Source organism: Epinephelus fuscoguttatus, linkage group LG6 (genome assembly GCF_011397635.1).
Source record: "Epinephelus fuscoguttatus linkage group LG6, E.fuscoguttatus.final_Chr_v1".
Taxonomy (NCBI): Eukaryota; Metazoa; Chordata; class Actinopteri; order Perciformes; family Serranidae; genus Epinephelus; species Epinephelus fuscoguttatus.
In genome coordinates, this window is record NC_064757.1 from 1,955,042 (window position 1) to 3,108,474 (window position 1,153,433).

Consider the following 1,153,433-nt stretch of genomic DNA (forward strand, 5'->3'; position numbering starts at 1 on the left):
ATATATACTACCTAAAATTATTAATTTAGATCAGACAGGATTTGTCAAAGACCGTCTTTTAAGTGACAATGTTCGACGTACTCTTAATGTAATTGACTATACAATAAAAACAAAACAACAAATGTTAACATTGACGTTAGACGCTGAAAAGGCCTTTGATCGGGTGTCATGGCCCTTTTTATTTGCAGTGTGTGAGAGGTTTGGCTTCCACCAAACTTTTATTAATTTGATGAAGAATATGTATAAAGAACCAAAAGCAAGAGTTAGAGTGAATGGGATCCTTTCTAAGACTTTTAATTTAAAAAGAGGAACAAGACAGGGAGACCCGTTATCCCCACAACTATTTGCTTTATACATAGAACCATTAGCGGAGAGGATTCGGGTAAGTGAAAAGATAAAAGATCTCATAATTAAGGAAGATGAACAGAAATTAGCAATGTACGCGGATGATATTATAGTGTACCTCACAGATATACATAATTCATTACCTGCATTACTAGATGAAGTTGGAAATTACGGAATACTGTCTGGTTATAAGTTAAATTTAAATAAAACTGAAGCTATGGAAATTGGTACCCATTTGGAGAGAGACTTTAAAAAACAGTTTGATTTTAAATGGGACCAGAACAAAGTGAGATATTTAGGCGTTATCATACCCAATAATTTAGACCTAATATATCATTGTAACTTCGGGAATCTGGAGAATTTAGTAAAGCAGGATCTGAATAGGTGGAAAATTTTACCTCTCACTTTATTTGAAAAGATAAATATCACTAAAATGAATATTCTGCCACGCTTTTTGTTTTTATTTCAGAATTTGCCTACATACATACCACCTACAAGTTTTAATGTTTGGGATGGGCTGCTTAGAAAATTTTTATGGGATGAAAAGAAGCCAAGAGTGAAACTCAAAATTATGCAACAAAAAAAAGAAAGAGGGGGACTTGTATTACCAAATTTGATTAACTACTATTACTCAGCACAGGTGAAACCAATTTTAATATGGATGAATAATGAGATGAGACCCAAATGGAAACTCATCGAGTTTAATTTAGCTGAATCACTCAGCACTTTGATTTTCTCAGATTCTAAAAAAGCACAGACTAAAACACAAAGTTACTCAGTAGATAATACATTTAAAATCTGGAGAAGAATATGTAAAATAACTAAGGTTAAGGAACAGGAAATCACTTGTCTAAGAGAGATAGCTTGGGACCCAGATTTTAAGCCAAACAGTATTGATGAGGTTTTTAAAAAATGGGAGAGTAAGGGCCTCATAAGATTTTATCAAATGTACAAGGAGGAAGTAATGGATTCTTTTGAAAATATAGCAAATAGATATGGTTTAAACAAGAATCACTTTTACAGATATTTGCAAGTGAGAAATTATTTGAAGGAAAAAGTCCAAATTACATCTCTTGGAGATCTCCATCCCCTTCTGAGACATATGATAAAGGCCAATCAAAACCAGAATTTGAAAAATATAACTGGACAAATGTACCAAATACTGCAGGATTACAGAACCGAAGACATAAACAACATTAAGGATAAATGGCAGATAGAACTGAAAACATCTATATCAGATGATGAGTGGAAACAGAGTCTTAAAGATAATTTCTCAAACATAAAATCGCCCTTCTAGCAAGAATACGCTTGGAAGATAAATATACGGTATTTTAGAACACCGGTGATGTTAAGCAAATATACACAGAATAATTCTAGCTGCTGGAGGGAATGCGGTGAGGACAAAGCGGACCACACTCATATTTTCTTTACATGTAAAAAAATAGAAATTTATTGGTCAGAAGTCATACACACAACAGAACAGATGTTTGGGAAATTGGGCCAATTTAATAAACATACTTTATGGTTGGGAATAGGTATTAATGGCCTTCAAAAGGAAGAAGAATATTTATTTTGGATTCTGAGAATTACAGCACTCAAACAAATAACAAGAAACTGGAAAAAGTTGGAAGCCCCCAAAGTAAATAAATGGCTAGAGACTGTAGAAAATATTTATAGGATGGAGAGGGTAACTTATAGAATTAAAATGAAAGAAAAGTGGTTGGAAAAAATATGGGCTCGGTTTAAATTAAAGTAACTAGATATATCCTTGGTATACAGTAGAGATGAAGCCTTTTTCCTTTTTTTTTTTTTTTCTCTTAACTACTCACAATTATGTGTGCATTATTTTTTATTTTTATTTTTTATTTATTTATTTATTTATTTTTTGGTCGTTGGGTAATGTTATTTACCTATTTTTTCATTTATTTTGGTTACTTTGGGGGTATTTGTGTATATGTATTGTAAGTTATGAAAGGTTATATTTTGACCATGCCACGTGGGTGAAAGATAACTAAAACGAAATATTGTGTCAAGTTATTTAAATAACAGGATGGGTATTGCAGAAATGTTGTATACTGTATTGGCACAATAAAGTATAAAAAAAAAAAAATCTAATCTTCCCTTTCTTTCAAAAATCCTCGAAAAAGTAGTCGCAGACCAGCTGTGTGACTTTCTCCACGATAATAATTTATTTGAGGAATTTTAGTCCGGAATTAGAGTGTATCATAGCACTGAGACAGCACTAGTTAAAATTACAAATGATCTTCTGATTGCCTCAGACAAATGACTCATCTCTGTACTTGTTTTATTAGATCTTAGTGCCACATTTGACACAGCTGACCATCAAATTCTACTACAGAGACTGGAATATTTAATTGGCCTTAAAGGTTCTGCACTAAGCTGGTTTAAATCTCTGATTGATTTCAGTTCGTTCACGTGACTAAAGTTTGATTTGGAGTTCCACAAGGTTCTGTGCTAGGACCACTTCTGTTCACTATATATATATGCTTCCCTTAGGTAATGTCATTAGAAATCACCTTGTAAATTTCCATTCTTATGATACACAATTGCATTTATCAATAAAGCCAGAAGAAACTGATCAATTAACTGAACTTCAAAAATGCCTTAAAGACATAAAATCCTGGATGAGCTCCAATTTCCTGATGTTAAATTCAGACAAAACTGAAGTTATTGTTTTCGGCCCCAAACAAATCAGAAACTCTTTATCTGATAAAATAGTTTCTCTGGATGGCATTGCTCTGGCCTCTAGCACTACCGTACCGTACTGTGATCACGATTTGTCTTTTAACTCCCATTTAAAACAAACCTTACGGACTGCGTTTTTTTCATCAGCGTAACATTGCAAAAATTAGGCCTATCCTGTCCCAAAAAGATGCAGAAAAATTGGTCCACACTTTTGTTGTTCTGCCTGATGCCTCCTACTGCTGCTCTTATCATTAGTCATACTTCTACTGTTATTATACACATGATTATTATTGTCACATACATACACTATCATATATTAATATATACTTACAACGTATTGTACCACAATTGCCGTAATTATTACTATAATATAAGGCCTACTACTTAAATGAATGTTGTTGTAAGCTACTGTCATCACTGTCTGTCCTGCATCTCTCTTTGCTTCTGTCTCGCTTTATGTATCATTTTGTCATATGGAATACTGTAAATTTATTATGTTGATCTGTTCTGTAGGACTTCTATTGCACGTCTGTCCGTCCTGGAAGAGGGATCCCTCCTCAGTTGGTCTTCCTGAGGTTTCTACCATTTTTTCCCCCTGGAAAGTCAGTTAAAGGGTTTTTCTGGGGGGAGTTTTTCCTTATCTGTTGTGAGGGTCCAAAGGACAGAAGGATGTTGTATGCTGTAAAGCCCTGTGAGGCAAATTGTGATTTGTGATATTGGGCTTTATAAATAAAATTGATTGATTGATTGATTGATTGATTGATTGATTGATTGATTGATTCCCATTTTGACCTGTTGTCCTGACTCCCCCTGGACTTAGCATGTTTGTTGTACCTTATCAATATACTTTTTTGTTCCACTAAGGGGATTTTTTTTTTTTTGCATAAAATTCCCGACCAGAATTTGGACAATCAAATGAATCGAATGAAATGTATTATTTTTGTCGCTGTTGCTCAAGTCCTCACTAACACCACAAAAGTGAATCACATCACTCCAGTTGTGAGGTCTTTACACTGGCTTCCTGTCTCTCAGAGAACTGACTTCAAAATAGTATTGATGATACATTTTACAAAAATGAGCAAGACATTTTTTATAACTTAAAAGTAGGAATTGTGGCCTGCTTAGATGTTTTGATCAATACTTTAATGGATCAAGAGAGAAAAGAAAAAAAAACTGTTTACCTACAGATTCATGTAGACTGATAATTTAATGAACGGGTTCTCTCATGTGAATTTGGAGCTCTATATCACACAGGCTCTGCCCTATGGGTAATACTCCTCCAATCACAATCCCACTGAGATTTGCATAAATGTAGCTGCCAATCAAGACATGCCAACCCAAATACGTGCAAACTCCACAATATAAAGCCAGTACTCTTGACAGTCCAGTTTTTCTCTTCTGCGATGGTGATTTGCCCACTGAACAGCTCTCTCCACAGATGGAGTTGCTGCTTCAAAAACCTCATCAAAGCCTCAGCGTAGACCACACAGAGAACGTTGTTCAGCAGTCACCAAGCCTGTGAGACCTGCCTAGCACGGCACAAGTTTAGATGCAAGCAGTGGTGGAATCACTTCTGACGCTTAATAAGGTGTTTCGCTTCTATGAGAACTGGGGGCTTGAGATTGGTGACGTTAAGACCCCCATGTCAACTGCCAAACTCTGCCATCTCTGGTCATTCGCTGCGGCCTTGTTCGTCGATGATGACAACATCTTGTAAGTGTCTTGCGTATCAGTGTCCCGTGGGAGTCCACCGCCAACATCTCTCTGTTGGAACCTCCTGCTGGTGATGACAGTCTGCAGTGAGCTGGCCGTGATGTGTTCACAGACCTGTTGTTGTATTCCAAGTCCACGCAGTGTGAACGGGTGTGGGTGAACATGGACGAGAGTAGCAGCAGCAGCAAGCTAGCAAGCTAACGTTTAACAAGCGTCAACATCAACTTTCTTTAGCACTCTCACTGCAGCCACCAAGCTGGACAATGGACTGCCAGACGTTGTCCTTTAATTCATTGTTCATAAAATCATCCCATCTTTTATCAAAAAGGAGGGGGTGCTGTGAAACGAGGTTTATCAACCTTTCTCCCACACTGTCCGGCCTGACTGGATTTCGGACTCTCCCGGGTCTGCGCGACTATAAACAAACAATTTCATTGGCCCAGCTATGTAGTTCCGCCGGTGAATTCCGCTAGGGGTCAAAATCTGGGTGGAAACTTTTTTCACTGTACAAAATTTCCGCCCAGTGTGCAAACTTCCATAAGAACTCATGAAATCAACTTTTATATTTTTCCGCGAGAATAATCCGCGCGGATATTCGCTCTCGGTGAGAATGGACTTTAATATTGGCTTAAGTGTGTGAGAGGAAGGTGAAGCAGTATGAATAGCTGGGAAAGTGTAGATTGGTTTAATTAGTATGAATGTAACTGAAAAGTTGAATGATACCCATAATGTGGAATATTTTAAGGTTCTTAAAAAGCTGATGCTACACTGTAATGCTAACTTTAAACACTGAAAAATAACATTATTGTTTAAAGGATGTAAAATATTTGAAGGTTGTTTGAAAAGCTGATGCAACACTGCAGTGCTGGCTTTAATGTTTAAGAATAGGGTAAAATTGTAGAAATAGTTGAAAAAGTTGAAAGGTGTCTTACTAGTATGAATGTCATTGAAAAGTTGAATGGCACTCGTTGAATATTTAAAGGGTTGTTGAAAGCTGACGCTACACTGCGATACTGAGCACTATCTGTGTATAATATTACAATACGTTACAATATGTATTTGATATTCATAATCCCAAAAGAAGCAACAGTGGTAGGAGGACATTCTTACCATGCTCTGAACAAGTTTGAATGGGATATGAAAGTTGAAGTTAAAGTAAGAATGTACGACAGATGAGGAACATTTTAAAGTTTTGAATGGAGTTTCTACATGAATGTATGTTTGAGGAGCTAGGCTTTGAAAATGCATGAAAAACCATGAACTTCCTCTATTCATTTAAATGGGGAAAAATGCACGAAAAACACTTAATATTTCATAAAGTATGAATGTGATGAATGAGAAAAGTCATAGTAGGCAACTCCTAATTGAGCTGAATATTTTGATGTTTGAATGGTGTTAATATGTTGATAATACACACACACACACACACACACATATATATATATATATATATATATATGTGTGTGTGTGTATGTATGTTTTTAACATTCATAAAATCCAAAAGCAGCAACAGTAGTATTAGTAGTAAAGGCTGTAATAGTACATGAAAGACAGCTAACACTGATATATAATGTTTATATGCTGTTTAATATGGAGGTTCTGCTCCTGTCATGTCTGCATTAAAGATTTAAACACACCAAGATGTCTCTGTGTTTGTGTGTCAGCCCGGTTGCCATGGTAATTAATGAGCGACACCTGTGGAGCAGAGAGAAGAAATGCACAAAGCAGCACAGAGCAGAAGGTTCTTTCAATGGGTTGTAATGCCCAAACCATGAGTCCAATCGTCAATATGAGGGTACCAGAAAGATGAGATACCTCTGAACGCAGACATGTATTTTTTTATGTTTGTGGTTTCAAAAATGTGATCTGTTCTCTACGACAACTATATCTACATCTGTCCATCCTGGAAGAGGGATCCCTCCTCAGTTGCTGTTCCTGAGGTTTCTATCGTTTTTTTCCCCCCCGTTAAAGGTTTTTTTGGGGGGGAGTTTTTCCTTATCTGCTGCGAGGGTCTTAAGGACAGAGGGGTGTTGTATGCTGTAAAGCCCTGTGAGGCAAATTGTGTTTTGTGATATTGGGCTTTATAAATAAAATTGATTGATTGATTGATTGATCTTGGGGCGGCACGGTGGTGTGGTGGTTAGCACTCTCGCCTCACAGCAAGAGGGTTACCGGTTCGATCCTGAGCGTGGGAGCCCTTCTGTGTGGAGTTTGCATGTTCTCCCCGTGTCAGCGTGGGTTCTCTCCGGGCACTCCGGCTTCCTCCCACAGTCCAAAGACATGCAGATTGGGGACTAGGTTAATTGATAACTCTAAACTGTCCGTAGGTGTGAATGTGAGCGTGAATGGTTGTTTGTCTCTATGTGTCAGCCCTGCGATAGTCTGGCGACCTGTCCAGGGTGTACCCTGCCTCTCGCCCGATGTCAGCTGGGATAGGCTCCAGCCCCCCCGCGACCCTCAAGAGGATGAAGCGGTTAGAAGATGAATGAATGAATGATTGATCTTGGTCCCAGGTTAGAGATCTGGTGCCCCCAACTGTTTTCCAGAAATTTCTCCTCTCAGTTTACATAGGAGTGAATGAGAAAAAAAGTCGGCCCCCCCTTCACTTGGAAGGTCACTGAGCCCAAAGTGTATGTGTGAGTGATTCCATGCAGACATTTATGTGACCAGCACAAATTTTACTATGTTTTGATGTATAATTGTGTATGTAGAGTGAAAATTGTGGGAATGAGAGCAAGTTGTTCCAGAACTCTTAAGAACATCTTTTAGCTCTTCTACACTCCAGCGATGATGTCACCACTCTAGCTCTGTCCCACAGATGCCCATTATAAAATCTGAAATGTCTGAAAAACATCATGAAATGTAAACTGTAATTACTTTAAAAAAAAACCATACTAGATTTAAAGAAAAATATTTAGCTCAATAAAGTCCAGAATGTCACGAGCCACCCAAACTTTTTCATTTTTCGATGTCAAAGTATGGCAAAAAGACCAAAGACCAAGGGCCCTATTTAGATGGTCTAAAGTGGACGGCGGAGGGAACATAATCCATGTCGCAAGTGTCATTGCTATTTAGATGCAGACGCAGTTGTCATTTTCACGCCCTGCGCCCTCTTCGTCTAACTAGCAAATGAACTTGCGCTTCTCTGGGTGTGTTGGTCTAAAAATGAGGAGTGGTCAGTCGCTTTCATGGCGCGTTGCTAGTTAGATGACGTAAAAAGCAAATGTGCCAGTGACCAACAAAAACCTGGTCTAAAGTCAACGGCGCAGTATTTCGTTGTTAAACAAGTTAGTAATATGTGTCTCTAGGCGGGTGCACAACGCGCGTGCACTCTGCTCAGACACACATGGAGTAGCCACACATATGCAAAAGATAACAAATAAAAATATTATTACAATGTGAAAGGTTATTGTGCACATTAAAATATTTATCAGAAACACGTCTTAAAGGTCAGTCATTAATCAGAATGATCTAATTGCAGTAATAATGATCCGGGAGGTCCAACCTCGCGGTGTCCGAATATACAGAACTGCATGCAGACCTCCACGGGCTGATGATGCATAGCCTGTAAAATGAACTTGTCTTTCCCAAATGAATTGTGATCATTTTGGGATGTAAATCACAAAATCAAAGATGTGAAAACGTTTGATAAACTTTATTTTGACATAAACACAACAATAACCAGCTTCTGTGAACTAGGGGTGCTGGAGAGGGAGCTGGGCTCTCTAACCTCCCGGGTTAAAATAAAATAAATCTAATCTACAATTTGTTGACAGCGTTTCTCTCGTGCGCGCGCTCTCTCTTTCTCTCTCACAGTCTCACTCTGTTTCTTTTCTTTTGGCTTTTCTAAGATGACAGATGCTGAATATATACTCCCTATCTGATGCTGTGGCTGTTTGTGGTTGGCTGAGAGGGATGTGAATTTATTAATTTGCAGCTGTGTTAATCAAATCAGGTTGGGTTTCCATTATGCGTGCCAAACGTGCCAAACGGTGCCAAACGGTGCCAATCTCCTCAGCTGTAAAATGCTCACTCTTTCCAGTTGGTAGGTCCACCATCTAACTAGCTCTCCGCCATGCGCTCCAATCGCGCCTCTTTTAAAGGGAATGAGAGGTGACACCCTGATTGGCTTATTGAATGATACGCTCAAAACACACCCATGACTAATTTACAGAATAAGTCAAACCCTTTTAGACTCTCTGCCATGGCGCACAGTCTGAAAACGCGCTGTCTAACTAGCAAGTGACTGGGACATGCCCCAGTGGCTGCTGAAGCATCCGCACTAAAAATAAATGCGAGGAATATTAATAGGTTGTGCCTCCTGTTGCACAGCAGGCAGCCCTAATAAAGAATTCTGAAGCTGTAGAATAACATAAAATAAAAATAATAATAAAAAAAATAAAGGTAGCGTGTCCAGTCATAAGCACTGTACACTGAGATTTTATTATCAGAAGACATATATCACCTAATACAGCAGCTCTGATTAATACAATTAATTCCCGTATTAAAGGAATACACGTGTCTATTTCTCCCTCACCTCAAACAAGTTATCTCAGATTTTTAGCTGCCACCCTGCAGCTTGTTGCTTGTCCCCTGACTCAGTTTTACTGGGAGCAATGATGCAACTGCACGTTAACAGAATGGATGAACAGAATATAAAGACTCGGCCACTATTTCAAGGTTTGCAGCATTCCCCCTCCATCCATGGGCATCAAGGAGGAAAATCTATCCTCCCAGGAGGAGATAGCTGACCTCTCAACAGAGATCCAGGACCTGTTACAGAAACAAGCTGTGTCTGTCATCCCCACTTATGACATCAAGCAGTTACTGGAACTGGTCCAGCCTGGCAATTGGTTGCAACCACTGTTGCTTTAAAGGAGGCAACGGAGGCATACTTTCATGTTGAGGTTGCTCAGAAACACAGGAAATTCTTCAGTTTTGTCTTCCAGGGAATATCCTACAAGTACAACAGACTGCTGTTTGGCTATTCCCTGGCACCCATCTTCAGCAAATGTGTAGATGTGGGGCCTCAGGTGCTGTGCCACCATGGCACGAGGGTCTTTTATCTCCACAACTTCATCATCAGTGCCAAGTCCAAGGTACTGACTATGTTCCACACAGTCCAGTTAATCTTGCACCTTACCAAGTTGGGGTTCACTAACAACTGAGAGAAGAGCAGCCCTCTACCACACTGATGGATGGTGTATCTGGGCAGCTGGGTAGCTGTATGAACACAAACCGATGGCCCTGTGTGACAATGACAGCTTTGACCATGATGCAGGCACTTGGGTTCATGTCAGTGACCCATCCTGTGAGAGGGACCCAACTGCAGACAAGATGGTGGACAAGGGATGGGATGGATATCCACAGTTCTTACCGGAAGTTGGTCTTCTTCGTGTATATTATTCCATACTGGAAAGACGCCGCCATTTTACATCCAATCCCTACCAGAAGTCACAGAGGAAATTGGTCTGTGTATTATTCGCAGAAGAAGAAGAAGAAGAAGAAGAAGAAGAAGACGACGACGACGATGGAGAAGACGAAGACAAAGACAGACGAACGCGGACGAATACGAACAATACACGCACGAGAGAGAGAGAGAAAGAATGGTAAGGGAACGAGCCTTTTAATTATTAGAATTACACAACTTTATTGTCATTGTACAACAAAATTCTGTTTGGTATTCAGCACTAGCAGTACTAGCTAGTACTTGGCACTAGCATAGAGTACCAAGCCACTGCGTTTACACACGCCGCCATCTTCATTATCTTTTAACACCTGTGTTATGTTGTCTAAGATGCAATTCTACGTAATGTATTGAATAATTAGGGGGACGTCTATGTGGGGAATCTCGGCATGCATAAATTACTACCACCGGATGGTGGGTTTAGCTACATTTGTTGTGTAAAAACGAGGACATGATTGGTATTAACTTAACGTTAGCTGTTTAAGGTCTGTTGTGCTCCCTTTCATCAATGTCTAAGTGTAAAGAGTGTTAATGTTGGTCAGGGACTATTACTGCCCTCCCTTGATGTGTTGGTTAATTTAGATGTGTAGTTTTCAGCGGGGTTAAAATGTGTTCCTCTGCTTTTTGGTGTGTTGTGGTGTAAAACATCTTTGCAAACACTCACTGCATACAAGCCATTTTTTTTCTAATTTTTGGTTCGCCTGGTCTCCTTGTGTATTAATGCTTGTATAACCTCATCCCTGTACTGCTCAATCAAGTTCTGTACATCTTTTTTTCCCGGAGATATTCTTAAAATAGTAACGAGAGTCGTCTCATGTCATATACAAGCAACCCCAGAGGGTTAACCGGGTCAGATAAATAACGTATACATAGCCCCGGGTGTCAGCAAAAATACATTTGTATTACGTTTTAGTAATGCATCAGAGCACTTAATACACATACACATGGATACATAGATAGCTGTAGTGCCTCCTCCACCATGAGTCCTTTAGATCGGTAAAATATGGTTGATGTTCAGTATGTTTTCCAAATATCAGTGTTGACTAACTTCTCCTTTTTTCAGATGCACCCCTCTATTTTGAGTGACGAAGTCAGTCACACAAACCCTTTCACCATCCGAGTTTCGGTGTCCTCTCTGCCCCAAATTTAAAACCAAAAATGAGAGCGTGATCCAGAGGCACCTGAAAAACCATATGTAAAATGCAGTTCATTTCCATGGTATGCTGATGAGAAGTATCTGTTTGAGATCATATACATGTAACATGTACATGTAACAGTAATGTTTAATGATATTTGTTTGGACAAAACAAGACATTTTAGGTTGCATCTTGGGATTTGGCAAAAAGTGGTCGACATTTTATACCATTTTCTTACATTTTATAGACCAAACCAATAAATTATTTTTACTGTTTTTCCATTTTTTTCTTTGTTTTTTTTTTTCTACTTCTGAGATTGATATGGATATCTGGAATAAAGACTTCTGGTATGGACTGAATATATGGCGGCACCCTTGTCCGCCATCTTGCCTGCAGTTGGGTACTCATGCACCCTGTGGTACCATTGGGGCAACTGCACATGCGGCACCAATGCAGTTAGTTTGCAAACCTTCGTTCCTGTACTGGGAAAATTGCTGGGGTGAAACCTGCCAGAGGAGAGTGGTAGGTGGTGTGTGGCTTCTAATGGAGGCCCGACACATCAGCCTCCTTAAGCTAAGGGCCTTGTTTTAAAGTGCATGTTGGTGAGCACAGACAACTGCACCGTGGTGGCCTACAGCAATAGGCAGGGCAGAGTTCGGTCTGTTGCCCTGTTGAGGATGGCCAAGAGCCTGTGGTTGTGGGCCTCAGAGCACTTGTCTCTCAAGGTTCTTCATGTTTCAGGACTGGAAAACAGGGGTGCTTACCTCATGCTGAGGAGTAGTAGAGAGGCAGCTCCGGATTTGGTTTGGGAAATTGGAAGTGTATTCATTTGCCTCCTACACAACACCCACTGCATGCTGTGGTTCTCCCTGCCCCCGCAAAACGATCCACCCCTGGGGGTGTATGCATTTGCACATGTGCCATGGCCAAGAAAGCTATTCTAACAAGTGCACTAAATTTCTGACATTAACATTTTTCAAACCTGTTTATTTGTTTTAACAGCAAATATAAAAATACAGATTTACCTTATCGGTTTAGATTTTCTTTTAGTTTTCAACAATTAACAATTCCATAATCACCATACTAGACAGGCTAAGAGTTTTCACATTCCTTTGTATAAAACATCCCATGGTCAATTTTCTATCAAATATCATGTCATCTTGTGGAACGAAAATGTACATTTAATGGGTTCCTCTGTGTCATTGTCTATGTACAAGAGGAGACTTAGAAATGCATCACTGACAAAAAATTATGTGGAAAAAAGATTACTCTTAGAAACTGTTGTTCTCTATCGTGTGGAGACTATCTCTCCAGCCTACATATTCCATTTGTACGGGGACTGACTCCCACGGGGACAGCTGACGTGGATACTCTTTATGACACACCACCTGTGGTGGCCATGCACTGATTGGCCAGCCATGGCTATATAAGCCACCCACTGCATGGCCTCATTGATTCTTTGATTTTCACGGAAGCAAGCAGCAAAGATGTGCGTGTCAAGACATCAGTATTACTGTCCACTTACTTGGTGAGTAAGAGAGCTGGTCTTTAAGCCCCTCTCGGAACCACTGCGATGTCTGCATGGCATGAGCTGGTGAAAGCGTGTTGGCTCGCGTCATCGGTTTGCTGACCCGTGGCCATTGTCCGCCGCGTAATCCGACCTAGTTGGATGAAGCGGCTGGGCATTGCCTCCTGTAAAATCCGACCTAGTCGTAAGAAACAGGAGGACACGCAATTCACAGCTGATTGCTGTCCACGCGGCTGAAGTGTTGTGTGTAGGCTACTGATGGCAGCACCAGCTCGTACCACAATAGCTCCTCGTGAAACCTGACCTAGTAGGGGTAAGCAAGAGAGTGTACTTCAGTCGCAAAAACAAAAAATAAAGAAAAAAGAAAATAAGAGTGCTAGCAAGTACGGTAAACCTACAGCCTGCCTAAACTTGGCGTCAAGCGTTTTGTTTGTATGAGGGGTGATTAGTGCCACGAAGCAAGGGGATTCCTACAATACCGGAGGCTGCAGTTTCAGGACCACACTTCTGGGACTGCATTTCTAGGACCCTTGATTTTCACGACAGCGCCACCTATCGTTACAGAATTGGATAACCACTGACAGCATTTCTGAGTGGGGTGTCTCGAAAGATAGATGACATGAGAGTGAGTGCTAAATGTTAAGTAAGTATTGTTTTCTGTTACAAAAATTACAAAGTTATTGTTTGCTAGCTTAAGTGTGAGTAGACATTTTGTTAAAAAGTAAGATCCTTTTTTCCTTCATATATTTTAACTAGAAAGAGCCCATATATTGTGCTTGTAAAACCCGTCAAACTCAATCGTAAAATGCGTTTAAGTTAAAGTGTAAATTAAAAGTTTATTTCGACCAAACCACAGTCGATTATAGTTGAAACAGTGAAAACACGAGCCACAATGGTTTGATGAGTTTTATTTTTACTTCTGTCTACTTTGTATTAATTGTATTTTATGATGATTACCTTATTGCCCAAGACAGCTACCTGTTTACCCACAATATGTGTTATCAACCATTCTCTTCATTTTGACATCAATTTGTAACTGTATGAGATGAGTGTATGTATGTGTATGTAATTTGTATGAGACAATTCCACCACTATGCTTAGGCGTCATTTATGTGAAATTATCTAAATTATTAATTTTGACTAATTAGGCTTTCTCTTTTTGAAGATGCATGTAACAATCCACATTGGTACATCGTTGCCTGAAGTGGAAAGATGCAGCTCATGCTGCAATGATTTTCAATGCCCCTTCTGCAGCTCAACTTCGTTTCAACCAACAAAGTTGAGCACAGTGAAAATCCATTTAGAGAGCCATTTCAAGCGGGCAGTTCTCCATGAAGGTAAAGTTTACAAACATTCCTTCAACAAAACAAAATGAAAGTACAATTTACCTATGCTTTAAAAGCATCCTGAATGTTATTTTCAATTCCATGTTCGATGCATAATTTACTTTTGAATAATATTCTATTTTATCATGTTTTAGGGTATACCATTCACAGATGTGGGTTAAATTTGGACCACAATGGCATTACCACTGCATGTACTGCCATTCAATGCTGTTATGCAAGCCAGGCTTCATAAAACACCTGTCCTTTTGCAAGATGAAGCACCCTGCTATAACCTCCATCAACCCAGCTCCTACACCCTCCACCAGCCCAGCTCCAACACCTGTGTCCTCCACCATCCATCCCGGGGACCTCTGAGTCATCAGCAATGACATCACTTGAGTTGATGATGTAACCAGGAGATAATCTCTCACTTGCTCTGGTGTGTGTGTGTGTGTGTGTGTGTGTGTGTGTGTGTGAAAAATGTTGTTGTGACAAGTTGTGTCTTCCGTCTCTCCAACCATTCAAATATCTATTTTTTGATCGGCAAAGGTCATAGCATATGATTCTGTATTTGTTAATTACGCTACTTACAGAAATTGCCCAAGGTAAATTATGTAAATACTTAGCCAAATTAGTATTTGGGTGGAATAAACCTTTAAGACTAGGGTTTGGGTGGAATAAACCTTGAAAACTATAAGTGCTTAAACAAAGTAATATTTGGGTGGAATAAACCTTTAAAACTAGGGTCCTAGAAATGCAGTCCTGAAACTGCAGCTTACGGTCATCCAATTTGTTAGATGGCGCTGTCGTGAAAATCTACGGTCCCAGAAGTGCGGTCCTGAAACTGCAGCCTCTGGTATTGCAGGAACACAGTATTGAGCCGGTATCACCACCGAATTCCCTTGTGTATAGAGAGTGATTAGTGCCACATACACAGGCCATTTCAAATTGAAATAGGTATTTGTTAAGAGGAAACAGGGCAGAGGACATAATTGTTTGGGCTGTGGGGTAACTATGCCTATGTGAGATGGTCATGATCAGTGTGTGTATTGTTTGGGGCTGGACCATGCATGGCCGCCCAGGATCCGTCATCCTGCATGAATTGTTTTATTCTACCTGCCAGGGTTAGAGAGGCTAGAGCTCTAGTGTTCCCTTGCAAACGCCCTGCCTTTGTCACTGGACAGGGACAGAAGGCAAAGCAGCAAAGGATTGTGATCTGGAATGACCTCATACAAAGGGAGGATTCTGAAGCACTTTCCCATATCATTAGAAATGCAGATGGGGGATCAAAGCCCTTATCGACAGCTGCAGTGACAGCCCCACCCCCCAACCCTACCTCAGAAGTGCAGGAGGAGGTTTATCCAGAGTCCCTCGTCAGAGGACGTTGAAGTGGACATTTTGGGATATAGCTCAAAGGGGGAAGACCTGCCTCCAGGTCAGAGGTGTGTGGAGGCACAGCAGGTAGAGGGGGAGCAAGAGCTTCTACCAGCATGTAATCTGTTGGACTGTTCGGGCTTTGGACATTGAAATGCCAGCTGAGCAGGGTCAGGCCTCCTGATTTAATGAGGTGCAGGAGGGCAAGCCACGCTCCTTTTCCATACCTCTTCTTCTCTGATTTAGATGAACTGGTACTTAAACAATTCACCAAACCCGCTGAAGCCCATCACTGATCAGGGCTGTGTAGAAGGCTAGCATGTGTGAACATTCGCAAGAGGATCGGCTGTGGGCCGCCACCTCCCATGGACCAATCTCTGGGGGCCTTGGTGTCCCCCACAAAGTCAGTATTGGGAAAACCAAGCTGCCCCAGCAAGAATACGAAGATGATGGATGCCATGCTTGCTTGACTGTATGGAGCCATGACAATCCAAGGGCAGCTGGTTAATACAGGAGCCGTTCTACCCTGTATCAGCGTCAGCTGGCAAATCAGTTAGAGCAGGGAGACTCCAACCCTGCAGCCGAAATGCAGCGAGTGTCCTCAACTGATGAAGGAGCAGGCTGTGGTTACTGGCAGAGCTATGGACTCCTTCTGGATGGTGAGGCGCCACCTCTGGCTGTGTCAGTCTTGGCTACAGGGGGATGATCAGGCCTGTCTGCTCAGGCTACCAGTCAGTCCGTCTGCCATGTTTGGACCAGATGCCAATAAGATGATCCAGCAAGCCCAAGATGCACGCTGTAGCGCTTAAAAGATGTTAGGTATGCTCCAGCCAAGCCGCCACTAGTCGGGCCAACCCATTCAGCTTCTGTGCCCCCAGGTGACCTTATAGGCCTCCCCAGGCTGTCTCTCTGGGAGACATCTGTCCTGGGAGACTCTTGTGGGGGATCCCTGGGTAATTTCCACCATGACGCAGGGTTATCACCTATAATTTCTGCACCCTCCTCCACTAAACAACAACAACCAGCAGGCTGGGTTCTACTTATGCTACTTCCTTATCCCAAGACTGAGAGAGATATTGGATTTAAGGGGGCTCAACAAGTTTTTGAGGCCTCTATGCTGCAAAATGCTGACTGTGCCAAGGGTACGGCAGGCCATCCTCCAAGGTGACCGGTTTGCAAATATCGACCTAGAGGACGTGTATTTTCAGATCTAGATTTGGGAGGGGAACTTCCTCAGGTTTGCTTTTGAGGGCAAAACCTTCAAGTTCTGTGTCCTCCTATTCGGAATATCTCTGGCCCCTTGCACATTTATGAGGTGCATGGACACAGTCCTTGCTCCCTTGAGGTGGGAAGGTCTTTGCATCCTCAACTATCTCAACAACTGGCTGATATGTGCCCGCAGTGTCACAGCGATGTGACCCCGGTACTGCAGCACTTGGAGCACCTAGGTCTGCGCCTCAGCAACAAGAAGAGCAGGTTGCAGCCATCACAGGTGACAGAGTTCCTGGGCATTTGTTAGGGTGCCAGAGCAGGTACTCTCTCTCTGACAGCAGGGAGACAGGCCACTCTCAGTGCTTGCCTCTCCCAGTTTCGTCTCGGAGCAGGTGTAACCTAGAGGTTATGCCTCTGACTCTTCTGGGTCTGGGACTATCTTCCCAGAGAGACCTGCATGTCAGAGTGCTGGTGACACGCTGTCTGTGCTTGACTCTCCGCTGGTGGGAGCAGATTAGTACTTAGTTACAGTTACTAGTTACTTCTCTCAAAAGTAACTCAGTTACTTTTAAGTTACTCATTACTTTCAAAGTCACTAGTTACTAGGAAAGTAACTTTTACATTTTTTTTTTGTTTTTACTCTCAATTCTCTTAATGCACACGTTATTTTTGGGTTGCTGTGGCATAATGTGGGAAAAGACAACTGTCAAATTTGATCATTGTACCCAGTATCACTACATGAAGCAGTGGAACAGCAAAACACAACATACAGTATGTTTTGAAACTGTTGATAGGCACATTTATTGTAGCCTTCAAATCAAGTGCAGCACACTTCTTGCAGTGCAAATATTAAACAACTGTGTCTCAGACATTTGACACTATTGACAACATACCTTGCAATCAGTCTGTTTAGTTGTGTCTGGGTTACAGACTGTGCAGCAGGCTTTGTAAAATCAAGCTTTCATTGTTTGGCTGGAGTGGCTCCTCCTTGGTTATTATCGTTAGCGGAGCTAATGTTAGCTTCACCGGTGTTAGCTTCAGGGTATTTTTCGACTAGCTTGGTAGAGGCGTGTTGTTTCTGAAGATGTTTCAGAAGATTGGAATTGCTAGTCTTCGATGTGGATAGAGTTTTCGAACCCCCACATAGACTACAGCTCACCACGACATTATTCTTGTCCTTTACAGTGAGGACGGAAAAATAATGAGCATATTTCCATGAGAGAAACCCCACGCGTGGACTGTCATCGGCCGCCGCCATTGTTGTTTACGTCTGTTCAATTGCATGTCACTGCGTGACTGTGTCACGTCCGCCACGGAAAATGTAATGAACACACATGAAGTAATGAGTAACAAGCCTGTTTAACCCTATGGGCCCTAGGCCTTTTTGGGGTATTTTTAGTGCCTTTACTTTTAAGCTCATATCACAGTCATTATAAAGGCTACATACACATGCTATATCTTGTTTTTTTTCAGGACAATCTGGGCTAACCAGATTTGCCATCATTACATTTCCTCCTATGTATTTCTATATCAATAAAAAAAAAAAACAAAAAAAAAACCAAATCTGTATGACTAAATTCTTACATTTTGACATGTATCTCACCACAGCAAGTTGGAAAATGACATATTTTGCCATATCTGAAGAGGACTCTCTGGAATCTGACAATATAAGAACCATGATGGTGGGACATTCTGTCACTTCACAGTTGTCCAAAACATGTGGTTTGTGTCAGGCGGACATGATTGCCAGTATTTTTTCATTCTTACAAGAAATTCCATTGACTCATTCACAAGTCAAAAATGTGTTTTATTTGAAAGAAACATGCAACATTTACATCTAAGATAATAGAAAAATAGTCAACCAAGCGCAATGATGTCCTCCAAGATAATATTTGTTTTTCAGTTTCAGTTATATATACTGGGGGGACATTTTGGGCATTGGTGGGGGGGCACGTATCCCCCTCAATGTATATGGTGACTACTGCCCTGTCAGGCATGCATAACTGCAGCCTAATTATGCATGCCTGTCAGGCATGCATAATTAGGCTGCAGTTGTCTGGGTGTGCAAAGGTGCGCTGGTCTTGTCATACAAAGTTTGATGGAGTGTCAAGTGGACAATATGGAGATATTTGCATCTTGAAAGTCGGACTACAAATGTGGATAGACATGGAGAAACACACGCAAGCCTAAGACGTGGTAAGATACAATATTCCTCACTATATGAAGTGACTGATAACAAGATCTGTATAATGGATTGTAAAGAAATTCGTCAGGTTTTTATTTTGTAGACACTTGATCTGTATTTATAGTGTGATGGGATGACAGCACAATGACGTGTGTGGTATCACTGGAAATTTCTGCTCCTGCACTTTCATGTGATATGCGTGGCATTTCTGTGTGAGCCTGCATTCGCGAGTAATCCATCCAACAGTAATGTGTGTGCAAAGCTGTATGAAAACTCTGTTATACATAATTTTAGTGTAACTTTATCATTTTTTTTGCTGTGAAAATATTGGACGACCGACAAGTGCTTGATCTTCTCGGAAAGCTCCGCTGTTTCACATGATATGCGTGGCTTCTCGCTATGATGAACGGTTGCGGAGAAAATCCACAGAGAAGAACAGGTGTGAATTTGGACGCACTATGCGTCATTTGGGCCCATAGGGTTAAATCGCAGTAATTGTAAATGCGTTACTGATGTTGAACAAGTAATGCATTACAGTACTTGTTACCACAAAAAGTAACTTAGTTTCTGCAAGGCGTTACTTAGTAATGCGTTAGTCCCAACACTGGATGGGAGAAATGAGCCAACCTGCCTCAAGTTGCACCATGCTGGGGCCTGTACTGCGTTGCCAGGTGGTGTTGTCAGACGCCTCCCTGGTAGGCTGGGGAGCTGTGCATGAGGGACCCCTCTGTGGCCAATGGCGTGGTCCTTGGCGGACCCAACACATCAACAGAGCAATGCACATACGGGGTTAGGTGAATCTTGCAGCGGACCTGAATGGAGGCTCCATCCAGAGGTTGTAAGCAAGATCTGGGATTGCTTTGGTACAGCCGTAGCCAAGCCTTTCCCCTCCAGGGAAACAGCTCGCTGTCCACTCTTTTTTTCCATGGGAAGAGACAGTCCTCTCCTGGGCAAGGATGCAATGGTACACCAGTGGCCTCAGGGCCTACTATATGCCTTCCCTCCTTACAGCCCAGCACCAATTTCTGCAGAGGGTTCGGTTGGAAGAAGTGAGTCTCATTCTGGTGGCCCCCAGCTGGCCCCAGATGATTTGGTTCTTGGACATTGCACCCCTCCTGTAAGTCTCCATCAACCAGAGCTGCATATTCATATCGTTGGGGAGTGTTTCAAGAATGGTGCTACTTGAGGCAGGCTGACCACCTCTCTTGCATGGCCCATACCATCCTCCAGTTCCTTCAGGACATGTTGGAGATGGGCAAGTCACCTTCAACTTTGAGGGGCATGGTAGCAACCATAAAGGCAGTTCAGGTTGGATCTCGGAAACTGAAGAGTGTTGCGACATCATTGCTCATTTCCTCAAAGGGGCCCATAGGGTTACACCATGCCGAAGAAGGCCAGCTGTCCCCCCATGGGATTTGGAGGTGGTGCTGTTTGCCTTACAGAACAAGCCATTTGAGCCCCTGGAGGAAGTGGAGCTGAAATGGCTTTCCTTAAAGACTGCACTCTTGCTTGCAATCGTGTCAGCTAAAAGTCTCCATGCCCTTTCAGTCCATGAAGAATCCTGTTGCGTTTTGCCTGGTGGTGCTGGGGTGTTATTGCATCCAAACCCTGCATTTCACCCTAAGGTATGGTCCGAATCCCATACTGGTCAGCCCTTTGAGCTGCTCCCTTTCCACTCTCCTCAGGATGGTGAAGCAGCACGGGATAGCCAGTCCCTGTTGTGCCCCGTCAGGGCTCTGACAGTGTATCTTCAGCGGACAGGGATCCATAGGAAGACGGACCAGCTTTTTGTCAGCTTTAAATCTAGCTGCCTCGGGCAACCAGTCTCCAAGTCGTGACTCTCCCACTGGATTCTGGATGCAATCCAGAAGGCATATGAGAAGTCCGGCAGGCCAACTATGGCTATGGCCACATCATGGGCCTTATGGTGAGGGGCTTCTCTGTCAGAAATTTGTAGGGCAGCCTCTTGGTTGACTCCTTCAACCTTTACTAGGTTCTACTGCATAAATGTTGCAGCCGGCACCTCATTTGCTGAGAGGGTGCTTGGTTCTGCACGGCAGGGGTCCCCTTTGTAGCTAGCCTCGTATCCATCAGGCTAGGTAGCTTCCACTCATTCAGGGCTGGCCTTAGCATCTTGCGGTGTCAGCTAAGACTTGGTAGCGTGTTGCACCGGGTGATGGGTATGTAAATAGCATGTTTTTGTAAATAGTTCTCCTTTCTGAGCATATGGGTGTACATTCTGGTGGTGGTGACGTCTCATTTGAAATTAACTGCCTTTTCACACTACCGCAGGAGCAGCTGTGTCTGCTTGGTTTCCTCGTGGTGTGTCTTACAGAGTCCCCGTACGTATAGAATATGTAGGGTGGAGAGATAGTCTCGACACGGATAGTTTCTTTGTAACCCAGGTTCTCTGAGTGGAGAGACTATCTCTCCAGCTAAAAGGCCGCTCAGAAACACGTTCCAATCAAATTAACCAATGAGGCCATGCAGTGGATGGCTTATATAGCCACGGCTGGCTAATGACTGCATGGCCACCACAGGTGGTGTGTCTTAAAGAGAATCGACGTCAGCTGTCCCCATGGGGGTCAGTCCCCGTCCATATGGAATATGTATGCTGGAGAGATGTCTGTCCACTCAGAGAACCTGGGTTACAAAGAAACCATCTGTTCACACTATCTACATATAATTTACTCTTGTTTCTCTCCAATTATTTTTTTTCCCTAGTCTTCTTTTTTATGTAAAAATGTTTTAACACTAAAATTTAAAATGTACAACACCCTCTCCATCTGCTTCACTCTCAGCTGCTGCCCAACAGGTGTAGCAGAATCATGGTCAAAGTGAAGTTTTTTGTAGTCAAGATCACTGCATTACCATTTCTTATCTCAGTTTGGTGATCTGCTGAACTGCACTCACTGATCTCTTCTTCATTCAGAGAGTGCATCTGGCGGTCAATAACAGGATCAGTCAAGCTGCTGCCTGTGTTATGACCTGCTGCTTTCTCTGTAAGTCAGGTACTGAATATGCACAGATTGCAACCGCAAACTCAATGAAAACCTTAGCACACACTGCACAACATTCTCATAGAAAATCTGGCCCACGTCCTAGTCTTTAGTTTTTCTAGGTCAGACTTAGGCGGTAGGCTAAAAAAACTACACTTAACCCTGCTGTACTTGACAACTTGACCTACTGTAACGTTGATTGAAAGTGTTGATGTAGTAAACTCACACTTTGTTTTCATTGTGGATGTATTTCTTGATGTCTTGATGTGGTAACTTAAAGGAGCAAGTCAACCCCTAATCAAAAAAATATATTTTTCCTTTTACGTGTAGTTCTTATCATCAGTCTAGATAGTTTTGGTGTGAGTTGCTGAGTGCTTAAGATGTCAGCCGTAGAGATGTCTGTCTTCTAGAAACTAGATGGCACTTGGCTTGTGGTGCTCAAAGCACCAAAAAGAAAAAAAGAAAAATGCATTTAAAAAACTCAGCGGCATTGTTTATTTCCAGAGATTATGACCTGGTTACTTAAAGTGATAGTTTGGGTTTTTGGACATGAAGTTGTGTGAAACGCTGACCATCTGTAGCTCTGATGTGACGGTGTCACTACTGTCAACAAGCCTCCTGCTCTGAGAAATGGCCCATAGCTTACCAGAGAAAAGGTAGTTCTGAAGATATAAGGGGGACATGTAACCAAAAGGTTTTAAGCTACAAAAAAGTACATGTGTTTTGTTAGACTATTTCAATAATTGTAAAACATCCCCGCATTATGTCAGACTTTGCTATCAATTGGGACTATTTTTTGGCCAGTATCAGTCCACCGTGCAGGCCCGCAAGACAGCATGCGAACAGAAATCAATTAGACAGTTCATCACCACGCCATGCAGGTGCACAGGATAGCAACGGCTAACGAAAACTTCATCAGCTGTTTCCAACAGAGAACCAGTAGGCTATTATTAGTGAGGAAAAAGATGTACTAGCCCTATATACGTATATCTACTACTACAGCGTGATCACTCGCTCAGGCTCACGACACACCCTCGTCAGCTGCTGTAGGTAAACAGAGGAAAACCAAAATGGTGCAAACTTGTGATTTTCCCAGCTGTGGGGATAAAAACATCGCCGGCTCCCAATTTCATCGGTTTCCTGTTACAGATGTAACCCATAGGCAACTTTGGCTAACCCACCACCAGAACAAAGCAGAGACTGGTTGTAATCACATATGAATTCACATTTCTATGTGATTGATTACTCATGTCATGGATTTAGCAGTTAGCCTAATATAAATGCTGACGGTAAAACGAGGCTGCGTATAATGTACTCCACAACACAACAGGCTATTAGTTCAATCAAACATTTTGTTTTACAGACAATCAGTTACAGACATCGTTATATAGACTGGTATTAGGTAGGGCCGTAACGGTACATGTATTTGTGTCGAACCGTTCACTACGCGACTTTCAGTTCGGCACGACCCTGTACCGAATTATTGGGCGCAGGATATTATTTTATTTTATTTTATTTTATTTTGTTTTATTTTAATTCCGTTTTTGCGAGCCGAACCGTTTAAAATATCTAGTTCCCCGACAGACATAATTGAGTGACGGACTGAGTCCGACCGTAAATCTCCGCTTTCACTTTGTGCAGCGCATTCTCGCATTTTGACAACATGGCAAGTGAGCCTGACGAACCTGAAGACCCACCCGCAAACCTTAAGTCCTCCGTTTGGGAACACTTAGGTTTCAGGGTAAAATACGAAGATGGAAATAAACAAGTTGACAAGACAAAAGCAGCATGCCGACACTGCAGAACAGCGGTTGGGTATGTACTTGGAACACATCTAACATGCTAACGCATCTAAAGTGACACCACCCGAGTTTGAACGTTAATCGGCACGACTAGAAAGAGCAATCTGGTGCAAACTATGATATCGTCGTCGTTTAAAAAGAAAGAGCGTTTCCCTGACCATCGTGCTAAAGAAATAACCAACGCCATTTTTGAGTAAAATTGTTTAAGCTGCACTTTAGATATAAGCATGTTTTGTTTACTGCACTTTAACAAAGTGGGAAAGCTAACTAAGTTCCTAGTAAAACTGAATCTGAGCAGGCTTTAAAGCTGACCAGCTGCACTATACTTTTTATTTTAATTGAGTAAAACTGTTAAAGCTGAAATGTATATTTATATTTTTCATTCAAAAAATGTGTTAAAGAAACAGCAGGATTTTATTTGTCACTTTTATATTTCTGTTTTCATTCAAACAATGTGAAAAAGCAGGATTTTATATATATTTGTTTCATTCAAAAATTGTGTAAAAAGAGTTAACTGCTGTGGTGGTATGTTTTAATAAGGTTACCAATAAGTAAAAGATATTTAATAGTTGTCTATTTTTTACATTTCTGTACCGAAAAAAAACGAACCGTGACTTGTGTACCGAGGTTCGTACCGAACCGAGATTTTTGTGTACCGTTACACCCCTAGTATTAGGTAATATATCTCTCTTTGGGCACAGCAGTGCGAAAATTGCTTTTTCTTTGTCCGTCGGGATCTGTGGGCAGCAGAGATACTATTTGTTGGAAATCTATAACAACACTATGTGTCACAGGGGGACACCAAAATGTTGTGATCTGGACACGTGCTATGTTTTTACATGGGGGCACCATTTGATGGGACTTAAGTCTGAACATGGGCCTGACCTTGTAATAGATCTCCAATTAAAGTATTAAATTGGCTATCTGAAATAATTAATAATTATTAATAATAATTATTAATTATGCTAAATAATGTTATGCAGTTTACATTAAATCACCCTGTGGGGCACCATTCCCAAAAAAGGAAAAATGACAGCCAATTAATGGTATCAGTCTCAAGAAGTTCACTAAATTATCAATTTAGAATTTTGATAAATAATTCAATTAATAACCAAAACGAAATATAATTGTAAGGCCTGAAAGATTTCAGAGTTCTTGACATAGCAGAGGTTGACGATTCAATCATTCTTGTGCAATATTAAACACACAGCAGATATAATTTCAAAAATATACAGTGGTGAAAAAAAAGTTTTCGGACACCCCATGCATTTGTGAAATATTGCATTAAGAATCACTCTTAGGTCTTCAAGTGAAATTTCTTTTAGTACAGTCACAGCCAAAATACTAAATAAATACTAAAAAAGCCATTAAAAAATTAAAAACTTAAAATAAAAATACATAAGAAATTTTGAGTATTGGGTCATTTTGGTACCAGTGATGAAGGTCGTTCTTTTTATTAAAAGACACAATTTTTGTTGCCAAGCCTTGTGTCTACATAAAGCCAGCACATTTGAAAGTTCTTCAGACACAAAAATGGCTAAAACAAGGAACCTAACGCAGGAAACATGCCTGAAGATAAAGATTCTCAGCCAGGAAGGGTACAGCTGCCGCCAGATAGCCAGGAAGTGCAGATGCAGTCCTTCAGCAGTTGGATACACTCTGCAGAAATACAGACCAACAGCTTGGAAGACAAACCAAGATCTGGGCGTCCAAGGGTTTCTTCAGCAAGAAATGACCGCATCCTGATCTGCATGTGCAGGCAAAACCGCCGAATGACATCACAGGAGCTTCAGCAGCAGTGGTCAAACCAAACTGGTGTCCAGTGTTCCACCCTCACTGTACGTGGCCGACTTTTAGATCATGGCTTAAGGTCCTACAAGGCTATCAAGAAGCCCTGATCAATGAGAGACAGAGGTTAGCCCGGCGTCGTTGGGCCCAGGCACACAAGAACTGGACAGCCAGGAATTGGAAGAAGATTTTGTGGTCAGATGAGTCCAGTTTCCAGCTTTATCTTCCTCCTACTAATGTGAGGATACGCAGAAGGCCAGGCGAAGCATTATCTCCAGCATGTACAGTACCTACTGTCAAGCATGGTGGAGGCAGTATCATGGTTTGGGGATGCATGAGTGCTGCTGGTGTTGGTCATCTCACTGTCTGTGATGGCACATTGAACTCTACCAAGTACTGTACCATTCTCGAAACCCACATGCTCCCTTCTGCGCGTGCACTGTTCCGTCGAGGTAAAAACTGGATGTTTCAACAAGATAATGCCCCTTGCCACACATCCAAGGCCAGTAGAACTTGGCTGCAGGAGCACAGTATCCAGGTCTTAGAGTGGCCAGCTCAATCCCCGGACATGAGCCCCATTGAAAATCTGTGGTGGATTATCAAAAGGTCTGTTTCAAAGCATAAACCAAAGAATTCAGAAGAATTAAAAGCAGTAATTCAAGAAGAATGGGACAAGATTACCCCTCAACAGTGTGAAAGGCTCGTGGGGAACATGCCAGCCAGGATTAGAGCTCTACTACGTGCCAATGGCAGGACTACTAAATATTAATTTGATGATGTGATGGTTTATTTATTTTTTGTTCAGTTTTGAACACATTCTCTGTTATTTGTTGACTTTGATAGCGACAATGTTGAGAACTGACATATTGAAACTGTCAAGAATTTAGTTTTGTTAGTTTTTCTTGTAAACAATAAACAAAAAAATATAATTTGTATTTGTTTGTATCTGTCTAATGCAGCCACACCTTTTGAAACACAAAAAAGATTTTTCCACAAATATTTGATGATAATATTTGAGATTGTGTAAAATTTCAAGGGTGTCCGAAACTTTTTTCCACCACTGTATTTATAATAAAGGGAGCAAAGCAAAACCAAAACACACAAATTCTAACTAACTACACTGCTCAAAACAAATAAAGGGAACACACATCCCTGATCTCAATGAATGAAATATACCATTTGAAAATCTTTATTGATTACATAGTGTAACTTATTGAGAACAAAATAATGTAAGAACAATCCATGGACACCAAAATCATTAACTCATTTAGGACTGGATTGAGAATCATATCCAAGATCCAAGTGGAAAAATCAGATCACAGGCTGATCCAACTTCTGTGAATTTCCTCAGGACAACTCAGATTCAGTTAAAGAGATCTTAGAGCTAAGAGCTTCTTAAGAACGCTCTTAAGCTGAAAGAGCGTGAAAGAAAGAGAAACGCGTTTCCCAGATTCGCACTAAGCTTAAGAAGATCTTTCACTGAGAAGGAGTTGTAAGATCGAGCTGACCCACTCTTAACAGTCTTCTTAGCGACCAAATGCTCACAGATCCAGCCGCGTCAGGCAAATTAATATTATACTAAGCAAGGAGATATTAAAACAGTGTGCACTGTATGTATTTTGTTCAATTTTGTACTTCAGATTTATATTGTTTAGCATTAATTGGTGACAGAAAAGAATGAATTTCATTCTGCAGGGAAACACGTGTCCTTAGTGTGCATATGACAATAAACACTTTGAATCTTGAATATACGGTATATGTTTTACGAAGACCATATGTGCGCTCAAAGCTGTGGCACAAGTTACACACCGAAATAATATAATAATAATAAGAAAGTATGGAATGTTATGTGTATGGTATGAGGAATAACAAGTGTGTTCCTGTATGTGCTTTACACATCAGGCACACAAATAAAATGAATCATCCTGACAATCATTTATCATAATTTGTCCACACATATCCCACATCTGCATGCACATATGTGATAGTTTACCGCACCCAAAAAATGCGTCAGGGCACAACAGAAACACATCCACCCTCCAAACCTGCAACATTTCACAGATATCAGGCAACTGACAAGTGTAACTGAGCTCAGCTGGAACCTCATCAAGGGACGCTCCACCTGCTACTCTACATAAAGGCGTTGCCACATCACACGTGTGAGATACCACGGCTGCTTTACAGTATATTCTCGCTGCTAACCAACAGCGTTGCCGCGCGCAAAGCCAAACCGTATATGTAAATGCATTTGTGCGTCAGCACTTAAGCCTACTCAACGTGCTGTCAGACCGGGCTGTCCAAATGAAGTACTGGCTGCCCTGTGCTGAGATACAACTCCTCATCAACTTAGTGTCTCCACACATCCGCACATACATGTCACATTAACTCTTTTACAACTGTCAGTGTGCTGCCTGTGTGTTTTCATAGATTGTACCTGGCGTTTTGTCTGATTCTCACATTAATATAGTCCATAAATCTGTCAATTTTGGCCTTCCGTGAACTGGTCATGTTAAGATGATCATTAGCAGAGACGCAACGTTGATGACTGCAAGTAGGATACAATGTGGTCAGGATACAATGCAGGTCCTTAAAGGGATAATGCACCCAAAAATGAAAATTCAGCCATTACCTACTCACCCATATGAGCGAGACCGTGAGACATGGGCACCGCCTTCATGTGTGTTCACGTGCTTTCGCTGCTCTCGCGCGCAAGCTTGCACACATGAGCTCGGTGTAAACAGAGGCAGTTAGAGCTACAGGCTACAATGAGGCTAAAAACAGAGTTCAAATGACATTTTTCCAATCAACTTTTTATGTCGGGGCTTCAGGACACAGTATCACTACTGACGAGCAGTATGGAGATATTTTGTGGTTTCAATTATGTGTTTTTTGCACGTTTTAATCTGGGGCGCCCAGTCTGCATTAGATGGAGTTGTGCTGCTACCCCTCTCCCCTTGGATCTCCACACGGGATGTGAGGACTCTAAAACTTCACCTGAGCCTCCCTCTGCATATGGGTGAGTAGATAATGGCTGAATTTTCATTTTTGGGTGCACTATCCTTTTAAGTTCATTTGTCCTTGCGTCCGTCTTTCATTCATTCATTCATTCATCTTCTAACCGCTTCATCCTCTTGAAGGTCGCGGGGGGGCTGGAGCCTATCCCAGCTGACATCGGGCAAGAGGCAGGGTACACCCTGGACAGGTCGCCAGACTATCGCAGGGCTGTCCGTCTTTCATATTTTTCATTCATTCATTCATTCATCTTCTAACCGCTTCATCCTCACAAGGGTCGCGGGGGGGCTGGAGCCTATCCCAGCTGACATCGGGCGAGAGGCAGGGTACACCCTGGACAGGTCGCCAGACTATCGCAGGGCTGACACATAGAGACAGACAACCATTCACGCTCACATTCACACCTACGGACAATTTAGAGGCGAGAGTGCTAACCACCACACCACCGTGCCGCCCCTTTCTAACCGCTTCATCCTCTTGAGGGTCGCGGGGGAGCTGGAGCCTATCCCAGCTGACATCGGGCAAGAGGCAGGGTACACCCTGGACAGGTCGCCAGACTATCGCAGGGCTGTCCGTCTTTCATATTTTTGTTTAAATATAATACATTTCCTCATGATTCTCTTACCAAGACTACTTCTTATTTAGTTGTAGTCTTGTTTTCGTCATGAAAATAGGTCATTAACAAATATTTATCACCTTAATTTTTCATTAAAATTATTAGAACACGATACAGTATACACACGAGCAACAGGGAATTAGTGCGTCAGGTAGCAGCGCTGTGTGTGACTTATGCGCTGATCAAGTGGTGGGTGATCGATTTGCCTGACATCGATTAATTTAGTTTCAGCACCGCGGTAGTGGACTGCTCCTGTTAAGAGCTTCTTACAGAGCGATCTTAAGAACGAGCCTAAGAAAGGCATTAAGAGCTCATCTGGGAAACACTCTTATCTTAGCGACCCTTCTTAGCTAAGACGTTCTTAACTGTGCTCTTAACTGTGCATTCCCACCAAAAGCTTCATAGTAGAGGGCTGCATCGGGATTGGGTCCCGCCGGGTCCTGCAGGACCCAACCCAAATCTTGTGGGAGTGAGGGGTTTGAACTTTGCTGCGGGCAGGAACGGGCGGCTAAAAATAACACTGCGAGATCGGGATGTAGCCTATAGCGACAGGATGGAGTTAACAAATGTTGTGGAAAAGAAGCTCAAACAAGGTCTGAAGGTGCACTGAGCCCTCTACTTCCCAGCGCTCTCAAAGCTGGCGCATTTCATCTTCAGTATCCCCTTCAATGCACCTTTAGAGTGGGTCTTTAGTGTCTGTGGGCACATCTTGGAAGAGAGACGCACGGGATTGAATCAGATCAACATTCTCTTACTCCACAGCAATATTATGGCCAAGTGATTCATTTGTTAAATTCATTCATTTCATTCGTTAACTTTGTTTATTTTATGTTATTTAGGGGAGAGCCGCCTTGAATGTAACGTGTCAAGGTTTTAACATCCACGTTACAACCTTAACATGATATCCGCGGAGAAGCTGGTTTTCCACAAAGTAGAGTAGTAAATAAAAAAAAAAGTAGTAAAAATTCACTCCCACAGTATTTTTTGACTACAGATTTTTTATTTAATGTTACTGAGCTAAAATCCGCTTGGGTGTCTGTATGTATATATTCGTCACTAGTTTGCATTGTTTTAACACGTTATGATTGTTAGGTCTTTCTGTAAACAACGCCAAATGAATGGTGTGCCGAGTGGCCCAGTTGTAACACATGTTACATTTGAGACGACGGCAGAAATTTGCAAGCGCAGCTCGAATAATTCTGCTTTTTGTTTGCTTTTTTGTTTGTTTTATAGAATGTCCCCACAAAGGACCAGAAAAAGGGGCTTGATATCAGCTGATGTGCTAAAGGCAGCCTCAGATGAGGTGTTAAAAGGGGGGCTGTCTGTGTGAAGAGTTGCCAAAGACTATAAAATGTGTATGAGGGAAATGTTCTGTTGTGTTGGTTTTGTTGTGTAAGTTGTTGGCTGATTTTTACTTTGTTCTGTGCCTCATAGCCTAGCAAATGTTTTAATGTGAACACATTTTTTTAATCTTTAATCTTTTTAATCTTTAATCTGACTCTTTCTCCTTGACTGCTGTAACACTGGAATTTCTCAATTGTGGGATCAATAAAGGTGTATCTTATCTTTTAATATTTCTGGATGCTGTGTTTGTGTACTTTGTTCTGTGTGGGATGTTCTTTACGCCACCGAGGTCAGTTTTACCTTTAAATTGGTAGCCTATTGTTGCAGTTTTACCTTTTAAAAAATGCACTAGATGCTGAACTGCACATATTATGATGTTCTTTGCACTGAGATGTAGGCTTAGTCCTACCTTGAAATGTAATAGGCTAACCTATTTGGTTCTGTCTGTAGGTAAATGTTATTGAAGCCTATTTCGGGTGCACGTTGAATGCACTTCTTTATGCAACTGACATTTTAAGTCAAGAGTTTTTGCAATAAAAAAAATACAAAAAGACTGTTTTTCTATAGCATAGACTGTAAAAAATAAGTGATTTGGGATGCTACATATTTGACCCTGCAGGGGTCAGTGTAGGTATGAATGGGACTCATGCTCCGTATTTGCCAATATTCTGTGTTCAGTCAGCTGTCATTTAATTATATTCTAAATCAAATTAAGGTTGTATAACATTTTTACAACTCCATCAGTCAAAGTTGCTAACTTTGTAGGCATAATCAATGCATTTTCCTATCAAGGAATTCACACAAACGCTCCAACTGGTACATCCGGTAAGTTTTATCTTATCACGTTCTTGGTATGAAAGAAATGTTAAACAGTTGCCTGAACAGTTGAATGAAATTGAATGAGTTGAATGAAATATAATTGATTTGACCTGAAAACGATGAGTTTAATGCTACTTTTTAGTAGTGTTACAATTGTAACTCCTGCTGTTACAATTAAGACTCACTCAAACGCGCTTCAGTTGTAACATCGGACAGAGTCTGCTTTCAGGTTTATTACTCAAGACCTGTTTTATCAATTGAAAAACTTTAAGTGGTTTATGATAGCAGACGTGTTGGTTCTTTGCCTGAAAATATTACATATGTAGGTAAAACGATGAGTAATAGAGTGAAAAGTGAAAAACGTTACAATTGTGGCAGCTCTTCCCTATTAGTGTTATTTGAGCTACTCACAGCCTACTCTATTTGTTAATTACATAAAGAAGCGTGATGATGCCGGTGTTATTGAGCATAGGCTTTATCTTTATCTCATTAATGTTTCTTATTCAGGTCTCTCTTAGAAGAGAGACCTTAACCTCAATCACTGCGTGATTATATAAAGGTAGAAAAATAAATAAAATACAGAGGAGGAGAATAGAATATGAAACAGCCTTTATTTCATTAAAAACTAAATGAAAACAACGAAATAGGAGCGCTATTCCTGACCAGTGCGTCAACAGACATGCAGGCCAAACGAAACGAAACGAAACGAAACGAACAAACAACCCCATGAATCTCTTTATTAATAGCCTATAAAATGATGTGTTTTCTCCTTCGGGACAGGAGAAGACACAAAATCAATGCATCTCTATTATTGTGCAGGCATATACTCTCAGAGTTTTGCGGGAGCGGGTGGGAGTGGACATACACATTGCGGGTGCGGGCGGTAATGGTCAGAAATTCAGTGGGAGCGGGCAGGATCGAAATGAAGAAAACGATAGTTATGTAATGTAACTCCAGATTCTATGAGTATTGGCGCAGCCCTCTAAGGCTATTGCTAGTGGGTTTATCCCTCGCGCGCACGCGCAGCACTGATAAATTTTAGTCTACGCCCACCTGCTGTGTGGGCCCCACCCACGGTCTCACCTTGATTATAAATTGCCTTGAGACCGTACAATCAGCTCCCAAAATAGCTTTTTCTTCAGCTACTCACGGAGCCAGTGGGGCCCATAACTTAGAGGGCTGCGCCTATACTCATAGAATCTGGAGTTACATTACGTAACTATCGTTCTATTTCGTATAGGCTTCGCCCTCTAAGGCTATCGCTAGTGGGTTAAGGGTGAAGCAGGATTTAGTCCATTCCACACTGGGTCCGTCCGGTACCACAAGCACAGACATACACCTACTTCAAGGAAACAAGCAAAAACACTGCCCCGCCACTGCGCCATGCGTAAAAACGCATCGCATAGCCAGAATGCCCAAAAAGGTACAGTCTGGGGACAATGACAGCTTGAAAATAATAAACCTACTACTGTGAGGAGCTGAGACGGAGATTACGCACTGTAACAGTCCAGTGAGGGACAGAGTAGGCTCAGCATGAAGGCAGGACAATACGCTTATTGTTGTGCAGAGCTGAGATGAAGGTTACGTACTGTAACCATCCAGCGATGAACAGAATATGCATATCATGGAGGAATGAGGGCAGAGAATAACCCTATTGCTGTGAAGAAGCGAAAATGAAGGTTATGCATTGTAACGGGGCTATCAGGATTGCTGACAGCCGCTCTTCCTGCACTCGGTCCAGGAACTGAGGGATGAGCGGGACTGGAGGGAAGGCATAAAGGAACATTCTGGGCCACGGCCAATGCGCGAACATGTCCACTCCCAGCGGAGGATTGCTCAGGGCGAACCAGAGAGCGCACTGAGCATTTCCGTGCAAAGCGAACAGGTCCACCTCCGCTCAGCCGAGCTTGGACCAAATCTGGGAGACCAATTCGGGATGAAGACTCCAGTCTCCCTGACGAGGGCCCCCCCTCGACATAATGTCCGCCCTCTGTTCAACTCGCTGGGTATATACGCTGCTCTGATAGAGCGTAAGTGTGTGTACACCCAGCGCAGCAGCTGTTCAGAAGCTGCGCTGAGCGTTTTCCTCCCTGGCGATTTATGTAAGCTGTTGTCTGTTCGAATCAGCATGTGTTGATTCTGCAGCAGTGGGGCGAAATGCTGTATCACTTTCAACACAGTGAGAAGCTCTAGCGCGTGTATGTGGAGAGACGTGAGCTGGCCACTGTCCTCCCACCACCTGCGACAGACCCCCCCCCATCCCGAGAGAGAGGCGTCTGTGAACACTGAGATGTGTGACGCAGCTCTGCCCAGAGGAACCCCCGCTGACAGGACGCGGGGATTTTTCCAGTGAGGCAGATCGGGATCCACGGACGGAGGAATGGACACCATGTGCCTCCGTTGGCGCATGGGATCGATGCGCAGGCGGATGAACCACCGCTGCAGCCGTCTCATGTAGAGAAGCCCCAGGGGAACCACCACATGACCCAATGACATCATGCCCAGCAGCTGCATGATTGAAAGAGCTGTCACAACATTGTGAGGCATGATGCGGCGTAGGAGAGCCATCAGCGCCTCCGCTCTCTGCTGCGAGAGCCGAGCTCTCATGCTGACTGAATTTAATTCCACTCCCAGATATATGACAAGCTGGGGGGGGAGAGGGGAGCTCTTTTTCCAGTTTATTGTGAAGCCCAGACTCGCCAGATGGGACACCAGTCTCGCTGTTTGTAGAGCGGCTTCTTCCCTGGAGCGAGTCAGCAAAAGCAGGTCGTCCAGGTAAAACAGCACCTGCATTCCTGTCCTGTGTAACGGCTCCAGGGCCGTCTCCAATCATCTGGAGAAAGTGCGAGGGGCCAGGGAGTAACCGTACGGCAGTCGGTTGTACTGGTATTGTATTCCCTGGAATGAGAAGTGTAGGAATTTCCTGTGTTTCGGGATGATGGGGACGTGGAAATACGCGTCCTTCAGATCTATGGAAGTGAACCAGTCGCCCTGGTGAACACATTCCAGCACTCTCTTGATCGTCAGCATGTGAAATGGTCTCTCCATTATCGATTTGTTGAACAGAGATAAATCGCGAATGGGTCTCATTCCCCCCATGTTTTTCGGAACCAGAAAATAACGGGAGTAAAATCCCTGATTTTCCTCTCCTCTGGGAACCCTGGAAATAGCAGCTTTCGTCAGGAGTTCCTGCAGCTCCGATTGGAGTGCGAGGCAGTCTGTCCGGGATGACAGGATGGTTTCCAGTATCCCGTTGAACTGCGGGGGTGGGGAGGCAAACTGCAGTGTGTAGCCTCTCTTTATCAGTTTGCTCATCCAGCTGTCCATTGAACATACACGCTGCCACTCTGAGTAATGCTCTGAGAGCGGGCGTACCTGCATCTGTCGTGCTGCGGTTGCCATGGAAACGAGCCAGGTCAGAGCCCTCTCCGCCGCTGCGTGGTCCGGAGCGTTCTCCGGAGCAACCCATGGGGGGCTCGCCTCGAAACGGCTGAGTGGAAGCCCTGGAAGGCTGGATTACGCACAGACCCACAGCCTGCTGCCGGGGAGGAGGTGCGTAATCCGCGCAGGCAGCAGCATGTTTAGGGGGAGAGGGCCCGTAAGCATGACACACAGATATATTAGCGCTCTCACTCACTGAGGGATGAGGGGAGACACTGGGCACAGACAGTGGCGTCTGTGTGCTGTCCACACGAGGCGCCGAGGAAGCGCTCGTGGGCTCATTACTACACGTATCGTCAGACAATTTGTGTGAGGGGAAGCACTCTGAATGTGTGGCAGAGTTTGTGTGCTGGATTGATGACGCGAGTCCGCGCTGTCTGTCAACCGAGAGTTTAAAGGCAGTCAGCTCGCACAGTGTGGGGGATGTGTGTTTCACAATAACAGCTGAGTCAGAGGACACAGGGTTAAACTGTTTGTTCACAGGATCTGTGCTTTTTAAGGGACGATGTTTGTGTTTTATTTCAAAACAGTGAGCAGCACTATGAACATTGCCGGTACACACAACCCCCCAACCAGTCATTGTGTCCTGCTTTACTTCCGTGGAGGATTGGACCAGGAGCCGGGCCCCTGGCCGCTCCTGTTCCTCTGGGGAGCCTGCCGTGCAGCTGGAAAGGTAGGCTGCAAGGATGGAGGGAGAGCAGGGAGCCAAGATGCAGATCCAGCGGCTGCCAAGGGACGTTTCTGGCGCATGCGCTGGTCACGCCATCCATGGTGGTCTCGCCATTGACCAGAGGTGTGCTGAGCGCACAGAGCGGGCTGGTTTCATGTGACGTGCCGTCTGATATTTTCAGCCTCCTCCGACGCTGATCTCATGGTGTCCACCATGGTGTGAAAACGAGGCCCCAACAGCCCATCTGGGCTGATGGGTGCCTCGCGAAGGTCCTTCCTTGATGCTTCGGGAATGGAAGACTGCTGTAACCACAAGTTCCTGTGGATCATGGTCTGCCAGGCTGCGATCCGAGCCTGAGAGACAGCGATACAGGCGCACAAGGTGAGGGTGGCACTGGCAACGTTGCTGATCTCCGTAGCCACATCGGGGGGGGGGCAGCTCCGTGGTCTGAGCGGCCAGCTTTGTCATGGAGAAAGCTAGCAGTGAGATGTTGTTGGCCGCCGCTGATGTTTGGAGAGCACACTGATGAGCTTGGTCAGCCAGACGAGTGGTCAGTTGATCCTTGGAGGACGGCGGTACCGGCCATCGTCCCACCGCTGCTCGACCTGCGCCAAAGTACGCCGTGAGGTTAGGCTCCAAGGGCGGAACTGGAGGAAAACCACGGTCGGTGAGACCCTCCACTTTGGTGATGGGCACATAGGTAGAGACAGGTGCCTTTAAGTTTTGCGGCTCCGCTGCTGCCCCTTCCTGGTACTTCCTGATGGCCAGAAACCGCGGCCACACAGGGTCTTGTCTGGCCGCCTGGACCAGCGGAAAATCCCTGCACATCTCATCTAGAGGAGCGGCTTCCTGCGGTGGCGGAATGGTAAGTTCCTTGTAAGTGGCAGCTCTTTTGATTATCTCTGGGAGCTCCCGGAGGAGACCGCCTATCGCCAGCAGGGATGTAGACGCGGAGAAAGAGACCTCAGGGTCCCCTGGGTGTAACGGTACATCTATTGAGCCACCGCCGAGCTCCAGCTTCCCCGACAGGGGAAGGGAAGAGAGGGGTGAGCTGCATGAACCGTGGATGGAGGGGGTGGAGTCGTCCGAATCCAGCCCTTCAGACAGGTCCAGTATCTCCAGGGCTTCATCGACCTCGTATGAGTCCCACACCGGCCACACATCTCCAGCAGCAGCAGCAGCGAAAGTGTCAGCTCTTCGCTGCTTCTCAGCCTGGGGAAGAAGAGCGCAGTACGGGCATGACGACTGCGGAGTGAAAGCCAAGCCAGCGTGCTCCGGTCCCAGGCAGTTCTCACAGCGGCCGTGCAGGTCGAAGTTCCTGATGACAGTGGACAGGCAGCCTGGGCAGGTCCGGTCGCCGTCTGATGTCCTCCTGGAAGTCATGGTAGGTGTAGAATCTCTCATGTGCTTGTAGTGTTCGCTGAAGAAAAATGGGAGCTGATTGTATGGTCTCAAGGCAATTTATAATCAAGGTGAGACCGTGGGTGGGGCCCACACAGCAGGTGGGCATACACTAAAATTTCTCAGTGCTGCGTGTGTGCGCGAGGGATAAACCCACTAGCAATAGCCTTAGAGGGCGAAGCCTATACGAAACAGAACAGTCCTGCGCAGGGCTCTACTTCATAGTCACCTGCGGGTGCTCTGGTCGCTCTGACATCGCTCACACACTGTGAGCTCCAGCAGGCGCTTGCAGCGGCCAAAGGGACGAGGCCAGGCGCTGCAGATGTGTCCATCTAGGCTGATCGGCTGTGCATCTTACAAGGATGAACAAATATCATTTATGTCTTCACTTTGTATTATCCATGACTTTCACTGCACAATGAATATAATGCTAATAAACACAGTCATATAGCCTTTATGAGTCTTTTATTATTATGATTTTACCCTCCTGTTGGCACTAGGACCACTGAGAAATGTAATTGGTGGTAAATAAGCGGGAGCTCATGGGTCACACTTTCAGAAGCCTCCTTTGTCTTGCATCGGCATATTTGCTGGGCTGGTTCCATGTGGAGCCGTCAGGCCGTCTGGGTCCACAGAGTCCTGCAAACCCGGCAACTCCACGGGGAATTTCACTGGCTGGTACAGCTCCGGGAGAGCCCAGACCATGCTGATAAATTTCTCCTCCATATCTGAATCCCAGTCTGCAATTGGCTGCTGCTTTGCCGGTGCTGCTGCTCATTTGCATAAAGTTCAGCTTCTCTCAATTTCTACTTGACGCTCTGGTCGCTGGCATCGCGCCGCTCACTGCAGCCAATGCCCCTGACGCCCCTCGTTGCCAGCGTGCATTGAAAATGAATGGCTGGTGGCCGCTTATGACGCTCATGAAACTTTTGGTGGGAATGCACAGTAAGTCTTAACTGCGAAATTTAGCCAATGTGGCTCAGTAGTGTGTATGGCCTCCATGTGCCTGTATACATTCCCTACAGGTACCTAACAGCAGCCAGGGTACCTCTGGTGGTCTTTGCGGCCCTTCAGGGATATGCCTCCCCAGACCATCACTGACCCACCATCAAACTGGCCATGCTGGAAGATGTTGTAGGCAGCAGAACATTCTCCATGGTGTCTCTAGACCCCGTCACGTCTGTCACACATGCTCAGAGTGAACCTGCTCTCATCTGTGAGGAGAACAAGGCACCAGTGGCCAGGGGCGGACTGGGACACAAATTCAGCCCAGGACATTCAGGCACACCAGCCCTCACACAGGCCCACACACCAGCCCACACACTGGCCCACACGTTTCTACCTATAATCCTCTAAATGCTTGTACACACTACACAAACGCTGTCCTCAGAATCAACTGCATAAGAAAATCAGCAGTTATTGTTTATTTCCAGACTATAAAATAAATGCAATAATGAATTGGCCACAAATGGTTATGTGCTTATTATGCAACTTAAAATAAGAGCATATGACTCTATCCTAATGCATCTAATTTTATTCACAATATAATTGTCTGCCCTGCCCTGCCCTGCCCAGCCTTGCTTATTACATAAGCCCAATTTACATCTCCATGGCTCACAGCCATGAACTAAGAGGGTATAAATTGGGCAATAGGCCCTATAATCAACTTTTAGTCAACTTATTACAAAACCCAAAACCAGTGAAGTTGGCACGTTATGTAAATCGTAGATAAAAACAGAATACAATGATTTGCAAATCCTTTTCAACTTATATTCAATTGAATACACTGCAAAGACAAGATGTTTAATGTTCAAACTGAGAAACTTTATTTTTTTTTTGCAAATAATCATTAACTTAGAATTTAAAGGCAGCAACACATTGCAAAAAAGTTGGCACAGGGGCCTTTTTACCACTGTGTTACATCACCTTTCCTTTTAACGACACTCCGTAAACGTTTGGGAACTGAGGAGACCAATTTTTGAAGCTTTTCAGGTGGAACTCTTTCCCATTCTTGCTTGATGTACAGCTTAAGTTGTTCAACAGTCTGGGGTCACCGTTGTCGTATTTTACGCTTCATAATGCGCCACACATTTTCAATGGGAGACAGGTCTGGACTACAGGCAGGCCAGTCTAGTACCCGCACTCTTTTACTATGGAGCCATGCTGTTGTAACATGTGCAGAATGTGGCTTGGCATTGTCTTGCTGAAATAAGCAGGGGCGTCCATGAAAAAGACGTTGCTTGGATGGCAACATATGTTGCTCCAAAACCTGTATGTACCTTTCAGCATTAATGGTGCCTTCACATATGTGTAAGTTGCCCATGCCTTGGGCACTAATACACCCCCATACCATCACAGATGCTGACTTTTGAACTTTGTGCCCATAACAGTCCGGATGGTTCTTTTCCTCTTTGGTCCGGAGGACACGACGTCCACAGTTTCCAAAAACAATTTGAAATGTGGACTCGTCAGACCACAGAACACTTTTCCACTTTGCATCAGTCCATCTTAGATGAGCTCGGGCCCAGCGAAGCCGGCGGTGTTTCTGGGTGCTGTTGATAAATGGCTTTCGCTTTGCATTGTAGAGTTTTAACTTGCACTTGCAGATGTAGCGACGAACTGTAGTTACTGACAATGGTTTTCTGAAGTGTTCCTGAGCCCATGTGGTGATGTCCTTTACACACTGATGTCGGTTTTTGATGCAGTACCACCTGAGGGATCGAAGGTCACGGGCATTCAATGTTGGTTTTCGGCCTTGTCGCTTACGTGCAGTGATTTCTCCAGATTCTCTGAACCTTTTGACGATATTACGGACCGTAGATGATGAAATCCCTAAATTTCTTGCAATAGCTCGTTGAGGAATGTTGTTCTTAAACTGTTCGACAATCAGCTCACGCATTTGTTCACTAAGTGGTGACCCTCGCCCCATCCTTGTTTGTGAATGACTGAGCATTTCAGGGAAGCTGCTTTTATACCCAATCATGGCAGCCACCTGTTCCCAATTAGCCCGTTCACCTGTGGGATGTTCCAAATAAGTGTTTGATGAGCATTCCTCAACTTTCTCAGTCTTTTTTGCCACTTGTGCCAGCTTTTTTGAAACATGTTGCAGGCATCAAATTCCAAATGAGCTAATATTTGCAAAAAATTACAAAGTTTACCTGTTCGAACATTAAGTAACTTGTCTTTGCAGTGTACTCAATTGAATATAGGTTGAAAAGGATTTGCAAATCATTGTATTCTGTTTTTATTTACGGTTTACACAACGTGCCAACTTCACTGGTTTTGGGTTTTGTACTACAACAAAAAAAATCCTACTTAATACTAGTAAAAATGTTTTCCTCTGGCTAAAATGTAATGCATAGTAGGCTATGCCTTCACATTGCACCTGTCATATTTCTGGTCTCATCCTCCTCCTCATCATGACTGGGGTTAGTCTGTCCCTCAGCTTCATTGTCCTTGGGACTGGGAGCACCACCTAACGTTAATTGCATGCATCCACTGGAAAAAAGCAAGCACATATTTTCTTTTAGTACAGGTTTAAATTATAATGACTTAATGCAATACCTACTAGGCTAGTTGGCCTCTTGAACCGGACACCTAGAAGAAATACGCAATTTGCGAAAGCCAACCTTGCACATTACATGCTCATGAACGTTAGCTAACTTTAATGCACCTGCTATGGCACTGTCGGCTCCAGCTCCATCTCCATCGTTAGCAGCACCAGCAGCCTCAGTGTGTCGACCAATGCCGTGGCCAAACAGGTCAGTTATTTTGGAGCACTTTGCTGCCTCTTCTCATAAAGATTTTAGTTTTTTAATTCAAGTTTTTTCCACGCCACCCTTTCTTTGTTTTTACCGGCTTTATCCATGTTTTCTGTCCAACAGTCAAACTAGCCTGGTCTGCCATGAGTAATAACTGATGACTGCGGCTGAGCCAATCAGATTTCAAGAAAAACAAGAGCCTCTCAGTGCTCCTCCTGTTCCTCCTTGCACAAAGAAGCAGATATTTTCTCCATGCTCTTGACGCTGTGCTGGGAGACACAGCAAACCTTCTGGCCACTGCCTGTATGGATGTGCCATCCTGGAGTAGCTGCACAACCTGAGCAACTTCGGTGGGCTGCAGATACCGCCTCATGATACCACTAGTGGTGATGCACTGGAAAAGTGCAAAACTAGCCAAGAATCAACCGCAAAGGACGCAGAGAGGGAAATAGTCTGTGGCCACCACCTGCAAAACCATTCCTAAATAGGGGTTGTCTTGGTAATTGCCTCTCCTTTCCACCTGCTGTCTGTCCAATTTGCACAACAGCAGGTGAAACTGATTCACAATCAGTATTGCTTTCTAACTGGACAGGTTGATATGCCAGGAGTTTGACTGACTATGAGTTACACTGTGATGATTATGTGTTCCCTTTATTTAAGCAGTGTATATACAAGCTTGTTGTGTATATGTGTGTGTGTGTGTGTGTGTGTGTGTGTGCTAGAGAGAGAGGGGAAGACAAAGGCGGGTGTGGTAATCAAAGGGCCGTTCGGAGGTGTTTGTCTGACCGTGTGGACAGGACAAAGACAAAGTAAAAGAAACGGGAACTGTGAGCTGCCTGTCTGGGTGTAGCTCTGTTGAAAGCAAATTTGTAGATGAGTCTGTGTGAATGTGATATGTGTTGCAAAGGGTCTGGATTAGTGTAGAGGATGTTTAGTTGCATGCAAGACTCTGTCTGTGAAAGCATTAGCAAACTAACCTCACTTAGCTTAGGCAAAGCCAACTAACCAATAACCTAACTGCAAACAATCACAAGAACAACTCAGTAAACAGCATTAAATCACATTCAACAAGTGAAACAGTCTTGCTTAGCCTGTACAGCTTGGATAAAGCTATGCCCAGTTGTTACGTTACCAATCCTTGAATGAATGGAGGGAAGAGTTGGTTTGAGGCTTGCAGCTTTTGTTAGCCGGTAGGGGAAAGCTGGAAAGAGCTGTGGTTCCGGGTGCAGTCTTTGTTGTGTCCTTGTTCCAAAGATGCAGATCTGAGGAAGCTGGTCGCTCAGGGTCCATGCAGAGTTAGACACTGGGGTGCTAACACAACTTGATTCTTAGTTGCAAACCTTGTGTTTGGCACATTAACGTCACTGGTTTCCAGGTTCTGGCCCTGTTGTAGGCATGCAGGTCATGGTCCAGGAGAAAGAGAGCAGAAGTCTGTAGAGCAATAAAAAAGCAGTACTGTCCAATCAAGTCTGACTCTCACCAAGGTCTGAGGTGGCATCCTGTGGAGGTGGGTGTCAAATAACTGTCCTTTGTTGCAGAACAAAGAACATGAGGTCTCTTACCATTTAGATGGCAAGAAAAGAAGCCCTCAGATGTCCAGTTTAGATTTTAACAAATGCCAAATCATCTGTAGTCCAGTGAATCCCAACAACTCTGTACAGTGAAAAAAAAACAGCTACAAAAGTCCATCTCACTTTTTCATCAATCTAAAGACATTTTCGAAAGTCTTGTTTCATCCAACTAATGGTGCAAAATCTAAAAATAATCTTAATATATAAAACAGGAAAAAATCATCAAATCCTCAAACTGCAGATGCTAGAATTGGCAAACTCTGGGCATTTTTGCTTGGAAAATAACTCGACAACTGATTATTATAAAATAGTTGCCAAATAGTTTTCTGTCTAGCTAATAATATCTTCATGTCTGAAGCAGACTTGAGGTTGATAGGAAACTTCTGAGACAAGCTGATACCATTATCATCACTATATAGCTGATCATAATGGTATCATATGAAATCAGAAGACCTGAGGAATCCAGTGGTACCAACCATATCATGTTCGCTTCTCAGGAAGAGGATTAACCCTATGGGCCCGAACGACGCAAAATGCGTCCAAATTCACACCTTCTCTATTGATTTTCTCCGTGACCATGCATCATAGCGAGAAGCCACGCATATCATGTGAAACAGCGGAACCACAGCTGTCCGACAAGACCAAGCACTTGTCAGTAGCCTAATGTTTTCACAAGGAAAAACAATGATAAATTTACACTAAAATTATGTATAACAAAGCTTTCATACAGCTTTGCACACACATTACTCTTGGATGGATTACTTGCGAACGCAGGGTCAGACAGAAATGTCACACATATCACATGAAAGCGCAGGACCAGAGCTTTCTGATGATACCAAACACATCATTGTGCTGTCATCCCATCACACTGTAAATACAGATCAATTGTCTACAAAATAAAAACCTGACGAACTGCTTTACAATACATTATACAGATCTTGTTATCAGTCACTTCATATAGTGAGGAATAATATTATTACTATTTTTCCATTATCTTAGATGTAAATATTGCATGTTTCTTTCAAATAAAACACATTTTTGACTTGTGAATGAGTCAGTGGAATTTCTTGCAATAATGAAAAAATGTTGGCAATTATGTCCGCCTGGCACAAACCACATGTTTTGGACAACTGTGAAGTGCCAGAATGTCCCACCATCATGGTTCTTATATTGCCAGATTCCAGAGAGTCTCCCCTCTTCAGATGTGGCAGAATATGTCAACTTCCAACTTGCTATGGTGAGATACATGTCAAAATGTAAGAATTTAGTAACACAGATGGTTTTTTTCATTGATAAAATTAATAGTGTACAATAATAAAATACAGGCACATAGACAGACATGTAATGATGGCAAATCTGGATAGCCTAGACTGTCCTGAAAAAAAAACCCAAGATATAGCATGTGTATTTAGCCTTTATAATGACTGATATGAGCTTAAAAGTAAAGGCAGTAAAAATACCTCAAAAAGGCCTAGGGCCCAAAGGGTAAATATGCCCCATATTTAGGCTAAATTTTGGCAAAAGAAAATGACATGGGCATTTTCACAGGGATCCCTTAACCTCTGACCTCATAATGTCTGAATGAAAATGGGTTTTATTGGTACCCACGAGTCTTTCCTTTGCCCTTTGTATTTCTCAGCAGTTTCAGGAAATAAGTGCTTGCCATCCAATTGCTGAAAAATGTCATTCCTACAGAAATCTCCTCAGCCTGGACTGGCCCACGAGAGAACCAGGCAGTTCCCTGGTGGCCTGGTCTGCAAGTGGTCTGCTCTGGCCTGCTTGTCTTTTTTTCTTTTTTTTTTAAGGTGCGCTCTGCAGCGCAGGCTGCGCAGCGCCGTGCTGGCTGGCAGAGAGCCCGCCTGCTGTCAGAAATGATAAGGTACTTGTCAGCATTTGTCACAATGATTGGTCAAAAAGGTTTTTTTTTGTAGATTCAAGACGTGATTAGTTTGTTTCGCTTTCCGCCCATGCCCGCCCCCAAATCAGTGCGCCTGTAAACTGAAAGCAGCTTGGTTGTGGGGAGTCAGGTGGAGCAGAGAGCAGAGGGGTGTGTACGTGTGCCCGTGTCTGATGACTACTGACCAATACATAGAAACATTTTAATTATTTCACCTTTGTTTTTACATGGTAGTGAGAACATTGCTACATTGTTTATTTTACTGCATAAAATATTTGGTAGGTCTTCCTGGGTCAGAAATACCTCCACAGGTGGGTTGCAGCACAGGCTGAAACAGTTTTGGGACCCCTCTTAAGGTTAGGCTGTTATCTGTCTAAGTTCAAAAGTTCTGAGTATCGATCTAATGTTACTGAAATAAGATCAGATAAGTTGAAGTTGATGCTGACTTATATTTTTACTTGTTTTACTGTTGCATTGAATATGAGTGTTGCCATATTGATTACGATAAGCTGACATCAAAATGATTTGCTGACAAAATAATACAATCATGTTGTTTAGTTCAGCATAATACCCATTCATTCACTGGACTGGAGGACTATGAGTAGGGTTGCTGTTACAGTTGTGTTTAACAGAGTTGTTGTGTGACTGTCAGTCTGGAAAAATGAGCTTTGGTGATTACTTAGCCCATATGTGTGTCCGTGTGTACGTGCACGTGTGTGAGCATGTAATGTGTAGATTGGATAGCCTGGGTGGATGTATGACTCCTGGCCTGAATTTTTTTCCCAGTCCGGCCCTGAATCTCCTTTTTGATACCAAATATCAGCATATATTTTTCTATGGTGTTCCTCAGGATCTTTGTGTCATAATGTAGGATTTTAAAGAGATTTTTGATTATTTTTATCAATTATTGAGTGGTAAAACATGCTTAAATTTAGCACCCAAACTATATAAGAAGCGGTATCAACCCAAACATTACTGCAACAACTTATGAGACATAGTTGATGATGTGAATGGCCATCATATACTTCCATTAAAATGTACTTACCCCCTATCTAAACTTTAAAAGTCTGAATAAGTGCCTAACTACAGCATAATGTTTATGACTAGAAGACCTTGACACACAGTGCTGAGCTGCATCTTAAGTTAATCTTAAGGTTCACAGCCTTCATATAATAGCAAGCATGACCATTCTGCTTTCTAGTTTGTTTGTTTTTTTCTTATATGTTTTATACTATATGTCCATACATTGGAGGGATGGCAGAGATCGCTACGGCTCATATTCCAACACTCAGCAACTCACACCGAAACATTAAGGATCAATAAATAACACTGCAGGTAAGAGGAAAAATGTGTATTTTTGATTTTGAGGTAATTTGTCCCTTTAACTTTTAGATCCTGAAGTGTTGAACTTACAGCGTGCCTCCATTGTTGAGGGAGTTGGAGCTAGGTCTGGTCTGTGGCTGGGACCTGGCATGGGATTTGGGCTGTGGCTGAAGCATGCTGGGAGGCTCCACACTGTTTAACATCATAGGCAGATCTTTCTCCTGCATGTGAGTCAGAGGCAGCAATGGCTTAAACAGAGCCCCGACCTTGCACTGTGGAGGAGAGACGTATGGCAACATGCTGAAGACACTCAGAGGCAGCAGGCAGAATATTGTTGCACCCAGCCCTGATAGCGGGGGTTTAGTGCCACCCAGCTGTGCAGACGGGCCAAAATATTCATTTGTCGCAGTCATGCTTGTAGTACATCTGTGTGTATCTGTGTCAGTGTTTGTATATGTGGAAACAAACATGCACCTGTACAGTAGATGTGCAAGGTTGCAAATAACCACCAGCCAGCAGCCAAATTCATGTTCAGCTTGGCTGTTACTGCTTAGTGAGGCTTTATTTAAGCTACTTTAGCAGGCTACCAATCACTAAATGTTTTCACACCGAAAAGATTAACTTGGCAAAGCAGACATACATTTTGTAGTCCACCCGTGAATGGCTGGTGGATATAAAAACAATTTTTTTTAACGTGTTTATGCATGCAAGGGTACAGTAAAGGTGTGTATCAGCATGTGCAAGCATAATATATGGCCACATGCATGCAGGTTTGCACTAGTACATCCAATGTGTGTGTGTGTGTGTGTGTGTGTGTGTGTGTGTGTGTGTGTGTGCGTGTGCAGGCAACTGTGTGGATGTTGTACCTGGGAGCCTGACATGCTCTGTTGCTGCTGCTGCTGCAGCCTTCTTGCTCGATTCTGCTTATAGTAGTCGAAGATCATCAGGGCTGCATAAACCTTCCCTACTGTCAGTTCATTAGCTGGGGAGGTGAGGAGAGAAGAAATAATGTGAGGAAGGAAGACAGGACAGAAAAAAGGCAGGAGGGGAGGGGAGGGGAGGGGAGGGTATTTTACTGACTCATTCATCTCTTCTTGACTCATCTCTATTTACCTGCTTTTCTCCCTAATGGTGTAGTTTAGAGAAGACCAACGTCTTACAATAAGTGATTTAATTAATTCAGAGTAAATAATCAAAATATATCTTTAAGGTAAACAAAATAAGCATTTTGACATTTTTGTTATGTAATTATGTGGTGAGCACTTCTGGAAGATGGAAGCAAAAATAAAGGTTATAACTGCATTCATGCCTTTTGCGTGCAGTCAAGTGGACAGATACACAGGCGTTCTCAGTCTATCATACATGTACTCACCTGGGGCAGAATCTATCAGACAGCTAAAAGTGAAAATGCTTCACTTTAAATTCTGCTCACAATCTCCATAAAAAAGCTACACATCAAATTCCTTGCAGCCTCAAATAACAGTTTGCTTTTTGGAGAGACTGTACAAAATATCAGTGGTCATGATAAATTATAATGTATTGGCTATAAGGCAATAATCTCTAATAACAATGTAATGCAGAATAGGGTAGTTAGGCTAATATTTGCATTTGAGCTGAAGATTTATTTATTTCTTTGCTGCTACACAACCTTTTCTTTTTTGCATTTATCAGGGATGCAAACAACAAAAATAAAGTTGGCAACAATTTTATTTCCAGACACTTTTCATGCATCTTTGTTTTCTGAATTCTAAAATTGGTGCTAAACTCTCCTTAGGACATGAGCAGGGGCAGGACTTCTTTCCTGTTCCAGGTAAGCTACCTCTGCCTGGCATAGCCCTGGAGGGAATCATGCATTTGGCCGTGTGTGTGTGTGTGTGCATGCGTGCGTGCGTCTGTCTGAACTAACCAAATACTACTGGACCCATCAGCCTAATATTTTTCTCAAGGTCAAGGTATTTAGTGGTTGCAGTGATTCACAGATTCTGAAAATTTTATCTCATTGACTGCTCTGTTTTATTCTGTCATTGACTTCTGATTCCTGATCAACATCTACCAGAGTTTGAAATTTCCAGCAATCGGCTCGGCAAAAAAAAAAAAACAGCGTTCTCTAATCTGTTGCAGGACAAATTTGGCTTTTGCTGTGGCTCAAAAACTGACTCTTAGAAAAGTTTGGTCTGAATTTAAACTGTGGATAAGCAGATTAATTCCATACCTGATAAGTTACGATCCACAAAAGTCATAAAGGCACGTTACCAGATGACTAAACCCCCATATCTGTTATCTTCACCCCCATCTTGCCTGTAAATGAGAGGGGAAATTGAACTGAGGACTTTGGACTTTGGGACTCTTCCTGTTTATTGTTAACTTACTGAGTTGATACAGTTAGGTCCAAACCTATCTCCTCCACAGTTTTTGATGTATTGACACCAAGCTTGCTATACAGCATCTTCAGACCATCCTCCCCAGTCAAACCAGCCAGATTTTTCAGTTGTTGAAAAATGAGCCCGCAGTGCATAAACATTTTTTAGTGTACATACTGTCAAGAGCTACTAGAAATTTTCACTAGGTAGATTTTCAATTTTCCCAAAAACAAATTACAAAATTTTGATGTCATGGCAGAAGTAGAGTGGCAAATAGAGCATCCCTAAAGGGGAACTTAAAGTTCACCCCAAAATCAAAAGTATGTGTATTTCCTTTTACCTGTAGGGCTATTTATTAATTGGCAGTTCAAGCCGGAAGGGCTGAAACATGAGTGCTTATTTTTTTTCTTTCTAACTAGCAAATTCTTGTAAGATGGTACATTGTACATGTGAAATTTGTGCCCCTCACACCGTTAGTCCATCTGACTTGAAATTAGACACGCAAGTCCAGCTCAATGGGCTCTACAAAAAGGCCTCAGGAACCACTGAGGTCCACATGACTCAATTTTCCGCAATTCTGAATTTTATGAAAAACCACATTTTCTGTGGATCATTATTGGACCAAGCTTATCAGAAGTTATCAAAATGTTGTTAATACCTCATTGTATTGTGTTTGCAAGATATTTGCAAATGAACTTCAAAATGGGCATACCTCAGCATAGACATCAGCCTACCTCCTCAATATCAATCATTATGAAACTTGCGAGATAAGTCCACATTAGTACCTGAAACATACCCTGAAAAATTCACTTGAAGTGACCACTAGGGGGCACTACAAATGCAAAAAAAATGTGTTTGGCATATCACAAATCAGTCTATAAATCAGGGTTAGGGTTAGGGGGTTATGGTCGATAGGGGGCACCACCAGTTCCAAACGAGTCCATTGGTCCAGCACAAAATTTGGGAGAGGTAGGCACACGCACATCCATATTACCAGGTGCTGAGTCGAAAAGACGTGATCAGGAAGAAAGAAAAAGACTCGCAACACTGTAGCTGCTCCCAATAGAAAAATATATATACTTTAGAAAAGAGCAACTCCAAAGCACTTTGTATTGCTATACAAAGGGAAGCATAATGCCTCATTATGTACTGTTACCATGGTAATACCACTGAGATATTCAGGCTAATTATGTGCAGTACCTTGTGAATTTGAGAAGATTATGTAAGCTTACTTAATTAAGGTAACTTTATTTAATAAGTTGGTGGTGAGTGAAGAAACAACACTATTTGTCAAGAAAGATTTTCTCAAATGCTGGAGACACTGTAACATCATCAGTGCCATGATTTAAAAGAATTCCCTGCAGAAATAATTTTGTGTTATCCTACATAATGAACAATTTCTCTTTGGGATTGTGACAACCGCTACTGTTACCTATTCAGCAGTGTTCTCATAATTCACCTCCCAGCTTAGTTAATAGGTTGGTCATCAATGGCTACATCTCAAGTCTCTTAAATGTGACTTCCTTGCTTCTTGATCACCACTGGAACCGGAAATCATACTGGTGCACCATTTTTGTTTCCAAGCTCTTATCCCCCCCCCTCTTTTCACGATCTGTTATTTGTCCCATTAACATTTATTATGGAGACAGTCAAAGTCAGAATGTGTCTGTCAGCGAGAAACACTTATTACATCACTGATGGTCATTTCCAATCAGTCACATGTGAAGCTGATCACTCCTTCATAATTTAAATTTTTCCTGAAACATTTTGATTAGAAATAAATACAGGTACAAATAATCAATAAATAATTTCAATATAAATACAAGATGCAGGTTGTTATTCATGTGCTGTTGCTTGTTAAACAGAGAGAAAAGACTGCTGCTCTGCCAGTGATAATTGTGTGTCTTTTTGATATATTATATACATATATATTATTTTATGTGTGTGCAGACACAAATTCCATCAAAAGTTTCTACAGCTGTTAATATAGCCGACTAACAGCTGATCCAGTGGTGATCAACTGCCAGTGTCAGAAGTTGTTTCATGTGACGCTTTTCAGGGAACGTCCCATTTCTCTATAAACATATTTCCTCTCTTCTCCCTTGGTTTTCTTGCATCTTTTCATGCATCCCTCGTGGGAGAGACTAAGATGCAAGGAAAAGATACAAGTGAGAATAACATGGATGCAATTTAAGAGACTTGAGATGCAGCCAGATGCAGATGTTTCTCTTTGTTTCTCCCTGCAGGTACCCCTCTGGTTATGTGGCAGTGTTAGGTTCTACTTTCTTCTCCATTGTTTATTTTATGCATTTTACAATATTCATAAACCATTCTCACCTACCTTGCACACCCTGCACTACTGACGCCATTGATGTATACATCCCCTGTCCTTTCATGTTCTGTCACATAACCTAGTTTTGTCAAATAAGTTACTGTGTGTAATCTCTGGCATGGTGTGTCTCCTCAATCATGGCCTCTCTAAGCCAGGTTGTGACAAGGAGTTTGTGTGACACCAGAAAGTTCAAGATGTAGATAATGATGAAATGCTTACGCTTATGTGGTGTCACCAATAGATCCATGGTCTTTTGAGAGAGGCTGGGCCACACTGTAGACAACTCCTTCTTTAACTCAGCATCACACAGCCGCTGGGCTACCATGCCTGGAAATCAAGAGATTACACTTTGAATGTCTTTTATTAAAACACATAGATCAACCGCCAATCACAGCACAGTATGTGGTGTTTTCAAGTAAACTGGAAATACACCAACCAGTTAAGTTGCAGTTACAGTTTGCATCCATGTCTGTCCAGACTCATATGTAGCTGTGATAGTAGACAATACTTCAAATATGGATGTCACTGATAAAAAAACAAAACAAACAAAAAAAACCAAACAAAAAAAAAACAACGCCCTTTAACGTCAGCATGATACGCAGCTGGTAGTGGTTATAAACTCCTCAAAAAATGTTTGGAAACATTATTTCAGTCAATTATTTCTCCCCTTTAATAATACTAATTGGTGTAGTATTACATATCATTGGAAAGCCTGATTAGTCACCTTTACAATGAGGTATAACTTGTAATGATCATGCTTTCGTGGAATGAGCAACACAGCAAAATGTGTGGGTAGCACCCCCAAAAAATGTGCCAAAATCCCCTGCAATATTCTTCTGTTGGTATTCACTCTTGTTTTGAGCTTCAAGTGCTGGCAGGTGTGTGCCAGTCACAGGTGTGTGACTGGCACCTGATTAGCACCTAATTGACAGCACTTGTGTGCATGGGTCCTGCAACTTTGTTGAGTTTGTGTGTGCTCCAAGCATCAACATGCATTTGTCCCCTTCAGGATAAGGCCCGTGCAGTAGGGCAACTGGAAGCTGGTGTTCGGGTACACAGAGTGGTAGCATTATTTGGTGTCAGCCCTGGTACTATGTCCAAACTTAGGACCAAGTTCCTTGAGACTGGTGAAGTCAAAGACAGACCGAGAAGTGGGCGTCCCAGGAAGACAACACCCCAAGAAGACCGGTTCCTCACCCTTGCTTCACTGAGGAACCATAGGCTTTCTTCCAGAGATTTTCAGGCAAGATTTGCACAACGGTACCACAGACAGCTCTCTGATCAGACGGTGAGGAACAGACTGCACATGGCCAGTCTTCATGCTTATAAGGCTGCCAGGAAGCCTGCAATGACTGGCCTTCACCGTCAGGCCCGTTTGCGCTGGTGTCGACAGCACCGACAGTGGAACCTAAGAATGTGAATCATGTTCAGTGATGAATCAAGGTTCTGTCTGCGGAAGCTGGATGGCAGGATCAAAGTGTGGAGATGGCGTGGAGAACGCTATGCAGATTGCTACACAGATCGCGTGACATCTTTCAATGGGAGAACAGAACTTGTCATCATTGAAGGCAATCTCAATGCAGTGAGATATCGGAATGAGATTCTGGAGCCAGTGGCAATCCCATATCTCTAGAATCTGGGACCTAACCCTATCCTCCAAGATGACAACGCTCGCCCCCACAGAGCCAGGATCATGACAGACTACCTCCAGAATTTGGGCGTGGAGAGGATGGAATGGCCTGCAGTGAGTCCAGACCTCAACCCAATTGAACACTTGTGGGATCAGCTTGGGCATGCTGTGCGTGCCAGAGTGACTGACACAACCACGCTGGTTCAACTTCAACAACTCCTGGTTTAAGAATGGGATGCCATCCCACAGCAAAATGTGGCTAGGTTGGTGACCAGCATGAGTACGCTGATCAAACGTCCTCTTTTGCCCAGACATGTCCACTTTTCACGTCCCGTCCGGGGCGTCTGGGGGGTTTTTATAAACTAATGATAATGTCCGGTTTTCCATGTGTGTGTGTGTGTTAGAGTGCGGCATGGGCCGCATATTTCTGTCCGAACCCGAACCAACGACATTATTTAATGACCAAAGCACTGAGTTTGTGTCACACAGTTGTTACAGTTACAGGCTATTTAACAGGCCGGGCGTGCGCTGTGGGTGCTCAGCAGAGAGGGAGACCTCCGTGTTTGAGACGGGAGCGGGAGGCGAGAGGTCCGACGCTTCCAACGAGAGGAGAGGGAGAAATAAAACAAAATAAGATAAAATAGGAAAAACCTGGCTCCCTCTTTTATTTTATTTTCAGCGTTTAATCAAGGCGGAGGCGGGCGGCTGGAGGTCCGAGACTTCAAGCGAGGGAAGAGGTAGAAACAAACAGCCAATGTGTGTCTGTGTGTGTTATGTTCAGGTGGTCATGTAAGTAACAGTGCCCAAGCAATAAACAAGACAGACAATAGGATTTTATTTATTTTTACACTACATTTTCACTGAAAGCTGACCGAATCCGACCCGAGCCCGAATACAATTTATAGCTACATTTTTGACCAAACCTGGCCTGACCCGTCAGGTACCGTCGGGGTTGGATTGCCACACTCTAGTGTGTGTATGTGTCCCCTATTGGGGCCTATCTGAATTTCTGTCTTTGAGAGATATTATTTTGTAATATAACTGAATTTTCTATCCATACATATAAATTTTAAATATATTAAAATGATAAGGCATCTTTGAGTAAACTGTGAGTATCATTTAAGTAGGCTATGTCGTGGCCGACCGAGTGTCCTCTTTTTTGGAAATCAAAATATGGTCACCCTAACCATGAGGAGGAGGTGCCAAGCTCTTGTGGCTGCGTATGGATCTTCCACACGCTACTGAGGTCCCTGACAGTGTAAAATGAATAAAGAGAAAAAATGGCCAATATGTATTGTCTTTTTTCCTTATTGCTGTGGGAGAGTGCAATCATCCAATCCACCAAGCAACTCTTAACAAGAGTGAATACCAACAGGAGAATATTGCAGGGGATTTTGGCACATTTTTTTGGGGCGCTACCCACACGTTTAGCTGTGTTGCTCATTCAACGAAAGCACGATTCTTACAAGTGATACCTTGTTGTAAAGGTGACTAATCAGGCTTTACAACGATATATGATTGAAAACCAATTAGTATTATTAAAGGGGAGATATAATTGACCGAAATACAGTACAGGCCAAAAGTTTGGACACACCTTCTCATTCAATGCGTTTTCTTTATTTTCATGACTATTTACATTGTAGATTCTCACTGAAGGCATCAAAACAATGAATGAACACATGTGGAGTTATGTACTTAACAAAAAAAGGTGAAATAACTGAAAACATGTTTTATATTCTAGTTTCTTCAAAATAGCCACCCTTTGCTCTGATTACTGCTTTGCACACTCTTGGCATTCTCTCCATGAGCTTCAAGAGGTAGTCACCTGAAATGGTTTCCACTTCACAGGTGTGCCTTATCAGGGTTAATTAGTGGAATTTCTTGCTTTATCAATGGGGTTGGGACCATCAGTTGTGTTGTGCAGAAGTCAGGTTAATACACAGCCGACAGCCCTATTGGACAACTGTTAAAATTCCTATTATGGCAAGAACCAATCAGCTAACTAAAGAAAAACGAGTGGCCATCATTACTTTAAGAAATGAAGGTCAGTCAGTCCGGAAAATTGCAAAAACTTTAAATGTGTCCCCAAGTGGAGTCGCAAAAACCATCAAGCGCTACTACGAATGTGGCACACATGAGGACCAGGAAAGGAAGACCAAGAGTCACCTCTGCTTCTGAGGATAAGTTCATCCGAGTCACCAGCCTCAGAAATCGCAAGTTAACAGCAGCTCAGATCAGAGACCAGATGAATGCCACACAGAGTTCTAGCAGCAGACCCATCTCTAGAACAACTGTTAAGAGGAGACTGCGCAAATCAGGCCTTCATGGTCAAATAGCTGCTAGGAAACCACTGCTAAGGAGAGGCAACAAGCAGAAGAGATTTGTTTGGGCCAAGAAACACAAGGAATGGACATTAGACCAGTGGAAATCTGTGCTTTGGTCTGATGAGTCCAAATTTGAGATCTTTGGTTCCAACCGCCGTGTCTTTGTGAGATGCAGAAAAGGTGAACGGATGGATTCCACATGCCTGGTTCCCACTGTGAAGCATGGAGGAGGAGGTGTGATGGTGTGGGGGTGTTTTGCTGGTGACACTGTTGGGGATTTATTCAAAATTGAAGGCACACTGAACCCGCATGGCTACCACAGCATCCTGCAGCGGCATGCCATCCCATCCGGTTTGCGTTTAGTTGGACGATCATTTATTATTCAACAGGACAATGACCCCAAACACACCTCCAGGCTGTGTAAGGGCTATTTGACCAAGAAGGAGAGTGATGGAGTGCTGCGGCAGATGACCTGGCCTCCACAGTCACCGGACCTGAACCCAGTCGAGATGGTTTGGGGTGAGCTGGACCGCAGAGTGAAGGCAAAGGGGCCAACAAGTGCTAAACACCTCTGGGAACTCCTTCAAGACTGTTGGAAAACCATTTCAGGTGACTACCTCTTGAAGCTCATCGAGAGAATGCCAAGAGTGTGCAAAGCAGTAATCGGAGCAAAGGGTGGCTATTTTGAAGAAACTAGAATATAAAACATGTTTTCAGTTATTTCACCTTTTTTGTTAAGTACATAACTCCACATGTGTTCATTCATAGTTTTGATGCCTTCAGTGAGAATCTACAATGTAAATAGTCATGAAAATAAAGAAAACGCACTGAATGAGAAGGTGTGTCCAAACTTTTGGCCTGTACTGTACATAGATGCCGCATTGACTGCCACTGCCTATTGGAGCCGGCGTCCTAGCCGGCCGCCATCTTGGATGGGTCTTGCTTCGCCTCTACAGTGCATTCACTTCTATTGAGGAAGGAGCTGTATGCACAAGTAAAATAGAACAACCCACTGAATTTTCAACTGATTTTCATGCGGTTTGGTTTGTTACAAAAGGCACACATGTAGTTATGATACAGAATGCTTTCGTACATTAATAATGTGGGATTTCATGCCTTAATACTTTCTGCAGATAGCAATAGTATATTATTTAGGTCACAACACAGTTCTTTTAGTCACCTCAACCCCAGAGTGGGATATATATATATATATATATATATATACATGTGTATATATATATATATATATATATATATACATGTATATATTAGGGCATTTTTTCCCTCTCTCTCTCTCTGTGTGCTTATGTAGGGAATGCAATCGCTGCCTCCGATTGGCTTACGCTGATACTTTTATCCTTGAAGTGAACATACTCGGGCGTACTATAAACAGAGTACATTCTGCGAGGAATGTCCACAGTCATTCAGGCGTTCATAGTTGAGCGCACTTCTGTGTTGTAGTTTCCTGTAAAAATGTCTGTGAAAAATCCTTGCGATGTGAAAAATACATGCCGAGCAGTCACTGGTGTGCGCGGTCGTAAAATCTGAGCTTTGCGCGCACAGGGCTTGCAGACGCTTTGAGTCCACGCGGACCTCCGCAGAGTCCGTTCCGCGTACGTTCCGCCCGTATGTTTGGGCCTTGACAGACACACATCACATGTGTGGAGATACTTAACTTTCCTCCGCCGTGTCAATGTGATGACATCAAATGACTTGTCAACTCGACTTCGACTTTATTGACAGATAAGTCGACCCGAAAAAAAATCTAAGTCGTTAATGCCATATATATATATATATATATATATATATATATATATATATATACTGTATAAACACAATATACACAATACAAAACATAGTATAGCATATTAATACATTTATTAATATATTTTAATAAAGAAAAAGCTTGATTGTTGATTGAGTTTATTTCTCACACACACTCACTTTCTTTTATACCCACAGCCATCAGACTTCATAATTCTTTGTTAAATAGATGATCTTACAGACTTCTTTGAAATTTCCTTTGGGGATTAATAAAGTTCTTCTTATTCTTATTACACTGACTGCTGTGATCCCTCAAAAGTAGTAAAAAACATTTTCAATATTTACACTGAAATTAATTTTGGTATTGGTATTTTAACTATGAAAATGGGACTGTGGTCAAGATAATTTGAAAAAAGATACAGAAGGATGAGCAGCAGGGGATATTTGCAGCACAGCTGGTGGAAAAGTGATTATGTGCACAAAGGTGTGCAGCCATGCACGTGAGTGTTAAGTGCCAAATTCTGGAGAAGAAAAAACGCAACATTTGTAGACATGAACAGTGCTGAGAAAACATTACCTACCATGTGTCAAACTGATACTTCTCAAGGTTGTTAAGAATGTAAATGAAAGCGTAATTCCTAAGATATCTGGTTTGATGAATAGTGGCTGTGTCTTAAGTCATTAGACTGAAAGGCCTACCCAACAAAGAATAATTTGACAGGTCAAACATTGTTTTTTTGGTTTCATGTGTTTATTAAAAAGCCTTCAAAATGAAAACCAACTTGTAAAGTGAATAAAATCATACACAACGTTACTATAGATTCTATTTTTGCTAGAAAAAGTTAACACAAAGTGTAAAAAGAACAAAACCAAACTGGAACTTCTGATTTGTCATGCTTACATGTTATTACAACCGTAGGCTGCACAAAATACCAGCATCCTTCCTCCGTGGGCATTGGAGCTCGACTGTCAGTTTATGTGAGAAGACCCACCCAATATGGCGGGGGCGCAGGACGTGCTCAGGCAGTCGATGCGGCGTCTATGTGAATATGTCTATGGTCACAGATCACTGGTGCGCGTTCACACTCGGCACTCCGGAGTGGAGTGCTAACGGTGACGCGCACGTACGTGTCATTCCCTCATGAACTGCCGGGAACTGTACGGTGACGCGCACCCACAAAGTCAGTGGAGAGAGCGGCGCTAGGGAGGACCAATCACACGTTACCAAAATAACGGTAGAGCCAATCGATGAACAATACGAGGTTAGAGGCGGGACGTATGGTAGACACCAACGATTGTTAACCCTTTATGTACCATATTGAGCGGACGCCGACAGCCAGTGATTATACTGGTAGGGACAGTACAGAAGGGGCTGAATATTGGTAGGGACATGTCCCTACTGTCCCTACCCAATCCTACGCCTATGGCATTGCCACATCACACATGTGTGAGATACCATGGCTGCTTTACAGCATATTCTCACTGCTAACCAACAGTGTCACCGTGTGTGAAGTCAAACCATATATGTAAATGCATTTGTGCGTCAGCACTTTAGCCCACTTGACGTACTGTCAGACCGGGCTGTCCAAATGAAGTACCGGCTGCCCCGTGCTGGGATACAACGCCCCATCAACTAGTTTCTCCACACGTCCGGAGGGCAACCCGGTGCAATTTTGCCCTCAGCCTCAGAGTTGCAGTGCCTGGCTGTGCTGCATTTTGACGCAGTGGGGAGCTTCCTGGAGGTGGTGGGAGACGGCACTGGCCTCAGCAAAGCGTCTGTGTTTTTTTGTTTAAATATAATACATTTCCTCATGATTCTCTTACCAAGACTAGTTCTTATTTATTTGTAGTCTTGTTTTTGTTATGAAAATAGGTCATTAACAAATATTTATCGTCTTAGTTTTTCATTAGAACTATTAGAACACACATACACATGAGCAGCAGGGAATTAGTGTGTTCGGTAGCAGCGTTGTGTGTGACTTACGCGCTGATTAAGTGGTGGGTGATCTATTTGCCTGACATCGATTGATTTAGTTTCAGCACCGTGGTAGTGGACAGCTCCTGTTAAGAGCTTCTTAAAGAACGATCTTAAGTATGCAGAAAGTGAAAAGAAAGCAATAATTTAAAAAGTTGCCTCTACTGAAAATACATTAAATCTCTGATTCAATTTGAAAGCTATTTCTCAAGTTATATATCTGTCATTACCTTGTCCGCTTTCATTCTGTATATATCTTAACAGGAGCTGACCACTACCGCGGTGCTGAAACTGAATCAATCGATGTCAGGCAAATCAATACTTATTTTCGTCTTACTATTATTTTTCTTCCGCCAGATTTCGGTGCGTAACTTGTGCCACAGCTTTGAGCGCACATAGGGTCTTCATAAAACATATAGATACAAGATTCATAGATTTATATTGTTTAGCATTAATTGGTGACAGAAAAGAACGAATTTCATTCTACAGGGAAACACGTTTCCTTACTGTGCATATGACAATAAACACTTTGAAGCATTAATTAGGGGACAAGAGCCAAGAGTCACAAAGACTCACGTATGTTAAAAGTTACTTACAACCGGTGTATTTACTGTATGTGGGTCCTTCGCCTGTGGAACGAGTAACGTGACCACTAACTTGTCCCAACTAACACATGTTTCTGTTAGGCGTATATGTTTCACTAATGTTCTTTATGTATTATGAAGAAATGTCAGACTGGCCAGTCAGTGGCAGAGTTGGGCCCGGAGTCACAAATAGCGCATTTCGACTGACACAGAACCGACACGGTGCCAGTTCCCGAACCTAATTAAGTAGGCTACTTACAACGGCATGAAAGACAATAATAACAACACTACAGTTTAAAAGGAGATCTCGCCAGCTTTATACAAGTTTACGTTGGTCACTGATCAATGTGGGCATCTAAGAGGTAGTGACAATGGTGGCTCATGGGAATCCAAAACGTTATTGCAAGGGAATGCAAAACTATTGCGAGGAGACGCAAAAGTATTGCGATGGAACTCAAAATTTATTGCGAGGGAATGCAAAAAGTATTGCGAGGGGACGCAAAAGTCAGTCCAAAAAAAATCTCCCAACTTGACCTTTAAAGGGCTCCGTACCATTCCATTAGTCTACTCAGTTCTGCCACTAGTTTTAGCGTTATCAATCATTTTGATGCTTTTTAGAATAGGAGGGACTTATGTAAAAGAGATAATCTTCATCCAAACAAAATGGGCACACATTTCCTGTTTCTTTTATTAATACCGGTCCTGCTGACTATTCAGTGCATTCCCCTCCAAACAGTGTCTAGATGACTCAAAACAGAATGAGATAACTGCTATTTGTGGTAGAAGACCAGCCACTGTGGATAAAGTTCAGCAGCAGTTATTTTCAACTCCTGTCATATTCAACTTAATCAAAATTCTGTGCCTTCCATTATCAGCACAACCCAACCAGTTGCGGCCAGTTCTTCTAAATATGAGATCAATGGTAAATAAATCTTTCTTATGTAATAACTTTATTCTGTCAAATGACCTTGATCTATTCATAATCACAGAACCCTGGCTGTCACAAGATGACCCCGTCCCCCTACTTAAAGCCTGCCCTCCTGGTAACTGTTTCTTAAATCAGCTCAGAAAATAAGACAGGAGTGGTGGGGTTGCCCATAATTACAGAGGAATAATAATTCAGATGCTCGAGCATGGAGCGTGGTCTTTTTAGCACTTTCAAAACCCTTCCTTTTATAATTAAAGGAAAATCACCATGTTTGTGTTTGATAATATATAGACCGCCTAAATATGTTTCCCCTTTTATCATGGTAAATGGACCTGCATATGTATAGCGCCTTTCTAGTCATCTAACCACTCAAAGTGCTTTTTAGAGTAGGAATCACATTCACACACATTCATACACTGGTGACCAAGGCTATCATACAAGGTGCCCCCTGCTACTCAATTTTTAACAAACTTGCACACCAATGGAAGCATCGTGGAGCAATTTGGGGTTCAGTATCAAGGACAGTTCGACATGACTGGAGGAGCTGGGGACTGAACTGTTGATCTTCTGATTGGGGAATGACCCGCTCTACCTCTGAGCCACAGCCGCCCCAGCCAGTGAGTTTGCTGAGCTGCTCTCTGAAACGCTGCCTTGTCTGATCAGTTGCTCATTCTTGGTGATTATAATGTGCATGTCTGCTGACTCTCTGACCAACTGGACCAGGAGTTTCAAAACCTTTTAGTGTCTTTTAACTTAGCATGTGGTTGGACTAATCTACAAACACAAAAGGTCATTTTGATCATCTCTCATTATCTTATGGTATAGAATGTGAAGATATCTTTTTCTCTGACCACCAGTGTCTTGTGTTTAATATTGTGTTATCTAATTATTATATTGTTGTTTTTATTTGTCCCCCTGTTCCTAAAAAAAGATCTAGAATTTTTAACTTATTCTCTGCTGCTAAATTAAACACTGCCTTCAACTTCTTTATGTGTCAATCTGACAAGTGAGCTGCAAAATAATTTTTATAGTTCATGTTCCACTTCATTAGATAAAATTGTAAAATGAAAAATCTAGTCAGGTCTCGACTATTTATGCAGAGGTTAAAAATTTTAGAGCCGCATATTTTGCCTCTTTAATTGAGAAAGATCAGTTAAACCCCAGAATGCTGTTGATATTGTGGGCCATGTCATGAATCCTCCTATGGGCAAGATTTTAGATGCCACCCCTAATAAATGCAAAGAATTTATTTCCTTCTTTTTTTTTTAAAGTTATTTTTGGGGCATTTTTTGCCTTTAATGGACAGGACAGTTAAGTGTGAAAGAAGGAGAGAGAGAGGGGGTCAGTGCTAGGTTCGATTCTATTTTCAATTTACATGCTCCCTCTTAGACTCACAAGTCAGTCTTTAGACGCTTTGCTTAACAAAAGACTGATGTCTTTCTCCCTGATTTTGTGTTTAGATGGGCGGATACAATTTCAGAGTTTAAAAAAACTCCCTACGTTGCAGAACCAATAGTAAATCCGCAGGGCAATCCTTCGGTGGCTCGCTGAACTCTTGTGCTCGTAAACATAGTCCAACTGCGTTAAAAGTTTTAAACAAAGTCGCTGTATGTCCTTCATTTCCACATTCTTGTGGACTGAGCACACGTTTGATAAAACGGAATTAAATTTCTTGGCATCCATTTTCAAGCTCACTGTGTGTTTGTTTCCTTGCTGATGAGAAAAGGGTGAGCACACATTTCCGGGAGGGCGTGCCATTTTAAAAAATGCAGGAGGCGTTTCTTTGTTGCCGGCTGTTTTCTCCAGTGTGTTAAACACACTTTAGAAAGGAGTGTCCCCAGACTATCAGAAGGCGGAGATCTCTGATTGTCTGGGGGTGAGACTAGCTCCCTCTTGGCCATCTTATACGTAGGCAAAATATCAGTTTCCATTTGAATGCAGATGATACTGAGATCTGTTTAAGCTGTGATCCAACAAATAACTCTCAAAACATGATTAACCTGCTAAATTGCCTTCATGACATTCATAAGTGACAAGACAAAATTTCCTGCAGCTTAATGCTGCAGGAAGACAGAGATACTGATCATAGAACAAGATAGCACAAACTTTCAAATATCAAACAGTCTTGATTCTCTGTCCCACTCAATAATTCCACATTGCAGAAATCTCAGGGTCATTTTTGATCATATGCTCAGTTTAGACAAACATGTAAATTCAGTAGTTCAATCTGGCTTCCACCATCTCAGAAATGTTTCCAGGATCAGATACTTCCTTTCTAACAAACATCTGGAAACTGTTATTCATGCATTACTAACCAGTCGATTACATTATTACAATTCCTTGCTCTCTGGCATCAGTAAAAAATCCCTCTCGTGTCTGAATCTTGACTCGAACTTGAAAACATGAACACATCACACTGATCCTGGCTTCCCTACACTGGTTACCTGTTTCTTTTAGAACTGATTTCAAGATTTTATTGATTACCTACAAAGTCCTGAGAGGCCTTGCTCCAAGTTAAATAACAGATCCTTTATTGTCCTACGTTTGTTCTCGCACATGAGATTCTCAGATACATCTTTTCTTGTTGTTTCGAGATCTAGATTAATTCACACAGGTGATAGAGCCTTTGCAATTTTTTATCCTCTTCTATTATAATGATGTGTGGAGTGTTTCTCTGACCTGAGGCCAGTTTGATCTCCAGAGCTGTGCGAATTAGGGCCATCAGAGTGGAGGTGAAATGGACACTGTTGTCATCAGCGATGGGCATGTTCATTTTGACGAGGCGCTGAGGGGAGGAGATGAGCGGGGACAGAGAGACTTTAGATCAGTGAATGAGAGCAAACAGCCCCATCAGAACACACAATTCAACCAGAGAAATCAATCTGTGTGCTGCTGTGATCCAACACCCCCCATGGATTCAATGACTTAGCGTGAAGTACCTTAAACATGCTCTGCTAATTTTTGTTGAACACATGCAAGTTTGGCCATTTTGATATATGTTACTGAGAATAAGTTCAGCACACAAAAAGCCTTCTCTACAAGTACGTACAGAGGAGACAAACTAGACATTCACATTCACTGCTATTGGCTACAATATGCACTACGCTGCAAGTCAAAGTGCACTGGTGCAAGACTGACATTGACTGAAAAAAAGGTGAGAGTAGGCATGTAACGCATAACCATGAAGGTGCCTCAACAGTCGTAGGAGCTCGACTCTGTGATTACCATCCTATCAATTAACAACTTGAAGTTGAAGGGGTTGAGTATGCTATACATGTACAGTGGCAGCTAGCAATAAAGAGTGTCCATTCCACCAAGCTTGGGCAGCCTTAGCAGTTTATATGGGACCAACGACACCACTAAATGCATACAGAACGCTGTGAAATTGTTTTTGTAAGAGTTGAGCTCCCCTGAACACATAAAGCATTCACCTACATGTGCTATCAGTGGCAGTGCAGGAAGTAAGAAAGACCAGAGTCAGAATGAGACAGGGATAGAGAGCTGAGGGGCAAACACACACACACACACACACACACATATATATACTTGTATATCCACACCCATTTGCACATGGTCAAACACTCACCTACACATGTACACACACACACACACACACACACACACACACATACAACCACAGGCTCCACAATTAGAAAAAACAACAGTACAAACAGCTAGAAATATCAAAAGTACAGCAGCTGATTGAGACAGACTGCTTGAATGACTGTATATTTTACTTAAAACAAATTTTTCCTTTTACCCTACCAGCCTAATAGAAGAGTGACGGATACGCTACACTGTGTCCACACGGACTTCATATGATCCCATTTACACCTTGTATTAGCATGCAATCGGCAACTGCATTTGTGATCTGATAATGACATCTGATCACAGACTAACACTAACACTGTGAGTAGATCTCAACATGGTTAGGCAGAGCTGGTGGACTTATCAACAAACATGGTGGATCACAACAAAAAATGTGAGAGGCAAAGGTCACGTGACAGACCGAGATCAAGGCCATAAAAAAAAAAAATGTCTTTTTCTAAATGTCACAACAATAACAGAATTTGAACATGTGGATCAAATAAAAAAGTCTCAAAGAGCTTGAACTGAAAATGTTCATGGGCAGTCTAATGGTTAAACTTTATGGTCCCTAAAAGTGGAAGTGGAAAACTTTTTCTGGCACATGCCAAAAAGTGAGCTTTGATTGCAATGAAAGAGGCACATACGAAGTGGCAACGTCCAGGGCTGAGAAACACTAGCATAGAATAGCCAAAAACTGCAGTTCTTTGAACAACCACTTGAGGCTAGCTCCAGAAGTCAGTCAATCCCCATAGAGCCCCATGTTAAAATGCCCAACTTTACAGCAGAAATAAACATGTTTACAGCCTGGTATAAAAACAGTTTTGGTTTCTATAGCTAATTTCAACATTCATGTGACTGTACAGTGGGAAGAATTTTTATATAACTCACCCATTTACATTTTATAAAAGCTTAAAGAGACATATAATTAAGGGCAGGCCTCTTTGAGTGACAGGCTGTCTGCTGATAGCGTCCATGGCTTCTCAGTCAGATCCACCTCTCGCTCCTCCACAGCTCCACCCTCTCACCCAGCAATGGCCACTTCTGGCTCCATAACACATAACACGATGGCAACAGCCAAAGTGCTGACCCCAAGGCTTCAAAACAGGAGTTCACAAACCAATGGGTGATGTCATGGTAGCTACATCCTTTATTGTTACAGTCTATGGCATACACACAATATATCCATGAAAGGCATTTGCTGCAAAAATCTATTCTTCCCTATTGGGATCAATAAAAGTCTTGCCTTAACTTATCTTAATGAGGTGAATGTTACTCAATAATTTAAGAAACTAATCACAGCCAGTGGAAAAGCTTGCCAGGACTGCTGCTAGCTCAACTGTCCCTGTCAGTTATGTGACCCTGGTCACACAGGCCATAGCTGTTCCTCAAGAGTTTCTTGATATGCCACTGGATTAACAATCCTATTATTTTATTTCCTGAGGAAGAAGTAGTCTTGAGTTTTTTGATGTGAACTTTGAGAAGGCAGGAAGAGGTATAATAAGGGGAACTTACTTACAACTTGTTGAGCAAACCATGCTCCTAAGACCTGTGTAGCCTGACCATTGCTAGATGTTGATGATGGTGATAGCATTCTCATGTGGTTTTCCTGATTCAGATGAGATATCCAGAGACAGATCACATGTTAATATCAGGTGGAAATAGGGTCTATTTCTCATTTCTCTTAATCAAAATATAACCACAAAAGAAAAAAAAACATAAAATAAAAAATCACATTGACATATTTTTGTCAATGCTGTGCAGAACTAACATTCTAACACACAGACAAACACACACACGCATAAGTACACACAAATCGTTCCAACAGTGGATAGACTGAGATGAGATGAGAAAAAGAATGAGAGGGAATGGGCAGCAGAGACAGAACCAGTGACACCACACATACAACATATTACTCCCACAGAAAAGCAGTAGAAGCCACACATACACGCACACACACACACACACACACACACACACACACACACACACACACACACACACTGCTCCACAAAGTAAAACTCCTGCTAGGGCTTACCATTTAAAGGAGACAATGATAATAGTAATAATAATAATATGTCATAAGGGAGCAAATTTCTTCCATAAACATAATATGTTAATTACCATAACTTTAAGTCTGCTTAGTTAAGCTCTATGTTATTAAGAAACAGTAATGACAGTAAGGATGAAGTAGGGCCTTCCACAAAAAAATATCAGGGAGCTAGCAAAACAAAGAGAAGGAACGTGGGAAAACTGCAAAACACACACTTTGGCTTGTGGTCACGCCAATGGGAGAAAGATTGTTGAGCACAGGGAAGATGGAGGAAGAGGAGGGTCTACCTTGTGGGCGACTCTTGGCGGACATTTCTTTCCCAAACCTAAGGGTGGGGACATGTGGAGCAGCATCTGATACATATCGAGGTACTTGATACGGCCACTTCACAGGGTAGGAAATCAAAAATAAACCAAATGCAAACAGAGAAGGATGGGGAGTTAGAGGAGGAGGAACAAAGGGAAGAAACCAACAAAACAAGAGAATAATGGAAAGGAAAGACAGAAATCTGTTATTAGATTTCCTGGAGTGAGATGTAAGATGGATGTCATCCCCCGCAGTTGAGTCGGGGCACAGGGATGCATCGCTGTGGAGCTCAGGATCCCTGACAGGAAACATGGGATGGTTAATAGTGAGTCCGGTGGGAAAGGGGAGGAGGGGAGAGAAGAAGGGAAGATGGGTTGATCCAACACACAGAATGCTGATGGGAGGGAAGAGAAATGACAGCACTGTAACTGGGATGTCAGCCTTAGCATGCTAGCAAACATCCCACTGGTACTTCAAACAGGGTGCACAGAGACAAAGATTTCAATGCCAGGCAAAGCTTTGGTTAGCATAGCCTGGCTTTCCTTTTGGTGGACATCTTCATAAAAATGTCATATTACATTCTTCATAAGGCTTTTGATCTGATCTTTTAAAGATCTGAATGTCAAGTCAAATACATTTTTACTTTTACTAGGCCAATATTATAAAATCACAAATTTGCCTCAAGGCTTTACAATCTGTACAGCATACCATCCTATCCTTAGACACTCAAATGGAGAGATCAAATTTCTTTCAAGACTTTTGAAGGTTTAAACTAATACAAATGGGATGTAAATTGTGTCTGCTATCCAAAACTTACAGACAGGGAAAGTAAGGATGGCATGCGGCATGTTGACAATGCCGTGGCTTTGAAAGCTTTGTTTCCACTCCGGCATCATCAACCAAAGCCAGTCAGTTTGGAGGGGTGTATGCTAGTGTAAAGGCGATTTCATTGGTGCACAGCCATTCAATTAAAGGTCTTTTGGCATAGAAGTACACAAAGCACCCTAGTGACAGAAATGTCTGGTATTTGCAAACCTTGTATGCTACCCTATTAGGGCAGTTCTTCCCTAAGCCAAGGGGGGGTGAGATAACGCGTAACAAATTGTACATATCCTTATAGGAAATCCGTCCACTGTGGAAAAGAACAAGCACATAAATAAACAAAAGTTCAAGACAGCTTGAAATAAAACAATTATCATTAGTGGGCTGACTGCATACAACAACCAATAGGAACAAGGGCTGTGCATAAGGCCTCACTTAGCCACCTTATTCACAAACAGGGAAGAGAGGAGCAAAGTTTCCCCCACTTTACTTTGTATGCTACTTTCAGGGGCCCAGAGGGAGGCGTGAACATACCATGCAGCTGGGTCGTACTCGGCCCAAACCCGGATGAACTCATCGAGGTGATGAGGCCCCAGGATGGAGGAGTCTCTGGTCAGGTACTCAAAGTTATCCATTATGACTGCTACGAACAGGTTCAGCATCTGGAACAGAGTTTACGCCTGTGATTTAGCCCAGTCACAGCAACATTTAAACAGTCATTTGGAATGTATTAATTCCTAATTTTCTAATTTTCTCAGAGCAAATCTGTATTAATCTTTTGTGTCAAGTTTGACTTGGCGAATTTCAAGTTGTGCCGCTAAACAATGGCAACCATCTTTAAAGTGCTGACTTTTGAGGGAACAGAGAGCTGTAGGATCCACAGCTAGAGACTTATATTTTAGCATTTAGCTAGGTTGCACCATCCACTGGTATAACATCTTGCTCTGTCTGAGTATACAGTAAACCACTTCACAAAAGAGGCATGGCTTAAAAGAAGACATGATGAGGCAAATATGTAATTTAAATAAACTGAATAAACTAGCAATCAAGCTCCAGTAATCCAGTTAGCTCCTGTTGACCTGCAAACATAGAGCAACTTTTCTGACACTGAGGCTGAAGTTATTTTGGGTGAAGTGGAGTTGAGAAAAATATTTCATTTTATTTTATTTTACATATATTATATTTCATTATTTTATTATTAGTGCTGTGACAGGGACAGGAAAATCAAAGGCGTGGAAGGAGGTAACGCGTGCTGGTAATTCCATGTCCTAGAATGACTCAAGAAGTTTAACAAATATGGTTCAATATGAAATTTGATGCCAAAATGCTCAAGTACAGGAGGCTCTTCCTTGTCACAGCTGCAGATGAGCGCATTGCTTACATCATCATAGAGACCTCTCTGTCAGGAATTATTCCTGATGGAGACAACAACATGCCTCCACGGGAGCAGTTGATAGGAAGTGTTTGGTCAGTAGATGGGTCTCACAGTCTCGCCACTCAAACAGAAGATAAATTTGTGGAGTTCTCTCTCCTGATTAAATCAAGTGGGAAGGGGATGTTAGAAATGTAGAAAACACATGCATTAAGTTATTTAAATAATGCATTCACATTTAAAAAAAAAAACACTAATGTGAGGCTTAAATCTGCCAATTGTCAACTGATTTGGCTAAATGTGTTATATTTTAAATTTTTTGTGATGTTTAACTTACACGCTTCAAAGGTGAATTAAAATTGTATTTTCTAATAATGACATTGGGAATTTTTTTTTAAGATATTTTTTGGGGCATTATGCCTTTAACTGACAGGACAGACAAGCGCGAAAGGGGGAGAGAGAGAGAGAGGGAGCGACATGCAGCAAAGGGCCACGGGCCAGAATCGAACCCTGGCCGCTGCGGCAACAGCCTTGTACATGGGGCATGTGCTCTAACCACTAAGCCACCGATGCCCCAACATTGGGAATTTTGAGTTTGAGTTTGTCAATAGCAAGTGTTCAACAACCTGGGCTTTTCTGCAAAGCCAACGTGTCACATCTGACAGAATAAATCAGGCCAACAGTTAGAGTGGCTACATAACAGTAGGAGTGTTTCAGTGCTGACCAGGAAGGAGCAGAGGAAGATAAAGGAGACAAAGTAGAAGTAGGCGAAATCACTGCCGCATTCTTTCCCATGGGACCCTGATCGCTCATCACAGGCTCGATGACTCAAACACGATAACATGATCTCATGCCAGGCCTCGCCAGTTGCACTCCTGATGCACAGAAAATCACAGACAAACAGAGAGGAGACATAAAGGACTGGCAACATTTTGCAGGTCCATGGTTAAGCTTTAACAACATTAAACAGACATGGTTGTACTCTGTGCTGCTTTTTAAAGTGAGGGGAAAATTTAATTACTTCTGACTGACTTGCAGAGAAAGTCAGATAATGTAGACTCAACAGAGGTTGGCTTTGTAGGAAAATGTGCTTGATGCAAAATTAATTTGGTTGGCAAATGTTTTATGTTGCTTTAACAATGTCTTACTTAAAGCCTCTTAAAACTTTCATATTTTAGATATTTCTCTATAATATTAAATATTCATGATTACATAAGCAACAATCAATGTTAAAGTTGGAGAAAAGAGACAGTCACAGACATTACTGCTAAATAATAATATAATAATAATAAGAAAAATAATAATATAAAAATCCCATATATATATATATATATATATATATATATATATATATATATATATATATATATATATATATATATATATATATATATACATATATATACATATATATATATATATATATATATATATATATATATAGATCTATATATATATATATATATATATATATATATATATATGACGCAGTTCTGTCTGTGACTATTTCTATCAAAGATATATATATATATATATATATATATATATATATATGAAGCAGTAATGTCTGTGACTATTTCTATCAAAGATATATATATATATCTTCTTTTACCTGAAAAGCAGCATGAGAGCTTGGAGAAAAGTGCGAAAGTTGTTGTGGTGATTGATCGCTGTGTCCTCATTCAGCTCAATGTTGCCAAACACCTACACCAGAGACACATTGACGGAAAAGGATTTGTCTTAGCAATGTGCAAAATAATGTTTTTCACATTCAGGCCACAACAACTAAACCACTATATTAATATCACGGCCTCTGTGACGACAGCAGAGTAGCATCACCCACCTGCATCCCAATAATTGCATAAATGAAGAACAGCATAGCAATCAGTAGGCAAACATAAGGCAGGGCCTAAGGGACAGGGAAGAGAAAAAACAAACGTATTTACTTCTTGATAACCACACACATATTAATATGCACTAGCAAGACTCAAAGGCTTGCATGTTGAGATGCTTGAGTGATGAGGCACCCTGAGCAGGAAATGATCTGGCACCCCTCTAGTTACCAGTCCACACTTTGTACTATTTGGTCTGGCAGCCGTCCCACAAGTTACTGTGTGTGGGTGTGTGAAAGTGCACATTTGTGAGCATGTGATAATGTGTGTAAGCACCTTGAAGGACTGGACGAAGGTCCATAGCAGGATGCGGATGGTGTAGCCCTGTCTTAGCAGCTTGATGAGCCGAGCGGCTCTGAACAGCCTCAGGAAGCTCAGGTTCAGCAGTCTGTCCTGTTAGACACAGACAAGGCACCAAGACCTTACCAACCAAATACTCTTATCAACCACTGATAAACACATCCTTATCAGGGTGGAATTATTAATTCAAAAGTTACCTCAGCTGGTTACATGTCATTGTGGTGACATGCTGACCCCCTTTAACTAGTATGGTTGAGAAAAATCATACAAGACCCAGGTGGAAAAACATTTAGGATGCATCAAAGATTCAATCACCAAACAGATGAATGTGGTTTGTTTCTGAAAACAAATGGACAAACAAACAAAAAAGATTCCACTGTGTTGATGTTCTAATCACTTATACATTTAGTGATGTCCTTGTTCCCAGTTTGTTTCTGCATTTGTAAATTTTGTGAAATATTTTACATCAGAACTGTAATTCTATATGAAGTTGGGTCCTGGGTTTAGGCATAAAGACGACATTCGCAGTATATCCATCCTGATTCCAGCAGCTGATAAAAATCAGAATCATGTCTCATATGAGAGAGAATGCGATAAAGTAAACTGGCCTAATCCAAATGAATGCATCTGCAGCTGACATTCCTGAGTGCATCAAAGACACACACATTAATGGGCACTAGGGTCACAATTTGTTTGAATCTATGTTAAAACAATAGTGACATGCCCATGTGTACACTGAAAGAGTTTTTGGTTGCTGTAGTTGTCCTGCCCATATGGCCACAGACAGATCGTATCTTAAACCCATTTCAATGTATGTGATGGGGGTATAAAACCCACAGTCCTCATTCTGTGTAAAATCTTTTTAAAGCCCTGCTCAGACCAAAGTTTAAAAATGAGACAAAACCATTGTAGAGTATAGCAGAGAAAAGTTGCAGCAGTGTGAACTGGTTGGTCTGATCTTGACTCAAGCCAGCTGATGGTGTCACCTGCAACTCAGCTGGACAAATCACTGGCGGCTGGTTTTAGAACGTAAAGCACATCACCTGTTTCAACAGCCAGTTGGCTTGTAGGTTCACTGGTCAAGTCAAAATGGCCGCTGAAGAGGGTTGCTGCTGCTGCTGCTCACTGTATGTGCTTATGCACCCCCATACACACTCATTTTCAATGACTGATTTATTGGCACTGGTTATTTATATCATTGTTAGTGATATTAGTTGGAGGGACCTGTGGAGTATGGAGGAGAATCATATTAGATTCCTGGTAGGGGCTACATACAATGTGTTACCGACCCCCCAGAACCTAAAACTGTGGGTAAATGGGGACCCATCTTGCCCATTTTGTTCAGGTCCCGCAACCTTAAAGCATTTTTTGACAAGGCTGATATACATGGCGACATAACCAGGTGTTGAAATGTTTAGCTGCAGGCATCAAAGGGAAATGAAGACAGGTAAATTCAGAAGGTGTTAAGAATAGGAGTTTAGCAATTCAGTTTGTCCGTGAGGGGGAGAAATACAGAAGGGATAAGTTAGTAAGGAGGCAAGGGTGTGGCTGTCTAGAAGGTGCTTGTGATTGGGAAATGCAAGTAGATTTAGGGGGAAAGCTTGTCGTTCCCCAGGAAATAGTTTGTACCAAGCAGAGGCCTGACATAGTGTTGTGGTCAGTGAGTCAACGGATAGTTTATTTCATTGAGCTGACAGTTCCATGGGAAGACTCAGCGGAAGAAGCCTATGAAAGAAAAAAGCTTAGATATGCAGACTTAGGAGCATAAGCTGAGCAGCGAGGATGGAAAACTAGGATCTGTCTAGTGGAAGTGGGGTCTAGGGGATTCATAGCAATATCAGCTGTCTCGCTCCTGGGGGAACTTGGAGTGTGGGGACAGAGTTTGAGGAAGACAGTGAAGGAAATGTCAGATGAAGCAGCCAGAGCTAGCCAGTGGATCTATAAGAGAAGAAATAATGTCAGTTGGGGGCCAGCAGGGGGAACTACGAAGCAGGGTACATAACTCCTTGAGATCAGGTGGAGAGATCCACCAATCAGTCCTCTCAGGAGAAAATCCAGGAAGAGGAAGGTTATTTAAGTGTGGGAGTGGCCTATTTGAATCCCTTTTTTTGAGACCATGCTGCAAGGTGAGTGTGTTTGCTGATCCTGTTAGTTGATTTATCTCCTTTAACTTTAGTTTACATTGGAGTTATGCTATGTAGTGTGTGAAATAGAGTATGGTGAATGTGCTAGGAAAGATAGTATCAGCACTGTCGCTACCTGGAGCTTGGTTTTGTTGAAGGTGGCAGTGCTGTTTGGGCTGAGAAAGCCATCTGTAAGTAAGGTAAAGGAGGTTGTTGGGTTGGTGAGGAGAGCAGTGAGACCTGGCATTAGGGGAGTGTCTCTGGGACGCCAGAGATCACTGTCTAGCCTCCTGGAGGTGTCGTGGGACCAACTAGGCGAAACACTGGTGAAAGGAGGTTCCCACCCGATGACCACAAAGACATGTTAGTTATCACTGCTCACTGGTCTGTATAGTTAAGCCTTGCCATAATAGCTTATCATAGGGTTTAGGAGATTATTCACTGAGTGCTGATCCTTTCTCTAGAGCACAAACTTCTTGTGTTTATTTTAATTGTAATGTATTAATTATGAATAGAGTCAGAGGCGGTCCTGGCTAGCTTTACTATTTACACTGTGAGCCTCCGCCGTATTCCTGTCTGTGACCCTGTTCACCCACAACCGCAAGGATTCGCCTTTCCTTTCTGCTGCTGGTTGAAACGTGATAATAGGGGCGCCCCAGCGCCCACTGCACTAACTTGATGTGGAAATGAGCGGTAGTCTAGAAAACTGGCAAGTGTTTTTTTTTTTTTTTGGAGGGCGCTCATGCCCCCTCACATAGATTGCGCCCTGGGCGGTTGCCCACATTGCCCATAGCAAAAACCGTCCCTGAATACAGTCCATCTGATGCTTGTTTTGTTTCTGGTTTTCGCCATTTCATCACAACTACAAATGCAACTGTAGCCAGTATCTTACTATCACTACCCTCATTCATATTTTAAAAAGCTGCAAGTTATATTCAGCCACAAAATAAGCCTTAAAAGCTGAAAATCAGAACAGATGTACACAGAGTCGTTGCATAGAGATGATACACTGTCTCATCTAGTTGCGTTGGTGTGAACCGGCAGATTTTTACAAGATTACAGAATGGAGCATTGAAAGTAGTTGCCTGTTTTTTAGATTAAATTTAACATTCCTGTTTGGTACTACTACCCCTCCACTGTAGCACAGAAAAGAAACACTGTGGAAGCACAAAGAGGGAAATTTACATCAAAAATACAGACCTATCTTTTAATCTGAAACAGAACAGAGAGTGCATAATAATCATGCATTGAAACTACAGTTCACAGAAAAGTATATCTGCTGCTCTTATGCATTTAAACAGACACACATACATGTACAGCATGAAGCAAGCGTTTCATCTACTCTGGGTTAAGTCATCAACCTGTAAACAGTGCTTGGTTAAAAAGAAAATCTATAGACTGATGTAGCTTTATCATTATTTAGATTACAGTGGTGGAAAAAAGTTTTCGGACACCCTTAAAATTTTACACAATCTCAAATATTATCATCAAATATTTGTGGAAAAATCTTTTTTGTGTTTCAAAAGGTGTGGCTGCATTAGACAGATACAAACAAATACAAATTATATTTTCTTGTTTATTGTTTACAAGAAAAACTAACAAAACTAAATTCTTGACAGTTTCAATATGTCAGTTCTCAACATTGTCGCTATCAAAGTCAACAAATAACAGAGAATGTGTTCAAAACTGAACAAAAAATAAATAAACCATCACATCATCAAATTAATATTTAGTAGTCCTGCCATTGGCACGTAGTAGAGCTCTAATCCTGGCTGGCATGTTCCCCACGAGCCTTTCACACTGTTGAGGGGTAATCTTGTCCCATTCTTCTTGAATTACTGCTTTTAATTCTTCTAAATTCTTTGGTTTATGCTTTGACACAGACCTTTTGATAATCCACCACAGATTTTCAGTGGGGCTCATGTCCGGGGATTGAGCTGGCCACTCTAAGACCTGGATACTGTGCTCCTGCAGCCAAGTTCTACTGGCCTTAGATGTGAGGCAAGGGGCATTATCTTGTTGAAACATCCAGTTTTTACTTTGACGGAACAGTGCACGCGCAGAAGGGAGCATGTTGGTTTCGAGAATGGTACAGTACTTGGTAGAGTTCAATGTGCCATCACAGACAGTGAGATGACCAACACCAGCAGCACTTATGCATCCCCAAACCATGTTACTGCCTACACCATGCTTGACAGTAGGTACTGTACATGCTGGAGATAATGCTTCGCCTGGCCTTCTGCGTACCATCACATTAGTAGGAGGAAGATAAAGCTGGAAACTGGACTCATCTGACCACAAAATCTTCTTCCAATTCCTGGCTGTCCAGTTCTTGTGTGCCTGGGCCCAACGACGCCGGGCTAACCTCTGTCTCTCATTGATCAGGGGCTTCTTGATAGCCTTGTAGGACCTTAAGCCATGATCTAAAAGTCGGCCACGTACAGTGCGGGTGGAACACTGGACACCAGTTTGGTTTGACCACTGCTGCTGAAGCTCCTGTGATGTCATTCGGCGGTTTTGCCTGCACATGCAGATCAGGATGCGGTCATTTCTTGCTGAAGAAACCCTTTGACGCCCAGATCTTGGTTTGTCTTCCAAGCTGTTGGTTCGTCTGTATTTCTGCAGAGTGTATCCAACTGCTGAAGGACTGCATCTGCACTTCCTGGCTATCTGGTGGCAGCTGTACCCTTCCTGGCTGAGAATCTTTATCTTCAGGCGTGTTTCCTGCGTTAGGTTCCTTGTTTTAGCCATTTTTGTGTCTGAAGAACTTTCAAATGTGCTGGCTTTATGTAGACACGAGGCTTGGCAACAAAAATTGTGTCTTTTAATAAAAAGAACGACCTTCATCACTGGTACCAAAATGACCCAATACTCAAAATTTCTTATGTATTTTTATAGAACCAATCAATTTTAAGTTTTTAATGGCAAAAAATTGTACTTGAAGACCTAAGAGTGATTCTTAATGCAATATTTCACAAATGCATGGGGTGTCCGAAAACTTTTTTCCACCACTGTACTTACTAGAGGTCGCTATGACCACTAGGATTCACACACAAGGGTTTCTGAGTAGCATAGTAGGTGTGTAAAAGAGCTAAGACATACACGTCCAAGAAGCTGCATGCTCGTTTGTTTGTGATAGACTGTGCTAATGTTCAGTAAATGGTCAAGTTCAAGAACATGAGTCAGTAAACTTCATGACAGAAGTGACCCTTTTTCGTCCAGCTGAATGAGAGAAGGAGAAGTTTGGAGCAGCGGCATGGCCAAGTTTTACATGCCTGAATCTTTTTACTTCACCTAGCCGTCTGCATGGCTGGACTAGAGACAATGCTTCTGATGCTACCAGATAGCAACAAAGCTTGACAAGTTAACAAACTACTGTATGCCAGGGATGGATTGGCCATCGGGAGTTTTTCTTTTCTTTTCTTTTCTTTTTTTAAAATTTATTTTGGTTTTTGGCTGGTCGGCCCACAGAGCAGAGAGATGATGGGCCCACTGGTTTGTCTCTCATCTAAACACTGGCCAATCACGGCCCGTTCCATTCTACTAGTCCCCACCCCCCGAAACAACGTCTTACGTGAGAGAGGACATAACGAGCGATGAAGAAAAGTGAGAAGGAAGCTACATGCACAAATGGAGCCAACTAATAAAAAGCGCAAAGGGGGGACAGAGAAGGTAAGAGATAAAAAGATTAAATCTCTACAGGTGGAGGCCGCCAAGTGTATAAAAATTACACATTTGTTTGCGGGGGCCGGGGCTAGCAGTGGTGGTGCATGTGCATCTGCTAGCGCTAGTGTGCAACAGGTGCGCCATCAGGACAGTGATGATAGAGGAGAGGAACAGAGTGAGGCCAGAGATCCCATCGAGGCAGAGGGACAGGACGGCAGGGAATAGGAGGAGGCTCACAGTGTAGGAGAGGGAGGCATGCCAGGTGATGGAGGTGAAGTGGTAAGCAGCACCACAGGGAGTGTATGTCTAGGTATTTGAACTTGAAACAATAAATAACAAATGACAAATAACAAATGCTGTTTTTTCTGCTAGCTAGCTTATTAGCTGTCTGCAAACTGAATTCTAGCTGACTGCATTTTAGAGTTTCTAGTTCCTAGAAGATTGTCAAACCTCTACACACCACTGTGATCTTTATAAGAAAGTAGGATGGTCCTCCCTCAGTGTAAGGAGGACCCAACATCGCATATTGTTTGTATATAAGTCTATCTGCACCCTACTCCAATTCAAAACCAGCTATTATGTGGTCAGAGAAAATTAACATTAGAAGTCCCACATGTATCATCTCATGTACTGAACTAGGAAAAATAGAATTTAAGTTTGAAGCATCACACAAATGGAATGATCTACAAAACTCCCTACAACTCCAATTCCTTTTATCATGTAACAAATTAAAAACCATAATAATAGACATATATAGATGAATCTAACATTATGTTTTTAAATGTGTCTTGATTGGGGATGGTATGTTCATGTATTGAAGGGGAGTACATAGGTGATGTCCAGCCGATTGTGGTGGGCTGGTCTGGGCAAAAGACCAGGGCTGATTTCATATCTCAGTCCAGCCCTGCTGTATGCTATGGGCAAAGAGGCAAAGCAGATATTCAGCACCTTCACATTCCCAGCAGATTTTGAGGATTATTACGAGGACGTAATTAAGAAGTTTGACGAACATTTTGTCCCCAAGCGGAATACTATACATGAGCGTGCATCTTTTCACAGATGCCTACAGTGACTTGGGGAGGGTGTTGAGGCTTTTGTGAGACATCTTCATGAATTGGCAGACCATTGTGATTTTGGAGCAACTAAGGATAAACATCGTCATTGAAATCACAGACAGCGACGTATTTCAGAAACTGCAACTGGAGGTGCTGATGCATGCTTTTATCTCTTGTTGTTTAGACTATTGTAATGCCCTGCTCTCTGGTCTTCCCAAAAAGACCACCTCTAACCTGCAGCTACTCCAAAACTCAGCTGCTCGAGTGCTGACGAGGACCAGAGGGCGGGAGCACATTACACCAGTTTTAGAATCGCTGCATTGGCTCCCCGTGTGTTTCAGGATCGATTTTAAGGTTCTTTTATTAGTTTTTAAATGTCTTAACGGTCTTGGGCCATCTTATTTATCTGACCTGCTTTTATCATATCAACCCTCGCGGATCCTGAGGTCCTCCGGCACCGGCCTTTTAATCATTCCAAGAGTTAGAACAAAAACCCACGGGGAGGCTGCATTCAGCCATTATGGCCCTCACTTATGGAACAGCCTGCCGGAGAGCATCAGGACTGCAGAGACTGTTGATGTTTTTAAAAGGAGGCTCAAGACACACCTTTTTAATTTAGCTTTTAACTGATTTCTTTTACTCTTTTAATTCTTCTATTATATGTTATTTTTACTTTCTAATGCTTTTAAATGATTTATTTTTAAATCTTCATGCATTTTAGTTTCTAAATTTTCATTTATTTATTTATTATTATTAATATTATTTTAATCTTTAAATATTTAATTTTTCCTAATCTTACATTTTTATGCATTTTATCATTATTTTATCTCATATTTGTTTTATCTTATCATATTGCCTTTTAGTCTTTTAGTCTTTTAGTTTTTAGCTCCAGTGTTTCCTCATGGGGGGCCTCCACACTGAGAGGTGTGTCCGGTCTGCCCGCGGGGACGTCACCCTGGAGAACCCTCAGGCCCAGAGGACTGGGGGGCTCTGCACCATGTGTGGAGTCCACCACCATCTGTCTGGGTCGGGGTGGTCTCTGTGGCGGCGTTCCCTGTGGCTGTCGGCTGTGGCGCCTCTCAGTGTGGATGGCCCCCCATAGATGGTTCTTTCCTCACCTGGTTCCTCAGTGCCCAGCCATGTTATTGACTATATTGACTGTGTGTGTGTGTGTGTGTGTGTGTGTGTGTTTATATGTGGGGGTGGGAGGGGCGGGTTTTCAATATGTATATATTACTTTTGTTTGTTTTTTATTCTGTGAAGCACTTTGTGCTGCATTTTTAATGAATGAAAAGTGCTATACAAATAAAGTTTGATCTTATTATACATTTTATTTTGTTATGTAATGCTAAAAGCTACATCAGTGTATATTATGTGTTTATCAGTGACTAATGTTCCCATTGCTAGAGCTAAACAAAGAGGGAAGATGTAACATGATTTGGATGTAGCTTTAACTGCGCTGTTAGCGGCACTGGTTGATAACAGCAGCTAACAGCTGTTAGCGCTGTCAGCTGTGATTGCATTACCTTTCTCCTTTAGCAGCTCTTTCCAGCTGGGAAAAGCTACCCCGATGTTGACCCTCGCTTTTTAATTCGCTGGTCACGTTGTCTTTTTGATTCCCTTTTGAGCTTTCTTCGCAACGAGGATTCCATCTCCCGTGATGCTGCATATGCTCAAAGAGTGGGACTTTGTTTCAAATTTGCCAGGGTAGTAGCGAAGTGCCTTTTGCTCCTCAACCTCGGCTTCTCAGTCATGGAGCGCTGGCCTGGCTCTCAACGAAAACGGTGAAGGCAGGGCTTTATGTCCCTTGCTGGCAGATGTATTCTCAAGATGGCGAAACGTTATGGAACCCCCCAGACGACTTACCCGCACAATGTACAAAAAAAATCCGAAATTCTCCTTTTACGTATAAGTCAGATTACTGGTGGAGGTAATAATACACCAATGATGACATATTTATGAATGCAGACATCATTTTTTTCCAATAAACAACTTCAAATGTTAAACAGTGTCCCTTTAAATATTTGCTATCCGGTTCAGTTAAAAAAGGATAAATTGTATCCAATATTGATGTTCTGGACGTGAAAAAAAAGGATAAAGTGTGACCCCAAAGCAACCCACAGCAGGGTTCTCGTTGTCCACAAGTGGTGGACGAGAACCCTGCTGTGGGTTGTCCACAAGTGGTGGACAACGAGAACCCTGCTGTGTTCATCAACAAACAACTTAAAAGGTGGAAAGTAGTATTAAAAAAGATAAAACAGCAAGGATACTGGTCACCGTACATGCAAGCCAGCGTCTCTTGTTCTGATGAGTTATCGCATGCAAACTCACAGAAGCATGTATCTAACACCACATGAAATGCTCACAGGTCGACCTATGCCTGTGCTGCATTTGCGAGACCCCTATAAGGGACCCCTGCTTGAACAACTGCAGATTGAGCTGAAAGACTATATGAAGCAGCTGCCATCCATAAATCAATCTATCTGCAGGAAAAAAAGTAGAGAAACAAGTCTTGACCAAGTGGTTGAGAAACCAGTGGTGCCATGTGATCAGGTGTACATCAAAGTCTTCCAGAGAAAGTGACATGAGTTAAGGCGAGAGCTAACACCTGAATCACTGCACTGTCTTCAAGGAAAGAACAAGGGTGAGTTAAAAAACAATGATAAACAAAATGACTCTGTGGTGTGTTCTGGAAGTAATGAGCATTCTGATGTGGGTGCCAACAGAAACAGGAAAATAGGAGGTGGAGAGTCCAATGGGGCTGGACTGTCAATGTGCGGCCGGCGGGAGCTGCAGGACGACTCAACCACCATGATCAGTTTTTATGTCAGGCAATAACTACTCCAGACTCTAGAATAATGCTCTAGAATAATTTTCGGGACAATTAGAGCAGGATTTGGGATTCGGGACAACTGCTTGGATTTCAGGACTATCCCGAATTTTTTGGGACGTCTGGTCACCCTAGCCCAACCACATAGACACTTCATTCTAATTGAGATTGTGATATCGGCATTCATAGATCAACTTCTAATTGAGTCAATATTACTAACTGTTTAGTCCTTCCTGGACTGCTCTGTGATTGGTCTTCAATGAACTTGTCTGACTAATATGTAAAACACTTTGGGTTGCCTTTGGGTCTGAAATGTGCTATAAATAAATTTCCCTTGCCTTTTCTAGACAGGTTTTGATGAGTAAATTAAAAATAAATAAATAAATAAGATGAAATAAAATGAAATAAATACATAAAATGAAAATAAAAATAAACAAATATAAACAATTTTTTTTTTTAAAAATTGACGTTTTCCTTTTCATTTCTTGTCCTCTTATTTCTTACTCCACCTGTTTTACTCCCATAATCCCTTCCATGTCCTGAAAAAAAAAACAAGATATAGCATGTGCATGTAGCCTTTATAATGACTGTGATATGAGCTTAAAAGTAAAGGCAGGAAAAATACCCCCAAAAGACCTAGGGCCCAAAGGATTAATGTTATTTGACCTGTCTTTCACAATTATATCCATCACAGATTCACTAATTCTACGATGTCATCCATGACTCAGTGGCTGGAATGTGCTTCAGTCCGTGTCATGTAGAGTAGACCGTAGTGCAGTCTCTAATCAGCCTGACCATTTCCCGATCTCTTGCACATTAAGGGCATGCATTGTAGTTGGTAACTCATTTTGAACTCATTGAGATGGCAGTGTGGTTGCCCTCTAATATGCGGATGGCATCACTGCACCATAGATGTTCCATTTGTTATAGCAGTGATCCAGAGCATTATTCATCTAATGCCTACATGGGAAATACGGCTGATCAGTATACTCTCAAAGATGCCCATGTAATCTCTAATCTTCTTCATGACACCTGTCCAGTACAGCAGTAAGGCATTTATCATAAAAGACCCATTACATCTAATTGGGCAATACACCTGGGGATACACCATTTTTATCTCGGCATTTTCAGTTGCAAGTTGAGCCACATTTGTGATGTCATAAGCATTCTTAAAAAGAAAACAGACTGATTAAAATAAAATGCAAAGACAGGGATCTTATTCTGTAAGTGACTGTCTGACGTGCTGACGTATTGCGGTAAGCGTGTTGTGTCATTTCCGGTGTTTCTGTGATAGCGTCTCTGTGCTGCTCTAGCGAACTCTACCAGCTAGCTTTCTGCTTTTCCTCACTTCAGTTGCTTAATATCTAATTCATGTCTTAACCCACACTAGTTCTGTTTCAGCACTTATAGCTCTCCTCCTTTTTATGACTTTCTTGCTAATCTCTTAGCTGTTGTTTGCGCATTATTAGCCTTGATAGCTACATTAGCTTAACAGTTAGCGATGGCTTCTCCTTCTGCTCTTTCTTGGTGTGCCAGATGTTTAGCTATGCCTCTGCCTCCTTTAGCAACAGTGGTAATTGTAACAAGTGTAGTTTATTTGCTGCGTCGGTGGCAAGGCTCAGTGAATTAGAAGCGCGGCTCCGCACCATGGAAAATCACTTGGTAGCTGCGGTAGTTAGCCAGCCCCCTGTAGCTGGTGCGGAGCCACATAACGTAGCCTCTTCTAGCGGTCCCCCGGTAACCCCCATGCAGCTGGGAGGATGGGTAACTGTCCGGGAGAAGCATAGTTCCAAGCCGAAGCCCACGGTTCCCCACCAGCCTGTTCATGTTTCTAACCACTTTTCCCCACTCAGCGACACACCCGCTGAGGAGAAAATTCTGATCATTGGCAGCTCTATTCTGAGAAACGTGAAGTTAGCAACACCAGTGGCCATAGTCAAATGTATCCCTGGGGCCAGAGCGGGTGACACTGAGTCAAATTTAAAACTGCTGGCTAAGGCTAAACGTAGATTTAGTAAGATCGTTATTCACGTCAGCGGCAGTGACACCCGATTACGCCAATCAGAGGTCACTAAAATAATGTTGGTGTGTGAATATGCAAAAACTAAGTCGGACTCCGTAGTTTTCTCTGGACCCCTTCCAAATCTGACCACTGATGACATGTGTAGCCGCACGATTTTAACATTCATGTTGACGTTGATAATGACTCCCTGGCTACCACGTTTATCTCATTATTAGACTCCATTGGCTTCAGTCAGGGTGTACATGAACCCACTCATTGTTTTAACCATACCCTCGATCTAGTTCTCACGTACGGAATTGAAATTGATAACCTAAAAGTCTTTCCACAGAATTCCTCGCTATCGGATCATTATCTGATTACTTTTGATTTCTTTTTACTCGATTACACGCCACTCAGCAACTGTAACTATACTAGATGTTTATCAGATAGTGCTGTCGCAAAATTTAAGGTAAAGATTACTCCGTCGTTAAATTCAATACCAAGTCCCTCAGTAACAGAGGTTTCCCGTACCGACTTTGATCATTTTGTCGATGGCGCCGTAGGCTCGCTCCAAACAACACTTGACTCTGTAGCTCCTCTTAAAAAGAAGTTAAACAAGCAAAGAAAGTTTGCTCCTTGGTATAACTCTCAAACCCGTAAGTTAAAACAAATAACGCGAAAATTTGAAAGGAATTGGCGATTAACCAAACTGGACGAATCTCGTTTAATCTGGACAGACAGTCTCAAAACTTATAAGAGGGGCCTCCGCAATGCCAGAGCAAACTGTTACTCAGCATTAATAGAAGACAATAAGAACAACCCCAGTTTTCTTTTCAGCACTGTAGCCAGGCTGACCGAGAGTCAAAACTCTATTGAGCCTTGTATTCCTTTAGCCCTTAGCAGTAATGATTTTATGAGCTTTTTTAATGACAAAATTCTAACTATTAGAGGCAAAATTCATGACCTCCTGTCCTCAGATAGTACCTATCTAACCTCAAACACAGCTGTAAAACCTAATATATATTTAGATTGCTTCTCGCGACTTTCTCTTCAAGAATTGACCGCAGTGATTTCTTCATCTAAATCATCAACGTGTCTCTTAGACCCCATCCCAACTAGGCTACTTAAGGAGGTCTTTCCTTTAGTTAACACTCATATATTAGATATGATCAATATATCCTTATTAACAGGCTATGTACCACAGTCTTTTAAGGTAGCTGTAATTAAACCTCTACTAAAAAAGCCCACCCTGGATCCAGAGGTGTTGGCCAACTATAGACCAATATATAATCCTCCCTTTCTTTCAAAGACCCTTGAGAAAGTAGTCGCAGACCAGCTGTGTGATTTTCTCCATGATAATAATTTATTTGAGGAATTTCAGTCAGGATTTAGAGTGCATCATAGCACTGAGACAGCACTAGTCAAAATTACAAATGACCTTCTGATTGCTTCAGACAAAGGACTTGTCTCTGTACTTGTTTTATTAGATCTTAGTGCAGCGTTTGACACTATTGACCATCAAATTCTACTACTGCAGACAAAGGACTTGTCTCTGTACTTGTTTTATTAGATCTTAGTGCAGCGTTTGACACTATTGACCATCAAATTCTACTGCTGAGACTGGAACACTTAATTGGCCTAAAAGGTTCTGCACTGAGCTGGTTTAAATCTTATTTATCTGATCGTTTTCAGTTTGTTGACGTTCATAATGAATCATCCTCACGTACCAAAGTTTGTTTTGGAGTTCCGCAAGGTTCTGTGCTCGGACCAATCCTATTTACTCTATATATGCTTCCTTTAGGTAACATCATTAGAAATCACTCTATAAAGTTCCATTGTTATGCGGATGATACTCAGTTGTGTTTATCGATGAAGCCAGAAGACACTAATCAATTAACTAAACTCCATAACTGCCCTAAAGACATAAAAACTTGGATGAGCACCAATTTCCTGATGTTAAATTCAGACAAAACTGAAGTTATTGTTCTTGGCCCCAAACAACTCAGAGACTCTTTATCTGATGACATAGTTTCTCTAGATGGCATTGCTCTGGCCTCTAGCACTACCGTAAGAAACCCCGGAGTGATATTTGTCTTTTAATTCTCATTTAAAACAAACCTCACGGACTGCATTTTTTCATCTACGTAATATTGCGAAAATTAGGCCTATCCTGACCCGAAAAGATGCAGAAAAATTGGTCCACGCTTTTTTTTTTCAATTTTTGTTTATTTATCTTTGTGCTCCACTGTCTCTCAGATTAACTCATATCGCAGCGATGCCTGGATAGTGTGACGTATGTGGTTGTGCTGCTGCCGTGGTCCTGCCAGATGCCTCCTGCTGCTGCCATCATTAGTCATTAGTCATACTTCTACTGTTATTATACACATATGATTATTATCACACATGTATACTGCCAGATACTCCCTAGATCGCCACCTTGCCGTGGTGGAGAGCCTTGTGTGCTCCGATGAACCTGAGAGTGATGCCGTCCGGAGCTTCAGCTCCTGGCAGGGTCACCCATGGCGGTAAGGTCAAAGGGGAGGTTCCAGACAAAGAGCGATCCAAAAAAAAAGTCCCTCAACGGCGGAGTGGGCGGATGATGGTAGCAGAGGTGCCCCACAATGGTCACAAAGGCGGAAGAAGGCTGCAGCAGTGAGAGGCCACCAATCGTCTTGTTTTTGTCATGTGTCATGCCATTGGACTCTGGAAAGCCTTTTGCTCCTGGCAAAATGACATCAATTGCAGGGCAAAAAGGCAGGCCCACTCCAAGGCAAAGGCAGCTGTCCAGAGCAGGGTGAGAGAGCTGAAAAATCAAAGGTGGATGGAGAAGGCCCTGGAAATCCAGAGGCTTGCTGACTCGGGTGATACCAGGGGTTTCTTCAGCGCTACCAAGGCCGTATATGGCCTCAGCTATTGAGGTCTCAATCCCCTTCGCTCCAAAGATGGACAAACCTTGCTAAAGGATGAAGCGGGGATCTGCTCCAGATGGCAAGAACACTTTCAAGAACTCCTGAACCGAAACACCACAGTCGAGCTGGAGACCATCAACCAGCAGCCTATCATGGAACATCTGAGTGCCCCTCCCACCAAAAATGAGGTCCTGGATGTCATTAGGAGGCTAAGCAATAACAAGGCCTCTGGACCAGATGGGATCCCGGGAGAAATCCTCAAGCAAGGTGGGCCAAAACTCCTCTGCCACATCCATAGCCTCCTCGCTAAGATCTGGGACAAAGAAGAAATCCCTGCAGAACTCAGGGACGCCCTGATTGTCACCATCTTCAAGAAGGGAGATAAGGCAGTCTGCGGCAATTACAGAGGCATCTCCCTCCTGTCCACAACAGGCAAAGTTTTGGCCCGGATATTGGCCAATCGCCTACTGCCGCTGTCAGAAGAGATCCTCCCAGAGTCGCAATGTGGCTTCCATCCCGCCAGAGGAACCTCTGACATGATCTTTACAATCTGTCAACTGCAAGAGAAATGTCGAGAACAACATCTTCCTCTGTATATGGCCTTCATTGACCTCACAAAGGCCTTTGACTCTGTGAACAGAACTGCCCTCTGGTGCGCTCTTTCTAAGATCGGATGCCCAGACAAGTATCTGAAGATCTTGCGTCTGTTGCATGACGATATGACTGCAACCGCCATCAAAGTGAATACTGGGGTCAAGCAGGGCTGCATTATTGCACCAACCCTGTTCGCCATCTTCATTTCCACCATCCTCCACCTTACCAGCCACAACCTACCTGAGGAAGTCAAGCTTTTATACAGGATTGACAGATTCAGGGTAAAAAGCAAGGTGCTCACCTCCTCCATCATGGAACTCCAGTATGCTGACAACAGCGCCTTGGTTGCTCAGTCTGAAACAGACCTTCAGAACATCATGGATGCTTTTGTCAGAGCCTACCAACTCCTGGGACTTGACGTCAACATCAAGAAAACTCAGATCCTCTACCAGCCAGCTCCTGACACGCCCCTCCAGGCCCCCATGATCTACGTGGACAACAATCCACTGGAAAATGTGGATAAATTCGCCTATCTTGGCAGCCTTCTCTCCACAAGAGCTGTCATCGATGAAGAAATTAACCATCGTATTGGGTGTGCCAGTGCAGCCTTTGCCAGGCTGAGGAAGAGAGTCTTTGAGAACCGCATCCAAATCAAGACCAAACTTTTGGTCTACCGAGCGGTGGTTCTGCCCACTCTGCTCTATGGGGCCGATAGCTGGACCACCTACAGCAGACATCTTAAAGCCCTGGAGCAGTATCACCAGCGATGTCTCCGCAAGATCTTAAGGATACGCATGGGAAGATAGGCGAACTAACATCAGTGTCCTGGAGGAAGCTAACATCGCCAGCATCACCACAACCATCATTCGGCACCAGCTATGATGGACAGGCCATGTCGTTCGCATGCCCAGTTCCAAAACAAATGCTGTATGGCCAACTGAAGGAAGGACAGCGCACCCAAGGGGGACAGAAGAAGCGGTACAAAGACGGCATCAAAATCCATCTCAAAAAGTGCCACATCAACCTGAACATTTGGGAGGAGGCAGCCCTCAAGAGAGATTTGTGGAGCAGGATGGTCCATGAGGGTGTGGCACATTTAGAAAAGGACCTCCACCGTGCCGCAGAAACAAAGAGGCAACAGAGGAAGGAGAGATCCACCACCAAAATTGCTCCACAAACCCAAACTACAACGACCAAGACAACCACTCACATATGCCACCATTGCAATAGAAACTGTGGATCAAGGATCGGCCTCTACAGCCACCTGAGGACCCACAGATGACCAGACCCACCAACAGGAGGACAATCATACTCGTTTCGAGTGATCGCCAATGATGATGATACTGCCAGATACTAATATATACTTTTAACATATTGTACCACAGTAGCCAGAACTATAACGATAATATTATTACTTTTATTAATGTTGTTGTAAGCTACTGTCATTACCGTCTGTCCTGCATCTCTCTCTCTCTCTCTCTCTCTCTCTGTCTGTCTCTCTTTCTGTCTCATTGTGTCATACGGATTACTGTTAATTTATTATGCTGATCTGTTCTGTATGACATCTATTGCACGTCTGTCCATCCTGGAAGAGGGATCCCTCCTCAGTTGCTCTTCCTGAGGTTTCTACCGTTTTTTTTCCCCGTTAAAGGGTTTTTTTTGGGGAGTTTTTCCTTATCCGCTGTGAGGGTCATAAGGACAGAGGGATGTTGTGTGCTGTAAAGCCCTGTGAGGCAAATTCTGATTTGTGATATTGGGCTTTATAAATAAAATTGATTGATTGATTGATTGAATTCCAAACACAACTACACAATTGGGTTCACTATATCTCGCAGCATTCACAGACAAAGTACCTGCCTTCCACTGGACACATTTTCCCCACAAATACTACATGCTAATGTTTTAGCACAAGCCTATGGCATTCTATATTGTATAAATTCGCCTAGCGGCTTGCGAGGAAGCGAGGGCCAACAGCAACATTTAACATAGTCTTCTTTACCAAATGTCAAGTGTTTTGCTTGCTTGCTGTGTTAACCCCACACTTGAAGGGGTGTACCAACGCTGAACATTAAAAACTGGAATCCACTCAAAGACCAGGCCGTTGTTCCTTTTTTTCTTTTTATTTTTCCTTTGGTTTTTGCCCAGAATAGTGCAGAAGGCGGCAGAAGAAGACGCAACAGCTGTTCGCCGCTACACCAAATAAAACCAGTAGCATGGCCATCTGACCTTTTTTCAAGCTGTTTTGGCCATTGGCGACCCTATCTCAATCATCATAAATCTCACCTGCCACAATAATTGCCAGGGCAGAATTTTTCTACTAATAGTGGATTAGCAAAGTACCCACTGTGGGTTTTTGGGGGAAGCCGGGTATGGTCCTATATTAGCACTGTTCCATAAATCAAGTTTCCGTGCCCTTATTTCTTGCTAAGTCATTCATATAGCTGGTGGTGGTCTTTTGTGGTCTTCTCATCTTGATCATAGTTGTCCTGTTGCCCACCTTCATATTTGATGGAGTCACAGTCATGCATCAGCCATTTACCATTTCTGTTTGGTTGTCACATCAGTATTTGTGCTATATACGCTTGCTGTTGAGGCCTCTTTTCCTTGTACTCGTTTATATGATTCCAATTCTGTCTTCCTCGTTTGGCCTGCTGTCATTTTTCACATGTTCCCACAACACTCATGGTCTATGCAATCTGCCATATGCATTCATCCATGGTCCTCTAACTACATGCTGCATGTAGTTGCATGTTCCTGCTTCCGGCTTTCTTATAGTGCAGACGCTCCGCTGCTTGCGTTTTGCTTTGCTTACATTCTTTTGTGGATATACTTGTTTTTTTCTGCTAAAAGCTACAGAAAGTAGATCCTGGATACTTATAAAGCATTGGGACTTTAATTTGTGAAAGATACAGAGGACTACTGTCATATTTTCACCACTTTTTCACCACTTTCATACTGTGTGAGCAGGGCTGAGGCACAGTGCAGCCTTTTGCTGCGTCTGTGACTGGAAACCTGTGATTAGGACAAGGACAAGATGGCAAAATCTGTGAGCTGCACAGAGTGTGAGTGACTAACCGAGATGATAATGCAGCTTCAAAAGAAGAATGAAACGCTACAACAAATTCGTGAGAGTGAGCAATTCATTGACTCTGTGGCAGCTAACATACAAGGTGCTGATGGATAGACTGGTGTATATGGAAATACAACAAATGTGGAGCATACCATCGCTGACTTGGCTGACACAATCCCATGGATATGTCCTAACACCACTGGATCAGCTGCAGAGGCTCCCAAACTGGCCTTCCCTAATGACCCTTCCTACTGGCACAGGACTGGTGCTCAACCAAAAGCATCAACTCCAGCCAGGACTTGGTCTGATGTCACTAGACGCAAAGGCAAATCCAGCAGGAAATCAGTCAAGAGAGCCCCAACGCTCACCCCTCCACTTGAACTCTCTCTACACAACAGGTATGATGCACTGGCTCCAAATGAAATATGTGACAATACCAACTACACTGAAACTAGGCAGACCAAGGCTATCCAGAATGCAAGCAATAGCCCCAAAACCACTGCTAGACCCAGGGCCAGAAAAAAACTATGCTAACTCCACACCTGAGAAGCCAAGGGCCAGGAGAAGTATCGCTAACACCACACCTGATCAGCCAGATACCATCCTGATCGGAGACTCAATAACCAAGCATGTAAAAATGGCAAAGACTGAAAATCTAACGGTGTCTGACACGTCTGTCAGGGAGCTAACGGAGCTGTTGCCAATGATCCTCTCTACACACCCCAGTAACATGAGGATCATCATCCATGCTGGGTCTTTTGACATTCTACAAGGAAAAACTGGCTCTGAGATCCTGAAAAAAGACTTTTCCCTGCTCCTGGAGAAACTGAGTGACTGTCAGTCATAAAATGTGTTCATTTCTGGCCCCATTCCAACCCTGGGGAAAGGAATCGAGTCTTTTACCAGACTCCTTGCCCTGAATACATGGCTGACATCAGCATGCTTCACTCATGGGATAAAGTTTATTGACAATTTTAACATCTTTTGGAACTGTAAGGATCGCTTTCAGCGTGATGGGATTCATCCAAACATCACTGGATGCAGACTACTCGGGGCCAACCTACGTCATGCTCTTGGAAGGCCATACCAAAACAAGAATGGACAGATAAAAGCCAAGGACAAGTACGTGGCACAGAGACAGACAGCCTGCATCTCTTCCGCTTCACCTGACCCTTTGCTCCACATCACCCAAGGCATTCAGAGGATGTCTCTGTCCCAGTCAGGGATCCAACACCCCCCCCTCCTCCCCCCCAAGCACCGGCGCAACCACTAAGGAGCCAACGTCGACCCTCCCCACCACCACCACAATCACCACGGGGCCAGCGTCAACCCTCTCCTCCTCCACCACGCTCACCAATCAAGGAGTTAGTTAATGCTGCCACACTAAAACTAAAACTAAAGCTCAGTCAAACTGATGAAGTCTTAAATAGTAGCCCTAGACATCATCACTCAGGTGCCTGTCAGAGATGAGTCAGACCCCATGCCGCTTCCTTAAACATACCGGTAATCTTAAATAGTCGGTGGCATGGTCAAACACATCTTGAAATTGAAAAGCATCAGCCAGAGTCATCTCCAAGGTCTGTCATTCCTGTTTTGACTAGCATCAGGAAAAACAATGTGTACTGCACAGCTACTCTATCTAATCTGACTCCAGTTATGCGTCAGCCACAGACTGTGTCAGACAATGTTAGTACATCAAACTTAGCTTTATTAAATATCAGATCTCTGGCTGGCAAGTCACTATTAATTAATGATTTTATTATCAAGAGAAACCTTGATTTTATGTTTTTAACTGAAACTTGGTTAAATGAAAACAACAGTGCAGCAGTACTTATTGAATCAGCCCCCCCAAACTTCCATTTTATCAGCTCAGTTAGAGAACTTAGGAAAGGAGGTGGAGTAGCCACTTTATTTAAGGATGTTTACCAGTGCAAACAGTTGTCATATGGGAAGTTTGAGTCTTTTGAATATGTTGCACTGCAGTTGAGATCCTCCTGTCAAGCAGTATTAGTAACCATTTACAGGCCTCCAAAATATAGTGCACACTTTGTTGATGACTTTTCTAAACTATTGTCTGTTGTCTGTATTGATTTTGACTGTGTTGTTATAGTGGGCGATTTTAATATTCATATTGACAATCCCAAAGATGGCAGTGCGAAAGAACTTTTCTACATCCTGGACAACTTTGAACTTTCCCAGCACGTAACAGAGCCAACACACAATAAGGGACATATTTTAGATCTAATTATCTCCAAAGGGCTCAACATTTCTGAGGTTGTGGTGACTGATGTTGCCTTTTCTGATCATTACTGTGTTTTCTTTAAAATGGCCATCTCCGCTGACACCAGTAAAAGTACAACAGGGGTAATCAGAAAACGCTATATCAACGAAAACACCTGTACACTATTCACCAAGGATTTCATACCCACACCAGCTGTGCCCTCAGTCTCTGCCAATGATCTGGTTCATAGTTTCAGCTCTAAAGCTATGAATATTATGGACAATATTGCCCCCATGAAGGTCAAAGTTGTCTCTGGTAAGAAAAAACCACCAGGTAAAAGCTCAAAAAAGAGAATGCAGAAAAGCAGAATGCAGGTGGCGAAAAACCAATCATTATGACATCTATAAGGAAAGTCTGCACATCTATAGCTTGGAACTAAAAAGGGCACAGCAGTCCTTTTTCTCTGAGATTATCAACAAAAATAACAACAATGCACAGACTTTATTTACTGTTGTTGACAGACTGACAAACCCATCAGCATCAGTCCCTTCTGAACTGCTATCCACCAAGGCATGCAATGACTTTGCTTCTTTTTTCACAGACAAGATTTCAAAGATAAGACAGACAGTCTGTAACTCCAACACAGTGGCTATTTCACCTGTGCCTCATAATACTACTCCAGTTAATTTGGCACTTTTTCACCCATTACATTATGCTACTTTGACAGACATAGTTAGAAACCTTAGGTCCACTACCTGCTGCCTTGACACTCTGCCTACAAGCTTTTTTAAAGATGTTTTTAACTGCATAGCATCAGATATACTACAGATAGTCAACTGTTCTCTTCAGTCAGGCCTTTTTCCAATGGCCCTGAAAACTGCAGTCATTAAACCTCTCTTTAAAAAGCCTAATCTGGATGCCTCAGTAATAAATCACTACAGGCCCATATCAAACCTACCATTTTTAGGAAAGATCATTGAAAAGGTTGTTTTCCAGCAACTTAACACCTTCTTGGAGCAAAACAATTCCTTTGATGCCTTTCAGTCTGGATTTCGAGCACATCACAGCACTGAGACTGCACTTGTAAAAGTTTTAAATGACATTCATCTAAGCAGTGATGCATCAAAGATTTCGGTTCTGGTATTACTGGACCTCAGTGCTGCATTCGACACAGTTGACCATAACATACTGCTCGACAGACTAGAAGAGTTTGTGGGACTTTCTGGCACTGTGCTAAATTGGTTTAAATCTCATTTACAAGACAGGGATTTCTTTGTGTCACTTGACAATTATGAATCTGTGTGAACAAAGATTACATGTGGAGTTCCTCAAGGGTCCATTCTTGGGCCTCTTCTGTTCAACATCTATATGCTCCCTCTTGCTCAGATTATGGAATATCGTAACATCTCCTACCATACTTATGCAGATGACACACAACTTTACATAACAGTGTCACCAGATGACTACAGTCCCCTATATCTATTAAATAAGTGCATTGACGAAATCAATACGTGAATGTGCCAGAATTTTCTACAACTAAACACAGAAAAAACTGAGATAGTTGTTTTTGGCCCCAAAGAACAAAGATTAATAGTCAGTGCTCACCTTGACGCCATGACACTAAAACCTACAAATCAAGCCAGAAATCTTGGTGTAGTTCTGGACTCAGACCTAAATTTCAATAGTCACATTAAGACAATTACTAAATCAGCCTACCGCCACCTTAAAAACATAGCAAGAATAAAAGAATTTCTTTCTAAACAAGATACAGAAAAACTTGTTCATGCTTTCATTTTCAGCAGGCTGGACTATTGTAACGGTGTCTTTACAGGCCTGAGTAAAAAATCAATCAGACAACTGCAGCTCGTCCAGAACGCTTTTGCCAGAGTCCTCACCAACACCAAGAGAGTGGAGCACATCACACCAGTGCTTAAATCACTGCACTGGCTTCCTGTGTGTCAAAGGATAGACTTTAATATCTTGTTACTTGTCTATAAAGCACTAAATGGTCTCGGGCCTAAATACATCTCTGATATACTTGTATGTTATGAAGCATCCAGACCCCTCAGATCATCTGGAACAGGTTTACTCAGTATTCCCAGGATCAAAACCAAACAAGGTGAAGCAGCCTTTAGTTTCTATGCTCCCTGCCTGTGGAACAAACTTCCAGAATATCTGAGGTCGGCTGAAACTGTCAACTCATTTAAATCAGGGCTTAAGACATTAGTATTTACTGCAGCTTACCAGTGAACTAGATATGTACAGTTGCAATCAAAATTATTCAACCCCCATTGCATATTAGGCTTATTGGCAAAATGTACAATTTTTCAGCTGTTTGCAATAAACAAAGTAGACAAGAACAGTCGAAATAGTTTAATAAAACTAATATTACCATGGTTTTTATCCAAATTCAACACAAAATGCTACTTTTAATCACTACTGCAGTCTCAAAATTATTCAACCCCCTGTCTCAAGCACACCTGATGCAACTAATCACAATTATTCAACCCCCTGTTTCAAGCACACCTTGTGCAACTAATCAAGGGCTTCATTAATTCAGATGTGCTTGAGACAGAACACATAAATACCTGGACTGGCTAGGGTTTTGTTGAGAGTGACGTTTGATTGCATGTTAGAAATATGGCTAAGTCAAAAGAATTGTCCAAAAAGTTCAGAGAAGAAATCATTGCCTTGCACAAACAAGGAAAAGGATACAAAACGATAGCAAAAGCTCTGAATGTTCCTAGAGATACAGTTGGAAGCATAGTTCACAAGTTCAAAGTTAAAGGAACAGTGGCTACACTACCTGGATGTGGCAGAAAGAGTAAACTATCAGCGGCTGCCACCACATTCCTGAGGAGGCAAGTGGTCAAAAACCCTTGAGTGACTGCAAAACACCCGCAGCAAGACTTGGTGGCAGCAGACACCGAGGTTTCAGTTTGTACAATAAGGCGCATACTAAACACTGAAGGGCTCCATGCCGGGACTCCAAGACGTACACCACTACTGACCCGAAAGCACAAGAAAAGTCGGCTCCAATATGCTCAAAACCATATAAATAAGCCACAGAAGTTTTGGAATTCTGTTCTGTGGAGCGATGAAACAAAACTGGAACTTTTCGGGCCTATGGAACAGCGGTATGTCTGGAGGAAGAAGAATGAAGCATATGCTGAAAAGAACACCCTGCCTACAGTGAAGCATGGTGGTGGCTCAGTGATGCTCTGGGGCTGCTTTGCTGCCTCTGGCACTGGAAACCTGCAGCGTGTGGAGGGCACGATGGATTCAGTCAAGTATCAGGAAATCTTAGGTAAAAACGTTGTGCCGTCTGTGAGGAAGCTGAAGCTTGGGCATCATTGGACCTTCCAACAGGATAATGATCCCAAGCATACTTCAAAGTCCACCAAGGCTTGGTTTCAGAAGAAGAAATGGAAGATCCTAGAGTGGCCGTCACAGTTGCCTGACTCCCATTGAAACCCCATAGAAAATCTCTGGGGTGATTTGAAGAAGGCGGTTGCAAAATGCACACCCAAGAATATTACTGAACTGGAGGCCATTGCCCATGTGGAATGGGCTAAGATTCCTCAGGAACGCTGTCTGAAGCTGGTGTCTGGCTATGCATCACGTTTGCAGCAGGTCATAACAGCAAAAGGGTGCTCTACTAAGTACTGAAGATGCTTGTCATGAAGGGGTTGAATAATTTTGAGACTGCAGTAGTCATTAAAAGTAGCATTTTGTGTTGAATTTGGATCAAAACCCTTGTAATATTAGTTTCATTTAACTACTTAAACAGTTCTTGTGTAATTTATTTATTGCAAACAGGTGAGAAATTGTATATTTTGCCAATAAGCCTAATATGCAATGGGGGTTGAATAAATTTGATTGCAACTGTATCTTATTGTTAGGATAATCTGTAGCTATTGTTTTTATATTTGTCTGCTGTTGCTTTTGCTTTATGTTTGCTTTTTAAATGCATTTTCTGCACTGTTTTTCTTGCTTTTAGCTTTTGTTTTTAATTAGGGACCTCGGCCTGAAGGGGCGAGGACCCTATTGTTCTTGTAGTGTTTATTATTATTATTATTATTATTATTATTATTAGGGACCTCGGCTGAAGGGCGAGGACCCTATTGTTCTTGTAGCGTTCATTATTATTATTATTATTATTATTATTAGGGACCTCGGCTGAAGGGCGAGGACCCTATTGTTCTTGTAGCGTTTATTATTATTATTATTAGGGACCTCGGCTAACCCTATATTTCTCGACATTTTTTTGCTTAAATCTTTTAACCAACTTGTACTCAGATTATGCATATCAAATATTCATTCCTTTTGAGGATTTTCACAATTTATTTGCCATTTTATTTACATGAAGTCACTGTTACTTTAATGGAAAAAAAACATGAATTAAGGTTAACTATATAATAAATGTTGGATGGATTTTTTTATTTTATTTATCACAGTCTGTGATATGTGAATGATAAATAACAACACCAATTTTGATGCATTATCATTTTTGGGGGCAGTTTCTATTTTTCAATAAAAATAGACACTGTTCCCCTTCAGGACTGTTTTTGTCTTTGTTGAAAAACAACCATAAAAATATTAATATTTTTTTGATTTTTAACTCCTAGTCAGAGTATACATACCAAATATTCATTGTGGGTGTATGTATGAGAAAGAAAGACAGGGAGAGAGATAGAGAGAGAGAGAGAGAGAGAGAGAGAGAGAGAGAGAGAGAGAGACAGAGAGAGAGACATGGAGAAAAATAATAATGTAACCTTAAAGCAACCTGCAGCTCATAATTTGCAATTTTTAGCGACACAATTACACACACACACACACACACACACACACACACACACACACACACACACACACACTCCACTCCCTGTCCCCCCTCTCTCTCTCTGTCTCTCTTTCTCCCCCCTCTCTCCTCTCTCTCCCTTCTCTCCCTCTCTGCATGTCACTAACTCTGCCGTACTGCATGTCAGTAACTTGGCCTCTTCTCCAGAGCCTTTGTGCTCCACTGTCTTGCAGGTTAACTTCTATCACAGCGGTGCCTGGATAGTGTGACGTGTGAGGTTGTGTTGCTGCTGTGGTGTCAAATGCCTCCTGCTGATTCTGTTATCATTAGTCATTAGTCAAACTGAGCTTGAAGTGCCTGTGCTGTCACCTAATTACATGGTCATTAATTAGCATAACAATGGCTTCACTCTGACAGACACAAGCCTGTGTGTGTTTGTGTGTGTGTGTGTGTGTGGCAAATTGTGATTTGTGAAATTGATTGAGTGATTGATTGATTGATTGTGAGCTGGGGGACGACGGCGAGGGGCCGAGGTCCCGCCCAACGCTGCTTCGCAGCTTTAATGATCTATTGTTCCTTTAATGTTTTATCTTAACGTATTTCTCTTGTAAAGCACATTGAATTTGTATGAATGGTGCCATATAAATAAAATTGCCTTGCCTTGCCTTGCGTACACTAACACCGGCTTGTCTGCTAATTGCTCACCTTTGTCACTTTATAATCCACTACCGTGCATCACCCATGATTATGTCCTCTTGGTTATCTCATCACAATTTCTGCTTTGCTGATTCATTATCTGCCAGTCTTGGGACCTATCCTGTTGTACTTGTTTATTCAAGTTGGTCATAAATTAACATAATTATATTGGTTCAATTCTTTTTACCTTCCTTGCTTTTATCATGTTGCTCACTCATTTATATGGCCTTCGGGACCTCACATAAATGCACAATCATGCTGTGCAGGACCTCATGCTGTATGCACAAACACCCATGGTCTTTGGGACTTCATGCAAATGCTCTATCACGGTCTGTGTGACCTCATGCTGTATGCATTAACATCCAAGGTCTCCGGGACCACCCTCTGAATGCTCATAGGTGGTCCACGGGACCCCATGCAACACTTAATTTTCATTGGTCGTGTGACCACTAATTTCTGTTTGTCATGCAGACTTAATTTCTGTTTGATCATCTGACCTTATTTTACTTTTATTTAAGTTGGTCTTCTGACCTTAGTTTCTGTTCTGTCTGACCTTTAATTTTTGTTGGTCTCTTCTGACCTTTTGTTTTGTTCTACACATGGTCTTTAGGACCCCAGTCTGTGCACCCAAGGTCTACGGGACCCTATGCTTATACACAGTAATTTCTTTTTGTCACGATGACTTCAATTTCTGTGTGATTGCTGGACCTTATTTTACTTTAACCATTTTATTTGAGTTGGTCTTACAGCCTTAGTTTTTGTTCGGTCTTATGACCTTTTATTTGTGTTTGGTCCTCATTGATCTTTTATCATGTTCTACATATAGGCCCAGGTCACTAGGACCTCGCACCAGTCACGGTAATTTCAGTTTGGATATCAGACCCTTATTTTTTGTTGCTGTCATGCTGAAAATTGCTGCCTTTAATTTACATTTGGTCACAGGACCTTTGTCTTCCTTTTGCATTTTATTTAAGTTGGTTTTCTGATCTTAATTTCTGTTTGGTCTTATGATCTTTTATTTCAGTTCGTCCTTGATGACCTTTTATTATGTTCAACATATAGACACCCATAGTCTGCAGTGCCACGCACTTTTCAGCTTTCCTTTCTGACATATCATCATCATTTCTGTGGTCACAACTTACTTCATCTCTGGCTTTTATATCATTTGGTGGTTAGACTTCAACACGTTTCCTTGCTGCTTTCCTTTTCAACACTTATTTTTGCATCTATCATCATCTATTAGTTCGTGGCTCCCTAGCTGTCATTACAGACATATTTCTACCACACATTTCTCATCAGAGTTGTACTAATTTCATTCAGGGCTTATTTCTGTCATATACTTAACTATGCACATATCCATTTCATAGTCTTTCACATTTTGCTTTATGTGTCTTTCTCTAGCTGCACATCTCCTGGTAATTTTCTCTTTACTTATTTATCAGAAGCCTGTTGCCTGCTGGTAAGGTAAAGATCACCTCATGTCAACTGGTCGGTTGTCCCTCTCCCTTCTTACTCTTCTTTTGGGGGGTTCCCTATTCAACTATGGTTTCATCACCCACCCTAAATCATACCATCTCTACAGGATCTAATCGCTAAAGACTTTTCACATTTCGCATTCCTATGTGCATGTTAATAAATATTGTTTTTACTATAAAAACATGTCTCTCCTGACTGAGTCCAACAGAGAGGCAGCAGCTGCGGGAAAGTAGCCTACATACTGCATAGCCTGCCTGGGCCTGCCCTGAAGAAGGTTTCCTTGTTTATTATTCTCCAGAGTAACATTTTTCACTTCCGATTGTCAGTGAATGGCCGGTGGTCACGGCGAGTACCGGATGCTGAAGAAGAAAGAGGAAAGAAGACAGACAAAAGAAGAAAGAAGAATATGGATATTTTTTTTAGTTTTAGTTAGGTTTAGTTTTTTAATTCAAAGCCAGCGCCACGAGCTGTTTCAGATTAGTGAATCTTATTTGAAAGGTGACTGACGACGTTACTTTGCTGACTATATGTTGTGTTATGATGAAAATGAAAGATAGCAAGGTAACGTTAATGTTACGTTACATTGTAAGAATCCAAACAAGCCAGGATAATAATTATAAAAATAAAGCTGATGTTCTTTGGTATCTGCACTCTGGCTGTAATAAGTGAAAAAGTGGCGTAACGTTACTGTTACAGCTCGTAAACATGGAGCCTAAGTAACCACACTAAGTATGCCCTTGATAGTATGTATATGACTCAAATCTATCCTAAGATGTAACATTAATTAATTAAGTATACTGTAAGTTTGTTTCATGTCCCGGGGGGATTTGTTTTCATAGTACTGTACACAGGCCAACAACACATTTAATATATCATCACATAACAGGACAAGACTGTAAATACAATTTAAGTGGTGAGCACAGCATCTGCCCTGATATACATAGCATAACTACTCTCAGCCTATTAATTATGTAGTTCTATAGAAAAATAAATGATGGTGACTGACGTGTGTGTGTGTGTGTGTGTGTGTGTGTGTGTGTGTGTGTGTGTGTGTGTTCGTTTGTTTACTGTCTATTTTGTAGGTCAGCTGCTATCCAATACAACTGCACCAGCCAGTCCACCAAGAATGGATATTTCAGGTTTGTGAATCTACAGATGTAAGGATCTTTCATTTTTAGGAGTATATTCTAGACCTGCTCTATATGAAATGTGTCATTAGATAACTTTTGTTGTGAATTTGAGCTACATAAATTAAATTTAGTAAATTATTTAAATTAAATTAAATTATTACATTGTTTTTGTCACACAGATGAGTCAGCTACATGTAGGGAAGCGCAGCAATGGACAGTAGAGCAGCAAGGGACAGCAGGTGGATTGTCTGCTATTGATTTAGGGACAAAAGAATGTGGCCCTAAGCAGTTGTGCCTCCCCCAGTACCCCTTCAGCCAATTTGGTGCCCAGCAGAGAGAATTTAATAAGAGCTGGTTTGAGTAATTTAAATGGCTGGAGTACTCTGTAGCCATAAACTCTGCATTTTGCTTTCCATGTCATCAGTTTGGAAGGCAGAATATCCGCACGAATAAAGATGCTCTCCTCAGTAGCTCTGGATTTTCTAACTGGACAAGGGCTTTGGATTCCTTCTGTGAGCATGAGAAAACTGACCTCCACAAATCAAGCATGACATGCTGGCAGAGCTTTAAGCACAGGACATTAGTGCACAGGACGTTAGCGCACAGGACGTTAGGACAGAGTACAGGAACTCATGGGGATGTGGTTGAGCAGCCGCATACTGCAAGCGCAGAAGAATTATTGGAGAGGCGCCGATAACTTCAGCACATTGTGGGTGTAACCACATTTCTAGGGACGCAAGGCATCCCATTCCATGGGCATGATGAGCAGGAGGCTAGCCAGAATCCAGGCAACTTCCTTGAATACATGAAACTCCTCAAACAATTCGACGTATTTCTCCAAAAATATACACCTCCTAGAAATGTGAGCTACCTGTCCTATTTGTCCAAAAATGAAATGATCACCAGCATTGCACAAGAAATAACTGAAAATGTCACAAAACAAATTATATCCTCCAAAATGTACTCTGTGATGGCAGATGAAGCCAGAGATCATGACACAGAGCAGCTGGCAGTCTGTGTTTGTTACGTCACAATGGACGGTACCCCAAGAGAGGCTTTTCTTGGGCTACACAAGCTAGACAAATATTTCCATTGCAGATGGAATAGAAGCAGTACTGCAGTCTCACAATCTAGGGGACCTCATGTGTGTTGCACAAACATATGATGGAACATCAGTGATGAGTTGAGTAGTGGGGGGTGTCCAGGCCCGCTTCAGAGAGCGACACCCTGAAGCAGTGTATGTACACTGTTATGCACACGAGCTTAACCTTGTACTGTGCCACACATGCAAAGCCATATCTGAAGCTGCCGCATTCTTCAACCTGCTTGAAAATATGTAAACATTTTTCAGCAAGTCCCATGTTGACCATAACAAGTGCATAGAAATCTAGAACCAACTTGGATTAAAGCCATCTGAACTTGTGCAGCTCTCCACAACACGATAGGCAAGCCAGGTGAGGTCTGTAAAAGCTGTCATGAACAACCTTCCTGCCATCCTAGCATGTCTCAGGACTATGAAGACAGCCACGGCCCAAGGGATCCTGTCAAATCTTTGCAAGCCGAAGATGATCTACATGCTGGTGATGTTTGCCAAACTCCTCGGGATAACTGAAGGGCTTCACCGGTAACTGCAGGGGGAAAATTTGGACTTGGGCAGAGCAACGCAGTACAAGACGGCAATCGTTGTAACCTTGACAGATCTCCGCACAGACTCTGGGGCTGAATATGTGTTCAAGAGTGCCATGACCATATGTGAGGAACATCACATCCAGCTCCCTGTTGGTCCCAGGCAGAAACAACAAAGATTGGATGAATTTGTGGTGGAGTCAGCCTGTGGGGCAACCTCCAATCTGACCACCCCAGATGATTTCAGAGGTCAGCTTTTTTATCCGTGCCTGGACAGGATGATACAGGAGCTCACCCATCAGTTTTCAGTTGTGGGAGAAGAGTTTATGTCGGGCATTCAAGCATGCAAACCCAACCTCAGTGTCTTTTCTCTCCGAAGATGCTCACAAAAGCATTGCTACCGACTATCACATCACACTGAAGCCAGTGAAGCCAAAACTCCTGGTGGCTAAAAATTTCTTTAAGAGATGTCTGGAGAAGGAAAGAAGGCTGGAGAAAGGGAAAAAAGTCCCTGAAACATCCACTGAGAAAGAGAGGGGCCCTGATAGCAGCTGGAAAAGGAGTGCAATGAAGAAACTAAACAAAGAGTGCACACAGGGCAAGGAGTGGATAGTGAAGAGGAAAGGAGAAAAGAAGTGGAATAGATAATGTTGATGTTTAATAGTTACTGGAGAGCTTACATACAAAAATATCTGGGTATTTCATAGGTTTTACATGTAAATAGATATTCATTCATTTCATTTCTGAAATTCAAAGTTTGTCAGTTTGTAAGAGAGGGATACAAAAATGGGAATAGAGCTGTCCTGATTAATCAGTTGTAAAAAATAATTGTATAATCAATTCTATTTTATGATGCACCACCATGGCCTATTGTAGAAGCCATTTAATGTATATTTTATTAATTTCATTATTGTATATCACCTTGTATTTTATTAATGTATAGTTTTTCTATTATTTAAACCACTCAGCTCCCTTCAAACTGAAGACTTGAACAGCTTTGATCTGATTCATAATATATATATTTTTTGCACTCTCAGGTCCGTTCAAGCAACATTTAAAAAAAAAAAATGTTATTATTATTATTAATATTAATATTATAAATGAATATATATCTTTTGCACATGTTGTATAGGCCCGATTTGAAATACATGTTGGTTTTTGAATAAAATTTGTTAGTTATAACAATAGGCGTAGGATTGGGTAGGGACGGTAGGGACCCGTCCCTACCAATATTCAGCCCCTTCTGTACTGTCCCTACTAATATAAACACTGGCTGTCGGTGTCCACTCAATATGGTACACAAAGGGTTAACAATTGTTGGTGTCTACCATACGTCCCGCCTCTAACCTCGTATTGGTGATCGATTGGCTCTACCATTATTTTGGAAACGCGTGATTGGTCCTCCCCAGCGCCACTCTCTCCACGTGGGTGTGCGTCACCATACAGTTCACGGCAGTTCGTGAGGGAACGACACATACATGTGCGTCACCGTTAGCGCTTATAGCAAGCCGTTTTAAGATTTAATCGCTAGACTGGATATTCATTACTGATATCTGCAACATAATTTTGTCTAGTCAAAACTCTTATTCAAGATATCTGTAATTAGATTTTGCCTGGTCGAAACTCTAATTACAGATATCTGTAATTCAGTTTTGACTAGTAAGATTCAAACTATTTTTGCCATTCATGTGTATGGGGTTTGTCATTATAGATATCTCCAATGTAGTTGCGGATATCTGCAATTCTTATAGCGGATGTCTGCAACTGAATTGTGGATATCTGTAATTCCAGTTTGAGATATGTACAATTTAATTTTGACTAGTCATAATTCAAGTTCAAGATATCTTTAATTATCATCAATTTAAGATATTATTATATCTATTAAGATATATTAAGAATTATGACTAGTGAAAATGGCGTTGTAGATATCTGTAACTGAATTATGACTAGTCAAAATGACATTGTAGATATCTACAACTGAATTATGACTGATTGATTGATTGATTTTGATTGAATTTATTTATTTACGTGTCATGCCACAAGTGGCCCATCCCACACGGGATTACATGACACCAATGAAGCATAGAAAAAAAAAAAACATTTCATATGTGAAAGTCTGCTCAACTTGTCAAAGGATATATATCAGCTAGTCAAAATGGCGTTGTAGATATCTCAAACTGGAATTATAGATAGTCATAATGTAATTGTAGATATCTATAATGACAAACCCCATACACATGAATGGCAAAAATAGTTTGAATCTTACTAGTCAAAACTGAATTACAGATATCTGTAACTGTAGTTTTGAATAGTCAGAATGACATTATAGATATCTGTAATTCACTTTTGACTAGTCAGAATAACGTCATAGATATCTGTAATTCAGTTTTGACTAGTCAAAATGACGTTACAGATATCTGTAATTCAGTTTTGACTATTCAGAATGACGTTATAGATATCTGTAATTCAGTTTTGATTAGTCAGAATGACGTTACAGATATCTTAAATTAAAATTCATACTAGTCACAATGACATGACTACTAGTCAAAATGACATTATAGATATCTATAATGGTAATTCCGGATAGTCAGACTTAGTGATTAAATGTTAAAACGGCTTGCCATAAGGGCTCCACACCGGAGCGCCGAGTGTGAACATGCACCAGTGATCTGTGACCATAGATATATATATATATATGTAGATGCCGCATCGACTGCCTGAGCACGTCCTGCGCCGCCGCCATATTGGGTGGGTCTTCTCACATAAACTGACAGTCGAGCTCCAATGCCCACGGAGGAAGGATGCTGGTATTTTGTGCAGCCTACGGTTGTAATAACATGTAAGCATGACAAATCAGAAGTTTCAGTTTGGTTTTGTTCTTTTTACACTTTGTGTTAACTTTTTCTAGCAAAAATAGAATCCATAGCAACATTGTGTATGATTTTATTCACTTTACAAGTTGATTTTCATTTTGAAGGCTTTTTAATAAACACATGAAACCAAAAAAACAATGTTTGAACTGTCAAATTATTCTTTGTTGGGTAGGCCTTTCAGTCTAATGACTTAAGACACAGCCACTATTCATCAAACCAGATATCTCAGGAATTACGCTTTCATTTACATTCTTAACATCCTTGAGAAGTATCAGTTTGAAACATGGTAGGTAATGTTTTCTCAGCACTGTTCATCTCTAAAAATGTTACATTTTTTCTTCTCCAGAATTTGACACTTAACACTGACATGTATGGCTGCACACCTTTGTGCACATATTCACTTTTCCACCAGCTGTGCTGCAAATATCCCCTGCTGCTCATCCTTTTGTATCTTTTTTCAAATTATCTTGACCACAGTCCCATTTTCATAGTTAAAATACCAATACCAAAATTAATTTCAGTGTTTATGTAAATATTGAAAATGTTTTTTCCTACTTTTGAGGGATCACAGCAGTCAGTGTAATAAGAATAAGGAGAACTTTATTAATCCCCAAAGGAAATTTCAGTCTGTAAGATCATCTATTTAACAAAGAATTATAAAGTCTGATGGCTGTGAGTATAAAAGAGAGTGAGTGTGTGTGTGAGAAATAAACTCAATCAACAATCAAGCTTTTTCTTTATTAAAATATATTAATAAATGTATTAATATGCTATACTATGTTTTGTATTGTGTATATTGTGTTTATACAGTATATATGTTTCTCCTCGTCGCTCTCGTCTTGTTTTATTCTCTCTTAAACTCTTGCTTCATTTTTTTCTTTACCTCGTTTTTTTGGTCTTTCGTTAGTTATTCCATATTACTCGTATTGTGAGTCTGCCTTATTTATTCACATTTTTAACTTTTTTGTGCTCATGAGCAAAGTTATTTTGAACTTTGAAATTTTATCAATCCAGTTTTCCTTCATCTCCAGTGTTTTCAACATTTTTACACGTAGTAGTAACTTTGACAGCAATATCAAACGGCCAGCGTCACATTATTATAAACGAGTAACCAGAACAAAGCAGACCAGCACCTGTCGGCCACCTCTTCGCTCCAGATTCCTTGGAACCGGCTGCCCGCCACTTGCTACAGTGGTCCTCCATTCAGCCCAAAGGCCTTCTGCAGCGTGGACCAGCCACTGGGTACCCACAGGACATCGCGAACTCATCTGCTCTCCCGGCTGTGAAACAGCCGTGCTATTCTGCTGGAAAGCTGTCGCGACAGTCCAGGGACCCTGAAAGAGCTCCACCTGTGATCACCGCTGTTGAAAGTAGGCCAAAATTTCCATAACTTGGGTGGTGAAGAGAGAGGTCAAACAGGAGGCTTAGTTAATTATCCCGATTTTAATTTAGGTTTCATTAGGTCCAAGTGAATGGTTTTGCGCATTCCTGCGGTCACCATTTATAATATAGGCTGTTTGAATATAGGCTACTCTCCCACTATCGCCAAACTAAGCAAATCAAACGAGTGTTACTTCTCATTTCATTGATATATATATTGTTAATTTTGTGTTGTGTCATATAATCATAATTTGCTATTCATTTACTCAGTGTTACCCATTTAGTTAAATAAATCTTCATTTATCGCCAAGTCGTTGTTTGTGACGTATATCTTGTGTACAGGAGCTGAGATCACTGTCTAGAGAATTCATAACCCAGATTTTGAGTTATTAATTTGATTAGCCGCTTCACTCGTTAGGAGGGTGGTGCCCCAAAATTAATTATTACGAGTGCAAATATTCTAAAAGAGGTATTTCCCCTACAATATTTTTTGTCAGATGACAAGTAGAGACTGGAGGAGATGGAGGAGGAGAGGCAGGAAGAGAGACAGAAGGAAATGGAAGAGAGACAGGAGCCTCACAGGTGAGATTGAATCGTGAAGGATATATGTTGACAGTGAGATTCAGCATTGTGACTAGGGGTAGTTAAAAATATTGATTTAATTTTAATTTAATTTTTAATTTTATATACTTTATTAATCCCCGAGGGGAAATTCAATTTTTCACTCTGTTGTCAATTACACACAGGTCCGAACACACACATGTACAAACTGGACCTATACATGCACTAAGTGGAGAGATGTCAGAGTGGGCTGCCCATGGCAGGCACTCCGAGCGGTTGGGGGGTTCGGTGCCTTGCTCAGGGGCACCTTGGCAGTGCCCAGGAGGTGAACTGGCACCTCTCCAGCTACCAGTCCACGCTCCATATTTTGGTCCGGACGGGGACTTGAACAGCGACCCTCCGGTTCCCAACCCAAGTCCCTATGGACTGAGCTACTGCCGCCCCATTCATCCATAATATATGTCTTTACCCAATATCATTATCAATTCGGATCACTATTACCAACCCAACTACAGACTGCAGGCTGGTACTGAAGTTACGCCCCTTCGGAGTACAATAACTACTTTCTGTTAAATACAAAACTACACACTGTAGTCAGTACATATCATATCACTCTCCCAATCTCTCCCCTTAGCAATATCTAAATATGCATCATAAAGCAGTGATCAGTTTCGCATGACGTGAAATTGCATTAAAAAATCATCAACATACAGGTTGCTGCCATGGAGCACTTTTATGTCCCTACCAATGTGAAAATCAAACCTACGCCCTTGGTTATAACAAAAGTTGTGTTGTGTTTATCCAATTAATCAAATTGATGGAGGAGAGAATTGGAAATTAGTTATAAAACTCGTGCAGAAAGCAGAGGAAGGCAAGAGATGAATTGGGGTGAGAAGAAAGGAATGAAGAACAGAGCAGTAAAAGACAGCAGAGGTGCCAGCCAGGATCACATGTATTGGAAGAGAATAAGATGTATTTTGTTTTATTGTTTTACATATCAATTATATCGTCAATCTTAATTAATTATTTTGTCTCATATTTTCTACTTTCAGTGGATGTGAGGCATATTCCCTGGATCAGTGATCTGAAGTGACTTCAACCAGCTGCTGACTGTATTTCTGAGTTGTGAGTTAAAGGGAAACTTTTTTCAACCTGGAAGGAAAGAAAGTAAGGAGGAAGGAGGAAAAACGGATGGAGGGGAAGAAGGGAGGAATGCTTCTACTGTTATTATACACATATGATTATTGTCACATATGTATACTATCAGATATTAATATATCCTTTCAACCAGGGACAAAACTTTGTTTTCAGAGGTGGGTGGGTGGGGTGTTCAAAATATGTGCCTCTAACTAACTGCCTTGCAGTTATCTAAAATCAACTGGCTGCCTGATAGCTGTAAGCCTGCAAGATGAACCCTAACATTATCATAATAATAAACAACAACCCAATCACTACCTACCTACCATCATGTCTACTTTCATGACATGTATCACATTGATGGTTTGAATGGGAGTCAACTGGGCTACATTAGCTAATAATATTACTAACGTTAGTGCTCCGCATTAGCTGACTAGCTAATGATAGCTAAATGAGATGAAGTTTGGGGTCCCCCAGGGGTCAATTTTAGGTCCAACTCTTTTTAATCTCTACATGCTTCCTCTGGGGGACGTCATCAGGAGGCACGGCATCAGCTTTCATAGTTATGCTGATGATACGCAACTGTACATTGCCGTGTCTCCTGATGACACAGCGCCAGTTGTGCATTTTTAGATAGAAAGTCATGGATGGCAGCGAATTTCCTGCAGCTCAACCAGGACAAAACAGAGGTTTTAGTCATTGGTCCTGAAGGCCAGAGAGAGAAACTTTTACCAAAACTACAGGATTTTAAATCAACACAATCTGTAAAAAAAAATCTGTGTGTGTGTATTAAAAACATAACAAAGGCAGGTTTCTACCACCTTAAAAATATAGCCAGAGTCCGCCCGTTTCTCTCTCAGGCCAGCACGGAGGTGCTGATGCATGCTTTTATCTCCTGTAGGTTAGATTATTGTAATGCCCTGCTTTCTGGTCTTCTCAAAAAGAGTATCTCAAATCTACAATTATTACAGAATTCAGCTGCACGAGTGCTGACGAGGACCAGAGGGCGGGAGCACATTACACCAGTTTTAAAATTGCTGCATTGGCTCCCTGTGCGCTTCAGGATCGATTTTAAGGTTCTTTTATTAGTTTTTAAATGTCTTAATGGTCTTGGGCCTTCTTATTTATCTGACCTGCTTTTACCATATCAACCCTCGCGGACCCTGAGGTCCTCCGGCACCAGCCTTTTAACCATACCACAAGTTAGGACTAAAACACACGGGGAGGCGGCATTTAATTATTATGGCCCCCGATTGTGGAACAGCCTGCCGGAGAACCTCGGAGCTGCAGAGACTGTTGATGTTTTTAAAAAGAGGCTCAAAACTCATCTTTTTAATCAGGCTTTTAACTGATCTCTGTATTTATCTATTTTAAATTCCTCTTATAACCGATTTATCCATCTATTATCTATTTTTTATATTCTTACCCTTACTCTTTTTACGTTCTTATCTCATTTAACCTTTATCTTTTGTTATTTTAGCTAGCCTATAGGTTTTAGTTTTGATGTGTTTTATGTCTCTGTTTTAGATCATTCTTACCTAGCTACTAACTCAATTTTATGAGCTAAATAGCTTTTTGTTGGGTGGGAGGGTTGGGTTTTCTCTTTTCTTTTTGTTTTCTGTTTGGATCTTTGTTGTTTTTAACCTCTGTGAGGCACTTTGTGTTACTGTTGTATGAAAAGTGCCATATAAATAAAGTTGATTTGATTTGATTTGAAATAAGCTAGCTACGTTTCATGGCATGTCAAATAGCTAGCTGACGTCATCTGATGTGAAGTGCTCAACATTAACGTTAGCGAGCAGTTGGATTGAGTTTGTTTTAACCAGATTTGTTAAGATGACTGCGTCAATGTGGCAGGTATGATAGTTTATAAAGGATTCAAATTTCAAATAAGTCACCAACCATTTATAAATGTTTAAACAAGTAATTTCATTCAGTAGGCTACAAAATCAAATTATGAGATGACTTACTGTCCACATGTGATAAGGCACCCCCCTCTTGTGTGTGCACCCTCTTCTTGCTGCAGTCAGATTATCTGTATCTTACCCGGATACAGCAATGCTATTTTCTGATTGGCTGATAGGTAGCTGTATGTTATTTTTTGATTGGCTGATGGGTAGCTGTGTCTTATTTTTATTGGCTGGAGCGTGGCAAGCGCTTGTTGAGCTCTATGGTACCCACAGCGTCTTGCAACACGTTCCACTACATATATGTAACTTGGTGGGCGTTATCATAATAATTTTTTTATACTTGAGAAATACCAGGCGTGGCAGGTGAGAGTGTGAAAAGGTTAAAATGCGGAAAGGAAAGAAGGAGGGAGTAAAGAAAGAGGGAAGCAAACAAAGAACAGCCCTATCTCCACAGGATGCCCCCTTCTGAGAGACCAGTCTTCAAACCTGATTAGACAGTACTTTTACAGTGTCATGTGATTCTGTGATGTCACCAGGCAAACTGTAGGAAAAAGTTCTGCTCTCCTCAGTCTCCCTCTTTCTCCTTGGTCCTTAACCTGCCCAGACACGTTCTTTCTCCTGGGCCCTTGACTGACCCTGATGCCCTTTCTTCCTCCTGGGCCACCGACCAGTTAAGACAATTGCTCTACAGACTTTTGTTTTTTTTCTCCTGGACCACAACTTGCTCTCACTCACAGCAGGAACAAAACCTGGAAACCAGCAAAGTCAGTGTGCAAACACAAGGTTTGCAAATAACTTTCCAGCAATAAGGAGAACCAAGCTGAGTTAGCACCCCAACGTCTAACTCTGCAAGGACATCGAGCAACCATCTTCCTCAGATCTGCACCTTCAGATTAAGGACACAACAAAGACTGCACCTGGAACCACAGCTCTTTCCAGCAAACCTCTACTGGCTAACAAATGCAGCACACCACAAAATGACTCTTTCTTCCATCCATTCAAGAATTGGTAATGTAACAACTGGGCATAGCATTATTACACTAGAGGCTAAGCAAGACTGTTAAACTTGGTCAGTTGTGATTTAATGCTGTTTATTGAGTTATTGCTGTAGTTTGGTTTAGTTGGCTTCACCAAAGCTAAGTGATGTTAGTTTGCCAATGCTTTTCACAGACGGAGTCTTGCATGCAACTAAACATCATCTGTCCTAATCCAGACGGTTTGGACATTCTCATAGATTCATTTACAAATTGGCTTTCAACTTAGTGTGACAGGTTGCCCCCAGAAAGCCCCCAGAAAAGCCGCATTGCTCAGCCAGAAGCCTTACCTGGGTGCGCTTGCCTGTCCCTTCAGTAAGTCCACGATTGTCTGCCATCCAGCGGCTCTGTCACTCAGTTCCCAGCTGATAATCTCCCTGTGTGGTTTTGGTGCAGCTGAGTGATTGACCCACAGCGCTGAGCCTTTCATCCTCCAGCTCTCTTGGGCGTCACTGTGGCTTTGCGGAGTGGTATCTATGAGTTCATTTTTGCTAAGATGTTACTTTTAATTATATTAATGAATCCACTAAATTGTAGCTGTGTGCATTCTCTTGTAGAGAACCAGGTACCTTTTTTGGCCAGTATTCAGCCACCACTCCCGGAATCCACACTGCTGTTTTGGCTCTCCCTTTGTTTGACTTCCAGTGTTTTGGGTTTTTGGAGTAATATGCACTCTTAATTTGCGGGTTCAGCACGCCGATGTGGCTCCCAGGATGTCCTGATACTGTATAAAGCAGCTTATAGCTGTCTGGGCACGTTCTTAAAGGACAATTGCTGTTTTAAATCCTTTCATTTGTGTTAAATTTAACATTTGTTTAATGTGTGTTTTGTTTATTATGATTTAGTGGTTACTTAAAGTTCTTTGTATTTTTGTTTTTGTTTATTTCCCTTAATTACTTGTGTTTATCCTCACCAGAATAACACTTTTGGCCTGAGTTAACTCTTGTTTTTTTGACTCTGGTCAGGTGCTGTGGGTCTGCGGTGGTAGTTCAGTTCCCGGTGGTGGTTTTCTTAACGATTTTCTTTGGCTGTGTGTGTGTGAGTGCAGTGTCATGGGTGTTTAACTTAAGGACCCTCCTTGGTTTGCCCCAGCCACCTGGTAAGACCCAGCTCTGTCCTCATACCCCTTCCCTGCCTGGTGCTAACTATAATCAATATTAATGGTGTGTGACATTTGATTTTTTTCTTTTTGATAATGTAATACATTTATTAAAGCAGCTGTGCGGAACTTTTTACCATTTATAAAACTGTCCCTAGTTTGTATCACCCCCCCTTGAAGATCCGCATATTTATTTGAACTCAACAGCGACAAAAAAGCCTTTCTCTATATGGCTATTTAGCATTGCCTGGCTCGGGTCGGACACAGCGGAAGTCAGCAAACCAGAATACGGCACCCGGAGGTGGAAGTAAGTCTGCACGCCCGCAGCGGCCCGCAGCCATTAAACCACAGAAGAAAAAGGAGCCGTATTTACGAGTAGGATTTAAGAAATAGGCTAAATGACATGTAGCTGGGAGTTATAAGCAAGCTAAATGTAACGTTAGCTGATGTGAACCGCTTTTGTCTAGTAACATTACAACAAACACCACAAAATTATCTGTGACTGTGACCATGAACACAAATATACAGCAGGCAGTTGTCCAGAAATTCAGAGCTACACCAGAACATTTATGATTTTCCTCTTGCTCTCCAAAACAAATGCATGCAGTAATTGCTGGTTGCGGTCGAGATTTTACGAATGAAGCTGAATGCCAGCTGCAGTCAGAATTTTACGACACCAGGCTGTGGGTGTCATACCGCTTCGACCAAAGGGGGCACTATAATCAACGAAAACGTAAAATTCCGCACAGCTGCTTTAAATAAAGTTTTTCCCCTTTTAAAATTGAAAACAGCCTCTTGCCCTGTGGTATTTGTGACCTTACGCCTTTAACATCTTAGCTTATAATTTCCTAGAGGTGAAATTTCCCCAAATGGCGTCGCAACACCTTGTAGATTCCCTCCCTGTCGCCACGATAGCTACACCTAAAGAGGCAACTCAAAGTTTCCGCTTCTTTTCCTTTGTCTTTGTCCTGACCACACAGTCAGACAAACCCTTCCCTGATCTGAAGCCAGCTTTGATTCACCCAACTTGTAGTTCTCTGTTGTCAGCCATTTTGTTTTGTAGGCCAAACGGCCCTTTGTCCCCTCCCCCCTTTTCTCTCTCTCTCTCTGTCTCTCTGCCCGTCCCACACACACACATGCTTGTATCTTACTATATAATGATGAAAACTATGTGGGTGTGTGGGTGTGTCTGTTCCACGTTTTTCTCCTCACTGACTTGGTTTATCCATGTGAAATTTGGCACAGTGGTAGAGGGTAATGGGAGGATGTGAATGAAGCAATATTACATCAGTTGGCCAAAGGGGGACGCTACAGCAACCGATTGAAATTGCAAACTTGAATGGGCATATCTCATGCCCTGTATGTCGTAGACATGAAACTTTGCACAGAGATGCCTCTCCTCATGAGGAACAAATTTGCCTCAAAACCCATAACTTCGGTTGTATAGATTTTCCGCCATTTTGATTTTTTTGAAAAACACTTAACATCAATCTCTTCCTACGAAGTTTGACCAATCTGCATGAAACTCGGTGAACATAATCTAGGGACCAATATCTAAAGTTCCCTCTTGGCAAAAGTTGGAAAACTTACTAAAACTGAGCTTCTATAAGGCAATGAATATTGTAGAGGGTGTGGCTCATCACATAAAGGTGTATAACATCTCAAGGATTTCACCCATCACCACGCAACTTTGTAGGCATATGACCACACATAATCTGAGGGGACCCCTCCATTATTGACCCGATCAAACAAAATGAGGGCACTAGAGAGCTAATTTCTTATCTAGGCCTAACCGCCATATCGATTTTTACTAAACTTGGTAGATATGTAGAACAGGACACCTCAAGGTGACTGGAGAAATGTAACTCTAATTGGCAACTGGGTGGCGCTATAACAACAGAAAAATGCTTAAAAATGGCTAAAATGCGACCGATCACTGTGGCTCCCCTGTTGCCAAATGTTGTTGTTTTTTCTAATTTTTGGTATGACTAAGTCATGCCGTCATGGTATGGTATGCTGTACATAATCACGGAAACTGTCAGTGTGTCATTCTGTCAGTCAGTCATTCTGTCTGTCCCATGTTTTTCTACTCACTGATGTGGTCAATCTATGTTTCTCATGTGAACTACCAGTGAGCCCCACTTTTAAGTCAATACAACATATAAACACTTTAACTATCTGCCTTTCAACGTGCTACCTCAACTACTAATGTACAGTTTTAGCCCACTAACTATCCCACTATTGGCAATGATACTACTTTACTTTCAATAAAGCAATTGTACTATCAAATTCACAAAAAAACTCTGTCTGAATACAACGCTCTTCTTAATGGGTTCAGTTGACTATTTATTCTGCAATTTCCTATGACATGTATCCCAAACACACACCATGTGAAACTGTATGTGGGCAACTGTGCACTCAATGGGTATGGGCTAGTAGTTAGTTAGTTGGAATTTGTGTGTTTTGATGCTTTGCTTCATTTATGAATAAATGTATTTAGAATCATACTTGCTGTCTGTTTAATGTTGCACAAGAGTGAATGAATAATCAACCTCTGCTATGTCAAGAACTCCAAAATCCTTCAGGCTATTATTAATTTGGTTATGGTTATTAATGTAATTATTAATCAAAATTCCAAATTGAATAGTTTAGTGAACTTTATGAGACTGATATCATTAACTGGATATCATTTTTCCCTTCTTGGGAATGGTGCCCCATGAGGTGATTTAATGTAAATTAAGCCACAATATTTAACATAATTAATAACTATTTTTAATAATTATTCCTGATAGCCAATTCGATACCTTAATTGGAGATCTATTACGAGGTCAGGCTCGTGTTAAGGCTTAAGTCCCAACAAATGGTGCCGAGGTGTGACGCAGAGTATTGTATAAATTTCCAATGTTGGTATCCCCCTTGATGAGGCATAGTACTATAGATCACAACAGATAATATTCTGATGATCCTCTGGACGAAGGAGAAGCAGATGATTAAGAACTGTGAAGTGAACTCAGAGAAATTAAAAAAATTAAAAGATAAACTTCTAATGTTGCAGCACATATTAGGTATGAGTTCGACGAGAGGACTCGGCGAGATGACTCCAAGGAATCATGGACTAATGGCAGATGGCACACACCACATTACATTACATCACCACATCATATTACATCACCATATCGCATTATCATCTTACTCATGTTGATATGATTCCACAGTATGTCACACCTTACTCACACACCATGTCATATCACAGTATCGCATTACAAGTGTTCTATCACATTACATATGATTTGTTAATACACTGCTCATTTTAGCTAATTCACATATGTTCTCATCTATATATTGTGATTTCATTGTGATATCACTGAGCATATCTACTCCACAGTATGTTTTGGTCATCATTACAGTCATGTAAACATTTACAGTTAAGAACCTTGTACTCTGATAATCATTCAAGAGTTTGCATCCCTGTTTAATTACCTATTGATGATGCTATGTACCAGTAAATTCACTGTATGTAATATTGATGGGTTCATGTTGAAGGTGGCCAGTGGGAGGGGCCGTAGGAGAGTTCTCCTAAGCAGCCGACAGGTTTTTTGCTCTTACACAGTGTGTACCCTTATTTTTTGTAACCTTGTTTTATGTAGTCTGTTATGGTTAAGTGAATTGATTTGATTGCGCCATGAGCATCGCAACCATTACTCTGGAGGGGGACGTGTCCTCCCCACTTTTGAAAAGAGTTCCTTTGGACCCCCCATATTTTCCTCGAAATGTGAAGCCGACTGTAGGCAAATCATCTCTAAGCTATCACTCAGTGCTCTTTCCATTGCTTCGCTATGAAATCCATTCCACTTCCTCAACAAGAGAATGCCATATCCATGGAAATCCACTCCATGTTTTCAATGTATTTTAGGCTAGCTTACTCCTCACAGCTCGCGTGCACACACACTCACTCACTAGAGATCGAACCAACTAAAAACTCTCACACGCCGCTCATGAGATGGGGCTTGATGGATTAAATTAAATCAGCCATGGACATTCGGAGTGTTTTTTTACAATGAAGAGGAAAGTAGGGGATTAAGGTTGTGCGTAGACCCTACACACCTAGCCTACGCCGTTGTGAGCATTTTTACTTCTGCAGTGGTGTGTCTGTGTCACTCTGCAGTTACACCTCCAAAACACTAGTTGGCGGTGGAGGTTTTTTGTTAAGTGCTATAAAGTTTAGTTGATTCAAAACACACATTAAATATGGCTTAATAGAGACAATTTCAAACACAAGTACGCAAATTGGCTTCACTACAAATCGCATCCATTACAACTCACAACATTCACCGACAAAACGACTGTCACACTAAACACCCTTTCCAAACAAATACAACATGCTAATGCTATTAGCCCCAGCCTGTGACATCTTACATTGTATAAATTAGTCTAGCGACGAGCAGAGATTTCCTCTGCTCATACCCACCTTATTTTTCACGGAAACACGGAGGCAAAAACAGAACGCAGCCAGCTTCCGTTTTTTTGTGTGACACTTCCGGTCCAGCACTCTTGACCACTGTGTAAATGGGAATTGCCTTGTTGTTTACCTTGTTGAGTTTAGCTATATATATATATATATATATATATATATATATATATATATATATATATATATATATATATATCACATATGTCACGTCACTATATCACCGTTTAGACTAATCTGATGTTTGCAAAGTCTATAAACACAATGATTGAACAAACAGTACTATTTCTGTGTGCACGTTTTGTTTGTAATTAATAACATGGTTATCGTAGATTAGCTGGGCTAACCGTTAGCTGTTAGCCGTTAGCCGTGTCTGTAACTCAATACCTCAAAAAACGGTCCGTGAAAAAAATATTTTTTCCAGCGGATGTCTTAGTTACAACATGATTGAGCTAACTGGAGTAGTTTCATGTCATATCCGACAACGGGAGGCTTTTAACGGATGACATCCTGATGTTAGCTTTGCTGCTAGTGTTAGCTGTCCCTGTCAGCTGCAGTCACTGATGTTTTCTAGACATCGTGATTTCCCAAAACTGAATAAATACCACACATAGCAACACAAAACTGCTTTGCTAGCTCAATCATGTTGTAACAGCTGGATAGTTGATGCATACATGTTGATTCGGGTGCTATCAGAGCCGATCCGCACATCACTATGGCTTAATAATCAACTCAGTCAATAAAAACAACCCGTCCTGTGTTAGGAGTGTATGTCGCTGACAGAAAGAAAGAAAGAAAGAAAGAAAAGGGAAAAAAAGATAGAAAAGCAGGGTACACCTCACATATTTATTTCTCACAGTTGCGCACATGTTTGGCTGGCTTGCAGAAGCACCGTCTGTGTGCCGAGGGTGCGAGCGCAGCTTCAGCTGCTCAGGTGGAGAGGCTTTTTTCGCTGATTCGGTTCTGCAGGTTCTCTGCTGGTACACTGGAGATGGGGATCAAGCAGTTTGTCTCACTCGGGATAGATTGTGCTTTTTTGGTTCATAGTTTTTGATTGACGTGCGATTTATTCGCGTTTAGAGGGAATAAATGTCCGTTATAACGGAAACGTGGGCACAGTTATCTATATAAAATACACAGACTAACTAACTAACTAACTGATTGCCTAACATAAACAACTGAAAAGGTGGATAAAGCCAGGATAAATCCCAAAGTATATATCCATAAAGGATAGCTCACACACAAGACGTATAATGCTATTTTAGTGGAGGCTTTACTGTCCTCACAATTTATTGTTTCTTATCTGTGAAATACAAGTAAATACAAGCTTCGTTTGGTCCCTAGCACGTAAAAAAGGCTACATACATACATAAAGAGACATACGACATGACGAAACAACAATTAGTGACTGTGGGTGCGTGGGTGGGTGAGTGTGTGGGTGCGTGCGTGTCAGCATACATAACAATAATAGTAATGATAGTAATAATAATAATAATAAAAAGTAGTAATAATGAACAACAACATTATCATCATAGGCACTGAAGGGGGGAGACGACAATAGAAAATAAACAAATAAATAAAATAAGCGAATAGAAAGAAAAATTCAAAAAAATAAACAAAATGAATACATAAAATAAAATAATAATGATAATAATTATAATAACAAAAGTATATATACATACACATACACACACACACACACACACACACACACACACATAATAATAATCATCATATCATTGTCGCCATCATCATCATCGTCATAATGATAGTAATAAATAAAAAAAAAGGGGGGGATAAATAAATATAAAGGGAGGAAGAGAAGCGAAGGATCTGCCTCGGATCCCCACACAGCCATAGAGCAGGCTGACCCCTGCCCACGTCTGCTACGGGACGCAGGGGGAGCAGGTTGCACCATGCGGCACCGGCCTGTAAACACCCACCAATCTCCCCTCCTTGACCCCCCGCACCCCACCTCCAGGCACCCAGGCCCCATACTGCACACCTCACTTGCCCTAAATATAAATATATACATATAGATGTGTTGGTCTGTGACTACACATGTGGTACATTAAAAACAAAGTGGGCATTGCAATGCGGGGCCCGCCCTGCCGCCGGTCATCGCATGCAAGCCCCACTTGCCCTATTCTTATTTTTGTTTGTTTGCTTCGGTTTGGTTTTGGTTTTGGTTTATGTTTTGTTTTGTTCCTTTCCTGAGCTGGTGTGTGATGTATCAAAAAAGCGAGGCGTGCAACATGGACCCAACCCAGGGTAGGAACCAGGGCGGAGGGGAGGCCAAGAGGGGGCAGGAAACACAGGCCCGGCCCACACAGGTTCACCGCCCCCCCGCGTCCACCAAGATCACTCAACAGCAGGCAGGGCCCAGCCCACCCCAGCCTACTAGGGACCCGAGGCAGAGCCTATGTAATAGTTATATAATAATAATAATAATAATAATAGTAGTGACAACGATGACAATAATAATTATAATAATAATAAATCAATAAATCAAAAAGATAATAATATATATACATATATGTTTTCTCTCTCTTTCTTCCCGTTTTTTGTGTGCGTAAATGTGTATGTACGTGTGTGCGTGTGCATGTGGTAGGATCTATGTGTGTGTATGTATGTATGTATGTATGTGTGTGTGCGAGTGTGTTGTGATGTCCTGAGAGAGCCAAGGCTTCTCAGCCTCTCAGGACATCACAATGTGTACACGTGAGGATATTGATAGTGTTATGGGTGATTGGCTGACAGACAAGAAAAATAAGTCAGATGGTATTCAGGAGGTTAAGAAATGAATGAAAGCTGACCAGAAGGACTGAGGTTCTGTTGTGTTAATGAGAGGGGAGGATGCATATTCCAGGGAGATGTAGTCAGTGAGTAAGTTTTTCCAGTGAGCCAGATGTATGGTGTTCCATGATTTCCAGTTCATGAGGATAGTTTTCTTGGCGATAGTTAGGGCCACAAGGAGAAGTCTATGGTTTGTTCCATCTAGGTTGAATGTTGACAAGTCTCCTAGAAGGCAGAATGACAGAGATACTGGGATGCGGCAGCCCATGAAGCGGGATAGTGACTCAGTGACTTCTTTCCAAAAGTGTTTGATGGGTGTGCAGTGCCAGGTGGCGTGAATGTAAGTGTCAAGACAGTTTTGTGTGCAGTGTGAGCATATTTCTGATGTGAATCCCATTTTGTACAATTTTTGCCCAGTGTAGTGAGTTCTATGGAGTATCTTATACTGTATGAGTTGTAGGTTAACATTTTTAGTCATGAAATAAATATTTTTACAGATTTGGGTCCAGAAGTCAGCATCAGGAGTAATGGAGAGGTGTGGTTCCCATTTTATTGAAGGTAGAAATATGGTTTTGTCAGATTGTGATATTCATTCATTCATCTTCTAACCGCTTCATCCTCTTGAGGGTCGCGGGGGGGCTGGAGCCTATCCCAGCTGACATCGGGCGAGAGGCAGGGTACACCCTGGACAGGTCACATGACACATAGAGACAAACAACCATTCACACTCACATTCACACCTATGGACAATTTAGAGTTATCAATTAACCTAGTCGGGCGGCACGGTGGTGTGGTGGTTAGCACTCTCGCCTCACAGCAAGAGGGTTGCCGGTTGCCGGTGGGAGCCCTTCTGTGTGGAGTTTGCATGTGTTCTCTCAGGGTTCTCTCCGGGCACTCCGGCTTCCTCCCACAGTCCAAAGACATGCAGATTGGGGACTAGGTTAATTGGTGACTCTAAATTGTCCGTAGATGTGAATGTGAGCGTGAATGGTTGTCTGTCTCTATGTGTCAACCCTGCGATAGTCTGGCGACCTGTCCAGGGTGTACCCTGCCTCTCGCCCGATGTAGCTGGGATAGGCTCCAGCCCCCCCGCGACCCTCAAGAGGATGAAGCGGTTAGAAGATGAATGAATGAATTAACCTAGTCCCCAATTTGCATATCTTTGGACCGTGGGAAGAAGCCGGAGTGCCCGCAGAGAACCCATGCTGACGCGGGGAGAACATGCAAACTCTGCACAGAAGGGCTCCCACACCCGGGATCGAACCGGCAACCCTCTTGCTGTGAGGCGACAGTGCTAACCACCACACCACCGTGCCGCCCCAGATTGTGATATTATCTTATATATTTTGGAGAGAAGTTTTTTTGGGGAGGGGATATTTATTAATTCTGAGATTGCGGGGGGAAGGCATAGACTAGTGGTTCTAATATTGATTTTTGATTTAACAGATGATTTGAGTTGTAAATATTCCAAAAATTGGTTACTCCTGATGCCATACTCCTGGACCAAGTGGGGAAATGATACCAGGGTGTTAGTATGAAAAATGTGTTTTAGATGAGTGATGCCCTTTTCTGCCCATGTGTGAAAGTTGAGTGTTTTTTTTTTTTGTTGCTCAAGAAGTCAGGATTGTTCCAAATGGGGTTGAAATTGGATGGAGAGAGAGAAGAATTGGTGATTTTGTGAAACTTCCACCAGGCTGTCAGAGCCGACACTATTGTTATTGCACTGAAACATGAATGGCGTTTGATCGATTGACTGAGAAATGGAGTATCTGAAATCTGGATGTCTTTACAGAGTGTTTGTTCTATGTCTAGCCAGGTTAGGTCTGAGTGATTGGAGTGTGTCTACTTGTATATATACTGCAGTTGATTTGCCAGGGAGTAATGGTAAAAATGTGGTGCATCTAAGCCGCCTTGTGATTTGGGTTTTTGAAGTGTAGTCAGTTTGATCCTTGGTGTTTTATTTTTCCAGTAGAATTTAGTGATTATTGAGTCTAGAGAGTAGGGTGAGTTGGAATCATTGAAAAGAGATAATTTATTTTGGGAAGTATTGTCATTTTAATAATTGCTATTCTGCCAATCAGCTCTGACAGCCTGGGGGAAACATTGATGCCTAAATATGTAATGTGATCCGTGCATAGAGGAATGGGTGATATATGGGCTGCCGCATCCCATCTGGTGTTTTGCAGTAGGAGGACAGAGGATTTATTCCAGTTTATAGAGTAGTCGGAGATCTTGGAGAATGATTCGATGAGTTTAATTGTTTCTTGCAGAGATGATTGAGGGTTTTGAAGAAAGAGTAAAATGTCATCTGCATACAAACTAATCTTATGCTGTGTTTGGGGTGTTTGAATTCCTTGGATATGGAGGTTCTGACGGATGGCTGCTGCTAAGGGTTCAATGAAAATGGTAAATAAAGAGGGAGAGAGTGGGCATCCTTACCTAGTCCCCCTGTGCAGTGTAAAGCTTCGTGATATTAGTCCATTAGTGGTGACGGTGGCTGAAGGTGCAGTGTACAGAATCTTGATCCAGTTAATAAATGATTCACCAAAGCCAAATGTTTGTAACGTGGTAAAGAGAAATTTCCAATTAACCCTGTCAAAAGCTTTTTCTGCATCTAAAGTCTTTTCATTTCATTTCATTTCATTTCAAACCTTTATTTATTCTCGAAGGACATTGAGGTTTCCCTCATTTCCAATGTCGTCGAGATTACAGACACATTTGAACCACAGCACAATAAAAACAGTACAGAATAATCACTGTGAACAACAATCTCATCAGTGACCAGGTAGATAAAATAGAATCAGGTAAAACAGTTGCAATGTGAAACACAATGGTTAGAAATCAAAGTCCTGAACTCTGAAAGAGAAGGAAAAACATGAATTTTTAGAGAGTGTTGGAGGATGTTCCATGAGCTTGGAGCATCAAAAGAAAAAGCTGTTTTACCAAGTTCAGTATATGCTCGAGGAACTTTAAGAAGTAACAGATCGGTAGAGCGGGTTGTATAGCTACCAGCATTCCACACTAACAAGGTTGAGATGTAAGGTGGTAATTTTCAAATGAGGGCCTTGAAGATATATAAAAGCCAATGTTTGTTGCGCCTCTCTTCCAGAGAAGGCCAACCAACCTTCTCATACAGAACACAATGATGTGTTCTGTACCTGTCACCAGTAATAAATCTAAAAGCAGAGTGATATACACTGTCCAAAGGCTTTAGAACTGAAGCTGCAGCATGTCTGTAAATTACATCATCATAATCAATGACAGGTAACAACACAGCTTCAACAACTCTTTTCCTACAGAATAAAGGAAAGCTGGATTTGTTTCTGTACAAAAAACGATCTTTTGTCGTATTTTAGTGACAAGGTTGTTCACGTGGTGTTTGAATGTTAAATCCTCGTCTATCCATACGCCAAGATATTTATATTCAGTGACTCTTCCAATTCTAGAGCCTTCTATAGTAACCAAATTCAAAGTTTCATGGTTAACATTTCTGGCTCTGGAGAACAGCATGTACTTTGTTTTTGTTACATTTAAAAGAAGTTTATGATTTAAAAGAGATTTTTGAAGCTCATTAAAAGCAAGTTGCAAATTGTTGATAGCGAGCTGTACAGAGTCTGCAATACAATAAACAACGGTGTCATACGCGTATAAATGGGCATGGCAACCACTTAAAGAGAACACAATATTATTAATATAAATAGAGAAGAGTACAGGGCCCAAAATGGAGCCTTGCGGCACGCCCTTATTGATAAACAAGAAGTCTGATTTGGTGTCACCTGATTTAATACACTGACGCCTCTCAGATATATAGTCATGAAACCAGGCACACGCACTTTCACTCAGTCCTATGTTGAACAGTTTACTTAACAGTATGTTGTGATCAACTGTATCGAAGGCCTTGGACAGATCTACAAAAAGTGCTGCACAGTGTTGCTTCTTGTCCAGTGCTGATATGATGTGATTAGTGACTAATGTGATGGATGAAATTGTGCTATGATTTGTTCTGAAACCAGACTGGTGTGGGCTAAGTATGGAGTAGGTTGAGAGGAATGAATTTAGTTGATTGTTTACCAGGGACTCCATCACTTTTGCCAAACAAGGCAGTTTGGAGATCGGGCGATAATTGTTCACGTCATCTCTTGAGCCTCCTTTATGTAGGGGAATTACATGTGCAGATTTCCATAAAGTAGGAAAAAGTGGCTATTATGGTATCTTCCTGCTGTAATGACGAAAAATGGATTAAATCGAACAGTCTACGTGTATTATTGGATGCCTGTCTGCCTTTGATGAAGCTGGTCTGATCTGGGTGAATTGTGTAAGGAGTGACTTTTTCTATCCTGTGAGCGAGAGCTTTACTGATGATTTTTATGTCTACATTGATTAAGGAGATGGGGCGGTAATTTGACGGCAGGGTATGATCTTTATTAGGTTTTGGGGGGAGTGAGATTACGGCTGTGTTCATGTGTACTGGAAATCTTGAATTTTGTTTTATTTCAATTATTGCTTTGATGAAGAGTGGGGCTAAAATGGACCAAAAGTGTTTATAGAACTCAGCAGGGAAGCCATCGGGACCTGGTGCTTTGTTGTTTGGCATGAGGTTGAGGGCAATGGAGAGTTCTTTTTCTGTAATTGGTGAGTCTAATGTATTGACTTGTTCTGTATTAAGTTTTGGAAGTTTAATATTCCTAAAAAATGAATTGATGTCCTCCTGTTTTGGGCCTTTTTCAGATGAGTATAGTTTAGCATAAAAATTTCTAAATGTTTTATTTAGTTCCTGTGGTGAGTTGGTAGGCTTCCCTGCTGAGTCCCTGATGGTGGAAATTGTTGCTTTTTCTTTGTTTCGTTTATTTTGATTTGCTAAATATTTACCAGATTTGTTGTTATGATGAAAATTTTCTTGTCTAAGTCTATGAATTAGAAATTGAGTTCTTTTGTTTATAATGTCATTTAGTTGTAACTGATATTTTCTTAATTCATTTTGATTTACTTCTGTTGAGTTATTTGCATTCAGTGTTTCTAGTTGTTTGATTTTTTGTTCTAGTCTGACTTCTTGTTCCTTTTCTTTCTTTTTTTTATGGACGGAGAATGAAATGATTTTGCCTCTTAAAACTGCCTTACCTGTTTCCCAAAGAAGTGTAGGTGATGACTTTGGGGAATCATTTATTTCGAGGAAGGATGCCCACTCTCTTTTAAGGTAGCTGTCAAACTCTGGGTCTTTAAGTAGAGATATGTTAAAGCGCCATCTAGGGATGTGTTTATGTTGATTGGTTGGGTTCCATATGATTGTAACTGGAGCATGATCACTGATATTGATGGGGTGAATTTTTGAATCGGAGATGTCTGATATAAGTGAGTTACTGGTCAGAAAAAAAAGTCAATGCGAGAGTAGGAATGATGGACCGGTGAGTGAAAAGTGTATTCTCTGGTAGTTGGGTGTTGTAGCTGGCAACTATCGCCAAGACCAAAATCACTCATTAACTGTTTTATTACTTCGGTGGATTGCCAGTTGCGTTTATTGCTTGTATTGTTAGATCTGTCAAGTGATGAGTCGATAATTGTATTAAAATCACCTCCTATTATGACTGGGCAGTTGGAAATGTTTGAGATGGAAGAAAAGAAGTTGTGAAAAAGGATGAATCATCAGTGTTTGGGCCGTAAATATTGCCAGTTGTTACCGGATTATTGTTGAATGATATGTTAATGATGATAAAACGTCCTTCAGGGTCTGTGATGGTTTTATTATGGACAAATGAGATTTTTTTGTTTATCAAGATACACACACCTCTTTGTTTTGAATTGTAATGAGCAGAGAATGAGTGGATGAATTGTGATGTTTTTAATTTATTATGATCTGTATGTGAGAGGTGGGTTTTTTGCAACAAACAGATATCTGCATCTAAGTTGTCCAGGTGATTGAGTACTTTGATTTTTTTTTGTCTGAGAGCCAATACCCTGGATGTTCCAAGTTACAAGTTTGAGGGATGGTATGATGAACAGGTTGTTATGAAGGGCTCAATGCTGGTGTAGGTGTGTCTGTGTGTGTGTGTGTGTGTGTGTGTGTGTGTGTGTGGCACCAACATAAACAAAACAACAAAACAGAGCAACAAAACAAACAAACATACAAACCGAAAAAAACAAAAAACAAAAAGAAAAAACAAAAACAGCGATAAAGCAAACAACAGAACAATGCATAACGTAAAGTGCAGTGAGATTTGGGTGTGAAATAATTGTCCGTCAATGTATAGTTTGTCCACTGATATGACTGCTCTCTTACCTTCTTTCATCATTTGCTTGCGGATGGGAAAGAGCTGCTTGCGTCTGTGGTTGATTTCTGGTGGATACTGGTCGTTGAGTCCATAGTCCGTTCCTTTTAACTGTTTGCCTTGTCGTTGTACCAGTTCTTTCTGTTTGAAGAGCTCGAATTTGACGATGATGGGCCGTGGTCAGGTAGTGTTCGTGTGTTTCTGTCCCAAACGGTGAATGCGGTGAAATGTGATATTGTTGACGGTTTCAGTGGAGAGTTTAAGCTGTTTGACTATGAAATTCTTGACTGCTGTTTCGGGTTGGTCTGTGGGTGGTTCGGAAATGCCGGTGAAGATCAGATTGTCTCTCATGCTGCGTGACTGTAAATCCAGGATGGTTTCTTTCATGATCTTGTTTTCGGTAGTGACAGAAGCAAGTTGAGTGGTGACAGAGGAGAGCTGGGTGGACATGGTTGAGACGGAGTGTTGGAGTCATTTGTTTTCCTTAGCAAGTGTGTCTATTTGTTGTTGTAGGCTCTATGCAGATGTGGAGCCTACACCGTGGGTACGGCGTCGATTCATCGCAAAAGTATAAATTAGCAAGTCTCACACCCTTGTGCCTTCTGTGGCCAAATTCAGATAAGTTGAGTTTGTTGGTGGTCAAAAAAAGTAAATAAGAACATTTTGCATAGATGGTAATTTTTCTAAATGTCTGCCTATTTAAAGAATGTGTTTCTAGGTCTCTAAATATTGCAAATATCAAGGCATTCATATCCAGGTTTTTCTAGTAGGTGCAGCAACTTCCTAACTACAAACTTGTCTAGTTCCAAAGCTCTCAGAGTTAGTTTTATTGATCTGCATTTGTTAATGTGGCTTAACCTCCAAAAAGTAGGCGTTTTTTCTACACTAGCTGTATAGAAAGCTCCACCTAGCTATACCTAACAATAAAGTTCAGTCCCCCCAGGTGGCACTGATCGGCCCAAATTTGGCCTCTGGCTCATGGACTATATCTATCTATCTATCTATCTATCTATCTATCTATCTATCTATCTATCTATCTCTCCCTCTCTCTCTCTCTATTTATCTTTGTGGATTTATAAATCTTCCCCTTTGTCTCCCCACTGACAGAGATTTATGCAATATTGTATGCTTTCTCACCTCTGCTGCATACATAAGGTTGTTTAAAATCAAAAATAATTCAGAATCAGAAATATACTGCTAATATTTACATGCAATGGTCTTTCCTGGCTCTGCAGCTGCTTCTAAATTTGTCACTGAATTGTTCTCATAGTCTCTATCCGCTGTGAGGGTCTTAAGGACAGAGGCAAATTGTGATTTGTGATATTGGGCTTTATAAATAAAACTGATTGATTGATTAATGAAACTTTACCATCCTTTAATAAAACTAAAGCTATTTAACACCTGTGAGAATGCACCAGAATGCAGGGAATGGCATCTATTTCTTTAAAAAAAATTCTGGGGGAGGACCCCCACAACCCCCGTCTTATCAAAGCAAGTTAACAACAATACTGCACAAACACAGATTAATAACCTTGCACACATGAATAGGCACATGAAATCTGACAGCAGTGGTAATTTGGCAATTTGAAGCATTTATGTGTGTTCTGCCTAATTGGTACCCTGGAAATCCAGAGTTCTCCCTAGAGCACAATTTGAATTTGCTCAGCGAGTCACTCTGGCAATCAGTAATGATGCTCATTACCCATGCCCTTGGAGCCAAGCTGCACCAATCACATCAGTGTATCTGATATAGGCGGGCCAGAGGCGAGCTAAACAGATGACGACAGTGCTGCGATGACGTAGTCTGGAATCAGTCAGTAAACATTGCAAGATGGCTACAGATGAACACCAGTTGTTTGAAACAGCTACCGGCCGCTACAATGAACGAGTTAGACTTGTCTTTTTCTCTAAAAGAGGAACAAAAGACGGCGCTCGAATCTTTCCTTTGCAAGAAGGACGTTTTTTCTGTTTTGCCGACCAGATACGGCAAGAGTCTAATCTACCAGTTAGCTCCGCTGGTAGCGCTCTGGATACGTCACCCCGTGTATTGTTCTGAATGGTCGTAATGTTACCCAATTGCATGCAGTGATATTTTCAAATGCATGCTTGGTGCCGCCCCTAGAGTTGGGCCATTTGCATTACTCATAGCCAGACCCTAAATCTTTCTAGATTTGGGTCTGGACTTCCAGGCTACCTAATTGGTAGAAAAGGGGGGAATATGTGGTGATGAAAAGGCCTACAAATATTTGACCCTTAAGGTCAAGTTAGAAGCAAAACATGTTTACTAAAATTGAGCAACCCTGAATGGTCTCACGCTGGGGAGATGTCTTAGGAGAGGGTAACCTGGAAAACATTATGATGGTGAAACATTGTGATGGGGAAACAGATGTCCCTGGCAAAACAAGTATTATTATTAACACCAAGTATTGCGATGTAGATAAGCGCAAGTTCTGGAAACGGCAGGAAATCACACCCACACACATACACACACGGAAAGTTAGGTATGATGTTTATCTGAGGAGGAGAATAAGAATGTTTGGTGAAATGCTTTACGGGGCTGTCTCATTTTTACGGTATGTGAAGTTGTATGTTGTGTCTTCAATAAAGTACTTGCAAAGGCTGCAAGACTGATCTCCTGCCATAAAGAGTCTCTCTTCAACACACTCACACACAAGGGTTTCGGGGTAATGTAGTACATGCATAAAGAGCTAAGAGATACACAATCAAGAAACTGCATGTTATTCTATTCGCGTTAGACTGTGCTGATGTTCAATAAATGGTCAAGTTCAAGAGCATGAGTCAGTGAACTTCATGACACCCATCACTAAATGTGACTTTGTCAAGTCTGAGAAAGTAACCCTGATGATGTCATCAGAATGTTAACAGTTTGGGCTTAGAGGCTACAATTAACAGAGAGTCATGTTGAAAGACAGGGATGTTTCCAATACAGCGAGGGTCCAAAAAATCAGGTCCAACCCTACATAAACCACATTGTCTCTGTCTAAGCCCGATACCAGCCTTAACTACGCAGCAGTTTTGGGCCCAATCCCCATTTAATACCCAAATTTCAACTTGAAAATATTTAAGAGCCAAAGACAGAGTCTTTTCACTTTGGTAACATATGTTTGTTAATTCATAAAGAAAAAGAGAAATTAGCACTAATACAACCCAATTCAAGCTCCTGGGAATTTTGACATGTAACAGCTCTACTTCCCATAAATGTGAAAAGCTTAACTTAAAAAGGGAAGAAAGCCCTTTTACACCTGGAATCTACAGCATCCCTGTTTTCATCTTTCTGTAAAGGTGATGGCTTTTGTCATTCAGAGATACAGTGGCTGTTTGTAATGAACAGAGCCATGATATTTGTGTTATATTTGACAGCTGGTACAAGCAGCAGTGTCACAGATGAGTTGAAAAAAAATGGTATGAAAGAAGAGGATTGTTCTCTGTTCTCTCACATGCTTCACTCATGGATTTTAAAACTTAATTTGCTAATGAAGCCCTAGTTATTGACCATCAGGGATATGAAGGATGCTTGCCCCCCATTCAGAGTGAAAGTCTGCTGCCTCTTTTATAGAACAGAAAATGACAAGACATTAAGACTAACTGAATACCGTTTTGCTCACATGCTGTATGTAAAGTGTGTTGCTGAATGTTTGTATTTTCTATGAGTGGGGAAAAAAATTGATACAGCGTAGTAGATATTTTTCAGTGGCAATATTGTATCGTCACATAGTGCCAAGTATTGAGGTTTTATTATATGAATTATTAATATGACAAATACAAATTAAAATTTACGTAGCTTACTTGAATAATAAAATCAGTTGCTCTTTCAGTCCACTACCTAAATTTTGCTGCAAAAAACATGAGTAGTGAGATGAACACACTGAAAACTTTCTGATTGGATAACACAGATATTGACAAAGTTGAAACAGTTGAAAACAGGTAATAAATAGCAATACATTGCAATATATTTCATCACAATAATCAGCATATCGCAACATGTTAAAATCGCAGTAATATTGTATCGTGACTAAAGTATTGTGATAATATCGTATTGAGGAGCCTCCGGTGATTCCCACCCTTAGTATTTTGACGAAAGATGGAAATGTAGGAAAGGAGTCCAAAGGTCTCATTTTTAAAACAGTGTGTATGGATCAAAACTAAAAGTGTACGTGTGGAAAAGGCTATAAATGGCATCATATCCCGTCCTCTACAAACCCACATTCAACCATAAATGGTCAATGCCAAGCACCTCATGAATGTTTATGGACAGAAACAAGCCAGTTCTTTATGCTTAATCAGTGGCAGCAACAGTGGGTCACCATAGCGTTTAAATGTTTTTAGAGATTGCTTTAGAAAGTGCTTCACACCTTGCCAAAAATGATCGCAGTAATGAGTGGTATCCCCGACCCTGGGATATCATTTGAAAATTAAAGTTTGGTAAGTCAACACAACTCCTTCATCCCAAGTGCCATCAATATCCTTAACTCAACAAAGTGACAGATGAGCTTTAAACCACAGTCAGACACTGAGCTGATACCATGTGTTACGTATCTCTGTAAAGACTCTATTTTGTTTGTTTTACTAAATATTTGTCTGCTTTTACAATGTTGTCTTTTGTGTTTGGTGAGCTGATGACAAATTTCCACCCATGGTGGACAATAAACATATATTCTATTCTATTCTATTCTATTCTATTCTATCTATATAAGTTGCGATGCTCCACTGATACTCTGCTGCAATGAGAGTGAGCTGGAGCTCAAGGTGGATGAAGCAGACGTCCCTACTGTAACTGACAACATGGCACTGCTGCCTCTGTTCTCTGGTCATTCCCGCTGAGACAACATCTCTTCTGTATCTGTATTCAACATTCTGCAGAGTCAGCCATCAACATCTCTGCGCCAGGTGCAGGTGCCGCAGGTGAAGACCATTGCTGTTCACCTTAAGCTGGTGTGGCTGGGTCAATGTTATATCGGGGCAGGGCGTTCATTGATTGGAGTAATAATAATAATAATAATAATAGATTTTATTTATAACGCACTTTACATTTGAATACAAATCTCAAAGTGCACAGTACAAAGGCAACAATAACAATAAACAAAGGCAACAATAACAATCTACTGTACCCATAGAGTCCAGTAGGACTCGGTATAGGAAGAGGGGCAAAGACACCAGTGTCCATCATCCTCGGATAACCGAGTCTGACCTGCAGATGATCCGAAATTCAGCCATCCTGTCTCCAGACACTCCTGCTGGCCTGGTGAGGAAGGTCTGGTTTGATATTCAGCTTTGCTTTGCACGGAGGGGCCGAGAAGGGAATCAGCAGCTGACAAAATCATCATTTTCTCTACTGCATGATGAGGATGGTGTGGAATATATTAGCCTGGCACACAATCCAGAGACCAAAAATCATAAGATCCCACCGCCTCGAACAAGGAAAATCTGAGAGGTTTCATGTTTGCCCTGCCTGGGAATCCCTTGTGTCCGGCAGCTTAATTCCACTCAAGTGTGGTACACCCAGGAGCCAATGGGGGTGAATTACATCGGGAATATGCTCAAAATGATCTGTGAAGAGGTGAGATATTTGGGCACACACTAAAGCTGATAAAATCATCAATAATTTCTCTTCCCCAAATTATTTATTCAAGTTAATTTATTTTTTCTTTTTTTCAGGAGAGTCTCTCCACACCCCTCTCCCGGATCTACACAAACCACAGCCTGTGGAGCACTGCTGTGAGTCGGCTCTCCGACGCGGGGCTAGAGGGTCACCAGATTATGTCTGTGACAGGCCACCGGTGTGAGACCAGCCTCAAATCCTACTGGGTCCCGTCCGTATCGGAGAGGAAGACATGGAGCCAGATCTTGTCCTGTCATACCTCCACAAGCACCGTGACGCATTGCCAATCAGTTCATCAGCCCACCAGTAAACCAAATGTGCCTATTTCATCACAAATTGCACCTTTAACGGGAACATGGAATATCATTTAAATGCTTGACTAATAGTTGTTTCAAATTGTTAGCCTATTAAGCCTATTTATTTATTTATTTATTTATTGGTGGCTGAAGGCTAAACCTGTTCCAAATTGGTAATAGACTACTTATTTATTGCTTGTCGAAGGGTTACATTACACTTACATTACATTTTGTTATCTTTTATAGCCTACTTTATTTGAAATAGAAATAAACCAATTAAATTGATATTTATTGCTTGTTACATTTTGTTATCTGCTTTATTTGAAATAGAAATGAACCAATTAAACTGACGAATTAACGAACCAATAAATGATCACCTATTTAGTAGCTGTGTCTCTTATTTAACCTAATCAATTTAGCAAATGTCTATCATTGCCTGGTAATATGATGGCCTATCTGCACACTGGGTCACGACTCACTACTTGGTCTGATCATTTTATAAACAATAACCACACTTGTGGAATAATTTTGACCTATATCAAGCTTAATTTTAATTTTTAATAGGCTACTTTTGGCTTTGTTAAAGCGACTGAACCTCATCCCGTCCTACTGTGACTACTGTAACTGGCGTGGTTGTAAAAGGGACTAGTTTATTCCTTGTCATGACAATGGTAAGCTCTTGCTTCAAAAACTTTCGATTTTGAGTACAAAACTTTCACCAAAAGTTGTCGAATCCTTTTATTCCTATATTCTTGGCAAATGACCATGGTGTAAGCGGGTTAATCCACTAGTAGGTGTGTTCCAAACGGTTTTAATGCACTTCGCGGAGGCAACTACCCTCTGCTGCGCGTCAGGTAGTTCTTTGCCCCCAAGTCGTGCATTAAAACCGTTTGGAACACACCTACTAGTGGATTAACCCTTACTTATGCAACTTTTAGTAGGTGAATGCATGCTCATTATTGCAGGACAGTATTACCAATAGAATCCAGTAGAGGGCTCTTTCTGTTCTAACAGACTGGGGCTACAATATTGTAACCTTCACTACCTTCACAGCTCTGTACTACAAGCACAAATAACAGTGCTTGACTTACTGTTTACGATAAAGTGGATCTAAGTAATGAACTGAGGTGTGAGGTGGGGATGGTCAAGGGGACCAGCAGAGGAAGATAAGATAAGATAAGATAAGATAAGATAAGATAAGATAAGATAAGATAAGATACACCTTTATTGATCCCATAATTGAGAAATTCTAGTGTTACAGCAGTCAAGGGTAAAGAGTCAAATTGAAGATTTCAATATTTAAAAAACTTAACAAAACTAGGCATGCAGAAAAAAAGTACAAAAAATACAAGAAACAGCAATAAATAATAATAATAATAATAATAATAATAATACTAATAATAACAATAATAATGACCACTGGATAAAAAGTGAGCAATGGATTAAAGTGAACATATTTAGTGCAAGTGAATATTGATTGTGCAAATAAACAACAACATGGGGACAATGCTTATTGTGGTGTTTATAAAGTGTCCATAGTGTCCCTAAAGTGTCCATGGTGCAGTCTACTATGAGCAGTGCTGGTTATGTAGCCTGACAGCAGCAGGCAGGAAGGACCTGCGATAGCACTCCTTCACACACTTTGGGTGAATCAGTTTATCGCTGAAGGAGCTCTCCAGAGCTTTTATCTCCTCCTGCAGAGGATGGGAGTCATTAGTCCTCAGAGATGACAGCTTGGCTGCCATCCTCCTTTCTCCCACCACCTGCACAGAGTCCAGAGAGCATCCTACGACAGAGCTGGCCTTCTTGATCAGCCTGTCCAGTCTCTTCCTATCTGCAGCCGAGATGCTGCTGCCCCAGCAGACCACTCCGTAAAAGATGGCTGATGCCACCACAGTGTCAAAGAAGGTCTTCAGCGCTCTGCACTCCAAAAGCCGCCTCAGCAGGTAGAGTCTGTTTTGGCCTTTCTTGTACAGTGCTGTTATGTGATCAGTCCAGTCCAGTTTATTGTTAAGATGAACACCCAGGTTCTTATAAGATGTCACCATCTCAATGTCCTTTCCCTGGATGTTCACCGGTGTTGGGGGGAGGAGTCTGCGCCTGCGGAAATCCACCACCAGCTCTTTGGTTTTCCCCATGTTGATCTGAAGGTGGTTCCTCAGGCACCAGTCCACAAAGTCCTGGTTCAGTTCTCTGTACTCCCTGTCGTCCCCATCTGTGATGAGGCCGACGATGGCAGAGTCGTCAGAGAACTTCTGCAGATGACAGGTGGGGGTGTCGTATGAAAAGTCTGCAGTGTAGAGGGTGAAGAGGAACGGTGCCAGCACCGTCCCCTGCGGGGCCCCCATACTGCAGACAACCAAGTCCGATACACAATCCCGGGTCCTGACATACTGCAGCCAGTCCGTGAGGTAGTCCAGGATCCAGGATGTGAGGTGATTAGCCACCTCTATGTGCTCCAGTTTGTCCCTCAGAAGCACAGGCTGTATGGTGTTGAAAGCGCTGGAGAAATCAAAGAACATGATTCTCACAGAGCTTCCGGGCTTCTCCAGGTGGGAAAGAGCTCTATGCAGGAGGAAGATGACGGTGTCGTCCACCCCAATGCCAGGCTGGTAGGCAAACTGCAGCGGGTCCATTGAAGGGCCTACTGCGGGGACCAGGCGCTCCAGAGTCTTCATGAGGTGTGATGTTAATGCCACCGGTCTGAAGCTGCTGAAGTCCTTGGGGTGTGGTGTCTTGGGCATAGGTACCACGCAGGATGTCTTCCACAGCTGTGGTACTTTCCCCAGCCTCAGGCTCAGGTTGAAGATGGTTTCAGCTATCCCGCACAGTTGGTCTGCGCAGGACTTCAGGAGCCTGGAGCTGACGTCGTCTGGACCCGCAGCCTTCCTCATCTTTATCCTCCTCAGCTGATCTCTCACCTGACAGGTAATGAAGGACAAGCTGGAGCAGGGGGGCTGTATGCTGAGGGGTGGGGGGTGATGAGATGTCCAGGGGAGCGGGGGTGGGGGAGGTGTCAAAGCAGTGTGCCAGGAGTGTAGGTGGGGCAGAAGATGAAGGTGAGGATAAGGGGGTTGCAGCTGTGATGTCTGGGCCAGGGAAGGGGTAGACTGATCAAATCTATTGAAGAACAGATTCAGATCATTCACCCACTGCTGGTCGCCTCTGACCTGGGAGTCTGGTTGCTTGTGTCCTGAGATGGTTTTCAGACCTCTCCAGACTCCACTGACGTCGCTTTGCTGCAGCTGTTCCTCCATCTTTTTTTTATATTCTTCCTTTCCCTGCCTGATGTTTCTCCGTAGCTCCTTCTGCACGGCCTTCTGCTCCTCCTTGGTTCCAGAGTTAAAAGCTCTCCACTTCTCCTTCAGGAAAGCCTTTATATCTGGAGTAATCCAGGGTTTGATGTTGGAGAAGCAGCGTACAGTCCTGGTGGGTACGGTGCTTTCCGCACAGAAGTTAATATAATCCGTAAGGCATGATGTGAGTCTGTCAATGTCCTCCCCATGGGAATCACTGAGTACCTCCCACACAGTGGTCTCGAAGCAGTCTTTCAGGGCCTCCTCGGCCTCCTCAGACTATCTTTTCACAGTGCGGGTGGTTACTGGTTCTCTCTGCACCAGAGGTCTATAGACAGGCAGAAGATGAACCAGGTTGTGATCAGCTCTTCCCAGCGGGGGCGGGGGGGATGAGTGGTATGCCTCCTTGGTGATGGCATAAAATAAATCCAGCGTTTTACTGTCTCTTTATTGTCGTGGTTGAAGTCCCCAGAGATCAGAAGGAGGGGCTGAGGGTGCTGTGTTTGCAGCCTACTTGTAACAGAGTGGAGAATGTCACAAGCAGACTCAGCCTTTGCAGACGGGGTGGACGTACACTGCTACCATAATGACATGAGAAAACTCCCTGGGTAAATAATATGGTCTCATGCCAACAGCCAGCAGCTCAATGTCCCTGCAGCAATGTTGTTCCTTGATAGTGATGTGCCCAGAGTTACACCATCTATCATTCACAAACACAGCCAGCTCCCCTCCTTTCCTCTTACCGCTGTCCGCTGTCCTGTCGTATCTGATGAGCTGGAATCCGTCCAGTGCGGCGATTGTGTCCGGTACTTCCGCATTCAGCCATGTCTCGGTAAACACCAGCACACTGCTCTGCCGGTACTCCCTGTGATGGCGAGTCAGCGCCGACAGCTTGTCCATCTTGTTGGGGAGCGATCTTACGTTCCTCATAACAACGGACGGGAGGACGGGTTTGTACCGTCTCCTCTGGTATCGGCGCTGCACTCCGGCGCGACATCCCCGTCTCCTTCTCCGTAGCTCGCCAGGAATGTCGTGCCTCTCCTTGGGCTGTACCGCAGTGTGACGCAGCGCTAACAGCTGGTCCCTGGTGTAAACAAAGGAGCCATGGCTGGGCGCCGAATCCCCGCACACAATCATGTCCAAAGAAAAATGGGAGAAAGGCCGCTATAAAGAGAGCGGTCTTTGTCTCCATGTCAAAGCAAAACATAAGTGCTAGCTAGCCAAACATAAAAAAACTCAAGGTGAGAGGTGTTGATAATCCCAATGATCCTTTTGCAAAGCAGTTCACTGATTTGCTATCAACTTTTGAGCTCACGCAACACATTTCTGGACCTACACACAATCAAGGTCACACTCTTGACTTAGTTATTTCCAGAGGTCTTGATGTGACTACAGGATGTGCACGGGATGTTGGGATCTCTGATCACTTTTGTATTTTTTTCAATGTTGCTCTGACCAAATTTGTGCCGGGTTTAAAATCCAACTTAGTTAAAAAACGGGCCATCTGTGCTGAAACACCTAACATATTTATTTCTAGATATGACTCTGCTAAGTGTTGCAGGTCCCAGTCCTTTTTAAATTTGTCTTCTCTGTCATTGTGTGACAATTTAGTTGATAATTTTAATACCTCAGTCATACAAATCATGGACGATATTGCACCTATAAGAATTAACTCAATTACTGGTAAAATGAAAACACCCTGGAGGAATGTGGAAAGAGTCAAAGTATTAAAAAAGAACCTGCTGCAAAGCAAGTTTGCCACATATTTTACATCCAAAATTTCTAACATTAGAGATAAAATGGTGGCTTCCTCTGCTGGCGTGTATGATCACGGCTACAAGCTACAAGTTAAAGGGAATAGTGATAAAGTGGTAAAAGTTGGCATTGATCCACAGCCTCAGACAGATGCGCTCAAGCGTGCCTGCGCACAAGCTCCATTGGTAGGCTATACTATATTTTCACATTTTTAACAATGCAATTTAAAAGTTTTGATTTTTATTGATAACCTACACTTACCTACAACAAAAAGACTACATTTAGCACCAAAAAAATATGTAACAAAAAAAAGAGTAAATAAAAAAACAAATATCGAATACCAAATTTTCATAACGAATACCTACCCATAGAAATGAATATCCAAATATTTGGGTACAGCCCTACTACAGACCAATATCAAATCTTCCATTTCTTGGGAAAATACTTGAAAAGGTTATTTACCAACAGTTATATATACATCTGTCAAATAACAATCTGTTTGACACTTATCAGTCTGGTTTCAGAGTAAACCACAGTACTGAAACTGCCCTGATTAGAGTAGTGAATGACCTCAAAATTAACACAGACAATCATAAAGTCTCTGTTCTGGTACTTCGTGATCTAAGCGCAGCGTTCGATACTGTGGATCATGAAATTCTTATTCCATGTCTTGAACACTGTTTAGGCCTTAAAGGTACAACTCTGAACTGGCTTTCTTCTTACCTCACTGGAAGATCTTTCTCTGTGTCCATCGGTAATTTTGATTCAGATAAGATAAGCATCTCATATGGTTCCCCTCAAGGATCGATTTTAGGTCCTATTTTATTTAATATATACATGCTTCCTCTTGGGTCCATTATTCAGCAATATAAAGTCTCATATCAGTCATATGCTGATGATACACATATACATATCGGTTTCTGCCAATGAACATGACCCTCTGAAGAATCTCATCCAGTGCATCTGTTATAAAAATTACGATCACGCGATCAATAGAATACTGTTTCTGTTTTGTACTTAAACACCACAACGTTTATAGATTCATCAGCTCTGTATCTGTAAGGGAGGCTCGGATCGGAGACAAGTCAAAGACAGGCCATTTTGGATGGCCAGACAGGCAGGGTATTGTTCCAACAGAGGGACCGAAGATGATTGTGACGTTATCTACAAGTGTGTACTTGATAGAAACATCCGAGCTTCCCCGCCCACCTGTGCTGTGTAATAGCTGATAGCAAACCCTTCACCAGGGAGCCTTTTTCTCTGTAACCTCACCTTGTGTGTTGCACTGTGAAACGCTTCATCTTGTACAAGAAAACAAAACTTTGTTAAACTTTGATACTTCGGCTCCGATCTCTGTTGCTTTAAAAGTCATTACAAAGAAATTATTTTGACAGCATCTCAGATATCAGTTCCTGGATGAGCAAAATTTCTTACAGCTTAATCAGGACAAGACGGAGATTCTTGTTGTTGGTCCTAAGGCTCTGAGGCAAGAAATTCAATCCCTGCTTACTCCCTTATCTGTTCAACCATGTGATCATGTCAAAAACTTAGGTGTGGTTCTTGATGCCGACCTCAACTTTCACAAGCACATCTCTAATATATCTAAGACAGCATTTTATCACTTGAGAAATATTGTAAAAGTTAGATGTTTTAGATTCTGAGAAGCTGGTTCATGCTTTTATTTCTAGTAGACTAGACTACTGCAATGCCCTCTTTGCTGGACTGGCAAAACAAACATTAAACAAACTCCAGCTTATTCAGAATGCAGCTGCTAGGGTACTAACAAAAATCAGAAGGTCTGACCATATTACCCCGATTTTATCATCACTAAACTGGCTCCCAGTAAAACAAAGAACTGATTTTAAAGTTCTTCTTATTGTTTATGAATGTTTTAATTGGTTAGCTCCCTCCTACGTTTCTGACATGCTCACTGAGTACGTACCAGAGAGCTCCCTTAGATCATCAAACAAAGGTCTCCTCACAATACCCAGAATCAACTCCAATTCAGGTTTTAGTGCTTTCAGTCATTATGGTCCTACTCTCTGGAATTTGTTACCAATTGAACTACGGTCTGCTACTTCAGTGTCTTCTTTTAAAAGCAAACTTAAAACATACCTATTCTCACAAGCTTTTAGTTAGGTTTACTGAATTAATATTATTATTGTTATTATCTCCTGTTTTTAACCGTGATAAGAAAGATATCCTCTTATCTTGTTTAACTAACACCTTTGATTACATCTTGTGTGTTTTTATAAATGTTAGTCACTCTTATCGTAATGTTTATGTTTTGTCATCTACAATGTACCTTTGTTTCTGTTTTTAAGCACATTGAGTCTGTGCTTGTCGCATGAAATTTGCTATATAAATAAACTTGACTTGACTTGTAGTAGTACGAGGATTTGGCAGTGGAAAGAGCATTCTTGTAGTGATGAAGATGTTCAGCATAGTTTTTGGTATTTACTGAAAGTCCAGTCTTTTTCACACTCCAGTCAATGAGCAGCAGTTTCAGCTGGCGGAGATCAGAGGTAAACCAGGGAGCGGTCTGGGCAAAAAAGACTGTGCGGGTTTTAAGGGGGGCCAGGACAGCGAGGGAAGAGGAGAGACAGTAATTGCAGTGATTTACAAAGTCAGCAGAGGAGGTGGATGCTGGAGGGCTGAAATTGAAGATGGTCAGGGTAGTGAGGTCTGTAGGGTTGATGTTTTTAATGTTTCTGAAGAAGATAGTCCGATGCTCTTTAATTTTCAGAACAACTTTATGATCAGAAACAGGGAACTCTTGTTAGTGTAGGACTATTGTTATGTGTTGGGATGTTGACATATTGTGTAATACTAAGACAGTCAAGGAGTGAGATGAAATCATTGGCAAAAGGATTGGATGGGTCATCAGTGTGAATGACAGTAGGGGACATGGTACATACAGATATTGATAGTGAGGAGAATTCAGTGAAAAAAACAGAGGGCTTTGGTGGTCGGTATATGGCAGCAATATCTATTGGCTTGGGACCTGTGAGTTTTACTGCTAACCATTTGAAAGAAGTGTGATTGGTCACTGTGACAGCTGTGATTTTAATGCTCTCATGATATAGCACAGCGAGTCCACCCCCCCCTCCCTGCAGTTTGGGGTTTACTAATGCAAGCAAAACCCCTTGGCACAGCTTTATTAAGCTGGGAGAAGTCATTTGGTTGTTGCCAGGTCTCAGTGAGGCATAAGAAGTTCAGCTTTTTGTCTATGATGAGTTCAGAAACCACCAGGGCCTTACTGGTGAGGGATCTTATGTTGAAGATAGCCAGTTTGAAACAGACAAGTAGGTGGATGCCTTGGGAACAGGGGATAACACACTGTGATTGACAGTGTGGGTCGGGGTGCGCGTGCAGGTGTGAGGGGGGCAAGGCTGAGTGGACCAAAAAGAGGGAATATTGCTTTTGTTGGTGTGCTGTGTATAATGAAAATTCTGACCAGATCCACGATGGACATATCTTGGTCGCCTGTCACGATGGGCAAGCAGATCTGAAGGGGTCCTGGAATAGGACCGGAGACACAGCAGCTCCGTTGCAGAGTAGCACAGCGGGGGGATGCATGGTGATGGTGAGACACAGAGCGATCCATATGAAAGGGTTCATAATCCACATTGTCAGGAGACGGTTAGAAACAGTGTAATCCAGAAAACTGATGATCCTGTTGATTACAAGGAAGCTGAAAGACCAGCCTGGTGGGAGCAGAAGCATAGAGAGTCTGCTGGTAGCAGACATACAGGGGTACACTACAGCGGGGAAACCATGCACACGCCACCAGGTCTTGGCAGCAAATTAGCCGTCAGGAAAGTACCCTGCACTGGGGTATGGCAGCTTCTGTGTTGGCGATAATCCACGGTAGTATTGGTATCCAGGGAAAGGAGGCAGTGTAGCAGCAGGTGATCACGATCTAGCTTGCAAAACGGGCTAACCAGAACTGAGGATCCAGCCAATGTGAGCACAGCGGAGAGGTTCACACAGGGTGGGCGAAACAGGCGCTAGGTCCGAGCAGCAGGTTATCCAGCAGGCTAGCGCTGGGCACTGCCTGGGCTGGCTTCTGCGTTAACATTCCACAGAAACGACAAGGTGCCGGGGAGAGGAGGCAGAGTAGCAGCACACTGTCCTGATCGAGTGTGCATGGCAAAGCACACCAGAACAGAGAGTCCAGCTGCTACGAGCACGGCAGAGACCCATCAGACCCAGGGCCACAGGTGAGGCTTTCGCCGGTGGGATTAGCTTCCAGGCTACCAAGTGACAGAAACAGTAGCACCAGGCAAGCAGAGACAGCCGGAATGTAACTGCTGTTTCGGTGTTATATGAGAATTAAAATAGTAAGTAACAGATGAAGCACAGTCTGACTGGACAGACAACATTCAGGGTTCAGTGGTTTTGAACCAAACAACAAAACAGCGGAGGAGGTGCGGCAGCAGCTTGCCAGTGGTCCCTTCATTCCGCCATCCATGAGTCAAAAAAACCTTTATACATATAATGATTTCTGTAACATTTTTAACATTTCTGCAATCTGGCTTCCTATGACCACCTCACCATCTGGGCTACCAATTTCCTGTCTCCATGGGTCTTTCATGCAGGTGGGCACATTCTCACTTAAAGTTTGTTTATATTAGGCAAAACGTTTGCATAGGAAGTGGCATACACCAATTTTAGGCCTCATTTTGTTTGTACACAACAGTTATACATAACTACATATATATATATATATATATATATATATATATGTATAAATGAGACCTCTGATCTGGTGGTTATTAGAGACAGGGCAGCTCTGCTGTAACAAAGCTATAAGTGTGAGTTAACAATCCTGATGTTGGCACTGCAGCAACCATCAGCAAAAGAAACAAATTAAAATTGGTTCATACAACTATTTTGGATTTTAATTAGATAGATTTTCTTCATGCATAATAAATGGCAATTAAGTGATATATGAATTACATGTATTTTCTGTTAATAAGATGTCACTCAGCTCAGATCTAGTCAGACTGCTGCTGTGATTTTTATATGAAACTGCAACGGGGACTTCAATGTCTGGGCCTTTGGACCACTATTTCTTTTACTCATACATTTCCCAGGTTTATGGAAGAGGGGTACAAATTGGTGATGGACTCTTTTAACTCACATCAAAAAGACCATAACATTTTATCTGTTAAATAAAATAGGAGAGCTACAGTAAGAGCAGAGAATGGCAACGGAAAGTCACTCACCGTAGTCTAGTGATGTTTGGGACCAGGGCATGGCAACACCGGTGATGACAACAAAATGGAAGTGTAGAGGGAGAGACAGACAGAGACAGAGGGAGACACAGAGAGACGGGGGCAAGAGAACAAGAGAACAGTCATATTGTACAACATGACCTGATACAGCTCAGCAAATACACACATGTATATCAATCAAAAGCTACCCCACATGTGAGTTGACAGTTGAAGATGGCACGCTAGACGCCAAATTGGCTCCTCTTATTTCATGATTTGCTTTAAATGTACCAAGTGATAACAGATATAACTGCCAAACTTTGGTAATACATTGATAAAGCTCCTGGTTATGACTAAAACCACCAAATTACTAGAAGCAGCAAGAAGAAAAAAGACTTAAACGAGTTTGGATTGGCTTGGGATATGGCAGCCAGCACTCACCAACTGGCTCATGCCTCTGAGCAGCAATAGGTGTGCGGCAAGGATGATACACCTAAATGGGCCAGAAGCATTGTCTATCAGCTCAAACAAATTAGAGAGGATTTTGACACAAAAATGGACAGCATGGCTGAGTCCATTTCCAGCCTTAATAAAGACACAAGAGCTACAACAGATAAAGCATGCTTAACACTGCATTGGTGAGCTGGAGGATAAGGTAGAGAGCTCTCACCACTGAACTATCCCAAAGAATCGAGTAGATCCAGGCGCTACAACGTAAAGTGGATGATATGGAGAACAGAAGTCGCCGCAACAATATCAGGCTGGTGAGGCTCAAAGAAGGTATTGAGGCAGGCGATATCTATGCTGCACTAGACAAAATCCTGCGCTACATATTAGACCGGCCAAGTGACCAGCTGGCTCCGGAGATAGAGCTCGCGTATCGTGCACCAAGGCCATTGCCAAATCCTGACCAGCCGCCTCGTCCCATTGTTTTACGCTTGTTGCGCTGGACAGACAAGCAAGACCTCATCAGAGCTGCAACCAGAACACAGCTTGCCTGGGACAGCCAGCATTTCTCAGTATATCAAGATTTCTTTGCAGAGGAGATGAGATGTGCCCAATATATCAACGTGAAGAAGCGGCTCCACAAAGCGGGGGTACGGTTTGGCATCATCTACCAGAGGCCCTCATAGTCACCATCAGCGGGGAAAAGTTTACCTACACCTCGCTCAAGGACGCAGAAAAGGACCTGAAAAGGCACCTTCCAGAGTTTTTTGACTGTCTTGGGAAGGCTCTCCCCACGGCGTGGAGCTCCTAATATACCATCACAGGTTGGATTTTGAAATTAACTCTTATTAATGCCTTACCGGTGGGTCCAAAACTGTTTTTTCTCTTTAATGCACTCCCTGTAATAAACTTCCTTAAATACGACAGCCACCTTGAACTGTTTAAATACAGGGAGTCAAGTTCACGTTTATTTCATATACTACACATGAGTAATACTGGACCTATATGATAAAGGGAAGCCGGTCTAGTTGTGTTTTCACTGCATCATTGTGGATATGGCAATTTGTGTCCCAGTAACTGCCTTTTTCTTAGCCAGATGTAGCCAGACAGCCGTTGTGTTTATGTTTTTGCCTTTGTTACTTGTCATCCCTCGTTAAATAATGTATATTTGTTACTTCCCTTTTCTTTTGATGCAAGAGTGACACCCCTCTTTCGTTTATGTTCACATGCTTTCTCCTGCAGCGGGTTTTGGGGGCATATGCCCCGGAGAATGCCGTCTTACTTGTTGCGCACCGGCCTCAGCGATTACTAGGTAGGTCCGGTGTGTGACCTGCGCCTGGACGCGTCATGTTAGCAGTGATTTTGATTTATACGATGTGGTTCTTATTGTATGGATACACAGTTGAATTAAATGACTTTAATTAGCCTGAATGTTAATGGAATTAATAACCCAATCAAACGATACAAAATATTGATGTATTTAAATTATCTTAAGTGTGATATTGCCATGCTGCAGTAGACTCATCTGAATGCCACAGAATCAAATAAGCTGAGACAGAAATGGGTTGGGCAAGTATTTTCCTCTCCTGGTGGTAAAGGAAGCAAAGGTATGTTATCTTAATTTCTAAAAATATGCCTTTTAAATTATCTAGTATGCATCATGACAGTGAATGAAGATATGTTATTGTTTCGGGCTGGTTACAAAATAGAAAAACTGACACTTGTGAACTTAGATGCTCCAAATACATCACAATCTAAATATTTTGCCTCTCTGTGCCCTATTATATCTCACTCCATGGAAGGACTTTAACTCTGTTTGTGACCCTGCATTAGATCGAACTAGTTTCCCCCTTCCCTCAGACAAACAGATATCAGTAACCTTGAGGGAGTTTCAATCTCAGTTTGCTGTAACAGATGTATGGCGCTTGGTGAATCCAGTTGCTCGAGAGTATTCTTTCTATTCTGGAGCACATAATTCTTATTCTAGAATAGATTACATTATGATGTCGTCAAACTTAGTTCAAAATGTTCTTGAGATTAAGATGGATACTATTGTTGTAAGTGACCACGCTGCAGTTTCTGTTATTTTTTTCCTTTGGCTCACCCTTGTAAATTTAGGCAATGGCGACTCAACACATCACTTCTTAAAAATGAAAAATGTACTGCCCTTATAAAAAAGCAAATTTTGGATTTTTTTGTGTTAAATTTAAATTCTGTATCATGTGTAGCCACAGTCTGGGAGGCTTTTAAGGCTACATGTAGGGGCTGGTTAATTAGCTTTGCTTCAGCAGAAAAAAAAAAAAAGCGTGGTGAGACAAAATCGCAATTAAATGTTAGACTTAAGAGCATAGAGGAGCAGCATATGATGGAGAGACAGCATTTGCTCTTTTCCGTTTGAGCAGATTTTATTTTGAAACTGGAGAAAAAGCAGGGAAAATGCTAGCCTATAGAATAAAGCAGTCTCTGCAAAATATACAGATAATTCCTGCAATTAGAGATGAGACTGGTGTGTTACAGTGTGATGCTGCTATAATAAATCAATCCTTTAAAAACTATTACTTGAAACTCTATAGAACAGAAAATAATGTCAATGAAGCTGAAATGGATAATTTCTTCAAAAGTGTTAACCTTCCGAGAGTTAGTTCGTCAGATAGGGGCACGGCTGATGCCCCTCTTACACAAGCTGAGATTGAGAGGGCAATTATGAAATTGGTTTCAGATAAAGCCCCAGGGGTAGATGGTCTGGGTATTGAAATTTATAAGTGTTTCAAAGAACACCTTTCTCTGTATTTATTGTCATTATTTAATAAAACGCTGGAATTTAAATCCTTGCCCCCTTCTATGTGTAAGGCTTTAATGAGTAACTACCATCCTTTAAGTTTGCTGAATTGTGACTATAAGATTCTTGCTAAGACCTTGGCACTCCGTTTGGAGAAGGTAGTCCCATCTATAGTCCATTTAGATCAAGTAGGCTTTATCCCAGGTCGTCTGTCATCAAATAACATGCGGAGGGTTTTTCAGATTATGTTACATGCTGGTTCTGGTGAGTCTCCAGTCATTGCAGCATCATTATGTAGCGTTCACACTGGGTGCAAGTGAAGCAAATTACTCCTGCATAACACAAGTAGCGCGCTGCGCGTAACGCGCGAGTTTGGACGCTGGACCATTTTGTTAATTTGCGTTAACGCGTCATTAATGTGAGTAGTGGGGAAGCCGGCTGTGCTAACTGGAGCTAAGCTAGTGCTAACGTTCATAGTACAACCATTCTGCAAACTAATTAAAGACACATATTTACAGAACTTTCCAAGTAGACCAGTCTCCTCGGCGACTTTCACCCAAGCCTTCTCCTTTTTGTTGCGGTCTCTGTAGAGTAGGCACGTAGTATCATATAGCTCCGGGTAGCCACTGACGACCATGGCTGAGATAACCACCATCGCTGCATTGTACCTGCTCTGGAAGTCCCAGATGTGTCGGAGGGCCAAACGCCGTCGTTTTTGGGTTCACCCTATCCTGCAGAAGCGCATCCAGCTCAGCGAGTTTCACCACCTCCTCCAGGAACTCCGTCTGGATGATAGCCGCTTTCAGCGGTACTTCAGGCTGACTGGGGCCCAGTTTGAGGACCTGTTGGTGAGGGTTGGCGCCAGGATCTCCCGGCAGGACACCAACTACAGGCTGCTCCATTTCAGCTGCAGAGCGTCTGCCCATCTGTCTCTGGTGAGTAGCAGTTTATTGTTGTGAGATTCTCACGTGAATTCGCCTCAAAAGTTCAATATTTTCAACTCGAACGATGAGGCGTTGGACACGAATTTAGCATCTATCACACCGCGCTAGACGCCTCTATCGCATCCATCGCGTCCATCACGCCGCCCAGCGCAAATTCGCCTCTAATCGCGTCTTTGCATTGACTTTGAATTGAATTTGCAAATTCGCATTTGGTGTGAACGCAGCTTTACTGGGTGTTCACACCGAGCGCGAATTCGCGCGTTGAGATTACATACAAAGTCAATGCAAAGACGTGATTAGATGCTGGGCGGCGCGATGGACGCGTCTAGCGTGACGCGATGGACACGATAGATGCGGCGCGATAGACGCGAAATCCGCGTCCAACGCCTCATTGCTCGAGTTGAAAATATTGAACTTTTGAGGCGAATTCGCGTGACGCTGTGCCACGAAAGCCAATCAGCGTTGAGATTCTCCCGACAACGCTGGCGTCATGACATCAGTGACGTCTTGACGCCCTGACGTCCAGTTGTTGACAACAATAAACTGCTACTCACCGGAGTCAGATGGACAGACGCTCTGCAGCTGAAATGGAGCACCTGTAGTTGGTGTCCTGCCGGGAGATCCTGGCACCAACCCTTGCCAACAGGTCCTCAAACTGGGCCCCAGTCAGTCTGAAGTACCACTGAAAGCGGCTATCATCCAGACAGAGTTCCTGGAGGAGGTGGTGAAACTCACTGAGCTGGATGCGCTTCTGCAGGATAGGGTGAACCCAAAAACGACGGCGTTTGGCCCTCCGACGCATCTGGGACTTCCACAGCAGGTACAAAGCAGCGATGGTGGTTATCTCAGCCATGGTCGTCAGTGGCTACCCGGAGCTATATGATACTACATGTCTACTCTACGGAGACCGCAACAAAAAGGAGCAGGCTTGGGTGAAAGTCGCCAAGGAGACTGGTCTACTTGGAAAGTTCTGTAAATATGTGTCTTTAATTAGTTTGCAGAATGGTTGTACTATGAACGTTAGCACTAGCTTAGCTCCAGTTAGCACAGCCGGCTTCCCCGCGAATTAACAAAATGATCCAGCGTCCCAACTCGCGCGTTACTCGCGTTACACACGAGTAATTTGCTTCACTCACGCCTGGTGTGAACGCAGCTTTAGAATGGCCATATTTATTTTATACATTTAAAAAATTTTGTTTTGGTTCTAAGTTCATAAATAGTCCAGCGGATAAGCTCTCAAATTATGAGGAATTGTGCACTTTTTGAAAAAAGCATGAAATTTCTACCATAGTTAGTACATACCATAAGGTTTATTTTCAGATGTGGAGGGAAGTCAGATTTGACCTCTGAGGCCCGGGAGAGGTCAAATTCAAGATGGCCGCCAATAATATTCAAATATGCTCAACTTTGGAATCAAACACAGTAGAAAAACATTTAAGATGTCATTTCCAACTAAGTTTAGGGTGCCCATTCAGTTAATGATACTTTTGAGATCAATGGAATTCAAAAAAATGCATTTAGGTCAAGGTCAAGGTAAAAATTTGCTTAAAATCCCCCAAAACATTTCCCCCTCTTTTTTTTCATTTTTTTTTTTTTTAATGAACCCCAAAAATATTTCAATTACTTTTTACTCTCATGTGTTATTCAGTAATTAGTTATCATTTACTGGGATGTGTGGTTATTTTTTCCTGCAAAGCACATCATTATCAGCAGATGGCCCTCTAGAGCATCATTAGCTAATGCCAGTAGTGATGTAGTCAGTAGGCAACATGATGAGTAGGCTACAGTATGCACAAGTGACGAAACAGAGAGCACTTCTGACATAAATATCCTACCAGGTAAACTGACTGACTGTGTACAGACAATGGCCGCGTTTCCCAGTTAAGAGCGATCTTAAGACTTAAGAGCACAGTTAAGAAACGTCTTTGGTAAGAAGGGTCGCTAAGATACGAGTGTTTCCCAGATGCGTTCTTAATGCCCTTCTTAGGATTGCTCTAAGATCGCTCTTTAAGACGCTCTTAACAGGAGCTGTCCACTACCGCGGTGCTGAAACAATTGATGTCAGGCACATCGATCACCCACCACTTAATCAGCACATAAGTCACACACAGCACTGCTACCTTGCACACTAATTCCCTGCTGCTGTGTCGGTGTGTTCTGATAATTCTAATGAAAAACTAAGACAGTAAATAATTGTTAATGACCTATTTTCATGATGAAAACAAGACTACAACTAAATAAGAAGTAGTCTTGGTAAAAGAATCATGAGGAAATGTATTATATTTAAACAAAAAAACACAGACGCCTTGCTGAGGCCAGTGCCGTCTCCCACCACCTCCAGGAAGCTCCGCACTGTGTAAAAATGCAGCACAGCCAGGCACTGCACCTCCGAGCTGAGGGCAAATTGCACTGGGTTGCCCTCCGGATGTGTGGAGACACTAGTTGATGAGGCGTTGTATCTCAGCCGGTACTTCATTTGGACAGTCCGGTCTGACAGCACGTCAAGTGGGCTGAAGTGCTGACGCACAAATGCATTTATGTATACGGTTTGGCTTCGTATACGGCGACACTGTTGGTTAGCAGCGAGAATATGCTGTAAAGCAGCCATGGTATCTCACACATGTGTGATGTGGCAACGCCTTTATATAGAGTAGCAGGTGGAGCGTCCCTTGATGAGGTTCCAGCTGAGCTCAATTACAGCTGTCAGTTGCCTGATATCTGAATGTCGCAGGTTTGGAGGGTAGATGTGTTTCTGTTGTGCCCTGAAGCATTTTTTGGATGCAGTAAACTATCTCATATGTGAATGCAGATGTGGGATATGTGCGGACAAATTATGATAAATGATAGTCATGATGATCCATTTTATTTGTGTGCCTGATGTGCAGAGCACATACAGGAACACACTTTTTATTCCTCATACTTACTTTTCGTCTTATTATTATTTTTCTTCTGCCAGATTTCGGTGTGTAACTTGTGCCACAGCTTTGAGCGCACATAGGGTCTTCATAAAACATGCAGATTCAAGATTCAAAGTGTTTATTGTCATATGCACAGTAAGGACACGCATTTCCCTGCAGAATGAAATTCGTTTCTGTCACCAATTAATGCTAAACAATATAAATCTGAAGTATAAAATAGATCAAAATATATACGGTGCGCACTGTTGTGATATCTCCTTGCTTAGTGTAATATTAATTTGCCTGACGCGGCTGGATATGTGAGCATTTGGTTGCTAAGAAGACTGAGTGAGTGGGTCAGCTCGATCTTACAACTCCTTCTTAGTGAAAGATCTTCTTAAGCTAAGAGCGATCTGGGAAATGTGTTTTTTTTTTTTCACGGGAGGCTTAAGAGTGTTCTTAAGAAGCTCTTAGTGCTAAGAGCCATCTGGGAAACGCCGCCAATATAAGTATACTTGAGTAAAGCCTTAACATGCAAATACATTGAATTTGATTGTAGCTGGGAATGAGTCTGCCTAGTTAGTTAGCTAGGTAGCTTCTGTGGTTAAAAAAAAAAAAGGACGGGCACTGATCAAAATAATTCTGCTAGCTAAACTAGAAGACAGTCTGGAACATACAGTACAGGCCAAAAGTTTGGACACACCTTCTCATTCAATGCGTTTTTTTTATTTTCATGACTATTTACATTGTAGATTCTCACTGAAGGCATCAAAACTATGAATGAACACATGTGGAGTTATGTACTTAACAAAAAAAGGTGAAATAACTGAAAACATGTTTTATATTCTAGTTTCTTCAAAATAGCCACCCTTTGCTCTGATTACTGCTTTGCACACTCTTGGCATTCTCTCCATGAGCTTCAAGAGGTAGTCACCTGAAATGGTTTTCCAACAGTCTTGAAGGAGTTCCCAGAGGTGTTTAGCACTTGTTGGCCCCTTTGCCTTCACTCTGCGGTCCAGCTCACCCCAAATCATCTCGATTGGGTTCAGGTCCGGTGACTGTGGAGGCCAGGTCATCTGCCGCAGCACTCCATCACTCTCCTTCTTGGTCAAATAGCCCTTACACAGCCTGGAGGTGTGTTTGGGGTCATTGTCCTGTTGAAAAATAAATGATCGTCCAACTAAACGCAAACCGGATGGGATGGCATGTCGCTGCAGGATGCTGTGGTAGCCATGCTGGTTCAGTGTGCCTTCAATTTTGAATAAATCCCCAACAGTGTCACCAGCAAAACACCCCCACACCATCACACCTCCTCCTCCATGCTTCACAGTGGGAACCAGGCATGTGGAATCCATCCGTTCACCTTTTCTGCGTCTCACAAAGACACGGCGGTTGGAACCAAAGATTTCAAATTTGGACTCATCAGACCAAAGCACAGATTTCCACTGGTCTAATGTCCATTCCTTGTGTGTCTTGGCCCAAACAAATCTCTTCTGCTTGTTGCCTCTCCTTAGCAGTGGTTTCCTAGCAGCTATTTGACCATGAAGGCCTGATTCGCGCAGTCTCCTCTTAACAGTTTTTCTAGAGATGGGTCTGCTGCTAGAACTCTGTGTGGCATTCATCTGGTCTCTGATCTGAGCTGCTGTTAACTTGCGATTTCTGAGGCTGGTGACTTGGATGAACTTATTCTCAGAAGCAGAGGTGACTCTTGGTCTTCCTTTCCTGGGTCGGTCCTCATGTGTGCCAGTTTCGTTGTAGCGCTTGATGGTTTTTGCGACTCCACTTGGGGACACATTTAAAGTTTTTGCAATTTTCCGGACTGACTGACCTTCATTTCTTAAAGTAATGATGGCCACTCGTTTTTCTTTAGTTAGCTAATTGGTTCTTGCCGTAATATGAATTTTAACAGTTGTCCAATAGGGCTGTCGGCTGTGTATTAACCTGACTTCTGCACAACACAACTGATGGTCCCAACCCCATTGATAAAGCAAGAAATTCCACTAATTAACCCTGATAAGGCACACCTGTGAAGTGGAAACCATTTCAGGTGACTACCTCTTGAAGCTCATGGAGAGAATGCCAAGAGTGTGCAAAGCAGTAATCAGAGCAAAGGGTGGCTATTTTGAAGAAACTAGAATATAAAACATGTTTTCAGTTATTTCACCTTTTTTTGTTAAGTACATAACTCCACGTGTTCATTCATAGTTTTGATGCCTTCAGTGAGAATCTACAATGTAAATAGTCATGAAAATAAAGAAAACGCATTGAATGAGAAGGTGTGTCCAAACTTTTGGCCTGTACTGTACATGAGCTGAAGTCAGTTGAATGATTGAACAGTGCATGTTCTAGGGATTTCAGCTTGGTAATTTGTGTGAAGTAGGACTATAGCTGAATTAATGGTTATAGCAAAGTAGCCTAGTTCAATACTGTGCCACCGGTATCAAACAGGCTTGAGAGCTAATAGCTGGCATGTAAATGTGGACGTGTTATTCCTGATTTCAAAGCAAGTTTCAGTATAAGAAGCATAGTTGGCCTACTGAAATACTGTAAGTAAATACATTTTTTCATGATCATTCTTATTACTGTTATTATGTTGGAAATAAACCATCTTTTTGCACCCTTTATCTCACTCCATCTGCATAATTTGACCATGACTTTGACCTAAATGCATTTTCTTGAATTCTGGTGATCTCAAAAGTATCATTAACTGAATGGGCACCCTAAACTTAGTTGGAAATGACACCTTAAATGTTTTTCTACTGTGTTTGGTTCCAAAGTTAAGCATATTTGAATATTGTTGGCGGCCATCTTGAATTTGACCTCTCCCGGGCCTCAGAGGTCAAATCTGACTTCCCTCCACATCTGAAAATAAACCTTATGGTATGTACTAACTATGGTAGAAATTTCATGCTTTTTCAAAAAGTGCACAATTTATCTGCTAATCCGCTGTACTAAAACTGGGTTAAAGCTCTTTATAGTGCTCAGTTTTCCTCTGTTAAAATGAATGGCTTACTTTCCCCCTACAAAGAGGTGTGAGGCAGGGTTGTCCGGTCAGTCCTCTGCTTTTTACTGTCGCTCTTGAACCATTAGCATATGCAATACGCTCTAGTAGTGACATATATGGTGTGGATATCCCTGGACATAATTTTAAGTTTAATGCTGATGATATATTGCTCACTTTAAGCAAACCAGCATCTTCCATATCTGCAGTTCTCGATTTGGTTAACTTATTAAGCAATTTTTCTGGTTACAAGATTAATTGGAACAAGAGTGAGGCAACTCAACCCTTGCACATTTAAATCAGCCTTAATGGGCACCCCTTTCATCTGGAAAACAAATGGAATGAAATATCTGGGTATTAACATAATGTCACCTATTACCAAAATCTTCAGTTTAAATGGCCCCAGCATCCTCCAGCCTATCAAGTAGGGCTGTAGTCAACCAAAGAAAATCTTGGTCGACTAAAGCTGTACATAATCTTCAACTAATCGATTAGTCGTGGGAAAAAAAAGAAGAAGAAGTTATTTTTACTTCTGCGGTGGTGTGTCTGAGTCACTCTGCAGTTACACCTCCAAAACGCTAGTCGGTGATGGAGGACTCTGTTAAATGCTGTAAAGATCTGTTGATTCAAAACACACATTAAATATGGCTTAATAGAGACAATTTCAAACACAAGTACACAAATTGGCTTCACTATAAATCGCAGCATTCACAGACAAACACTTGTCTTTATCTGGACACATTTCCCCCACCAATACAAAATGCTCATGTTATTAGCACAAGTCTATAGCGTTTTACATTGTATAAATTAGCCTAGCGTCTAGCAATCTTTTCCTCTTCTCATATAAAACCGGGGACAACAGCAACATGTAACAAAGGTAACGGCACACAATGTGGCTCCATTACAACTCACAACATTCACCGACAAAACAACCGTCACACTAGACACGTTTTCCAAACAAATACAACATGCTAACGTTATTAGCGCCAGCCTATGACATTTTAAATTGTATACATTAGCCTAGCGACGAGCAGAGATTTCCTCTGTTAGTATGAAGCCAGGAAAAATCACACACAAGACTTAAATTGCTATTTTAGTGCTGGCTTTACTGTCTTCAAAATTTATTGTTTCTTATCTGTGAAATACAAGTAAATACAATCTTCGTTTCCACTGAGGGAAATAGTGTCAGTATACAGAAACTGACAGGAGGTCTGCGTCACCGTGACACTGAGCATCAGGGTGGGCGGGTTCAACTTTCTGTCAACACTGGGGTGTTTTGAAAACCCCCCATTTTCACAGGTAACATAGCCTGTCCCTTCCGCTGCAGTAAATAATGCATTAATCCTGGAAAGCTATTGATGTAGCAATTTTCTTCTTATGAAAGTAACGCAGCGATTATTCGATCAATGAGAATCTGGTCGGACGAGAGTATATCGACCAAATAATCGACTAGTCGACCAGGAGACTACAGCCCTACTATCAAGGATGACATCATCAGATAGACAGCCTTACCACTGTCTCTATGGGGCAGAGTTGAAGTACTGAAAATGAATGTCTTACCTAGACTGATTCATATTATCACATCTATCTATTCCTCTTAAATTTCCTCAAAGTTGGTTTAGAGGCATCAAATCTCTTTTTATCAGATTCCTTTGGAATAATAAAAAACCCAGAATTGCTTTCAAGAATTTAATAATACCAAGATCAAGGGTGGGTCTGGATGTCCCCGATATATATCAGTACTATCTTTCATATAACGCAAGGTACCCACTAACTTGGGCTTATAAATCTGATGTCCCAGTAGGCAGTTGGGAATGGCTGGAGAAAACTATTCCGTCTTGGGTAACACTTTATATTAAAGTACTGTAGTAAGCACTAATTAATGCTTAATAAGCACAAATTAACAGTTAATGAACACTTATAAGATGCTTATTAACATTATTAAGACTAGACTAAGTGTTTATTACAGCATAACTGACTGCTTATAGGAGCATTATAGGCACTTAATAGAAACTTTGGTAACAGTTTATAAACCTATACTAAATATTAATAAGATGTCTATAATGTCTAATTATAATTTATAAGGGTTAATTATAGAATAATAACCACATTTATTACTGGTTTAAGACACTATAAGATCCTGTAAGATGAAACTACTAAGGTGTTTGTTAACATTAATGATACTATAAGAAGTTAATATAAATGCCATATTACGCTTAATAAATGCTTAATTATACAACAGTTAGTTCCGGCCCTGCAATCTGATTGGTCAAGAGACAGTAAAACCGTGATGATATTGGAGTACAACATCACGGTTATTTCACTGTGTATGTATCACTCCGTCTCACAGCTGATTGCAATCAACAATCAAATCAAAACTGACGGTTAGTGTCAGTTAGGTCAGCAGTTGCGTTGTAGGCTAATTAATTCATCCACTGTCAAACAGCCAAAAATATGGATTTATTTCCTGAAATAAGTTTTGAATTGAACTATGAATGGTCATCAGAGGAAGATGAGGGAGAGGAGAAGCTGAATCCATCTGAGCACACATCCAGGATTGTCAGTGTTTCATCAGCGGAGCTCAATGACTTGGAGAAAAGCAACATACTGTCAGATCAGAAGGCAGAGTCGGCTATGCCTGGGAAGCGACAGTCCACCATGCAGTCACCAGAGACTTATTTCACCGGCTGCACAATTAATGGAAACGTGCAGATAAATGTGTATAAAGAGTAAGTGCCTGGCGCACCATGTCTGCGTTACATAGCAACGGTGACAGCGGAGTCCTGAGGGAACTATTTTTGTTGGCGGAAGACAAATAAAATGCTTAAATTATCTATTTTGTCCTCATTTTTCAACATTTCTTAATCAGCCTTGCTTATTTAATTGTTGAACTGTTGTATAAAAGCAAAATCACACTCGAGCTCGTGATGTTGTACTGTGATATTGTCACAGCTGTGATTCGGTCGAAGACAATTACAGCCGTGACGATATCACAGTACAACATCACTCCCTCTCGTGTGATATTGCTTACTTATGCACTTATTAATAGTAAATAATGATCCTTTGCAGCTACCGGATCTAAAGTGGGAACAGTGTCGTATAAACGTTAATAAATTATTAATATGCACTTATTAACAGCTCATAATGCATCTTTGCAGCTACTGGATCTGAAGTGGGAACAGTGTCTTGTTGACATTCATAAACTCTTTATTAGGCACTCACTGAAGTTAATAATTCTATTCATTATGCACCTATTGCAACATCCAGATATCAATCATTATTTCAGCATTAAAGAATTCTAATGCGGTTTTTCTTTTTCACTCTAGTATGTTATTATTTTCTTTAGCAAAGGATCATGGAAATCTCATTTCCTCAAAATGGCACACTAAGACAAATGTTATTTGAACTTAAACATTTAAGCAGATTGATTCAGAGTTAACTGCTTTATTCACTCTTGATGAGAATTCAACCTACCAATGGTGGTGAAAACAACATAAGGACTTATTTCCTTTCCATATTGATTTTTAATGCAACCACTATTGTCAAAAACAGGAAAAAAGGATTAGAAACCCTAACAGTTGAGTTCTAAAAAAAAATGACAGATCTCAATTCAGTTGGCTTTTGTACTTAGATTGACCGTTCGGGAACACAGTTTTCCACAAAGCTCCCTGTAACCCATCAGTTTTCTGAAAGTGAGTGACAAAAGTCTCAACATCGGCGAGGCCAAAGGTGGCCAGGTTAGTGATGTCTTCAGGCCAGTTGCTTAGGTCAAACATGGTGGCAGCAGCCTTCAAGACACCCATATCAAGATTGACAAACTGCATGGTGAGGTTGTCACAGAAGCCATTGATTAGTTTATATTTCACTTTGTGGAAGTCATCATCATCCACTTGTTTCCTGCTGAGTTTTACACCAGAGAAGGTGCTTCCGGGAAAAGGTCCCACTTCATCCAGGAACTGCTTCAGATGCTGACCTGGGACTGTCTGAAATACAGATGAAAAAAACTTTGACTGTCACGATTGTTAAATGTAGCCCAGGCTATAAGATGACATCCCTCTAATATCATAATGATCCTTTTAAAACAATTCAACTTAATTGGGAAATAAACAATTCATTGAGAAGTCATTAAAATCCTTGAAACAATTCATTTTATTTTGAAACAAATAAATACTTATACTATATGCACTTAAAAATGTTAAAACTGTTGATCTAAAAATAACATTTGGAGTAAACGACATTCAATTGAGTCATATATATATATATATATATATATATATATATATATATATATATATCTGTCAAAAGTTGTTTCTAAAAGTCTGTTTAAACTGAAGAAGTGATGTGCATAAAGGAAGAAAAAAACTGTTGCGCATAAACCAGCATTATGTGTCTTTCAAGTTGCTGCAGAGGCATAATATGTAGTTTTTCCACATAAAAATGTCTAAAAACGACTAAACCAATATTATATATTTTGTTTACTTGTGTACTTTGATTATCAACAGAAAAATCAAACACCTCGCACACTGCAGGGCTCCAATTCTCAGTCGTAGTTTATTCAGGTGAGTAACGTTTCGAGCGTCAGGCTCTTCATCAGACTTTTTTAAGACAAATGGTGCCGCCATCTTAAATACACACATGAGGTGGTCACATGATGCAATCATACGTTACCAGCCCAGAGAAAAAGGAGGAAAAACAATGACCTCCTGTCAGAGATGTCCGACATAGTATAGATAACACATAGAATCAACATGCAAAAAAATCGACATGCGAAAAACAGAGGACAAGATGATAAGTACGTGTGCCTGCGTGTACACAGGACCCGGAAACGTAGCAGTGGGTGGGGGACTAGGGCAGTCCGCTCTCACTAACAAGTTTTTGAGGTTAGGGGGTCTTTTAAAAACAATGCGGGGTGGATTGTCCATCAGTCCTGTCAAGGCTTGATTGGTGGCCACCACGTGCCAGTGTTTATTGATGATGGCCGACATGTCTTTCGCCATGGGGGAGTATTGGAAGGCGCAAGTAATACGGTTATCAACAGTTTTCTTTTTGGTGGTGTAGAGGCACTCAGTCTGTGTGCGATTAGAAAAATGCTCTGAAGCTTGACTCACCCACTTTCTCTGGTAGCCTCTTTGTAGAAATCGGTGTTCCAGGTCCATCTTTTGTTTGGTGAACTCAGCATCTGAACTGCATATACGGCATATACGGTTAAGCTGGGCCACAGGAAGGCTCCTTTTCAGAGGAGTCGGGTGGTATGATTGTCCATGTAACAGAGAATTTCTATCAGTGGGCTTTCTGTACAGAGTAGAGCTGAGGCCATCAATGTTGTAGGAAATCAAAATGTCTAAAAAGTTCATCTTGTGGGGGTCATGTGCCATGGTGAATTTCAAATGTGTGTTGTGTGTGTTGATAAAGTTGTGAAATTCCATCAAATGTTCCTCTGTGGAGGTCCATATGAAGAAAACGTTGTCTATGTACCTTCTGTATGTGGAGATATATGGCAGGAATGGGTTCATGGAGGGATTCAATACCACCTTGTGCTCAAACAGGCCCGTACAGGGACACAAAACTGGGGGACATCTTGGATCCCATGCTGACCCCAGATACCTGTAAGAAAAAGTCTTTATCAAACATAAAATAGTTTGTGGTCAGCACCGTCTCAAGCAACTTTAAAATGCACGATGTGTTTGGTGTGGGCTATTCAGCGGAGTTCATTTCCTGTTTTTTAAGAAGGAACCATTCAGCTGCTCTCAGCCCGCCTTGTATAGACACATTCGTGTAGAGGGCTTCCACGTCCATAGTGACCAGAAATGATTGATTGTGGTTAGGGTTCGGTGGGACAGTTTTTATCAATTTAATGAACTCGATGGAGTCTTTAATATAGGAGGGCAGAGCTGTAACACAAGGCTGAAGAAAGTAGTCCACAAAAGCAGATATTTTCTCTGTCAGAGAACCAATAGCAGCCACAATGGGTCTGCCTGGAGGAGTGTCATTGTATGTTTTGTGTATTTTGGGTAGAGTGTAAAAGACTGGTGTTACTGGTGAAGTGACCAGCATGAAGGAGTGTTCATGTTTGGTGATTTCACCTTGGGCTAGAAGGTCATGGAGGACACCGTGGACCTTAGATTTAAAATCTGTGGTGGGATTACCAGGAAGTCTCTGATAGAAGGAGGCATTGTTCAGTTGCATCATAAATTCCTGGTTGTAGGCCTGTCTGTCCAGAATCACTAGAGCGCCCTCTTTGTCCGCGCTTTGAACTACTATGGACGTGTCATTTTTTAAAATGTTCTCTCTTCCGTCCCAGTAATTTAGAAATGTCACGTTCCAACAATCTGCAGTATGTGTCTATAGCAGAGTTCCTGTGTTTCGGGGGAATGAAGGTGGATTCACCTCTGAAGTAGAGGTGTGCTGGATAGTGTCCAGGTCGTCCCTAGTCCCTGTGCCGCTGCTGGAGGCCACCCCGTGGGTGTCTTGAATGCTGACCACATGGGGAGAGTTCTCTCTCTGCTTGTTTTGGAAGAATTCTTTGAGGCGTAGGATGTGGAAAAACTTCTGGAAGTCAATAAACACATCAAAATCTTTACAATGGGTGGTGGGACAGAATGATAGGCCCTTGTTCAGAGCAGAAATGCAAGTGTCTGAGGTGGGCTTACTGGAGAGATTGATGACACTCACTTCCACCACCTCTGGCGTGTGTTGTAGGGTTCTCTTGGAGCGTTTCTGCCCCCTCCTGCATTTCTTCCTCTGCCATACGTGCAGGTGTTGAGGGAGTGCTCCTGAGGATGATGGGTTGATAAAAAAGCTCACGCTGTGAGGAGCTGGACCCTGAGTCCACATCCAGAGAGGAGGTGGAAGCAGTCAGGCTGTAATGTCCGTCCTGGAAGAGGGATCCCTCCTCAGTTGCTCTTCCTGAGGTTTCTACCGTTTTTTTTCCCCCGTTAAAGGGTTTTTTTTGGGGAGTTTTTCCTTATCCGCTGTGAGGGTCTTAAGGACAGAGGGATGTCGTATGCTGTAAAGCCCTGTGAGGCAAATTGTGATTTGTGATATTGGGCTTTATAAATAAAATTGATTGATTGATTGATTGAATGTCTGTGCTGTTGTCTCCTCCTCGGCGGCCTGTGGGGCCCGTCATCATGTGTGGTGTCTGTGTTGTGCTTCCACTTATAGATCTTTCCCTGCTCATAGTCTCTAGTGTCACGGTCAAACTTTTTCTTTTTGAATTCAGTTAGTTCTTGTTGTAGCTGTACTTTTTTATGTTCACATTGCTGTAGAAGTTGTGCCATGTCCTCTTTGTCAGGAGACTTAGACAAAAGTTGACGTTTGAGTTCACTTACTTCGTCTCTGGTCTTTTTCAGCTGGGAGGACAGCTCCTGGATTGTCAGCACCATGAGGAGCATTTATTTAAAATTTCACACCAGCGGTTGACGAATGTGTCGTTGTCTGTGCCTATTATTGAGCTCTTGACAAGTCGTGGTCCCCGAGGAATTCTTTTCACTCTCATGTAATCACTGAGAGTGACGGCATGCAAAAACTGGCGTACTTCTTTATCTTGTAACTTGTACAGCGTGTGAATACCGTCCTGGTCAGCAGCGTCCTGGTCGTGACACCATTAAAAAGTGAGTCTTTTAAAATGATACGGGAGTAGTCCTCCTCGGTAAATTCAAAAGTTTTGGATATATCTTCCATAGCTGTCGTCATGTTGAAAGTAGATCCACTTATGCATCTGTTTTTCGCATATCAATTTTTTTGCATGTTGATTCTATGTGTTATCTATACTATGTCAGACATCTCTGACAAGAGGTCATTGTTTTTCCTCCTTTTTCTCTGGGCCGGTTATGTATCATTGCATCATGTGACCACGTCGTGTGTATTTAAGATGGCGGCACCCTTTGTCTTAAAAAAGTCTGATGAAGAGCCTGACGCTCGAAACGTCACTCACTTGAATAAATTACGACTGAGCACTGGAGCCCTGCAGTGTGCGAGGTGTTTGATTTTTCTGTTGTTTGCATCGTTTTCGGCTCAGCACCTGCCCTTCTTCCGGTTTGGATGTGCGTGTGTTTTTCTTTGTTTGTACTTTGATTATCAGAAATGTTTCCAACAATTTTTCAAACCCAGATAAATATGAAATATTAATAAAAGTTACGGACCGTGTCATTAGGTCGCATGTCAGTGGCGACGTAACTCCAGTTACCATAGCCATTAAATGAAGGAGAAGAAGAAGAAGAAGCAGACCGGATGAGACGTCAGAGAATGAACGTTACTGTTGCTAGGCTAAGCTAACTCGTCATGGATCATGATTATGCGTTGACAGTTGCTGCACCTTCTGACACCGAAGCTGTCCCGGTAAACAAGCCGGTAAAACGGAAACGTACGGGTCAACCAAGCAGAGAGAGAGAGCTAAATCAAGGATAAATATTGGTGTGGCCTTTCCGAGATGGAGAGAGCTTCGTGAAAATCTAGGACTACAATTCGACGCCGACCTCGCATGTGTTCTACTACACAGGTAAGCAAACATCTGGCTGATGTTATCAAAATATTAATCATTTCCACCAGTGTATTGCAAGCACTGCTGCCCGCCAGGGCACCAGCACTCCGGCCAGCGGCAGATCTGTATCTATTATGTGACTACAACTCCCATGATCCCATGCTACTTCGTGACGTCATCCAACTCCGTCTTCTGTTATTGTTTTGGTTTGAGACCCCTAGCGGCAGAAAATTACATATTGCACGTTTAAGTGTACCTGGCTCCGTTTGACAGGCTTCCCAGCTAGCCAATCAGTGAGCCCCGTGAGCCTTAATTCATCAGTTTCTTAGTTCAGGTTCCTGTCACATCAGTATGACAACTTCCTGTTATGCGGAAATGAATCCCGCGCTGGCGAGTGTGACGTTTTTCTGATACACAGAGAGACTGAATCTATTATCATCTGGCGGGTAAAAGATGAAAATGACCTTCTGAACAAAGTTGTATCAATTCTTGATGATGTTAAACAGTTGCTGATTGCTATACTGTTACATTTAAACCTTGCAGAGCAGTGTGAGAGACCAGGTGATTTTCGCTGATCTGCAGAGGTGAAATGTTGTAAACCTCATTCATGCATTGACTCAGTGGTGAGTGAAAACACTGTAAACCTGTTAGGTTGACTCTAAGGCAGCTGACATTCATGTTAGGTTGACTGTAAAGCAGCCGATACGTTAAAAGGTGCTAATGATGCTAGCTACCTGATACTGTGTTTTGTGATGCTAAAGACCTGTTAGCTTGGGCCTAGCCACTTAGCTGGCATAATTATTTGGTGTTCTGTGAAAACTATAGAGACACTGACTATTTTGGTTATTTGTTACGAAGGAAGATGTTATTTTTCTAAACTACTGGTTACTGCAGATGTCAAAAAAATAAGATTGTGAGACTATTTGATTTATTCATGTTTATTTCATGTTAATGGTAATTAAAGAGGGTAATATTTAGTGCATTTTCTCACTGTTGCGGGTGCAGGGAGTGATAGCTAAGCACGTTGAGCCTTAATGCCTCTTAAGTTACCATGAATGTTCAGTGCACTTAATGCAGTTTTGACTAAATTAAAGGGTACGTCATGATATTTTTATTTTGTTGTAAAATGATCTTGTGTTAGTTACTAGTGTAACCACAGTACTTTGAATGCTTGAACATGAAAGAAGCACTTTGAATGTATTTATAGTTTCACAACTGCAAATGAACACTTGAACTAAAGGCATATTTTTGTTGTACAACTAAACCTTTTTGGAGAACATGATTATTTGAACTGATTAAAACAAAATAGAGTGTATTTAATTGGTGATAATACATGGAAAGTTAGAAAATGAACATGATTTATTAGGGATGTCCCGATCCAGCTTTTTCACTTCCGATCCGATACCAATATTACAGCCTTGAGTTCTGGCCGATACCGACACCGATCCGATCCAAGCGCGTATTATACATATTATACCATATTATACTATTGTTAACAAGGTTAAATAAACAAACTTTAAATTTGAACATTAACATTAAATAAAAAATATAGCTGGTTTGCTTTGGCTGCTTTGGCCCCTTAATAAATAGAAAATAAATCAACACAAGAAATCTTTAAAATGTCTAACACTGAAATTAAAATAGCAGCAAGACTCCACACACTTGTGCTTTGGCCCCCTAATAAATAAAAAATAGATTAACACCACAAAACATTGTTGACATTTAACAAACAATGCAGCCTTTCCTTTTCAGTTATTTTAGTAGCGTCAGTGCCAGCCTGGTGCTGCTGTTTCCTGGGACCAACAGAGGGGACAAAAAAACCACACACAATATTGTACAACTAGTCCATCCATGCTCCAGTTTCACTAATTGTGCCCAAAACAATGCTATCAGTGCTCAGTCAGTACTTAAACAGTAAGAGTGTAAACCAAATAAAAATATCACTCTCAAAAAACCAGAGCAGAAAACAAATAGTTAGTTAACTAAATTGACCGCTACTCTTCCTACCCTTCCCTCCATGTGGGTCTGCCGTCTGCATGCTGGCCTGGTGGATTGATAGTAAGTGCTGGAGTGGATCAATGGAATGGACTGCTTGAATCGCGGAGTGCTGGGCTGGCCGGAAAACCTGGATCGGACCCATGAAAAACTGATGGGAGTTCTGGGATCTGCATTTTTCCATGCAGTCCAATCTGATGCAGATGCACAGTTTTTGCTAATATTGGCGGCCGATACCGATCCGAATATCGGATCGGGACATCCCTATGATTTATACAGACAGTGTATGAATGTAACAAGCCACTTGGATCTCATCTGACCTGCCTATAGGTCAGATTTTTTGGTGACACCATTAAAAGGGGGTTGCTGCCACATCGCACCGTCCATTGGAGCACATCCTGCCAGGCTTGTGTGAGGTTTCGGATCCCCAGATCCAGAGACGATTCCCAGATTCCAGGAATTCCCAGTGTGAACTGGGTGGCGAGCTGAACCGAACCACTGGTACTGTACCTAGAGACGTGTGAAGGACTTCCTGATCCCCCTCCCTCACGGATTGTGTGGTAGGACAAAAATAAACACCGACACACTGACACTGATTGGAAAAGGGTCCCAACGCAAGAAACACTAACTTTGGAAACAGGGTTTTATTTTCCCTGCTTTATTATTTTAGTTTATTGTTTTTCATTCATTGTTTTTTCAACAAGTGTTGTATTTTCATTTGTCTTATTAACCTGTAATAACAAGTGACCACAAAACTCACAGTATTTGTTGCCTGTGTCATTATTGATGTTCAAAATACTGGCTCTTATGCTGTGTTCCCACCATGAACGCAATTTAATCGCTCATAACGTGAGTAACACGCTGCCCGTAACGCCTGAGTTTGGACGCCTGACCATTTTGTTAATTCGCGTTATCGCGTCATTCGCGCGAGTAGCGGGGAAGCCGGCTGTGCTAACTGGAGCTAAGCTAGTGCTAACGTTCATAGTACAACCATTCTGCAAACTAATTAAAGACACATATTTACAGAACTTTCCAAGTAGACCAGTCTCCTCGGCGACTTTCATCCAAGCCTGCTCCTTTTTGTTGCGGTCTCTGTAGAGTAGACATGTAGTATCATATAGCTCCGGGTAGCCATTGACGACCATGGCTGAGATAACCACCATTGCTGCTTTGTACCTGCTCTGGAAGTCCCAAATGCATCGGAGGGCCAAACGCCGTCGTTTTTGGGTTCACCCTATCCTGCAGAAGTGCATCCAGCTCAGTGAGTTTCACCACCTCCTCCAGGAACTCTGTCTCGATGATAGCTGCTTTCAGCGGTACTTCAGGCTCACTGGGGCCCAGTTTGAGGACCTGTTGGTGAGGGTTGGCGCCAGGATCTCCTGGCAGGACACCAACTACAGGCTGCTCCATTTCAGCTGCGGAGCGTCTGTCCATCTGTCTCCGGTGAGTAGCAGTTTATTGCTGCGTCAACAACTGGACGCTGTTGACACACGCCAGTGACTTCGGGAGAACGCTCAATGCTGATTGGCTTTCGCGGCACAGCGTCACGCGAATTCACCTCAAAAGTTCAATATTTTCAACTCGAGCGATGAGGCATTGGACGTGAATTTTGCGTCTATCGTGCCGCGCTAGACGCCTCTATCGTGTCGCGCTAGACAGGTCCATTGTGCCACCCGGCGCGATTTCGCGTCTAATCGCATCTTTGCATTGACTTTGTATGTAATCTTGACGCGCAAATTCGCGTTTGGTGGGAACACAGCATTACAGTAAAAGCTTAGTGTCTTCTGATTCTATTACTATTGACTATTACCTACCTGTGCTCTATTACTGCGTCGTAACAAAGGGTTACATAAACATACACCGTAGCATATTAATTCCCCTCTAAGGGAGTTTATTTTGTTTACCTGTATGGCTACAAGAGCCAGGGTCGTCTTCAGCAGTCCATCTGACACCATCTGCAATGTCAGCCCATCCCTCTGAAAGAGAAGGTTCAGAATTAAACCCATAAACACATTTAATCCAACTTCCCTTGTTTTTAATCCACAGCCTAGTACCGCATTACTATCTCAAATGGTTTCATAAGAGTGATAATAAAACACTCACACACTGGGCCTGACACAAACTTCAATTGCCAAAATGTATGAAATGCTCCTTTAACCTTACTGACAGAGAGGAATGAAGTCAGGCTATGGCCTTAGCAAATCAGCAGGAGTTAACGTGAACATGACGCAGCCTATATCCATTAGCCTGCTCAACATAACACACAGCTCATCAATGCTCCTGACACATTCACTCTGCTCATCCTGCTTCACACATTTACTGTCACTCTTGTATCTCAACCATATGCGTCTTCACACACATTTCACTCACTTTAACTCACACAGAAGGTCATTAGCGACGCACTTAGCTAACGTTACCGAAGCTATTTCCAGTGGCACCCTCCACGAGCCGCCACACACACACACACACACACACACACACACACACAAACTCTTAATCACAGTCAAAGTCAATGTCTCTGAGTGTCACAGTTACACACTAAGGTTCTGCTAAAACATACTACTATTATCTGGGTGTTCATTATACTCAGCTTACCTGTAGGAAATTTAGAAACATGATTGGCCGCTAGTTCAAACGTGACCTTCATCTCTGTAGCTAAAGCTGCTAGCCTAATTATTACTGACTGAATGAACCGAGTACACCTCTTCTGATTAACTAACGTCACCGTCATTATCATAAACATCAAAATTTAGAACACACATTTTATAACTTTGTAAGGCCATTGTGTAACATTACATGATTAGCTGAGTTGCTAGTGTTAGCTATCGCAAAGAACTAGAACTAACGTTAGCTAAAAATCAACAAGCTGACGTTAGCCTATAGTCTACTTTAACAAACTAACTTACCACAGGGGCAGAAACAGATGAAACATCGTCTTCAGAGTCCCGACGCCAAGTGTCGCATCCTACTCCAACTGGAGCGGCACTGGAGGAGCTTGCATAAGTTGTTTCAACCATCTCAGCATTGCTAGGTTCTGTGCTCTGATGTAGAGTGGCGAGCATAGCTGGCAAGTGGCACCCAGCATGACCGTCATGCAGTGAGTTGAGTTCCGTGTGTGTGCATGCGTGCGCGTGTAGAGCCAGATCAGGTGCAGCAAAATCCACTGTATTTTTGCTGTTTTTATTTAAGTTTTTATTGAAATTATTCAAGTGACAAAAGCGACGCCCAGGTATCCATACGTAATGATGTTGTAAATAACACCCATTTCGATATTGCTTTGACTTTTCTTTTTTTTTTTTGCTGTCCCGGAATTGTCCCAAACACATCATCTTTGTGTCCCAGTAGCAATTTTTATACATTAGTCCCCGGGATGTCGGGACACCGTTAGTTTCAAGTCTAGGCTTTGCTGTGTTAGGATTATGTTATGTCTTCACTGTGTATCTTCACATAAAAGAATACTCCGACGATTTGGGAGGTATGCCCTTTCTCTATCATTTTCATATTGAGACAACATGGTCGATATCTTTTTTGTGTCTGTACATCCAGTGGCTGGGTCTCAGCGGTTAGCATTGCGCTTATAGGGGGTCAGTACATCCTGCGCTGTGATCCGCGGAGGGATACACCGGCGAGCAGGCACAGACGTAGCTTGTAGACAAAACTCAGCTGTTTATTTAGCCTAGCGATATTTCCGGACTATAGTAGCTGCAATGGACGACTTTGAACACGATTTTGAAGAGTTTCTTGTAGCGGACACAGATACAGAGCCTTACCTGGCCGACATCTAGCCGACATCGGCCCGATGTATCAAGTTTAGATCGTTAAGACACAGCAGGGAGAGCGTTTGCTCATTGCCAAGACGTCGCTGAGACGTCGGCCTTTAATCGAAAATGACCACCATGCGACGTTCAAACGATCAATAAAAAGCTGCGCTCAGTAGGCGATCCTTCATTAATATTAATATGCTTTGTTAATTACGACCTTTATTCATTTAGGTTGGACCTTTCAAACTACAACTATTTCACCATTCAATGTGAGAAATTAATGCTAACATTCAAAAATAGCTGTCTGTTACCCTATTTCGTGTGTAAGTGTGCACAATGAAGAGACAAAAGTCAATTTGAGAAACTTTATTTTCAAATTTCCACAAACAATATCTGACGGCCAGTCCGCTTCTCCTGGCAGCCTGCAAGACACAGAAAAGATGATGAGCACATAACTTCAAGAAACAAATCCCAACTTCACCACTATTTTTTTTTAGCATTTCAGCTGTCTTTTAGCCAGATTGAAGGCTTTGGGTCCATCACTCTGCTTCATTCAGTGCGGAAACTGTTAAATAACGGGATCCGGCGTTAACTCCGTTAACTGTTAACAGCAGCTCAACGATCAGTCCTTCATCTCGGAAAAACAGTGGCTTCAAAACTGCGCTATTACCTGTAGCCACCGGGTCAGTTTGCTTTGCAGAGGAGAAGACCTCAACTGATAAATTGCCCATAAAATCACATTACCAACATACCGAAGGCATCCTTAAATTTCACTATTTGACCTCTGCGCTCCTCTCTGCGCTTGTCACCCACACTTGAGCATCCGTCCAGGGCCCCGGAGGTCAGGCCGGGGGGCCGGGGACCACGGGGGGCAGCTCTGGGCACTTCCACTTTAACCCAAAACGAGTGTTCACAATAACCAGATGAGCAGATAACGTCAACTAGGGAAAATAAAATGAAAACACCACAGTTATAGTCCGTTAGCTAACATGAGCTAAACCGCTAAAGTAGCTAACAGCTAACAAAAGATTAGCTGATGGGGAGCTGTGCTAAGCTATATACACCCAGTCGTGCTTCGCCACTCACCAGGAACCTCTTTTAACAGTCACAGAAGAAACAACAAAGCTATTTTCTGCCAATTTATTCCAGTAGAGCTTACCTGAAACCAACTGCGATGAGATGCTGTGTCCTGCGAGCTCAGTTCCAAACAAACACCGCGGAGATGAAATTCCCCCTTCAGTGGTGACTTCCGTATGTGGGCAGACATTCTATGGCACAGGGCCGACCCAAAGCCGACGTAACAGAGACGTTTGATAAGCTGGGACAAAAGAGTATTAAATTTAAAGATATCCGCCCATGTGGCTGACGCTTGTCAGACGTTATAAATTCAGGGCCGATGTGTTGTCCTCAGGCCGACATCGGCCAGATGTATGTGTGCTATCTGGGCTGGAGCATACAGATAAGGAACTCCCATGTGTTGGATGCTGAGCGGGCGAGAAGAGAGGCTGAATCCTCCGCTCCCATTTTGCTGCACAGAATGGGATTCATTGCTACCATCGTTGGGGAGATATATCATCAGGAGGAAATGCGCCGCAGAGAGTGCATCACAAGGAGTGAGAACTTTGCAGCAATCACTAATCCTGGCGTGATTGAAACTTTTTTTCATGTTCCTAAGATGAACTGGAAAAAACGCCCAGGCCTGCAGGAGCTGATGGACAGCTTTCAGTTGGGTGAGTAATATCGTCCGTGTCGTCTCTTTGTTTGCTTTTACCGAGTGACCTAGCGTACCTGTCCCAGAGCCAGCTGCAGCTGTTGCTCACTGGTGTATCCCTCCACGCAAGATGTACTGACCCCCTACAAGCGCCAAGATATCCATCATGTTGTCTCAATATGAAAATGATAGAGAAAGGGCATAACTCCCAAATTGTCGGAGTATTCTTTTCACATAATAATGCGGACTCAGCAGATGACTTGTTAACTGTTTATTCCTCCTCACACCGAACGTACACGGCTGCTTCTCATTGTTTCCAGTAGCACAACAACAGTTACTACATTACCCAGAATAACTTGAGGCTCACACTACTATGGTAGCCTTAGTAGCTCAAAATACACAACAGATTAGATCAGAACAGAAACACGACAGGAGAATTTACTGAGTAATTTTGCTGTTTCCACTAATTACTTGGACTGACCTGGCGTTAGTTAATCCTCTCGCTCTCCAAAACAAATGCATGCTGTAATTGTCGGCTGCAGTCGGAATTTTACGACACCAGGCTGTGGGTGTCATACCACTTCGACCAAAGGGGCACTATAATCAACGAAAACGAAAAGTTCCACACAGCTGCTTTAATAACATCCTATTAATTTAATCTGATAGGGTCTTATAGAGTCTTATAAACCAGTAATAAATGTGGTTATTGTTCTATAATTAACCCTTATAAATCATAATTAATGTAAATAGACATCTTATTAATTAATATTTAGGATAGCTTTATAAACTGTTATCAAGTTTCTATCTTATAACTATAGCTCCTATATGCAATAATAACTGTGTTAATTATGACATAATTAACACTTATATAGTCTTATTAATGGTAATAAACATCTTATTCTGTCTTATAAGTGCTCATTAACTGGTTAATTGGTGCTTATTAAGCTCTGTTGTGAAGCAGCTGCACAGGAGATTTGGTATCAAGGGGCTCTCTCTCCCATCCTGTCCTGTCTGGTGTAATCTCATTTTATCAACTGGAGGAGGCACCATAAATAACAAAACTTGGCAGAGACATGGTATTGTAACAGTTGGTCAAATTTTTAGTGATTCTCTAATATCTTTTTTAACAAATTAAAAATCAGTTTGGTATTACAGACTCCTCATTTTTAATATATGCACAGATATTATCTGTTATAAATAGGAAATGTAAAGAGGGACCTACACCTGTATCATGTTCTGACTGAGATCAGCTTCTGAGGAAGGCAATCTTGTCAAAAGGCGCAGTCTCTAATATTCATGGTTTAATGTTCCGAGCTGCTCCTAACACATATTCTTCTGTCCAGCTGGTTTGGGAGCATGACCTTAACATATCTTTAACTTCTTCTCAGTGGGATAGAATCTGGAGATCAGCTTTGTACACTTCTAAATGTGTTAGATTTAGGACTATATAATATAAGATTCTGTGTAGAGCATGTATTACCCTGGTTACATAATCTAAAATGGACGACGAGTATCAAGATTCATCCTGGCTCAATTGTGGAAATCGTGGTTCATTGCCTCATCAGCAGTCAAAACTGTCTGGACAGAAGTAATATCCCTAATGTCACAATTTTTCAATGTTGATTTTCCAGTTTTCGGCTTTGGACATTGGGTTGCCTTACTACTAAAATATTAATTTCTTTAAACTGGAAAGTACGCAAACCAGGCTGGGGGAATATCTAGACCTTTTGAATATGGAACAGGCAGCTTGTCTGCTAAAAGACTTTGAAAGGGGCCTGGAGGACTAATGGGACATTGTCCGTAAAAGCCTTGTGCTAATCACTCTTCTTGCGAAATGAAATGGTATAATGGAAGCACAAAACTGCTGTAGACTTTGTTGTCTATTGGATGTCACTGTTGCCCCCCCCCCCTCTTCTTTTTCAAAAAAAACCTCCACAATATACATATGAAGACAGGTACGTGCACAGAGAGGAAGTGTCTGGAATTAATAAAGAAACCATCATATCACAAAATGCACAGCAGAGTACTGCTCCACTGTAAACCACACGTTGATAATTACTCTGAGGTGGTTCAAAGATGATGTCCATCCTCAGCTCATATATCAGTCATACGTGATGTTGTCAGGCTCTATGGACCACTCCCATGTGATTGTCTTTGCTGATGTGGCTAGTTAGTTTGTTTGCACAAAGCTTGCTGTACAGGCTGTCCCTGCCACAGCTCATTACCATGACAGCTGGGTTGTTGGGATACAATGCATTCAGCCTTGTTGAGGTAAGAGTAGAGTGGGTGGGGACAGGTGCTCTTACATTGATTTCGGTCACTAGGATGTCAGTGATGCTGCCCAACACTGTGACAAAGTCAAACACGTTCCAGGCATCCTTTAAGTAGTTCTGATGAAGCAACAGTAGAAAATTATTAGTTTTTTTTTTTTATTATTCAGGATATTTGAAGTTGTTTAATAAATGTCACCTACCAATGGACCAAAAGCAATGATCTTGAGGATACACTCCAGAGAAAAGAGAGTGGTGAAGACTATGTTGAGGTTCTTCAGCATCGCTTCATAAAAGTCTGGCGCGCCGTGGAACTGAAAGACAGGGGCAAATGATTACTTTTCCTTTCTGTCATGTGGCACTGCTTAAGGACTAGTTTGACATTTTGGAAAATAAAGCTTATTCACTTTCTTGCTGAGAGTAACATCATAAGATCAATACCACTCTCATTTCTGTCTGTTTAGTGTAAACTACAGCAAACAGCTAGTTACCTTAGCTTAGCTCCTAGCCATCACAAATTGCTTTTACAATTTGGTTATGTATGGATGTTATCTTTGGACAGAGGTTGGCTAGCTGTTCCCTCCAGTCTTTATTCTAAGCTAAGCTAACTGGCTGCTGGTTGTAGCTTCATATTCACTGTACAGACAAGAGAGTTGTATGAATCTTCTCATTTAACTCATATGTTGTACATGTATGAGTGTTTATTTCAAAATGTCAAATTATTCCTTTCCTGATCTAATGTCTCCAGGACTGACTTTATGTAACAGTCAATAAAGTCTGACAAATTATATTCATTTGGCATTGTATTATTTATGTCTTCTTCAAAGGTTCTTACCTTCATCATGAGTACCACAGTATTAAGAGCGATCATGATCATGATGGAGTACTCAAACGGAGCTGAGACCACAAACTTCCACATCCTGTACTGGAAGGAGTGCGTGTTCTCTGGCATGTAGCGTGTCAGAGGTTTGGCGTTTATGGCAAAGTCAATACAAGCCCGCTGTAATAAAGAAACCACAGCTCTGCTTTACTGCCTTTGTTATTTGATAAGAACTGCTAATCAAACATCAGTCCTGAAAGCATACATTTGCTATTGATCATTAAAAATCTGCACTGATGTGAGCAGCTGGAAACTAAAATGGATCACTTTTGACAAAAACAGTACATAATTTGTGATTTTACTATCTGTGGATAACTGATAACTAATTAGTGAACATATATTTTGGTCCCAGGTGCTGTTATGGTTGAAAAACTGTGGATCATCATTTAAGTCCCCCTCCACTGAAAATATGTTTTTCTTTTGTTTATGTTCCCTAAAATGTCGGACCTTGACTATACTGATTTGTATCTGTGCAGTTTGTTACTACTGATGTGTTTTCACATTCCTCTCCTGAAGGGGGCGATGTCTGTGCACTCCCCTTAAAGGAACTATATGTAAGAAATGTAAAGCAAATAGTCGTAAAATCATCCTAATATGTCACAGAAACTAAGGAATAATGTTAATATAACATACTGATCTCACCAACAACAATAGCACAGCCAGAATATTCGCACTTTAAAAAAAATTTTTACAGTCTGCAAATCATGTTTATATTTTGAATTTGTGTTTTGGCCTGTTGAGCCATCTACCAGTCACGCAGTCAGTAGAGTCTCAGCATCAATTACAGTTAGGACTGAGCTACAATGGCTGACGGTGCGACTAAACCCAAACGACCTCGTTATGATACCCAAAAACGCCATGACAAAACTCAAGGCAAAGTGAGGGTCTACATGTTTAGGAGATGCTTTTGAACGGTGGAGACGGTTGAAAGCGGAGAAGAATTTGAAATCAGATGTCGAAGTGGCTACTCCTCGACAGGTAAGCTTTAGCCAAGTTGGCTAACTAGCATCATAGCTAGATGGGGATGGACATTTCGAATACTTTAAACTGTTATTCATTTTCGATACATTGTAGCCCATGTGCAGGTGGGTCATCGACCTGACTGATTGTTTTGGAGAAACAAATGTTAGCAGCATGGCAAGCAGCATTAGCAGTGTCCCGGTACATAGCATTAGCAGCCGGCTCCTCCTCCGCTGAATCCCGGCAGCAGCGTTAGCAGCAGAGAAGCCGGACTTGCTCAAACGGTCCACTGGAAAACTGAAGATCAAGGACGCGGCAACGAATCAGTCTCCAGCGTGCCGCTGTCCACCAACTTCAAATCTGTAGGGGGGGGGCAGACATGACACGCGGCAGTATTTTGAATTTGAGTGCAGTATCCGTTTTGGCCACATTCTTACATATGGTGCCTTTAAATCTGTGATTCTAATGTACATAGGCAAGCTAGATTAGTTACATCACTAATACAAAAGACAATGTCTAATACGGAAAACACATATTGGTGAATATGTGGTTAAAAGACAGAATAGTTTATTCTGCGCATGTAATTACAAAAATAAAAACATGAGCTAAATCTTTATATCGTACACTAACTTAACATTCATTCATTCATCTTCTAACCGCTTCATCCTCTTGAGGGTCGCGGGGGGGCTGGAGCCTATCCCAGCTACATCGGGCGAGAGGCAGGGTACACCCTGGACAGGTCGCCAGATTATCGCAGGGCTGACACATAGAGACAAACAACCATTCACACTCACATTCACACCTATGGACAATTTAGAGTTATCAATTAACCTAGTCCCCAATCTGCATGTCTTTGGACTGTGGGAGGAAGTTGGAGTGCCCAGAGAGAACCCACGCTGACACGGGGAGAACATGCAAACTCCACACAGAAGGGCTCCCACACCCGGGATCGAACCGGCAACCCTCTTGCTGTGAGGCGAGAGTGCTAACCACCACACCACCGTGCAGCCCCTAACTTAACATGAAAATCATAAATTGATAATGCAGTAATAAGCTATATTCATTTATATCCAATCCAGTGTTTTGTTTTTTGGCTGGAGTCCTCTTTAAGCCCAGCAGGTAAAACTGTACAAATAAAGATAAACACACACACTTATTGTCTGCTTAACAATATAATATAAACCACACACAAAAATGTCAACTATACATGTGTATCATGCTTTATGTCATTGCAATGAACTATATTATGCAGCCACTGTATAGATGGAGCATGTGGTCTGTTTGCTAGCATGCTAAAACTTTTTTTGATTAAAAAAAAAAAATATATTTACAATTAAATTAATATTCTTACATATGTCTTATTCAAAACACAATTAACTTTAAAAATGTAAGTAGATTGTAAACTGTACTGTGAATTGTGATAACATGATTACTTAGCAAAACCAGGAGCAGAAATGCAAAAAGTGTTATCGTCTAAGTGTATCAAAATCACTAGTTTTATTTTGTAACTTCTTCTGGGATCAGCAGGCACATGACACACATGTGCCGATAACTCAATATCCACTAATCTGCCTCCACTGCCTGTATTTTCAGTAAAAATAGAGTGTGAAAATGATCTTTCGATAATTGTACCACTTTTCACCACAAATTTATTGTTTACATCTGTCACAAAGATGAAAAATATATATTATTTTTAACTCAAAACTCCCTGTTTCCATTTCAGCATTAAACCTACTGACAATATACCTGTGGGCAGAACCTCTTATTTGTTTAAAAAAAAAAAAGGTTTTTTATTGTGCAACACTTGCAGGACCTTGCAGTGGCTTGCACAGCTCCATAAGATAGAGAAGTACCAGCTTTTAATTGTGGTATGGTATTCCACCAATTTATGGAGGCTCTGAGGAAGCGCCACACTGTGGCCATGAAGTAACACTAGCCATCTTGATGTGCACTGCTCTTTCATGCCCAGGCCATGCTGCGTTTCTGAGCAACACTTGTGTGTTGTGGAACTTCTTTTTTCAGTGCCCCTGTAAAAAGGTTATGCCAGGGCCACACTGCCTGGCTGACAGTTACCTGGCTGCACTGCTTTGCTGCCTGCCAGCTGCTATAATTACTGTATTTCCACAATTAACAAAACGGTACTCCACAAAAGTATGGAATCACACAAGCCACTTTATTTTTTAAAAACACAGTCCTGCAAATATACCACAAAACAAAGTCTTATGTTAATAAATGAAATGGTTCTGTAGACAAAAAACATTGCCAGAAAGCTGGAACCTGTGGCCTCGTGCCTATGACCGAATCACAGCCATGACGATATACGAGTATAACATCACTCCCTCTTGTGTGATATTGCTTAAATATATATATATGTATATGTGTATATATACATGTATATATATATATGTAGTTACACACATATACGTTTATTTATACAACAATTAGTTCCAACCGAGTAATTTGATTGGACGAGAGGCATTCCATGAGTGCTGATATAGACTAGGCTACAACATCACTGAGACATGTAACAGTAAAATCAACCGTTAATGAAATCAACTGTCACACTAGCTACATTGACGCAAACTGACACTATAGCCTTTAGGGATGGGCAACACAAGCAAAAACACTATTCGAAAATCGTGGCAAGTATTCGATAATTTTTTCGAATAATCCCCCCCCCCCCCCCCCCCAGAGCCACGCACACAGAGATCCATTCATCTTTAAAGGCCCGAACATACTCGGGCGGAACGGACTCCACGGAGGTCCACGCGGACTCAAAGCGGACATCCGCAAGCCCTGTGCGCGCACACCAGTGACTGCTCGGCATGTATTTTTCACGCGGAAGTGCGCTCGACTATGAAAGCCCGAATGACTGCGGACATTCCTCACGGAGCAGTAGTCTCTGCATGTTTCTCCTGTTTGTAGAAGAGCATCTCACACCGCTGTAGCAATCCTAGACTGCCCTCGTGCGGTTAGGAGCTGAATTGCATGTCAAATAAAGGGGGGGAAATAAGACGGCGAATAGTTATAGTCGCATTAAAAAATCGATTTTTCAAAAATAAAATGACTATTCAAAAACCATCCCTAACAACCTTACACCAAGAAGATGGATATTTTCCTGCTGGTGGAGCCACATAAATGAACAAAGAAATCATAATCTGTTGTCATTTATTGCGGCCAACTATAGCTAAGTGACGTTTGTAGAGCTGTTGTAGGCTATAAAAGCAAAGCAAAGCTGTGATATCATTTGAACTGAATTATCAATGATCATCTGGGCCCAGTATTTCAAAACTTGTAATCTGGATCAGAATAATCTGGATAATGAAATCCTTCTTTTCTCAGTCAGGGATCAAGGTGATCCTGCTGACTTTATCCGGGTATTTCAAAACATTGGCAGGGTGGATCACTTTGATCCCAGACTGACTGGATACAAGATTTCCAAATCTCACGACTCCACCCCCGGATTTGAAACGTTTCCCCTTTGGGGGCGTGGCTTTCAGATTATGACGTGTTGCGCTCTGTCTCTGTAGGCCCGTTTCCACCGCAGGAACTTCGGGGTAAATTTACGGGGCCAGGGCCGTTGGTGCGTGTCTCCACCACAGGAACCACCCCAGAAGGACAGAGTTCCGGAACTTTTACAGGGGCTAAACAAGTCCCTGCCTCGGAGTAGGTACTCAGAACGGCCCCGAAAAACTCCTGGCTGGGGCTTGGGGTTTACTTGGTACTGATTGGATATACTCAAGGCGGAATGTGACGTTAACAGAAAGCAACAAATTAGCCGGCATTTTTAAAACTCAGCAGACGAGGGTTAGCTTGTTCATAGCTTCCACCGCCATGTAAAAAAAAACTCAATTACTGGTCCGTGAAAAACATATTTTTTCCGGCGGATAACTTAGTTACAACATGATTGAGCTAGCAAAGCAGTTTTGTGTTGCTATATGTGTGGTATTTATTCAGTTTTGGGAAATCACGATGTCTAGAAAGCATCAGCTGACAGGGACCATAGACATATATACATAGACGCCGCATTGATTGCCGCTGCCTATTGGAGCCGACGTCCTAGCCGGCCACCATCTTGGATGGGTCTCGCTTCGCCTCCACAGTGCATTCACTTCCATTGAGGAAGGAGCTATATGCACAAGTAAAATAGAATAACTCACTGAATTTTCAACTGATTTTCACATGGTTTGGTTCGTTACAAATGGCACACATGTGTATATACATGTATGTATGTATGTATACATATATATATATATATATATATATATATATATAAATATATATATATACACAGTACAGGCCAAAAGTTTGGACACACCTTCTCATTCAATGCGTTTTCTTTAGTTTCATGACTATTTACATTGTAGATTCTCACTGAAGGCATCAAAACTATGAATGAACACATGTGGAGTTATGTACTTAACAAAAAAAGGTGAAATAACTGAAAACATGTTTTATATTCTAGTTTCTTCAAAATAGCCACCCTTTGCTCTGATTACTGCTTTGCACACTCTTGGCATTCTCTCCATGAGCTTCAAGAGGTAGTCACCTGAAATGGTTTTCCAACAGTCTTGAAGGAGTTCCCAGAGGTGTTTAGCACTTGTTGGCCCCTTTGCCTTCACTCTGCGGTCCAGCTCACCCCAGACCATCTCGATTGGGTTCAGGTCCGGTGACTGTGGAGGCCAGGTCATCTGCCGCAGCACTCCATCACTCTCCTTCTTGGTCAAATAGCCCTTACACAGCCTGGAGGTGTGTTTGGGGTCATTGTCCTGTTGAAAAATAAATGATCGTCCAACTAAACGCAAACTGGATGGGATGGCATGTCGCTGCAGGATGCTGTGGTAGCCATGTTGGTTCAGTGTGCCTTCAATTTTGAATAAATCCCCAACAGTGTCACCAGCAAAACACCCCCACACCATCACACCTCCTCCTCCATGCTTCACAGTGGGAACCAGGCATGTGGAATCCATCCGTTCACCTTTTCTGCGTCTCACAAAGACACGGCGGTTGGAACCAGAGATCTCAAATTTGGACTCATCAGACCAAAGCACAGATTTCCACTGGTCTAATGTCCATTCCTTGTGTTTCTTGGCCCAAACAATTCTCTTCTGCTTGTTGCCTCTCCTTGGTGGTCTGCTGCTAGAACTCTGTGTGGCATTCATCTAGTCTCTGATCTGAGCTGCTGTTAACTTGCGATTTCTGAGGCTGGTGACTCGGATGAACTTATCCTCAGAAGCAGAGGTGACTCTTGGTCTTCCTTTCCTGGGTCGGTCCTCATGTGTGCCAGTTTCGTTGTAGCGCTTGATGGTTTTTGCGACTCCACTTGGGGACACAGTTTTTGCAATTTTCCGGACTGACTGACCTTCATTTCTTAAAGTAATGATGGCCACTCATTTTTCTTTAGTTAGCTGATTGGTTCTTGCCATAATATGAATTTTAACAGTTGTCCAATAGGGCTGTCGGCTGTGTATTAACCTGACTTCTGCACAACACAACTGATGGTCCCAACCCCATTGATAAAGCAAGAAATTCCACTAATTAACCCTGATAAGGCACACCTGTGAAGTGGAAACCATTTCAGGTGACTACCTCTTGAAGCTCATGGAGAGAATGCCAAGAGTGTGCAAAGCAGTAATCAGAGCAAAGGGTGGCTATTTTGAAGAAACTAGAATATAAAACATGTTTTCAGTTATTTCACCTTTTTTTGTTAAGTACATAACTCCACATGTGTTCATTCATAGTTTTGATGCCTTCAGTGAGAATCTACAATGTAAATAGTCATGAAACTAAAGAAAACGCATTGAATGAGAAGGTGTGTCCAAACTTTTGGCCTGTACTGTATATATATATATATATGTACATTAGCAGTGTCCTGATACACAGCATTAGCAGCCGGCTCCTCCTCAGCTGTATGCTGGCAGCAGCATTAGCAGTGTCCCGGTACATAGCATTAGCAGCCAGCTTCTCCTCAGCTGTATCCCGGAAGCAGCGTTAGCAGTGTCTCGGTACATAGCATTAGCAGCCGGCTTCTCCTCAGCTGTATAGGGGAGGGGGGGCAGACATGACTCATGGCAGTATTTTGAATTTGAGTGCAGTAACCGTTTTGGCCACATTCTTACATACAGCGCCTTTAAATATACTATATATTGGAAGGTCCCAAGGTCAGAATGGAAGACACATCCTAAGGTCGTTGCAAATGACCAAGCAAAGATCTTGTGGGACGTCCAGATTGTAGTGTAATGTACTGATTTACTGAAGACATATACTGTACCTTTTATTTGACCTTTAAAAGATATGTGTTGAAGCAATATAATCTGTGCAACTGACAAATTACACACTGGTTTAATATTTCATGTATTCCTATGACACACACACTCATTGAGCACTTAAGCATTGTGGTGGAGAAGTACCTAGGACTCACTGTGAATCATTTCTAAAAAATAGCATGAGGATGGGTTCAGGAAACACTAGTGGAAAATTAGGGGAATTACAGCTTGTCCTGAGAATGACCCTAGTAAGAGGAGGCGGTCTTAGATTTAGGAAAGAGATGACTCAGCAGAAATTCTACGATAAAAGAGCGAGCGCAAACAAAGAAATTCCAGCCTTGCTCCGGAGCTTGGCTCATTTGGGTTGTGATGTGTTTGTTGCCTGCGAGCACATTAAACTCAGTTGCATCTGATTCTACGTGTCTCCAGTGATTTTTTTGACCTCTGAGTATTTGAGTTTTTGATATCTAATGGAAGACAAAGAAAGTCCGTTTGAGAAGAGAAGAGCGAGGTCGCGAGCTAACTGGCCCGGCTCGGGACCTTGACTTATTAGCTACTACAAGATCTAGACTGCCAAAATGGTGATGGCTAACAAACCAGACATTGTGTTGTTCGACAAACAATAGGAGAAGGCCGTAGTGATAGATTTAGCAATTCTGAGCAACAGCAACATCAGGAGGAAGGAGCACAAGAAGCTGGAAAAATACCAAGGGCTGAAAGAGGAGCTAGAAAAGATGGCAACAGTAAAGGCAACAGTAGTGCCAGTGGAAATCGGAGCACTCGGACCTGTGATCCCCAAACTGGAAGAGTGGTTCCAGCAGATTCCAGGCGCGACATCTGAGGTTTCTGCCCAGAAGAGTGTAGTCCCAGGCTTGAGGAAGACACACCACCACCACTGCTGCGACTTACACTACATCTCCCAGAATGCAGGTGAAGATCTTGAATGCTGTTGTGTTTTTTTGTTTGTTTGTTTTATTTAAGTTATCATTATTATTATTATTACTATTTTTATTTTGTTTTATTAAAGTTAATAAGAACAAAGCTGTTTGTTGATAATAGACATCATAGCTTGTGTTAGTTCAAATGTTAAATCAAGAGTACCAAATGTTTAATCAAAAGCACTGTGTTTTGGATTAAATCATTATTGTGTGAATTAAAACTTTCTTGAAAACTTTGAAAGTAGGTTGTTTTTTTTAAATATTTGGAATGAGACTAAAATCTAATAATCTAACGGAAGTATAAAATTAATTTAACATATTTTAAAAAACTGTTAAAAGCAAGGCCACATGATAACATATCATACTGTGAGCTGATACATGTTTTTTTAAAAAGTAAAAAATCATCATCATGACTCCAGTATCCACAAGCCTATGATTAGTAAAATTTTGAAACTGAGGTGGAGACTTACAGAACGAGATGCTGTATAGGAGGAGCTTTCAAGGGTATATGAGAAGAGTGCAGAACTGTACAGACCTATATGTGCTCCAGAACTGACAGTTTATTGCTTGCTGCTGTCTCTGAGCACAAATAAACTCTTTTGCATTGGATCTTGCCTGCCTTTAGGGTTGTTCTTCAGAGTGCTTTTAAGACTCCAGTGATTTTGATGAAAGAGTTTCTAACAAAGAGCTGATCAGCGGTCCAGTCCAATTTTCTGGCCCAAGTCAGAACAATTTGGTCACTACAGCGCTCAAGCCACTTAACTGAAGCAGGACTGAGGGAGAGATTCTGAGCTGCAGTGGCCCTACAAAATTTAGCAACATTTGACTGGACTTTCCAAACTGGGATTACTCCACGTTCCCAAATGCATGAGTTGATCGAGTGACTAAAAAGTGGGTAGAATCAGACAAGAACAGCCCTGCAGCCATTACAGAGACCATTGGTATGGACTCTTAACTAAGAGCCCTGCCTTAAGGTCAAAAAGATAATCAGTCACCAGAAGCTGACAACAGCTACAGTCTTAGTAAAAGCAATAGAGCAGTATTAGGTAGTCTTATGCATGCTCCAGCCAACCCATCAAGAGATGATAGCTCCTGTCCCAGCTTGGCCAACTGTGCTTCGCCAGAAAGGTGCTAATCCAGCCAATCTTCCCTCTAGGCAACCTTACAGAGTTTTTAATCAACTGGTGCTGCAGCAAGGAGTCCTGAGCCCAGAGTCTCCTGACACTGAGTTCATTTACATGCACACTAATAAACCGATCATTATATGATTTCTGGAGTTACCTGATTATTCAAGTGGTCGTGTAAACAGCATAATCTGATAGGCTTTATCAGATAAAAGCCATTATCTGATTATGAGAAATCAGATAAACACATCTAGCTTTTTCCCCAATAGTCAGGTTATTCTGTGCATGCGTACCCTTTAATCTGGTTTCTTTCGGGTTTTGCTATTTTATACTCCCACGCCACTACATTTTAGAGGGAAATATTGTACTTTCTACTCCACTACGTTAATCTGACATCTTTTTGTTTCCTTTCAGATAAAGATTTTACATAAAATAATATATTTTTATATTCTCAGTGTTTAAATTGTCACTTTTATTTTATCTTACTTATATGTTATGTCACGTACTTTTCGAGGTTTTTCAAGGATATGAGTAACTACTGTAACAGGAAGTTTGAGTTTTAGGTCATGTACTTGGGGAGAAATCCAACTGAAGGACTGAATCATGTAAACCAGGTTTTTCTGATTATCACAATATTGAAGTGCATGTAAACGCGTCAAATCAGATTATTACCATTACCTGATTATTCCCAGTTATCTGATTATTGTGCGCATATAAATGTGCTCACTGTGAAAAACCAGATGAGCCTATGCCCACAACAGAGTCCACCAGCAGCCCTCATGGCTACTTTGTTGCCCTCCTGGGGGAAAGTGGAGAACATAGATGAACGTGCCCAGTAACTGTGTTCCAGCATGATATACAAGCCTTGCTCAGTTCTGCAAGTGCCAGTGCCCTGGTTCATGAATCTCTGTTTGAGTCAATCCATCTTGCCCACAAGACCCCATTCAAGTTGTTTGTGTACCTGGCAGGGTTTCCCAACAAATTAATATATTTATGGCAACCTGCCATGATTAAAACAACTGCTGCCATGTTTTCATTTTCTATTTCTGGAGCAGGAACGTTCATACTCCAATAGTACAGAATGTACTCTGGGCACAGATTGAGCAGTAGAAAGGCAGACTCAGTGAAAGTGAAACTTAACCACTCATTGCACTGGGTCTAAAAGTTCATCTGCAGCAGCTGCTCCTCTCATCCAGTAATCTGATCAGATTTGATCAGACTGACGGATTAAATTTACATACCACATTTAAAAAACTTCACAAACTGCTGCTGAGGAAAAAAAATAATTGTGAAGAGTTCTGTCTGCGCTGCTTTCACAGACCTGCAAAAACCTCTGAATGTAGAGAGGGGACCCAGAAAGAAAAACAGGTAGTGTAACACAGTGGTAAACATGCACCTGTCCCATTTTTTTGGAACATGTTGCAGGCATCAAATTCAGAATGAGTGTATATTTACAAAAACTATAAAGTTTATCAGTTAAAACATAAAATATCTTGTCTGTGTACTGTATTCAATTGGAAACATGTCACAGCCTCTGCTGCAGCCTCCTCTTCCTCCTAGCCAGGAGCTTCCCTCCTCCCACTCTCTCTCTCCCTCTCTTGCTCTAATTATAGTTATGTCTGGTGCAAAGGAGTGACAGCAGCTGCAAAGCCGCAAATCATCTTCAGTCAACTTTGCTTCAAATACCAGGCTCCAACTTCAGCACGCCACCAGATCGTAGACTCTGCTTACCAGTCAGTCAGGCTCATGCCACCTTGTTAATCCTGTACTTTTCACTCGCTCACTAATATGTGTTTTCCTGTGGCTACAGCATTTTCCCAGTTGATTCCTGCCTCCTGCTCCACTTCTTCTCCACCTGGTAACCATCCGCCATTACATCAGCACTCCCCCTGCACTGAAACTCCTGCTGAATTGAGAAAACACCTGGACCTCATCTGCTCCGTTCACCTCACCACTCTGGAACCTCCTGGCCAGCTTCCCCAGCCCAACTCCCCTGCTTCACTTCCCATCCTCTGACTTTTGCCTCCCAGTGCTCCTCCATTCATTTTATTACCAATAAATTACCTACTTGAGCCAGCTCCTCATCTGTATTTTTGTCTGCTTTTGGGTCCCGTAACAATAGAGGTCAACGAGGATTTGCAAATCATTGCATTCTATTTTTATTTTAATTTTTACACAGCATCCAAACTTTTTGAAATCGGCGTTGTATGATCTGTCATATTATTATTTATTTATTTATAATTTATGCATTTTAGAAATGTTGCCATGTTGTCATTTTTTTTTATTTATTCATTTATTATTGTTTCCTAATGGTGAGGACAAAAAATAGATAAAGTGGATTATACAAGGACACCTACTTTGTCACTCACAGCATATTCACAGATTGTTTTCCGTTGGTTCTGCTTTAAGTATTACTTTATCTACTGGCATACAGGATGTCAATGGCCTTGATTCCAGTCGTAAATATCAAATGTATTCAAAACAATCTTAATGAGAACAGACAGAAACTGGATCAGAAAGCAGACAATACAGCCTTGCATCATTAATCACTGTGTGGTTTTATCTCACTAACCCAGACTGGATTAGACTCGGCCCTAAAAAATATGTGCTCAGTAAATAGTGCATACAGGTCTAGAATCACACCTTCCCTAAATGTTTCATGCAAATCAGTTAATAACATTCAAGAATGTCCAGTAAACAAAAGGAGGAAATGAGGTGGAGATAGTGATAACAGCATTGTAAGATATAGTGACTGACAAAATATTAAAGTTCTGATTTGAATGTCATGTATCTGCCTTACCTCATTCTTTTCCAAGCTGCATTCAGACAAGGCCTTGTCTCCCTGCTCCTGGAAGGTGATGATGATCAGAGCAACAAAGATGTTGACAAAAAAGAAAGGGAAGACCACAAAGTAAACCACATAGAAGATGGACATTTCTATCCGGTAGCCTGGACTGGGACCTGTGTCTTCAAAAGTAGCATCCACAGAGTGCTTCAAGACACTGCAAGGAGAACATAGCACAACACAACAGCCAGGAGGTGAGATACAGTAACATATCTGGCCTGGTAGTATTACTGCAACCCTAAACTTATCTAGACATTACCTGGAGAAGCTGTATGTGAGAACATAAATGTCCGAATCAGTTGAAATGGACATTAAACAGACATTACCCTGCCACCTAGTAAGTAATCAGGAGAATACAAACATCCAAGGATGAACACGAGAAGAAGGGTCATTTAAATAAACACCCCAACAAAATTATTAAGTTGAGAGAGCACAAGACTCCGGCACTTCAGTTGGTAAGGACTGACGTCAAAAACGTCAGACAAATTCAAGGAACGGCAAGAGACTCGATTGTTTATGACCACATTATGAACAAAGCTGCTCCTGCAGGGTGTTTGTTTTGCATCATGCCCTGCCTCCTGCATTTTCGACCCAGGTACCATCCCTCACCTAAATCAAAAGGAGGATTTCTGGAAGGCAAGAACGCAACATGTTGTCTCCTGTTGTGTGCTACATGTGTGAAAAGGAAACCCCAGACAATGTCTGGATGTGATTTTCTGCACAAATATATACTAGATTTATAAGGTGTAAGTTAAAAATCTTCCAAGAGCCTTTACTATATTTAGATGAAGTTTTTGTCTTTATGTCATTTTATGACAGCCTTACACAAGTCTGTAATATAAAGAGGAAATCAAGTCAGCTGCACTTACGTTGGCCAGCCCTCCCCGGTGGAGACAGTGAAGAGGGTCAAGAAGGCCCACAGCACATTGTCATAATGAAACTCATATTTCTTCCATTCTCTGGGCATGGCAGCCACCTCATCTTTATCATAGTCTAGAAACTGTCCTCTGGAAGACATGAAGGCAAAACTTAAGTTCAGTGGGGTTAGAAAGGTACAAGGGTCTGGTTGTAAACACACTGACGTTTCAAGAAATAAGGAAGTGGGGGATTTGAGACCAACTTGCAGTCCTTCTCCAGGCCCTTGGACTCGTCTGTGCAATAGAAGAATTTCCCCTTGAAAAGCTGAACTGCGATTACAGCAAAGATGAACATGAAAAGGATGTAAACAATTAGGATGTTCAGCACGTTCTTCAAAGAATTGACCACGCAGTCGAACACCGCCTGAGGACACACAAAAACACACATTTGATTTAGCGATTAAGTAAAAAAGTATTCCTGAATATACTTGAAAACTATCTACGGAAGCGTATTGCATTCACTTGACAAATAAAAAAAAACCCCTGTTTTTCTGAGTACTTTTTTTCCCTGATTTTCGGGGTATTTTTTTCTTTTTTTTGGTGGAAATTTTTTTTCTGTTTTTCATGGTAATTTTTTCCGTTTTTCGGGGTACTTTTTTCTGTTTTCCATGGTAATTTTTTTCTGTTTTTCATGGTAATTTTTTTTTCCTGAACGAGGAGACGAGATACTTAAAAATCTCATGAGAAGCTCCCACCTGGCACCTGCTAGTGACCCCTGCATCCATGGTGACTCCTGCTCATGGATGTATTTTGCATCCGTGCCCCTACTCCTAGACAATTTCAACTACGGGATCAATAAAGGTAAGGCACGTAATTAGTTACACACAGAGTATAATAATCTAGCTATGTTTTCGACTGCATCCTTCTAGTGTAGGCCTATCGCTCAATTTAACAGGTTAGGTTAGTAACAGGTTGTAGCAACGTTACCTGACAACTGAAATCATGCCCATACACGTTTGTCAGATAACGTTGTTACAGCCTGTTACTAACCTAACCTGTTACATTGAGCGATGTGAAAACTGAAAAACTGAAAAAAATACTCAGATACTCCAAAAAACGGGGCTTTTTTTTATTTGTCAAGTGAATGCAATACGCTTCCGTAACTATCACCTATTCACTTTGTTGTCCTTAACTAGAACTGTTTTTAAAATGGGACTCTGTTCAAATGTGAATGTAAGTGAGTCTAACCTGCGGGCCTAGCCTGGCTACATGGACTACTGCACATTCTGAGCATTCCCAGTGGCTTCAGCTGGTGGTGGGAATGGCTCAGTGAAATGCATTAGCATGTAATGGCAAGGCACACAGCTAAAATAAATTGGCTTGTATGCTTGTAAGATCACTTTGCAAAATTCAAACAGGGTGGACAGTAAAAAAGATAAGATCGAGATGAGAGGAAGCAAATAAAGACTAGAAAATCCCTTAATGGAGAAGAGGCTTAACAGTAAAACTACTGACACATTATGTTCAGCAAGATATCACATCTGTCAGGGGGAAAAAATAAGATCTCTGTCATCATAAAAGCCTGCAGCAGTATATTATTAACAGCAAAACTATGTAAACACTACACTGCCCCAGTGTGACTCTGTTTCTGGGTGCAGGCATATACTGACGGTTCTTCAAATGAAGACAAATAAACTCTCAGTGGGTTTCAAATGTGCTGTTTGCCTTCTTTTGTAAGCATATAGATAACCAATTTGTGCATTTGCATTTCAGACAACCGTAAATATACTGAGCCAGTTAACAGCTGATGTGGTTTCTGCTAATCTCATTTAAAGTGAACATATACTAACTGAGGGGCGGCACGGTGGTGTGGTGGTTAGCACTGCCTCACTGCAAGAGGGTTCCTGGGTCGATCCCAGGAGGGAGCCCTTCTGTGCGGAGTTTGCATGTTCTCCCCGTGTCAGCATGGGTTTTCTCCGGGTGCTCCAGCTTCCTCCCACAGTCCAAAGACATGCAGGTTAGGTTAATTGGTGACTATAAACTGCCCGTAGGTGTGAATGTGAGTGTGAGTGGTTGTCTGTCTCTTTATGTCAGCCCTGCCATAGTCTGGCGACCTGTCCAGGTTGTACCCCACCTCTCGCCCAATGTCAGCTGGGATAGGCTCCAGCCCCCCACGGCAGCAGTTACGGAAAATGAATGAATGCTACATTCCATATAGATAGATAGATTTTTCTTTCTTTCTGTCAGCAGATCTCAACAAAAGACAGAAGACAGAAACCAATGGCTGTAGAATGTAGTAGGAACCAATGAATTTCTACTCTTAAGTACTGTGTGTGTATATACAAAACCTTATATCTCACAGTATTCCTCTGTGCCATAGAGCTCCACTGATTGATGATGAATCGAAGTAAAAGGGGTCCTTGTTCACCAACAGCAAAGCTATCAAAACATCCTTTTTACAAACTCTCACATAACTCATGCAGTATAATTTAAGTCTAATATATCCAGTTATATGCTCAGTTCTTACCCAACAGACACCCTTTATCAATAGGGAACTGAACTAAAAGTAAAACTTATTTATGCTCTCTTCAAAGCCAGAATCCTTTGACAGAACGACTTCGGTGTCTTAGTTCAGATTCAGCAAAGTCACACAGTAACCACAACGGACCCACTTCAGGCAGCAGCAGACCAGCAGCTCCTGTGTTTAGTGAGGCAAATTGTTGTTTTTGTCAATGACGTCTGGCTTTAAAGAGAGCATAGGTAAGTTTTCCTTAGTCTGGTCCCATTGGAAAACGTTCTCGTTGGGAAGTACTGAACATATGACTGGATGAATGAGACCTGGATTATACTGCTTGAGTTGTGTCAGAGTATGTAAAGAGATGTTGTAAAATTGAGTTGCTGTTAATAAACGCAGATCCCTTTTACTTTACTACATCAAGACTTTCTGCTCATCAAATGTTTTCTTTACAAGTTCAACACAACACGGGGTGAGTAATTACTATTTAAACAGTCTTTGGAAGGGTGAAGTATTCCTTTAATCTCAGCCCCAGTAACTTGGCTAAATAAATCAAAAAGCAAAAAACAGCACTGGTGCTGAACCTTGAGTTTTGGCAGACGTTTGATGGTCTTGAGAGGCCTGAGCACTCGCAGAACTCTCAGTGACTTGATAGTGCTGATGTCTTTGCCTTTGGTCCCCCTGTGGAAAACAAACACAGTTAGACCACATACACAATTATTTTCATATGACATGTAGTTCATCAGATCTTTTTCTGCATTACTAATATTATCAATAAACAGCACATGTTGGATGAATTGGGTTTTTTTTTTTAAATAACTGTATCATACTTGTAGCTATGTTTGAAATGTGGCATGATGTAAATAAGATGTATTGAGAACAGTTAGGTTAATGAGGCACACAACAATATGCTTTCTGGATATCAACTAAAATACCTCCATAAGAAGTCAATGTTACATTCAGAGCAGGATTCAAGACGTGGTTAGCCTAGCTTAGCATAAAGACTGGAAGCAGTAGGAAACAGCTTCCCTGGCACTGTCTAAAGTTAAAAAAAATGCAGACCAACACCTCTAAAGCAAATCCTGCCTAAGAGTTATAATGTTTATTACTAATAATTTATTTTCCAAATCTGTGGACTTTTTCTGTGTTAAACCAAGACCTATCCATGATCTTTCCCTCTCTCAGTATGAGTGTCTAAACATGACCATGAAGAGGTTTAATAATGTTGTGGTCACCAAGAGTGGATGTTGTACTGCAAGATCAGATATTTTAGTGGACAACAAATTAAATTTGTTGTTAGTCAACACTGTACTGATAGATTAAGTATCAACGTTTTCTGACTTGCCACATGTCAAATAACTTTTCCTCATAACATTACTAAAGAATGTAATCCAGGCAGCATTGTTTCCTTCAAAACATATTTGCTGTTACAAATGTTTAGGGTATACAGTAACATATTCGGTGTTTATTGAGGGCAATAGCTCCTGATAGGGTCTGCCAAGGCAAAGTGGTCCCAGTCGAGCGGCCAGATTAAGTGCAATTCACAGACCCTACATGACTAAGCATAAAAAGAACTCAGCATCTTGCCCGGAAAAGGGAAACTGGGGCTGGAGCCATACATGGGAGTGGATTATCTAGTAGCTGGACATTGACCCATGGGACTCTGCCAGGCACAGCCTGAAAGAACAACATGTAGCTGCCGTCCTGTGGGCCCACCCACCACTCGCATGGGTAAGTACTGGGGTTGGGTGGCACCGAAGGCACTGAAGACTCTAGGGATGTGAAAAGGCACATCTTTGGCAGGGAAGGAACCAAAACTGGTGCAGGAAGTGGAGCAGTGCCAACCAGAAATAGCTGGGCTTACCTCTAGGCATAGCATTGGTTCTGAAACCAAGCTCCTGGAGAAGGGTTGGACCATTTCTGGACTCTGAAGGGTTGGAGGTGCTGAGCAGATGTGGGGATACTCAGACACTTCCTCTCAGTCACTGGCAGTCACATAGAGGTGACCCTCTTGTTCCCCAGAGAGAACTCTGATACAGCAATGCACTGCCAGGGGGTCCTGACTGTTGTTTGTGCCAATGCACTAAGCAACAGCTCAACAACCTGCCTGTTTTCCAGAGGTGGTTTGTTGTTGGACTTTTGTGCTATCCATGTATTGGTCATAACAAACACTATGTTTCAGCATAGGGTGGTTTATGAGTGTACTGGGTACCACAACACTCTAGGCCAGTGATTGATGTTCGACAATCTGTGGCCATAGGTTGAAACACTTGGGTGAAATTTGAGCAGAACTGTCAACAGATCATGGTGGTGAGTTTGATAAAATGTCAGGGAAGACTGCCAGACAGACCTGGTAAAACCAAAATGTGTAGTGAGGGTGAACTGGGAACTGAGGCCCCTGTTTGTGAGGTCCTCAACACCCATCTCCAGAAAAAAATATCCATGCATCCTGGGGAAAGACGAGGACATGGAATCCAAGTCGGCTATGTTCAAAACCTCCACTGTGGAGGCCGTTGCAAAGAGTTGTGGTCAGGAGGTCAACTGTGTAAGGCGGTAACCTAAGCAACTGCTGGTGGACACCATTGATGAAGGAGGCCATCAAGTTAAAGCATCGGGGCCTTTCGGGCTTGGTTGGCCCAGGGGTCTCCTTAAGCACCAAACAGATACTGGTTGGTAAGATGGGTTGTGGCTACACTGGGCACTAAAGCTGGTGTAGGAGGAGTTCCAGGAGGATATGAAAAAGGATTCTCACCCAACGCTAGAGTGTGGTGGTTGCTGCCTGTTGCCTCTCTTGCTAACTAGCCAGATAGCTGCTCCTCTCCTGGTGGTCGACTTCACTGGGCTAAGTTATATTGCCTCACGTGTGGTTGGTTTAGCTGTGGTTGACAGTTGCTCACTGTGGCTCCGCGGATCGGTGTCCCTTCACAGGGATTACTGTCTGACGGGTTAGTCTCTGAGAGGTCGGGGGCTTCACAGCTCCCAGCCCGATCTGTGTGTGTACATGTGTGTGTGTGTGTGTGTGTGCCTGACGAGTCGGCTGTACTGAAGAGTCTGGCATAAATCGGTCAAACCAGAGCAGCATTGTGTTTTTGTTACAGTATTAAAAACACACATAAGTGGCAGTTACTAATTACTTGCTTCCTGCTCTTCCGTATTTTGAGATTGTTTTTGCCGCTCAGCACTGCGATTGGTCGCCTTTGTGCGCGTCATGGTTACCCGTGACAACAGTAATGCCACCTAAAAAGAACGAGGAAGTCGAGGAGATAAAAAGGGCGCTTGATTTCATGTTGGAGGAGATTGCTACTGTTTCTAAGCAGCAGAAAATGATAATGGATGAGTGAAATCAAGGCTCTGAAAAGTCAGAATGAGGAGAAGGAGAAGAGGATTGCCAGTCTGGACAGCCATGTAGCAGATCTAGAGCAGTATACCCCCATGAATGACATTATTGTTAGTGGGTTGGAGACCAGACCCCGGTCCTACGCCAGGGCAGTGGCAGGGGCAGACGGGGGGGAACCAACAGAACCTGACATGGGGTCTGTGGAGCAACAGGTGACTGCCTTTTTCCACAGCAAAGGCATCTCCATTGACAGCTCAGACATTGAGGCATGTCATCCTCTACCACGGAAAAAACAAAAGTGACAAACTTGCCATAATAATCCGCTTCACCAACAGAAAACACAAAAATGCACTCCTGAGACAAGGAATGAAACTCAGGGGAACTGATGTTTTTGTGAATGAACACCTAACAGAAAAAAAACTTTCCAAGGAAGCAGAGGAAAATCCAGCCTACCTGGACAACAAACTGTAAGATATTTATCAAGCCTAACAGGTCATCTGAGGAGGCCAAAGTACTGAACATCAGATACATAGAAGAGCTGGACAACTACCAATGACCCCAGAGCACACAACATGAAATCTGCAAGCTAGATTAACACTGTGTGTGTTTTTCTGAACTGAATGACTATGGATTCTGGTGAAGAGATTGACTGTGTAAACAGTACATCATATGGAAATGAGGATAAAGATATGTGTAATGATTTGAACTTTAAAACATTCAAATTCACTGACCATAATCTGCAGGACTTTGAGACATTGACCCTGAAAACAATGTTTTTAACAATCTAAACAATAACTGCAGCTACTACTCAGAGGATCAATTCAACAAGCATACAAAATCAGGTCAGGGGTTATCAATCATCCATTTTAACAGCAGCACTTTATACACTAACTTTCACAATATCAAAGAGTACTTAAGTCACCTAAATAAGCCATTTAATGTTATAGCCATATCTAGCCAAGTACTCAAAGGGGTGTGGATTTTGAGATGAACGGGTATGAACTGAATAAAGCTGTGTTCACACCAGACCTGTTTTTTTTTTCACTGACGCTCGGTTCGCCCCTTTGATATCGCTTCATCACTCAGTTGCAATCGCTCGTCAATGTGGCAGAAATCAACAGACTCGCTTTTTCGCTTTGATGACGTCATTGAAGCGATCAGGGAATTTCGGGAGGGGTGGGGGTGGGGGTCTCTTGACTGTCATGACATGTCAACTTCATTAAAAGTAGTGCTGCAAATTAAAAGCAACAATAGATGTAAAAACACACAGAGACAATACATCTGTGATCAGTTCCCTAATTTAATTTCAACAATTTTTTCAATCTTCTCCAATTTCTCGTTTTATTTTATGGAAGTGATCAATGTAAGTGCACTTGTCCTGGAGCCGCCACGACAGTTTTTATAATGCAAATAACACTGTTTAGATAAAACCTACATGCTTCTCTTCCTATGACTTTTAATAAAAATGTGTCTTGTATATTTTCTGAAGCCTTTAAGTTACAAAACTGAAACATACTAAACTTCTGAGCATTTATACCTCCGACCGCAGCAGACCGCTGCTGAAAATTATACATTTTGATACATAGGTAGCTATACATATTGCAAAACTCTGTAAAAGTACACCAAAGCATACATTTTCGTTTCCAAATATTTTATTACACAAAAGACGAAGAAAGTATGATTTTTTTTTTTTTTTTTTTTTTACCTATTTTGGCACGTGCATACAAAATCCTCCCGCTCCTCGCTCCAGGCAGCTCCAACTCCGCTCACATGCTCTGACTAACGCCAGGGCCACACTGCCCGCGGAAGCGCAGCGCACCGAAATTCTCGCGCGCGCTGGAGCACCTCCGTTCACATCAGACGCGCATTTCTCCACGCCGTCGACAAGCGATTCTGCTCCCAGCTCTTGTTTTTCACTGCCTGGCTTGTCAGATTCGCTCGCGGCTCGCGCAGAAAATAGACCAGACGCCGAACTGATCGCTGCAAATCGTGAGCCTGCCGCAGAGCTTCCCGGCGCGGCGCGGCGCGGCCAGTGTAGACGACACAGTCGGTTAACATGGGCGCCGAAAGGAAACTGCCTTCTCTTCTCGGCGCTTCGAGGCTATTCGCGGCACTTCCACAGGCGGTGTGGCCCTAGCGTCAGGCATCAGTGCCTCTGCGCTACAGTGATAGATACATTGGCGCTGTCCATGGTGCTTAAGGACCGCCAGGATTACAGTGCCCCTCCAAGCGCCGCAACACATGTAACTTCATTGTTCATGCTGCCCGTGTGCTCAGAAGGACACCAAAAATGCATTTGAGTAATTTCCGAGAAGTTATGATAAAATAAAAAAAAATTACAGACTATAGAATAGAACTGACAACCTCTCCAGTGTCTCATGTCAATTAATTAACACTATTTGTCAGCTTTTTTTTTTTTTTTTTTTTTTTTTGCTGCTGCGCTGCTGCGCCGTGTCTCCAGTTGACTTAACTTTTGGTCTATAATATTGTTGGCTATATTACACATTTTAATTAAAAAAATAAGAATAAAAGAAATAAACACCTAAATAGTTAGTGGAAACATTTTTTTATTGATACTCTTCCTCTCTGACATACTAACACACACACACACACACACACACACACACACACACTGAACATGCGACTGAATGAATGAATGAACACTGGAAGCGGTTCAGCCGCAGTCCCGCCGGCTGGCACGGTAACTGTTGAGATTCCTTTTTTATTATTAACAAAATGTTTTTTTATTGACTGTATGAATGGTTTTGTTTTCAAATAAATAGCATGTGAGCGGAGTTGGAGCTGCCTGGAGCGAGGAGCGGGAGGATTTTGTATGCACGTGCCAAAATAGGTAAAAAAAAAAAAAAATCATACTTTCTTCGTCTTTTGTGTAATAAAATATTTGGAAACGAAAATGTATGCTTTGGTGTACTTTTACAGAGTTTTGCAATATGTATAGCTACCTATGTATCAAAATGTATAATTTTCAGCAGCAGTCTGCCGCGGTCGGAGGTATAAATGCTCAGGAGTTTAGTGTGTTTCATTTTAAAGGCTTCAGAAAACATACAAGACACATTTTTATTAAAAGTCATAGGAAGAGAAGCATGTAGGTTTTATCTAAACAGAGTTATTTGCATTATAAAAACCATTGTGGCGGCTCTAGGACAAGTGCACTTACATTGATCACTTCCATAAAATAAAACGAGAAGTTGAAGGAGATTGAAAAAATTGTTACAATTAAATTAGGGAACTAATCACAGATGTATTGTGTGTTTTTACATCTATTGTTGCTTTTAATTTGCAGCTATACTTTAAACGAAGCTGACGTGACAATCAAGAACCCTCCGGGATTATGGCAGCCAATCAGCGTTGAGCTGCAAGCGACAGGACAGGAGTTGATTTCTCAGCGCAAGCGACGAGCGAAATTTCGCTCTCTCGTTCTGTCGCTGTTGCTCGGAGCCCGAGCAATTTTTCTCTCGGGCGAATATACGCTCAATCGCCTGTTTGCATTGACTTTGTATGTAAACTCGTCTCTAGCGAAAAAAAAAAACCCAGGTCGGGTGTGAACACACCTTAACTTAAACAGGCAGAACAAAAAAGGAGGAGGAGTGGCTCTGTATGTTGATAAAAGATTAAACTACAAACTAGTGGAAAAAATGACAACTATTATTGATGATGTGATGGAGTGTATCACTGTAGAAATCTTGGAAAAAAAAATATTGGTAAGTTGTGTATACAGAGCTCCTGGGTCCGATGTCGAACTGTTTAAGAATAGCATCAAAAGAATGTTTTCAATTGAAAATAAAATTATGTTCATTTGCGGGGATCTCCACTTGGATGTTTTAAATTCTAATAAGCATAAACTGACTGATGAATTTATTAATGTAATGTTTAGTATGAGTTTATTTCCATTAATCACCAAACCAAGCAGAATAACATCTCACTCTGCCACACTAGTTGATAATATATTCACTGACTGTATGGATAATACCATGATGTGTGGACTACATCTGACTGACATCAGTGATCATTTGGCAGTGTTTGTGAGGTACGATTGTGATTATGTTATGTTTAAGGATGCCAATGTGTCTAGATACAAAAGAATAAGAACAGAAGAATCTATTAACAACTTAAGAAATGAATTACTAACACAGAATTGGAAAAAAAAGTGTATGAAGAAACTGATACTAACAAAGCATACGAAACATTCCTGCTAATATTAAAATCATTGTATGACAAGCATTGTCCATTAAAACTACACAAGAAGAAGAAAACATATACGAATAAACCATGGATCATGAAAGGGTTACAAAATGCATGCAAAAAAAGAATACATTATACAAGGAATTCATAAAATCAAGAACTATAGAAGCAGAAAAGAAATGCAAAATGTACAAAAATAAGTTAATATTATGAGGAAATCTAAGAAAGATTACTGCAATGACATATTGGACAATAATAAAATGAAGATCAAGGGCATATGGATTGTGTTAAACAATATAATCAGGAATGGTTCAACAAATAAAAATTACCCTGAATACTTTATGGAAGGTGATAAGACTGTATTCAATATGAATGATGTGGTCAATGTGTTCAACAGATTTTTTTTAAGTGTGGGACCAAAACTGGCAGAACAAATCACAAACCCACAGCCAGAAGAGGGACGGGGGAAGGTTGTCGACTTTTTAGACAGCAACCCCAGCCCAATGTTTTTGAAAGCAGCAACTGAACAGGAAATAATTGACATTGTTGGGAAAGGTAAGCACAAAATGTCCACAGACTGGAACATCTTTAATTAAGAAAGTAATGGATGTCATTGTAAAACCATTCAGGCCCGGAGTGGCTAATCGGGAGGACCGGGACAATTCCCGGTTGGCCGGTCTGACATTTGGGCCGTGAGGGCTAGTGTTCAGTTTTTGTTTTTTGTTTTTTTATTGGGCCGGTGTTCAGTCATGGCATTGGGTATCATGTATGCTGTTGCCGCTGTCCCTGGGCCACCTCCACTGGCAGCTCTTTTTTTTTTTTCAGACGCACCCTGACATGTGTGTGCATGGGGGGCGTTTGGATGTAGCGTCTTTTGCACGCACAAATCCATGACGCCAGGTGCACAACCTATTTTTCCTGTTTTAACGGAACGTGTCCCCAGTGCATTCCCCACCCCCAGAACAACGCCGCGAGGTTCCGTCGTTGATGGACCTGGCCAGATGCGGGTGGCTAGCTAGCCTGCTGTCGGCGAGAGCTGTTAGCGAAGTCATCTAGCAGAAGAGCTAGCAATATCTTCCTGCGAAGATCTCTCATGTTGACTGTCACTGTACCAACTGAAGTGAGTTGAGTTGAGTAGAGTACTATTAAAATAGCTGATATATATAGAAATGAAAGCAAAATTCAAAAATATAGAGTAATTATCAACCGCATAGAAATCAACCTATGGTCAACAATCACTTTTAATAGTGGAAAAAAAGCTCAGCTTATTTTTCTTCTGCATAAATAAATGAGATATTGTTTGTTTACAACTGCGATTGCAATTTTTTTCCTACTTCCAACACCATTACGCTCCGTTTCTCCCATCATGTCAACGCCCAAGTGGGAAAAATCCAACGCCTCCACGGTCTGACGGTCAACGGAACCGCTGCCGTGCTGCGCGCCAGTCCGTTACTGTCCATCATTTTCACCTTCATTGCAATGAATGACTTCTGGTCAGCACCAATCCGTCAATGCGTTAGGTTGTGCACCTAGCTTTACTTTCAATGTAGACGTCATGCGTGCTCACAATCCAAAGTGATGCCGTAGTGGCACGCATTCTGCGCGACGTGCTTGATTTTTCATCCGGCGCACAGCTCCTTGGACCTGCTTCTCCCTCCGATGTTGTGTCAGATCCCGGTTCCCCCTTGGACTGTGTCTCTCCTACTGTTTCCCACGGAGCTGTGCCCCGTTTGAAAGGCTAAGGAAGCCTGTATGTGGAAAGACGTCGCCCCCGAGATGTAGAATGTGTATTATAGAAGAGAAACACACATTTCAGGACCGCTGACTTGTATAATCAGAACAGACATGTCCTGTGATTTTCAGCCTCCTTTCATACAGGCCAGGTCATTGACTAATACAGGCCGGTCTCTCTCCTCTCACATTTCTCAAAAATTTTAGAAAAACTTTTGGCAAGTAGACTTGATAATTTCATTGAAAAGCATGATCTGTTAAACGATAGTCAGTACGGCTTCAGATCAAAAAGATCCACATCAATGGCATTAATGGAATTAATGTGTTATGGTTTGAGTTTTGATGCATGTTTTGTGGCTGCTCTTGTGCTGTGTTTTCTTTTTTCTTCTCCTGTCCTTCCATGACCTGCAGGGCTGGTGTGTGGCGGAGGCGGGGCTGACCTTCTTTTCCACCACGGGCGGTGAGGCACACCTGGTTTCCATTTCACCTCATCTACCCCTAGGGCCGCCCCTCCCTAAACGCAGAATGCGCGCTGTATGTAGGGCCTCATCTTCCATGGGGGGCCACATTTTGCGCGAGGGGACGCATTTGCGCATATGCGCAATGGATGATCACATGTGCTACCGTGAGGCGCGCGTAGAATCAGCTCGAGGAAGGAGAGAAGAGACCTGACCGCCCATGCGTCGCTGCAATGATTGACAGCACTGGACATCTTAACAATAAGAGGGGTGCGCTGGCAGGCACTTGCAGAGCTGCAGCAGGTGAAGAGTTGTTGACATGTCGTCCAAAAGAGCCTCAGGAGTGTGTGCGGGGACGGAAGGGCGGGCGGGCTCCACGGAGGAGGAGATCCGAGCCTCGTGGGTATATGCGGGCGGCAGGTCGGATGATCCCAGAGAGGGGAGAGGGAGAAATATAGCTAAATAAGATGAAAATAGAAAAGAATGCCTCTGTATTTTATTTCTGTTTTCAGTGTTTAATTAAGGTGGGAGAGGCGGAGGGCTGAGGGAGATCGGATGCCTCCAGAGAGGGGAGAGGGAGAAATATAACAAAATAAGATTAAATAGGAAAAACCTGTCTCCCTCTTTTTTTTTTTTTTTATTTTCAGTGTTTAATCAAGGGTGGGGGATTGAGGTGGTGGAAGTTACTTTCTTTTGATGAGTAATTGATGGCTATTTGTGACTCAGATTTGTTTATTTATTTATTTCAGTTTGAAGTTATTTTTATTTAATATTTATTTATTTATTTCAGGTTGAATTTTTTATTTTATTTGACTCATGAAGCCAAACTACTGTATCTACAGTACATTTGTTATTGCCAGTAAAGGTTGTCAAGTTAAATGGCAAGTTGTACGGTCATTTTGTACCTATGATACATTTGGGATGGGGGCCTCCAAATAAAATTTTGCTTAGGGCCCTAATTTGGTCAGGGACAGCCCTGTCTACCTCATTATAAATAGCGCTACTCTTACTTGAGTTTTTCGCCTCGTGAGTATTTTGCCTGTTTCTCTTTTTGACCAGCTCCACTGACTCGTGTTTTTTGTCTCTGTTGTTCACAGTTTGGTGCCTCGCCGCCTTTGTTCTCCAGAGCCCTCGCCTCCTGCCACCACCAGGTAGCTCACTTCTCCATGCAGCAGTTTTTTGTGTTTTTGCTGCTGTTTTTTGTAATAAATTATTGTTAAATTTACTCCACCTGTCTCCCGCTACTTGGGTTCCTTCGGGTTCTCACCAGTCCTTAATATAATGGAAGAAATAACCAGTTCTCTGGACCAAAAAAAGTATGCCGTGGGAGTATATATAGACTTAAAAAAGCATTCGACACCATAGATCACCAAGTATTAATCATGAAATTAGAAAAATATGGAATTAGAGGGGTTTTACTCAACTGGCTGAAAAGTTATTTGGTAAACAGGAATCAATTTGTGCAGATGGGTGATCACCAATCAACACACCTTGATATTACAGGTGGAGTCCCACAGGGGTCTGTTTTGGGTCCCAAATTGTTTATTATGTATATAAATGATATTTGTAGGTCTCGAAAATTTTAAAATTTGTTATTTGCGAATGACACAAATATTTTCTGTTCTGGGGAAAATCTACAGCAGCTTTCAGGGGTGGTCACCGCTGAACTAAGCAAACTTAAAATGTGGTTCGATTTGAATAAACTTTCATTAAATCTGAATAAAACCAAACTGATGCTGTTTGGAAACTGTAAAATAAATATACAAATAAAACTGATGATTAATGATGTTAACATAGAAAGAGTGAAAACAAATTTTCGGGTGTGATACTGGACCACAAAATCTACTGGAAACCCCACATAAAACATGTTAGAGCAAAAGTAGCATGGAGCATTGGTTTGTTGGGAAAAATCAGACACATTTTAAATGAGAAAGCAATGTATATTTTATATTGTTCACTTGTATTACCGTATTTGAATTATTGTGTAGAAGTTTGGGGCAACACCTACAGTGTAGGTGGGCAACCAGGGGGGGCAACCAGCAGGAAAGACGCTGTAGATACGGCGGTATGGACGCCAGGAAAGGCGGAGGCGTCTTTGAATGTCCATCAAAGCCGCAAATTGGCAGTTTTTCCAAAGAATCAGGGATATTGAGAAGGGTCAGGCGATCATACACCTGCAGCGCTGACACACTCTGTGTAACAAATAGCAGACACACGAAAAACAGCAACACACTCAGCAGAGGGAGACGGCAAGCCAAATACAGGGGCGACATCCTTTCCACTCACTCTAGTGATGAACAGTAGTGAAACACTAGTTGAAAGTAATATGTTTGTGAAGGCACTTAAATATAATTAGTTAAACATGTAATAAGTAATATAAAATTGGGATAGGACTGGATAAGCAATTGCTTCATCCTATTCCATTTCGGACAGAAGTTCTTTTGATACTGTTTTTTTTTTTTTATTATTATTATTTATTGTTAGCTAAAACAGTTAAATTTCATACTTGTGTTGTGGAATAATTCTGTGAAATGTTTATTTTGCTTTGTTCATTGATATGATTGCCAAATTGGGATTTTTTTGTTTCTTTTTTATTTTTTAATTGTTCGAAATAAAGTATATTTTTTAAAAAAAACAAAAAAAAACAAAACAACTTTCAGTTGGCCTCAAGGAAGTTCTGGCAAACTATTTGATGACTCAGGGAGTGAATGCAGGGCTTGTACTGCCCTCCCTCAGCAGGAGATGGGAACTGCAACCCTGAAGTGAAGATATTGTTAAGCGGTGGAATGAGCACTTTCAGGAATCCCCTGAACCCTAAACCTGACCAACATGTTCTCTGTGCAGGAGGCAGAAGTCGCTGAGGTAGTCATACAAATCCTCAGCAGTAAGGCGACTAGGGGATAAGATTCACCCTGAAAGGATGAAGGCTCTTGACATTGTTGGGGTGTCTTGGCTCTTTAGTGTTTCGTGGAGGTCAGGGATAGTGTCTGTGGAGTGACAGACCAGGGTGGTTGTTGCCATTTTTAAAAAAAAAAAAAAAAAAAAAAGGGGGACCAAAGGTTGTGCTGCAACTGCTAAGCCTCCTGAGCAAAATTGTATTTCAGGGTGCTGCAAAGAAGGCTCCAATCAACTGCTGAACCTCAGATTCAGGAGGATCAATTGAGATTCAATCCTGCTCTTTAGGCTACTTAGGGGGGTCATGGGAGTTTGCACAATCTATGTGTGTTTTGTGTACTTTGAGAAGGTTTAACACTGTGTCCCCTGGAGATCTCCTGTGGTAAAATGGGGTACTGGGGTCATCGCTAAGAGCAATGTTTGGGGTAACACTTTACAAATAATGCGTACACAGTAAAGCTACAAGCTGTGATTAGAACAATGGGTAACACTTTATATTAAGGTACTGTAATAAGCGTTAATTAATGCTTAATAAGCACCAATTAACAGTTAATGAGCACTTATATGACAGAATAAGATGTTTATTACAATTAATAAGACTATATAAGTGTTAATTATAGCATAATCAACAGTTATTATTGCATATAGGAGAATTATAAGCACTTAATAGAAACTTGATAACAGTTTATAAAGCTATCCTAAATATTAATTAATAAGATGTCTATTTACATTAATTATGATTTATAAGGGTTAAATATAGAACAATAACCACATTTATTACTGGTTTATAAGACATTATAAGACCCTTTCAGATTAAATTAATAAGGTGTTATTAATAGTTAATAATGATCCTTTGCAGCTACCGGATCTAAAGTGGGAACAGTGTCGTATTAAGGTTAAAGGTTAATAAATTATTGACATGCTCTCAGGGCTCGAAAGTAACGGTGTCCCGACGTCCCGGGGACTATAAAAATTGCCACTAGGACACAAAGATGATTTGTCTGGGACAATTTCGGGACAGCAAAAAAAAAAAAAAGTCAAAGCAATATCGAAATGGGTGTTATTTAAAACGTCATTACGTATGGGTATCTGAACGTCGCATTTGTCGCTTGAATAATTTCTTTTCACGTCCCGTCCGGGGCGTCCGGGGAGTCCGGGGGATTTTTATAAACTGATGATAATGTCCGGTTTTCCGTGTGTTTGTGTGTGTGTGTGTTAGAGTGTGGCACGGGCCGCAGAGAGGGAAGGGGTAGAAACAAATAGCCAATGTGTGTCTGTGTGTGTTATGTTCAGGTGTTGTCACGTAAATAACAGTGCCCAAGCAATAAACAGGACAGACAATAGGATTTTATTTATTTTTACACTATATTTTCACTGAAAGCTGACCGAATCCGACCCGAGCCCGAATACAATTTATAGCTACATTTCTGACCAAACCCGTCCGACCCATCGGGTACCGTCAGACTCAGATCACCACACTCTAGTGTGTGTATGTGTCCCCTATTGGGACCTATCCGAATTTCTGTCTTTGAGAGATATTATTTTGTAATATAACTGAATTTTCTATCCATACATATAAATTTTAAATATATTAAAATTATAAGGCATCTTTGAGTAAACTGCGAGTATCATTTAAGTAGGCTATGTCGTAGCTGGCCGAGTGTCCTCTTTTTTGGAAATCAAAATATGGTCACCCTAATGCTGAGATGGTTGAAAAAACTGATGCAAGCCCCTCCAGTTTCCGCTCCAGTTTAGGTAGGATGCGACACTTCGCTTCGGGACTCTGAAGACGGTGTTTCATCTGTTTCTGCCCGTGGTAAGTTAGTTTGTTAAAGTAGGCTATAGGCTAATGTTAGCTTCTTGATTTTTAGCTAGCCTAGTTCTAGTTCTTTCCGACAGCTAACACTGGCAACTCAGCTAATCATGTACATGATGGCCTTATGAAGTTATAAAATGTGACTGTGTGTTCTAAATTTTGATGTTTAGGATAATGATGGTAACGTTACAGTTAATCAGAAGAGGTGTAACAGTTAATCGGTTCATTCAGTCAGTAATAATTAGGCTAGCAATTTTAGCTACAGAGATGAAGGTTAATGCTTGAACTAGCAGCCAGTCATGTTTCTAAATTACCTACAGGTAAGCTGAGTATAATGAACCCCCAGATAACAGTAGTATGTTTTAGCAGAACCTTAGTGTGTCTGTGACACTCAGAGACATTGACTTTGACCGCGATTAAGAGAGAGAGAGAGAGAGAGAGAGAGAGAGAGAGTGAGAGTGTGTGTGTGTGTGTGTGTGTGTGAGTGTGAGTGTGTCACGGCTCGTGGAGGGTGCAACCTGATCTCACAGAAATACGTGAAATGACCACGTCCTCTTAACACCGCATTCCGTGGTGGCAGCACGTAATGGGTTGAAATTACTATCGAAAATTACTATTGAATTACTATCTTTAACATTCCTGTAGGCCTACACACACAAAAACGCGGAAGTGTCCTTGATAACTCAACAATATGACAGGTTAATGTCAAGGCCATAAAATAAAATAAATGTATTTTGCCAGCTTTTGATAGCGTAGGGCTTTAAGAGCATTGTGCTGTGGGCGGATGGGGCGCGTTCCACTAATGTTTTGTAGCTGCTCTCTGCCGTCTGTGGGCTTAATGCCATTTCAGATTGCCATCCGTCTGCCATAACTGAATCCAAACGCCACTAATAAATAAATAAATAAATAAATAAATAAATAAATAAATAAGAAGATAAAAATAAGGCGGAGCACGGAAGAACCAGAGAGGAAACACCATCACATGGAGCCGTCTGCCCCTGGCAACCCGGCCACCCTACACTCCACCAGGGGAGAGTGGACCCCAAGCCAGCGCCACAGAACCAGCGGCTGCCCCACTGGTTATACCTCCAACCATGGCAGCTGTCACACAAACCGCTGCTGAAAATTATACATTTTGATACAGGTAGGCTATATACATATTGCAAAACTCTGTAAAAGTACACCAAAGCATATTTTCGTTTCCAAATATTTATTTGAAAACGAAACCATTCATACGGTCAATATAAAACATTTTGTTAGTAATAAAAAACAAATGTAATCTCAGCTGGCGGGACTGTGGCTGAACCACTTCCAATGTTCATTCATTCATTCATTCATTCATTCAGTCGTGTGTTCAATGTGTGTGTGTGTGTGTGTGTGTCAGAGAGGAGTATCAATAAAAAAAGTAATTATTTCGGTGTTTATTTCTTTTATTCTTCCGTTTTTTTAATTAAAATGCGTAATATAGCCAACAATATTATAGACCAAATGTTAATCTAATTATTATTGTAGAATGTATTTAGCAAATCACCACTCTCAACTGGAGACAGCAGCAAAAAAAAAAGAAAAAAAAAAAAAGACATTATAAAAAGCCGACAAATAGTGTTAATTAATTGACGTGAGACATTGCAGAGGTTGTCTCCTATAGTCTGTATTTTTTTTTTTTTTTTTTTTTTTTTTTATCATAACTTCTCGGAAATTACTCAAAAGTAGAACATGTTAAAAGTAAATACAATAATAGGCTAAATAGTATCTAAGCAATAATAAAGTGTCTAAACAATAATAAATATTATCTAAGTTATCTATTAAGCTATCATTCCACTCTGTAAATAGATTTTAAAATTTCAATATGATTTTAATATTATTTTTGCTTATTTCATTATTGTTATTATTGGTTTTACTTTTTAGTAGTAGTGTATTGTCTGAGGATGATGTTAGTAACTATCTACAGTAAAAAAGAAAAAAAAACAAGCAAAGAAACACACAAAACTCATTTTATACACTGGGCCTTCAAAGTGCTCTCTGAAACTACACTTGGCATGGCTTGTGTCCAAAAAATGAAAAAATCTAAACTTTGTCATAGAGCTAAACCAAATACATCATTGGAAAGGAAAGAGTAACATATGTCAGTATGAAGATTCTACATGGCTCCTGCTTTCAGCCATTGACCTTTGAACCTTGACCTCAGTGCATGTTTGAGGGCTTATAACTCAGCAACTAAAAGGGGGACAGACATGGGACCAACTGTTATAGAGAGCTCTTGACCTCAGCTATCATGTGAGTGTAGTCAACAACTGAGGGTGCTGTCAGATATGGATAAAATATGGATAAAATTAATTTTCATCCATTTAGAAATTAGATATTTAAAATCTGATTTCACAAATGTGTTTACCATCCTCTTAAAGTCCACGGTGTACTCTCAATTCAGTATCTACAACTTCCAAATCTGGGAAAAACACTTAGATTTTTAAAAAACTACAATTCCCTGGGACCGCGCCCTGCAGTTTGATACATATCAGCAACATAGTTGTAGTTCTTCTGATTTGCAAAGTAGGGTTCTAAATAGGGTTGTAAAAAGATATATCTAATATCAAGTAAAGCCAAACAAGTTATTACACTCCACCTAGATGAACTATGGTAAGAAAAAGTAAAGATGTCGGCTAATTTTCGATATTTTAGCTAATACACTAGAAACGGCGTTTTTGGGAGAGTAGGTTCGTTTGCGGCTTGTAAAATAGGGTTGTAAAAAGATAGATCTACTGAATAAATCTAATATCTAGTAAAGCCGAACTAGTAATGACACTGCACCTAGATAAACTACGTTAAGACAAAAAGCAAGGATGTTGGCTAATTTCAGATATTTTAGATAGCACTCTAAAAACTGCGTTTTTGGGATGGTAGGTTTTTTGCGGCTTGTTGTAAAACAGGGACATAAAAAGATACATCTACTGAATATATCAAATGTCTAGTAAAGCTGAACTAGTAATGACACTGCACCTAGATGAAATATGTTAAGAAAAAGTAGGCATGATGGTTCGTTTCAGATATTTTAGCAAGTTCTCTAGAAACGGCGTTTTTGTGATTGAATATTTGAATAGGCTATAACAAATATCTAGAACAGCCGAACTATCATGTTATTATCATTATTATTATTATTGGTGGGAAATTATAACAGAGGAATGTATTTGCCATTTTAATATCAAGAACACTTCTGCGTTTTTGTGTGTATACAGGAATGTTAAAGATATCATTGAGGAAAACGAGGTTGATGTGACGTGATTGAATCAGGGAATCCGTGTGTCCACCACAGGAGAGGACCCTAATTGACTTTACACTGGCATTGTTCTCGTGGTGGCAGCATGTAATTTCAACCCATTACGTGCTGCCACCACGGAATGCGGTCGTGGTCATTTCACGTATTTCTGTGAGATCAGGTTGGGAGGGTGCCGCTAGAAATAGCTTCGGTACCTAAGTGCGTCGCTAATGACTTTCTGTGTTTGTTAAAGTGAGTGAAATGTGTGTGAAGATGCATATGGTTGAGATACAAGAGTGACAGTAAATTGTATGAAGCAGGATGAGCAGAGTGAATGTGTTATATTTATATTTATATTTTACAAATTGTTTTTACTTTTTTACGTCTTGATACTTGATAGGTCTTGTGTGCTCTTTACCCTGTGTGCTGCTATCCAAGGCTGCTGGAATCTTAATTTTCCTGAGGGAGTCTTCCCAAGGAATTAATAAAGTTCTATCTAATCTCTAATCTAAAGGATCATCCATGAGCTGTGTGTTATGTTGAGCAGGCTAATGGATATAGGCTGCGTCATGTTCATGCTAACTCCTGCTGATTTGCTAACGCCATAGCCTGACTTCATTCTTCTCCATCAGTAAGGTTAAAGGAGCATTTCATACATTTTGGCAATTGAAGTTTGTATCAGGCTCAGTGTGTAAGTGTTTTATTATCACTCTTGTGAAACCATTGTGAGAGTAATTCGGTACTAGGCTGTGGATTTAAAACAAGGGAAGTTAGATTAAATGTGTTTATGGGTTTAATTCTGAGCCTTCTCTGTCAGAGGGATGGGCTGACACTGCAGATGATGTCACATGGACTGCAGAAGACAACCCTGGCTCTTGTATCCATGCAGGTAAACAAAATAAACTCCCTAGAGAGGAATTAATATGCTATGGTGTATGTTTAACAATCGTGACGCTGAAAGTTTTTTCTTCAGTATTTCAGACAGTCCCAGGTCAGCATCTACGGCAGATCCTGGATGAAGTGGGACCTTGTCCCGGAAACACCTTCTCTGGTGTAAAACTCAACAGGAAACAAGTGGATGATGATGATGACTTCCACAAAGTGAACAATAAACTAATCAATGGCTTCTGTGACAACCTCACTACGCGGTTTGGCAACCTTGATGAGGGTGTCTTGAAGGCCGCTGCCACCATGTTTGACCTATACAGCTTGCCTGAAGACATCACTGACCTGGCCACCTTTGGTCTGGCCGATGTTGAGACTTTTGTCACTCACTTTCAGAAAACTGATGGGTTACAGGGAGCTTTGTGGAACACTGTATTCCCAAACAGTCAATCTAAGTAACAAAACTTTTGAAAAAGCCAAATGAACTCAGATCTGTCAATTTTTTTAGAACTCAACTATTAGTTTCCAATCCTTTTTTCCTGTTTTTGACAATAGTGGTCGCATTAAAAATCAATATGAAAAGGAAATATGTCCTTATGTTGTGTTTTCACCACCATTGGTAGGCTGAATTCTCATCATGAGCAAATAAAGCAGCTAACTCTAAATCATCTGCTCAAATTTTTAAGTTCAAATAACTCATGTTTGTCTTAGTATGTCATTTTGAGGAAATGAGATTCCCATGATCCTTTGTTAAAGAAAATAATAACATACTAGAGTGAAAAGAACACATCAGAATTCTTTAATGTTGAAATAATGATTGATATCTGGATGTTGCAATAGGTGCATAATTAATAGAATTATTAACTTGAGTGAGTGCATAATAAAGAGTTTATGAATGTCAACAAGACACTGTTCCCACTTTAGATCCAGTGGCTGCAAAGATGCATTATGAGCTGTGCATATTAATAATTTACTAACCTTTATACAACACTGTTCCCACTTTAGATCCGGTAGCTGCAAATGATCATTATTTACTATTAATGAGTGCATAATTAAGCATCTATTAACCATAATATGGCATTTGTATTAACTTCTTAGTCTCATTAATGTTAATAAACACCTTATTCATTTCATCTCATAGTGTCCCTATAGTGTCCCTTATAAATTATAACTCATGTAAATAGACATTAATATTTAGTATAGGTTTATAAACTGTTACCAAAGTTTCTATTAAGTGCTTATAATGCCTCTATAAACAATAATAACTCAGTCAGTTATGATGTAATAAACACTTAGTCTAGCCTTCTTAATGTTAATAAGCCTCTTATATGTCTTATAAGTGTTCATTAACTGTTAATTTGTGCTCAGTGTTCACATAAGAGACATAAGGTTGCAGGTGCCTCAAGTTACACATATGTGCCTAGCAAATGACTTGTTTTTTCTCTTGCAGAGACAGTACAGAGAGATAGAGAAGGATCACTAGATAGGAGAGCGAGAGAGAGCATATCAGGTGAGTACATATTCTTGGAAGAGGTAGGTATTCAAGCATCATTTGAAGACAAAGAAGGATTCTTCTATCCAAATTAGCTCAGTAACGTAATAAGTAATGAGACTTCCTGCCTCTGATGATGGTAGGACCAACAGTCATTCATTTGTAGATGGTAGTAAGTGAGAGGACTCATAAACCTGAATGAGGTGTTCAGGTAGGTTGAGGCAGTGCTAGTGGCCACGCTATAGGCGAGCACTAGGGACTTAATTTATCAATCAATTTATATATCACATGAAATCATATAAGATACAATTCCAGTGAAATGTAAGAGTTGCAAAAGGGAGCCTGTAGAGAGTGATGAAAATGGAGTGCCATGAGCTGTTTTGGGTGGTTGAAGATCAGTTTTGCTACTATGGCAGTATTTATGCTTCCAGTCTTTATGGTAAGCTAAGATAACCATGTTCTGACTCCTGCTTCTCTCTCAGAAAAAGAGAACAAGCTTGTTTCCATAAACTATTCCTTTTCCTGTTTAGAATAGCCAGAGATACATTTACTACACTGAGTACCCAGCCAAAACACCATTACTTTGTATTTCCAAATGTGTTCCCACTGTTATTTATTTATCACTTAAATAGACTTAAGGCAAACTAAAGTAAGGTATGTTTAGAATATTCAAACCCAACCCACACAGACCCCAACAATCCTTGACTTTACCCACTCTTTTAGTCTCTTGTAAAACAATGTACGGTACAAAGGCAGAACAGCTGATTCTACACAAAACAGGACATCAAAAGCACCACTTTGCAACATCTATAAGCTGTTAAGTAGGTATAGATGTATTCTACTATATTATGTGTGGGACTGTCCAGGACTAGAGATAAAACATTTCAATGGCACTTTTTGGGATATGTAGGAATTGTTGTTATTTCATTCCTGAGCAGTACACACTCCACAATACAGATCTCATACAGGGACATGCATCTCCTAACAATTCCGTTGTGTGTATCATGTAATCCTGGTTTACACGAACAAGTCTGGGTGAAATCTCATGAAATCAATTAATTAATTCACAGAAAGATTTACCTTCGCCTTTGTTAAAAGAGGACTCAATTTCAACACATTGTTTTCCACGCAAATAAAGTTACACTTAAGACTGTGCATCAGGGATCTTAATCAACAAAATATCTTGATGTTTGAATAAAGTTGAGTTGCACTGTTTTATTGGTTTTAATTTGTCTTCCTTCCCTCATAACTTTGTATCACTCATAACTTTGAGACATTTGATTGATCAGCTTACCACTGTGCAATAAATAAGAATAATTCCTTCTCTTGCTGTTGGTGTCCAATATTGATCTTATTTTACTTCTCCGTCGCCAGTAAGCCCTTATTTTGCGCCGTATTTGACAGGAATACGGCATCTGTGACCCCCGTTCAACCCACAACCGGCAGGATTCGCCTTTTGTTTTTGCTAATGGTTGAAATCTGTACTCGCACAGCATGCTCCTGAATGATTTGTTTTGCTTGCGCAAAACTATTTTTAGTCGCAAATGCAAGTAAAATGCTCGCACCGTAGGGCTCTGTGGAAAACAAATCACTGTAGCATATATAAACAAATCTAACCTACAAGTAAAAAGAAATAAATAATAACTTTCACTGCTAAAAGATACTCAATAGCTCAGCTAATACCTGAAATGTCACTGGAAACAAACCACTGCAGGAGCATACTGAGTGCCAGGTGGCCAGCGCACGCCGTTATTGGACAGCACATGGACACTCACCCTCTTGCGATTGGACTTTGAACTTATCCCACAGTAGTGGTACTGTGAGGTACCATAGTACTATGATACTACAACAATGCTAGCGCGAGTGGCAACCAATCATCACGTCTCAATTTGAGACGTGACGCGTGAAAAGAGGCAGAAATGCTGTGCAGTCCCACACAATGCAGGACGTCTGGTCACCCTACTTAGCAACTCGCAAGCAGCAGCTAGTAGGGAGCTTTATTAGGGGGGATTCCAACGTGTTGTCGTTGTTGCAGTGTCTATAGGGGTTCCATCATATTGTCATTGATATGGACCAATGTCAGCCGTCTCTGGGGGCCCCCTTCCAGCTCAGGACCCTAGGCAATTGCCTAGTTTGCCTGTCTGGTTGCGACAGCCCTGGTTGGGGTTCACCCCAGTAGACAAAAGGGTCGGGAAACGGGTCCTGACTGTTGTCTGTGCTTATGCGCCGAACAGCAGTTCAGAGTACCCACTCTTTTTGGAGTCCCTGGGACAGGTGCTGGACAGTGCCCCGAACGGTGACTCCATTGTTCTGCTGGGGGACTTCAACGCTCACATGGGCAATGACAGCAGGACCTGGAGGGGCGTGATTGGGAGGAACGGCCTGCCTGATCTGAACTTGAGTGGTGTTCAGTTATTGGACTTCTGTGCGGGTTGCAGTTTGGCCATAACTAACACCATGTTCAAACATAAGGATGTCCATCAGTGCACGTGGCACCAGGACAGCCTAGGTCGCAGGTCAATTGACTCTGTAGTTGTATCATTTGACCTGCGGCCATATGTTCTGGACACTCGGGTGAAGAGAGGAGCAGAGCTGTCAACTGATCACCACCTGGTGGTGAGCTGGATCAGGTGGCAGGGGAGGACGCCGCGCAGACTTGGCAGGCCCAAACAAGCAGTGAGGGTCTGCTGGGAACGCCTGGCAGAAGAACATTGAGTCCGAATGGGCCTTGTTCCGCTCTGCCATTGTCAAGGCAGCGGTTGCGAGCTGTGGCCGCAAGGCCACTGGGGCCAGTCGTGGCAGTAATCCCCGTACCCGCTGGTGGACACCAGAGGTGAGGGGAGCCGTCAGACTGAAGAAGGAGGCCCACAGGGCATGGTTGCTCTGTGGGTCTCCAGAAGCAGCTGGCGGGTACCGGCAGGCCAAGCGGAGCGCAGCAGCGGCAGTCGCAGAGGCAAAAACTTGGGCGTGGGAGGAGTGAGGCCATGGAGAAAGACTATCGATCGGCTCCAAAGAGGTTCTGGCCAACCGTCCGGCGCCTCAGGGGGGGAAGGTGGCAACTTGCTCACACTGTTTACAGTGGGGGCGTGGAGCTGCTGGGGACATTGTTGGGCAGTGGAAGGAATACTCCTCAATAGCTCCTCAATTCCACCAACACATGTTCCAGTGAGGAAACAGAGCCGGGGGTCTCGGGGGCCTGTCATCCAATTTCTGGGGCAGAAGTCGCCAAGGTAGTGAAGCAACTCCGTGGCGGCGGAGCCCCAGGGGCGGATGAGATTCGCCCTGGATATGTCAAGGCTCTGGATGTTGTAGGGCTGTCCTGGTTGACACGCCTCTGCAACATTGCGTGGACATCGGGGGCAGTGCCTCTGGAGTGGCAGACCGGGGTGGTGGTCCCCATCTTCAAGAAAGGGGACCAGAGGGTGTGTTCCAACTACAGGGGGATCACACTCCTCAGCCTACCCAGTAAGGTCTACTCCAGGGTGCTGGAGAAGAGGGTCCGGTCGATAGTTGAACTTCAGATTGGGGAGGAGCAATGTGGTTTTCGTCCCGGACGCGGAACCGTGGACCAGCTCTTTACCCTCGCCAGGGTGCTGGAGGGGGCATAGGAGTTCGCCCAACCAGTCTACATGTGTTTTGTGGATTTGAAGAAGGCTTAAGACCGTGTCCCCAGGGGCATCCTGTGGGGGGTGCTCCGGGAGTAGGGGGCTGATGGCCCCTTGCTAAGGGCCATCCAGTCCCTGTACCGAAGGAGCGCGAGTCTGGTTCGCGTAGTCGGCAGTAAGTTGGACCTGTTCCCGGGGAGAGTCTGCCAGGGCTGCCCTTTGTCACCGGTTCTGTTCATAACTTTCATAGACAGAATTTCTAGGTGCAGCCGAGTGGTGGAGGGTGTCAGGTTCGGTGAAGGGAGGATCTCGTCCCTGCATTTTGCGGATGATATGGTCCTCCTAGCCCCATCAAACAGTGACCTCCAGCTCTTGCTGGGATGGTTCGCAGCTGAGTGTCAAACAGCTGGGATGAGAATCAGCACCTCCAAGTCTGAGGTCATGGTCCTCAGTCGGAAAAGGGTGGATTGCCCACTCCGGGTCGGGGGGGAGGTCCTGCCTCAGGTGGAGGAGTTTAAGTATCTCGGGATCTTGTTCACGAGTGAGGGTAGGATGGAGTGGGAGATTGACAGGCGGATTGGGGCGGCGTCAGCAGTGATGCAGGCACTTAACTGGTCCATTGTGGTGAAGAGGGAGCTTAGCCAGAAAGCGAAGCTCTCGATTTACTGGTCGATCTACGTTCCAACCCTCACCTATGGTCAAGAGCTCTGGGTAGTGACCGAAAGAACATGATTGTGAGTACAAGCGGCCGAAATGAGTTTTCTCCATCCGGTCGCTGGGCTCAGCCTTAGAGATAGCGTGAGGAGCTCGGACATCCGGGAGGGACTTGGAGTAGAGCCGCTGCTCCTCCAAATCGAGAGGAGCCAGTTGAGGTGGTTCGGGCATCTGGTAAGGATGCCTTCCGGACACCTCCCTTGGGAGGTAAGAGACCTCGGGGCCGCCCCAGGACACGCTGGAGGGATTACATCGCCCACCTGGCCTGGGAACGCCTTGGGGTTCCCTCTGAAGAGCTGACAGAAGTGGCTGGGGAGAGGACTGTCTGGTGTTCTTTACTGAGGCTGCTGCCCCCGCGACCTGGACCCGGGGAGGATGACGAGTTGGCAAGTTTAAAACCTCCACCACAATACACAATATGTCTGTTCATGTCAGCTTCACCAAGCTTTCAAGAAGTAGGATTCACGCCAATTGTAAATTCCTGTAGCCATAAATGCTGTGTTCAAGAGCAGCCTCCAGTTTTAATACTAGAAAAAAAACATGTCATCCAACGATAACTGAAGGTAAAAGTATTTCTTGGTGGGGGGGTGCTTGACTGTCATGACATGTCAGCTTTTAAAAGCAACAATAGATGCAAAAACACACAGAGGGGGCACACAGGGGCACACCGTCTGCCCCTGGCAACCCGGCCACCCTACACTCCACCAGGGGAGAGTGGACCCCAAGCCAGCGCCACAGAACCAGCGGCTGCCCCACTGGTTATACCTCCGACCATGGCAGCTGTCACACAAACCGCTGCTGAAAATTATACATTTTGATACAGGTAGGCTATATACATATTGCAAAACTCTGTACAAGTACACCAAAGCATACATTTTCGTTTCCAAATATTTATTTGAAAACGAAACCATTCATACAGTCAATAAAAAAACATTTTGTTAATAATAAAAAACTAATGTAATCTCAACAGTGACCGCGCCAGCCAGCGGGACTGTGGCTAACCCGCTTCCAGTGTTCATTCATTCAATCGCGCGCGCGTGTGTGTGTGTGTGTGTGTGTAAGTATGTCAGAGAGGAGGAATATCAATAAAAAAAAGTTTCCACTAAATATTTTGGCGTTTATTTCTTTTATTCTTAAGTTTTTTTTTTTTATTAAAGTGCGTAATAGGCCTATAGCCAACAATATTATAGACCAAAAGTTAATCTAATTTATTACTGTAGAATACATTTAGCAAATCACAACTTTCAACTGGAGACACGGCGCAGCAGCGCAGCAGCCAAAAAAAAAAAAAAAAAAAAAAAGGCATTATGAAAAGCCGACAAATAGTGTTAATTAATTGACACGAGACTTTGGAGAGGTTGTCAGCGCTATTCTATAGTCTGTAATATTTTTTTTATTTTATCATAACTTCTCAGAAATTACTCAAAAATGCATTTTTTGTGTGCTTCTGAGCACACGGGCAGCATAAACAATGACGTTACATATGACGTTGCGCTGCTTGGAGGGGCGCTGTAATCCTGGCGGTCCTACTGTTAAACTCAATTAAAAAAATAAAAGCTAACTAAATAAAACATGTCTGGTACATTCAGGCCTATCAGTTTGTAGAACAGTTTTGAACAGTTAGAACATGAGGCTGCACTGCAACGTACAAATCACTCCTTCTCGTGGCTGCCTGCGCTTTCCCTGTCCTCGCGGCTGCAGCTTGTGCTCTCTACATCTACTTCATCGCCACTGCTGTACACAATTTAAAAAGTACAACACCCATAATTCATGTAAGAACTGCTGCAGCCAATGTGCAGCCGGTGGGAGCTGCAGGACAAGTCAACCACCGTGATCAGTTTTTAATGTTTTATCAGGCAATAACTACTCCAGAGTCTGCTCTAGTGTAATTTTCGAGACAATTAGGGCAGGATTCGGGATTCATCTGGCCACCCTAGGACATTTTCATCTCCAGCCATCCTGTTCCTTATCTCACTCATTAGGCTGCTATAAGAAAAGTCTGCAACCAGGTGACTGCCTGCAGAAATTGTTGCCTATAATTGCGACTTTTTTTTTCATAAAATACTGCTGATTCTGATTTCATATAACACGCTAAAGTAGACATGTAGGCTATATAAGATACAATTACTGATGGTATCTGTAATATAATCAACAGCTTTTTCCCTAAAATACTGCTAGTTCTGTGGTGTTGCCTAATGCCTGCGGTGCGCTATAGGAGCAATTATCGCTGTCAGTGCGTTTGGGGCTTTAGAAACATGACATAGTCTGCCGGGGGACCTCCTATAATACACCGAGCACCTTCTCTCCTTCTCCTTTGCTAACATTCATGTCCTGTTACTGCATCTCGCTAACTCAGCTTTACTGCATGTCACTAACTCGTCTTCTTTTTTCAGAGCCTTTGTACTCTACTGTCTAGCAGGTTTCCTTCTATCGCAGCTGTGCCTGGATTGTGTGACGTGGTTGTGCTGCTGCTGTGGTCCTGCCTGATGCCTCCTATTGCTGCTGTTGTCATTAGTCATACTTCTACTGTCATTATACACATATGATTATTGTCACACACATATACTGTCATATGTTAATATATACTTTTGTAATTTTGTGGTACATACAGTATTGTACCACAATAGCCATAATTATTATTATAATTATGGCTATTGTGGTACAATAGCCATAATTATTATTATAATATTATAACTTAAATTAATGTTGTTGTAAGCTTCTGTCGTTACCGTCTGTCCTGCATCTCTCTCTCTCTCTCTGTCTGTCTCTGTCTGTCTCTCTCCATGTATCATTTTGTCACATGGATTAATGTAAATTTATTATGCTTATCTGTTCTGTATGGCATCTATTGCACGTTGGTGCATCCTGGAAGAGGGATCCCTCCTCAGTTGCTCTTCCTGAGGTTTCTACCATTTTTTCCCCCGTTAAAGGGTTTTTTGGGGTTTTTTCCTTATCCGCTGTGAGGGTCCAAAGGACAGAGGGATGTCATAGCCTCTGAGGCAAATTGTGATTTGTGATACTGGGCTTTATAAATGAAATGGAAATTGAATTGAATACAAATGGGAATGTCGGAGCACACTCTGCTTAAAGGCACTAAAGAAACTGCACTTGTTCACATAATGTGATGGAGGAAGTTGTGTGAAGAATAAAAAAAAAGAGAGCTTGAGAGAGAAGCTCAAGTCCTTCTCAACCCAGCAGTGCTGCCCTCAAACAACCTGCCTTTATTTAAAACATTCCGTTATATTATTTGTTTCTTATGTGTTTACCAGGGTTGTACCTCACTCAGAATTATGTCAGTCAAATAACATTTGGCAACTCAGTATAAATGTTCACATATTTGTTTCTATTTTACATACAGACTTTGAGAGTTTGAACAGGGTTCAATGGGATGCTCAGTGTGACAGTGACATTCATATAATGTGGTAAACAAGCTAACTGTGCTAATGACGGATTGAAAATGTGCAATATTTTTTGCGAACACTTGATATCATTCAAAAGCCAGAGATTGTATCGTATTAATGACTGCTTGACTTGAGGGAATCTTAGTCAACTAAGGGGTCTCCGACTGATGATTTGAATGTCCAGATTTCAGGGGGCAGCCCTGATGTTTACCCAGGGCACCCTGGAGAGCAGTTGTAATACTGGGTGGATACCCTAGTGTAACAATATCAATTGAATTGTGGTGTGGTGTGGTGTTCTCTTGTAAGCCCGAGTAAAGAGAAGGTGGAAAATATGTTGGATAGAGAGCAAGTGCCTGTGAAGACAAATGACATAAACGGCAGCAGTACTGAAAATCCCAGCCACAGACAAAGGATGAGCTAAAAATCCTCTGCCATATCAATAGTTCTTTAAAATTTCCCAGAAAGCATCAAATGTGTGGGCCTGTATCTTTTGATAGGCCTGTGCTGTATAAGTACTTCAAAGAGCCCTGAAAACAATAATAAGAAACAAACTTCAAACATGGGGAGAAGCATCACCATATCATAATACAACACAAACACAGAGCCAACATGATGGACACTATTTGAATACAGCTGCAAAGCGTAGTAATTGTTCCTGCTTTATGTTTTTCATTAGTGTCCATCAGTTTATTTCTCCTCCACTGCAGCACTCAAATGGACTATTCAGATGAAGCTCAGCGTAAGTTCAATCAGGAAGACCTTTCTTATGCTTATTCATTCACAACTCTCTCCATCCCACTCCCACTGTTTCCTCTAATCAGGTGGCCATGAGTGTTCACTCTTCTAGTTATCCAATCAAACTTTGCCATGATCTCTCTCAGCCAATCAGGATGCCACTGCAAAATTTTAAATCTGCTCTCTCCTCTGCTGCTGTCAGTCATCATTCTAGGCAGAATCTTGGTGACCCGGGGGTTCCCTATTTTACTATGGATTCATCACCCTCCTTAAATCATACCGTCTCTATGGGGTCTAATCGCCAAAGACTTTTCACATTCCGCATTCCTATGTGCACGTTAATAAATATTCTTTTTACTATAAAAACGTGTCTCCTCTGATTGAAATAGTTTTACATTCAAACACAAGGTTTATGTTTTTACACCCTACAAACCTGAGTGTGTTTGAGTGTTCCATCAACATAAGAACTTTTGTTACTGAGATTTTGTATGCAAAGTAGCCCAGACATCAATCTCCCCAGCAACATCTTCCAGCTCTTTCCACCAGTTATAAGTGCCTAGAAAATATGGGAGGGAAGGGAGGAATCCAGGAGGCTTTCTTATTAAATGCTTAAACCACCTTAACTGGCTCCTTTTGACTCAAGAGAGTAGTAGCTCTCCTGTGTGCTTCCTCTGCATGTCCCAGTTCTTTATTATATCTCCAGTGGTAAGCCCAGCAACCCTATGCAAACCGAAGGCTTCACAGCGCCCTCTTCACCACAATGGTCCAGTACAACTTACAACACAACTGAAGGCACACCTTAAGGGTTTCTTAAAACAGACCAACATGACTTCGCTGGAGGAGGCAGAGTTGGAGAACTCAAGAGAGGCCTTTCCTTTATCTCTGGCAGAGGTCTCTGACATAGTCAAGAATTGTTTTAGAGGCAAGGTGCCCCGTGTGGAAGAGATCCAGAGATGCTGAGGGCTCTAGACATTGTTGTAATGTCTTGGCTTATATGAGTGGAGGTGGTTGATGAGGGGTGGTGGTTCCCCTTCTCTAAAAGGGGGCAGGAGAGTGTGCACCAATTATTGTGGTATAACACTGTAAAGCCTACCTGGAAAAGCTTATGCCAGAGGATGCTGACTGATTGTGACCCCACTGCAGTATTTTGGGGGCCAAGCCTATGGTTGGCGTTTCCTAGGACCTGCGGTGTTAGGAACCCTATTGTTTTTGTAAAGATTTTTATAGTTCTCTATTTTTATTCTTCCGTTGATAAAAGTGGTGCTGCAGGCTAAACCGTGCAAGGGAGGGTGGTGCAATTTGGAGGGTTGGTCCAGACCCCTGCACGTACCTCAGATGCAAAAAACTATGTGTCCGCCTGCAGGGGGCGCTATAACCAAGGCCAATGCGTTTTGGCCTATAACTACCACATCGTATGTCGTACATTCAAAAACGTTATATCCCCAGATTCCCTGAATAGAGCTGAATCACTTTGCAATGGCTACGACCACTTCCGCCTATAATATTTTCCCGCAAAATCGCAAAAACTGGAAAACCTACTTTTTTGAACTCCTCCTTGGGATTTTGTCTGATCTGCATGAAACTTGGCACATACACTCTTCACCTGGACCTGATCTAAAGTTATCAAAAGAATTTTGTTCCGTCAAAAATTCCGCAAATTATTATTGAAGAAATTTGTGTAGCTAGCTATACAAATGTAAACTGTTGCATATCTCAGTCAAACTTAATGCTATCAACACCAAATCTCAGATCCTTAGTTGGCATGACACTTTGAAGGTGTGAGCCGAATTTGGCCACTAGGAGGCGTTACAAATATGGGAAGTTTATATCTCTTAAACGGCTGCACCCATTTCTACTAAATTCGGTCAGTATGATGTAGGGCCATTCCTGAGGCCATATATTGAAGGTGGTCATGACTGGTCAATGTGGGCGTGGCTTATTATAGGATAAACAACAAACATTTACTACAGCTGAACTATTATGCTGAGGGCTGTGAAATTTATAGGGTACATATAGAATAGGACACATATCTTCCATACAAAAAATTGTGCATATGCTCCACTAGGTGGTGCTATAACAGATGCAAATGCGTTTTTGCGTGTAACTTCCACATTTTAAATGACACATTCATAAACATTATATCCATGTGTTCCCTGCATAGAGCTGGGTTTTCTGACACAGGCCCCGCCCACTTCTGTTGCACATTCTCTTTGCTAATTCCACATGTCCAAAACCTACTTTTTCCGAACTCCTCCCACAGTTTAAGCACCACCTGCATGAAACTTTGCACATAGAATCTCCAGATGTGTCTGATCAAAATTTATCAAAAGAATGTTGGCACTCCAAAAAATGCACTAGTTATAATCAAACTATTTTTTTTGCTAGCTAAAAAACACATATTGTTTCATATTTTGGTCAAAATAAATGCTTTCAACATCAAACTTAAGTCACTTGTTCCCGAGGTCATCAAGAGGCTCTATGCCAAATTTGGTGCAAATCAGCCTATAGGTGTCGCTATTTTGCCTGTAACTTCCACATTTTAAACAACACATTCATGGAAATCAATGCAATGTATGTCCTGGATAGAGGTGGGTTTTCTGACATAGGCCCCGCCCACTTCTGCAGTTTTCCCTTGCTAAGTCACCACATATCCAAAACAGCAAATCGGCTAATGGGGAGCGCTAAAAACCCACAAACATCAAGTCTCAAGTACAAGATTTGAACAAAATTTGGTGAGTGTGATGTGGGGTCACTCCTGAGGCCGGACATAAAGTTAAGTAATAACTGGTCAAAGTAGGCGTGATTTATTACAATAAATCCAAATTGCCACACATTCAGCCTTTCACACTTCCGGCGCATTTCCCATTACAGCAAATATCGCAGCTCGGGCGTCGGCCCGCGTCCCTGCGCTCGCCCTGAGCCCATCGTGCTTCAGGGCTGACTTCCGTGGACTCCGTGGGGCACGGGGGCCGAGTTGCGCGGGGAGGCTTGGCCCCCGTTCATAACTGCTTGCAGTTCTAGTTTTTATTATTTTTATTTTTAATATTATTATTATTATTATTGCTTGGACTAAACTTGAATGTATGACAACCTCACTGACTACTCTTTAATTGTCTCCTAGGATATTTTCTGAAATTCATTATACTGAAAAGTTCCACATGTTGCTCCAGGCTCTCTAGAAGCCCAAAGGAACCCCAGACTTTGAGAAATACTACAATTAGCTGTGGGGCGACAAACAGCATGGCATCCATCTGATGATCTGATGTCTTTCCACGTGCCCTTGTGAGATCCCTCCAACCTGATCTCACAGAAATACGTGAAATGACCACGACCTCTTAACACTGCATTCCGTGGTGGCAGCACGTAATGGGTTGAAATTACATGCCGGTTCCACGGAAACAATGCCAGTGTAAAGTCAATTAAGATCCTTTGTCATGGTGGACACACGAATTCCCTGATTCAGTAACGTCACGTCAGCTTTGTTTTCCTCAATTATCTTTGACATTCCTGTATACACACTAAAACACGGAAGTGTCCTTGATAACTCAACAATATGACAGGTTAATGTCAAGGCCATAAAATAAAACAAATGTATTTTGCCAGCTTTTGATAGCGCAGGGCTTTAAGAGCATTGTGCTGTGGGCAGATGGGGCACATTCCACTACTGTTTTGTAGCTACTGTCTGTGGGCTTCATTCCATTTCAGATTGCCGTCCGTCTGCCGTAACCGAATCCAAATGTCACTAATAAATAGATGAATAAGAAGAAAAAAAATAAGGCTGAGCACGGAAGAACCAGAGAGGAAACACCATCAGATGGAGCTGTCTGCCCCTGGCAACCTGGCCACCCTCCACTCCAACAGGGGAGAGCCCCCACCAGAGGAGAGCCACTCCTCCCACTGAGGAAACACTATGATGAATGACATAAAATATTAAGATGTAGGCCTAACATAAAATAATTTCGTTATTAAATAAATTAAAACATATAGCCCACAGTAGATAAAAGGAGAACATGCTAAAAGTAAATAATAATAAGCTAAATAGAATCTAAGCAATAATTAAGTGACTAAACAATAATACATTGTATCTAAGTTATCTATTAGGCTACCATTCCACTCTGTAAATAGATTTTAAAATTTCAATATAATTTTAATATTATTTTTGCTTATTTCATGATTGTTATTATTGGTTTTACTTTTTAGTAGTATTGTATCGTCTAAGAATGACTCATTTTCAGTAACTATCTACAGTAAAAAAGAAAACAACAAGCAAAGAAACAAATAAAAATCATTATATACACTGGGCCTTCAAAGTGCTCTCTGAAACTAGACCTGGCATGGCTTGTGTCCAAAAATGAAAACATCAAAACTTTGTTGTAGAGCTAAACCAAATACATCATTGGAAAGGTCTCAACCTGGAGAGTAACATATGTCAGTATGAAGATTCTCCATGACTCCTGCTTTCAGCCATTGACCTTTGAACCTTGACCTCAGTGCATGTTTGAGGGCTTATAACTCAGCAACAAAAGGGGGTACAGACATGGGACCAACTGTTATAGAGAGCTCTTGTCTTCAACTATCTCGTGAGTGTGGCCAACAACTGGGGGTGCTGTCATATATAGGTAAAAAATGGTTAAAATTAATTTTCACCCATTTATAAATTAGAAATTAAAAATCTGATTACATAAGTGTGTTTACCATCCCCTTAAAGTCCACAGTGTAATCTCAATTCAGTATTTACAACTTCCAAATCTAAGAAAAACACTTATATTTTTTAAAAACTACAATTCCCTGATACATATCATGTTTGATACATATCAGCAACATAGTTGTAGTTCTTCTGATTTGCAAAGTAGGGTTCTAAATAGGGTTGTAAAAAGATACATCTACCCAATATATCTAATGTCTAGTAAAGCCGAACTAGTAATTACACTGCACTTAGATGAACTATGTTAAGAAAAAGTAAAGATGTCGGCTAATTTTCGATATTTTAGCTAGTATGCTAGAAACGACGATTTTGGGACGGTAGTTTTTTTGCAGCTTGTAAAACAGTTGTAAAATAGGGTCGTAAAAAGATAGATCTCCTGAATATATCTGATATCTAGTAAAGCTGAATTAGTAATGACAATGCACCTAGATGAACTACGTTAAGAAAAAAAAGCAAGGGTGTTGGCTAATTTTAGATATTTCAGATAGTACTCTAGAAACTGTGTTTTTGGGACGGTAGTTTTTTTGTGGCTTATTGTAAAATAGAGTTGTAAAAAGACATATCTGCTGAATATATCAAATGTCTAGTAAAGCCGAACTAGTAATGACACTGCACCTAGATGAAATATGTTAAGAAAAAGTAAGGATGATGGTTAATTTCAGATATTTTAGCAAGTTCTCTAGAAACTGCGTTTTTGGGACTCCGGTTGTAGAGTGGTCAAATAGTGTTGTAAAAAAGTAAATCTACTGAATATATCAAATATCTATTACAGCCGAACTATCATGTTATTATTATTATTGGTAGGAAATTATAACAGAGGAATATATTTGCCTTTTTAATATCAAGAACACTTTCGTGTTGTTGTGTGTATACAGGACGTTATTGAATCAGGGAATACGTGTGTCCACCATCAAAAAGGATCCTAATTGACTTTACATTGGCATTGTTTCCGTGGTACCGGCACATAATTTCAATCCATTACGTGCTACCACCACGGAATGCAGTGTTAAGAGGTCGTGGTCAGAGGTCAGCTTCCATGCTCCGATGCACATCTGTCTAGCATGCATTCATAGTGACACAGAAACAGAAGGTTTTTGGGGTTTTTTTGACCAAACAGTCACACAGTTACAATGAGGGCTAAGAGAACAACCACATAAGATATACTGAAAGCTTTCAAAGAATACCCCTCAATACCCAGATGTTTATAATAATAAAGCAAGAGAAAGTGAGATGGGACTCCTGGGGCTAGAATGTGACACAAGTCTGTCTGACACTTAGGATGTGAATGTTCAAAGGATAATGAGGACATCTGACTAAGATGTGGCTGAGGTCATGACTGTTCATCATTTTCCTGGAATGAGAACATAAAGCTCGACCCTGAAAACAAATCCCCCTTCCAACTGTCTCAACACATATCTATTTTTTTTAACCTCTATTACACTCCGAATATCTCTCTCTCTCTCTCTCTCTCTCTCTCTCTCTCTATCTATCTGTTTGTCTCTATCACAGTATGGATTGCATTACTCAGCAAGCCAGCTGCATTACAAAATAATTGAATAGGACAGGTTCATATTTTTTCAAGTCTTACTCATATGCCATATGTACATTGAAGGAGTTATAGGTTCCTCATAAGTAGCAACCTCCAAGACAAAAAAAATTAAATCAATGCAAAAGTGCCAAAAAGTGCACTTCCTTTAATGGTCACTTGAGGCTGGCTCCAAAACAGAGTCAATGCCCAAAAGCACCCATAAATAACGCTTCCTTTTAAATTACGTTAAGTAAGTAAGTAAAGTTTATTTATATAGCACCTTTCACAGATATAAAATCACAAAGTGCTTCACAATAAAAGCGAAAAAACAGATTATAATACAATGAAAATATAACAGACAGCAGACAGAGGCAAGTATTAAAAAAAAAAAAAGGTCACAGATAAAACAAACCCATAAGAAGCAATAAAAGGAGGTAAAAACATTTAATCAATCAGCCAAAGGCTTGTCTGAATAAAAATGTTTTAAGTTGCTTCATAAAAATAGTACAGGAATCTGTGGATCTTAGAGAGAAGGGGAGAGCGTTCCAGAGTTTGGGAGCAACAGCTTGAAAAGCACGGTCACCTCGGGTTTTAAAATGGGTCCTAGGGATGGTGAGTAAAATCTGGTCAGAGGACCTAAGAGTCAGATTGGGCGGGTACGGGAGAAGGAGGTCAGCAATGTACTGTGGCATCTGACCATGTAAAGCTCTAAAAGTTAAAACCAAAATTTTAAAATTAATGCAGAATTTGATCGGTAGCCAGTGCAGAGAGGATAAAATTGGCGTGATATGTGATCTCTTGTTACTACTGGTTAAAAGCTGAGCAGCTGCATTTTGGACAATTTGGAGCCGGTTCAAAGTGGTTTGGTTGAAACAGGTAAAAAGAGCATTACAATAATCTAAACGAGAGGAAATAAAAGCATGAATAATCATCTCCATCTCAACTCTGGTCACCACAGATCTTAATTTAGCAATATTCCTCAAATGGAAAAAAACAAGAGCTAATAAGCTGACTGACATGACTGTCTAGGGACAAGGACTGGTCAAGAATGACACCTAGATTTCTGACGGTACGCTGAGCATGAGCACTTAAAGGCCCCAAAGAATGCTTAATGACAGGAATGGTGTGTTCCGGGGCAATTATAAGTGATTCTGTCTTTTTAAAATTTAACTGGAGGTAGTTGTCAGACATCCAGCTTTTAATAGCATCCAAACAATCATTTAAAATAAAATTGGCTGGACTAATCAGTTTTAAAAGAGCAGTATAACTGAATACCATCAGCATAAAAATGATAAAAGATTCCGCTGTACTGACTAATAATCTGTCCAAGAGGTAGCATATACAGGGAAAATAACATGGGACCCAGAACAGAACCCTGCGGGACACCGCATGACAACGGCGCTGCATCCGACATAAATTGGCCAGCAGCGACTGAAAAACTCAGTCAGTGAGATATGAGGAAAACCAATCTAGAGCAGACCCAGAAATACCCACTAACTGGTTTAACCTGTTTAAAAGAATGCCATGGTCAACCGTATCAAAAGCAGAGCGAAGATCCAGAAGCACCAGTACAGAGCATTTCCCACCATCAGCTGCCATCATAATGTCATTAGTAACTTTCAGCAGGGCTGTTTCTGTAGAATGCAATTTACGGAAACCTGATTGACAGGAATCATACAAGCTGTGAGTTTCTAATACAGCTGTGAGCTGCTCTGCAACAACTTTTTCAAGCAGTTTGGACGCAAAAGGCAGCTTGGAAATAGGCCTGTAATTAATCGGGAGGGTGGGATCTAAATTTGTTTTTTTCAGCAAAGGTTGAACTATGGCATGTTTAAAATGGCTTAGGACAGAGCCAGTTAAAAGACAGAGAATATCTAAAAGAGAGAAAATATCTAAAATAGTGGAGACAATTGAACTAAAAACACTTAAAAACAAGGATGAAGGAAGAATGTCACAGGGGCCAGAAGAAGGCTTAATTTTGTGCACAAACTTAGTGATGTCCTGTAAGGAAACAGGAGAAAAGGAACTCAGATTAGTGGAGCAGGGAACACTAAAGTTATGATATTCACTCTTCTATCACAGACTTTATTCACAAAATAGTTTAAAAACTTATTGCAATCAGTATCAGAGAAGACAGGCACTGGCGGAGCAGTAGGAGAGACAATGGTGTTAATGGTTTTGAATTTCCTTTGTTAGCAGAGATGAGGTTGGCAAAATAAGCAGTCCTAGCATCCCTTATCATATTGTTTAAACAGATTAAAAGCTCTTTAAGGTGCAGCTGATGGACCTCCAGCTTAGTAGATTTCCATAAATGCTCTAGTTTTTTTACATTTTCACCTAAAGCTGCGGATTGACTCATTGATCCAAGGTGAGGAATTGACAGATGGTATAAGTCTGGATTTAAAAGGAGCCACTATATCCAAAACAGAAGAACACTGTTTATTAAAAGACTGGACAAGGGTCTCCACATCATTAAAATTAGATAGCACATCTGAGTTAAATAATGTAATAAAATTTTCCGCTGTGGTCTCGTTTATGATGCGCCTAGAGGACATGTGTTTTTGAGGCAGCAGCTCCACACTACAGGAAGTATTTAAAAGAATACACTTATGGGGAATAAGGAAATCCTCCAGGCAAACATTATCAACCATTATACCATGTGAAAGAACTAAATCAAGTGTATGTCTAGCATTGTGTGTGGGCCCAGAAACATGTTGAGTAAAGTTAAAAAACTCAGTGATGCTAAGAAAATCAGATGCAGCCTTAGAGGTTGCATTATCAATGTGGAGGTTAAAATCACCAAGAATTAAAACTTTGTCCAACATTATAACTGAAGATAAAAACTCAGTAAAATCAGAAAGGAAAGGACCAGCTGGGCCAGGAGGTCTATAAATTAAAATACAATAAAAAGGCTTCAACTGACCAATTTTTGTCATGTTAAGTTCAAAAGAGGGGAAAGACTCAGTGCTGACTAAGCGACAGTCAAAGCGATTTCTATGAATCACTGCAAGACCTCCACCACAGCCTGATGGCCTCGGCATGGTGATGGAGCTGCAGTCTGCAGGACAGAGTTCATTAATGAATGAAAAATCCAAATTACGTTGTCAAGTTTCGGTGAGAAACAGAAAGTCCATGTTCTCCCTGATAAATAAATCCTTAAGGAGAAAAGTTTTATTTGAAATGGAGCGGGCATTAAGGAGAGCCATCCTGACAGAAGACTCGTCAGGAGCAACACCAGCAGGGGCACGACGCAGAGGACGGAGGTGACAGATGTTTGCTCTCTGGTGGCACCTGCCAGCAGACACTAGCTGTCCATATGCTCTATAGTGGGCAATAACAGGGATAGGGAAATAGGAAGAACAATTTTGACCTGCCTGGTCTTCCAAGAATGGAAGATGTTAAGGCTTAAACTATGCATAATTCGGGGTGTGGCTGCTTTGAGTGGCAGGTGGGTGCAGTCACAGCCTGCTAGCTGTCTGCTATGTATCATTTCAGTGAGTGATTGAACTTGACCTCTTGGCATTGTTTTTTCTGTTGGCGTCTTTTGGAGAGTTATTCATCCAAATATCACGGTTGTGGTTGTGCCGTTTGTGACTTTTAGTGTTACCTACAGTGAAGACAGAAAGACAGGGAAGCTGTTCCAAAGTTGGGAGATGATGCGAGGATGAGACGCAAGGAGAGAAGAAACAAGGAAATATGTCTTAAGAGAAATGCACTGTATGAATGTCCAGTGATGTTGGGATGTATCAGATCAGTCTAAACAGCTGCAGCGCTGTGCTGTCCAATCAATAACTGATATCCAGTCAGGGGGATGTGTTAGTCGGTAACTTCCGCGAAGGCTGCACTCATGTATCCTTGCTTACCTCCCCTCTGAAAGCCTCCTCTCTCCTTGACTCCTCGACACCTCTGAACGCATTTAATGAATTGAGATGTCCTACAAGATGTCAAGTCTCAAGCAATTTCCAGGTCAAGTGATTGTGGATAGAGGATAGAGGAGTCGAGGACGGATATTGGGATGAACCCAGAGTGAGCCGGCCGCCACTGCTTCTCCGCCAAGTACAGCTGTCAGCCCAACACCACCTCAGTCGCTTTACACACGTGGTTGTGCCCTGCCATAGCTATCCTCAACTTAGGACTTGTTTCAAATATTGTGATTTATTAAAAGTATCAATGAACTAATATTTTTGTACTCAGTGGTGCAGTACTCATTCTTGAGCCTTGTATTGGGGTTAAACTGGTTTAACACTATATTACCTATAGACCCACTAGCCCTGGTGAAAGCACTCCCAATCAAACTTCAGTACATTACATTATGCCTGAGGAAAAGAAAATTCCGTTGGGAAAAAGATGGAGAAGATAGGCACCTGCTGAACTAGCATCCTGCGTGTGCAGACGTTGGATCATAAACTGGACAACCTCCATGTGGCATCAGTTTCCAATGGGATACCAGGAACTGTAATATTCTTTGTTTCACCAAAACTTGACTAAATCCTGGACAGCTAGATTTTTAGTTGGATTAGCCTTCTGGAGCATTGGGAGTTTTTCCAGTGGGCTGCTTGACAAATGGGCCAATGCAATGCACAATATACGTATGATGAAAATTACCAAGTGCTATGTGGCTGACTTGCCCAAGGCTGGTAGCGCAGGAGAAATGGACTAAGTCAAAAAGTCCAGGGTTGTTTTTCATTCCCAGTCCATCCCTGATGCCATTCAACCATGTGACTCTTTTATATATGCCAATCTCACAGAGCAGAGTAGAGAAGGAAAGGAGGCATGTGTTTTATGGTGAACTGGTGAACAAAAAGGATAGAGGTGCCAGTAGGAATGTGAGGTACTGTTCTGTTCCTGCTCGCCCTGTGCCATGTGGGAAATGAACACACTGGGTACTGCTATAGACCATTCAGAGGTGGCAGCAGAGTGGAATTGCTTCCTGTGTTCAGAAGAAGCCACCATGAGGCCATCTCTGTGAAGTCAAGATATGTAAACAAACTATGACAAATGCCCTCAGTGATGTGAGAGATGGAGCCAAGTGTGGAGCACATTCCAGGACACCACTGTTAACATCTTTGAAGACATCGATGAATTTAGTGAGTGTGATGGATTAAATCTGTAAAACAACAGAAGCAACTGCACCCAAACCTACAGTTAAATCTAACACACAACTGGAAACATGGACAATTATAAGGCAGCAGCAACTAAATTACAAGCACAAGATGAAGGAGCTATCAGGATCATTTTCCTTGAGTTGTACCTTGTACGATTTCATGTGACACTGATTGACTGATTGATTGCACAGACACTATTATGCAGGAATTCACCCAGACCAAAGCAAATTAAGGCAAAGACACAACAGCGCAAAGTGAAAATGTTTCAACACGATCCTAATGTAAGAAACACATCTGCCACTTTGTACTGTCCCATCATTTGATGCCTATCAGCTGAACTTAGTTCCACACACAACAGATGCATTCAATTCAGCGTACAGTAGCCAGAATGTGCCCATCCAGGGAGTCCATGGCCCTTATCCTATGCAAAAATGTTTCCTAAACTTTAGCCAAAGCTAGTATTAGGGTTCAGCAGTTTGAGTAAGACAAAACTAGTCATTCCCATTGCAATAGATGTGACTAGTGTGTGGGTTTGATTAATGGTACTGTGTCCAAGCAATAAATTAGATGTGACTCAGCTGTGTCTCAGCAAGGAAAAACAAAAAGCCAGTTTTGTACTAAAAAGACTGTAATTTTGTAAGATGCAATCTTGATTTGTCTAACAGAATATAGAAGCCTGAAGAAGTGTCAGCTGAGCTTAACAATGTATTTTCGTATTGTAGTTTTTCTTCCTTCTCTTACATTGGAGTTACACAGGAAGGGATCAGATTGGATCAAGAGTGACAAATAACTCTCTCAAAATACATATGACATATGAGTACTGTAATTATTAAGATAAACAAAAGTCTACACCTATTGATCAATGTATTCTTTTCTTACTGCATCCTAAAAAATAAAACAGTTGTTTTATTTCTACTCTCAAAAACACTTGTTTTTACTGCTCCCTACAGGGAATGACCAAAGTGGCCGAAACACCAAACTAATCTTTATGTCTTGAAATGGAGATGATAAATTTCTTAACTTGAACATTCTAAGTTTAAGTTTAAGTTTACGTTTTTTTACTTTATTAATCCCCCTGAGGGGAAATTCAATTCAATTTCTGAATTTGAGAAAATCATCTATTGTTACTCTCCTTTCCACAATAACAGCGCTCATGCACATTTTTCCTGTCTTAAACAGCAGGACGTAGCGCAACTCTTTCCACTGCCTTTTTATGGTTATTACACACGGCAACTGGTTACTCTTACTCCTCATTACATACTCAATGCTGTATGTACCAGACATTTCTTCGTCAACAATTATGAACACAAAATAAACCTTTACTACAACCTGTTGTGAGTAATCCCTTCTTCCTTGTAAGAGCCTCGTATTCACTACCTGTCCCTGATGCTGAGAAACTGTGTGTGTACTGTGAGGGTTGGAAGGCTTTCCATTCCATTGACTGGTACTTTAATGCTCATCAGGAAGAGAGGAGGGGGACACAGGGTAAACTGGCCCAAGTTTGCTGGTGGTGGCTGCTATGAGAGAAAATGCTGTTTGAAGAGACTGGCCACCAAATGACAGGTTTCATTCCAAAATGCAATAAGGAATGCGTTTATACTTTTACATTTTATATCTATTTAACTTTTTGATTATTATGTGTTTCTACTAAAAGTTTTCTAGTATCAAAATAACTATTGGGGTCATTTAAAGAACTCTTATTTTATTTCATTTTTAAGTTAAGACCTAGAAAATAGAAAATAAAAGTAGAAAGTACGAAGGTTTATTTTCCCCCAAAGGGTAATACAGCATTTTGGACTGGAACTGCTAAAACCATCAATGGTTTTGATAGGCGGAGGCAGGTTTCAATTGAAAGCTGTCAGACAAAGGTTACTGTAGTGTTACAAAGGCATTAGATTCACTCGATTTGGGGTTTCATTGCTTTATACAAGAGGCTGATCTAAGAATAAGAAGAATAGTAGTTAGAGAGGGTTGGATTTGGGGGAAAGGGTTAGGGTAAGGTATGGGTATGGGTATAGGGTAGGGGGTCAGGGTGGCATAGGGAGGTTCCCCACCTGGTCACACCTTGTTGCGATCTACTTGGGGGAAAACAGTGGTAAAACAAGGTACAGCACATTTATGGATGCTTTACACACACAAACAAAATAAAGCACAGGTTTGCATCAAATGACAACACCATAGTTTCTATCAGTGAAAACAGATTCTTTATAGTTTGGTTGGTAGCAGACAACTGGGTGGGTAAATCCCAGTAAGGAATAGGCTCCACAATGCATTTAACATAATTCAACAGCTAAGAATGTGCCTGTTATTTTTTGAGTCAGCCTGTAACAAATTCTCTAACTGTAGTAGGACACAAATCAAAGCTGTTGGTGACTATGACAGACACTTGCTCAGCTCTTGCTCTGTAATTTGCACACTGTAACAACTTCTCAGTCTTAACTTAAGCATAAAAAAAGGGCAAATGCCAACTATACAGGCCTGTTAGTAGATTTTCAAAATAATAATACTGATAATTATGATAAAACAAATACAAATATCACCCCAGCCCTGAAAACCAGGTTATCACTAGCATCTGAAGCTATATAGAAAAAAAGCAATATAGCAGTTTGTAGCATTGAATGTGAAATGCACCAAATAACTACAGACTCAAGCGTAACAATTGAGTGGTTTAAGTCAGTGAGATGACAGTTTTACAAATATAGCTTTGATGAGGATGCTATGATTGGTTGTCCTTGCCACAGGCAGTTGACCAAATGGATTGCAGGCAAATGAGTTTCAGACACATGCATGGAGAGTGAATGACAGCTGTCTCTTAAACAGGAGTTTATATGTGTCATAACAGCTTTTGCAAATAATGTGATTGAATATAATTTAACCTGCTGAAGTATAAGATATGTAGGGCTTAAAGCATAAGCATAAAATCAAAGTACGGAGATCCAACGTGTTCAATAAAAAATAAAGAAATTAGACATTTTAAAAGAGATAGTGACATTACTAAATACAGAATAAATATGTCATATCAAAGTCAGGAGAAGAGACAGGAACACACTGATCAGTTTACAGCCTTGAATAGTGTTTTGTTTTTTGTTAAACCAGGAAGCATGGGACAATAATGTTTGCAGCTTCTTTTTCAGTGTATGTTAGAGAAAATCACTGCTAGAACTGGGGGGCTCATAAAAGGACATTTTCTTTTGAATAATGCAGCAGAGGAGAGGAGCAATGTGTAATATAACCACAAAATTGAAAACATCCAATCAGTTTTTTTATTTATTTATTTTTTAAATGCAACTCATTGAAGTATTAGGAAATAATATTTCATCCGACTTCCTCTCACAACCAGACAGATTTCTACGGGCCAATTTCAATAAATACCCTTATTTTGAAATGGCCCTCCTCCCAAATCTGATTTTATTTACAACACAACTTTTCATAACATGACATAGCAAATGCCATCCGAAACGGACAAGGCAGAGCCAGTTATGTGATTTGCTGTGGCTTCAGTTTTGAATGAGCCAACAGCCAATCACAGTTACAGGTTCTGCCCTTTTTGTCATGACTGACAGACAGAGACTTTGTAATGAAAAGTGGTATTATGACATGAAGTAGTAATTAGGGAAAATGGTGTAAAAACTTTTAGAATTCACTGTTTTTTAACCCTCATCCTATGGACTGGGGTCCCCGCAGACCCCAGAGGTATACTTTTTGTCATATCTTAAAGGTGCTTTATTCAATCATTCCAATTTTGGGCTGGGGCACTCTGTCAGTAGAAGTTTTCAGAACATGGCCAACATCGCTGGATCTACCTGAGACAGCTGGGACATGCCCTAGTCATGCCACACATGAAGAGGAGAGCTGATGCAGCCACACTCCAAGCCCCAATACAAGCAGCAATGGCCTTCATGGGAGCACAGCATGAACCAAATTGTGTGCTGTAACTGCCTGTTGTGTGCCGTGTTCATGAGTTCCATGGCAACAGCAATCATTTATGTTACTGTTCGAACTGAAAATTTGAAATTTGAATTACAGTTATTCAACATTTATTGTTCAATGAGACCAAGGGCTTTTGTACTTTTGCTTTTGGTTTGAAAGACAAAATTAAAAATGCTGACTGTGGGTTTACTTTAGTTATTTTACACTGGGGTCAAAATGACCCCGGCTGGTTTCACCATATAAATATAACACAAACAATGTTTACTTGAAATTCCTGAAAACTATGTGTTACCAGAATAAAAGGAGGGTAAATAAGCTCTTAAGTACTTAGGTGTTTTGCACTTGGGATAAAAGCTGCAATTTTTATTAAAGAAAATATGTATTTTCGTTTCACAAAATATGGAAATTAACTGTAACATTTCTAAAATAATAATAATGATGATAATATGTTTTTTTCTTTCAGATGGCCATAATTACATAAGTACTGTAATAATGTTTTGACAACAAATAAGTTCCCTACAGTAGTTTATTCTTGGGGTCCCTGGGGACCCCAGTCGGTAGTTACTGTATGTAATATATGTTGGTAGGATGAGGGTTAAGGCTTACCCACTTAGTTATTGTGAACTGCTGTTACAGCTAAAATTACCAATGACTGTCTGTTTTCCAGCTGAAAGGACAACTGTTGCAGTTGATTTTATTAGCTGTATGTAGCTAGCTAATTAGGGTAAAGTTAGCTCCAAAGGTCAGTTGAAGCAATATTTCTGGTTGAATTTTTCATGCTCCATGCTGACTAATTTTAAAATCAGGATGTTGTTAAAGGGTCTTACACATGCAGCATGATTTTATGCTGAGGCCCAGGGTTAAAGCTACATGTACCCACCAAAACATCAGCACACTTACCTGATGATGATCCATCTTTAAGACAAATTTAGACATGCTTGTTTGTATATTATAATAGCGTGTTTTCACTGTAAAGGGACAGTTGACATATTTTTCCTCTTACCTGTAGTTCTATTTATTACTCTAGATTGTTTTGGTGTCAGTTTCAGAGTGTTGGAGATATTGGCCCAAGAGATGTTTACTTTCTCTTCAATATAATGGAACTAGATGGTACTTGGCTTGTAATGCTTAAAGGGCCAAGAACATACATTTAGAAACTCAACAGAAGGAACTGTGCATTGACGAAAGGTTTAAGCATGTGAAGGGAAGATGTAAACATTTTATGGCGTCCTTCTTGGCTAAGCTGTAACATTAACAGTTATACATATGCTAACATTAATAGCTCGGTGGTGCTTGCTGAGCTAGCAGGAAAGATGCACACTTCCTTCTGTGTGAAGAAAGAAAACAGTTCCAATATGAAACTATGAAACTGCTCACAACAAGGTCTGTGGATTATCTTGAGTAAAAAGGTCATGATTTCTGAAAAGACACATTGCTGTTGAGTTTTTCAAATGTTACTTAGGTGCTTTGAGCACCACAAGCCATCTAGTGCTATCTAGTTCTATTATATTGGAGAGAAGGCAGACTTCTCTACAGCCAACACTCACACCAAAACAATCTAGACTGATAAACAGCACTACAAGTAAAAGGGAAAATGTGTATTTTTGACTTTGGGGTTTACCATCCCATTAACATTTTAAGTGATGGTAACCAATGTATTTGGCAAGGTAATGCTATGTTGGACAACGTGCATGGGGTTGCTGGAGTGTAAACTTCCCCAAATCCAATAATGAGCTAGACATAGTTGCTGACATTACCCTAAACTCTGATTAAGTAGTATACAGGACTGGTTTCCACACAGTGGGAACAGATTACACAGTGGATGTGCCTGTTGTTAATTGGGCTTTTTAAAAATGTAACCAGAAACCTCACAAAGGTAGCTAGTCAATGATATGCTCACTGTTGACCATGGAATTAGCACTAGTTTACTTCTATAGGTAGTAAGGTAGTTAGCAAAATTTCATAATATCTATTTAATATTGAACATTTTGTCTCCATACTACACAGGTATCTGTGTGTGTGTGTGTGTGTGTGTGTGTGTGTGTGTGTGTGTGTGTGTGCGTGTAAATACAGGCAAGAAAAAATGCATACTAATGATGGGACAGTATGGTCATAGGGCATCATTAAAAACCTACTGCTAACATGAACAAGTCATACAGTTTATGATTAGCTGATGTGAATGCTAAAAACACAGAGACAATGAATATTCCCCAAGATGTGCCGTCCAGCAGAAGCTTGCTTTTTACATGAGCAAGCCTCTGGTGAATTAATGATAGGGAATGTGAAACTGATGGTATCATTCCAGTCCAAGCAGAGCTGTGGCAAAGGGCTAATGAAAACACCTCTCATCAGAGGCTAGGGGGAGATAAAGATGATGAGCATGCAGGTGACATGCCCCTCTATAGCAAAGGACAGCATTAAGGAAGGACCTTTGGCCAAGCACATGAGGGTCAATTACAGGAAGATCTTAGATGGATGACAGGATGGGAGTGTGTCCCAGACACAACAGTGCACACTGCAAAAACACCCATCATCACAAGCAATTTCACTTCATATACTGAATGTCTTATGGGCTTTTAAAGCAAAAATACACCTTAACAGCTGATGGTGATGCATCTTGTAACTCTGAGCTTTACTTGCTGTTTGGCTCCATCTACAATCACCATTTTTCAATAATCATAATCATCATAATCATGATGGTGAAAGAAGTCAAGTAAAGGTGAGGTGATTTTCCACTCACAGGAGCCCATGGATGAGCCTTTTGTGTTGTTTTGAGAAAAACGTGGCATTGTTCCATTCAGGAAATCACTCAAGGACAAGTATATTTTTGTCTCAGTTCTGAATGATGTTTTGCATGCATACTAATAACATTTAGAGAACAGAAGGGTAAATTGTTTGTGTACATTTATCTTTGCTTGTAATGTCTCTATAAAATGTAACTCAATAGAATGTGTGTGCAAGAGTGTATTAAATGCCCAATCACCCTCTCTGAATCAAGGTGCGAATATAATTCCGTATAGCAGAAAAGACGAGTTCAGGTAGAGTGGTTATACCAACCAAGTTAACTCAGTACCGACAATGCTATCTTACAGAAAATACAATTGTATTCCTCAGCCTTTTAAAAAAGCCTGGATACATTTCTTTGAATAAGACTGAATATGTGGGGAAATTACTTGTTTTGGCAATGAAGGTGTGTGAGAATGTTTTCTCTCACATACATACACACACACAATGACACTGACAGGCAAGACGAGAGAGGTAGAGGAGTCATTACCCCATGAAGCTCCTTCAAAACGGTCCCAGCACAGAAATAGGGAGAGGATCATGTCAATAAACACATTGCATAATTAACTGCTAGATTTAGCAGTAAAGCAAAACTGGTCTGTTCAGTTAATAACTTACAGTACAGTATGATCTTATCACATTCATATACATTTGAAACAACATGACATGACACTGTGAAATCCAAGAACAAAACTAACAAAGAAAAAAGTATAATTAGAAATATTGAAAATGGTTAAATAACTGTTAAAGATAAAGGTGTTACTGAATTACAATTGTAATGCAGCAATTGAACTTTCACATTAAAGACTGTCACATACAAACACCATATTTATGATAATGTTCTATAATTCTAGCTCTATGAACACAGGTAGAACTAAGGCTGTGCAATAAATTGTCTGGTGATCGCGATTACGATTTTGAGGTCAAATGATTTCAAAATTAATGAAATCGAGGGTAAGCGATTTTTGGTCAGGGACACCTGGAAATGTTATTTTCTCTTCTACAGAAGCCACGCATGCGCAATACCGCCCCTCCCCTCCTCTATTCACTCAACAAGCCATTCAAGTAGGTGAACCACGAATAATGCCAGGGGCAGGTGATCGCAGAAGATTTCAAAAACAGCGTGGAAAATGGCAGAGGAAGGGCGAGAGAGGTTGGTCTGTGTGTGTGCGCACGTGTCTGTGTGTGTGTGTGTGTGTGTGTGTGTGTGTGTGTGCCTATCGGGGCCAAACTCCGCCATACAGAGAGCAGAGGAGAATTGTAAACGCGCTACCATGTACAGACAGAAATGACACGCCATCGTGTAAACAATATACCGTATTTTTCCAAATAGTAGCTCGGGCGTTTATTTCACAAAATCGATTTTGACCCCAGGTGTTTAAAAGAACCAGGCGGCTATTTGCTCAAGGCTTTTTTTTTTTCACTGACCTGCACCAGGCCGTTATTTGGTTACAGTTCCTGTCCAGTATGTTTTTAGTGCAAAAATACTGTATGGGGTGAGTTCGTGTACAAAAATCTCTAAACGTTCAGAGAGTGGGTCATTTTTTCGTGTACACAGGTTTCATCGCTGGGTGGTGCTATTGCATTATACCAGTAAAGCCCCAGTTATCCAAATACCAACCGAACGGGCCATTTAACCAACAGTTACAGGCCGCCACACCGAAATATCGCCATTCTGACGGTCCGCCACCCCGAATTCTGGTCCCTGAGTCCTGACAGTAAGCTATGGCGAGCCTGTAAGCCATCCAAGCTGGGATAAGTCCATGGGTCTGATGAGAGGCATGACATTTACTAATGCCTGTGCCACACTGTCTATCTGTGTGTGACGTCTACCTCACTTAGGGTTGCAACAGTATGAGATTTTCATGGTATAATAACTGTCTCAGAAAATATCATGGTTTCATGGTATCACAGTATTACAGAATTTATATTATTATCAGTCAGAATGACTCTTAAAGGAATGAAAACAGGAGGATTACTGATGGTTGAACAAATATTTTATTATAATAATTGAAACTTGAAACCATTTTATTAACGGAAGTTGCAAATAGTAGTTAAAGTCCCCCCATTGAAAATAAAATAAAGCTGATATTTTCCATCCAGCTGATCCAGATCCAGATGAGCAAATGTACAGCGTTTGATAACCATCAACTTTTATATCAAGGTATACCTTGTAACTGGTATATTGCTGCAACCCAATCCTAACCTCACTGAGCTGCAGCAGCTAGCATGCGTGTGGTGTCCACATAGACAGTGTTGCTGTATATCTTTTTACATTGACTTTGTCTTTGATAATTGTTACCAATATATTAAAAGAAAGCACACACATAAAAACACAAAAAAGGATTCTGTCAATTTAAAAAACGCTACAGGGCTTTTAATGCAAAACAAGAAGTGTTGAGTTATAGACATTAAAGCTGTGGTGAAAAGTGTAATATTGCTTTATGATGTCAATATGACTATTAACAGAACACTTTCACTGTTTTTTGCTGTGAACCTTGGACGTCATGTGGAAAAAACACAGGGGAGACTAAATCTCTAGATGTCCCACAGCTGAGCTGCTGCTGAGCCCCACCTGAGCAATGCTGCTCACGTGGCCAGTGTGGCTGCTTTAACCTGTAAAAATTAGTACCAAAATAAAAAGCAAGGGGTTTCGTGATGCAAACGCGCCGCTCATGTGGGCAGTGTGGCCCAGGCATAACTACTGGATCGACTGAGGTTCAGTTTTTAATAGAAATATTTTCACATGTTCACAGACCTTGAATTTTGAGACATAATTGTGTGAATGTTGCTTCAGCCTTTATGCTATTGTGATCCAAAACTTTATTCTTATTTCAGCACTCTTTCGTATGTTTTTCAGTTGACCACTCCGTCTGCTAAAGAAACTATTCAAATATCAAAATGTTCAGGTCTTTTAAGACATTTCTGCCATTTCTTTTCTTGTTTCTATCATTTATACTTTTTAAAACATTAGGTAATTTTCAGCTTTTTTAACAGCAAATCCTCTTAAACCTGCTCCACTTTGAAAAGCTCATGCCTCTGCATACTTTCAGCTGCACACTTTATACAAACCTCAAATGGGTTACAAGACTTTGAATTAAACTATGAGTTCGTAACGGAGGGAATTTTCAGAGCTAGAGTGAATGGCGTCATACCTAGAGTGCCTAGGAGCTGTAAAATCTTGTCAAAATTTTCTCTAAAGCATTTTTACACAGACATCGCGCTATAGGGCTGCTTCAAAGTCAGTTCATTATGTTGCCTTTGTTTTTTTTATTGAGAACCAAAGAACGCCAGCAATGCCAGAGTGTAATTTAAGACAGCATGTCAGGCGTAACGAGTGTGACATGTAATACAACAGTGTTGGCATATAACACAAACGTTGGCACATGTGCAACAAATCTCCCAGCGGTGGGTCGCACACATAATATGTCGTCAAAATGTCACATCCGTCCTGTCCATGGTCCCATCTTGCTAGCTGAGGTGAGACAACTCTGTCCCCCCATTCTGCAATTGTACCATTTATAAAGAACTGCGAGGCGGAATAATGGTGTGAAATTCCCACCTTGAACAAGCAGTGTCAATGGGGCTTTAAACTTGCACTATCAACACAATTTTCACTATTCATACACAATTTGAACATCAAAGAACAGATGTTTTTGTTTTATGTCAGATGATGTGCCAAGTCAAGCAATAGGACTTACAATTTTGATTTTCTCCCTCAAAGCAACAAGAGATCCCTTATACCAAGTGAAAACACAATTGTAGAGACTTTTTAAACTGATATCTCACTCAGTTTTAACTCTATCTACAGATTAGACATGTTTATATCTTCACAAAAGTCTGGGGATGCTCAAAGTTAAGATATTTTAGCAATACAACCCATAGTTTTTGACTTTAAATGTATTTTTGAAGGAATACCTTACTGTATCATTATCAGTCCCACTGAGCAATGACTCGGCTTTGTACTGCACTGAACGCAGACACACAACAGATTTTGATTGACTGATGAGACCTCCATGACTTTCTGCCTGTTTATGACTGGTGCATCTGACTGTCTGTCTCTCTATTAGTCTCTCTCTGCTTCTCTATCCATCTTTCTGTCTCTGTGTCTTTGTCTGAAAAGACTGGATTTTCAAAGTAAAAGCCCCCAGATAGTAACAGGAATTTACCAGGGGGCCTTGGACAATGCTGGATTTCAAAAAAGTACCCAGGTGAAAGCATTAGTTATCATAAGGCCCAGATAAAGTTGAATTTTCAAAAAATAAAGCCCCAACATGGAAAAATGACCAAATTCAAAGCTTTTTCAAATAGGTATAGCGAATTGGGAAAAAAAAAATCTTCAAATCTTACTACTTTCTTCATTTTGACCACTTTGAAAGTCCACAGCTCTCCATATTTTTATCTACAGATGTCACTTAAGCCTTTATAGGGTCACAAATTGATTACACTTCTCCCTCATATTTTTCAACCAATTGCTACTTCTGTATGCTTTCAGTTACAGAAACCATTCAGATGTTTTGTGCTTTTTAAAGTACAAAGCACCTTCCACCTTTGACAGTATAAAGTTTAGCTTCAATGCAGTTCCACTTCAAACTCTGCCAGTTTTATGGTTCAGTTTCCTTTACTGGTAAATTACCCTCCAGTTTATGGTATAAACAAAATGTTCCTTTTCTTCTCACATTTTGCAGACTATGGTAGAAGCTGCAGATGGGTTTCTGCCTCCACAGTCCACATTACACCTCATTTTTAACTACATTGTATTTTACATATTACACCTGACACACCTGATTAGAGCACCAGTCAGCACCAAATCTAATAATCAGGATTAACTAAATCAAGCACAAAAAGTAAGGAAATTTGTGTTTGGTAGATTATATCTTTGTGGTAGCAATGCTTCTTGGCAATACATCTTATACCATTTGAAAGCCTGTTTATTTCCCTTTTAAATGGTGCCACATTTGTAAGGAACATGCATTTGTATTCGACTATGGATTCATCACCCTCCTTACATTATTATGTGCACGTGTCAATAAATATTCTTTTACTATAAAAACGTGTCCTGACTGAATTGCTGTTGACTCTTGTTTGGTGTTGTTTGGTGAATTGGATGATTGAAGTCTGAAGAAACAAAACATAATGGCAATTTAACAATTTATTCATTTAACAAATAGGAGCCTCAGTAGCGTGGAAGAACCATACACAGCCACAACAGCCTGGCACCTCCTCCTAATGCTGGTCACCAGCCTGGTCACACACTGTGGGATGGCATCCTATTCTTCAACCAGCATTTGTCCCAAGTCAGCCAACGTGGTTGTGTTGGTCACTTTGGCACGAACAACACGCCCAAGCTGATTCCACAAGTGCTGAGGTCAGGACTGCTGGCAGGCCATTCCATCCTCTCCACTCCCAAATTCTGGAGGTAGTCTCTGATAAACCCCGCTCTGTGTCATCTTGGAGGATAGAGTTCGGTCCCAGACTGTGGAGATATGGGATTGCCACTGGTTGCAGAATTTCATCTCGATATCTCTCTGCATTGAGACTGCCTCCAGTGATGAAAAGCCTCATTTTTCCAGTGAGGGAGATGCTGCCCCACATCATCACACTGCTTCCACCAAAAGATGTTTCTCTATCGGTGCAGCAATCAGCAAAGCGTTCTCCACGTGTTCTATACACTTTGACCCTACCGTAACAGTGGAAACGGAGGCTGTGACAATGGATGATCTTACTGAGTGGGAGGAGGTAGAGGATGAAGAAGAGAGGACCAAGCACCGAACCCTGGGGGACACCTTGGGGACAGGGGGGCAGTTGAGGAGGAGCAGTTGTTGATGAAGATGAATTGCTTCCTTTCAGTAAGATATGATTGGAGCTAGGTGAGGGCATGATCTCTGATGTTGAGGAGACATTGTGGGCGGGAGAGTAAGATGGAGTGGTTCATGGTATCAAAGGCAGCGGTGAGATCCAGGAGGATGAGGATGGAGAGTTGGCCGGAGTCTGAGGAGAGGAGAAGGTCATTTGTTACTTTGAGGATGGCAGTTTCAGTGCTGTGGTGGGTACAGAATCCGGATTGAAATTGTTTGTAGAGGTCATTATTGGTGGGATGGACTTTGATTTGTGAAGCAACAACATGTTCCAGGATTTTAGACATAAATGGGAGGTTGGAAATGGGCCGGAAGTTATTGATGCTGTCAGGGTTGAGTCCAGATTTCTTAACGATGGGGGTTACAGCAGCCAGTTTCAGTGATGGGGGAACAGTGGAAAAGTTGAGGGAGGAGTTGATAATCCCTGAAATAATTGGGGAAATGGTGGGGAAGCAGTGTTTAACAAAGGAGGATGGAATGGGATCTAGGATGCAGGTGGAGGATTTCATGGTTGAGATGATTTTGGTTTTGTCAGTGGTGAATGAGTTTGAAATGATGTCGCTGGGATTGAGGAGTTTGTTGATGGTGGAAAAAAGAGCCTTTTGGTTATTGGAGCCAGTGTGGATGAGGTTTGAAAAGTAGGCAGGGCGGGCAGTGTTGAGGGCGGTTTTGTACAGTTGAAGGTGGTCAGTGTATGCTTGAACTGTGAGTCTGTTTTTTTGTCTTTCAGTCTTTCAAGCTGACGCGATTTCAGCTGGTGGAGTTCAGGGGTGAACCAAGGGGCTGAGTGTCTAAATGAAATGGTATGGTTTTGATGCAGGCTAATTGATCAAGGCAGGAGGAGAGAGTGTTGTTATAGTGGTTGACAAGGTCATTGAGGTCATCAGATAGTGGGGGAGGGGATGTAGGGTGGCGGAGAGAGATGCTGAGATGCCTTGTGGCGAGATGGATTTGAGGTTTCTAAAGGATATTGTACGTTTTTCTTTGGAAAGGCGGGTGGGGAGGTGGATGTCCATGATGATAGCCAGGTGGTCAGAGATGTGGAAGTTGATGCTGGAGAGTTGTTGGATGGTGAGACTAGTGGAGCAGACTAAATCCAGGGTGTGGCCGCAGGAGTGGGTGGGGAAGTTGACATACTGAGTGAGGTTGAGGCAGTCAAGGAGGACCAGAAAATCAGAGGCTTGTTTACAGTTAGTGTTGTCAATATGGAAGTTGAAGTCGCCAAGTAGTAAAACTAGTAGTAAAACTGACGGTGAGATGGCTGAGAGATGTGTGACAAAATCTGAAAAGTCGGAGAGAAAAGATGGATGTGGTTTGGGGGGGTGGTAGATTACAGCAATGACAATGGGGGTGGGGCCAGGGAGTTTAAGAGCAATGTTCTCAAATGACTGTACAGAAGGAGTGGATATAGTGTTGATTTTGAGGGTCCTTTTGTGGATTGAGCCAACGCCGCCTCATCCAGTGAGGCGGGGTTAATCAATGTATGTGTATCTAGCGGGGGTGGCTTGGTTGAAATAGTCCAGATGGCTGTGCCAGGTTTTAGTGAGACAGAAGTCCAGATTATTGTCAGTTATGAAATCGTTTAAGATGAGTTCTTTACTTTTGAGTGAGCGAGTGTTTTGGAGAGCCAGCTTGAGAGGATATTGTTGTGCGAGAGACTGTGAGGAGTCGGGGAGCAGGCAGAGGTTGCAATGGATTTTTTCTTCACTTCACTTTTGCATTTCTGTTTTCGGGACGGGGGGGTCAGATAGTTGCATTTTATGTTAATGAGGTTGCTTTTGTTAGCAGAATTGAGGCAGTTATGGGGATCATGAGATCTAACAGAGTTAACAGGCTGAATGGTGTAGGAAGCAGCAGGAGAAGGGAGTGACAGGTGGGGCCAGTAGGGGGAGCTGTGGATAGTGGTGGTATTCTGAGTTGGGACCGTAGAGGAAGAAGGGGAGGCGCTGCATGGGGAGTGTAAACAGTCAGTCACGTGGTTGATTGTGAACAACGTGCTGCAAGTTAGCTGCTAATATGTGGCTTCCCAGTTTGTCCGGGTGGAAACTGTCGGGTTTAAAGAAGGATTTTCGGCCCCAGAACAGATTGAAATTGTCTATGAAGCTCACGGAGTTTATTTTGGCAGATTGATGCCACGTGTGGAGGGATATTATATGGCTGAATATTCCATATCCACAGCCGTGAGGAGAGAGTGGGCCACTTATGAAGACTGATTTTCAGATAGTGTGGAGGAATTGAAATTGTTTGTTGAACTCTGCTTTGGTGATCTCAGACTGTTGGCGGTAAGCATCCACGCAGCTGACGTGAATGATTACTCTGAGGACAGATGAACAGGAGTGTTTGGAGTATGCCGGGGAGTTTAGCAAGAATGGCAGGGACGGTTGCTCCAGGGAAACAGTGAATCGGATATTTTTTGTCATGGAGTCTCCAACTATTAGAGCAGTCGGAGGGGGAAAAGGGGCGAGGAGTTGGTGGTGATGAAGGGAGAGAGGGTTCTGATGGAGATCTGGGCGGTGGTGACGGAGCGGGTGGAGAAGCGCAGGGGGAGAATGAGGGAGGAGAACACTGCAGAGCCAGTGTGAAGTGCGGGATGGAGAGGCGGCGAGCTCCGGGGAGAGCAGGGCACCGAGGGGGGACTGAAGTGACAGTGTGTTGTTGGACTGTGGGGAAGGTTGGGGTTCTGCTGGTAGGGGAGGGAAATCTTGCAGGGCGAGGATATCAAATCTATTGTCAAGCTGCGTGGTGTGGTAGAGTGCGTGAGGGGCTGCTTGCCTCTCCTGCTGCGAGGAGCGACCTGGGACCAAGATGCAGGCTCTCGAGGAGTGGAGGTGGCCAGGGACCTGGGCTTAGCCCCCTGCCTGATCCAGGTGGGGTCGGTGTTGGAGTTCAGTGGAGGGATAGCAGGGTTAACAGCTGCCCGATCGGGAGCAGTGACATCATGCACCAGGGGAGAGGTGCTTTCAGCAGGGGCAGCAACAGAGGCAAGACTGGTGGCTGATTCAGCCTCTGGTGGTGTGGAACAGAACGTGATGGTGTCCATTTGCAGTTTGGATTCACAGATCTTGCAAAGTGTGGAAATACATTGTTCCAGCTCTGTGACCCTCTTGGCAAGGACAGTGCAGTTGACGCAGACGGATGGAGAGGTGAGTGGAGCCATGGTGAATATAGTGGCTGGAAAACAGAGTAAAAGGAAGGCCAGTACGGGGGCTAAACGTGCTAAGTTCAGGTTATTGAAAGCAGGTAGGAGTAGTTAGTAGAGAAGACACAGACACAGGGACTTACACACAGGGGCTCCAACACGGAGCCCACAGCGGTGAAATGGCTTAGCATTAGCGGAGAGGACCAACAGAAGGCACGGAGCAGAGCAACAGGTAGCGAAACTTACCGGCAGGGGCCCAGTAATAGGGTCCACTGCAGAGAATAAGCATCCGGGTTAGTAGAAGCCCAAGGGCGGTGGAGGGGTGTTGAGTCCCAGTAATTTTCCAGTAACGTGGGTAATGGTAAAAACAAGCCAGCTAGTGCTAAAGACAGGCTAATGTTAGCCGGCTAGCTAGCGCAGGGCATGAGCTAGTTGGGAAAACTTGGGATCGGTAGGTCCGATTGCAACAGTGGTCACGTAGAGAGATTGTGTAAAGGGTAAAGACAGTTTACCAAGAGTATGCCAGTTAAAAGTGGATAAAAAATGTTAAAGAAGGCAATTTTCTGGGAGCCGATCTGACAGAGGTTCGCTAGATGGTACTAGGGCTCATTTCAAATAATGCCGCAACTTGGTTTTGCGAAACACCAGCTTGAAGTTGCCCTATCGCACAGGCCCTATCCAGATCAGTCAAATGTGGCATGCCAATTCTTGGAGCAGACACCGACTGACCACTGTAGCAGGGCCCATGTTCACAGGTGCTGATAATCAGGTGCAAATCAGACACCTGATTGTCAGCACCTGGGGGTACCAGAAGCTCAAATTAAGAGTCAATAGCAACAGCAAAAAAAAAAAAAAAAAGAAAAAAAAAAGCTGTTTGGCATTGGCAGAAAAGATTTGGAAAATATTTCATGGGTGCAACCCACATATTCAGCTCTGCTGCTCATCCCACAAATGCATGTTCCTTTCAAATGTGGCACCATGTCAAAGGGAATAAACAGGCTTTCCAGTGGTATAAGATTAATTGCCAAGAAGCATTGTTACAACAAAGAAGTAATCTACCAAACACAAATTTCCTTACTTTTGTGCTTTGTTTATTTACAAATTGGAGATATCTTATTTCATGACAAAGAAGGACAAAAGGAACTAAAAGGAGTTATTGAACTTACGAAAATGCAAAAGCCACCAGTGCCCCACTGACCACTATGAAGTCCAGAATGTTCCACAGGTCTCTGAAGTAGGATCCAGGATGGAGCAACAGGCCAAGGTCCACCATCTAAACCAAACATACCGTTGTTTTTGAATTTTATTCATTTTATTCTAGTTTATGCTGTTTTACTTTGTGTCATATCCATTACATTTGACCTATTTCAAATAAATTCCATTTAGATATGGAACTATGTTATTTGGCTTGTAATGAGTGAGTCTATCATATAATATCTTTGGTGATTATTGATTATCCTAAATATTGTTCTGGTTAATTAATACATTAATCATTTCACGAATCATTTTGGAATTAAGTATATTAGTTGTGAGTTATTTTGAAGTACGGGTTCAATCGCTATTGTGTTACCAGGTGAAGGACATTACTTTTCCTGAAAACAAAGTGGATTATGAATAAAAAGGGACAGTAAGGCAATGTTATATCCTAAATACAACATAGTGTTCACAACGGGGGAAGGTCCTGGCACTGACTGCCTCAATGTCCTTCACTCATTTATCACTTCAGTATTTTCAATACGTAGAAAATATGTTGAGTCAGCAACTAAGCTGTGATTAAGTCAAATACAGTCATTACAGTTTAACTAAGTAAGGAAGGTGCAGCAAAAGACTGTTTTAAATATGTATTAATCTATATCCTTACCTTAATCACCATTTCAAAAGTGAAAACACCAGTGAAGGCATAGTCTAGATATTTGAGCACCTGCAAAAGAGAGATAAATCAATGACAGACAACAAATCATGAAACATATTTTCCTCTGCAGTCATGGCAAAAATTAATGAGGAAAGTTATGGTATCTATGTCCTCATTATTTAAATGCTAATTAACTTCACTGACTAACAGGACTCGGCATAAAACACTTTTCCAGACAATACTCCTTCTACCAAGAGAAAATAGGAAGTTGATCTTGAGGGGTGATTACAGATTTGTTCAAATGTACAATCTGGCTCATACAACTGGAGGCTCAGACTCTTACAATTCAAAATTCTGCATGGAACATATTATATTTCCTTAAAACTGCATGCATTCAGAAATGTCCTTTTTGTACTGGAGGTGTAAGAGACAAAAGGGGTCCTTTTTTGCATATGCTATGGTGTAATCGTATTGCAATCGTAACCCCCTTTTGTGAAGAAAATATGATTTATTTCTTAAAACTTGGAAATCAATTTCATACCTACTCTGCATCTCTGTCTACTTGGAAACTTTAATGTTGTTGAATGCCATTAAAAGAAACTGTCTTGCATTTATTGTTGCAAAAAATGTATTGCTATCAGCTGGAAGGCCTTTCCCCCCAGTGTCTCAGTGAAAGGCAGAGATGTCAAGTTACATTCGACTTGAATACTCTTGTATTACATTATGAAAGTAAAGCTGGACATACATGACTAAATATGCACACCTTTGGTAAACTTTATCAAGTTTATCACTGACACGCTGTACACACTAAATCCTTAATGTTTGGGGATAGACTTGCTTGTGGAGTGACCCTATAACATGTATTGCTTGTAGAGTGTCCCTCACAAATTATAAACATTTATTTACTTTTGTAATTTTTTAAATAATTAATTAACTAATTAATGTTTTTGTAACTGCACTCCTTGCATTGTTTTGTTTTCCTTGTTTGTCTTGCCCTGTCTGTCTGAGTGTATCCCACATTCATATAAGCATTCACATAGCACTGATTCTCAATCTGCGGGGGCGAATGTGAGAGATAACACCGCCCCACCTCTGTCAGAGAGAACACTTTTGCAAATCCAGAGGAGCTTTGGATTGTAAGTGTTGTACTGTCTAAAAAATTATTATATTACAAAAACACTTTTTGTTTTGTAGTGAATATGAAATATTTGTGTGCATGTGTTTACGTGCTAAGTGTTGTTTTTTCATTCACACTTGGGTTTCTCACATTGTTGCGAGGGGCGTTCGTCCAGACAGGATCCTCTGCTGCTAAGGCAATACTGCTCATAGCAATGACAACCAGGATGGACATCTCAAAGTATCGCAGACTCACAATATAGTGACATAACCGCCTCACCCTGAGGAGAGAGAAGCAGGGACAGACAGACAGACAAAAGCAAGGAGGTAGAGGCAGAAAAACAGCAAGCAGAGGACACAGATGGAACAGAGATTAGGCTGTAGCAGCAGCTACTGTCTCTGAACTATTTCTTTGCTTACATACATAAACATAAACATAAACATACACATAGGTAGGGATGGGAATTGATAGGATTTTGCCAGTGCCAGTATCGATTCTGTTTATAAGTCTGATTCTTTATCATTTCCCTTATTGATTCCTGATTAGTCTGCTGTGTGAGGGGAAAAAAGTAGGCCTACACAGTGTCAACGTAACTGTAACATCTCTGAGACTGAACACTAGTAGATAAAAGATCATTCATGAGATCATTTATGTACTGCATTTATTTTCAGTTAGGTTTTCACACTCAAATAAAAAATCTGCAAAGCCTGCCTGGATGGAACTAATATTATTAAAGATTTTTTACCCTCGGTAAGAGATGTGCTGCTTGATTGGGAAGCAGTGGCACTCGTGTGTAAAGTGTCAGATACAGAGTATTCTTGTAATTTAACCCATGTTGCATAGAAAGATGTTTTAGTATATTGCTGCTGTTTCCACCCTTACTTTATTTTACAGACAGTACAAACAGTACTGTTGTCATCTTTCTTTGTGAAATGAAGCCACACTTTGGGTTGTTTCTTCCTCTCCACCATTACACTTCCAGCAGTGTGGATGGATGAATCTGATGTCATTGTTTTGCAATGCACAAATATCAGAAAAACATGTTGACATCAATAAAAGGAATCGATAAACTGGGAGGCATACAGTTCCAGTAGACTGAATAACTTGGAATTGCTTTACAACTGGAACCACTTTTCGATTCTGTTTTGGTTTTTTGTGAACAATGATCAAGGTTAGAAGGAAACAAAGCTGTTTAATCATCACATACAGTACATCATATCTTGTGTTAAGTCAAATGTTTAATCAAAAGCACTGTGTATCAAATTATATATTTTTTTGTAAATTAAAACTTTTATAAAAAAAATATAGTTTGGATGGGACTCAGATCTAATGGAAGTATAAAACTCATTGTGCGTCACTATAAAACAAAACAAAAAAAAAAAAACATTCAAAGCCAGGCCAGGAATATCTGTGTAAAGCTGAAAGATACTGTGAAAACTGAGCTGTGAGTGACTCTGGCAGGAAAACACACAGATAACCTGTTATGTTTGATATATAGGCTACATTAGATATGATATGAATTATGATATATAATGTGGACCCTATGCTTTCACATATTTTTCAGTTGTGTCTAAACAGAGCAAGAGAGACGGACACAGACAAACACACACACACACACACACACACACACACACACACACAAACAGACAGACAGGTCTAGGAGTGGGAACTTTCACACCCCTAGTTATTAATGGTATTGATATGATGATATGATAGCTTATATATTAATAAAAGAGCTAATAACATCCAACCACTTAGTCTAACTTCCACAGAATGTGGGAGGACTTGCATGGAAGTAAAAAAGTGGACAAAGGAGGTTAAGGTGACTCACGGATTGGTCTGTCCGAAGATGAACATGGAACTGTAAGGCAGGATGGGTTTGGGACCACTTTGACCAAGATCCCCAAGGCTCTTCTCATTCATTGGCATTGTCTCACAGTCTATGCTGTTCACTGGGGAGATAGATAGTTTGATTACAGCAATGTAGGCAAGGGTCGTGTAAAGCAGCCTCTGTCTTCTCCAGCAGGTCATTAACATTGGTACCTTATTTAACTGTTGACATGGCAGAGTCATGTAATCTCATTTAATGTCTTTATAACACCATTGGAGAATAAATCAGACCTCCTCTTCTACCTCTGCAAATCACAGTCAAATACAGTGAAAGAATCCTTATCATTACCATTTAATCAAGATTTGTTGTTGGTCTCCTGCCACAAATCAATGTACGTATTATTGGTTGGAGGTATTGGATACAATCTCACAGAAAGTCTCAGTGTCTATTGAACCATTTGTAATAACTGTTTTATTTGGGGTTACCCTCACAACCTCATATAAGACCTTTTGGCTGGATGCTTGATTCGTCCTTTTCTTCCTGCTCACCTTTCATGGATTTGAGACATTTATTTTGTTATGATGTACAGTAAAGCTTGATTTATGGTCAGGCATTCTCAACATTATTGATAATGGTCGCTCAATAAGAATTAAACGGTTGCACTTCATTTTCAATTTCTGCTTCAGCAAAAGATTTTTAAGTTGTCTCCATGGTAACCACCCTGCATTTTTAGCAATCTATTTCTGACACTTTCAGTAAAGTGTAATCTGCACAGACAGCTGTTTAAATCACACAAATATTTTACTGTATGTTTTTAACTTTTTGACCATTGATTGATTTACTTCCTGTCTGTCTGTGGGCATCAGATAATCTTCACTTGCTATGGAGGACTGGAAAATAACATCGATGAATCAATAAATACAAGCACTGTTGATTTCTTCCTGTGACATGAAAACTATTTTAATTCAGTAAATGTCTACTGTCAGTCAGCCTGGTGAAGGCAGTCTGACCAGCTGCTGTCCTCTCAGCTCCCCATGAGCTGCTGCTGACAGATGGTTGCAGGTTGGAGTCGGAGTGGATTAAAAACTAATATCTCCATGGCTCCATATATTTGGAAACAGTTTATAATAATAAAAATAAATAAATAAATAAAAATATTTTTTTTTTATGTGAAAGGTTATAGTATAGGTTGTTTCATACATGTCAAAGCAGAGTGGCGCCGGCAATGGCGACACGCAGCAGCATTGTATGAGTATGTGTGTCCTGTTTTTGTCTGATTAAACTGTTTTAGCGTCCCTCTAATTTATATTTTTAATGTGTCTACATGAGATGCTGAGGCATGTGTTGGTGTCCCAACAGAATTCTCTGATATGGTCCTTCAGAAGGGAGCAGAAGTTGGGAATCCAAACCAAGGGTGTTGAGGAAATGGGATAGACGTAGAGGAGTGCACCAAAGACTGAGGAGTCAAGGCCACCAGAGGATCCCCCTTCTCTCTGTCATTCTTGCAAACTCACAGTCTCTTCGTAACAAGATTGACATTCTACAGGCAAATGTCAACTTTCTACGGGAATATCAAAGCACCTGTCTTATTGCTCTGAGAGAGACGTGTCTCAAGCAGCACGATCTACAGTCTGATATGGATATAAATGGCTTTGGCAAACCACTGCAACTTGACAGAGACCCAACAGTGACGGGGAAATCACTGGGTGGTGGGCTCTGTTTATATGTCAGTAAAAACTGGTGCAATACTCCTGTGGTCAGGGAATCACTGTGCACTCCCGACATTGAACTTTTATCTGTCTCATTACACCCCTTTTATCTACCAAGATAGTTTCCACAGTTATTTGTTATCATGGCCGTAACTAGCTATGAGGTACCCGAGGTAAATACCTCAGTTACTATTTCTTGGGATTATTTATAAAAATATACATTTTACAAAAAAATATGAAAATCTAATTCATAGAAAGATCACAAATTATATTAACCGCTGCAGCCAACAGTCAGGAGTTGTGTTTCTAAAAAAAAACAAAAAAGGAGTTGTGTTTCTGCATATGAGGTCTCATAACCTTTAGCCTTACACGCCACGCCGCAGCGCATCACGTGTACCGGTACTGACTGGACATGTTTTGGGGTGAAGAAGAAGAGATTCTCCGCGTGTGCTGAGACCTAAATGAGAGGTAAGGAACAAACTACGAACATAGGCTACTCGCCAGTTTGTGCATCTGTCATGATAATAGTTTTGTTGAAACAAAAAGAAAGGCGCGTCTGTGTCACGGAGTCGCCAGACTCGCCACCGAGACGAGCTTAATAAACGACCGTTGCTATGGAGTCCCTAGCAACGGTCTGCTCCACGGAGCAGCGGTGGTCTGTCGAGAAACAGACCGCAGAATATTGGTGATTGACCAATCAGAATCGAGTATTCAAGAGAGCCGTGTTCTAAGAAAATGATAAGTACTCACTAACACAGATTTAGACAGATTTGTGAACAATATTTGAGAGAAATAGGTCTTTTGTGTATATAGAAAATGTTTTAGATCTTTGAGTTCAGATCATGAAAAATGGGAGCAAAAACAGCTCTCATGCATGTTCACAACAACATCAAGATCAACAAGGAAAGCGTACTCAAGCGGTGGGATGCCTCTGGACACAGGAGGATCCACCTGGCCTTCCGAAAGGTAATACTGTTAGACAGCCTTTGTAAATAAGAATTTGTTCTCAAATGCTTACCTGGTTAAAATTGAGATGAAAAAAGACAGTATTATTTGTCACATTTGCATTAACTGATCGTAAGTCTGTCTCTGTCTGTCTATCTGTCCTTTTTATGTACTTTCAGTGAGTTGAACCCTCTGGAGACAGGATCCAGCCAGCCCTCCAAAAGGTCAATAATAGCCTATATATATATATCTGAGAGTGCCAAAAGTAAGAAAAAATAAAGAATCTAATCAACAACATTATGTGATTGCGTATTTGTGTAATTGCACAGTTTAAAACACTATTTATTTTACTTTTTATTCATAAATAAGTGCTCAAAATTTTTTTGCTCGCACGCTTTGCACGCTCGCATGGTTTGTACCTCACTAGTTTCATAACCCTGGTTACAGCCCTGTTTGTAATTCTTTTGTATATCCATCCAAAGGCAACCACGACTCTTGTGGAAACTATACACAGGCTACAGAGCATTGCACCAGACACGCCCAATTTCATCATGGGCAACTTCAATCACTGTAAGCCTGGGAAGTTGCTTAATAAATTTTATCAGTATGTGACTTGTCCTACCAGGAATACGAAATGTCTGGACCTCTGTTATGGCTCAATTAAGGGCGCTTACAAGTGTTTTAGCAGAGCTCCTCTAGGCATGTCTGACCATAATGTTTATTTGTCTCCCATCTACAAACCTGTCCTCAAGGAAACAAAACCTGAGCGTGATTAGTTCTGGTCTGGTCAACGGAATCTATCCAGCGCCTCCAGGACTGTTTCTTGTGCACGGACTGGGATTTGGGATCAGCTGCTCTGATCTGGATGAGCTAACAGAGACAGTCACGGCATATATTAACTTCTGTGAGGACACAATTATCCCGAAGAAATTAATCCACATCTTTCCCAATACTAAACCATGGGTGTCTAAATCTCTTAAAAACATCATTAACCTGAGGAACATCAGTTTTATTCAAGGCGATGTCACTCATAAAAGAGAGTTGCAGAAGCAAGTTAAGAGAGAACTTAAAATTACTAAAATCTCTAAACACTCCAATTTGCTTACAGGCCTGGTAGAGGTGTCGAGGATGCTGTGGCCACCTTACTTCATTGAGTCCAGAGCCACTTTGATGGTGTTAAGAACTTTGCACAGTTGCTTTTTATGGATTTTTCCTCGAATTTTAACTGTATCCAACCTCATATTCTAGCTGATCGACTTACCAACATGAACATTGACCAAGGCCTTATATGTTGGTTGATTGACTTTTTAACTGACACATCCCAGAAAGTGAGAGTTAATGGTGTTTTATCAAAGGCTGACCAAACGTCCTCTTTTGCCCGGACATGTCCACTTTTAACGTCCCGTCCGGGGCATCCGGGTTTTTTTATAAACTGATGATAATGTCCGGTTTTCCGTGTGTTTGTGCGTGTGTGTTAGAGTGCGGCACGGGCTGCATATTTCTGTCCGAACCCGAACCGAGCCCGACATTATTTATAACCAAAGCACTGAGTTTGTGTCACACAGTTGTAACGGTTACAGGCTATTTAACAGGCCAGGCATGCGCCGTGGGTGCTCAGCATAGAGGGAGACCTCCGTGTTTGAGACAGGAGCGGGAGGCGGGAGGTTCCGACACTTCCAGTGAGAGCAGAAGGAGAAATAAAACAAAATAAGATAAAATAGGAAAAACCTGTCTCCCTCTTTTATTTTATTTTCAGCGTTTAATCAAGGCGGAGGCAGGCAGCTGGAGGTCCAAGGCTTCCAGCAAGGGGAGAGGTAGAAACAAACAGCCAATGTATGTCTGTGTGTGTTATGTTCAGGTGTTGTCACGTAAATAACAGTGCCCAAGCAATAAACAGGACAGACAATAGGATTTTATTTATTTTTACACTACATTTTCACTGAAAGCTGACCGAATCTGACCCGAGCCCCAATACAATTTATAGCTACATTTTTGACCAAACCCACCCGACCCGTCGGGTACCATCGGGGTCGGATCACCACACTCTAGTGTGTGATATGTGTCCCCTATTGGGGCCTATCTGAATTTCTGTCTTTGAGAGATATTATTTTGTAATATAACTGAATTTTCTATCCATACATATACATTTTAAATATTATTATTATATATTAAAATTATAAGGCATCTTTGAATAAACTGCGAGTATCATTTAAGTAGGCTATGTCGTGGCTGGGCCGAGTGTCCTTTTTTTTGGAAATCAAAATATGGTCACCCTATTTTATCAGATGTCCTTTTATCCTCCACCGGCTCACCACAGGGATGTGTCCTCTCACCAGTTTTATTTGTTTTACACAATAACGAGTGTCAATGTATTTATGAGGGCAGACATATTTTTAAGTTTGCGGATTACTCTGTCATAGTCTCTCTGCTCAGTGATAATGACTGTCAACATGGCCCTGTATTGGAGGATTTTAGTGCCTGGTGTAAATGCTCCTTCCTGAACATCAGTGTCTCAAAAACTAAACAAATGATGATCGATTTTAGGAGGAAGTCTTCCTCTGTCCCCCCTTCCTTCATTGATGATCAGGCTGTTGAGGTGGTGAAACAGTACAAGTATTTAGGGACAATAATTGATGATGCACTCACTTTTGATGCCAACACTAATGCGGTATGTGCAAAGGCCCACCAGCGTATGTATTTTTATCGCAAACTGAGGAGTTTTAATGTTGATAGTTTTATGAAAATGTTTTATTCTTGTTTTATTGAGTCTGTTTTAACCTTTTCTTTTATCTGTTGGTTTGGGTCTCTCACTGTATAAAATAAGAAGAGGCTGGAATACATTGTGAGAATGTGCAGTAAAATAGCTGACATTACTCTGGAAGATCTTTCACTCTTATACAGAGTCAGAGCCACAAGGAAGGCACAGGCTATCTTAGACGACTGCACTCATCTTCTTTTTGCAGAGTGTAAGCTGCTGTTCATCTGGTAGATGGCAGATATGCTCTGCTGAGGTGTAGGGCAAACAATCATTTGTCCCTGCCACCATCAACAGCATCATGTGACATGTTTTTTTACTTGTTGTGTGTGGTGTGTGTGTGTGTGTGTGTGTGTGAGAGAGAGATTTCTTTCTTGTTATTCACTGCTGGCTTCACAAAAAATTGCCTTTACCTTACCTTACCTTACCTTACCTTACCTAATAATGGCTGATTGACAGTTACTTTTTTTTATATAATGAAGATGTCTTTGGCACAAAATTGGGAATAAATAACAAAAAACACACAAAATAAAAAGCAACAACATAAGAACATCAGTATTGACTATCATCCAAATTTGAAACATTGGTATCGGCCTGGATTTTCACAATCACAGAACAAAACTCAAAGATCAAGTGTCAAGCGACATGTTTTTTCTATCAAAAATACATCATTTCCACTGAGTGACACTCATCTAAAGTGTAAAGCACTCAACCATGAATCAGACTGAGGAGGGTCATCTGTGGGGCCCCACTATGGCTCAGGGGTCAAGATGCCAACCACTGATGGCAACATTCCCCCTTCCTGTACAGTCTGAGACCTTTGTTGCATGTTATGTTTATTTGTTCACTTTTATGATTCTATGACACTGATCTTGTGTCTTTTATCAGTTGTATTAGTGTAAAAATACGACATTAGCAGCATATTCATGTCATTCCCTTTTCCTGCCTGCTTGCTACTGTAGACCTCAGGGCCGCAATGGAAATAAGTCATGTGACTTTACTGTGATATCCTGATGACCCGGACCCGGATAAGCGGAGGACGACGAGTACGAGTACGAGTACGAGTACGAGTACGACCAACCATTTTATTCTACCAATTTAATTTATGTAACCTTTTTTCCATCATTGTTAATGTATTACTAGTATTCATTTTAGGTTTTTTTTATTATACTTTATTTTTTGCCTTTTATTTGTTTGAGTGTATTGCAGAGAGATAAATGAGGCAAAATGATTTATTGAGAAAAGTTTTGGCAGAGATACTAACTCCACAGCCGTTATATTCCCAGGCTGGAGCAGACTTTGGCAGTGTACCCTGCAGAAAGGAGTCTCAACCTTCACAGGTGCCCCAGTATTTATTGATGGTCAAACTGGTCCCCCTGAGATGGTTTTTTGGTTCCGAGTTGTGTTTGGTGCTTTTACACCTGAATTCCTATATTAAGTTTAAGTGGCATTTGACATTTCCATTCCTTTATCAGCTTGACAAGTCTTGCGTCTTAGTAATATTCATTAAGACCTGATGACTGTCTATATCTGACTCCTGAAATACATTTTTGTCTCCTTTGGTGATTATTGTACTGTCAGATTTCACCACCCATGGGGTAACTATACAAAATTGAACGGTACATGCAAACAGCAAACAATGCAGACACTAATCTGTTGAAGAAGTTCCTCATCTCCTGAGTACTCAGCATACTGTCCTATGAAAAAAGATCCTCAATGTACCTGCCATAATGATATATGTGCATAATGCAGGCTTCGGTTAGTACTGACTTTGTATGAGGGTGGTCTCTCCAGGTGGGGAGGTGATAGTCACAGGAGGAATTTGGATGGAGGTTTGGCCTGTTCTTCTGACATTCCTCTGGTTGTCTGAGTCCTCTGGTTGGTCAGGAGGCCAGATGCTCCCCCCAGAGCCCTGCAGGGGGGAGATGGCAAGGGAATCCCCCCCTGGGTCACAAAACCTGTCCCTAAAACAGAAATAGCATCTTAAATATTATTATACAGTATATTCTTAAATGATATCTCAAACTGATGCCTAGGGGGTAAACAATGATTGTGTAACTTGCCACCACTGTCAGTGAAATTAATTTGATATAACAAAGGCTAATGGGTGTGACAAAACATTACAGACCAGTGGAAGAAAAACATGTTGCTGTAAGATGACAGAATGTCAAAGGGTTTAATATTTAATCCAAAGACAGAATCTTTGATGATCTCTTCCAGTGCAATTTTAATTTTCCTGCCAAAAGGCAAGTGTACCTCAGAATGATCAGGATGGTGATGTGCTTTCATTGTTTACGCATTGTTTAGGCTCTGTCTTGTTTGAAATCAAACAGTGACAAGTTTTAAGTGCTAACTTTCAGCTTTAGGAACAGTATTCCAGTCACACTGTGGCTTTTAAAAGGGGTTTCTGATCCATATGGGGTGGGGGCTGCAATACATGGTGCTACATTCCCTGAAACCAAAATATACAGCAAAATATATGACAACAACAAACATATATCTTATATTTAGCGGTATAAAAGCAAATTTTTTCACTTTCTTTAATGGGACACACATATTACTCATTACAAAGAGTACACTGCCCTCTGTATATGAAGTTGCGGGAGGGTATGTATTATGATATGTGCTCTATGTTCCATGACATGATTACAGATTACTTCAGCTTAGATTTCAACTGAGTTCATTTTTCTAACATAGCATAGCTGAATAACTAAGCATGTGTCTCACTGCACAACACCAGACTGAAGAGAAAAGTAATTTATCAGTTAGGTTGTAGACTTCAGATAGTCAGTAGGTGTGTTTCCTTCCACCTGCTTTTACAAGCATTTTCAATTTTGAGTGAAAACTCTACTTCTCTAAGAAAAAAATATCTAAATGGTTTTTACAGTTAGAAGCATATGACCTAAATGTCTACTGAGGCCTCTGCTCCTTCGAAGAATGCAAGTAGCGACACCAATTGTGGTTTAACTGGTGCTCCTTCAGTTGTGTCATCTTGTCATCCCCTTCTTCTGCATTTGTGTCATAGCACCAGACTGGAAGGTTAGTGCTATGCCAACTCCTATTACTTGAACAACAGTAGTGAATGGAAATGCACATTGCATTTTCTTTTAGCAATTTTCTGAAAATTGGTTAAAATTTGCATGATTTACATCCCGGTACTAAATATGACTTAAGTTTATTTTGACTTTGACTCAAATTGTAGGGCAATTCCAACATTGTTCATCTGATGTGGATGTTAACACTCTCAAATGAAATCTGAGGGTCAGCCATTTAAACTCATAGTTAATGTTTCATTTCAAATCTAACATACTTGAATACAGATTTAAAAAAAAAAAAAAAAAAAGTCTACTGAGAAACTGTAGTTGATCCCTGTTAGCCAGAGTTCAGAGTCCTGTAAGGTCACTGTTCAGAAAAAAAAGTATTAACTATATGGTAGTTTTGATTTTTACCTATGGCTGTGGGTCTTCTCTCTCTCATTGGACTCCTCTCCTTTAACTGTGGCTTGGTCCCTGGATCCATGAGTCCGTTGTCTCCTCCTCTCTCCACTGGCCCCACTGTCTCCTCTGGGATTCCTTTCCCCATCCCTGTTAGATGAACGTCCATCTTTGTGGCAGTATCTTCGTGCTCCCCTCCCTCCACTGTTCACAGTCCCAATGCCCCCTCGAGACTGCCGGTGTGAATGATGATGCCGATGCTCTCTCTCACACATGACTCCTCCACCTCCACTGTCATCCACTGAGCTCTGATGGTGATGTCTCCTGCCTCCTTCTCGGCTGTGGGACCTCTCGCACCTCCCATCTTTGCCCCGGCTGCCATTGTGGTCTTTGGAGCTGCTATGGTGGACATGGTGGCCTTCACCCTTACAACTGCCACTGTTATCATTCATCTCCTCTCTCGTTCTGGCCCGATCCCTATCTCTATGGCGGTGGTGGTGGCGGGGATGGTGAGGCACAGGAGGGGGAGGGTCGTCGGCAGTATCTGCCTCCTCTGGCATACAGGGCTTATGATGGTGATGCTGATGGCTGGCCAAAAAAGGCCCGTCATGAGGCTCAACAACAAGCGGCCGGTCAAGGTGGGTTTTCATGTCTGGCCGGATGTGGAGAGCCGAGGACAGGCGGAGATGCTCCTCAAGCTCCAGCTCACTGTAGAGGGCCTCGCAGCTCGCCTGGTTCTGCCTCCTCAGCTGATTGGCCCTCTGCTCCCACACCGACATTGTCTTCATTGACTTTTGCTGCTCCTTACTGGGGAGGAGCAGAAGAACCAGACAAATCAAAACCACTAAGACTGAGTGCAAGAAAAACACTGGAAATCATTTTCTACACATTCTACTTTGATGTAGTGTGACAATTTGGTCACAATAGTTATTTCTACAAATGCTATTGGCATCATTCATGGAGCACTGACACGCATGGTTTCTTTTGAAGTGTGACACATTCAGTTTGTACGTGCTTTATACTTCATGGCACATAATACCAGTAGTATATTTCATTTTATATTTCAGGATGGCACACATAGTCCCTACATGCTGAATGATTTACAGTATGATCTAAGTGCAATTGAGCTTTCAACACAGCAAACTACTGGGTCCATTTATCACAGTCTACTGTGGAAACAGCTTGTCCATGGATATGTCTGAACAAAGGCCAAGCATGGGCCACATTACCATGATTTGACATGCTACTTTTTTGTCAGTGTTTGTGTGTAATACAGTACTTTGAAATGGCTGAATGCATGCACTTTTGATACTGAGTGAACTAAAAACAGTGCTATCTTCATGGTGGGAAATTACATCTTACAATGCCATCTCTTTATGGGGCATTTCATCAGAGTAATCAATCTGTTCACTGCACAGATTAGGAACAGAAATTACTGTTAACTGTTAACTTAATCCCAAACTCCCCATTATACTACAATAACGCTCTCCATACTTACCTACAACATACGGTATATAAAACCTCAAGAGCAAGTATATAACACTACCCTCTTTAAGAGGTCCTGCTAACAGGTGAATGGACAATATGGGACAGGACTCACTGAATGAACAGAAAAGCCCATAACATAGTGTACATGACGGCGCAGGGCAACTCTGTTTTATTTTGCTTTCAACAACATAAATAATGTGATCATGATCAAGTATGCAATAAGGAATCATGTAATCATCATGATAAACCACCTTGCTAGCAGGTGGTTGGGTTTACCTCAAGTAGTGATGAACTGGGGTGCAGACATAACTCCTAAAAACACAAAAAGGGAGCAACAAACAGAGAAACAAACAGAGGGAGAGAAGGAACTTGAAAGGGACAGAAACAGATTACAGACAAAAGCACAAAGGGGGGCTAATAAGTGACAAGGAAAGAAACATGTACAGTAGGTAGGCAAAATTATACAAAAACCAAAAATAAATTGTTTTTGCTGGGAAGAAGCAGGGAAATAATGGGGACAGGATATAATGATACTGGGCTTGCCTGGTAGTTCTCTTTCAATGCTTCACAACAGGTTATGCCTCCTCTCATAGTGAGGCATCACACTGATGCTTCTTAGGGCTCTAGTTTCGCAGACCGGGCAAGGTGGAGGTGCAGCGCACCTGCGCTTCGCCAACTGGGTGTGGCCAGGCGGATTTTGCAAGTTTGACACATCGTGCGCCTGGCGCAGCTACTCCTCTTTCCCACCTCCGTCCCTCCTACCTGCTCAAGTCGGAAAAAGGGAGGAGAGAAGGCGTGGAGTGGGTTTTACACACATCACACCAATCAAATGAGCCCCTCTCCTCACCCTTAAATGCACCGCACAAGGCGTAATGAGAGTTTACTCAATTCGCCATGGCAGAAGAGAGCAGCAGCATCAGTCGGTCAAACTTCTCCCAGGAGGAAACTGATGTTTTGGTCCGGGAGGTCCAAGCTCGCAGTGTCTGAATATACGGAGCTGCGAGCAGACCTCCACGGGCTGATGATGCAAAAGTAGCCTGGGAGGAGGTCACCACAATTGTAAATCAATGTTGCGTTTCTCTTGTGCGCGTGTGCGCTCTCTCTTTCTCTCTCGCAGTCTCACTCTGTTTCTTTTCTTTTGACTTTTCTAAGATGACAGATGCTTAATATATACTCCCTATTTGATGCTGTGGCTGTTTGTGGTTGGCTGAGAGGGATGTGAACTCATTAGTTTGCAGCTGTGTTAATCAAATCACGTTGGGTTTCCATTACTCGTGCCAAATGTGCCAAACGATGCCAATCCTTTTCGATCTGACATCAGATGTGAGGGGACAGTCGATATAAAGATACATTTATGTGCTGATTGCAGATGGTTGCATTGAATAGTGTTTTTTTGGCTATTTATTGCATCGTTAATGTGCCTGATATTCTGGAAACCTGCCTGTGAGGTTTTGGTGACGTGTGCGCACTGTCTGCCGGTCAGCCAAACTTCGGCTTACACCGGCTGCGCTCCCCCTGCGCTGACAGTAGACCTTGTTTCAGCTGGCGAGCTTTTAGCGCACCTTCGGCGAAGCCTTTTGGCACAAAACTGTCACTGCGCCAAGCTGGATCTGTCGACACCTCCCCCTACTGTGCCGCCACACCCATCTCAGCGCACCTCGGTCTGCCAAACTACCAAACTGAGCGCGCCTCAGGTTGCGCTGCTTGAAACTAGCTCTGCGCGGGGTCCGCCACCCTGCGCTGCGCCGGGAAACTAGAGCCCTTAGAGTTATTCGAGTCACCTAAAGTTGTTTTCCATAGCATTTCTTTCAACATCTCACTACATAAAATGTGTTTGTAGCACCCTGCTAGTTTTGTTTACATATTGTTTGTTTTTTTAAATATGTATTTATCTGAGCAGAAACACAGTATGTCTTAAAATCTGGGCTGGCTTAATTATGGGTGGCGTATAATCCCTTTAATATTGTGTCGTTTTGAGAAGACCTTGAATGTCTCAGGTCCTCTTTCCTCTGTGTGCAATGGGTGGCAAGGTATCAATTGGTTATTAGCCAGTCAGAGCCAATTAGAGATTAGTATCTTAACCTATGAGGTTCTTAGAGGAGGTGGGACTAGGAAGAGCAAGAAACACACGAAGAGTGAAAAAAACAGGTGAAACTATAAAGACATTGGTCTCATTCATGAAACGTGAGCAGAAGGAATTTGTGTGTAAACTATTCGCAGATGGAAATTTACATGCGTGTCCGCATTCATCAATATTTTACTAGCTCCGATGTTTTCGTAGCTACTAACAAAATTTACTCCTGCTCCTGACCACTCATAGAGCTTGTGTAAATTTAGTAAAGCACATAAATATTGCTTGTCACTACTGGAAATTTCAATTTTAACTCGTATTGCGCTCTGTTATGTACACAATACACAGATGCCTTTGAAACACGTAATCTAAACATGACAAAATATTAAAAATATAGCACATTTAGTTAAATTAGTTGGCAATTAGCAGGTTTAAGATCCAGATTAGGTTCATGATTGTGAATTATCTATGTAAATCGACTCAATAGATTACACGTTCTTTCTACATGTTGAATGATGATAATAAAAATATCCGTAAGGACAGCCGGATCACAGCCTTTTCAGCCTCAGTGCCTGGGTTCAACAAGGGCAGCAGGTGGTGGAGCCACGAAGGAGCACATGCCAGCTGAAAGAATTATTTGAGACAACACGTTTTGTTTTGTTTTGTTTTTTTTTGTGGCTTTTTTGATCATTTGAATCAGGGCTGCCCCTGACCAAATTAGGGCCCTAAGCGAAATTTTATTTTGAGGCCCCCATCCCAAATGTATCATAGGTACAAAATGACCGTACAACTTGCCATTTAACTTGACAACCTTTACTGGCAATAACAAATGTACTGTAGATACAGTAGTTTGGCTTTATGAGTCAAATAAAATAAAAAATTCAACCTGAAATAAATAAATAAATATTAAATAAAAATAACTTCAAACTGAAATAAATAAATAAACAAATCTGAGTCACAAATAGCCATCAATTACTCATCAAAAGAAAGTAACTTCCACCACCTCAATCCCCCACCCTTGATTAAACACTGAAAATAAAAAAAAAAAGAGGGAGACAGGTTTTTCCTATTTAATCTTATTTTGTTACACTTCTCCCTCTCCCCTCTCTGGAGGCATCCAATCTCCCTCAGCCCTCCGCCTCTCCCACCTTAATTAAACACTGAAAACAGAAATAAAATACAGAGACATTCTTTTCTATTTTTATCTTATTTAGCTATATTTCTCCCTCTCCCCTCTCTAGGAGCATCCGACCTCCCGCCCGCATATACCCCCGAGGCTCGGATCTCCCCCTCCGTGGAGCCCGCCCGCCCTCCCGTCCCCGCACACACTCCTGAGGCTCTTTTGGACGACAACTCTTCACCTGCTGCAGCTCTGCAAGTGCCTGCCAGCGCACCCCTCTTATTGTTAAGATGTCCAGTGCTGTCAATCATTGCAGCGACGCATGGGCGGTCAGGTCTCTTCTCTCCTTCCTCGAGCTGATTCTACGCGCGCCTCACGGTAGCACATGTGCGCATCCATTGCGCATATGCGCAAATGCGTCCCCTCGCGCAAAATGTGGCCCCCCATGGAAGATGAGGTCCTACGCACAGCGCATGTTTTGCGTTTAGGGAGGGGCAGCCCTGATTTGAATGAATAAATCTGATTTGAAAAATGTTTCCTTCTTATCTCCTATTTCAAACGAGCTGCATGTTCACAAGTGAAAATGGCATCATTTATGAGTGCAGACTGAGGATATATATATATATATATATATATATATATATATATATATATATTTTTTTTTTTTTTTTTTTTACAATGTATTGGCCAACTAAGATATTCACGCAGGTGTCAGCTGTCGCCAGTGACAAACACACAGTCCCAGTGTGTGCGTTACTTTGCATGAAAGTTTTGCTCTTCACTTGGACAAAGGTGTGCAGGAGACTAAAGCCCCTTTTACACTGCCAGATTTTCCACGAATGTTGGGCCATTTTGCTGGCAAGCTGCGAGCATTTAGACACACAGAGCCAGATTGGCGAGTTGATCCAAGGTGGCCAATTTTCTTGGAGGGTAGTCATATTGGCTGGACCCTTTTAGTTTAAACAGACAGAGGCAGCCTTCCGCAATGGGAGGGGCTGTTGAAGATTTGTGGGAGGAGCTGTTGATGACGCCGCACATGCGAGCCAGTGGTGGTGGATAAACAGGAAACGGCTAATAGCAGGAATCAGTGAGCAGCTAGTACTAGTAGCAAGAGGGACACGCAAACCTGACAGACACTACAGTAAAGATGAGCAACTGGGGAGACAAGGAATTGCACAGCCTCCTTGCCCTTGCAAACGAAGAGGCCATTAACCGTCAGATGACAGAACAGGCCGACTTATGAGAGAATCGAAAGTATCTGACCAGCCGCGGCTTCCCTCCCACGTCACTGGTTATGTCACCCGCTGAGTTACACATTTTGTTACTTGCTCACGCCCCCCATTGCCCAGACAAAGGCGCATTCTGTATGAACAAAAGTAGGTAGGCAGCATTTTGCAGCACTCCCCGATTTTGTTTCTATACTGCCAATGCTGAAAAAAGACTGATTGGGCTTTCCTGCAAATTTGCATGATTCCTATCTAAAAAGGGTTTAAGGTTGGACTATTAAACAAATATTTTGACTGCTGGTGGAGTACATGGCCATTTTTTGTCATTTTACGATGCTTTCACCTCCGAAGAAAGACTGAGACCCGCTGCTCCACCATCAGCTGAGAGACAGTGGGGTAATACAGCATGGAGAGCATTTCACTGCTTACTTGGTGAATTAAGGACTTATTTTTACCAAACTAGAGCTGATCATTTTTGTGCCCATGACCAACAAATTACTGGGATACCAATCTAATTCAATAACCCAACGTCTGATTGTGAAACTTTGGTGTTCAGGGTGACCAAGATCACACTTTAGGAAATGGACATGAAACCACAACCACTTTCTCTCAACCCTTTTGACACATAAGATCCTTCAAATTCTTCTATGTGTTTGGGGATCTAGTGTTTCTGTTAGCGGGTTGGCATAAACCCAAAAGCAGTACGTAGGATCGCAGAATCAGTTCAATCACAGCTTCTTTTATTTTCAGCACACAGTCATGTTCAGGACAGACAGCAGAGAATAGTCTGACTAGAGCACAGTTCGCTGAGTCTTTAAGATGGCAGGAGAGTAAGTGCGCATGCGCCCGCGCGTGCAGCCTGTTGCAGTCGCTCCTGCTTGTTTTTCTCAGTTTTCTTACTTTTTTGCTTTATTAAGTTTGGTATTTGTGCTTGCTTTTTGTGATTGTAATTTTGAAACTGCGCCCTCTCAAAACATGCTGACTGAGAGAGTTGTACTCGTTTTCCTCACCCTGGAATTACTTATTTCATTCGGACCTGGCACCATTACGCAACAACTTCATGGCCGCATTGTTTACTCCAGAGATCAGCTGATCGCGCTGAGGCCGGCCGGCTTGGCGGCCGGAACATCGGAGATACCAGCTGAACTGTGGAGGAAAACACACAGAGGATGCAGGGGAGGAAGTAAACAGCGGCAGAAAAAAGTAGGGTTGAGACAACGGAGGCTTACGGAGAAGAGAAAATATAAGCCGTGTCTCCCCTCTCTCATCATGGACAACGTGAGGTCACTGGCAAATAAGATGGACGAGCTGACAGCAGTCGCCAAAAGTCAGAAGGAGTACCGGGAATGTAGTCTGATGTGCTTCACTGAGACATGGCTTCACCAGGACATTCCTGACAACAACGTCTCCATCAGCGGCTTTCAGACTGTTCGGGCCGACCGGGACTGCACCGAGCGGTAAGCGCAAAGGAGGGCTTGCTGTTCTCGTAAATAACCGCTGGTGTAGTCCTGACCATATTTCTATTAAACGAATCTGTTGCCCGGACATTGAACTGTTTGCTGTTGGACTCAGGCCGTATTATTTGCCCAGGAGTTTTCACATGCCATTATTGTGACTGTTTACATCCCCCCCTCTGCCAACCCGACGTCGGCATGTGACGTCATTCACTCCGCCATAGCCCGCCTGCAGACTAAACACCCGAGTGCCTTCATAGCTATCTCGGGTGACTTCAAACATGTCACCATGGCAACAACATTACCCACATTTACACAGTATGTGAGCTGCCCTACCAGAGAGGAGAGGACACTGGACTTGCTGTATGCAAACGCCAAAGATGCATACAGCTGCTCTCCCCTCCCCCCTCTGGGTAGGTCAGACCACAACCTGGTGCACCTCAACCCCTGCTATGTACCACTAGTCAAGAGCCAGCCAGCGACCATGAGGACAGTGAGGAGATGGTCGGAGGAGGCTTATGAGACACTGCAGGGCTGTTTTGGTGTGACAGACTGGCAGGCACTCTGTGAGCCACATGGGGAGGACATCGACGGGCTCACAGAATGCATTACGGACTACATCAGCTTCTGTGTGGACTCCACTGTCCCAGCCAGGACTGTCCATTGTTACCCAAATAACAAACCGTGGGTAACAAAGGACATCAAAGCCATCCTAAATGCAAAGAAGAGGGCCAGGGAGGAGGTGAGAACAATACAGGGGGAGCTGAAGATGAAGATCAGGGAGGCTAAGGAGCGGTACAGGAGGAAGCTGGAGAGGAAACTCCAGCAGAACAACATGAGAGAGGTCTGGAGTGGAATGAGGACCATCACTGGCTTCAGGACCAACAACCACAGAGGAGTTGAAGGCAGCGTGGACAGGGCCAATGAACTGAATCTGTTTTTTAACAGATTTGACACTGCTGGACCTGCCCCCGACTCTTCTGCTGTCTGTCTTGGTCAAACATCACCCACTCTGCCCTTCTCCCCCACTCCTCCCTCTCACACCTCAACACTCTCCTGCTTGACCCCCCCTCCTCCTTCTCCTCACACCTCCTCCCCCCGTGGTCACACTGACTGCTCTCTCCATCATGAGGACTACACCCCTCCCCCACATGTCGTCACCTCCACAGTGTGCTTCACTGCTGACCATGTGAGAAGACAGCTGATGAGACTCAACTCAAATAGGGCTGCAGGCCCTGATGGTGTCAGCCCCAGGGTGCTCAAAGCCTGTGCCCCCCAGCTATGTGGAGTACTTCAGCATGTCTTCAACATGAGCTTGAGTCTCCAGAGGGTCCCCGTGCTGTGGAAGACATCCTGCCTCGTTCCTGTGCCTAAGACGTCGCGTCCCAGTGGCTCCAAGGACTACAGACCCGTGGCATTGACCTCCCACATCATGAAGACACTGGAGAGACTCGTCTTGGAGCAGCTCCGCCCATGGTCAAGCCACTTTGGACCCCCTCCAGTTCGCCTATCAGCCCGACTTGGAGTTGAGGACGCCATCATCTACCTGCTCAACCGTGTCTACACCCATTTGGATAAGCCGCGAGCACTGTGAGGGTCATGTTTTTGACTTCTAGTGCGTTCAACACCATACGTCCAGCTCTACTGGGTGACAAGCTGACAGCAATGCAGGTGGATGCCCCCCTGTTGTCCTGGATTGTAGACTACTTGACTGGCAGACCACAGTATGTGCGCTTGCAACGCTGTGTGTCAGACAGAGTGGTCAGCAATACTGGGGCCCGCAGGGGACTGTCCTCTCTCCTTCCTCTTCACCCTCTACACCACGGACTTCAGCTATCGCACTGAGACCTGCCATCTTCAGAAGTTTTCTGATGACTCTGCTATAGTTGGATGTATCACCAAGGGTGATGAGGATGAGTACAGGGCTGTTGTGGATAACTTTGTCACATGGTGTGAGCAGAACCATCTGCAGCTCAACGTGGCAAAGACAAAGGAACTGGCTGTGGATCTGAGGAGGACCAAGACACCGGTGACCCCTGTTTCCATCCAGGGGGTCAGTGTGGACATTGTGGAGAGCTATAAGTACCTGGGGGTACACACTGACAATAAACTGGACTGGGTTAAGAACACTAACGCTCTCTACAGGAAGGGCCAGAGTCGTCTCTATTTTCTGAGGCGACTGAGGTCCTTCAACATCTGCCGGACTATGCTCAGGATTTTCTATGAGTCTGTGGTGGCCAGTGCTATCCTCTATGCTGTTGTGTGCTGGGGCAGCAGGCTGAGGGTGGCGGACGCCAACAGACTCAACAAACTGATCCGCAAGGCCAGTGACGTCGTGGGAATGGAGTGTGACTCTCTGATGGTGGTGTCAGAGAGGAGGATGCTGTCTAAGCTACGAACTATCTTGGACAATGTCTCACACCCACTCCACCATGTGCTGGTCAGGCACAGGATTACTTTCAGTGGGAGACTCATACCACCAAGATGTACCACTGAGCGCCACAGGAAATCATTCCTGCCTGTGGCCATCAAACTGTACAACTCCTCCCTCTGAGTGGCCCTGTGACTATTTCACCCACTGCAATAATTTAATCTAACTTGTGCAATAACCCCATTCACCCTGACTGTATATATTTTGTTTGTGTAAATAATCTTGTTCAGTTTACAATATATATATATATATATATATATATATATATATATATATATTATTATATATATTATTTAACTCTATATTTGTTAATACTATTGTTTAAATTTCTTATATTTTCACGTATCTTTCCTCTCTTGCAAGGAGCACCTGTAACATAAACAATTTCCACTCGGGGATCAATAAAGTATTTCTGATTCTGATTCTGATTCTGATTCTGAGTGATCTCTCTGGTGAGACAGTATCTGAAAAAGCAGGCTGGACGAGGGCACAGTTCAGAAGCCTGCGAGACACAGACGTGCCCGTACAGGGAATACACAGTCAGATGAAGAACAGAAAAATCACTGCAGACCGGAGACCGCGGCAGACATCCACCAGCCGGGCAGACAGAAACCAGGAGGACAAGGCAAAACTCGTGGTCAAGGACAGAAGGCTGAGGTGGTTTACCGGGGATCAGACAGAGCAGGCAGGTCGGGAACAAACAGGGTCGGAACCATAGAGTCAGGCAGGAAAACCTGGAAAGTCTCGCATGGCAAAGAATAATCTGGCAACTGGTGAGTGTGGGACTGGGGCTTTTATGCTGGCTTGATTGCTGGGGATGAGCTGCAGGTGTGGGTGATCAGGAGAGTGAGAGCAGGTGTGGCTAATTGGCAGGGCCCCTGACGTCCTAAAACAAACCTGGAGACGTGAAAGGTTGGGTGAACTCTCATGGACTGGGAAAGCTTAAGCCGGACTGCCACTGGATTGATGATCTTTTCTATGACGAAGGGACCCATGAACTTGGGAGCCATCTTGCTGGACTCGACCCACAGAGGAAGGTCCCGGGTCGAGAGCCACACCTTCTGCCCACCTTATACTCAGGAGCCTTCGAGCGCTGTCTGTTGGCAGAAGTGATGTTTCTTCCTGCAGTTTTCAGGAGAGCTGCTCGGGCTTGGGCCCAGGTTCGACGGCAGTGGCAGATAAAGGCCTGGACAGAAGAACAGGCTGCCTTGCCCTCCAGGGCTGGGAACAGGGGTGGCTGGTAAGCATAGGCACACTGGAATGGAGACAGGCCTGTGGCAGAGCTGGTCACGGTGTTGTGGGCATATTCCACCCACAGCAGTTGCTTGGACCAGGAGGAGGGGTTCTTAGAAGCTGCACACCATAGTGCAACCTCCATCTCCTGGTACACCCTCTCGGTCTGGCCATTAGACTGTGGGTGAAACCCAGAGGACAGACTGACCGTGGCTCCCAAGAGACTGTAGAACTCCTTCCAGAACGCCGATGTGAACTGGGGCCCCCTATCCGACACCACTTCTGCAGGGATGCCATGCAGCCGAAAGACGGCTGCTGAGCTGTTTCCTTGGCCGAGGGAAGCTTGGACAAAGGTGTGAAGTGGGCCATCTTGGAAAACTGGTTCACCACGGTGAGAATGGCCGTATTCCCCTCAGAAGGTGGCAACCCGGTGACAAAATCTACAGATATGTGGAACCAAGGACGCTGAGGCACTGGACGGGGGTTGCAGGAGACCGGGCAGAGCTTGGCGAGGCAACTTCTGCTGATTGGGCACTGACGTAGTCCCTGACGTCCTCATCCATGGTGGACCATCAGAAGCGTTGCCGAAGAATGTCCCGAGTCCTCTGCATTCCAGGGTGACAAAACAAACGTGATGCGTGGGCCCACTGAAGCACTTCTGCCCTCAGTGCTGGTGGGACGTGAAGACAATCAGTGGGGCAGGTACTGGGCCCCGGCTGGCCTTCGGTGGTGGCTCTCACCCTTTCCTCCACCTCCCAGGTAAGTGATGCCAGAATGCACGGTGCTGGGAGGATGGTGTCAGTGGCGGCTGTCTCCTCCTCCCACTGAAACTGGCGAGACAGGGCATCCGGTTTGGAGTTGCGGGATCCCGGTCTGTAGGAGAGGGTGAAGTCGAACCGGGTGAAGAAGAGGGCCCACCGTGCTTGGCGTGAATTGAGTCTCTTGGCGGATTGTATGTATTCAGGATTCTTCTGGTCAGTCCATACAAGAAACGGCTGTCTGGCCCCCTCCAACCAGTGTTGCTACTCCTTCAGCGCCAGCTTCATGGCCAGTAGTTCCCTGTTGCCGTTGTCGTAATTTCTCTCCTCAGGAGAAAGGCACCAGGAGAAGAAAGCACAGGGTTGGAGTTTCTGGTTGCTGGCCACCCGTTGGGATAGGATTGCCCCCAACCCTATGTCGGAGGCGTCCACCTCAATTATGAACTGCCGTTCTGGGTCAGGGACTTGGAGGATGGGAGCTGAAGAGAAGCGGTCCTTGAGGGTCTGGAAGGCCCCTTCAGCTGACAGAGATCACCGGTAGGGAACCTCGGAGGATGTCAGGGTAGTGAACGGGGCTGCGATGGAGCCATAATTACGGATGAAACGTCTGTAGAAGTTGGCAAAACCTAAGAAGCACTGTAGCTGCTTGCGGTTTCCTGCAACTGGCCAGGCCGTTACATCTTCCACCTTGGCTGAATCCATCTGTAGACCTCCCTGGCCCACGATGAACCCAAAGAAGGGCACAGATGAGGCATGGAACTCACACTTCTCTGCTTTAACATAAAGCGAGTTTTCCAGGAGGCGCTGCAAGACAGTCTGAACATGATGAACATGTTCATTCAGGGACCTGGAGAAGATTAGAATGTCATCCAGGTAAACAAACACATATTTGTTAATCGTGTCCTGGAGGACATCATTAACCAGTGCCTGGAAGACCACCGGGGCGTTGGTTAGGCCGAAGGGCATCACCAGATATTCATAATGTCCTGTGGGGGTGTTGAAGGCGGTCTTCCATTCATCCCCCTCTCTGATGCAAACCAGGTGATAAGCATTGCGGAGGTCGAGCTTGATGAACACTGTGGCCCCCTGGAGTACTTCGAAGGCTATGGAGATCAGGGGTAGAGGATACCGGTTCTTGATGGTGATTTCGTTGAGCCCCCGGAAGTCTATGCAGGGTCGTAGCGTCTTATCCTTTTTCCTCCACAAAGAAAAAACAGCCCCTGCAGGAGATGAAAAGGGGCGAATGAGCCCAGCTGCCAGACAGTCATTGATGTAAGCCTCCATGGCTTCTCTTTCAGGGCCTGACAGAGAGTACAGGCGGCCCTTGGGGGGAGTGGTGCTGGGCTTTAGGTCTATGGCACAGTCATAGGGTCGATGCAGGGGCAGAGAGGTGGCCTTGGCCTTGCAGAATACCTCTTTAAAGTCGTGGTATTCTGTGGGAACTCCGGAAAGGTCGGAAGAGGAACTGGTCTGTGAGTTCATTGGAGGGGTGAAAGCATCCTTCAGGCACACCCGGTGGCACTGGTGGCTCCAGCCCAAGATGACCCCTGTGGCCCAGTCTATGTGGGGGTTATGGCGGCAGAGCCATGGGTACCCCAAAATCATGGGGTGTTCAGGTGACGGAAGGAGGTGAAACTGGATGGTCTCATGATGATTGCCTGAGAACAGCATGTGGATCGGCAAGGTCTGATGTGTGACTGTTCCCAGCAGGTGGCCATCCAGAGCAGTGGCAGGGATTGGGCAGGAGAGTGGACTCATCTCAATCCCAAGCTGCTTTGCCAGACCCTCGTCCATGGTGTGTGAGTATTCACATGAGTATTCCATGAGTATTCCCCTGGATCTGCCTGTGCTATGAAGTGGGCGGAGCTGACAGCAGGCGAAGGTCCCCGTTGACGTACTGGAGGGTGGTGACGAGTGGCTGTGTGTCTTCTCTCCCTCTGTCGGTCTCGGACGCGTTGATCCACTCTAGTGGCAAACTCAATGAGACCGTCCAGCGTGGATGGCAGGGGGTAGGAGACCAGCTCATCTTTTATATAATCTGCAAGACCATCCAGATATGCATCACAGAGAGCAGGCACATTCCAGTCGCTCCGTCAAGCCATGGTCCGAAAGTCAATGGAGAAGTTTGCCACAGTCTGATCTCCCTGATGCATGGAGAGCAGCGTCCTGACTGGATGAACTTAGGATCTGGTGCTGGAGCGGGTGGTGCTGGAGCAGGTGTGGCGGCAGAGGACAGCACAGCGGTCAGTTGCTTCACCTGGGCTGTGAGAGCGGTGAGGGCTTGAGCTTGAGCTTCCGCGGCTTGCTGGAATTGAGCCGCCATCTCCACCATTCTCAGCTCATGCTGTGTGAGGACAGTCTCGATCCTCTCAAACCGGTTCTGTGGGTGTGCTGGGTCCATGACTGGCCAGATTGTACTGTTAGCGGGGTGGTATGAACCCAAAAGCAGTACGTAGGATCGCAGAATCAGTTCAATCACAGCTTCTTTTATTTTCAGCACACAGTCATGTTCAGGACAGACAGCAGAGAACAGTCTGACTAGAGCACAGTTCACTGAGTCTTTAAGATGGCGGAAGAGTGATCTCTCTGCAGTCTCTGAAAGAGCAGGCTGGACGAAGGCACAGTTCAGAAGCCTGTCAGACACAGACGTGCCCGTACAGGGAACACACAGTCAGACGAAGAACAGAAAACTCACTGCAGCCTGGAGATCGCGGCAGACATCCACCAGCCGGGCAGACAGAAACCAAGAGGACAAGGCAAAACTCGTGGTCAAGGACAAAAGGCTGAGGTGGTTTACCGGGGATCAGACAGAGTAGGCAGGTCGGGAACAAACAGGGTCCTAACCATAGAGTCAGGCAGGAAAACGCTGGAAAGTCTCGCATGGCAAAGAATAATCTGGCAACTGGTGAGTGTGGGACTGAGGCTTTTATGCTGGCTTGATTGCTAGGGATGAGCTGCAGGTGTGGGTGATCAGGAGAGTGAGAGCAGGTGTGGGTGATCAGGAGAGTGAGAGCAGGTGTGGCTGATTGGCAGGGAGAGACTGAGGTGCATTCAAGAGCAGAATGTGACAGTTTCTCCGTAAATTGAAGAAACTTTTCATTGTCAGTACATCTTGAGAAATTCAGATCCACTTGGGGTTCAGTTAAACACTACTTTGATACATTAAAGATTCTATAAATTTTTTTCTTTTGTATTTCTCTCCTGCTTTTTATGTAATATTTTTTTGTAAACTACTTAAGTTCATAGTGGTGTAAGATGCCAGTTGGCATTTGAGGCAGCGTGATTTGTTCTGTGTTTCTGGAATTTGGAGGTAAGGACTGGATAAGGGAATGATGGAGTGGGAGAAAATGGAAAATTATGTATACAGTGTATGATTATGTTCTTTGCATTTTTGAGAATGAAAATATTATGCGTAAGAAAAAAATAACTGTCAATCTCAGTTGTTTGAGCTACAATGTACCGTGTTTAATTTATGGAAAAAATGAACTTTGTCAACAAAAGAAATTACAACAATGTGCCCTAAAGTTTTATACAATGTAATAAGAGAGTAATGGTGTGTGATCTAATCTGCTTGCTGACAACAAAGCCTTAATAAGAGACAGTAAGACAACCTAATAAGAGTTTGCTCAGCAGGTTGTCATACTGTCTCCTATTAAAGGTGCTACAACTGTTTTGGGTGTAATGTGGTAAAATGTAAGGTATCTCCTGCTTTTATTATTGTTACTGAGCAATCAATATACTTGACAGCTTTCAACTAATTTTTTAAAGTTATTCAAGAAAGTAAAGCTTTCTTTAGTGTTTTTGTTGCATGATGGTAAGGAATGAACTCAACAACTGCTATTTCCTACTCAGTCACTTAGCATATGTCTGTGTTTCCACTGAGCAGTCATGTTCTTCACCTATATAACACAAGTCTAAAGCTTACACAACAGTAAAAATATACAATACATACTTACAACTGACTTGGGAAAAAGAATCACAATTGGAAATATACATAATGAATACAAAGTATGAACAATGTCCTGTTTTTATACAGGAGAGGTGCAGTGAAAATAGTCATTCTCAGACAGAAACATGTCAATCACAAATGGGCAGATACCATGATCGCTGACAAAAACACTCATGACACTTTACAGAGAAACAATAAGAACATAAATTGGGAATGGAAATAACGAAACACCATGCAGCTCCATCAGAAGGTGTGATCACAGAGGAGCTGTTATGTTGTTTTGGATAATTCACACAGAAGAATGACGTGATGACACCAAAAGAAGACAGAGTTAGACAGCAGAAGAAGAGGGGTGATTGGGGGCTTTAAACATAGTAACAAAGAGGTAATAACTCACAGTGAGTTAACGCTGCAGATGGATGAGTTGCTAGAGTGCGCGTTACCTCGACTGCGTGTTAGAAAACTGCACATGCACAAAACAAAAGTGGGGGAGAGGGAACATCATAGAATGAAGTCAGAGTTACAGCCAGACACCATTCAACATTTCTCTGTCTTCTCTATGTCCTTTGATCTCCCATCATGTTTCATTTAATGCAATGGGCAGTCAATGACTGAGACTGAACCAGACAGGGAATGCCACAGAAATGGTCTGTCAGGGAAATCCTGACTGCCATAGTGACAGTTTTTTTCTTCTTCTGTTTTTATGCAAATGGAGCAAGGGAACTACCATTAAAGCCCAGATATGACAGGGTAGGGTTATACTAAAATCTACAAACAGGCTCAAGATAACTGAATTTTAGGGATATTTGTTGTGGGAGAGCAGCTCTGGATACAAGAATAATGTCATGGGTGATCCTGAAAAATCTTTTGCTAAATAGTCGGGGCAATAGCAAAAACCCAGTAATGCTGCAGATCAATTGCAGCAGCAAGTAATGCCTGTGTGAGGACACAAACTATTTTGTGCTGCGACAGGCAATCATGTCAAATCCATGGATTTGGTAAAGTCTACTGATAAGGCATCCTTTAAATAAACCAGCTAGTAGCTATCTGTGTCTGTTAGCTGCTTGGTGCCGAGCAGGTAGTGTACAGTGCGTTTTTCATAAGAAACTGTCTGCTTGAAACAAAAATGAGTTCAAAGAGGCATAAAAGCACCACAGAGCTGATGAGGAACAGCAGAGTCAGTGTAGCTGACGCTCATAACTGTGTATGTTTTTTTTTTATGATATGTTATGTACATTTATGGTGGCCTTGTTAAAAATATTTCTGCCTCTTTTTTTTTTTTTTTTTTTTTTTTTTAATGTTTATGAGAAATACGTCCTTGAGTCACATGAACCGGAAGTGATAAGCGAGAATTAGAGAGAGAGAGAGACGAGCGAGGATGATAACACAACGAACTTTTGTGCTCTTAAAACTGTCTACTGCTGGTTCTCAAGGCGAACACGGTAAAATTGTTTTGCTTAACTTTGTTGAGCATTTGTGTTGACAAATAAGTGACTGAAATGGATGTTATGTGATTATTGAAACGCTTTATTTGTTTCTAGTTTTCACAGTGTTCCATGGCTCCGAAGAGAAATAAATGATCGTGGACATCAGAGTATATACAGTGAAAACGTGTCCTAATCCATCCGGAGGCTTCGGCATGCAACGTAGCTTCTCATCCCACGGCAAGCTACAGGCGAGCTACAGACAAGCTACAGGCAAGTTAGGAGCTTCGGCACGCAACGCTGCTTCTCATCCCACGGCAAGCTACAGGCAGGCTACAGGCAAGCTAGGAGCTTCGGCGGGCAACGCTGCTTCTCATCCCACGGGGAGCTACAGACAAGCTACAGGCAAGCTAGGAGCTTCGGCGGACAATGCTGCCTCTCTTCCCATGGCAAGCCAGCAGCAAGCCACAGTCCTCGGCGTGCAACATTGCTTCTCATCCTGCAGCAACCAAGAGCTACAGGTTTCAGAGGACATTCCCTGAGCAGTTTTAGGCTACAACGTGAGTCCTCAGATTAGACTGTGTGTATTTATTATGCCTCAGGAAGTTGATGGATAGAATATAAGACACGGATTAATCATAACAAAAAAAAAAGGGTGTGTAGAAGATATAATTTGAATGTGCCAATAACAACTGCTATCGTTTGCTTTTGTTTGTTTGCAAGACTGAAAAGTGAATTCGTACCATATATTACACAGACTGAGATTGTTTAAGATTTATTTGGTTTCTATAAGTTGAGAAGCTAAACTCAGGTGCTGACAAAGTGTTAAGTGTTATTCTTGGGCTGTTTTGGTTCTTCACTGCCAATTACAGCTGTTATATCCCTGTAAATTATCGTACTCACCTTGCCTTCTCCATATGATAATTCTTGAAGGTTCAAAATGTCTCAAAGTGGTGATAGTCAGTCTGATGATGCGTCACAAGGGCAAGAGGAAGGGGAGATAGATGAGGGAAAAGGTGTAGCATCTGAGAAATCTGAGACAAAAATAAGAAAATCCTCTCGTGAAAGGCGATTAACACCTAAAATGCAGGAACTGAAAGAGCAAAAGTTAATTCAAATGGAGAAGAAGTTTAAAGCAACATATGAGAAATGGAAAAGTAATGTAAAAGACATTCATACAAGGTTAAAGCAAGTGTGCTCTGAGGGTGACATGTGTAACATGATGGATGGAGCTGAGAGGCTAGAGTCCGAGTTAAAGGAGATATACGACAGCATTCGACTCCAAACAGCACCAAGTCAAGAAATTCGGAGAAAGGTTGATGCATGCTCAGCTGTGACAGCAGACTTACTGCAATTGATGAGCGTGTGTCTAATGGAAGAAGGTGAATTTGATGCTGTAGCAGAAAGATTAAGCTTGCATGCTACTTGATAATGACTATGCTAGATCCATATATGGATCTGCAGCCTCCAGGGTTACTGCACCCAGCTGCCACCATTCTGACCATCCCTCCGAGTCACCTAGCATTTCAGCTAAGAAAGCAGAAGTGGCTGCTCAGTTGGCTGCAAAGAAAGCTGAAATTGATATGGAAGCGGCCATTGAAGCTCAGTGTCAGCAGTTGAGGAAACTTGAAAATCAGAGAGACATTGAAGTCGTGCAGGCAAAGTTAAATGTTTACACTGAAGAGGAAACAAAGGAAAGGGATGGGACATGCAGTCCTGTACGCAGCAAAGTGAATGCTGCAAGCCCATTCATTCACTACATCCCAGGTCAAGTACGGCAAATTGTGCAAAATGAGACAACATTGGTACAGACATTACAAGAGTCATTAGCTCTTTCTCGCCTTCCAACACCAGAACCTACTGTCTTCTCAGGTGATCCTTTGAAGTTTACAGAATGGAGCACAAGCTTTAAAGCTCTTATAGAGAGGCGATGCTCTAACCCTTAGGCCCCTAGGCTTTTCTACTTACAAAAGTACATAGCAGGGGAGGCAAAATCTTCTCTTGAAGGCAGCTTCTATCGGAAAGACAAAGAAGCCTATCAACAGGCGTGGGAAAGACTGAACGCCAGATATGGTCATTCCTTTGTAGTGCAACGGGCCTTCAGAGAGAAGCTCAATAGGTGGCCAAAGATTGGTGGAAAAGAGTATGTCAAACTGAGAGAGTTCAGTGATTTCCTCCAAACGTGTAGTAATGCTATGCCTCATATAAAGGGTCTACAGGTTCTGAATGATTGTGAGGAGAACCAGAAAATGCTGGTCAAACGTCCTGAATGGGTGACTTCCAGGTGGAATCGTTACATCACAGAGCAGTTGGATCGGGGCAATGACTATCCAAGCTTTCATGAGTTTGCATCATTCATCTCTAAAGAGGCACGCATAGCACGCAATCCAGTGTCGTCCTTACATGCTTTAAGGCACTCTACAGAGATACCTAGAGAGAGAGAGATGAAGCGCTCAAAAGCAAACACATTTGCCACAAATGTGAAGGCCCCAGTTCCATCGAGCTCCACAGCCAAACCTGACTTTGATGAAATCAAGTCAAGAGATGCTGAAAAAACAAAGAAATGGAGCCTCCCATTACAAAACTCAAACACAGGTAAGTTTTTTTGCTGTGGAGAAAATCACTCCATACATAAATGGAAGAGGTTAATGGAAATGACAGCAGAGGAAAAGAAAAAATGCATACATGAAAATAAGCTGTGTTTTGCATGCTTGAGAAAGGGTCACAATTCTAAGGACTGTAGAAACAGACCCATGTGTGGCATATGCAGAAAGAGTCATCCAACTCCATTGCATGAAGATCGTTCCCAAACAGAGACACCATCAACACAAAATACAGTTGATGAAAGTACATCCTCACTATCATGCTGATTGAATGGAGGGAAAGGTGGGAGCACATCAATGATTGTGCCAGTGTGGATCTCAGCATCTAACGCTGCTGATACTGAGACCCTAGCATACGCACTACTGGACACACAAAGCAGTCACACATTTGTTGATCATGAGGTGTGTGAAAAGCTCCAGGCAGCAATGGAACCAGTTAAACTCAAGCTCTCCACGATGATGGGGAAAGACTCAGTGGTGAAGAGTCAAAGAACATGTGGTCTCAAAGTCAGAGTATTCTCCTCAAACATTTCCACTGACTTGCCTCCAGCCTACACGAGGGACTTCATTCCTCTTGACCGCGCACATATTCCCACCTGTCAAACAGCCAACACATGGAAACACCTTGTTGACATAGCCCAGGAGATACCCCCACTAATGGACTGTGGTGTCGGATTATTGATTGGCTATGATTGCTCCAGAGCTCTAATTGCAAGGAAGGTCATCACTGGAGGTGACTATGAACCTTACGCCATTAAAACCAACTTCGGTTGGAGCATTGTGGGAAGCGCGTCGCAGCGTGTGAAAGCTAAAGATGTGACTGGTCTTTGTCATCGGGTGTCTGTCAGAGAGTTACCACCTATAACACCATCTGCTGTTATTAAGGCTCTTGAGTCCGATTTTGCAGACACAAAACCAGGCGACAAAAGCATATCTCAAGAAGATATTTGCTTCCTGCAGATCTTAAAAAGAGGAATCCAGCAAAACAAGCTTGGTCACCTTGAGATGCCCCTTCCCTTCAAAGCACGTCCTCACCTCCCAGACAATAAGACGCTGGCTTTGGCCCGGCTGAAGCAACTTAAACGGAAGCTGGACAGAAATCCCAAGTTCAAAGAGGACTATGTGAGGTTTATGGAAGGCGTTTTCAAAGATGGGTATGCAGAGAAAGTAGACAGCCAACCAGAGCTGGGGAAACTCTGGTATATCCCTCATCAAGGGGTGTACCACCCCAGGAAACCAAACAAGATTCGGGCGGTTTTTGACTGCTCGGCAAAGTACGAAGGCACCTCATTAAATGACCATCTGTTAACAGGACTCGACCTTACAATGGTCTCACAGCCGTACTGTGCTGCTTCCGTAAACATCCCATTGCGGTCATGTGTGATGTGGAGAAAATGTTCCACAGATTTCATGTCAACAAAGAAGATAGAGACTATTTGCGGTTTCTCTGGTGGGAAAACGGGGACACCAACTCAGAACCCACAGAATACCGCATGAAGGTGCATCTATTTGGAGCATCATCTTCCCCTGGCTGCGCCAATTATGGCCTGAAATACCTTGCCAGTCAAAATGAGAAAGAGTCCCCCTCCGCAGCTAGCTTCATCAGGAACCATTTCTACGTTGATGATGGAATCATAAGTGTGGAGACGGTCGGTGAGGCAATTGAGCTAGTGAAGGAAGCCCAAGCTGTGTACGCCAAAGGAAAGTTGTACCTTCACAAATTCCTTTCCAACAGCCGAGAGGTGTTAGACTCTATCGATGTTGCAGAATGTGCTGCAGAGGTGAAAAATGTTGACCTCAACCATGATGACATACCAGTGCAAAGAGTGCTAGGTATAAGATGGAACATTGAAAATGACAGTTTCTCCTTTAAGGTGTCACTTGATGAGAAACCAGCGTCACGAAGAGGGATTCTCTCAATTGTGGCCTCTTTATATGACCCTCTAGGGTTTCTGGCCCCATTCATCCTTGAAGGAAAAAGGGTGCTGCAGGAGATGTGTCAGCGAGGTACAGGGTGGGATGAACCACTACCCAGGGATTTGAAGTCAAGGTGGGAGACTTGGATGAAGGATCTGGAGAACCTTGAGAAAATTGAGATTCATACCTGACTTCATACCTGACAGATTTGGTGAAGTCCAGAGAGTTGAACTCCATCATTTCTCTGATGCAAGCAGTCAAGGGTATGGCCAGTGCTCTTACATCAGATTGGTGAGCAAAGAGAAAGTGCACTGCTCCTTGGTCATGGGCAAAGTGAGAGTTGCTCCAACCAAAATACTCACCATACCAAGACTGGAGCTAAGCGCTGCAGTAACCTCAGCAGCTGTGAGCAACATGTTAAGGGAGGAGCTAGAGCTCAAGATAGATGAGAAATATTTCTGGACGGATTCTCGAGTAGTTCTCGGTTACATCTGCAATGAAGCGCGAAGGTTTCATGTCTTCGTTGCAAACCGCGTCCAGAGGATTCGAGAAACCACTGACGCAAGACAATGGCACTATGTCGACACGGAGAAAACCCTGCCGACCACGCCTCAAGAGGCCTCAAGGTGGCTGACCTCATCGACTCAAATTGGCTTTCTGGTCCCAAGTTTCTATGGGAGAAGGAGATAGCCACAAATCAGGTTACATCAGAGCTGTTGGTGGGACATCCGGAGGTGAGGACTACACAGGTGCTGAAAACTGAGGCTGCAAGGCAGTTCAACATCCAAGGGCATCTGCTACGGTTCTCAAGGTGGTCCACAGCGGTCAATGTCATCGCTCGTATCCAGCGGTTGGCTAAGAGGATCAAGACCACAGAGCCTTTAAACGTGGAAGAGAGAAGGCAAGCTGCACTGACTCTCGTTAAGCTTGCGCAACAAGATGCCTTTCAAAAGGAGTTGAACATGCTCAGCCAGAAATCAAGGAAGCTGCCTTGTAACCACCAACTCTATCAACTTGACCCGTTCCTCCAAGATGGTATAATGAGAGTGGGAGGAAGGCTGAGAAAGGCGCTTGTGGCTCTTGAACTGAGACATCCAATTATACTCCCTAAAGATGGTGCTGTCACAAACCTCATCATTGCACATCATCATGACAAAATTCAGCACCAAGGCAAGGGACAAACTCTGAATGAGCTAAGAACCAATGGTTATTGGATTGTTGGTGGAAGTAGAGCTGTAGCCCAATACATCAGGCAGTGTGTACAGTGCAAGAGAGCTCGCGCATCACCAGAGGAGCAACGGATGGCGGATTTACCTAGCGACCGCGTTGATCCCACACCACCGTTCACATACTGCGGTATGGACTGCTTTGGTCCCTTCCACACTAAACAAGGTCGTAAAGAACAAAAATGGTACGGCCTTCTCTTCACATGTCTTTGCTCCAGGGCCGTGCATATAGAGATGTTGGAGGATATGATGACCAATGCATTTATCAGTGCCTTAAGATGCTTTATCACCATCCGTGGAGCTGTTCGACACATTAGATCTGATCAGGGCACTAACTTCGTGGGAGCAAAGAATGAAATGGCAAAGGCCCTGAAAGAACTCAACAAGGAAAGACTGGCTTCCTACCTGGCAGATAAGCAGTGTGACTTTCAGATGAATACGCCGCACTCAAGTCACACCAGAGGCGTGTGGGAGCGTCAAATCAGGACAGTGAGAAGTGTACTGAACACAGTCCTGGCCAACAGTGCTGGAAGGTTGGACGATACTTCCTTAAGGACTTTCTTTTACGAAGCTATGTCCATTGTAAATAACCGTCCGCTCACTGTCGATAACATCAGCGATCCCACCACTTTAGAGCCGCTCACACCAAATCACTTGATCACAATGAAAGCCTCTGTACCACTTCCCCCACCAGGCAAGTTCATCCAGGAAGACCTGTATGCTAAAAAACGGTGGAGAAGGGCCCAATATCTGTCAGAGCAATTTTGGCATAGATGGAAGAAAGAATATCTATCAAACCTCACTCTCAGACAGCGATGGCTTGCGCCAAGGCGTAACGTGGGTGTGGGTGATATTGTGATCATCAAAGAGGAGGACGTCCCTCGCAACGAATGGAAACTTGCCAGGGTTGTTGAAGCACATGAGGATGATGACGGACTGGTACGGAAAGTGACAGTGCAGATGGGAGAACGAAAGTTAGGAAAAAGGGGTGAACGCCTCAACCAGCTATCCATCATTCAAAGACCCATTCAGAAGTTAGTGGTTCTAGTTAAGAGTAGCTAAAAGGGGAAAAGATCAGTCATTGATTAAATATCTCCTTTCTAAGCAAAAGGTGGTCATTATACAGTAGTTCATCCATAACTGGGCATTATTTGTGTAGAACTGTCAATTATATTGTTTGTTATTTGTATAGCTGAATTCATTTGTTGTGAAAAAGAAAAGAAAAAAAAATCATATGGTTCATTTTCAATAAGGACACAACAGAACAATGCTTGGAAATTACCATTGATTACTTAATGAAGAGTGTAAGTGTATTTAACATTTTCAATTGTGTTGCTCAAAGGTAATTTGGTGGGAGTGTAGCTGACGCTCATAACTGTGTATGTGGGTTGCCATGGCAGCACTGGAAATAGGCATGTGCGACGATATGTTTGATATCTGATTTGTTTTTTTTTTAATGATATGTTATGTACATTTATGGTGGAACCCTGGGCGTGTAATTCGTGGCTCTGCTGCAGGGCCTTGTTAAAAATATTTCTGCCTCTTTTTTTTTTTTTTTTTTTTTAAATGTTTATGAGAAATAAGCAAGAATTAGAGAGAGAGAGAGACAAGCGAGGATGACAACATGGCGAACTTTTGTGCTCTTAAAACTGTCTACTGCTGGTTCTCAAGGCGAACACGGTAAAAATTGTTTTTGCTTAAGTTTGTTGAGCATTTGTGTTGACAAATAAGTGACTGAAATGGATGTTATGTGATTATTGAAACGCTTTATTTGTTTCTAGTTTTCACGGTGTTCCATGACTCCGAAGAGAAATAAATGATCGTGGACATCAGTACGAAGCATGGATTTTTTCATGACCAGAGTAGATAGTCAGTTTTAACAAATTTCACAGTCTAACAAAACAAAGTTGCACACCTAATTTTTACAGCATTGTAAGTTATTTTGTCAGGATCTATTTGAAGTATCTTGAAATTGGGATAGATTAAATTCTGCATGTCCGTGTGTGTATGTGTGTGTTTGTGTGTGTGTGTGTGTGTGTGTGTGTGTGTGTGTGTGTATGTATATAAGTCAGCATCTAAAGATCAAAGGTGTATATTGTTTTTGCCATGCAGCTTTACCCCATAGGATAGCTACCAAGTGCTCTAAAAGTTCTCAGTAAATCTTCTTGACTCCACTCGCTGAGGATCAATACCACCATAGGATTATTTATGCCTCCAGAGCACTCTTTTGTTTTTGTTACGCAAATTCTTTGCAAAAAATAGCCATAGGATAGTAACAGTTTGTTACACGATACAAAACAGCAAACAGGTATCTTTAGAAGAATGGTAAAGCAAAGATAGTTATCATGGGCCTCATTCAACAATAGTCTTCTAAGTTTTCCTTAAATTTGTTCTTGACAAAGGTCCTAGGAAAAGTCTGTGTCAAATTCATGACAAGTTTTTAAACTGCAGAATTGTGTTCTTTGAATGATGAATGTCCTTGTCCTCTAAATTGAAAGTATGTGCCAGTTGATCCTATTTACAGTAGAATAACACTCTGCCAATCCTCATAAAAAGGCATAAGACTGGACTGTGTGCACACAAAAATTGAAAAGAAATGCTGAGAGAATTAAGTAAAGAACACCCAAACAAATGCCAAAAAAGCAACAAAAGAAAACCCTACAACAATAGTTTTGAAGTGGACGTACTTCTGCATGCAGTCAACACCAAATAAGCTGAGAAACATAATAGCATCAGTAGTGGATATAAAATAACACTAGAAACTATGCATTTGCATGCTATTACTGTACTTGTTTGGTGAATGCTGTATTTGGAGAAGGGAGCACAACTGAAAAAAAAACAACCTGCCAAACACAGAAGAGAGACGCTAACCCCTGGAGGGAGACAGGCTTGCATGATTAATTGTTAATTATTGGATGTTCTGTTTCCCAATTAACACAATTGATGTGAATTAGTTAGTGCTGGGTTTATTTAGTTGGTAAAAGTATAAAAATAATTATCAAAAAACATTGTACATGCAGAAATATCATTGTAATTTAAATCTTATAATATTATTTAACTGCAGAATTGAAGAAAACACAATAATTAAATTGTTCTAACCTAAGAACAAATCCCAAATAAGAAAACATTGGTAAATGTCAGAATCTTTGTGAAACTGCATAATTGGGTTTTAAGAAGAAATTTTCTCTGAAGAACTGTTGGTGAATGAGGCCCAGTGTATTGTACATTGTTTTGTATATCTCTACATGCACACACGCACGCACTCACACACACACATACACACACACACACACACACACACACACACACATTATGATATTCTGTCTGTTGATGGAAGGGTTAGAGTTGATTTTCTAAGGGATAATGCAGTAATCTACAGTCATGGTCATTTGGGAGACAGAAAACAGAGATTTGTGAAGAAAGGAATGTTTGTAGGTGAGAAGATAAACACTGGCTTTAACTGGGACATTGGCTCTGAGGAGGAAAGTTAAAGCCTTTGGAAACACAGCTTGAAATAGTAAAAATGTATATATTATCAAAGTCGAGTGTCTCATTAATCATCCACAAAAGTCTGAGTGAAAATAACCATTCATAACAATTAGAAAACCTGGTTTAAAAACAGCTCATTTTGCAGTTTAGACCACTTGCCAGGACAGAGTGGGCGTGGCAGATAACGCTCTGATTGACAGCTCCCTCATTTTGATTGACATCTCCCTGGCTCAGCAATGGCTGCCACAAATTTAATCCAGCCGTACATGTTTGAGCCCTCTGATGATTCAGAGGACGAAGCAGAAGCCCTGCCAGGTGAAAATGATTCCTTTCAGGTGATCACTGAACGGTAAGTTTCAAAATGTTTTGTGATTCATATTAATGTTTCTTCGTAGAATAGACCCTCAAAGCGGGAGAGACCGGTGCCAGCCGGCCGTCCCTCTGGCGCTGTGTAGAAGTATTTGCCCGCTTCGAATAATGTTTCCCTCCGGCTAAAATTGTGTTGTTTCCCGCAGCATCACCTCCGCGATTGGGGATATGTTTATGCGTAGCAAAGCTAACTGCTTGGGGTTGGGGTTAGGGGTGAGGAAGGGTGCACATTACGTCCCCTCTCCGCGAGCCAACACCGGCACCGAGCCCTGGGGGCAAGCCCGGCCATTCACAAGCCGCCTCTTCCTGCAGCTCCATGAGCTGCAAAGGCTCGGATTGTCCGGGCTTTGGAGCCGGTCAACCTGATTCGAGTGCTGCTGGGAGCCCGCTGGAGGCAGAGCCTCCGCTGGGTCGCAGCCGAGTGGTTCAGCCAGTTTACGATCTGTATTTTCTAAACATCAGACTAGAAAGCTGTTTCTCAGACTCCACCAAACAATAAAATAATTTTAAGTAACACTGCTGTCGTGACCTCTATAAAATCTGTCATCTGACGTTTTCATTCGGCTGAATAAAAGTTTTAGTTTAGATAATCAAGATATTTTTCTGTCATGCCACCAGTGAGCTTTCAGTTTTGGCTCACACTCAAAGAGGCAGATTTAGCTGGAGCAGAAAGGTTTTGTTGCGCTGCCACTGGGGGGTGGGATGAGACAACTGACGGATGATTTATGATTGGTTTGGAATTTATTGCGTAATAAATCTCAGAGGTAACCATGGCCAAATCAAACCCAATTTCAAGAATGTACAAAAACTTAAAAGAAAAATATTTCGAATTTGGATGGAAACTGATTTCTAATTGTTTTTACATGTTTAATATTATGTACATAAGACCCTAAATTACATAGTTAGAAGGCTATTGTGGATTTGGGTTTCCAGAGGCTTTAATATTATGCTTTGTTTCAAGAGGTTGACGTCATCAAATTTCACAATTATATCCAGGGTCCTCTGAGAAAAGTAACCAAATAGCTAAATCAGAGACCATGCATGAAAGTAAAAATGAAAGAGAATTCGGATTAAGTTGTTGATGCTTGTGTAAATGCATGCAGGAAACAGGGCTTTACAGAAATTAACCATTAAGTAAAACACAACAGTGTAGAGATTCTGCATATTTAGGTTATAATCACAACGTAAATGTTCTTAGCTAAAGCTATGGATTACCGCTCATGTATGCAATATCATACTGAAATACTGAAATACCTTAGGCACAGCTGTTTTGTATATCTGCCTTTCGTCTGTATCTGTTGTTCACATTTTTAGACTAGGGTTGAGGGTTTGTTCTTCAAACAAAAAAACGTCTGGATGCTGTATATTATTACTGTATAAAAAAGTAAATGTGCATCCTGCACAGTTGTATAGCAGCTAGCTGTGCACCAAAGGTGCCTTGTATCTTTTCTGTTGTGGTGCGCTAAAGAAGAAAACAGAGATTTCAGGAAGCCAGAACAAACATTGGAAGAGGTTGACTTACGCTGTGATGGAAATGTTAGCGGCTGACATGGGGCTGACCTCCTTTACCTCCTTGGCCTTCTGGAGAGCAAGCTTCTTATTGATGGCCTCCTCTTGCTCCTCTTCATCCTGGACAGTATGAGCAAAAACATACATAGATAGATACATACAGTACATGCATACATACATACAGTACACTGTCGTGCCAGATCGGGCACGAATCCCCATGCCTACTACCTCTATTGCCTGTTGTAAACTGCTATAAATCCAGAATGTGACAAACTATAAAGAAATATTCTACCTTAGTGAGCTCCTGGGCATTTGCAAGGTTATCAACAGCAATGGCCAAGAAAACATTGAGGAGTGTGTCTGTTTATTTGTGGTCTCAGGAAAAGAGCAAATGATTTATGAATACCATATCAATATTTCAAATTCCAGCTCAAATCAACCATACATTCTTTTACAGCGCTATAGCGCTTCTGACAGCCACAGAGGTAAAGTGATCTGGATCAATCAAGCAGGATACAGTTTCCAAAGAGAGTGAGAACGATGAAATAAATGGACGAGAACATTCCCCCGTGCACGCCCCCCTGTGATTCGATCCCATGGTACATGACAGCATTCCAGTCCTCCCCAGTTAGGATCTGCAGGGGAGACACAGGGCCAGATTTCTCAGTCCAGTTCAGTGATACAAGCAGAGCAGGAGAAAAAAAGCATGATGGAGTTGACCTTTACCTGAAAGACAGTGAGGATCGCTGCGGGGAATGTGTCAAAGTTGGTTGTTGGTGTTTCATCTTCAAAATTAAACCTGCAGGGAGAAAAAGAAAAGGCAATCTTTGAATGTAATCAAGATTCAAAGCCAAAATACAGTCGAGATCACTCTTCCATCTACTGGGGGATGGGGCAGTTTACTGCCCTCGCCATTAGGCTGCTGCACATTATTTCAGCGCATATATTCCTACTACATTTGAGTCATCTAAGTGCCTAGTTTGTGTGACCTCACGGCTGATCTCTGAGTGTTTATTCTTCTCCAATGGATGAGTTGTGCTAATGCTAACATTTTGTACATCTGTCTGTCTACTTGGACCTAATTCCCCCCAACATGGGAGTTCTGTAGTTCACGGGGAATTCGGTGCGGGAGCTGTGGCAAAAATCAATGAGCAGGTATGTTTATACATAACTAATAATAGCAAGAATGTTTTATTTGAACTGGTGCATGTAGATTGCTTTTGTTTAGCCAGGGCAGAACTATTCGACGGCATAACGGTCAGTATCATCGATGCCCCGGGGTGTAGCAGTAATGCCAACTGTCAAGCGTTTCCAGTGGGAGAGAGGGAATCGTAGGTGTAGCATGTATGTAGCCACGTCAAACCCACCAATAGAAACTCTTCTCTCATCCATCAACGTAGGCCCCGTCCGTTAAGTGCAGTTAAACCTGCAAGCAAAACTTTAACTCGCAAGCAGAGGACTGATCTGCAAGCAAAAGTTTTTTACTTGCAAGCAAAGAGGACTGATTTACAAGCAAAACTTTTGAAGTTGCAAGCAAAGAGGACTGATTTGCAAGCAAAACTTTTTAACTCGCAAGCAAAGAAGACTGATTTATAAGCAAAATGATAATACGTTTGTACTTACAAACTTGATTTTTGATTACAGTTCAAGAAATATGCTCTCAAAACAGTTTTGTATGATTGCAACAAAAAGACACAACAATACCTCCATAACCCACCTGTCAACCACAAAGCCATTGGAATGAAGAGTATACCTACTTTCTCCTCTGTAACCCACCCATCTACCTATTACCCACCTCATCAACTATCACTACACTACTGAGGAGTGTTGGTGGAGAGAAATAAAATAAAATAAAAATAAAACAACAGCAACAACAACAGTAAATCCGTGTTGAAATCAGGAAAAGAGCTAGTTATCGTTACCTCTGAGCAGCCGGTGGCCGCAATGAACAGTTCACGGAGGTTGCATTGATTTACATTGTGGTACGTTGCGTTCACTCTCTATTCAGTGAAAATAGTATCGGGCGAAGGTACATTACAACGTTCTCATGATGTGTTCAGTGTAATCTTGTAAAATGTAGCTTTTGGAGAGAAACTTGAATAAATCCAGCTGTTTAAAGGAGAAATTTGTTGATGCTTTCACAGCAATATGAAATAGAAATTAGACAGGGAATTACGGCATATTAAAATTATACAACAGTTAGTTCCGACCGAGTAATTTGATTGGACGAGAAGCATTCCTTGAGTGCTGATATAGAGTATAACATCACTGGGACTTGTAACAGTAAAATCATTCCGCTCACAGGTGTTATAAATATAAACACAACTGTTAATTAACCAACTGTCACACTCACTACAGTGACGCAAACTGACACTAGCGTTACACCAAGAAGATGGATATTTTCCCCAAAATTACATTTGAATTAAATTATGAGTGGTCGTTAGGAGAGGACGAGGAAAAGGAAAGCCGGGACTCTTCTGTGCAGACCTCCAGGTGTGTTTGTGTAACATCAGCCAACCTCGACAAACTGGAGAGGAGCAAAACTTAAATGAACACGGTCAGGAATTATCAATGATCATCTGATGAGGTATGGAAGCGAATCGTGACTAATATTTAAATTAAAATGCATTTGCAGAAATGCTTTTTCATTTTAGGATATGGCTGCATTATTTGACTCATGAATAAAATTAATAATCAGTCAGCCTATTTGCATTTTCATTTTCTTCTTCAAGACTGCACATTTTATGCCATAATCAAAAAGAAAACAAAGAGGACATTGCTATTTCGTTTTCGTCTGCCCCGCAAAATAGTGCCCATAATTCGAAAACGATTTGGCAATCTGAGCGGCGCAGGAGAATGACGTCAGTAGCCGTCAGATAGATCTCCTGAATATATCTAATATCTAGTAAAGCCGAACTAGTAATGACACTGCACCTAGATGAACTACGTTAAGACAAAAAGCAAGGATGTTGGCTAATTTCAGATATTTTAGATAGTACTCTAAAAACTGCGTTTTTGGGATGGTAGGTTTTTTGCGGCTTGTTGTAAAATAGAGTCGTAAAAAGATACATCTACTGAATATATCAAATGTCTATTAAAGCCGAACTAGTAATGACACTGCATCTAGATGAACTATGTTAAGAAAAGGTAAAGATGATGGTTAATTTCAGATAATTTAGCTAGTACTTTAGAAACAGCATTTTTGGGACTGAATATTTGAATAGGCCTATATCAAATATCTAGTACAGCCGAACTATCATGTTATTATTATTATTATTATTATTATTATTATAATTGGTGGGTAATTATAACAGAGGAATATATTTGCCGTTTTAATATCAAGAACACTTTTGTGTTTTTGTGTCTATACAGGACGTTGTTGAATCACGGAATTCGTGTGAACACTACAACAATGGATCCTAATTGACTTTACATTGGCATTGTTTCCATGGTACCAGCATGTAATTTCAACCCATTACGTGGTGCCACCACGGAATGCGGTGTTAAGAGGTCGTGGTCATTTCACGTATTTCTGTGAGATCAGGTTGCCTGCAAAATAGTGCCCATAATTCGAAAACGATTTGGCAATCTGAGTGGCGAAGGAGAGTGACGTCAGTAGCCGCTCTTCTTCAGCTCTGTCCTGACCGTGCTACCCATCTAATACAGTAGGGGGCGGTGTGCACATTTGATATATGGACGCATCACAGATCATGGCGCTCCCTGAGATTGTGCAAACACTGTTAGAAGTAGCTACCCAGGTGGATTCTAATATTATATCTGAGTCTGATGCCTGTGATCGAGTTGAGCAGGTCATAGAGAGCTTGGCTGTATACTCTGCCGTCACAGATTCAGTCATTATAACATCGTAACTGTAATGTCTACTCATTCACCTCATTATTGGACTTGGTATCTCATTATTTTGACTTAGTAAGTCATTATTTTGACTTACTATCTCATTATTTTGAGTTAGTAAGTCATTATTTTGAGATAGTATCTCATTATTTTGACTTAGTATCTCATTATTTTGACTTAGTAAGTCATTATGTTGAGTTAGTAAGTCATTATTTTGACTTAGTATCTCATTATTTTGAGTTATTAGATCTTATTTTTTCCATCAAGTGGCGGAAATGGGCTTCCATACTTTCCTGTATAAATAAATGAAAATGAAAATGAAATGAAAGTAAGAAGGTGTTCTATTTCATATCAGGTCAACACGCCACTGTATGGGTCACTCTCTCCGAGGGTGAGCTGTTTCAGGAGACAATGTAGCAAGTTAATCACATTAACACCTCCGCCCTGCGGGCACAATCAGAGCCTATACAGCTGTGCGATTGCCTGTTCAGTCTCTTTTTCTCCTCCTGGAGCGCGTAAGTATGGTTTTCAGATCGAGACATGTTATGTGAAACTATCGATAGCTATACTTACACGCCTTCTTCCTTCAGGAACAGCTTTTTGCTGCAGTAAGGAAGAGTGCGCGGATCATCGGATCGTTTTTGGAGTTATATTTATTGTGTGGGGCTGCGGGGAGCCTCTTTTCCCGTGAGGGAAAACGTTACCTCACGTGGCTGAAATTGTTTGTTGCGGTCTTCTTCTAGGTGAGTAGTAAGAGAGAGAGAGAGAGAGAAAAAAAAAAAAGACTTTCTTTTTCGAGCTGAGAGGAGCCGCTGCGGCCGTGAGGTCGTATGCTGCCTGAGGCTTTATCCACACCTGTAATTTCCTCCGAGTGACTGTCTTGGCGTGCCAGGCCATGTCACAGGACGGCAATGGCAACATTTTCCCCCCTCCCTCAATTCCCCCTGGCCAAGGCGGTCAGCAGGCGGAGAATGAGCTGGAAACAGAGGCGGCGCACGGCCCGCCGCTGGTGGAAAGACGGCGCGTGCAGAAGAGGAAGTGCCCGGAGGCGGAGTTTGGGCAGCTGCAGCTGCAGGTGCAGGCAATGCAAAATACCCTGCAGGAGCTTGTTCATGCTCAGCGCCCTTTGGGGCTGCATGACGTGAGCAGGCCAGACCCTGAGGTCTGGGATAAGGATCCAGATGTGCTTTCTGTTGCAGCCTCTGACAATCTGGACTACCTGCATGACCCCCAGTCCGAGGAGGATGTCCAGTCGCTCTCTGATTTGGGGGATGGTTCTTCGCAGGCTTCGGAGCCTGAGCCGATGGACCCTTCTGATAGGGCTGTGGTTGTGGGAGCAGCAGCACGCTTCCAGCTGGTCTGCCAAGCTCCTCTTCCAGCTGCTTCAGTGTTTGACAGGAGGACCCAGCTGGCCAACACTGCAGGGGCGGAAACATATGGGGCCTACCTTTGCTATGCTAGCAGAAGCTGTGGCAAGAGCTGGCAGGGATGCAAATCACCCTAACAGGCGCTGCAGGGCAACTGATAACCAGCTCCACCGAGCTTATCATTCCTCAGCTTTGACAGCCAGGCTGGCATGCACCAATTCCTTGTTGCTGCTTTATTTGGAGGGCCTGCTGCAGGATGTGGCTTCAGCAGCCCCGAGTGGTGAGACGGCTGAGATGCTCTGCGTAGTGGACATGTTGCTGCGGGGAACCAGTGTGCATGCTCAGGCCCTTGGTCAGTCAATGGCCTCAGTGGTCCAGGCGCACCGCCAAGTGTGGCTGTCCCAGTCCAATTTGTCCGACCAGGACTGCATTGCTGTCCTGGCAGCTCCAGTGGTGCCAGGAGAGGTTTTTGGTCCACCCTGTGAGACAGCCTTGGAGTAGTCTCGTAGGGCGAGGGAGCTGACGCGCTCTGTGAGGGATGTATCAGCCTCACGTTTGCGCTGGGGTCGTGGGTCCTTTCCGGCCATCTCTACGGCCTCCAGGGCACCGCAACCTGCCACCCGAGGGCCCCCGGTCAGGGATGGCCAGGCTCACCAGCGTTCCTTTCGCAATGACCGCAGTGGGACCACCCATCTCAGGGGCACCAGACCCCAGTCGGCTGGCGGCTGTTTCTGTCGCTGACGGTTATCGGCCTCCAGCTTCACGCTTCACTCTTCAGCACCTTGCTCACTGGCGCCAGTGTACTCGCTGCCCTTGGGTACTGAATACACTGGAGTCAGGGTACAGGCTCCAGTTCCGAACCAGACCACCACAGTTTTCTGGAATCATTCCTACCCTCCTAAGCGACATGACAGATTGTCAGTCCCTTGTGGCAGAGGTCTTGGCCCTTCTGAAGACAGGGGCAATAACACCCGTCCCCAGCGGCGAGATGCGCCAAAGGTTTTATTCAACCTACTTCCTGGTTCCAAAGAAGGACGGAAGCCTCCGTCCTGTCTTGAACCTAAAGGGTTTCAACGGCTTTCTGAAACGTCTGCCCTTCTATATGCTCTGTCTGTTGCACCTTCTGTTATCTGTAAGGCAAGGGGACTGGTTCACTACAGTGGATCTGCGAGACGCATACTTCCACATTCCTGTACACAGAGACCACAGGAAGTACCTCCGGTTCTTCTTTCAAGGCACTGCGTACGAGTACACCGTCCTCCTATTTGGCCTGTCCTTGTCCCCTCGCACCTTCACAAAGTGCATGGAGGCGGCACTGGCCCCTCTCCGTCGCCAGGGTATTCATATCTTGAATTACCTGGACGATTGGTTGGTTTGCTCCCCAACAGAACAACAAGCCCGGCTCGACACCTCGACAGTGTTGAAACACCCCGAGGACCTGGGGCTGGCCTTGAACAGAGAGAAGAGTTGCCTTGTTCCATCCAGGATGGTGGAATATCTGTGTTTGGTTCTAGATTCAACCTCAATGAGAGCGGTCCTGACCTTGAAGAGGACAGAGGTGCTGATGGACAGCTTGTCACATTTAACTGTGGGCTCGCACATAACAGTGAAGCATGGCTGGAGGCTGTTGGGCCTCATGGCGGCAGCATCCCAGGTGGTGCCCCTGGAGTTGCTCCATATGCGGCCACTGCAGCAATAGCTTGCCAGGCACAAGGTGAGCCCCCACGAGGATGGCCTGAGGGCTATCCCTGTGTCTTTGATTGCCTCCCAGCAATTGCATGGTGGACCACGGCTCTGGGCCTCAGGGAAGGAGTTCCACTGGGCCCAGTGTGCTCAAGGGTGACCGTAACTACGGACGCCTCAGAAGCAGGCTGGGGGGCTCTATGGGAGCACCACCTGGCCTGGGGCCGGTGGGTTCCCTTTCGGAGGGGGGCTCACATCAACCTGCTCAAACTGGAGGCAGTGTATCGGGCCTTGGTGTATTTCCATCCCATGATTCGGAGGAAGCACGTGTTGGTTCGGACCGACAACTCAACCGTGGCTACATCAACCACCAGGGAGGTCTGCGGTCATGGTCCCTGCACGACCTGGCACACAAACTCCTCCTCTGGACTCATGCTCATGGTGAACGTGGCAGCACATCTCCTGTCCAGGGGTGGTCCCAGGCCAGGGGAGTGGCGACTTCTCCCACAGATTGTGGAAGCCATTTGGTCTCGATTCGGAGAGGCCCAGGTAGACCTGTTTGCCTCACTGGAGACCACCCACTGCCCGCTGTGGTACTCCATAGCGGGGCCGGTGGGAACATTGGGGGTGGATGCTCTTGCAGGCCAGTGGCCCCAGGGCCTGCTGTATGCGTTTCCTCCCTTTCCCCTCATACCAGCCGTTCTGGCCAAGATGGGGATGATGGAGGCCAGGGTTCTGCTTGTGGCCCCAGATTGGCCACATCGGCCATGGATGGCGACCTTGCAGAAGCTGCTGGCAGGAACCCCATGGTGTCTCCCAGTCAGGCCAGACATGCTGTCGCAGGCTCAAAGGCAGCTCCAGCAACAGAAGCCAGGGATTTACAGGCTGCATGTCTGGTCCCTAGACAGGGCCCACCCTGCAGCTTGAGTCCTGCTGTTAGAGCTTCCTCTACCAGGGTGCTTTACGCTGGTAGATGGAAACGGTTTTGCCAGTGGTGTGCAGGAAAGGGCTGGAACCCGGTCTCCTGTGGGACACGGGGGGGGGGGGGGGGGTCCTCTTATTTTTACAGACACTGTTGGAGAAAGGGCTGACAGAATCCACCTTGAGGGGCTACGTGGTGGCCATATCTGACCGTCACATCCCTACTGAGGGTAGGACAGTGGGCTCACAGCCCTTTGTTAGCCAGTTTTTGAAGGGGGCTAAGAGTATACGGCCACCAAGGTCCCACATGGTCCCATCATGGGATTTACAGTTGATGCTGCGGGCTCTGTCGGAGCCTCCTTTTGAGCCTTTGGCCAATTTGGGGCTTGGGCTTCTTTCCCTCAGAACAGCCTTTCTCCTTGCCATGGCCTCAGCGAAGTGGGTCTCTGAACTACATGCCCTGTCTGTGCATCCGTCTTGTCTGAGATTAGGAGGAGAGGGACCTGCCATCTCTCTCCTGCCTAATCCAGCTTTTTTTTTTTACCAAAGGTGCTCCTTCGCTCTTTTGTGTTGAGGCCCTTGGTTCTGAAGCCCTTCCATCTTCCTCCCCATGAATCTGCGGAGGCAGCCCAGTTGCACTTGGTCTGTCCGGTCTGGTCCCTGAGGGTGTACATTGACCACACACGCCCCGTTAGACAGACCAATAAGCTGTTTGTGTGCTATGGGTAGCTAAGCTGGGCCAAGCTCTGTCCAAGCAGCGTTTGGCCCGCTGGGTCGTCGAGGCCATAGCTCTGGCCTATGATGGTGCTAGGGTCCCTCCACCTAGGGGAGTGGTGGCCCACTCCACCAGAAGGATGGCTGCCTCTTGGGCGCTCTTCAAGGGGGCTCCCTTGGAGGACATTTGTTGGGCCTCTTCTGGGACCTTCACAAGGTTTTACAGACTAAATTTTGCTTCATCAATGGCCTCTGCCGTTCTGGAAGCAGGCCAATGAACTGTGCGGTCCCTGCCATGCTGAGCCGTGGCTTCAGGCCAGGGAAGTGTGTGTGGTCCCTGCCATGCTGGACCATGGCTTCAGGGTTGGTATTCACCCGGTGGTTGTGTTTTATTGATTAAGGAGGTTCTGTTTATGGGGACCTTTTCCTTCTCAGTTGAAAATGTTTTATTTGACAACAGGTGGCCTTCATCGGCCTGTGACAGTTTTATCTTTCTTTCCTCAATAAACTGTGTTCTAAACCGAAATGTTGTTCTGAGTGTTTTTGGCCTCACTACACCTCCTGCCTGACCTTATTTGGTATACTGTTGACCCATACGGTGGCGTGTTGACCTGATATGAAATAGAACGGATGGTTACGGAAGGTAACCATGGTTCTATGAATAAAGGTCAACACGCCAGCTTGCAGTGTCATTCAGAAGGCTGGTTCGGCCTCAGTCGGAGAAAAGAGACTGAACAGGCGATCACACAGCTGTATATATAGGCTCTGATTGCGCCCGCAGGGCGGAGGTGTTAATGTGATTAATTTGCTACACTGTCTCCTGAAACAGCTCACACTCGGAGAGAGTGACCCATACGGTGGCGTGTTGACCTTTATTCATAGAACCATGATTACCTTCCGTAACCATCCGTTTTTGGGATTTTTTGTGTGAAAGAAGGTTATTTTAAAGGTTGTTTCATAAATGTGTATTATTGAATTTATGCTGATTCAAAGGTAATTTAACAAAGGGCTGAATGACTTTAAAACAGTTTAATTATTTTTTTTTTATAGTGCAGGCACAAAAGAAGAAAAAAAATAACAACAAATAAAAAAACAAAAGAAACACCGATAAAAAAACACTGCAATCAGCTATTGGCCAAATTGTTACTTTCAACATTGGTATCAGTATCGGCCCAGAATTTCAAAATCAGTGCATCGCTTGTTCAATCAGAAAGTTAATTTGTACATTTTATTATTATTTTACAATTTCACATATTGTTTTAATATTTATTCTTTTGAACAAGTTAATTTTTTTTCTCGAATGCCAGCCTCATCAGATTTGCCTTTCGGCTATGCAACATACTGCGTCTGTGCTCACTAAACACTCGTTTCAGTGTGGAGAAAGAGTTCTCGCACATAGCAGTTGATGCCCCGAATGTCAATGCATGTTTGAAAGCAATAAGGACCTGCGGCATAGCACTGAATGCATTTTTGTGTCTAGAGACAAGTTGTTCTCAAAGTCAGTGGCTCGCCACCCTGGCTCCTGACAAACTCACACGGTGAACTGCGTCTCGTTCATTTCAGTTTTGGTTAAATCCAATAAAGGTCTCACTTAATTAGTGTTCAAAAAATTTTCACTAGCAGGGTCCAGGGCATTCAAGGCTTCTGTGTACTTGTGATTCCTCTCTCTCTGAAACGTGCAGCCATCTCTCCAAGTACACTGTCTGTGATGGAGTAAAACAGTCTTTTGCATTCTTGTTCAGTGCATTGCTCTTGGTGGCCAAGAGTCTCCTCGACCACGTAGTCTCGAAGTGCTGCAGGTGCCTGCCGCGGTCGCTTTGCAGGAACAGGCGCATCACTGGGAGTTCTCATTCCAGATGTTCAGAAACTCTTCATCACACCTTAGTCTTTTACGGCAATTTGAAACACTGTGTATGAGCTGGACTGCCGTGAGAAGGTCGGTGAGGGTAGCTTGGAGCATTTTGTTTGGTGGGTCCATTAGTCCCAGCACGTTATGCATCACTCTGGCCAGAAATAAAAAACTCCCCTCGGTGAAGGCCTCATGAAGGCCAGCAGCCTCTATTCTCACTTCTGCAGTTGTTTTGTGGGTTCTTGTCTCTGCCATAAACTCTACAAGACTTGTGTATGATTTCAGAATTACTGATACAGTGTCCAAATGTCACTGATGTTCGAGCAGTCTTTTGCACGTCTGTCCTTTATACTGTGCTGCTACAGTGGGCTTTCGCAGGAACTTGTACAGTGCATTACAAACATCAAAGAAACCTTTGACTGCGTCCTTTGATGAGAGAGCATGCACAATCACTTAATGAAGCTGATGGTTAAAACAATGAATTTATGGGATCTCTCTGTGTAGTCTGTTCTGAATGAGCCTCTGCATGCCCCCATCCTTGTGTGTTGCTACCAACACATGCAACGGTCGTGCTGACGTGCTGACGTATTGCGGTAAGCGAGTTGTGTCATTTCTGGTGTTTCTGTGACAGCGTCTCTGTACTGCTCTGGTGAATTCCACTTGCCTGCTTTCTCACCTCAGTTGCTTTAACGCTGCTTTTACGTCTACTTCAAGTCATAACCCACACTGGTTCTGTTTAAGCACCTATAGCTCTCCTCCTTTCTACGACTTTCTCGCTAATCTCTTAGCTGTTGTTTGCACGCTCTTAGCCTTGTTAGCTACATTAGCTTACCATGGCTTCTCCTTCTCCTGCTCTTTCTTGCTCGGTGTGTCAAATGTTCAGTTATGCCTCTGCCTCCTTTAGCGACAGTGGTAATTGTAACAAGTGTAGCTTATTTGCTGCGTTGGAGGCGAGGCTTAGTGAATTAGAAGCGCGGCTCCGCACCATGGAAAACCATTCAGCAGCTGCGGTAGTTAGCCAGCCCCCTGTAGCCGGTGCGGAGCCACATAGCATAGCCTTAGCCTCTGCTAACTGTCCTCCGGTAACTCCCGTTCAGCCGGGAGGTTGGGTCACGGTCCGCCAGAAGCACAGCTCCAAGCTGAAGCCCACGGCTCACCACCAGCCTGTTCACGTTTCCAACCGCTTTTCCCCACTCAGCGACACACCCGCTGAGGATAAAACTCTGGTTATTGGCAGCTCTATTCTGAGAAACGTGAAGTTAGCAACACCAGCGGCCATAGTTAAATGTATCCCTGGGGCCAGAGCGGGCGACATTGAATCAAATTTAAAGCTGCTGGCTAAAGCTAAACGTAGATTCAGTAAGATTGTTATTCACGTCGGCGGCAATGACACCCGGTTACGCCAATCGGAGGTCACTAAAATTAATATTGCTTCGGTGTGTGAATACGCAAAAACGATGTCGGACTCCGTAGTTTTCTCTGGACCCCTCCCAAATCTGACCAGTGATGACATGTTTAGCCGCATGTCATCATTTAACCGCTGGCTGTCCAGGTGGTGTCCAGCAAACGATGTGGGTTTTGTTAATAATTGGCAAACTTTCTGGGGAAAACCTGGTCTTATTAGGAGAGACGGCATTCATCCCACTTTGGATGGAGCTGCTCTCATTTCTAGGAACCTGGCAAACTTTATTAGTAATTTAAATCCCTGACAACCCAGAGTTGAGACCAGGACTCGGAGACGCAGTCCTAAACGCCTCTCTGAGCTTCTAGTTCAGTTACCCAGCCATAGTTTTAATAGTTTTATACAAACGGTGTCTGTCCCCCGACTGCCTAAATTATCTAAATCTAAAATTAAACAAAGAGGAGTTGTGCATAACAACCTCATAAAAATTAAAACCTCTTCTGTGACAGAAAGACAAAACAGGAGAATTAAATGCGGACTGTTGAATATCAGGTCTCTATCGTCTAAAGCAGTGTTAGTAAACGAATTAATATCAGATAATCATATTGATTTACTCAGTCTCACTGAAACCTGGCTGTGTCAAGATGAATATGTCAGTCTAAATGAGTCCACTCCTCCCAGTCATAATAATACCCACATTCCTCGAGGCAGCGGCCGAGGAGGGGGAGTTGCAGCCATTTTTAACTCTAGCCTGTTAATCAATCCTAAACCTAAACTAGATTAGAATTCATTTGAAAGCCTCGTTCTTAGTCTTTTACATCCGACCTGGAAAACCTCGCAGCCACTTATATTTGTTATAGTGTACCGTGCTCCTGGCCCGTATTCTGAATTTTTATCTGAATACTCAGAGTTTTTATCCAGTTTAGTTCTTAAATCAGATAAAGTTATTATTGTAGGCGATTTTAACATTCATGTCGACGTTGATAATGACTCCTGGCTACCACGTTTATCTCATTATTAGACTCCATTGGCTTCAGTCAGGGTGTACATGAACCCACTCACTGTTTTAACCATACCCTCGATCTAGTTCTGACGTATGGAATTGAAATTGATAACCTAAAAGTCTTTCCACAGAATCCCTCGCTATCGGATCATTATCTGATTACTTTTGATTTCTTTTTACTTGATTACACGCCACTCAGCAACAGTTACTATACTAGATGTTTATCAGATAGTGCTGTCGCAAAACTTAAGGAAAAGATTACTTCGTCGTTAAATTCAATACCAATACCTTCAGTAACAGAGGACTTTAACCTCTCCCGAATTGATCATTTTGTTGATAGCACCGTAGGCTCGCTACGAACAACGCTCGACTCTGTAGCTCCTCTTAAAAAGAAGTTAAAAAAACAAAGAAAGTTCGCTCCTTGGTATAACTGTCAAACCCGTAAGTTAAAACAAATATCGCAAAAATTTGAAAGGAATTGGCGATTAACCAAACTGGAAGAATCTCGTTTAATCTGGACAGACAGTCTCAAAACTTATAAGAGGGGCCTCCGCAATGCCAGAGCAAACTATTACTCAACATTAATAGAAGACAATAAGAACAACCCCAGGTTTCTTTTCAGCACTGTAGCCAGGCTGACTGAGAGTCAAAGCTCTATTGAGCCTCGTATTCCCTTAGCCCTTAGCAGTAATGATTTTATGAGCTTTTTTAATGACAAAATTCTAACTATTAGAGGCAAAATTCATGACCTCTTGCCCTCAGATAGTACCTATCTAACCTCAAACACAGCTGTAAAATCTAATATATATTTAGATTGCTTCTCTCCAATTTCTCTTCAAGAATTGACTGCAGTGATTTCTTCATCCAAATCATCAACGTGTCTCTTAGACCCCATCCCAACTAGGCTACTTAAGGAGGTCTTTCCTTTAGTTAACACTCATATATTAGATATGATCAATATATCCTTATTAACAGGCTATGTACCACAGTCTTTTAAGGTAGCTGTAATTAAACCTCTACTAAAAAGCCCACCCTGGATCCAGAGGTGTTAGCCAATTATAGACCAATATCTAATCTTCCCTTTATGTCAAAGATCCTTGAGAAAGTAGTCGCAGACCAGCTGTGTGATTTTCTCCAGGATAATAATTTATTTGAGGAATTTCAGTCAGGATTTAGAGTGCATCACAGCACTGAGACAGCTCTAGTTAAAATTACAAATGACCTTCTGATTGCTTCAGACAAAGGACTCGTCTCTGTACTTGTTTTATTAGATCTTAGTGCGGCGTTTGACACAATTGACCATCAAATTCTACTGCAGAGACTGGATCACTTAATTGGCTTAAAAGGTTCAGCACTAAGCTGGTTTAAATCTTATTTATCTGATCGTTTTCAATTTGTTGACGTTCATAATGAACCATCCTTATGTACCAAAGTTTGTTTTGGAGTTCCATGAGTTCTGTGCTCGGACCAATCCTGTTTACTCTATATATGCTTCCTTTAGGTAACATCATTAGAAATCACTCTATAAATTTCCATTGTTATGCGGATGATACTCAGTTGTATTTATCAATGAAGCCAGAAGAAAGCAATCAATTAACTAAACTCCATAATTGCCTTAAAGACATAAAAACTTGGATGAGCACCAATTTCCTGATGTTAAATTCAGACAAAACTGAAGTTATTGTTCTTGGCCCCAAACAACTCAGAGACTCTTTATCTGATGACATAGTTTCTCTAGATGGCATTGCTCTGGCCCCTGCCACTACCATAAGAAACCTCGGAGTAATATTTGATCAAGATTTGTCTTTTAATTCTCATTTAAAGCAAACCTCACGGACTGCATTTTTTCATCTTCGTAATATTGCGAAAATTAGGCCTATCCTGACCCGAAAAGATGCAGAAAAATTGGTCCACGCTTTTGTTACCTCAAGGCTGGATTACTGTAACTCTCTATTATCAGGTAGCTCTAGTAAGTCCTTAAAAACTCTCCAGCTAATTCAGAATGCAGCAGCACGTGTACTAACAGGAACTAAGAAACGCGATCATATCTCTCCTGTTTTAGCTTCTCTGCACTGGCTTCCTGTAAAATCCAGAATTGAATTTAAAATCCTACTGTTAACTTATAAAGCTCTAAATGGTCAAGCTCCATCATATCTTAGAGAGCTCATAGTGCCATATTATCCCACCAGAACACTGCGCTCTGAGAACGCAGGGTTACTCGTGGTCCCTAAAGTCTCCAAAAGTAGATCAGGAGCCAGAGCCTTTAGCTATCAGGCTCCTCTCCTGTGGAATCATCTTCCTGTTACGGTCCGGGAGGCAGACACCGTCTCCACATTTAAGACTAGACTTAAGCCTTTCCTCTTTGATAAAGCTTATAGTTAGGGCTGGCTCAGGCTTGCCCTGTACCAGCCCCTAGTTAGGCTGACTTAGGCCTAGTCTGCCGGAGGACCCCCCTATAATACACCGGGCCCCTTCTCTCCTTCTCTCTCTCTCTCTCTCTCTCTGTCTCTCTCACTCTCTCTCTCGTATTCTATTACTGCATCTTGCTAACTCGGCCATTCTGGATGTCACTAACTCGGCTTCTTCTCCGGAGCCTTTGTGCTCCACTGTCTCTCAGATTAACTCATATCACAGCGGTGCCTGGACAGCGTGTGTGGTTGTGCTGCTGCCGTGGTCCTGCCAGATGCCTCCTGCTGCTGCTGCCATCATTAGTCATTAGTCATACTTCTTCTGTTATTATACACATATGATTATTGTCACACATGTATACTGCCAGGTATTAATACATACTTTCAACATATTGTACCGCAGTAACCAGAACCATAACTATAATATTATTACTTTCATTAATGTTGTTGTAAGCTACTGTCATTACCTGCATCTCTCTCTCTCTATCTCTCTCTCTCTCTCTCTCTCTCTCTCTCTCTGTGTCATATGGATTACTGTTAATTTATTATGCTGATCTGTTCTGTACGACATTTATTGCACGTCTGTCCGTCCTGGAAGAGGGATCCCTCCTCAGTTGCTCTTCCTGAGGTTTCTACCGGTTTTTTTCCCCGTCAAAGGGGTTTTTTTGGGGAGTTTTTCCTTATCCGCTGTGAGGGTCTTAAGGACAGAGGGATGTCGTATGCTGTAAAGCCCTGTGAGGCAAATTGTGATTTGTGATATTGGGCTTTATAAATAAAATTGATTGATTGATTGATTGATCCTTCCCAGACATAACACTGGCCCCATCGTAGCACTGACTCTTATTTTGCTTGTGTCAAGACCAACATTTTGCAGTTCGCTGAGCACCAAATCAGTGAGCGATTGTGCATCACACTTGTCAGAGATCAACATCGCCAGAAGACTCGACATTCACTGTCTACAAAACGGACGACAACGGAGACGTTCTCGTGTCCTGGTGGATCCTTCGTTTCATCCACCTTGATGGTAAACCACGAATCCCTGATATCCGTTACAATTTCCTCCATCACGATCATAGCCATCAGTTTCATTACTTTATTTTGTATGTCATGTGATGTGTATGTGGCGTTTTTTGGGATGTTGCTGTAAACAATGGCCAAGTCTTTATTCTGTGTTAAGGTGTAGTCTAACAAGGTCAGGAAAAGCCCACATCCCTTTTCATCCCGGTCATCAACTGCATCAAGTGAACCTCTCAGAGGCAGCTCGTTTAAAAGTAAGAAGACAAGAGTGTCCACAATCCCAGATATGTACAACCGGTTTCAGGAGAGCTGCTCGTAATTTACCAGTGTTGAAATCTTGCTGCCTGTTGTGCATCGCAGCTCTTTTTCTTTCCAGGCAGCCACACAAGCTAAGTGCTCCTTACTGTTAGCATGCCTACTAAATCCCTTGGACTTGTCAGTGGCATGTTTCCAATTGCTATAGCTGATAGAAGTGAAAGTACAGTCGCTGCCTCCAAATTTTCAGCATGCAAAACAGAAAGCTGCATTGTCCTCAATTGAATATTCTAACCAATCTCATCCTGTAAACCAGCTGCCTACGAATGATCTATTACAGTCATTTTTATGCTGTTTTTTCCTGGGGTAGTACATTAACATGGGCTGGGCAGGGCAATCATGGCCAAGGTCCCCTGGCTGATGTATCACACTAGCATGTTGATTACCGCTACATGCAGACTGAAGTGACAGCTCCTCGGAATTTGTTCGCAAACCTGTGTCTGGTGGTGGTGGTGCTGATGTGCTAAATCCAGGGTCTTCAGAGGCAGAAGTAGGTGGTGGCCTACTAGTCTTCATCCACTTTCGGATACCCATTTCAAAATCATTCAGATAGCCACTTAGTTAGCTTAACAACAATTCTCTCCGATGACAGACTGCCCGTAAACGTCACGCCAACTGAGGGGGCTGGACTGTCGATCTGAGGGGGCAATGCCCCCAAACGCCCCCTCGTGATGACTTTTTAGATTTCAGACCACTTTGATTACCCTTGGTTCAAAAGCTTTAAATAATAATATATTTTCACACATGATTGTCAATTTGTGTCTCTATATCTCCACGTGCAAAGAGACGTTGATAGCAGCTTAGGGCTGAATCATGTTGTTACGTCAATCTAAAATAAAAATAAAAAATAAAAAAGACAACATGGGAGTTCTCATTTAATCATCTTTCACCCTTTAAACTCTAGGTTGTTTTTGTTGTGTTTCTTAGTTTTACCAAATTTTCTGGATAGTTTGCAGAATAAGTAAGTGTATTCTTCATAAATAATTCAGTGATACTGTTTTAATTTTCAAAATGCATGATGCAATTTCAATTTGCCTTTACATCCACAAGATTTCAACACACAATAAATATCTGCATATGACTGCGTAGAGAGTACACAGTTGTATTTATCTATGAAGCCAGAAGAAAGTAATCAATTAACTAACCTTCATAATTGCCTTAAAGACATAAAAACCTGGATGAGCACCAAGTTCCTGATGTTAAATTCAGACAAAACTGAAGTTATTGCTCTTGGCCCCAAACAACTCAGAGACTCTTTATCTGATGACATAGTTTCTCTAGATGGCATTGCTCTGACCTCTAGCACTACCGTAAGAAACCTGGGAGTAACATTTGATCAAGATTTGTCTTTTAATTCTCATTTAAAACAAACCTCACGGACTGCATTTTTTCATCTGTGTAATATTGCGAAAATTAGGCCTATCCTGACCCGAAAAGATGCAGAAAAATTGGTCCACGCTTTTGTTACCTCAAGGCTGGATTACTGTAACTCTCTATTATCAGGTAGCTCTAGTAAGTCCTTAAAAACTCTTCCGCTAATTCAGAATGCAGCAGCACGTGTACTAACAGGAACTAAGAAACGAGATCATATTTCTCCTGTTTTAGCTTCTCTGCACTGGCTCCCTGTAAAATCCAGAATTGAATTTAAAATCCTACTGTTAACTTATAAAGCTCTAAATGGTCAAGCTCCGTCATATCTTAGAGAGCTCATAGTGCCATATTATCCCACCAGAACACTGCGCTCTGAGAATGCAGGGTTACTCGTGGTCCCTAAAGTCTCCAAAAGTAGATCAGGAGCCAGAGCCCTCAGTTATCAGGCTCCTCTCCTGTGGAATGATCTTCCTGTTGCGGTCTGGGAGGCAGACACCATCTCCACATTTAAGACTAGACTTAAGACTTTCCTCTTTGATAAAGCTTATACACAGAACAAAAATATAAACGCAACACTTTTGTTTTTGCTCCCATTTTTCATGAGCTGAACTCAAAGATCTAAAATATTTTCTATACACACAAAAGACCATTTCCCTCAAATATTGTTCACAAATCTGTCTAAATCTGTGTTAGTGAGCACTTCTCCTTTGCCAAGATAATCCATCCCACCTCACAGGTGTGGCATATCAAGATGCTGATTAGACAGCATGATTATTGCACAGGTGTGCCCTAGACTGGCCACAATAAAAGGCCACTCTGAAATGTTCAGTTTTATCACACAGCACAATGGCACAGATGTTGCAAGTTTTGAGGAAGCATGCAACTGGCATGCTGACTGCAGGAATGTCCACCAGAGCTGTTGCCCGTGAAATGAATGTTCATTTCTCTACGATAAGCCATCTCCAAAGGTGTTTCAGAAAATTTGGCAGTACATCCAACCGGCCTCACAACCGCAGACCACGTGTAACCACACCAGCCCAGGACCTCCACATCCAGCATGTTCACCTCCAAGCAGTGGTGTAGTCTATGTGATACGAAGGTATACGCCATATACCCACTAAGAAAACTCCAGGATTTCCGTATACCCACTTAAAAATGTGCAAAGATCCGTAACAATATAGTTTTGTGACAGAACTTTAACTTCAGTGATTTTGTTTTGCAAATACCGGGTAAATAACTGCAATAAAATACATTTTGCAGGGGAATTCAGATTCAGATGCCATATGATTAACGCCGACAGCCCGACACTGCGTTACCTAGCGTGATGTTAGCTACCTCAGTGGAGATTCACATTGTCTTATGCTAACATTAGCTAACGTTATCTGATTACGGTACACTGAAAAGCTTGTGGTTTGAGCTGATGTCAGTCACTAATTATTCATACCTACTCTTGTTGTGGTGTGGATCCTTAAATATAATACACACTCACCGGCCACTTCATTAGGTAACATTTGTGCAGTCTAATGCAATCCAATCCGATGGTTATGCCATAAATGCTATTTTTACGAAGCTTAACTTTATACATTTTGGGTTTTTGTTGACATTGTCAAAAAGGTGATAATTATACATTATGTTTATTATAGAGGTCATAGTGGATGGTGCTGGTGTGCTGGAGTGCATTATATTGTGTGGTGTTCGCATAATTTTGCCCAATCCATTAACATATATTGAGGGGGACAAAATATTAGGAACACTTTAATATATTACACTCCAGCACGCCAGCACCACACAGTACAACCTTAATAATAAACATAAATCTTAATTATCACCTTTCTGACAATGTCAACAAAAACTGAAAATGTAAAAAGCTTCATAAAGTAGAATGTATGACAGAGCTGTTGGATTAGATTGCACGGGTGGACCTAATGAAGTAGCCGGTGGACGGACAGATGGAAGGACACACACAGCGTGTTGCAGAGGTTAGCAGACAAAATACTGTTGAGCGTACTAAATATGGGTCGCAACCAATAATGGAAATTTTTAAAAAATATCGTTGTCTCTCCGTCTCGTTTAAGTGTGAGGTGCATACTGCCATAGCAAAACTTAGGGGTACAGTCAAATCGGACACAAATATGGTGGCGGTCTCGTTGACTTGACGTCACTGGTACCCATGAATAGGTCACTGCCAGGCCTCCCTACGAGGCTGGGAGGGAATCATCACAGTATACCCACTACAATAAACTAGACTACACCACTGCCTCCAAGATTGTCTGAGACCAGCCAACCGGACAGCGGCTGCAACAATCGGTTTGCATAACCAAAGAATTTCTGCACAAACTGTCAGAAACTGTCTCAGGGAAGCTCATCTGCATGCTCGTCGTCCCCATCAGGGTCTCGACCTGACTGCAGTTCGTTGTCGTAACCAACTTGAGTGGGCAAATGCTCACATTCGATGGCGTCTGGCACGTTGGAGAGGTATTCTCTTCATGGATGAATCCCGGTTTTCACTGTTCAACATTGTGGATCAAGTGGCCCATGGTGGCAGTGGGGTTATGGTATGGGCAGGCGTATGTTATGTACAACGAACACAGGTGCATTTTATTGATGGCATTTTGAATACACAGAGATACCGTGACGAAATCCTGAGGCCCATTGTTGTGCCATTCATCCACGACCATCACCTCATCTTGCAGCATGATAATGCACGGCCCCATGTTGCAAGGATCTGTACACAATTCCTGGAAGCTGGAAACATCCCAGTTCTTGCATGGCCAGCATACTCACTGGACATGTCACCCACTGAGCATGTTTGGGTTGCTCTGGATCGGCGTATACGACAGTGTGCTCCAGTTCCTGCCCATATCCAGCAACTTCGCACAGCCATTGAAGAGGAGTGGACCAACATTCCACAGGCCACAATCAACAACCTGATCAACTCTATGCAAAGGAGATGTGTTGCACTGCGTGAGGCAAATGGTGGTCACACCAGATACTGACTGGTTTTCTGACCCCCCAGACCCCCCCAATAAAGCAAAACTGCACATTTCAGAGTGGCCTTTTATTGTGGCCAGTCTAAGGCACACCTGTGCAATATTCATGCTGTTTCATGATATGATATGCCACACCTGTGAGGTGGGATGGATTATCTTGGCAAAGGAGAAGTGCTCACTAACACAGATTTAGACAGATTTGTGAACAATATTTGTGAGAAATGGTCTTTTGTGTATATAGAAAATGTTTCAGATCTTTGAGTTCAGCTCATGAAAAATGGGAGCAAAAACAAAAGTGTTGCGTTTATATTTTTGTTCAGTGTAGTTAGGGCTGGCCTAGGCCTGTACCAGCCCCTAGTTAGGCTGACTTAGGCCTAGTCTGCCGGAGGACCCCCTATAATACACTGGGCACCTTCTCTCCTTCTCTTCTTCTCTCTCTCTCTCTCTCTCTCTCTCTCGTGTCCTATTACTGCATCTTGCTAATTCGGCCATTCTGGATGTCACTAACTCGGCTTCTTCTCCAGAGCCTTTGTGCTCCACTGTCTCTCAGGTTAACTCGTATTGCAGCGGTGCCTGGATAGTGTGACGTGTGTGGTTGTGCTGCTGCCGTGGTCCTGCCAGATGCTTCCTGCTGTTGCTGTTATCATTAGTCATACTTCTGTTATTATACACATATGATTATTGTCACATATGTACACTGTCAGATATTAATATATACTTTCAACATATTGTACCACAGTAGCCTGCATCTGTCTCTGTCTCTGTCTCTCTCTCTTTCTGTCTCATTGTGTCATATGGATTACTGTTAATTTATAATTTATGATCTGCTCTGTACGACATCTATTGCACGTCTGTTTGTCCTGGAAAAGGGATCCCTCCTCAGTTGCTCTTCCTGAGGTTTCTACTGTTTTTATCCCCGTTAAAGGGGTTTTTCTGGGGAGTTTCTCCTTATCCGCTGTGAGGGTCCTAAGGACAGAGGGATGTCGTATGCTGTAAAGCCCTGTGAGGCAAATTGTGATTTGCGATATTGGGCTTTATAAATAAAATTGATTGATTGATTGATACAATAACCATGTTGTGTCTGAGCCTTAGTATTAAAAAATATTCTGAAATTTACATCTGCAAGCAGCTATCTCGTGTGTAAGCCATTTTTTGGCCAACAAAAGGAGGGTGCTCAATTGCCAAAATAAAACCCGAAAGTAGCAATCAGCGGATTTTGGGCTTCAGTTTAATTTTGTCCAAAGAAGGAGTGAGACCAATAGCATATTTGTTTCATCATTACAATGTGTGCAGCATTTTATTAACAGCACACTCAAAGTCCCGTCATCATCATTTGGTATGCTGAGTCCTCAAAAGGTACTGAAGACATCTATCAAGATTTATGACGACTGGACAAATCGTTAATGAGTTATAGCCATTTACCCGCCAAGCCCCTCCCTTTGCCAAGACAGAGATTGACTATGGCCATGTTTTTGACCAAACTTGTTCATTTATAACCAAAATCTGTGTGTCAGTCCAACAAGGCTGTGGTCTAAATTTGGTGCTGATAGAGTCAAAATTAACAAATATTCGATTCATTTTACTATTTTTATTATGCAAATTAATAAAAAAAAAAATTAACATTAACCTTGATGTTGTCCAGATTTCAAGTCATTGGACATGCGGTGTGAGGTGCGTAGCCTTTCCAAAATTGTATTTGTGGATATTAATGACAGCACCACCATGCGACCGATGGGGGTCACATGCCATGGGAGGGATATGCACATCATTTCCAGTTATTGGGCCAAGTCTCATGTTTCCACCTCATTTCAGCTCACGGCAATTTGAGGTGTGACATAGAACAACAAACAATAAATACAGCTGCAAGCTGCAATCTCAGGTTCAAGTCCTTTCTTTGCCAACAGAAGGAAGCAGCTCACATGACCAAAATCAGTGCTGCAAGCGACAGCAATTAGGTTTTTAAGCTGATTTATGGGCTGCTATCACTGGAGTAAGTTGGACTGATTCCATTTGACTGGGTTATGATTCTGAGAATTACAGGTTCAAAGACTTTTTAAAAAACAACTAGAACTATAATCAGCGGCAGTAGAAACAAATTACAGGGTTCCTACAGTCATGAAATTCCTGGATAAACTAGGAAATTAGGAAGTGTTTTCCAGACTTGAAAATGGTCTGGAATTAAAAGAACGTCTTAGAAAAATACATACAAATATACATTGTTTTTGGCTATTGTTATTATATTCATAAAACCACAAAAACATGTCCAATGTTACACAAAATACTTTCTTTGTATTACTAATTTAGAATCTAGTACTGCGCTGTATGCTCTTTGAAACATCGGTAGTATCGACGTATAAATATACATATTTGATTTAATCACCAGGTATTGTTATTCAGACATCAATGTCCAGATCATGGCATCATGGCCTGTGTGTCGGATCATAGATCCAATTGAATGGTGGGGGACTAAAGGGACATGACAGCAATCAACTTTATTTTATTAAGGTATCACAAGCGCTCAAGTTCGGGCAAGATGTAGGAAAAACAGCCTTCTGAACTCTCCCAAAACCTAGATTGTAAGTAAATGGACAGGGGTGAGATGGGCCACTCTGAGGGTCAAATGTTTATTGCTTTGTCCCGGCCTCACCTCAAAGTCAATTAACTCTTTCACCATCATCCTGACGCTAAGGGTGGTAAAGGTGTCATTTGGAAACCATCCAGATCCCAGTTTGCTGATTACCATCCTGGGAAAATCCAGCGTTTTGACAACTCAACCAACACTAAAGGATCGTATCTTTGGTGAAACAGGACTGAATACTCTACCTCCAATAAAACCACCTCCTCTCTCCCTTTAGTCACATCTAGGGGGGCCCCCCCGCTCTATCTTTCTCTCACCCTGGTGAAAGTAAGATAAGAAGTCCAGATGAGAGTCGTAAATTCAGGATGAATTCCTGAAGTCAATTTTGACCATAATGGGAAGAGTATGTGTCTATTGCGCGTTACATGTTCAAGTATATAATCTTGCAAAATAAAGTTCAGTAAGTGTCCTCCGAAATAAAGTAATGTCTATAGGCCTACTAAGAGACCCGCCTTGCCTCAAACATGCCCACTCAATCTGGTCGGATAAAAGTACTGAGCTCGGTGCATCTCTGGACTCTTTACTTTTCTTTTTGACTTTCACTTCACTTTTACTTTCTTTTCCTTTACTTTTACTTTGACTTCTTTTTTTCTCTTCTTTCTTTTGCCGTCCGTCCTTCTAGTTATACTCTTTATGCTTTAACCCGTTATGCTCTTACACTCGGTTCCTGCGTAACCCTTTCTTTTCTTACACTCAAAATTATTTTAAATTTTTAGGTTTTGCTCGACATGACCAGGATTGTCTGGTCTGTCCTGAGTTTTCTTTCTTTTTGTCTGTGCCTTCAGTAACATTATATCTGAAGCGACAAAGTCAGCCGATTGCAACAATTTTTATACGCGTAGATAATAACATTGATAATAATATCGAACGGCCAACAAGATTGTTTTCAACCTTATTATAAGCGAGTAGCCACAGCTAAATAGATAAGCTGTTATTCGATAGAGCTGGGTTGAAAAAATCGATTTAATCGATTCGAATCGATTTTCCTTTAAATGGCACAATATTGATTCATTAATTAAAAAAATCGATCTTTTACTATAACTATTTTCCTCCGTGGATGTGTTGTTCAGCCGGTAGCAGACTGCAGCAGCCTGCAGTACTATCAACCCAGGTAGTCTTGCGAGATCAGCATTTAGCACCTGAGGTCATGGCGAGAGATCTCGCGAGACGACCAGACACTAAATGAAGGCAGAGCAGCAAACAATGGTGGGAGCGTGTCCACTGAAGGCATGGGTCTACAGTGCGAGTATTTCACTCGCATTTTCCCCTAAAAATATAACTAACAATGTACGAATGTTTATTAAATGCACATTAGTTTCACAAAAAAGATTAAGAAATACCACTTAAGCATCAGCACACTGCTATCTGTAGCCTCAGTTTGTACCTCATACAGATCTGCTGGTAAAGTTAACTTAGCGTTAGCAAGCATGATAAGAGACGGCAGAGAGGCGATGTTGTGCAAATAAACCAAAGATTTATTATTTTTCTGTAGCAGTAAACACATGGGCCAATAACAAATGTGTTAACTGGATCCATGTCATTGGTTCGACATCCCATTAGTCCGACTGTCCGCGGTGCTGAACGGCTCGCAGCGGGTGTATGTTGCACCACGACCGGCTTGAGGCGGAGCAGGCTCACGGCTTATGAGTTTGTCACTTTCTTTTTCGTTTTAACCCACACCATGATCTTTTCCTGACCCTAACCAAGTGGTTTTTTTGCCCAAACCTAACCAGACCTTAACCACAGGGCATCATGATGATTTCAGAATGGACTTCGGAACAATGAGTTTAATATGGTCGGAACAATGGGATGTCGAACCAATGGGCAGTTCCCGTGTTAACTAACTATGCTAAAGCTTTACAAGCTATTCAGGGCTGCCGACGATAACATTAACATGACAAACAGCAAGGCTATCCTCACCAGTTACCCACTGGCGGACAGCTTGACATCAGCGTGGCGCTGACTGGCTAATCGCTAGACCCGCCCCCACCCCCGACGTTCATTGGTCCTTCCATCTTTTGGACGAGATAAATCGCAAATTCATTGCAGTATGCCAGACCAGAGATGCAAGCCTACTCAGTTGAGTGGGTGGGGTCTGGAACCAGGCTAGGAACTAAGATCAGTGTATAGAGAATTCATAATCCAGGTATTGAGATTGATTCATGATTGATAAGTGTACTAATGAATTAATAATTGATTTCCAGAGTTATTAATTTGATTAGTCGCTTCTCTCCATCAGAGGGTGGTGCCCCTAAATTTATGATGAGTGCAAACATTTTCTAAAGGTATTGTTCCAACAAATGTCACAAAATAATTATTAGATACGTTCATAAAACAGGAAATAAACGCAAACAAAATTTCTATCTCCCAAAAAGGCAGAGGGAATGTCTAACAAGCAAGTACAGTTAGCAAATGCTAGCATTTTGCTTATCCACAAATGCCTGGGAAGTGCGTATTTAATAACATATGAATGTATGCAGGCCTACCCATTTAAATTAAAGTCATGGAAACGGGGTAAAATATGGTAAAAATGTTACTGAGAGGTTCTGCAAAATCATTGGTAAAAATGTATGGGAACCTTGAAATTACTCACTGGCCACCAAATAGCTGCATGCCCAGCAGAGCGAAAACCACGATGAAGAGGAAGAGGAGGAACAAGAGGCTGATGATAGACTTCATGGAATTGAGAAGGGATACAACCAGGTTCCTCAAAGAGTTCCAGTACCTTTGCACACAGACATATGAATATATGTATACATAAATATAATGGCATAACCAGTATTCCCAACACACAGGCAGATGATCCTGATGACTCACTTGGTGACTTTGAAGATCCTGAGCAGTCTAAGAGCCCGCAGGACACTGATTCCAAATGAGGCCCTGGGTTTGATGGCAGCCCAGATCACCTCAAAAATACTGCCAATAATAACCTGTAAACACAGATTTCATTTCAAATACTCCAAACATGTTATTCTTGCCATAATCAAACACACTTTTTTCTTTGAGGCACTGGTCCTGAACCATTTGAATTACTCTACACATGCTTACACACTAAAACCACTCAGGACTGAATCAACTGAACAGGACGACTCACCCCAAAATCAAAACAGTTGAATGAGGAGTGGAAGTAGTTCTGGGGTCCAAGGCCATACATTTTCATGGACATCTCTGCCAGAAACAGGCCCAGGAATACAAACTCCGCCAAGTCTGTCCAGAGACAATAAGAAGACACACAGATTAATTCCCCAGTTTACAAACATCTCCAAGCTGATTTATACAATTCAATAAAGCAGCTAACACTGCCTGCACAGCTGTGCTCATGGCAAATAAGACACAAAAGAGTCTATTGTTTGAGGAAATAATGTTGAAAACTCCCATGATTAAGTGTGTGAGATGTATATTTGCTCACGTGTGTTTATGAAATGTACAATGGCACTTGTGTGATGTATGTTTGCACATCTGTCACATATCACTGTCCCTATCTCTGTTTCATGCAGGACACCAGTGTTTATTTTTCTTTTTGTTTTTTAAAGATTTTTCTTTGGAGGGGGACTTTTTGCCTTTATTGTAGAACAGCTCACGAATGACATGAAAGAGAGCATAGAAAAGGAGGATGACATGCAGCAAAGAGCCACAGGATGGAATCAAGCCCGGGCTGCTGCAAGGACTCAGTGCACATGGGGCTCTGCCAGGTGAGCTAGAGGTTGCCCCAGTCTTTGTTTTTTAATCTGCCTGAGCAGAGCAGGATATAAATTGGAAATACAGTAGCACTCTATCATGGCCAAGATTTGTAAACGACTCAGAGTATCTGAGCAGCCAACTTTAAAGCAAGACTATGTAAGTTTTGTCTAACAGTTGTAGTCACAAGTGACAATTTCAGGAACATGATAAATGCTGAAATATTAAAAAGTGGCACCAGTATGAGTCAGCAAACTGACTCAGTAATGTCAGCTACACAGCAATCTTAATTTAAAGTTAGCTAACATTAGTCACTATAAGCTACTGATCATGCCAGCTCAAGCAAGGCTGTAGCGGCAAACCCCTAAATGTGTTGGATTGAGCAAGGGTGTGTTTTATTGATTTAAATTCAAATTCTTTACTTAAATTCTTTCTAGTAAGTAAAGGTTCAGGGTTGATGCCACTGGGTGAAACTTAATACTTACTGGTGGATATTCTAATTCCCGAATATATACACAGCCAAATATAAGAGTAATGGTAAGATAAATAGTTATATGATGAAGGCATATTGGTTTGCCTGACAGTTGGTGACAATGTATACAACTGCTGGAGCTCACATAGTGCATAGGTGAGCCATTCGGGCTGGTCATAGTGTACTATGGCTACACACAACGTGTTGAGGCCAACCAGACACAACACAGTCCAGTAGAAGCTCTGGGATTTGACCAAACGGCGGATGGTGAAGCGAATCCTCTTCTCTTTCCTCCTGAAGTAAGACGAGCTCTCGTTCTTGCTCTTTAAGCTGGCCCGGGTGAACGGTGACCCTGGGGGGGCAGTTGGAGCCAAACACACACAATGCAATAAAGTTACCAAGTCTTAAAGAAAGGTGTTCTTACCAAATCAAGACTGTGTTTGGATGTTATTTTCAACCTAAGCCTTGTTTTAAGAACGTACTGCAGAGCAATGTACTTGTCAGTTTAAAATTGGCACTTTTCAATACAATCCAGCATATAATTCATATACATAATTTCCACTGTCACAGAAAAAATAACACAAAGAACCACAAGGGCAAATGGACTAAATGTGGTATAATGAACATAAACATTTTCAGCAGAGGCTTTTTCATATTCCCATATTGAATGTTCTATAACTTAAATCAAGCCAAAATGTCTAGTGGGAATGAATACAAAAGGAATAGACAAAATTTGTTCTAGCACAATGCTGTGTGTGTGTGTGTGTGTGTGTGTGTGTGTGTGTGTGTGTGTGTGTGTGTGTGTTGTGTGCCCTCCACAGCATACTGACATAGAACTGTAAAAAAAAAAAAGTGCAATCTGTTTAAAAATAAATAAATAAAATACCCTGTGGCAATTCGACACAGCTTAGCGACATTGTGTTTTTACATTTCACATTAAAATACTGTAGATCAATCAAATCAGTGCATCCTGTTGTTAAAACAATCCAGTTAATTAATTCAGTACCAGTTAATATAACCTTTATTCTTCCAAACCCTGCGAAACCAACTGCATTGTCACACAGTAGGCCTACACACACAGTGAAGCTGGCAGGAACCACACACTACAGAGAGGGAGTGAGTGTAGCAGGTAAAAAACCCGCCTTGCTCGGACTATGTGATGTGTCATGTCTGTGCCCCATGTATTTTGGCTGTTAGACACCACAGTGCTGCTGGCCACAAGCCTGTTGTGAACCACGGGACTGAGGTTGCACTAGCTAAACTCAAGTTGCTACAGCGGCTAAGGTCTGAAATGCTGTTCACTCTCCACTGGGGATGTAGTGTCCTAGGGGGTCATCCCTATGTTTCCAGGGTTCTATGTTTCCCAGGTTCTATGTTCCCCACTTAACCCTGCAAAATAGGGTCTATGTTCCCCGCTTACACAAAAAGGGTTCTATGTTTCCCGCTTGGTTGAGCGGGCAACATAGCACATAGCACTAGCACCCTTTTTTGTGTAAGCGGGGAACATAGAACCTTTTTTGCAGGGTTAAGTGGGGAACATAAAACCCAGGAAACAGAACCCTGGAAACATAGATACGCTCCCTTGACATGTGATGTAATTTTGTGGTTTTTAGCTGGCTCATATTAACTAATGTTGTTTGGTAATGCTGACAAATTGCTAGCTATTCATGTAGAGGCACCCAGATTCCATCTGTGGGAGAGAAGCCAGTTAAGAGCCTGGGCAAGATCTATGACTGCACCTTGAAGGACACCGCAGCACTCCAAGCAACATCAGAGGAGTTGGGAACCTGGCTGACAGCAGTGGATAAGTCAGGATTACCAGGCAAGTTTAAAGCCTGGATCTACCAACATGGCATTCTGCCACGACTTCTTTGGCCACTGCTGGTCTATGATGTGCCACTGACCACCGTGGAGTGCTTCGAGAGGAAGGTCAGCTGTTTCCTGCGGAAGTGGTTGGGCTTACCACGAAGCCTCAGCAGCATCGCCTTGTACGGGAGGAACAACAAGCTGAAACTGCCCTTCAGTAGTCTGACAGAGGAGTTTATGGTCACCCGAGCAAGAAAGGTGCTGTGCTGCTGTATAGGGACTCCAGTGACGTCAAAGTCTCCACGGCTGGCACAGAAGTAAGAACCGGCAGGAAGTGGAAGGCTCATGAGGCAGTCAACCAGGCTGAGTCCCGCTTGCGACACAGTGAGCTGGTGGGAACAGTGGCGTCCGGACGGTCAGGTCTTGGGAGCAACCCAAGACCTCACTTCAACAAGGCCCAGGGAAAGGAAAGGCGTCAGCTGATCCAGGAGGAGGTCCGAGCAGGGGTGGAGGAAGCCCGCTGCACTAGGGCAGTAGGGATGCGGCACCAGGGGGCGTGGACCCGATGGGAGGAGGCAGCTGACCGGAAGATATCGTGGACAGAGCTATGGCGATCTGAGCCACACCGGATCAAGTTCCTCATCCAGTCGGTTTACGATGTCCTCCCATGCCCGTCCAACCTCTTCCGCTGGGGCCTGGCTGAGAATCCACTGTGCCCTCTCTGCCAGAGTGCTGGATCACTGGAGCACATCCTGAGCTGCTGCCCAAGGGCGCTGGGGGACGGGCGCTACCGCTGGCGCCATGACCAAGTGCTGCGGGTCATCGCAGAGGTCATCAGCACAGGGATCTCCACCAGTAAACACCAACAACTAACAAGGCAGTCCATCGCCTTTGTTAGGGCTGGGGAGAAGCCACAGCAGTGCCAGAGTCAAGCAGGGGGGCTGCTGGCAACAGCCTGAGACTGGCAGCTGAAAGTCGACCTAGGGAGACAGCTCAAATTCCCGGAGAACATCGCAGTGACCACACTCAGGCCAGACATGGTCTTGGTGTCAGAAACAACTAGGCAAGTGGTCCTGCTGGAGTTGACTGTTCCCTGGGAAGACCGGATGGAGGAGGCCTTTGAGAGGAAGAGGGCCAAGTATGAGGAGCTGGCAGGCGAATGCCAAAGCAGAGGATGGAGGACCCGATGCGACCCCATCGAGGTTGGGTGCAGAGGATTCGTAGGCCAGTCTCTCATCAGAGGATTCTGGGAGTGAAGGGACAGCACAACAGAAAAGCCATCAAAAACATCACTGATGCGGCAGAAAAGGCGTCCAGATGGCTGTGGATCAAGCAGGGAGATCCGTGGACAACTAAAGCTACTTAGACACAAGCCGGGACTGATTACCCCAGCTGGGTCGCCTGGGCGAGGGTGTCTGTTGTGAGACCCGAAACACCCAGTGAACCCAGGATACAACACTGACGATGTGTCTAAGTTGCCGCGAAAGTGTATTTTAGAACTAGAAAAATATTGTCTTGTCATTTTCTAACTGCTTATCTTCTCGAGGGCCGCGGGGGGGCCAGAACCTATCCTATTCTATCTGACATTGGCTGACATGTAGAGACAGACAACCATTCACAATCACATTCACACCTACGGACAATTTAAAGTCACCAATTAACCTTTCCCCAATCTGTATGTCTTTGGGCTGTGGGAGGAAGCCGGAGTACCCGGAGAAAACCCACGCTGACACGAGGAGAACTTGCAAATTTGAACCAGGAACCCTCTTGCTGTGAGGCCACAGCGCTAACCACCACACCACCGTCCCGCTTGTCTTGAGTAGTCATGATTTAATTCATCTAGACCCCAGGGCTCAATGTTAACCAGAGACACCTTGCATTTTCTTAAGGCCCGAGTATATTTCTGTCACAAAGTGTAGTTTAAACTGCACAAACAGCTGTTTAAAATCACACAATTATCCTGCTTGATTGTGTTTTTAACTTACTATCAATATATTCATTAACTGATCAGCTCCCAGTCAGTCTGTAAGCAGGAGATTCCCCTTACTCACTAGAGTTGGACCAGAAATATAATTCAATACAAACACTATTGATTTCTGCCCACGGTGCTAACATGAAAACAATTTTCCTTCAGTAATTATCTGTTGTCAGTCAGCCTGGTTGAGGCAGTTTGACCAGCTGCTGTGCTCTCAGATCTCACTGAGCTGCTGCTGACAGACAACTGCTTCTGTGGACAGAGACACTGAATGCAGGTCAGAATCGGTATGGATTTAAAGGGAGGCTGATGTCAATGTTACCTTCTGTTGGGTCCGCTCCCTGGACTAGATGCTTTCTGCTGAGATACTTAAGTATTAATGTTGTGCTATTGAGGTAAGCTAGTTCAGTATTATAATAAACTCACGAAACAGAGTTTTTGTTTTGTTTCAGTTTGAAATCATCTCAAACTTTGGACACTTTTTATCATTATCTCTGGTCTACCTCTTCTCCTCACCCATTGCTATTTTCATCATAAAATAAAAATGGTAGCGTACCTTTAACTACGTGTTTAGTCATCTAGTCTGAGAGTGTGTTACTGATTTACCTTACTTCTTTATGAATGGCCCAAGTTATTTATTTTACCACTACATTATATTACTGATATCACTGAAGTCTGAGGCTTTATGTTCCACACAGTACAACTCTGATTTATTCAAACAGCAGTTTTAAAAATGTATAAACTGCATTGTTGATGCAGATGAGTGGAACATTAGCTAGTAAACATCAGGGGTTATCAACTTTACATGGAACTACAATTTATACTAAATAATGTCTAGGGCTGACCTTCGACTACAGTTTTGGACATTCGAAGCTTCGGAGCTCAGAATGAATTTAATTCAAAGCATTCAACGATGGGTGGGTGGGGGGGGGGGACTCCGCTCCATACACCACTGTCACTCAAAAGACTGCTCGGCATGTATTTTTCACATCCCCATGACAGAAACGCACAAGAATTGGGGGTAATGCAGTGTTTCACTGACATTTTTACAGAAAACTACAACACGGAAGTGCGTTCGACGATGGAAGCCCGAATGACTGCGGACATTTCTCGCGGAGTCCACTCCGTTTATAGTGCACCCGAGTCTGTGAGCACCTTAAATTAAAACCCTTGGTGCACACTGCAGCACAATCAAACAGATGCGCAACTCAGAGCATCAGAAGTGTCTCTGACACCAGACTCAGAGCGGCTCTGAGTGCGCTAGTTGGGTTAGTGTTGCGTTTAAGGCCTCTCTCAAAAAAACGGGAAAAAAAGCGCCGAAACTTTGATTTCTTTTTTTCACAATCGAATCCCGTGCCATCGAACGAAGCTTCGAAGCTTCGAATTTTTTGGGTCAGCCCTAATAATGTCTGTGTTCAGCATCTGTTTATGAGTTGCAAGAAATTATAAATCATCTTTTATAAGGAGTAGCTGTTTACTGTGAGCTAGCTCAGGCTCAGTTAAATTTAACAGCATGCTAACATAGCAAGGCAAGCTAATTACTAAAGCGCTTGGTTAAAAAGGTAAACAACCAATGCTTTGAGATGGCTGTAAGAGGTGACAGAGGTATGATCACATTATCCCATTTGAGGTGTAACAGGTGGTGTGTTTCACGTTTATTTCACAATCACTATAGAAAGGAGGATAAACATACTGTTAGCTTGCTGTTATCACTGAAAAATGCCAGTTCCAGTTCGGCACCAGAGGTCGGGCCCATAATTCACACAAGGTATCATGGGGGTTAGGAATAAGGTGGATAGGCCTACTCATCGATTAATAAGCTCCCAGTCTGTCTGTGAGCTGTAGATTCCCCTAACTCACTACAGTAGACTGGGATATGAAATCAATGAATCAGTAAATACAAACATTGTTGGATTTCTTCCTGTGACATGAAAACTATTTTTGTCCAGTAAATGTCTGTTATCAGTTCACCTGGTGAAGGCAGTTTGACCGGCCGATAGATCTATGATAGGATGGCCCCTGTCTGCTGACAGACTATAGCTTCTGTAGACAGACACACTGAATATAGGTTGGAGTCAGTGTGGATTCACATCATGGCCTGGATTGCGATAATGACACTACCAATCACATTGTGCAACAAAATATGATTTTGTCCGCGACAACTGACCTGTGTGACGAGAAAGAAAAGTGTCATGCGACACTTTTTCTGTTGGAAACATGTAATTCTGGTCGAGCGACACTTATTAAAAATCTAGTGTGCCAAACCCTAAATTAGGCTTAGGTTGCCCTATTTTTAGCAATCCAATTATATGTTGCTTGCTGCAATGCTAGAATGATTTAAATTGCTCTTGTACAAAACTACATGATATATCATTTCACTGGAAAATACAACAGTACAGAAGCTAAAGACGCTCTAACTTCTGTTTCTTCTCTAACTTCAGTTAGAGACTTTGATATACAGTCCCAACACAGTTTGAAGTTTGGACAGCATGGAGACTTTCAGTAATGAGGTACTATGATACTGTGTATCAGGTTTCGTCCTCACCAACAGATGAGATGTCAGTGAAGTGGGCCTCACCCTCCTCTGCATTGATGAGGTCATTTTTACTCTTCTTGGTCCTCTTTAGCACTGCAAATACAATATAGGAAAAAAATCACAGAAGTCACAGCTGATCTGATTAAACTCAGATTCATCAAGCTTTTGCTGAAGTTCAATAGGAAAATTATTTTTCTGACAATTCCTCTTTTATTCAAGCTAAAGGTTTAAAAAAAAAATAAAGCAAAGGTCGAATAAGTAAGATCACAACTCTGTATCATCTAATAGAGTTGTATGACTGAACCATTAAACCACATGGAACCTGGAACCATGGAACCTAATTTCACATAAAAATGTTACAGGTTTTATTCATGTACACAGTTTCACCACAGCAAATACACGTGAAGTCATATTTACACATCTGTTGATCCATTTTTACAGGTGAAACTGTTTTTGCACATTTGTGAATTGCTTCCTGTCAGTTTGTGGGCCATGTGACATTTGTGACTTCCCGCTTGTTTATTTGTGTAATTCTGTCAAATTCCTACCACAACAGGATCTGTACAAAAATATCTGTGTGAGGTGCAGTCACTCGCCACATCAGCAGGTGGCGACATTCTCTTACATGAGATAACAGTACCAACTAGAGCACTCGGAGAACACAGACCTCCGCCAAGCAGCTCCGATTTCCCGCCATTTTATTATTTTATCCACTTCGCTTCAACCGATCAAAATCTGTTCAGAACTTTGAGTTATTTTGCAGCCGAACAGACAAACAGACCAACGCCGGCGAAAACATAACCTCCTTGGCGGAGGTAATAAGGCTAAAACACAGAGCCTATCTAGCATTTGCATCCTCAACAATAACAATGACTGGACACAAGGACAGAAATCAGCCACTATTAGTTTGTTTTCCAGAGAGCATGGGGAATGCATGCCTTTACGTATGAGCACATATTTTGTTTTATGTCAAACATGTGAAATAAAAATGGATTGTTTGCAAGGATAATATTATCCTGATCGCGATGCTAATATTAAGGAGTTCGTTGATGGTAATTCTGTTGGGATGCAGGGTGTGTGTGTTCTCTCTGTTTCCCTCCCTGCTTGTTTTGGTTTGTTTGGTCTTCCCTGTCTGTTACTGGCTGGGCATGGCTGACCTACTTCTCTGCTGCTGCATCTCCTCCTATGGCACGACCAGCACAGACTGTCACGCACTCGCTCCCCCCAGCTCACCCTGCGGAGGAAGAGCCTATGCAGCTAGGCAGAGCCAAATTAACAACCGAAGAGCGCCTCCACAGGCGTCGTGCTGGTGAGTGCTTATACTGTGCTCAAGTTGGTCATTTTGTCACTACCTGTCCTCTTCACCCAAAAGACAGGGCTCGCCAGTAAGGATGGGGGTACTGGCAAGCCACCATTCCCCCCCAGCCTCTCGACTGCAGGTCCCGGCCTCTTTGTGTGTTGGCAATTTGGTTCAACCAGTTCAAGTGTTTATTGATTCTGGAGCTGAGGACAGTCTGATCGACCAACAATTGGCACAGCATCTTGGATGCGAGTTGACAACCCTAGAAAAGTCCATTCCGGCCCTGGAGCTCAACGGTACTGAGTTTGCTCAGGTAACTCACAAAACGTCTCCTATCACACTTATTTTCTCTGGTAACCATTGTGAAGTCCTCACCTTCCTTGTCATAACTGCACCTCAAACTCCATTAGTCCGCGGATACCCTTGGCTCAAGAAGCATAACCCACACATAAACTGGTCACAAGGAAAAATTATTGGATGGAGTCCTTTCTGTCATGCTCTGGGTTTGAAATCTGCTTTGCCACCGACAGGAGGAGACAAACAACAGCCAGTACCCGAGCCATTTGAACCTAACCTGTCCAATGTCCCCCCAGAATACCACAACCTAAGAGTTTTCAGTAAGGAAAAAGCACTGTCATTACCACCTCACTGTCTGTACAATTGTACTATTGACCTGTTGCCCAGTGCCCCTCTCCTCTCCGGTCGTCTTTACAATCTGTCTCGACCAGAGAGGGAGGCCATGGAAAAGTACATATCTGACTCCCTTGCTGCTGGCATCATACGACCCTCTACTTCGCCACTAGGGGCAGGTTTTTTTTTTTTGTTGATAAGAAAGATAAGTCCCTCAGACCCTGCATTGATTTCCGGGGCCTCAACAATATTACCATTAAGAACAAGTACCCCCTTCCCCTCATTGACTCTTCAAGCCCCCTTCGAGCCTCTGACTGGTGCTAAGGTTTTCACTAAGCTAAGACTGCCTTTAATACTCCCCTGGGGCACTTTGAATATCTGGTCATGCCGTTTGGGCTCACTAATGCTCCTGCAGTTCTTCAGTGCCTCATCAGTGATGTGCTCAGAGACTTCCTGAATCTTTTTGTGTTTGTTTATTTGGGCAACATTTTAATCTTCTCCAAGTCAGAAGAGGAGCATGTCTCGCATGTCCACCAAGTACTCACACGTCTCCTGGCAAACAAGTTTTTTGTGAAGATTGAGAAATGTGAATTTCATGTTCAGTCTGTCTCTTTTCTGGGGTATATTGTTCAGAGTGGTAAAGTCATGGCAGATCCCAGCAAAATCACAGCAGTGGAGGAGTGGCCCATTCCGAAGACCCGCAAGGAGTTGCAGCGGTTCCTGGGGTTTGCTAACTTCTACAGACGCTTTATCAGGGACTATAGTAAGGTTGCCTCTCCTTCCACCAGACTCACTTCTGTGAAAGTGCAGTTCTGTTGGTCACCTGAGGCACACAAGGCAAGGCAAGGCAATTTTATTTATATAGCACCATTGATACACAAGGCAATTCAATGTGCTTTACAAGAGAAATACATTAAAAACAATAGATCATTAAAAACATTCTGTAAGCTAAAACAGCTTTTCACCTCTGCTCCAGTACTCATTCAGCCAGACACCACAAGACAGTTCATCGTTGAAGTCGATGCTTCTGGGTGGGGGCTATTCTTTCACAGTATGTTTGTCCTGATAATCGTCTGCATCCCTGTACCTTTTTCTCCCAACCTCTCTCCCCTGCAGAGCACAGTTATGATGTGGGCAATCAGGAGCTGTTAGCTGTGAAGCTGGCTCTGGAAGAATGGAGGCACTGGTTGGAGGGAGCCGAGAAGCCATTCCTAGTCTGGACGGACCATAAGAACCTCTCATACATTCAGTCAGCCAAGAGACTGAATTCCAGGCAAGCCCAGTGGGCTCTGTTTTTTAGTCGTTTTGACTTCACTCTGACTTTTCGCCCTGGCACTAGAAACGCCAAACCAGATGCTCTCTCACGGCCCTATTCCTCTGGTGATGACGAGGCCTCTCCTGATACCATTTTGCCTGCCGGTCGTATCATTGTTCAGCTCTCGTGGGGGATCGAGAAGGCTGTGAGGGATGCACAGCGAACCCAACCGGATCCTGGCAATGCCCTGCTGACCTCCTTTTTGTCCCAGATTCGGTGCGCTCCCAGGTTTTGGACTGGGGCCACGCTTCCCAGTTTGCCTGCCACCCTGGGGCAAACAGAACCATTGCCCTCCTGACGAGACATTTCTGGTGGCCCAGTCTGGACCAGGACACCCGTAACTTTGTGGCGGCCTGCACCACCTGCACCCAAAGCAAGGCATCCCATCAAGCCCCTGCTGGTCTTCTCAACCCCCTACCTGTTCCAAGTTGTCCCTGGTCCAACATCGCTTTGGATTTTGTGACTGGACTTCCCCTGTCCAAAGGTAAAAAAGTAATTCTCACCATCATAGACCACTTTTCCAAAGCCACTCATTTCATTGCCCTGCAAAAGCTGCCTTCGGCCACAGAAACTGCTAATCTACTAACTGAACATGTTGTGCATTTACATGGCATCCCCCATGATATTGTGTCTGACCAAGGCCCCCAGTTCGTCTCTCAAGTTTGGAAAGCTTTCTGCAAGGCATTGGGGGCCACAGCTAGCTTGTCTTTGGGTTTCCACCCACAATCCAATGAACAGTCGGAAAGAGCCAATCAGGTCCTGGAAACCGCCCTTCGCTGTGTGGCTGAGAAGAACCCTACTACCTGGAGTTCCTATCTGTCCTGGGTGGAGTACTCCCACAAGAGTCTCCCCAGCTCAGCCACAGGTATTTCACCTTTCCAAGCCTCTCTCAATTACCAACCTCCTGTTTCCCTCTCACGAAGCCTCCATTGCAGTCCCCTCCGTTCAAGATCACATCCAACTCTGCAAAAAGATCTGGTCCGAGACCCGCGAGGCACTGCTTCAAGCCCAGGAAACAGCCCAACATTATGCCAACCAGCACCAGAGACCTGCACCCCTTTACCAACAAGGTCAGTCAGTTTGGTTATCCTCCAGGAATATCCCCCTCTGTTTGCAGTATCTTGTTGACTAGGAGGGTTATGGACCAGATGAACACTCGTGGGTGCCCCGTTCCTTTATTCTTGATCCCTCTCTTATCAGTGATTTCCACCGTGACCACCCTGATGTCCCTGGAAGGTCACCAGGAGGCTCCCTTTGAGGGGGGGGGGGTACTGTTGGGATGCAGGGTGTGTGTGTTCTCTCTGTTCCCCTTCAGCCCTCCCCTCCCCTTCCTCCCCTGCTTGTTTTGGTTTGTTTGGTCTTCCCTGTCTGTTACTGGCTGGACGTGGCTGACCTATGTCTCTGCTGCTGCATCTCCTCCTCCACCACCTGAACTGTATCACCGCTGATTGCCACTCACCTCTGCTGCAGCTCCTCCTCCATCACCTGAACTGTATCTCCACTGATTGCCACTCACCTCTGCTGCAGCACAAATACCTGGTCTCATTCTCCATTCATCACCAGTTTGTTGATTATCCATCTGCGGTAACCAGCTTGGCCCTTTTTTGCTGTGTTTTCTTCTCTCCTTCTCTTCTCTCTCTCTCTCTCTCTTGCCACGCTCTGCCAGCCACCTTTTCCTCCCTGGAAGTTTCCCCAGCCCTGAGTTTTTCCCCCTCTCCTCACCCTTGGACTTGGACAATAAAGACTGTTTGTTTGAATCTGCATTGTGGATCCAGTTTCTGTTTCTTTAAGCTTAGGCTTAACAAATTCCCATTATGTTTTAACATTGAGCTAAGGGAGTAATTTGACACATCATTGAAGTGGTGGAAAAAGTACCCAGATTTTTTACTCTGGTATAAGTACAAGAGAAACAACAAGTAAAAGTATGCAGAATGGTCCATTTTTGTAAAATTAGTGACGCATTAATGCGTTAATGTTGAAGCTGTAATTGTGGGTATTTATTGCAGGTGGAAAAAAAGTCTTATGTTTATTCATCATAATCTATTTGTTCATTATATTTTTTATCATTAATCTGAATCTTGAGGCTGATCTGTAGAGCACATTGAGCTGTACTTGTGCGCCATCTAACAGCACAAACCAGCTTACAACTTGAGGGGCATGGACTTTTTTAAAATTGAAGTTTTGAGCCTGAAATTATAGCTCCCCCATCTGGCCAATTGGTATAATATTTCTTGAGCAGCATTTGCACACAACTTCCAACTACTGGTGAAAATTTCATGTCTACAATGTACCATCTCACAGGAATTTGTGAAAATATTATTAAAGAAAAAAACAATCCTCATCATAATAATTATAAAACAGCACAAACACAGTGGGGTTTCAGGTTTGAACCCCTGATAATAATAATACTACTGGTAAAAAGTTACGTACAGAGCCTAAATGCTGCGGCCCGTCTTTTAACCAGCACTAACAGACGAGAGCACATCACTCCTGTTCTTAAATCCCTTCACTGGCTTCCCGTCCAGTACAGGATTGATTTTAAAATTTTAATGTTTGTTTTTAAAGCTCTTCATGGTCTCGCCCCAGTGTACTTAACTGAGCTTTTAACTGTTCGGGAACCTGGTAGAGCGCTAAGATCGTCAAACCAACTTTTGCTGGAAGTGCCCAGGTCAAAATACAAACACTGGGGTGATCAAGCCTTTTCCATCGCTGCTCCCAGGCTTTGGAATAAGCTCCCTGTTGAAATGCGTCTCATTTCTGACCTGGGCCTTTTCAAATCTAGACTGAAGACATATTTATTTAGGATGGCTTTTAATACCCAGTAGTGTGGTGACTCTTTTACTTTTACTCTGTTTTACTTTATTTTATTGTATTTTATTGCTCCTATTGCTTTTATTATTTTCATTGCTTTTATTGTTTTTATTGTTGTTATTGCCTCTATTTATTTTTAATTGTTTTATTTATTGTTTCTTTTGCACCTATTGTAAAGCACTTTGGTTCACCGAAAGGGTTGTTGTAAAGGGCTGTATAAATAAAGAACATTTACATTTACATTTACATTTAAACAGGGGTCAGTTTTGCCATTGAGGGTTATTTTAAAAAATTAACGAGAATATAAAAACTGCAAAGAAGAGGAGAAGAGAAGATAGGAGCTTTGGAATTATATCTAGGGCCCTTGTACTTTTCATGAGCCTCTGAACTCCAATGAGCCTCACTCTCTGGACTTAAATCTAATCTTATTACCCTTCCACCCTGGCATACACAATCAGACTGTGGCTGTTACCCTTGGTGAGGCTGCAGTTGAGAGGCAGTGTGGCTTTGATAAGAGGAGAATGCACATACGCACCTCAGAGGGGAATGCTTGTAGAAATTATCTGTATCAGCCACTGATACAGTATGCGTATCAGTATGTGGCTGTAACTCCACTCCTGGCCCCTGGGTCTTGGTTAACAGTAGTAGGCAAAAGAGGAAGACCCCCCCACGCTCTCCCTCTCCCACAGGTGAAATTCCTCTCATTAATCGATTTAGCCCTCTGGAAGAGTAAGGCTCGCTCGCCCCCTTGTGGCTCACGTGGGAGGATTTAATGACCTCAAACTGCAACAATCAATAAAGCTCAGGGAAGACTGTATTCGTCTTATTGATAGTATTTTACACTCGAATAAACAGTGCATCATCTCCGGGCCCCTCCCACCCCCTTCCTTTGGTGACGTTAAGTTTAGCAGACTCATGCAGCTTCATGTAGCCTATGGCTTAAAGGTTACTGCAACAGCACTGGCATCCCCTATGCAAATGCAGGATACACCAAGTGTGAAACACACCCTAGGGGGTCGGTGCCAATACCTGCAGCAGACAAAAGAGTGTGAAAACCCTGGGTAGGGGTGCCGGTCCCTGCAGCAGACAGAAGGGTGTGAAACACACCTTAAGAGGCGTTCCTCAGGTATAAATGTTTAGGCTTTCTCATGCTCGGGGTCTTTCTTCATTCTGACCGCTCGTGTGTTGATTGACCTTTTCTTTGCAAAGAAAATAAAAACCTTGTCGGCCAATAGAAGTCTATATTTCATTCTTCACCAGAAGCAGAGAATTTCCACAACACTTCCCACGTACAGACCTTTACAGACCAGTGAGGGGTTTACAGATGTTACAGATGTGGTGGTTTGTAAAAAAAAAAAAAAAAAAAAAAGAAGTGACAGAAGTAATGATTTGTTCAAAACTGTCACAGATGTGGTGATTTGTTTATATATGTGACAGTATAGCTGTTTTAAATTGTGACAGCAGTTACCATTTGTTCAAAAATGTTTGTTGATGAAATGCGGTGGCAAGTATAAATACATATGTGTTTCCTAGGATACCTCCATATTACTCAGAACCCTTGAGGTAGCTCTCAGTTTAAAAAAAGGTTGGTTTCCCCTGCTGTAGATGGTAGTAATGCATAGACAGCTGGCAGAGGGAATGTACCATAGAACTTAAATAGTGATGCAGCAATACAAGAGGAGGAGTGGAAGAAGCCAACCAGCTGCTATGACAGCAGCTATGCAAAAATACAAAGTAGGAAAAAAATGTACCTTAACAGAGCATCTATTGGTCACATTAGCTAAAGGCATAATAACACGACCCCCTGTAGTCTTACAGTACACCATGGGTCATAAATTATTTAGATACAGGTTATCTCAGTATTTTGCTTTAGTTCTGGTACATTCAGCTGGTAACCACCTGATTATGCCTCCGACATGGCACTGCATTGTACATTTTTTATCTTGATTCTGAAGATAACAATCCTCACCAGAGTTGCTGTGTTTCCTTTTATACCATGCTCCATCCAGAGATTTCTCCTCTGCGTTCTTGTCTTCCTCAGCCAGCATCACCTCCTCTGCAACACAAATGTCACACCTCCATAATCCGGTCATATTTGTGTGAAAATCAATTACAGCATTCCAATGTGTTGTGTGTGTGTGTGTGTGTGTGTGTGTGTGTGTGTGGAGGGGGGGGGGTTGTTTTATTTATTTATTTTCTGGGAGGGGTGAGGGGGGGTGTTCTGACCTGCTTTGCAGATCCACTCCAGGTACCCAGTTAACTCTCTCTCTATTTGCTGTTGTCTGCGGAGCTTTAGGAATTCTTGCCTCTTCTCCACCCGCTCTCTCTCTTTGGCAAACTCCCTGTAGAAACCACAACCCCCCCACCCCACCACACACACATGCACATGCACATGCACATGCGCACGCACACATGCACACACGCACACACGCACACACACACACACACACACACACACACACATTACTAAATTAGAAAAGCCAACACGCAGACCCTAGAGCACTTCACCTTTGACAGGTACAGCGGGGTGTCCTCCTACAGGTAAGACAGTAGGATTCTGTCAGATATTAACACTCTGCTGTGGTCAACAAAATAACACACAGCATTATGAGAAAAGACAGAAATGACAAATAACATGAGTTCTGCCAACCATTTCCTTGTTAGGAAAGATGTTAGATGTCTGTAGATTCGCATTCCAGTGACATTATCATGGAACGATTTGCATAGGCTATATGGGTCAAAATTGGGTCAAACTACACTTAACTAACATAAGCTGTTTTTATGGTTATGTGAGCCACTCTATATCCTCTCTAAATCTAGTTTAAAAAAGTATTAATATCTAGCCTGGTTCCAGACCATAGACCCCGCCCAGTCAACTGAGTAGGCTTGCATCTCTGGTCTGGCATACTTCAATGAATTTGTGATTTATCTCGTCCAAACGATGGATGGACCAATGAACGCCGGGCGTCTAGCGATTAGCCAATCAGCGCCACGCTGATGTCAAGCTGTACGCCGGTGGGTAACTGGTAAGGATAGCAACAATGGCGACCGCTACAGATCCTACAGACCACATTAACGATGCTATCGAGGTATTTCGCCACTACTCGCGTTAATGGAGCACCAAATTAAGGAAGCTGCTAAACTGGATTTAACGGCGAAGCAGCTGAGTGTGCACGACGACGGAGACATTTTAAACGGGCAATGCTCGCTTGTTTTCGGCACCCCCAAGGCATGGATACTAATGACGTCAGATTCTGGGTGAGTCGTTGATCTCTACTGATTGGTTAGGGAAAAAATCAAATTCCCTCCCCCTTGTAAATCGCCTTCAATGGAAGCCATGTCAGACTGAAGGTTCTGGGAGCTACAGTCACACTCAGGCTAATTAATATCTGCTGTTGGAACTGGTTTTTCATAAATAAAGAGCATCCAGACACTCGAATACACTAACTGTTGTAAACTCGGTGAATTTTGTGAAAAAAAAAGAAGAACCAAGTTATGTCCTTTATAACAAAAACAAAAAAGAAGGAGAAAGATTAATGGAATAGCCTGGTACCCGAGGGGTTAAGGCTCCACCATGAAGCATATTTAATCAGTCTGTGTCCAGCAGATGCATGCACAGATCAAGCAGCAAAGTCCAGGGCCACAAAACGAAGCCAGGAAGGGTTCGATTTTTTTATATAACCTGCCTAATAACTATAATAACTATTTTATTAAGGCTTAAACTTTTGTATAATTAAGGGCAGGGCTGCTTGAGTAACAGGCCGCCTCCAGCTGCTTAAACACTTTCTGTGCGATCAGAGCCTAATGAAACAACCTGAAGCTGCACAGGAGACTTTTTTTAATCTTCCCTTTTACAGTCACATCCTCTGTGTGGTGACACAGAAGTTAAGACCAGCCATCAGAATATGTAGACAGGAGGAAAGTGGCAGTATGTTGTTTACAAACAGGATATGTACATATTAGGGGAGTAACAAAACAAGGATTTGTATTAACCGTGGCTTTCAGTCAAATACATTACAAACCAAATTATATGTTAAACTATTGTATTACATTTAGAAAACAAAATACACAGCTTAAACTGTGTTAATATAATGTTCTCAGTGCCACTACGCTCAACAAGGCACCCCACAGGACGGACCAGGTGACATGCTGTCTGCCCCTCCCACCCCCAAACCAGAATATTCTACTCCAGTAAAACACACTGGGAGACAGCTATGCTAAACCAGCTCATTTCAAGATAGTTAATAACACCATTATCAGAGCAGAACCAGAAGATCCTCTGTTAACCTACTGGTCTGATTTAGGCTACTTTGGTGTCACTGGGAATAAGGACAACGATAGTGAGAGAGTGGTGGATAAAACCACACCAAGCCAAAGAACGAGCCACTGCACAGCTACAGACTCCCCTTAGCAGCTAAGCCAGCAGCTCACACATGGTTGCATAGCACACAACACACCCTCTGAACCAGGCAATGAGATTTGCTGCATGCTTACAGCTTCTCATTCAGCAGCTAAGCAGTGAGCAGTAACTGCTGGTAGACCAGGTAGCCTATTCTTGTTGCTTGTGCACGCTGAGGAAGGGTTTCATCCAAAACGTTTGAGTGGCAATAAACATTATAATTGGAGTGCTGTCCTGTACCTTTTGTACACATTTTTTACAGGTAGCCTATTCAGCCAGAAAGACTGAAAGGTCTGTTAATGATGGCTAGTTAGCTTGTGTTTATGTGACTGTGGCATTTAACAGAGGTGTTTATTCACGCATTTACTAGACTGAAAGAGCTTGCTTGTGAGCTGAGAGCTTGTAAGACAAAGTGAACTCACTGCCAACACACATAGGTTAATAGAAATGACACTGATACTATGCGCTCTAATGTTAGTATTTATATTGTTGGGGAGAGGTTTTGTTAAGGCTGGCTCAGTGTGTCGTCGAGCAGGCTTTTAAGGTTCACACAAAAAATACTGGAGATAGAAATGGTGTAAAACAGTTTGACGGTCTAACTCCACAGTTCAGTACTATACAGTTAACAGTCTTTTTCTAACATTTATGTACATGTATGTATTGAGAAAGAAAAAAAATTATTGTGCTTTACCCAGACTTCAACAAGTCAATTTCAGCCAGACTGTTGTTCCTGCTTTATACAAAAAACAAATGCCCAAAATATTTGTAATGGACAATACATGCTTTGCTCACAAACCATTGTATTGTAGTGTATCGAATTGTGAAATTTGTGAACCATTGCCCCTCCTTGTACACAAACAGTATATGCTCCACTGTAGAACAGAATAGAATAGAAAGAACTTTATTTATCCCAAAGGGAAATTCAGCTGTCCAGCAGCTCAAAAGACAAAAAAACCCCAAAATAAAATACATTAAAATAAGAGCGTAAATAGAGATTAACTTAAAATAGAATTGTCCATTACACAGTCCAGTCCAGTTGTGAAAATTTGTCAGTGTGTGTGTGACTGGATTCAGGACGTATTAAACAGTCTCATTGCCGTGGGGATGAAGGATCTTCTGAAACGCTCTGTTTTGCAGTGCAGTGAGATGAGACGACTGCTGCTGCTGCTGCTGCTCCTCTGTCACTCCAGAAGGCTGTGGAGAGGGTGTAAAGACTGACATACGCAGGGACTCAAAAGCAGACTCGTGCACAGTGGAAAACACAAACTTGTCCTTTAATCTTGCCAAAGTCGGTACACAGGAGGTCAAACAGCGGAGGCAAAGGTACAGAGACGGCAGGCAAAAAGCAGGGTCCAAAAAGGGTAGCAACTAGTCAAAAAACACTGAAGACTCACAAGGAAAAAACGCTGGAACACTGGTTACGGTTACATGATGGCTTGTCATTCGGAATGAAATGAATCTGAATGAAATCATTCGGAATTAAAGTGTTTCCAGGTAATTTACATGGGAAATATTAATTCCGAATGAGGGTTTACATAGGAGATCAGTTCAATCGCCTTTATTCAGGTCTGCGCAAGGTTTGGGGCAGGGAAGGTTTCTGATTGGATAGGGGGCGGGGCGGATGTTACGTGTTTACGTTTACCGGAAGAAAACACTGTAGTCCTCGCTCCGGATAACAAGATGCTTGACGGCGCCGTTATTAGTGCCTTTTTCTGGCGTGTTTTGCTTATATTCTTGAAGCAGCAGTATGACAACAACCTTGTTCTGCTAATGCTTCATCTGTTGAGCAGGAGAAGAGAGGTAGAAGACCGTGCTGTGGCGAATGGAAACCGGTGAGTGCAACGAGTCCGACTGCTCTAGCTCAGCCCGTTGCTATGCAGCCCGTTGCTATGCGCGCTATATACGTCATCGCACCAGAAGTGCAAGGAAACGAGCATACGCAGAAAGACCGGAATGAACTCAAAGAGGAATGAGTGTATACATGCACACAAAATTCTTTCATTCGGAATGACAAACGGAATAAACCACCCCCTTTAATCGGATTTAATTTTCAATTGGAATGACCATTTTTCAATCGGAATGACCGTTTACATGACCACTTTTAATTGGAATGGCCGTTCATTCCGATTAAAAGTGGAATTAAACTGTCCATGTAAACGTACTGACTGTCACAAAGAAACAAGACGAACTGGCACAGAGGGGAGAAAACAAGCAGACTAAATACTCTACAGGGAGGGGAGACAATGAGACACAGGTGCAACACATTAGGGGCGGGGCAGTTAATCACACAGGTGGGAAAACACAAGGGCAGGAAGTGAAGGACCTGAAATGAGACAACAGGTGAGTTTCAACATAAAACAACAAAGATAAATGTGAGAAACAAAAAGTAACTTAACTAACAAGGTGAGGTGTGACAGAGAGTGTCTGCTACTGTCCATTATAGCTTTCAGTTTGCTCAATGTGCCCCTCTCCACCTCCTCCTCCTTTATTGATACTTATCGGAAATTTATACAATGATAGATCAAATGAAACACTAATTGAATTGTGTTAATACTAAGTGTTATTCATAATATAGTCAGTATTATTGTTTTTGTACAAATTACATTCATTTTTTGTTATAATAATCATTTGTCAGAGCTGATAACACCATCTCTATTGCCACTGGGCTTTGTGTTTTTAATTTAAATGAGCTAGGGAATGAGATACACAAGAGATGGCGCAAAATAGGTAGATAGAGATAGAAAGACCAATGAAGAAAGAGAGGGAGAGAAAAAGAGAGAGAAAACCAGACTATTGAAATGACAAAACAAGGAATCTCCAGTCTGCCCCTGCCGCTCAGTGACTGGTGTGTCTCCCACACAGTGGAGGGGGAAGCTCTATTCTGCATTGCAGTGGCTGTCTGCCTGCTTTCCCCAGGATGTGTGTGTGTGTGTGTGTGTGTGTGTGTGTGTGTGTGTGTGTGCAGGGACAGACTGTGGCAGCTAGCATTTCCCAGCATTGTAGCAGCTTTCAGTTACACTTACACACTGTCTCATACACATACATACTGATACATATGCCAGCATAAGCCCAAACATAAACATTACACAAAGGGTCAGAGCCATGCTAAATGGGATGATTACAAGCATTCACACACATCCAGTACACACATTTTTCTTCTCCAAACACATTCACACAAATTGAAATTCTCATATGTTGAAACATACCAATTCTCCTCCAAAATCTGCTTTATTGCCCTTCTGCACCTTCCTCACACCTTTAAACCCCCCTCCACCCTACACCCCTTTCCTCCTGCCTCACTCAGTGGAAGTCAGACCCAGTGGCGTGCACAGACTTTTTGAAGGGCAAGGGCGAAAAGAAAAAAAAGGGCACACACAGCACGTTCTCGCCACTGAAGAGGGCACTAAGTTCCACACGTTTTTGAGGGCACTTTATACATGTTTATATGTTATGCCAATATAACATTATATAGCCTTAAAACAGACTAACTAGACAGCCTACTCAAGTTAGTTTGTAGTTAGGATCAGCTGTGTAGATTCAACGTTGAACTGTGAAGAACACACAGAGACATGGATGTATGAAGGAAATAAATCCCTGGTGGGGTCTGGGGGTCCTCCCCCATAACATTTTCAATTAAGTAGATTCCATTTCCTGTATTCTAGTGCATTTTAACACCATATTAGCACCAGATAATCCAAACTGGTTCTGTGAGATATAGTTCTGGCTCAATATATATCAAAAAAGGGCCCAACATAAAAGTCATTGCAACAGTTATGTCTCATAGTATTTCTTGGTCCTAATAGTCTTCTGGAGTTTAGTGTGTTTTTTCCACCCAAGAAGGCAGTTTAGTGTGTTTTGCCAACCAGGAGGGCACTTTAGCACGCGTTTTGGCTCCCAAGAGGGCACTTCAGCGTGCGTTTTGGCTCCAAAGAGGGCTCTTTAGTGTGCGTTTTGGCTCCAAAGAGGGCACTTTAGTGTGCGTTTTGGCTCCCAGAAGGGCACTTTAGCGTGCGTTTTTCAACAATTGGGCCCCCCCTGTGCACACCACTGGTCAGACCCCAACCCCCACTGCAGCCTCTCCATAATGGCTGACCAGGTGAGGAGGGAGCTCACGTAGATCAAGGCGAGACAGGCAACAGGTCCAGATGGCATCAGCTCCAGACTGTTCAGGGACTGTGCACATCTTCAACCTGAGATTTCCTGTCCTGTGGAAGACTTCCTGTGGGGTTCCGGTCCCAAAGACCTCTTCAGACTTGTAGCCTTGACCTCCCACCTAATGAAGACCATGGAGAGGTTTATACTTAACCACCTCCAGCCCCTGGTAAGAACAGAACTGGACCCACAGCAGTTTGCTTATCATCATCTGGGCATTGGGGCGAATGACGCAGTCATCTACCTGCTCCACTGATCACTGTCACACCTGGAGAACCCCGGTAGCACTGTCTGTGAGAGTCATGTTTTTTGGCTTCTCTAGTGCTTTCAATACAATTCAGCCATCACTGCTCAGGGGGAAGCTTAAAGGAGCTGGAGTTGACTGCCACCTGACTGCATGGACCATTGACTACCTCACCAGCAGACCACAGTATGTGAGGCTTCATGACTATGTGTCTGATATGGTAGTTTGCAGCACAGGGGCCCCACAGGGTATAGTCCTCGCCCCCTCCCTCTTCACCTTGTACACACTGGACTTCAGACACAACATGGACAGCTGCCACCTCCAGACGTTCTCTGATGATACAACCATTGTTGGATGTGTGTCAGAGGGGAATGATCTGCAGTACAGGAGGGTCATCACTGACTTTGTCAACTGGTGTTAGGTCAACCACCTTCATATCAACACTAGCAGGACAAAAGAGATAGTGATAGAGGAAGGTACCCAAGGCTACTCAAGTGAACATCCAGGGTTTGGACATAGAAACTGTGAAAGAGTACAAATGTCTGGGCATTCATCTCACCAATAAACTGGACTGGTCAACAAACACAGACGTCCTGTACAAGAAGGGCCAAAGTCGTCTCCACCCACTGAGGACACTAAGGTCCTTTGGTAGCTGCAGGAAACTGCTGAGAACTTTCTATGACACCGTCGTAGTGTCTGCCATCTTCTATGCAGTGGTCTACTGAGGCTGTGGAAGTACTCACAGGGACAGGAAAAGACTGAGCAAGCTGGTCAGGAGGGCCAGCTCTGTCTTAAACTGTCCCCTGGAGTCCATCGAGGTGGTGGGTAAGAGGAGGATTTTAACCAAGCAGACATCTATCATGGACAACACCTCTCATCCCCTACATGACTGTAGGTGCACTGAGCAGCTCGTTCAGCAGTAGACTGCTGTACCTATGGCATTTAATTAGTCTCAAAACCCACACACACACAACAGTATCCGCAAGCTGAAAAGCAGCCTCACAAGGGAGTATTTCTGCTCTGTGCCCACAAAATGAGGTCTGAGACCACAGCGCTGTGACAAGAGCGCACTTGACCCCGTCTACACGAGTGCTGAGAATCCCTACACGCGCGCTCGACAATCCCTGTTCAACACTTACACAATGCCAAAAGTAGCGCGATGCAAAGAGTTGAGTTTTGAGACTGGAGACAGGGACAGTGACTGGGGTCTCTGCTCCTTTTATTGGTCAGCTGTCCACTTCTTTAATTAGCTAGACAGAGGCTGAAGTCTCCGTGCCTTTGATTGGTTAGACAGAGGCTGAAGTCTCCGCTCCTTTGATTGGACACTTTCAGCACCAGCAGTTTCTTTTTGCCAGCAGAATCATCAGACAAGAAGATGTGGGAGGAAAAAGAGGTAAGTTAACCAAAGATACTCTATTCATGATTTCTAATTTCTAATTTCCAGACTCTCTCTGGTTTCTAAATTAACTTACTTACTAACTTAAACATGAGGAACACCACCCCTACAATTCTCTAACCAAAATGCAAACAAAATGATCAGCACATGGTATGGCAGACGTTAATGTTCCACAGTTACTTAGGGACAGTTGCAGGATGTTGCACGACGGGTGATGTCCATGCTGCAGACTGCCCTGTCTGAACCAGCACCTAGAGGCAGTGAGGTTTGTTGTTACTGTCATCCTAATATGCTCTACCGTGTTACTATTCTGCTGTGAAACACTGGTCGCTGGATGCTGGTTTGCAGAATCAGCAGGAACTCCTTATCATTTCAAAGACCATTTGAATAATCAAGTATATACAATGTGCCATCAACAAATGATTTCTTTATAGTTCCCACTGGCAACATCACTTTGATATAGCATCATGACATGCATAACAATGTCATGATGCACTAAAAATGATTACTTAGAGACAATATAATGGTGACAATAACAACAATCCTCACTGTCTCTAGGTGCTGGCTCAGACAGGGCAGTCTGCAGCAGGGACATCACCCGTCACGCAGCATCCTGCAACTGTCCCCAAGTAACTATTATTCAGTAACTGAGTAACTGAGTAATAGTTACTTTTCTATTGCTGTTTAGTGTAAAACAATACAGCAGACTTTTTTAATATCTAAACTGAGAGAATAGCCTGAGCAGTCCCAGATGTCCTCCTCATCCACTGTAGTGGGAATGACCTGGGAGATGTAGGTAGGAGGCTGCTGCCGGTCCAGGGAAGATTGACAAGGTTTGTGAACAGTGTTATTGCTATATATGTTCATTGTTTAGGTGGCAGCTTTGTCACCCTCACACAAGGCTTGACACTCCTGGGCTATTTGTGAACAATGCAGTTTATTTCACCATGAGGGGTCGGCCCTATGTCAGCTGTAACAGTAACAACTAGTTTATGACATTAGATTTTATAGTTGATATCCCTCTATGGTACGCATTATGATGCCAGGTAGGAAACAAATGTTTGGAGTGTTTTTATGTGTTAAAATAGACTAAATCTGAAGGCAACATTGTACCATAATGGTGCATAAGTGAAAAGGACAGTTGTTTTTTTTTTAGTTTGAACATCAGTCATTTCATAAACATGTGTAAAATATTCAATAGCTTCAAATGGTTACAACACATGCCATTTCAAATGTAAAGGCATTATAAAAGGAACTTTTTTAAAGGGTTTCTTGTCTGAATTGTGGAACAACCCATTGAAATGAATGTCTCGAAGAAACTAAGTGTAATTCTTTGAACTTTACACAAATTACTTTTCAAAACAAAGATCAGAACCATTTGCAATACAATAATCTGGTGTCAAATTCCAGTGTTTGATCATCACTGCTCTATTTCAATGCCTGTCCTGTGTCTTTCCTGACATCATTTGTGGTGTTGCCGCTCAGTGCTTATGGAACTCCATGAAGCAGTTTTTTCAGGAGTGAAGCACAGGTAGGTGACATACTTTGTGCACTGCACTTTGATTATACCCTTACATCCAGGGTACTTGCACCGGGCTGTTTTCTCCACCCAAATAGGCCAATGGTCAGTGTTGTCCTGATGCAAAGGTGGTGATGGCACTGGTGAAGTGGGGCCTCTGTGCTTCTTCTCAGCCAGGTCTTCATTGTTTGATGGTCTTCTCCTAGCCTGAACTTTACTTTACTGCAACCAACATCAGATTTGTTAAATTGTAAAGATCAAAACAAAATTATGATGAATGGTATGCCTTTGAACATATATATACCTATACGCACACTACCAAAATTTCATGCTGCCATGGTGATTCTATAATGGTTCACTGTTGCCTCAAGGCAACATATGCAATTTCCCATAATGGTATATTGTTGCCTCAGGGCAACGGTTGCATTTTAAGAAGTTTTCATTATTTAATTATCAAATAAATTGCAATAAACTATCAAAAATTAAGGTTTACTCAACTATTAGTGTGAATATATTTTTTTCCAGACACAAAAGGGACAGGAAATTATGTTGTCAAAAATTGCAAAGTTGTTTCCGTTGAAAAGGACCCGGCCCCAGATAAGCGGATGAAAATGGATGGATGGATGGATGGATGGATGGATGGATATGTACAGTAGTTATATAAATAGACTTATTGTGCAGTATGTGCAAAGTGTTCTTGTGTTTATTCTAACAGTTCATTCATTCAAATAAACAGAAGAAGTGTGTGCTCTAGAGAAAGGATCAGCACTCAGTGAATAACCTCCTAAGCCCTATGATAAGCTATTATGGCAAGGCTTAACTATACAGACCAGTGAGCAGTGATAACTAACATGTCTTTGGGGTCATCAGGTGGGAACCTCTTTTCACCAGTGTTTCTTCTAGTTGGTCCCACGACACCTCCAGGAGGCTAGACAGTGATCTCTGGTGTCTCAGAGACACTCCCCTAATGCCAGGTCTCACTGCTCCCCGCACCAACCCAACAACCTCCTTTACTTTACTTATGCATGGCTTTCTCAGCCCAAACATCACTGCCACCTTCAACCAAACCCGGGCTCTGTACATGCGAGCTCCAGGTAGAAACAGTGCTGATACTACCTTTCCTAGCACATTCACCATACTCTTTTTCACATGCTACATAGCATAACTCCAATATAAGCTAAAGTTAAAGGAGACAGATTAACTCACAGGATCAGCAAACACACTCACCTTGCAGCATGGTCTCAAACAAACTTAAACACTTAAATAACCTTCCTCTTCCTGGATTTTCTCCTGAGAGGACTGATTGGTGGATCTCTCCACCTGATCTCAAGGAGTTATGTACCCTGCTTCGTAGTTCCCCCTGCTGGCCCCCAACTGACATTATTTCTTCTCTTATAGATAAACTGGCCAGCTCTGGCTTCTTCATCTGACATTTCCTTCACTGTCTTCCTCGAACTCTGTCCCTGCACTCCGAGTTCCCCCAGGAGCAAGACAGCTGATCTTGCTATGAATCCCCTACACCCCACTTCCGCTGGACAAATCCTAGTTTTCCATCCTCACTGCTCAGCTTCTGCTCCTAAGTCTGCATATCTAAGCTTTTTTCTTTCATAGGCTTCTTCCACTGAGTCTTCCCAAGGAACTGTCAGCTCAATGAAATAAACTATCCCTTGACTTACTGACCAAAACACTATGTCAGGCCTCTGCTTGGTACAAACTATTTCCTGGGGAACAACAATCTTTCCCCCTAAATCTACTTGCATTTCCCAATCACAAGCACCTTCTAGGCGGCCACACCCTTGCCTCCTCACTAACTTATCCCTTCTGTATTTCTCCCCCTCACGGACAAACTGAATTGCTAAACTCCTATTCTTAACACCTTCTGAATTTACCTGTCTTCATTTCCCTTCGATGCCTGCAACTAAACATTTCAGCACCTGGTTATGTTGCCATGTATATCGGCCTTGTGACAAGCTAACTTTACAGCCTGACAAAATATGCTTTAAGGTTGCGGTACCTGAACACAATGGGCATGATGGGTCCCCATCTACTGACAGTTTTAGGTTCTGGGGGGTTGGTAACACATCGTATGTAGCCCCTACCAGGAATCTAATACGATTCTCCTCCATATCTTTGAGACCTGCTTTATTCCATACTGGTTTGCCTGAGCCAAGCCCCAGGCCTCCCCAGCCAAACTGAACATTACCTACAATCTCTGTATGCCTAAGAGCTGCCTCTGCCTCCTGAACTACCGATCTTGGGTTCCACTTCCTCCCCTTGGTTGGATTTGGAACCACACTCCTAACTACCATGTCCTTACTCCCAGATAACAAGAGCTCTGTCCTGACCTTGGTACATTTAAATTCTTCTGTTAAACTAGATACTGGCAGCTGAAGTATCCCTTTTCCATACAATGCAACACTACTTTGGCACCTAGGAGCGCCCAACCACTTCCTAATATAAGCGCTAACCAACCTTTCAATTCTCTCCACAACGGATATTGGAATTTCATAAACTGACAGTGGCCACATTAACCTAGGATATAGCCCAAATTGCAAACACCACAACTTCAACTTTCCTGGAAGTTCTTATTTATCTATTCTATCCAATCCTTCTGCCACAACTTTTCTAAATTTCACCACCTGTTCCTCATCATTCAACTCTACATTGTACCACCTACCTAAGCTCTTAACAGACTTTTCCCTAATTGTTGGGATTTCCTCATCATCTATGAAAAACTTCCTATCACTTAACTTCCCTCTACATATCGAGATGCTTCTAGACTTACTAGGCTTGATCTTCATGCTGGCCCACTTGAAGTTCTTATTTACCTTCTCTAGTAGCCTCTTTGTACATGGCATTGCTGTGGTCACCAGTGTCATGTCATCCATGTAAACCCTAACTGGTGGAAGATGCAACCCGTTCTGCCGTCTCTCCCCACCTACCACCCACTTAGAAGGCCTGATGATTACTTCCATCGCCATAGTAAATGCTAATGGAGAAATTGTACACCCTGCCATGATGCCTATTTCTAGCCTCTGCCAACCTGTTGTGATACCTGCCGTACTTTGTAACTAATGCTACTCAGTGACATGATGACACAGTGATTCTCATGGAGCTGCTGAGGAATCATAATCTGTCATCAGACTGATTTCAACACTCTGGAGTTCTTTCTGCTGAGTGGGTGTGGGGGGGAGTTCAGAGATCGTTGTTTTTCCGGTAATGACGTTTTATTGCCTACTGAACGGCTACAACAGCCTTACAGTTAGGAGTTATATCGCCACCTACTGCTTTGGCATGTGTATTACATTGCTTGATATTGGCATTTGCGGTGTCACGTGGACGGAGGTATTTTTATTACACCGCTCATATGGACGCAGATTTTTTTAAAAACTGGAGGCCAAAAAAGTTTGGTTTTAAAAATACCCATGCTCGTGTGGACTAGGCCTTAGACACAACCTAATATTCTGAAAGTATGCTTTAACCAAGTTAACAACTACCTGTGGCACTTTGAAGTAGTCAAATGCACTCCAAATGAGGCTATGCGGTACTGAACCAAACGCATTTGCAAGATCTAAAAATATTACATGCAGGTCCCTTTTCTTAATCTTCGCTGCCTGACTCTGGTGCCAGATCATGCTAGTATGCTCTAAACACCCTGCAAAACCTGGTATTCCTGCCTTCTGCACCATGGTATCTATCAAGCTATTCCTTTCTAAGTAGCTAGCTAATCTCTGCGCTACTACACTAAAGAAAATCTTCCCCTCCACATTCAAGAGAGAAATCATCCGGAATTGGCTAAGGTCCACAGACTCCTTCTCCTTAGGAATAAGGACACCCCCTGCCCTACACCATGCTCTTGGGATAATTTGTTTCTCCCAAACTATTCTTAGCTGTTTCCACAAAAATTTAAGGATATCAGGTGCACTTTTATAAACCTGGTAGGGGACTCCATTAGGCCCTGGGGCCAAAGAAGCCTTTGAACGCCTGACCACCTCCTGAACTTCCTTCCACCTAGGTGGCCTGAAAGCCTCAAATTCTAATGAGTGAGTAGTGCAATCTCCAAGAAGATAGTCCAGCTGTGTGTTCTTCACCTTATTAGCAGGCTAATTTAGCAAAGTAACATTAAGAGGAGATGCATTGCTTATCCTCAAACAATTGGGATCAGAAATAATATCATGAGTCCATTATGAAATGGACTAATATAAGACTCCTATGTTGTGTTGTTTGCCCACAAACTTATTTTTCAGATATCTGCATTGGGTTAATGTGAAAGACAAGTTTATTGAAAAACTGAATGAGATTAACCTTACATCAATCGCTACCGTAACATTTTGTCCGGTACTCTGAGGCTAGTGACTGTCATAGTTGAGCTGCTGACAACCTCAGAATCATAATATTGTTTTAAGGACAATAAGTTTATCGGCAGGTGCAGTTGATATTCATAGTTTGCATTTTATCATTCACTGAAACATCATATGAATTTAATAGTAGCTAAGTACTGTATGCAGTTATTTAGCTACCTATGAAGAGAACACTTCCCCATTATGGTTTCTGGAAGAGAGTTGATGACAGCATATGAGTTGTTTTCTGCTTTATGCCACAGGGGGAGTATACCATTAAGTGAGCGCTTCTGTTATGTGGCAAGCAACATACATTGTATTATTAATTATATTACCAGAAAGCTTAAATTTCACATCTATATACCGAGTATATTAGTAAATTATAGCTGTGCAGAGCCCTAACTTGCCAGTCACGACACTGTAGTGATATATACAAATAGGGGTTACAGGCTTCAGTACCCACAGCCGGCTCTGAGGCATGGCAGCAGCCCTTTGAAGGTCAGTTGTTTGACAGAATGAAATTCAAAAGTTTAGTAATTTAAGTTAACCGTTATTTCCCCTTTTAAATTTCTTAAAAGCTGTTTTGCTATTTTTTATACTGAAATTTGCCATTAGAACCTATGTATGTTTAGTGCTGATTTTATGTAACAGGGTCAATTATGCAGCAGCAATATGTGTAAAAGAAAATACAGTAAATTAGTTATTGTGTTATAATTACACAAAATCTGTGTAACCTTAAGTTTATTTTATTTATATTTATTTTAGTTAATACCTGACACCTTAGGCCTCTGAGTCAGTTTTGTGGAACTTTAATTTGAGACTGTACCCCTACATTGCCAAGGTCACTTGTCAATGGAGACAGGACCCTGAGAAAAACCAGCAAAGCCGTTCTGGCCAGGGAACTGGAGAAGCAAGTCTTACCAGCAGAGACCATCCCTGAGCCATCTGCGACCATCATCAATGGGATGAGTCTGGTTCAGAAGATGAAGGGCAATGAGCAGACCTTCTCTCAACTTGCAGACTCGGTCCTGAATCAAATCCTACATGAAGGAGCCAGAAGCCAGAGGATTGATGTGGTCTTCAATGTATATCGAGAGGAATCAAGAGAGAAAATAGGGGTTGCACCACAGGAATACAGTTCCGAAACATTGCACCAGGTCACCAGATTCAGCAATGGAGAAGGTTTCTTGGGAGCTTGGCCAACAAGACAAACCTCATAAGGTTCTTGGTGGTTAAGTTGAAGACACCCAAGCTGAGACACAAGCTGAATGACAAGCAGCTGTACATTGCCAGTGAGGAAAGCTGCTTGCACATCACCAAGGATCAGTGGGCAGAGGTTGAGGGCCTGCAGTCAAACCAAGAGGAGGCTGACACAAGAATCATTTTGCATGCAGCCCATGCTGCAAAGGAAGGCTACAGTGCTGTTGTAGTAGCAGCTGATGACACTGATGTGCTGGTGCTCTGCCTGGCATTCTTTGTTGATATCTCCTGTCCCTTATTCCAGAAAAATATGGAGCAAAGAACCGGGTTAGGTATCTTGATATCACCAAGCTACGTCAGGGGCTGGGAGACGGTGTCTGTAATTGGCATGCATACATTCACCGGATGCGATACTGTGAGTGCCTTCACAGGCCGTGGTAAGCTCTGAGCCTTGAAGCTTATCACAAGATCAGAGCATTTCCAAGAAGTGTTCCCTGAGCTGGGGCAGTCCTGGGAAGTATCCCCTGACCTATTCAAGAGGCTGCAAGCATTCCCATGTAAACTGCACTCAGCACCTGCGATGACAGAGGATATCAACACAGCCCACTACCAACTTTTGTGTGCACAGGGTGGGGAGCTTGAATGTAGCCAGCTACCACCATGCGAGGACTGCCAACTACCAGGCTGGCATCTGGAGAGGTAGTCTCCAGCAACAGCTGCAAGTCCCAAGCCCAGTTGAACATGCCTGGGCCAGAAATGATGATGGTCAGCTCACCCTTGAATGGATGCGGGGATCTCCAGCCCCTGAGGCAGTGCTGCAGCTGCTGTCCTGCAACTGCAGTCATAGATGCAAGCTTCCGGAATGCCAGTGCATGAGGAATGGCTTGAAATGTACCAATCTGTGCAAGTTGCAAACATGTGACAATCAACCCCAAGAGGATGACCTTGACTGACTGGCCTTGAAATACTTTAAATACTGTACTAGTGTGCTCCGCATTCTTTGACAAAAGGATCATAATCTATTTTTTCCTAGTTCTTTGTTCAAATGATTGCTTCAAAAGTAAAAAGTGTTGATTTGTTTCATGAGTATGTTAACATTTTCCTTAAATTCAGAAACATAAATGTTGCAGGTGAATCATATTGTATTATTACTTGAATTTTAATGACAACACTGACATGTTGTGCAAGAAGGGCCAGCAATATTTGTATTGTCTTAGGAAACTGTCTTTTTTTCAAGCGGATAGGACCCTCATGACCTTTTCTTTTCTACAAATCTTGTATTGAGTCTGTGCTCACATTTTCATTATTGTGCTGGTATGGGAACCTCAGTGTCAAGGCAAAAAATTCACTTAACAGGATAGTTAAGTTGAGCAGTAAGATTCTGGGAGCGTTACAGGGTCTGTTGTCTGATCTGTTCACTAGACAGGTGGGAAGGGAAGCTAGTAGCATCTGTCTGATGCCACCCACCCCCTGTTCAATGAATTTCAGTCTTTACCCTCTGGCTGTAGGTTCAGGTTCCCTCCCGTTAAGACAAACAGGTACAAGCACTCATTTATTCCTTCAGCCATCTCCATTCTTAATTCAGGCCAGAGGGGAGGTAACTAGCCCCTACCTGGCTGTGTCGCACGTTATATTCAGTGTATTTATACTCTCATGTTTCTATGTATTTTTCTTGCTTTTTTTTTGATATATCAATTGAGGTGAGCCATGCTGTGAACTTGGCCACTGCTGTTGATTTATTTAGTGCTCACTGTTTTTTGGGAATGTGCTATTTATGTGTATGTATGTACTGTACCCATCTGTTTTAGTCTTTGCTGCAAAATCAATTGCGCCTTGGGGACATAAATAAAGTTGAAGTTGAAGTTACCATAGGCATAGGGATCTTGATAAAAATAAACCTTTCACGTTTTATGGACACTGCCTGAAACACCATACACTCAGGGCCGCCCCTCCCTAAACGCAGAACATGCGCTGTGCGTAGGGCCTCATCTTCCATGGGGGGGCCACATATTGCACGAGGGGACGCATTTGCACATATGCGCAATGGATGCGCACATGCGCTACCGTGAGGCGCGCGTAGAATCAGCTCGAGGAAGGAGAGAAGAGACCTGACCGCCCATGCGTCGCTGCAATGATTGACAGCACTGGACATCTTAACAATAAGAGGGGTGCGCTGGCAGGCACTTGCAGAGCTGCAGCAGGTGAAGAGTTGTCGTCCAAAAGAGCCTCAGGAGTGTGTGCGGGGACGGGAGGGCGGGCGGGCTCCACGGAGGGGGAGATCCGAGCCTCGGGGGTATATGCGGGCGGGAGGTCGGATGCTCCCAGAGAGGGGAGAGGGAGAAATATAGCTAAATAAGATGAAAATAGAAAAGAATGTCTCTGTATTTTATTTCTGTTTTCAGTGTTTAATTAAGGTGGGAGAGGCGGAGGGCTGAGGGAGATCGGATGCCTCCAGAGAGGGGAGAGGGAGAAATATAACAAAATAAGATTAAATAGGAAAAACCTGTCTCCCTCTTTTTTTTATTTTCAGTGTTTAATCAAGGGTGGGGGATTGAGGTGGTGGAAGTTACTTTCTTTTGATGAGTAATTGATGGCTATTTGTGACTCAGATTTGTTTATTTATTTATTTCAGTTTGAAGTTATTTTTATTTAATATCTATTTATTTATTTCAGGTTGAATTTTTTATTTTATTTGACTCATAAAGCCAAACTACTGTAAGTACAGGACATTTGTTATTGCCAGTAAAGGTTGTCAAGTTAAATGGCAAGTTGTTGTACGGTCATTTTGTACCTATGATACATTTGGGATGGGGGCCTCCAAATAAAATTTCGCTTAGGGCCCCAATTTGGTCAGGGGCAGCCCTGCATACACTTATAAAAATGAGTATATCTCCAGAACTATAAGGGCTACATCCATAGACTCAAGACTCAAGACTTTTGAGATTTAAAATCTGGTGTCTAAAAGAATGTAAATATTATGTAATTACTCTGATGTGAATAGATACAGAAGAGAAAAATTAAAATGTAATTTCCGCCTATGCAGAATTTTGAAAAAGAAGGATGTAGCAGCCTCATATTTCATCTGGGTAGCCAATAATACCATTTTTTTCAGTTCTTAAATATCTTAAGAATGTATTGGATTGATTTAGACAGCCTGAGTAGTCAACAAGTAGTTAACAAACACCATAGTACCAAACAGGCACCATACACAGTTACTGGATTTCCACTACAGGGGTCCATATATTCAGCACATGATAACCATCACTAAGCTACCAGTCTGCAATGGTTATCATGCCAAATTGTGAACTAGAGATGTGTAGCAAGTCAAAAAAGCAAACTAGAAATTGCCCACCCATTTTATTGTCGTGGGTCAATTCTGGGGTCTTGGCTCATGGACTATCTTCTTACTCTACAAAAACAAATCATCATCAAGTCCTTGCCGTAATAGATACACTTGACAGCAGGCACTGAAAAAATCTTTCTCACATGGGTAATGCCTTTGTAAACAAACAGACAAAAATAAAATATTTTGATAAAACCTCTTACTCGTGTTATCAACCTCAACATTACCACTGGGAATTTCCAGAGTAAAAAGAGATTAGCAAGAGTAATACTAATTTTTAAACCAAGGGCAGTTAATCAGGCATGCAACGATAGGCCAATTAGTATCCTGCCTGTTTTTCTAAAGTTCTGGTAAAAGACGTAGCTCCCTAGTTAATGAAGTATGTCGAATCAAATAATTATGTACACCCCTTACAGGCTGACTTCCCTCCATATTATTTTAAAGAGACTACTACTTGCTCGCTTATAGAACAGCTTAAATCATAATTTAATTAAGGTACAGTGGGTGCAAGTCTAATTTGGCCGCATCCCTGCGTGAATCACGCATGAAAATCTGATGACTGCAGTTGAGGGGGAAAGGGGGGTTAATTACTATATCCAGGAGTAGCTGCAGTGTATGCAAACAACCACCAGGTGGCACATGTGAGTAGATAATATCACGAATAATTTTACTTTGGCCAGGAGATGTAACTGATAAAAGCTTGTCTTTACAACATTGTCAATTTGTTTATCAAATTTCAAATAACTGTCAAAGATCACTCCCAGATTTCTGACAGTAGGACTGAACGATGAAGACAAGGCACCAAAGCCAGTCGTCACAGTATCCCCAAACACAATGAACTCTGTTTTGTCTTCATTTAAATGCACAAAGTTTTGGGCCAACCACTGCTTGATGTCAGCAATACAGTCAAGTAGGGAAATTTGTGCATCAGTACCTCTAGGCTTCAATGGATAGATTTGCAGATCAAATGCGTAACAATGAAAAGAAAGGTTGTGCCTGGCTATAATAGACCCAAGTGGTAACATATACAGTATATGACGAAAAAAGAATAGAGCCAAGAATAGAACCTTGCAGGACCCCACATGGGAGAGAGGCACTGAAGGAGCAGGAATCACCAATCATTACAGAAAAGGTTCTATCGGACAAATAAGACGTAAACCACTTAAGTACAGTGCCGCGAAAGCCAACACAGTGATTCAGGCGTGACAGGAGGACTGTATGGTCCACTGTATCAAAGGCTGCTGTGAGATCTAGCAGAACTAAGACAACAGGGCACTTGGCATCAACAGACAATACAATATCATTGTGCACCTTTAACAAGGCAGACTCAGTGCCATGACGAGACCTGAACCCAGATTGGAATTTTTCAAAAACAGAGTTGTTTTCCAGAAAGGACTGTAACTGTACCAAAACAACTTTCTCTAAAACCTTAGAGAGAAAGGGCATATGAAAAACAGGTCTAAAATTTGATAACACAGAGGAGTCAAGATGAGATTTTTTTGGAAGGGGCCTAACCACAGCGTGTTTAAAGACAGCTGGGACGGCTCCTAAACTAAGGCAGGTGTTCACAAATACCAAAAGACCAGGCCCAACAGTATTAAAAGCACTTTTTAGCATTTTGGCAGGAACAACCTCCAAAGGACAGTTAGTAGGCTTCAAAGATTTCACAGTGTCAGCGAGGGAGGGGAGAGAAACCAACTCAAAGTGCTCAAACACAGCACAGTGGGCTGGGGCAACAGACAGATCCTTCAAAATCAAAACTCTTGTTGGTAGCCTGTCTGACGGAATTCACTTTGTCAACAAAAAAGCAAAGAAAATTCTCACAAGTGGTGGTTGAGGCATCAGTCACAACAGAAGTAGGTGGGGTTATAAAATAATTAATTGTATTAAAAAACACCCTGGGACAATGGTTGCTTCTAGAAATAATATCAGAGAAAACTGAGATTTTGCCTCCCTCACAGCCCTCTGATAATCAGTAAAACAGTCCCTTAACATTTCCAGAGACACATGTAGTTTGTCCTTTTTCCATCTTCGTTCAGCTTGCCTGCAACATTGCCTAATGGCATGGGGGGTGTCATTTAACCATGGCTCTGTCCTTGGTTTGGCAGATTTTTGCCGAAAACGGGCATCAGAGTCCAAAATCCTGGAGCAGGTGGTATAGAACGAGGACAGAATATTATCTGGACAAAGAGGGGAGACCAGGCCATTCGAGGCAAAAAAAACTGAGAGTCCCTGAATGCAGCAGAAAATTCATCAGCTGTAGAGGAAGTGATGATGCGACGCCGACAAGATGGAGCAAGAGGCTTGCTGACTGATGAGGGGGCTTGAAATTCAAAAATGGGGAAATGATCTGAGATGGCAGTCTTAGAAATCTCATAAAAGGAGATTGAGAGCCCAGAAGAAATAATAAGGTCCAAAGTGTGCCCAAGATGACATGTAGGTTTATCCACTGATTGAATTAAATTAAAAGTTGCGAAAAGCCTTTTAAATTCAGTGGCGAACTGGTCAGAAGGACAACAAACATGAACATGAAAATCCCCACAAATCAGGAGTTTGTCATATTTTGGGAGAATGTCCGCCAAAAACTCAGAAAACTCATGAATGAAGTCCTTATTATATTTGGGAGGGCAATAGACAACAGCACATAACACAGGACTTGCAAACTCCACCACAAATAATTGCCGCTCAAAACAGGAGTAAGTATCTGTGGGAAGAAGCTGACATTTAAAACTGTTAAATACAGCAACAACCCCGCCCCCTCGACCAGAAAGTCGAGGGGACCTGACGAAGGAACAGCCAGGTGGGAGGAGCTCTGAGAAGGCGCTGTTTTCACCTGGTTTCAGCCAGGTTTCCATCAACAGGAGAAAATCCAGGGAAGAAGAAGTAAAAAAGTCATTCAGGGTTAAAGTCTTGTTAGCCACAGTCCTAATGTTTACCAGAGCCATGCGAGTTAAACACTGGTCAGCTTGTTGGGAGGCATGGCCGATCGGGCAGAGACTCTCCGGCGCACAGCCCCGTCTACAGATCCTCGTGGGCTGGTGACAGGGGAGCGGATACCCGGCCTCTGGAACAGCCGGCAGCAGCCATCGGTAGCAATAATCCGTGGAGCCTCGCATGCTGTGGCTAGCACACTCCTTGGAGAGCTCAAACGGTCGATGACGAGGGTTATTTGTGGAGGATGAAGCCTCTCAGTCTGCATACTACTCCACCTCTCGTCTCCTGCGTTGGCTGTTGCATAGCAACCCGCTGGATGGACGCCATAAGCATGGCGGTATAGACGCCAACAGAGGCGGCGGTGTCTTTGGCTATCCACTGAAGTCATGGATCAGTAGGTTGTCCACAGAATCGCGGATATTTAAAAGAGTTAGGTGATCATACACCAGCAGCGGTGACACATTATGGACAAAAAAAACGCTAAAAACAGGACAATACACAGAAAAGGTAACATAGGCAGACGGCCAGCCACACACAATGGCGCCATCTTGCCTTGCCTTCAAAAAATATTGTCATATAGATGTGTTCAGGGTGAGACTATTATGAATCGTGAAGTTTCGTGGAGATCAGACCATTTACTCCAAAGTTATGGCAATTTCGTGTTTAATGGCGAGACATCAAAATTCAGCGCTCCGCAGTGGCCATGCCCTTCAACGTGAGGTAGATCTTGTAATTATTTTTGACCACAAAGTTGTCAAGCTGGCACAAACTAATTATGAAGGTAATCCGATGAAATAACAGGAGTCTGTTAAAATACAACACGTGGAAAATGCCCATGATGACCATGGAATTCAAAATAGCTGACTTCCTGTTGAGTTTAGGCAATAGGTCCAAGAGGCTTTTCTGTGCGTCAGGGCGTGATACATCACAGGGAGGCTGCTCTTTAAGTTCATCATGGCCAAGCAATTTTGCAACGCCCACTGACGAAACTTATATCATGTGTCCAGGCCTAGACTATTAAGGAGCATGTGAAGTTTCAGGCAGATTGTGAACACTGAAGTACACTGAAGTTAATGCCAATTGCTGTGTTTTGGTGAAAGATTTAACTTCTCCATGCCGTCATAGCAACATCGTTTGGTGACATTTCACTGTCTTCACTATATAACATTACCAAGGTCTTATGGCCTTCATGACCACATTTGAGTTGGATATGGTCAACCTGCCAGGAGGAGCATGTTAGAGTATAAAACATTTCATGGCGCTATGAGTATCATGGAATATTGTCATATAGATGTGTTCAGAGCAAAATTCAATGCTCCACAGCAGGCATGCCCTTCAATGTGAGGTATATCTTGTGATGACTTTTGATCACAAAGTAGTCAAGTTCACAAAAAACGAAGTCTGAAAGCAAGCCAATTAAATCTGTAGGGGAAGTTCGTTAAAATACAACATGTGGGAAATGCCCAAAAATTACCACGAAATTCAAAGTGGCTGATTTTCTGTTGGGTTCAGGCAATGGGTCCAAAGTACCTTTTTGTGCATCTGGGCATGATACAATATGATACAATATACTTTATTGTCCCATAGGGAAATTTGTCTTGGACTCATATGCGCTGCATACAATAAAAACACAGATAAACAGTACAGTTAACATAACAACAAATAACACATACCCCCTCCCCAGTACAGTACAGTAGGTTATAAATAATATCAGATAACACATACCCCCCCACTCCCAAACATATTGCACACGTCCCATAGAAACATAGGAAACACCATGGAGCTATTTCACAATCCTACTACCTCAGACAGCATCATTAAAGAGTTGGATTGAGATTGGCACAAATGACCTTTTAAAACGGTTTAATACAATGTGGGACTCTGTATCGTCTACTAGAAGGCAAAAGTTCATATTCCCCATGTAGAGCATGTGCTGGGTCTGTCAATATCCTCTGAGCTTGCATAAGCACAGACTGCTCATATAGTGACTGAAGGAACTGGTACTCCTTCCCTATCACCTTCATGGCTGTGTGGATCAGGTGACTGAGCTTGGTTTTCAGTTGCACAGTGAGGTTGCCAAACCACACCGACATTCCATACCTCACCAAGCTCTCCTGGTGAAATATGAACATTATTCTTTGGTCTACACCAAACACTCCTATATGCAAGTCAGCATGCTTTTCTTGCCTTCTGAAAAATCACAATCCTTTGCACAGTGAAAGATTCATTATATCAACTGAGCTACTGCAACATTATGTACTTTTTAAGGGCAGCTGCAGTACATACTAAAAGAAAGGTATGCAACTTTGAATACAGCCATACAAATCTGAGCTCTGGTTCTGGTCTCTTCTGTATAAAATTTAAAAATAATGCACCCCCCCCCCCCCAAAAAAAAAAAAAAAAAAAAGGGAGGTGCTGATCACTGGCAGTAGACTTAATTGTATGTAGCACCTCTAGTCCTAGCTTGGTGAGGTAGGGGAGACGCTAACATCTACCTAGGTCCGATAGGAGTTATATACCTTAAATGACTCACAACGAAAGGGAGTTGGTATTGTGTTGAACAGTTGACAATTTTTAATGCTTTTCAGCAACATAAACATTCACAGTTGTTGTTTTTATGGAGATAACAAAATAAGTCCCTTTCAGTTGGACTCCCCAAACGCAGATGGTCCTTTAATTTGAGAGTTTCAAGTGTTTCCAGAGTTTCAAATGTTTAGTTCTTGGTGTTCTGAAGTGTGTTCAGTGTCGATTCCTGCTACTACCCATGTAGAGTTAATAGTGTCTGTGTTATCTGGAATCAGACTGAATGAGTTAAGCGCATCAGATCTCCTCTGTGAGCAGGTCTTATGATGGGCCACACTGCATCCACGACCGTCCACAGTGCCGCTGGGCTGGGTTCGCAATCACTAAGTTGTTCTGAAAATCTAGTATTTCACACAAAGAAACCGACCTACACAAACTGTACAGAGTTGTTATCCTGTACTATTTCTAACATGAGACCTCATTAACTTCTTTGTTCATTCAGTGTATCTCACAACATATAACCAAAATTTAAAGATATACTTTCAGTATAAATTAAACAAATTGTCAGGTTTCATAACAATTAGTATTTTGGCAACAAGGGAGATAAATTTCTTATCATGAATTACCATTTGTCAAGGTATTTTGGCAAACAAATGAATTATTTATCCTTTTAAACCTCTTCTTACTCATTGCATTTCTCCTTTGACAGTTTTCTTCTATACATATTTGTAATGTTTCATATGTCAACATGAATTGGTACTGCAAATTATCTTAACATGTGCATTTTATAACACCAATCTGTTAAATTCAAATAAAGTTACACTTAAACCCATTTAAGTGAATAAATTCCCACTAAACATAAGTGCTACAGGCTAATGTAAAGAGAAAAGAAAAGATTTGTCTTTTAATTCTCATTTAAAACAAACCTCACGGACTGCATTTTTTCATCTGCGTAATATTGCGAAAATTAGGCCTATACTGACCCGAAAAGATGCAGAAAAATTGGTCCACGCTTTTGTTACCTGTAGGCTGGATTACTGTAACTCTCCTTAAAAACTCTCCAGCTAATTCAGAATGCAGCAGCACGTGTACTAACAGGAACTAAGAAACGTGATCATATTTCTCCTGTTTTAGCTTCTCTGCACTGGCTCCCTGTAAAATCCAGAATTGAATTTAAAATCCTACTGTTAACTTATAAAGCTCTAAATGGTCAAGCTCCGTCATATCTTAGAGAGCTCATAGTGCCATATTATCCCACCAGAACTCTGCGCTCTGAGAATGCAGGGTTACTCGTGGTCCCTAAAGTCTCCAAAAGTAGATCAGGAGCCAGAGCCTTTAGCTATCAGGCTCCTCTCCTGTGGAATCATCTTCCTGTTGTGGTCCGGGAGGCAGACACCGTCTCCACATTTAGACTTAAGACTTTCCTCTTTGATAAAGCTTATAGTTAGGGCTGGCTCAGGCTTGTCCTGTACCAGCCCCTAGTTAGGCTGACTTAGGCCTAGTCTACTGGAGGACCCCCTGTAATACACCGGGCACCTTCTCTCTCTCTCTCTCTCTCTCTCTCTCTCTCTCTCTCTCTCTTTCGTGTCCTATTACTGCATCCTGCTAACTTGGCCATTATGGATGTCACTAACTCGGCTTCTTCTCTGGAGCCTTTGTGCTCCACTGTCTCTCAGGTTAACTCGAATTGCAACGGTGCCTGGATAGTGTGACGTGTGTGGTTGTGCTGCTGCTGTGGTCCTGCCAGATGCCTCCTGCTGCTGTTATAATCAGTCATACTTCTACTGTTATTATACACATATGACTATTGTCACACATATATACAATCAGATATTAATATATTATTATTAATTATAATATTATTACTTTCATTAATGTTGTTGTAAGCTACTGTCATTACCGTCTGTCCTGCATCAGTTGCTCTTCCTGAGGTTTCTACCATTTTTTTTCCCCGTTAAAGGTTTTTTTTTTAGTTTTTCCTTATCCGCTGTGAGGGTCCAAAGGACAGAGGGATGTCGTATGCTGTAAAGCCCTGTGAGGCAAATTGTGATTTGTGATATTGGGCTTTATAAATAAAATTGATTGACTGACTGAAAAGTGAAATACTCCTTGAAGGTTTTACCACACTATCTGCTGCTCTGCTGACCAGACTTAGCAATTAGCTTGGCAATACTGTAACTGTAACATAGTGATACACTGTTGGGCACTCCCGAGGTGCCCTTGAGCAAGGCAACGAACCCCCCCCAACCCCTCGGGGCGCCTGACCAAGGCAGCCCCCTCACTCTAACATCTCTCCACTTAGTGCATGTATAGGTCCTGTTTGTGCATGTGTGTGTTCAGACCTGTGTGTAATTGACAGCAAGAGTGAAAAAATTGGATTTCCCCTCAGGGGGATTAATAAAAAGTATGTCATAACAGAACAACAATTGGTTTGGCAATTAGCAATAGCATCGTTTTAAACATTCATACGATGATACAAAATGCAAAGTATAGGAGAAACATTAAAAAACCTTCTCGTAACTCAGACTGTTTTCAATTTATAAAAGTATCATCACATAAACAGCATATATGACCTATTCTCTTCTGACACAAGTAAGTGAAATGCAGGCCAGAGCTAGCAAGAAATGTGCTTCAACTCACCGGAGTTACCGAGATATAAATAACTCGACAGAAGTCAACTCCTTCACGGTCACAGCTCACAATCTGATAGAAGAGCAATTTATCTGCAATGGTATGACTGAATAATTAAGATTTTAAGATTATTTCGTGGCATTTATACCAGAACTTGCTCTGTCTGCACAAAGTATACAAGATGTTTTCAGGACGTTTCTCAGGAAGTGATGTCATGTATGGGTAGGGAGCATACGTATCACGCTGGGTTCACCCCAATACCGAATCTTGCATCCACATTTCCCTCACTTGCGTCTCTTCCTCGCGTCTCAGCTCCGCCCTCGTTGGACACATGGGTGAGATGCGAGGATGAGATGCGAGAAAAAACGTGGAAATATGACTTTCCTCTGAAGCATCATGTGAAGCGACGTCCGTTTCTAATGATGGCAGCAGCTGATTACAGGTGGGTCAAATGAGGCTTTATTAACAGCTATAGCAACTTTTAATGAAGTTTGTTGCTGCACACACATCATGTTATATACATTTATAATGATAAAGATACAGATACAGTTCTCAGTAACAGAGCAGCAGTGTTTTCTCTCTGTCTAACAATTACCTGCACATGAACAATAACCTGCGTTCTGTATTCACAATAGCCTATATACTGTGTCCTGCTCAGAGTCACAAGTGTCGCTCACTCTGGCTCCATATGCATTTCTTTTATTTTAATGACATTTCGGCCTTTGGGCCATCCTCAAGATCAATGAGCATGTCAGGTGTTAATTTGGTCTCTTCTGTGCCACAAACTTTAATTTAACTTTAACTCAATTTTTGAATTTTATATATACTTTATTAATCCCCAAGGGGGGAAATTCAATCTTTTCACTCTGTTGTCATATACATTCACAGGCCCGAAATACACACACATGCACAAATAGGACCTTTTTACATGCATTAAATGGAGAGATGTCAGAGTGAGGGGGCTGCCCATGGACAAGCGCTCCGAGCAGTTGGGGGATTCGGTGCCTTGCTCAACCTTGGCAGTGCCCAGGAGGTGAACTGGCACCTCTCCAGCTACCAGTCCATGCTCCATATTTTGGTCCGGGCGGCGACTTGATCCAGCGACCCTCCGGTTCCCAAGCCAAGTTTTAAGAGGCAGTGAGTTAACTACACACACTGGTTATTTTGATCCTACACATGACCTCACTGTAGCTGATGTATTCATTAAACCTCACTGCTTGTCCATATTATTACAACTCACAAAGACTGACAGGGATAGGTGAGGAACATCATCTTAATTTCTAAAACTAATTGTGCTTGTTCTCTGTCTTTTATGACTCACTAGCTGAAAAGCTGGCCTCAAGCCAGCCTGTAGAAGCCTCTCTTTTCACAGAGCAGGAAAATCCCATGTCCTGATCTTGGTTGCTTCTTGCCCCTGCTGCCTCTGCCAGCCCGGTGGGCTACCACATGAACACTATACTGTTCAATCTTTCTGCATGGGAGAAGCTACAACTGCAGCATCCATTGTTACTGGGGCAGATGGTCATCATTTGCCCATGAATGTTACCTCCGGCCCGAGACTCAAGTCATCATCGATGCTTAATATCTATGAGTGCTTTGTGAACTACTGGCTGATGTTACAGCTTATCTGTTGGGCCCTCTTTATTAACTCACAAGCTATGTTAATCATCTAGCAATCCATGTTGGTTCTATTCGCCTCATTGCAATTCATTAGTCTAACTGGCTGGCTGTTTAGACTAATTGGCTGTGTGCTCTCTCCTCTCTTAGGCTTTCCACGTAGGCACGCAGAAGGGTGGAGAGGTGCGCTTATGCTTTCCACGTAGGCGCGAGAAAGAGGCTTTCTACGCATGCCCGAAGAAAGGCAGAGGGGCCCCAGAGCAGAGCCATACTGCCAAATATAATACTGCAATACTACTACTGCCCTTGTCTGTAACAACTCCCTAAATGGCCTGTGAAAAAAAAAATTTTTCCAGCGGATGTCTTAGTTACAACATGCTTGAGCTAACTGGAGTAGTTTCATGTCGTATCCGACAACGGGAGGCTTTCAACAAATGACGTCCTGATGTTAGCTTTGCTGCTGCTGTTAGCTGTCCCTGTCAGCTGCAGCCACTGATGCTTTCTAGACATCGTGATTTCCCAAAACTGAATACATACCACACATAGCAACAAAAAAGTGCTTTGCTAGTGTCAAGAAATAGGAATTAAAACAGTGTGGAATGCCCACAGCCTGTCTGAACAGCCTGAACCAGCCTTAACTTTGGATTTCCCTATAGTTTGCAGTGCACTTGAATGCACCCTGTGAGGTGACACCTGATGGGCATTGACTAATTAGTGTGGACTGAGTGTGTGTGTGTGTGTGTGTGTGTGTGTGTGTGTGTGTGTGTATAAGCTGTGTTTCAGAGCTCACAGAGAACAGAGCTGGGCAAAGGACAAGACACTGCTGTGAAGGACAAAAAGAACCCTCTTCTCACCTGGAAAACCCTCTCCTCACCTGGGAAACCCTCTCCTCACTTGGAAAAACCCTCTAAAAAAGGAGCTCAGGCTAACCGGCCAACAGAAAGTAAGCTGCTGCAGTCCAGTCTGAAAGTGCTTTCACTATTTTAAATAAATTGTGCTTTACTTCTTTTAATCTGTGGTTCTGTGTCTGGTTTTTGGTCTGATGTGGCTTCCAACTGGTCCAGTTTTTAGAATTTGGTGTGTTGTGACACTAGCTCAAACATGTTGTAACTAAGATATCCACTGGAAAAAATATTTTTTTCACGGGCCATTTAGTGAGTTTTTTTACATGGCGGCGGAAGCTATGAACGAGCTAACCCTCGTCTGCTGAGTTTTAAAAATGCCGGCTACTATGTTGCTTTCTGTTGACATCACATCCCTCCTTGAGTATCTCCAATCAGCACCAAGTAAATCCCAAGCCCCAGCCAGGAGTCTTTCAGGGCTGTTCTGAGTACCAACTCCAAGGCAGGGACTTGTTTAGCCCCTGTAAAAGTTCCTGAACTCTGTCCTTCGGGGGTGGTTCCTGCGGTGGAGACACGCACCAACGGCCCCGGCCCCATAAAATTACCCCGAAGTTCCTGTGGTGGAAACAGGCCTTAAGTTGAGCCTGAGATGAGGGGAAACTCAGAGTTTTCCATTTCACAAAGCCAGTTCAGCGAAACCCTGAGTCAGTTACTATGGTAACTTACTCTGCCTGGTGTTGCAGGAAGGAGAAACATGGCGTGTCCTTTTGTGAATGAAGTCGTGGACACTGGGGCACAGTTTATTCAGAGGCTGTCCTTGTGTAAGGAGATGGTGATTAGACCCCGTTTGGATGCCTCCCTGGAAGAGTGTCTATATGAAAGATACATTTTACCTTACACACTATCATTTATCTAACAATCTGTTCCAACCACATACATCAAATATTACACATTGTGGATTTGCATTGTCATCGGAGCAAATTTTATGCATTGCCCTTTGATTCTTCAGCAGGGGCAGTTTTCTTTAGCCCAAAGACACTGAACATATCAGTGAGACAGCGGATTGTCGGGCTGTAACAAAAGTGACTCTGGCTCTGGAAAGACTTCTGGGTAACACTTAATATTAAGTTACTGTAATAAGCGTTAATTAGTGCTTAATAAGCACAAATTAAAAGTTAATGAACACTTTGCTTATTAACATTAATAATACTATTTAAGTGATTTATTACAGCATAACTGACAGTTATTATTGCTTATAGGAGCATTATAAGCACTTAATAGAAACTTTGGTAACAGTTTATAAACCTATATTAAATATTAATAAAATGTCTATTTACATTAATTATAATTTATATGGGTTAATTATAGAATGATAACCACATTTATTACTGGTTTATAAGCCACTATAAGACCCTATAAGATTAAATTATAAGGTGTTTATTATCATTAATAAGACCTAATGAGTGTTAATAATAGTATACATCCCATTTATTATTGGCTTATAAGATATTATCGGGTACTAGAACATCCTTGAAAGTTTATAGACAATTTATTAACCATAATATGGCATTTATATTAACTTCTTATAGTCTCATTAATGTTGATTAACATCTTGTTAATATTGATAAATGCTTAATTATGCACTTATTAACAGCTCATAATGCATCTTTGCAGCTTCTGGATCTAAAGTGGGAACACATGTCACTCACTTTAACACAGAACGTCATTAGCGACGCACTTAGCTACCAAAGCTATTTCTACCTGCACCCTCCACGAGCCGCGACACACACGCACTCTCTTAATCGTGGTCAAAGTCAATGTCTCTGAGTGTCACAGTTACACACTAAGGTTCTGCTAAAACATACTACTGTTATCTGGTTGTTCATTATACTCAGCTTACCTGTAGGAAATTTAGAAACATGACTGGCTGCTAGTTCAAGCATGACCTTCATCTCTGTAGCTAAAGTTGCTAGCCTAATTATTACTGACTGAATGAACCGAGTACACCTCTTCTGATTAACTGTAAACGTTACCATCATTATCATAAACATCAAAATTTAGAACACACAGTCACATTTTATAACTTCGTAAGGCCATCATGTACATGATTAGCTGAGTTGCCAGTGTTAGCTGTCGGAAAGAACTAGAACTAGCTAAAATTCAACAAGCTGTTCAGCTCATAATGCATCTTTGCAGCGACTGAATCTAAAGTGGGAACAGTGTTGTATAAAGGTTAATAAATTATTAATATGCACTTATTAACAGCTCATAATGCATCTTTGCAGTTACTGGATGAAAAGTGGGAACAGTGCCATATAAAGGTTAATAAATTATTGATATGCACTTCTTGACAGCTCATAATGCATCTTTGCAGCTTCTGGATCTAAAGTGGGAACAGTGTCATATAAAGGTTAATAACTTACTAATATGCTCTTATTAACAGCTCATAATGCATTTTTGCAGCTACTGGATTGAAAGTGGGAGCAGTGTCGTATAAAGGTTATTCATTTATTAATATGCTCTTGTTAACAGCTCATAATGCATCTTTGCGGCTACTGGATCTAAAGTGGGAACAATGTCTTGTTAACATTCATAAACTCTTTATTATGCACTCACTGAAGTTAATAATTTTATTAATTATGCACCTATTGCAACATCCAGATAACAATCATTATTTCAACATTAAAGAATTCTGATGCGTTCTTTTCACTCTAGTATGTTATTATTTTCTTTAGCAAATGATCAGGGAACTGCCCATTGGTCCGACATCCCATTGTTCTGACCATATTAAACCCGTTGTTCCGAAGTTCCATTGTTCCGAAATCATCATGATGCCCTGTGGTTTAGGTCTGGTTAGGTTTAGGCACAAAAACCACTTGGTTAGAGTTAGGAAAAGATCATGGTGTGGGTTAAAATGGTAAAGAAGGTGGCAAACACACAAGCCGTGAGCCTGCTTCGCCTTAAGCCTTTCCCAGCTGACCCAGAGTCAGTCGCGACGCACCATCAAGGCAGAAATACACCCACCGGGAGCCGTTCAGCACCGCGGAGAGCTCCCCACACAACCCCGACCCCAGAGTTAATAACAGGAGGTTATGGTGTTTCATTCTCTTCTCTCTATGACACTTGTATCTCGACCAGTAGCCTACTTTTGTTGCGTTCGCTGATCCTCTATGGTACACAAATACAGTATAGCCTAGCATAATCACATATTGGAACAACGGGACGTCGGACTAATGGAATGTTGGACCAATGACATGGACCCCAAGGATCATGGGAATCTCATTTCCTCAAAATGGCATACTAAGACAAATGAGTTATTTGAACTTAAAAAAACTGAGTAGATTGATTCAGCGTTAGCTGCTTTATTCACTCACGATGAGAATTCAACCTACCAATGGTAGTGAAAACAACATAAGGACATATTTCCTTTTCATATTGATTTTTAATGCAACCACTATTGCCAAAAACAGGAAAAGGATTGGAAACCCTAATATTTGAGTTCTAAAAAAATGACAGATCTGAGTTCATTTGGCTTTTTCAAAAGTTTTGTTACTTAGATTGACAGTTCGGGAATACAGTGTTCCACAAAGCTCCCTGTAACCCATCAGTTTTCTGAAAGTGAGTGACAAAAGACTCAACATCAGCCAGGCCAAAGGTGGCCAGGTCAGTGATGTCTTCAGGCCAGTTGCTTAGGTCAAACTAGGTGGCAGTGGCCTTCAAGACACCCTCATCAAGGTTGCCAAACCGCATGGTGAAGTTGTCACAGAAGTCATTGATTAGTTTATCTTTCACTTTGTGGAAGTCATCATCATCCACTTGTTTCCTGCTGAGTTTTACACCAGAGAAGGTGTTTCCAGGAAAAGGTCCCACTTCATCCAGGAACTGCTTCAGATGATGACCTGGGACTGTCTGAAACACAGGAGAAAAAAACTTTCACTGTCATGATTGCTAAAGATACACCACAGCATATTAATTCCTCTCTAGGGAGTTTATTTTGTTTACCTGCATGGCTATAAGACACCATCTGCAATGTCAGTCCATTCCCCTGAAAGAGAAGGCTCAGAATTAAACCCATAAACATATCTAATCTAATTTCTCTTGTTTTTAATCCACAGCCTAGAACTGAATTACTCTCACAATGGTTTCACAAGAGTGATAATAAAACACTTACACACTGGGCCTGATACAAACTTCAATTACCAAAATGTGTGAAATGCTCCTTTAACCTTACTGACGGAGAGGAATGAAGTCAGGCTATGGTGTTAGCAAATCAGCAGGACTTAACATGAACATGAAGCAGCCTTTATCCATTAGCCTGCTCAACATAACACACAGCTCATCGATGCTCCTAACATATTCACTCTGCTCATCCTGCTTCACACAATTTACTGTCACTCTTGTATCTCAACCACATGCATCTTCATACACATTTCACTCACTTCAATCACACAGAACATCATTAGCGACGCACTTAGCTACCAAAGCTATTTCCAGTGGCACCCTCCACGAGCCGCGACACACACGCACTCTCTTAATCGTGGTCAAAGTCAATGTCTCTGAGTGTCACAGTTAGGCCAATTCCAATCCGATCCCTTACAGACTCACTGACTTAGAGGTGCATTCATGTGAAGTGCGTGAGTGTGTGAGGGCTGTCCCATTGTCAAATCATCAAGTCAGTGAGTGAGCTCTTTATGCCCCCTTACCGTAGGTCAGCATCGATGCAGACTTACGGTAAGGAAATTACCCACAGTTCATAGCGTTGTGACGTCAAATACAGGGGTTGCCCTCGGAACACCGGAAGTGTTAAAAAAAAACGGAAACAGATAAACACGGTCGGCAGATCTGCAAATGGTAACGATACATATACATATATATTCATTCATTCATCTTCTAACCGCTTCATCCTCTTGAGGATCGCGGGGGGGCTGGAGCCTATCCCAGCTGACATCGGGCGAGAGGCAGGGTACACCCTGGACAGGTTGCCAGACTATCGCAGGGCTGACACATAGAGACAAACAACCATTCACGCTCACATTCACACCTACGGACAATTTAGAGTTATCAATTAACCTAGTCCCCAATCTGCATGTCTTTGGACTGTGGGAGGAAGCCGGAGTGCCCGGAGGGAACCCACGCTGACACGGGGAGAACATGCAAACTCCGCACAGAAGGGCTCCAACGCCTGGGATCGAACCGGCAACCCTCTTGCTGTGAGGCAAGAGTGCTAACCACCACACCACCGTGCCGCCCGTACATACATATCACTATATCACTTACAACACTTTTGATGCTAGTTTAGAAAAAACATCCATATGGTAAAAACACAGTAAATTCATTATTTTAATCTTAGGCTACCTCTTGCCCATTTTGCAACACAAGTGCTTGGATAAGGATTGACTGCTCAGGAGTCTATCCCTAACACGCCTTATGCGTGCTGACAATAACCGATAAATGATCAACAACATTTTGTAGAGAGGGGGATAAGTGCTGTCCCATTCCTATTTATAGCATCCGGAGCCCTTTCAGACTCTCACACTCAATCACTTACAGCTGACGTCAGTTAAGTCAGTGAGGGTTCAGGGATTGAGTCTTCAGGGGCCGGATTGGAATTGGGCCATACACACTAAGGTTCTGCTAAAACATACTACTGTTATCTGGGTGTTCATTATACTCAGCTTACCTGTCGGAAATTTAGAAACATGACTGGCTGCTAGTTCAAGCATGACCTTCATCTCTGTAGCTAAAGTTGCTAGCCTAATTATTACTGACTGAATGAACCGAGTACACCTCTTCTGATTAACTGTAACATTACCATCATTATCATAAACATCAAAATTTAGAACACACAGTCACATTTTATAACTTCGTAAGGCCATCATGTACATGATTAGCTGAGTTGCTAGTGTTAGCTATTGGAAAGAACTAGAACTAGCTAAAATTCAACAAGCTAGCCTATAGCCTAACGTTACTTAAACAAACTAACTTACCACAGGGGCAGAAACAGATGAAACATCGTCTTCAGAGTCCCAACGCCAAGTGTCGCATCCTACTCCAACTGGAGCGGCACTGGAGGAGCTTGCATCAGTTGTTTCAACCATCTCAGCATTGCTAGGTTCTGTGCTCTGATGTGGAGTGGCGAGCATAGGTGACGAGTGGCACCCAGCGTGACCGTCATGCAGTGAGTTGAGTTCCGCGTGTGTGTGCATGCGCGCGCTTCTGGAGCCAGATCAGGTGCAGCAAAAGCCACTGTATTTTTGCTGTTCATAAGTTTTTATTGAAATTATTCAAGCGACAAAAGCGATGTTCAGATACCCATACGTAATGACGTTGTAAATAACACCCAATTCGATATTGCTTTGACTTTCTTTCTTTTTTTTTTTTTTTGCTGTCCCAGAATTGTCCCAGACACATCATCTTTGTGTCCCAGTAGCAATTTTTATAGTCCCCGGGACGTCGGGACACCATTAGTTTCGAGCCCTGAGAGCATATTAATAATTTATTGACCTAAATACGATTACTAAATATCTATCAATCAATCACATATCACAATTTGCCTCACTGGGCTTTACAGCATACAACTACTGTTCCCACTTTAGATCCGGTAGCTGTAAAGGATCATTATTAACTATTAATAACACCTTATTAATTTAATCTGATAGGGTCCTATAGTGTCTTATAAACCAGTAATAAATGTGGTTATTATTTTATAATTAGCCCTTATAAATCATAATTAATGTAAATCTTATTAATATTTAGGATAGCTTTATAAACTGTTATCAAGTTTCTATTAAGTGCTTATAATGCTCCTATATGCAATAGTAACTATGTTAATTATGCTATAATTAACACTTATATAGTCTTATTAATGGTAATAACATCTTATTCTGTCTTATAAGTGCTCATTAACTGTTAATTGGTGCTTATAAAGCATTAATTAACACTTATTACAGTACCTTAATATAAAGTGTTACCGACTTTTGCCCGTTTTTGTGGTTTTCCCTGGATTGATTATCAAAGTATTTACAACGGAGCTGCGGTGGCTTAGTGGATGGAACAGACGCTCCGTGATTTGACGCACAGTCCTTGATGCAGCGGCCACCTCCCGCCCAACCTGCAGCCTCCCGAGCGTGTCCTTCCCCTTCTCCACTTAACGTTAACCTGTTTTGCCATTAAAGGCAACAAAAGCCCCAAAAGTAATCTTTAAAAAAAGAGGAATTCCACAGAACTGCAGGTTTGTCAGTGTTCCATCAGCTGAATAAGAGGATTTAGCAAATTATATTAAAATACAGGCCTATGTTTTTATGTGATATAAAAATGTTTCTATATTTTCTGTATTTTAGACACACATTAACTCATCACATTATAGACGTCACTTCACATTATCTATTAACACACTCTGCAATCTTTTCCCATCACACCTCTCGCTGTTTATCTGCAGCTGCCGTATTAGATTTTTTTGTCTTCATTCACGGTCATTAAAATCTCTGATTCAGCTGGGATGAAACAAGTGTCTTTTCTGCTTTCTGCCACTGAGAATCATATTATCTGCACTCCACTGATGATGGCTTGTAGTGCTCGTCGTGAACGCGCGTTCCTCAGGCTTAACATACTCAGAGTTGATTGAACTGATTCTGATCAGCTGTTCGGGAACCAAAAACTCAGAGTTTTTCAGCTCAGGCTCAGTCAACCCAGAGATTGGGATTAGGCTCTGAGTTTGTTGAGCCTGCTTTCTGAAATAGGGCCCAGAAACTAACAAGCCAAATCTTAAGATTAATGAGCACAATACTGAACAGATGTCAGAGGTAAAAAAAACCCAAAAAACTCTACCTTACATTAGATTCCCCCTTAAAATTTAAGAAGCACATTGAAATTGTGAGCGAGGTTATGTTGCAAATAGTTTTATGCAAGTTAAGTTATTGTGTAACATGCAACATCTACAATAACCAAGCCTCCTATCAATCAATCAATCAATCAATCAATTTTATTTATAAAGCCAATATCACAAATCACAATTTGCCTCACAGGGCTTTACAGCATACGACATCCCTCTGTCCTTTGGACCCTCACAGCGGATAAGGAAAAAAAAAAAAAGATTGATATTGTGGCAAACCAGGGGACACAGCCCAGCCAGTCCAGCCCTGGCGGCGGAGCCCCAGGCTTAGGTTGGGAGAGGTGGTAGGGGGAGTGTTTTACCCAGTGCAGGTTTTACAGCCTCTGGGCACCTGGCACTGTTCACACCTGCACCCATTCAGTAATCACAGGAAGTATAACCTCACCCAGATGAGTGACACAGGCCCAAGTCCGGCCTCAAGCCGGAGGCCCGAAGACCCCAGACGGGAAGATATTTCAGTTAACATCTGCCTCCTCCCCCTTTTTCCCGGCTAATTAATAAAGACTCTTTTTGTTCATTGTCAACTGTCTCTGCTACTCGTTTTTATTGTGAATCTTGCCTTCTCATCCCCTGGCCTGCCACACTGTGGTGGAGAATGCGGGTAGCGTTCTGACACTATAGATTCACAATAAAACGGGTGCCTAGGCAGACACAAAGTGCCATGGAGAATGCCCTAACCCAGCTCATCCAAACCCAAACCCAGCAGGCCCAAAGCCTCAAGGCCTTACAAGATGCCATAACTACGCTGGGCCAGCAGTTGGTACAGCCAGGGAAGTTCATGGAACCCAGTAAAGTGTTGACCAAACAGGGGGCTGAAGATGACACTGAGGCATACCTCGACGTGTTTGAAAGAACAGGAGAGAGAGAGCGGTGGCCTAAGTCAGTGTGGGCAGGCATACTGGCCCCCTTTTTAACAGGGGAAGCACAACGGGCCTGTCGGGACCTTAGCCCCAAAGATGTAAACAATTATGCTGTGCTGAAAGAGACCATTTTGGCCCACTACGGTCACAATCTTCAAACACGGGCTCAATGGTTCCAGTCCTGGGTCTATGACCCTGCAGCCCCCGTTCGCCCACAGATCGCAGCACTAATCCGCCTGACCCGCAGCTGGCTGACCATGCGGGAAGGACCTCCAGCCCTCAACAGACTGATAATGGATTAGTGCGTAAGAGCACTGCCAGCCGACACCAAACGATACGCCTCCCAAAGCAGTCCCAAGACAGTGGATGCCCTGGTGTCGCTGTTGGAAAATCATCAAGTCACAGTGGAGCTGATGCGAGGCAGTCGGATGGAGGGCCTGCGACACTGCCATCCTGACCCCCAAGGGGACAAGCCGAGACTGAAGAAGTGTGACCTGGAGGCCCCAACCCAACCCTCCCCTCTGCGGGGGCCCAGGTCTCCATTCAAGGAAGAAGCCCTGGAGCACGCGGAAAGGGAAGCAGGCGCAGGCCTGCGCAGCACCCTCTGGGCCCCCAGTTTCGTCAGGTGGGGGAGACAAGTGAAGGCCCTCCTGCTCCAGTAGAGGCCCGGGGGGGGGGTGAGGACCTGAAACCAGATGGGGCCTCATGAGGTGATGAATACTCAGATGTTTTATCTGAGTTCCCGCTTGCCCAAGAGCAAAGGGGGGCCAGCCCGGGGCAGTTTGGGACTGCCCAGTTGGAAGATCCTAACCTGGAACAAGCGGTGATCGAGGGTAAACGAGTTGCAGGGGTGAGTGTTATCCTGTTCCCACATTTTGCTGCGAAAGATGGACTTTTGTATAGGGTGGGCAAGAAGAGGGAACTTAATTAACACCCCCTTCCAGAGAGTGGCCATGGATATAGTAGGTCCCCTGCCAAAGTCCAGTAGGGGGCATCGGTATATCCTGGTTATCATGGATCATGCTACTCGCTACCCCGAGGCCCTCCCCTTGCGTGCTGCGAATGCCAAGGCAGTCGCTAGAGAGCTGTTCCTCCTCTTCAGTTGGGTTGGTATTGCAAAAGAGGTCCTTACTGACCAGGGGAGCTGCTTCATGTCCCGGGTAATGAAGGAGATGTGCAAGTTGTTGAAGGTGAGCCAGATAAGAACATCCGTGTACCACCCCCAGACCAATGGTCTCGTCGAAAGCTTTAACTAAACTCTTAAACAAATGTTGAGAAAGATTATTGATGTTGATGGAAAAAAATGGGACCAACTCCCTTTTGTCTTGTTTTCCATCCAAGAAGTTCCCCAGGCCTCAACAGGGTTTTCACCGTTCGAGTTGCTGTATGGACGGAGGCCCAGGGGCATGCTGGATCTGGCTAAAGAAGCCTGGGAGCAACAGCCATCACCCCATCGCTCTGTCATAGAATACGTTGACCAGATGCAAGACAGGATGGGTAAAATATGGCCTCTCGTCCGGGTGCATATGCAGCAAGCGCAACAAGACCAAACCCAGGTCTACAACCGGAAAGCCCAGGTATGAGAGTTTCGGCCTGGTGAGTTGGTCCTCGTCCTCATCCCAACAGCTGAATGCAAGTTTCTGGCCAAATGGCATGGGCCCTATGAGGTAGCAGAGAAGGTAAGCGAGGTCAACTATAAGGTGAGGCAGCCTGGTAGAAGAAAATCCTGTCAGATTTATCATATCAACCATCTGAAGAAATGGCATACCCCTGACTGGGTTCCGATGCCCTAACTGTCTGCTGAAATCCCAGGTTCTGGCACTCCACAGGTACCTCTGGACTCTCAGCTGGCCCCAGCCCACCGATAAGACCTGGTAGAACTGACCGGCCAGTTCCGAGATGTGCTCTCTGACCTGCCTGGACGCACCACAGTGATCCAACATGACATAGTCACTGAGCCAGGGAAAAAGGTGAGGCTCCGGCCCTATCGCATCCTGGAAGCTAAGAGGGAGACCATCAATCAATTTTATTTATACAGCCCAATATCACAAATCACAATTTGCCTCACAGGGCTTTACAGCATATGACATCCCCCTGTCCTTATGACCCTCGCAGCGGATAAGGAAAAACTCCCCAAAAAAACCCCTTTAACGGGGAAAAAAAAACGGTAGAAACCTCAGGAAGAGCAACTGAGGAGGGATCCCTCTTCCAGGACGGACAGACGTGCAATAGATGTCGTACAGAACAGATCAGCATAATAAATTAACAGTAATCCGTATGACACAATGAGACAGAGAAAGAGAGAGATAGAGAGATATGCAGGTAATAACAGTAGCTTACAACAACATTATTGAAAGTAATAATATTATAGTTATAGTTCTGGCTACTGTGGTACAATATGTTGAAAGTATGTATTAATATCTGGCAGTATACATGTGTGACAATAGTTGTGTATAATAACAGCAGAAGTATGACTAATGACTAATGATGGCAGCAGCAGCAGCAGGAGGCATCTGGCAGGACCACGGCAGCAGCACAACCACACACGTCATGCTGTCCAGGCACCGCTGCGATATGAGTTAATCTGAGAGACAGTGGGGCACAAAGGCTCCGGAGAAGAAGCCGAGTTAGTGACATCCAGAATGGCCGAGTTAGCGAGATGCAGTAATAGAATACCAGAGAGAGAGAGAGAGAGAGAGAGAGAGAAGAAGAAGAAGAAGAAGAGAAGGTGCCCGGTGTATTATAGGGGGGTCCTCCGGCAGACTAGGTCTAAGTCAGCCTAACTAGGGGCTGGTACAAGGCAAGCCTGAGCCAGCCCTAACTATAAGCTTTATCAAAGAGGAAAGTCTTAAGTCTAGTCTTAAATGTGGAGACGGTGTCTGCCTCCCGGACCGTAACAGGAAGATGATTCCACAGGAGAGGAGCCTGATAGCTAAAGGCTCTGGCTCCTGATCTACTTTTGGAGACTTTAGGGACCATGATCAAATATTACTCCGAGGTTTCTTACGGTAGTGCTAGAGGCCAGAGCAATGCCATCAAGAGAAACTATGTCATCAGATAAAGAGTCTCTGAGTTGTTTGGGGCCAAGAACAATAACTTCAGTTTTGTCTGAATTTAACATCAGGAAATTGGTGCTCATCCAAGTTTTTATGTCCTTAAGGCAGTTATGGAGTTTAGTTAATTGATTAGTTTCTTCTGGCTTCATTGATAAATACAACTGAGTATCATCCGCATAACAATGGAAATTTATAGAGTGATTTCTAATGATGTTACCTAAAGGAAGCATATATAGAGTAAATAGGATTGGTCCGAGCACAGAACCTTGCGGAACTCCAAAACAAACTTTGGTACGTAAGGACGATTCATTATGAACGTGAACAAATTGAAAACGATCAGATAAATAAGATTTAAACCAGCTTAGTGCAGAACCTTTTAGGCCAATTAAGTGATCCAGTCTCTGCAGTAGAATTTGATGGTCAATTGTGTCAAACGCCGCACTAAGATCTAATAAAACAAGTACAGAGACAAGTCCTTTGTCCGAAGCAATCAGAAGGTCATTTGTAATTTTAACTAGTGCTGTCTCAGTGCTATGATGCACTTTAAATCCTGACTGAAATTCCTCAAATAAATTATTATCATGGAGAAAATCACACAGCTGGTCTGCGACTACTTTCTCAAGGATCTTTGACATAAAGGGAAGATTAGATATTGGTCTATAGTTGGCTAACACCTCTGGATCCAGGGTGGGCTTTTTAGTAGAGGTTTAATTACAGCTACCTTAAAAGACTGTGGTACATAGCCTGTTAATAAGGATATATTGATCATATCTAATATATGAGTGTTAACTAAAGGAAAGACCTCCTTAAGTAGCCTAGTTGGGATGGGGTCTAAGAGACACGTTGTTGATTTGGATGAAGAAATCACTACAGTCAATTCTTGAAGAGAAATTGGGGAGAAGCAATCCTATATATTAGGCTTTACAGCTGTGTTTGAGGTTAGATAGGTACTATCTGAGGACAGGAGGTCATGAATTTTGCCTCTAATAGTTAGAATTTTGTCATTAAAAAAGCTCATAAAATCATTACTGCTAAGGGCTAAAGGAATACAAGGCTCAATAGAGCTTTGACTCTCAGTCAGCCTGGCTACAGTGCTGAAAAGAAACCTGGGGTTGTTCTTATTGTCTTCTATTAATGTTGAGTAATAGTTTGCTCTGGCATTGCGGAGGCCCCTCTGAGACTGTCTGTCCAGATTAAACGAGATTCTTCCAGTTTGTTTAATCGCCAATTCCTTTCAAACTTTCGCGATATTTGTTTTAACTTACGGGTTTGAGAGTTATACCAAGGAGCGAATTTTCTTTGCTTTTTTAACTTCTTTTTAAGAGGAGCTACAGAGTCAAGTGTTGTTCGTAGCGAGCCTACGGCGCTATCGACAAAATGATCAAAGTCGGTACGGGAAACCTCTGTTACTGAAGGACTTGGTATTGAATTTAATGACGGAGTAATCTTTTCCTTAAATTTTGCGACAGCACTATCTGATAAACATCTAGTATAGTAACTGTTGCTGAGTGGCGTGTAATCGAGTAAAAAGAAATCAAAAGTAATCGGATAATGATCCGATAGCGAGGGATTCTGTGGAAAGACTTTTAGGTTATCAATTTCAATTCCATACGTCAGAACTAGATCGAGGGTATGGTTGAAACAGTGAGTGGGTTCATGTACACCCTGACTGAAGCCAATGGAGTCTAATAATGAGATAAACGCAGTAGCCAGGGAGTCATTATCAACGTCGACATGAATGTTAAAATCGCCTACAATAATAACTTTATCTGATTTAAGAACTAAACTGGATAAAAACTCTGAGAATTCAGATACAAATTCAGAATATGGGCCAGGAGCACGGTACACTATAACAAATAAAAGTGGCTGCGAGGTATTCCAGGTCGGATGTAAAAGACTAAGAACAAGGTTTTCAAATTAATTATAATCTAGTTTAGGTTTAGGGCTGATTAACAGACTAGAGTTAAAAATGGCTGCAACTCCCCCTCCTCGGCCGCTGCCTCGAGGAATGTGGGTATTACTATGACTGGGAGGAGTGGATTCATTTAGACTGACATATTCATCTTGACACAGCCAGGTTTCAGTGAGACTGAGTAAATCAATATGATTATCTGATATTAATTCGTTTACTAAAACTGCTTTAGACGATAGAGACCTGATATTTAACAGTCCGCATTTAATTCTCCTGTTTTATCTTTCTGTCACAGAAGAGGTTTTAATTTTTATGAGGTTGTTATGCACAACTCCTCTTTGTTTAATTTTAGATTTAAATAATTTAGGTGGTCGGGGGACAGACACCGTTTGTATAAAACTATGAAAACTATGGCTGGGTAACTGAACTAGAAGCTCAGAGAAGCGTGTAGGACTGCGTCTCCAAGTCCTGGTCTCAACTCTGGGTTGTCAGGGATTTAAATTACTAATAAAGTTTGCCAGGTTTCTAGAAATGAGAGCAGCTCCGTCCAAAGTGGGATGAATGCCGTCTCTCCTAATAAGACCAGGTTTTCCCCAGAAAGTTTGCCAATTATTAACGAAACCCACATCGTTTGCTGGACACCACCTGGACAGCCAGTGATTAAATGATGACATGCGGCTAAACATGTCATCACTGGTCAGATTTGGGAGGGGTCCAGAGAAAACTACGGAGTCCAACATCGTTTTTGCATATTCACACACCGAGGCAATATTAATTTTAGTGACCTCCAATTGGCGTAATCGGGTGTCATTGCCGCCGACGTGAATAACAATCTTACTGAATCTACGTTTAGCTTTAGCCAGCAGTTTTAAATTTGATTCAATGTCGCCCGCTCTGGCCCCAGGGATACATTTGACTATGGTCACTGGTGTTGCTAACTTCACGTTTCTCAGAATAGAGCTGCCAATAACCAGAGTTTTATCCTCAGCGGGTGTGTCGCTGAGTGGGGAAAAGCGGTTGGAAACGTGAACAGGCTGGTGGTGAGCCGTGGGCTTCGGCTTGGAGCTGTGCTTCTGGCAAACTGTAACCCAACCTCCCGGCTGAACGGGAGTTACCGGAGGACAGATGTGGCTATGGCTATGTGGCTCCGCACTGGCTACAGGGGGCTGGCTAACTACCGCAGCTACTGAATGGTTTTCCATGGTGCGGAGCCGCGCTTCTAATTCACTAAGCCTCGCCTCCAACGCAGCAAATAAGCTACACTTATTACAATTACCACTGTCGCTAAAGGAGGCAGAGGCATAACTGAACATTTGGCACACCGAGCAAGAGAGAGCAGAGGGAGAAGCCATCGCTAACTGTAAAGCTAATGTAGCTACCAAGGCTAGTAACGTGCAAACAACAGCTAAGAGATTAGCGAGAAAGTCGTAGAAAGGAGGAGAGCTATAACGTTAAGTGCTTAAACAGAACCAGTGTGGGTTAAGACTTGAAGTAGACGTTAAAGCAACGTTAAAGCAACTGAAGTGAGAAAGCAGGCTAGTAGAATCCACCAGAGCAGTACAGAGACGCTGTCACAGAAACACCGGAAATGACACAACTCGCTTACCGCAATACGTCAGCACGTCAAGGAAGAGGTAAAAAAAAAAAAAATGATGGAAATGGGGGTCACTGAGGAGTCACATAGTGCCTGGTCTAGCCCAATTGTTCTTACCCCTAAACCGGATGGCAATGATACATTTTGCAATGATTTCAGAAAACTGAACGAAATTTCTAAATTCGATGCCTACCCTATGCCTAGAGTGGATGAGCTAATTGAACGATTAGGCCCCAGCCGTTTTGTGTCAACGCTTTATCTCACCAAAGGATACTGGCAGGTCCCCCTCACAGAAGCAGCCAAGGAAAAGACGGCCTTTTCAACCCCTGAGTACCTGTACCACCTTCAATTTTCAATCAATCAATTTTATTTATAAAGCCCAATATCACAAATCACAGTTTGCCTCACAGGGCTTTACAGCATACGAACCTTCCATCTTCCAACGAATGATGGACCAGATCCTTCGGCCTCATTGTGAGTATGCAGCTGCCTATCTCGATGCACAGCCCTGATTGGACCTCCCACCTAGACCACCTGAGAGCTGTCCTGGGAGCACTGTTGCGAGCCAGCCTGACGGTCAATCCCAAAAAGTGTCACCTTGGCCTAGAGGAGGCTGAATATCTCGGCGACACTATCGGAAGAGGCAGTGTAAGACCCCAACACCGGAAGGTAGAAGCCATCACCAGGCTGGCAACGAAGCAACAGGTGAAAATATTCCTAGGACTTGTTGGCAATTATCAGAGTTTTACCCCTCACTTTGCAACCCTTGCAGCTCCGCTGCATGAGATGACAAAGAAGAGCCACCCGCAGCACGTCACCTGGAGCGCCGAAGCAGAGGAAGCGTTCGCCACCCTACAAAAGGCCCTGTGCACAGAACCAGTCCTGAGTACACCAGACTTTAAGGAGCCCTTCATCATCCACGCGGATGCCTTAGGAACAGGGGTTGGAGCCGTGCTGTCCCAGGTCCGAGGAAGGAAAGAACACCCAGTGACGTAAGTATATAAGCCGTAAGTTGATAAAACACGAACGGAATTATTCAACCCTAGAGAAGGAATGTCTGGCGATTAAATGGGCACTGACCAAGTTGAAGTATTATCTCCTGGGCTGTAAATTCACCCTGATAACAGACCATGCCCCACTGAAGTGGATGTCAACTGCCAAAGACACAAATGCACGGGTCACACGGTGGTTCTTGGAGTTGCAAAACAACCCAACAACCCGGCCAGTCCAGCCCTGGGGGTGGAGCCCCAGGCTTAGGTTGGGAGAGGTTGTAGAGGGAGTGTTTTACCCAGTGCAGGTTTTACAGCCTCTGGGCACCTGGCACTGGTCCCACCTGCAGCCCATCAGCTAATCAGGAGTACCAGCCACTCACTCCACTTCACAGCAGCACTTCAGTCTGTTCACACCTGCACCCATTCAGCAATCACAGGAAGTATAACCTCACCCAGTTTGTGGGTACTCACTCTTTCACTGAGAATCTGACAAGCAACATTGGTGGAGGTAAGAAGATCATCGCAAGTCAATCTATTCGACGCTTTATCCTGCCACCTCCTTCCAGAGTAGCCATGGATATGTCCAGTAGGGGGCATCAGTATATCCTGGTTATCATGGATTATGCCTAACCTTAATCTCATCTATAAATGCTTACATAATCAGACTTCTTAGGTGCTCAGAGAGAGAGTTTTGGGGACAATAACGTGGAGCATTCAATGAGAACTGTAAGGTGCCCTATGTAAATCCTCATTTGGATAAATAGCCTTTTCTGTCTGATGGGTTAAAATATGGAATTCCTTACCTGCAGAAATCAAACTAGATCCTGACTGGGATCATTTTAAACTCAAACTGAAACAGATTTTGAAGAGGGATCAGTCATATTTCTTCCTGTTTTATGGTGCTTTATTGCATTAGAGTTGGTGTCTTGTCGTAGGCCCTATTTCAGAAAGCAGGATTAGTGAAAACTTTGAGTATGTTGAGCCTGAGATGAGGGAAACTGAGTTTTCCATTTCAGAAAGCCAGCTCAGCGAAACCCTTAGACAGTTACTCTGTGAAGCTAACCTGCTGGCTCGCAGGTTTGCTTCATCTAAGCCTGAGGCTGAGCGTGTTGCAGGTAGGAGAAACATGACGTGTCCTTTAATGAATGAAGTTGTGGACGTTGGGGCACAGTTTATACAGAGGCTATTGTGTAAGGAGAAGGTGATTAGACCCTGTTTAGATGTCTCCCCGGAGGAGTGTCTGTATGAAAGATACTGTTTGACCTCAGTCTTTCATTTATCTTAACAATCTGTTCCACACATATATCAAATATTACGCATCCTGGATTTACATTATCATCGGAGAAAATTTTATGCATTGCCCTTTGATTCTTCGGTAGCGGCAATTTTCTTTATAACATCAGAGACACTGAACACATCAGAGAGACAGCGGTTTGTCGGCTGTAAGAAAAGTGACTCTGGCTCTGAAAAGACTTTTGCCCGTTTTTTGTGGTTTTCCCTGGACATAAATCAGAATCAATTATCAGAGTATTTGCAACGGAGCATCGGTGGAGCAGATGGAGCAGACGCCCCGTGATCAGACGCTGATGCAGCAGCCATGGATTCAAACCCAGCCTGCAGCCTCTCGCTGCGCGTCGTTCCCTCTCTCCCCATAACATTATCCTGTCCTGCCATTAAAGGCAACAAAAGCCCTGAAAATAATCTTAAAAAAGAGGAATTCCACAGAACTGCAGGTTTGTCAGTGTTAATCCGAAATTAAGCTATGCAGATACATGATGCAATGATTCATGAATACTTTTCATATAGACCATTTCAAACTGGACAACATAAACATTCTAAATGGGTCCCTTTGTATTTCCTGTTTGAATGTATGTTAATGACAGGAAGTAAACAGGGACCAAAGTTGTTGCCCTAGCCACAGAATAGCAATGAAACGGTCCATATTGAAAGATTCCACGGTGTAACTGGCTCATTTACGGGACTCAACATCCCATAATAGCTCCATCTGAGAATAAAGGAGATTATGTGAATCAGAAGTCATTTCACAGCAGTTCAGCAATTCAATTAACCTCAGCCTAATATTGACAGAATCATAAAAGTATAAGCAAAACTTTTACCAGTCTGCACAACATTTTTGTGTTTGACTTTGAGTTGCTGTGTTTGGGCTCCTTCAGATTACAGCTGAATAAGAGGATACAGCAAATTATATTAAAATATATGAACTCTGTGTACTGTTTCTGGATTTTCTGTATAATAGACACGTTAACACATCACATTACATAATATCACTTCACATTACCTACTAACACAATCTGCAGTCTGTTCCCATCACACCTCACGCTGTTTAGCTGCAGCTGACGTGTTAGGTTTTTTTTTTTTGGGGGGGGGGGTCATTTCACAGTCATTAAAATCTCCGACTCAGCTGTGATGAAACAAGTGGCTTTCTGCTTTCAGCCACTGAATATCACGTTATCTGCACTCCACTGATGATGATGTCTTTCAGTGCTCACCGTGAACGTGCCTCTCTCGGGCTGAACATACTCAGAGTTGATTGGACTAATGCTGATCAGCTATTCTGGAACCAAAAACTCAGAGTTTCCCAGCTCAGGCTCAGTCAACCTGGAGATCGGAATTAGGCTCTGAGTTTGTTGAGCCTGCTTCCTGAAATAGGGCCCTGTTCTTTCTGTATTTTGTTGTTGAGTTCTGAGTTTTGGGTTCTTAATGTACATGTTTATTGTTGAGTTTGTATTTTTATATTGTCTTTTGTGTGTTTGTTATTAAGTTTTTATGCATTTTAGAGGCCCAGAGATAGGCATGGAGAATGAGTTAGACTATAAATGCCCTGGTGTGTGGCATTATTTCATGCTACATACTTGTCCCTGTACAAATAAACATTGAATAAATAAATACAATTCTTACACACTTAAAAAGTCGTCATAGCTAACATGTCCGTGAGTTTTCAGAATAGATGGTTGTGGGTTCAACTTTGATCACAGCCACATTGTATCCCAGCCTGTCCACACTGTGGGGATAAAACCAGAGTGAATGATCTAGTATGTACAATGAACTATAATAACATAATGGTCCATCCATCTGATTGTCCCTCCCGCCATGGGGAGCTGAGCTTTCAGCTGCTCTGCTCCCCGGCTCTGGAACTCACTACCACCCCAAATCAGAAATATCAACTCACTTCCACTCTTTTAAATACACACTCAAAACTCATCTGTTTAAACTTGCTTTCTCCCTATGAATTCAATTGCACTGTCCAATTTGAATTTGAATTTGAATTTGAATTTGAATCTGTTTCTAAGTCATATTGTGTATGTCTTATGGTTTCACTGTTCTGTATTTTTTAATTTATTGTATGGTGTCCTTGAGTGTGAGAAAGGCGCTTTTAAATAAAATGTATTATTATGATTTATTTATTTATTTTATCCTTTATTTAACCAGGTGAGTCCCATTGAGATTGACATCTCTTTTACAAGGGAGCCCTGGCCAAGAAGGCAGCAAACCAAAGTTACAACAATACAACATAAAACATAAACACAACAGTACATGGATACATAAAGTACATACAGTACACATCAAATTCAAAGAAAGCAGCTACAGACTTCTGTTTTTACAGACTGTAACAAACATTCAAAATCACACAAGGAAACAAGGTCAGTCAATTTTAGCTAAATTAATTAATTAACCAATAATTATTATTATTGTTGTTAAGATGGATGAAATTTTACAATCATGGAGGGGGAAAACCTAAACACTTTTTGTTAAAATCTCTCTGGTAAATTCTCTTGTAGTGTCACAATTTACCCACTATTTTATGTCACTTCCAAGCCCATCACAGTCCTTTTTAGAGCTTTTGAACAAAATATTTTTGGATTCCTCTGGAGTCATAAACCAAAAAGAATTAGGAGAAGTGTAGTATATAATAATAATTATGAGACAGGTGGGTTAAAATTACTAAATCTTGAGGCACTATGCCCCACTTTAAAGGCTGCCTTTGTACTTGCATAAGGACTGTTTTTTATCCAAGTTACTGGAAGGTACTCATCCGGTGTTCCAAAGAAGGCTTTACCCTTTTTTGCAAATTCAATCTTCAGTTGAGAAGACACTTGGAAATTCATCTATGTTTCTGAAGGAGGAAATATAGAAATAGTTATGCTTTCAGTTTAATCCTCCAGAGGGCAGAGAAAGTTTTGCAACAGGTTATATGGATTAACTCCTATATTGTGATTGAAGGGAAACCAGTTTTTTTGGAAGAGTCTTTTTGAACAGTGTGTTTTGTTTATAAATGATTTTGTTAATGAAGAAGGAAATCTTACAACCAATTAACTGAATTGTATGGCACTATTTGTTCTCTCTACTCATTTAATCAGATGGGTTCTGCTCTTGGATTGCACTTGAAAAGCTGACAGCCAGCTATATAAAATCACATATGGCTACAAAACAGGAAGATAAATCGAAACATAATTTTTATTTAACATACTGGTCCTAGTGAAGTATTCCATACAGTACTTTTCAAAAGTGGGAGGATACTTTAGACTGCCCTATACCTGGTTTTTGGTTTGATATATAAAACAACTGTTGACTCATTCACAAGGTAGTTTTGATTAAAATAATTTATAACTTTCTAGCAACTAGAAAAATGCTTTATATATGCAGTATTAAGGAATCAGATGAATGCTGGTTTTGTGGTACAGGATCTGAATCTGAATCCATCTTTTTTGGTATTGTCATATGGTATCCGCATTTTGGGGTGAGGTTCAAAAAATGAGTGCTCAAAAATGACCTATACTGTTAATCTAATTGTATTACTGGGGAAAATGTTCATTTATAAGGCAACTGGAGTAGAATCTTTAAACATTTACAGATTTAAGGGCTTCCTTAAACACAAGTTCACTTTGGAAGGATATTATAAATATAACCAATGTTACTTGGATAGGTGGGAAAAGTTTATTGAAGCTGAGGGGTGGTGAGAAAAGATATGTGGTGAAACTTCAAACTGTGAATGGTCTCTACTCTTATCTCTTCAAGAATGCCTTTTTTTTGTCAATTTATATTTGTTGCAGTTGAGGTCGTTTTGGAATACTGATATGCCAATATGAAATTTCTATTGTACGATTATTTGTCCATGTGTCACGTGAGGTACATTGTTTCATTTTTGTCTGCATTTTTTTTTGTCTGTTAGTTTGTTTCTGTTTATGTTATGATGGAGTGATGCTGTTTGTTTGTGTATTGGTTGTGTTGTATGTAATCACCACATGCTTACGCTGAACTCCACTTCTAAATTGGCAAAAGTGACAAGAAATTACCAGAAAATGATGAATAATTAACATCAAAAATGAGAAAAAAGAGAAGGAAAAAAAGAAAAGAAAAAAAGAGAGAAAAGAGTGCCCACTAGAAGGGTTGGTGGTTGTGTTTAGAAAAAACAAACAAACAAAAAAAAACAAAAAAACAGGGGTTAATGGCCCTGTCCCACCATTGGGGTCTAAAGCCTCTTAACACTGTCTATTCTCCTGCCTGTTCTGAAGCTCAGATCGTGGCCTTTAAACCATAACATGGCCCCCCTACAACCCTGCCAGACAGCATCAGTTACCTTCCACCTCCCCAGTAACTCTAAATACATCTGACAACTTCTGTGGAGAGAGCCATGAACAAATAGGACAAGCAAGCCATAGAGAGAGTGGATAAAGGATACCTGCTCTTTAAAGCTTTGTTAAGCCTTTTATCTGTATATACATGAAGGAGAGTGACTAAAGGCACCCTTACGGTAGTAACCATGAAAATAAAGATGCTTGTCAGTAGAAATATGTTAAAAGAAGGGACTTTCAAATTGCTGCAGAAGTAGAATGGCTAACCAGGCTAACCAGTCGAAATCTCAGACAGGTAGTCACTAGCCTAGATCAAGTAACAGCCAGAGGACCTTTGACAGGACCTCAGGTTGGTCTATGACAGCACCTGCATGCGGCAAGCTTAGCTATAGCTTAGCTTATATTAGGTAAATTACAGTAATATGGTAGTAGTATGGAGTAGGTACTGGACTGAAGAAACATCTGGCAAAGTAGAAACAAATAAAAAGTGCACATTAAGTAGCTCCCATTACAAACATTGTAAATTTGGAATTTGGAAACATTACACAGTATGAAAATCCTTCTAACAGGAACTACTTAATGTTCAGATCTATTTATTTCTACTAAGGCATCTGTATAACCATGTAGCCTATTCCTTCACTACCTATTCTTGAGATCTGACACTATACATTTAGGAGATGTGGCGCCCGCCTGCCCCACAGTTTAAGCACCATTAGCATTGAGCAAAATAGAACTAAAATGTGTAAATGTCATATTGAATCAAAATAATCAACATAATTGCAACAAAACAGATGGTTTGTGGAGATTACTTGGCCCCTCTATTATTGTGTGCCCAAGTCCTGTGTGCTGGGAGGAAGAGCACATGGCGCAATATGAAAGGGCATACAAACTCATCAGGAGTGAAAAAGGTGTCAAAGATGCAGGCCCCATAGGGGGTGTGGGGGCATGAAGGACTTGCACTGTTAGTAGAGTATTTCTATACTGTGATATTACTACTTTTATTTAAAGGGATGCTCTGCCTGATTTTCAAGCAGCTTTGGATCATAACAATAGAGGTAGTATGTGTAAATGAACATGTACTGTGGTAAGCTTCTCTCTATCTTACAAGCACCCAGATCACCTTGCTAATCGCTTAAATCTGCTGGATAACATGTTTCACATTGTAGCACGTTTGGAACACACTACAAAATCGCCATGACACCACGGCTCTCTTTGGATCTCTTTTACTAAATGAGTCTGTAATGATACAACATGTGACAGGGACTGGATCAGTTCACATTCTTCCCTCCTCTCAGAGGGCAGCAGTAGCTCAGTCCATAGGGACTTGGATTGGAAACTGAAGGGCTGCCCTTGAGCAAGGCACCGAACCCCCCAACCGCTAGGGGCACCTCACCAAGGGCAGCCCCCTCACTCTGACATCTCTCCACTTTGTGCATGTATAGGTCCTGTTTGTGCATGTGTGTGTCTTTCGGACCTGTGTGTAATTGACAAGCAAGAGTGAAAACATTGAATTTCCCCTCAGGGGGATTAATAAAGTAAATAAACTTAAACTTAAACTTAAACTTAAGTACTGTCTCTCTCAGCTCCAAATGCAGACCACGTACAACAAAACATTTATACAATTTCTATAGAACATAAATAAAATGAACAGCATGATCAAGCATGAATTGAAATGATTGTATAGTGGATTTTTTTTCCCCAATCATACCTGTAATGATACAACATGTGACAGGGACTGCATCAGTTCACATCCTTCCCTCCTCTCAGAATACTGTAAGGATGCATAAAATAACAAAGTAGAACAAATGACAAAAATAAATATGCCCTGTCTCACATGTCTAATTTATCACAGAGTAAGCACATTGACCTTGTGTGCATTCACACACACATACTCAACATTAGACAAGCAGAAATACACTTTACATTAATTTTATACAAATCCCAGAGAAAAAACACATTTCCCATAATGCCTTGTGTCGCCAAGCGCGACTTGATGCGAGCAGCGGCACTTCAAAGGAACACAGTTGAAAACAATGCAACGCTAACTTCTGAGGTAATGTCAAAACGCTTTACAGTACAGACTTGTGCTTTATGCACTACAACTGTCTTACATAGCTCTTCGAAATATCATTACAATGCTGTGTTTTGAACACTAGGACAACTTTTAGAAGCGAATTTGCTCAGTCAACATACCTGTCTCTCTCAGCTCCAAATGCAGACTGAGAGAGAACTTCTAATGCGCATGTACCACAGCGCAGCAGGGGGTGTTCACTGACCAAAATACTCAACATGTTCTCATGACAATAAAGGTAAATAAATTAATCCTCCTTTGTTAGAACTGGAAACAGTCTCACACCAAGGTTATGATTGACCTAACATAATCATTGAGCGTTAAATATAAAATTATAAAAGTATGATAAATCTGTATACCCCTTCTCTCACTGTCAGCAATGGGAAACGTACCAACTCACTTATTGAACAGGGGCTTAAAGTTAGCTGGAATACCAAAACACACTATTACAACATCATCTGGTGGATTTTTGCTGGCTCTAGGGCCATCTGCAAACTGCAGATTGTAGTTCTGCATTTGCCCACCACCACAGACACAAAGAGTATAGAAGTGGATCAACCTCCCCCCTGGAAGTTGTAGGTTTTACCATTAACATGCTAACGATAATTAGCATCATGTACATGATATCTTAAAAAATGATCCATTCCACCCAACTCCATTTGCAAAATCTGAACTGATATGTGTGCTCATACACCTGATTAATTGCTGTCAAAATCATGTAAGCAAAAGCTGCAGAAACTCAGGTACGAAAAAAAAGATGTTCCACAAACACAGTCTTTGAGAGACAGTGTGTCACATTGATTTCAAAAAGAAGCACAGTGAGTAGAGTTGGATCAATTTCCAGTTCTGCCGTTCCTGTCTGGTGTTCGAACTAAGCAAACCAGCTGAACCAGCATTGGCTGGTGTCAACAGTAAAGGGGAGGGGGATGAGCAACCATGCTATGTTTGTTGCAAGAATGTTGATTGTGTTTTGGGGGGTGAGGAGAGGAGACATGGAAGATGTAGTCTCTAAAGCAAACACAAATTGCAACAGTATGATAAAAATTTGGGATTTAAAGCTAAAGAAAGAGGCTGCAAGCATTGTTTTGAGCTAAACTTTCACAAATGCTGTGCTTCTATCAATTCCTGTTGCTTTGAAAGTGCCACAATGGACGAGGAACAGCTGATTCATGAAGTTGAAAATGAGGAATCTCCTTATTTTTCTACAAAAATCTAAATAAGATGGCAGCTGACTGGAGGGAGATCATCGGGAAGCTGAAAGGTTCTGGTAAGCGAAATGACCATTACTAATAACAAGCTAGGCTACTCATTTATTTGCGTGCACCACACCACACTTGGTGATTACCCCGAGTGTTACAGCATTTAACAAAATGGCAAAGTTTAAAGCTATATGGGGAAAGAATTTCTTATTTTGACCACTAGCAACTCACATGGTTGAGGAAGGATAAAAAGGAATGTGTGCCATAGGTACAGGGGATTTTGATCATTTGTTAACAGAATCTTGTTACAGAATGTTACAAAAGGGGCAATAAAAGTACAGCCTTTTCCCATGATGCTCTTTTCATAAGTGATGATGGCATACTGACAACAGAGAATCAGCTACTTGTGTTGCTTTATAAATGAGGAAGTACATACCACAGAATTAAACTGACAGGCTCTGCACACCACAGTATTCTGCTCGTGATGTGGCAGACTTGTATAATTATGTGAATTTATGTTTTAATAAAACCTTAATATTGCATTTGAGCTGCCACGGATGTGGAATTTCCTAAATTAGTAGATGCAAGAAAAGTGCACACTCTGGAAAAAGAGAAAAATTTTATTAATTATCTCCTTGTACAATAGAGGAAAGCAGAGTAATGCAGGACTTTTCTGCCCGTAGTTGAAGTTTTTTTCAATCCGTTTTTTTCAATCCGTTCAGAGTTCAGAGTGCTCTGGTAAAAACGCCAGGCCCCTAGAGTGCAGAAATGCAAGGCGTGTAACAACGTAAAAACAGCTAGCAAAAGGCTTCATTCTCATGAAAAACAATTACAAAAAGCTGCCTCCAGCTGCTAAAATGCTTTCTGTATGATCAGGGCCTTAGACAGGAAAAAAAATAATTAAGATCACACTTATAATACTATTTCAGCATTTACGTATTGGATAACATTAAATGTATCATTTAACAACAAAAGATGATCAGAAGTCCTTTACACTGATCAGAAGTGCTTTACACAGTGGTTTTTTGTTTTTTTTTTAGCAATAGTCAATTTTAGTCACATTAGCTTAGCTTTACTACCTTTACCATAAAAGGTTAAATCAACTGTGATTATCTAACACTGATTAAACTTATATATATTTTTTGTATTAAAGCTCCAGTAGGCAACATTGTTTTGGTATAATTGAGTAAAAATGTTATAATATCCTCTAAGCATAATGTAAATCAAGTGGTCTGAGACTGAATAGGTTTCTGCACCTCACCATGGCTCTGTGTTCAGCCTCTAAAGAATCAGTATCGTGCCAATGTGCATCAACCAATCAAAGGTCAGCTCAGACCACTGTGTTCCTATTGGCTGTTCTACTGCATATGCACGTTCCCGTGCTGCCAGCAGAAGGGGAGAACAGTGGTGAACAGTGCACCAGGTAAAATAGCTATTCCAGCATTGGCTACAACTGCCTACACAGCTAAACAACCCAAAAAAAGGAAGACAGAAGTCGCTTCCCCGGAGCCCCGGAGGGACGGGAAGGGTGAGATGGGGCCGGGCCCGGCCGGAGGGCACGAGGGTCGGCCGTGGAAGCGGAGCCGAGGGCTCTCCGTGGAGAGGGAGAGCTGAGCCTCGGAGGTATGTGCGGGGCGGGCTGCTGCGCGGTGAGGGAGAGCTGAGGCTTTGGAGTGTGTGCGGGTCCGTGAGGGAGGGATGGGGCGGGCTGCTGCGCCGTGAGGGGGAGAGAGAGAGAGAGAGAGAGAGAGAGAGAGAGGGAGAAATAGAACCAAGTAGGATAAAATACTCGCGTGCTTGTCTGGTAGGAGCGGCTCAGGGCAGAGACAAACGAAACCTAACTCAGATGAGACTCAAAAATCAACCGTTTTTAGGCTTTCTACCTACTGCAGCTTTAAGTTATGTAAATCTGTCCAGTAAGACCTCTGAAACTTTAACATGTTGAAAATATGCCTAACTTTAAAAATCCTACTACACAGAGCCCTTGTGTCTGGAGTGGCTTTTTTGTTACCAGCCTCTTGTAAAGGCATACTTCTTAAAGACACAGTGATATCTAGCAAGTTTTTTCTTTAAAGCATAACATACCGAAACAGAACAGCGGACATAGCTCAATCAGGTTAAGATTAATTATAAAGTGACTCAAAATGTGCTCTACCAAATGGTTGAGCAGAATGTTAAAAGACCTATAAATGTGGAGAAGATGAATGCAAGTACCAAATTCTTTGACTGGGTAAGTGAACTATACTAAGATGACTGTTCAACCTACATTTCTTCTTTAAGAAACTGCAAGGGATGGTATCTACATTTGTATGGAGGAGGAAGGTTCCTAGAAGTATAATCAAAACCATTTACAATACCCCCCAGTGTGGAGGATTGAAGAGTCCTGATTTCCACCTGTATAATTGGTCTTAACAGTCCACGGCACTGTGGTTCTGGCAGACAGAGCTAGTTGAACCCCCTGCTCAGAAACAAAGAGAGCAATGCCACACATCAGCTGTGTTGCTGGCCAGCATTCCCTTTATCCATTTATACCATACTGTAAAGACTGGGACACATCCAGTATCTGGTTTGCCACTCAGACACATCTTTATAGTGCTGATATTTTTTACAGTAATACTCCTTTCCACACCAACACTGCTTGACCAAATGTACTTAGAGATGGCATATACAGTGCCAGTGTGGCAAGACCAACCAATTCAAGAAATTTGGAGATCTTATCTTATATCAGTTATTAGAGCCTTCCACCCCCCAACTTATTTCTTAAAATATCTAGTTTAGTTAGTTTATTTCTGTCATTTTCAAAATATGGACTCAAATACAACAGAGAAAAAAAAGAAAGAAAAGAAGAAAGAGAAGAAAACAAAAAATAAACTTGAAGTCATTGCTAATATAGCATTACACCAAAATACAAACAAAACAAGACCAAAAAGTTGTAGGCTGAAGCTTAGCTTATTACGCCTACCCTGATATAATCAGTTTCTGTCAGCTCCTACATAATTGTATACAGAGCAGTTGAGCCAAAAAAGAAAACATTAAATATAATTTTACATGGACCTACTATCAATTCAAACTCAGACACTTGCAAATTCACTCATACATTATATTTATACTTGATGAGCAAACGATTCTTAAATATATTTTTTAAATATTTGGTAAGTATTGTACTCTTTAATTTCCATTTCCAAGGCATTCCACAGATTAACCCCATAAACTGAAACACATCTTTGTTTGACATTCGTTCTGTTCTTTGTTTTTGTGAACATGCAGCTTCCTCTCAGTTCATACACACTTTGTCTTTTTTGAAACAACTTCTGGATACAGTGTGGCAGCAAATTATTATATGCCTTGAACATCCAACAGTGATATTTTGAAATCTACAAGTTCACTGAATTTGAGCATGTGACAATGTATAAATAATTTGTTTGTTGGTTCCTGATAATCAGCTCTTTTGATAACTCTGATCGCTCTTTTCTGAAGCAAAGAATTGGATTAGTGATTGTTTTGTATGATTTCCCCCAAACCTCCACACAGTAAGTAATGTATGGTAGTATGAAGGAATGATACAATGTTTGCAATGAATTTGTATTAAGAATTTCTTTTGCTTTATATAAGATTGCGATAGACCTTGATATTTTCTTTTTAATATAATCAATATGCGGTTTCCAACCAAATTTATGGTCAATGACAACTCCCAAAAATGTATTCTCGTAAACTCTCTTTTTTCTTTTTTTTTTAAAACACATTTTATTGCTTTTAAACATAGACAATACAAAATACAGAAACAAAACCCCCCACCCCGACCCGTCAGACAGCACATGCAAGTTACAGGTTTATACAGACAAATAAAAGGTGAAAGTAGTCATAATGACAATACAATAATAGTAATGACATACAATACAATAATAATAATGACATAATGATGCATGATTAATAAAATAATAATAATAAAAAAAAAAATTAAAAAAACAGTTCTAGTTTGTTTCCAGTCTATACGTAATACATACAATGTATGTAATCATGAGTTGAGGGTAACCAGTCATCAGCTGCCCATTATACCCTGCGTCTCACAATTTGAGAGTTGCAAGGGGAGGTCATCATCCATTCAGAAAACTGTCTGCTCATCAATAGCAGATTTTTCAGATCTGCAGGTATATAATCTAGGAAGGGTGTCCAATAGGGCTGTAACGGTACATGTATTTGTGTCGAACCGTTCGGTACGCGACTTTCGGTTCGGCACGACCCTGTACCGAATTATTGGGCGCAGGATATTATTTTATTTTATTTTGTTTTATTTTAATTCCGTTTTTGCGAGCCGAACCATTTAAAATATTTAGTTAACCGGTAACCAAATATATTCGGCCGAATATTGCAAAAAAACACACATTCGGTATTCGGTGGAATAAGTTAAAAGCAAGGCTGAATAATAGCGGGTTAGCGTTTTGATAATGCAATCAAACGGTGTGCCATGACGGGCGGAATAAAATGTCGGCAGTGTGGCGAACCGCCCGTCACACTCGCATTTGCAACTAAAAATATTTTTGAGCGAGCAAAATAGGCTTAAATCATTCAGCACGCTGTGCGAGCAGCCTACAGATTTCAACCAGCAGCAGAAACGAAAGGCGAATCCCATCGGTTGTGGGTTGAACGGGGGTCACAGACACAGACAGTAACGTTAATGTATTCCTGTCAAATACGGCGGCCATCGGCTTACAGGGCGACGGAGAAGTCGGTTCCAATAATATCCTCTTCTTGGTGTCGTGACTGCCCAGAAGTACCTGAACAGCCGAGCCAGCCGAACACAGGTATGTGATGTGTCAGAGGAGAAACGAGCCTTTCACATTTCTCTCTTTCCGGCAGTAACGGTCCACAAACCTCACCGCACTTTAGGGACTGTTCATTACTTATGAAGGGACTTGTCAGGGGAGGAGGGTGGCTGGTTGATTCTTATTTTATTTATTTTATTTTATTTTGATCCCCTCTATGTTAATCACTTATTGATGCTGTTTTTGAAGTATGAATAAGTCAATAAGCAATTTATTCCACTGAAATATCATTGATGTATTATAGAAAAGTGATTTATCTTTTTATAAATGACAAAAGGCACATCTGCCTCATTTTCGCTGTGGTATCGTGATACTACTCAGAACCATGATATTTTCATTGGTATCGCACAGTGGGTCCCAATTTTGGTACCGTGACAACACTAATCTGGAGGGGGTTCATCTGCAAAAACTAATGAAAAACTAAACAATGATATTCGGTATTCGGTACTCGGTATTCGGCCAAGCGTTTAATAATATTCGGCTTCAGCTTCGGCCACAAATTTTCATTTCGGTGCATCCCTACTTTGGTTTCAGGGTAAAGTATGAAGATGGAAATAAAAAAGTGGACAAGACAAAAGCAGTGTGCCGACACTGCAGAACAGTGGTCAGGTATGTACTTGGAAACACGTCTAACATGCTAACGCATCTAAAGCGACACCACCAGAGTTTGAACGTTAACCGGCACGACTAGAAAAAGCAATCTGGTGCAAACTACGATATTGTCGTCGTTTAAAAAGAAAGAGCGTTTCCCTGACCATCGCGCTAAAGAAATAACCAATGCCATTGGAGTTGAGTAAAATTGTTTAAGCTGCACTTTAGATATTTAACAAAGTGGGAAAGCTAAGTAAGTTCCTAGTAAAACTGAATCTGAGCAGGCTTTAAAGCTGACCAGCTGCACTATACTTTTTATTCTAATTGAGTAAAACTGTTAAAGCAGAAATTTATATTTATATTTTTCATTCAAAAAATGTGTTAAAAAAAACACTTCACTTTTTTATTTCGATTTTCATTCAAACAATGTGAAAAAGCAGGATTTTATATATATTTGTTTCATTCAAAAATTGTGTAAAAAGAGTTAACTGCTGTGGTGGTATGTTTTAATAAGGTTACCAATAAGTAAAAGATATTTAATAGTTGTCTATTTTTTTCATTACTGTACCGAAAAAAACCGAACCGTGACTTGTGTACCGAGGTACGTACCGAACCGTGATTTTTGTGTACCGTTACACCCCTAGTGTCCAAACTTTTAAAAATAACTTGTCCTTACCCATTACAACAGCTTGTAATCTTTCATGAGGGAGGGTATTAAAGATCTCCCTGTACCAAAGGGTGACACTAGGAGGAAGAGTTTTGATCCAGTTTTGCAGTATGCACTTTCGAGCAACTAGAAGGAGTTTATCAAAAAGCTTATAATGCGATGTAGTGAGATGTAAGTCCCTAGAGGGAAGGCCTAGGAGGAAAACTCCAGGGTCTTTCTTAATTTTTATTTTAAATATCCCACTGACCACCTTTGAGATAAGTGACCAAAATCTGGAAATCGGTTTACATTCCCAAAAGTGATGGAAATACGTCCGCCTTTGGAAGTTGCACTTGGTACACAGAGGAGAGATGGAGTGATCAATTTTGTTTAAAGTAATTGGAATAATATGTAGCCTGTGAAGTATCTTGTACTGAGTTTCTCTCAACCGGTTAGAGGTAGATGTGGACCTGATCAGGCGTATAGTTGCCTGCCAATCATCCTCAATATATTCATTGTTCAGGTCTTTTTCCCATCTATGAGAGATGTCTGGTAAGTGGTATGTGACAGAAGAACCAAGAAGTGAATAAAATGATGCTATAAAATGTTTTCTGTTTTTGCGCTCTAGAAGAAATCTCTCAGCCCCACTGTAAGAGATGTTAGTAGAGAAAGAGGTGGTCTGTGAAGACACAAAATGTCTAATCTGTAAATCCCCCCAAAAAATGGTGCTTGGGAATATTGAATGTCTCCTGTAACTGTTGGAAGGACAGTAAGGTATTATCTCTCATTAAATCGCCGATTACATGAATTCCCATGTCCCTCCAAGCGAGGAATGTGGGTGAGCTAACACCTGCAGAAAAATCAGGATTTTGGGTTATGGGAGATAGTAAAGACTTCACATTTTTTCTTCCCAGGTATTTAGATATATCATGCCATATCCTGATACTGTTATAAATGATAGCATTATGTTTTACTTCCGGATTTATCTTCTTCTTGCCTCACATGTGATTAAGCTCCATGGGGAATAAGGGTGGCAGGCCCAGGAATCAATACAGGTCTCTTTCTTAACATATGAATGTAACCAAAGCCAGAAGTGGCGTGCATGACAGGCCCAGTTATAAAACAACATATTAGGCATAGAAAGACCACCCATGTCTGTAGGTGATTGTAATATCTTAAGCCTCTCCCTAAGTTTTCTGCCTTGCCAGATAAATTTGGAAAATGCCCTCTCTAAGTCTAGGTTGATTTTCTTGGATAGATATAAAGGGAGCATTTGCAAAGGGTATAAGAGTCGAGAGAGCACATTCATCTTAATGAGACTAATTCGACCAAACAGAGAAAGGGGTAAGTTCTGCCATCGCTCCAGGTCTCTTTTGACTGAAGTACAGATTGGGGCAAAATTTAATTTTCGCAGATCCCTCAGGTCTGGGGACACTTTTATTTACTTTTATTACATCGGTAATATTTAGGGTCCCCAGTGGCATAGCTTCAGATTTATTAAAATTTATTTTATAGCCTGATATGTTACTAAACTTATTGAAAACATCTATAATGGCAGAGCCTGATAGCTGAGGGGAGGACAAAAACACAAGGTACAAGGCAATTTTGTGTTCCTTATGTCCTATTGTTATTCCCTTTACATGGGCATGCAGTCGAATAGTTTCAGCTAACAGTTCCAATGCTAAAGCAAAGAGGAGCGGACTGAGAGGGCACCCCTGGCGGACACCCCTTGCTATTGGGAAGGGTTCAGAACGCCGCCCATTAGTTATGACAACAGCTGTAGGCGAATGATAAATGGTTTGGATCCATTTAAGGAAGTCCCCCCCTAAGCCAAATCTCCCCAAAACATCAAACAGATAGCCCCACTCAACCCTATCTAAGGCCTTTTCTGCATCTAGAGAGACGGTCAGTGCCTTCTGTTTGCATTGTGAGGTAAACTGAAAAACTGCACCAGCCGCAGGAGTATCCACCTGCATCCCACTGCTGATGCTCGTTCTCCACAAACCTCCCGCTCCCCAGCCAAACAGCCAATGTGATTATTAAACCATAGTCTCTAGGTAATTAAGTATCATTGAGAGAGAAAAAAATGTAGGCATATTACCTCAGCATGTGTCTATCACAGAAAAATAAAAAAGTAAGCATGTAAACAGATAAAAGAGAGCCAACACTGCACTGGCAGCCATAGCAGGTGCCGATCAGAACCAAAATATCAGTAAACTGTGTAGATCCAGAATATCGAAATCAAAATAAGATTAGGGGAAGACCCAGAAATTTAAACGTTAACAATTAACGACAGATACCTGTACCAGATCTTCTTGTAGCTATGAAAGTAAACTCCCAAGAAATGAGGTGCTTGATATTAACCGTTCTTGCTCAAAAAGTCCTCCGCCTTCTGTGGGCTTTTGAAGGAGCGTTCCTCCCCGTTGAAGGTGAAGCACAAGCTGGCTGGGTAGCGCATCTGGAACCGTAGTCCTCTCTGGATGAGGCGTTCACATACCCCGTTGAACTGACGCCGGGCTTCCCTCAACTGGGCTGACAGGTCCTGTCAGATGTAAATCTTGTCGCCCTGGTAGGTGGCCTCGCCTTTCTCTCGGACAGCGGCAAGGATCCGTTGTTTGTCACTAAAATTGTGCAACTTGATTATAACAGGTCGGTTATAATTTTTCTTCGGCGGGCCTAAGGCTCTGTGTGCCTGGTCAATTTTAATCGAGCCTCGCTTCGTCTCCAGACCCAGTGTGTCTGGAAGCCAGGTCCCAAAAAACCTGACAGCCTGATTCCCCTCTGCTCCTTTCTTGAGGCCGATGATTCGTATGTTGTCTCTGCGGCTCCTGTTCTCGCTGTCCTCGACTCGGTCGGTTAAAATCTTCACTCTCTGTTCAAGTTCAGCCAGCTTGTTTTCCAGAGTGGTTGTATGGTCCTCGCCATCAGAGATGCGGTTCTCGGTCTCAGTAATTCGCTTTGTGTTGTCTTCGACGCGGCTGCTTAGTTTGTCCAGAATAGAGTGCAGCTCTACGCAATGCCTCTCGTGGATTAGTATTCCCTTTAGTGCCGGACATGTTCCCCAACAAAAGTAGCCAAAATAATTCAGGTTTAGTCCGTCAAAAATGAAATTTATCGGCTGAGGAAGCGGGAAGTCAGCAAAAGCAATCCTCTCAGTCCGAATGCATCACGTGACCCCCCTCGTAAACTCTTTCTATTTCAGTTTTATCTATCATGATTTGAACCTTCTTATTGACTTTACGATTTCCAAAGATTACATATTTGGTTTTATTTACATTCAATGACAATTTATTGGCACTGAACCAATGTTTCAAAATATCTAATTCTATTTCCACTGTATCCAGCAGCCGTTCAAGGTTTTTACCAGAAAAAAACAAGTTAGTATCGTCTGCAAACAGGACAAAATTTAACAATTTGGACACATTACAAATATCATTTATGTACAATCGGACCCAGTACCGATCCTTGTGGAACCCCACATACAACCTGCAGCAGGTTTGACTTGTTATTGTGAATTTGAACATATTGATGTCTGTTTTCAAGGTAGTTATTTATCCATTTATGTGCTATCCCTCTTATTCCATATTTTTTCTAACTTGTTCATTAAAAATCTATGATCAATTGTGTCGAATGCTTTTTTTTAGGTCAATGAAAATGCCAACTGTTTATTCTTTATTGTCTATTGCTGTGGATATTTGTTCTATGAGATCTATGACTGCCATCGTAGTGGATCCGTTTGATCTAAAGCCGTATTGATGCTCACTGAGTATGTTGTGCTTTTCAAGGAAGTGATCAAGTCTGTCAGCAAAAAGTTTTTCTAAAATTTTTGAGAACTGTGGTAATAAGGATATTGGTCGATAATTTGAAAAGGCGTGTCTGTCTCCATTTTTGTAGATGGGAATGACCTTTGCGATTTTCATTTGATCTGGAAATATGCCTGTTTGAAGTGACTGATCGAAGATATAAGTTAGTGGATTTACTATGCTATGGATAATATATTTTACTAAATTCATATCAATATCATTATAACCAGTGGATTTTTTGTTTTTAAATTTATTAACAACAGTTATTATTTTGAGTTCATCAACTCTTTTTAGAAAAATAGAATTTAAATTTACCTTAATAGTGTTCTCATTTACATCCTCTTTAGTTTTGGGATCAACAATTTCTTTGGCTAAATTATACCCAACATTGACAAAATATTCATTAAATTTATTAGCAGTATCTTTTGTTTTTGTATTGACAGATTGAGTATTGATGTTAAAGTAATCAGGACAGTCAGGTTTAACTGCTTCCCCTTTAATTATATGATTCAACACCTTCCAAGTACCTCGAATATCATTTCTATTCTGAATTAATTGCCTATTATAATAATCCTTTTTCTGTTGTCTCATTATGCTGGTCAATTTGTTTTTGTATTTCTTATATTTAGCCTCTGCCCCTTTAGTTCTAGAATTTATAAGGTGCTTGTACAAAAGGTTTTTCTTTTTACAAGCATTTTCTAAACCCTTTGTAATCCAAGGTTTATCTACATATTTATTTGTCTTAACAGTTCTTAAAAGGCAATATTTATCATACAAAGCAGTAAAGATTGACAGAAATTCATTGTAAGCTTTGTTGGGATCCGTTTTTGAATAAACCTCAGTCCATCTTTGATTTCTTAGCTCCTTGTTACGATCCTCAATAGATTCAGGTGTTTTTTGCCGAATCATCTTGATATTATTGGAAATTCTCTGTTTTGTCCATAAAATTTTTTTTAATATCACAAACACAGGAAGGTGGTCACTAATGTCATTTATAAGCAGTCCACTTACAACTCTATCCCCAATCTCATTTGTAAAAAATATTATCAATTAATGTTGTAATATTATTACTTTCAATAATGTTGTTGTAAGCTACTGTCATTACCTGCATCTCTCTCTCTGTCTCATTGTGTCATGTGGATTACTGTTAATTTGTTATGCTGATCTGTTCTGTACGACATCTATTGCACGTCTGTCCGTCCTGGAAGAGGGATCCCTCCTCAGTTGCTCTTCCTGAGGTTTCTACCGTTTTTTTTCCCCGTTAAAGGGTTTTTTTTGGGGAGTTTTTCCTTATCCGCTGTGAGGGTCATAAGGACAGGGGGATGTCGTATGCTGTAAAGCCCTGTGAGGCAAATTGTGATTTGTGATATTGGGCTTTATAAATAAAATTGAATTGAATTGAATTGAATTGTTGCTGTGTCACTTGTTATTCTTGTTGGCTTCAGTATAGTGGGAAAAAGACTTAAGCTTTGCATGGTATCTATAAAACTCCCATTCAGTTTCTCATTCTTTAACAAGTCTACATTAAAATCCCCACAAACAAAGATAATCTTATTGTCATTCTTTCTGTCATACAGTTCAAGCATTTTGTCATTGAATTTTTCAAGACACGATCCAGGAGTTCTATAGACACAACTTATGATTATATTCTTCGTTTTCACCATAATAATTTAGTAACACATTCCATAATATTTTCTATCGTAGTTGACATTGTTTCAATAATGTTACAATTAATTTCATTGTTCACAAATAGGACAACACCACCACCTTTTTGTTTTCTCTGTTAGTTGTAAAAAGCACATAGCCCTCCAGCACAACATCCACTTCCTTTTCCTCACTGAGCCATGTCTCTGAGACAGCAATTACACTAAACTTGTTGAACTCTTTTAGATAATCCTTAATTTTAGAAAAATTGCAAAGAAGACTTCTGCTATTGAAATGTATAATTGAAAGTGAACCGTCCATTATGATATTACTTTTAAATTGTTCATCTGTATAATAATCACAGTTATGAATGGTGTCATTATAAAAATGATTTTCAGGATCAGTATCATTTTCCATTTCATACTGTTTGTGTTCCATGAAGTCAGCAGTTTGCAAATTCAAATCTACGACGTAGTCATCATGTAGACAGTTACTCACATAGTCTGATGATCCAGGGTCTCCAACGTCACAGTTCATGTCTTTAAATAGAAATTCTGATTTCCATCCTCCATTGAAGTCATTCAGCAGTCAAGACAAATATATCCATACACATTACACAAGTCCTGTAGCTACTTGATTCCATACTTTCACTGAGGCCTCCTGTTCCATAGGACAGGGCAAGTTATGTTTTATATCGGTCATTGTCTGTATGGATCCAAGTCATTCATGCCTCTCACTGTGAAGACTTTTGCGGTCTCCGGAGGTCCATTCAGCCGAATCATCACTTTACAATTCCTCGTCCAAGTGGCTTGTATTTTTTTCTGTTTCTTCAGAATGCGTGCCTGCCAGAGGATGTCTGCATTCTTTTTTGTTAAGTGTTCACTGATGTAAACTCCCGTCCCGGACAATTTCCTCATTTGTTTCAACAAGTCAATTTTGCTTTTCCGGTTAGCAAAGCAAACTATAATGGTCGGCTTTGCTTTGCGTACAGGTGCATCCTCACCTTTATCTGTGTCAGACGCAGCTCGTGCGTAAGTTTGGTGCTTGGTCTCAAGTCCGGTTAGAATTACATCATCTATGCGGGTATATTGTTCCAGATCATCAATTCTTTTTTCTAAATCTCCGATCTTTTTATCCTTTTCCTTTATGAGAGTATTGAGTGGTTTCACTTCATCTATAAGTTCAAACAGCTTTGTGTGTTTGGCCAGTTTGCTTATTTACTCAGTCATAAAGTTCAAGGAATTTTTGATGTCCTCCATTTCCTCTTCAATCACGGTGCCCTGTCTGTGCTTTGGTGGCATTTTGTCTAAATTACAATGGTTCATTTCTTAGATATTAATAGTTTTCTTTGTTCTTACTGGAGCTGCTCAGACTGCACACCAACGACGCCGACGCATGCGTGTGTGTGTCCACCTGACAACTAGTCTAGTGTTGATAGTTACTAGACTAGTAATTTCATAAATACATTTCAAGGAGGAAACTTAACTCACCAAAAGTCCCCAAGAGGCTTTTGTCCTTCACCTTTGCAGAGACTAATCCCCTAAACGCTAAATTGGAGCAAGACCTTGAAGAAAGTGTAAGGGAATTAATATTGTGGCGTCTAGTTTCGCAGACCGGGCGAGGCGGAGGAGCAGCGCACCTGCGCTTCGCCAACTGGGTGTGGCCAGGCGGATTTTGCAAGTTTGGCACACCGTGCACGCTGGCGCAGCTACTCCTCTTTCCCACCTCCGTCCCTTCTACCTGCGCAAGTCAGAAAGAAGGAGGAGAGAAGGCGTGGAGTAGGTTTTACACAGCCAATTCACATCACACCAATTGAATGAGCCCCTCTCCTCGCCCTTAAATGCAACGCGCGGAGGCGTCATGAGAGTTTACTCAATTCGCCATGGCAGAAGAGAGCAGCAGTGTCAGACAGCCAAACTTCTCCCAGGAGGAAACTGATGTTTCGGTCCGGGAGGTCCAAGCACGCAGTGTCCGAATATACGGAACTGCGAGCAGACCTCCACGGGCTGATGATGCAAAGGTAGCCTGGGAGGAGGTCACCACAATTGTAAATCAATGTTGCGTTTCTCTCGTGCGCGTGCGCTCTGTCTTTCTCTCTCTCAGATGTGACGGGACAGTCGATATAGGGATACATTTATGTGCTGATTGCAGATAGTTGCATTGAATAGTGGTTATTGTGGGTATTTATTGCATCGTTAATGTGCCTGACATTCTAGAGACCTGCCTGTGAGGTTTTGGTGACGTGTGCGCACTGTCTGCCGGTCAGCCAATCTGCCACTACACCGGCTGCGCTCCGCCTGCGCTGACAGTAGACCTGGTTTCAGCTGGCGAGCTTTTAGCGCATCTTCGACGAAGCCTTTTGGCACAAAACTGTCACTGCGCAGAGCTGAATCTGTCGACACCTCCCTCTGCTGCACCGCCACACCCATCTCAGCACACCTCGGTCGCACTCAGATGCCATGTTGCTTGCACAGATTTCCTGCTCGAGCTTCGGCTTTTCTCCTCGTGCTCAAACTGCTTCTGTGCGCTCGTGGAATTTCTGCCTCAGCCTCTCAGATATCTGCACTGCTCTTGTATTTTTTGTGTACCAACCTTGTCAAAATCCCCCCAACCAATAGAATGAACCAAAAGTAACTTGTTTTTAGACAATTTTCACTTGTTTCAAGCACATTTTCAATTGAAATAAGTAGAAATAACAAACTTGCTCCACTGACAGATTTTTCTAATTATTTTTCAAGTGAAAAACTAAAACTAAAAACACTTACTTACTTACTTTTAGGTGTGATTTGTTATGACTAGAAATGAGACATATTCTTGGTGTGATTTTGAGGTTTTGCAGTGATGCACTTTGACATTTTGAGACAGTCAATCTACCTGCACATCAATGCTGTGAATGGACTTCCTATTCACATAGTCTCCTTCATTTTGTGAGGGAGCAATGATGGAAATGTGGGTTCCATCAGTGCACCCTATCACACCGGGAAATCCTAAAAGAAATTAAAATGACTAATCCCAGTCTGAGGTTGCAGCACCATGTCATTAACTGAATATGATTTATAATCATAAATTTTAACTGATTTCTACATCATTCACCTGCAATGCTGTGGAACTCCTCCTTGATGACCCTCACAGGTTTATGTCCAGGGAACACAACAAAAGAGTTTGATAGACGTTTCAGAGCTAGGGACACTCCTCTCACAGCTCTGCAGACAGTGGCCTTACTGATATTTTCTGCATCTCCGATATTATACAGCAAACTCCCGTTTGCAAAAAACGAAGAGCAACACAAAGAATCTGGTAGATGAAAGTGCACGTCCACGGTTGGTGACATTGGTTATGTAATGACGGATGAGGTTATGGATATAAATGATGGACTGTGATGTGAAACGGTACCGTTCAAAAAGAAAATGTTCTGGAAATGATAATACGTCAATTCTGGGCCTGTGAATAATCCCCCGACGAATGTGTAACTCCCTCCTCAGTAACACTGCCTCTTCGTCCACAGGGTCCTCCAAGAACGGACATACCATGGTCGAAAAAAATAGATTTAGGACTAAAACACACTTTAGGATCCAACTTTACCTTGAGGACAGATGATCAAACTCGCTGACACATTTTTAACATGTGGTAACGTGTTTTTCCGAGCCGTCTTTAAACGCACCATGAGTAGGCGGCGCCAGGCGCATACACGCGCTGTCATGTTATGATCAGAGTCAATGGCACACAGATGAAAGGTGTGGAAGGCGCGTGAGTTGGAGAGTGGTAGGATTGAAAATTGTTTGGCGGGTTGCATAAACTGTACTTTGACTGTATCATCATGTCAACTACCTCAGATGGTTTCAGTGAGAATGAAATGGAGTGGATGATATCCAGATCTACAAGACAGAAAAGGGCGGCTAGAGAGAGGAATAGGAAAGAACGGGAGTTAAGCTGGTCAGATGGCAGCGAAGTCGAACCCACTAAGAGGAAAAATCAAGACACAGCCCTCAGAAGCAGGTCCAACATGATCAAACAAACGACTGGAAGGTAGTGATTGAGTTTAATCAAGACGGAGGGCATTACCACCTGATAAAGCTTACTAAAGTAATCGAAGATGAGATTGGTAAAATCAAGTTCACGAAGTTTATGAAAAATAAACGAGTAATGATACATGCAAACAGCAAGCAACAACAAGAGAAAATTCTCGGTATGTCTACCTTGCTTGGAGAGAGAATGAAGGCTCACGTACCCGGGGACTTACCAAGTGTTCGAGGTGTCATTTCTGGAATACCTTTAAGTATGACTATGGAAGACATCAAAAAAGAAATTAAAGGTGATAAAGTGATTAAGGCCTCAAGAATCAAAAATAAAAGGGGTGGGGTACTGAAAGATACCACGGCTGTGATACTTCAGTTAGAGAAAGTTCTCCCCAGATCAGTGCAAATGGGTTACATAAATTTCAATGTAAGGGAGTATATCCCAAAACCCCTCAGGTGCTATGCTTGTCAAAGAATGGGGCACATTGCCAAACAGTGTAATGGAAAACTTAGATGTGCAAGATGTGGAGGACAGCATGAGTATAGAAAATGTGAAAAAGACGCTAAAGTTAAATGTTGTAATTGTGGTGGAGATCACAGTGCAGCATATGAAGGCTGTGTGGTGCAAAAAGAAGCCAAAGAAGCTCAGAGGGTTAAGATAACGGAAAAGGTATCATATTCAGAAGCACTCAAGAAAGTCAGAGTGGAGGGAACACACCAAGTCATTGTACGTGAGCAGGCTCAAAGAAAAGTACTGCAAGATAAAGCCCATACAAGAGAAAGCCAGGTGCAGAACCCTGTACAGAGTGTCTGCAGTCACAAATCTAAGACTGGAGAAAACACCATAGCTATCAACAAAATCCAGTTTGTGGCCTTTATCTGCCATACCATTAATGTAGCCACTCAAATGACGAGGAAAAGTGATAAAATCAAAACTATTGTGGAGGCAGCAGGAAAGTTCCTTGAAATGAAAGATCTAAAAGCTGACCAAATCCATGCTCTATTGTCAACGGATGAATCAGTTGGAAATGTACAAACTGTCAGTTAAAACATTAATTATGGTCCTCCTTATTCTCCAATGGAATGCAAGGAGTCTTATAGCTAATGGTCAAGAACTCAAAAAATATATTTACTCTCTAGAAACTGTCCCAGATGTAATATGTATTCAGGAAACCTGGCTGAGACCTCACTTAGATTTTATAATCCCCGGATTCAGTTCAGTTAGGCATGATAGAGCCAATAATCAGAATGGTGGAGGGTGTGCTACATTTATTAAAGATGGGTTAGCTTATAGAGAGATTGCTTCACCTAATGATATTGAGTGTGTAATTCTTGAGATATGCAGTGGAAGAATTAAGGGAAATATTAAGGTAATAAATTTCTATAATCCATGTAAAAATCTGGATGTAGAAGTGTTAAAAGAAGTGGCTGGAAGTGCACACAGAGGAGAAATATGGTGTGGAGATTTCGATGCACATAATACTTTATGGGACAGCAATCACACAGACAGTAATGGTTCTATAATAGAAGACGTTTTAGATGAAAGATCACTTGTATGTCTTAATGATGGACAAGGGACAAGATTCGATGTAAATAGAGGTACATTTTCATGTATAGATCTCACGCTAGTGTCTGACTCTTTAGTTAATGCTTGTGAATGGAATGTTAGGAATGACTCTCTGGTAAGTAGTGATCATTTTCCAATACTAATTAAAATGAATAAAGAGGTATCTAAACAAGAGGGTTGCACGTTTACGAGATGGTGCTTTGATAAAGCTGACTGGAAGAAATTTAAACACTGTTGTGAAGCCTCAGTAGGCTCTATTAGTCTTGAAGGAGATATTGAGGACTATGCAAAACAGGTAACAGACCATATTCTAGATGCTGCAAATCTGACTGTTGCTAAGAAAACAACAGGGAGTAGGAGGAGGGTAGTTCCTTGGTGGAATGAGGAATGCCGTAAAGCCATTAAAGAGAGAAACAGGGCTTTTAGAAAGCTAATGAAAAACATGATACAAGAGAACCTTATAGAGTTCAAAAGAAAAAGGGCTCTTGCTCGGAAAATAATTAAAGACGCAAAGAAGAGATCATGGAGAGATTTCTGCTCCACCATTGGCAGAGAAACAAAATTAGCTCATGTATGGTCTATGTTTAGACAAATGAATGGTAATAGAAAATCAGGTAAAACTCCAGCTTTGATTAATGAGGATGAATTGGTAACTTCAGACAAAGGAAAAGCAGAGCTACTTGGGAAAACATTTTTTGCCACTCATAGTGGTGATCACCTTGATGATCTACACAGGAAAAAGAGAGAGCAGGTTCTTAGGGAACATAAAAACATCTGGGAGAAAAAAGAGAATTGTAGTTCAACATTAGATTTGGAGTTCACAATGAAAGAACTTAAAACAGCCTTACAAGGCACAGGAAATACGGCTCCAGGACAGGATCAGATTTGTTATGCAATGCTCCGACAGCTTCCTGAAGTAACGTTACAGATAATATTGAATCTTTTTAATAAAATATGGGGAGAGGGACAGATACCCAGGAGCTGGAAGGAGGCAGTAATACTGCCATTCAGCAAACCGGGGAAAGATCCTGGAAACCCAAACATTTACAGACCTATTGCGTTAAGAGAAAGTCATTGTAAATAGATTAGCGTTTTTTCTGGAGCAGAAAGGGCTGCTAAATAATAATCAGTGTGGTTTCAGAAAAGGGCGCTCAACAGTGGATGCCTTAGTAAGAGTGAGCAATGAAATTGAAAAGACTTTTAAAATGAAAGAGGTAATGGCTATTGTGTTTTTTGACATTGAGAAGGCTTATGACTCAATGTGGAGAGATGGTCTTCTTATAAAACTAAATCAAATGGGTATTGGTGGAAGAGTCTTTAATTGGATAATGAATTTCTTAACAGACAGAAAAATCAAAGTTAAAGTAGGAACAGCATTATCTCAAGATTTAGAGGTAGAAAATGGTATTCCCCAGGGAAGTGCCATTAGTCCACTTTTGTTTAATATCATGATTTATGATATTTTTTCAAAACTAAATGGGAGTATTAATTCAGCCCTTTATGCGGATGATGGTACCATATGGATGAGAAGCAGAAATGTGACGCATGTTATCAGGAATATTGCAAGCGCTATACAGGAAGTGGAGAGGTGGTCATATGAGTGGGGGTTCAAACTTTCAGTCAGTAAATCCTGCTACATGATAATAACAAATAAACGGAAGGTTAATAATGTAAACTTAACACCATATGGTCAACCACTGCAGAAAGTATCGGAGTTTAAATACCTTGGCCTTTGGTTGGACAATAAATACACATGGAAAACCCATATCCAACATTTAGAAACAAAATGTAAAAAAGTAATAAATCTTTTACGAGCTGTTGCTGGATACTACTGGGGGGCAGACAAACAAGCTCTAATGGACATATATAAAGCACTGATGAGGTCAGAAATAGACTATGGCTGTATAATATATGGAGCAGCAGCAAAAACTGCTCTACAAAAAATAGACAGATTACAATACAGGGCTTTAAGAATATGCACAGGACTCATGAAAACAACACCAATTAATGCAGTCCTAATAGAGGCAGGAGAAACACCATTGGAGATGAGGAGGGACACATTTTCACTAACATACTGGGTTAAACTGAAAGGAAATGGTGATGAAAACCCCTCAACTAATACATTAAAACCGTGTTGGGAATACTCTGCATTTCAGAGAAGAGGCTTTGGATGGGAGATAAGAGATAATGTGAAACAGTTTGGCATAGAGAACTTGGAGTTTACAAAAGCTAATCCTACAAGTAATGTTCCTCCATGGCTGTACCCAAAAACAAAAGTTGACATGAGCATTCTAGAAAAGAAAAGAGAATGGCGCTTGACAGAAACTGGAGTTAAAACAAATGTATATCTGAGACAAAAATATTATAGATACCTAAAAATATTCACAGATGGCTCTAAAAATGAACATGAGTGTGTGGGTATTGGTGTTTTCATTCCAGAATTCAATGTATATATCTCTAAGAGAATTTCAAATCAATTGTCAGTTTACACAGCAGAGATGGTGGCTGTCATTGTATGCTGGCAGTGGGTGGAGAAGGTCGGGCCAGATCGGGTGGTGGTGTGCACAGATTCAGCAGCAACTTTAGAAAGTATACAGTCAACTAAATCAGACAGAGAAGATTTACTAATAGAACTACAACATAGCCTATTAAGGCTTCACCGGGGTGGTGTGGATGTACAGTTCTGCTGGGTACCAGCACACAAGAGTGAAAGGGAATGAGACGGCTGACAAGTTAGCAAAAGCATCACTAAGAAAAGAAATTACAATACCTATTCAGCTAGGTAAAGGAGAAGGAAAAACAATAATCAAGAAAAAAGGAATGGAAAAATGGCAGGAAAAGTGGGATGAGGATCAGAAAGGAAGAGGATTTCATAAAATACAAAAGTCAGTAATAACTAAGATCTACAGAGAGAGGAACAGGAGGAAGGAAATCCTCATTTCACGTCTTAGAGTAGGACACACCGGACTGAATGACACCATGTGGTTACTGGGGAAAAGGATAGATGATTTGTGTGATATGTGCAGAGTAAAGGAAAATGTAGAACATGTGTTGCTTCAATGTATGAAGTATAAAATAAAAAGGAAAAGATTTGAAGAAAAAATTAAAGAGGCAGGTAGGGAGTGGGGCCTAAATGGAATTCTGGGAACAGAAGGAGAGGGAGAAGAGATAAGGAAGGGGAGGAGGGCACTGCTTGTGTTCCTAAGGGACACAGGGCTGGCAGCTAAAATATAAAAATAGGTAAGTGACATGATGATGCACACTCTTGTACAGTAGGTGGCGGTATGCACCTAAAAGTTGTTTGCGACCTGCCATTAAAAAAGAGAAGAAGAAGAAGAAGAAGATGAGAGGTGTGCTGCTGGACAGTGCCACTGTGTTAACTATGTTCAGCAAACCAGCTAGCAGGAGGGAAAAACCCTTGCACAGTTTCTTCCAAACAAACCGTGTAAGTTGAGTAATGCTGTTGCATGTACCAATGTCAGCTAAATGATAACTAATTAATAGATGCCAATGTATCAAGTTAAGCTACTTAACAAGAATACTAATGTTATTGTTACCTATGTTAAATCGCTTGCTAGCTACTTTCATGCTAGGAGTACTGCGGTAAAGTTGGAAAGATATTGGCAGATTCGAACTTCCGGGATCAATAACTCTTCAGTGAAACGTTGTTAAAACACAAAACACACATATTTTCAATCGTAGTAAGACAGACAATGAGCTACAATATAATATTCATCAAAATGAGCCATCCTCTGAGCCACACCAAGAACACTGGTGTCTACGTGCAGCCGGCTTTGAGCGCAGCGCGCAGGGACCGTCTACAAAGTGCAACACCGAAAAGAGATATTCAAATTCAAATTCAAAAATATTCAATAACGTCACTATAGTACAGTATAGTGTCACCAAACTCACTCCACACTTCATTGGTCTCCTACAGAGTACACTACAACACTTGGTTTGAAAGAAAGGCATTTTTCATAATTTCTGGGAAATTTTATTAGGAATATTAATCAATAATGTCAATATGATGGAGTGTAGTGTCACCAAACTCACTCCACACTTCATTGGTCTCCTACAGACTCCACTACAACACTTGGTTGGAAAGAGAGGCATTTTTCATAATTTTTGGCAATTTTTCTGAGGAATATTAATCAATAATTTCAATATGATGGAGTGTAGTGTCACCAAACTCGCTCCACACTTCATTGGTCTCCCACAGAGTACACTACAACACTTGGTTGGAAAGAAAGGCATTTTTCATAATTTCTGGGAAATTTTATTAGGAATATTAATCAATAATTTCAATATGATGCAGTGTAGTGTCACCAAACTCACTCCACACTTCATTGGTCTCCTACAGAGTACACTACAACACTTGGTTTGAAAGAAAGGCATTTTTCATAATTTCTGGGAAATTTTATTAGGAATATTAATCAATAATTTCAATATGATGCAGTGTAGTGTCACCAAACACACTCCACACTTCATTGGTCTCCTACAAAGTACACTACAACACTTGGTTTGAAAGAAAGGCATTTTTCATAATTTCTGGGAAATTTTATTAGGAATATTAATCAATAATTTCAATATGATGGAGTGTAGTGTCACCAAACTCACTCCACACTTCATTGGTCTCCTACAAAGTACACTACAACACTTGGTTTGAAAGAAAGGCATTTTTCATAATTTCTGGGAAATTTTATTAGGAATATTAATCAATAATTTCAATATGATGGAGTGTAGTGTCACCAAACTCGCTCCACACTTCATTGGTCTCCCACAGAGTACACTACAACACTTGGTTGGAAAGAAAGGCATTTTTCATAATTTCTGGGAAATTTTATTAGGAATATTAATCAATAATTTCAATATGATGCAGTGTAGTGTCACCAAACTCACTCCATACTTCATTGGTCTCCCACAGAGTACACTACAACACTTGGTTGGAAAGAAAGGCATTTTTCATAATTTCTGGGAAATTTTATTAGGAATATTAATCAATAATTTCAATATGATGCAGTGTAGTGTCACCAAACTCACTCCACACTTCATTGGTCTCCCACAGAGTACACTACAACACTTGGTTTGAAAGAAAGGCATTTTTCATAATTTCTGGGAAATTTTATTAGGAATATTAATCAATAATTTCAATGTGATGGAGTGTCGTCTCACCAAACTCGCTCCACACTTCATTGGTATCCTACAGAGTACACTACAACACTTGGTTGGAAAGAAAGGCATTTTTCATAATTTCTGGGAAATTTTCTTAGGAATATTAATCAATAATTTCAATATGATGGAGTGTAGTGTCACCAAACTCACTCCACACGTCATTGGTCTCCTACAGAGTACACTACAACACTTGGTTGGAAAGAAAGGCATTTTTCATAATTTTTGGCAATTTTCATTAGGAATATTAATCAATAATTTCAATATGATGCAGTGAAGTGTCACCAAACTCGCTCCACACTTCACTGGTCTCCTACAGAGTACACTACAACACTTGGTTTGAAAGAAAGGCATTTTACATCATTTCTGGGAAATTTTATTCGGAATATTAATCAATAATTTCATTATGATGGAGTGTAGTGTCACCAAACTCACTCCACACTTCATTGGTCTCCTACAGGGTACACTACAACACTTGGTTGGAAAGAAAGGCATTTTTCATAATTTCTGGCAATTTTTCTTAGGAATATTAATCAATAATTTCAATATGATGGAGTGTAGTGTCACCAAACTCACTCCATACTTCATTGGTCTCCTACAGAGTACACTACAACACTTGGTTGGAAAGAAAGGCATTTTTCATCATTTCTGGGAAATTTTATTAGGAATATTAATCAATAATTTCAATATGATGCAGTGTAGTGTCACCAAACTCGCTCCACACTTCAGTGGTCTCCTACAGAGTACACTACAACACTTGGTTGGAAAGAAAGGCATTTTTCATAATTTCTGGGAAATTTTATTGGGAATATTAATCAATAATTTCAGTATGATGGAGTGTAGTGTCACCAAACTCACTCCACACTTCATTGGTCTCCTACAGAGTACACTACAACACTTGGTTGGAAAGAAAGGCATTTTTCATAATTTCTGGGGAATTTTATTAGGAATATTAATCAATAATTTCAATATGATGGAGTGTAGTGTCACCAAACTCACTCCACACTTCATTGGTCTCCTACAGAGTACACTACAACACTTGGTTTGAAAGAAAGGCATTTTTCATAATTTCTGGGAAATTTTATTAGGAATATTAATCAATAATGTCAATATGATGGAGTGTAGTGTCACCAAACTCACTCCACACTTCATTGGTCTCCTACAGAGTACACTACAACACTTGGTTGGAAAGAAAGGCATTTTACATAATTTCTGGCAATTTTTCTTAGGAATATTAATCAATAATTTCAATATGATGGAGTGTAGTGTCACCAAACTCGCTCCACACTTCATTGGTCTCCTACAGAGTACACTACAACACTTGGTTGGAAAGAAAGGCATTTTTCATAATTTCTGGGAAATTTTATTAGGAATATTAATCAATAATTTCAATATGATGCAGTGTAGTGTCACCAAACTCACTCCACACTTCATTGGTCTCCTACAGAGTACACTACAACACTTAGTTTGAAAGAAAGGCATTTTACATCATTTCTGGGAAATTTTATTAGGAATATTAATCAATAATTTCAATATGATGCAGTGTAGTGTCACCAAACACACTCCACACTTCATTGGTCTCCTACAGAGTACACTACAACACTTGGTTTGAAAGAAAGGCATTTTTCATAATTTCTGGGAAATTTTATTAGGAATATTAATCAATAATTTCAATATGATGGAGTGTAGTGTCACCAAACTCACTCCACACTTCATTGGTCTCCTACAGAGTACACTACAACACTTGGTTTGAAAGAAAGGCATTTTTCATAATTTCTGGGAAATTTTATTAGGAATATTAATCAATAATTTCAATATGATGGAGTGTAGTGTCACCAAACTCGCTCTACACTTCATTGGTCTCCCACAGAGTACACTACAACACTTGGTTGGAAAGAAAGGCATTTTTCATAATTTCTGGGAAATTTTATTAGGAATATTAATCAATAATTTCAATATGATGCAGTGTAGTGTCACCAAACTCACTCCACACTTCATTGGTCTCCTACAGAGTACACTACAACACTTGGTTGGAAAGAAAGGCATTTTTCATAATTTCTGGGAAATTTTATTAGGAATATTAATCAATAATTTCAATATGATGCAGTGTAGTGTCACCAAACTCACTCCACACTTCATTGGTCTCCTACAGAGTACACTACAACACTTGGTTTGAAAGAAAGGCATTTTCATAATTTCTGGGAAATTTTATTAGGAATATTAATCAATAATTTCAATATGATGGAGTGTAGTGTCACCAAACTCACTCCACACTTCATTGGTCTCCTACAGAGTACACTACAACACTTGGTTGGAAAGAAAGGCATTTTTCATAATTTCTGGCAATTTTTCTTCGGAATATTAATCAATAATTTCAATATGATGGAGTGTAGTGTCACCAAACTCACTCCACACTTCATTGGTCTCCTACAGAGTACACTACAACACTTGGTTGGAAAGAAAGGCATTTTTCATAATTTTTGGCAATTTTTATTAGGAATATTAATCAATAATTTCAATATGATGGAGTGCAGTGTCACCAAACTCACTCCACACTTCATTGGTCTCCTACAGAGTACACTACAACACTTGGTTGGAAAGAAAGGCATTTTTCATCATTTCTGGGAAATTTTATTAGGAATATTAATCAATAATTTCAATTATGATGGAGTGTAGTGTCACCAAACTCTCCACACTTCATTGGTCTCCTACAGAGTACACTACAACACTTGGTTGGAAAGAAAGGCATTTTTCATAATTTCTGGGAAATTTTATTGGGAATATTAATCAATAATTTCAATATGATGGAGTGTAGTGTCACCAAACTCACTCCACACCTCATTGGTCTCCTACAGAGTACACTACAACACTTGGTTGGAAAGAAAGGCATTTTTCATCATTTCTGGGAAATTTTATTAGGAATATTAATCAGTAATTTCAATATGATGCAGTGTAGTGTCACCAAACTCGCTCCACACTTCAGTGGTCTCCTACAGAGTACACTACAACACTTGGTTGGAAAGAAAGGCATTTTTCATAATTTCTGGGAAATTTTATTGGGAATATTAATCAATAATTTCAGTATGATGGAGTGTAGTGTCACCAAACTCACTCCACACTTCATTGGTCTCCTACAGAGTACACTACAACACTTGGTTGGAAAGAAAGGCATTTTTCATAATTTCTGGGGAATTTTATTAGGAATATTAATCAATAATTTCAATATGATGGAGTGTAGTGTCACCAAACTCACTCCACACTCCATTGGTCTCCTACAGAGTACACTACAACACTTGGTTGGAAAGAAAGGCATTTTACATCATTTCTGGGAAATTTTGTCAGGAATATTAATCAATAATTTCAATATGATGCAGTGTAGTGTCACCAAACTCACTCCACACTTCATTGGTCTCCTACAGAGTACACTACAACACTTGGTTGGAAAGAAAGGCATTTTACATAATTTCTGGGAAATTTTATTAGGAATATTAATCAATAATTTCAATATGATGCAGTGTAGTGTCACCAAACTCGCTCCACACTTCATTGGTCTCCTACAGAGTACACTACAACACTTGGTTTGAAAGAAAGGCATTTTTCATCATTTCTGGCAATTTTTCTTCGGAATATTAATCAATAATTTCAATATGATGCAGTGTAGTGTCACCAAACTCGCTCCACACTTCATTGGTCTCCTACAGAGTACACTACAACACTTGGTTGGAAAGAAAGGCATTTTACATAATTTCTGGCAATTTTTCTTAGGAATATTAATCAATAATTTCAATATGATGGAGTGTAGTGTCACCAAACTCACTCCACACTTCATTGGTCTCCTACAGAGTACACTACAACACTTGGTTTGAAAGAAAGGCATTTTACATAATTTCTGGGAAATTTTATTAGGAATATTAATCAATAATTTCAATATGATGCAGTGTAGTGTCACCAAACTCACTCCACACTTCATTGGTCTCCTACAGAGTACACTACAACACTTGGTTGGAAAGAAAGGCATTTTTCATCATTTCTGGGAAATTTTATTAGGAATATTAATCAATAATTTCAATATGATGCAGTGTAGTGTCACCAAACTCGCTCCACACTTCAGTGGTCTCCTACAGAGTACACTACAACACTTGGTTTGGAAAGAAAGGCATTTTCATCATTTCTGGGAAATTTTTAATAGGAATATTAATCAATAATTTCAATATGATGCAGTGTAGTGTCACCAAACTCGCTCCACACTTCAGTGGTCTCCTACAGAGTACACTACAACACTTGGTTGGAAAGAAAGGCATTTTTCATCATTTCTGGGAAATTTTATTAGGAATATTAATCAATAATTTCAATATGATGCAGTGTAGTGTCACCGAACTCACTCCACACTTCATGGGTCTCCTACAGAGTACACTACAACACTTGGTTGGAAAGAAAGGCATTTTACATAATTTCTGGGAAATTTTCTTAGGAATATTAATCAATAATTTCAATATGATGGAGTGTAGTGTCACCAAACTCACTCCACACTTCATTGATCTCCCACAGAGTACACTACAACACTTGGTTGGAAAGAAAGGCATTTTTCATAATTTCTGGGAAATTTTATTAGGAATATTAATCAATAATTTCAATATGATGGAGTGTAGTGTCACCAAACTCACTCCACACTTCATTGGTATCCTACAGAGTACACTACAACACTTGGTTGGAAAGAAAGGCATTTTTCATAATTTCTGGGAAATTTTCTTAGGAATATTAATCAATAATTTAAATATGATGCAGTGTAGTGTCACCAAACTCACTCCACACTTCACTGGTCTCCTACAGAGTACACTACAACACTTGGTTGGAAAGAAAGGCATTTTACATCATTTCTGGGAAATTATATTCGGAATATTAATCAATAATTTCAATATGATGGAGTGCAGTGTCACCAAACTCACTCCACACTTCATTGGTCTCCTACAGAGTACACTACAACACTTGGTTGGAAAGAAAGGCATTTTTCATCATTTCTGGGAAATTTTATTAGGAATATTAATCAATAATTTCAATATGATGCAGTGTAGTGTCACCAAACTCACTCCACACTTCATTGGTCTCCTACAGAGTACACTACAACACTTGGTTGGAAAGAAAGGCATTTTACATCATTTCTGGCAATTTTTCTTAGGAATATTAATCAATAATTTCAATATGATGGAGTGTAGTGTCACCAAACTCACTCCACACTTCATTGGTCTCCTACAGAGTACACTACAACACTTGGTTGGAAAGAAAGGCATTTTTCATAATTTCTGGGAAATTTTATTAGGAATATTAATCAATAATTTCAATATGATGGAGTGTAGTGTCACCAAACTCACTCCACACTTCATTGGTCTCCTACAGAGTACACTACAACACTTGGTTGGAAAGAAAGGCATTTTACATCATTTCTGGGAAATTTTGTTAGGAATATTAATCAATAATTTCAATATGATGCAGTGTAGTGTCACCAAACTCACTCCACACTTCATTGGTCTCCTACAGAGTACACTACAACACTTGGTTTGAAAGAAAGGCATTTTTCATAATTTCTGGCAATTTTTCTTCGGAATATTAATCAATAATTTCAATATGATGCAGTGTAGTGTCACCAAACTCACTCCACACTTCACTGGTCTCCTACAGAGTACACTACAACACTTGGTTGGAAAGAAAGGCATTTTACATCATTTCTGGGAAATTTTATTAGGAATATTAATCAATAATTTCAATATGATGGAGTGCAGTGTCACCAAACTCACTCCACACTTCATTGGTCTCCTACAGAGTACACTACAACACTTGGTTGGAAAGAAAGGCATTTTTCATCATTTCTGGCAATTTTTCTTAGGAATATTAATCAATAATTTCAATATGATACAGTGAAGTGTCACCAAACTCGCTCCACACTTCATTGGTCTCCTACAGAGTACACTACAACACTTGGTTGGAAAGAAAGGCATTTTTCATCATTTCTGGGAAATTTTATTGGGAATATTAATCAATAATTTCAATATGATGGAGTGTAGTATCACCAAACTCGCTCCACACTTCATTGGTCTCCTACAGAGTACACTACAACACTTGGTTGGAAAGAAAGGCATTTTTCATAATTTCTGGGAAATTTTATTAGGAATATTAATCAATAATTTCAATATGATGGAGTGTAGTGTCACCAAACTCGCTCCATACTTTATTGGTCTCCTACAGAGTACACTACAACACTTGGTTGGAAAGAACGGCATTTTTCATAATTTCTGGGAAATTTTATTAGGAATATTAATCAGTAATTTCAATATGATGGAGTGTAGTGTCACCAAACTCACTCCACACTTCATTGGTCTCCTACAGAGTACACTACAACACTTGGTTGGAAAGAAAGGCATTTTTCATAATTTCTGGGAAATTTTATTAGGAATATTAATCAATAATTTCAATATGATGCAGTGTAGTGTCACCAAACACACTCCACACTTCATTGGTCTCCCACAGAGTACACTACAACACTTGGTTTGAAAGAAAGGCATTTTTCATAATTTCTGGGAAATTTTATTAGGAATATTAATCAATAATTTCAATATGATGCAGTGTAATGTCACTGAACTCACTCCACACTTCATGGGTCTCCTACAGAGTACACTACAACACTTGGTTTGAAAGAAAGGCATTTTTCATCATTTCTGGCAATTTTTCTTAGGAATATTAATCAATAATTTCAATATGATACAGTGAAGTGTCACCAAACTCGCTCCACACTTCATTGGTCTCCTACAGAGTACACTGCAACACTTGGTTGGAAAGAAAGGCATTTTACATAATTTCTGGGAAATTTTATTAGGAATATTAATCAATAATTTCAATATGATGCAGTGTAATGTCACTGAACTCACTCCACACTTCATGGGTCTCCTACAGAGTACACTACAACACTTGGTTGGAAAGAAAGGCATTTTACATAATTTCTGGGAAATTTTGTTAGGAATATTAATCAATAATTTAAATATGATGGACAGTGTAAGTGTCACCAAACTCACTCCACACTTCATTGGTCTCCTACAGAGTACACTACAACACTTGGTTGGAAAGAAAGGCATTTTTCATAATTTCTGGGAAATTTTATTAGGAATATTAATCAATAATTTCAATATGATGGAGTGTAGTGTCACCAAACTCACTCCACAGTTCATAGAGGTCCTGCAGAGTACACTACAAGACTTGGTTGGAAAGTATGGCAGTTTTCATAATTTCTGGGAAATTTTCTTAGGAATATTAATCAATAATTTAATATGATGCAGTGAAGTGTCACCAAACTCACTCCACACTTCATTGGTCTCCTACAGAGTACACTACAACACTTGGTTGGAAAGAAAGGCATTTTTCATAATTTCTGGGAAATTTTATTAGGAATATTAATCAATAATTTCAATATGATGCAGTGTAGTGTCACCAAACTCACTCCACACTTCATTGGTCTCCTACAGAGTACACTACAACACTTGGTTTGAAAGAAAGGCATTTTTCATCATTTCTGGCAATTTTTCTTAGGAATATTAATCAATAATTTCAATATGATGCAGTGTAGTGTCACCAAACTCACGCCACACTTCATTGGTCTCCTACAGAGTACACTACAACACTTGGTTTGAAAGAAAGGCATTTTTCATCATTTCTGGGGAATTTTATTAGGAATATTAATCAATAATTTCAATATGATGGAGTGTAGTGTCACCAAACTCACTCCACACTTCATTGGTCTCCTACAGAGTACACTGCAACACTTGGTTGGAAAGAAAGGCATTTTACATAATTTCTGGGAAATTTTATTAGGAATATTAATCAATAATTTCAATATGATGCAGTGTAATGTCACTGAACTCACTCCACACTTCATGGGTCTCCTACAGAGTACACTACAACACTTGGTTTGAAAGAAAGGCATTTTTCATCATTTCTGGCAATTTTTCTTAGGAATATTAATCAATAATTTCAATATGATACAGTGAAGTGTCACCAAACTCGCTCCACACTTCATTGGTCTCCTACAGAGTACACTACAACACTTGGTTTGAAAGAAAGGCATTTTTCATCATTTCTGGGAAATTTTATTAGGAATATTAATCAATAATTTCAATATGATGCAGTGTAGTGTCACCAAACTCGCTCCACACTTCATTGGTCTCCTACAGAGTACACTACAACACTTGGTTTGGAAAGAAAGGCATTTTCATCATTTCTGGCGAATTTTATTAGGAATATTAATCAATAATTTCAATATGATGGAGTGTAGTGTCACCAAACTCACTCCACACTTCATTGGTCTCCTACAGAGTACACTACAACACTTGGTTGGAAAGAAAGGCATTTTACATCATTTCTGGGAAATTTTGTTAGGAATATTAATCAATAATTTCAATATGATGCAGTGTAGTGTCACCAAACTCACTCCACACTTCATTGGTCTCCTACAGAGTACACTACAACACTTGGTTGGAAAGAAAGGCATTTTACATCATTTCTGGGAAATTTTGTTAGGAATATTAATCAATAATTTCAATATGATGCAGTGTAGTGTCACCAAACTCACTCCACACTTCATTGGTCTCCTACAGAGTACACTACAACACTTGGTTTGAAAGAAAGGCATTTTTCATAATTTCTGGGAAATTTTATTAGGAATATTAATCAATAATTTCAATATGATGCAGTGTAGTGTCACCAAACTCACTCCACACTTCACTGGTCTCCTACAGAGTACACTACAACACTTGGTTTGAAAGAAAGGCATTTTACATCATTTCTGGGAAATTTTATTAGGAATATTAATCAATAATTTCATTATGATGGAGTGTAGTGTCACCAAACTCGCTCCATACTTTATTGGTCTCCTACAGAGTACACTACAACACTTGGTTGGAAAGAAAGGCATTTTTCATAATTTTTGGCAATTTTTATTAGGAATATTAATCAATAATTTCAATATGATGCAGTGTAGTGTCACCAAACTCACTCCACACTTCATTGGTCTCCTACAGAGTACACTACAAGACTTGGTTTGAAAGAAAGGCATTTTTCATCATTTCTGGCAATTTTTCTTAGGAATATTAATCAATAATTTCAATATGATACAGTGAAGTGTCACCAAACTCTCTCCACACTTCATTGGTCTCCTACAGAGTACACTACAACACTTGGTTGGAAAGAAAGGCATTTTTCATAATTTCTGGGAAATTTTATTAGGAATATTAATCAATAATTTCAATATGATGGAAGTGTCACCAAACTCACTCCACACTTCATTGGTCTCCTACAGAATACACTACAACACTTGGTTGGAAAGAAAGGCATTTTTCATAATTTCTGGGGAATTTTATTAGGAATATTAATCAATAATTTCAATATGATGGAGTGTAGTGTCACCAAACTCACTCCACACTTCATTGGTCTCCTACAGAGTACACTACAACACTTGGTTGGAAAGAAAGGCATTTTACATCATTTCTGGGAAATTTTATTCGGAATATTAATCAATAATTTCATTATGATGGAGTGTAGTGTCACCAAACTCACTCCACACTTCATTGGTCTCCTACAGAGTACACTACAACACTTGGTTTGAAAGAAAGGCATTTTTCATAATTTCTGGCAATTTTTCTTAGGAATATTAATCAATAATTTCAATATGATACAGTGAAGTGTCACCAAACTCGCTCCACACTTCATTGGTCTCCTACAGAGTACACTACAACACTTGGTTTGAAAGAAAGGCATTTTACATCATTTCTGGCAAATTTTCTTAGGAATATTAATCAATAATTTCAATATGATACAGTGAAGTGTCACCAAACTCGCTCCACACTTCATTGGTCTCCTACAGAGTACACTACAACACTTGGTTTGAAAGAAAGGCATTTTTCATCATTTCTGGCAATTTTTCTTAGGAATATTAATCAATAATTTCAATATGATGGAGTGTAGTGTCACCAAACTCGCTCCACACTTCATTGCTCTCCTACAGAGTACACTACAACACTTGGTTGGAAAGAAAGGCATTTTATATCATTTCTGGGAAATTTTGTTAGGAATATTAATCAATAATTTCAATATGATGGAGTGTAGTGTCACCAAACTCGCTCCACATTTCATTGGTCTCCTACAGAGTACACTACAACACTTGGTTTGAAAGAAAGGCATTTTTCATCATTTCTAGCAATTTTTCTTAGGAATATTAATCAATAATTTCAATATGATGCAGTGTAGTGTCACCAAACTCACTCCACACTTCATTGGTCTCCTACAGAGTACACTACAACACTTGGTTGGAAAGAAAGGCATTTTTCATAATTTCTGGGAAAATTTCTTAGGAATATTAATCAATAATTTCAATATGATGGAGTGTAGTGTCACCAAACTCGCTCCACACTTCATTGGTCTGCTCCAGAGTACACTACAACACTTAGTTTGAAAGAAAGGCATTTTACATCATTTCTGGGAAATTTTATTAGGAATATTAATCAATAATTTCAATATGATGCAGTGTAGTGTCACCAAACTCACTCCACACTTCATTGGTCTCCTACAGAGTACACTACAACACTTGGTTGGAAAGAAAGGCATTTTTCATAATTTCTGGGAAATTTTATTAGGAATATTAATCAATAATTTCAATATGATGGAGTGCAGTGTCACCAAACTCACTTCACACTTCATTGGTCTCCTACAGAGTACACTACAACACTTGGTTGGAAAGAAAGGCATTTTTCATAATTTCTGGGGAATTTTCTTAGGAATATTAATCAATAATTTCAATATGATGGAGTGTAGTGTCACCAAACTCACTCCACACTTCATTGGTCTCCTACAGAGTACACTACAACACTTGGTTGGAAAGAAAGGCATTTTTCATAATTTCTGGGAAATTTTATTAGGAATATTAATCAATAATTTCAATATGATGGAGTGCAGTGTCACCAAACTCACTCCACACTTCATTGGTCTCCTACAGAGTACACTACAACACTTGGTTGGAAAGAAAGGCATTTTTCATAATTTCTGGGAAATTTTATTAGGAATATTAATCAATAATTTCAATATGATGGAGTGTAGTGTCACCAAACTCACTCCACACTTCATTGGTCTCCTACAGAGTACACTACAACACTTGGTTGGAAAGAAAGGCATTTTTCATAATTTCTGGGGAATTTTATTAGGAATATTAATCAATAATTTCAATGTGATGGAGTGTCGTCTCACCAAACTCGCTCCACACTTCATTGGTCTCCTACAGAGTACACTACAACACTTGATTGGAAAGAAAGGCATTTTACATAATTTCTGGGAAATTTTATTAGGAATATTAATCAATAATTTAAATATGATGCAGTGTAGTGTCACCAAACTCACTCCACACTTCATTGGTCTCCTACAGAGTACACTACAACACTTGGTTGGAAAGAAAGGCATTTTTCATAATTTCTGGGAAATTTTAGTAGGAATGTTAATCAATCAAAGAGACTCAAAAACAAGGGGTATCTGTGTTTGGTGTCGTTGCCGTTGTCATTCTAAGGCACTGCCTGTGAAACCATTTTGTGCAAGTTTCACACTGAATCTACAGGGATAAATTCATTAAACATATTAAGAAAATGTTACCTCTACGTAATGCATAAAAGTATATAATATTTGAATAATTTAATGTTGTGTCTGGTTCTTAACCCCAGATTATCTACTGATTATCCACTATTCAGATTATCTATTGATGTCTAAATCTCAACCAGACAGCATCAACAGCAGTCTTGGGCAGGTCCTCATTGCCACAGAAGGAACAGAACTCATCCTTTGAAACTGCAAAAAAGAAAATACCGGTCTTTATTACTGTTAAGTTTGTAGGATGTGTTTGACATATCAATGTAATATTTTGAGCAATACCTGATCCTTTCAGAATTTCTTCTGTCATGTCTCTTCTTAGATTTTGAAGAGATTTTTTGGATGTGTTAATGTGAAACCTCTTTGGGATGTTTGGAAACTGTGTTACGGTCATCTTGGCCATCTGTAGAGATGGCAAAACAACACGTGTACTGTGTATGATCATCTTGCATAGTAAAACTACATGCTGTTTTATCATAAAGAAAACATATTGCGTAGAATCACCTGCATGACAAAGATCCCACAACTGGTGTCATCTTTCTGGAAGGTGTGGGTTATCTTGCCAGGCTGCCACTTGATGTTAACCCAGTCCTCCTTTCCAAGTCTGTTCCGGCGCATTTGAAATACTGTCTACAGGTTGAAAGTAAAATACATTTTTGCTATACCTTTGCGCTTACTCTATGGCTTGACAGAATGTGTTTGTAACCTGTTTACTTCCCATAATCTATTTAATATTATCCAAATCTGTAGCCAGCCTTTCTGGAGTCCTCGACTTCATTTGACCCTTGTAGAGGATCAACCACAAAAATGTGGTTTGAAAGGGCATGAAGATACTGTAACATAAAAAGGTAGCATCATTAAACCATATACCATCTTCAAATGTGTCATTAACAACAACAGCAACAATAATAAACATAGACAGGCACTCAGAGAGTGCAGATCTCCACCAAGTAGCTGATATTCCCTCCCCCTTTGCATCATATTTTGCAGCCTGCATCACAAATAAATGCCTTCACTATGGAGAGACTGTGGTGTATTTATTTCGTTTTTATTTTGTACTAACACAGAATATAATAGGGTTTTTTTTGTATTTCTAACACAGAACATTAATTTCAACTTTTTTAAACAATGTTTTTAGCAAGTAGAACAAGACGTACTTTCTGGCCACCAGATGGCGCTATTTTCACCGTGTTAATTGCTGCTGAGGCTGTCAGATCATAGACATTATTTATTATTTTATCCCCTTTGCTTCAACTAATCACCACCAAAATTTTATCATCTGTTCCTTGTCCCATTTTCCACATTTCCTGAAAATTGCATTAAAATCCATTCACAACTTTTTGAGTTATTTTGCAGACAAACAAACAAACAAACAAACAAACAGACAAACAGACCAACACCGGTGAAAACATAACCTCCCTGGTGGAGGTAACAATAAGATTCATTTATGTAAAACTTCAAAACTGCAGTTGACAACTTGATGCACAGTAAGCCTCTCATTGTCTGTGAGTAGATTAATTATAAAATTTGATAAAAGTACATGAACTTTTATTAAAAGATTCAACTAATAGTAATCTATGTAGTTTTATTTACTTTATTATAGGTATTCATAAACCTTTATAGCAATTGCAAGGTTGATAACATTTAAATGGACAAACCATGAGCCATACATAAATGCTGTAAAGACACATAGTACTATAAGTAGCTTTATACTCACCACAAACTTCCAGTGCACATTTCTTATGTTGACAAATCCAATGGCTCCATCATAGTCATCAAATGTGACCTGACAAAATGTGTGAAAATGGAAAAAGGACTGTATTTCTTTTGTAATATACCGAACCAAAAAACAAAGATTTCATGATGAGAATATATTATGAATTTTCCTCCACTGGACCACCCAAAAAGGTGAAGTGGCTATTGTAAATGTATTGGTTAAAAACAAGACTACTAAAGTGATAATATAATAATGATTACACTCACCTTTTATAACCCTTGCCTTGCCATCTGCTCTCTTGTGCCATGTACAATTGCACCCACGGTGTAGTGATTCATGAGGTACAGTGGGCCAGCAGTATCCTTAGAATTGAGGATGGCTCTAATATAACATTCTATCACCTTTTGGAGAAAATTAATCACACAAAAATATTGGTATGTTGGTAATGGTAGTGTAGAGACTAAAGTTAAGTCATATTTAATCACACTGTTGTCAACATGTTTGAGAATGGGTCATTGATGCAACACTTTAGCTAAAGACTGGTTTGTCTGAAGTCACACTCCAGACCTTCTTTCACGACAATCAACTTGTTAAATCATTTTATGCAGCAAAACTCATAACATTTTCACATAATTTTTAAAGGACTGATCCATCAACAAGTAGATTAATTTTAGATAAATCTGTGATATCAGCTCTGATGAGAAACTTGCCTCGCCTACAATGAGTTCATCAGGCCTCAAACTCTGAAATTCTCTGTGCCGCAGGGTGTAATTGTGCTTCTGTTCAGCATGTCGTACAACAACCACAACAACTTCGGTTGGTTTGCATGTCCAAAGGGCATCAACCTGCAAGGATATGAACAATGAAACTGCAATCACTTCACACAGCATTTGCAATACTTTCAACATTCAACTGTCCTGAGTCTGTGATCTCTTTTAAGTCCCTTCTTAAAACATACTTTTATCGGACAGCCATTCCTGATTTTACTTGGGGTTTTATCTGTTTTTGTGTTTTTTGGACTTTTGTTTTAAACCTGATGTTTTTATGACTTCTTTATCTTTGCCTTTGTGAAGCACTATATAATGTAGTTTTTGAGAAGTGCTCTATAAATAGAGATTATTATCATAATAATATTATTGTTATGGAGAAAGCTGCCATTAAACTATCCCACATCGTTCTGTATTCATGAACATTTTCTCACATTATTTAAAATTCTGTCAGTATTTTATGGGAGACTGTGTCCTGGGGTGAACACACCTTGGATGTGAATACAACTGCCTCACTGATGCTTAATGTTTGTAAATGCTTCCTTAACAATGCTAGTATAGCTCTGGAAAGTGCAAATTACTCTGACTTGGTTTTAATCTGTTTTGAGCAGTCATTTCATTTTAGTGATCAGCAAAAAAGTACCTCTGTGGCAGACGTGGACCCTTTACTTGTGAGGACATTGCTGCTGTTCTTCACATCTGCGCTCTCTTGAAGGTCTTTGCCAGTGTTCAGAGTTGACTTTGCTCTCTTTGGAACTGGAATAGTGTTTGGAGCAGTATAAAATCTGGAACTGGCAGTCTGGGGCTTTGCTCCATCTCGCTTTGCCCAACCCTCCTGAGATTGAGTGAGGTCTTTTGGTAGCATGGATTTAAGAAGTAACTGCTCAGAGAAGTTATGAGACATGATGTGTTCTCTGTATCTCCCCTGCAGAGAGCCATACATTTTCCTGACAAATGTCCCTGGCCTCAGTTGCCTCTGCTTTTTCAGAATTGACTGTTTGACAATTCCAAACCATCTCTCCACATGGCAGTTTGTGTCCCTTGTTTTACCTGGGCCAAATGTGTCATCTTCTTTGTCAGATGCATACCTTTTCAAATTCCCCAAAAGCAAACCACTCCACAGGGGAAAAATGCCAAGGTAGTTCTCAAAAAGGACATCAACAATGCCTGGGCAGAAGTATGGATTTTCCTCATCATGTGGGCTCTCGGCATCTGTTTGTTCGAGCTCTCTCTGTACCTCCTCCAGGACCCTCTTGAACTCATATGTGAAGGGAGATCTGCCAACAATTGTGTGGGCATTTCTTCTTTCTTCATCATCTTCCTCCTGAGCTAAGGGGCTGTCATCTAATTTTTCAGTTTCTTCCATGTCAGGAATGTTTGCATTTTTTTATTAAGTCCTGCATGACTTTCAGATTACTCAGGACAGTGTCGTTGTTGTATTTGCCAATTAGTACAGTGCACAGTGAGAGGAAGATTTTGAGTGCTGCCGTCATTGAGGTACTGTTTTGTAACCTGGCAAAACCAAATGTTGCGAAATCCTTCAATCCTCTGTCTGCTGTTTTTCTTGAAATTGACTGAGTGACAGCTTTGATCATGTGTGCAGAGCATATGTGTAGCACTGTAAACATTCTGATGTCCTTCCATGTCTTCAGTTTTGAACAAATAGGAAAAGCCCTGTCTAGGTAGCTAACAATGCTCTCTCTGTTGAATGACAGAAGAACACTTTGCATTAGTGCCCAGCTGTAATCTGTTTCAACTTGATGTACTCTTAGTTTTGCGTACTGCGCCAGTTTTCTGCAGAACTGCATTAGCCAGAATGTGAGTGGTGGTACAGAGTGTTCATTTGTCAGCATTTCACAGACTGGGAGGGGAGGTGCATTCGGACCCCCTCTAGGAAGAGTGAGAGAGTAGTAAAGGACTTTTTTGGTCTGCCTGGGAACTTTGGATGCAACATTACCTGTTGCATCTAGGTATAAGGTCAGCGGGATCTTCTTTCTCAGGTGTTGCACAACTATGCTTACTCCTGTTTCAGTATACATGTGTACACCAAAGGGGTCAACTTGAAAGTGCTGTATGTAGCCAGGCATCTTGTGAAATTTGGAGTCACATTCCTTCATGATATTTTGAGTGAGGTGCATCACCATGAAAACATCATCATGAATTCTTTTCCCTTTACTAACCTCTGAACTTATCACTTTAAGAACATTTTTGTTCAGACTTTGTGTTATGTTTCCGGAAATCAGCTCGGCAACGGGTGTTTTTTTAAGTTTACTGTAGTACAGTTGGCTCACTCCTTTGTGTATAGCTCTTGCTATTTTCCCTCTTCTTGTGTTTGCTGCAGGCCTGAATTTTTTTTCACTTGTTTTGTGTGACATTTTTCCTCTTTGGAGCACAGTTATCTTAACCAGGTTTTCTCCCACTGGCTCCCTTTTCCTTTTAAACAAGTATTTTGGACTACAGGAAGGGAATGTACAAACAGCACTGATGTTTAAATATGGAGTATTAATTTTCCGGCTTTGAGGAGTTTTGATATGCTGGCTCTTGAAGGCAAGAGTACAACAGGGATTTTTCTGTCGGAAACTGTTTTGTTGAGCCGTGCAGTGGAACAATTGTCTGCCATTTCTTTCTGTTTACTGTAATTGTGAACCTCTTTGATACCACAGGCAACTTTCTCCATTGTTTTCTGTTCCATGTCTTTACATGTTTAGGTCGGGCTCCTGTCTGCAATGGCATCTTCTGTTGTTTGTCTTCTTCCTCATCTTTATGTGAGTCTTCATCTGTCACTTCCGGTAGTTGAACTCCTGTCTGTAATGACATCTCTTGTTGTTCGTCTTCTTCCTCATCTGTATGTGAGTCTTCATCTGTCACTTCCGGTAGTTGAACTACTGTCTGTAATGACATCTCCTGTTGTTTGTCTTCTTCCTCCTCATCTTTATGTGAGTCTTCATCTGTCACTTCCTGTGGTTGAACTCCTGTCTGTAATGACATCTCCTGTTGTTCGTCTTCTTCCTCATCTGTATGTGAGTCTTCATCTGTCACTTCCGGTAGTTGAACTACTGTCTGTAATGACATCTCCTGTTGTTTGTCTTCTTCCTCCTCATCTTTATGTGAGTCCTCATCTGTCACTTCCTGTGGTTGAACTCCTGCCTGTAATTCCTCTGCCTCATTCTCTTCTGTGTCCTCATCTGATACTAGGTCTCTAGCATGACTGTCTTCCTTTGACTTTTTTGTCTTGTCCTGTTGTTTAATAGTCAGGTCCCTCACGCCTTTTCTATTTCTGGTCCATATAACCCATAGCCAATGACGGTTTTTCTTCTGATCTTGACCAAAAAGGGTTACAGATAGTTCAGACCAGATTTCTGAAGTATACTCTGTTCCTCTGTTTGTAATGTTAATACTCTTCATTGATCTGACAAGAGCTTCCATTCCACCTGCCATTGCCCACAGGTCTTTCCTCTGAGCTCTGCTTCCTTTTTTAACTCTTCCCATTGTCTTTAAATTGCCTCTAACCTAGGGAAAAGGGGACAGGAAAAGCTAAAACCTTTTGTCAAAATAAAGTGAGTTTGTGTAATAAAGTCTTGATAGAGCTACTCTACAGTAAAGCCATGGTTGTCACTTGACACAAGCAGTACATGAACATATATATACATAACTAAGAACTAAAAAAAAAATCACATTTACAGTTTTCCCATAAAAATGTCCTTAATTCATAATTTCAGTATTATTTCAACATATGGTTAATGATAGGTTAGGGATATCATGTGTCTTTGTCTTTTTATGCTATTTATTCAGATTCAGAAAATACATATACAAATACATACATACACATACATATATGTTAATAACTACAATGAAAAGATTACTTACATAGAACCATGGAGCAGGACTGGGGGCACATTTTCAACGGAATCCATATGTATAGGCAGTTGACATATTCCTTTTTCCGTGATAGAGGTTTTGCAGACTGAAATATCACTGCAGGTAGAGTTTAATTGAAAGTTGCTTCTGATTGGCTAGTGACTTACTCACCCCATCCATCCCTCATTTGATTGGTTCAAGGTAGTGGCAATTAGGCAACCACACCATACTAAAATGTAACAAAATTAAAATCCCCCAAATTATACTAAAGCCCTCTCTCCTGAACTAATTGTTGTAGTACCACACAGGAGTGGTTGAACTGAGGTTTATGATACTACACTGTAATAGTTATTGAATATAATTACAAATAAAAACTCCCCCAAACTATGAAAAAATGCCTTTCTTTCAAATTAAGTGTTGTAGTGTACTCTGTAGGAGACCAATGAAGTGTGGAGTGAGTTTGGTGACACTACACTGCATCATATTGAAATTATTGATTAATATTCCTAATAAAATTTCCCAGAAATGATGTAAAATGCCTTTCTTTCAAACCAAGTGTTGTAGTGTACTCTGCAGGAGACCAATGAAGTGTGGAGTGAGTTTGGTGACACTACACTCCATCATATTGAAATTATTGATTAATATTCCTAATAAAATTTCCCAGAAATGATGTAAAATGCCTTTCTTTCAAACCAAGTGTTGTAGTGTACTCTGCAGGAGACCAATGAAGTGTGGAGTGAGTTTGGTGACACTACACTGTATTATAGTGACATTATTGAATATTTTTGTAATATCTCTTTTCGGTGTTGCACTTTGTAGACGGTCCCTGCGCGCTGCGCTCAAAGCCGGCTGCACGTAGACACCAATGTTCTTGGTGTGGCTCAGAGGACGGCTCATTTTGATGAATATTATATTGTAGCTCGTTGTCTATCTTACTACGATTGAAAATATGCGTGTTTTGTGTTTTAACAACGTTTCACTCAAGAGTTATTGATCCCGGAAGTTCGAATCTGCCAATATCTTTCCAACTTTACCACAGTGATAGGAGTAAACCCACTCCTCCTTAATAAGAACTTGTGCTCACTATTGCTTTGCACATTTTTTTTAATCTTTATTGCCGCAATATAAAGAGCAGGGTCAGTGAGGAGACAGTGGACCAGAGGCCAGCAAGGATGATCATGCAGGGTCTTCACAGGTGAGAAGAGATTATAACTGGCTGAGAGAAAATATCTAGAGCATAAAAGTGACTTTGCGATCAATTTCCACAGCTATGTCACCACTACTATTCTTAATCCTATGATAAATTTTGCTTTGCACATTTATTATCTATATTATTGCAATAGATAGAAGAGGGACAGGGAGAAACCAGGCAGGTATCAGGACAGGGACCTGACAGCAGCACCAATTATCAGCCCAAGACTTCACAGGTAAGGACAAATTATAACTGGCTAAGGAAATGTCTATAGGATAAGAGTGACTCTAAGATTAATTTTCACAGCTATTTCAGAACTAATCTTATTTATATTCTAAAATGTTTTTGTCTGTATTGCAATAGCAATACTACTGCATTATTTGTGTTTTTAAAGGCAGCAGGTATAGGTCATGCCATTTTTCTTTATCTTGATTAATTTTGCACATCTGTGCTGTCATATTTGATGTGTGCATGCAAAAATCAAAGCTACATTGCATCCCCCTTGTTAAAAATTAACAATTCGACCACTGAGTATACTCTTCCAAAGCACAGATCAACCCACTCAAACAAACAAAAAACATTTTACTCAGTCAGATAAGATTTCTAAATGCTGGATGCTACACTGTTTTGTGCATTATTTGGGTAAATAAAATAGTTCTATTATTCATACCCCAGCCTACTGTTTATTATGATCTAAGACTGTGGGGCATTTAAAAAAATGTAATTTCAGTGTGCCACCCTTCCACAGTCTGTGCCCCTAGCTTGTCCCCTCCAAGAAAAAAATTCTAGACACGCCCCTGCTCTCTCTCTCTCTCTCTCTCTCTCTCTCTCTCTCTCTCTCTCACCCACTCACATATACTCACCAAGCTTGTATATAGTTGTTAGTTATGATTTGTGTGTTTTGGTTTTGCTTTACTCACTTTATGAATAAATATAATTCTTTGGAATTATACCTGCTGTCTGTTTAATGTTGCACAAGAGTGAATGAATAGTCAACCTCTGCTGCGTCAAGAACTCTGAAATCCTTCAGGCATTACTGTTAATTTTGGTTATGGTTATTAATTTAATTATTAATCAAAAATTCTAAACTAATAGTTAAGTGTATTTTATGACACTGATGGGCTCTAGTTTCGTAGACCGGGCGAGGCGGAGGCGCAGCGCACCTGCGCTTTGCCAACTGGGTGTGGCCAGGCGGATTTTGCAAGTTTGGCACACCGTGCGCCTGGCACAGCTACTCCGCGCTGCACCGGGAAACTAGAGACTGATATCTTTAACTGGCTATCATTTTTCCCCTGACAGGAATGGTGCCCCACGAGGTGATTTAATGTTGATTAAGTCACATTATTTAACATAATTATTATTAATTATTTCCGATAGCCAATTTACAACAGTAATGGTGTCCCCTTTTTGAGGCCTAATATTGTTGTTCCCAACATAATTGGTGCCTCCGTGTGATGCCTAATAGTGTTGCACGGTATACCGGTACTAAAATAGTACCGTGGTACTAGAGTATTCCAAACGGTACTATACTGCATTTGGAAAATACCGGTACTTTGAAATTGATTCAATTCATTAATTTAGTTAGTTTATTTTACTCATTTATGCACATAAACGCCTTTCTTATTCCTACTGGAGCACAGATTGCACAAGTGGTGTGTATGACAACACCTATATCAACATTCGCAGCTGGCACACGTGAAAAAAAAACAAGAGAAAGTCTGCCTCGCAAAGGGAGACAACACGAGACAACACCAACTTGGTGAAACATTTGAGCAACCAAACCGTGACGTCTGTACCGAGGTACTTACAGAACCATGATTTTTTTGGTACCGTTACACCCCTACTATTTATTTTCTAAAGGTTTGTAGCCAAAAGGACTTTTCCTTAGGAAAAGTACCGAAAAGTATCGAAAAGTATCGAAATTCATATTGGTATGGGTACCAAAACAAAGATTTTGGTATCGTGACAACACTAATGCCTAGAAATGTTGATCCCAACATAATCGATGCCTTCATGTGATGCCTAATTTATGTTCCTAACATAATTGGTGCCCCGTAGTGAGGTGTAGTACTGTTGACATTCATTCATATTGTGCAATATTAATATCAACGTACATGACTGATATTTGATTTCATTCTTAGACTACTCAAAAGTCTTACATTGTGTAAGTACATTGTGGTGCAATTATTTCATCCATAAAGATAAAGCAATTTGAGAGACATTGTGAAACTGATCACCGCTATCTTAAGCCCTCATAGTGACTAGAGTTTGCTTGCTGCCAGTTTTTCAAGTTGACCTACCCTGTAGAAACTTGTAAGATTTTGGATCGGCATTTAAATACAACGTATTCAATGCAGCCTGGTCAAGCTGTCAAAATTTGCAGTTGATCCTATTCTCCTTTGTAATTCATCACAGCATGCCACTGGCCTTGTGAAACCTAGAGAGTTTACGTGAGAACTGTCTGTTACTGCCAAGCATTTCAGCCTAAGGCCCTGTTTAGACGAACGTGTTCTCTAAAAACGGAAAAGTCTGTCCTTTGCGTTTTAAAAAACGTATGCGTTTATATGATGACGTTATTGAAATGATCTCCGTTCACACGGAGCCGCACAATCTACTGTAGGCTATATCTATCTGACCACTGATGACATGTTTAGCCGCATGTCATCATTTAATCGCTGGCTGTCCAGGTGGTGTCCAGCAAACGATGTGGGTTTCGTTAATAATTGGCAAACTTTCTGGGGAAAACCTGGTCTTATTAGGAGAGACGGCATTCATCCCACTTTGGATGGAGCTGCTCTCATATCTAGAAACCTGGCAAAGTTTATTATTAATTCAAAACCGTGACAACCCAGAGTTGAGATCAGGACTCAGAGACACAGTCCTATACGCTTCTCTGAGCTTTTAGTGCAGTTACCCACCCATAGTTCTATACAAACAGTGTCTGTCCCCCGACCACCTAAATGATCTAAATCTAAAATTAAACAAAGAGGAGTTGTGCATAACAACCTCATGAAACTTAAAACCTCTTCTGTGACAGAAAGACAAAACAGGAGAATTAAATGCAGACTGTTAAATATCAGGTCACTATCATCGAAAGCAGTGTTAGTAAATGAATTAATATCAGAAAATCATATTGATTTACTCAGCCTCACTGAAACCTAGCTGTGTCAAGATGAATATGTCAGTCTATCGATGAAGCCAGAAGAAAGTAATCAATTAACTAAACTTCATAATTGCCTGAAAGACATAAAAACCTGGATGAGCACCAATTTCCTTATGTTAAATTCAGACAAAACTGAAGTTATTGTTCTTGGCCCCAAACAACTCAGACTCTTTATCTGATGACATAGTTTCTCTAGATGGCATTGCTCTGGCTTGTAGCACTACCGTAAGAAACCTCGGAGTAATATTTGATCAAGATCTGTCTTTTTTATTCTCACTGAAAACAAACCTCACTGACTGCATTTTTTTCATCTGCATAATATTGCGAAAATTAGGCCTATCCTGACCCAAAAAGATGCAGAAAAATTGGTCCACGCTTTTGTTACCTCAAGGCTGGATTACTGTAACTCTCTATTATCAGATAGCTCTAGTGTGTGGTTGGGCTGCTGCCGTGGTCCTGCCAGGTGCCTCCTGCTGCTGCTGTTATCATTAGTCATACTTCTACTGTTATTATACACATATGATTATTGTCACATATGTATACTATCAGATATTAATATATACTTTCAACATATTGTACCACAACAGCCAGAATTATAATTATAATATTATTACTTTCATTAATGTTGTAAGCTACTGTCATTACCGTCGGTCCTGCATCTCTCTCTCTCTCTCTCTCTCTCTCTCTCTCTCTCTCTCTCTTTCTGTCTCACTGTGACATATGGATTACTGTTAATTTATCATGTTGATCTGTTCTGTACAACATCTATTGCACGTCTGTCCGTCCTGGAAGAGGGATCCTTCCTCAGTTGCTCTTCCTGAGGTTTCTACAGTTTTTTTCCCCCGTTAAAGGTAGGGTCTGGAGGATTTTCCAGTTGCTGTTTGTAAACACACTTTCAAATTTGACCCCTCCTATCAGGCTCAACTCTCCTGGGTGTACGGAGCCTGGAGGTACGGAAGAAGGCTTCACAGAAGAGGTTCAGGCAAGGCTCGTGCTGGTGCACACTCGGACACACTCGGACACGCTCGGGCACAGCACCTGCGCTCTCTCATTGACTGGGGAAATCTCCGCCCAGAAGCGGTCAGAGCTCACAAAAACATCAAAATACAGTTAAAGAGCAGGAGCTCTGCAAACAGAGTCACCACCACACATGAGTAGAAGCCCATAGGTGATGATTAAGCAGGATTTCATTTGTATATGTCTATATTTTGTTTTGTTCGAAAATCCTCCAGATCCTACCTTTAAAGGTTTTTTGGGGGGAGTTTTTCCCTATCCACTGTGAGGGTCCTAAGGACAGAGGGATGTCGTATGCTGTAAAGCCCTGTGAGACAAATTGTGATTTGTGATATTGGGCTTTATAAATAAAATTGATTGATTGATTGATTGACTGGAAATGCTGTAGTATGCATGCCAGGCCAATGGGTGGCAGTGTAAATTTGCAAAGCAACAGAGATGCTGCCGTTTCCAAAAAGTTGCACTCTGGAACCCGTTTTCGAATCGTTGTGTTTTCAGGCACCCAAAACGCAGCTCTCGTGTAAACGATCGGCCAAAACGCAACTAAAGTTTACCATTTTCAGTTGAAATCATTGTCGTATAAACAGGGCCTAAGTAAGAGATAGAGCATAGGAGCCACACCGTGCTACTAGCCCTGTGAAGTTTTGTACCTTGCTGTTACGATCCAAGTTCCAGTTTGAGTTAACTTGAAGAAACAACACTCTAGCTGATACTGCCACGCATTTTAGTTTGTGCATGTTGTTATCCTTGTAAGCAAATTTACAGTCGTAAATTCCTGCTCTAATCTTTCGTGCCTGTTTGTTTTGTAGCTACCCCTCCTCCATAGGAAGGTACCCCCACAGTGAAGGCCAGCACATTCTTTTGTTAGGCTAGTGTACTCACAACTTACACTTGAAGCTGTCTGTGAAGCAACACCATAGCCAACTATACATTTGACTTTTGTACTAAGACAACCTGTTTCAGCCTCACCCTCCTTTCCAGACCTAACAATGGAGAACCCCTGTTTAGAAGTTTATCTCTTCCATTGCACACAGCCTAAACCCTGACTGTCCTGAACTCAACCGATTGAGTCCCAGTGAGTGCAATAAAGAGATAAACTCTTTACTCAGTGACCACTGTGATGCAAAGACTGCATCCAATGGTAAATTGTTAAAATGCTTGCTTCTGATCTTCCACAGGCAAACCACCCTTGTCTTTCAGAGCAAAGCAGCTCTGGAGAAGGAGGTAGAAACTCTAAATGCTTCTCTCCTCAATGAAGCACAGATGGCTAACAAGAAAGCCATGTGCTATTTAGATGACTTGCATTCAGCAGAGTTAGACCTCTGCTCACATAAAGAAGAACTGTTTAGGCTTAAATCAGAACATCTAGCTCCAGCACAGTCTTACAGCCAGTGTGATCCCGGCTTCTCTGATTCACACTCTTCCCTGGATGAGAGGTTAGCATCTCCTCCGCTCAGTAAGTGGAAATCTTTCCCACCAGACCCTAAGTCTTTGGGAATCAAGTCAGCTCCCCAACCTCCACCAACAGACAGAGGTAACAGTGACCTCACATCCAACGTCTCAGACACAGAAGTTGAGGAGACATGTAGTTTATCTTCTACAAGATTTTCTGTCCCATGTCCCTCTCCAGGGCTGCCCCTGACCAAATTGGGGCCCTAAGCAAAATTTTATTTGGAGGCCCCCATCCCAAATGTATCATAGGTACAAAATGACCATACAACAACTTGCCATTTAACTTGACAACCTTTACTGGCAATAACAAATGTACTGTAGATACAGTAGTTTGGCTTTATGAGTCAAATAAAATAAAAAATTCAACCTGAAATAAATAAATAAATATTAAATAAAAATAACTTCAAACTGAAATAAATAAATAAACAAATCTGAGTCACAAATAGCCATCAATTACTCATCAAAAGAAAGTAACTTCCACCACCTCAATCCCCCACCCTTGATTAAACACTGAAAATAAAAAAAAAAAGAGGGAGACAGGTTTTTCCTATTTAATCTTATTTTGTTATATTTCTCCCTCTCCCCTCTCTGGAGGCATCCGATCTCCCTCAGCCCTCCGCCTCTCCCACCTTAATTAAACACTGAAAACAGAAATAAAATACAGAGGCATTCTTTTCTATTTTCATCTTATTTAGCTATATTTCTCCCTCTCCCCTCTCTGGGATCATCCGACCTCCCGCCCGCATATACCCACGAGGCTTGGATCTCCCCCTCCGTGGAGCCCGCCCGCCCTCCCGTCCCTGCACACACTCCTGAGGCTCTTTTGGACAACATGTCAACAACTCTTCACCTGCTGCAGCTCTGCAAGTGCCTGCCAGCGCACCCCTCTTATTGTTAAGATGTCCAGTGCTGTCAATCATTGCAGCAACGCATGGGCGGTCAGGTCTCTTCTCTCCTTCCTCGAACTGATTCTATGCGCGCCTCACGGTAGCGCATGTGCGCATCCATTGCGCATATGTGCAAATGCGTCCCCTCGCGCAAAATGTGGCTCCCCATGGAAGATGAGTCCCTACGCACAGCGCGTGTTCTGCGTTTAGGGAGGGGCGGCCCTGTCCCTCTCAAACACAGATGTTTGACAGTTTCACTCGTGCAGCTTTCCAACCCCCGAGACCTGCAGTAGACAACTGTCTAGTTGACCTACCACATGCAACCAAAAGGGAGAAGATTAAACTTTTGTGGAAGACCAGCTCTTACAAAGCTGTCCACAAGTTTTTTCCGTGCCAGTGTCCCAGTGTTAGAAATAACTACACAAAGCCCCGTCAAGCAATGACAGAGGAGTTTTCTTCTACTGCTGACGAGATAGATTCTATGGTTGCAGCCCTCCAAATTAAACATTCACATCTTGAGAATCCTAGGGAATATTACAATTATTAATTTTTTCCGATAGCCAATTTACAACATTAATGGTGTCCCCTTGGTGAGGCCTAATATTGTTGTTCCCAACATAATTGGTGCCTCGGTGTGACGCCTAATTTATGTTCCCAACATGTTTATCTTGTTAGGGGTCATGGGCGCACCTCAGAGATCTACCTGGTTGCCTGCTCCACCTACTGGCTTCTACAGGTGTGGCCACTGCTCTCACTGCTCTAACTCATCTGACAGCAAACAATTCTGTCATCCACACTCAGGTAAAAAAATACAACATCAATTCATTTATAAACTGTAGTACCACACATGTAACTTACATATTGAAATGTCCATGCGGATTGGTTTATGTGGTTCAGACAAAACGCCCCTCAAAGTTCCGTATTGCCGAACATAAAGCTGCCATCCGAAATCAGAATATGGACTATGCCACTGCAAGACATTATGAAAAGGCAAACCATGGTTCTGCAGCAACACTGCGATGTTGGTGTATTGAGAAAATCTCCCCATCCCAGAGAGGGGGAGACATGGTAAAAAAAACTGCTCAAAAGAGAGGCTTTGTGGATATACACCCTCAAAACAGTTGAACCACATGGACTGAATGAGGAGCTTAACCTCTCTTGCTTCCTGTAAATATTGTATATATTTCAATGGGATTGTTTTACTGCACTGGTGGTGTATTCTGGTATTGAATAGCTGTGTGAGTGCTGTCACAGTACTATTGGTTAATTGTTTGGTTACCTCCCACTCTCTGTAAACCAATGAGAAGAGTCTCTATGTGACTTGGAGGATATTTAACCTTCTTACCTGGTACCTGTACTGTTTGACTCTGATGAAGACGCAGTTGGCGTCGAAACGTCATTAATAAATTCATCACAAGTGATCTGAGTGCTCCGGTGCTTTTCTTGTGGATTCCTCCACGGGGTTATTTTGACACTAAACTATCAATTTGGAACTCAGATTAATAATTAAATTCATAACCTGAACCAATTACCACATTAATAGTAAAGTTTGAAGGATTTTGGAGTTCTTGACATTTTAGTTGGCAGATTAATTTTCTCTTATGCAACATCAAACAGAGCAAGTATGATTCCAAAAGTATTTTATAAAAGTCAATTTATGAGTATATATGTAAATGATCTGCATTGTGTAAAAGGTGCCAATTGCTCAAATTGGCCAAGCCGTCGCGTAGATACGGGCCTCCAAAGCTCAGAATAGAAACTCAGGTTCAAATGTGGTAGGTGTGTATTGGTCAGTTTGGAGTGGGAAATAGAGGAAAAAAATGAAACGGACAGTTGTATGTGTATATCCTAAACATCAGTAGGGATTTACAGAAACAAAAAATGAAAGATATAGGATTGTACATGACAAAACATGGTGCAATTTTGGAGAGTTCGCCTGAATTTTCTGTACTAAAACCTCTCTAATATTGTTCTGCTTCACTTTATCAGAATCAACCTTTGCAGAGTTAATGTTCACATATTGTACTATGATTTGATAGAGGTTTAGAGCTGCAGCTGCATCATTCCAAAGGGATACTCATCCTGAAAATGCTTTTTTTTTTTTTAGGCGAACCTCAAAATATTTCATTTGTGCTGTGTGCCATCTTTATTTACTCTTCACATATAACACATATACTGATATTTACACATCTTAACAAATCCCACACGTGTTCCCTTTACCATGACACCAAAAGTATTCAAATAGACCTTGTGGTTGCAGAGATATATTCATTTCATTATGGATATGCAATTTTCGAGCAGAGGCCTATAAAATAGGCTTAGGGTTTAGAAGGTTAAAAGCTGCACAAATGCAATGGATTTTCATTTTGTATTATCTCAAGCAAATGCAGCCATCACGTGATCAAACAGGTCTGGTTAAGAGTCGGGTAAATCTAAGAAAAATGTAAAGAACATCTCTTGAAATGCTTCACTCAGGTTTCCCTCACAGTCTGTACTTACCCTGACAGCACACCTAGCACCAAGTTGAGCATGAAGAAGGAACCGATGATTATGAGGGGGATGAAGTATAGCCAGTTCCACGTGTTCCCTGAGGCATCATTGGCCTAAACACACAAATACGTAGAAACAAAAACTGAATCAGAAGGATATCAGAATCAGCTTTAATGATTAAGTACATGTGTACACATACATGGAGTGCGTTTTTATGTTTTTTGTGCTCTCGGCATGTGCATACAGAAAAACAGATGTACAGTTAAAACAAGGACAGCAGGAGCATTGGGAGCTTAGTGGATAGTGCTGGCGCCCCATGTATAGATGTGATGCCTCACTGCAGTGGTCACAAGTTCAACTCCAGCTTGCAACCCTTTGCTGCATGTTATACCCCCCACTCTCTCTCTCTCCCCACTTCACACTGTCTTGTCCAATAAAGCCCAAAAAGCCCAAAAACATAATCATTAAAAAAAAAAAAAACAATGCAGAAAAAAGCTGAACAACACTTGATGACTACAAACAGTAATACAGTAAAAGGAGCACAGTGCAAATAAATATGGAATTATTAAGGTAACAGGTTGCTTTATGTACAACTCCAATTCCAAAAAAGTTGGGATGCTGTGTAAAACGTAAATAAAAACAAAACGCAATGATTTACAAATCTGTTTTGACCTTTGTTTAATTGAATACAGTCCAAAGATAAGATATTTAATGTTTAAACTGAACTAAAATGAACTTTATTGTTTTTTTCAAAATACACTCTGAATTCTGAATTTCACACCTGCAACACATCCCAGACAAGGTGGAACAGGAGCAACAGAAATGCTCATAAAACACCAGTTTGGAACATTTCAAAGGTTAACAGGTTAACTGGCAACAGATTAAAATATCATGACTTGGTATGAAGGGGCATCCTCAAATGGCTCAGTTGCTCACAAGCAAGGATGGTCACTTGGTGAAAAACTGTGTGGACAAACAGTCAAACATTTTGGAAACGTATCTCAATGAACAATTGTAGATTGTGAATTTCACAACCTACAATCTATAAATCATCAAAAGATTCAGAGCATCTGGAGAAAAAACTAGTATGTAATGGTCGTGACCTTTGACCCCTCAGGCAGCACTGCATTAAAAACCACCATGACTGTATAAAGGATATTACTACATGGGTTCAGGAACACTTTGGAAAACCACTGTCAGTAAACACAGTTCATCACTGCATCTACAAATGCAAGTTAAGACTCTACCATGCAAAGTGAAAGCCACAAATCAACATGAGAAACATGGCTGAGGTCTCTGAATCTGAGCTCATTTGAGATGGACTGTCACAAAGTGGAAAAGTGTGCTGTTACATTTTAAATTGTGTTTGGAAATCAAGGATGTCATGTCCTCCGGGCTAAAGAGCAAAAGGACCATCCAGGTTGTTACCAGCTCAAAGTTCAAAGCTCGCATCTGTGATGGTATGGAGGTGTGTTAGTGCCCATGGCATCATGGGTGACCTCACATCCATGAAGGCACCATGAAGGCTGAAAGGTACATACAGGAACAACATATGCTGCCATCCAGACAATGTCTTTTTCAAGAATGTCCCTGCTTATTCCAACAAGACAATGAGACGCATTCCGCACATGGGATGACTGTGGATTGGAGGTAGAGTGGGTTGTCCACCAATCGGAAGATCACCGCTTTGATCCCTGGCTCCTCCAGTCTGCATTTCAAAGTATCCCTGATGCTTCCATCGGTGTGTGAGTGTGTTCAAAAACTGAGTAGCAGGTGGCTACTTGTATGCCAAGTAGCCACCCGGCTGAAAAACAGCTTCTTTCCAGAAGCTGTGAGACTGTTCAACTCTTGAACTTTTATTGCTGCTGGTTTTAAATACTGGTGGTCCTTTTTTACATTTTGTTTACATTTTTCTTTGTTTTATTTATGTTTTAAATTTATTTTCTTTCAACTATGCACTTAATGGGCATGTGCAATTATGGTGCTACATCCTCACACTACCTCTACACACTTATTTGTGTTGACATTGACATTTGTCATTGGGATGTATATAAATTAGTGTTTGTATTGTTTATATTGGTGTTGTATTGGGTAGTACATGTGACTTATGATTATGTATACAAGAGGGAGGAGTTAACAAGTGTAAACTTCTTCCTACTCCTTTTCGGACATATAACACATTGTTTAGGTTTATTGCTTATGGTGCTTTAAGATCATTTTTGCATGTTTTTAATTTAATTTTGTTTGTTTCGTTTATTTGTTTTATTGTTTTTTGCACATGTTCGAAATAAAAAAAATCGTTAATTCATTCATTCATTTAAGTTTTTATTTACTGATATCTATTGCAATGTTATTTTTAGTGCCTTAGTTTTTTTCTCTACTCTAGTGTTTTACTGTTTCTTTTATCTTTGTGTCCCTCACCGGGACCTGAATACAATTTTCGTTGCCTTCATGTACCAACATGTTCTGGTAATGACAATAAACTTCCTTGAATCCTTAAATCCTTGAATCCTTGGTAGCCTCGGCCACCAGTGTATGAATGTGTGTGAATGGGTAAATGTGACGTGTAGTGTAAAAAGCACTTTGAGTGGTTGGATGACTAGAAAGGTGCTATACAAATGTAGGTAGGTCCATTTACGTGTTACAACAGCATGGCATCATAGTGAAAATACAGCAATGTCGAGTCGACCCCGGACTGTCGAGCAACTGAAGTCGGAAATCATACAAGAACGGGGAAGAATTTCACTTTCAAAACTTCAACAACTAGTGTCCTCAGTTCCCAAGCACCTACTGAGTGTTGTTTAAGGAAACAGTTCACAGTTCACAAACATTCTGAGAGTATTCTACCTGTATGTTCAAACCAGAAGCTTCCAAAGAGGTCTCTAGCAGACGCCTCAAGAAGCACAACTGTCAAAAATATTTGTGGCAGCTTTGGTCGCTCCAGTCACTCATCACGTGAATTGTTGAATGTTCGATCGTGCTTGTCAATTTAAAGGAGCCGCAAAGCAGACCACTGGCTTAAAAGCAGCGTAGTTGCTGCTTGCTGTTGTCCAGTCAAAAAGCTTATAGTTGGCCTACAGAAAGTTATGTTTGGTCAATGAAAACAGAAAACGTATGTCATCCTATTCCAACCAAGCAAGGAAGACTTGCCCGCTGGGGCGTCAGTGGCTTAGTGGTAGAGCAGGTGCCCCATGTACAAGGCTGTTGCTGCAGCAGCCTGGGTTCAAATCCAGCCTGTGGCCCTTTGCTGCATGTCATCCCCCTCTCTCTCTCCCTTTCACACTTACCTGCCCTGTCCATTAAAGGCAAAATGGCCAAAAAAATATCTTTTAAAAAAAAGGAAGACTTGCGTGTTACGTCGCAACATTAGCCTGCATTTCTCTCCTCTATTACTATCATTACACACTTTAAAACTCACCAGACCAATCAACTACCTCCGCGACGCGGTCCCAAGCCTCATTCTTTTTATTTTGGTATCTGTAACCGAACAGTGACACATTATAAAAGGACTGTGTGTGCGAATGCAAGTAATAAACTTCTTGATATCCATTGTTGGAACAAGTGTGCTGTAGGAACCAAAGTTACATGGCTTGTTCTCTGAGAGCCGCTTCATCAAAGCACGTCAGCATTCAGATTGGTTGTTGTCGAGCCGTGTCAGAGCTCATTACCATAAAGTTGAACTTGTTTTAACCCCCCTCCGGACCGCTCCAGTCGCTTTGGTCGCCCAAAACGCGCGGCTGATGACCAGGTCACCCCCGTCGCCCAAGACGCTGTGCTCTCATTGAAAACGAATTGCTTCCGCCGTTTTGGAAGCTCTGGTCACTGTTGGTTTGAACGTACAGTAAGAGACCTCCTAACTTAGACTAAAAACTTTTAGTAAGGAGTCTTAGCTTAGGAGTGATCTAGGAAAGTTCTAAGAGAAATTCTGGGCAAGGAAGGGACAGAAACTTTTATCTTATTGAGGGGGTGTGGTTGACCCTGTATCAGGGTGTGATGCTTTCTTTAAACAGATGTGACTGGTTGTCACAGACATGCCCTTTTGTGGGCCTGCAAGATGTGGACATCCAGTGGACATGAAATGAACTGCATCACAATATAAGTTTGACAGTGCTGACATTGTTAGTGTGATCACTCTGCTGATGGAAGGTTGAGACAGACAAGTCATCACTGCTGCACTGTTGCATTTTTCCAGTTTTTCAAATATCTTAGTATTGTGATCATTTTATTTCTGGCATTATCGCATTTTTTCCTTAGGTGGGAAATGTGTGCATATCCCAAATGAGATTGACCACAAATATTCTCACTGCACAGTCTCATCTGTAGCATTTAATTTACTCACTGTCATTTTGTGTTTAGAGACCGTTTCTCCGACCTCTTTGTGTGTCCACCATTTTATCCTCTACTTAAGAAACTCTTAAAGGAATTGGCCACTTTACATTGAAAATAGAGACAGTACTTACTGACCCTCATGCCGTCCAGTGTAGTTTTTTAATCTACAAAACTCGTTCAGGGTATCGGAGGATAACAGCTAGCCAGCTACTTGAAGTGCATGGAACCCACATTTTGAAAATGTAATAAAACTCCGCTATTGCATTTCAAAAACACCAGAACGGTTTGTCCGTTGTAATCCAAGTGCCCTGAAACAGCGGCATGCAAAGTTGACTGGAAAAGATGTAATTTACTCCACTTTTATTGCATCATTTCTCACCGTGCTCAGGTAGCCTGCCCTGCAGTGAATAACTTTTATCTTTGCAGACCTAGTCTTAACTTTAAGGGAAAATTCTAAGAAAACGTCACAATTCTAAGAATTTTCTTGGAATTTCGTCACTAGGAGCAACTCTTAGCACTAGGAAGCTTTATGAATACGGCCCCTGGTCGCCGCACTTTACTCAGTTACACCATTACGGGAGGACGTAATGCCTTTATTGGGGACTACTTTCCTGTAACTGGATGAATTGGATGAGTACAAACTTGGTGCTCTGAGGATGTGGAGTATGAGGACAGTCTATGTGAGATGAGTCGAAAAACTATATGGTACGTGATGTCAACCAATGCAACAGTGTGGCTCATTGCTGTGTTTTTCATACTCTTTGGACGACAGTGGAGCTCTATGGCACAGAGGAAAAAGAGACTGTGTATCAGGTTTTGGATAAACAATTTCCATGACATCTGACAGGAGGACAAATAGAGAATATCACCAGACACTGAATTCAAATAGATATATAATAACCTATCCAACCGTTTATTGAAGATGAAAATATTAATGAACTTAGAGGAGTTAGTTTATAGTAGTAGTAGTGGTTTTATTGAGCCATGACACATAATACAATATGTATGAGCAATATGAACAAAGTCAACAGTCTAACAGTATTAAGTAGTGACTGAAAAGTCCCAGGCAGAAGCAAAAGCTTTTAAAAGCCTGTTCTTCATTTTTATCAATTTGAGCTTCAAGAATTAGAAAAAAAAGTCCATTATGCTTGAAGGACATTTCAAATCTTGAGATGATAAATATTTTCAAAGTAAAATGAGCACTTCACAATATGAAGAAACCCAGTACATCATTACAAACTATATCTTCATCAACATTATATGCAAGATAGTGCAAGCTTAGAAACTGTCCAAAAAGTTAGAAGTATAGGATAAAATATTCACATGATCAGGATATTCGTAAGTATGTAAAGTTATGTTTTCTATAAACAGGCAGGAGTGGAAAATAAGTTGCAAAAAATAATTTAATGTTATCACTCATCTCTTTAGGCCCCAAGAAGAATATTACCACATTCAATATATATATATATATATATATATATAAATATATATACAGTACAGGCCAAAAGTTTGGACACACCTTCTCATTCAATGCGTTTTCTTTATTTTCATGACTATTTACATTGTAGATTCTCACTGAAGGCATCAAAACTATGAATGAACACATGTGGAGTTATGTACTTAACAAAAAAAGGTGAAATAACTGAAAACATGTTTTATATTCTAGTTTCTTCAAAATAGCCACCCTTTGCTCTGATTACTGCTTTGCACACTCTTGGCATTCTCTCCATGAGCTTCAAGAGGTAGTCACCTTAAATGGTTTTCCAACAGTCTTGAAGGAGTTCCCAGAGGTGTTTAGCACTTGTTGGCCCCTTTGCCTTCACTCTGCGGTCCAGCTCACCCCAAACCATCTGGATTGGGTTCAGGTCCGGTGACTGTGGAGGCCAGGTCATCTGCCGCAGCACTCCATCACTCTCCTTCTTGGTCAAATAGCCCTTACACAGCCTGGAGGTGTGTTTGGGGTCATTGTCCTGTTGAAAAATAAATGATCGTCCAACTTAACGCAAACCGGATGGGATGGCATGTCGCTGCAGGATGCTGTGGTAGCCATGCTGGTTCAGTGTGCCTTCAATTTTGAATAAATCCCCAACAGTGTCACCAGCAAAACACCCCCACACCATCACACCTCCTCCTCCATGCTTCACAGTGGGAACCAGGCATGTGGAATCCATCCGATCACCTTTTCTGCGACTCACAAAGACACGGCGGTTGGAACCAAAGATCTCAAATTTGGACTCATCAGACCAAAGCACAGATTTCCACTGGTCTAATGTCCATTCCTTGTGTTTCTTGGCCCAAACAAATCTCTTCTGCTTGTTGCCTCTCCTTAGCAGTGGTTTCCTAGCAGCTATTTGACCATGAAGGCCTGATTCGCACAGTCTCCTCTCAACAGTTGTTCTAGAGATGGGTCTGCTGCTAGAACTCTGTGTGGCATTCATCTGGTCTCTGATCTGAGCTGCTGTTAACTTGCGATTTCTGAGGCTGGTGACTCGGATGAACTTATCCTCAGAAGCAGAGGTGACTCTTGGTCTTCCTTTCCTGGGTCGGTCCTCATGTGTGCCAGTTTCATTGTAGCGCTTGATGGTTTTTGCGACTCCACTTGGGGACACATTTAAAGTTTTTGCAATTTTCCGGACTGACTGACCTTCATTTCTTAAAGTAATGATGGCCACTCGTTTTTCTTTAGTTAGCTGATTGGTTCTTGCCATAATATGAATTTTAACAGTTGTCCAATAGGGCTGTCGGCTGTGTATTAACCTGACTTCTGCACAACACAACTGATGGTCCCAACCCCATTGATAAAGCAAGAAATTCCACTAATTAACCCTGATAAGGCACACCTGTGAAGTGGAAACCATTTCAGGTGACTACCTCTTGAAGCTCATGGAGAGAATGCCAAGAGTGTGCAAAGCAGTAATCAGAGCAAAGGGTGGCTATTTTGATGAAACTAGAATATAAAACATGTTTTCAGTTATTTCACCTTTTTTTGTTAAGTACATAACTCCACATGTGTTCATTCATAGTTTTGATGCCTTCAGTGAGAATCTACAATGTAAATAGTCATGAAAATAAAGAAAACGCATTGAATGAGAAGGTGTGTCCAAACTTTTGGCCTGTACTGTATATATATTTATATATATATATATATATTGAATGTGGTAATATTCTTCTTGGGGCCTAAAGAGATGAGTGATAACATTAAATTATTTATTTCAACTTATTTTCCACTCCTGCCTGTTTATAGAAAACATAACTTTACATACTTACGAATATCCTGATCATGTGAATATTTTTATCCTATACTTCTAACTTTTTGGACAGTTTCTAAGCTTGCACTATCTTGCATATAATGTTGATGAAGATATAGTTTGTAATGATGTACTGGGTTTCTTCATATTGTGAAGTGCTCATTTTACTCCACATGTGTTCATTCATAGTTTTGATGCCTTCAGTGAGAATCTACAATGTAAATAGTCATGAAAATAAAGAAAACGCATTGAATGAGAAGGTGTGTCCAAACTTTTGGCCTGTACTGTATATACATACATACATACATACATACATACATATATATATATATATATATACATATATATATATATATATATATATATATATATGTATATTGAATATTTTGGATTTTTTGAGTTGTATCTCCCAGGATATGTTGCCCTATTAAGGTGTAAACAGAGCCCAAATGATAAACATATTAATGTTCAACTGGATGAAGATAAATGATACATTGTTGTTTTCCTTGGTCATTTACATTACACGTAGTACTTTTAAAGTTGATTTTATTCATTTTTACCAGTCCAGCTTAGCAATCTCATAACAAAACAGTCTCATAAAAAAGTGACACAAAAACAAAACATTTCATTATGAACATATTGAACTTTTTGTGCATTGAAGCTTATATAAAAACAAAACAACATAGCAATTTCATTTTCTCAAATGATGCATACATAACTGAACAGTGGAGAAAGTTTTAGGGGTCCAGGTTTTTAACGGTGGGAACCCCATAAACAATGCCCCTCATTTCCTCTCTATATTTCATTTGTTGTAGAAAACTTGGAAGCAGTTGTGTGGATTTTTCTCGGTGACGATGCACAGACAAACACCACATTTTGTACAGTAGATTGTTGTCTGTCCTTCTGGGCAAAGCCTCCACCTTCCCTTGTCAGTGAAAGCTGGGAAGTGATCCACTTGATCATACCGGACATCAACCATGGGTCTTGGGGTTGTTGGTCTTTGGATGCATCTGGTGGGACTGTGCACATTCTCCTCCCCTCCCTTGGAAGGCCTTCCCTTCTTCTTTCCACTGCAAATCAGGGCATCTGCAACCTCCAGCCTGAATTCCTTGAGCTTTTTGTGCTTTTGTACACCGATGCTTTTGGCATCTCGGCGATACAGCAGCCATCCATTGTTGGTAGCTATATCAGCCATTTGCCAAAAGAGGCACAGGTACCGCTGGTGGGACTTTGAAAGGGTGCGGTACAAGGCCACCATCATGTCAGCAAGGTCAACTCCTCCCATATGGACATTGTACTGTGACACAATGCTCAGAAGCAGAGGTGACTCTTGGTCTTCCTTTCCTGGGTCGGTCCTCATGTGTGCCAGTTTCATTGTAGCGCTTGATGGTTTTTGCGACTCCACTTGGGGACACATTTAAAGTTTTTGCAATTTTCCGGACTGACTGACCTTCATTTCTTAAAGTAATGATGGCCACTCGTTTTTCTTTAGTTAGCTGATTGGTTCTTGCCATAATATGAATTTTAACAGTTGTCCAATAGGGCTGTCGGCTGTGTATTAACCTGACTTCTGCACAACACAACTGATGGTCCCAACCCCATTGATAAAGCAAGAAATTCCACTAATTAACCCTGATAAGGCACACCTGTGAAGTGGAAACCATTTCAGGTGACTACCTCTTGAAGCTCATGGAGAGAATGCCAAGAGTGTGCAAAGCAGTAATCAGAGCAAAGGGTGGCTATTTTGAAGAAACTAGAATATAAAACATGTTTTCAGTTATTTCACCTTTTTTTGTTAAGTACATAACTCCACATGTGTTCATTCATAGTTTTGATGCCTTCAGTGAGAATCTACAATGTAAATAGTCATGAAAATAAAGAAAACGCATTGAATGAGAAGGTGTGTCCAAACTTTTGGCCTGTACTGTATATATATTTATATATATATATATATATTGAATGTGGTAATATTCTTCTTGGGGCCTAAAGAGATGAGTGATAACATTAAATTATTTTTTGCAACTTATTTTCCACTCCTGCCTGTTTATAGAAAACATAACTTTACATACTTACGAATATCCTGATCATGTGAATATTTTTATCCTATACTTCTAACTTTTTGGACAGTTTCTAAGCTTGCACTATCTTGCATATAATGTTGATGAAGATATAGTTTGTAATGATGTACTGGGTTTCTTCATATTGTGAAGTGCTCATTTTACTCCACATGTGTTCATTCATAGTTTTGATGCCTTCAGTGAGAATCTACAATGTAAATAGTCATGAAAATAAAGAAAACGCATTGAATGAGAAGGTGTGTCCAAACTTTTGGCCTGTACTGTATATACATACATACATACATACATACATATATATATATATATATATATATATATATATATATATATATATATATATATATATATATATATATATATATGTATATTGAATATTTTGGATTTTTTGAGTTGTATCTCCCAGGATATGTTGCCCTATTAAGGTGTAAACAGAGCCCAAATGATAAACATATTAATGTTCAACTGGATGAAGATAAATGATACATTGTTGTTTTCCTTGGTCATTTACATTACACGTAGTACTTTTAAAGTTGATTTTATTCATTTTTACCAATCCAGCTTAGCAATCTCATAACAAAACAGTCTCATAAAAAAGTGACACAAAAACAAAACATTTCATTATGAACATATTGAACTTTTTGTGCATTGAAGCTTATATAAAAACAAAACAACATAGCAATTTCATTTTCTCAAATGATGCATACATAACTGAACAGTGGAGAAAGTTTTAGGGGTCCAGGTTTTTAACGGTGGGAACCCCATAAACAATGCCCCTCATTTCCTCTCTATATTTCATTTGTTGTAGAAAACTTGGAAGCAGTTGTGTGGGTTTTTCTCGGTGACGATGCACAGACAAACACCACATTTTGTACAGTAGATTGTTGTCTGTCCTTCTGGGCAAAGCCTCCACCTTCCCTTGTCAGTGAAAGCTGGGAAGTGATCCACTTGATCATACCGGACATCAACCATGGGTCTTGGGGTTGTTGGTCTTTGGATGCATCTGGTGGGACTGTGCACATTCTCCTCCCCTCCCTTGGAAGGCCTTCCCTTCTTCTTTCCACTGCAAATCAGGGCATCTGCAACCTCCAGCCTGAATTCCTTGAGCTTTTTGTGCTTTTGTACACCGATGCTTTTGGCATCTCGGCGATACAGCAGCCATCCATTGTTGGTAGCTATATCAGCCATTTGCCAAAAGAGGCACAGGTACCGCTGGTGGGACTTTGAAAGGGTGCGGTACAAGGCCACCATCATGTCAGCAAGGTCAACTCCTCCCATATGGACATTGTACTGTGACACAATGCTTGGACAGGGAACAGCAACTGTTCTTCTCTCCTCTCTGGAGAAACGCCTGACTTCCTTGAGAGGGCTGATTGCAGCACAGGAGCTAGCTAAGGTGACTTTGTTGTCAGACCATTTTACAACAGCCACTTCTGCCTCATTATCCACCCTGTAGTCATACCTGCCCCTTCCTTGCCTCAGCAGAGCACGGTCATCCTCAAGGGTACATCCCTTAAGCCTGTTCTTGCGGATGTGCAAACCAAGGGACTCCTTCAGATGCACAATGAGTGGTAGAGAGGTGAAAAAATTGTCAAAGTAGACAACACACTCTGATGGGTTCTTGATGGTCTTGCAGAGTTGAACGACAACATTGGCTCCAACTCCAAGTTCTTTGGCTGGACCCTGGTCTGTGCCAAATGTCCTCTTTCCAGTGTATGTCAGGATCATACACTATCCCAGAAACTCAGTCAGAAGAACTTGCAGGGATCTCTTCTATCACTCTCATTCCTGTGCTTTCCTTTCTTTTCCCATAAAAGGACATAGCTGAGATGCCCTGCTTGAAAATACATGGAGATTTTTTTAAGCAATTACAGTTATGCTGTTGTAATGGGCATAACTGTTTATGATAATATCTGGTACTGCAGTAATTATTAACATGCCTTACAGTTTGAAACAAAATTTTGAATAATGCACACTGACCAAATTTCTACCCCTAATCTGGCAACGTATATCGGGGGATACATACATTTCAAAAGCTGCTAAATAACACCATATACACAGCTGGAACATTTTGACTTCATCAGAATGTTAAGACAAATGTCCTCATTAATTTTATGAATTTATATTGTTTTTATTGAAAATAAGTATGACTAATATATGATTACTTACCCCCAGGGAAGCAGGTTCTGCACCACTGGCGGCCAGGATGATTTCTGATCAGGCTGACAAAACGATGACAGATAACCTGAACTAAATCATGTCATCTAGATGCTAATACCAGACAAGACTTTTGATAAATGCTAACTTGATCAGTGAAAACCTTCCAGCACACCCCCTTTGTATATCCTGGTGCACGATGCCTGTTTAAAGGACTAATTATCTTTATATACCATGTGCTGCTATATGTGTGGGCTACACTCATCTGATTTCATTTTTCAGATGTTGGTACTTGAATTCATGGATTTGCTCCAATTTTGCCACAATAGCATTAGTAAGGTCCAACACTGATGTTGAATGGGGGTGAGGTCAGAGCTGTGTGGAGGCAAGTCAAATTCTTCTGCATCAAACTGTAACAGGTGATATTAGGACCCAATTGCAGCATGGAGGATGCCAGGAACAGTTGGTAATGATGATTATTGTCACTCCTCAGCAGGTACAAGGCAGAACAAGTTAACAGCACACAATATGGTTCACTCTAGTTAAGTCTCTCCACAATGTCCTTGGCAGCCCGACTGGCAGCCCTACTGGCTCAGGCCACACTGAGCCAGTAGGCAGGTGAGTGAGTGGTGACATTTGCCCAAACACAAACACAGCTCAGTTCAACAACAGGCAACAATACTGTGCAGGAGCAGCCAGGGACGTAGTTGTGGAGGTAGAAGATCTGGAATCAGTTAAGTACACAGTCTCAGCAGACGAACCAGTAGGGGACAGGCAGAGCAGGTTGTCTACTAATCAGCAGATCTGCAGTTCAATCCCCAGCTCCTCCAGCCTGCATGTTGAAGTGTCTTTGAGCAAGACATTGGACCCCAACTTGCTCCCAATGGCTATTCCACTGGTGTGTGTGTGTCTGTGTGTGTGTGTGTGTGTGTGTGTGTGTGTGTGTGAGAGAGAGAGAGTCAGACTCATGAACGTGACTTGTAGTGTAAAAAGTGCATTGAATGGTCAAAGACTACAAGTGCATGTTCACTCTATTTACAGTAAGAGGAAACACAAGATGGAACTGTCATGGAACGAAAAAACCTCAAGGGAACGAAAGTGTACCTGAACGAGGACCTGACACAGAAGAACGCGGAGACTGTGAGGAAAGCAAGATTCCTCAAAAAGAATAACAAGATCCAGGGAACATGGACTGCAACCTGTAAGGTATTTATTAAACTGAATGGAAATTCCCCTGAGAAAGCTAAAGTCATAGTAGTCAGAAAGCTGGAGCAAGTTGAACAAGTATGAGGAGGCCTATGCGTGGGACTATGCGAGAACACTACCTAAGGACTGATGTTGACTTTTAATTTCACAGTTTTTTTCTTTCTTTTTTCTTTTTTTTAAATTTTGTTCTCATTGTTTAAAAATGTCAATTAAATTACCAAAAAAAGATTTAAATATTTAAATAGTAGTCTGAGAAATAATGTTCCTGAGTTGTGTGCAATTTTGCATGAAAACAATATTCACAGAATCCATCACAGAAACACACTTAAATGAAAACACAGAAGATTCTGAGCTGACTATTCAAGGTTACAATATATTTAGACGAAATAGAGATTGAAATGGAGGAGAGACAGCGTTTTACGTCCAGGAGCATATCCCTGCAAAAGTTAGAAAATACCTAGGTATGATGGGTGTTGAATCTTTATAGCTTTAAGTGCACTTACCACATATGAGACCTATTTTAACATGCTGTTGCTACAGGCCACCTAGTTCTGGTATTGATTATTTGAATATTATTTGCACAATGCTACAAAATGTGACTGACTCTGATTAGAAATTATTATTTGCAGCAGATGTGAATGTGGACTGGTTTTCTAGTAATTGTTCTTTAAAAAGAAGGTTGAAAGATACAGCTACTGTATGTAACCTGGCTCTGATTGTGAACCTACCTACAAAAATTCATATTAATAGTGAAGGTTCCTGTTCATCTATGTGTATTGATCTTTTTTTTTTTTTTTTTTTTTTTTTACAAATGCCCCGGAGAAATGTTCTAAGGCTATTTTTGTACCTGTGGGTATTAGCGGTCACAATTTAATTGCAGCAACTTGGAAAGTGAAGGTGCCCAAAAGTGGGCCTAAGATTATTCACAAAAGAATGTATAAGACATTTTCTGAGGATAAATTTCTTGACGATGTAAAGAATGTAAATTGGGATTTGGTGTATAAAAAAGGTGTATAAAGGAGAGAGATTTACTTAAGGAGGCTGCAGTAGCAGCTGGTTGCCCGCAGGCTTGGCAAAAGTATCGAGCTCTTAGGAACAAAAACACTAAAATGAATAGACAGAAGAAAAAACATTATTAGAAATGCAACTTTGAGGAATGTAAAAGTGACAGTAAGAACACTTAATGAAGCTGTGGGTAGGAATAAAACGAGCAAGGTGCTTTCATTCATAGAGGTAGAGAGAGTGTTTATAACTAAACCAGTTGACTTTGCAAACTATTTTAATAATTTCTTTGTTGAGAAAGTAGATACAATTAGAAATGAGATGCTTCCTGTTAGTGGCGAGCTTTCCGACTCCATTATAAAAAACACGATCATGAAATGAATGGTGGGTGCTGTGCTTCTGGACTTCAGAAAGCCCTCAGCATATGATTTCCAAGTTGGTGCCACAGGGAAGCTGCCTAGGCCCGTTGCTCTACTCAATTTTTGTTAATGACTTATCACATGTACTGAAGATTGCATTTATGGAAATCTACGCAGATGACACTACAATGTATGTCTCTGCGGAAAATATGGTGTCAGTTAATATGTTACTTCAAGAGCAGTAAATGTTGGTTCATTGGGTTCGTGAAACTAGGTTAAAGCTGAATGTTTCAAAAACAAAGAGTATCATGCTGGGGTCTAGATATATGCTAAGATCTAATCCTGAATTACATTTGGTTTTACAGGGTGACAATATTGAGCAAGTTAGAGAGGCCAAATTGCTGGGAGTGATTCTAGATGAAACACTTAGCTGGTCTTCAAATTAATCAAATGGTGTCTAAAATCAGTAGTAATATTTCAGTGATAAGGAAGGGCGCACATTTATTGACCGTTGACACTGTTAAATTGGTCTTGCAATCTTTAGTATTATCCTGTCTTGACTACTGCCCAACAATATGGTCTAGTGCTTCAAAACAGGATTCAAACAAATTATAGATCACTCAGAACAGGGCAGCACGACTAGCGCGCCACTGCTCTGGGAGGAGTAGTGTTGAATGATTGCACACTGCACTGACTTGGATGAAAGTAGATCAAAGAGTAGCATGTAGCCTGGTGATTTTTCTATTTAATAATGGTCATTTGGGTAGACTGGAGAAATTGCTGTTACAGTTACAGCCTACTAATACTAGACATGGCTATGCAACTAGGCATGTCTGGAGTACTCACTTTACTTTACCTATACCAAGAACTAATGCACTTAAGAGAACTGTAATGTATAGAGTGGTAACAAATTAAAAGAAGCTGTGATCTGTAAAGAAGTTATGTTTGTATAGACAGATGGTTCTTTTTTTTCAATTGTGAATACTCTTCTGGTGATTATTTAAAGAACTTTAACAGAAGGCAATGCGAAAAAAAATCATTGACTACTTCTGAGGTTTTCCTTTGTGGTAGTTAAGTGGTTAAGTGTGCTATAGTGGAAGACATTGTTTTTAATTTGTTGTGTTTTTTGATTGGGTTATGTTATGTTTTAATTTGATTATTATGTATGTTGTGTATGTTATGAATGTTTATGATGTGTGTCTGGACCCCAGGAAGAATAGTCTTCACTGAGGTGAAGACTAATGGGGATCCATAATAAACAATAGACAATAAACAATAAACAGTAAACGGTGGCACGTGTGGCAACGCGATAAAAAACCTCTGGACCACAGGAAACCAGAGGTAAACAAATGGGAACCTTCACACTATAATGTTGTCGTCGGATGAAAATGGCAAGCAGCCAGAGGCAAACAGGAAGTCAGTCTGAAATAAAGTGCTTGAGAGTCTTGCATGAGTAGCGAAGAACAACTGGGGTCCGTTTCACAAAGCAGGTTTAGTGAAAACTCAGAGTCTGTTAACCCTGAAATGAGGGAAACTCTGAGTTTTCCGTTTCAAAAAGGGAGGTAACTCAAACCAGAGAAAGAGGGGTAACTCTAGCCTGTTTCAGAGAGAGAGGTAACTTAAGCTCTCGGTCAGTTACCGTAGTAACAGACTCTATGAACCTAACCTGGTCGGGACCAGGTTTTTGTCAATGAACCTCGAGTTTCTCTCTGTCTCCGCCCTCTTTCAGAGCCACACACTCCATTTGATTTCCTCATTCATTCAGTCAGCAGGCGAGTTTTGCCGTAGCGTAGTTCTGCCGTCTGTCATTTAAAAAATCATTAAGAAAATCAGAGTCAGTAGGCTATATTAGAAATCCATCAGGCACAGTATGTGGCGACTTTTTTCACTAACATGGCATGTCCTTCTGATAACGATCCCGTGGATGAAGGAGCAGCATTACTGCGCAGAGAATTAAATATTCGTCGGGAGATGGTTATCAGACCACGCATAGATGTTTTAGCATTTCCAGACAATTATATTTTTGAGCTGTACCGTTTCACGTCACAGTCCATCATCTACATACACAACCTAATCCGTCCTTACATTTGCAACATTACCAATCGTAGTCATGCTCTCACATCCCAGCAGATATTGTGTGTTGCGCTGCGTTTCTTTGCAAATGGAAGTTTTTTGTACAATGTCGGAGATGCTAAGCACTTGAGTAAGGCAACTGTGTTCAGGGTGGTCAGAAAAGTGTGCTCGTTTTACGGGCATCTGCCTTCTTTCTGCTGGCTGAGTAGAAGTCTGTGTTAGTTTAAATAGGCTTAATTATTTAACAGAACATGATATAGATGAGAACACATTTATGTGTGTGAAAACAGTATTATGTTGGGGATAAAACAACTGCACAGTCAAACAGCCACTTAATATTTACTTTACAATGTAAAACATGATCAAAATGAGGTACCCCCATGAGATTATGCCGAGGTCTTACCTGTTTGAACAATGTTTTTATATTTCATCCTGAACTGCTGCCAAATACGCTTCTCCCCGCGGGATTGCATCTAAATGAAATAAATTAATAGGCTACCATTCAAGCAGTTTTCCCCTGTAATATTAGTGTGGTTGCAAAGGACTACATGTAAACTTACGCATTGACCCGAGCAGCAATGTTCTCCCACGCCGTCTCCCTCGCTTTTGCAGCTGCAGCGGTGTTGCACTTCTTTTTGAAAATGTGTTCAAACTCGCCGTATGAGCGCATTAAGATTTTTAATTCTAGTGGGGTGAAAAACGCAGCCCTCCTCTTCCCCGTTGCCATGGTGACTCGTCGAATCGGGGCTCCATTGATGCTGGCTTTTTATAGTCGTGGTGCACGCGCTTAACTCCAGGTGAAACTACTCCGAGTTGATTAAACTGATTCACATCAGCTGTTCTGGAACCGGAAACTCAGAGTTTCCTATCTCAGAGTAGATCAACTCAGAGTTCAGGATTAGACTCAGAGTTTGTTGAACCTGCTTTGTGAAACGGACCCCTGGTGTCTGTGAGGCTGGGGTATATATATTGGCTGTGAGTAATGAGGAACAGGTAAACTGAGTTGCCTTGATGAGGTGGGCATGACTACTGCTGAGAAGCGGGAAAACCAGGGTGAATGGAAAATTACTGACTGGGAGCTGGGTGACTGGGCATGCAGAAAAAAAGCAGATGCCCAGGAATGTGAGACAAACTGTGAAAACCATTTCTTTATGGGGCTGAATTTGTGCAGGACTTTACTGTCATGCTGAAAAAGGGAATACAACAAACACAAACTTTGACACGTTGGAAAAACACTGATGTCTTAAATGTCATTGCATTGTAGGATTAAGATCTCCCTTATTATGAGAGAAATTCAGCCCTAACAGCAGTCTCTAAAAGTACAAAAAAATATGTAGGCAGGAGCGCCCACATTGTTTTGACCAGAAACTGTAGAATACATAAATGATGGGTATGAAAAGATACTTTAAAATGGGTGTTTGTGTTGGTATGGAGGAGACATGTGCCTGTTTGTGAGTGGGGTTTGCTGTTAAAGCAGTAATGACAGAGGCAGTCACAATGTGAGGCTTATATTCTCCATGATTTTCATCATGCCTTCTACTGTATTAATGTTTGCATAATTCTTTACAGCAGGCACTCATGCTCTGATTATTACTTTGGGAGGTTCATTTGATTGAATTTTTCATTTTGCATCCATAGATGTGCTTATTGTTTTCTCAGATAAAGGAATAGTCTCATTACTGTTTATCGAATTTAGCAGCACTATAATTGCTTCTTCCACACAATAGAGGTATTACACAGCTTAATTGGAGGGTAACATCAGAGCCGGCCCAAGGCATAAGTGAACTAAGTACCTGCTTAGGGCCCCGTGACCCCTAGGGGGCCCCCAAGAGCAATTAACTTATAAAAAGAAAAAAAATAATAATTTTTTTTCCATGTGTGAGTGATGACGATTCATATATTATCAAATATATGTTGTTGTACAAAAAGACAATATTATGTTAACAGAGTGTGGTTTCCTACTGCCTCTCTGCTCTAAATGTCAGAGCTCCGCTAGTAAGGTGTGCATCCAGCCGTGCAGTGCGCATCCAAGGAGCTACGAGCAGGTGAAAGGCCTAATAATGTCGCAAAAAAGGACATACCCTTCAGGGGCAGAAAAAAGAAAAAGGAAGAAAGAAGAAGAGGAAAAAAAACAACAAAATAAAGGTATGTTTGCATGTCTTGGTAATGTAATGTTTGGTGTCAAGGAGATTTTGTAAAGTTTCCTCAAATTAGGAAAGTCCCTCATTATTGTTGATATTTTGTTCCAACTACGTTAGCCTATAATAGCAAATTAGCTAGCTAACATTCAAAACTAGAGAAAAAACTGGTAGGTTAGATAGCTAACTATTCAATCAATCAATCAATCAATCAATTTTATTTATAAAGCCCAATATCACAAATCACAATTTGCCTCCCAAGGCTTTACAGCATACGACATCCCTCTGTCCTTTGGACCCTCGCAGCGGATAAGGAAAAACTCCCCCAAATAAAACCTTTAACAGGGGAAAAAAACAGTAGAAACCTCAGGAAGAGCAACTGAGGAGGGATCCCTCTTCCAGGACAGACAGACGTGCAATAGATGTCACACTATTCAAGCTAACGTTTTTGTGTTTGTGTAATAGCCTCGCCTTTTTGGCATCAAAACAACGTTTTTGATAACAACGTTTGATAGCAAATGTTTAATAACAACTAACATTAATTACAGACACTGTGACATTTGCTAGCAATTTGTTTTTGCATTAATGAATTAACTTAGTTAACTTATAGTTTGAGATATGTTGTTTGCTGCAGAGCATAGTAATTTATGTGAGTAAATAAATATATTCCTTTTACATCAACTCCCTATTATTCTCATAAGTTAGGCCTATATGAAACTCCCCCAGGAGCACTGTTAAAGTATTTTGGAGGAGGCTCAGACTCAGCCAAGGCCAATGAATCAGGTGAGGGAAAAACTTTTCACCATATATATTTAATTTCTAGTCAAATTATCTCATTAAGATAAACTAATATAAGATATAATCATATGACAAGGGACATGTTTTTCATCTTAGGTCCATCTCCATCCTCTGCTCCATCCACTGTGCCCACTGTCCCCTCTGTGTCTGCTGCAACCTCAGCTCGACCTGGTAAGTTAACAACAAAACAGCCTTTGTAATTGCTCAGTGTACTGCAGAACATTCTGAGATGAATAATTTTTAATATAAAATATAATCATGTGAAAAGGGACATGTTTTAGATAAATGCATATTATTTCAGAACTTCTCAAGCAATTTTCAACTGTTCCACTGGCAGATTGTTTTCTTGTTACAAGCTATAGATGTACTATTTTACTTAGAAAATAAGCAGCATAATTTTCAAGTGTAATATGACATCTAACATGGCTAGCTTTTGCTGTTGTTTTTCATCTTAGGTCCATCTCCATCCTTTGCTCCATCCACTGTGCCCACTGTCCCCTCTGTGTTGCAGTTTATTTTAAACAAAAAAAAAATAAAGCAGATTGTATTTACAGTAAATGACTGGTTTATTTTGTTACTTTTAGTTGGCCTAGATGACATTCAGTATCCCACTCAGTACTATATAACTTTGAATATTAAGTGTAAATCAACCTGCGGCTGCTCTTGTAGCTGAATTTGCTACCATTTCAGATTAAAAACCATAAATGGGTTCAACATGCCAGGCTGCTCTTTGAGAGTTATGTATTGATTCTCTGTGTGACCAGTAGGGGGAGTTGCTGACTTTGCTAAATATTAATTGAAAGATTTTTCAGCAAGTTTGCAAATCTGTTGTCTGCTTCCATGGCCTTAATCACTGTGGATTACAATCTAACTACAACAAAAAGTTCTCACATCTAGTTTTACAAGATCCGTAATGACAGAGTAGAACATGAAATAACTTATAGTAGGTGTGTGAATGATCAATAATCAGTATTATTGGCAGTAGTATAGGGCCCCACAATCAAATTTTGCTTAGGGCCCCATGGAGGCTTGGGCTGGCCCTGGGTAACATGCTTCCATACAGTATGGCATGCAAGACAGAGTACACATGACAGGAGAATAAGTAAGATGAGTTAGTGAAGGAAAAAACATAAATTAAGTTTATTCACTTTATTAATCCCCCTGAGGAGAAATTCAATGTTTTCACTCTTGCTTGTCAATTACACACAGGTCCGAAAGACACACACATGCACAAACAGGACCTATACATGCACAAATTGGAGAGATGTCAGAGTGAGGGGGCTGCCCTTTGATCAGGTGCCGCGAGTGGTTGGGGGGTTTGGTGCCTTGCTCAAGGGCACCTCGGCAGTGCCCAAGAGGTGAACTGGCACCTCTCCAGCCACCAGTCCACGCTCCATATTTTGGTCTGGACGGGGTCTTTTAAAAGTTGACTGCTAGTCTAGTTGACATGCAATGCAGTGGATTTTGGGGGTTCAAATTGCTCCAAACTTCCTGTAACCAAGATAACAGGAGGGAGGTTGCAGCTGCAGCTGCAGAGCCTGGTATGGGTTGCCACAACTGGTAATGCCTCTGCTGTCTGCAACTTCCATTCTTCTTCATCATTCATTTTATAGAAAACTACTACATTTTCCCAAGGAGATTATTCCTAATATTTTTGGCTGGCTACTTAAACTTTCATTAACATCACTGTCACTTTAAGCACTGATGCCAAATGTCCACCCTCAGCTCTCACAGACTTTTGTACTGTGATGTGTTCACAGTCATCATGTCAAGCCTGCAAGACTGGGAGAGGATAAAATGTTAAATGAGAAGTGACATATAACCTCAATGAATCTTTAAAAACTCACACTCAACTGCTGAGTACATGTGCTCCTAAGGCAAATAGAAATGGTCCTGTAACCTTTCCAACTCATGACAGATTAACACTTAACTGGAATTGTATCTCATAGGAATTTATGTGACAAATAAATAAACTGATTGATTGACTTATATTTTATGCCCAACTATGGGGAAGACAAAAACTTCACCTCATTCAGTAAGTTTGGAATTCAGTCAATGTTCTTGTCACATGAATGAACCATATGAATACAATTTCAGTCAAATGTCTGTCAGTTCCCTCAATTAGTGCAATTAGTGCAAGTAAATTCATAATAGTTCATAATTTCCCCTAGGGGATTAATAAAGTATTTCTGATTCTGATTCTGATTCTTAAGTAACAAAATCCAATGCAATAATAATAAATATATGTCAGTGGAGGGATGGGGAGTCATAGACAGGGTGGTCATTTAGGATCCTTGTGTCCTTAGGGTAAGAAGCTCTTCCCGAGCCTCCTGGTGCTGGCCTGCTATGAGCAGTACCAGGGGTGTAAATCACTAGTTTAATCATGATACCATATTACATCGATTCTTTGGACAATAATACGATATTTGTCGATATTACTGCCATCATAAGATTTCAGGTCAATGCGATTCAGGGGCCTGCGATCAACATGAGATGATGTTATATGTCCATTACACACTCTCTGTTACAGAAGAAGCTGCCACCCTTGTTAAAAATCTCTTTTTCAAAAGTGACCTGGCCAAGAGGGCAGCATAAAACATTGTTACAACTTACAACAAGGACAAACAGACATATACAACTGTCATACCCAACAATGAATAAAAACCACAATATACAATTAACGTGAAAAACAAGGTCCAGGAAAAGAACAAATATCATGTAAGTACAGTTTTAAAATCAATTAGGAACAGTCACATTAACGAAAAGAACTAATTTCCCGATCCTTTAAAATCGCCTTAAAGGAGCTATATGTAAGAAATCTAAAGCAAATAGTCGTAAAATCATCCTAATATGTCACAGAGACTAAGGAATATTGTTCATATAACATACTGATCGACAACAATAGTACAGCCAGAATATTCGCATTTTAAAAAAAAAATTACGGTCCGCAAATCATGTTTTGAATTTGTGTTTTGGCCTGTTGTGCCACTCACCGCCATCTACCAGTCACGCAGTCAATAGAGTCTCAGCATCAGTTAAAGTTACGACTGAGCTACAGCAGCACGGCATGCAGCATTAGCAGTGTCCCAGTACATAGCATTAGCAGTCTCCTCAGCTGTATCCCGGCAGCAGCGTTAGCAGCAGAGAAGCCAGACTTGCTCGAATGGTCTGCTGGAAAACCGAAGATCAAGGACACGCCGACGCGGCCCTGCCACGGCAGCCGCCCGTGGGCAAACAAATCAGTCTCCAGCGTGCTGCTGTCCAGCAACCTTGAATATGTAGGGGAGGGGGAGCGGACACGACTCCTGGCATTATTTTGAATTTGAGTGCAGTAACCGTTTTGGCCACATTCTTACATACAGCGCCTTTATATTCCCCCTCAGTGATCAGCTCTGCCAATTTCAGTAAATTATTCCAGGACGAAGGAGCTTTTTTGCCGAGTTCTGTTCTCACCCTTGGGACCTGCATTTGGAGAATGTTATGAGAGCGAAGGCCATATTGATTATAGTCTCTGCACATGTATGTAGAAAGATAAGAGGGAACCAGGCCAAGAATAGATCTATGTATAAAAACTGACCAATGCGAGACCCTGTGGACATACAAAGATGGCCATTTAGCAATGACATACAAAGTAAAGTGGTGTATGCGATTTCCATAACCAGTAATAAAGCCCAAAGCCCAATGATACACAGTGTCTAATGTCTTTAGACACTGGGCAGGGGCATTCATGAGAAGCAAATCACCATAATCCAGCAGAGGTAAAAAAGTTGCAGATATCAAATGTCTCCTTGCCTGAAGGGAGAAGTTGGATTTATTTTTTCACTTAACAATAAAGCACTCATCTTAAACGATTTCATGACTGACAATAATCTGGATTTCCTCTGTCTCACTGAAACCTGGCACAATCATCAGGACTATTTCACACTTAACCAAGTCACCCCCGCTGGATACACATACATTGAGCAACCCCATCTCACTGGACGAGGTAGAGGCATTGCTTCAATCCACAAAAAGACCCTCAAAATCAACACCATATACACTCCCTCTGTATAGTCATTTGAAAACATTGCTGTTAAACCCCCTGGCCCCACCCTCCTTGTCACATCTCTTAGCCATCTCACTGTCAGTTTTACTACTTGGCAATTTCAACTTCCGTATTGACAACACTAACTGTAAACAAGCCTCTGATTTTCTGGATCTCCTCGACTGCCTCAACCTCGCTCAACATGTCAATTTCCCCACCCACTCCTGCAGCCACAACCTGGATTTAGTCTGCTCCACTAGTTTCACCATCCAACAACTCTCCAGCATCAACTTCCACATCTCCGACCACCTGTCTATCATCATGGACATCCACCCCTGCTCCTCTTATCACCTCTCCAGTCTCTAGATTTTCACCTGTCTCCCCAGCTGATTTGTCCAAAATCATCTCAACCATGAAATCCTCCACCTGCATCCTAGATCCCATCCCATCCTCCTTTGTTAAACACTGCTTCCCCACAATCTCCCCAATTATCTCAGGGATTATCAACTCCTCCCTCAATTTTTCCACTGTTCCCCAATCACTGAAACTGGCTGCTGTAACCCCCATCATCAAGAACCCTGGACTCAACCCTGACAGCATCAATAACTTCCGGCCCATTTCCAACCTCCCATTCCTGTCTAAAATCCTGGAACGTGTCGTCGCCTCACAAATCAAAGCCCATCTCACCAGTAATGACCTCTATGAACAACTTCAACCCGGATTCCGTACCCAGCACAGCACTGAAACTGCCCTCCTCAAAGTAACAAACGACCTCCTCCTCTCCTCAGACTCCAGCCAACTCTCCATCCTCATCCTCCTGGCTGCCTCTGATACCATTAGCCACTCCATCTTACTCTCCCGCCCACAATGTCTCCTCAACATCACAGACAATGCCCTCCCCTGGCTCCAATCATATCTTACTGAAAGGAAGCAATTCATCTTCATAAACAACTGCTCCTCCTCGACTGCCCCCTTGTCCCGAGGTGTCCCCCAGGGTTTGGTGCTTGGTCCTCTCCTCTTCATCCTCTACCTCCTCCCCCTCGGTCAGATCATCCGTTGTCACGGCCTCCATTTCCACTGTTACGCTGACGACATCCAGCTCTACATCTCCACCAAATCCATCACCTCTCAGACCAACTCCACCCTCTCAAACTGTCTCTCTGATATCAGACACTGGATGCAAACACATCTCCTAAAACTCAACTACGACAAATCAGACTTTCTCATAATTGGTCAACATTCCCTCACCCTGACAGCCAAACACTTACATCTCTCTATCGACAATGCCACCCTCTCCCCCCACTGCTGCAACCTTGGAGTCATCTTTGACAGCAATCTCTCCTTCAACCAACACATCAAGCAAGTCACCAAATCAGCATTCCACCATCTCAAAAACATCGCCCGCCTTCGCCCCTCTCTCTCCTTCCCTACATCTGAAACCCTCATTCATGCTTTTATTACATCTCGTATCGACTACTGCAACAGTATCCTCTACAGCACAACCTCCAATCTCCTCAATAAACTTCAGTATATCCAGAACTCTGCTGCCTGCCTCCTCACCCACACCCGCTCCTGTGACCACATCACCCCTGTCCTCCAGAACCTACAGTGGCTCCCTGTTCCTTACCGTATCCAATTCAAAATCCTCCTATTCACCCACAAAGCACTTCACAACCAGGCACCTTCCTACCTGCTCCACCCTTACACCCCTTCCTGCACCCTCCGCTCCTCTGACACCAACCTCCTCACCGTACCTAGGACCAGGTGCCGCACCTGAGGGGACAGAGCTTTCTCTGTTGCTGCCCCCACCATCTGGAACTCCCTCCCACAACACATCCGTGGCTGCACAGACCTCACCTCCTTCAAGACTCAACTCAAAACATACCTGTTCCGCTCTGCATTTAACTTGCAAATTTGATCCAGCCTATTTTATTCTTGCTCTTCCCTTGCACTCTTACTGCTATTTGATATGTAATTTATACTGCACCTAACTTTGTCATTTCAGTACTCTTATTTGTCTATAACTTTGCACTCTTGTCTGTAATTTGTTGCTCTTTTTGTCTGCTGTTTCGCATTCTTGATTGTATTTTCTTGCACTTTTTGTCTGCCTGTAAAGTGTCTGTGAGTTTTTGAAAAGCGCTCTATAAATACAATGTATTATTATTACTATTATTATTATTTTGAAAGAAGAAGCTCAATTCAAACTTCAGCTTGGAGACAATGTTTTCAAAATGTGATTTAAAAGATAAGTTCTGATCAGTGATGATCCTAAATACTTGTAAGTTGAAACCATTTCAATTTCAGTTCCTTGAGTTGTTAAGATCTTTGGAAGATCAGATGGTAACTGTGCCATTTGAAAATAGCATGAATTTGTTTTTTTCTGCATTTAACACCAACCTAAGTTGAATTAAGTGGGTCTGAACAACATCAAAGGCAGACTGCAGGTATTCCAGAGCTTTTACCACTGAAGGGGACGAACAATACATGACGGTATCATCTGCGTAGAAATGGTGAGCAGCATTTGATAAGTTGTCAAAGAGATTATTTACATATATAGAAAACAACAGTGGCCCCAGTATAGAACCCTGGGGAACACCTTTTAACACTGGGAGGAAGGCAGAGGAAGACCCAGCAAACTGAACGCACATTTGTTCTACCCAACAAATGGTTAGCAAACCAGTGTACAACATGCTCACATAGCCCAATTTTATGCAGTCTGCCAAGATAACATGGTCTACTGTATCAAAGGCCTTTTACAAATCAATGGAAAGAGTTGCACAATATTTTTTGCAGCCCAGTACCTCAATAACGTCAATGACCACCTTTATAGTAGTTGTTGTTGTTGTGCTGTGTTGTTTTCTAAAACTGGACTGATGTTGTGATAAAATGCTATTTGTTTCTAAAAAACTCTTTAAGTTGTTTACGAAGAAATTTTTCAAGGACTTTAGCCAGGACACATAATTTAGAGATTGGCCTGTAGTTATTAACAACTGAGGGATCTCCTCCTTTCAGCAACGTGAGCACATAAGCAGATTTACAAATGTTAGAAATGCCATTATTAGAAAGTGTAAGATTGAAAATATATGTCAGGGGATCTGCTATAAAATCTGCTGCAAGCTTGAGAAAGTGGGGATCCAGCAAGTTAGGACCAACTGATTTGCTGGGATCCAGATGCTTCGAAGCTCTATGAATGTCAATCACATCAAGAGGAGTGAGACTGAATGACTGAATTTTTGAATTGATTGGGGGTAAAAAAGAGTGAGCCCTCTTTTCATTACGCAGATTTGGAACTGGATGTTGAGATTCAAGTAAGGAACCTGATGAGACAAAATGTTCTTTGAAACAATTTAGAATGGTTGATTTATCTATTATAGTGTGTAAATCTTTCACCACACAGGCTGGCACTTCATTAGTGGATACATTTCTGTACGAGAATTTTATTACTTTCCAAAATTCCTTAGGGTCATTAAGGCTGCTAGCAGTTTTAGAAAGGTAAAAATCAGATTTGGCCTTTTTGGTAAGAGAGGTAAAGGGATTTCAGAGCTGTTTAAAAATCAACCAGTCAGCATGGGATTTGGATTTTCTAGCCTTAGCGCAGGCAACATCCCTTTCCTTTAATAAACTGGACAACGGGCGGGTAAACCATGGATTGTTTTGGTCTTTCATTCTAAATACAGTATGAGGAAAGCAGCATGTTTATCAACAATTTTAATAAAAGCTTCATGAAAGTATTTCTAAGCCAATTCTACATCATTAATGAGAGAGATTTTGTTCCTTTCAAAGGTTCACAGATCATGAAGTAAAGCTTACTCACAGAAGTGCTTAAAATCGGAGCGTATCTATGTTTCCCAGGTTCTATGTTCCCCACTTGACCCTGCAAAAAAGGTTCTATGTTCGCCGCTTACACAAAAAAGGTTCCATGTTTTCCGGGTTCTTTTAGTAAGCGGCAAACATAGAACCCTTTTTGGTTGAGCGGGGAACATAGAACCCGGGAAACACAGAACCTTTTTGGGTTGGGAAACATAGGGATGACACCCTTAAAATCTCCTTTAATAACAATTCGAGGTCTTGATACTGTATAGGAAGCTTGGCTTGTCTGACAGCAGCAATGACAGTTTTCAATAATACCATTCACAAAAATACCTATATCTGAGTATTTATGAGGAGCAGTTGTTAAAAATAAGTCAAGAAGAGAGGATTTCACTGAGCATTTAAGATTTGAACAAATCGAGCTATTAATTATTTGTGAAAGGTTAAATGAGTCACAGGTAGATTTAAAGCTGTCAGAAACAGTAGACAGCACGTCCCAGTTAAAATCTCCAGTCAGGAGAATCACATTAAAATCAAAGGAAGACAGTTGCTTACACAGTGATAACAAAGCCTCATTGCTTGCTGACGGGGGTCATAACAACCCACAACGATGATAAAATAACCTTTAAGAAGTTTCAATATTAAGGCAGGAAATTCAAATTGTCTGCTGAGTGATACTGATGATATAATGGTAGCATGAAGTTTGATTTGTTTTTTATATATATGGCAACACCACCACCTTTTCTGGGACGGTCACAACGGAAAACATTATAAATCTTAATTGCAGTGTCTTTGTCTGTGATAGATTTGCTTAGCCAAGTCTCCGACAAGACAAAAATGTCAGTGTCAGTGGATTTTGCCCAGATTTTCACTTCACAGATCCAGTTTAGGAAGCAGACTTCTGACATTAAGGTGGATAACACTAAGCCAAGATCTAGCTTTTAAATCACAAGGATACTCAAGCAATTAAAATTAAAACCAAAATCAAAAAGCAAGAGTATACTTTTCCAAAACTAACATCAACACATGGATAAATCGTTATAATTAACCCGTTCTCATTTCAAAGTTGTCAAAAACCGCTGCTTGGTCAGTGACTTCCGGCAGACACTGCAGAAAAAAGCCATCTTTTAACATCTGCATGGTATGCAGCCAGTCGCCGTTATTGTATTATGGTGCGCAGCAGCGTCAGGAGGGAACTTAACAACAATGAAAGTTAAGGCAGTGGAAGTCTGAGTAAGGCAGGTGGGAGGGGTGGTGGATGGGTCCAACAACCACCAACTTTCACTTGGGTAGCTGATGTTTGCTTCGAGTAAAGTGTAAAGCCAAACCCTGTTGTGTTTTCCTAAACCCAACCACATGCTTTTGTTGCCTTAACCCAACCAGGTGCAAGTGTTGGCAAAGTGGAACTACATGCATTTGTTGCTGAAGGAAAAAAATGTCAATTCATGGTGTTGTAACGGTGTAGTATGTGTATTTTGAAAGAGACTGAGTATGCAAATTGTGGATTTCCTGTGAAAAGGGAAATGTGTTCTGAAAACAAACAGTGTCCAAACATCAATATGTGACAAGGTCAGAGTGAGAATGTGTTGTAATAATGGACAAAGAGTGAGACAAAAGTTTTATTGTCTTAACAGACAATCACTCTTGTCACTCCCTCTCTCACCCACATGGATCATTCAGTGGTGGAACTGATCAGGGATCAGATAAGCAGTACATCAGAACGTAATTTTCAAATAATATATATATATATATATATATATATATATATATATATATATACATATATACATATATATATATATTTTGTTTTCATCGTTTGTATGACAATTAAACCACCTATTTGGTAGTCGACTGCACTACAAAGACAACTAGGTGCAGGCAGTAATGGGTAGAGGATGGACAATCGATCTTGAACTGTTGCCAGTAAATCCCTGCAATAAGGCGCTGTATAAGAAAGGTAGAATCATCTGTCATAATGTAGCTCTGAGCTGGAAGTAGCTGCAGAGGGCTGGGTATATTAGTGCATTAGCTGGTGACGGGGTGAGGCTGCCTCAGACCTTGGCTAACAGAATGGTGAAGAGAGCACACGGCAATAGAAAAGCCATTAGTTGCCCTGTTCTGCCATTAGTGTTAGTGTTAATATAGCAATACCACACCCATATTGCCAGAGAGACTAGACACACACCAGGAAATAACAGGTACTGACTCATATAAACACCATGAGCCTGCTGTTTTTCCTCACTTTTGCTTTGTGCACAGTGTTTGTAGTTTTATGCTGATTAAAAAGTCCCTGAGGAGCCATGCTCACTACTGATGTCATTTCTTCACCTGTACTCCAGGAGAACCATGTCTGTAATCATGTTTTCCATAATTATGTGACCTTGTGTCTGAGGCGGCTGTGGCTCAGAGGTAGAGTGCGTTGTCCACCAATCGGAAAATCAACAGTTTGATCTTCGGCTCCTGCAGTCTGCATGTCGAAGTATCCTTGAGCAAGATACTGAACCCCAAATTGCTCCCCATGATGCTTCCATCGGTGTGTGAGTGTGTTTAAAAACTGAGTAGCAGGTGGCACCTTGTATGTGCCAGTGTATGAATGTGTGTGAATGGGTGAATGTGACTCGTAGTGTAAAAAGCGCTTTGAGTGGTTGGATGACTAGAAATGCAGGTCCATAGTGTGTTTACACTTGAAAATAAGACTGCTGATAGAGCTTAGATTCTCTGCCCGAGCCCGAGCCCGAGCCCGGAGCCCCCCTCCCTCTGATGGGCCCAGGCCGGGCCTGGTTGGATATGACGTTTTTTTTTTTTTAAAGCTATGATTTGATAATGTTATAGTTGTAATTGTAGTGACCCTGCAGTAAATGTTCTGTTATAATATCAGTGTTCTGTGAGTTTGGGATTGAATGAGGTGCGAGTGTGACGGGGATGAGGAGGGCTGTGTGAGTGCTCGTGCTGGTGTGTGTATGAGCGAGCTGGAGGAGAGAGCAGGAGTGCACAGATGGAGTTACAGCTAAGTTGTTGTTTGTTGGTTGTTTTGGCGTAGTTACGGCCAACAGTAACCTGTACTGTTCAGTAGCCTAATAAATGGTGGTTTAGTTGCCGAATAACTGCGTCATCCTTTCCACAAGTCCTGGCAGACGCTACAGTATTATAAAAAAAATAACATTAAACTACACTTTGTATGACACATAGCCTAAAGTTACAACAAACTTAGGGCCGAATTCACAAAGACTGAACTGCGGCCACTGATAGCACCTTAAATTGCACTTCACTTGCACCGGCAGTTTGCTCCGTCTTAACGTCCTATTCACAAAGGATATTGCGCTAATGATATACCAGCGCAAACACGTCTACAAAGTTTGGCAGCTGAGTGCAGTTTGCCCCTGATTTGCCCCTGATTGCAATAAGCCACACATGGCAAAGTATAAATGCTGGCTTTGAGCCACGAACACCGTGGCAGAACAATGGCAGATTTTGTCTGGCAAAGTACTGAATACTGTATACCCTCATGTAGTGATGTCTGTTGGTGAGTCAGTCTAACAGTGTCGGATGGGTTGAGGCTGTGGATTTGACCAAGTTTGACCACTTTATCACATCACACACTGACAGAAGTGCGTTTTGAGAACGACCGCAGACTGTCACCTGTTCAACGCATCAGTATCTTCGGATGCCATTAAAGTAATAATGATTATAATAATAATGTCAAAATATTATTTACAGACTGATTTAACAGACGATCACTGCTGCCACGATCACTGGAAAGTCTGGACGAGAGGCTTCCACAGAGGAGCGCCCAGTTTGCACCAGCTTTCTAAAGACGTTATGTACTTCACTCAAACTGCGTGTGGCCATTAGCGCTGGTGTTAGTGAATTAGACGTTGTTTATCAATGAGGCTCATTTGCATAGAAAGGTAAAAGAAAGAAAGGTAATATATGCATATTACCTCATTCAATACGTGCAAATAACACCGGAGCACCGAGACACAATCTGCTTGGCAGCGCAGTTAGTGGAGCATTTCACCCTCTGCGCGTGCATTGTGAATTAGACGGTATCTGTTTGCTCCATTTTGACTGGTTTAGCGGCCGCAAAAGCCACGCAATCCTTTAATCCTTTTACACTTTAAAGGTCCGGTGTGTTGAATTTAGGGGGCTATATTGGCAGAAATGGAATATAACATAATAAGTATGGTTTTCTTTCTTTTTCTGAAAATAAGAATGGTTGTGTTTTCGTTCGTCTCAGAATGAGCCATTACATATACAGTGGTGGAAAAAAGTTTTCGGACACCCCATGCATTTGTGAAATATTGCATTAAGAATCACTCTTAGGTCTTCAAGTGCAATTTCTTTCACAGCCAAAATACTAAATAAATCCTAAATAAGCCATTAAAAACGTATAATTGATTGGTTCCATAAAAATACATAAGAAATTTTGAGTATTGGCTCATTTTGGTACCAGTGATGAAGGTCGTTCTTTTTATTAAAAGACACAATTTTTGTTGCCAAGCTTCGTGTCTACATAAAGCCAGCACATTTGAAAGTTCTTCAGACACAAAAATGGCTAAAACAAGGAACCTAACGCAGGAAACACGCCTGAAGATAAAGATTCTCAGCCAGGAAGGGTACAGCTGCCGCCAGATAGCCATGAAGTGCAGATGCAGTCCTTCAGCAGTTGGATACACTCTGCAGAAATACAGACGAACCAACAGCTTGGAAGACAAACCAAGATGTGGGCGTCCAAGGGTTTCTTCAACAAGAAATGACCGCATCCTGATCCGCATGTGCAGGCAAAACCGCCGAATGACATCACAAGAGCTTCAGCAGCAGTGGTCAAACCAAACTGGTGTCCAGTGTTCCACCCGCACTGTACGTGGCCGTCTTTTAGATCATGGCTTAAGGTCCTACAAGGCTATTAAGAAGCCCCTGATCAATGAGAGACAGAGGTTAGCCCGGTGTCGTTGGGCCCAGGCACACAAGAACTGGACAGCCAGGAATTGGAAGAAGATTTTGTGGTCAGATGAGTCCAGTTTCCAGCTTTATCTTCCTCCTACTAATGTGAGGGTACGCAGAAGGCCAGGCGAAGCATTATCTCCAGCATGTACAGTACCTACTGTCAAGCATGGTGGAGGCAGTATCATGGTTTGGGGATGCATGAGCGCTGCTGGTGTTGGTCATCTCACTGTCTGTGATGGCACATTGAACTCTACCAAGTATTGTACCATTCTCGAAACCCACATGCTCCCTTCTGCGCGTGCACTGTTCCGTCGAGGTAAAAACTGGATGTTTCAACAAGATAATGCCCCTTGTCACACATCCAAGGCCAGTAGAACTTGGCTGCAGGAGCACAGTGTCCAGGTCTTAGAGTGGCCAGCTCAATCCCCGGACATGAGCCCCATTGAAAATCTGTTGTGGATTATCAAAAGGTCTGTTTCAAAGCATAAACCAAAGAATTTAGAAGAATTAAAAGCAGTAATTCAAGAAGAATGGGACAAGATTACCGCTCAACAGTGTGAAAGGCTCGTGGGGAACATGCCAGCCAGGATTAGAGCTCTACTACGTGCCAATGGCAGGACTACTAAATATTAATTTGATGATGTGATGGTTTATTTATTTTTTGTTCAGTTTTGAACACATTCTCTGTTATTTGTTGACTTTGACACCGACAATGTTGAGAACTGACATACTGAAACTGTCAAGAATTTAGTTTTGTTAGTTTTTCTTGTAAACAATAAACAAAAAAATATAATTTGTATTTGTTTGTATCTGTCTAATGCAGCCACACCTTTTGAAACACAAAAAAGATTTTTCCACAAACATTTCATGATAATATTTGAGATTGTGTAAAATTTTAAGGGTGTCCGAAAACTTTTTTCCACCACTGTATATCTACATAGGGAGCAGGTCCTTGTCTACAGTGATCACGATGTTGCACCGCCATGTTTCTACAGTAGCCCAGAATGGACAACCAAACTCTGGCTGTAGATAGGAACTTTTGCATTTTCACATCAACCATGATAATTAGCAGCCCTTCTGCGATGAGCAGCATCAGAAAAACACATTTTTTAAGGCCTGAAAAAGGCGTATACCACTTTCTATGCAAAGCTTTGATCTATAAAAACAAACTGTGCGCACCTGTAGAAAACCTCTAACCCCTGTGTAGGAACATTTTGGAGACAGGGGAAATTGGTGACACAGATGGTGAGGTGGTGAATTGAAGCCAGACTGTAACAACTAGATATGAGCGGAATCATTATACATATATTTTTTTTTTCTTTTTGTGAAAAGGGACAATGCACCCGAAATAGCCGATGTAGGGTTTACAGAGTTCACGTCACTAGATAGGCTGACCAAACATCCTCTTTTGCCCGGACATGTCCACTTCTCACGTCCCGTCCGGGTCGTCCGGGTTTTTTTAATAAACTGATGATAATGTCCGGTTTTCCGTGTGTTTCTGTGTGAGTGTGTTAGAGTGCAGCACGGGCCGCATATTTCTGTCCGAACCCGAACCAAGCCCGACATTATTTAATGACCAAAGCACTGAGTTTGTGTCACACAGTTGTTACGGTTACAGGCTATTTGACAGGCACGGGAGTGCTCAGCGGAGAGGGAGAACTCCGTGTTTGAGACGGGAGCGGGAGGCAGGAGTGGGAGGCGGGAGGTCCGACGGTTCCAGCGAGAGGAGAGGGAGAAATAAAACAAAATAAGATAAAATAGGAAAAACCTGTCTCCCTCTTTTATTTTATTTTCAGCGTTTAATCAAGGCGGAGGCAGGCAGCTGGAGGTCCGAGACTTCCAGCGAGGAGAAAGGTAGAAACAAACAGCCAATCTGTGTCTGTGTGTGCTATGTTCTAGTGTTGTCACGTAAATAACAGTGCCCAAGCAATAAACAGGACAGACAATAGGATTTTATTTATTTTTACACTACATTTTAACTGAAAGCTGAACGAATCCGACCCGAGCCCGAATACAATTTATAACTACATTTTTGGCCAAATCCGGCCCGACCTGTCAGGTACCATCGGGCTCGGATCGCCACACTCTAGTGTGTATATGTGTCCCTATTGGGGCCTATCTGAATTTCTGTCTTTGAGAGATATTATTTTGTAATATAACTGAATTTTCTATCCATACATATAAATTTTAAATATATTAAAATGATAAGGCATCTTTGAGTAAGCTGCGAGTATCATTTAAGTAGGCTATGTCGTGGCCGGCCAATGTCCTCTTTTTTGGAAATCAAAATATGGTCACCTAGTGTACGACAGTGACGTAATGTGTGTCCGCTTTACGGCAGGAGCCAGTCAGACTATCAGAGTGTATCACGTGTGGCTGTGTACATGTGTGGACATTCAGTAAACATCACCAAAAGTTCAATGGCTGTTGTCCGAGCATTTATTATGATTGATTACAACATCACATTGGCGACAAGGATAAAGCGGCGAGGATAAAGTGACGAGGAAATGGAGACAGCGTCGGGAAAAAAAGAAAGGGAAAGACGTAACCGGCATGGAGCTGCTAACAAGTGCTAACAGGCTAACGAGGACAACGAGAGAAAACCGAAGCAAGCTGCACTCAAAATGTCGCTCACAAACACCGCCGCTCTACCAGCTTTCGACACAGAAACGGATCCAAGCTCAGTGGGACCTCGCTGGAATAAATGGCTGCAAAGGTTTGAAAACTATACAACCTCAATGAACATTTCAGGAGATGCTAGGCTAAAAGCATTGCTGCTGCACTTAGCAGGGGAGCGAGTGCACAATATCTATGACACGTTAGCGGTAGAGGCAGATAAATATGCCGACGCCAAGGAGAAGCTAAAGAAAAACGTCTTGTACCAGGTGTATATTTTCAGAAAAGCAGCACAACAGCCCAGTGAAAACCTAGACAGCTACTGCACCAGACTTCGTATGCTTGCAAAGAACTGTGAGTTTGCTGATGTGGATCAAGAAATGAAAGCACAATTGATCCAAAGCTGCACTTCAATCAGGCTACGTAGAAGAGCACTCAGAGAGCCTGATAGCAGCTTAGATGACATTCTGGACCACAGCAGATCACTTGAGTTATCTGAACAACAAGCGACAGGTATGGAGGAAGGAGCAGCTGCATCAGTGAATGCAGTGTATCAGAGAGGATGGTCAGCCACCAACCGACAAGATAAGAGAACTAAGTCAAACAACCAGTGCAGAAACTGTGGAGGAAAATACCCACATGAAGGAGACTGTCCAGCTAAAGGCAAAGACTGCAAAGCATGTGGTAAGCTGAATCATTTTGCAAAACAGTGCAGATCAAAACAAAAGCAAAAACGGCGTGGAAAAGACAGTGAAACAAAATCCAAAGACACTAGTGAGCAGTACAAGACACACAAGAAAGTGTACAACGTGACTAACACAACAAATAGCGACAACAAAGGCAACTCATCAAGCAGTGATGATGGGTATGTGTTCGCAACCAACAGCGGTAACAGTACTACACAGCCACAGACAAAAATAAAGCTCAACAATATCAAGATATCAGCACTGATAGACTTGGGGGCTACAGCAAACGTTATCAGTGAGTCGACCCTCAGCACGTTAAGACCACGCCCACAGCTCACCCCAACAAACATTAATGTATTCCCATACGGTTGCACCACACCACGGAGGGATCCCTCTGCCAGGACGGACAGACGTGCAATAGATGTCGCACAGAACAGATCAGCATAATAAATTAACAGTAATCCGCATGACACAATGAGACAGAGAGAGAGATGCAGGTAATGACAGTAGCTTACAACAACATTATTGAAAGTAATAATATTATAGTTATAGTTCTGGCTACTGTGGTACAATATGTTGAAAGTATGTACAAGACAGCTAAGACGCTAGGCCTCATCAAAATAATCAACAGTGTGTCATCTCCAAACAACCAAACAGTAGCAGACGAGCTAGTGGACAGCCACCCTGAGCTGTTTGAGGGCATTGGCAAGTTAAAGGACTTCCAGGTAGAGCTCCACATTAACACTGGCATTCAGCCTACCTGTCAGCCACACAGGAGAGTGCCATTTCACATCCGACAGAAAGTCGAGGATGAGCTGAAAAAGCTAGAGGATGATGACATCATTGAAACAGTGACAAGCCCTACACCGTAGGTCTCCCCCATCGTAACACCACCCAAGCCGAAAGATCCAGATAAAGTGAGAGTATGCGTTGACATGAGACAGGCCAACACTGCTATACAACGTGAACGTCACCTCACACCCACCATGGACGATGTGATCCACGAGCTGAAAGGAGCCACAGTTTTCTTCAAGCTTGACTTGAGAGCTGGTTATCATCAACTTGAGCTCCACCCTGACAGCAGGTACATAACAATGTTCACCACACATCTGGGCCTGAGGCGCTACAAACGGCTGAACTTTGGAATATCCTCAGCAGCCGAGGTGTTCCAAAACGCAATCTGCCAGACATTACAAGGGATCAGTGGAGTGAAAACCCTCAGTGACGACACTATTGTCCACGGCAAAACACAAGCTGACCATGACAACAGCCTCAGAGCAGTGTTCCAGAGACTGAAAGAGAGAGGCCTTACGCTCAACCGAAACAAGTGCGAGTTCAACAAATCCAGGCTTGAGTTCTTCGGATTCATTTTCTCAGCAGGTGGAATCTCACCTGACCCCAAAAAGGTTGCAGCACTTCAGCAGGCCAGCGATCCACAAGACCCGACTGAGGTCAGGAGCCTGCTCAGTATGGCGAACTACTGTTCTCGATTCATAAAAGACTTTGCTTCCATTGCAGCGCCACTACGCGAACTGACGAGGAAAGACACGGCATGGCACTGGGGTCCAGAGCAAGCCAGTGCACTGCAGGTGATCAAAGACAGCCTGTCCAGCGACACAGTCATGTCATACTGTGCCCCAGCCAAGACCAGTTGGTTTGGGCACCATTCTTTATCAAAAGAACAAAGAAGGGGAGAAGTGCACCATAGCATATGCCAGCCGTGCTCTCAGTGATGTAGAACGACGTTACTCACAAACTGAACGCAGAGTTCAACGCTAAGGTTTTTTTTCACTTGCCCGGTCGGGCAAGTTGGTCAGAGATCTACTTGCCCGAAGTCAGTTTTTACTTGCCCTATAAAAATTGTTTAATTTAATATCAAATAACAAAGACTGCAGTTATTTTTATGTTATGTAATCTTTATTCACACTGTATTTATTAATTAAAACAACATACGTCATGTATTGTAGCTTAATTCCTACACAAAAATGACAGTGTCAGGGCTTAAAGTGAAGAATTTGTCAATCATTCTCCGTCTATAATTTTGCGCCCTACTTGAGCCATGCCCACCTCTATTTATTTTTCACCCCTCTCTCCAGTTCTACTGTATTAACACCGGGTTTAATATATTTTGCTTCCATCTCTCTGCCCGGATCTACTCTACTTCAACGCTACTTAGCTCTCTCTCTACTCTACCAGTAGACTACCACATCCACCTGTTGCACAAAACACACACAATAGTGTTTCTCCTAGGAAGGAGTTGTAGCAGCAGAGGTGAAGCACACGCATGAAAAATAATTGTCACGTGTGAAACTTTTTTGTATGCTTGCAAAGCACTGCCTGCTGGGATGTTTCTGTGTATCTACTGGCACCAGAAGGGCTCTTTAGGACTAAGTACATACAGTACATGTGTGCACAGTAATGAGCAGGTGAAATGTCTGTCTACCTTACATATGAGGTGTCTCAAGATTTAGGAACATACAATTTTATTGAATATAATAAATAGTGCTGCACGATTTGATAAAAATGTGAGATTGCGATTATGGTGGACACTATTGCGATTGCGATTACAATATAATTACAATAAAATGTAATAAATAAATGGTATCATGAGTCTTTTTTGCTTGATTCAGTGTTTCCCCTACATTATATTAGGGGGGCACTGACCTGACATAGTTATTCTTATGGACAGACAGTGTGTCAATGCCCATCAACAGACTGAGCACAGTCAAACACGCTGCTCACACAGCAGCACAGCACATCTGCAGATGAAAATTAGTATGGCTAAATTTGGCACATTTACGTGACTTAAGTGATTATGTTAATTAATGTGCAATGTCCCTTCTTAAATAAAATAAAATAAACATAAACAAACTGTACACACAGCGGAGCGAGCCTGTGTTGTGTTCAGGCCTTGTCACGTAAATGACAAATTCCAGCACGCCATAGCACAACACAGCAGCATGTCATGTGGGCCGAAACAGAGCAAAATTGCTCAATTTTTCATTTGTTATGGAATCCATGATTTGAGTTGTCTCTTTGTCTTTAACGTTACACGGCTTGGCTTTCTCTCGCATGCACTCTTCCTACTTTTCCGTGTGCTGTGCTGTCTCAAGTGTTGATATAGATTGGTCGTGTTGCCGCGGGACGTGGCGACTTTAACTTTCACACTTACACAGCACGTCTTTCTGTTCAACGTCGCCGTACCTGAATCCAAAGTATCACCATGTAACAGACGTTTATTTCGCCACCAACTCAGCCTGTTCATGGTTGAGCTCATGCTCTTCTTCAGCGTCTATGTTGGTCACTGCTACACGCCGGCTGCACGCACCAGGATAGCTTGTGAGCGTGATGTCAACAAACTCCACACACTACAGGAGAGGCAGTCACGTTCACAGACACACACGTTAACATTTATTTAGCCTACATTAAATCGCAAATCGCAGCCTTTTATGCAGTTATGTAATCGCACAGCCTGACAACGCGATTGCGATTGCTATTAGATTAATCGTGCAGCACTAATAATAAAGTAAAAAGTCACTTGAAATGCTGCTGTTTTGTGCTATGACCTATATAAGTGTTCGAAGTTGTTATTTACGTGAACGCAACACAAGCTCTGCATGAGTGCCGTACTGAGCTACTGTGTGAGCAGCGTGTTTGTCTGTGCTTAACAGCAGTCTGTTGGTGGTTATTTACACACTGTCCATTTCAATAACTTTGTCAGCTGACAAACTGCACCGGGCTCGGGGTCAGGTTTGGTAAGGAAAATGCGGCCCGAGACGCTCTAGCGTGCTCACCTGTGTGTGTGGCGGAACTCCGCCGTGCGCGATACAGAAAGCAGAAGAGCATGTTTTAAAATACATTTATTTTATCAATTAGTCATTAACTTTTACTATTTTTAGCAACTTGCCCGATCAGGCAAGTGAGGTTGTTAGTTTACATGCCCGACCGCGAGTTTTACTTGCCCCGGGCAATTGGGCAATCCTTATTGTTGAGCCCTGTGAACGCGAAGCGTTAGCTATAGTGTGGAGCTGTGAACACTTCCACCTGTACCTCTACGGCAACTCTTTCACTTTAGTCATGGACCACAAAGCACTCACAAGGCGATTTGGAACAATCCCAAGTCAAAACCACCCACGAGAATTGAGAGATGGGGACTGAGACTACAGCCCTACAACTTCAGAGTGGAGTACAGGAAAGGAGCTGAAAACCCAGCTGATTATGGCACCCTGTTTTGACAGAGACAGGTGAGTACCCAAGAGTAGCGAAAGTAGCGGAGGAGTATGTCAACTTCCTAGTACAGCACACCACACGCAAAGCAATGACCCTTGCAGAGATAGCAGAGGAAACACTCAAAGACCCAATCCTGCAGAAAGTAAGTGCCCACATCAGAAAAAACACCTGGCACAAAATTACAAGTGACCAACAACATGTCACCACACTACAGAAATACAAACAGGTCAGTGGTGAGCTCACGGTGTCACACACCACCGACATCATTCTTTGGGGCACAAGGATTGTGATCCCTTCGTACCTCAAGCACAGAGTGCTACAAGTAGCTCATGAGGGACATCAGGGTATTGTCAAGACGAAGACACTTCTCAGAACAAAAGTATGGTTTCCCAACATAGATCAGAAAGCAGAACACACTGTCAGAAACTGCTTCGCATGCCAGGCTAACACACCTGTGACTCAGTCGGAACCACTGAAAATGTAGCTCCTCTTAAAAAGAAGTTAAAAAAGCAAAGAAAGTTCGCTCCTTGGTATAACTCTCAAACCCGTAAGTTAAAACAAGTATTGTGAAAATTTGAAAGGAATTGGCGATTAACCAAACTGGACGAATCTTGTTTAATCTGGACAGACAGTCTCAAAACTTATAAGAGGGGCCTCTGCAATGCCAGAGCAAACTATTACTCAGCATTAATAGAAGACAATAAGAACAACCCCAGGTTTCTTTTCAGCACTGTAGCCAGGCTGACTCAGAGTCAAAGCTCTATTGAGCCTTGTATTCCTTAAGCCCTTAGCAGGAATGATTTTATGAGCTTTTTTAATGATAAAATTCTAACTATTAGAGGCAAAATTCATGACCTCCTGTCCTCAGATAGTACCTATCTAACCTCAAACACAGCTGTAAAACCTAATATATATTTAGATTGCTTCTCCCCAATTTCTCTTCAAGAATTGACTGCAGTGATTTCTTCATCTAAATCATCAACGTGTCTCTTAGACCCCATCCCAACTAGGCTACTTAAGGAGGTCTTTACTTTAGTTAACACTCATATATTAGATATGATCAATATATCCTTATTAACAGGCTATGTACCTCAGTCTTTTAAGGTAGCTGTAATTAAACCTCTACTAAAAAAGCCCACCCTGGATCCAGAGGTGTTAGCCAACTATAGACCAATATCTAATCTTGCCTTTATGTCAAAGATCCTTGAGAAAGTAGTCGCAGACCAGCTGTGTGATTTTCTCCATGATAATAATTTATTTGAGGAATTTCAGTCAGGATTTAGAGTGCATCATAGCACTGAGACAGCACTAGTCAAAATTACAAATGACCTTCTCATTGCTTCAGACAAAGGACTTGTCTCTGCACTTGTTTTATTATATCTTAGTGCAGCGTTTGACACTATTGACCATCAAATTCTACTGCAGAGACTGGATCACTTAATTGGCCTAAAAGGTTCTGCACTGAGCTGGTTTAAATCTTATTTATCTGATCGTTTTCAGTTTGTTGATGTTCATAATGAATCGTCCTTACGTACCAAAGTTTGTTTTGGAGTTCCGCAAGGTTCTGTGCTCGGACCAATCCTATTTACTCTATATATGCTTCCTTTAGGCAACATCATTAGAAATCACTCTATAAATTTCCATTGTTATGTGGATGATACTCAGTTGTATTTATCGATGAAGCCAGAAGAAACTAATCAATTAACTAAACTCCATAACTGCCTTAAAGACATAAAAACTTGGATGAGCACCAATTTCCTGATGTTAAATTCAGACAAAACTGAAGTTATTGTTCTTGGCCCCAAACAACTCAGAGACTCTTTATCTGATGACATAGTTTCTCTAGATGGCATTGCTCTGGCCTCTAGCACTACCGTAAGAAACCTTGGAGTGATATTTGATCAAGATTTGTCTTTTAATTCTCATTTAAAACAAACCTCACGGACTGCATTTTCTCATCTGCGTAATATTGCGAAAATTAAGCCTATCCTGACCCGAAAAGATGCAGAAAAATTGGTCCACGCTTTTGTTACCTCTAGGCTGGATTACTGTAACTCTCTATTAACAGGTAGCTCTAGTAAGTCCTTAAAAACTCTCCAGCTAATTCAGGGCAGGCTCAGGCTTGCCTTGTACCAGCCCCTAGTTAGGCTGATTTAGGCCTAGTCTGCCGGAGGACCCCCTTATAATACACTGGGCACCTTCTCTCCTTCTCTCTCTCTCTCTCTCTCTCTCTCTCTCTCATATTCTATTACTGCATCTTGCTAACTCGGCCATTCTGGATGTCACTAACTCGGCTTCTTCTCCAGAGCCTTTGTGCTCCACTGTCTCTCAGATTAACTCATATCGCAACGGTGCCTGGACAGCGTGATGTGTGTGCCTCCTGCTGCCATCATTAGTCATTAGTCATACTTCTACTGTTATTATACACATATGACTATTGTCACACATGTATACTGCCAGATATTAATACATACTTTCAACATATTGTACCACAGTAGCCAGAACTATAACTATAATATTATTACTTTCAACAATGTTGTTGTAAGCTACTGTCATTACCTGCATCTCTCTCTCTCTCTCTCTCTCTCTCTCTCTCTCTCTCTCTCTCTCAATTCAATTCAATAAGCTTTATTGGCATGACTGTAGATTAACAATATTGCCAAAGACATTAAAATTTACAAATAAAGTACAATAATAAAAGTAAGTCAGAAAATTATAAAAAAAAAAGATTAAATATATGATATATAATACAAAATACACCAATCTACAATACAATACACCAATATATAATATAGAAAAAAAAATGAATAAAGAAAAATGTAGATTGTGAGTTACAAGGACTGTAAATATAGACAGGTGTGTCAGGTGTTGTGATGGTTGTCCCTCAGGCTGTGCGCTCTCTCTCTCTCTCTCTCTCTCTCTGTGTCTCATTGTGTCATGTGGATTACTGTTAATTTGTTATGCTGATCTGTTCTGTATGACATCTATTGCACATCTGTCCGTCCTGGAAGAGGGATCCCTCCTCAGTTGCTCTTCCTGAGGTTTCTACCATTTTTTTTCCCCGTTAAAGGGGTTTTTTTGGGGAGTTTTTCCTTATCCGCTGCGAGGGTCATAAGGACAGAGGGATGTCGTATGCTGTAAAGCCCTGTGAGGCAAATTGATTTGTGATATTGGGCTTTATAAATAAAATTGATTGATTGATTGAATTGAAAATGTCCGAACTACCAGAGGCTCCCTGGCATCCTTTCAGCGCAGATTTCTATGGCCCACTTCCCACAGGAGAATACCTACTGGTCATCATAGACGAGTACACACACTACCCAGTAGTTGAAATTGTGAGATCTACCTCAGCCAACACAGTCATCCCAGTGCTGGATAAAGTGTTCTCCATGTTCCGGATTCCCAGAGTCCTAAAAACAGACAACGGTCCTCCATTCAACAGTGACTACCTAGCCTAGTTTGCAGGCCATCTAGGTTTCCACCACTGTAAGATAACACCTCTCTGGCCTCAAGCAAACGTGACAACAGAACGCTTCATGCGCACACTTGGAAAAGCAATTCGTGTGGCAGAGACTCAGAGCATCCCATGGAAACAGACGCTCAACACGTTTCTCCGTGAGTACCACTCTACACCACACAGCACCACTGAAGCATCACCAGCAGAACTGCCGTTTCAACGCAGAATCTACACTAAACTCCCGACACTCACCACAGCTGTCAAAAGTGACATTGATCACAAGATCAGAGAGAGAGATCAGACGGCTAAAGCAAAGATGAAGTTCAACTCAGACACACGCCGTAATGCCAAGCCAAGTACTCTCATCCCTGGCGACACTGTGCTTCACCAACAGCCGAAGCAGAATAAACTTACTACGCCATAGGCAAGGCAAGGCAAGGCAAGGCAAGTTTATTTGTAGAGCACAATTCGTACACAAAGTAATTCAAAGTGCTTTACAGAACAAGAAAATGCATTAAAATCACAATACAAAATAAAAACATAAATAATCATTATAAAATGAACTTTAAAAGAGAAGAGTGCAGATAAGATCCTTTCAGTCATATGCACAGTGAAATAGAGCTGTTTTGAGCCTAGATTTGAAAATTGTCAGAGTAGAGGCCTGTCTCACATCTTCAGAAAGACTGTTCCAGATTTTAGCTGCATAAAACTGGAATCCTGATTCCCCATGTTTAGTCCTGACTCTGGGCACCAGCAGGAGGCCGGTCCCTGAGGTCCTCAGAGTCCGAGATGGTTCATATGGCACTAACATGTCAGAGATGTACTTTGGTGCTAGGCCGTGGAGAGACTTGTACACAAGCAGAGCTGCTTTAAAGTCTATTCTCTGAGCCACAGGAAGCCAGTGTAGAGACCTGAGCACAGGACTAATGTGCTCGTACTTCCTAGTTCTGGTCAGGACCCGAGCAGCAGCATTTTGGATGTACTGCAGCTGTCTTACAACCCGTTTGGAGAGGCCAGTGAGCAGGCCGTTACAGTAGTCTAACCTACTAGAGACAAATGCATGGATAAGTCTCTCCAAGTCAGGTTTAGACACTATACCTTTGATTTTGGCAATGTTTTTTAGATGGTAAAAAGTTGCTGATGTTATTGATTTGATGTGGCTGTTAAATTTCAAGTCTGAGTCCATTATTACCCCGAGATTTCTTGCCTGATTTGTAGGTTTTAGAGAGAGAGACTGGAGGTGACATACAACAGCGAATCATTCACCGTGTCAGAGGTCAAAGGCTCAATGATTACAGCAACCAGAGATGGACACTCCATCACAAGGAATTCATCCTTCTTCAAAAAGATCAACGCAGAGCCACAGGACATTGCACCTGACCCTGGTGAGGACGATAATGACACTGTTGCTGTTACAACACCAAGGTACCCTGTCAGAAGCAGACAGCGCCCATCATACCTCAGTGACTATAAGTAAGGTGCCACGTAAATGTGAAGAGTGCACAGAATCTAGTGTGAAAGTGCACTGAGACTGTTCCGTCTCCAGGACTGTTAATGCCAGATCTGCTGATGAGTGTATTTGAGTGAATGTAAATGTTCTAACATAGAATTGAGACAATGTAGAGTTTATATCCCGAGTTGTAATGTGCTTATGCTTAGGAAAGAAAAGTTTTGAGTTATAATAGTGAAGTAATTTTGTTTAGCACGAACAGTAGGTAAATGCAAGTTATGTCTGAGAACAGATTAGTTTAGTATAGCTTGTTGTGAAAACTAAAGTGTTTAGCATTTAAAACAAAAAAGGGAGTGATGTAGTGTTTACAGAGTTTATGACACTAGAGTGTGTACGACAGTGACGTATTGTGTGTCCGCTTTATGGCAGGAGCCAGTCAGACTATCAGAGTGTATCACGCGCGGTAAACACCACCACAAGTTCAATGGCTGTTGTCCTAGCATTTATTATGATTGATTACAACATCACAGCCGAGAGGCTAATTTTCATCGGTAGTCCCTTTGCCAGTTGTTAAAGGCTTAAATAAAATACAACATCCAATATATATAAAAATAACCCATTAAAGATAACACATTATATACAAGATAAACATTACGTATGGCACACACATACTGCTGAGTGACAATAACCCACAATTGCATGATGCTCCTATATAATAGTGAGGCAAACATCAATGTTCACATTTTTGTGTTTCGACAAGCCATTTCTTGGCATTGCGCTTGAATGAATGATATGACGGAGATACTCTGATTGATTGTGGTACTGAATTCCATTGATGTGATGCTCTGAAGGAGAAAACTGCCTGACTGAATGTAGTTTTTCTTAAGGGAATTGTGCAGTCTCCCCTCACTGCACCTCTAGTACCCCTATTACCAGAAGATCTGAAATTAATGTAGCCAGATAGAGGAGGAGGAGCTGAACCATGCAAAATCTTATATACCAGACAGATGTTTTTGAATATGATGAGGTTTTCCCAACTAAGCAATTTATATCTATTCAGTATATGACAATGATGAAATCTGAAAGGTGTCTAATATTTTAAGTGCTTGTTTATATAATGATTCTATTGTTTTCATTGTTGTGGTGTTTGGAGAAGACCAACTTGTCAGACAGTATGTGATGTGGGAGAGAACCATCACGACGAAGTACATCTTGGCTGCTTCAGTTGAAAACGAGTCCCTGATGAAGCTGATGTTTGATAAACTGAACTTAACTTTGTTCCTGACTTTCTTAATGTGGGTTTTGAAGCTGAGGTTTGAATCTATGTGCAATCCTAGGTATCTGTATTCTGTAACCACCTGTACCCTCTCTCCATAGATGAAAACATCTGGCATCACATTTATGTTTGCTTTGTTTTTTTTTAAGAGAAAAACATACAGACTGTTTTTGACAGGTTAAGTTGCAGACAGGACAGTTTAAGCCAGGCTGTGACTAATAACATAGCATCTGCTAACTTTGTTGCAACTTCCTCTGGTGTTTTTCCATGACCAATTATAACTGTGTCATCAGCATACATTAATATATCACAATTGTCACACACAGATGGTAAATCATTGATGTACATGCTGAACAGAATAGGACCAAGTACTGAAACTTGTGGGACACCAGTTGATAATTGCAAGGGGTTGGAATTATGATTTTCAATTCTAACAATTTGAGAACGAGATGAGAGGTAGGATTTGATGAGGCTGATGAATTCCATGGAGAGATTGAAATTCAGGAGTTTGTTCAGTAGAAGTGAATGGTTTACAGTGTCAAATGCTTTCCGCAGGTCAAGGAAAACAGCCCCCACTGACCCTCCTTTGTCCATTTATGCTTTAACCTTTTCCATAAAGTAGCATACTGCTGTTTCTGTAGAATGATTGGCCCTGAATCCAAATTGCATTGGATGCAGAGAGAAGGAGCTATTATTGAGGTGATTAGTGATTTGCTTGACGACCAGTTTCTCGTATACCTTTGACACAGTGGGTAAAATGCTAACAGGCCTATAGTTGGAGGTAAGGAGAGGGTCACCACCTTTTAATATGGGAATGACAGTAGCCAGTTTCCATGATTCTGGGAATTTCCCCTCACTCAGTGAGATATTTATGATTTGTGTTAATGGACCAATTATTGATGGATTGATTTCTTTTATCATTAGTATGCCAATTCCATATACATCTGTAGCTCTTGAGGACTTGAGAGATGTGGTCACTCTTGTGACTTCAGACCTGGATTCTAGACTTGGACGTAATGGGGGTTCATTTGTACTACTGCTGCCAGCAGTGACGGTGTGTATATTTTTACATTGGGCAGGGAAACTCTGGGCTATGTATTTGTTAAGGGCACGCTACCCCTTGCTGACCAAATGCTTCTGTGTGATAAAATTGAGATGTATGTTGGAAGTAAGATTATTCTTTTATATTCTCTTTGTTGGCTGTTTGCCATGTCCCGACTTGTACATGTATATAATCATGTTATTATCTGAATGATACTTTGCTTTAACCCTGTTAAAAGATTGATAAGTTGCAGAATTCAATTTTAGTTTCAACTGTCAACCCCTCTCTAACATGTAACCATACAGCCATCTTGTGGCGGGGTTAAGAAGAGTTACCGCAAGAAAGTCAACTTTATATATTTTTGAATGAAGATATAATTAGGGATTATTAATCAACTTGCTGCATGAATACGTGCTCCTATATTTTGTTTGTCATTATATAATGCCATTGAGTTAATCTAGAGTGTGTGCATTTGACATAGGCTGATACCACGGCATAATAAGTGTATTTTGATTTAATGTAAATCTGTATGTTTAATTGGAAGGTAAGAATCAATGTTGACCATAATGGGAAGAATATGTGTCCCTCGCGCGTAACATATCAAAGTATACGACCTCGTATAAGGAAAGCATTAAAGTTTCCTCTGAATATATCATATGGTGATAATATTTTTCATCACGAGATCAAATCCGCCCACTTTTTGGCCAGTCAAATACCCGTGCGCTCGGCGCGGTTCGAGTAGTGTCTTTTTCAGTTCAGTCTTTGTAGAGTCCTTTCAGTTAGTTCTTCTGTTCTTAGTTTTTTCAATCTTCTAGTCTTTTGTTAGTTATTCCCTATTATTCGTACTGTTAGTTCTACAGTGCTTATTCATATTTTACCTTCTTGTCGTGCGTAATTTCTTTTATTACTCTCTTAACTCTTTTGTGCTCACGATCAAAGTTACTTTGAACTTTTAAATTTTGCCGATCCAGTTTTCTTTTATCTCCAGTGTTTTCAACATTTTTGCGCATTAATAATAACTTTGACAACGATAAGGCCTTCTGCAGTATGAACCAGCCCACTGGGCACCCACAGGACATCGCAAATTCAACCGCTCCCCCCTGCTGTGAGACAGCCGTTCCATTCTGCTGGAAAGTCCGGGAGCTGCGGAGCGACAGTCCAGGGGCCCTAAGAGGAGCTTTGTCTTCGATCCCTGCTGCTAAAAGTAGGCCAAAACTTCCATAACTTGAGTGAGCCACTGTGCGGTGAAGAGTGAGGTCGAGCAGGAAACTTAGTTAATTATGCTGATTTTAATTTAGGTTTCATTACGTGAATGGTTTTGCACATTCCTACGTTCCCCATTTATAATATAGGCTATCTTAATATACTTTCCCACTATCGCCAAACTAAGTAACTCACACAAGTGTTACTTCTCATTTCATTCCATTTATATACTGTTAATTTTCTGTTGTGTCATATAATCATCATTTGCTATTCACTTATTCAGATGTTACCTATTTAGCTTAAATAAATCTTCATTTATCGCCAAGTCGTTGTCTGTGTAGATATCTTTTGGACAGGAGCTGAGATCACTGCATAGAGAACTTATAACCCAGATATTGAGATTGATTCATTACTGATAAGCGTGCTAACGAATTAATAAGTGATTTATGGAGTTATTAATTTGATTAGTCGCTTCCCTCATTAGGAGGGTGGTGCCCCAAAATTTATTACGAGTGCAAATATTCTCAGAGGTATTTCCCCTACATATCAGATGGTGGCCGGTATATAACTATTATTGTAAGGGCCATCTGAGGTGCAAGAACCATGTTTAATCCAACACACTCTAAATCATTTAAACCTTGCCATTCAATCTCACTGCAACGGATCGTGTCTCTCACATAGATTATAACCCCGCCCCCCTTTGTGTCTGTACGATCTTTCCTGGAAGTGACGTAACCTGGGACTAAAACAGCAGCACTGGGAGAGTTTTTATGTAGCCATGTTTCTGATAGACCAACAAAGTCTAGATTTGACTCTGTTAGCAGGTGGTTGACCTGATCACTTTTTGATTTTAAGCTCCTTATATTTAGATGTCCGCCTAATATACCCTTTGGTTTTGCTTTTGAGTCCCAGATTGTTCGTGAGTTGTTTACTGTCTGGAAGACTTTCCACTTCCGATTCATTCGAATCGCTCTGTTTACTACTGTATGCTTGATTTTCAATACCGGAGGAGGACAGTTGGGGGCGCTAGTGGTGGAGGTGGTGACCTGCGGCGGCAGCACTACCAAGGAAGAGGGGGAAGACAGTCAGTCACGTGTGGATGTTGTGGTCTGAACAGCGTGCTGGATGTTGTGAGCCAGTACCCTACTGCCCAGACCAGAGGGGTGGACACCGTCAGCCCTGTAAAACTCGGAGCGGTTCCAGAACAAATTGAAGTTATCAATGAAACTGAACCCGCTCAGAGTGCAGGTGGCTTGGAGCCAGGTGCTCAGGCTGAGAAGCCTGCAGAAACGCAGTGCACCCCGGGCGAAGGAGGGGAGGGGCCCAGAGATAAAAACAGACTTCCCGCAGCCGCTCAGAAAGTTAAAAAGTTCTTTAAAATGCTCCTTTGTTACCTCGGACTGGCGAAGAGATGTATCATTAAAACCTACGTGTATTAGGGATGTAACGATTACCGATATTACGGTAAATTTCGGTTAATTTTTACACGGTAAGAATTACCGTTTATGTTTAAATTAATTGCATTATCGCGGTGGATTATCAGGATATGTAATAACAGCCTCATTCAAGTCTCGCGATGCAGGCGCTGCGTGAATGCGTAGCATGTGTAAACACAAAGAATGAAAACATGGCGGAAGCGGCACTCAGGACATTTTCCCCCCAACTAAACGCACAGAGTCTGAGGTCTGGTCGTACTTTGGGTTTCTGAAGAATGCCGAGGGACAGCTGGTGGAGGACAACTATCTTGTGTGCAGAACATGCAGAAAGAAAGTTGCTGCGAAGGGTAGCAACACTACAAATCTGATGCTCATCTCCGTGACCGTCATCCATAGCTTTACAGCCAATGCAAGTTATGCTATGCAAACGTCAGTTATTGTGTGAGGGACTTCGGTTTTACTGAGATTGTCATAATGTGTCTCGACGTATGTGGGACATTTGAGCCGTATCTGTCCTCCTAAACGGCTACTAGGTTTTCCGTTTTCGTTTAAGACACTTAGGAGCTAATACTAGCTGATTAGCTAATGGCCGTATTAGCAGCTATGTTGCTAAGTGTTTCAAAATGAAACAGAGCTGTAAACACTGAGCGGAGCCAACAGAATATAAACCGACGTAACGTAACGCTAATTGAGATAAACTATGATTGAATCACTGATTATGGTTATTGTATGGCGAGCTAGAATCGATACAGACGGCCAGTTATGCTTTCTCGACATAAGCTCAAGGAAACAACATAAAACACTGCCGTGTTAACCTTATAAAACCGAGAGCATGCACTCCTTTTCTCAGACAGGTAATCCTCTGACTCACATGCGCACTTCTAATGTGTGAATTATTCTGTGTAATGATGACCATTGCCCTTAGGGTTTTTTCAGTTTCTCCTGCACATTTGTGTTATCTATTCTATATATTGTATGTCTTTTGTTCTACTCTTGCATTGTTTTGTTTTATATATATTTTTTCCTCTTGTGCTAATAAATAAATAATTAATATATAAATTGTTTACATATTTTGATGACTGTTAAAATGCACCAGACAAATAAGCTTTGCTCCTGTAATGTGTTTACGTATTTTGTTAATTTAAAATAAAATTTTCTGTTGCTGTGCCAATCCCTTGCCCCTTTAATGTGAAAGTTTCATTTTAATATAAGATTTTGGCTGTTAACATTTTTGTATGATAAGGAAGTTACAAGATTTAGTGAAGTTATTTCAATGTTTTGGACATTTTACAGCGCTTAAAAAAATATCGCAATATTATTGTTTACCATGATAATTTGGTCACTATAATCGAGATATCAAATTTTCCATATCGTTACATCCCTAACGTGTATAATCAGTTTTTTGACCAAGGATGGGAGTGAGCCCAGCAGCTCTGGGATTTTTTGGAGGAGAATTGGAGCGGTGGAGCCTGGAAAACAGTGGGTGACAGCATTAAAAAAGCGGACGTTTCTGATGATGGAGTCCCTGATTATTGCAGTTGTCGGGGGGAACAGAGGGCGAGGAGGTGAGGATGAAGATGAGGGGGGAGCCGGAGGCAACTTGTCACTGGTCAGGGGAATCTCCACTGGATCGCGGTGAGGGAAGCTGCCAGATTGACGGCGCACCGCTTCCTTTAGGAGCCTATGCCAGGAAGAAGAGACCGAGATGTGGAGCGGGGGCTTCACTTTAGGTTGATCAGCCGTACAATCACTATCAGCCACTGGCAGAGGGACAGCTGTGGTGTCAGCGGACGCAGCATCCTGGACATGGCGAGATGGGATGGAGGGTGCAGCGGCCTGGAGGACTGGAAACTCCTCGGTCGACAAGACATTATAGTGGTTGGAGGTGCTCAAGCTTCGGGGAGGAGGAGTTGTGTTTACCTCATTTTTGCGGCCACATACCACCACCTCAGACCAGGGAGCCTCACGGTTGGGTGTTGAGCATGAAGCTAGGTCCCACACAGAGATGTCGTTGTCAGAGGATGGTTTATTGGACTGTTCTGCTCTGCTCAGAAAAAGACTGGATAATTAGCTGAGTGGTGAAGCCGGACAGCCGTAGCTCTCCTCTCCAGCTCCACAGAAAGGCGTCTGACATTCTTCTTGAGGTCAGCGATCTTCTTATATGCCTTTTGTAAGAGGACGCCGTCCTCACAGTGGACCGGAGAGACCCTAGATGTTACGGACGAGGCCATCATAAACGCTGAAACAGAGGGAGAAAAACACAGCCAGCAATCGCCAGAAAGGGGAGAACAGAGCGGTACAGAGGACTCTGGTGTGCAACAGGCGAGTGGACGATGCAGCAAACTTACACGCCTGGGCTCCATCCAGGAGCCCACAGCGGTGATATGGCAACTATAACCCAGAAGAGGTCAGGAGACTTACCGCCGAGGACCCAGGAAACGGGCCCGCTGCTGATGGATGTCTCAGGTAAGTCTCTGCTTGTTTTTTCCACGCTGTCAGTCGTAGGGTATCCGTGCCCGATGGCTAAAGTCCTTCCTGGATGTGCTCACATAGGCTAGCTGTGCTGTCAAAGTGCAGTCCCACGCTGTCAAAATGCAGTCCGTGTAGTGTTGAGCCAATGAAATAAAAACTTGTGCATCTAGTAACTAAAATAGCCTATACAATCCGTTCACAGGAGATGATTAAAAACAACTCCGGTCCAAGCAAATAGGCTATGTTAAAAGTCCTTTAAAACTTAAAATAAGACAGTTCAAAGTCGCAGTTTTAGGAGAGCACTGACAGGCCTCCTTCTGACCTCTCAAGCGACAGCTGCCAATTACCATATAACGATGTCTCTCACATGTTTAATTTTGTCTCCTATCGCACGTTACTTATAGATCTTGTGATGTGATTTTTAATGTGAAACTGCTTTATTCAGTGTTTTTACCGGTTTAAATTACCTGGTCCATTTGTTTTGGAAAGGAACAGACATTTACCGATAATTCATCTCCCCGTAAAAAACTCATGAACAATGATTGCTGGAATTCTAACCATAAGAAGTCTCAGCTGGTTGCAATCTACAATGATAGAAACCACTAAATCCCCATAAATTTGACACACCGGACCTTTAAAGGAATACCTCATCCACAAAAGGACCATTTGTCATCATTTAGTCGGATGGATGGATGAAGATTTATGAAAACTTTGTATTTTTCACACGCCTCCATGGAAAACGGCAAACATATTGATTTATTGATTGATTGAACAGCAAAACTACATCAAAACATCTGTTTACAAATTCTTCTACAGCTCCTCAGTGCCACTCAAATTTATTTATAATGCACATTTAAAAATAACTCGCATTGACCAAAGTAAAATGCTAAAAAAAAAATACATCCATAGGGGTGACATATATGTCAGGTACACAGCTCACACATTTAGAGACACAACACATACAGGCATGCATCAGGGAGAACCACACTGGGGGACTTGAGTGCTACAGAATAAATGTAGGTTTTGAGCAGGGCCGTTGCAACCGGACAGGCAAACTAGGCAATTGCCTAGGGCCCCGAGCCGGAAGGGGGCCCCCAGAGATGGCTGACATTGGTCCATATCAATGACAATATGATGGAACCCCTAGAGACACTGCAACAACGACAATACGTTGGAATCCCCCCTAATGGGGCCCCCTACTAGCTGCTGCTTGCGAGTGGCAGTGGAAGTAGGGTGACTAGACGTCCCGCATTGTGCGGGACTGCACAGCATTTCTGTCTATTTTCACGCGTCACACAAATTGGCCCGCATGATTGGTTGCCACCCGCGCTACCATTGGTGGAGTAGCATAGTACTATGGTACCTCACGGTACCACTACTGTGGGATAAGTTTAAAGTCCAATCACAAGAGGATGAGTGTCCATGCGCCGTCCAATAACGGCATGCGCTGGCCACCTGGCACTCAATATGCTGCTGCAGTGGTTTGTATCCAGTGGCATTTCAGGTATTGGCTGAGCTATTGAGTATCTTTAAGCAGTGAAAGTTATTATTTATTTCTTTTTACTTGTAGGTTAGATTTGTTTATATGCTACAGTGATTTGTTTTCCACAGAGCTCTACGGTGCAAGCATTTCCAAGGTGCCACTTGCCTGGGGCCCCCAGAGTGTCTTGAAACAGCCCTGGTTTTGAGCCTGGACTTAAATTAGTCAATGGTGGGGGCAGATCTGATTTGGAAGGGGATGCTGTTCCCAGAGGTGGAAAGAGTACTGAAAATTTGTACTCAAGTACAAGTACTGTTACATTGCTTAAATTTTACTCTTTTACTTTTACTTTAAGTAAAAGTACTGGTGTTTAAAAAATACTTAAGTAAAAGTACAAAGTACTCTTCTCAAAAACTACTCAGAGTATTAATTACTTTTAACCGATGGATGTTTTATTGCATCGTCAATAGCAGGCATTCGATTCCATTCACCTATATAAAATATCAAAAACAGCTCACCTTATACAGTGAAATTACTGCAATGATATGCCTGTTATGAGGCAAGAGAGTAAACACATGGCACACACATGAATACATGGAGCTCACTGACTCCACAAGAGTCACAGCTTTCCAGTCAGCCCCAAATTATCCAACTGTAATACTGTTTAAGGACCCCAATATGCAGGAATAATAAAACAGAATAGGCGAAATTATATAAATACTGCACGCAAAATTACCGCGTGGGTTTTGCACAAAACTGCAAGGGATTAGAGTGGATGTGTCTGTAAAGGGCTAACGCTTATCATACGAAAACATCTTCATTCAGGTATCTTGAAGTAAGAGAACAAGGGACCCCTTGCTCGTGCCCTGTTTTCCGTGCTAAAAGTTAGCCTGAATTTGGAGCACTATTTACCCCCCTGACCGACAAGCTAACATGACATGGTTAATTTTCATGGTTAATGTTTCATATGACATAGCGTCACTCTAGCACAAAATATAGGCCTGCTGAATGTAGGCCTGTGAGTATTAAATGACTACAGATTTAATTTATTGTAATGACGGTGGTTGTCCAAATATTAAGCTAAAACATTTCTAAGAATTGTAGCTCAATTATGCATGCACGCACGCGCACATGTTAGCTAGCTTTGTCTTATTTTAGTATCAGGCAAACCAATGGCAGTGACAATATCTTTGCAGACTTATCTTAGCCAAACTAATAACCAGTGGTTAATTTGTAAAATTAGAAGTAGGGGAACACTTTGGGCCTCTGAGAGAGCAGTGTTCCACCACTCCCAAAAGTGGGGGAACACTTTTGTTAAGCGGCACCGAGCTGCCTCACTGCGCGACCCCAAATGGAATGGTTGTGACATCTAGTGTTGTCACGGTACCAAAATTGGGACCCACTGTACAATACCAGTGAAAGTATCACTGTTCTGAGTAGTATCACGATACCACAGCAAGAATGAGACAGATGTGCCTTTTGTCATTTATAAAAAGATAAATCACTTTTCTGTAATACATCAATGATATTTCAGTGGAATAAATTACTTATTGACTTATTCATACTTCAAAAACAGCATCAACAAGTGATTAACATAGTGGGATCAAAATAAAATAAATAAATAAAATAAAAATCAACCAGCCACCCTCCACCCCTGACAGTCCCTCCATAAGTAAAGAACAGTCCCTAAAGTGCGGTGAGGTTTGTGGGCCGTTACTGACACAGAGAGAGAAATGTGAACGGCTCGTTTCTCCTCTGACACGCCACATACCTGTGTGCCGGTGTGCCTCGGTTGTAAAACTGAGGTCAAGCCAGCCCTCACTTTGAAACATTTGGTCAAGCCAGCCCTCACGTTGTTTTGCGAGAAAGGACTGATTTCAAAGTAAGAGCAAGCTTCCAAAACGACCTCAGGGTGCAGTAAAATTAAGCAATATCACACGAGAGGGAGTGATGTTGTACTGTATATCGTCACAGCTGTGATTCAGTCGTAGGCACGAGTGCCGAAGAAATAAATGATTTAAGTATGTTATGTAGCTCCGTGAAAAAAAAACAAAACAGTTCCCCCGGTCTGTTGCCAGGCAATGCAGCACACACGCCAGGAACTCACAAGCTACTTTGTGTTTACATTGATCTGCAACTGTGTAACTTCGTCCAGTTCGGCTGATGAAATGTTGGCAAACCTGGATGTTGGCACGGCCCAATTCATCTTCCAAGCTCCCTCATCGTCATCAGTACCTCATCACATGGTCATTGATAATTCCTGACTGTGTTCGCTTCATTTTTGCTCCTCTCCAGTTTGTCGAGGTCGACTGATGTTACAGAAACACACCTGGAGGTCTGCACAGAAGAGTCCTGGCTTTCTTTTTCCTCGTCCTCTCCTGACGACCACTCATAATTAAATTCAAATGTAATTTTGGGGAAAATATCCATCTTCTTGGTGTAACGCTATAGTGTCAGTTTGCGTCAGTGTAGCGAGTGTGACAGCTGGTTAATTAACCGTTGTATTTACATTTATAACACCTGTGAGCAGAGTGATTTTACTGTTACCAGTAGTCCCAGTGATGTTATACTCTATATCAGCACTCATGGAATGCCTCTCGTCCAATCAAATTACTCGGTCGGAACTAACTGTTGTATAAGCAGCTTCCAAAACGACCTCAGGGTGTCACCCTGAAAACATCACGTCAACGTGACGCAGCATTTCAAAATAAAAGCCCTCTGAACTGTCATATTTCCCTGTGCTCCATCTACAGTAAGATTAATATATTTTTTAAAAACTACCTGTTATTACTCAACCGTTCCACTAAAGACTGATAGTACATAACCTCAGGGTGTCACCCACAAAATATCAGGTCAATCTGATGTAGCATTTCAGAATAAAAGCCCTCTGAACTGTCATATTTCCCTGTGCTCCATCTACAGTAAGATTAATATATTTTTTTAAAAACTACCTGTTATTACTCAACCGTTCCACTTCAGACTGATAGTACAAAACCTCAGGGTGTCACCCACAAAATATCAGGTCAATCTGATGTAGCATTTCAGAATAAAAGCCTTCTGAACTGTCATATATTCCTGTACTCCTTGTACATCAAGATTAACATTTTTAAAAGAAACTAGCTGTTATTACTAAATTGAACTGTCTGAACTGTCATATTTTACTGTACTCCTTGTATATTAAGATTAACATTAAAAAAACAACTACCAGTTATTACTCAACTGACAGATCAGTACTATCAGTCTGAAGTGGAACGGTTTAGTAATAACAAGTAGTTTTTTTAAAAAATGTTATTCTTAATGTACAAGGAGTATGGTAAAATATGACAGTTCAGAGAGCTTTTATTCTGAAATGCTATCATCAGATTGACCCTATATTTTCTGGGTGACACCATGAGGTTGAGTACTATCAGTATGAGATGGAACGGTTGAGTGATAACGGGTAGTTTTTTGTTTGTTTGTTTGTTTTTTTAAAAAAATGTGAACTGTCATATTTTACTATACTCCTTGTACATTAAGAATAACATTTAAAACAAAAATACTTGTTATTACTCAACCGGTCCACTTCAGACTGATAGTACATGACCTCAGGGTATCACCCAGAAAATATCAGGTCAATCTGATGTAGCATTTCCAAATAAAAGCCCTCTGAACTGTCACATTTTACTGTAATCCTTGTACATTAAGAATAACATTTTAAAAAAAAATACCTGTTATTACTCAACCGTTCCACTTCAGACTGATAGTACACAACCTCAGGGTGTCACCAAGAAAATGTAGGGTCAATCTGATGTAGCATTTCAGAATAAAAGCCCTCTGAACGTTCATATTTCACTGTGCCCCTTGTACATTAAGATTAACATTAAGAAAAAAAATAGCTGTTATTACTCAACCGTTCCACTTCAGACTGATAGTACTCGACCTCAGGGTGTCACCCAGAAAATATCAGGTCAATCTGATGTAGCATTTCCGAATAAAAGCCCTCTGAACTGTCACATTTTACTGTAATCCTTGTACATTAAGAATAACATTTAAAAAAGAAAATACCTGTTATTACTCAACCGTTCCACTAAAGACTGATAGTACACAACCTCAGGGTGTCACCAAGAAAATGTAGGGTCAATCTGATGTAGCATTTCAGAATAAAAGCCCTCTGAACGTTCATATTTTACTGTGCCCCTTGTACATTAAGATTAACATTAAGAAAAAAATACATGTTATTACTCAACCGTTCCACTTCAGACTGATAGTACATGACCTCAGGGTGTCACCCAGAAAATATCAGGTCAATCTGATGTAGCATTTCCGAATAAAAGCCCTCTGAACGGTCACATTTTACTGTAATCCTTGTACATTAAGAATAACATTTTAAAAAAAAATACCTGTTATTACTCAACCGTTCCACTTCAGACTGATAGTACACAACCTCAGGGTGTCACCAAGAAAATGTAGGGTCAATCTGATGTAGCATTTCAGAATAAAAGCCCTCTGAACTGTCATATTTTACTGTACTCTTTGTACATTAAGATTAACATTAAGAAAAAAATACATGTTATTACTCAACCGTTCCACTTCAGACTGATAGTACATGACCTCAGGGTGTCACCCAGAAAATATCAGGTCAATCTGATGTAGCATTTCCGAATAACAGCCCTCTGAACTGTCACATTTTACTGTAATCCTTGTACATTAAGAATAACATTTAAAAAAAAAATACATGTTATTACTCAACCGTTCCACTTTGGACTGATAGTACTCAACCTCAAGGTATCACCCAGAAAATAAAGGGTCAATCTGATGTAGCATTTCAGAGTAAAAGCCCTCTGAACTGTCACATTTTACTGTACTCTTTGTACATTAAGAATAACATTTTAAAAAAATAGCTGTTATTACTCAACCGTTCCACTTCAGACTGATAGTACTCGACCTCAGGGTGTCACCCACAAAATATCAGGTCAATCTGATGTAGCATTTCAGAGTAAAAGCCCTCTGAACTGTCACATTTTACTGTACTCTTTGTACATTAAGAATAACATTTTAAAAAAATAGCTGTTATTACTCAACCATTCCACTTCAGACTGATAGTACAAAACATCAGGGTGTCACCCAGAAAATATCAGGCCAATCTGATGTAGCATTTCAGAATAAAAGCCCTCTGAACTGTCACATTTTACTGTACTCTTTGTACATTAAGAATAACATTTAAAACAAACTAGCTGTTATTACTCAACCGTTCCACTTCAGACTGACAGTACTCGACCTCAGGGTGTCACCCACAAAATATCAGGTCAATCTGATGTAGCATTTCAGAATAAAAGCCCTCTCAACTGTCACATTTTACTGTACTCCTTGTACATTAAGATTAACATTTTTTTAAACAAAAAAACAAAAAAAAAAACTACCCATTATTACTCAACCGTTCCACTTTGGACTGATAGTACTCGACCTCAAGATATCACCCAGAAAATATCAGGTCAATCTGATGTAGCATTTCAGAATAAAAGCCCTCTGAACTGTCACATTTTACTGTACTCCTTGTACATTAAGAATAACATTTTTAAAAAAAAGCTGTTATTACTCAACCGTTCCACTTCAGACTGATAGTACTCGACCTCAGGGTGTCACCCACAAAATATCAGGTCAATCTGATGTAGCATTTCAGAGTAAAAGCCCTCTGAACTGTCACATTTTACTGTACTCTTTGTACATTAAGAATAACATTTAAAAAAAAATAGCTGTTATTACTCAACCGTTCCACTTCAGACTGATAGTACTCGACCTCAGGGTGTCACCCACAAAATATCAGGTCAATCTGATTCAGCATTTCAGAATAAAAGCCCTCTGAACTTTCATATTTCACTGTGCCCCTTGTACATTTAGAATAACATTAAAAACAAAAAAAATACCCGTTATTACTCAACAGTTCCACGCCAGACTGATAGTACTCGACCTCAGGGTGTCACCCAGAAAATATAGGGTCAATCTGATGATAGCATTTCAGAATAAAAGCCCTCTGAACTATCATATTTTACCATACTCCTTGTACATTAAAAACTACTTATTACTCAACCGTTCCACTTCAGACTGATAGTACTTGACCTCAGGGTGTCAACCAGAAAATATCAGGTCAATCTGATGTAGCATTTCAGAATAAAAGCCCTCCGATCTGTCAGTTGAGTAATAACTGGTAGTTGTTTTTTTTTAATGTTAATCTTAATATACAAGGAGTACAGTAAAATATGACAGTTCAGACAGTTCAGTTTAGTAATAACAGCTAGTTTCTTTTAAAAATGTTAATCTTAATGTACAAGGAATACAGGAATATATGACGGTTCAGAGGGCTTTTATTCGGAAATGCTACATCAGATTGACCTGATATTTTCTGGGTGACACCCTGAGGTCGCGTACTATCAGTCTGAAGTGGAAAGGTTGAGTAATAACAGCTATTTAAAAAAAAAAAAAAAAAAAAAAAAAAAAATATTATTCTTAATGTACAAGGAGTACAGTAAAATGTGACAGTTCAGAGGACTTTTATTCTGAAATGCTACAACAGATTGACCTCATATTTTGTGGGTGACACCCTGAGGTCGAGTATTATCAGTCTGAAGTGGAACAGTTGAGTAATAATGGGTAGTTTTTTTTAAAAAATGCTATTACAAGGTGTACAGTAAAATGTGACAGTTCAGAGGGCTTTTATTCGGAAATGCTACATCAGATTGACCTGATATTTTCTGGGTGACACCCTGAGGTCATGTACTATCAGTCTGAAGTGGAACGGTTGAGTAATAACAGGTAGGTTTTTTTTAAATGTTATTCTTAATGTACAAAGAGTACAGTAAAATGTGACAGTTGAGAGGGCTTTTATTCTGAAATGCTACATCAGATTGACCTGATATTTTGTGGGTGACACCCTGAGGTCATGTACTATCAGTCTTTAGTGGAACGGTTGAGTAATAACAGGTAGTTTTTTAAAAAAAAATATATATTAATCTTACTGTAGATGGAGCACAGGGAAATATGACAGTTCAGAGGGCTTTTATTTTGAAATGCTACGTCACGTTGACGTGATGTTTTCAGGGTGACACCCTGAGGTCGTTTTGGAAGCTGCTTATACAACAGTTAGTTCCGACCGAGTAATTTGATTGGACGAGAGGCATTCCATGAGTGCTGATATAGAGTATAACATCACTGGGACTACCGGTAACAGTAAAATCACTCTGCTCACAGGTGTTATAAATGTAAATACAACGGTTAATTAACCAGCTGTCACACTCGCTACATTGACGCAAACTGACACTATAGCGTTACACCAAGAAGATGGATATTTTCCCCAAAATTACATTTGAATTAAAATATGAGTGGTCGTCAGGAGAGGACGAGGAAAAAGAAAGCCAGGACTCTTCTGTGCAGACCTCCAGGTGTGTTTCTGTAACATCAGTCGACCTCGACAAACTGGAGAGGAGCAAAAATGAAGCGAACACAGTCAGGAATTATCAATGACCATGTGATGAGGTACTGATGACGATGAGGGAGCTTGGAAGCTGAATCGGGCCGTGCCAACACCCAGGTTTGCCAACGTTTCATCAGCCGAACTGGACGAAGTTACACAGTTGCAGATCAATGTAAACACAAAGTAGCTTGTGAGTTCCTGGCGTGTGTGCTGCGTTGCCTGGCAACAGACCGGGGAAACTGTTTTGTTTTTTTTCGCGGAGCTACATAACATACTTAAATCATTTATTTCTTCGGCACTCGTGCCTATGACCGAATCACAGCCGTGACAATATACAGTACAACATCACTCCCTCTCGTGTGATATTGCTTAATTTTACTGCACCCTGAGGTCCATAAATTAGTCTCTACTCCGCTGTGTAGGTAGGTATGTTACCGCCAGACACCTGTGCCTGCTGCAGCGGAGTTGTCCTTTCTTTACATCATAGATTAATTGGCGCAGTCGCGATCGGACAGCCTTATTGGCTACAAAGATGCAGATGAAAAGTTTGAATATTAATTCAAATTGTGGCCGTACTCAGTCGCGACTTATGATTTTAAAAGTAGCGAAGTAGATTACATGGTGTAAATTGTACTCAAGTAGGAGTAAAATTACACACTTGAAAAAAAATACTCATAAAAGTACAAGTACCCAAAAAATCTACTTAATTACAGTAACGTGAGTATTTGTAATTCGTTACTTCCACCCCTGGCTGTTCCACAGTTTGGGGGCAGACACGGCAAAGGCACGATCACCCCTGAGCTTTAGTCTGGAGCATGGGACAGCCAGTAACCCCTGATCAGCTGACCTGAGTGACCTGGGCGTAGAATAGGGGGTTAGAAGTTCTTAGATGCAGGATGGGCTAGACCATTTAGGGCCTTGTTCACAAACAGGAGAACCTTAAAGTCAATTCTGACCTTTAATGGCAGCCAATGGAGAGAGGTCCAAACAGGTGTGATGTGGTCTCTCCTCCGGGTACCTGTGAGGAGCCTGGCAGCAGTGTTCTGAGGCAGGACAGAGAGGACTGACTGATACTAAACGGGAAGAGATGAGAGCGTGGGTGATTATCTGAATGAAGCAGAATGAGCATTTTCTCTTTTTCTCTCTCTCTCTCTCTCTCTCTCTCTCTCTGTTTACATTTGTTAATATGCTTTCCGTTTTCCTGATTCCGCCAATCATCGCGCTCACAATATAAAAGCGGAAGGCAGCTTAGACCCGCCCTGCGTTCCAATACCCATACTACTATACTATTTAGTATGCCAGAAAAAGAATTAGTGTGTCCCAATACATAGTATGTCAGATGCAGTATGCCAAAAGTACCAGGATGTTCTACTACATCCGGTCATATTTCGCAGTATGCATGTCAGCATGCTTCTTTGGCCATTCTGACCCACAATCCTTTGCGCAGCAGAAGTTACATCGCACTGACTGAGCTGCATGTACAACCAATGCCTACACTTCCTTTCATACATGGTTTATTTAATTTGAGATACTAAGACACTACATATTAGGACTGCAATGATCTGATTATATACTGTCACATATCATACAGTTTTGCAAGAACACAGTTACAACATTCAACTTTATTGTGATTATAGTATAATCAGTGTTAGGGTTCAACTATGACTACAATATAGAAGATTCTACCAGTATAGGCAGTGGTGTAAGTGTGGTATAAATAATGAATGAATATGACTAAATATGAATACACTATGGGCCAGGTATGAGCAGTATAGACTAGTAAATATATAAATAGTAAAAGTCAAATACATATTAAGTAATGTAGTAAGAATGTGCAAGTATGTTACACTACAAATAAAAGTAATGTGAATGTAAGGCTGCTTCACATGCAGACAGAATATAGTGCCAACAGCTGCGTAGCTGTAAATATTTAACATCAAACATCTGCCAGCAATAGAGAGCTATGTGTGAAGGGGGTTAATATGCCTACTGGTGACTAGTTCAGTAGACAGGTCACTAACACTAGACTTGGAACTGTTTACATGAACACGTCAGTTTATTAGAAACAACAACATACATTACGACATAACAGCAACAGAGCTCTCCGGCACCTCCGACGGTATGCACGACTCTGGCGAGCTCAACGAAAGGAAATTTGCTGCATCTCCGAAATACAACAACACAAAATATTCAAATGTGGCGCTACGACGGCATCGGAAGTGAGCAAGAGAGTCGGAGTTCAGGGAGCGATGTGATGACGGATGTAGTGTGTCCCAATAATACTGCATGCATACTGCATACTACACTCCATACTCTTTAAGGGCAGCTGCAGTACATACTAAAAGTATATAGTAGAAGTATGCGATTTGGAACGCAGGCCCGTCCCTTTCCAGCAGTCGGTGCACGCATCCCTTTCCGGGTTACCTGGCTTCAGACGCCACAGGTAGGCATGGTTTGTTTGCTGCTCCCCTCCGTGCTTCATTTTTGAAATATAAACGCTAATTATAGCTGCTATTTTGCCATGTAGACTCTCCCCACCTCTCGCTCCTCCGGTCCAGTTGCGCATTCCTCTCTGATAGACACAGATATGTTTATTTATTGATTATCGCTGCGCCGCTCATTAAGCGGCGCGCACACATTAAACCAGTGTTTTGCTGTAGGTAGATGCTGGCAGTGGCAGTGCCAAAGGCACATTCGGCTCCCTCTCTCTCTCTCCTCCCGGTGCCTGAACCACACAACCCTGTTGGTATGTAGACGCCTGTGTTTTGGCTCTTGTTAGCCTGTGTTTATGCATTTGTTGATCATTTCTTTGCACGTTTTACAAACTGTAAGCCTGAGGCTGTGGCACATAGCCGGCACAAGCTACCACTAACACCACTACCACTCTGCACACAGGACCACTGCTGCTTTTTGAAGTACCGTAATAGCTGCTGCTTTTGAAGCCTCGTATTTGCTGCTTTTTGAGCCTCATAATATTGCTGCTTTTTGAGTCTCATAATATTTGCTGCTTTTTGGGAGCAATGCATATTTGGTTTTTGGTTTCAATTTATATGATTTTGTTTGAGTTATAAGTTTGTGTTATAGTGCTTTTTGTGCCCCCCATGATTTAGATAATTTGGTTTTGTTTTGGATGATTTTGCATTGAAAATCTTTTGTTTATGACACAGTTTTGATTTATTTGTTTGATTTATTTGCTTAATTGCCAGTTACCTTGGTATTTTCTTTAGTTTTGGTTATCCCCTTATCCACCCCTGAGTTTATTCCTTTGCTTTGTTCCGATTTGTGTTGTGTGGCTTCTGAGTGCTGGTATAGCGTCAAGCTCACCGATCGCACTGGATTTTAGAGAATATAGCAAAGGGGATAGTGAGTGGGATTCTTTTGTTTCAATGATTTTGGTAATTCTGATTTCTTTATTGTGAGATTATTATTTTTCTCTTAGTTATATTCATTCATTCATTCATCTTCTAACCGCTTCATCCTCTTGAGGGTCGCGGGGGGGCTGGAGCCTATCCCAGCTACATCGGGCGAGAGGCAGGGTACACCCTGGACAGGTCACCAGACTATCACAGGGCTGACACATAGAGACACACAACCATTCACACTCACATTCACACCTATGGACAATTTAGAGTTATCAATTAACCTAGTCCCCAATCTGCATGTCTTTGGACTGTGGGAGGAAGCCGGAGTGCCCGGAGAGAACCCACGCTGACACGGGGAGAACATGCAAACTCCACACAGAAGGGCTCCCACGCCCGGAATCGAACCGGCAACCCTCTTGCTGTGAGGCGAGAGTGCTAACCACCACACCACCGTGCCGCCCTCTTAGTTATATTTAAAGAGAAATTTCGGTTTATTTCAACCCGTCTCCTATCATCCTAAATTTGTTTCAAGTCGCTAGTGACATAGAAATAGTTAGCATGTTAGCCGTTAGCCTAGATACAGCCATAGCGTCAGACCTGTTAAAACGTAATTGAACGGGCATCCTTTCAAGTGCAAAGTTAGTCCACTGAAAAAGCTTTTTCTCCACAAAGACCGCCTCATCGTTAGGATAAATGTTAGAGAACATATAGAAAACAACATGTAAACGTGTTGTCCTACCTTACCGGTGTGGTGCCATGTTTGTTGTTTACCATTTAGCTAAGGCTGCAAAAGGTCCCATTCCTTGCAACAGAGGTATTCCTCTTCTGTGGGCATTGGGGTACAGCATTCACAGGTAACGTTACACCACCGATCTCCAGAGCTAAATCCTTCCAGCAGCCATTCCTCCTCTGTTGTCCTCTAACGTTACCTGTTGTGCCTCTCTCTCTGTCCTCCTCCATTCTTCAATTTCACGAAGCTCTTCGTCAGTGTATTCTGGCTCAAATAAATAAGGGCGGCCATTGCCTCTCGATGTGGAAAGCCTATATACTAACATTCCACATTTAGGTGGTCTTCAGAGTTGTTGTCTTACTTTACGGTGTGTTTACCGTTTACCTCTGCTTCCCAAAGCACGGCTGAAATATTGCGAGAACAAGCAGCGATCTCATGCCGTGCCTGAAATCTCACGAGAACAAGCCGCAGCAGCTGAAAGGCAGAACCGGACAGTAGTCTGAAAGGTTCATTCATTTTTTTTTATGAAAGAGTTATAGAATAATGGCTGACTTTTTGCCAGACTTCGACTTTGTGGAGGAGGAATTTGATTTTGCAGAGTTTGATGGCCGCCCTTATTTATTTGAGCCAGAATACACTGACGAAGAGCTTCATGAAATTGAAGAACGGAGGAGGAGAGAGAGAGTGAGACGCAACAGGTAGAGGACGACAGAGGAGAAATGGCTGCTGGAAGGCTTTAGCTCTGGAGATTGGTGGTGTAACGTTACCTGTGAATGCTGTACCCCAATGCCCACAGAAGAGGAATACCTCTGTTGCAAGGAATGGGACCTTTTACAGCCTTAGCTAAATGGTAAACAACAAACATGGCACCACACCGGTAAGGTAGGACAACACGTTTACATGTTGTTTTCTATATGTTCTCTAACATTTATCCTAACGATGAGGCGGTCTTTGTGGAGAAAAAGCTTTTTCAGTGGACTAACTTTGCACTTGAAAGGATGCCCGTTCAATTAAGTTTTAACAGGTCTGACGCTAGGGCTGTATTTAGGCTAACGGCTAACATGCTAACTATTATTTCTATGTCACTAGTCACTTGAAACAAATTTAGGACGATAGGAGACGGGTTGAAATAAACCGAAATTTCCCTTTACTGTTTCATTTGATATTGTTCTAATTTGAAGGTTTTGTTTGTACACTCTTGTTTCTTTTTTTGGATTATTCATTTATGTGCTGACCCTGTTTAGTTAGCTGGTCAGCTACAGTAGTGTTCTGTTTTCTTGTTTTTCTTTCTTGTTTTCTTTTGCAAATTGTTTAATCCCTCCCACTAACTGTTCCTGTTTGTCCACTACTTCCAGGTGCTGAGGGCCTCACTGGTGACCTGCTCCCCTGGTGATGGTGTGTGTGTAGTGCCCCCATTCACTCCCTTTTTATTGGCCTTGCCCTTGTGTGTTTGTGTGTAGTGTCTCCCACATGTGAATCGTGGTGCTCCCCTCTTCAGGCAATACCTTCACCCCCCTCACTCACCATAATCGAGTAGGCCCCAGCCCTGGAAGAGTGTTTTGGTGTGAACTAGACTTGCACCGATAAATTGTGCTCGGAAAAGTGCTCGGAATCGGGCCAGTTTTCACGTGATCAGCCGTGACCTGTGTCCGGCTGGTCAGTCTAAAATATGCCAGTCAAATTTCCGCTGCACTGCATGATTGACATCATATAACATCAGCAGCACACACAAAGGCACATGTGCAACTCACGGCTTGGGCTGTGTAAGAAAGTGAAACATGGGCGGCTTCTCACCTTAATCATTCATGCACCCACATCAAAAGAGAATGCGGTCTTTGAGGGAGAGAAATGGCTTCATTTTGGCAATGGTGCAGAGTTGGAAAAAGCTGGCTTTTGCTACTGCATTTATTTGTTTGTCAAATTTAAAGGTGGAGTCAAATATCACGCCAAGATTTTTGACATGGGGTTTAACATAGTTAGAGAGGCTACCGAGCTGGTCAGAAATCTCTCTAATGGAGTCAGGGGGTTAAAGAGGACAACTTCTGATTTGCCCTCATTCAGCTGGAGGAAGTTCTGAAGTTCAACTTCAAGTCTTCTTTAACCAGCTCAATAACCACATGCATTTCCACTAAAACCTTATATTTAAAACTGAAGTGAAAGTGAAAGTGAAAGTGAAGTGAAACTTATCTATTCTCTGGTCAGACTCCAGTACTAAAGTTTTAAGTGAAAGTACTGAGTACTGAGTACTGGATAAATCAGACTTGGATTATACTGCATGAATCAATTAATCAATATGTTGCCTTTTCCTGTTGAGGCATACAAGAAAAACAGTTTTGATGAATTCAAGGTAACATGGTACGACTAACTAATTTACAAATAGTCATTTTGTGGGTGAAGTATTCTTTTTAAAGCATTCTCGTTATCTCGGATCTGCCTGCATTGACCGTACCTTTAAATGCATATTAAGTGGCCAAAGCTGGCAAACTTTGAACATGGCGCACCCCTGATCCAATCTGCAGAAGAAGAGCTTGTCTGTAGTTTTTTGATGGCCAGTTTTAGATCACAGGAATAGGTGGAGTTAGTTGACCTTTCAACCCACTGGGAGTTATTTTCAGGCTGTACAGATTGCATTTCCAGCTGCATTTCCAGAATGGATCACAATGCTTTCAGACCACCTCCTGATGTGGATCCAAAGTTCACACTTAAAAGTTCAAGTTGATCTTATACAATACAATATTTATATGTCCATTTGTACACTGAAGTAGTTGCTGGTCACTGTAATTATTGCCCCTGTTCATACCGGCTGTGAGGAGATCTTGTCTTCACAGAGTTTTAATGTTAGAGATGGGATTAAAATCCTCAACTGTTCTTATATACAAACTGCATTCTCAATTGTATCTCAAGCTTATATAAATTACAGTGCAGACCAACGATTCCCAATGACACGAAAATGTTATAGAACATTGCAGAGCAAAGGAAATCACTTCTCACATCTATTAAAACAAGACAGGTGCATTGGAGAGAGAAGACCAAAAATTTGCTTTGGCAAATCAGGTTTGCCTGATGAAGGCCTAGTACCGAAACGTTGCAAATAAATTTTATATTGCAAGTTAGACAGTGTGCGGGAGTCCTTTTGGAGAACATTGCAGAGGAAAGTTGCAGCTGTGTGAACTGGCCCATTTCTGCTGGACTTAAGCTGGCTGATGGCCTCACCTGCGACTTTGCTTGTGAAGTTGCCAGTGGTGAAGCACATGACCTGTTTCCACAGCCAATAAGCTTCAATTCAATCAATCAATCAATTTTATTTATAAAGCCCAATATCACAAATCACAATTTGCCTCACAGGGCTTTACAGCATACGACATCCCTCTGTCCTTAAGACCCTCACAGCGGATAAGGAAAAACTCCCCAAAAAAACCCCTTTAACGGGGGAAAAAAAAACGGTAGAAACCTCAGGAAGAGCAACTGAGGAGGGATCCCTCTTCCAGGACGGACAGACGTGCAATAGATGTCGTACAGAACAGATCATCATGATAAATTAACAGTAATCCATATGACACAGGGAGAGAGAGAGAGAGAGAGAGAGAGAGAGAGAGAGAGAGAGAGAGAGAGAGAGCAAGAGAGAGATATGCAGGTAATGACAGTATCTTACAACAACATTAATGGAAGTAATAATATTATAGTTATAGTTCTGGTTACTGCGGTACAATATGTTGAAAGTATGTATTAATACCTGGCAGTATACATGTGTGACAATAATCATATGTGTATAATAACAGAAGAAGTATGACTAATGACTAATGATGGCAGCAGCAGCAGGAGGCATCTGGCGGGACCACGGCAGCAGCACAACCACACACGTCACGCTGTCCAGGCACCGCTGTGATATGAGTTAATCTGAGAGACAGTGGAGCACAAAGGCTCCGGAGAAGAAGCCAAGTTAGTGACATCCAGAATGGCGGGTTAGCTAGATGCAGTAATAGGATACGAGAGAGATAGAGAGAGAAGGTGAGAAGCGGCCGGGTGTATTATAGAGGGGGCCTCCGGCAGACTAGGCATATGTCAGGCTAACTAAGGGCTGGTACAGGACAAGCCTGAGCCAGCCCTAACTATAAGCTTTATCAAAGAGGAAAGTCTTAAGTCTAGTCTTAAATGTGGAGACGGTGTCTGCCTCCCGGACCGTAACAGGAAGATGATTCCACAGGAGAGGAGCCTGATAGCTAAAGGCTCTGGCTCCTGATCTGCTTTTGGAGACTTTAGGGACCACGAGTAACCCTGCGTTCTCAGAGCGCAGTGTTCTGGTGGGATAATATGGCACTATGAGCTCTCTAAGATATGATGGAGCTTGACCATTTAGAGCTTTATAAGTTAACAGTAGGATTTTAAATTCAATTCTGGATTTTACAGGGAGCCAGTGCAGAGAAGCTAAAACAGGAGAGATATGATCGCGTTTATTAGTTCCTGTTAGTACACGTGCTGCTGCATTCTGAATTAGCTGGAGAGTTTTTAAGGACTTACTAGAGCTACCTGATAATAGAGAGTTACAATAATCCAGCCTTGAGGTAACAAAAGCGTGGACCAATTTTTCTGCATCTTTTCGGGTCAGGATAGGCCTAATTTTCGCAATATTACGCAGATGAAAAAATGCAGTCCGTGAGGTTTGCTTTAAATGAGAATTAAAAGACAAATCTTGATCAAATGTTACTCCGAGGTTTCTTACGGTAGTGGCAGGGGCCTTGTAGCTTGTAGTGAAGTCAGTTGACCAAGTCAGTTACTGACAGTCTGCAGACAGCATGTTTGCTTGCTGTGGTATTCTCTGACAATAGCCCTCTATTCTTACTGCTGCATGTATGTATGACACACACACCAAAAGTACTCATACAGCCATCACTTGTACCTGAAAAGGCAGAAGTTAGAACAGAAGTACAGAGTTGTTGCTCTCAGGGTTACCCACACATTAATTTATTTGTGGCAGCCTGCCACAATTAAAACGCCTGCTGCCACATATAGATTTTCTATTTTTGGAGCTGGGCCATTCATTACGAGCGTTATTGGAATATATATACTTTAGATTATCTATAGCACCACACTGTTGGGGCACAGATGAAGCAGCAGAATGTCAGGAACATTGAAAGTAAAACTTAACCATTAACTCTGCTGGGTCTAAAAGTTTGCATTCACTTGCAGCAGCTGCTCCTCTGCGGTCTAATCATATCTAAATGGCTCAACAGATCAATTATCCACCCCATGAGTCACAAACTACTGCTGAGGGGGGAAAAAAGAACTCATGGAGAACTCCGCCTGCACTGCATGGACCAACCCTCTGAATTTAGAGAGGGGACACAAAATGATGGAAGAGACACACACAGGCATTTAAAAGTAGGAAAAAACCTTAAACTGGCTGTTTTTTTTAGAACATTACAGACTAGCACGTTGCAACTGGATGCAAGTTTTAACTCATCATGTTGGGAATATTTGGTCTGACCTCTGACTTAGACAAATCAAGTGGAAATCACTCACCCTTCAAAGTTAAAGTCATTTTAGCATTGTGATGGAAATTTTGTACTTCATGAAGAGAGATGTGAACTGAAGTCAAACGCAGGAATGTTCAATATAATTGTGTAGTGTGACCTGTGACCCTTTGTGTTGTTTCATGACACATGTAAGGTATTGAATAATCACTCAAGGTGTTGAATATATACTCGAGGTTATCACTTCCTTCTTTGTGAATGATTCCTTTAAGTGCAGAAGGGCAGAGTGATAACACACCCACAGAGACAGATAAATACCAAGCTTTTCTCCTCAGACATTGAGTCTTCACTTTGTAACCGACCTGCGTGTTGCTCTGTGAATGCTCCTCTTGTACAAGATTAAACCCTTGTTTGAATTTTGAGCTGACTCCGATCTCCTTCCTCCAGTTCTAAATTATGGCAGGATTATTTTAACAAATCTTTTGGCGCCCAATGTGGGGCCCCAGTATCTGTTTCTCTCTTCACATCAGCGGACCTTAAGACCTTGCAAGGCGGGGGTAAGAACCCTCCTGAAAAGACCTCCACAACGGGGCTCCTAAAGCTATGTTTGGCCAGGGAGGCCAGGTCTCCTGAAGAGTGGGACAGTGACGGGGCTAACCAAAGAGGGGAGACGGACCAGCCAGGCAAACACTGAGTCAGGGACTCAAATCATCAAAAGGGTAAGAAACAACCATTTCTAAAAAATAAAGCAAGTCAGTGACTTGGGAGAGCAGGACTCTCAGATTTAGGGCAGGAACCTCAAGATAAACTGTCTTTGGAAGGACAAGGTTTAAATTAATCCCTCAGGCCTGAGAAAACAAAAAGACATCAGGGTCAGGGACCCATAGGAAAGAGTCAGGGACTCATAAGGAAAAGAAATGGAAATAAGGTTAAAATAGAAATACAAACAAAATTGGAAAAAAAAAAATAGGAAACTGTAATAGTTGTTATAAATATTGTTGTGAAGCTGACGAGGTTCAGTGTGAAGGAAAACGAATGAGCCAGAAAGCTTTAGATAATGTAAAATACGTAATGGGTTTAGAAATTTTATCATTTTTTTCAATCTTCTCCAATTTCTCATTTTATTTTATCAGTGTAAGTGCACTTGTCCCAGAGCCGCCACAGTCTCAGCCGCCACCCGCCATTATAATACAAATAACTCTGTTTAGATAAAACCTACATGCTTCTCTTCCTATGACTTTTCCTAAAAATGTGTCTTCTATGTTTTCTGAAGCCTTTAAGTTACAAAAATGAAACACTAGACTTCTGAGCATTTATACCTCCGACCGCGGCAGAGCGCTGCTGAAAGTTATACATTTTGATACATAGGCCCTACAGGTGGCTATAGCTACATATTGCAAAATTCTGTAAAAGTACACCAAAGCATACATTTTCGTTTTGAAAATAAAACCATTCATACGGTCAATAAAAAAACATTTTGTTAATAATAAAAAACGAATCTCAACAGTTACCGCGCCAGCCGGCGGGACTTCCAATGTTCATTCATTCAGTCGTGTGTTCTGTGTGTGTGTGTGTGTGTGCGTGTGTGCGTGTGTGCGTGTGCATGTGTCAGAGAGGAGGAGTATCAATAAAAAAAAGTTTCCACTAATTATTTCGATGTTTATTTCTTTTATTCTTTTTTTTTATTAAAATGCGTAATATAGCCAACAATATTATTACCAAAAGCTAATTCACTATTGTAGAATGTATTTAGCAAAGCCACTTTCAACTGGAGACACAGTGCAGCAGCTCAGCAGCAAAAAAACAAAAAAAAAGGAATTATAAAAAGCTGTAAAAACACTGGTGTTTGATTAAAGGTGTGTTCACACCGGACCTGTTTTTTTTTCGCTAGCGACGAGTTTACATATTGTGCACATTACAATATTTATCAGAAACACGTCTTAATGGTCAGTCATTAATCTGAATGATCTAATCGCAGTAATAATGATCATCATAATCCAGGAGGTCCAAGCTCGCAGTGTCCGAATATATGGAACTGCGAGCAGACCTCCACGGGCTGATGATGGATAGCCTGTAAAATGAACTTGTCTTTCCCAATTGAATTGTGATCATTTTGGCATGTACATGTAAATCACAAAATCAAAGATGTGAAAATGTTTGATAAACTTTATTATGACATAAACACAACAATAACCAGCTTCTGTGAACTAAAAACGTAAACTTAGAGCCCTACAAGCAGGCTACAAGTGTATATGTAAAAAAAAAAAAAAAAAAAAAAAAGCTTTTAGAACATAAAACTGAAGATCATCTTGTCAGGAGGAGGAGGATGAGCAGGATGACCCCAGCTCCGCAACCAGCACGCAGCCAGACCAGACAGGCCCGGGTGCAGCCACGGGACCAACCCTTCCTGCACCTTCAGGCGGGGGGGTTCAGGAAAGCTGGAGAGGGAGCTGGGCTCTCTAACCTCCTGGGTTAAAATAAAATAAATTGAATAATTTACAATTTGTTGACAGCCTTTCTCTTGTGCGCGCGCGCGCTCTCTCTTTCTCTCTCGCAGTCTCACTCTGTTTCTTTTCTTTTGACTTTTCTAAGATGATAGATGCTGAATATATACTTCCTATCTGATGCTCTGGCTGTTTGTGGTTGGCTGAGAGGCATGTGAACTTATTAGATTGTAGCTGTGTTAATCAAATCAGGTTGGGTTTCCATTATGCGTGCCAAATGTGCCAAACGGTGCCAATCCCCTTTGATCTGACATCAGATGTGACGGGACAGTCGACACAGAGATACATTTATCGTCTCCTCAGTTGTAAAACGCTCACTCTTTCCAGTTGGTAGGTCCGCCATCTAACTAGCTCTTCACCGTGCGCCTCTTTTAAAGGGAATGAGAGGTGACACCCTGATTGGCTTATTGAATGATACGCCCAAAACACACCCATGACTAATTTACAGAATAAGTCAAACCCTTTTAGACTCTCCGCCATAGCGCACAGTCTGAAAACGCGCTGTCTAACTAGCAAGTGACTGGGACACCCCCATGCGCTGCACACCTGGCGCTTTGCGTTTTAGACCATCTAAATAGGGCCCTTAAAGTTACAAAAATTAAACACACAGACTTCTGAGCATTTATACCTCCGATCGCGGAGGTATAAAAATGAATAATTATAAAATGCTGAAAATTAAACCTTTTGAAACATAGGTAGGCTATACATATTGCAAAACTCTGTAAAAGTACACCAAAGCATACATTTTCGTTCCCAAATATTTTATTACACAAAAGACGAAGAAATTATGATTTTTTTTTTTATTTATTTTTTTTTTTTTATTTTAACCTATTTTGGCACATACATACAAAATCCTCCCACTCCTCGCAGCTCCAGCTCCACTCACGTGCTCTGTCTCAGGCATCAGAGCCTCTGCGCTACAGTGATAGATACATTGGCGCTGTCCATGGTGCTTAAGGACCGCCAGGATTACAGTGCCCCTCCAAGCGACGCAACATAACTTCATTGTTTATGCTGCCCGTGTGCTCAGAAGCACACCAAAAATGCATTTGAGTAATTTCCGAGAGGTTATGATAAAATAAAAAAAAAAATACAGACTATAGAATAGGACTGACAACCTCTCCAGTGTCTCATGTCAATTAATTAACACTTGGATGCAATATGTTTTGCAATATGCATATAGCCTACCTGTATGTATCAAAATGTATAACTTTCAGCAGTGCTCTGCCGCGGTCGGAGGTATAAATGCTCAGAAGTCTAGTGTGTTTCATTTTTGAGCGACAGCGAAAAAAAAACAGGTCCGGTGTGAACACACCTTAAGGGAACATGGGACCCATTCCGCAACAATGTCACCATACCACACGGGGACGCTCAATGGACTGTCCGAATTGATGCCTTGATTCAAAGAATAATAACTCATTTTCAGGGAAGAGCAGACTATAGTAAAATAGCACGTGTGTGTACAGAATGCAGATGAAGGTGTGTTCATTTACCTAGAGAGACTGAAAATAGTGTTTGCAGCAAACAGCGGTATGCAACAGGATAATGCTGACAATGGTCCCTACGATATGCAGCTAAAAAACGCATTCCTGAATGGAATGAGACCAGAGATCTCAGTTTGTAAGGAAGCACCTAATTGGTGTTGGAACAGCTGGGATACAAGCTACGACCGGCCATGCAGTACATGCAGAGAATATACTGAGAGAAAAGAAAGCCAAGAAAGGCGGAACAAAAAAGGCAAGTGAAGTATTTGTCATGGATCATGATGATGAAAATTATGCTAATACATTTACTGATGTGTATTTCCGAGGCAATGTCAACCTTGGAGGCTGGAGAGGGAGACCCAGACGAGTTGATGATTCACCGGCATGACTAGCCAATAAATCAGGTCATGCGCAGACACACGTGCACACACACCAAGACACAGAAGAAGAAGAGGAATTGGAAGATGTTCCTGAAAAACTATGGTCTAAAAGAACTGCAGATGTAGGGCTGATACGAGGTATAAAACCAGTAGAAATAACCCGAAGGGTTCATTTAGGCCCTACCAAAGACAATGTCCATTAAAACCAGAAGCAATAATAGGAGTACGCCCAATAATCAAAGATTTATTAGCTGGAGGAATAATCGGAGAGCGTCCAGATTCACCATGTAATACACCATTATTCCCTGTAAAGAAGGCTGCACCATCACAAGGATGGCGCATGGTTCAAGATCTACAAGCAGTAAATCGAGCAATAATACCACGAGCTCCTTTAGTTCCTGATCCACATACTTTATTAAACGATCTTGACCCGAAGGTAAAGTACTTTTCAGTAATAGATCTGGCAAACGCATTCTTCTCAGTTCCAGTACATAGAGATTCGCAATTCTGGTTTGCATTCCAGTTTGAAGGTAAAAAATATACGTACACAAGAATACCTCAAGGTTACTTGAAAGTCCAACCATCTTTTCGATAGCCATGTCCTCAAATTTAGCAAAATCTGACCCTCCATGTAAAAGCCAAATGCTATTGTATGTGGATGACATTTTAATAGCGTCTAAAACTGAAATAGACTGCAAAACTAACACTCTAGCTCTATTAAAATTCTTAGCTGAACAAGGATATATGGTCAGTAACAATAAACTACAATTATGGAAACCAGATGTGAAATATTTAGGTTTTAATATTTCACAGTCAGGAAAATATCTAGATGAGAAAAGGAAAACAGCTATTTTACAAGCACCAAAACCTACCACCAAAAGACAAATGATGTCTTTCTTAGGCATGACTAATTTTTGCAGGCAATGGATCGCTAATTATGCTGAAATAGCACAACCGGTCCAAAATGCTTTTTATCACCAACCTATGGCGGCTCAAGATAAAATAACATGGACTCAAGAAGCCAACGATGCCTTTGTTAGACTCAATCAAGTTCTAGTGAGCTCTAGTATTGGCTTTCTCTGATTACTCAAAGCCATTTGTTCAGACCTGCGATGCAAGAAATGGTCCCTGTAAAATCCAGAATTGAATTTAAAATCCTACTGTTAACTTATAAAGCTCCAAATGGTCAAGCTCCGTCATATCTTAGAGAGCTCATAGTGCCATATTATCCCACCAGAACACTGCGCTCTGAGAACGCAGGGTTACTCGTGGTCCCTAAAGTCTCCAAAAGTAGATCAGGAGCCAGAGCCTTTAGCTATCAGGCTCCTCTCCTGTGGAATCATCTTCCTGTTACGGTCCGGGAGGCAGACACCGTCTCCACATTTAAGGCTAGACTTAAGACTTTCCTCTTTGATAAAGCTTATAGTTAGGGCTGGCTCAGGCTTGCCCTGTACCAGCCCCTAGTTAGGCTGACTTAGGCCTAGTCTGCCGGAGGACCCCCCTATAATACACCGGGCCCCTTCTCTCCTTCTCTCTCTCTCTCTCTCTCTCTCTCTCTCTCTCTCGTATTCTATTACTGCATCTTGCTAACTCGGCCATTCTGGATGTCACTAACTCGGCTTCTTCTCCAGAGCCTTTGTGCTCCACTGTCTCTCAGATTAACTCATATTGCAGCGGTGCCTGGACAGCGTGACGTGTGTGGTTGTGCTGCTGCCGTGGTCCTGCCAGACGCCTCCTGCTGCTGCTGCCATCATTAGTCATTAGTCATACTTCTACCGTTATTATACACATATGACTATTGTCACACTTGTATACTGCCAGATATTAATACATACTTTCAACATATTGTACTGCAGTAGCCAGAACTATAACTATAATATTATTACTTTCAATAATGTTGTTGTAAGCTACTGTCATTACCTGCATCTCTCTCTCTCTCTCTCTCTCTCTCTCTCTCTTTCCCTGTCTCATTGTGTCATGTGGATTACTGTTAATTTGTTATGCTGATCTGTTCTGTACGACATCTATTGCACGGCTGTCCGTCCTGGAAGAGGGATCCCTCCTCAGTTGCTCTTCCTGAGGTTTCTACCGTTTTTTTTTTTCCCCGTTAAAGGGTTTTTTGGGGGGAGTTTTTCCTTATCCGCTGCGAGGGTCATAAGGACAGAGGGATGTCGTATGCTGTAAAGCCCTGTGAGGCAAATTGTGATTTGTGATATTGGGCTTTATAAATAAAATTGAATTGAATTGAATAGTGAATGATCAAACCATGGCCAGAGCTGATGTATGGTGGTTCTGCGGAGGTAAGACACTCATTACCAACTGACTGGAAGGGAACTTGTGCCATAGTACAGTTACTATTGCAAACATACATTTTACCATATGACACGACGACATTAGAGAAAGTTTAGTTTAGTTTAGTTTAGTTTATTTCAGTCATATATATACTTCAAAGCAGCAAAAGAAAAGAACAATACAAAATTGACTGAAAAAGGCTCAGGCAGAAGCGAAGCTTATTAATGCCCGCCTGCTATGCATCTTAAGCTACACAATTCTTGGTGTCAAGTGGGAAGAGAAAAAAAACAAACAAAAAAATACATACATATATACACACATACATACGTACTCATGCACATACATAACTCTTTTCCCTTTTTTGTTTTTCAATTACAGCCATAACTCCTAAATATAAATGCACATAATGATTTCTTGAACATAACAAAGGAAGTACATTGCTTTAGTTTGAGATCAGCACTGTTCCACAGCTGAACCCCCTTAAAAGAAATGCATCTTCTTTTAACTTCTTTTTTAGCTTTTGGTAACATAAATTTGCTTCCATCTCTCAACTCATATTTACTCTGAGACACTATGAAGAGCTTATGCACGCTGTCTGGTAGTGTTTTATTATTTACTTTAAACATGATTTGCATTGTTCTATAATAAACCAAGTCTCTAAACTTCAAAACATGGGAATTTAAAAATAATGGATTAGTATGATCATAGTAACCGGCTTTGTTTATGATGCGTATGGCTCGTTTTTGTTGTAATACAATTTTATCAATAGTGGTTTTAAACGTAGATCCCCATATTTCCACACAGTAAGTCAAATAAGGAAGTATCAATGAACAGTAAATTAAATATAAACTGTTGTGATTTAGCATGTCTTTGGTTTTGTACATGATTGCAATTGATTTTAAGATTTTCCCTTTTACACACTCAACGTGTTTCTTCCAATTTAATTTGTGATCAATCACAACCCCGAGGAATTTGGTTTCCCAGACCCTTCCTATTTCAATGTTAGAGATTTTTAATTTACTATCACTTCCAGATTGGCTTCCAAATATCATAAATTTAGTTTTCTTTATATTAAGAGATAATTTATTGACATCAAACCAGGTTTTAAGCACTCCAAGCTCTTGTTCAACAGTGTGCAAAAGTTCTTCTAAGTTTCCCCCAGAGGAGTACAAATTTGTGTCATCAGCAAATATAATACATTTTAACTTATTAAAAACACAGCATATGTCATTAATAAAAAAAATAAACAATTTGGGGCCAATGATGGAGCCCTGAGGCAATCCGCAGGTGACCGGTTTAAGTTCGGACATTGTTTGGTTTATTTGAACATATTGCTGTCTATTTTCTAAATAACTTTTCAGCCATGCGTGAACTGTCCCTCTAAATCCATAGTATTCCATTTTTCCCAGTAAATAGTTATGATCAATAGTATCAAAAGCTTTACTTAAGTCTATGAAAATACCTACTATATGAAGATCATGGCATTAGCTATTTCTTCAACCATCGTCATTACTGCTTATGTAGTTGTTCTGTTCTTTCTGAATCCATATTGTTGTTCATTTAAAATATTATAGTTTTCAATAAAGTTATCTAATTGTTTTATAAAGAGCTTTTCTAAAATTTTTGAAAATTGTGGCAGTAAAGCTACTGGCCTGTAATTGTCCATATTGTGTCTGTCACCGTTTTTAAAGATGGGTACTATTTTGGCTAGTTTCATGTCTTGTGGGAAAATGCCTGTTTGGAAAGAAAGATTGCATATATAGGTTAGAGGTTTTACAATGCTATGGATGACCTCTTTAAGTGTACACATATCAATAAAGTTTACATCAGTTGATGTTTTGTTCTTGAACTTATTTACAACATCAATGATATCCCTTTCTTCAATCCCACAAAGAAACATAGAATTTAAATTCCATTTGATTAACCCATTAAAGAGTTCTTTATTTTGATTGTTCACAAAAATGTTGTTTGCCAAAGTAGGTCCAACACTAACAAAATGATCATTAAAGTTGTTCGCAATTGTCTTTAAATGCTCAACTTTTGATCCACTGAAATTCCAAAAGAAATTTGGGAATTCAGTTTTTGTGGATTTATTTCTAATAATATGATTTATTACTTTCCAAGTTTTTTGTATATTGTTTTTACTAGCTTCTATCTTTTCAGAGTAGAATTTTTTCTTTTGTAGTCTTATGATTGTGGTCAATTTATTTTTATATAATTTGTATTTATGTTCACTTTCTTTGGTTCTTAATTGCAAAAATTGTTTATAAAGCATTTTTTTCTTTTGACATGACTTTTGGAGGCCTTTAGTCATCCAGGATGGTTCTTTATTTAAGTCTTTACCTTTTACTAAATACTTTTTTATAGGACAGTGCTTATCGTATACATTTAGAAAATTTATTAGAAAAGCCTCATAAGCCTGATTTGGATTTTCCACATAAACCGTCTCCCAATTACAACTTTTGAGTTCTTCCTTTAAGGATTCTAGTCTTCCTGGTGTTCTTAACCGTCTTAACCTGAATAAAAGTTCACTATTCTGGGGTGCATTTAAGGACTTTGTACTGTGCATGATCATAAAAATAGGAAGGTGGTCACTTATATCATTTATGAGCAACCCGCATGTTGTTTGAACAATGGCAGTTGAAAAAATATTATCAATAAGTGTGGGAGTATCCTTAGTAATCCTACTAGGTTTATTTATAAGAGGCCAGAGGCCAAAACTGAACATTGTATTACAGAAATCAGTTGTTAACTTATGCTCTTTCCATTTTAATAAATCAATATTAAAGTCACAAAACAAAAAGCATTTTCTTATTTCCTATTTTTCTGATTAAGTCAACTACTGTAGTTGTGAATTGTTCAATACAAGATCCAGGTGTCCGGTAAATACAACTTAAAGTAATACTCTTGAATTGTACTGAAGCAATTTCAATTGTGAGACTTTCCATTAAATCATCTACCACTGTACAGTCAATTTGTTTGCACTGAAAGTCTGTTTGTACAAAAAAAACCAACGCCACCACCTCGCTTATTCTTCCGATTTGCACTGAAAAAATTATAACCTTCCAGTTGAAAAGAATTATTGTACCTACAGTCTGAGATCCAAGTCTCACTTATGGCAATTATGTGAAAAGTGCGTTTTAATGATAGCACATAATCTTTTATTTTTTCAAAATTAATATAGAGGCTCCTACTATTGAAATGTAGCATTGAGAAACCCTCTAAATGAAGGCAATCTCACTGAGTTTCAGTATAATATTTAGCCTCATTCATCAAATCTTTGTAGAGATTTAACTCAGGATCCACATTATTTTCAAAACTAAATTGTTTGTGATCAGTCTCATTTAGAAAACTTAACTTAAATTTCTCATTTGAGCATATTTCAGGATCACTATCAGGATTTACTGTCCTATCTAAAATTAAAGTATTGTCTATGTTAAAGAGGAAAATAAAACAACAAACAAACAAAACAAGCTTGCAGTAAAGTCCATTTTACAACTGTCCGAGGCATAATTATCACTTGAATTGGTCCAGGTCTGTCATGTTACGTATCATGACAGTCTTTGCTTGCTCTGGTGACCCCTTTGACTTCACAAACACTTTGCCATTTCTTGTCCACGTTGACTGGATTTTCTTCTCCTTTCTGAGCACACGGCTCTTTTCTTTGTTAAATGCTCATTAATGTAGACTCCAGTACCCTTCAGCTTTCTTGCTTGTTTCAACACTTCCACTTTATGCTTTCGGTTTGAAAACTGGACCACTATTGTGGGTTTCACTTTATCCTTATTTGAAAGTGTGTGACATACTGAAATGTGTTTCTTCTCTATCGTGATGTTTTTATTGTTCAAAAATGCCACAACTTGATCCTCTAGTGTCTGTAATTCTTCAGGTGGTGCATCCTCACCTGCAGTATCTGAGGCTGTAGCTCGAGCGTAGCTGCGATGTTTGGTTTCTACACATAATTCACATATTACAAAGAGAAATGCACCAGCAGGATAGTTTGACAGCAAAGTTTATATAGATGCAATTGGTGTTCCTCGAGGTGTTCCAGATGAGTTTAAAGCCAGAAATCAGGTGGCTGCAGGGTATGAATCACTCCTGGCTTGGTGGGTAACCATTAATAAAAATGTGGATTGGATAAATTATGTGTATTATAATCAACAGAGATTTCTTAATTTCACTAAGGAAGCAATTGGGGGCATACATCAACAAATAAGACTAGTTTAATGGCATGGCAGAATAGGATGGCGTTAGACATGTTGTTGGCTGAAAAAGGAGGAGTATGTAGAATGTCCCTTGGTTTTGCATTCACACTGCAATTCTATGAGCGGACTAAAGAACTTTAAATGACATAGTTACATTCATCTACGTGGGTTGTGTCACCTTATATGATTGGTTTATAAATGGGCGGGGGTCTGACATCAGCATGTCAAGTAGGCGGTTAGAAATCCCCTCAATGTTTACAAACATTACCTCACAAAAATGGACAAACCAATTCTAATAAAAGCCACGCTACTCATACTATTGTGGCATTGCTATCAGCTGCAGCACCAACATAGAGCACAATACTCGTGGCTCGTACAAAAACGAAATATAAATCTCTACCTTGTGTGAAGATGTCATCGTTGCCCGCAGGAAGGAGGAGGAGGAGGAGACAGCTAGCAATGTTAGCAATGCTGAGAGCCCTGCCAACTCAGGAGCGACCAGTGTCGAGGTGAGTGACCATAGACGGCTCATTTGGTTACACCCTGCCCTTCCGCACACTCAATCACAGATCCGCTCCGACCAGCCTCCCCCTGCAACTACAGCTTCACTCGGCTTATTGCTGTCATGGATAGGCCTACTTGACAAGCGTCTCCTTTTAAATGTGTTTGCTGCTAGCGAAATTATACATAATAAATGAAGACAGTGAAATATTTTCAATAAAAAACGAGTTGAACGTTCATTTCAAGCTTCTGTAGTACAACGAATTTCAGAATTGTGCGAGTGCGGCCGGAGAGCGAGCGGCAGTGTTTGATGCAGGAAACTCGATATGGACTTGAAAATCAGTTTCAGAGTGGGGGGGGGTTCGGAGTGGGGGTGCTTCGGAGTGGGGGTGCTTCGGAACGGCGGTGTTTCGGAACGGCAGTGTTTTGGAACGGCGGTGTTTCGGAATGGAGGGCTGTCCCCGGCTCATTTTTGATGGTGAACTTGACTTCTCTCCTGGCGGATATGAACAACCAGCGCACCAGAATTTCCTGTCAATGGTCTGAAAGTCTGTACCATCCAAAAAAATGCTTTCACACTAGTAACTGACTGGACCATGGTTCCGTTTGGTCCGGACCGAGACCACCTCTTTTGGCCGGACCAAATTTAGGCCGTTTGGTCCGGGGGTAGTTTTCACACCTGCGGACCGAACTGGAAAGTCCAAAAGTCCGGATCAAACGACCTAGGTGTGAAAAGGCCCTTAGAAGACTTGATTTGAAATGCACATTTCAAAACCCTTATATTAACTTTAGTTGAAATTCTGAAGGCATTCTATCCAAAGTGAGGACGGTGGATTTTGTCACCCATCACTTTAGATGGATTAGAAAGATATTTTTTTTAAGGCGAGTATGGGAGAAGGGACTGTTGAAATTACAAGCACTGGGAGTGTGAGTATTGTTTCAAGACAGACTTGAAAAATGGATTAACCTAAACCTAGACTCACACATTAATGGACATGGCCCTGTCAAAGCCTTGTGTTAAGCCTTGTGTATTGCTGAGACACATCAAGGTCAGAATACTTGAACTGTATGTGTAGTGTAGCTACTGTGTCATGTATTTCTTAATGACTGAATCGTCAGGCATCTGTCATAGTTGGTGGCTAAAAGGTCTGCTAATGTGAAATTGACAATCTGAGTTTTGCCCTCCATTGCCATCACAGAGTCACAGCTTTGGCAAAGACAGACAAGGGCCCATCAAGCCATGATGGATGGCCACTCTGATGAAGAGGACACAGCCAGGACCATAGTGACAGGAAATGAGACAGTTGTCACTCCTCCCTTGACAGTTCAATCACAGAATCCACCAATCATATTCAGGCAAGTTCAAATAAACACAAGAAATTTGTGCTCTAGAGAAAGGATCAGCACTCAGTGAATAACCTCCTCAGCCCTATGATAAGCTATTATGGCAAGGCTTAACTATACAGACCAGTGAGCAGTGATAACTAACACATCTTTGGGGTCATCAGGTGGGAACCTCCTTTCACCGGTGTTTCGTCTAGTTGGTTCCACGACACCTCCAGGAGGCTAGACAGTGATCTCTGGCATCCCAGAAAACCTCCCCTAATGCCGATTGGTCTGGTGAAAAATTTGGTATTTTGGCAGTGTTGTATGTGGACGGGGCCAAATGGCGACATAGCTCCCCCTAGAAAATTTCGTGCCTCGAGCCCCGCCTGTGAGTTTCACCTACACGTATGAAAATTGGTGGGCTCATAGAACAATGCCAAGATGCACAAAAAATCCTCTTGGACCCATGCCATAAACCCAACAGGTCATTTTGATTTGAAGTTTTGACATGTTTGAATGAACTCCTCCTAGGGATTTAGTCCGATCGACTTCAAATTTGGTACAGATCATCCTGAGAACATACTGATCAAAAGTTATTAAAAGCTTTTTTTCTATGTCAAGGGGCGTGGCCGCTAGGGCATGACAAACTTTGGCGACTTTTCGTTTTCTTGCCATCGAATTTTGAACGGACCTCACGCCCACATACTTGATCTCAGCAGCTTCAAACTTGCTGGACATGATGATGGCTTTGCCCTGAATAGCCAGATATATTAATATCCCACCTTACTCATAGCGCCCCCCGGTGGTAATAGGAAGTGTCCAGTTTTTACTTTAACATGTACTGATGACACAAACTTGACCGCATCAACGTCATTCCACTTGTAATGCATGCAGAACAAGTTGGTGAAGCTACCTTATGAACGCTGTGAAGCTACGTCTAATGGTGTCCATGTGGCGGCGTGGCGATTATCGATCCCTCGCCAGCAAATACGTTTGGCTTTTTGATGGCTTCAGTGATCTCATATCCTCATGAAAATTGATACACAGGTAGCGCCCCCTTGAAATTTTCAAAACCCCCTGCCCATAGGGGTTTTTTTGGGGTAGGAAGATGAAAATTGGTACGTGTATGTCACCCAGACACACAAAAAAGTCTCTGCCACCAATGGTCTACTCCAAACAGGAAGTCGGCCATTTTGATTTAAACTTTTCATTTTGGTGGCGATTTTGTGATTTCGACACCTTGTATTTTGACGAACTCCTCCTACAGATTTTGTCCAATCAACTTCAGATTTGGTACAGATCACCCTGAGACCATGCTGATCAAAAGTTATTAAAAGCTTTTCTCTATGTCAAGGGGCGTGGCCGCTATGGTGCCACAATCGCCATCAAATACATTTGGCTTTTTGATGGCTTCAGTGGCCTCATCTCCTCATGAAAATTGATACAGAGGTCAAGAATGGCGAGCTCTTGCATCTGTTAGGGGTGTCACCCATGGGGGGCCTCTATAGCGCCCCCTTGAAATTTTCAAAAAACCCTCCCCATAGGGGTTTTTTTTGGAGTAGGAAGATGAAAATATGTACATATGTGTAAGTTGCCCAGACACACAACAAAGTCTCTGCCACCAGTGCTCTACTCCAAACAGGAGTAGAGCACAGGAGTGATTTTGTGATTCCACACCTTGTAATTTAACGAATTCTACAGATTCAAAAACAACAATCAGTAGTAGGGGTGTAACGGTACACAAAAATCTCGGTTCGGTAAGTACCTCGGTACACAAGTCACGGTTCTTTTTTTTTTCCGGTACAGTAGTGAAAAAAATAGACAACTATTAAATATCTTTTACTAATTGGTAACCTTATTAAAACACACCACCACAGCAGTTAACTCTTTTTACACAATTTTTGAATGAAACAAATATATATAAAATCCTGCTTTTTCACATTGTTTAAATGAAAACAGAAATATAAAAGTGAAAAATAAAATCCTGCTGTTTCTTTAACACATTTTTTGAATGAAAAATATAAATATACATTTCTGCTTTAACAGTTTTACTCAATTAAAATAAAAAGTATAGTGCAGCTGGTCAGCTTTAAAGACTGCTCAGATTCAGTTTTACTAGGAACTTACTTAGCTTTCCCACTTTGTTAAAGTGCAGTAAACAAAACATGCTTATATCTAAAGTGCAGCTTAAACAATTTACTCAACTCCAATGGTGTTGGTTATTTCTTTAGCGCGATGGTCAGGGAAACGCTCTTTCTTTTTAAACGACGACGATATCGTAGTTTGCACCAGATTGCTTTTTCTAGTCGTGTCGGTTAACATTCAAACTCGGGTGGTGTTGCTTTAGATGCGTTAGCATGTTAGACGTGTTTCCAAGTACATACCCGACCGCTGCTCTGCAGTGTCGGCACACTGCTTTTGTCTTGTCCACTTGTTTATTTCCAACATCGTATTTTACCCTGAAACCAAAGTGTTCCCAAACGGAGGACTTAAGATTTGCGGGTGGGTCTTCAGTTTCATCAGGCTCACTTGCCATGTTGTCAAAATGCGAGAATGCGCTGCACAAAGTGAAAGCGGAGATTTACGGTCGGACTCGGTCCGTCACTCAATTATGTCCGTTGGGGAACTAGATATTTTAAATGGTTCGGCTCGCAAAAACGGAATTAAAATAAAACAAAATAATATAAAATACTATCCTGGGCCTCCTGAAAGTCGCGTACCGAACGGTTCAACACAAATACATGTACTGTTACGGCCCTACTGCCCAGTAGTACCTGGACAACCAAGCCGTGGCGGCACATAGGTATGTGGCGTGCCAGAGGAGAAACAAGCCGTTCACATTTCTGTCTTTGTGTCAGGTAACGGCCCACAAACTTCACCGCACTTTAGGGACTGTTCTTTACTTATGGAGGGACTGTCAGAGGAGGAGGGTGGCTGGTTGATTTTTATTTTATTTTTAATTTTATTTTGATCCCCCCTATGTTAATCACTTATTGATGCTGTTTTTGAAGTATGAATAAGTCAATAAGTAATTTATTCCTTTGACATATCAGTGATGTATTATAGAAAAGTGATTTATCTTTTTATAAATGACAAAAGGCACATCTGTCTCATTCTTGCTGTGGTATCGTGATACTCCTCAGAACCGTGATACTTTCACTGGTATCGTACCGTGGGGGGTGGGGAGCGGTGGGGGGCTGGGGGGGCGCCGAGGGATGGTTCGCCCAGGGCGTAAAACTAGCCAGGACTGCCTCTGCCACTGATATTTTTATCGTAACCATCTTTATCTATGGAAGCCCATTTTCGCCAGTAATGGAAAAAAAATCGCCATTCCTTATCAAAATTGTGAGATAAAAAGTCATAATTATGAATGTAGCCTAGTTTTAAAATTAATTTGTGGCATGTTGTCTTGTAAGGTGTGTGGCATCACGGTGGCTGGAGATGGGACAGAGGATGAGATGATTCACTGTTTCAAGGCAGGACAACTAGTACACTGTGGTGTAGTAAATAGTAAATAGTGGTGATTTACAAAAACACCAAAAACTATTTTTACTGTTAAAGTAAAGTTTGTTACTGTAAATAATACAGTATTTTATTTGTAATACTATGTAGAATAAAATAAAAAAAATAAAAATATACATTTTTACTGTAAAGACAAGTTTACATAAATATTTCTGCTGTTTAAATTAAAAAAAAAAATACAGTATTTGTATTTTCAAATTTGGCTGTCCGATGTAGCTGGGATAGGCTCCAGCCCCCCCGCGACCCTCAAGAGGATGAAGCGGTTAGAAGATGAATGAATGAATGAAATTTGGCTGTGATTTTTTTCTCTTTTTTTCTTTTATTGAAAGCCTCCTTCAGATAGTAGCCTGCCCATATTTGTAGCCTGGTCCCAAACTATTGTTTTTGTTAATAGTAGCCGCGGCTACTATTTGAGGAAATACAGTATGTATGTAACATACAGTCACTGGCCACTTTGTGTACACCTGTGTAATCTAATGCAATCCAGTAGAACGACTATAACATGATTATTTCCCCGAAGTTTATAAATTTTCGGTTATTGTTGACATCATCTAGAAAGTGGTGATTCTACTTTGTATATTATTGAGGTCATAGTGAATGGTGGTGGTGCACTGGGGTGGCCTCCTAATTTTGTCTAACTGAAGGGGACAAAATATTAGGAACACTTTTAAATATATTGCAGTCCAGTACACCAACACCACCCACTACGACCTCAATAATAAAGTAGAATAATCACCTTTCTGACAAAAGCTGAAATGTAAAAGCTTTGTAAACGTACAAAACCCAAAACCAGTGAAGTTGGCACGTTGTGTAAACCGTAAATAAAAATCATTTGGAATTTGATGCCTGCAACATGTTTCAAAAAAGCTGGCACAAGTGGCAAAAAAGACTGAGAAAGTTGAGGAATGCTCATCAAACACTTATTTGGAACATCCCACAGGTGAACGGGCTAATTGGGAACAGGTGGGTGCCATGACTGGGTATAAAAGCAGCTTCCCTGAAATGCTCAGTCATTCACAAACAAGGATGGGGCGAGGGTCACCACTTAGTGAACAAATGCGTGAGCTGATTGTCGAACAGTTTAAGAACAACATTCCTCAACGAGCTATTGCAAGAAATTTAGGGATTTCATCATCTACGGTCCGTAATATCGTCAAAAAGTTCAGAGAATCTGGAGAAATCACTGCACGTAAGTGACAAGGCCGAAAACCAACATTGAATGCCCGTGACCTTTGATCCCTCAGGCGGTACTGCATCAAAAACCGACATCAGTGTGTAAAGGACATCACCACATGGGCTCAGGAACACTTCAGAAAACCACTGTCAGTAACTACAGTTCGTCGCTACATCTGCAAGTGCAAGTTAAAACTCTACAATGCAAAGCGAAAGCCATTTATCAACAGCACCCAGAAACGCCGCCGGCTTCGCTGGGCCCGAGCTCATCTAAGATGGACTGATGCAAAGTGGAAAAGTGTTCTGTGGTCTGACGAGTCCACATTTCAAATTGTTTTTGGAAACTGTGGACATCGTGTCCTCCGGACCAAAGAGGAAAAGAACCATCCGGACTGTTATAGGCGCAAAGTTCAAAAGCCAGCATCTGTGATGGTATGGGGGTGTATTAGTGCCCAAGGCATGGGCAACTTACACATATGTGAAGGCACCATTAATGCTGAAAGGTCCAGACAGGTTTTGGAGCAACATATATTGCCATCCAAGCAACGTCTTTTCATGGACGCCTGCTTATTTCAGCAAGACAATGCCAAGCCACATTCTGCACGTGTTACAACAGCGTGGCTCCATAGTAAAAGAGTGCAGGTACTAGACTGGCCTGCCTGTAGTCCAGACCTGTCTCCCATTGAAAATGTGTGCCGCATTATGAAGCGTAAAATACGACAACGGAGACCCCGGACTGTTGAACAACTTAAGCTGTACATCAAGCAAGAATGGGAAAGAGTTCCACCTGAAAAGCTTCAAAAATTGGTCTCCTCAGTTCCCAAACGTTTACTGAGTGTCGTTAAAAGGAAAGGCGATGTAACACAGTGGTAAAAAGGCCCCTGTGCCAACTTTTTTGCAATGTGTTGCTGCCTTTAAATTCTAAGTTAATGATTATTTGCAAAAAAAAAAATAAAGTTTCTCAGTTTGAACATTAAACATCTTGTCTTTGCAGTGTATTCAATTGAATATAAGTTGAAAAGGATTTGCAAATCATTGTATTCTGTTTTTATCTACGATTTACATAACGTGCCAACTTCACTGGTTTTGGGTTTTGTAGAATGTATGGCAGAGCTGTTGTATTGAATTGTATTAGATTGCACTGGTGTACCTAATAAAGTGGCCAGTAAGCCCCACATTTACACCACCAATCCATGCCTGCTCTGGGTCACCCCGCAGCCCCTGGTTGCTCGGCAGCCTCAGCCCCTGAGACCATGCTGATCAAAATTATTAAAGGCTTTTCTCTATGTCAAGGGGTGTGGCCGCTATGATGCCGCCCTTGCCACCAAATACATTTGGCTTTTTGATGGCTTCAGTGGCCTCATCTCCTCACACTGATGAAGGCCGGACGGCCAAAAGCACTTTGTCCTTTAAAAATGCTTGAAAGGCCTCATTAAAAACTTTTGATCTGCTGACGGACATATCTGTGTGCAATCCTCAAACTGTTTTTGTTCTCATCTCCTCATGAAAATTGATACACAGGTCAAGAATGGCGAGCTCTTACATCTGATAGGGGCGTCGCCCATGGGGGGGACAAAATGCCTCTATAGCGTCCCCTTGAAATTTTCAAAAACCCCTCCCCATAGGGGTTTTCTTGGAGTAGGAAGATGAAACGTCACACCACGTCAGGGTTAAGTTACTCTGAGTTTTCAAATAACTGCTTCAGTGATGCGTGCTGCTGGCCCTCCACGGTGGCCCAGGAGAGCAAGGGCCTGATCACAGCTGCTTGCAGTGTTAATTAGACATTGGAATTGTTGCTGAGGCTGTCAGACGATAATTTTATCATCTTTACTTCAACCGATCACCACCAGAATTTTATCATCTCTTTCTTGTCCCATTATCCACCTTTCCTGAAACTTTCACCAAAATCCGTTCATAACTTCTTGAGTTATTTTGCAGACAAACAAACAAACAGACAAACAGACCAACACTGGCTAAAACATAACCTCCTTGGCGGAGGTAATAAAGACGGTGAAAATAGCGCTATCTGGTGGCCAGAAAGCACGTCTTGTTCTACTTGCTAAATATTGTTGTAATTCTAAAGTTGAAATTAGTGTTCTGTGTTGGAAAAAAAAGAAAGTGAAAAATACAAAAAAACATTATTTTCTGTGTTGGTACAAAATAAAAACGAAATAAATACACCACAGTGTCTCCATGGTGAAGGCATATATAACCTAATAATGATAGTATTGCAAATAACCTAATTGTGATGCAGGCTGCAAAATCTGATGCAGAGGGGGAGGGAATATCACCTACTTGGCGGAGGTCTGCACTCTCTGGGTGCTTTTCTAGTTAATAATATAATAATTTAATCCGTTAGGGAATTAAATTATTATATTATTAATGACAGACCATAGATTACTGCTATTGTTTGGTTGTCTATAGGCCTATCATTAATAATATAATAATTTAATCCCTAAGGGAATTCAGCCATTGTCTCCTCCTTGTCTGAGCCAGAGTAGTCAGCCTGCTTATGTTCCCAGTGTCTCCTTTAATCAGGGCCTCAGCATGGACGTCGGAACTAGGGGTGCGGGGGGTGTGGCCGCACAACTCAAAGTACACATCAAATGAAATTTCTCCAAACACGTTTCTTGTTATTTTAGGTAGTTATTATCACACTAATGTATGTTCAAGTGTTCATTTCCCCCGATAAATTGGTTTTAATTCGTTAGCTTTTATTTTGGTACTTCCGGTGACCGGCAGCGTGAATTTGCATATTAGCTAAATATTTAGTTTCACCAAGAACATTTAGATTTAACATTTAACATTTAGATTTATATTTAGCATTTAGATTTAACATTTAGATTTAGATTTAATATTTATATTTAGCATTTATATTTATATTTATATTTAGCATTTAGATTTAACATTTAGATTTAACATTTAACATTTAGGTGCCACATTTAATATTTAGATTTAACTATTTAATATATTTCTAAGTTAACAAATATTACTGTAAATGTGGTAAAAGGTGACGTTAAAAAATTCACAACACTTTTTTAAACATTGTTTGAAGCTAAATGTGGCAAAATGTTGATGTTATTTTCAGCGTGAGCCACTTTACAAACGGCACCCCATAGATTTGCCCCTGATTGCAATTAGCCAATGGCAAAGTTATTTTTTTTACTTAACTGCGTGTGGCTATTAGCGCTGGTATTAATTAGACTTCGTTTGGCAAAGTACTGAATACTGTATACCCTCATGTAGTGATGTCTGCTGGTGAGTCAGTCTAACAGTGTCGGATGGGGTGAGGCTGTGGATTTGACCAAGTTTGACCACTTTATCACTATTCCCTCTCATTTGTAGCTGTTTTTTCGTTACCTTTTGAATTTAATATGAATTATGGAACCGTTTTTGTTCATGTTTGTTTCCCCCGTTTCGTAAAATAAATTATTCAAAGTTGCTTTTGAAGTGCGTGACAGCAGTGCGTTTTGAGAACGACCGCAGACTGTCACCTGTTCAACGCATCAGTATCTTCGGATGCCATTAAAGTAATAATGATTATAATAATAATGTCAAAATATTATTTACAGACTGATTTAACAGACGATCACTGCTGCCACGATCACTGGAAAGTCTGGGCGAGAGGCTTCCACAGAGGAGCGCCCAGTTTGCACCAGCTTTCTAAAGACGTTGTTTACTTCACTCAAAATGTGTGTGGCTATTAGCGCTGGTGTTAGTGAATTAGACCTTGTTTATCAATGAGGCTCATTTGCATAAATATATTATATTTTTGCGCCAAATATATGCATATTACCTCATTTAAATACGTGCAAATAACACCGGAGCACCGAGACACAATCTGCTTGGCAGCGCAGTTAGTGGAGCATTTCACCCTCTGCGCGTGCTTTGTGAATTAGACGCTATCTGTTTGCTCCATTTTTACCGGTTTAGCGGCCGCAAAAGCCACGCAATCCTTTTGTGAATTCGGCCTTGAGTCAGGAGCGCAGACTTTTCTTTTTTTGCATTCAAGGTTACAAATAATGTTATGTTCCTTAAATGGCTTGATTTAGTTATCAAAGTTGAATTTTCTTAACAATAAAGATGCCGTGTTCATCCATTCTAGTTCTCTTATAACTGCATGTTATTATAAAATAACTTCAAATCAAATCCTTAATCATTGATAAGTGTGCGTGCTTCCCCCGCCCCTCCCAACAAAAATCCCGCCCCCCCCTCTCAGAAAATAGTTCCGACGTCCATGGGCCTCAGAGTGAGCAAGACTAAGTGCCAGACTGCTGCTTTGCCTGAACCTACGTCATCTGGCCTAACTACCATATTGAATTGGATTCAACCTTAGCTTTACTGTGAACTGTCCAGGACTTCTACATTGTTATTGTGACAATTAATTGCTACACTTTCTATAACTGTATTTAGTTATGACTTTTACACCATTGTGACCTGAACCAACTGAGATTCACCCCTTGTTTTTGTTTCATATTTTTATAGGCAGTGGGACAAACTGAGGGGAGTATACATGGGATCCTCTCCTTTGCATGCAATGTGGTAGGCTTTACGGTGGTGGTCACTTGAGTGTTTTGTAGATTTGCTTCTCCTTACAGTGTGAGTTGCAGTGTAGATTGCAGTGTTAGTGATCACAGTGGGCTCACGTGGTGATAATTATTGGGGTCTGCAATAGAATCTCCCCATGGTAAGAACCCTGCCTATTTACTTGCTTTCAACAAATACTGGTGTTCTATTTTACATTGGGGCTTGTACTTTTAAGATAGTAATGTTTGTCTTAACCTTACAGTTATTTTTCTCTTTTCTCAGGTCTCCAGCAATAAAAATCTTATTTTTAAATAAACATTTTTATGGTGAACTGAATGCACGTCAACCTGCTCTTCTCGAACATATAAAGTTATATTGTGTCAGCACGTATAAAGTTGGGGCCCATAATGACCCTCAGGTTTTTATAGACATTGCATTGGTCTGAAATACTGTGTCTGGTCACAGATGGATGAAGGAGTGATCTTTCCATGGATGGATGAAGGAGTGATCTGTCTATGGATGGATAATGGAGTAATCCTTCAGTGGATGAAGAAGTAATGTGTCTATGGATAAATGAAGGAGCAATCTGTCTATGGATGGATGAAGAAGTGGTCTGTCTATGGATGGATGAAGAGGTGATCTCTCAGTTGATGGGTAAAGGAGTTTTTTGCATAGTTTCAAGGAAGTAATTCTATTCCTCCCTCTGACCCCTAAAGCACTTGATGGAATTAGAGTTTCCAGTGTGTCTGTGATGTTGCGACTCAGGAATAGAAATCTATGAGGGCTGCTTCATTTAAAGCCAAAGAGCCAAAGGAAAAACAAATGAAATGTAGTGCAAAAACACAGGATATCTGATTTCTATGAATCCAGAAGAACAAAGCACTTTACACCATAAAACTTCAAATAGTAGCCCGGGCTAGTATTTGCTTAAATCACTGAACTCAATAGGCTTATATTTGGGACAGACGTCTATATAGGACAACCCTTTAATTCCTTTTAAACAACGATTTCTCAGCAAAGATAGGAAATACGATCAAATTGTTTGTTTGAACCAGTATAATTATTACTTGTATAAAAATTATGCTTTGAATAACATATCAATTCGATTCATTATGATTATCTAGCCTCAACAGACAGGGCATCAGAGACAGAGCATTATGACTGGTCAATCCAATGGTGGCACAACAAAACATGTAAGTAGTAAGTAAAATAAGAACAGTACAAAACCCAGACAGGACTAAGACAAGAAATATATTACAAACCAAATGAGTACCCACAAGAAGACAAAGAACAAAACACATACTAATAAAATTACAATATAAAAATATGTGGAAATGAGTGCATGATGAACACTAAATACTAAACATAATAAAATCGGACAACCGCCTGTCACATCACAATGCAATGACTGTAAAACACATGATCAATCATTCAGGAATATCTGGAAAGTCCAGCTCTCATATATACTCGAAAAAGGGATCTCACATCATGCAAAATTTCCTCAGGGAGCCCTTAATTACGCGCCTGATTCTTTCCAGTTTGACAAAATTAAGGACTTCCCTTGAGCAGCACCAAGCGTCTGACTAGTAGGGTAACAAAGGCTGTGAAAGTTGCCTCATGGGAAGAGATTGGTACAGTCTGGTGGTACAGAGTGGTGGAGTTACACCAAACAATGAAATCATAGCATATGGTTCAACAGATTTTCCAGTAACCCTTGATAATGATCGAAAGATTTCCCCCAGTACGTCTGCAATTCAGGACAAAACCAAAACGTGTATGTGGCTCGCCGATGGTTGGCTACACCTGTCACAAGCCGGATGCACATCTTTGTAGATCCTAGAGAGCCTAACCTTCTCAGTACTATTTTGCACTGGATCAGTCCATGTTTTGCACAGATAGACATTAATCATGTAATTTATCAAGGGTACCCTCCCAATGTTGGGGCGGCAGTAGCTCAGTCCATAGGGACTTGGGTTGGGAAAGGGAGGGTTGCCTGTTCAAGTCCCCGTCCGGACCAAATATGGAGCAGAGAGGTATCAGTTCACCTCCTGGGCACTGCTGAGGTACCCCTGAGCAAGGCACCGAACCCCCCCAGCTGCTCGGGGCGCCTGACCAAGGGAGCCCCCTCAGTCTGACATCTCTCCACTTAGTGCATGTGTGTGTTCGGAACTGTGTGTAATTGACAGCAAGCATGAAAAAAATGAATTTCCCCTCGGGGATTAATAAAGTATATATAAAAAAAATTCCTCAGGAACCCAGACCCACTTCTCACAGTGTTTTAATAGAGTTTAATAGCTGCAGGGAATGAATTTGAGCATATATAGATGACTATCATATCATTCCTTTCAGGGTGGATACTGGCTTGAGGAATGTGTCCAAAGGTGAATCAAACAGCTAACTAAACAGCTAACTAACATAAGCTTATGTGGGTAGCCAATAGGGGTGACCCCGAATAGTCAATGATTCGGTGATTCGATTCGGAGAAGTCTGATTCGACTGCCAGTCTCGCCGTCGAATCGTCGCAAAATGTGGTTATGAAACAAGACCGTACCATTCTGATTGTATGGGAGTGATCACTGCTGCTGAACATCTTGATTTGACATAGAATATATTGGTTTTCTAGTAATTCATGATATATAGCCTATTTTGATACAAACATCAGCCTAATTTCTGTTAATAAAAAACTGAAAATGCCGCGTGCGTTTAATCAGTAGGCATAATCATTACTACGCATGAATAAATCACCCAGTTGCTCGATCCAAATAAGCGGAGGTGACTGAGTGCGCTGCAGGACCATCAGAGCAGCATCGAGGCCTACGGTGATTTAAAGTTAAAATCCCACTGACTGTCACACACCTGAGTGTGTGAAATTTGTTCTCCGCATTTGACCCATCCCCTGAGGGAGCGGTGAGCAGCAATGGTGCCGCGCTCGGGAATCATGTGGTGATGATTTATGGTGGCGGAGCGCATAAACAAACACTGTGGAGGAGGTATGTGCTCTCAAATCAAACTTTTTTGAAGGATTATTCGTTTACCTGAAGTGTCTTGAAACGAATTTCACCGCTGATTGTTTTCTTGATAGACTCTGATTTTTTTATTTGGCTACTTTTTTTCCGACGTGGCCAAACAATTGAGAGCGGTGACGCATGGTCCATGTGGATGAACTTGTATGAACCTGAGTTGATTTTTGAAGTAACTTGAAGTCAGAAAGTGTTGGGAATCTGTTGTCCTGTTGTTTTTTTGTTTTGTTGTTGTTGTTGTTGTTGTTGTTGTTTGTTTTTTTGCTCCCTCCTTCAGTCCTGCCTTCACTTGGTTTTCCCTGGCTGGGCGTGGCTCCAGTCAGTCTCCTGATCACAGCACACCTGTACGGCATCAACTCCAATCACTGCAGCATAAAAGCCTGGTTCTCCTCTCCATTCTTCGCCAGTTCGTTGATGAAACCCTCATGGTAACTACTTGGCTCAATTTGTCGCTCTCAACTTTTGTTTTTGCTCACAGGTTTTTGACCCTGTTTTTGACCTGTGGATTTTTGCTCTTGGATCACGGACCTTGTACCTCTGCCTTGCTAACCTGCTTTTGTTTTTTTGTCTTTTTTCAGTGCCCTGTCATTTTCACTCCTCCGCCTGCCAGCCATGCTCAGCCTCACGCCTCAGCCCCAGTTTTTGTCCCCCTCCTTGCCATTCCTCCACGGACTCAATTCTGCCCCTGAACTGATTTTTGTGCCCTTTTAAAATAAACCCCTTTTTGTCTTGATCTGTATTGTGATTCCAGTGTTCGTATCTAACATAACAGAAGGAAAACTGTTTCTAAACCTTTTGATGATGTTTTTGGATGTTTATTTGTGAATGAAATGGCAAGTTCTGCAGGCTGCAGCGCATCTGCGTTCATCTAGAGCATCACACTTTGATGAAGTGAAAGGAATAAAGATAAAATAATAACCCTTTTACTTTTATTAGTATTATCTTATGCCAACTGAAGAATTAAATTTATTTATTTGGGTGTTTTAGCTCTTTTCTCTGGAGCGGAAACTGACACAAATGAGCTCATTAATCAATGAGGGGGAAAACAACATGATTCGACGTTTAGTCGGCTAAAGGAAAAATCTGTCAAATCAAATTCGACTATGAAAATTCTTAGTCGGGGACACCCCTAGTAGCCAACAACCTGGTTGTATACATCCAATGAGCTTCTATAAAAATGAACTTCTTGGCAACCAGACTCTTAATGTGCTGTTTAATTAAGAAAGGCATTTATTTTTTATTTTTCAAAATGTGTAGCCACACCAGAATGGTAAAGGGGACTGGCTATTTAATTGGGATTAGGCTTTTAATTGAAGTTTTACGGTATTTCCTTTTGGTCAGACAGCTTTACATGGCCTCACTCATCCACGAACACACTAAAAAGATTATACATGCTTCTTGCTTGGGCTGTAATTTTGTAGCCCTATTTTGAGTCATTACATTAAATGGCCCATGTTTTTTCACATGCTGCCTATACCTCCTAATGACGACTAAAAGACATTGTGTTACAAATTGTACTGTATTGCTACTACAGTGACAAGCTATTTTGTTTGTTGAAACCTCAAAAACATAATTTAGGTGTGCATTTAGCTATCAGACATCCCAGCGTACTATGCAAAAGGTGTTGTGTATGTTTTGGAATACATTTGTGTAGTAAACTGTTGTAGTGACTTTGTCCTCTACAAATACATTTATATAATGCTGTACACATTTTCTTCAGTCCAGGAAGTATAACATCTTCTAACCATACCAATCTGCAGCTGCACCATGTGTTTCACTCTCACCACTCTTATCAACCTGGTTTCCAGTACTAGTAGGCAGCTATTGTCAGTGCAAAAGCTCTGATAAACAAACTGTATACTTCCTGCTCAGAGCCAAACTGCAGACAAAGTTAAAGACTAGCTGTCGAACACAATGGAGCATTTAAGCCGCTAAAGCATAGGGCTGCCCCCTGAAAGTAGGAGATAGGAATCATCAGTCGGAGACCCCTCCATCCACTCTAGATTGCTTTAAGACAAGCAGTCTTTTTTTTTTTTTTTTTTTTGCTCATCACTGTGCTGTGCAGTGAACAGTACATCTGCAAATGTTTTGGTCCGAAGATTCTGCTGTGGAGTAAGCACTCTTGACTTTCACACTGTTCTTTGGTATGGACAGCTGTGGACGCAATGCAGCAGCACAGAGGAAGAGAAACTTTCCTTGAAGACAACATTATCTTCTCTCTTCTGCTTAGAAGTGGTGATTTAATATATAACCCTAAGTCTTAAAATGGCAACTACTATTTCAAGAGGATGTTAAAGAATGTAAAAATACTGCAGTGTAAAATGGTGTTTGAATGAATGTTGATGAAAATTTGTCATCTTTAAGTCAGGGTTGATTTACTCAAATCACCTATTGTGCTCAGTCTGCTTTTAGTCTTTCTCAAAAGGGTAAAAATAGTTCATTTGTAGTTCTATCCTGCCATCCATGTTCTTGTGTCCAATTCATGTGTAACTGTTACAGTGAGAAAACAATTTTTGACATCATAGAATGCCTTTCTTTGCTCTCAGCAGCAAAACTACTATTGATCGCTTTCTATTTCCCTCCTCTCATACTCTGTGCTTCTGTTGCCCTCTCTTAACCCTACCAGGAGAAACTCATACTGCTAAACACGCATTCTTTTCCCACTACAGCTGTTTAATAATTTAACCTATTGCATAATTGTTTCCTTGGCATGGAATAATCCTGGCTTTATGCAAATGGCAGAGAGCTGTGATTTGTTTCTTGGTAGCAGTAAAGCTGCTGTGCTGTGGTCCTAATGGGAGCTGTGGCTGTGTGTGAGTCATCTTCCGCAGGCTCTTATGCTTGCTTCTAATCATTCCCCGGAGGAAGGCGGGGACGGGAAGGAGCAGTCAGGACGAAAAGCAGTGTCTCAGCAACAATGCAGACTAGCCTGTACATTCTTTGTGACATACTTTCCACAGACTAGTTTTCAGCTTCACGAAACACAGGGGGTTATAGAAATAAAGCTTCAGTCACTGTAAAGTGGAGTTTTAACCCAATGGTACCATAACAGTCATTGCCTCACAGTTGCTTTGTTCAAAAATTTGTTTCCTGGCAATATTTAAGCCATCAGACAGTGCAGATAAAGCATAACAGTAGTGGAATTTATTGTCACTGGATAATGCTAATGGCACTACAACTGAAGACCAAAATCTCCTTGCTAAAGGTACAGTAAATGTGATTTAATTGATCATTAGTGGGATTTAAAATGCAACCCTAATTCTAAAAAAGTTGGGATGCTGTTTAAAATCCAAATAAAAACGTTATGCAATGATTTGCAAATCCTTTTCCACTTATATTCAGTTGAATACAGTACACAGACAAGATAGTTAATGTTCAAACTGATAAAGTTTATTGTTTTTTTTTTTTGTAAATATACAATCATCCCGAATTTGATGACTGCAATATGTTCCAAAAAGTTGGGACAGGGTCATATTTACCACTGTGGTGCATCACCTTTTCTTTTAACAATACTCAGTAAGTGTTAACTGAGGACACTAATTGTTGAAGTTTTGAGAGTGAAATTCTTTCCCATTCTTGCTTGATATACAACTTCAGTTGCTTAACAGTTCGGGTCTCCATTACTGTATTTTGCGCTTCATAATGTTCCGCAAATGTTCAGTGGGAGTCAGGTATGGACTGCAAGCAGGTCAGTCTAGTAACTGTGCAGAATGCGTCTCACTGTCTTGCTGGAATAAGCAGGGACGTCCCTAACTGTTTTGATCATATTAAAGATTATAGATTTCATACCCAATTATGATACTTTAATTGGTTTCCAGTTATTCTGTTTACCTGCTGAATGTTACAAGACAGGTGTTTTTGGAACATTTCGCAACTTTCTCAGTTTTTGTTGTCCTTGTCCCAATTTTTTTTAAATGTGTTGCAGGCATCAAATTCAGACCTAACCCAGGCATACTGTAGCCTGACTGAATTTCATTTTTGTTTCTCTTCATTCAGTGTACCTGACATCATGGTGATGTTAGATGATCTATTTAGAATTGGGGATTATTTTGTTATGTCCTAACCAATAAGTAGCAATTGATGAATCTGTCACAGTGGTGTCAGCACTGTTTCCGTTGATACAGAAGCTACATTTGGTAGAAGCAGTTAACTTATCCTTTATTATGTTAAATTTTTATGCAGATTTCAGAATTGTTGAAGTTGAGGAGCCCCACAATCTGTACGTATGATAATAAATGTAGTTATCTTGCTAGCTATTGGAGAGCTGGCATCCCCATTCTTTATCATGCTGACAAATCTGGCCCCCCAGCCAATCAGAGAGCCATCAAAGGAATCATTTTTGGACAACAAACAAACACACAGACATCTATAAGAACATGTTTGATTCTTATAATGAAGGTAGCATAGTCTATCAGGTGTTCATTGCTTATAGGTCTAAATGAGCATTCATTAATATGTTTATCACAAGGTAACTACTCTGCAGTGGGCTATTTATGATTACTGGGTAATTTAACTTTGCAGCGTTGGCAGTGGAAGCTAACAAATTTATTAAATTCTCTGTTTTACTCTGAGACTTCTCCGTCTTTGGATTTGTACTTCATAACTAGGCTAGCTAGGGAGACTCATGACTCCCCAGTGCAATGGAGGTTTGGCAAAATGTAGAGAAAAAGGCGCCAAACTGAAGGTGTATGATGCACATTTTAGCTGATGAAATGTTAAAACATAGTTTTTATACAGTGTACAGGCTGTACATTTTTACAGTTAGAGAGTGCGATAATTACTTTTAGTCTACAACACTTCAATTTTTTTTTATTCATTTCCATATATTTGTGAATGTTATTCATTTCCATATATCTTATGTATATATACAAAGCTACAGGGAGCTCCTAAAGAGGGGCTAAAGGGCCGCATGTGGCTCTGGAGCTGCAGGTTGCCTACCCCAGCCCCGAGAAGACATTGTGTTATAGAAACAGATGTGTTTCTTGTAAGTGGACTTACATTGTAGAGAATGTCCACCCATCCCTCCATGGTGATGCACTGGAAAACGGTGAGAACAGCGAAGAGGATATTGTCAAAGTTGGTGATGCCAAAGTTAGGTCCGGTCCAGTACTCCCTGCAGGTGGTACCATTGGCACAGGTTCTTGCTGGAGCCTCCAGGCCACAGGGGAAATCTGCTGCTTGCTCGTCTACAACCACAAACACACACACTCACACACCATCACATACACAGAACTACACCAACATGCTGAGGTATTTTTAGAGAAGGCTGGGGATGTATTATGTAAAAGTACATTTTGCTGTAGATACAGATAAACATGCCCTCTAAGGGCCCTGACACACCAAGCTGACAGTTAGCTGTCGGTCAATGTTTGTCCATTGCCCTAGCTTTTGTGGTCACCGTTGGAGACGGTGGAGTCTGTCAATAAATGAAATCACTCTGATTAGCAGTTAGCGCATGAGAAGACAAACAGAACTGAGAAAAGTAAACAAACAGCTACAGTCAGGAGGGAGTGAGATCAGAACAAACTTGTTATATTAGGTGAGCTTTTTCTTTAGCCATTAAACTCTTTAACAGAAACACTTCACAATTGTTTGTTATTGTTTGTCAGTGCACAGTGAATAACATTTGTTCATTCAACATCAGGTTGTGTTCTTAATGTGCTAACTGACTAAGTAGCATCTTGAATCTGTCATGTCAGTCATTCAGTTTCCCTTTTTTTAATGATCAAAACAGACGACCGCCACCTGCTGGTGTGAAGAGTTATTTCTGCTCATGCAGACACAGAACAAACATGCTGGTTGACTGTCAGTTGTAGTCTTTGCAGTGTGTTAATATGAAAATATTTGGCCGAGACACAGGCAATGTGAGGCAACACTGCAGTAACTTTTGTTGCAGTTAGTTGTTTTATGTCAGTTGTGTGTCTGGGCCTTGATGCATAATATCTGGGTTCCACTACAATCCTACACAAATGGCAATATTAGTACACATGATGTAATTTCCTGTTTTTATCCACAGTGACTTACCAATGCTGGCTCTTCGTTGCTGTTGTAAACTTTACACTTACCTTTAAATTCTACTCAACATACATTGTCTTTGCACATTATTTACCTGACGATGTCATTTTGTTTCTTCACAGTGTCATTTCACTATAGTTATTTCTGTCTACTTTGTACATACATCTATTGTATGTCTGTCAACAGAGGGGTCCATCTTCTATTGCTTCCTATATACATCAGTGGTGTAAGTGTGTTTGTTGTACATAGGCCTTTGAGACAAAGTTGTTATTAAGAGGTACACAAATTAAACTGACTTGATTTGAGATATGTACTATATGTACTGAACACAAATATAAATGCAACACTTGTTTTACCTACCATGTTTCATGGGTTGAAAAAAAAAAGAATATGTAATAGGCTACTTCTTGGTGAAGATTCTAAGTCATCCAGGTCATCGTAAGTGCAATATCCTAGGCAACTGGACTAAGACTAAGACTAAAACTAGACGTTTCGCCTCTCATCCAAGAAGCTTCTTCAGTTCTAAATGACTTGTACGAAGTACGAGGAACCTAAACATCAAGGTGTACAGAAAACCTACACACACGGACCAATACCTGCTGTTTGACTCTCACCGCCCCCTGGAGCACAAGTTGGGAGTTATCAGGACACTGAATCATTGGGCTGAAAATGTGCCCACTAGAACAGAGGGGAAAGTGAAGGAACATAAACACATCAGGGAAGCACTTCAAACTTGTGGCTATCCCAACTGGGCCTTTGCAAAAACCTCAAAAAGACCCAGAGCAGACAGAGAGGAAGAGACACAAAAACATAACAACATTGTCATTCCTTATGTTGCAGGAGTGTCTGAGAAACTCAGGAGGATTTTCAACAAACACCACAGCCCTGTGCACTTTAAACCCAACAACACACTGAGACAGAAACTTGTCCACCCCAAGGACAAATTACCCAGACATAAGCAGAGTAATGTAGTGTATGTAGTTCAGTGCAACCAGGAATGCACAGATTTATACATAGTGGAGAGACAACAACCACTCCACAAGCGCATGGCACAGCACAAGAGAGCCAGCACCTCAGGTAAAGACTCGGCTGTCCACTTACATCTACAGGAGAAGGGACACTCCTTTGAGGACAGCAATGTGCACATCTTGGCCAGGGAGGAAAGATGGTTTGAAAGAGGAGTAAAAGAAGCTGTCTACAACAAGCTGGAATGACCATCGTTAAACAGAGGGGGTGGCTTACGACACTACTTATCACCCACCTACAATGCAGTCTTGGGATCCCTTCCCAGATGACTTCACACCCATTCACCTCTTGTCCCACCTGACCCTAACGACTCACATGGTGACTAGGTGGGTCAACGACTCACATTGTGACCTTAACGACTCTGAAACTGAGAGTTCACGCGACCCCTACGACTCTGCAAGGGTTCCCACCCACACAGGGTTTATAGCCTGCAACTTCGTACAAGTCATTTAGAACTGAAGAAGCTTCTTGGATGAGAGGCGAAACGCCTTCAAGAAACGCAAGCAAGTCAAGTTGCCTAAGATATAGCATTTACGATGTAATAGGCTACTTTTTTAATGCACACAAGTTCTCTTAGTTCTCTCTTTGTTGACAAATTTGCTTAAATCTGTGTTTGAACACTTTGCTAACATGACCCATAATCCATCCACCTGACTGGTGTGGCAGAGATGCTGATTAAACAGCATTATTATTACTATAACAGCCAAAATACATAGAGCACATAATCCACCTACATGGCGTGTTACATCTGGAACAGGGTTTTTTTACCTGCTAAACAGACTCTATCTTAATAGTGTGTGGTTGCTGCCAGCTGCAAACTGTGTGTGCATTAACTTGTGCCAAAGTGACAATGCAGTTGGTTAAGGAGGGTTTGAAAGCATAGGCTATATTAACAAGAGGATGTATTGATTTGATTGCTGTAAAATGTAAAAACACCTAGAAAGTTGCACTGCTCTGTCGCACTGGCTCTGGTAAAATTTTATATATACTATATGTGTATATATATATATATATATATATGTACAGTACAGGCCAAAAGTTTGGACACACCTTCTCATTCAATGCGTTTTCTTTATTTTCATGACTATTTACATTGTAGATTCTCACTGAAGGCATCAAAACTATGAATGAACACATGTGGAGTTATGTACTTAACAAAAAAAGGTGAAATAACTGAAAACATGTTTTATATTCTAGTTTCTTCAAAATAGCCACCCTTTGCTCTGATTACTGCTTTGCACACTCTTGGCATTCTCTCTATGAGTTTCAAGAGGTAGTCACCTTAAATGGTTTCCACTTCACAGGTGTGCCTTATCAGGGTTAATTAGTGGAATTTCTTGCTTTATCAATGGGGTTGGGACCATCAGTTGTGTTGTGCAGAAGTCAGGTTAATACACAGCCGACAGCCCTATTGGACAACTGTTAAAATTCATATTATGGCAAGAACCAATCAGCTAACTAAAGAAAAACGAGTGGCCATCATTACTGTAAGAAATGAAGGTCAGTCAGTCTGGAAAATTGCAAAAACTTTAAATGTGTCCCCAAGTGGAGTCGCAAAAACCATCAAGCGCTACAACGAAACTGGCACACATGAGGACCGACCCAGGAAAGGAAGACCAAGAGTCACCTCTGCTTCTGAGGATAAGTTCATCCGAGTGACCAGCCTCAGAAATCGCAAGTTAACAGCAGCTCAGATCAGAGACCAGATGAATGCCACACAGAGTTCTAGCAGCAGACCCATCTCTAGAACAACTGTTAAGAGGAGACTGCGCGAATCAGGCCTTCATGGTCAAATAGCTGCTAGGAAACCACTGCTAAGGAGAGGCAACAAGCAGAAGAGATTTGTTTGGGCCAAGAAACACAAGGAATGGACATTAGACCAGTGGAAATCTGTGCTTTGGTCTGATGAGTCCAAATTTGAGATCTTTGGTTCCAACCGCCGTGTCTTTGTGAGACGCAGAAAAGGTGAACGGATGGATTCCACATGCCTGGTTCCCACTGTGAAGCATGGAGGAGGAGGTGTGATGGTGTGGGGGTGTTTTGCTGGTGACACTGTTGGGGATTTATTGAAAATTGAAGGCACACTGAACCAGCATGGCTACCACAGCATCCTGCAGCGACATGCCATCCCATCCGGTTTGCGTTAAGTTGGACGATCATTTATTTTTCAACAGGACAATGACCCCAAACACACCTCCAGGCTGTGTAAGGGCTATTTGACCAAGAAGGAGAGTGATGGAGTGCTGCGGCAGATGACCTGGCCTCCACAGTCACCGGACCTGAACCCAATTGAGATGGTTTGGGGTGAGCTGGACCGCAGAGTGAAGGCAAAGGGGCCAACAAGTGCTAAACACCTCTGGGAACTCCTTCAAGACTGTTGGAAAACCATTTAAGGTGACTACCTCTTGAAGCTCATGGAGAGAATGCCAAGAGTGTGCAAAGCAGTAATCAGAGCAAAGGGTGGCTATTTTGAAGAAACTAGAATATAAAACATGTTTTCAGTTATTTCACCTTTTTTTGTTAAGTACATAACTCCACATGTGTTCATTCATAGTTTTGATGCCTTCAGTGAGAATCTACAATGTAAATAGTCATGAAAATAAAGAAAACGCATTGAATGAGAAGGTGTGTCCAAACTTTTGGCCTGTACTGTATATATACATAATTTTATTTATTTATTTGTTTTTTTCCTATATTTTTTTTTTACATGGTTCTATGTAGTTTTGACCTGTTGGAGGGCTGTGGAGCTGCACACAGAGAAAAAAAATTGATCAGCCATCTGAAAATAAAGAGGACCCACGCCATGCCTGCATGGGCAATGTGGTATCCATGTTTAGTGTAGCAGTTTCAGCTGATTATAATGCATGCGCTCTGCTGCAGGCATGCTGAGACAAATGTGTCACAATAAAAGGCCGCTCTAAACGTGCGGTTTTACCACACAACATAATGCCACAGACATTGCATGTTTTGAGGGAGTGCACTGTGTCATTTCTAAGAATTTGGCAGTACATCCAACCAGCCTCACAACTGCAGATCACATATTACCATTCCAGCCCAGGGCTTTCACATCCAGTGTCTTCACCTGCAAGATCATCTGAGACCAGCCTCCCAGACACCTGATTAAACAGCTGGTTTTTCACAACCAAAGAATTTCTGGACAAACTGTCAAAAACCTCATGTCAGTGGCTGGTCTCACAGGATCTTACAGATGAAGAAGCCAGATGTGGAGGTAACTAGACTGGTTGGATGTACTGCTAAATTCTCAGAAACTAAACTGGAGATAGCTTATGGTACTGTAATGAACATTCAATGGCCAACAGCTATGATGGGCATTCCTACAGTCAGCATGGCAATGGAATAATGCCTCAAACCTTGTGACATCATAGAAATGACATAGAAATGATGCTGTTTAATCGGCATCTTGATATACCACACCTGTCAGGTGGGTCAGTGGATGCATGGCTGGCTGGCTGGCTGGCTGGCTGGATGGATGGACTGACTATTAAAAAAACCTTTATCATTTAATAGGTATGATTAATTTACTGTTTATCCCATGTTTCTTCTCTTGCTTACCTGTGTCTATTCTGAAACAGGTGCGATGAAACTTGCCCATGTAGAAGTCGAGGCCAATGATGGCGAACATTAGGATGGCAAAGAAGAGCAGCAAGCCAATCTGCAGTAGGGGTACCATGGCTTTCATTATGGACTTCAATACCACCTGAAGACCTGATGCAGACAAGAAAAAAAACATGTTTTTGAAAAATGTCTGAGGCAGGTCTTCATTTAATATCTTCGTGTCCTGCAGGTAGAAGCCTTATTCTTGCATATTCTGGTATAAATACCCTTTTTGCAGGGTAGAGCAGCACTTATAATGTGTTCAGGTGACTGAACAACTCTTTGCAGGGCCTTGCGGTCCTGTTCAGTGCTGTTTCCATACCAGGCAGTGATGTTTCCCGTCAGGATGCTCTGAATGGTGCAGGAGTGGAAATTCCTAGGAATTTGAGGGGATACCCGAAATTTCCTCAAGCATCTCAGGTAAAACAGTCTCTGCCTTTCTTGTCTCACCACTGAGTCGGTATAGACTGCCCAGGACAGGCTGTCAATTATGTGGACACCGAGGTATTTGAAGCTATCCACCCTCACCACTAAGGACCCGTTGATATTAAGTGGGGCATAGTTCCTTGGCTGCTCCTTCCCAAAGCCCACTATCATCTCCTTAGTTTTGCTGACGCTCAGGAGTAGGTTGTTGTCCTCTACTTCTTTCAGGTGTGCCCACCACAGCTGTCAGGTCGGCAAACTTAATGATGGTGTTGGAGTATGAAGTAGCTACACTGTTGTGTCAGACTGTATTCCTGCTTTTCTCAACAGGTGTGCAATTTCTCCCATCAAGCTTGTTTTTATAGATCACATCTTTTGGGTGGGAAGTGGCGTAAACCTCTTTCAGGCCTCATTTTGTGTTTACACAGTGATTATAAATGAGACCCCTGATCAAGATTTTTTACCCCTGATTCTCATCCGAATATCTGTCGATACTGAGTCATGATCCAATTGTAACCCACATAGAAAATGCGCTTATGGTGGATAAATATAATAAATATTTATTTCCTACATTCTCCAGTGTCCTTAAACGCACCCTTGAGTCACGTAGTTACGTGCGCACGCACGCTGAGCACCTTGCGAGCCTGTTAGCCAATCGCGTTCCTGTAGTCCTCTTCAATTGTGTGTCCTGCTCGGTTGGCAGACAGGCAAGGGGAGACGGGCTGCAGGGACGGCTGCAACAGGTACGCGACTCGTTTACACGCTGTTTCTCACATAATAATATATCGTGTGCACTTCTAACTCCAGCTATGCGTTGTACACTTTTAGAAGTTTGATACCAACTGCGTGCTGATGCTGGGTACTCGCTGTGTGACTGTCTAGGAGTGGAATTGGTGAGTCTGCTTGGTCTAGTTTCATTTTGCTACACGCCGTTAGCATTAGCATACTGTTAGCTGCGCCCATATGCCTGTACTTAATGGCGGAGCATTGTTATGCTAATGTAGCGGTGTTATCGGCTTTTGTAGCCCACTCTGCTTCTTGTTTAAAGCATTTACAAGCTATTTAAGGTTACGGTGACTGAATGGTTACACTGTGTATTTTTTTGGTTTATGCATCGCCAGCCGAAGCACTTTAGAGCCAATGCTTGTTGTATATTGTATGTTTATTATTACTGGTTGAATGTAATGATTTACTGTTGATATTTAATTGTGTATGCACTGAGAACTGAGAACAAAACAACCAAACTAGCTAGTATTAATGATCTATTGTTAAATAATTTTACTCATGGTTGGTCCTGTTTAATTAAACACAGGCCAGGTGTGCCCTGCTTGGTGCCACCACCCGACGGCGAGCTAAGCCCAAGAAGGAGCCTCGAACACCATCCTCACACAGCAACAGCACTCCTGTGGTTCGGTAGGGGCTGCTGCAGCCAGTCCACTCTCCTTTTTTGTTTTCCCCTCATTCACAATCCGCTTATGAACTCTGTTTTGCGCGCCCATGGACAATTATAATACCAATGAACATTCTGAATGAACTATGGACAATCAATCAATCTACCAATCTCTACTGCGGACTGTGATTTATCATCAGGGAGGTGATTGGGTGGAGTACAGGTACTCCAGGTATTTTCCTGGACTAGGACTGTTGCATTTCTTTTGCTGTTGCTATTGTGAAACTGTAAACTGAACTGTTTATTTGTGGTCAGAACGAATGGTTAAAACAAAGTGCACTTTTTCCCTCTTCAAACTTCTCTAATAATTTCAAATCAAGCTTGAACAAAGCCATATCTGCAGATTGTAAATATTTTGGGGCTACTGGTTGAATTCACTTTTTTTTTTCCCACTGTTAATAATAAGGCACTGGCCACTAAACCGTAAATATTTGTCTGTGTTGTCTTTATACTGCCACACGCACCTCCCAGAGCCGAACCTTAGCATTTTCTGATTTAGTCCAATTACCACCTTTTATAAAATTAATAAACTTATACTCTTCTTATTGAGCATTACTACATGTACTTGTTACATAATTTGTGGCGAGCTAGCCAGGAGGTCGTGGTTCAGTATAAATACAATTTTACTCATTTAGCATCACCAATCCACTCTCAAACATGGACTTGTTGGAGTCACTAGGTATCAAAATACCAAACGCGGTCTTGGTCAGTGGCGTTCCAGGATATAATGTAGATGAAATAGAAGATTTCCTTCTACAGTACGGTGCCATCGAGCGTTCTCTACCAATAAACTCACCGGAGTCTGATTTCCACAACATGTGGGTCGTTGAGTTTAAAACCGTGTCAGCTTTCGATTTATTGGGTCCAATTCTGCCATATACATTTAAGCCTGAAGATAATGAATATTGTGTTCAAGACTTGTCTAAAGTTTATTCGGCTAATGTTGGTTGCTCAAAGACTAAGACTTATTTAGCTGACTTAAAACAAGTAGCAAAACTGTCTGGTCAAGATTTTGCTGAAGTTTTACAAGAACTGATGTCCCAAATAAATGAAGCTGCTACAGAACTCCGCCCTGGTAAAACTGAGAGCCCCAAGGAGGAACCTGTCATGCCACTGGAAAACAAAATGGCTGCTCCCATTCCAGCACAAAACAAAATGGATGCCAGTCCTGCTCCACCAACTCACAATCTGGCTGTTGGGTCTGCTGCAGTTGGCACACATCCTGCTGGTACTCCACATTCAATCAACATATCTGCTTCTGATTTGAATCCACCTGGAGTACAGAGGTATGTTGTGGAACACATAGTGAAGAGCGATGACATTAACATGCGTTCATCTCACAGGTTGCGCATGTTTTGGAAGAACACCACGCCCACAGCATGAGGTGGACTATGATACATGGCGCTCTGGTGTGGACTTCATCTTGAAGGACCCAGCCATTTCTGAGCTACAAAGATCCAGACACATTCTCGACAGCCTTCTTCCACCTGGCTGACATTGTAAAGCACCTCAGCCCAGACCTTTCTGCAGAGACATACATCCAACATCTGGATTCAGCATTTGGAACTGTGCAGGACGGAGAGGAGCTTTATGTGAAGTTCATGGACACGCTTCAAGATTCGGGTGAGGAAACCGTCTGCTTATTTACAGAGACTGCAAGTAGCCCTGAGTCTGGCAGTCAAGCGGGGAGGAGTGAAGCCAAGTGAAGTGAACCGGCACCTACTCAGCCAGTTCTGCTGGGGATGCTGGGATAACACCCTCTTATCTGAGCTCCAGCTAAAGCAGAGAAAAGCAAGCCCACCTTCATTTGCTGAACTGTTGCTGCTTTTAAGAACTGAAGAAGATCGTGAAGCGAGCAAAACTCTGAGAATGAAGCAACATCTTGGAACATCTAGACAGAGTTGCAGCTCAAGCTCAGTTCGCCATAGAAGAGGAGAAAGGAGTTGCTGCTACCCTATCTGCTCTCACAAAGCAAGTGGCTGATATTCAAAAGCAACTGGCTGCTCTGACGGCCTCCCAGTCTCACCGGTCCAGTGCTCCTGTCCCAAAGCCTCACCAGAGACAAAGGACAACTCCAAGTGTGAACGCACCGCCCTCCAATCCGAAGCCTGGTTTCTGTTTTCGTTGTGGGGAGGACGGACACATCAGGCCACAGTGCAAGAATAGACCTAACCCAGCACTCGTTGATGCAAAACGGAAACAATTCAGTGAGAAGAAACAAAAGTGGCAGAAACGCAATCCAGCTTCTAATGGACATTTAAACTAGATTCAGTTCCTGTAGTGGGACATACAGGAACTGCGCGGGACCCACATTGTCCCTCAAGGTACAAGAAGACAGTTCACTGCGCAGACCAACAGACCCATCCGGGGCTAACCACAAAGCTGCCTCGTGGGCTTATCGGATCCAGATGCACAGCAGAAGTGGACATTGCTGGTCACACATACCAATGTCTCCTTGACACAGGATCACAGGTCACCACCATACCTGTGTCCTTTTACAATACACACCTTCAGAAGCAACCAATTCAACCACTCAATGATCTACTGCAAGTTGAAGGTGCTGCTGGTCAAACAGTCCCATATCTTGGCTATGTTGAGATCTCTATCAAGTTTCCCAGAGACTTTGTTGCTGAAGAATATGAAATATCTACACTGGCTTTAGTTGTTCCAGACACACACCCCAATGTTTCAGCAACAGTTTTAATTGGAATGAACACTCTAGAACCACTGTACGAGCAGTATCTTGGCGAACACCCAACATTCCAGCCTAGTGCCCATGGGTACAGAGCCGTGTTGAAAACGTTACAGCTGTCACATCAGCAGAAGGACAATGGCAACACAGGAGTTGTGCGACTTCTAAGCAAGGCTCCAGTGCGTGTTCCGGCCGGCCGCGATCGTCATCGAGAGGTTTTGCAAAAGTCACCTCTCCATCGTCCAGCCAGAGTGTCCTCCTACAACATCCTGCTTCCACTCTGCCCGGTGGTCTGTGTGTCAGCAGTTGTCTCATCACTCTTCCGGCTCTTCCTCCATACAAAGTTCCGTGGTCATCAACGAATCCGAGCAAGACACATTCATTCCACCCTTCAGTGTCATTGCGGATCTCGAGACATACCATTGCATCCTGTCTGAACACCAAGTGACCCATCTTCCAGCTGAGAAACCACCATCCAGCCTGAACATCAACTTTGGTGAGTCCCCACTGTCACCTGAATGGAAGAAGAGAATCACAGAAAGGTTGAATAACATCTCGGAGGTCTTTTCCCACCATGACTTGGATTTTGCTGCACAACGGCTGTGAAACATTACATCCCACTCCACGACAATACACCGTTCAAACTACGCGCCCGGCCAATCCATCCGCAGGACTATGAAGCTATTCGCCGTCACCTGCGTGAGCTTCTGGAAGCCGGAGTTATAAGGGAATCATCATCACCCTTTACGTCTCCTGTTGTTGTGGTGAGGAAGAAAAATGGTGAAGTCCGATTGTGCATCGACTACCGCAAACTAAACCTCCAGACAATTAAGGATGCATACCCCTTACCCAACCTGGAAGAATCGTTCTCAGCCCTCGCTGGTTCCAAATGGTTTTCAGTACTTGATCTGAAGTCCGGTTATTACCAGATCCAGATGGGTGAAGAAGATAAACCCAAGACAGCCTTTGTCACTCCACTTGGCTTCTGGGAGTTTAACCGGATGCCCCAAGGTGTTACCAATGCACCTAGCACATTTCAGCGCTTGATGGAACGCTGTATGGGGGACCTCCATCTGAAGGAGGTGCTGGTGTTCCTTGATGATTTGATCATTTTTTCTGATACCTTGGAGGAACACGAACAAAGGCTGCTGAGAGTCCTGAACCGGCTGAGAGAGTATGGGCTGAAATTGTCACCAGAGAAATGCCGATTCTTCCAAACATCTGTCCGCTACTTGGGCCACATTGTCTCAGAAAAAGGAGTTCAAACAGACCCAGAAAAGATAGAAACCATCAAAACCTGGCCGATTCCACAAACACTTAAACAGCTGAGATCTTTTCTGGGCTTCGCAGGGTATTATCGCCGTTTCATAAAGGACTACTCCATCATAGCCAAACCACTGAACGATCTGACTCGCGGATACGCACCTGCTCGCAAGTCAAAGAACCAGAAAACTCACAAGAAACCTACCTACAGTCCGACCCAGCCATTTGGGGAAAGATGGAACCCCAGCTGCCAAAATGCATTCAAGACACTGATTGGGAAACTTACCACTGCTCCAGTCCTTGGGTTTGCAGATCCATCTCGCCCATACATCCTTCACACTGATGCTAGCGTGATGGGACTCGGAGCAGCGTTATATCAGGAGCAAGAAGGAAAATTGAGAGTCATAGCCTATGCAAGCCGCGGGCTATCACAGAGTGAGGGCCGTTACCCAGCCCATAAACTGGAATTCCTTGCCCTCAAGTGGAGTGTCACGGAAAAATTCCAGGATTATTTGTATGGTGCTGACTTTACGGTGGTTACTGACAGCAACCCGCTGACGTACATCCTCACAACAGCTAAACTGGATGCTACAGGACATCGCTGGTTGGCTGCTCTATCCACATACTCATTCAAGCTGCTGTATCGGGCTGGTAAACAAAACCGTGATGCTGACGCTCCCTCGCGACGCCCTCACCCATGCTCCACTGAAGAAGCTCCCAAAGACTATGAACTTATCCATCAGTTCATTTCCCAACACGCTGCAGACTCTGATGCCATTCGAGAGGACATTGTGAAAGCTATCTGCCAAAATCATTTGGTCAAAGCTGCACGGCCAGATGATGGAGGTCAGATTGGTTTCACATTCATTGAGTCCTTGTCGACCAAAGCTGACACTATTCCTGACAGCTACTGCTCCGAAAGCCTCCACCAGCTGCCAGTCATTCCTGCTCTGAACATCCAAGAAAAACAACACACAGATCCCTGTATTCGAGAGCTTATCCACCAGCTAGACGGGGGAGAAGATCCCGCCGACTGCAAGAGCTGAGCTCCCTGAATTTCCTCTCCTGCTCAGAGAATGGTCCCGGTTGGAACTGGTGGATGGAGTCTTGTACAGGAGGAGACGGGACAATGAGGATCTGTTATACCAGCTTGTTCTCCCAGAAGAACTGCGTCCCATGGTCTTAAAAAGTCTCCATGACGATATGGGCCACATGGGGATCGAACGTACACTCGATCTTGTCCGTACAAGATTCTATTGGCCCAAGATGGCAATGGATGTGGAGCAGAAGATCAAGACCTGTGGCCGCTGTGTGCGCGGAAAGCCTTGCCCGAGAGAGCTGCACCGCTTGTTAGCATAAAAACCTCACGACCGCTTGAGCTCCTGTGCATGGATTTCCTGAGCCTCGAACCTGATTCCAGTAACACTCGTGACATCTTGGTTCTAACCGACCATTTCACCAAATTCACTGTTGCCATTCCTACGCCCAATCAAAAGGCAAGAACTGTGGCAAAATGTCTGTGGGAAAACTTCATCGTTTACTATGGCATTCCAGAGCGAATTCACACCGGACAAGGACAAGATTTTGAGTCAAAGTTGATCAAGGAATTTTGTGAGGTTGCAGGCATCCAGAAGAGTCGCACAACACCATACCATCCGAGGGGAAACCCAGTGGAACGTTTCAATCGGACGTTGTTGGCAATGTTGGGAACTTTGGAGCAAAAACAGAAGACAAGATGGAAAGAACATGTTAAACCATTGGTTCACGCTTACAATTGCACCAGGAACGAGGTCACAGGATTCACCCCGTATGAATTAATGTTCGGCAGAACACCTCGTTTACCTGTGGATCTAGCATTTGATCTCCCTTTGTGTAATGCCAAACACAAGAACCACTCTCAGTACGTCAAATCTCTCAAATCAAGATTGGAAGGAAGCTTAAAAATTGCTTCGACCAATGCTTCCAAATCTGCTGACCGGAACAAAGCCCGCTTTGATAACCGTGTGATACCATCAGCACTGGAACCAGGGGACCGGGTGCTAGTGAGGAATGTCCGTCTTCGTGGGAAACATAAACTTTCCGACAAATGGGAGGAAGAAGTTTATGTCGTTGTCCATCGAGCTGGAGATCTTCCGGTTTATAGAGTGAAACCTGAAAGCAGTGACGGACCTACGCGGACCCTGCACCGTGACCTCCTCCTTCCATGTGGTTTCCTCGTGGACAGTAATGAGAACTCACCCTCTGTAGAGCACGCACCTGTCCGCAGACCCAGAACTCGTCAGCAGAGCCAGAATCCAGATCATCCAGATCCTTCCACAGACTCTCCCGCTGAGGATGAAGATTCAGAGAGTTTGGTCTCTTTAAATGTCAGTCCTCCTACTTTACATTTCACAGTGGAGAAGCAACATCACTATTCAGCTGCATCCACTGAGAGTGAAAACGAAAGAGCACTGATTATTGATCCTCCAGTTGAAACTGAAGACCAAAGAGAGCCACCTCCAGTTGAAGAATCCAGCAGTGAGCAGTCTGAATCTGACATGGAAGAGAACTTACCAGAACCTGTTGAAAATCCACCTATCGAATGGTGAAGACCAAAACTTACCTGGAAATGAACAAATACTTACCGAAGATTCTGTCGTTTCCACCGAAGATTCCCCCGAAGAACACAATCCTGTGGGGATACCTGAAAATGATCCTGGCATAGTTGACATTGCACTGAGACGTTCAGGACGACAAAGAGCGCAACCTCAAAGACTCCAATATATCACTCGCGGCAATCCATTGATTTCCGTAGTACAAACTATGTTACACAGTCTGTCTGATGCATTAGGCGTTAGTACTACTGCCGATGCTAACTGTCCCTTGTCCGTTCACGTTGTTTAGTTTTAACATGCAACGGGACGTGCATGATTTAAGGTGGGCAGGCTGTAACCCACATAGAAAATGCGCTTATGGTGGATAAATATAATAAATATTTATTTCCTACATTCTCCAGTGTCCTTAAACGCACCCTTGAGTCACGTAGTTACGTGCGCACGCACGCTGAGCACCTTGCGAGCCTGTTAGCCAATCGCGTTCCTGTAGTCCTCTTCAATTGTGTGTCCTGCTCGGTTGGCAGACAGGCAAGGGGAGACGGGCTGCAGGGACGGCTGCAACAGGTACGCGACTCGTTTACACGCTGTTTCTCACATAATATATCGTGTGCACTTCTAACTCCAGCTATGCGTTGTACACTTTTAGAAGTTTGATACCAACTGCGTGCTGATGCTGGGTACTCGCTGTGTGACTGTCTAGGAGTGGAATTGGTGAGTCTGCTTGGTCTAGTTTCATTTTGCTACACGCCGTTAGCATTAGCATACTGTTAGCTGCGCCCATATGCCTGTACTTAATGGCGGAGCATTGTTATGCTAATGTAGCGGTGTTATCGGCTTTGTAGCCCACTCTGCTTCTTGTTTAAAGCATTTACAAGCTATTTAAGGTTACGGTGACTGAATGGTTACACTGTGTATTTTTTGGTTTATGCATCGCCGAAGCACTTTAGAGCCAATGCTTGTTGTATATTGTATGTTTATTATTACTGGTTGAATGTAATGATTTACTGTTGATATTTAATTGTGTATGCACTGAGAACTGAGAACAAAACAACCAAACTAGCTAGTATTAATGATCTATTGTTAAATAATTTTACTCATGGTTGGTGCTGTTTAATTAAACACAGGCCAGGTGTGCCCTGCTTGGTGCCACCACCCGACGGCGAGCTAAGCCCAAGAAGGAGCCTCGAACACCATCCTCACACAGCAACAGCACTCCTGTGGTTCGGTAGGGCTGCTGCAGCCAGTCCACTCTCCTTTTTTGTTTTCCCCTCATTCACAATCCGCTTATGAACTCTGTTTTGCGCGCCCATGGACAATTATAATACCAATGAACATTCTGAATGAACTATGGACAATCAATCAATCTACCAATCTCTACTGCGGACTGTGATTTATCATCAGGGAGGTGATTGGGTGGAGTACAGGTACTCCAGGTATTTTCCTGGACTAGGACTGTTGCATTTCTTTTGCTGTTGCTATTGTGAAACTGTAAACTGAACTGTTTATTTGGGGTCAGAACGAATGGTTAAAACAAAGTGCACTTTTTCCCTCTTCAAACTTCTCTAATAATTTCAAATCAAGCTTGAACAAAGTCATATCTGCAGATTGTAAATATTTTGGGGCTACTGGTTGAATTCACTTTTTTTTTTCCCACTGTTAATAATAAGGCACTGGCCACTAAACCGTAAATATTTGTCTGTGTTGTCTTTATACTGCCACACGCACCTCCCAGAGCCGAACCTTAGCATTTTCTGATTTAGTCCAATTACCACCTTTATAAAATTAATAAACTTATACTCTTCTTATTGAGCATTACTACATGTACTTGCTACACAATATTTCCAGTTTTCTAGATAATAGAGCAGCAAAGTGCACAGTCCTTTAAAGTTACTTAATTCAATCCAGTGTATATGCTTGAAAATTGAATAGCCCTGCAATACATTAAGATAAAAGCTACCTTCATCCAAGCTGTTCCTTAAGGATTTTTTATTTATGTATGTATTCTTTTTTTTTTTAACAAATTAACAAAGTATAAAATATCAGACTTTCTCTTTAATCTTTTTACTCTTGTCGCTGTCTCAAGGGAATTTCTCTTTCCCATTATGAGAGTATTCTCCAGTGACTGTTTACATGCCACCCCCCCTTCTCAGTGTGTTCCTCTTCTTCCTCTACGGATCACTCTGCAAGTACTGGCTCCCACAACCTCTCCCCCTACAGGCTCCAACTGCAACTGCCACTAACCAATACTGCCAGCTCCAGGTCAAATCCCAAACATCCTACAGTTGCCAGCCCTTCACAATATGTTTCCATCGATTAAGTTTTCCCTCCCACAAACATTCCTGTAATCATCACTGAAAGACCCTACTTAATCAAGCCTCGCTTTGCTCACAGACGTGCCCAGAATTTACTACCCATTACCATTCCTCAGTCCTCTCAAACAGTCCTAAAGCAACGTCATCTGAAACTGGCTCTATTCAACACACAATCTCTGAACAACAAAAGCCTCATTCTGAATGAATTCATCACTGACAATAACCTGGATTTTCTTTGCATCACTGAAACATGGCACAAACACCTGGACTATTTTTCACTTAATCAGACCACACCTACAGGATTCACATACAGTGATGAACCTTGCCCTGAAGGCCGCGGAGGTGGTGTTGCTGCTATTCGGTGGAAGGACATCAAAATAACCACCGTTTACATCCCTGCAGTTAACTCATTTGAACATTTGAACCCCCCCCCCCCCCCCAGTCCTACTACTCTCATCTCATACACTCTGACTCCAACAACCCCAAAACTCTTTTCTCCACATTAAAAAAAACTTCTCAAACCCATCGACAACACCTCCACATCCTTCACACTCAACAAGTGCAACTCATTCTAAGGCTGTGCAATTAATTGTCTGGTGATTGCGATTACAATTTTGAGGTCAAACGATTTCAAAATTAATGAAATCGAGTGTAAACGATTTTTGGTCACGGATGCCTAGAGATGTTATTTTGACTTCTATGGAAGCCGCGCATGCGCAATTTCTATTCACTCCATGAGCCAGTGAAGTAGGTAAACTATGAATAATGCGAGGGGCAGGTGATCGCGAAAGATTTCAAAAACAGCGTGTGGAAAATGGCAGAGGGAGAGCAAGAGAGGTTGGTGTGTGTGTGTGTGTGTGTGTGTGTGTGTCTGTGTGTGTGCGCGCACGCGTGTGTGTGTGTGTGTGTGCGCGCACGCGTGTGTGTGTGTGTGTGCGTGCGTGTGCGCATCGGGGCCGATCTCCACCATACGTGATACAGAGAGCAGAGGAGAATTGTCGAGCACCTGCCCCTTTGCCCCTTGATGGGCAAGTGCCCTTTTGTCAAGGCATTTTTTTTTTTTTAATTTTGGTGCGTGTGTGTGTGTGTGTGTGTGTGTGTGTGTGTGTGTGTGTGTGTGTGTGTGTGTAGGCCTGCCTGTGCTGTTTAACAATAACATTTAACAATTAATAATAATTAATCATAATTTGGACTGTTGGACTGTTATAATTACAATATTTTAAATAACACACTGTATTTCTATATTTTGTAAAGAAAATGCATTCAGAACAGAATTAGAATAGATGTATATTGTAAATATGACAAAATATTGCTTTCACAGCAGCAAAGTTAATGTTTACAACAGCAAAATTATTAAACTGAACAATATCTCACCAGGAGGAAAATGTCAGTAAAAAATGTCATTTTAACTAATATATTGTGTGTATGTATACATCTATAAATATATGTATATTTATCTGCGCAATTTAAACATTTAATTAGCTTTCTGCCTTGCGCAAAGTGGATAGTCAAACAAATTGAATGTAAGCATAAATACATTATGTTATATTGATTACGTTATTACTTTATTCTTATTAAGATCACTTTATTATTATAGCACTAGGAATAAATAATTAAGGACAGATTCTGGATCAGCACCATGGAGCAAACTTGTGGCCATAGTATACAGTATTTCTGGAAAAGGAATGAAAAGTCACTGTGTGTGTGTGTGTGTGTGTGTGTGTGTGTGTGTGTGTGTGTGTGTGTGTGTGTGTGTGTGTGCGCGCTGGGGAATCAGATTTTCTTTTATTAATCATGATATTTCATTGTGCAGACATGCCTCGTAAGGAGAGGAGGTGGAAGCAAAAACAAAAGGAGCGGCGTGAGGCTGCTAAAGGTAGTGGATCCCTCACCAGCTGGGTGAAGAGCACAACAGGTAAGAATAACACATGTACCAGTTGTTTACATTGCAGAGATATTTGGGTATAAAATACAACAGCAGCAGCCATCAGTCCTGTGAGCATTTCCCCCTGTTTACTTCCAGCAGTCAGCCTTGGCTGCAGCCTCTCTCAGCAACCAGTCTTCTGCAAACCATCAGCACTACAGTAGGTCAGTGAGCCAGTTCCAAGCACTGTCAGCAATCTTTGCATCTTGTCATTATCACATAACACTTGTTTAATCAGCTACCATCTTTCCCATGCTTGTTTTAATGTCTACAGTCTCAGATCAACACAGCCCTCCAACACTTCAAGCAGCAGCAGCCCCAGCAACCCCTCAACAGCAACTGTACCCCATCAGGTAAAACACAGGCTACTTTAGATTGTCCCCACCTGATGAAAAGGGATGGGGACAATAATAGAGTATGATGCGAGTTCATGTTACATTCTTTATGAATATAGGTTGCTATAATTCAGCTAGTTATGCTGTCATAAGGTGTTTTAAAGTCTTGTTCCATGTGCCCCTTTTTAACGTTCAGCACCTGCCCCTCCAAAGGTCTCTGCACGGCCCCGGTCCTCTCCTTTTCATCCTTTACATCCTCCCACTTGGTAACATCATCCGCTGATATGGCCTCCATTTCCACTGCTATGCCGTCGATGTCCAGATCTACATCGCCACTAAATCCATCACTACAGCTATCTGCTCCACACTTGATAATTGCCTCACTGAACTAAAATCCTGGATGCAAACTAACTTTCTACAACTCAACTGTGACAAATCAGACATGATCATAATCGGCCCCAGTTCCCTTACTAAAACCATCCATAATTTCAGCCTTAATGTTTCAAATTCTACACTTTCTCCATCTCCACATCTACACAACCTCAGAGTCACTTTCGACAGCAACCTTTCATTTGAACTGCATGGTAATCGTATCACCAAAACCACTTTCTTCCATCTAAAAAACATAGCTCAGCTCTGCTCCTCACTCACCTTCTCCACTGCAGAAACTCTGATTCACACATTCATCACATCCAGACTCGACTACTGCAATAGCATTCTGTATGGTTCATCCTCTAAAGTCCTCAATAAACTACAGTAGGCCTACATCCAGAACTCTGCTGCCTGTATCCTCACCCAGTCCCGCTCCTCCGTCCTTCAGAACCTCCACTGGCTCCCAAGTCCTCAACGCATTCAGTTCAAAGTAATGCTGCACGATTTGATAAAAATGTGCGATTGCGATTTGAGTGAACAATATCACGATTTGCGATTGCGATTTCAATATAATAAAAAAAAAATGGTATCATTAGTCTTCTTGCTTGATTCAGTGTTTCCCCTACATTATATTAGGGGGCACTGACCTGACCTGACACACTGACCTAACCTGACCTGACATAATTATTGTTAAGGACAGTGTAAATGACCATCAACAGACAGAGCACAGTCAATCACCCTGCTTGCACAGCAGCGCAGCCCAGCACTGGACACACAGCGGAGCGAGCCTGTGTTGCATTCAGGCGTTGTCACATAAATGACAAATTCCAGAACATGAATAGCACAACACAGCAGCATGTCAAGTGGGCCGAAACCGAGCAAAATTGCTCAGTTTTTCATTTGTTATCATATAGTTTGTTATGGAGTCCATGATTTCCCTGTGACACTTACAAATGTTTGCGTAACTGTGCTTGGATGTTGTTGTATGAGGTTCTGGCGACTTTTAGTTGTCCCTTTGTCTTTAAAATTTCTCTCATATGCATTCTCCCTACTTTTCTCTGTGCTGTCTCAAGTGTTGACATAGATTGGTCGTGTTGCCGCGGGAGGTGCCAACTTTAACGTTTAAACTTTTACACAGCACATCTTTCTGTTCAACGTCACCGTACCTGAATCCAAAGTATCGCCATATAATAGACATTGGGGTCTTTTCGCCACCAACTCAGCCTGTTCTTGGTTGTGCTCATGCTCTTCTTCTGTGTCTGTGTTTGTCACTGCTGCACGCCGGGTGGTCACCTGACCATAAGTGCTGCACACACCAGGATAGCTTGTGGGCGTGATGTCAACAAACTCCACACACTACAGGATAGTGATGGGCAAAGTAGTTTTTTAGACGTTACTGAATCACTAGAATCAGTTCATTAAAAAGATTCATTCAAAAGATTCGTTCAAACGATTCGTTCACCTGACTGCCCTGACTGTGTACCGCGTAGTCCGACTCAGTCTCTCTTCGTTGCTGCTGCTGCTGCGTCTGCCCTGCACTGGTGAGTCTCATTACTGGCTAGCCTAATGTTTTAAGTTTGTTTATCTGGAAACTAAGTCTGTTAAAACACTGGGGAGGTGTGTGATTGTGTTCATGTGGCTTGACTCCTGGCTACATTAGCCATTAGCTTGGAGAAAACAGTCCCTATGAAAGTGTATCACTGAGAAGAAATGATTTGAATCACTCAGGAATCAAGGTTACATCGTTCACTGAGTGATTCGTTCACCGAGTGATTCGTCATGCGGTAAGCAGTCCCTCCCTGCACCCTGGCTGCCTCGTGACTCGTGAGTGATTCATCGTACACACGGACCGAATCAGCAGTTCCACTCCCGGCCTGCATGCTCGCTGCTGAGCTCAACTGAACTGAGAAATGAACGAATCAGTTCTGGAAGTGATTCAGTTCAGTACGTTCACTCAACAGATTCGTTCTTTTGAACAATTCCTCGCAAATGACACAACAGTACTACAGGACAGGTAGTCATGTTCACAGGCAAATACGTTAACATTTATTTACATTAAATTGCAAATCGCAGCCTTTTATGCGGTTATGTATTTGCACAGCCTGACATCGTGATTGCGATTGAACTAGTGCTGCGCGAGTAATCTAATCGCAAAGTCCTCCTCCTCACCTTCAAAGCCCTCCATAACCTGGCCCAATTTTACCTCACTGACCTGTTGCATCGTCACATCCCCTCCCGCAGTCTCCGCTCCTCTGATGCAAATCTCCTCTCTCTACCACACAGGACCAAGCACAAAACCTGGGGGGACAAATCCTTCTCCACTGCTGCCCCCTCCCTCTGGAACTCTCTTCCCCAACACAACCGTAACTGTACAGACTTAAACTCTTTCAAATGTTTGCTCAAAACCCACCTGTTCAGGCTTGCATTCAATCCCTATTCTTGCTCTTAACTGTGTTGTACTGCTCTTATGTTGTTTTAATTTTGTTTTTTTCTTGTTTTTGTAAAATGTTTTTGAGTGTTTTGAAAAGCTCTATACAAATAAAATGCATTATTATTATTATTATTATTATTATTATTATTATTATTATTATTATTATTATTATTTGTTGCTTTGGTGCAGCCTCAGTTAGCCTACCTGAATGAACTGCAGTCTTATTTTCATTGTCTGTGCAGATTAGGCTACATTCATAAATTATTCTTACTGGCTTTTTGCTTGCTGGACTTTTATTGCAATTGCAATGGCATGGTGAGTAGGCTTAAGCAATATTATGGTCTTATGGTATACCAGGGTAATTAGAAATTCCGTCAGCATGATTTTTAATGCCATCAAAAACACAGGCACTCCTCTGTCTATTAAACCCATTGTATGTAGTGTCCATCACGTGCCACCAGAGGTCAGTCCACCACTACTGGTGGAACAGGCAGCTGAGCTGACAGACACCACGGGTCTGTTTCACAAATCAGGTTTAGTGAAAACTCTGAGTCTGGTAACCCTGAAATGAGGGAAACTCTGGGTTTTCTGTTTCAGAAAGGGAGGTAACTTATACCAGAGAAAGCGGAGTAACTCCAGCCCGTTTCAGAAAGAGACGTAACTGAAGCTCTGTGTCAGTTACTATGGTAACTGACTCTGTGAACCTAACCTGGTCGGGAGCAGGTTTTCTTCAATGAACCTCAAGTTTCTAGCTGTCTCCTCCCTTTTACGCCACACACACAGTGTGATTCATTCATTCATTCGTTTAGTGTCGCACGGGTTTCAGCGAGTTTGATCATCTGTCCTCAAGGTAAAGTCGGATCCTAAAATGTGTTCTAGTTCTAAATCTACTTTTTTCGACCATGGCATGTCATGGAGGACATGGAGGACCCTGTGGATGAAGAGGCAGTGTTACTGAGGAGGGAGTCACGCATTCGTCAGGAGATTATTCACAGGCCCAGAATTGACGTATTATCATTTCCAGAACATTTTCTCTTTGAACGGTACCGTTTCACATCACAGTCCATCATTTATATCCGTAACCTCATCTGTCATGACATAACCAACGTCACCAACCGTGGACGTACGCTTTCATCTACCCAGATTCTTTGTGTTGCTCTTCGTTCTTTTGCAAACGAGAGTTTTCTGTATAATATCGGAGATGCAGAAAATATCAGTAAGGCCATTGTCTGCAGAGCCGTGAGAAAAGTGTCCCTTGCTCTGAAACATCTATTAAAGTCTTTTGTTGTGTTCCCTGGACATAAACCCGTGAGGGTCATCAAGGAGGAGTTCCACAGGATTGCAGGTGAATGATGTAGAAATCAGTTAAAATTTATGATTATAAATCATATTCAGTTAATGACATGGTGCTGCAACCTCAGACTGAGATTAGTCATTTTAATTTCTTTTAGGATTCCCGGTGTGATAGGGTGCACTGATGGAACCCACATTCCCATCATTGCTCCTTCACAAAATGAAGGAGACTATGTGAATAGGAAGTCCATTCACAGCATTAAAGGTAGGATCTGAAGGAATTTCAAACAAAACAAAATATAGACATCAGGGCCGCCCCTCCCTAAACGCAGAACACGCGCTGTGCGTAGGACCTCATCTTCCATGGGGGGCCACATTTTGCGCGAGGGGACGCATTTCCGTGAGGCGCACGTAGAATCAGCTCGAGGAAGGAGAGAAGAGACCTGACCGCCCATGCGTCGTTGCAATGATTGACAGCACTGGACATCTTAACAATAAGAGGGGTGCGCTGGCAGGCAATTGCAGAGCTGCAGCAGGCGAAGAGTTGTCGACATGTCATCCAAAAGAGCCTCGGGAGTGTGTGCGGGGACGGGAGGGCGGGCGGGCTCCACGGAGGGGGAGATCCGAGCCTCGGGGGTATATGCGGGCGGGAGGTCGGATGCTCCCAGAGAGGGGAGAGGGAGAAATATAGCTAAATAAGATGAAAATAGAAAAGAATGTCTCTGTATTTTATTTCTGTTTTCAGTGTTTAATTAAGGTGGGAGAGGCGGAGGGCTGAGGGAGATCGGATGCCTCCAGAGAGGGGAGAGGGAGAAATATAACAAAATAAGATTAAATAGGAAAAACCTGTCTCCCTCTTTTTTTTTATTTTCAGTGTTTAATCAAGGGTGGGGGATTGAGGTGGTGGAAGTTACTTTCTTTTGATGATTAATTGATGGCTATTTGTGACTCAGATTTGTTTATTTATTTATTTCAGTTTGAAGTTATTTTTATTTAATATTTATTTATTTATTTCAGGTTGAATTTTTTATTTTATTTGACTCATAAAGCCAAACTACTGTATCTACAGTACATTTGTTATTGCCAGTAAAGGTTGTCAAGTTAAATGGCAAGTTGTTGTATGGTCATTTTGTACCTATGATACATTTGGGATGGGGGTCTCCAAATAAAATTTCGCTTAGGGCCCTAATTTGGTCAGGGGCAGCCCTGATAGACATATACAAATGAAATTCTGCTTAATCACCACCTATGGGCTTCTACTCATGTGTGGTGGTGACTCTGTTTGCAGAGCTCCTGCCCTTTAACTGTATTTTGATGTTTTTGTGAGCCTGGACCACTTCTGGGTGGAGATTTCCCCAGCCAATGAGAGAGCGCAGGTGCCGAATTGGTGATTGTTGGAACCATGGACTAACTAACTGGATGACTAAAAAGTCTAACCAAGATGGCTTTGGTGAGTTTTATTTTGTTTCTGCGGAGTTTGTATGCAGGATTAGTTAACGAGGTAAATACGCTAACTTCTTAGTTTGGTGAAAGAGAGACACTTGAATTCAGAAGGTGTACAGTTGTATTTCTCTGTTTGATAAAGAACTTAAGTGTAAGAATATAAACTTTCTTATCATTTTCTGGGTTATAGTGTTTATCTTTTAGATTGAAAATGCTCAGAGAGCTTTTGGACTGTAGCAAACCAACCGGTTGGCGGGACATCCACTATTAAGAAGATCAGGGGTTCAATCAACGGCTCCATGTCAATGAGCAAGATACTGTACCCCAAAGTGCTACTATTGGCAGTTACATCAGTGTGTGATTGTGAATGGTTATTGAGTAGCAGGAGGATACAGATAGATTTAAAACACAAGAAGTTATAACAGGTAAAGTGAAGAAGAAATATTTAAGATCCTGCACCATTTGTAGGTCAGCAGTCAAATTAAAGCAAATCTGTGGCATTGACTAATTTAAATCCTTTGTACAAAAGGTCAAGTTTTCCTTAAGTTATATCCTTTCCATTGAAGCATGTGTTCAAGATGATGAATTTGATCCACTAAACTCATGCTTATTCAACTTGCAGCCAGTGTTTACGTGTGATAAATATGGCTGTGCCTCAACTTCCCGGCAGATCATTGTTTGCTAAGTAGCATTGTGATAGTGAGAAACATGGTATCAGAACTAAGTTAAAGTGTAAGAAGGCAAAATATTATTCTTAGCAAAGAGAGGTTTTTCTCAGTGTCAAATTATGGATAGACTAACAAGTGTTTTAGGGGGCAGTGAATGGAACTCTAAAACGCTTTGCAAGAACTACTTGACTCCTCCAATCGCTGTGTGCTGTGATCTGGATGAGTAGAGGAATGAGCCTTCGTTAAGTATGCCCTGGACTCTGGATATGATGGCTGGAGGTGATCGGGGTGGAGGAGGGCGCAAATATTCTGCCTAAAATGATGGCTGACAGCAGCAGAAAAGTGAGCAGATTTAAAATTTTGCAGTGACATCCTGAATGGCAGAGAGAGATCGTGGCAAGGTTTGATTGGATAAGTAAAAAAGTGAACACCCACAGTCAGCTAATTAGAGGAAGCAGTGGGAGTGGGATGGAGAGAGTTGTGAATGAATGAGCACAAAGAAAGTCTTCCTGATTGAACTTAGGCTGAGCTTCATTTCAATCAGGAGAGACATGTTTTTATAGTAAAAGAATATTTATTAACATGTGCACGTAGGAATGCGAAATGTGAAAAGTCTTTGGCAATTAGACCCCGTGGTATGATTTAAGGAGGGTGATGAATCCATAGTTGAATAGGGAGCCCCCCCAGGGTCTAGATGCTGGTGGTGGTAGAGGTGGTGAAGATAAAATGAGAGGAAGATGGAGAAGTGCTGATGATCTGGATGAGTAGAGGAATGAGCCTTCGTTGAGTTTGCCCTAGACTCTGGATATGATGGCTGGAGGTGATCGGGGTGGAGGAGGGCGCAAATATTCTGCCTAAAATGATGGCTAACAACAGCAGAAAAGAGAGCAGATTTAAAATTTTGCAGTGGCATCCTGATTGGCTGAGAGAGATAGTGGCAAAGTTTGATTGGATAAGTAAAAGAGTGAACACCCACAGTCAGCTAATTAGAGGAAGCAGTGGGAGTGGGATGGATAGAGTTGTGAATGAATGAGCACAAAGAAAGTCTTCCTGATTTAACTTATGCTGAGCTTCATTCCTTAAAGGAACAGCTAACCTCTTGGAAAACACACGCTCTGAGAGTGAGATGAGAAGATCAATGCCAATCTTATTTTGTGTTTTAAGTGCAGAGCCAGAATCCAAACTTGGCTGGCCTAGTTTAGCATTAAAACAAGAAGCAGGATGAAACGCCTGTTCTGTCTCTGTCCAAAGTTCAAAAACACACCTCTAAAGACCTCTAAAGCTCATTGATTAACACAATGTATTCTGTTTGTTTAGAAACATAATTTTATTGTTATTATTACTATCATTATTATTAATCAATCATTTATTTGTCACATGGAATTACACAAGGTGCAACTCCAGTGCAATGTGATCCTATTAGGTCCTTTAACTTGTGCACTGTAATTTAGTCCATTTTTGCATCTTCTTTCATTGTTGGCTGCTGCTTTATAATTGTCAATGTTTCCTGATGGTTCTGGTAATCCAAGATTTCTGGTTGTGGAATGATTTAACTGTCCATACATCCCAACCCCAACAAGACAGCTGTATGGTCGCTTCTCCTGAACACAGGCAGCGTTCTGCAGCTGCCTCTGAACAGCAATGATCCACAGCTGGAAGCTGGAACAGGACAGCACCTCACATTCTCACCATCACAGCAGTCCTTATTCATTGTGAAGCACAGGCTTCCTCCTTTGTGTAAATCACAGGATATTACAGTGCCTGATATACTGTTGGAAACGTATGCAGCACAGAGGTCATCTAATTTATTTTCCAACCCCTGTACAATGGCTAGCAGGATGCAAAATCAGCTGTAGTCCATCTTCTCCATCTTTCGTTGATGTTTACTGATGTTTACATTAAAAAAAAAACTAAACTTGGATAGCTAGCAATTAGCTAGCTAGATGTAGAGAAGGAGAGATTACAGACAGGTAAGTTGATAAGACGTCCTGGTGAGTAATTCACAACCACATGCCACCACCATCCAAAGTCAACCACAAAGAGCACCACTTAAGCCCAGTTTAGACCAGTGATTGGTGACAAGATGAAGCTGTTTTAGAATGTTGCAGTGGTGTGAACTGGCCGGTCTGAGCTCAACTCAAGCCGGCTGATGGTGTCACCTGTAACTCAGCTGGTCAAATCATAGGTGGCTGGTTTCAGAATGTAAAGCACGTCACCTGTTTCAGCAGCCAACTGGCTTGTAATGAAGTCCGCTGGTCAAGTCAAAATGACCGCAGATGCTTTTTTCGCTTGCTGAGGCAGGTGCTCCATCTCTGTGGAGCCCTGTTCCTGTCCTCACGGCGTGCTGGTGTCAGGCGGTAGGTTGCTGCTGCTCGCTGTATTTGCCTTCCCCCACACACATTCTCACTGACTGATTATTTGGTGCTGGTTATTTATATTATTGTGACATATTTATTATGAATACAGTCCATCTGTTGCTCGTTTGTTTCTGCTTTTCACTGTTTCATCACTACTACAAATGCAACTGTAGGCTGTATCTCACCATAACTATCCTCATTCATATTTTAAGAAGCTACAAAGTATATTCAGCCACAAAATAAGTCTGAAAAGCTGGAAATCAGAACAGAAGTACACAGAATTGTTGCATAAAGATGACACATCTTCTCATCTAGTTGCATTGATGTGAAGCGGCAGGTTTTTAGAACATTGCAGACCGGCACGTTGCAAATAGTTGCCTGTTTCAACTCTCATCGCAAATCTTTGGTGTGAACTGGGCTTATTACTTGCAAAATAGAAATAAGAGCCTTAATATAGCACAAATTTAGTGGACCTGACAGAAAGGCAACTGGAAACATTCATGTCTTTGCCTACGTCATACCCATCACATTGTTTCGGTTTTAGGGAGAGTTATGTGCTTTAACTATTTTTCAATTAACAACCATTCACTGATCCACAAAGTATTTCTGGAGTGTCACTGGGTGTGGCCCTGGTTGCCAGATACACTTTGCACATGTTTTGGTTTTGGTCTCTGAAAAAACATAAAAGCATAACACTTGGCAGCCTCACTGTGAAGACAAGCCCGAATGGTATTTGACAAGAGAAAACACCAGCACATAACTCTTCCCAAAACCAGAAATTGTCAGTTTTACATCTCTGGTTATGTGTAGATTAAACAAATGAGATATGATGTGTAAATAAACTAGTTTTCAGTCTTTATGTTAAGCTGGGATAAGTGTGGTATGTCCTGACTTTTAACTCTGTGTCTGGAATGTATTTGATATTGCTGTTTTATTATCAGTGCTAGCAGTTACACTAGTTGCAATAAAATGTTTTAAAATGTGAAGTGAACTTACTTGGAATGCCAGAGACGAGTTTGAGTGGTCGTAGAACTCTCACTGCTCTTAATGTTCTTAGATCAAAGTCAGCCCCCACGGTGGCCAGGATCCTGCACACACAACACAGCATGGGATCAAGATTACAGGTACTTTCTATAGACAGCAGCTGTTTGTCTAAAACCATCTGTGGGAAAAGATAATCATCAGTGCTACAAGAATTACTTTAAACATCATTTCATCATTATCAAATAATTTATGAGGCTGGCATACAAATTGTGAACAACTGAGGCAGTGCTACTAACTCTCACCACAGCACAAATTGGGACAATGCAGATATATGACACTGGAAATATTTGTAACAGTTTGTCAACACTGGAGGCATTTCAGCTGTGTTACTCTGACAGACATCTGACAGAACAGAAACACCTCTACTTTAATCAATACAGCTGAATAAATAGGCTGTGTAATGGCATCTTTGTGCTTCATGTCTATTTCCCTCTGTTTTATAGGTGTTACCACGGTGATTGTGTATTGGGCTCTGAGCACTGCCAACACTTGGGTGACATGTCGGTGAAGATTCTCAGTCATCAAGGTCATGGTAATCATAAGTGCTATATTGTAGGCAACTGGACTTGCATTTCTTGAAGATGTTGTCCAGTTGCCTACGATATAGCACTTACGAACTTAGGTGACCTACATTCAGTACTATGCCTGATCACCAGTGATAGACTGTAACTAAATTCACTTACTCAATTACTGTATTAAAGTACAAATTTAAAGAGTTTATAAAATGTTTTATTGTACATTAAACTACCCACAAGTTTATTTAAGAACAGCTGACACAGTTAATCAATTAATCAATAAGGTAACTGACAGAAAATTTATTGTCAACTATTTTCATGATTGGAGTCTTTTTCATGTAAAAAAAACAATCCATGGGTCCAGCTTCACAAATGTTGAGATTTTCTGGTTTTCTTTCTTTTGTTTGTTTGTTTTATCATTTTAGTAATGTTAATTTATTTTTAATCAAGCTGAGGTTTGGACTGTTGGTTGGACAAAACAAATATAACTGAATGTGTCACTTGAGGCTCTGGGTCATTGTCACGCCATTTTCACTATTTCCACTATTTTTTACAAACCAAACAATCGATCAGTTAATGGAGATAATAATCAGCAGATTAATCCATAATAAAAATAATCATTAGTTGCAGTATGGCACAAAGCGTTCAAAATTAGTTTCACCCCACCCAACTACAACAATAAAATCCTATTTATGAGTCATTCATTCATTCATTCATTCATCTTCTACCTACATCGGGCGAGAGGCAGGGTACACCCTGGACAGGTCGCCAGACTATCACAGGGCTGACACATAGACAAACAACCATTCACGCTCACATTCACACCTATGGACAATTTAGAGTTATCAATTAACCTAGTCCCCAATCTGCATGTCTTTGGACTGTGGGAGGAAGCCGGAGTGCCCGGAGAGAACCCACGCTGACACGGGGAGAACATGCAAACTCCACACAGAAGGGCTCCCACGCCCAGGATCGAACCGGCAACCCTCTTGCTGTGAGGCGAGAGTGCTAACCACCACACTACCGTGCCGCCCTTTATGAGTCATATAATATATAATATTACAACAGTGACAGGGGACTTTTTTATTTTTATTTTTGTTGTTGCATTGAGTATTTACTTTTAATACTTTAAGTACATTTTCCTTATTATACTTACAGACTTTTACTTAGGCTAAGTACAGGGTCTGAATTTTTCTTCCAGCACTTCCAAAACACCCTGTGTAGACACAGATGGAGCACTAATGCTGCTGCTCTGCAAATGTGCTGCTTTCACTTTGAGGGCTTTGTAGAGATGTGTAAGGCACCATAAAAGGTTTAAAAGCTTGAAAGTGTTGGATTTGTTAAAAAGATATAAATATATACAAAAATACCCAGGGTTGGAAATTGGCACCAGCCACCAGCCAAATGCTGGTAAAATATGCAAGTGGCTGCTGGATTGCTTCACTTATCAGCCAAAAAAACAATGATTGAGTGGCTAGAAGATTTTGGAATCCACCAGCCACAGTGGCAGGTGGACAAAAAAGTTAATTTCTAACATTGTACTACTAAAAAAGTACTAATGACCAATGGGGGACGGCAGTAGCTCAGTCCATAGGGACTTGGCTTGGGAACCGGAGGGTCACCTGTTAAAGTCCCCATCTGGACCAAATATGGAGCGTGGATTGGTGGCTGGAGAGGTGCCCTTGAGCAAGGTACCGAACCCCCCAACGGCTCGGGGTGCCCGTCCATGGCAGCCCCCTCACTCTGACATCTCTCCACTTTGTGCACGTATAGGTCCTGTTTGTGCATGTGTGTGTATTTTGGACCTGTGTGTTAATGACAGCAGAGTTTAAAAATTGAATTTCAAAATTAGTTTCATTATTAATTAAGTATAAAAAAAAAAAAAAAAAAAAGACATCCAACTTGAAGGGCACTAAAACATGAGTGCACTCCTCTACCTGCACTGCCAAAGGCGATGAAGTGTGAACTAGAATAAAGTTTCATGATGCAGTATGTTGATGGATACACAAAGTTGACATCCTGAGGCTTATTCAAGGTTTTAAAAGCTCTATTCACATAAACAAAACTGTAACTTGTGAAAGTGAAAGCACTCAATGTTTCACTTCCTGCACATTTCATGGACAAAATTTTAAAAAATGTCCATCACTTTTCAAGGACCCAAAACAAAATTTGAATTTTGGAAAAGCATGCATTTCAAATGTGTCTGCTGCACTTGCCAACCTGGTTACGGTACTTTTCTACACACACACATTGTAACTGACGCCATGGCTCACATTTTTGGTGATTAAATTTTTCCTTGTTTATTTGGGTTTCCATCATTTTGTAAATTTGTTGGGTTAATTTCTATGTATTTTGGTTAAATGACTCATCCCTGCAGTTAGCCGTCGATTCCTCAAGGTGTCAGATGTTTCCCAGGTTAGATGGTCCGTGATTATGTGGGTTGGTGCCCCCATAGATATGCACACCTGCAGTAACTTTAAATTAAGCCGAGAAGAGCTGTGTATGGATAGCGGAGTAAGTGGAACTGTTTGGAGACACGGAGCCACATAAACGTGAAGTTTGAGAGTACGGTAACGGTTCTGGAGACACGTAATCATCCACATGTGAAGATTGAGTCAGCGGTATTGTTTGGAGACGGAGTCGGCTGCACGTGAGGATCGGGAGCTGTGCCAGATAATTCATTAATGCCCTTGGTGAGCGCAGGGGCTTGTCTAAAAAAAATTTCTTGGGGGGGGGCAAGCTAGGGGCACAGACTGTGGAAGGGTGGCACACTGAAATTACATTTTTTTAAATGCCCCACAGTCTTAGATCATAATAAACGGTAGGCTGAGGTATGAATAATATAACTATTTTATTTATCCAAATAATGCACAGAACAGTGTAGCATCCAGCATTTAGAAATCTTATCTGACTGAGTAAAATGTTTTTTGTTTGTTTGAGTGGGTGCTCTGTGCTCTGGAAGAGTATACTCAGTGGTCGAATTGTTAATTCTTAACAAGGGGGATGCAATGTAGCTTTGATTTTTTTGCGTGCTCACATCATCATCATCATCATCATCATCATCATCATTTTTTCATGAATATGAAAAAATGGCATGACCTATACCTGCTGCCTTTAAAAACACAAATAATGCAGTAGTATTGCTATTGCAATACAGACAAAAACATTTTAGAGTATAAATAAGATTAGTTCTGTAATAGCTGTGAAAATTAATCTTAGAGTCCTATAGACATTTCCTTAGCCAGTTATAATTTGTCCTTACCAGTGAAGCCTTGGGCTGATAATTGGTGCTGCCGTCAGGTCCCTGTCCTGATACCTGCCTGGTTTCTCCCTGTCCCTCTTCTATCTATTGCAATAATATAGATAATAAATGTGCAAAACAAAATTTATAATAGGATTAAGAATAGTAGTGGTGACATAGCTGTGGAAATTGATCGCAAAGTCACTTGTATGCTCTAGATATTTTCTCTCAGCCAGTTTTAATCTCTTCTCACCTGTGAAGACCCTGCATGATTATCCTTGCTGGCCTCTGGTCCACTGTCTCCTCACTGACCCTGCTCTTTATATTGTGACAATAAAGATTAAAAAAAAAAAAAAGATGGCTTAGAAAAACACATTACCACATGTCAAAAATGAATTGAACGGTTGTAACGGCGGGGGACGGAGGGCACAGATAAGGGAAGTGTGGGGGACATGTCCCCTGTGTCCCCCCCTCAAATTACGTCAGAGAGACACATTTTGTCATTAAGACTTACATTTTGTTTGAGCCCACAGACCCAAATAGTCTATATTTGTGTATTTTGGTCTACAATAGCAATGCTTTCCAGTCAATGTGAATTACAATACTGCAAATCATCACAACACAAATCCGGACAAACTGATTGGCAGCTCTGGTGGGGGTGGCCAGGCAGGGTGGCCAATCATATTCCAGGGGTAGCAGGTGCCACCCCCAGCCACCCCGGGGGCCACGGCCCTGGGTGAGCGCAATGAGGTACGCTGTTTAATGTTATTGCTCGGGTGCTGCAGGTTTGAGTCTGTTTGTTATGTTATTTGCCTTGTTTGTTTTCTCATTAGATAATTTGAAGAGTTGTGATTTCCTTTGGGTAGATTTCTGTTATAGGTTGTTTTTTTTTTTTTTGTGAAGCTATGGGGGTGTGTCTTCATTTTTGCTTGGCCTGTAGGTTCTTTTTATGGGTTAATGTTTGTACAATGGGTGAAATCTATTTTGTGTATCATGTTTGTATTTTCTGTGGACTTTTAATTAATATAAAGGGTGTATATGGGTTATGATGTGACCCTTAGACCCCATCCCAACTAGGCTACTTAAGGAGGTCTTTCCTTTAGTTAACACTCATATATTAGATATGATCAATATATCCTTATTAACAGGCTATGTACCTCAGTCTTTTAAGGTAGCTGTAATTAAACCTCTACTAAAAAAGCCCACCCTGGATCCAGAGGTGTTAGCCAGCTATAGACCAATATCTAATCTTCCCTTTATGTCAAAGATCCTTGAGAAAGTAGTCGCAGACCAGCTGTGTGATTTTCTCCATGATAATAATTTATTTGAGGAATTTCAGTCAGGATTTAGAGTGCATCATAGCACTGAGACAGCACTAGTCAAAATTACAAATGACCTTCTGATTGCTTCAGATAAAGGACTTGTCTCTGTACTTGTTTTATTAGATCTTAGTGCAGCGTTTGACAATATTGACCATCATATTCTACTGCTGAGACTGGAACACTTAATTGGCCTAAAAGGTTCTGCACTGAGATGGTTTAAATCTTATTTATCTGATCGTTTTCAGTTTGTTGACGTTCATAATGAATCATCCTCACGTACCAAAGTTTGTTTTGGAGTTCCGCAAGGTTCTGTGCTCGGACCAATCCTATTTACTCTATATATGCTTCCTTTAGGTAACATCATTAGAAATCACTCTATAAATTTCCATTGTTATGCGGATGGTACTCAGTTGTATTTATCGATGAAGCCAGAAGAAACTAATCAATTAACTAAACTCCATAACTGCCTTAAAGACATAAAAAACTTGGATGAGAACCAATTTCCTGATGTTAAATTCAGACAAAACTGAAGTTATTGTTCTTGGCCCCAGACAACTCAGAGACTCTTTATCTGATGACATAGTTTCTCTTGATGGCATTGCTCTGGCCTCTAGCACTACCGTAAGAAACCTCGGAGTGATATTTGATCAAGATTTGTCTTTTAATTCTCATTTAAAACAAACCTCATGCACTGCATTTTTTCATCTGCGTAATATTGAGAAAATTAGGCCTATCCTGACCCGAAAAGATGCAGAAAAATTGGTCCACGTTTTTGTTACCTCTAGGCTGGATTACTGTAACTCTCTATTATCAGGTAGCTCTAGTAAGTCCTTAAAAACTCTCCAGCTAATTCAGAATGCAGCAGCACGTGTACTAACAGGAACTAAGAAACGTGATCATATTTCTCCTGTTTTAGCTTCTCTGCACTGGCTCCCTGTAAAATCCAGAACTGAATTTAAAATCCTACTGTTAACTTATAAAGCTCTAAATGGTCAAGCTCCGTCATATCTTAGAGAGCTCATAGTGCCATATTATCCCACCAGAACACTGCGCTCTGAGAATGCAGGGTTACTCGTGGTCCCTAAAGTCTCCAAAAGTAGATCAGGAGCCAGAGCCTTCAGCTATCAGGCTCCTCTCCTGTGGAATCATCTTCCTGTTACGGTCCGGGAGGCAGACACTGTCTCCACATTTAAGACTAGACTTAAGACTTTCCTCTTTGATAAAGCTTATAGTTAGGGCTGGCTCAGGCTTGCCCTGTACCAGCCCCTAGTTAGGCTGATTTAGGCCTAGTCTGCCGGAGGACCCCTCTATAATACACCGGGCACCTTCTCTCCTTCTCTCTCTCTCTCTCTCTCTCTCTCTCTCTCTCTCGTATTCTATTACTGCATCTAGCTAACTCGGCCATTCTGGATGTCACTAACTCGGCTTCTTCTCCAGAGCCTTTGTGCTCCACTGTCTCTCAGATTAACTCATATCGCAACGGTGCCTGGACAGCGTGACGTGTGTGTGGTTGTGCTGCTGCCATGGTCCTGCCAGATGCCTCCTGCTGCTCCTGCCATCATTAGTCATTAGTCATTAGTCATACTTCTACTGTTATTATACACATATGACTATTTTCACACATGTATACTGCCAGATATTAATACATACTTTCAACATATTGTACCACAGTAGCCAGAACTATAACTATAATATTATTACTTTCAACAATGTTGTTGTAAGCTACTGTCATTACCTGCATCTCTCTCTCTCTCTCTCTCTCTCTCTGTCTCATTGTGTCATGTGGATTACTGTTAATTTGTTATGCTGATCTGTTCTGTACGACATCTGTTGCATGTCTGTCCGTCCTGGAAGAGGGATCCCTCCTCAGTTGCTCTTCCTGAGGTTTCTACCGTTTCTTTTCCCCGTTAAAGGGTTTTTTTGGGGAGTTTTTCCTTATCCGCTGCGAGGGTCATAAGGACAGAGGGATGTCGTATGCTGTAAAGCCCTGTGAGCCAAATTGTGATTTGTGACATTGATTGATTGATTGATTGATTATGTTTGAAATTGATTGATGATTAAAATTTTGTATTTTTGTCATTTTTATAGTTTTCACGGTGCTTCAAGATTATTCCTCATGAGTTCAATAAAGACATTGTGAAGCATCAGTTGGGGCTCCCTGCGCTATGCTTTGGAACCGAGGGCAGTTACACTCATGCAGGAGGGTCTCACTGCCACACTACTTCATATGTACACGTAATGTCTAAAGATAGAAGGCTTGGCTGGTTTAAGTCATAAAAAATGAGAACTATGCAAGTTTTCCATTTGTACCAAACATCAGATAAGATGTTTAAGTTAATTGGCCTTACTTGACACTGCACAGCCTTCAATGCGACTAATGCACATCACAATGCCAATGCTGAAATGATATATCGTGCAGGCCTGAGTTGAGACATATTAGAGCTGCATTATTTTGTCGACGGCTAAATTACAGAACATCCATTTACAGTTATGTTACATTATGTGGAAGGTTCAGCAAAATTCCATGAGTTTTCCAAAACTTTCAATGATTTTTACTCCATGACTTTTCCAGGCCAGGAAAATGAGATGGTGAAAGAGTAGAGATGATTTTCATTTGGTAAACATAAAAGTGTAAATTAATTAGTGTAAATTAATGTAAATTAAGTGTAAATTATGAATTAGTGGAAGCATAATGGAAAAAGACAGTCACCATCGCAAAATAAATGTATTTCAGAGATTTGAAAATGGATTTAAGTCATATTTGAATGTCAATCATGTCAGCACAGAGGAGCCTCCAACTCACTGAGATCACTCATAAGATTATTACCATTAGGAACATAACTCACTGAAAGCGCTCATGATTACCATTAGTAACATAACATCATGATACAACATCATTGCGTTTTAAAGGCGCTGTATGTAAGAATGTGGCCAAAACGGTTACTGCACTCAAATTCAAAATACTGCCGCGAGTCGTGTCCGCCCCCCTCCCCTACAGATTCGAGGTTGCTGGACAGCGGCATGCTGGAGACTGATTTGTTTGCCCACGGGCGGCTGCCAGCTGAGGAGACTGCTAATGCTATGTACTGGGACACTGCTAATGCTTCTTGCCGTGCTGCTGTAGCTCAGTCGTAACTGTAACTGATGCTGAGACTCTACTGACTGCGTGACTGGTAGACGGTGGTGGGTTGCGCAACAGGCCAAAACACAAATTCAAAACATAAACTTGATTTGCGGACCGTAAATTTTTTTTTTTTAAATGTGAATATTCTGGCTGTACTATTGTTGTCGGTGAGATCAGTATGTTATATGAACATTATTCCTTAGTCTCTGTGACATATTAGGATGATTTTACGACTATTTGCTTTAGATTTCTTACATATAGCTCCTTTAAACTGGTTAAAACACGCTGAGTATTACGATAACATATTTTGCAATATATTGCGAATCATTACCTTTTTTAATGCTAATTATGTCACCAAAGGAAAACTTTGTTACCATCTGTTATATCTAAAAGATTAGGTTGTTGGGGTTCACCTGGCAGAACAGGCACCCCATGTATTGAGGCATTGTCCTTGCTGACAATGGTTCGATTCCAACCTGCAACCCTTTGCTGCATGTTATCCCCTCTTTTCCCACCTTTTTACTGTCACTAAGAGGCAAAAAGCCAAAAATAAAAAATAAAAATAGAATAATGAAAAAAAGAAAGTCTTCAGTCTTTTCATCTACCTTCATATATTTATTGCATTTAATGCATATATTTTGCATCAAACTGTTTCTTATGTGCTGAAAAAAGCAATTGATTTTATTATTCTAGTAGGCTACCAAAAGTTTAATTTGCCCTTGTAATATTAATGATTTATGTAGGACACAGAGGACACAGAATGATGCATAGGGGCACACAAAAATAAGGAAAGTTTTCTAACCACTGTTGTAAGCTTCAACCACCCATAGATGCAAATATTACCCCAACTTCAGTTATAGCTGCTGCTAGTACTATTCCTACTTTTACCACTACCAGTTAGACTACTCAATCAATTTTAAAGCTCAGAGGAAAGGCTTCAATAGTAAATGTTGTAATGCTGTAAATTCTGATTGATCAAAATAAGTTTCTACCATAGTGAGTAACCTTATGAACATTTACAGAAGGTTTAAGCAAACATATGGCATAGTTTTTTTTATGTGAACAGACTGCTGTTATATACATTGAATTGTACTGATGATCGACCTTGTTTCCACTGAATGTGAGCACTGAAACTAACAGTCTGCTCTGACATACAGTCATGTAATCCAGTGTGGGACAAAGTTGTATAATCATATTACAAGAAACAACAACGCATTTTTTCACTCAGCACTCTACATATACTCGGAGAGTGTAGTCCTAATAATGTCCTGCCAGAGCCTCTCACTGGTATAACAAACTCCATGCTGTGTGTGCATCAGTCACAAAGCACAACATGTAATACAGCGATGATCCCAGTGTGTTGGTATGCACAGCAGTGGGGAGGGGTAGGCATAGGAATAACAGAAGTTCTAAATGTAAATGTTAATCATTCACAGTAGAAGTTCTTTATAAATTTGACAGGACTCTTCCTGGCTGAGCCGCTACGCAGCAATAACTCTCTCTGTCTGTTTCCCCCAGGGGTTTCTGCAGACTCAAGAGAGTTATGCCCAAAATCCACCATTCTTCCTGCTCCACACCATCTGCCTGCATGTCACTCTTTACAGCAGTGACACTGTAAAAGAGACTCTCCATTGACAAGCATTAGTAACTTAAACTTAAGTTAATAGTTTGACATTTTGGCAAATACTCTTGGTTGCTTCCTTGTTGAGTTTACCTTAGCATATAGACTGGAAATAAGGGAACACTCTCAGCCTGGTTTTGTCCAGTGTTAACAGAATTTGTATGCACCTACCAGCACCTCTAAAGTTCTCTGATTTACGTTATATGTCATTTGTTCTCTATACAAAACGACATGTTGTGGTTTTACAGGGGATTATGTGCCAGATTATTTTTTGGAGGGAGAGAAGGCAGTTATACAGGTGGCTGGGATCTTAAATGATTCTCCTGGCCATTTTGCAGCATCTGGTGTTAACATCCTTTATGCAGGGTAGAACAGCTTCTACACTGTGTTCAGCTGAACAAACCACACTTTGCAGGGTCATGGGGTCCTGTTCAGTGCTGTTTCAATACCAGGCAGTGATACTCCCAGGATGCTCTCAGTGGTGCAGGAGTAGAAATTCCTCAGTATCTGAGGGGATACCCAGAATTTCCTCAGGTAAAACAGTGACTTCCTTTCCTTAATTACCACTGAGTCAGCATGGACAGGCTCTCAGTGATGTGGACACCAAGGTACTAGAAACTATCAACCCACTTTATTGAGGACCTGCTGATATTAAGGGGGGTGGGGGGTGGGGGGGGTGGTGTATCTCCTTCCCAAAGTCCACTGTCATCTCCTTAATTTTGCTGACATTCAGGAGTATGTTGTTGTCCTGACATCAGCAAGTCAGGTTTTGCACTTCTCTCAGGTCGGTCTTTTCATTGTTATCTGTGATCAGGCCCACCACAGCTGTGTTTTCAGCATGTTAATGATTTTGTTGGAGTCTGAAGTGGCTGCACAGTCATGTGTGTACAGGGAGTACAGCAGAGGAGTGTCCACCCACTCTCACCACCTGGAGGAGTAATCTGTTATAGTTCTTAGACCTTGCCTTTCTGAGATTGCCTTCCTGGAATTGTAGTCCCACTTTCTTCATGTGGTCCATTTTTCTGTCTTTTACTCTTCTCACATTGTAGGCTGGTGCTTTATAATTGTCCATGTTTCCAGATTGCAGTCATAATTTGTAAGCTGTAGCTGTTTGTTTATGGCATCCCGGATGGTTCTGGTAATCCATGATTTCTGACTGTGAAATAATTTAACTGTGGTTTTGGGTACAGTTGCTTCTATTGTTTACAGATTAAATGCACCATAGACTCAATGAATTCATTAATGTCATTGGTGACGCTGACGGTGGTGTCCTGGAACATGCTCCAGAGTACGTCATATTGTGCAGACTCTAAGCCAGCCTCTGATTGGCTTCACCATTTTTCTGACATTTTGCATCACTGGGGGCATGCGCCGCAGTTTGTTTAGAATCAAAATTGGCTTTAACGGCCAGGTAAGTGGGTTCCAAGGAGCAACCTCCAGGACTGAAGCCAACACGGAAGTGTCAAAAACTGCAGTTCTTTGAACCACCACTTGAGCCTGGCTCCAGAAGCCAGTCAATCCCCACAGACCCCGATGTTGAAAAGCCCAACTTTACAGCACAAGTAAACATGTTTACAGCCTGGTGCAAACACCTCTTGTGGTCTCTATATCTAATTTCAACAATCATGTTGTACAGGGGGTGAATTTTTACAGTCAGTCAATACGTTGATGGGAGTCGGACATTACCTCTTCAAAGGTATTCTATGCACAAATTGTCAGTTACTGTTTGTAAACAATATTACCAGGGACAGTAAAAGCTAACTTCCAAATTTAGGGGGAATTCCGAATCGCATACCTGTTCTTTTTACTTGTAGTAGGTACTGTAGCTAAGCATTAAGCAAAACCAGCAAGCCAGCCCTAACTATAAACTTTATCAAAAAGGAAAGTCTTAAGTCTAGTCTTGAATGGGGAGACAGTGTCTGCCTCCCGGACTGAAACAGGAGGATGGACCACAGAAGAGAAGCCGGATAGCTGAAGGCTCTGGCTCCTGTTCTACTTTTAGAGACTTTAAGAACCACGAGTAATCCTGCATTTTCAGAGTGCAGTGTTCTGGTGGGATAATAGGGCACTATGAGCTCTCTATTGATTGTACACATACTTCCAAACCAGCAGTAAACATATTAAGGGGTAACTTACAAAGCCAGTTAGAGCTTTGTAAGTTAGGAGAAGGATTTTGAATTCAATCCTGGATTTTTCAGGGAGCCAGTGCAGAGAAGCTAAAACAGGACAAATATGATCACATTTCTTAGTTCCTGTCAGTATATCAGTACATAAAAGTCAGTCATATAATAACTGTCAAATATAATGTGTAATGTTATGTATTAAGCCATTACGGAACTAGTCGAGGCAAGTAGTGACCTTACTTGCTAATCTTAGCTAGCATTATTAGCCCTCTTCTCTACAATACTAGAGGAAATCAGTTGTCAATTTATTTTCATGTCTTCAAGGACTGATGACTAAACATCAGATTGTCAGTTTATTACATGGCAAAGAAACTGGTAAAACAAACTTTAACCAAAGTTAAACATGTACAAGAGATTGTAATCAAGCGTCTCTCTCTTCCCTCGTCCGTACCATTCAGTCTGTCTGTTACTTTAGTGTGTAGCAGGAAGGGAAAAGGAAGTGAGATCACAGCCTTGTCCACCTGAGCAGGAGAGGAAGGAGGAGGGGAAGGTGACAAATTAAGGGACACCTGTGAGCTGAACAGGGAGCGGGAAAATCAAACAAAGGAGACTTGAAGGAGGATGGAAAGGAGAAGTGAGAATGGGAAACAAAAGAGGAAATAAGTAAATGGGTGAACCCAGCACTGGATTAAAATGAAAAGACAACAATGAATTTACCCTAGGGACAAAGTGTTACAAGGACTGGCTGGAAATGAATGGTGAGGAAACAACAACCTCAAAGAAAAGCTGATCTCTGGAGCAGGTGGAAACAGACTGGATCTGCTGTGTCTTTCCTGCTTGGATTCAGTGGGCTGAATCCAAGCAGGAACAGGTGACTCATCCACTGAGCTGAGGTGGATGAGTCACAACCAGCAGATAAGTTCCTTTTTTTCCCCACAATCTCCTGGCTTCTCCAAACTCGAGCTTCAAGCTAACCTGGGTCCTTCCCTCCCCCCTCACTCACACTCACACTCCACACACACTCTTCCACCTGAACTGATTTGAACTGAATTACATTCACACATCCGAACTGAACTGAACTGAATTACATTCATACTTGCCCTCTCACTCACACACACACACACACACACACACATCTGAACTGAACTGAACTGGATTACCTTCATACTCCTCATACTCCCCTCAACACTCTCACCTATCTGAACTAAATTAACTGAACTGTAAACCTCTCTCTCTCACGCGCACACATGTACACACACATAATTTCCTATTATTTGTTTATGAGCTGAATGAATATTATTTGTATTTGAATTTTGTGTTTTCCTGTGGTTGACTATTGAATTGAATTGGATTTCTGTTTATTGCAGTGACATTGATGAATTAAGACATTTTTGAATTATTTGATTCTGCTTGATTGATTTAGAATTAGAATTAGGAATGAATATAACGACCCTTAATTAATCAACTTGGTTTGTGGTGTTTTCTGTTCTTTTGTAGTGTAGAAGTAAGCAGTCGGCTTATTTTACTTTTACTTCACTCTAAATAAATTTGACAGGTGAGGGTTTTTGTGTCCGCCTGTCTGGCGCCCAACAATTTCTTAGGTTTCTACACTACAAGTGCAACGTATGATGGGATATAAAGCTTGGTTAATTACCATTGGTTGTACACTACTTTTCATGCTGCATTGTGGAATACTTTGAGTCCACTATAGGGTATAATAGTTCCCACTATACATCCCAACAGCACCACAAAATGGTGAAGTCACCATAAAGTGGACTATATAGTGAGTAGTGTAGGATTTCTGTGGTCGTAATGATGAAATAATGTTACACATATTACATATTGTACGTTGCACTCCTGATGAGCAGTTTGCAAAGTATACAATCAGTTTTAGTTAGCTTAATGCATTAATGTAACTATACTATGAAAACCTGTGGATGTTAAACATGTTTGAGATGGCTAATACATGATAATGAACATTTATATTCTGTTTTTTTCTTTTGTCAAAGTCAAAGTGCATTTTTCAATGACTTGACTGAGCATGCTTATGCCAGGCTTCCTCTGCACTTAAATGGCACTATGCTGCACTACTACAAATTTCTAGTGCATCAAAGTGATATTTCTGACAGCTCTTTTTGTTGTGGTTGAAAATCTGAGTAATAAGTCACATATAGTCATCATAAGCATATTGCATGTGAGAATATGTTACTATTTACCCCCATTTCATCAACAAGACTGAAATAATAGGTATGAGTGTACCATACATTTTCAGATAAAAGCCTTGATACCTCTCCACCTTTTCGTGTTCCTTCTTTCTGATGTCACTGTTGGCTGGTATTGCCACATCTACCATCACTGCCCTCTTCTGGTGTTTGTCAACCACCACTATGTCCGGTTTGTTAGCCAGCAGCTGTTTGTCAGATAAAAGCAGGCATTTAAATAATGGTGAAGTCTAAAATAATAGTTTAAAATAACAGCCAGGAAGTACAAATAAATAGCTGGTCACTACTATTTATTTGAAGACGGGTGGAATTACCTGCACTATAATAAAGCGACAGTCACACACCTACAGTACTGTGTAAAATAGGTATCCAGTCGCAGCACACTGCCACATCCCCATTTCTCGATATAAGGAAACCTTTACACAGAGGTATATCATGGAGAAAGTGGTGAAGTTGTTTGTACGCACATACAGTATTCAAAACTTGACACACTGGTGTAGGACAGTCAATGAGTCTGTCAGTGTCTGGGCAGTCGAAAACAGCCGATAAGACGTTCATCACTCTCTACAGCTATGTACAAACATGTCGGTATTGTGTATAAATATTAAACATCTGCGTTGTGTATTGAAGTCTTTTTTTTTAATGAATGTGGTTGTAATATTCTCTGCATTTAGTTAAAAGGTGTGTGTTAACATTTTCTGAGACAGCCTGGCCTTTATCATTTGTGTGTATGGTCTGAGGCAGTTCTTCCACAATGTTGGGTGACCAACAGGTGCATGCGCACATGGAAGAAGTGACCCAGAAAGCCTTTCTATCAACACGTAGTTAACATTGTGAACCCAATTTAACCTTGATCATGATCTTTTCCTAAACTTTATTACACATTTGTGTTGCCTAAACCTAATCAGGCAGTTCAGCTGCTTCCTAAACTTTAAGCTTCAGTTGGTATCTGTTATTGGGGGAAAAAAATCCTGTTATATTTGCTGAAAAAGTTATTATATTCACACGGCACTGAATGAGGTAGATAATCAGTGAAAAAAAACCCAAACATATTCCTCTACTTGCTCTAATGTCTTGTAGCATCTCCAGTGGGCTTATCACACATGTACAAAAACAACCAACCAGAACCGAGGAATCTCTAATACAGCTGTGAATCATGTCAATCACTACATGTGAACTGGTGTAAAATGTTGAAATAGGCAGTGCTGATCAAATATGATTCAGTGTTCTGTTACTGCATTGCCTATTTCTCTCCTCAGATGTTTTCAGAAACATATTTTAGTGTACTATTTAGCTGTAATATGAAAACGTTTGTGACCTGGCCGCCATGTTGGAAACAGCCAAGCCAAAAACTCAGCACCGCCCACCAGCCAGAGTTTTAATTAAACACCTCCTATTGGTTTTAAAGTAAAAGCTCTCTAGAGTTTCTGAGGACATAATCCCCACATGTGGCAACAAAGGGCTTTTATTAGTTACAGTATTGATCTCCATTATTCAAAGGTAAACTCAATGTAGAAAGATATGGGCTGCAGGCAAGCAGCAACGCTGTCTGTGTGGAAACCACACACACGGGATTCCACGCTTTTGTTACCTCAAGGCTGGATTACTGTAACTCTCTATTATCAGGTAGCTCTAGAAAGTCCTTAAAAACTCTCCAGCTAATTTAGAATGCAGCAGCACGTGTACTAACAGGAACTAAGAAACGTGATCATATTTCTCTTGTTTTAGCTTCTCTGCACTGGCTCCCTGTAAAATCCAGAATTGAATTTAAAATCCTAATGTTAACTTATAAAGCTCTAAATGGTCAAGCTCCATCATATCTTAGAGAGCTCATAGTGCCATATTATCCCACCAGAACACTGCGCTCTGAGAATGCAGGGTTACTCGTGGTCCCTAAAGTCTCCAAAAGTAGATCAGGAGCCAGAGCCTTCAGCTATCAGGCCCCTCTCCTGTGGAATCGTATTCCTGTTGCGATCCAAGAGGCAGACACCGTCTCCACATTTAAGACTAGACTTAAGACTTTCCTCTTGATAAAGCTTATAGTTAGGGCTGGCTCAGGCTTGGCTTGTACCAGCCCCTAGTTAGGCTGACTTACGCCTAGTCTGCCAGGGGACCCCCTATAATACACCGCATGCACCTTCTCTCCTTCTCTCTCTCTCTCGTGTCCTGTCACTGCATCTTGCTAACTTGGCCATGCTGCATGTCACTAACACAGCTTCTTCTCCAGAGCCTTTGTGCTCCACTGTCTCTCAGGTTAACTTATATTGCAGCAGTGCCTGGATGGTGTGACGTGTGTGGTTGTGCTGCTGCCGTGGTCCTGCCAGATGCCTCCTGCTGCTGCTGTTATCATTAGTCATACTTCTACTGTTATTATACACATATGATTATTGTTACATATGTACACTATCAGATATTATATCACATACTGTACCACAACAGCCAGAATTATAATTATAATATTATTACTTTCATTAATGTTGTTGTAAGCTACTGTCATTACCATCTGTCCTGCATCTCTCTCTCTGTCTCTCTCTCTGACTCTCTTTCCATCTCATTGTGCTATACGGATTACTGTTAATTTATCATGTTGATCTGTTCTGTACGACATCTATTGCACGTCTGTCCGTCAAGGAAAGAGGGATCCCTCCTCAGTTGCTCTTCCTGAGGTTTCTGCTGTTTTTTTCCCCCATTAAAGGGTTTTTTTGGGGGAGTTTTTCCTTATCCGCTGTGAGGGTCCTAAGGACAGAGGGATGTCGTATGCTGTAAAGCCCTGTGAGGCAAACTGTGATTTGTGATATTGGGCTTTATAAATAAAACTGATTGATTGATTGATGGGAGCCGCAGCAGTTCACTGAGGCAGCCATCACACTTAGACAGAAATAGGCAGTGTGGCCCAGGCATAATTGTGTGACATTGTAGGGTTAGGTAGGTGTTTCATGTGTTTCCCTGAAAGTTGAAGCAACTAGAGGGACTTAAAAGGTAAATGACACCATTGACAGGCGGCCAAGTAACGTGGAGTGTCTTTAACAAAATGATCATGTAAATACATAACTCAACAAAATATATAACATAGGTACAATCAGAGTTACATATTATATCTTTAATCCCCACTGTGACTGCGGACTTCTGGGTTATATGATTTCTACCAGTATTATTACAATAATCATTTCCCAATGTGCTGGGGGATGTAGAACCTCTCTGTTTGCTCTTGTTGCAAAGAGTTAAGAGGCTTTAGTTCTGGCATCAGAGCTGAAAGCTTATTATGGGATGCTGAACTGCCTCATCACCAACACTGTCTATTATACCATCTCTAGTGAATGAGTGCATCCTTTGCACTCCATTAAAGATGTTTTTTTAGGGGCCTTACCTGCCATTTGCTTTGATACACACAAAACTGTTGCCCTGGCACACAAGTAGGCTACTTAATATGGGGCTCATCGTTGGCTTAATTTGCTGGTTTGTCCAACACGTCATTCAACTTGAACTACAAGTCTCTTATTTGCATACCAAGTGGAGGTTCACTGACTCTGTAATTGCAGCTCTGTAGGAAAACACCAGTAGTGTAGTCTAGTTAGTCTAGTTCATTGTAGTGTGTATACTGTGATGACCCCCCATTGCACACCTGTCATCACTCATACATACAGTACATGCAGTCACACATAACTGAGGGCATTAAAAAAAAACTGAGTTATAATTTATTGTAAGCAACACAAGACTTAAACAGCCAAGGGGAGATTTAAACAATTTGAACTCTGATTTTTAGTAGTTTTCGCAGTTTTTTAGTACTTCATACTGTTATTTAAGGTTCACTTTTTTTTATCTGGACATGCTGCATATCTGTTTTAATTTTTAGGGGAATCTGTGGAATTGTGAGTTAATATTTCACAGAGTTATGACTATGTTAGGCTACTTCTAAAATACTGGTCATGTCATGTTGTAGGGGAAAGTCTCCACATGTGCTGAATGCAGACATTACAACCATCAGCCCCCCAGGAATGATGGCCAGCAAGACATCGGGGAGATTTACAATGTCCTGCAAACAGCAATGATGAAAATAAGGAGATCCCGTTTCTCCTACATGGCCACTCAACCACACCACTGACCCAAACCACCTTTGATCTCCAAGAGTCACAGATGCAAAGACCAATTCACATCCCAGTGTGAACTGAAAGTACATATTGGATAAACATTCCCCCACAACTGGCCATCTTAACACAGTTACACTGAGAAACTGGCACAAACTTTAATCCCATAGTCAACTCTCTACTGAAATGTAGTTTGGATTTTGTGTTAGGACAACTGATATCGTATATTATGCCCGGATCACACAGAGCTGCTAGAGGCTGCCTTTGTAATTGTTTTTTAATGAGAATGAAGCTTTTTGCTTGCTGTTTTTGCATTGCGACGCACCTCACAATTCTGCACTCGTTTTTGCCAGAGCGCTCTGAACTCCTCAAATTGACAAAACTTAAACTAAGAGAGGAAAAGTACCCACATCATCTCCGCTCTTTTCCCATTGTCCAATCAGATGATTTGAGCAGCAGACCTTCTGCTGTGGTTATGACAACATGCTTGCAGTTGGTAAACAATGGAGAAGAAACTGGTGGTAGCGGTTACTGGATACCCAGAGCTATTGGGACTTGAAGCGCAGTACTTGAGACGACCATCATTGAGGTGAAGCTCCTGGACCAACTGGTGGTACTCCCCCTGATCCACCCTCTTAAGAGTCTCATGTACCCACACAGATCTCAGTGTCCCTGTGCCAAACAAACTATTTGCTGACAGCCTCTCACCCTCAACCAGAGCTACAGCAAGCACCCTCTGCCTGTCCAATTTAGGAACTAGCAACATATTTCTGTGCAATAAATAAAAATAAATAAATACATACATACATGGTGGATTGCAAACACAGCCAAACATTTGCCTATTAAAGATCATCACCTGCTCTTCCACTCATGTCTTTACATGTTGCCACCAAAAAAATAAAACAACGCATCAGTGAACTCAAGAGTGCTATCCGCAGGAATGATCGTGAAAATAAATCAAAACCTATATAACTAGACCGTGTGGGAATTTAATTTGAAAGGACAGACACAGAAGGAGGCCATGCTCAGCAGTCAGACAGGAGTCACATTACAAACCAATCACAGCTGACAGATGTCCTGCCTTTCTTCCATAAATATTCAGTCTGTGATAAATACGGAAAAGCTCATCTTTTTAGTGCAGGCCTACTCAGAGTTTATCATCTCGCCCATAAACGATAGGCCTACACATAGCGTCTGGAGGAAGGTCAGCTCTGATTGCAGGTAAATAGGCTGTGATATGGTGCTTGTTAAAGGAATACTCCAACGATTTGGGAGTTATGCCCTTTCTCTATCATTTTCATATTGAGACAACATGATCGATATCTTTTTTTGTGTCTGTAGGTCCAGTGGCTGGGTCTCAGCGGTTAGCATTGCGGCTTAGCTTAGTGAATACAATTGAAGTCTATAGGGGGTCTGTAGCCTACGGTAAAAGTGAACAAATAAATGTTACAGAAACCCTGAAGCTGGTATTTCTACATGTGCATTTAAAATAAATACGTTTAAACAGTAATTTGAAAAACGAGAGTCCTTTTTAGTCATTTTAGAAGAAGTTTGATACATGGAACTATAGTATATAGACAGATATACATATATATATAAAATCACCCTCTTAGGGTGGTATTATGTTTGGGGGTCACTGCCCCGAGTGCTCCTACTACAATGGGGACCACATCAACTTTGACCTCCACATCTGTTCCAGCTGTTCTTTCAAGCCTTGATACCTCTCCACCTTTTCGTGTTCCTTCTTTCTGATGTCACTGTTGGCTGGTATTGCCACATCTACCATCACTGCCCTCTTCTGGTGTTTGTCAACCACCACTATGTCCGGTTTGTTAGCCAGCAGCTGTTTGTCAGTCTGGAAGCTGAAGTCCCACAGGATCTTAGCTCTGTTGTTCTCAACCACCCTCAGTGGTGTGTCCCATCGGGATGTGGGTACTTTGAGTCCATACTGGGTACAAATGTTCCTGTGTGATTCTGCACTATCCCAGCCACTTGGTTGTGCCTTTCCATGTAGGCTGATCCTGCTTGCATCTTACACCCTGCCACCATGTGCTGGACCATCAGTAGTATAAGGGGACCAGCTTTGCGCGTGCATGTGAAATGCGCGTGCACGTGAGACGTGCGTGCGTGCGTGCACGTGAACCCCCCCCCCCCCCTTACACCCGCCCCTCCCCCACCCACACACCCGCCCCTCCCCCCCCCCCACACCGTCATATGAAATCCAGCTCTCATTGGTTAAACATAGCGCCTCCTTCTGGGGGGCTGGTTTCCAATGAAACCCTAACTATTGGCTAATCAAAAGCCCCTCCCGTCATACGAAATCCTGCTCTCATTGGTTAAACATAGCGCCTCCTTCTGGGGGGGCTGGTTTCCAATGAAACCCTAACTATTGGCTAATCAAAAGCCCCTCCTTGCGCCCCTGCACCGGAAAAAATGTCGACAGGTGTTGATTCGTCACCTCGCCGGAAAGTAGCGACAAGTGTTGATTCAACACTTCACCTAGACCACTGCGCATGGCGCCGGGATGTCCGAGATCAGAGGAATTAAGAATGCACGGATGTTTTTACAACGACCCCCCTGCTGTGCAGCATCTGTTCGGTGTAATAAATGTTCAGACATGTCCGGGCAAAACACGAGAAGAAAGTACAGTAGCCAATCATACAGCAAGGCTAGACCAACAACCAATCAGGGTTTTATGATGTGTGTGTCGTGTTTGTTTTATTGTTTTACCCAAATGTATAAAAATCCCCGTGAAACAAGCAGAGGATCATTTTTAAAAAAAAAACTATATGTTGCGTGAAACAAAGCGCACACTTTTCTACAGCTTTTAATGCGGACAATGGCCTCAATTAACGGTAAGAGTGCCTAAACTATATTGTATAACATTGCTCTCTAGATACTTAATTTTTCTCAGAAAAACATTCTAAAAACAACAACTACAAAAAAAAAAAGTGTTTGGCATTAGGTGCAGCTGCTGATGATTCGGGCGTTGAAAACCTTGCCCCTGCACCCGCTGCAGCAGCCGTAAGTTAACATATCATTTCGTAGTGTGCGTGCTTGTGTGTGATTACTTATTTTCATTATTACTGTTATTAAATTCTAAATCTAACGAATGTATTTTCGTTTTAAATCTTGATCTAATGAATGTATTTTATTATTATTATTTTAAAGAGTGTGTTACTAAGCTAAATAAATGGTATTACTTTCCAGCTGCAGCACAAAGACGCTCACTTTCGTTGAAAAGGCGCAGAACAGACCCTCCAGCCTCTGCTGCTGCTGCTAGAGATTTTATACCGTAAGACTGTTTTATTTTTATATTTTATTTATCATTAATGGGGGAATGCTTGCGGCATCATTGCAAACATCTGTTTTACCTCCTCTTTCTCCACAGTGCACAGCGCAGGCCACTGAGACCCCTCAATCAGTTTTCTAGCGGGTTTAACACGTAAGACACAATGTTTTAACGCTACTTTATATGAATATTATGTTAATATGTGTCGGATACAGAATACTGCTAACATATCGTTTTGTTTGTTTGTTTTTTTCCATAACAGTGCCTGGGCGATTCACCAGGACTACCCAGCTGAAAATTTCCAGAGGGTTACACCGTCAGGACAAGGATTTCTCACGTAAGACACGTCGTTATATAATAATAATAATAACAACAATAACAATAATAACAACAACAACAACAACAACAACAACAACAACAACAACAACAACAATATTATCAGCCTAATAATGATAATAATATTAATAATGATGATAACGTTAATGTTGTATTTTTTAATAAACAGTGCTCAACCGCCTGAGCTGACGGCCACGCAAGAAACAAGCGCCGCGGTAGCTGCGTTACTGGTTGTCCAGGGATTATCTGCGGGTGAAGCGGGGAGCGCACTAGGATCGGGCGGTGTAGAATCGGCTCCAACGGCTGTTGAGGAGTGCTTCACCGGCACATTCGAGGAGGTCGGGGAGTCTGTGAACTCGTTTCCTAACGGTCGAGAGGAAGTCGGCGGAACAGCGGACGCCCAGCAGCGTGAGAGGGCATCGATCAGTGAGGAACACGGGCCATCTCCTCCTCCTCCTCCTCCTCCGCACCGGCTATTTAACGTGGGAATATCTACAGAGGCTTTGTGGAGTCAGCAGGAGTCGCTCTCCCACCACAGAACACCAGCCTACAGCATCAGCACGAAGTAAGCAAAGATCTATTTTCTACGAGTACACCTGTGAAGGCTGGCGTTGCTGATACTGGTGCTGCTTCTGCTCCGCGGGAGAGGTGTGTGTGGGAATCTCCCACAATCCCACATTATTAAGAGGTGCTGACTATATTCCAGATTTTGATGATCTGTTAGACAGTACTGGTGATTACAGACACAGTAACTTACCCAATTTACTGACATTATCACCTGTACCTGCTTCATATCCTCCCCCTCCCAGTGTTTTTGCTGACGTTGTTGTTGAAAACGGTGAGGAGGAGAGCATAGCATTTATTGATGCACATCCAGGCCAGGCCTCCAGCCCGCCTCAGCCTATCCCTTTTCCCCTGCCTCCTCCAGTAGGTGTTGTTGTTGATGTTGATGAGAGTGTAGTGTTTGTTGATGCGTATCCAAGCCATCCCTCCAGCCCTCCCCGGCCTATCCCTCACCCCCTGTCTCATCCAGTAGGTGTAGGTGTAGTTGTTGATGCTGATGTTGAGAGTGTATTGAGCCATACGTCCCGCCCTCCACCCAGCAGCCGCCTACCCTCCTCAGCCTATTACCGACCCTGTCTCACCCTCTGATTCTCCCACCCCAGTGGCTGTTATAGCAAGAGAGAACGCATTGCTCAAAACCAGGTGCAGGCATCAGGCTAGGCTAATCAGGCGCGAACAGCGTCAGAAAAGATTTGCCGAGACGCGATACCTCCTCCTGGCAAGCGAGCGGCGAAACCTGATTAGGAGCACTAAAACTAACGGCGCTACAGAGCCCTTAATACACAGGTACATTTGCTTAAACAGAGCGTCGGCACCTTAATTGAATTACAGCACACAATCACAACATCAATAAATAACTTAGTAGACGCACTGTATAGAAAAACAGGAGCACATTGTTAAGTAAACGTAGATAATGGCACCACCGAGGAAAATGTTAAAATCGAATGTGCACCCAGGTCGGGATGGTCGTTATGACACAGATAAGCACACATTTTACTGATAATGTCGATTCGTCCCAGTGCACTACAGAGGCGGCGTGCTTTGACAGGTACAGTTAGGGAACGTTTTAACACACCCTCTGGACCAGATGTATTGGCTAGCCACAGCAGTGTTATGCGCTGGTCCAGATACATTATAAAAAGAATGCGGGGATAGAAGAGAACAGCACTGTTTTTAAGAGACAGAATTTTATGCCCATCATCATCAGCGTCATCACCATCACTCGCTTGCGGTTCAGGTTCTGGTGTTGCTGCTACTCCCGCTACATCTAATGCTGATGTTATTGTAGAAATCGGTGTTAATAATAACAACAGTGACAACGATAATATAGCATCACCATGCCGCTGCTGTCAGTTCTGGGACTGTGAGTGTCTCGTGTGAATGTGTGCGTGATAATGGAGCCTCTGCTGAGCATGCTGCTGCTGTCAGTTCTGGGGCCGTGAGTGTCTCTGGTGTGAATGTGTGTGATCGCGGGGTCTCTGCTGAGCATGCTGCTATCAGTTCTGGGACCGTGAGTGTCTCTGGTGTGAATGTGTGTGATCGCTGGGTCTCTGCTGAGCATGCTGCTATCAGTTCTGGGGCCGTGAGTGTCTCTGGTGTGAATGTGAGTGATCGCGGGGTCTGTGCTGAACATGCTGCTGTCGGTTCTGTGAGTAACTCTATGGTCTGTCAACACGGCGCAGGAAATCCGGTAGAAGGAACACCTGCTGTTCCATCTACCAGTACAGGCGGTGCACAGTTGCGTATCCGTGACATACCTAGATTCAACGCTGCCGAATTTCGCCAGAGGGTCGATTTCAGAGACGTTAGTCTTGATAACATCACCCAGGCAATTGACGGTGTTAGAGAGAGGTTGTCATGCGTGATTGGTGCAGCCTTAGAGGACTCTCCTGCAGGTAGTGTATTAAATGTGGTTTTGAGAGGACCATCTCTAGCCAGCGATGTGCAGGCTGTTTTAAGCTCTGACAACGCATATAACGCTGACGAGTTTTTGGAGGTGGTCTCTCAAGTTGTGCAGAGTAATGACACGTCGCTGACAGATGATGATCTGGAGTTTGTTGTGACCGTGGCACGGGTAGTAGTGGTGGTGGTTCTAGACTGAGGCTAGGAAGCGTCCCTTATGATGAAATTTTATCTAAGAAGGAAGGCACCTGTATAACCCTGAAAACGACGTGTCTCAGAACAGTCTTTGTTTCTCTCTTTGTCTCGCCCATTTTGTTAATGAAAGCTTGTCTGCCACTGATAAAATGCAGTATGCTAAACAACTGCATAGCGCTGTAGGATTTGATGAAACCCACAAGGTGTCGCTCTCTGATATCACAAAATTTGAACATCACTTAAACATAAAAATCGTAGTATTCCACCATGGTTCAGGCGTAAACACCTGCAGTGTTACAAAACCCATGACGCTGTACACGCCAGCACTGTGTGGATGTACCTGCACAATGACCATTATTACCTGATTGTAAATAAAACCGGTTTCTTTGGCGGGACCTATGTGTGTGACTACTGTTACGGTTCATACACAGAACCGTTTAAGCACGTTTGTAAATACCTCTGCAATGTTTGTTATACACAGTGTCACATGCACACAGGGCCACTGTAAAATGTACAGGGTGTAAACGAATCTGCAAGTCCAGACACTACTATAATCAGCATAAACACCCTCACTCTAAACACGGCCGTGTGACAAAGTGAAATATTGTGAAGAGTGTGGTAAAACCTACAATGCGGCAAGAACGCAGCATAAATGCAAGCCACCAAAGTGTACACACTGCGGCGAGGCCCTAAATGAGAGCGATGCTGTACACCAATGTTTTATCCAGCCGCTGAAAAAACAAAACCCACACACAAAATACATATTTTTTGATTTTGAGACACGTTATCACGAGGGCAAGCACGAAGCAAACTTTGTGTGTGCTATGGACACAGAGGGAAACAAATTTTGTTTCAACACCCTGAAATGCGTTGACACGTTTGTTAAACGGTACCGGCAGCCAAAATATAAGGTACACATTTATTGCACACAACGCCTCTGGGTTTGATAATTACATACTGCTGGAATATTTTGTGCAACAGGATCCCTCCCACAGTAACCATGCGTGGCAGTAGGGTCATCCTGATGTATGACAAGGCGTTCCAGCAACGCTGGATCGATTCTTTCAGCTTTCTACCCATGCGTTTATCCAGGACACCGGCTGCCATGGGTTTTGAGGACATGGAGAAGGGTATTTTCCGCAAGTTCAACACCAGGCGACGAGTACTATGTGAAATACCCCGACCCCTCTTATTATGGGTACAACACCATGTCTGACAGTGACAAGCATAGGTTCATGATCTGGTATGACACCGTCCGTGAGAAAACCTTTGATTTCCAGACAGAAATTCGCCACTACTGTGTTAATGATGTAGAAGTGCTTCGCAAGGCCTGTCTAATTTATCGTGAGACATTTATCAGGTGCACAGACCTCGACCCGTTCGCGTTCACGACACTGGCGTCGAGTTGCATGGGCGTTTTCAAAGCAGCGTTTTCTACCCAAAGACACCCTTGCCCTCACGTATGAAGGCGCATACACACGGCAGAATAAAACCTATTCTGAGGTGTCTATGCAATGGCTGGAATACGTGGCCAGGTAGAAGGCTCCGAGATTAGACACGCTTTGAACCACGGTGAGCAACAATTTGGGCAGTTTTTGTGGATGGGTATAACAGGGCCACAAACACATGCTACGAGTTTGCGGGATGCTTTTTCACGGATGTGTCAAGTGTTGCGTCAGACCGAAGTGAATCCTGTCACCAAAAACCCTATGGCAGTCTGTACCACTCATTCTGTGAAAAATATCAGCGTTGAAAAGTGTGCATGGTCTGCGTGTGTGTGGTGATGTGGGAATGTGAGTGGGAGGCGCTAAAGCGTTCAGACCCATCTGTTCAGGCGCACCTCAACACTTACAGGCTCAAAGAACGCCTCGACCACGACAAGCCCTTTTTGGAGGGCGTACAACGCCATCAAGATGTACCACAAGGCTGACAACGCAGATGAGAAAATCAGATACTACGATTTCACAAGCCTGTATCCTACTGTACAGTCAAAAACAATACCGGTTGGACACCCTCAAATTATCCACCGAGATTTTGGTCCGGTAGAAAACTATTTCGGGTTTGTAAAGTGTACCGTGCTTCCTCCCAGAGGTCTGTACCACCCCGTACTGCCCTACAGGTGTCACAAAGGCTCATGTTTCCGTTGTGTGGCAGGTGTGCTGCGGAGTTAAACCAGACCAGTGTCTGTGCGCATACTGACGCCGGCGACAGCTGTCAGGTGTGTGGGTCTCGTTTGAACTTCAGAAAGCTGTCGAGAAGGGTACCTGATTGTCTGCATTGATGAAGTGTGGCATTTCCCAAACAAGACAGACACCTTGTTCAAGGAATATGTCAAGACGTTTTGAAGTGTAAGCAGGAGGCGTCAGGCTACCCGGGCATGTCATTACTCCTGCAGAGAAAGCCCAGTACATACGTGACTACCATGAAAAGGAGGATTTTACTCGATGCTGACAAAATCTGTGTCAACAAGGCGGTCAGGAATTGTAACAAGCTTCTCCTGAACTCATTGTGGGGCAGATTCAGCATGCGGAGTAACATGCCCTCCTGCGAGTTAATTACAGAACCGGAGAGATTCACGCAGCTCATGTTCAGTGACCATTATGACGTGCGTCAGTTTGGGTTTATATCCGATGACGTGGCCATTGTCCAGTGGTGTCACGCAGATGGTAAGGCGTCCAGAGTGAATGATGTGAATGTGTTCATAGGGGCTATGACCACCGCCTATGCTAGGCTGATGCTGTATGACTTGTTGGACAGGCTGCAGGAGCGTGTGCTGTACTGTGACACGGACAGCGTCATTTTCACGTCCGGCCCAGGTGATTGGGTTCCCCCTCTAGGCTCATACTTGGGTGACTTAACCGTGAGATCAATGACGGTGATGTGTGCGGGCTCCCAGAGGAAGATTATATCACAGAGTTTGTGTCTGGGGTCCAAAGTGTTACGCCTACTGCACAAAACTTGGTAAACGCAGGTCAAGTGCAAGGGTGTCACACTTAACGCCAAAATGCAGCAGTGCTCACCCACGAGTCGCTTAAGGGGTTGGTCCAGTCCTTTGTGACCAATCAGAACACTCAGATGCATGTGATCACAGAGGCGGAAACCATCAGGCGTGATAAAAGAAGTTTCATCTTAAAAATGACGTAGTACACAAAAAAGTCAAGGTTGTGTATAACAAGCGCAGAGTCCTGTCAGACTACAGCACCCTACCTTATGGCTACTAACATCTCTTTTGACTCAAGACTGCAGCATCCGTTTAGTTTGGTGGTGAGTGGTCCCTCAAATTGTGGGAAGACATATTTTGTCAAGGGTCTTATTGAAAATGCATCTACAGTTATTTCACATAACATTGATAATTTGGTCTCGTATACTCATGCTGGCAACCTTTATATGACCAACTCCTTAAATTAAGAGACATCAACTTTATTAAAGGGTTACCCGATTCCCTGTGTGACGAGTTATTACCCCCGGACAAGACTAATCTACTCGTCATAGACGATTTAATGAATGACGCAAGTGACAATATAGAAGTTCAGAATGTATTCACCAAATATGTCCACCATAGAAATCTCAGCTGTATATATCTGGTTCAAAATTTGTTTATACAAGGCAAGGCTAGCAGAACCATTAGTTTAAACACAAACTACCTTGTCTTGTTCAAAAACCCTAGGGATAAATATCAGGTTACACTCCTGGGCAAACAGATGTTTCCGGAAACACTAAATATTTTTAGAGGCGTTTACTGACGCCACTAGTTCCCACTGGTATCTCCTCATAGATTATAAAGCTGTCACTCCAGACCACTTGAGGCTCAGAACCGCTTTGTTGTCAAATCAGCAGGTTGTTTATATGCCTAAAAACAAACAAAGGGCTAAATAATGTCGTCACGCGTGCAGAGGAATCTAGCCATGTTGGAGTTGTTATATAAAGCAACGCCGGGTATGAGAAGGGTCATTGTGTGTGGCGCTAGCGCAGACTTTATCGATGCACTCTGTGAAATAGCTTTAAATGTGTTGAGAGGTAACATCCCTTTGACAGAAAAACAGTACTCTCAGTTAAAAGAAGAGAGGCATCATCAGACTGGTTGCGGACAAAATGTTAAACATTTAAATAAGAAAAGAGGATTAACCAGAGCGGCGGGTTTTACTACCACTACTTGGAGCGGCTATACCATTTATCACAAGCCTGATAAGCAGAGGTTAAGAAAGAAGAATATGGAGCATGCACAGAAGATGTTTTGGTTCCTCAGCATCAGCTTGACATGTTAAAACAGCAGCAGCAGCAGCAGCAGCATCAGGACCAAAACACTGCAAGCATAAGACAGGTAGTACAAAACGACCTTGACCGAGCCATGTCTGACATATTGAAACTACCGGACACAGACATATATGGCAAAAAATACTCTCAAGTACTGCAGCGTTATTTGGCATTGGTGAGACAGGGTGAGTGGCGTGAAAAAACTGTACTGACCCTGGCAATGCCTGATAGACCAGAGGACCGCAGACCTGATGATGATGATGATGATGATGATGGGCATAAAAAGGACACGGTTTTAGAGGGTGTGTTAAAACACATTCCTAAAAGAAGTCAGAGAAATGCTGAATACATTCTAGATGCAATTACCCGCTCAAAGCATGTTTTATCCTGGACAGACAACGCTGAAATTGTTGTTAACGGCCGTCCCCTCCACGGTACTCATTTGTATGACCTGGTGAAAAGTGTCACTGCATCACACAATATTTCAGACATTTCTAGACCACTGGGGTGGGGCGTGTTCCTAAAAACCCTAGCCCATTTAAACATACCTTTAATGGCCATCCCTAACAAACAGGTGCGTGGGGATATAGCGGAGTATAAAAGAATCGGAGACGCCCTAGTTTTCATCCCATAAAAGCAAGGGAAAAAAGCGGTCGGTAATAGGCTCACCGGGGTGCTTTAGCGCCCACTAAACACCTGCTTCAACACGTTCACTACCTCACAGACTAAACACTTCACAGTGGGAGGATTTTTAATAATAAAAGTGTGTGTGTGTGTAATTTTGTTACATTTGTTCTGATTTCTTTATATTTTTAATATTTACTATTGAATGTCGTTTGAATGTATTTGTTTTTTTAACTCTTGACCAATTGAATGTATTTTTTTTTTATCTCTTGACCATATGAATGTAATTTTGTTTTAACCCTTGACCTATTGAATGTACCTTCGTTTTTCATCATTACTATTATTAAATTCTTGACCTATTGAATGTATTTTTGTTTATAACTCTTGATCAATTGAATGTATTTTTTATTTTTCATTATTACTATTATTAAATTCTTGACCAAATGAATGTATTCTACAAATGTGTTAAATAAATGGAATGTCTGAACTGCGGATCATGCTTTCTCTCTCTCTCTTTATTTATTAGAATTATTCACAGTCACACAGCATGTTGCTGCACTGTACACATGTAAAATTATATCCACGACATACAGAGGGCTGTATTTTGTTTACAAACTTGCACACCATAGCATCATTGCGTGCCAGATTAGCACTATACATGTTTAACATTCTTGTAAAAGGAATTCCTCTTTGTATATGACACAGAAAAAAGACACAATGCTGTCCACAGGCTGTAGAGTAGTTGTTCTGAACCTGCCTCTGGGAATAATACACGTCTGCACAGTTTTCAACGAGGTATCTGTATATCTCCGATGGAAATTTGTCGCTGTCGGGAGGGTTTCCAAAGCTATCAAAAAAATATCCATGCTTCTGTTTCGTAATATAAATAGCGAGCCAGTGTTCACCGGGCATGTTTGAGGGGTGTGTATTCACAACCAGCATGGCGGGGAACGCTGTGCCTTTATGGTTTGACAGTTGGTCGCATGCCAGGACTCCTAAAAAATTTGTCCCGTTAATGATTCTTTTATTGAGGATGCCGGTCAGCTCTATAGTGTTCATGGCTGATACCGCTTCTTCTTTTTAGTAATAATCCAAAAGTACTTGTCTCTTGTTTGATATTTCGATAACAGAATCGTAAACAGCATAACACACGAGGTTAACGGTGCGCTGTAGAGGTACTCTGAAACGGACTTCCAACCTCACATTACCACTTTTAATCAGTGATACATTCCCTGCACGACCGTCGTCAGGTTCCAGATTGAAGCAAAATAACGTGTAACCATTCCCGAAATCATTACGTGATATGGCCAGAGACCTGTCTTTTAAATGACGTCCTGTAGTTTGTACCAGCTGGAAATACTCTCTCACATACTGACCTCTCTGAAATAGTGGCTGAAAGGGCTTTGCAGGGTGAGACTGCCCGTCTGCGTACAAGCTAATAAACTCTGTATCGTAATGCTGAAAACAGAAGGGGTTCCGGTTATAGCTCCACGAATATGCCTCATGGTCAACAAAGCCTATGATGGAATTTGGGGATTTGTCCCATGTAAAGATTTTCCTGGTTGCACACTCTTGTTCCTGCAGGTATGGAAAATGTTTTCAGAGCCACTCTGTCAATAGCGTATTTAGCGTTAGTGTGCTGCAGTGCCCTGCTATGCGCCAATCTAACGGCAGGTGCCACGGCCACCTTTTTCACAAATAAGCTAGCCGATACGATCTTCACGGCGTATTGATTATTTTGCGCAGTCATTAAGGCAAACTCGTCCTTTGATCGAATAAATTTTAGGGAAATGTCTATACCGTTTAGCAATAACTTTTCCTGAAAAAACAAATCGGAGTGTATTGGTGCTATTAATTCCACAGTGCGACTGTTGGCGGTGTATCGCCCTCTTTCGGCTAGGGCCTTCGTTATCTCCGGTTATGGAGGCAGCATTCATGTGGTCTGCTGTGTCTTTACAAAACAGGCCGCTGCTAAACTGCGTATCCAAGGTGTCCTTTCCGTAGTTGATTAAACACTCGATTATCCCTCGGTACGGGTATGTGTTGGAAGATTGGGTTATAAGCCTGTCTCCTAACATGATATCCACTTGCGAGAATAACGTACACCCGGGGTAATTTACAAAACCCACATCTGCGGCTTGGGCCAAATCGGTACCATCGGGGTTCGTGATTCTCGCGCGCATGTACAGGTAGGTATCGTTTAGATCAATGTAATCCTCGCCGCAGGCTGATATAAAAATTCCAGAGGCCCGGCATCCCGTAATGCGAAACCGGGGTATTTCGACAAATGTAGATTTTTCAATGGATGTCTGTGTATGCGGCACTGTGAACAGATCCAGCTCCGTCTTCACACATTCTTCCGACTGGTGGTGTCTGAGTGCCATGGCTGTTGATGTTGTTTTCTCTTCTCAGACTAGAATATGTCTTTACGCAGAATCACCGCGTCTTTTGGAAGTTGTGCTTCTCTTGGTGGCGACTTCTTTCTGATGCGTCGTGTCACTTTGACGATCGTTTACGCTTTTGGACCTGCGGGCTCGACCCCTCGATGAGGGGGGTCTTTTGGACGGTCTTTTTCTGATCACCATCAACCCGTTTCCTTCCTGTCGTCTCGATACAGCGCTTCTGGCAATGTTGGACGCCATATCCCCTACAATGTTTACAGCTGTGTTTTTTAAATGTGGCTTGGCGATGCTGAATCCTTTTTAAATAACGGTACAGCCATTCTAAGCAAGCCTCGAAATATGCCGCCTAAACCGTTACCGTGTACTTGAACCTATAAATCCAGGTAATTCGCCACCCGCTTGGTTCATGTAATATGTCATATATCGGGCATCGTCACGCACATATGGTGTGTAGGCCATTTTCTCAGGTCTAGAAATACTGCTTCACAGGTCTAAAGTGTAGTTTAACAATCACTTTTCCGTACGTGAATGGTATATACTGGTTTTGATCGTTTTTTAACGATATCTCGATATCGTCAATGACAGATTTGGAGAGCGATGTATAGTGTGGCTTGTCATATGTCAGAGTGGGCATACGACCTACCTCCGGCGTTATATTTATACATCGGAGGAGCGCACGCGTGGCTGTCTCCCACTAGCTGATAATCAACAATATCGCTGTAAGCGTATATATTATAAACTCCCCAAAAATATCTGCGGGGTGAGGAGGCGTAGATTTTCTTAAAAATAGGTCGGTCTCTCAAACGGCTCACCGGGCTTAAAACCCAATATTTCGGCCAGTTTCCCGTGGAACGTCACCTTATATCCTTCTCCTCCCGAAAAATGAACGTGATTTGTAATGTTGTTATATTGAAGACCTAAGCGCGATGTTATCGGGTTACCGATGCATTTAGCATTAAATTCTTTTAGTATTCTGGGAATGGAGTCGTAAAACCCGGCAAACAGTGTTATAGTGGCTGTCTGGTTGGTTTTACTATCGTATATTAACACGTCCGCGTCAGAAGCAGGGAACGTTGACCACACCCTAGGGTACTGAAGTTCAATAACCCCCACCTCGTACGGTTCGCTCAGAACAATCGGTTTTGCTAATTTTGTTCGGTAGCGCCATATCTTGTTATTAGGATACACGTGTAGCGATGCATTACTCGTAACGTGACATAAAATCCGTTCTTGTTCTCCATCTTCTTGATGTTGTTGGGACGTCGACAATTCCAAAGTGGCTGTGTAAACAGGTAACATCCGTGATATATATATATATTTATATATTTATCACGTCAACGATGTCCTTTTCAGAGACCCACGAGTTACATTTCTCAGGCCACCCCAACCATTTCACAAGCGCCATCTTTTTCCGGCCTATAGTTTTTCTGGATATTATTTTCTCTATTTTAAACACCTTGTTTTTGTCAATGATTACGGCTGTAGCTCAGGCTCGTAAAATGTGCCTTTTACCTCTTCACCCGAGCAATCTGATATTCTATACACAGGCTGGTCGCGGGCTATGCGCCTAGTTATTGTAAAAACTCGTCTGTATATGTTTGTTCATAACCTTTTCTAAACACACGCGAGTTTTGATATTCTCACAGTGTCCCCTACATTATATTTGAACGATACGATCTTCTGCGGTTTCTTCTTCTTCTTCTTCTCCTTGTACAGCGTGTTAAAGGCGAGCTTCGTTGTCTTTGTTTACATCGGATGGGGTCATCTTTATCGATCTGTGGTGAGACTTGTTGTAAGCGTTAGCGAGGTCCTGGCGACATCAACATATCTCGAATTAACAGGCGTTAGATATCTCCACATGCGGGTCTTAAATGTTCTGTTGAAAGCGTTCAACCGTGCTAGCCTTAGTCTCGTTTGAGGTAGAGAAATGTTTAATTTTATACACCTCCATTAGATGTTGAAACTGTTTGTTATAAAACTCTGTCCCCTGATCGGTTTGGAGTTTTACAGGTATGCGACCTTACGTTCAAAATGTCTTCAAACGCCTTTGCAACAGATGCACCGGTCTTGTTTTTAAGACACCTAACCCATGCATATTTAGAAAATACATCGATACATGTCAGCAGGTAGCACACACTGTCATTTTCTGCTGAATATTCACTCATGTCCACCAGATCGGCCTGGAACTGTTTGTCAATACCGCTAACCAACACCTATTTCTAGGGAAGTGTACAGCTGCTTTAGCGTGGAGGGTATACACATCTTGCCCCTGTAAGTAACGCTTTACTTCAGGCATCCCCGGAGCCTCCCCAGTGCATTTTCTAACAGCATCGCAAAGTTTTTGTACACCTCCAAGACCCCCTGGGTGTGCGGGGTCATGGTAAATCTTGTCTAGCGTGCGCTCCATATTCAGTCAACAACACAAGTGGCCAAGATGAGGTCGACACACCGTCTTTTATTTATTTATTTATGGTTTTTCAACATGTTTAGGTATTTTACACACACCGTCACATCTCTGTCTATCATGTGTCGCACTAGGTGCTGAACTGCATCACAAACATCTAATGGTACACCATTTTTAATCATCAAACACACGCATCACAAAGAAATGCACAAAGACAAATAACATGGCGTGTTGCAACGCCTCAGACTCATTACAGTTTGTGAAATATGCCGTTACCACATCTTTAACGCTGATGAACTGTGTGCTGCACACACTGTATCATTCAATTTTTAACACTTGTCCTTATAACGTTTAAATGGTTGTTGAATGTAACACATTCGCGAGGACACCGTCACGGTAATTACCCGTGCAGAAGTGATGTCAGTCTGTTCGCGGCATGGCGTCTTTTCCACGTGAAAAGATATGTGGCTAATGTGATCCCAAAGAACAACATCATTTTTCTGCGGTAAATATTACAAATCTGTCGACATGCAGCAGCAGCAGCACTTGGTCCACGGTGAAGGCGTTGCGTAAAGCGGTCTCGTGCTTGTGGTCCTCCTCCGTCTCCATTTCCTCTTTGGCAGATGGTCCGTCACATCCGGGTCTGAGATAGTGTCTCAGAGTCTCGGCCGCTCCTAAAAGCCTGTCTTGTGAGAAAGCCCCCGGTGATATCTGCGCAAACAGGTAATGCAGAGCTTTTCCTAGAGACGGGTTGAATACAGAGTCCAGGATCTGGTCAAAATACATACATCTGATCTGATCAAAATCATACAAGCAAGAGTGTCGACGCTGACTCGGGTGGTTGATTTTACACCCGTTGCAGAGAGCTCTTGTTTTTTCCAGCCCTGCGTGATACTGGCAGCGTGATAGAAAGTCTTTGATCGTGTCCACGTCGTCTTTTGTCAGGGACCGTGTCGAGACATGTCCCTTCTCCTCCTCCTCCTTCTTCTCCTTCTTCTTCTTCACATGCAGCGCCTCAAGCGGCTTCATATGAGGTGTCCAGGGTTCCACACCACACAATCGTTTTCCCAACACCCTCTAGTATCATCGTTGTCATGGGTGCTGATCAAGACACTGCCTGTAAAAACAACAGAAAAACAACATTAAAATCATATACAGCGTTTATCATAATTTAAAAAAGACAAAAATACAAAAGTTATGCTAACCTAGGCTTTATCAGTAGTCGATGTGTCTGATGATTTTCGGGCGGCACAGGGAAGGAAGGTGACTACCCCGCATTAGTCTGCGCATCATCGAAAAGAAGGCGTTTTCTAACACTCTGGTAAGAAGAGAGGATCCTGTCTCTTCTGATGCCCTTGTCAGCTTCAAACAATTTCTGCAGAGATCTCCAGTCACACCACTGAATAAAGAAAACAGTTTTAAACCACTCGTCACGCTCTTGGCGTAAGAGGGTAGGGTTGTTGTCCCACGCGTCGCGGCCTCTGCTCGCGATCACAGATTCTCGATCTTTGCACACACTGAGAAAAATAAAGTCCTCCCGCCGCTTGTTAAAACGATCCGTCTCAATGCGGTACATCTCAGGGCCCGTTTTGCTGACCCACTGCGAGACATAAATACTCTCTGGGAAACCAGGTTGGTCTAGGTCAGGGCAGACCTCAGACCAAAACAATTTCCAATCGCTATGCATCAAACTGACCGACCATGTTTTCAACGCCTGGAACCACACTGCGACCGGTGGCCGCACTGAGTGTGACAACAGAGTCCTGATATTTAACATTGTAAACATACCCATTAACACCCTCCAGCTCTAGCTCAAATTCACGATTCTCCGACGTAACGAGCCCACTTCCTACACGTCTCCTTTTCTTGTAAGGGGCCCGAGCATCCACAACTGTCGCCGGGTCATCAGACATACCTGGGCGCTCACTTGACCCGATGCCGCTGTTGCTGGTGCAGGAAGACATGGTTGCAGAAACGTCTTGCAGAATACAGGCGTCGTTGAAGAAAAAAAATCAGAGCTCGTCCCGCCGTAGCTTCGCCGTCCGAGAAGTTGAGGATGTCCTGTTAAGAAAATCCCTTGTATATATACACCACACACATCCGTCCGCAAGGAGGGGCTTTTGATTAGCCAATAGGAGGCGCTATGTTTAACCAATGAGAGCTGGATTTCATATGACGGTGTGGGGGGGGGGGGAAGAGAGAACCGGAAGGGGGGTGGGGGGCGGGGTGGGGGAGGGGCCGGAAGGGGCGGAGTGGGGGGGGGGGGGGGGCGAACCGGAAGGGGCGGAGTGGGGGAGGGGCGGAGTGGGGGAGGGGCCGGAAGGGGGGGGGGGGGGTTCACGTGCACGCACGCACGCACGTCTCACGTGCACGCGCATTTCACATGCACGCGCAAAGCTGGTCCCTATATACTACTACCATCTAAGGGGCATCTTTGCACAGCCTGCACCTTAGGTCTGATCTGCTGTGGTAGACCCTGGCCTCTATGGCCCTTGTGCTTAGGGCGTGTTCTTGTGCTGCGATAATTAGTGCCTACATGCTGTCTGTCAGTCCAGCATTCTCCAGCCACTGGTAGGTCTTCTTGATATCAGCCACTTCCTCTATCTGACAATGGTATGCACCATGTAGGGGCTTGTCACTCCATGTTCTTTGCTCCTCCACCTCTTTGCTCTCATCAGGTTTCTGTTGTCTGAGGCAATCACTTAGCAGCTCATCCTTTGGGGCCATCTCCTTGATGTACTCCTGGATTTTGGATGTTTCATCCTGGATAGTGGATCTGATGCTCCCTTGTGTGTCTTAGTGTATAGCCTCAGGGTGCTGGACGTGGGGTGGAGCCCTCCATGCATGGTGAGGAGCTTTCTTGTCTTGATACCTGTGGCTTCTATCTCCTCCTTTGACCAGCTTATGATCCCAGCTGGGTATCTAATGACTGGCAGTGCATACATGTTGATGGCTTGGACTTTGTTCCGACCATTTAGCTGACTTCTCAGAACTTGCCTTACTCTCTGGAGGTACTTGGGTGTGGTCGACTTCCTTGCAGCCTCCTCATGATTTGCGTTAGCCTGTGGGATCCCAAGGTACTTGTAGCTGTCCTGGATGTCTCCTATGTTGCCCTCTGGTAGGTCAACTCCTTCAGTTCTGATCATTCTTGGCATACAGCTTGATGTCATCCATGTGGAGCAGGTGGCTAATTGTTACTCCATTTCAGAATTGGTATCCATAGTTAGTCTTCTTGATGATCTGACTGGGGGGATTCAGGCCTATGCAGAACAGCAGTGGTGACAGTGCATCCTCTAGGCCTCTAGGGTCATCTTCCACATTCCCATGGAGTGCTTTAAGAAGGCCGTTAATGGTCCTGTTGATCTTGTATAGTTCCAGACATTCCAGTATCTATGTGTGTGGCATTGAGTTGTAGGCTTTCTTGTAGTCAATCCAGGATGTGCACAGGTAGGTCTTCCTGCTCTTGCAGTCTCAAGCGATTGCTCTGTCAACCAGTAGCTGGTGCTTGGCTCCTCTGGCGTTACTGCCAATTCCTTTCTATGCTTCGCTCATGTATTGGCCCATATACCTCGTTATCTTAGCCGATATGATGCCCGACAGGAGCTCCATGTTGTGCAGAGACAGGTTATCTGTCTGTAGTTGGATGGGATGGTTCCCTCCTGGGGGTCTTTCATGATCAGGACTCATTCTGGGTGGGTGGGTCCCATCCCTTACCAGCTGTGCCCATCTCTTAGCAGCTGGGCCATCTGTGCTGCCAGACGTTCATGGAGTGCAGTTAGCTTCTTCAGCCAGTATGTATGGATCATTTCAGGGCCTGGTGCTGTCCAGCTCTTTATCTTTGACACTCCTGTCATCCTTCCTGGATGTCTGCCATTGAGTTGGTGACTAGTTCTTGTTCAGAGAGGTTACTGTGGCCAGCTCTTAGGTCCACTAGCCATTGGGCATCGGTGTTGTGTGATGCTTCTCTTTCCCATATGCCTTTCCAGTATGTTTCCATCTAAACTCTTGTTGGGTCTGACCTGCTGTTATTTCCCTGCCACTGAGAGAACACCTTGGCTGGTTCAGTGGAGAACATCCTGTTTATTCTCATGGCTTCTACTTCTTTGGTGTATCTCTTCAGCCAGGTGGCCAGAACTGTTAGTCTTTGTTTGGCAGTTTCGAGTCTCTCAGGAATGGAGAGCTTGTCGTGTTACCTTGGTACCCCTTTATTCATCATTTCCCCTTTGTTTAGCTCTGCTGGTTGGCTAACTTGTTTCAGTGTTGCCTTTCTCTTGGCCTCCAGCCATCTCATCCATGGAGGGTACTGGTTCTTATGTACTATGTCCATCTTATATCCAAGCATCTCCAGGATTACTGTTCCTGTTCTGTGAATTAGCTTGTTGGTCTCAGTGATGGTCCTTGTAGGAATGGTACTTAGGGCAGCATTCACATCTTCTGGCAGATCATCTCAAGGTACTTGGCAACTCAGCTTTGGTATTTGTCAGAGGCTCCAGGTTTCCAGTTTGCTCACTACCTTCCTTCTCAGGTCAGCTGGTCTTACATTGAGGCTGTTTGTTTCTACTGGGGCTTGGTACCCAATCTCGGAGTGTGGGGGTGATGATAACATCCCCCCACTGACCTGTCGTCCTGGTTCCCCCTTGCATTGTTGAAGTACTGTATGTAATATTCTGGTCTAGTGGAATATATTTATGTGCTTTAATGTTCAAAACACACATTATTTGTCTTTTATTGCTCATTGCTGCAGGACCTCTGTCTGTATTGCTGTGCTTGGGCTTATGTCCCGCCGTCTGCTTTGATTGGTCAGCTCGCTCAGTCTGTTGTGATTGATGCACAGAGCATGTATCTGACTGAATGAATGAAGTTGGAAACATTTACTGCAGAGTACAAAAGATTTCTAACAACACAGTCAGTTACTACATAACACGGAAACACCAACAGCTGCTGTTATATGACATGGTGTAAAAGCATAACTCCTTTTTCATCTAAGCAGGCTTATATATGATCAGACTAATGCAGCTTGTATGGGGTAATAATACCAAAGTTATTATAAATTCTGCTACGAACACATTCCCCATTAAAACCACAAAGTTTAACCTGTGAATTCAGCAATTTTACCACAGCAGATTGAGATGATAGATTTCTGTATTTTGCAAAAACAAATGAATAGAAATAACTGGTACATTCAAATGTCTTAGCCGTCATGTTTACTGTAACCATTCAAAAATGTAGCTGCATTTTACAATAATCTTCACCTTGTGTTTGTAATCTACAATATGTACAATGTACCAATGTTTCTCCACATCATTTATATGAAATCAAAGTTTCATAGTAAAACACATGTTACTTGGAGGCTCATAGTTTGAAATTACCTGTTCCCTCTTACATGTATTCAGACATGGTAAAGAAACTACATAAACAAACTAAAAATCCAATTGTAAGACACATGATCAAGATATGGTACGGGGTTAAAAAATATTCACAAGAACTGGGAACATTATCACAGTTGTCCAATATGGGGCAATCAGTTTTTTGTACCAGGGAGAGCAGATGCAACATTTAAAGTATGGGAATCTAAGGGACTTAAAATGATTCAAGATATTTATATACAAGGCTCAGACACTATGATGTCTTTTGAAGAGCTGAGATCTAATTTTAACCTTAATAACAAACATTTCTTTAAGTATCTTCATCTTAGAAATTTTGTTCAAGTAAATCAAAATAATCTGCTTACCAGGCCTTTATATTCACTTCTGGAAAAAAGCATGATAAAGGACAAGCTGAGAAAAGGTATCATATCAGAACTTTACAATCTGTTGTCATCTTACTCACCTGGACCTCCATGGACCTCCCTGTTGAAATAAAGGTTAAATGAAAACCTGAAAACTCAGTCTAAATTAAAAGCCTGAAAAGAAAACTTGCAACTTGAAATTTCAAAGGAAGATTGGGAAGCAGCTTGCATTGGCGCTCATATCAAATCTATAAATACACGTCTGAAATTAATACAATATAAATGGTCAATGCGGACTTACTTGGCACCAGTGGACTTAAACTGGTTTGACCCAAATATACCAGATATATGTACAAAATGTACAGAAAACAAAGGGACTTTGTTCCATTGTATTTGGCAATGTACAAAGGTTAACATGTTCTGGGAAGAGATAAGAGTTGTGATAGAGAAGCTAATTTCAAAACAGATTTTACTGGATCCTAAACTTTTTCTCATGGGCTTATATCCAAAGAAACATAATTACAGTAAATATGAACAAGCATTTATAGATCTCAGCTTGCTCAATGCAAAAAAATGTATTGCATTATTATGGAAAGGGATTTACTGACCAAGTATTATTCAGTGGACAAGACACATGTTATCAAGTTTCCCATTAGAGAGAATAACTTACATATTAAAGGCCAAACAGCATGTGTTTGAATTTATATGGGGACCCTTCACAGATTATGTAAAGGATTTAGATTTAACAGATGACGTGAGTGAGTAGGTTCCATGGACGATGCAGTTTTCAAGTTTATAATTTTTTTTTCAAATCATTGTTTTGCAATTTTTTTTTCTAGACATCTGGATTTCACGTCACAATGAATATACTCCATTATGAGTACTATTTTGAGACATGCTTTGTGATAATGCAGCAGGCCTTTATGTTTGCAAACACTGTAAGAATGAAAAGAGGCTGTATCTTATAGTGCTGAAAAATGAATAAAAATATTGTGGCAAAAAAAACACATGTTGCTTCCTGGATCAGTATTGAGTCTATATTTGTTCACTTATAAAGCAGTATGCCTTGTGTCTTTTTTACCTATTAGGTTTTGGGGCAATGAACCAGGTTCCAGTTCATCCTACATGTCTGATACACCATCCAACCTGGAGCCTGACCATTTGAAGCCATACCCCCTGCAGGATATCCACAACATTTACAGGTATGTCTATAGACCCTGGGGGCATAGAACTGAAGAAGAGTACTTTTTATAATTTTTTTTTATTAAGCCTTTATGTAGGACAGGTAAAATCATGTTGAGACCGGAGGTCTCATCTTCAAGTGCAACCTGTATATTTTATGACATGTAATGAGATACATCTGTGTAAACTCAATTCTGAACACTAAGATTTCATTATATTAAAAAAACTACTAAAAAGAAATGTCAAATCTTTTGTCAAAAGAACTTTATTTTTATCAAATGTAAAAAACAAAAACAAAACAAACTAAATAATACACAATAGATAGATACATAAATATAAACACAGCAGTACTTTATCTTCAACGCTAATAGTGTCCATTTCTTTCGATTCAGGTGTCCATCTCATCCTGTGTTGTACTATGGATACGCCACGAGTTTCCTGATCCGGCTGGTCACTGCGTTGGCCTCCAGCTACCCCTTGGCTGAAGTGAGAGACCTGTAAGGCAACCACTTCCTCCTCTGAGGGTCTCTCATACTGGGATGCCAGGACTTTTGGGATGGGGATTTTGGGGAAGACGAGCCTCATCAGGTCATCAACAGTCTGTAAAATATTGAATTTAAATATTGATTTCCTTGTGTTTTTAAATTAAGTGCTCCCCTGAATCCAGCTTTCTTGTATATATTTCAAATGTTGACACAACTATTTCATATTTTCTATCTGATGTTGGATATAACAATAAAATGATTAACAAATGACTGCATATAGGGTCTGTTTTTACAGCCTTTGCTGAGGGTAAAACTAAACTAAAAGAATACATTCTTGCTCAGATTCCTCTGTAATAAGAGTCACCAGGGTTACATGTTGAATCATGAGGGTCTGCTAGCCCTGTTTGAGATTCTCCTTCTTTCTCCTCCAACTCAACATGAGGCCTCGTACTTGGTTTGAAACCTATGCCCTTTATGTGTATGTATGTATATATGTATATATATGTATATATATATATATATATATATAGTATATATATGTATATATATATACTATATATATATAATTTCTTTTTTTTCCTGCTCTAACATCATAACAAAGTCAAAGGCATGTGATAATGTGATGCAGGAATATATAATCTGAAGCTTTTGACTTTTGGTTTCCAGAGCAGCAACAGTGATTTTTACAACAGCAACGTCACTATATAAATATTTTTTCTGACATCACAATACTCAGTGAGGTTTAGTTTTTATCAGTCACTGTAAGTTAGTCCTGCTCTCCTCTGTCCTCCTGCCCTCTGTCCTGCTCCCTCTCTGCTGATGTGATTCAATGTGTGCAGGTAACATTAGCGCTGGTAGAGAGAGGAGGGGCTGTTTGTCTCAGCCAGCAGCTAAGTTTAAAAGTATCTGCCCAATTTTAAGATAAGTGTCAAACTAAGTTAGTCTACATACAGACAGCTGTCATTTGAGCTTATCAGTAATTTGCTATCAGCCGAACTAGAGTGCTGTCTAAATCAGCGTGCAAGACATAACATTAGTGACAGTGGATGAGAGACTGTGGACAGAGCATATTGAATATTGCTGTCTACATGTTTACATGTTGATGCTTGCTGAACACACACACTGATAAATTATTGGCTTCTTACTCGCTAAGGTTTAATTGCACTTACAGTAACAAGTCATTTTTGAGTTATATTCACTTTGTTTCTACTGTGGCCGCTCAGCTGTTCACAGATTACCATGTTGTGCAGACGTGTATGTGTAGATGTATATGTATCTGGAGCAGTTCAGCTTCGGCACAGAGCGCAGATGGGAGGACAATAATGTATTGAACCAAAATGTGTAAAAGTACCGATAAAAGAACATACCATCAGACCTTATCAATACTCATAATATAACCCCAGGGCTAATTTAGTACCGGACTTCGGTACCCATCCATAGTCAACATCTAAAATGCTAAACAGTGTTGTCCCCTCCCTGTAAAATCAGCAGACCAAACATACGCATTCAAACACATGTAGAGACAGACACACACACAACATCCACAATGTGTAGTAACAATATAGTGAACTGCCTCCATGTAACAGAGCTCCAAGTAAACAAACATGTTGTACATTTTCCAGAAAACGTATGATAAACGCCAATTCACAATCAAACTCTGAGTACAGCCACACGTTTTGACAAATAAATGCAGGTCTAATTGCTGCCTGTCGCCTTGTTTTTAAACAACAAATTCAAAACTCATAAAGCGTACTTACAGGTTGTGATCCCGAATCTCCAGATTTGTCCAACAAAGGGAACTGCCCCATCTTTCAGCAGTAACTGCAGTGAAAATCCAGCAGCAATCTGTTGGCAGTTTGTGAAGCAGTCCTCAGGAAAATAGAGGGAAGACAATAAAATGTCTGGGTTGTATTGTGGAGGAATTTAATCAAAAATAAATTCCAACCACTTCTTCTTTGTTTCTTGGTCCTTTGGTAGTCCAAACATATGGAGCTTTATCTCTATCTTTATTCAAGAGAGTGTTCTATCAGTTTGAGAGCATTATTTATTGATTTCATGTTCAAAAACCCTGCCCTCACACTCAGATAGCCTCTGCTTGCACTTGGATCTACTCTGTTTCTGCTCAAACTGTGTGCTTGCACTCAGATACCATGTTGCTTGCACTCAGATACCATGTTGCACACACTCAAATACCATTTGCTCGCACAGATTTCCTGCTCGAGCTTCGGCTTTTCTCCTTGCATTCAAACTGTTACTGTGCGCTTGTGGAATTTCTGCTCTCAGATTTCTGCCCTACGCTTGGATTTTTTTGTGTAACAACCCTGTCAAAGTCCCCCAACCAATAGAATGCCAGATTTACTGTTGACCAATGAAATGATCCCTGCCTCCTTGTGGGCGCGCTCGCCTTAGTTTTAGAGCGTCCTGGCCAGGCGGGTACTCTTTAACCGGGTTCATCCACTCCCACCCTCTTCCCCTGTCGGGAGTTATTTTTCAACAGTCACCGGCTCACTATTATCCCTTACACACACACATATATATATATATATATATATATATATATACATATATACATATATATGTATTTAATTAAACAATATCTCACAAGAGGGAGTGAAAATACACTATATTGATAAAAAGAAAGTTATATTATTATTATTATTATTATCATTATTATTATTATTAATAGTCATTCCCAACAGCTATTACTGACACAAAATACCGTGTATCACAGATTACATGGTTAAGATCATAGCTGCCTGTTTTACACACTTTGGCCAGCAGGTGGTTTCGTGTGCACATGAAGCCTCGAGAAATGAACCCTTTTCTGAGCCAATTTGCTGGAAAGCTTCAGTGCTTCATGAGGCTTCATCTCACCATCACTACCTGAAACCAACTGCGATGAGATGCTGTGTCCCGCGAGCTCAGTTCCAAACAAACACCGCGAAGATGAAATTCTGCCTTCTGTGGCGACTTCCGTATGCGGGCGGGTATATTCTACGGCACTGGGCCGACCCAAAGCCGACGTAACAGAGACGTTTGATGAGCTGGGACAAAAGAGTATTAAATTTAAAAATATCATAGATATATATGCCGCATGTGTGTAAATTAACAGTCCCTTTATTCCAAAAGTGGTAAAGAAAGCAAGAGAAGAACATTTAATTTACAGGGCTTTCCCTGGAGGGTGGGAGTGGATGAACCCGGTTAAAGAGTACCCGCCTGGCCGGGACGCTCTAAAACTAAGGTGAGCACGCCCACAAGGTGGCAAGGATCATTTCATTGGTCAATAGTAAATCTGGCACTCTATTGGTTGGGGGATTTTGACAGGGTTGTTACACAAAAAATTCCAAACGCAGGGCAGAAATCTGAGAGCAGAAATTCCACAAGTGCACAGAAACAGTTTGAGCGCGAGGAGAAAAGCCGAAGCTCGAGCAAATGGTATCTGAGTGTGTGCAACATGGTATCTGAGTGCAAGCACACAGTTTGAGCAGAAACAGAGTAGATCCAAGTGCAAGCAGAGGCTGTTTGAGTGCGAGGGCAGGGTTTTTGAACGTGAAATCAATAAATAATGCTCTCAAACTGATAGAACACTCTCTTGAATAAAGATAGGGATAAAGCTCCATACAAACAAGGGTAATTTTTGGTCACAATGAAGAAAGCAGTGTCTCCTAGACATGGTGTCTCCACAACAGCTCCGCAACGGTCAAAGCCTGGATTTTTTTTTTTTTTTTTTTTTTTTTAACTTAGCAGACCTTATAGAGGCAGAGAAATGCTACATAACACACTAAAGAATAGGGAAAAGCCCAAAAAGCATAATAGGTCTCCTTCAACACATGCTAGTGGTTCAGTAGTTGGTCAAGACCACAGAAAAGGTCAGCAGAGGGAGAATTTCAGGTTTAGGCCTCATAAGTCTCCAGGGGTCACCCATGAGTCTGCTCATCAGGCTGTGAGGCATGTTCCAGGGACAGATGGCAAGGTTGATCCAGTCAGGGTGTGTCATGCATGTAAAACAAGGGGTACTGGAAGGGGGAATTGAGCACCCTGTCTGCTTATTTTCACGTAAGTTTAACCGTCACCAGTTAAACTATTAGTAGTTTTCGAGAAAGAGACATTGGCCTTGATTTCAGCACTGCAGTTTTTTTAGGTGTATGTGGGACTGTCATCGCCAGTGACCATTTACACGCATCACAATCTGCTAACTTTCCTGGCTAGTATGCAAAATGCTAACCACAGATTTTGCGTTGGGTATTGTTTCCTCAGCCTTACACACTTAATGTAAAACATATTAAAGGCCATGAAAATATAATGGCTGATGCGTTTTCTCAGACTCCATGTTGAAACCACAAAGACCCTATTAGAAGGGGTCTTCACACCACCCTGGCTGAGAGGAAGTCCATGCAACGGGTCATCAGAGCTGCAGAGAGGATTACTGGCTACGGCCTCCCTTCTATGGAGACAATATACACACAGCGGTGCCGGAGGAAAGCGCAGAGCATTATGAGGGACAGACACCACCCAGCACATGCCCTGTTTCAGTGGGTGGACTCGGGGTACAACCTGAGACACCACAGGCCAGGGAGCATCAGTGCTCGCAGAGCTCGCTTTCACAAGAGCTTCTTCCCAGCCACTACCAGACTAGTGGCACAGGACATTAGGGAGGGGAGAAGTTATCTTACGGCATAACCTCATAACTCTTTTCACACTATATACACTACATAAGGAAAATGTGCAATAACTCTTTTTCGCACTATATACATCACATCAGGACATTGTGCAATAACCCCTTACAACAATAATGTGCAATATTCATAATGTACTTGTTTGTTATGTGATTTAGTGTGTTTTCTTTATTGACCTTTGTGTCTTTTGTTTTTAACTGGTGCTCGGAGAAACGCACAAGAATTCCAATGTACCTGTACTGTGATGTACTTGTGCAAATGGCAATAAAACTCTATTCTCCAAGTACATTTTTTTATACATCCCAATCAACGTAGAATTGAGCACACGTTGGAGTACCCGACTCCTCCCTGTCAGGAGAGGAGGAGCTCACCCCATTTGAACAGAGAGTCGCCTAGGGTCAATTGAAAGCAGACAAATAATTATGTGAACTGGATTTACAGTTTCCATTTGTTAATTTTATACACCACTTACAGGGATCACATACTATTCTTGTAAATGAATGCAGAGGTGCATCGGGGAAAAGGTGTGGCTGATTAAGAAATGTCACACTTTACGCACAGGTTTATTGACATGAGTACTTTACACACAGAGACAATCAGGGGGTTGTCCGTAAGCTCTGAAGCTGTAGTTTAACCAGCAAAAAACAGCAAGTCACTAACTTTAACCACTGACTAGTACTGATGCTGTGAAGACAGGATAATATTTGGGGGCGCATCAGGGGGATTGATATTAGGACAATTAAACGAATAAATTATTTACTCATCAAGAAGCCACCCATCGCGCACAGTGCCAGCTACTCTGTTCCCAACCATGCTGTTACTCAGAATATAGGCTATGAATCGTGCGTTGAACCAGGCCACCTTGCCACAATGTTGGTTAATTGCATTTGCGCATCACATGTGATCTGTACATTGATCGAAACAAAAACAAATTCATCCTGCGATGGCGCTTTTATAATGTGTGTGCAGTCGATAGCTCTGGTAACATTAGGAAAACCAGCTCTCGCTGCAAATTGCGCTTTAGTGTCGGCCTGTTCAGCTGCATATGGGAATTTGATATACCTGGCTGACATGCGGATAATTCCGTCTCACACAGCTGGCATGACTCGGCTCAGGGTCGACTGGCACAGTCCTGATCGGTCGGCCAGCTCCCTCTGGAATGCCCGTGTTGCTAGGAGTGCCGGTGTGGTCAGCACCTGTATGGATACAGGCAGCGCATGGCTCCTCGCCGTATCGCGCTCCAAGGTCGGCTGCAGCTCTGCGCATAGTTCCAGGAGGATTGCCCTCGGGAACCAATGCGGCAAATTACTGCTAAAACAGCCATTGTTGTTAACGGTATTTTTGGCACCACATTGTGCATGCTTTTATATCCACTCATCTAATTGCAAACACGTGGGTGTGTTAATTGTTCATCAGTGTTAATTGTTCATGTGTCTCTGATGTGCACATCACTCTGAGGACTAATTGCTTTCACATTTATTTCTTATAACAGTTTCCCAGCATCACCTCTAATTGTCGCCAAAGGATCAACAGCTGTAGAAATGTGCGTACGCCAGCCTTGAAGTTGGCGTGAGGCACCGCACATTTCCACGGTCATTTCACTCTTGATACATCTGAACTTTGCCGTGGAAAAGGACGTTTGCCACGTTTTTGTGCGTACACACCCTTTGTACATGAGGCCCCAGATCACCACAGAAACACCTACTCTCAATGGCTCAACTTCGATTTGTAGCACATTACATCTTTCCACAGAAAGGAGTGTCGGGCATTGGTCCGTAGCTTCATGTCACGGGTTTCCATTATAGGTTCTTTCAAGACGAGCCAGACCTGCAGAGAATCAATCACCACCAATCGTCGCACACTGCTTGCCAATTAGAATGTGTTGGACGTGATCCCACAGTTTTCAGAGCCAGGTGCTGCAGCTGCTCTCCATTGACCCAGGGGCATGATGGGAGACGCTTGACTTTCACTTGATTCAAATGTTGATTGGCTCATAGTTTTGACCACAAACCCCACATCTTGTAGAAAATCCTAATTTTCTTTGTAATTGTAATGTTTAACGCTAGTTTGTAGGCTGTTAGTCTCATATTGTGCAATAAAGCTTTAATCTGTTAAATTTTTTGTTTTGTTAAGAATAAGAATAAAATATATAACTTGCAAACTACAGGTAGCCTTCAGGTGGGTCTAACAGGATGTAAATATTAATTTTTCTTTATATATACATATATATATATATATATATATATATACACACACATACATACATACATATATACATATATATATATATATATGTATATATATGTATATATATATACAAAATAAGTAAAGATATTTAATACTGTTCTTCAAGCAATCCACATAAAAAAGAAAAGCAGTGCCAGATGTCATATGTGCATGTTTTTGTCCTTGAAAACTTAAAATCTCAGGTTTTTTTTTTTAAAGAACAAAAATGTGACCAATTAGCATACATGGTACTTATTCATTGTTTAGTTTAAGTTCAATATTTGTCAGCAACACAAAACTAACTTATTTTTTTAAATGTGTAAGACTGAATATTATCTCTTTTAGAACTGGGTTAATATATGTCCCATACTACCTTATGCATCTGCAATGTCTGTAGACAAAATCATGCCCATAAAGCAGCTACGGTAAATTAACAAGGAAGAATGTATTCAGGTCCTTTCTTATCTTGTCAGATAGCACAGTGACATTACGTTTCAGAATTGGCTGGCTCTGTTGTGCAGTATTGTGTCTATATTGCTAAATATTGCTTGACATCATAACTACCTTACTACTACAATTAGCTTTCATGAAATCATGAGAGCCCTTGAACATCTGTCTGCATGATTATTCAGCTTCCAAAGGTGGGGGCAGAACGGCTGAAGGCTCTAGACCCGATGGTAGTCAAGTGGGCAGATGGTGATGTGCATTTGATTGCAGAAGAGGATCTAAGAGTACAGGAGGGTGTGTAAATATGAAGGAGTTCAGAAAGAGACAAAGGGGCTAAGTTATGAAGGGATTTAAAGGTGAATTCAGAAATAGATGCTATATTTAACAGCAATTCAGTGAAGTGTCTGAAGAACAGAAGTGATATGATCTATGGAGGGAGTTCTAGTGAATATATTGTCGGCTGAATTCTGGACTAATTGGAATTTATGAAGATACATGACAGGTAGACCAAAGAGTACAGAACAGCAATAATCAATCCAGGATGCAACAAAAGTGTGAACCAGAATGGCACTACTGTTCTGTGTAAGCAATGGGAGAAGATGATTAATATTTTGCAGATGAAAGTACGCAGACCAAGTAGCATTGTTGTGTTCCTGTGATACCCCGACTCTTAACCTGAGGGACTTTGGAGTTGTCAGTGATCAGTGAGAGAGACTAAGCACTTTAGCTGGAATAGTACCTCCAAGGAGAACCTCAGTTTTATCACTGTTAAAGCTGCATTAGGTAGAAAGCCTGAAAACGGTTGATTTTTTTTTATTTTTTTTTCTTTAAGATAATTTTTGGGCATTTTTAAGCCTTTAATTGATAGGACAGACAAGTGTGAAAGGGGAAGAGAGAGGGAGTGACATGCAGCAAAGGGCCACAAGCTGGATTCGAACCTGGGCCGCGGTGGCAACAGCCTTGTACATGGGGCGCCTGCTCTACCACCAAGCCACCGACACCCCGAAAACGGCTGATTTTTGAGTCTCATCTGAGTTAGGTTTTGTTCGTCTCTGTCCTGAGCCCCTCCTACCAGACAAGCACGTGAGTATTTTATCCTACTTCGTTCTATTTCTCCTTCTCTGGGTGCCTCGGCTCTCCCTCACCGCACAGCAGCCCTAACCTATTGTTTGTCTCAGACCACTTGATTTACATTATGCTTACTCAGTTATACCAAAACAATGTTGCCTACTGGAGCTTAAAGTTTAAGGAAGTTTTATCAAAGTCAAGATTTAATATCCAATAATATTTTATAGGATACACTCACCAAAACTAACTGACACTGACAAACCGACTTGGGCATACTGATTCTTTAGGGGGTTGTGTATGAGCACAAGGAAATATGGTGAGTGAAAATTAAGAAGAATGAATATGATTCATGTGAGGACAAGAAACAAACGCTGATAGCAATCTTGTGACCTGAATCCTTTGTTCACTTCGATAAAATGAAACCTGGCTCATTTTACCAGTAGTTTACCTTGTATTGTTCATAACTTTATTTATTTATTTATTTATTTTTTAATTGCTCAGAGTCAAATGTTTCAATAATTATTGGATTGCCTTTAAATTTGGTACAGATATGCCCCTCAGGATGTCCAGTAATAACAGTTTGCTTAAAACAGCACCACAGCTGAGCACAGCCTCAACAAGCCACCAGCATGGCTGTAAACTCTTAAACCCCTTTTCTACCAAAATTATCACATGTACGCAGGTTTTTTAAACACAGGTAAACCTGCTAAAAACAAGTGATATACTCCTTTACCATTGCTAGTAGACTAGAGGCATGTTCAGGGCTCTGCAGCAGACGTTTATGCCTTTTTTGTTGGTGTGTCACATTTAATGTCACAAACAGGCTGGAAAACAGGTCAGTAAACAGGAGAAAGCAGCATGAAGGCCTGTAAAAACTTTACAGTATCCTCTTTTCATATTTCTCTTACTTATTCAGTCTCTCTTTAAAACTTGATGCAGACCAATTTGGACAGAGACAGACGGTATTTTGTTGATGCGCGTATTAGCATCTCACTGGTAAAGGGGCGAAAATTAGCATGTTCTCCTGGGTGTTTTGCTTCCATTAATACTGATCAGAGCCAGAGCCGATAAATACCTGTGACTACTGCAGAGTCATTTGACCCAAGTGTGACTGGTGATTGTAACTTTTCCCATTACATTAAAAAGCCAGGTGTTAGCTGTTTTTTGCGCAGTGGAAAAGGGGCTTTAGGCCACATTAAAAATGACTTACAACCTCCATTAAAAAACCCAGCCCTCTCATTCATTTCAATGTGCAGCACCGGTGCTAAATTCAAGATCTCCAGCAAAACAACGTTCAGCAAAAAATTGAACTTGGATTAACTTCTTGTCCAAAATGCAATGCAACCATATCCAGCAAGACACTGGAGTTGCCAATCACAAACATGGACATTCCTGGTGGATTACTTTGTAACGTGAACATCTTATTTCATGTTTAACTTTAAAATGCTTTGCTTATCAAAAAATTTTAATAAACACATTTTATTTAATCCTCAAACAAATGTTTGTTTTATGTGATATGAATACTAGCTGATATGTTGTTGGTAGAACTTGTCAACTGTGAGGGGCGATGTCGAGCGATGAGCGAATAGGACGCACTCACCGGTAGCTCTTGCAGATTTTAATTTAGAACTCCATTACAACAACACCACACGAACGCAACTCTGAGAAAACTGCTGAAGAGCGGGTTAGGAACTTATGTGCCAAAGGAGACGCCTGGAAAATGCCAAGAAAAGTTAATTCAAAGCTCGACCTGGACGAGGAGGCTGGCCAAGGAGACTCTGGCAAGTGGGCAAGTGGATTCACTGTCAGAAAAATGCCTTAACCTGGAAGGCCGCTCGAACCGACAGAACCTAAGAGTGGCCGGATTTAAAGAGGGGGAGGAAAATGGCAAGAAACCGAGGGAGTTTGTGGCTCAACTGTTAAAAGAAGCACTAAACTTTGAAGATGCACCAGTAATAGACCGAGCCCACAGAGCCCTGCAGAAATGACCTGGTGGCAATGAACCCCCCCGGCACTTCATCGCAAAACTGCACTATTGCCACATTTATGAAGATATAATACAGAAGGCGAGGTCCACCAAAAACATAACATTCAGGGGCCAGGGGATACAGATCTTCAGAGACCTTCCACCTGAAGTCGCCAAACGCCGAGCTGCCTTCACCCCAGTTAGGAGGATGCTATGTGACAAACCCGGGGTCAAGTTTGGGCTTCTGTATCCTGCTAAGCTATGAGTGACTCACAACGGATCAGAGAGGCTGTTCACGGATCCAGAAGAATTCTCTTAATTCTCTTTATTGCAAGGTGCACATTGTATGAAATGCTTGTTATTTACAAAGCAACCATCATTATTCGTTTTTTTTAATAACAGACAGAAAGAAATGGAAAAAAAAATAAATAAATAAATAAAATAAAAAAATAATAAAAAAATAAAATAAAATAATAATAGCCAAACGAGACAAAACAAAAGCACAACAAAAAGAAAAAAAACAAAACAAAAAAACAAAAAAAACAAAACAATAACAAAAAACGGCGGCAATGACATACATGAAAATGAATTGGAGATATCACTGGTGGATTTCTACACGGAATTGGTAAAGTTCTGTAACTAAACAAAGAAAGTGCAAGTTTGAGCTGGACACCAACAGCAACCAAAAGTTAAAAAAGTAATATGTCTGAAAATAGATAAAATTAAAATAACATAAGACAGGACCTACTTACAGCCACTGTTCAGATATTTCAAGACCAGCTCCCATACTTTATCAAAAGCTGCCCCTCTACCTGCATTTTCATATCTAAGTTTCTCCAGGCATAAACTCTCACCAAGCTCCCTCACCCACATTTCAAATGAAGGTACAGTATCCAACTTCCAGTGCCTTAAGATAAGTCTTTTAGCCAAAATAACACCAAAGTATACAGCCCTTTTTGTACTTTTGGGGTACTGAGTGGAGTCACCTATAGATCCCAGAATGGCCACAAGGGGGCATGGTTCACACATTAAATGCCTTTGAGTAGAAATCAAATATTGAAGACCAGAATGAGTGAGGACTGGGACATGTCCAGAGTTGATGTGTGAGTGTACCAACCTGATTCTTGCATTTGTTACACATAGCTGATACATTGGGATACATCTTGTTAACTTTCAGTTTTGAGTAGTGCAATCTATGTATTATTTTGAATTGTATTAGTTTATGTCCAACGTTAATTGAGCATCGATGAATATTCAGAAGACAAGTTTTCCAGAATTCTTCAGAAAGGGATATTCCTAATTCAGATTCCCATTCAGACCTTTGTTTTTCTGTGTTAATTACTATCTGACTAAGAAGTGTCTGATACAAAATTGACACTGCCCCTTTTTTACCTGGCATAATTTTAATTATTCTCTCAAGTGCAGGATGATGTGGAATATCTGACATTGTAGTCACATGGGTCTTTATAAAACCTAAAATTATAAAACCTGTAGATATCGAAAAAAAATGCGAGGCTGGCAAATTGTGGTTAGACTTCAGTTGTTCAAAAGACATTAGCTGACCCCCCTGATACAAGTCACTCAGGGACCTCACTCCCTTCTCTCTCCATCGAACGAACACCGGGTCCTCAGCAGAGGGTTTGAAAGCATGGTTATCACAAATCGGTGTGTCCCTGTACATATGAGGGGACTTCAAGTATGATTTAATCTGATTCCAAATTTTTATTGAAATGTGTATCACCCAGTTACCTTTGTATAGAGATTTGCTTATTTTGATGGGGCTGTTCAGTAGGGCTAGGAGAGAGGTCCCCTCACATGCTGCCTGTTCCCAAGAAAGCCAGGCAGGGGTGGGTTTAGATGTATCCTCAGTGCGATTTGAACTTCTCAAAAAAGCCAGGATATTTAAATGTACTGCCCAATAGTAACATATGAAGTCTGGGAGACCAAAACTACCATCCTGTTTAAATTTACAGAGGTGTTTTTTGTTTATGTGTGCTACTTTGTTTTGCCAAAGAAAGGGAGTTATTATCGAGTCCAATTTCTTGAAGTATGCTTGTGGAATGTAGGATGGTACTGATTGGAAAATATATAGGAAACGTGGAAGAACCACCATTTTAATAGCATTTATTCTCCCTATCAGTGAAAGTGAAAGGGTCTTCCAGAAAACAATGTTCTGCTTCAACTGGTTTATTTTAGAGTTCCAATTTTCCTCAAGTAGCAGACCAGGATTTCTGGTGACAGACACCCCTAGATACGTAAACTTGTCTTTGGTGATCTTAAAGGGAACAGAGTTCAGCATAGTGCTGTTCTGGTTTAAATATACTGGCATTAATTCGCTTTTATCCCAGTTAATTTGAAAGTCTGAAAGGGAGCCAAGGTGGTTAAATACCTCCATGATCGATGGAATGGAATCTTTTGGGCTAGACACATAATAATATGTCGTCCGCATAAAGCGACAAATGGTGTTGTTGCCCTTTAATAGAGAGACAGAGATATCTTGGGGTGCTGGCGTATTTTTGCAGCTAGCGTTTCTACAATCAGATTGAACAAGTAGGGGGAGCTCGGATCCCTGTCTAGTTCCACGGAGTAGTGGAAATTCAGAGGAGACATCCTGATTCGTAATTACACTTGCAGTGGGATGAGCATACAAAATCCGAATTCAGTCTATAAATACCTTCCCGAAGCCAAATGCGTTTAAGGTCTCATACATGTACGGTCATTCGACCTGGTCAAAGGCCTTTTGAGCATCGACTGATATTACAACTGTTTCTGTGTTATGCTTACTATAGATAATCTTGAAATTTTGCTAATCAGTTTCGTTTCGTTAGGAATCAATGGCACTGGTCTGTAAGATGAAGCTTCCAACTCATCCCTGCCCTTTTTTAAAATTAATGAGATGTTTGCTCTATACAGTGTTTGAGGTAGTCTGCATTTTGCTGCAGCATGCTTAAACATACGCAGCAGGAGCGGGGCTAATTCCTTGTGGAAACACTTATAAAATTCTATAGTGAACCCATCGGGTCCGGGTGTTTTATTATTTGGAGATTCTTTAATCGCTTGTATAATCTCTTCTATGGAGATCTCCTTATCAAGCGTTGCTACTGCTTCAGTACTAAGTTGTGGCAGGTTTAGTTGGGAGAGAAATGACTTAATAGCTTTGATATTATGGTCGCCATTCGATTTGTATAATTTCGAATAGAATTCCATAAAATGTGTGTTTATTTCTTTGGGGTCTGTGAGAATTGTTCCCGAGTTTGATTTTACTCTGTGTATAGCCCAAGAGGCTTGAACCTGCCTCAACTGACGTGCTAGTAACTTCTGGGGTTTGTCTCCTATCTCGAATTGCATCTGTTTAATTCTATTTAACTGCTTATTGACCTGAGAGGATAAAATTGTGTTATACTCTTCTTTCAGAGAGATTATCACATTCACGGTGTTAGGATCTGGTGAGGCTCTGTATGAATGTTCTAATTCAGTAATAGACTGATTCAGTTCTGCCGATCTTTTATCAGATTGTTTTTTTCCTACTTTCCATATAAGAAATGATGTTATCTCGAAGCACTGCCTTAATAGATTCCCATAATATTGAGTCGTCGACGTCTCCTGTGTCATTTGTAGCAATGATTTCGGGCAACCTGTCTGACATGTACTTCAAGAAGCCTTTATCTTTTAAAATTATATTGTCAAATCTCCACGTGCGAGCGCTCTAACGGTAGTTTAATCTGATATCAAGGGACACTGGAGCGTGGTCACTTATCACAATATTATGGTAATGCATAGTTACAACGTTGGGAATCAATTTAGAGTCTAACATTATGAAGTCAATCCTTGACTGGGAATTGTGTACTGGGGAGAAAAAAGAATAGGCTCTAGTGGTGGGGTTACGTAACCTCCAAATATCAACAAGATTTAAGCTGTGCATTATGCTTTTTAGCACCTCACTGGATTTACTATTCACTGATGCCTTCCGTGACTGTTTGTCTAAGGAAGCATCAATTACACAGTTGAAGTCGCCCCCCATTATGATGTTTGTGTCGCCCATATCTGGAATTCTATTCAGAACTGTTTGAAAAAATGATGGGTCATCGAAGTTTGGACCGTAGATCTTTATCAAGGTTACTGGAATACAATTAAGTGTGAAACAATTATAAATCTACCATTGGGATCCCCAATTGTGCATCTGTGATCAAAGGATACATTTTTCATAATAATAATAGCTACACCGCTAGCTCTAGCTCCAAAATTCTACTGGAATATTTGAGATCTCCATCCCATGCGTAATTTTTGTTTGGCTGTATTCTTAATGTGTGTCTCCTGTAAATAAATGACATCGGCCTTTAAACCTTTCAAATGTGCTAGTATTTTCCCTCTCTTGACTGGATGGTTCAGGCCTCTTACATTCCAGCTCACAATTCTTGCAACGTCACCATTATTTGAAAACATAACAAGCACCCATATCCATGTGATAAGCATACATTACACCAAAATATACTGTAGAAGTTCCGCCATTATTGTACAAAAACATATGAGATGCCGCTTTAAAACATGGACAAAAATTAAACCTAACCATAAAAAACAAAAAATATAAATGTCCTCCGGGGCCCTCTGCTTCTCCTTCCCTTCCCTCTGAGACCCGGCACTCAATTGATGTTTGTTTGCTCTCACACGTGTATAAAGCCTTTTATTTCTCTTCCCCTTATGTGCACGCTCAACCCAATTTTGAGGAGGCATATATCCACCTTATTTTTCACGGAAACACGGTGGCAAAACAGAACGCAGCCAGCTTCCGTGTTTTTTGTGCGACACTTCCGGTCCAGCACTCTTGACCACTGTGTAAATGGGAATCGCCTTGTTGTTTACCTTGTTGAGTGATATATTTTTCACGTCACTATATCACCGTTTAGACTAATCTGATGTTTGTAAAGTCTATAAACACAATGATTGAACAAACGTTACTATTTCTGTGTGCACGTTTTGTTTGTAATTAATAACATGGTTATCATAGATTAGCTGGGCTACCCGTTAGCTGTTAGCCGTTAGCTGTTAGCGGTGTCTGGAACTAAATAACTCAATAAACGGTACGTGAAAAAAAATTTTTTTCCAGCAGATGTCTTAGTTACAACATGATTGAGCTAACTGGAGTAGTTTCACGTCGTATCCGACAACGGGAGGCTTTTAACGGATGACGTCGTGATGTTAGCTTTGCTGCTAGTGTTAGCTGTCCCTGTCAGCTGCAGTCACTGATGCTTTCTAGACATTGTGATTTCCCAAAACTGAATAAATACCATGCACAGCAATACAAAACTGCTTTGCTAGCTCAATCATGTTGTAACAGCTGGATGGTTGATGCGTACATGCTGATTCGGGTGCTATCAGAGCCGATCCACGCATCAGTATGGCTTAATAATCAACTCAGTCAATAAAAACAACCCGTCCTGTGTTATGAGTGTATGTCACTCACAGAAAGAAAGAAAGAAAGAAAGAAAGAAAAGGGAAAAAAAGATAGAAAAGCAGCGTATACCTCACATATTTATTTCTCACAGTTGCGCACACGTTTGGCTGGCATGCAGAAGCACCGTCTGTATGTCTGTGTGTCGAGGGTGCAAGCCGCAGCTACAGCTGCTCAGGTAGAGAGGCTGTCTAGCCCGGTGTGTTTTTTTGCTGATTTGGTTCTGCAGGCTCTCTGCTGGTATACTGGAGACGGGGATCAAGCAGTTTGTCTCACTCGGGATAGATTGTGCTTTTTTGGTTCATAGGTTTTGATTGACGTGCGATTTATTCGCGTTTAGAGGGAATAAATTTCCGTTATAACAGAAACGTGGGCACAGTTATCTATATAAAATACACAGACTAACTAACTAACTAACTAACTAACTGATTGCCTAACATAAACAACTGAAAATTGAAAAAAATTAGCTTGCACCGTTAGCTCCGGTAAGGGAAAGCATGAGGTAAAGCGGCTGACCAGAAGTCACGCACAAAAAAACGGAAGGTGATCACTATTTACTTCCGTGTTTGAAAATAAGGTGGATAGATTAGAAATAAATACTGCCCTCAGATTACTTGCTTACTACATGATTATGAGTATTCCACTTTGGTGTCCAATAAAGCCACAGTTCGTTTAGGTTTTGGATTGTTTACATAACTGCAGAGCTACACAGCTAGGAGTAGGAGGATAAGGATTCAGAACAGTTTTTTGTTTGATAAAAACAGGGCCCAACGGGAGATGGGCTTTTTCTTTTTGTTATGGGTTTTAGTTGCGGTGGGTAATGAGACAAGCGTAGACTGGGTTGGAGTGCTACTTAGATCACAATACACAAAAAATGAGGATGCCGTATCGGGTTTACAGTTTATGAATGTTTTGTCATCATGACTGCATATGCTAACACAGGAGGGGAAGGCATAGGAAAGGAAGGAAGTCTAACATTTTGCTCATGGAACGTAAATGGAATTAATGAGCCAGTAAAAGATGGAAAGGTACTATCTCACTTGAGGCAGATGCAGGCAGACGTGATATTCTTACAAGAGACACATTAGAAGAATAAATAATAAAATTAGAGCCAGATGGATAAATGAAGTATTTCACTCCAGGTTTTCAGTGAAGGCAAGGGGAGTGGCTATAATAATTAGCAAAAAATGTCCCTTTTTTACACAAATCTACTGTGGCTGACAAGGAAGGGAGATTTATTTCGGTTACAGGAGAGATACACTCCATTCCAATTACATTACTGAATGTGTGGACCAAATAAGAAAGAAAACTTTTAGCCTGATTCCAGATATTTCCACAAATTTGATTATAGGTGGGGATTTCAATTTGGTCTTGGATACCTATTTGGATAGATCGTCAAATCAGAGGTTAGCTCAATCCAATGCATCCAATTTTCTGAAATCATTTATCAAGAATACAAATTTAGTGGATGTGTGGAGAATCTTGAATGCAACAGGTAGAGAATATTCGTTTCACTCTCGGGCTCATAATGTGTATTCCAGAATTGACTCCTTTTTGCTGGACAGCAAACTTTTGTCTGGAATTAGTAATGTCAAATACCACGATATAATGATCTCGGACCACTGTCTGGTTTCTGTCTCACTAAAACTGCTTGAGGTGAAAAAGAATTCTAGATCCCCAGCTGCTGACGAGAAAACAATTCTGTGATTACTTGGAGACTCAGATAAGATTGTTCTTTGAGACTAATGATAAAGATGATATTTCACCAGTTCTTTTATGGGAATCTTTCAAAGCATAAGAGGATGTATTATTTCATACCAGTCTTCACAAAAGAAACGCAACAATCAAAAACAGGTAGAATTAGAGGGACAGATACAAAAATTAGACACAGACAATGCTGCTCAACCTTCTGCAGAGAAGCACAATAAAATTTCAGCTCTCAAATACCAACTTAATATGATACTCTCTGAAAAAAATTCTAAAGCCTTTGCATTCACTAAGCAGACCTTTTTTTGAATTTGGGGATAAACTTCACAAATTGCTGGCAAGACAGCTGCGGAAAAGGGAAGGTGATAGAACTATTCATAAGATAAAATCAGATGTCGGCATCTCTATCACTTCACATAACGATATTAACAACAGATTTCGCCAACTCTATGAAATATTGTATAGTTCCCAAGCACATGCACCGGAAGCTATGAAACAGTTCTTAAGTGCGTGTCAGTTACCAACATTAACAGAGAGAGACCAGAGTTCTTTGGGATTGGAAATCCCAGAGGAAGATATAAGACAAACGATCAGTTCCCTTAAAAATGGCAAAAGCCCGGGACCAGATGGAATATGTAATGAGTTTTATAAGAAGTTTGCCAATATAATAACTCCGTTTCTACTTAGGAGTCCAGGAACAAGTCCCTGGAAGCTGGCAAGCTACCATCAACACTAAATGAGGTTACCATTACACTCATACCAAAGAAGGGGAAGGACTTAGAGCAGGTGGGATCATACAGACCAGTGTCTCTGTTAAATTCTGATCTAAAAATCTTGGCTATAACTCTAGCATCAAGGCTTAGCCCTCTGGTAACCAAATTGATACATCCAGACCAGACCGGGTTCATCCAAAACGGACACTCATTTCATAATGTTAGACGCCTCTTTAATATTCTGTATTCACCCAGACATCCAAAGGAAGATTTATTCATTCTAAGTTTAGATGCCGAAAAGGCTTTTGATTGTGTAGTTTCCATATCTATATGCTGTGTTAGAAAAATTCAGACTTGGAGCAAAATTTATTTCATGGATAAGATTAATTTTTTCGAATCCTAATGCCAGAAGCCTCACTAATCAGACAAGCTCAGACACAATAAATTTATATAGAGGCACGAGACAAGGGTGTCCACTTAGCCCCTTGCTGTTTGCACTTGCATTAGAACCCTTAGCGGCAATGATTTGTGTGATGGTTCATGGTTATGACACAGAGTACACTTTAAACAAAATATCGTTGTACGCAGATGATATTTTGACCTTTATTACACAGCCACAAACCTCAATGCCTGTTTTATTGGAGACAATTGATCTATTTAGCTCATTCTCAGGATACAAATTGAACTGGGGAAAAAGTGAGCTGATGCCTGTACGATGCAGTGACACGGGTGTGCTAGAGTGGACTCCATTTAAATTGACATGGGAAAAATTTACATATCTGGGGTTAGAAATTACAAAGAAATACAACAGGTTATTTGAAGCTAACTTCATGGCAATATTGGATAAGTTTAGAAATAAACTAGAATTCTGGAAGACCCTCCCCATCTTCTTGATAGGAAGAGTAAATGCAGTTAAAATGGTATGTTTACCTCAGTTGCTGTGCCTCTTTCAAAACTTACCTATATTTGGACTTCCAGCGGTGCCATGTTCGTGTAGGACGGAAAAGTTTGAGCTCTGCTGATTAACCAACTTACCAAACGACATTTACACAGAACTCGGCAAAAAAATGCCCAACGACACCACAAAGACAAGCTCGGCTGATAGACTCTCCAGATGTCAGTTTAGAAACAAAGAAGGGGAAACAACTGAAGCTAACAAGCCTGCTAAGCCTGACGCAGCTAGCGCTAGCAAAGGTACTGAAGCTGTTGCTAAAAACATGGAGGAGATGCTGGAAGCTATTGTCCAGTTGAACCGAGAAATACGGGGGAACATTCTACAGATGAAGATGGATGTAAAGGAATTTAAAGGCCAAACCAAGGAATCATTCACAAGACTTGAAACATCAGTTGGAGGCTTGAGTGCACAACTAACAAAGCTGGAAAAGAGGGTCGTTGACGCAGAGGAATGTATAACAGTCATCAGGATTGACCGGGCGCACAGAGCGCTTATGCTGAAACCGAAAGAAAATGACCCCCCTTGCTCCATCGTGATTAAATTCACGGACTACACAGTGAAGGAACAGATCCTGCAGCAAGCCTAGAAACAGCGCACAGTGAAGATGGGTGAGAGGCAGATCTACTTTGATAATGACTACTCACCTGAGCTGCAGAGGAAAGGTCAGATACGTTGTTAAACAGCTGAAACAGAAAAATATTATAGCGAAGTGCATATACTCAGCTCGGTTGAGGATGACGGTGGGCTCAGAGGAAAAAACTTTACAGACGGTGATGGACGCAGCGCCGGTACTTAAGGACTTGAACATCCAGGTCCGAGTTGACGAGCGGGATAAAGTGGAGCGAGAGCTGGCCAGACACAGGTGGGAGAGACAGGATGCCAGCCGAGGTGGGTGGAAAGTCAGCATGTTTATGGAAGAAGACTGCAGGTTTTTCTTCCCTTGAAATGACTGGACATATTATGCAAAAAATTAAGGTGTTTTTTTTTCTTATTTAGACAGCTATGAACAGCTGTGAATAATTTTCTGTTAGATGGGCTAAAGTTAAATGTTCTTATTACCCTCCTATTACAGTGGTGTTGTTGGGTTTTGTTGGGAATAGAATGATTTTATGTGTTTTACTATCAGTTGTGTTTCACTATATAAGTTTTAGATGTGTGAACAATGAGAATACTGAGATGATTTCAGCTGATCTGAATGTGTTTGCTTTGCAGAAGTGGAGAAGTACAGGAGAGGAAGAGACATGAAGTCTGAGGAGCACATACCACAATGCTTAGATAATTAGTTTCATATATGGTAAAAAGAATAGAAAGTGATGTACAGATAGTCAGGTACAGCACATGTAGGGAGTTGTGTTGTTCTCTTGTCTTTCAAAACAGGAACCACGCCCCCACTGTCAGCGGGAAGGAGTCAGATTAACACGAGGCAGGGGCGTGGTGTGGTGAAGGAGGAAGTGGAACTGCCAATGAGAAGAGGACAACACCTTGCGTGCACAATGACACTCTGTTACGCTCAAATATACTGGGTCAGGGAAAGGACAGGAGGTCAGACTTCGTGAACTGACACACCTTTGTGTTCGTCAGGGACGTGAAGTTGAGACCCAGAGCTCTGTAATTTTATTCCTTTACTGCTTAATAAACTACATTAACTGAGACCGAATATCTTCTCCTATTGCTGTTGCAACTTGTTTCAAGTTTATATTATTTTTTTATTTATATTTATTTATACTTTGCCGAGCCCAGAATGTAACAATAGTATATTATCTGGTCATTTTGGTTAGTGGCATCAGCTGCAACTGACTCAATATGAGTGATTTACACTCAGCCATCATAGGGCCGCAGCAGTTTACCCGACGGAGCGGGACTGCTGCACAATGTGACATTATCCCGGAGGGATTCCACCACCCTCCGCCCGATTCCACACAGGGACTGGTCGCTATTGGAGATAGGCCAGTTGAGGACTTGGAAGCCAGGTTGATGTGTTTGATTTCTGATGTTTTTTATTGGAAATTGTTCATAGTTTCTGTTCTGTTTTGTGCTACTTCCTTGACAACTGATAGGACTTTAACAACAGGTGATGGTGCATTTGGCATTTATAAGATGACTACAAAGCATTATGACAGTAAGGATTAAAAGTGGTGTTATATGGATGGTTTGACTGTGGTTAGCTACAAAATAAAGGGTCTGGAAATTCCAATTAAAAGAAAGAAAATACTCAACCAACTTAAAGCTTTACATTGTTCAATTGCGATGTTACAAGAGGGAGGGAGGGAAGGAGGGATTGGGTGGAACAAATATACAGCGCATCTCATGAAGAAGGAAGGAAAAGAGGGGTTGCTATTTTATTTAGAAAGAGTGTTTTTTTAATAGCGAAAAAGTACTGAAAGACAAGGAAGGCAGATATATCATGGTGATAGGTACGATTGGGGAAAATAGATTTACCTTCTTGAACTTGTATACACCAAGTGAGGACTGTCCAAATTTTTTTTTAAGAAAATAGCTTCCAAATTGGCAGATGAAGGGGAGGGAATCATAGTGGTTGGGGGGGACTATAATTGTGTACTAAATTCAAGTATGGACCGACTACCTGCTGAGAAGGGACCTCAAACTAGAAAATCAGTTACTGTTCTGGGAATGATGGGTGGATTGGGCTTGATTGATGTATGGCGATATCATCATCCCAGAGACAGAGATTACACATATATGTCCCAAGTTCATGGGAGTTACTCCAGATTAGATATGTTTCTTGTTTCTTGTTTGCTGCATATTATAAAAAATTATATGAAGGCCAAGAATTATTAGGGAAGAAGGAGAAAGTAACAAAACTTCTGGATTCGATCCAGTTGAATAGATTATCACAGGATGAGGCTGAGATGCTGTGTTCCCCCATAACTGTACAGGAAATAATAGATAGTATTTGTAAGTTAAAAAACAGTAAATCCCCGGGTGTCTACGGATACTCTGGGGAATACTATAAAGTTTTTGTTAATGAGCTAGCCCCAATTTTATGTCAGGTATATAATTATGCACTGGATGAAAGGGACCCCCCAAAAACCTGGTCAGAGGCAATCATCACAGTCATACACAAAGACGGAAAGGACCCCACTCAATGTATGGGATATCGGCCTATAAGTTTGCTTTCTCATGATTTAAAAATCTTGACCTCTATCTTGGCAAACAGAATACAGAGATACATTAGTAAATTAGTGAACTCAGATCAAACAGGGTTCATCACTGGACGGCAGGGCACCAATAATGTTAGACAAGCTCTAAATCTACAATCTTTTGCTTCTGATAGAAAGACTCAATCAATGCTTCTCAGCCTAGACGCTGAGAAAGCATTTGATAGATTGGACTGGACATTTTTGGAGCAAACACTGGCTCATATGGGTTTTAATGAAACTTTTTTGAGTTGGATTGGAGTGTTTTATATGAACCCACGGTCAAGAGTCAGAGTTAATGGCCAATGCTCCGATTTCTTCGATCTGGGACGGGGGACGAGGCAGGGGGACGCACTTTCACCAGCCCTGTTCGCTCTTAGCATTGAGCCCCTCACGGAATTGATTAGAAGTACCCCCCTTATACAAGGAATAAGAGATGAGGGTGGAAACCAACATAAAATAGCACTATACACGGGTGACATATTATTATTTATTGAAAATCCCATCCACTCAATCCCGGCTCTCCTACAAAATCTAAATGAATATGGTCTAGTAGCTGGTTATAAAGTTAACCCTAGTAAATCAGAAGCGATGATGGTGTCTGGGGCATGGCCTAGCCAGCTTAATGATATAGTGTCTTTTCGCAGATCTAAACAGGGTTTCAGATATTTAGGGATCACACTCACTCCCCAAGTAACACAACTATACCAGGCGAATTATAAAAAAAATATTTGAGATATTTAGAAATGAATTGGCAAGATGGGATGTGCTACTGTTATCCCTTTTGGGTAGAGTAGAGGCTGTTAAAATGAATCTACTTCCCAGACTCTTGTTCTTGTTTCAATCTCTCCCAGTCGGGACCCCAACATCAGCCTTCAATATGCTGGACAAGCTTATATCTAGATTCATATGGCAAAATAAGAGACCAAGAGTGAGACTTAAAACGCTCACTCTTGGGAAGAACAGGGGTGGACTCAGCCTCCCCAATATAAAATATTATTTTTGGGCCGCACAACTAACAGCAGTGAAAGCCTGGATTAACAATGACATGGAGTCGGGATGGGTAAACATAGAGCAGAATTCATTGTCAGTTAATCCTCTATCCGCTGTAGTGTTTTTGAGCAAGCAGTCCCAGAAGAAATTGGAAATTAAAAATGTATGGGTGAAACACACCTTAAAAGTATGGTCGACAGCTCAAAAGAGAATTAGAGGGACAGCTGCCCTTTCACGGGCTATGCAGATTGCTGGAAATCCAGATTTCCCCCCCTCAACAACAGATATCACTTTTAAGAGATGGGCAGGCAGAGACCTAAGGGTTACTGACCAGTTGTTCTGTGACAATGTTTTACAGCCATTCTCATATCTCCAAGACAAATTCTTTCTACCCCGAAGTGATATGTTACGATATTTTCAGATTAGGCATTACATCATGAGTCATAAAGATTGGAATACAATTAAAAGTGCTCCAACAAACGTAGAAACATACTTTATTAATATAATTAGCTACCCAACAAAAAGCATGTTTCCCATATATACAGAAATCTGTTACTGGATACACCAGACAATACGTTTTATATCAAAAATAAATGGGAGCTGGAGTTAAACATTATAATTGAGGATGGAGAGTGGGAAACATTGTGCATTGGATGTCATAAGGTTATTAATAGTAACATGTGGAAGGAGTTTGATTGGAAGATGAAGACAAGGTTCTTTAAGATGCCTTCGGTGGTTTCTAAATTTGTAGATAACCCAGTGGCAATATACTGTTGGAGAAAATGTGGAATGGTTGGTGACCACTCGCACATATTTTGGGATTGCCCAATGATGCTTCCTTTTTGGAAGGGGGTAAAGAGAGAGATAGATAAAGTTCTGGGAATTGATTTACTATTCACCCCAAGTCAGTTTCTTTTCGATCTAACTCCTGAAGACATGTACACCAACTGAACAATTACAATTAAGGTCTGATGTCTTTGTGAGGAGGTGGCTACCTATAGCAAGATACCTCTCTAACTGAGGGGAACCCCACATTATGCTGTAATGTCTTAACTGTCCGTTTATTTATTTTTCATTCATTATTATTATTATTCAGCTCTCTGGACCCCGATGGCTTTTTTTTTTTCGCACTGTCATACATATTCTGTGATGCTGTCAAGAAATGTTCTGTATTGTGTTTTTACATGTTTCATAAAAATACAGTTAAAAAAAAACAACTTACCTATATTTCTAAGCCAAACATTCTTTAAAAAACTAGACACTATGATTCTTTCATTCATTTGGAATTACAAAATGCACAGGATCAAAAAGGGACATTTGTGCAAGAGCAAAATAATTTTATAAAGTATTATTGGGCAGCAAATATTCGTTGCATCTCCTATTGGCTGTGTGAGACAAATGTGCTTGCCAGCTGGCTAGACATGAAATGAGAGGACTGTATTCCCTACTCAATTGGTGCTATTATAATGTCTCCCACACTCACACTCAAGACCAAAATATGGCTATTCAACTCAAGCATAAAAACCATACTCCTCTATGGATCTGAGACGTGGAAAACAACAAAGAACCTGCTGAACAAGCTACAAGTCTTCACCAATCACTGCCTCAGATGTATTCTTAACATCAGATGGCCTGATAAAATAAAGACTGAAGAGCTGTGGGAAAGAGTAAAGGAGCCTGCGATAGAAGTGGAAATAAAGAAATGAAAATGGGGATGGATTGGGCACACATTGCGTAAACCGAAGAATTCCATCACACGCCAAGCCCTGCAGTGGAACCCACAGGGTAAACGTGGTAGACGGAGACCAAGAAACACCTGAAGGAGGAGTGTCACAGCCGAGATGGAAAGAGCTGGATACAGATGGCAAGATCTGGAGAAGCTGGCACAGAACAGGACAAAGTGGAGAAATGTTGTCAGTAGCCTATGCTCCTTCTTGGAGTAACAGGCCTAAGTAAGTAAGTATAATGTCTCCCACCCACCTTAAAAAATCATGTTACAGCTATAACCCAGTCATTCACAGTACTATTCAAATCTGGAGACAAGTAACAAAACAGCTTAAAAAACTATCATTTATACTACCGATATCAGCAAACCCATCATTCACCCCTTCTATTATAGATGGAAGCTTTGATAGGTGGAAAGAATTTGGATTGCAAAATATAGAAGATCTGTACATTAATGGGACATTTTCATCATTTCAAATACTACAGGAGAAGCACGGTCTGCCGAAAAGTGATTTTTTCAGATATCTTCAAATCAGACACTTTGTAAGAACACATCTGGATCAGTTTGAAAATGCTACACCCGACAAACTAGACAAGTGTCTCAGAGACTGCAAAACGGAAAGAAATGCAATCTCATTTGAATATGATTTATTGCAAGAGCAGGACCAAGTCAATATAGAACACATAAAGAAAAGTTGGGAAACAGAAATGGGTATGAGAATAGCAGACGACATCTGGGAGGAAAGCCTGAGGTATGTCAATATTTGCTCTCTGAACACTAGACACTGCTTGATCCACTTTAAAACCCTGCATACGTTACATTATTGAAGGGCTAAACTACATACAGTTTTTCCAGAAATATCACCTATTTGTGAAAAATGTAATCACGCAGAGGCAGACATATTTCACAGCTATGCGCTATGCCCCAAACTAGAAGATTTCTGGACAGCAATATTTTCTTTTTTTTTCAAAGGTTCTTAGGATTACAATAAAACCAGATCCACCCATCAGGGAATACTAGGAGTCTGCAGAATATTCAGCACTGCCTTCTGTCTTACAGCCTACTACGCGGGAAAAAACTCATCCTTTTACATTGGAATTCGAAGGAGACACCAACTTTTAGGGCCTGGTTAACTGCACTGACTGATACACTACATCTTGAAAGGATTCGGTATGCTCTGAACGACAAGCTGGAAGACTTCAACAAGATCTGGAAACCAATAATCTCATATTCAGGACAATATGTAGCACAACCTTGAGCAGCACATTTCCTTTTTATCTCATTTTATATGTATATATATATATATATATATATATATATATATATATATGTGTGTGTATAAATATATATATATATATATATATATACAGTACAGGCCAAAAGTTTGGACACACCTTCTCATTCAATGCGTTTTCTTTATTTTCATGACTATTTACATTGTAGATTCTCACTGAAGGCATCAAAACTATGAATGAACACATGTGGAGTTATGTACTTAACAAAAAAGGTGAAATAACTGAAAACATGTTTTATATTCTAGTTTCTTCAAAATAGCCACCCTTTGCTCTGATTACTGCTTTGCACACTCTTGGCATTCTCTCCATGAGCTTCAAGAGGTAGTCACCTGAAATGGTTTCCACTTCACAGGTGTGCCTTATCAGGGTTAATTAGTGGAATTTCTTGCTTTATCAATGGGGTTGGGACCATCAGTTGTGTTGTGCAGAAGTCAGGTTAATACACAGCCGACAGCCCTATTGGACAACTGTTAAAATTCATATTATGGCAAGAACCAATCAGCTAACTAAAGAAAAACGAGTGGCCATCATTACTTTAAGAAATGAAGGCCAGTCAGTCCAGAAAATTGCAAAAACTTTAAATGTGTCCCCAAGTGGAGTCGCAAAAACCATCAAGCGCTACAATGAAACTGGCACACATGAGGACCGACCCAGGAAAGGAAGACCAAGAGTCACCTCTGCCAGATGAATGCCACACAGAGTTCTAGCAGCAGACCCATCTCTAGAACAACTGTTAAGAGGAAACTGCGCGAATCAGGCCTTCATGGTCAAATAGCTGCTAGGAAACCACTGCTAAGGAGACGCAACAAGCAGAAGAGATTTGTTTGGGCCAAGAAACACAAGGAATGGACATTAGACCAGTGGAAATCTGTGCTTTGGTCTGATGAGTCCAAATTTGAGATCTTTGGTTCCAACCGCCGTGTCTTTGTGAGACGCAGAAAAGGTGAACGGATGGATTCCACATGCCTGGTTCCTACTGTGAAGCATGGAGGAGGAGGTGTGATGGTGTGGGGGTGTTTTGCTGGTGACACTGTTGGGGATTTATTGAAAATTGAAGGCACACTGAACCAGCATGGCTACCACAGCATCCTGCAGCGACATGCCATCCCTTCCCGTTTGCATTTAGTTGGACGATCATTTATTTTTCAACAGGACAATGACCCCAAACACACCTCCAGGCTGTGTAAGGGCTATTTGACCAAGAAGGAGAGTGATGGAGTGCTGCGGCAGATGACCTGGCCTCCACAGTCACCGGACCTGAACCCAATTGAGATGGTTTGGGGTGAGCTGGACCGCAGAGTGAAGGCAAAGGGGCCAACAAGTGCTAAACACCTCTGGGAACTCCTTCAAGACTGTTGGAAAACCATTTAAGGTGACTACCTCTTGAAGCTCATGGAGAGAATGCCAAGAGTGTGCAAAGCAGTAATCAGAGCAAAGGGTGGCTATTTTGAAGAAACTAGAATATAAAACATGTTTTCAGTTATTTCACCTTTTTTTGTTAAGTACATAACTCCACATGTGTTCATTCATAGTTTTGATGCCTTCAGTGAGAATCTACAATGTAAATAGTCATGAAAATAAAGAAAACGCATTGAATGAGAAGGTGTGTCCAAACTTTTGGCCTGTACTGTATATATATATATATATATATATATATATATGGTGGAAAAAAGTTTTCGGACACCGCATGCATTTGTGAAATATTGCATGAAGAATCAGTCTTAGGTCTTCAAGTGCACTTTCTTTTAGTACAGTCACAGCCAAAATACTAAATAAATCCTAAAAAAGCCATTAAAAACTTAAAATTGATTGGTTCCATAAAAATACATAAGAAATTTTGAGTATTGGGTCATTTTGGTACCAGTGATGAAGGTCGTTCTTTTTATTAAAAGACACAATTTTTGTTGCCAAGCTTCGTGTCTACATAAAGCCAGCACATTTGAAAGTTCTTCAGACACAAAAATGGCTAAAACAAGGAACCTAACGCAGGAAACACGCCTGAAGATAAAGATTCTCAGCCAGGAAGGCTACAGCGGCCGCCAGATAGCCAGGAAGTGCAGATGCAGTCCTTCAGCAGTTGGATACACTCTGCAGAAATACAGACGAACCAACAGCTTGGAAGACAAACCAAGATGTGGGCGTCCAAGGGTTTCTTCAGCAAGAAATGACCACATCCTGATCCGCATGGGCAGGCAAAACCGCCGAATGACATCACAGGAGCTTCAGCAGCAGTGGTCAAACCAAACTGGTGTCCAGTGTTCCACCCGCACTGTACGTGGCCAACTTTTAGATCATGGCTTAAGGTCCTACAAGGCTATCAAGAAGCCCCTGATCAATGAGAGACAGAGGTTAGCCCGGCGTCGTTGGGCCCAGGCACACAAGAACTGGACAGCCAGGAATTGGAAGAAGATTTTGTGGTCAGATGAGTCCAGTTTCCAGCTTTATCTTACTCCTACTAATGTGAGGGTATGCAGAAGGCCAGGCGAAGCATTATCTCCAGCATGTACAGTACCTACTGTCAAGCATGGTGGAGGCAGTATCATGGTTTGGGGATGCATGAGTGCTGCTGGTGTTGGTCATCTCACTGTCTGTGATGGCACATTGAACTCTACCAAGTATTGTACCATTCTCAAAACCCACATGCTCCCTTCTGCGCGTGCACTGTTCCGTCGAGGTAAAAACTAGATGTTTCAACAAGATAATGCCCCTTGCCACACATCCAAGCCCAGTAGAACTTGGCTGCAGGAGCACAGTATCCAGGTCTTAAGAGTGGCCAGCTCAATCCCCGGACATGAACCCCATTGAAAATCTGTGGTGGATTATCAAAAGGTCTGTTTCAAAGCATAAACCAAAGAATTTAGAAGAATTAAAAGCAGTAATTCAAGAAGAATGGGACAAGATTACCCCTCAACAGTGTGAAAGGCTCGTGGGGAACATGCCAGCCAGGATTAGAGCTCTACTACGTGCCAATGGCAGGACTACTAAATATTAATTTGATGATGTGATGGTTTATTTATTTTTTGTTCAGTTTTGAACACATTCTCTGTTATTTGTTGACTTTGATACCGACAATGTTGAGAACTGACATATTGAAACTGTCAAGAATTTAGTTTTGTTAGTTTTTCTTGTAAACAATAAACAAAAAAATATAATTTGTATTTGTTTGTATCTGTCTAATGCAGCCACATCTTTTGAAACACAAAAAAAGATTTTTCTACAAATATTTCATGATAATATTTTGTATTTGTATTACAGTTCTGTAATGTGTTTGTTTATAATGAAAATGAGGCAATGTGGTCACTTCTGGCTCTGAAAAACCAAAGATGGCGAGGGCCAAAATGCAGAACACAAGGCTTCAAAACCACAGCTCACAAACCAGTGGGTTACATCACTGTAGCTACATCCATTATTTTTATAAATAACAACCAGAGGGAAATGATCGTTGGGATTTTTTTATCCAACATGTGTTTCACTACCCTAAACATGACTTTTTTGTTTTACTGCTTTGTAGTATCAGAAGTAAATACTGTTGCAGATGCATTATCTCCAATGCCATTCTCGAACCACTGAAGCAGAAAAGACAATATTTCTTCAGTCAAACATGTCATACACTTAATATTGTGCTGGTGCAATCCAGTGGGGCTGGGCCATCTCTGTGATGGACAGTAAGTGCAAATCAATGCTTTGAGTTCAGTCAGAGCTTGGGACCAAAGCCAGTGTCCATGTAATGGACATCAGCTTAACATAATGACAAACCTCACTCAATAAACTACACTCATCACTGTCTGGCACCTAGACAGAAACATACCATGGCTGAATGGGACAAAATAACCAATTCTGCACCAATCCTTTTCAAGAGTTGGAATTTGGGCATGGTACTCAAATACAGCCAGTATACATTAGACGCCTGGGTTCATTAATCCCTCTGTATATAATCAGTCAGTCAAGCTTTGCAGCCACAAGCTGATTCTTCCAGCATGGCCTCTGGCTGGATTCCTCTGCAGATGAAAGTGAAAGCAAGGTAGCATGCAGAGATACATGGCTAGTAGCTATGTGGAGACAGCCGTGCCTGGCTCCCTGCAGGGTCCCAACCTTCCCTGACAGTCAGCTCTCAGATCAATCAGCTCCCTGGAGGAGGACGTGGTGGTGGTGGTAATGGAGTGGGGGGCTTGAGATACCTTCCAGGCCATCAATTGGCAGTCTTAGACACATCAGCCTGAAAAAGAAAACACATCAGTGCAGACTGTCTGCATCTGTCTCGTTTTCCACCTCTTTTTCCTGACGACGTGTGTGATCAGCTGAAACAAGCTGAGGCCAGATATGCTGAGTGACAGCACATTCCCCCCTTCACAGTAATGAGGCGACACCGAGACAAAATTCCCCACCTGCTCTCAGAGAGTCCGAAGTGAAACCATCATTGGTTATCTGCACCGCACATAACACCGCACCAAATGAGGCCTTAAAGAGGACCTATTATGGTTTTGGGGTTTTCCCTCTTCTTTAGTTTGTTAAACATTTTTATGAATCTATAAGGTCTGCTGAGTAAAAAAAACCAAAGACCAGTCTAAAGGGAGCTCTCTCTCCCAACAGACACACAGCTCCTTAGCTGCCTGAAATAGCTCGTTTGCATTCCTGCCTCTACTTCTGTGACTTTATTGCATCACAATGTAACACATTATCTATGCACACAGTGCCCGCCTGCAGGCCATTGACCTGCACCCTCAAACAAACCTAATCAGAGCAGAGCCAGAGTGGAGGCTGCAGAGAGTTTGAACTGTTGAGTTGTTGAGGAGCTGTTGAGGAGACGCCATGTCTAGAAGACTAGTTTGTCAGTGTGACCACAAATTACCCTTGTTTGGACTGCCAAAAGAAGAAGAAATTAAGAATAAGTGTTTTTTTTTTGGAATTTATTTTCAATACTATTCCTCAGCAACATAACCGGAACATTTTATTGTGTTCCCTCAATTTTCCTGAGGACTGCTTCACAAACTGCCAACAGTTTACAGCTGGATTTTCACAATAGTTACTCTTGAAAGACGGGACAGTTCCCACTTTGTTGGGCAAATCTGGAGATTCGGGATCACAACCTGTAAGTATGCTTTATGAGTTGTGAATTTGTTGTGTAAAAACAAACAAGGAGGCTACTACTGAGTGTTGAAGTGTGGAGTGGATGGCTGTAGGAGCTAATGTTAGGCTGTACACCCAGTGCTTTGCTGTAGGCCTTGGCTAACTGGCTAACCATAAGTATTGTTTGAAAATGATGTTGCTACTCAGCTTATAGTAAGTCACACTGCCAGCTGGGTGGTGTCATTAAGATGAATTTAATGATTGAATTGTGGAGAATCTACGGAGCTAAGATGTGCAGCATGTCCATATTGACAAAAGTTTCAATATTTATATGTGTGATGCCTGATCTAAGCAGTTAACTTAACCCTCAGATGCATAAGTGGGGTCAAAAATGACCCCAGGGGTTGTTTTTCTTCAATATCTATGGAATTAAAAGTTTTTATCCTTTCATATTCCAGATATTCCTCATAAAACATGTTTTTGACAAGAGGCCATTTGCATAAAAAAAAAATTATATACATTTTAAGAAATTGTTGTTTTTGTATCACTACCCCACTCTTCCATAAGTGGGGTCAAAAATGACCCCAAGCATTTCCTATGGAATATCAAGGGTTAGACCTAGGAATCGTTGATTCTTATCATCTGTGACTGTCAGGTATACATTTACTGTCGCACTTACACATCTAATGCCAGCAGTCTCACCACCCAGGAGGATTTTTATACAGCAACATACATCTAAGTATTATATTCATTTTATATCTTGGAATACATATGACGTTATAAAATATGAACTTATTTTCCACATCCATGACTTTTGTGTGATAAAGTATAGTATTATTGTCATCAAATCAGCCTACTTTGTAGTTAGCTAACATTAGCTAACTTAGCTAGCTAGTGTTAGCTAACTACAATCTAGGTACTAGTTAGCTAACTACTAGTCTATGTAATGTTAGTACTATGCCTAGTAGTATATTTATAGCTTCCTTGTAATAAAACCTAACCATTATTGTGTGTGTGTGTGCGTGCGCATGTTAGGTAGCCTATTATGCTATTGATTATTCAATGATGTCATTAGTAAGTGTGTGTGTGTGTGTGTGTGTGTGTGTGTGTGTGTGTGTGCGTGTGTGTGTTAACATTACTGCATTTGTTGTGTAGAGATAAGCACACTTACTATGATATTTATAGCTTCCTTGTAATAAAATCTAACCCATTAGGTATACTATTATTGATTATTCAGTGATATCATTAGTTGTTAAAATGTTAATAAAAAGTAATAAATGAACATGTCAAACATTAAATCATTCTTTTGTTGACCAAAATATAATACAAATGATCATCTTTTACCAAAATGAAAGAAATTGCTTAAGTTTATCACATAAAATGCATTGATTCTAATTGGGGTCATTTTTGACCCCACTTATGGAAGAGTGGCATTGGTAGGTAATGCATCTAAGGGTTAACACTAGCTCAGTTAGCCGACAGCACGGCAGCAATCAGACCTAGGGTGGAAGTAAGACCTCAATCAATCAATCAATAAGGAAAAACTCCCCAAAAAAACCCTTTAACTGGGAAAAAAAATGGTAGAAACCTCAGGAAGAGCAACTGAGGAGGGATCCCTCTTCCAGGACAGACAGACGTGCAATAGATGTTGTACAGAACAGATCAAAATAATAAATTAACAATAATCCGCATGACACAATGAGACAGAAAGATAGAGAGACAGAGAGAGAGACAGAGACAGAGAGAGATGCAGGACACACGGTAATGACAGTAGCTTACAACAACATTAATGAAAGTAATAATATTATAATTAAAAATAATATATTAATATCTGATAGTATACATGTGTGACAATAATCATATGTGTATAATAACAGTAGAAGTATGACTAAAGATAACAGCAGCAGCTTGAGGCATCTGGCAGGACCACAGCAGCAGCACAACCACACACGTCACACTATAAAGACACTGCTGCAATACAAGTTAACCTGAGAGACAGTGGAGCACAAAGGCTCCGGAGAAGAAGCCGAGTTAGTGACATCCAGAATGGCCGAGTTAGCAAGATGCAGTAATAGGACACGAGAGAGAGAGAGAGAGAGAGAGAGAGAGACAGAGAGAGAGAGAGAGAGAGAGACAGAGAGAGAGGGGGTGCCCGGTGCATTATAGGGGGTCCTCCGGCAGACTAGGCCTAAGTCAAACTAACTAGGGGCTGGTACAGGGCAAGCCTGAGCCAGCCCTAACTATAAGCTTTATCAAAGAGGAAAGTCTTAAGTCTAGTCTTAAATATGGAGATGGTGTCTGCCTCCCGGACTGCAACAGGAAGATGATTCCACAGGAGAGGAGCCTGATAGCTGAAGGCTCTGGCTCCTGATCTACCTGCATTTATTTGTCAAAATGTGTTGCTGCACTTGGAGTTTGGTTGTGAATTGGCTTTTGAGGAGGACCTCAGTGTATAGTAAGTCAAACTGCCAATTGAGTGGTCTCAATAAGATGAATTTAATGATTGAATTGTGGAGAATTTAACGGAGCTAACAATATGTAGCATCTCCATGTTGACAAAAGTTTCAACATTTTAATGTGTGATGCCTGATCTAAGCAGCTACCTAAGACCTGCATTTATGTGTCAAAATGTGTGGCTGCACTTTTGATTGTGAATTGGCTTTTAATATACGTTTTATGGAAGATGTACAACGTTTTTTTACTTGGAGCTCTGTTACATGGAGGCTGTTCACTATATCGTTACCAGACCTTGTAGTTAGCCTGAGTTACACAGCTAGGGAGGAATGAAAGGACGTTGTGGGTCGGTCTCTACATGTGTTTGAATAGGTATGTGTGGTCTGCTGATTTTACAGGGGACAACACTGTTGAGCATTTTAGATGTTGACTGTTTTCATCTGGTGCAGTATTAGTTTAAGTTATTTATTTTCTATCTTTTAGAGTACATCACAGCAGGGCCCTGGTGCCCAACACCTCTCTACTACAGCCAGATTCCCTGATGTATGATGCCAAATGGATCCTCCATAAATCGTCACAGTGGACACACAGTCTGTGGTATGCTGTAAAACCATATTGTATGCTGTAAAGCCCCCTGAGGCAAATTATGATTTGTGATATTAGGCTTTAAAAATAAAACTGAATTAAATTGAATTGAATTGTCTCCACTGTCAACCACCTTCTCAAACCACAATCCCCCCCACTTACTGGCACTACAGAAGAGCAGTCCAGTCATTTCATGGATTTTTTCACATCAAAAATTGCACATATTTGCTCTGCCCTCTCTGGTCCTCCCACTCTAACTGTTCCCCCAAGATATGCCATCTCCCAACCCCTAAACTGCTTTCCTGAGGTTTCATCAGAAGAGGTGCAGAACATCATCAGGAAGACAAAACCCTCCACCTGTGCCCCGGACCCTCTCCCAACCCCCCTAGTAAAAACCCATATCACTGTCTTAAGTCCCCTGATCACTGCTATTATAAATCGCTCCCTCCAAACTGGTCACGTTCCCCCAGTCTTAAAGAATGCCATAATCAGACCACTGCTCAAAAACCCCACTCTCGATCCGGAAGTCCTGTCCAGCTACAGGCCCATCTCAAATCTCCCCTTCGTATCCAAAGTACTTGAGAAAGCAGTTGCCTCCCACCTTCAGGACCACCTTAAACATAACAACCTCTTTGAAAAATTCCAGTCCGGTTTCCGCTCCACCCACAGCACAGAAACTGCCCTCGTAAGAGTCACTAACAACCTCCTCATATCATCCGATGCTGGCTCCCCCTCCCTCCTCATCCTCCTGGACCTTTCTGCTGCATTCGATACAGTCGACCATGACATTTTACTAAACCAGCTCCACCTCACCATTGGACTCAATGACACTGCCCTCAGTTGGTTCAAATCATCCCTCACAAACTGGACAGAATACATCTCCCTGGGTAACTCCAAATCAAATCCACACACAGTCACTTGCGGTGTCCCCCAGGGGTCAGTCCTTGGCCCCATCCCCTTCATCCTCTACCTCATCCCCCTTGGTCAAGTCATCAGCCGCCATTAAATTTCATTCCACTGCTATGCCGATGACACACAGCTCTATGTAAATGCCACAGCTGCAACTCCACCCTCATCATCACAGTCATCCCTGTCAAAACTCACCACCTGTCTGGAGGAGATAAAGGTATGGATGGAGCACAACTTCCTCCAACTCAACAGCTCTAAAGCCATCTTGGTTGGCACCCCTCACCAGACCAAATCATCATCCATAACCAGCATCACCTTTTCTGGCTCCAACATCCCCCTCTCATCAACAGTCACAAATCTTGGTGTAAAAATGGACCCCCAGCTCACCTTTGAATTCCATATCAACCACCTCTGCAAGACCTCCTTCTACCACCTCCGTAACATTGCCAAACTCCACCCCATTCTCTCCCTCTGCCGAAAAGCTGGTTGTTGGGATTCACAGGACCACAGATGATTTATCATTTGGTAAAATCATCACTGATTTCAAGGTTTTTTCCTCTGCATGCTCTTTGTTTTCAAACAAAGAGAGCTAAGTGGCACCCCTCTCCACAGGAGGTCTCACCTCACACCTCAGTGAGACTCAAGTCCCAAAACTTGATTGGACAAGACCTTTTACAGTGACATGTGACCCTGTGATGTCACAGGCATCGGTACAAGATCTGCTCCCTTCCACAGAACTTCCACTTCTTGCTCCAGCTGTTGAACAGCTAACATCTTTCTCCGGTTGGGCCTGGATCAGCCTGGAGGCCCAAACCCTGGCTCCATAGCCCAAACCACTAAAGGGAGGGCAACTGATCACAGACTCTGTTGCAAACACAAGGTTTGCAACCAGCTTTCCAGCAACAAGGAACTAAGTGAGTTAGCACCCAGCGTCTAACTCTGCAAGGACCCCGAGCGACCAGCTTCCTCGGATCAGAACCTTTGGAACAAAGGACACAACAAAGACTGCAGCTGAAACCACACCTTCCCAGCCTTCTTCTGCCAGCTAACAGCAGCACACCACCAAGTGACTCTTTCTCCCATCCATTCAAGGATCGGTAATGTAACAACTGGGCATAGCTTATCACAACTTTACAGGCTAAGCAAGACTGTTAACTTGTTGTATGTGATTTGATGCTGTTTACTGAGTATTGTTCTGATAGACTGCAGTTAGGTCATTGATTTGTTGGCTTCGCCAAAGCTAAGTGTTCAGTTTGCTAATACTATTCACAAACAGATTCTTGCACACAACTAAACAATCTCTGCACTAATCCAGACCGTTTGCAACACACGTCACATTGACATAGACTCATTAACAAATAGGCTTTCAACAGAGCTACACCCAAACAGGCATCTCCAAGTTCCTGCTTCTTTTCCTTTGTCTCTGTCCTGACCACACGGTCAGACAAATACCTCCCCCTGAAGCCAGCCTCGATTCGGCCATTTTGGTAGTTCTCTGTTGTCAGCCATTTTGTTTTGTAGGCCAAACGACTACTTGATCACCACACCCGCCTTTGTCTTTCTCTTCTTTCTCTCTCTCACACACACACATATACACACCAAGCTTGTATATAGTTAGTTAGAATTTGTGTGTTTTGGTTTGCTTTGCTAATTTGTGAATAAATATAATTCTTTGGAATCATGCCTGCTGTCTGTTTAATGTTGCACAAGGGTGAATGAATAGTCAACCTATGCTGTGTCAAGAACTCCGAAATCCTTCAGGCATTACTGTTAATTTTGGTTGTTGTCATTAATTTAATTATTAATCAAACTCCAAATTAATAGTTTAGCCCATTTTATGAGACTGATATCTTTAACTGGCTATCATTTTTCCCTTTACAGGAATGGTGCCCCATGAGGTGATTTAATGTTAATTAAGTCACATTATTTAACATAATTATTAATAATAATTATTAATTATTTCCGATAGCCAATTAACCCCAACATATTTGGTGCCTCTGTGTGAAGCCTAAGGTGTTGACCCCAACATATTTGGTGTCATCGTGTGAGGTAAATATATGTTGATTCCCAACATATTTGGTGCCACCGTGTGAGGTAAAAATATGTTGATTCCCAACATGGTTCATGCCTTTATCTCCTCCAGACTGGATTACTGTAACGCACTTCTCATTGGGATTCCTAGCAAGACCCTGCAGAGGCTTCAATACATTCAAAACTGTGCAGCTAGGATCCTAATGAGAATGCGGAAACATGAGCACATTCTCTACTCACTCCACTGGCTTCCTGTCTCCATCAAGATTGAGTACAAGGTTTCCCTCCTCACACACCAATGTATCCATGGACATGCCCCCCCCCCAACCTCAAAGAACTTCTCAACCCACAAAACACAACACGCTCCTTTCTTCTTTCTTCTGTCTTTCTTTGTTTTTAACCTGTAGCACTTTGAGATCTTTTGATGAAAAGGGCATCATAAATAAATAATAAATAATAAAGGTACATAACACAGAAATTATATATATTTTTCTGTTTGAGATACAGTACCTGAAAATATTTTACAGTAGTGAAATGCTGTTTCCCAAAAGCTTCAGGATATTTATTTCTGCCTCACATTATCACATGCCTTTGACTTATGATGTTAGAACAGGAAAAAAACCCACATATATATATATATATATATATACATATATACACACACAAATATTTTCTTTCATTTGGACTTTCAGCTGTCATCAACACCTATAAAGGGCATAAGTTTCAATCCAAGTGTGAGACCTCGTGTTGACTTGGAAGAGAGAGGGAGAAACTTAAACAGAGCTAGTAGACACTCATAACTCAACATGTAACCCTGGCAACTCTGTTATTACAGTGCAATCTGAGATTTCATAAGTTTCATATTTTTGTATATGTTACTATGAGTTATTAGCAGAGTTTTTGAAAAAGTTTTGGAAAAGTAAAGCAAAAATATATTCTTTCTAAAACCCGAAAGGTGCTGGCATGGGTTAGCATCCCATGGTAGCAGTGGTGAGGCCTAGCAGCTTTATTACAACCAAAATTAGCTACAGCCAACATAGGGAAAATACCCAACATAGGGAAAATACCCACCCCAGCGAGAGCAGGGGTGGAAGATGACTCACAGGTGGATTACACGGTAACAGACATTGGAACAGACATGACTATGCATTGGATCTGTGACTCAGTGAAGCATAGGGGCACAGACCTATACACCAGGGCTAGAATTAGCAGCACTCAGGGCAAGGCGAGTGCATCTGTAGAGGATAAAAGTAGTACAGTTGAGAACAAGATGCTTCAGGTTTGTCCTTGTGGCTGGCAGAAAGTAACATCAGTGAAAGGCCTCAGAACTCATTAGGGAAAGAAGTGTGTGGCAAAGAAAGGGCAGAGTAGCCGCACTAATCAGTACTTCCTAAGAAGTCAGTTGAGTCAGTCGGATGAAGTCCAGCGGCAGGTAGAAAACCACAGTTCGCAGGATATCAGTAACACTGCCACTGAGGAGGAGGAGGAGGGGGTAGTAAGAGAGGATGCAGGTGACACTGAGGCCAGTATGCCAGTCAGAGAGAGAACCATGGAGCAGAAGGTTAGAGTTAGATGGCCTAGGGCAAATGACAGTAAAGAATGGGAGATAGTTAATAGAGATTTGTCAGTAATCTTAAGTAGGCTTAGAGGAAATGCAATAGAAAGGTTAGAAAAGATGGGACATATAATTTACTCATATGGTGTAGGGAGGTTTGGGGTGCATGAGAGGAAGAGGAGTGAGAGGGTACAGTCAGGTAAGTCTAGGTGGAAAAGAGAAATAGAGAAGTTAGTCAAGGAAAGGAGACAGTTAAGAAAGCAGTGGAAAAAGGCTACAGAAGAAGAAAGGGAGGGAATTAAGGTGTTGCAAGAGGAGTTGAGAATCAGGTTAGCAGTTCTTAGAAGGGCAGAGCATCTCAGGAAAAAGAGGAGGAAGAAGGAACATGCTAGGACAGGTTTTTTCAGGGACCCTTTTAAGTTTGTTAAAGGATTGTTCAGCCAGGAAAAGGGAGGGCAGCTTAAAGCAGAAAGGCTAGAGGTTGAAGAATATTTGAGAAATACATATTCAGATTTAAAGAAGAATAGGATAGTAGATTTCCCACTCGATATCCCTCCATTAAGAGAGATAGAGCAAGAGATGGATGTCAGGCCACCTAGGTGGAAGGAAGTTCAGGAGGTGGTCAGGCATGCAAAGGCTTCTTTGGCCCCAGGGCCCAGTGGAGTCCCCTACCAGGTTTATAAAAGTGCGCCTGATATCCTTAAATTTTTGTGGAAACAGCTAAGAATAGTTTGGGAGAAACAAATTATACCAAGATCATGGCGTAGGGCAGGGGGCGTCCTCATTCCTAAGGAGAAGGAGTCTGTGGACCTTAGCCAGTTCCGGATGATTTCTCTCTTGAATGTGGAGGGGAAGATTGTCTTTAATGTAGTTGTACAGAGATTAGCTAGCTACTTAGAAAGGGATATCTTAATAGATACCATGGTGCAGAAGGCAGGAATACCAGGTTTTTCAGGGTGTTTAGAGCATACTAGCATGATCTGGCACCAGATTCAGGCAGCGAAGATTAACAAAAGGGACCTGCATGTACCAAATGCGTTTGGGTCAGTACCGCATGGCCTCATTTGGAGTGCTTTTGACTATTTCAGAGTGCCACACGTAGTTGTTAACTTAGTGCAAGCATACTTTCAGGATATTAGGTTGTGTCTAAGTATGGCAGGTTTCACAACAGGTTGGCAGAGGCTAGAAATAAGCATCATGGCAGGGTGTACAGTTTCTCCATTAGCATTTACTACGGCGATGGAAGTAATCATCAGGGCTTCTAAGTGGGTGGTAGGTGGGGAGAGACGGCAGAATGGCTTGCATCTTCCACCAGTTAGGGCTTTCATGGATGACATGACACTGGTGACCACAACAATGCCATGTACAAAGAGGCTACTAGAAAAGGTAAATAAGAACCTCAAGTGGGCCAGCATGAAGATCAAGCCTAGTAAATCTAGAAGCATCTCGATACATAGAGGGAAGTTAAGTGATAGGAAGTTTGTCATAGATGATGAGGAAATCCCAACAATTAGGGAAAAGTCAGTCAAGAGCTTAGGTAGATGGTACAATGTGGAGTTGAATAATGAGGAACAGGTAGGGAAATTTAGAAAAGTTGTGGCAGAAGGATTGGATAGAATAGATAAATCAGAACTTCCAGGAAAGTTGAAGTTGTGGTGATTGCAATTTGGGCTATATCCTAGGTTAATGTGGCCACTGTCAATTTATGAAATTCCAATATCCGTTGTGGAGAGAATTGAAATGTCGGTTAGCTCCTATATTATGAAGTGGTTGGACACTCCTAGGTGCCTAAGTAGTGTTGCATTGTATGGAAAAGGGATGCTTCAGCTGCCAGTATCTAGTTTAACAGAGGAATTTAAATGTACCAAGGTCAGGACAGAGCCCTTGTTATCTGGGAGAAAGGACGTGGTAGTTAGGAGTGTGGTTCCAAATCCAATCAAGGGGAGGAAGTGGAACCCAAGATCAGCAGTTCAGGAGGCAGAGGCAGCTCTTAGGCATGCAGAGATTGTAGGTAATGTTCAGTTTGGCCGGGGAGGCCTGGGGCTTGGCTCAGGCAAATCGCTATGGAATAAAGCAGGTCTCAAAGATAAAAGAAAGCTGGTCGTGGAACAGATACGTAGACAGGAGGAGATATTAAGGGGTGCAAAGGTAGTGGCCCAGGCTTAACAGGGACAGTGGTCGAATTGGGAAAGTGTAGAGAAGAGGAAGCTTAGTTGGAGGGACCTGTGGAGTATGGAGGAAAATCGTATTGGATTCCTGGCAGGGGCTACATACGATGTGTTACCAACCCCTCAGAAAATAAAACTGTGGGTAAATGAGGACCCATCATGTCCATTGTGTTCAGGTACTGCAACCTTAAAGCATATTTTGTCAGGCTGTAAAGTTAGCTTGTCACAAGGCCGATATACATGGTGACATAACCAGGTGTTGAAATGTCTAGCTGCAGGCATTGAAGGGAAACGAAGACAGGTGAATTCAGAAGGTGTTAAGGATAGGAGTTTAGTAACTCAGTTTGTCAGTGAGCGAGAGAAATACAGAAGGGATAAGTTAGTAAGGAGGCAAGGGTTTGGCCGCCTAGAAGGTGCTTGTGATTGGGAAATGCAAGTAGATTTAGGGGGAAAGCTTGTTGTTCCCCAGGAAATAGTTTGTACCAAGCAGAGGCCTGACATAGTGTTGTGGTCAGTGAGTCAAGAGAGTCAGAGATAGTTTATTTCATTGAGCTGACAGTTCCTTGGGAAGACTCAGTGGAAGAAGCCTATGAAAGGAAAAAGCTTAGATATGCAGACTTAGGAGCAGAAGCTGAGCAGCAAGGATGGAAAACTAGGATTTGTCCAGTGGAAGTGGGGGGTAGGGGATTCATAGCAAGATCAGCTGTCTCACTCCTGGGGGAACTCGGAGTGCGGGGACAGACTTTGAGGAAGACAGTAAAGGAAATGTCAGATGAAGCAGTTAGATGTAGCCAATGGATCTGGAAGCGAAGAAATAATGTCAGTTGGGGGCCAGCAGGGGGAACTACTAAGCAGGGTACATAACTCCTTGAGATCAGGTGGAGAGATTCACTTCCTCTCAGGAGGAAATCCAGGAAGAGGAAGGTTATTTAAGTGTGGGAGTGGCCTATTTGAATCCCTTTTGTTTGAGACCATGCTGCAAGGTGAGTGTGTTTGCCGATCCTGTAAGTTTATTTATCTCCTTTAACTTTAGCTTATATTATGGTTATGCTATGTAGCGTGTGAAACAGAGTATGGTGAATGTGCTAGGAAAGGTAGTATCAGCACTGCTTCTACCTGGAGCTCGCATGTACAGAGCCTGGGTTTGATTGAAGGTAGCAGTGTTGTTTGGGCTCAGAAAGCCATGTGTAAGTAAGGTAAAGGCGGTTATTGGGTTGGTGTGGGGAGCAGTGAGACCTGGCATTAGGGGAGTGTCTCTGGGACGCCAGAGAACACTGTCTAGCCTCCTGGAGGTGTCGTGGGACCAACTAGACGAAACACTGGTGAAAGGAGGTTCCCACCCAATGACCCCAAAGACATGTTAGTTATCACTGCTCACTGGTCTGTATAGTTAAGCCTTGCCATAATAGCTTATCATAGGGCTTAGGAGGTGATTCACTGAGTGCTGATCCTTTCTTTAGAGCACAAACTGTAAAAACAGACCCTACACACAGTAATTTGGAAATAATTCCATTTTTATTACCAACATAATAACATCAGATAAAAGATATAAAATTGTTATGGCAACATCTGAAATGAAAGGTGGATTCAAGGAAGCACTAAATTTAAAAACACAAGGAAATCAATATTTAAATGCAATATTTTACAGACTGTTGATGACCTGATGAGGCTGAGATGAGAACCCGGTGCCATTTGCTGAGGAGATGCAGAAAATCCCCATCCCAAAGGATCTGGCATCCCAGTATGAGAGACCCTCAAAGGTGGAAGTAGTTGTCTTACGCTTGTTGTCTAACTTCAGCCAAGGGGCAGCTGGAGGCCATAGCAATGACCAGCCGGATCAGGAACCTCCTGGCGTATCCAGAGTACAACACAGAATGGGATGGATGCCTGAATGGAAAGAAATGGACACTATTAGTGTTGCAGATAAAACGCTTCTATGTTAATATTTATGTATATATCTACTGTGTATTATTTATAAAATTTTTTGTAGTTTTCGTTTTTCACATTTGCTAAAAATAAAGTTTGACAAAAAGTTGTCATTTTTTTATAGTGTGTTATTTGGTATAATGCAACCTCAGAGTTTACACAGTTGTATCTCATTACATGTCATAAATTCTAGGCCTGACACTATTCCTACAGTAACTCGAATAATTCAATTACTAAAAAGCCTCAAGGCAAATTATTTGCCTATATACAATATAACATATTTCTGTTACACAACCTGCTTATTTTACCTCTGCTGTACAGCTATAAATAAATCGTCAACAATCTGTCTTTAATAATGAGATTGAAATTTCACCAGGCTTTTGGTTTGCAGGTAGACCTACTGTATGTGTGATGAATTAGTGGCACGAGCGCTATTAATAGCCACAGCTGTGCGTAATGGTCGCATGTAATGACAGCTGTTCAGTCAGAGAACCCAGCTCCTGCAAGACAATCTGTAAAACTGCAATTCTTCTCTGCCGTATTTTTATATTTTACAGCGTCTAATGAGTGGTGGAGCGGGCACAGATATTGATATGCAAACTGAGTGAAGTTTGTTACTGCATCCATTTATGTTTCACTGCGAGAGAGTAAACAAAGCTCATGCATGTGTGCCCAGCTCCACAATGACTGAGATATACTGTAAGTGCACGTGAGGCTTTATAAATCCATAAGCTCCATAAGTTTAACATCCGGGTGTAAACCTTCAGATAACTTTATCAAGCAGCCAGCGGGTCAGTGAGCAGGCTAACGGTGGTCCTGTGCGGAGTCTCCGTAACCATGACAACGATGATGCTGAGTGACAGAGTGACAGACTTGTCATCATGTGATGTTCTCCTCTGCAAATTCTGATTTAATATTTCTCTGCTATGTCTTGTGAAACTCTTTTGGTTTGATATATCTCATATTGGGATTGATGGCGGCTTAGGAGATGGTCAAACTTGAGGGAGCTCTGCAAATACCTAACTTAACATTCTAGCTTGAGATAAGTTTTTTTTTTTCTCCACTGCAGATGCAGTATTATGACTCTTGAACATTTCTGGACAAAACAACATCAGACAATGCCATGTTCCAAGGGTAAAGGCAACAGCAAACCGTGACAGCAGACCACCGACAACACAGCTACAACACTAGCCCAACAAGACCACAGGCAGGAAGAGATGACAACGAGATGGAGCTGGAACCTGGGCTTGCTAAAGCGTTTGAACTAATGACTAGTAAAATAATGCTGGCTACAAATGAAAAACTCGACCCCCTGTCTAAAACAGTCCTCTCGCATACCAATTAATTAAGAAGGGCCATGACCAAATGATGTGGTAGAAGTGAGGATTCTACAGGTGGGGATGGATAGTGAGTCCCAAGTAGATAAAATGCTAGCCCTTGAGAGATAGGTTGAATTTCTCACAGATCACATAAACGAGCTTGAAAACAGACGGCAAACTCTGTCTGTGGGTGTGTCTGTCTGTGTCTCTGTTCCACGTTTTTCTCCTGACTGACTTGGTCAATCCATGTGAAATTTGGCACAGTGGTAGAGGGTCATGGGAGGATGCGAATGAAGCAATATTACATCAATTGGCCAAAGGGGGGGCGCTATAGCATTCAATTGAAATTGCAAACTTTGAATGGGCATATCTCATGCCCCGTATGTCATAGAGACATGAAACTTTGCACAGAGATGTCTCTCCTCATGAGGAACACATTTGCCTCAAGAACTCATAACTTCAGGTTATACAGATTTTCCGCCATTTTGAATTTTTTGAAAAACACTTAAAATCAATCTCTTTCTAGGAAGTTTGACTGAGCTGCATGAAACTCTGTGAACATAATCTAGGGACGCAACTTTGTAGGCATATGAGCACACATAATCTGAGGGGACACCTCCATTATTGGCCCGGTCAAACAAAATGGGGGCACTAGAGAGCTAATTTCTTTTCTAGGCCTAAGCCCCATATCGATTTTTACTAAACTTGGTAGATATGTAGAACAGGACGCCTCAAGGTGACAGTAGAAATTTAACTCTAATTGGCAACTGGGTGGCGCTATAGTAACAGACAAATGCTTAAAAATGGCTAAAATGCGACCAATCGCTGTGGCTCCCCCTGTGGCCGAATGTTTTTTGTTTTTTTTTTTCTAATTTTTAGTGTGACTAAGTCATGGCATGGTATGCTGTACTCAGTGGGTATGGACTAGTTTTAAATATTCCAGAGAACATGGAGGGAAGGAATGCTTTGGACTTTTTTGAGCACTGGCTCCCAAATTTCCTTGACATGGAGACCAAGAGAGGCCGAGTCAAACTTGAAAGACCTCCCGAGCGCCCAAGCCTGGCAATGACCAGCAGCCGCGCCTGGTCATCATGAGATTCCATGCCTTTCCTGACAAGCAGAAGGTGATGGCAGCTGTGAGGCGCAGAGTGGGTACTGGCGATATCATCTTGGAGGGGGAGAAGATCTCCTTTTATAACGACCTGTCTGCCACAGTGCTTCGAAAGCGCAAAGAATTCACAGAAGCTTAGCAATGTCTCAGAGATATCGGGGCAGAATACTCCATGCTTTTCCCAGCGAGGCTACAGGTATCATTTAACGGCAGAAAGACAATGTTCCTCTCCCCGACTGAAGCCCTGTCATTTGTGACCAGCGTAGCAAGCCAGGGCTGATGATGGATGCGCCAGTGGCAGAGCCAGGTTTGGACAGTGAGTCGTTTATACTGATGGATATTCTTTATTATGACATATTGAGTTTAAATGTTTATATTGTTGATCATTTCTTATTATATACAGCTTAAACGATGTACACCTTGTTAATTGTTATGCCTGCCGATGCACAACCCACTGTAGCCCAGCTGGGGCAATACCGTATCACATTTAACATCATTGTTTGACATTAATGTGAATGTTAGATTTATTATGCAGGGATTTTTACAGTGTTTCAGTTGCTCCCAGTCAACTGAGTTATGCGAGTTGCTTTGATCGTTTGTGCACTGGTAATTCAAGTGTTATTTAATACCAGTTTTCAGTATACTTTTTTGTACATACAAAATATGCTAAACCTCTTACAGGTGCCTCACAGATCAGTAATCTCAATTAAATTATTTTCTTTTTATTGTTTTTCATTGTTCTTTATGCCTGTGGTTCTGTGTTTTTGCTTGTATTTCATGTTCAGTAATGGTCTGTCACATTTATATTATCATGTTAATGGGGTTACTGATGTTGGTTGAACAAAAGACTCAGCTGTGCAAAATAAGGTGCACTGTCCTGTATTTGAGTTTGCTTTTGGGGAGAATGAATCTTTCAAGTCTCTATTTGTGCTAATGTCATATAATAAGATACATTTTTGTTACTGGAATGTAAGGGGTTTGTGGGGTAATGTCAAACAGAGAAAAGTTCTGCTTTATTAAAAAGGGAGAGTTGATGTAGCCTTACTACAAGAGTCACATCTAGATGTCAATGAGCACCTTAAACTTGCACAGAGTTGGGTTGGCCAAGATTATTTTTCCTCCTTTACTACCAGCAGTAGAGGAGTAGTCATACCTATAAGTAGGAATCTACCCTTTCAATTGAAGGCGTGTGTCAAGGATAAACATGGAAGATTTGTAATTATTAAGGGTGTTTCTCAGGGTAAAAAAAATAAAGGTACAAATCTTTAAATTACACCCCAGACTTTTTAACAAAAGCATTTTTGGAATTTACAGAACTATCCTCAGCAGTGACTTTAGTAGGAGGGGATTTCAACTGTTCACTCAATCCTTTAATTGACAGACATCCCTCTCGAAACTCGCCTCTGACAAATCAGGCTCATGCCCTCTTGGCCATTTATGAAGAGAGAGTGCTATTCTCTTTTCAAAACAAAGGCTTTCTGAATATGGTGATAAGCCAAGCAAGTATTAATCTCGTCTAACCAAAATTAAGATAGACCCCCAAGTAATACCCTCAGTTTTAGATGCAAATGGCTTCCATCATTTTGACAACAAAAATATGAACAACACTTTCAGGCAGTTTTATATTCAGTTGTATGAAGCAGACCAGCCATAGGGGACTTTGGAAAAGATGTAACCTTTTTTGGCAGGTGTAGTTCTCCCTACCATGTCTGATGCTTAGAAATGTGAATTAAATGCTCCCATCTCCAGAGAAGAAACCATTTTGGCACGCAAAACCTTACAGTCAGGTAGAGTACCTGGGCCAGATGGCCTTAGCTCTGAATTCTATAAAGAGTTTAATAAAATCCGGATGGATCCTTTCTTAGAGATGCTGGAACAGTCTTTTATATCTGGCAGCCTTCCCCATTCATTAATAGAAGCTGACATCTCTCTAATCCTTAAAAAGGCAAAAATCCTGAGGACTGTTTAGGTTATAGACCTATTGCCCTCCTAAATCAAGATCTTAAGATGCTATCTAAGATAATAGCACTGCAATTGGATAGGGTCTTGCCCTCTATCATTAAAGGGATAGTGCACACAAAAATAAAAATTCAGCCATTATCTACTCGCCCATATGCCGGTGAAATTTTAGAGTCCTCACAACACTTCCGGAGATCCAAGGGGAGAGGAGGTCGCGACACAACTCCACCTAATGGAGGCTTACGGCGCCCCAGATTCCAACATCCAAAAATACATAATTGAAACCACAAAATATCTTCATACTGCTCGTCCGTAGTGGTCCAAGTGTCCTGAAGCCCCAACATAAAAAGTTGTTTGGAAAAACAACTGTAGCTCTAACTGCCTCTCTGTGCACTGTGCACACGTGTGCGTGTGAGGCCAGCGAAAGCACGTGAACACACATGAATGTGGTACCCATGTCTCACGATAATGGCTGAATTTTCATTTTTGGGTGCACTATCCCTTTAAGGAAGACCAGACTGGCTTTATCACAGGCAGGAACTCTAGTCACAATGTTAGGAGGCTTTTGAATATTATTCACCTCTGCCAAACACAAGAACTTGATAGCATTGTCATCTCAAAGGATGCAGGTAAGGCCTTCGACCGTGTCAAATGGCCTGATCTGTTCCATTTTTTACATAAATTTAATTTGGGTGAAAATTTTATAAAATGGATTTAACTATTATATAACAAACCCTTAGCCTCAGTCATCACAAATGGTTATAGATCAAACAGCTTCTAACTCCGTCGCTCAACACGTAAAGGCTGCCCTGCCCTTTTTGCTCTTGCAGTGGAGCCTTTAGCTCAGGCTATCAGGCAGTATCCAACTATAAGGGGTGTAAGTGTCGGTGAAATCCAGCATAAAACCTCACTTTACACCGATGACATTTTCTTGTTTATTGTGGAGCCTACAACCTCTGTTCCACATCTCATTGAAATTAATCATCTGTTTGGAGCCTTCTCTGGTTGCAAAGTCAATTTTTTGAAGTCTCTTGCAATTGCAATGGGAAACCTCAGAGATAAAACAAATTCCTTAGTCCCATTCCATGTCAGGATTTGTGTATCTCAATATTCAGATAACTCCAATGTTTCATCAGATATTTCAGGCAAATTTTACTCCCCTCCTAGATACTATAATAAAAGACCTACAAAAATGGAGCCCACTTCCTCTGTCACTGCTTGGCAAAATCTCTGTCATTAAAATGAATGTGTTGCCCAGGTTATTATACCACTTACAGATGATTCCTTTGCTGTTATTAAACAAAGTACTGAAGCTACTTAACAGCTGGTTGAGTGACTTTATTTGGAGCAACAAAAAAAGTCAATATTGCAGCTTCCTAGCTCAAAAGGAGGCTTAAATGTTCCTAATATTAAACAATATCAGTTGGCATCTGAATTGAGATTTATAGCAGAGTGGGTTAAAGAAGATCCTACTTCTGTTTGGTTATATCTTGAATTATCACAGATCTCTTGCTCCTTGTTGGGTCTCCTGTCTTGTAACAATTTGAGATTGGCGATTGGAGATTGAGATTGAAATTTACGTAACAACAGCCCCATAATTTCCAATATCTTAAATGCATGGTTTCCTCATACGAAAACTTGGAGGGAGGTCAAATTTAACCCCCCTACTGATTCCAATTCAAGGTAACTTGGACTAAAAACCAGGCATGATTGACACTGGATATAGTGCTTGGGCAGCCCAAGGACCAAAGAAAATGTGTGATTTATTTGATGGGACATCCTTGTTATCATTTGAACAAATCCAAAAAAAATATAATCTCCCCAGATGCCACTTCTTTAGATTACTACAGATAAGAGATTTTGTGACCAGGAAAACCACTTTTCATATTAATACCACAATGTCACCAATTGAGCAGTTACTGCTTCAGTGTCCAACTTGAAAATCCATTACTCGCTTTCATAATGTTTTAAACCAGAATGATGTGTTAAATGTCCTTGGTGTAACTTGGTGTAAATATTGATGAGGATGAATGGGATTTGATATGGAACCATATAAGGAAGATGTCAGTGTGTAATCTTACTAGATTGTTATAATATAAAATCTTGCACCGCTTGCAAATCTCTCCCAGTATAAGACATACAATGAACCCCCAAGTTTCACCTCTGTGTTTAAAATGTAAAATCTCAGTAGGAACTTAGACACATTATGTCTGGCTTTGTCCTAAAATTCAAGCATACTGGGTAGAAATTCTACAGGATACGGGAAAAATTGTGAGTGTTGCTTTGTGTATGAATCCTGTCTCTTTACTTCTTCGTCCAGTGTTGGGAACATTACTTTAATAAAGTAATTAGTTATAGTTACTCATTACTTTCTCCACAAAGTAACTGAGTTAGTAACTGAGTTACTACACTATTAAAGTAACTAATTACCTGGAAAAGTAACTATAGCGTTACTTTTTGATTAAATGCTCAAATATGTCAAATTGCTTGGACACCCCCCCTTAATGGAACTGTATGTAATGAAACTCAACATTGAATATGTTAAATGAATGAAATTGACAAATAAATCATTATTTTAAAAACACTGTACACTTATCTACACTACACCGCATTGTTGTGTGGGACAACGCAACAGACACAGACAAATTAAGTATTATACAGTGGAACGCCAAAACACAATAGATGGTTTAGAACTTTTGACATATAATAAGCCATTTTACTTTCACTGTAACAGTGCTGGCATGCTGGACAAGATCTGAATGATGAGTACATATTTCACACAGAATCACTGCCTTTGAATCGTCCCCCTCTTGAGGTCAAGTCTTTTAATCCTCTCTCTTTCTATAAATCTTTATTGTATTCTTTACATATTTTGCCCACTTGTTAGCGAAATAGTTAAAGAACCTCCATTAATCGCTAATTTAAATGTGAAAAGTCGCATTGACTGACCGTCACCTGTGTGTATGCGGAGAAGGAGAGGGGCGGAGGGAGCAGAGCTGTGGAAACATCCTGCAGCCCGACATACTATCATGCGTTTAAATAACTTACTAGACAGATATATAGAGAAAGGCGACGTTTAGAAAGCAAGCCCAAAGAAGCCACTCCACTTTAGAAAAAAGCCCCAAAAAAACGCAACCCGCGACTTGTGAATACCCGCCCTACTCTGCCTCTGATTGGTTTATGATGAAATTTTACTCTCCCTAAGCCAATCATCATCACTTATGCAGTTGTCTCTCCCTCCCTTCCCCCCTCACCTGCCTTCACCTAAGAAAAAAACACTTTGGAGCTCCACTGAGAAGGAGCTTGCTTGGGTGAAAGCCGCTTCAGTGAACTCAAGTAAAGCCGAGTAACGGTGCATTTTATTGTGAGTAACGGTAATGGCGTTATAACGGGGGAGAGAGTAACTCTTCTGATTACTCGTTACTGAAAAAGTAGCACTGTTAGTAACGCTGTTTATTTATAGCGCCGTTATTCCCATCAATGCCTGTGTCAAGATGCTATTGTTGGTTGCTCTCGCAAATTATATGACATTCTTGCATATGGTGCAAGGAAGAAAATCTTTTTGTCATGGATAAGTGACAAACCATCTTCTAAGGTAAACTGGCATAAGAGTGTTTTCCTCTGCAATACCTGACCTGTTTGCTTCACTCTACAAAGGGATGATTCATGGAAATATGGACACCTTACCTCTGTTTCTCAAACATTACTGTGGCTTCAACACTTGGAAGCATTTTGCTGGATTGACTTATAGACACTGCACCTATGGATCGTACTGTTGTTTTAAAGTTATATGTAAATGCTTCATCTTTTTTTCTTGATGGTTGTGCAGACCAGTGTTGTGCTGAGCTGTTGGATGATGTATATTAAGAGAAGACAAGTCAATAAATATATATGACAAAAAAAAAATATATCCAATATCATTCCCAGCAGGTGAAAACATAAGTTTATGCAGTAGAGCATTATGTGCACAGAAATACGGGATAAACTGAACCCGTATTGAATCAGTAAGGGACAGTACACTTTATTTTTCAATATGGGACGCAGGGGCGATTGCTCTGAGACAACAAGGGAGGCTGAACTCCCCCTAAAATTTCATAGAAGAATTGGTCAAATATGCACTATTGAATTTCCATTAAAATAAGAATTTACATTGCATTAAACGTGCACTTGGATGCGTTTAACATCATGATTATGATGTTCAAACATCAGCTGTTTATTACCAGTTTTCAAACGTGACTTCCCTGTCACGCACTCTCGTGTCAGCACAGTGGACACGGAGCCTCCACACTTTGTCAAACCCTCCAAATGTATTTTTTAGAGTAACAGTTAACTGTATTTATGTATGTTAAGCTAAAGCATTGACAGTATGAATGCAACTTCTGTTAAAATTGCGCCCAGCGCTCCGCGATTCAAGCAGTCCATTCCAGCGGTCCGCTAGCACTTCTGTCAATCTACCAGCATGTCAGTTGAGTCATGTCTCAAAACAACAACGTGTGCTGGTGGTAGGAGCAGGCTGATGGCTGAGCATGCCGAAATGCTCATCTTCTTAAAAAAGAATCTCCACATCATGTTTTTTCCAAGACAAGCAAGGTAAGGAGAAGGAACACTGAGGTAGACCGGCAATATTAAGCTTATCACTATACTGTTGCCTCTCTGGTAGGCATAGCGTGCTAAAATAATCCTTTGCCACCTTATTATTAGCTAATTATTATCTAGCTATAGCTAATAATTTTAGCTAGCTAGCTAGCAATTCAGTCGTGGAGACTTGAAGGCACGGCTGCGGAGGCAGAATGACAGCGAACGACCATTGGATGTTTCTATTGGATAAATGTAACAAAATCGTCACTTCCAGGGAAGCTCATGGCCTATTTCCACCAGATGCATGTTGGTTGTGTCTCCGCTCCGGCACGGCAGCGTAGCCGATAGGATTCAATTCTAGTCAATGTGTGTGTTTCCACCGGCTGCGGCTGTGCTGCGTTCCGGCTCCGTCTCAGCTCCGGCACTCCGGAGCCCTCCGCAACAGATATGCAGGACTTATATTTTTGCCGGACACTGGAGCACAACGCAGCAATTCAGCACAGAGTAGATCGTGCGGGGCAGGAAGTCGTGCACAGAAACACAATAAAACATCCGGTTAATTTTCAAAATAAAATACACAGTGTTCGCGGCAGATCATATTTCCCTGCACTACACCTTGAAAACTACATAACGGGCAGAGGCAGGCCTGAAGTCAGGTCAGAGGTTTTCAGACATCATTTCATCCCGTTAACACCATGGACGAGGAGCTATTAATCATGGCAGTGCACCGAGATGTCTTCCGGCGGAGGTGCACCGCACCGCACAGCAAACGCAGCCGGTGGGTATTGACGGACGGCGGAGCACGCAGCGGATAACCAGCACTGCCGTTCCGCAACGGACACGCATCCAGTGGAAATCCGGCGTCAGCTTCCCTGGGATGATTGGAGGAATTGTCTAAAAGGCTGAACCCCTTTGTGATTGACAGCGCTTTGGAAATACACACTAGCATCGGCGAGTGGAGTCTTCCGACAGAGTGCCGTCCGGAGCTCCTTATTTCCATAAGCAATACAGCTCATTTTCACCGTTTGTACAGTACACACACAACACACACTGTAAATAAAGACATGAACATTACGTTATTGAGTTTGTACCCTGTTTAGTGTCGTTAGTTAGTTCGTTTGTTCTTTGAATCACAAAGCTGTAGTTGTGTTGTGTGTGTGCAGTTGTTCACAGACCATCTTCCGCAAAAGGAACGGAGGGCAGAATTCATATAATAAATGTGTGTTTCAGTAATACTTAAGAATGTTCAGAGAATGTTGCTATATAGCACTGTTTGTTTCCTGGGCTAGCGTTAAGGTGCTGCTCCTTTCAGGGAAACTTATTTTGAGAGAAAATCAGTTCTGGTGGTGTAGACACAGTTCTGAAAATCTTTGAGGTGTGTTTTGTTGTGGTTCTATGGCATGACTGTGGTTGAAAAATGGCTTTAATTAAATGTTCCTTTTATAACTTACTGCCTCGCTACAATATGACAAATTTTATGATGTAAACTTAAAGTGAGCTTCCCCTGTCAGAAAGACCAGCAGCCGCCACTGATGGGACAATCCCATATTATACAGGACAGGTGGCAACCCTATCATCTACATGCCTCGGTGTGGCGCTTGTGTCAATCACATCACTTATCCTCAGTTTTATTATCCTAACTTTTATCCAGACCGCTGCAGAAAAAGTCTGCTGCATTTCAGAGCTTTTTCTGGGAAAAGAGTTTGTAACTTTAATGGATGCTGCCGCGCTACTCAGTCAATTAATTAACTTCACTGCTAAAAAGCTATTTGACTCAGAAAGTAGTGATGTTACCACCACGCTACTGACAATGTTGTTAAATTTGTAACGTCGCTACTTGTAGTGACATTACTGCCTAACACGGATTATTTTTGACATTGTGAGAAACAGTGGCGTAGTGTGAGTGCGTGTGAAATCAACTAGCCTATCATGCTGATTGCATGATAGTTGACTGCTCTGACTTTCAAAAAAGGAAACAAATTTGTTGCTGATTTCTCTAGTTTCAGAAACTTTTCTTATTTTCTCTTTTATAACTATAGTCCTTAAATAAAGCTTAAGTAATTTAATGAAAACATGCAGTACCTCTTCTCTGATTACTTGATTAATCGCTGGAATATTTGACAGAATACTCAATTACTAAAAGAATCGATAGCTGCAGCCCTAATAAAAATGTACTCTTGGGTCCACAGTCATACCTGTAAACATTGTGGATGTTCTGCAGGGTGTATGGATTCAAACAGTCAGTCTAGGCCTGGATGGTGTATCAAATATGTAGGATGAACTGGAACCTGGCTCATAACCCCGAAACCTAATAAATAAAAAAGAGACAAGGCATACTGTTTTATGTGTACGCAAATAAAGACTCAGGAGACAAAATCACTGCATAGAACAAATACAGATCTAGAAAGCAACATGTGTTTTACTATGAAACTTTGATTTCATATAAATGATGTGGAGAAACTGTGATACATTGGTACATTGTGTATATTGTAAATTACAAACATAAGGTGACGATGATTGTAAAATGCAGCTACATTTCAGTAGAATGGTTTCAGTAAACATGACAGCTAAGACATCTGAATGTACTAGTTATTTCTATTCATTTGTTTCTGTAAAATACAGAAATCTGTCATCTACAGTCTGGTAAAATTGCTGAATTCATGAGTTACAACTTGTGGTTTTAATGGGAAGTGTGTTAGAAGCCGAATTTATAATAACTTTGGATTACCCAACACAAGCTACATAAGTCTGATCTTAGATAAGCCATATTGTTAGAAACCACTGTACTCTGTAGCAGATGTTTTCAACATCAGTCAGACAGACATACAAATGCTACCATAATGTCAGATAAGTTACAGTTACCATGTTACAGCTGAAACATAAGACGGCTACAAAATAAAAACTTACCACTCTGAAACGTCGCGCTCCAGTCTTTGTTGCAAAGGTAGTTCAGTCTATCAGCTTGTGTTTCTTCACTCAAACTGGTGCAGGGGGAACGGCTGCCATTGTTAGCTTAGCCACAGTGGGTTTTTAGCAGCTCATTTATACGTAATTTATAGTTCTGCGTTTAATCAACGCCTAGGTTACAACCAGTGCTTAATTTGTAAAATTAGAAGTAGGGGAACAATTTGGGCCTCTGAGAGAGCAGTGAGCAACACTTTTTTAAGCGGCACCTGAACTGCCACACTGTGCGACTCCGAATGGAATGGTTGTGACATCTAGTGTTGTGCGTGGACATCGGGGGCAGTGCCTCTGGAGTGGCAGACCAGGGTGGTGGTCCCCATTTTCAAGAAAGGGGACCAGAGGGTGTGTTCCAACTACAGGGGGATCACACTCCTCAACCTACCTGGTAAGGTCTACTTCAGGGTGCTGGAGAAGAGGGTCCAGTCGATAGTTGAACCTCAGATTGAGAAGGAGCAATGTGATTTTCGTCCATCTCCAACCTCCCTTTTCTATCAAAACTTCTGGAACATGCTGTTGCTTCACAACTCAAAGCCCACCTCTCTGCCAGTAACGGCTATGAATCATTCCAGTGCGGTTTCCGTTCCCACCATAGCACTGAATCTGCCCTCTACAAAGTCACAAACGACTTTCTCTTCTCCTCTGATGCTGGCAAACTCAACATACTCATACTACTTGCCCTGAGTGCAGCATTCGACACCATCAACCATTCCATCCTTCTCTCGCGCAGGGTGCTCGAGCACCTGCCCCTTTGCCCCTTGATGGGCAAGTGCCCTTTTGTCAAGGCTTTTTCTTTTTTTTTTTTTTTTTTTGGTGCGTCTGTGTGTGTGTAGGCCTGCCTGTGCCCTTTAACAATAACATTTAACAATTAATAATAATCAATAATAATTTAGCTAAATAAAATGACCTGGCTGCCGTCAGTTACATGATGACCTTTAACCTTGTTCATCCTTGACGTGCCCCGACACGCCCTCACGTGCCCTCACTTGCCCTCCCTGCTCTGACCGCCACTGACAACACCGGATGCTGCAAACTCTGCAGGAGAAGAACTTACGAGCTTACAGGAGTTATTTATCTTCAAATGCCGGTAAGTAGGGTTTGCAGAATGTGCACATTGTTTGGTGTATTGTAAGGCAACTGACAAAGTGAAATAAGCATGCTGTGTGCAACGTTACCTGTTACCAGAGTCAGATACTCTACTGTTACTAACTTCACAAGTAGTGGCCATTAGCCGCTCATTAGTCTGAGTGGGCGGAAGTTTGCTGCAGAGATCAGCCTCTCATTGGGCGGAACGAGCCACCCGTTGAAGTCCCGCCCTACCACCTCCGGTTGTGTAGCAGTTTTCAACACATCCTTTACTAACTTTTGCGGTGTTTGATCTTGCGGGGATGTAGCCATTTTTTTGCCATGGTTTGCATCCTGTAGGCGATATTTTTGTGGGCGTCTTACACCAAAACCTGTTTCCCCCCGGCAATATTTTTGCAAGCGCACCATTGCTGTGGCACCGCCAAGAACGATTGTGATTGGTTGAAAGAAATAAAAAAAGCTGAGGCGTTTTTTTTCTCCAATCTTAAAGTGAGAGTCGGCGCAGCCAGACCTTTCTTTTCTTGAGAAAGGGGCGGAGGGGAGTATGATCGGCTTCTTGTTTCTGTCTTTCTTTTGTCATGGGGGAAGTGTAGTTCTGTCCACCGTTTTAGAGAACGTATGATTTACAGGGCTTTCCCCGCCTTTCTGGAAGGCTTATATTTCAGTAAAACTATGCAATATGCATGTTCACATAATGTTGGACTGTTATAATTACAATATTTTTAAATAATGCATTGTATTTTTATATTTTGTAAAGAAAATGCATTCTGAGCAGGATTAGAATAGATGTATATTGTAAATATGACAAAATATTGCTTTCACAGCAGCAAAGTTAATGTTTACAACAGCAAAATTATTATATAAACTGAACAATATCTCACTAGGAAGAAATAGGAAAATGTCAGTAAAAAAATGTCAACTAACTAATATATTGTGTGTATGTATACATCTATAAATATATGTATATATCTGTGCAATTTAAACATTTAGCTTTCTGCCTTGTGCAAAATGGATAGTCAAACAAACTGAATGTAAGCATAAAAACATTATGTTATACTGATTACCTTATTACATTATTCTTCTTATTATTATCACTTTATTATTATAGCACTAGGAATAAATAATTAAGGATAGATTCTGGATCAGCACCATGGAGCAAACTTGTGGCCATAGTATACAGTATTTCTGGAAAAAGAATGAAAAGTCACTATGTGTGTACATATGTGTGTGTGTGTGTGTGTGTGTGTGTGTGTATGTATGTGTATGTGTGCATGCGCTGGGGAATCAGATTTTCTTTTATTAATCATGATATTTCATTGTGCAGACATGCCTCGTAAGGAGAGGAGGTGGAAGCAAAAACAAAAGGAGCTACGTGAGGCTGCTAAAGGTAGTGGATCCCTCACCAGCTGGGTGAAGAACACAACAGGTAAGAATAACACATGTACCAGTTGTTACATTGCAGAGATATTCGGGTATAAAATACAACAGCTTGTTTTAATGTCTACAGTCTCAGATCAACACAGCCCTCCCACACTTCAAGCAGCAGCAGCCCCAGCAACCCCTCAACAGCAACTGTACCCCATCAGGTAAAACACAGGCTACTTTAGATTGTCCCCACCTGATGAAATGGGATGGGGACAATGATATAGTATGATGCGATTTCATGTTACATTCTTTATGACTATAGGTTGCTATAATTCTGCTAGTTATGCTGTTAAGTCATCATAAGGTGTTTTAAAGTCTTGTTCCATGGGCCCCCCCCCCCCCCCCCCTTTTTTTTTTTTTTTTTTACTTTTTATTTCTGAGTATTTTTTTACATTGTCAGGAGTAAACAAAACACAATACAGGACGAACATATGAGGTCATGGGATGAATAGCGACTCAAGGCAAATTTAGCATCTTTACTATGTAATGTCACACAGAGAATAGTCGTTATGAAGTGTCTGTCTTATTGGCTAAATAAATACACCATTTTTCCCACTGTTTTTTTCCCAGTTCTTTTTGAGTCGTATGGAGTGGGTCATCTGTTCTAGGAGATGTAGGTGTTTAACAATACTAACAAAAAGGCCTGCAGTAGGACTGTGTTTTTTGGAGCCAACATTTTGTAATGGCCTTTTTACTTGCTGCCAGCAAGATCTTCAATAGGTAAATGTCATCTTTGCACAGTCCATCAGGAATATGACCAAAATAAAGAGATGTAAAGGTTGGGCTGATACTAAAACTCAGTATATTTGAAATTATTGTTCCTACATCCTTCCAGAAGGTCTGAATAGATGGACAGGTCCAAAAAACATGGGCATGATCCGCCATCGTTTCTCCACATTCCCTCCAGCAAGTTGGCTGATTACCAGTTTGTTTAGCCTTCTGTTTGGGAGTAATAAAGAACCGAATCAAGTTCTTCAAACAGAAGTTTCTCCAGGTCAGGGAATTGGTGGAGGATGACTGTGTTTTCCAGGCATTCAGCCACATGTCTGCAGATATTTCAATGTCCAGCTCTCTTTCCCATCACTGCTTTATGTAGTCTGTGCTGTCCTTCTTCAATTATGTGATACCAAGGTATAATTTGCTTATGAGATGTTTATTACTTTCTGAGTTATATGCATTAATAAATATTTGAATAACCATTGGTGGCTCTATTGGATTAGGACCCTTCACCTTTTTCCAGAAATAATCATGAAGCTGTAAGTACCTATAGAAGTCTTGCCCACCTAATCCACATGTCTGACATAGATTATCAAAGCTATTAAGCTCCCAGTTTTTAATGGTAGTGCATATAGAGGTGATACCAAGATAGATCCATTGTCTGTATCTATGATCTTGCAGTGCTGGTATAAAATTTTGGAACATGCTGTTGGAGTTGGAAATGAGTTGGAAATGTTTGACCACTTCGACCCATACTTTCAGAGAAAGATTTACCCATTGACTCTCTGTCTGTAATAATTCCTTTTCCTTGCCTGCATGTCCAAGAATTGACTGTATTGGTGTATCTATTAAAGATAACTCTATGGTCTTCCATTTAGCAGTATAAGATGAGTGACACCAATATACAAGCGGTCTCAACTGAGCAGATAAATAATAATCCCTTAAAGATGGGAGGCCCATGCCCCCCCTCTCCTCCAGCAGCTGGAGAGTAGAGAATTTGACCCTTGGTCTGTTCTTATCCCATATAAATCGTGAAATTTGCTTGTTCCATTCTCTAAATTGTTTCTGTGGAATTTCTATTGGGAGTGATAGGAAAAGGTATAATAATCTGGGAAGAGTATTCATTTTAACTGATCTGATTCTACTCATGTGCCCCTTTTTAAACATTCAGCACCTGCCCCTCCAAAGGTCTCTGCATGGCCCTGTTCATAACCTCCACTGGCTCCCCATCCCCCAGTGTATCCACTTCAAACTCCTCATCATTACTTTCAAAGCTCTCCACAACTTGCCCCCTTTTTTTTTTTTTGGTCCCCCCCAAAAATTGCTCTTGAGAAATATTTCTGTTAATTGTCCACTGCCCCTCCCCGCTACCCCCATCTGCTGCACATCTGCTGCATAAGAAAAATGTGCCAAGTGGCCAAATATCCATGTATTGCAGGTTAAAATGTCAAATGTATGACAATGTTTTAACATTTTTATGTTATTATTTTCAGCATAGGCTTCAATAACACTTAACTGTCAATTGGTCTATATTATCTAAGCTTTTTGAGTGTGTAGACAATCCCATAATTCAAATTATGTGAGTTTACAAATACTGAAAGCTGCTCATATTTTTGTATTAACAGTTCATCAATGATGATGTGTAATGTGACAGAGGTTGCCTTTGGTGACAAACCCACAGAGAATTTTCTCCTGACTCTGCACTTCACTTTAGATCTACAGTACATAGCTTTTTAGTCTCTTTAACTTAGTGTTCTCGTTTTTACCTCATTCCTAGCAGCAGCAGCAGCAGCAGCAGCAGTAGGGAGCATTATTTGTGACGAATAGCTACAGTTAAAATGAAAATTCTACCCCAAATTAATTATTTTTTTCCATGATTCCATTCAGACTCACATCAAAATGGTTCCTGTCATTAGATTCTGCAATTATGAAATTCTACTCAAAGAACAAAACAGCAAAAATTAGCCTAAGCACCCTTCAGAAAAACAAATTGGACGCTCCTAACTTTACATACTACCATTTAGCTAACCAGCTACAATACCTATTGAAATGGTTATATCCTAACGAAGATTACAACTGTTGGCTCGAACTAGAACAGGCAGACTGCAACAACATAAAACTCTCTGACCTCCCGTTTATCACCACTACACTCAGACATCATAACTGTTTTAAGAACCCAATGATTGCTTCCACCTTGTCTGCCTGGTGTAAAACACTAGAAATCACAAACTCTCAAATAGAACCTTGCTTGCTCTCTCCAATTTGGCACAATCCGGATTTTGAAATTAACAAAAGACCTCTCCATTTTAGCACATGGGAGATGAAGGGAGTAACTCATCTCCACCACCTTTTCCAAGAAAATATACTTATGACATACACAAACTTATTTCAAACTTTTGAAATAAGAAATGGAAATTTTCTACAATATTTACAACTGATAAAAACAATCAAGAAGAGAATTCCAGCACCTCAGGATACTTTGCAGCCACCAGAATTTGCCAAACATATTACAAAGCTTTCTCCAAGAAATAAAAAGAACCTTTCTAAGACTTATAAATTACTGTCAGAGACCAGTTCTATACATTTACCAATTTTAAAATGGGAAATCTGACATATGCACTCAGAGTACTCAGAACACTGCAGACACCTACTTTCATGCTCTCTGGTTATGTTCACCCGCCCAGCACTTTTGGACAACAGTCACTCAAAAACTCTCCTCCATTTTGGACTGCAGGATCCTATTATCTCCCAACCTGTGCTTAATTGGTGACCTGATGACAATTGACCTCCCAAACAGCCACTGCAATTCTCTTCTTGCGTTGGGCGGTGGATGGGCGGGCCTTCCTGCCCCTCCCATCTGGGGTGCCTCTCTGGCTCTCTGGGGGTGCTGGCCATTGCGGTCCCGGGTCCTTGGGCCTGCGTGGTGTCCCGCGGCCTCTGCGGCTCCCTGGATGTGGGGTCTGGGTGCTCCTGCGGCCTTAGGGTGCCTTACTGGCCGCCTTCCCCCGCTGGGCTGGGACATTGACCCTGGACCCTGGTGATGGTTCTCATAAACACATTGGGAGGGTTCAAATACACGCATGCATATTTGATACTTCAGCTCCGTGACGTATTGCAAAGAACCGATGGGATCACTCAGAAGGGGCTCAGTTGCCTCTCAAACCTACCACACTGCTCTGGCAACTCTTCTCCACAATCGGGCTTTCTTTCGGGGTTTTTTTTCTTTTCTTTTCTTTATTATACATTTATTTGTTTATTTTTGATAATCTGTATGGAGCACAACAACCTCAAGGCCACAATACATCAGCTACATTGCCTGTTTCTCCTGTTTTGTTTTTTTCCCCTCTCCTTCTTCTCCACATGCACTGTCGCTATATAACTCAGGACTTAAGCACCTGTCCCTCAATCCCCCCTGCTTGTTCCTTACTTTCCCCTTGACACACTATGGTGTATCACGGCCCTCTCTGGCTGATATTAGGAAGTTTTTCCAATAAAGGCTGATAGGCTAGTCTCCAGGGAGGGTGGGTGACGGTCACAATTACGCACAGTATAGGTATAAAATACTTGACTGCAAGATTACCAGTGCATCAGTCTTCATAAGAAGCTTACACCCTTTGTGGCGCTAAGCTACGAAGACTAATGCAGACAGGTATAAAAGAAGAAAAAAAAAATGTGAAAAAGCTTTGACAAATCCACTGTACACTACCTCTGCTAACAGACACTGCTAGAGACTAGCTGGTGAGCACAGCACAGCATTTAGCAGCTAAAGACATTTTTTTTCCTCAGGAATTGGTGGAGGCCACAACAGAGCTGAAAGTAAATACTGGACTATAACATTCATCAGGTGGACGACACAACACATCCAGCAGACACAGTGCAATGTCTCAACAGGCAACTTCTTGTTAACATGTTATGTATAGCCCCTTTTACACTGCCTGTTCAAGGTGGGACTTTATCATTATGCTGCCTTGCTGTTCTGTATAAAAGATACAATTGCAAAATGGGGGAAAAGACTCATCCCACCTTTAAGCCATTGGCGAAGGTAGTGTCAGTGTTGAGTCAATGGCCTCTAGTTTCGCAGACCGAGCGAGGCGGAGGCGCAGCGCACCTGTGCTTCGCCAACTGTTAGTGGCCAGGCAGATTTTGCAAGTTTGGCACACCGTGCGTGCTGGCGCAGCTACTCCTCTTTTCCACCTCTGTCCCTCCTACCTGCGCAAGTCGGAAAGAGGGAGGAGAGGAGGCGTGGAGTGGGTTTTACACACATCACACCAATCAAATGAGCCCCTCTCCTTGCCCTTAAATGCGCTGCGGTTCGGGAGGTCCAAGCTCGCAGTGTCCGAATATACGGAACTGCAAGCAGACCTCCATGGGCTGATGATGCAAAGGTAGCCTGGGAGGAGGTCACCACAATTGTAAATCAATGTTGCGTTTCTCTCGTGCGCGCATGCTCTCTCTCTTTCTCTCTCGCAGTCTCACTCTGTTTCTTTGCTTTTGACTTTTCTAAGATGACAGATGCTGAATATATACTCCCTATCTGATGCTGTGGCTGTTTGTGGTTGGCTGAGAGGGATGTGAACTCATTAGTTTGTAGCTGTGTTAATCAAATCAGGTTGGGTTTCCATTACGCATGCCAAACGTGCCAATTGTGCCAATTGTGCCAATCCCCTTTGATTTGACATCAGATGTGACGGGACAGTTGATATAGAGATACATTTATGTGCTGATTGCAGATAGTTGCATTGAATAGTGTTTTTTGTGGGTATTTATTGCATTGTTAATGTGCCTGACATTCTGGAGACCTGTCTGTGAGGTTTTGGTGACGTGTGCGCACTGTCCGCCAGTCAGCCAAACTTCCACTGCACCGGCTGTGCTCCGCTTGTGCTGACAGTAGACAGCTGGCGAGCTTTTAGCGCACCTTCGGCGAAGCCTTTTGGCACGAAACTATCACTACTCGAAACTAGCTCTGCGCGGGGTCCGCCACCATGCGCTGCGCTGGGAAACTAGAGGCCTCAGTGTCTCCTTTCATAAAATTCCAGATGTTTCAGTCATTTGTGGACCTTCAATTATAAGAAAATGGGGAAAAAAAAATTATTTCAACTACAGTACTTATCCCTAATGTTCTACTGTGTTTTTATTAGGATCCAGTTATCCTGTGTTTTCTCTCTTGGTTTCCTTCCTGTCAGTACATATGGGTCTGCAGCACTGTGCTGTCTCACACACTGTTACTACCATTGGCACTGTGAGCTGGTCTGCCAAACGCAGACAGCCAGCAGTCCCTGGTGTTGGTTCAGGGGGAGGTGTCGATGCTGCTGAAAGAGAGCCAGGATCCTATGTTGATCACAAGGCATTTACACAGCAAATACACAAAGTGGCTCCTATCATAATCATATCAAGGCTGTGTCACTCCACAGTACATCTGAGACTTGAGTGATCAAAGAAAACAGATTGGGGGCTTACAGGAGGACACACACCCACTTTTCTCCATTTATTTCAACACAGAACAATTTTTTTAAAGAAATTATAAATCATGGCTATGGAAACTTTTATGAGGCTTGGCTGGATTTACTTCCTAATATCTCATCAGTATTTATTTAACTTGATGACTCCAGCCACAATGTCGTTTACAACAATGTACAAAGTAGCCATGGCCTGGGGGTACAGCTAGAAAAAGGCATTCCTCTCAGGTATAGAAAACAAAGGAAGGACAACAATGTGGACAGTGCTAGAAGAAATGCAAGCATACAATACTAGGCCTTATTATTATTTGTCAGTAACGTCGAGTACGGCTATTATACAACAGTGATAAGGCCCAGAGAGGCTGAAGATGATGAGAGATTGATGTGAAGAGCAGCAGCTCATGGGAACACACATTTTATCTTTGTAATAAAACCGCTGAAATGTTTATCTGTAATATACTAGACTATAATGTATAGAACAGTAATGTCAGTTAACATCAACATTCATAAGCTTCTGGTCATATAGACCAAAGCCTTTATCAATACAAATTATGCCATGGTCAAACATATGTTCTTTGGAGTTCAAACTTGTTAAGTTAAACTCAAGAGTCCAAACTCACAACAACTGGAATACACAATATATTCCATTTTGTACTGGGACAACATTCATGTCAACAAACCAACATAACCAGATGAGCCAGGCTCTGGTGATTATCAGGAGACTGATGTAGGCATGTAGACATTTCCAGTCGCCTCTCCATCAGCTCCGCTAAATTTGTGCTAAATTTGTGCTAAATTTAGACTTTTATGTCTATTTTGCAAGTCTTGGTGGTGCTTTTTGTGGTTGACTTTTGATGGTGGTGGCATGTGGCTGTGAGTCACTTTTTTGGGACAAGAAGTAAGCTTAGCAGTCTGTAAACTCCTGCTACTTTTGCTAGTTAGCTGCTAGCTAGCCAGTTAGAGGTTTTCAAATGTAAACATCAGTAGACATCAAGGCAAGATGGAGAAGAATAAGCACAACTCACTCTGACTACTGGGGTTAAACACTGCAGGCGGAACACTGCCTGAAGGTGCTTATGGGAATTTAAAGCTAAGGTTTATAAAATAACCTAATTATTTGCTGAGATTGTCACTACATCAACACAATATTACATGAGGTAGATAGTATGTGAAAAAAATCATGGCAATGGTAACAGAGGCTTTTGCTAGAATCTACCACAGCTTATGGATAGCAACCAGTCGGAGCTAAGGAGTCTCTAACACAGCCATTAATGATGTCAATCACGGCTCAAAATAAACTAGGCAGCACTGATAAAATATGAAACACAATTCTGTTACTGTATTTATTTCTCATCTTAAATGTGTTCAGAAACATATTTTAGTGAACTGTTTGGCTATAAAATGAGAAAGTTTGTGACCACCATGTTGGAAACAGTCAAGTGAAGCACCAAGCACCGCAAACATCTGGACCAACTTTCTTATTTTACAGCAAAACAGTTCACTAAAATATGTCTCTGAGGTGAAAAATAAATAGAGTAACAGAATCTTGATTCATAATTGATCAGCACTGCCTAGTCTGACAGTTTGATCACAGGTCCCGAGCAGTAATTGATATAGCTGACAGCTGTGTTAGAGACTCCTCAGCTTTTATTGCTTGTTCTTGTTCACGTGCGTTAAGGTCATTAAAAGAAATTCGGGAGAGCAGTGATTTTTTTTTTTTTTGACAGATCATCTGTTTCATGTACGACTGTGTGGATGTAGTGACAGTTTCAAAAAATATGACAAAAAATAGCTTTATAAAAGTTACCAACTGTCGCTTTAAGAAACTTTAGTGGTTATACTGCAAAACATCCTTCAAGCAATTATTGATTAAACACTTTAATAAGTGTCAAACTTAAAGCTATAGTGCGTAACTTCTACAGGTCCGTAAATGTCCGTTTCACCCAAGCCACTACTAGAGATGACACAATGCTGATTAAGCCGATCGGCTCCTCTAACATCTCGTGGTATTTTTCAATATATATCATTTTTAGTATGCGTGTCGACCGGCGACATTCCCGCGTTGGCACACAGGAAATGCTTCCTCACAACAAGAAGGGAGGAGAAGGAAGAGTGGAGAGTGTCATAGCAAGAGGTAGAGCGCAGGTAGAAAGAGAAAGCAACATGGCAGAGAAGCGGCCGAGACACGGTTCAGAAGTGGATCCTACCACAAAGGCAAGTGTTACTCTGTGTATGGTGTGTGACGACTGGCAAGTGTTACTGTGTGTACACGGTGTGTGGCGAGTGTTACTTTGTTTACATGGAAGTGCCGCCGGCTTATTAGTTGTAATAATGCATTATCCGCTGGGAGGCGACAGAAGTTACGCACTATAGCTTTAATGTGTCCAAGCAGAGATCCTGCCTGGCTGGCAGGAATTTCATGGATGTACAAGTATGAAAATGGCATTTTTGCAGCAAGCTAAGCCTAAGCAAGCCATAAAATGACAAAATGATCAAATCAAACAAAAATTCCCACTAACGTTTCAATTATCACCTTATTAGCACTGCAATGATATGACGTTTTTACAGAATGATAACATAACTGTATAAGAAAATAAAATAGAATATGTTATTACACAATCACTATTATTATCAGTTAGAATGATAATACTATGATCAAAACTATGGAAGGAGTTATAGAGGAGTGTATAAAAAGTCTGACAGGGGGTCAAGGAGGAAAGGAAATGTGCATGTGCAGATGACATTCTCTATCCAGTCGCTTTAAAAAAATAAATAAATAAACCTGTAGGTAAGCAAATGTACACAGTATAATAACCATCAATTTTCATGCCATAGTATACCTTGGTTTACCGTTGTCCTACGCCTTCTCTATACAAAGTCCACCATCTGAACCCGCATGAAACAGAGGGTCTTAGAGTAGCCACAATACTCAACTTCCTCAAATTAGGCCAACATGCTGACTTGTGGCTTTTAGATTTAATTTAAATATTGGATAGCGGCCTCAATGGTGTGACTATAGGGGGGGGTCCAGTTGTAATGTATTAATTGGATTTATGTGAAACTGTTTTAATTTTTTTTTTAATGTGACATTTTTGATGATGTGATAATTATTACTTACTTACTATAGGGCTGGGCAACATGGACAAAAATGTATATCTCTGTATTTTCAGGCTGAATGGCGATACATCTTGATATTTTCTACGAAATGGGCTACATGTTCAGTTGCAAGTCAAAGCCACATTTGAGATGTCACAAGAAACAGGGTTGTTAAATAGTAATTTTCCATGGTCTTTCAAATTAATCTAGTGCTGGAAAATGATTTTAAATATTTTCAATTATTTAGGCTATTAAATCTTACTAATGCACATAGTATCAACAGAGAGGCCAAGGGAGGGAGGGAGGGAGAGACACTGTCTTACTGTCACACAATAGACTACAACTATCAAGAACAGCAATACGATATGATCTATCTCACACACAAACTAGCAAACAAACGCTCACCAGACAAAATCAGGTGGTTCTGTTTCCCACACACGCAGCACAGCACTGGATTACACATGTGCTACTGTGGTCATTTCATTCATCGCACAGACTGATTTAGTGCAGTACGTGCAACATATAGACTGAGGTCGTTCTGAAGACTAACAGACAGATTGAACAGAGGAGCAGCTCCGTGTCTCTCGTAGTGTTGCTGGAGAACTTGTGACTGAGTGAGTGGGGTGGAGCTGTGCGGAGAGTGTGAGATATGAGAAATGAACGCTGGTATGGCTTTTCTGAAGAACAGCATTATGTAACATAACTTGACCCTATGTTGATATAAATGGTATTGTCTAAATCTCTATCTTGCTTCAAAATACATCGATATATTGTACATAGTCATTTTATCGCCCAGCCCTAACTTACTACATATAAAAACAAACAAGAAATTCTTAAAATAAAGCCACCTCATTCCTGTTGCGAGATGTTGTATAGATTATTGAAAATGAAGTATTTCACTGAAGAATCTTCCCATTCAGCCGAGCAGTGCTATCCTAAGCTGTGTGTGGCGGTGGGGAGGGCAGGTTGCACTGTAGGAGCAAGCCACTGCAAAGATCCAACAGCAGCTGCTTTGATCCAGCCAGCTATAAAGAGGAATGCTGAAGTGAAGCTATTCCCTCTGCGTTCAGCTCAATACACTATTGATCTGGGTTGGAGCATGGAGAGGCAGATATGTGCTCTTATTAGCAACTCCCTACAACTTATTGGAACATGGTACAGGTCAGGCCTGGCCTACGGGACTTAAATCCAGGCTCTTCTTTTCATGCAACCCACCACATGATTTGATTAGCAGCTCATGAACGACAGCTCAGGCCCATGTCCTAAGAGTAAATGTGCAATTTGCACTAGGATCAATTGATGGCATGTTTGAAATGGTAATGGTGTTAGAATGAGACAGCTCCTGAACTGCTTCACATATCAGTACTATTTAATTAATGTGATCCATTCATTTAGTTGTCCTCAGACAAGCCCTCCATCGGCGTCTCCAGTCATCTTGATCTTCCATGCATCTGGCTGCTCACCAGTGCTTTTGGCTCCTGCATCTTTCTTCAGGACATCCTTGTATGTTGATGTGGACGTCCTTGTGAATGATGTCCATGTTTTGGCTCCCACAGCTCCAGTTTGCTGGCTAGGAGTTTCCAGTGTCTCTGGCAGTGACCAGCCAGTCTCATTCTCCTGGATGCTATTTCCTCGCTCACCCTAAACAGCTCTCCATAAAGATTCCTGACAATGACGAGCATACCCTGGTTGATGTTCAGCTCTCCATATAGATTCCTAACAATGATGTGCACACCCTGGTTGATATTCAGTACTGCACCCAGCACTCTGGTGTAGCATCCACCCAGGGACTTCTGCAGGGTGGGCCTCAGGGTCCATTATTCAAATATGTGTAGGAGAACGTCGCAGAGATGAGCTTGGTATGTCAGGTTGGACTTCCATACACTGGCCATGCCATTCAGAGCCCTCCATGCTAGAGCTTTCCTCACTTTAGGTTCCTGCTGTGCCGAGTTGATCCATGAGCCAAGGTATTTAAAGTCATTGACTGGTGTCCTTAGGGATGGATGGTCCAGGAGGATGCTGTAGGTAATGACCTCAGTTTTCTTGGTATTTAGCCTGAGACCAACCTTGGCACACTCTGTCTCCACTCTAGTCAAAAGCTCCTGTGCTTGCTCCACTGGGTCAGAAAGCAGGCTGATGTCATCTGTATAGTCCAGGTCTGTTAGAACTACTGCAGAGAGTCATCTGGACCTCTTTGGTGTGATGGTGAAGTCGAGTTCCTGCTCTCGTCCACTGATAGCCTGTCTGAGTGCATAGACTTTATGAAGAGGAAGTGGCGAGGGTGTCTCCTTGCAACACCCCTGCCTGGATGTCAAACTCCTCACCATTACCATCTGGGGTCACAACCTTTGCTCTCGTAGTCATGTACATGGACCCCATGGGCCGGAGCAGGTGAGGAGGGGCACTGTGGGCCTTGAGTATCCTCATCATTACACCTTTGTGTATCAAGTCAAATGCCTTTTTGAAGTCGACAAACACAGGACTGCTGTCAGATTGTTCTTTCTCGAGTTTAGTATCATGCAGATGTACATCTTTGCAATGATACACGTTAGACTGATGCCACGGCAGTTGGGATGATGTTGGAGAGAGACTACATATCAGACTGGCTGCTTTTCAGCAGAGCAAGGTTACAGATCTCTAGGATGATGTCATCAGAACCACAGCTATTTTATTTATTTATATTTTCCTTCATTTTTATTTCATTTGATAGGGACAATGGAATTTAACATAATTCCAATACAGAGTATGGGACTGATGTATTGCACAGAGAGTTTATGGCTATTGCTAATTTTCCACTCTTGTCCCAAGTTGGGCTTTTACATGTAGACCTAAAATGTTATAAATTTATACAGTTTAAAACATCATACATCAACTACAATATACTTTAAACATGGAAGGCACAATAAAACACATAAACCACAATCCCCATACTACAATACGCATACCACAGCAGCACTGGATGAAAGACCTCTGGTGGAATGCCATCCGGCCCAGCACTTTCCCCCTGTTTCATAGTGGAGTTCATCCTGGTGAGCTCCCTGGCTATAAAGGGGCCATCGTCAATGTTGAAGTTTTTAAGGACTGCAGGTATCTCTTCCTCAGTTCCCTCCACTGTCAGGTGTTTTAGGTGTGCATAATTTGTGCAGTATGCTGTGCAATAATGCATTTGTACAATATTTTCTCATTACTGTGTTAATTTTTGCATTCATACATGACACAATTAGTATGATACACATATTTGTACATATTTGCTATTCTTATTTCTATATTTAATTATATATATATTGTGTTACATATTTTTGCAGAATGCACTTTTTTTTTTACATACTTTTTATGTTATAATTCTATTATCATGTCTTAATGGTTACATACAGTATAAGAGCATCTTTAACATGTCACAACTTGCCCCTGGGGATAAATAATTTCTCTTTCTTCAGAGGAAAACATTGACAGAAGGTTCCTTGCTTTGTATGTGCTCACCAAAAATATTTGCTGAAATTTGGGAATGCATGACAATGCAACCAATGTAAATAAGCCATCCCTTTAATCTTACGGTCTAAACCACTTTATTTGGTATACTTAAATGAGCACATCTGAACTGAAAAATTACAAGTCAAAGTTAAAGCTGGACGTCAATTTGCAATTTCTGATGGATGGTTACAGTGGACAGTTTGGGTAACAATTTTACCGTTCGTTCGTTTCTCTTCCAACCAAGTTTGGCTTAGAGTAGTATGGTGGCATGCCTTGTTTTCATATCAAAATAACAATTTAAAGTGCAATTTTCACTTACTGCAAAAAAAAAAAAAAAAAAAAAAAAAAAAAATTGCTGTTGTCTGGTTAATATGCTTTTGGTATGATTGCGTCTAGGCCATTTACTCTTGGCAAAAGATGAGTTGTGTCTTTTTACCTTCCAAGAAGGCAGAGAAAGTACAAAGTCTTTTTTTTATATAAACAATTAGAAACTTACCTGAAGAGACTTTGTCTCTTCTAGTTGGATCTTTGTTACTTCAGGTAGCTCAGCAGTTGTCAGTGTAAATGGCAGCTGGTGAACAGAGTTACTTGAAACATTTAGGAACATCAAATTATTCTTTTAAACTTGTTATTTTAAAAGCTCTGAATCACTGCCTCCAGGATTCAGAGCTGTGGAGCCGCTCGTCCTGTCAAGTCTGTGAAGCTATGAGCCCAAGGAGCTTCAGTGCGGAGCTGTCAACAGTACCACTCATCCATCTGCTATCAAAAATCTTGTTGGTCATTATTGCATAAATGGATGACCAATCAGCTACAATCAACACGATAACACTGCTTTTATATCTTTGTTTAAAACCTTGTCTTGTGGACCTGTTTCTTGCCCAGTCTTATTTTCTTACATCAGTCTTGCCATGTTCCAAGAACTCAGCAATTAACTTGATAAGTATAATGTTATTTTCACTGATAGGAATAACTGGCCAGCTAAGATCCAAAGCAACTGACACTTTGCTAAATCCCGCCCCCAGACGCAGACTGGCCTATCATAATGTAGCAGACTAGGGTCCGACAACAACACAGCTGTGCTCCATTGACTCTAATGCAATCATTTCAGATTTCCTTCATTTTCAGGTAGGTTTTGTGGATTTGGAGCTAAATGTTGTGTCTGGGGTACATCGTGTATTAATGATACCTGTTACCTGGAGAGGTTGGAAAAAGATATATGTTTTTTTTCCCTGTTCCAAAACCAAAATCAAACCCTGAAAAGTGTAGGGTTAGCTAGCTAGCTACTGAAGATACTGCCTACTGAATGTATACACATGCTGCTTTTGCTGTTTTATAACAGTGAAAAAAAGGCCAACCCTGCTGTGCAGGAACCAGTGAAGGGAAGCAGGGAAACTTTGCTGATATTCAACCAGCTGTGTGCAAACGCATTTGCCCGACTGCTCCTACTACCACAGGGACCACATCAACTTTGACCTTTAACATCTGTTCCAGCTGTTCTTTCAACCCTTAATACTTCTCCACCTTTTTGTGTTCCTTCTCTCTGATGTTGCTGTCAGCTGGTATTGCCACATCTACCACCATTGCCCTCTTCTGGTGTTTGCCAACCACCACTATGTCCGGTTGGTTAGCCAGCAGCTGTTTGCCAGTCTTTAAGCTGAAGTCCCACAGGATCTTACCCTGTTGTTCTCAACCACCTTTGGTGGTGTGCCCCATTAGGATTTGGGTACTTTGAGTCCATACTGGGTACAGATGTTCCTGTAAAGCTACTTGGTTGTGCCTCTCCATGTACGTAGATCCTGCTTGCATCTTACTCCCTACCACTTTGTACTGAACTGTCTCAGGGGCATCTTTGCACAGCCTGTACCTTGGCTCTGATCTGCTGTGGTAGACCCTGGCCTCTATGGCCCTTGTGCTTAGGGCCTGTTCTTGTGCTGCTTTGATTAGTGCCTCTGTGCTGTCTGTCAGTCCAGCATTCTCCAGCCACTGGTAGGTCTTCTTGATATCAGCCACCTCCTCTATCTGACGGTGGTATGCACCATGTAGGGGCTTGTCCCTCCGTGTTCTTTGCTCCTCCACCTCTTTGCTCTCATCAGGTTTCTGTTGTCTGAGGCATTCACTTAGCAGCTCATCCTTTGGGGCCATCTTCTTAATGTACTTCTGGATTTTGGATGTTTTATCCTGAATAGTGGCTCTGATGCTCACTGGTCCTCGGCCTCCCCCTTTCCGCTTAGTGTATAGCCTCAGGGTGCTGGACTTAGGGTGGAACCCTCCATGCATGTTGAGGAGCTTTCTTGTCTTGATATCTTTGGCTTCTATTTCCTCCTTAGGCCAGTTTATGATCCCAGCTGGGTATCTGATGGCTGACAGTGCCTACATGTTGATGGCTCAGACTTTGCTCTGACTTCTCAGGACTTGCCTTACTCTCTGAAGGTATTTGGTTGTGGTCGACTTCCTTGAGGCCTCCTCATGATTTTTAGTTAGCCTGTAGGATCCCAAGGTACTTGTAGCTGTCCTGGATGTCTCCTATGTTGCCCTCTGGTAGGTCAACTCCATGTGTATGGCATTGAGTCGTAGGCTTTCTTGTAGTCAGTCCAGGCGGTGCACAAGTTGGTCTTTCTGCTCTTGCAGTCTCGGGCGATTGCTCTGTCAACCAGTAGCAGGTGCTTGGTTCCTCTGGTGTTACTGCCAATTCCTTTCTGTGCCTCGCTCATGTAATGGCCCATTTGCCTAGTTATCTTAGCCGCTATGATGCCTGACAGGAGCTTCCATGTTGTGCAGGTTGGATGGGATGGTTCCCTTCTGGGGGTCTTTCATGATCAAGATTGTCCTGCCCTGTGTCAACCATTCTGGGTGGGTCCCATCCCTTAGCAGCTGGGCCATCTGTGCTGCTAGGCGTTCATGGAGTGCAGTTAGCTCCTTCAGCCAGTATGTATGGATTATATCAGGGCCCAGTGCTGTCCAGTGCTTCATCTTTGACACTCTTTCCTGGATGTCTGCCATTGAGATGGTTACTAGTACTTGTTCAGGGAGGTTGCTGTGGCCAGCTCTTAGGTCCAATTAAAATGCATGCTCCACTCATTAGAAAACTCAGCTGCAGATCAAATCAAGTGCTTCCTAAACTGACAGCCAGCCTTCTCATTTGAAGAGCTGTCAGGCTGCTATGCGTGCACCCTGCAGCAACAGCCTGTGAAAAACTGTCCTGAATGTTGTGGCTGCAGATGAGCAAAACGAAAATCACCCATCATCAACCATCATCATCTGTTTTTTGGACACAGGAAGAGCAAATCATATGCAAAGAGCGCACAAAACAAGAGTGCCACAAAACAACCTCAGTAACTTGTAAAACAACCTGAAAAAACACCATAACCTGCAGTAAGATGAATGCATCAAGAAGAATGGCGAAGAAGAATACCTTTGCTCAGGTTCAATTTTGGGTCAAAAGTTTTGGTATAATTTTATTCATATTTTGCTTTGAGGAGACGAGAAGGAATAAAGACCAGTCTTATTTTGATGCAAAGATGAGGACATCAACAGAAAAGCAGCTTGGACGTACAAGCAGTACTCTATTGACTTAAGTGTGCAATAAAAATAGTTTGTTATTAAAAACAACAAATAATTGTAAGAAATAATTGTGATCTCAATATTGATCAAAATAATCATCTGAATCATATTGGCCATAATCGTGCAGCCTTTATGTAATAATTAGTGAATATTAGAGGTGTTGATGAGCATATTTTGGAAGTTTGGACAGATCCATAGCTAAGCTAGGCTAACAATGTCTTGACTCCAGCTGTGTACAAAAGGCACACACTTGAGATTGATCTTGATCTTCTCAGCCCACTGTTGAAGCTTTTATATACTAGCTTATTGTGTTTAATGTTCTTTGTGGCCTGTAAATGTACTGTAAGGTTGGATCCCCATACCCAGCAGCAGCTACATCTTCAACAAAATCAAAACATAAAATAAAATAACATAAACACACTGTACTCTACCTGCCCAGCACCAAACAGCACTCAGGTGTTTTATACTGGATACTCAGCCAGCTTCAGTATTACCACTAAGTTCAAGTAAGAAAAATGGTAATGTAGTCCTTAATGCTGTTGTATTGATAGACCACATTTGTTGTTGGAATCATTTTCATGAAAAATTGTACAAGAACATTGAGTTGAACCCAAAGCCAATGGTGGCTGATAAGCTTACAGTGTAATAATAGCTATTTATAACAGATCAGTCCTCTTTGTACTTGCTGCTGGGTTGCTGTGGTTGAAGACCCAACCTATGATTTCACTATCTTTCAATTTATTGCTAAAGAAAGTTGTGAACATCATACGTTGAACACACATTGCTGAGTTGATATTATTAAGTCCTCTCCAAATGAACTGAATGCAATCAAAAATGAGTGACTCATCGCTGATGCCTTAATAGCCATAAGTCTCCACACAGCACATTCTGCTGGAAACAAACATCATCATGGAGAGGTGATTTGTTAGCATGTGTGTACATGTTTTACTGTGCCAAACTGCATGTGTATGTGCATCCAGCTGCATGCATTTAATATGAGCGGTGCAGTATCTACCCTGACAACATGCTTAATCAGTCATCAGTGTAGCGTGGCCTTGATAGGAAGACCAGCCTGCTGCTGTAACTGCCTCGATCCACCACCCAGCTCCTCAATCATGGTTATCATGTCAGTCTGCTTAGCTCCAGTTCACTAAGGCCTGCTTGGGCCACTCCTATTCACACACACACACACACACACACACACACACACTGGAAGAGGCTCTGGCTGCGTACAGGCCTTTAGAACTTAATAGCCGTTAATGGCCTTCACCTCTACACTCAGCGCACTCAGCACAGAACAGAACAGATGCTACATACATATAAATATGCACATACACCAAGCAGCACCTCTGAGGCCTAAAAATGACACCAAAACAGACGTGCCAAAAACTGCAGTTCTTTGGACGACCACTTCAGTAAATACCCATAGTCTCCCATGTTAAATGCCCGACTTTACAGCAGAAATTAACATGTTTACAGCCTGGTACAACTCACCCGTTTACATTTTAATAAGGGTTAAAGTTGTGCATAATTAAGGGGGACAGGGCCACTTTTAAGTGACAGGCTGTCTGCTGATAGTGTCCTCAGCTTCTCAGTCAGACCCATCCCTCACTCCTTCACAGCTCTACCCTCTTGCCCAAATATAGTCACTTCTAGCTCCCAAAAAAACAAGATAGTGACGGCCATAGTGCCGAACTCAAGGCTTCAAAACGGTGGCCAGAAACCAATGGTTGATGTCACAGTAGCCACGTCCATTATTTTTTTACAATTCATAGTATATACCCACACACATGCACTCACACAGCTCATACTAAAAAGGATAGCTGCCACTTTTTGTGTGAAATTCAAACTTTCATTTGAACATGGGGGAAAAAAAATCAGGTATCTGAAATGTATTGACCTATTAGAATTAACCATCTTTTAGGGTTTGAAGGAGTCTGCCTTGTGGTAGAGCAGAGGAAACTCTTAAAATTCACTATCAGATTGAATTACTGTATGCTCTAACCCCCTGTCAGAAGACTAAACTAACTAATAAAAATGGAGGAGGACACTTGCAATGAGCTGATTAGATAATCACAACATGGAAGCATCTGAGAACCATGTGTGGAGGTGTTTTGGGTTCTACATTGTAGATGGCAAAATTACCAACAAATTTTGTCTGAGTTTGTATAAAGCAAATAACTTACTCTACAACCACATCAAATCTGTGGAATGTTATGCTTGCCTTCCAAATGAAGCAGCAGAGGTACCAGAAATGAGAGCACCAATGTCAAGTGTAGAACCTCGTCTCACTGCCTACTTTTCTCCACACTCGCCAGAAGCTTGATAAAAAGTACACCAGAGATAAGATAACAAGATTTATATTCAAGGATATGCAGAGAGGATTTTCAGAAAAATTACAAAACTGGAGCCTCTACTGCTGCAGTTGTATGACACCACCTGGGAAAATATACAGACCATACTGAAGGGTAAAGGTGGATTTATAGTTCAGCATTTGCTCTACACAGAGCCTACACATGTGGCCTACATCGTTGAGCATTTATACTTGAGCGATGGTGTGTCTGTGTACACCTCCAAAACACTAGCCTATGGTGGAGTTTCTGTGAAGTGCTCTAAGTCTGATTGATTCAGAATACACCTAAGACACATTAAACATTGCTTAATAGTGACAATTTCAAACACATGTACACAAATCAGCTTTATTATACTTGAAAGACTCATAGACAAAGGATTGTCTTTTGCTGGAAACATTTTCCCCACAAATGCAACATGCTGATTAGGTTTATTAGGCTTATTAGCCTATGGCATTTTGCATTGTATAAATCAGCCTAGTGGCTAGCAGAGTTTAGGAGGGGGGGACTGACTGTTAGTGAGCTAATGTTAATGAACCTAATCGTATCTGCATGCAGATGTATGACTTTTGGCCAAATTCTTCTTCACACAAAGCTCAACACTAATTATTATTTTGTTGTTGTGTTTTAGTCATAATTTTTGTTTTTCTTTAGGGAAGATAATGCAAAATATCTCAACTGTAGAGAGACCCCCTCCTCCTCGTGTTTGTGACTATTTGTAATTTGCTCCTGTTTTTAACACTGCAGCTGATCAGTTTTCAAAATGTGCTGTACTGTATCCACCTTATTCCTAGCCCCCATGATCCCTTGCGTGAATTATGTGCGCGACTTCCGGCTTTGAAACGAAACAGGCAATTTCTAATGGTAACAGTTTGTTGACAGTACTCTATTCTTATTCTTCGTATTCTTCTTTTCAAAAGCAATTGGGAAATAAAACACGGAACACACCACCTGTTGTAGCTCAGAGAGGATGTGTGATCATACCTCTGCCATCTCTGACAGCCATCTCAAAACATTGTTGTTGTTTTTTTTCCTTTTCAACCAAGAACGCTAGCAATTAGCTTGCCTTGCCTTGTTAAAATATTGTTAACTTTAACATGGCCTGAGCTAGCTTAAGGTAAACATCCGCTTTGGTAACACTTTATATTGAGGTACTGTAATAAGCGTTAATTAACGCTTAATAAGCACAAATTAACAGTTAATGAGCACTTATAAGACAGAATAAGATGTTTATTACCATTAATAAGACTATATAGGTGTTAATTATAGCATAATTAACATAGTTACTATTGCATATAGGAGCATTATAAGCACTTAATAGAAACTTGTTAACAGTTTATAAAGCTATCCTAAATATTAATAAGATGTCCATTTACATTAATTTTGATTAATTTATTAGTTTGTTAGCAGAATTATACAAAAACTGCCTCACCGATTTTCACAAAATTCGGCCCACATGTGGCCGCCCATTCACTTCCATTCATTTTTTGGATGAGGATTACGTGAAAACTGTCCAACTGATTTTCACAAAACTTGGTGGAGGCATGTAGCATGGTCCAACTTAGAAGCCATTACATTTTGGAGTGGATCCAATTAACGGGATGGGTCCATGGGCAGGTAGGATTCAATTGCCTGCTCTGGCCACCAGAGGGTGAGTTTCTGATGCCCCAATATCCAGATTTGTTCTAAATATATTTGTCAACACATCTGCCAGATTTGGTGCTTTTATCACAAAATTGAACGATTCTAGAAAAATATTGAGCTATGCTGCCCCACTATATTTGAAGTGTCACCTCTTCAGAACGAAGCATGTCAGTTCTGTTTTGAAATTCATGTTATTTGCAAAGTCATCAAAACTAGACATAATTTTGACGTTACTTTTAATCGTTTAAACAGAAAGTTAAGAACTAGTAAAGACTATCGCCAAGCTGTGCAAAATGCATCCTGAGATATTCACTCAACTCACTGCATGACGGTTACGCTGGGTGCCACTCGCCAGCTATGCTCGCCACTCCACATCAGAGCACAGAACCTAGCAATGCTGAGATGGTTGAAAAAACTGATGTAAGCTCCTCCAATGCCGCTCCAGTTGGAGTAGGATGCGACACTTCGCTTTGGGACTCTGAAGACATTGTTTCATCCATAGACATATATACACAGATGCCGCATCGACTGCCTGAGCGCGTCCTCGCCGGCTGCCATCTTGGATGGGTCTCGCTTCGCCTCCACAGTGCATTCACTTCTATTGAGGAAGGAGCTGTATGCACAAGTAAAATAGAATAACTCGCTGAATTTTCAACTGATTTTCACGCGGTTTGGTTTGTTACAAACGGCACACATGTAGTTATGATACAGGATGCTTTCGTACATTAAAAATGCGGGATTTCATGCTTTAATACTTCCTGCAGATAGCAACAGCATGTTATTTAGGTCACAACACAGTTATTTTATTCATCTCAACCCCAGAGAGGATATATGGATCTATATATATATATATATATATATACAGTACAGGCCAAAAGTTTGGACACACCTTCTCATTCAATGCATTTTCTTTATTTTCATGACTATTTACATTGTAGATTCTCACTGAAGGCATCAAAACTATGAATGAACACATGTGGAGTTATGTACTTAACAAAAAAAGGTGAAATAACTGAAAACATGTTTTATATTCTAGTTTCTTCAAAATAGCCACCCTTTGCTCTGATTACTGCTTTGCACACTCTTGGCGCATTCCTCCATGAGCTTCAAGAGGTAGTCACCTGAAATGGTTTTCCAACAGTCTTGAAGGAGTTCCCAGAGGTGTTTAGCAATTTGCTGGCCCCTTTGCCTTCACTCTGCGGTCCAGCCTACCCCAAACCATCTCGACTGGTTCAGGTCCGTGACTGTGGAGGCCAGGTCATCTGCCGAGCACTCCATCACTCTCCTTCTTGGTCAAATAGCCCTTACACAGCCTGGAGGTGTGTTTGGGGTCATTGTCCTGTTGAAAAATAAATGATCGTCCAACTAAACGCAAACCGGATGGGATGGCATGTCGCTGCAGGATGCTGTGTAGCCATGCTGGTTCAGTGTGCCTTCAATTTTGAATAAATCCCCAACAGTGTCACCAGCAAAACACCCCCACACCATCACACCTCCTCCTCCATGCTTCACAGTGGGAACCAGGCATGTCCTTTTCTGTGTCTCACAAAGACACGGCGGTTGGAACCAAAGATCTCAAATTTGGACTCATCAGACCAAAGCACAGATTTCCACTGGTCTAATGTCCATTCCTTGTGTTTCTTGGCCCAAACAAATCTCTTCTGCTTGTTGCCTCTCCTTAGCAGTGGTTTCCTAGCAGCTATTTGACCATGAAGGCCTGATTCGCAGTCTCCTCTAACAGTTGTTCTAGAGATGGGTCTGCTGCTAGAACTCTGTGGCATTCATCTGGTCTCTGATCTGAGCTGCTGTTAACTTGCCATTTCTGAGGCTGGTGACTCGGATGAACTTATCCTCAGAAGCAGAGGTGACTCTTGGTCTTCCTTTCCTGGGTCGGTCCTCATGTGTGCCAGTTTCGTTGTAGCGCTTGATGGTTTTTGTGACTCCACTTGGGGACACATTTAAAGTTTTTGCAATTTTCCGGACTGACTGACCTTCATTTCTTAAAGTAATGATGGCCACTCGTTTTTCTTTAGTTAGCTGGTTGGTTCTTGCCATAATATGAATTTTAACAGTTGTCCAATAGGGCTGTCGGCTGTGTATTAACCTGACTTCTGCACAACACAACTGATGGTCCCAACCCCACTGATAAAGCAAGAAATTCCACTAATTAACCCTGATAAGGCACACCTGTGAAGTGGAAACCATTTCAGGTGACTACCTCTTGAAGCTCATGGAGAGAATGCCAAGAGTGTGCAAAGCAGTAATCAGAGCAAAGGGTGGCTATTTTGAAGAAACTAGAATATAAAACATGTTTTCAGTTATTTCACCTTTTTTTGTTAAGTACATAACTCCACATGTGTTCATTCATAGTTTTGATGCCTTCAGTGAGAATCTACAATGTAAATAGTCATGAAAATAAAGAAAACGCATTGAATGAGAAGGTGTGTCCAAACGTTTGGCCTGTACTGTATATATAGCCTATATAGATAGATATAGATATACACACACATATATATACTGTTTTAACACAATATACACAATACAAAACATAGTATAGCATATTAATAAATTTATTAATATATTTTAATAAAGAAAAAGCTCTATTGTTGATTGAGTTTATTTCTCACACACACCCACTCTCTTTTATACCCACAGCCATCAGACTTAATAATTCTTTGTTAAATAGATGATCTTACAGACTTCTTTCAAATTTTCTTTTCGGGGATTAGTAAAGTTCTTCTTATTACACTGACTGCTGTGATCCCTCAAAAGTAGTAAAAAACATTTTCAGTATTTACATAAACACTGAAATTAATTTTGGTATTGGTAGCCTATTATAACTATGAAAATGGGACTGTGGTCAAGATAATTTGAAAAAAAATACAGAAGGATGAGCAGCAGGGGATATTTGCAGCACAGCTGGTGGAAAAGTGAATATGTGCACAAAGGTGTGCTAGGCAAGGCAAGGCAAGTTTATTTGTATAGCACAATTCAACACAAGGTAATTCAAAGTGCCTTACAGAGACATTAAAAGCAACAAGACACAATTTAAAACAATAAAAACAGTCGATTGAAAAGGGAAATAGAAATTGAGAATGATAGTGATAATAATAAAATACAGTAACATAAAATAAAAACAGGCTCAATACATTGAACCATCAGGATAAGAAAAGAAGTAGAATAATAAAAGGCATAAATCAGCAGTGTGTAGTTAAAAAGTACGGGCAGTAGAATACAGCAGGTAAGTATTTAATCTAAGAGTACGCTTCAGTAAACAATAGTGTTTTTAGCCCTGATTTAAAGGAGCTGACAGTTTGAGCAAACCTCAGATCTACATAATATGCTATACTGTGTTTTGTATTGTGTATATGGTGTTTATACAGTGTATATATATATATATATATATATATATATATATATATATATATATATATATACTTATACTTATATAAATAAATAACTGAAAACATGTTTTATATTCTAGTTTCTTCAAAATAGCCACCCTTTGCTCTGATTACTGCTTTGCACACTCTTGGCATTCTCTCCATGAGCTTCAAGAGGTAGTCACCTGAAATGGTTTTCCAACAGTCTTGAAGGAGTTCCCAGAGGTGTTTAGCACTTGTTGGCCCCTTTGCCTTCACTCTGCGGTCCAGCTCACCCCAAACCATCTCGATTGGGTTCAGGTCCGGTGACTGTGGAGGCCAGGTCATCTGCCGCAGCACTCCATCACTCTCCTTCTTGGTCAAATAGCCCTTACACAGCCTGGAGGTGTGTTTGGGGTCATTGTCCTGTTGAAAAATAAATGATCGTCCAACTAAACGCAAACCGGATGGGATGGCGTATCACTGCAGGATGCTGTGGTAGCCATGCTGGTTCAGTGTGCCTTCAATTTTCAATAAATCCCCAACAGTGTCACCAGCAAAACACCCCCACACCATCACACCTCCTCCATGCTTCACAGTGGGGACCAGGCATGTGGAATCCATCCGTTCACCTTTTCTGCGTCTCACAAAGACATAATATATATATATATATATATATATATATATATATATATATATATATCCCACTCTGGGGTTGAGGTGAATAAAAGCACTGTGTTGTGACCTAAATAACATGCTGTTGCTATCTGCAGGAAGTATTAAAGCATGAAATCCCGCATTTTTAATGTACGAAAGCATCCTGTATCATAACTACATGTGTGCCGTTTGTAACAAACCAAACCGCGTGAAAATCAGTTGAAAATTCAGCGAGTTATTCTATTTTACTTGTGCATACAGCTCCTTCCTCAGTAGAAGTGAATGCACTGTGGAGGCGAAGCGAGACCCATCCAAGATGGCGGCCGGCGAGGACGTTGGCTCCAATAGGCAGCGGCAGTCAATGCGGCGTCTATGTATATATGCCTATGGTTTCATCTGTTTCTGCCCCTGTGGTAAGTTAGTTTGTTAAAGTAGGCTATAGGCTAACGTCAGCTTGTTGATTTTTAGCTAGTTCTAGTTCTTTGCGATAGCTAACACTACCAACTCAGCTAATCATATACATGATGGCCTTACGAAGTTATAAAATTTGACTGTGTGTTCTAAATTTTGATGTTTAGGATAATGACGGTACAGTTAATCAGAAGAGGTGTACTCGGTTCATTCAGTCAGTAATAATTAACGTTAGGCTAGCAACTTTAGCTACAGAGATGAAGGTCATGCTTGAACTAGCAGCCAGTAATGTTTCTAAATTTCCTACGGGCAAGCTGAGAATAATGAACACCCAGATAACAGTAGTACGTTTTAGAAGAACCTTAGTGTGTAACTGTGACACTCAGAGACAATGACTTTGACCGTGATTAAGAGAATGTGTGTGTATCGCTTGTGGAGGGTGCCGCTAGAAATAGCTTCGGTAGCTAAGTGCGTCGCTAATGACGTTCTGTGTGAGTTAAAGTGAGTGAAATGTGTGTGAAGATATGGTTGAGATATCAGAGTGACAGTAAATTGTGTAAAGTAGGATGAGCAGAGTGAATGTGTTAGGAGCATCAATGAGCTGTGTGTTATGGTGAGCAGGCTAATGGATATAGGCTGCGTCATGTTCATGCTAACTCTGCTGATTTGCTAACATCATTGCCTGACTTCATTCCTCTCCAGTGTTCAACATAACATTTTTTCCAGTGTTGCCAACTTAGTGACTTTGTCACTATATTTAGTGACTTTTCAGACCCTTCTAGCGACTCTTTTTCAAAAAAGTGACTAGTGACAAATCTAGCGACTTTTTCTGATGTTATTGATGACTTCTGGAGACTCTGTTGTGAGAGCACGTATCATTCTTATTCTTCCCAGTGAGCAACGGATGCTGCTGTGGGCCCTTCCCTTGCCCCAAAGCACTCACAGACGGCCCAGTCCTCCCTCCCAGCTGCAGTCAGAGCAGGAGATGTTAACCCCTCCACGTTCAGACTGCAAGTGAATCGCACATGCGCGTAACCCCTGCTGGCTGATCCCGACCTGGTTTACAGTCAGGGCAAGATGTAAATGTAAAGTTTTCTTTGTCTAATATAAATCACTTAAAGAAGGTTCATTTGTAGTTCTAAACATATTCAGGGTGTTTTTTTTACTCAGTTTTTGTCTCTCCCACGACGTTATTCCTCTCTCCTACAGCAGCCATTACAATTACATGCATATGGGTAATTATGCAAATTAGGTGATGATGTCATTTAGCAACTTCTATGGCGACTTCTAACGACTTTTAGGACAGCCAATAGCTAATTTTCTTACTGAGGAGTTGGCAACAGTGATTTTTTCCCCACTGGCCCCCTGGGCCAGTAGTTCAGTTTTACTGGCCCCTTGTATATTCTTACTGGCCCAAGTAAAAAAAAAAAAAGAGAGAGAGAGAGAGAGAGAGAGAGAGAGAGAAAATGTCTATAAAACTTCATTGAACTTCATTTCATTTAACTCCATTATACCTCATCGTAGTGCGTGATGGTATATACAGCAGTCCTCGCAGAAGCTGATGTATGATGTCACAGCCTCTGTGTACTCATCCACTTCTTAGATGACCTCACAACAGGTTTACAGAGCTTTAACTTCTGCCTGTATGAGGGAATCAGGTGGACGGTGTGATAGGCGTTGTTAACAGTTGTGTAACAGTGATCCAGGATATTCTTCTCTCTGGTTGGACATTTTATAAACTGTTTGTATTTGGGGAGTTCATGGGTGAGGTTACCTTTGTTAAAGTCGCCAAGGACAATAACTAAGGAGTCCGCTCCACACACAGTAGCCTATCTGGTCAGCGAGCATGCGCTGTAGCCTACTTCCTGCACGTTGGCCTGCGGTGGAATGTAAACTAGTGATGGGATTTCTTGTTCACTTGTGAGAGCCGGTTATTTGGCTCTCATTCACTTTGAAGAGCCAGTTCAAAGATGCAGTTCGTTCATTAGGTTGTGTGTGTGTGTGTGGATGGGGGAAGTAATGGGGGAAGTAAAAAGGTTTGCAGTTGATGAAAAAAAGATTCCAGATCAGGAGAGCAGTGCTGCTGGATCACTGTCACGTCATTACACCAGCCACTGTTAGTGTAAAAACAGATACTTCCACCTTTAGTTTTTCCGGAGAGTTCCGTGTTACGATCCGCTCAAGAGTTGGAAGCCTGCCAGCTGCAGCGCAGAGTCCGGTATCGATCCACACAGCCACGTCTCTGTGAAGCACAAAACTGTAGATGTAGAAAAATATCCGTTTTTCACCATCAGTAGCTGAAGTTCATCCAGTTTACTGGCTAGCGAATGCACGTTGGAGAGAAATATACCTGCATGGCAGCGGTGTGCGGTGTCCGCGTTGGCGGAGACGCACAAGCGCACTGGCACGTTTCCCCCTCCTCTGGCGTTTCACTGCACGAGCAAAGGTGAGGGTACCTTTGGCCAAAAAGCCCAATAAATCCTAGGAAGGCTCGAGAAAAGTGGGATAAAAATCCACTGGAGTTGTTCCCCTGACAAAAAAGCCTTACAGCGTCACTGGCCCGAGCGGGCCTGTGACCTGTCAGTCAACTTGCCCGACATACTTTTTGATTGGCCGCAGGCCATCGGGCCATTGCTTATGTCGAACCCTGCTCTTCATCAGTAAGGTTAAAGGAGCATTTCATACATTTTGGTGATTGAAGTTTGAATCAGGCCCAGTGTGTAAGTGTTTTATTATCACTCTCGTGAAACCATTGTGAGAGTAATTCAGTACTAGGCTGTGGATTAAAAACAAGGAAAGTTAGATCAGATATGTTTATGGGTTTAATTCTGAGCCTTCTCTTTCAGAGGGATGGGCTTACATTGCAGATGGTGTCTTGTAGCCATGCAGGTAAACAAAATAAACTCCCTGGAGAGGAATGAATATACTACGGTGTATGTTTAGCTATCGTGACAGTGAAAGCTTTTTTCTTCTGTATTTCAGACAGTCCCAGGTCAGCATCTGAAGCAGTTCCTGGATGAAGTGGGACCTTTTCCCAGAAACACTGTCTCTGTTGTAAAACTCAACAGGAAACAAGTGGATCATGATGACTTCCACAAAGTGAAATATAAACTAATCAGTGGCTTCTGTGACAACCTCACCACGCGGTTTGGCAACCTTGATGAGGGTGTCTTGAAGGCCGCTGCCACCATGTTTGACCTGAGCAACTGGCTTGAAGACATCACTGACCTGGCCACCTTTGGCCTGGCCGACGTTGAGACTTTTGTCACTCACTTTCAGAAAACTGATGGGTTACAGGGAGCTTTGTGGAACACTGTATTCCCGAACAGTCAATCTAAGTAACAAAACTTTTGAAAAAGCCAAATGAACTCAGATCTGTCATTTTTTAAGAACTCAAATATTAGGGTTTCCAATCCTTTTCCTGTTTTTGACAATAGTGGTTGCATTAAAAATCAATATGAAACGGAAATATGTCCTTGTTGTGTTTTTACCACCATCGGTAGGCTGAATTCTCATCACGAGTGAATAAAGCAGCTATCTCTAAATCAATCTACACAAATTTTTTTAAGTTCAAATAACTTGTCTTGTCTTAGTGTGCCATTTTGAGGAAATGAGATTCCCATGATCCTTTGCTAAAGAAAATAATAACATACTAGAGTGAAAAGAACGCATCACAATTCTTTAATGTTGAAATAATGATTGATATCTGGATGTTGCAATACGTGCATAATTAAAAGAATTATTAACTTCAGTGAGTACATAATAAAGAGTTTATGAATGTCAACAAGACACTGTTCCCACTTTAAATCCAGTAGCTGCAAAGATGCACTATGAGCTGTTAATAAGTGCATATTAATAATTTGTTAAAGTTTATACAAAACTCTTCCCACTTTAGATCCAGTAGCTGCAAAGATGCATCATGAGCTGTTAATAAGTGCATATTAATAATTTGTTAAAGTTTATACAAAACTCTTCCCACTTTAGATCCAATAGCTGCAAAGATGCATCATGAGCTGTTAATAAGTGCATATTAATAATTTGTTAACGTTTATACAAAACTCTTCCCATTTTAGATCCGGTAGCTGCAAAGGATCATTACTTACTATTAAGTGCATAATTAAGCATTTATTAACCGTAATATGGCATTTATATTAACTTCTTATAGTCTCATTAATGTTAATAAACATATTGTTAATATTGATAAATTGACTATAAACTCTTAAGGATGTTTTAATACCCAATAATATCTTACAAGCCAATAATAAATGTGTTGTATACCATTATTAACAGTCATTAGGTCTAATTAATGTTAATAAACTCCTTATTAATTTCATCTTATAGGGTCTTATAGTGCCTTATAAACCAGTAATAAATGTGGTTATTGTTCTATAATTAACCCTTATAAATTATAATTAATGTAAATAGACATCTTATTAATATTTAGCATAAGTTTATAAACTGTTACTAAAGTTTCTATTAAGTGCTTATAATGCTCCTATAAGCAATATTATACAACAGTTAGTTCCGGCCCTGCAATCTGATTGGTCGAGAGACAGTAAAACCGTGATGATATTGGAGTACAACATCACGGTTATTTCACTGTGTATGTATCACTCCGCCTCACAGCTGATTGCAATCAACAATCAAATCAAAACTGACGGTTAGTGTCAGTTAGGTCAGCAGTTGCGTTGTAGGCTAATTAATTCATACACTGTCAAACAGCCAAAAATATGGATTTATTTCCTAAAATAAGTTTTGAATTGAACTATGAATGGTCATCAGAGGAAGATGAGGGAGAGGAGAAGCTGAATCCATCTGATCACACATCCAGGTTTGTCAGTGTTTCATCAGCGGAGCTCAATGACTTGGAGAAAAGCAACATACTGTCAGATCAGAAGGCAGAGTTGGCTGTGCCTGTGAAGCGGAGTCCTGAGGGAACTATTTTTGTTGGCGGAAGACAAATAAAATGCTTAAATTATCTATTTTGTCCTCATTTTTCAATATTTCTTAATCAGCCTTGCTTATTTAACTGTTGAACTGTTGTATAAAAGCAAAATCACACTCGAGCTTGTGATGCTGTACTGTGTGATATTGTCACGGCTGTGATTCGGTCGTAGAAGACAATAGTACAACATCACGAGCTCGAGTGTGATATTGCTTAAATAACTGTTAGTTATGCTGTAATAAACACTTAAATAGTCTTATTAATGTTAATAAGCATCTTATACCGTCTTATAGGTGTTCATTAACTGTTAATTTGTGCTTATTAAGCATAATGCTTATTACAGTACCTTAATATAAAGTGTTACCTCCGCTCCTTCTAAAGATGATTTATGTTTTCTGATGACTGTGATACTAACACATTCAGCAAACATTTAACATAATTCAGTACTAACTGTAGCTCCATGTAAAGTGAATAAATGAGATGTTTCCCAGCTAATCCTCCGTTCGTCTGCGTTAACGACAGTTTACACGTTTTTTTTTAACTTTTGATTTATTAAAAACTGTTCTAAGCGAAACATGATGCTGAAATTAGCAGCACTTCAGTAACAGTAATATATAGTAGTAAAAGAAATAACTTTGGCATTCATGTTTTTATATGATATGAAGGAAGTACAGTAAATCAGTAAAACATTCTCAGCACTAATGACTAAATACATATTTCAAGGTATGCTGCTGAGTGCATTTTATAAGGAGCAATTTTCTTATGTAGATTGAGGATGAAGTCAGACGGGGAAAAACAGGGATATCATGTACTGACGTTGAGTGGCAGACCTGTCATTCCCTTATGCAAATTCTGATTTAATACCTTTTCTCTATGTCTCAAAAAAAGTCTTGTGGTTTTATTTCTCATATCAATGATACCTTTGGCAACAGGAATAATAATCCATTTTTATTTAAAAATTTAGCTTAGACTGGGTGTTAGTAGTTACAGACACGGACAGTGCAACAGGTACCAGAGTTCCGCAAAGACATTTTAAAAAATGCTAAGTTAACATTAGTTAAATATTTGTTCAAAAATAAATCAGTATTTGCTAAACTAAAGGCAAATTACTTTCGAAAAGAACCACTGTTGGTGGTTATCCACCAAAAGTAGCCACTGGTGCTAACCACAGACAGTCTATGGGACTTACTAGCTTAATGCTACTTCCCCTATTTCACCAGAAGCTGTGCACATAATCATTTCTACAGTAGTCCCCTCAGGAATAAGGTGGATATGAATGTGTTTTTTCCCCTTTCCAGACATTGTTATCTATTGGTTTCAGTATGGTATGAAAGTAAAACTAAACAGGTGGCAGGATGAGGCTGGTGTTATGCTTTGTTTTCATTACTTTCAACAAATCCCACAAAAAGACCCAAACCAACAATGTGTTAGTCTGTCTCTAAATATCTAACTTTCCTACCCTGCCTGTAGCTCTCACTTCCAATCCCATTCATTACCAAGTAAGACGTAAATTATTAAAACTGTCACAGTTACAATTTAATTCAAGAAAAAAAGGCAGCTAACTGTAGTTTTTATCAAGTGTTACTCAAACAGGAGGAAACAGTAGCTATGTTTCCATCCAAAAGTGATTTGAATCATTGGGAAATGCGCATTAAAAGAAATACGAATCCTGTGTGTTTACATTAACTGTACGGACTTTGGTGAAAACTACGAACTCGCACAAGTTTTCCTCAGAACCGGAAACAAAACAAGTCTCGCATTCTTCTTCTACATTTTCTGGCAGTTGGCAACCAGCTTGTAAATGCATTACCGCCTCCCCGACCTGGAGTGTGAATATCACCATGGAGAGAGGTGCTCTACGTCAGGCTTAATTCGAACATAACTGTTTCCATCCCCTGTTTTGCGAATCAATATTTTTTCGAATCAACCAAAACCTGGCTAAAGTGAGCGTATTTTAGTTTGTGCAAATCAGGGGATTTTAATTCGAATTTTGGCGTTTCCATCATAATTTTCCGATGCAATACTTCTAGATGCGCATCTAAACAGGCTGATGGTAACATGGCTAGTGACTTTGTTGGGACTATTTTCAGTGGCGGACAAATCCAGATTTGGTGCTCTAGTGAGTATTTGTGGGGGCAGAAGGATGTCAAAACAAACTGAATCAAAATAAATTACAGTGTGTGTGTTAATGATGATAAAAGAACATGTCACCCAGTGCAATAGTGTAGATTATTCAAATATTTCTAATAGTTTTTGGAGCTCTGCGGCACAGAGGAAGATCAGGCTTTGGTACACATTCAGTATTTTTTGTTAGCAGGATACATCCATTACTGGATTGGTCTCTTGGTAGGATTCGATGGCAGTAAGAAACAGAATATGACCACTCCTGTGCTTAAAGGCAGGTAAACCATCACACAGTATGAGTATGTCACGTGTATAATTGTGTCACAGCCTGCATTCTGCTCCCCTTCTCTCTCTCACCTGCTCCTGGTAAATTTCCATTCACCTGCACCCTGCCATCCAACCATGTCCCCTCATCAAGACAACTCCCCTCACCTGTGCACACAACTGCTTCTCATCAGCACTCCCTGTATATAAGCAGCTGCTGCCTTTCCCTCAGTGCCAGATTGTTCTTCAACCTCATGCAAGACTTTCCAGCACTTCTTACCTGCCTGATCTCCTGATATACAGTGGTGGAAAAAAAGTTTTCGGACACCTCATGCATTTGTGAAATATTGCATTAAGAATCACTCTTAGGTCTTCAAGTGCAATTTCTTTTAGTACAGTCACAGCCAAAATACTAAATAAATCCTAAAAAAGCCATTAAAAACTTAAAATTGATTGGTTCCATAAAAATACATAAGAAATTTTGAGTATTGGGTCATTTTGGTACCAGTGATGAAAGTCGTTCTTTTTATTAAAAGACACAATTTCTGTTGCCAAGCTTCGTGTCTACATAAAGCCAGCACATTTGAAAGTTCTTCAGACACAAAAATGGCTAAAACAAGGAACCTAACGCAGGAAACACGCCTGAAGATAAAGATTCTCAGCCAGGAAGGGTACAGCTGCCGCCAGATAGCCAGGAAGTGCAGATGCAGTCCTTCAGCAGTTGGATACACTCTGCAGAAATACACACGAACCAACAGCTTGGAAGACAAACCAAGATCTGGGCATCCAAGGGTTTCTTCAGCAAGAAATGATCGCATCCTGATCTGTATGTGCAGGCAAAACCACCGAATGACATCACAGGAGCTTCAGCAGCAGTGGTCAAACCAAACTGGTGTCCAGTGTTCCACCCGCACTGTACGTGGCCGACTTTTAGATCATGGCTTAAGGTCCTACAAGGCTATCAAGAAGCCCCTGATCAATGAGAGACAGAGGTTAGCCCGGCGTCGTTGGGCCCAGGCACACAAGAACTGGACAGCCAGGAATTGGAAGAAGATTTTGTGGTCAGATGAGTCCAGTTTCCAGCTTTATCTTCCTCCTACTAATGTGAGGGTACGCAGAAGGCCAGGCCATTATCTCCAGCATGTACAGTACCTACTGTCAAGCATGGTGGAGGCAGTATCATGGTTTGGGGATGCATGAGTGCTGCTGGTGTTGGTCATCTCACTGTCTGTGATGGCACATTGAACTCTACCAAGTATTGTACCATTCTCAAAACCCACATGCTCCCTTCTGCGCATGCACTGTGCCGTCGAGGTAAAAACTGGATGTTTCAACAAGATAATGCCCCTTCTCACACATCCAAGGCCAGTAGAACTTGGCTGCAGGAGCACAGTATCCAGGTCTTAGAGTGGCCAGCTCAATCCCCGGACATAAGCCCCATTGAAAATCTGTGGTGGATTATCAAAAGGTCTGTTTCAAAGCATAAACCAAAGAATTTAGAAGAATTAAAAGCAGTAATTCAAGAAGAATGGGACAAGATTACCCCTCAACAGTGTGAAAGGCTCGTGGGGAACATGCCAGCCAGGATTAGAGCTCTACTACGTGCCAGTGGCAGGACTACTAAATATTAATTTGATTATGTGATGGTTTATTTATTTTTTGTTCAGTTTTGAACACATTCTCTGTTATTTGTTGACTTTGATACCGACAATGTTGAGAACTGACATACTGAAACTGTCAAGAATTTAGTTTTGTTAGTTTTTCTTGTAAACAATAAACAAAAAAATATAATTTGTATTTGTTTGTATCTGTCTAATGCAGCCACACCTTTTGAAACACAAAAAAGATTTTTCTACAAATATTTCATGATAATATTTGAGATTGTGTAAAATTTTAAGGGTGTCCGAAAACTTTTTTCCACCACTGTAGACCCTGCCTACCTCTGACCTGTCTATGTCATCTGTTTCTCTATAACTCATAAGCTTTCTGTCCCCAACAGTCAGTACGTTTACATGGACAGTTTAATTCCACTTTTAATTGGAATGAAAGGCCATTCCGATTAAAAGTGGTCACGTAAACAGTCATTCCGATTGAAAAATGGTCATTCCGATTGAAAATTTAATCCGATTAAAGGGGGTGGTTTATTTGTCATTCCGAATGAAAGAATTTTGTGTGCATGTATACACTCATTCCTCTTTAAGTTCATTCCGGTCTTTCTGCGCATGCTCGTTTCCTTGCCCTTCTGGCGTGATGACGTGTATATAGTACACATAGCAACGGGCTGCATAGGAACGAGCTGAGATAGAGTGGGTAGACTCGTTGCACTCACCGGTTTCCATTCGCCACAGCAGTCTTCTACCTCCCTTCTCCTACTCAACGGATGAAGCATTAACAGAACAAGGTTGCTGTCGTACTGCTGCTTCAAGAATATAAGCAAAACACGCCCGAAACAGGCACTAAGAACGGCGTCGTCAAGCATCTTGTTAGCCGGAGCGAGGACTACAGTGTTTTCTTCCGGTAAACATAAACACGTAACATCCGCCCCGCCCCCTATCCAATCAGAAACCTTCCCTGCCCCAAACCTTGCGCAGACCTGAATAAAGGCGTTTAAACTGATCTCCCGTGTAAACTACCTGGAAAAACTTTAATTCCGAATGATTTCATTCAGATTTATTTCATTCCGAATGAGAAGCCATCATGTAACCGTAGTCACTGAGTTCTGCCACAGCGTAGGTTTCCGTCTACCTGGGCTGTGTGGTGGTTTCCTGCCACGGCGTTTCAGCGTGAGTGCTTTCACCTACCTGTCTGCCCCTGACCCCAGAAACTGCGTGAAGAATGAACTATTAACTGAATATTTTTGTTGGCTCAAGTTTCTGTTTATTCTGTACTTAAATAAAGGACATTACCAACTGTCACTGATTGCTGCATTTGGGTTCAATCACATCCATTACAAATTGTGTCGTAATAGAGATGTTAAGTGCAGGTTGATTTGAAAAATCTGCACTAAAAAAAACCAAATGCATATTATTGTAATGGATCACCTCGACTTGCAAATCTGCAAGTTTATGTTCTCACTGATGAAATGGAAAAGCTATTGCTGCCTGGAAGGTGGAAAAATATTCAATCATCTATGGAGACACACACACACACACACACACACACACACACACACACACACACACACACACACACACACACACACACACACACCTCGGCATCATTCTGGCAAAGCTAGACTCTTTCTAGTGGATGGCATTTAACATATTTTTCACCGCCTGCTTCCCCTTCTTTTCAGCTTAGAGTAGGACCAGTGACTTCCAGAGGGAGGGGCGGGGGTGCTGATGAGAGGTTTGGGAATATGCAGAGGCCCTGGTTATTGCAGTGAGGATTCTGACACAATCCCCAATAGATGAGCCAAATAAATCTCTGTATTATTATGTAAGAGAGGTGGGCCGTCGCCTGGTGGAACCAGCAAGCACCCAGGGACTTACTGCAGCGTAACAGCATCCTCTGTCACTACCCCCCGCCCTTCCCCACCAACCCGTAACACTCAGCCTCCTCTGCTCTCCATCCCCCCACAACAACAGCCCTATTCCCATACTAGCTCTCTCATCCAATACAAAGGGATCCTCTGTGTTCACTCCACAGACAATCTGAGATGACAGAATGAAATAAGAGCTTACAACTGGTTAACCAATGTTTTAAAACCTACTGGGCATTTCCACAGCATAACTACTGTATATGGCAATACTGTGTAGGGGGGTGTACAATCAACAGTACAATCAACTACTGAGAGGCCCGAGACACATTGCCTCCATTCTTTTAGTCCACACTGATCATAAACACTTTAGCAATGTCAGCTTTACATAATGCTGAAACACTTGTTCAGTTAATCTGAAATAACTGAGTATTAATCAACAGTAACTGTGATAATAGCTAAAAGGTTTACCAGCAGAATGTTACCAGTCAATGTTTTGCTTCCACTGAGGTTCAGAAAGTTCCTGCTCATCCAACTCCTGATGTCCTCAAGGCAGGTGGTGAGGGAGGTGAGAGGAAGGGCCAGGGCTGTGTTTCAGTACTGTGTTTTGGGCGGAAACAAGATTGAAAGGGTTTGTGGAGGTTGTTTGAGTCGAGGTGGGACTGAAGTTGAGCGGCAACCACCTTCTCCAGGAATTGGGATATGAAGGGAAGGTTTGAGATTGGCCTGTAGTGGTTAATGTCAGCTGGGTCAGCACCAGGTTTTTTGAGGGTGGGCAGTTCCAGGAGAGACAGTAATCGTAGTGATTCACCAAGTCAGGAGGATGGATGATCGGGAGGGCTGGGGTTGGAGGTGATCAGAGTAGTGAGGTCTGTAGGATTGATGTTTTTGTTTGGTGAAGGTGATAATCCGATGCACTTTAATTTTTGATAGTGAGGCATGAACCTCAAACAGAACAACTTTATGATCAGAAACGGGGAACTTGGTAGCAGAGAGATTAGAGGGAATGATACCAGTGCAACAGATTAAGTCAAGTGTATGACCCTTGTTATGTGTTGGAGGGTTGATATATTGGGTAATACTGAGACAGTCAAGGAATGAGGTGAAATCACTGGCAAAATGGTTGGATGGGTCATCAATGTGAATATTAAAGTCACCCAGGAGAATGAGAGTAGGGGACATGGCACATACAGATGTTAAAAGTGAGGAGATTTCAGTGAGAAAAACAGAGGAGGGCTTTGGTGGTCGGTAGATGGCAACAATAATGATGGGTTTGGAACCAGTGAGCTTTACTGCTAAGCATTCAAAAGAAGAGTGATTGGGGAGAGTAAGCACTGACTTTAATGCTCTCACGATATAGCACAGCGAGTCCACTCCTCCCTGCAGCTTGGTGTTTACTAATGTAAGCAAAACCCTGTGGGACAGCTTCGTTAAGATGGGAGAAGTCGTTTGGCTGTTGCCAGGTCTCAGTGAGGCATAAGAAGTCCAGCTTTTTGTCCAAGATGAGTTCTGAAACTAGCATGGCCTTACTAGTGAGAGATCATATATTGAAGAGAGCCAGTTTGAAATAGACGAGTGGCACATAGACGGCTGCCTTGGGAATGGGGGATAACACAATGTGATTGACTATGTGGGTACAGGTGCGAGGGGGGCAGGGCTGAGTGGACCAGAAAGAGGGAATATTGGTTTTGTTGGTGTGTTGTGAATACTGAACATTCCGACCAGATCCACGATGGACATACAGTATCTTGGTCGCCTGAGAATGTTATGATGGGTGAGCAGATCTGGAGGGACTCAGCAGCTCCTTTGCAGAGTAGCGCAGCGGGAGGGATGCACTTGTGATGGTGAGACACAGAGCGATCCATATGTAAAGGTTCAAAATCCACATAGTGAGGAAACGGTTTAGAGACTGTGTAATCCAGCAGATTGAGGATCCTGTTGATTATGAGGAAGCTGAATGATCAGCCTGGCAGGAGCAGAGGAGTAGAGAGTCTGCTGGTAGTGGCCATGCCGGGGTACACTACAGCGGGGAAACTGGAGAAACGCCGCCCGGTCTAGGTGGCAGATTGGCCGGCAGGAAAGCGCCCTGCACTGTGGTGTGACAGCTGTCGCGTTGGTGATAATCCACAGTAGCGACTTGGTATCCAGGGAGAGGAGGCAGTGTAGCAGCAGAACAGAGGATCCAGCCAAAGCGAGTGGAGAGGTTCACACAGGGAGGGCACACCAGGCACACGTCGCTGGGTCCGAGCAGCAGGTTATCCAGCAGGCTAGCACTGGGCGGCCTCTGCATAAACGATCCACAGGAACGACAAGGTGCCAGGGAGAGGAGGCAGAATAGCAGCAGGCTGTCCCAATCAAGCATGCGTGGCAAAGCCCACCAGAAAAGAGAGTCCAGCCACTACAAGCACAGTGGAGGTCCCGACCGCCCCAGGGCCACAGATGAGGCTTTTGCCGGCAGGATTAGCTTCCAGGCTACCAAGTGACAGCAACAGTAACACCAGGCAAACAGAGACAGCCGATTGTAAAACTGCTCTTTCGGTGTCTCAAAGTGTCATATCAGAATTGAAAATAGTAACTACTAGACTGGACAGACAACAATACAGGATTCAGTGGCTTAGAACCAAACAAACAAAACCGCGGAGGAGGCGCAGCAGCAGCTTGCCAGTGGATTATGTAGATTATCCAACAGATTAAACAATTAATTGATTAAAAAACTCACAAGGAAATCACTTTCTAGTTCCATCCCTGCAGCAGCTGTATTTGTATGAGTGGACATGAACTATTCCTGTCAACACTTGAAACCCAGTGATGTTCAGACAAAGCCTTCTGAAGCTCTGAGGCTTTGTCCCTGCTAAAAAAAAGATTTGACGCTTCAGGTCAGTGAACTCAGCACAAAGTATTGGTGCTAGATCACCACCTGAGTCTGGTACGAGCTCTCTAGTTAGTGGTGCCACTCATTCAGCAATGAGCAGAACCGCAACTAATGTGTGGCAGTAGTTCAGTCCATATGGACTTGGCTTGGGAACCGGCGGGTTGCCATCCTGTTTGTGTGTGCGTGTGTGTGTGCGTGTATTTCGGGCCTGTGTGTATATGTATATGACAACAGAATGAATACATTGAATTTCCCCTTTGGGGATTAATAAATAAGAATAATATTAATAATAAACTTTATTTATATAGCACCTTTCATACAGGGAGGTGTAGCTCAAAGTGCTTTACAACAAAATAAAAACAGACAAATACAATTTAAAAAAAAAAAGGACAAGTGCAAATCCTTTACAATGAAACCAAGAACACTATAATATGTAAAAGATAAAAGTAAAACAGCAGAATGCATGGAAGCAGATAAAAAATGTGAAGGATGGGGATAAAAACCAGGGAATAGTGACACTTGGTTGAAAGCAATGTTGAATAAATAAGTTTTCATTTGTCGTTTGAAAATGTTCACAGAGCTTGTATCTCTTATATCCTTGGGTAGTGAGTTCCATAATTTTGGTGCATAGTTAAAAAAGGCTGAGCTGCCAATTTTCTTATTAGAATACTTTGTATTTAAAAGCCGGCAGCAGAGGATCTACGAGGCCGTGAAGGATTATAAAACGACAAAGAATTAATAATGTAGGCTGGTCCCAACCCATTAAGAGCCTTAAAAACAAGAAAAAGCACTTTTAAAATCAATCCTAAAAGATACTGGAAGCCAGTGAAGGTTAGCTGAAACTGGGGTGGTATGCTCTCTCTTTCTTGTTCTAGTTCTAGATTTGTCCAGTGGAAGTGGGGTGTAGGGGATTCATAGCAAGATCAACTGTGCATGGACAGAGTTTGAGGAAGACAGTGAGGGAAATGTCAGATGAAGCAGCCAGAACCAGCCAGTTTATTTATAAGAGAAGAAATAATGTCAGTTGGGGGCCAGCAGGGGGAACTACTAAGCAGGGAACATAACTCCTTGAGATCAGGTGGAGAGATCCACTTCCTCTCAGGAGGAAATCCAGGAAGAGGAAGGTTATTTAAGTGTGGGAGTGGCCCATTTGAATCCCTTTTGTCTGAGACCATGCTGCAAGGTGAGTGTGTTTGCTGATCCTGTAAGTTTATTTATCTCCTTTAACTTTAGCTTATATTGGAGTTATGCTATGTAGCGTGTGAAACAGAGTATGGTGAATGTGCTAGGAAAGGTAGTATCAGCGTTGCTTCTACCTGGAGCTCGCATGTATGGAGCCTGGGTTTGGTTGAAGGTGGCGGTGCTGTTTGGGCAGAGAAAGCCATGTGTAAGTAAGGTAAAGGAGGTTATTGGGTTGGTGTGGAGAGCAGTGAGACCTGGCATTAGGGGAGTGTCTCTGGGACGCCAGAGATCACTGTCTAGCCTCCTGGAGGTGTCGTGGGACCAACTAGACGAAACACCGGTGAAAGGAGGTTCCCACCCGATGACCCCAAAGACATGTTAGTTATCACTGCTCACTGGTCTGTATAGTTAAGCCTTGCCATAATAGCTTATCATAGGGATTAGGAGGTTATTCACTGAGTGCTGATCCTTTTCTAGAGCACAAACTTCTTGTGTTTATTTGAACTGAAATCCAAAACTTTCCAGGCAAGATGTGTAAAAGTGTTGTTGACATTGTCCATATGAATATTTAAATCACCCAAGAGTAATATATTAGGGGACAGAGAACATAAAAGGGTTAAAAATGCAGAAAGTTCATTTAAAAAATCAAAAAGGGGCTTTGGTGGATGATAAACAGTTACTAGTATAGTAGGGATTAAGCCACTGAGTTGTATGGCAATGGACTCAAATGACATATGTAGGAGTAGTTATGGAGGACACTTTCCACTTGTTACTGTGGATTATCGCAAGCCCACCTTTTTGGAGCAGAACCATTATTAGGAGCACTGTTGGAATACATATATACCATTTGGTTATTCAGTGAATCACACTCACGCAGCACAGAGTGTAGTCTGGGTACAGACAAAGCAGCAGATTGTCAGGTGCAGTGAAAGTGAAACTTGACTGTTCATTGCACCTGGTCTAAAAGTTTGCCTCTGCAGAAGCTGATCCTCTCATCTATCAATCTGATCAGCTCTGACCAGATCAACTGATAAAATATCCAGCCCGCAACTCAAAACTTCACAAACTGCACAAACTGCGCGAAAAAAGAAGAGCAATTGCTTATGCTTTTAGACTGAAATAGATGTCTAAAAGCATAAACATTTGAAACAGACAAAGGTAGTAAACAGTTAACAATCTGAGCCTGTCAGAGGCAAAAACTCACACTTTTAGTAGACGTACATTGAGGGTGCACTATTGCTCTGAAGATTTTCCTGCAGCCCATTTGGTGTCTGCTGGCTGCAGTGCTCTTGCTAAATACACACTGTTGTTCCCCTTTGTCACTTAAACACAAAAACGTGAGAAAATGGGTTAAAAGGTTAAAAACTACTGAAGTTTCCAATGAATTACTCTACATTGGGTCAAAATGTTTGCAAAAGCATGATCATGTCTTTCTAGAGTATTCTTCTACTCTTCTATTGCTCCAATGTTACAGTATGTACGAGCTAAGCATATATTTCAACTGCAAACATTCAAAACTGTCAAACGAATGAAGCATTCTCAGAAGCACGAGTGATGTGTGAAGCTTGGCTTGTCAACCATCACGCAACAACCTCTGACCATCACTGCTGAAAATTCAGAATGATTTCAACTGAAAATCAAAACTCCTTATTGCTGAAAAATGTGAATGGTTTTCATCATTTTGAAATCACTATATATATTATACAAGGACTTCCCTCTGGTTTTCTGCTTAGCTAATGAGTACAACACCACCTTATCTAAATTTGTTTATAAAGACAGGAAGAAAACACCCTGCCATCTGGAAGGGCTGGGCTCTACTGATGATTAGAAATGCAACACACACACACACACACACACACACACACACACACACACACACACACACACACACACACACATACACACACAGAGCAGAGCTCTCCCCTCCCATCATTCATCACTGCTGCCCATCAGCTCTGTCAGTTAGCAGTTGTAAAAGCCATTAGGCCATTGCTACTCACCCTGTCAGGACCACCACAAAGTCCATTACATTCCAGCCATTACGCAGGTAGGAGCCTTTGTGGAAGGCAAAGCCCAGGGCAATGATCTTGATGCCAGCCTCAAAACAAAATATTCCAATAAAGTAGGGCTCTGTGTTGTCCTGTTAGGAAAAAGCAAAGTAGAAAAGGGAGGATTAATGGCATTACAGACTACCATCTGGCCGTGTCAATAAAATCTGATATTGACCAGTCAATGTCATCAACCTCCAATAAAATTAAGGGTCCTTATGATTTTCTCTAACAACTTCAGGATATCTTACTATAGGTCTATAACATTCAGTGCCCCATGATCATCTCCAATACTGCATGAGATGCAGTATTGGAGATGATCAATACTGCATGAGATGCTTTCACACCCTGAAGATCTCCTAGGAACAACTACCACTGAGGACACTAAGGTCACGTCTACAGATTTTTTATGGGAATTTGGCACCTTTGTACCTGAACGTGTCCTACAGTGAAATAATACATGGTGTGTATTGAATTTGGTGACCTGTGCAGACTTGACATGATATATTTAACATAACACACCAACAAGGATGAAGTAAGAGTCATAAAAGTTCTAATATTTATATTTTGTAGTCACTATCTCTTAAACTTATATAATTACTGAGTGTTATTGGAGAAATCTGTTAAATGTGAAAAAAAAAATACATATTTTGAAAATATATACAGTATTTATATACATATATATATATATATATATATATATATATATATATATATATATATATATATATATATACACAGTACAGGCCAAAAGTTTGGACACACTTTCTCATTCAATGCGTTTTCTTTATTTTCATGACTATTTACATTGTAGATTCTCACTGAAGGCATCAAAACTATGAATGAACACATGTGGAGTTATGTACTTAACAAAAAAAGGTGAAATAACTGAAAACATGTTTTATATTCTAGTTTCTTCAAAATAGCCACCCTTTGCTCTGATTACTGCTTTGCACACTCTTGGCATTCTCTCCATGAGCTTCAAGAGGTAGTCACCTGAAATGATTTCCACTTCACAGGTGTGCCTTATCAGGGTTAATTAGTGGAATTTCTTGCTTAATCAATGGGGTTGGGACCATCAGTTGTGTTGTGCAGAAGTCAGGTTAATACACAGCCGACAGCCCTATTGGACAACTGTCAAAATTCATATTATGGCAAGAACCAATCAGCTAACTAAAGAAAAACGAGTGGCCATCATTACTTTAAGAAATGAAGGTCAGTCAGTCCGGAAAATTGCAAAAACTTTAAATGTGTCCCCAAGTGGAGTCGCAAAAACCATCAAGCGCTACAACGAAACTGGCACACATGAGGACCGACCCAGGAAAGGAAGACCAAGAGTCACCTCTGCTTCTGAGGATAAGTTCATCTGAGTCACCAGCCTCAGAAATGGCAAGTTAACAGCAGCTCAGATCAGAGACCAGATGAATGCCACACAGAGTTCTAGCAGCAGACCCATCTCTAGAACAACTGTTAAGAGGAGACTGCGCGAATCAGGCCTTCATGGTCAAATAGCTGCTAGGAAACCACTGCTAAGGAGAGGCAACAAGCAGAAGAGATTTGTTTGGGCCAAGAAACACAAGGAATGGACATTAGACCAGTGGAAATCTGGGCTTTGGTCTGATGAGTCCAAATTTGAGATCTTTGGTTCCAACCGCCGTGTCTTTGTGAGACGCAGAAAAGGTGAACGGATGGATTCCACATGCCTGGTTCCCACTGTGAAGCATGGAGGAGGAGGTGTGATGGTGTGGGGGTGTTTTGCTGGTGACACTGTTGGGGATTTATTGAAAATTGAAGGCACACTGAACCAGCATGGCTACCACAGCATCCTGCAGCGACATGCCATCCCATCCGGTTTGCGTTTAGTTGGACGATCATTTATTTTTCAACAGGACAATGACCCCAAACACACCTCCAGGCTGTGTAAGGGCTATTTGACCAAGAAGGAGAGTGATGGAGTGCTGCGGCAGATGACCTGGCCTCCACAGTCACCGGACCTGAACCCAATCGAGATGGTTTGGGGTGAGCTGGACCGCAGAGTGAAGGCAAAGGGGCCAACAAGTGCTAAACACCTCTGGGAACTCCTTCAAGACTGTTGGAAAACCATTTCAGGTGACTACCTCTTGAAGCTCATGGAGAGAATGCCAAGAGTGTGCAAAACAGTAATCAGAGCAAAGGGTGGCTATTTTGAAGAAACTAGAATATAAAACATGTTTTCAGTTATTTCTCCTTTTTTTGTTAAGTACATAACTCTACATGTGTTCATTCATAGTTTTGATGCCTTCAGTGAGAATCTACAATGTAAATAGTCATGAAAATAAAGAAAACGCATTGAATGAGAAGGTGTGTCCAAACTTTTGGCCTGTACTGTATATACATATATATATATATATATATATATATATATGTATATATATCTATATATATATATATATATATATATATATATATATATATATGTATATATATCTATATATATATATAGATATATATATATATAGATATATATAGTAAGCTATGAGAATTATTATTCAGAAATGTTTTCGCAAATTCCGGTGAGACGGTACATCGTAGAGATGTGGAGAAATTTTCACCAATGACTGGAAGTTGTGTGCAAATGGTACTCAAGATATGTAATGCCAACAGGCCAGATGGGAACCTTATAATTAAGGTCCAGGATCATTTTGTTTTGAAAGGCCACCGTATGTTACTTGAAACTCAACACACACGTTCAGGTGAAGGGGTTCCACGAAAGACTAAAAAACCACTAGATTAAAGACTTTTTTTAATGACTTTTTTATATGTCATTGCGTTTTGATGATAGTGACCAATGAACTTTAGAGGGGGCGTGGCTCAGCACATAAATGAACATAAATAATCGAGCATCTGTCTGATTGTCATATAACCTGTTGGTAATCCTCAACACAGGTGTCCTGAACTGTCAAAGGTGTCTATCTTACCCACCTTTCAAGTGGGTAAGTCTGTTGATTTTTTTTTTAATTTTTTTTTTTGTTGTTTGGTTGTTTTCTGTTGAAATGTACTGAGATAGTAGAGGAGGCCACTGGGATGTTAAGTTTTTTGTCTGAGTTCAGTAATACTGCCTAGTTTATTTTTTATTTGAAAGTCCCGGTAATGCCAGACTGAGGGTAAATGTATTTAAAGATTTGAGATGTGTCTATTTGTTTGGTTGGATTTCCACCAAGCTGCCAGAATCTCAGTTATAAATGGGTCTTTTAAACAGTTTTTTTTTTCTTTTTAATTGACTCGATAAGAAACTATTATTTTTGACCTATCACCTTAATATTGATATTGTTGATTAAAAATTTACCCAATGAGATTTTTTTTAAAATTGTCATCAGTATGGATATAATGACTAAGTGGGTAAAGTAAATGATACAACATCTATAACAGTCTGACAAATTCAGAAAATTACACCACTTTACTGTAATACAGTCTTTAAAACCAGTGAAAAAGTCACAGTGTCATATCACTGGGTCACACAACATTTGCAGTAAAGTTTGGTCTGCACTTGTCAAAAGGTTCAATAGCTGGCACACTATGATAGCACATGGGGTTACTGTATCGTTCCACGGAAGGGGCGCAGTTGGGATATATTTTATACACAATTTTTACACAAGTCTCAATTCTGCAATGAGTGAAAAGATCTCAAATGAAAGGCTGGGCAAGGCCTTGTTTTCCATTTGAAATTGCTCTATTGTATATCAACTGGCATACATTAGAGCATACCCAAAAAGTTCAGTCAGGCAGAGTGTGCCCAAGGAATCTAAAAAGAGCGTACCCAGAAAGCACCTGAGTGGACACCATCACCTTATTTATAGTGCCGTCTGCTGTAACCCTCCATTGCAGCTCCAGTTACATTAGGCATGTGTCATACACCATCGATCCAATGGGATCTGAAACCCTGCCCCAGCCTCCATTAACAGGCTCTTTTAAAACCATGAAAAGACAACACATACAATATAACGGCACCAAGTCTATCCAGTCTCACATTACCATAGGTGCAATTTTATAATATTACATTCTGGGTACCATGGTCATTGTTATTACTGCTATTCATTCATTAGTGAAAAGATAAAAATGTTCCTGTAGGTGAAGTCTTCTTCTATGCTTATTAGGAAATGGTGCATAATTCTGAGGGAACAGCACTGAGAGCTTGGCGGAGATACTGATACTAGGCTATGACAGTAATTGTTTTTTTCATACTGTCTATCACTTTTCACTGTCAAAAGAGGACTCAAATGCAAATCACCACACAGGAAGGTTTGAAGAACAAAAAGCAACTTTTACTGACACAAGGCTGATTCAGAAAGAAAAAAACAGGAGCAGGCAACAAAACTAGGGTAGCAGGATGAAGAACAATAAAGTACCAATGAAAAAATACAGAAACCATCACTAGCACCGAGGGGGAAAAAAAAGTAATGTTGACACAGACCCTTATTATAGCATTTATGACATTGTCTTGCCTACAATGCTGTGTTTCTAATATGCAATTAGTCTACTTAGGTGAGTCTTGCTGGATTTAAATACTTACTGGAGGGCCCGATAACACTTTATGCTATGGTGAATACTGACATATCAAAGGATGAAGATGATGATGTGCAGGTGTTAGCAGACTGGCAGTTGAAATCATGTGGTTAATAAACTGCTTTTGTAGTTGAAAGAAGTCATCTCAAGATTAAGTTACTTGTGGCAACACTCAAAAACAGGGGCAGAGGAATTTTTCTTCTGCTAGTCCAGTAACAATATGCCCACCACTCTCAGTTGCTATCTTCCACAGCTCAGCAAACAGTGCCACCAGTGGAGACTGATCTCTGGTTGAATGTGCTATGCACTACATCAACTCATGACAGCAGCATCAATATTTTTGATGGTACTGAAATTCAAACCTTCGGAATTTCTATGTACCCCAGCGCCTTAATACTGTGATACTGCCAAAGCCTTACTGATACCAAGACATTCAATGTAACCTATTGTCATTGTTGTTGCACATAGCATTCCAGTTTTCCTCACACACACACACACACACACACGGACTAATCAGTGTTGGGATTCACTGGATCACACTGGACATGTGAAGGCTTCTTTTCTTGCCATCTGAAATGGTACGAGACCTCATGTTCTTTGTTCTTCAACAGAGGACAGTTATTTGACACCCATCTCCACAGGATGCCCCACCTCACACCTAAGTGAGAGTCTCAAAACTTGATTGGACAGTACTTTTACAGTGTCATGTGACTCTGTGATGTCACCAGGCAACTGTAGAAGTTCTGCTCCCTTCACTCTCAGTCTTCCCTCTTTTTTCCTCCTTGGCCCAGACAGGCCTCTCTTTCCTGCGGGGCTGCTGACTAGTTCAGACCCTTGCTCTTTGCCCCCAAACTACTAAAGGGAGGGCAACTGCTCACAGACTCTCTTTCTCCTGGACCATGACATGCCCTTGCTCACATCAGGAGCAAACCCTGGAAACCAGAGAAATTAGTATGCAAACACAAGGTATGCAACTAACTTTCCAGCAACAAGGAGAACCAAGTTGAGTTAGCAACCCAGTGTTTAACTCTGCACGGAACCCGAGCCACCAGCTTCCTTGGATCAGCACCTTCGGAACAAGGATACAACAAAGACTTCTTCTGGAACCACAGCTCTTTCCAGCCTTTCTCTGCTGGCTAACAAAAGCAGCACACCACAAAGTGACTCTTTCTTCCATCCATTCAAGGATTGGTAACGTAACAACTGGGCATAGCTTTATCACAGGCTAAGCAAGACTGTTTAACTTGTTGAATGTGATTTAATGCTGTTTATTGAGTCATTGTTGTGATTGTTTGCAATTAGGTCATCGGTTCGGTGGCTTGGCCAAAGTTAAGTGATGTTAGTTTGCTAATGCTGTTTACAGACAACGTCTTGCATGCAACTAAGCATCCTCTGCACTGATCCAGACCCTATGCAACACATATCACATTCACATAGACTCGTTTATAAATAGGCTTTCAACAGAGCTACACCCAAAGAGGCAACTCAAAGTTCCTTTGCCTTTGTCCTGACCACACAGTCAGACAAACCCTCCCCCAACCTGAAGCCAACTTTGATTCGGCCATCTTGTTGTTCTCTGTTGTTAGCCATTTTGTTTTGTAGGCCAAACAGCCCTTTGATTACCACACCCACTTTTGTCACGTGCACCAGAGTGCACACACGCGTACACACATGTATGTATGTATGTATACACACACACACACACACACACACACACACACACACACACACACACACACACACACACCAAGTGTGTATATAGTTAGAATTTGTGTGTTTTGGTTTTGCTTTGCTTCCTTTATGAATAAATATATTTTTGGAATCACACCTGCTGTCTATTTAATGTTGCATAAGAGTGAATGAATAGTCAACCTCTGCTACGTCAAGAACTCCAAAATCCTTCAGGCTTTACTATTAAATTTGGTTATTGTTATTAATTTAATTATTAATCAAAATTCCAAATTGATAGTTAAATTAACTTTTTGAGACTGATATCTAACTGGCTATCATTTTTCCCTTTTCGGGAATGGTCAATCAATCAATCAATTTTATTTATAAAGCCCAATATCACAAATCACAATTTGCCTCACAGGGCTTTACAACATATGACATCCCTCTGCCCTTAGGATCCTCACAGCGGATAAGGAAAAACTCCCCCAAAAAAAACCTTTAATGGGGGAAAAAAACGGTAGAAACCTCAAGGAGGGGCAACTGAGGAGGGATCCCTTCCAGGACGGACAGACGTGCAATAGATGTCGTACAGAACAGATCAGCATAATAAATTAACAGTAATCCGGTAATCTGTATGACACAATGAGAGACAGAGTGAGAGTGAGAGAGAGAGAGAGAGAGACTGATTTAATGTAAATTAAGTCACATTATTTAACATAATTAATAATTATTATGAATCATTATCAGTTATTTCAGATAGCCAATTTGATACTTTAATTGGAGATCTAAACGTAGATTTAATAAGATTGTTATTCATGTCGGCGGCAATGACACCCAGTTACGCCAATTGGTGTGTAAATATGCTAAAACTATATCGGACTCCGTAGTTTTCTCTGGACCCCTCCCAAATTGGACCACTGATGAGATGTTTAGCCGCATGTCATCATTTAATCGCTGGCTGTCCAGGTGGTGTCCAGCAAACGATGTGGATTTCGTTAATCATTGGCAAACTTTCTGGGAAAACCTGGTCTGAGACGGCATTCATCCCACTTTGGATGGAGCTGCTTTCATATCTAGAAACCTGGCCATGTTTATTAGTAATTCAAACTCCTGACAACCCAGAGTTGAGATCAGGAATCAGAGTCGCAGTCCTACATGCTTCTCTGAGCTTCTAGTGCAGTTACCCACCCATAGTTTTATACAAACAGAAGTCCATCCCTCACCACCTAAATTATCTAAATCGAAAATTAAACAAAGAGGAGTTGTGCATAACAACCTAATAAAAATTACAACCAATTCTGTGACAGAAAGACAAAACAGGAGAATTAAATGTGGACAGTTAAATATCAGGTCTCTAATATCCAAAGCAGTGTTCGTAAACGAATTAATAGCAGATAATCATATTGATTTACTCAGCCTCACTGAAACCTGGCTGTGTCACGATGAATATGTCAGTCTAAATTAATCCACTCCTCCCAGTCATGATACCCACATTCCTCAAGGCAGCGGCCGAGGAGGAGGAGTTGCAGCCATTTTTAACTCTAGTCTGTTAATCAGCCCTAAACCTAAACTAGATTATAATTCCTTTGAAAGCCTTGTTCTTAGTCGTTTACATCCGACCTGGAAAACCTCGCAGCCACTTTTATTTGTTATAGCTTACCGTGCTCCTAGCCCGTACTCTGAATTTTTATCTGAATTCTCAGAGTTTTTATCGAGTTTAGTTCTTAAATCAGATAAAGTTATTACTGTAGGTGATTATAGTATTCAGTGTACATAAACCCACTCACTGTTTTAACCACACCCTCGATCTTGTTCTGACGATTAACTTTTGATTTCTTACTACTTGATTACACACCACTCAGCAAAAGCTACTATGCTAGATGTTTATCAGATAGTACTGTTGCAAAATTTAAGGCAAAAATTCTATCAACGTTAAATTTAGTACCATGTCCTTCTGTAACAGAGGTTTCCCGTACCGACTTTAAACTCTCCAGAATTGATCATCTTATCGATAGCGCTGCAGGCTCACTGCAAACAACACTCGACTCTGTAGCACCTCTTAAAAAGAAGGTAACAAAGCAAAGAAAGTTCACGCCTTGGTACAATTCTCAAACCTGAAAATTAAAACAAATATCGCGAAAATTTGGAAAGGAATTGGCGATTAACCAAACTGGAAGAATCTTGATGAGTCTGGGAACAAAGTCTCAAAACGTATAAGAGGAGCCTCTGCAATGCCAGAGCAAACTATTACTCATCATTAATAGAAGAAAATAAGAACAACCCCAGGTTTCTTTTCTGCACTGTAGCCAGGCTGACAGAAAGTCACAGCTCTACTGAGCCTTGTATTCCTTTAGACCTTAGCAGTAATGATTTTATGAGCTTTTTTAATGACAAAATTCTAACTATTAGAGGCAAAATTCATGACCTCCTGCCCTCAAACAGAACCAATCTGCCCTCAAACAGAGCTGTAAGACCTAATATATATCAAGATAGCGTCTCCCCGATTTCTCTCCAACAATTGACCGCAATGATTTCTTCATCTAAATCATCAACGTGTCTCTTAGACCCTATCCCAACTAGGCTACTTACCTTTAGTTAACACTCACATATTAGACATGATCAATATATTTTTTGTTAACAGGCTATGTACCACAGTCCTTTTAAGGTAGCTGTAATTAAACCTCTTCTAAAAAAGCCTACCCTGGATCCAGAGGTGTTGGCCAACAATAGACCAATTTCTAATCTTCCCTTTCTTTCAAAGATCCTTGAGAAAGTGGTCGCAGACCAGCTGTGTGATTTTCTCCATGATAATAATTTATTTGAGTTCTTGGTACTTCTTTTATTAGATCTTAGTGTGGCATTTGACACAACTGACCATCAAATTCTGCTACAGAGACTGGAACATTTAATTGCCTAAAAGGTTCTGCACTAAGTTGGTTTAAATCTTATTTATCTGATCATTTTCCGTTCGTTCATGTAATATTTGATCAAGATTTGTCTTTTAATTCCCATTTAAAACAAACCTCACGTGCTGCGTAATCTGCATAATATTGTGAAAATTAGGCCTATCCTGACCCGAAAAAGGCTCAGGCTTGCCTTGTACCAGCCCCTAATTAAGCTGACTTAGGCCTAGTCTGTCAGGAGCTCTTAAAATACACCGAGCACCTTCTCTCCTTCTCACTCACTCACTCACTCACTCACTCACTCACTCACTCACTCTCACACACACACACACACACACACACACACACACACACACACACACACACACACACACACACACACCAAGCTTGTATATAGTTAGTTAGATAGTATTTGTCTGTTTTGGTTTTGCCTTGCTTCCTTTATGAATAAATACATTTTTGGAATCACACCTGCTGTCTGTTTAATGTTGCACAAGAGTGAATGAATAGTCAACCTCTGCTACGTCATGAACTCCTCAAGCTTTACTATTAAATTTGGTTATTGTTATCAATTCAATCATTAATCAACATTCCAAATTGATAGTTTAGTGAACTTTTTGAGACTGATATCTTTAACTGGCTATGATTTTTCCCTTTTCGGGCATGGTGTCCCACAAGCTGATTTAATATGAATTAAGTCACATTATTCAATATAATTAATAATTATTATGAATAATTATCAATTATTTCAGATAGCCAATTTGATACCCTAATTGGAGATCTATTTCACACCTGTGTTAAGGCTTAAGTCCCAACAAATGGTGCCGCTATGTAAAACATAGCACTGGTGCCTAGATCACAACAAATAGTATCCCCTCTTTTACAGTATCACCAGTAAGTTGCCTGCATTTTTGGTGCCTCCATGTGACGCCCAGTATTGTTCCCAACATTTATGATGTTCCCCCGTAAGGCCAAATATCATAATTTACAACATCAGATATCTTTGAATACGTGGATACGAGATTTAAAAAAATCTGGTAGGGATATAAAAGATTTGTAACATATAACAGGATGTTATCTGCACATTACCTAATTTTGCTGTGAAAAATGTCTTCTTCTTTGTATTAAGCAACAACCCCCATAGTCCATCATGTTAAAATATCCAACTTAACAGCAGAAAATAAAATGTTTACAGCCTGGTACAAAAAACACTTTTGGTCTCTGTACCTAATTTCAACATTCATGACAACTGTATGGGAGGGTGAATTGTTTTATCACTTCTCCATTTACATGTTATTAAGGGCCCAATTTACACATATTTATGGGCTAGCCTCTTGTGAGTGACAGGCTGTCTGTAAGGCGTTGCTGCACTCCACAAGTCAGATCCACCCCTCACTCCTCCACAGCTCTACCCTCTCATCCAAATATGGTCACTTCTTCCCATTAAAAAACCAAGACCGCTACGGCCGAAATGCTGAACTCAAGACTTCAAGACGACAGTCCACAAACCAACGGGTGATGTCATGGTAGCTATGTTCATCATTATATACAATCTATGGTTTGTATACCTGTGATACTAGTGGCAGCTAGGCAGCTGCAAGGGGGTCTGATGAAAATGGCAAACAATAATGAGGAAAGTGGCTATCCCTGGGTATTGCTTCGGTGCAGTTTGAGGCGTTGAAATGTGTAATCAATGGTTTTAACAGATGCAGACAGTGAATTGTGCAGAGTTTTTATCCAGTGACTGACCGACTCTGCAAAAACGCATTTTTTGAGGGTTATTTAAAAAAAAGTCCAGTTTAAAGATCTTTTATGCATCTAGTGATGTGTTCCTTAATAATAACAAAATGACCATCTGGATCTATTACTATGATTTTTTATGATATGAAATGAATTAATCAAAATAGTAGCTCCTATTTATTTTTAATTGTTAATGCGGGGGGGGGGGGTAGGTACATGGCCCTGCACAGTAACCACTCTGTAGAAGCCCTGTTGATTTTTCTATAAAGGGAAACACTGCCAGTTTTAAACCAGCTGTGTCATTGCAGTGTGGGCAGCGTGTGCAAATTAGTTTTAGTTTTTAGCTTCCAGCGATACTGCGACCACTAGGGGTGTAACAACAGAAGTATTTGTACTGAACCATTTGGTACGGTATGCATTACGAACCAAACAATACCTTGAACTATCCAATTACATTTGGAAAATAAAATATACAGCTTAAACTGTGTTTAATATGCCGTAACATTCTCAGTGCCACTGCACTCAACAGTAGCCCACGCCACAGAACAGGTCTGCCCCTCCCACCGCCAAGCCAAAACATTCTACTCCAGTGAGACACTGTGAAGCAGCTATGCCAAGCAAGCTCATTGCAAGATGGCTAGTAACACCATTACCAAACCAGAAATAAAAATATTAAAAATCATGGAAATTTCTCTAGCATTCTACTTTTTTTGCTGTATTGAAAACATACCTAACCATGATGCCACTGTATCATACTGAACCAAACCATTAATTTTGTGAACCGATACACCAATAGCAAGCGCCTAGTTAGTTAGTTAGTTACTTAGTTAGTTATTTTATTGACACAAATAGATAAAATATTTGGGTCCAAACACTATACAAAAAAAAATATTGCATACAACAAATCCATCAATATTATTTAAAAACAAAAGGGGGAAAAAAAGGAAAGAAACCAAAATAATACATATACAGAAGCTCCCAACAGTCATTCTTTGGGACCTTGCCGGTCCTCCAACAGTGTGAGACAAGCTTGTACCATAAATAAATTCCTTTTATCAGTGTCCACAAAGAGAGAGTTCAGTTCAGTGGAATCATGTCCATATTTTGCACGGATATCCTTCGTGCAAGGGCACACCAGTACATGTTTTTCATCTTGTATGCCAGTATTACAGCAACATACTCGTTGCTCAGGTGGTGTACGACTCCACCTTCCCGTTTCCACTCGCAATCTATGGGAGGACAACCAGAAGCGTGTAAAAGTTATTCTCAAATGATCTTCAATATAAATTGTGTTTGTAGTATGCAGTGGTTGAACAGATACGTCTGGGTTGATGGTTCGGTAGGTCTTGTATCTTGTTCCCTCTTTAGTTCCGAATTCGTCAATCATCTCCCTGTGACTGCGCTCAATGTAGTCTGGTCTTTGCATGATCTCAGATAGATATGAGTTTATAACTTGGTTCTCCTTTCTTGTTAACTCGAAAGCATAGTATAAAGGGTCATCAAGCATGCCATGACGCTGCTTTACCTTGTTCAAAAAAACTGGCTTGCTTTTCTCTCACTAGGGCTTGCACTGAAGGTAGTCCTGCCTCCAACAGACAGAGCACATTAGGTGTAGTTGACCTCACCCCTAATAGGGATTTCACCCCAGTCGTATAGAGAGACTCAAGAGACTTCAGGGAAACCTTAAACCAAGCCTCACACCCATACAAAATTGCTGATGAAAATGCTGCCTCAAAAAAGATAATTAATTTATTTAAGTGTTTTGTTTTCTCCTTTATATGCAGATCCAAAGAGGTTCGAGCATTTCCATCAGCAGTAAAGATGGCTCCCAGATATGAATAACTGTCATAGTGCCTCACTATAAATGATTCAAGTGGAATAGGCTGTCTGCCTTCATCCGATCCCAAAATAACCATAAACTTTGTTTTATCTCCATTAACAAGCATGCCATATTCATTACAGTATTCTTCTAAACATTTCAATTTTTCAATCAGCCTTTCTCTTGAGGTCGCCAGTATAACGGTATCATCCATTAGCATTAAAACATGAAGCCACCTCAAAAATCCATCTTCTCCACATTGTTGTTTTAATTTTTCTAATAAGCAAACATCATAAACAAAAAACAGGATGTGGGAGATCCTTGCCTCACCCCAACAGAAAATGTTATAGTGGAGCCCAAAATACTTGTTGTCACACTGTACATTGACATCAGAGCCTCTGTGCTCCACTGTCTGGCAGGTTAACTTCTATCACAGCGGTGCCTGGATAGTGTGACGTGTGTGGTTGTGCTGCTGCCGTGGTCCTGCCAGATGCCTCCTGCTGCTGCTGTTATCATTAGTCATACTTCTAATGTTATTATACACATATGATTATTGTCACATATGTACACTATCAGATATTAATATATACTTTCAACATATTGTACCACAACAGCCAGAATTAAAATTATAATATTATTACTTTCATTAATGTTGTTGTAAGCTACTGTCATTACCGTCTGTCCTGCATCTCTCTCTGTCTCTCTCTCTCTCTCTCTCTGTGTCTCTCTTTCTGTCTCATTGTGACATATGGATTACTGTTAATTTATCATGTTGATCTGTTCTGTATGACATCTATTGCAGGTCTGTCCATCCTGGAAGAGGGATCCCTCCTCAGTTGCTCTTCCTGAGGTTTCTACTGTTTTTTTCCCCCGTTAAAGGTTTTTTTGGGGGGAGTTTTTCCTTATCTGCTGTGAGGGTCCGAAGGACAGAGGGATGTTGTATGCTGTAAAGCCCTGTGAAGCAAACTGTAATTTGTGATATTGGGCTTTATAAATAAAATTGATTGATCAATTTGATCATAGTAAGTCCACACCCCAGGCTCTTTAGAATTCTAAACAATTTTCCTCTTGGGACCCTGTCATAAGCTTTAGAAAAGTCTATAAAAGCAATGTAAAGTTTAATCTTCTTTCTTACACAATATTCTATTAAAAGCCGAAGTGTCACAATATGTTCAACACAGCTCCTTTTTGGTTGGGCACCAGTCTGCTCTCGGAATGGCTTATACCAGGCCATTAGTCTATTATTCAGTACATAATCATATAACTTTGCTATGCTATTGATCACCCCTATAATTATCACAATCTTGGGGGTTACCTTTCTTTTCTTTTTTTTTTTTTTTTAAGATATTTTTAGGGCCTTTTTTGCCTTTAATTGATAGGATAGTAAAGTGTGAGGGGGGGAGAGACATGCAGCAAAGGGCCACAGGCTGGAGTCGAACCCGGGATGCTGTGGCAACGGCCTTATACATGGGGCACCTCCTTTATCACTAAGCCACCAACGCCCCAGGGGGTTACCTTTCTTGAATAACATGACCAGTTTAGCACAGGTCCAGCTAATTGGATAATCCATCACAAAGGCAATATTCATAAATGTGCATAAAAAGTATTACCCATTCCCCTGGCAGAAGTTTGAACACACCTGGGCTTACTCCATCAGGGCCTGCCCCTTTTCCTGACTTTAGCTGGTGGTCAATTACATACTGAACTTCCTCTACTTTGATAGGGTCATCTAATAGCGGCATGTTAACATCAGTCCTCCATATGCAGCGGACTTTCTCTCTCACCAGGAGGGGGATTCAACAGCCTCTCTATATGTGTTTGGAAGTCCATCCGGCGTCTCTTGAAGAGGAGTTACAGAAAACTCCCCTTTCCAAAAAATAGCCCGCCATAACATCTTAGCATCACCACATTCTAATATACGCTGCCACTGGGGTGAGAGTGCTACCTGGTTTTCAGGCAGACTATGTGGCAGAGATCTGGGGCTGGCTAGTTTGCTCTGGGCAGCACAGTTATACAAAGATTCTGTTAACCACACAGCCATATCATCTAGATTCTGGTCAAAGCTAAGGACAGGGATTTCTAGTAGACTTATGTTGTGGGCAAACTGGTCTGCATTAATTTTTGTGAGGGGTATTTGTTTCCTGCACAGGTTTACTTTAGCACAACTCGTACCAGAATGCACACATAGGTCTTGAGCACGCTGTTACAGAACCTTTGCATTTATCACACAAGTTCTATAGACAAAGGTGCGTGATCAGATAGCATGTCCAAATTTTGGTTCACTTCAAAGTTTTCAACACAACTAATACACGTAGCACTGATTAAGCAGTAATCCACTTCAGAAAGCCATTTTTATCTCTTGCAATAAGTTAGACAACTAGGGAAGGAGTTAGACATTGTATATAAATTATTCACAACCAATAAATTATTATCTTTACAAATTTGACAAATATTTTTCCCATTAGTGTTTACAGTTTCATCAGCAGGCTTGTAGTACATGTTAGTTCTACCTTCAAGCAGCTCATTCACCTTGTTTCCACATCTAGTGTTCATATCACCAACCACCACATAACCCATGGTGTTATCCTGAGTTCTGGCCTAGATTTCTGCAAAGCTTACATTAGAGAAAAAAGGTGAATCAGATGGTAGAATATATACTCTACCTAACCTTATACCTGGAACACTCTGCAGTTGAAACCAGATTTGCTCCTCAGCTGATGTATTAATTACAGTGATGTCATTTTAAATATTTTGCTTAAACAGAACAGCAACACCTCCTCTCTGGCTATTTTGATTTTTTGCTACTACAAGGTATGAAACCAGTAACATGCACCACCTAGCTTTTTTAACCTCCAGCAGCACCACCATGTCATGATCTTTTAACCACTGCATCACATTTATGCTTTCCAATTTATTCCTCAACCCACTGATGTTCCAAAACCCAAACCTTACATGCTTTGACCCGGTAGCTGAAAAGGTGACACAAATTTGCAAATCACCTCACCATATTTTGTTACAGCATGCTTTTGTGGTGCACTCTGATTGTACACTGAACATTTGCAGGAGCTGCCCTTTCAACTTTTGCATGGTCATGCAGCCTCTTCCATTCCCTACGAACAGCAGGGTGTTGGTCTTTCTTTATATAGACTTTTCTGCGACCATCCTTGGCTGAGTTCTTCAGTTTCCTGGCATTTTCCAACACAGTCTTTGCCTCTGATATGGTATTTGTAACCACCAACAGTGGGCGAGGTGGTGAATTTTCATCCCTTGGTTTCCCGCGCCTCATGACTTTAGCTGGCACCACACCAGGGCATTGAATCTCCACCAATATGTCTTCAACAACAGCTGCATCCTTTTCCCAGTGTTTCTCTCCTCTATTCTCTGCTACTCCTGTAAAGATGAGTTTTCTCTCCCTATCTTTGCTTTCCAAATGTTCAAGTGTACGTTGCTGATGGGCTACAGCTGTCTTCACCATGCCATATTGCTCAGTCACAGTAGCCATTTGAGGCTTTGGGCTCTAGTTTCGCAGACTGGGCGAGGCAGGGGCGCAGCGCACCTGCGCTTCGCTAACTGGGTGTGGCCAGGCGTATTTTGCAAGTTTGGCACACCGTGCGTGCTGGCGCAGCTAGTCCTCTTTTCCACCTCCGTCCCTCCTACCTGCGCAAGTCGGATCAAATGAGCCCCTCTCCTCGCCCTTAAATGCGCCGTGCAAAGGTGTAATGAGAGTTTACTCAATTCACTATGGCAGAAGAGAGCAGCAGCGTCAGATGGCCAAACTTCTCCCAGGAGGAAACTGATGTTTTGGTCCGGGAGGTCCAAGCTCGCAGTGTCCGAATATACGGAACTGCGAGCAGACCTCCACAGGCTGATGATGCAAAGGTGGCCTGGGAGGAGGTCACCACAATTGTAAATCAATGTTGCGTTTCTCTCGTGCGCACACACTCTCTCTTTCTCTCTTGCAGTCTCACTCTGTTTCTTTTCTTTTGACTTTTCTAAGATGACAGATGCTGAATATATACTCCCTATCTGATGCTATGGCTGTTTGTGATTGGCTGAGAGGGATGTGAACTTATTAGTTTGCAGCTGTGTTAATCAAATCAAGTTGGGTTTCCATTACACGTGCCAAACGGTGTCAATCCCCTTTGATCTGACATCAGATGTGACGGGACAGTCGATATAGAAATACATTTATGTGCTGATTGCAGATAGTTGCATTGAATAGTGGTTTTGTGGTATTTATTGCATTATTAATGTGCCTGATATTCTGGAAACCTGCCTGTGAGGTTTTGGCGACATGTGTGTAATGTCCGCCGGTCAGCCAAACTTCGGCTTACACCGGCTGCGCTCCGTCTGCGCTGACAGTAGACCTGGTTTCAGCTGGTAAGCTTTTAGCGCACCTTCGGCGAAGCCTTTTGGCACGAAACTGTCACTGCACCAAGCTGGATCTATAAACACCTCCCCCTGCTGCGCCACCACACCCATCTCAGTGCACCTCGGTATGCCAAATTACCAAACTGAACGCGCCTCGGGTTGCACTGCTCGAAACTAGCTCTGCACAGGGTTCGCCACCCTGCGCCACGCCGGGAAACTAGAGCCCCTTATGTTCTTACTTTCTGCGCTTACTTCAGCAAGTTGCTGCTTGAGAATTTCATTCTGAGCTTTGAGATCTTGAACAACTTTGCCAAAGGCATCTTGCCTCGTTTTAAGCTCTTGTATCTCCAGTAATGCCTGCTTCAACATTGCTACACATTCCTCTTCTCTGTCTTGGAGGACATTCAGCAGATCCGAGGCCTTTACTAACACAGTCCTCAGTCTGTCTTTTGTCCATGTATGAGCAATGTCAGCACTTGTCAATCTTTCTTCTCTTGTTGACATCTTATCCAAAATAATCCAACTTGGTAAATAATATCTCCACAAAACTGTTATATAAACTCAGTTCAGCACTGGATGGCAAGCTGTAGAGCGAATATTTAACAGATTGGAGGTCTGGCTCAAGGAGCTCAAGGAGCAGCAGGCAGTATGGTGTCAGCCAACTTGTCCGATCTCAAGCTCCTACAAGCTCCTACTCATCTGCCGACAAAAGTCCACATCATTGAAGTTCACCAGCAAATGAGTGGGTTGGGGGCGCTCACAGTATGGGTCAAAGCCAAACACCGTTCATCTGCACATACTGCCCACAGCGCAATGACAAAGAGCTGGATAAATATAGGCAATGTTTCCCTTTCACAAAAGTGGTCAGTTTACATATACATTAAATTAGGGGGGGGGGGGCTGTTCTATTGATGTGACACTTAGTGTATTATTTCTGGTTCTGGCCTTCCTTTTCATGCAATTGTACACTTTAAACCAATGTTTGTGTAGCATTTCAGATGACAATGCTGCATAACTGCATCACAAAAAATAGAAATTACTTGATTAGTCTAGATTTGAAGATTTAGACCTGAAAGCTGGCTTTGAATATCTGGTCAGATTGTTTACTGTGTTTTTTACTCTGACTGATTCTTCGATCACATCCTCCCTGATTTAAATCACCATTTTGCCAATTTTAGACTGTATTATACAAATGTCTTGCAAGGCTGCTTGTGTAAAGACAGCATTTAACTCTTGGCTTCTTTTGTTAAATTATGAGGGATTTCTAGAGAGTGTGTTCAGATCGACATTAACAGCGTGTTAAAAAAAAGGCAGCCTCCTCATTTGTTTCAATAAAAACACAGCAGTGGCTATACTAACAGAGAGGGCTAAGGCACAAGAAAACAAACAAAAAAATGTCATCAGCAAAAAGTTGAATCTAATCTTTTGCCACAACACAATGTAAAGTTATTGGTAAGGCACTCTGTTGGCCAATCAGGTACGGGTAAGCATATATTCCTGGTTACCCTGTGGCATGAATGGGATAATGCTACTGCTTTCATTGCAGTCCTTGAGACGGAGGATGAAATTATTGTCATTGTCTTAAATGTCCATAGTAATAAAATCCTTCCTCCAACTATTATAAATCTCTGGCAGTGTTATGTCATAGATAAGTGTTAAAACTCAAAGATTTCTTACTAAAACTAGCCTTCCTTGATCGTATTTCATCAGTTTAGCAGAATCTGATGCTACACGTTTTTCTCTCATGCCTTCATGGTGGACAGAGAATCCATAAAAGGTGAACATTCTTCATGAATTGAAGTAATCAGGGTCCACATTTAACAACAACAAAACTATACCAAAACATCAGTTAACAAACTCTCACACAGCTCCTGCAGTATGATCCAAGTCTCTTTAATCCAGTCATATGCTCAGTACATTACAGACATATGCATTTTTGCTAATATGTTACAATATAAAACACTTATGCCTATGGTGGCGTGCCTTGAGCCTGGGCCAGGCACACTACTCATCAGTGTGTGACTAGCCCAGGTTGTTTGTACTGACATGTTTTATATCCTAACATTTTAGCAAGAGTGCATGTGTTTAGTAAGTACTGAGCACAAGACTGGACAAATGGAACTTGGATTATACTGTCGGAGCTGTGTAAGAGTTTGTAAACTGATGTTTTCATTATGTTTTTATGTTTTCCATTAAACAATTAATTAATCAATAGAAAAAAAATAATTGTCAGATTAATTGATAATGAAAATAATTGGTAGTTGCAGCCATATCAACACAGGGCCACAGTTCCCTGACAAGAGTCAAGACATGCTCATTTGTCTCCATAGTGTTTACTGGGACTAGATAATAGCTGGGTAAAGACAGAAAAGCTGTATAGAGAATTTTATAATGCAGCGACACAGTCCTGATGAAACATCTGATGGCTTAAAATCATCATGAACTCTGTGGTATGTCTGTCAGAAAGGGTTTCAGCCCATCTAAGGAAGTGGATCAATGGATACTTACCAAACGCTCTGACATTGGTGTTTTGTCTAAGGCTGGTAGGTGTTGCTCCAAGGCCAGCACAATGCAGTTTGCTATAATGGTGGCCAGGATCATGTACTCAAATGGAGTGACAGTGTTAAGGAAATCTTGTGGAGAGCAAATTCACAGGCTCCTACACATGCAAACATAAACCATACCATTAAATCAATTATAATTTTCCAATGGAAAACGGAAAACCATGCCTGAGAACATACTTCATGGACCTAAATTGTTGCTTGGTGTTTCTGCATCTCTCTAAAAAACGTAAACTGTAACATCCACACATTTTACAGCAGATACTTTTTTGGCTAATTCATGCATCAGTAAATGTCAGCTTTGGTGTCAGTTTTTCAGCATCAAAAGAAAAGAGTTTCTTTCTGTCATACCAAGAGAAATTCATGAAAGGAGGCCAACAGACTCTAACAGACAGGAGTGGACTGCAGTCATAAGATACAACATACTGTAGGTCCCATATTTATACAGCACACTAATTCTAAGCAGCATTCGCATATGCAGTGTGTTCACATCAAGCCCCCAGCAAGTGGGCTACGCTTTGAAACTAATTTTCCTAAAAGGCCAAACAGTGGTGCTGCAATTTACAAGGTCTGTCATGTGATTCCCTGTGGCCCAAAAATACTTTTTTCCCCCTATGGACTGTAAAAAAGACTTCTGTAAATCAGTGAATAATTTCATTTGAGCATCAATACCCCTGCAAAATGGTTTGTTACATTATCAAGATTTGATCCATTTGGTCCGATAAACGTTGCTGTAAGTCTCTAGTGCGCCTGCTCTATGGGCCGCACAGTGCAGAACTAGCACTGATCATTGGGGTAATTTCATATGTGTTAGCTGAATCATTTTGACTTTATGCAGCACTTAGCAACTCTCATAGGAATGAATGGGGCCCCATGTTCAATAAAGTTCTCCAGGGATGACGTTTTTCTGTCGATGTAGAGTTAGCATCACCCTGGTTCCTTCATCAAAAAGCCAATAAGATTTTTTCATTGGATTTTAGAGTATTGCAGAAAATAAGCTCTGGCAAACACACATTTATGATACTAACAAGTTTTGTTCAGCAAAATAATCTCCACTGACGATCATCACTTTCATAAATATTGAAGCCTAAATGCAATGCAATCCCCTGAAGTAAATAAACAAACTACAATACGGTCACAAAACCTAACATCACCACCATAACAAGACTGTAAAGCCATGTTGGCACGGCTCAGCGTGTTGATGTTCTTTGGTCTCATTTAGTCATCTGTTAGCAACTGCCATTTTTAAGACACATAGAAGCTTCAAAGTTCACAAGTGGGGGATTGACTGAACTAGAACAAAAACTGAAAGTCTCTTCAGCTTGTACTAACCACAGACCTTATTTCAGGCATATAACCAAAAACCATTAAAAAAACACCACTAACTTTGAGACGAGGGAAGCAGGATTGCTGAAATGCCAACTCATTTCAGGGTTTCAGCACTCATTCCTGGGCTACTCCATGCTGTATGCAGTTCTTCTAATGCATCCATGGTTCACACTGGAGAAATGACGCAATAAGTATACTTAAAACAGTCAGTGTGCATGTTAACACTCTGGGTCTTATTTTTGTTTGTTTGTTTGTTTGTTTGTTTTGTTTTGTTTTTACATAAAATCCCAGCACCACATTCTGCCACAACGCATAAAGAAAATGTAGGAGCTGGTCACAGTAAGGAACACCTTAGAAAACATGAAATAACAACTGCATTTCAGATTGTTAAGACTGTTAACTGTTATTGGAAGTAGCAATCTAAAGTCGCAATTTCACCGATATCCAGTGGCACACATATTATACAGTTTAGTATAAAATGCTTAAGTATGTAAGTGAGTATGGTTAAGTATTTCTTTTATGCTAACTGTTAAAACAGTGTACAAAAAAAAAGTTTAGTGTATAATTATTAATGTATACAGTTTGTATGTATTATAGAATTGGGACACAGCTCTTGAAGCAGATTTCAGTACTTCCATAAAGCTGAGGCACTCACATGTGACAGATTTTAAAAAGAGTGGTCAAAATAAGAGAAGCAGAGGTTAAGTGATCCTGACTTTCCATTCCTTGTGTGGATCAAACTCCAGAAAGACTGGGTCTTACATTTCCCAAAATGTAATCCAACAGGACCTTTCATTAGAACATCCACCCCCATCAGCCCCAATTCACTATTTAGACTTCCTGTTCAATGTTTTAACTCACAAGTGCTGGCTGGGACTAGACTGAGACTGCACCGAATGATTTTTTATCAATTAATGTAACAATTATTTTTTTATTAGTCTAATGTCTATGTCACTATTGTGTTATGATATTATTATTATTATTATTATTATTATTATTATTAGTAGTAGTAGTAGTAGTAGTAGTATTATTATGAATAATAATGATGATGATGATGATGATGATAATATGTGTCAGATACCTGATCGGAAAGTATTGGACCTCAAATTCAAAAGCACTGGTGTAACACATACATTAATTTAATTACTGTATATCACAGCAGTCCGTTCACTGAACTGGTGAATCAGTATTCACCAGTACTTGCCTGGAAACTTAATATTGTTATGAGATGGATATATTTCATCACTGCAGTAATATGCAGTTAAGATAATTACTGGCAAATGTATTTTTGCATCAGTGTGGGGCAAGGAAAATAACTGAAATGATTACAAGTGTAACCAAAATCACAGACATTCACACAGCCTGGAACATTAGTTTAAGACATTTTGTTGCTCGTGTGTGCCCATTGAAGTAAACAGAAAATATTTAACGGCCAAATAACAATGTCAGATGATGCATGCGTATCATTAGCGGCAGCGCAGAAAGTTTAAGTGACTACTACTCACAGACACACGTTCCACGTGTTGATAATCCTGATATATAATTTGTTTGGGTAGGGACAAAAAGTAAACTGGATGGTGCTCTCTGCTACTGTCTTAACAAAGAGCTCATTGTAATCGATTACGTTGATTACATCGATGAATTGCCCCACCCCTAGCTGAGACAACCCTGATAATATCACCAGGGTTATTTTTCATATTCTGAAAAACTCCCTCCAGAGCTACAGAAGACGTTATAAAACTGTTTTCACTGGCTGACTAGTGCTCCTCATGTGAAGTTCATTCATTCATCTTCTAACCGCTTCATCCTCTTGAGGGTCACGGGGGGGCTGGAGCCTATCCCAGCTGACATCGGGCAAGAGGCAGAGTACACCCTGGACAGGTCGCCAGACTATCGCAGGGCTGACACATAGAGACAGACAACCATTCACGCTCACATTCACACCTACGGACAATTTAGAGTTATCAATTAACCTAGTCCCCACTCTGCATGTCTTTGGACTGTGGGAGGAAGCCGGAGTGCCCGGAGAGAACCCACGCTGACACAGGTAGAACATGCACACTCCGCACAGAAGGTCTCCCACACTCGGGATTGAACCCGGTAACCCTCTTGCTGTGAAGCGAGAGTGCTAACCACCACACCACCGTGCCGCCCTCATGTGAAGTTAAACTTAACTTTTCATTGAGTGTCCTTTTTGACCTCAGTGTCCACAAACTACTTGATTAGCTAGCTGTCTTTGTATTCCCATACAGTCCTCAACAGAAATAAGTTAACAAATCCTCTCTGTTTCTGTCAGATAAAAAACTTTAGGACCCTTATCAGGATGTAAAAATTTTATAGTATTATTGAGTAAGGGGAGACTTCTTATTCCTACTATTTCAAGAAATTATACATACATTTTTGCAGATAATTGGCCATTCTCTCCCTGCAGTGCACCACTGTTATGTCATTAGCACTACCATTCCAGTAATTCCAACATCCCCTCAGGACTGTTCCAGCTCCGCCAGGAGGAGGGCATCCTCAGGAGAGGTAACCGACCAATGGACTCTGATGACTGGGCCTCCAGATGCTCAGGGCCACAATACATCCTCCTGCAGCACTGCCATGATTGCTCTGCATCAGGATAAAGGGCTCAGTAATGCACTGCAGCAGCAAAGCATGATACATGTTTGCTCAGCGTAGGGGGTAATCAACCACTGACTTAAGTAATGGAGGCCATTACACAACTTAATGTGAATTAGCCTAAATGTGACACCTATAACACTCATTAGCATGAGGTGTTTTACCATTGACTTTTCCTCAGAAAGTATCCAAATCTGCACCAGTGAGATATTATTTCATTATTTGCTAATCTGAAACCTGAATCCTTGTTGCATTTGATTGGTATGGCTTGTTTGTTTTGTGTCACACCCATGCAGTTTGCCACTACTTCGATGCTGAGGCCAGCCGGCTGTTAGCTCGAAGTTCAACACACTGGACAGCACCATCTGCAGACTGCAACCTTCACAATCAACTGTTAGAGAGAAAATGGCCTTCCAGGTAAACCTGCACAACGGTGTTATCAGGAAGGCTGAAAATTAATAAATAAACCTTGACATGCTCTATATTCTAACCTAATCCGTGGGCTAAGAATTAGAATTGAATGACAACTGTTCTGGCCGGAGGTTTCACTCCATCTGTCCACAATGAAGACGAATAACAGAAATCTTCCACAAATTCTTTATCAAATGACAATCTAATTAAATAATGCCTTGACCAGAAACCCCAATAATAGAACACTTGGCATAAAACTAATTAATGAACTTAAGTGAAACATAAGTTAAAACACCAAGCAACGTGCTATGCACTCAGTCTTCCCAAAAGGCCTGCCTAATTACTAAACAATTAAAGTTCTGTTTTTTGTTGTTTTCTTTTCTGATAGGAAATATGGAAAAATTAGGCCGAACTCCATCAGAAATGTGGCTCTTTGAGGTCCCCTTCTTGTCAATAGTCTTAGCTTCACAGACTGAAGAAAATCAGACGTTTTCTGAAAAAAGACCTGGCAGCCTAATTCATTCTAAAGAAAATAGGCTGAGGATCCCCCATTTGTGTCACAAGCAGCACACTTCTCTCTTTAACAACAGGATAACCAACTGTAGAATTTTTATTTTTTATTTTAGTGATATAATTTAAGATGGTGTATCATTTCCAAGATACATTTAGGCTATGTTCTTCCGGTAAGCAGGGGACCTAAAAAGACCATATTTTTCCGCGGAGTTCGGCACAATAATTCCGCGTTACATGGGAACAAACAATATATGTAGGTACGATGGTTAGACTGAACTGTAAGGATATGGCCATTCGGTGATCTTTTTGGCATATTTTCGTATGATATTATCCTCACTGAAGATGAACAGAGAGCGGTTGACGGTGAGGCAGTTCTGTTTGACTGGAATGGGGTTGTAAATGGCCATGGTCCTGGCTCTCTGGGCCATCGTCTGCTTGTACATCCTTTGGACCCCCGCAGGCCCCGGCTGCCGGCTGGCCCCTCTGGTCGGGCCCACGGGACAGCTGCCACTATAGCGGCTAGACAGTTCGTCTTCAAAGCGAGCCATTCTGGAATAGCACGGATCTTCCTGGGAAAACCAAAACTGACACCTGAAAAGACATGAAGAAGAAGCATCACAACACACACTGCCCCGTCCCCCTGGTCCTTTAGGTGCGTGTAACGTCGAAGAATAGAAGGATCAAACATTCACAACAAAATACAGAAAGGGGGGCTTCTTTTTCAGCAGCGTTAGTCTGTTATCTCCCCGTCTCTGCTGCTTCCCATGCTGTCACTCTTCCAGACATGAAATCGTTGCTCAAAGTTTAGATGATCAGATTCCATGATGCATCATTTTTCATGGGTGTTTCTCCTCCGGCTGACTGCCCCGGTCCTCAGAAGGAGGTAAAATATAGCCTACTGGTGTCAACGCTTTAATTCCATGCCATATGATGCTCCTTCTACCAATACCCCTTTAAAAAAATCTCAGTTTAGCACAAGACTACAGCAGAGAAAATACCTCAGCGTCAGGATAATTTTCCTTCAGAGAGCGTCCACAAACATCCCTTCTGTTCCCTAAAGATTTGTTTCCATTTCGACTTAACGTTGATTTTTTTTTTCTTTGAACCACCTTGCCCTACGGTACAGAAAAAACGTCGCTGTCAGTTTTTCTTTTTCTGTTCTATCAAGGAGAAATGACGGCTGTGCAGGTTGTTATTACAAAGTCGCTATTAATGTGAAGAGAGGCACTACTTTCTCCACTGCTCCTCATCCACAGAGCCCACGTGACCGACAAGACGCCAGTCAGAGGCTCCACCTGGACCGGCCCTGTTTCCATAGCAACAGGGAGGAGAGAGAGAAAGAGAGAGAGAGAGAGAGAGAGAGAGACCGGGGTAAAGTTGCACGGAATAATAGATTTCCGCGATAGCTCTCAATATAAGAGCATATTCATAAACACATAAACAGACCGAATGATTTTTTAACAGTAGCCTAATAAATGTGAAATAAGTAAAACACTAAAAAAAATCATGCAGTTGTAGGCCTATTATAACGTAGAGTATATCGGGTGGGTGTCTAGCATAAACCGCAGGCAGGAGTACACAACTTCCAGTCAAACTTTTTAAAGTAAAACAGGATTCCTGAGGTGAAATTAGGTAAAATTTATAATAAATAGATGTAACTGTGATCAGTTACTAAGAAAAACTATGTAATTAAATTACAGTTAGGCCTACTTCACAAAATATTATTCATTTCTATCTGTCTGTCTGTCTGTCCATCTATGACATCTGTGAAAACATGCTTTACATACATCTTCCCCCTGTCAGCACAGAGGATCTATGTAATCAGCAGAGTTCCAAGATTAGTGTCACTGATTCAGATCTGACCAAATGTCTCCCATTCTGTTCCTGACATGATGTTGAGTAATGGAAAAGTGTTTTATGCAGACTATTATGATGTCACAGTGAAGTTGTCCTTTGACATTTTGGATATAAAACTTCATTATTTTATCCTAATAGACTACTGTGTGAATTTTTGTCATAATTAGTACAAGAATTCTTGAGTTACAGCCAGCGTGGAGGCATAAAAATTATGTAAAACATTTCAAATTATTAAATCCATTTTCAAGTGCAAATGACAAATGACACTTCAAAAATGTGTTTAATTGCTTATTAGACAAGTAGTAAAAAGCATGTTCATTGAAGGGATCAGACTACCAAAACATTACTTCACTTTATTAATCCACAAATACATTTTGCAGTATGAAAGCTACAGTTGGGAACTTTTATATAAAAAAACCCCCCGATATTTGCTGAAACTCTAACTATATTCACACAGCATTAAATGAGACAGATAATCTCTTAAAAAAAAGTTCCACTGCCCCCTCTAATGACATTTGCAAAAACCTATTACACAAGAACAAAAACAACCAATCAGAGCCAAGGAGTCTCTAATGCAGCTGTTCATCATATCAATCGCAGCTCGTGAACTGAGGTCAAACTGTCAAACTAGGCAGGGCCGATCAAATATGAATCAAGACTCTGTGATTGCATTGCCTATTTATCACCTCAGTGTACTGTTTAGCTGTAAAATGAGAAAGTTTGTGACCCGGCCGCCATGATTGGCTGCATTCCAACAGCCACAGTAGATTCTAGCAAATGCCATCCGATCCATTTTTTTTTCTTTTTTTCCCCCACAGACTATGTGTCACATGTAAAAGTGATTGGTGGGGATGAACGATGTATGTCAGGCCGATAGATTATCAGCTGATAATGGGAAATTTATATTATTATGAATTATTCAGATAATACCATTATAGCTGATAAACAGTTTATGTTACAAAGCCAAATTGGTTTCATTGACTCCACTGGCACAGCACCTACATTGCCAACAAACAAAAATGAAGAAGAAGCCGAAGAGCAAGTGCAGCATGCTAACTAGGGAGCCCAACACCAGTGTGGACATTTTTCATAGTTTTAGAGAAAGACAACATGATTGTGCCAGGGGTCTGATCCCTTTTTGTAGCTGCTATGACACTAGTTAGCTGCAGTGCTGAAGGACCATTTCCTGAGCTGCTGTCTTCCCGGCACACGTTCAGTTGAACATCTGCTGTGTTAGCTCGAGCTAAAACACCGAGCTGTTTAACGGTCTCAACAAACCACACGGACACTGAATGGCTCGACTCTGTTGTTTAACCCCTTATCAACCTTTAGCTAACATTCACTGTGTGATGTCATTAAACCCATTCAAATGTTAGCTAACTTTAGCCATATTATGCCAACAGCTGGCCCTGCCACTGTGTCAGGGTACACTACCGTCTCATCATAAAGGAGAGAGTGGATCAAGGAGTGGTTGAGTGAATCAAGATGCTATGTGCAGCTCTACAATAAAATTAGTGTTTACCCATTTTATATACTCAAAAAAAAAAAAAAAAAGAAAACCAACATTTTTTAGCAGGTCAGTGTTGACATTGTTGCAGGCCACCACAAATAAATCAATGTATAGGATACACAAAGCCTTTGTTTTGAGGGATGCACTTCAGTTACTTGTGTATAATACACTGACATGTCTGATGTGACAGAATATGTCAGAGCATTTCATTTGAATTTTTGGCAAAACCCTCTACAGAAGCCAAATTATGTTTGTCAAGCTTCTGATGTACTTTACAAAACAAAATAAATGAACATTGGAAGTGCCAATACTGTTTGTTTTTGTTGTGTAAACAATAGTGATGTCAAATTTGTTTAGGTCAGAGCCATGGAATATTAAATCATCCACTTTGCTACCTACATCTTAGCCTCTCTTACCCTAAGGTGTGCATAAACTACAGGTTATGAACTTCTTTTTAAAATATAAAAAAGTGACATTATCGTTTATCTTATCAGTAGCGGCCATGAGGAGCAGATAATTATCAGTATCATCTGAAAAAAAATCCATATCTTGCATTCCTACTGTGTGGATGTAGTGAGTTTCAGCAAATATGACAAAAAGTTATTTTCATAAAAGTTAGCAAATGTAGCCTTTAAGGAAGAGTCCATGGATGTTAAAACCATCTGTTAAAATGATTTAACCTGCTTACTGGCTGGTTAAACCCACCTTCACATACAGTATTTTTTGCTGGAAGCAAGCCGCAGTGTTCCTCATATGAAGGCGTAACCTTATTAGGTGTAAAAATAGGTTAGATCCTGTGCTCTGAGGTGACCGATTTTCAGATGTTTATCCTTCATCTGTGGCTTTCAAACTGTGAAACAACTGAATAGCAGAAAATCCCATTGGTGTTTATGTGATCATAGCATCACTCTTATGTAGAATCTGGTTCAGAGAAACAGTGTTTCTGACATGAACAGAATATCATCAGGGATCAGTGGTCATCAGTGAGTTTCTATCTGCTACCAGCTGAGTGGCGACACTTGAGAGACCCGCACTGGCAGCTGAAGTACTTGCTCTTCACCCTCCAGTAATGATCGCCGTAGTCAAACCTGTGAGGAAGAGACACGGGTTCATCATATCATCTCTATTCTGTTTACTGAAGTTGTCTACTGGAGAGGAAATGAAAGATAGTGGTCGGAACTAAGCTCACCCTATCTGATCTCCAGCTTTGATGGGCCTGTTGGAGAAGAAGGCTATCCTGGGGAAGCGTAGATCCTGGTGCATGGTGAACACCCTCACAGCCAGCAGGTTGGGCTCACACAGATGGTTGATGAAGCGCCCGATGTTGCCAAAGAGTCTCGCGTCAATACAGTGTGTATCTCCCACCTGAACAAGATGATGATCAAAAAGTGTCACAGTCACATGTTATCTTTGGGATTATCTGGTGACACCCCACCATCTAGTGGACTGGAAACTCTTAAAAAATATCTAGACAATACAACTGGGGTGTTATCTGGATCGTAAAATGGCTAATATTTCTATCAGTTGATAGCATACTCACCAAGTCAATTGCTGAGATCTTGAAATACAGTGACATCACAAGTTCAACGGTGCAAAAAACATAAACAGTCCAAAAATATGTATATGTCTCCGCCCACCAGTCAAGTTTCTCTTACAGTTTGCATCCATGTCTGTGAAAACATGAATGCTTCACACACAGAAGATCTATACAATCAGCAGTCTCAAGGTGGGTACCCAAGATGAGTGTCACCAATTCAGTATCCGACCAAATGTCTCTCCCCCTCGAGATATGATGATGACTAATGGCCATAAAAGTGTTTTATGCAAAATATTTTGACTTCACAGTGAAGTTGACATTTGACCTTTTGGATATAAAATGTCATCACATCATTATATCCTTTTAGACATTTGTGTGAAAATTTGTCATAACTAGCATAAGAATTCTTTAGTTACGGCCAAAAACATGTTTTATGAGTTCACACTGACCTTGACCTTTGACCACAAAATTCAAATCATTGTATTCTTCAGCGTAAGTGGGCGTTTGTGTCAAATTTTAAGTAATTCCCTTAAGGTGTTCTGTCAGGTGTTCATGAGAATGGGGCAGACGGATGAACGGATGGAAGGACAGACTAAATATTAAGATATTTTTAAAGTCGTGCATTTTTTCAATGATTCATCTTTTCACTCAGATTGTTAACCTGATATTGTCATTTGTAATTTAAAATGGTATTGCATTCAAAATAAATGCAAAATAGAAGAGTCTTGGCTAGTGGTCTCATGCTTTCGGACACCACTGTACATTGTAATAATTTCTACTGAGAGTATCCGAAAACAGCAACTTCACACTAGTTCTCAGAAGTGTCCCTCTCCTTGCTAAAAGTCATAGTATTAATTGAGCATTCTAACTGCAGCAAGCTGGACGCTCTAAAATCAGCTAATTTTCTTCTCTGACCTCACAGAATGGTGCAATTGTGTCTCAGAGCCAACATGTACCATCGCCTAGAGCGGCCTTAAATATTCATGTAAACTAGTTCAATCACCTTATTGTCGAGGGTAAAGAGGAAAGAGTCGTTCTCCCTTTTATCGGCCTCTGCATCAGTGATGATCTCTCCAACATACCTGTGGAAGGAAGCAATGGTGTGGGGGGGGGCTCAGAGCACAGCTTCTGTTCAATATTTCATGCTGTAACACAGTGAATTCAGTCGTTTCTCTTATGAGAGCCTGTCCTCACTCGCAAATGAATGTCCCTTGAGGGATATCCTGCATGGCCCTCACTCCCCAGCCCATCTTCTGTGTCCTGAAGAGCTGCAGCCGAGCTCTGAAACAAACAACAACAAGGCAATTAGCTCATCCAGCAGCCAAAGGATCTGAAGTTCACTTCAGAGGAACATTAAGACAAAAAACCACATTGATTTGATTCAAGAAAACACAGTTCCAAGGGAGAAAAACAACTTAGAGAGCTTATCATTTTCCTGAAAGGGGAAAATGAGTCCCTTTTTCTCTCGCCTGGTATAAAACCCCTGCCTTCCAGTCATGATGTTAGTACGAACTCCCTCACTTCACATGGTAAGCAAGAAACCAAACAATACTCCTATGCTGGATTACTGGTTGAGGACTACCAAACCCAAGGTTTTCTGTGTCTGTTAATTTGAGGCAGTTTGATTAAACACCACTTTTGCAGGAATACGTAACCATGTGAACAATAAATCAAGTGAAATAAAGTCTTAAGTCCTTACAGGCACAAGATTAGGTAATAAAGCAGGACTCCACCTCAAGTGATATAGTACCTTAAAGGAGTGTATTACTAAAGCCATTTCAAATATGGTTTCTCGAACATGTCAGCCAAAACATTAAAACCACTGAGAGGTGAAGTGAGTAATATTGACCATCTTTTTACAATGTTATGTTCCTATAGGAAACCTTTGGTCCTGGCACTCATGTGGCTGCAACCTGATACGCTCCATCCACCCAAACACTGTTGCAGAATAAGTATACCACCTGATGGCAACAGCACTCCCCAATGGCAGTGGCCCACCAGCAGGACAATACACCATTTCACACCACAAAAACTGCTATGGAATGACCCAAGGGAGGTGACAAAGAGCTCAAGTATCGTGACGATATTGTATCGTGGTAGTACTGTATCATAACTTAAGTATCATCATAAGATAGTATTGTGACTTAAGTACTGTGACAATATTGTATTGTGACTTAAGTATCATGCTAAGATTGTATCATGACTTAAGTATCATGACAATATTGTATTGAGGTAATACTGTATCATGACTTCAGTGTCGTGAAAATATTGTATCATGAGGCTTTTGGTGATTCCCATCCCTATTATTTAGCATCTTGATTTGATCCTGATATGAGACATTTGAAGTGGGGATTTTAGGCATTAACCTGATGGTCAGGAAGTCAGCAACAGAGAGCCTCAAAGCATCATTTTTAGTCCGTCTCTGTTCAGCTTCCAGTACTTAAGCAGCTCCTACTGTATGTAACTTCCATGGTTAGGAGATTTGTTTCACTCCTACATTCCTGCCCATATTTCATCCAACAGACAGCAGCCTCACCATCTTCCGATCCACTGTCCTGCAGCCACATTAGAGCTGGATTTGCTGATGTAGGTCACTGCTGGTGCAAACTGTGCACATCTGCACTGCTTAATATGAAAATCCTTTCCCCAGCAAACCAGGGCAGCTTTTATTTAGTGGGCTTTTATTGCAGAAAATGCAGTAGTATTATTACTAAGAAACAGCCACAGTTAGCTGCTGAATGAAGAGCTACAGGCCACAAAGCGGAATAGGTCACCTCAGTCCTAGTCTCGCCACCAGACAATCAGAGATCTCCGCCTTCTGATAGTGTGGGGACACTCCTTTGTAAAGTGTGTTTAACACACCGGAGAAAACGGCCGGCAACAAAGCAACGCCTCTTGCATTTTTGAAATGGACACGCCCTCCCGGAAATGTGCGCTCCCCCTTTTCTCGTCCGCAAGGAAACAAACACACAGAAAGCTTGAAAATGGATGCTGAGAGATTTAATCCTGTTTTATCAAACGTATGGTCAGTCCACAAGATTGTGGAAATGAAGGACTTACAGCGACTTTGTTTAAAACTTTGAACGCAGTCGGACTATGTTTATGAGTTCAGCGAGCCACCGAAGGACCGCCCTGCGGATTTACTATTGGTTCTGCAATGTAGGGAGTTTTCTAAACTCTGAAATTGTATCTGCCCATCTAAACACAAAATCAGGAAGAAAGACATCAGTCTTAAGTTAAGCAAAGCGTCTAAAGACTGACTTGTGAGTCTACCTCAGTCCATTCTGGACCACTCGGTTCCTGCAGGTCCTCCAGCAGGAGCAGGCGTGGTGACACTCAAACAGCACTGGGGGCTCTTTCTGACAGAAGTCAAGTGGTAGTCGACCCTCCTACACAGAGACAAGTTACAAACTGCTGTCAAGAAAAAAAACACACATTTTCTTTTTACACAAGTTATGTTGCTTTCAGACAGACACGTTTAATTTTATATTAATAGGTTGCATTATATTTGGGGGGCAAAAAATTGGAAATGAAACAGGTAAAGCTGTCCCTCTGCTCTGTAGAGAAGCTAATGGGTAATGTCAAACTGTACATAGTGCAAACAAACTTCCATTCACTGTAACATATTATCAATGAGTAAACATGCATGTGACATAGCATAAAACATAATATGGTAAAATGGACAACCAACAAGTAACTGTAATGCTGTTAAAAGGAACCCCGACTAGTTAGACATGTAGGCCTTATATCATCAATATTAGTGTCCGTTATATTAATTTGATATAAATAACATTGTAGAAGTCTTTGTTCTAAAAAAAATGAAAAATGTCAGCTATTCAGCCGTTTCAATCTGAACCCAAGCGACAAGCTAGCGAGGAGGACAACACAGAAAATATACAGGAAGAACACGAAGACGTAGTAGACGAACAGAGACATGAGGTGCGAGTGGGACAAAACAGCTGGTGTCAGTGCGGAAACTGCATCTCCATGACAACCGAGCGAGAGAGCGTGTGTTGTCAGGAGCTTCAATTTTTGTCAGCAGCTGTTCAAGGTACCGTAAAACGTCATCCAATATCAATGATCTCAGAGATTAGCATCCACCACTGTCGTATGCTTTATATGTTGTGATACACAGTAAAACACACTGACAAGATGCTTACGAGTTTGATCATTGTTGAAGATATCCCGTGCATCACAGCACACGACACGCTGCGACACGCTGCATCCGACGTGTCTTTAACATTATCCGTCTGAGTATCTGCATCGGACTTACTTGGAGAACACTGTACACTTACAGATTGAACGGGTTGAACAGGTGGACTGTCAGCTACCTCCATAACCAGTGGTGTGTCTGATGGTTCACCTTCAGAAGCTACAGCAGCAGGAGCGGGTTGTTTGCGGCACAAGAGAGCATCCAGCGTCTCCTGTTTTTGGCATTTTGTTGCGAGCATTTCACTCCCCTCCCGAGGGCGTTTAGACTCCTTATGTGAGAAAACTGTCGGCATGGCATTTTGTTTAAGTCGACGTTTATACCCAGCAGCACCCGTTAGCTCCTTTAGCAGCTCTAGTCGACTAAAGGCCTCAAAATCATCTGGGGAGAAGTGGCGAGAACAGAGCCGCGGGCCTTTAGGAAGTTCTGTTCGTCCACAAGCACTTTTCCACTGCTTTCTCCTCTTCTTATCACTAGGAAACGTGTAAACTTAAACCAGTTCCTTGTTGTCTTTCGACTGGAAATTACATCTGAATGCAGCGCAATGTGGCATTTTCTCTGGCAATAGCATCAGGTAGCAGCAGCCGTCAGGTAAACAACTCACAGAGCAACCATTCTATGTCATCACCCCGGCATGCATTGCGCCAGTAAAATAATGGCGGCCTCCTGTGGTAAAAATACGTTGTAAACATTGAAGAATTTTAAAGCAATGACAACATTTCATATTCCTAACAACATATTTTAGTACAATAGAAAAACTGTGGCTTATTGAGCCCTACATGTTTAACTAGTCGGGGTTCCTTTTAAATGTAAAGGACACTGAAATAACATTATGTAATGTGTTAACAAAATCGAAGTTCGACTTCAATTTACAGTCTATTTTGTGTGTGTGTGTGTGTGTGTGTGTGTGTGTGTGTGTGTGTTTTAACTTACACTGTCGTACCAACATCGCAGACTGAGCTGACCACACATGCAGGTAGTAGATGAGCAGTCGTCTGTACAACTGCAGTGCTGAATGACACATTGAGAGAACTATTTTAAGTCAGGTATTATGACATTTTGCAGCTTTTATCTGACACTGCTGTATTATTTTTAAACAGCACACGTTGGGAGCAATTTACTGTGACTGTGGAATGTTTTCCTCTTCTAATTTGGACAAGTGAAAAAAATAAAAGATTGAAATTAGATATTTGGAAAACAGCAGTTGCTTATGTTTGCAGGGTTTTATGAAGTCCTCCAGATGACTTGACCTGAACCACTCAAGTTGCACTTACAGTTCACATCCATGTCTGTGGAAACACGGATGCTTCACACAAATGCTCACATGCTTCCCCTAGCATCACAGAAGATTTATACGGTCAGCACAGTTTCAAGAGTAGTGTTACCAATTCAGTATCTGTCCATATGTCTCCCCTTCTGTTCCTGAGTTATGATGCTGAATAATGGCCAGAAAAGTGTTTTTGCAAAAGATAATGATGTCACAGTGAAGCTGACCTTTGACCTTTAGGATCTAAAATGTCATCACTTCATCATTACATCCTGTTACACGTTTGTTTCAAATTTTGTCATAACTAGCGTATGGATTCTTGATTTACGGCCAAAAACATGTTTTGTGATGTCACAGTGACCTTGACATTTGACCAACAAATTCTAATCAGTTCATTCATACATCCAAGTGGACGTTTGTGCCACATTTGAGGAAATTCCCTCAAGACCTTCTTGAGATATTGTGTTCATGAGAATGAGACAGGCACAAGGTCACAGTGACCTAGAGCTTTGACCACCAAAGTCAAATTAGTTCATTGTTAAGGCCAAGTGGATGTTGATGCCAAAGTTGAAGACATTCCCTCAAAGGGTTCTTGATATATCGCGTTCACGAGAATGGGACAGACGGACAGTCAGTTGGACAGAAAGACAACTCAAAAACAAAACGCCCTCAGCCATGGCTATCGCTGGTATGTAGGCATAAAAAAGCAAATGGTAACCCCAATAGTTGAGACACTTGTGCAACATGGCACAAGTCTGAAGTGAACCTGTAACAGTAATATAAAGCCTGCAGCAGCACAGGGTTAAAGGGTAAGGGTGGAGATGTTCTGTGTTTTTCTCACTGTCAACAAATCCATGAAAAGACCAAAACCAACAGTGCCTTTGTTTTAGTGCTGCACGATTTGATAAAAATGTGCAATTGCGATTTTGGTGGACAATATCGCGATTTGCTATTGCAATTACAATATAATAAATAAATGATATCATGAGTCTTCTTGCTTGATTCAGTGTTTTCCCTACCATTATCTTAGGGAGGCACTGACCTGACCTGACCTAGTTATTGTTATGGACAGTGTGTAAATTACCATCAACAGACTGTTACGCACAAACACACTGCTCGCACAGCAGCACAGCACGGCACTGTACATGCACTCAGTTGGAGCGGAGCCTGTGTTGCGCTCAGGCGTTGTCTCATAAATGACAAATACATGCACGTGAATAGGCCATTGCACAACACAGCAGCAAGTCAAGTGGGCCAAGCCCGTGCAAAATTTTGCTCAGTTTTTCATTTGTTACTGTATAGTTTGTTATGGAGTCCGTGATTTCCCCGTGTCTCTTTGAGGTCTTGTGGTATGGCCTGACACTTGCAAATGTTTACGTAATTGTGCTTGTTGGTGTTGTTTTGAGGCTCTGATGGCTTTCAGTTATCTCTTTGTCTTTAAAGTTACCTCGTTGTCTTTAAAGTTACTTGGCTTGGCTTTCTTTCGCATGCATTCTTCGTACTTTTATCTGTGCTGTCTCAAGTGTTGATATAGATTGGTCGTGTTGCAACTTGTGGCAACTTTAACTTTTAAAGTTTTACACAGCACATCTTTCTGTTCAAACTTGCCAAACCTAAATCCAGAGTATTGCCATATAATAGACATTAGGGTTTTTTTCACCACCAACTCAGCCTGTTTTTGGTCATGCTCATGCTCTTCTTCAGCATCCATATTAGTTACTGCTGCATGCCGGGTAGTCACCTGACCATACGTGCTGCACACACCAGGATAGCTTGTGGGCGTAATGCAAACACACTCCACATACTACAGGAGAAGTAGTCACTTTCACAGGCACACACGTTAACATTAATTTACATTAAAATGCAAATCGCTGCCTTTTATGCGGTTAAGTAATCGTACAGCCTGACATCGCAATTGCGATTAGATTAATTGTGCAGCACTACTTTGTCTCTTAATACTTTCCTTAATACTTTTAAATGTCAGTTTGCATCCTTTGCACAGTGAGTTCCAGCTTCTTCCCTCTGGACTCAGGTTTTTAGTCCTAAGTTGTAGAACTAAACGATACAAAAACAGCTTTGTTCCAGCTGCAATCACACTGGTAAACAAGCTGTAGAATCTTTGCACAAAACTGCACAAGTCAGTCACTTTGGAGCATGTATTGTTTCTTATTCATTCATTCATTCATTTACTGATTGATTGATTGATTGATTGATTTTTATCTCATTGTTTTATTCTTATTCTATTGAACTGTTTTTATTCTTTTAACCTATGTCTTGGAGGAAATTTTGCTCTTGGCGTTTTTATTTTTTCATTTTATTTCATGCTTTTATTTCATGTGTGTGTGTGTGTGTTCATGGTAATGAAGGAACATAATACCCAAGTGCAACAGTGTGGTTCACTGCTGTGTCTTTAATAGTTTTTGGACAACAGTGGAGCTCTATGGCACAGAAGAAGAAGATGTATCAGGCTCTGATACACAAGCCAATACTTGTTAGTAGATACATTTATTGTTGGATTGGGTCTGCACATGGGATTAGTTTGCAACAAGAAAAATATAAAGTATCATCACACTTATTCTTTAAACACAGACGGATATTAAAGGTGCATCTTGTTCTGCCTTCTTTAGAGCACTATGATAAATGAGTTTAGAGAGCTGCAATCTCACCTGTAAATGAGTGATGTCCTTGTCTATGTTCAGTGGGGAGGTGACACAGTTGTCAGGTATGTATCTAAAGTTTTCAGGGCTCGCCTCACTGTCCACACCATTCACACAAGTAATAGGAACTGCTTCATACCCCCGAGAGATGTCCCTAAGAGATGGAAAATTTGTTTTTAAAATGTGTCTCAAATACTGTATTATAAAGGGAAAAATACATGCATATAGATCTATATCGGTATCTGTAAGACAATATCACAATAAAATAAAGAAAACATGACGTGGAAAACTAACAAGACTTCAAGTACCAATTCTAGAATTAATGACAAGCAGATGGAGAAAATAATGCATAATCAACACCGCTACAGTCAAAAACAACTTTTCAGCAATTCAGAATCAGATAAATCTCCTGTGTGTGCAGTACACACCTTGAGGAAGGATGTGATTAGCCTAGCATAGCTTAAAGACTAAAAGTAGGGGCTTCCGGTCAGCGAGCAGATGGAGTAGACGTGTTGTGCGAGTGCTCCCGTGAATGCTTCAGCCCTCCAACTCTCTCTTTTTGTCTCGCTTGAACAAGCCCTGCGAAAGGCGGCAAGTCGGGCAAAAAAGAAGATGCTAATGCTGGCTTAACCCTGGTAACTATCACCACGCTGCTCGAGGAACATCACGAGGTGTTAGCCACCGAGTTCAAAACATCATTCAGCCAGCTCGAATCGAAACTTGACCAAATGCAGCTTGCAGTGGAGGACCATGGCCAGCATGTCTCATCTCTTGAACTCGCTGCAGAAGACCTCAGCCAACGAGTTATGGACCTTGAGGATATTTGCTCGACTCTACGCAATGATAATGCTCAGCTTAAGGCTAAAGTTACCAACTTGGAGAGCCAAAGCAGGAGGCAGAACATACGTATCCTGGGTTTACCAGAGTCCATTGAAAGCGAATCTCCTACTGAGTTCTCAAAGCTGCTGTGTGAGATATATGGGAATAACACACTGCCCTCACCACCAGATATCAATAGAACTCTTCGCTCTCTAGCATCCAATCCGGCCCCTGGACAGCGACCACTGCCAGTCATCCTCCGCCTACACTGGTACCAGTCGAAGAATTTTCTCATCAGAGAGGCACGGCGGAGAGGGAAACTTGAATATCACGGCCAGCCAATTCAGGTTGTGGAGGACTACAGCCCCGAAGTTCTCAGCCAACGAGCAGAATACAGCGGAGTAATGACAGAACTTTATAAACTGGGTCTGAAGCCTGCTCTCCTCTACCCCGCCCGGCTCCGTCTCACACTGTCCGGTGGAGCCAGAAAGTGGATCAGCTCCGTGGACGAGGAGCACAAGTACATCAAGGGCCTCCGCAGGACTCCAAAACCGCCATAATGGGACTGTTTATCGACTCACTACCATTCACGGTCCTGCCATTCTGCAGGTTCAGTGCCATGTTAGCTGGTGTGGTTTGTTTACATAGGTGAGCATGTTCAACCCACCGGTTCGTACGTGAGTATCTTCGCTCTGCTCCCCTTGTCAGACAACTATTACTGATTATTATTCATGTTTGGAAACAAATCTCATGCTGTTTGGACACTTTGCCTTTACAATGTACTTAAAAGTCTTATTTTGATTCTGCCATCACGTGCGGCCTGGTCCTTTTGAGAGCATCATTAATATCCAGTTTAATCTGACTTGGCAAGTTCTAAAAATGCCAATGTAATACATTTTTCCATTTTACCTGCAAGCTCTGTAATAATTTTAGTTGACAATTTCAACTCTACATTATTCAGGACAGGAATTTGAACCTGCTCTATGTTATTTGTAATCATATTTCAGAGCTCATATCAGGGCTTCAAAGTCTTATTTTGAGGAGGGATTTTTTCTTAAGTATTCATGTTGTTTTCAAGGTGCTAAGTCCACAAATGTTCATGATACGGGAGCAATAGTCAGTTTAGTGTGAGACAGGAAGATGTGTCATTGTATAATGTTTGTTCCGAAGAGCTTGCTGCTTCTTTTTTTAGCAGCCGTCTTGGTTGGGGGAGAGTGGGTTGGGGGGATATGTCACTGCCAGAAACTTCTTAATATTTCCTTTGAAACTAACACTTTGCACTAGTCACACCCAATCTCTTTTAAGTTTTTTGCCTAGGTCACTGTGCTCACATCCTAATCTTTCTTGTCAAATGGTATGAATAGACATTTGAAGCTGGTGAGCTGGTGAGAATGTTAAGGGTCTAAACCACCCTGTTAAAAGAAGAAAGGTCTTTTCACATCTACAACAACTTAAAACAGAAAGAGCTTTTCTACAAGAAACCCATATTTGCAGTTCAGACAATGGCCGCCTGCTTTCAGGATGGTCGGGGCAGGGATTTCACTCCTCATTTCAAGCCAAAGCCCGAGGAGTTTCAATCCTTATCAGTCAGGATGCTTCATTTGAATTGCATAATGTGATCTCTGACAAGTTTGGTCATTACGTGATTATTTCTGGCAAATTATACAACACACTAGTTGTACTTGCAAATGTTTCCACCCCTAATATGATGACGTAGTTTTCTTTGAACGAGCGTTCTCACTGTTCTCAGATCTTAATATATATTCTCTCATACTCTGTGGCGACTTTAACTGTTGGCTTGACCTGGTTTTGGACCGATCCTGTACAAACCCCGACACAGTGAGTAGGTCAGCCCATTTTATTCAGGCTTTTCTTTTTGACTATGGTGTCTGAGATGTGTGGCGCTTTTTACATCCATGCGATAGAGAATACTCTTTTTTTCCCACACATTCATCACACATATTTGAGGATTGATTTTTTTTTTTAATTGATAATCAACTGATTCCCCTGGTTCATTCATTTGCTTATCAGAGCAATGTCATCTCTGACCATGCTCCTAACCATGTCAATTCCAAGTCTGCCTCAAAGAGAACAATCACTTTTAAAAAGTAAAACCATGTTCTATATATATGGAGACAAATCAGACAAATTATTAGCCAAACAACTTAAAGGCTCCAAAGCTAAACAAAATATTTCTAAGATCCGGTTACCAAATGGCCATATAACTACAGATCACTTACAAATTAATGAAACATTCAGGGACTTCTATACCCAGCTATACACCTTGGAATCTCAGACTGATTGTGATGAGATTTTTGATTTTTTAAATGGTCTCAGTATTCGCAGTCTTTCACCAGATCTAAGGAAGAGATTAGAGGAGTCTATATCCCAGGTAGAAATAGCACTAGCCATTTCCTCAATGCAGTCGGGTAGGTGTCGGTGACGGCTTCCCAGCAGAATTTTTAAAGACATTCTCCTTGCTGCTTTCCCCATTGTTATGTTCAGTTCTCTCAGAATCTTGCAGACAAGGTTCCCTCCCTCCTTCATTTACCGTGGTCTGTATTACTCTTATAGCTAAAAAAGGTAAAGACCCAACGGAATGTGCCTCCTACAGGCCTATCTCCCTCTTAAATACAGACGCTAAGATTTTAGCCAAGATCCTAGCCCATAGGTTGGAGAATGCCCTTCCCACAATCATATCCAAAGACCAAGCCGGCTTTGTTAAAGGCAGGCAGTCCTACTTCAATTTAAGACGACTGTTCAATATTATTTACTCTGCCTCTGAAGATGTCCCCGAATGCGTTGTTTCTCTCGATGCAGAGAAAGCATTTGATCGTGTCGAATGGGTCTACCTATTTGCTGTGCTAAACAAATTCGGTTTTGGTCCAAATTTTACTTCATAGATTAAACTACTCTATTTGCACCCCACAGCCTCAATTCGTACTAACTCGCAACGGTCAAGACCCTTTAATTTACATCATGGACCTATCAGGGGTGCCCCCTTAGTCCCATGCTTTTTGACATGGCTATTGAACCATTTGCCACAGTACTCCACTCTTGCAAGGATATTGTCACAGTCCCTGTCTCTCATTCCCCTCCTGTCACTCTGCTGCAGTGATTTTCCACTCTCCCTCCCTCTGCTCCACTCTACCTGCCAGCCACGCCCACCTTATCAGCCCAACTCTGCTCACCTGCCTACACAGCTGCAGCTTATCATAATCAGCCCTGCATATAAGCCTCTCCAGCACTCTCACTTGTTGCCAGATTGTTCTTCAGCGTCATGCGAGACTTTCCAGCATTCATCTCCTGTCTGATCTCCCGGTGCCGACTCTTCCTGTTCCCGACCTGCTCTCCTTGTCTGCCTCCCGGTAAACTCACCTGCCTTCTGTCCCTGACCTCGTGCTCTGCCTCAGCGTTTCTGGTATCTGACTGCTCGGCTGGTAACGACTCCTCCGCCTGGCCTCGTCTATCCTCCTGCCTGCTCCCCATCAGTGCCTCTGCCTTCGCAGACTGCTAATCTGGCTACGACCCCCGCCTGCCTCCGACCACTCCTCTGCTCTCTCCCCGTCGGCACCTCCGCACGTGCAGCCGGCTCTTCAGGCCACGGAGCTTCCTCCTCGTCGTCATCGGCTGAAGTAAGCTACTCTCTTCCCCTCACACCAAAAGAGAACTGAACTGTTTGGAGCTGGGGGTTAAGGAGCTTCCCCTCGGTTCCATGGCCGACTCCGGCCGCGTCTCTTCCCCTCGTCTGAACCCCAGAGACTGTGTGAGGGCTTTCAGCCTGAAGAACGAACTTTATTCTGTGTTTATTCTGTCTGCTCCGTACCTTGTTTGCTGTGGTGAAAATAAAGGTCATTACCAACTGTTCCTGAGCGCCTGTATACTGCATTTGGGTCCATACCACGCCCGTTTCAGATATCTGGTATCTGGAGAGGTGACATGGAGCATAAAGTCTCACTTTATACTGACGACCTCTTGCTTTTCATCTCTTATCCAATGGCCTCATTACCCCCTGTTCTGTCGCTGCAAAGTCAGTTCGGTAAATTCTCAGGCTATAAATTAAATCTCAACAAAAGTGAGCTCTTCCCCATTCAACAATGAAGCACGTACATTGAACGTTACCAGTTTGCCTTTTAAAATTGAACAAATTTTCCTATTTGGGCATATCCGTGACAAGGAAGCACAAAGATTCTATTTCAAGAGAACCTTATCACATTGTTAAATCAAACGAAACAAATCCTAACACAATGGTCATCCATTCAATGTCTCTTGTGGGTCGCATCAACTCGGTCAAAATGACCATTATACCTAAATTTCTGTACCTTCTCCAGGCCTTACCACTCTTTAAACCTGGATCCTTTTTTCAACTTCTCGACTCAGTTATTTATACTTATGGCAGGGTAAACGACCACGTTTGAACAAGACTCATCTTCAAAATAACAAGGCTACAGGGGGTCTGGCCCTTCCAAACTTCTGATTTTATTATCAGGCTGCTAACTTGCACTGCCTTGCATTTTGGTCCTCCTGCTATAGCCAGCCTGACTGTCCTGACTGGGTGGCGATGAGTTACAGTCAAACGATAATTTGTCAATTCTTGCACTTCTTGGATCCGCACTCCCACTTCCCTCATTTAAATCAATCCAAAACCCAGTGGTTAAACATTCTCTAAAAATCTGAGCCCAATTTAGGAAGTATTTTGGTTTTCACAGCTTTTCTCTCCTAAGCCCCATTGCATCAAACTACCTTTTCAAATCATCCTGTCAGGATTCTGCCTTTCAAGAATGGCACAGGAAGGGTACTGAAAAAACTAGGCTGTATGTGGCAGTGGTTCAGGGAGCATCCAGTGTGGTGTGCCCATTTAAACACAGGAATCAGCAATCTGTTTTGGCAATTTGAGGTTACAAAGATGAGCAGAGTGAAACAAAGGGTGGTGGATGATTTCCTGGACAAAATAAATAGAAGATAAGTCATAAAACATAAAGTTCCATCTTCAAACAGATAACAATAAATCAAGGTCAATGAACTTAACTACTTCACATTTATGCATCCACAATTTACAATAATAGAAAAGGAGGGTACTTCAGGCTGCTTTCTTTGTCTGGTGGTTTTGGAGGGAAGGAGAGAGAGGAGGGGCTGAGGTTCAAGGCAGGCTTATATCACCTCAGGAGGTGGGCGGTTCCAATAAGGTGGAGTCGAGTCTTTTGTGATTTTTAACAGGTATTGTAGGTTTTAAACATGTGTTCATAGACAACAGTTTGGCAACATTTGAGCAGTTGAGTAGAAAATTTAGCCTCCCTAAATCAAGGGTTTAGGTGTAGGGTTAGGGTTTCTGTTTCCTGCGCATCTGATTTTCACTCATGCTGGACATACCAAAACAATTTGAATCATCAAAGGAGGCAGCCACCTATGTTGATGAACACATACAGCCTGCAGCAGCTGGAAGCACAGAGTGACCTGGACACCACCAACGCTACGGATGTGGTATGACTTATGTATGCACTTAGGCTACACAGGCCTGTCTGCACTGGTGTGTATATTTTTTCTACTTTATGGACAAATAGACCAAATGAGCGTAAGTAAAATTCGACATGTTTCTGAAACAATTATAATGTTCAGAGTTTATTTGCAGTTATGTTGCCATAACGTTATGACATATTGTCACTTAGGATTGCTGTCACTAAGATTGGCATTATGTTACAAAGACATTATCTGCACTTTAAAAAAAAAAAAAAAAAAACTTGCATGAGTCGCAAGCAGACTGTAGCACGCATTTTGTTGCTTTACTTTTCATGTTCCTTTATTGATCCCTTTGGAGGTTTAAAAATAGGTTCTGAAATGCTGATTATATGATCCAAAAAGAGTGTTAACAATTCGCCCACAGGAGGGTGGTAAGGGGCTGAGACAGAGGATAAGGTATTAGCTTTGTTAGATGCTTCTTTACTGCATATATAGGCTCCTTTCTCAGCAGCTCCGCTGCCATGAGGGGTTTACATCCCCCCTTTTCTTTAGGGAGGGCAAAGTAGGGAGTTTGGGGGGTATTTTCTTTCATTCTGGTTTACGCTGTACTCATCATACTTTGTTTGTATATAATGGCATCTTGCATTTCTATGTTGTAGGGGTGTCATGAGTGGTCCCAAGAATGATCACAATGTGAATAACATTATCAACCTAACTTCTTGTAATGTCAGTGATTTAAACAACCCATCCAGAAGAGCCAAGATATTCTCTCACTTGTGTGATTTGCATGCTGATATCTTGTTTTTACAAGAGACGCATATTAAACACATGGAGGCCTTAAAACTTAGGTGTAGCTGGAAAGGACAAATTTTTCAGTCAACTTTTGCAACTAAAACAGGTGGTGTGGCAATTTTCATTAAAAAGAATATTCCCTTCCAACACATTTCAACTAAAATGGACCCAAATGGTCGTTTTATAATTGTGACTGGCACTATTTTGACTGTTCACGTTACCTTCCTTAATTTATATGCACCAAATTTTGACAATCCTGGTTTCTTCTGGGGGGAATCTGCTGGCAGCCGCTGACAGTTTCCTCTTTCTGCCACGTCCAGGTAGTGTAGCCACTGTTCCTTTAACTTTGAACTTGCGAACTATGCTTCCAACTGTATCTCTAGGAACATTCAGAGCTTTTGCTATCTTTTTGTGTCCTTTTCCTTGTTTGTGCAAGGCAATGATTTCTTCTCTGAACTTTCTGGGCAATTCTTTTGACTTAGCCAAATTTCTAACATGCAATCAAACGTCACTCTCAACGAACCCCTAGCCAGTCCAGGTATTTATGTGTTCTATCTCAAGCACACCTGAACTAATGAAGCCCTTGATTAGTTATACCAGGTGTGCTTGAAACAGGGGGCTGAATAATTTTGAGACTGCAGTAGTGGTTAAAAGTAGCATTTTGTGTTGAATTTGGATAAAAACCATGGTAATATTAGTTTTATTAAACTATTTCAACTGTTCTTGTCTACTTTGTTTACTGCAAACAGCTGAAAAATTGTACATTTTGCCAATAAGCCTAATATGCAATGGGGGTTGAATAATTTTGATTGCAACTGTACGCTTGATGCGCACAAGGCATTTGATCGAGTTGATTGGAAATACATGCTGTTAACCATCAGAGAATTTGGCCTGGGTGAAAATTTTGGTTCATGGGTAGAAATGCTTTATGTGCACCTGACTGCATCAGTCCTCACTAATTCAGACAGATCTCACCCTTTCAACCGTACCGTGGTGTTCGGCAAGGCTGCCCTCTGAGCCCTCTGTTGTTTGCTTTGTGTATTGAACCCCTTGCAGTAAGCATCAGACATAATCCAAAAATTATCCCTATACATTTAGGCACAATAGATCATTACATAGCATTGTACGCCAATGACATAATTTTGTTTCTGTCGCAGCCTGAAAAATCCATTCCATCATTATTGGACCACATTAAAAATTTTGGAGAGCTATCAGGATATACTATAAACTGGCAAAAATGTGAATTTATGCCTCTAACTGAGGACTTAGACCCCAACTTTCTCAGGAATCTACCGGTGAAAGTGACTACCTACATTAAGTATCTTGGAACTACAGTCCCAAAACAATCTGATCAACTTTATACACTGAACTACAAAGCTCTGATTGATAAACTTCAAGTGATACTGAACTTTGGCGAACACTCCCTATATCAATGACTGGCCGAATTAATGCTATAAAAATTGTGACTTTACCCAGATTTTTGTATATATTTCAGAATATACCCATTTTCCTATCTAAAGTGTTTTTCAAAACATTAGACTCAATTTATCATGCTTTTCATCTGGGGATACAAGACACATCGTATAAATAAGAAGCATCTTTGCAAGTCAAAAGAATTGGGTGGACTGGTTCTCCCTCTATTCCAACATTGTTATTGGCTAATGCACAAGCACTTATATATTGGCAAGGAGCTTATCCTACAGAACCTAATGACACTACCCCATCATGGCTGGCCACAGAACAGGATATCACTGATACTTCCCTCCCAGCACTACTCAATACAACAAAGAGAAGCCCTGGACCATTTAAAGGGATTGGATTTATAGTAGAAAACTCATTAAGGGTGTGGTACCAAATTAAAAAACATTTAAACTAACAAACACTTCTATGTTTGTCCCCATTTGTCACAATCATACATTTCATCATTCTCAATCAGATCCTGTTTTCTCTGTCTGGAAAGAGAACGGCCTGGTCACTGTGAAAGACTTGTATATTGACAATGCTTTTTCCTCATTTGAACTTAAAGACAAATTTGAATTGCAACCATCTATTTTTTCAAGTACTTACAAGTCAGAAACTATGCCAGAGTAAGCATTTCAAATTTAGATTTTTTTTTTCATCCTCTTCACCACTATGTGTAAAATGCAAACAGTCCGAGGGCACGCTGGCACATATGTTCTGGATTTGCACTAAACACCACAGATTTTGGTGCGAGATTTTCCATTTTTACTCTGAGGTTTACAGATATGATCTTCCTCCAGAGACAGGAATTCTTGGCTGGTCTCAACAGCTCGAGACTCTTAGCCACTGGAAGGTTCTGTCAATCCACTATGGGATGGTCATTGCTAAGAAAATTATTCTTAAAGTCTGGAACAAAGAGATACCTCCAAGTTTTGAAGCCTGGCTCACAGAGCTCTCAAGTACCTTGTATAGGGAGAAAATTCGATTTGAGGTATCAGGGAAATCAAATAGATTTCATCAGATATGGCAACCATTTCTTGATCACATCACACAGCGGAGAGGACCCTCATGACACCTCAATGTTATGACTGTGTTTGAATATTTATTTCTTTGTAATTTCTCAATTATAATGTGATTACAGTCGCGGGTGGCCACAGAAATTTTTGTTACGGAGTACAGATTTTCAGATTTTAGAGTACAAATTTGTTTTTCTCTTTCTTTTTCTTCTTTTCCTAGCTTGCTTTCGGGGAGAGGGGTGGGAAGAAAGGGGTAATAGTTTGGGTTGTTATTTACCTTGATGTTCTGTTTTGCACGTCTGAAAATGAATATATAAAGAATTTTTAAAAAAACACAAAATACTTCTCATCCAAAAGGCTTCTTCAGTTCTAACGGACTGGTGGGGAGTTGCAAGCTTTAACTCCTGTGTGGGTTATACATTGGGGAAACAAAAAAAAACTCTCCACAAAAGTATGGCACAGCACAGAAGAGCCAGCTTCTCAGGTCAAGACTCAGCTGTCCATTTACATCTGAAGGAGAAGGGATGGACACTCCTTTAAGGAAACATCTTGGCCAGAGAAGACAGATGGTTTGAAAGAGGAGTAAAAGAAGCCATTTATATCAAACAGGAACGACCTAGGGCTGGGTGATATGGACAAAAATTCATATCCCGGTATTTTCAGGCTGAATAGCGATACACGAAATATATTCCGTATATTCTCCTAAGTGGGCTACATGTTCATTTGCAAGCTGATCCAGGCTGAAGTCCCCTGTTATTTTTGTTGCATGTGTTTTTCCACAGCAGGACAGGTAAAAGACATTTACCTGTTGGAGGTGAGCTGTGTGCAGAGATGCAGTAAGAGCCTGTTGTCTGCAGCTCCTTATCAACTTCTCACTGTGGCTGTTTCTGCGTTAACTTTTCACCCTGCTGAATTATTAGACTTGTCATAATTGAAGAAAAGCCCCTAATAGTTTTACTAATTCTGTAATAAACATATTTTAATTCCTATAGTCTTCCCCATTATCCCCCATTATTTTGTTATGTAAAAACTTTTACTGTGAAGCAGCAAAATAAGGAAATGTTGAGATTTCGACCAGCAATTTCACACAACTTCCAATACAGCTGATAGTAAAAATAAACAGCAAAATAAAGCAGACATGTAAAGTAAAAACAGGATGCAGTTAGAACCTACAAAAGTACTGAGAGCTGAACACACAGAGACTTTTAAAAATGCCTTTCTTTCTGGTCTCCTGCAGACAGAGGTGAGGAGAGTGTGGCAATACACACAGCTTATTTGATGGGGAGAAGCGGGTCGTCGGGTGTTGGCTGCGGTCGGCGAGATGCCCGCTTGAGTGCGGGTGGCCCAGCTTTTGGACCTACTCTGGAGAAGGAGTAGGTGCACAGTTCAGCGTGGCATCGGGCGTCTAAACTGATAACAGAAACACAAATCGGCGCAACATGGCTTGACTGGATGCGGCTAAAAGTTACAGAGGAAAAAGCCCACAGTATTGTACGTGTGCCACTACGGTAACTTCATTCATCTCACAGACTAATTAAGCGTAGCTTGTGTAACAAATAGACCGATGTTGCACTGCAGCCTAATGAACAGACAGATTAAACAGAGTAGCAGCTCTGTGTCTCTCTGAGTGTTGATGGAGAAACTGTGAGTGAGTGAGTGGGGCGGAGCTATGTGGAGAATGTGAGAGAGGAGAGATGAACACTGGTATGCGTTATGTGGCACAACTTGACCCTATATTGATATAAAGCTTATTGTCTAAATCTCTATCTTGCTTGAAAATAAATCGATATATTGTAAGAAATCGATATACCGCCCAGCCCTAGAACGACCATCGTTAAACAAACGTCACCACATATCACCCACGTACAATGCAGTCCTGAGTTTCCTCCCCAGACAACTTAATGCTCATTCACGCCAATCTAATCCTAACAACACTCATGATGGCCAGGCGGGTCAACAACTCAAGTGACCTTAGCGACTCAGAGCTCACACGTGACCTCATAGTCTCTGTAAGGGTTCACATCCACACAGGGTTTAAAGGCATTTCAAAATCACATTGAAAGGGTTTAAATGGAATGTACCCCATTATTCTACTACATCTTTGCAAACTACCTTAGCAAGGAGCTGTTCGCTGCTGTAACAATGTGTTGAATGTTGTATACAGCACCTTTAAGCCTTTAAATGTTTTTATGTGAGAATTTAGTTACATGACTGTGTATAATGTGACAAGGATTACTGACAGTGATGTACCCACAACAAAATGAACACAAACGCTGCAGGTCTCCGTGTGCCATTGATTTTCTACTTGGTAGCTGTAGGCTAGTAACAGACAACAGTGAGATGGTGCCTGGACGATACATATGTTTCATACACCATATGTAATGCATAACCTGCCACTGCACATTAAACCCACGTTAGACCTGTTAATATAAGTCAGCTGTATCTCTGTTTGTCAGTGTCAGAAAAGACTTCAGTCTGCAGTGTAGTTCATACACTTTACTGATAAAACAGATAATTTTACAGAAATAATATAAAACGGATGAATGTAAATTTAATTTCAGAGCAAAAATTTTCAGTCTTTTTTAAAAACCTCCTCATAGGGGTGTGCGATATGGACAAAAAATACTATCTCGATATTTTGGGAGATTTTGAAGATAACGATAATTAGACGATATTCTTTTAAATATGTGTTTTTAACAGCCTGACTTATAGCTCGTTAATTGTTTTTCATGGATGATATTAATGGAAAAATGTTCTTAACATTTCTTGCTGCTTTTTTACCTGCTCTCTCTGTTTGATTCTGGTGACGGCCTTTTGTAGCGTCAATTCCGGGTCCATCTGCAACTGTTCAGATAGGCGTTTGTCCCGCAGACTCACCACAAGCCTGTCCCTCACCATCTCATCATGTAGAGCCCCGTAACCGCAGTGCTCCGCCAGGCAGTGCAGCGCCGTAATGAAACTGTCGGCCATCTCGCACATTTCTTAATGCCGCTGATTAAACTTTGCTCTCTAAGATCATTCCTGCTATTCCTGCGATTACCTTCTGCTTGGGTCTCCAATCCAGAAGCAATGCGGAATCTGTCGAAGCGTTTAATCCATTTAGGCCAGTCTTCAGCCTTGAAGGTGAACTTTTCCGGCGGGGAGACTTGAAACTGTGCCATGTTGCCGCTCCATTCAGCTAACTGTGGCTAGGCTAGGTAGCTCCGTAGACGGTCTTCCGGTACTGCGAACTTTAGCCTGACAGGCTGGGACCTATCACTACAGTTGACCCACGTCTTCAGAAGCTGCTGGAGCATCCATGGGCGGTGTTGCTATGTTGTCCCGCTAATGTTTGTTTAGCAGCAGGCTGACCTGCCGGGAAGGTGCCAGTGAGAGATCATGTGACCACCTAGGCGTACTGCAGCGTGCTGCTGCACACAAGTTACATAACTCTTGTTCAGTGAATGTGTGGGGTTTCAACCTTTCAACGTGTGTTTTCAGTTGTTTTTGTGAAGTCATTTGCATACTCAATACCGTAAATTTGCACATCGTTAAAACAACAATGACGATATTATCGTTAACGGTATATATATCACCCACCCCTAGTCTCAACTCACAGAGGAACAGGGCCTACTGAAATCACCCAATCACAGATAAGCGCAGACAAACAACAGTTCTTTACATGAAATGTTAAAAAAGAAACACTGCCAAACAATTGGATAACACAGCCAACACACACACAGAGCAGTATTGCTGTCTACCTGCTGAGCACTCGTTCTGCTTGACAGTCCCTGCCTCTTCTGGCGTCAGTCAGCTTCTTGTTGGTGTTGAGGGCTGTCCACACCTTGGAGCCGTAGACACTGCAGTCCAGAGGCGTCTCTTCCTCCTTGTTCTTTTGATTGATGTCAGCTCCACGAGACAGAAACAGCCTGCAGATGTTTAAGTTAGAAGTCAGGTCACTAGTTCAGGAACAGTTTTCGTGTAACGTGTCATGTAACAAAGACAACAAAGTATGCTTATACACACAATAAAGTTTGTCCAACCAGGCTCCATCTCTCCCAGTGACACTTACTATCCAAGAGAAGTTTGGCTCCCACTCCGTCTCTCTACATGTCTGTAAAAACATGGATGCGCTTCATACACAGACGATCTATACAGTCAGCACAGTTTCAAGGTGAAAACCCAAGATTAGAGTCACCAATTAAGTATCTGACCAAATGTCTCCCCTTCTGTACTGAGATATGACACTGAATAATGTCCAGAAAAGTGTTTTATGTTGAACATTATGTCACAGTGAAGCTGACCTTTGACCTTTTGGATATAAAATGTTAAACAGAGAGAGCAGGTAAAAAAGCAGCAAGAAATGTTAAGAACATTTTTCCATTAATATCATCCATGAGAAACAATTAACAAGCTATAACCCAGGCTGTTAAAAACACATATTTAAAAGAATATCGTCTAATTATCGTCATCTTCAAAATCCCCCAAAACATCGAGATATTATTTTTTGTCCATATCACACACCCCTAGTCATACCGGCCAATATTTCCTCTGGATTCAATTAGCAAATAGGCCTACAGGCCTGCCTCCAATATTGGCAGGGGAAAATTGGAAAAATGAAGGGGACGACATTTACCTTGACATTTATCATGATACAGGAAACGTTGCAGGATCATTCATTGCACTTTTCAAAAGATAAAATGTACTGGTAATTGGTGGATCTTTCTTTTACTTTGAACAGCATAGTAATGTATTTAACAAGAAAACCTTTTATGTGTTAAACAAGAGCCAGCCAAAGAAAAAAGCGAATGTTTTTACCTCAGATGATCTCGACACTCGTACTCCGCACTCACAATCAGTCATATCAGTCATTGGTCATCAGATTGTTTCAGCTGCATCTTAGTGCAGCTCTATTGAAGCCGTGGATGCCTCGCCAATGGCTAATCATAGCACTTAAATGATACACACGATCAGCACACGATGTGCCCTCGCGACAGATGCTGCTGACAGTTGGTTTTTTTCAGTTGTAGATTTGTTTTGCTCAGCACAAAACGGTGCTGAAACTAAATCAATCAATGTCAGGCACATCGATCACCCACCACTTCATCAGCTCATGTCACACACAGCCTACTTATTTTTCGTCTTATTATTATTTTTCTTCCGCCCGATTTCGGTGCGTAACTTGTGCAACAGCTCTGAGCGCACACAGGGTCTTCATAAAACATAGATTCAAGATTCAATATGCACAGTAAGGACATGCGTTTCCCTGCAGAATGAAATTCGTTCTTTTCTGTCACCAATTAACGCCAAACAATATAAATCTTAAGTATAAAATAGATCAAAATATATACGGCGCGCACTAACATCTCCTTGCTTAGTGTAATAATTTGCCTGCCGCGGCTGGATCTGTGGGCGTTTGGTGGCTAAGAAGACTGTTAAGAGTGGGTCAACTTGATCTTACAACTCCTTCTTAGTGAAAGATCTTCTTAAGCTAAGAGCGATCTGGGAAGCGCGGCCATTATCATGTCAACATACAGGGAAAATGTGTCCAGAGTTTATGACATTTACCGGGAGAGCTAGAGCCATTTGGATAAAGCTGACGTTATTACTGCTGTAGCATGATGTTATTAGGCTAAATACTACATTTCTAACAGTGTATGAGCTGATTTATTGACACAGTATGCTTGTAGGCTGCTGTAACGTTAGGTTTACAGAGGAAATAGAAAAGTAACGTGACCACTAACTTGTCCCCCATCGAATGCATGTTTCTGTTAGGCCTATGTGTTTCACTAATGTTCCTTTTGTATTATGAAGAATGTCAGACTGGCCAAATCAGTGGCAGAGTTAGGCCCGGAGTCACAAACAGTGCATTTCGACTGACACAGAACCGGCACAGTGCCGGTTCCTGAACCTAATAAAGTAGGCTACTTACAACGGCATGAAAGACAATCTAACATTCTGTTTGTTGTTGGTTATTTCCTTAAAAACTACGACTTTATTCTCGCAATATTATGACTTTAATCTCATTAAATTACGACTTTAATCTCATAATATTATGACTTTTTCTCAGTTATGACTTTATTCTCGAAATATTACGACTTTAATCTCATAATATTGCGACTTTATTCACGTAATATTATGACTTTTTCTCAGTTATGACTTTATTCTCGAAATACTACGACTTTAATCTCATAATATTTCGACTTTATTCTCATAATATTATGACTTTATTTTCGAAATATTACGACTTTAATCTCATATTTAGACTTTATTCTTGTATTATGACTTTTTCTCAGTTATGACTTTATTCTCGAAATATTACGACTTTAATCTCATAATATTTCGACTTTATTCTCGTAATGTTATGACTTTTTCTCAGTTATGACTTTATTCTCGAAATATTACAACTTTAATCTCATAATATTATGACTTTATTCTCGTAATATTATGACTTTATTCTCGAAATCTCCAATTGTTTTTTTCTTTAATGTGGCCCTAACACAGTACGTCGTACTCTGATGTATTACAAAAGTGGACGGCAATAAAATCGCGAGAGCAAGGCGGCCACAGTTTTTAGAGCCAGGCGCTGCAGTTGCTCTCCACCGACTGCACCGCCTGGCTCTCACCTGATCTAACAGCTGATTGGTTTAGATGTCAACTCAACAAGATGACGTTTTAGATAAACTATTCATTTTTGTTGGATTTTAGAGATTAAGATTGTATTTGTCTGATTTGAAGGTTTATTCTGTGAACAGAAAACATGTTGTGTGACTGATGGTGAAATTTAGTTGTCAGAGACTGAATACATTCATTATAAACTATACAGAGTCTACTATACTATATTAATATTGGATTGTTTTAATTATTGAAGTATTTAGCAGCATAGAGACTTGTGGTCAGTGGGGTGTAAGGATTCTTAAAATAACATCTGTACAGATGTGAAGCCCTGAATGTATCTGACTGAGCCTTAATGAAAGCTGTTGTCTGTTATTTTTTTTTCCCCCTGAAAATATTAACCTTATAGTCAAGCAGTGTTTATTTAGCCTGTGAAGTTGAGGGGACAGGTCAAACTGATATGATGCTGATTTACATGAGAATTCATGTCAAATGGAGGATAAACCATGAACATAAACTACAGATCATCTGGAAAGCATGTTAATAAATTAATCTATCATAATTAAAACAACTGGAGACTGAAAACAAACTGATACATGGGTCTGATCACTTTTTTTAATGAAATGACATCGGTGTGACCAGACGAGGTGCAGTTCATCTCGAATGAGCCTATTGTCTGGGCGCAAACTTTTTCACCACACGAAAGTTCCGCCCCGGTGTGCAAACTTCCATAAGAACCCATGAAATCAACATTTATTTTTTTTCCATGAGAATAATCCGCGCAGATATTCGCCCTCAGTGAGAATGGACACAGAAATACATTTTAGGATTACTCACCCCCCCCCCCCCCAAAAAAAAACTCTTCAGATCCGAACGACTCACACAAGTCAGCCAAATGGCCACGAAAAAAGCGAGTTGCGCTTTTCTGCGTGCTGTTTGCATCCCTGAGTAGCACGGTCACTGTCTGTGTGACTCCAGTCACAGAGCTCTGGTCATGCAGCTATAGTCTCACGATTAAAAGAGAGAGAGAGAGAGAGAGAGAGAGAGAGAGAGAGAGAGAGAGAGAGAGAGAGAGAGAGAGAGAGAGAGAGAGCGAAAGAGAGGGACTGCGTGAATCAATGACCACACCCAGCTCTACAGTGAAATTTCACCTGTTTTAAATTGTCAAATTTGGGGTAAGGTTGCAGTGATTTAAGGTTGCGATCACTGGATAAAATTGCAAAGTCGGGCAGAATTCATGGGGATTGGCTGAATTTGCGTTAATTGTTGTGATTAAGATAGATAAGTAAAAACAAAAATAAAACATTTTAGTGAAATACATTTTGGAAAAAAAGATTGCCTATGAACAGAGATTTCAACATGAGCCTGATGCATTACACCCGTGTTTCAAATATGCCTCCTTTCATTGAGTGTGTGTAGTCTGGCCCCCATTCAAAATGTTCTAGACTTGACTGTGATTGCATCATATTCATATTATTAACAATGAACTGATCTGATCTCCGATGAAGGTCTGTGTAACCCCAGTGAACTCTGTTCTTAAACTACACACTCACATCACACACTCCAGGTGGTTCTCTCTGGCAGCAACATGAAGCGCTGAGTCACCATGAACGTTGACAGCACTGAGGTCACATCGAGCCTCCAGCAAAGCCTGGGCGACATCATCGCAGCCCGAAAGAGCCGCCCAATGTAAGCAGACATTCTCTTCCTGGACAAGAAACAGATCAGAGGTCAGCGCTGACATAGTGTTCTGTTAGAGGCAGGGCTATCAAGTGTACAGGCTTTAGTAAGAGAATACCAGGCCAGGTTGTAAGATGAAGTATTCGTTGATATGCATGATGATCAAGAGATACTTTGCTGATTTTCAACCAGATTTGTATCATAATAATGTAGGTAGTATGTGTAAATGAACTGTGGTAAACTTAATTAAAACAAGTAAAAACATAGAATAAAGCTGTTGTTGGAGCAACATATCTCTTGTGCCCTCTTTCACCATTTTTTGGTCATCTGAGTTTTATTTTCAGCATTCATTTTGGCCGTGATCATTACCCAGCCTTTACATTGGGTACAGATGGGTAGTTTTTGTTAAGTTTGGATTTCTAATTAATTGTTAATTTTACCACCTTTCTACACTGTGATAAAAAAAAAAAAAACACAGTTGAATCCCCTTTGACCATAATATGGCACACTGACTCCCACTGAAACCCAATTTTTTTCAACAGCTGAAAAGAAGGTTAATGAAAGAGATTCTCAGTTTTATTCCCCCGTCACTGTAGTGGTGCACATTCACAATTGTGCATGCACGCGTATGCACAAGCCAAGGACACAGGGAGCCTCTGATTCCCATGACCTTTTTCATTGCTCTAATTCATACATGAACGCGCATGTACGCGCACGTACACGTGTACACAAGCTCGGAAATAAGGAAGACCGTTTCCCATGTATTTTTTTCATTGCTCTGATTCACACATGTACGTTAAGAGAGGCTGCACCCACCTACATAAACACACGCAAACATGCACACGCGCATGTATGTACACACGCGAACATGCTTGCGCATGTATGTGCATACCCATGCATGTATGTGCATGCACACATGTGTTTGTGTACTCAAGCGCAGCCGCTGTAAACATATAAATATACCGAGCTCCAAAAAAGTTTATGTTTTGACCTGTGCGAGCAATCATGAAAGCAAATCAGTTGTTGGGATTCACAGGACCACAGATGATTTGTCATTTGTTAAAATGTAAACTGGACATGTGAAGACTTCCCTTCTCTGCATGCTCTTTGTTCTTCAGACAAAGAGAGCTATTTATCACCTCATTGAGAACATTCGCCAAACTTGATTGGACAGGACTTTACAGTGACATGTGACTCTGATGTCACAGGCATCTGTAGAAGGTCTGCTCCCTTCAGAGTTTTCCTCTTTTCGGCTGGGCCTGGACCACCCCAAATGCTGAGACCCGTGCTCCTTGCCCTGAACCATCAAAGGTGGGGCAATTGATCACAGACTCTCTAAACCTGAACCAGAGAAGTTAGATTTGCAAGCACAAGGTTTGCAACTAACGTTCTAGCAACAACGAGAACTAAGTGAGTGAGCACACAGCGTCTAACTCTGCAAAGACCCTGAGCAACCAGCTTCCTCGGAGTTTCACCTTTGGAACAAGGACACAAGAAAACTGCATGTGGAACCACAGCTCTTTCCAGCCTTCCTGTGCTGGCTAACAAAAGCAGCACGCCTCAAACCAACTCTTCCCTCCATGCATTCAAGGACCAGTAACGTAACAACTGGGCATAGCTTTATCACAGCTGTACAGCCTAAAAACACAGTTTAACTTGTACGTGATTTAATGCTGTTTATTGAGTCATCGTTGTGATTGCAGTTAAGTTATTGGTAAAAGTTGGTTTCGCCAAATGTCTTGCATGCAACTAAAAATCCTGTTTCAGACCCTATGCAACACATATCACATTCACATAGACTCATCTACATATAGACTTTCAACAGAGCTACACTCAAAGAGGCAACTCAGACAAACCCTCCCCCGACCTGAAGCCAGCTTTGATTCGGCCATCTTGTAGGCCAAACAGCCCTTTGATTACCACACCCACCTCTCTCTCTCTCTCTCTCTCTCTCTGCCTACTTACTTTTGTTTATACAGAATGCACTTTTTTTGGGGCAAAGGGGGTGGGGGGTGAGCAAGTAACTAAATGTGTAGCTCAGCATGTGACGTAAACAATGACGTGGGAGGGAAGCCGCGGCTAGTCAGTCCTTCAACAATTTTCTCTTAAGTCGGCATGTTCTTCACTGTTCCTGCCATCTGACGGTTAATGGCCTCTTCATTTGTGAGGGCAAGGAGGGCGCGCAATTCCTTGTCTCCCCAGTTGCTCATGTTTACAGTGTCTGTCAGGTGTGCGTTTCCTTCTTGCTACTAGTACTAGCTGCTCATTCCTGCTATCAGTTGTTTCCTGTTTATCCAAGGCCAGTGGGTTGCACGTCAACAGCTCCTCCCACAAGTCTTCAACAGCCCCTCCCATTGCGGAAGGCCGCCTCGGTCTGTTTAAACTAAAAGGGTTCCGCCAATATGACTACCCTACAAGGCGGAAAATTGGGCACCTCGGATGAACTCGCCAATCTGGCTCTGTGTGTCTAAACACTTGCAGCTTGCCAGCAAAACGGCCCAACATTCGCAGAAAATCTGGCAGGGGGCTTCTCTGTCATTCGCACGCACGCAAGCACGTACGCACGCACGCACCCATTTTGACCATTTGTCATGTTCTTGCTTGGAATTTGGGAAAAATGTTGTCAGTAGTTTACAGAATGAAACAAAAATGTTCATTTTACTCAAACACATATCTATAAACAGTAAAATCAGAGAAACTCATAATTTTCCAGTGGTCTCTTAATTTTTTCCAGAGCTGTGTATGTATATATGTATATATATACATATATACCATCATTACTCTAAGAAATGAAGGTCAGTCAGTCCGGAAAATTGCAAAAACTTTAAATGTGTCCCCAAGTGGAGTCGCAAAAACCATCAAGCGCTACAACGAAACTGGCACACATGAGGACCGACCCAGGAAAGGAAGACCAAGAGTCACCTCTGCGTCTGAGGATAAGTTCATCCGAGTCACCAGCCTCAGAAATGGCAAGTTAACAGCAGCTCAGATCAGAGACCAGATGAATGCCACACAGAGTTCTAGCAGCAGACCCATCTCTAGAACAACTGTTAAGAGGAGACTGCGCGAATCAGGCCTTCATGGTCAAATAGCTGCTAGGAAACCACTGCTAAGGAGAGGCAACAAGCAGAAGAGATTTGTTTGGGCCAAGAAACACAAGGAATGGACATTAGACCAGTGGAAATCTGTGCTTTGGTCTGATGAGTCCAAATTTGAGATCTTTGGTTCCAACCGCCGTGTCTTTGTGAGACACAGAAAAGGTGAACGGATGGATTCTACATGCCTGGTTCCCACTGTGAAGCATGGAGGAGGAGGTGTGATGGTGTGGGGGTGTTTTGCTGGTGACACTGTTGGGGATTTATTGAAAATTGAAGGCACACTGAACCAGCATGGCTACCACAGCATCCTGCAGCGACATGCCATCCCATCCGGTTTGCGTTTAGTTGGACGATCATTTATTTTTCAACAGAACAATGACCCCAAACACACCTCCAGGCTGTGTAAGGGCTATTTGACCAAGAAGGAGAGTGATGGAGTGCTGCGGCAGATGACCTGGCCTCCACAGTCACCGGACCTGAACCCAGTCGAGATGGTTTGGGGTGAGCTGGACCGCAGAGTGAAGGCAAAGGGGCCAACAAGTGCTAAACACCTCTGGGAACTCCTTCAAGACTGTTGGAAAACCATTTCAGGTGACTACCTCTTGAAGCTCATGGAGAGAATGCCAAGAGTGTGCAAAGCAGTAATCAGAGCAAAGGGTGGCTATTTTGAAGAAACTAGAATATAAAACATGTTTTCAGTTATTTCACCTTTTTTGTTAAGTACATAACTCCACATGTGTTCATTCATAGTTTTGATGCCTTCAGTGAGAATCTACAATGTAAATAGTCATGAAAATAAAGAAAACGCATTGAATGAGAAGGTGTGTCCAAACTTTTGGCCTGTACTGTATATATATATATATATATATATATATATATATATATATATATATATATACAGTATATACACACATACACTGCACAACAATGTCTACCTCTAATCTTAATAATCACATAAAACACATGAAGTTTACTTCTTCTCAAGGTGACCAAGCATCCAAAGCCCCTCTGGTTCTCCAGTGCTCTGTACTTAAACTTCACTAAGTTTAGAGGTAAAAAACATTATGCATCCGATGAGATCACACTTGTCAGAGAGCTGACCTTGTTGAGCTGAAATGCAAGTGTGAAAACAGAGTGTTGCGGTGTATGTGTGTTGTACAGTTGTGAAAGTGAATAGTCTAGTGTGTGCACTGACCTTGTCTCTGATGTTAACATCGGCCCCTCTGGCCAGAAGCAGGTGGACCAGCTCTTGGTGCTTGTATTCGATGGCCCAGGTGATAGGAGTCCATCCTCCGTCATCCTGCACAGACAGAAGCGGTAAAACTTTTACAGAGATTTACACAAACATTTACATTGACACATGACAACATTAGCTGCTAGCAGCAGTTAGCAAATGAGGAAGTGTTGTGTTTACTTGGCAGTTGATGTATTTCGATGCCTTGGACAGCAGATGATGGACAATGTCATAATGTCCCAATTTGGCTGCCAGATGCAGACAGGTGAAGCCCATGATATCCTGGGATGACAACATAAATTCACATTAAACTACTGCCACTACTGTTCAGTCTAAAAGAAAGGATAACTCATTGGATTCCATAAGTTAAAACGTGGTTGAAACAAGACATTGGAAATAAATGAGTCTGACAGGTCAAATATTTTCTATAGCTAGTCATCTGCCACCCTCTGGAGCCTAGCTTAGACTTAGAGATGGAGGGGTTAATACAAAGTTGTACATTTTAAAAGACTAATACTTAATAAAAGAGTAGAGGCTTTGTTTAGACTAAATTAGATTTAAAGCTGCCCTCGTCAATATTGAATTCATATTTTAACTTCAAATTCACAAATGGGCATGTACCCCCCGTAAACAAAGACAGACTGTCAGTACATGACTACAACAGGGGTTGGACCACTTGCAAATTTCCTTCATACCTAAGAGAAAATTATTAACACAAAAAATGGATTAACCCTACACATTTTTTTTTAAATCATTCAGATGAGTCACTTAAGTGTGTGTAAGTTTTAGGGGGATATATTGGCAGATATGAAATATAATAAATAAGTATGTTTAATCACCTGAAAATAAGAATGATAAGAATAAGACAAATAAGCTGTTTATGTCTACATAAGGAGCAGGTCTTCATCTACAGAGATCGCCATATTGCACCACCATGTTTCTACAGTAGCCCAGAACAGACAAACCAAATACTGGCACTAAATAGGGACATCCACGTTTTGTCACGTCACGTAAAATCTGTTAATTCATGTTTATGTTTTATGTTGATCATAGTATGCCTTAGTTTAGTTTCATGTTTCATTGTCATGAGCACTTTTATGTTAAGTTAAAGTCACTCATGTCTAGTCTCGTCTTGCACTTCCTATTTTATTTTGTACTCACCTTCTCCCCCTTGTTTCAGACCCTGACTTCCTCCCTTCGTGTGATTTTTCAAGTAAAGATTTTTGTTAAACTTCACTACCATCTCCAGAGTGTGCAATTGAGTCCCAGTGACTGGTGTCCCGTTCCCAACAGAATGAACTGACCATAATGGACTCAGCAGACTCTTAAACTGTGAGGACAGCCTTGCGTGCCCAGGGCACCGGACTGCATGAACATGAGGAACAGCTCTCGACCATTAACCAAGGACTGAGGAATCTCACCGACCGACAGGTGTATTTCCAATCCTCTGTTACCAACCAAGTGAACCACCTGGCAAGTAAACTAAATCTTCTCATTAACCACCTCAAAGCTGATTCCTCTGCTACACCTCCTACCATGTCAGGGCTCAACAATAAAGATTGCCCGATTGCCCGGGGCAAGTAAAACTCAAGGTCGGGCATGTAAACTAACAACTCACTTGCCCGAATGGGCAAGTTGCTAAAAACAGTAAAAGTTGATAACTGATAAAATAAATGTATTTTAAAACGTGCTCTTCTGCTCTGATGCAGCGGTCTCTCTGCCTGAAGTCACAGGCACAGCTGTGTAACAATGTCCTGCCCACAGCCCCCATTGATATTATTTTGCGCGGCGGACGCTTCATACAATAACATAACAATATACTATTTATGGTGTTATGTCATCGTGTCATTTCTGTCTCTACATGGTACGTGTTAACAGTTCTCCTCTGCTCTCTATATTGTGCACGGCGGCGTTCCGCCACACACACAGGTGAGCACGCTAGAGCGGCTCGGGCCACATTTTCCTGACCAAACCTGACCCCAAGCCCGGTGCAGTTTGTCAGCTGACAAAGTTATTGTTATGGACAGTGTGTAAATAACCAACAGACTGCTGTTACGCACAGAGAAACAGCTGTTCGCACAGCAGCGCGGCAAAGCACTCGTGCTGAGCTTGTGTTGCGTTCAGGCATTGTCATGTAAATAACAACTTCCAACACTTAAATAGGTCATAGCACAAAACAGCAGCATGTCATGTGACTTTTTACTTTTATTATATTCAATAAAATTGTATGTTCCTAAATCTTGAGACACCTCATATGTAAGCTAGACAGACATTTCACCTGCTCATTACTGTGCACAAATGTACTGTATGTACTTAGTCCTAAAGAGCCCTTCTGGTGCCAGTAGATACATAGAAACATCCCAGCAGGCTGTGCTTTGCAAGCATACAAAAAAGTTTCACGCATGTGAAAATTATTTTTCATGCGTGTGCTTCACCTCCGCTGCTACAACTCCATCCTAGGGGAAACACTGCTGTGTGCGTTTTGTGCAACAGGTGGATGTGGTAATCTACTGGTAGAGTAGAGAGAGAGCTAAATAGCGTTGAAGTAGAGTAGAGCAGGGCAGAGAGATGGAAGCAAAATATATTAAACCCGGTGCTAATGCAGCAGAACTGGAGAGAGGGGTGAAAAATAAATAGAGGTGGGCATGGCCCAAGTAGGGCGCAAAATTATAGACAGAACGATTGACAAATTTTTCACTTTAAGCCCTGACACTGTCATTTTTGTGTAGGAATGAAGCTACAATACATGACATATGTTGTTTTAATTAATAAATACAGTGTGAATAAAGACTACATAACATAAAAATAACTGCAGTCTTTGTTATTTGATAGTCACTTAAATTAAACAGTTTTTATAGGGCAAGTAAAAACTGACTTCGGGCAAGTAGATCTCTGACCAACTTGCCCGACCGGGCAAGTGAAAAAAAACCTTAGCGTTGAACCCTGCATGTCATCTCTACCTGCTGCTGACACTACTGCTGCTTTGAATCAAGCCAGGCCTCCATCTCCTGGACTTCGCCTGGCTGCCCCAGAGAAGTTCTCCGGAGATTCCAGAGATTGTAGGCCGTTTTTAGTACTGTGCAATTTGCATTTTAAACACAACCTGGCTGCTTTAGTGTCAGATCAGGCAATTATGTCCCATCTGACAGGCAGAGCAGCGGCATGGGCCATGGCAGAATGGTCCAGAGAGTTCTGTGCCAATCACTCCCCAGGTTCACAGAGACTATGAGCCGAATTTTTGATCACTCCTCCCCAGCAAGGGAGGCCTCCAGAGTGCTCATGCAAATTAAACAATGTGATCGGCAGGTTATGGACTATGCTATTGAGTTCAGGACATTAGGAGCAGACAGTAGGTTGAATACCCCTGCACGAATTGATGCTTTCATGAACGGTCTCACAGACTCTATTAAAGACCAGTTAGCACTTCTAGAGCTTCCCACTGATCTAGACACCATAATCTCCATGGCCACCCGCATCGACAACCATCTTCAAGAACGACTCAGAGAGAGAAGACGCACTTCTGTTCATCTTTCACGTCATTGTTCACACCAAGCCAGGACCCTCTGGAGATCTACATCCCAAGCTCAATCGTCACCTGAGAGACCAGCGCCTCCTAAAGCTCCAGAGGAGCCCATGCAGTTGGGCAGGGCCAAAATCACTCCCGAGGAGCGGCAGCGCCAGCTATGGGAGGGCTGCTGTTTCTACTGTGGTCAATCAGACCACCTGCTTGCATCCTGTCCAGCAAAAGAGCAGGCTCACCAATGAAGAGGAGGGCGCTGGCAAGCCGACTCTTCACCCTCAACTTCCCTTCTCGTGCTCTGACTCAAGTCCTGGTAAAGGTTCATGACCAGACTGTTACTCAGGGGGTATTGGTGGATTCAGGAGCTAATGAAAACCTTATGGACTGGGGTATGGTTAAGAGACTTAACATTAAGACTGAAACCTTGCCGCAACCCGTTACCGCCAGTGCTTTAGATGGTAAAATACTATTCAAGGTCACACATGTCACAGAACCCATCACACTTACCATTGACAATAAACACACAGAACTCATAAGTTTTCAATTACATATTAGGGTTTCCTTGGTTGACCAGACACAATCCCCAAATTGACTGGAGATCTGGGAGGATCAAGGGGTGGGGAGAGGACTGTCACAGGTCATGTTGGACAACTGAACCTGGAAAGGTAAACCTTGACAATGAAACTGTTACTGAGCTAACCATCAATCATGTCAAGACTGAGACTAAATCAACCGAACCTGAGCGTGACACTGACTTTCCTAACTTATCCAAGGTACCTCCATCTTATCTTGACCTCAAAGAGGATTTTAATAAGACCAGAGCCATAACTAAATACATTGACTCCTCATTGAAGGCAGGATTGATCCGACCTTCCTCCTCCCTGGCTGGAACCAGATTCTTCTTCGTGGGGAAAAAAGATGGATCTCTCAGGCCCTGCATCAATTATGCTCCACTGAATGACATCACCGTCAAAAACAGGTACCCCCTCCCACTCGTCTCCTCTGCTTTTGAACTTTTACAAAATGCCAAAATATTCACCAAGCTCGATCTCCGCAATGCATATCATCTGGTCAGAATCAGGGACATTATGTATATCTTGTCATGCCTTTTTGTTTAACCAATGCTCCTGCTGTATTCCAAGCTCTGGTTAACGATATTCTCAGAGAATATCTCAACCAATTTGTATTTGTCTACTTGGACGACATCCTGATTTTCTCCCCCGATGAAAAGACTCATGTCCAGCATGTCCAGCAAGTTCTTCAGAGGCTTCTGGAGAACAAACTGTTTGTGAAGGCAGAAAAGTGCGAATTTCACATGGACACTGTCTCATTCCTAGGATTCATCATCTCTGCCAACCAGGTCCGGATGGACCCAAGCAAGGTCAGTGCTGTTGCCAATTGGCCCACTCCTACTAACCGCAAAAGGTTCAACAGTTTTTAGGTTTTGCCAACTTTTACCGAAGGTTTATAAGAAACTTCAGTGCCATCGCATCCCCTTTGCATGCTCTCAACTGTACCAATGTTCAGTCTGTGTGGAATCCTCAAGCGGATCAAGCATTCCAGCGGCTGAAAGAAATGTTCACTACGGCTCCTATACTTACCATTCCTGACCGGCATCAACAGTTTGTGGTGGAGGTGGACGCCTTGAATGATGGAGGAGCCATTCTTTCCCAGAAATCGGCCAAGGACAACAAACTACACCCATGTGCTTTCCTCTCACGTAAGTTGGCACCCGCTGAGAAGAACTATGACGTTGGGAACTGTAGAGGAACAGCCTCTCTGGACTTCCCTTGAACCAATATTATCAATGAACAGGACCCACCAGACCACTGGGGGTCATATACTTTGGACTCACCCCTGTATTGCCCCAACTGGACAACAACTTCTTTCAGCCATCCTTAGGAGGTAAAAAGTCACTTGGGAGCCCTCAAGTTTCAGATGCCATCTTAAAGTAGCCAGCCTTGGGGCAAAACACGGTGATGAATGACCCACTAGTTGTCTAACACAATGCTTCTTTTTTCCACCACATCCTGTCCCTTCCTGTCACCCCAGGAAAGCACGCCCTACCCTCTCTTACCAAATGTTCTGTGTGACCAAAATTGTGTTGGAAGTGAAATTATACCTTTTATCCATATTATGTGTTTGAAGTGTAGAAATATAATTGGAGTTCATTAATCATCTTGTTTGCATGAATATGTACTTCCTCATTTTGTTTTTCATTATAAGTCGCAACTATAGGTTGTTTTCAATTGTATTCATTTTAATTGGATGTTAAGAACGGATTTGACCATAATGAGAAGTAGGGCTGTCAAAATTGCTCAAAAATGACGTTCAAATATTCGTTCTAAAAGTAACTCATAGGTTCGAACCATTCAAATTTTTTTTTTTTTTTCACATTATGTCCACAAGAGGCAAACTAATACAAGGAAACATACTTGTATATGTATTAATACAAGGAAACATAACTAGCCTACTTGTAGGTATTTTTAGTTCAACATAAACATCTTTGAAAACATTTACATACCTACACATTAAAACACATAAAACAATTATGTATAACATTACGTTAGAAACGACCGCAGACCTCTCGCTCGCCCCCCCTCTCTGACCTGTCAGGCCACACCGCTTGCGGAAGCGCTGCGAATAGCCTCGAAGCGAAGCCAGTTTCCTTTCGGCGCCCATGTTAACCGATTGTGTCACCCACACTCATCCGCGGGCGGTGTGGCCTTATGCAGTGCGTTCAGTGCAGCGGCCCAGGCCAACGCCCACTCACAAAGAGGACAGCTGCGGTGGTGTTTTTTTTTTCTCCACAATCGAATATCAATTTTCACATTTGAAGGTCCATTTTTTTTCAAATTCGAATTTAAATTCGAATTTAGAATAATCGTTGACAGCCCTAATGAGAAGAGTATGTGCCTATCGCGCGTAACAAGTCAAAGTATGTGTCAAAGATATAAAGATATACATATATATGGTATAATAAGAAGCATTAAGTTTCTTTTGAAATAAAGTAATCAGCCTGTTTTACAACTAAGAAGACCGCCTTATCAGATCCGCCCACTTTGGCCTGTTAAAAACATGCACGATCTGGTGCGCTCGCTCTCTACTCTAGACTTCTCTAGTCTCTTGTGTGTGTCTCTTGTCTCTCTCTTTTGTCTTCTTATTTTTTTCTTTTGTTTCTTCTTTTTCGTATCTTAAGCCCTATTCGGACAGGATTAGTTTTACATAGGTACATGGGCTAAAGTAATAATTACCAGAGATTTTAGTCCCGTCCGAATGTGCCATGTCAGTAATCATTACCGTACGATGTCAGTAAAGATTACCGCGACTTTTACCTTCTGTAAAAGGGTCCCGGAAAATTACCTCAGGTAATACGAATCCCGTGCGAATAGACCAGCAGTAAATATGTGTGACTTAGGGCTGTCAAAAAAAATTCAAAGTTCGAAATATATTCGAATATATATATATTTTATATATTTGACCCTAAATTTGATAATTCGAATATCATTAATAATTAATTAATACTATCAATAATGTTGTATATCATGGCGAATCCCGTTCAGGCAGAGATGACTCACGCACAAGCCGGGCCAGAGAGGGACATAGCGACGGAGGGAGAGGCGCCGACGGAGGAGCCCGCTGCGCCAACACCACCCACTGCGCTGTCTGCGATGTGTGACCTGTTCGTGGAGACATACAGGGAGAGTGTTGCACCTGCTGCCTCTCTGCCTACCCTTTCTGAAGAAGAGATGAAACGTTACCAGAACTCTCTTTCCACTCTTGTGGTGGAAAACTACGCACTGAAGTATCCAAACATTGATAGCGAGGCAGAAGTTGGTCATACCTGGCACTTCAGTGAGGTCAAAACGGGTGTTTTCATCTGAGTGTCACATTCATGTTGCGTCAGCAATAAGCATCTTATTTTTTGTGGGGTTTTTTGTAAAAAAAAAAAAAAATAAATAAATAAATAAAAATAAATTTAAAAAAATGATAAATTCGATTATTCAAACTCTACTAAATTAATTCGAAAATATTCGAACTCAATTTCATGGTGCTTTTGACAGCCCTAATGTGTGTACATATTTCGTCATATCCTGTTTACAAGTGGTTTTTCGCGGATTTTCAAGCATGGAGGCTCTTGAAGAAGCACTCAGTTTTGCACTTCACATTCGGACAAGTCCGTGTGAAAACCTCAGGTACTGTGGGCCTACGACGAGCACGATTCAAACGTGTTCAGAGTGTGGTACGCACAGGAAGCAACGTCACACGCACGTGACGACAGGAGGGGACGGCGGTGCGTGAATGGATTTACCCCTCCCACTTGTGGTAGTTTTACTGATACTTCTTATCCCGTGCGAATTGGCCATTAATATTACCGACGTCCTGTGGTAAAGTGACATTAGCCCACATGCCCATGTAAAACTAATCCCGTCCGAATAGTGCTTTAGCCTCTTTCGTATTTACGTTTTAGTTACGCTTTTATACTCTCACAATCAAGGTTATTTTAAACTTTTAAGTTTTGCTTATCCAGTTTTCTTTTATCTCCAGTTTTTTCAACATTTTTATGCACGTTAATAATAACTTTGATAACAATATCGAACGGCCAATGACATTGTTTTTACCATTATTATAAGCGAGTAATTATATCAAAGTAGACAAGTGCCTTTTTCGACCTGCCTCTTCAACCAAAGAGTCATCAAACCCAGCGATTGCCAGCCACTTGCCACAGTGGTTCTCGTGCCAAACCCAAAGGCTTTTTGCAGCGTAAAGGGAACGGACGTGGGGGACTTCACAGGACACCGCTCCCCTTTCTGCAGTGCACCAGCTGGTGCCACTCTGCTGGAAAATCTGGGAGTTGCAAAGTGAAAGTTCGAGGCCCCAGGAGAAACGTCTGCATGGTTCGCTGCTAAGAAGGGAGACAACAAACTCCCCCCTCACAGGTGACTGGGCAGTGGTAAGAGCTGATGTTGAATAGGAGATTTAATTATCTTAATCTTAATCGAGGACTCCTTAGATAAATATTTTGCGCGTTCCTGCATTCCGGTTTATCTTAACACACTCTCTCACTATCGCCAAGTTAAATAACCCACACAAGTGTTACTTTTAATCCATTTATACATGCTGTTGATTTTGTGTTATTTCATATTATTCTCATTCATTTATTCAGTTGTTACCCATTTAGCTTAAATAAATTTTCATTTATCGCCAAGTTGTTGTCTGTGGATATTTCTTTTGAGCAGGAATTAAGATCACTGTATGGAGAATTCATAACCCAGATACTGAGATTGATTCATTATTGATAAGCGTGCTGATGAATTAATAATTGGTTTACAGAGTTATTAATTTGATTAGTTGCTTCCTTCATTAGGAGGGTGGTACCCCAAACTTTATTACGAGTGCAAACATTCTCAAAAAGGTATTTCCCCTACAGAACAAAGAACTATTAGCTGTCAAAGTTGCGTTAGAGGAGTGGAGGCACTGGCTAGAAGGGGCAGAGCAGCCCGTTTTGGTCTGGACTGACCACAAGAATTTGGAATATGTGAAAATATGCCAAGAGACTTAACTCTGGTCAAGCCAGGTGGGCCCTATTTTTCAATATCAATCAATTCAATCAATCAATTTTATATATAAAGCCCAATATCACAAATCGCAATTTGCCTCACAGGGCTTTACAGCATACGACATCCCTCTGTCCATAGGACCCTCTCAGCGGATAAGGACCCCCCCCCAAAAAAAAACTTTAATGGGGTTAAAAAAAAAAAGGTTTAACTTCAACCTTTCCTATAGACCAGGTTCACAGAATACTAAGCCTGATGCCCTGTCTCGTTTGTATGACCCAGATCCTGCTGCCAAAGAACCTGAACATATCCTACCACTTAACTGTGTGGTAGGAGGGGTTACATGGCAAAGAGAAACAGAGGTGAAGCGTGCTAATGGTGTGAGCCCGGCACCTAGTGGTTGCCCACGAAACAGGTTGTTTGTCCCTGTGTCCCTCCGTTCCCAGGTAATTCACTGGGCTCACACATCAAAGCTCACCTGTCATCCACGGGTGAAAAGAACAGTGTTTTTCATCAAACAAAGGTTCTGGTGGTCAGCCGTGGAGGAGGAGGTCAAGGAGTACGTGGCAGCCTGCCCAGTCTGTGCACGGAACAAATCTCATCCAGAGTGCAGATGGGTCTGCTAAAACCTCTGCCTGTTCCACGCTGCCCCTGGTCGGATATCTTGATGGACTTCGTCACTGGCCTCCCCTGTTCAGAAGGTAACACCACCGTGCTGACGGTGGTGGACAGGTTTTCTAAAATGGCACACTTTATTGCACTGCCCAAGTTACCCTCTGCCAAGGAAACGGCAGAGGTCATGCTGCACCATGTTTTCAGGCTTCACGGATTTCCAAGAGACATATTGTCAGATCTTGGACCTCAGTTCATTCCCAGGTTTTGGAAGGCGTTCTGCCATCTCCTTGGTGCCACCGTCAGCCTCTTCTGGTTACCACCCTCAGTCGAATGATCAGACAGAGAGGCTTAATCAGGAGCTGGAGATCTGCCTGGGTTGCTTGGTCTCCCAAAACCAGCCTCTTGGAGTAAGCACCTCACATGGGTGGAACACGCCCACAACATGCTCCAGAAAGGTCTGGTCTCATGCCAGATATCCTCAGCTGTAAACTCAAGCCAATAGTCCTGATGGTGGCGCTACAAGCGTCTATAGTTCAAAACTTTGAAAATTCATAACAAATCAACCATACGTGCTACAACTTCACAACTTTCATCAAATTTAGCCCCAATACTGATGAAACCTTTGTACATTTAAACCTATTAAAAATTATGAAGTTCATCACTCTGTTTTTTTCAAAATCTGTAAAACTTCTTAAACCTATCTTCTCCCACAATTTTTGCTCAATTGACACCAAACTTGCTACAGAGCATCTTCGGACTGTCCTACAAAAACTACGCTTCTCAGATTTTTGATTTATCAAAAATTGAGCCTACAATGCATCAAAATGTTTGACTGTAAACAGTACCGTAAACATATACATGCAAATTCTTGCTAAATAAATCTTCAATGTTAATGAAAAAAAATGACAAAATTCTAGAGTCATGGTTGATGATGTGTGGCAAATTTCAGAATTTTATCTCAAAAACTGAAGTTTTGACAGCATTTTGTATTTTGCTCTAATGTGAACAATTGGAGTCAATGTAAAAATGGCAATTTTAAACATCAGTTCAAAGTTTCAGTTTCATCATTGTTACAAACAAATTACCAACATCTCCATGCTGTCCAGATGCAATATGTGTATTTTCAGATTTTTGTTTCGATAACTGAATTTTTTTTTTTACAGTGGTTTGAAATCTGCTTATAGTATACGGACACAGAACTCAGGCTACTGGACAAAGCAGCTGCCGCAGCTCACAAGCCTCAGCCAGCCACGGAATACCGGAATCAAGCACTAGAAACCTGGTGGTGTAGTTGTTTCAAATGCAAAGCAGTGCCAATGGATGAGGAAAGTCTTTGCTGCTCAGACTGGGAATTGGCGATGCCTGCACTTGAGAATCTGGACATCAGTACTGACGAGACTGCTGCTCTTCAGAGACCATGCATCACCGATCACCCTGAGCGCGCACACGTGAGCGCGGAGCACAGAGAAGCAGTCAGAGCTACAGGCTACAGTGAGGCTATAAACAGAGTTCATATGATGTTTTTCGAAACAACCGCTAGCCGTTCCCCCCGCCGATCTCTGCAAGGGATGTGAGAACTCTAAAACTTCACCAGGGCCTCTGTCAGCATATGGGTGAGTAGATAATGGCTGAATTTTCATTTTTGGGTGCACTATCCCTTTAAGGTCTCCCTTAAAGGGGAAGTTCCGTTTTTTACAACCTGGACCTTATTTCTGGCATTAAATACGGTTGTTCACTCACCCAGATAAGTTTGGTATCATTTGGAGTCCTACGGAAGATATTTAGATCTGCGAGAGACGCGTACATCCATATAGTGGGAATGATCGGGGCGCCAACAATGAGGCTCTAAATAACACATTATCTGCTGCGAAACTCCTTCATTTCACCAATATGTTTTTAATAATCGCCAGAGTTGCTTGTCATCATTATCCGGGTCATTTATACTGACCTACTAACCTCTGACCTGGATGATGTCATCCAGGTGCACGCACCACCGCACACCCACTCTGTTTACAGCTGGAATTTGCTACTGTTAGTTTTTTGAAACATGGCTGAATATTTGTCCGATTTTGAGGTTGTGGACGATGACTTTGAATATGATGGACGTCCTTACCGTTTTGAGCCAGAGTATACGGGTGAGGAGCTCTTTGAAAGGAGGATGCGGAGTCAGAGAGAGGAACAGCTGGCCAGAGAACAACAAACCGCTGCACATCCGAGAATAGGTGCTAACTGGTGGTGTTCTTGTGGACAATGTTACATTGTGCCATTCTTCTATGATCAACCAGGCTGTTTTTTTCGTGTCCTGAAAGTAAACTGGAAGACCCAGCCAAAGCCTGCAGGACCAAATGGGCAACTTTCGATTGAGTAAGTAGCCTACACACATGCATAAATTGTTTATTTTCCTTGAATTTGTTTGCTTGATAAGTAAATAACTATGAGAATTTACATTTCTTTAGTTTCTTTTCATCGCTTGTGTAGAACGGCCCGCACACTGCACAAAAAGCAGAGGCACTTCTTATGCAAAACGTGAATTTATTATTACATAGTGCTCAGTGACAAAAAGTGAGAAACAGAAAGGTGAACGTTTCAGTGGTAAAGAGGATTGTCTTTACGAATTGCCTCTGTTTTTTTTTTTTTGCAGAGGTTGTAGGCGGATGTACACGGCTCTCGCGGATCTAAATATATTCTCCAAATGACACCAAACTTATCTGGGTGAGTAAACAACCGTATAGAGTGTGCCAGTAAACCCGGAACTCCGTTAGTGCTTTTAGCACTTCTGGTTCTCTCGTCTAAAAGTCAATATGTTTTTTGAATGGGATTTTGGTAAAATGCCCCAAATAAGGTCTGTGGTTAACAAAAGCTTAAGCGAGTTTCAGGTTTTGTTCTACGACATAAAACACGTCAGTAAATACCCTACTTGTGAATTTTGAAGCTTTTACGTGTCATAAAAAAGGCGGTTGCTAACAAGTTGCTCAATATGACTACAAACCCTGTTGGGGACATTAAATGTCATCACCCCCAACAGGCGAGAGTGCTGGCAGTTCGCCATTACAGCTTCTTATTTAGCTTAAACAGTCTGATTTCCCCATTATACAATGTTTTTAAAATAAGGCGGCCGAAATCAGTTGAAAGCTTCGTGGCGGTGACGTCAAGTGTCATGCGACCGTGGAGTAGTCATGTAGTCTGTTAAAGCCTAACGTTAGCTTTTTACTAATGGCGACTGCATTTAAGCTTCAAATGCGGTATGAAAGGTGTTCATATGTGAAGATTATCTCGCTGAACAAAACCTGTAAGTATCATAAACTTGTGTTAGCCACAGAGTTTATTTTCTGACATAATCCTAAACGCAATGCAAAAATCACATTCACTTTCTCTTCCGGGTACCAGCGCGATGCTAAACTTCCAGGTTTTGACGTCAGCCGTGGCACACTCTATTTAATGCCAGAAATAAGGTCCGGGTTGTAAAAAACGGAACTTCCCCTTTAAGCTTACGGGCTGTTTCCCAGAGTCTCCTTAGTGAAGACATATCTTCTGAAAGGTATATCTTAAGAAGGGCAGTCTGAACCACTTGTAAGCTGTCCCTTAGTGATGCGCTCTGTTCATCCTATCACAGTTTTAGCTTATTCGCTTATTATTATTATTATTATTATTATTATTATTCCTTATCCACTGTGAGGGTCTTAAGGACAGAGGGATGTCGTATGCTGTAAAGCCCTGTGAGGCAAATTGTGATTTGTGATATTGGGCTTTATAAATAAAATTGATTGATTGATTTATTAGGCCAAAATTATGTTTTTTAAATGGACAGTTGTAGTATAAGTCACATCTAGACTCTTAGCGCACATTACATCATTAGTTTAAAATCAACTTCATGAAAATTAATAATAAATATTGAATATTATGAATATATAAGTTTATTTATTTATTTATTTAATTATTCATTTATTTATTTAATGGAGCTAACTAACTGAGGATATGTTTTTTTCTGACGAGGCTGCAGGCTGTTCCCTACTATATACTGAATATCTGACAGATACTTGACAAATTGATCAAATTGAAGTCTAATGAGGGCTGCTGGGAACTAATCAAGCAGGCGGCACTAGCTATATAGGCAATCAAGCCCGTCGCCTGTGCTTGCTTCATTGTAAATGACATTATGGCTGCGTTACAGAGTATCATTATGCTCAATCAGCTGATCCAAAGGCGTCGCCATCCGTGTAGCCATTTGGTTTATGTTAATCACAAATCACAAACTTCAGTCCGCTAGATGTCCTCTTAGACATTGCCATCCTGTCCAAATTCTGGCTGCCACGTGGGAAGATCCTGAATCTGCCTGCACTTGTCTCCCTGCACATTTCCACAGCTACCGAGTGCAACTTCGCCCTTAGCCCAGATGTACAGCTTCTGGCGCATTTGCATTTTTATGCACTGGGCAGTTTTTTGGAGGTGACACACACACACACACACACACACACACACACACACACACACACACACAGAGCAATGAAACGTGGCTATGCTGCTGCTACAGGTGCCTATTGTGTGACAACAACAGATTTGCAGTCTGTACATTGACAGAACTGATGTTGGAAAACTAATATAAGATACAAACTGGCATTGAACGCAATGATGGAAAAAGAGAGACAAACACGTATGCTGTTATAAATGTTTCAATAACAAATGCATCATTGAGCAGATGTTCTGTGAAAGGCATAGCCTCATTTATGATATAATATTTGATGGAGGTAAAATGATTATGGCAATACTTTTTATATTACAATGTCATTTATTTACCTTTACATGAGATCAATCGATGTGTGCAGCATCGATTAATACACCGTCAGCACCATAGTGAAGGACAGCTCCAACTAACAATGTACCTTAGCTGCTCTCCTTACGAGCCCCTGCTAAGGGACAGTTTGGGAAACACTCGTAGGAAAAGAAGTCCCTTAGCTAAGGTATATCTTAGAGACCGTCATAGAGCGCTAAGGTACATCGAAACTGGGAAACGGGGCCCTGGTCTGTTAGTTTTGGAGAAGAACTGACCTCTGCAGACATTTCAGCTCTCATTTAAAACCTCCTAAATGTCTGTATCTTAAGTTCTCAGAGAAAACAGGTGAGCACACATTAGTGGCCCATCTCTGACATGCCAAACAGTGTAGAAGAAACACTGATATGTAATATGAAACTGCTTTATTCAGTGTTTTTATTGGTTTAAATCGCCAGATCCATTTGTTTTGGAGAGGAAGAGACATCAGTGGACAATTCAGCTCCCAGTAAAAACCCCTTGAACAATGAACACTGAAAGAATTCTAACCAGGAAAAGTTTCAGGTGATTGCAATCTGCAATCCTCAACACTAGATCCCACAAAGTCCCCCTAAATCTCACCCACTGGACTTGAAGAACAAATCTTTTCATTTTATAACCGAGCCCCCTACCAGCACTACTTCTGCTAAACTAACTCAGGAGGTTGATGTCATTCAGCTATCCAACAGGTGTGACATATGAAAAACAACATCTACATAAGGCAGTTTCTGCAGTACAACATTTTGCCTCAAAGGCCACAAAGTCTGAGATAGCTTGGATTCAGCATGATCATTTCAGGACTGACCTCTAGAGCTGTTGATTGAGTATTGGATGTACATTTCTCAACTATAACCTGCCTCTATTTATGGTCCTGAGCTACATAAAATAAATGTTTGCTTTGCTTTATTGTATTCTAAATATATATATATATATATATATATATACACATATATATGTGTGTGTGTGTGTGTGTGTGTGTGTGTGTGTGTATAATTAGTAAACGTGTTTTGCGAGAGTGGGGGCTTGCGTGTCACAACATCAGAGGGCTGCTGTGATTGTGAGGGTGAAGCGGGGGGGAGGCCTGGGCTTTTTTCTGAATGCCAGCTCCGGCTCCTCATCTTCAGATGACTCCTCCTCGCCAGGTGAAAAGGACAGATCATCGGTCTCTCCCTCATCCAGTTCTTCTTCTCTCATTTCTATCTTTGTGTCTCCCCCCATCCGTCTCTCCCTCAATCATCTCTCCCCCATCTGATTCTCCGTCACTTATGTCCTGAAGCATCGCCAGAGCTTGTTCGACATTCATCTATTCTCCAAATCACTCTCCTTTCCTCTGTGTGTCTGTCTGTCTGTCTGTCTTTCTTTCTTTTTTTCTGTCTGTCTGTCTGTCTGTCAAAACTAGCTTGCATCTTGCAGAGAGATGTGAGAGTTTTATTGTGAAAAAGTTACAAGCATTTGAAAACGGCAGGGGGGTAAAAATGACCCCTTGGTGGTAGTAGTTTTAATAAATAGTAATAGACATTTTATCACAAATTCCTCTTGCATCAGATGTTGTGAAATATCGCTTCCATTAATGTGTTTAGACAGACAGTGACAGATCAATGAGATGAAGCCATGCTGCGTGTGGCAGGCAGAGCGTGTGCAGAGCGTTGCACAGTCCGAACCTCAAAATAATAATTAAAAAAGAAACCTGTTATCATTTCCAAGATTCACAAGCTGTTTTTATCTAATGACAGATTCTGCTTTAGTCCATATTTGTTGGCGTGTAGTCTGAAAAACAACATTTTCGCTGAGGTTAAAAAAATTACATTAATACATACATAATAAATTACACTTATAAAGCCATAATAATGGTATTATAAATATGTATATATATATATATATATATATATATATATATATATATATATACACACACACACACACACATACATATACACATGTATGTGCGTGTATAGTGATAATCTTTAAATATGCTCTGTGTGGGAAGCTAATAAGAGGCGCAGTAAACCGCTTCAGCTTCCACACTCACTGCTCCTCCTGGTGGATAGACAGACCACTGCAACTGGTTTCTACAAATTAAACTTAGGGTTGTTACCAGTTAGCCCGTATTGTCTACGTCATCGCGGGGCATCTCATTAAAGCTACGAGCCCGGCCATTTGACGACAGGGACCTGTCAAGGATCGGTCACAGCTCCACCACAGACCAAACGGAAATTTGAATTTATTCTCTATCTCACTTATTCATTCTTTTTATTGATCAAATATTTATTTATGCATATTTGCACATGTACAAGGTATCGCTGCTGGGAAACCATTAGTTCAACTGATCCACTGACAATTGAGAATTGACAGTTGACAAAGTTGTATGTCTGTGGATGATTGTTATATTTATCTGTGCTTTTATTATTGATCTGGGAGCTGTAAACTGAATTGCCCACACGGGATAAATAAAGTTTTCTGAACTGAACTGAACTGAAGTGGTTGCATCTGTACATCTGCAGTTTAACACTAATAATATATTTTCAACAAGCAAAGATAATAATATTCATGTTGTGATTTTAAAAATAATAGTACCAAAAGCCTGAGCAGTGGCAGCAGTTGATGAAGTGAATGATGAATGAAAAAGCTGAATTTAACATGAGCTCATATCAGGCTGGCTGGATGAATAGATTCTGACTGAGAGGATCCAACAGATCAGAGTGTGAGCTGACCAACCTTGAGGCTGACGGCTGCTCCGGCTCTCAGCAGGTACTTCACTGTATCCAGATGGTTGCTCTCACAGGCCAACATCAGCGGTGTTCTCTGCTCCTCATTAAACATGTCCAAGTTGGCTCCAGCCTACACACACACACACACACACACACACACACACACACACACACAGAGCAGTCTGTACATTGACAGAATTGATGTTGAAAAACTAATATATAAGACACAAACTGGCATTGAACGCAATGATGGAACAAGAGATACCAGTGTTTCCCATACATTGACGAGACTATGGCAGCCCGCCATAGTTTAATTTCCCCCGCCATAGTCTCCAAAAATCGGCCAGATATAAAATGCCTCTGGTAAATGAACAACACTCTGTAGTGCACCGGCTGGAGCTCCGTCAAAAATAGACCCGGCCCGTATTTTTAGCGGAGTGGAGTGCCAAGCCGCTTCTAGGCTGCAGCTAGGAGCACTGCGGTGCTTCTGGTGGAGCAGCTTATATTGACTTGAATGGTCGCGATTAGCTCCAGCACCCGCGCCTCAGGCCAGCTCGCGCACGCGACGGATCCAGTGGGTTGCCATAAATGGGCCTGTCCCAGAGGCATTCAACTACCAGAGGGCTTTTGAATTCTTCTTTTTGAAGCTGTGTAAAATGCTCTGATTCAGGGTGCCGTACTTGCAAATCGTGAGGGAGGGAAGCAGTAATTTGTGTCTGTTTGTGTGTAATTAACTTGAGTCTTACCTTTTGTTTTCTTTTCGTATTGCGTATTTTGTATTGTTTTGTGTATCTGTAACTGTGTTTGTCAGTGAGAGAGAGAGAGTTTTAAAAGAATATTATGTCTGCACGATTTAAAATCATAAAATAGCCCTGCGGAGGCAGGTCAGTACGTTAGTCATTTTTCTTTTGATTACTGAAATGTTAAACCACTAATCCTTAGCCATATTTTAAGTGTAACCCTTCACCATAACATACCACTAGTGTTTTTATCAGTAAAAATCAGGGCTGGACTGGCATTTTTGGCCATGGCGGCCCACTATGATTAGTGATATGCCATATGTAGACACTACGCTGTTACCAAAATTAAAATAAATCTCAGTTGTACCGTATGTGCCCTGGAAGAGAGTACCAAGGCTAGAAAATCAATGTGCTCATTCATTTCTCACATATCAATCAGTGGTTTATCCATCAGTGTACGTTAGTAGGCTACGCACATAGACGTCAGAACTAGGGGTGCGGGGATTTAAACCCAACATTTTTCAATAAGTTGGCTATTATAATTAAGAGTATTAAACCACAATTCTTGTTATTTGAATGACAGAAATATCGGATCTTAATGAATGGCGCAACACGGAAGCATGATTATGTAATAAAACAGGCGTTTATTTTAGGATCCAGGTGGTGAAGGGCTGTGCTTGCACAATGTCCCAACAGGGGACAGCCCTCCATTCCGAAACCCTGCCGTTCCGAACCCCCCCCCACTCCGAAATTGATTTCAAGTCCATATCGAGTTTCCTGCATCAAACACTGCCGCTCGCTCTCCGGCCGCACTCGCACAATTCTGAAATTCGCTGTAGGCTACTACAAAAGCTTGAAATGAATGTTCAACTCATTGTTTTTTATTGAAAATATGTATGTTAAGATGAAGTATTTGCTTGTTTTGTGGTTAATTATGCACATGATCCGTTTGACTCCATCATGCATTCCTGCAGACATGGGCAAAAGGGTCAATGCGCAGCCTCTGTTTACTTTGCGTCCGTCTCATTCATTCAAACTTTGTAAACACGGTTGGCATATTCTGCCATCATAACTTGGCTCTCAGAATTAACCAGATTGATGCCTTTAAATCAAATATATACAAAATATAAAAACAAAGCATGCCCCCGGACCCCCCTAGAAGGTTCAGACCCCCCGCCATAGTCTCCAAAAATCCTGTGGGAAACACTGGAAACAAACACATATACTGTTATAAATGTTTCAATAACAAATGCATCACTGAGCAGATGTTCTGTAAAAGGCATAGCCTCATTTATGATATAATATTTGATGGAGGTAAAATGATTATGGCAATACTTTTTATATTACAATGTCATTTATTTACCTTTATATGAGATCAATTGATGTGTGCAGCATAGCTAAGGTATATCTTGGAGACCTTCGTAGAGCGCTAAGGTACATCGAAACTGGGAAACGGGGCCCTGGTCTGTTAGTTTTGGAGAGGAAGTGACCTCTGCAGTCATTTCGGCTCTCATTTAAAACCTCCTAAATGTCTGTATCTTAAGTTCTCAGAGAAAACAGGTGAGCACACATTAGTAGTTGCTGGGCTAGTGGCCCATCTCTGACATGCCAAACAGTGTAGAAGAAACTAGGGCTGTAGTCAACCAAAGAAAATCTTGGTTGACTAAAGTCGCACATAATCTTCAACTAATCGATTAGTCATGGGAAAAAAAAAATCTGCACGTTATTTTTACTTCTGCGGTGGTGTGTCTGTGTCACTCTGCAGTTACACCTCCAAAACACTAGTCGGCGGTGGAGGACTGTGTGTTAAGTGCTGTAAAGTTTAGTTCAAATCAAACTTTATATTGTTGATTCAAAACACACATTTTCAAATACAAGTACGCAAATTGGCTTCACTATAAATCGCAAAACTGACAAACACTTGTCTTTATCTGGACACATTTCCCCCACAAATACAACATGCTAACATTATTAGCGCCAGCCTATGGCATTTTACATGGTATACATTAGCCTAGCGATGAGTGGATATTTCTTCTGCTCATATGAAGCCAGAATAAATCCCGAAGTATAAATCCCTGAAGGATAAATCACACATGCTATTTTAGCGGAGGCTTTACTGTCTTCACAATTTATTGTTTCTTATCTGTGAAATACAAGTAAATACAAGCTTCGTTTCCACTGAGGGAAATGGTTTCAGCTTACAGAAACTGACAAGTCTGAGTCACCACACCGCTGAGCGTTAGGGTGGGCGAGTTCAACTTTCTGTCACAACGGGGGTGTTTTTGTTTACAATGCTCGCTTCAAGACACTTCCTGTACAAAGAAACAAATCTCTCACAGTGTTCAAATGGGATTTTGGCTTATTCTTCCACATAGACAGTCTTTAAGTCTTCAAGATTCCAGGGGACTGTGGGTGAATTCATTTTTAGTTCCTCCCACAAATTCTCTATTGGATTTAGGTCTGGTGACTTATTAGGCCAGTCTAACACCTTCATTTTCTTCCCTTGAAACCAATACACAGTCTCCTTTCAGTATATTTCAGATCGTTGTCCTGCTGGTAGGTCCACCTACATCTCATCCTATTCATCCTGGTGGATGGCAACAAGGTAGGGTTTCCCATGGCAGATTGGTTCTGGGCGAAGGGTCAGACGAAGAACGGTTCAAAAGACCCTTCATGATGGTTATGATCAAGGATACGTGTACCCGGCCCGGAGGGTTACCGGGGCCCCGCCCTGGAGCCAGGCCTGGGGTTTGGGGCCCGTGGGCGAGCGCCTGGTGGTCGGGCCTTCGCCCTTGGGGTCCGGCCGGGCCCAGCCCGAACTGGCTACATGGGCTCGTCCCCCTGCAGGCCCACCACCCGTAGAGGGATCCAGAAGGGTTTGGTGCAATGTGGATTGGGCAGCAGACCAAGGCGAGGGCCTTGGCGGTCCGATCCTCGGTTACAGAAGTTGGCTCTTGGGACATGGAATGTCACCTCTCTGGCGGGGAAGGAGCTGGAGCTTGTGGAAGAGGCTGAGCGCTACCGGCTAGATATAGTCAGCCTCACCTCGACACATAGTTCCGGCTCTGGAACCCTAGTCCTTGAGAGGGGTTGGACTCTCTCCTTCGCTGGAGTTGCTCCGGGTGAGAGGCGGAGGGCCGGGGTGGGCTTTCTGATAGCCCCCAGACTCTCTGCCTGTACGTTGGGGTTTACCCCAGTAGACGAAAGGTTGCTTCCCTGCGCCTTGGTCGAAGCGGGTCCTGACTGTTGTCTGTGCTTATGCACCGAACAACAGTTCAGAGTACCCACCCTTTTGGAGTCCCTGGACGGGTGCTGGACAGTGCCCCGTCCGGGGACTCCATTGTTCTGCTGGGGACTTCAATGCTCACGTGGGCAATGACAGTGGGACCTGGAGGGGCGTGATTGGGAGGAACGGCCTGCCCGATCTGAACCCGAGTGGTGTTCAGTTATTGGACTTCTGTGCGGTCGCAGTTTGGCCATAACTAACACCATGTTCAAACATAAGGATGTCCATCGGTGCACGTGGCACCAGGACAGCCTAGGTCGCAGGTCAATGATCGACTTTGTAGTCGTATCATTTGACCTGTGGCCATATGTTCTGGACACTCGGGTGAAGAGAGGAGCAGAGCTGTCAACTGATCACCACCTGGTGGTGAGTTGGATCAGATGGTGGGGGAAGACGCCGCGCAGACCTGGCAGGCCCAAACGAACAGTGAGGGTCTGCTGGGAACGCCTGGCGAAAGAACCTGTCCAGATGATCTTCAACTCCCACCTCCGGGAGACCTTTGACCGCGTCCCGAGGGCAGAGGGGGACATTGAGTCCGAATGGGCCTTGTTCCGCTCTGCCATTGTCGAGGCGGCGGTTGTGAGCTGTGGCCGCAAGGCCGCTGGGGCCAGTCGCGGCGGTAATCCCCGAACCCGCTGGTGGACACCAGAGGTGAGGGGAGCCGTCAGGCTGAAGAAGGAGGCCTACAGGGCATGGTTGGTCTGTGGGTCTCCAGAAGCAGCTGACGGGTACCGGCGGGCCGGAGCGGAGCGCGGCAGTCGCGGAAGCAAAAACTCGGGCGTGGGAGGAGTTCGGTGAGGCCGTGAAGAAAGACTATCGATCAGCTCCAAAGAGGTTCTGGCAAACCGTCCGGCGCCTCAGGGGAAGGCGGCAACTTGCTCACACTGTTTACAGTGGGGCGGAGCTGCTGACGTCAACTGGGGACATTGTCGGGCGGTAGAAGGAATACTTTGAGGAGCTCCTCAATCCCACCAACACGTATTCCAGTGAGGAAACAGAGACGGGGGTCTCAGGGGCGGGTCGTCCAATTTCTGGGGCAGAAGTCGCCGAGGTGGTAAAACAACTCCGAGGCGGCGGAGCCCCGAGGGTGGATGAGATTCGTCCCGGATATCTCAAGGCTCTGGATTTTGTAGGGCTGTCTTGGCTGACACGCCTCTGCAGCATTGCGTGGACATCGGGGACAGTGCCTCTGAAGTGGCAGACCGGGGTGGTGGTCCCCATTTTCAAGAAAGGGGACCAGAGGGTGTGTTCCAACTACAGGGGGATCACACTCCTCAGCCTACCCGGTAAGGTCTACTCCAGGGTGCTGGAGAAGAGGGTCCGGTCGATAGTTGAACCTCGGATTGAGGAGGAGCAATGTGGTTTTCGCCCCGACGCGAACCGTGGACCAGCTCTTACCTCGCCAGGGTGCTGGAGGGGGCATGGGACCAGTCCACATGTGTTTTGTGGATTTGGAGAAGGCTTACGACCGTGTCCCCAGGGGCATCCTGTGGGGTGCCCGGGAGTATGGGGTGGGTGGCCTTGCTAAGGGCCATCCAGTCCCTGTACCAAGGAGCATGAGTCTGGTTCGCGTGGCTGGCAGTAAGTCGGACCTGTTCCCGGTGAGGGTTGGACTCCGCCAGGGCTGCCCTTTGTCACCGGTTCTGTTCATAACTTTTATGGACAGAATTTCTAGGTGCAGCCGAGTGGTGGAGGGTGTCAGGTTCGGTGACGGGAGGATCTCGTCCCTGCTTTTTGCGGATGACGTGGTCCTCCTAGCTCCATCGAACAGTGACCTCCAGCTCTCGCTGGGGCGGTTCGCAGCCAAGTGTGAAGCGGCTGGGATGAGAATCAGCACCTCCAAGTCCGAGGCCATGGTCCTCAGCCGGAAAAGGGTGGATTGCCCACTCCAGGTCAGGGGGGAGGTCCTTCCTCAGGTGGAGGAGTTTAAGTATCTCGGATCTTGTTCACGAGTGAGGGTGCGATGGGCGGCGGAGATTGACAGGCGGATTGGGGCAGCGTCAGCAGTGATGCGGGCACTTAACCGGTCCGTTGTGGTGAAAAGGGAGCTTAGCCAGAAAGCGAAGCTCTCGATTTACCGGTCGATCTTCGTTCCAACCCTCACCTATGGTCACGAGCTCTGGGTAGTGGCCGAAAGAATGAGATCGCGAATACAAGCGGCCGAAATGAGTTTCCTCCGCAGGGTGGCTGGGCTCAGCCTTAGGGATAGGGTGAGGAGCTCAGACATTCGGGAGGGACTCAGAGTAGAGCCACTGCTCCTCCACATCGAGAGGAGCCAGTTGAGGTGGTTCGGGCATCTGGTAAGGATGCCTTCCGGACGCCTCCCTTGGGAGGTGTTTCGGGCATGTCCAACCGGGAGGAGACCTCGGGGCCGCCCCAGGACATGCTGGAGGGACTACATCACCTGGCTGGCCTGGGAACGCCTCGGGGTTCCCGCGGAAGAGCTGATGGAAGTGGCTGGGGAGAGGACTGTCTGGGCTTCCTTGCTGAGGCTGCTGCTCCCGCGACCCGGACCTGGATAAGCGGAGGACGACGAGTACGAGTACGAGTACGAGTACGACGAGTACGAGTACAGGTGGCAACAAATTTTTCACAAGAATTTCCTCAACATGACTCCATTCATCTCCCCTTTGATCATTTGGATTCTGCTGGTCCCATAAGAGAAAAAGCCCCATACCATGATGCTTCCACCTCTGAACTTTACTGTAGCTGTGGTATTTTTTAGAGACATATGCAGAGCGTGATAATGCAATCCACCAGCTCCTTGGACCCGGTCCCCACAAAATTATTCAAAAGTGTATTCAATTGCCTGTCATCTGATGTACTTGATATCGTTAACAGTTTTCTTACAATCTGGAGTCTTCCCCTCTTCTCTCAAGTGTGCTGGCGGTACACCATTACTGAAAAAGAACAACTTAGACCCATCCATAATTAGCAATTAGAGACCAATTTCCAATATCCCTTTCCTTAGCAAAACACTTGAAAGGTCACCTACAAGTAATTACATAGCTACCTTTCCCTCCATAATCCGTATTATGTGTATCAATTTGGCTTTAGAACCAACCACAGCACTGAAACAGCACTTATGAAAATAATCAATGATTTAAAGGTAAACAGAGCAGCTAACAAACTCTCCATCCTAGTCTTATTAGACCTGACCACAGCCTTTGACACCACTGATCACACCACTAAATACACTAGAAAATTCTGTTGACCTATCTGGAAATGTCATTACCTGGCTCTCCTCCTATTGAAACGGCAAGACACTCTCCGTCTCCCTTAGCAACTACAAATCTGGTCCCACAAGGCTTAGTCCTGGGTTCATTACTGTTTAACCCCTACATGCTGCCACTTGCCACTATGGCTGTGGCTCAGAGGTTGAGCGGGTCGTCAACCAATTGGAAGATCAGCAGTTTGATCCCCGGCTCCTCCATTCTGCATGTTGAGGTATCCTTGAGCAAGATACTGAACCCCAAATTGCTCCTGATGATGCTTGCATCAGTGTGTTAAAAACTTTGTAGCAGGTGGCACCTTGTATGGTAGCCTCAGCCACCAGCCACCAGTGTATGAATGTGTGTGAATGGGCCAATGTGACTTGTAGTGTAAAAAGCGCTTTGAGTGGTTGGATGACTTTAAAGGCGCTCTACAAATGCAGGTCCATTTACCATCCATTTACCACTTGGGTCCGTCATACAGAAACACAATGTATCTTACTATTTATATGCAGATGACACACAATTACATATTTCACTTTCTCATATAACCTCAGCCCCATAAATGACCTGGTTAATGGCATCAGTGACATTAACATCTGGATGACCAAAAACTTGCTACAATTAAACAAAGTCAAAACCGAGATTCTTGTGGTGGGCACCAAACATTAGAGGGAGGAGATCAGTTCTAAATGGATTTCACGGTCTCTAAAACCCAGTCAGCAACTCAGAAATCTAAGTGTTATCGCGGACCCAGGACTTAACTTTACAAGCCACATTACAAATATTACAATAATTACAATATAAGCATTTTACCACCTCAATACATACACAAAATTAGATTCATCCTGTCTCAGTCAAACGCTGAAAAACTGGTTCATGCTCTCATCTCCTCCAGACTAGATTACTGTAATGCCCTTCCTCCCAAAAAAGACTGTGGGATGACTCCAACTTATTCAAAGTGCTGCAGCCAGAGTACTCACTGGGACTAGAAAAATGGAACATATTACTCCCATACTCAAAACACTTCACTGGCCTCTGATAAAATACAGAATTGATTTCAAAATACCCCCCCTCCTCCTGTTTACAAAACATTTAATGGTCTGGCTCCTCAATACATCTTTGATCTGCTTACCGCCTACATAGCCCCCAGAATCCTTAGGTCATCACACTGGTCTTCTAACCGTGCCCATGACCCAAACTAAATTTGTTGATGTCATTATGGCCACACTTTTTGGAAAAAAATGCCTTATGATCTGAGATTCTAAGCAACTGTGTCATCCTTTAAGGTCAAGCTTAAGACCTACCTGTTCTCTCAGGCCTATGAATTTAGTGCCTTTGTCTATTTGTCTCTCTCTCCTTCTCTCTCTCTCTCTCTCTCTCTCTCTCTCTCTATCCCCCTCTCCTCTCTAGTGTTCTCTTCATCATCCCTGACATGCTGCAACACTGTGGTAAGCATGTTGTGTCATTTCCTGTGCTTCTGTGATAGAGACTTTGTGCTGCTCTAGTGAGATCACAACAGCTAATTTTGTGACATTTCTCATTTCAGCTGCTAAATATCTACTACACATTTAAACCTACACTAGTTCCGTTTAATCACTCATAGCTGACTTTTCTTCCTTCAACGACTTTCTTGCTAATCCCAGCTGTTCTTTACACGCTATTAGCCTTGTTAGCTTCATTAGCTTAGAACTCAGCGATGGCCTCACCTTCTCCTGCTCTCTCTTGCTCCGTGTGCCAGATGTTAAGTTATTCATGCATGTAATAAATGTAGTTTATTTGCTGCACTGGAGGCGAGGCTTAGTGAATTGGAAGCACGGCTCCACACCATGGGATATCATTCAGTAGCTGCAGTAGTTAGCCAGCCCCCTGTAGCCGGCGCAGAGCATAGCATAGCTTCTGCCAGTGGTCCTCCTGTGTGCCAGATTAACTGGTGGCTAAATAAACTGGTGATAGAGACAGATGTGTGGTAGGCGAGACCTTTGTGAACCTGTTCACAAAGGTCAAGCCAAGACAAGAGCCAGGAGAACAGAACACCAGGAGAGCCGGGAGAACTTGACTTGACTTCCGGGAGTGAACGCTGGCACGTCTGGCTGCCGCTGCTTGCGGGGGGGACGCTTTTAGTGTTTTTTTTTTAATGCTTTAATGATATTTTATTGTCCTACGGACTATGCAATTGCTGTGAGTGTGAGTTTCATTCATACTTTTAATTCTGATGAGCTATCAGTGCTAACGCTCGTGGACGGATACCGACCTTTGCTTCACCTTACTGACTGGCTTACCTGGACGTACTGCTGCCTGTCCTGCCTACAATGCTGGGTGTTAACTCCTGCCTTTGGTCCGGGATCCTCTGGTTCTTCCTGAGTTTAATCCATCAACCAGTGACAGGAATCCTGCAGTACTCTGCTGACGAGCTGCTTCGTCTCCGCTTCCTCGCGACAGGGCACTCGCTGGCTGTGCTTCACCTCCCGCCGGACATCGCTGTTCCTCTCCGCCGGAGATACATCCACCGAGGATCCGGTCGGTCGTTCCACTTGGACAACTCGGGTCAGATCAAGTCCATTTGGTCCACATCTCGACGCCCTCCTCGGAACACTGGCCGGGTTGCTGACTCCAGCCTGTTAGCCAGGCCTGCTAACCTGGTTTACACGACTGGTAAACATGGCAACACCAACGCCAGCGTCAGCATTGGACAGCTTAACATCCGCTCGCTTACAAGTAAAGGACATCTTGTTCACGACCTCCTCACTGACCGTAAGTTTGACTTTCTATGTTTATCTGAAACGTGGCAACAGCCCAATGACTTTACGTCCCTGAACGATTCCACTCCTCCCGGGTTTGTTTACACCAGTCAACCACGTGACTCCGGCCGGGGAGGAGGTCTCGCGATGATCTACCGTGAGATGTGGAGAGTCTCGCCGGTCTCTTATCCAGCTCCAAAGTCGTTTGAATGCACTGTTTCACAGCTTTCTGGTTCTGTCCCCACAATAATTGCCACAGTTTATCGACCTCCTAAGCCTAACAAGGATTTTTTAACTGAATTTTCTACATTTCTCACCCATCTTACCACACTCACCTCAAATGTTATTCTGCTGGGAGATTTCAACATTCACATTGACAACAGTAATAATCCCCTTACCCGTGCCTTTATATCCTGCCTGGACAGTTTTGATTTACAGCAATACACCACTTTCCCTACACATTCCAAAGGACATATCTCAGATTTAATTTGCTGCTCTGGTTTTACTCCTTCTGACTGTAAGGCAGATGCTCTCCCGTACTCCGATCACATGCTGCTCTCCTTCAGTGTAACACTCAATCTTTCCAGGACAATCCCCCCACGCACCATCTCCTTCCGGAATATCAAAAAACATTCAAGTTGACTCTCTCACTGCTGGTATTGACTGTCTCCCCATTGCTGACTGCTTTTCAACCCCGGACAATCTGGTCTCCCATTATAACAGCAGCCTCCAAAATCTCCTGGATAGCCTGGCCCCTCTCAAAACCAGATCAGTCACCTTCACCCGCTCGTCACCTTGGTTCACTCCCACTCTCCGTCAACTTAAGGCCAAAGGATGTCAGCTAGAACGTCTCTGCAAGAAAACCGGACTCACCATTCATAAGGACATGAATATCAACCATCTTTCCCACTATAAAAACTGCATCTCTCAAGCCAAATCCACCTACTATTCCAGTCTGATCAACCACAATGAAGGATACTCCAAAGCTTTATTCTCCTTACTCAAAAACATCACGCAGCCCCCCTCCTCACTTCCTCCTCACATGTATTCAAATGCTTCCTGCAATAAACTCATTTCCTTTTTCTCTGACAAAATCACAAACATCCATCAGCAACTTCTTCCCGCCATTCCCGCTACCATACCCTCCTTTCTACCTGCTGTTCCCCCTTCTCAGTCATTCTCAGTATTCACCCTGCCCTCTGTCTCTGAAATTGCTGATCTCATCAAAAAATCCAAAACCTCCACCTGTCAACTGGACCCCCTTCCAACGGCTCTTGTTAAAGCTGCTGCTCCCTCTCTGGCCCCTCTCATCACACACATAACCCACTCTTCCCTCACCACTGGTATTGTCCCCTCACCCCTTAAAACAGCTGCTGTCACTCCCACACTCAAAAAACCTGGTGCCGACTCCAACACCCTCAATAACCTCCGTCCTATCTCTAATCTTCCTTTTCTTTCCAAAATCCTTGAAAAAACTGTTGCCAATCAACTTCACTCTCATCTGCTCCACAATGATCTATACGAACAATTTCAATCTGGTTTCCGTCCCCTTCACTCCACTGAAACAGCCCTCCTAAAAATAACCAGTGATCTCCTCCTTGCTGCTGATTCTGGTCTTTTATCCATACTCATCCTGCTTGATCTGAGTGCAGCCTTTGACACCATCTCCCACACCATCCTCCTGGACAGACTTTGCACTATTGGCATCACCCACACCCCCCTCACCTGGTTTAAATCATACCTCTCTGGCCGCACTCAGTTCATTCAGCTCAAATCATTCACTTCTCACCCCCTCTCAGTCACCACAGGTGTGCCCCAGGGCTCAGTCCTGGGGCCCCTGCTCTTCATCATTTACATCCTCCCACTTGGTCACATCCTCCGTAAGCACAATATACAGTTCCATTGCTACGCGGATGACACCCAGCTCTACATCTCCTCCAAACCGGACTCCATCCTCCCACCTTCCTCCCTCACCAACTGTCTCCTTGAAATAAAGTCCTGGTTCACATTCAATTTTCTCAAATTAAACAGTGATAAAACAGAAATGTTAATAATTGGCTCTAAATCCACTCTCAACAAATCCAATAACTTCACCATTCCATTCGACCACTCCTCCATCTCCCCTTCTCCTCAGGTAAAGAGTCTGGGTGTCATCCTCGACAGCACACTCTCCTTCACAGCACACATTAATAACATAACCCGGTCTGCCTACTTCCACCTCCGAAACATCAACTGCCTCCGCCCCTCTCTCACCCCTCACACCACCGCCATTCTGGTTCACAGTTTAGTCACCTCCAGACTTGACTATTGTAATTCTCTTCTGTTTGGCCTTCCCCAGAAAACCCTCCATAAACTTCAACTGGTACAGAATTCAGCAGCTCGCATCATTTCAAGAACACCATAAACTCACCACATCACACCCATCCTACAGCTGCTCCACTGGCTCCCCGTCACATACCGCATTCAATACAAAATCCTACTCCATACATACAGAGCCATCCACAGTCTTGCCCCTCCATACCTTTCTGACCTCATTAATATCTCTGTACCTACCCGTACCCTCCGATCCTCTTCCTCCATCCATCTCTCTGTTCCCTCTGCTCGCCTCGTCACCATAGGGGGCCGAGCATTCAGCCGCTCGGCTCCTCTGTTTTGGAACTCCCTCCCCCCTGACCTCCGCAACATGGACTCCTTACCCCTCTTTAAAATCAGACTGAAAACCCATCTGTTCAAACTCTCATACTCCGTCTGATCTTTGCACTGTCCATTGTATTTTATTGTTTGTTTTTATCCCTGTTTTTATGCACTTCTGTACTTTTGTAAGGTGACCTTGAGTGCCATGAAAGGCGCCCTTAAATAAAATGTATTATTATTATTATTATTATTATTACAATTCTGTGTGACATCAGTAAACACTTCACAGTAATAAAACCCTAATGCATCCAAAATGTGAGTGAGTTGAGATATATATGTTGTCGTCATATGATATAATTCCATACAATACTGACGACAGGAACAAAGACCACTCAGCTGTTAAAGAGTTTTTCCCCCACAGCAATTAGACTCCTAAAACAGAACAAGTGAACATGGAACTGTTTCTACTGGTACTTCATTCAGAGTAACTATTCTCTGCTTGCCTCACAGTTTTAGCTTATTCATTATTGCTCTCACTTATTTATTCTCATTTGTTGCTTTTTTTTGTGGCATGTGTGAAACACTATTTTGTTTTTATGTGGAGCATAAAAATGACAAATAAACAAGCCTGAATCTAAAAGTTATTCTGTGTCTCTGATCATTCTCGTTTCGTATACCTGTGAGTACCTGTGCATCCAAATCACTTTAAAATGAGAGTTCACAGTCATGTCAAATGTGTATGAATGAGTATGAAGTAATAGCGTAGAACAGGACAAAACTCTGGTCCTTGGCAGCTCTATTCTGAGAAAGATGAAGTTAGCAACACCAGCGACCATAGTAAAATGCATCCCTGGGGCCAGAGCGGGTGACATTGAGTCAAATTTGAAACTGCTGGCTAAGACTAAACGATTGTTATTCACGTCGGTGGTAATGACGCACAGATCAGAGGTCACTAAAATTAATGTTGCGTCGGTGTGTGCATATGTAAAACCATGTCGGACGCTGTAGTTTTCTCTGGACCCCTCCCAAATCTGACCAGTGATGAGATGTTTAGCCGCATGTCATCATTCAATCGCTGGCTGTCCTAGTGGTGTCCAGTAAACAATGTGGTCTTTGTAGATAATTGGAAAAATTTCTGGGGAAAACCTGGTCTGATTAGGAGAGGTGGAATTCATCCCACTTTTGAATTTTTTGGGCCGATACCCATTTCCGATTTGCAGAGTTTTTCGATGGTCGATTCCGATTTTGGCTGATTCCAATTTCAATTTTTTCCAGCCACTTTACAGCACACAAGATATAGCAGTATTTTCTATCTTTCCTTTATCAGAACATTTTAACCAAGATACAACAAGCTTGTCAATAATCATCTCAAACAAACAAAAACAGTGACACAGGTTAAGAAACATTTTCCTTTTTGCTCAAATATTACTTCAGGTACAGTATTAAAATAAATAAGTAAAAACATAAATAAATAAAATAATAATTCTTCGTGTAGAGCATTTGTGGGTAATTTCTTGAATAGACAAAAAACGTAAAAATATCTCCTGTGGAAAATTCACACAGGTCTTCGGGACGTGTCCGCCAGTAAGTGCGCAGACATGCGCATCTTCAGCATGCGGACACACGCCTTGTCAGTTTCAAGCAGCACAGTGCAGCAGTGAGAGCTCTGCAGTTAAGTTTAACACGGACAATTAACAACTTTCTCCTTCTCTCTTTTGATGTGCGTGCATGAATGATTAAAGTGAGAAGCCGCCAATGTTTCACTTTCTCGCATCGCCCAAGTCGTGAGTTGCACATGTGCGTGTGTGTGCGCTGCTGATGTTACATGATGTCAATCATGTGGCGCAACATAAATTTGACCAGCATATTTTAGACTGAACGGCCAGTCACAGGTCACGTCCAGAGTTGAGACCAGGAATCAGAGATGCATTCTTTTTTTGTTTTTTTTTTTAGATATGTTTTTGGGCATTTTTGCCTTTAATGGATAGGACAGCCAAGTGTGACAGGGGGAGAGAGAGAGAGAGAGAGAGAGAGAGAGAGAGAGGATGACATGCAGCAAAGGGCCACAGGCTGGACTGGAATCTGGGCCGCTGAGGCAACAGCCTTGCATATGGGTCGCCCGCTCTACCACCAAGCCACCAACGCCCCAGAGAGATGCATTCTTAAATGCTTCTCTGAGCTTCTAGTGCAGTTACCCACCTATAGCATTACACAAAGGGTGTCAGTCCCTCGACCACCTAAATTATTTAAATCTAAAGTTAAAAAACAGGAGCTGTACATAAAAACTTAATAAAAATCGAAACTTCTGTGGGGGAAAGACATGAGAATTAAATGTAGTCTGATAAATATCAGGTCTCTGTCTGAAAGCAGTGTTAGAAAACAAATTAATATCAGATAATTGTATTGACTTACTCTGCTTCACTGAAACCTGGCTGTGTCAGAAAGAATATGTTAGTAAATGAATCCACTCCTCCCAGTCATAACAATACCCACATTCCTCGAGGCAGTGGCCGAGGAGGGGGAGTTGCAGCCATTTTTGACTCCACTCTATTAATCAGCCCAAAACCTAAACTAAATTATAATCCCTATGAAAGAATTGTCCTTAGTCTTTTACATCCAACCTGGAAAACCTCACAGCCATTTCTATTTGTTATAGTGTACTGTGCTCCTGGCCCATATTCTGGATTTTTATCTGAATTCTCAGAGTTTTTATTGAGTTTAGTTCTTAAATCAGATAAAGTTAGTATTGTAGGTGATTTTAATATTCAGTGTATATAAACCCACTCACTGTTTTAACCACACCCTCGATCTTGTTCTGACGTATGAAACTGATATTGAAAACTTTATAGTCTTTCAACAGAATCCCTCGCTATCAGATCATTACTTAATATGGGCAGCAGTAGCTCAGTCCATAGGGACTTGGGTTGGGAACCGGAGGGCCGGAAGACCAAATATGGAGTGTGGACTGGTGGCTGGAGAGGTGCCAGTTCACCTCCTGGGCACTGCCAAGGTGCCCTTGAGCAAGGCACCGAACCCCCCAAACGCTCGGGGCGCCTGTCCATGGCAGCCCCCTCACACTGACATCTCTCCACTTTGTGCATGTATAGGTCCTGTTTGTGCATGTGTATGTATTTCGGACCTGTGTGTTAATGACAAGGGAGTGAAAAAATTTCCCCTCAGGGGGATTAATAATGTATATGAAATTAAATTTAAAAAAAAAATTAACTTTTGATTTCTTACTACTTGATTATACACCACTCAGCTATGACAAAAGCTACTATACTAGATGTTTATCTGATAGTGCTATTGCAAAATTTAAGGAAATTATTCCATCAACAATAAATTTAATACCATGTGCCACTGTAACAGAGGTTTCCTGTACTGACTTTAAACTCTTCCAAATTGATTATCTTATTGATTGTGCTGCAGGCTCACTGCGAACAACACTCGACTCGGCAGCACCTCTTAAAAAGAAGTTAACAAAGCAAAGAAAGTTAGCTCCGTGGTATAACTCCCAAACCCGAAAATTAAAACAAATATCGCAAAAATCTGAAAGTAATTGGCGTTTAACCAAGCTCGAAGAATCTTGTTTAGTTCTTTTCAGCACTGTAGCCAGGCTGACAGAAAGTCAGAGCTCTATTGAGCCTTATATTCCTTTAGCTCTCAGCAGTAATGATTTTCTGAGCTTTTTAAATGACAAAATTCTAACTATTAGAGGCAAAATTCATGACCCCTTGTCCTCACACAGTACCAGTCTGCCTTTAAACATAGGGAACTTAAACATAGCTGGAAGACCTGATATATATTTGGATTGTTTTTCTCTGATTAACCTTCAACAACTGACCTCAATGATTTCTTCGTCCAAGTCATCAGCGTGTCTCTTAAAGAAGTCTTACCTTTAGTTAACACTTCCATATTAAACATGATCAATACATCTTTATTAACAGGCTATGTACCTCAGTCCTTTAAGGTAGCTGTAATTAAACCTCTACTAAAAAAAGCCCACCCTGGATCCAGAGGTGTTAGCCAACTATAGACCAATATTCCCTTTCTTTCAAATATCCTTGAGAAAGTAGTCGCAAACCAGCTGTGTGACTTTCTCCATGACAATAATTTATTTGAGGAATTTCAAACAGGATTTAGAGTGCATCACAGCATAGAGACAGCACTAGTTAAAATTACAAATGATCTTCTGATTGCTTCTCACAAAGAACTCGCCTCTATACTTGTTTTATTAGATCTTAGTGCCACATTTGACACAATTAACCATCCAACTCTGCTACAGAGTGGAACATGTAATTGGCATTAAAGGTTCTGCACTAAGCTGGTTTAAATCCTATTTATCTAATTTCAGTTCGTTCATGTTCATGACCAATCATCTTTGCATACTAAAGTTTGTTCCGGAGTTCCACAAGGTTCTGTGCTTGGACCAATGCTATTCACTCTATATATGCTTCCCTGAGGTGACATCATTAGAAGTCAATCTGTAAACTTCCATTGTTGTGCAGATGATACACAATTATGTGTATCAATAAAGCCAGAAGAAATGGATCAATTAACGAAACATACAACATGCCTTAAAGACATAAAAATCTTAAAAATGTTAAAGACAGACAAAACTGAAGTTATTGTTCTTTGCAACAAACATCTCAGAAACTCTCTATCTGAAGATATAGTTTCTCTCGATGGCATTGCTCTAGCCTCTAGCACAACCGAAAGAAACCTCGGAGTAATATTTGATCAAGATTTGTCTTTTAACTCCCGTATAAAACAAACTTCACGGACTGCGTGTTTTCATCTGTGTAATATTGCAAAAATTAGGCCTATCCTGTCCCGAAAAGATGCAGAAAAATTGTGGAATGTTGCTGAACTGATGCAAGAAGCAGAGAAGAACCTTGGACTATGTGAGTGAAAGCAATTGGAAATACATGCATTGCTAATTGCAAGACAAGACAAACTATAACAGTATAAAAAAGAGGAAAGGGTTATTTATGATTTACTTTGTCCTGTTGTTGTTATTTATACAGGCTGAATGATATCATAGTTTTACAATCCTTTTTCTCTCTTTATCCTCCTCTGAAGTATTAGTTTTGACCTATGTCCATCATTATATCATTATCTTTATTATTTTTATGTGAGGATAACCTGATTGGCATGGGTTTTTGCTTATGGTCTTTTTTTTGATTTGCTATTATATTAATTTTCACCAATAAATGTTGAATTTCATTAAAATGGAAAGGGGCTGACACAGCAATAATGCTACAAATATTAATTAAGTCAATGGCTGAGCAAATACAGGCATGTGTTGCTGTTTTTGTGTTTTATGTATAATTTAGGAAGTGTTTTTTGTTTATGACGCTGTTAGGTAGGATCCCCACTAAGTTTGAAAAGAAGGTTAATCCATTTCTACCTTTTACTTTATATGAGATATGGCATGTAGTAGTATAACAATTGCAACTTAAAATTGTAATGGCTTGGCGAATATTTCAAAAAGAAATGAAGTTTTTACTTGGCTGCAAGATAAATAAAATGTAAAAATTATGTGAGTGCAAGAAAATGAGTTAAAATGTAAATCAGAATGGGGTTGGTCTATATATTTTAGTCATGGCCTTAGTAACAGTAGGGGTGTTATGATTTTGTTTAAGAAGGAGCAGCAACATACAGTTCATTCTGTTCAAATTCATGAGGATAGGAGATGGATTTTGTTAGATGGAACTGTAGATAATTTACATAAAAATTTAATCAATATATATGCTCCAAATGAAGATAATCCAAGCTTTTTTGAGAAAATTAATGATGTCATTTTCTGTCAAAAAAATAACCAAAATATTATAGTTGGAGATTTCAATACTGTTTTAAATATAAACAAGGACCATGCAGGTATTCATTCATTTAATAGCCATCCACAGGCACTTAGTGAAATTCAAAAAACCATGGCATGTTTAGATCTAGTGGATATTTGGAGGTTGCAAAATCCAGATTCAAATAGATATAGATGGCGTAGAGGACAACAAGCAAGCCTTATTGATGATTTCCTTATTTCATTTTCTCTTGCTTCTAAGGTGACAAAATGCATTATTGGTGATAGTTTAAGATCTGACCATGCTATTGTAACGATTCAAAATCTTACCGCTGAACATCTCCGAGGGCATGGCTACTGGAAATTCAACCTGTCACTTCTCAATGACTCTGTGTTTATTGAAAAAACAAAAGATTTTATCAGAGAATCTTTTGAAAATAATGAAAAATCATCGGACCCACATAACATCTGGGAGGCCTTTAACTGTGCATTCACAGGTCATGCTATTAAGATGGTGTCATGGAAACAAAAAAAAAATTGATAAAGGAGAGAAGCTTAATAGAAGAGATAAATGAACTGAATAAAAAGTTGGACAAAATGCAGCTCCTCTCTGTAGAAATAACTTAATTTACTTAAAAACAAACAATTAGAACTGGAGAATTTATATTCTGAACGTGTAAATGGTATCATCAATAAGTCTCGTGCTATTTGGATGGAAAAAGGGGAGAAGTGTACTGCTCATTTTTTAAGATTTAATCAAAGTAATGATGTAAAAAAAAAAAAAAAAATCATGAATTTACATACCACAAATGGTGTTATTTTAACGTCTCCCCAGGAAATATTGTGTGAGGAAGTGGATTATTTTAAAGCCATATTTTCTTTTGAAAAAGAACCAGAGTCTCCTGTTGAGTCTGATATTGATTCATTCTTTCCAGTAAATTGTGATCAGACACTTTCAGTGCAGCAGCAATTCAGTTGCGAAGGTGAAATACTAGAGGAGGAGTTACTGGATGCCATTAATTCTTTTTCCTCAGGTAAGTCACCTGGGATTGATGGTATTCCTATTGAGGTTTACAAGATTTTCTGTACAGAAATTAAAAAACCTCTTAAGGCATCTTTTAACTACTCTTTTGCTCAAGGTATATTATCAGATACACAGAAAGAGGGCATCATTACATTACTTAAAAAGCAAGATTCACAAGGGTGTTATAAAGATCCTCTATATATGAAACACTGGAGACCACTGACACTCCTTTGCTGTGATATACAGTACCAAAAGTTTGGACACACCTTCTCATTCAATGTGTTTTCTTTATTTTCATGACTATTTACATTGTAGATTCTCACTGAAGGCATCAAAACTATGAATGAACACGTGGAGTTATGTACTTAACAAAAAAAGGTGAAATAACTGAAAACATGTTTTATATTCTAGTTTCTTCAAAATAGCCACCCTTTGCTCTGATTACTGCTTTGCACACTCTTGGCATTCTCTCCATGAGCTTCAAGAGGTAGTCACCTGAAATGGTTTCCACTTCACAGGTGTGCCTTATCAGGGTTAATTAGTGGAATTTCTTGCTTTATCAATGGGGTTGGGACCATCAGTTGTGTTGTGCAGAAGTCAGGTTAATACACAGCCGACAGCCCTATTGGACAACTGTTAAAATTCATATTATGGCAAGAACCAATCAGCTAACTAAAGAAAAACGAGTGGCCATCATTACTTTAAGAAATGAAGGTCAGTCAGTCCGGAAAATTGCAAAAACTTTAAATGTGTCCCCAAGTGGAGTCGCAAAACTCATCAAGCGCTACAACGAAACTGGCACACATGAGGACCGACCCAGGAAAGGAAGACCAAGAGTCACCTCTGCTTCTGAGGATAAGTTCATCCGAGTCACCAGCCTCAGAAATGGCAAGTTAACAGCAGCTCAGATCAGAGACCAGATGAATGCCACACAGAGTTCTAGCAGCAGACCCATCTCTAGAACAACTGTTAAGAGGAGACTGCGCGAATCAGGCCTTCATGGTCAAATAGCTGCTAGGAAACCACTGCTAAGGAGAGGCAACAAGCAGAAGAGATTTGTTTGGGCCAAGAAACACAAGGAATGGACATTAGACCAGTGGAAATCTGTGCTTTGGTCTGATGAGAATTTGAGATCTTTAGTTTCCAACACGCCGTGTCTTTGTGAGGCAGAAAAGGTGAAACGGATGGATTCCACATGCCTGGTTCCCACTGTGAAGCATGGAGGAGGAGGTGTGATGGTGTGGGGGTGTTTTGCTGGTGACACTGTTGGGGATTTATTCAAAATTGAAGGCACACTGAACCAGCATGGCTACCACAGCATCCTGCAGCGACATGCCATCCCATCCGGTTTGCGTTTAGTTGGACGATCATTTATTTTTCAACAGAACAATGACCCCAAACACACCTCCAGGCTGTGTAAGGGCTATTTGACCAAGAAGGAGAGTGATGGAGTGCTGCGGCAGATGACCTGGCCTCCACAGTCACCGGACATGAACCCAATCGAGATGGTTTGGGGTGAGCTGGACCGCAGAGTGAAGGCAAAGGGGCCAACAAGTGCTAAACACCTCTGGGAACACCTTCAAGACTGTTGGAAAACCATTTAAGGTGACTACCTCTTGAAGCTCATCGAGAGAATGCCAAGAGTGTGCAAAGCAGTAATCAGAGCAAAGGGTGGCTATTTTGAAGAAACTAGAATATAAAACATGTTTTCAGTTATTTCACCTTTTTTTGTTAAGTACATAACTCCACATGTGTTCATTCATAGTTTTGATGCCTTCAGTGAGAATCTACAATGTAAATAGTCATGAAAATAAAGAAAACACATTGAATGAGAAGGTGTGTCCAAACTTTTGGCCTGTACTATACATATCCTTTCTAAATGTATTGCATTGAGAATAAAACAAATAATTGGTGATATAATAAATGATGAGGCCGCTTTATCGGTGATAACACAGGGCATCTTCTTGATACAATAGATTATTATAAAAGCAAACAAAAACCTGAACTTCTATTTATTGCTGACTTTGAAAAGGCCTTTGATAAAGTAAGATGGGATTTTATCCAAAAATCTCCCCAGTTTTTTATTTTTTATTTTTATTATTATTACTTTTTGGGGCTTTTTAGCCTTTAATGTATAGAACAGACAAGCGTGAAGGGTGGAGAGAGAGAGGGAGTGAAATGCAGCAAAGGGCCACAGGCTGGAGTCGAACCCGGGCTGCTGCGGCAACAGCCTTGTACATGGGGCGCCTGCTCTACCACTAAGCCACCGGCGCCCCACATCTCTCCAGTTTTTTAAATTTTGGAGAAACTCTCATTAAATGGGTGAAGGTCATGTACAATCAACCCACCAGTAAAATAGTAAACAATGGACACTTATCTAAAAGTTTCACTCTGTCTAGAGGCGTACGTCAATAAGCACAAAGCAAAATGCAAATTATAACGTTACAGAAAAGTAAGCCTTTCCCTTGTAATGTTAGCGGTGAGCACAATTTGGTAGTGCTTTAGCTTATTGTCCCGACCTCTGGAACCCAGTTCCAACATTGACTCGTGAATGTATTTTTCCACATCGGAAACGTTAGCTAGGTAGGGTAGGTAACGTCAGCTAGCTTCATTGCTGAGGTAAACTAGCCCAAGCCAGTGAACCTTGATTGTGGGGTAACGTTAACTATTAAAATGTCTATTAACGAACATTACTAGTTGCACATTAGCTAGCATCTGAAACTTCTTTGGCTTTATGCAACTAACGTTAGCTAATGTTTGTTAGCCAGGTGGGTTAGCTTGCTTGCAAGTTGACTCTCCCGGTAAAGGGGTCGTTCGCCATTCCGAAGGGTCAACATTCCGAAAATTCATTTCCATTACTCAGAGTGGCGGCCCTTCCTCTTTTTTTCAAAGGGTCTGCCATTCCGAATTCTGTTCCCCGTGTCCTGACAATAGCCATATTTCCCATGCATTTCAGCGATTTTCACTGGGGACGCACACGATTAATTCAGACAGACAATACCTGTTTTTCAGTGAACTCCTCTGGTAATTTTGTTAAAAAGCATGGCATATAGGTCCACAGAAACTTATTATTATTATTATTATTGTTATTGGGTCTTATAAGAGTGGGCTACAATGACTACCGGGCCATCAAATCACAGCATCCAAGGTGAGAGGACACGGAATTGTTTGCGCTTTTACGCACAGGTCGGTGGTGAAGTGGCGCACGACTCGTGCTACGGAGGGACGGACGAGCCATGTATCTCGGTGCCGCTTAAAAACAGGTAATACATCTAGCTACATCTTTCCCACATCAAATATCCGTGACCGCCTAGACCCGTATGTAAAAGTGCACACAATTCCATGTCCTCTCACCGCGGATGCTGTGATTTGATGGTCTGATACTCACTGTAGCCCACTCTCATAAGACACAATAATAATACCAATAATAATAATAATAATAATAATAATAATAATAAAAATAATAACTTACTGTGGGTGTATATGCTATGTTTTTTAATAAAATTACCAGAGGAATTTGCTGAAAAAAAGGTAATGTCAGCCTTAATTACTGAGTGCGTCCCTGGTGAAAATCGCTGACATGCATGGAAAATACGGCTTCTACAGGCTCGCCATAGCTTACTGCCAGGGCTCAGGGACCAGAATTCGGGATGGTGGACCATCGGAATGGCAATAATTCGGAGTGGCAGCCTGTGACAGTCTGGTAAACTAGCTAACGTTAGCTAGCTAGCTTGATTGTTGAGGTAGTTTGATGTTTGCTAATCAGCCCGATGTGGGAAACGTCATGTTAACGTCAAATTGTACTCAGAACCTGGCTAAGAGTAGGCTATTAGCTAGCTAACTGTTTTGTTTCTGCAATTTCAAACTCACGGCAGGGTCCGACGTTAAGGTTTTTTCCTACTTGCCCTGCTGGGCAAGTACTTCTCAAATCTACTTGCCCAATCTAAATTCTTACTTGCCCTGCCTAAGAGGTTCTTTTTCTGGCTGTGTGGTGCATATTTTTGCTCATGACTTATATCTTACGTCAGCAGAGACACTCAGCCAATGGAGGCAGCAGCACATAAAAAAGCAGCACACTGCAACTGGCCCCTCCGAGGACAGAAGAGGAAATACACGATTACAGGCCTGGAATTAAGATATTTTTAGGGCAAGGCCACTTTGGCCTTTGATAAATACAAATTTATTGGGGCATCACGGCCAAAATGGGGGGTACCAAGGCCAAAACCAATGGCGCAGTAGCAGTATGTGCTAACTACATTGAATGAAAACAAAACAGTATATGTGTTGAAAAACAGTACTGAGTTTATTAAACTGGGTGTGCATGACTGGGGATATATCTCGTTTCTTGTTGTTCTGATTCATGTCCCTTATTTTTTAAGTCTTTGAAATCTCTTTATTCTTTTGTTATCTCCTAGTTATTATAAGAAATTATTATTAGAAGAAGATTCTTTATTGTCCTTTCTCAGCACATTACATACACTGAAACGAAATTTTACCTCTGCATTTGACCCATCCCACTATATACACTGGGAGCAGTGGGCAGCTACAGTGCAGCGTCCGGGGACCAACTCCAGTTCTTTTGCCAATGCCAGTGGTCAGGGTCACTGACAGGAGTATTCACCTAACATAGCCTACATATCTTTAATTATATAATTATTTATATGTCTCTGTGTATATTTTTACATAAATCCACAATATTTAATTTGCCTTTAAAAAATCCTCTTCCTTCATTTAATTTGACAATGTTTATAGATGATGAGGACGTGTGGGACAATGTAATGGACCAAGAGGCCTCTCTTCATTCAAGGCAGCGGCTGTCCTGTTTCGCACACAGTCTCCAACTAGTTGTGGCGGTTGGTATGAAGGAGATTAAGTGCCTTCCACAAGCAATAGCTAAAGTGTCTAAGCTCGCCACTTCACTGCATAGCAGCACAGTTTTTAAGGAGAGGTTTGAGGACGAATTTGGCAGTGGGAAAACGATTCCAGTTGCAAATATAACTCACTGAAATTCAGAATTTAAGCAAGTGCAGGCTGTTACTGAGTTAGATCACAGTGCTCTAACAGATATATGCTCTGTGGATTTTAAAAATGTGATCTTCACCACAAGAGAGTGGGGCCAGTTGAAAGAACTTTGTACTATACTTCTTTGTACTGTACTACTGAGCTAACAGAAGGAGGTAAGATTGTCACTATCAACATGATAGTTCCTACTGTGCTTCACTTGAATTCACACCTTAAGCAGATGGAGGCAACAAAGAGTCTGCGTAGGTCCTTGATCAAGGCTCTCCAACAATCTCTTCAAAAACGATTCTCTGGGATCTTCGTCCGCATGCACATGGCTGAGAGCCAGCAAGAAGCGGAGCCATTTGGCCATCAAATCTACCTCCAAGCAGCAATGTTAGATCCTCAGTTTGGTGTCAGCTGAATTGATATGGACATAAAGAGTACTGGCAGTGCTGCGGCCCTGAAGATGTCTCGGGAAGATCTCAGGACGTCAGTGAAAGGTAGTGGTGCATCCCTTAAATGATATTCACAATAAAGGATGTTATAAATAGGGCTGGGTACTGAAGTTCGGTTCTTTTATAGCACCGACCGAATTGCTTCAGTGCTAATGAGTATCGAAAAATGCCTTGTCTTTCGGTGCCAAGTTTCTGTACCTAGGAGTCATGTGATCGGAGTCACGTGACTCCTAGTGATCAAGGTCTGATATGCTGCCGGTGATTGGCTGTAATGTTACATGTAGAGGCAGGGATGCGTATATGGTTATGCCCACAGACGGAGTTCACCTGCAGTGTGTGTGTCGAGCGTGTCGAGGTCAAAAGTGTGGCTCCATTTTGTCAGGATTAATGCCAATATTGCGCGATGTAATATTTGCAAAAGGACATTCTTGTTAAGGCCGGAAATATGACTGATTTGATGAAGCATTTAAATGTGCACGGAATCAATTTAAGAGCAGAAAGTTGCTCAGTGTTTGACTGCTGGAAGAGCGAACCGCAGCCAGCATCTTCTCTGCATTCAAGTCCGCCTAACGTTAAGACTGAGCGGCCTACTTCAAAATCCCCCCACTGGATTCCCCTTCACCCGTGAGTACTGAGGACGGCGCTGTGTCTGGAATTTCAAAAGGTAAGTTTACGTTTAGCTTTAACTTTTATGTGTGTGTTAAGTTACGTTACTGCAACTTAATAGGTGCACCGAGACTCCGCTGATGTTAGGGACACACACACACACACACACACACACACACACACTCTCACACGGACACACATGCATGTTGTGTAGCTTAACGTCACCGCAGATATTGTTGTGTAGCTTAGCTTTAGTTTATGGCTATATAGCTAGCTAAATCAAAAGCTGACTAAAGATTGACAGTAGCTGATAGTGATAAAGCTTCGCTTGTTAAAATGTGCTCATCTATTGGGTCAGCTGGCTAGACAGCTCACCCAACGTTAATTGTTTTTTTTTCTCTCCTCGCATTAGCCTCTGCTCCTGTCCACCCTGATGTGAGGACGACGAATCCGTTCACACTAGCAGAAAAAGGAAAAATGTCAAAAGAAAAACAAGCTGAGTGCCACAGGGCAGTCACAAACTTGTTGTCAAAGGTTTGCTGCCCTTTATCACAGTGGAGGCTCAATGGTAGAGGTAAGTAAGCTTTAAAGGGTTTTTGACTTTTTACAGTAAGCAATAATAATATAACCATGCTATTTTTGTTGTTTTGTGCACTAATGTCAATTATAGGGAGACGATAAGGGACAGCTGGTGACCATGATGACAGCTCGTCTGACAAAGACTGTACAGCTGCAGTAGCAACGGTAAAAATATATATAGACATCCTGTCCCCACCCCATTCCGTTTTCAGAAGAAAATTAACTTGTTTGTCTCTAACTTAATTGTCCTTTCCTTTTGTTTTTTCCTTTTCTTTTTTGTTTCCAGAAGAAGTCAACGCTCTCTGCCCTTGAGGAGCTATTTGCAGAGAATTGCAGAGAATGTTCAGGAAGAGATACAGCAGTACAGATGTCTGCCATCTACCCAAACCTCAGTAAATCCAGTAACCTGGTGGTGGCTTGCAAATTTGGCAACCAGGTATCTCTGTGTACAAGCAACATCCACACCCTCAGAGCGTACATTTTCTACAGCTGGGGACACCATCAGCAAGGAGCGGGCGTGTCTGTTACCCGAAAAAGCAGACATGTTAATTTTTCTGAAAAAGAACTGCTAAGCCTCTGACTGACACTGACTTGTCACTTGTTTGCAACTGTTCTTTTGCACTGGGTTAAAAAAATCCATATTGTCACAGCCCTAGTTGGGATGGCAGTGGCTCAGGCGGTAGAGCAGTCATCTAATCTAAGAGATTCTGGCTTTTGTACATTTTTTTTATTTTATATATTTATTATTAGGGTCTGGGCAGCTAAGCTGCCGGGAGAGTATTGTAATGCTAGGTATTCTTCTTCTTTCTTCTTCCGAGGAAATCATATTTCTCATGGGTGAAAACTCACCAAACTTTGCTCAAAGGTCCAATCTCATGCCAGATATCCTCAGCTGTAAACTCAAGCCAATAGTCCTGATGGTGGTGTTACAGCAAGCATCTAAAGTTCAAAACTTTGAAAATTCATAACAAATCAACCATATGTGCCACAACTTCACAGCTTTCATCAAACTGTAGCCCCAATACTGAAGAAACCTTTGTACATTTTAACCTATTAAAAATTATGAAGTTCATCACTCTGTTTTTTTCAAAATCTGTAAAAGTTCTTAAACCTATCTCCTGCCACAATTTTTGCTCAATTGACACCAAACTTGCTACAGAGCATCTTCAGACTGTCCTACAAAAACTACTTTTCTCAGATTTTTGATTTATCAAAAGTTGACTCTACAGTGCATCAAAATGTTTGACTGTAAACGGTACTGTAAACATATACATGCAAATTCTTGCTAAATAAATCTTCAATGTTCATGAAAAAAATGACAAAATTCTAGAGTCATGGTTGATGATGTGTGGCAAATTTCAGAATTTTATCTCAAAAACTGAATTTTTGACAGCATTTTGAATTTTGCTCTAATGTGAACAATTGGAGTCAATGTAAAAATGGCAATTTTAAACATCAGTTTTTCACTTATGGAGCAAATCAATCATTGTTACAAACAAATTACCAACATCTCCATGCTATCTAGATGCAATGTGTGTATTTTCAGATTTTTGTCTTAATAACAAGAATTATTTATAGTGGTTTCAAATCTGCCTTTCCATGCATGGATGGCTGCTTTCTACACAGCAGTGAATGGCTTACTCAATTTGTGAAGCCACTGTTGAGTTGCTACTTGCCAATTAGCTCAGAGTGGTAGATGACCATCTTAGGTTCCAGAGGTTGCGGGTTCAAGCCTCAACTGGTGCAGAATCCACAATGTAATGTAATCATCATCTTGTGCTCCAGCTTACTGCTTAAAATTGCCTGAGCGTGACTCATCACTGTGCAGCATCTTCAAGTCTTTTTTCTGCTAGAAATCTGCCTTCATGAAAATAAACCAAACTTTGCACAAAGGTCCAGTGTCAATACTTCAGTGTGAAACTATCTGAGGCTTCTCACTTTGCACATAGCTTAACTAGTTAAACATCAGTTTTTAACTTATGAAGCAAATCAATCATTGTTAAAATAAATTACCAACATCTCCATGCTGTCTAGATGCAATATGTGTATTTTCAGATTTTTGTTTCGATAACTGAATTTTTTATAGTGGTTTGAAATCTGCTTTAGCATGCATGGACAGCTGCTAAACCTGTACGTCTGGCTTAGTCAATTTGTGAAGCTACACATGAATTGTCACTGACTAATTAGCTCAGTGAGACAGAAATTGATCCTTAGTCTCAAAGGTTCAGCCTCAGCTGATGCAAAAGGCAGATCATGTTGCTAAATTCCTAAATGTCTTCCAATTCTTCTGCTTGTTGCTCAGAATTGCCTAAAAATGCCCGGTATGAAATTGGTATCGAAAAAAGTGTCGTTCAGGAACCGGTATCGAAATCAAGGTATCGGTATCGAAAATTTTTGAACGATATCCAGCCCTACTTATAAAGATTGTAATGTATGGTGTGGTGTGGTGGCGCCCTCTATTGGTGTGGTGGTGCCCTCTACGTGCTGCAGTGGATAATGTCATGTGCGTTTGTTGCCATTTTTGTCTTCTAGAAAACCTAATTGCTGAAGCAGAGACAATGGAGTTGGATGACACCCAGGGAGACAACAGCAGTACAACTGAAGAACCGTCGCAGGATTAGCCTCCACCCTCCAAGTTCCCACAACTTTTCGCTTGATACCACATGCACAGGAAAAGGTCCAGCGCTCCCAATGATGCAAGCGTCTCAGTCAAAGTGAGGAGGTACCTCCAAGACATGATACAGAACTATACAATAGAGGAGGATGCACTTATCTTCTGGTCTAAGAAACCAGGAAAAATACCCTCATTTGCATGCATTAGCTATCATCAAAGTGCTATCTGTACCAGCTTCTTCAGCACCTGTCAAAAGAGTATTTAGTGCAAGAGGACTTATTATGAGGCCACACAGGGCAAGCATGGGGTCCAAAATGCTGTCTGCCCTTGTCTTTCTGAAGTGCAACCGCACACTAGGCCCGTTTCCACCGCAGGAACTTCGGGGTAATTTTACAGGGCCGGGGCCATTGGTGCGTGTCTCCACCGCAGGAATCACCCCCGAAGGACAGAGCTCCGGAACTTTTACATGGGCTAAACAAGTCCCTGCCTCTGAGTAGGTACTCAGAACGGCCCCAAAAAACTCCTGGCTGGGGCTTGGGGTTTACTTGGTGCTGACTGGATGTACTCAAGGCGGGATGTGACGTCAACAGAAAGCGACAAAATAGCCGGCATTTTTAAAACTCAGCAGACGAGGGATAGCTCGTTCATAGCTTCCACCGCCATGTAAATGAAGAGACATGCCAGAAACCTAGCAACCACCTCAGCTCCTTCCATGTTGATCATCGTCTTTCTTATGTCTGCTTTCTTCTTCTTACTTCTGCTTCATACTTCTTCTTCTTCTTCTTCTTTTTTTGTTTCTTTGCCGCGTCGCCCCGGTTATAATGGTCGCGCAACGATTACGTCACATCCAGAGCCCGGTAACTTTACAGGAACCTTCCTCCTACTCCGCCGCACAGTGGAGACACGGCGGTTGAGAGGGCCGAGCAAGAGGACGTTCCTGTAAAGTTCCTGCCCCCCAAATATTACCAGGAACTTCTTCAGTGGAAACGGGCCAAAATTTCATCTGTGCGACCTCAAAATATAATTCGGAGTAGTCCTGAATAGGACTCGATTTGCTCTGGACTCGGTCTTGACTTGGTCTCGACTGCCTTTGGACTCGATCTTGACTCAGACTTGACTGGACTTGGTCTTGGACTTGACTTGGACTCGGTTAAGATGGTCTTGACTACAGCCCTGCCATGCTCCAATTAAATGGTGTAACGGTTCAGTAGATGTTTTGGGAATTCATATTCCAGATAATCCAAAAGATTTAGTTCAGATAAATTATGATAGAAAATGGAGAAAATTGAAAAAGTTTTACAACCTTGGAAAGGAAGGATTTTGACATTACAAGGAAAGGTTACATTGATAAAGACTCTCGTAATTCCTCAGCTCATTTATCTCCTAATGGCACTTCCTTCACCAGAGGCATCCTTCTTTAAAACTTCTGAACAAAAAATATTTAAGTTCCTTTGGAATAATAAGCCAGACAAGATAAAAAGACAATACATTTATAATTCATATGAAAATGGTGGATTGAATTTAAAAAATATTGCAGCAATGAACTCATCCCTAAAAGCATCCCGGATTGATACAATTTACCACAACAGTTCCTGGAGAACAAGTCAAAACCTAATGTCAGTGTATTTTCTCTTTGACTAAATTATTACTGTTCTTTCAATCAAAATCGTATCATCTTAATTTGTTATATAAAGGTATATTAGTTAACCTTTCACCGTTTTTTAAAGATGCACTAAAGGCTTGGTTGAGTTTGCAGTATTATCCTCCTGACACCCCAGAAGAAAAATCAAGTAATATGGATGAATTCAGGAGTGTTAATAGATGAGAAGCCTGTTCTATGGGAAACATTTTGGAGAAATGGAATTGTTTTTGTAAATGACATACTAGATAGCCTGGGCATTTTCCTTTCATATCATAAATTTTGCAGTCTGTATGGACAAATATGTAATATTCATAATTTCAATCAGTTGATTTCAGCCATCCCCCTGAATTGGAAACGGAAGCTAAAATGTAGTGGATACAAACTGAAGGTCTGTGCACCTATTACAAGATGTCAGAAATGGGTATCTAAAATAAAGATTAACAAAAAATATATATAATTTTACTTTACAGTGCAGAGGACTTACCGCTTTTCCACACTCCGTCTGTACCTTTTGGGAAGACCAATTTAATATTTTGACACCTTGGAAACAATTTTTTAGAACAATTTATAAAACAACAATTGATTCTTACTCTAGAATTACTAAAATCACTACTACTTAAAAACAACTCAATATGTTTAATATTGTAGAGTCATTATGTAGATTTTGTGATGAAGAAGAGGAAGTCCTGATGCATTTATTTTTTTATTGTCTCTATGTTGCAAGATTGTGGACCAATATCCAAAACTGGCTAAGGACATTGATTATCTGTCTCAAACTTACACCTTTAAATATTATGTTGGGAGATTCGGATGAAAATTGTCCCCAAATAATAAATAAAATTATTTTGTTTTGTTTTGGTAAAATATTTATACTAAAAGCTCAATCAAGAACTAGCCTAGATATAAGGTTTTTAAAAAAAATAAATTTCAAAGCCTTTTTTTTTTTTTTTTAAATAATCACTACAAATAACTGTAAAGTAGCACTACATAACATGAAATGGGGAAAAAATTCCTCTACTGAAGAGTGGAATTATATAAAACTATAAATATGCTATTTCACGTTTATCTTGTTTTTTAACGGGATGCTATTGTAAATTTATTTCTTGAATATTTGAAGGGATCCTATTTATCTTATTTTGTCTTTTTCTTTTTGTTTCCATTTGTGTTTCTTTTAGGAGTTGTGAGAGCCGCGTTTGCCTCCGTGAGGGAGAAGGTGGACGTGCTGCGTGGGAAACACAACCTGAAATCCAACACGCAGTTTGCAAAGGTGTATGTCCATTCGGCAAAGTCTCACTCAGATCGAATTATGGAATTGAACTTTAAAACATTACTGCGGGATCTGCCGGCCGGGAAGGATTTCTACATATCAGGTAATGGGAGGCTCATCAAGTGAGAATCACCAGAGGCAGCTGCAGGTGCGACAGGTGATCGTCGGTCCGCTGCAGCAAGGAGACGCTGAGAAGTTGCAGCCCAACCCGAACCAGAAAGTGCTGTTGATTTCTCCTGTTTGTCTTTGGTTCACTGGAACATTAATGGATGGACTACTTCAAACTGTAAGCTTAGAGCTTTATTATTACAGTCTCTTAATCCAGATATAATTTCTCTAAATGAAACACACCTATCCGGGGATAGTGTGATTGAGATAGCTGGTTATTCTTGGTTTGGAAATAACAGAAACAGGCATTTAAGAGCTCCAAAGGGCACCGGTGGAGTCGGAGTTTTGGTTAAAAATGAACGTTTTGAACATTTTAAGATTGAAGTTGTGGATAAATCCATGGAGGGTATTATTGGGGTGCGATTTGAACACTGAGATTTGCAGTATAGTTTTGTAATCTTTTCTTGTTATTTGTCTCCAGAGGGCTCTGTAAGGGGAAGAGATTGTAATACATTTTTCAGTTATCTACTTACTCAAGTATATTATTTTGCTGTCGATGTCATTTATATATGTGGAGACTTTAATAGCCGTATTGCTGATAGAGAGGATTGTATAGAAGGTTTAGACAATGTCCCACCAAGAGTTGCCATAGATTTGAGTATTAACAGCCACGGAGAATCTTTTCTTGATTTTCTCAGAGATTCTAAATGCTGTGTTTTAAATGGCAGAATTAATCAAGAAAATGACAACTTTACATCCATATCAGTACGAGGAAAAGCTGTGGTGGATTACACCTTATGATTGCCTACAGTCTTGTGTTGATTTTAAAGTAATTACTTCGACAGATCTCTTGGACAGTAGTGATGCAACTTATATTGCTCTCATTGGAGAAAGATGTCATTTACCTGATCACTCCTTATTAATGTTAAAATTTAAGGTTGGCAGTTATATAGGAGAGGAAAATACACTTGTTGCTCAACCGAAAAAGCGAAGTAGAACTTTTCCTGATAATTTTCTATCATCAAATAAGTGTCGTTCTGCATTGTTGGAGTTTATTAGACAACTTGAAAGTTGCGAAAGTACACAGAGCAATGTATATGTATGGTATGATCAGTTTTGCAACTTCTTAATTCGTGAAATGGATACATGCCAACCAAGAAAATTAAATCAGTCGGAGGCTTATGGGAAAAGGTGTTCGAAGCCCTATTGGAACTCCCATCTTAGAAGGTTATGGAATGAAAGGAAAATGGATGAAAGAAAATTTGTAAGGTGTACTGATCATCCAAGCAGACAGCAATTCAAAGATAAATACAGGCAAGCACAACTCCTGTTTGATAAGAATTTACAATCCTATAAAAGGAAGTTTTGGAGAGGACAGTCATTAGAGTTTGATTACTTACAAACTAATAATCCACAACAGCTCTGGAGAGAGCTTAATAAATTAGGACCAAGGAGACTGCAGAAAATTCCTATGGAGGTTGTCTTAAGTGATAATTCTCTTGAAACTAGAAAAGAGGTTGTACTCAAAAAATGGGAGCAAGATTTTGCTGATTTATTTTCAGGAAATCATATTCCTGCTGACTTTGATAACTTTTTTAGACAAGCATGTGAGTTAAAAGATGATCTGGAGAGACATATGAATCAATATGGGTATTCATCAAATATATTTCTGAATTCGGATATTACTCTGGAGGAAGTGAGAACTGCTATAGACCAGGCAAAGTTAAAGAAAGCCGTTGGCGTGGAGGAAATTCCGAATGAAGTATTAAAGTCGCCATCACTCCTAAACGTGCTTTTTTGTTTATTTAAATTTTGTTTTAAACATAGTATTGTTCCCTCTAGTTGGTATAAGTCTATTATTAAGCCCATTCAAATCAGCTAAAAATGATCCAAGAATACCCCTAAATTACAGGGGAATTAGCCTTCTCAGTACAGTGTATAAATTACATTCTAACATTTTGAATGTTAGGCTAACAAAGTATTTGGAATCTATTGAGTATTTAGTTGATGAGCAGAAAAACGAGCCTGCATTGATCATATTCACTCACTTTCAACTATTGTCAGAACAAGGCTTGCGGAAAATAAATGTACTTTTGTTTGTTTTGTTGATTTTCAAAAGGCTTTTGATTGGGTTCAGAGAGATTTACTTCATTTAAAACTTCTAAACGCAGGGGTGGATGGCAGATTTTATAAAGCATTACAATCATTGTATAGTTGTCCAGTTGCTTGTATAGAAGTAAATAATATACAAACAGATTGGTTTAGTACTCCTTTTGGTGTTAAACAAGGTGATATTCTTTCCCCTACTTTGTTTACCATATATGTTAATGATTTGGCTCTTGAAATCAAAGACTCTAATTTGGGTTTACATCTGGACAATTTAACTGTGGGTATTCTATTGTACTGGATCATATTGCTCTCCTGTCTGAATCTGAGGATGATTTACAGAAGATGTTACATTTGTTAAAGGTCTGGTGTTGCAGATGGAGGTTATCAATAAATCGAAGCAAAACATAGATAATTCATTTTAGGAAAAAATGTATTTTAAGAAGTCAGAAGATAATAACTTTTGGTTCTGCAACACTGGAATTCACACCTGAATATAAATATTTGGGATTTGTTTTTGATGAATTTATGACTTATGAAGCTGGAACAAAAGTCTTGGATTCAGCTGGGAGAGCTCTAGGATCTGTTGTTAACAAGCTTAAAATATGTAGAGATCTTGGATATTCTACTTATTCACAACTCTACGATGCATGTGTCTCTCCTATATTAAATTATGCTTCAGGGATATGGGGTTTTAAAGACTGTAAAGTGGCAGACTCTATTCAAAACAGAGCTGCACGCTGCTTCTTAGGTGTTCATAAGTTTGCCCCTATTTTGGCTGTTCAGGGTGATTTGGGTTGGATTCCTGGTTCAATAAGACGCAAATGTGAAATGATAAGAATGTGGAATCGTCTGCTCAATATGTCAGATAACAGAGTTAATAAGAAAGTTTTTCTTTGGAGTAAATTGCACAAATCACCATGGGTTAAGGAGATTCATTACATCTTTGGAGAAGCTGATTTACAATATATATATAGCAATAATTTAACATGCAGCATAGATGCCATCAGAAAAAAGTTACTTGATGGATTTGAGATCAAATGGCTAAATGAGATTTTATTAAAACCAAAATTACGAACGTATATTCAAATTAAACATAACTTTGGCCCTGAATCCTATGTTACTGTAAATCTAACGAGAAGCCAAAGATCTTTAATTGCACAGTTGAGAACAGGAATCCACCCTCTGAACCTCGAAGTCGGCAGATTTAAAAACCTCCAGGAGGATGATAGATTATGTGAAGTGTGTGATTTGGGAGAAGTTGAGAACGAATCGCATTTTCTTCTGTATTGTCCTTTCTATGATGATCTAAGAACACAGATATTCAGTGATTTATTCGTTCAAAATTTAGAAATGTTCTGGGGGTCTGATGACGATAAAATGGAATGGTTGTTTAATTTTAATGTCTATAAGTTGGCTAATTTTGTTTCTAAAGCATGGAAGAAGCGTCAGGATAGGATATTTGTCCAACATTAATTGTAATTTATGTTTCTACTCTGGTTTCTGGTCTGTTTTTGTTGATTATTGGTGTCTTGTAAGCCTGTTTGGGCTGGGCACTTTGTGCATGACACAATAATAAAAATTCATTCATTCATTCATTCTTTGTTTGATGTTATGTTATTATATTGTGTGCAGGGGTTAAAGCAAGAAAAAATTTTGTGCCTGAAACGTGGAGCAAGATTTGTGTGCCTGAAATCTGAAATCTTTTCCGGAGTGGGGGGCTTGGTGTTGCGGTCACAAAATGAAGAAATAGAAATGTATGTGTTGCAAAGGAACGTATTTATTATCAAAACGAAGAAAAAGATTATAGCTTTAGTAGTTACTTTTCAGATTAAACTTATATAGCATAATGAGTTTATAAATAAAGATTAAACTTTCAGTGGTTACCAGACTTTTTGACTTATAGCTCCTACATCTCTTTTTTGCCTTGGTGCTATTTATTTTTAGAAGCTAAATGATTTAGGCTGTTTGCAAAATTGTATCGCATTTGATGTGAATTAAACAGGCAGTTACATCAAAATTTTGCCTCTGGGCATGCATGTCATCATTGAAATGGATCATATAATGTTGTGGTGGTGACTTTAAAACTTCAGCATTGAGGATTTTTATTGCAACTTTCGTTTCTGTCTGGTTTCTGTTACCTTACCTTCAAAATTATCGCTGGCTTACCGGAGCCTCTCCCGCTCCGTCTGTGCTCTGTGTCTCAATGTGACATTGATGTGAAAGCATTCACAGGCGTCAGTGTTGATTGGCTATCACTTGTGCCGTGTAACCAATCAGAGGGGACTGTAGGCTATAAAGCCCAGTGCAGTGGGGACTGCAGGCAGCGAGGGAGATGGCTGTATCAGAGCCAAAGGAGCGAGTTAAAAATACATTTATTTGATCGGTTATTGATGAAAAAACGCCTGATGCCGATTATGGTAAACAGCAGGTTGTGTTTACTCGCACACTGTGCACCTAAATCATTTTCCCGGTTTGCACATACGTAGATTTTTAGGAGCAAATGCGAGTGAAACGCTTGCACTGTAGAGCACTTCTGCCTGTGCCAGACAGAAACTTCACCACGCTGGAGATCCGGCGCGGAACTTTAATCCCTGTGTGTGTGTTATGTCTGTATGTATGCTTGCCTGTATTAAATTATTGAAAAGGGGAAAAAAAAGAGTCTTTAAATACTTAAAAAAAGGAACTTAAAAAAAAGGAACTTAGAAAAGAGATAATATTTTTCTTGTTTTAGCTTCTCTGCACTGGCTCCCTAACCTGGAAATCCAGATGCCCCGCCCCCAGCAAATTCGAATTTGCACTGCACGGGGATCTGGCCCCAACAAGCAGAGCCCGTTGAATCGCCATCGGATCAATCAGATCAGTCTATCTGACAGAGGCGGGCTCTGGGCGGGCGTAGCCTCGCGTCACCAGGCTCTTCACGTACAGTGAAGAGCCTGGTTTCCATTCACTCTGAATTTTGTCTGGATTCTGGTTCCGGTCCAGAGAGCGAATCCGGAATTCAAAGTCTTCACCAAAGTAAAACTTTAAATTCTGGTGCAACATCAATTTCCATCTCCATTGGAAAGTTGAATCGGAAAACAAAGAAGAGTGAAGCCTGTCGTCACAATCGATACATTTTAATCATTTAAACATGGACATACAACAGTCTGTTTTAGAAGAGGTTCTTCAAGAAACTTGTCGGCTACATAAAATAACCTCTTCAAAGCCGCTACAGAAGCTATGCCTGACGAATTTAATTGACGGAAAGGTGCATCCATCGAATTCTGGATCCTGTCTCTATCGCCCTGGTTCTGGTTGCTTACCAAAACGGCCACTAAACAGCCCCAGACTAGGGCGGGCATAACATGATGAAGACAGCGCTGCACCGCAGGAGTCGAAAAGTAAACAGTCAAGATGGCAGCTGCCGAAAGACCGCGTCCATTCAATTTAGCTTTAGAAGAAACACTAAGCCAACTACACTTATCTTTTTCCTTGAGAGAGGAACAGAAGACTGTCCTAGAAGCCTTTGCTTCCAGGAAGGACGTTTTTGCCGTTTTGCCAACGGGATACAGCAAAAGCATAATATATCAGTTAGCCCCACTGGTCAGCAAACAAATGGGGCTTAGTGCAATGAATATGTTTTTGCTCTGATTGGCTATCGTGCTATCCAATTGCGTGCTGCAGCATTTAATATGCCTCAGTTAGTGCTGCCCCTTGGGTAGGAGGGGCGTATCAGTGAGGGTCATACTCAAAATCTGTCCAGATTTGAGTCTGGATTTCAAGGCTACTGGCTCCCTGTAAAGTCCACAATTGAATTTAAAATCCCTCTCCTAACTTACGAAGCTCTATATGGTCAGACTCAGTCATATCTTAGAGAGCTCATAGTGCTATACAATCCTACTAGAACACTGCACTCTGAGAATGCATGGTTACTCATCGTTCCTAAAGTCTCCAAAAGTACAACAGGAGCCAGAGCCTTCAGCTATCAGGCTCTTCTTCTGTGGAACCATCTTCCTGTTTTGGTCCGGGAGGCAGACACCGTCTCCACATTTGAGAGTGGACTTAAGACTTTCCTTTTTGATAAAGCTTATCGTAAGGGCTGGCTCAGGCTTGTATTGGACCAGCCCCTAGAAAGGCTGACATAGGCCTAGTCTGCCAGGGGACCTCCTATGATACACTGGGCTCCTTCTCTCCTGCTCTCTTTCTCCTCAGTTTCTGAAAAGTTGGTTCTTCTTCATTTGCTAACATTCACGTCCTATTACTGCGTATCAATAACTTGGCTTTACTGCATGTCACTAACGCGGCTTCTTCTCCAGAGCCTTTGTGCTCCACTGTTCCCTCCTATCGCAGCTACACCTGGATCGTGATGTCGTGGTTACGCTGCTGCAGTGGTCCTGCCTGATGCCTCCTACTACTGCTATTATTAGTCATACTTCTACAATTATTACACACATATGATTATTATTGTCATATACTGTCGTATATTAATATATACTTACAACATATGTTACCACAATAACTACTATTATAATATTACTAAAGTTAATGTTATGGTACCTATTGTCATTACTGTCTGCCCTGCATCTCTTTGTCTCTCTCTGTCTCAATTCCTCTCTATGTCTCTGTCTCTCTTTGTGTATCATTTTGTCATATGGATTACATTTTGCAAATGTATTGTGGGAAGTTTTTCCTTATCTGCTGTAAGGGTCCAAAGGACATAGGGATGTGGTATGCTCAGTGTTTCCCCTATATGCACTTTTTTTTTTCATCTTAGTTCTTTAGAAACTACCATTATATTATTTGGCGCTATGGGCGCTCCTTATCCAGGTCAATTCACACTTGTGAGTAAAGCCTATAAGAGGAGAGGAGAGGGCTCTGTCTCGATGTGCACACAGACACGTGCACACACACACACACACACACACACACACACACACACAGGTGAGCATGCTAGAGCGCAGCTCGGGCCGCATTTTCCTGACCAAACCCAGCGCAGTTTGTTACCTGACATAGTTATTGTTATGGATAGTTATGGCTAGTGATATTGCGGTTTATAAATAAAATTTAAATAAACTGAATTTGGGGATGTGTGATTGGGTCTGTGCAGGTGGGTGGGCTGAGGATGAATTACTATCAAGACTTAATTTGTTTTTATTCACACATGTATGTAAAAGCGCACTGAGATTACTCTGTATGAAATATGCTATATAAATTAAATTTGATTTGATTTGATTTGATTTGATTTGGAAACATGTTCATTGAAAAAAATGCTGACATTTTGAATGTGCCCCTCAGTATTGTGCAATATAGCGCTGGAGCTCTCCTAAATATTATCCAAGATACAAGTTAGGAGAGTTGATAAATTGCTTTAAATGTGAGGCCTAAAGGTAGAAACAAAAATTGCATTACTCCCTGAGTAAAGTAAGTAAAGTAACTCAAGTACTTTTAAAGTACTTCCAACGTTACTCCCTGAGAAAAGTAACTCAAGTGCTTTTTAAGTATCAATCAATCAATCAATTTTATTTATAAAGCCCAATATCACAAATCACAATTTGCCTCACAGGGCTTTACAGCATACGACATCCCTCTGTCCTTATGACCCTCGCAGCGGATAAGGAAAAACTCCCCAAAAAACCCCTTTAACGGGGAAAAAAAACAGTAGAAACTTTTGAGTATTCTACATTTCCTATTGGGCAATGGACCACAGGGCGCTTAGCCTACATTTCTCCAAAATTAAAGTTATGGACCACTTGCCCTTAACAAAGATCCAATTCTCCCATCACAGCCGCCACTTTGACCAGTAGAAACACAGAACGATCTGCTGCCATAGACAACTGTATAACAACAACAACAACCCCAGCATTTTTTAGTAATTCCTCTAGGGATGTTACCACACGGAGTAAAAGGGGGAAATGATAGTGTGAAACAGCAGAGGCACTTTGTCAACCCGGTGAGTACTGCCATTAGCATCAAGCTAACAAACAATGTTACGTCCTCATAATGGAGACAGACATAAAGTAATAACATTAGCAAAAAGGGGCAGGGCTTTTACTCACCACAATTGCAGAGGCTACCAGCTTCATTTGAAACAGACTACATTATAAAAGGGCCGTTATTTATTAATCCCTCTGTATTTTTATATTTTTACTTTTTATCTGCTCCTGTTGTCTTTATAAAGTTAACATATCGCACTGTCATTTCAAATTCAACACTTCCTGAATTTGTTTCAAATTAAAAGCCCCTTACAACCTCGACTGAGAGAATCCCTCCATTTTCTAAATAGGCTTTTATTGTGAAACATGTGCAGGAACTTGGTTGTGGAGGATTCAGTAACTTGAATGTTTGCGTACTTCAAATGTTGCTCCTGCCACCTGCTGACGCTTTTTGACGACTACAGCAACGTGTCGGCTGGCACATGAATAGACACAGTGACTCACATAATAGTAAAAGTAATAAAAATAGGACAAGAATAACCCGATGACATCACACAAGTCGTGAAAGACGACCGGGATAATTGGTGTGTATCATCGTGTAGTGTGTCATGTCTGTTGGCCAGTCACGGCACGATTTTATGACTCCACAATCGTGTAATGTGACATAGTGACTTTCAGAACGGGCAGAAAAGTCGTGTAGTACAAGTGTGTACCAGGCATAATGCAAGTCCTGAGTCTGACCTGTCTGTCAGCGAGTCTATTGAGTTAGGTTACTCTAGGTAACCTAACTCCATCTATTGAGTCGTGGGGATTTTACTGACGATCCTGCGGAATGTTTTAGACTCCACCATAGACAATGGCAGCATTTAACGTTTAACGTTGTCTCCATTATTCGAACCAAAAGACAGTCGTTGCTGTTTCAGAGCTGAAGGACCAGCATTCTAAAAGTAACGGAAGTAACTGATGGCTTGTTTGAAAATGTGCTCAAGTATCAGATTACTCAAACAGCAAACTAACATGTTAGGTTACTCGTTACTGCAAAAAGGAATCAAAGTACTCTAACGCGTTACTTTGTAACTTTATACCCAACTCTGTATGAGACACTTGATAAATACAGGCTCTGAGGTGCAAACTGTAGTGACGCCAGTCTTCTCACCTGGACCAGCATGTGGCAGATCTCCTGGTGACCCTCAGCAGCTGCTGCATGAAGAGGAGTGCCTTTGTTTTGGCCCTCCATCAAAAAGTTTGGGTCCTTCCCATCAACTTCAAAGAACAAAGTTTGGTCTATTAGTGTATTAGTGTGTACAAATGCTAAAAAAAACACACACTGAGTAATTGTAATTGAAGCTGCTTTATGTCAGGTAACATATTTGAGTTACCTAGAAGATGAATGACCTTCTGCAGCTCTCCTTGTTTTGCAGAGATGTACAGCTGATTGGCAGGGTACTTCACTCTCTTTGGTTTCAGGCTAAAAAGAATAGAATGTTTCAAGAAATTATGTTATTTTACTAATTACTTCTATTTTTAATTACTTCTCTTTTTTTAAGATTTTTTGGGGGGTTTTTATGCCTTTAATTGACAGAATAGTGTAGTGTGAGAGGGGAGAGAGAGGGGGGATGGCATGCAGCGAAGGGCCGCTGCAGCAAGGACAATGCTTTTGTACATGGGGCGCCTGCTCTATCCACTAAGCCGTTGACGCCCCCACACTGTACTTTTCTGCACACTGATGTTGAAATATTTCATGGTTACCCATACTTTTCATCATCCAATGCAGTCAGGATGCTCTCCAGTGACTCTTTAGGTAGTCTGTCTGCAGCACGCACAGCCTCACGCTTTAACCTGGTGGAAGAAATAACCTGAGTCATCCTGAGTTGAAATATACTGGAGTTATCCTTTAGACGTTGCAACTTTGCTAAATCACTTTCAAGAAGGAGGTGGTATCTCCATGTTTTGCATGATAAACATCACTCCTGTGTTACCTGTTGGGGCTCTCCTCTCTGCTCGTCTGTGGCTCACTGGTCTTCTTCGCTCTGAGTATCTGTGGAACAGCAGGTGTGGTTGGTACTGATGGCAGGGTGGTCACAGTGGGCACAGCTGGAAGTGACGGTCCAGGGTTTGATCTGGGTACAGAGGGAGATGAATCGACCTTTGACACTGTGACCTCCTTTGCCCCGCTGGCATCCTCTCCACAGTGGGGGCAAAACCTGAGATCCTTCAAGATGGAGGCACAGTCGCGGTGAAAGCGGTGGGAAATGCTCCCATACGGCCTGCACTCCATGAAGGTGCCCTTTGGGACGGAACAGAAAGACACTGCATTAAGGTTAACAAGTTCAGTAACTAATTATATTATAATATATATTCTATATTGTATACAGTACTGTAGTGTTATTTCAAGAGACAGTCTCCTCTTGTCAGGATGAAAAAACATCAGAGATTTAGAGCAGTGGTTCCAAATCTTCTTTATCTGATGCACCCCCACACACCTGTCAGGTACCATTACCTTCTCTTTTCTTCCAAAATGCATTGTTGTTACACCCACCATCAATACAAATAAATATATACGAGCAGTGAAAAAAAGTTTTTCAGAGCAAAGAATTTAAAAAAACAGTTCGAAAAAATCTTGTATCACACATTTAATCTCAGCCTGATTTTGAGTTGGATTAACTTGTAATTCATTCCTTTTCATTTTCAAGGGATCGCTATGAAAGAGCCATTACATAAGTATACAGATCCACAGAGGTTGAGCTAAAAGGAAAAATAAAGTAAAAACAAATAAAAATTATTGTAGCAGTTTGGCTTCATATGCTTGCATGTTTAAGTGAGATATTTGGACAGAGAGTACAATCAAGATAAAATTAAAAGTTGATAATGTTCCCTCAATTCATTATCTTTCAGTCAGGTGTCAGAGGTTTGACATATTACACCCATTTTCCCAGCGTTGTATGAAAATGTCCATTTTTTGCGGTAAGAGAAAGTAACCTTTTTAATAAAAATCTTCATTGTTACATCTATCCAGTTATCTGTAGTAGGCCCGACATACATCATCAGTTTTATGGTAAGAGCCTTTTTCCCTGCTGCCAACAAAATTACCTATTATACCCATATCCATTAAATATTTGCCAATATCTTTTACCTGTGAAGGAATATAGCCAAAATATACTGTATGGCTTTGAAATATTATAGTATATGTGTATTTAAGGTGGTTTGTATTGTCTTTTGCAAGGGTGCAGGTTTCATGTCAACACTGACGGGGACACATATAAGTGGGGGGCCTGGGGGGGTCCTTCCCCAAGAAATGTGGGTGTCAAACACTTTATTTACTGCATTCTGGTGAATTTTTATCGAGCAATTTATGGTGAAAATGTATTCATTCATGTAAAAGAAAGCACAAAATTCAGGTGATATCTTGAGGTCAGAGGTCAAGGGACCTTGGTGAAAATGACCACGTTGTTTTTTTCCCCACCAAAATTTAGCCTAAGATTTAAACCCTTTTCTGAGAAGCTAGCATGACATTGTTGGTACCACTGGATTTCTCGGGTCCTTTAGTTTCATATGATACCAGTATCTCACTCTGGCAGTGGCAAAAATAGCAGCATGCGAGTACCATGATCAAAAAATTAACGCATTGTGTTCGAGCTGGTTTGGGCTGGTCACAAAGCTCAAGGAGCTGGCACCTCACTGTGCCTGTAGATCCTTGACTTCCTGACAGGCAAACCCCAGGTGGTGAGAGTGGGTGGACACACCTCTTCCAACCTCATCCTTAACACAGGTGCACTTCAGGGCTGGGTTTTGAGTCTCCTGCTTTACTCCCTGTACACACAGGACTGTCAGGTTTTCCCATTTATAGATGGTAGCCTGCCACAATTAAAACATCTGCCGCCACGTTTTGATTTTCTGTTTTTGGGGCTAGACTATTTATCAGGTGCATTGTTGGAATATATATTCAGTTTGGTTATTCATTGCACCAACCTCTCGGAGTGCAGAGAGTACTCTGGGCAGAGACGGAGCAGTAGAACATCAGATGCAGTGAAAGTGAAACTTAACCTGTCATTGCTGGGTCTAACAGTTAGCTTTAACTCACAAATAGCTGCTTCTCTCATCCATCGATCTGACTGGACCACTTCTGATGGGGTCGACTGATCAGTCATCCACCCTGCAACTCAAAACTCCACAAACTGCTGCTGAGGAAAACAGCATAAGAATTCCACCTGCACTGCCTTCAAGGATTCGCAAAAAACTCTGAATTTAGCAACTGGACACAGATTGATACACAAGGACACAAAGGCAACAAAAAAAACGGAAACAGTAAATTCCTGTTTCCACAGTAAAAGATGGCTGTGCATTACCATTGCAGCCAGTGAGGCTGGGCGATATGGAGAAAATCATATATCCCAAAACTTTTGAACATGTACCTGAATATCATTATTGAAGCAATACTGTAGGGTTGACTTTTGGTGCTCTTTATTTTCACAGTGAGATTTTAGATAAATAATCATCAGTAATGTGGACATAATGTCTATGTGGATAAAGGCAAATAATACAGCTATAGCAGTCTGGTAGGTTCAGAAAATTACACCACTTTACTGTAATGCAGCCTTTAAAACCGGAAAGGGACAGCATTTTCAATATTATGACATCCAAAATCTTAGACGATATCTGGGGTCACATCATGACATCCATATAATATTAACGTATTGCTCAGCCACGTATTTTGTAAATCCACAGACACTTTCTGTGGTGACTATGATTTGGATTGTGACTGTTTGTTTGTGCTTGCTGTCATAGACATTTTATATGTATTTGATGCGTTCATTCTAAATTTACAGAATTAATTATGGTTGCATTGTGCATTTCAATTATGTAGCCCATCAGCCTGGGGTTACTGAACCTCATTTTTCTTTAGTGGTATTATTGATTGTTTGTTCATAAGTAACTGCTATAAACAATCGAGCCCACTCCCCACTTGTAGGGTTTTCCCTGCCTATCTAAGACAAAGGCGGGCCGCCTGAGTGATTTTGGAGGCCACCTTGGTTAAAGCACGTTTGTGTGCATGGGGGGCATTCAGATGTAGTGTTTTTTGCGTGCACAAACCTATTACTTTCAATGTAGATGTGCGTTATGTGCGCTCAAAACCCAAAGCAACGCTGTAGCGACGCGCATTTGGTGCAATGCGCTTGTTTTTTCGTCCGGCACACAGCTCCACAGACCTGCTTGTCCCTGCGGTGCTGTGTCAGATCCCGGTTCCACCTCGGGCTGTGTCTCTCCTACTGTTTCCCACGAAGCTCTGCCCCGTTTAAAAGGCAAAGCAGAGCTGCCAACTCTTATGCATTCGCCGTGAGAGTCACACAATTGGTTGATTTCACACGGTCTCACGCCACACCTCCAATTTCTCACTAGAAAAAAAAAAAGTGCTGATAGTCGCATGGGCGTAGTGGACGCGGGGTACGCATGGGACATGTCCCCCGCACTTCCCATATCTGTGCCCTCTGTCCTCCGCACTTTTTACAGCCGTTCCAACCGTTCAATTCATTTTTAATGTGTGGTAACGTGTTTTTCCGAGCCATCTTCAAACGCACCATGAGTAGGTGGCGCCAGGGGGCATACATATGGTGTTGTGTTGTGATCAGACAAGACGTGCTGCTGGGCAGTGCTGCTGTGCGTTAACTATGTTCAGCAAACCTGCCAGCAAGAAGCAAAAAACCTTGCACAGTTTCGTCCAAACAAACTGTGTAAGTTGAGTAATGCTGTTGCATGTAGATAATGTTTGCTAAATGATGACTAATTAATAGATGCCAATATATCAAGTTTAACAAGAATACTAATGTTATTGTTACCTATGTTAAATCGCTTGCTAGCTAGTTTCATGCTAGGAATAAACCCACTCCTCCTTAATTTCTGCGCAGAACTTGTGCTCACTATTGCTTTGCACATATTTTTTAATCTTCATTGCCACAAAAGAAAGAGCAGGGTCAGGGAGGAGACAGTGGCCAGAGGCCAGCAAGGATGATCATGCAGGGTCTTCACAGGTGAGAAGAGAATATAACTGGCTGAGAGAAAATATCTATAGCATAAAAGTGACTTCGCGATTAATTTCCACAGCTTTGTCAAAAGGCATTTGGAGAGCTTTGTAAATGTCAGAAATGAAATGAAATCGGGGCATCGGTGGCTTAGTGGTAGAGCAGGAAATGAAATGAAATGGCCTAGGTCTAGGCACTCTTAGACTTGCATAGTGTAGAAATGTATCATGAAATGCTCTTTAGACTATAATAATACACAAAATACATTATTATTCCAAAAATAATATTTTAATTAGATATTAAACAAAATATATTCAACCATTTCAACCATGAATTTTGCTTTAAATCCAAAATGGGTCTTGAATGCAGGCTCACTTGTGAAGGCCCTGCAAGTCAGGGTGGCTTTGAATGAATGTAGGTATTGCCCATCACCAGAATGCTACCCCTAAATCCACCAGAATGTAGGAAATCACATCTACCACATCCAAAATTTTCTGGAGGAGGACCCCCAGACCCCCACTGTACCACCATTGTCTCTCTCTCTGTATGGTATTTGTATGTAAGGTATTAGGCCCTATCCATCTCCAGCAGGCGCCCCAAAAAATCTGTTAGGATGCAGGGGATCAGGATCGCATCTATCAAATCAGTTGACAAACAAAAATTTTATGTGTCGGCCTAAACGACCAAATTGTGGCTTGTATCATCAGAACAGACATGTCCAGTGATTTTCAGCCTCCTTCCATATTTAATAGAGGGGGGCAATACCTGACAGTAGTATTCTCAGCTGTCAGGATGTGCCTGCTGTAAGGGTAAATATAATCACAGAAGGCTGAAAATCACAGGACATGTCTGTTCTGATTATACAAGTCAGCAGTGTAAAGCTCAAGCATGTGGGGGCCTCCTTTCATATTTGATAGAAGGGGGAAACCGTATCTAAAAGTACAACTGTCAAGATGCCCCCCCACAGGCCTTTGCCAACTTGGTCTCGAAAAAACCCAGGGAAAACCCTGACTTCCTTCCCCCACAATGCTCTGGCACCACCGCTGCTTTTGAGCCACCACAGCAAAATCTTTTTTGTTGCAGCATTATTTTTTTTCTGCATAAAATCTCTCCTTAGCTAACCAGTGGCATCCTGATAGATTTTACTGTAAATATATCGTCAAAGTAATTTACAGTATTGTACTAATGTCAGGAATCAACATGTTTACAGTATCAGTGTGCTTTGTTTACCCTCACCGTCCGGCAAAAGAGTCCACAGCCAGGGCAGCAGTGGTGCTTGACCATGCCAGCCCGGTGCTCCTCACACAGAACCAGCAGATGGACCGTGTTAGAGGGTCGCATCATTTCCTGCCTCATTACTTGCTTCTGGCAACGAATCAGCTGTTGAGAGAAAATCGAGTAGGAATTCACAAAAATAAACACCAATAATCATACTGCACAACATAAAAACACACAGGGTTCCAAATACTGTTAGTGCTTATGAACCCATAATAACTTTACCCAGCACCAACTGTTTTTACTTTGAATATATCCTACAAGTTTACACTGTGTTCTTTACAGAGCTACTCTTTTATTACGGGATGAAAACCAGCTTTAATTCATGGGACACAGAAACTGTTCCACTGAAACTTATACATGTGACTGTCTTTCAGGAGGAGTACCCCCATAAAAAAGGGCCTTTAATGGGCCATTTCACTCATAATCATTCATCTTCTAACCGCTTCATCCTCTTGAGGGTCGCGGGGGGGCTGGAGCCTATCCCAGCTACATCGGGCGAGAGGCGGGGTACACCCTGGACAGGTCGCCAGACTATCGCAGGGCTGACACATAGAGACAAACAACCATTCACACTCACATTCACACCTATGGACAATTTAGAGTTACCAATTAACCTAGTCCCCAATCTGCATGTCTTTGGACTGTGGGAGGAAGCCAGAGTGCCCGGAGAGAACCCACGCTGACACGGGGAGAACATGCAAACTCCACACAGAAGGGCTCCCACACCCAGGATTGAACCGGCAACCCTCTTGCTGTGAGGCGAGAGTGCTAACCACCACACCACCGTGCCGCCCCATAATCATTCAAAGCAGAAAATTTCATTACTTTAGTTTTCTCTTTAACACCTGTTTTGTAGTTCAGGGATGCCCCCAGTGGTATTGATGGGCTTAGAGTCATTTTCACATCTGTAATTTGGTTCTCTTGGTCAGGATGAATGAAATACACACATTGTTACTTTGGTCCATTCTATTGACAGTAACAGTGACGATCCTGCTTCATCAGTCTACAAGGAGCCATCTAATTCTGATGACTGAGTGGCCATAAACAGCAGAGAAGTATTCTATACTGTTTCTAGATGTCCACTGCAGTAAACTGCAGAATAATTAGTCACACTTTTTTTCTGATGAAACAAGTCTCTGCTAAGTCAGTGGAACTTGTATCTGATATTTTAAATCTGATTTCTAATAAGAGGCCAATACCAAAGTGATATTTGAGTGTTATTATTCAGTCAAATGGTCTTTACCATTCCATCCATGCTCTCTGTGGCCATGCAGGTCTGATCCAGTGTGGACAGGATGTCTCCGCTGTGAGGAGTCTCCATACGACAGCAGCACAGTGGTAACTCTTCAGCCAGGTCTGTTTCTGTCACCTCAGCATCCCCTGCAACACCGGCACACACACATCCCATTGCCAATCAGGAAAATGACAACCAAGGCAAATCTCTGTGCCTGAAATGTGCATGGGGGTCAGGAGAAATAATGGAGGGAAGGGGGGCTTACGAAAAGAAGAAATAATGAATTACACACACTAAAAAAACACAAATGGAAGATGGAAAAATTAGTCAGCTAGGGGCCCCTAAGATGTTCTCAAATCATTAAATCATTGTAAATCACATCTTCTTAATGACTTCCTGTTTTTTATAAAAAAAAATGGTCACTCCATATACCTGGCAGTAATATGCACACAGCATATATACTATTGGATGAAGTGATTATTCAGGTGTGCAGCACACCCAGCACACACCTGAGTAATCACTTAATCCAGTAGTATAGGACAGAAAATACTACTGCATACTTCCGTTCAGGAAGTAGTGGAGCTGGTGCACAGAGCCCATTGGAGACTTCAAAATGAGAGTCCACAAACCAATGGGTGATGTCACAGTAGCTACATCCATAATTTTAGACAGTCTACACTTCAAATGCAGCTCCACCGATCATAATAAATAACAGTACTTATCAGTTTTATAAAAAGGTTTTTATTGTATCTGCTAGGTGTATGCCTGGAGGGGATCAGGCATTTGGTGGGGTGAGTGTGTACATGAGTGAGTGTGAGCGTATGTTAGTGTATGTATCTTTCTGTCTGCAGCTAATCTTACAAACTACTGAACCACTAAGCCTCATTTTTTTTCAATTCAATCAATCAATTTTATTTATAAAGCCCAATATCACAAATCACAATTTGCCTCACAGGGCTTTACAGCATACGACATCCCTCTGTCCTTTGGACCCTCACAGTGGATAAGGAAAAACTCCCCAAAAAAACCTTTAACGGGGAAAAAAAACGGTAGAAACCTCAGGAAGAGCAACTGAGGAGGGATCCCTCTTCCAGGACGAACAGACGTGCAACAGATGTTGTGCAGAACAGATCAGCATAATAAATTAACAGTAATCTGTATGACACAATGAGATAGAAAGAGAGAGAGAGAGAGAGAGAGAGAGAGAGAGAGAGAGAGAGACAGAGAGAGAGAGAGATGCAGGACAGACGGTAATGACAGTAGCTTACAACAACATTAATGAAAGTAATAATATTATCGTTATAGTTCTGGCTACTGTGGTAAAATATGTAGAAAGTATATATTAGTATCTGGCAGTATACATGTGTGATAATAATCATGTGTGTATAATAACAGTAGAAGTATGACTAATGACTAATGATGGCAGCAGCAGCAGGGGGCATCTGGCAGGACCACGGCAGCAGCACAACCACACACGTCACGCTATCTAGGCACTGCTGTGATATGAGTTAATCTGAGAGACAGTGGAGCACAAAGGCTCCGGAGAAGAAGCTGAGTTAGTGACATCCAGAATGGCCGAGTTAGGAAGATGCAGAAATAGAATACGAGAGAGAGGGAGAGAGAAGGAGAGAAGGTGCCCGGTGTATTATAGAGGGGTCCTCCGGCAGACTAGGCCTAAGTCAGCCTAACTAGGGGCTGGTACAGGGCAAGCCTGAGCCAGCCCTAACTATAAGCTTTATCAAAGAAGAAAGTCTTAAGTCTAGTCTTAAATGTGGAGACGGTGTCTGCCTCCCGGACCGTAACAGAAGGATGATTCCACAGGAGAGGAGCCTGATAGCTGAAGGACTCTGGCTCCTGATCTACTTTTGGAGACTTTAGGGACCACGAGTAACCCTGCTTTCTCAGAACGCAGTGTTCTGGTGGGATAATAAGGCACTATGAGCTCTCTAAGATATGACGGAGCTTGACCATTTAGAGCTTTATGAGTTAACAGTAGGATTTTAAATTCAATTCTGGATTTTACAGGGAAGCTAAAACAGGAGAAATATGATCTTGTTTCTTAGTTCCTGTTAGTACACGTGCTGCTGCATTCTGAATTAGCTGGAGAGTTTTTAAGGACTTACTAGAGCTACCTGATAATAGAGAGTTACAGTAATCCAGCCTTGAGGTAACAAAAGCGTGGACCTATTTTTCTGCATCTTTTCGGGTCAGGATAGGCCTAATTTTCACAATATTACGCAGATGAAAAAATGCAGTCCGTGAGGTTTGTTTTAAATGAGAATTAAAAGACAAATCTTGATCAAATGTTACGTTGTTATAGGTTTCTTACGGTAGTGCAGAGGCCAGAGCAATGCCATCTAGAGAAACTATGTCATCAGATAAAGAGTCTCTGAGTTGTTTGGGGCCAAGAACAGTAACTTCAGTTTTGTCTGAATTTAACATCAGGAAATTGGTGCTCATCCAGGTTTTTATATCTTTAAGGCAGTTATGGAGTTTAGTTAAATTGATTACTTTCTTCTGGCTTCATCGATAAATACAACTGTGTATCATCCGCATAACAATGGAAATTTATAGAGTGATTTCTAATGATGTTGTCTAAAGGAAGCATATATAGAATAAATAGGATTGGTCCGAGCACAGAACCAAAACAAACTTTAGTACGTGAGGATGATTCATTATGAATGTCAACAAACTGAAAACGATCAGATAAATAAGATTTAAACCAGCTCAGTGCAGAACCTTTTAGGCCAATTAAGTGTTCCAGTCTCAGCAGTAGAATTTGATGGTCAATAGTGTCAAACGCTGCACTAAGATCTAATAAAACAAGTGCAGAGACAAGTCCTTTGTCTGAAGCAATGAGAAGGTCATTTGTAATTTTAACTAGTGCTGTCTCAGTGCTATGATGCACTCTAAATCCTGACTGAAATTCCTCAAATAAATTATTATCATGGAGAAAATCACACAGCTGGTCTACGACTACTTTCTCAAGGATCTTTGACATAAAGGGAAGATTAGATATTGGTCTATAGTTGGCTAACACCTCTGGACCCAGGGTGGGCTTTTTTAGTAGAGGTTTAATTACAGCTACCTTAAAAGACTGTGGTACATAGCCTGTTAATAAGGATATATTGATCATATCTAATATATGAGTGTTAACTAAAGGTAAAACCTCCTTAAGTAGCATAGTTGGGATGGGGTCTAAGAGACACGATGATTTAGATGAAGAAATCACTGCAGTCAATTCTTGAAGAGAAATCGGGGAGAAGCAATCTAAATATATATTAGGTCTTACAGCTGTGGTTGAGGTTAGATAGGAGCCTTTGTGCTCCACTGTCTCTCAGATTAACTCATATCGCAACAGTGCCTGGACAGCGTGACGTGTGTGGTTGTGCTGCTGCCGTGGTCCTGCCAGATGCCTCCTGCTGCTGCTGCCATCATTAGTCATACTGCTACTGTTATTATACATATATGACTACTGTCACACATGTATACTGCCAGATATTAATACATACTTTCAACATATTGTACCACAGTAGCCAGAACTATAACTATAATATTATTACTTTCATCAATGTTGTTGTAAGCTACTGTCATTACCTGCATCTCTTTCTCTCTCTCTCTCTCTCTCTCTCTCTCTCTCTCTCATTGTGTCATGTGGATTACTGTTAATTTGTTATGCTGATCTGTTCTGTACGACATCTATTGCACGTCTGTCCGTCCTGGAAGAGGGATCCCTCCTCAGTTGCTCTTCCTGAGGTTTTTACCGTTTTTTTTTCCCCCGTTAAAGGGTTTTTTTGGGGGAGTTTTTCCTTATCCGCTGCGAGGGTCATAAGGACAGAGGGATGTCGTATGCTGTAAAGCCCTGTGAGGCAAATTGTGATTTGTGATATTGGGCTTTATAAATAAAATTGATTGAATTGATTGATTAACAGTTGCTTTTTCTTCCCAGTGGGCTATAGTGCATAACTACCCCCCATCAGTAGCAGTACGAAGACTAGGGAGGGAGTTAAGGTAGTTATGGGGTCGCTAATGTGTTAGTTAGTTAGGGATGGGGAGGTTCTATTTTGGTATGGCTGTCCCAGACTTTGTTAGTGGTTCCAGCACTCCACAGCATTGATTTGTTGTTTTTTTTGTTTTTCTTTCTTCTTCCTTTTTGGCAGTTTGTGTAGACAGTGTAGCATGGCATCTATAGTGGATGAATTTGTTGACTCGCCTTCAGTAGCACTATTAGCACTATTAGATCAGTGTACTAAGGACCAGTTACTGCTAATTGCTGAGAAATATGAGCCTGAGATAGCAGATAGAAAATTAAAGGAGTCTGTTAAGGTCAGGTTGAAAGCAGGTTTGTTGGAAAGGGGAATTCTTAAACTTGGTGTGGGGACTCAGTCTTCTGTTTTTGCAGCTACTGTTTTGAGTTTTGAGCAGCAAAAGGAACTTTTGTTGTTAAAGCAAAAGCATGAATTGCAGCTACAAGTAGAACTTGAAAAAATGAAACAGCAAAAAGAATTGGCTTTGGAAGAGATGAAGCAAAATACTGAGCTGGTTAAGTTAGAGTTGCAGCATAAAAAGCTAGGTTTAATTCAAGAAGATAAATTGCCAGGTTTGTCTGATAGTGAAGGCCCTATGAATCAGTCTGGTGCACTAGTGGTATCTTTTGATGTAATCAGTAATAGCCTGCTTCCTAAGTTCAATGAAAAAGACCCTGATTCATTCTTTTCATTATTTGAGCGAATAGCAGATTCCAGGAAATGGCCTGAGGGTGATCAAGCGTTAATGTTACAATGCGTCCTGACTGGTAAAGCCCAGGAGGCATACTCCGCTTTGAGCACTGATGATTGTAAAGTTTACAAGCGAGTTAAGTCTGCAGTGCTTAAAGCGTATGAGTTGGTGCCTGAGGCGTACCGGCAGCGGTTTCGCAGTTGGAAAAGAGGAGATGAACAGTCTCATGTTGAGTTTGTGTGAGACCTAACTGCCCATTTTGGTCGCTGGTGTGCAGCATCAGAGGTTGACACATTTGAGAAACTGTGTGACTTGGTGTTATTAGAACAGTTTAAAAACTCGGTACCTAATTATGTGGCCACTTACATTACAGAGCATAAAGCGAATACTCCAGGTCAGGCGGTGGTGTTGGCCGATGAGTATGTGTTAATTCACAAAAGCAATTTTAGTCCATCAGGTTCAGAGAAAGTGCGCAGGGAGAGTTTTTCTCATCAAAAATGTGCATCAGACTCTTATGCTAAAAATGATCATGGCGTGCGAGATAGGCAGGCAGTAGGTAGGACGTGTAATTACTGTAAAGGTAATGGGCATAGGAAAAGTGAGTGTCCAATCCTTAAATCAAAAAGTAAATTCTCCAATGCACAAGAAAAACCAGCTGCTCTGGCCTATTCGCACAGCCCAGTTGCGGCGGGGGTGCAACAGGTTGCAGCAGAGGAGTATGAAGGATTATGAACCATTTATTTCTGAGGGTTTGGTGTCTTAGCCAGGTAGTGATGAACAGGTGCCAGTAAAGATACTGCGTGATACCCCCGCAGTTGGCTCATTTGTGCGCGAGTCTGTTTTACTCTTTTCATCTGAAACTGACAAAGGAGACGTTGTGCTATTCAGGGAAATGGGGATGTTGGTGTTCCCTATACCCATGCATAGCCTGAGTCTTGTCTCAGGTTTGGTGAATCGAGATGTCGAGATGGGGGTGCGCCCTGAGTTGCCTGTGGATGGGGTGGACATAATTCTGGGGAATGGTCTTGCTGGGGTGCGGTTGTGGGCCGATGGTCCTTCCTAATATAGTCACTAGAAAAATGCCTAGTCAAGGTCAGTTAGAAAGTGTATCAGATAATGCTGTTGTGTATCCGGCCTGTGCCGTTACACATGCCATGACCACTGCATGAGACGTGCAGAGTCCTAGTACCAAGGAGGCAGAGTTGGAAACTGCTGAGGTTTGTGTGACTTTGCCTGCTCAGTTTAAGTCCATGTCACCAAGTTGATTACAGAGCAGAAAAATGATTCAAACTTAAAGGAACTGTTTGGCAAAGCACTTCCACTTGGTGAGATAAGTAGCTCTGCTCACGGCTATTTTCTTCAGGGGTGCTTGTTGTTTAGAAAGTGGGTGCCTCATGGAGAAGCTCTTGCTGGGGAACTTATTTTTCAGTTTGTAGTGCCGAGTAAGTTTCGGGACTTGGTGTTGCAAACTTGTCATGATAATGTAGCTGGGAATCCGGGGGTAAAGAAAACATATGACCAGGTGTTGCGGTACTGTTTTTGGCCCCGCCTGAAGCGTGATATATCTGCATATATCAAAACGTGTCGCACATGTCAGTTAACCGGCAAGCCAAACCAGTCAATCAGACTGGCTCCACTTTGTCCAATTCCTGTGGTTGAGCAGCTGTTTGAACATTTGATTATTGACTGTGTTGGGCCGTTGCCTCGTTCAAAACTGGGTCATAATTATTTGTTGACTGTCATGTGCCAAGTAACCAGGTATCCAGCGGCGTATCCACTCCAAACCATAACTACTAAGTCGGCGGGAAAAGCTTTGACACAGTTCATTTCGGTGTTTGGGATACCAAAAATCATTGAGAGCGATCAAGGCTTGAATTTCAGGTCCTGTATGTTCGCAGAAATTCTGCAGCAGCTTCACATTAAGCACAGTAGTGCAATTGCAAGGCGCCCTAGAGCGTTTTCATCAAACACTGAAATCTTTACTGCGCTCTTATTGTACTGAGCTGGGGTGTGTCTCCTGTTGGCAGCCAGAGAAGTGGTTCAAGAGAGCACAGGTTTTAGCCCCAATGACTTGGTGTTTGGTCATAAGGTACGGGGTCCATGGCTGTTTTGAGAGATAGTTGGGAAATAACAGAACCTCCCCAAAATCTGCTTGACTATGTCAGTGGGTTCAGGCATAGGCTGTTTTTGGCAGTTGAAAGCGCAAAGGAGAAGTTGGTAAAATCACAGCACAAAATGAAAACTCTCTATGACAAGCGTGCAGAGCCTAAGCAGTTTAAAGGGATAGTGCACCCAAAAATAAAAATTCAGCCATTATCTACCCACACTCATGCAGAGGAAAGCTCTGCTGAAGTTTTAGAGTTCTCACATCCCAGTTATGATGGCGCCGTTGAGGTGGCCGCCGGTCTGAACAGCTCTACTTTCACGCTACAAACTATCTCCTAGTGGCTCTCCTTTTTAACTTTCCTCTTAACCCTTTTAATTCTTTTAACTTCTGACATCTACTGTGAAGCAATGAGAGGACAACAGACGAGATCCTACACTAGAAACGAGATTCTTGCCCTCCGAAGCCGAGATGCAACTCCCCCGACAGGACTGCTGATGGAAATCAAGGCACACAAGAGGGGCACAAGAGCCGGGCGAGGGTTAAAGAGAAGCGGAATAAGAGGAATAAGAAAATATACCTGCCCTCCGTTGTTATAGGGAACATCCAATCTCTTGCCAACAAGACAGATGAACTTTCAACCCACATGAAACACCAAGTGGCATACAAAGATTCCAGCCTTCTGTGCTTCACAGAGTCGTGGCTCCACAAAAACAGGACAGTGCTGTGGAGTTGGACGGCTTCACCATGGTGCGAGCCAACAGAAGCAAGTACAGCGGCAAACGGAAAGGCAGCGGGCTGGTGGTCTTCATTAATTCCAGATGGTGCCACCCTGGACATGTAACCATCAAGCAGCAGATCTGTACCCCGGACACAGAGCTGCTGGCGGTAAGCTTAAGACCGTATTACTTACCACGAGAGTTTTCACATGTACTCGCAGTCACTGTTTACATTCCACCGAGTACAGCGCTGTCGCGTGCATGTGACGTCATTCACAGCAGCATCCCAGAGTTGCAGACTGCGCATCCCAGTACATTCATATTCATATTGGTTAACAGGGATTTTAACCACGTTAATGCCTCAGAGACACTGCCAGACTTTAAGCAGCATGTCACCTGTAGCACAAGACTGAATACGACTCTAGACATGCTGTTTGCCAATGTCAAAGATACCTACAGATCCACAGCTCTTCCACCACTAGGAGGCTCTGATCACAACTTGGTTAGGGCCAGGCCAGCCATCATGAGACTCCCTACTACCACCAGGACCATCCCACAATGGTCAGAGGAGGTGGAGGAGGAGCTGAGGGGGTGCTTCGGGACCACAGACTGGGAGATGCTTAAAGGAGCATATGGAGAGGACATAGATGGTCTCACTGTCTGTATTACAGATTATATCAGGTTTTGTGAAGAAACCACTGTGCCTACTAAAAAGGTGTGGTGCTTCCCAAACAGCAAGCCATGGATCAACGGTAAAATCAAGGCCCTCTTGAAAGAAAAGAGGAGGCTGTTTACAACAGGAGACACCGAGGGAGCCAAGGCGGTGCAAAAGGAAGTAAAGAATATAAAGAAAGACTGGAAGCTGGACTGGCGGCCCACAACTCCAAGGAGGTGTGGAGGGGGTTTACGAAAATAACTGGCTACAAAAAGAAAAGTGCCGGTGTCAAAGGGACATTGCAGCAGGCCAATGAGTTAAACCACTTCTTCAACAGGTTTGACCAACCAACCCCCAGAAGCGCTGTGGAGCTGACTGGCCCCCCTGCCCCCCTATCAGGGCTGGTGACTGCCCACCTCTGCCCCAAAATCCCTCCGCCCACCCACAGCAACAACAGACAGCCTCCCCTCCCTCCATCCCCCCCCAGAAAGACAGCCCCAGACATCCCATCCTTATCACAGTTGATCAGGTGAGGCGGGAGCTCTCCAAGATCAATGTGAATAAAGCCAGAGGACCTGACAACATCAATCCCAGGGTGCTCAAGTCATGTGCTGGGGAGCTGGCAGACATATTCCATTACCTCTTCTGTCTCTCCGTGAAAATGAGGAGAGTGCCGCAGCTCTGGAAGACGTCATGCATTGTCCCCATCCTCAAGAAAACACGTCCAAGCACCCCCAACGACTAAAGGCCTGTGGCCCTCACATCTCAGGTCATGAAAATCTTGGAGAGGTTGGTCCTGGAACATCTTAAGCCCCATGTGAGAGACTTTCAGGACCCCCTGCAGTTTGCCTACAGGAACTGCGTTGGTGTAGAGGACGCAACAACCTACATGCTCCACAGAGCCTACAAACACCTGGAGAGGCCCCACAGCATGCTGCGACTCACCTTCTTCGACTTGTTGAGCGCATTTAATACAATAAGGCCTTTTCTGTTAGCCGAGAAGCTGTCAGCAATGCGAGTGGAGGAGGACCTTGTGGCCTGGCTCCTCGACACTCTCACCAACAGACCCCAGTATGTCAGGCTGCAGGGCTGCCAGTCAGAGGTCCTGATATGCAACACGGGCACCCCCCAAGGAACTGTCCTATCACCATTTCTCTTCACACTCTATACCTCCGACTTCCAATACAATACTGACAAGTGCCACCTGCAGAAATTTTCAGATGATTCTGCCTTCGTCGGCTACATTAACGGCGATGAAGAGGAGGAGTACAGACACCAGGTGGAGCGCTTTGTGCAGTGGTGCAAAACCAACCATCTCCAGCTTAACACCAACAAAACTAAGGAGATGGTGGTGGACTACCAACGGAAGAAGAAGAGGCCCCTTGTACCCATTACCATCCGAGGGCAGGAGGTGGAGAGGGTGGATTGTTACAAATACCTGGGTCTGCACCTAAATCACAAGCTGGACTGGACCACCAACATCGAGGCTCTTCTCAAGAAGGGTCAGAGCAGACTCTATTCTTTGAGGAGGCTGAGGTCGTTCAGTGTGTGCAGCAAACTGCTGCAGGATTTTTACCAGTCGGTGGTTGCTAGCACTCTCTTCTTTGGTGTGGCATGCTGGGGGCAAACATGAGCATGAAAGACGTGGACAGACTGAACAGGCTGATCAAAAAAGCGCGCTCTGTGGTAGGAGCCAGCCTAGACAGTCTGGAGACAGTGGCAGAGTCAAGGATGAGGAGGAGGCTGAGCACCATTCTGGACAACACCGACCACCCTCTACACCATGAATTAAAGGGTATGAGAAGTGTTCAGCCAGAGACTTCTGGCACCGCAGCAGTCCACCAAACGCTTCAGCCAGTCATTTGTGCCAGTTGCCATCCGGCTACACAAACAGGTGGGGTCAGTGACCCGGGACGGAGCGGCTGGGCTAGGAAGCCCACAGACGCTCCATGACTACCTGCTGGAAAAACTGCACTCTGCACCTGCACCTTTAACCATGAACCCTGCACATGGACTTGGCACACTGACCTATGCACACAGCACTTTTTCTTACATGGACTATGGACTATGGACTATGGACTGATATCTGGTCTAGCTCCTCTTGATTGTCCTTTTATCTATTTATTTACTATTAAACTTCATCTATCTATTAATCGTTCTTAACGTTTACTGTTGCTGTTTTTTGGACACCACAATCTCCCTACGGGGATAAGTAAGGTTCAAGGAAAGGTTCATTCACATCCCTTGCGGAGATTGGTGGGGGGAGCGGCTAGCACACCTAATGGCTGAAGGCGCCCCAGAGTAACGTCCAAGAACGCAAAATTGAAACCACAAAGTATCTCCAACATGCTCATCCGTAGTGATCCAAGTGTCCTGAAGCCCCGACATAAAAAGTTGTTTCGAAAAACATCATTTGAACTTTTTTTTTTAGTCTCATTGTAGCCTGTAGCTCTGACTGCTTCTCTGTGCTCCGCGCTCACATGTGCGCGCTCAGGGTGATCGGTGATGCACGGTCTCTGAAGAGCAGCAGTTTTGTCAATACTGATGTCCAGATTCTCAAGTGCCAGCATCGCCAATTCCCAGTCTGAGCAGCAAAGACTTTCCTCATCCGTTGGCATTGCTTTGCATTTGAAACAACTACACCACCAGGTTTCCAGTGCTCGACTCCGGTATTCTGCGGCTGGCTGAGGGTTAGGCTCATGAGCTGCGGCGGCTGCTTCATCCAGTAGCCTGAGTTCCAAGTCTTCAGACATGTTGGGCTGTCCTTTGCTAAAAAACCGTAGTGCAAATTATCTTTTAGCTACTGTGGTTACTGTTGTCCCTCCCTTCGGTGCACATGTCACGTGATGTAAACACGGGTAAGCAAAGCTCATGCTTTCACTGGTCTCGCGCAAGTGCGCACACGTGAGCATGGAGCACAGAGAAGCAGTCAGAGCTACAGGCTACAGTGAGGCTAAAAACAGAGTTCATGTGACGTTTTTCGAAACAACTTTTCATGTCGGGGCTTCAGGACACTTGGATCACTACGGATGAGCATGTTGGAGATATTTTGTGGTTTCAATTTTGTGTTCTTGGACATTAGTCTGGGACACAGTCAGCCATTAGGCGTGCTAGCCGCTCCCCCCGCCGATCTCCGCAAGTGATCTGAGGACTCTAAAACTTCACCAGAGCCTTCCTCTGCATGAGGGTGAGTAGATAATGACTGAATTTTCATTTTTGGGTGCACTATCCCTTTAAGGCTGGTGACCAGGTTTTGTTTCTACAACCTATTGTGACTTCTCCCTTTGAGGCAAAGTTCTCAGGCCCTTACACTGTGGTACGGCAGGTGTCAGACCTGAATTACATCATTGCCACTCCAAACTCTAGGAAAGCCACTAGATTGTGTCATATGAATTTGCTGAAACCCTTTTATGCATGTCAGACAGAGGGAAAAGGGGAAAGGGGGAGCTGTATGGTTAATGCTTCTGCTTGTACATCTGCAGTTTTTTTGAGCTCATCTCCAGCAGTCAGCCTGGAGGAGAGTTCAACTCCTGATGTGGTGTTGCAAGGGCGGTTGAAAAATTGAGAGTCGCTACAAAATTTGGATTGCATGTTGGCAAATTTGGATGACAAGAAACGTGCTGAGTTGATTGCCCTTATTAAAAGCTATCCTGCCCTGTTTTCTGATGTGCCTTCTCGCACGCATCTTATTGAGTATGATGTGGATTAGGCTTGGGCGATTGGACAAATACATCGCCAATCGCCCATCGGCTGAGTCCATCACGGTTGGTTTCATTTTGGGCGATTTTTGGGCGATTATTGTCATTTTATTTTGCTAAATTAATGGTCTGTCTCCACAGAATTCAACTCGGTACATATAGTTCATAATTACTATGTAGAGCACAATTGAAAGTGTGCGCATATTGGAACTGGCAGCTTCACACTGTTTCATTCACAAAACACGTCAGTGATGGCGGAGCTGAAAGTAACGTTAATTCATAAACCATATTTGAGAACGACATCAAAAAAGATGTGCAGTTGTACACCCTGATCGTTATAGTAGGACAGGTATGTTATCCCTATCTCCCACCTGTTTGCTCATTTAGAGGCTGTGAGCGAATGCGTCCTACTGCAGCCATCAGACTCTTTTTAAAATGGTGTAGGACAGTCGTCTTCGGCCCGTCTTTACAGCTTATTACTCAGCAAAGATCTCGAGGTGATTTATTTTTTGTTAAATGAATAAGAGTATAGTCTATAGGCTGTATGTTTCAGTAAAATTTCAATTCATTAATTTTGATATTAAAGACCACAGTCAGAGGATAAGGCGCAGGTAAATGTATTCAAACAGAATAAACGGTTGGTCCACAAAAGCTACACGGTAACAATAGCCTGTAATAACAAATAAGTAAATATAAACGAAGGACATTGGAAAAATAAAGTGCTAAAATCACACAATCACATAAAATAATAATGTCCACTCCCTTTGCGCTGTCTTCATAATGGTTGTTCATTCTTGGATCATAAACTGACTTTCTGCAGTCGCTTCTAGGCTGAAATACATACAAATAATAATAAATATAGGCTAAACGAAGAACAATGGAAAAATAAAGTGCAAAAATCACATAAAATAATGAAGTCCCTTTGCGCTGTCTTTAACTCAAAAACACAATGTTTTACATGTTTTTGGAGAGGAAAACGAGCATGTTAACCTTATCTGGCTTAAGCAAAGTGCGCGTATGGTTAACAATGTTACCAGCCGTGCTAAACACCCTCTCTGACGGCTTGCTTGTTGCCGGTATGCACAGATATTTCTGTGCCATGTTGGACATGAGTGGGCTCGCAAAGCACACTGCATTTTTTTGCTGCATTCATGTGGTGTCGGAAGATCCGAGTTGCCGAGTTGTTTTTCTGACATGAGGTGGCGTTCATGTGAATTATCCCATTCTGAAAGTCATTTTTCGATTCTTTCCGACATCACATGAATGCAACACCCCCCCTCTTTTTTTTTCTCCGCCACACACACAACTGATGAATATATCGGCAACCACCAGTTGATGGGCTGACGGTGGCCGGTTGGAAATTTTTAACATATCGCCCAAACCTAATGTGGATGTTGGTGACGCGGCACCAATAAAGCAGCGCTTTTATCAGGTTTCATCAGATAAGCACAAACAGTTAGACCAAGAGGTTCAATATATGTTACACAATAATTTTGCTGAGCCATGTTCTTTGAGTTGGGCATCACCGTGTCTGTTGGTCAGTAAACCAGAAAACACTTATAGATCATGTACTGACTTTCGTAAGTTGTACTAACATTACAAAGCCAGATGTGTTTCCCCTTCCCCGCGTGGAAGATTGTATAGATCAGGTGGGGTCTGCCACTTATGTGAGTAAATTTGACCTCCTAAAAGGTTATGGCATGTCCCCCTGTCTAAGCGTGCACAAGAAATTTGTGCGTTTATTACACCTTCTGGTCTGTACAAGTACAATGTTAGCTGTTTAGCCTGCGCAACGCGCCTTCAACATTCCAGTGCCTCATGAACCAGGTTGTGGCTGTGCAGTGTACCTTGATGACATGGTAATATACAGTGATACATGGTCTGAACATATTCAGCGCATTCGCGCATTGTTTGACAAATTAGTCTGGGCAGGGTTGACCATTAATTTGGAAAAGTGTGAATTTGCAAAGGTCACCTATTTGGGTAAGGTAGTCGGTCAAGGCCAAGTACGTATGTTGCAGGATGAGGTGGCTGCATTAGTAAAATATCCCCCTCCAACCACCAAGAAACAGCTACTGTGCTTTTTAGGGATGGTGGGATATTATCAAAGTTTTTGTCGAAATTTCTCATCTGTTGTAGAGCCATTGACAGCGCTTTTGAAAAAAGAGGCACAATTTGTCTGGTCAGATAGATGTAGACTGGCATTTGAGAATGTGTTCACAAGGATAGCATGGACATACGTACATACGGATGGACAGATGTACAACACAAAAACGTCAACGCCTCTGGCCACATCTATCAGCGGTGCAGAGGCATTAAAATCTCAATATTTTGTTATCTTTCAACCATGATGATTGTAAGGGAGCTGTAAGGAACAATCTGGCCATACACGGCTGCCCCATGTTATGGCTGCAACCTGGAATGTTTTGCCTGCCCATGTTTGTAGCCTTGCAGATTTTGTTGGTTGTGTCATTTTTCCTTGATATTTGTACTTGTACCATAGGTAAGTGAGAAGGCTATAGAGTTAAATTGTTTCTTTCTTTGTCTATTTTAACTGTGTTGATTGTTGATTGCTATTTCCTACCTTTTTGTGCTGTAGCCTACAGACAAAGTTAAAACTGTCCAGTTGTGAATGACATGGATCAAAGATTTGTGCCTGTCTGCTTTACTTATTAAAAATACATTCATTTTCATAGTTACACTGTATCTTCTGAAACAGGTACTTGCCTACTGTGCTGAGGTTGGCTCAGGCCCATCCTACATCCAGGGCGTGGTCAACCACATACCCCAGCCTGTCCAGTACACTCTGCTACTGCCAATTATCGTGACCCTCCCTCACAAGGAAGAGGGCCCAGCTACAGCTCTCTCTCTACCAATCCTTAATGGTGGAACAAACTCCACATTATCATCAAGACAGCAGAAACTTCACATACCTTGTATATCAGACTGAAAACTCATCTGTTTAGACTGCACATGGCATATTAAAAAAAACCTCTCTTTTCTCTATTTTTAAGCTGATGTACTTGAATGATTCTTGCATTTTGGATAAAAGTGTCAGCTAAATAAATGCAATGTGAAGTATACTGTAGAAGACCAGTTGAGTTTGGGTGAGTGACATGCTGTTTTCACCTGACAGGGGAGGTGAAAGAAGTTCTTCCTGAGCTTTCAGATCCAGACAGTCCAAAGCCAGTTCAGTGTATTCCACATGGCAGCCTTCTCCCGGATCCATCTCCATCAACAATTTATTCATGACAGCTGTCGCATTTTCGGCCTTCAGTGTCTCCAGTACAGTCACTGGTTTCTTATCTGCTGCAGCGCTGTTCTTCTCCACACTGGGTCCTGGCTCCTCCACCTGATTTTAAAAAAGAATGGCATTTGAACGTATTAATAATCTATATCCCAACCTCTAAACTCATCGAGACTTGTGCAGTGTTGTTTTGGAAAAAAAATAAATGCGTAGCTTCAACAGCATGCAAACAAATAGAAAAAAAGCTGAACAGGAAACAAACATGTAATTCATTTAACCCTTTGAGACATGCAGGGCCATGGGAAATCCCGGCCGATGCTGCTGTCTTTAAGAGGCTGTAGCGGGCTGAGCCATGTCAGGCTTGCTTCTCCGAAAGTTGGCTAAAGAACACTGCTACGTTAGGCTAAATTATGGCTAGGGAAAAACTAGCATGTCCATTCCCAACAGGGTCTCTTGACCTCTGACCTCAAGATATCTGAATGAAAATAGGTTGTATGGGTACCAACAATTCTCCCCTCTACAGACATGCCAAATTTATGCTTTTCCCATGCTGTTATGGGCAAAAATCAGAATGCAGTTTTTTGCATGCATTATAAATGTGTCATTGTCACCTACTGTACTTGAAAATATTTCTGCATAATGGGGTCCCTAAACAGACTTGGAATGACATAAAATGGGTTGGACTGGAAAGCTGAGACAGTTGATTCAGTGAGTCCAGTTGTATTCATGTGGGATGATGTTAGTCCCCAGAATAGCCATTTCATTGTCATGACATTACTCTATAAAATTATGTATAGTGACCTCTAGGATAACCACAGCCTCATGAAACACAGCAACAATCTAGAGACCTTGGGCATTCAGAGGATGGATGGATGTTGCTCAGCTGTTTCCAGAACAGAGGTGCTCACCATCTAATCGCCAAGAAATGCAATTCCTAGAGAAGTCTCAAAAAGTCTTTGATACCAAGTCACAGCATGGAATTTTCTGTGGTGTTCCTCAAGGTCTTGGTGTAATGTGGGATTTGGTGAGAAGGTTTTTTTTTTTAAGATTATTTTTTCGGGCTTTTGCCTTTAATGTACAGGACAGAGTGAAACAGGGTGAGTGAGAGAGAGCGGGGGGTGACATGCAGCAAATGGTCGCAAGCCGGAGTCAAACCTGCGACCGCTGCAGTGAGGCATCGCCTCTGTACATGGGGCGCCGGCACTATCCACTACGCTGCCGACGTCCCGAATTTGAGGAGAAGGTTTGACCATTTTTATGAATTCCTGAGGGGTCAAAAATGTTTTAATTTAGCACCAAAACTGTGTGGCAAATGGTATCAACCCAAAAAATGCTGCAACAACTCATGACTAATAATTGAGCATGGAAATGGCCATCATGTACTTCCATTATAATGTTCTGAGCCCCTCTACACTCTAAACTTTAAATTTTTTAACAGGCACTTAACCAAAACAAAATTTGGTTTGGTTTAATAAATTTTTGTAATTTATTACTATGAAGAAGATGAAATGAAGAAGTTTTTAAAGGGAAGAAAAGAAACGCTTAAGTATTCACTGACAAATACTGTAAATCAGTTACTGGTATTAACTTACACAGAGTGGCTACACAAAGCAGCTACACGTAGTGGCTACACCGTGGATGCATTAAGAGACCTGGATACAGCGTTTGAGGCAGGGCCCTGTTAATTCACATGAAGCTGAAAAAGGTCGACTTCCATGTGTAAAATTACCTTGAAATTCCACTTTGTTTCCACATCGTTGGGCCCATAGAGAAAGCACACCATAAACTAACACCTGCAGAGCGCCTATCTTTCCGTTTGCCTTTGGCTAACTTGAATGGGGATTAAATGCTTTAATCATGTGGCTCTTAAAGACTTTTGAAATGTTACCCCGATCCCGATCTTTTGGGGCCACAACATCATGTGATGGACTCAGACATTGTAATTATACCATTTGGCCATTATGTCAAATTGGCTTCAAAGCCCAGTGCTGTTCTGGGGGGCCTGGGCTACACATAGTGGCTACCCAGAGTAGCTACATAAACAGTAGTGGAAATAAGTTTTCAACATGTCAACATTTTCTTTTGGATTTTACATTTTTCCAGTGCATCTTTTGACATGAAGTTTACACCAGACATTGATATTAACTCAATAACTCTAAACTGATAAAGAAAGCGTAACATTTCAATCAAAAAAAAAAAAAAACTATGTGCAGTGTTCAGGTGGGATTTTGGACCGTTCTTCCACACAGGTAGTCTTTAAATCTAGAAGATTCTGGGGAGGGGCAGCTGATGAATCTTGATCTTCAGCTTCTTCCACAAATGTTCTGTCAGGGTTAAGTCTAGTGATTAACTGGACCATTCAAACATATTTTCTTCCTCTGGAACCAGTTGAGAGCCACACATTATGATGCTTCCACCTCAAAACCATACTGTAGGTGTGATATTTTTAAGGTCATATGCAGAGACATTTCTCCAAACATAACACCATGTGCTATTTGCAGAGAAGTTTCATTTTTGTCTCATCTGACCAAACTCATTCTCCCAGTAACCTACAGGCTTCTCCAAACACTGTGTAGCAAACGTTAAAAAAGTTTTAGGGCCAAAATACAACGTGCTAGGTTTGGAGGAGAAATGTCTGTGACCTTAAAAATATCATATCTAAAGTGTAGCTTGGAGGTGGAAGCATCATGGTATTGGGGCTGTTTCTCTTCTCATGGCACCAGCAGAATCCAAATGATCAAATGATAGATGAATGGAGTCTGTACTCGGACTTTTCTTGAGAAGAATCTGTTGCCATCTACTAGGCTGGTGAGGATGAGACGCAGGTGGACCTTCCAGCAGGGCAACGATCCAAAACACACTTCAAAGAAGACTGTGTATTGGTTCCAAAGGAAGAAAATGTGTTTAAAAGGTACAGTTAATCACCAGACTTAACCCTGGAAGAAGCTAAAGATCAGTCCAGGTGGATGCTGCTTAGCTTCCTTTCTCTACAATGGGGGTAAGATGGGGGATGCATCGTCCATCTTAATGTTCAGTCTATGTAGTGGCTACACAGTGGCTACGCTAAATAGTAGCTACACGGAGTGGCTTTGTGTGAACTAAAGCATTAGTGTGATAACATGGTACAGACATTATAATTTAATAAGTGGTTTCACATATGCAGCAGAGGGTGTCTTCACCCAGCTGGTAGAAAGAGTGATGTATGCTTGCTGATAGTAATACATAAATACTCTGATTGATCTCTGACGTCAGACTGAAGACAACAGCTTTTTAACATGGCCCTTTCCCTCTCTTTTTCCCCATGCTTCCTGACACTTTCCACAGGCTATACAAATATTTGAAAAATCGGCATTCTAAAGAAGTGAACATCTTGTTTGAGGTATTGATTTGCTCTTCCACCAGTGGTCTGGTGGGAGGTCTGACAAACGGGAATAAATGGCCCTGCCTTTTCCTGCTGTTTAAGGGCCTTGGCCTTCTTCTTAGGGACCAGGTTATACATTCCCATCTTCCTCTTCTTCTTCTTCACAGCTAGGAAAAGCACATACAAAGAGGTTAGCTGCAGGTCAGAAGTCGTCATCAGGAAATTGTGCCTAGAAGGATCCTGTCATTTGGGAGACCAAATGTTACATAAAAGCCCAAGTTTGTACTTCAAAAGTAGTATTACCACATGGAAAAACTGATCTGATGAATGAATGTGACCCTGAATTTAAAGCTACAGTAGGTTACGTTCAGGGCTATCACTTTTTATAAGAAATTAGGCCATTTGTTTGATTTTAGAAGTGTTCAGAACAAAAATGTACAGTCTATTGGCGCAGCAGACTATTTAAAAGACTTTGAGGTAGTTTGTCTTTTGATCCAGCAGAGGGCGCTCTAAAATTTCACTATCAGCTTGACCTGTTCCATGCCATTTTGACGTATCAGTAAACTAAGCTAAAGCAAAGATGCTAATGTTGTTGTTTGCTACAAAACTGGGGGACACTGGCGAGTGATGTCTCCCTGAGCACACAATAGCTACATCAAGGCATCTGAGAAGCAGTGTGTAAGTATTTGGGTTCTACGCTGCTGATGGTAAAGTAACAGGCTGTTTGTTGACTCTGTGCTAAGCAGCTGTCTTACTCTAAAACAACGATAAATCTACTGACTTACTTGCTAGCGTTACCCTGTCTCCCAAGTGAGGCAGCAGAGGCGCCTTAGACAAGTGGAGCTATCCAGCATGCTCAGCATTAGCAGGGCCCTTTCCAGAAGCCTGTAAATATGCCATCACCGCCAAGACAACAGGATTTACATGCAAGAATATGCGGCCCATTGGCTGAAGGTTTCAGGATCACATGACTGAACTGGAGCCACGATATAAAATTCCAAGTCACACCACAATCTCAAAACGCATAGTGCAACTGTGTGACACCACACAGTACAGACTCTACTCGCTCACACCACAGTTGGATGGACATTGCTGACCACTCATGCTTATGAGACAGTCACAGCTCACTGTATTTCAGACCCATGGCAACTTGACATTTATGCTGGGTAGACTTCGGAGCTGAGAGGGAGCCACACAGCTGTCCATAATGCAGGAATCATCCAAACTGTGTCATATTTCATTGGTTTGAGCTTGAGTAGATTGATAAGGTTCGTACTGTCTTCTTATTTAGAATATTTTAAGGTTTTCTTATATTCAGACAGACAAGATGTAAGGAGATGTGTTTTACCTGCTTGACAGTTTCGTTTCAAATGGTGGATAAAAGAGGCCATTGAGATCAGGAAGCGCGCAAGCGGCACCATCAACCGGGACGAGGGGGCGTACACCCTCTCACACACCTGGAATTCCCTACTCTGAGAACGAACAACGACGCAGGAGGCGGGGTTGGCCTGACAGACTCTGATTGGTCTGTCAGGCCTACCAGTTGATATATGACACGTCAGCAGCACGTCGGATGACGCTTCTGAGGAAGACTGGAGTCTCAGTCGAAAGTGTCAAGCAGGTAAAACACATCTCCTTACACCTTGTCTGTCTGAATATAAGAAAACCTTAAAATATTGAGCTTGAGTTTTGGGAAAAGTGACAGACCCAGTATCCTTCATTAAAAAAAACAACTTTTCATCATATTTGATGAAACTGTCACTAAATCATGACAGTAGTGCATGTGACAGATAATCTGTGAAAAAGTCATGTTCCCCTGGCTTCTCAGAGAGCTCCTAAGAGCTCCTGCATAACTCCTAACTTGCCATTATGAGCTCTAGGAAAAGAACCCCAACAGAACTTTGAGGATACTCTATTTTTGCACAGAAGTTGATATTTTAGCATAGGGATGCTCAATATCATGCCAAAAGATTATCAGCCAATAATGGGAAATTCACATTATTATCTATTATTCTGATAATAAAATTAGAGCCTATAATACAAAGCCAAATTGCTTATATTGCCTGAACTGGTGCAGCATCTACACCACCAATAAACATAGAAAAGAGGAAGATAAGCAAGTGCAGCATGCTAACTTGAGAGCCAAACACCAGTGTGGACGTTTTTCACAGTTTTAAAAGGAAGGCAATACGATTGTACTGGGAGTCTAATCCTTTTTTGTAGCTGCCCTGACACTGGTTAGATGCAGCGCTGAAGAACCATCCGCAGAGCCGCTGCCTTCCCAGCAAACACTCAGTTCAGTTGATTGTGACATGCTCAGGTCTGTTGCTCTTACACCCTCTACACAAACGAGTGCAAAAGCAACATACCTGAGCATGTCACAATCAAATTTGTTGATGATAGAGCAATAGTGGGGTTAATACTGGATAATGATGACTACTACCCACTACAGGGCCTGGGTAGACCAGTTTGCAGACTGGTGTAGGTCCAGCTGTCTTCTTTTAAACACAAAGAAAACAAAGGAAATAATAATTGACTTTAGAACTGGGAGCTACACCCACCAGCATATGGTTAATAATGGAGAAAGTATTGAGGCTGTGGCTGATTATACTATATTAGGAACAATAATAGACGCCAAGTTGACATGGACCTGTAATACTGACACTATTTATAAAAATGGGCTGCAGAGACTGTATTTTATGCGGAAGCTTAGACAATTAAGAGTGGACAGAGACATGATGTTAATTTTCGATCACTCCTTTGTCGAGAGCATTTTATTTTTCTGTTCTGTTGCCTGGGATTTTTCCTTGTCTGTAATAAACAAAAACAAATTAAACAGGATAGTTAACATGGCAAGCATGGCCATGACTGGTGAAACGAGGGTGGTCAAGAAAGGACAAGCTATTAGTGAAGATATGTCACACCCCCTACACCAGGCATATGAGTTGTTGCCATCAGGCAGGAGGTTCAGGCTGTAGTAGAAGTAGAGCCTGCAGGTCATTCATTCCGACCAGTATAGCACTGTCGAACAAGAATTTGAATGTAAATAGATCACGGAATACTGCACTTAAATAGCACTCTGCACTTTCTCTCTCTCGAATAAATGTCATAATATGCACAACTGCACTTTATTATTCTACTTATGATGTGTAGAGGGGTCTATGTCTTTTGTCCTAGTCTTGGGGGAGAAGGTGGGTTGGGGGGTAGAAACTGACATCTATCCTGTCTTGTCTAGTAGTAAGCTGTCTTTATTTTGTCCAGTCCCTTTTGTCTAGCAACTGTATCAGATGTACTGTATGGTGCAGAACAAGTCTCTGTAAGGACAAATATCTATCTATCTATCTATCTATCTATCTATCTATCTAACATCTGCTCAGCTCAAGCTAACACAGCAGCAGCTAACATCCAACACCAAGCTGTTAAACGGTCCCACAAGTCAAACCTACACTGAATGGCTGACTTGCTCGCTGTTTGATGTCATTAAACCCTTTCAAAACTGGTAGGTAACGTTAACCCTGTCACTCAGTACATTTACATGCACCGTTAAGTGGATCTATGGTTATAGCTCGACTAGGGCATTTAATTAGACTTATGTCCTTGTCTAAGTATACAACCACAGGAGGGGAATCGATTTATTGACAGAAGTATGTCTGACTCCGCTATGATAGGTGGCAATATGCCCCCTTTCAGCTTGTTATAATTTTTTTTTTTTTTTTACCTATTAGGTCACAGACCAAACAATATAAACAAGTTAGCTACAGTTAGCTAGCAGCAAACTGGTGCCATGGTGGACAACTTTACAGCTCCATACATTTTGTACATCCAATAATGCACAACTCTGGATGTAGATTTCGCCATGTTATTTCCAAAGCCCTGGGCAGCAAACTGTGGAGCATGCACAGAGCACCTAGGCCAGTTTGGGCGTGATTGTCTGTATACATGCATGAGTAATTCAACTCCCAATCACATTATCTGGGTGTGTTAGTCCAACTTTGAATTCAGTACAATTTCAGTTGGACTAACATGTTTACATGTATTTGAAAAGTCCAGTTTTAGTCAGACTAATACAATATGTCCATTTTCTATAATGTCATGTAAATGTACTCTGTCTGTGTGTGTGTGTGTGTGTGTGTGTGTGTGTGCAGGCATGCACTACCATCTCATGATAAACAGAGAGGGAGAGAGAGAGCGGATCAAGGAGGGGCTGAGTGATTCATGATACTGTGTGTGTAGTTCTATGATAAAAGTTTACCCATTTTAAACAGTAACAAATAATTGAAAGAATAAAATTTATCAGGTCAGTGTTGATATTGTGGCAGGCTGTCACAAAGAAATCAATGTATGGGAAACACAAAGCCATTATTTTGTACTGAGGGATGTACTTACTTCAATTACATGTGTATAATACGTTGACATGTCTGATGCAACAAAATGTCAAAGCATTTCATTTGAAATCTTTGGCAAAGCCCTCTTTAAAAGCCACAGTATGATTGTCAAGCTTCTGATGTACTTTCCTGAATAAACAGATGAACATTTGAAGAGCCAGACTGTTGTTTGTTTTTGTTGTGTTAACAACAGTGGTGCCAGATTTGGTTCGGTCAGAGCTATGGAACATTAAATCATCCACCTTTGCTACCAACATCTTTGCCTCTCTTACCTTTGGGTGTGCATAAACTACACATTATGAACTTCTTTTTAAAATACAAAAATATGAAAATATTGGTTATCTTCTCAGTATCTGCTGTGAGATGTAGGTAATTATCAGTTATCGATAAATCCATATCTTGCATCCTTCTTTTTGTGATATTATTGTCTGGACACATTTCTATACATAGCTAGCAGGGATTCTTTGCTTTCTCTCTGCTGCTGCTGCTGCTGCTGCTGCTGCTGCTGCTGAGGCCTCTTTTCCTCCAGTTATCTTCACAAGTTAGAATGAAATCAAAGTTTGCAAAATAAAGGTTCAACTAACCGGTCTGGGATTTAATGGAGGTGGAGACAGCTCTTCTCTCTTTGCCCCTCTGGCTGTGATGAAGCTCTGTGCTTGACTTTGCTTCCTTCCTTCCCGTATGCTTTGGGGGCAGAGAGAAAACAACATGCTCCATTATCTATTTAATAAATATGAAAGGAGAAGGCTATCCAAATGAGTAATTACATTTAAATTCACATGTGCAATGTACGTATGTCACTATGGAGGATTCATTTATCATGTGGAGCCAACACTGACTATTTCAACATACATTAAATAGTCTTCCACTTGTTATGGTACGGTGTATCAATCAACAGTTTTAGTTTAATTTCAGAAATTTTAGCTTCTTAATATCTGAAATGCAAACAGTCAGATTAAATAAATTCTGCATAAAATAACAGCTAATGGAAAGAACAATGCATGTGAAAACAAACAATCACAGCATGTTAGCAATTATACAGCCTCTCTTTGATGCTTAAGCAAAAGTTATATAACATAATGCATCCACTGGTCTGTACTCATCAGTCTCACATAGATTGTTTGCATTAATAATCAAGTAGCACATGCATAATGTAAATTCACCCACAGCTGTGGTTGGCTGTTTTTGTGCAACATACTGGACTCATGTAATAACACTCTCATCTTTCTGACATCAAGCATTTATGCTATTATTTAATGGATACATGACCCATTCTGAACTCTGAACATATTATCACAAAGAACTTACTGGTCAATAGACACATTTTATGTAATATAGAGGCTATTTACATATATATATTACACATAATAATCTGAACATCAAGAGGATAAAAAAGCTGCAGAGAGTAGTGAACATGGCTTCCAAAATCATCTAGAAGCCATAATGGCACCACGAAAGCAGAAGTTGCAACCAAGCTCACAAAGATAATGGTCGAAATTACAACATGGCTTAATCAGTGCTGTCTCCAATTAAATGTTGCAAAAACAGTAGGCACGTACTTTACAAATAATAATGACACTTGTGTAGAGCCGAATATTTGTATATCTGGAGAGCAACTGCAGATGGTAAAAGAATTCAAGTACCTTGGCATCTTTTTAGATTCCAACCTTAATTTCAGGGCACACAGGTTAAAAAAGTATGTCAACGTGTCAAAGCAAGTCTTGTAAATTTCAGGTTCATACGCAATTCTATGTCAAATGAAGCAGCCAAGCTGTACATGCACTCAATGATTCTTTCTCACATGAATTACTGTCTAACAAGCTGGTCGCAAGCCAATTACACTACACTCAAGCCACTGCAGTCACTGTATAAACAGACGATAAAAATCTTAGATAAAAAGCCAAAACAACACCACCACTGTACAATCCTAAAGAAATATGGCCTTCTGAATTGGGAAAACATGATTAAGTCTGTAAATATATGTCTTCTGTTCAAAATTATACATGGCTTAGCTCCTCCTCCTCTCCGATCTTTTGTTAAGATTAGAACAAGTACAAATCAAATCACGAGGGGGGTTTCAAGAGGGGACTGTGTTGTTCCACTAAAGAAAAGCTCCTTTAGTCAGTCAGCGTTTTCTGTTAAAGCCTCCCGAGAGTGGAACAACATCCCAACACATATTAGGGATGTCGGGACATATGTGATATTTAAATCTCATTTAAAACAGTGGCTAATTAGTAACCAAATTTGTCAGCATTGAAAATTCTGTCAGCTGCTGCACCTTGTTAATATCAGATAGTTATTTGGTGCCTATGTCCTGTTCTATGTATGGCTTGTCCATTGTGAAATATCTTTTATGTTGTACCCTGTTCGTGCATAAGTGTTGTTTTGTATGCACTCTGGGCTAGTCACTCTGGTTCTGACTGATGTCTAACCAGCATGCTGCGTGGAGGGTTGGCTTGCTTATGTCTTAACTACATATTGTCTTGCATACATGTTTTTAACTGTTTTCTTGCTTGCGTGTTTATTTGCTTGCTGTGAAGTTCGTTTTGTCCCTTGTGTTCTGTATTAATTGTAAGGCTGTCTTACGTTGTCTTGTTGTCAATTGTATGTTAATTTTAGCAATGTCATCATTACTTGTTGTTCACACACTAATCAATTTTAATTAGTTGTAGTTTATTGATTGGTGCTTTAAGATAAGACTGATGTTTGTTCCCTCAACATAGTTCTACTTTGTTTTATTTCAGGGAGCATTTGTAACACCTGGCCAGGGACAACGGATGAAAATTAGCCTTTGGCTAAATCTGGCATATTTACAGAAATGTCTATTAATATGCTCTGTCCCTTCAAATAAACAAATAAATAAATAAAAAATAAATAAATGTATGAAGAACTCTTAAGGAGTAAAGCACACAGAATTATTAATGACCCTTCTCACCTGCAAACTGAACTTTTACCCTCAGGGAGGCGTTATAGATTACTGATTACTGATGGCTAATAGCAATAACCACATGAAATCCCATGCTGTTATGGTCATAAATGAAACTAGGATCCATAAGTAGGACTATGATACATGCTGATGCTCCCAATACTTTGCTACAGCTCTTTGCACAGTACAGTAGGTTCATTTCATTTCATGGACACTTGTATAATGTGTATATCACTGACTTGTATGTTATGAGTTGTATTTTCTATGAAAGTGTATTGCCAAGACTTCCTTAGAGCATTTTGTATTTCTGCTTTTATGTGGCCCATATGTTGTCAAATGGATATATTTTATGGGATGTGCTATGGTGAATGCACAGTTTTACATATGTCTTTATGGCGTGTGGGGTTGCAAGGGTATGACATTTTCACTGTAAAATAACCGTCTCAAAAAATATCCTGGTTTCACAGTATCACAGTATTGAAGAATTTATATTATTATCAGTCAGAATGACTCTTAATCAAATGAAAACAGAAAGGTTATTATAGAGTTAATATTTTATCACTATAACTAAAACTTGAAACTATTTTGTTAATGAAAGTATGTGTAAAAAGTCTTACCTGAGAAAATAAGTCAAATAAAGGGGATACTCTTCATCCAGTTGCATTTTTTTCCAGTATCGTACATGAGTAAATGTATACGGTATGATAATTGTCAATTAATTTAATTTATTTTATTTCCCCATGGACAATAAAGTTTTTGTACTCGCACAACTAGTGATTGAAATTTAAAAAAATATCTGAGTAATTTTAAAAATATTTTGCATTCAGCTGCTGAACACTGTTCAAATGCTCATCAGTATATCTTTTTACCTTGAGGACGTGAGGACTTATCTGTGCTTTTTCTCCTGTTGTGGCCAATACAGAGCCTGAACTCAGAGTTGGCTCATCTGAGCTCCCAGCAGCAGAAGCAGCAGCAGCGGGAGCAGGGGCAGCAGCAGCAGCCAGTCTTCCTCTAGGTGGAGCAGTCAACCGGCCAGGTATGTCCACAAATAAGTTGCCAGGAGATGTGAGCCTTTTCCCAGAAACTGCTCCTAGTCGCTTGCTGCGGAGAGCTCCATCACTGCTGACTATAGGTGAGCTGTGGAAGGGAGTTATCTTTACTTTGGGCCTCTGAACACCCTGTGCTGCTTGTCCTTTGGCAACCATGGGTGTCCCAGAGGAGGGAGTGGAGGGTCTTCCGCCCGGCCTGGGCCCCTCACCGGCTCTGCTGTTATCCATTGATGTCCTGAAAGATTGATAGTTGAAGCCAGTCGGACTGTGGGGGCCTCCGCAGCACCTGAGGAGTTTCAACAAGTTTTACTGCACTCTTTTTAACGTAGGGTCACAACACACAGTGTCTCACAAAGTATAAAACTATATGGCGAACAGCGCATACAGCGCGTGTATCTCTGCGACATTCTACATGCAAGACAATGAACAGTCCACCATAATAACTTATCACATCTTTGCATTGCTATGAAAATAAAACAAGGACGAAAGCAAAGCAAAGCTGCGGCCGGTGGAGCAGCAGTGTCAGCACGGACTCATTAGGGACAAACAGCGCGGGTAAACGGCAACAAACACGAGCGAAAGTTAAAACAAGGTCTAAGAGAAAAAGTTGAAGCAACAAAGTTGCATCCTACCAGCTCCTGTCGGTATAGCCGTATCCGAGCGAGGGTGAGGAGAATGTTGCGGAGGGATGGGACAGGAAGACAAGAGTTTCTACTTCCGCCCCCACCCGCCCAACCACGTGACGTGCTGTGTGCTGCTTCTGTCTTGGGCCCAATTCCAATCCGGCCCCTAAAGACTCAAGCCCTGAACCCTCACTGACTTAACTGACGTCAGCTGTAAGTGATTGAGTGTAAGAGTCTGAAAGGGCTCCGGATGCTACAAATAGGAATGGGACAGCACTTATCCCCCTCTCTACAAAATGCTGTTAACATTGGCAGCTCTGGGCGTGATCATTTATCGGTTATTGTCATCATATATTCCACACACAAAGAATATATATCTATATATATCGATAAATAGATAGATAAATAGATAGATAGATCTATCTATCTATCTATCTATCTATCTATCTATCTATCTGTCTGTCTGTCTATCTAGATATATATTCTTTGTGTGTGGAATATAACCACTGGTATTCCTCTGACTTCATGTGTGTTTATGTACCATCTTAAATCCTTGTTAATGTAATGTTTCATTGTTTATCTATCTGTTTTTTCACTCTCCTTCCATAACGTTAATGTTTGCATATCTGCCGACCGTGTTACTTCCGGTGTTCCGGGGGCAACCCCTGTATTTCACGTCACAACGCTATGAACTGTGGGTAATTTCCTTACCGTAAGTCCGCATCGATGCTGACCTACGGTAAGGGGGCATAAAGTTTTTTGTTTGTTTTTTTTTCTTTTTTTTTTCTTTATTAACGAGTCTTCAATCGAAACAAGTATACAGTACAGTAGCCAGGGGGTGGGCTATTACATAAATACAGAGAATAAGGTGCACAAATTATATGTTCTCATCGCTTTCTTGTTATTAGAGTCACAAATGCTTTGCAGGTACTGTTCCATTTCCTTTTGGAACACCACAAAACAGGGTTTGGAATGACTAAATTTAGCTCTGTGTATGTGATATTTTCCTAATAATATTAACAAATTTATAATATACAGTTCATTCTGTTTCATACTCTTGACATCATCGATTCCAAAAAAAATATTCTTACAAAATAAAGAGAAATCTGGGACAAGCTTCAATGAGATGTACCATGTTACTTCTTTCCAGAAGGTGGCAGTAAAGTGACAATGCCAAAACAGGTGAAACACAGTTTCAGGTTCAGAGTCACAGAAAGAACAGTTCACACATAAATCCTTCTTAAATTTTAACAAATTCTGTTTGGCAGGGTAGTATCTATGGATTATCTTGTAGGATATTTCTCTCACTTTATTTGTAATTAAGTATTTGTAGGGGAGATTCCATATCTGGGTCCAGTTCAAATCATTAACAATATTAGACCAGTATTGCATGACATATGGGGTAGAGGTGTTATCAGATTGAAACAGTGATCTAATAAGATAATTCCTTTTTTTAGGTGTAATGGAGAAACACATATGCCCCACTGTCGTTAAAATTGGATCTAAAGGAGGACAAACTGGATTTCCAGCACCTCTTAACAGAGTTAGGATACCAGAGGGAACAGCATCCATTACAATTGCAAAGTCTTTTGGGGTAACAGGAATACCATATTTTATGAGAAATTCTGTATAATTTAGCAAATTCCCATTATCGTTGAGCAGTTGGGTGACTAAAATTATGTTCTTATCAAACCATGAATTAAGGAACAGAGATTTATTTTTGTATTTGATATGTTGATTGTTCCAGATAAAACATCTATGTGGAGAGAAATTATGTTTATAGATTAACGACCATGCCAACAGCATTTGTTTATGAAAGTTGGATAAAATAAGAGGAAGTCTTTCTATTTTATAGTCACATAATAACACATACTCAAGGCCACCAATGGTAGAGAAAACAAACTTGGGTATAAAATTCCAAATGGATGTAGGATTATGTAAGAACTGCTTTATCCAGTTAATTTTAAAAGTGTTATTCAATGTAGTAAAGTCAAGAAGATTTAACCCACCAGAATCATAAGTGTTCATAATAACCGATTTTTTAAGGGGGCATAAAGTGCCCACTCACCGACTCACTGACTTGACGATTTGACAATGGGACAGCCCTCACACACTCACGCACTTCACATGAACGCGCCTCTAAGTCAGTGAGTCTGTAAGGGATCGGATTGGAATTGGGCCATAGTGTCCTCATTATGATCCGGTGTTAAGAGAAAACTAGGCTCGTTCAGATGAACTGCACCTCTCCTGGAAAGTAGACGAGAGCAGGCGGCCGCAGCGGTGGGCGGTGACAAAAAGCCGCGGTGAAGGCGGACAGTTTCCAGCAGCCTTCAGTCCGTACAAGAAGTCACAGACACACCTACATCCTGTCTGGAATGATGTCAATTCATTAAAAAAGTGATCAGACCCATATATCAGTTTGTTTTCGGTCTCCAGTTGTTTTAATTATGATAGATTAATTTATTAAATGCTTTACAGCTGATCTGTAGTTAATGTTCATGGTTTATCCTCCATTTGACATGAATTCTCCTGTAAATCAGCATCATATCAATTTGACCTGTCCCCTCAACTACACAGGCTAAATAAACAGTGCTTGACTATAAGGTTAATATTTTCAGAGGAAAAAAAATACAAGACAACAGCTTTCATTAAGGCTCAGTCAGATACAGTCAGGGCTTCACATCTGTAGCCTACACGTTATTTTAAGAATCCTCACATCCCACTGACCACCAGTCTCTGTGTTGCTAAATTACCGTCCAATATTAATATAGCCTACAGTATACTCTGTATAGTTTATGATGAATGTAGGCTATTTAGTCTCTGACAACTAAACTGAGAAACAACATGTTTTCTGTTCACAGAATAAACCTTCAAATCAGACAAATAGAATCTTAATCTCTAAAATTCAACAAAAATGAATAGTTTATCTAAAACGTCATATTGTTGAGTCGACATCTTAACCAATCAGCTGTTAGATCAGGTGAGAGCCAGGCGGTGCAGTCGGTGGAGAGCAACTGCAGTGCCTGGCTTTAAAAACTGCGGCCGCCTCGCTCTCGCGGTTTTATCACCGTCCACTTTTGTCAGAGAAGTCTTGAGCCATTTCTCAATACTCAAGTTCAGCAGTTCGGACTTGTGGACTTGGCAAGTTCGGACTTGACAAGTCCACGCGAGAGTACGTACTTCCCAAAGGCAGGACGGGAGGACTGGAGTCACAGATATTGGATGAAGGGAGATCTCTCTCTCTCTCACCCCCCCTCCCCACCACCCCGTGTTGAACAGAGGATCTGTGGATGTCTGTGTGTGCCGATCGAGAAGCAGGTGGACGCAGTTGACTGAGTTCGAGGTAAGTGGTCAATGAGTACTTAAACGTTACAAGTATTTAACGTTGATGTTATGTAACAGTATCTATGTTATATCTTAATCGTGTGATGTGTTTCCTTTTGCTAACGTCAGATACAAGACAAGAGGAAAGAAGTCGCACATTCGTAGCCACGATGCCAGAAAGTTTTAACGACACGTATGAAACAGTACAGAGAAACTGTAGGTGAGTTTTTCTGTTCTGTTTTTAACTTTACGGATTAATTATTAAACTTAGACTTATGTCGCTAAAACTACGAACTAACTAACTATCTAACTTACTAAACATACTAAACAACTTTTATGATTGTGAGACGTTGTTGTGCTTAATTTTAGCATGGATTAATACCAGTATTGGGGAGTATTTAACTACATGTAGTTCAATTTCTAGTTTCACCACAATTTGCAGTAGTTGGGTTGTAGCTTAACTACATTCAAATCTCAGTAGCTTTTTCGGTAGTTAACTACTTTGGGTCATGTAGTTTAGGTAGTTAATTACAAACTACATATTCATTCATTCTCATGACATTTTTTGCCATACAATATGGCACAATGCCACAGCTTATTGGTCATGGTTGTTATTAAATGACAATCACCTGATATTACATTAAAAACACCTGTAGTTTGCAACCAGGATGTCTACGATCGGATATTATGAATCTCCCTAGAAATTTTGCATCTACCACCTCAACAATTGCTCCCTGCCCTCTCATTAAAACACATCCTCCAGTTGCCTCAGTGAGGACTGGCTGCCCCAGTCCCTAAATCAAACTTTACTCTAGACTTTACTAGAGTCAGTTCTGTTGTACCTCCGTGTAAGAACATGAGATTCCAGAATCAGATTGTGATAATTTTCCGTGATGTAGTTTGGATGTAGTTGAACTACTTTTTGAAAGTAGCTTTAGTTTGACAAACTACCTCATTTTGAGAGTAGTTAAAACTCTGATTGCCTCCTCAGATCCTAGGCTATGCAGACTATGTCTTCACTAGTATGTTTACATTTGAGATCCTTATTAAGGTGAAAACAATAAAAAAAAACTGTTGAGCTTTCTCAGCAAACAACCCACCACTTCAAAGCTCGCTGCACACCTCCTCCCTCCCCTCATTTTTGTCTCTATACTTTTTTGTTGTTGTTAAAATTAGTTAGTCTGTCTTTGCTCTTGCATGTCTGCACCAGGTAAATCCCATGTTTTTCAGTTTAATCTTAAAATTTGATCAGGAGAGGATTATAAGCCGTTTCATGGAAAGTGTTTGTGGTAGGGTCCCTGGCATAATCTGCAATGGAAATGAGTGTAGTGGCTTTGGAATAACATGCCCCATGTTTTGTGAACATTTTGCATTTTTTATGATTTATTTGTGTGTGCAGTACTGCATATGTACAGTATGTGTCTCTGATCACAGTATTTTTAAGTGCTTTTAAGTGAAACTGAAAAAATTGAATAGCATGACACGATTGTTGCTGACACAATATTCCAAGTACCAATCTCTTAACAAGTTTGTTTCTGAAATGCTGTTTTTCAACTGTGCCTGCTCTAAGAAATATGATCAACATCACAGCTTTATTTCAAAAAAAACAACAGATATCAAATTACATTGTGAATTGTTGTTATGAACACTCATGAAATGCAAAATGCAATCAACTCTAACCTTCAAGTCAAGTAGAAAATACAAAATTCAACAAAAATCTTTGGTTACACACAGAATATTCTTTTGAAAACTGATGCTGTAAATAGTTATACTAAACAGTCATCTAAATCCCATTTCAGCCTGACTTGAAGCTGTCCCACTGTACTATAAGAGCTCGTGTTTATGATGATGACGCCTTCTTGAGTCCTGACTGTGTTCTCTCTTCTGTCCAGATGACAGCGTTCGAAGCATTTCTTCATTAAGGAGCTTTCTGCAGAAACTACTTCAACCTATTAGACCTGCTGGTCGTTGGTGTGTCTCTGGTCTCTTTCGGCATTCAGTACGTATCATTAAATTCAATTTTTTTTTTAAAGTCTGAGCAGGTGTGGAGCTGGATGGATGGTTGAGTCAGTTATTCTGTTGGTTGGATCGTCTGATCTACACTTCTAAAACTACATAACTTGACACGTATTGTTCAGATTTGCATCACTTTGGCATGGATATTCATTGGGGGTGATTTTAATTCATTTGATCACCCTCTGATGTTTCATCTGGCAACACCACAAGGTCATATTGGCCTCTTGTACACTACATGTCATCATAAATGTTGCAGTGAAATTTACTGGCCACATCCATTCTCCCTAGAAGATCAACTTGAGCTTTCCTCTAGCACTGCACTCAAGCCACAATATCAACTTTGCACACATAGACATCTCATAATTCTTTTTTTTGTGAAATTTGGTATCATATTGATGCTCTGAGAAATAAACTATGGCCTCTCTAGTAGCCACATGGAGCAGTGTTTATCTACTGTATGTGTGTGTGTGTAGTTCTCCATGTGAATGTATCCTGAAGTATATTTGTACATGCGTGCGCCTTTGCTTCTGATACAGTACTGTGTGCTCCTACTTAACAGTGTATAACTGTGTCCTTTGCAGCACGTGGTCCAGTGCATGTTTGTGGCCATCAGGACCATCTGCAACATCATGACCATCACCACGCTGCTGCAGTTCATGTTTGCTTGTATCGGAGTGCAGCTCTTTAAGGTACAGTGAAGAGATGGTGAGAGGGAAAGAGTGTAGCATGGTTACAAAATGTAGTCAGCTTGCGTTTCTTTCAGCTCAACAAACAGCCGGCTCTCCAGGTGTAAAACAATAATTAGTTGTACAGAAGTAGAGGGTCTCAAACTAAACGCACCTCTGATTTTCTCTGCTGTTTTCTTACACAGGGGAAATTTTATCGATGCACAGATGAGGCAAAGTCCAGCCCAGAGGAGTGCAAGTAAGTTCTTTTATGTCTTCACAGTTTCCAGCTTCAGACATTGGCCTGTATGAGTGTCTCTAATTGTCTTCGTGTGCATATATGTGGTTAAACTTCCACCTATAAATCACAGAGGTACCTACATTCTCTACAACAACAGAGACACTGCGCTGCCCATGGTGAAGGAGAGGATCTGGTACAACAGTGACTTCAACTTTGACAACGTCCTCATGGCCATGATGGCTGTCTTTACTGTGTCCACCTTTGAAGGATGGCCCACGTGAGTTTGGCAGGACTCTGGACTTACTTAATTTTTGATCATCATTCACCTTTTATTTGTCTGAAAATTCTCTATTGTCACCATTTTCAGTAACCAAAAGTAAAGAAATATCACCTATTTTGAGTCAGAGTTGATTGAGTTGCCGGTTCATTGTTTTGACTTTCTCTGTGTTTTCTTTTCCTTACAGTCTGTTGTACAAGGCCATCAACTCTAACAGAGAGAATCTGGGTCCCATCTACAACTACCGCATAGAGACTTTCTTACATTCTAAGATGTAGTTTAACTACTTAGAACAACTAACTCAACTTGTGAATGATTTCAATTTCCTCCTTGCACTGGTGCGGTCTTCTTGGATTTTTCTGTTTGCATGCCTCAGTTCTGCTCCAATTCGGCACATAATGTATTTCTTTACAATTTTTTCTTGCAGACTGAAGGCATGTTCTGGGTGAGCTGCAATAAGGGTGGAGAATACCTCGGAGTCTTCCACTTGCTGCCTCAGAGTCTTGCAGAGGCTGCCCTCTTTCCAGGTCACTTTCAGTGCCTCTGATAACTTGGCCTCCAACTTTGTGATGGTATCCTGGAATCCTGGATCGCTTCAAAGGTGTATCTTTTCCTTTTCAGGAAGGTGCTGGAGTCGCCAATAGCTGCAGCATAGCTGTGGTCAACGTGGTTGACATGAACCAGCAACTCTTCACATCTGCTGCAGGAGTAGATCATTGGGTCCACCTTCACCTGTCTGATGAGCCAGCCAGAGATGTAGGTTAAGACCTCTTCCTGGATGCAGTCTGACATCACTGTCTCTGCAGTCATTACCTCCATCACCACCATCTCCTCTGTGAGGTTTTCATTGTCTGTATCATGCTTCATGTAACATATTAATTAGCATGAGTTACACCAATTGATGATTGTTCTTAATGTATTGTTAGTCCTTGACACTCTTAATACACAGGCAACTTTTTGTTGATACCCACCTGTGAGGTAGATGATGTTGTGGGGTTCAAGTGACCATGGTTAGGTCTGCTCTGTGCATTGCCAAGCAAAGAAGACCCATTGTCAGCTTGACAGTTGCTCCCCATGGTGTTGGTCAGCCTAGTAATGGAGGCACTTTTGAGTGCTGTGGCGAACTCCCGGCTTGTCGGGTTAAACCTGTGTCCACCCTTGCCCCGGATCACAGAGAACAGATTCTTTTGGGGGATATCATAAGAAGGCTTATTAGAGGATATAAGATTAATTATGTGGTTCCATTATTTTACTATGTTATGTATGTATGTATGTATTTATGTATTAATAACCTCAAGGCAGTCTTGGTTCAATTTGGCAGTACACAGGAATTTCAGGTGTTCCAGTTCCTGCCCCAGCTGCTGGACAATCCGGATGACACTGCGGATTGTCAGGATGAAACCTCGCTTGCAAGGAGGAGTGAATCTGGGCCTGTATTAATGTAACATTACAGAGAACTTGATGATGACTGATGCAGGAGCTGGCTAACTGGGAGCGTTTTATTATGATCCACAGTCTTTTCGTTACTTTAGTTCAACACCGAGTCATAAAGATGAAACAGTTTTGATGTCTCAGATTTTGATGGTGATGATGATGATTATTATGTAAAACCAGACCATAATCTTACCATTTTATTTGGCTATTTATTTTAATGCACACGGTTACTCTACAATTCTTTTTTTCTTTTCTTTTTTTAAACCACATCATATGCTCTAACCAACCTGAAGGTCCAAGATGAGATCCATTGATGACTGTCCATGAGGATCTTCATCTGTTCACCACTTCTTGGTCCCAGAGGCCGGCGCCATGGATTTGTGTCAGAACAGCTTCTGAGAAGTAAAGGTTTGCTAGTGAATCTTGATAATCAAAATTTCACCTACACTGATTTTCCGAATCAATGCAAAAAACCCCAAAAAACTATGATGATCCGTAGGCATTTCAAATGGGAGTCATAAACATTAATACCTTGAATTAAGGATGTCAAACAGCCTGTTCATTTCCTCAAAGAAGTCTGCTGTAGCACGCGCCTCACATGGCAGCCTTTTTAGGTCTATCAGTGTCTTCATCCCTATATGATTGGATGATTATTTTTACAAGGGTGAGGATCCATCATTTAAAATGTAAGAATACTTGCTTCACAGGCAAAATAATTTGATTAAAAAAAAGAGATTGAATTGTGAAAATGTATGCAAAAATTTCTCATCTTGACTCATTGTTTTGTACATTTTTTTAAGTTCCATTAATCTTTGTAAAATAAAAATCAAAAAAGAATAGTTGCTCACCAGCTGCCACAGTGTGACGGAACACTTGAGTTGCAAGTCTAACTCGCATGTTTATAAAAGGTGGCAGAGTAACATGCTTTGCAGTGATCTTTGGAGCCATGCGGATGGAGTTTTGCGTGTCCAGTTAATAAAACATTTCCAGGTGTTTCCACTGGGCATGTTTCTCTCCTACCTGTGGTATAAGAAGATAGGTGATGTGAAACACATGTTTTGAGACTGTTCTTGTGTTTATAGAGAGATTGGACCAGATGAAGACATCAAGTATGGTAAATGAGTTTTTATAATGAAACTAACCTTCAGGCCATGCTTTTTAAGGTTGTTACAGACAGACTTGACAAGATGAGGCACATCAAAAATCAGTGGAATTTTCTGCCCATGCACTAATATGCAGTGTGCCACATCTGTACTGTCCATTATGTCTAGGCTGGCTCCTAACAGCTTAAGTGTCTTGATGTTTGAAGATGATTGGTCACAGACCACAGAAATAACCTTTTGTGAGAGATAGACTGTACATGTTAACACAACCTCAATTTCATTTAAGTATTAACACAGTATTTATTTAACTGGATTTTATTCAGACTTACTGTGAAACCAATCTTGCTTAGGCACCTTACAGCCTCTGACAGTCTGTCTGCTGTCTCTTGTGCAGGGAGACTATCTTTGGCCAGGAAATATCCTATGGCCTGCAGTGAGCAGATGAAAATGTGTTTTCTTTCATTTGTCCTGAAGACAAAATAATCATTCCATAATATCAGACCACCAGGGTGTAAAATTAACTCCAGACACCATCTAATAGTTATAAAAGGTTGAGTTTACCGGATACATAAGAGGCTACCCATAAGTGCCAGGTAAATAATTGGATATCATCATAGCTTTTTAATGTGTGCCTGTTAAAAAACATTTTTGGCAGTTAAATTTTATGAGTTTAACAGCCATTGACAGATCAGTCAATAAGTTAATTTTACACCGTGCAAATCATATGTATCATTCCTATCATAGGACCAACAAAACTATATCCTGTAACTGTAATATTGATTTGCTCAAAGCAGAATAGCATCAAACTAATAAACGTAAATTCACTTGCTTCCATTTTGAGGCCACACCTCGAGCCATCAATGCCATAACTTGGTTAGCCACTTGGCCTTTAGGCGTGAGGCCATCTATCCTGTCCAATGTCATTTAAATCCAGATGTTTTTTAATGGCCATCTCATCAAAAACTAATGAAACTGCCAGCTCAGATGGCTTCATTGTTTTTGCCAGTTGTTCCATCTGTTTAAGTATGGGATCAAGGAAACCTGGCTGTAAAACAGAGGAGCAGTAGCCTGTTAGTGGAATAGATCTAAAAAAGTTAAATTCAGCAAGGATACATTTTATATGTCAGCTGATAACTATATCAGAAACATGGTAATGGTGCAGAAAGTCTAATATTGCAATGTGTTAAGTAACTATTACTGACATGCATTGTGTCCACCATCTGGATGCCCCAATTTGATGCCCTCTGTGTTGAACTGTGTTTTCTCAAAAAGTACAAAGGTGTTAAAAGATCACTATGACATGATGTGTGAGATTCTGAAACTACTCTTACATGAAAATGTCCCAGATTGGTGTTGATGAAGTGTTGAAGAGCTGATGGGGACAGAAGAATAAAATGCTTCCTCAACGTCCTGTAGGCATTCGGGCTGTGGTGCAGAATCTGTAGACTAAGGTTTTTTGTTGACCTTGGGAATCGTCTTGCTCTCTGTTTTTGGGTGACCATTTTGACTTGATGTAGTAAAAACTCTGCAGTCTCAGAAGGCAGAATTGTCAGGGCATCTGAGAGTTTTTTCTTTTTCTCCTCAGCTCTAAGTCTTGGGAGAATAAAAAAGGACTTTACTCTAAAGGGAAGGAGGATAAGATAAAAGCACACACACACACACATACATACATACATACATACATACACACACACAGTAGTTACAGGGTTCCTAAACAGTATGGAAAAGCATCAAATTTGTAATTTCCAGATCTGGATAAGTATGGATGCAAGAAAACAGACTGTGGAAAAATGTGTTACTGGAGTATTGCTGTATTCTGTTTAAAATCAAACCAAAGAAGAGAAAGGAATAGAAGATAGTGAAAAAAGAAATACAGGCAATATGTTATTTATATAATGTGTCATTTTAATACAGTTTATTTACATAAAAAAATTCAGTTATTTGTACTCAGATGTCATATATGATCTAAGAAATCTACAGAGAAGTTTTGAAATTTGAGTCTGGGAAAGTTTGGAATTTTGAAAAGGAAAATGTGTAGGAACCCTGTAGTTACACCTCAGCTATACTGAATGCATACTTGGCTTTCAGTTCTTTAACTTGAGCTACCAATCCCTTTCTCTGCATCTTCTTGCTGGTCTTTTCTCTCTGAAGCTGAGCTTTCATCCTTATTTTCTCTTCACGCCCCCTCTCAAGTTGCTGCTCAAGCTGCAGTCTTTTCAACTGTTCCAGTTGGAGTTCTCCTGAAGCTGTATATAGTTTATATATGTACATGGAATAACAAATCAGAATCTTAAATTCAATATTATTATTTATATTCATTATCTGTAATTATCATTATGAGTCGGTCATTTTTTACAACATAAATTACAAAAGGACTTGTTACAACTTACTTCAACTACTATTTTTCACCTTACCTCAGCTACTGGGTCCTTGTATACTTGTACCACCTTATTCTCTTCTACTTGTTTTTCTCTCGCTGATGTTCTGACCTCTCCTTAAAAATAACATACCTTAAACATACTACCATATGTGTAATATTATGGTTGAAAGGTGTTGCATGAATTGGTTGCTGAAACTAAGCAGTCAATTTTACCTACCAGTGTTTTCTCTGTTTTGTAGAACACGTCTACCACCAGTTGATGGTGGGGGATTAGGGCAGTTAACTCTTGTTGGTATGGCATCGTCTGTCAGACGTTTTCTCTGTTGCTGCAAAATGAAATCTCATTAGGACTCTTGTGTAGAATTATTCATTGCACCATAGATAACTACATTGAGTACATCACCGCTTGACCCAGGGAGAGAATTTCCTATTCATTCCTGTAAAATCCTTATTAAAACATTTTGTTTTCTCAATCCAAGCCAATCAGGTCCGAGGTGAATCATTAGTTATTTTGTTTGTTTTATTGCTCAGATTTAAATGTCTTATGTTCTCCCACAATTCACCTAAAGCTGATTGGCTTGGTTCCAGTGTGATGCACCCAGTGCAGGTCATTATTCCCTCTCTCTCATGGATGACTGTAGAATGTGGAGATTTGTGTGAACTGTAGAATTCATGGAAAACTGATTAAGTAAAGAGGCAGTATGGCTGTACCGTTTGGTCAATCATGCAAGGTTCAAAGTGAACCTCACAAACTCCATAACCCCATTTTCTGAGGGTATCTTGCGACAGCTGGATCGATGGGGGTGGGTGAGCAGGCGGGCGGTGGAGTTCTGGATGTATTGAAGTTTTTTGAGGACTTTGGATGATGAGCCACAGAGGATGCTGTTGGATGAATGCATGGATGAGGATTTCAGCAGCAGAGAAGGTAAGTGAGGGGCGGAGACGGGCGATGCTCTTGAGGTGGAAGAAGGCAGTCCTGGTGATCTCCTCATGCAATGTAATCTATCTTTCTATGCACTTAATTTGTCCCTGTGCTATTGCGCATAGACTGTGATTTTACTTTGTGTTACTTACACAAACTTTTCTTAATTATTACGTATGTATTTTCTTCCATTATTGTAGTGTGTGTTTTGCTTTGTATTGTGTTTTATGTTACCTTTTGACAAGGTGTATCTGTGTTCGCTATGTAACATCAACCTGCCAAGGGACTACGGATGGAAATTAGCCTATGGCTACAACAGAACCTCTTTATATATAAATGTTTATTAACATTGTCCCTTTTTAAATAAATGAGAGTGAAATGATCACCGGTTTGCATTTGTATATTTTATTCATTGGAGTAGGCTAAATAAATGCATTTCATGTTTTGAGCTGACTGTTAGGCCTAACACATTTATTAATTACACATTGACAAAATATTTCATACAACTCCTAAGGTATTCAGCAATGGCAAACACAATGTTAGCTGGGGAATATGAGCAGAGATACTGGATCCAGTAACGTTATCTCTGATGTGACGTTCTCATCCAGTATCTCTGACGTGACAGCTGGCCCACCCACAGTGCTGACTGAAAGTGACACTAGCTTACCTGTCTGCTTCCTTTGGGAATGAAAATACATTCTTCCTATTGCTGCAGCCTATTGCTGCACAAAGCTTGGGCATTTTTTATTTATTACTAGCGGTAAATAACTATTTGTAAGCTAACTGTGATTTTACCGCCTGTTTATCAAGATCACGAGATCTCGCGAGAACTTGTTTTCTGAGACGGACAGGGCTCAAAGTTAACTTTCTCTTGATCTCTGCGGATGAAAAATGCAGCTTTAGTGTCAGAATATTGGGAAGATGTGTGGCTTGTGGAAAATGAACCCAATATTTACTTTAGTGACTACAGGGCGAAAGAATTGACCATAAATTGCCCCAAGAGTACCTTGCTGCAGTCAAGATGGCCGACTAGGGCGCCGCCATACATCCAATCCATGCCGGAAGTCACAACCGGAAGTTGGTTAATCTCCGCTCGATCCCGGAAATATGACCGAGCTAAAACAAAAATAAAAGCTTAAAAAAAACACGTACGTTTACACATAAAATAATTTTATGCATTTTGTGCAGTTACATGTTTATCTGGCCGACAGGGCGCCGCCCCATACATCCAATCCATGCCGGAAGTCACAACCGGAAGTTGGTTAATCGCCGCTCGATCCCGGAAATATGACCGAGCTAAAACAAAAATAAAAGCTTAAAAAAACACGTACGTTTACACATAACATAAATTTATGCATTTTGTGCAGTTACATGTTTATCGTAACGGTATAAGTGACTAGTTAATTGTCTCGCCACGACTTTATAGGCTACTGTAAAACTCAGAAGTTAAAAGCCTACAATAATATCACTAAGTTATAATGCTAACGTTTCATGGATTTAACTTTAATATCAACGTTATGAATACGAATGTAAATATTATGTTTGTGGTGGTGGCCACACACATACACACACACACACACATTCACAATAGGACTGAAGAATAACTAAAGTTAAATAAACTGAATTCTCAGATTAAATAAACTGAGATTTAATAAAAAATGAGAATTTACACAACCAAATAAACAGCACTTTCAGATTAGGCTGCAGTTGCAACATGCACACATGGTCACAACAAATGTCATACTTACTTTCACATTAGCATATGGTTAATATTAATTTATGTTAACAGTAAAAAAGAAAGCACTGTAAATCATTGGTGGTACAGTGTAAGGGTTGTACTGCCCAGACATTATGCATTAATCATATGATCCTTCCTTTATCTCCTGGATCACAGATTACCTGAGAGGAAGCGCACAGTATGTCAGGTTGGGGAACTGTGCTTCTGGAACATTAATGAGCAGCACGGGGGGCTCCACAGGAGACTGTCCTGGCTCCATTCCTGTTCACACTGTACACAGCAGACTTCAAATACAACTCTGAGTCCTGCCACATCCAGAAATACTCGGACGACACTGCCATTGTGGCATGTATCAGGAATGGGCAGGAATCTGAATAGAGAGAACTGATAAAAGCCTTCAGTGACTGGAGTCACAAGAACTGTCTCCTACTGAACACCTCAAAGACCAAGGAAATGATTATAGATTTCTGCGCGTCCAAGCCCCCTCTTCAGCCAGTGAATACCTGTGGGATGGACATCAAGGTGGTGCCAAGTCATAAGTATCTAGGTGTACACCTGGATAATAATTTGGACTGGTCCCTACACATAGACGCTCTCTACAAAAAGGGGCAGAGCCACCTCTTTTTCTTAAGGAAGCTCAGATCTCTTGACATCTGTAGTAAGATGCTGCAGATGTTTTATCAGTCTGTGGTGGCAAGTGTGTTGTTTTATGCTGCAGTCTGCTGGGGAGGAAGGAAAATTGTTGTAGATTCATGGTGTATTAATCTGCCTCTGCTACAAATATCATTCAAACACTGTGCAGACACAGCTCCCCACACCCCGTTTGTTCAAAGGCACAGAAGAGCAGCTTAGAGAAATTACTTCAATCCTGCTGGTTGTATTTTCATCCAACAGGGATCTTCAGGGATGAGCGGGGACATCATGGGCAACACAATGGCGCCAGACATTTGTTACTGCAACAGAACAGGTATTTCCTGGGTCTAGAGATGTGTTCATTATCCAGTTTAGCTATTAAATGAATGCAATAATTATATTTTCCTATTGTCAGTCTTCTGTTAATTCTATTTTATTTCTGGAATCCAATAAAACACAATATTACACTATCATACTGGCAATAATAACTTCACTTGGAGTTCTCTTTTTTGTAAACAACGCCTTTACTGAGTTCAATCATGTCACAGCAGCTCAAGCTGTACAGATAGGAAGGAGAAAGTGACAGTAGGATACTTATAAAATTAAGCTAAAAATCAGAACATTTGTATATACATATCAGAATCAAAGATATACAAATATAACAAATATAAAATATTAAGTACTAAATGGGCAGGGCTATACACACAAGACTACTTACAGTATATACACCTTTCACTTGTACATATATATGGGAGAGATATGGATATATGTGCAGGATAATTGTGTACAGAGTTGTACAATACACACATGGTGTGTAACATTAAGAATAAAAATACTAAGCAATGTACATACTAATATGTAAGCAATGTAAACTATGTTTACATTTACGGATTGCACAGGATATTAGCAGCAGATTTTACAGTGCGATACACAGTGGAATAAATATTGCATAGAGATAAAAAAACAGTGTAAACATACAGTATCGCATTTAGGTAGGGAAGTAGAGTTATACAACAGACATAACAGTGCTACATTAAGTCGTGCACATGTGTAGAAATGTTTGCAGGCTCCAAGTATACCTGATGAAGGTCGTTCAGACCGAAACGTCGTTTATTCAATAAATCAAGACAAAGCGAGACAGTGTGCGGGAGTCTCCCTAATTGTTCTTCGAGTTGAATTTTCCTCCGACGCACCTGTCACACACTCAGGTGTGCACAGATTTTTTTTTTTTTTTTTTTTTTGATGTTTTGATGAACATTTGCTTGAAATGCACTGCATTTGCCTCATGATTCGCCAAGTGCCTCTGGATGACACTTTCGTTTTTGGTAATGAATCTGGGGCACAGAGGACACGCAAACACAGATGGCGACACGGTTGTGCACTTCAGCCTGTTTCAATTATAGAAGGGTGCATCTGGAAGAAAAGAATATATCAGAATCAGAATCAGAATCAAAAATACTTTACTGATCTCTGGGGGGAAATTGTTAGTGTTACAGTTGCTCCTATTCAACAAAGACTGTAGTATAATATATAACATATAGAAATATAAAATGTACAACAATATGTACAATACAATAGAATATATGCAACAATATATACAGCAGTGGCACACATACTAGTGTAAAAAAAAAAACAAAGTGTCGTTGCCATGGTGACATGATTGAAGGATGGATGAGGATGAGGAAGGATAATAATAATAGCATGTGAAAACTCCTTTGGCAAATAACACGGCCTGAGTCCAACAGCCAACAGTTCTATGTCCGGGCAACAGATATGTTCCTTGATGGTAATAATAATGTGACCAGGATCACACGAACTATATATACATATATATATATATATATATATATACATACATATATATATTTATACACACACACACACACATATATATGTAAGAAATAAATATGCGCGCGCGCGCGTGCGTGCGTGCGTGCGTGCGTGCGTGTGTGTGTGTGTGTGTGTAGGGTAATACACACACCAAAAACGCTGAAAAAATTGCCATACGACTTTGCCAAATCCATTAGCGTTCTTTCTTTGGCTAAGCTAACGTTAGCCCAGACCATCGAGTCAAGCGGAGAAACAGCCTTCACGAGACATGACACTCTAATTCTTCGATGCATCGCATTTGTAAATAGCACGAATTACATCTAAGAAACCATACCACACTCGTTGGATGATAATTAAAAGACTATTATTATTACCGTTCTCTTGTTCTCTGAACACAACCCGCTAATCAGTATGGCCGCGGAATAAGCAAAAAATTACACGAAGAAGAAACTTCCGCTTGGGACTTTCCAACTTTCCGGTATAGACTAGATATATGGCGGCGCCCTTATTTTATACAGTCTATGGCGGCGCCCTAGTCGGCCATCTTGACTGCAGTTGGGTCCCTCTCACCGCGTTTGGGCAGATGCCAAACGCTCAGAGGTTCTGAAGCAAAAACATATCAAGATCACAGAGGACCTGACGCAACACGTGAAGGATGCACGGGCGAAGCTGTGGCCACTTGTGGAACAAGCCAGAAAATAAGGGAAGTTGGCGGGTTACAATGGCCCTTTTGCGGTCATCGCTGGAAGAAGGATCTCTGCGCAGGATGTCACCGCATCACCAGATGGATCAGCAGCTGCATCATCCCACCCCAAGATTTACGAGAATATCCCCTTAAAGGAGATTCAATATGCTCACTACATCTGCTGTGGTGAAGTCAACCTGAGATAACAAAAGTATTTGTTTTTCTGCAAATATAATTTGACATTGAAAACGGAGTGGTCTTGGGATCTTCATCTTGTATTTTACGTGAATATGCCTTGGTTCATTTCAGAAAACAAGCCTCCTTGCTCATTGAGTGGACTTCAGATCTGCCTTAACTTTGAGAGAGCTTGCCTTGGACTACTCTAAGAAGTGTTTTTTTTTTTCTCTCTATCCCAAAGACTACACACTTCTTTTATTTTTTTATATCAGCAGGGGGCGCCAAATACTTTTATACACCACTTGCCTCCTTCATTTGAAAACTGAGTGGACTTGAATTTATTTCCTTTTTTTTTATCAGAGTATGTTTTGGTCTGCTTCAGAAAAGTGAGTTACTTTTTTATTTTCTCTCTATTGCACTCTCTACACACTTTATTTATTTTTGATGTCAGCGGGAGGCTATATGTCATTTGCCTCCTTTCTCCTCGTTATCTCTAATGATGATTTTGATGTATGTCCTCTATACTGGTCTCAAAGGTAAATACTGTGCTCCTTATTTCAGTTGTTTTTGTTTAAGATTGGTGTTAAAAGTTGATTAATTAAGGGACTTTTTGAAGCACTTTTACTCGTGCAGGGAATTTCCTCATTCATTTCCCTCTTGATAGTTAATCCCTAAATCTCATTTGCAGCACGTTTAACGGGGGTGTTTCTTAATTCATAGTTTTGCATGTTCTCACACATTTCCAAAGGTTTAAAACTTTCAAGTTTCTACCTAAAAGGTAGCCTTAAATTTTTATGTCACATTTTTCTTTGTCTTGTTTTTCTCTTAATGTACGAGGGATTAGGGATATAACTAAAAGAAAAGCCTTATTTTTATTTTGTGAAGCACAAAAAAAGGATGTATACTTCTTACAAGAAACACACTCAGGTCAAAGAGACGAAACATTTTGGAGCAATCAATGGGGTGGTAAAGCTCTTTTTTGCCACAGCTCTAACCGTTCTGGGGGAATCATGACCTTATTTGATCATGGCTTCAAGGGCTCTATTATTGAATCACATTTTTCCTCTGAAGGTAGATGGATGTTAATTGTTAGAAAAATGGATGATATGTTAATTATCTTAGCCAACATTTATGGTTTCAATAGGACCACTCAAAATAACACACTACTACAGAGCTGTCCACCAAGATACTCACTATAAAAAGTAAATTTACTTCAGTCTCACTCATTATTGGTGGTGACTTCAATGAGGCACCAGATTTATATGCTGACAGATATCCCCCCAGAGGTAGAGCAAGTCGCTCAAATTTACTGATCAGTGAGTTATGTAGCCGATTATCATTATTAGATGCATATAGATTTACACATCCAAACTCTTTGATTCTTTCACATGGTTTTAATCTGACTTGTCTCAGAAGTCCCGCATTGATCTTTGGCTTATATCTGCATCCGCCTTAAGCTCAAGCAATATCACTGCTGCTCCTCTAACTGACCATGCTGGAATTGGTCGTAGCATATCCAATTCAAATTCTAGTAAACAAAGAATTCCTGGATACTGGAAACTTAACTCCTCTTTTCTTCAAGTCCCTGCCTATTGTTCAGGTATTAAGGAAATCATAAATGTTTTTACATCCAAAAATGATATCTCCTCTATCTCCAAATGGGAACTGTTTAAATTTGAATGTAGAAAGTTCTCCATCAAATTTAGTAAACAATATACAAAAACAAAAAATTTAAGAGCCACTAATATCTTAAAAGAAATAAATGATATCTTAAACATACCACTTCCTAATGATGAAAATAAAACAAAATTGCATTCCTTACAAGAGGAACTAAATGTACTTTATATTGAAAAAGCAAAAGGGGCATTTGTCAGGTCGAGGTCAAAATGGTTGGAATTTGGTGAAAAAAAATTCTTCATACTTTTTCAGTTTGGAAAAAAGGCGAGGGGAAACAAAAAAGATTTCTTCATTACATGTCAATAATTTACTTACGACTGATGAGAAATCCATTTCTGTTTTTATCTCCAATTTCTATCAAAAACTATATACTTCTGCCTTTGACCCTCAGGTTTGTAGCGCTTTCTTTGATAAGGTTCATACATTTATTCCTAAGATATCTCAGGAAAGCCTTGAATTATGTGAAAGTCCTTTAACCGTCAAGGAACTTGATGCAGTTATCAAGAAAACCCCATCCAACAAAAGCTCTGGTCCTGATGGGCTGCCTTTTGAATTTTATAGGACCTTCTGGGAGGATATTAAATTTATGATTCTGGTTGTTTTTCAGGAGTGTATAGAGAGTGGAGAGCTAAGTGAATCAATGAAACAAGGCCTCATTACGCTTATCCCTAAGACTAACAAAGACACTTTATATTTAGATAATTGGCGCCCAATCTCTTTGTTAAACTCGGATTATAAACTGCTCGCTTCACTCTATGCCAAAACACTAAAACCCTGTTTGAACGAAATTATCTCTCCTTCTCAATCTGGGTTTATGAAGGACAGACACATTAGCAATAACATCCGTTTAATCCTAGACATACTAGATTATTCTGATTTTATTAGCAATGAAGCAATTATACTTTTCTTAGATTTTTACAAAGTTGGGCATACTTTTCTGTTAAATACATTGGATTTCTTTGGATTTGGTGATTATTTTAAACGAGTGGTTCAGACTTTATATGAAGGTTGTAATAGTTCAATAAAATTACCATATGGGACCACACACAGATTCAATATTGAAAGAGGGATTAAACAAGGAGATCCAATTGCTCCTTTTTTCGTACTCGTACTCGTACTCGTCGTCCTCCGCTTATCCGGGTCGCGGGGGCAGCAGCCTCAGCAAAGAAGCCCAGACAGTCCTCTCCCCAGCCACTTCCGTCAGCTCTTCCGCGGGAACCCCGAGGCGTTCCCAGGCCAGCCGGGTGATGTAATCCCTCCAGCGTGTTCTGGGGCGGCCCCGAGGTCTCCTCTCAGTTGGACATGCCCGAAACACCTCCCAAGGGAGGCGTCCGGAAGGCATCCTTACCAGATGCCCGAACCACCTCAACTGGCTCCTCTCGATGTGGAGGAGCAGCGGCTCTACTCCGAGTCCCTCCCGGATGTCTGAGCTCCTCACCCTATCCCTAAGGCTGAGCCCAGCCACCCTGCGGAGGAAACTCATTTCGGCCGCTTGCACTCGTGATCTCATTCTTTCGGTCACTACCCAGAGCTCATGACCATAGGTGAGGATTGGAACGTAGATCGACCGGTAAATCGAGAGCTTCGCTTTCTGGCTAAGCTCCCTCTTCACCACAACGGACCGGTTAAGCGCCCGCATCACTGCTGACGCTGCCCCAATCCGCCTGTCAATCTCCCGCTCCATCCTACCCTCACTCGTGAACAAAACCCCGAGATACTTAAACTCCCCCACCTGAGGCAGGACCTCCCCCCTGACCCGGAGTGGGCAATCCACCCTTTTCCGGCTGAGGACCATGGCCTCAGACTTGGAGGTGCTGATTCTCATCCCAGCCGCTTCACACTCGGCTGGGAACCGCCCCAGCAAGAGCTGGAGGTCACTGTTCGATGGAACTAGGAGGACCACGTCATCCGCAAAAAGCAGGGACAAGATCCTCCCGTCACCGAACCTGACACCCTCCACCACTCGGCTGCTCCTAGAAATTCTGTCCATAAAACAGCAAGGGGCCACAAACCCCATACTCCCAGAGCACCCCCCACAGGATGCCCCTGGGGACACGGTCGTAAGCCTTCTCCAAATCCACAAAACACATGTGGACTGGTTGGGCAAACTCCCATGCCCCCTCCAGCACCCTGGCGAGGGTAAAGAGCTGGTTCACGGTTCCGCGTCCGGGACGAAAACCACATTGCTCCTCCTCAATCCGAGGTTCAACTATCGACCGGACCCTCTTCTCCAGCACCCTGGAGTAAACCTTACCGGGTAGGCTGAGGAGTGTGATCCCCTTGTAGTTGGAACACACCCTCTGGTCCCCTTTCTTGAAAATGGCGACCACCACCCCGGTCTGCCACTCCAGAGGCACTGCCCCCGATGTCCACGCAATGTTGCAGAGGCGTGTCAGCCAGGACAGCCCTACAACATCCAGGGCCTTGAGATATCCAGGACGAATCTCATCCACCCCCGGGGCTCTGCCGCCTCGGAGTTGTTTCACTACCTCAGCAACTTCTGCCCCAGAAATTGGACGACCCGCCGCCGAGACCCTCGTCTCTGTTTCCTCACTGGAATACGTGTTGGTGGGATTGAGGAGCTCCTCAAAGTATTCCTTCCACCGCCCGACAATGTCCCCAGTTGACGTCAGCAGCTCCCCGCCCCCACTGTAAACAGTGTGAGCAAGTTAATCATATGATCCTTCCTTTATCTCCTGGATCACAGATTACCTGAGAGGAAGCGCACAGTATGTTAGGTTGGGAAACTGTGCTTCTGGGACATTAATGAGCAGCACGGGGGCTCCACAGGAGACTGTCCTGGCTCCATTCCTGTTCACACTGTACACAACAGACTTCAAATACAACTCTGAGTCCTGCCACATCCAGAAATACTCGAACGACACTGCTATTGTGGCATGTATCAGGAATGGGCAGGAATCTGAATACAGGGAACTGATAAAAACCTTCAGTGACTGGAGTCACAAGAACTGTCTCCTACTGAACACCTCAAAGACCAAGGAAATGATTATATATTATATATATATAGCGGGTAAAATAAATATTGAACACGTCACCATTTTTCTCAGTAAATATATTTCTAAAGGTGCTATTGTCATGAAATTTTCACCAGATGTCAGTAACAACCCATGCAATCCACGCATGCAAAGAAACCAAAATAAATAATTTCAGAAATTAAAGTTATGTGTAATAAAATGGAATGACACAGGGAAAAAGTATTGAACACGCTTACTGAAATTTATTTAATACTTCGTACAAAAGCCTTTGTTGGTAATGACAGCTTCAAGACGCCTCCTATATGGAGCAACTAGTCACATACATTGCTCAGGTGTGATTTTGGCCCATTCTTCCGCACAAACAGTCTTCAAATCTTGAAGTTTCCATGGGCCTCTTCTGTGAACTCTGATCTTTAGTTCTTTCCACAGATTTTCTATTGGATTCAAGTCAGGTGATTGGCTGGGCCATTCTAGCAGCTTTATTTTCTTTCTCTGAAACCAATTGAGAGTTTCCTTGGCTGTGTGTTTGGGATCATTGTCTTGCTGAAATGTCCACCCTCGTTTATCTTAATCATCCTGGTAGATGGCAGCAGATTTTTATCAAGAATGTCTCGGTACATTTTTCCATTCATCCTTCCTTCAATTATATGAAGTTTGCCAGTGCCATATGCTGAAAAACAGCCCCACACCATGATGTTCCCACCTCCAAACTTCACTGTTGGTATGGTGTTTTTGGGGTGATGTGCAGTGCCATTTGACCTTCAAACATGGTGTGTATTATGGCATCCAAAGAGTTCAATTTTGGTCTCATCTAACCAGACTATATTCTCCCAGTATTTCACAGGCTTGTCTAAATGTTGTGCAGCAAACTTTAAACGTGCTTCAGCATGCTTTTTCTTCAGCAATGGAGTCTTGCGTGGTGAGCGTGCATACAGGCCATGGCGGTTGAGTGCATTACTTGTTTTCTTTGAAACAACTGTACCTGCTAATTCTAGGTCTTTCTGAAGCTCTCCACAAGTGGTCCTTGGCTCTTGGACAACTCTTCTGATAATTCTTTTCATTCCTCTGTCAGAAATCTTGTGAGGAGCACCTGGTCGTGGCTGGTTTATGGTGAAATGATGTTCTTTCCACTTCCGGATTATGGCCCCAACAGTGCTCACTGGAACATTCAGAAGTTTAGAAATCCTTCTGTAACCAATACCATCAGTATGCTTTGCAACAATAAGGTTGCGAAGGTCTTGAGACAGCTCTTTGGTTTTACCCATCATGAGATGCTTCTTGTGTGACACCTTGGTAATGAGACACCTTTTTATAGGCCATCATTTGGGACTGAACCAGCTGATATTAATTTGCACTGACAAGTGGCAGGATTGCTTTCTAATTACTGATAGATTTCAGCTGGTGTCTTGGCTTTCCATGCCTTTTTGCACCTCCCTTTCGTCATGTGTTCAATACTTTTTCCCTGTGTCATTTCACATTATCACACATAACTTAATTTATGGACATCTATGGTTTGATTTCTTTGCATGTGTGGACTGCATGGGTTGTTACCGACATCTGGTGAAAATTTCATGACAATAGCACCTTTAGAAATATATTTACTGAGAAAAATGGTGACGTGTTCAATAGTTATTTTACCCGCTGTATATGTGTGTGTGTATATATATATATATATATATATATATATATATATATATATATATATATATATATATATATATATATACACACACACATATATATTTTTATACACACACATACATATATATGTAAGAAATAAATATGCGTGTGTGTGTGCGTATAGGGTAATACACACACCAAAAACGCTGAAAAAATTGCCATACGACTTTGCCAAATCCATTAGCGTACTTTCTTTGGCTAAGCTAACGTTAGCCCAGACCATCAAGTCAAGCGGAGAAACAGCCTTCACGAGACATGACACTCTAATTCTTAGGCACATATTCTCTGCGGTGACATGTGTCAGTCATCAATTCATTATACTGTCATTGTGAACTGACTCTCTACAGTGACAGCATCATGAATAGCTGGATTGATGATGTTAGACAGTGGCCTCCGGTAACTGATGAGGGTATCTTAAATGAGTACCGATATTAGCCTAATTTAGAAATTAATCATTTGATGCGATAAGCAGGAAAGATTAAAGTAATAGGGAGATAACAGACTATCATTAAACACTGTGTAATATAACGTTAGCATACGTTACGTGTGCTGATGTTAGCAAGCTAGCAGCGTGACATTTAATCATTAAGGACAGGCTACGTGACTAAAAACAACAACAACAACAACACGTGTTTGTGTTTTGTTTTAGGTATTCAAGAATATTTTATTGATCGCCTGGCCTCCGATGACCAGAAAAACGGCAATTACAGGTCTCTGATTGAGGGTCAAAATTACCAGAGCTCCGGATGGGTCGGGCAAATTTTACACCACCTTTTAGACGACCATGACATCATACTGAATATGATGTGATGGTCACGTAGCCTGTATATCCACCTTATTTTTCACAGAAACACGGAGGCAAGACAGAACGCAGCCAGCTTCCGTTTTTTTGTGCGACACTTCCGGTCCAACACTCTTACCACTGTAAATGGGAATCGCCTTTACCTTGCTGAGTTTAGCTATATATATGTATATATCACATTTTTCACGTCACTATATCACCGTTTACACTAATCTGATGTTTGTAAAGTCTATAAACACAATGACTGAACAAACATTAGTATTTTCTCTGTAATTACTAACATGGTTATCGTATATTAGCTGGGCTAACCGTTAGCTGTTAGCCGTTAGCCGTGTCTGTAATAACTCACTAAACTCACAAAGTGGCCCGTGAAAAAATATTTTCTCCAGCAGATGTCTTAGTTACAACATGATTGAGCTAATTGGAGTAGTTTCATGTCGTATCCGACAACGGGAGGCTTTTAACGGATGACGATCCTGATGTTAGCTTTGCTGCTAGTGTTAGCTGTCCCTGTCAGCTGCAGCCACTGATGCTTTCTAGACATCGTCATTTCCCAAAACTGAATAAATACCACACTTAGCAACACAAGACTGCTTTGCTAGCTCAATCGTGTTGTAACGGCTGGATGGTTGATGCGTACATGCTGATTCAGGTGCTATCAGAGCCGATCCCTGCATCACTAGGGCTTAATGATCAACTCAGTCAATTAAAACAACCCGTCCTGTGTTAGGAGTGTATGTCGCTGACAGAAAGAAAGAAAGAAAAGTGAAAAAAGATAGAAAAGCAGCGTACACCTCACATATTTATTTTTCACAGTTGCGCACACGTGTGGCTGGTATGCAGAAGCACCGTCTGTGTGTCGAGGGTGCGAGCCGCAGCTTCAGCTGCTCAGGTAGAGAGGCTTAGCCTGGTGTGTTTTTTTCGCTGATTCGGTTCTGCAGGCTCTCTGCTGGTCCACTGGAGACGGGGATCAAGCAGTTTGTCTCACTCGGGATAGATTGTGCTTTTTTGGTTCATAGTTTATGAATGACGTGCGATTTATTCGCGTTTAGAGGGAATAAATTTCCGTTATAACGGAAACGTGGGCACGGTTATCTATACAAAATACACAGACTAATAACTAACCGATTGATTAACATAAACAACTGAAAATTTAAAAAAAAAAAAAAAAAAAATAGCTTGCACCGTTAGCTCCGGTAAGGGAAAGCAGTCACGTACAAAAAAAACGGAAGTTGATCACTATTTACTTCCGTGTTTGAAAATAAGGTGGATACAGTGCAAACAAATATACAATGCATTATTTTAATTTTCCGATTTTCGTGTGAATGAGAAAAAAACAGAAATCCACGTGCTTTTTCTGTTTTCGTCTTCAAATGGCTAATTGAAATAGAAATTAAACCAAAACCAGAAACCTACTTGTTTTTCTTTATTGTTATATCTATATTATCTGCCCCTACTGCATCTCAAAACATTGGCATTGGCTATACTTACGGCATAGATAGATAGATAGATAGATAGATAGATGTTCTGCTTCTCTGTGCCCCCCTTGCTCTTGAATTTTATTCCCCTGTTCAGTGTTTCCCTGTAGAGCTACAGTGGAAGGATCGTAACAAAAATAGAGAATTGGGAACTATACAAAAGACTGTACGGTAAAAGGTATCTGCTTGAGGTTATTAAATATTTGCAGCGAGTACCCCACCCCACTGCAGAAACAATAAACGCGTTTCCCCATAAAGAGAGACACAAGTGGGGAGTGGGCTGGATTGTTTATAGCAGTAACTGATGAATTTTGACACAAACAATACCACTCAAGAAAAATGAGGTTCAGTAACCCTAGGCTGATGGGCTACATAATTTAAATGCACAATGCAACCACAATTAATTCTGTAAATTTAGAATGAATGAATCAACTACATATAAAATGTTTACAACAGCAAGCACAAACAGTCACAATCCAAATCATAGTCACCACAGAAAGTGTCTGTGGATTTACAAAATATGGGGCTGAGCAATACGTTAATATTATATGGATGTCATGATGTGAGCCCTGATATTGTCTAAGATTTTGGATGTCATAATATTGAAAATGCTGTCCCTTACCATCATCCGAGATGTTTCTTCGGTTCTAAATGACTGATACAAAGTTGCAGGCTATAAATCCTGTGTGGGTAGTAACCCTTGCAGAACTGAAGAAGCTTCTTGGATGAGAGGCGAAACATCTTCAGGAAACGTAAGCAAGTCCAGTTGCCTACGATATAGCACTTACAAGAGTCAGAAATATGAAATTCTTTGTTACAAGAGGTTTTCACAGATTTATTGAAATCCAGACAGCTGTTGGAGAACACTTAAAACAATAAATAAATAAAATGTCTTTATGCATGTTTGGTGGATTTAACTTGATCAAAAATATTAAGACTTATTCACAAAACTGTGATTGAGATATATAATGTGAACTACATCAAATAGGGCCAAAGAAAACCTCAAATCATAGTGATGTTGTGTTACTTTACAACTACAGAAAAAAATCTCACAGAGGCGGCATACACAGAAGAAACACATTCAGCAGAGGAAGAAGTCAACTGTCCTTAACAACACAATTCAATGACATGAAAGTAACAAATGATCAAACATGGCAGAAATCTTATGAGGCTGGACTGGATCATGCTCTATAGCCTTACAAAGCAATATGTATAGACAACATGCAACAGCAATATCTAGATTGTTCATTATCATAATAAAATTAAAAATTCCCAATCAAAGGCAAATTGAAAAAGATCTTTCCAAACAAACCTGGCCATTTACAAGATAAGATGGTTTGTTTTGCACAGGTTTTCATAAAACTTTCAAACTTGACATCACAGATGCCATCTAAGAGCTTTCTAAATAAGAAACTCACAACTAAAAACATGACTCCTGTTACTGTACAAAGAACAGCTAAATTAATTCTGCATATTCCTTGTGTCTTTCATTCAGACTGCTAAAAATAAACCAGAGATAGTGTTGATTTGCTGTGGCTGGTCTGAAGGAGAAAATAACCCCCATTAGATCAGTGAAGGTCCTTGTTCACTTGGCAGCAGAACTCAGGTCAATTTACATTCGTTTCAATTCAAAATGCTGATTCCCTTATATTTCGAAAAGCTTGGGACTTGGGCCTTAAATAAAGGACAACTTTGGTATTTTTCAACCTGGGCTCTGTTTCCCCATGTGTATGTGTGCGTATGATTCATAGGTACAACTTGTTCTAAAATTGGTTCAGTGTTGAGGGAGGCGGATGCAGCCGGCAGCTGCAAAACAAGCTACAACGGTAACGGGGGAAAATGCGTCCTGTATAAGTTTGCGCATTAAACGTGCTAAGCGTTTTGAACACTGTATGTAGCTCTCTCTACTCATGGGACAGCCGTTTTCTTGAGGAAGAGGTGTTTCGGGATCGGATGTCTTCTCTTCTTTGGCTGGCAGTAGTCATCTTGGGAGAAGTGAGCACTGCAGACCCGATGGTCTGCAAGGCGCAGTGTCTGGAGAGGAGTGTTAGCATCCATTTGTAGCACAACTAGCCACAACTTCAGCATCTCACCATCCGACAAAGGCAGCCTATGAAAGTTGTACGGGGTGTTGCGCGATATCCTGTTCTTGCAATTCAGATAAGCACAAACACGAACCATTGTTTTCAATCGATGCAGTAAAACTCTCAACTGTACTCCGGGACAACCAGCGCCACTCTGAGCACTCAGCATGGCTCCTCTGTTTTCGTCCGGCAACAAGCAAAGCTCTCGCGAGATGACATCACAGCCGGGAGGAGGTGAAGGGTCAGGGAAACGCTTAGTATGCTATCTACAGAGATAGCACTGGCGATCTGAACCGGTCAGTGGTGGAAAAAAAGCACTTTTAATGTGCAAACTTAAACGGGACGCATTTGCCCCCATTACCGTTTTAGCTCGTTTCGCGGCTGCCGGCTGCATCCGCCTCCCTCAATACTGAACCAATTTTAGAATGAGTACCTATGAATCATACGCACACATACACATGGAGAAATAGGGCCCAGGTTGAAAAATACAGAAGTTGCCCTTTAAATAACCTCTTCATAACATGTTACAGTAGTCTTCCTCTGTCTCATGCAATCATTTTGTCCAGGTTACTGCTTTTTAAAACGGCAAGACAACATTTTGTTTTACATCAGACTGAATTGATCATCATCCTGTTTGGAGGTTGCTGATACTTCATCCACTTCATGTGTTGCAGCTTTCATCATAAGAAGGAGGAGCCTCTGTAACAGACAGTCACCATCAGAAACATTTGGTTACATCCCACACTCTCCACATGTGATGTCATCAGTGGGAGCCCCAGATGACCCACACACACACACACACACACACACACACAGCTCTAAGTCTAAGTCTTTATCTATATGTTTACTATTGTGATGGTTGATAGGGCTGCTGTTGTACTGGCCTGCATTATGCTGCCAGCTGTTTCTCATGTTTTGTTTACTCCATTTACACACAAGGTAATTAACTCTTCTTTGACACTGTCATCATTGCTCACTGAACATTATAAGCTTCATAGAATTCATGTCAGGGCTGTTGTATTGGATTGCACAGATTGGACAGGTGTAATGTATAAAGGTTAGCCTTGCAGCACACATTCAATTCAGACACTGTGTGCCTTAAAGATGACGAAGTGGTTAAATCAGTCCTAATTACAGCTCTGTTCTTTTCTAGGCACAGCCTCATTCATGACCAGAGCCTGGAAGATGCAGAGTAAGCATGTGCCAACTCACCCTGTGGATACGCTGAGGTGCCGTAGTCTGGAGGCAGGATGAGTGGTGTTGGCACTGAGCTAGTACCAATTGCACTGGGGTAAGGTGCCGTGGCCCCTGTGGGCCCACTGAGTGGAAGCTCACCGGGTGCAGGGACGGGCCCATTGTGCTGCTGATGGTTCTGGGAGAAAAAGAGGCCGGGTGCGTAGCTGAAAGCATTGGGTGACACCAGCTGAGAATGGCGCTTGTTGGGGAGGCCATCATTCGTCTGAGTCCCACCCTCCGCTCCCTGGTGGTACTCAGCTGGAGGAGCACTGGGGGAGTTATAGGAGGACACCCTGGAGCGAGGAGTTGGACGTGGGGCGGGTTTTGGGGCAGGGCGAGGTGGCAGAGTGGTGGTGGAGGTGGAGGTGTTCGGGGTTGAAGCAGATGCTGGTGTATCTTCAGCTTCAGCAGAGGAAGGAGGGGCTACTTTTTTGGAAGGGTGAAGTTTTTTGTCCAGAGAGACGTTCCCAATGTGAATGGGTAATGTCAACATGACATCTGGAGACTTAAGACTGACCTGATTAATTAGAGGAGAAGAGAATGGAGGAATACATCAGGAATACAGAATTTATACCCCAATCTAATCTTTTGTTTGATTCTCTTTCAATCTCAATGAGATTCTGACGTAGTTACATCGTCAAAGGCTTGTGTGTGTCTGCTACTTGCCACAAAGCACTTCAACTGAATGTCATCAAAAGTTTGCATCTGGTCAAAAAATATCTGTCTGAGGCCCATTTTAACGTCACATCTTGCCACCTCATTACATCCCTGTGTACACTGCAGCGCATGTAAAGCTAGCGTAGTGTCCGCTAGCTACGCTAGATAACACAGTCATGTTTCCACAGCTAGCAACAACAACATGTGATTGGCTGATGCTTTACTGCATCATTTGGTACACTGAAAAAAGTTGAGTCCAGCTCAGCTTTTATCTGTAGCGCATCACGCCCATCAGCAGCGACAAGTGCCAGGCATTAGTTTGTAGCTTAATGTCCTTCCACTGAAAATGAATTATAGCCTGTAGCTGTGTCGCTCACAACAAAAGGAAACCACAATTCTTGTCTGATATCTGGCAGCTGGAAAAAGCGATGAGTTGAAAAGTTTCATGACATGAAAGAAGAAGATTGTTCTCTCTCATAGGCTGCATCAGTGATGAATTCAAAACTTCGTTAGCCACTGAGGCCTTAACTAATGATGCTCTCCTCTTAATGAATCTTCAAATACAGGGATGATGTTAAGATGTTTCAGCTGGGACTCTTATTAAATTACTTTTTGCTCACATGTATGTATGTTAAGTGTTTTGCTGGACATTTATTCATCCATTCAGTTGGTATTATAAGAAGGGAGGCTGCTGCTCTGATTACATTTGATGTTTTTTATCCTCTTTTACAGCGTGAAGATGTGATATATCAAACATTTGATGCAAAGCAAAGTGTTTCATGATTTATTATTTTCTTTGTGCAAAATAAATTTCAATGAGTGATAAATTATATAAACTATTTTAAATAAGTAAAGAAGTAAAAGTGCATTTAATCTGACTGGGTAAATTGTGCTGTGGTAGCCCTTACATCTAAGTAAATGTAATGCATTAAGTTCAGAGTTAATATTACAGAAATATTACGGGCCTGATATAGGCAGACTGTCATTGTAATTTTTTTTTTGTTAGTGACTCGGGCGCTTACTCAGACAGGAGACCAACTTGAAGAATTTCTAGCACATTTACAGAAGGTGTATAGCTGAAAGGGGCTATATTGACAGATGCCCCATAAAGTTGTCTTTAACAATCAGAGACATGACAAATGTGACCACTTTACAAAAAACAAAAAACTGCTGAAAGTGTAACAGAGGATGAGGGTATCTTACTTTGACATAATATTCAATCTTTATAAGATCACAGCCAGCAAGAGAGGACTGAGGAAGAGGAGGAACAATTATCTGCTCCTTCCATTCCAACTCTTTGCCGGCCTTCACCACACCACCCTCCACCTCTGCTATCGTCCTCACATCATGGGTGGGCCTCTTCGTCTCATAGGTCACTCTCTGAAAAGACACGTGGACATCGAGATTCACAAACTGGACTCAGTAAACAGTGATTGGGGAATACAAAGGCAGTCAGTATTAAAAAAAACCACTGTGCCTTATGCCAATAGACAGGGAACCAGCTGCTATCTGAAACCCCAATTCCAAAAACACTTGGGATGCTGTGTAAAAAGGAAACAAGAACAAGAATGTAATGATTTGCCATCCCTTTTAACCTCTCTTCAACTGAGTACAGTACAAAGACAAGATATTTAATGTTCAAACTGATAAACTTTATTGATTGTTGTAAATATTCAGTTATTCTGAATGTGATGCTGCAACATGCTCCAAAAAAGTTGGGACAGGGACAACAAAAGACTGACAAAGTTGTGGAATGCTAAGAAAACATCTGGAACATTCCACAGGTAAACAGATAGTTTCATGATTGAGTCTTAAAGGAGCATCATTGAAAGGCTCAGTCATGCACAAGCAAGGTTCACCACTTTGTGAAAAACTGTGTGGGCAAAAAGTCTAAGAACATTTCTCAACACACAGTTGCAGGAATTAATGGATTTTACCATCTAAAAATCATGTTATTATTATTATTATTATTATTATTATTATTATTATTGTTATTATTAAAAGACTCCACTTAGGCTGCGCTGCATTAAAAACCAACATGATTGTATAGAGGATATTACAACATGGGCTTAGGAACTAGACTTGCACCGATTAATTGGCAGTGCTTGGAATTGGGCCAGTTTTCACGTGATTGGCCGTGACCTGTGACCAGCCAGTCAGTCTAAAATATGCTGATTTAAAACGCTGGTCAAATTTCCGCCGCGCCTCATGATTGACATCATGCACACACACGCACAAGTGCAACTCACGGCTTGGGCGATGTGAGAAAGTGAAACATGGGTGGCTTCTCACCTTAATCATTCATGCACGCACATCAAAAGAGGGAAGGAGAAAGTTGTTAACTGTCCGTGTTAAACTTAACTGCAGAGTTCTCACTGCTGCACTGTGCCACTTGAAATTGATGAGGCGTGTGTCCGCGCACTACTGATATTTTTACTTTTTTGTCTATTCAAGAAATTACCCACAAATGCTCTACACCAAGAATTATTCATTCATTCATTCATCTTCTAACCGCTTCATCCTCTTGAGGGTCGCGGGGGGGCTGGAGCCTATCCCAGCTACATCGGGCGAGAGGCAGGGTACACCCTGGACAGGTCGCCAGACTATCACAGGGCTGACAAACAACCATTCACGCTCACATTCACACCTACGGACAATTTAGAGTCACCAATTAACCTAGTCCCCAATCTGCATGTCTTTGGACTGTGGGAGGAAGCCGGAGTGCCCGGAGAGAACCCACGCTGACACGGGGAGAACATGCAAACTCTGCACAGAAGGGCTCCCACGCCCGGGATCGAACCGGAATTATTATTTTATTTATCTATGTTTTTATTTATGTATGTCTTTTTTACTTATTTATTTTAATACTGTACCTGAAGTTATATTTGAGCAAAAAGGAAAATGTTTCTTAACCTGTGTCACTGTTTTTGTTTGTTTGTTTGAAATGATTATTGAAAAGCTGGTTGTATCTTGGTTAAAATGTTCCAGGGAAGATAGAAAATATTGCAATATCTTGTGTGCTGTAAAGTGGTTTGAAAAAAATGAAATCGCAATCGGCCATCGAAAAACCCTGCAAATCGGAAATCGGTATCGGCCCAAAAACTTGTAATCGTTGCAAGTCTATTAGGAACACTTTGAAAAACCATTGTCAGTATACACAGTTCATCACTGCATCTAGTTAAGACTCTACCACTCAAAGTGAAAGCCATATATCAACAACAATGACGTTCCTTTTTGATAAAGCTTATAGTTAGGGCTGGCTCAGGCTTGCCTTGGACCAGCCCCTTGTTAGGCTGACATAGGCCGAGACTGCCGGGGGACCTCCTATAATACACCGAGCACCTTCTTTTTCTCTCTCTCCCTCTCTCTCCCTCTCCCTCTCCCACTCATATCATGTTACTGCATCTCGCTAACTCGGATCTACTGCATGTCACTAACTAGGCTTCTTCTCCAGAGCCTTTGTGCTCCACTGTCTGGCAGGTTAACTCATATCGCAGCAGTGCCTGAATAGTGTGATGTGTGTGGTTGTGCTGCTGCCATGGTCCTGCCTGATGCCTCCTGCTGCTGCTATCATTAGTCATACTTCTGCTATTATTATACACATATGATTATTGTCACATACATATACTATCATATATTAATATATATCAACAACATATTGTACCACAATTACCGTTATTATAATATTATTACTAAAATTAATGTTGTTGTAAGCTACTGTCACTACTGTCTGTCCTGCATCTCTCTCTGTCTCTCTTTATGTATCATTTTGTATACAGATTACTGTTAATTTATCATGTTGATCTGTTCTGTATGACATCTATTGCACGTCTGTCCGTCTTGGCAGAGGGATACCTCCTCAGTTGCTCTTTCTGAGGTTTCTACCATTTTTTTTTCCCCGTTAAAAGGGTTTTTTAAGGGAGTTTTTCCTTATCCGCTGAGAGGGTCCAAAGGACAGAGGGATGTCGTATGCTGTAAAGCCCTCTGAGGCAAATTGTTATTTATGATATTTGGCTTTATAAATAAAATTGATTGAATTGATTGAACATCCAGAAACATCGCCGACTTCTCTGGACCCAAGCTCATCTGAGATGGAGTGACACAAAGTGCAAAAGTGTGCTGTGGTCTGACGAGTCCACATTTCAAATTGTTTTTGGAAATCATGAACGTTGTGTCATCTGGGCTAAAAAGGGAAAACAACCATCTAGACTGTTACCAGCTTGAAGTTCACAGCCAGCATCTGTGATAGTATGGGGATGTGTTAGTGCCCATGGCATCATGGGTAACTTGCATATCTGGTAGGGAACCATTACAGGGGAATACCACCTAAATGAAAAATTCCAGTATGTTATTTCCATGGCCTAAGAAAATTCAATCATTATTAGTGAACATGAGCTACTTTCTCTCAAAACCAGAAATCAGAGAAGGTTCAAACTTGTGATGTCACAATGTACAAAGTCTGGAGCTGTTCCACAGACAATGACTGGGAGACTGATTTTGTGGAGCCACAGAATGTTTGTTTTCTTTTTTATACCCAAGTGAGCTTTATTTTATTGTAGTGTTCAGAAACAGAAAATGTACCCATATACTAAAACATTCCCCTGGGTGTTCTCAGCATAATAGAACATCTTTCACCATTTACTGTCCATGGAGCAGCTCTAGACATCATACTTGATGACACTGCAAATTTGACTCTAGCTTTTAGATTTGGGAGAGAATTGGTTATGTTTAGTAATATTTTTAGACTGCCTTAGACCACAGTAATAACATGTATGAATTTTGAAAATAGGCACAGTTCCCCTTTAATTTTGAACAGCACATACAATTTTTGGAAAAACAGATGTCTTTTCAGGGACGTCCTTGCTTATTCCAGCAAGACAATGCCAAGCCACATTCTGCATGTGTTACAACAGCTAGACTTCATGGTAAAAGAGTGCACATACTAGACTGACCTGCCTGCAGTCCAAACCTGTCTCTCAATAACATGTGTGGCACATTACACTCATATATTAGATATGATCAATATATCCTTATTAACAGGCTATGTACCACAGTTTTTACCTTTTAAGGTAGCTGTAATTAAACCTCTACTAAAAAAGCCCATCCTGGTTCCAGAGGTGTTAGCCAACTATAGACCAATATCTAATCTTCCCTTTATGTCAAAGATCCTTGAGAAAGTAGTCGCAGACCAGCTGTGTGATTTTCTCCATGATAATTTATTTGAGGAATTTCAGTCAGGATTTAGAGTGCATCATAGCACTGAGACAGCACTAGTTAAAATTACAAATGACCTTCTGATTGCTTCAGACAAAGGACTTGTCTCTGTACTTGTTTTATTAGATCTTAGTGCGGCGTTTGACACTATTGACCATCAAATTCTACTGAAGAGACTGGAACACTTAATTGGCCTAAAAGGTTCCGCACTGAGCTGGTTTAAATCTTATTTATCTGATCGTTTTCAGTTTGTTGACATTCATAATGAATCATCCTTACGTACTAAAGTTCCGCAAGGTTCTGTGCTCGGACCAATCCTATTTACTCTATATGCTTCCTTTAGGTGACATCATTAGAAATCACTCTATAAATTTCCATTGTTATGCGGATGATACACAGTTGTATTTATCGATGAAGCCAGAAGAAAGTAATCGATTAACTAAACTCCATAACTGCCTTAAAGACATAAAAACTTGGATGAGCACCAATTTCCTGATGTTAAATTCAGACAAAACTGAAGTTACTGTTCTTGGCCTCAAACAACTCAGAGACTCTTTATCTGATGACATAGTTTCTCTAGATGGCATTGCTCTGGCCTCTAGCACTACCGTAAGAAACCTCCGAGTAACATTTGATCAAGATTTGTCTTTTAATTCTCATTTAAAACAAACCTCACGGACTGCATTTTTTAATCTGCGTAATATCGTGAAAATTAAGCCTATCCTGACCCGAAAAGATGCAGAAAAATTGGTCCATGCTTTTGTTACCTCAAGGCTGGATTATCGTAACTCTCAAGAGCCGTAAGATCAAGAGCCAGAGCCTTCAGCTATCAGGCTCCTCTCCTGTGGAATCATCTTCCTGTTACGGTCCGGGAGGCAGACACCGTCTTCACATTTAAGACTAGACTTAAGACTTTCCTCTTTGATAAAGCTTATAGTTAGGGCTGGCTCAGGCTTGCCCTGTACCAGCCCCTAGTTAGGCTGACTTAGGCCTAGTCTGCCGGAGGCCCCCCCTATAATACACCCGGCACCTTCTCTTCATCTCTCTCTCTCTCTCGTATTCTATTACTGCATCTTGCTAACTCGGCCATTCTGGATGTCACTAACTTGGCTTCTTCTCCGGAGCCTTTGTGCTCCACTGTCTCTCAGATTAACTCATATCGCAGCGGTGCCTGGATAGCGTGACGTGTGTGGTTGTGCTGCTGCCGTGGTCCTGCCAGATGCCTCTTGCTGCTGCTACTGCCATCATTAGTCATTAGTCATACTTCTGCTGTTATTATACACATGATTATTGTCACACATGTATACTGCCAGATATTAATATATACTTTCAACATATTGTACCACAGTAGCCAGAACTATAACGATAATATTATTACTTTCAATAATGTTGTTGTAAGCTACTGTCATTACCGTCTGTCCTGCATCTCTCTCTCTCTCTCTCTGTCTCTCTTTCCGTCTCATTGTGTCATAGCCTACGGATTACTGTTAATTTATTATGCTGATCTGTTCTGTACGACATCTATTGCACGTCTGTCCGTCCTGGAAGAGGGATCCCTCCTCAGTTGCTCTTCCTGTGGTGTCTACAGTTTTTTCCCCCGCTAAAGGTTTTTTTTGGGAGGGGGGGGAGTTTTTCCTTATCCGCTGTGCGGGTCCTAAGGACAGAGGGATGTTGTATGCTGTAAAGCCCTGTGAGGCAAATTGTGATTTGTGATATTGGGCTTTATAAATAAAAATGATTGATTGATTGATTGATTGATTATGAAGTGCAAAATACGACAACAGAAACCCCGGACTGTTGATCAACAAAAGTCATTTATCAAACAAGACTGGGAAAGACTTTCACTTTCAAAACTTCAACAATAAGTGTCTTTAGTTCCTAAAGACTTACTGAGTGTTGTTGAAAGAAAAGGTGATGTCACAGAGTGGTAAACAACTATATTATGATGTGTTGCAGGCATCAAATTCAGAATGAGTGTATATTTACAAAAGACAATAAAGTTTATCAGTTTGAACATTAAATATCTTGTCTGTGTATTGTATTCTATTGAATATAGATCAAAAGGTCATACAAATCATTGCATTCTGTTTCATTTATGTTTTACACAGCATCACAACTGGAATTGGGGTTGTAATCTATTTATAAAAATGTTGGCCACTTGTGGGTAAAAAAAAACATTGGCATATAATCACCTTATAAAGTTGATATGGCAGACTTGTTAGAAAACGGTGTATATTATCTGTTTTGTTTTACATTAAGCACAGTTTATTGATCTAATAGTAAAAAAACAAGAACCCTAACACAAAGCAATGAAAAAAAAAAGCTTCTAATCAACGGTAATGTCTGAATCCCAAATAAACTTAAAAGCACATGTTAAGAGTACAAAGACATCGTTATTTCTGTAGTTATGGGATGATTCAGGGATTCATCCTTTGAAAACAGAAGAATTTCTCGCAGCAGATATTTTGATGGGATGTGGGTAGGTGGGGCTTAACTCTTTCTAAAATCCAAAACCATCTCCATGTTTTTTTCCAAAATTACAGTGGAACTCGTTCAGATCATTGGCCTGGAGATAGTTGATAATGGAGTGGGGGGCTTCAAGGCCCAGACACACCAAACTCACAACTAAGAACTACAGTGGTGGAAAAAAGTTTTCGGACACCCCATGCATTTGTGAAATATTGCATTAAGAATCACTCTTAGGTCTTCAAGTGCAATTTCTTTTAGTACAGTCACAGCCAAAATACTAAATAAATCCTAAAAAAGCCATTAAAAACTTAAAATTGATTGGTTCCATAAAAATACATAAGAAATTTTGAGTATTGGCTCATTTTGGTACCAGTGATGAAGGTTGTTCTCTTTATTAAAAGACACAATTTTTGTTGCCAAGCTTCGTGTCTACATAAAGCCAGCACATTTGAAAGTTCTTCAGACACAAAAATGGCTAAAACAAGGAACCTAACGCAGGAAACACGCCTGAAGATAAAGATTCTCAGCCAGGAAGGGTACAGCTGCCGCCAGATAGCCAGGAAGTGCAGATGCAGTCCTTCAGCAGTTGGATACACTCTGCAGAAATACACACGAACCAACAGCTTGGAAGACAAACCAAGATCTGGGCGTCCAAGGGTTTCTTCAGCAAGAAATGACCGCATCCTGATCCGCATGTGCAGGCAAAACCGCTGAATGACATCACAGGAGCTTCAGCAGCAGTGGTTAAACCAAACTGGTGTCCAGTGTTCCACCCGCACTGTACGTGGCCGACTTTTAGATCATGGCTTAAGGTCCTACAAGGCTATCAAGAAGCCCCTGATCAATGAGAGACAGAGGTTAGCCCGGCGTCATTGGGCCCAGGCACACAAGAACTGGACAGCCAGGAATTGGACGAAGATTTTGTGGTCAGATGAGTCCAGTTTCCAGCTTCATCTTACTCCTACTAATGCGAGGGTACGCAGAAGGCCAGGCGAAGCATTATCTCCAGCATGTACAGTACCTACTGTCAAGCATGGTGGAGGCAGTATCATGGTTTGGGGATGCATGAATGCTGCTGGTGTTGGTCATCTCACTGTCTGTGATGGCACATTGAACTCTACCAAGTATTGTACCATTCTCGAAACCCACATGCTCCCTTCTGCGCGTGCACTGTTCCGTCGAGGTAAAAACTGGATGTTTCAACAAGATAATGCCCCTTGCCACACATCCAAGGCCAGTAGAACTTGGCTGCAGGAGCACAGTATCCAGGTCTTACAGTGGCCAGCTCAATCCCCGGACATGAGCCCCATTGAAAATCTGTGGTGGATTATCAAAAGGTCTGTTTCAAAGCATAAACCAAAGAATTTAGAAGAATTAAAAGCAGTAATTCAAGAAGAATGGGACAAGATTACCCCTCAACAGTGTGAAAGGCTCGTGGGGAACATGCCAGCCAGGATTAGAGCTCTACTACGTGCCAGTGGCAGGACTACTAAATATTAATTTGATGATGTGATGGTTTATTTATTTTTTGTTCAGTTTTGAACACATTCTCTGTTATTTGTTGACTTTGATACTGACAATGTTGAGAACTGACATATTGAAACTGTCAAGAATTTAGTTTTGTTAGTTTTTCTTGTAAACAATAAACAAGAAAATATAATTTGTATTTGTTTGTATCTGTCTAATGCAGCCACACCTTTTGAAACAATAACAGAAACTATTACGAACCATTTCTGCTAAAAAAAAAAAAAAAAAACTCAATGGCTAAAAATAATCTTACCTAATATAGCAAGTTTGTTCTTATCTCACTCGCTCATGACATTAGAGGTTTATTTGCTTTCCTTACCTCTGTTCCTCTTCTATTGCACTCAGCTAAACTGCCTATTAGAGTGATTACATTCACTGATGGGCTGTGCCATCTCTAACGCCAATTCAATATACTGAAACAGCTGAAAAAAAGTTGACGGTGCAGGACACATCGCAAAAACTAGAGCGACAGACGCTCACCAACGGCCCAATATTGGTCAGCTGTCAGCTTGGCATGTTTTAGGTCCGCAGTTGGTGATCTGTCTGAGACCTCCTCCAGACAGATGCACAGTCGTCAGCTAAGTGCAGTTGGAGTTTGTCAGGGTACAGTGGTTTAGCCTCTCTTAAGTTTAAGTTAAGTTTGTTATTGTTATAACTCACCCTGGTCTGAAGCTGGCATAATGGGCACTGCTGATTGTACTGTAACAATGATCTAAAATACTCCCCTTTTGAACTTTTGGATATAAAAATGTCATAACTTCATTATGTTATCCTACTGGACACTGTATGAAGTTTTGTAATAATTAGCATATTAACTCTTGAGTTATGGTCCATTTTGTGAGCTCACACTGACCTTGACCTTTGACCACAAAATTCAAATCAATTCATTCTTCAGTCCAAGTGTATATTTGTCAGCCAAATTTAAAGGAATTCCCTTAAAGTGTTCTTGAGATATCATGTTCATAAGAATGAGACACATGCAAGGTCACACTGACCTTGACCTTTGACCATCAAAATCCAATCAGGTCATTGTTGAGTCCAAGTGAACATTTGTGCCAAATTGGAAGAAATTCCCTTGAGGCAATCTTGACCTATCACAAGGATGAGGCCGACGGATGGATGGACAGACGGACGGATGGACGGACGGACGGATGGACGGGTGGATGGATGGAGGGACAAAAACATAAGGAATCCACCAACACAGAGGTTTAATAAAACAGTAATCAAATCATAAAATCAATACATTATAAATTAGTGCAAAAATATTGTATTGCCTTTAAATGTAATGGGAGATTTGGATCACTCTGATTTGGCGGTAGTTCTTTGATAAAGTAGATTTTAATCTGTATGCCTGAACATAACCTTAGAGGTTTGGTTGTAACAAGTGTTTACCTGCATCAGGCTGGCCACCATGTTGCTTGTGTTCTTCCCAGACTGGTTGTGGATATTGGCCATCACCTTGATGATCTGGCCTGGTGTGTAACCCTTCATGTCGGTTTCGGCCTTCAGGACCACTGTGCCTGTTTTCATCAGCATGTAGGTGAATTGCTGCGTCACAGCAGATGAACAGGTTCCCTGCATGGAGAAGATGGTGAAATAACATCACATCATACATGTTTATTAAAAGGAATATTTCAACATTTAAACAGGCTTATTCGTTTTCTTTCCTAGTTACATGACAAGTTAGACGACAGGATGGATGGAAATCAATATCATTTCTGTGTTTTTAATACAGAACTGGAGTCACAACATGGTTAGCCAAACTTAGCATAAAGGCTGGAAACACTGGGAAACAGCTAGCCTGGCTTAATCCAAACTGAATTAGTTCACTGACAAATATGTATTTGTGACTCATTTGTTTAACCATTACACAATTAGAAAAGGTGGAGTTGTTTCTTAGTTAACAAACAAATGACACAGTGACTGTGTGCAGCTTCTGAGAGTCTTGTTGTCACTGTGAAGTCACGGGAGATTTTTTTTTGGCAACTTGACAATAACAACAGTGACTCTTGAATTCCTCTGGACTTCAGCCCTTTTTAAAATGTTGAGCTATGAAGACTTATTTTTGTCTTTGACACCCCAAACCAGCTGAGGGTCCAGAGGAAGTGCAGCTGTTGCTCAGCTTTTTTGCTACTGAGTTGTGATGTCAGCTGATCATCAATGACAGTACCCAATATTTCTAACACTGAAGTTTTTTAATGATCTGACCCTGAACTGTCTGAAAGACTGTGGAGGGCTTTCTTCTAAAATGTTCACAGACTGTACATCTCATATTTGGGTGACATTCAGATTTAAAAAGCAGTCAACACACGACTGAATAAAGTCATCAACCACATGGCCACCAGCATAATCACTTGTCTGTAACAGGCTCACTGTGATCGAGGTGATGAAATCCCTCAATTCCTTGCAAGTGTAGGCTGTGAAACATTCTTTTTTTTTTTTTTTTAAAGATATTTTTTGGCCAATTTTGCCTTTAATGGACAGGACAGGTGAGTGTGAAGGACGGAGAGAGAGAAAGGGGATGACATGCCGCAAAGGGCCACAGGCTGGATTCGAACCCAGGCCGCTGCGGCAACAGCCTTGTACATGGGGCACCTGCTCTACCACTAAGACACCGACGCCCCAGGCTGAGAAACATTCTTAAACTATTGGGCTATTGTCCAACAGTTTGTGCCATCCTTGCTTGCAATTGACTAAGCCTTCAAGGATGCTCTGTTTAAACCTAGTCATAATACTATCACCTGTTACCAATGAACCTATTTACCTGTGAAAAGTTCCAGGTGGATTCCACAACTTTTGCAATCTTTTGTTGCTCCTGTCCCAACTTTTTTGGAACATTTTGCAGGCATCATATTCAGAATGAGTGTATATTTACAAAATAAAATTGGAACATAAAATATTTTGTCTTTGTACTGAATTCAACTGAATATAGGTCAGAAGGATATGCATGTCATTGCATTCTGTTTTTATTTGTGCTTTACACAGTGTCCAAATATTTTTGAAAATGGAGTTGTAGCACAAATACCCAGCCCTAGCTGGTGGTGGGTTGTTGAACTCTGAGGACCTAGATCAGCCTTGTGTGTTAATCGAACAAATCAAGGATTGACCATTTACATACATATCTATTCATGTCTCACCCATACGTCTGGCACTTCATTCAGATTTAGAAGCCTGAGCAGGTAGAAAGCTTTCTCTGTGTTGTAGTCCTTGGCAAATCGTGGTGTGTCAATAAAAGCTCTCACTCTGTAAACGATCCTACCATAGCTGCCTTCAAATGATGTCGGAGCAGTGTCTGTGGAGAAGAAGTCAAATACATATTAGATTTATCATATATAGCAAATGCAGACTAATAGGTTGTTAAAACAGGGTTATCACACAGTTTCCATGTTCTTTTTAATCGTTTTGGCAGAATTTTTAGACTTGGTTGCTGCTCACTTTAAAAATAAGTTTTGTGCAATGGAATTATGGCACACAATTTGACAGGGTTATATCATGGTAGAGAATTACTGCTCACAGGATATATGATGCTCTATAGACATATGAAAACCTTTTCCTAGATGTTACCACTCCATAAACTTTAAAAACCTGACAAACAACCAGTTATTTCCCTGACTGTTCATGTAAGCATCAAGACAAGACTCCTGATACACCTGCAGGCACTGTGGCAGTGAACGCACACTTGTTTCAAATGACAGATTTAGATTCACAACAGTTAAAAGACCGGTTGGGTTGCTTTTGAGTTTCTGTGGTCTTCCTCATCACACTGCAGGGAGTGCTTTACCTGGAAAAATGAACTCCAGCAGTTGAGTGGCCTAATAAAGGCTAAAGACAGGGGCTGGCTGAGTTCTTTCATGCTTGAGAGCCCATCATAATAATAACCATGACAGCAATGTGTAGAAAGGAAGCGAGGCACCAGATGTAGTGTTCACCAAAACATCATGACTGGGCCAAAATACTTTTTATAGGAGAAGTTTTTCCTCTCGTCACTCTCTCTGTGCTCTTTCTCCTGAACTGCTGACCGGCTCAGATGTACTTGCCCCTGAACCACTGAACGGGGCACTTGCTCTACAGACTCTTGCAGCTCTTTCCTTGAGGTGCTGACCGGCTCTTGCTCCTAAGACTCTTTTGCGCTCTTTCCTCCTGGACCACGACCTGCATACCCACAGCAGGAGCAGATCCTGGAGACCAACAAAGTTAGTGTGCCAAAAACAAGGTTTGCAACTAACTTTCCAGCAACAAGGAGAACCAAGTTGAGTTAGCACCCCAACATCTAACTCTGCAAGGACCCCAAGCGACCAGCTTCCTTGGATCTGCGCCTTCAGAACAAGGACACAACAAAGACTGCACCTGGAACCACAGCTCTTTCCAGCCTTCCTCCGCCGGTTAACAAAAGCAACAAGCCACAACTCAACTCTTCCCTCCATCCATTCAAGGACTGGTAATGTAACAACTGGGCATAGTATTGTTACAGTTATACAGGCTAAGCAAGACTGTTTAACTTTGTCAATTGTGATTTAATGCTGTTTATTGAGTTACTGTTGTGATGCAGGTAGGCTGTTGGTTAGTTGACTTCACCAAAGTTAAGTGATGTTAGTTTTCTAATGCTTTTTTACAGACAGAGTCTTGCATGCAACTAAACATCCACTGCACTAACCCAGACCCTTTGCAACACAAATCGCAAATGTAATAGGTTATTATATGACAAACAAGAGTAATCCATCTCAGAGTCATCAAACCCCAGGTGAAATGTGTAATTTCGCCCATCCTCACGCTCAGCGTCGCGGTGACGCAGACCTCCTGTCTGTTTATGTAAGATGAAAACCATTTTTCCTCAGTGGAAACGAAGCTTGTATTTACTTGTATTTCACAGATAAGAAACAATAAATTGTGAAGACACTAAAGCCTCCACTAAAAAAGCATTTTAAGTCTTGTGTGCGATTTGTCCTTCAGAGATTTATACTTCGGGATTTATCCTGGCTTCATATGAGCAGAGGAAATCTCCGCTTGTCGCTAGGCTAATGTATACCATGTAAAATGCCATAGGCTGGTGCTAATAACGTTAGCATGTTGTATTTGCTTGGAAAACATGTTTAGTATAAGACAGTTGTTTTTTTGGTGAATGTTGTGAGTTGTAATGGAGCCAAATTGTTTCATACCCAGTAGTCCCACCGGCCGTTAGTCCGACCACAGCACTTCCAACATGAAGCAGTCTGTACATTTCTCCCTCACTACGCCGGCTCGGACTGTGAGGACATTTGCGTTTATCTCATCGACGGGAAATCACATCCATCTGCTATATGTGACGTACATGCCCTTATCTGGATAAGATATCCCGGTATTCCCCACACATAAAGACTTTTTCTGCTGATGTTGTTTTTTTATCTATGTACACTGTCTTGGTTCGTCATGTCAGAGGTAGTGAGTTTTGAAGTATAGACATTTGTTTGTTTTTGCATCTTCAGCACCAAGGACAGTGCTTAAAGTGATTTTGTTATAACCGCTGCCTGTAACAGGCTCGGTGACATCTTCAGCACCAAGGACAGCACTCAAACTACGGTAGTTCTTGTCTGCTTTTTTCATGTGGTGAATTCTACTGTTAGCCTCCTTATGGAAAAAAAATTAATAAAATTTGCATTTGTTAAAACTTCTTAACGTTTTATTTGTGTGTAGCTTATGGCAGCCAGTCAGCAGCCTACTGAGTGGCGATGTGCGATACGCTATACAGCAGGAAAAAAAATACAATGACGTCCCTCATTCATTCATTCAGTTGGCAGCCCCCCCCCCCCTCCATTAAAACATCTTCCAGTGTGTGGGGAATACCAGGATGTGTTATCCAAATAAGGGCATGTACGTTACATATAGGAGATGATGTGATTTCCTGTCGATAAGATAAACGCAGCTGTTTAGTGGTACCGCTGCTCTGCGTTTACTGAAAGGGGAAAGTTGCCTGGTCCCCCCTGAAATGTAACTTTACTGCGGTTGGATTTTTGGGAGGTTGGCCTAATGGGATTCAAATACTAGGTCGGACCTTTGGGTAGTCAGACTAATGGGTAGTCGGATTGATGCCACGCACCTGGGGGAAATGTGTCCAGATAAAGACAAGTGTTTGTCTGTCAGTTCTGCGATTTATAGTGAAGCCAATTTGCGTACTTGTGTTTGAAATTGTCTCTATTAAGTCTTATTTAATGTGTGTTTTGAATCAACTATATAAATAAAGTTTGATTTTAACTAAATTTTACAGCACTTAACACAGTCCTCCACCGCCGATTAGTGTTTTGGGGGTGTAACTGCAGAGTGACACAGACACGCCACTGCAGAAGTAAAAATAACGTGCAGATTTTTTTTCCCCACGACTAATCGATTAGTTGAAGATTATGTGCGACTTCAGTCAACCAAGATTTTCTTTGGTTGACTACAGCCCTAGTAATTTTATTTGTTGTCATTATTGGGTACTAATGTGTACTGGTATTGGTTATTGTCAAGATATGCAAACAGAAAGGCAAGTAAATGGACACAGATAGGTGGTGCAGAGCCTTGAATGAGTGAGTTGATTGCTTGGTGATCTGTTGGTAATGCCTCAGGGCTCTGAAAGGGGGAGACGCACTTTGCTTCCTCACTCAATACAGACCAGTGAACGGCAGAGCTGCGTGTTTGTCCTCATTCCTCTCTCACTACTATTCCTCCTGTTTAAGGTAATTACCGTACATAAAGCACTGTATGTGTTATTGTAATGTTATATTGGTGAAATGATGAGTTTCTTGTAATTTCAGTCGATGTGTAAGCCAGTTCCTGGATACTGCACGGCGGCATGGCCATATTGAACTGTTAACGTGCGCAGTCGCAGCACTTAAGCTAGCTATTCTTACATTAATGTTTGTGCAGTGAGATAAAAATGTTTATTCTGTTACTGAAGAGTTTATATGGCAGTAGATATAAGTTAGTGGATTAAAAACACATTTCATGTCATTTGTCATGCAATAATTTAGGTAAGAGGATAGTTTAAATATCTTAAGATAAGTAAAAAATACATATTTGCAAATGTATCTGTGGCACTGATACTGGAATTCAGTGTGGACAGCCTCTATTGGGTGTTTATCCCATGAGCCATACTCCAATCCACTGAGTGGACCCCAGACCTCACTTCCATACAAGGCTATTGGCAAAATTACATATGTCAATGTTGAATAATTTGTTTTTGATGCATACATTGCCCAGGCGGCACGGTGGTGTAGTGGTTAGCACTGTCGCCTCACAGCAAGAGGGTTGCCGGTTCGATCCTGGGTGTGCCCTTCTGTGCGGAGTTTGCATGTTCTCCCTGTGTCAGCATGGGTTCTCTCCGGGCACTCCAGCTTCCTCCCACAGTCCAAAAACATGCAGATTGGGGACTAGGTTAATTGGTAACTCTAAACTGTCCGTAGGTGTGAACGTGAACGTGAGCGTGAGTGGTTGTCTGTCTCTATGTATCAGCCCTGCGATAGTCTGGCGACCTGTCCAGGGTGTACCCTGCCTCTCGCCCAGTGTCAGCTGGGATAGGCTTCAGCCTCCACACGACCCTCAAGAGGATGAAGCATACATTGCCCTGCGAGCTTTTTCTTTGAGTGCATTTACTGCATTTACTGTTGAAACTTCCTGATGCAGATATGGTCAGACCAAGGTAAGTATAACTTTTTGTGTGTTCAATTACCGTATTGTTTAAAGTAAAATGGTATTTGTTTTCAAGACATCTGGGCTTTTCTTAAAATTTACATCCAAGGCCCAGTTATGGCAGTATTGTTCCAGGATGGTCAGGTTATGTTGAAGACCATCACTGGTTGGGGACAACAGAATCCGGTCACCTGCATAGAGCAAATATCTAATCTCTGTGTCAAAGAGTGTGAGGCCTGGAGCTGTTCAGTGGTTCAACTGGTCTGTAAGTTCATTTATATACAGGTTGAATAATGTGGGACTTAAACAGCATCCTTGTTTTACACTGTGTCCTTGAGTAAAGTATTCTGTTCTTTGATTGTGAATTTTCACAGCAGTGTTGTGTTTGTACATGCATTTAATGACACCACATGTTTTACCACCTAGTCCACTTTGAAGGATTTTGTAGAAAAGTCCTTCATGCCAAATGGAATCAAAAGCTTTTTTGAAATCGATGAAACAAGCAAATATTGTGAGGAAGTGAGTTTCAGTCTCTACTTCTCCTGTATCACAGTGGACACAAATTCTTTTTGTTCTTTCTTGCCATTCTTTTTTATGGCGATCAGTTTCAATGGCAAGTTTATGGTCACTGAGTCTATATTTTGTAAGAGTTTGTCTTTTTGGGGGGTGTTTTATTTGGGTTAAATATTGGGCCAATTGAAATTCTCTGTCCAGTAAATTATAACATTCTAGTTTATTGATTGTTTGAGTTTCTGTTTTCCACTGTTTGCAATATTTTTTTTTTTATTATCTTTGTCGATTTGTTTTATTTGTGAATATGGAATTTTTTTTTGTAGTGTCATTATGACTTGTCAATCTGATTTCCTCATTTGTCCAGTTCCAGGTATTATTTTCTGGGTTCAGACAGCCCTGTTGCTCCAAGTATGCTCTGTGCTGGTATGAGTCTAAATCAGACTCTATCAAGTGGTTCCAAAATTTGATAGTTCTCTTTTTAATTTTAATTAAGAGGGGGAACTGGCCCAGCTCTGCTCTGCAGCCTTGGTATGGGCAGTTTCTGTGGACTCTCAGTATATTTTTGCAGAATTCAAGATGCACTTTTTCAACAGGGTTTGAGTCCCAGTAGTCTTGTTTAAGTAACGGGCCCCAAACTTCACTTCCATATAGGAGGATTTGTTCAATAATACTTTGGAAAATTTTAAGCCAGATCTTGATTGGGGGGGTTTAATTTGAATAGCACTTTTCGTATGCTGTAATATGCTCTACGGGCTTTATCTGCCAGTGAGCTCACAGCTTTAACAAACAGCCCGAAGCTTTGATAGATAGGCCAAGGTAAGTGTATTCCATTGCGTGACTCAGTGTTGTCTCTCCCAAAGTAAATTGATACTTTTTAGATTGTGATCTTGCTTTCTTGTGAAATAGTACAATTTTAGTTTTATCCAGGTTTACTCTTATTGCCCAATTTACACAATAATCATGAAGTATGTCCAGATATTCTTGCATTCCTTATTTTGTTTGTGATAAAAGTAGGAGGTCATCTGCATAAAACAGACACTTGACTTCCTTCCCCTCCAAGTCAAGTCCTGGGGCTGGGGAGTTTTCAAGTAGTTTTGCTACTTCGTCAATATGTATATTGAAAAGTGTCGGGGACATATTACAACCTTGATGGACCCCGCAACACTGCTTGAAGAAATCCGTTCTTTTCTTTCCAATTTTTATAGCACACTCATTTTCAGAGTATTTACATTTAATTAGATCATAAACTTTGCCTCCAATAACATTTTTGAGTAATTGAAAGAAAAGACCATTGTGCCAAATTGAATCAAAAGCTTTCCTGAAATCAACAAAGCAAGCATATATTTTCCCTTTATTTTTTTGATGTACATGTTTTTGGATTAGAATATGGAGAGTAAAAATGTGATCTGTTGTTCTATGTTTGGGTATAAAGCCAATTTGTGATTTACTTAATACAATGCTATCAGTCAGGCAGGACAGTATTCTTGAATTTAGAATGCTACAAAATAGTTTCCCTAAATTGGAATTTACACAAATACCCCTATAATTATTAGGATTTAGAGTGTCTCTGCTTTTAAAGATAGGAGTAATCAATCCTTTGTTCCAAATTGTAGGGTAAATTCCACTTTTTAACACTAAATTAAATAATTTTAGTATAGCCAGTTTAAGTTTATTGCTACTGTGTTTTAACATTTCTGTCCTGATACCATGGATGCCACAAGCCTTTCCATTTTTAAGATGAGCAAGTTTTTCTTGTAGCTCCTCAATCGTAATTAGACCGTCCAAAGCATTTTGGTTGTCTTTTATTGCAATTTCTAATGATTTTATTTTGTCAATTGTGGACATCTGCTGTGTGTTTAAACCGTCATTTTCAGGATTTAGATATAAATTTGACAAGTAGTTTTTCCAAACATTGCCATTCTGAATTTTAATGCCATCTTTATTTTTTAGCCAGGCTGCTAGCCACGACCAGCTGGAGCATATCCAGCCGAGGACTCTCCGGGTGTCAAGATGCTTCTTAACACCTCTTCCAAAGCCTGAAGCCTGATCTCCGCACTGGGCCCAAGTGTAGGGCCCATGCCGGTAAATCCTGCTGCTGATGCCCTGTCCTTTGCCGTGCTTTCTGTGAGTCACTTCTGCTAAACAGTTTCGTCGCTGTGGGCTCCAGTTGGAGCTCCACTCCATGTGAGCCTGCATCCTGGTCCCTGGTTGCTCCTCGCGGCAAGAGATCTTCAGCAGAACCCTCTCCCTCCACACCTGGCTCCTATCTGCCTGCAGGACATGCAATGTGGGCTTCATCAATAATTTTAATTTATTCTGGGACTGACAGTCCTTTTTAAAAAGTGACGGTTTTCATCCCAATAAGATGGGCAGCCAAATGTCAGCTGCCAATTTACAGCACACTGTGCAAAGCTACCCACATGACTGACAGTGTTTACCCACACACCGTTACCTCCTTCTTGCTCTCTGGTGTCATCTCTGGGTACCTCCTCCTGCCACAGCACCCCCGTACAGGCCCCAGCTATCATTGTCCCCTCCTGCTGCTGCTCTGTCACTGTCCCCACCTGCTGCTGCTCTCCCCGTTCGGTCTATCATCTCAGTCGGACCCCTCCATCCCTATAACAGGTTCAACTCTGTGAACAAATGCAACCTCTCAACAAAACACGTCAAACGGTCCGATCCCAACCTCCGCCAACTCCCCCATTCCTCACAGCCAATCACACAGCAGCATTTCCTCAAACTGGCACTGCTAAACACCCGTTCACTCAACAACAAAGCACTGATCTTAAACGAATTCATTACTGACAACAACCTAGACTTCCTCTGCATCACAGAAACCTGGCACAAACATCTGGACTATTTTACACTTAACCAAGCCACCCCCTTTGGATACACTTACATTGACCAGCCCCATCTCACTGGAAGAGGCGGCGGCGTGGCCTCAGTCCATAAGAGAGACCTAAGAATCACTATCATATTCACTCCCTTCTTTCAGTCGTTCAAACACATTGCTTTTAAACTCCCCGGCCCTGCTCCCCTGGTCACTGCTGTTATTTACCGCCCTCCCAAGCCCAATCCATCTTTTCTCTCTGACTTTTCTGATTTTGTTACTCAGCCCTCAGCCATCTCAACCGTTAAGGTCAGAGCTTATCAATACTGTGGTCTTGAAGAATGCAGCCCCGGTGCTCGTTCAAAACCGGAGTTCGGTACCCATCCCTACTCCTATTATTGACTCTGGAACTTCTCAGAAACGAGACACTCCTTTTACCATTAGCGATGTCAAATCTGCTATCATGGCAATGCAAAGCAGGAAATCTCCAGGACCTGACAGCCTTCCTGCCGAATTTTTCAAAACTTTTGTTGACAAACTTTCTCCCATACTTCTGAATATGTTTAATGATGCGTTTGACTCTACTATGTTACCACCATCACTGTACCAGGCTGTTATCTCTCTCATTCTAAAAAAAGATAAAGACCCTCTTTGTTGTAGCAGTTACCGTCCAATTTTCTTGCTCGGTGTGGATGCTGAGATACTGGCCAAAATGTTAGCTAAACGTTTACAAGCTGTTCTGCAAAATATCATCCCTGTTGATCAAACAGGCTTTGTGAAAAGTAGACATTCCTTTCATAACATCAGAAGAGTTTTCGATATATTATACTTTTCATCCGCTTGTGATACTCCAGAGTTGATAATATCAATGGACGCTGAAAAGGCGTTTGATCGTGTAGAATGGCCATATTTATTTTCTGTTTAAAAAAATTTGGATTTGGCCGTAAATTCATTTCATGGATAAAGCTCCTGTAAAAGTCTCCCTCTGCATGCGTTTGGACAAACAACAACTACTCTCAATACTTCTCTCTTAATCGCGGAACCTGTCAGGGATGTCCGTTCTCACCCCTGTTGTTTGCCATCACAATTGAGCCATTAGCAGTAGCTCTCAGATCTAGCCAGGTACAGGGCATCATAGGAGGAGGCGTAGAACATACCGTATATTTCCAAATAGTCGCCTGGTGGCAAATAGCCACTGGACACCTAATAGCCGGCAGGGGTTTGACCCCATTTCGTGTATTAAACGCCAGTCCGATTAAATGCCAGGGCGATTATTTGATAGGGGAGTCACGTGACATCACATCTTCTACTCTCGCGTCACTAAGAACGAAACAGCCAGCATGGTGGACGCGAGGGAAGTTTATACTGGTGGAGAGGAAAACACAGAGATGGAGTGGAATGAGGAGAATAGTCAGGAGAGGGACAAAAACGATAACCTAAGAGGGAAGAAAAACAGAAAGTTTGACTTGAAGTTCAAGCTAGCAGTTGTGAAATACGCGGAGCAGCACTCTGGAGAAGCAGCTGTCAGAGAGTTTAACGTGGACCCGAAGCGGGTCCATGAATGGAAGAAAAAAAAAGGTGAAATGGCATTGCAGGCGGCCACAGATGCCAAGCGGCTTCGCTTGTCAGGTGGAGGGAGGAAAAAAGTGAGTGAAGAGCGTGAGAATAACTTGTGCCAGTGGATACACCACACTCGTGGACGGAACGTCCGGGTCTCCCGCAAAATGATTACCACGAGGGCCATGGAGTTGTATGCCATGGCGGGTGACAAGAGAGGTGGGGACGTGTTTGGAGCGACAACGGGATAGCTTAACCGATTCTCCGACGTAATAATTTTTCCCTTAGGAGGAGAACAACTGTTGCTCAGAAGGAGGCTCCTATTGAGAAGCTAGTCAACTTTATCATCTTCTCCAGTCACCAGATATTCAATTCAATTCAATTCAATTTTATTTATAAAGCCCAATATCACAAATCACAATTTGCCTCACAGGGCTTTACAGCATACGACATCCCTCTGTCCTTATGACCCTCACAGTGGATAAGGAAAAACTCCCCCAAAAAACCCTTTAACGGGGAAAAAAAACGGTAGAAACCTCAGGAAGAGCAACTGAGGAGGGATCCCTCTTCCAGGACGGACAGACGTGCAATAGATGTCGTACAGAACAGATCAGCATAACAAATTAACAGTAATCCACATGACACAATGAGACAGAGAGAGAGAGAGACAGAGAGAGAGATGCAGGTAATGACAGTAGCTTACAACAACATTATTGAAAGTAATAATATTATAGTTATAGTTCTGGTTACTGCGGTACAATATGTTGAAAGTATGTATTAATATCTGGCAGTATACAAGTGTGACAATAGTCATATGTGTATAATAACAGTAGAAGTATGACTAATGACTAATGATGGCAGCAGCAGCAGGAGGCATCCGGCAGGACCACGACAGCAGCACAACCACACACGTCACGCTGTCCAGGCACCGCTGTGATATGAGTTAATCTGAGAGACAGTGGAGCACAAAGGCTCCGGAGAAGAAGCCGAGTTAGTGACATCCAGAATGGCCGAGTTAGCAAGATGCAGTAATAGGATACGAGAGAGAGAGAGAGAGAAGGAGAGCAACAGGAAGATGATTCCACAGGAGAGGAGCCTGATAGCTGAAGGCTCTGGCTCCTGATCTACTTTTGGAGACTTTAGGGACCACGACTAACCCTGCGTTCTCAGAGCGCAGAGTTCTGGTGGGATAATAAGGCACTATGAGCTCTCTAAGATATGACGGAGCTTGACCATTTAGAGCTTTGTAAGTTAACAGTAGGATTTTAAATTCAATTCTGGATTTTACAGGGAGCCAGTGCAGAGAAGCTAAAACAGGAGAAATATGATCTCGTTTCTTAGTTCCTGTTAGTACACGTGCTGCTGCATTCTGAATTAGCTGGAGAGTTTTTAAGGACTTACTAGAGCTACCTGATAATATAGAGTTACAGTAATCCAGCCTTGAGGTAACAAAAGCGTGGACCAATTTTTCTGCATCTTTTCGGGTCAGGATAGGCCTAATTTTCGCAATATTACGCAGAAAAAATGCAGTCCGTGAGATTTGTTTTAAATGAGAATTAAAAGACAAATCTTGATCAAATATCACTCCGAGGTTTCTTACGGTAGAGGCCAGAGCAATGCCATCTAGAGAAACTATGTCATCAGATAAAGAGTCTCTGAGTTGTTTGGGGCCAAGAACAATAACTTCAGTTTTGTCTGAATTTAACATCAGGAAATTGGTGCTCATCCAGGTTTTTATGTCTTTAAGGCAGTTATGGAGTTTAGTTAATTGATTACTTTCTTCTGGCTTCATCGATAAATACAACTGTGTATCATCCGCATAACAATGGAAATTTATAGAGTGATTTCTAATGATGTTACCTAAACGAAGCATATATAGAGTAAATAGGATTGGTCCGAGCACAGAACCTTGCGGAACTCCAAAACAAACTTTGGTACGTAAGGACGATTCATTATGAATGCAAGAGAGCAAGAAGATCCAGCCGAAGAATATCATCGCCATGGACTAAACAGCTGTCTGGTTCGACATGGTGGGTGACAGTATGGTCAACACCAGAGGGGCCCGCTCAGTCTCGCTCAAGACCACCGGTCACGAGAAAGCGCGTATCACAGTGGCTCTAGCAGCCAAAGCAGCCGGCCCCTTTAAACACTTTCATCGTGTTTAAAGGGGCCATCCATGATGTAAAGGCTATGCAGAGCATCCCTGGTGCCATCATAACTTCCTCCAAGAATGGGTGGTTCAACGACAACCTGACAATGCAGTGGCTCCAGAAGGTGGTGGGAAAATTCCACTTCAGACCAAGGCTGCTCGCATGAGACTCATACTGCTGTCATATCAGCAAGGCCACTAAGGGAGAGCTCAAGAAGGGGTACAAACTTACAATGGCTGTAATACCTGGAGGTTGCACTAGGCTAATTACCTTCAGGCCCCTTTATCTGATGACATAGTTTCTCTAGATGACATTGCTCTGGCCATTAGTACTACCATAAGAAACCTCCTCACGGACTGCATTTTTTCATCTGCGTAATATTGCGAAAATTAGGCCTATCCTGACCCGGAAAGATGCAGAATAAATTGGTCCACGCTTTTGTTACCTCAAGGCTGGATTACTGTAACTCTCTATTATCAGGTAGCTCTAGTAAGTCCTTAAAAACTCTCCAGCTAATTCAGAATGCAGCAGCACGTGTACTAACAGGAACTAAGAAACGAGATCATATTTCTCCTGTTTTAGCTTCTCTGCACTGGCATTTTTTCCTGGGTTCGGATCTGAGTGGAAAAAATGCGGGTCGGATCACGGGTTTTAAACACAACAGTCATTAGTTCAGTAAACTACAGATAACTATCTTGGTCATTATTTACTCTCTGAGGATCGCCTCCGCTATTTCGCAACGGTCATTGGTTCAGCTGTTTATACGCGTTTCACCATCTAATAACACAATTTGTGATTGGATGACAGAATCAACATGGCTGCCACCGTCTAACAAGTGCCGCTTCCAAAACAGTAAATAATTATTTAGGTATTTGAGAAATAAGTGGATAAAACGTACAACTATCACTTTATAATGTTTCTGAAGTGTTTCCCTGATGGATTACTTTTCTCCTCAATGGATTCTAAAAACACGTGATGGCTCGTAACTGCTGAACGTCGCTCTGGACAGAAAGTAAGTCTATTATTACACGGGTCCATGTCATTGGTTCAACAGTCCATTGGTTCAACATCCCATTAGTCCGACTGTCCACGGTGCTGAACGGCTTGCGGCGGGCGTATGGTGCGCCGCGACCGGCTTGACGCGGAGCAGGCTCCCGGCTTATGTGTTTGTCACTTTCTTTTTCATTTTAACCCACACCATGATCTTTTCCTGACCCTAACCAAGTGGTTTTTGTGCCTAAACCTAACCAGACCTTAACCACAGGGCATCATGATGATTTCGGAACGGACTTCGGAACAATGAGTTTAATATGGTCGGAACAATGGGATGTCGAACCAATGGGCTGTCGAACCAGTGGGCAGTTCCCTTATAACACATGTAAAGTTCCTTTACATAGATTAAAAGTTTAAAAGCATTAAACGTAAAAAACAAGTGCTTTTACACTCGTATGGGAAAAGAACACAGAGGGTTGATGATGGAGCTGAAGTCAGGTTTTTATTGTGAGAGCTGCTTCATTCAGGTCGTTGTTTACTTACTGGTACCTTAACTGTGGCGATATGCTGTTCAATATTCAGCCAATATGACCCAAAATGATTACATTAAATCCGGGTTAGGGGTCGGGCTGCGGGTCGTGTTTCAACGGGTCGGACCGGGTTGCGGTACTAATTGGCCTGATGCGCGGGTTTGCGGTTCGGGTGCGGGTTTGTACGTCGCCGGGTCAGGTCAGGGCGGATCTTGAAAACTGGACCCGTGCAGGACTCTGGCTTATAGTTAGGGCTGGCTCAGGCTTGCCCTGTACCAGCCCCTAGTTAGGCTGACTTTGGCCTAGTCTGCCGGAGGACCCCTCTATAATACACCAGGCACCTTCTCTCCTTCTCTCTCTCTCTCTCTCGTATCCTATTACTGCATCTTGCTAACTCGGCCATTCTGGATGTCACTAACTCGGCTTCTTCTCTGGAGCCTTTGTGCTCCACTGTCTCTCAGATTAACTCATATTGCAGCGGTCCCTGGATAGCGTGACGTGTGTGGTTTTGCTGCTGCTGTGGTCCTGCCAGATGCCTCCTGCTGCTGCTGCCATCATTAGTCATTAGTCATACTTCTACTGTTATTATATACATATGATTATTGTATACACATGTATACTTTCAACACATTGTACCACAATAGCCAGAACTATAACTATAACATTATTACTTTCATCAATGTTATTGTAAGCGTCTGTCTGTCTCTGTCGCTGTCTCTGTCTCTCTCTCTGCCTCTCTCTCTGTCTCTCTCTCTCTCTCTCTCTCTTTCTCTCTCTCTCGTCAATTTATTATGCTGATCTGTTCTGTATGACATCTATTGCACATCTGTCCATCCTGGAAGAGGGTCCTCCTACACCAAGTCAGAGCCCCTTCTCGCTGCCTCCTGGTCGACTGGGTCCTGAGAGCATGGGACGCCCTGGATCGGGACACTCTGATCAACTCATTTAAGGTAGGGGGGTGTGTGTGTGTGTGTGTGTGTGTGTGTGTGTGAGAGAGAGTGAGAGATGTCTGTCTCTGTGTCTGTGTCTGTGTCTGTACACGGTAGCCGGCTGATGGGAGTGAGGACCAGCTCATTCATTGCCTCAAGGAGGGACAGCCATGCCAGGCAGGGAGAGAGCAGCTTGCGAGGGCTAGACAGCAGGCTGCAGTGGCTGAGGACGAGGATGAGAGCGATGAAGAACAGCAGTTCCTCAACGAACTTGTGATCGAGGAAGATGATGATTGGCATTGAGATTGCTACAGTATTATTGTTGCTGTGTTGTTTTGATTGTTTTATACAGTACTTCGTGCCATAATTTTATTTTATGCACCCGTACTCGTACTTGTTGTCCTCCGCTTATCCAGGTCCGGGTCGCGGGGGCAGAAGCCTCAGCAAAGAAGCCCAGACAGTCTTCTCCCCAGCCACTTCCGTCAGCTCTTCCGCGGGAACCCCGAGGCGTTCCCAGGCCAGCCGGGTGATGTAGTCCCTCCAGCATGTTCTGGGGCGGCCCCGAGGTCTCCTCCCGGTTGGACATGCCCGAAACACCTCCCAAGGGAGGCGTCCGGAAGGCATCCTTACCAGATGCCCGAACCATCTCAACTGGCTCCTCTCGATGTGGAGGAGCAGCGGCTCTACTCCGAGTCCCTCCCGGATGTCTGAGCTCCTCACCCTATCCCTAAGGCTGAGCCCAGCCACCTTGCAGAGGAAACTCATTTCGGCCGCTTGTACTCGCGATCTCATTCTTTTGGTCACTACCCAGAGCTCGTGACCATAGGTGAGGGTTGGAACGTAGATCGACCGGTAAATTGAGAGCTTCACTTTCTGGCTAAGCTCCCTCTTCACCACAACGGACCAGTTAAGCACCTGCATCACTGCTGATGCCGCCCCAATCCGCCTGTCAATCTCCCGCTCCATCCTACCCTCACTCGTGAACAAGATCCCGAGATACTTAAACTCCTCCACCTGAGGAAGGACCTCCCCCCTGACCTGGAGTGGGCAATCCACCCTTTTCCGGCTGAGGACCATGGCCTCAGACTTGAAGGTGCTGATTCTCATCCCAGCCGCTTCACACTCTGCGAACCGCCCCAGCGAGAGCTGGAGGTCACTGTTCGATGGAGCTAGGAGGACCACGTCATCCACAAAAAGCAGAGACGAGATCCTCCCATCACCGAACCTGACACCCTCCACCACTCGGCTGTGCCTAGAAATTCTGTCCATAAAAGTTATGAACAGAACTGGTGACAAAGGGCAGCCCTGGCGGAGTCCAACCCTCACCGGGAACAGGTCCGACTTACTGCCAGCCATGCGAACCAGACTCATGCTCCTTCGGTACAGGGACTGGATGGCCCTTAGCAAGGGGCCACCAACCTCATGCTCCCGGAGCACCCCCCACAGGATGCCCCTGGGGACACGGTCGTAAGCCTTCTCCAAATCCACAAAACACATGTGGACTGGTTGGGCAAACTCCCATGCCCCCTCCAGCACCCTGACGAGGGTAAAGAGCTGGTCCACGGTTCCGCGTCCGGGATGAAAACCACATTGCTCCTCCTCAATCTGAGGTTCAACTATCGACTGGACCCTCTTCTCCAGCACCCTGGAGTAGACCTTACCAGGTAGGCTGAGGAGTGTGATCCCCCTGTAGTTGGAACACACCCTCTGGTCCCCTTTCTTGAAAATGGGGACCACCACCCCGGTCTGCCACTCCAGAGGTACTGCCCCCGATGTCCATGCAATGTTGCAGAGGCGTGTCAGCCAGGACAGCCCTACAACATCCAGAGCCTTGAGATATCCAGGACGAATCTCATCCACCCCTGGGGCTCCTCGGAGTTGTTTCACTACCTCAGCAACTTCTGCCCCAGAAATTGGACGACCCGCCCCCGAGACACCCGTCTCTGTTTCCTCACTGGAATACGTGTTGGTGGGATTGAGGAGCTCCTCAAAGTATTCCTTCCACCGCCCGACAATGTCCCCAGTTGACGTCAGCAGCTCCCCGCCCCCACTGTAAACAGTGTGAGCAAGGTCAAATGATACGACTACAAAGTCGATCATTGACCTGCGACCTAGGCTGTCCTGGTGAACAGGACGAGAACCGTCACCTTATCGTGGTGGAGGAGTTTGAGTGCCCTAATGAGCCTAGGAGCTATGCTGTCAGGGGCATTTTGCCCCTGGTAGGGTTTCCCATGGCAGATTGGTTCTGGGCGAAGGGTCAGACGAAGAACGGTTCAAAAGACCCTTCATGATGGATACAAACAAGGACACATGTAACCGGCCCGGAGGGTTACCGGGGCCCCGCCCTGGAGCCAGGCCTGGTGTTGGGGCCCGTGGGCGAGCGCCTTCGTCCATGGGGTCCGGCCGGGCTCAGCCCGAACCGGCTACATGGGCTTGTCCCCCTGCAGGCCCACCACCCGCAGAGGGATCCAGAAGGGTTCGGTGCAATGTGGATTGGGCAGCAGACCAAGGCAGGGGCCTTGGCGGTCCGATCCTCGGTTACAGAAGTTGGCTCTTGGGACATGGAATGTCACCTCTCTGGCGGGGAAGGAGCCGGAGCTTGTGGAAGAGGTTGAGCGCTACCGGCTAGATATAGTCGGCCTCACCTCGACACATAGTTCCGGCTCTGGAACCCTAGTCTTTGAGAGGGGTTGGACACTCTCCTTCGCTGGAGTTGCTCCGGGTGAGAGGCGGAGGGCCGGGGTGGGCTTTCTGATAGCCCCCAGACTCTCTGCCTGTACGTTGGGGTTTACCCCGGTAGACGAAAGGGTTGCTTCCCTGCGCCTTCGGGTCGGGGAACGGGTCCTGCCTCTTGTCTGTGCTTATGCACCGAACAACAGTTCAGAGTACCCACCCTTTTTGGAGTCCCTGGGACGGGTGCTGGACAGTCCCCCGACCGGGGACTCCATTGTTCTGCTGGGGGACTTCAACACTCATGTGGGCAATGACAGCGGGACCTGGAGGGGCGTGACTGGGAGGAACGGCCTGCTCGATCTGAACCCGAGTGGTGTTCAGTTATTGGACTTCTGTGCGGGTCGCAGTTTGGCCATAACTAACACCATGTTCAAACATTTTATGCACTGTTTTATTTAAAATGTAGAGTACCGTAGCTTTGATTTACCGTATTTTTAGTACTGGTATATGGTACCGTATTTTATTTTTTATTACGGTATTGTTGCACACAATACCGGACAATTGTGGCACTACATGTTGATTTACCTCTTGTTTGCACACAGTATCTTGTGCACTACTGGCATGTTGATGTCTTGGCTACGTCTTGTTTGAAGAATACCGTAATACTGTACTTGTTCTTTTGCACTATGTTTGTACCGTACCGTATGTGCGGATATGTTTACCGTGACCTTACGCCTTATACAGTATTTTTGCACTAAAAAACATACTGAACTGGAGCTGTAGCCAAATAACGGCCTGGTGCAGGTCGGTGCAAAAAAAAAAAAAAAAAAAAAAAAGCCTTGAGCAAATAGCTGCCTGGTTCTTTTAAATGCCTGGGGTCAAAATCTATTTTGTGAAATAAACACCCGGGCTACTATTTGGAAAAATACGGTAAGTTGACTTTGTATGCAGATGATTTGCTTTTATTGATCTCAGATCCTGACAGATCCCTTCCAGTTGTCACAACTATTGTGACAGAATTCAGTCGAATTTCAGGATATAAACTAAACTTTAGTAAGAGTGAACTCATGCCAGTCAACAGTGCAGCTAAAAGCTACTCTTTTACAACACTGCCCTTTAAAATTGCGTCCGAGTCTTTTAGGTACTTAGGTGTCTGTGTAACTAAACATCACTCCGACTTATTTAGACACAATTTTACTCCATTACTTAATCAAATAACTGATGATCTTGATCGCTGGTCTACTTTACCACTGTCATTAGCAGGGCGAATAAACTGTGTAAAAATGTATGTACTTCCGAAGTTTCTCCATCTTTTTCAATGCATACCGGTTTTTATTCCAAAACGTTTCTTTCAGTCACTTGACAGTATTGTCTCACGCTTTATATGGAATAAAAATAATCCCAGAATCTGGAAAAGTATATTACAAAAATCCAAGGATATGGGGGGACTAGCTCTTCCAAATTTTTCATTTTATTACTTGGCAGCCAACATTCATACTCTGTTATACCTGCAGTCAATTAACACTCAGCTTCCACCGTGGTTACAGATAGAGGAAGCTTCATGTGACTTTCCATTAAAATCTCTTCTTGGTCTGCCTTCGACTCTGTCGCCTCTGAAACATTCTACTAACATTGTAGTGAAAAATAGTCTAAAAATTTGCACTAACTTTGAATGCTCTCGCCAGTGTCTCCAATCCACTCCAATCCTTCCTTCCTTCTATCCTTGACACTGTCTTTCAGACTTTGGATGATTATGGGATTAGGTCCTTTAAAGACCTGTATATTGATGGGATATTTGCCTCCTTTAGCCAATTAGTTTGCAAGTTTAACTTACCCAAAACCTATTTTTTTAAATTCCTACAGATGCGTAACTACTCACAAAAACATTTCTCTGGATTTCCTACCGTGCCACTGTCTGATCTGCTAGATTCCATTTTCAATATTAATCCTTATCAAAGAGGCAGCATTTCCAAGATCTATAATATTCTCTTAAGTGCTGAAAAAACAACTACCGATTAAGAGTAGCTTGGTCAGAAGAAATTGGAGTCACAATAGAACCTGATTTATGGATATCAGTACTAAATCGCACTCATATGTCGTCTATCTGTGTGCGACACGTGGTATTACAATGCAAGGTGGTTCACAGAGCCCATTGGTGCAAAACCAAATTGGCACATTTCACTCCCAGTTTGGACCCTAAATGTGATAAATGCCATTTAGAACCAGCCAATCTCACTTACATGTTTTGGACGTGCCCCGCTCTTACTTCATTTTGGAACTCAATATTTGACTCACTTTCTGCCATTACATTAGTCAGAATACACCCATCATCTTTAATAGGCCTTTTTGGTGTACTGCCCGCTGGTCTTCTATTGCCCTCTTATTTTGCTGATTTAATAGCTTTTCTCACCTTACATGCAAGATGAATTATTTTAATCCACTGGAAGAAACCCTACTCTCCATCTCATACACATTAGATCAGAGACGTGCTCTGCATCATGAAACTGGAAAAAATTAAATATTCCACCCGAGGAACTGATTTGAAATTCGAGAAAATCTGCCACCCTGTCCTGGATCATGTAGAATCTTTTCAGCTTCAGTTGGACTCCGCCCTCGATGACTGAGTTGCCTCCTGTGCGGTATTTGTTTATTTATTTAATTTATAATCTTCTTTTGGATTAGATTGAGTTGTGAAGATTCTACCTAATCTATCACAGAAGAAAAAAAACAGAACAAATGGAAAACAAGAACAAAAAACTACTGCTGAAGGTTTTTATTTTACTTTTATTTATTATTGTTATGATTATTATCATCATTTATTTATTTATTATTTATGTGTATGTGTATATGTGTATGTATTTTATAAATAAAATATCTTTATTTTCATGACTATTTACATTGTAGATTCTCACTGAAGGCATCAAAACTATGAATGAACACATGTGGAGTTATGTACTTAACAAAAAAAGGTGAAATAACTGAAAACATGTTTTATATTCTAGTTTCTTCAAAATAGCCACCCTTTGCTCTGATTACTGCTTTGCACACTCTTGGCATTCTCTCCATGAGCTTCAAGAGGTAGTCACCTGAAATGGTTTCCACTTCACAGGTGTGCCTTATCAGGGTTAATTAGTGGAATTTCTTGCTTTATCAATGGGGTTGGGACCATCAGTTGTGTTGTGCAGAAGTCAGGTTAATACACAGCCGACAGCCCTATTGGACAACTGTTAAAATTCATATTATGGCAAGAACCAATCAGCTAACTAAAGAAAAACGAGTGGCCATCATTACTTTAAGAAATGAAGGTCAGTCAGTCCGGAAAATTGCAAAAACTTTAAATGTGTCCCCAAGTGGAGTCGCAAAAACCATCAAGCGCTACAACGAAACTGGCACACATGAGGACCGACCCAGGAAAGGAAGACCAAGAGTCACCTCTGCTTCTGAGGATAAGTTCATCCGAGTCACCAGCCTCAGAAATGGCAAGTTAACAGCAGCTCAGATCAGAGACCAGATGAATGCCACACAGAGTTCTAGCAGCAGACCCATCTCTAGAACAACTGTTAAGAGGAGACTGCGCGAATCAGGCCTTCATGGTCAAATAGCTGCTAGGAAACCACTGCTAAGGAGAGGCAACAAGCAGAAGAGGTTTGTTTGGGCCAAGAAACACAAGGAATGGACATTAGACCAGTGGAAATCTGTGCTTTGGTCTGATGAGTCCAAATTTGAGATCTTTGGTTCCAACCGCCGTGTCTTTGTGAGACGCAGAAAAGGTGAACGAATGGATTCCACATGCCTGGTTCCCACTGTGAAGCATGGAGGAGGAGGTGTGATGGTGTGGGGGTGTTTTGCTGGTGACACTGTTGGGGATTTATTGAAAATTGAAGGCACACTGAACCAGCATGGCTACCACAGCATCCTGCAGCGACATGCCATCCCATCCGGTTTGTGTTAAGTTGGGCGATCATTTATTTTTCAACAGGACAATGACCCCAAACACACCTCCAGGCTGTGTAAGGGCTATTTGACCAAGAAGGAGAGTGATGGAGTGCTGCGGCAGATGACCTGGCCTCCACAGTCACCGGACCTGAACCCAATCGAGATGGTTTGGGGTGAGCTGGACCGCAGAGTGAAGGCAAAGGGGCCAACAAGTGCTAAACACCTCTGGGAACTCCTTCAAGACTGTTGGAAAACCATTTCAGGTGACTACCTCTTGAAGCTCATGGAGAGAATGCCAAGAGTGTGCAAAGCAGTAATCAGAGCAAAGGGTGGCTATTTTGAAGAAACTAGAATATAAAACATGTTTTCAGTTATTTCACCTTTTTTGTTAAGTACATAACTCCACATGTGTTCATTCATAGTTTTGATGCCTTCAGTGAGAATCTACAATGTAAATAGTCATGAAAATAAAGAAAACACATTGAATGAGAAGGTGTGTCCAAACTTTTGGCCTGTACTGTATGTTTCTTTTAGTTTTTTTTAGTTGGTGAGAATGTGTCGCTGCAAACGCGACAAACATCCACTAACTTTGACAGCATTTTCTGCGAGCGCGGCTGAGCCATTTTGTACTGCTACACGTGTTTCTAGTCGGACTATGTTTACGAGCACAAGAGTTCAGCGAGCCACCAAAGGACCACCCTGCGGATTTACTGTTGGTTCTGCAACGTAGGCAGTTTTTTTAAACTCTGAAATTGTATCCGCCCATCTAAACACAAAATCAGGGAGAAAGACATCAGTCTTTAGTTAAGCAAAGCGTCTAAAGACTGACTTGTGAGTCTAGCATGTAGAGGCATGTCTCAAAACAACGTGTGCCGGTAGTAGGAGCAGGCTGATGGCTGAGCATGCCGAAATGCTCATCTTCTTAAAAAAGAATCTCCACATCATGTTTTTTTTCAAGACGAGCAAGGTAAGGAGAAGGGACACTGAGGTAGACCGGCAATATTAAGCTTATTAATATACCGTTGCCTCTCTGGTAGGCATAGCGTGCTAAAATAATCCTTTGCCATCTTATTATTAGCTAATTATTAGCTAGCTACAGCTAATAATTTTAGCTAGCTAGCTAGCAATTCAGTCGTGGAGACCTGAATGCGCGGCTGACTTGTGAGTCTTAACATGACCCCAAATCACAGAGATGAGGATTCATGCGGGACTAGTATTAGAACATGACCTCTGTTAAATATGCAAGATAATCTGCAAGGGAATTTTTCTTGACAAATTACGGCCTGGCAGATTTATATGGGATTAAGATAACAGATGACCCCCCGCAATTATTACTAATTACTAGAGGTCCCCAGGTAATAGTCCTGTGGGAACAGGGCTTCAGACAATAAGCAAAGTTGTAATAAAACAGAAGTATGCTTGTGACTACTATTAAATTGGATCAGTATCTCTAACTGATGGCAGGATTTGCTGTGTGATGCTTTTGTATTGGTTACTTGATTAGGGGAACTTTGAATTTGAATGTAAAATGTTGAATGTAAAATTGGCAAAGTGCTGCCTTTGTATAATAAGTTGGGCTGGTTTGAACAAATACTGGAAATCAGTGCAATGTTTCATGTGTGTCAATGTTTACAAGCCCCAGTAAATACTGGGAAAAAAAGATCCATCCTCACTGCTGCTGAACCACAGGGGAATTAGGGTAAATATCAACATGCCAGAACATGTCTGTCAAAGCACACACAAACACAGAAAAGAATGTGAAAGGACAACTGTTCATCCCATCACTCCACGCTCCTACCTGGTATGAGAAACTTGAAGGGAAAAGTGTGTTCTCCCTGTTTCAGGGTTCCTGTAGAGGACACAGAGAGCACAGATAACATCAGTCAGTGGAAACAGTGACAATAGGCCTGCTGTTTCCCACCAGGCAGGTATGCCACAGGGCTGTATGTAATATTCACAGTGGAAAATGGGAACCTTTTCTACTACAGTCTTTGCAACTTAATTATTTTTGCCACACTATTTTTTTTATCTTTAATCATGGAAAACAAAACTGTTGTTTCGTTGTGAATCAAATGTGTCTAAATCTTTAAGTGTGTTTTTTCACCTTGTCTTTTGTGACATTTCCTACGATAGACCAACTCACAAGCAATTATTTAAGGCCGTCTGAGTGCTGTAATTTGTGACTTAGGACTGCCTCAGCATGAACTGCTGCGATGTGGCAGACTGCACCTATCAGATACTAACTGAAGGGATGGTATAAACTCATAGGATCAGTTTTGTAGTTAGCATTACAAGTGTTCATAAGCGTACCTTTATCTGCAACAGCAACAGTACTGTTGAAGTACTGTTCCTCCACAGTCCATGCCGTGTCATTGACCTTGTTGGTGATACCACAAAAACCGTTGCAGTTCACTTTGATGGCTGCAAATAATACACACAGTAAATCAATATCAGTGCAAACAATGTAAAAAAAAAACATATGGAGAGAAATGCACTTCAAGTCCCAAAGAGCACTGTATTATGAAGCTTCCAATCATCATTAAGCTTAAAAGTCTGCTGCAGCTTCACTAATGCAGGTAGGGAGGAAGAACCCAGCAACTTGGCTGAATTCACTTTTGGGTTTTGAATTAATGTTTTAGTCCCCATTGCAGGAACAAAATACTACATTGTGATCATGAATGTGTGCATGACTCAGCGGGCATATATGGGCTCCCCAAGATTCACAAAGAAGGGGCCCCCCTCAGACCCATTGTCAGCAGCATCAACTCGGTCACGTATAACACTGCCAAACATTTAGCCAACATCCTGGCTCCCTTGGTGGGCAATACGCCCCACCATATCCAGAACTCCATGGACTTTGTGAACAAAGTAAGAGGTTTAAAAATGGATCCAGATGATACCATGGTATTCTATGATGTGACCTCCCTGTTCACTTGCATTCCAACCATGGAGGCTGTGGAAACAGTCAGGCAACGGTTGATACATGACAACACCCTCCACGACAGAACCAAGCTCAGTCCAGACCAGATATGCCAACTACTGGAGCTCTTCCTGAGCGCTACCTATTTCAAATACAATGGCAATTTTTACAGACAGAAACATGGTTGTGCCATGGGCTCACCGGTATCTCCCATTATGGCTAACCTGTACATGGAGGATGTAGAATACAGAGCCTTGAACTCCTTTGAGGGAACAGCACCGAGCCACTGGTTCAGATATGTGGATGACACATGGGTTAAAATCAAAACTCAAGAGGTACAAGCTTTCACTGAACACATCAATTCAATGGACAGAAACATCAAGTTCACAAGAGAAGATGTTAAGGAGAACAGTTTGCCCTTCTTGGATTGTGACGTGCACATTACAGAGGACAGAGACCTCCACATTGGGGTATACAGGAAACCCACTCACACAGACCAATACTTACTGTTCAATTCTCACCACCCACTGGAACACAAGCTAGGTGTTATCAGGACCCTACAACACAGAGCTGATAACGTACCTACCAGCACTCAGGCCCAAGGGAAGGAGCATGAACATCTGAGGGAGGCTCTAAAAACTTTGGTTTGGTGGTTATCCCAGTTGGACCTTTGTGAAAACAGCAGCCAGTTCCAAAAAGAACAAGGTGGGTGTGGAAGAAAAGAGCAAGCGCAATAACATTGTCATCCCCTATGTGTCTGGGGTAAAAACTCAGGAGGATCTTCAGCAAACACTGCATCCCTGTGTATTTCAAACCCAGTAACACACTCAGACAAAGACTGGTGCACCCAAAAGACTGTACACCACACACTCAGAAGAGCAACGTAGTGTACACTGTCCAATGCAGTGAGGAATGCCCAGAATTGTACATTGGTGAAAAAAAACAACCACTAAACAAATGCATGGCCCAACACAGAAGGGCTAACTTGTCAGGGCAAGACTCAGCTGTCTATTTACACCTCAAGGAGAAAGTACACTCCTTCGAAGACAGCAATGTGCACATTTTGGACAGGGAAGACAGATGGTTCGAAAGAGGTGTAAAAGAAGCCATCTATGTGAAATTGGAAAAACCATCTCTCAATAGAGGAGGAGGTCTGCGACACCATCTATCCCCTACCTATAATGCTGTCCTTTCATCCTTGCCCAGGAGGTTTAACAACTTAACCTCTAAAAACAATGGTCGTTCACAAATGGCCTCATGTGACTCTAACGCCTCCAATGACAACCGTTGCAGCAGGAGTTTCAACGACCATCGTTGACATACCACTGGAGCACTAATGAACCAGTGACATCATTGGCCTTGTGAAGACCTCCCCAGAGGTTAAACACCTGGGTTGTTTCCACACCAGTTTGTCAGACTAGTTCCAGCCCAGTCTGATAAGCATGAACTGATGAAGCCTCTTGGATAAGAGGTGAAACGTCTTCTAAGACAAAACCAAGTCCAGTTGCGTTCAATTCAATTGCTTTGAGAGATGACTCAGCAGCTTTTTGAAGATGAGTTATACACATTTATCTGCACGTTTCCGTTAATTGTGCAGCTGGTGAAATAAGTCTCTGGTGACTGCATGGTGGGCTGTCGCTTCACAGGCACAGCCGACTCTGCCTTTTGATTTGACAGTATGTTGCTTTTCTCCAAGTCATTGAGCTCCGCTGATGAAACACTGACAAACCTGGATGTGTGCCCAGTTGGATTCAGCTTCTCCTCTCCCTCATCTTCTTCTGATGACCATTCATAGTTCAATTCAAAACTTATTTTAGGAAATAAATCCATATTTTTGGCTGTTTGACAGTGGATGAATAAATTAGCCTACAACGCAACTGCTGACCTAACTGACACTAACCGTCAGGTTTGATTTGATTGTTGATTGCAATCAGCTGTGAGGCGGAGTGATACATACAGAGTGAAATAACTGTGATGTTGTACTCCAATATCATCATCTCTTGACCAATCAGATTGCAGGGCCGGAACTAACTGTTGTATAATTACCAGTAACTTTCTCATTCTTAAATTGCTCCTGTGGATCCAATGTTGCTGGGTGAGGGATTGGATCTGGTAAAATGGCTGGTGGTGGGTGGAGATTTAGGTCATTGTTCATATGAAAGTGTTTGTATGATGACTAGTCCAGCGTAAAGAGGGACACTTGGTAGACTTGAAGTCAAATGTGGGAAATGTTATTTCTCCATGCTGTATTGTTTAAAACTTTGAAATGGTAGGACTTCCAGGTTGACTCAGCCCAAGATTGCAGCATAGGTAACTAGCTCCCGATCAGTACTCAATAAAATAAAAAACAAGAAGACAAACAAACCAAAAGAACCTGAAAAGACAACCCAAATTGACCAATGAAGACGGAGGTGATATAGCAGACGACATGGAGGGTGAGGAAGAACACACGGAGGCCGAGGCGGCTGCAGTGATTCGAGCAGGACTTAAAGATATCGTTAAGGAAATCCAGGACTTTAAAACCAAACTTAAAAATTGAGTTCACCACATTCAAAGAAGAAATCAAAAAGGAAATGAAAGAAGAACTCAAGGTTTTTAAGAAGGACATTAACCAGCGGCTCACAGAAACAACAGCAGAGTTAGCCACACAAACTACGAGAATCACTGAGACCGAACAGAGAATCGGAGAGCTAGAAAACTGGAACACTGAGGCAAAAGAAGCCCTACTTCAATCAGGGATATTCCCCTCACCCCACGAAGGTAACGTGGGAGGCACACACATGGATACATGCCTACTTTTGGAAGTCAAATTGTTCCCTGTTCTATATCAAACTGTTCTATGTTCTTACGAAGTTGTTGTTGGTTGCCATGGTTACGATACGGATCCAAGTAAAGTACAAGACAAAAACAATATGATTAATATCTCACTAGTGTCATTAAATGTAAATAAACAACCCAATTAAGAGAAGTAAGGTAATTTTGAGAAAACTTAAAGCACAAGTCATCTTCATCCAGGAAACACATTTATCTCAGGAAGAGCATGAAAAGCTAAAGAAATTTGGTTATAGAAACACTTTCTATAGCACATGCAAGCGGAGCTGCAAAAGAGAGGTTGCGATAATGAGACAAAACGCAGTCAATTTTGAATGCTTGAAAGAAATTAATGATGAAGAAGGACGATCTGTTCTTGTTAAAGCAAAATTAGAGAACAAGATAGTCACATTAATCAATGTATATGCCCCGCCAGAAAGTGATGAACATTTCTTTACAGCTCTATTTACAATTATAGCATCAGAATCAGAAGGCATTGTGATGTGTGCTGGGGATTTTAATGTAATTCTGGATCATAAGATAGACACAACAAGCACAAAAAGAAGTAAGACTCACGTGACTAAATTCATGAATATGTCACTGAAGGAACAGGGTATGGCAGATGTATGGAGAGAACTCCACCCAACAGAGAAAGACTATACACACTATTCCAACACACACAACACTCATTCTAGAATAGACTATGTATTTATGAATAGCTGGGACATGCACAAGGCGAAGGAATGTAAAATTGGAGTGGCTGATATTTCAGACCACAACACAGTTCATTTAACTGTACAAATTAATAATAGACATAAAAATACAACTTGGAGACTGAACAGTGGCATAATGAACAATAAAGTAATAATTGAGCAAATTAGAAAGGAAAAAAAAAGATGTATCGAAGAAAATGCTACAGATGAAATTAACCCGACAATCCTATGGGACACTGTAAAGGCCGTAATTAGAGGAAAATTAATAGCTATAACATCAAATCAAAAGAAGATAAAACAAGCAGCTTATCTTGATCTAACAGGAAAATTAAAAAAACCTGGAAATAAAATATCAAAACACCCAAAATATTCAACTCCTACAGGAAATGAAGACCATAAAAGGGGAAATAGACAAAATTCTGAGAGGAGAGATAGAGAAAAAACTTTGTTATTTGTGAAACAGGAATATTATGAAACTGGCCCTAAAGCTACTAGACTACTGGCAAGGCGAATTAGGAAACAACAGGTGCTAAATACAACACACAAAATCAGAGATCCTCAATCAGGCCAATTAAAATACAATGCTGCAGAAATAGAAAATATATTTAAGGATTACAAAAACCTATATACACAACTACCCTCATCTAGTGAGGAGGCAAAAAGACAGTTTCTCAACTCACTCGATTTGCCAGCTATTGGAGAATTACAAAACAACGACCTCACAGCTCCTATAACAAGTTAGGACTAAAACACACGGGGAGATGGCATTTAGTTATTATGGCTGTGGAACAGCCTGCCGGAGAACCTCAGAGCTGCAGAGACTGTTGATGTTTTTAAAAAGAGGCTCAAGACTCATCTTTTTAATCAGGCTTTTAACTGATCTCTTTATTTATCTATTTTAAATTCCTCTTATAACCGATTTATCCATCTATTATCTATTTTTTATTTATTTTTTATATTCTTACCCTTCTTCTTTTTACGTTCTTATCTCATTTAACCTTTATCTTTTGTTATTTTAATTAGCCTATAGGTTTTAGTTTTGATGCATTTTATGTCTCTGTTTTAGATCATTCTTACCTAGCTACTAACTCAATTTTATGAGCTAAATAGCTTTTTGTTTATTTGGTTCTTTTTAGACCTTTTATCCTATCTTACTGTTTTTGTCCCTCAGCTTTTAGCTCCAGTGTTTCCTAATGGGGACCTACCACACTGAGAGTTGTTCCTGGTCTCCCAGTAGGGGTGCTGTCGGGAGACCGTTCTGACCTGGGTGGCTGTAGGGCCCTGCACCTTGGTGTGGAGCCTCATGTCTGCCCGGGTCGGGGAGGTCTCTATGGCGGCACTCCCTGTGGCCATGGACCGTGGGCCCTCTCAGTATGGACGGCCCCCAGAGGTGGCTTTTTCCTTGCCTCGGGTCTCGGTGCACGGCCATGTCTCTTTAGTGATAGCTAGTGTGTGTGTGTGTGTGTGTGTGTGTGGTTGCGTATATGTATATTTACGTATCTCTATATGGGGTGGGAGGGTTGGGTTTTCTCTTTTCTTTTTGTTTTCTGTTTTGGATCTTTGTTGTTTTTAACCTCTGTGAGGCACTTTGTGTTACTGTTGTATGAAAAGTACCACATAAATAAAGTTGATTTGATTTGATTTGATTTGATTTGATTTGATAACACCTGAGGAAATATCCAAGGCTATATCTAAGCTTAAAGCCAATAAAACCCTTGGAGGTGATGGTTTCCCATTGGAGTGATACAGAACTTTTAAGGAGGAACTGATACCTCTCCTTGCAGCTTCCTTTAATTGGACCCTCAAAGAAGGCCACTTACCATCATCCTGGAAAGAGGCAATAATTTCAATAATTCCCAAAGAAGGAAAAGACACAGAATATTGTAACAACTTCAGACCAATATCAGTTCTTAATGTGGACTACAAGATATATACAGTACAGGCCAAAAGTTTGGACACACCTTCTCATTCAATGCGTTTTCTTTATTTTCATGACTATTTACATTGTAGATTCTCACTGAAGGCATCAAAACTATGAATGAACACATGTGGAGTTATGTACTTAACAAAAAAAGGTGAAATAACTGAAAACATGTTTTATATTCTAGTTTCTTCAAAATAGCCAACCTTTGCTCTGATTACTGCTTTGCACACTCTTGGCATTCTCTCCATGAGCTTCAAGAGGTAGTCACCTGAAATGGTTTCCACTTCACAGGTGTGCCTTATCAGGGTTAATTAGTGGAATTTCTTGCTTTATCAATGGGGTTGGGACCATCAGTTGTGTTGTGCAGAAGTCAGGTTAATACACAGCCGACAGCCCTATTGGACAACTGTTAAAATTCATATTATGGCAAGAACCAATCAGCTAACTAAAGAAAAACGAGTGGCCATCATTACTTTAAGAAATGAAGGTCAGTCAGTCCGGAAAATTGCAAAAACTTTAAATGTGTCCCCAAGTGGAGTCGCAAAAACCATCAAGCGCTACAACGAAACTGGCACACATGAGGACCGACCCAGGAAAGGAAGACCAAGAGTCACCTCTACTTCTGAGGATAAGTTCATCCGAGTCACCAGCCTCAGAAATGGCAAGTTAACAGCAGCTCAGATCAGAGACCAGATGAATGCCACACAGAGTTCTAGCAGCAGACCCATCTCTAGAACAACTGTTAAGAGGAGACTGCGCGAATCAGGCCTTCATGGTCAAATAGCTGCTAGGAAACCACTGCTAAGGAGAGGCAACAAGCAGAAGAGATTTGTTTGGGCCAAGAAACACAAGGAATGGACATTAGACCAGTGGAAATCTGTGCTTTGGTCTGATGAGTCCAAATTTGAGATCTTTGGTTCCAACCGCCGTGTCTTTGTGAGACGCAGAAAAGGTGAACGGATGGATTCCACATGCCTGGTCCCCACTGTGAAGCATGGAGGAGGTGTGATGGTGTGGGGGTGTTTTGCTGGTGACACTGTTGGGGATTTATTGAAAATTGAAGGCACACTGAACCAGCATGGCTACCACAGCATCCTGCAGTGATATGCCATCCCATCCGGTTTGCGTTTAGTTGGACGATCATTTATTTTTCAACAGGACAATGACCCCAAACACACCTCCAGGCTGTGTAAGGGCTATTTGACCAAGAAGGAGAGTGATGGAGTGCTGCGGCAGATGACCTGGCCTCCACAGTCACCGGACCTGAACCCAATCGAGATGGTTTGGGGTGAGCTGGACCGCAGAGTGAAGGCAAAGGGGCCAACAAGTGCTAAACACCTCTGGGAACTCCTTCAAGACTGTTGGAAAACCATTTCAGGTGACTACCTCTTGAAGCTCATGGAGAGAATGCCAAGAGTGTGCAAAGCAGTAATCAGAGCAAAGGGTGGCTATTTTGAAGAAACTAGAATATAAAACATGTTTTCAGTTATTTCACCTTTTTGTTAAGTACATAACTCCACATGTGTTCATTCATAGTTTTGATGCCTTCAGTGAGAATCTACAATGTAAATAGTCATGAAAATAAAGAAAACGCATTGAATGAGAAGGTGTGTCCAAACTTTTGGCCTGTACTGTACATCTATTATAGCACAAAGATATGAGAAATTTATAAATGACCTAATTGACGAAGACCAAACTGATTTTATTGCAGGGCGCCAAACACAAGATAGCATTAGGAGGAGCATACAGATAATTAACACAATACAAACTAATAAAAACAGTGCTGTTTTGTTAAGTCTCAATGCTGAAAAAGCCTTCAATAGTGTAAATTGGGACTTCCTATATTTAGTACTAGAAAGATTCAGATTTAATAAAGACTCAATTAATTGTATTAAAACTATCTATCAAAATCCAACAGCCAGAATAAAAGTTAATGGGAGTCTAACGGAAAGAATAATGTTAGGAAGAGGTATGCGACAGGGATACTGTTTATCCCCACTCCTCTTTACTATATATATTGAGCCATTAGCGCAGGCGATCAAACAGAGTGAGGAAATAAAAGGGATTAATATTAATGGACAGGAACATATAATAAGTCTATTTGCAGATGATATTATGATATACCTTAACAGCCCCAATACAACTTTTACTCAGCTAATGCATCTTATAAAAGAATTTGACGAGCGCTCAGGATACAGAATAAATGTAAATAAAACACAGATCTTGACCTTTAATTATACCCCATCCCCACAAATCAAGAGAACTTACCAACTAAAATGGCAACCAAAAACTATTAAATATCTCGGTGTGACTCTAACAAAACAGCTCGCTCACCTTTAAAGCAAATTATGACCAGATCCATTTCCAAATTAGTAGAGACATAGAAGGATGGTCAATCCTGCCATTGGATTTCAACTCAAAAATTGAAGTAATTAAAATGAACATTTTCCCTAGACTACTATATTTTTTCAATGTCTGCCTATTAGGATTCCACAAGAAAAGTTTAAAATTTGGGATAAAATGATCTCCAGATTTGTATGGAACGGTAAAAAAACCACGGATAAAATATTGTACACTACAATTGGAAAAACATAAAGGAGGTATGGCACTTCCCAATTTGAAAGACTATTATCATGCAGCACAACTCAGACCAGTGGTCAAGTGGTGTGACGAAGACTATACTACAAAGTGGAAAGACATTGAGAGGGTGGTGGCAGGTATTCCAACCCAGTCCCTGATTGGCAACGCTAAATTAATGAAGTCACTACAAGACACGATCGATCCAAAAACTTTGCACACATTGAATATCTGGTTTGATTTTGTCAAACAACACAAATTAGAGAGAGATTTAAAATTGTTAAATTGGTTTGCATATGATGACAGATTTAAGCCAAGCTTAAGTGACCACAACTTCAGGGACTGCGGCAGGAAAGGGCTCACAGCTATGTGTACATTAACAAAGAATGGGAATGTAATGAACTTCCAGGAGTTAAAAACGAGTTATGTTATAAACGGGGACCATTTTAGATAGGACTATTTTATAAAGGAAATACAAACTGTGAAAACTTTAAATGGTGTACTTGATGTAATGACCAGGACATACAGTGGAACTAAATTCAAAGCAGTCTCAGTACTGTACCGAAGTCTGAGAGACTCAGAAGCTGCTTCTACTCTGTACATTAAAGACAAGTGGGAGAGGGAACTGAACATCAACATTACTTTGGAAGAATGGCATGAAATGTGTGAAACACAACACACAACTACAAATTCAAGAACACGGAGGGAATTAGGATGGAAAAACCTGACTTGCTACTTCATTACACCTAAACTGAAGAGTGAACAAACTGGTTCCCAACATAAATGTTGGCGGTTATGTGGAGAGAGAGAAGCAAACAATACACACATCTTCTGGAAGTGTCATAAACTTAACTCATTCTGGGAAAGTGTACATAACATAATGAAAGACATTTTGGGGTAATACCCAGGGAATGTAAAGTTATGTATCTTGGAAGTTTGAATAATTATGTTCTAGAAAAAGATAGATACTTAACCAAAATGTTATTGGTCACATGTGAACAAGCAATAACAAAAAATTGGTGCAAGACTGAACCACCCACTATAACTCATCATAAGAGAGGTCTGCACCATGGAGAGAATGATCCATCGGCTTAGAATGAGAGAAAGTGTCTTCATGACTAAGTGGGAGAAATGGACACAGTACGACACAGTGAATGATGCCTAAGGATTGACTGATTTGGATTTATGTACTCTGTTTGGGATAATGGATGCCGGTAACCATGACTGTTATTATTCTGTTTTTTGTTTCTTACTTAACATATCTGTCCTAATTTTCTATCCAATTCTGCGATGGAATACATGATTCAAATATGTATTTCTTTGTTTAAATGTAATAAACTCCAATAAAAATGTGAGTGTCAAAAAACAACAACTTTGAAATGGTTTGTGTTCCAAATGTCAACTTACCTGTCAGTGCAGGAGACCAGTCTCTGTGTGTTTAGCTCATAGTACTTTTCAACTTCTTACTGAATCTCTGTGATTTGCAGGGATGCAGTAGAGAAACTCTACAGTTTGTACTTTACAGAGCTGCTTTACTTTCCTGTTTCATATTCCCTTTCAGACGTACAGGAGTCTGTTAAGTAACTCCTGATCTAAAATTCACTCTTAGGGGTTCTGAAGACCGTTTATATATAAGAAATGGCAATGCCTGATAATTTATTTTAATAGCCTTAGAATACTCCCTCCTTATTAGGAGAGAAATATTATATAAATGTATGCTATTGCTTCTTACTCTCACGCACTGTTTTTCAAAAGACCTTCTCCTCTTTTCTCCTTTACTTTTTTCAATTTTTTTTTATCATTTACCAATCCTCCTTTTGTTTCTACTGTACTGTACTTTATTTTTATTTTATTTTATTTTTTTACGTGGAATCAATGTCATAGTGTGTTGAACCTGTACAAGGCTGTTTGTTCAGAAAAGAAAAATGGAAGGAAAAAATATTGTTTCAACTGTAATTTTGTATGTTTTGCAGTTATTGTTCAATAAAAAACAAAATTTAAAAAAGTAACTGCTGATGAAAACCCAAAATGTCCTTATTATTCTGCTTCACAATAAAAGCTTTTAAATAACAAAATAACAGGGGACTTTTACTGTGGGAAAATCTATAGGAAATGAAATGGGTTCATCACCAAACGAGCGGAAGTTTGTTAGTGGTTTTTCTTCAATAAAAACAAATCTACTAATACTGCAGGGAGGAAGAGTAAAATCAGAAACAGCCACAGTGAGATGTTCGATGAATCGCTCATGCTCTTACTGCACCTCTGCAAACAGCTTACCTCCAATAGGTAAACTCCTTTTACCTGCCCTGCTACATGATGGAAAAACACTGGCAGCAAAATAAAGAGGGACTTTAGCTGTGGATCAGCCCCCTGCTTTAAAACATCATCAATCAAGACAAGCCATTATCACTTAAGACACACCTTGAAGCAAGTAATCCTGTAGTCCTGCAAATCCCAGCTGTGTTGAACTGACGGTCCAAACCAAGCCAAGACAGCACATGAGTGTGGACAAGAGTTTTGATGGGGATAATGTCAGTGCTCTGAGCAGGCAAGTCAAATATTTTTTTCTTTTCTTTTTTTTTAAATTCAATATGACTCATTGTATCCAACCATAATGACTGAAACAAATTTGATGCACTGTCAATATTTGCCCAAAAATATATCTCAGGGCCGAGCCCACTTCGTAATCCATCAGTGATTCAAACTGTTGCTTGGGGAGAGTTTGTTCCCTGGGAGGAAGCAATATGAAGCCAGCGGTCAGACCAGCTCTACCTGAAGAGGAATGTAAACAGACTGGAGGCACTGCAAGCATTCAAACAGAAACTCCCAAACACAGAAAAAAGCTGCCCTGATCACTTTGACAGATACAATGAGAGAGACAGAGAGAGCACTTGAGAATGATCTCAGAAAGGAAGTGTCACTTCATAATTACAACAAATTTTGTCATAAAAAGTCTCTTTAAACAATTAGAATGACTTTTATTGTCAACAAGGATTCTGACTCTGAATTTTGCATTGCTCTCATATACTGACGCAGAAATAGATATAACAGCTAGCAACAAGGACAACAAAGCTGGACAAATAATGGTAAGGAACAGACTGGACTATGAAGAAATGAGCACTGAGGCTCCAGCACATGCATAGTGCCATGTTCAACAAGAACTGGACTGGACCGTATATGGTGTGCAATAGATATGGAATGAGCAGCAGTGGAACAGTAAGGGCAGGAACATGGTCCACATTAGTACACAAATGACAATGCCTGGCCAGGCTGGCACAATATGCTATCCAAGAAGAACGTCACACTATAGAAAAGAACAAGACTATAGACATTGGAATGCACGCGAATAAACCACATAAGCATCATGGATATTACACAAAACTAATGTAGACTCATAGTAGATGTTGGGATATTATATTGATGAACATTTTATAGGCTGATTATTATTATTTCTTACACTCAGTATATTCAATTTTGAAATATTTTTGGTCAATAAAAGCTTCACTAACTCCTTTACATTTTTTCATTTCTGATGTGCAGAGTCAGTCTCGTAAAAATCATGAATCACATTTGGAACAAGCAGCAACTCCCAAGGCTGAAAAATTAAGCCCAAGAAAAGTGCCAAAAACTGAAGTTCCTCTAATGGCCACTTGATGCTGGTTCCAAAACAGAGTCAATCCCCTTAGCTCCCCATGTTGAAATGCCCAACTTCACAGCAGAAAAAAACGTGTTAACAGCCCAGTACAAAAAAATGTTTTGGTCTCTTTAGCTAATTTCAACATTTATGACACCTGTGCGGGGGGTGTATAACTCGTCTGTTTACATTTTATCAAGGCTCAAAGTTATGCCTATTTTAGAGTGGGGCTGCTTGAGTTACAGGTTGTATGTGAGGCATCGCTACAGTTTGTGAGTCAGATCCACCCCTAGTTCCTCCACAGCCCCACCCTCTTCTCCAAATATGGTCACTTCTGACTCCACAAATCAAGATGGTGACAACTGAAATGCTGAACTTGATGCTTCAAAATGAGTCAGCAAACTAATGGGTGACGTCACGACAGTTAACTTTTACGTATTATTTTTACATTCATTTTTTTTTCTTTTTCTTTTTCCATGATTTGGAAACCTAATGTTTTGGGGGTTTTTTGGTTTGGGTTTTTTTTTAATAAACTTCTATAATAAGTATTATTTTATGTGTTGAGAAATGTCTCCTAAAGTAAATGAGCCCTTTAAAAACACAATGGGTTATCTTAAAATTCAATGTGAAGATAAAAACAGGACTGTTTTTCTTAGATGAAAGGTGAAGAGTTTATGTTTTGGAAAGGTAGAGATTTTATATTTGAAAATAAATTGCACAGATTAGACCAGAGTCTGTATTACAGTATTTCTGTGGGAGGCGGGACTCTAGTCTCAGTATATAAGATGTCTTTAGAATTATGATAATAAAAAAAAAGACCAACGCATTAAACCATCAACTCCCAGTCAAATCTTTCACCGGAACCCTGGATTAATGTGTAGGAATATTCCAGGAACATTACGGAGTAGTAGTGCTCTATGAAACGACTTAAAGTGCCCTAAAAAGTCCACTTGAAACCCATTACAACCACAGACACCGACAACCACACACTATCATGTCAACATTAAAGTCATTTTCAAACAAGAAAGGCTATTTCCACAGTAAGATCACAGTGAATGATGAATATAAATTTACACCCTATGTATTACTGGCTAAATCCCACTTCCTTGTTTAGCGGCGGCGACGTTTACCCACCAGGTGATCAAATGTTGGTGGAATAAGCGTTCTCACCTTTACACTGCAGCGGCTGACCCAGTTTGATAGTCACGGTTCCAGAGATGGACTCGCCCGGACTGTACACCACTTTGTTTTTATCAAATGTGATCTCAAACTCCTGAAGCTTCCCCATAGTCTCACAGATCCACAGGGACACACTGAAGATCACCTGTGCGCCCAAGGAACAGGCGCATTTACGACTCTCTAACCCCGCCCCGTCAGGTGACGTAAACGACCTCTCCAACATGATTCTACGTAGTCCGGGAGCCATGGGGTTGAACCTTGTTTTGTCGGGTGCAGTTTTTTCTTTGCTGTTTCTTGTAGCTTGGGGGTATCTCTTCAAAATACAAGCGGGTGCTCGGTGATATCCCTTGGGAATTTTCAGATATTAACCCCTTCATGCCCCAAATCACACAAAAATAGACTTATGATATTTTATGCTGAATACATAAATAAATTAAATGCATCAAATTTACATTCTTTAATGTTTTTTCAAACAAGAGGTGATGGAAAATGTATTGCATTCCAAATGAGTATTAACCCTTTCAAGCCAGGCCTGTAAAACAACTTTTGTAGCAGGAGTCATTAGCTACGACATACAACTCAAATATGCATTGTGTTGGATCATTTATTGATAATGGCAACAAAACATGAGCAACAGGAAAAGGGGTGCAGCTCTTCCCCCCACAAAATTTATCTATGTAAATCAAACAAGTGCATCCTCACCCAGTGTGTGTGTAAACCTCTTAAACACCTTCTGCGACCCAGCCTTCCAGGGGTGTCTGTGGAGAACTCCCCCTGGAGAAATTTTAGATTCTACAGCCAATCTGACTGTAGCAGTATAGAAATGTTTATTTTTCTATGCATCAATGCATGTAATGAGCGCAGCTGATGACCATTCAGTGAAGTGAGCCGAGTATAAAAGCAACAGCCCTCCCCCGGTTCTTTCTTTTGCGCATCACCTGACGCGTCACTTCCACGTGGGACGCTGTCTGCCCCGACAGGTATGGCTGCTCACTGCTTCTCCTCGCTGGCTGTTTGGCTACATTGTTTCATGCTGACGGTATTTGTGTTATATTTTATAGTGACTGTTTGTGCGCCTATGCACCCGTGTTGTTTTGGCTGTGGTAAGTGCCCTCTCTCTTGGCGTTATGGTGTTTGCTATGTATGGAAAGCCGAAAGTGCCATATCGCCACTATTTCAACGCTACCTGTCTTAAGACGCCGTTTTTAATTTAAACGCCGCAAAAAGTGGCGTCTTACTTGTCTACTTTTTTTTTTTTTTTTTTTTAACAGCGTTGTAGAGAGCCACCGTAGACGCCGCTTTTTACGCCGTATGGTAATAACTATCCAAAGAACGCCATTATTTACGGCGTTAGGGTTAGATGATGGGCTTCCAGATGATAATGACCCCTGCCCTCTGTTTAACACAACCAATAAGTTGTTTCTGAAACCAATCAGCGGAGAGCACAGCGAGACCAAAAGGTTTGCCTCTGGCTCTGTGTCAAATAATGCCTACAATATTTTTCAAAATGTATGAAGTCCAAATGTATTACTCGTCATACAACTTCCATTTATTAGTCTTGCTTTTTGTTTTTGTCAATTATCTGAACAATCTCTAGCTAAAACATTTATTTTGAGATGCTACTCGTTAGTTATTTCCATGTTCAACAGTAATCATCACAATTTCTAATGTAAAACATACCAAGTTGCGCCACGTCTGATCTCTGCCAACTGGTGTGATCATTAGGCGATGTTACACATTTTAACCACAGGGTGGCAGTAGTGGTTAAATCTGGCTTTTCCCAGCTGCTGGAGCTACAAAGCTACAATCTGTCGACCACACTCGATCAGCTATTTTTAATTTTATCATAATTCTTGCAGTTACTAAAATGTTGCACTGGAAATTAAGCTTCTATTATTCAAACTTGACTTGCCTTAACACCCTCCAGCTTTTTTAAAATACATTTCCAGTGCTGTAAGTTGTTGAAATGTGTGCAGTTTAAATGTAAAATTAAACAATGAATTGTTAATTGCTTGTACTTATCTGATTGAAGCTTTTCATGTGATTTCTACAAATAATATTGTCTGCATATGTATGTGTGTATATATTAATTTAATGTGTTAATTGCACACACCTGTAATCAACTAATTGCATAAGTGTGTATATTTGACAAGAGGCTATGGCTGAGAACATTACACTGATTACACTGACAATTATCAGATTCCATCAGGGAGACTGATCTTTATACTTTTCTCAGGACTTGTAGACATAGAGCAGGTGAGGATACCTGGAGGGGGTGTTTTGAACCTGTTACTGGTCTCATTCTCCCCAGCTTCTTTGTGAACCCGTGGGCTGAAGTCCTTCTTGCTGTCCCTTAAATTTCTTGTAGTAATGGAAATAAAATACAAAACACGTCAATTAAATGATCCAGTTTGACCCTGATAACTCTCCTCTTCCTCCCAGGCTAAGGAAGTGGGAGCACATTCTGATCAAGAAAGGAGGAGCTGCACACTATGAGCTCCACTAATTCAACTCCCGCCGCCGCCTTCTCCTCGTCCAGACAGCGAGAGACTTCATTCAACCTTAAATAAAATAAAATAATTTTGGAAGTTTTCCTGACTTGATCACTGCTTGCTGCAGTGTGTTGTGGTGGTCATGTTACTTTTAAACAACCCATACTCTTCATCTCTCAGTCACGATGGATAACATCATTGATGGATACTAACTCAAAACAATGAGGTAATAACTCATAGGATGCCACACACGTCACTTTGATGTGACGTATGGGGTATGTTTGGCTACTTAAGTAGTCTACAAATTACAGAATGTGGTAAAATAGTGTTGATTTTTAAGTGTTCTGTTTGACTAAGACAAAGTTAATTACACAAGTTAGTTCCGACCGAGTAATTTGACTGGACGAGAAGCATTCCGTGAGTGCCTATACACACTTAAAAATGCTGGGTTATTTTACTAACCCAATTGCTGGGTTCAGGCTGTTGGGTCATAGGTTGGGTAGATTTGACCTAACATTGAGTTAAAAATAGTGACCCAACACAATGGGTTGAAGATGCCCACGAAATTACAAGCTCTCATCCGCCATTTTTATGAGGACGGCGACTTGACCTGACTGGACCTGACCTTCGACCCTCGACCCTCTTTGTGGATGTGAGATGAAACGGTAAGAGGGCAAAACTGAACCAAGACTTAGACGCTGTACAATAATACCCAACGTTAGCTACCTAAACATGGCCAGATCATTTTTTTTTTTTTTTTTACTGTAGACATGAACTGAAGCTATCACTAGGTAACCTAAAGTTAGCTTGTTAACTGTTAACGTCAGCGAGCTAGCGCGAGCTATTGTGAACATTTCGTGTGGTGCCATCTACATTATGGTGTGTGTGTGTGTGTATATAGGTAAGCTGGCCAGCTATGGTAATTGCCGTGAAGTTAACTTTATATCGATAGTGTGCCAACATTATTGTATTTGTGGAAATTGTGTCAAGTTTGCTTGTTAGCTCGCTTGCCAACTGCCCCGCGGATTGCAAGCTAACTGGCTCGTTAGCTTTTTAATAGGCAATATAGCGTTAATGCTGTGTGTTGCTACTGTTTCAGTGAAAAGGGGCCACTGAGTAGTGGTGTGAAGGTAACGTTGTGTGTATTCATCCCGTACCGTTTGCTTCGGTAACATTATGCCCTGTGAACCAAGTTACTGGTACGGGCGGAACTTTAAATCGACCGTGCTAGTTTTTACCCGGTAAGTTTGGGCAGGGCACCGGTTGTTGCTGTAGCATGCTAGGTTGTTTAGCCAGGTGAGCCAAGCTCACGTAACGTTGCTGCACTCCGAACGGCAAACAGACCAGTTATGGGAGCATTACGGTTTAGAGACACGCTTCAACTAAAGTGGGGTAACTTTATGTTTACGACTATATGACCCGGATGTGCTTATTAATAGAACTAGAATAAAACAGTCAGTGCAGATCCAGACTGTAAAGCAAGCAATGCCACCATACTCCGTTTAAAGAATACATGCTTTAATCATGTTATTAACAATATAATGTTATAATTAATCATTTAATCATATCACCAGGTCAAAGGGCTTGAGTTCTGCTGTAATGTGCCTTAACGTGTGCATTTCAGTCAGTAAGTTGTGCTGCTCTGTATAAAGCACAATCTGCAGTTGCTTGGGCATCATCAACTGGTGATTGACAGTATTGACAGTATGCCAGCATTTGGGAGTCCTATCTTTTACAGTTAGAATCATGGCCTCCTGTTTAATCTTTACATGACAAAAGTTACTTTCTACATTTTTTTGTTTTCCCTCCTCTACTGAAAACATACAGAATCCTAACCCATGATTGTAAAGTTTGTCGTTACACCCCTACTAGTGAACTATTGGCCCATATGTACACAATCATTTGTATCTCCTAAAATATTTCTGTTTATTTCTGAAAGATGGATGAGCTCGTGAAGGCAGAACTTCTGGAATGGAACCTGGCTGAATTGCTCCCTGCTTTTGAAGGTAAGCAAATTAACATTAGGTAAGGGATAATGTATAATGAGCCGGTGAATACTGGGAAAATAACTCCCGGCAAGGGAATAGAACCCCGACGCGCAGCGGAGGAGTTTCATTGAGTGGATTATTCTTGAATGATGGAATATCGCTTTAACCATTATCAATAAGTGTTAATTTCAGGGTTGCTGCTGGTTTTGTTATTTCCTAAAGTGTTTTTTAAAATTCTTCTGTTTTCTTTCTAAACTTCAGGATGCATGGTTCACACCAGGGAGGAGGCATAAACCAGCAACAGGGTTTCTCGAGGAGCGCCTCCGCAATGTCCGCAAAAGGCTCCGCACTGGCAGGCGGGGTCATTCAGCACTCCAAGTGCCACATGAAGTGCCTCAAGTAATTTTGCCAGGTACAGCAAGATGTCTTGTATTTCTGTGTCAGTTCAGTTTATGCCAATGCGTTTAAGAGTGGATGTGACTCATTCTTTATGCTGTTTAAATGAACATATAAACTAAACTCTTAGCTTGAACAGCACAAAACAGTCCACAAGAGCCGCATTGTCTAGTCTGACACATTAAGGAACTGATTTTTTTTTTTTTTTTTTTTTTTTTCTTCCAGTTTTGGTTATTGTAAATTTGGTCTTAAATTTAATTCCAAGTGGCATTAAAAAAGTCTGAAATCTAACTTGCCTTAAGCTGTAGGAACCCTGGTAAACTTTTCTTAACTGAACACTGCATTTTAAAGTTGGGCCTGTATTCACCTATCACTACTTGTTAGAATTTATTAATTTCTCTGCTCATCATAGAACCAACAATAACTCCAGAGCGGGCCATCCAGTTAACTGAATGGTTGAAAAACAACATCTGGCCACCATCCCAGGTTGGCCAACACATGCTGGAGACCGCCACCCATAGAGCACAGTGGATAAGGTCAAACGGGACAACTCCAGTCAAAGATATAATCGCAGAGTTTCTGCGCTTGGTGGACACTCCAGGCATGGTGAGCTTACATCTCACAGAATTAAGTTAAACTCAAATCAATTATTGTTTGTGTCTTACACCTTCTTTGGCATCTTTATCTTTTCCTGTATTCAGATTTCCCAGGATTTCTCAATATTACATCCAGAGGCTACTGGGAGATTGACTGAAAACTGGAACCCTGTGTTTTCACCAAAGATAATACGCATGGCCAAGAAGGAGAAGACTGCTGACCTCCTCACCAACGTAGAGTTGCTCTCGGCAGGTATTCATTCACATTTTAATAATTGGTTGTTCTGACTGTCTTCTTTTGGTTCTGGAGCTGGTTTGAAAAACATTTGACAGATTATTTTAATTTTACAGACAAACAAGGAAACTTGGCGTTACAGCTGCTGCCAGTCCTGCTTCCAACAGCGCCTTACAAAGACGGGAAGAGAGTTTTCCGACCCAGCAGCCTCGAGACTCGCAAGGCCTTCATTGATGTCCAGCCTGTGAGTTAAGACAATCATTTTAATATCCTGCTCTAAATGTCTGTGGATATTCTCAGTCATCTAGGTCATGGTATTCTTCTTCTCATGAAGAAATAACTGATTATAAGTGTTGTTAGTATTGTTAGACTGCAAATCACTGCATGTTCTGAAAAATGACACAAACTGGATGAAAAGTCGTCTGGTACAGAGATGATTCAGAGATTATGAGATGAGATATAATGCGCTGTCATGTGTCGACATGTAACACTATAAGTTAATTTCATTCTAGAGAGCTGTGACATCACACTAAGCTGCAGTTTGTCTGTTTGTTTTGTTTTTTAATTTCACAGTAAAATCGACACACGTTCTCACATAGTTGTTGTATTATTGTGCAGATGACAATGATGCAAGTAAATAAATAAGTAAACAAATATAACTGATCCGTAGCAATATAATTTATAAATTATTAAATGATGATTGAAATCAACATCAGGGAGAATACTACTACTAATCATCTATTTTAAACACTTTACAGATCTAATCAAAAGCTGTCAGGTATTGGAATTGTTCTTGCGTAAGTGTTTCTGTGGAAATTCATGCCAGTCAGTCTGACAGCTGATACAGCTGTTATCAGCTCATCATCAGTAATTGACGTCACTTCAGACTGACGCTAAAAGGATTTTAGCGTCAGGCCGAGGATTTTTCATTTCGGAGTTTTGTCTCCTCCGTCCTCGCGTCTCTTCCTTGCATCCCTCTTTCATGTCCTTGCTGGGTGGAGCTAAGACGTGAGGAGAGGAAGCGGGTGGAGGAGACAAGGAGACCAATTTACCGAATGAAAAGCACCCTCACTCACACCTCCCCCAAGGTGACCCTCAAGGTTCACACAATGGAAGAGCGGGCACATGAGTCACATGCCCCTCTAGGTGTTACGACCACACAGAGGTTTAATACCTGAACTCCCAAACCAGTCAGTTAGAACTGAAGAAGCTTCTTGAATGAGAGGTGAAACATCTTCAAGAACTCTATCAAGTCCAGTTGCCTACGACAAACCTTGCTACGAACCTTGCTACGAACATATATATATATATATATATATATATATATATATATATATATATATATATATATATATATATATATATATATATATATATATATATGTATATGTATATGTATGTATATATATATATATATATATATATATATATACATATACATACATATATATATATATATATATATATATATATATATATATATTTATTTACACAAATATATATACATATATATATATATATATATAAAACTTTATTACAGAAAGTCTGGCATTACATTCAAAACTTTCAATATAAAAATATAATTTTCCAGACTGAGCATTTACAGCATATTTGTAACAGCACATATATCAATAATAAAATAAAATAGGGGCGTCGGTGGTTTAGTGGTAGAGCAGGCGCCCCATATACAAGGCTGTTGCCGCAGCGGCCCGGGTTCGAATCCAGCCGGTGGCCCCCTGCTGCATGTCAGCCCCCCCCCCCGCCCCCCCGTTCACCTGCCCTGTCCATTAATGGCAAATGCCCAGAAAAAATCTTTAAAATAAATAACTGAAATGGAAGTCAGAGGTCTAAACAGAAATTAATACATTCAAGTTGTCATAAACAATCAAGGCTTGTTTGGTTTTAATACATTTCAGTGTTTTTTTTTAAAGTTTGCTATCTCGTTCATATAAACTAAGAACAGTGGGTGGTTCTTCATGAATCTGCATCTGTGGATAAATTGTTCTGCAATAATAATTAAACTGTTATACATCATTTCCCGTTTTTTGTTTTGTATGACGACTCCATACTTAATGTCTTTGTATTCCAGCTTGGACGATTGATTGTCCTTTTCAGATATCCAGTCTTGGAAAGTTTCCCAAAACACTCTGGTATAAGTACAGTTAAAAAACAAGTGTTCTCACGTCTCAATGTCAGAGTCACAAAAAGTACAGTTTTTATCGATGTTTCTTTGTCTTAGAAACTCATTACAAAGATAGATATCATTTAAGGTTTTAAAATGTGTTTCTTTAGCTTTTGGTGATATGGGTAAAGTGAGGTATCCGGTTTTAATTCCGACTATACTCTATAATCTTTTAACAGATTTTTCCTTTTTAATGATAAAGGGAAGAGATTAGACGTGAGGACATCTCGTATGATTTTGTTCGTACATTTTTTATCTATGAAATTAATATCATCTATAAAGAGTGCCGGCACCATGGGTATTCTATTCTCATAAAGCAACGTTTCTTTTACCATGTTCACCATAGCTTGTGGAATCGCTTTGATCACCACTGAGTGTTGTTGTTTAGTGCACTTCAAATTAAACTTATTAACAAAATCATCATAGTCAAGAAAGTTTCCTCTTGAATCCATTAAGTGCAAAATCGACCAAATACCTCTCTCTACCCAGTCATCAAAAAACAAAGATTTTCTTCTAGACAAGATACATCCGTTGTTCCAGATGGAAACAGAGTGTGGGTTGAAGTTATGACTATAAATTAGTTTCCAGTAAAAGAGGACCTGCTGATGAAACTTGGACAACTTAACTGGTAGCTTGGTAATACAGAAGTCACATCTTAACAGAAAATCAGTCCCACCACATTTTTCAAATATTTTAAAAGGAATATGAAACCAAAAACCATCGACATGTTTTAAAAACTGTTGGAACCATTTGAGTTTTATCATGCCGTTCATTGCTTCATAGTCGATCACATTTAGACTTCCTTCCTCTAACGATTTTACCACATCCCCTTTTCTCAGATAATGATGTTTATTTTTCCAAATAAAATTAAAATTTGTTTGATTAATTGATTTAATTAAATGATCAGGAAGAGAACGCCGGATATGTAAATCTAGAAAGTACTTCAATTTTGATGATCAAATTACGTCCAAAAATTGACATATCTCTTTGTAACCAGGAGTTGAGTATATTTTTACTTTTCTTTATGACAGTCATAATATTTAATTCTTCTCTGGATTTACAATCCTTTGTTATGGTCATTCCTAAATATTTCACTTCAGTTTTCACTGGAATTCCATATAAGTCAATTGGCTGAAAATCATGTATTGAAATTAACTCACATTTTTTTTTAATTTAAGTGTAGTCCAGATGCTTTAGAAAAATGATCTATTTTATTGATTACCAAAGGGATCTGTTCTGCGCTCTTGAGGAAGATTGTGTTATCATCAGCTAGCTGAGTTATGGTCAGATTATTACCTAGTCCATTTAAAGGATCAATGTCTGGGCTATTTTTAAGAAAAACAGCTAATAATTCTGCAACTAAAATAAATAATAAAGGAGAGCAGGAACAGCCCTGCCGGATCCCACGTTTAACCTCAAATCTTCTAGTTGTTCCTTGAAGGAGAGAAACTGAACTGTTAATATCCTTATACATTATATTAATTGCTTTAATAAACTTTGCACCAAAGCCAAAATACTCTAAAGATTTCATTATAAAACAATGCTCAACAGAATCAAAGGCTTTGTAAAAATCTAAGAATAAGATAAAGCCTTTATCTTCAAATAATTATAGTCAAGTAAATCAAGAACCAACCTAATATTATGTATAGACCTGTCTCATAAATCCCGATTGAGTTTCACTTACAATCTGTCCTATACCTGTTTTCAACCGATTAGCAAAAATAAAGTAATTTGTAGTCAACATTTAATAAAGTTATTGGTCTCAGGTTATCAATATACCTTTTGTCCTTACCAGATTTGGGTAATAAAGTAATGACGCCTTGTTTCAGGAGAGGACGAGGAAAAGGAAAGCTAGGACTCTTCAGTGCAGACTTCCAGGTGTGTTTGAAGTTCGACAAACTGGAGAACTGGAAAATTAAAAATTTTTGCTCCTCTCCAGTTTATCGAGGTCGGCTGATGTTACACAAACACACCTAGGTCTGCACAGAAGACTCCTGGCTGTCCTGACGACCACTCAATTTAATTCAATTATAATTTTGGGGAAAATATCCATCTTCTTGGCGTAACGCTAGTGTCAGTTTGTGTCAATGTGTGACAGTTGGTTAATTAACGGTTGTGTTTATATTTGTAACACCTGTGAGCGGAGTGATTTTACTGTTACAAGTCCCAGTGATGTTATACTCTATAGGTCAGGGGTTGCAGCGCGACATTTGTAGGTCTTGATGTGACGAACGAGACAGTTTTGGTTTGGTCTTTCTAAGTGGTTCCTACCCGTCACAGCGTGCATTTTCGTGGGTCCAGGTGGCACAACAAATCCTCAGGAGGGTTGGGAGCACATCACCTGTAACACGCCATTACATCCAAACCATTTGAGGATTGAAAAAGTTACGCACAGTAATTGATAAGGACACGCTGAAGAATAATGTGTGCGAGTTTGAAGCCGATACGATAAACGGTGTCGGACTAGTTGATTTTTAAAGGAATTTTTTTTTTTTTTTTTTGAGGAAAAATCTTATTTTGAAAGGGAAATATCTCACTTCCTGTTGGAGTTAGGTCATGGGTGCGAGCGCGTGATTTGTAGGTCTCGATGAGACGAATGAGGCTGTTTTGGTTTGATCTTCCTACGACGTTCCTACTGGCTGCAGCGGCCATTTTTGTGTTTCTAGGTGGCGCTAGAGAGCCCATTTTGGCACTTTTCAGATTAATTTCGTCAGTTTATAAAATTTTTCGCCAGTCCTGACATGCGTGCCAATTTTGATCAGTTTTTGAGCATGTTTAGGGGGTCAAATTCCAGTTGAAAGTCGCGTACGCTGAAAGAAAGAAAGAAACAATAATAATAATTATAATAATAATAATAATAATAATTATAATAATAATAATAATAATAATAATAATAATAATAATAATAATAATAATAAACGCTACAAGAACAAGAGGGTCCCTAATAATCTCCCGCCTCAATAGATATACATGCATTATGCAGCGCGGCTCCACCTGGGCAAGATGGCGGCCGCGTTGACGTATCGCTCCAATGAGGAGCGCCGTTGAATGCGGCATCTACGTATATATATCTATGTATGAAACGATATAGGCCTAAGCCTTGATATGCGCATTGCGGAAACACTTCCTGGATTACTCGACGCACGCTTCGAAGCATCAGCACAGCACGTAACATCACTACTGCATGTTCCAAAAAAGACGCCTTGCTACTGCTTTGCACTTTGGTGCGTCATCTACAGACATTTTGCTGCTGTCGCCTCAATGTATCGCTGTGTATGACTGCTGCTGGACTGCACACAGTGGACTGAATCTATCGTTGTTATCTCGTGATAACGACTTATTAATTCGTTATCTCGAGATAACAAAGATTGTTATCTCCTGATAACGACTTAATTAATTCGTTATCTCGAGATAACAACGATTGTTTTCTCCTGATAATTGTCAAGTCTGATGATTGCGCGCTGGTTAATGTGATCGTCCTGATTTCAGCCTACAAGAGCTGCCACTGGTGTCCCAGGGAGGTGAAAATGGCAGATCACATTATTGATCAACGCATCAGGATGTAGGCTACTTCAGTCAAGGTCTAACACAGGCAGAAATTGCATTGTGTCTTTCTGTTATGTATTCAGATTAGTCCTTGTCATTTAAGGAGAAGACTAGCGAGGTTACAATTTCACAGGCGACGGTTAAGTGATCCTGCTCATCGACGGGAAATCACATCATCTGCTATATGTGCCGTACATGCCCTTATTTGGACAACACATCGTGGTATTCCCCACACATAAAGCTTATTGACAGCGTAATGCGCTCTGGCTGCGGATGTATTAAGCATTAATCCATTCTTGCAGCACGTCTACAGAAAGTATTTTGTTAGAGACAAACCATCCATCTGTCTGTCATCTCACCTGTTTGGCCTGCCTTGACCAGCAAATTCATCAGCTTGTAACAATTCGCCAACAACAGAAACTGAGGCTTATGTCACAACGCAACTTTTACAGGTCACGGGAGGCACAGGTTTACGGTGCCAAGCTGAAACCCCTGATATAACATCACCCCAAAAAACTTAACTCTGTTTGCTTTCAAAATGCAGCAATAAATTGTATAAAAACGAAAAGGACTCGTATGGTTAGTTTAACTCAACAACTTTAGTGTAATTAAATCAAACTCAAACTAACACGCGTCCGGCTCAGACGATTCACTCAATTAACACAGCGCGTCACGCTGATAGAGAAAACATATAACCCCCACTGTGCATTTACTGCTTGTTTATTAATTCCAGTCACGTTTAATAGTAGCTTCAGCAGCAACAGCTAGTTGCCAACAGCTGTCTTGTTAATATTTCTTTATTACAGATATGGGACGTTATTTGGCCATGGTGATCGCCGCTTGCTGTTGGTCAGTTTTTCTGCTGATGTTGTTTTTTTATCTATGTACACTGTCTTGGTTCGTCATGTCAGAGGTAGTGAGTTTTGGAGTATAGACAGCGCTTAAAGTGATTTTGTCATAACCGCAACCTAACAGGCTCGGGGACATCTTCAGCACCAAGGACAGCACTCAAACTACAGGGTTTTTTTTTTGTATTATTCTTTTTTTGTGCACTGTTATCTCCTGATAACGACTTATTAATTCGTTATCTCGAGATAACAAAGATTGTTATCTCCTGATAACGACTTAATTAATTCGTTATCTCGAGATAACAACGATTGTTTTCTCCTGATAATTGTCAAGTCTGATGATTGCGCGCTGGTTAATGTGACCGTCCAGAGCCTACAAGAGCTGCCACTGGTGTCCCAGGGAGGTGAAAATGGCAGATCACATTATTGATCAACGCATCAGGATGTAGGCTACTTCAGTCAAGGTCTAACAGAAATTGCATTGTGTCTTTCTGTTAGAGATGTATTCAGATTAGTCCTTGTAGCTGGCCCTTGGCATCCGTAATAAAATGGAGAGTCTCTTACTGGTGCTTAAATCTTTATTTCTCCATATGCACCGTGAAAACTATAAGTTAAAATACAAAAAAGAGTTAATTTACACGCTCACAAACAAGGCAAATTCACAAACATTTCACGAAAAAATACATTTATAAACAAGGCTAATATTATGATTAAAACACCGAATACACCCCAAATTAAACGAATGCGCCAAGCAAAACGTACCTCATTCCACTACCAAGGGGGCTAATTGTTTGAGGAACGCCAAGATATCGTCTGTCGGGCCGTCCACTTCTTCTACCAATAAACAAAACAACAGCGGTACATAGAAGGCCTCCAACAGCGGTGATAGTTGCCACAATGGAAATAAAACTCAACACACGGGGTAAACTTACTCTATATTAACCAGGAAATCAGGAATCAGCGGCAGGGAACCGGAGCAGCACAGATGCCACGCCAAACCGAAGCAAACAAACTATGTGCAGTGCAGGCGCGGCACACAGGTGGAAACTATACAACTTGATTACTTCCTCACCTTCCCCGCACTTGCAGTTTCTACTTCAACAATACAGGACTGCCACCTAGTGGCCAGTCCAAATACTTCACTGTCATTCACAGTCCTTGTCATTTAAGGAGAAGGCTAGCGCGGTTACAATTTCACAGGCGACGGTTAAGTGATCCTGCTCATCGACGGGAAATCACATCATCTGCTATATGTGACATACATGCCCTTATTTGGATAACACATCATGACGTCGGAACTAGGGGAGCGCCCCCCGCACCCCATCAGCCTCCCACTGCATTACACTTTAAAAAAATAAAGAATCTGAATTTAAACTCAATTTGTCTGACTTACATTTATCTCTTTAATATCATTAATACATAGATCTATGCTTTTGAATGTGATATGCAGCCTGCCTGACTACATACAGTAGCCTTGGCATCTGGCATAGGCTCGCCTACTGTATGTAGTCAGGCTGCAGGACCTGCTGCGCTCAGAGGTGGAGCGGCGTTTTGATTAGGAGGGACTCCGCGTAGCTGCAGGGCGAGAGCAGGCAGTTCTCGAGGCCGCTCAGGGGAAAGGAGTGGATGTGGGTTCCAACTGAGCCCCTTTCCACGAGAGCGGCTAAGCCTTGAGCTGGACATACTGAGGGATGTGTGTAGGGGACGAGAAGTTAGCACCATCCAGGATGTTGTGTCCATCCTGCAAACCTTGCAGCCCTAAACCCTCTGGTGAAGAAGCTCATTAAGCTCTGTCTGGCCCTGCCCATGTCTGTCGTGGCATCCGAGCGCAACACCATGACGCAGGAGAGACTAACACATTTGGCCATTATGAACGCTCACAGTGACCGTGACCTTATGGATGAAAGCGATGTATAGCGCATCGCACATTGGCACTCACCAGCTGCTGACTGGCTGCCATAAGCTACACACAAATAAAACATTAAGAAGTTCTAACAAATGCAAATTTTATTACATTTTTTCCATAAGGAGGCCAACAGTAGAATTCACCACATGAAAAAAGGAGACAAGAAACTGTAGTTTGGTGCTGAAGATGTCCCCGAGCCTGTTAGGTTACGGTTATGACAAAATCACTTTAAGCGCTGTCCTTGGTGCTGAAGATGTAAAAACAAACAAATGTCTATACTCCAAAACTCACTACCTCTGACATGACGAACCAAGACAGTGTACATATATAAAAAAAACAACATCAGCAGAAAAACTGACCAACAGCAAGCAGCGATCACCATGGCCAAATAACGTCCCATATCTGTAATAAAGAAATATTAACAAGACAGCTGTTGGCAACTAGCTGTTGCTGCTGAAGCTACTATTAAACGTGACTGGAATTAATAAACAAGCGGTAAGTGCACAGTTATTTGTTTTCTCTATCAGCGTGACGCGCTGCGTTAATTGAGTGAATCGTCTGAGCCGGACGCGTGTTAGTTTGAGTTTGATTTAATTACACTAAAGTTGTTGAGTTAAACTAACCATACGAGTCCTTTTCGTTTTTATGCAATTTATTGCTGCATTTTGAAAGCAAACAGAGTTAAGTTTTTTGGGGTGATGTTATATCAGGGGTTTCAGCTTGGCACCGTAAACCTGTGCCTCCCGTGACCTGTAAAAGTTGCGTTGTGACATAAGCCTCAGTTTCTGTTGTTGGCGAATTGTTACAAGCTGATGAATTTGCTGGTCAAGGCAGGCCAAACAGGTGAGATGACAGACAGATGGATGGTTTGTCTCTAACAAAATACTTTCTGTAGACGTGCTGCAAGAATGGATTAATGCTTAATACATCCGCAGCCAGAGCGCATTACGCTGTCAATAAGCTTTATGTGTGGGGAATACCACGATGTGTTGTCCAAATAAGGGCATGTAGGTCACATATAGCAGATGACGTGATTTCCCGTCGATGACCAGGATCACTTAACCGTCGCCTGTGAAACTGTAACCTCGCTAGTCTTCTCCTTAAATGACGAGGACTAATCTGAATGTCTAACAGAAAAGCGCAATACAATTTCTGCCTGTGTTAGACCTTGACTGAAGTAGCCTACATCCTGATGCGTTGATCAATAATGTGATCTGCCATTTTCACCTCCCTGGGACACCAGTGGCAGCTCTTGTAGGCTGAAATCAGGACGATCACATTAACCAGCGCGCAATCATCAGACTTGACAATTATCAGGAGAAAACAATCGTTATCTCGAGATAACGAATTAATAAGTCGTTATCAGGAGATAACAGTGCACAAAAAAAAGAATAATACATGGCCGTTCTCGTCTTCTGTAATTATTAGTTATCATCTCTTGTTTATCTTATTTTGGTTTTGTCTCCTCATTCAATTTCCTTTGACTGAGTTAATTTGAGGGATTTTGTTTCTTTGATATTGTTTAAGTTCTAAGCTAAAAGGGTTATTATTTTGTATATTTCCTTTAGGTTTCTAAATTTGTAAACCTGCCCATTAATTGTATATTTTTTTGATTTTTGTTTCTTTCTTTTTTTGTTGTTGCTGCAACCCCATTAATTTGTTTTTTCCCCCCTATTTCAGTTGCTGAAGGCCGGTGTGGTGGTGGCAGTGTCTGTGACTGGTGGTGGTGTCGTCCCGTTTTGTGTGCTGTGTTTCCCTGGGTCCGGTTACTTCACTGAGTGTCCGTCACGTGTGTGGGTGATAAGTTGGTTTGCTTTCTTATATTTTGAGGATCACTCCCCCTTCACTGGCACTTGTCCACCCAAACGCCTCAGCTCCTGATTAGGCCCCCCTCTCCTTCCTGTGTGAATGGTTTTGATAACTTAATTATTGTTAAATAAAATTGATTCTTTTTAAAACTTTGAACAACGTCTCTGGCCTCTGAGTAAATGAACCTGTGTGTCCTAAGTGTTTGAAAGGATAATAATTCCCAGGGTGGCGTTGTTGTGCAACTGTTTAGAGTTACAGACATATACAGACATATATGTATGTATGTATATATATATATATATATATATATATATATATATATATATATATATATATATATATATATATATATATATATATATATATATATAGTATTGTACTCAATTATCTCGTCCTACCCACACCACATATGACCATTTTACATTTTTTTAAACAAAATTTTGTTAATGTTGGAGTGTCATTCCAGGAATACAACTATGGGCCTTACAGGAAAAGTGCATGCACTTTTTTATGAAATACTGTACTATCACTTTTTTTTTGACATTCTAACACTTTACAAAAACAATAACAGGTCACAGTAATATAGCCTGCATAATACTATTATATTTAGGGCTGTTAGTGTTAAGAAGTGGTAAGAAGGGAGCCTTTTAGGCATCTAGGGGGGGCACTGACTCATTATCCCTGGATCAGGTAATGAATTCCTGCATTTAATGAAGAGTATGAGCTCTGTAGCACTTAATATACTTTCACTTAACATTTTAATTTCAGTCCAATGAAACTTAAATCCACGAGTAATCAAAGTAAAAGTATGGCTAAAGCAGAACCACCTCCAACTCAAAGGGTCATTCCAAAGTGTCAGGTTTTGAGTCAGGTCAGTATGTGTTGCTGCATAAAGCTTCAGGTTCAGCTTCAGTTATTTCAAATGCAATTTATTTTTTAAAAAACTCTCTTTTTCTTGTGCCAGATACCTGCATCCATGTATGTTATGTGCACCAAGACAGGCAATGCCCAGTGCAGATTTCACAAACGAACCATCAGCGGTGGATGAAATAAAGCAAAAATAGAGCCTTGGGTCCAAGGTTGAACTGTGGTGCTAATAAGCACTTACACATTTTGGGTTCAGGTCTTAAAGAAGTGATTACACATTTCAGAGAGCTGTCAGATAAGGCAATTTCATTTCTGTGCAGAAATAGGAAGCTATTTTCTGCAGTGGGTTAGCTGAAAGTGAGAAAACAGTTTTGCACAAAACAGCCATACAGGTTTTATACTCTTCCGTTTTTGTACAGACTAGACAAATGAAATATAACATGTTGATAAGTGAGCTTTAGAAGTGCTGGTGGGTGGATTTTGTCAGGCCAGGATCAGGCTCACCAGTCTTTATGCCGTGCTACGCTGTTAGCTGTTCACATTTACCACACAGACGTGTCTGGTATCAGTATTGATCTTTCATCTAAAATTTGACAAGAAAGCCAAAATGTCGGACTATTCTTCTACATGATGTGGGTGCAGGCCAGGGTGTGTTTGGTAGTTTTATGCCTGTGCAGAGCTCTGCAGGGAAATCTAAGTCACCAGGCATGCACTGTGAACAGTTAAGGAATTCGTTTGTATAGTTTTTTTTAGAGTTCACTGTCACTTAATCTGAACATGGTTTTTCCTGGGCTGCTCATATCAGAGTTATAGCGCAACACTCCACGTTACTGATTTGCAGTTATTTCTGAATCACTTCTGTCTCTCTGCCTAATCCTCAAAGACTGGAAAGCATCTCGAAAATTTTGCGAACCAAAACAGTACAACAGTGGATCCAGGCAGCTGTTCACTCCTGCTAAAATCCAGGATGCATAATACGCTGTCTCGATCTGCTGAAGAACACTGCATTGTCGTGGGTAGTATTTTTTTAGTACCACTGCTATAGTTCGTACCACGTTCAGAGGCAGGAAACACAGCCCAAATATCACCAGACACATGCCGATCATCCTCTGAGATTTCAGTTTGACTTTCAGACCTTTAGCCGTGCTGATGTTGAGGCGAGATAAGGTGTTCGCCAGGCGGCTATAACAAACAGCCGACACAAGGAGAGGGAGTAGAAACCCAAAGATGAACAAGATGAAGTTAATGACAAAGTAGATGTTTGTCAGGTTCCTCTGATGGATGGAGAGGCATTGACTGTTACTGCCCTCTTTACTTGGAGGAAGCATGAAAGCGTAGATCAGAGACTGGATCAGTAGCACAGACCAAACTCCTGCACAGAGCTTCTTGACAAACTTCTTCCGTTTCATGCAGGAGCTTCTGTTGAAGTGCACCACAGCTGTGTACCGATGGATGCTGATGAGAGTGAGGAATATGGTGCTGCCGTAGAAATGTGAACTGAGCAAGGCAATCTTGACTTGGCAAAGGAACAGACCAAATGGCCAGTCGTTGCCCATAGCAAAGTACACCGCTATCATGGGAGTGACTGGGGTGGCAATGGCGTCACTGAGGGCCAGGTGGAACTGCAGTGTGGTTCCAGAGGTCCAGCAGGGCAACCGGCAGCAGAAGACCCAGAGGCTGAAGGTGTTGAGGAGGAAGCCCAGGAAGAAGACCAGGCACAGGAGGACAGTACTGGACACGTGCTGAGTCTCCCCCAGACAGAATCCAGAGTCATTGCTGCTGTTCCCGGGCTGTGAGGAAACCACCATCTTCTCAAAGATTTCCTTTTTTTTTTTTTCTTAAACCTGCAAGAAAAAATATCAGACTTCATATCATAGATGTAACTTTTTCCATATTAAATCCATCAAGAGATAGCTATAAATTTTTTATGTTTATGTATCAAACTCAATACAGGCTTACCATCCCAACAACAGTGACAATGCTAGAGGTGTACACATAATAATACATTAATAAATAAATTTTAAATAAATAAATAGAAATTAATTTTAAAAATGAAATAAAACAAAAAAGTCATCAAAGATCAAATTCATTACACAATGTAATGTGTCCAGGTGGGATTTTAAGAGACATTTCATTATATAGTAAAAATACAAAATAATGAAAACTCAGTATTATATATTGAGGTTTTTTTTTATCATATTCAGTATCAAAAGTTATTTAGACCAGAACAAAAGTTCGTCTCAAAAAAGATGAGTTATAACATTGAGGTTGTTTATAATACAAAAAAATGTCACTACTTATTAATGAAAAAAATGTATTAAATTTAATGCAACCTGATTGAGCTATTGCCACCATTCACTTTAGGCATGTTATGTTTAAAAAATCCACTAGGCATCTCTGTGTCTATAATTAGTCTGCCTTTTCAGTTCACCTCCCTAAAGGAAGTTAGAAACAAAGAAAGTCACTTTAGACATGAGGGCACTGTGTGGTGGGAGTTTAAAAGACAAATTTTTTTTTCTTTCTGTTTTACAGTTACCATGAAGGGCCATCTCAACCGTTTGGTAGAGGCCTATATTTAAAAACTATGGGGTCTGTTAGAAAAACAAACATTGATCTTATCATTGCCCCAAGGAAATAAAAAAAAAATGCTGGGAAAAAAATTGTATTGCTTTTTTCTTTGTGAGGACATTACAGGGTTAATATTCTCTTGCACTGTTTCTCCATCTGGATAAATTTGCTTAGGCAGACACTGTGGAGAAACCATATTACTGTGACCGTTTTTTTCCTCAAAGCATCTGAAGTATCATCAGTATGTCTACACTGGAGAAAGGCCTCATATCTGCAACAAGAGCTGTTATATTCAGGGAATTAAAAGATTCATCAGCAGACTCATACTGGACAGAAGGCTTACACCTGTGAGCAGTGTGGGAGGAGTTTCACTACACGTGACACTATAAAGAATCATCAGAACCTTCATACTGGAGAACAAACTGAGCTGTGTAAGGCGTGTACCTCAACTATCTGGATCTCTTAGCTGTTAAAAAAATCATGTGAATTGTAGAAGTCATCATTAAAATATCTCAGTTATATTGAACGTATGCAACTCAGTCATCAATGTTATAGTTGCTTCACTCCCTCTATTACACACACACACACACACACACACACAGAGTACAGATGCAGAAGTCCCACTTAAAAAAAATCAAAACCTTTTTACGTGTATGTTATATTTAGAGTATTTTTACTGCTTTACCTTTCTGTCAGACAGCCTGTTCAACAGAGAAGCCATAACTGGCTTCAGTTCCCAATCTATGCTCTCATCAAAGCCAACAGACTCAAATTTTAGCTCACTTAACATGGGAGCTGCTGGTCTACCGCTGCTTTGATCAGTTAGTTGTGTTATTGTGTGGCTTTGGTGAATCAGAGCTAACCCTTTTAAAATTCAAAGTCACACAATAACACACACAAAAAAACAACAACTGATTGAGGCAGCAGTAAACTGGCAGCTCCTGTGTTTAGCGATGTTAAATCACTGTTTTTCTCATGAGAGTCTGGCTGTAAGGAGAGCAATATAACAGCCTCAGTTCCCCTTCAGAAATTTCTGTGTAATAGTAAGGTAAAGTGATGAAAATACTCTCAATATATCATACACTTTAACTGATTTTGATTTATTTTAGGTGGGACTTTCTTCAGGTGGCTATGTTACATGTTTTGGTGCTAACCCTGTTCCACATATTGCATAGCTTCCATATCGGTACTCCAGCCCGATTCTACAAACTGGGGGCGTGCCGACTGACATCTTCTGTATGTAATACAATGACTTTGCATAAGTACCTCATACAACCCCACTTTAAAAAAAATCAGAACTATCTCTTTAAAAGGCGATGCTACAGTATGTCAATGTTTTGTTCACAACTTTAGTTAGCTGCCCCTAAGAGGCCAAAATAATAGACTAAGCTTCCAATTAATTTGCTCAGAATCCATTCAAATGAGAAGGAAGTGAGATTAATGGCAATACTGTGTGATTATTGAGGCTTCACTTTATGTCAGGTATTATGAAAGCTAGATCTTCAAGAAATCATGCACCACGGCACCAGAGGATGAACTTTTTCCATTTTGAGCACTTTTTGACCTTTCCTTTGGATACGCTGACCAAACGTCCTCTTTTGCCCGGACATGTCCACTTTTCACATCCTGTCTGGGGCGTCCAGGGGGTGTTTATAAATTGATGATAATGTCTGGTTTTCCTTGTGTGTGTGTTAGAGTGCGGCACGGGCCACATATTTCTGTCCAAACCCGACAGTCATTCTGTGTTGTTATGTCTGAAACCGAACCGAGCCCGACATTATTTAATTACTAAAGCACTGAGTTTGTGTCACACAGTTGTTATGGTTACAGGCTATTTAACAGGTTGGGCGTGCGCTGTGGGTGCTCTGCGGAGAGGGAGACCTCCGTGTCTGAGACGGGAGCGGGCGGCGGAAGGTCCGAGGCTTCCAGCAAGGGAAGAGGGAGAAATATAACAAAATAAGATAAAACAGGAAAAACCTGTCTCCCTCTTTTATTTAATTTTCAGAGTTTAATCAAGGCGGAGGCAGGCGGCTGGAGGTCCGAGGCTTCCAGCGAGGGGAGAGGTAGAAACAAACAGCCAATGTGTGTGTATGTTCTGTTCAGATGTTGTCACGTAAATAACAGTCCCCAGGCAATAACAGGACAGATAGGATTTTATTTATTTTTACACTACATTTTCACTGAAAGCTGACCGAATCCGACCCGAGCCCGAATACAATTTATACATTTTTGACCAAACCGGCCGACCTGTCGGGTAGGCCTACCCTTAGGACCCATCGGGCTCGGATCAGGTAGCCACTGTCTAGTGTGTGTATGTGTTCCCTATCTATAGGGACCTATCTGAATTTCTGTCTTTGAGAGATATTATTTTGTAATATAACTGAATTTTCTATCCATACATATAAACTTTAAATATATTAAAATGATAAGGCATCTTTGAGTAAACTGCAAGTATCATTTAAGTAGGCTATGTCGTGGCTGAGCTGAGTGTCCTCTTTTTTGGAAATCAAAATATGGTCACCCTACCTTTGGAAGCACCCTCAGGACCAGGATCATTATTGTGGTAATATGTTCCATCTGTGGAGTGTCATGAACAACACAGACACTTGCACATTTAATTCAGTCCAATGTCCATACAATAAATAGGCTACGACTTTGTGAAGCTGTTAATGTTCAGTCTGTCAAAGACCTGTTGACCTTTTAGAATTGTTTATAAACAATTCTAAAATCTGATATAAATATCACATTATATTGTCTGGTGTTGTCTGGCATTATATTGTCATTTTGTCCACCTGCTGGGTGTTTAGAGCATCTATGTTTCTATTTCATCCCTGCTGACCGCCAGAGGCGGTGCTTTAAGCACTGAATATTCCCCTTCGCGACCCGAAAGAGACTATATCTTCCGGTGACATCAGAGGATCATTTCCTTTTCATCTTCTCGCGTGCAGGTTGCTTTTCAAAGCATTGCAACTGCATTTCAAACTTATATCCTGTCGCTAGTAGTTGCGTGGCCATTTTTGGTCGGAGCAGTGGATAGTCGCCAGGAACTGCGACGGCATTCTTTCCCTCTTGAGAGGTGTTTACTTAAGTTTGGTTCAGTGTGGACGTGGTGCGTCCCTTTGTCGGTAAGGCAGTGTTTCACTTCCCTCTCCGGAGAAATTATGTAACTCCTAAGTTGCTTGCAAACTAATGTTATATTACCTACTTTGTTAAACTTGTCGGTGAAAGTTGCGTTCGCGCAACATCTTCCTGGGACTTGAGTTACTCTGATTGAGTTAACGTTCTCTGTTTCTGGAGTTTTTTCCGCTGGAGGGTTGCGTTAGTGCTCCCCACTTGCCAGCGTGTATAGCCCGTTGTTTATTTAGCGGTAGCATCCGCACTAAAGTTTCGGGGCTCTGATTAGTTATCTGTCCTTTGGTTAACACTAGTGTCTGTGCTTTTGCCTTTTGACAAGCCTTTGCTGGTGAAAGCTAGAGTTAGTGCTCCTTGTTCCCAGCATATGGCGAATATATCTACAGTGGTGGAAAAAAGTTTTCGGACACCCCATGCATTTGTGAAATATTGCATTAAGACTCACTCTTAGGTCTTCAAGTGCAATTTCTTTTAGTACAGTCACAGCCAAAATACTAAATAAATCCTTAAAAAGCCATTAAAAACTTAAAATTGATTGGTTCCATAAAAATACATAAGAGTATTGAGTATTGGCTCATTTTGGTACCAGTGATGAAGGTCGTTCTTTTTATTAAAAGACACAATTTTTGTTGCCAAGCTTCGTGTCTACATAAAGCCAGCACATTTGAAAGTTCTTCAGACACAAAAATGGCTAAAACAAGGAACCTAACGCAGGAAACATGCCTGAAGATAAAGATTCTCAGCCAGGAAGGGTACAGCTGCCGCCGGATAGCCAGGAAGTGCAGATGCAGTCCTTCAGCAGTTGGATACACTCTGCAGAAATACACACGAACCAACACAGAGCTGCCAAGCGTCACGCTTTGAGTGTGACAGTCACGCAATTTGACCCATTCTCACACCACACGCCACACTTGACATTTCTCACGCTTATATTTCCCCATTCAGTACTCTATATTTATTTTTTTATGATAATAAACTTTGGTCCTTGCGGCTTGCCGTAGTTCGAGTAACTCTGATTGACTGACCAAGATAAACAATCCCAGACCAATCCATCAGTCCTCTGTGCCTAAATCTAACCAACCACAGAAGGCACCACGCAGTATCAACCAATCAGAAGCAACGTCTAATGCAGCCACACCTTTTGAAACACAAAAAGATTTTTCCACAAATATTTCATGATAATATTTGAGATTGTGTAAAATTTTAAGGGTGTCCGAAAACTTTTTTCCACCACTGTCCCAGGAGTGTCTCCACATCTTGGGCGGCCCTGAGAGGAGTATCCCTGGAGGACATTTGTGCTGCTGCCTCGTGGGCATCACCAGACACTTTGTTCAGGTTCTACAGGGTGAATGTTGCCACTCCCCATCCACTGGATGTGGTTCTGTTACCAGAATCCTCCGATTCTACTCATTGAGGTTTGTAATCTGGATTCCTCGTGACTTTGCTACTCGGTGATATCACCGGAAGATATAGTCTCTTTCGGGTCATCCAGGGGTCACAGGTGACATTGTTGGTATACATACTCGAACTGCGCATGCGTGAAGTGTTCAGTGCTTAAAGCACCGCCTCTGGCGGTCATTTGGGATTCATGGAACTGTAGTTACATTCGTGACTTTCGATACTCACCCTTGCATCAGGCTGCCGTTGCTGTCCTCGTATAAAAAAAATCACTTCCTGTTCTAAGTAATGTTATGGAACTGAGACACAGTATTTGCAACTAATGTGTTTAGAAATACATACACAACACATTTCTGCATCACTTCCCCAAAGTGGGGACAATTTTCAAACCCAGGCAACCTTAAAACCCATAAACCAGCAAGGCCACAGCATTTGACACGTTTTACATACTCATCAGACCACTGAGTGAGACCTTGCATCTACATTTGATTTGTCACTTATTTTTCAGGTTTTTTCTTTAATTTGGCACTCATTCCTAGACATCTTATAAAAACACTGCTACCTAATGAAGAGTCAAGTGTCATTCTAAAACCCTATCCTAATGTCTGGCCAGTGCAGTGTTTTGTCATACACAGTGATCAGTTTAAAAAGATCTTAGCAGAGTTGAGGCTCTCAGTAGCATATTAACTGTTTCTCTTTCACACTACACACTGACAATAGCTGCCAGGGGTTGAAGCTGCCTAATAGACTACAGAAACCAGACTTTTTCACTTTTAGTCAAGTGCTTCTCATTTGTTTTTCTGGAATGGATCTGTACACAGATGTTTAAAAAAAATGTGGCATACCATCTTCTCAGTTTGGCGCAGTTCCAATGTCCCGTCTGAGCTCTGAACTCTCACAGACTTAAAGTGTAACTTCAGTCTTTTTTACCTGGACCCTGTTTTCCCATGTTTGTGTCTAAGTGACAAATGGGAACAACAATTTTTGAATTTGAGTGAGAGGACTGCAGCTGGCAGCAGCGAAACAGCTGCAATGTAACCACTTGGGGCAATTGTGTACCCTCAGTTTATGTCCACTAAAAGTGCCTGTTTTTGCCACCGGCTGGCTCAGATTATTAATATAAGTGTCTGCCAGCATTATGGACAGGATCCTTACAGAGAAAGACCTTTGTATTTAAGAGTAATTTCCTTTTAGTTTCACCCAAAACAATCCCAAAATTTCAAGAAACAGTAATTTTAGTTTGTACAAAGGCAGCACATTTTCCACATCTAACTGAGTGAATAAGGTTGGAACAGTGGAAAGACAAACCATGACTGCTTTTGTGAGTTTTATTTTTTGTGGACTTTGAATGAAACAAGTTTTATGATGATAAAATGACTGAGTCAGTCTTTATACCGGTTCAAATCACCTGGTACATTTGTTTTGGAGAGGAAGAGACCTTGGGTCCGTTTCACAAAGCAGGTTCAACAAACTCTGAGTCTAATCCTGAACTCTGAGTTGATCTACTCTGAGATAGGAAACTCTGAGTTTCCGGTTCCAGAACAGCTGATGTGAATCAGTTTAATCAACTCGGAGTAGTTTCACCTGGAGTTAAGCGCGTGCACCACGACTATAAAAAGCCAGCATCAATGGAGCCCCGATTCGACGAGTCACCATGGCAACGGGGAAGAGGAGCGCTGCGTTTTTCACCCCACTAGAATTAGAAATCTTAATGCGCTCATACAGCGAGTTTGCACACGTTTTCAAAAAGAAGTGCAACACTGCTGCAGCTGCAAAAGAGAGGGAGACGGCGTGGGAGAACATTGCTGCTCGGGTCAATGCGTAAGTTTACATGTAGTCCTTTGCAACCACACTAATATTACAGGGGAAAACTGCTTGAATGGTAGCCTATTAATTTATTTCATTTAGGTGCAATCCAGAGAAGCGTATTTGGCAGCAGTTCAGGATGAAATATAAAAACGTTGTTCAAACAGGTAAGACCTCGGCATAATCTCATGGGGGTACCTCATTTTGATCATGTTTTACATTGTAAAGTAAATATTAAGTGGCTGTTTGACTGTGCAGTTGTTTTATCCTCAACATAATACTGTTTTCACACACATAAATGTGTTCTCATCTATATCATGTTCTGTTAAATAATTAAGCCTATTTAAACTAACACAGACTTCTACTCAGCCAGCAGAAAGAAGGCAGATGCCCGTAAACGCAGCACACTTTTCTGACCACCCTGCATACAGTTGTCTTACTCAAGTGCTCAGCATCTCCGACATTGTACAAAAACTTCCATTTGCAAAGAAGCAGCGCAACACACAATATCTGCTGGGATGTGAGAGCATGACTACGATTGGTAATGTTGCAAATGTAAGGACGGATTAGGTTGTGTATGTAGATGATGGACTGTGACGTGAAACGGTACAGCTCAAAAAGATAATTGTGTGGAAATGCTAGAACATCTATGAGCGGTCTGATAACCATCTCTCGACGAATATTTAATTCTCTGCGCAGTAATGCTGCTCCTTCATCCACGGGATGGTTATCAGAAGGACATGCCATGTTAGTGAAAAAAGTCGCCACATACTGTGCCTGATGGACTTCTAATATAGCCTACTGACTCTGATTTTCTTAATAATTTTTTAAATGACAGACGGCAGAACTACGCTACGGCAAAACTCGCCTGCTGACTGAATGAATGAGGAAATCAAATGGAGTGTGTGGCTCTGAAAGAGGGTGGAGACAGAGAGAAACTCGAGGTTCATTGACAAAAACCTGGTCCCGACCAGGTTAGGTTCATAGAGTCTGTTACTACGGTAACTGACCGAGAGCTTAAGTTACCTCTCTCTCTGAAACAGGCTAGAGTTACCCCTCTTTCTCTGGTTTGAGTTACCTCCCTTTTTGAAACGGAAAACTCAGAGTTTCCCTCATTTCAGGGTTAACAGACTCTGAGTTTTCACTAAACCTGCTTTGTGAAACGGACCCCTTGTGGATCACTTGGTTCCCGGTAAAACCCTCCTGAACATTTGGATCTAAAGTTATCAGAGAAAAAGGATGAACATTAGCAGGTGTAGGTCAATGGCCCAGTTCAAACATGCCAAACAGCATTGGAGACACCCTGATTTGTAACTTGAAACTGCTTTATTTGGAGTTTTTGATGGTTTTAATCACCTGGTCCATTTGTTTGGGAGAGGAGGCGACATCTGCTGCTCCTGGTAAAAACCTCCTGAACAATGAACACTAAAGGAATTCTAACTGTGAGAAGTTTCAGCTGGTTGACAACTGCAATCCTCTCTGCTAAACACCAATAAATCTCCCTATATCTTACACACTGGACATATAAGCAAATCAGACTTTCAGAATAAACAGACTCAGGGCTTCTCAATGTCAAGGATGTTTCCTTCTTCCTTCCTTGTCCTTTTAAGTTGGATTGTACAAAGGGTTGGCAAGACTCCTTCCTGTAGCATTTGGTGAACACATATTGGAACAGGCTAGCAAGTGCTCAGGTGTGTGTCATTGAAAAGGCCCTGCCCTCAATTCTGGCAAGTGGTGCGCAAAGATCGCACTTCATGGTGTCTGCAAAAACATAATGCTAATCTTATATAGAGCAACAATAGAGTCCATTGTACGGTACGGTATCACCAGCTGGTTTGGGAACCTAAATGTCAAATCAAAAACTCAGATTTTCAACCTGGTAAGAGTAGCAGGTAAGATTATGGGTCCCCCCCCTCCTTAACCCTCAAGAACTGTTCAATCGCGCCATCATCACTCAGGCAAAAAATATTTTAAATGACAGTTCTCATGTTCTGTTTCAAGAATACTCACTAATGCACTCAGGGAGAAGGTACAGGGTTCCCTTATGTAAACACAACCGGTACAAACATTCCTTTGTCCCGTCACCTTAATGTGTACTTTTTTTTTTTTTTCTGTGTACGGTGTATTTAGCACCTTTATGTGTACCAATTTCTGTGTATGGTGTATTAGCACCCTTATGTGTACTAGCACCTTGTTGTGAACCAGCACTTTAATATGTACCAGCATTTTAATATGTACCAGCACTCTAATGTGTACCAGCACCTTAACTCAACATGAAGGCATGGCAAATTGCACAGCTCAGATGAGCAAATATCTTTTGCACATTGGTCCCTATCTGGTTACGTTGTATGTTTTGTGTTGTTTAAAGCAGTAGTACCCTGTCTCCAATCCAAATTTCTCCCAAGGGAGACAAATAAATGGACTTTGACTTTGAAGCACCAAATGTGACAGAGCCCTCAAACACTTTGCAGATCTGTGTAGCACATCAGTACAACAGCAGGACAGCCCTAAGCCCTCACTGACATGGTAGGACATCTGTACCTAAGTTTGTGAGTATGTAGGTAGGGGTACTGGATAAAGGCCTTTGAAATGACATGAAAAAGTCACATGATTTGGGAGGTTTACCATATTCAATGTCTGAAAGACAAAAACAACTAAGTTCAGCAATTAGTATCTCAAGTAGATATTTTCATTAACCGGTATGTTCAAAATACGAGAGAGATACATGACAATAAGTGGGGATATACAGTTTGCCATAATAAATAATAGAGCAGACAGGAAATTTGGGAACCTGTTTACAAATTTACATCATGGGCTCAACACAGACCACAGTGTAAAATATAATTTAATGCATTGAAATAATATTACTTTTGTTATGCTGCTATTCATTCTTTGTTGAGGCTGTCACAGAGGAGATGATTCAACACAATCACTTACCCCTTTAAGGCTGTAATTTGTCATTTATGTCAATGATAGTCCTGTTTTCTGTCCACCTGGTGGACACTTACAGCACTTACACTCTTTTACTCCTTTTCCACTGAAATGGAACAGATTCCGTTCCAGTTCCCACGCCTAATTTTGAACTGTTCAGAGCATTTTTACAGAAAATATTTGGTTCAAAACCCAAAAAGTTGGTTCCCAGTTGGATCCAAAAAGATAGCAGCTTTTCATCAAACTAACATGTGAACCATGACTACATCAGTGGGCGTGTCATATTCTACGGGTTGGAAAGACAGGTTGGTAAACAGTGTAGAAGTCAAGTGAGAAATTGTCAAAGCTCATGCAGCGGCCTCATTAATAGTCAGTCCATGCTTTGTTGTTTTTTGGGGGGGTAAAAACAAATATTTGTTGTAATAGAACAAGTTTGTAGGATCAATCAATCTGCTCATGACACCAGTGATTACAATGGTACTGATCAAAACTGGTGGAAACACGGCACATTTGTGCACAAGTTAGAACCAAGGTTTCAGGAAACATGAAAGGAACCAGTTCAAGAACAGGCCCCCAGGAAAGCCACTGAGCTTGCAGCCAATTTTTCCCAGTGGCTACTTTGTATAGCACTGAAAAAATTCTCTGCTGCACAAAAAAACATTTTCCCCATAGGCCACCATTGTGAAAGAGTCGTCTGTAAAACTGTTGACAGGACACCTCCAACTGCAAACAAGGACAATTATACCTCTTTGTATTATGATTTTTAAGACATGGTTGTTTTATATTTGTAAAACTTTCCTCAAGCTGCGAAGTCTATGAGTTGAGTGGGAACTCGCATGCAGGGCCAGTAGGAGAAACACTTCTGTATACATATGAAAATGACAGGAAACCGGATATATATATATATATACAGTACAGGCCAAAAGTTTGGACACACCTTCTCATTCAATGCGTTTTCTTTATTTTCATGACTATTTACATTGTAGATTCTCACTGAAGGCATCAAAACTATGAATGAACACATGTGGAGTTATGTACTTAACAAAAAAAGGTGAAATAACTGAAAACATGTTTTATATTCTAGTTTCTTCAAAATAGCCACCCTTTGCTCTGATTACTGCTTTGCACACTCTTGGCATTCTCTCCATGAGCTTCAAGAGGTAGTCACCTGAAATGGTTTTCCAACAGTCTTGAAGGAGTTCCCAGAGGAGTTTAGCACTTGTTGGCCCCTTTGCCTTCACTCTGCGGTCCAGCTCACCCCAAACCATCTCGATTGGATTCAGGTCCAGTGACTGTGGAGGCCAGGTCATCTGCCGCAGCACTCCATCACTCTCCTTCTTGGTCAAATAGCCCTTACACAGCCTGGAGGTGTGTTTGGGGTCATTGTCCTGTTGAAAAATAAATGATCGTCCAACTAAACGCAAACCGGATGGGATGGCATGTCGCTGCAGGATGCTGTGGTAGCCATGCTGGTTCAGTGTGCCTTCAATTTTGAATAAATCCCCAACAGTGTCACCAGCAAAACACCCCACACCATCACACCTCCTCCTCCATGCTTCACAGTGGGAACCAGGCATGTGGAATCCATCCGTTCACCTTTTCTGCGTCTCACAAAGACACGGCGGTTGGAACCAAAGATCTCAAATTTGGACTCATCAGACCAAAGCCCAGATTTCCACTGGTCTAATGTCCATTCCTTGTGTTTCTTGGCCCAAACAAATCTCTTCTGCTTGTTGCCTCTCCTTAGCAGTGGTTTCCTAGCAGCTATTTGACCATGAAGGCCTGATTCGCGCAGTCTCCTCTTAACAGTTGTTCTAGAGATGGGTCTGCTGCTAGAACTCTGTGTGGCATTCATCTGGTCTCTGATCTGAGCTGCTGTTAACTTGCAATTTCTGAGGCTGGTGACTCGGATGAACTTATCCTCAGAAGTAGAGGTGACTCTTGGTCTTCCTTTCCTGGGTCGGTCCTCATGTGTGCCAGTTTCGTTGTAGCGCTTGATGGTTTTTGCGACTCCACTTGGGGACACATTTAAAGTTTTTGCAATTTTCCGGACTGACTGACCTTCATTTCTTACAGTAATGATGGCCACTCGTTTTTCTTTAGTTAGCTGATTGGTTCTTGCCATAATATGAATTTTAACAGTTGTCCAATAGGGCTGTCGGCTGTGTATTAACCTGACTTCTGCACAACACAACTGATGGTCCCAACCCCATTGATAAAGCAAGAAATTCCACTAATTAACCCTGATAAGGCACACCTGTGAAGTGGAAACCATTTCAGGTGACTACCTCTTGAAGCTCATGGAGAGAATGCCAAGAGTGTGCAAAGCAGTAATCAGAGCAAAGGGTGGCTATTTTGAAGAAACTAGAATATAAAACATGTTTTCAGTTATTTCACCTTTTTTTGTTAAGTACATAACTCCACGTGTTCATTCATAGTTTTGATGCCTTCAGTGAGAATCTACAATTTAAATAGTCATGAAAATAAAGAAAACGCATTGAATGAGAAGGTGTGTCCAAACTTTTGGCCTGTACTGTGTATATATATATATATATATATATATATATATTTATATATGTGTGTGTGTGTGTGTGTGTGTGTGTGTATGTGTGGCACTCAAGAAAAAACTTCTGATCTCCAGAAGGTTTCCTGTCATTTTCATGTACAGTGTGGTAAAAGCACATGGCAACAGACTTCTGTAAGAACTTTAAAATACTACATCCAGGCCTTTCTATTACATAGTCCAAAGTATTACCAATATTACTAAGTTGTTTTAGGTATGCAAACATATCTATACAGTGCAAATATAAACCCCAACATAACGATATGTAAGATAAAATTGTGTTTTTAAACCTCATCTATGGGCATTAGTTTGTCATGTACAATTATTTGAGATCTTACCAGTGCTGAAGTTGTCCTCAGTGTGTTGAGGCCAGTAAAACACACTAACTGTTCCTGTTTCACACTGCCTATATGTGTGGTTACCAGGGGAGTTACCCAATGAGGTTCATAGAGAGACATTTTCAGTTTTAGTCAAGTGTTTCTCATGAAGTGACTGAACACACACAGAGGTGTTGCAGTGTTATATAAGATGTTGTGCAGCAGTTCATCACTTTGCCTGGAAAACAATAACACCACTTTCCATTGCTAAAGAATCATTTATTTACAGATATGGTGCACCCCTGGCACAAATCAAATAACACACTGATAGCCTAATTACATATGAAAATACTGTAGCACAAGTTTAGAAAGGCAGATGGCTGCTGGACTACACTGTCAGAGATGGAAAACCTACTTAGAGAGACACATCTAAAGAAAATAAACGTCCATGGAAATCATAGAACGAACAATAATGTAAAATGGTCTTTTTTCAAATTCACAAGCTAGCTGGTGACTCTATTTGTTTCTGCTGGGCCTCAGAGAGGTGTGGTTGGGGTGGAGGCAGTGGTGGGGACAGTCACTGGATGCAGCCCCAAATCCAGGGATGGAGTTTCATCTGGTGGCGGAGGGCTCTTCTTCTGGGCATCTAGCTTCTCTGTCAGCTGAGTGTACAGCTCCTTCACTGGTTCACTGCTCTGTGGTCACCAGGCACAGCATCACACAAAGTGTCAATACATACAATACACACAACACTCCAGCCGCTGACATGTTCTTTCTCTCATGCATACATTTGTTCTGTTTCAAAGCTACAATCTGAGACATGTCTTGAAATAATTAACTGGATAAAAAATGCATCTGTGTCAGTTTGAGATCCTGTGTGTTGATCTCTGAACTTTAACTCATGTTTGGGACACTTCTGGGCACAAACCATTTCCCCTAACTATGTTGTAATTTCAGGCTAGATATCTGAGATTCTAGCTGGATGTTGTTTCAAGATAGACAGCTTATCAAGACAAGGAACTTGTTTATGTATGTTTTTTGTTTGTGAAACGTGAAAGATTTGATCTCATTAAAGAAAACACAGTTTACTGGTTTAAACAGCTTATTTTATGACATTTGATGATATGTATCAATATTGTAAAGTATCTCTATCAATATCATGGTAATGTTTTAAATCATATAGACCAGCCCAATATGCATGTAAGTGTACACCATAGTATGTATAACATGTTATGTACACTTGAAATATGGGACTGAAGAACAAGAACATTACCATGAGAGGAAATATGTGATACGTTCACTTCAATAATTGATTGATGATTATGGCTGTGATGCTCTCCACCCCCTCTGATGTTAAATGACAGGTTCATTTATTAGTATTCTCCCTCCAGGAGGTGACAAAAACAAATATTTATCATAGCTTCTCCAGTTTAAAGTCCCATTTTAGATGGGAGTAGTGTCACATGGGCAAGAAAATATTCCCTGTAATAAAAGTTGTTGTTGCCAACAGTATTTTAGCTGACTGGAGGCTTTAGTATGCATTTTATTATTGGTTTAATCACCAGTAACTATCTAGTTGTAATTTAATTAACACAGACAGTTTCAAACTACTTCGTCTTGCGCTTTCCTTCATTGCAGTAGTTGACAGACTGATATTGTGATCTGTCAGGTTAGTATTGGCAGACTTGGCTTGGTAACCGGAGGGTCGCTGGCTCAAGTCCCCATATGGAGCAAGTATGGAGCTTGGACTGGTAGCTAGAGAGGTGCCAGTTTGCCTCCTGCCAAGGTGCCCCTGGGCAAGGCCCTGAACCCCCAGCTGGTCGGGGTGCCTGTCCAAAGCAGCCCATTGCTCTGACATCTCTTCATTTCATGCATGTGTAGGTCCTGTTTGTGCATGTGTGTTTTAGGCATGTGTGTATACGATAACAGAGTGAAAAAGGACTGAATTTCCCCTTGGGGATTCTTCTCCTCCTTCTCCTTCTTCTTCTTCGTCTTTGTCTTCATCTTCGTCTTCTTCTTCTAAAACCCTTGTCCCTTTCCTAAGCTGGCCACCATACTTACAGTAACAGGAAATACAGCTGCATCTATAAAAACTCAGACACTCTGTAAGAATCAAAGTGTCCACATGAACTGGGCTTAAAACACGAGAGAAACAGTTAGTTTGCCAAAAAAAAGTCAGTAATTTAGGCTGCAATTTTAATAAGCTCAGCGGTGAAAAATCTCACACATATACACACAGGTAATACTGAAGTCACCCCAACTCCCCATAGACTAAAATCTTCTGTCCAAATGGGGCTTAAGGCTCATATCTGGTTAATATATACCAATCAGCCATAACATTAAATCCACCCAACAGGTGGAGTGATTATCTTGTTCCAAAAAATGTTCTGCTGGGAAACCTTTGGTCTTGACATTCATGTAGATGCCACTTGACACGCTTCACTGAAACACTGTTGCAGACCAAGTACCCTCCCTCATGGCAACAGCACTCCCTGTTGGCAGTAGCCCTCCAGCAGGACAATGCACCATGCCACACCATAAAAAAACTGCTCAGGAATCACCAGAGGAACACAACAGAGCTCAAGTCATCAACCTGGCCTCCAAATTTCCCGATATGATTGAGTGTCTGTGGGATGTGCTGGTACCCCACCACACAACAGGGCTTAAATTATCCCCCACCAACGCCCTAGTGCCAGATACCACAGGACACCCCGCAGAGGTCGTATGTCCATGTCTCAACAGTTCAGAGCCAAGTCTGACCTAAGAAGGTCCCACCATGGATTGGGAGTACTTCTGGGGTGCCTGCAAGTCCAACAAATGCTCAATCAGATCGGGATCTGAGTTGTTTGTCACAATCCTCTGGTCATTCCTGAACAATATTTGTGGTGTAGCATAGTTCATGGTCCTGCTGGGGGGGGCACTGTCATTGGAGAGTGTTGCTGACATGTGGGGGTGTTCTTGGTTTGCACAGGTGTTTGGGTAAAGCGTGTCAAGTGGCACCCACATGAATACCAGGACCCAACGTTTCCAAGCAGAACATTGCTTTGGACAAGATGATCAATGTTATTCACTTCACTATCACGATATTTCAGGGTATTTTTGCAACAAAGATATTCTTGACGATATGACAAATTATTAAAAAAAAAAAAAAAAAAAAAAAGGAAGAAGAAAATACTATTGCAACAAAATAAGTGATGTAGTTAACAGTTTGCCTTCAAACTTTCAGTAAAAACTAAACAAAAATGATCTCTTATTTTTGTTTTGTTTGTTTGTAAACAACAACAGTTACTCAGAGTGAGATTCAGAATCTGTATACAATATTAATTGTACAACAAAATTAAATCTACCACAAATTACACATTTAAACAAAATACAAATACAAAAAAAATTACCCTGGTATCAGTATATATAAATCAACAGGTGATTTCCTTTTCCTTTAGCAAAATCCTTTTGGAGTCACTAATTATTTTGCTTTAAGCCATGTTTGTTGTTGCCATGGGTAACAGTATGACATCACTGTCAAAAAGTCTAAAAGTCGCGAGAATCACAATATGAATTTTTCATGTGATATCAAAAATTATACCGGTATTATTGTGAACACCTCGCCAGCGAGCATCTGGTGGCTGGGCCTCATGGCCTAAGGCCCGGTCGGGCTCAGCCCGAAGAGGTAACATGGAGCCGCCGCCCTGTGGGCCCACCACCCGCAAGGATGGACATCAGGGTCAGGTGCATTGTGTGCGGGTGGCAGGCAGGGGTGGGGCCTGAGTCTGAGTGGTCCATGTTCAAAGCCTCCATTGTGGAGGACGGCTGCTAGTAGCTGTGGTCAGAAGGATGTTGGTGCCTGTCGTGGCAGTTACCGGGCTCACCGCTATGAGCCATACAGTCCATGTATGACCAAAGTGAGAGCTGTATCGGCATACTTGGTGTAAAGTCAAACGTGTCCTTGGTAGACAAGGTTGTCCCTTGTCACGATCCTGTTTGTGATTTTCATGGACAGGATCTCAAGGCACAGCTAGGACGAGTCACGGGTCCGGTTTGGGGACCTCAGAATTGCATCTCTGCTTTCTGCAGATGATGTGGTTCTGTTGGCAGGCTTGGGGAGTAACGGATTACATGTAATGGCGTTACGTAATTAGGAGGCAAAAAAAGGTAACTAATCCGTTACAGTACAGAAAAAAAAATGTAATCAGATTACCGGTATATTCGATAAAAACGGGGATTACTTAGCAGGATTACATTTTAAAATCAAACGGGATGCAGCAGACACATGCACAGTGTGCACGCATTGCGACACTTTAGGACACAACACCACAACAAAACAACATGTAAAACGACCACCAAGCACCAATGACTGTTCGTCATTACTGCCACTGCTGGGGAGAAAAATGCCTTCACTGCATGGAAACTCCGGCATCATTGTGCCTTTAAATCAGAAAAGGGGAACAACATCACAGTACAGTGCAAGTTATGCCTCCCAGCTGTCAAAATACTGTCAACATCCAGGGACTCGACGTCCAACTTAAAGAAACATCTACAGGTAAGATGACAAACGACTAACATTTGCTGAAATACACAGAAATCCAGTAAGTTAAAGTTAAGGTTTGTTAGCTTGCTAACCTGTCAATACTGCTACTCGTGCTACTACTGTACTATATAACTACTACTGGAAAACATGTCGGGACTGTAACTTAGGTGCTGATGCTGACTTGTGTCGTGCCAAGTTTATATACATCTAATATTGTAACAGCTGCATTTATCTGGATCAAACAGTCATAACGTGCAATAAACATGACGTCATGTCCTGTTGTATATGCATTTGGTTTTATATTCCTGATTATCCTCTGCATTATTTTACCTGCTCTGTGCTGTAAATTATAACCATCCAATCCTTTTTTTAACACTTTAAAAGCCCTTCTTGGGTAGGTTTACAGGGGAAAAAAAATCATGTTTTTAGTGATAATAGCAAGAGTTCTGCCAGAAAGGGCTATTGGCACAACGCCAATAAGGCTAAACTGCTTCTGTGTGCAAAGAAAATCAGTTTCGGCAGATGATCATGTTTGGCACACCTGTAATTAAAGTCAACACCTGTGCATTTCATGTCACAGGCAATACAGACACAAGGGCAGGAAAATTACATTTAAGTAACTTTGGAGCATTTTAATACCTAGGTGGTGATTTATTTATTTATTTATTCATTTTTTTTTTTACAACTAATAACAATAATAATACTATTATTGTTGATGTGTAGTTAACTTTTAGGTAACTCTGAAACATGTTAATACCTGACACACCTCTTTAAGGTGGTGATTTTTTCCATCTAATAATAAGTATAACAATAATGATTAACTGATTGAATAAATAAGGATTGTTATAACTATTATTATTATTATTATTATTATTATTATTACATTACTACAGTTATTGTCATTATAACCTCTGATCTAATTCATGAATACAGCTGAATAGTTTATAAATTAATAAGTTAATTTATTGTTAATTTTGCGCCGTGTATTTTCCAGAGGAAACATCAAAGTCACTTATTTCTGACAAATGAAGTCACTGGCCAGTTTGAGATGAGTGAGCAGCCCAGTATACCTGAACATGGACAAGGACATCCTCCCATCAAAGAAATGAAACTTGACCTTTGATGCAGCACATCCCAGAGTTTAGTCAGAAGACTGATATTTGAATTTGTGATTGATGATGTTCCTTGGTTGAGCAGCCTTCATTCAAAAAGCTCATTGAGAGAATCAGCGGTGGCAAAACAGTCATGTGCAGAAAGACACTAGTCCAGCGTATTGAGAAAGAATTTACTGCCATGAAAGAAATCTTGACTGCAACACTTCAGAAAGCGACAAATGTCTGCAAAACAGCAGACCTGTGGACTGCACATAACAGAAGCTTCTTTGGCATGACATGCCACTGGATTGAGGAGCAGACTATGGAGAGGAGGTCTGCAGCTCTGGCCTGCGAGTGAAGGGACGGCATACTTTTGATGTCCTTGCTGGAAAAATCTATGAAATACATGCAGAGTACAAAATACAACATAAAGTAAGGGCCACAGTCACAGACAACGGGAGCAACTTTGTTAAGGCCTACCGTGAATTTGAATCAACTGGGGAAGAAGCACCAGACGGGTTGGACGATGGAACAAGGTTCCTGGATATGAATGCCCTTCTGGAGATGGAGGGAGACGAGGAGCTTCATTTTTTCCTCCCCCTCATCAAAGATGTGCAGCACACACACCCAACCTTATTGCCACCAATTAAGTGGATAAAGCAGCATCAAAAGGGCCATCCCGGAAAGTGTACTGAAGTGCAATGGGTAAGTCTGCTTCTACATGGAACAAGGCACACAGGCCATCAGCAGCTGCAGAAGCAGTTCAAGATATTGCCAACATGAGGCTTTCTGTTCCATGTGTCACAAGAATGAGCTCTGAATATATGGCCATTTCCAAACTGATTGGACTTACAGAAGATCAACTGGGTGACATCTGTGGAAGGCTTGGAGTGACCAGGCTACACCCTCACAAGCTGACTTTTCTCTGGGAATATGTAGCTGTGTTATAGCCACTTGCTCAATTCATTGATTTTCTACAGGGGGAGAAAAAATGTTATCTTAGGTTCCTCATTCCAACCTTCCAATCTTAAGCCTCAAGTCTAAACTCTCAGGTAATCTGCCACATGTGATCTACACAGCAAACATCATCACTGCAGTCACTGAGGCACTTGACAATCGCTTTGGTGCCATGCTGAGCAGCCATGATGCAAAAATGGCAACAACTACCATGCCAAAATTCCGCTTGTGTTTGCTCCCTGCTCAGAAGAGGGAGGATATGTGCAAAACAATGGTTCAGGAGGCAACATCTTTGGAATCCAGAGCATCTCCTGAAATGAGCAGCACTCATGAGACTGATGGATCAGATGAGGATTTTTTGTGTTTGTGAAGGAAAAATAGGGCTGATAAAAGCACAACTGAAGAAGAGGTACAGCAGTTCCCTGATGACACTGTGAAGAGCATGAGCTCTTCATGAAGTACAATGCTACACTGCCTTCTAGTGCTCCAGTTGAATGTCTGTTCAGTTATGGAGGAAACGTACTTACCTCATCTCGGGGCAGAATGTTCGATGACCACAAGTCCTCCTCCTTCGTCATAACAGAAGGTTTTGCCCAAAGTTAGGTTTTGATTGAATGTAGGCCTACAGCTGGGATTCACATGTAACCACTGGTGCCTAGTACATACTAAACTCAACTGCAACTGTGAAGGCAGCTAATGTTCTTTTATGATGTAAACCTTTCTCTGGTCTTTAATTGCAGGTCACTGAATTTAGATTCTCATGCCTTAAAGCTTCAGTAGGCAACACTGTTTTTGTATAAATCAAGTGGTCTGAGACAAACAATAGGTTTCTGCACCTCACCATGGCTCTGTGTTCAGCCTCTAAAGAATCAGTATCGTGCTGATGTGCATCAACCAATCAAAGGTCAGCTCAGACCACTGCGTTCCTATTGGCTGTTCTACTGCATATGCGCGTTTCCGTGCCGCTGGCAGAAGGGGAGAACAGTGGCGAACAGTGCACCAGGTAAAATAGCTATTCCAGCACAGCAACTGCCTACACGGCTAAACAACCCAAAAAAGGAAGACAGAACTCGGTTCCCTGGAGCCCCAGAGGGAGGGGAAGGGTGAGGTGGGGCCAGGCCCGGCCAGAGGGCGCGAGGGTCGGCCGTGGGAGTGGAGCTGAGGGCTCTCTGCGGAGAGGGAGAGCCGAGCCTCGGGAGAATGTGCGGGCGGGCTGCTGCGTGGTGAGGGAGAGCCCAGGCTTTGGAGTGTGTGCGGGTCCACAAGGGAGGGATGGGGAGGGCTGCTGTGCAGAGAGGGAGAGCCAAGCCTCGGGGGTATATGTGTGGGGCCGCGAGGGAGGAATGGGGAGGGCTGCTGTGCAGAGAGGGAGAGCCGAGCCTCGGGGGTATATGTGTGGGGCCGCAAGGGAGGGATGGGGAGGGCTGCTGCGCGGAGAGGGAGAGCCGAGCCTCGGGGGTATATGTGCGGGGCCGCGAGGGAGGGATGGGGCGGGCTGCTGCACGGTAAGGGAGAGCTGAGGCTCCCAGAGAGGGAGAAATAGAACCAAGTAGGGTAAAATACTCGCATGCTCGTCTGGTAGGAGGGGCTCAGGGCAGAGAAGAACGAAACCTAACTCAGATGAGACTCAAACATCAACCGTTTTCAGGCTTTCTACCTACTGCAGCTTTAATTTGATATATGATTTATTTATTTGTATCTACTGTTGAAAATTAAATAGGTGGACACCTGGTTTGTTCAAAAAATACAAGTGGATGTTCTTAACACTAAAATAGAGCCTTCTTTGTTTACCGTGTAAAAGGTATTTAATGTTTGCTTTGAAAAAGCATATTTTCTGTTAACGTTGTAAATAATACTGTTTTGTAGCCAAATACTTTAATTTGGAATTAGTAGGTGTACTGCCTGAATTTGCTTTATGGTTTTAATTTTCTTTTTTACTTTTTTTAAATTCAGAAATATGGACATCTGCTTTGTTAAAAAAAATACAGTGGATGTTATTAACACTAAAATAGAGCCTTCTTTATTTTGAAAAAGCATGTTTTCTGTCAACTTTGTAAACAATAGACACAATCACTGTTGGGTAAGGGTTACTTTAAAAGTAATCAAAGTACGTTACTGTGTTACTTTTTAGAAAAGTAACCAGTTACTTTACTCGTTACTCCCTGAGTAAAGTAACTCAATTACTTTAAAAGTACTTCCAACGTTACTCCCTGAGAAAAGTAACTCAAGCACTTTTAAAGTACTTTTGAGAATTCTACATTTCCTATTGGGCAATAGACCACAGGGCGCTAAGCCTACATTTTTTTGTCTCCAAAATTAAAGTTATGGACCACTTGCCCTTCACTGAGATCCAATTCTCCCATCACAGCCGTCACTTTGACCAGTAGAAACACAGAACGATCTGCTGCCATAGACAACTGTATGACAACAACACCCCAGCATTAATAATATTTCCTCTAGGGATGTTACCACACAGAGTAAAAGGGGGAAATGATGGTGTGAAACAGCAGAGGCACTTTGTCAACCCGCTGAGTTAACGTTACTGTCATTACCATCAAGCTAGCAAACAATGGTACGTCCTCATGGTCAGACATAAAGTAATAACATTAACAAATAGCGGTGGGGCTTTTACTCACCACAACTGCAGAGGCTCCCAGCTTCATTTGAAACAAACTACATTATAGATGGTCCGTTATTTGTTATTCCCTCTGTGTGTTTTTATATTTACTTTTTTCCGCTCCGTTGTCTTTATAAAGTTAACATATCGCACCGTCATTTCAAACTCAACACTTGTTTCAAATTAAAAGCCCCTTATAACCTCAGCTGAGAGAATCCCTCCATTTTCTAAATAGGCTTTTATTCTGAAACATTTGTCAGAACTTCCTGTGGAAGATACAGTAGCTTGACAGTTTACGTATGGCGCTTCAAATGTAGCTCCTGCCATCTGCTGACGCTTTTAGGTGACTACAACAACATGTCGGCTGACACATGAACAGACACAGTTCTGTCAGTGACTCAAATAATAGTGAAAGTAATAAAAATAGGACAAGAATAACCCGATGACATCACACACGCCGTGAAAGACGACCGGAGATAATTGGTGAGTACCAGCGTGTAGCGTGTACTAGGCATAATGCAAGTCCTGAGTCTGAAATATGTCTATCAGCGAGTCCTACTCCACCTATTTAGACTCCACCGTAGACAACAGCAGCATTTCTCCGAACACGTAGCGAGCCCCAAGCTCCGTGGCTTCTTTCAGACTGATAGGTTTAACGTTATCTCCGTTATTAGAACCAAACGACAGCTGTTGCTGTTTCGGAGCTGAAGGACCAGCGTTCTAAAAGTAACGGAAGTAACTGATGTCTTGTTTGAAAATGTACTGAAGTATTTGATTACTCAAACAGCAAACTAACGCGTTAGGTAACTCGTTACTGCAAAAAGTAATCAAAGTACTCTAACGTTTCTTTGTAACACGTTATACCCAACTCTGCACACAATGGACACATCTTCTACACTCTCTTGTCTTAATTTGCATGTTTGGTATTGAAGTAATCCAAAAGTCACTAAAAGTAAACAGTTACATTACTTTAATATTGTGACACTTAGAGTAAGTTACTGATTACATTTTTTAACAGGTAACTTGTAACTGTACTGGATTACATTTTTAAAGTAACCCTCCCAACCCTGTCTGTTGGCTTCATCACACCGTGACCTCCAGCATGCACTGGGGTGGTTTGCAGCTGAGTATGAAGCGGTTGGAATGAGAGTCAGCACCTCCAAATCTGAGGCCATGCTTGTCTGCAGGAAACCGGCGGATTGACCTCTCTGGGTTGGGAAGAGTTACTGCCTCAAGTGAGGGAGTTGAAGTATCTTGGGGTCTTGTTCACGAGCAAGGGTAGAATGGAGCGTGAGACGGATCGGCGGTTTGGTGCGGCTTCTGCATTGATGCAGGCACTGCACCGATCTGTCGTGATGAAGAGGAAGTTGAGCTGGAAGGCAAAGCTTTCGATTAACTGGTCCATCTACGTCCCAACCCTCACCTATGGTCATGAGCTCTGGGTAGTGACCGAAAGAATAAGATTGTGGATACAAGCGGCGGAAATGAGTTTCCTCCGTGGGGTGGATGGGCTCAGCCTTAAAGGGGAAGTTCCGTTTTTTACAACCTGGGCCTTATTTCTAGCATTAAATACGGTTGTTTACTCACCCAGATAAGTTTGGTGTCATTTGGAGTCCTTCGTAAGATATTTAGATCCGTGAGAGCCGTGTACATCCATATAAAAACATATTGGTGAAATGAACAAATTTCGCGGCAGATAATGTGTTATTTAGAGCCTCATTGTCGGTGCCCCGATCATTCCCACTCTATGGATGTACGCGGCTCTCGCGGATGTAAATACCTTCCGAAGGACTCCAAATGACACCAAACTTATCTGGGTGAGTAAACAACTGTATTTAATGCCAGAAATAAGGTCCAGGTTGTAAAAAACGGAACTTCCCCTTTAAGACGGGTGCACAACCTAATGCATTGACAGATTGATGCTGACTGAAAGTCATTCATTCCAATGGAGGTGAAAATGACGGACAGTAACGGACTAGCGCGCAGCACAGCAGCGGTTCCGTTGACCGTCGGACCGTAGAAGAGTTGGATTTTTCCTACTCGGGCGTTGAGGAGATGGGAGAAACGGAGCGTTACAGTGCCGGAAGTAGGAAATAAATTGCAATCGCAGTTGTAAACAAACAATATTTCATTTATTTATGCAAAAGAAAAATAAGCATAAGCTTTTTTTCCACTATTAAAAGTGATTGTTGACCATAGGTTGATTTCTATGCGGTTGATAATTACTCTATATTTTCGAATTTCGCATTCATTTCTATATATACCAGCTCTTTCAATAGTACACTACTCAACTCATCTCAGTTCAGTTGGTACAGTGACAGTCAACATGAGAGATCTTCGCAGGAAGATATTGCTAGCTCTTCTGCTAGATGACTTCGCTAACAGCTCTTGCCGACAGCACGCTAGCTAGCTGCCCGTATCTGGCCAGGTCCATCAACGACGGAACCTCGCGGCGTTGTTCTGGGGGTGGGGAATGCACTGGGGAGACGCTCCGTTAAAACAGGAAAAATAGGTTGTGCACCCAGCGTTAGAGAGCATGGACATCCGGAGGGAGCTCAGAGTAGAGCCGCTGCTCCTTCGCGTCGAGAGGGGTCAGTTAAGGTGGTTCGGGCATGTGATCAGGATGCCTCCTGGGAGCCTCCCACTGGAGGTTTTCCTGGCACGTCCCATTGGTAAGAGGCCTAAGAGCAGACCCAGAACACGCTGGAGGGATTACATCTCTCATCTGTCCTGGGAACGCCTTGGGGTCCCCCAGGAGAAGGTGGAAAGTGCTGCTGGGGAGAGGGATGTCTGGGGTGCCTTGTCCTCGGCCTGCTGCCCCTGCGACCCGGTCCGGATAAGCGGATGAAAATGGATGAATGGATGGATGGATGGATGGATGGATTATTGAGAATGACATGATATGGCACACTCCTACCTGTCAGTGGATTTATTGTTCTGGCTGATCAGTGTACGTCTGAAGTATTAGAAAATGCACTGTCACTGTGGAACTGTAGGACAGGGAGACCTCTACCTAATTCTACCCATTACTACAACTAGTTTCAAAGCACAAGCTGAATGTATAAATGAAACAAACCTGTTTTGGAGGTTCCAGAGTTTTCATCAAAGTTTCCATGTATGATGGCAGCACTTTGTGGTGTAGATGCAGCAACATCCGGAGGGTGTGTCTATGGACATTCTCTTTACTGCAAAATATTCAGACACAAACAAAATCTGTCAAGAGACATGGCAGACAAATTTGAGTCCAGTGCAATAAAAATAATTTGGAAGGGTCCTGGGGAGTGGTGATGCCATTTAACACCATCATGCAAAAAACCTGCTCGGCCTGCTCAACGATATGTGTATATAGATTTGTGTGTATATCTTTTAGCAAGCAGATTTTTGTGTCTGTCTCAGTCCACTTTAAGTCCACAGTCCACTGTTTGTACTTGATGCAGTGATGTCATAGGCTCTGCTAGAATCAACCCACCTGGAAGAAGAAGTAAGAAGGAAGCCATCAAAGACAACAGAACAAAATTCTTCTGATCCAAACTCATCAGAGAGGAGGGTGAGGTGTCCAGTCAGCAGGTGCAGGAAGATGTCGCTAAAGGCCATGTCATTGTAGGTCTCCACTGTGGGGGAACAGCAGAGATCCAACTCTTATTTTGACAAGTCATACAGTTCCTACTATAAAAAGACAGCTTTGACTATATTCTCTTTACTACTGACCCTGCTAGTGTAATTTACTGCCCACACATTGATTTAATCTGTTAACCCATCCAGTGTCAGTGCCTTTCTCTGACAATTACTCACTGAATTAAGCCACTTATCACCTTTTTGTGATTATGATATTCTTGACCATATGACAAATTAGTAAAAAAAAATATTTTTGATAATTAATTTAAGAAAATAATATTGCAACAAAATAAGTGATATAGTTTTACATATCAACCTAACAGTTTGCCTTCAAATATTCAGTAAAAACTAAACAAAAATTATCTCTCATTTCTTTAGTTTGTAAACAACAACAGTAACTCAGAGTAAGATTCAGAATCTGGATACAATATTAATTAATTACTATTAATTAATTAATCCTTTAATCATCACGCTGTAACCTGTGACAGGCTGTTATGCCACCATTAACTATCGCATACTCACATATATGTAGTTTTTTGTTGAGCTGCAAGTGTCACATAGGTTTACACTGCAAAAGGTTTATGAGAAAATCATTTGACTACATGGACTCCTGTGAGCACATGGCAGAGGAGAAGGAGAGAGACTGCACTGCTGCCGGGCAGAGTCGCTAAATGAGCTCCCTGTGCAGGGAGGGTAACTTGTGGTGACTCGCTAAAAGAGTCTGAGAAGTCTGGGACTGTTTATTAAACATTCAGGATGCCCAGGCCTACCACTACCACATTTTATTCCACACTATTGAAGCTGCTCCTCTTTTTGGAACCACCGCAGAGTAGCTAATAATTTTGTTTTAAGCTATGTTTATTGTTGCCATGGGTAACAGTATGACATCACTGTCAACAAGTCTAAATATTGCGAGTATCATGATATGAATTTTTCATATGATATCAAAAATCATACCGGTATTATTGTGAACTAGATGTTATGGCACACCCCTAGTCTGCGGCCTGTGGTAGCTTAAACCTTACCAGTCTGGTCTCAAGAGAGGAGTCAGATAAAAGTCAGCACACTGGCCCTCTAAGCTTGGGGGTTGGGCGCGGCGCTGATAATGCCACCCGATAAAAAACTACACTGAGCAAAACTACTGACATCAGGCACATAACAGACCCCAGCCACCAAAATGGTGGCAGGATGACCACTCCGGATGAAAGCTGAAAGAAAATCAGGAGTGAGAAAGAGGGTCTACTAAGGCCAATATTCAAGATCTGCCTTAGAACATGGAATGTCCGAACCATGTAAGAGACCACCAAGACAGCAGCACAAGTCCTCAGTAAGATGAAGAGATAATATCTGGACATCCTGAGGATAACTGAAAGTCACTAGACTGGCTTCGGACGCCAAATGCTACATGATGGATCTGTCATCCTCCATTCAGGCCATGAGAATACTCATACACACACAGCATAGCTGTCATAATCTCAAAGGAGAAAGCCAAAACCCTGCTTGAATGGGAACCAGCAAGTGAGAAGTTGATCAGAGTGTACCTCAACTCGAAGTTCTGCAAACTCACCATCTTGCAGTGATATGCACCAACTAATGAGGCTGAAGAAGAGAACAAAGAGGATTGGTATGTACAACACAACATGCTACTGATAACTCATGACATGAATGCCAAAGTGGGAACCAAAAATTCCAACTGTGAGAGGGTAATGGGCACACACAGACAGGGATGGATTAGCCATCAGGAGCACTGGGAGAATTGCTGGGGGGCCGCTCTAGTGTGGGCTGGTAGTAAGCTTTTTTTTTTTTTTCTTTTTAAAAAAAAATTATTTTGGTTTTTGGCTGATCAGCCCACAGAGCAGAGAGATGATGGGCCCACTGGTTTGTCTCTCACGGCCCACCCCCATCCTGCAACCGCTAGTCTTCAACAGGTGCACCATCAGGACAGTAATGATGGAGGAGAGGAACAGAGTGAGGCCAGAGATCCCACTGAGACAGAGGGACAGGACGGCAGGGAACAGGAGGAGGCTAACAGTGTAGGAGAGGGAGGCATGATCTTTATAAGAAAGTAGGATGGTCCTCCCTCAGTGTAAGGAGGGCCCAACATCGCATATTGTTAGTATATAAGTCTATCTGCACTCTACTCTAATACCACTCAGCTAAGTAGTGGTATTTGGGGCTGGTATGTTCATGTATTGAAGGGGAGAACAAGGATGGGTGATGTCCAGCCGATTGTGGTGGGCTGGTCTGGGCAAAAGTCCAGGGCTGATATTATATCTCAGTCCAGCCCTGCACACAGATGTGGAGAGAGAAACAACAGTGGTGAATGCCTTGTTGGATTCTGCATGAATAACAACCTGGTCATTGGTGGAACCATCTTTCCACATAAGAAAATCCACAAGCTCATATGGAAGTCACCTGATGGTAGGACCATCAACCAAACAGATCACATTATCATTCATGGTAAGTGGTGTAGCATACTGGGGTGCAGATGCCTACAGCAACCACTACCTAACCGTTGCCACCATCAAACTCAAGTTTAAGCAGCTGATCCCACAAGGCCAGTGACAGAAAAAAACTGGACACTGCTAAACTCCAGTATCCAAAGGAAAACCAAGAGTTTGTGTTGGAACTTAGAAACCACTTTAGCATACTAGATGCTGCCTCTGAAATGGAAGAAGAACCCACTATAAACAGTAAATGGAATGCTATCAAGACCATATACTCTGAAACAGCATGAAGTCCTGGGCTTCAAACAAAAAGGGGCCAAAGAATGGATATCAGCTAACACTCAGCAGAAAATCAAAGAGAGGTAACAGCTAAAGACAAAGATGCTGAACACCAGGTCTCAACGTCTCCTTGAAAAAGCCAAGGCGCCCTATAAAAACAAGGACAGAGAGGTGAAGAGGAGTGCCAGAAGAGACAAGAGGGTCTTTGTTGAAAACCTTGCAACGAAGCTGAGAAGGCTGTAGCCTATGGGAATCCGAGCACTGTGTATAAGATCACAAAGCAACTCTGTGGCAAATGTACAAGCCCAACTAACCAAGTTGAGAACAAAAATGGCAACATCTTTGCCAAAAGAAAACCTGGAAGGCCCCAAACCACGTGGTGCAGAACTGTGACACTGGAGTTGGAAAAGATGAACCTGTCAAGGGGAGAGGAGCAACATGCTGCCAAGGATCAAATGCAATAGAAAGTGCTCAATTAAGCCTTATGTACCATAGGGGATGAAGAGGAGTAGGTAAGTAAGTGAGTTGCAACCTTTAAAGGGGTGTGTGGTGTTGGATACTATGGTCTAGGACTTCTCATATTTTACACAACATTAGGGGAAGAGTGATACTGACCCAGGGGAGGCAGTAACCTCTGTAAGGCATTCTTGTTCCTCAGTTTGGCAATGTGGAGGACGTAGTAGAGACCCATTTCACAGGCCACTCTGTTCTCCTGCAGGTACCTGAGAAAGAGAAACAAAGACCATCACAATACTTCTCACTAACACATTTTTCCTATCACATCAGTCATTACAGATAAGAACAAACATCCTGAATTGAATGAGCATTACAAGAGTGCCTTGAATTCCCTGTTTGTAGTTGTTTTTGTTCCAGCTGCACATCTCACGAGCTTTGGGCTGTCTTACAGTTATGCTGTGAGTCAGATAAGTCCTCTGCCAGTCATCCTATCTGGCTGCATGTGAAGTTAGTAACACAGTCAATTACATTTAACACAAACACATTAAGAACACTGGGCCTCATTCACTAATATGTGTGTAGAAATGTTCTTACTTTGCACACAAACACAAACTCCAATGTCCTTAAACAAGTAAGTTCTAAAAAAAAAGCGTCATAGCTTGTCACTTTTGCTAAAAATGGTCAAATCTGTATGCCATATGAAATTACAAACTTAATTAAGCATAAATAACTAAATAACTTTCAACCATAAAATGTGATCAGGTTTAGTACCTTGTCCACTTTTGTAAGGCTTGGATGTAGACAGACCTGGCAGAGATGGCTGCCACCTTGTTTTCACATGGATTGCGGTTATGTTGTGCTCTTGCTACCAGTAGATGGCACATGAAAATGTCCATGAATGAGGACAGCAGGTCTAAGTTAAGCAGAATGAATTTCAAGGTGCAGCAAACCCAAAATGTAAGATCCTCACAGAGAACCAAGGGTCGCAGACAATTAAATCAGATATAAGCATTACTGTTACAACATTGTGTCACCCATTACAATATTGTGTCACCTTACTGAATCTAATCTGATTTCCTGTTGACACTGTGGCGATCTATCCCGTCTGAATGACACCAGTGTAAGATGTCGAGGTTAAGCCTGTTAACATGCTAACCCACTTTTCTCACCTCTTCACACAGGTCCTAGCAAGGTAAACTCTGAAATGCTCCTAGTGATGCTATATGATGTCACCCTCTGTCCTGTGTGCAGTGCTTTACCTGTTGAAGGTATCAGGCAGTGTGGTGGGGTATGTTAATGAACTCTTCTCTTCACTGGGAAGCTTCTGTTCTACAGTGAAGGTGTGATCATCAACAACCACTGACATCATGGCAGGCAGGAAGCGGGTCACCACCTCCAAATCCTGATAGTAGGTACACAGGAAGACAACGTTAACAACTTACAGTCCATTTATTTCAATGCAGTGACCTTCAACTAGCCTATAACCAACAGCGTGAAAAACAAATAAGCTATTTACCAACAGTTTGTTTTAGCCTTGATGTGATTTTATAAACTGACACAAAGATACACCTGAGCTGTACACTGTACGTACCAAACGAGGCTCTTTAAACACCTGGCTGTCAATCATGTCCCACGCCCCCTGACCCAGTGACAGCATCCTCAGCAGCAGCATCAGGTCTGGACTATCCTGTTCACAAACACACATGCAACTTGACCTTTTGTTGATTAAACAGGCTGTGTATGAGGGAAAACACAGTGGAAACACATTTACTTGAGGGGGAGTCTTTTAGACCCAGCACCAACACAGAAGGAAATATGCAAATTGAAAATAAATAATTGCATAAAAAATGAGTCTGATGGCTCACAGAGACAAGACTGCAATACAGCTGCTTTAAAGGTCTTGTGTTTAAGATTTGGTGGCATCTAGTGGTGAAGTTGCAGATTGCAACAAACTAAAACTTGACCAGTGTGCCAAGCGGTGGCTGACGTGAAAATGCAATTGGCCCCATCCAGAGCCAGTGCTTAGGTTGTCCCTTTTGGGCCATTGTAGAAACTAAATGGTGGATTCAGTGGAAGAGGACCTGCTCTGTATGTAGTACAAACAGCTCATTCTAAGGTAATGATAATGATTCTTATTTTCAGGTGATTATAGACTAATAAAAACATAGTTGAAATTTGCAGCACAGGCCACAAAACTATAACATGAGTAAAAAAGTGTCAAGTAGGCCTAAATCCGTTGTAGTTTGGGGGGGGGGGGGGGTTAAAAAGTCGTTTTCCACAGCCTTTCAAATGAAACTAGTGCTGGGAAATCATTTAAATCTTTTCACTTATTTAGGCTATTAATCTCATTAATGCACATTGCATCAACAGAGAGGCTGAGGGAGGAAAGGAGCAAGAGACTCTGTTCTCATTATATAGGTCTTGTATATGAAATGTCTGTGTTGTCGCTGCATTTTTTCAAACACATCTGTCACCTGCATCCAGGCTGTCTCAATGTCACACTACAACTACCAAGAGGAACAGCAAAGCGCTATGATCCATTTCACACACAAATGAGCAAACAAACACTCACTTGACACAATCAAGCAGCTCTGTCTCCCACACATGCAGCACAGTGCTGTACTGCACATTTGTTACTGCGGTCATTTCATTCATCTCACAGACTGATTTAGCGCAGCACGTGCAACATATAAACTGATGTCACACTCGAGACTAATTCACAGACAGGTTAAACAGAATAGCAGTGTGTGTCTGTGTCTCTCTTAGTGTTGCTGGAGAACTTGTGAGTGAGTGAGTGGGGCGGAGCAGTGCGAAGAGTGTGAGAGGAGAGATGCACACTGGTATTGCTTTTCCGAAGATCAGTGTTATGTAACGCAACAGTTTGCATACCGGGCAGGTGTTGGTGTGGAGGATGCCATCCTCTACCTGCTACACCGAGCCCATTCGCACCTGGATAAGGGAAGCAGCATGGTGAGGATTCTCTTCCTGGACTTCTCGAGCGCCTTTAACACCATCCAGCCCCTTGTGCTTCAGGACAAACTTAACAGGATGCGAGTGGACCCCTGCCTGGTCACTTGGATCTCCAGCTACCTCACCGACAGGCCGCAGTACGTCAGGCTGAGGGACACCACCATCTGCCACTGTCATCAGCAGCACCGGAGCACCCCAGGGCACGGTGCTGGCCCCTCTTCTCTTCACCCTGTACACCTCGGACTTCTGCTACAACTCTGAGCTGTGTCACATCCAGAAGTTCGCCGATGACACAGCCATCAGGGACGACAGAGAGGAGGAGTACAGGAGCCTAGTGAGGGACTTTGCTGTCTGGTGCCACACAAACCATCTACAGCTCAACAACTCGAAGACCAAGGAGCTGGTCATTGACTTTAGGAAGTCCAGACCAAGACCGCGACCAGTTCTGATCGAGGGAGTTGAGGTGGAGGCTGTGGATTCCTACAGCTACATCGGGCTGTGGCTGGACAGCAAACTGGACTAGACAACCCACACCAACCACCTGTACAGGAAGAGACAGAGCAGGCTGTACTTCCTGAGGAGGCTGCAGTCGTACTACTGGACAAACTGCTGGACATTATGGACGATGCCAGTCACCCTCTGCACACCGTCATCAGCAACCAGAGGAGCCTGTTCAGCCAAAGACTGTTCCTTCCCAAGTGCAGGACTAACAGACTGAAAAACTCCTTTGTCCCTCAGGCCATCAGACTGTACAACTCTTCCCAAGGGATTAATACAGTTCTATCTAATCTAATCTAATCTCTAATCTAATCATGATAATAATAATAATAATAATAATAATAATAATAATAATAATCATTATTTGTACAGCACTTTTCACAACACATTTACAAAGGGCTTTATAAGACAAATAAAATAGTATACACCATCAAGATAAAAACAGCAATGGTCATGTGATGGCAAGCTAGAGAACAGACACGGAAACGTCAGCTCCGTATCTATTGATTAAATAAATGATTTTTACGTACTGATAGCCGAAATAAAAGCTTGAACAGCTTACTAAATGCAAAGGGGACTGATTCTCATCCTCATACATGTCTAAAAGTAAAAGGACGGCAGTGAGAAAACTCCACAGTGCAGCAATGAAAACAGCTAGCAAAGAGGCGACGTTATTAGCCATGTCTGCCCAGGAAGAAAGTGCAGAACGGGAGTACAGCTCCGCCGAAATAATGGCTGCTATCAACGAGGGAAACAAGGCGATAACTAGCAAGATTGAGGACCTAAACTTGACCCTAAAAGCTTTGCAACAGAAAACTTCACTTATTGAGAAGAAACAAGAAGACCTGGAAGGCGGCCTTAACAGGCTCGACGGCGTTGTGGATAGCATGTCCAGGCGCCTCTCTCAAATGGAGCAAACGGTACAGGAGTTGAGAGTAAAGCTGAATGACATGGAAAACCGCTCCAGGAGATGCTTGACGGGGCTACCAGAAGGGTTTGAAGGAAGTACACCCACCAAATTTGTGGAGAAACTACTGCTTAACATCCTGGGAGCTGACAACTTTCCTAACGGAGTGGAGCTGCAGCGCGCCCACAGGACACTCGCCCCGAGACCAAAGCCAGGCCAGCCGCCACAGGCATTAATAATGCAGTTCCTCTGTTACCAGGATAAGGAGCGGGTCTTGACGTCCGTGTGACAGCAAGGCTGCGACATGAAAACAACATCATCCAACTCTACCCGGATTATTCATTGGAGCTTCAACAGAAAAGGCGAAGATTTGACGAGACGAAGAAAATCCTGCGGGAGAAAAGAGTTGAATACTGACTGGTTTATCCTGCTCGTCTGATACTGAAACATGCTGGTAAAGATCTAAGCTACATAGATCCAGATGAAGCTCGTAAATTTGCCGAAAATCTGTCCTTGGCAAACTAAACATGAAGACACTTGGAGGCCGTCTGTTCACCTTTCACTCAGTTGTCATTTAATACGGACTGAGCTATATGACTCTCCTGAGAGGATGAGGACATTGACTTTGGCGCGTACATCAGAGTGAATGAACCACAGCCAAGCCTGCACTCTCACCAATTCCTGTCAGTGAGAGTTTTCTCAGAGTATCTGGACAACACCACGAAAATGAGAAGCCCATCTATCCCTGGACTACTGACCACCCAGCCAAAAAGAGATGGGATTATAAACAGGTTCTCCTTGTTTTGTTTTGTTTCTAGGGATGGACGATAAACGACTCTCCTCATGCCATCCCGTATATGTATATATATATATATATATATATTTTGATATTACACCATGAGGGTAAGTTATCTCATTTTCTCTGCTCACAGCCTTGTTTCAAACAGCTGACTTTAATTTACCTTATTATTACCCTTGAATTATTGATGTCTAATCAAATGATCATAAACGAGGGTTTAATTTGAGGTTATTGATATAATCTATGTGATTGGATATTGTGAAATCCTGTTTTGAGACTGTTTAGGGGAGCCTGTTGGCAAGCGCCGTGTTCCTGATGTGTGGCTTAGTATTCAGGAAATGAGGACTCTTGACACCAGATATCTCGCAGTTAACAACAGGTTCCTTTTTGTCCCGTATGTTTTAAATGTATACCAGTACAGAAACGGAGACTGCTGTTACGTTACTACCTATCAATGCACGTTATTTGTGCTAAGGAGGAGTGCAAACACGCGCTTGTGCATTTTGGGGTACTTTCCAACTCTTTCCAAGAAAGAATTTTGTTTGTATGCATTTAATAGTTCGTTTATCTCAGTTCCTTTTTTTTTGCTTTTGTTATGGTAATTTTATTTTGGTGCAGTGCAGTCAAACCTAAACCAAATGCTAGGAAAATTATCCACCAATCCAGGGTGCCCACATGCCAAAATTAATGTTGGGGAAATATACAGAATTTAAAAACACTTAAAACCATCTCTGATGACTACTTGGCGACTGCTATCCTAACACTTTCCCTTTATACCAGACAAAACAGAACGTGACCCAGGTGGTAGATTTATACTGGTCAAGGGTAAGGTATTATCTGAGGTCATTACCCTGGTCAACATCTACGCCCCCAATTATGATGATCTAAACTTTTACCAGTCTTTATTTTTAAAACTAAGTGGAGCAGAAGGGGACATTATTATAGCGGGTGACCTTAATTTGACCCTAAACTAGATCGCTCTTCTGATAAAAATCCTGTGAAATGCAGGTCGAGGAAAGTAATCAACTCCTATATAAAGGATCTGGGATTATGTGACATATGGAGATACACACATCCTAATACTAAAGAACACTCATTTTTCTCAGCTGTACATAACTCCTTTACCCGAATAGACTATTTCATTATATCCATGGCAATGGTTCACAGGGTTAGCAGTTGTGAATATCTACCACATGTAATGTCTGACCATGGCCCCTTCTCTATGGTAATGCTTCCTAAAGACAACTTTTAGAAATTTTATAGGTGGAGAGTTAACCCCTCACTATTACATGATCCAGAATTTGATAAATTTATTACCTCCCACATTAAATTATTTTTAGAGACCATCTCTGAAACCACCCCATCACCCTCTATCCTTTGGGAATCATTGAAGGCCTACCTGAAGGGACAAATGATATCTTTCTCTAGTCATAGGAAAAAATAAAGTTGGAAAAACTTGGAACTTCTAGAAGCAGAAATAAGGAGTTTGGAGACGGAACACTTCAAAACAAGATCAGAAGAGCTACACAAAGTACTTCTAAGAAAATGTAACCAATATAATATATCAAACACTTATAAAACAGAGAAAGCCCTACTTGGAACTAGGCAGAGATATTACGAACTGGGGGACAGGGGAAATAAATTGTTAGCTTGGCAGCTGAAAAGACAAATATCCACCTCCATGATTCATAAAGTTAAAAAAAACAGATAATACCACCACATGTAACCCAAAAGAGATTAATGACTGCTTCCAAGAGTTTTAAAGAATTTATACACATCAGAGTGTGAGAACACAGCAGATAAATGTGAGAAATTCCTATCCTCCTTGAACCTACCAAAACTATCGGTCCTAGATCAAGCCCTATTGGAACAACCACTAACCAGAAACAAAATTCTAAAAGCTTTAATGTCTCTCCAGTCTGGGAAAGCACCTGGTTTAGATGGGTTCACACCCGAATTTTATAAAAAATTTCATAGCCATTTGATGAATCCTTTAATGGATATGTATCGCCACTCAATTGACAACAAGACACTGCCCCCAACAACTCAAGAAGCCCTAGTTACACTAATTTGTAAACCAGATAAAGACCCCGAACTTATGGGCTCCTATCACCCCATCTCTCTGCTTTCAGTAGAGAGCAAAATATTTGCCAAGGCTATAGCAATGAGGCTAGAAAAACATCTACCATCACTCATTCACAAAGATCAGATTGGCCTTATTAAAAACGGGGCTTCAATGAACAACCTGAGGCGCCTTTTTCATATAATATTAGAGGCAGTTAATTTAAAGGACACACCCGTAATCGTTTCGCTAGATGCGGAAAAAGCCTTTGATCGTGCTGAATGGTGCTACATGTTTAAAGTTCTGGAACATTTCAATTTTGGTAATTATTTTATAAATTGTATTAGACTCTTATATGATGAACCCAGAGCCAGAGTTGGTACCAATGGAATTATATCAGGCCCCTTTGCTATTGGACAGGGCACAAGACAGGGGTGCCCTCTTTCGCCCCTGATCTTTGCTCTCATCTTGGAACCACTGGCTCAACAAGTGAGAGAAGAATCTAACATAATGGGAATTTCAATTGGAAAAATTACACACAAAATTGCCCTCTATGCTGACGATATACTTTTGTTTTTAATCAGTCCTGATACTTCCCTTGTAGCCTTACTGAACTTGACTAACACCTTCAGTGGTTCTTCTGGCTACAAAATTAACTGGACGAAAAGTTAGCTCTTCCGAATATTAAAATTAAAAAAAAAAAAAAAAAAATGGCAAAAACGTAGTTTCTTCCAACACTAGAATTAAGATAAAAATATTCACAAACGAAGAAACACTAATGTTCGGCGATAAGTAGTGTTTAACTTTTGATTGAACACTAAATTAAAACCCTTGGCGCATACTGCAGCACAATTAAACAGTGGCGCAACTCAGAGCATCAGAAGTTGTCTCTGACACCAGACTCAGAGCGGACCGGTGGGAACTGGAAAATGCATATTTTAAAATCTATTTTATCATTATTTTGAGTCACATTGTTGAAAGAATTTAGTCGTTTCTGTTCAAGCAGGATAATAGCAGGTCTCCATTGTGCATCGGGCTTTCTATTTCCTTGTCGGAGATTTTATCTTTTTTAATTACTACTTACGTTTTTCAAGTGATTTCCCAAATTTGTTGTTGAGTTGTGATATGCCAGTTGCTTTTGGCAAATCTGGCACTCTGCTTTCTGGAGGTTGTCGGGGTACATTTTTAAGTGCAACCACACATCTAATGACCTCTTGGACATGTCTGCCAGCTCTGAGTGCGCTCGTTGTCAGTATCAGACTGGTGGGGGTTAGTGTTGCGTTTAAGGCCTCCCCCAAAAAAATGAAAAAAGAAAAAAAAAAAAAGAGAGAGAGAGAGTGGAGAGAGGAGGACTGGGACTTCCAGATATGCAATTATATTACTGGGCTGCCCAAGTAAGACCATTGTTTTATTGGTTTAACGATGAAGAGACCCCCTCCTGGACACAAATAGAAAGACATATCTTAGGGGCGTCGGTAGCGTAGTGCATAGTGCCGGCGCCCCATGTACAGAGGCATCGCCTCGCTGCAGCGGCCGCGGGTTCAAATCCGGCTCGCAGCCCTTTGCTGCATGTCAGTCCCCACTCTCTCTCTCTCTGTCTCTCCATTTCACTCTCTGTCCTGTCAATAAAGGCAAAAAGAAAAAAAAAGAAAAAAAAAAAGAAAGGCATATCTTAAATATAAAAGATTTATCGCGTATCCCGTATTGTTTTAACAAAAAAACTGTAAAGAAATACACAGACAACCCAATCATTATTTACTCAGTTAACATTTGGGGCAAAATTAACTATTTTTTAGGACAAGTCACCTCCTTATCTCCACTTACCCCAATCATGTCTAACCCGTCCTTAGATTTTGTGCAGAAGGACCTGGGCTTTAAAGTTTGGGCCCAGAAGAATAAACTTTAAAGCCGAGGTCCTTCTGCACAAGGGCCTGCTTACCCAAAGAATTAGTAGAAAGCATATTTTGCGAATTTATGACCTTTTAATGTCATACAATAAAGCTAATACTAACCTGGTCAAACAAAAGTGAGAGAAAGATCTTGGAATTCAGATAAATGATGATCACTGGTCCTTATTGCTCACAGATGCACAAAAAGGATTTATTAATACAAGATATAAAATATGTAATTTCAAAACCATTCCCAGGTTATATTACACCCCTGAAAAAAAGCTAGAACAATGGTGGAAAGACATAGAATATACACTCAAGAAAGTCTTAAATATGGAACTTAATTTATCACCCTCCATAGTACTTCTTGGGGACTACTCTAATCTCCAGTTCAACTCAATACACTCAGCAGATTTCTTGGGACTGGCAGCAAAAAAGTGTATTCTGTCTAAATGGATTGTTGAGGACCCCCCTACTCACTCACACTGCGTAAATGAACTCAACTACTGTATGCCCTTAGAAAAGATCACATATAGTATTAGAGGTAACCCACAGAGATTGTTAAAAACATGGCAAGCCTGGATTAACGTCCTAGAACAGTGATCTGTTAAACCTGTACTGCACCACCATTACTTTTATTTCCACCAACACCATTCATGCAAAATGTTCTTTCTTTTTTCTTTTTTATCTATTTCATTGTTTTCCTTTTGCACTGATATGGCAGTCTCTATGTGAAAGCAATTTGGAGGAGATGCTGTGTAATTGAAATTTTCATATCATTTTGATCTTTAATTTGGTTTTTTGATTTTTAGTTTTGGTTGTTTATCTGTTTTTGTTTTTTTATTTTTTTACACATATACTTGATTGTTTTTCTCGCTTGTAGCCAAGGTACAAAACTAACACTCGCCACTCACCAATTACGGGTAGATTTTGTCTCTGGCTGGTAAATTTTTAAGACCACTCGCCACTCTGGCGAGTTATTTTTTTACCAGCGAAAAATGCATTTTTTTGTTACTGTAGAACGGTGCTGGTATCGACTGGTTTCCTGGCAGAGTAATGTGTATTTCAGGCAGAGACGATCTTTGGTCATGTAACGCCAGGGCCAAACCGCCCGCGGAAGCGCTGTGAATAGCCTCGGAGCGGCGAGAAGCGAAGCTAGTTATCTTTCGGCGCCCATGTTAACCGATTGTATCATCCACACCGGCCGCGGAGCTGCCCTGCAGTGATCGTTTGGGCGCCTGGTCTATTTTCTGCACGAGCCGCGAGCGAACGTGTCAAGTCGGGCAGTTACCCATGATGGAAAAACAGCCCCAAATGTGACGGAGACAACAGCTGGGAGCAGAACCGCTTGTCGACCGGCGTGGAGAAATGTGCGTCTGATGTGAATGGGCTTGCGCAAGAATTTCAGTGTGCTGCGACCGCTGCCCAAACGTACCTGAACAGCTGAGCACACAGGTAGGCTATGTGTTGTGTCAGAGGAGAAACGAGCCGTTCGCATTTCTGTCTTTGTGGCAGGTAACCATCCACAAACCTCACCGCACTTCAGGGACTGTTCTTTACTTATGAAGGGACTGTTCTTTACTTGTATATTAATCAGTTGGTGCAGTTTCACTTAAGTAAAAAAAAAATGACTGAACAACTTTCACTTGTATTAGAGTAATATTTGACCAAGAGTATTTCACTCAAGTCATGTCGTTGAATACTTTGTCCACCACTGGTCAGACATTCATGTCTATATAGGGCAGGCCCTGCTTTTGCAGTCTGGTCGAGCTAAAATCTTATGTCTCAACTGTCCAAAGGGGACTGAAGTCAGTGATTCATGTAAAATTCCTTATTGAAAGATTCTTTTTGCACTGTAGTAAGAATACAACAGAATTTATTAACCCAAATATTACACTTAACTGTTGAAACAGTTATTCATATTTTAGCATACATTATTACTAATATTAGTGCACACTATTAAAATATTGATTGAGAATCGCATACAAGACCCAAATGACATGCTAAATAATACTGATAGCAAATTACAACACTTAAAAGCAATTTTTATTTGGTTGGCTGGAAAAATATCTGCCTGGCTGGTAAAAAATTTCACTTACCAGCCAGCCTGGCTGGTAAGTGAAAAAGTTAGTTTTGGACCCTGCTTGTAGCTGCTGGACTATGTTCTGTAGCATAAAGATGATCAATAAAAATAATGTTCCAAAAAAAAAAGATAAAAACAGCAACAAAAACATTGAACATAGGCCAAGACCAAATAAAACAAAGTGTGTAAAAAAAAAAAATCAATAAATAATAAAATCAATAAAAGAAGGATAGAAACTACACATACAACAAATTTACTGTAAAAAAGCCTTTCTGTCAAAGTATGTTCTTAGTAGTGTTTTAAAGAAAGACACTGAGTTTGCCAACCTAAGTTCCTCAGGTGAGGAGTACCACAGCTGTGGTATGGGCTGAAATATGTGCCACCAGAAACTGAATTTGAATCATTTATATTTGAATTTGAATTTCTAAACTTTAATAATTGCATTGAAAAACTGAATTTGAATCACATAATTTGATTCGATCACCAGCAATTGGCACACAATGCATGCCAGTTAGTTTTGTGTCCGACTTCATCCCGACTTGCTCTGACATATTACAAAAGTGGACGGCGATAAAACCGCGAGAGCGAGGCGGCCGCAGTTTTTAAAGCCAGGCACTGCAGTTGCTCTCCACCGACTGCACCGCCTGGCTCTCACCTGATCTAACAGCTGATTGGTTAAGATGTCGACTCAACAATATGACGTTTTAGATAAACTACTCATTTTTGTTGAATTTTAGAGATTAAGGTTGTATTTGTCTGATCTGAAGGTTTATTCTGTGAACAGAAAACATGTTGTGTGACTGATGGTGAAGTTTAGTCGTCAGAGACTGAATACATTCATCATAAACTATACAGAGTCTACTGTACTATATTAATATTGAACAGTTTAATTATTGAAGTATTTAGCAACACAGAGACTTGTGGTCAGTGGGATGTGAGGATTCTTAAAATAACATCAGATGTGAAGCCCTGACTGTATCTGACTGAGCCTTAATGAAAGCTGTTGTCTTGTATTTTTTTTCCTCTGAAAATATTAACCTTATAGTCAAACACAGTTTATTCAGCCTGTGTAGTTGAGGGGACAGGTCAAACTGATATGATGTTGATTTACAGGAGAATTCATATCAAATGGAGGATAAACCATGAATATAAACTAAGATCACCTGTAAAGCATTTTAATAAATTAATCTATCATAATTAAAACAACTGGAGACTGAAAACAAACTGATATATGGGTCTGATCACTTTTTTAATGAATTGACATCATTCCAGACAGGATGTTAGTGTGTCTGTGTCTTCCTGGATGGACTGAAGGCTGCAGGAAACTGTCGGGAAACTGTCCGACTTCACTGCAGCTTTTTGTCACCACCCCCCGCTGTGGCCGCCTGCTCTCGTGTACTTTTCAGGCGAGACGCAGTTCATCTCGAACGAGCCTATTGTCTATGGTCTATGGATCAAGCCGAGCGCTTCTTCCTACGTGCTCAAAAATGTAGGTGCTGATTGGCCAAAGAGGAGTCCTGTGTATCTGCGCTCAATTGCTCTTCCTTCATCCTTAAACTACCCGGATGTCTGTCACAGTAAATTGAAATTGAATTTTGAGAACTGAATTTGAATTGTGAGAACTGAATGTGAAGATATATAGAAATAAATTCAATTTCAAATTATACTAGTCAGATTCAGTTTTTCAATGCAATGATTCAAATTAACAATACAATTTCAAATTATGTGATTCAAATTCAGTTTTTCAATGCAATTATTCAAGTTTAGAAATTCAAATTCAAATATAAATGATTCAAATTCAGTTTCTGGTGGCACATATTTCAGCCCATACTGTGGGGCTCTAATGGAAAATGCCCGGTTTCTTTTAGTAACGAGGCGGGCTGTAGGAACAGTTCGGAGAGTCCTACCTGAGGAGTGCAGACAGCGGCTAGGCTCATAGGGTGGAAGTTAATCTAAAATGTATGTTAGAGCAAGGCCATGTAGGGCTTTAATAGTAATTAGTGAAATTTTAAAATCAATTCTATGCTTAAAAGGTAGCCAGTGTAGCATTGCAAGGGTGGGAGTCATATGGTCTTGTCTCTTGGAATTAGTTAAAATCTGGCAGCCGAGTTTTGAACAAGCTGGAGATGGGAAATGGCCTTTAGACTGAGCCCTGAATACAAGGAATTACAGTAGTCCAGATGTGATGAGATAAAGGCATGAAGAACTTTTTCAAGGTCTGCTTGAGATAAAAAGTTTTTTACTTTTGAAATGTTTACACTGGAGGACAGGCTCCCAAGGTTCTTATTTAAGTTAGAGGTCAGGTTTGGGGGTCAAAAAAAAAAAAAAAAAAAGGACCTCAGATGTGGACTCATTGAGCTGGAGGAAGTTTCATGACATCCAGCACTTAATATCTGAGAGAAAAGCCATAACATGAGAGAGATTGTCACTAACAGTCAGCGGAACATGAAGTTGCATGTCGTCCACGTAACTATGAAAATTAATATTATAATTACGGATTATCTGACCCAGAGAAAGCATATAAATAAAAGACAGAGGAGGACCTAGAATTGACCCCTGGGGAACACCACAAGAGAGGGGGGTTGGGGATGAAGAATATTATCCCATTACAATAGATGAGTTGATTAAAACAGGAGTAGATACGGGGACATGCCTCATTTAGCAGGATAGAGAATCCAGGGCTTAACCAGGATTCAGTAGTAAAGGAGAAATCAATATTGCTAGACATAATAAAATCTTGGAATAAAAAAGACTTGTTTGCAAGGGACCTGACATTAAGAAAACTAAAAACAGCTAAAATGCTAAAGCTGGGATCAGCAGACAGTACAGCCAAAGAGTACAAGTGAGGTTGAACTGATGTGTTGGGGTCTGTTACTGGAGTGGATGGAATGGGGAGTAAAAGTAGTAATCTCTTATTGTAGAATAAGCAGATCAGCTGGGTCTATAGGTGGGGCAGTTTGTGATCCTGTGATCCTCACAGGTATAGTATTGATAGAGCTGTACTCAGCAGGACCCAAGGAAAAATGCTCGACATTATGGACAGGAGTGGCTTCTGGAGCAGGGTCGTGCTGAGGTAAGCATCAGTCAGAATTAAAAGCAATATGCTGGATCAAGTTTTTACAAGCTGTTTAAGATCCTCTGTGTTCAGGTGTAGGCTGTCAAATTACGTTAAAATTAAGTTTTTATCCATTAATGCAGACTGTTAAGATGGCTGAAATGTTCAGGGGTTTTTGTGAGAGTGGGAATTGGGCCAGAAAAACACAGGTTTTGCTCAGGTTCTGAATTGTGATTGCCATAGATTTTAGTTGCATGCAGAGTTTAAGTAATTGTTTATCCATGACGTCATTGGATAAACAATTGGTACCCACATGAACAATCAGTGTGTGAGCTGAGGGATGCAGGTCTGTGTGCACTGGTGACAGTATTTAATAATGTCTGAAACTTTGCTGCCAGGAAGGCAGTAGGTGATAGCGCCTGGACGTTCAACAAATCTGACGATGGAATCACCAATAATAAGGATTTTGGGTCGTCTGTCTCTACTGCCTCCCTTAAAGATGGCGAGTTTGTATGAAAGAGGTTGCGGATTGCAATTAGCCACTTTAGCTAGGGTAGTGGCAACGACAGCAGAGTTAAATGAACACAATTCACCTGGTGTGCCTGTGGAGATGACGTTACTACTACCTACAGCAGTGTCCACTTCTCTATTGAGCAGTTATGTTGAAGACTGGGGGCCAGGAGGACCGCACCCAGAGTTGGATAATGCTGGAGGGGAAAGGCTTCGGTGATGTTTTCCATGGGATACCGGGATCATCTGGGAAATCCACCACTTTTTTAAGGTTTTGGAGAGGAGTGGGGTGGGTGGCTCCTGAGCAGTTCAGCATCCGGCTCAGTTAGCATCTCGAGTGGAGCAAAGTAGTTGGAGATGGGAACTGGGTCATCATCCCTGTCTGGTGAGAGAAGAGGAAGAGAAATCTTTCTCCCATTCTTCACAACGAACACTCAGGAGAGAGGGTGGACTGCCGATTGGCCAGAAGTGGGACTTTGAGCCCAATTCTCAGAGCTGGAGAGAGCATCTTGTTGCTGTGTATCCAGCCGGGAAAGGAGCAGCGATTATCACTGGAGGACAATGTTCAGGACACTCTCAGTGAGACAGAGTTCGGATCTGACTGGATAGCTCGGAATCTACTGGGGTAAGTGAAATCTAGCCTGGCGTTGCCAGACCCAATTCGCAAAATGGTATCAACGGCTGTCACTCAAAGTGCCCCTTCACACAATTGCAAAGACGGAAAACCAATCAGAGTACACGAAACTTGTGACATAGGCTAGCAGAACGCCACTGTAAACAGACCAGCAAGCAAGTGCAGCGTGCAGTGGAGATGAGCTGTGATGATGTCTGGGAAAGAGTGTTGCCATCTTAACAGATTTCCTCCTCACTGTGGACTCCGAGTTGCATGGCTGTGATTCCCAGCTTGGTTGCTTCCCTGACCTGCTCCTCCATGACATCAACTAGCGGAGAAACAACAATAGCCACTGGGTTTTCACTGAGTCCCATCTTTTCCCAATCAACGGAGCCAGCTGGTAAATTAAACTTTTACCAAATCCTGTAGGAAGGACGGCAAACATCTTTTTTTTTTTCAATAAAAGCTTTCGGTGCAGCCATTTGCTCTGCTTTTAAAGAAAATGTACATTCCAGTTCGTTCAACACATTTACCATTGTAGTTTCAAAATCAGTAGCCATGTTGGTTGTTTACAAAAGGCATTCACTCCACTCCTTGTCCCTCCTATTCTGATGATGTGATTTCAAATAACCTGCCCCAAAGTAATAAACGGTTGTGATTGGCCCGGTAAGCTTTAACCGATGCAAGAATTTGACTTAATGATCGCATGACCAGACTGATCTGCGGAGCAAAATTGAATATGAGCTTGCCAGATCAGGATCGTTTCACCAGGCTAAGTGAAATCATGCTGCAAAGAGAAATAAAACTGCCAGTGCACAGAGCTTTTAGTGGTGGGCAATGTTGTTTTAGTAAGCCAGCAATGAGCTAATGTTGGCTCCTAGCAGGCACCGGCACTTACACACAAGGGCTCCCATAAGGAGCCCACTGTGATCATCTGTTTTAGTAGCTGTAAGTGGTATTGATGCTCAGATGGAAGACTTCAGAGAAGAAAACGTACCGGCATGGGCCCAGAACTGGGCCCGCTGCCGAAGTTTTGCCTTCTGTAGTTGTAGCAGTGGTAGCCAGGGAGGAAATCGAGTCTCCAGGTAGATTAACCCAGGTCACGGGTCAAAACTTAAGATCCGACATCCGACAAAACATTTTACTTGAGTAAAAATACATACATGTTACATACAAGTAGTGCGCATGCGTCCGCGCGTGCAGCCTGTTGCAGTCGCTCCTGCTTGTTTTCTTAGTTTTCCTACTTTTTTGCTTTATTAAGTTATAATAATAATAATACTAATACATTTTATTTGTTTATTTGTCAAGGTCGCCTTACAAGTAAATAACAGAAAACATAAGAACAGTACAGTAGCAAATAATAAATATACAAATAACAGACATGCAGAATACATAAATAGCAAAATAAATGTACAAGTAATAAATATAGAGAACATACAAATAGAGATGGCTGAACGGATAGATAAACTATTTGGATTAAAGGGAGTAGGCAGTTTTGAAGAGGTGTGTCTTGAGGTGTGACTTGAAGGTATCAACTGAGTCCAGATTATGGATGTGTAGTGGGAGAGTGTTCCAAAGTCTGGGAGCTGAGCAGCTAAAAGCACGAGCACCAAAAGAACTGAGTTTAAAAGGAGGTGTGGTGAGCAGAGCAGCCGATGAAGAACGGAGTGGATGAGGGGGGATATATGGGTGAAGCATGTTAGAGAGATGGGGGGGGGCAGATTATGGAGGGCTTTGAATGTTATCAGGAGGAGTTTATATTGTATTCTTTGCTGGACAAGGAGCCAGTGGAGCTGGATGAGGACTGGAGTGATGTGATCAGAGGACCTAGTGCGAGTGATTATTCTAGCAGCAGAGTTCTGGATGGTTTGTAAACGGTGAATGAGTTTGTATGGTAGACCGGTGAGAAGGGAGTTACAATAATCCAAACGAGAGGTGACCAGTGCATTGATGAGGACTTCTGTAGAATGCTGAGAAAGGGAGGGAGCGAGGGGCGGAGTCTGGAGAGATGAAAAAATGCGGTGCGTGAGGTGTTGTTGATGTGGGAGGTAAATGAAAGGGTACTGTCCAGAATAACACCAAGGCTTTTAACTTGTGATGTGGTGGGGACCAAACAGCCGTTGATGGAAATACTGTGGGGGTGGGCTTTGGAGAGTGATGACTTGGATCCAATGAGGAGAACTTCACTTTTATTGGTGTTGAGTTTGAGCATGTTATTTGACATCCCGTTATTGATGGCTTGCAGGCAGTCAGTGATGGCAGCTGGGGGTGAGGTAAAGTCGGGTTTAGTGGAAATGTAAATTTGGGTGTCATCGGCATAACAATGGAAGTGGATATCAAAGTGATGGAAAATATTGCCAAGGGGGAGGATATAGATGATGAAGAGAAGAGGGCCTAGCACTGAACCTTGTGGAACACCGTGAGTGAGTAGTGAGGGTGACGACCTGGTGTTTTGGCCTTGAATAAACTGTGAACGGTCGGACAGGTATGAATGAAACCAGAGAAGAGCAGTACCAGAGACCCCAGTGCCAGCCAAGCGATCGAGGAGGAGGACTGAGTGAGATATAGCGTCGAAGGCGGCACTGAGGTCAAGAAGTATGAGAATGGTGAGAAGACCAGAATCTGCTGCTAGAAGAAGATCATTTGTTATTTGAATGAGAGCTGTTTCTGCGCTGTGATTGCGACGGAAACCAGACTGAAATGGCTCAAGGAGGTTGTTTATTGACAGATGGTCTTGGAGTTGGGAGGCTACTGTGCGTTCTATGACTTTAGAGATGAAAGCGAGGTTGGCGAAGCGAAGTTAGGTATTTGTGCTTGTTTTTTTATGACTGACATTTTGAAACTGCACCCTCTCCAAACACGCTGATTGAGAGACTTGTGCTCTGTTTCCTCACTCTGGAATTACTTCTTCCATTTGGACCCGGCATCATTGTGCAACAACTTCATGGCTGCATTGTTTACTCCAGAGATCAGCTGATTGTGCTGAGGCTGGCCGGCTTGGCGGCCGGAACATCAGAGATCCCAGCTGAAATGTGGAGGAAAACACACAGAGGATACAGGGGAGGAAGTAAAGCAGCAGAGGAAAAAAGCAAAGATTATGGAGAAGAGGAAATATAAGCCCTGTCTCCCCTCTCTCATCATGGGCAACGTGAGGTCGCTGGCAAATAAGATGGACAAGCTAACAGCGGTTGCCAGGAGTCAGAAGGAGTACCGGGAATGTAGTCTGATGTGCTTCACTGAGACATGGCTTCACCAGGACATTCCTGACAACAGCGTCTCCATCAGCGGCTTTCAGACTGTTCGGGCTGACCAGGACTGCACCGAGAGAGGTAAGCGCAAAGGAGGGGAGCTTGCCATTCTAGTCAACAACCGATGGTGCAGTCCTGACCATAATTCTATTAAGGAATGTATCTGTTGCCCAGACATTGAACTGTTTGCTGTTGGACTCAGGCCGTATTATTTGCCCAGGGAGTTTTCACATGCCATTATTGTAACTGTTTACATCCCCCCCTCTGCCAACCCAACGTTGGCATGTGACATCATTCACTCCGCCATAGCCCGTCTGCAGACTAAACACCCGAGTGCCTTCATAGCTATCTCGGGTGACTTCAACCATGTCACCATGGCAACAACATTGCCCACCTTTACACGGTATGTGAGCTGTCCTATCAGTGAAGAGAGAACACTGGACTTGCTGTATGCAAACGCCAAGGATGCATACAGCTGCTCCCCCCTCCCCCCTCTGAGTAGGTCAGACCACAACCTGGTGCACCTCAACCCCTGCTATGTACCACTAGTCAGGAGCCTGCCTGCAACCATGAGGACAGTGAGGAGATGGTCGGAGGAGGCTTATGAGACACTGCAGGGCTGTTTTGGTGTGACAGACTGGCAAGCACTCTGTGAGCCACATGGGGAGGACATTGATGGGCTCACAAAATGCATCACGGACTACATCAGTTTCTGTGTGGACTCCACTGTCCCAGCCAGGACTGTCCATTGTTATCCAAATAACAAACCGTGGGTAACAAAGGACATCAAAGCCATCCTCAATGCAAAGAAGAGGGCCTTCAGAGCTGGTAACAGGGAGGAGGTGAGAACAATACAGGGGGAACTGAAGATGAAGATCAGGGAGGCTAAGGAGAGGTACAGGAGGAAGCTGGAGTGGAATGAGGACCATCACTGGCTTCAGGACCAACAACAACAGAGGAGTTGAAGGCAGCGTGGTCAGGGCCAATGAACTGAATCTGGTTTTTTTAACAGATTTGACACTGCTGGCCCTGCCCATCCCCCCTCTGACTCTTCTGCTGTCTGTCTTGGACAACCATCACCCACTCCACCCTCTTCCCCCACTCCTCCCTACATGGCGGTGGAAGCTATGAACGAGCTAACCCTCGTCTGGCATCTGCCGAGTTTTAAAAATGCCGGCTATTTTGTCGCTTTATGTTGATGTCACATCTAGGGATGGGTACCGAACTCCGGTACTGAACGAGCCCCGGGGCTACATTCTTCAAGACCGCAGTATTGATAAGCTCTGACCTTAATGGACAACATTACTCTTTGTGGCAGGTAACGGTCCACAAACCTCAGTGCACTTTAGGGACTGTCCTTAACTTGTCAGGGGAGGAGGGTGGCTGGTTGATTTTCATTTTATTTATTTATTTTATTTTGATCCCCCCTATGTTAATCACTTATTGATGCTGTTTTTGAAATATGAATAAGCCAATAAGTAATTTATTCCATTGAAATATCATTGATGTATTATAGGAAAGTGATTTATCTTTTTATAAATGACAAAAGGCACATCTGCCTAATTTTTGCTATGGTATCGTGATACTACTCAAAACCGTGATACTTTCACTGGTATCGTACCGTGGGTCCCAATTTTGGTACCGTGACAACAGTATTATTTTATGTACTTTACATTTCAAGTTGTAAAAAGTAAAATGTTTTGTTAAAAAACTATTTTGTTGCATAATGAGAATTGAGAAAATAAAGCAATTTATGTTCTTAATTTGTTTTTTTCTTCCTCAAAAAGTATCGATAAGAGTACCGTTAAAATACTGGATCGATAAGCAGTATTGATAAGAGTAGTAGTACCGTTAAAATCTTAACGATACCCATCCCTAGTCACATCCCGCCTTGAGTATCTCCAATCAGTACCAAGTAAACCCCAAGCCCCAGCCAGGAGTTTCTCGGGGCCGTTCTGAGTACCTACTCCGAGGCAGGGACTTGTTTAGCCCCTGTAAAAGTTCCGGAACTCTGTCCTTCGGGGGTGGTTCCTGCGGTGGAGACATGCACCAATGGCCCCGGCCCCGTAAAATTACCCCTAAGTTTCTGCGGTGGAAACGGGCTTACTGACTGCACTCTCCATCATGAGGACTACACCCCTCCCCCATGTGTCATCACCTCCACAATGTGCTTCACTGCTGACCATAGGCCCGTTTCCACTGCAGGAACTTCGGGGTAATTTTACAGGGCTGGGGCCGTTGGTGCGTGTCTCCACCGCAGGAACCACCCCCGAAGGACAGAGTTCCGGAACTTTTACGGGGGCTAAATAAGTCCCTGCCTTGAGGTAGGTACTCAGAACGGCCCCGAAAGACTCCTGGCTGGGGCTTGGGGATTACTTGGTGCTGATTGGATATACTCAAGGAGGGATGTGACATCAACAGAAAGCAACAAAATAGCCGGCATTTTTAAAACTCAGCAGACGAGGGTTAGCTTGTTCATATAGCTTTCGCCACCATGTAAAAAAGACCTCACTAAATGGCCCATGAAAAAAATATTCTTTCCAGCGGATATCTTAGTTACAACATGATTGAGCTAGCAAAGCAGTTTTGTGTTGATATGTGTGGTATTTATTCAGTTTTGGGAAATCACAATGTCTAGAAAGCATCAGCTAACAGCAGCAGCAAAGCTAACATCAGGATGTCATCTGTTAAAAGCCTCCCGTTGTCAGATACGACATGAAACTACTACAGTTAGCTCAATCATGTGGTAACTAAGACATCCGCTGGAAAAAATATTTTTTTCACGGGCCATTTAGTGAGTTATTACAGACACCACTATCGGCTAATGGCGTCCCTACGTCGTCCTGGTCAAAATGGTCGCGCAATGATTACATCACATCCAGAGGTAGCCCGTAACTTTACAGGAACCTTCCTCGTACTCCGCTCTCTCAGTGGAGACACGGCAGTTGAGAGGGCCGAACGAGAGGACGTTCCTGTAGTAGTTCCTGCCCCCCAAATAGTACCAGGAACTTCTTCAGTGGAAACGGGCCTCATGTGAGAAGACAGCTGATGAGACTCCACTCAAATAAGGCTGCAGGCCCTGATGGTGTCAGCCCCAGGGTGCTCAAAGCCTGTGCCCCCCAGCTATGTGGAGTACTTCAGCATGTCTTCAACATGAGCCTAAGTCTCCAGGAGGGTCCCCATGCTGTGGAAGACATCCTGCCTCGTTCCTGTGCCAAAGACGTCGCGTCCCAGTGGCTCCAAGGACTACAGACCCGTGGCACTGACCTCCCACATCATGAAGACCCTGGAGAGACTCGTCTTGGAGCAGCTCCGGCCCATGGTCAAGCCACTTTTGGACCCCCTCCAGTTCGCCTATCAGCCCCGACTTGGAGTTGAGGACGCCATCATCTACCTGCTCAACTGCGTCTAGGCCCACCTGGTCAAGCCGGCGAGCACTGTGAGGGTCATGTTTTTTGACTTCTCTAGTGCGTTCAACACTATCCGTCCAGCTCAACTGGGTGACAAGCTGACAGCAATGCAGGTGGATGCCCCCCTGGTGTCCTGGATTGTAGACAACCTGACTGGCAGACCACAGTATGTGCGCTAGCAACGCTGTATGTCAGACAGAGTGGTCAGCAATACCGGGGCCCCGCAGGGGACTGTCCTCTCTCCCCTTCCTCTTCACCCTCTACACCACAGACTTCAGCTATCGCACTGAGATCTGCCATCTTCAGAAGTTTTCTGATAACTCTGCTATAGTTGGATGTATCACCAAGGGTGATGAGGATGAGTACAGGGCTGTTTTGGATAACTTTGTCACATGGTGTGAGCAGAACCATCTGCAGCTCAATGTGGCAAAGACAAAGGAACTGGCTGTAGATCTGAGGAGGACCAAGACACCGGTGACCCGTTTCCATCCAGGGGGTCAGTGTGGACATTGTGGAGGACTAAAAGTACCTGGGGGTACACAATGACAATAAACTGGACCGGGCTAAGAACACTTACGCTCTCTACAAGAAGGGCCAGGGCCGTCTCTATTTTCTGAGGCGACTGAGGTCCTTCAACATGTGCCGGACTATGCTCACGATTTTCTATGAGTCTGTGGTGGCCAGCGCTATCCTCTATGCTGTTGTGTGCTGGGGCAGCAAGCTGAGGGTGGCGGACGCCAACAGACTCAACAAACTGATCCGTAAGGCCAGTGACGTTGTGGGAACGGAGTGTGACTCTCTGATGGTGGTATCAGAGAGGAGGATGCTGTCTAAGCTACGAACTATCTTGGACCAATGTCTCACACCCACTCCACCATGTGCTGGTCAGGCACATGAGTACTTTCAGTGGGAGACTCATACCACCTAAATGTACCACTAAGCGCCACAGGAAATCATTCCTGCCTGTGGCCATCAAACTGTACAACATGTGCAATAATTTTATTTAACTTGTGCAATAACCCCATTTCACCTTGACTGTATATATTCTGTGTATTATCTATTTATACTATATATATTGTGTAAATAATCTTGTTTAGTTTACAATATATATATACAGTGGTGGAAAAAAGTTGTCGGACACCCTTAAAATTTTACACAATCTCAAATATTATCATGAAATATTTGTGGAAAAATCTTTTTTGTGTTTCAAAAGGTGTGGCTGCATTAGACAGATACAAACAAATACAAATTATATTTTTTTGTTTATTGTTTACAAGAAAAACTAACAAAACTAAATTCTTGACAGTTTCAATATGTCAGTTCTCAACATTGTCAGTATCAAAGTCAACAAATAACAGAGAATGTGTTCAAAACTTAACAAAAAAATAAATAAACCATCACATCATCAAATTAATATTTAATAGTCCTGCCATTGGCACGTAGTAGAGCTCTAATCCTGGCTGGCATGTTCCCCACGAGCCTTTCACACTGTTGAGGGGTAATCTTGTCCCATTCTTGAATTACTGCTTTTAATTCTTCTAAATTCTTTGGTTTATGCTTTGAAACAGACCTTTTGATAATCCGCCACAGATTTTCAATGGGGCTCATGTCCGAGGACTGAGCTGGACACTCTAAGACCTGGATACTGTGCTCCTGCAGCCAAGTTCTACTGGCCTTAGATGTGTGGCAAGGGGCATTATCTTGTTGAAACATCCAGTTTTTACCTCGACGGAACAGTGCACGCGCAGAAGGGAGCATGTGGGATTCGAGAATGGTACAATACTTGGTAGAGTTCAATGTGCCATCACAGACAGTGAGATGACCAACACCAGCAGCACTCATGCATCCCCAAACCATGATACTGCCTCCACCATGCTTGACAGTAGGTACTGTACATGCTGGAGATAATGCTTCGCCTGGCCTTCTGCGTACCCTCACATTAGTAGGAGGAAGACAAAGCTGGAGACTGAACTCATCTGACCACAAAATCTTCTTCCAATTCCTGGCTGTCCAGTTCTTGTGTGCCTGGGCCCAACGACGCCGGGCTAACCTCTGTCTCTCATTGATCAGGGGCTTCTTGATAGCCTTGTAGGACCTTAAGCCATGATCTAAAAGTCGGCCACGTACAGTGCAGGTGGAACACTGGACACCAGTTTGGTTTGACCACTGCTGCTGAAGCTCCTGTGATGTCATTCGGTGGTTTTGCCTGCACATGCGGATCAGGATGCGGTCATTTCTTGCTGAAGAAACCCTTGGATGCCCAGATCTTGGTTTGTCTTCCAAGCTGTTGGTTTGTCTGTATTTCTGCAGAGTGTATCCAACTGCTGAAGGACTGCATCTGCACTTCCTGGCTATCTGGCGGCAGCTGTAGCCTTCCTGGCTGAGAATCTTTATCTTCAGGCGTGTTTCCTGCGTTAGGTTCCTTGTTTTAGCCATTTTTGTGTCTGAAGAACTTTCAAATGTGCTGGCTTTATGTAGACACGAAGCTTGGCAACAAAAATTGTGTCTTTTAATAAAAAGAACAACCTTCATCACTGGTACCAAAATGAGCCAATTCTCAAAATTTCTTATGTATTTTTATGGAACCAATCAATTTTAAGTTTTTAATGGCTTTTTTTTAGGATTTATTTAGTATTTTGGCTATGACTGTACTAAAAGAAATTGCACTTGAAGACCTAAAAGTGATTCTTAATGCAATATTTCACAAATGCATGGGGTGTCCGAAAACTTTTTTCCACCACTGTAGATGTAGATATAGATATATATATATAGATATATATATATATATATATATGTATATATATCTACATATATATACACATACATACATACATATATACATATATATATATATATATATATATATATATATATACACACACACACACACTTTTATTTTTTGTTATTAATCCTGTTTATTTGAACTATGTATTTGTAAATACTCTTGTTAAATTTCTTATATTTTCACTTATCTTTCCACTCTTGCAAGGAGCACCTGTAACGCAAATAATTTCCCCTCAGGGATCAATAAAGTATTTCTGATTCTGATTCTGATTCTCATGTTATGTAGGAGTGTGCCTTAAAACTTGATAATTCTGACCGAGGGACACAATGCCATGTTTGTGTCCTTGCGCACAGTATGCTCACCCTTGGTAAAGCGTCCTGACTCAGCAGCTCTTGCAGGTTCCTCATGATACTCAGGACCAGGGTATTACAAGCAAACGGGTCACACAGGATCATGGACAGGTCCCTAAGTGCACACAAACTCTCCAGAGATTAATTCATCCATTCATCAGAGATGAGCAGCTCTATTCATACATTTTAACCATCCTATCATCTGTTACCCGAGGACTTGCTCTTGTCCTTTCTTCACTCCATCCAGGAAACCTTGCAGCTCTCTGGCTCGCTTGCCATCCACAAACTTCTCACGGATGCAGGCGTCTAAACACCAAGTAAACTGTCACAGCACACAGAGGAAAAAATGTAACACAAAGCTAAAACACAATACAGGGTTTGGGGCTCTTCAGGGGTACGATGGTGTTCCTGAACTGGTTTGCCATAACTGTTCGTATCCTGACCTTATGGCAGGGGTCTACGGAGCAGATCTCACTGATGTCCAGGTCGTGAAGAGACATCAGCAGCTCTGCTCTCAGTGTGCAGTAATGGACATTCCGTGTTCGCAGGAAGAGTGTTCGTAAAAACTGCAGCACCATGTCATACAGCTTTACGTTCTTTCCAATCATCTGTGTCAGTTTTAGGACCACCTACAACAACAGAAAAGCTTAATCTCACACAGGGATTCATCAACTTCTGCACAAAACTGGACAAATCTCTCACTTAAACACTTATATTGTACATATCTTTATCATATTTTTTCCTTTTTTCATTGTAATTTTTGTAGTTTATATTTGTGTTTCTTGACTTCTGCAGTACTTTGCTTTTATTTCTACTTCTTCTTTACATGTTAATTGTATGTACCAAACGCAAAGGTAAATTCCTCAGATGTAAACAACCCGTCTTGGCAATGAACCTTATTCTGATTGTGATGTGTCAAAAACTTTGGCTAGCATTTATCAGACATCTCATCGAATGACTGTGACTCACCTCGCCTTGCCGTCGTGTTTTAGGAGATGGGCTGAAGAAATTGTGCAAGATGGAGAGATCACTGCTGAACAAGGCTGCTTCCTTCTCCACAATGTACTGCTTTAGGAGGGGTGAGACTTCATCCCCAAACAGAGCCTGGTTGTCCTGCCAGATCTGCCTTTTCACCTCTACAGCGCACACTTTGTACAGCTCCTTATCAGCCATCACCATCTTCAGTTTCTTTTCTGGCACCTGCAGGAGAAAGCATGTGATAAGGGTAAGGGGGTGTTCTTCACTTTCTGCTCAGCCAATTTGAAGATTTCAGTTCAATAATTGTCCCTATACCAAATAAACATTTAAGGTTCCCAGAGGGTAGAATTCATACACTACCACTCATAACAGGGTACACAATGCTTACAAATTAAAAAAACATAAAGGACAAACAGAACAGCTTAAGTGTATCATAGACTCTCCAAGTATGCAGGGCTCTACTGGAGGGATGAACAGCAGTTTTTCATTAGGTGTTTTGATGATGGTGGTGGAGGGCATTGTCTAACATGTTGCATTAAAATCCCCCATTGGTGTTCAGTTGGGCCTTAATGTGCTTACTGTGAAGGCCACAAATTATGATTCACATCATTTACATACTAATCAAACCAGTTAGAGAGCCTGCATTCACTGTGGAGGGGAACATTGTCCTTATGGAACAGAGCACTCCCATCAGAGTAGGTCTATTCATCATGTGATAAAGTCACTTAGATCTTTTCTTCTTCACACTTTGATCCAAAATCAACTCGGCGTCCTCACTAAGCACTTATACAATTTGTAAAAAAAAAAAAAAAAAAAAAAAAAAAAGCTGATATTCTGGTCATCACTGAATCACCAAGTCAGCTTGTCATTTTATGAGGAATGACCCCATCAATGGATAAAGACTTCTTTTGTCAACAGCGGCTGTATTCACAACCATTCTGACAATACTCTCATTCACAACCATTCTGACAAACTTGGCCTAAAAAAATCTGGTAAGGAGTCCTAGCTTAGGAGTGACTTATGAAATTCTCATGAGTATGGAAGGGACAGAAACTTTGACCTCAGTGAGGAGGTGTGGTTGACCCAGATGCTAGGTTTGGCATGTTCTTTTGACAGATGTGATCTGTTGTCCATTTGTGAGCCTGAAGGGTGTGGACACCCAATGGAAATGAAATGAACTAGAAGCCCTTTTTAGATACAGTAGGAATTGTGCAAATTTGCAGGAAAGCCCAATCAGTCTTTTTTCAGCATTGGCAGTATAAAAACAAAATCTGGGAATGCGGCAAAATGCCGCCAACTTACTTTTGTTTATACAGAATGCGCCTTTTCGGGGCAATGGGGGGACTGAGCAAGTAACAAAACGTGTAGCTTCTGATGGTTAATGGCCTCTTCATTTGCGAGGGCAAGGAGGGCGCGCAATTCCTTGTCTCCTCAGTTGCTTATCTTTACAGTGTTGGTCAAGTTTGCGTTTCCCTCTTGTAACTAGCTGCTCATTCCTGCTATCAGCTGTTTCCTGTTTATCCACTGCCAGTGGGTCGCACGTGCAGCGTCATCAACAGCTCCTCCCACAAGTCATCAACAGCCCCTCTCGTTGCGGAAGGCCACCTCTGTCTTTTTAAACTAAAAGGGTTCCGCCAATATGACTACCATACGAAGCAGAAAATTGGGCACTTCGGATCAACTCGGCAATCCAGTTCGGTGTGTCTAAACGCTCACAGCTTGCCAGCAAAACGGCCCAACATTCGCAGAAAATCTGGCAGTGTAAAAGGGGCTACAGACTGTCAAAGTGTTGTCACTGTTAGTGTGAACACCCTGCTGATGGAAGGTCGAGACAAACCCAAGTCACCACTGCTGCATTATTGCATCTTCCAGTTTTCCTATTGAATACAACTTGATGCTATGTCCTTCAGTCACTTAGATATGACTGCAGCTTTCAGGCAGGGGAAGATGTCATCAGGTGTCTTAGTGTTGTCATTACTTTAGTTCTGGCATTGTATCGTTATTGTGTTGGGTGGAAGATGTGAGCACATCTTTAATGAGACTGACCACAAAATGTATCCCTACACCATCTAATCTATGGAGTTTCATTAACTCACTGTCATTAGAAGTGTCGTTGGAAGTGCTCTTAAGGGCTAAGATGGTTTGTGAATAATTTTTATTTTTACCAAGGCCTAGTCTAACTTTAAAAGGAAATTCTTAGAAAACATCTTCGTTTAAAGAAATTCACAAGGACCAAATCTTTGTTCTAAGAGGCTTTGTAAATACAGGCCCCAGTCTTTAAATATGAAAGGGGCTCATAGAAGTCAGGTGAGAATGTTTTTGTTGGACTGGGTAATATTTATAATGAAATTTACAATGAGACTGTTATTTTAGCTGTTCTTGTTTTTTGACATGGGAGTACTTTTAAATTGTGGGGATGTTTTTTTGGATCTTAGGATTGTGTTTGTTTAGTTTTTTTGTTGAATGTGTTATGCTTTTTTGTGATTTCTTTTTCTTCTAACATCTTAGTATATAACATGTCATCATTTGGATTTTTTGTTTCTGTAACTGACAATCCATAAATAAAATCAATTAATCATTTAAGATCAAGGCAATATTTGACCCTCATCTAACCCTGGGCAGGAGCAGGGTTGTTACAAAAGGTAGGATGACTGACACTCACTGACCTTACAGATAAAGCACTAGTACATCATGGTGTCAGTCTTATTGGGGTATTATATCATAAACTTAGTAATAATAATAATACATTTTATTAACAGAGAGCTTTTCAAGGTACTCAAAGACGCTTTACATTGGTTAAAAATGATCACAAAATAGACTACAATAACAAACAGCAAAGTCTTTAACTAAAACAAAAGTAGAACTTAACTTATTACTAACAGAAAGAGCTGAGTTTGCCATACATAAAAATAGAATTAATCACTATTTTTATGGTAACTGCCCTAGTAGGCTCTTAGCTAATAAATTAAAAATAAATGATCAATTTATAAATACAGAATTTATTACATCAGAAGCTGGGACCATGTTATCAGACCCTAAGCTGATTATTCAAAGATTTTCCAACTTCTATAGACAGCTGCACACTTCAGACAATCTTTCCTCAGCATCAGATAAGGACAGCTATCTTGAGAAACTTAATTAACTTCCTTATCAACAGATGAAACATCAATATCTCCCTTTATCTCTTGATGAACTTAAACAATCTTTAGCAAAAATGAATAAAGACAGGTCACCTGGAATTGATGGCATACATCCTGAGGTCTATTTAAAATGCTGGACCCTTTTGGGACCATCATTATTAGAGATGTTTAACACAGCTATTCACAAAGGATCTTTTGGAACAGATGTAAATATGGCACTAATAACGCCTCTAAAGATAAGGATCCAACTAATTGCGCTTACTACCACCCTCTTTCTTTATTAAATGCAGATATTAAATTATTTTCAAAGACACTTGCTAGTTGGTTGGAGGTCTACTTGCCTAAATTGGTTCATCCAGACCAAAGTGGATTTGTTAAAAAGAAAAAAAAAAAAAAAAATTACGTCGCCTATTACATATTCTTGATACCTCTGATAATCTCTCACCAAAAGCTATTTTATCAGTTGATGCAGAAAAGGCCTTTGACCGGCTTGAGTGGTCTTTTTTATGGTCCATATTGAATTGCATGGGTTTGGGGTCTAAATTTATTAACATAATCAAAACTATATATGCAAATCCTTCAGCTAATGTAGTTATTGGTAACATACACTCTGCTCCCTTCAAAATAAGCAGAAGCAGTCGACAGGGAGATCCAATTTCATCAGCGTTATTTATTTTATCATTGAAGCCTTTGGCACAGTCTATTAGGTCATCTCCAAACATCATACCAATAAAAATAAAATCCACTCAGCATCACATATCCTTATTTGCCGATGACGTTCTTTTATTCTCTTCTGATATAAAGTACTCTCTTCCAAACATCCTCAATATTTTTGAACAGTTATGTCTCAGCTATGTCTCTTGCTATAAAATAAACTGGTCCAAGTCCTCTTTGTTACCACCGAATTCTATGAGCAAAGATGAGTGTGCAAAGTAAAAAAAAATAATACAATAAATAAATAAATAAATAAAAAAAAATCCCAGTAGTGTCTCACTTTAAATATTAAGGGATAAATGTATTTATATCCTTAGAAAAAACAATCTCTAAGAACTATAATAGTACTCTTAGCATGATCAAACATGATTTGGAAAGATGGCAAAAGCTACCTATTTTTTTGTCTGGCAGAATTTCAATAATTAAAATGAACATGCTTCCTAGAATCAATTTCTGTAGCTAAATGTTAGCACCACCTCCGAGATACTGGGACAAAATACATACAGGGCTGTACAGTGTGACATACAGTACAGGCCAAAAGTTTGGACACACCTTCTCATTCAATGCGTTTTCTTTATTTTCATGACTATTTACATTGTAGATTCTCACTGAAGGCATCAAAACTATGAATGAACACATGTGGAGTTATGTACTTAACAAAAAAAGGTGAAATAACTGAAAACATGTTTTATATTCTAGTTTCTTCAAAATAGCCACCCTTTGCTCTGATTACTGCTTTGCACACTCTTGGCATTCTCTCCATGAGCTTCAAGAGGTAGTCACCTGAAATGGTTTTCCAACAGTCTTGAAGGAGTTCCCAGAGGTGTTTAGCACTTGTTGGCCCCTTTGCCTTCACTCTGCAGTCCAGCTCACCCCAAACCATCTCGATTGGGTTCAGGTCCGGTGACTGTGGAGGCCAGGTCATCTGCCGTAGCACTCCATCACTCTCCTTCTTGGTCAAATAGCCCTTACACAGCCTGGAGGTGTGTTTGGGGTCATTGTCCTGTTGAAAAATAAATGATCGTCCAACTAAACGCAAACCGGATGGGATGGCATGTCGCTGCAGGATGCTGTGGTAGCCATGCTGGTTCAGTGTGCCTTCAATTTTCAATAAATCCCCAACAGTGTCACCAGCAAAACACCCCCACACCATCACACCTCCTCCTCCATGCTTCACAGTGGGAACCAGGCATGTGGAATCCATCCGTTCACCTTTTCTCGTCTCACAAAGACACGGCGGTTGGAACCAAAGATCTCAAATTTGGACTCACCAGACCAAAGCACAGATTTCCACTGGTCTAATGTCCATTCCTTGTGTTTCTTGGCCCAAACAAATCTCTTCTGCTTGTTGCCTCTCCTTAGCAGTGGTTTCCTAGCAGCTATTTGACCATGAAGGCCTGATTCGCGCAGTCTCCTCTTAACAGTTGTTCTAGAGATGGGTCTGCTGCTAGAACTCTGTGTGGCATTCATCTGGTCTCTGATCTGAGCTGCTGTTAACTTGCGATTTCTGAGGCTGGTGACTCGGATGAACTTATCCTCAGAAGTAGAGGTGACTCTTGGTCTTCCTTTCCTGGGTCGGTCCTCATGTGTGCCAGTTTCGTTGTAGCGCTTGATGGTTTTTGCGACTCCACTTGGGGACACATTTAAAGTTTTTGCAATTTTCCGGACTGACTGACCTTCATTTCTTAAAGTAATGATGGTTTTCTTTAGTTAGCTGATTGGTTCTTGCCATAATATGAATTTTAACAGTTGTCCAATAGGGCTGTCGGCTGTGTATTAACCTGACTTCTGCACAACACAACTGATGGTCCCAACCCCATTGGTAAAGCGAGAAATTCCACTAATTAACCCTGATAAGGCACACCTGTGAAGTGGAAACCATTTCAGGTGACTACCTCTCAGTGAGAATCTACAATGTAAATAGTCATGAAAATAAAGAAAACGCATTGAATGAGAAGGTGTGTCCAAACTTTTGGCCTGTACTGTATATGTCGCACATGCGATGAAAAAAAATGTTTGTGCGATGAATTTATTTGCCTAGTAGCATGCGTGCGACAGACTGCTTGTGAGCCGCTTGTTTGTGTGCGTGGTCTGTTTTTTCTCATTTTTTCACTAGACGACAAGAGCATTCACTGCCGTGCATCATCTGGCAGCCAAGTGAGTTGGTTCATTAGCATAATGAAAGGAGGGAAAGCTCTTGTCATCGAGTGTCTTTGTCTCTGTGGGGGAGGAGGGGCTATGGGCTACACACACACAGTGTGATCTTTGTGAGGGGGAGACAAGGCGGAGAAGAAAACTGAGAGTTGAGCATAAGAGAAAGACAGGGACCTTGTTCCTAAACCAAATGCCACAGCCCCTGTGTGGGACTGTTTTGGATTTAAACCAAATGACAGAGGGGAGCCCAGTAATTTGAACGAGCCAGTATGCTGGGTTTGTTCTAAAACCATCACAACAAAAAGAGCGAATACGACCAACTTAACTGCACACCTGAGAGTGAGAGACTGACAGTCTATTTTTTTGTATTTTTAAGGTCTTTATTTAGTTAGTTTGGTATTTTTACCTGTTATTTCGGATATTTAAATTTTCTTTTTTTGCATTTGTATATTCTTGTTAAATAAATGTTTATTTCTCTTTAAAAGGGTGTATTTGTATCACTATGCCTTTATTATCATTATATAAGTTTTAAAAAATAGTCTAAAAACAGCAAAATTACAATAATAATAAAAATGGTCTTAAAAGCTCAATATTGCACAATATTATCGCTTGTCACAATAATTTCTGATGCAATTAATTGCCCAACAAAATTTGTTATTGTGACAGGTGCTACAAACTTCGTGGCCTGTGCTACAAAATTATCACCCTCTGTAGCACCAGTCCTATGGGCTAAAAAAGTTAACATACAGCCCTGAGTATTATTACCAGATTTTTATGGAGAGGCAGAACCCCTAAAATAGAATTAGCCAATTTACAAAGACAGAGGGAGTTAGGGGGTCTTTATTTTCATGCTCTCACTATCCGTCCCTTATTAAATTATTTTAGTGAGAACTCTTTAATTCTGTGGCTTAAAGCTATAATGCGTAACTTCTACAGGTCCGTAAATGTCCGTTTCACCCAAGCCACTACTAGAGGAGATGACACAATGGTGATTAAACCGATCAGCTCCTCTAACATCTCGCGGTATTTTTCAATATATATCATTTTTAGTATGCGTGTCGACCAGCAACATTCCCGCGCTGGCGCATAGGAAATGCTTCCTCACAACAAGAACGGAGGGGAAGGAAGAGCGAAGAATGTCATAGCAAGAGGTAGAGCGCGGGTAGAAAGAGAAAGCAACATGGCGGAGAAGCGGCCGAAAGACGGTTCAGAAGTGGATCCTACCACAAAGGCAAGTGTTACTCTATGTACGGTGTGTGGCAACTGGCGAGTGTTACTCTGTGTACACAGTGTGTGGTGAGCGTTATCTGTGTACATGGAAGTGCCGCCGGCTTATTAGTTGTAATAACGCATTATCTGCTGGGAGGCGACAGAAGTTACGCACTATAGCTTTAATATTGAGAAGAATTTGGTGGCACCAGTTCCTTTAAATGGCTTTTTGTTTACAGGTCTTTCTGTTAGTAAATGTAAACTGGAGTACGGTTCAGTAATAGCCCATGCAATTCAAAATTTTCGGAAAATGGGAAAGATATATAATTGGACATCTAAATGGCATGCTAATACGCCAATATTTTATAATAGTTTATTAAAGTCTGGAGGAGAACATTTTATCTCACCTCAGTGGTACAATTCAAGTATCCATAGCTTAGGAGACATCATGAATGATGCTGGTTAAGAAGCTTTCAGGATTTGAGGGAAACATATAACTGCCATTAAACTGCTTTTTTATATATTTACAACTATGCTCTGCTTTACGGGCAGCAGGTTTTGACCGACAGACAACCTATTAATCATCCAATGATGGAATCCTTTAAGAAATTATCATGAATAACTAAAGGACATGTTTCTGCAATTTAAAACACTTTGTTGGAACATATACAGACCCCGTTAGCAATAATTAAAGTATGGAATAAAGACTGCTCTGAATCATCTGTAGACTGGGCTAGAGTTTGGAGGAATGTTTCCTTTTCCTCACAAAATCTAAATAATAAATTAACAAATCTGAACTTCATCTATCGTACCTATTTAATACCAAAGCAACGTTTTATGATTAATTTAACCACTTCTCCAAACTGTAATTTATGTGATTTTAATCAAATGGGAACCTTTTTACATATCATGTGGGAGTGTCATCAGTTCAAAATTTCTGGGACCAAATAACAAAACGTCTCTCTGAAACACCTGGTTTAGAGATTGACTGCTCTAGAGGTGATGTCTATGGAGCTCTCTGTTGCTAGAATGAATGGGGCAGGCCAGGTAGTGCTCAAGGCTAGGAAGGAGGCACTCAACGTAGCTATAACTATGATAAAACTCTTTCTTCTTATTTGTTTTTTTTAATGTATTGATCTGAAATATCCAGCATGTAGTGAAATTTAGAGAAAGATCTGTGGGGACGGGGTTGTTTAGGGTTACGGAGCTATAAAATATGCAGGTGTTTTATATTGTTGTTTTCTTGTATCTGTTAATGCCTTAGTCACTACTCATAATACGATTAATTGTTATGAATTAAACAGAAATGGGTTGGAGTTATATTTTTTGTTTTGTTGCTTTTTGTTTTGTTTAGCTATTTCTCTGTTAATGCCCTGTTGTATGTTAATGTGAGAAGATATGTATATTTATTGTATGCAACTGACATACATTAAATGTTGATGTACACCTGCTTCTCCTGTGGAAAAATAAAATTTAAACGTTAAGGGAAAAACAAAACAAAAAAAAGACTACAATAAAATACACACAACATTCACACATTAAAAGCCATTTTGAAATGGCTGTACTATCTGTGACCGTATGCATGTTAACTTGTTACAATAAACATTGTCTGTGATCCCAGCATTGCTGGTTAAATGTCAGTACTATGCACATCCACAGTACTATTTTTATTCTTCAACCGGAAAACAATTACAAAGAAACAGAAAGAAATAGTTCTGAAGAAACTCACCTTGGGTAGATGCTTCAGCACCTGCATCACCACTGGCTGAATGGATGGCATTTTGACAAGGGGAAAGCTCTTCTCCAGCAGTTCTTCAAGCTTCCCATATCTGTAAGTTTCAAAGAAACAATGCAAAATAACATCCAAGCAGGTTCCTTCAGGAAACATGACTTAAAATCAAAAACAACCAATGACACACCTGTCCTCGTCCTTGCCCTCCGCAATGATGGCAACTCGTTCCATCAGCTTGTCTCGAAGCTCATCAAAGACAGACTGGTGGAACTCGAGCCGAGGTGTTCCATGGAGGTCGAGGAAGGGAAGAGCTGACTGGAGGGTTGGCAGCAGGATGCCATTTTCCATCTGCAGGCATGTTACGTATCAAAGACTCATCAGAGATTAGTTCTAGCTGCAGCTGTTCAATTCAGAACAGGGTATCAGGTAAAACACAACTTCAGACATTTGATACACCAGTGAATTCTTTAGAAAAAAATAGCATATAAGTGGCCCATCACTTTATTTAAGAACTGCTTCATAAAGTCTCTCTGGCTATTTCTGACTGAAAACATTTCCTGATAATCCTGATATTATTTATTGGTAAACGCAGAAGTGTAAAAATTAAGAAAACATAAATACATGAGAACAGCCTAAAGAAAGACCAGATACACACAGATCAGCCAAAACATTAAAACCATTGACAGGTGAGGTGAATAACATTAATCATCTTGTTACAGTGCAGTGTTCTGTTGGGAAACTACTGGGCTGTGGCATTCATGTGGATGCTTCTTCATGTGCTCCTCCCACCCAAACATTGTTACAGACCAAGTACCCCCTGTCATGGCAGCAGCACTCCGTGATGGCAGTTAGTGATGTGTCCTTCCATGTCGAGGCTTCAAAGCGTGTGTCGAGTAATCTGGGAAGATTTTTGTGAAGCGTGTATCAAGGCTTGTGTTGATGACGTATGTGGTGACGTTCGAAGCCTCGCGAGCCAGCCGTACCACGTGACTGATTCAGGAAACGGTTCGTGGGTTTGGCGTGAGATTCAAAATATAAGGGGCAGCGAAACGCAATGGATCCCTCCGTCACATTTTGTGAACTTCGGACTTTGTTACGTGTTTGTTTGCTATCTATTCGAGCTTCTTTTTTTGCGATTGAACCAGCAAGAAAAAGGAGATTTTCCCCTGTCTGGGAACATTTTGAGCTGATCTCTCATAATAAGGTATGCACATAGTAGTAATAACTAGCGTAATATAAATAAATGTGACAACACAGCTTTGTCCTTGCTCTAATTTCTTTCTTCTAATTTCTTGTATTTTAAAAGGTGAAGTGTCTGTTGTGTTCAAAAGAACTTGGATACAGCAATAACACCTCATCTATGGTGAGGCATTACAGAGCCCTGCATGAAAACAAGGAGACCAACCAAGGTGGACCAAGCTCAGGTAAGCCATTTTAGGATGCAATGATAAGGCAGCATACAAACATATAATTACATGGTACATTTGTATTAGACAACATTAATGTATATTTTAAATGTGACTAATTAAAGACCTCTCTAATTGAATACTGCATTTTTTTTGTCATCAGGAGAAGAATATGGTGATTGAGGATTCCCAGCCCTTCACTATTGTGGAGGACAAAGGGTTCAGAAAGCTTGTTAAAGCTTTGAACCCTCACTATGTTCTCCCCACAAGGCAGATGTGTATGTGAGCACATGAAGCATTTTTCCCCATTTCCCCATATTTGCCATTACAAGAGTGTTCTCCTCTTTCCTTTAGGCTTTGAAAGCTATGGTGGAGGCAGGGGCGGATCCAGAAAAATATTTATGGGGTGGCAGGAATTTTTGAGGGGTGGCAGCATATGGCATATGTATATATACTGAATTTAATCACAGTTATCACAGTTTGATGAGAAACAGTATGTTCACACTACATAAGGACATGGGCTGCCATTTACAAACTCATACAGACAAACTTAATCTCATGCAATCAATGTCTTGCATTTGAGGTTTCATGTGAAACAGTTCATATTAGGAATAGGTGTTGAAGGAGGTTCAGCAAACCCTGAGTCTAACCCTGAACTCTGAGATGATTTACCCTGAGATGGGAAACTCTGAATTACTGGTTTCAGAACAGCTGATTTGAGTTAGTTTAGTCAACTCTGAGTATGTTCACTCACAAATAAAAGACAGCGCCTCCATTTTAATCCAGTGGATGTAGAGATATTAATGCATGTGTAGCAGACGTTTATCTTTAAAAGAAGAGCCTGAGTCAGAGCGACGAAAGTGTAAATAAGTTAACCATAAAGTTAATAAAAAAGTTTTATTCAGTGTTGTCTGTTTATTCATCATTTATCAGACTTACATTTCCTTAATGAAGATAAAGTGGTGGAATCTGACTGTGTATCAGGCTATAGATACATTACATTATATTAATAATATATAACAATATATTTGTTCAGATTTAATCTGATGGGGAAAAACACAGGAGGCAGCAACTGAAAAATAGGAAGATTTAAAGCATATAGGCTAGGCTATAGATCAAAGACATAAAGACATGACTGTAAACTCACAGTCTGACCCAGTAATAATATGTTTGGTGATTTGCACTTAAAAAGACGTTAAAATACAAAAGGTTAAAATACAGTAGATTTTAAAATGTTGGACATCTATTTGTATCTTGACTCAACAGCATTTAGTGACTTTTTTTTCAGCCACAAATGTAGTAAATTTAGAGACTCTGAAATGCTGCACCATTGCTCACTCAGAAATATTAACATACAGTGGTGGAAAAAGTTCTCAGACACCCCATGCATTTGTGAAATATTGCATTAAGAATCACTCTTAGGTCTTCAAGTGCAATTTCTTTTAGTACAGTCACAGCCAAAATACTAAATAAATCGTAAAAAAGCCATTAAAAACTTAAAATTGATTGGTTCCATAAAAATGCATAAGAAATTTTGAGTATTGGCTCATTTTGGTACCAGTGATGAAGGTTGTTCTTTTTATTAAAAGACACAATTTTTGTTGCCAAGCTTCGTGTCTACATAAAGCCAGCACATTTGAAAGTTCTTCAGACACAAAAATGGCTAAAACAAGGAACCTAACGCAGGAAACATGCCTGAAGATAAAGATTCTCAGCCAGGAAGGGTACAGCTGCCGCCAGATAGCCAGGAAGTGCAGATGCAGTCCTTCAGCAGTTGGATACACTCTGCAGAAATACAGACGAACCAACAGCTTGGAAGACAAACCAAGATCTGGGCGTCCAAGGGTTTCTTCAGCAAGAAATGACCGCATCCTGATCCGCATGTGCAGGCAAAACCGCCGAATGACATCACAGGAGCTTCAGCAGCAGTGGTCAAACCAAACTGGTGTCCAGTGTTCCACCTGCACTGTACATGGCCGACTTTTAGATCATGGCTTAAGGTCCTACAAGGCTATCAAGAAGCCCCTGATCAATGAGAGACAGAGGTTAGTCCGGCGTCGTTGGGCCCAGGCACACAAGAACTGGACAGCCAGGAATTGGACGAAGATTTTGTGGTCAGATGAGTCCAGTTTCCAGCTTTATCTTCCTCCTACTAATGTGAGAGTACGCAGAAGGCCAGGCGAAGCATTATCTCCAGCATGTACAGTACCTACCAACAGTACCTACCTACCTACGGACATGAGCCCCATTGAAAATCTGTGGTGGATTATCAAAAGGTCTGTTTCAAAGCATAAACCAAAGAATTTAGAAGAAAAGCAGTAATTCAAGAAGAATGGGACAAGATTACCCCTCAACAGCGTGAAAGGCTCGTGGGGAACATGCCAGCCAGGATTAGAGCTCTACTACGTGCCAATGGCAGGACTACTAAATATTAATTTGATGATGTGATGGTTTATTTATTTTTTGTTCAGTTTTGAACACATTCTCTGTTATTTGTTGACTTTGATACCGACAATGTTGAGAACTGACATATTGAAACTGTCAAGAATTTAGTTTTGTTAGTTTTTCTTGTAAACAATAAACAAGAAAATATAATTTGTATTTGTTTGTATCCGTCTAATGCAGCCACACCTATTGAAACACAAAAAAGATTTTTCCACAAATATTTCATGATAATATTTGAGATTGCGTAAAATTTTAAGGGTGTCTGAAAACTTTTTTCCGCCACTGTATAATCCCCAATATTAGGCTATAGGAATTATGTTCCATCAGTGCAACCGATGACATCAGTGATAGAGATCATTAGTCACTGATACATGTCTAAAGCTTCATACCGATTTTTAAAATTTAAATAATTAGACCTACACATTATGTGCAATAAACATTTGGGAGCTGCTCTAACAGACTGACAGTCTGATCATTGTGCACAGTGTTATAAAAAATAATAAATATAAAAAGGACAGAGGTTTGATTCTGAGCTGAGGATGAATTCTCGCTGTGTAATATTTGAATGTAAAGACAATAAACTGATGTCCAAAGAAATGATTGATGTGCATAAATTCAGTAACTTAAGACAGTCCTGAGTAACAAACTAATATCCAGCAGGATTTAGACTGTGACAGACGGTAAATCTCCGCTAATTAATGCGCTTCGATACAAGCTTTTACACGGACTGAATGAATGAGGAAGTGAAACAGCGTGTAAGAGGGAGGAGACGGAGAAAAACCTAACCAGCGAGCAGGTTAGGTTCACAGACTCAGTTGCCATGGTGATTGACACAGAGTTTGATTTACCTCTCTTTCTGGAACTGAAAACCCAGAGTTTCCCTCATTTCAGGGTTAACATACTCAGAGTTTTCACTAAACTCGCTTTCTGGAATAGGCTACCCCTCTGGCTCCACTCAGTTTTCCAAACAAAGCAGTCTCTTGCTGCTTTGGCGTTATCTTGTGCTGCATTCACTGCAGTCGGACATTGGAGATTCGTGCTCGTAAATGTCAAATTGGCCATAACTTTCCTTTGAATTCGTTGCTGCCAACTGGGGTGGCAGCAGGGGTGGCATGGCTTTTGTTTAGGGTGGCATTTGCCACCCTATGCCACCCCGGTAGATCCGCCCATGGGTGGAGGACAGATACAAGGAATCCAAGGAGAAAGCCAAAGCCATTGTGGCGAAGGCATCTGCAGTTAATTTAACATTAGATATGTGGATCTCAATCAAAACTGATGCGTATCTAGCTGTGACATGCCATTTCATAGACGCAAGCACCTCTTTGCATTCTGTTGTTTTAGGGGTGCTGCATATCCCTGAGGCACATACTGCTGAAAATTTGGCAAAAGTAAAAGCAGCACTTATGTCAGAGTGGGGTATTACACACACAAAGTTATTTGCCTTGTGACTGATGGGGCAGCAAATATGGGTGCTTGTGCCAAGGAGCTTCGTTTGCATCACACAAATTGTGTGGCGCATACTTTAAATTTACTGGAAAAAAAAAAAAAGCTCTTGACCAAAACACTGTGCTGTCTGACATCCGGGCAAACTCAAGGAAGATAGTGGGCTATTTCAAGAGCAGCACCACTGCAAAGGTGAGTTCTTTATTTCATTGCAATATTCTAAGTGACGCTGTTTTGGTTAAGTTGCTGCTGCAGTGACACTTGAATCAATCACTTTTTGTTGGCTAATTTTATAGGGGAGGCTGACACAGGTGCAGGAGCAAATGGGCCTGCCGGCACTGAAGCTAATTCAAGAGATGGGTACACGCTGGAACAGCACATATCATATGCCCCAACGTCTTTATGACCTCAGGAAACCTGTAGGAGCAGCTTTGGCAGGCCTACGCACCACTGACATTGCCCCACTCTCATCAGAGCAGTATGTCATTATCGCAGAATGTCTAAAAGTGCTGTCCCCATTTAATGATGCCACAGTTGAGCTGTCAGAGGAGAAGAGGGTGTCTGGATCAAAAGTCATTCCCCTTTTGTCAATGCTAAACCACGCACTGGAAACTGGAAACCACCATTGGAAGACTGGTATGGGCTTAAATATGTGCCACCAGAAACTGAATTTGAATCACATAATTTGAAATTGTATTGTTTAAATGTTGAATCATTGCATTGAAAAACTGAATCTGACTAGTATAATTTGAAATTGAATTTATTTCTATATATCTTCACATTCAGTTCTCACAATTCAAATTCAGTTTTCAAAATTCAATTTCAATTCACTGTGACAGACATCCGGGTAGTTTAAGGATGAAGGAAGAGCAATCGAGCGCAGATACACAGGACTCCTCTTCGGCCAATCAGCACCTACGTTTTTGAGGACGTAGGAAGAAGCGTTCGGCTTGATCCATAGACCATAGACAATAGGCTCGTTCGAGATGAACTGCGCCTCGCCTGAAAAGTACACGAGAGCAGGCGGCCGCAGCGGGGGGTGGTGACAAAAAGCTGCAGTGAAGTCGGACAGTTTCCCGACAGTTTCCAGCAGCCTTCAGTCTGTACAGGAAGTCACAGACACACCAACATCCTGTCTGGAATGATGTCAATTCATTAAAAAAGTAGTCTCGCTCACCAGACCTTTCTCAAGAAAAGAAAGGTCTGGCTGGGCCGACTCTCACTTTAAGATTGGAGAAAAAAATGCTCCGGCTGCTTGTATTTCTTTCAACCAATCACAGTCGTTCTTGGCGGTGCCACAGCAACGGCGCGCTTGCAAAAATATTGCCGGGGGGAAACAGGTTTTGGTGTAACACGCCCACAAAAATATCGCCTACAGGACGCGAACCATGGCAGAAAAATGGCTAGATCTCCGCAAGATCAAACACCGCAAAAGTTAGTAAAGGACGTGTTGAAAACTGCAACCGGAGGTGGTAGGGCGGGACTTCAGCGGGTGGCTCGTTCCGCCCAATGAGAGGCTGATCTTTGTAGCGAACTTTCACCCACTCAGACTATTAAAAAAGTGATCAGACCCATATATCAGTTTGTTTTCAGTCTACAGTTGTTTTAATTGATAGATTAATTTCTTAAAATGCTTTACAGCTGATCTGTAGTTTATGTTCATGGTTTATCCTCCATTTGATATGAATTCTCCTGTAAATCAGCATCATATCAATTTGACCTGTCCCCTCAACTACACAGGCTGAATAAACTGTGTTTTACTATAAGGTTCATATTTTCAGAGGAAAAAAAATACAAGACAACAGCTTTCATTAAGGCTCAGTTAGATACAGTCAGGGCTTCACATCTGATGTTATTTTAAGAATCCTCACATCCCACTGACAATACACAGTATATATACATCATATACAGTACAGGCCAAAAGTTTGGACACACCTTCTCATTCAATGCGTTCTCTTTATTTTCATGACTATTTACATTGTAGATTCTCACTGAAGGCATCAAAACTATGAATGAACACATGTGGAGTTATGTACTTAACAAAAAAAGGTGAAATAACTGAAAACATGTTTTATATTCTAGTTTCTTCAAAATAGCCACCCTTTGCTCTGATTACTGCTTTGCACACTCTTGGCATTCTCTCCATGAGCTTCAAGAGGTAGTCACCTGAAATGGTTTTCCAACAGTCTTGAAGGAGTTCCCAGAGGTGTTTAGCACTTGTTGGCCCCTTTGCCTTCACTCTGCGGTCCAGCTCACCCCAAACCATCTCGATTGGGTTCAGGTCCGGTGACTGTGGAGGCCAGGTCATCTGCCGCAGCACTCCATCACTCTCCTTCTTGGTCAAATAGCCCTTACACAGCCTGGAGGTGTGTTTGGGGTCATTGTCCTGTTGAAAAATAAATGATCGTCCAACTAAATGCAAACCGGAAGGGATGGCATGTTGCTGCAGGATGCTGTGGTAGCCATGCTGGTTCAGTGTGCCTTCAATTTTCAATAAATCCCCAACAGTGTCACCAGCAAAACACCCCCACACCATCACACCTCCTCCTCCATGCTTCACAGTGGGAACCAGGCATGTGGAATCCATCCGTTCACCTTTTCTGCGTCTCACAAAGACACGGCGGTTGGAACCAAAGATCTTCCTTTCCTGGGTCGGTCCTCATGTGTGCCAGTTTCGTTGTAGCGCTTGATGGTTTTTGTGACTCCACTTGGGGACACATTTAAAGTTTTTGCAATTTTCCGGACTGACTGACCTTCATTTCTTAAAGTAATGATGGCCACTCGTTTTTCTTTAGTTAACTGATTGGTTCTTGCCATAATATGAATTTTAACAGTTGTCCAATAGGGCTGTCGGCTGTGTATTAACCTGACTTCCGCACAACACAACTGATGGTCCCAACCCCATTGATAAAGCAAGAAATTCCACTAATTAACCCTGATAAGGCACACCTGTGAAGTGGAAACCATTTCAGGTGACTACCTCTTGAAGCTCATGGAGAGAATGCCAAGAGTGTGCAAAGCAGTAATCAGAGCAAAGGGTGGCTATTTTGAAGAAACTAGAATATAAAACATGTTTTCAGTTATTTCACCTTTTTTGTTAAGTACATAACTCCACATGTGTTCATTCATAGTTTTGATGCCTTCAGTGAGAATCTACAATGTAAATAGTCATGAAAATAAAGAAAACGCATTGAATGAGAAGGTGTGTCCAAACTTTTGGCCTGTACTGTGTGTGTACATATATATATATATATATATATATATATATATATATATATATATATATATACACATATATATATATATATATATATATATATATATATACATATATATATATAAAGCTTCACACACCAAAGCCATGGTGCCATTATAATCACTCTGCCTGTTTTACATTTATTGTCCACTTGATAGCACAGTAGAGCAAATGGCTCCATGAAGCTTTGGCCCATGAGTGAACCAATTGAATGGGAAGCTTCAATGCTTCATGAAGCTTCATCTCGCCATCACTAATGGCAGTCAGTACGTTTACATGACACTTGAAAAAAAAGAATTATTGCCTTAATCCAACTATAATTGGACAACTGAAGTGCATGTAAACGCGTTACTCCGACTAATATCGGAGTTCTCCAACTCCGATTAAGACACCCAGATAATGCGACTGGAATTCGATTTTCTCCGGCATGTATACGCCTTAATCGGAGGTAAACTAGACAATGCATGTGCGCATGCTCCACACCCTCCACGCTGGCGTATGACCCCGGAACAGACAAGACATGCTATTGTTGTAGCCCTCCAACAGCATACTTGTCCACCTTTCGAAATCACCTTGACCACGAGGGATAGTGTGCACCTTATCTGCACAATCAGTAACGCATACATTATGTACGAGCTGAACAAAGCTGTACGATTATCCATCTTGCTGTTGTTCGAAAATGCCGGTCTGCCGCCTGACTCCAGTTGTTTATTATTAAGTGACGTAATAGGTCAACTGGAAAGAGGGCCGTATTAACCCACTGAAACGATGCATATCGCCACCTAGTGTTGAGGAGGAGGACACGTTCCCGTCAGTCATTCGATTTTCTCAGTTGCATGTAAACTGGGACAAGGACAGAAGTCCGATTAGACGCCAAAATCGAATTTTGAGCATCGCTTGACTAAGCTGTGCATGTAAACGTACTGACTGGCTCCTCAGCATGTTCCTAAAATGCTTGATCAGATTGGGATCTGGGGAAACCAGGTTGATGCCTTGAGCTCTTTGTCACGTCCCTCAGGTCATTCCTGAGCAGTTTATATGGTGTGGCATTTTGCACTGTCCTGCTGGGAGGGACACTGCCGTTGAGGAGTGCCGTTGCCATGAGGGGGTGAACTTCGTCTGTAATGGTGTCTGAATTGGTGGAATGCATCAAGAAGCATCCACATGAATGCCAGGACCCAAAACATTGCATTGTAACAAGATGATCAATGTTATTCACTTCACCTCTCAGTGGTTTTAATGATTTGGCTGATCAGTGTATATAGCTGATGGTATGAATCAGTAGTAGCCTCAAGACTCGTGAAACTATTTACATATTCTAAATAATATTCCTTCTTTTGACTGTCTGGTAAATTGTCAAGCATTATTATTTAGTTTGTGCTTTAGCTTTTATGGATTTGTAACAAGTCAACTAACAGATAAGAACAACAGCACAATAATCCTACCTAGAGACATAAAACAATGTGGATAACAATGACAAAACTTATTTCTTTAAGAGATAGTAACTTATTACATTATCATTTACTATCTGAAGCTATCTGAAAATGACATAAAAACATTATGTTCGCTTGACACAAAAACTCTTGTTTTCTCTTGTGAGTTTGACATAATATTTCATGTTATGTCTAAAAATTTTGAGTTTTGAGTTAATTTAACAAAAAATTATAAATCTGATTTCACCTAATTAGTTTAAGGCCAGCAAAAAACACTATCATTATGCACTTAACACATTGTGGTGTGTCAGGGCTAAATGGGTGGAGTTTCCCTGTATGCAGTGAGAAAATGTGTTTAAGGCCATAAACCTAAGAAAACTTTGTTTAAATGTGTTTTAAAACACTCACGTTACCCATTACCCATTATGTTTATTTATTTCACAATGGTTCTAATGGGTTACAGTTAATGTTGTGGGAAAAGACATTTTGCACAATGAGTTAAGTTGTACACAGTTAGTGACCTCCCACCTGCGCAAACATTAGAGTACTTTATATGAATGTGCTAAGGCGAACTACAAAGCATTCCTGACTCTGTATTCATCCCTTTGTCTTAGTCTTTTACACCAAGAAACCTATATTACCCGCAATAAACTTTTATGATCACATAAAATAAAAAAGTGTTGTACAATGCTAACTCAATGCTTTTGCATTCACGTGATTGGAATAATGTAGACCTACTCAAACAAAAACAACAAAAAGTTACGTTAAATTGACATTAAATTCCTGTCAGACAAGGGCCATGTGCCACATTAATCTTATTTTTTTTTTCCTTAAGTTTTTTGTTACTATATTGTTCTAAACCAAAAGTTTTGAGTGCAAGGAAAAGGTCGAATTCAAGCACTTCAGTATTTTCCTGTTCATCTTCAAATGGTTTGGGTAGGCTATTTTTAACGGTAATACTTTATTTTCAAAAGAAATCAAATAAAGCACGCAACAGGTCGTGTAACTTAACGCTTGTGAAATCATGTTTCGTCGTAATGTGTCTTCGTTTCCTCGTCTGCACAAGACGATATATCAGTACATCCACACTGAGAATCTCGCGCATCTGCATGTGGTAACATAAGCCCTATCACAAAGACCAGAGACAAACAGCTAGCTAAGATGGCACAGAGAACACCTGCAGGTAAGTTACACTAGTTACGTTACATCATTAAGGTATCTTCTGGGGTATTCGAACTGTAACGTCACAACACTACACACCATGGTTTGTATTTATCAGCTAAATTCTGTTTAGCAAACATACACCTTATAACGTGGCGTTAACGATACCTGAAACTGATCAATGGCTTTCAGGGGCTCCGTACAGTTGGTGAGAGTTTCTTTAAGATCCTCTCCGTTGGATATCCCGAGCTCAGGCAGCCCCGCGAACATTGTCGCTCCTGTTTAAGCATCAACTTAACGATGTATTGAAGAATTAACTATTCTACCATGTGAATCTGCAGTCCCCAACGCATTACGCTCTCCGCTGTCAAAGCAAACTTCCTGTGTTGTAACTTTGTAAACAGTCCGTCAGGAAAGCCTGCGACGCAACTGTTCCGTGCTTAATTTGTCCTTCTTCTTTGGTTTTCAAAGGCGGTTTGCATCCAAAAATTTGCATTACCGCCACTCACTGGATTTACACTGAGGTTTCCACTTAATAGATTAAAAAATAATAATACTAATTATTATGAGCCCTTTCCATCCCGTTCCCACTCTATTGTATATGTCCTATTTTCCGGTTGTTTGAGAGAATTTAAAAGCTTCTCTCAAAAGCTGCATTACACCCTCTCCAGAAACCCCCACAACATCCTGAAATCGCCTTGCTGCATCTATGATTGTTTCAGTTTTCTCAGATTTTCTTTCTATTCCAGCAGTACAGTTAATAACCAACAATGTTCCTCATACATAGTCTGTGCTTCTCGAAGTCAAGAGTCCATTTTACATCATTTTACATTTACATTTTACAATATCTCTGCCATGGATTTTCATAGCAACACATGTTGGCTTGTTGGAAAGGTGTGGTTGTACTGAATCCAGTGATACCGAAACTGTAAAGATAGCTTGCATATTCAGGGAGTCAGCTCACGAAACATATGAGGTGTCCCAAATGAAAGCAAACAAAACGGTAGCTTTTGACTTCATTTGATTTGTAGAGATCCCTTATGGTATTATTTAACAATTATTGGCCTGTTGTTTATGTTGGAAAAGTCAATAAAAACCCTAAGGCACATGTAATCACATGGATTTTAATAATAAAATTGTGAATCCTAATGTAGAGGGTGCTGTACGTTGTACAATCAGAGTCCAGTATGGAGCATCCGAGAGGGCTTTTGGGGTTGAAAGCATTGGGGGAGATCTCTGAGAGAACAGAGTGATCCAGGGTGACGTAGTGAGGGATTGGTGGTTCTGAAAAAGGGCTTGGGTCCAGGATGGTGGGACAGTGGAAGGAAGGAGTCCAGAGACAGTAAGGGTGGAGCATTGGAGGGTGAGGAGACAATGGAGTTTTAGTGGAGGAGGCCTGGAAGAAGTAGAGACAGCTGGTTAGAGCAGAACAAAGTGGTAAGGAGGATTAACTCTAACTACAAGTGTACATGAATATATGAAACTATACTCAAAAGCTTGCAACTGACCAACAGTAGTAGGCTTTAGTCTGTGACCAGGGAGAGGGCGGTGAGTCAGGCTGAGCACTCCATGAGGGAATAAAAGTTAAGATAATCCTGAGACAGAGACAGAGACAAGGTAAGGCAGGGCACACCAAACAAGTGAAGCAGGCAAACACTATTATTGTTACTGTACTATTTACTTCTTTTACATTACCTAATAATCACAACAGTCATCCTCGTCTTCCACATCTTCATCTGAACTTTCCACACCATCATTGGTAGATGCCTGGTTCTCACATTGTGCCAGTCTACACGTCTGTACATCTGAGGCCATTTGCAACACACACACATCTTGAAAGTGTGCATTTTTTTGTACAGTTACAGGCCAGTAGTTCCAGGATGGCCCCCAGTGCTGGCTGGCCTTCCATCCAACCTACCATCAAGTGTTCAGTGTCCTCTTCTTTCTCCATCTTCCATCCTCTGCCAACAGGGCTTGGGACTTGGAGGTCGTTGTCCAAACACCTTCTCCATACACAAGCTTGATAGCTGGCTCGCTGTGCATGTTTTCTTAAGCAGTCCTTACACGGTGGGAGTTGATGGCTTTCAATTTCACCGTTTTTGGTACAGAAAAGGTGATACCTGAGCTCGTTGACCTTGGTGGTTGATGGTTTCGGAGCATACAGGGCACACATAAATGCCTCGAGTTTGTCCATCAGTTCTGGGGAGAGGTCCCAGTCTTGGCTGCCCATCTTTTACATTTCTGGCTATTGTAGGTATGTGTTTATAAGTCTGTATCTCCTATTTGCATTGAGATATTTGCATTCTGATTTTTTTCTGTTATGTAAAGGGATATCCTGCCGTCAGGCATGACAAGTTTAGTAGCTCTCAGAGCTTGCATTGTCAATTTACATGGATTATTATGACTTAACCTCCATTCGGCCAGGCTTTTTTGAGCTCTTTTTTAGTTTTCCTATGGGGTTATAAATGAAGTGATATCACATAGAAAGCTACCACCGGTGCAAGGCTATCACATTTTTTTCTAACACTAGAGATGTATACCGTGCTAAAAATGACTATGAGAATTATTCCCCCAAGGTGGTACCGGTGGGCCAAATTTGGGGTCCTGGCTCACGGACTAAAACTGTCTGTTATGCCTTTACACTCTATAAATCTCCAAGCCTCCACTTTGTGTGAGACTCCATCTACAACACCCTTGGTTGGGGCTTTCTAGATACACATCAATCTCACCACCCCCAAAACTGAACTGAAGACTACCCTATGAAAACCTACTCATCTAAAAAAAAAACAAAACAAGTACTCAAAGTACAAGTTACATTCTGTGCGGGCCAGTGCAAAATAATGAAAACACAGCACTTGTTTTCATGAGTAGGTCAGCTCATCAAAGAAATAGGAATAAACTATACCACTGAGATATTAATGATCTCCCACTCTCTCTTCCTCTCTACCCTTCTCCTCCTTATCATAACATCACAGATTAACATTGCACATGAAGAATTAACATAACAAATGTAAGCTAGCTAACTACATTTTCACCTATAGTATGTGCAACTTGAGTGCAGGGTCTCCACCAGAAAAGTTGTTAGGCCAGATGGCAAGCATTTTTTGATTGGGCCTGGCTCTGGCTGGTGGACAAATGTCTTTTTTGATGGGGGCCAGTGACACTTAGTTTGTGTTTTAATGCTAGAAATGCAGCTAAGTTATATTGAAATAAGTTTTTGTGTGTCTCATGCATATGAAATATGGTGCAGATTGGGTATGAATTTATGAGTGATTGAAATAGAGGGACAAAACAAGATTTTGCAAAGGACCCCCAAAAAGCTAGAAACAGCTCTGCTTGTGCTCCCTCTATACTTAAACTTTGCATATACAGCAGACTTGTAGTAACACAGGTATAAATGGCAAATGTAGTGAAGTAAAATGTAGATTACTGGCTCAAAACTACTTGAATAAAAAAGTAGAAGTACAGTTAAAAACAGGTCCATGAACAGGAACATAACTAGTCCTGGATATACCAACAGCCATACAAGATGTAAATGTGACAGATTTATTCAGCTGATTAAAACGAATAAGTTAAAGTTAATTAAACTAAAACATCTGTTGGAGAAAAATGCCTTCACAGATACTATGACCACAGCTGAGCACTCATTTGAATGTATACAATCTGGGTTTTATTCCTTTATTCTTACATTTAGCTTTCATAATTTGTAGGCACTTGTGTCTGTCAAAGTCTCCTCAGGTGTCTTCTGAAGTGTAGATGTGTTGCTTCAGTCACAACAAGGAGAAAACAGAGAACATACTGCTCTAATGTGGTCATGTTGTGTTGTCTCAAGTGGGTGTATTAGTACTTAATGAATCTAAGACATTATTATAACTAAATTATTTTGTAGTTTAATTTACACATACACAATCAAGCAGAAGGGTTCTGGAATTGCAAAAAAAAAACTGTGCAGGCTACATTTTAGTGCTGTGTTGATTTTGTGTACATGCACACAATAGTTCAAGAAAAAAATCTAAATATATTTGCAGTTTTTTCCAAAACTGAGCAATATGAATTAGACTGGGAGGTGTGTTTCCCTCGCTTTTACACCATGCCTTCTTTAGTTCTTGTGTTTCTGTAGATCATCAGTAGGTGTACCAGTGCAATGAGGAGGAGGAGGATGAAGAGGAAGAGAATGCCAGCCCAGGTCCCTGGAGGCAGAGCCTTCATCAGTCCACATCTCTCTGCTGGTACCATACTGCTCAGATTCAGCATGTACCCCAGAGCCCAGCCTATGGAGGCTCCGCCTACCTGCAAAAACACAAGAAGGGACCCACTGAAACCAAAGCACACCATGGACAAGTCTGCTGCTGTCAGTGCCGTAGACAGTGCAGACTTAAATCGTAGCAAATGATGAACAGAAAGGTTTCCTTTACCACTGACATTTTTCTGAAAAGAGATGGAAAGAAGGGAGGCTTCATCAAAATGGTAGCCCTGCAGTAAGAGGACCTGGACGAAGTTGGAAATGGCGCAGACATTCTTCATGTATTTCTCTTTCTGTTTTGCCTTTTCTGTCAGCTATGAGTGGAAATACAATTGATTTTATATTGTTATTCAAATCACAATCACAATATTCAATACCAGATAACATTTGGGTTTGGGGTTAAAATGAGAGTCTACTGGCCTATTTGGTGGTTTTAAACATGAGCATGTTTGTGAATTATTATCATTATTATTAGTATCATTATTATTATTTTTTATGTTAATTTTTAGGTGTGGGCTCAGAGAGCTGGGTTCTGGAGAATACCTCAGAGATGGTCATGTTGCAGACAAGTTGAATTGCACTCTTCAGTCGATTGGGGGACATGATGGAGATGTTTGTGAGGCGGCTGAGGTAGTTATGTGTGAAGTAGAAGGCAGAGAATGCCTGTAGAGAAGATGGGACACTAAGTCAATCCAGAGTCACACAGTCTTCCTCAGCTGGGGAAGATTAGTTAGTTTTCAGACAAACAGCATGGAAAACATATACTTTAGATTGAAATAAATTTAAATAATTAATCATAACAAAACAACTGACAGCACATACTTTGCAGTCATCTAGTATCTAGTATGTCACTTTGAACAAAAGTGTCTACCAAATGAATGTTATTTAAAAGAAAATATGGAATGCAGAAATCAGTCAGAAGTCCTCAGGGATAAGGAATAAGGAAAAACTCCCCCCAAAAAACCCTTTAGCGGGGGAAAAAAATAGTAGAAACCTCAGGAAGAGCAACTGAGGAGGGATCCCTCTTCTAGGACAGACAGACGTTCAATAGAGATGTCATACAGAACAAATCAACATAATAAATTAACAGTAATCCGTATGACAGAATAAGACAGAAAGAGAGACAGAGACAGATAAAGATGCAGGACAGACAGTAATGACAGTAGCTTACAACAACATTAATGAAAGTAATAATATGACTAGTCCATACCCATTGAATGCACATGCCCACGTACAGTTTCACATGGTGTGTGTTTGGGATACAGGTAATAGGAAATTGCAGATTAAATAGTCAACTGAACCCATTAAGAAGAGCAATTCAATTCAATTCAATTCAATTTTATTTATAAAGCCCAATATCACAAATCACAATTTGCCTCACAGGGCTTTACAGCATACGACATCCCTCTGTCCTTATGACCCTTGCAGCGGATAAGGAAAAACTCCCCAAAAAAAACCCTTTAACGGGGAAAAAAAATGGTAGAAACCTCAGGAAGAGCAACTGAGGAGGGATCCCTCTTCCAGGACGGACAGACGTGCAATAGATGTCATACAGAACAGATCAGCATAACAAATTAACAGTAATCCATATGACACAATGAGACAGAGAGAGAGAGAGAGAGGCAGGTAATGACAGTAGCTTACAACAACATTATTGAAAGTAATAATATTATAGTTATAGTTCTGGCTACTGTGGTACAATATGTTGAAAGTATGTATTAATATCTGGCAGTATACAAGTGTAACAATAGTCATATGTGTATAATAACAGTAGAAGTATGACTAATGACTAATGATGGCAGCAGCAGCAGGAGGCATCTGGCAGGACCACGACAGCAGCACAACCACACACGTCACACTGTCCAGGCACCGCTGCGATATGAGTTAATTTGAGAGACAGTGGAGCACAAAGGCTCCGGAGAAGAAGCCGAGTTAGTGACATCCAGAATGGCTGAGTTAGCAAGATGCAGTAATAGAATATGAGAGAGAGAGAGAGAGAGAGAGAGAGAGAGAAGGAGAGAAGGTGCCCGGTGTATTATAGGGGGGTCCTCCGGCAGACTAGGCCTAAGTCAGCCTAACTAAGGGCTGGTACAGGGCAAGCCTGAGCCAGCCCTAACTATAAGCTTTATCAAAGAGGAAAGTCTTAAGTCTAGTCTTAAATGTGGAGACGGTGTCTGCCTCCCGGACCGTAACAGGAAGATGATTCCACAGGAGAGCAGCCTGATAGCTAAAGGCTCTGGCTCCTGATCTACTTTTGGAGACTTTAGGGACCACGAGTAACCCTGCGTTCTCAGAGCGCAGTGTTCTGGTGGGATAATATGGCACTACGAGCTCTCTAAGATATGACGGAGCTTGACCATTTAGAGCTTTATAAGTTAACAGTACGATTTTAAATTCAATTCTGGATTTTACAGGGAGCCAGTGCAGAGAAGCTGAAACAGGAGAGATATGATCTCGTTTCTTAGTTCCTGTTAGTACACGTGCTGCTGCATTCTGAATTAGCTGGAGAGTTTCTAAGGACTTACTAGAGCTACCTGATAATAGAGAGTTACAGTAATCCAGCCTTGAGGTAACAAAAGCGTGGACCAATTTTTCTGCATCTTTTCGGGTCAGGATAGGCCTAATTTTCGCAATATTACGCAGATGAAAAAATGCAGTCCATGAGGTTTGTTTTAAATGAGAATTAAAAGACAAATCTTGATCAAATGTTACTCCAAGGTTTCTTACGGTAGTGCTAGAGGCCAGAGCAATGCCATCTAGAGAAACTATGTCATCAGATAAAGAGTCTCTGAGTTGTTTGGGGCCAAGAACAATAACTTCAGTTTTGTCTGAATTTAACATCAGGAAATTGGTGCTCATCCAAGTTTTTATGTCTTTAAGGCAGTTATGGAGTTTAGTTAATTGATTAGTTTCTTCTGGCTTCATCGATAAATACAACTGAGTATCATCGGCATAACAATGGAAATTTATAGAGTGATTTCTAATGATGTTACCTAAAGGAAGCATATATAGAGTAAATAGGATTGGTCCGAGCACAGAACCTTGCGGAACTCCAAAACAAACTTTGGTACGTAAGGACGATTCATTATGAACGTCAACAAACTGAAAACGATCAGATAAATAAGATTTAAACCAGCTCAGTACAGAACCTTTTAGGCCAATTAAGTGATCCAGTCTCAGCAGTAGAATTTGATGGTCAATTGTGTCAAACGCCGCACTAAGATCTAATAAAACAAGTACAGAGACAAGTCCTTTGTCTGAAGCAATCAGAAGGTCATTTATGAATTTTAACTAGTGCTGTCTCAGTGCTATGATGCACTCTAAATCCTGACTGAAATTCCTCAAATAAATTATTATCATGGAGAAAATCACACAGCTGGTCTGCTACTTTCTCAAGGATCTTTGACATAAAGGGAAGATTAGATATTGGTCTATAGTTGGCTAACACCTCTGGATCCAGGGTAGGCTTTTTTAGTAGAGGTTTAATTACAGCTACCTTAAAAGACTGTGGTACATAGCCTGTTAATAAGGATATATTGATCATATCTAATATATGAGTGTTAACTAAAGGAAAGACCTCCTTAAGTACCCTAGTTGGGATGGGGTCTAACACGTTGATGATTTAGATGAAGAAATCACTGCGGTCAATTCTTGAAGAGAAATTGGGGAGAAGCAATCTAAATATATATTAGGTTTTACAGCTGTGTTTGAGGTTAGATAGGTACTATCTGAGGACAGGAGATCATGAATTTTGCCTCTAATAGTTAGAATTTTGTCATTAAAAAAGCTCATAAAATCATTATTGCTAAGGGCTAAAGGAATACAAGGCTCACTAGAGCTCTGACTCTGAGTCAGCCTGGCTACAGTGCTGAAAAGAAACCTGGGGTTGTTCTTATTGTCTTCTATTAATGCTGAGTAATAGTTTGCTCTGGCATTGCGGAGGCCCCTCTTATAAGTTTTGAGACTGTCTGTCCAGATTAAACGAGATTCTTCCAGTTTGGTTAATCACCAATTCCTTTCAAATTTTCGCGATATTTGTTTTAACTTACGGGTTTGAGAGTTATACCAAGGAGCGAACTTTCTTTGCTTTTTTAACTTCTTTTTAAGAGGAGCTACAGAGTCAAGTGTTGTTTGCAGCGAGCCTACAGCGCTATCGACAAAATGATCAAAGTCGGTACAGGAAACCTCTGTTACTGAGGGACTTGGTATTGAATTTAATGACGGAGTAATCTTTTCCTTAAATTTTGCGACAGCACTATCTGATAAACATCTAATATAGTAACTGTTGCTGAGTGGCATGTAACCGAGTAAAAAGAAATCAAAAGTAATCAGATAATGATCCGATGCAATGTATTCAGACAGAGTTTTTGTGAATTTGATAGAATAATTGCTCGGCTGCAGCTGATGTCCGTTTGAGGCGCATGCGCAGTAACTTGTGGGGTGAATGCATGCAATTCAATTAAAAGCGACTTTGTAAAAGAATATACTAAATGTGCAATTTTTGGAAAAAGTAGCTTTGTCACCCTCTACCTATGCCAATCCTCAATGCCTATGTGCAGTTTCACATAGATTGACCATGTCAGTGAGTAAAAAAAATGTGGGACAGACAGAATGACTGACTGACAGAATGACACACTGACAGTTTCCGTGATTATGTACAGCATACCATACCATGACTTAGTCATACCAAAAATTTGAAAAAACCCCCAAAACATTCAGCCACAGGGGGAGCCACAGCGATCGGTCGCATTTTAGCCATTTTTAAGCATTTTTCTGTTGTTATAACGCCACCCAGTTGCCAATTAGATACATACTACATATCTACCAAGTTTAGTAAAAATCGATATGGCGGTTAGGCATATATAAGAAATTAGCTCTCTAGAGCTCCCATTTTGTTTGATCAGGTCAATAATGGAGGGGTCCCCTCAGATTATGTGTGGTCATATGCCTACAAAGTTGCGTGGTAATTGGTGAAACCCTTGAGATGTTATACACCTTTATGTGATGAGCCATGCACTCCGCAATATTCCTTGCCTTATAGAAGAAGTAAATTTTCCAAATTCTGCCAAGAGGGAACTTTAGATATTGGTCCCTAGATTATGTTCGCTGAGTTTCATGCAGATCGGTCAAACTTCCTAGGAAGAGATCGATTTTTTTCCAAAAATTCAAAATGGCCAAAAATCTATATAACTGGAAGTTATGGGTTCTAAGGCAAATTTGTTCCTCATGAGGAGAGGCATCTCTGTGCAAAGTGTCATGTATCTATGACATACGGGGCATGAGATATGCCCATTCAAAGTTTGCAATTTCAGTCGGTTGCTATAGCGGCCCCCTTTGGCCAATTGATGTAATATTGCTTCATTCGCATCCTCCCATTACCCTCTACCACTGTGCCAAATTTCACGTGGATTGACCAAGTCAGTCAGGAGAAAAACGTGAAACAGACACACAGACACACCCACAGACGAACAGACAGAGTTTTCGTCATTATATAGTAAGATAATGATTACGGCTATTGTGGTACAATACGTTGAAAGTATATATTAATATATGATAGTATACATATGTGCCAATAATCATGTGTATAATAACAGTAGAAGTATGGTTAATGATAGCAGCAGCAGGAGGCATCAGGCAGGACCACGGCAGCAGCACAACCACACATGCCACACTATCCAGGCACCGCTGTGATATAAGTTAACATGCGAGACAGTGGAGCACAAAGGCTCCGGAGAAGAAGCCGAGTTAGGGACATGCAGTATGGCCGGGTTAGCAAGATGCAGTTACAGGACATGAGTGTTAGCAACAGGGAGAGAGAGAGAGAGAGAGAGAGAAAGAGAGAGAAGGAGAGAAGGTGCCCAGTGTATTATAGGAGGTCCCCCGGCACACTAGGCCTCAGTCAGCCTAACTAGGTACAAGGCAAGCCTCAGCCGGCCCTAACTACAAGCTGTATCAAAGAGGAAAGTCTTAAGTCTAGTCTTAAATGTGGAGACGGTGTCTGCCTCCCGGACGGCAACAGGAAGATGATTCCACAGAAGAGGAGCCTGATAGCTGAAGGCTCTGGCTCCTGATCTACTTTTGGTAACTTTAGGGACCACGAGTAACCCTGCATTCTCAGTGCGCAGTGTTCTGGTGGGATAATATGGCACTATGAGCTCTCTAAGATATGACGGAGCCTGACCATTTAAAGCTTTATGAGTTAGGAGTAGGATTTTAGCTAAAACAGTTTAAATGTGTTCTCGCGTCTTAGTTTCTGTCAGTAGACATGTCGCTGTGTTCTGGAGAGTTTTTAAAGACTTATTAGAGCTACCAGATATTAGGGAGTTACAGTAATCCAGCCTAGAAGCGTGGACCAATTTTTCAACAACAGAGATGAGTCCTTTGTCTGAAGCAATCAGAAGGTCATTTGTAATTTTAACTCGTGCTGTCTCAGTGCTATGATGCACTCTAAATCCTGACTGAAATTCCTCAAATAATTATTATTGTGGAGAAAGGCACACAGCTGGTCTGCGACTACTTTCTCAAGGATCTTTGAAAGACAGGAAAGATTAGATATTGGTCTGTAGTTGGCTAACACCTCTGGATCCCGGGTGGGCTTTTTTTTAGAAAAGGTTTAATTACAGCTACCTTAAGATCCGGCGCAGAACCCTCAAACTCCCAGGCCTCTGGTAGAGGACCCAAGCTTAAGGATGGCACACCACCCCCATAGGGGTTATACAGTTTTTTAGACAGTTTCCACTTTGCAGAGCATTACTATGCACATTGCTCCCTGACTTTAGCCTAATCATACACATAACACTCCCCTCCATTTTCCATTGCTATCATTTTTTGACCTACAAGTTCCTTGCAGGAGTATGAATGGATGGAAGCAATGGCGTACCCACCACCACACCACTGTTGAAAAAACTGATTGTGGTGGGCTAGTAAAGTGGGGTGCAACTTTTTAAAGCTCCTTTGGACATAATCATGAGCTTCACAGACTTTGAGAATGTAAAAAAACGTTAGGTAAAACTGTCAAGAAGGACACTAAGAAAGGAAACAAACATTTTCTTTAACATTCTTTGACAAGCTGCGTATTAATGACTGATGTAACATTATTTCTCAGTTGAACTTCTTTTTGTCCATAAAGTAATGTGTTATGATATTTCCTTATCCGCTGCGAGGGTCATAAGGACAGAGGGATATCGTATGCTGTAAAGCCCTGAGAGGCAAATTGTGATTTGTGATATTGGGCTTTATAAATAAAATTGATTGAATTGATTGATGATATATGTAAAGTACTGACATTTACTGTTAAATTGGTATACACTATGTTGTGGAGAATGAAACATTGCAACTTTAACAACATTAATGTTGGTCTATGAGTAAAAACTATTATGCACTTTTTTGTTACTTTTGCCCCATCCGTCTAAATGGCTCTCTTACCATGAAGTTTCCGCTTACGCTGGGCTGGAAGACTCCATCAAAGGAGCACTTGGAGTAAGAGCAGCTGTCGAAGGAGAACATCTTTGTGATGTTGTCCAGGCAGTTCTGGTAATCTCCTGTGCCCACGACTGATACAGTCATCTGAGGATTAAACTGGGCCGGCCTGTAGCTCTTAGTACACGGAGAATCAAAGACATCCTCCCCCAGCTTGATAGATATGTTGAACTGTTGTGGATAGCAGGGATGGGACACTTGAGGTTTCACACCTTGAGTCTTAAAGAGGCAAAATAAATAAATAAATAATAAGAAATAAAGATTAGTAGTAAAGTACAGCATATGACAAGTAGGCCTGTAGTTCCAAGTAAACTGGTAGACTAGAAACATATACAATTTACCAGCCTGAATAGTTTGACATTTTTAAAAACAGGCTTAGTCTCTTTCTTGCGTAGAGTCAGATGAGAGCTGCAGCTCTAACGGCCTCTCTGTGCATTGCGTTCACGTGTGTGCGCTTGCGTGCGAGACCAGTGAAAGCACGTGAACACACATGAATGCGGTGCCCATGTCTCACGGTCTCAAGCAAGCGCACACACGTGAACACAGTGTACAGAGAGGCAGTTAGAGCTGCAGGCTACAATGAGGCTAAAAACAGAGTTCAAATGACATTTTTCCAAATGACTTTTTATGTAGGGGCTTCAGGACACTTGGATCACTACGGACAAGCAGTATGGAGATATTTTGTAGTTTCAATTATATATTTTTGGGCGTTTGAATCTGAGGCGCCGTAAGCCCACATTAGGTGGAGTTGTGTTGCTACCCCCTCTCCCCTTGAATCTCCGCAAGTGATGTGAGGACTCTAAAACTTCACCTGAGCCTCCATCGGCATATGGGTGAGTAGATAATGGGTGAATTTTAATTTTCGCGTGTACTATCCCTTTAACATAAAGACTGGAAATGGGGAACAGGTAGCCTGGCACTGTCCAAATGTTAAAAAAAAAAAAAAAATCCACCTACCTACTAATGCCTGTACCTTCTTGGAGTCCCCACTGGTTGCCTTGCAATCTCACAGTGTTGGCAAGATTCCAATAAATCACTGCTAATAGCCAAGAAATAGTCTGGCACCACAAATTGTTATTTTACATTTTGGGTTTTGTCCAGATTAGGCAAGTGAAATACAGTGTGTCAATTAGTGAGCCTTAAGTGCACATTATATTGAGAGTATTTTCACCATGTTACCTTTCCATCAGTCAGCTTGTTTAGCAGTTAGCGGCTTCATTTCTCCATCTATGCTCTCGTCAAAGCCACCAGACTCCATTAAGAGAAAAAGTATTTTAGCTCACTGAACATGGGAGCTGCTCGTCTCTCACTGCCTCGATTAGTAAGTTCGTTTGTGTTATTGCGTGACTTTGGCAAAACTTAATTAACCCTTTTAAATGCCAAAGTCATACACTAACACAACTAATAATTGACTGATTGAGGCCACAGTAGACCAGCAGCTCTTGTGTTCAGCAATGTTAAATCACTGTGTTTTCAATGGAGTCTAGTTTTGAAGAGCTAGCTAGAATAATTGCATATTTTTCCACAGGTAACCACTGTCTGCCATTAAGGTAAAGCAGTGAAAATATTCTAAATAGAGTGTACACTCAAATTGATGTCGTGTTTTTTTTTTAGTTGGGACTTTTTTTTTAGGTAAAGCTTTCATGTCAGACTCCAGACTGCTTCTCTAAATTGGGGCTGTGCTGACTGACATTTACTGTTTGTAACATACTGACTATGGATAAGTACTTCACACAAACCCACTTCAAAAAATCTGAACTATCCCTTTAAGGCAGAAATCATGAAAATGTTGATGTTTATTAACAGCCATATGTAACTGTTAGGCTTTACATGTTATGAACAGTACCTTGATAAGATAGGCCAGCAGTTTCTTTACAAACTGGCCTTGACCGTAGCACAGGAAGCTCTGGGTGTATAGTCTGTAGGTTTGTCCATAAAACTTAAGCTCCATCACTTTCTCCTTGTCCTCCACCTCTTCTGAGGTCTCAAAAGTAATCTGTGTGGAAGCTCCGCCCAAATCCAAAGCGCCACTTGTCTTCCTGCCTGGATTCAGCCAACGCCCGACAAAACCATACTGAATGGCAAGAAAGGAAATGTCAAGATACAACAATTTGAACTGAAGTAAGACAATCAAAATATTCCAGTACTGAGCAGAGTTTACTCTGAGAAAAACATCCAGCCAAAAACACCAATATTTTCAAAGCTCCTGTGTGTTTTAGTCATGAAACCAATGAGAGTTTAAGGCAAAGTCAGTTGGTCACAATCTGTCAGTTGGTCTATCATTGTGGTTCAGAGTGACACAGCCCTATGGATTGCCATGAAATTTTGTATGACCTGTAAAGGATGAATCCTAATGACGGTGATCCTCTGACTTTTCAGTTAGCACCACCAGCACATCAAAGTATTCACTGCACCAGAGTAGACATTTACTGGATGGATGGGCACAAAGTTTGGTGCAGTAATTCCCAGGTGTCGAATCCTAATAACTCTGGTGATCCTCTATGGAGTTAGATTTGTGTCTTTATTACATGCAAGAAAATAAATGATATGAGAGAAAAAATGTTTGAGAGAAAAAAAATTATTTGAGAGAAAAAGTTTTCACACTGATAGCAAAAAATAATAATATTTGAGACTAAAAAAAGTTTTGAGAGAAAGTATTTTGTCATAGAAAAAAGATTTCCGAGAAAAAAAACTCACTCTCAAAAAACTTTTTTTTACTCTCAAATATTTTTTTTTTCTATCAGCGTGAAAACATTTTCTCTCAAAAAAAATTGTTTCTGTCAAAACATTTTTCTTCTCTCTCTCAAAACCTAAGTCTTTGCTCTTGTGTCAGGATTTTGCTTTCGCTGCGAAAATAATGTCATTGGCGGGGCCACGTTCCTATTGGCCAGTCTCAATCGAATTGACAGCTGGGTGAGGATCGTCTTGGGAGTTGAATTCAACTGAATCATTCATCCACCATGGTCGATTCATCGGCATAGATGTGCTGCGTTATTTGGGAGCAGAGACTCCAATGTTTGGGTAAGATGATGACACAGATGATGAATGAGCGGGCTGGATGGAGATTGCCAAGTTTAAATGACCATCACTAATATCGTGCTACTTGTTGGCTATATTATATGTCATTTCCAGTAAATATCACAATATAAAATGCATGTTTTCTGTTTAAAAAATAAAAAACGTTGAAAAATAGCTTGTATTCGCCCATCCTTTAAGTAGTTACATTCCTAGTCGAGCACACAGCTGATAGGTAGTTACATGGTTTGTTTACATTAAGTAACAGAAGCATATTTAACAGACTCAGTGTGGACAGAGAGCGATACTTGCTTGCTGTTAGGACACTGTGTAAAATTCATATGAGGCACGCATTTTCCATAAAACCATTTTTAAAAAGTATGTGCAGTGCACCCACCACACCACAATTGTAGAGTAGATGCACAGCCAGGACACTGTCATGTGTTTTTGGCATGAAAATGTACAAGCCAGACAAATGAGCTCAGCACGACGATTGTATGGTATTCCAAAAGTAATTCAAAGTATTTAAAAGACATTACTCAGTCTGAGTAATCTTATGAAATATGTTACAAATTTCATTTTAGAATACACATTTAGTAACCAGTAGTGGAATATATTTTAATAGTAACCCTCCCAAAACTGGTATTATGTGAGTGTTTCCTAAAAATGGCGACACACTGTACACTGCACACTTTCCCAATGCCTTTTCAAAGTGGTATTCAGAAATAAGTGTATTTCATAATTCACAACAGTCTATAACAGTCCACTCGTTGGCAGTAATCTGCCTTAATAAGCTTCCTCATGCTTGTGGTCTTAGTGGGCACTTGAACACTGGTAGTAACCATAAATACATCACACAAATACACTTTAAAAAATGATAGAGGATAACACTTAAAATAAAGAAGTTTTTCAACATAAAAAAATATGTTAAAACATTAACATGTTTTAGTCAGCTGACAACTTATTTTAAGAAGCTGGTCAAAATCAAAAACCTTTTTTTGACATTTTTGAGTATGACTGAATTAAAATAATAAGTAAGAATATAACTAGAAAAATAATTTGACCAGTAAATATCACCATAACTTTTGGATAAATATTAAGTTGGTTCAACTTAATTGAGCTTTTCAAGATCAAAGCAGATCATGTTGGTTGTACTAAACTGATTGAGTTTGCCAGATTATAAAAGACTTATTTCAATAAGGCCAGAGTGGGAACCACTTAACAGGATGCATGCAAGTTGTTCCCTTTATTTTGTTTTGTTTTGTTTTCTAAGTTAAGCCAGTGGATTCTTTTTAGAGAGTGCTCTTAAAAAATGATTTATGGGGTTCGTGGATAATGCTTAAGACAGGGGTATCCAAACTTTTTTATTAGGGGTCAGCTCAGATAATATGAAAATATCTGGGAGCCAGATTTTGCTTCTCACATCTAATGGGTTATTTAAATCAAAAAAAGAAAGAAAAGTCATGAACAAATGAGACAAAAACACATGTTTCATCTTAGTGAAGTATTCAACTCTACATTACTGAAAGTGACGGTTCCCCTTTCCACTTTCCACTTCTCTGCTGTGGCCATGTCTATTTCCTAGCAGGAAATGTCTGCTGTTAGGTAAGCATTCTATTTGCCTAATAACCATCTGTTTATCAAAACACATTAGTTCCACCTGTGCAGTTCCTACTTTTGCACATCTACAAACTGTGTGATGATCCTGTCATAGTGAGGTGAATGGAAAAAAAATGCTTTGTTTTTGTTTGATTAACCAATATTGTGTGACTGGCCATATATATTAAGTTGATTTTGAAAAGCAAGCCGAGGGCTGCTTAAAATTGGTCCACAGGCCACAATGGGTCCCCAGGCCAGACTTTGGACATGCCTGGATTAAAATAAATATGTTTTTCAGCATAACAGATTAGTTACATTAAAGTGTTTTAGTCAGTTTACAACCTTTTTTCAGAGGTTGGTCAAAATCCTAAACATTTTCTACATTATTGAGTATGTTAAATAAAAAGGATAAGTTAGAATATCTTATGGAAAATAATTTGACCATTAAATATCACCACAACTTTTGGATAATTATTAATTTGGTTCAACCTCATTAAGCTTTTCAAGGTCAAAGCAAATCATGTTGGTTGTATCAAACTGATTGAGTTTGTTAGATTATGAAAGACTCATAGGATTGACTCAATAAGGCCAGATTGGGAAAAAGCATGTAAGGGCTGATTATTTTCCTCTGTGATTTCCTGTGTGTTGAGCAGAAATGTCAGAGCTCACCTTGACAAAGTTTTCAAGTAAGTAGTTGACTGTGACCCAACCATATGCCCCCTCCTCTTGTCCACTCAGGATGGTTGCCTCCTTGAATTTGAAAGGGTATGACCGCAGTTTGTTCTCCACTTCCTTCAGTACTCGCTCGGACTCTGTGGCATTAACCATGCTATTAAAGTGTGGTGAGAGTTATGAAACAATAATGAAACAATATTAAATTCTTCCAAGATCCATTCTCATGCATTCATGCATTATTGATAAGCAGTGTGGTAGATATATTAGTGCAATGTCCTGTCTTAATAGGAATTTATACTGACTTCAAGATCCTCATGCCTGCAGTAGCTCCCAGACAGATTGGAGTTTGGTGGTGCCTGGAGTTGGGGATATCCTTCACAGCTTGTTCCAGACAGGCCTCCAGACTTGCTGCTGCACCACCACGAATACCTGCATAGCTGGATATACCTCCACCTTGACAGAAAGAGAAAGTAGTTCTGCTTACAAAGAACTCAGCTTGACCCTCTCAGAAAGTGGACTTCCTTGTCTTAGAAGGATGAATGATAAAGGCTCTAGTTGGTGTTTCCAGGGAAACTCTAAAAACAAACCAGGAACAACTGGCAATGACTAAGATGGCGCAAATGGCATGGTGAGGAAGCAGAGCACTTAGTAACAGAAGTCTTACACAACGCATAGCATGTTGATCTTGCTTCTGTGGTTTTCTTATAAAGTCGTTGGATATGTTTCTGTAGGATGACATTGTGGAAGTGGAAGTGAGAATTTCTTCACCACCAGGACAGTCTGGGGTTAAAGGGTCAGTTCAGAGTAAGAAAACAAACATATTTTCAAGTCAAACTCCAGTGGTATCTACATGAAATGTTTTGGTTAAGCTTGACCAGGTTTTGAGATTTGTAATGAAAGTGAATGGCATTTTTGAAATTTTCATTCGCTGCTGTGAGCAGCGTAAGTTGACCTGCACTTTACTGTGATAAAATTAAAGTTGATGGATCTTAGAACTTGAGCAAATTAAAGGCCCTGACAAATTGAGTCAGCAGGCATTCGTTGGTCAGTGTTGGGCTCTTGGTGAACATCTGTGGCCCTCGCTGCTGTAGTATGGCCCTTGTCAGCACTAGTCTGCTTTGTTTTATTTTATTTTTTTTACCGATTTAGTATGTTGATCGAATTTTGAATTCTGCCATCAGAATTCTGGGCCACCATTCCTCTTTTTTCACTTATGGATTAATCAGTCTTTGTAAAAAGACATTCCAGGTGTTTTCTGTGTTGTCTAGCTGAAGTCTGCAAATTGTGTTTGTCAGAGTTTTGTCTCGAATTTTTTGACACTAGTTAGAAATCTGCCTGTAAATGCATGTACAGCTGATATGCTACACCCTGGTGGTTGGCTGTATCACAATGTAAAGTCATCTTTATATTATATACTGGTAAGGTAGCTTAACTTGATAGCAACCTCCCACGTAAAGGCTGTGAGTTCAAGTCCTGGGCGGTGCAGTTTTAACATGCTTCTGCCTCCTCAGATGTTGTGCTGTGTGGGTTAGAAACATGTGATTTCAAAGCTATTTCAAGAATTAATGAGATTAATGAGAATTAATGAGATTCTTCCAAGAGAGTTCTACCGATGGATTCTCATGGATTTGAGATTTCTTTGGATTTCTTCTTCCTTTTACTCTTTCTCATCCCCCCCTTCTTCTTCTTCTTTTCTTTTTATGTCTTCTTCCATATCTGAACACTTCTCCATAGGTATGTTTGCCGTGGCCATTAGGCTTTCCCAGCACAGATAGCTCAGCTGGACCACAATTAGCCATTGTTTTTTTTCTTGCACCTTAAAAATGGATAATAGGATAATAACTCTAAAAAGCAGTGTTGCATCGTATGTTATGCCAGCCCTCTCTCACCCACTGAGAGGAGCTCACCTGCTGCATGACACTCGCTGTGCTGGGTAACAATACCAGTGCCATTTTGCTTGTCAGCTGGCCATTTGTAGATGTACATGGAGGTGTGGGATGAGCCTGCATCCAGAATAATCCCATACTGTAACAGACAGAGCATTACATGTCAGAAACAAAGGTTACAATCATGTAACCATAGCTCTTTTAGCTGAGGTGAAGCCCTCCCCTAGACTCTTTGGGTAATACTCCTCTAATCACCAGCACATCATTTACACACTGACAAAAGCATAGCCAATCAGAATGAGCCTACCTGAATACCTGGGACCCCACAGTATACAGGGAGGTGGATTCCCACCATCCTACACCCTCTTCAGTGGGTGATGTAGGAACCACAGGGCCCCTAGGTAGAGCGCTGCGTCTTTGCTAATAGAACTAGGGTTACAATATCGTAACCTTTGTTCTATCTCACACAGGCTCCGCTCTCTGCTGGACTCTTTTGGTACAGTTGGCGGAGCCTGATGAATGAACGCCGTCATGACATAACATCGACCCAGCCACACTGATATTGACCGGCTAAAGGTTAGCCACTGTAGCCTGCCTACTTCTTCATAACCCAGGCCATCACAGTGTGGAAGCAGGGGGCCCCAGCCAACCCAGGTGGTAAGGAACCGAACTGGGTGGAGCTTTGGTCTAACCTTGCAGGGGTTGAAAGACAGGCAATAGACTGGGGAAGCGCCTGAAAGGCCTCGCAGGCAGGTGGCTGCTAAACACCACTGTGCTTGGTCTGCACCGAGGCACTGATGACATATTCCTCACTATATGAAGTGACTGATAACAAGATCTGTATCATGTAGGGATGTAACGATACCAGAAACTCACGATACGATATTATCACGATATTTATACAAGGGGGAAAAAAAGAGAAAATTTATTGTTAAAAATAGCTATTTTATTCAAAAATAGTGCATGTACACTGTACAGCATGTTATTTTTAACTTGGAAGCGTATCATAAACAAATCAACACGCAGTTGAACATGTGCTTTCATTTCATTACTGCTAGGCAGGCAGACATTAAAGTGCCATAACAAAGTCATGTCAATTAAAACTATAGTGACAAAATATGAAAATAGAAACATTTGGTATTTTTTAACCTACTCTGAACAAAAGTAGTGTAGTACTATAACTAGAAAGTCATCTGAATGACATCAAATTATGAGGATAGAGTAGTCTTAATATTCATCAAATATACAGAACTTAGAACAATCAGACCCTGCAACAACAACAAAATTAACAAATTAGAAATAATGTAAACTCAATAACACACAATCCCTCACTCACAGATACACAGAGAGAGAGAGAGAGAGAGAGAGAGAGAGAGAGAGAGAGAGAGAGAGGGAGAGGTGGGTAGAGATGTGTGTAAAAGAAAACCAAAATAGATAAAGCCCAGCCATTTCCCTGGAAGTCATAGAAAAACTCAAAAACACACGATTCACTCAGTTTGTTCACGCCAGGTTGACAATCTTGACATCAAGGAGACCCTAGAACAGGAGATGAGGAGAGGAAAGCTCTAGTCTTGCACTTTCATGTGATATGCGTGGCATTTCTGTGCGACCCTGCATTCGCAAGTAATCCATCCAAAAGTAATGTGTGTGCAAAGCTGTATGAAAGCTTTGTTATACATTATTTTAGTGTAACTTTATCATTTTTTTTCGTTGTGAAAACATTGGACTACCGACAAGTCTTGTCGGAAAGCCACGATTCCGCTGTTTCACGTGATATGCGTGGCTTCTCGCTATGACGAACGGTCGCGGAGAAAATCAACAGAGAAGAACAGTCAATCTCCTTACTTTTATTAGCTGTTTCCTCCGGTCACGCACGGGTCAGAGTTGAAGGCTGAGAAGCTGAGCTGCACGAGTCTGCTTTCACCTGCGCGCGCAGTTGCATGCAAAGGATTATGGGGAATGTAATCACACAGTCATATTACCAGCTCTGTAGGAGAACGCAGCTATATAACTACCGTGGCATTCCCATGACAGTATCGAGAATTTATTTTATCGCGACACCGCGAAATTCGACATATCGTTACATGCCTAGTATCATGGATTGTAAAGAAATTCGTCAGGTTTTTATTTTGTAGACAATTGATCTGTATTTATAGTGTGATGGGATGACACCACAATGATGTGTGTGGTATCATTGGGAAGCTCTGGTCCTGCGCTTTCATGTGATATGCGTGGCATTTCTGTGCAACCCTGCATTCGCGAGTAATCCATCCAAGAGTAATGTGTGTGTAAAGCTGTATGAAAGCTCTGTTATTCATGATTTTAGTGTAACTTTATCGTTGTTTTTCGCTGTGAAAACTGTGGACTACCGACAAGTGGTCTTGTCGAAAGCTGCAGTTCCGCTGTTTCACAAGATATGCGTGGCTTCTCGCTATGACGCATGGTGGCGGAGAAAATCCATAAAGAAGAAACGACCACCAGCTGGTTCAGCCTGGAACAGACTGGCTGTTCGGGAATACTCCCAAACCTCCCTATGGCCAGCCCGCCCCTGCTCCAGGACCTCACTCTAGCCATTATAATGTTGCTCAAAATGTTGATGTATCATATTGAACCAATATGACATCTGGAATGCTTCAGTGCACAGAAACTAATGTCAAATGGTATTGTCTGTGTACATTTTATTTACTATGTATTTGTATTAGCACTTGTCATCACTCGGTGTTGTACAACTTGTGCATGGTTCTTCTGTTTAGTTTGTTCTCAGCTGTGGTATTGACAGGATGTGGTTACAGCAGAGGCATCTTCTGAACTTTGCAACTTCTATACATTTTTTTGTTTAAGATTATTGCCCTTTGTGGTTGAACTAATTCTTTTTGCAAACAAATAGTCTGCTGTCAGACTTAAACTGATTTGCTTCAGTAACATGGGTTATGTATTATGTTGTCTTGACTCATTCATCAATATTGACTTGGTTTCGCCATGTGTGCTTTTTTGCAATGACAACTTCAAAGCATCAAGTTCTATTCAAACATTACTTCTTAGTTAAAGGGCAAAAACTGTATGTAGCAGAATGAGATAAATTTCTGTACCCTTTTCAAAACGATTTCAATGTGTCTGCCACATTAACAAAAGCAAGAGCACATGAATAACATTCTCACAAAGAATCTCAAATAAAGCTCACAAACCGTTTCTTTTATCCTACACTCTTTGATTCTTTTTGTTGTCCAATCAGTGGTGCTGTGTGCCACTTCTTCTGCAGAGCACATTTCAACTGCTGAGGTTGGCATCTCTTGCATGTCAAGCGAAGTGCACAGCTGTGTGTTTCATTTTGAGCATTTAGCTGAAGCAGAGACATATGGCTGAGCAAGTTCGTATTAGAGTCATGTCTCTCTGGAACACTCCCGGAGACTTAATTAAAAAAAAAATTAAATAAATAAAAAATAAAATAGTATCAAATAGTAGACCCCAATTTAAACATTATTATCTTAATGGAACTTCTAATGTGCACAACCACTAATAAAACCCTCATTCAGAGACAAAACTGGTGCCCCCTGCTTATGGCAAAGCACAACTTATGAGCCATGGTGGAAGTAAGAGATGTATGTATATTGTAAAGAAGGGCTAGAATAGAATATAAATCTAGGATGAGAAAATAAAATAAACGACCCTCCCTTGTTCTCCCAATAAGGTCAGACCACTCCTATAAAAAGATAAAAACTGTACCTGCCAATCATGAAATACTGCATTATATATATATATATATATATATATATATATATATATATATATATATATATATATATATATATATATATATATTCATTACCATGTTTTCGGGTGGTGTCTCCATCTCTTTAGCCGGAAGGACCACCAGCAGAATCCCGACTATTGCCAGAATCAACAGCATGGTCGCAGGGATGATTTGGGAGTATCGGTGAGCCATACTGGAGACTGTGCGCTCGGACGCTTCTGGCTGCTCTGCGTAAAAGCGCGCGAGCACTTAATGCTCAGTAGGGAACCCGGCAGAAATAAAGGGCGTGCATTAAATAGCTTACGGCTGTGGGTCTGGTCTGAGCGTTTGACGTATCATTTGGTAAGATGTAGGCCTGCCGCTTCCTCTTACCCCTGCAGGCACCCACACAGAGTTTGGTGTTTGTTTGACGTTTGGAATAAAGGTTGTCTTCTCGGCTGTGAAGTATGGAGCCCCAAAGTGTTCAATATAAAATAAATGAACGAGTTAGTATTATTAATAAGTAATCACATGAATGATCCGATGATGGTTAAGTATGTGAACACATACAAGAAATTTAACTCCGTGTTTCTTTTTTTCATTGCTTTTAATGTACTTACACACAGTGGTGGACAGTAATGAAGTAAGTTTACTTGAGTAGCCTACTGTACTTAAGTACATTTTTTGAGTATCTGTACTTTACTTGAGTATAATTTTTGGGGGATACTTTTACTTTTACTCCACTACATTTGAAGGACAAATATTGTATACCTTTTACTTCATTGCATTTATATTGATGCTCTGGTTACCCACTACTTTTGCTCTTACGTCAGCTGATGAAATTCTGATACCAAAGAAAATAAACTGTTTCTGCTGATTCGCGTATGGTTTGTCTTAGTCATATTGCCGTACCTGTACTACGTCATGCTTAAAACAAAACTTTACTTTGGCGGTTCACATCCACATCATGCCATAGCGGTGTCGAAAGCTTCAGCAGCAATAGAGGAAGAAACCGACAGAGAAACTCCCCCGGCTGTATCTGTGGCTGTATCTCAAGCCCAAGTTCGAGTTTTTTGATATGAAGAATAATATGGGGTGCCGTTTGTAAAGTGTCTCACGCTGAAAATAACATCAACATTTTGCCACATTTAGCTTCAAACAGTGTTTAAAAAGGTGTTGTGAATTTTTTAACGTCACCTTTTACCACATTTACAGCAATATTTGTTAACTTATATTTTATAAAATATATTGAATAGTTAAATCTAAATATTAAATGTGGTACCTAAATGTTAAATGCTAAATCTAAATATTAAATCTAAATCTAAATGCTAAATCGAAATGTTAGATCTAAATATTAAATCTAAATCTAAATCTAAATCTAAATGTTAAATGTTAAATCTAAATGCTAAATCTAAATCTAAATCTTAAATCTAAATGTTCTGGGTGAAACTAAATATTTATCTAATATGTAAATTCACACTGCCGGTCACCTGAAGTACCAAAACAAAAGCTTGAGATGGTCAGACTGTGTTTATAGAATCAAATAACGAATTAAAACCAACTTATCGGGGAAAGTGAACAGTTGAACATACATTAGCGTGATAATAACTACCTAAAATAACAAAAAACATGTTTGGAGAAATTTTGTTTGACATATTCACCTTATTTTTCACGGAAACATGGAGGCAAAACAGAACGCAGCCAGCTTCCGGTTTTTTGTGCGACACTTCTGGTCCAGCACTCTTGACCACTGTGTAAATGGGAATCATCGTCTTGTTTACCTCATTGAGTTTAGCTATGTATATTTAAGCAAAATCACACGAGAGGGAGTGATGTTGTACTATGATATCGTCACGACTGTGATTCGGTCGTAGGCACGAGGCCGCAGGCATCACGAGCTCGAGTGTGATTTTGCTTTTATACAACAGTTCAACAGTTAAATAAGCAAGGCTGATTAAGAAATGTTGAAAAATGAGGACAAAATAGATAATTTAAGCATTTTATTTGTCTTCCGCCAACAAAAATAGTTCCCTCAGGACTCCGCTGTCACCGTTGCTATGTAACGCAGACATGGTGCGCCAGGCACTTACTCTTTATACACATTCATCTGCACGATTCCATTAATTGTGCAGCCAGTGAAATAAGTCTCTGGTGACTGCATGGTGGACTGTCGCTTCACAGGCACTGCCAACTCTGCCTTCTGATCTGACATAAACTATGTAAAATATTAAATAAAACAATCCTTTCTTTAATAATTTAAAGAGGCAACAGATAGCATCTTTTCCTAAATATATCATTATGAAAATAATGTGGGTTGCACAGGGTAGAGGCCACAGTAAAATCTGACTATCAGCATTTACATAGGTTACTTAGTGGCTGTACATTAAGCTTCTGCCACCAGTGCCAAAAATTTGTGGAAAAAATCTGCTTTACGGGAGGAAACACGTCATGTATTGCGAAACTGGTCAGCCAATCAGGGACTGGAGCTGGTCCTTATGAGGAGTTGGGCATGAGATAGTTGAGTCACGAGCACAATGGCAGATGGACAAAGGATGGATCAGTAAGTCACACGGCTAAATGTTAGCTAGACATTAGAGGACTGTACTGTACTGGCTGCTAGTTAATTCCTAGCTGGCCAGCATCGCAAATCAATGCAACCAGGGGCCGGGTAGCGAGTGTTGGTCGGCTGACATCCTCGTTGCCATTCTACAGCGGCACTCGGACAGTGAGCGCGTTTACATGCGCACTAATAAACCGATCATTATCTGATTTCTGGAGTTAACTGATTATTCAAGTGGTCATGCAAGCAGCATAATCTGGTTTCTTTCGAGTTTTGCTATTTTATACTCCCACGCCACTACATTTTAGAGGGAAATATTGTACTTTCTACTCCACTACATTAACCTGCCACTTTTGTTTCCTTTCAGATAAAGATTTTACATAAAATAATATATTTTTGTATTCTCAGTGTTTAAATTGTCACTTTTATTTTATCTTACTTATATGTTATGCATTTTGAGTGACAAATTTATATACAACACACTTGTATATTGCTACTTTTACTACGAATCTACCCAAAGTATGTAAAATTGGCTCCACATTGATAAACTACACATTAGAATGCTCTCACATGTATTTGTTAATGATAAAAACAAACAGTACTGTAAGAATATAAGCTGTCAGCATGATGAGTGCTTTATTTTGCAAATATATGACAGACGGTGATATTGTAGGTGATCAATGGTGCCCTCTTTCTGTAGTTTTTGTAGGTATTCTATTGTCTTTTTCTTGTATCCACTGGTTGGGTCTCGTTTCAGCGATTCATAGGTGTTAGTATCACTGAGAAGTGTAGACCTTGTTGTGGTAGTCAGATGTATTGAGGACTACCGTACATCTCCCTTCATCTCCTGGAAAGATGGTAATGTTTGGATCCTTGCTCAGGGATGTCACGGCTTTCCTTTCCTCAGTAGTGAGATTGGAGGGTGGGGGCTTAGCACTGGACAGAGCTGCTGACACTTTTAACCTAAGCTGCTCGGCTTCGGTTTCTGTCAAGTTGTTTTTCCTTATAGCTGATTCTGTAGCTGTGATCAGATCAATTATCCCCCACCTATAATGCTGTCGTTTCATCCTTGCCCAGGAGGTTTAACAACTTAACCTCTAAAAACAATGGTTGTTCACAAATGGCCTCATGTGACTCTAACGACTCCAATTGCAGCGTTGCAGCAGGAGTTTCAACGACTGTCGTTGACACACCATTGGAGCACTAACGAACCAGTGACATCATTGGCCTTGTGAAGACCTCCCCAGAGGTTAAATACCTGGGTGCTTCCACACCAGTTTGTCAGACTAGTTCCAGCCTAGTCAGACAAGCATGAACTGATGAAGCCTCTTGGATAAGAGGTGAAACGTCTTCTAAGACAAAAACCAAGTCCAGCTGCGTTCGATTCAATTGCCTTGAGATTTGTTTCCCATTCAGTCTGTGCTCCAACCGGCGGCATTGTTTCCATGCGGTACCATTTATTCTAGAATAGGGACTGTTTACATATTGGTATAATTCCACTGTGTCTACTGTTGTTTGTACTGATACTGTGCATATTGGTATAATTTACTGTGAGTTGTTTGTACTGGTACTGTGCATTCTGGTATAATTATTTGCTTTACTATTTGTTTTTTCTTTGGATAAATCTGATAATTGTTGCTTGGTCTCTTTACTCATTTATTTAGTAGAGTGTCCACACACCCTCTCATTCTACATATACATAGAGGTATACAGGTGGCTTTACAGCCTACATTTTATTCATTATCTCTGATCCCCATGGTCAATTTGGTCGTTGCGACAGTGCCAAGCTAAAAACACCACTGATGCTAGGTGATGCCAAGCTAAAAAAACCTGAATCATATCTGTTTCCTCTTTAATAAACTATCAAAAACTAAGCTCATAATGAAATGTTGTCAGTACTCTAATTTTCTGAGTATTGCAGTTCACTTTTGTTTCCATACTCCATACTTCCTACCGTCTGCTTCTGGTGCCCTTATTAAGACCACACCTATCTTCAAACTCAGGCTTCATTTTGATCTCAACTATAAAACTGCAAAGTTACACACTGACAAAACCTGTCCATAGACAGACAGACAGACAGACACATAAACACCTGGCAAAGTACTCAAACAGCTTCTGTAGTTCCCACTACAATTGGTGTCACCAGGACCACATTTTGCCATGATGAAACAGGTAAAACACTTGTATAAGTCAGGGAGCTGTTGTCAGACTTATTGATTCTTCTCAGTCCAGAGGAAAACAGAAGATGTTAAACTGAGTTAAAGTAGTGTGATTTTAACTGGTCCCTTTTTAGTAGCAAAGGGACTCCCGCACACTGTCCAACTTGCAATAAATCATTTATTTGCGACGTTTCAGTACTAGACCTTCATCAGGCAAACAGTTGTTTGTTCATGAGAAGCTATCTTAAATAGGGAGTGGTCGTTTCTCCACGACCAATCCCATTCCCACGCGTAAACACAGAGGGACAAAATCATCATCGGGTAGTTTAACCACACAACACAAAGAGACAGTAAATAAGCAACAAAACACTTTGTGTGACACCAGTCTAAAGCAATCCCCACATGTCCAGAAGAGAAATGCATAATATAGTGAATCGATTATAAATAAATCAGTATTTCAAAATATTTTTTAGCAGATAGGTTTACATTCTAAGTTAAAAACAGACATATTTAATGAACAAATCTCCATATCTAGTACAAAAAGGCACATCTATCATCGAAATATACATATAATTACAATGATGCAAAGTTCATTTTGTTCATTATTGAACTACACACACTTAAAATGACAATAAATGACAAAACCAACACATTATGGCTGTGCATGCGTGTCCACGGCCTACACCCGGTGTTTGGAAGCGCGTTTGCCCCTTCTGCATTTCTTCGTCCTCTTAGGCCTGGTTGCCACACAGGCAAATTATTTTCCATCAACAGTGTGATCACTTGTGCATCCACACACGTGATTTATTTGATATGCTGTCCTTGTGGTCTTGCTTATGTGGGAAAAACAACTAGGAAACTTAAACAGAGGATGAGTGAACATAATAGCTCTATACGTAGAAATGACCGGGATTATCCCGTGGCTGTGCATTTTAATGATGCTCACCATGATATCTCCTCTTTACGTTTCTGTGGCATTGAACAGGTAAACCTGCCACCTAGGGGAGGTGACCACGACAAGCTACTAAAGCAACGTGAGGCTTACTGGATTCATACCCTCCAAACATTGGCTCCCAAGGGTTTGAACGATGAGTTGCTCCTAAATACAGTATATTTCTGTGATCATATACTGAATGCTGTGTTGAAACATGGATCTTGATGTCCCATTTGCTTGAAAGGAAAACATTGCTGGGGGGCTCTCTTATCCGGCTCCAGTCAGTTCTGGATACGTATGAATATGGACATATATCACCAGTTTCCTCTAACAATGTGACCTGCTGATTATGTCCATTTATATATGTATGCATTCTTGCTGCAAAAAATTTTTTTTGAGCCCCTACAGATTAGTGAAAAATCTTGGTGATGACAAAATCTTTTGCAGATTCCACATTTTTCAGAAACTAGGCACAGCCATAATGTGTTGGTTTTGTCATTTATTGTCATTGTAAGTGTGTGTAGTTCAATAATGAACAAAATGAACTTTGGATCATTGTTATTATAGGTATATTTCGATGATAGATGTGCCTTTTTGTACTAGATATGGAGATTTGTTCATTAAATATGTCTGTTTTTAACTAGAATGTAAACCTATCTGCTAAAAAATATTTTGAAATACTGATTTATTTATAATCGATTCACTATATTATACATTTCTCTTCTGGACATGTGGGGATTACTTTAGACTGGTGTCACACAAAGTGTTTTGTTGCTTATTTACTGTCTCTTTGTGTTGTGTGGTTAAATTACCCGATGATGATTTTGTCCCTCTGTGTTTACGTGTGGGAATGGGATTGGTCGTGGAGAAACGACCACTCCCTATTTAAGATAGCTTCTCATGAACAAACAACTGTTTGCCTGATGAAGGTCTAGTACTGAAACGTCGCAAATAAATGATTTATTGCAAGTTGGACAGTGTGTGGGAGTCCTTTTGCTACTTTTTGGTCTTTTTTCTCCAACGCACCTGTCTTGTTTTATAGATGTGCGAAGTGCTTCCTTTGTTTGAACTGGTCCCTTTTTAAAATGTTCCTTATTTTGCATTCAGAAAAAAACCCTCAAATAAGATGTTTCCCACAAACTCTGTTTCATTCTCTCCTCCACCTACTGTTGTTTTTTTCTGTGCTTTTTAAAAAATCTTTTATTGAATGTTCATCACCTTCACAGTCTACTTTTCTGTTGTACTTAAAACCAACTCCAGGTCACACACACACTATTACCAACTGCAGTATAGAGATATGCAGTGTAGCACGTCAGCTGGTTTAAAGTCATTTTAGTCACATGCCTCAACTGGTAAAGGACATACCAGTAGATTAAAACCCAGTATATCATTAGGTGCCAAGCACCTAACAGTGCAAGGACCCTATTGGAACTGAAAGAATTATTATGTATTTGAACAAATGAATCCCATTTTTGAGGGCCATGATCAAAAACTGTTTGCACATGTATCAGAACTGGTGAAAAATTATGTATTTTATGGGCCTCATGTTTGGCCCAACATAAGCATCAGTAGCACCCTCTACAAAATTTCAACAAAGCGTATTTCACCTGGAGGTCCAAAACTTAGACTCATATAACAGCCCAAGACTTGAAAAAAAGTCTCTTGCAGCAATGCCCTAAACCCAAAGGGAAGACAGACAATTTTTCATTTTTAGGGTATTATTTTGCCATTTCCAGGGGTTGTGGATTTATTCCTGTTCATCTTTCCACAGTATTCTGTAACACATAAATTAGTATGGTGACTTAATTATTGGACTGGATATTTTTCAGTTTTAACGCCCAATTTAACACATTTGTCAGAAAAGTCATCAAAGAAGTAATCAAATGTAATGAGTTACATCACTTTGGTGAAGGAATTAATATAGTTACTGTAATAGGTGGAGTTTGGACCCAAAAGCAACATAAGAGACAGGTGGAACAGTTTATACTGAGCTTTAATACACTACTTCAGTAAATACAGGCAGCACAGACTGGTGAAACAACAGAAAGTCAATGTTCAGTTGCAGAGCCCCCAGGGGAATAGAATCTGCCTGCAGCTCTCTATGTGGAATGCTGAAGCAGCACACAGGTGAGATGGCGGCGTCCACTGGGCGCACACACACAACAGACAGACAGTTCAGTTGTGTGCAATGGTGAGAGGGGGGCAGGCAAAAAGCAATGTCAGAAGAGCTGAGGTTCCAAAACCAGGAATACTTACTGGGGAAACAGTCTCTCTCACGTAAAGCCAGCTCGACAGGGTAGAGCTCGATAGCAGTGATGAAATGTAGAATCTACGGCGCACACACAAAGACAATGTGTGCAGCCACATAGCGAAGCAGTCCACAGCACAGAAGATCACAGGTGACTGAACTGGTAAACTCACTTTTGGTGACAGTCTCTCCAGACAGCCACAGGAAACAGGAGGGCAGAAGCAAAGCTTGTGGTCGAGAACAGAAGGCAGACAGGGTTTACCAGGGAGCAGACGAAGCAGGAGAGTCAGGGTCGATACCAAGGAAGCAGTCCGGAAACAAATGCTGGAAAGTCTTGCATGAAGGCGAAGAACAATCTGGCAAGGAGTGTCTGTGAAGCGGGCGTCTGTATAGGGATAATGTTCCAAAGGGGGGCGCCATTAACCTAATGAGGTGGCTGTAGTGGACCGGCAGGAGTGGGACATGTGTGGACAGGCAATAGGCTGGCAGCTAGGTATGGTGACGACATGGGGTGAGTGGAAAATTACTGAATGAGCTGAGGAGATGGCATGCATGGCAGATGTAAAGTGTCCACTGTGACAGTTACATTACTTCATGGGTGGATTATGAGACAGAGGGCCCCTAAGCACAGATATGTGAAGACCCCCACCACCACTCCTTCACAGATGCAACACAAACAGATTCTGTGGTGGCTTTGTGTCTCTTTGTGTCTTTCTGCCTCTTTTTGGTGTTTTGTGTCTCCCTGAGGTAATTTTGTGTCATTTTTGTCATTCTGTGTCCCTTGTAGTCATTTTGAGTTATATTAATGTTATACCTATTGAGTGGTCACCATGCCCAAACGGAAACTGAAGATTTTTTTTTGTTTTGAGTTTTTTCAGCAGTGATCCATAATGAAAAAATGCAGAATATTTTTGCTCCTAATGTGATAGACAATATTCATTTATGATATGATAACTATTTTTGAACAAAAATAACCTCACACAATACATTGAAACCTAAAATGACCTCAAGCAGGCTAAAAGAACTACATAGTAGCGTTTGGTAGAAACTTTGAATCAGAAATATGATTTAAGCATGAATTCTTCAAGAAAAAATGTAAACATTTGTTGAAGAAGTGAATCAACAAAATGTGGGACACACGGCCACTAAAATGGAAGATTCAATACGGAGCAGAGTGAACAAAAAATAATTTGCCAATCTATTAACAGTAAATCTTATTTTTGACATGTCTTCTCACTACACTGCTAACTTTGGTTTTAATGCTAACTGAGTACAACGTAGCCTATAACTGTCACACACATGCACAAGGAGGTGGAGGAGACAGTAACAATATTCTGAGTTTTACAAGCAACATTTATTCACGAGTTTCTTCAGAAGCCTAACGTTATCCACCTTATTTTTCACAGAAACACGGAGGCAAAAGAGAACGCAGCCAGCTTCCGTTTTTTTGTGCAACGCTTCCAGTCCAGCACTCTTGACCACTGTAAATGGGAATTGCATTGTTGTTTACCTTATTGAGTTTAGCTATATATATATGTATATATATATATATATATATATATATAATTTTTCACGTCACTATATCACCGTTTAGACTAATCTAATGTTTGTAAAGTCTATAAACACAATGATTGAACAAACGTTACTATTTCTGTGTGCACGTTTTGTTTGTAATTAATAACATGGTTATCATAGATTAGCTGGGCTAACCGTTAGCTGTTAGCCGTTAGCCGTTAGCCGTTAGCGGTGTCTGTAACTCAATAAACGGTCCGTGAAAAATTTTTTTTTTCCAGCGGATGTCTTAGTTACAACATGATTGAGCTAACTGGAGTAGTTTCATGAAGCATCCGACAACGGGAGGCTTTTAACGGATGACGTCCTGATGTTAGCTTTGCTGCTAGTGTTAGCTGTCCCTGTCAGCTGCAGTCACTGATGCTTTCTAGACATTGTGATTTCCCAAAACTGAATAAATACCATACATAGCAACACAAGACTGCTTTGCTAGCTCAATCATTTTGTAACAGCTGGATGGTTGATGCGTACTCTAATCTAATCAACTCAGTCAATAAAAACAACCCGTCCTGTGTTAGGAGTGTATGTCGCTGACAGAAAGAAAGAAAGAAAAGTGAAAAAAGATAGAAAAGCAGCGTACACCTCACATATTTATTTCTCACTGTTGCGCACACATTTGGCTGCCATGCAGAAGCACCGTCTGTGTGTCTGTGTGTCGAGGGTGCGAGCCGCAGCTTCAGCTGCTCAGGTAGAGAGGCTGTGTAGCCTGGTGTTTTTTCGCTGATTCGGTTCTGCAGGTTCTCTGCTGGTACACTGGAGATGGGGATCAAGCAGTTTGTCTCACTCGGGATAGATTGTGCTTTCTTGGTTCATAGTTTTTGATTGACATGCGATTTATTTGCGTTTAGAGGGAATAAATTTCCGTTATAACGGAAACATGGACACAGTTATCTATATAAAATACACAGACTAACTAACTAACTGATTGACTAACATAAACAACTGAAAATTGAAAAAAATTAGCTTGCACTGTTAGCTCCGGTAAGGGAAAGCATGAGGGAAGTTTTTTGGCACTACCTTGTTCTCTGTAGCTGATGTAAGGTGAATTACTCCTGTGTGGGATCAATAAAGTTTTTATCTTAGCCATCAGAGAAGAGCAAATACATTGTTTTTGGTGCCTAACTGTTTCCCAAGTATATTAGTGCGTGTGTGAATGAATAAACGAGAGGCATTAACGTAAATTTCTTTATGAAATTAAATCCATTCACTTGTATTAGTTTACAGCGCAGCCTTGCCACATCCAATATGGCGGCGACGTTCGACGTATCGCAGCAGCGGGCAAACCCACTTGATGCAGCGTCTACGTTTATATGTCTATGGCGTGTACAACCGCCCACACTTCCTTTCATATTTAATTTCAATTCAATCAATCAATCAATTTTTATTTATAAAGCCCAATATCACAAATCACAATTTGCCTCACAGGGCTTTACAGCATACGACATCCCTCTGTCCTTAAGACCCTCACAGCGGATAAGGAAAAACTCCCCCAAAAAAAACCCTTTAACGGGGCAAAAAAACGGTAGAAACCTCAGGAAGAGCAACTGAGGAGGGATCCCTCTTCCAGGACGGACAGACGTGCAATAGATGTCGTACAGAACAGATCAGCATAATAAATTAACAGTAATCCATATGACACAATGAGACAGAGAGAGAGAGAGAGAGAGAGAGAGAGAGAGAGAGATGCAGGTAATGACAGTAGCTTACAACAACATTAATGAAAGTAATAATATTATAGTTATAGTTCTGGTTACTGCGGTACAATATGTTGAAAGTATGTATTAATACCTGGCAGTATACATGTGTGACAATAATCATATGTGTATAATAACAGAAGAAGTATGACTAATGACTAATGATGGCAGCAGCAGGAGGCATCTGGCGGGACCACGGCAGCAGCACAACCCCACACGTCACGCTGTCCAGGCACCGCTGCGGTATGAGTTAATCTGGGAGACAGTGGAGCACAAAGGCTCCGGAGAAGAAGCCAAGTTAGTGACATCCAGAATGGCCGGGTTAGCTAGATGCAGTAATAGGATACGAGAGAGAGAGAGAGAGAGAGAAGGAGAGAAGGGGCCCGGTGTATTAGAGAGGGGTCCTCCGGCAGACTAGGCCTAAGTCAGCCTAACTAAGGGCTGGTACAGGGCAAGCCTGAGCCAGCCCTAACTATAAGCTTTATCAAAGAGGAAAGTCTTAAGTCTAGTCTTAAATGTGGAGACGGTGTCTGCCTCCCGGACCGTAACAGGAAGATGATTCCACAGGAGAGGAGCCTGATAGCTAAAGGCTCTGGCTCCTGATCTTTTGGAGACTTTAGGGACCACGAGTAACCCTGTGTTCTCAGAGCGCAGTGTTCTGGTGGGATAATATGGCACTATGAGCTCTCTAAGATATGACGGAGCTTGACCATTTAGAGCTTTATAAGTTAACAGTAGGATTTTAAATTCAATTCTGGATTTTACAGGGAGCCAGTGCAGAGAAGCTAAAACAGGAGAGATATGATCGCGTTTCTTAGTTCCTGTTAGTACACGTGCTGCTGCATTCTGAATTAGCTGGAGAGTTTTTAAGGACTTACTAGAGCTACCTGATAATAGAGAGTTACAGTAATCCAGCCTTGAGGTAACAAAAGCGTGGACCAATTTTTCTGCATCTTTTCGGGTCAGGATAGGCCTAATTTTCGCAATATTACGCAGATGAAAAAATGCAGTCCGTGAGGTTTGCTTTAAATGAGAATTAAAAGACAAATTTTGATCAAATATTTGATCAAATATTTTCTTACGGTAGTGGCAGAGGCCAGAGCAATGCCATCTAGAGAAACTATGTCATCAGATAAAGAGTCTCTGAGTTGTTTGGGGCCAAGAACAATAACTTCAGTTTTGTCTGAATTTAACATCAGGAAATTGGTGCTCATCAAGTTTTTATGTCTTTAAGGCAATTATGGAGTTTAGTTAATTGATTGCTTTCTTCTGGCTTCATTGATAAATACAACTGAGTATCATCCGCATAACAATGGAAATTTATAGAGTGATTTCTAATGATGTTACCTAAAGGAAGCATATATAGAGTAAACAGGATTGGTCGAGCACAGAACCTTGTGGAACTCCAAAACAAACTTTAGTGCGTAAGGATGGTTCATTCGACGTCAACAAATTGAAAGCGATCAGATAAATAAGATTTAAACCAGCTTAGTGCTGAACCTTTTAAGCCAATTAAGTGATCCAGTCTCTGCAGTAGAATTTGATGGTCAATTGTGTCAAGCGCACTAAGATCTAATAAAACAAGTACAGAGGCAGTCCTTTGTCTGAAGCAATCAGAAGGTCATTTGTAATTTTAACTAGAGCTGTCTCAGTGCTATGATGCACTCTAAATCCTGACTGAAATTCCTCAAATAAATTATTATCCTGGAGCGACTACTTTCTCAAGGATCTTTGACATAAAGGGAAGATTAGATATTGGTCTATAGTTGGCTAACACCTCTGGATCCAGGGTGGGCTTTTTTAGTAGAGGTTTAATTACAGCTATCTTAAAAGACTGTGGTACATAGCCTGTTAATAAGGATATATTGATCATATCTAATATATGAGTGTTAACTAAAGGAAAGACCTCCTTAAGTAGCCTAGTTGGGATGGGGTCTAAGAGACACGTTGATGATTTGGATGAAGAAATCACTGCAGTCAATTCTTGAAGAGAAAATGGGGAGCAGCAATCTAAATATATATTAGATTTTACAGCTGTGTTTGAGGTTAGATAGGTACTATCTGAGGACAGGAGGTCATGAATTTTGCCTCTAATAGTTAGAATTTTGTCATTAAAAAAGCTCATAAAATCATTACTGCTAAGGGCTAAGGGAATACAAGGCTCAATAGAGCTTTGACTCTCAGTCAGCCTGGCTACAGTGCTGAAAAGAAACCTGGGGTTGTTCTTATTGTCTTCTATTAGAGCTGAGTAATAGTTTGCTCTGGCATTGCGGAGGCCCCTCTTATAAGTTTTGAGACTGTCTGTCCAGATTAAACGAGATTCTTCCAGTTTGGTTAATCGCCAATTCCTTTCAAATTTTCGCGATATTTGTTTTAACTTACGGGTTTGACAGTTATACCAAGGAGCGAACTTTCTTTGCTTTTAACTTCTTTTTAAGAGGAGCTACAGAGTCGGCGTTGTTAGCGAGCCTACGGTGCTATCAACAAAATGATCAATTCGGGAGAGGTTAAAGTCGGCACGGGAAACCTCTGTTACTGAAGGTATTGGTATTGAATTTAACGAAGTAATCTTTTCCTTAAGTTTTGCGACAGCACTATCTGATAAACATCTAGTATAGTAACTGTTGCTGAGTGGCGTGTAATCGAGTAAAAAGAAATCAAAAGTAATCAGATAATGATCCGATAGCGAGGGATTCTGTGGAAAGACTTTTAAGTTATCAATTTCAATTCCATACGTCAGAACTAGATCGAGGGTATGGTTAAAACAATGAGTGGGTTCATGTACACCCTGACTGAAGCCAGTGGAATCTAATAATGAGATAAACGCGGTAGCCAGGGAGTCATTATCAACGTCGACATGAATGTTAAAATCGGCTACAATAATAACTTTATCTGATTTAAGAACTAAACCGGATAAAAACTCTGAGAATTCAGATAAAAATTCAGAATACGGGAGCACGGTACACTATAACAAATAAAAGTGGCTGCGAGGTTTTCCAGGTCGGATGTAAAAGACTAAGCTTTCAAATGAATTATAATCTAGTTTAGGTTTAGGACTGATTAACAGGCTAGAGTTAAAAATGGCTGCAACTCCCCCTCCTCGGCCGCTGCCTCGAGGAATGTGGGTATTATTATGACTGGGAGGAGTGGACTCATTTAGACTGACATATTCATCTTGACACAGCCAGGTTTCAGTGAGACTGAGTAAATCAATATGATTATCTGATATTAATTCGTTTACTAACACTGCTTTAGACGATAGAGACCTGATATTCAACAGTCCGCATTTAATTCTCCTGTTTTGTCTTTCTGTCACAGAAGAGGTTTTAATTTTTATGAGGTTGTTATGCACAACTCCTCTTTGTTTAATTTTAGATTTAGATAATTTAGGCGGTCGGGGGACAGAAACCGTTTGTATAAAACTATTAAAACTATGGCTGGGTAACTGAACTAGAAGCTCAGAGAGGCGTTTAGGACTGCAACTCTCTGTCCTGGTCTCAACTCTGGGTTGTCAGGGGTTTAAATTACTAATAAAATTTGCCAGGTTCTTAGAAATGAGAGCAGCTCCATCCAAAGTGGGATGAATGCCGTCTCTCCTAATAAGACCAGGTTTTCCCCAGAAAGTTTGCCAATTATTAACGAAACCCACATCGTTTGCTGGACACCACCTGGACAGCCAGCGGTTAAATGATGACATGCGGCTAAACATGTCATCACTGGTCAGGATTTGGGAGGGGTCCAGAAAACTACGAGTCCGACATCGTTTTTCGTATTCACACACGAGGCAATATTAATTTTAGTGACCTCCGATTGGCGTAACGGGTGTCATTGCGCCCGGCGTGAATAACAATCTTACTGAATCTACGTTTAGCTTTAGCCAGCAGCTTTAAATTTGATTCAATGTCGCCCGCTCTGGCCCCAGGGATACATTTGACTATGGCCGCTGGTGTTGCTAACTTCACGTTTCTCAGAATAGAGCTGCCAATAACCAGAGTTTTATCCTCAGCGGGTGTGTCGCTGAGTGGGGAAAAGCGGTTGGAAGCGTGAACAGGCTGGTGGTGAGCCGTGGGCTTCGCTTGAGCTGTGCTTCTGGCGGACCGTGACCCAACCTCCCGGCTGAGCAGGGAGTTACCGGAGGACAGTTAGCAGAGGCTAAGGCTATGCTATGCGGCTCCGCACCGCTACAGGGGACTGGCTAACTACCGCAGCTGCTGAATGGTTTTCCATGGTGCGGAGCCGCGCTTCTAATTCACTAAGCCTCGCCTCCAACACAGCAAATAAGCTACACTTGTTACAATTACCACTGTCGCTAAAGGAGGCAGAGGCATAACTGAACATTTGACACACCGGGCAAGAAAGAGCAGGAGAAGGAGAAGCCATGGCTAAGCTAATGTAGCTAACAAGGCTAAGAGCGTGCAAACAACAGCTAAGAGATTAGCGAGAAAGTTGTAGAAAGGAGGATATATAAGTGCTTCAACAGAACCAGTGTGGGTTATGACTTGAAGTAGACGTAAAAGCAGCGTTAAAGCAACTGAGGTGAGAAAGCAGGCAAGTGGAATTCACCAGAGCAGTACAGAGACGCTGTCACAGAAACACCGGAAATGACACAACTCGCTTACCGCAATACGTCAGCACGTCCAACCAGACAGATACTAAGACACTACATATTAGGACTGCAATGATCTGATTATATACTGTCACATATCATACAGTTTTAGCAAGAACACGGTTACAACATTCAACTTTATTGTGATTATAGTATAATCAGTGTTAGGGTTCAACTATGACTACAATATAGAAGATTCTACCAGTATAGGCAGTGGTGTAAGTGTGGTATAAATAATGAATGAATATGACTAAATATGAATACACTATGGGCCAGGTATGAGCAGTATAGACTAGTAAATATATAAATAGTAAAAGTAATGTAGTAAGAATGTGCAAGTATGTTACACTACAAATAAAAGTAATGTGAATGTAAGGCTTCTTCACGTGCAGACAGAATATAGTGCCAGCAGCTGCATAGCTGTAAATATATTTAACATCAAACATCTGCCAGCAACAGAGAGCTATGTGTGAAGGGGGTTAATATGCCTACTGGTGACTAGTTCAATAGACAGGTCACTAATAATAGGACTGTTTACAGGAACATGTCTGTTTATTAGAAACAACAACATACATTATGACATAACAGCAACAGAGCTCTCCGGCAGCTCCAACGGTATGCACAACTCTGGCGAGCTCGACGAGAGGAAATTTGCTGCATCTCCGAAATACAACAACACAAAATATTCAAATGTGGCGCTACGAACGGCGGCGGAAGTAAGCAAGAGGGTCAGAGTTCAGGGAGCGATGTGATGGCAGATGTAGTCTCGCTCACCAGACCTTTCTCAAGAAAAGAAAGGTCTAGCTGGGCCGACTCTCACTTTAAGATTGGAGGAAAAAAACGCTCTGGCTGCTTGTACTTCTTTCAACCAATCACAATCGTTCTGGGCGGTGCCACAGCAACGTTGCGCTTGCAAAAATATTGCCAGGGGGAAACAGATTTTGGTGTAACACGCCCACAAAAATATCACCTACAGGACGCGAACCATGGCAGAAAAATGGCTACATCCCCGCAAGATCAAACACTGCAAAAGTTAGTAAAGGATGTGTTGAAAACAGTTGAAAACTGCTACACAACCGGAGGTGGTAGGGCGGGACTTGAGCGGGTGGCTCGTTCCGCCCAATGAGAGGCTGATCTCTGCAGCGAACTTCCGCCCACTTAGACTATGGCAGATGTAGTGTGTCCCAATAGTATGCATACTGCATGCATACTGCATACTACACTACATACTTTTTAAGGGCAGCTGCAGTACATACTAAAAGTATATAGTACAAGTATGCGATTTGGAACGCAGGGAGGGAGTCAGGAAAAAGGTGGATATTCCTAAAATCTGCAGAAAATCTGTGGGCGCAGATTCTGTATGGGCCTGTTTATCACCGTAGCGACTCAGTGTGGACAGCGTCTGACAGCCATCCCTCAGGAAGTGTCAGAAATCAAACCTCTGAATGTCCGAGGTGTTGATGGAATATCAATTCCCAGCTGCCTCAAATGTTGATATGTGAGTGATTAGTCTCACTATTTAGATCCCCTTTTCTGTTTATATCTTTTTTTCCATTTCTTCTCTTCTTTTTTGATTTTAACTAACATGGCATTGTTTTTGCCCCTTCTTTATATCTTTATAGGTGGTTTGTAGTTTCTGAGACCTTGTGGTCTTAACTCTTTACATCCACTGGAGTGTGCTATAGTCTAATTCCTGAAAGGCAGTGTCAATAGGTGACAGAACAGGCTGATTGCTAGTTCTCCCAACAGATTTTACAGTGATTTTACTGATACACAACTATACATAAACTACACATTACAGATTGTCACAACCATTCCTGTATTTAAGGGGAGAACACACACTTATTGAGATAAAAAACTGAAACTGTGAAATTAAACAAAACTATAATCTAAAGGCATGTCATCATCATTAATAGTAAATACACTGGACGCTGTTTTAGTGACCTTTGTGCTGAGAAAACTTGACAGTATTTACTTTGACAGATGTACATTATAACATATCCACAATGTGCAAACAGGCAATGCTAGACATTCTAAACACAGTACACTTACATTATCATCCAACATAAAATTAACATTTCATGATATGTTGATGTTTGCTGTAATAAAATGCTGCATTAAAGCCTAATAAACCCTGACAATGATCTTGTAGGCCTTCAAAAAATTTTGAATACATAATATAATTCAACACAATACAATACAAAAGAGAAAAAAATGTGTTGCAGAGATCACCTCAAAGACCCTTTCCTCAGCAGGTTCTAAATTGAGGTGAGTGTATTTAGCATTACTAGTATTTATTTTGGACCAAGTGTGTATGTGTACTGAACTGTAAATGACACTGCAGTTGTGGTGGGCAGTAGTCTCTGTGGTTGGTAGGGTTTGGGGGTGGGGTGATTGCCTGGACAGAACTTGGGGGGTGACACAAATGGCAGTGAGGTGAAGAGGTCGGCAACATAATTCTGAAATGCACAGATAAATCAGAAGTGTCCAGGCCCAGTGTTCCAAGCAGCCACCTGATGTTTCCTCTCCAAACACTCGCTCCTCCCCCCCAGGAGCTACTACACTGTAAAAAACAGTCCACCTCAACATGACATTTAAGACCATATTATAGCTATTTTTGTGAAAGCAAGAAGACTACTGTGTGTAACCTCAGAGAGAAGAAATCTTTTTTCTTGTAAATGAAAAATTTGTTTACATAAGCAATAAAACAAGCCAGTATAATTAGGGGTTGTGTTGTTGTAGCCACAGTTGGTCCTGTATGAGCAGGAGCTCATGGTGGTTAATGTTAGCATACTTTAAATTGATAATACAGTATAACTGACACTAATAAGTCACTTTTCTGACCTGATTACTGTTCTTTACTTGTGCTAGTGTTACACTCAGTACGTTTTCATGACATTAGAGAAAATCAATTTATTGTGTTGTCTGACTAAAACCAGACTTTTAAAATACATGTAAACATGTTAGTCTGACTGAAATCTTACTAAATCAGATTTCTCAAAGTCGGACTAACACACCAAGATAATGCAAATGAGAGTCGAATTCCTCCTGCATGTATACAGTCAGTCAGACCCAAACTGGTCCAGGCCCTCTGTGCATGCTTTACAGTTTCTGCCCCAGGCTTTGACCCAGAAGTTGAATGGAATGACAGAAGAAGACTGTACCAAGATCGTGAAATCTACATCCAGAGCCATGCATTTTTGGGTGGACAAATGTACAGAGCTGTAAAATGGTACCAGTTTGCTGCTAATTTACTGTAGCTAACTTGTTTGTCGCATTGTTTGGTCTGTTACATAATAGATCAACCAGAAAACCGTCCAATACTAACCAGCTGAAAGGGGGCTAACGCCACCCATCGCAGTGGAGTCAGACATACTTTGGTCAATAAATTGATTCCCTCCTGTGCTTGTATACTGGGACAAAGACAGTGGTCCAATTAAATGGCCGGGTCAAGCTATAACTGTAGCTCCACTTAACTGAGCATGTAAATGTACTGATTGTTTTTTCATCTGTGGTACTTAGGGGACCAATGCTTTTATTTCCTAAGGCCAGCATTTTTTGCAACAGGAGCCAGCAATGTAACAAAACACTGGGCATGAATTCTGCGCTGAGAGCTGCTGATTGTTTTTTTTTTTTCTCTTTTGCTCTCATCACTGTCACAATGGAGTAGGGATAAATACGACGAACTGTCACATCTTATATGTGTAAGTGCTGAAAAACAACAACAATGTGGGAGAAATCTCTTGATATACTGTATATGTATCATGTTTCTTCTCATAAACCAATACAGAGCGGCAGCCTCTCCTGATCCAAAACAAGTACTTTACCTTGTGCTGACATGTTTGCTATAATATTCCATAACATAGCAACCAGACGCAACTGTCCCAAGCGTCTCAGCTGAAAAACGCGGCACCTCTGAGGCGCTCTCAAACACTGTGAGGTGGGCATTCGCTGAGGAGTACCTGGCATTTTCAACAGAAAAAAGAAAAGACGCTTTGATGGACACGGGGTCTTACTGTGAACTTATTATATTTTTCATATTGTGTAGCCTATATTTTGACATTGCACCTTTCCATTTGCCAGTGTAGATCCTTACTGTTGACTGTTAACTTTCAGGCATTGTGTACATTTATTTTTTGCACCTTATTGATATATTGTTTATATTTTGTTCTTATTTGCACTCTATCTGACTTTGTACTGCAACATCTGCACAGCATTGTTCCTTGTGATGAACAAAGTGCCACTACCTATTATTATGCAGTTGTTATTTATGACCGCAGTGGCTGTTATCTTGCTAAGTCTTGCTTAAAAATGAGTTAAAATCTTTAATATATTGATGCTGTTTTCAACATTGGTTGAGCCTGAGCTCACCAAGTTTATGCAGTTTATACAAAAATAAATCCAATCATTTCATTGCTTTATGAACAACAAATTGTGAACTTCTCAACTAGTATGTTTCTATCCATGTTAGCAGCATTTCTCTAGGGGTGACAATCATACTCCCTGTAGTTACCAAAGTAGATACGTTCATTTCAAACACTGTAAATGTCACTGCCCTCATACTTTCATGCCTCCTTCATGACGACACAGATGCGGCCAATCGATGGCGCTATTGAGGGCAGAGTCAAACATTTCAACAATAGATAGTGTACCTTTTAACACAGGAATTGTTGACACTGGTGGTCTCTGTGGCTGTGGGCCCGAACGACACATAGTGCGTCCAAATTCACACCTGTTCTTCTCTGTAGATTTTCTCCGCGACCGTGCGTCATAGCGAGAAGCCACGCATATCACGTGAAACAGCGGAATCATAGCTTTCCGACAAGACCAAGCACTTGTCAGAAGTCCAATGTTTTCACAGGGAAAAAAAGATAAAGTTACACTAAAATTATGTATAACAGAGCTTTCATACAGCTCTGCACACACATTACTCTTGGCTGGATTACTTAATGCAGGTTCGCACAGAAATGCCACGCATATCACATGAAAGCCAGGAGCAGAGCTTTCCAATGATACCACACACATCATTGTGCTGTCATCCCATCACGCTATAAATCCAGATCAAGTGTCTACAAAATAAAAACCTGACGAATTTCTTTACAATCCATTATGCAGATCTTGTTATCAGTCACTTCATATAGTGAGGAATATCGTATCTTACCACGTCTTAGGCTTGTGTGTGTTTCTCCCTGTCTATCCACATTTGTAGTCCAGCTTTCAAGATGCAAATATCTCCATATTGTCCAGTTGACACTCCATCAAACTTTGTATGACAAGACTAGCCATTTCACCTTTGCGCACCCAGACAACTGTAGCCTAATTATGCATGCATGACAGGGCCGTAGTCACCATATACATTGAGGGGGACATGTGTCCCCCCCCAATGCCCAAAATGCCTCCCCAATATATAACTGAATACGCCGCATCAGGAGGCCAATTAGTCCACCGCAGATACATGAGGGTATAATCAAGAAACTCTGCTAGGCTATCAGGTGCTAACGCTAGCTGATGACTAGCCGGCAGCTGTGGCTAACATCACAACACTAAGCTAACTCGAACAGACTTGCATGTAATACAACTTATGTCTGACCTCTGTTTGACCTCTGTTTGAGGACAGGCAGCTAAGTCTAAGTCTGTATTTTGATTATTCACTTGCAATAATTATTTATTTCTGTGTACTGTTTTGTAAACAATGCACATCTTCACTTAATAATAGAGAAAACACTCTGTTTTTTGTTCTTTTTGGCTACACATTATACCAATATTTTATTAATACAAACCTCTAGTTGGACCCTATTTTGACTGATACACTTTGTTTAATTGATAGTTAAAACAATGTGGTGTGCATCTGGTATTATCTGGGACACAACCTATTCTTGTTACGTGATGTTACACTCTGAATCTGAATATTTGTTTGCCAATCAATCTCAATTAATTTAGTGAGATGGAACCTGCCAATAGCATATTACTTTTCTAACTGAGGACTCACTCCTAAACCCAGTGTATTGATCTGAGTATTGATAGTCTGTCCAACTAGTTTTTTCTTTTTATCTTTTTTAAAAACTGAGACTGGGCCACATTGGGTGTGTGGTTTATGTTTATCCACAGTTTATCGTGTTTCTATGCATAGTCGCTTTGCTCATGAGGATGTATAGTTAATTTCCTGTTAGTCACTTTGTTTATCACAATTTTTCTCATTTTGCTAATTCCATTTATATAGTCAAATTACTGGATTAGAGGACCAAGTCAGAAGCTAGCAACAGGCCGACAGTAGTCGTGAGGAAATAGTTCTCTTCCTCACCCACTGCTAGGAAGGCTCGCGTCTCACTCACTTGAGCGGCCAGAGTAGTTTATGTTTACATTTTCTTTGTTTTTTCAATATGGGTTCTCGGTTGACTTTGGGTAGCAGGCTGGGCATCGATGGGAGAGTAGGGAGGTTACAGCAGGGAATAGGTGGGCTGCAGCGAGGAGGTGGGGTGGGGGGGACTGTCCACTCAGATTTTCCACACTATTACCATTCATACTGTTTAATGCTCCACAATGCAAGATGATGTAAATAACACCAGAGGGAATAAAGGTCTTACATTTTCTAGTTGGAACGTACGTGGATTAAACAACCCAATTAAGAGAGGAAAAGTTCTGGCTCATTTGAAGTCACTAGCCTCGGACATAATGTTTCTACAAGAGACCCATTTGAATAATAGTTCATATGGTAGGTTAAGAACAAAATGGATCGGACAAATTTATCACTCTACTTTCTCGTCTAGAGCAAGAGGTGCAGCCATCCTAATAAAAAAAAGGTGTTCCCTTTTTACATAAAAAAACAAGGAAGGTCATTATATTATTCTACTTGGAGAAATCCACAATACATCTCTCACTTTAATAAATATATATGCCCCCAATATAGATAATCCTATATTCTTTCAGAAGGTCTTCGCACTGATACCAGACATTTCTCAGACAAACTTAATAATCTGTGGTGATTTTAATACCATTTTAGACACATATCTGGATAGATCCTCCACAAAGAGACTAGCAAGAAACGCTTCGAGTGAATTGATTAATACGTTCATCAATAATGCGAATATTTTGGACATATGGCGCACAATAAATCCTATGGGTAGGGACTACTCATTCTACTCACCTGTCCACAACTCTTATAGTAGAATAGATTACTTTCTAATTGATGCTAAACTTGTACCTTTTGTAGTCGATGTCACATACCATAGTATTGTGATTTCAGACCACAGCCCCCTCACCTTCTCACTCCATTTAGATCAGATGAATATCCCGCACACCTCCTGGAGACTAAATTCTCACTTGCTCACTGAAAAAGGATTCTGTGAATATCTAAAAGCCCAGATTTCCCTGTATTTTGAAATGAATGACACCCCTGAGACCTCTCCCTCCATCCTTTGGGAAGCATTCAAAGCTTTCATAAGAGACTGCATAATTTCATTTGAAGCTTCCAAAAGAAAAGAAAACAGGACCAAACCAAAAGTGCTGGAAAATTAAGATATTGGATGATGAAAATGCATAATCTCCTTCTACCACTTTATATGGAAAAATAACAACTTTGAAATATGAATACAACAAAATCATGTCGACAAAGATAAGTAAAGCCTTCCTCAATACCAAGCAAATATACTTTGAATTTGGTGATAAACCACACAAATTATTATCTAGACAGCTCAGAAAATTAGAAAGTGATTGAACAATACACAAGATTAAAACACATAATGATAAAATAGTTACAAAGCCTAAAGATATAAATGACAGATTTTTTTAATTTTACACTAACTTATATACCTCAAAAAATAATGCAGAACCCGCAACAATTAATGCATTTTTGGACAAATGTGACCTCCCCAAGCTAAATAAGGAGGACTGTGATTCCTTGAATTCTGAACTTAATATTGTGGAGGTCCAGGCCGCTATCGCCTCGTTAAAATGTAATAAGACTCCTGGTCCTGATGGACTCCCAGGAGAATTATACAAAAGATTCAAGGAAAAATTATCCCCTTACCTACTAAAGGTTTACAACCATGCTCAGGCAAATGGTAGACTACCTCCCACTCTAACTGAAGCTGTGATTACAGTAATACACAAGAAAGGAAAGGATCCACAGGAAGTAGGCGCCTATCGTCCTATCTCACTTCTTAACGTTGAGGGAAAGCTGTAGGCTAAAATATTGGCCAATAGGCTCAGTCCCCTACTAGGAAAAATTGTCCACGCAGATGAGACGGGTTTTATCCCAAATAGGAGCTCTACCTCCAACCTTAGACGACTTTTTAATATTATTTATGCAAGAAGAGGAATACCCACCGACCTTGTCATAATTTCGCTTGATGCCGAAAAGGCGTTTGACCAAATTGAATGGCAGTTCTCGTTTGATGTTCTCAGAAGATTTAATCTCGGCGACACATTCTTAGCGATGATTAAACTCCTGTATACACATCCCACAGCTCAAATTCTCACAAACCGAACGATGTCTCCCCCTTTTAGTCTGTATAGAGGGACTAGACAGGGGTGTCCATTGTCCCCTTTAATTTTTGCGTTGGCAGTAGAACCGTTAGACCCTCAAATACACGGTTACACCACCAAAAATACGACCAATAAAATTTCGCTCTACGCGGATGACATCCTTTTATTTGTAACGCAACCACAGGCCACTATTCCAGTACTCTAAGATAAGATTAATCTATTTGGATCCTTTTCCAGTTATCAAATCAATTTGACCGAAAGTATTGTAATGCCAATATATATTGAAAACCTAGCACATCTGGACAATCTCCCATTTAAAACCTCCCCAGAAAAAATAACTTATTTAGGGATTGAGGTCACTAGACGATACTCGTGTCTCTTCCAAGCAAACTTTCCCCCTTTAACAGAAAGACTGCGGTCCAAATTATCGTTCTGGGAAACACTTCCAATTTCTTTGCTCGGAAGAATTAACGCCATAAAGATGATTTTTCTGCCGCAGATATTATACTTATTCCAGAAAATTCCTGTTTAGGATGGTAGGATGGGATGGGATAAGATAGGAAGGAGGAAGGGGGGGTGGAGTGGGGGTGGGGGCCCTAGGTCAACTCGGTGCTTTTATTATTTTTATTTCTTTATTTTATTTTCTTATTTATTTATTTTTATTTATTTTTACTTTTGTCTGTTTTAATTTTGTTTTACTGTACTTGTTTTAATGTTGTATGTGTACTTTCCTTATTCTCACATGCCTCCTTGTCTGGCTTGTTATAATGCTGTATTATTATTTAGATGTTACTGATCTGTGCCTTATTCTAACTCCTTACTATTCCCGACCATGCAGGGAGGACTGTACAAAATGGAAAAACGAGCTCGGAATGTATATTTGAAACTTGTGTGAAGTTGAACTGCTCAAAAAAAAATATTTGAGAAAAAAAAAGAAAAAAAAAGAAACTTCAGACCTCTCAAAACAAAGTAATTAGAATTCAAATAAACACAAGAAGTTTGTGCTCTAGAGAAAGGATCAGCACTCAGTGAATAACCTCCTAAGCCCTATGATAAGCTATTATGGCAAGGCTTAACTATACAGACCAGTGAGCAGTGATAACTAACATGTCTTTGGGGTCATCAGTGGGAACCTCCTTCCTCTTCCTGGATTTCCTCCTGAGAGGAAGTGGATCTCTCCACCTGATCTCAAGGAGTTATGTACCCTGCTTAGTAGTTCCCCCTGCTGGCCCCCAACTGACATTATTTCTTTGCTTCCAGATCCATTGGCTACATCTAACTGCATCATCTGACATTTCCCTCACTGTCTTCCTCAAACTCTGTCCTTGCACTCCAAGTTCCCCCAGGAGTGAGACAGCTGATCTTGCTATGAATCCCCTACCCCCCACTTCCACGGGACAAATCCTAGTTTTCCATCCTCGCTGCTCAGCTTCTGCTCCTAAGTCTGCATATCTAAGCTTTTTTCTTTCATAGGCTTCTTCCACTGAGTCTTCTCAAAGAACTGTCAGCTCAATGAAATAAACTATCTGTTGACTCACTGACCACAACATTATGTCAGGCCTCTGCTTGGTACAAACTATTTCCTGGGGAACAACAAGCTTTCCCCCTAAATCTACTTGCATTTCCCAATCACAAGCACCTTCTAGGCGGCCACACCCTTGCCTCCTTACTAACTTATCCCTTCTATATTTCTCTCCCTCAGGGACAAACTGAATTGCTAAACTCCTATTCTTAACACCTTCTGAATTCACCTGTCTTCGTTTCCCTTTGATGCCTGCAGCTAAACATTAGAGTAATACTCAAACTCCATCCCAGAACCCACCTCCTTCCTGCTCACTTCATCAGTCTGAAGTGGCTGAAAGTAGAGGAGAGAGTAACCCAGTTCAAGTTGTGCCTAGTTCACAGGATTATTAACAAATCAGTTCCAAAATATTTGTGAGACTATTTTGTAAGGGTTGGGGACACTCATGGGTTTTCCACTAGGGGCAGCTCTACTGATTTCGTGCCTTGCCGTTTTAGGACTTCTATGGGGAAAAATACCTTTCTATAATCAGCAGCAGTCTTGCGGAATGGCTTACCTACAAATATTAAATTAGCCAGTTGCTTAACAAGTTTTAAAACCAAACTATAAAGCTGGATGAGGAATAATCTATCCTAACTACAAATCAACCATGATAGTATAGAGTTTAGCTAAATCATGTATTTTTGATATGCTATTCCTTAATATGTCTTCTCTCTATGCTGTGATGTCTATGTATTGTCTGTCTTATGTATTGGCTGTTGTATTGTAATGTCTTTGTCATATATATTGAATGTTGTACTGTCTTATGTTTCCTGTCCATATATTCTATGTCCAAAGGACCACAATGGAAACAAGCCTTCGGGCTTTATTGTGTTTTTATTCTTTTGGTTTTACCAATAAAAATTCAAAAATCATTCAATCAAAAAAGTATTTCAGTTTGGCCCACCACCTCAGTTCAGCTTAACAAAGCAACAAGTTGTGAGCGGATTCCTATTACATTTTGCATAGAGATTCATGGCCCCCAGAGGATGAATCTTGATCCCCTGAATTTTCCTCTAGTTCCCTCATGAGGTTTGTTGCTGTGAATGAAATATCTTGGCAGCTGTTTGATGCAGTTTGCTTCACACTTTCAGTCTATGCGAACTTTGGTGATCCCCTACATTTTCATCCAGCATCATCATCTGCTTAGTATTTCAGTTTGTTTAATCTTTTTTAGAGTTTGATTTTCGTACTGATGAGCATCACAGCCTCACAGAGGCTCTAAGTCTTGTTTGAAACTAAGGGGAGCCAGACCAAACCCTTAACTCTTAAACTTAACCAAAACAAGTGTGCGACAAAAATAGTATTGTTGCAGATAGGAGTTTAAACTTTTAGCTGGCCATACAAAAAAGTGTGTTTTTTCTATATTAACTTAAATATACACTAGACTTATTGTCTAATTGTGACAGCAGCAATGTTATGGTCTACAGCAGCAATATTTCTAAAGCCAAGTCAAAGGCTGAACTATCAGATGTAAAATCAAAACAGAAGGTGAACACATTTCTGTGTTGACCATTGCCAACCCAACAGTCGATCATTCCTGGAAGATTCAGACTTCAGGCCACTTGTTAATTGTGATGCTCAAGGAGTGAACTGATACTCCAATATGATAAACTGACATCCTCTGAGCATTTGATCTTAACATCCAATTAGCCAAGCTTTCAATACACAATACACAAGACCTATATCAGAGCACATATCAGTTGATCAAGAGCTTGGCTTAATGGATGTGAATTGTGTGAATTTAAATGTGAATTGGACTGCATCAGTGGTGTCTTTATCTCAGTTGGGTAAACACTTCCCCTGTGCATTATTATGTGATATTATCAGAGTTCACACTGACTAAAAAGACAATTTCTAGTCAGAATCAACATTTTTTGCAGTGTACCACAGGCCCCAAGATCTTCCACAGACTGCCCCTGCATACTGGAGAGCCAGGGCACACAGAGGGCATTCACACCTTGTTAAGTTTTACAACGGTTGCATTTGTTGGTCCCAGGCTTCTGTTGCTCCTGTGACTCTGTCCCTGCTTTGAAGTGACCTTCTCTGTAGACATTTCTCTGTTAATGTGAATGCAGCACACCTTGGGGTGCATATGGCCTGCTGGAAAGCACAGCGTGTAAAACTGAATGTGATCATTTTTAGAGACAATCAAGGGTTAATGTAACATTAAATTAACTTACAAGCCTAGTAATCAGTAAGGAGCTTGTTCTGTGACTGTAAATAAAGAAATACCTCCAGTTTATTACAACATGGCTCATATTCAGTAGCCTAGTTTTAGCAATCCTCTCTATCAGTAATAATAACACTGGACTCACTTGCTGAGATGTGGGAACGTAATGGCATCACTGCAACAGAGTCAGATGGGACAGGAAACAAGAGCAGTCAGATGAGGTATGCTGTAAACAAATTAAACCAGTGATTCCAAACCTTTTTGCTACTAAGACACCAGATCATAGGCATCAAGGGTTTTTTTCATGGCATGGTGATTTTGTTCAGTATAAAACCAGCTTTTATAAGCACTGTCAATAACGTTAACAGCTCAGCACCCTATAATTTATGACATATGAGTTATCAGATTATGTTTGAATTTCTCTGTCTTTTAATAAGCTGAAAACAAAAATGTAATGAACTATGAGGCACAGCTGAACTGACCAGTATGCTCTAGTGTTGTGTCGTTTGCAAACAAATGGTTCAAAGGAACGAATCGTTCAAAAGAACGAATCTGTTTAGTGAACGTACTAAACTGAATCACTTCTGGAACTGATTCGTTCATTTCTCAGTTCAGTTGGGCTCAGCAGCGAAGCGTGCAGGCTGGGAGTGGAACTCCCGATTTGGTCCGTGCGAACGATGAATCACTTGTGAGTTACGAGGCAGCAAAGGCTGCAGGGAGGGACTGCCTACCGCATGGCAAATCACTCGGTGAATGAATCACACAGTGAACGACGTAACCCTGATCCCTGAGTGATTCAAATAATTTCTTCTCAGCGATACACTTCCATAGGAACCGTTTTCTCCAAGCTAACGGCTAATGTAGCCAGGAGTCAAGCCACATCAACACAATCACACACCTCCCCATTGTTTTACCAGATTTAGTTTCCAGATAAACAATCTTAAAACGTTAGGCTGGCCAGTAATGAGACTCACCAGTGCAGAGCAGACGCAGCAGCAGCAATGGAGAGAGACTGAGTTGGACTACGCAGTACACAGTCAGGGCTTCTCCCGTCAAGCACTGAACGATTCGGTGAACAAATCTTTTGAACAAATCTTTTTAATGAACTGATTCTAGTGATTCAGTAACATCTATCAAAAAAAAAAAAAAAAAAAAATCTAAAGAACTGCTTTGCTCATCACTAGTATGCTCTCGTTCACCAGTGCAGAGCTCCACTGGTAGAAGCTAGTGATTCAGTCACTGACCACTGGGATTTAGTATACTCAGTTCACTCTGAGGATTTGTTGGTAACAATTTATTTGTACATGTACTAATTCAAGAGGGTGAGTTGATGTAAGGATTTTCTTGGTGAAACAGGAATCAAAGGTACCCTGTGGAGTTTTTTAGCACTAGTTGAGCTATGGAACAATGTTTTTTATAAGTGGGCCCCCATTTTCTTTTTATCATGCACAGGTGCAAAGAAGTGCAGCAGTGCACTGCCAGAAAAGGCAAAGAAGAAGAAGACTTCCTGCTGGCAGACTTGGATGATAAAAAATGCACCAAAAAAGGCGTTAATGGAAAATGTTTTATGAAGAAGGAGATTTATTCAACATGTTTGCAAGAGTTCCAGAATACTCACAGTGTGTTTTGGTTAGAAACACTGGTCCGAGCGCAGAAATCATGTCACAGTACGGTTCATGTGTGCTTCATGAAACATTCGTATCTCACCAATCACAGCGTAGGAATGATCAGGCCTTGATACACTGAAAACAGTAGTCATCAAAATATCCCGCCCCAGTATATTCTGGGTTTAAAGGCCTTGCCCATAGAGTTTATGGAGGTTTAACATGGCCAAGAAGAGAAACTTCTCTGAGCTATAAATAGAACCCTAACATCCCAGGTCCAATTTAACCAACTGGTTCTATTTGGCAGCCTGCAAAGTGACATAAAAGGAAGTTGGAAAAATGCAGTATGGAAAGAAATCCATGCTGCCATTATTATTAAGTGATTATTATGTGGCTACTTAGATGCCAGTCAGAATATGGTCAAACAACAATTCTCTGACTCAGCCAGATTAATTCTGCTCCACCACAAGCTCAAACTCAAACTTGCATACACAAGTTGAAAATTGACGTGAGATCTGATCATAACCTCCACTAACATCCACATTGATAAATGCCTTGGTTTCCAAGGAAATGACCGTATGTCCAGTTTTCTGTTGTATATGTGTCAGGATCTGTATTTTATTTTGTATGAATTTCCTGTTTTATTATATAGTCTGTGTGTGGTTATGTTGCTGTTAGTTTTGCTTCCTGTTTTTTCCCTCCACTGTGATTGCTGTCTCCGCCCTAATGTGTTTCACCTGTGTCTTGTTCACCAGTGCATTTGAACCCTGTCTCTTTCCCCTTTCTTTGCCAGACTGTTTTTGTTACCCTGTGTTCAAGCTCTCTCGCGTTCTGTTCTCTGTTTGCCTCCTTTGTAAGACCGGTTTTGGTATTTTTGACTTTTGGATTTCTGCCTGTTCCCTGTCTGCTTTGTTTGCCTGATTCTGACTGCCTTTTTGGATTTTGACCATTGCTACTTCCTGGATGAAAGAGCTTGTTTGTGGATTTTGTACTTCAGCCTTGATTCCCTTTTTGCACTTGGGTCCACACACACCAGCCTTCACAGTACAATCTGGCCATGACGGACCCAGCAAGGGGAGATGTTTTGTGCCATGCTCTGGCAGCTCAGGGGAGGTGTCTCACTGAGCTGGAGCAGACACTTTCCAGTCTGGGCCCTGGGTTTCAGTCATTGTCTGAGCAGCTGCAAGCCCTGACTGCCCAGACTAGCCAGGTCATGACTCGCCTCGACTCCATGACTCCTGAGGCGGCTGAGTCAGCTGCCCCTGCTCCACCTCCAGCTCTCCTGGCTTCTCCAGTTCATCATTCAGAGCCCAAAACACCTCCAGTCGAGAGGTATGATGGCACTCCTGAAACATGCCGCTCCTTTTTGACTCTTTGCTCTCTAACTTTAGAAATGCAACCTGTTAGCTTTGCCACTGAGTGTTCTAGAGTGGCATTTATGATTACTAATCTCACAGGGCAAGCACGTGAATGGGCCACAGCTGAGTGGGAGAGACGTTCTTCTATCTGTGACTCTGTAGCTAATTTTTCTGCTGCTTTGGGCTGTGTGTTTGGTCAACCTGTCTCAGGCCGTGAAGCAGCCCGTACCCTTTGCAGTTTCAGGCAAGGCAGAAACCGTGTTTTTGATCATGCCATCAGGTTCCACACGCTAGCTGCTGAGAGCCAGTGGAATGATGAGGCACCTTTTTCCTGAGTCTCTCTGAGGACATTAAAGACAGGCTTGCCATGGTTGATCTTCCTACAAGTTTTGAAGACCTTGTAGAACTAGCCATTAAGGTGGACAACCGGCTGCAGGAGCGTGAGCAGCTCCATGGGGCAATGGATTGTGAGGATCGCCTGCGCACTCGACGGTCATCTTCTCAGCCAGATCATATATCAGACTCCACCCCTGTCTCTGCTCCTGTCAGGTAACCATAATGAGACCATTTCTTTTAATTATTGAGTCTCCTCAGTACCCTCTTATTTTGGGTTATCCCTGGCTGTGTAAACACAACCCTCATATGGACTGGGCCACTGGGAAGGTTTTGGGATGGAGTCAGGCCTGTCAGTCATCCTGTCTGTTCTCTCTGTCTGTTCCCTCCAAGCCTGCTGTTTCCCCTTCTGAGTTCCCAGACCTGTCCATGGTTCCAGACCTGTCCATGGCTTTATTAAAAACCTCCTGAAGGAGGTTTTTAATAAAGTCTGAGCCATGTCCTTGCCACCACATCGCCCATATGACTGTGCCATAGAGCTTCTCCCTGGGGCGGCACCAGCTCCAGTCCTGAGAGGAAGGCCATGGACAAACACATCCAGGGGGCGCTATCTGCAGGGATCATTCGCCCTTCCTCTTTTCCTACTGGTGCTGGATTTTTCTTCGTGGCAAAGAAGGACAAGACCCTCTGGCCTTGTATGGATTACCGCGGCCTGAATGACATCACAGTGAAAAACTGTTACCCTCTGCCACTCATCTCGTCTGCCTTTGAGCTTCTTCAGGGGGCCCGGGTTTTCACCAAGCTCGACCTTTGCAACGCCTACCACCTTTTTCAGATTTGTGAGGGAGACAAGTGGAAAACGGCATTCAACACCCCCAGCGGCCACTACGAGTATCTTGTGATGCCATTCAGACTCACCAATGCCCCCGCTGTCTTCCATTTCCTGGTCAACGATGTCCTCCGAGACATATTGAATGTCTTTGTGTTTTTTTTATCTTGATGACATTCTGATCTTTTCCCAGACTGAAGAGGAACATGTAGGTCACGCCCACCGGGAGCTGCAGCGGCTGCTCCAGCACCAGTTGTTTGTGAAGGCAGAGAAATGCGATTTCCACCAGACCACAGTGTCATTCCTGGGGTTCATCATTACACCGGGCTGATCAAGATGGACCCTGAAAAGGTCAGCGCTGTGCTGAACTGGCCTGTGCCCACCAACTGGAAGCAACTTCAATGCTTCTTGGGCTTTGCCAACTTTTACCGGCGTTACATCCGGAACTACAGCCAGGTTGCTGCTCCTCTGCATGCCCTCACCTCCTCAAGCTCCAAGTTCTCCTGGTCCCCTGAGGCCGAGGCAGCTTTCCGGGGCCTCCTGTCCAGGTTCTCCTCATCGCCAATCCTGCAGATGCCCGACCCCAAGCTCCAGTTTATTGTTGAAGTGGATGCCTCAGATGTGGGGGTCGGGGCTGTCCTTTCCCAGCGCTCTGCTGATGACAGCAAGGTTCACCCCTGCGCCTTCTTCTCTCGGAAGCTTTCACCTGCCGAACGCGACTATGACGGGGGGGAACCGGGAGCTTCTGGCAGTGAAGTTGACGTTGGAGGAGTGGAGGCACTGGCTGGAGGGGGCGGAGCAGCCGTTCCTAGTCTGGACTGACCACAAAAACCTGGAGTACATCCATGGAGCTAAGAGACTCAACTCCAGGCAGGCTAGGTGGGCCCTGTCCTTCATCAGATTCAATTTCACCCTGTCTTATCGCCCTGGGTCCCACAACATCAAGCCAGATGCCCTCTCCCGGCAGTTTGAGGCAGGAGACCGCCCTCGGGATGCAGTTACCATCCTGCCCCCAGACTGCATGGTCGGGGCGGTGACTTGGGATGTTGAGAAGGAGGTCCAGCGTGCACTCCCAGAGGCCCAGATTCCTGATGGTTGCCCTCCTGGTCGGCTCTTCGTCCCAGACCTGCTCCGTTCCCAAGTCCTGCAGTGGAGGCACTCTTCCCAGCTGAGCTGTCATCCTGGGGTGAGTAGAACTCTGAGTCTTATAACCCAACGTTTCTGGTGGCCCTCCCTTGGGGAGGATGCCCGTGATTTTGTCTCTGCCTGTCCTGTCTGTGCCCACAGCAAGGTCTCCCGTAGCCCTCCAGCCGGTCTCCTGAGGCCCTTACCTGTTCCACATCGCCCCTGGTCCCATGTGTCTATGGACTTTGTCACAGGTTTGCCTCCCTCAGAAGGTACTGTCAGGATCTGTATTTTATTTTGTATACATTTTGTAGTCTGTGTACGGTTATGTTGCTGTTAGTTTTGCTTCCTTTTTTTCCCTCCAATGTGTTTCACCTGTGTCTCATTCACCAGTGCATTTGAACCCTGTCTCTTTCCCCTTTCTTTGCCAGATTGTCTTTGTTACCCTGTGTTCAAGCTCTCTCGCGTTCTGTTCTCTGTTTGCCTCCTTTGTAAGACCGGTTTTGGTATTTTTGACTTTTGGATTTCTGCCTGATCCCTGTCTGCTTTGTTTGCCTGATTCTGACTGCCTTTTTGGATTTTGACCATTGCTACCTCCTGGATTAAAGAGCTTGTTTGTGGATTTTGTACTTCAGCCTTGATTCCCTTTTTGCACTTGGGTCCACACACACCAGCCTTCACAATATGTGTCCTTTAATTGAGGGCCACTAACTGTGACATAACAGTGTTTGTTTACATGAAAACTCCTTTAAAATAACAAATCTTGCATAACTGTCCTTAACAAGTGGATGCTGTTGCACCTTTGGTTTTACCACTGCTGTATTTGGTGCTAACAAAGTGTAAGCACCCAAAAAGTGGGTAATAATCACCAGGCTGTTCTAACAAACTATGTTGTATGTGTATGTTTTCCTACGAAAAGTAATGGACCCAAATTCGTACACATCCCATGTATTTTGAAAGGCTGCAATCATGAGACCAATGCGCTGCACTGTAAATCCCAATTCACTCACTCAGCTTAAATTTTTTTGAAACATCTTGCACTCAATACTTGTAGTTTAGTACAATACACAGGCGGCAGTAGCTCAGTCCATAGGGACTTGGGTTGGGAACCATAGGGTCGCCTGTTCAAGTTCCTGTCCGGGCCAAATATGGAGCGTGGACTGGTAGCTGGAGAGTTGTCAGTTCCCCCTTCTGGGCACTGCCAAGGTGTCCTTGAGCAAGGCACTGAACCCCCCCAACCACTCGGGGCGCCTGACCAAGGCAGCCCCCTCACTCTGACATCTCTCCACTTAGTGCATTATAGGTCCTGTTTGTGGACGTGTGTGTTCGGACCTGTGTGTAATTGACAGCAAGAGTGAAAAAACTGAATTTCCCCTTGGGGACAAAATAAATGGGTCATATGACTCTTGTCAGACAGGAATTTTAGGTCAGTTTAACATTACTTTGTTAAGTATTTGATTTTATGTCATATGAATATATATGTTAAGTACACATTTTACAACAATTTCTTAAAGCTTTGTGGCAGGTTGAGTGCTGCTGCACCACCACGCTTAATTAGTATCAGTTGTGCCTAATTTCCAGCTGTCCAGATCTGATTGCACGGTAGTGTAACCTGCTCTGTTAGTCATGCTCTCACAGGTACGCACACTGTTACCTGGCGTTCACCTGGCAAGGGCTCCTGTGTGGCGTGGTCCGGTTTTTGTACTGAACTTGGCACTTGTTAGGTAGGCATGGGTGCTGTAATGCTTAGGTATTTTTATAGTGCATTATGGTGTGACAGCTGCCGTGATTTTTCACTTCAGAGTGGTGTCATGCCGTGTTGTGTGCAGCTTTGGAGGGACTTTTGAGGAGTGTAGCATCTGCTCTTCCTCACCACGAGACAGTGATGGTGCTTTGAGCTGGGTGTTAAGCTCGCTTCGCTCGGGTAAGCTCACTCTGTTTTATTTCTAACTTATTTCTAACGACTATTTGGAAATATACGGTATGTGACAATAATCATATGTGTATAATAACAGTAGAAGTGTGACTAATGATAACAGCAGCAGCAGGAGGCATCTAGCAGGACCACGGCAGCTCTTGTAGGCTGAAATCAAGACAATCACATTAACCAGTGCGCAATCATCAGACTTGACAATTATCACGGGAAAACAATCTTTGTTATATCGAGATAACGAGATAATTAATTAGTTAGCACGAGAAAACAATCTCTTATATCGAGATAACGAAATAATAAGTCGTTATCACGACATAACAGTGCAAAAAAAAAAAAAATACATGGCTGTTCTCATCTTCCGTAGATTTCCCTCACAAACTAATCAAATTGCATGTTAACTCTGCTGTGCGTCCATACAGCTTTGGGTCCTCCATCCCACCACAACTCTACTTGGGTTTGATTAATTTCTTTTTGTTGATTTGGTTTATTTGTTTATAGCCTAGGTAATTTGTTGTGGTTTTAATGTTTTCTTTTGTTTATTTAGTTTAATATTCAGCTGTAGGGTTTGCTTTCAGTTAGTGGGGCTTTACTATTCTCGGTCCCTGCCCACGACTGAGTTTTTTTGTTTCTGCATTATCTTGTTGTGTTGGTTTTGTTGTAGGCTATCATTTGGTTTCTGTCATTCAATTAGTTATTAGGTTATTTATTTTGTGCGTGTGTGTGTGTGGACTATCCTGTTTTAACTGTTCAACCTATCTGCCTGAGTGTCCCACCACAAGCGGTATTAATTTTGTTTTCTTTTCTTTTCCAGGACAGGAGCTTGCGGCAGACTTTCCCGATGGTGGTTTCCCCCCTCACTCCCCTTAATTTGGTGTGGCACGTGGTGGTTTGGTTTGTAGTGATTTTCTTTGGTTTGCGTTGTGTCCCTTACCTTTGCTTTAGTCTGTCCGCCTGAGTCAAGTAGCCTACTAGCCCTGTTCCTGCCATTTGTTTATAATTTTCTACCTCAATTAATATGGAGTTAGATTTGTGTCTTTATTACATGTGAGAAAATAAATGATATGAGAGAAAAAAAAATATTTGAGAGAAAGTTTTCACACTGATAGCAAAAAAATAATAATATTTGAGACTAAAAAAAGTTTTGAGAGAAACTATTTTGTCATAGAATATGATTTCCAAGAAAAAAAAAACTCTCTCTCAAAAAACTTTTTTTTACGCTCAAATATTATTTTTTTGCTATCAGTGTTAAAACATTTTCTCTCAAAAATAATTGTTTCTGTCAAAACATTTTTCTTCTCTCTCTCAAAACCTAAGTCTTTGCTCTCATGTCAGGATTTTGCTTTTGCTGCGAAAATAATGTTATGGGCGGGGCCACGTTCCTATTGGCCAGTCTCAATCGAATTGACAGCTGGGTAAGGATCATCTTGGGAGTCGAATTCAACTGAATCATTCATCATCTGTGTCATCATCTTACCCAAACAATGGACTCTCAGCTCCCAAATAACGCAGCGCATCTATGCCGGTGAATCGACCATGGTGGATGAATGATCATTAGAAAATTTCCATTGTTATGCGGATGATACACAGTTGTATTTATCTATGAAGCCAGAAGAAAGTAATCAATTAACTAAACTTCATAATTGCCTTAAAGACATAAAAACCTGGATGAGCACCAATTTCCTGATGTTAAATTCACACAAAACTGAAGTTATTGTTCTTGGCCCCAAACAACTCAGAGACTCTTTATCTGATGACATAGTTTCTCTAGATGGCATTGCTCTGGCCTCTAGCACTACCGTAAGAAACCTTGGAGTAACATTTGATCAAGATTTGTCTTTTAATTCTCATTTAAAACAAACCTCATGGACTGCATTTTTTCATCTGCGTAATATTGTGAAAATTAGGCCTATTCTGACCCGAAAAGATGCAGAAAAATTGGTCCACGCTTTTGTTACCTCAAGGCTGGATTACTGTAACTCTCTATTATCAGGTAGCTCTAGTAAGTCCTTAAAAACTCTCCAGCTAATTCAGAATGCAGCAGCATGTGTACTAACAGGAACTAAGAAACAAGATCATATTTCTCCTGTTTTAGCTTCTCTGCACTGGCTCCCTGTAAAATCCAGAGTTGAATTTAAAATCCTACTGTTAACTTATAAAGCTCTAAATGGTCAAGCTCCGTCATATCTTAGAGAGCTCATAGTGCCATATAATCCCACCAGAACTCTGCGCTCTGAGAACGCAGGGTTACTCGTGGTCCCTAAAGTCTCCAAAAGTGGATCAGGAGCCAGAGCCTTCAGCTATCAGGCTCCTCTCCTGTGGAATCATCTTCCTGTTACGGTCCGGGAGGCAGACACCGTCTCCACATTTAAGACTAGACTTAAGACTTTCCTCTTTGATAAAGCTTATAGTTAGGGCTGGTTCAGGCTTGCCCTGTACAAGCCCCTAGTTAGGCTGACTTAGGCCTAGTCTGCCGGAGGACCCCCTATAATACACCAGGCACCTTCTCTCCTTGTCTCTCTCTCTCTCTCTCTCTCTCTCTCTTCCTGAGGTTTCTACCGTTTTTTTCCCCCGTTAAAGGGTTTTTTTGGGAAGTTTTTCCTTATCCGCTGTGAGGGTCCAAAGGACAGAGGGATGTCGTATGCTGTAAAGCCCTGTGAAGCAAATTGTGATTTGTGATATTGGGTTTTATAAATTTGATTGATTGATTGATTGATTGATTGACTGATTGATTTTGGTAAAATGCCTCAAATAAGGTCTGTGGTTAACAAAAGCTTAAGCGAGTTTCAGGTTTAGTTCACATACAAACACCTCAGTAAACAGCCTACATAAAACACCTCAGTAAATAGCCTACTTGTGAATTTTGAAGCTTTTATGTGTCGTAAAAAAGGCGGTTGCTAACAAGTTCCTCAATACGACTACAAACCCTGTCAGGGACATTAAACGTCATCAAGCCCGAACAGGCGAGAGTGCTGGCAGTCCGCCATTACCAGGGGCGAAAATCTCATTTCATAGTTGGGAGGGACAATAAACAGTAAAATTTTAGAGAATAATTCCAGGGGGGGACAAGGAAAAAAAGTTGTAGCCTGTCTTTTATACAGCATCTTTTACTGCAATTTGACGCTTTAATCTTCTCTCTCTCTTCAACAGGCAGAGTGAATGCCTATACTAATGAAACTAAAACTAAAACTAAACATTTCCTGCAATTAAACTGGTAAACTGGTATATAAACAGTGTGCTGTGAGATCTGCCGCTGCGCACCTCACAACCGTGCGTAATAGTCACGCATAATGACCGCTCCTCATCTGCACGTCTTTCATGTTTGTCTCAATGACAGGAGGAGAGCCTACAGACAGGTACCCATACGAGCCGCTCTGCCACAACCCTGCGTAATAGTGGCACATAATGACCGCTCCTTGTCAGTTAGACTGCACGTCATTCATGTTTGTCTCACTGACAGGTGGAGAGCCTACAGACAGGTACCCATTGCTCTGCCACTGACTGCTCTTGTCCTGTCCTCTCCCTCTTCTTTCTCTCCTATCCTCTCTATCACTAAACTCTGAGCTTAATCATTAGCTTTTAGCTTAGCAGCACTCGTAATTGAGTAGGCTTTTGAACAATGCAGGAGAAATGTTGCAGACAGTTTATATTATCAGCCTGGGCCTGGGGCTTGTTGTAACAGTAAATGGGATTTGTTGTAACTTGTGTAAGTTAAACTGTATCTGTGTGAGTGAACATCTTACCCTGCAATGTGTGATGTGGGCAGCGGTTCCAGCCACACGCTGCTACTGCTGCCAAGCAGCCCCGCCCGTTGGAAAGAGTGTGGGATATAGCACTACTCGAATGGGAGGGGGGGACTAAATCTTTTAAGATTTAAATAGCGCATTATTTCATGATTATAATGAGCACCGCTTACATTGTGCTTTTAATAAATACTACTGCATTGTTCAAAAATTATTAATTGTGTCTCAAATGATTCTAGGGGGGTACAGCTTTACTGAAGGGGGAGTCATGTCCCCCCTGTACCCCCCGGGATTTCCGCCCCTGGCCATTACAGCTTCTTATTTAGCTTAAACAGTCCAATTTCACCGTTATACAATGTTTTTAAAATAAAGCGGCCGAAATCAGTTGAAAGCTTAGTGGCAGTGACATCAAGAGTCATGCGACCGTGGAGTAGTCATGTAGTCCGTTAAAGCCTAACGTTAGCTTTTTACTTCTGGCGATCACATTTAAGCTTAAATGTAGTATGAAAGGTGTTCATATGTGAAGATTATCTCGCTGAACAAAACCTGTAAGTATCATAAACTTGTGTTAACCACAGAGCTTATTTTCTGACATAATCCTAAACGCAATGCAAAAATCACATTCACTTTCTCTTCTGGGAACCAGCGCGATGCTAAACTTCCGGGTTTTGACGTCATCCCTGGCACACTGTATGAGTTTTTTTGTCAAGTGAACGTAAAGTTTTATGTAATTTTGACAATCTGGGGCATTGTGTAGACTTGTGTGATGGGAGTAAACAAGGAAGCAGTCCTGATTGATCTTGTAAAGAGGTAGGTTGAGGCAATGATTGAGTCACAGAAATCCAGACTTGCCCCAAGACTTTATCATGGAGTCGCATGTTTGGAACTGTGTGAACTTTGAATGAACTTTGAGTCATTTTAAGGTATGTCCTGGCGATATTTCTGTTCCAAAACCTAACCTCAGTAACTTCACTTGCTTTAACCTAACCTCCATAACTTTACATTAATATGTGAGTTTATGTTTAGGATGTAACATTACACATGGGGCGCTGACTCATGGGATACCATGCAAACTATTTCACATGCATTTTTTGTAGGACATCATACACACTGTTGTATGAGAATATGTTGTAATCAGTCATAGGATGCCTCCCAAGGATAACTGTGACTGCTTACAGCTGTAGCCCTTTGTAAACAGAGATTCCACAGTATTGCTGAAAGGAAGATCCATCATTACTCTGGTGCTGCTTTTTACACAAAACCAAATAATGCCGGCTGCTCCACTGTATGATTTAAGATAGCATGCTGGTGTCCGGAAGCAAAAGAGACGTCACTTTGGCTCTGTTACTACTTAACAGCAGAACACCACTGGATGTTTGTACTTTTTATACAAAACGATGAGGCGGAATAATGGCCCAGCATTCCTCTCTTGAACAGGCTTTGTGATAGGGACTTGAGATAGGTCAAAGCCAAAGAAGGAAGCCAGTTTTTATACTATAGGTTTGTTTAAAACCTGCCTGATCTAGCTGCTCATGGATGGATTACTGAATGGGCCTACTGGGCACAGGCCCAGTGTCAGGGCCCCCACTGGCCTTTTATCTGCAAAATGTCCCTCAAATTACTGGAACATGTACCAGTCAGGAAAAGACTTAAAATGACCATGAAGAGATGCAAAGGAACTGCAAAGAGACACAAATAACAACAAAGAGAAACACAAACAAAACACAAAGAGGCATAATGACAACAAAGAAATGGAAAACATTATCAAAAAATGAGGCAAAACCCACAAAGTCTGTGTTTGTTTCTTCTAAGAGGTTGTGGGGCCTTTTGCATATCTTTGTCCATGTGGCTGCTCATGTTTGTTACCCATTTGAGCAATGTTTAAGTACAATATTATTATTAGAGTTCACTGAGCAAAAATTTGAATGCTTGTTGCTCTGGTTTTGCCCCTATCGTTTACATGTTTAAATAATTTTTTTTTTTTTATCCACTCAGTGGATACATTTCTCTCAAATTTTGCTCACTCCTTTTGCAATATAATCCATCCACCTGACAGGTTTTGCATATTTAGATGCTGATTTAACAGGATCATTGCTACAAGGGTGTGCCTTGGGATGGTCACAATGAAAGAACACTCTAAAATGTGAAGTCTGATTTTGAAAAAAGCTCAGTATCTGCTGTGACACCATTGGCTTCATGCAGTACGATACATCTTCACATAGAGCTGATCACATTGTTGATTGTGGCCTGTGAAATGTTGGACCACTCCTCTTCTTCAGTGGCTGTGTGAAATTGCTGGATATTGGCAGGAGTTGGAACACACTCTCGTACATGTCGATCCAGAGCATCCCAAACATGCTCAATGGGTGACATTTCTGATGAGTCTACATGCCATCAATCAATCAATCAATCAATCAATCAATCAATCAATCAATCAATTTTATTTATAAAGCCCAATATCACAAATCACAATTTGCCTCACAGGGCTTTACAGCATACGACATCCCTCTGTCCTTTGGATCCTCACAGCAGATAAGGAAAAACTTCCCAAAAAAACCCTTTAACGGGGATGGTAGAAACCCCAGGAAGAGCAACTGAGGAGGGATCCCTCTTCCAGGACGGACAGATGTGCAATAGATGCTCTACAAAACAATGATCATGCAACAACTGGGATGTTTTCAGCTTCCAGGAACTGTGCACAGATCCTTGTAACATGGAGCTGTGCATTTTCATGCTACAACATGAGGTCATGGTAGCAGATGAATGGATGAATAATTTTGCGTATTTAAACTGCCATCAATAAAATGCACCTGTGTTTGTTGTCCATAGCTTATGACAGTGCATACCATAACCCCACCACCACCATGGGGCACTGTTCACAAAGGTGGCACTGGCAAACTGCTCACTCACACAACACCATACGTGGCTGACAAACTTGCAGGTCCTGGGCTGGTGTAGTTACATGTGGTCTGTGGTTGTGAGGCTGGTTGGATAACTAAAATGAAATTGGAGATGTCTTATGGTCGTGGCATAAAGATTCAGTTCACAGATAGCGGCTCTGGTGGACATTCCTGCAAACTCAAAAACTGGGACATCTGTGTCATTGTGATGTGTGATCAAACTGCACATTTTAGAGTAACCTTTAAATGTGACCATCCCAAGGCACATCTGTGTAGTACTGATGTGGTTTAATCAGCACCTTGAAATGACACACCTGAAATGTCAACAGGATGGATTATCTTGGAAAAGGAGAAGTGCTCACCAAAGGCAGCAAACAGCACATAGCAAAACATGGATGCATAAAGAGAGCTCTGTAGCTGTGTCTCATGTGTGACAAAATATGGATGAGGAAAGACTCATAATTGAGATTGAGAAATATCCCAGGCTTAATGACCAATGCTGTCATTATAAAGACAATGGCCAAAAACATATTGGCTGATGAGTCATAGCTCTGGAGATCAGCTCTTCAGATGAGAAAGTTTAATTATGGGCTGTCCATGCATGATTTTAAGTTAATGCAGAGGTAGAGGAAGTACAGATCTTTCAGTAAAAGTAGTAATAATCATTGCATGACATGCTGTGGTGGGGCCAGTGTATTTTCATCTTAACACAGATTTTACCAAAATTTGAGAGAGATATATATATTGAGTGCATCAAATAAGTCTTAGATCTTTAACTTAAACCTGTGAAAAATGGGAATGGGAAATGGGAAAGTGTTGCATTGAAATTTTTCATTCTAACCGCTTCATCCTCTTGAGGGTCGTGGGGGGGCTGGAGCCTATCCCAGCTGACATCGGGCGAGAGGCAGGGTACACCCTGGACAGGTCGCCAGACTATCACAGGGCTGACACATAGAGACCAACAACCATTCACGCTCACATTCACACCTATGGACAATTTAGAGTCACCAATTAACCTAGTCCCCAATCTGCATGTCTTTGGACTGTGGGAGGAAGCCGGAGTACCTGGAGAGAACCCACGCTGACACGGGGAGAACATGCAAACTCCGCACAGAAGGGCTCCCATGCCCGGGATCGAACCGGCAACCCTCTTGCGTGAGGCGAGAGTGCTAACCACCACACCTCCGTGCCGCCCCATTGAAATTTTTATTTAGTGTAATTCTTATTAGACAAAAAATTGAAAAAAACAAAACAACTTCATTTTCTCATGCCTCATACTTAAAAGTATGAGGCTCAAACCACTGTGGATGGGTCTCCTGTAATCCTGTAGCACAGTGCCATCCTTTTACATGCATGGCCTACTATTATTTGTATCAGTCACTCATCACTCACACATAGTGCAGTCAGGAATGGTATCCTGGTCAATTTGGCCTCTGTTAAAAAGCCAGCCCATTGAGTGGAGCGCCAGTGAAGGATTTGAAGATGATCCTAATGAGGATCAGATTCCCTCCTCGTTCATCTAGAAACGAGAAAAAACTCCAGGAGTGTTTTTTTTTCTGGCTAATGGTGGGGTTAGGGTGGGAAGTAGACTGGAGGCACCTGAAACAGTGTTGTACCCACCTTTTCAATATGAATGACTTTACTTGTCAGGGCTGAATGTGGGATTAAATCTTTTGAGCGCACCCACTCCGAAGAAGCTCAGTGTGAAATAAAAGCCTCTATTGTGTGCCAGCTGCTCTCCCCCAGGGCCCTCACAGCTCCCTGGCCTTCCCAGCCACCTCACACACTCTCTCAACCCTGAACTGGCAATTAGATGGTCAAATCAAAATCCTGGCACTCAGAACTAATTGTTTCTACCATGCCTTTGTAAAGGACCATGTTGTTTCCTATTCAGGGCAGCTTTGCTGCCTCCTTGTGTGTCAGGTAGGGGAAGGCATCGTTCCGGCCGGGAGATAAGCCACAGGCTTTTTTAATACCTCAAAGTACACTTAATTTTCACCTTCCTTTCATGATTCAGGTGCAGTTGTGCAGTTTAACCACTTTCAACAAATGAAATGCTTGACTTTTCTAAAGACAGAGTGCTTGTCAGATAATGATAGTGATATTGTAATGACGAGTCTGACTAGAACCAGGCTTTTAAAATACATTTAAACTTGTTAATCTGACCAAAATCATACCAAATGGAATTTCTCAAAGTTGGACTAACACACCCTGATAATGTGTTTGGGAGCTGAATTACTACTGGCCTAGGTGCTCTGCATATACTCCACAGTTTCTAACCCAGGCTTTGACTCCGAGGTCGAAATGCATTAAATGTGTAACAGAAGAAGAAGCCAGTAACTACATGGTGAAATCTACATTCGGAGCCATGCATTTTCGGATGAATGAAATGTACAGAGCTGTACCCAAAACACACATTAAACATGGCTTAATAGAGACATTTTGAAAAACAAGTACACAAATTTGCTTCATTACAACTGGCAGCAATCACAGACCAAAAAAGTGCCAGTTCACCTCCTGGGCAGTGCCCGGGAGGTGAACAGGCACCTCTCCAGTTGCCTCCAGTTACCTCACCTTGGAGACCATGGTCTATGCAGGATTTGAACCCGCAACCCTCTGTTTCCAACCTCCCTACAGGTTGAGCTACTGCCACCTATTCCTGTCAATGATCTTCCTACTGTTAAATGTCAGAAATGGAATAAATTGGTCTTTAACATGCCAGAAAAAAAATAAAAAATAAGACAGTTTCCCAGAGCCAGGTGACATCTTCAAATTGCTTCTTGTCAGATAATGTCATTGTCAATCAGAGAATGTTTAGCATTTTGGCTATGACTGCAGCATGGCTATAGGGATGGTAATGTCAGCCGCTTTGGTTAAGACTGTGTTATGTTTACAGACATGTATCTAACTGTTCCTGACCACTATGTGTGCTATAGAGAGATGCAGGTGCTGAGAGAAGTGTGGTGGAGTGATAGGTAAAAAAAGAAGAAATAGAGTGATTGAGGTGTGTGTGCAACAAATGTTGAGTGAGCACTGAAGCACTGAAGAGAGTGCACCCGTCTCCTCACTTCACGCCCCCAACACCACAGACTGAAACATCTCAACATCTTTTGAATGGATTGCCATGACATTCTGAACAGACAGCTCTGCTTCCCAGATGATGTATGGGATCATCAGGTCAACCTTTCAGTTTGTCCAACATGCTGGTTTATGACCCAATACCAAACCTAAAGCCATTTCAGCATCGTTAATAGTGCTAATAACCACACTAAGATGGTGAACATGGTAAACAATATAGGCCCACTGGCTAAACATCAGCATTAAACATTGTCATTGTGAGCATGTTGCCATGCTAGCATTAGCATTTAGTTAAAAGTAGAAATGTACCTAAATACAGCCCAGCAGAGGCAAAAAATCTTATATTTCGAGAATGAAGTCATAAATCTACGAGAATATAGTCAAAATACTCTGAGATTAAACTCAGTATTTTAAGAAAAAAAGAGTCACAGATTATGACTGGAAAGTCAGGTAACATGGTATAAAAAGCGACGAAGTGTGTACAAACAGTGTTGGGGGTGACAGTCATATATGTTTTAGCAGTACTGACATAATGTAACACATTACCAACAATAGGACTTTTTTTTCTCTTAGAATTACAAGTTTAATCTCATAATATTCTGATTTTATTGTCGTAGATTTACGACTTTATTTCCGTAATATTATGGCATTATTCTTGTAGATTTAGGACTTTATTCTGAAAATCTAAGATTTTTTGTTCTTTAACATGGCCTGAATCCCCCTTTGTACTTATCAACAATATGAACACTTCATGTGTTATCAAAACTGTCAATTAGTTCATACACTTGTGACACAACTGAAAGGGCTAATGGTATTACTGCAAACGTCTTTGACCCCCACAAGTGTTTGCTTTCTACCCAACCATACAAGATCAAAAGCTGTTATCAGAGCACCTTTAGACAGAGGACACTTGACCACCTCAAGAAGTCAGATCCAACTTCTGAGAGCCCTAATGCTGTCCTTTTAAAGCCTGTGGAGACAATTCAGAGATGATGGGAGGGCAGCTCACTAACAAACCATCATGCTGCTGTGTTAAAGCCATTTCTTTGCACACAGTTACAGTGGTTGGCCATGTAGCAACTTGCTTGGGGCTTCGCAGGTGAGCAGAAACAAGAGACGCACTTGTGGTTTTTTTGGTGTTTAAGTGCTGTCTTTGAAAGTGTCCTGTTACACTGTTCCCTCCATGACCACCTGACCCCACTCCCTCTTCCACTCAGGTATTACCCAGTACTACTGGTGGGATTGTCTGGTTGGCTTTGCAGTATTGCAATAACATTTAAATACATTTAAATCACATTTCATAGTGAATATTTTTAATGGTTTAACTTATATAACTTTAAGTTGTCAAAACTGAAGTGTATCACATAATCTGTTTCTCTGAATTCTGCTTTTAACCTGAAGACTACAGACACAGAGGGAGCACTATGATAATAGTGACTTGCTTGTCTTGATCCCCACATCACTACTACCACCATGCGATGACAGTTTTTCCCTCCTTTTGTTGAAGTAACACCAGGCCTTGTTTGTTTATGTCATTATGTCTGTGGGACATGAGACTGATGGCTTTCTGAGTGGCTCTATGCATTTGTCCCAGCACCAAAGTTAGCTGGGCCACTGAGCCTGGGCCCTTATTGTCTGTGAAGGAGCCTTTGAGAAGAACAAGGGGCCAGTGGAGGCGAGATGCGAGGAGAGATTGACAGAGGTTGATGGTAGCCCTCGTGGAGGTCACAGCCAGGTAAGAGGGCAGCATTGTGTTCATCCACAACACTTGATTCAACTGTATTAGCTTGTAAGATAATTCTTCAATATCATATTGTTAACAATACGTACAAAATGCAATGCCACATCAACCAGTTATGACACAAATACATGTTTTCACAAAATAGCCTATTCACACATGTTTTAATTCTTTATGGCCTATTTCTTCTAGGTATAACAACAACTTTGGTTTGTGTTGCAAATGCATTCTGTAAAGTTCCTATTATTTAAGGTGACTCCTTCCCTGGGTTTTCCTTCAGTCCATGGTGTTGGTGTAGCTCACTAACAAGTCCCTGACAGGTCAGATATTTTGCCTGCTAGATATCTGGGATACATCTGCGATTCATTGGGGAGCCTCTCAGCTTGCGTCTTGAGCAGTTCAGAATTCTGATTTGCCTCTGATATGGGGATTTTGTTGATCCACTGTAAAAAGTGGGTTGAGTGGAAAATCAGGGGTAAAGCTGTTAAGTGTGAACTATTGTCCCAACCATCCAAATCAGGCTACATCCACCCTTATCTCCAACAATGGGCTGTCTTCAGGTTGCTCATTGGGAAAACATAAACATAGGTTATTCTAAAGGAATAGTTTGAATTTTTGAAATGTGATTGTATGGGGTACTTGCTCATAGTCAGTGTGTTACATACAATAGATGTCAGTCTGCATGCCCCCAGTTTGGAGAAACAGGCTGGAGTCCGACACAAAAGTTAAGCAATGTACTGCTGTGGAGGGGTCAGCAACAAAATGTTTTTTAGCCACCTAAAAAAGGTCCTACCTAAAAATGTCAATATCAGTTTAAGCAAACTACTACATTATCAAAACTGCTTTTCAAAGCCACCAGACTTCATTGACAAAAAAGTAATTGAATTTCTCAGTCGGACTAACACAATCAGATAATGCTATTGGGAGTCAAATTACTATTATTATTTTATTTATACTGTCAATTGGACCCAAACTGGCCATGGTACTCTGCACATGCTCCACAGATTCCACCCCGGGCTTTGACCCGCAAGTTGAATAGCATTAAATGCGTAACAGCAGAAGACACCAGTAAAAACATGGCAAAATCAACATTCAGAGCCACGTATTTTTGGGCAGATGAGGAGACACAGTTCATGCTGTGTCATCTGAAAAACGTCACAGCTTCATAAATGTAAAGCAGTGAAAATATTCTAAACATAGCGTTCACTTCAACTGATATATTTTTTAAATAATTTTTGGGGGGATTTTTTTAGGTGGCTAAAATACAAAAAGACTCCAGCCTGCTTCTCCAAACTGGTGGCATTCATGATGACTGACATCTGCTGTATGTACCACACTGTCTATATGGATAATTTCCCCATACAACCTCTCTTCAAAAAATCTGAACTATCCCTTTAAGCATTCAAACAAATTGCCAAGGCTGCTGTTTCCTGGTGAGGATAGCCTGACAACAATGGATTATGGAATTAAAAAGCCATTTCCTTCAAAGTTTTACTTTAGAAGTTAGACTACCTAAGGTCTAACATCTTCACATTTTAAAAGTTAAAAGATATTATTTGTTCTTTGCTTAAGCAAATAAGCATGACAAAATCTTTTAACAGCCCTTGCTAACAGTTAATGATAATAACAATAGCTAACTAATAATAGCGACTGACTACATTCTCAGTTATATGCATATTAGTTTAGGGTAAATACATGGGTGCAGATCTGATGACAAGTTTGGGGGGGACACAATCAGTTGTGATTTTTTTTTAATTACAAGCGTGCAAATCATGCCCACAGAGTGCTTGAGATTGCCAGCATATTTCACAATTTCATAGAGGCTCATCACCATCACCAAGTCATTCAAAAAGCACTACAAAGAGAATCATATGCTTACTTTTACTGTTTATTTCTCTTAAACAGCCAGTAGTACATGGAACCAGCCATCACCCTCCTTTTCACTGCTTTGTTGTTAGTTAATGCTACTTCTAGTTTCAGGGTCTCAGGCATGTCCACTCACGTTCTCATCTCTCACCTCTCACAGATTCCCATTTCTCCTCATCATCTTCCCTTTCTCCCAGTATATAGGACTACTGTATACATTTGTTCAATTTCAATCATTTAAACTATTTAGAATTGGGGGGGGCAATTTGTGTTTGACATGTCCCCCCTCCCCCCCGTCCGCCCGAGTCCCTGAGTCTTGAAAGTCAGCCTGAAATACCAGGCATGTTGTCGTGTCACCAGCTGGGGTGGGTGTTGCTGTTGCCACCAAGTTGCAGGGCTAAAAACTTGTCTTGCCATTGCTCTGAGGGCTGTTGTGTGGTGGGAGTGGGGGTGAGCTGCGGTGGGTGACAGAAAATAGAAAATAGAAAATTCCTGTGTGAAGTGCAGTCATTGTTGATCAGGTGTGAACTGCAGTGCAGATCAGAGAAGGAAGGGGCGGAGAGAGCAGACAGCTGCTGCAGCCCCACATCAAGCCCTTCCACTACAGCACACCAGCTGGGACTGGGGCCCAGTGCTCAGTTGGGGGGGGGGGTGTATCTATACTTTTTGCATTTGGGTATGATGACCCAGTTTGTTTTTAATGAACACAATGAATAATCTTTCTTTACAGTGTGAACTTTTAATGACCAAATGCAAATGCAATCACAATAGAGGTAATACACACATAGCCCAATATATGCACTTAAACAGGTGTGGACTCAAGTCACATGTTTTAGACTCACGTCAGACATGAGTCACAGATTTGATGACTCTAGACTTGATTTGGCAAAATCAAAAATGACTTGTAACTTGACTCTACTTTAAAAACAGTGGCTGTTTGACTTGAAAATACTTGATACCTTCCCTTAAGTTTTTTTTAAGTGTGCCACAAATCAGTTCATTTCTCTTCATTTCCTGAATCAACGAACATGAACATGAATTAATCCCAGCAAGTCAACACTTTATTCTCCAGATCCACTTTGTTTGAACCAATTTGACAGCATCCAATCAACCACGAAGAGCTAACATTATGTTACTTAGCACCAACTAGAAAAAAATGCTACCAAAGATTGTAATATTTGCATGCAAAAACTACATGGTGTTCAACAAAAAATGAATTGCAGTATGCTATATGTGGGTCGAAAATTGATTGAAATTCATTTGAAATTTGAAGTTGCTCAAAGAGTAATAAGCTGAGGCTAATGTTAACATAGTTAGCAAGCCAATGCTTAGCTAATGTTAACTTAACAGCTAAGTAACTTTTTAACAAACGTGTTTTAACAAATAAATACATTTTTAAGTAATTATGATTTTTGTAAATTTAATATATTATCACTCTGTTGTTAAGGAGGCATTAGATTTGCTGAGGAGCGCATTATGACTTGTTTAGGACTCAAAACTCAAAGTTTAGAAATTTGGTTTTAACCTGGGACTTGTTAGTCTCAACTTGGGACTTGACTTGGGACTTTAGTGCAAAGGCTTGAGATTTACTAGTGACTTTCAAAACAATGATTTGGTCCCACCTCTGCAGTTAAATCCCACATTTCTATGATATTAATGTTGTTTTGGGAATTACACATACATACAAGCAGTAATTTGTGTTCTTACACCTGTATTGTATTTTTCTTTGTTGTGTCATACTTCTGTTTGTTGCTGCTGCACAGAAATAATTACAGATCCATTATTATTATCTTATTGTGATTAGGGCTGAAATGAATAGCTCATTAATCTATTACTCAATCAACAGAAAATTAATGTGCTACTATTTTGAGAACCGATTACTAGTTCAAGTTTCTAAAAGTGAGAATTTGCTGTTTGTGTGAAGATAAACTTTGATAAAGTATCTGTGGGCTGACCAAAACATTCGTTGTATCACATAGACTAAACAATTAATCAGTAAATCAAGAAAATAACCCGCAGATTAAAATTGTTACATGCAGCCCTAACTGGAACAAAGCAACCAAAGCATATGAAAATGGAATCCCATGTGAATAAATACAAATCCTACTTTTGTGCTAACATACACTAAGTTCAATCAAACAATCAATCACATTTTATTTATAAAGCCCAATATCACAAATAACAAATTTCCTCAGAGGGCTTTACAGCATATGACATCCCTCTGTCCTTAGGACCCTCACAGCGGATAAGGAAAAACTCCCCCCAAAAAAAACTTTAACGGGGAAAAAAAACGGTAGAAACCTCAGGAAGAACAACTGAGGAGGGATCCCTCTTCCAGGACGGACAGACGTTCAACAGATGTCGTACAGATCAACATAATAAATTAACAGTAATCTGCATACAAAATGATAGAGAAAGAGAGACAGAGTGACAGTATCTTACAACAACATTAATTTCATTATCTTTAATCATATGTGTATAATAGAGATGCACCGATCCAGCTTTTTCAATTCCAATACCGTTCCCGATGCTGTGACTTTGAGTATCAGCCGACACACGATACTGATCCGATACCATGGTTGACCTAAAAAGCTATACCTTGTAGAACAGAAAAGTCTAGAGGCATCAGGCATTGATTCAAGATTCAAGACCTTTATTTGTCCCCGAGGGGCAATTGATTCTGCCACAGTAGCAATAAAACAACAACAACAAACAACAATGACAACAAGAAGGTTGACACACACAAGGCAACAGTCACATAAAATCAGTCGTAACTAAATAAATAACGCATATTTGAATAAAATATGAACTAATGATGATGCTACCTGTACTGTACAGAGTTAAGCAGTGAGATGGCAGAGGAGAATTTGTATCTGTTAGTTTTGGCTAATGGTTGTCTCAGGCAGGAACCAGAGGGCAGGAACTTAAATTCTGAATGCAGGGGGTAAGTGCTGTCAGACATGATGGATTTTGCCTTCTTTGATAGCTGGTTATTGTACAGTTCTGAAAGGGTTTTTTGCTGAGTGCCAATGATTTTACTGCTGACTTTTGTTATTTTGGTTAATGAGTTGTTCTGTTTCAGATTGAGTGATGCAAACCAGCAAATCAAAGAAAAGGTGACAACAGACTCAATAAATGATCTATAAAACATTGTCATTAGTGATCTGTCGACCTGGAACTTTCCCAACTTCCTTAGACAAAACAGACACTGCTGGCTTTTCTTGATCAGCATGTCAGTGTTTTTCTCAAAAGTCAGTTTATCATCGATTATGATGCCTAGGTACTTGTACGAATCAACAATCTCCACAATTTCTCCATTTACAGTGGCGTTTACAGGGGCAGGGTGGTTGCGTCTGAAATCAATGCACATGTCCTTTGTTTTTGTGACATTCAGTTCCAAAAAGGTTTCATTGCACCACTTTAAAAATGGGACCATGGGACATTTCAGTGTCATTTAAAAGGCTCACAATTACTGTGTCATCAGCAAATTTAACAATGTGATGGTTGTCAAATTTACTACGGTAGTTGTTTGTGTACATGATATAAAGGAGAGGGGAGAGAACACAGCCTTGATGACTACACAGTTCTTTCCTAAGATAAAATGAAACAGAAGAAGATGAAACAGATTAATCTACATCTACGTCTTGTAACTCTTGAGAGTGTTTGCTCACTTTCTCGTACATTTCCGACAGTGCGGTTTCGGAAAAATATTTGTGCAATGGCAAATTGTGCCGTGGTTTCAGGTGATCCAGTAAACGTTGGAAGACCACGTTTTCAACAACCATCAGAGAGAGAGAGAGAGAGAGAGAAGGTGCTCGGTGTATTATAGGAGGTCCCCCGGTAGACTAGGCCTATGTCAGCCTAACTAGGGGCTGGTCCAAGGCAGGCCTGAGCCAGCCCTAACTATAGACGAATTCGGCGAGCGATTTGTGTATGCTGCCATCTTTCGCCATTGCTTGACATGTGTCAGTCATCAATTCATTATGCTGTTGTGAACTGACTCTCTACAATGACAGCATCATGAATAGCTGGATTGATGATGTTAGACAGTGGCCTCCGGTAACTGATGAAGGTATCTTAAATGAGTACCGACATTAATTTAGAAATTAATCATTTGTTTGAGTGATAAGCAGGAAAGATTAGAGTAACAGGGAGATAATAGACTGTATCATTAAACACTGTGTAATATAACGTTAGCATACGTTACGTGTGTTGACGTTAGCAAGCTAGCAGCGTGACATTTAATCATTATGGACAGGCGACATGACTAAAAACACACATAAAAACACACATCATATTGAAGGCGATCGCCTTCAATATGATGTGATGGTCACGTAGCCTGTCCATAATGATTAAATGAACATGAACAAACTGAAAACGATCAGATAAATAAGATTTAAACCAGCTTAGTACAGAACCTTTTAGGCCAATTAAATGTTCCAGGAAATTGGTGCTCATTCAAGTTTTTATGTCTTTAAGGCAGTTATGGAGTTTAGTTAATTGATTACTTTCTTCTGGCTTCATCGATAAATACAACTGAGTATCATTTGCATAACAATGGAAATTTACAGAGTGATTTCTAATGATGTTACCTAAAGGAATCATATATAGAGTAAATAGGACTGGTCCGAGCACAGAACCTTGCGGAACTCCAAAACAAACTTTGGTATGTAAGGATGATTCATTATGAACGTCAACAAACTGAAAACGATCAGATACATAAGATTTAAACCAGCTCAGTGCAGAACCTTTTAGGCCAATTAAGTGATCCAGTCTCTGCAGCAGAATTTGATGGTCAATTGTGTCAAACGCCGCACTAAGATCTAATAAAACAAGTACAGAGACGAGTCCTTTGTCTGAAGCAATCAGAAGGTCATTTGTAATTTTAACTAGTGCTGTCTCAGTGCTATGATGCACTCTAAATCCTGACTGAAACTTCTCAAATAAATTATTACTTACTACTATCACTACTTCCTCAAGGATCTTTGACATAAAGGGAAGATTAGAAATTGGTCTTTAGTTGGTTAACACCTCTGGATCCAGGGTGGTTTTTTTTAGAAGAGGTTTAATTACAGCTACCTTAAAAGACTGTGTTACAAAGACTCTTAATATAGATATATGAATCATGTCTAATATGTGAGTGTTAACTAAAGGTAAGACTTCCTTAAGTAGCCTAGTTGGGATGGGGTCTAAGGGACACGTTGATGATTTAGATGAAGAAATCATTGAGGTCAACTGCTATCTAGATATGTATTAGGTCTTACAGCTGTGTTTGAGGGCAGATTGATTCCATTTGAGGGCAGGGGGTCATGAATTTTGCCTCTAATAGTTAGAATTTTGTCATTAAAAAAGCTCATAAAATCATTACTGCTAAGGGCTAAAGGAATACAAGGCTCAATAGAGCTGTGACTTCTCTGCATGTGAAGGGAGTGTTTAACACACATGCAGAGAATATTCATAAAGGCAATCGTGAGCACCATAAAAATGTAGGATATCTTTGCTGTAAGACCACTGACCACTAAACTAAATTATAATTCATTTGAAAGCCTCGTTCTTAGTCTTTTACATCCGACCTGGAAAACCTCGCAGCCACTTTTATTTGTTATAGTGTACCGTGCTCCTGGCCCGTATTCTGAATTTGTACCTGAATTCTCAGAGTTTTTATCCAGTTTAGTTCTTAAATCAGATAAAGTTATGATTGCAGGCGATTTTAACATTCATGTCGACGTGGATAATGACTCCCTGGCTACCGCGTTTATCTCATTATTAGACTCCATTGGCTTCAGTCAGGGTGTACATGAACCCACTCATTGTTTTAACCATACCCTCGATCTAGTTCTGACGTATGGAATTGACATTGATAACCTAAAAGTCTTTCCACAGAATCCCTCACTATCGGATCATTATCTGATTACTTTTGATTTCTTTTTACTCAATTACACGCCACTCAGCAACAGTTACTATACTAGATGTTTATCAGATAGTGCTGTCGCAAAATTTAAGGAAAAGATTACTTCGTCGTTAAATTCAATACCAACTCCCTCAGTAACAGAGGTTTCCTGTACCGACTTTGATCATTTTGTCGATAGTGCCGTAGGCTCACTGCGAACAACACTTGACTCTGTAGCTCCTCTTAAAAAGAAGTTAAAAAAGCAAAGAAAGTTCGCTCCTTGGTATAACTCTCAAACCCGTAAGTTAAAACAAATATCGCGAAAATTTGAAAGGAATTGGCGATTAACCAAACTGGAAGAATCTTGTTTAATCTGGACAGACAGTCTCAAAACTTATAAGAGGGGCCTCTGCAATGACAGAGCAAATTATTACTCAGCATTAATAGAAGACAATAAGAACAACCCCAGGTTTCTTTTCAGCACTGTAGCCAGGCTGACTGATTGTCAAAGCTCTATTGAGCCTTGTATTCCTTTAGCCCTCAGCAATAATGATTTTATGAGCTTTTTTAATTACAAAATTCTAACTATTAGAGGCAAAATTCATGACCTCCTGTCCTCAGATAGTACCTATCTAACCTCAGACACAGCTGTAAAACCTAATATATATTTAGATTGCTTCTCCTCAATTTCTCTTCAAGAATTGACCGCATCTAAATCATCAACGTGTCTCTTAGACCCCATCCTAACTAGGCTACTTAAGGAGGTCTTACCTTTAGTTAACACTCATATATTAGATATGATCAGTATATCCTCATTAACAGGCTATGTACCACAGTCTTTTAAGGTAGCTGTAATTAAACCTCTACTAAAAAAGCCCACCCTGTATCCAGAGGTGTTAGCCAACTATAGACCAATATCTAATCTTCCCTTTATGTCAAAGATCCTTGAGAAAGTAGTCGCAGACCAGCTGTGTGATTTTCTCCATGATAATAATTTATTTGAGGAATTTCAATCAGGATTTAGAATGCATCATAGCACTGAGACAGCACTAGTTAAAATTACAAATGACCTTCTGATTGCTTCAGACAAAGGACTCGTCTCTGTACTTGTTTTATTAGATCTTAGTGCGGCGTTTGACACAATTGACCATCAAATTCTGCTGCAGAGACTGGATCACTTAATTGGCCTAAAAGGTTCTGCACTGAGCTGGTTTAAATCTTATGTATCTGATCGTTTTCAGTTTGTTGACGTTCATAATGAATCATCCTTACGTACCAAAGTTTGTTTTGGAGTTCCGCAAGGTTCTGTGCTCGGACCAGTCCTATTTACTCTATATATGCTTCCTTTAGGTAACATCATTAGAAATCACTCTGTAAATTTCCATTGTTATGCGAATGATACTCAGTTGTATTTATCGATGAAGCCAGAAGAAAGTAATCAATTAACTAAACTCCATAATTGCCTTAAAGACATAAAAACTTGAATGAGCACCAATTTCCTGATGTTAAATTCACACAAAACTGAAGTTATTGTTCTTGGCCCCAAACAACTCAGAGACTCTTTATCTGATGACATAGTTTCTCTAGATGGCATTGCTCTGGCCTCTAGCACTACCGTAAGAAACCTTGGAGTAATATTTGATCAAGATTTGTCTTTTAATTCTCATTTAAAACAAACCTCACAGACTGCATTTTTTCATCAGCGTAATATTGCGAAAATTAGGCCTATTCTGACCCGAAAAGATGCAGAAAAATTGGTCCACGCTTTTGTTACCTCAAGGCTGGGTTACTGTAACTCTCTATTATCAGGTAGCTCTAGTAAGTCCTTAAAAACTCTCCAGCTAATTCAGAATGCAGCAGCATGTGTACTAACAGGAACTAAGAAACAAGATCATATTTCTCCTGTTTTAGCTTCTCTGCACTGGCTCCCTGTAAAATCCAGAATTGAATTTAAAATCCTACTGTTAACTTATAAAGCTCTAAATGGTCAAGCTCCATCATATCTTAGAGAGCTCGTAGTGCCATATAATCCCACCAGAGCTCTGCACTTGGAGAATGCAGGGTTACTCGTGGTCCCTAAAGTCTCCAAAAGTAGATCAGGAGCCAGAGCCTTCAGCTATCAGGCTCCTCTCCTGTGGAATCATCTTCCTGTTGTGGTCCAGGAGGCAGACACCGTCTTCACATTTAAGACTAGACTTAAGACTTTCCTCTTTGATAAAGCTTATAGTTAGGGCTGGCTCAGGCTTGTCCTGTACCAGCCCCTAGTTAGGCTGACTTAGGCCTAGTCTGCCGGAGGACCCCCCTATAATACACCGGGCACCTTCTCTCCTTCTCTCTCTCTCTCTCTCGTATTCTATTTCTGCATCTTGCTAACTCGGCCATTCTGGATGTCACTAACTCGGCTTCTTCTCCGGAGCCTTTGTGCTCCACTGTCTCTCAGATTAACTCATATCACAGCGGTGCCTGGACAGCGTGACATGTGTGGTTGTGCTGCTGCAGTGGTCCTGCCAGATGCCTCCTGCTGCTGCTGCCATCATTAGTCATTAGTCATACTTCTACTGTTATTATACACATATGACTATTGTCACACATGTATACTGCCAGATATTAATACATACTTTCAATATATTGTACCACAGTAGCCAGAACTATAACTACAATATTATTACTTTCAATAATGTTGTTGTAAGCTACTGTCATTACCTGCATCTCTCTCTCTCTCTCTCTCTCTCTCTCTCTCTCTGTCTCAGTGTGTCATGTGGATTACTGTTAATTTATTATGCTGATCTGTTCTGTACGACATCTATTGCACGTCTGTCTGTCCTGGAAGAGGGATCCCTCCTCAGTTGCTCTTCCTGAGGTTTCTACCGTTTTTTTTCCCTGTTAAAGGGTTTTTTTTGAGGAGTTTTTCCTTATCTGCTGCGAGGGTCATAAGGACAGAGGGATGTCGTATGCTGTAAAGCCCTGTGAGGCAAATTGCAATTTGTGATATTGGGCTTTATAAATAAAATTGAATTGAAATGAATTGAATTGAATTGATGGGGACAAGAAATGCTAACATTAAAAATGATTTCAAGCTTAGCAGGCTGTTGTGTTTAGAGGGTGTGGAGGTGTAATTTACAATTAGGCCTAAACAAATTCATACTGTGATGTGATATAGAATAAAATGAAATAAAATGAAATGAAATTAAAGGCATGTATTTGTTTTGTGCAGTATATCTGAAGTCTGATATAACCTTTCACAAGCAGCCAGAAAAGATGACAGTGTGCAAATCTGCACCGAGCAGTGGAATATTTGGCAATTCACCTCATGCCAGGCTGGAATCAATCAGCAAATTCCCAAGCAGTCGTTGAAAAATCGGGAGAAATACCTTTTTTTCCTGACCAGATACACACTTCATAATAACAACAAAAATTGTTGGCCTCAGGTTGATAGCTCTATTACTCACCCTGCTATAACCCTGTTATTTATATTAAAAATCAATTACTATTCCTATCAGGGTTGGACCATACACAGATCTATAGTACAGTCAGTATTATCTACAGCAGATGGACAAGTTTACATTATGTGTATGTTTGTTGGATAATTGAGGAAAATAAAACTACAACAAGCCCTTAACCTAAATTGAATCTGATGAGACATTTTGGTGCAATTATTTCTAGATTAATTATGAAATCTGGAGTATTAGCAAGCTGTTCACTCAATGACAAGAATAATATTTTAGGTCCAGTGTGTAGGATTTTGGGAATGTATTGGCAGAAATGGAGTATAATACAAGTATGTTTTCTTTGGAGTTTACAGACATTAGAATGAGTCAGTTGTATCCACATAGTTATATCCATGGTTTCTACTGTAGCCCAGAAAAGACAAACCAAACACTGGCTTTAGATAAGGCCATTTGTGTTTTCATGTTTTCTCATCAGCCACCATAGTTCGAAGCCCCTTCATTTCAAGCACCATCGGAAAAAACACTGATTTTTTTTTTTTTTTAACATGGCATAGCTTTATTCTGTGTTTTCACTGGTTTAAATGACAGGGTCTGTTTGTTTTGGAGAGGAAAGGACCTTGGGATAATTTTGGTCACATTCTCGGTAAAAACCTTCTGAATGTCTGGATCTGAAGTTATCAGAGGAAAAAGGTGAGCACACATTAGTGCCTGGATAGCAGCCCCTCTCAGACATGACGAACAGTGTAGAAGAAACATTATGCACTACACATTTGTAATGTGAACATGCTTGTTTCTGTGTTTTTAACAGTTTTAATCACCTGGTCCATTTGTTTTGGAGAGGCAGGGACCTCTGCGGATAATTCAGTTCCAGTTAAAAACGTCTTGAACGTCTAGATCAGAAATAAAGTGAGCACACATTAAGTTATCAGAAAAAGCATGTGATCACACATTTGAAGTGCTGTTCAAGTGGGCCATCTGCAACATACCAAACAGTGTAGGAGAAACAGTTTTATGTGTTTTTACTGATTTTAAACACCTGGTCTGTTTGTTTTGGAGAGGAAGAGACCTATGTAGATAATTCAGCTCTCAGTAAAAACCTCCTAAACAAAGAACACTAAAAGAATTCTAACATGGAGAAGTTTCAGCTGGTTGCAATCTGCAGTTCTCACCACCAGACACCACTAAATCCACCTAAATCTTTCACACTGGACCTTAGAGTAAGAAAACATTATCACTCCTACAAAGCCAAAAAGATCATGTATTGCATTACATTACATTTTGTTTTGCACATGATATTTGTAGTCTTTCATAACATTTAAAAGGTATATTTGGTCTCCTTTTATGTCTTACTCTACAAAGGACAATCATCCTGCTGTTGACTGCTCCTATGGGGTAAAGTCGACTTTTCTCCCACCTTCAGTTGTATACCTCTGTTTTTTTCTTATTTTGAAAGGATTTCTCAGAGGTCTAAGACATGTTTTGACTGCAAGACCCAGTGACATCAGCGGCATATGTCTGTAGTCTTCCTGACAACTGATGACAGAATATATCTTGACAATGGCTATCAATGAGTGCTTGAAATCCCAAACCAGTCAAATATAATGGCCTGATGTGTCCTCTGGGAGCAGGGGTCACATGTTTTTCCATCCATAACTAATTTCTAATAAATGGCCAGATTCCCAATGCTAGCGTTCAGAGGTCACATTGTTTGCATGCTTTTTTTCTCTCTCGCCGCAGATTCTCTTTTTTTTTTTGTGAGGAGGTTGAAACTAAAATGGTGCCTTCCACACAATAAAAACATGTTTAAATGCATCCAAAGGTACATGCACCTTTAAAATATTGCAAGGAATGTAGTAAATATTGGAAAACAAATTCTTCCTGTCAAGTCAGTTAATAGTCAGCCAGCTATATTAAATCTATATGTTCAGTTTGAGAAATAAACTTACTGCATATACTTTCTTCCTGTGAGAGAATCAATAGCAGTATCTCTACTGTGCAATCAGTAGAGTGATTGGTCCAGGGAGCAGCCTTATAGCCCTTTACAAAAAATCAGAAGTGCACCTTGTAACAGTTTCGTAATTGTGTAACTTTTGTGGTGCAGTTTGTTAGCTGAAGAACCTAACTACCTGTACATCAATAAATAGATTATGAATAAAATTCAGTAGTGGTCCAGACCTGTTGTATGAGTTATACACAGACACACTGCCACACTTAAACCAAAAATCATCAGACTAAATGCAGAATAAGTGTTCTGTCCAACAGATTATCATCATGACTTGTCAGGTTACTGGGAGGTTGTTTATTTTTTATTTATTTATTGTTTTTGTCTGCATATTTCGGGAAAAGTAGCTTATACAGTTCAGTAGTTGTAGGAAAATGAAATGATCTCAGTCAATCAGCTGTCTCAGGGTTATAATGCTGGTCTGTGCAGCATCATCCTCAGTTTTCCTACAGGTTAGAAAATTTTCTTGTCCAATATCTCAGTGTTACATCCCCTTGACAGCCTCTCAGATCAGACATAGATCACTTTGATTTAGAAAGATGAATAGCCATGGACAAAGGCATTATGTTTTTGGGTTGTCCATCCTTCCATCCGTCTGTATGTATGTACGTCCATACATCTGTATGTCCATACTTCTGTACGCACGTCTGTTCAACCTCAAGGGAATTACTTCAATTTTGGCACAAAGGTCCACTTGGACACAATGAACTGATTCGTTTCTGGTGGTCATAGATCAAGGTCAAGGATCAAGAAGTTCAAGGTCACTGTGACCTTGTCTGTCTCATTCTTGTGAACGCGGTATGTCAACAACGCCTTGAGGGAATTTCTTCAAATTTGGCACAAATGCTCACAAATGACTCAACAACGAACTAATCAAATTTTGGTGGTCATAGGTTAAAGGTCAAGTCCATGTGACCTCATCTGTACCTTGAGCGAATGTCTTTAAATTTGGCACAAACATTTACCTGGACTCAATGATAAACTGATTAGATTTTAGGGGTCAAAGGTCAAGGTCAGTGTGACCTTGCATCTGTCTCATTCTCATGGGCACAATATCTGTAGAACACCTCAAGGGAATTTCTTCAAGGTTGACACAAATGTCCACATGGACTGGAGAATAAACTGATCAGAAATTTGTGGTCAAAGATCAAGGTCAATGTGACTTTGCCTGTCTCAGTCTTGTGAACATGATATCTCAAGAATGCCTTGAGGGAATTTCTCCAAATTTGGCACAAATGTTCACAAATGACTCAACAATGAACTGATTAGATTTTGGTGGTCATAGGTTAAAGGTCAAGTCTATGTGACCTCATTTGTCCCATTCTTGGGAATGTGACATCTCAAAAATACCTTGAGGGAATTTATTTAAATTTGGCACAAACATTTACTTGGACTCATCAATGAACTGCAGGGCCGGACTGGGAGAATTTTTCAGGCCGGGAGACACACATTTAACCAGGCCACCCAGCCCACACACACATGTTCATGCACACACATACATGCGTGCACACGCACACACACACATACACAGTAGTACACATTGCCTTATGGAGCTTTTTTCCTATCTATATTCAAGATGGCCAGGAGTGGTATATCAATTTGAGAGCATTATTTATTGATTTCATGTTCAGATTTTGTAATATTGTCCCTCAAAACCCTGCCCTCGCACTCAAATAGCCTCTGCTTGCGCTTAGATCTACTCTGTTTCTGCTCAAACTGTGTGCTCGCACACAGATACAATGTTGCTTGCACAGATTTCCTGCTCCAGCTTCAGCTCTTCTCCTTGCGGTCAAGCTGCTTCTGTGCGCTCATGGAATTTCTGCTCTCAGATTTCTGCCTTGCGCTTGGATTTTTTTGTATAACAACTCTGTCAAAATCCCCCAACCAATAGAACGGCAGGTTTATTGTTGACCCATCCGGGGGGGTACTCTTTAACCTGGTTCATTCACTCCTATTAAATGTTCTTCCCTTGCTTTTCTTTATGACTTTTGGAATAAAGGGACTATTAATTTACACACGTTCGCCCGTATTGTTTACTATAATAGCCACATAGAATAAATATATATATATATATATATATATATAAATAAATAAATATATATATATATATACATATATACATATATACATATACATATATACATATATACATATACATATATATAAATAAATATATATATATATATAAATAAATATATATATATATATATATATATATACACACACACACACACACACACACACACATACATATATACATGTATACACACACAGTGGAAACCGCTTATAGTGATCACTTCTGTCTGGGTCAAATTGATCAATATAAGCGGATAATTATTATAACGATTTAATTTTATTTTTATGAATTTCTCATGCAGATTACCATCTAATAGACATTTGTATATTTGTTACATGAATATAAAGTAATGAAACAGGCAGCTTGGCTATTTACTGAATGTTACTGACTGTTTCAAAATACAGAGCAGCTGTTTCAAACGCTTGTTTCGCTGTCATAAGTTGTCATCAGTATCAGTGAGACTAGTTTGTCATTGAGAGAAAATGACTTTTTCCTTTTCTTTTCTCCGTCATGATTTCAACATGCACACGTCACCATCCCAGGTCACCAGCGGACAGTGTTGGGAATAACGCTGTTAAACGTTACGTAACGGCGTTATTTTTTCAGTAATGGGGTAATCTAACTAATTATTTTTTCCGCCGTTACAATGCCGTTACCATTACTGACAGTCAAATGCGGTACGTTACTATGAGTAAATTGAACGCACCCCTTGGCTAGATGCGATAGAAGTGATTGTGATTGGCTAAGGGGTAGAGTCATGTGTCATGGTAAGCCAACCAGAGCTGGTGTTTTCACACACAAACCGGAACAGCGCGTGAAAACAGAGATGCGACGATATGATGGCAGAGCAATCTGAGGAAAACTTGACTTTTACAAGGTGGAGATACAAGCACTACTTTAAATTTGTCGAAATTAAAGGAACGTGCATGTTAAGTGTAATTTATGTCCAGGGGCAAAGATTTTGTCGACATCTGTGGTAAGCAATTCAAATCTGCTGAAGCACCTATCAACTGCACACACTACCACAAAGCTAGTGGCGAAAAATCCCACCGCAGAAACTGATGATGAGAGGCCATCCACGAGTAGCAAAGATGGTCAGGGAGCCATGGCTGCCAAACAGCAAAAGTTGGATTTTTCTGCCCCACCAAAAACTACGACACAGACTGAACTCTATGCTTTTGTGGCGAGGTAGAGGTGAAAGGATATAAAGCTAATACTGTTACCAAGAAAAGGGCTCGACAACGCCACCCTGGGAATTTCACCCAGGGAATTACTTCTTCAATACAAGACACACAGGTCCGTTTACTCAAAGGGGCATGAGACGTGGTTCCAAGTTTAAAAAAAAATACACTTTATTAAACAATCATTTTTCTTTAAAAAAAAACAAAAAAACATTCACACAGGGAGGGGGAAAGAACCTAATCAGGGCTGAGGCCTAGTGAGTGGACAAGGACTAGTGAAGGGGAAGGATCCACCAAAAAAAGAGAAACCAACTTAAATCACCAGGCACATGTGGCAGACACACTCAGTGAAGCAACCCACTCCCAGGAACACAGCGGACAAGACGGAAGGATGGATACCACCACCAAACACCAGCACCGCCACCACCGGCCTCCAGCAACTGAAAAGGGGAATGATAAAACAAATTAGTGCCCAGGAACACAGCGGACAAGACGGAAGGATGGACACCACCACCAAACACCAGCACCGCCACCACCGGCCTCCAGCAACTGAAAAGGGGAATGATAAAACAAATTAGTGGGATTGCAATGAAACAAACAAAATCAATAAATCAAAATTTAACAAAAATTGTAATTAATGGGCAGATCACAAGTTTAAACTTAACAAAATATAACAACTAATAATAATAATAATAGTAATAATAATGTGTAATGGTCTGTGTGTGTGTGTGTGTGTGTGTGTGTGTGTGTGTGTCTGTCTCTGTGTCTCTGTGTCTGTATGTGTCATTTCAGGCAATCAAAACCAGATTTGCAGAGGTGCTGGAAAGCGAAAGTGCCATCTTGGCAGCTGTGACACTGCCAAGGTTCAAACTATGTTGGCTGCGGACACAGGAAAGGAAGGACAACGCCAAGGCAAGTCTGCTGGCAGAGTGCCGGAAAAGTGTCCAAGATGAAGACCAGCAACCAGGTACCAACGCACCAACACGCAACCTCAGCACCAACTCCGCCATAGAGGATTTCTTTTCCTTTGAGGATGAGGAGGACACCTCTGCTTCTGCTGAAAGCCAAGTTGCTGACTATTTCAAGTCAGCAGCACAAAGGATGGACAGCCTAAACGGGTTTCCACTGATAAAGCAAGTGTCACTTAAATACAATGCAGCCACTCCATCCAGTGCCCCTGTAGAAAGACTCTTTAGCCTGGGGAAGCTCGTGTTCACTCCAAAGAGGAACAAGCTGTCTGACGCGAGGTTTGAGAAGCTTCTGCTCCTCAGATACAATCACTGGTTTAAGAAGGGGTAGGACAGTTAGACTGGTTGGCTGGATACATGACGGAAGAAGTACAGTATGTCTCATTTGTCTCAGGTTGTTAGAGTTACACTGCAGTGTTAAACACACTTTGTTGTGTGTTTTATTGTTGAACTGTTTACTTTTGTTATGAAAAAATACTTGAAGTACAGTAGCATACAGTACAGGCCAAAAGTTTGGACACACCTTCTCATTCAATGCGTTTTCTTTATTTTCATGACTATTTACATTGTAGATTCTCACTGAAGGCATCAAAACTATGAATGAACACATGTGGAGTTATGTACTTAACAAAAAAGGTGAAATAACTGAAAACATGTTTTATATTCTAGTTTCTTCAAAATAGCCACCCTTTGCTCTGATTACTGCTTTGCACACTCTTGGCATTCTCTCCATGAGCTTCAAGAGGTAGTCACCTGAAATGGTTTTCCAACAGTCTTGAAGGAGTTCCCAGAGGTGTTTAGCACTTGTTGGCCCCTTTGCCTTTACTCTGCGGTCCAGCTCACCCCAAACCATCTCGATTGGGTTTAGGTCCGGTGACTGTGGAGGCCAGGTCATCTGCCGCAGCACTCCATCACGCTTCAGTGAGAATCTACAATGTAAATAGTCATGAAAATAAAGAAAACGCATTGAATGAGAAGGTGTGTCCAAACTTTTGGCCTGTACTGTATGTCTACTTGACCAGTTGTCTGACTAGAGATTGTAATTTATGCTACAGAGTGAAACTCACTTTATATTGTTTTACTATTGACTTTTGTTGTGAAGAAAATATTTTAAGTGCAGTTGCCAATGTCTACTTGACCAGTCTCAGGACATGGGGGGTGGTTGTCTAGTACAAATCAGCATGTTGTCTCATTTGGAGAAACTAGTGTAGGATTCTTTCTCAGGGGTTCCTGTGTCTTTAAACACTAATTGTTCCAAAACTGCTGCTCTCTCCTCACTGAGAGAAGTCTTGTCAGCTATTATAGACAGAGAGAGAGAGGGATAGAGAGAGGGGGAGGATAGAGATGGAAGAAGTGATGGAGGAAGGGAGAGGGAGAGAGGGGAGGGAGTGAGAGAGGTAGAGAGAGGGATTGGATAGTCACTTTATATTGTTTTACTGTTGACTTTTGTTGTGAACAAAATATTTGAATATTTCTACTTGACCAGTTGTCTCAGGTTGTGAGAGTTTGATTTATTTATTTTACACTGCAGTGTTAAACACACTTTATATTGTTGAACTGTTTACTTTTGCTGTGTGAAAATACTTGAAGTACAGTAGCATATGTCTACTTGAGTAGTTGTCTGACTAGAGATTGTAATTTATACTAGAGTGAAACTCACTTTATATTGTTTTACTATTGACTTTTGTTGTGAACAAAATACTTGAAGTACAGTAGCATATGTTTACTTGACCAGCTGTCTCAGGTTGTGAGAGTTAGATTTAATTTACTAGAGTTAAACTCACTTTATATTGTTTACTGTTGATTGTTATTTTATTATATTGTTTAGTGTTTACTTTTGTTACAAGTGCACTTGAAGCGTAGGATAAATCTGTTGCTGTCTGCTGAGGTGCAATAAATATTCCAAGGTTCTATAATACAAGTACCTGTCTATTCTTCTCTATTCAACTGACTCGAATACTGCTCAGAAAATTTCAAATTCTTTGACATATAACAACTTCTTTTTAAAGTAACGGAAATAGTTACTTTCCCCGGTAACTAGTTACTTTTATTATAGAGTAATTCAGTTACTAACTCAGTTACTTTTTGGAAGAAGTAGTGATTAACTATAACTAATTACTTTTTTAAAGTAACATGCCCAACACTGCCAGCAGGCAAAGTATGGTTGTGTGTTACGCTGCAGGTGTGGGTGCTGCAGCGGGAAAGTTGAACCAGAATCAACTTTTGGAGAAACACAACCTTTATAACCCTGCCATGAGGGAAGACAAAAACATTACTTAGAAAAAAGAGGACATTTCTCTTTCTTTGATAACGTTAAAAGTAAAGTTAGGCTTTGCTGACAGAGAGAGAGAGAGAGAGAGAGAGAGAGAGAGAGAGGCAGTGGTCAAGCGAGCTAGAGAATGGATGAGGAGAGCGAGCAGTGGTAGCGAGAAGCCGGTGAATGAGAGGAATATTCATGTAACAAATATACAAATGTCAATTAGATGGTAATCTGCGGCTTTCATAGTAAAAATACGGGCACAGTCCCTTCATGTTGGCATCCCCCTTCGTACTGGAGCAGTTTATCCAGCTAGCCCAACAATCAAGAATGCTCAGAAAAGAGTCTCAGGCGGACTGGGTTACGTTGTCTTTGATTCTTGACTGATGAACAGAACTTCTTTTAACTCCCTTACAGGCGCCAACTTTGATTTCCCAAAGACAAATCCCACGTCGCACTTGTTGCCATGGTTGTTGATCTTCAAGTATGCAGCAGCTGAGACTGACTTGACTGAAGCATCAGCAAACACAAACAACTCTGTGGATTTGGCATTGGTGGAGGAGAAAGAGGAATAACATTGGAGAATCTGCAGCTCCCGCAGATGTTGGCGCGAGGCTTTCCATTTCTCCCACTCTGCTCTCATATCATCAGGGAGAGGAGAGTCCCATTCTCCTACCTGATGACAGCTGTCTGAGAAGAAACCTGCCCTGTACCGTGACAGGTGCAATGAACCCAAGAGGATCGAAAATACTGTTTACTACAGAGAGCACGCCTCTACTTGTGAATGGTTTGTTGTCAACCTGAACTCTGAAAGTGGACACGTCTGTGATGAGGTTTCAACAAATCACTAAGCTGCGCTGCAAGGGCAGCTCATCCTTTGACAGTTTCAGGTTTTTAACATCTTTGGCAAGATCTTCTGTGGGGATGGCATCCATGACAGCAGTCCTGTTAGAGGCTATTTTGTGTAGCCGAAGGTTGGACAGCACGAGTGTTTCATGAGCACATTGGAGAACAGAGATCGCCTCTTGCTGAATGGCGAAAGACTTCAGTGCATCGTCTACATAGAAATCCTCTTCCACACATCTCCTGACATCACTCCCACAGCTGTCTTTCGCCTCTCTGGCAGCCCTCCTCAGTCCATAAATGGGGACAGCCGGAGACGGGGTGTTGCCAAAGACGTGGACCTTCATACGGTAGTTCACAATGTCGCTGTTCATGTCATTGTTTCGAAACCACAAAAACCGTAAGTAATTCCTGTGTTCCTCTCTTTGACTACTAGACAGTGAAACATGTGTTCAGTGTCCCCTGTAACAGCAACCTGTTCCTTCCTGAATCTCACTAGCACCCCCAGAAGGCTGTTGTTAAGATCCAGTCCGATGAGAAGGACATCATTTAGAGAGACCCCTTTGTAACGAGCACTTGAATCAAAAACAATGCAGATCTTGTCAGGTTTTCTGGGGTGATACACACCAAAAGATGGAAGATACCAAAACTCCTGGTGATCTTGCAGTGACAGGGCATTATCCATCATCTTCTGAATGAAGTCCAAATAGTTTGCCTTCATTTCAGGGTTTTTCTCAAGAGTGTTGCAGAGATTTTTGAGCTGTTTGTATGCGTATACCCTGTTGTCTCCTAGGCGTCCGGAAGGGCAAAGGCGCCACCCAACTGTTTGCACTGTCCCTGAAAACTTCTCTGTTCATTTTCTTAGATGGGGCAAGCTTACTGTCATTCTTGGTGCACAAAAAGACAGGCTCACCTACATCTTCTCCTATGGGAGTCTTTGTAGTACTGAGTGAGATGAGGTTCCCTTGATGAAATGTTTGAGGAGTTAACTGTTTGAAGTTTTCCTTGACCTGAACATGACTTTCACAGGGAGTCAGATAGCTTGGACGACCACTCTCAAGGATACATGTTCTCAAGCTGCTCACTGTAGATGGCTTGTGGGCTTTACCAAGACATACATATCCTATTGTCAACCCGAGGTCCAATTTCTGGGTGAATGGGGCTTTATGTGGGCCATTATTCTGCTTGCCGAATTATGGACACAGAGAATGTCTCTACCTAACAGTAAGAGGATGTTGAGGGTCCAAAGGAGGGATCTCGTTTGCGAATGCTTTGAGATGCTTGTGATGGGAAGCTATGTTAGGGGTAGGTATTTCCGATCTATTGTCTGGGATCACTTCACATTCAACCAAGGTAGGGAGTTGCATGTTGACTTTCTGGTGTATTGACTCTTCTTCCGGCAGTCTCGGTGATACCTGCACATGTTTTTAGTGTGTATGGAGATGGACCCTGTCGTTGAAGATGTTGAAGAACTCAGATCTCACAAGAGAGCGGTTACTTTGCTCATGGAGGATAGCGTACATCTTCCCTTGCTGCGTTGCGGTTACCTTTGGGGTACACGTTCACCAAACATATCTTCGAGCAGGCACGAGAGCTCATCCCCTCACCACATACCTCTGTGCACCTTGGTGAGGCTTCCTCCTTTACCTCGTCCTCCTCCCTGCCATGGTCTTTATTTGGTGGAAGTGGCCTTAGCTTTCAGGGAGCAGGGCCTGGATGCAGAGCTGCAATATGCCTGTCACTCCCACACTCTATACATGCAATCTCTGCTTCACAGTTCTTGGCTATGTGGAGCTGTGGATGCACAACAGTGAAAACAAATTGCTTTCTCCTGCAGGGGGAGGTGTCGACAGATCCATCTTGGCGCAGTGACAGTTTCGTGCCAAAAGGCTTTGCCGAAGGTGTGCTAAAAGCTCGCCAGCTGAAACCACATCTACTGTCAGTGCAGGCGGAGCGCAGCCGGTGTAAGTGGAAGTTTGGCTGACCGGCGGACAGTGCGCACATGTCACCAAAACCTCACAGGCAGGTTTCGAGAATGTCAGGCGCGTTAACAATGCAATAAATACCCACAAAACCACTATTTAATGTAACTATCTGCAATCAGCACATAAATGTATCTCTGTATCGACTGTCCAAACACATCTGATGTCAGGTCAAAAGGGATTGGCACCGTTTGGCACGCGTAATGGAAACCCAACCTGATTTGATTAACACAGCTGCAAGCTATTGAGTTCACATCCCTCTCAGCCAACCACAAACAGCCACAGCATCAGATAGGGAGTATATATTCAGCATCTGTCATCTTAGAAAAGTCAAAAGAAAAGAAACAGAATGAGACTGCGAGAGAGAAAGAGAGAGCGTGCGCGCACGAGAGAAACGCAACATTGATTTACAATTGTGGTGACCTCCTCCCAGGCTACCTTTGCATCAGCAGCCCGTGGAGGTCTGCTCACAGTTCGATATATTCGAACACTGCGAGCTTGGACCTCCCGGACCAAAACATCAGTTTCCTCCTGGGAGGAGTTTGGCCATGTGACGCTGCTGCTCTCTTCTGCCATGGCGAATTTAGTAAACTCCCATTACGCCTTCACACAGCACATTTAAGGGCGAGGAGAGGGGCTCATTTGATTGGTATGATGTATGTAAAACCCATTCCACGCCTTCTCTCCTCCCTCTTTCCAACTTGTGCAGGTAGGAGGGACTGAGGTGGGAAAGAGGAGTAGCTGCGCCAGCACGCACGGTGTGCCAAACTTGCAAAATCCACCTGGCCACACCCAGCTGGCGAAGCACGGGTGAGCTGCGCCTCCACCGTGCCCGGTCTGCGAAACTAGAAGCCAATATCTCTATATACAGACTCCACATTCAGTGAATGTAGAGTCTGTAGGCAAACCCCGGAGATCTTGCCTCCGGAAGAAGAGCAGAAGAGCCCTGGTTTCTGGTTGTATGCTGTTTGTATTCTGCGTGATATTGACCAACCACGTTTGAGCCGGCTGCAGTTGTTGCCAGTTTAAATGGTCCGTGCGGTGAACTAACGAGGCAGAACATAATTGGCATCACTGCAAACTCTGAATCCATCGCAATGGTTCAGCATATATATAAACGGAAGTCGGAAACGGAAATTCATCTCCTCCACCCAAATCAAACCGGAATGCCAAAAAATCAGGGGTCTGCCCCCAGAGGCTGTATCCAGGGGCAGAAATCCCAGGGGGGACAGGGGGGATATGACTCCCCTTCAGTAAAGCTGTCCCCCCCTAGAATAATTTGCGACACAATTAATAATTTTTGAACAATGCAGTAGTATTTATTGAAAGCACAATGTAAGTGGTGCTCATTATAATCGCGCAATAATATGCTATTTAAATCTTAAAAGATTTAGTCCCCCCCTCCCATTCCTAGTAGTGGTATATCCCACACTCTTTCCAATGGGCGGGGCTGCTTGTCAGCAGTAGCAGCATGTGGCTGAACCCGCTGCCCACACTGCACATCGCAGAGCAAGATGTACACTCACACGTACACAGTTTAACTTACACAAGTTACAACACATCCCATTTACTGTTACAACAAGCCCCAGGCCCAGGCTGATAATATAAACTATCTGCAACATTTCTCCTGCATTGTTCAAAAGCCTACTCAATTATGAGTGCTGCTAAGCTAAAAGCTAATGATTAAGCTCAGAGTTTAGTGATAGTCAGAGAGGACAGGAGAGAAAGAAGAGGAAGAGGACAGGACAAGAGCAGTCAGTGGCGGAGCAGCTCATAGCTAATGGGTACCTGTCTGTTGGCTCTCCACCCGTCTGTATAGGCTACCTGTCTGTAGGCTCTCCACCTGTCAGTGAGACAAACATGAAAGACATGCAGTCTAACCGATGAGGAGCGGTCATTACGCGCGACTGTTACGCACGGTTGTGACGGAGCATAGCTAATGGGTACCTGTCTGTAGGCTCTCCACCTGTCAGTGAGACAAACATGAAAGATGTGCAGTCTAACCGACGAGGAGCGGTCATTACGCACGACTATTACGCACGGTTGTGACGGAGGGTAGCTAATGGGTACCTGTCTGTAGGCTCTTCACCTGTCAGTGAGACAAACATGAAAGACGTGCAGTAGCTACGGGCAGTAGCTCAGTCCATAGGGACTTGGGTTGGGAACCGGAGGGTTGTCTGTTCGAGTCCCAGTTCGGACCAAATATATGGAGCGTGGACTGGTGGCTGGAGAGGTGCCACTTCACCTCCTGGGCACTGCCGAGGTGCCCTTGAGCAAGGCACCGAACCCCCCCCACCGCTCAGGGCGCCTGACCAAGGGGCAGCCCCCTCACTCTGACATCTCTCCACTTTTTGCAGGTATAGGTCGTGTTTGTGCATGTGTGTCTTTCGGACCCTGTGTGTAATTGACAAGCAAGAGTGAAAACACTGATTTCCCCTCAGGGGGATTAATAAAGTATATAAACTTAAAACTTAAACTTAACCGACGAGGAGTGGTCATTACGTGCGACTATTAGGCACGGTTGTGAGGTGCGCAGCGGCAGATCTCACAGCACACTGTATATAAACCAGTTTACCAGTTTACTGGTTTAATTGCAGGAAATGTTCAGTTGTTAAGCCATTTCTCATAAGTATAGACATTCATTCTGCCTGTTGGAGAGATAGAGAGAAGATTAAAGCGTCAAATTGCTGTATAAAAGACAGGCTACAACTTTTTTTCCTTGTCCCCCCCTGGAATTATTCTCTAAAATTTTACTGTTTATTGTCCCCCCCCAACTATGAAATGGGATTTTCGCCCCTGGCTGTATCGCCATCTGCTGGAAGTCAGATGCCGAATACAGCCGATGGGTTCCGAGAAAGGTCAACATATGGCAGACAAGGCCATGACACCTTTTATTCCAAAAGTCGGAAAGAAAGCTAGGGAAGAACATGTAATAAAGCCCTGGAGGGTGGAGTAGATGAACCCGGTTAAAGAGTACCCGCCCAGACGGGACACTCTAAAACTAAAGCAAGCATGTCCGCAAGGAGGCAGGGATCATTTCATTCAAACCTGGTGTTCTATTGGTTGGGGGATTTTGGCAGGGTTGTTACACAAAAAAATCCAAGCGCAAGGCAGAAATCTGAGAGTAGAAATTCCATGGGCGCACAGAAGCAGCTTGAGTACAAGAAGACGAGCTGAAGCTGGGGCAGGAGCAGGAAATCTGTGAAAGCAACACTGTATCTAAGTGTGAACACACAGTCTGAGCAGAAACAGAGTAGATCTAAGCGCAAGCAGAGGCTATTTGAGTGTGAGGGTAGGGTTTTGAGGGACAATATTACAAAATCTGTACATGAAATCAATAAATAATGCACTCAAATTAATATACCACTCTCTTGAATAAAGATAGGAAAAAAGCTCCATATTGGCTGAGGCAAAACAAATTTGCACTCCAATATAGGCATAATAGCCACTATAACACTCACCTCAATGTCACAGGGACACTCTATCCAACTCCATAAATCCAGTACTCACAGCATTATTCCATTTCACATATGGGTATTCACCATATAACTAATCACCAGCAGTCCAGTCCAGTGCTTTTCTCTCCCCTACATGCCACTGAAACTTATCACCAAAATGTGCCCCTCAATACAACAGTCACAACATGACTCCTGAAATAATGCTATGGTGTTATGCTCAAGTAAAAAACATGATTGGTTTATTTTGTCAGCAAACCATTTAGATGCCAGCTTATATTGCCAGTCAATATAATAGTCAATATAATATGCCAATACCATATTCAGTGCAGCTAATAATAATAATAATGAATGAATAAATAGCAGTCTTGTAATGTAATCCCAAGGAATATGCAAATAACTCAAGCTGATGTACCAGCAGTGACCTACTTTAGACATTTTTCTGTACCTTCTGCCAATTGCCCTGCACTGGCCTCTCCTTCTGAAGCATCAGCAGGACTGGTACCAACACCACCTCCACCTTTACATAGCAAACATAGATTTTTTTTTTTTTAATTTTTTTTTTTTTTTTTTTTTTTTTTTTACATACACTATAGTTTATACTTTATACAGTATAACAGTGAATTTCTTACTTGATTTGCCCTTGTATTCATGTAGAATAATTAAATAATTATATCCCTTTCATTGCACAAATAAATCATCTCAAAAGTGAAAAGGTGGCTAATGGGTCAGTGATTTTCAAATCTCAATCCTTATTCTGACTTCAAAACTTTTGAATTTCAAGGGCCTACATTTCTACACTGTAATTGTAAAATCCAGTCCTCAGTGTTAATTTAACTCTCTGAGGATGTACAAATGGAGCCTTACCAAATGTACTATAGGGTGCATTTATCAATCATTTATCTGGCCTCAAGGACCCCTGGAGGTCCCCGGGCCGCATGCTGAGAAGAACCAGTGTTTTTTTAGGTAACTTACTTGCAGAAGCATCGTGTTTTTCTTTGTCACTACAGGGTCCCTGAATAAATCTGGCGATTTAAGCCATTTGGCCGCGTCGTCCTTGTGTGCCTTTCTTCTTTTCTCTCTCTCTCTTTCTGCACCATCTTTTCTGTTTTTTTTTTTACCCGGATTTGGGTTGGGATCCATTGAAATTAACTTGACAACTTTCCCTTACGTCTCAGCGCCAGCGGGCTCCTACACAGACAAACGTGATGCGAGTTGACACACCCCCTCCTCACCATGCTGGCTGTGTTTACAACGTAGGACTGTTGGGGTGGGTGTAAATCGAAACAAACCAATCACGTCTTGGCTTTTGACAACTGACAAGTGGATCAACCTCACACACATCATCCCTCTCCTTGCACCACCGCAGTGATGCGGGCCTGATGAACTGATTGGATTTCAGTTGTCAAAGGTCAAGGTCAGTGTGACCATACATCTGTCTCATTCTCGTGAGCACAATATCTCAAGAACACCTCAGTGGAATTTCTTAAAGTTTAACACACATGTCCACATGGACTGGAGAATAAACTGATCAGAATTTTGTGGCCAAAGGTCAAAGGTCAAGGTCAATGAGGTTTCTGGCCCTCAGACTACCCCTTTAAATATATTTTAATATTTCTTTTTGCATAATGTTATCAGATATGTCTCTGTCCAATAAAATCAGGGGCCGAGGTGGGTTTGGTATTGGTCTGGGGGTGGAGCAGTCTTTTCAGGAAGCAAAGCCACACAAGGCTGAGTGCCAGCAAAAGATAAGATAAATATCACTTTTCTACACGTTTAAATTGAAATAACTTGGTAGAAAAAATATGTACATGTGCATGAATATGTGAAAATGCATATTTGATTGTTTATATATGTTTTTTGTTTTTATTTATATACTAAAACTGTGTTTTTTCATTCGTTGCCTCAGGGCAACATTGAGCAGATGTAGCACTTTTGTTAGGGGAGTATCTTACTAATGGATGGAGATGCCCTGGGATGGAAAATTAGCACCGTACTCAAGGTTTTTGTTGTACTCTTTACCATTGCTTGTAGGTAATGGACACAAGAACATTTTATGGCCGAAAGAAAGAACAAATTAGGGTCATTCCATCCGACAGTGAGGACAGTGAGGAAGAGTGGACCCCAGAATCAAGTTTGAGAGCCTGTTAGTAGGTCAGGGGTTAGTCAGGGGCCAGTCAGTTGAGTAACATATGTAATGTGTGTGTGTGCGTGTGTGTGTGTGTGTGTGTTTGTGTGTGTTTGTGTGCATGTGCGCATATGAGTGTATATACAGTACGTGTGTGGTGTTCGTGTGTGCGTCTGTGTGTGTGTAAAAAAAATGGCTACAGTGTTATATGTGATGGGATGATATACATTTTGTTGATGGAGTAACTGTTTATTTCAATAAAACATTATCTAATGTATCTCCCTCTTGCTTATTCTCGTTCCCTGTAGTATTGAAAACCTTGGTGTTTTAGTACCCCTGTCGCACACTGTTGCCCTGAGGCAACAAACCAATATCTGTTTAGGGGGGGTGGGGGGGTCAAATTTTATGATTGCTATATTATCAGGGACCCACAAGCTCTCAAAAAATGAAGTGAAATATTTTTTCCCCTCTAAAATAAAAAGTCATGCCATAGAGGGCTAATGACGAAATCTCATGAATGTGCACCGCACCAATATGGTTCACTGACCAGGTCTTTAAAATGGCTTAAATAAAGGTTAAATAGGTTAAAAATCATTCCGAAATGAAGGATTTACAAGTTTATTGTAAGTCCACTATAGTAGTCCCCTATTCCAGACCATCCCAGATGAGCCCCTGATATGTTACAACCCTGGCTCAAAGGAAGCAACGTAAAGGAAGAAACTGTGTTAAATTGATCAAACTTTAAGTTTATCAAATGATCAAAAGGAAATCAAAAGCATTGTGGTGAGAGGGGAGACTGTGCTCCTGCAGAGCCTGCTGGCTGGTCATGTGGCTGAAAGAGAGAATGCTACTTTTAAACCCAGGTAATCAGTCCAGGTGCCAAACATCAGCGATCAGAGAGGATGTCCCGAATTCCTTGCCTGAGCCTCTCTCCCACTGTGTGCTACACATGCGAGACCGTATGCTGTTAAAGTACACACAGGAGTGGAGAAGCATTACAAGTCCAGGACAACCAAACATTGTTCGCACAGTTTTTCTCATGATATACAGTACAGGCCAAAAGTTTGGACACACCTTCTCATTCAATGCGTTTTCTTTATTTTCATGACTATTTACATTGTAGATTCTCACTGAAGGCATCAAAACTATGAATGAACACATGTGGAGTTATGTACTTAACAAAAAAAGGTGAAATAACTGAAAACATGTTTTATATTCTAGTTTCTTCAAAATAGCCACCCTTTGCTCTGATTACTGCTTTGCACACTCTTGGCATTCTCTCCATGAGCTTCAAGAGGTAGTCACCTGAAATGGTTTCCACTTCACAGGTGTGCCTTATCAGGGTTAATTAGTGGAATTTCTTGCTTTATCAATGGGGTTGGGACCATCAGTTGTGTTGTGCAGAAGTCAGGTTAATACACAGCCGACAGCCCTATTGGACAACTGTTAAAATTCATATTATGGCAAGAACCAATCAGCTAACTAAAGAAAAACGAGTGGCCATCATTACTTTAAGAAATGAAGGTCAGTCAGTCCGGAAAATTGCAAAAACTTTAAATGTGTCCCCAAGTGGAGTCACAAAACCATCAAGCGCTACAACGAAACTGGCACACATGAGGACCGACCCAGGAAAGGAAGACCAAGAGTCACCTCTGCTTCTGAGGATAAGTTCATCCGAGTCACCAGCCTCAGAAATCGCAAGTTAACAGCAGCTCAGATCAGAGAGCAGATGAATGCCACACAGAGTTCTAGCAGCAGACCCATCTCTAGAACAACTGTTAAGAGGAGACTGCGCGAATCAGGCCTTCATGGTCAAATAGCTGCTAGGAAACCACTGCTAAGGAGAGGCAACAAGCAGAAGAGATTTGTTTGGGCCAAGAAACACAAGGAATGGACATTAGACCAGTGGAAATCTGTGCTTTGGTCTGATGAGTCCAAATTTGAGATCTTTGGTTCCGACCGCCGTGTCTTTGTGAGACGCAGAAAAGGTGAACGGATGGATTCCACATGCCTGGTTCCCACTGTGAAGCATGGAGGAGGAGGTGTGATGGTGTGGGGGTGTTTTGCTGGTGACACTGTTGGGGATTTATTGAAAATTGAAGGCACACTGAACCAGCATGGCTACCACAGCATCCTGCAGCGACATGCCATCCCATCCGGTTTGCGTTTAGTTGAACGATCATTTATTTTTCAACAGGACAATGACCCCAAACACACCTCCAGGCTGTGTAAGGGCTATTTGACCAAGAAGGAGAGTGATGGAGTGCTGCGGCAGATGACCTGGCCTCCACAGTCACCGGACCTGAACCCAATCGAGATGGTTTGGGGTGAGCTGGACCGCAGAGTGAAGGCAAAGGGGCCAACAAGTGCTAAACACCTCTGGGAACTCCTTCAAGACTGTTGGAAAACCATTTCAGGTGACTACCTCTTGAAGCTCATGGAGAGAATGCCAAGAGTGTGCAAAGCAGTAATCAGAGCAAAGGGTGGCTATTTTGAAGAAACTAGAATATAAAACATGTTTTCAGTTATTTCACCTTTTTTTGTTAAGTACATAACTCCACATGTGTTCATTCATAGTTTTGATGCCTTCAGTGAGAATCTACAATGTAAATAGTCATGAAAATAAAGAAAACGCATTGAATGAGAAGGTGTGTCCAAACTTTTGGCCTGTACTGTACAAATGCGTACAATGTGGACAAGAGAGACATATTCTTTTTTGGTATTGAGCCTACTCGTGCTAGAATCGATCTATAAAATGAAAATGTAGTATCATGTAGTATCAATATTTTGGTATTGATCTGCCCACCCCCAGTGTCCAGCTAATCTGCTCCCATAAATGGGATTTTCTCTCTTCACTGTGATAGTTTCTGACTGACATATTATACAGCCTGGGATAGACAGTAGCTAAAGAAGTGACAGTAATGGCACCAACACTTTTCTGAGAAGTACAGAAAACTGAAACTAAAAGCACTCGGAGCTGCCGCACAAAAAAGCTGGGGTGCTTTGAAAAAGATGCTGGGTGTGATACTTTTTCACAAGACGGATGTTGGTGCTCAGAAAAAAAAGAAAGTTATGTGGACACAGGCCATCAGAGAGACTCCAGCTGTGACTAGTTGCTCTACTATTGACCCAAATGTGAGTATCAAGGCACTCCATCCAGCAGATGGATCTGTCTTATATGTAGCAAACATTTCAAAACAGATAACTACAGGCATCACCAAACAACAGACTGGGGCCCTGGACTAGATGAAGCTTCCACCTACACCTGTGGTACGCTAAAAGAAGCATTATACCTCATATAGACAATATGAGGTTCAGACCTTTGCTGGAAGGAAATTTTAATAACTGGGCCTCTTTGAATCTAATTACCCCTGATCTACACAATGTCTAACCAGGGGACTACTTTTTCTGTTTACCTTTTGGAAGACTCAAAGACAAGGTGTTTGAGAAGAATTCTATGCAGGTTTTTGAAATCTGTAGGAAGCTTGTGACCTTTTGCCAGAGTCCAAGCTCCCCAAATCTCTACAACTGGTTGTGAATAACATGTTATGAGCTATAGTCAAAATGGATTTTAAACAAAAGATAAGTTGCACCCAGGGTGACATGTACCAGCACTGTGTAGGATCCAGGGGGATTTAGTGGTATCTAGTGGTGAGGATTGCAGATTGCAACCAGCTGAAACTTCATCCGGTGAGAAGAGGCAACAGATAGGATTAGTTTTTTTAGCTTGGCGCCACCTAGTGTCAGTGGTGTTGCTCACACTGTCGCAACGATCAAATTGACCGTGGGGATCAGAGATGATCAATAAAATGTAGGCTGTAAAACCACCGGTATACCTCTATGTATATGTAGAATGAGAAGGTGTGTGGACACTATACTAAATAAATGAGTAAAGAGACCGAGCAACAATTATCAGATTTATCTGAAGAAAAAACAAATAGTAATGCAAATAATTATACCACAATGCACAGTATCAGTACAAACAACAGTAGACACGTAAGGGATAATGTATAGTGAGCTGGTGACAGTTGAAAAATAACTCCCAATCCCTGACGCACAGCAGAGTTATTTTTCAACTGTCACCAGCTCACTATACATTATCCCGCTTAGAACATGGCTTACTACTAAAACATTGAAATGTTACAACTGGCATCAATATATTAAATTGCTGGCAGAGTGTATTGACAGAGGAGAGGCGTTCACTCGACTTCTCCCGGTCAGAGATGCTGGGTGCCGAGTAGCTGCGAAGGCTGCCCTCACATTTATGGCCAGTGACCGACATGATCTCCCTGCTCTCCAGGCCAGCTTGGGAGAGCTGTGTGGAGTAACGTTAACTGATTTTGATGCTCATCAGTCTAAGGCCGTTGCAGTGAAAAGTGTTCACTTTAGCTGGGCGTAACTTAGCCGGGCGATGTCCGTCGATAGCTGCCTCTGTGAGAAGATAACAGAAGAAAGGGAGGGGGGTATCACTGTCCGAGGGCTGCCGCAGAATGGCAACGTGGATGTCAGCCGACCAAAACTTGCTACCCGGCCACCGGTTACGGCGATTTGCTATTCTGGCCTTCTTTGCCTCCTCAGACAGAGGAGCTTGTTTTCTTTCACTAGGCCATTTTTCACTTGTCTCCAAACGTTGTCCATCTGCCATTGTGCTCGTGACTCAACTATCTCATGCCCATCTCCTCAAAAGGACCAGCCTCAGTCCCTGATTGGCTGACTGACCAGTTTCGCAATACATGACATGTTTCCTGCCGTAAAGCAGATTTTTTCCCGGTGGCAGAAGCTTATTATAAAGATTGCAAAGCCACTAAGTAACCTATGTAAACGCTGATAGTCTGATTTTACTGTGGCCAATACCCTGTGCAACCCACATTATTTTCATAATGATATATTTAGGAAAAAATGCTATCTGTTGCCTCTTTAAGTGTTCATTGTTCAGCAGGTTTTTGCCAGGAGTCGAATTATCCACAGAGGTCTTTTCCTCTCCAAAACAAATGGACTATGTGATTTAAACCAGTAAAAACACTGAATAAAGCTATTTAATGTTTTTTTTTTTTTTTTTTTTTTTAAAGGGTGTTTTTCTGCCACTACTTCTCACGAGGGAGCTTCTAATTTCTGTGAAAACATGAAAATATGAAAATGCAAATGCCTCTGTCTAGAGTTTGGTTTGTCCATTCTGGGTTACTGTAGAAACATGGTGTTATGTCATAGCAATCTACATAAACAAGGGCACGCTCCCTATATAGATAAATGGCTCATTCTGAGGTAATGAGAACACAACGATTCTTATTTTCAGGTGATGCGTTAAAAAAAACACACTTAATATATTATATTTGATTTCTGTCAATATAGTATCTCCCCCAAATTCTACACACTGGACCTTTAATTCATTCTTACTATAATTACAAGCAGTAAATAAAGTGAACTGAAAGACGACATTTCTCAAGGTAAAGGGGCTTTAAACTTATCTGTGAGAATCCATGAATATAAAAGATGATAGAAATAGTTTATTGTTTTCTGCAAACAACTGTGAGAGTGCACATGTGCACATTCCATTGCAATTAATTAAAAGCTAACAATGAATTCCTCAGGAGCTTCGGTTACTAGTTCAAAGCAGCAGCATGTGTGTCACTACCATTTACAACAGTGTCTGTCTTCAGAAAGTGATCTGGCTTTGGAGTGACCTTGCATCTAACCCTGTTAGATATGCGCCTTGAGCATGTTCATTGCTCAGTGACATTTTGCTCCTTAAAAATAACACAGATGCTGGGCCCTGTCTGACTCTGTAGCCTCAGCGTAGCTGGACGTCCGGCTATTTTCATTACCATTACCCCTCGTAACCTCCCACCACACCCAACCTTCCTTCTCTCTCAGTGTCAGTGGCCCTAAGAAGGACAGTTGTGTGCGTCACTTTATTAGATTTGGAGATTGACATGTTCCCAGCTTCTTGGCCTGTAGATGAAGCAGTCATAGCCTGTCTGCAACTGACAAGTGTTAATCATGGATCAGCAACTTGGGTTTCACCTGTCAGAGATCCCAGAGCTCAGGGACTCAGAGATTTACACAGTCTGGTCACCCTGACAATGTTGTCTGTTACCTATTAGCTTCAGTTATTCACACAAATTAGTCCGACCTGTGATGTAAAATGTTCCTACATTACTGCACATTTTCACACTCCTGCAGTTTTATGATTTTGCAGATTGCTTGTGTCTTTCATTGTATGTAGTCTAACATGATTATCACATTAGGATTGCTGGTATGTGTGCATGAGTGTGCTTGTGTGTATCTGTTCAAAGGCTTTCCATGGCAGCACTCATTATGGATAAAGGGGGTGGGGAAACTAGTTCAAATTTATTGCCTGCGTCAGCTGTGTCAAATTTGGCAAGCTCAAATGGTCAGCTTGCAAATGGTAGGGCGATACCCAAGGGTCAGCAGCCTTTGTCATAAGCACAGAGTTGTACATTTTCACCTCTCTGTGTATAAGTTAAATGTTCATCCACAAGTACGTTCACAGGTGACCGTTACGTTCACATTTTGAGCATAACATTCCCAGGCTGCTGAATCAATCAACTAAGAGCAGTGAAGACTGACCTGATTTTGGGCTCGGGTGGCGTGAAGGACAAAAAGAGCCCCGCTGCTGCTCGTGAAGACCAAGCTGCTCGTCCAAGTGAATCCTTCAGTCTTTTTTTTTTTCTCCACTTTTCTCTTCTTTTGATCATTCATAAAGAGGACCACCCACTTTCTGAACCCTTGCCTCTATTTTTGCAGGGTCAGAAAGAGTAGCCAGTTGCTCTTTATGGCAGAGATTTTTACGATGTGGTCAGAGCTGTTTGGAGACCACCAGTTATCCTTTCACTTGTCACTGGAGCTACAGTAGCCCCAAGGAAGGCCTGAGCTGAATGGGAAACATGTTTCACTGTTTTGAAGTCTTGGGGAATTTGGCATCTGCTCAAGAGTCTGCAAAGCAGTTCTTTTCTCCTTGTATTAACAAAACTACAAAATGTAGTTGAATCCCTCATATAATTTAACTCCATGAACATATTTATTGTGATCATTAGTTTGAAATTACTGTACTGTAATATTTGTTTCCATCATAACTTGGGATAGTACCCAATATGAAGAAAAATGAATGCACATATAAATCTCATATAAATGTTATATAAATTGTATACTTATAGTAAATGTAAACTAAGAAATGACTTAAAGAGATGTTGGATGCATCACATCTTTCAAACAAATGTAAATGAAAATTAATTCAGAAAACTGACTGTAAGGGTCCAGGGTGTGGGATTTAGGGGCAGAAATGGTATATAATATTCATTATATTCATGTTTTACATTGTTTATAATCACCTGAACATAAGAATTGTTATGTTTTTGTTACGTAAAGCCCAGTTCCGACGAAAGATTCGCAACAAGATTACAGGCAGCTACTCGCAGTTTGCCATCCTGCAACGTTCTAAAAACCTGCCGGTTCACACCAATTTAACTAGAATAAATGTATCATCTCTTTGCAACAACTCTCTGTACTTCTGTTCTGATAGGCTCGGCATAGAGCTGATGCACCACTATAAATCCACCTTAACTGTGCAAGTTGATGATCTCCTTCTGGGTACCTGTTATCTCTCACAGAGGCTTTAGCTTTTGTCGCTAAAGGCAAAAAGAACTTTACAAACAGCCCCAATTCTCTACCAGCATGTAAACAGCCAATAAGCTAGCAGAGCCAAATACATTGCACATGCCGAATCATCTACGTCATCACACTAATTTGACTACATTTTCTGGAACTTTGAGGTGCGGTGGAAACGTAAACCACACAGATTACCAGGAATTCTCTTACCTAGGTAAATAAATTCCTGGTAATAAAAGTTCCTGGAAATGTTGGTGGAAAAGGTGCTTTTGTTAACTGACAACATATTTCATTTGTTTTCCACCAAAATATTCAATCTTACAATTTAATAGTTATGTGTAGTGACTACAGCATTGTTAAACTCTTTTATGGTTAAGTTTGTGTGCTGGCAGTACGTGGTTCAGGTTGAGGAAAGATTTTCTAGTTAATAACTTAGTTAACCTGGATAACTGCCTTTTCACCCTGCTGAGGTCAGGAAGTAGGCACTGGTTACACCATGTAGCACTCAGGGGCCCAGGAGGAGATTCTACCCTCAAGCTACAAGGATCCTGCCTTATCCTAACCTTGACTTTTATGTATTACTACCACTATTATACTATACTATACTATACTATATATTGATGGATATATTATGGATATTCTGTGATTTTATATCTTGTCCTAACCTTAACCAAAGTGATTTTGTTACCTAACCCTAACTACAGAAGGTCAGGATGAGAACCCTGAAGTCTGATGTCTCAGTCCTGTGCTTTGCCTTCCACCCACCCTGATCTCTTCACTGTGACTCTGGTGGGGTAGATAAATGTAGAACATTGTAACTGGAAAACAGTTTTGTATTATATTAACAGAATTTCTTGGAGATGGCTGCTGTACCTATGCTTATTCTGTGGGTAGTACAAATGACATCACAGTCATGGATACTGCTGCTTGTGTTTTCTCTGTACATGTTTCTGAATGAATGTATGTAAACACAACAATTCAGTGACTAGAAACAGCGAGCAACATTGTAAGTTACTCAGATGTTAGACCAGTTCTATAAATCTATATGTGAACCTCACTGTCACTAAGCACAGTTACTGAGGGGAATATAAAGCTTGATACCTGATCATATACAACACATGCTTGCAGAGGTGATCAGAAGGTAAAATCAAATAAAAAAGGACTCCCTTTTAACCTTTATGACTATAAATCCAGTTTAATGCATCTGTAATGCTGTCATGATGCTCACAAGACATCGCACCTGCTTAGCTGAAAAAGCATTGTCAAGTTTCAGAACAAATTAATGCTAAAATACAACACTTCCAGAAGGGAGACTAACCATCTTCAATTTTTTCCAATGTGTATTTCAACCAGGAGAGACAGAGGAGTAGAGTAAAGCTATAGTTTAATACAGAATATGAGTGTACATATTAACAGATGATTTATGCTGATTAAGATTTAACAGAAGTCTTAAGTACTTGGAAACCAGAGGAATATACTTTGTGACTGGGGGACATCTGAGTCGCAGCAAGATAAATCATGGAGTCCAGACACTGGTGGTGGTGGTGGCAGATGACTCTGAGACTGCTGACTGCAAAGACTGAGGTTGTTGAATCCATAAAGACTAGGTGGTGACGGGGAGGTGGAGGGCCCGCATGACTGCAGCAAGAGAGAACTATGGCAGAGAAAGAGCCATATTTAAAATGAGGAGCTGTAAGATGATAGACTGACAGAGAAGGTGTGTCACTGTGCTATTGCTACTGCTATTGCTATTGCTATTATATTGTGCTACTGGTCGAGTGTGAATCAGTTGTAGAACAGCTGATGACTCAATTGACAGCCCTGGACAATGACAGCTAGAGATAGAGAGTAAGCGTGCATGGCAAGGAGTGAATGGCAGAGTGAGAAAGAAATCTTACAGCCTGAGCATTAAAAGTATTGTCTTCATGACCAAACATGTGCTAGAGTTTGATGACCTGCAGCACAGTGTGGACTGAAACCGAGTGAAAAGCCTTGATTCAACGGAGGAGGTGATAGCATGAAGTCTAGCACTTATGCTGCTACCTTAAAATTTAAGCAAGTATATAACGTGAGCTAGTTAGCTGTCCTTTGTCACCCTGCCTTGTGTATGATTAAAGCAAATGTCAGCTAAGGGCATTAAGTTGTGGTGCAATGGCCCCTTCCTTACTCAGACCATCTTCAAACCTTGTCTTCATTTTGATTTCAACTACACACCCAAAAAGCTTCATTACTAAAATTCAAGGCTGGGACGTTAATGTGTTTACAAAATCTGTCCTCAGACAGACAGGGTTTCACAGCAGACATTTCAACATGTCTTACCAGGAAAGCATAGGTATAATTAATACCACTAACAAAGGCACAGTCCCACTTAAGTGTCCCAGCCAGTCATTTCAGTGAACCAGGAAGCACTATTAGGTCCTGAATCAGGATCACCTAAATATGAGTGCAGTCACAACTGATCTTATTAATTACACCTGGACTTTTTCTGTCATGAGAAAGGTCAATTTAATAATGGAGAACATCACAATTAGTTTAAAAACAATACTTTTTTTAGTTTACAATAGTGATTTAAGTATATTGCTGCTTTTAAAATAAGGCTCTTTGCAGCCTACTTGGGATCCTGCAGAGTTTTTAGACTGAATTAACTTAGAATTTATTTGGCAAATAAAGCAGCTATGTTCAAATAAATTGTAAATACAAAGTACACATCAGTGACTTTTTTTTCTTTTAAGTCGTGGATCACTGTGTTGCGGTTGGAGGTTAAAGGTTAAGGTTAAAGTTCCACTTTACTCTGCTGTTGCATGAAACCATTTATCTTCTCTCTGGCAGCTGGATCTGAGTTTACCTTTGCTCTCACTTTCTTTATTGGACAAAAGCATCTAGGAATACAAACATGTTAAAATGACTAGATTTATTGAATTCATTGAATAAAAGTCAATGAGGGCTTTCTTACAAAAATAAAAATGTGATTTAATTTTTAATTTTTCTATCCCAAAAAATATTTTTCACTAAATTGGTCTCAGTTTGAGAGTGTTTGTGTGTGGGAAACATAGAGGCAGAGTACAAAAAAAGTTAAATAACAACAACAAAAAAACTATATTACCATACAATCATAGAAAAAAATAACTATATGGAAATATGAAGACAAGTGTCCAATATAAAGAATGTGTGACTAAAACAAATATGACAAAAACTTTGTATTTATGTCCAAACATCAACTCCAGACATTCATTAAAGAGTAAAAACAGAGGTCATTCACAGGTGGGTACTGTCTGTAATCTCTGTACAGTGCAGGTGTACTGCTGTGCTCTCCATGTGCAGGTGAACTGTACTCCTGGAGAGGCTTGGTCTGGTGAATGGTGAGCGTGGAGTCATATAATGAGTGTTACCTGAACCCACAATGAGCACTAGCAGCTTATTATCAGAGTTTGAGACCGTACACATGCTGTGTCTTTAATCACTTCTGATCAGCATCTGAAGTTGCTAAGCAACCATAAAAGCACCAGGCTATGTACATGAAATCCTAAGTGGAGAGCTGATCTTCCTCCAGGCGTTGTTTTTAAGTCTGTAGGCCTAAAATATTGTTCGTGAGACAGAAGTAAAGCTCTGAAGGGAAAGATATATGCTGGCTGTGATTGGTTGTTCCTCGTCACATGACAATGGCATGACAGCATCGTTCTGGTGTTTGAGCATGCCTGCCATACATCTACAATGAAAACAATCAATTTGAGGGCGCAAAAAACGTGGCATGTGTACAGCCCCTTAAGATGGTCTATCATGGATGTCCAGATCCTCATGTGCCACAGAATCTGTGGAAAGTTTTTGTTTGCCACTAAGGGCAGCCAAGTCTCTGGTGTCGCTTCTTCACCATTTCTGCAGACAAAGCATCCTCTGCAACTCCGTCAACACCTGACACAGAAAGTGACCCAATATCAGGTGAGCTGGTGGTCAATTCCACAGCCTCCACCATGTCAGCCACAAAGCCAAACATTATAGCTATGCCTACATTACCTTTTGTAATTTTATCTTGTGTGTGTGTGTAGTCCTCTCTGAATGCCATGGGTTCCTCCGGCGATGGATAATACTCCTGGTGCCACTCTAACATGTCATCATAATTGCTTTGCAACAAGTACCAATCTGTGTTTTTCACCGCATTGGCTGCCTCATACTCATGTTACTTTCAGTATTAGTTCCACCTTGTCGGTGGTCTACACCAACGTAGCTTCATACAAGGGTTTGTATGCTATCCTACGAACTAGGAGCCCCAAATGGCATTATGTCCGTAATGTAAAGATATATCATTAACATAAAGTTACTGTGGTTACGTTTAGGGAAAGAAGTATGGTGAGGACGGACCTTAAAATGATTCAAAGGTAATTCAAAGTTCACTTAGTTCCGAACACCTGTCTCTTGGGGAAAGTACTGTGTGTTGTGACTTATCCACCATTACAACCTGCCTCCTAGCTGGACCTCTCGAGACCCTTTCCTTCCTCACACCCGTCAGCGCATTGGTCACATGATCGTGGCCATCCAGAATACACAGGTCATGCATGAATTACCAGCTCATCATTATGGGGGATATGTATGAATTCATTACTTTTGATAGGAAAATGAAGAGTATATGAGAAGAGCCTGTCCAAGTACAGAAATTTCTCGTCTTACTTTTCGGCATTGCTGTTTTTTCTCTGTAGTTTTTTGTTTTGTTTTGTTTTTTACAAATAAGCAACCAGTTGCCATGTCCTGTTTATACCTGTAATAGCATACCTAGTACATGAATGGTCACATGATATGCGTTTCAGGTGTGTTAATATGGATGCAGATTATTTCTGATATGGTACAAAAATGCTTGTGTGGACAGAGAACATTTTTGTGTGGATGTACCCTTACAGTAAGAAGTGACATCAACAAGTGGACTCAGTTGCTGCTGGCTCATGTCAGACAGTCAAAGTAGATCCACATGTCAGAAATGCCAAACTGCTGCTTTTTACCACTTTATTACCCTAGACAGGGGCGATGGTGCTGGTAAGGTCAAAAGAACGTGAGAAGAGTAAGATGTGAAGGCACTTAAAGCTTCAGGTTACACTGTTGTTCATGGACATAGTGAACTATGCCTCATCTGGACTCAGCAGCTACCAAAATACATACCCATTTTGTAATAATATCTGCTATTTCTGATCTCCACCTCTTCTCTCCTTTCTTCCCATCTCTTATTTCTGTTCATCTTCCCTTCTTTCCTCTTATTATTAGCCCTTTTTACAGAGAATTCCTGCACTATTGCTGCAATGAAAACCCTTCATTGCACTGTCGGCATCTGGTGTGACATTTAACATGTGTGGAGCAGCACTTGCTAAACAGTAATAATGGTATGATCTTACTGTATAAAGATGAAAACTGTGTGTGTGTGTGTGTGTGTGTGTGTGTGTGTGTGTGTGTGTGTGTGTGTGTCTGTCTGTCTGTCTGTCTGTTTCACGTTTTTCTCCTCACTGACTTGGTCAATCCACGTGAAATTTGGCACAGTGGTAGAGGGTAATGGGAGGATGCGAATGAAGCAATATTACATCAATTGACCAAATGGGGGCGCTATAGCAACCAATTGAAATTGCAAACTTTGAATGGGCATATCTCATGCCCCGTATGTCGTACAGACATGAAACTTTGCACAGAGATGCCTCTCCTCATGAGGAATAAATTTGCCTCAAGAACCCATAACTTCCAGTTATATAAATTTTCTGCCATTTTGAATTATTTGAAAAAACACTTAAAATCGATCTCTTCCTAGGAAGTTTAACCAATCTGCATGAAACTCTGTGAACATAATCTAGGGACCAGTATCAAAAGTTCCCTCTTGGCAAAAATTGGGAAACTTACTAAAACTGAGCTTCTATAAGGCAATGAATATTGCGGAGGGCGTGGCTCATCACATAAAGGTGTATAACATCTCAAGGTCACCGATCACCACGCAACTTTGTAGGCATACGACCACACATAATCTGAGGGGACCCCTCCATTATTGACCTGATCAAACAAAATGGGGGCACTAGAGAGCTAATTTCTTATCTAGGCTTAACCGCCTTATCGATTTTTACTAAACTTGGTAGATATGTAGAACAGAACACCTCAAGGTGACTGGAGAAATTTAACTTTAATTGGCAACTGGGTGGCGTTATAACAACAGAAAAATGCTTAAAAATGACTAAAATGCGACCAATTGCTGTGGCTCCCCCTGTGGCCGAATGTTTGTTTGTTTGTTTTTTCAAATTTTTGGTATGACGAAGTCATGGTATGGTATGCTGTACATAATCACGGAAACTGTCAGTGTGTCATTCTGTCAGTCAGTCATTCTGTCTGTCCCACGTTTTTCTACTCACTGACGTGGTCAATCTATGTGAAACTGCACATAGGCATTGAGGATTGGCATAGGTAGAAGATGACAAAGCTACTTTTTCCAAAAATTACACTATTGGTATATTCTTTTCCCATGTGAACTACCAGTGCGCCCCACTTTTAAGTCAATACAACATACAAACACTTTAACTATCTGCCTTTCAACGTGCTACCTCAACTACTAATGTACAGTTTTAGCCCACTAACTATCCCACTATTGGCAATGGTATTACTGTGCTTTCAATAAAGCAATCGTATTATCAAATGCACAAAAACTCTGTCTGAATACATTGCTCTTCTTAATGGGTTCAGTTGACTATTTAATCTGCAATTTCCTATGACCTGTATCCCAAACACACACCATGTGAAACTGTATGTGGGCAACTGTGCACTCAATGGGTATGGACTAGTATGACAATAACAATCGTTTACCGTCCCTGTTATATGGCGGCTGATCTTGTCCTCTGCTCAGAGGGTAAGGAGCTCCTGGATGTCAGTTTTGGTTCCCTAGGATGCTGAAGGCATGACCTGCCCCACTCTTCCTCTGATTGGCTAGTGCACCCTGCCTTCATTGGTTAGGTTTCGGCATGACGAGTGAGATTGGTAAGGGGTTGGGTAAGAATATCATGGTAAGGCAATTAGAGGCAGAGTAAAGCGAGGCATACACTATGCAATTTTGGGCTGTCCCAGATGAAAGATGATCAACGTGAAAGAAACATGGCGATATCTTAGGTAGCTCTAAAACGGTGGTCCTCCATCGCAACATGAGAGAGGCTCAAGGATGGCCATTGTCACGGTCTTGCAATCAAAGACAGCCTGGGATAAAATTCTAACAGTGCCAGAAACTTACTGTGTGACCGCTGTTACTACGTCTACTAAGTAATGTGACCCTCTATGTCGTGCTTCACAGTTGGAGAAGTAATAACCCATTGAGCATCATACACACACAGAAGCTATTGCATCATACATCGTAACCTGCGATTCAGTAGGCCCTGTTATCATACAGTTTGCATACATAAAACTTGAAGTCATACCCAAGTTTATTAGTTCCATGTCGCACAGTGGAGCTTGTACTAAACTTACTACGATTGCTAAAATCTCATGGTCTGTAGGAGGCTTAAGGCAGAGTAAGACATAGGGCAGGCCATGCCTTCGCCACCATAAGGATAAAGAAATAGACTCCCAGATTGCCTTGTTTTCCTAATTTGCAGACATTTTCAGTTGCTGATCTTCCTCTTGGGTTAGCTGCTAACTGCTTCTAGCTACTTTGTAGATCTCCCAGCAGTGGGTCACACACATAACACATCGTCAAAACGTCACAGCCATCTAGTCTATGGTCCTGTCCTGCCAGCTCACACTTCTTACGCAGATGTCGATTAAACTCAGTTCGTACCTCCACTGTTGGCTTAAAGGTGAGACAGCTGTTCTCCCATTCTGTGTATGTACCTTTTATACAGAATGACAAGGCTGTAAAACAGTACAACATTCCCCCCATGAACAGGCAGTAAAGGGCCAATGTTTATCTTCTGTTCTCTGCTGTCTTTTTGCTTTGTTTCGCTTCTCTTCACCTCTCTTCTTTTTGCTTCTCTCTGATTCTCTTCTCTTTGTTTCTCTTCCCTTTTCTGATCTCCACATCTCCTCTCTTGCCTTCTCTGTGTTGACTCCTCTTTGCTTTGCTTCTTTTCTCTTTTTGTCTCTTCTCTTTGCTTCTCTTCTCTCTGTCTCTTCTCTCTTCTCTTCTTTTCATTTCTGTAAAATGGCTGTGTAAACAGGAGGAACCTGGGAATTAAGGTCAATTTTAAAATCAATCAAAATCTCTTCTCTTCTCTTCTCTTCTCTTCTCTTCTCTTCTCTTCTCTTCTCTTCTCTTCTCTTCTCTTCTCTTCTCTTCTCTGTGCCTCTTCTCTTTGTTTCTCTTCCATGCCCTTCTCTTTGCATCTCTTCTCTTCCCTCTAGTCTCTCTGCTCCTTTTCTTTCTGCTTCTCTTTTCTAATTTGCCATTTTTTTGGTAGCCGACACATTTCTTGAAATAATGCTCCATTTTCAAAAACTCTAAACACGAATGCTTAACTGCACAATCAGTCTTCACAAACTTCAATGGTCTTACACCCAAATCAACCTTTGCCCTCAGACAACACACACAAGCTATCAGAAACTCATAAATGTTTAGACTATGTTCCCAGAGAAATCATTTGGAACTTTGTGAAGTCAGAGCACTGACTATCCAGATAATCCTTTCAGGAGCAGCCCACTGAGAGAAGTTCAAAACAGTAATGTAATATACTGTAAAGCTCTTACAGTGGAGAAGGGAATACCACTGCTGCTGCTAAAGCTTTACCTCCAAACGCAGCAAATGTACAGATTCCTCAGCATCAGTGTTCTCATCATCTGGTCTAGCGTCGAGATCAGTTCACATTGTCTTATCAGCATCACACATTATGTTTGCACTCACCAGGTGGCATGTGTGTCTTATCCAATCCTGGACAGACTCCACAGACACATCACCACAAGCTCCATCATTGGTGGAAATGCTGATGCTGTCAGTTCATTGGAAGACTAGCTGGTCTTCAGCTATCAGTCTCCTACTCAGCTGTGAGACATCTCTGCCTTCCTCCAATAGATGGACCCTCTCAGTTATTGACCTTTGGTCATCGATTACTGTGGTAAAAACAACACTGAGAGTGGACATTCAGTCTATATGCACTACAACATTAGGCTACATGTATCACAGTAACAACAAGCCAAATGACCTGTTTTACCTTCTGAACTTTACTTGTTTTACCTTCTGAAAGTACGGGCACTGGATGCAGCTGTTTACAGTAATAGCTTAGGTTGGGTTGCACTGGCTGCCCAGCTCCTCCAAAAGTCCATCTACCAGGGAAGCACAAAGTCATGATTACTTGTCTTTGCTGTTTTTGTTGTCTTCCTCTTCCTTTCTGTTGTTAACTTTGGCATTGCATATATGTTCACATTCTGTATGTTATATGTATCAATCAATCAATCAATTTTATTTATAAAGCCCAATATCATAAATCACAATTTGCCTCGCAGGGCTTTACAGCATACGACATCCCTCTGTCCTTATGACCCTCGCAGCGGATAAGGAAAAACTCCCCAAAAACACCCCTTTAACGGGGGAAAAAAACAGTAGAAACCTCAGGAAGAGCAACTGAGGAGGGATCCCTCTTCCAGGACGGACAGACGTGCAATAGATGTCGTACAGAACAGATCAGCATAATAAATTAACAGTAATCTGTAGGCTATGACACAATGAGACAGAAAGAGAGAGAGAGAAAGAGAGAGAGAGAGAGAGAGAGAGAGAGAGAGAGAGAGATGCAGGACAGACGGTAATGACAGTAGCTTACAACAACATTATTGAAAGTAATAATATTATCGTTAAAGTTCTGGCTACTGTGGTACAATATGTTGAAAGTATATATTAATATCTGGCAGTATACATGTGTGACAATAATCATATGTGTATAATAACAGTAGAAGTATGACTAATGACTAATGATGGCAGCAGCAGCAGGAGGCATCTGGCAGGACCACGGCAGCAGCACAACCACACACGTCACGCTGTCCAGGTACCGCTGCGATATAAGTTAATCTGAGAGACAGTGGAGCACAAAGGCTCCGGAGAAGAAGCTGAGTTAGTGACATCCAGAATGGCCGAGTTAGCAAGATGTAGTAATAGAATACGAGAGAGAGAGAGAGAGAGAGAGAGAGAGAGAGAAGGAGAGAAGGTGCCCGGAGTATTATAGGGGGGTCCTCTGGCAGACTAGGCCTAAGTCAGGGCTGGTACGGGGCAAGCCTGAGCCAGCCCTAACTATAAGCTTTATCAAAGAGGAAAGTCTTAAGTCTAGTCTTAAATGTGCAGACGGTGTCTGCCTCCCGGGCCGCAACAGGAAGATGATTCCACAGGAGAGGAGCCTGATAGCTGAAGGCTCTGGCTCCTGATCTACTTTTGGAGACTTTAGGGACCACGAGTAACCCTGCGTTCTCAGAGCGCAGAGTTCTGGTGGGATAATAAGGCACTATGAGCTCTCTAAGATATGACGGAGCTTGACCATTTAGAGCTTTGTAAGTTAACAGTAGGATTTTAAATTCAATTCTGGATTTTACAGGGAGCCAGTGCAGAGAAACTAAAACAGGAGATATGGATTGTCTTGCTGTGTTAACACATTTATTGCACATCTGTCTGTCCTGGAAGAGGCATCCCTCCTCAGTTACTGTTGAGGTTTCCTCCATTTAATGTTAAAGGGCCTATGGGGAAATTTTCCTTATCTGCTGTGAGGACAGAGGGTGTCACATGCTGTACAGGTTCTAAAGCCCCCTGAAGCAAATTGTGATTTATAATATTGGACTATGTAAATAAAATTGACATGACATTGTTATGATCCATTGTTCCAAAGCACATGGGCATGCCTCAGGCCATGATTATGGACCTGTGCAGTTCTGACTGGTGTGTTAACAGTTTTGGGGCTCAGTGTTTGCACCTAGAGAAAGGTGCGTTATTTGAGGTTTAGGTTGGGATGACTTGAGTCAATACTGATAGCATGTGTTTTCTAAATAAACATTCAGAGCAATAAATGTTTCATTTGGCCCCTTTCAGTGGAAGGTTTTGCAGAAATAGGTTTGAATATTGAAATGTGTGGAAACAGGTGAATAGTGTTTCTCGTTTTGGGAAATAGGTCTGTCTTTTGGTAGATGGTGTTATGGTTTGTGACAGGTAATTGGCCCCATCATAGTGTATAAGTGATTGAGAAAAACTAATAAAATTAGGATCCGCCTGATCTTCATCATCATCTTCTCAGCACAGCAGAAGTCTTCTCTTGCAAATGAGTTAATACTTTTGCATTGGTTTAACACATTTTTCACACTCTTTTTCAAAACAGTTAACACAGATCTCACAGAAAGACTCCAAATTGTATTGGATTAGATGTGTTAACCGAAATGAAAACATCTGTTCACAGCTGATAGACTTTACTTGTGTAATTATGAATCTGTAATGAACCTGTGTGAAACTCCTTTGCACAACTTTTTAATCTGCATCAGTCCTTATCCATCTATAAAACCCCTTTCCAACTTGACAAAAAAAAAAAAAACACTATCACCCGCTAACATCTGTCTTTTGTCTTTAATGGGAAAGTATACAATCAACATTTACACCCGGGTCAATGAGTCTGCCGTAATCATGGATATTTATCAGTTGCAGCTCTGATCCTACCACCACAAAATACTGTCCATCTCCACCCAAGCAGCACTCAAGTATCATTTCAAATTTGTCTGCACCAAGTTTGAAAGACACACTGAATAAGTATGAGATGCTTTCGACTGTTTACTAACCAGTTCTCCAGCCTGGCTGAATGTGAGACCTGTAAGAAACAAAACAAAACAAACAAACAAATTTTTAAAAAACATAAAGACATGCACCTGTGCTGCAGAGCCATGTACACAGCTCAGGTCTACTGACAATAGGAAAGGACTCTGTTGCCTCTTTTAACGGGTTTTCCCATGTTTGAAAACCCATGTGCATGTGCTAATATTGGTGGAAAAGGGATATAACACCTGCTAACACCTGCCCTTTGTCTTTAATGGTAAAGGTCATAATTAGCATTCTCTCCCAGGACAAATGACTCTACAGTAGGCACAGGTATTTATTGGCTTCAACTCCAATCAGCACTGATGGAAGCATTACCCAGGTGGACAAGTTCATTTCCGCATCTTTTCCAGTGTGATGCAATGAAATGCCACCACAAATATTGTCCGTCTCCATCCAGGCAGCACTTGAACATTGTTTCCAATGAGTTGCCACCAAGTTTGACAGAGACTGAATCAGTAACACATATTAAAAACAGAAGTAACCACTGTAACGTTTTCCCTGGCATCAATGCTGCGTTCTGCTGTTTACTAACATGTTTATCATCTGTTCATGAAGTTGAACATGACACACCAGTAAAAAAGCAGAGAGGCATACTCGTCCACTGCAGACAGTGTATGGCTCTGGTCTATTAGCAATGGGAAAGCAGTCTCTAACCTCTTGTTAGTGGGTTAGTAAATGGCACAGACATATAGCACAAATTAAGGTTGAATATTGATAGCTGTACTTTTTTTGTCTATTGTGTAATGATATATATATATATATATATATATATATATATATGTGTGGCCACAAGTTGTGTTGTTTGTATTAATGTTTTGTGAGAAACACATGTTTAAGCAAATGAGAGAAAGTGTAATTGTTTTGAAAGGAAGAGGAAAGACAGTATCCTGCTCATCTTAGGATACTGATTGCTTACTTTGTAAAGATGAAACAGGCCTTTTGTCTGATGATTTGTTTTGGCCTCCTTTTACATGAGCTGGAAGTGTGACCAGTTACTGGAACATTAGATAAAAGGAAAGTGTGGTGGGGGTGGGGCAATGCTCTCTTTAACACGTAATTGCCACACCTAGAAGGTGCCACTGGGCTCATCACTTTTAAATACAATGCTAAAGTAATGTTCTACATTAAAGGCAGACAGAGGGATAGTTTTGAACTTGCCCCAATTTACGTTAAAACTCTCAAAGTTTAACTTTAAGATTTGGATGTATTCATCTTTTTTTTGCTTTTTTTCTAACCCTAAAGACATTTTTTTCTGCACATTGAAGTCCCCCTGTTAAATCATCATTAGGGGTCGTGTTGCTGTGCCCACCCACAATAAAACGATTTCAGGGAGGGACTTTGTCTTTCAACATTTAACCAGTGAGCAGCCTGAACCTGATGACACAGAGGGCTTTTCAAAACCTGGAATTAATCCAAGCAGAGCTGCACCAAGCCGAGGACCCCTCTCATTTGCCTGGAGATGTTAACAGAGATCTAACGAGCTCGTTGTAATGGATGGATCTGCTTTCGATGCTTTGCGCGTAACATTCTTAGAGCTCTTTAGCATCCGGTCAACTGGATCGGGTTTTTTATAAATGTGATTCGGTTGATCAGAGACTCTGTTGGTGTGGATGGCCAGGTCACAAGTGCATATGCAACACTGTGGGTGCTCCGTTGGATTCACTGACCGCATCCTCTGCCCCAAGAATCCGCTTCTTGATCTGATGAGATAAAAAGGAGAATGTATGGAATAAACCAGCGCTGTATTTGCATGTAAGACGCTGATCGGGCTGTAGATGTGACTGAAGGACCCAAGTTGTATGATTGCTACATAATGACTTTATAATAACAACTCTTCATGTATTGTTGCAGATCATTTCAATTTTTCGTGCTGTGGTGCCATGCTCAGGTAAGCCCACTAAAAAAAATGCTGTTAACTTTCCCACATAAATAACTAATGACAAAGAAGTAGGCTAGTACAAACCACAAAAGGGTGTTATAATTTACATAAGAATATCGCATTCAACTGTGAATATAGCGGTTATCACATCATCTGTCTAGTAATAATAAGGGAAATCGATTTGTCTTACCTGTTATACAATTGGCCATACATTTATTTATCCCACATTCCCAGATTAGAAAGAAAAATTATGTATTTCATTTTTCCCTTTGCATAAAAAAGGGGGAGAATCACCCGTCTCCTAATTTTAACCAGTATGTGAGGACGCAGGGCGCAGTGACGGACCAGCTCAGCCGCAGACAGGTCAGGGTTTACCAGCTCTACAGTCGCACCAGCGGGAAACACGTCCAGATTCAGGGCAAAAGGGTCACCGCCACGGCTGACGATGGAAGCATGTACGGTAAGTGCTGGCCGTCTAATGTTAACCTTGTAGCACATTTTCTATGTTTTTTTTTTGTTTGTTTGTTTCGAGTTGTACATCCAGGGAGGGATATCCTTATGTCACCAGTGCAGGTCTGCACACATGCATCCTTTAAGACAACAAAACATCCAGTTTTTTTTCTTGTATTATCAATAATTTATATGTCATATATAATTAGACAATGTAGAACACCAGTGAAATGCGATCCCTTCAGCTCCTTTAACTTGTGCGCTGTAATTTGGTCCTTTTTTGTGTCTCCTTAGCCTACTTTGCTGGCTGCTGCTTTATAATTGTCCATGTTGCCATTAAAATGTAGTCACAGAGCTAAGCATCCTATTTGAAAGGTATGAGTAACAATGGAAAATAAATACCTTTGATTTAAAAAAAGAAAAGAAAAAAAGAGGGGTGTTAAAATAATTTCCAAAATCCTTAAAACCATCAACACTTCAAACCTGTTTCTCAAGTTGTAACTGTATAAATCCAGATAGCTGAAAACGACATGTTCTTGGGACTACACAAACAAATCAGCACAAAAAGTTTTTGTTCTTTTTTAAATAAAAAAAATATTGGCAAGTAACAGCTACATATAGGGTGAACTCAGTTAATGTGAGACACTTCTTGGTAGATTGACAAGAAGACAACCTAAAACTCTGAAGACTACTGTCATTTTTTTTCTCACTTGTTATGATTCTCTGTTACACTCTGTTAATATATTAGAAATTTTGGACCCTCAGGCACACCAAAAACCCCGACATGACTCTCATGACATGTTGAGGTAAAGTAGGACCACTAGTAAGGTAAAATGGGACAGTGATGTATTTTTTCCCAATGGTTAAATCCATTTATCAGTTCACTAATTCATTAAACCATTGATGTAAACGTGACTATTCGTTAAAAAGGATTGTCCATCTTTTCTGCTGGGTTTCCCAGTTATTTTGCAGCCTGTATCTTTGGTGCCATATTTTTGACAATGGACATGTGTGTGCGCTTACATGTGTGTTACACTAATGGCTAATTCTTGACTATTATGGCTGACATAGACTCACTGCATCATCTTTAATATTTTTAAAGTGACAAAAATGGTAAAAAAAAAATCTGTAATATTACAGCGGGGCACAGAATATCATAAATCATGATTTTATGGCACCTGGTAGCATAAAAACATGCTGGTTCCATTAAAGCTAGATTTTTGTCCCATTTTACCTGAATGCATTAAGCGCTCACTCAAAACACTTTCCCATAAAAAGTAAAGTTCATTGTGATAATATTTTGATTATAAGTCAAATAGTTAATACAATGCAATAATATAGTTATACCCTTTTAAGTGCTGGACTCTTAATACCAAAATGAGAAAATCACATGTAAGTTGTGGGACCAGTGATTTTTTTGACTCTTTGCTCCCAGTTATCTCAGACCAATCAAAATGATTGTTTCATGTAAAGGACATTTGTAGAAATAATCTAATAACATGTTTGGTTGTTAACATTTAAAGAGCCCAAGATGTAAATCCTTTTTGTCCCATTATACCTGATGTCCCACATTACCTTGCTTCTCCCTCCAGTATAAATGATGACACACACTGTAAAATTTGGTTCCCATGAGATATGTCATTTACAGTCACAACTATTTAAATTTTTTTAGCTGTGTGTATTAATGTTTTTTGGCACAGATTCTGTCTCTTGGATAAAAAAGATTGGCCAGGTTTAAACGGCAAAAATATGTTAAGAAATGTTTCAGAGGAATTAAGTAAAAATGGAAGAGTATTTGGTCCTTGACAGTACAGCCTCATAGTCCCTGCTGGGGAGTTATGTCCTCAGGCGCAATCGGCCTGCTTGTCCCTCCCTCTGTGAGCTGTTTTCAGGCCTATATGTTAATTCAGCTTCCCCGTTGTATCCATAAAGTCATCGTCTGGCGAATTAGCGGCTGATTAGGACAAGTCCTTTGTCTCTATAGCCCCAATACACAAGGCTGTTGTCAATGGCCATAACTGACTGCAGGGCAAATTCAACTAAGAATGTATATTCTGCCTCCAATACAGCTTTTTAATGTCCACTGATAACTTTTGTTTAAGTTAAGTGTCAGAGGTGTCTCCTCAGGAAGTTTTTTTGGGCTATTCCTGACTCAACAGCTCATACTGTCAATCTATATATTTAGCTCAACTTCCACTGAAAAAAACAAACATCACATAAATAATTGTAACTACTAGAAAATAAAAACAAATTCTTACAGTTATAGGTAGTGTTATGCCTCAGTGATAAAAATGGCAAATCTTTATAGACTGCATTATTTATATTGTAGCTGTGTCATTAAATACAGACCATAAGCTTTAATAAACAAATAGCAGACCTTAAATGCTGTTAATTTATGTCTGACATTGTGCAGTAAGGAAGAAAATCGTAGGTCTTCATATTTGAGATAAGATACAAAAACATATTTGAAAGTAAAGACAAAAAAAATTGTCAGTAGTTAGAGGTGTGACTGTTTCTTTGTCTTTGTTTGTCCTCACATTTTTTTCCCGACAGCTTTTTGACTCTGTCCCGTCTTTTTCTTGCAGCTCGTCTTTTTGTTGAGACAGATACTTTTGGCAGTCGAGTGAGAATAAGAGGTGCAGAAAGTGGGCGCTACCTCTGCATGAACTGGAAGGGGAAACTTGTTGGAAAGGTACAATATACATTTCTGGATTTATTTTATTTGAAAGCAAGGTGACTATTGGCTATAGATATTGAAACCCTATCATGATTTTAGATAGGATGGAAAAAGTTTGAATCAGTGCTTATAGACAAAATGAAGTAAAAAGCAAATTGAAGTTATGGTATGGTATTATTAAGCAGCCAGAGTCTATAGTTTCAAGCAGGAATTGTATCAAATATTTTTTGCATATTAAAGCAAAATTTCAAATCACAAGGTTGCATTTATTTTGAAATTTGCACCAAAAGAGAAAAAAACAGTACCACCAGTGTTGCTCTCAGTCTTATCCAAACAGAGTAAATTCAACAAGTAAAGTAGATGTTTATAACCATATCAGCTCTATGAAAAGGCACAAATCTAGTCAACATCTCACTGGAAAATAACATGCAGAAATGAAAAACTAAATCCATATATATGTGCTTTGTTTTCTTTAGAGGGCGTTCAGTCATTGCCTGGCCTCACCTTGTCACTTCTACTAAAACACACATGGAGTTCCTACACTAAATCCATTGTCATTGTAGTCTCATAACTTGTCAGTCACCCCAGGACATGATGTGCTGGAAAAAAGGAATCCTCAGTGGACTCAGTCTTATTGGCCATGGCTGACTGCAATGAGGGAAAAGTACCCTCCCATCATGCACTGCCTCTGTGTTTGGTTGTAAGTCAACTCCCCACTTCCTTTATGGAAATGGAAAAGCTGAATTCACATATCTGGCTGACATGACAAGTTGTAATATTTCTCATCATGGGTTAGAAGTGTAGAAGCTGTGGCTGCTGTGGTGTCTGTTTATCCCACCTCACTGCACTGTATAAAATGTACAAACACAGAGTTGGGGGGTGTTGTTGTTCCACCATTAAGCTGGCAGCAGAGGGACACCAGCCCCTTTACATGAAGAATGCGCAAAAGAGCCGCTACTAAGTCCCATCTCCATGCTGCCTTTGCATTTCACACAGAACCAAACAACGGCAGCATCGCAGGATCAAAAGAAGCGTGACAGGCGTGATGTTTAACACAACAGCGTCAGCCTCTAGTGTAACATATGACATACTAGTCGGCGCTTTATAAACAATAACAGTGGTATAACATGGCAATAACAATCACTTACCATCTCTGTTATATGGTGGCTGATCTCGTCCTCTGTTTCGGAGGGTAAAGAGCTCCTGGATCTCAGTGTTGTCCCAGCTTGTGGACATTTTCGGACAGTGTTCTTCTTCTCTGAGTTAGCTACTAACTGCTATCAGCTGCTTTTTAAATTTCCTGGAGTGGGTTGCACACATAACACGTCATCAAAATGTTACACCTGTCCTGCCCATAGTCTCATCCTGCCAGCTATCCTGTTTATACAGACATAGATTTGGCGCTGTTACTACCTCCTGTGGTGGTTTAAAGGCGAGACCACTCTTTCCCCCCATTTCGTGATTGTACAACATGGTGAGGCTGCATAACAACACGATAATCCCAATTTGAGCAGGCAGTGTGAAAGGGGCTTTTATTTAAATGAATTCATTTTGGAGGTTATTTGTGTTCTTGCCAAGAGTTAGATGAGAAGTTAGATACCACAATTGTTTGTATGATAAAGCCTAGCTCTGTCTACCTATAACGAAATTCATCTACCATAGCGTATTTGCTAAAGTTGATGTGCTGGCGTGATTCTTGTAATTATTTTGTTGTATCCACGTGGTTGAATGCATTTATTGTAAGTCACTTTTGAGAGAAGTGTCAACTAAATGACTGTAATGTTAAAAATAAAGGTAATGTCACATCACGTGACATACATCAGTGACATATGTCACCGGTGTAGCATGCTACACATACTAGTACATCACATTGTTATTGAAATGAATCCATTGACTTTCGGTTTCACACAGGAAAGCAACAGTGGGCCGGGTGAAAGTCTAGAATTTGTGTGACCCATCCACATCCTTTCCACCCACCTTATACGGATTTTTGTGCTATTTATAGTACAGTAGTTGCCAGTGGTGGCACAAACTGCCAACGCCCGGTATACAGCTGCAAAAGCTGCCTCTTGGCGTCAGACATTGAGGTCCACTGAAAAAGCGGCGGTATTTGACACGCTGGGTTGTCGCTTGCTGTATCAGAAACAGCTGCTGCCCAATGCGTATCATGTCGGTGTGAAGTATGCCTCTGTGCGTCTGTGTCTGACGATACAATCAACGATCAACTGACAAAGTTGCAGTATTTGATGAGTTGGAAGAACGTGTTAAAATGAGGTATAACATATTAGCTAGTGAGTGTTAGAGCTGCTGTCAGGCAGATTTTGTTACCTTTGGACAAAGCCAGACTACTATCCGAAAGCTAACTGTAGCTTCATGTAGAGACAGAAACAGACAGTGTTATCAATCTTCTTATCTGTCATTCAGCAATAAAGTGAATAAGCGTATTTCCCAAAATGTTAAAATATTACATAAACAGAAGTTAACTGAAGAAACAAACATTTTTATAGTTTGTGTTTCAATAAAAACTCCACACATAAACAAAGTAAAAAGTAAAAAAGTAAAAAAAACTTTAAAAAAACGAAGTAAAAGGGTTATGGAAGTTTTCTTAGACTTAAATAGATGTAACCCAATAAAAGCTTCCATAAAGCGTCCATTGCAATGCAATATTGATCTGAAGCTTCCTAATGTTAGGTAGAAGTAGCCACTATAAGGTACTGGTTGTACCAGACCGAGTTTTTCACTGCACAAAAAACCTGATAACACCTGCTAACATCTGGCATGATAATGTAATGGGAAAGGTTACAATTTACACCCAGGTTAAATGACTCTGCAGTAGTCACAGGTATTTATCGCCTCTGGTTCTGATTGGCATCCATGGAAAAACGACATCCGGGTGAATGTGCTAATTTTAGCTCCTTAACTGGCATGATGCAATGACGCGCCACCACAAAATACGTTTGTTTCCATCCAAGCAGGACTCAAACATTGATCCGAATTTGTCTGTACTGCATTTGTAAGAGACATTAAATAAATAGGAGATATATAAAAAGAAGTAACCATTGTGAAGTTTTTACAGGCCTCCATGCTGCTTTCTACTGTTTACTAACCTGTTTTCTGGCCTGTCTGTGACATCAAATGTGACGCATCAAAAAACAAACAAGCAAACAAAAAAAACCCCACATACACAGAAAGGCATACTCGCTTACTGCAGAGTCTATAGTCTTTTTTTTAGCAGGATTTCCTGTGTTTAAAAGATCCACATACACACAGTAATTTTGGTGGAAAAGGGGAATAAGACCATAGCATCAAAACCACTGAGTGTTCAAACCAAGCAAAGCTGTGTTTTATGGCTTATAAGTTCAACTTGTGACAGGAAAAATATGTTATCTGCTCTTTCCAGAGTTACATATTTTCATTTTCACAAGAAGGCTTGCTTGGAAAGAAACAGTGCCAGTTGGTGTATTTGAGATCATTTCTTTGTTTGATGTGTATATGATTACATCATGATGCCTCTGTCTGTGTGCCATGCAGTCTTCCTGTCCAATTTTAACATGAGACACCTTTTCTTTTCTCATGTAGCCCAATGGCCAAAGTAGGGATTGTATCTTCACAGAGATCGTACTGGAGAACAATTACACAGCCTTCCAGAATGCCAAGTATGAGGGCTGGTATGTGGCTTTTACCAGGAAAGGGAGGCCCATCAAAGCCTCCAGGACGAGGGAGAACCAGAGGGAGGCCCATTTCATCAAGCGGCTACACACAGGCCCACCTCCTTTCCCCAACATGGACCAAAGCAAACACTTTGAGTTTATCCAATTTCCGGCCACACGTCGAGCAAAGCGGAACAGGATATCATGTACCTCTTCCTAACACACAGCCAAAGAAATGGACTGATGACAGTTGTGACATAGGAAGAAACAGATGCAGTTTTATTTTTGTATATTTTTGATAGGCAAAATATGGTTAAAATGCCATAAGTCTAAAGTAATATTTCTGTAAAATGATCATGTGTTAATACTGAAAGAGAGTAAAGAATATGGATTATATTGAACTGCCCTGTGTGTATGTATTGCCTGGTGGACAGCTGTGATGGATGGAGGGATATAATGACCAGGATGGTTAGCAACAAACTGCAACAGGACCACCTATCAGATATCTGTTTCTGTAATACAGACCAAATTAGTTTCTAAAGGTCGAAAACATAACAAGACATAGGTTCAACAGGTTTCCCGTTCTTTCTGTTTCACGTTGTTTAATGCAATGGGTGAACAAAATAATGCTCAGAGCTTATGGAAAATCTAATAAGTGACATAAAATCAGTTGCAATGCTTGCTTGTTGTAACTTGAAGTAAATATGTGGTTTTTCAGTGCAACATGGAACAACTTAAATAGCTCCAAAGAGGTCAAACCTTCTGAGCTCAAACTGCAGGAGCATCAGTCAAAAAAATTACATTAGTGAATTTGTGTAAGGTAATAGTTTGGAAAATCATAAATCAACTTGCACTGACAACAAGTATCAGTTGTCACAAGCACACCTTTGTTCCATCATCAAGTCTTTACGTGTCTTAATTTGTCCCCTGTCAAGTGCAGCATGCGCTGATTACAATCATCAACTTTGTTTGCAAATATGTTTATGGCGATTTAAAATTCTTGATGGTCATCAAGTCATGTTTTTACCATATAATTTATTAATGAAATATGACATTTGTCTTATGTTTAAAGGACACAAAATCCTCTAAAAGGGACCTTCAAAAAGTTGCAAAAGGCAAAAATGTGTTTTATTTTCTGATCTGAAATTGAATTAAGTTTCAAATATCACCAGTAAGGGTTCATTAATGCTCAATGGTAGATATACAGAAATGGATGGAGCTTTCTGTCCATACTCTGCATCCAATTTGTCCGTATTTGTGCATGTTTCCTGAAAGCTTATGGATACGCATGAAATGGAGCTGTACCACCAGAAATCATGGAGGCAGTTCAGGTGAGATAATGACTCTAAGAGAAGACGAAGAAATTTAAATAATGGCAGAACTAAATGAATTGGTAATATAGTGAAAATAATTCTCCTTCCACATGTTGAAACGTATAGAATGGCTGCACACACCATCAACAATGCTGCCTCTGTTTAAAGGCACTATATTATTGCCTCCACCATCACCTTGTTTGTTGATGTGTGAAACTTTTGACTCCGCCCTCTAGTGACATATATTAGATGTATCTATACCATCATAAAGGATGCACAGAAGTATTTGGCCGTTCATGGTTTGAAACAGACATATCTATTTTGTACATAAAGAGAGTGTAAATGAGCCTTAAGTTGGTATGTTGTTGTGAAGCAGATAGTTCTGAAGTTCAAAGTAAAATTTGAGATTTTTGGACTCTATTGAACCTCATGGTGGCATTAGAGGAAAAGTCAGCAAATTGCCACAGTCATGTGGATTCATCCTCTGGGCACCATGAATATCTGAATCAAATTTCATGGAAATCCATCCAGTAGTTGCTGAGACATTTGAGTCTGGACCAAAATGGCCAGTCAACAAATTTACATTGCCATCCTTAAAGCCATGCTGTTAGCAGGATTAAAGATGAATGAGTGGTACATATACTCTAAGGCTGTTGGAAAATAGTGAAGTGTAGTTCATGTTGTCAGTTGTACAGAATGTAATTACGACAGAGAAAAAACAAATTATAATGAAGCCACAGCCAGCACCAACAGCTGTATTTAGTCTGCATGCCAACCGATTCGTAGAGTCAAGGAGAAGAACATAGTATTATAATAAAACAGATGATTGGGATTCATTTAGGAGCAGCCTGGAGGGGAAATGTCAGACTGATGGATTGATGGGACAAGCTGATGGATTGGATGGACTGACGGGGAGGGGGGGTGAATCCAAGTCATACATCAACAACTTGCACAGTACAGCTCCCATCACACATCAGATAGATCTGTGTGTTGCCTGATTGAACTGACAGAATGTTATGACAGATCAAAATGCTATTTGGAGTTCAGCCAGACAATGTAGCTCTTTTAATGAACTTGGCAAAGAAGGAAGGCCTGAGCCTTAGACTGAATTGACATTGTAGGAAATATGGCTGTGTTTATGGAAATGTAATGAGATCTATTTTTGCAGTTAGGATAGGAAAACATTTGATAATAGGTTGGTCAACACATTCTGTGCTACATCATACAAAATATTACATGCCATGAACTCATTAAGAAATACTTCCGTTTGGTAAAATTTGATCCTTGATTTTGCCAGATTGGTGTTGATGGACTTCACTGCACATTTTTAAAGATAACCATGAATAAAATAATCGTATTGGAGTGGAATTGGGGTTGAGACACATCTGTCTATCCAACTGCATGTAATTTTATTTTACACTGATGCTCTATCATATCCTTATATCCAGGGTCTTTCTGGGGAGTTCAGGCAGTGGCATAAGGTTGCTACGATGGGCACCAGTCCACGCTATTGTGCACATAATGTCTTGTCACATGATCAGAAACATGACATTAGACAACATCAACATACATATTACCCAGCAATCATTATTGCATATTTGTATATAACAAAAAATACCGAAGAAAATAAAAAATTAAGAAATTATTAATTTAATTTCTAAGTATATGATAGATGCTATTGACTGTTTTACAAATAAAAAAAAAATAAACATGACAGAGATGGGTTTGGCCTTTTCAAGGCCATATAAGATAGGAGATAAGATACACCTTTATTGATCCCACAATTGAGAAATTCCAGTGTTACAGCAGTCAAGGGTAAAGAGTCAAATTAAAGATTTCAATATTTAAAAACTTAAAAACTAGGCATGCAGAAAAAAGTACAAAAAATACAAGAAACAGCAATAAATAATAATAATAATAATAACAATAATAATAATGAGCAGTGGATAAAAAGTGAGCAATGGATTAAAGTGAACATATTCAGTGCAGAGTGAATACTGAATGTGCAAATAAACAACAACATGGGGGACAACAATGCTTATAGTGGTACAGCAAATAGCACTGTTTTTAATTTAATGAGAGTTCTTCTTTGAACACAGGCGTATTTTCAAGGTGGCAATCACTCATAAGGGCCTATTCTCCACCCAACACATTGTTGAAGGGCCCACTCTCTCTATGGGCCCCTCCACCTCACAGGCCCCAGTGCAACCACACTACCTGCACTGTCTATATTTACGCCTCTGAGTTCAGGGTTGGTCTTTTTCCACTGATAAACTTATTTAGCACTTGTTAACACAATGACAAGGATGACTGTCTTTTCATTATATTTGGAATATAGGTTCCACTTTCACCTCAGTCTAATAATGAAACACTTATTTATTCTTGATTTAAAACTTAATTCTTTTTCCTTTTATTTTTCTTTTTTGAAGCAAAACTTTATTCGTGAAACTTATGACAGATGACATCAGATAAAAAACAAATGCACAAGAAAATTAAGAGTGCTGATTACATTTTTAACACTAAAATTTTGAAGCGTTCATTATTGATTTTAATAATTCCAAACTATAAATGAAATGCAGTTCAGTAATAATTACATTTTTAAAAAGTATTACAATAAGTAAAAAGGTAAATAGATACATGACTGAAAACAACAATAACATACCAACTCGTCACATAATGTGAGTAACATAGTGTCATTAAAAACATGAGAATTATTGTACTAAAACTCTACTAAAATAAATGTTGAAGAAACAGCAGGTGCTGTCTACATCCACGCATGTTGAGATGAAAGGATTCAGTTGATAGATTTTATGTTGAATTTTGAATACACAACTTACAAGGCATGTTCTTCGAAATGTGATTTCCAACAGAATTTGTTTATTAGTCTTTTTTTGTTTCTGTTTATGCCAGTTATGCCACATTTGTGAGATTATTCTATATTAAGAAATGACCTCCTCCTCTAAACCCTTCTGTGAGGTCAAAGATCAGGGTTGACTGCAGGGCAACATCCCTTGAAAGTCAGTGTGCATATCTGATGACTGAGCAGCCCTGTCAACTCATACTACCTTCTTCCTCTGAAGTGTGACTCAAATCTCATAGATTTGAAGCTCTGTAATAGTCTTTGGCGCCCTCCAGTGGCAGCAGGAGCTAACTGAATTTAGATCAGGTGGAAAGTCAGCTGATTCCACTACAAACAGGAAAGGGAAGTCACTTCTCAACAAACTAGCCATGCAGTAATTGAAAATTCATTTGTGCCCTTTTTTGATATAATAAGAAAAAGCTTCAGACACAAAAGATGTTCGGCGGAGACGATGAAGACGGAGACTTCTTGTCGCCTACAGGAGGGTAAGTTTGTTTGTTTCCATCAAGCTAATGCTCTTAGCCTGTAAGCTAACTAGCTTACCATGATTTAGCCAGGAGGGGTAACTGCTCTCGGTAACATAATCTGAAATTTGGCTATTTCTTG

At 41.5% G+C, this 1,153,433-nt stretch overlaps 10 protein-coding genes and 1 long non-coding RNA gene across 24 annotated transcripts in view; 4 read left to right on the plus strand and 7 right to left on the minus strand.

The window, feature by feature from the left end:
• Positions 1-45,521: 45,521 nt before the first annotated feature.
• Positions 45,522-65,387, minus strand: LOC125890491 (probable voltage-dependent N-type calcium channel subunit alpha-1B). The gene is made up of 5 exons (XM_049579161.1): positions 65,258-65,387; positions 62,012-62,117; positions 50,347-50,454; positions 46,302-46,417; positions 45,522-45,707 (listed from the first exon to the last, which is right to left on the minus strand). Exons 1-5 carry the CDS (start codon positions 65,330-65,332, stop codon positions 45,522-45,524), a joined length of 591 nt encoding a protein of 196 aa, XP_049435118.1. The 5' UTR covers positions 65,333-65,387.
• A 1,325-nt stretch (positions 65,388-66,712) lies between these two features.
• Positions 66,713-724,367, minus strand: LOC125890225 (voltage-dependent N-type calcium channel subunit alpha-1B-like). Its single transcript, XM_049578752.1, has 37 exons — positions 724,313-724,367; positions 722,814-723,116; positions 717,598-717,703; positions 697,996-698,135; positions 557,223-557,314; positions 534,628-534,780; positions 529,012-529,199; positions 428,565-428,668; positions 324,004-324,119; positions 323,747-323,833; positions 315,731-315,814; positions 309,550-309,756; positions 308,349-308,461; positions 308,072-308,184; positions 307,848-307,979; positions 282,451-282,523; positions 282,242-282,359; positions 282,017-282,084; positions 281,738-281,844; positions 269,585-269,650; positions 253,473-254,264; positions 251,794-251,987; positions 244,615-244,735; positions 242,934-243,063; positions 241,676-241,735; positions 240,981-241,087; positions 184,825-184,921; positions 181,989-182,149; positions 181,738-181,875; positions 180,824-181,025; positions 168,691-168,855; positions 168,059-168,169; positions 167,892-167,975; positions 69,639-69,755; positions 69,314-69,379; positions 69,083-69,174; positions 66,713-66,760 (listed from the first exon to the last, which is right to left on the minus strand). Coding segments are annotated over exons 1-37 (5,016 nt in total). The 5' UTR covers positions 724,315-724,367; the 3' UTR covers positions 66,713-66,753.
• LOC125890290 (uncharacterized) lies at positions 535,659-552,193 on the plus strand. 6 transcript variants are annotated; one of them, XR_007449530.1, is made up of 8 exons: positions 535,659-535,835; positions 535,921-535,985; positions 536,405-536,505; positions 547,217-547,318; positions 547,427-547,491; positions 547,602-547,680; positions 547,859-547,928; positions 550,318-552,193. It is a non-coding gene; the product is annotated as an uncharacterized LOC125890290 (long non-coding RNA). The 6 variants fall into 6 exon arrangements; XR_007449529.1 differs by lacking the exon at positions 550,318-552,193 and having other exon boundaries at positions 535,663-535,835; positions 547,859-550,297; XR_007449525.1 differs by lacking the exon at positions 547,859-547,928 and having other exon boundaries at positions 535,667-535,835.
• A 285-nt stretch (positions 724,368-724,652) lies between the features above and the next one.
• ehmt1a (euchromatic histone-lysine N-methyltransferase 1a) lies at positions 724,653-850,764 on the minus strand. 4 transcript variants are annotated; one of them, XM_049578768.1, is made up of 23 exons: positions 850,680-850,764; positions 849,868-850,333; positions 846,657-846,756; positions 841,772-841,854; positions 838,209-838,431; positions 823,194-823,330; positions 821,909-822,052; positions 816,635-816,942; positions 816,411-816,494; positions 816,035-816,123; positions 815,812-815,918; positions 774,930-775,052; positions 757,895-757,996; positions 757,676-757,780; positions 753,256-753,410; positions 748,849-749,016; positions 735,573-735,717; positions 732,573-732,650; positions 730,703-730,818; positions 728,624-728,710; positions 728,433-728,511; positions 727,082-727,257; positions 724,653-726,980 (listed from the first exon to the last, which is right to left on the minus strand). In XM_049578768.1, the coding sequence occupies exons 2-23, from the start codon at positions 850,273-850,275 to the stop codon at positions 726,884-726,886; spliced, it is 3,114 nt and encodes a 1,037-aa protein (XP_049434725.1). In that variant the 5' UTR covers positions 850,276-850,333; positions 850,680-850,764; the 3' UTR covers positions 724,653-726,883. The 4 variants fall into 4 exon arrangements, 3 of the variants coding, with proteins under 3 accessions (XP_049434725.1, XP_049434724.1, XP_049434727.1); XM_049578767.1 differs by having other exon boundaries at positions 821,903-822,052; XR_007449517.1 differs by lacking the exons at positions 724,653-726,980; positions 727,082-727,257 and having other exon boundaries at positions 728,460-728,511; positions 730,691-730,818; positions 821,903-822,052.
• Positions 850,765-853,942: 3,178 nt separating this feature from the next.
• On the plus strand, positions 853,943-863,398 carry LOC125890283 (voltage-dependent L-type calcium channel subunit alpha-1D-like). 2 transcript variants are annotated; one of them, XM_049578852.1, is made up of 8 exons: positions 853,943-854,013; positions 854,124-854,210; positions 855,887-855,993; positions 856,592-856,699; positions 856,882-856,934; positions 857,047-857,193; positions 857,381-857,720; positions 857,815-863,398. In XM_049578852.1, exons 2-7 carry the CDS (start codon positions 854,165-854,167, stop codon positions 857,469-857,471), a joined length of 552 nt encoding a protein of 183 aa, XP_049434809.1. In that variant the 5' UTR covers positions 853,943-854,013; positions 854,124-854,164; the 3' UTR covers positions 857,472-857,720; positions 857,815-863,398. The 2 variants fall into 2 exon arrangements, with proteins under 2 accessions (XP_049434809.1, XP_049434810.1); XM_049578853.1 differs by having other exon boundaries at positions 857,074-857,193.
• A 15,848-nt stretch (positions 863,399-879,246) lies between these two features.
• On the minus strand, positions 879,247-929,584 carry arrdc1a (arrestin domain containing 1a). Of its 2 annotated transcripts, XM_049578805.1 has the most exons (8): positions 929,420-929,584; positions 915,981-916,091; positions 915,469-915,519; positions 893,053-893,207; positions 891,308-891,490; positions 881,909-882,085; positions 880,025-880,565; positions 879,249-879,511 (listed from the first exon to the last, which is right to left on the minus strand). In XM_049578805.1, exons 1-8 carry the CDS (start codon positions 929,535-929,537, stop codon positions 879,474-879,476), a joined length of 1,374 nt encoding a protein of 457 aa, XP_049434762.1. In that variant the 5' UTR covers positions 929,538-929,584; the 3' UTR covers positions 879,249-879,473. The 2 variants fall into 2 exon arrangements, with proteins under 2 accessions (XP_049434763.1, XP_049434762.1); XM_049578806.1 differs by lacking the exons at positions 915,469-915,519; positions 915,981-916,091 and having other exon boundaries at positions 879,247-879,511.
• Positions 929,585-946,341: 16,757 nt separating this feature from the next.
• Positions 946,342-961,050, minus strand: LOC125890266 (P2Y purinoceptor 4). The gene is made up of 2 exons (XM_049578828.1): positions 961,030-961,050; positions 946,342-948,137 (listed from the first exon to the last, which is right to left on the minus strand). The coding sequence occupies exon 2, from the start codon at positions 948,099-948,101 to the stop codon at positions 947,121-947,123; it is 981 nt and encodes a 326-aa protein (XP_049434785.1). The 5' UTR covers positions 948,102-948,137; positions 961,030-961,050; the 3' UTR covers positions 946,342-947,120.
• A 203-nt stretch (positions 961,051-961,253) lies between these two features.
• On the minus strand, positions 961,254-1,023,673 carry nelfb (negative elongation factor complex member B). Of its 2 annotated transcripts, none has more exons than XM_049578797.1 (13): positions 1,023,417-1,023,667; positions 1,012,292-1,012,452; positions 1,012,102-1,012,201; positions 1,003,147-1,003,377; positions 1,002,621-1,002,806; positions 1,002,387-1,002,499; positions 1,002,190-1,002,292; positions 978,590-978,685; positions 978,258-978,400; positions 977,158-977,264; positions 973,671-973,812; positions 973,278-973,386; positions 961,254-961,703 (listed from the first exon to the last, which is right to left on the minus strand). In XM_049578797.1, the coding sequence occupies exons 1-13, from the start codon at positions 1,023,516-1,023,518 to the stop codon at positions 961,545-961,547; spliced, it is 1,752 nt and encodes a 583-aa protein (XP_049434754.1). In that variant the 5' UTR covers positions 1,023,519-1,023,667; the 3' UTR covers positions 961,254-961,544. The 2 variants fall into 2 exon arrangements, with proteins under 2 accessions (XP_049434754.1, XP_049434755.1); XM_049578798.1 differs by lacking the exon at positions 961,254-961,703 and adding an exon at positions 972,049-973,021 and having other exon boundaries at positions 1,023,417-1,023,673.
• A 1,503-nt stretch (positions 1,023,674-1,025,176) lies between these two features.
• Positions 1,025,177-1,046,165, minus strand: LOC125890247 (ectonucleoside triphosphate diphosphohydrolase 2-like). The gene is made up of 9 exons (XM_049578799.1): positions 1,045,972-1,046,165; positions 1,042,167-1,042,284; positions 1,040,562-1,040,712; positions 1,040,254-1,040,413; positions 1,036,817-1,037,044; positions 1,034,917-1,035,189; positions 1,028,035-1,028,154; positions 1,027,671-1,027,805; positions 1,025,177-1,027,538 (listed from the first exon to the last, which is right to left on the minus strand). The coding sequence occupies exons 1-9, from the start codon at positions 1,046,086-1,046,088 to the stop codon at positions 1,027,332-1,027,334; spliced, it is 1,509 nt and encodes a 502-aa protein (XP_049434756.1). The 5' UTR covers positions 1,046,089-1,046,165; the 3' UTR covers positions 1,025,177-1,027,331.
• A 94,952-nt stretch (positions 1,046,166-1,141,117) lies between these two features.
• Positions 1,141,118-1,148,885, plus strand: fgf17 (fibroblast growth factor 17). The gene is made up of 5 exons (XM_049578842.1): positions 1,141,118-1,141,750; positions 1,141,850-1,141,886; positions 1,142,160-1,142,337; positions 1,144,913-1,145,019; positions 1,148,584-1,148,885. The coding sequence occupies exons 1-5, from the start codon at positions 1,141,719-1,141,721 to the stop codon at positions 1,148,872-1,148,874; spliced, it is 645 nt and encodes a 214-aa protein (XP_049434799.1). The 5' UTR covers positions 1,141,118-1,141,718; the 3' UTR covers positions 1,148,875-1,148,885.
• A 4,258-nt stretch (positions 1,148,886-1,153,143) lies between these two features.
• fkbp15b (FKBP prolyl isomerase family member 15b) overlaps positions 1,153,144-1,153,433 on the plus strand; it is a 70,350-nt gene continuing 70,060 nt past the window's right edge. For all 3 annotated transcript variants that reach the window (XM_049578762.1, XM_049578763.1, XM_049578764.1), the window contains exon 1: positions 1,153,144-1,153,312. In XM_049578762.1, coding sequence (XP_049434719.1) covers positions 1,153,263-1,153,312 — 50 coding nt within the window. In that variant the 5' untranslated portion in view covers positions 1,153,144-1,153,262. The remainder of the gene's footprint in view (positions 1,153,313-1,153,433) is intronic.

Coding starts and splice junctions, on each gene's coding strand:
- LOC125890491 (XM_049579161.1), bottom strand. CDS start 65,332: ATGTATCAGATGCTGCTCCACATGTCCCCACCCTTAGGTTTGGGAAAG. Junction 62,118..65,257: donor CGCCAAGAGTCGCCCACAAG/GTAGACCCTCCT, acceptor TCCTCCCCTCAG/CGCCTCGTCAAAATGAACAT. Junction 50,455..62,011: donor GGAGATCAAACTGGCCTCAG/GTCAGAGAAACA, acceptor CTTGATTTCCAG/GCATGGTAGCCCAGCGGCTG.
- LOC125890225 (XM_049578752.1), bottom strand. Junction 698,136..717,597: donor CACCAATGTCAGAGCGTTTG/GTAAGTATCCAT, acceptor TTTTCCTAACAG/GACAACACAGAGCCCTACTT. Junction 557,315..697,995: donor TTTGTGGTGGTCCTGACAGG/GTGAGTAGCAAT, acceptor TTGTGTGTGCAG/GATCCTGGCCACCGTGGGGG.
- ehmt1a (XM_049578767.1), bottom strand. CDS start 850,275: ATGGATAACAGCAGAGCCGGTGAGGGGCCCAGGCCGGGCGGAAGACCC. Junction 816,943..821,902: donor TCTTTTGCCGGACGGTGAGG/GTAAACAAAGCA, acceptor TCCGTCCCAAAG/GGCACCTTCATGGAGTGCAG. Junction 775,053..815,811: donor TCTGCCACATGCTGGTCCAG/GTGAGAAGACTG, acceptor GTGTGTGTGTAG/GCTGGAGCCAACTTGGACAT.
- LOC125890283 (XM_049578852.1), top strand. CDS start 854,165: ATGCCAGAAAGTTTTAACGACACGTATGAAACAGTACAGAGAAACT. Junction 855,994..856,591: donor CTGGTCTCTTTCGGCATTCA/GTACGTATCATT, acceptor TGTCCTTTGCAG/CACGTGGTCCAGTGCATGTT. Junction 856,935..857,046: donor TCCAGCCCAGAGGAGTGCAA/GTAAGTTCTTTT, acceptor TATAAATCACAG/AGGTACCTACATTCTCTACA.
- arrdc1a (XM_049578805.1), bottom strand. CDS start 929,537: ATGGGGAAGCTTCAGGAGTTTGAGATCACATTTGATAAAAACAAAGTG. Junction 915,520..915,980: donor TGTTGCTGTTGCAGATAAAG/GTACGCTTATGA, acceptor TGTCCTCTACAG/GAACCCTGAAACAGGGAGAA. Junction 882,086..891,307: donor TGGTGGCCAGCCTGATGCAG/GTAAACACTTGT, acceptor GTGTCTTTTCAG/AGAGTGACCTATGAGACGAA.
- LOC125890266 (XM_049578828.1), bottom strand. CDS start 948,101: ATGGTGGTTTCCTCACAGCCCGGGAACAGCAGCAATGACTCTGGATTC.
- nelfb (XM_049578797.1), bottom strand. CDS start 1,023,518: ATGTTCGCGGGGCTGCCTGAGCTCGGGATATCCAACGGAGAGGATCTT. Junction 1,002,807..1,003,146: donor AAACACGACGGCAAGGCGAG/GTGAGTCACAGT, acceptor CTGTTGTTGTAG/GTGGTCCTAAAACTGACACA. Junction 978,686..1,002,189: donor GTCAGGACGCTTTACCAAGG/GTGAGCATACTG, acceptor GTTTGTGAACAG/GATAGTCCAGACCTGATGCT.
- LOC125890247 (XM_049578799.1), bottom strand. CDS start 1,046,088: ATGGCTCACCGATACTCCCAAATCATCCCTGCGACCATGCTGTTGATT. Junction 1,042,285..1,045,971: donor AGACACCACCCGAAAACATG/GTAATGAATATA, acceptor TGTCTGTTACAG/TATGGGATTATTCTGGATGC. Junction 1,027,539..1,027,670: donor CCATCTCTTTTCAGAAAAAT/GTCAGTGGTAAA, acceptor GTGTTTTTGCAG/GTAGGCGGAGCCTCCATAGG.
- fgf17 (XM_049578842.1), top strand. CDS start 1,141,719: ATGTATGGAATAAACCAGCGCTGTATTTGCAT. Junction 1,141,887..1,142,159: donor TGCTGTGGTGCCATGCTCAG/GTAAGCCCACTA, acceptor TGCATAAAAAAG/GGGGAGAATCACCCGTCTCC. Junction 1,145,020..1,148,583: donor AGGGGAAACTTGTTGGAAAG/GTACAATATACA, acceptor TTTCTCATGTAG/CCCAATGGCCAAAGTAGGGA.